This window comes from Aquarana catesbeiana, linkage group LG04 (genome assembly GCF_042186555.1).
Source record: "Aquarana catesbeiana isolate 2022-GZ linkage group LG04, ASM4218655v1, whole genome shotgun sequence".
Taxonomy (NCBI): domain Eukaryota; kingdom Metazoa; phylum Chordata; class Amphibia; order Anura; family Ranidae; genus Aquarana; species Aquarana catesbeiana.
The window spans coordinates 593,333,044-594,473,274 of record NC_133327.1 but is presented as its reverse complement, the minus strand read 5'-3'; the positions used below and the strand labels follow the sequence as shown (position 1 = coordinate 594,473,274).

At 42.4% G+C, this 1,140,231-nt stretch overlaps 3 protein-coding genes, 1 long non-coding RNA gene and 2 pseudogenes across 6 annotated transcripts; 4 read left to right on the top strand and 2 right to left on the bottom strand.

Annotated features, from left to right (window-relative positions):
- Window positions 1-8,598: 8,598 nt before the first annotated feature.
- LOC141141723 (5S ribosomal RNA) lies at window positions 8,599-8,718 on the top strand (annotated as a pseudogene).
- A 103,236-nt stretch (window positions 8,719-111,954) lies between these two features.
- UGP2 (UDP-glucose pyrophosphorylase 2) lies at window positions 111,955-271,745 on the bottom strand. Of its 3 annotated transcripts, none has more exons than XM_073628188.1 (10): window positions 271,589-271,745; window positions 220,736-220,863; window positions 203,990-204,097; window positions 151,837-152,022; window positions 146,133-146,266; window positions 141,980-142,277; window positions 119,309-119,506; window positions 118,977-119,219; window positions 117,219-117,323; window positions 111,955-112,374 (listed from the first exon to the last, which is right to left on the bottom strand). In XM_073628188.1, the coding sequence occupies exons 2-10, from the start codon at window positions 220,847-220,849 to the stop codon at window positions 112,267-112,269; spliced, it is 1,494 nt and encodes a 497-aa protein (XP_073484289.1). In that variant the 5' UTR covers window positions 220,850-220,863; window positions 271,589-271,745; the 3' UTR covers window positions 111,955-112,266. The 3 variants fall into 3 exon arrangements, with proteins under 3 accessions (XP_073484289.1, XP_073484288.1, XP_073484290.1); XM_073628187.1 differs by lacking the exon at window positions 271,589-271,745 and adding an exon at window positions 265,164-265,430; XM_073628189.1 differs by lacking the exons at window positions 203,990-204,097; window positions 220,736-220,863; window positions 271,589-271,745 and adding an exon at window positions 158,975-158,997.
- LOC141140732 (uncharacterized) lies at window positions 265,476-276,262 on the top strand. The gene is made up of 2 exons (XR_012243993.1): window positions 265,476-265,595; window positions 275,612-276,262. It is a non-coding gene; the product is annotated as an uncharacterized lncRNA (long non-coding RNA).
- Window positions 276,263-382,969: 106,707 nt separating this feature from the next.
- Window positions 382,970-399,459, bottom strand: MDH1 (malate dehydrogenase 1). Its single transcript, XM_073628185.1, has 9 exons — window positions 399,322-399,459; window positions 392,641-392,739; window positions 392,432-392,528; window positions 388,615-388,790; window positions 387,344-387,466; window positions 386,895-387,071; window positions 385,587-385,700; window positions 383,768-383,857; window positions 382,970-383,287 (listed from the first exon to the last, which is right to left on the bottom strand). Exons 1-9 carry the CDS (start codon window positions 399,322-399,324, stop codon window positions 383,162-383,164), a joined length of 1,005 nt encoding a protein of 334 aa, XP_073484286.1. The 5' UTR covers window positions 399,325-399,459; the 3' UTR covers window positions 382,970-383,161.
- A 12,440-nt stretch (window positions 399,460-411,899) lies between these two features.
- WDPCP (WD repeat containing planar cell polarity effector) lies at window positions 411,900-1,096,059 on the top strand. The gene is made up of 18 exons (XM_073628184.1): window positions 411,900-412,038; window positions 503,008-503,068; window positions 509,159-509,203; window positions 513,277-513,327; window positions 527,876-527,946; window positions 528,210-528,269; window positions 612,507-612,621; window positions 642,409-642,542; window positions 699,017-699,208; window positions 714,499-715,099; window positions 747,926-748,114; window positions 765,789-765,912; window positions 796,439-796,502; window positions 857,826-857,928; window positions 989,996-990,095; window positions 1,066,007-1,066,086; window positions 1,094,436-1,094,458; window positions 1,095,922-1,096,059. Exons 2-18 carry the CDS (start codon window positions 503,008-503,010, stop codon window positions 1,095,970-1,095,972), a joined length of 2,064 nt encoding a protein of 687 aa, XP_073484285.1. The 5' UTR covers window positions 411,900-412,038; the 3' UTR covers window positions 1,095,973-1,096,059.
- Window positions 797,549-798,976, top strand: LOC141141586 (long-chain specific acyl-CoA dehydrogenase, mitochondrial pseudogene; annotated as a pseudogene).
- Window positions 1,096,060-1,140,231: the final 44,172 nt, after the last annotated feature.

Below are 1,140,231 nucleotides of genomic sequence, written 5' to 3'. Positions count from 1 at the left end.
TTTTAAATACTGAGACCTGTGCCATTCCACATCCGTGTCAGTTGCAGAGGGTTTGCACCTCTTTGTGGAAAGTGAATGTTTTCTATAAAATGGTTGCAGATTTTTATTACAGGCATGTCAAACTAGTGCTTTTGTCAACAAGTAAGCTGTCTGCCATAATGGAATGTAGATGCCTGCACATATCTGACATCTTCATGAGCATAGGTCAAGGGGCCCTGAAACCCAGAGCATTTTACATATGCAGATTTTGACGGTGTTTAAAGATGACCTGCTCTCTTCCACACCCTCCTATTGGTCATTATTGGACTTATTGCAGGTTAGTAGAGAGTTGCCAGAAGGGGCAGGCTGGTGCTTGGGAATAGTATACAATTATTCAGATAGAGTGTAGTGTATTTTATTTTATGATTAGGTGTACTTTAAGTTGGCTAAGGTTCTACACAATTCTCCATAATAACACTGCTCTGTACATAATGTTGTGGCTGAGACAGTCAGAATTTAATCGGTAGCTTGAAACGATTTCCTCCATTAAATAATTTTAAAAGATTAAGTATTTTTTTTTTATAATAGTACAATTGATATAATAATCCCTGAGGTGCTTGAGGATATTTTTAGGTATGTGCAGCTTCGGTAAAACGAATGCAGCTGTTATGGCTTTACCCTGCACAGTTCTATGGCCCGTTTGTGTTTGACATGTCTGTATTAAATTATAGATCTGGGTGTGCCTTGGTCGCTACTCTCAAACATTCACAACCAAACATTCACAAACCATTAAAAGCTGCCTCAGCACATTATGGGTTAATAAACAGGAGAGCATAAAAATAATATTATACTTGTATGAATATGGGTTGATTTTTTTGAAGATCATGACCCCTTCTCACTTCAGCAGACCACATCAGGATACAGTATATGTTGCTTCAGCTGCCCTGCAATCAGCAGTGATGAGAGGGAGGTGCAACCTCTTGATTTGCACTTGTCTTGTATTCTGATTTGTCTGCTGGGCTGATGAGGGATTGGGATGACCTGAAATGTGCCCAGTTTTGTACAGCAGCTATGATATTTTGAAGCAGAACTTAATGATTTTGGATTGTTAACAAATCTTTGACCTCTACTAGGAGAGTATTAACAGCACATATTTTCCTTTTTTTCTTCCCAGCCTCACTGTTAAATTATTGCATGTTCCTTTTTTTTTTTAAAGAATGCTGCTAATTAAAGTGTTTGCTAATCCCCCAAAAAATATGCAGATTTTGGTCCCATAAAGCAGATTGCACAGCATAGTGCTTGTGCTGTGTAATCTGCCACTTCCTGTATGGCCTCTCTAAACAGACCACGAAAATCAGGGCTACTCCACCCTGATCACAGTGGTGAAAGTGCCTCCCTCCGTGATAGGCTGCCCTGCTCTGCTCTCTCCCCCCGACTTCCTGCCTTCCATCCCCCTCTGTGTCTGTCTCCAGCCGGCCCTGCCCCCCGCCGCCGCTATTCTTGTAAATTAAAATTAAAATTACAAAAATTTTTACTCTCTATTAGAGGCTGGCATAGCACACACTACATCATTCGTTTTCATAAACAAGCAGTGTAAATACCTGATGTGAGCTGTCTTCAGGCTGGTCACGTGACTCGTGGCCACTTTACAGTTCCGATACACGGCTTCTGTGGAGGAGTTGACCGGCCACGTGATCTCCCCGTCAGACGGAGATTTCGGCCCCTCCCGCAGAAGCAATCTGTCAGAGCTGTAAAGCAGCCGTGAGTGAACTGACCAGCCAGAAGACAGCTCATAGAGGGGCTGGCATAGTTTTATATGACTGGGTTAACAAACCCTTTAACACGTGTGTTTCTACCTGAGAGTGGAGAAAACAGGACCTTAGATGTGAAATTCTATTGGAATGGAGGCATTGTCCATAACACTCATTTTCATGCATGGGCTAGAAGGGAAGTAATATTGTGTGCCAAGTATAAGGCCTCCACTTTACTTTTATAGGATTCCTGTAAGGGCTGGGATGAAATGTTGTAGTAGGCGATGGGGGTTATTTGCCAAATCCACTTTGCACTACAAGTGCAAAGTGCACTTGAAATTGCACTGAAAGTACACTTGGAAGTGCATTTGCTGTAGATCTGAGGGGGACATGCAAGGAAAATAAAAAAAACAGCATTTTAGCTTGCACATGATTGGATGATAAAATTAGCAGAGCTTCCCCTCATTTCAGATGTACGCCTCAGATTTACAGCGACTGCACTTCCAAGTGCAATTTCAAGTGCACTTTGCACTTGTAGTGCAGAGTGGATTTGCCTTTCGTAAAATAACCCCCGATATGTAATGTAAAGGTAGCTCTGGACTCTCCAGTGATTGACCGGGAACAGTCTAGGTACAGATCCAGAGTCTGCCAGCCTTTGTTCCATATATCTCAGTACCCCAGTAGGACCACTCCATAGCCATGGTGCTGTGGTTAGCTGCACGATTAGGAAAGCTTGGGGAACAATAAGGTAAATTTGCTGGTATTTTCAATCAGTATTTTTGTACATTTTTTTAAATTAAGGTATTTTTGCCTTTGCCATATTTGGTGGGGGTGAAAGTATTTATTTGCAGTATCTGCTATGGATGTTTGTTATGTTAATATTTTCAGATTGCATTCTTAAAGTAAATTTCAATCAATTAAAAAATTTTTCTCATGTTTTGCTTTAAAGCAATGTCTGTTAAACAGGGGATGTCATATTATGTACACAGGTAAAAACTGTATTTATGATCCTGATGGCAATTTGTATATAAATTGTGAAGTGCCTGTCTGGCAGATAAGTGAAAATATCTAAAGGTTATTTTGTATTTGTGTGACGTTTCTATGCCAAAGAGGTGGCTAGCAGCACATATAATCCATCTCTGGCCAGAAGATGGGATGATTGGATGCAGCCATGAAAGTCTCATTGGCTTGCTGAGACAGCCGACATGCAGAACGTCAGGTTGATGCACTGTAAAAGCACTCCAGTATTAAGTGCCTGTGTATATTAAATATGAAATAGAAACTCCTCTTAATGTTTTACTCCAAAGTAAAATGAGTGCCTACCTTTCAAACCGTGTGGATTTGGGCTTTGATTTCTGAGACTCGACTGTTCTAGAAATTCTAAATCCGTACATTATGGAGTATATATGAGTTTTTTTAAAAAAAGGTCAGTCCACCAAAATCTGAAAACTAGAATAAAACAGAGTGCACTGGATAGTGCAGTCAAAAACATCCTTAAAAATACTATTTATTTTTATTTTATTAATTAAAAAGTAGTGACTAGATCAGAGATTGTAACTAGGCATAGCAACCGCCATTGGATGTCAGTTCACCATACATATACAACTATCACTTCTGGAAGCCAGCAAGGAGGATAGCTTACAGGTGGAAAAGGCTGTAAATGAGGTTGATTTGTCTAGTTACTAGCTTTGATCACATCACGGAATTGTAAGTGCAATTTATATGTATTTAATGGATTAAAGGGCGTTTTATATGCACTCTGTTTTGTTCTATGTTTAAAGTGGAGTTCCACCCACTTTTACAACTCTTCAGCATCCCTCACTAAACTGTGCACTGTAAACGAATTGGATAGTTTTTAATTTTTTTTCTCAGCACCTACTGTATATCTGCTGTATTCATTTTTCACTTCCTCCTCCCTGGCCGTGGCCCATCACATCATTTCCTGTTTGCAATGCCTTCTGGGAAGGGGCGGCAACTTCCTCTGACACTGCCGTTGCTATGGAAACCTGACCTGAAACCTATTACACTGCTTGTGCTGCACTGAGCATGTGCGAGATCTGCAAGGATGAGATCCAGGAAGAAATACAGTCTGGCTTCAGATGCACACACTTAAGATGGCCACGGCCTGCTGTAAGTTCATAAAATAACAAACTACTGCTCTAAACTAACAAAACAGACCTTAGTTTACAGACTAACTTTACTAGAATACATTAAGCTTGTGTATTATAGGGGTGTTTTTATTTAAAAAGTATAATTTCGGCCGGAACACCACTTTAACTACCTGCTATATATGCCTTTAGATATACATGGAGCTTGCACGGGAAGAGCTGACTGCTTTAGTTCCAGTGAGGCCCACCACATCTCAAGATTACACCAAAATCTAATACTTAATATAACTGAAGACAAAACTTTTTTTTTAAGATTTGAATAGAGTGGTGAGGGGCTAGAACCAATGTCATGTTTATATTGCTGTGTACTCATTTGGAAGATCTGCCCTTTCTATTTGTTCCAAAATATTGAGTTGCCACCAGAACAGAAATAAAGGGGAAATTTTCCAAATGGAACATTTGTTTCCTATGACAACTGTCAAAGAGTGGATCTCCCTCAAATTGGAAAGTTATCCTCCAACTTCCTGTTTAGTCTATTGACTTAGAGTATCTGTAAATTCCATATCTTGGAGTACAGTACAGGACACGGGCATCCTATTCATACACTATGGGCTATAGGCTCGTGCCCTCAGGTAAATGGAGACTGGCAAGCTTTTGAAGACACACCCCTACCCCACCCTAAAACCCTATCACACATTGTGAATCCTCAGTTTTGTGGCAAGCAGTGAAGAGTAACAGGGACAGTAGGGAGGGTGGTATCTGTTTTGTACTATACTCCAAGATATGGAATTTACAGGTAAGCCAGAATGTCTTCTCTCTTAATCATACAGGACACAGGTAATCCTATTCGTACACCATGGGATGTCCCAAAGAAATGAATACAAGGGTGAGCAACAACTAGGCAAAGAACTATGCCAACAGGCCCAACAAAAATAGGGGTAAAAACAACCAAGTAGCCTTGCATAAACAGCCCTTGCGACCAAAGCTGCATCATCAGAAGGTAGAACATGCACGGGTTACTTGCAATGGAATGAATAGAAGACACAATGGCGGTCTAACAGAATTTGGCGTCCGAGTCTCAATGCCTGAAAGTCATGCTTCAACAAGTGTGGTGGCGTGTGCGCATAATATTGCATTAGGAGGTGTTTTCATTTTGATCATCAGCTATAGGGATTAAACACCTTATCCACCTAGCAATGGTGGTTTTGCTGTGGGGTGCCCTGTGTTTGGGGTAAGAACAACTAAGGACTCTGTCTAAAAGAGAAAGTTGATAATCAGGGATGCATTATTGGTTCTAACAATGTCCAGACAATGTACAGAGACTTCCTTAGGATGCTTAGTAACAGGAAAGAGCCACTATTACTGAGATACACCTAAGAAACTGTTCGGTTACCAGAAAAGGTTACTATAATGGTAAGAGAGTCTCAGGAAATATCCCTGATAGGTAATGCATGGTTTCTGCCAGGCAGAAATAACTACATTATGATCCCAGGGGAGCACAGGGTGTTATAAAGGGGGCCTAATACAACAGCCATAAGTCTTTTCTGGCGGGGTGCTATTATGGGTCCAGGAGTGCAGATCCCCCGATAAAAAGGGGCCACAGTTCCTGAAGGTTTTTTAAATGGAGCCCACTGTGAGGGGTGAAGATTGGGTCTGTTGGTTTTACCACAGACATCCCTGCGGCGGGAAAGGTAAGTGGAGATTTCTAAGGAATTTTAAAGTTTCTTATGAATGGTCTCCTTTAAAAAGTAAATGTTGTCATGCCTAAAAGTCACCACTGGGGGCTGTATAGAGCATGTACCTTGTCATGCTTTCTCAGATCATCCTGTGTCAGCAGTAGCTGCAGGCTTCTCTCCGGCTAGCAGTCACAGGACTCCGGTAAGATGTTGGGGGGGATTTTTCTCTAAAAACACCCCCCACCCAGACAAAAGCTCTCCCCCTCTCTCTGAGCAGAGGGAGAAGCCACAACGATCGGTGGATGCCGCTCCCTTCTCCACTGCCTCTGTACGCGCACTTTGTCACAGCTCTCCTCCTCACCGCCTTCCCCCCAAATTCGCCAATCCCATCGGATTGGAGGCCCGCGCTCGTGCGGGAAAACGCTCTTTTTTGAAAAGAGCAGGGGGGGCACGGTGGGAACACAGAGTGGGCGTGGCTTAGCACATCGTTGGCGTGCAGCAACGCCCATCGCAGGAGTACTTTTAACCGCTTCAATACCGGGCCAATTCTGACACTTTGCTCCTACATGTAAAAATCATCATTTTTTTGCTAGAAAATTACATAGAACCCCCAAACATTATATATGTTTTTTTAGCAAAGACCCTAGAGAATACAATGGCGGTTGTTGCAACTTTTTATCTCACACAGTATTTGCGCAGGAATTTTTCGAACGCGTTTTTTTGGGGAAAAAAACAGTTTTGTGTTTAAAAAAAAAAAACAAAACAGTAAAGTTAGCCCAATGTTTTTGCATTTTGTGAAAGATGAAGTTACGCCGAGTAAATAGATACCTAACATGTCACGCTTCAAAATTGCACACGCTCGTGGAATGGCGCCAATGTTCGGTACTTAAAAATCCCCATAGGCGACGCTTGAAATTTTTTTACTGGTTACATGTTTTGAGTTACAGAGGAAGTCTAGGGCCCAAATTATTGCTCTCGCTCCAACGTTCGCGGCGATACCTCACATGTATGGTTTGAACACCGTTTTCATATGTGGGCGGGACTTGCGTATGCGTTCGCTTCTGCGTGCGAGCACACGGGGACAGCGGCGCTTTAAAAAAATTTTTTTTTTTATTGTTAATTATATTTTTTTTTTTTTTTTTGAAACTTTTTTGAAAAAAAAAAAAAAAATTGATCACTTTTATTCCTATTACAAGGAATGTAAACATCCCTTGTAATAGCAATATGACATGTCAGGTGCTCTTAATAGTGAGATATGGGGTCAATAAGACCCCATATCTCACCACTAGGCTGGGAAGCCTGAAATAAAAAAAAATAAATAAAACAATCGCCGCTTCCAAGCCGAAGCGGCGCCGTTTTTTTGAATGGAGAGGCCGGGCGTGACGCCATAACATCGCGCCCGGCCTCCGACGATCATAGAGACTCCGGGGACCATCTGGTCCGCCGGAAATCTCTATGATCTACATCCAGCGCCGGCGGATCCACTCTCCGCCTCACCGATCGTAACGGTGAGTCGGAGCAGGCACCGGAGGGCGGCGGGAGGGGGGGGGGTGTCCCCTCTCGCCTCCCATAGGAACGATCAAGCGGCGGAATGGCCGCTATGATCATTCCTATGGTGTAGAGATTCGCCAGCTGAAACCGGTAATATCTGAATGATGTCTGTAACTACAGGCATCATTCAGATATACCTGCTCAAAGCCAAGGACATCATATGACGTCCTTGGTATTGAAGTGGTTAAAAGGCTCAATTTTTTGCTGACTTCTGGTAGTACCTCTGCATTTGTGCATTGGGCTATGGTCAGAAGGGAAGGTAGAAACACCCCAAAAAGGGTTCAAAAGGGACTCCTTCCAGCTCTAAACAGCCTAAACTCATCTCTACAATGGCATCCTCCCCTGAGAGGGGGTGGCCGGTCAGAGTGAGCCATCAGGGCTATCAAATATTGCAATTGTTTTCAATACTGCAGCCCCTGTCTATATTGCTGAAGAGGGTTTTTTCCTCAAGCCATAATAGGATTGGCTAGCGGCTTTAATCACATCCCAGAATGGGATAAAATGCGACAGGTCCCTTTCCATTACCCAGGACCCTCAAACCGAGGATCTGGGGGTGGGAGAAGATGAATTTCCCTAAGGGGACCGTGGAGAGGCTGATGACTCCTCTTCTGAGGGGTCAAATCCAGGGGAATCAGCTTCACAATCTGAAAGATTGATGGTGCATTTTTTGCTATTCTTCATTGAGTCGGTTGATATACCCACTTTTTGTTTGGGTTCACTAAAGCCCCCCAAAGCTGCGCATGCCTTTCCTGTCCATTCATTGCTGGAAAGGCTTATGTATTCTGAGTGGGGTCACCCAGATAAGCATTTTTTTTCCTCCTATAACACTTTATCCTATGGAGGAAAAATTCACTAAGAAGTGGGAGATACCAGCAATTGTCGCTGCTATATCCTCTATGAATGAAAGTTTGACTTGTCAGCTAGACAATGCTCATATGCTTAGGTATCCAACCGTTAAGTTGTAATTTCTATTTTTTTAAAAAAACAATTTTTCTCTGACTCAACCTGCGCTAGCAGCAATTGGTGTATGTCAATCATTGAGAGACCAGTTTAAACAGGTGCTCAAGCTTATTCCTGATCAGCAGGATTTTGCTGAGTTACCAGCGGCATTATGTTTGGCAATAGACGCCATGAGAGATTCTATTCTTCAAGCCTTGCTTCTTACGCTTGGGCTGGTGCATAGGCATAGAATCTTATGGTTGAAAGATTGGTCAGTCGAAGCATCATGCAAAGCTCCTGGCTAGTTTTCCTTTTTTGTGAACAGCTGTTTGGGGATGATTTGGATAAATACATCCAAAAAATTTCTAGTGGAAAAAGTACCCTTTTGCTAGTTAGGAAGAGGAGTAATCGTATTTCATTTAAACAAGCTCCTTCTCCAGTGTCAGGAGCATCTGCCTCCAGGCAGTCATGACGGCCTCCACCGTCAAGTTCAAGAGGGGAACTGGAGCCTCCTTATGAGCGGGCGCCCCCACTCACTCGAGTGGGGGGAAGACTTCTGCAGTTCTCCCAGGTCTGGCAGGAAGAGTGTCGGGAGCCTACGGCCACATCACCCTGAAAGCGCCCGATCTCGTCTGATCTCAGAGGCTAAGCAGGGTCAGGCCTGGTCAGTACCTGGATGGGGGACCACCTGGGAATACTGGGCTGCAGATGGGTGACTTCCTCAATGACTCTAGGGTACAAACCTGAGTTCCGAAAGTCCCTGTCTCCTCGTTTTTTCAGATTCCAGAGGAAAAAGTCTCTCTTTTAAGCATTGGACCTTCTTTTGTCCCAAAAAAATGATTTTAGTGGTTCCCATGCAAGAGCAGGGATTGGGGTTTTATTTAAACCTTTTCACGGTACCAAAACCAAATGGGTATGTCAGACCCATTCTAGATCTCAAAGATCTAAACCGGTTTCTGAATATCCGCTCTTTTCGCATGGAGTCAATCCTATCAGTGGTCTCCGTCCTACAGGGTGGAAAACTTCTGGCGTCGATAGACATCAGGGATGCATACCTCCATGTACCTATATTTCCCGCTCACCAGAAATATCTATATTTCGAGGTAGAAAATCTTCGTTTTCAGTTTGTAGCTTTGCCTTTCGGTCTAGCTACTGCACCTTGAGTATTTACAAGGTCCTGGCCCCTCCTGTAGCCGGATTAAGGGCCCAAGGTATAACGATTATAGCTTACCTAGACGATCTGCTCTTGATAGACCAGTCGGTAGCCCGCTTAGACCAAAGTCAGTCAACTACCTGAAATACCTTGGTTGGATTCTCAACCTAGAGAAATCCTCCTTAAAAAACTATCTGGGAGATTAGAATACCTGGGTCTGATTATTGATACAGCCCAGAAAAGTGTATTCTTGCCCCAGGCGAAGATCAGGGCCATAAAGGAACTGATTCAGGTGGTCAAGGCAAAGAAGTATCCTTCTATTCGACTTGCATGAGGTTGTTGGGAAAGATGGTGGCTTCATTCAAGGCCGTTCCTTTTGCTCAGTTTCATTTGAGGCTGCTGCAAAACAGCATCTTATTGGCTTGGAACAAGAAGATCCAAGCTCTAGATTTCCCAATGTATCCGTCTCCAGGGTGCGCCGAAGCCTCAGCTGGTGATTAACCACTTGACAACTGGGCACTTAAACCCCCTTCCTAACCAGACCAATTTTCAGCTTTTGGTGCTCTCACATTTTGAATGACAATTACTTAGTCATGCAACACTATATCTATATGAAATTTTTGTCCTTTTTTTCACACAAATGGAGCTTTCTTTTGGTGGTATTTAATCACCGCTGGGTTCTTTATTTTTTGCGCCGTAAAAGAAAAAAGACCGAAAAATCTGTAAAAAAATACATTTTTCTTCATTTCTGTTATAATATTTTGCAAATTAGTAATTTTTCTTCATATATTTTGGCCAAAATTTATACCGCTACATATCTTTGGTAAAATTAACCCAAATCGGTGGATATTATTTGGTCTTTGTGAAAGTTATAGAGCCCAAAAGCTATGGTGCGAATATCTGAAAATTGATCACACCTGAAGTACTGACGGCCTATCTAATTTCTTGAGACCCTAACGTTCCAGAAAAGTACAAATACCCCCCAAATGACCCCTTTTTGGAAAGAAGACATTCCAAGGTATTTAGAAAGATGCATGGTGAGTTTTTTGAAGTTGTCATTTTTTCCCACAATTCTTTGCAAAATCAAGGTTTTTTTTTTTACTTTTTTTTTTCCCCACAAAATTGTCATATTAGCAGGTTATTTCTCACAGACCGCATATGCATACCACAAATTACACCCCAAAACACATTCTGCTATTACTCCCGAGTACGGCGATACCACATGTGTGAGACTTTTACACAGCGTGGCCACATACAGAGGCCCAACATGCAGGGGAGCACCTTCAGGCGTTCTGGAGCACCCAGACCAATTCTGACATTTCTCTCCTACATGTAAAAATCATCATTTATTAGCTAGAAAATTACATAGAACCCCAAAACATTATATATGTTTTTTTAGCAAAGACCCTAGAGAATACAATGGCAGTCGTTGCAACTTTTTATCTCGCACAGTATTTGCGCAGCAATTTTTTTAACGCATTTTTTTTGGAAAAAAAACTGTTTTGTGCTTTACAAAAACCAAAACAGTAAAGTTAGCCTAATGTTTTTGCATAATGTGAAAGATGAAGTTACGCCGAGTAAATAGATACCCAACATGTCACCTTTCAAAATTGCACGCGCTTGTGGAATGGCGCCAAACTTTGCTACTCAAAAATCCCCATAGGCGACGCTTTAAAATTTTTTACTGGTTACATGTTTTGAGTTACAGAGGAGGTCTAGGGCCAAAATTATTGCTCTCGCTCTACCGATCGCAGCGATACCTCACATGTGTGGTTTGAACACCGTTTTCATATGTGGGCGGGACTTACGTGTGCGTTCGCTTCTGCATGCGAGCACACAGGGACAGGGACAATTTTTTTATTGTTCGTTTTACTTTATTTATTTTAGTTTGATGCTTTTTTTCCAAAAAAAAAAAAATTTTTGACCACTTTTATTCCTATTACAAGGAATATAAACATCCTTGTAATAGGAATATGGCATGACAGGTCCTCTTTACAGTGAGATATGGGGTCAATAAGACCCCACATCTCACCTCTAGGCTGGGAAGCCTGAAATTAAAAAAAAAAAAAAAACGATCCTGGCTTCGATCGTAGCGGTGAGTCGGTAGAAGCGCGGGAGGGGGGGACATCCTCTCTCGCCTCCCGTAAGAACGATCAAGCAGTGGAACAGCTGCTATGATCATTCTCATGGTGTAGGGAATCGCCGGCTGAAAAAGCTGATATCTGAATGATGCCTGTAGCTGCAACCATCATTCAGATATCTCCGCACAAAGTCAAGGACGTTGTATTATGGCCGGCGGGCGGGAAGTGGTTAAAACGCTTTTTTTTTTTTTAACACAAAGTTGTCCATTTATACAATATTTCTACCACATAACATGTACATACCAAAAATGACACCCCAAAATAGATTCTCCTGCTCCCCCTGAGTACGGCGATACCACATGTGTGAGACTTCCACAGCCTGGCCACATACAGAGGGCGAGTACAGCTGAGCATGGCTCAGCATGGCAGAGTATGGCAGAGTATGGCGGGGGCATGGCAGAGTATGGCGGGGGCATGGCAGAGTATGGCGGGGGCATGGCAGAGTATGGCGGGGGCATGGCAGAGTATTGCACAGCATTGCATAGTAGTGAGGGATGGCTGAGCATGGATGGATGGATGGCTGGATGTCTCTGTGCAGCGCTGTGGGCACTACACATACAGCCCACAGCGCTGCAGACATCCATCCATCCCCCTCCCCGCTCACTGTGTACCGATCGGTACACAGGAGGGGAGGAGAGGAACCGGCGTCATCAGATGGCGCCGGTCTGTTGACATGTGATCGCGCCGTCATTTGACGGCACGATCACATGGTAAACGGCCGCGATCAGCGGCCATTTACCGGGATCCGTGATGCGCCGGGTCCTCTGGACCCGGCTGTCACGGATGTGTTCGGGTGCGTGCTCCAGGGGGCGCACGAGAGGGGAATTCTGGGAGGACGTCATAGTACGTCCTCCCAGAGTTATCCAACCGCCCTGCAGCCGTCATTCGGCTATGGGCCGGTTGGTAAGTGGTTAATAACCAAGAATCTGCAAAAGGGAAAATCTTTGCTACCAGTTACCTGAAAGATGGTAACGATGACCTTGCCCATCAACATTTTAGAGATCCGGGCAGCGCGCTTGGCCCTGAGGGCCTGGACGTTCAGGTTACGGAATTGTCCTGTGAGGATCCAATCCAACAATGCCACAGTAGTAGCCTATATCAATCACCGGGAGGGACACGAGAGGTGAATCATACATATCTTAACTTGGGCAAAAAACAATGTACCTTGCCTATCGGCAGTCTTCATTCCGGGAATAGAAAATTGGCAGGCGGACTACTTGAGTCGCCAGCAGTTGTTCCCGGGAGAATGTTCCCTTCACCCCAATATCTTCCTGGCAATGCGCCAAAGATGGGGGATCCCAGACGTAGATCGTCCAGGTTCAACAAGAAAATCGACAACTTTGTGTCAAAAACAAGGGATCCGCTAGCATGCTGAACAGATGCCTTAGTATTCCTGGGGAATCAGTTCTCACTGATTTATGCATTTCCTCCTATTCTGCTGCTTCCACGACTGCTTAGCAGGATTAATCAGGAAGGGAAATCGGTGATTCTTGTGGCCTCGGCGTGGCAAAGAAGTTCTTGGTATGCAGAGATCATAAAGATGGCAGTAAGGGGACTCATGGACCCTACCACCACATCCAGACCTTCTTTCGCAAAGTCCGGTATTCCATCCTACCTTACAAATGCTAAATTTAACGGTTTGCCTATTGAGTCCTACATTCTGAAGTGTGGGCTGTCAGGTCCAGTGGTATTTACCTTCGTTAATGCAGGGAAGCTGGCTTCCAGAATCATAGATTATAGAGTCTGGAAAGCATATATCTCCTGGCATGAATCCAGGGGTTGGCACCCCAGGAAGTATGTCATAGGTAGAATTCTTGACTTCTGTAGATGGGGTTAGAAATGAAGCTGGCCTTGCGTACTATCAAAGGCCAGGTTTCGGTCTTATTGGTATTATTTCAACAACCACTTGCTTCGCATTCTTTGGTTCGTAGCTTATTCAGGGGGTAACGCGGCTTAATCCTCCGTTTAAGTCACCCCTGAACCCTTGGGATTTGAATTTAGTTGTGTTGGCATTGCTGAAACAGCCTTTTTGAGCCGATACAGCATGTTGCCTTGGTTCTTTTGACAAGGAAACAAATTTTCTGGTAGCCATATCTTGTGCAAGAAGGATATCAGAGTTGGCTGCCCTTTCTTGTGAAGGGCCATATTTGATTATTCACAAGGATAAGGTAGTATTGCGTACTCATCCTAACTTTCTACCGAAGGTAGTGTCTAGTTTTTATCCGAACCAGGATATTGTTCTACCTTAATTTTTCCCAGAACCCTGTTCTACGGAAGAGAAATGACTACATTCTCTTGATGTGGTGAGAGCACTTGAAGGCGACTGTTCAGATTCGAAAAATGGATGTTTTGTTTGTGTTGCCTGAAGGTCCTAGAAAAAGGACAGGCAGCATCGAAATCTACTATTTTTAAATGGATTCAGCAAGTAACTGTTCAGGCTTATGGTTTAAAGAGGAGGATTCCACCCTCTCAAATCAAAGTGCACTCCACTAGGACTGTTAGTGCTTCGTGGGAGTGCATCACCAAGCTTCTATGGTTCAAATCTGCAAGGCCTCAACTTGGTCTTCAGTCCATACATTTACCAGATTTTATCAGGTGGATGTAAAAAGGCATGAGGATATCGCCTTTGAGCGTAGTGTGCTGCATGCAGCAGTATAAGTCCTCTAGACTCGTTAAAATGTGATATAAAAAGGTACCCCGCGCTGCCTAGACTAGTGATAGCAGCTAACACAACAAACAGATAATTTTGTTATAATCACAAGAGTATATAAGTGTAGCGCTAAAGTGTTTGAGTTGGTTAGCATAACCCAACCCTTAACCATGAAAAGTGAATCACAAAATCTCTGTATATCAAATTATATAAATCTACAGACCATAATGGCTAAAGGAAAATACAAGAGATCACAAAAATTACCACATGTGATATGTACCGTGTAAATATAAATAAAAAATCTTATAAAAATTAAATAAGTGAGTCCATGAAAAGATTTAAAGTCCACAGTGTATATTAAGGAAATTGCAGATCCTAATCACCACATTAGCATCCAACATAATGGGTGAAAACTGAAGACACCCGTGCAGTAAAGCCACCACCAAGGCAGATGTAAGCTTACCAGATGGTTTGACTCATAGAACGTATGTTCTTTTGAGTTCAAACAGGCTTGTGTTATCAACCGACAACCAGGGTGGAATCTTGGAAATCCTCTGTAATTGGAACCCAGGGCGTCACAAAACTCAGGAAATCTCCATACAGGGGTGATTGCACATCAGATGGTATCAAATGTTGATCAATTGAATATGGGAAGTGGAAAAAGAGGGCTACATAGCATAATTCCGTATGAACTGTTTAAAATTTTATTAAACGTAAAACACTTACATTTAGAAAGTGATTTCAAGCGCTTGTATAAAATGGCGGCAGTGGAGTCCTTCCCGAAGCGTTTCGTCTCATTAGACTTCGCCTAGGGTGTCCTTCCACTGCAGCCAGACTCACTTATATAAGAAATGTGACCCCAATAACGAGAATCCAGCCCACGCTGTGTCACCATCAATTTTAATATACACTTCCGTTTCACCCAAGATGGCGGACTGGCATGCATTCCACAACTCGGTATAATAACTGGAAGTGCGTTCCAAGAGCTGTTAGGCGAAATGTATGTGACGCTCGCATTGAACAACGTACGAACGTCCAGTCAGATAAACATAGTGACGAACGTGTGGGCGTGAACAACAAACGAGCGTCTAGTCAGATAAACATAGTGACGGACGTGTGGGCGTGACACCTCATCGTCACGTATCTCCTTAACTCAATTAGTGAAATGGGCGGAGAGTAGCTGGAAAAACGTAAAGCGCATGTCAGGCTTCGCAGTGCGATCACGTTAGTGAAGCAAAAACAATTTTTAGTTTTATTTTTCATTAGGGTTGTTTTTTATTTTTAGCTAATTCCCCAATATACTGAAATATTCCATGCCGAGGCTTGGTATGCAGTGTGGCTTCACTAACTAGCTAAGAACTTGTAATTGTAATCCACAAGGGGTTCCTCTTGGGTGTTGCGCAGTGTAAGGTAATACACTTAAAGCAGTTATAATCCGGCAGACTGACTAAGTGTTCTTATATGAAGAAGACAAACATCTAGCATCCGCTCTTGAATACTGAAGTCTATGCAGATGTACTGTTTTCCAACTTAACTTGTTCTGTGGGACTAACAGTCCCAGCAACACTCTAACAGTTCTAAGTGTGTGTGTAGTATTAAATAAACTTCCGGGTGTTAACCCTCTCACCACACCGGATCCAGGCAGATGGATGTCTACGTTTCAGCAGTTCTCAGTCCGTATGGAGGCACCACCCTGCCGTCACACTGCTCCATTCACTAACGACCAGGAGTCCTCGGTTACCTCCCCACGGGTCTTCGGAATGATCACTTCTGCTGCTCCAGCACACTGTGATACAACAGCAGGATCCTTGCAGCTGCTCTGCTCCTTCACAAAGTAGGCTGCAACCCTGTGGGACACACACACACCGAGTTCTGCTGGCAGCCCACGCGTCCCAGGAACAAGAGACTTAAGATGGCCGCTCCCAGCCCTTTATATCCTCCCACAATGCAGTTCAGTTCTTCTCTTTTCCAGGAGCATTGCGGGTGGGTCATAGTTAATGTTCAGAAGTAAACAATCAATCACTTCCATGTCACTTCTCCTAAGCATGAAACATAAAAGTGTTGTACCTTTTCAATTGTCCACAAGATGGCACTATAACGTATGTCCTGTATACCACACACATGGCTAAAAACAAAGGTTGTCAGCGCTACATACTTCCCCTGCTTTAAATCTTTGGTCCCCAAAGATATGTAAGACCTTGTTCCTGTTACACATCTTAGCCTCTAAACGAGTGCACAGGACCGACAGAGGAGCCTCCCACCAATTTTCAGGTGTTGGAAAGCTATTCTGTGTACCCCCAACTGTCACCTTAGTATCAGATACAGATGTGCCAAGGGGTGAAACAGGGCTCCCATTGTCCAGATTGACTGAGGAGGAACTAGGCTCATCAACATTCCTTTTGCTGGTAACCTTTGTTGTCTCAGAACACTCGCCCAAAGTATCATAGGTTAGTCTCTTAGGTGGGCGAATGTTCCTCTTTCCTCTTTGTTCTTTTGGTGTGTCCTCTATTTCTGGATGGACACTATTCTCTTCTACTTCAGTGGGAGATAAACTTCTCAGTTCTTTCAGGCAATGGTACAAACTCTGAAGCTTCTGGCCTAAGGGTCTCACTACCCTCTTTGGTTGTTGGTGATGAAACACTCGCTTCAGCTTCGGGTATATTAGATGACCACAACCAGCTAATGTCCATCTCTCTCTCCCCACTGTCTTCAGTTGTCAAAGCTCCAGACTGGGACCTAGTTACAGGCCGTTGTGCAACCTCTGGTGTAGATGATAGCTCCTCCTCGGGGATTATCCTGACTGCATCAGTAAGGGGCAAAAGGGGATTCCGATGCCAACTTGTGTTTGCCAGGAATACCCAAATTCCTTAATAGGACTCGGTCACCAGGTTGTAGATCTTGAATCCTTACTTTGAGGTCAAAGTTCCTCTTATTTCTACCCCCTCTGCTGTTTGACATAGTCTGAGCCTTCTCATAAGCAATCTTCAGACTCTTCCTCAGCCTGTTTGCATATCCTCGGTGAGAGATCTCTGAGGTGTGGTCCAGAGAAGTTCCAAAAGCCAGGTCCACTGGTAATCTAGCCTCTTGCCCAAACATCAGCCGATAAGGTGAATATCCTGTGACATCACTCTTGGTGCTGTTATATGCATGCACTAAAGCGGCAATATGCTTACTCCAGTTGGGCTTTTGCTCAGAGGTTAGGGTCCCCAATATATTAAGAAGAGTTCTATTAAACCTCTCCGGCTGAGGGTCTCCTTGCGGATGATAGGGTGTAGTTCTGGACTTTTGGATTCCCAATAGATCCAGCAATCTCCTGATGAGTGTACTCTCAAAGTCCCTTACCTGATCTGAGTGGATCCTCTGTGGTAACCCGTAATGGACGAAGAACTTCTCCACTAATGTCTTTGCCACTGTGACTGCCTTCTGATCTTTCGTAGAGAAAGCTTGAGCATATCTGGTAAAATGGTCTGTGACTACCAGAATATTTCCTTGCCACTCAAGTCAGATTCTAGACACAGGAAATCTATGCAAACTAGATCCATGGGACCTTGGCTTGATAAATGTCCCATTGGGGCTGCCCGTTGCGGCAGAGTCTTTCTCTGGATACACCTATGGCAGGAGTGACAGTAACTCTCCACTTCTTTCCTCATGTAAGGCCAGTAGAATCTATCTCTTATCAATTGAAAAGTTCTTTTTGACCCCAAATGGCCATGACAATCATGTAAAGCGATTAACACTGTCTGTCTGTGCTTCTCTGGCAGAAACAGTTGCCACTTCTCCTCCAGATCTTCAGAGGGGCCCCTTCGGTAGACCACCCCTTGCAACAACTGCAACCAATCCCACTCTTTATGTAACAACAGAGCTTCTTTTCGGGTGCTTCTCAAAAGTAAATCAGGGTGTTTACCCTCCAGAGCTTCCAACACCAAGCTGCAGAGTGGATCTTCTTGTTGATCTTTTCGAAGATCTTTCCTTAATAACTTAGGTAAACCCTCTGCAGCAATCTGGGAGACATTATAGTAATACCTGGGTACTCCTGCTGTAGTCACTCCAATCTCTTCGGCTCTGGCTCCACCCTTCTCCTGCTTTTCTGCTCCTTCACAAAGGGCTCTTACCCCTTTGGGGGCAAGCTGAGTCCAATCTTCTTGGGAGCTCAGGGGACTGTGGGGTCTTCTTGACAGCGCATCAGCATCTCTGTTACCCACTCCTGGTCTGTATTTCAAGCTGAAGGAGAAGGTTGAAAGAGCAGCCAACCACCTATGGCCTGTGGCATCCAGCTTTGCGGTGGTAAGCAAGTATGTGAGGGGGTTGTTATCCGTTCTGACTACAAACTCTGCACCATACAGGTAATCTCTCAACTTGTCTACCACGACCCACTTCAAGGCCAGAAACTCAAGTTTGAGTGGAGTAGTTCTTCTCAGCAGGAGACAGGCTCCGGCTCACATAAGCAATGGCCCTTAAATGTCCATCATGATCTTGGTAGCGTACTCCACCTAGGCCGTCTTGGCTAGCATCCACATGCAGTTCATAGGGCTTGGTAGGATCCGCATAAGCTAACACTGGAGCAGTGGTAAGGCTCCACTTCAATTGTCTGAGTGTCTCCTCACATTGCGGAGTCCACTGATCCAGGATAGACTCCTTTTTCTTCCGAGGCCCTTCCTTTCGCCTCCCAGATTCCTCAGAATCCACATCAGCTCCTTCCCGATTCTTCAGTAGCTCTGTGAGTGGGTGGGCTATCTTTGCAAACCCCTCCACAAACCTCCGATAGTAGGAGCAGAATCCTAGGAATGACCTGAGCTCAGTCACATTCGTGGGCCTTGGCCAAGAGGTAACAGCTTCCAATTTCTCAGGGTCAGTTGCTATCCCTTCTTCAGACACAATGTGCCCCAGATAGTTCACCGAAGATTGATAGAACTGACATTTCTCCATTGAAAGTTTCAGGCCCTCATCATGTAATCTCTTCAGAACCTTTTCCAGTCGCTCTTCATGCTCTTCAAGAGTTTGGCCAAAAACTATGATATCGTCTAAGTATACTAAGACCTCAATCAAGTTCATGTCGCCTACTGTCTTCTCCATAAGCCGCTGGAAAGTTGCTGGGGCCCCAGACAGACCTTGTGGCATCCGGTTAAATTCATAGAACCCCACGGGGGTAATGAAAGCAGTCTTCTCCTTATCCTCAGGACTCATGGGGATCTGATAATAACCACTCTTCAAATCTAATACACTGAACAACTTCGCCCCTGACAGGCTCTGTAGGGCATCTTCTATACGAGGGGTAGTGTATTGATCGGGAATAGTCCGTCGGATCAGGGTCCTATAGTCGATACACAGCCGGAGTGACCCATTTTTCTTCCTCACTACCACTATCGGAGAGGCGTATGGACTCCTGGACTCCTTGATAATCCCAGTCCTTTTCAGCTCAGCCAGCTGTTCTCGGAGGTCTTCAAGATCTCCCACTGGGATCCTCCTAACCCTTTCCCGGAAAGGTTTGTCTTCTTCCAGCCAGGTCTTGTGCTCTGCACTCTTGGCATACCCCACATCAAACTCGCTCTTTGAGAAAACTTCTTTCCATCTCATGAGCTGGGCTTTGGCCCTCTCCATCCACGCAGGCGTAAGGGAGGTGTTCTTCGGGTAAAAATTCTCTATAGGGATCTCCTCTTCGGGCCCTCTTTTGACATCACTTGGCGAGACCGGGGTTGCTTGATTCGCCTGCCCCAGCAGCATTCTTGCTGGGATCTTCACCGGCAGGGCTGTCGTGTTCCGAACACTGACGGAAACTCTCCCCCTGCTTCTCTTAAGCGCCTTAGTAGATAAAACTTTTGGGAGTATTTCCAGACCCACATCCTCTTCCTCAGTGTTCGTCTCCAAGACAACGAAGGGACCAGGTTGTCTCCAACTCAACTTGACAGAGGCCCGCATGCATACCACTTCACCCGGTTGTAGCAGTTCTTCACCTCGGTCTAAACGCCAAACCTTTCCCACCCCTTCTGGTGGAGCCTCCTGTTCGTGTACTATATTCTTGTACACTTGGGTTAGCATAGGGTGTACCTTCATGGCCAGGGCACTTTCCTTCTGTACAAGCGGTGTCAGGAGTCTTCTGACCAGATCAGTATTTGTTCCGATGATAAGGGAACTTTTATGAGCCCCAGGGGGCCGAGGACACACAACCGCCAAGGTGTCGAAAGTCTCTGCCTTTCCAGCCACACTTGGGTCAAAGGTGAGTTTGATAGGGATATATCCCTCATAAGGAAAGTTCTGGGTACCTAGGCCCCATATCTCCAATTCTTCCAACTTTTGCAGGGGCAGATGCCTGAGGTGCTTCATGTAGAAGTCTTTATACAATAAGGTCACTTGGGCCCCAGTATCCAGCAATGCCTTGGCGTAGATTCCTTCTACCTGGATGGGGATGATTGGAAAGGGTCCCACTAAGTTGCGGGGAAATTCACCCTGAGTGTTCGGCTTCTTCTGCCTGTTAGTGCGCATCTTGACTCCTCCTCTTACTCTCAAAACTTTGGGAACTTGGGTTTTGTTGGAGTTGACGACAGTTACAGGGCACCCAGTTGACTCCTTCACTGGGGCCCTTTGAAGTTTTCTGCCGGCTCTTGACGTTGTACTGCTGCCCTTAGACTTGGGCACACGTTCCCAAAATGTCCAACACCTCCACAGTTGAAACAAAGTCCAGATTGGCTTCTGAAGGTGGAGCCTGATACTCTCTTCAATTTTTTTTGTTCCTCCATTGGGCAGATTTGGGGGTCTCGTGGTCAGCAAAGCCATTATTTCCATTAACTGAGCCACCTGAGTCTTAAGAAGCTCAATCTGGGGATCATCCTCCATCACACTAACTGTTTGGACTCCAACAGTGTGTTTTGGTTCTTGAATGTTCTCCTTCTTCCTTTCTAGAATAGCTTCTTCCTCCCGTACAATACGAATTCGATCTGGGTACTTCAAGATGCCTCCATCTTGACGAGTTCTTAACTGGAGGGTGATGGGGTCCAAAGGCTGTGCACCCCTTAAGACTTGCTTGGCTCGAATTTCATCCACCTTACTAGGATCTAATCCCTTCTTTAGCAGTATCTGGTGAATAACCTTGTCCAGCCATCTCATATATTCTGACAACTTCTCTCCTGTTACTTGGTAGGTGTGTTCTAATTGATAAATTAGGTCAGAGACCTTTTCAGTACGTCCAAACACATCTTGCAGGATATCTAAGTAGTCTTGGGCTACACAATTCCGTTTACTGAGCTTTAAATTTCGAATGGCCGCGGAAGCAGGTCCTTTCAGACTCTCAGTAATCCACTGTTTCTTTTGCGTTTCAGGGATGTCCCACTCATCCAACACTTGGGTGGCCTGTTCCAACTACTCTTCAAAGGTGTCTTCTCCTTTGGGTACAGGCCGTTGGCCCGAGAAAATGCCCAGTTTTCAGTACCCAGTCCCTGCATATGTTGGGTTCCTTTTTTGACATTGGAACACCAAATTTCCCAGGGCTGTGATGAGTTCTGGCTCAATTGCAGCCGGTGCTGACTGTGATGGAGCCTTAATTTCCGCTGAATTCATCTGGGGGAAGGTGGCAAGATTCTCCCCTTCTTCCCTTGGGTGGGTCAGATAAAATCTGGTCTTGTCAGCGAGTTCAACACTTGCACCCCTGAAATTCTCTGGAACTCCCTTCCTCCACTCCAATAGTGCATAAGTATGGAATGTCTCATGATTGGGTCTTACTGCGACCACCTTGGCTCTTTGTTCTGGGGATAGTGTTTTTACCACTCGGTTAATGTGTTCCTTCTCCCCGATATCTCCCCAGAGTTCCATGGCCACGCTCGCTTCTGAGCGGGTGCCTTCCGCCTCACACCACTGTGCCACAGTGGGGGGATCCATTCTTTGGTTATTAAGGGGGTGCTTGATTTCAGAGTGACAGTTATCCCGGACGAGCCCCCACATGTAGCAATAACTCTCGTGGAGCTGCTGGTTTAAGCGGGCCTGTCCTCTTATCTCTTTACCCCCTCTTAAATTGCTCAATCCCCTTGACACAGCTGTAGTGCAGTGTTGAAATGGTATGAGTATTGACTTTAACCCACAATATACACTTATGTTATATTTACCTCTACCTGGGTGTCTGTAACTCCACCTGCAGGAGAAATAACAACACTGCACACAAACTTCAGTAATAACCAAAAATAATTTCTTTCTTTGTGTAAATGATATATTTATGTAAAAGGTTATTACAAGGACTACACTATCACACCAACGTAGTGCAATAGTATAGTAAATAGTTATGACAATTGGTAACATACACAAATATACCTAATTATATATATCTATACCAGGGAGCTCCCCCTGCTCTAAACTGTAAAGTCACTATCCTTGGTAACTAAATGCAGGGCCCTGCAATGAAAAAAGATAGTCTTGACGTCTTCAGTCTTCGCTAGCTAAGAACTTGTAATTGTAATCCACAAGGGGTCCCTCTTGGGTGTTGCACAGTGTAAGGTAATACACTTAAAGCAGTTATAATCCGGCAGACTGACTAAGTGTTCTTATATGAAGAAGACAAACATCTAGCATCCGCTCTTGAATACTGAAGTCTATGCAGATGTACTGTTTTCCAACTTAGCTTGTTCTGTGGGACTAACAGTCCCAGCAACACTCTGTAACAGTTCTAAGTGTGTGTGTAGTATTAAACAAACTTCCGGGTGGTAACCCTCTCACCACACGGGATCCAGGCAGATGGATGTCTCCGTTTCAGCAGTTCTCAGTCTGTATGGAGGCACCATCACGCCGTCACACTGCTCCGTTCACTAACGACCAGGAGTCCTCGGTTACCTCCCCACGGGTCTTCGGAATGATCACTTCTGCTGCTCCAGCACACTGTGATACGACGGCAGGATCCTTGCAGCTGCTCCGTCCCTTCACAAAGTAGGCCGCAACCCTGTGGGACACACACACCCACCGAGTTCTGCCGGCAGCCCACGCATCCCAGGAACAAGAGACTTAAGATGGCCTCTCCCAACCCTTTTATATCCTCCCACAATGCAGTTCAGTTCTTCTCTTGTCCAGGAGCATTGTTGGTGGGTCATAGTTGATGTTCAGAAGTAAACAATCAATCACTTCCATGTCACTTCTCATAAGCATGAAACATAAAAGTGTTGTACCTTTTCAATTGTCCACAAGATGGCACTATAACAACTTATGTCCTGTATAACACATACATGGCTAAAAACAAAGGTTGTCATATGGTCCCAGAGAGGATAGCAACTTTCGTTCCGGGGGCGTCCCCCCGGTGCTTCAGAGGATGTAATGTAAATGGCACCTTTTTCCACACTTGGTGGACGTGCCCCAAAGTGAGGAGATTCTGGATACGTACGTACAACCTAATATATTCCCTCACACAAGTGAATCTAATCAAGTCACCTCTGCACGCGCTGTTGGGACGCCCAGTGGAAGGGACTTCAAAGGCAATGCGCAGACTAATCACATTTATATTTGTGGCGGCCAGAATTTCAGTAGCTAAGTCCTGGAAGTCTCCCACAGTCCCCTTTTATCTACTAAAAGCCAAACTATCATGGATAATGGTAAACGAACGCCTTACGGCAATCCTGAAGGATAAGATGACCGGATTCAACAAAACATGGGATCCTTGGATAAAATACCTCACCAACACGTAGGTTGCCGAATGATTGCGACACCTGCGGTGTGGTAGGAGCGTATCCCCTACCACCTTTCCCCTCCCCCCCCCCTCTAACTCCCTCCCTGGTCTGTCCTTCCTCCTTTCACTTCTCTTTTCTTTCTCTCTTCCCAGGTTCTCGATGACACTATCATGCATTAACGGGTTGATGAATAGTTTGTGCTCGGCAAATATAGTAGTGTAAAATGCTTAGATGTCGGGTAGCACACAGGTTACAACAACACAATAAGCTAATGATTGAGTCCATTACAGTGCTAAAATCCTCACATTGGTGAAGTACATGGACACTTGTATTCCCCCGGTCTGGTTCGGGAGCTTTACTGATAATGAATAAAAGATAGATGCCAATAAATGGATATAGCGTGGAGGAGACTGCACCCTCGCCTAGCCACAGCAAGCTCCCAGGGGGGTGGCGGGTGGGGGAATGCAGCGCCATCTGCACAAGGAATGAACTCCATGAACCAGGCCGGGAGGAGGTAACTTTAAGTTTAAAACTAACCTGAAAGCGGTTACTCTCCCCCATAATTTTGTTCCCCCCCCCTTCCCCCCTCCATTTTCCCTCCCCCCCCCCCCCCCCCCCCCCCCTGTTTTTAATTTTTTTTTTTTTCTCTTCTCTTTTATTTACTTTACTTTATTTTATTTCATTTTATGTTCCATACCTCTCACCACAGTAAATGACATCTGTAACAATATGTTAAAATAATGTTCTTGGTTGTTTACTTTATTTTCTGTAAACTTGAAAAACTGAATAAACACCATTGTTTAAAAAAAAAAAAAAAACAAAGGTTGTCAGCGCTACACAAGTAAGTCTGCACAACACTACACTGACAGTAGAACATGCAGGCACGCTTTTCACCCTGCACCCCCTGTCACAGTGACACCAATAGCAGTTTGTTTTTTTTACTGATTACTGCATTTGTGTAATTTTGTGACAGATATAAGTGGTAGGGCAGTTAGTGTTAGGCCCCTTTAGGTCTAGGGTACCCCTCAACCCCCCCAATAAAGTTTTAACCCCTTGATCACCCCCCGTCTCCAGTGTCACTAACGATTGTTTTTCTGATCGCTGTATTAGTGTCATAGGTGACGCTATTTAGGGAGGTAAGTATTTAGGTTCACCGTCAGCGTTTTATAGCGTCAGGGACCCCCATATACTACCTAATAAAAGGTTTTAACCCCCTGATCGCCCCCTAGTTAACCCTTTCACCAGTGATCTCCGTATAACTGTTTCGGGTGACGCTGGTTACCCCCCGTCGCCAGTGTCATTAACGATCGTTTTTCTGATCGCTGTATTAGTGTCATAGGTGACGCTATTTAGGGAGGTAAGTATTTAGGTTCACCATCAGCGTTTTATAGCGTCAGGGACCCCCATATACTACCTAATAAAAGGTTTTAACCCCCTGATTGCCCCCTAGTTAACCCTTTCACCAGTGATCTCCGTATAACTGTTACGGGTGACGCTGGTTAGTTTGTTTTTTTATAGTGTCAGGGCACCTGCCGTTTATTACCTAATAAAGGTTTAACCCCCTGATCACCCGGCGGGTGATGCAAGTTAGGTTTTGGGTCAAATGGGGTCTGTGTCGCCCCAGGCAGCGTCACACTCCATGCAGCACCTTCCTTAGTGGTATAGTATCTGAACGGATCAATATCTGATCCGATCAGATCTATACTAGTGTCCCCATCAGTTTAGGGTTTCCAAAAACGCAGTGTTAGCGGGATCAGCCCAGATACCTGCTAGCACCTGCGTTTTGCCCCTCCGCCTGGCCCAGCCCAGCCCACCCAAGTGCAGTATCGATCAATCACTGTCACTTACTAAACACATAACTGCAGCGTTCGCAGAGTCAGGCCTGATCCCTGCGATCGCTAACAGTTTTTTTGGTAGCGTTTGAATCAGTCGCTAACAGTCAGGAGCTTTTTTACCCGTGAGTCTCACTACTGTACCACTAAATTTAGAGCCCAAAATGGCAAATCGAAGGTACAGTAGTGAAGAGGCCTACACGTTTCTGAGCATGACAGATAGTGAAGAGGAAGTCACTCATCTGTCAGATTCAGGCTCAGAATACGATCCTGTAGACGACAGCGGCTCCATGACAGATAGCTCTGACGACGGAGTTGTGGTCCCTGCCAAGGTCAGGCGTACCCGACCCCAATCTTCTTCTGCTGTTGTTGAGCTGCAGGAACCGAAGGTCCCTCATATGGAGCAGAGCAGTACTATCGCCGCTATTCCTTCTGGTGAACTGGCAAGCACCAGCGGCCTAGTACACCCCGGTCGTAGTCAAACCAGCACTGCAGTAACACTTGGTGACGTGGCGAGTCCCATAAGTGCAGTTCAAGCTGGTGAGGTGGCAAGCACAAGTAGTGTCCCGCTGCCACCAAGAAGAAGACAAACACAGGCCCATCGTGCCCATAGTGCCCTTCCTGCTGCATTCGCCAATCCTAACTGGGAATCCACCACTACTGCAGCACCCGTACTTCCCCCATTCACATCACCAACCAAATGCAGTCGGCTGCATGAGAGGAATTTTCTTTATGTCCTCCCGAGTACCACTACCCAAAGAACCCCCCGAAAAAGATGTTGTGTCTGCAGCAAGCGCGGATATAGGCGTGACACCCGCTATTATTGTCCCTCTTGTCCTGACAATCCTAGTCTTTGCATTGGTGAATGTTTTGAACGCTACCATACACTAGCTGGGTATTAGCGTAGGGTACAGCATTGCACAGACTAGGCACACTTTCACAGGGTCTCCCAAGATGCCATCACATTTTGAGAGACCCGAACATGGAACCGGTTACAGTTATAAAAGTTACAGTTACAAAAAAAAGTGTATGAAAACAAAAAAATATATAAAATAAAAAAACAAAAATAGTTGTCGTTTTATTGTTCTCTCTCTCTCTCTCTCTCTCTCTCTCTCTCGCTATTGTTCTGCTCTTTTTGACTGTATTCTATTCTGCAGTGTTTTATTGTTATCATGTTTTATCCTGTTTGCTTTTCAGGTATGTAATTTTTTATACTTTACTGTTTACTGTGTTTTGTTAACCATTTTTTTGTTTTCAGGTACGCCATTCAGCTGCAGCGCGGATTTATTTATCTTGACAGCAACAGTGTTTGCTCCCACGATACATAAAGCCGTGACTCCAGCCCTGTCGGAGGTGATATATGCCGAAGCATGGGGGCAGCAGGGGCGGAGGAGCGATTTGCTCCTAACTTTTGGGGCGGATGCCCCCATGCTTCGGCATATATAAATGGTGCATGTATGCCCATCATTAGAAGTGGGTAGATGAAGGGAGGTATTCTAATGGTGGGCATACCCACCGATCAATCTCTTTTTTTCGTTCAGCCCACAGGCTGCATAAAAAAAAGATTACAATATATGCCCAACAAGGACCAGCAACGTACTGGTATGTTGCTGGACTTTGAGTGGTTATACCAGAATGATGCCTGCAGGTTTAGGTATCATCTTGATATCATTCTTTTCAGACAGCAGTCGGCTTTCATGTAAAAGCAATCCTATCGGCTAATTAGCCTCCAGACTGCTTTTACAAGCAGTGGGAGGGAATGTCCCCCCCACCGTCTTCCATGTTTTTCTCTGGCTCTCCTGTCCTGACAGGGACCTGAGAATGCAGGCGGTGATTCGGCCAGCTGACCATAGAGCTGATCAGAGACCAGAATGGCTCCAATCATCTCTATGGCCTAAGAAACTGGAAGCTACAAGCATTTCATGACTTAGATTTCGCCGGATGTAAACAGCACCATTGGGAAATTGGGAAAGCATTTTATCACACTGATCTTGGTGTGGTCAGATGCTTTGAGGGCAGAGGAGAGATCTAGGGTCTAATAGACCCCATTCTTTTAAAAAAAAAGAGTACCTGTCACTACCTATTGCTAACATAGGGGATATTTACATTCCCTGACATAACAATAAAAATGATAACAAAAAAAATGAAAGGAAGAGTTTAAAAATAAGAAAAAAGCAAAAAAAATACATTTTTCTTTTCTTTCTTCATTTTCAAAAACAAATAAGAGCTGCAAAATACTCACCATGCCTCTCAGCAAATAGCTTGGGGTGTCTTGGCATTTTATGGCCTTCAAAACTGTGATAGGTAATGAGGAAAATCAGTAGAATGTATTTTGGGGTGCAATTCCACATATGCCCATGGCCTGTGTGAGCAATATATCATTTAGTGACTTTTTGTAATTTTATTTTTTTTTTTTGTCATTATTCAATCACTTGGGACAAAAAAAATTAATATTCAATGGGCTCAACATGCCTCTCAGCAATTTCCTTGGGGTGTCTACTTTCCAAAATGGGGTCATTTAGGGGTTTTTTTACTGCCCTGCCATTTTAGCACCTCAAGAAATGAGATAGGCCGTCATAAACTAAAATCTGTGTAAATTCCATAAAATGTACCCTAGTTTGTAGACGCTATAACTTTTGCACAAACCAATAAATATACGCTTATTGACATTTTTTTTACCAAAGACATGTGGCTGAATACATTTTGGACTAAATGTATGACTAAAATTGAGTTTATTGGATTTTTTGTATAACAAAAAGTAGAAAATATCATTTTTTTTCAAAAATATAGAGCAAAAAATAAAAACCGCAGAGGTGATCAAATACCATCAAAAGAAAGCTCTATTTGTGGGAACAAAAGGACGCAAATTTTGTTTGGTTACAGCATTGCATGACCGCGCAATTAGCAGTTAAAGCGACGCAGTGCCAAATTGTAAAAAGTGCTCTGGTCAGGAAGGGGGTAAATCCTTCCGGGGCTGAAGTGGTTAAAGTCAGCTTGCCTTTCCTTCTTTGGAGCTTAAAGAGATAAGCTCACCCCTTGCTACTGCATTTTGGCCCTCCCAAACCACCCCCTCACTGAGTTTAGTAGTAGTATTCACGGAGATATAGTAAGCAAGGATGGTAAAGACTTTAGCAACCACAGTGATATCATCAAGAAGTTTTTCATTCAAGCACCAGGACCATTCCCTCCTAGTTACTCCAGGCAGTAAGATAGTGACAGAGATTGGAGCATTATCGGAAATTCCAAAGATTGTCTGGATTTGTTTCCACATTTTGTCTCTCATAGTTGAGGTATACCTATGATGACAATTACAGGCCTCTCTCATCTTTTTAAGTGGGATAACTTGTACAATTGGTGGCTGACTAAATACTTTTTTGCCCCACTGTACCTGATCCATGTGAGTGTATCACTGTGATTATCATTCTTCTCTGCTTTCGTTTTAGTTCATTGCGCAATGATACTTTTTGTTTGTTTTGCATGATATACTTCTTGCTGAAAGTGATACAAAGCGCAATCCATTATTTATCTATCTGGGAAAAGAACTTTTGAAAAGGCACCCATGAAAGAAGTTACTAATCGGGTTGCTAAACATCACACAATTTAACCCTGCATTGTTTAATGATTTATGGATTATCGGGTCAACAATATTATTTTGAATTAGAGGAATTGCTATTAATTTTAAATTATTCCTTATTCTTCAAAATGTATTACTCATCTAAATATTAGCTTTAGAGTGCTGATAGTTGCACATTTTATATTGTACACATATAGGTTTTGTCACATGCATATTTATGCAATCTCATGCATTTGTGCCTGTTGGTTTAACTATTTATGTACGCACATTTATATGCACATTTTCAGTGTGTTTGTCACATGAAACTTTATGCAATTTTATGCATTTTTGCACATTTTCATTAGTTATATTTATTTGTATTAATTTGAACTAATTTTGAAGTGAGTTGTGCACTAATTGATATTTAATTAGAGAGCATCAATATTTTACTTTATATCTAAGCCCCTAGTTGTTTCAACTCGAGCCACAAAAAAAATCGCAATCAGCGTATATTGATTGGTTTGCACAAAAGTTATAGCGTCTACAAAATAGGGGATAGATTTATGGCATTTTTATTTATTTTTTTACTAGTAATCTGCGATTTTTATAGGGATTGTGGCGGACAGATTGGACAATTTTGACACTTTTTTGGGACCAGTGACATTTATACAGTGATCAGAGCTAAAAATAGCCACTGATAACTGTATAAATGTCACTGGCAGGGAAGGGGTTAACACTAGGGGGGTGATCAAGGGGTTAATTGTGTCCTAGGGAGGTGCTTCTAACTGTGGTGGCAGTGTAGTCACTGGGAGTAGAGAGACATCGCTGTTTCTAATCACTAGAAGCAGCAGATATCTCTCCTCTCCCTGTCAGAACGGGGATCTATCAATTTACATTGACAGATCCCCCGTTCTCTCTCTCTCAGGAGCGTTCGCGACCGCCTGGCACATGCATCAGCTCCTACGTTACACAGTGGGCGAGCGCCTGCTACAATGGGGCAAAAAAGTATTTAGTCAGCTACCAATTGTGCAAGTTCTCCCACTTAAAAAGATGAGAGAGGCCTGTAATTGTCATCATAGGTATACCTCAACTATGAGAGACAAAATGTGGAAACAATTCCAGACAATCACATTGTCTGATTTTTGAAAGAATTTATTTGCAAATTATGGTGGAAAATAAGTATTTGGTCAATATTAAAAGTTCATCTCAATACTTTGTTATATATCCTTTGTTGGCAATGACAGAGGTCAAACGTTTTCTGTAAGTCTTCACAAGGTTGTCACACACTGTTGCTGGTATGTTAGCCCATTCCTCCACGCAGATCTCCTCTAGAGCAGTGATGTTTTGGGGCTGTCATTGGGCAACACAGACTTTCAACTGCCTCCAAAGGTTTTCTATGGGGTTGAGATCTGGAGACTGGCTAGGCCACTCCAGGACCTTGAAATGCTTCTTATGAAGCCACTCCTTCTTTGCCCGGGCAGTGTGTTTGGGATCATTGTCATGCTGAAAGACTGAGGCATGTTTCATCTTCAACCCCCTTGCTGATGGGAGGAGGTTTGCACTCAAAATCTCACGATACATGGCCCCATTCATTCTTTCATGTACACATATCAGTCGTCCTGTTCCCTTTGCAGAGAAACAGCCCCAAAGCATGATGTTGCCACCCCCATGCTTCACAGTAGGTATGGTGTTCTTTGGTTGCAACTCAGCATTCTCTCTCCTCCAAACATGACGAGTTGTGTTTCTACCAAACAGTTCTACTTTGGTTTCATCTGACCATATGACATTCTCCCAATCTTCTTCTGGATCATCCAAATGCTCTCTAACAAACCTCAGATGGGCCCGGACATGTACTGGCTTAAGCAGGGGGACACGTCTGGCCATGCAGGGTCCCCAGAGAGCCCCTCCTTACATCAGGGTCCCCAGAGAGCCCCTCCTTACATCAGGGTCCCCAGAGAGCCCCACCTTACATCAGGGTCCCCAGAGAGCCCCTCCTTACATCAGGGTCCCCAGAGAGCCCCTCCTTACATCAGGGTCCCCAGAGAGCCCCCCCTTACATCAGGGTCCCCAGAGAGCCCCCCTTACATCAGGGTCCCCAGAGAGTCCCCCCTTACATCAGGGTCCCCAGAGAGCCCCCCTTACATCAGGGTCCCCAGAGAGTCCCCCTTGCATTAGGGTCCCCAGAAAGCCCCCCTTATATCAGTGTCCCCAGAACCCCCCCTTACATCAGGGTCCCCCGAGAGCCTCCTTACTTACATTAGGGTCCCCAAAGCCCCCTTCATTACATCAGGGTCCCCAGACCACCCCCCTCCTTCCAGGGGTTCCCCGTGTACCTGGCTGGTAGCTGGGCTGGGGAGGTGACGATCGGCAGCTCTATAGTGTCCACGGGTGGTGGGATCTCCCTGAGGCTAGTAGTTCTCCTCCTGAGTGTATACAGTGGAGAGGGGATGAGCCTCTGACCCAAGCATGTATCAGTAACAGTGTACAAGCAGAGCCGACTTACATGTACACTGAAGAGTGAAACTGCTAGATGCTTGGGTCAGAGGCCCCTCCCCTCTCCACTGTGTAGACTTAGGAAGAGAACTACAAGCCCCAGGGAGATCCCGTATCCCATGGGCAACAGAGCTGCCGATCGTCACTTCCCACCTCCCCCTCACTGCATTCTAAATGGACAACCAGAGGTGCAGGGGGAGATGCTGGGTCTTGGGGCCCCCCCACAGCGGCAGAACGGCAGGAAACAGTCGCAAGTGCGACTGCAGCGACCCCTATAGTTCTGCCACTGTGCCTGGGTAAAGAGAGTTTTTTTAAAAGTCTCAAATTTTTTGTCCACAGAATATTTAAAAGGTGGAACATCTTCAATGTGTAAGGTGTTTGTTTAGAATAGACACTGCAGGGTCAACCACAGTAATAGCCTATTTCTTTGTAAACTTTCGACTGGATAGAGTTCAGCAAACATTTTTTGGGGAGTAGGAATCCTTTCTGACGTGTCCCAATCACCATAGACTGCCCATTCTACCTGTTCATGAACAGGGAATGTTTTGTGAGACTTACTAGGTCTTTGTGCCCAAAGGGGCATGGCACGATGGTAGAGAGTCTACTTATACAATACCAAGGCATTTGCGTGCAGAGACAACAAGCTTTTCAGCAAGTATATTACGGGAAGCTCCTTCTTCAATATGACAGTGTAGGTGTGAGAAATTATATGCAGCTTCCTCTGCACTGCTTCAACATTGTCTTCATTGTCCTCTCTGACCTTGTGTCATCTAGAGACGCCATATCAATTCAACTCCGATTGAGAAATGGGAGTAGAAGAGTCAGGGTGTTTTCAGGCTCTGGACAAAGATGGCTGAATTAAGGCCATAATATGTCCAAGAAACATTGTGACATAGATGCAGAAAATTCTGCTTTAGTCAAATTGGCCTCCTGTTATGTGGCTGAAATAGAGCTAGAAACAGATGCTGCAGCCAGAGTTGAGACTGGTTCCTGCTCCAGTGGAAGGGACACATCATCGCTCTGAGGTAGAGTATTAAGGGAGCCTACAACAAAGGGAATGTTTTCTTGTTGTTTGGAGTTGAATTACTTTCGCCTGGTTTCTGCCATAGCTACAAGTGAGGGAAATCCCAGGTTGACAATCTACAGGGTAGAGTGTTGAAGATGGGATAAGCGTGTCTGGTAGCAGTACACAGTAACCCAGGTGTAGACTGTCCTGCAATGAATCCTTGTGGCGAAAGTGCATTAGGAAGCCTGATTACCTTATATGCGCTGTAGGTGGAAGCGGTGTTAAAGTGTGCGAACAGTGGTGTGATGTAACACCTAGTCAGCTCTGAATGAATACATTTTAGCACCAAGTCTGTAAAGTTTACCATGGTTTTACAGGGGTTGCATCTATCCAGATACACTGCTTCTGTAGAGAGTTAAGTTGATTGAAGGCTTCTTTAGGTAAATAATAAAAAGATAATGAAGTAGAGAAGCTGGTTTCTCCAGAGGGGAGAAGAGGTCCATCACCTACAGACACTAGCAAGAAACTGAGGATTCACAGAGTAGGGTAGGATTATAGGGGAGGCGTCAGTGTCCACTCACCTGAAGGTACAAGCCTATAACCCATGGTGTAGGAATTAAATGCCCATATCCAGCACTGTGCGATTAAGATACAGTTTTCAAGCCCAACCCAGTGGGTCAAAAACAGTAGGTCTTATAACATTTAGTTAAATAGCTGTTTACATGGGATATTGCATTTTCAGCGTCAAACTCCAGCCCATTCTTCTTTTGTCTTTTAATATCTTTTTCAATTCTTAAATTGAGTGGGTAAAGGTTAGACCAAGTGGTGGAGGTGGAAGAGGCTTGTTCATGGAATGGGCATTTATTTATTTTTTGGCAAGTGATACTTCTGTAAAACCACCTCTTCATAAATCTTTTAAAATCTAAGTTTACTTTTTTTCCCCTAAATTCCAGCTCCCCTATGTACCACTATACCATTAATGTATTTTTTTTTGCAGAAAAGTATAAGCTATCTATTTATCCTTCACAGCCCTTACCTCTGTGTCCAGCTTGTTGTATAAAAAAACTTCTCCATTACTTCCTGGACAGACCTTTTTTTTTTTCCTCAAACAAAAAGGTTTTTATTTCAGCAAAAATTATTACATACAGTTCCGGAACACATATGTCAGAATATAAATTAGCGGTACAATCAGATATGAAGATAATACATATTGCATCACTTTTTCCCCATACCTTCCCAATCGAGCATATCATAGTGTTTAGTCCCTCCCAGTAATCCTCCACCTGCGCACCTATATCTTCAGCAAATCACATTACAATCGCATATTCTTATTTATTTGCAACAGCACAATTAACAGATTCTCTAAAATAAGCGGTCAATCACTAGGTCTACTGGCGCTAGTCCAGGGACCTCCAGCCACTGCGCCCAAAGTTTTTCAAATTTTTTTGATGTTCCCCTGTGTTGGAAGATAGTTTGTATGATCCACTCCTGTTTTGTAGGAGGGTCTTCAGATTTCCAATGCCTAAGAATTAGCATACGTGCCTGAAACAAAGTTCTATTGATGGCTTGCTTAAGAATATCTCCTGTTAATAAGTCATCTATTATCCCTAGCAGGCATGGTTTGGGGTCTAATGGTATCTGTACCTGGAAGACCATATTAATGGTATCCAGCACGGTTTTCCAATACAAATGGAGTTTAGGGCATCTCCATAGGAGATGAATAAGATCTCCGTGTTCTCTACGACATCTTGTGCATGTGTGATCTGTGCCAACTCCCATACGGACAAGTCTAGCTGGTGTATAGTGTACCCTGGAAAGTATATACAACTGGGACAGTTTTTGAGCAGCATTCAATGAGCACAAGGGGACCGCCTGCAGAGCCTCGTCCCACTGTTCCCCCTCAAATGCGCCAACGTCTTGTTCCCACCTGGCCATAACCTTCAATGGCGAGTCCCCCAGAACCAAATTCAGAAGTATAGCGTAGCAGTCCGATATGAACCCTTTATATGTATTTATTTCAAGGAGAAAGTTAAAGACGGGTGCAAGTTCTAGAGTCCAAGTATCTGGACCTCCCTGGGCATCTATCGCATGTTTAAGTTGTTGGTAGTAGAAGTTCATGGAGAGCGGTAACTGGAAGGCCTCCCTAAGCTCCGAAAAGGATCTCAGCTTGCCATCTTGAAATATGTGTGTCATGTGTGATAACCCATACTGTTTCCATTTCGCTCCATATGGTATTTTTGCTATTTCCATGTAGTGATTATTTTCCCAAATTGGGCTATATTTAGTATACCCTTGTACTTTCTGTAGCATCCTGGCCTTGGTACAAATCTTTTGCATAAGAGCATAAGTTGGAAAAAGTTTGTTAGATTTGTTATATTGCAGCGCCTCTAGCCCATCCAGGACCCCACACTTGACTGTAAAGCGAAGTAGCTGAGCCGAGGAGTCCCGCAGATTTAATTCTATTTCCTGTGTAGGCCTCAGAACTCTAGCAATGTGTTGTAGCTGGGCAGCTAAGTAATATACCCAAGGATTAGGGAGCGCTAGGCCACCGTCATCCTTGGGGCGCTGGAGTTGTTCAAGTTTAATTCTGGGTGGTTTTGATAGCCATATGAACGATCGGAAAAGTGAGTTAATAATTCTGAATTTTTTTAAGGTAATGACCATTGGGGAGTTATGGAGTATATATAAAAGTTGGGGCATGAGGATCATTTTTATTAGATTGATCCTACCTACTTGTGACAGCTTCAATTTGCTCCATACTTTGACCCGATCACGACAACGATTAATAAGAGGGGTTAGGTTTAAGTTAACATAGTCTAACACACGGGGAGTGACTTGTATGCCTAAGTACTTGAGAGACGTCGACACCGGGATGTCCAGTACACTGTTTTGAGAGGGGGATAGCTCACGATCTAACAGTAGAAGGGAGGACTTGGTCCAATTAATAACTAGACCCGAGTACTGCCCGAATCGGACAATGACTCTCATTGCCTCTGACAGCGACGCTGACGTATCTCCAAGAAGCAGCATGGTGTCATCAGCATACATAATAACTTTTTCCTGGACATCCCCGTATCGAAATCCCTGCACCAAGGGGCTACTGCGTATCATAGAGGCTAAAGGCTCTATGGCTAAGGCAAATAAGAGGGGAGACAGGGGGCAGCCCTGTCTCGTACCTCTATATAGACTGAAGGGTGCGGAAATCCGTCCTCCCTCTCTAATGACTGCCACCGGGGAAGAGTATAACAACTGTACCCATTTAATGTAGTTATCTCCAATCCCAAACTTCCTCATTACTGCCCATAGGTAGTCCCATTCGACGCTATCAAACGCCTTATGGGCGTCCAGGGAAAGCAGGGCTCTATCTCCCCTATTATCTGACTGGGATTGGATATTGAGAAAAAGTCTGCGCAAATTTATCGCAGTCGATTTCTGGGGCATGAAGCCGGATTGGTCTGAATGTATTATGGTGGATATGACCTTGTTCAGACGCAACGCCAGTACCTTGGCGAGGATCTTCACATCGGTTTGTAAAAGCGAGATCGGACGATACGATCCCGGGTCCAGTGGGTCCTTGTTGGGTTTTAATATCAGGACTATGCTTGCTCTGGTCATTGACTGGGGGAGGTCGCCACTTTGTTTTGCTGCATTGAATACCTTCAGCAGGTGTGGAAGTATACATTCCCCATACTGTTTGTAAACTTCGATGGGGAGCCCATCGTCCCCCGGAGCTTTTGAGTTGGGGAACAGACTGGTCGCCACCTGTAGTTCATCAATAGTAATAGGGTCATCCAGCTCAGCACGAGATGCCTCAGATAAGCCAGGGAGCTGGATTTCATCTAAGTATTCAGTGAGCGAGTCCTGTGAGTAAGTTTGTTTAGATTGGTATAAAGAGGAGTAAAATCTCACCAATTCTGCTAGGATCTGGTCTGGGTTATTGGTTAATCCTCCCCTATGAGAGCGTAGTGCTCCAATCGAAGGAGAGGTCTGATGGGAGTGGGCAATAGTTGCTAACAGACGACCAATGTGTTCTCCCTCCTCATAGTGGGCAGTTTTTTGAAAAAACCTCTTTCTCTCCGCTGTAGATGATGTGACCTTATATAGCGCCTCTTGCGCCGAAAGCCATGCATCCTTATTAGCTTGGGTTGGATCAGCAGTAAATCGCCCCTCTAATTCCTCCGCCATATGTTCTATTCCCTCCCTCTGAGCATGGGTCTTCCTTTTAACTGCTTGAATTTCAGTAATAAAAATGCTTCGAAGGACTGCCTTAAAGGCCTCCCAGGATAGAGCAGAAGAAGCTTCATTGGCATGAACTCGCCAGTACTCTGCAATATGGAGTTCTATTTGCTCATGGGAAGGGAAGAGATTCAGCCAAAATGCATTCATCTTCCACGGAGCCTTAGCCATCGTGGAAGGAGGACGCACCTCCAGGGTCACAATCAGTGGTGAATGATCAGATACACTTCTAAGAGCATATGTCACCGTCGAGATGTAGCGGTCTGCTACCCCCGAACACAGACAAAGGTCTATCCGTGATAGAGAGGAGTGGCCCCTGGAGAAACAAGAGAACTGACGCACCTCTGGATTCCCTGCTCTCCAAGGGTCCTTCCATCCCACTTCCTCCATAAACCTACTGAGCGCTGTGCGACCCCCGCCCGCCCACTCGCTACTGGTGGGTGCTTGTCTAGAAATGGGTCAGTGTAGTTATTAAAGTCTCCGAAGGCATACAGTGGGACCTCAGGATATTTAACTTGGTATGCTAGCAGGGCTCTCACTACTTGGTTGTTATACGGAGGAGGCACATACACAAAGGCTAATATACATTTAAGAGTAGATAACCTACACAAAAGGAATACATATCTCCCTTCTTGGTCAATTTCAGAGCCGAGCTCCTCATATTCTATGGAACTATGCACCAATACACTCACACCACGAGAGTATGAGGTATGGGTGGAATGGTATGCCTTACCCACCCAACGAAAACCAATGCAAGATAATGAGTCCTTGGTGAGGTGGGTTTCCTGCAGGGCGCAGATAGCCGGGAGACGTTTCCGAAGTAACGATGATACCATAGTCCTCTTCAGGGGGTCATGTAACCCTCTGACGGTCCATGAGAGCACAGTTACTGTTGTCATCTCGGATTGAAGAAAAATTGGCTGGTATAAGTAACCCACTGCTTACTCCTCCCATGTTCACAGGAAGGAGGAAGGAGGGCCGCTATGTGACATCTGAGTGGGAATGCTGGGTAAGTGAGTATCTTGAGGGAGGAAAAAAGGTCCATGTTGTCACCCGCATAACAATGTAGCTTTACAGTTCCGGAGTGAGTCTGTATAGATAAAGAAAAACTCAAGACGCACAACGGTGCGTCAAATAAACATGGGGGCCTCTTCTGAGCCAGGTTACGCACCTGCAACAGCTCAACTCGTAGAAGGGCCCACTTGCTTTGTAATCCAGGACTCCAAAATGTCAAAGTAAATGACAAACCTTTGTGGGACAACTGGTCCCACAGGCAATCCGGGAGCTCCCGGACCTCCTGTCCAAAGTACCTGATGGGTACTGACATGTACTTCATCAGGGTTTAACTTGCATCCGAGCTCGCATTACTTGATGAAGAAATCATTGTACGTTTCCGGCACTACCCCCGTCCGGGGGAGGAATATGAAAAAGACTTGTACTGGTATTAATGGCGTCAATCAAGTTCCATGCCTGGTCTCCGCTCTTGTCTAAATTCGCTTTCGTTGGCATCCAGCCAGTCAGAGGCCTCCGCCGGGTGTTCAAAGAAATGTGCTTGACCTCTTAGAGTAATTCTGAGTTTCACTGGGTACAGCATTGCGTAGGAGGCTTGTAGCTTTTGTAAGCGTTTTTTAATTTCAGTGAATCGTGCGCGATTCTTCTGAACCGCAGCGGAGAAATCGGGGTAGAAGGAAATTCGGGTACCATTGTATTGGACGTTCCTTTTCTCTCTGGCTAGCCGCAAAATTATCTCTCTATCCCGGTAATTTAGAAGCCGGGCCAGGATCGGACGAGGAGGGTGTCCCGGGGGGAGGGGTCTGGTGGGTACTCTGTGCGCCCGTTCCACAGCATATAGGTGGGTAAAGGCATCCTTGCCAAACACATCCGTCATCCATTGTTCTATAAACTGCGTGGGATCACGGCCCTCTGCTTTCTCAGGAAATCCCACGATGCGTACGTTATTGCGTCTGAGGCTGTTTTCAAAATCCTCAGCACGTGTGTCAGTGACTCTTGCTAATCGTGTGGTACCTTGGGATTCTCTGATCATATGGGGAAGCTTATCCTCTATTTCACTTATTCTGCTTTCTGCTGCAGTGGTCCGTTCTCGGATCTTCTGGATGTCTTGCCTAAGGAGGCTAACCTCCTCTTTCAAGCCCCCAAATCGTGCCTGCAGGTTATTGACAGGGGCTGTGCATTTGTTTACCGCTCTCAGTATGGCTGCAAGTGTGGGCTGTTCACCCCCCTCCTCCTCCTCACAATCATCAGGCTCCTCAGCTACACCGCTGCTAGTGTCTTCCTGTGTTATAATGGCGCTCGCCCCCTGTGTTCTCTCCCCCTCCTCCTCATCAGGATCATTGTGTATACCAAAGTCACAGTGAGACTGAGCTGCTAGCAGGCCAGGTTTATCATTAAGTTTCTGGGTATAGTACCTCATGTCCTTAGGGTGTTCAGCGGAGCCGTCCTTCAGACTTTTCTGCTGTTTGTTCTGTGCCTCTTTCAGTTTATCAGCGCCACGCTTCTGTGCTGATGGCGGAGCGACGCCATTTTGCTGATCCATCCTCGATCCTTCTCCCTTCTGTCCTCGGGTCATCATACCCTCTGCACGGACCGGATCAAGTGCGGAATGTAGCGGGGACTTTCCCAGGGCTGGTGAGTTGCTTTTGGGTCAGAATCAGCGCCGGAAACCGGATCAATTCAGGGTAACTGTGGGAGCTCTGTGACTAAGCGTCTGCTCACATGCCGCACTGGCCACGCCCCCTCTCCTGGACAGACCTTAGGATGATGAAATTTGTTAAGACACAGGAAGGAGTTCACCAGCTGACCTGATTAGCATACACCCTGCATTTGCACAAAAGTCCAAAGTACAAACACGCATGCTCAGAAGCAGAAGCGGTCGGTCTTGTAAACTAGCGTTTGTAATGGAGAATTAACATTTATGACGTAGCAAATTATGAAATCTCCAAATGCAGCGCACAATTCTCTTCTTCTTTAACCATCTCAATACAGTGCACTTTCACCCCCTTCCTGCCCAAGCCATTTTTCAGCTTTCAGCACTGTCACATTTTGAATGAAAATTGAGCGGTCATGCAACACTGTACCCAAATAAAATTTTTATTATTTTTTTCCCTACAAATAGAGCTTTCTTTTAGTGGTATTTGATCACCTCTGTGGTTTTTGTTTTTTGCGCTATAAACAAAAGAAGAGCGACAAGTTTGAAAAAAAAACAATATTTTTTTACTTTTTGCTATAATATCCAATTTTTTTTTTTTTTTTTTTTTTTTTTTAAACAAATTTTTTTCTCAGTTTAGGCCGATATGTATTCTTCTACGTATTTTTGGTAAAAAAAATTGCAATAAGCGTATATTGATTGGTTTGCGCAAAAGTTATAGCGTCTACAAAATAGGGGATAGATTTATAGTATTTTTATTTTATTTTATTTTTACTAGTAATGCCGGCGATCTGCGATTTTTATCGTGACTGCGATATTGTGGCGGACATATCAGACACTTTTGACACATTTTTGGGACCATTCACATTTATACAGCGATCCATGCTATAAAAATGCATTGAATACTGTAGAAATGTGACTGGCGGGGAAGGAATTAACACTAGAGTGATCGAGGGGTTAACTGTTCCTAGGGGGTGTTTCTAACTGAAGGGGGAGGGGACTCACAAGGGGAGGAGACCGATCGGTGTTGCTCTATACTGAGAACACACATCGGTCTCCTCTCCTTTCTGACAGGACGTGGATCTGTGTGTTTACAGATCCACGGTCCTGCCGTGTTACCAGGCAATCGCAGGTGCCCGGCGGACATCCCGGCCGCCGGGCACGCGCATCGGGTGCCCAGTGACACGGCAGGCACGCGCTATTGCCGCCAGCGGCGTGCACGTGCCCCCTAGTGGTCAGGGAGGGTGAGGGCGTCATATGACGCCCTCCCAGAACGTGAGCCGCGCCGCCTGGTCGTCATATGACAGCCGTCGGGTGGCAAGTGGTTAATGGGATACTAATGAAGCTGCTTTGCAGGTGATACTGATGGAGTTATTGCAAACAAATTTTCAAATGCTTTTTTTTCTAGTGATATCAAGAATAATATTATTATTATTTTTTTTTTTTTTTTTTGTGCAAGTTACCACAACACCATTATCCCTTAGTTTATAAGATCAAAGATACAACTATGTTGGTGTCCCTTGTTAATTTTACATTGTATTTTTTTAAAATGTAACTGCCTACTCCCAAACTGTCATTTGAAGTAAAACACATAGCCAAGTATTATTCTTCACAATGTTTTTTATTGTGCATTAACAAAAAAAAAAAAAATAGACATGCTATCTGCCAATAGAACTTAACCAAAAAGTGCATTGTATGCATCCAAAAATATAGAAAATATACCAAATCAAATAATTATTCAACCAAAAAAATAATGTCAAAGCAATAATTCCAAGGCCAATAATAAATAACACGTTATCTCCTCTGATTCTGCAACATGTCTGGTTGACGAACGGCCGTTCAGAAACGAACTGAAAAGCGCTAAATGAAAAACGCGAAAAGAAAAGCATGAATCAACACTCACCAAACTTCTACTAACACAAAATTAGCAGAAGGAGCCCAAAGGGTGGCGCTAAAGAGCTGAAAAACCACGTAGTACGTCACTACGTTCATAACTGTTGGCCAACATATGTGTGACCGTGTGTATGCAAGACAAGTTTGAGCCAACACCCTTTGGACAAAATTCCACGGTTTTGTTGGCGTAAAGTCCGATCGTGTGTGTTCGAGGCATAATACACTAAAAAATATGCACTGTCACTGTACTAATGACACTGGCTGGGAAGGGGCTAACATCAGCGTTACTGTGTGCCTAGCTAGTGTTTTAGTGTAGTGTGGGAAGTGCTTTTACTATGGAAAAGCATGGATCCTTGTCCCTGCTTTGCAGGAACACAGGGTCCATGCCTTCCCTACTGACGAACAGCAATCTGCCTTGTTTACAGACTGCGGTTCTGCCTGTGTACCGAACGATCAGCGGGTGACGACTGACATAAAGTCCCCAGGACCCACTGATTGGCTCCCTCTGTGTATAATCATAGCGGGAGCAGGCGCCCGCTAGCCGAAGTGCAGGATCACGTATATATACAGTGCCTTGAAAAAGTATTCACACCCCTTGAAATTTTACACATTTGGCATGTTACAGACAAAAACGTAAATGTATTTTATGTGATAGACCAACACAAAGTGGCACATAATTGTGAAGTGGATGGAAAATGATAAATGGGTTTTTAAAATGTTTTACAAATAAATATTTGAAAAGTGTGGTGTGCATTTGTATTCAGCCTCCTTTACTCTGATACCCCTAATTAAAATTTGGTGGAACCAATTGCCTTCAGAAGTCACCTAATTGGTAAATAGAGTCCACCTGTGTGTAATTTCATTTCAGTATAAATACAGCTGTTCTGTGAAGCCCTCAGAGGTTTGTTAGAGAACCTTAGTGAACAAACAGCATCATGAAGGCCAAGGAATACATCAGACAGATCAGGGATAAAGTTGTGGAGAAGTTTAAAGCAGGGTTAGGTAATAAAAAAATATCCCAAGCTTTGAACATCTCACAGAGCACTGTTCAATCCATCATCCGAAAATGGAAAGAGAATGGCACAACTGCAAACCTACCAAGACATGGCCGTCCACCTAAACTGACAGGCTGGGTAAGGAGAACATTAATCAGAGAAGCAGCCAAGAGGCCCATGGTAACTCTGGAGGAGCTGCAGAGATCCATAGCTCAGGTGGGAGAATCTGTCCACAGGACAACTTTTAGTCGTGCACTCCACAAATCTGGCTTTTATGGAAGAGTGGCAAGAAGAAAGCCATTAGTAGCGTTTGCAGTTTGCCTGAAGCCATGTGGGGGATACAGCAAACATGTGGAAGAAGGTGCTCTGGTCAGATGAGACCAAAATTGAACATTTTGGCCTAAAAGCAAAACTCTGTGTGGTAGAATACTAACACTGCACATCACCCTGAACACACCATCCCCACCGTGGAACATGGTGGTGGCAGCATCATGTTGTGGGGATGCTTTTCTTCAGCAGGGACCCGGAAGCTGGTCAGAGTTGATGGGAAGATGGATGGAGCCAAATACAGGGTAATCCTAAAAGAAAACCTGTTAGAGTCTGCAAAAGACTTGAGACTGGGGCAGAGGTTCACCTTCCAGCAGGACAACAAGCCTAAACATATAGCCAGAGCTACAATGGAATGGTTTAGATCAAAGCATATTCATGTATTGGAATGGTCCAGACCTAAATCCAATTGAGAAAATGTGGCAAGACAAAATTGCTGTTCAGACTCTCTCCATCCAGTCTGACAGAGCTTGAGCTATTTTGCAAAGAAGAATGGGCAGAAATTTCAGTTAGATGTGCAAAGCTGGTAGAGACATACCCAAAAAAAGACTTACAGCTGTAATTGCAGCGAAAGGTGGTTCTACAAAGTATTGACTTAGGGGGCTGAATACAAATGTACGCCACACTTTTCACATATTTATTCATAAAACATTTTGAAAAACATTTATCATCTTCCTTCCACTTCACAATTATGTGCCACTTTGTGTCGGTCTGTCACATAAAATCCCAATACAATACAATTATGTTTTTGGTTGTAACATGACAAAATGTGGAAATTTTCAAGAGGTATGAATACTTTTTCAAGGCACTGTATATATATATATATATATATATATATATATATATATATATATATATACACGTGATCCTGCACTTAGGGCTAGCGGGCGCCTGCTCCCGCTATGATTATACACAGAGGGAGCCAATCAGTGGGTCCTGCGGACTTTATGTCCGTCGGCACCCGCTGATCGGTACACAGGCAGAACAGCAGTCTGCCTATGTAAACAAGGCAGATTGCCGTTCGTCAGTAGGGAAGGCATGGATCCTGTGTTTCTGCAAAGCAAAGGATCCATGCCTTCCCATGTAAAAGCACTTATCACACTACACTAAGGCCCCTTTCACACTGGGGCGGTAGGGGGCGTCGGCGGTAAAACAGCGCTATTTTTAGCGCTGTTTTACCGCGGTATTCGCCCGCTAGCGGTGCGGTTTTAACCCCCCGCTGGCAGCCGAAAAAGGGTTAAAACCACTCGTACAGCGCGGCTATAGCCGCGCTGTCCCATTGATTTCAATGGGCAGGAGCGGTTTAGGAGCGATGAATACACCACTCCTTCACCGCTCCAAAGATGCGGCTCGCAGGAGATTTTTTCTTCTCCTGCCAGCGCACCGCTTCAGTGTGAAAGCCCTCACACTGAACAAACAGCGGAGGCTGTTTAGGGGCGGTTTGCAGGCGGTATTTTTAGCGCAATAACGCCTGCAAACCGCCCCAGTGTGAAAGGGGCCTAAAACACTAGCTAGGCACACAGTAACCCTGATGTTAGCCCCTTCCCAGCCAGTGTCATTAGTACAGTAACAGTGCATATTTTTAGTGTATTAGTGTCACTGGTTCCCAAAAAACTGTCAGTGTCCGATTTGTCCACCGCAATATCGCAGTTCCACTATAAGTCGTTGATCGCCGCCATTACTAGTAAAAAAAAATAAATAAATAAAAATTCCATCAATATATCCCATAGTTTTTAGACGCTATAACTTTTATGCAAACCAATCAATATACGCTTATTGTGATTTCTTTTACCGAAAATATGTAACAGAATACATAATGACCTAAATTTATGAAGAAATTTGATTTTTTACATTTTTTTTATTGGATATTTTTTTAAAGCAGAAAGTAAAAAAATATAAAAAGTTTTTTTTTTTTTTTTTTCAAAATTGACAGTCATTGTTTGTTTATAGCGCAAAAAATAAAAGCGCAGAGGTGATCAAATACCACCAAAAGAAATCTCTGTGGGGGAAAAAAGGACAAACGTTTTATTTGGGTACAGCGTCGCACGAGCGCGCAAGGTAACACAATGCCGTATCGCAAAAAATGGCCTGGTCGTAAAGGGGGTAAATCATCTGGAGCTAAAGTGGTTAAACAAAACAGAGTTTCCAGGGGTTTTATTTATGTACAAAATATAGTGTATATAATGAATCCGCTATTGCACTGTCTATGGAGAAAGTTGTGCAATTCCTTTCAGTAGAATAAACACTCATTAAGTGTATTTAGAAGGAAGAGCTGCTAGATTCCAGTTTGATGAATATTTAATACCACACCTCTGTTACTAATCTATGTCACCATACTTCTTGCAGACATGATGCAATGTGAGAGCCTCACCGTGAAGAAACTTTACACACCATATGACAACGTCCTGCTTTAATTACTGAGTTTTTTCCAGTCTACGTGATATTAGAAATGTCACCAGACCAAAATGTTTCAGCTCAAGAAAGAATAAACAGACCTTATTGTTAGAGGTCTCCTACTGAGCAGGTTTGGCTCCTGGGTGTCTGAGCTGCAATGTACCACTATGAACTGCTTGATAGTTTAATAATAATCTGTGCTGAAGCATGCAGAGCTTTTGAAGCAAGCTGGTAATGAAAGATTCTTTCTTTTTAAGGTTTTAAAGTGAATCTGCATTATGAAAATGAACTGCAGAAACCATAAATGACCAGTTCATGCCACACATACCCATGGCCAATACATTTTCTTTTTAACCACCCACCTAACATTGAGTAGGTCCCCCTTTTTTTCCGCCAAAACAGCCTTGATCCGTCAAGGCATGGGCACCACTAGACCTCTGAAGGTCAGTAGCAGATCCTTTAACCACTTGACCTCTAGAGGATTTATCCCCCCCCCCTCATGACAGGCCATTTTTTACTATTTAGGCATTGCGTTATTTTTAACCACTTCCGAACCGCCGCACGCCGATATACGTCCTGATTTTGAAGGAGGATATCGCTGTTATGGCATCAGCTGGCTGCCATAACCCCGGTATCCTCTTGTTCGGCCGGCGGTCTGCTTCAAGATAAAAGTGGTCTCTGCGGCGGATTCGCCAAGAGATCACTTTTATCGGCGGCGGAGAGGGCCCCCCCCTCCCGCCGTGCGTCTGTGCCCTCCACCGCTTACTGGAGCCATCGGCAGCAGCGGAGGTGATCGGATGCTTTCTCGAGCTGGGCATGGAGACGAGTGAGGGGAAGATGGCCCCCACCTGTCTCCATGACATTGCAGGGCGGAAGCGACATCAAAACGTCACTTCCGCCCATAGCTCTTAAATGGCCATTTTTTTAAATTCTTTTTTTAAATGACAATTTTTTTTTTCTATTGCATTCTAGTGTAAATATGAGATCTGAGGTCTTTTTGACCCCAGATCTCATATTTAAGAGGTCCTGTCATGCTTTTTTTCTATTACAAGGGATGTTTACATTCCTTGTAATAGGAATAAAAGTGACACATTTAAAAAAAAAAAAAAAAAAAAAAAAACAGTGTAAAAATAAAAAATAAATGGTAAAATAAATAAGAAAACATTTTTTTTTTTTCAAACGTGCCCTGTCCCGCCAAGCTCGCGTGCAGAAGCGAACGCATATGTGAGTGAAACGGTGAAAACGGTGAGGTATCCCCGTGATTGGTAGATCGAGAGCAATAATTAATAATAAATTAATTAATAAAAATAATAGTCCTAGACCTCCTCTGTAACTCAAAACATGCAACCTGTACAATTTTTGAAACCTCAACAATGGAAATTTTTAAGGGTAAAAGTTTGTCACCATTCCACGAGCGGGTGCAATTTTGAAGCGTGACATGTTGGGTATCAGTTTACTCGGCGTAACATTATCTTTCACAATATAAAAAAAAATTGGGCTAACTTTACTGTTGTCTTATTTTTTAATTCAAAAAAGTGTATTTTTTCAAAAAAAAAGTGCGCTTGTAAGACCACTGCGCAAATACGGTGTAACAGAAAGTATTGCAACGACCGTCATTTTATTCTCTAGGGTGTTAGAAAAAAAATGTATAATGTTTGAGGGTTCTAAGTAAATTTCTAGCAAAAAAAAATGTTTTTAACTTGTAAAAAACACATCTAAAAAAGAGGCTTGGTCCTTAAGTGGTTAACTGACAATTGCGTGGTTATGCAACACTGCACTGAATACAAACCAAATTTATATCATGTTACCCCCACAAATAGAGCTTTCTTTTGGTGGTATTTGATCACTGTTTTTTTTTCTTTGCGCTATAAATGAAAAAAGATCAAAATTTTTTTTTAAAAAACAATATTTTTTACTTTGTGCTGTAAAACATAAAATAAAAACATTTAAAAAATCGAATTTCTTCATAAATTTAAGACAATATGTACTCTACAATTTTTGGTAAAAAAATAAAAAATCTCAATAAGCATATATTGTGTGGTTTACGTGCACGTTATGGCACCTCTAGCACCACTTCCTCTTACCCCAGGTCACCCTGGACCCAACCAAGCTTGTGACTCAATAGTGAAAGGAAAAGAAGCAATATATAAGCTCATCACTTTGGTCTCTTTTCCTATTAGCATATTTCTTGTCAGCACATGAACTGATTGGTTCCTTGTACTGCGTCTTCTCACACTCCAACAGTAAAAGTGAAGTGGGTGCCTTTACCGCAGCCTGATCACTTTTATAGTGGTAAGAAGGGCTGATCCCCCGCCACCCACAGATCCCAGGACCACAGTGAACAGCCAGGATAGCTAGATGCAGAGGAAATAGAGGAACATCCATTCCTCAATCTTCTCTGTGATTAATGAAGCCACTCAGTGGCAGCCCTTAAATATGGGGCGCAGAGGCGCCACCTCCCCTAAAGCTAGTCATCAAAAAAAAAAATTCCTTTAAGTGTGTGCATGGCGCCAGACACACAGGTGTCTATGGGAAGCATGACATTTTTGACAGCACGTGATTGAGGCTGAGAAGCCTTATTGGCTTCCTTTTAGATTTTCCTCGGGGTGCATCGCTCTGTATTATTCAGTTTCGTGTGGTGGCTTATGATTGGCAGTCCGTAGGACGTAGGGTGGTGCTTTGAGCAGAACCGCGTCACTTCCGGTTTCTCAAGTCGACTCGTCCCGGTCCTATGGTAGAACACAAGGCCTGAGCTAAGCCTCTCTGAGTCGGCCGGTGCAGTAGCAGCCAGTCACGCTGTCCCTGACTCCCTGTGTGTTGCTGCTGCTGGCTGCACTGCTGATTAAAAGTGTGAGTGTCAGACTGTCAGTATACTTCTGGACTGGTAAGTGACTAATGGATTCTTCTGTTAGAAAGTAATCAATGATTAGCTTCAGGATTCATTAATGACCTGCATTAACCGAGAATGAATGCCAGCAGCCGGATTCAGAAAAGGAACTTCACCTGGAATGAAATGGCTTTCATTTTCTCCTTTCTGTGCATCGTGATCTATGGCATGTGATTTGGTTACCCTGCCTTTGACAATTTACCCATAAATCTTTTTAAGTCAGTATATTTGTGTACACTTTAGATTCTTTGTAACATAGCCATCTCACAAAATTGTGTAATGTAGTCTCTTTGTGTACAGGCATTTGCCATCTACCCATATTGTTGTCCATGGCATTGTGTTTCCGCTGTGCAACAACTGTAAGACCCCTTTCACACCGAGCCGCCTATAGCGTCGGTGATAAAATGCCGCTATTTGTAGCGGCGTTTTACCGTCAGATTTGCAGCGCATTTCTCCCGCTAGCGGGGCGCTTTTACCCCCCGCTAGCAACCGAGAAAGGGTTAAAACCACCCGCAATGCGCCGCAATAGCAGCGTTTTGCCGGCGGTATCCCAGCGCTGCCCCATTGATTTCAATGGGGAGCAGCGGTGGAGGAGTGGTAAACACACTGCTCCTTCACCGCTCCAAAGAAGCTGCTGGCAGGACTTTTCCTGACGTCCTGCCAGCGCACCGCTCCAGTGTGAAAGCCCTTGGGCTTTCACACTGGAAACAATAGAGCAGCTGTTTGAGGGCGGATTGCAGGCGCTATTTTTAACACTATAGCGCCTGCAAAACGCCCTCGGTGTGAAAGGGGTCTTAGAGGCAGCTACTATGGATGGATGAGGAGTCATATCACAGGTATTTACTGGAATATTTAAAGCATACCTCCCAACTTTTGAGATGGGAATGAGGGACACCTATCAGCAAAAGTATGCAGACATAGGACACACCCCTTGCCACGCCCCCTAAAGGAGAATTGTACAAAAAAAAAAAAAAGATTGGTTAAACCCACAAGTGCTTTTTTTTTTCACTGATACTACTAATATTCCCTTATATTGGCTTTTGGAATTTACAAATGCAGCAATTTAGGAATCAGATTAAAGGTTTAGCGCTGGAAAACACTTCTTGATAGATAAAAAGTGCATTTTATATACATCTATATAGATCGGACCAAAATAAGGGACAAATGAGCAGGAAAGAGGGACTGAGGGATATTGCTCCAAATCGGGGACAGTCCCTCCACATCAGGGACAGTTGGGAGCTATGTTTAAAGGACAAGTTCCAGAATAGGTAAAAATCCCCTCAGCCCCCCCCCGCCCCCTCAATAAACTAAATTGTACCGCCCCTATACGCCCACTACCCACCTTGAAAGTCTATACTTGCCTCCTCTAACGGCTGTGGCCTCCCACTCTATCTATAGCCAGGCCCATAAAAATCTAATGTCAGGCTACTTGTACACTAACGTCCCATAGACTTGAATGTCCCAACCCTTAGTGCAGGAGCAATGTTCCATTCAAGTCTGTGAAACATTGGTGCACAGTTGTGGACAGCCCAGCACTAGATTTTTACCAGCTAGGCTGCAGACTGCATGGTAGGCCGCATCCATCAGAGAAGGCAATTTAAGAACTGTGGGGAGAAGGGGACAGGCATAGTTTAGTTTACTGAGAGGGCTGGGGGATTTTTATTTTGTCTTTAGACATTGAAGAAAAATGATGTGTGCAAGGACTTTGTTTAGCTCGTGCTTCTGAAACCTCTAACTGTAACAGGGAGGTTTCCACAAATTCTGAGAGTTGCTTCTCGTCCGCCGTCGGAGCAGGGAGCAGTGATCTCTGTTATGACACAAGGCAGAACGGGGAAATGCCTTGGTTGCATAGGCACTTCCCCATTCTGCAGTTCTTTTACACGATTGCCGGGAGACCTGCGGACTCGATGTCCCACAGGCACAGTCACTCTGTATGGGGTGGGCGCGCCCGCCTGCTATCCCCGCCTCTTAAAGGAGACATACAGGTACGCCCATTTGCCCACCGCTGCCATTGTGCCGACGTATATCGGCGTGCAGCGGTCGGCAAGTGGTTAGTATCTGAATTCAGCTCCACATCTAGCTTTGTCTGGTCACTTTCACATGGGCTTCAGCTTGTATAAGAGCAGTGTGAATAGCAAGCTTTGACAAAGAATTTGCAAGCTTTCAGCAAGTTTTGTTGAAGCTTTTAAGTTTCCATTTTCTAAGAATGTTAAACACAGATCCTAATGGGAGTGCTGGTTGTTGCAGAAAGCTGCTAGCAGGCTTTCAACAAGCTTTAAGAAATTCTGAAGCCCATTTAATGTGGCAATCAGCACCGGGAGTAAGTCATGCAGATGAAACATGTCAGGAAGTGATGTCAGCTGGAGCCGGAAGTGCCTGTGGCACCTTTTTTTTTTTTAACTTGGAAAAAAACAACATTATTGATATAAAACACATTTTACAAGTCAGTCGGGTACATATAGCCATAGAAGGTCAGATACATATTGTAACATCACAATTAAATATGCAGGAATATTACAGGGCATATATTCACATATATTCACATGTGCCGTAAGTTATGCGGCAGATTTTTCCAACTTATAAATATACCGTGTTTTTGGTGTAGGGGAACGCTGCACTGGATTTGGAACCATTATACACAGGTCTCCCCGTCCTCCAACCATCTGTCCCAGATCTTTGAATATTTTTGTGCGGATCCCCTGTGTACGTAGATCAGTTTCTTAAATGGCAGGGTGTCATTAACTGCTTTTTTCCACAACTGTAGTGTGGGGGGCATATTCTGCATCCATCTTTGCGCTATCACTTTGCGTGCTAAGAATAATGTTTCAAAAATGAAAAGTGTGTGGTATTTATCCACCTCCACATCTGGCAATAGTCCCAAAATACATAACTTAGGGTCCAGCACCACAGGGGATCCCATATTATCATGGAGGAAACGGACAACCTGCATCCAATATGTCTGAACATGTGTGCAGCTCCATATGAGATGGTAAAACGAGACCAGGTCAGTTCTGCACAGGCGACACGTCGGGTCCGGAGTGTGTTGGAACTTTGCCAATCTCACCGGGGTCAGATTTGTGTACTATATACAGTTGTGTTAGTCTGTCGGACAGCTTGGGGGACACTGTCTTGGTTCCCTCTAAAATCTCGGCCCAGTCAGTGTCATCTATATGTCCTACGTCCTGTTCTCATACCGTTTTGGCCTTGTGTGAAACAGCAGCTGCGCCTCGTTGTCTAATTGTGTAATATAAGTGTGATATAAGCTTAGAGGGGTAATTTCCCATAACTATATTCAGCACAGGGGGAGGCTCCATCTCTACATCCAAGTCCGGCAATTGGGTTCTAAGTGCGTGGCGGAGCTGCAGGTGTTTAAACGCTAGTTGGTGTGGAAGGGAAAACTCCTCTTTGAGAATCTGAAACTGCTTGAGCACAGAGGTGGACAGAACCTGATGGAGATACAATATTCCATGTCTAGCCCAAACTATCGAATTTGGGACTGTTTCCATTTTTGGCATATGACAATTACCCCAGACAAACGAATTTAGGATAGCTTCCATCTGCTTAAAGATTTTTAGAGGAATATATAGGGGGGCGTGCCATATCAGATAAAGAATTTTGGGCAGTATGATTATTTTGATTAAATTTACGCGCGCCATCACCCCTAATGGCAATCTGGACCACGTCTGTGTTTTATTTTTTAATAAGTTAAACAAAGGGGTTCTATTCAGGGGTGTATAGTCTACCAGGTCCCTGGTTACCTCCACCCCCAAGTATTTAATCTTGGATACTCTAGCAAGTGGTAATGGGGGAGTTGTGAAAGGGGGAGGGAATACATCTATTGGAAGAATCTGAGACTTGTCGCAATTTATACGCAATCCCGAGTATCCCCCCATTTGTTCAATAAGTCTTAACGCTGCTTGGAGTGATGGTCCCTGATTTGCTAAGTATAGTATGGTGTCATCAGCATACATTCCTATTTTATCGACCGTAGGGCCCCGATGCAGACCTTGAATATCGGGGTGTGCTCTGATGGCAATGGCCAGTGGCTCTGCTGCCAGCGCATACAGTAGGGGAGAGAGGGGACACCCTTGTCGAGTACCCCTCTCAAGTGGGAACTACTCAGAGAGCCATCCATTCACAAAGATTTTTGCCCTGGGTGTCTGATATAGAAGCTGTACCCAATATATAAAGCGTGCCCCAAATCCATAATTATGCAAACATTCCCACAAAAATGGCCATTCCACGGAGTCAAAGGCCTTAGCTGTATCTAACGCCACCACCACCCTCGTTCCTGAGTTATCGTGTCGGGCTTGGATATTCATATAAAGTCGCCTAATATTCATGGCTGTATTTTTCCCCAGCATAAAGCCCGTTTGGTCTGCATGAATTAAAGTCAGGATAACAGTGTTTAATCTAGAAGCCAGGATTTTAGCTAAGATTTTAATATCTACCTGCAGGAGTGAGATAGGCCTGTAGGATTCAGGGAGATGCGGGTCTTTTCCTGGCTTGGGGAGAACTATGATTTGGGCTTCCTGCATAGACTCGGGGAGTAAGTTCTGATCAAATATAGACTGGTATAAGACTTTCAGCTTGGGGACCAATATATCCGAGTAAGTGACATAAAATTCCAGAGGCAATCCATCCCTCCCTGGAGCTTTAGATTTAGCTAGCTGTGCGATCGCTTCCGTGATGTTGTGGTCGGTAATAGGTGCATCAAGAAGCTCAACCTGTTCTCGATTCAGCTGGGGGAATTGTATGGAAGATAAATATGATTGAATTTCCCTTTGCGTGTATGTGTGTTGGGATTTATATAGGTTGCCATAGAATTGTCTAAATTGATCTGCCACCTGTTCTGGGTTTGTTATATTACACCCGTCTGGGTCAACAAGCGACACTACGACTGGGGGCTTATAGTCCATGTGAGCCAAATAGGCCAGCAGTCTCCCCGCCCTTTCACCCTGCTCATACACCCTCTGCCTGCAAAAAAAACCATGCTGTTTAGCCTTCTCAGTGTGCAGTTGCGTGATTAGTCGGGTCTGCAGTTTCACTCTGTCCAGGTTTTCAAGGGTCGGGTTAGAACTATAGGCCTCTTCTAAATCTTGTAGTTTGTCAGATGTGAGTTGAAGTACAGTGTTGGACTCTCGTTTTAACCTATTTATTCTGGAGGATAATATTCTACGGGCATGAATTTTAAAGTCGTCCCAGTGTGTGGTGAGGGCAAGGTGTCCCTGTATAACCTCCAAAAAGAAGAGCAGCTCCCTGGCAATGGAGTCATGGTCTGTAAAAAGGGATAACCAATGAGGGTTTAGCTGCCAGCACCTGGTGAAAGAAACTACTCGCAAGGATGCCGTCAGCCAGCACGGAGAGTGGTCTGACAGGGTCCTAGGAGCAAATCCTGAGCCCGTGACTTTTGTCAAAAGGGCCCTGGAAACGAGTATGTAGTCTATCCTGGACATGGTGTTGTGACTTATTGAGTGGCAAGTGTATGCTCTAGTCGTGGGGTTAGCATGTCTCCACATGTCAACAAGGGCAAACTCAATCAGTGTATAGTACAACCTAGTATGCAGTGGTTCATCAGGTCTGGTTTCAGCCCGTGCTGGGCAGTCAAGGGATGGAGTCATCATGTGATTGAAATCCCCCATCCACACTACTGGTATGGATGGGTACAAAGCTATAAATGCAAGACCCTCTGTGACCACGTCTGCCCTATATGGAGGGGGGATATAGCTAGCCAGTATCAACAAGGGGTCTCCCCCCACAATTGCATGTAGAAAGAGGTACATGCCCTGCCGATCTGACACCAAAAGTTGTAGATTTTGCAATCAACACTGTTACCCCTCTAGACATATTTATTTATGTGGGTGCTATGGTAAGCCCACACCACCCAAGGATGCTTCAGGGCCGCCTGTAAGTGACCTGTGACATGTGTCTCCACCAATGCGATAATATCCACCTTTTGACTTTTCAAATATTGTAACACTGCTGTCCTTTTAATCTTATCCTGCATGCCCCGCACATTCCACATCATAAATTTAATGTCTGCCATGGTGTTCATGTGCACATATATCGCATGTGGATCGGCAGGGCAGCCTCTCCTCCTCAAACCAAGGCAGCACACCCACCCCGCAAGTAAACCAACATATTGCATATGTAATAAGTGCTTGTTTAAAAAACATTCCAAGTAAAGAACATGTGCACACCTGTGGCATCATTTTGGTCACTGGAAATGAGATACAGCCTGCCAATGTGAACATTTTTTAAATAATAAATGCAATTTTAGTGGGATTTTCTGCACTTTTAGTCTTCTTTCTCTTTCTATGTCCTGCCTGCAATTTACTTATAAGTTTTCTTTAGATTTTTTTTTCCAGTGGAGCAAGTGGATGTGGAGCAGCTTGGTGCAAACAAAATCACCCAATCCTGTGTGATAGGGGTTGCTGAAGGTGAGGTGTTTTGGCATGTGGGGGAATGAGCACTGTGGAGGGTCACATGTTTTGGCACAATATATTAAAGATTTAAATAACAGTGGAGTTTTGAATGTACTGCACTATTGAATGTTTCTTTTAACACGTATGAAGAGGATTTGAATACAAGAGGTGCTCCACAGGAGGAAGAAGAGATTTGGATTGATGGGCCTAATGATTTTTTTCTGTTAATAAGGATTTAGACAAAAGGTGAATCACAAAGTCACTGATCGCTGGTGCATATACATGGTGGTATGCACACATATGAGCATGAGTGGGAAGTGTATTATAGTTTGGAGATACTGCCCTATATGAGTTTTTTCTTTTTTTGGGGGATACACTGAGAGATTGTGAAGAGGTTTAAGGAAAAAAAAACTTTATTGGACCCATTGATTGGCGTATGGGTCGGAAAATCTAGCAAGAATCTTTGAGATTGAACCCACTGGATATACCTAGTTGATTGATTGAAGAAACAGCTGCATATATTTAAGCGCAGGACTTTTCAAATTTACATACTGAAACTCACCAGAGGGGTGTTATTGTGCAGTCTAGCAGCTTGGCAGCTGATTGGAGACACTTGATTGTCGGTTAAAGACTTTTAATATGAGTTAAGGGTATCCACACTTGTGTTCCTATAAGTAACTTTCACTCAGCCAGGTGAGCCAGAGGGGATGAGGTTGTTCCTGCTGCCGAGGTGCTGAAATTACCAAGTGGTTCCAGTGGGGGAAGTGCTACACTAGCCCTTGGCCTCGTGGCTGCTGCTGTTTTCTTTTTGTTTTTTTTCAAGCATTATTTTCACCTGGTAATCCTGAAAATAACACACTGGGGTTTATTTACTAAAGGCAAATCCACTTTGCACTACAAGTGCACTTAGAAGTACAGTCGCTGTAGATCTGAGGGGGACATGCAAAGATTTTTTCATGTATATGATTGTATGATAAAATCAGCAAAGCTTCCCCTCATTTCAGATCTTCACCTCAGATCTAAAGCGACTGCACTTTCAAGTGCACTTTCAGTGCAAAGTGGATTTGCCTTTAGTAAATCAACCCCAAAGTATCTGGGTGGCTACGTCAATCCTTCCTTGGTCTATGGAGGGAGTCATGGTTGTCACCCTAGCCTGCTCTCCTAATATGGACTATATATATGTATCTCTTCATCTCCATTTTATAGAGCCTCTGGCTCTAATCACGCGCTTCTAAAAAAAAAAAGAACCCCATTGGAGTCCGTGCGTCCAGCGCCCTACATGTACAGTATCTCACAAAAGTGAGTACACCCCTCACATTTTTGTAAATATTTTCTTTTCATGTGACAACACTGAAGAAATTACACTTTGCTACAATGTAAAGTAGTGAGTGTACAGCTTGTATAACAGTGTAAATTTGCTGTCCCCCCAAAATAACTCAACACACAGCCATTAATGTCTAAACCGCTGGCAACAAAAGTGAGTACACCCCTAAGGGAAAATGTTCAAATTGGGCCCAATTAGCCATTTTCCCTCCCCAATGTCATGTGACTCGTTAGTGTTACAATGTCTCAGGTGTGAATGGGGAGCAGGTGTAAATTTGGTGTTATCACTCTCCACGCTCTCATACTGGTCACTGGAAGTTCAACATGGCACCTCATGAAGATCTGAAAAAAAGAATTGTTGCTCTACATAAAGATGGCATAGGCTATAAGAAGATTGCCAAGACCCTGAAACTGAGCTGCAGCACTGTGGCCAAGACCATACAGCGGTTTAACAGGACAGGTACCACTCAGAACAGATCTCACCATGGTCAGCCAAAGAAGTTGAGTGCACATGCGCAGCGTCATATCCAGAGGTTGTCTTTGGGAAATAAACATATGAGTGCTGCCAGCATTGCTGCAGAGGTTGAAGAGGTGGGGGGGGGGGTCAGCCTGTCAGGGCTCAGACCATACGCCACACGCTTCATCAAATTGGTCTGCATGGCTGTCATCCCAGAAGGAAGCCTCTTCTAAAGATGATGCACAAGAAAGCCCCCAAACAGTTTGCTGAAGACAAGCAGACTAAGGGCATGGATTACTGGAACCATGTCCTGTGGTCTGATGAGACCAAGATAAACTTATTTGGTTCAGATGGTGTCAAGTGTGTGTGGAAGCAACCAGGTGAGGAGTACAAAGACAAGTGTTTCTTGCCTACAGTCAAGCATGGTGGTGGAAGTGTCATGGTCTGGGGCTACATGAGTGCTGCCGGCACTGGAGAGCTACAGTTCATTGAGGGAACCATGAATGCCAACATGTACTGTGACATACTGAAGCAGAGCATGATCCCCTCCCTTCGGAGACTGGGTCACAGGGCAGTATTCCAACATGATAATGACCCCAAATACACCTCCAAGACGACCACTGCCTCTGTAAAGAAGCTGAGGGTAAAGGCAATGGACCAGCCTCCAGACCTAAACCTTATTGAGCATCCTCAAATGGAAGGTGGAGTAGCTCAAGGTCTCTAACATCCACCAGCTCCATGATGTCGTCATGGAGGAGTGGAAGAGGACTCCAGTGGCAACCTGTGAAGCTCTGTTCAACTCCATGCCCAAGAGGGTTAAGGCAGTGCTGGAAAATAATGGTGACCACTAGGGATGAGCCGAACACCCCCCCCGGTTCGGTTCGCACCAGAACCTGCGAACGGACCGAAAATTCGTACGAACGTTAGAACCCCATTGACGTCTATGGGACTCGAACGTTCGAAATCAAAAGTGCTCATTTTAAAGGCTAATTTGCATGGTATTGTCCTAAAAAGGGTTTGGGGACCCGGGTCCTACCGCAGGGGACATGTATCAATGCAAAAAAAAATTTTAAAAACGGCAGTTTTTTCGGGAGCAGTGATTTTAATGATGCTTAAAGTAAAAAAAAAAAAGTGAAATATTCCTTTAAATATCATACCTGGGGTGTGTCTATAGTATGCCTGTAATGTGGCGCGTGTTTCCCGTGTTTAGAACAGTCCCTGCACAAAATGTCATTTTTAAAGGAAAAAATCTCATTTAAAACTGCTTGCGGGTTTAATGTAATGTCAGGTCCTGGCAATATGGATGAAAATCAGTGAGACAAACGGCATGGGTACCCCCCAGTCCATTACCAGGCCCTTTGGGTCTTGTATGGATATTAAGGGGAACCCCGCACCCAAATTAAAATAAGGAAAGGTGTGGGGCCACCAGGCCCTATATACTCTGAACAGCAGTATACAGGCGGTGCAAACAAGACAGGGACTGTAGGTTTGCTGTTAAGTAGAATCTGTTTGTAATTTTGAACGGGTACATTTTTTACGTGTTTAGCTCCAGCCAAAAAATCTTTTTTAAGCTTTTTGGAAAACATAGGGAAGGGTTATCACCCCTGTGACATTTGTTTTGATGTCTTTCCTCCTCTTCAGAAGATTTCACCTCACTTTTTGTCCCAATGACAAATGTTTTTTGAAAATTTGGTTTTTTTTGTGGAACAAGGATTGGAAAGCATTAGTGGAAAGGAAAAATGTTTTTCCCATATTAACTCTTACAGGAGAGAATTTCCCTTCCTAGGGGTAGATTTAATCTCACTTCCTGTTGTCTCCTTCCGTTTGCAAGTAGGAGTCGTTTGTAAGTTAGATGTTTGAAAGTAGGGGCCTGTCCTATATACTCAGCATAAATTTGGGCCTTAGGTGTTGTTGTGGCCACAACACTGTAAGCCCTCACAGGGCCCTGCTGTGAAATATTAGATCAAGAATTGTAATTACATTCCCCTGTTGAACAGGGGCAGAAAAATTGGGCCTTTGGTGGTGGTGGTGGTGGTGTTGGTGCCACAACACTGTAAGTCCTCACTCGCTCTTGGTGGGTGCAGAAATGGGCCCTGCTGTGAAATATTAGATCAATAATTGTAATTACATGCCCCTGTTGAACAGGGGCTGAAAAATTAGGCCTTAGGCACTGGTGCTACTGCAACCCCTCACAGACACTCTAGTTGGAACGCAGGAACGAGCCCTGCTGCAAAGTATTGCATCAAAAATTGTAATTACATGCCCCTGTTAAACAGGGGCAGAAAAATTGGGCCTTAGGCACTGGTGCTGGTGCCACAACACTGCAACCCCTCACAGATACTCTAGTTGGAATGCTGAAATGAGCCCTGCTGCAAAGTATTGCATCAAAAATTGTAATTACATGCCCCTGTTAAACAAGGGCTGAAAAATTGGGCCTTAGGCACTGGTGCTGGTGCCACAACACTGCAACCCCTCACAGATACTCTAGTTGTAACGCAGAAACGAGCCCTGCTGCAAAGTATTGCATCAAAAATTGTAATTAATGTTAAACAGGGGCCGAAAAACTGTGCCTTAGGCACTGGTGGTTGCGCCCAGAACCAAAAATGTTCTTACAAGCTATCAGCGTGATGATTGAGGAGGAAGAGGATAATTACTCAGGGATAGTCACTCAGCATCACCATAGGCAGTCTTTGAAGGGATCTGAGATTTCAAAAAAAAATATTCGGTTACATCAGCATCAGGTGCTTGGTAGCTGGTGGTGATCCAAGACTGATTCATTTTTATGAAGGTCAGTCGATCGACTGAGTCGGTGGACAGACGCACCGTGTGATCGGTTACAAAGCCTCCAGCAGCACTGAATGTGCGTTCCGAAAGAACGCTGGATGCAGGGTAGGCCAGTAGCTCAATTGCATACTGTGCAAGCTCTGGCCAGTGATCCATCCTCAAGACCCAGTAACCCAGAGGATTTTTGGTGGGAAAGGTGTCCAAGTCAGATCTTGCCCCTAGGTATTCCTGCACCATGTAAAACAGACGCTGGCGATGGTTGCTGGAATTGATCATACCTTGGGGCTGCGGACCAAAAAATTCTCTGAACGCATCGGTCAGACGGCCACCTTCTCCATCGCTCCTTCTTTGACTGACCGAAGCCTCAGCAACACGTTGTCCAGAAACAGGAGTTTGTAACCTCCCAGTCTCTGGGAACGCGTTGCACAGGCCTTTCTGCAAGGCCTCCCGAAGATGTTTCATCCTCTGCTCCCTCTGCGATGGCAAGATAAGGTCCGCAACCTTACCCTTGTAACGTGGATCAAGGAAGGTTGCCAGCCAGTATTGGTCCTTCTCCTTGATACCACGAATACGAGGATCCTTACGCAGGCTTTGCAGGATCAGGGAGGCCATGCAGCGTAGGTTTGCTGAGGCATTCGGTCCGGAGTCCTCTGGGTCACTAAGGACGACATCGTCCGCAGCCACCTCCTCCCAGCCACGTACAAGTCCATGTGTTTCTTGGGACTGATCCCTTAAAGACTGCTGCTGATGCTGAGTGCCAGGCTCCACCTCCATACTGACACAATCTTCCTCCTCCTCCTCCTCCTCGTCCTCTTCCTGTGTGATCGGCGGGCACGCAGGAACACTGTCTGGATAAAGGGGGCCTTGAGAGCTAAGGAAGTCCTCCTCTTCCTGCCTCTGTTCTGCCTCAAATGCCCTGTCCATTATTCCACGCAGTGTGTGCTCCAACAGGTGGACAAGGGGGACAGTGTCACTGATGCATGCACTGTCACTGCTCACCATCCTCGTGGCCTCCTCAAATGGTGACAGGACAGTGCATGCATCCCTGCTCATGGCCCACTGGCGTGGGAAAAAAAAACAAGCTCCCTTGACCCTGTCCTGGTGCCATAGTCACACAGGTACTCATTGATGGCCCTCTGCTGCGTGTGCAGCCGCTGCAGCATGGCCAACGTTGAGTTCCACCTGGTGGGCATGTCACAGATTTGGCGGTTCTTGGGCAGGTTAAACTCCTTTTGGAGGTCCGTCAGCCGAGCACTGGCATTATATGACCGGCGGAAATGCACACAGACTTTCCTGGCCTGCCTCAGGACAGCCTGTAAGCCCGAGTACCTGCCCAAGAACCGCTGCACCACCAAGTTAAGGACGTGAGCCAAACAGGGCACATGGGTCATTTGTCCCTGTCGGAGGGCAGAGAGGAGGTTGGTGCCATTGTCGCAAACCACCATTCCTGCCTTAAGTTGGCGTGGCGTCAACCACCTCTGAACCTTCCCCTGCAGAGCTGACAGAACCTCTGCCCCAGTGTGACTCCTGTCCCCCAAGCACACCAGCTCAAGCACCACATGGCATCTTTTGGCCTGCGTACTTGCGTAGCCCCTTGAATGGCTACGGAGCACCGCTAGTTCCGAGGAAAAAGCACAGGAAGAGGCCATGGAGGAAGAAGAAGAGGAGGGGGTGGAGGAGAGAGGTGTGTCACAATCATTAGCATTTTGGAGGCGTGGTGGCGGAACAACCTCCAACACTACTGCACCTTGTCCTGCATCCTTCCCAGCTGCCAGCAGAGTCACCCAATGCGCCATGAAACTTAGGTAACGTCCCTGTCCATGCCTGCTGGACCATGAGTCAGCGGTAATATGCACCTTACCGCTGACCGCCCTGTCCAGCGAGGCATGGACATTGCCTTCCACATGCCGGTAGAGAGCCGGAATCGCCTTCCGTGAGAAAAAGTGGCGTTTGGGTACCTGCCACCGAGGAATGGCACATTCCACAAACTCACGGAAGGGGGCAGAGTCTACCAACTGAAAAGGCAGCAGTTGAAGTGCTAGCAATTTTGCCAAGCTAGCATTCAACCGCTGCGCATGTGGATGGCTGGGAGCAAACTTCTTTCGGCGGTGCAGCAGCTGGGGCAGGGAAATTTGCCTGGTACAATCTGACGTCGGTGTACTAAAAGCAGATTGCCACAAGTACTTGGCTGTGACACACCTAATTCTACACCTTCATTCCTCTCAGTGCAGGTCTCAGAGAGGACAGAAGGTATAGTGGGGTTGGAGATCTCAGCTGATGAGGAGCAAGGAGAGGTCCTCTTTGTTCTTTGGTGTGGGTCTTTTAGATACGCTTGCCAACGAACTGCATGGCAGGTCAACATATGTCTGGTCAAGCATGTGGTACCCAAGCGGGAAATGTTTTGGCCACGCGAGATACGCTTGAGACATGTTGCAAATAGCAGCGGTGTGATCTGTTGCACTCATCTCAAAAAAGGCCCACACCAAAGAACTTTTTGAATAACGCGCAGAGACTGCAGCGCCCTGCACATGTGGAGCTTTGGGGTGTGATGCAGTCAATGTGCTGCCCTTAGGCTGGCCCCTGGAGAGCATCCTGCCTCGTTGGTCATGTGCCACCTCCTCTTCCTCCTCCTCCTCCTCCTCTCTCCTATCAGGCACCCACGTTGAGTCAGTGACCTCATCATCCCCTCCCTCCTCATCACTGGAGCAAACCTGGCAGTGTGCTGCAGCAGGGGGAGCATGACTGCCAGATTGCTGTCCTTCTTGGGCACCCCCTCTGTCTGTGCTCATGTTACTGCCTTCATCAAGCTCAGTATCATCATCAGAGCCTTCCAAACGCTGGGCATCCTCCTGGAGCATGTACCCAACACTGTGGTCAAACAGTTCGAGGGACTCCTCAGGAGGACATGGTGGGGCTAGGGAAGGAGTCACTGATGACATTGAGCCGAGGGAAGAGGCCGCTGCTTTGCCAGACAAAGTACCCTGGGCACGGGTGAGAGAGGATGAGGAGGATGAGGACGGCTTGGTCATCCACTCGACCAAGTCTTCTGCATGTTGCGGCTCAACACGGCCAGCTGCCGAAAAAAAGGCCAAGCGTGTCCCACGACCACGTGCTGATGAGGATGCACCGTCTCCTCAACCAGCACTAGACACAGAGCCTGCTTGCCCTCTCTTATTGGCTTGTGACTGTCTGCCTCTCCTTCTTGGCCTTCCAGACATACTAATGGCCTGTAGCTGCACTAAGCTGGGATATATATATATATATATATATATATATGTACTGATACTGCAGCTAGCAAAATCAACTGCCTGCCTGTAGTATGAGAACACCAACCTTCTACAGGTAGCTTTAGCTGAACACTGTGCAGAGCTCGCAAAAAACTAACTTGTAGCTTTTTTTAGCTGCCTGCGGTAGTGATAGGATCAGGAAAACACCACCAACCTTCTACAGGTAGCTTTAGGTGAACACTGTGCAGAGCTCGCAAAAAAATAACTTGTAGGTTTAGCTGAACACTGTGAGGTGGACGCACCACACTAACTTGTAGTTTTAGCTGAACACTGTGAGTAGGACGCACAGCACTAACTTGTAGTTTTAGCTGAACACTGTGAGCAGGACGCACTGCACTAATTTGTAGCTTTAGATGAACACTGTGCAGAGGTCTCACTACACTAACTTGTAGGTTTAGCTGAACACTGTGAGCAGGACGCACCGCACTAACTTGTAGGTTTAGCTGAACACTGTGAGGTGGACGCACCACACTAACTTGTAGGTTTAGCTGAACACTGTGAGCAGGACGCACTGCACTAACTGTAAATAGTCTAGCTGCCTGACTGTGGTACTAATAGGATCAAAAGAACACCAGCTATTTTCTTCAGGTAGCTGTAAATACTGTAACAAGACAAGCCTGCCTGTCAGTAAGAAGATAACAGGAACGGATCTAGCTGAACACTGTGAGCAGGACGCACCGCACTAACTTGTAGCTTTAGATGAACACTGTGCAGAGGTCTCACTACACAAACTTGTAGGTTTAGCTGAACACTGTGAGCAGGACGCACCCCACTAACTTGTAGGTTTAGCTGAACACTGTGAGGTGGACGCACCACACTAACTTGTAGGTTTAGCTGAACACAGTGAGCAGGACGCACCCCACTAACTTGTAGGTTTAGCTGAACACTGTGAGCAGGACGCACTGCACTAACTGTAAATAGTCTAGCTGCCTGACTGTGGTACTAATAGGATCAAAAGAACACCAGCTATTTTCTTCAGGTAGCTGTAAATACTGTAACAAGACAAGCCTGCCTGTCAGTAAGAAGATAACAGGAACGGATCTAGCTGAACACTGTGAGCAGGACGCACCGCACTAACTTGTAGCTTTAGATGAACACTGTGCAGAGGTCTCACTACACTAACTTGTAGGTTTAGCTGATCACTGTGAGCAGGACGCACCCCACTAACTTGTAGGTTTAGCTGAACACTGTGAGCAGGACGCACCCCACTAACTTGTAGTTTTAGCTGAACACTGTGAGCAGGACGCACTGCACTAACTGCAAATAGTCTAGCTGCCTGACTGTGGTACTAATAGGATCAAAAGAACACCAGCAATTTTCTTCAGGTAGCTGTATATACTGTAACAAGACAAGCCTGCCTGTCAGTAAGAAGATAACAGGAACGGATCTAGCTGAACGCTGTGAGCAGGACGCACTGCACTAACTGTAAAAAGTCTAGCTGCCTGACTGTGGTACTAATAGGATCAAAAGAACACCAGCAATTTTCTTCAGGTAGCTTTAAATATTGTAACAAGACAAGCCTGCCTGTCAGTAGGAAGATAACAGGAACGGATCTAGCTAAACTGAATACAGTGTATATATATATATATATATATATATATGCAACACCTGGGATGCATATATATACACAATACACTGTAAGTGCAGCTAACTGACTGACTGTTCTGCCTAATCTATCTAACTCAAATCTCAAATCAAATGACACTGTCTCTCTGTCTATCTCTTTCAACGCCGGAACACACACTACACAGGGCCGCCGTGCAGGCGGCCTTATATAGTGTGGGGCGTGTACTAAATCCCCTGAGCCATAATTGGCCAAAGCCTCCTTGGCTTTGGCCAATTACGGCTCTCTGTTCAGACGGCGCTGTGATCGGCCAAGCATGCGGGTCATAGTGCATGCTTGGCCAATCATCAGCCAGCAATGCACTGCGATGCCGCAGTGAATTATGGGCCGTGACGCGCCACACGAATTTGGCGCGAACGGCCCATATCGTTCGCAATTCAGCGAACGGGTGAACAGACAATGTTCGAGTCGAACATGGGTTCGACTCGAACACGAAGCTCATCCCTAGTGACCACACAAAATATTGACACTTTGGACCCAAATTGGACATTTTCACTTAGGGGTGTACTCACTTTTGTTGCCAGCGGTTTAGACATTAATGTCTGTGTGTTGAGTTATTTTGAGGGGACAGCAAACAAGCTGTACACTCACTACTTTATATTGTAGAAAAGTGTAATTTCTTCAGTTTTGCCACATGAAAAGATAGAAGAAAATATTTATACAAATGTGAGGGGTGTACTCAGTGCTGTGTTTTGGCCTAGGCCAACAAGGCCTAGGGCGGCACTTTGCGGGGGGGCGGCAAAAGGCCGGCCAGCCGCCCCCCCCTGAGAATGGCACCTGCGCCCTCTTCCCGCACAACAGGGCCACCAGGAGTACAGCTTAGGAGTGGCGTCGCGTGTGCGGAGGGAGCCAGAAAGCCGTCAAGCCGCCCCTGTGAAGCCTTGCTTCTCTCTCTGAATGGCCCTCTGCTGTGGCCAATTATGGGGAGGGAAACAGCGGGCAGGAAGCTGGGCGGCGGCACAGGGAAACCAATTAGAGCTGCTCTCTCTCTCTTCGGCTAACAGAAAGGGGAGGGGGGGCGAGCGGGGGAGTTCTCTGGTAAATGGAGCAGCAGATCTGTGACAAGGAGAGGAGAGATGCGGGCTGTCTGTGTATCTCCCCCGCTCGCCCCCCTTCCCCTTTCTGTCAGCCGAAGAGAGAAGAGAGAGAGCCGCTCTAATTGGTTTCCCTGCGCCGCCGCCCAGCTTCCTGACCGCTGTTTCCCTCCCCATAATTGGCCACAGCAGAGGGCCAATCAGAAGACTCTGGGGGCATCATGGGAAAAGTAGTCCCTGAAGAGTGGCAGCCCCTGTGTGTCCACAAACATGCTACAGCCCCCAGCATGCATGCACTCTGCTGGGGGGTGTTACAGGAGGAGAAAAAGAGTACTGTGCTGGGGGAAACCAGAGAGGGAGCCACACTGTACCCGCACCACCAGCGCCACGCTGTACTCGCACCACCAGAGCCACGCTGTACTTGCACCACCAGAGCCACGCTGTACCCGCACCACCAGAGCCACACTGTACCCGCACCACCAGAGAGCCACGCTGTACCCGCACCACCAGAGAGCCACGCTGTACCCGAACCACCAGAGAGCCATGCTGTACCCGCACCACCAGAGCCACGCTGTACCTGCACCACCAGAGCCACGCTGTACCCGCACCACCAGAGAGCCACGCTGTACCCGCACCACCAGAGAGAACCACACTGTACCCGCACCACCAGAGCCACGCTGTACATGCACCACCAGAGAGAACCACACTGTACCCGCACCACCAGAGCCACACTGTACCCACACCACCAGAGAGAACCACACTGTACCCGCACCACCAGAGAGAGCCACACTGTACCCGCACCACCAGAGAGAGCCACGCTGTACCCGCACCACCAGAGAGAGCCACGCTGTACCCATACCACCAGAGAGCCACGTTGTACCCACACCACCAGAAAGAAAGCTACATTGTTCCCGCACCACCAGAGAGGGAGCCACACTGTACCTGCACCACCAGAGAGAGAGCCACGCTGTACTCACACCACCAGAGAGAGAGCCACGCTGTACCTGCACCACCAGACAGGGAGCCACACCACCAGAGAGAGCCACGCTTTTCCCGCACCACCAAAGAGAGAGCCACGCTGTATCTGCACCACCAGGGGGGAGAAAGATGAAGCCACTGCCGGGGTACAGACATGCTACACTACTGATTAGAGTCAGCCTGGGCAACCCAGAGTGAGCGAACGTCCAGCCGGAGGGATCACTGTTGCAGTTTCACCGGGTCTGGTAAGAGAGCCTGTTGGCCATTATCCATTACTGTTCCCAGGGACTGAGCTATTAGGAAGTGCCTAACCTGATATCCTCTAGGCCTTATTGACTGCCAAAATGAGCTCCAACGCTGGGCCTCCAGTCCAAAAATTAAGGGGGGGGGACACAATTTTTACCGCACCAGGTGACACCAAACCTAGTGACGCCACTGTCCCGGAGCCCAAAACAAGTTCCGGCACTGAGCTTCGGTAACTGGCCATACAGGGTGCGCTAGTGTGGGCACCCAGGACATCTGCCACCCGGGGTCCCACAAGCGCCGATCAGCTTTTCGTAGCAGCCACCACCTCTCTCCCCACTGTCAGCCACACACACTCCTTGGCTCCTCCTCCTTCTCAGCTCCAATGTTCTAGTGTACACAGTCAGGAGGAGGAGGAGCCACAGAGGAGGGACACGACTTCAGTGCAAAAGCCACGCTGCCGGTCTGAGGTCTGTGTATAGTTTACAGTGGAGGGGGACACAGTAACCGGGAAGGGGGGCAGATAACAGATGCACACATGGATGAGGGGAGGGGGGGTAATGGGATATGTGCTGGGTGCTTTGAGAGGGGAGAGGATATGTGCTAGTGGGGGGGGGTCTGATCCTCCCCTCCCAAAGCACCCAGCACATATCCCCTTCCCCCCCAAATGAAAAAATGCGGCATCCCTCTCTGTCCTCCTCCTGTGGTGTCCCTCTGTCCTCTTCCCATGAAGATGACAGGGCGGATCTTAAAAAGGAAGAGGTGTGGCCTTGACAGGAAGGGGTGGGTCATATTTAAATTAGGGGGTGCGCGAGCTTAGTCAGGCCTAGGGCAGCACAAAACCGAAATACACCACTGGGTGTACTCACTTTTGTGAGATACTGTAAATTAGGGGCCGGGCGCATGGATTAGTGGGGCGGCGGCCCTACCATACAGGGCGCAGGGGCAGGGTAGTAAGAAAGATTTCCTGGTGCAGTTCCTAGGAAATGACAAGGACCTTGCATTTCTGGGAAGCTCAACAGGTTTTTTCTGTATTTGCTGAAAATGTTCTTAGCTCGAAAGAAAAAGGAACCCAAGGCAGCCAGCACATCTAATAACTGTAAGCTGCTATATACTGTATTACATTTTTGTTTTTAGGTTTAGTTATCCTTTAACCACTTGTGTACCAGCCTGTCATACTCATTTAATGCTGTGATGAAATCCCCTAAAATGATCTTCAAGGTGATCTAATTTTTTGAAGAAACGTGCTCCTATTGAGGGGTTTAAACATGGAGCTTGATAATAGTGCACTGGATACAATAATGTACAGGTCATTTACAGAGGGAGAAGGAGGTGAAAGGGTTATTATACAGATCAAATACAATGGCAGGATGAAGTTGAAGGGGTGAATATAAAATTAATGAGAGACAAACTTGAGGTATTACATAAGAAAGGAGAGGGGAATGAAAGGGTTGAATGGATTGCATGGTGTTGGGGAAAAGTGCCAGAAGTGACCCATGCAGATTGCAAGGAAATGAGAGAGCGGCCAATATCCACACTATTGTATGAGGCATATTCACTTTATATGAGTATATGCTTTGGGAATTTTTCATTTTAAAGATTTACAGCCACTCTACAGAACAGCTGGGCTAAAAGTAAATGTTACTCTTTAGGCACCCCTAACTTAGAAAAAAGAAAAACCCAAAACATCACCTTGAAACAAAACACTCATTTTTTTTTAACCTCTCGCTGCCTATGTAACACATGTCTGCACTGTCGAAGACGGTGGGCTTTAACGCCCACACAACGCGCATATGTCTCTATGGGTGGGAGAACGTTCTGTGCACAGTCACTGAATTATTGGACAGCTCTCTGTTTCTACTAATGATCGGGATCACCATGACAGCCAATGACAAGTGGTCACATGATTAGCCAGTTCTTTCTGCCCACCTAGAAGAGAACAGTTTGAAACTCTGTGCAGAAAATAATTGATGGGTATATTTAAGATCAAAGGAGCATTTGGGGAGGCACCCTGTTAAACAAATGTTGGCGCTGTTCTGGTAGGGGTTATTGGTAAAACAAAAAAAAGTTTAACCTAAAATAAAGTCCCCATCAACATTACAAAACCCATATATCCAAAAATAAATGAAAATCCTCTGAAACAAAAACCTTCCAGCGAAAAAAAGAAAATTAATTTTGACTTACCTGTAAATTCCATATCATGGCGTAGAGTACATGAAACAGGCTAAGTAGTCAGATACCCTGGTTCAGGTAATTAAAGACTGCCAAGCTTTTGAGGACACGCTGCCTGGTAGCCTAGGAACAGAAGGGAGATTGGCCTGTACTGTACTCCAAGATATGGAATTTACAAGTAAGTCAAATTTCCTTTTATCCAATTGTACAGTGCAGTATTCATAGACCCTTATTGTCTGAACTGAGTTCCTTCTTTGAGACTGCTCTCCATCCCCTTTACTCCCTGTCCCACTAATTCTGCTTGAGCTACAATAGGAATTGCTTGTGATAACATCCAAGTGCCAGGGGTCTTATCAAGTACTTTTGGGGCAGGCTACCTTACCCCTAAACCAGTGGTATCTTTATTGAATTCACATATACAATTTTATCTGATGGGGTTATGCCTAGCATTTTGATGCTAAAAGTTTTGATTTGCGATTGAGTTATACCTTGAATATTAGGTTTTAATACCTACTAAGGCTCTGATTTCGGCAGGCTTGCAAAGCATTTCTGGTGGTGGAGCAGAAGGGAAATCACTAGTTGTGCAAACATGAGATTATGGATTTGAATTAAGGTTGCATCGATATCGGTATTTGTGCTGATACCGAGTATTATCACGAGTACTCGTACTTGTGAAAATGCTCTGATACCTAAAATCAATACTTTTGTGGTGCGTTGTGAACCCAAGCTTGTCATAGTGATTTCAGCCTGGGTTCACACAGTACAGGACATCACATGCGATTCAGACAGGAATCGCACCACATTCCTGTTTAAATCACATGCGATTCTTTGCAGTGTGATTTGAGCCCATTCATTCATTTTGTATGGGCTCAAATTGCACTGCAAAGGTATTGCTACTTGGTATCGGTGAGTACTTGACCAAAAGTATTGGTACCCGTACTTGCCAATAAAAAAAAAAAAAAAACAGAATCTGTGCAACCCTAGTTTGAACCCAATGTAAGGCACTATTAGCTCAGAGTGAGGCTGGGTTCACTGGGTATTCTGCATCCAATTCGCATGACTGGCTGTCAATGGACAGAAGAGTCCTGTGCATCTTTGGCTCTGTTTCAGATCCGAATTCAGTCAAAAGTTCTGACCTAATTCAGACCTATAAAGGTGAACGCGGACACAACGGACCCCTGCTGTGCTCTGTGGTCGCACATAGTGTGAACCCAGCCTTAATGCTGACTGCACTATATTTATTTTGTTTATTTTTGACCTTCAGAAACCGTAACTTAAATATCATTGCTAGCAGCCGCGTCTTTCTTTAAAAACGTTGATGCTAAAAGCCACCGTTGGAAATGTGTAATGTGTAACTAATGGGGGATGTAAGGAAAGGGGCTTGGGAAGCTGGAACATCGAATTGGGCAAATGAGGGGATATTAGGAGCAGGACTATGAACCAGGGACACAGAACAGAATAAATGAGGGGATGTCAGGAAATTGGCTAGGTAACTGAAGCTGAAAAACAGGTGGGATTAACTGGTGGTGAACAGGTTAAGCTGGAGTGGTCCAGTCAAAGCCCAGACCTTAACCCTATAGAAATGCAGTTGAATGACCTCAAAGGAGCCATTCACACCAAACGTCCTACAAATGTGTCTGAGCTGACACATTTTTGTAAAGAAGAATGGTCAAAAATTCATCCTCAACATTGTACAGGTCTGATCCAGAGCTACCGAAAGCTCTTTGCTTGAAGTCATTGCTGTGAAAGGCGGTTCGACCAGTTATTAACACCTGGATAATATGGGAAGCTGAGTCACAATCAGAAGCGGGGGGAGGGGGGCTTATGAACAGAGGAAGCAGTGTCAGAAACACGGGTTGTTCAAGGGGGAGCTGAAATACATAGAAGGTTCAGTGGAAGGGGATAGGTTAACAATGGAGGGGGGTAAAGAGATTTTGAGTACAGGGAGGGGTGAAAAGCCATTCAACGTGTAACAACCCAGCTAAGGTAACATAGTGACAATCTGCACCCACCTATACCAACGCATCTTTTGTTTACCTACTCTTGCCACTGACCCCCTTATTGCCTGAACTTGGCTTCCTTATTTGACCTGCTCTCCCTCCTTGCCCCACTAATTCTGCTTGCCCGCCCCCACTCAGCTCCTCTCTGTTACCATGTTCCCCCAACCTATGATGCTTGCACCCCCTGCCAATTCTTAACATATCACCCAGAAAGTATAATTTTTATAAAAGTGATCATTATTATTGTTTTTTTCTTTTTCTCCTCTTCTCTTTCTTTGAATATGATATAGTTCAGAACTCATGTTCTAATTTTTGTATATTATTTTTGACACTTCCTTTACTATTGTCTATTTGGTTTTAATTATGAGTGGAGATATTGTATTGATATCAGATTGATATGGAAATCTTCTTATATTCTTTCTAGCCCTGATGAAGGGGGTTCTTTGACCCCTGAAAATGCATTGGCTGTTTTTTTGGATTGTACCGCTGACTTCTAATGCGATAAAGTTGTATCTATACCTCTTAGCAGTGGTGTGGCGCTTCAATTTCAATTCTTGTCACATTACACTACAAGCCAAGGAGGCTGTGGAGATCCTCTGGGGATGTAGAAGCTGCCTGTCCATGAACCATAGCATTTACACCAACATCAATACCTTAAGATACCAATAAGATAACCCTACAGGTCTAGGCTATCTTTCCACTTTCCTCAACAATTCTTTGAGTAGGGCTGGGTAAGGGGAGCCAAAACACTGAATTAACCTAATGGGGGATGTAGAGACAGGGGCTGGGGGAGTTGGAACACTGAATGAGGCAAATGAGGGGATGTTAGGAGCAGGACTGTGTAAGGGGGACACAGAATATAATAAATGAGTGGATGTCAGGATAGGGGCTAGTAATGAAAGCTGTAACACAGGTGGTAACAAACAGGGTTGACTGGTGGAAAGCTGGGATGGCTAAGGGGAGCTGGAAGATGGGTAGGAAGAATAGGGTTGACTGGCGAACAGGGAAAACTGAGCAGGGCTGGGTAAGGGGAGCCAGAACACCAAACAAAATTAATAGACAATGTAAATACAGGGGCTGGAGAAGTTGGTACACCGAATGGAACAAATAAGGTTAGGAGCAAGGCTGTGTAAGGCGGTCACAGAATAGAAGAAATGAGAGGATGTTAGGATAGGGGCTAGGTAACAGAAGCCGAAACACAGATGGGAACAATGGGTGTTGACTGGTCATCAGGGAAAGCTGGGTTGGGTAAAGGAGGATAAAACACAGAATGGTACATAATCAGGGGTTGGCTAATGGGAGCTGGAAAAAATGGGGCAGGGGCTGGTAAAAAAAAAAGGGAAGCTGTTTAAGGACCAGAACAGAGCTGCATAATGATAGCTGGAATATATTGGAAGCTGCGTCAAGATCAGAGGGGGTTTGGAAAATAAGGGATGCAGTGTCAAGAGCAGGGGCTGTGTAAGAGGCTGATAAAACACAAGTAGGTTCATTGGAAGGGGCTAGGTTAGCAGAGTGGGTTGGATAGACTTTAAGTACAGGGAGGGGAGAAGCGGAATGGCAGGTAAAACCCAAATAAGGTAATTTGGTGACAATCCACACCCACCCGTAACCCAACGTACCCCATATCAGAACCACAGAAAAGGAAGGTCAGTCCTGTGTTTGAGCATGGAATGGGAGAGGATGGGGGGAGGGCTATGGCAAGTGATAAGGAGTTTCCCGTGTTATAAATATCAATTGGCAATTATAGTACTGTATGCACTACTAAAAAAAAGATAAGAAAAACAAACATGCAACAATGAATGTAAGTGTTTTTATTACCAATGCCAGAGGTCTGCCAAGCAAACTAGAAGAGTTGGAAGCATTCATGCATGAAGAGATCTATGATTTAATTGATACTGTTGAATCTTGGGCTTATTCTTCACACAAGTGGGCTATTAATATTCCTGGCTATGCACTCTTTTGGGGAGACAGGGTAAAATGGAAAGGTGGTGGTGTCTGTTTCTATGTGAGAATTCATCTCAAAGCAAGTGTGAAAGAGGACCTAGTTGGTGGAGCGTGTGATGGTGTTGAAGCATTATGGGTGGCGCTACATATGGGTGTGTGTACTTCCAAGTTAAAGTGGAGTTCCACCCATATTAAAGTCAGCAGCTACAAAAAGTGTAGCTGCTGACTTTTATTAATCGGACACTCACCTGTCCCACGGTCCAGTGATGCGGGCAAACGAAGCCCCGCTCCTCTCCCCTCCTCTCTCTACGGTGCCGGCATTGTCACTGTTGGCGCCCGGCTGTGGCTTTACAGCCGGGCACGCACTGCGAAGGCGTGAGCTGCACTGTGTACTGTGACTGGCCTGGCAATCATCCGGGACCTGTGACGTGTCCCAGATGATTGCCGAGAGGGAGGGGGGAGACGTGAACAAACTTCCGGCGCTGCGGTGACCCGGGAGGAAGTGGGAGCTGGATCCCTCTAAAAAGAGGGTATCTGCTCACCCCCCCCCAAAAAAAAAATGACCTGTGCCATGTCAGGGGATCATCTTCAATTAAAGCGGAAGTTAAATTTTTGGGTGGAAGGAACTCCGCTTTAAAGTGTTTGTTAACCCAAAAAAATTACACACCCTGTTCCCTTAGAGCAGAATACACAGCACAGTGCTTATGCTGTGAAATTTGCCCCCCTCTAAACTGTAAAAAAACATCCCTGAATCTGCCACTTTCTGTATGCCCTCTCTGCGCTGACCACGAAAATCAGGACTGCTCAGGCCTGACCACTGTGGTCAGAGGACGACCCTCCGTCATATATATCTGCTCTCCTCTCTCCCCCTTCTTCCCGCCTGTCCTCTCCCTCTCTGTGTCTGTCTCCACCCCGCCCCGCCCCCCTATTCTTTAAACAAAAAACGGAAAATTGTCATTGCCAGCCCCTCTATTAGAGGCTGGCATAGCACACTATGTTAGTGGATTTAAAAAAACGAGCGTTCTAAATACCGAATTTGAGCTGCCTTTAGGCCGGTCACGTGACTCGCGGCCACTTTACAGCTATGAGACAGGGCTTCTGCAGAGGAGACGAGCGGCCACGTGATCTCCTCAGCTGATGTTAGAGGGAAATCACGGCTCCTCCCGCAGAAGACATCAATCGGAGCTGTAAAACGTCCGCGAGTAATGTGACTGGCCTGAAGACAGCTGAAATTTGGGATTTAGAACGCTTGTTTTTTAAAACCACTGACATAGTGTGCTATGCCAGCCTCTAATAGAGAGGCAGGCATATTCTTATATATAAGGGTTAACAAATACTTTAATTATTAGAGTTTATTATAGGCCACCCAGTGTTAATGAGGAAGGGGAGACTCAGCTCCTTGCACAGATAGGAAGGGCTGCAAAGGCTGTGATAATGATAATAATGGGCAACATTAACTACTCAGAAATTGACTGAAGTAATGGCAATGCTGGAAAAGTAATGGTGGAAGTTTATAGACCTATTACAAGAAAATGTTATTGTTCAATTTATAGAAGCCCCAACTAGAAATGATGCTTTGCTGGACCTGCTAATCGCCTGTATGTTAACATACTGCAAAATATATTCCCATGAGCAATAAGTTTAGGGTTGAAAATGTTTTTATTGGTAGAATAAACAGTATGACAGTAATACAATTGACACATTAGTCAAAGAAAAACGGCAACGAGCGTACCAAATGGCTATCGCCTACAGTAGCACTTGCGCCTGAGATTTTCGTATATAACCACCAATCCAGTTTATGTCAAACAATAGAAGATCAGGGGGAGAAAGAAAAAAGGAAGAAAGATAGAGAAAGAAAGATTGGAAGAGAACGAGGGGGGAAGGGGGGGATCTGCTGGGAGAGCCAGGGATGTAAAAACATTAGCATGACAATTGAGGATCGTCCCTTTATTTTGGGGAGAAATCAAGGCAAAGGTGGAGCTGGGCTCGGAGGAACAGGGAGCATGCTAGCCAGGGCATCTGAACAGGAGAAGCGCAGCCAGACAGACCACAAAATATTATATTTGTCGTATGTGTTATTGTCGAGCGCCAACATCTCCTCCATTCTCATGATGTCATTCATTGTGGAGACCCAGAGAGATAACGGAGGGGTAGTGGTTGTTTTCCAAAAGAGGGGGATGAGTTGTCGGGCCACCAACAGAGAAAAAAAACATAAAAGACATAGTTTCTGGGAGACTATTGATCCTGGCAACATGGAGAGAATGGCTATCTCGGGGGTTAGCTGTAAAGATTCCTTATATACTTTATCATACACCTGAAATACCTGTTTCCAGAAGGGTCGTATCTGTTCACACTCCCACCAGACATGAAGATAAGTGCCCGTGGCTGCATTGCATCTGGACAGGATCTTGAAGTTCTTCTCTTGTGAGTAACAGGAGATAGAGGACTTGTGTGCGAAGTGGAACGCAATCTGCCATTCCTCTCTGGAGAGGGTTTTTCCCAGGTCTGCCGACCACATCCTAGTGTAAGTGGGTAGGTCATCTTGAGTGAGGGCCTGGATTAAGCTGTAAATGTGGGAGAGTAGGTGCCTGGGTAGCTCCTGAAGAGAGCTTAGATGTTCAAATTCAGAGAGTGGGCGGTGAAATAAATGGCTTAATATTGTATAAAAAGCTTTCAATAATGATGATTGCTCGTGAGACGAATCTTGGAATTATATCTGCTTGAGTCAGCTTAAATCAAACTGTGTGTTTTATTGTACACACATAAAACTTGGAAAATACTTACAAAAATAGTACATTCATATTTAGAATTAGTGTTGTTTCATATATGCAAAAAATGTTCAAATATAGTTCATTTGTTTCAAAAATCTGAAAAGAGTTCTTAAAGTCATAAAACATGTGCTTTCCTTTGAATTGACTTTAAAGATGGCCGTTTAACTTCTTGTGTCCTGGAAGAAATTCTGTATGCATAGAAGAGAGAGAGATAGAGCTGTGTGTCTTGAAGCAGGAGATGTATGTAAGAGGCAGAAAGCTGTTTTCCTTTGATTATATGAACTCAGTCTTTCAAATTTGCACCCAAACACAAATCCCTCCCATACACTCTCCTTTCTCCTCCTTCCTAAGAGTGGGGGCTAACAGAGAGCAACATCTGGTTTACTTTAACAAACCTTCTAAACATGAAACAAGATATATGTGAGAGAGACTATCAGACCACTTAAAACATAAACGCATGTATCAAACAGAGTATCGGTTACATAGGAAGATTTTCAACCCATACATATATTATTTACAAAATCCATCAAATTCTGACAGATTCTTGACCTGCAGTCTCCGTCAATGAGTCACCATCTGAATGTCATTAGCTCAAAGTCTTATCATTCACACAATTGTAGAGAATGCATATTCTTTTTAATAAAGCCAATTAAAATTTAGATATTAAGAATATAACAGGCGGAGAGGAGAGGAATAGGTGTTTTGTAAAGGTGGTTAGGTGTAGGGAAGTGAGCCAGTCGCGTGTCCCCTCAGGGACAATCAGGGTTCCAGTTCCCGAGTGGATGAAGGTGTGTGCCTGAGGCCAGGAGGAGCGGTGAAATGAGCCAATTGTGTGATCTAGCCTTCCCGATGCCCCGCGGGAAGGCTGGATTGTCAAATAGGGAGGATAAGGGGGAGGGATCCAAGAAAAGAACCTTGCATAGCCCTCTCCTATACCAAAGTACGAGGACAGCTATAACTAGAGGTGAGGTGCAAGATAGATGAGAGAAGCTGCCCTTGTAACCCCAGAGGAGAGCACGTAGATCAACAGGAGCTAGGTCCTGCTCGACCATTACTGAGGCTTTTTGAAAAGGTTGTGGGAACCACTCTAGGGTACGGGCCATGAGAGTAGCTTTATAATAAAGCTCATAATCTGGTAAGCCTGTGCCACCCTGTAGCTTCAGACATGTGAGTAATTTGTATTTAACTCTGCATAGTCCCTTATTCCAGATAAAACGAATGAAGAGGGAGCGTAGTGATGAAAAGAAGGATTTCGGGATGATAACAGGTTTGGAAGAGATATAATAATTTGGGTAGGGTCCATCTTGAGGGTGTTAATGCGACCCAACCAGGGTAGGGCCGTACCCCCCCCCTCAGGAAGCCAAGTCTTTCCGGAGATGGGAGAGAAGAGGGATGTAGTTTAGTGTAAAGAGATTAGAGAGGTTGACAGGAATCGTTATTCCCAGATAGGAGATGCCCTTGGTCTGCCATTGAAAGGAATAATTGGAGCGAAGCGAGGACATGGTTGATGCGGATAGAGAAACGTTGAGGGCCTCTGTTTTGGAGATGTTGAGCTTAAAATTACTTAGCAGGCTGAAGCGTTTAAATTCAGAGAAGAGTGAAGGGAGAGTTGTGTGGGGTTGTGGAGCATACATTAATAAATCTTCCGCGTTAAGAGATAGTTTATGGTGTTCGGAGGGTGTTTGAATTCCTTGTATGGAGGCATTTTGACGGTTGGCACACGCCAGGTGTTCAATTACAATAACAAATAGGAACGAGGAGAGGGGACAACCTTGACGGGTGCCATTGTATACATTGAACTCCTCTGGCGAGGTGCCATTCACCAAAACCAATGCAGAGCGGTGTGAGTAAAGAGATATGATTTTGGAGACGAAGGGGGATCCAAGCCCTATTTGTTCTAGGGAGAGTCGCAGGAAGCGCCAATTGACCTGGTCAAATGCCTTTTCAGCATCAAAAGACAGGAGGCATGCCTGCTGGTGGTGACGTTGGATATATAGGCGATGAGGTGTATGGTTTTAGTCATGTTGTCTCGGGCTTCCCTGCCCGGGACAAAGCCGGCCTGGTCTCTGTGAATAATCCCTGGCTGAAGTGGTGAAAGGCAGTTGGCGAGGACCTTCGCAAATAATTTTAGGTCTATATTTAATAGGGATATGGGGCGGTAGCTGCTGCACTGTGAGGGATCCTTACCGGGTTTCAGAAGAATGGATATGTTGGCTGATAGGAGATCCCTGGAGGGAAGGGTAGTGTTGTCAATGGCGTTGAAGGCCCGGGGCAGGAATAACGTTAGCAGGGGTGCAAAGGTTTTGTAGAATCGCAGGGTATAGTCAACCGGGCCCGGATATTTGCCTAATTTTAGGCCCTTGATGGCACCCAGAAATTCTTTTTCCCCCAAGGGTCTGTCCAGGTCCGAAGATTCCTAGGATCAATTGTGGGTAACGCTGTTTCTGTTATGTAGGCCTGCATAGTGTCCTGGGAGGGGGATGTAGGGCTGTTTGGAGCATTCTGTTTGAGATTATATAGCTGGGAATAAAAGTCTCTAAATAAGGAGGATATACAGTGGGGACGGAAAGTATTCAGACCCCCTTAAATTTTTCACTCTTTGTTATGTTGCAGCCATTTGCTAAAATCATTTAAGTTCTTTTTTTTTCCTCATTAATGTACACATAGCACCCCATATTGACAGAAAAACACAGAATTGTTGACATGAATGCGGTCAAGTACAGGGATATCCTAGACGAAAACCTTCTCCAGACTGCTTAGGAGCTCAGACTTGGCCGAAGGTTTACCTTCCAACAAGACAAAGACCCCAAGCACACAGCTAAAATAACGAAGGAGTGCCTTCACAACAACTCCGTGACTGTTCTTGAATGGCCCAGCCAGAGCCCTGACTTAAACCCAATTGAGCATCTCTAGAGAGACCTAAAAATGGCTGTCCACCAACGTTTACCATCCAACCTGACAGAACTGGAGAGGATCTGCAAGGAGGAATGGGGGAGGATCCCCAAATCCAGGTGTGAAAAACTTGTTGCATCTTTCCCAAAAAGACTCATGACTGTATTAGATCAAAAGGGTGCTTCTACTAAATACTGAGCAAAGGGTCTGAATACTTAGGACCATGTGATATTTTAGTTTTTCTTTTTTAATAAATCTGCAAAAATGTCAACAATTCTGTGTTTTTCTGTCAATATGGTGTGCTGTGTGTAGATTAATGAGGAAAAAAATGAACTTAAATGATTTTAGCAAATGGCTGCAATATAACAAAGAGTGAAACATATAAGGGGGTCTGAATACTTTTCATCCTCACTGTACCTTTTGTATTAAAGACCTTAGTCTGGTCCGTTTTGGTGATGAAGGGGATGGATAGGCGGGGAGGAAGGTGAATAACCCGTGCCAGGTGTTGGTCACACTTGTTGGCTATAGAATAGTGATAATTGCGGGCTCAGTCTCAGGCTATCAAAGAATGGGAGTCTAGCAATTGAAGGAGGTTGCGGCGGCGTTTGATAAGGTGACAAAGGTGGACGGCTCTAATGTTTGTGGAGGGATTCTAGATCTGAAATGGTGGTCAGGAGGCGTCGGATTTCGTCCGATCTGATCTTTATTAAACAAGAACCGTTCTGTATGAGTATGCTTCGGACCACAAATTTCAGGGCTTCCCATTGAATAAGTGGGGTGGTAGTGTCAGAGGAGTGATCAGACCTAAAGTGTTGAATCGCCTTGGTGACTTCAGCGATACACACGAGTCCCGGAATAGATTGTCATTGAGCCGCCAAAATGCCCCCCTACAAGATTGTGGTGGATGGGTAAAGAACAGGTACAGAGGGAAGTGGTCAGACCATAGGGCATGCCCCAGGGAGGATTGTAAGGGAGTATCCAGGAGGGATTGTGCGATGAAGAAATCAAATCCACTGTAGGAGTTGTGGGCTACGGAGAAATAACTGTAGTCTTTTTCTGTGGGGTGGTGTATGCACCAGATATCTACTAGGTGATGGGAGTGTAGGAGGGATTTGATGTGGGATAGCGAGGATATGGTCATCGATGACTTACCCGAGGATGTGTCGGCAGATGGGGACACAGCGACATTGAAATCACCTCCGGCGATGACACAGGAACCCCCTATAGAGGATAGTCTGGTGAGAGTGGTAGAAAGGAAGTGAGCCTGGTCCGTATTGGGAGCATGAGCAATAAGTTTAAATGGTTAAGAGTAAAATCTATGTGGCTCACATCTGAAGTTAAAAAAGCTAATAAAGTTAAATGACAAGAAAAGAGCAGTGTGGTTTAAAAGGAGTCTTGCCTAAGAAGCAGCAGGAGCAAGGAGAACAGTGTGAGTACATCAGCACATCTAGGGATTCACAAGGAGAGAGACTGCCAGATGTATCAAGCCTTTATGGAGCGTTGAGCTTAATCTTTCCTTTCCCTTGCACTGGGAGATCTTCGGAGCAGCTGGGTGGGCTGATTTTCTGCAGATAGTAGAGCTGGGATCGGTGTCTACAGTATGAGTTGGAGATACTCTGGTATGCAGCCTACAACACATTGTGCTACTTTCTAAGGGACTGAGAGCTCCTAGTCCTTAAGGGTCTTTTCTATCTGTGATTAACAGAGACCTTCAGCATTCAAGAAGAGGACAGTTCTGGAGCATGTATATAGGGAGGAAGTTGTCCCTGTTATTGTTGCAATCAACCTGGGCATCCCATAGTTCCTATTCCTCATCCAAGTTATTACCCCTAATAAACAAACAAACAAAAACCAAGCTCAAAGACTGTTCCTTGTGTCTGGATGAAAGTGGAAAATGCTTGTCGCCTGGCTGTGCAAGAGTGGGAAAACCAGTCATCTGCAGCCCCTGCGGGGGTAGTGCTACATTTGGGTTGCTCATCCTTGATTTCTCCTGCACGGCCATTGCCCCTAGCAACCAGCAACCACAGAGCCAGAGGACTGTACTTCGCTGCCAAATCACCAAAGGGGTAAGGCAAGAAAGCAGAATTACGTTGTGTTAGTGAAACTATGACTGTTGCTGTTATGCAAGTGCTGTTGCCCATAGCAGCCATCGCGGATTGCTGCAAACCAGTGTTATACTGTTGTACTCAGTTGCCCCAACCGTAGCTGGGACTGTTATTTTTGCTATTACTAAACCTGCTGTTATCAGTAAAAGACTGTGCTGCCCTTGCCTATGGTAACCAATTTGGGCTGTGTTTGCTGCCATACCGCAGTTGCTCAACAGGTGGCTGATAGCAGGTGTTATGTCGAGACACGTCTTGCTAAACTCAGTGAACTGTTCTTATGCTCAAAAACCGGCACATTTTTTTGTGGTTTATACAAGAGTAAATCCCATCACAGAAAAGGTCCGGCAGAACAGTGAAGCTGGCACCAGTGTGTCTGGGGGGTGGAGCTACATATTAGAGAGGCCGGTACAGGAGAGAGAGGAGCAAGATGGAGGAAGGTGCACATGTGTATCCTATGTTATCCTGGCTGCCAGAAATGCAGGAGATGGTGCTGTTCGATACCAGGGTGCCCCTGAAGCATTAAATGGGCTTTGCCCTCGGACTGATCGGAGGAATAGAGAGGAAACTCACCTCTGTGGTCAGAACACTGCAGGGAACCACTGACAAGGCTGATGCGGGCAGATACCAATTGCCTACAGCGTGAAGCTGCAATCAGGTCTGTGTACAGAACAGGTGAACAAGTATGTTGCACTTAAATGAAATAAACAGTAAATAAATAAAATAAACAAGCGAGTCCAAGAGTCACAAACGTGACACAATAGTGAAAGTTTGAATGTTGTGTCACCAACTTCCTCCACCTTGTGCGACCACCACCAAAAAAATTGGATGTGCCCTTTTTACCAAAGAGCGTTGACCTATTAGGGGGGTCAACATAGGCTTGTATGTCTGGAAAAACTCCACGTCTGTAAGGAGGTCTGCTCAACAGAAACTTCTGCATGTTGCATGTTTGAGATAGAGCTAAAATTGGATATAGAGACTGGTGTTACAGTTGGGTCTACTCCAGTGCAAGGGAAGCCTTGTCACTACGAGATTGTGTTGTTCGGGCCTTTGGCAGAGCTATTGTTTGCCTAGTTTCTGCCATTGTTTGAATGAGGGTATTTGTGTGGTACTCACAGAGTAGGCTTTAGAAATAGGGTAGGCATACCTGCCCAAAGCAACATTACAGGTCGTACCCACAGTGTGGGGTCTGGGTATTGTTCCCAAGGGTTTTACCAAGAATGCATGGATCTGGATGCATTTCTTCTGTTATATCAGAAAACAGTGAAGAGTTGACGGAAGAATCCAAACAGAAAATAAAAAAACAGTTAAGCTAAGAGTGATTTATTTGTAAGGAAGAAGAGGTCCATCACCTTGGGACATGTGTTGCGTTTGTTACAATATGATTTTTTATATTAATCAGACATATGATACATGAGACATAACATTACACAATAGTGGTTGGTCATAGAGATACTGTCAGGTTTTGGCTTGAGTAGACAATAGATACGTAGATACCATTGTTGTATTACAGTTTGAATAGGCTATTGTCTCTATAGCTACAGTAAACAAGTAAGAGATTTACTTGTTTTATATTGTTTCAGCTCTCAAACTGAAAGAATGACTGTTAGTCGGTTGTTATGGAAACAAGTTTGTAACCATTAAGTTTTGGTAACAAACTTGTACATAAAAGGGATGAGTAGAGACTGGGAGAACACACACCATCATGCCGTAAGATCAGAAGCCACTCATGATAGAAGAAAAGTGCCCGGTTCTCCAGAAGAATCATTGCCAATGGAGATGACGAACATACAGTAACAGAAGATAAGTAACTTTTAAGTGTATTTGTACTGTTAGACCATAGGTTGTTCATTTGCTAGGCATTTTCCTTGTTATAGATATCTGTCAGTCTTGTATTGTATTCCTAATATTGTAATAGTTTTGTATGTACATTATCTTTGTATAGTAAAAGCACATGTACACACTGCAGAAGTCTCAGCTTCCTTGCTTATACCACAGAGTAACCTTGCTAGATAGACTCAAGTAAAACATTTGGGGGCTTGTCCGGGATCTGTGCAATTGAAGCAGACCTGTTTTTCTGTAGTGTGTTGTGTAGCTTGTTCTAGATAAAATGCTGCGTAAGCTGTTTAGGAAAAGCTAGGCTGCAGAGGGTTCTGGTGGTCAGAAAGAAGTGTACAACTTACCTATCTGGGCCAGAGACAATGAGTGGGAGCCTCTTGCTAAAGAATTTGTGAAGTATGCTTCTCCCTTGAAGCTGACTTGGGGTGATAAAGTCTCAGATCATTTTGTAGATTTTAGCCTTAAGGGGTTGGACTTACGTAAAAAAGAAAAGAGGACAGTGTCCACAGTGGGCTGGTATTTTCTTCATGCTATTTACACAGAATCACATAGAAGTGAGAAGGCAGAGGCAGAAGTTAAGGTATTAAAAGACCAGCTAGCAGTTGCTTCAGAGTGTGTACGTTCAACTGCTAGTCGGACTGATGATTTGCAAGAGCGGTGTGCAGCCCTCATGACCAAATCAATTAATGCCTTAAGGTAAAGGAAGGGCCATAAACCTGTTAGTAAAGCCAGGGTACGTGCCATTGTCACATCCCAAAATTGGGATTGTAAGGATGTGCTCTCCTCAAATGATAGTGAGGATGAGGAGATAGAGTTTGATATTTTGCATGATGATCTGCTAGTGCGAAAGAAAAAGTATGTCAGACCTCTCATTACTAAGCATAGGAAACGGCAACATGATAGAGAGGATATGGCAGATGGGGAGGTGCATTATCGCAACCCCAGAGATGTTGAATTTGAAGAAGTACGGGGAGTTTACACAAACTGAACTCCATGAGCTGGCAAAACAATACAAACAAAGGTCTGCGGAGCCCCTATTGAGTTGGCTCCTACGCTTATGGGATGAAGGGGCGGACAGTGTTGTTTTTTCAGGTAAGGAAGCAGTGACTATAGGAGTGTTAACCCATGATCCACAATTGCATCAGGCAATGCGAAAAGCCAGAGAGTTTAGCGTGAATTTTTCACTGTTAGATCTCATGAGAGATGGAATAGTCCGAGTATAGGCTAGTCCTACTGACCTGGAAAATACCTACTCCTGGAGGTCAATAGGAGAGGGTGTTTCCAGGTTATGTGAGATGGGTTGTATAACCGGATTAAATACGTTTCCAGAATGGATGGGTCAAGATATGGAACCCTTTACGTCTGCTCTGCGCTCTAAGCTGATGAAGTCTGCGACATTTAATCTCAGGGCTCCATTATTGTCCTTGTTGAAAGGTCTGGGATTAAACAGCAAGATTCATGAAGCCACAACCCTTTTAATCCAGTTGGGAGAGCTAGAGGAGATTAAAACAAAACCTGTCAGGGTAGTAGATAAGGTCAAGGCCAGACAGGAAGAATACAAGCAGAAAAGAACAGAGAAGAAAGGGAATGGGGTAGAGACGACAGGAGGTGAAGAGAAAACCAGGCTAGTTATTTCTAGGAAAGAAATGTGGGTGGACCTATTAAAGGCAGGAGTACCTAAAGATGAGATAGATGGCATTTCTACAGCGGAAATGCTGAAGAGGTGGAAACATTTAGTAGGGAAAACTGTCAGGGTTAGAGACACTACACCTAGTGAAGATAACATCAGCCTAGACTTAGATGAAACAGAACAGACCCCTCCTGTTAGCCCCAAACCAATTCCCAAAACTGAACATGAACCCAAACCCAAATCCCTGTATCCTGGGGAGGAGTTAGAGAGACTCAGAAAAGGGGATTGGGAGGTTCCTTATCCTTTATGAACGGAAGGTGAGTCTCCTGTAATAGCTGTGAAGGCAGTGACAGCAGGAGACTGACGCCCATATGCACCTGTCACTGTATGCTGGGGGAAGTCATCTTCTCCTACACATGTAATGGCTTTAGTTGATAGCGGAGCTGAAGTTACACTTTTGCAAGAAAATCCCATCACAAAGGAGAATTGATTTATGTAGAAGGTTTGGGAGGGCAAACTACACCAGCAGTTAGGATACGGGTGAAATTGGCTATTGGCAAGGGATCAGGATTTGTGACAAATGTTTTGGTATCAGAGTTACCCGAAAATATTCTTGGGATGGATGTACTTCAAGGTCAGTCAATTCAGACTGAAAGAGGTACATTCACATTCGGGTATCCTGATAAAGCATATCTGGTAAGGGCGGTGAAGGCTGTGGTCAGAGGTCATGCGAAATGGACCCCTGTCTACATTCCTCCAACAGAGAAGCCAATCTGTCTCAAGCAGTACAGACTTTCTGGAGGCCACAAAGAAATTGGGGAGACTATTCAAGAACTGTTGAGAGTAGGGATCCTTAGACCTGCTGTAAGTCCTTTCTCGTCTCCGGTGTTCCCAGTAAAGGAACCTAATGGGACATAAAGAATGACTATGGATTATAGAGGTCTAAACAAAGTGGCACCTCCATTGAAGTCAGCTGTACCAGATATGATCTCAATTGTTGAGAAAATTGCTAAAGATGCAGGAGAATATCATGCTGTGATAGACCTGGCTAATGCTTTCTTTTCAATTTTGATAGACCCAGAGTGTCAAGACCAGTTTGCTAAGGTGTGGGACGGCCGCAAGTACACTTTCACTGTGCTTCCTGAAGACTATGTTCATTCTCCAACGATTTGTCATTGACTGAGTGCCAAGATTTAAGTACCCTGAGTTTGAAAGTCGCTGTGTTCCACTACATTGATGACATCATGATCTCTGGAACAAAAGAAGATGTAACTGAAGCACTGCACCTGCTGATACATCACATGGAGAACAGAGGGTGTGTCAGGGAAGATGTCTGCAAAGTACTACTGTTGTTTCCAGGCACATACCTGTGCGCAGGCGCCAACCAAGAATGACCAGAATGACTGTGGGCGCTTCTGCTGATGTGCATGCGCGAACGGGACCGGGCGTTGGCGTGCGCGTGCACGCACCTGTTACCAGAGCTGGCGCAAGTCGGTCTATTTAAACTGAGCTTCAACACTGGCTGGTTGCTGCTTGGTCTACAGCGTTACCTGAATCCTGATTCCTGTCTGTTTGACTTCTGTTACCGATCCGGCTTGTTCCTTACTACTGCTGCCTGCTTCCTGCCCTGACCCCTTGGCTTCCCACGGACTATTCTCTGTCTCCAGTTCCTGTTACCTAGCACCTGTTGCCGAACCTGCTTGTGACCCGACTACGCATCTGCCTGCTGTCTATGCCTGATTTGCCTGTCTGTTGCCTAGACCTGCCTGTGACCCACCTACGCTTCTGCCTGCCACTTCTGCCTGATCTGCCTGTCTGCTACCTACCCGATTTATCTGACCCTGCTTCTGGCTGTCCAGCCTGCTTCGAGCTCCTGCGTCCAGTGGTGCATCTCTACCCATCTCCTGCCAAGTCTGCCAGCCATCTGCCACCTCTCCTGCCTGCTACCTGCTGTGTTCCGGCTTCCTGCTGCAAGTTCCTGGCTTCCACTGATACAGACTTCTGGACTGATCATAGGCACTCTTACCGCACCGTGCTCCTGAGCCTACTGTCCCACTATTAGGGGCTCTCGGAGCTGTACGAGAGGCCTTCCTCTACACGTCAGGCTCACCCACCAGGTACGTGACAGGGTGGGCTATCGACAAAGACAAAGTCCAAGGACCTACCACAGAAGTGAAATTCCTGGGAATGATGTGGACTGGGCCGCAGAGGAAAATTCCAGAGACAGTTGCGCAAACTATCCAGGCTCTGTTGTCCCCTACTACCAAAGAGGAGGCCCAGAAGTTCATTGGAGTTCATTCATCCTACATCTTGGACTGATTCTGAGGTCTATATATAATGTCACCAGAAAAAAGGATGAGTTCTCATGGGGTTCAGAGCAGCGGACTGCATTCCTGGCTGCTAAAGAAGCTATTTTGCAGCATCAGGGATAGGACCCGTGAGACAAGGAGTACCATTTCAGCTGGATGTAGTGGAGCAGAATGGTACCATATCTTTGAGTCTATGGCAGCCAAATGAAAAGAAAGGACTGAGAGCAATACCCATTGGATTTTGTTCCAAACAACTGACGGGCACAGAAGAGATACACGCCCCTAGAGAAGTACCTGTTTGGGGCCTACACAGCACTTCAACATTTAGAGGCCATTACAGGAAAGGACACAGTCACCATCCATACTGCATTGCCAATAGCAGGATGGGTGAGAGATAATGGACTGACCACTAGGGCAGCTGTAGCCCAGAACCAGACACTGATGTAATGGAAGTGGTACCTTCAAGAAAGAGGGGGTATTGCAGCTGGGGATGTTAGAGACATTTCGAAACAGTTGGCAAGGCTTGTTACTTTTACCAGCACCCAGGCAGAAGAAGAAATTCCTGTGCTGCAGTCATCCCCCATTCAAGAGGCTCCACCCTTTGCTTCTCTGTCAGAAGACATGAAGGAGTCAGCAAGGTTCACTGATGGTTCAGCCATAGTCGCCTCATCTGGGCGTAAATGGACAGCAGCAGCCCACAACCCAAGTACAGACACAGTCCTGCAGGAGACCGGAATTGGAGGGTCCAGTCAGTATGCAGAGGTGAAAGCTGTAGTGATGACTCTTCAGGAGGATCCTTCTTCCCATGTCACTATCTACACTGACAGCTGGGTGGTTTTTAAAGGACTGACAACTTGGATGCCCAAGTGGAAGTCCAATGAATGGATGATTCATGGAAAGGTGGTGTGGGGAGGAAAGGAAGTCTGGGACTACATCTGGAAGGAAGCTCACTCCCGCACCATAAAAGTGGGGCATGTTGATGCACATGTGCCCCTAGTCCCAGACTTTGAGAACTATAACAGAGTTGCAGATGAAATCGCCAAAGTGAAGGCAGTTGTGCCAACTGATCCTGTCTTGATGAGCTTGGCCAACTGGGCCCACAAGTAATCTGGACATTTGGGGCAGAAAACAACATATGAATGGGCACAGCAGAGAGGATTGCCTATATCCATGGACATGATAAAGACTGTAATAGGGAACTGTACAGTGTGTGGAGAAGTGCGACAATGGCCAATGCAAAATTACTCCATCGGGTCGATTAAGAGGGGTGAGAGGCTTGCAGGGTTCTGGCAGATTGACTTCATCGGTCCCCTGCCCCGGGGAAACAATGGACTGAGATATTGTTGCACTGCAGTGGACACCTATTCAGGACTTATGCTTGTTCATCCTTGCAAACGTACAGATCAAGTGCAACACTTCAACTGCTCCAGAAACTTGTTGTTGCTTATGGTTGTCCCAAACAAGTCCAAAGTGATAACGACTCACACTTCACTGGATCAACAGTACAGCAGTGGGCCAAAGATTCCGGAGTGTACTGGTTGTGCCACATCCCATACCATCCACAGGCAGCTGGTTTGATTGAAAGATACAACGGGCTATTGAAGGACCAGATATGCAAACTTACACCCACACAATACACTAAGGGGGTGGGATCGGATCCACACACAGGCAGTCATGTTGTTAAATTCTAGACCAATAGCCAAAAGCACACCATATGAGAGGATGGTAGTGGCTGGGGCACAGATTCCACAGCTGGAGTGCAGAGTTCAGTATTTATGTAAGGTTCCTGAAAGAAAAGGGCTTAACAGATACCATGTTACTGCTTCCCATGACATAGAAACCAAGAGTGACGTATCTGAAGCTGAAGTCTATCTAGGAATGAGAGGGAATCTGGCAGGAATGTTTGAAGTTATATTTGCATTGGCAGATGAGCTTCAAGACAGTAGCTGGGACTCTGGTTGGGTGACTGGTTAGTGGACACTTCTCAGCAAGAGTGAAAAGTGAGGCTACATAACATAAAACCTTCCAAAATAAACAGCAGTGATCTTCTGGGAAATATCAGTATATTTCCTCTCCTCCCTATTGATGTTCTTTGGGAGGGTCAGAAGTGGGTACAGGCAGGGGGCAAAGTGTTAGTCAGATATCCAGGCAAGAAGCCATTTAGAGGAGAGATTGTAGCTGAAGGGCTTGGATCTACTGTTTATGTATTATTAGAAGGAACAGATAATTCGCTTTGTTTTCCACTCTACAGGCTGTCTCCGATTTGATCCATAGGACATGATGGAAAAAATGATGGAAGATCGCAAGAGGTGGGGAGAGCAAGGCCTTTGATGTATTACAAGCCTGGACTTGTTTTGAAAGAACTTTAGAATGGACTTTCTAATGAACTTTTTAGTTAAAGACTGAAACACCTTCTCAATGACAGAAATATGGGAGGTGTTGCATTCAAGGAAAATGAATGTTTAGAATGAGTTTTCTTAGTAATGAAGTGATTTTCTGTAGGGAGTCTGAAAGAAAAAAAAATCCAGGGCGGAATGTGTTGCGTTTTTTACAATATGATTTTTTATAATAATCAGACATAAGATACATGGGACATAACATTACACAATAGTGGTTGGTCATAGAGATACTGTCAGGTTTTGGCTTGAGTAGACAATAGGTATGTAGATACCATTGTTGTATTACAGTTTGAATAGGCTATTGTCTCTATAGCTACAGTAAACAAGTAAGAGATTTACTTGTTTGATATTCTTTCAGCTCTCAAATTGAAAGAATGACTGTTAGTCGGTTGTGATGTGTGTGTATGTACAGCATCTTTGTATAGTAAAAGCACATTTACACACTGCAAAACTATCAGCTTCCTTGCTTATACCACAGAGTAACCTTGCTATATAGACACAAGCAAAACAGGACACTAGCAAAAAAACAAGGAATCTTAAAATGGGGTAGGTTTATAGAGGGGAACACCCAGTGTCCAGTCACTTGAAGGTACCAGCCTAAACTCCCAAGGTCTATAAATACTGTGCCATGTAGTAAATGATTAAGATAAGAAAGTTTGCAATGGGTGGGACAGCTTGCTAAAAGTCATTGCTGACCTCAACCACAAAATGAAATAAAAGAAAAAAAAGAGCCTCCAATAAGAAAAAAAAGTCAGCAAAGAGGGTTGAAAGCCCAAAGAGCTCATTTCCTAACTGACCCTAAATTCTCCATAGTCTCCCTATCCTTTCACTTCAGCAGATTCCAAGGCACTAACACTGTCTGTTCTGTGCCCCACCATTCTTTTTATGGTGAGTGGGTCCTCTTACCCAAGAGCCTCCGTATTGGCCTTTCTAAGCCTTCTGGCCATAGTTCAAAGGCCATGCAGGGCATTATTGTTTTAAAAAAATTCTGGGCAAATTTGCACAAAAATGCAGAAGGATTGTGAATCTCGAAACTGTAGGAATCACCTTGAACCCTAGCAGCGAACCTGAACCTCATTCCTAGTTGGGAGCTAAAATACAACAGTTATTCTTAGATTGCATTTTCGGTTGTACCTATTATTCTGGATTTCGATATCTTCACAACCTCATCTGCAAATAAATAAGAAGGATATTGATACATGTAATTTCTCTTTCTAGATAGCCTTCACATTTCCAGTGTTAAAAGCTACACAAATAAATCCAATATTGCAGCAGTTTAACAAGTGCTATCTATCCAAAAATTACTGAGACACATTGACACCAAAGCAAAATTGAATTAACTGCTCTGCAAAAGAACATCTACATACTTCTAAGCATTTTTGTAGTAGGAGCAATGATTTTGGGATGCATCTGGAACTGAGGATTTTATTTAACTTTCAAAGCAAGCCTGGAGCAGAATTTCTGCAGTCTCTCTAAAGCTGGCAAACATGGAACATTACCAACCTTACTTGGCCACTAGAGCTATAGCAAGACAGAAAAAGATAAACATCATGACATTAGCATACAAGTCAGCATCTGAGAGTCACAGCAGAGCCATTAGCGTAAAAAAATACTGGTCACATTTACAATCTGATTCTACAATCTCCTCTCTATTGAACAACTTCTATTTTATGCAAGAGGATCTATGTGGATAGGATATAATTCAGAAGGATTATTTAGTCTGGCCCTGGCACTTCGAAGTTGCTGATACGTGTAAAGGATATAAGAGGCTACTACAGACTTTGAAGGAAGTATGCTGCTGACAACCATGCCCATTTTCATTAAAACTCTGCTCTGATACCCCAGAGACACAGCCACAGAAACTCAGCCCCTGGGTTATTGTGATTCCTTCACACCAGATATGCTGAACCCCTCACAGGGGAAGACCCTCACTTAGCAGTGGTTAATTACAAGCACAATGGACAAATAGCGATAAATTCACTGCAGAACTTGAGGAAACCTTTGGGTTGATAGCTGTTTCCTTGTTCTGGAGCAAGGTATAACATGGACACTGCTCTGGACCCCTGAATCCAGCTCCCTCACAGGCATCCAACATGTGGTCTGTCTGACTTAAAGCATAATTCTGTGCTACTATGTCAGATCTACACCAAAGGCTATTGCTACTACTGGAAACGGTGGGTGCCACCAGCCGAAAACGTTCCTCTGACTCGCCTCCCCTGAATATATTCATGCATTACAACCTGAATTGCCTAACACACTTACTTTTGGAGAAGACAAGGGGTATCTTAGAGGCTAATGGAGATTTTTTTTGCCAAAATTTTGTGTAAAGTTATTGTGCCTTCTTGCTACAGCTGAAGAATTGATTTAGATAATCCTATTTTTTTCTGCAAGATTATGGCTCCTGCCCTTGGCCCTACTATACAGAGTAGACACTATGAGGAATGTGATTGATCAAAAAGCACCTGCCACCATTTTTATGCACCTCAGTTCCTATGTTTCCGTGCATAGTTGAATTGCTTAGCCTTGTTTCAATGTCCCATGCATGAAAACACAGGAACTGGAGTGCAGAAAAAATGGCAGCAGGTGCTGTGGACTGATGAGTTAAAAAATGTTTATTTGGCTGTAGCAGGAGGCAGTTTGTTTGCGAAGGGCTGGAGGGCGGTACAATAGTGAGGGTCTGCAGGCAACAGTGAAGCATGGTGAAGGTTTAGGGCTACATTTCTACAAATGGAGATTTGGTCAGGATCAATGGTGTCCTCAATGCTGAGAAATACAGGCAGATACTTATCCATCATGCCATACCTTTAGCAGGTGGGCATGTGATTGGCCCCAACTTTATTCTGCAGGAGGAGCTGCAGGAATACTGTCTAGGTTTCTCCCCAATCCATACAGGCTCATTCACACATTTCTTAAATGACCAGTCTAGGGGTGTTGATTTTGATGTTTTTATTTTTGGAGAACTTGGATAGGATTGAGGTGGGATACTCCAAAAACAAGAACTATGTACACTTGAGGGCTTTAATATTCTTCAGGACAAACTATATTCAAGTTCGCGCTTGAAGCAAACAGTGGACTTCAGCTTTAAGGTAGTGATAGTAGTAGTAGTTAACTGTAAATTTCTTATAGCCACAAGAGCAGTGTCCCTTTAAGTAGATTAGCTGGACAAAGTTCTTCAGGACACCAGCCGGTATCCTCTCTAACTAGACCCACAGCTGACTCTCTAGCACCAGAGGGGTGGAATAAGCACAAAGGTCCCCAAGATCTTTCAGAAGTGGCTGTACTCACGGCCCAAGGACAGCTGGTTGCCTTCTTGCAACTTCCAAGCGACACCTTAGTCCGGTGATACCAGACCAGATCTTCAGCGGACAGCCCCCCTCAGTCAGCTCTCTTTAGCTCCAGGGTCTCGGCATCCAGGCCTTCAGGTCAGCCACCTGAGGCCTTACGACAGTAGATATAGCAGAATTGCCTGGGAGGGCAGCATGCCCTCCAGGTTGGACTAATTTTCTCCAGGAAAAGACCCAGAGTGCAGTATGCTTAAAGAAAATATACAGTCTCCCAGCATGCCATTAGAGCCTACCTCTCTGGGATAGGCCAGGGCTGTATCAATATTCATATTTGCAAAACTCCACACCTATCATCCAGAAACTTCTCAAGTTCCCTGGATACAGAGGTCGCTATCAGTCAGACTGGCAGCAGCTGAGCACACTGAGCAGCCCTAACTAATTAATTGCAGCTACACTAAGCACAATGAGCAAAATCACCATGTCCTTTATTGGGACTATTGGGAATAATTGTGTTTTTGTTTATGTCAAGACATTCCTGTGACACTTGTATTAGTGTGTATTTGTAAGGCCATAAACACTCCGCCACAAGCATCCAGGCATGTCTTTATATAAATAAAAACACAATTAATGAGTAGCCCTTTTCCAATCGGTCTTTTATTAGCTTTAAGGTTATTTCGAAACTCTCCTCCTGCCTCTATTTTTTAATTTTCATTGAGGAGTATTTCACTTCTACTACACATCGTGCCCATTCACTGCTTATTCAATTAACTTTTCTTCTCAGAGAAGAGAAGTACAATTCTTATTAAACAGGCTCTCCTCTCAAAGCTTTAAATTGATTAGCCATAACTTTTTGACCACCTACCTTATATTGAGTAGGTACCCCTATTGCCGCCAAAACAGCCCTGACCCGTTGAGGCATGGCTGCCATTAGATCTCCGAAAGTATGCTGTGGTCTCTGGCACCAAGCCGTCAGTAACAGATCCCGTAAGTATTGTAAGTAGTGAGGTGTGACCAACATGGATCGGACTTGTTTTTCCAGCACATCTCACAGATGCTCGATTGGATTAAGATTTGGAGGCCAAGTCAACACCTCAAACTTGTTATGTTCCTCAAACCATTCTTGAACCATTTTTGCAGTGTGGCAGGGTGCATTATCCTGCTATTAGAGGCCACTACTCTCAAGGTTTCCCAGAAGAACATTGCCCAAAGCATCACACTGCAACAAAGCATTGTCCAAAAGCAACATTACCTTCTTGACATACTGCATCCTGGTGCCATCTCTTGCCCAGGTAAGTGACGTACGTGCAGCCGGCCATCCACATGATGTAAAAGAAAATGTGATTCATTAGACCAGGCAACCTTCTTCCATTGCTTCATGGCTTCAGTTTTGATGCTCACCTGCCCATTGTAGGAGCTTTTGGCTGTGGACACAGGTCAGCATGGGCCTCCTGACCGGTCTGTGGCTACAGATCATAGGTTAATTAATGTATACCAACGTAGGAAGGTTGGCTCCACTACCTAGAGCCTCTTTATTACCATAACACATATCTCCAAGGCCAAATCTAGGGGGGTGCTGATATGGCATGTGGCACCCCCCAGGCTGCTTTGGATGCTGTGTAGGGCTATGTGCTCCTACTGCTCTCCATCCTGGCAATGTCATGTCGGCTGCTATAGGAAAGGATGGGCAGTGAGCCTTAGAAGGGAGAAGGGTTTTGGAGTGTGAGAGTTGCAGATAGGGGGTGCTGAGCACAGAAGGGAGGGCCGTGGACCTGAGGGAAGGGGGACTGCTGAATGTAGAGGTAAGAAAAGTAGATGGGTGTGGCTGGGTGCATAGGTTAAAACTGTGGATTTGGGGGTGGTGCTAGGGGCAGAGGTTAGAGCTATGGATAAATGGGGAAGGTGGGGGTGCTAGGTGCAAGCTGTGCATGGGTAAAGGCTGGTTGCTGGAGTCAGGGGTACAGAGTTGAGTTGTGAACAGGGGGTCCAGGGGAGAGCTCTGGACGGGGGAAGGGGACAGAGACGAGATGTTAAATAGTTGCAGAGGTGATTTGTGGACAGGGGAAAGCAAAGGTGAGTGGTGCAATGGGGACGCAGAGCAGATGTGTAGACAGAGGTGCAAAGGTAAGCTGTAGACTTGAGACACATAGGGGTTGATTTACTAAAGGCAAATCCACTATGCACCACAAGTGCACTGGAAGTGCAGTCGCTGTCTATCTGAGGGAAAGATCGAAATGAGGGGAAGCTCTGATGATATCTATCATCCAATCATGTGCAAGCAAAAATGCTGTTTTTCATTTTCCTTGTTTGTCCCTCTCGGATTTACAGCTACTGCACTTTCAAGTGCACTTGCAGTGCAAAGTGGATTTGCCTTTAGTAAATAAACCCCATAGATTTGTAGACGGGGTGCACAGGTTAGCTGTAGTGCAGGGATGAGATGAGTTGTGGACAGAGGTTAGAGGTGAACAGTGGCTGGTTAATGCAAGGTTATACATTGCCTAATCATTACCACTCTGTATTCTCAAAGTGCAGCATTGTGTGTGCAAAGTACCCTGTAGTACACAGAGTCCCGCAGTCAGAAGTATAGTGTGTGTAACGTATGGCACAACCTAGAGTGCAATGGTCAAGGTTAAGTAACACACAGCCTAGTGTAAAGAGAGCATAGGTAAAAATTATATAATGTGTAGTGCCCTCTACTTTTGGGTAGGTGCTTGGTAGTGTTTTTTCTGATAGTGTAGGACATAGAGACAGGCAAATTTAGCCAGGGCCTGTTCTTTTCTAGGCCTTGTTGTTTATTCAGGGTTGGAAGTGTCAGAATAGAAGGGGGTGTGTCCACCTACACTTGGGCTCAGGGATACCTCCTCTGCTTAACAGTGGATTGTGCTGGAAAGAGAGGATGGGCTGAGACCTGAGTGGCAGGAAACCCCATGTGAGAGAACTGACCAATGGTTAATTCATATGGTCAAAAGGGAGGTCTCTCATAAAAAGGGTGGGGGGGAGTCACATGCTCACGGGAGTTCGGAGTTCGGAGTTGGGAGTTGGAGTGCTTAGAGGCTAGAGGCCCCGGAGTTCAGAGATCCCGGAGCTGGGTAGCCGGAGGTGATTCCAGGGAGACCAAGAGTCTGGTCCCTGGAGACGAAGCTAACATGTAGCGCCCGGGGAAATACTGCGCGTCCCCAGGCGGGGGATGTGCAGGGCAGCGTTGGAGGAGGAGGAAATAGGAGCAAAGCGGTGGAGAAGAACTGGGTGATCGACTTTCTGTGAGTAGAACATGGACTGTTGGATTGGGAGAGAGCAAAGGGAGTGCAAAACCAGTAGAGCTAATCAGGAACTTCATACTGTGTATCTAAGGACCACAGTATCAAGCACTTTCCAGGACTGAGGGAAGTTTGACAATACAAGTCATGGAAATAGGCAGCATGGCTTGTGACTTTGAGTTCAACACCCACAGTGTTATTCAGAGTAATGCGTATCTGTCCAAAATTGGGAATGCTACATCAGAGAGAGAAATGGAACCAGGAAAGGATTGCTATAAGGGACTTAATTAATAAAGCCACGGCTACAGATTACTACCCTTCATTCTAAAAAAATGGGACCAGATGGGGCATCTGATATACCTCACTGATAGCCCCACAGATTTATTCGCAAATAAAGAAATATAAATCTGGAATTCTGACTGGTGTCATGTGAATGCATGGAGGGATTGGAAGCGGAGTGATCGGCAAAAGGTAATGAACAAAATCAGCAGCCCCCATGGGGGTACCGCTACATATGGAGGTCGCCACCGAGATTTGCCTTCACTGTCAGCTCGCTGGCCATCGCCCATGGCAACCGAACCGGATTTAATGTAAAGGAAGTCCAGCACTCAGTGACTGTAACATGTGCTGTCCTACATGGCAATCACAGCGGCATTGTGCTATTTGATTACAGGTGGCTGGCGTGAATACAGCACCGACAACCACCCACCATTTGCAACAATTTGTCCTGCTCTCACAGTAAAAATATGCGGATGGGGCATGGGGATGTCACTGTTGCCCTTGGAAACACGGACACAGGGGGTGCCGCGGACGGGGACTACGGAGAAGTTGGTCCCTTACAGTTGGGACATCACAAGGGTCATTTTTTTAATGTGAAATTAGTGACTGCTGCCAGTTTAGCCTGCAGGTCTACTGTGCCTGCCGCCAGGTGTTGCTGTGGAGCACAGAGAAAATGTAGTGTTACAGTTCCTCGCACGCTGAGCCAACAAGTTGAGGGGTGGAGTCGGGCCCTGGAGAAGTTAACAACTTTCGGTGTGCAACGCCCAAAACCACAAGGCCGAGGAAGATGGCTGATTGTATTCAGAGTGCATCAGTCATGCAGCGGCCCACAGAGAAGCAGGATCGGGTTTTGGTGGATACCGGCATTTGCTTGGAGGTGACCGGAGGACTGGCTTTGGGAGTGATCGCTGGGGTGGAGAAGTTGTGTCCGAAATGTCACCGGCCCACTGTTGGAGTTCGTGCCTGGGCCCGGTGCGGCCATTGTGGAAGTCCCCTGACCCGTCTGGGATCAGTGCAGCGGGAGACACAGTACTACACTATCCAACCATCTAACGGACTTTGCACTTCACAGACACAGGTGGCCTGGAAAGAAGAGGGTCATTTGTCGCCCACCCCTGCAGTGAAAGAGAAGTTCCCTGGATCGTCTATCTCGCAGCTCTCAGTGCCAACGTCCCAAGGTAATGCTGGGGAAGCCTGCAGCCTGGCTGTGGACAGGGAGGGGGTCACTGTGTGTAGAAGAACCCTGGAAGATGTCCCGGAAAAGCCGGCTGACTCTAAGACCTTTGCTGTGCCAGTCCAGAAGGAGTTAAGGGAGGGGGATCCCTCGGGTGAGCTGGACCGGGTGAGCAAGGGCCGGGCTGTGGACTGGGGGTCACCACAAGTGCTGGAGAAAAATGGATCTCTGGAGAATCTGTTTGAGTGGTCATCCCCAGAAGAGGCTGGATCCAGTGATGAGGAGGAATGGTTCCTGGAGAGTTCTATTTCTGCTGGAATTTCCTCCGGAGCATCGGAGAAGTCTCTAAATCATCCACAACCCCCAGTATCCACCATTGGACTTTCAACAGCTCCTTTTACTGGAGCATCAAGATATAACAAAGGGGTGAACAGGTCACCAGACTCCTGTGTTCTGCCTGGGCGGGGAAGGCCCAAAGAGCTAGCCAGGCTTTCAAGATTTCAGCGCAATGTGCAGAAGAGAGTTGCTGAGGAGTGGGGACTGGACTACACCTATGTTCCAGAAAATGTTATGCAAGTGATAGAAGATTCCCGGGAGCAGTGGGAAGATGAACTGGTGTGGAATTTTCTGCATGTTCCCAAACCACTACGGACACCAGAGAGTGATGTTTGGGTCCGGTTCAGGATATCAAGAAAGAGTGGAAGCTAGGGAGGGCCATACACAAAGACAGGGTGCTTGTTGTGAAGGAAGGACAACACACTCGGTCTTATTCTATCTCTGTCCGAGGAGAAGGGGACAGTCGAAGGAGATTTCCTGACCCAAGGTATTATTGGTGATTGAGGCCACAATAAGATGGGTTAGGGTGGGTTTTCCCCTTCACATGTTTGTTGGGCAGGAAGTGGTCACTCAGGGTGCCTGGTAAAGGACAACACCATGGACACTAGGGTGTGTCATTCCTGTTCAAAATTCTTTTTTTCTGCCACTTTGAAAAAAAAAGGACTCCTGTTTAGGAGCAAAACAGAAAGTATATTGGCCCACGGGCATTTCAACTACTGGCATGTCTGCTCAGGTTGCACTCTGCAGGAGGCCTTATAGACTCCTTTTGAAGGGGTGACAGTCCTGACAGAGAAATACATGCCATTGTTTATTTGTGATTCTGTCATCAGATGGAGGATCGTAACCCTCTACTTCTGGTGAAGTGTAAAATATAAGATAGTTCATAGTTAGTTGTGTATATATTTTATGTTTTCTCTTAGGTGAATCGGAGATGTGACGGCTGTCTATTCTAAAGAAGAGGACCTGTGACAAACAGAATATTCCTCCCTAGGGAGCAGTGCTCTGGTTTCACTTGTAAGTACATGGTAGTTATAGGGTTTTGTAGTAAGAATGTACATTTGAAGAAAAGAGAAAAGAATGTATATACATGCGATGATATGTGATTAATGTTGTGACGTACTTTGTTATGTTCATACTTTGTTATTCCTTTGTCACATTTTAACTCAGGAGAATATGAGATGCCTTCTTTTTTTTTAATATATAAAGAGGGACATTTTTCAAATTTGCTGTTTTTTTTTCCCCCACAACTGAGGACAGTTGTGATTTTAGTGGGGGGTGGATGTAGCGCCCTCTACTTTTGGCTAGGTGCTTGGTGGTGTTTTTTCTGATAGTGTAGGACATAGAGACAGGCAAATTTAGACAGGGCCTGTTCTTTTCTAGGCCTGGTTGTTTATTCGGGGTTGGAAGTGTCAGAATAGAAGGGGGTGTGGCCGCCTACACTTGGGCTCTGGGATACCTCCTCTGCTTAACAGTGGATTGTGCTGGAAAGAGAGGATGGGCTGAGCCCCGAGTGGCAGGAAACCCCATGTGAGAGAACTGACCAATCGTTAATTCATATGGTCAAAAGGGAGGTCTCTCATAAAAGGGGGGGGGGGTCACATGCTCACGGAAGTTCGTAGTTGGAGTGCTTGGAGACTAGAGGCCCCGGAGTTCAGAGATCCCGGAGCTGGGTAGCCGGAGGTGATTCCAGGGAGGCCAAGAGTCTGGTCACTGGAGATGAAGCTAACATGTAGCGCTGGGGAAATACCGGGCATCCCCAGGCGGGGGATGTGCCGGGCAGCGTTGGAGGAGGAAGAGGAAGTAGGAGCAAAGCGTTGGAGAAGAACTGGGTGATCGACTTTCTGTGAGTAGAACATGGACTGTTGATTGGGAGAGAGCAAAGGGAGTGCAAACCCAATAGAGCTAATCAGGAACTTCGTACTGTGTATCTAAGGACCACAGTATCAAGCACTTTCCAGGACTGAGGGAAGTTTGACAATTCAAGTCATGGAAATAGGCAGCATGGCCTGTGACTTTGAGTTCAACACCCACAGCGTTATTCAGAGTAATGCTTATCTGTCCAAAATTGGGAATGCTATGTCAGAGAGAGAAATGGAACCAGGAAAGGATCGCTATAAGGGACTTAATAAAGCCACAGTTACAGATTACTACCCTTCAACCTAAAAAAATGGGACCGGATGGGGCATCTCATATACCTCACTGAATAGCCCCACAGATTTATTCGCAAATAAAGAAATATAAATCTGGAATTTAGACTGTTTGGTGTCATGTGATTGCATGGGGGGATTGGAAGAGGAGCGATCGGCAAAAGGTAATGAACAAAATCAGCAGCCCCCATGGGGGTACCGCTACAAATGTATAGCACAATATACAGTGAAATGGTTAGGGGAATGCAGCAGGATTGTGTAATGTACAGTACACATAATACACTCCTAACCATACTCTGTACGCTGTGTGGTACATACCTTCTATAGTATTCTGTATACTCACGGCAGGTGAACAGTAAAAGTTTGTGCAGCACTCAAGAAAATGAAAAAGTCATGTATATACAAACTAATGTACACTGTGCAATGACCGCAAAAACTAATAATAATGAAAAAGAGATGTGGAATTCACACCCAAACTAAAGTCCATGTGCCATCATTATAAAGGTTGTTTTGAAACATAGAGAAAATAGCCTTTGCATAGACGGTGAAAACAAATTGTGTGACTAGAAGTGGGATTCCACGTGACATCAATGTTGGGGTGAAGAGACAGACAATAGAATCACCACCAGTTAGTGAGGAGGCTTACCAGAGTGAGAAGACTCAAATGGGCATATGTTCAGTGAGTAAACAAGGCTTATGGTGCAACCATCAAAATATGGGACCTCCACAAACAAACAGCTCCTGTGATGGACAGCCGGATGCAGGGCTGATCCTAGGGTCACAGACGCCTGGGTGCAGAAATATTTCTGGCGCCCCCCACATGGGCGTGGTCATCTTACCAACTCCTCCCCTTTACAAATATGGCAACGACTCAAACACAGAGATGCTCCCCTAAGAAGTCTTCGTCACCCTAAGAGCCTCCCATGATCTCTTAACAATAAAGAAAATACAGGAAAAGAGTACACTAATGAGACCTGGAGGGGAGTCTCTCTGATGCACACACAGAGGGCTGTCTGTTAGAAAGAGCCCCCAGACATAATACAGGATACGGTCAAAGACTACAGACATGATACAAGAGACGGTCAGAGACTGCAGACATAATACAGGAGATGGTCAGAGACTGCAGACATAATACAGGAGATGGTCAGAGACTGCAGACATAATACAGGAGATGGTCAGAGACTGCAGACATAATACAGGAGATGGTCAGAGACTGCAGACATAATACAGGAGATGGTCAGAGACTGCAGACATAATATAGGAGATGGTCAGAGACTGTAGACATGATACAAGAGACAGTCAGAGACTGCAATCATAGTACAGGAGATGGTCAGAGACTGCAGACATAATACAGGAGATGGTCAGAGACTGTAGACATGATACAAGACACGGTCAGAGACTGCAATCATGGTACGGGAGATGGTCAAAGACTGCAGACATGACACAAGAGATGATCAGAGACTGCAGACATGGTACAGAAGCTGGTCAGAGACTGCAGACATGATACAAGAGATGGTCAGAGACTGCAGACATGATACAAGAGATGGACAGAGACTGCAGACATGATACAAGAGATGGTCAGAGACTGCAGACATGTTACAAGAGATGGTCAGAGACTGAAGACATGATACAAGAGATGGTCAGAGACTGCAGACATTATACAAGAGATGGTCAGAAACTGCAGACATTATACAAGAAATGGTCAGAGACTGCAGATATAATACAGGAGATGGTCAGAGACTGCAGATATAATACAGGAGATGGTCAGAGACTACAGTTCCTATGGATGTTAGTAGATAATGGCTGATCGGCCCTCTCACCTGACCCAGCGATACAGCAATGGTTCCTCTGATCAGGAGTCAGCTCACTCTGAATTGCCCATGGCGACTCAGCTGGGTAGCACCCAAATCTGTATTCTGGCAATGACTCAATTCTTTTCTCCGCCAGGGATGGCGCTAGGCTGTGTGGCTTTCCCTCTGGTGGCGCAGGGCAGCGGGGTTCTCTCTCTGATGGTGTTCTCTCAGCACTGCCCTCTCCCTCTGGAGTCCTGGGTGTACTTCCCTGAAAGCTTTCCCGGGCTCCTGGCTCTCTCTCTCTCCCATTCAGCTGAGCATGCTGTGTGGGCTGCAGTTTCTGTGTTACTGTGGGTCTGCCAGTCCTTGGGACTACATGTCCCACAATCCTCTTCTCTGCTCCTTTTTCTATTCTATTTCTTTCCTGGCTGATATGAAGGTGGGGGAAGAAACATAGTGGGAGGCTGTGCTGGCCAGGCCGCTCACTAGTACAGCAGTGCATGTGAGGAGGAGAGGGAGGGGGAGGGGGGAAAGAAGAGCCAGCCCGCAGCTGCAGTGGCGTCACTAGGATTGGTGTCACCAGGTGCAGTATAACATGGTGTCACCCCCCCTTCCACCAACTATAGTCGCCCGTCAGTATAGACCCCCCTTTGTCATTGCAGACCTCCCACTAAGTATAAACCCCTCCCTCAGTACAGACCCCCCCTTCATCAGTATACACCCCCCCAGGACAAACCACCCCCCCTCCATTACTACAGACCTCCACCAGGACAAAACCCCCTCCATTAGTACAGACCCCCCCAGGACAAACCCCCCCTCCATTAGTACAGACCCCCCCAGGACAAACTCTCTTTCATTAGTACAGACCCCCCCAGGACAAACCCCCTCCATTAGTAAAGACCCCCCAGGACAAACCCCCCTCCATTAGTACAGACCCCCCAGGACAAACCCCCCTCCATTAGTACAGACCCCCCAGGACAACCCCCCCCTCCATTAGTACAGACCCCCCAGGAGAAACCCCCCTCCATTAGTACAGACCCCCCAGGAGAAACCCCCCTCCATTAGTACAGATCCCCAGGACAAATCCCCCCTTCATTAGTACAGACCACCCCAGGACAAACCCCCTCCATTAGTACAGACCCCCCACCAGGGCAAACCCCCCTCCATTAGTACAGACCCCCCACCACCATTAGTACAGACCCCCAGGACAAACTCCCCTCCATTAGTATAGACCCCAAGGACAAACTCCCCTCCATTAGTATAGACCCCAAGGACAAACCCCCTCCATTAGTACAGACCCCCAGGACAAACCCCCCTCTATTAGTACAGACCCCCCAGGACAAACCCCCCCTCCATTAGTACAGACCCCCCCAGGACAAACCCCCCTCTATTAGTACAGACCCCCCAGGACAAACCCCCCCTCCATTAGTACAGACCCCCCCAGGACAAACCCCCCTCTATTAGTAGAGACCCCCCCAGGACAAACCACCCCTCCATTAGTACAGCCCCCCCCAGGACAAACCCCCCTCCATTAGTACCCTTTCATTAGTACAGACCCCCCAGGAGAAACTCCCCTCCATTAGTACAGACCCCCCAGGACAAATCCCCCCTCCATTAGTACAGACCCCCCAAGACAAACCCACCCTCTATTAGTACAGACCCCCCACCAGGACAAACCCGCCTCTCCATTAGTACAGACCCCCCCAGGACAAACCCCCCTCCATTAGTATAGACCTCCCAGGACAACCCCCCCTCCATTAGTACAGACCCCCCCCAGGACAACCCCCCCTCTATTAGTAGAGACCCCCCCCAGGAGAAACCACCCCTCCATTAGTACAGACCCCCCAGGACAAACCCCCCTCCATTAGTATAGACCCCCCAGGACAAACCCCCCTCCATTAGTACAGACCCCCCAGGACAAACCCCCCTCCATTAGTACAGACCCCCCAGGACAAACCCCCCTCTATTAGTAGAGCCCCCAGGACAAACCCCCCTCCATTAGTACAGACCCCCCAGGACAAACACCCCCTCTATTAGTAGAGACCCCCCCAGGACAACTCCCCCTCCATTAGTACAACCCCCCCAGGACAAACCCCCCTCCATTAGTACAGACACCCCTAGGACAAACCAATCCCCCTCCATTAGTATAGACCCCCAGGACAACCCCCCTCCATTAGTACAGACCCCCCCCAGGACACCCCCCCTCCATTAGTACAACCCCCCCAGGACAAACTCCCCCTCCATTAGTACAGACCCCCCAGAACAAACCCCCCTCCATTAGTACAGACCCCCCAGGACAAACCAATCCCCCTCCATTAGTACAGACCCCCCCCCCAGGACAAACCCCCCCTCCATTAGTACAGACCCCCCAGGACAAACCCCCTCTATTAGTAGAGACCCCCCCTCCATTAGTACAGACCCCCCAGGACAAACCCCCTCTATTAGTAGAGACCCCCCCTCCATTAGATGAGATAGTGATGGTGTTTGCGCTGTGTGAATAAGAAATAAAGGGAAAGGGGGTGCTGCAAAAAGATGCTAGTAATATGTGGAAACTTAAAAAATGTGGAAGAAAACATGAATCATATACGTGTTGTCACCAAAATAATCCTAATTATAAAAAAATCATAAAAAATCCTTGTACATCCAATAATGGCTGGTGCAGTGTAGTGATACAATCAGAAAATAAACACGTGAAACATATATTAAAAAAAAAAAATATATATATATATATATATATATATATATATATATATATATATATACCAATCATATGCCACATAGAATTAAATGGATGCTCATGTAAATACACACATTAATTAATCCCAGACAAAATATAAATAGAATATATAAAAGTAGCAGAAAGTTCATATGGTAATATAGTATAATGGAAGAAATCCGTGTGGGGCAAAAATCGATCAATCCCACCACCAGGAAACACACGTGTCCAAAATACACTCTTCAGTGATGATACCTCTGTGTCTGCAAGCAGCTCACCTTACTGCTGTAAGGTGTACAGCATAGATTGGTCACAGATGGAGATGATAGATGCAATGGTATGGTAGTCTCTTATGCGTTGCTTGGACAATACCAGTAACGGATTTTAGATCATATGGAGAAACACAGAAAGTGGTATATAACGTGATTCTGCGATAAACACAGTGGAACAGGGGCGGATCAAAAAGTGATGCACACATGGATTTATTTTGTTATACTATATTACCATATGAACTTTCTGCTACTTTTATATATTCTATTTATATTTTGTCTGGGATTAATTAATGTGTGTATTTACATGAGCATCCATTTAATTCTATGTGGCATATGATTGGTATATATATATATATATATATATATATATATATATATATATATATATATATATATATATAATATGTATATATATATATATATATTTTTTTTTTTTATATGTTTCACGTGTTTATTTTCTGATTGTGTCACTACACTGCACCAGCCATGATTGGATGTACAATGATTTTTTATGATTTTTTATAATTAGGATTATTTTGGTGACAACACGTATATGATTCATGTTTTTCTTCCACACTTTTTTAGTTTCCACATATTACTAGCATCTTTTTGCAGCACTCCCTTTCCCTTTATTTCTTATTCACACAGCGCAAACACCATCACTATCTCATCTATTTATTTTTCTGTTTGGATCAGACTTACAGGTTTTTGCAGCAGTGCCCCTTAGATTAGGTTTTTACACAGCGCGGGAGTCATCTACACATACCCCCCTCCATTCGGGTACATAAAAACACCCGGGAGGCAGCTAGAGAGGAGAGGATAGTGTGCAGTCATGCCGCCCGGGTGGAAAGCAGATCGAGACAGGCTTGGGCGGGAGTGAGAGACAGAGGAGGAGAACATGTGTCAGACTGCAGACACGGAAATATTGGATATTCCATCTTTCCCCTCGGTCTCTCCGGACTGGCGGTCCTGATCGGTGGAACAGAGGAGGGATTCCCCTTGAGATCCGGGATTCCTTGGACGACCACTTCCATCTTGGATCTCTAAGCTTGTCTGATTCGGTGTCACCGGCATCCGAATCCACCGTCTCTGGTAAGCGTATTGCATCTATTTCCTGTTCAAGATTTTCATGCTGATGAAATACAGACCTGAAGATTTTCCATTCATGTTGGACTCACCATTTATTTTTTATTATGGAACCCAATTCAATTATTGAACTATATTTATTTCCTTACATTTTCTATGTTTCAGTGGGTCACCCTCACTGATCATTTTATCACTCTTTTGTTTGTTTATCATTAGCGCTACATTTATTTACATCAGGTGAGAACTGTCTGTGCATGCGCACGCATGTCCGGAAATCCTCAAGACAATCCAATCCTGATTCCGCACCGACTGACCCGCCCATGCCTGCTGATGATTTCATACCTCAAACCGATTGCTAGGAGCTGAGTGGGCTTGCAGCGGCACCAGCAGCACCGTCTGCGATAGAGATACAGCGCAGACCTGGCCTGTCAGACTCACCCCCTGGACAGACACACAAGGCCCTGACCAGTGCTACTGGCCAGCACTGAGCACACCCTGCCCTGGCTGCAGCCCCCGGTGAGTAAAATATGAAAACGTGCACACAACCTGTCCTTACCTAATGTGCAAACAGTGCTTGCCGTTCTACCAAATAGTTAATAAAGTGTCTTAATTTAGTGAATAAAATATGAGTCATATTTTATTCAGAAAATTAAGACACTTTATTATTTATTTTGTACAATTTCATCACTGTCATTTTTGTTTGGTAACTGTTGCCTGTGCCTGTCTGTGGGCATCACATAGATAACAGCCAAAGTGACTAGTGGTTTTCTTAGGATTTTGGACCATCTTATATATTATTACAATAATTTTAATTTCCATGAATTATGTATTTCCTTATATATATTTACTCACTATTTACTCATATATCATTTGGTCACGTTCATGAGAGTTTATTATTTTATCATTGAACATTTAATATATTTATCCACCATCATTATTCATTTTTTATTTATACACTGATAGTAGTTAGTCATATAATATGACAAAATACTATGACTATAATATGGCTAGAGGAAGAATGAACTACTAGCGTGCTGATCAGCGAGCTTGCAGCCCATTCAAACTATATGTACAATTGCTGCTGTGGCAGATGGGACTTGTAGTTCATTCATTCACAGAACTCTGAAGGAATTATGCAGCTGTGTGGGCTGTGCTGTTTTCAAATTTTGACAGCAGGTGCAGGGAGAGGATCCCCATCCACTGTCACAGGAGGGGTGGAGGGTGTTTAAAAAAAAAAAAAAAAAGGTGAACTTTTCCTTAAGTTCTTCTTTAGACAAAATGCTAGTTCTCAGTCTATATTGTGTGTGCAGAAAAGCATATGTATTAGAATGCTACAGGCACGGCATTATTCATGTTGTTTGAGTGCCCAGGGGTACGCCAGGTCTTTCATAATCTTACCACTGCTCGGGGGAGGAGTACAGTGCAGGAATTCCATAACAGGATGGTCAAGAGGAGGAATGCTTAGCTCTGAACTGTAAAGAGTGGATTTTTCTAGTAACACTGACAGGCATCAGAACAGCTGCAGTAGGATGGTCTGGAGAGGGGGGCTGAAGAGACAGAAACATGTGGAGAGGCAACCTTCATAGATCTATTTGCTTTATTAGTGGTGTGTAGCGCAACAAAATGCAGTGTGCATGTGTACTTCCACATGTGGTCTAGAGGTACTGCAGCACTTGCCTGCCTCTCTCACCAGCATATACAAATCACCAACATTCAGCAGTTAGGCACATTTCAAGCTCTAGGTTGCGTGCGCCTTTTGCCTTTGGGCATGGAGATTGCTTTCTGATACTCTGCAATCTATCGTGTGCGGTAATTCTTCCCCTAGGGTGATGATAGGGAACACCATCCCAGAACTTGTTTCTGTTCCTCGTCTTATAACTTCTTCTGTCTGGAATCGCCAAAGACCTAGCCCTTGGTACCTTGCAGGTCTTGGTTCAGCCTTAAATAACCTCTTCCTAACACCTTGACTCTTGCAATCCCTCTGTGGTCTCTTTGCAAGAAGATGTTCTTCTTTGTCGCCTGCTCTGACCTCCTGTGTTGCTCTGGGGTCTTCTTTCTAAATGTATATACAATTAGGTCCATATATATTTTGGACACAGTGGCAGCTGGTGCTCTTAATTTTTGGGGGGCTCAAACTGAAAAAAACCCCATCAAACAAAGTGACTGTGCCCATCAATTGCAGCCACTGTGCCCATCAATTGCAGCCACTGTGCCCATCAATTGCCGCCACTGTGCCCATCAATTGCAGCCACTCTGCCCATCAAACGCTGCAACTGTGACCAAACACTGCCACTGTGCCCAAACGCAGCCACTGTGCCCATCCAATGCTGCCACTGTTCCATCCAATGCCGCCACTGTGACCCCCCCGCTTGCTGTCTGCCCAGCACTTACCCTGTCTCGGTGGGGCAGCGGGTAACGGCGGTGAGCGGTGTCCTCCACTAGTCTCCTCCCCTCCTCTTCTGTCAGGCGTCCAATCACAGCGCCTGTCGTTTCAGCCATCAGGTGACGGGTAACAGACCCGAGCACCTGATTGGTGGAGAGGCGGTTCAGTGTTAGGTGCCCGTGCACCCTTATGGGCACACCGCCACTGTGTGCACAGTCTTTTCAGTTATTTGCAAAACATATTCAAGCTATAGTTATATGATGGATATGGGCTGAAAGTGCAACCCCTCAGGTTTAATTTGTGGGTATGTACATCCAAATTGGAGGAAGGGTTTAGGAATTACAGCTGTTAAGAATAGCCAACCCCCTTTTTCATGGGACCAAAAGTAATTGGACAATTGAATCAAAAGCTGTTTCATGACCAGGTGTGGGCTACTACTTCATTATTTATTCATCAATTAAGCAGGTAAAAGGTCTGGAGTTGATTCTATGTGTGGTATTTGCATTTGTAATCTATTGCTGCGAACCTACATCATGCGTTCAAAGCAAATTGATCAGAGAGATAGCAGCAATATTAGGAGTGGCCAAATTGACAGTTTGGTACACTCTGAGGAAAGAGGAACGCACTGGTGAGCTCAGCAACATAAAAATGCCTGGACAACCATGGAAGACAACAGTGGTGGATGATCGCAGGATCCTCTATGGTAAAGAAAAACCCATTCACAACATCCAGACAAGTGAAGGACACTCTCCAGGAGGTGGGCGTATCATTATCAAAATCTACAATCAAGAGAGGACTTCATGAGAGCAAATACAGACGGTTCACCACAAGGTGCAAACCATTCATAAGCCTGAAGAATAGAAAACGAGATTAGAATTTGCCAAAAAAAAAAAAAAAATCTAAAAAAAGCCAGACCAGTTCTGGAAAATCATTCTTTGAGCGGACAAAACTAAGATTAATCTGTACCAGAATGACAGGAAGAAAAATGTGTGGCGAAGGCTTGGAACAGCTCATGATCCAAAGCACACGTCAACTGTAAAACGTGGTGGCGGCAGTGTGATGGCATGGGCATGCAGGACTTCCAGTGGCAGTGGGTCATTGGTGTTTATTGATGTGACAAAAGACAGAAGCAGGCGGATGAATTCTTCAGTATTTAGACAGAGAAAAGTGAGTACTGTCCGTGATACTTTTTTTATTTGCACTAACATACAATTTTTCAGGACAAGCTTTCGGGGTATGTCCCCTTCTTCAAGGTCCAAGCAGTACTGATTCACAAATTTTTAAGCAGAATGTTAAAGAATAAGAAAACACAGGGTCTCAGTATTTAGAGATATACTGTCAGCCATGGACATTACCAAAGACTGCGTTACCTCCTCCTCCTCCTCAGAAAGGAGGAAACCCAATCTTTGGTAACGTCCATGGGTTCCAGACTTCAGGCAGTCATTGCCAGTAAAGGATTCTCAACAAAATATAAAAAAAATGAACATTTTATTTATAATAATATTAATTTGTCTAATTACATTTGAGCCCCTGAAAAGCCCCCCCCCCCCCCCCCTCCCCGAGTATAAAAATGGTTGTAGTGCCTAAAATTTGTACCTGATATTTATGTTCAGCCCCTTGAATTAAAGCTGAAAGTCTGCACTTCAAATTAATTAGGATTGTTTTGTTGTAATTTTATTCTGGTGGCATACAGCAGTGTTTCTCAACCTTTTATGCCGAAGTACCCCTGCGAGATTAAAAAAGTTTTCTAAGTACCCCTCTCTCGAGAAAGTGATGGGCACTGAAAGGAGACACTGATAGGCTGCACTGATAAGAGGCACAGATGGCTGCACTAATAGACTGAACTGATTGGCTGCACTGATAAAAGACACGGATAGCTGCACTGATAGGGGGCACTGATGGCTGCATTGCTAGGAGTCACTGATAGGAGGCACTAATGGCTTCACCGATGGCTGCACTAATGGGGGGCACTGATAGGAGGCACTAATGGCTCCACCAAAATGAGGCCCTGATAGCTGCACTGGAGGCACTAATGGCTGCACTGATATGAGGCACTAAAAGGGGGCACGGATGGCTGCAGATATGAGGCACTGGTGGCTGCACTGATAGGAGGCACTGGTATGAGGCACCGATGGCTGCACTGATAGCTGGGCATGCTGGCATGTGTAGTTCCTGAGCAGGCAGGACTCACCTATTTCCCAGGGAGCTGCCGCAGGCATCTAAACATATGGCAGGTAGGCCATCCGAGGCGAGCTGGAGAGGGGGAGGAGTTGGGAGGACATGGGGCCGCCCCTGGTCAGTCAGCCCTGAGAAACATCTTCCGCAGCGCAATGGGGGCCATTCCATTGATAGGACCCCTGGCAGCTGCCGCCGACCTGACACCCCCCCCCCCCCTGCGCACGGGGCAGGCTGCTTCCCCATTGGTAGCACAGTCCCGTGCAACAGGCTACAGCAAGCCACCGGAGACTGTGTGTGGGGGGGACAGAACTCTACGTACCCCCTGGCTGTGGTGCACGTACCACGGATTGAGAAACCCAGGCATACAGAACCAAAAGTATGAAAATTCTGCCTGTGTCCAAATATATATGGACCTAAGTGTATATCCCAAATACAAAATTTTTTTTTTTTTTTGTACATTATGAAATAAACTCCTGTTCTTTGTACCATATTTGTGCGTGTTTCTGGTGTTGCTGTGATAATGAGATTTAGGCTCCATGTACACTAGTGTTTTTCAGAAGCTTAAAAAAACACTAGAAAAAACACTGATTGAAAAACGCAGATAATAGCGTTTTTGTAACAGCTTGTAGTAATGTTTTAGTGACTTTTAGGAGCGTTAGCATTTTATTAGCGTTTTTACAGTACTTGAATAAAAAAAATTAAAAACACGGAGGAGAGATGGGTTTGCTATAAGAGCATATTAAATAAGGGCATTAGCCAATGCATCCCATTGGGTAATAAATTTAAAAGAGCGAACAAAAGTCCTGGGTGGCTTAACTCCAATGTAAAAATGCATATAAAAGCAAAGGAGAAGGCCTTCAAAAAATATAAGGTTGAGGGATCATCAGCATTCAGACATTATAAAGAATGCAACAAGAAATGTAAGGGTGCAATAAGGGCAGCTAAGATAGAACATGAAAGACACATAGCGGAGGAGAGCAAAAAAAATCCCAAGAAATTCTTTATGTAAACAATAAAAAAGGGAGGACAGACCATATTGGCCCCATAAAGAATGAGGAAGGACATCTGATTACAAAGGATGGGGAGATGGTGAAGGTATTGAATATATTCTTCTCCTCAATCTTCACGAGGGAATTGAGGGGCTTCAGTAACCAAAACTGCAGTGTTTATCCTCATGACACATCACAGGAAGCACCTCCATGGTTAACAGAGGACAGAATTAAAATTAGACTTGGGAAACCTAACATTAATAAATCACCGGGACCAGATGGCTTGCACCCGAGGGTACTTAGGGAACTCAGTCAATAATTGCCAGACCATTGTTCTTAATTTTTACTGACAGTCTACTGACTGGAATGGTACCAGCTGATTGGAGAAAAGCCAATGTAGCACCAATATTTAAAAAGGGCCCAAAATACATCCCTGGGAATTACAGACCAGTTAGCCTAACATCAATAGTATGTATACTCCTGGAGGGGATAAGGGATTATATACAAGATTTTAGTAATGAGAACGATATCATTAGCAGTAATCAGCATGGGTTCATGGAGAATCCTTCTTGCCAAACCAATCTATTAACCTTCTATGAGGAAGGGAGTTGCCATCCAGATAAAGGAAGGCCCATAAACGTGGTGTATTTGGATTTTGCAAAAGCATTTGACACAGTTCCCCATAAACGTTTACTGTACAAAAATAAGGTCCATTAACATGGACCATAGGGTGAGTACATGGATTGAAAACCTGCTACAAGGGCGAGTTCAGAGGGTGGTGATAAATGGGGAGTACTCGGAATGGTCAAGGGGTGGGTAGTGGGGTCCTCCAGGGTTCTGTGCTGGGACCAATCCAGTTTAATTTGTTCATAAACGACCTGGAGGATGGGGCAAACAGTTCAATCTCTGCATTTGCGGATTATACTAAGCTAAGCAGGGCAATAACGTCTCCGCAGGATGTGGATCTGAACAAATTAATGGGGTGGGCAACTACATGGCAAATGAGGTTCAATGTAGAAAAATGTAAAATAATGCATTTGGGTGGCAAAAATCCGAATGCAATCTATACACTGGGGGAGAACCTCTGGGGGAATCTAGGATGGAAAAGGACCTAGGGGTCCTAGTAGATGATAGGCTCAGCAATGGCATGCAATGCTAAGCTGCTACTAACAAAGCAAACAGAATATTGGCATGCATTAAAAAGGGAATTCCAGAGATAAAAGGATAATTCTCCCGCTCTACAAGACTCTGGTCCGGCCGCACCTAGAGTATGCTGTCCAGTTCTGGGCACCAGTCCTCAGGAAGAATGTACTGGAAATGGAGTGAGTACAAAGAAGGGCAACAAAGCTAATAAAGGGTCTGGAGGATATTAGTTATGAGGAAAGGTTGCGAGCACTGAACTTATTCTCTCTGGAGAAGAGACGCTTGAGAGGTGATATGATTTCAATCTATAAATACCGTACTGGTGACCCCACAATAGGGATAACATTTTTCGCGGAAGGGAGTTTAACAAGACTCGTGGCCACTCATTAAAATGAGAAGAAAAGAGGTTTAACCTTAAACTACGTAGAGGGTTCTTTACTGTAAGAGCGGCAAGGATGTGGAATTCCCTTCCACAGGCACTGGTCTCAGCGGGGGGGCATCAATAGTTTCAAGAAACTATTAGGTAAGCACCTGAACGACCACAACATACAGGGATATACAATGTAATACTGACATATAAACAAACACACATAGGTTGGACTTGTGTCGACCTCACCTACTATGTAACTATGTAAGTATATTGATATATTTTCCTTCCCTACATTTACCCATTGTATTTGACCTTTTACTTGTCATATATTGTGTAGGTTTCAATAGCCTTCTTTTCCATGTACCCGTACAGTACCTTGAAAAATCAATTAAATACATGTGAAAGATCGCTAACAGAAAACGAAAGAATTAAAAAGAAATACAAAATGGTGTAATTAAATGTCACACATAAGCTTTGGTTTGTCCTTTTATTTTGTCACACAGGACGGTATTGCACTTTAAAGGGTCTTCTACATCACCAGGGTTCTCTTTCTTTTCTACTAAATACTATATTTATTGCTTCCAAATATAACAGGGAATAATTCTTCTTTGTTTAAATAAAGACTATATATCACACAGACATTGTACAATACTGACAATAGGGTAGGGATAAGGACTGCAGAGGTCAGATCAGCTGGGTACCAGCCACCTGGATTCAGAACTCTTATTATTGGGTACTGTACATCATTCTTAAAAATAGGTATGTGCAGAGGTGATGACAGTGGCTCAGTGGTCCAGGATCCGAAGGTTTCCAGACACAATCTTGTTTTCTAACACAGCACCAGGTGGGATGTCAATTCTGTCACCATGATTAGCAATGATGATGACTGTGCCCTGAAGAAGAGACAAAAAAAGAACACGTTAATTAAACTATCCCCCAAAAAAGTCTGATTAACACAATACTACTAACAATTTGAGTCCACAGAGATGGCAATCCACCAGGTTTTGGCTGGGGTGGGAAATGATACGTCAGTGGGCACTCTGAGCCATCAGACACCCACAGACCAAACATTACCTCTCCCTAAAATATGCCAGTGATGTTCATTCTCTAATCCTAATATGTATAAAAGCAGTTATGTGTATTCACTATATATGTGACAGATCAGATAAGAAATAGAAGTGTAACCTTCCTATTCTATATATGCACACATAATGGAAATAGTACATTAGCTAACAAGTATATAAACTATCCTAAAACACTGAAGAGTAATTTCACCAAACACTATAACTAAATCCTAGTACACATCAGCTGAATGTCAGCCGGTTCAATCGAAACAAGCCAATATTCGGCCCGTGTGTATGGCAGCCGAGCTGGCTCCTGTCGAAGGCTCATGACCGGAAACGGTCTGCCGACCGACTCCCGATCAGCGCTCCCAGAGTGCTGACTGGTGTGTTCTGGCGGGGGGACCACCCCCCTGTCAGAACAATAGCACAGCAGGGGAGATTACTGTACTAACATTGGATTTTTAGTACAGAGGCTCTGACCTGAGCTGTCGTTTTTTTTCCGTTCAACAACAAAAAAAAAAATAGTAGTGTCAGGCTTAAAGAGCCATGTGTTTGATTCTAACAAGGTATACTGCAAGACTTGCACACTGATCTCTCAGTGCCGTGACTCAGGCAGCGGGATCACTTTCCACAGAGTGCACCCTTCATTTCACTCTACCAACAAATTCAGGGAAAGTAAATTTCCTAATACAGTGGCATATGAAAACACGATTCATCTAAAGACTTAATAGAATAAAAATATGAAAAGGACAGAGGGCAAATTCAGTAATGCCAGACTACAGAAGCAGGGTTAGGAACATGTATTATATGTCAACAATACCAATTATCTGTCTTAACTGAGGAACAAAAAAGCCTTGCTTTTTTTTTTTTAGCAACTTGTGGATTTTTCTGTGTGCTTTCATTTGCCTTCACCTAGGTGTCACCAGCAGAAGTGTACAAATTGCTTCATTCGCTTAGCCACAAAATATCCAACCCAGTGGTCATCAACCCTGTCCTCAGGTCCAACTAACAGGCCAAGGTTTTATGTATTATCTTGGCGAGATGCAGACTAGAATACTGCAATCACTGAGCAGCAAATCATAGCACCTGTGATGTATTTCAGTTATCTTGCAAACCTGGCCTGTTAATGGGCCCTGAGAACAGGGTTGATGACCATTGACCTAACCCATTGCCCTCAAAGTCTAGGTTATGGTACCAATACCATTTGTTTATTTGATTAGAAAGAAAAATGACAGTAATGGTAAGCACTGCAATTTTTTTGTTGTTTTTAATTTATTTGCACGATTTCTGTGTTACTTTTTCTTAGAGCTAAACTGTCTCATAAAGCAGATGCAAGTCATACCCTGTGGACCTCGGTGCTTAAGATGGCCATAAATGGATTGGGATTTGTCCAATAACTGCTGAACCGACCAAGTTTCAATCCATTTATGGCCGTTCCTGCTCAAACTTTTGGTGCCAGGAATTTTGGAAAACTTTCATTTGATCGGAGGCTGCAGCACTGATTGGTGTATTCAGAATACGTCACAATACAGCCGTCAGTACAACAGCACAGCAGGGAGGATTCCACCATCCACCTAGCTGGTGTGGACAGTAAAATCTGTTCTGGCCATAGAATGATCTAGGACCAGCATTAGAGAAAGCACTGCTCTCCATTGTGTGCTCTTGGCTGGCAAGTCAATATTATGTGATGACTGGCCACTTAAAAAAGCATTTTTTTTCTATAGAAATGCAGTTTGACTGTACATTCCTATAAAGTGTTAAGGTTGAACTATTTTGCCTTTAATGCCAGTCACCTGGTATACAGGAAGAGGATAGTGCTAGATATAAGCAACGGATGTACCGAGAAAAGACAATACCTTGTGTATTGTCCTTTTTCTCTGCAAAAGCTCCAGCTGGTAGACGATTTTTCATGTGCTTTCCTCTTGCATGATGTAAGCCAAGTCCCAACACACCCTGTGTGAGAACCACTCTAAGCCCTCATATCTCTTGGTTTGACTCACATATCAGGTGCAGTTTGTTGTATTTGTCTTCTGCTGTACTTCTTTTTTAAAAGTAACTGATGATTTCACGAGTATTGTATTTTTAAATGTTAAGCTTATATTCAGCATTAGGTTCATTTTCCTTTTAATGTGTACCTTGGGTTCAGGTTCAAGAACAAACCAAATTGAAAGCAGTGGGCTTAACAATTTGTAGGTTTTAGATGTGACTCTCGTCAATCATTATTAATTCTAGCTGACATCTAATTTAACATTAAAAGGCTCTTGCTAACCCACCCTGAGTCAATTAGGTTAGATGGCTGTGTGGGTGGTGAGAGCTTTGTACCAAAATACATAGCATGGCTTTTCACCTAAAATGTACACTTGTAATTGAAGGTGCCCGAAATGCAAGGCAGAGATGGTAATTTTCTGACAGAAGACATCTAAATATTTGCCATCTTAAAATATTTTGTAGAAAGTGCCAAAATACAATCCCATTTTAGCAGCACAGAAATAATAAGGGGGTGGGGGGGGGGGGGGGGGGAGAGTAGGAACCTATAACGGTTCAATTTTTCAGAGGCATTTGATAAACAAAAAAAAATGATTTCTCCAGAAGTCTGCCATTTTGGTAATATAAGGGGAATTTGACTATAATCTATAGAATATATTTAACACATCCAATCGCTGTACAAATCCTGCCGCCTCAACCTCCGCAACAGCTCCAAAATACGCCCCTTTCTAACCAATGACACCGCAAAGCTCTTAATTCACTTGCTTGTCATCTCTCGCCTCGACTACTGCAACTCCCTTCTCATTGGCTTGCCTCTACATAGTCTATCACCTCTTCAATCTATCATGAATGCCGCCGCCAGACTCATCCACCTTACCAATCGCTCTGTGTCTGCCACTCCTCTGTCAATCCCTCCACTGGCTTCCACTCGGCCAAAGAATTAAATTCAAAATTCTAACAACTACGTACAAAGCCATCCACAAGTTCGCCCCCAGCTACATCACTAGCCTAGTCTCTAAATACCAACCTACTCGTTCTCTTCATTCCTCTCAAGACCTCCTGCTCTCTAGCTCCCTCATCACCTCCTCCCATGCTCGCCTCCAGGACTTTTCCAAAGCCTCTCCAATCCTATGGAATGCCCTACCCCAATCTGTCCGCTTATCTCCTACTTTATTAGCTTTTAGACGATCCCTGAAAACCCTTCTCTTCAGAGAAACCTATCCTACCCACACCTAACAACTGTATTTTCATTTTTTCCATCAGCTCATCCCCCACAGTTATTACCTTTTGTTTCCACTTGACCCTCCCTTCTAGATTGTAAGCTCTAACGAGCAGGGCCCTCTGATCCCTCCTGTATTGATTTGTATTGTAAGTGTACTGTCTGCCCTCATGTTGTAAAGCGCTGCGCAAACTGTTGGCGCTATATAAATCCTGTATAATAATAATACAATAAAAAACAAAAAACTGACCCAATGGAGAATCCCCTTCTAATAATATAGAGCCTCCTCTCTGATACTGCAAGTCTTTTCAGTACTATGAGCTTCACCTGCAGCAGTGGTTGTATCACTGCTTACCATTCCCTCCATCCATTAATCCTGCTGTCCAATGATTTAATCCCATTCAGTAAGGCAAAGTGCAAACTGCTAAAAAAGCCTAACCATCAGATTTTTTTTTTTTTACACATTGGACATCGTAAAGGAATATCTGATTGGTTGTTATAAGTTACTGTACATTTCACATCATCTTCATTCTTATGGTAAGCCAAGGTACATTATTACACCTTTGACAGATTTGCAGTCTTAGCAAGGTGCTCTTCATTCCTAAGTGCTCATTCTTGCCTACAAAGCCAGCATTCACTTTGTTAAATTGAAACCAATACATGGTGGATTGTTATTTGTTTGCTATGGGTAAGAAGAACTATCGCATAAAAAATGTTGTCTGCTGATAACTGTATGTGGTCACCATTTGTAATTTTAGAATAATTAATCTTTTTATATATCAAGTGGTCAGGAAAAACTTTAACACGGTTGGGTCTTCTTGAGCAGTTGCAGTGACCAAGTTGAACTCCATGCATGATCTTTATGGACAATGTAAGTATGCAACTTTCATACTTGAAACGCCCCCTGGGGAAGCCGATAATCACTGTAGCAGTCAGCGCAACTACAGTCCTGTGCCAAATGGCTTCACCTCGGCCCCCAGCATTCACAATGCAATGCAGGCACCAATGAGGGACCTGCAATGTGTCACATAATAAAGTGGCAGCAAGCTTCAGTTTGGAATAAAAGTGTCCCATGGCATAGAGAAGTACCATTTTATTTTATTTCTCTGGCCTGAGATAGAATACATTAAATTATTTCTTCATATTTCCCTAAAAAACACATTTGCTAGAGTGAGATAATCCAACTACAACTTAACTTCATGTGATTCTTTTTTTTTTCTTTTAGCAAACAGAACAGCGGTAATGCAGCCCCATTAGTACAATTTTTATCCTTAAACAATCATTTCTTGTTTGCTTTTCAGATTCTTAGTCTGCCACCATTGTTCAGAGCGGCTGTTCTGATGTCTCATAAATTATGTGCTGTACATGCTGGTGAGGCAATAATTGCACCAGAGTAATGAAAGGGGAGTGCACTGAAAAGGCTAAGTTCAGCACAACATCAATGACTGACTCAGTATACTGTACACACCTTCAGTACAACATTCTTCCCAAAGGTCACATCTCCTGACACAGTGAGATGATCCAGCTCGAGCATGTCCGGTATGCTTTCAAACCTCTTCAAGTAGTCTTGCACCTAGAGGGGAAAAAAAGTGTCATGCCGTGCAAATGTCAAGAACCAAATACAATACCATTATCAGTGTAATATTAGCAGCAGCAACACTGTATAAAATTCCCAAAAAGTTGGGACATTGTGTAAAATCTATATAAAAACAGAACATCATAATTTGCAAATCTCATAAACCTATATTTTATTCACAATAGAAAAAATATCAAATGTATAAACTGAGAAAATTTACCATTTTAAGAAAAAAAAATAAGATCACTTTGAAATTTATGGCAGCAACACCTCTCAAAAAATTTGAGACAGGGCCATGTTTACCACAGAGTAGCGCCCCTTTTCTTAACGCTTTGTAAACATCTGGGAACCGAGGAGAACAGTTGCTGGAGTTTTGGGAGAGGAATGTTGTCCCATTCCTGCCTGATATAGGATTCGAACTGCTCAACAGTCCTGGGTCTGTCATTTTTTTTTTGTTTCAAGATGCGCCAAATATTTGCAGTTGGGAAAGGTGTGGACTGCAGGCAGACCAGTTAAGCATCTGGACTCGTCTACTACGAAGTCACGCTGTTGTCATAGATGTAGCATGCAGTTTAGCATTGTCCTGCTGAAACATGCAAGGCCTTCCCTGAAAATACATTGTCTAGATGGGGGCATATGCTTATCTAAAACCTGGATATATCTTTCAGCATTGATGGTGCTTTTCCAGACATGCAAGATGCCCATTCCATAAGCACTAATGTACCCCCATACCATCAGAGATGCAGGCTTTTGAACGGAGAGCTGATAAGGCCAGAAGGTCCCTTTCCTCTTTAGTCCATAGGACACGACGCCCATGGTTGCCAAAAAAGAAGAATTTTAATTTGACCACAGAACAGTTCTCCACTTTGCAACAGATAATTTTAAATGTGCTTTAGCCCAGAGAAGATAGTGGCGTTTATCATTATTATTACTCAGCCCATGCAGTGATGTCCATCACAGAATCATGCCCGTGTTTAATGTAGTGCCGTCTGAGGGCCCAAAGATTCTTGGAATCTTTTGATATTATGTACTGTGGATGAGGATATATTTAAAGTCCTTGCAATTTTATATTGAGGAACATTATTCCGAAATTGTTCAACAATTTTTAGGCACAGCTTTTCACAGATTGGTGAACTTGTGCCCATCTTTACTTCTACGACGCTCTGACTCTCCAAGATGCTCTTTTTATACCCAAAAATGTTAATGACCTATTGCCAATTAACCTAATGAGTTGCAAAATATTCTTCCAACTCTTCCTTAATAATGCTTTGCCAACTTTGTGTTGCCCTGTCCCAATTTTGAGAGGTGTTGCTAGAAATAATTTCAAAATTACCCCCCCCCCCCTCTTAAAAATATATATAGTGAACAGCTGTGTATGCAGCCAAGATCCTGAAACCGTTCCGTGCACCATCCTAATTTACAGCAAAGCGAACAAATGAAAACATGAAATGTCTATCACCTTATCAGAGTTTTTTTCCTGGTTCAGGCCTTTGTAGCTATGGCAAGATTAGGGTGCTAAGACTTATGAGCTAGGATTCAAGTTTCTACACGAGTAGATGGCCGTTCAGAGGCAAAGATACTATAAAAACACATTAAAAATTATGTGCATACATACACCCACTGCCAGGTGTATGCCTTTATAGTCCTCACCTTGGTGAATGAGCTGCCCAGTTTGACCAGAGGCACTGTGGGAAATTCTCTCTTCTCACTCATGGTCAGTGAACCAGCATTCAGGCTGTATAGGTTGGACATGACAAGCAGCAGATCAGATGTGGTTTTCACTGGCAAGAAACGGCTTCGAGGGACATTGATGCCCAGTGAATTTTCAAAACTTTTGACAGCGGCACCCACGGCGGTTTCTAGCTGGATAACATTCAAACCACCATCTAAAGTCTGTGAAGACAAGGGTAAGAGTTAATTGGCAATGCTTTCACCATTATTTCCTGATTATTTCCTTGCACAAGCAAACTTGTGACATTTACCTTGGGATTAACTATAATTTCCATATCAATGGAGTTGGCTTCTTGCAATCGCTTGATAGCCGGCAAGGAGATCCACAAATTATTTGTGTTGAAGATCTTGAACTTAGACACAGATTTAAACTCATCCACATGGGCTTTGGGCACTTGTGCGATTTCCACTAACCGTAGCTTCCCTTCATATTGAGTGAGCGTGCCACCCTGGAATTGGGCAAGATAAACACATTATAAACCATAAATTAACAAGTCAAAACACCAATGTCCAGTTTGTCTGTACATAAGTCTATATACTATACTACCAGAGAAGACGGGAAGTAGTAGTACCCACACCAATGTCATGGTCTGTTGTACATAAAAACTCCTTAATGTGTGTATGTATGTATATATATATATATATATATATATATATATATATATATATATGATAGATAGATACAGTATATGAGACGAAAAAGGGAGGTGGTACTCAAACCAATGGTCTGGTCTAGTGTACTTACAGACATCTATATACACATACACACACACTATAAAACTGCAGGAGAAGGGAAATTGTTACTCACACCAATATCCTGATCTACTGTACAAGTATCGATATACATTAAAAAGGATTAGAGTAAAAGAAAGGTGGTCCTACAGCAGGTAGTCCCAATCTAGCTGTCATTTAGCACAGGCTTTAACATTTAAGAATCTAGTTGCTGTGGGCATCAGATTGTATTCAGCTTTTATCACAAATACTTCTGTATGGCTTAGAAAACGAATTGTCCACTATGGCTTTCATAAACATCTTTAAAATTTGTTATCAATAACTTTTTTCATGTGGTCAGGAATTTAACAAGAGCCTCATTAATATTAAATAAATGCTTGCTTTTTGGCAACCCCACAAAAAACAAAAATGCTATGCATGTTTGTGCCAAAAACTTTCCTGTAGGTAACCTATGGTACCCAGAAATATTACATGTCTATCAGCTATACCTGCCAATAAAGGTATATAGGCAATTCAGAGTGCACAAGTTGAATTATAAACATAACCTACAATGAACATCTACATGCCTGCAACCCTGACCTGCCACCCACTATCTCTATAGATATACAAGAAAATAACAGAATGGCTGTTATTCATCTAGGATTCCTGAGCTTAATGGCAGGGATGTGGCTGGTCTCTATCTCCCCCCCCCCCCCCAGATTCTATTTTAATAGCTCAACTCTAATATCTCTATAGAGAGAGGTCTACTGAGGTATCTACTGAGGAGAGCAGGACAAGATCTGCTTGAGGTCAGGATAAAACACTCAAACTCTGGCTTCTAAGCGTTAGGTTAGTGGACTGATAATTTATAGGAAGTAAATACACGGTAGCATAAAAACAGATTTAAAATACACATAAATGTTATTGAACGGAGCATGTTTAAAATCTATCCATCAATCAGTAAAGCACTATTACTGTACTAAACTGGATAGCCTGCATATGTATTAAGCAAACGTGACTGTCCCCATTCACTATAAACAAACTATACACAAAAACACATTATTTTACACAAAAACAGACATTTATAAGATATGTTATTTCACCTAATTACATTCCTGCATATATCTAAAATCTTTAAAAATACTATAGTTTGATTTTAATAATTTTAAACACATCAGGCTTCTGCAATATGGAGATTGGGAAGCACACGTTGATAAGACCTACAATAATGTTTGACCACCAGTAAATCATCTGACAAAAGAATGAAGCAGATAACTAGACATTGGAGAATGCTGGGAAATCGGGCTCTCGGGAGGACTATTGTTTTACTCTGGCAGATGTGACAGATCGCTTCAGAATTAACATTTCCCAGTGAAATGCTAATATGACTCATCACAATTCTGCTCACATTTCCATATATTTACTGAGCTGGCTTTGTTATGTTGGATATACACTGGAATCATTGCAATGTGACAGAGTTTAGCAACAGGCTGAAAAAGGTAGACATTGACGAGAAGAAAAAACATGTCCTTATGCCGTTTATAATGGCTGGACTGTACAAAGGTTATAGAGAACCTGTCAGAATAGGTTTATTTGTAAAAATCAGAATCTCCCCTCTTAAATCAAACCGGTTTTAGTCTCCTACAAGGCAAAGTTCCAGGTTTGCTTTAATGCCCCCCTCCCCAGCAGCACATAATCCCTGTTCCATCACTTCCCCATCACTGGTTTCATTTAGACCACATGTCAAACACAAGGCCTGCCAAGCCATTTCATATGGCACTCCTGTCCTCTTCACCCCCACCTTGTCTCAGTGGTGGGCAGTAGAGAGGACGACCAAATTCCTTCTACAGATTCTGCACCACTCTCTGCAGCCGCAGCACCCCCTCATCTCCACCTCCCCTGGTCTCAGCATTCAGACTCCAGCCCTCCTCTGGTCCTCCTCCAGACCCTGAACTTTCTGCTTCCCAGCTCTGCCCCCAGGTTCTTCCCGGCAGCAGCACAGGGTAAGGGGGATGCACTGTGATCTAAGAAAGGGTAGGGGACCCTTGATATCTGATGTAAGGGAGGATGGGGGGCTCTAGACATCTAGCCTTACAGAAACAACCGGCCCTTTGAGGGCAACCATAATGCTGATTCGGCCCACAATGAAACTTTGACACCCCTAAATTCTAGACAGAAAATGGAGAGGAAGCCTAGTGTAAGCTTAGAATCACTTTTGGTTGTAATTAACACAGCACTGAGGATGATCTCCCTGCCCAAAGTGACAGTGGTGGGCTAAGCACTAGGGCAATCACATGAGAGGAGGGTGGGGACGAGGCATATGCACCTCTATACCTGAAGTATTGGTGTTTTTTTCCCCCTTTCATGGTTTTGTAGTAGTGCACAATTACCTTTTAGGGCTAGACCTGTGTTATTCACTAGTTTTCTCTCCCTGTCAGAACAGTTCTATCCACCCAGTGTCAATCTGTAAGGTCTCAATGCAGACAGATCTCATCTGCTTAACCACTTGCCGACCACCTCACGACGATATACGTTGGCAGAATGGCACGGGCAGGCAGAATCACGTACCTGTACGTGATCTGCCTCCCGCGGGCGGGGGGGTTCGATAGGACCCCCCCCCCGGTGCCCGAGGCGGTCGGCATTTCTTCCCCGGTGATCAGAGGTGAGGGGGAGGCCATCCATTCGTGGCCACCCCCTCATGATCGCTCCCAGCCAATGAGATCATTCCTCTGCCTCTATAATGTAAACAGAGGCAGAGGAAGTGATGTCATCTCTCCTCGAGCCGGTCTTTTCATTCCGGCACCGAGGAGAGAAGACATCAAGTAAGTGCACCAAACACTACACTTTCAGTAGAACACGCAGGCACACTTTTCACCCCCAGTCACCCCCCGATCACCCCCCCTGTACCCCCTGTCACAGTGACACCAATAGCATTTTTCTTTTTTTTTGCATTGGTGTCAGTTTGTGACAGTTATAAGTGTTAGGGCAGTTAGGGTTAGCCCCCTTTAGGTCTGGGGTACCCCCCTTTAGGTCTAGGGTACCCCCCTAACCGCCCCTAATAAAGGTTAACCCCTTGATCACCCCCCGTCGCCATTGTCACTAAGCAATCGTTTTTATGATCGCTGTATTAGTGACACAGGTGACGCTAGTTAGGGAGGTAAGTATATAGGTTCGCCGTCAGCGTTTTATAGTGACAGGGACCCCCATATACTACCTACTAAAGGTTTTAACCCCCTGATTGCCCCCTAGTTAACCTTTTCACCAGTGATCACCATATAATTGTTACGGGTGACGCTGGTTAGTTAGTTTGTTTATTATAGTTTTAGGGCACCCGCCGTTTATTACATAATAAAGGTTTAACCCCCTAATTGCCCGGCGAAGATGCAAGTTACGTTTTTAGGGTCAGATAAGGTCTGCATCGCCCCAGGCAGCGTCAGGTTAGCGCCAGTACCGCTAACACCCACGCACGCAGCATACACCTCCCTTAGTGCTATAGTATCTGAACGGATCAATATCTGATCCAATCAGATCTTTACTAGCATCCCCAGCAGTTTAGGGTTCCCATAAACGCAGTGTTAGCGGGATCAGCCCAGATACCTGCTAGCACCTGCGTTTTGCCCCTCGGCCCAGCCCACCCAAGTGCAGCATCGATCAATCACTGACACTTACAAAACACTAAGCACACATAACTGCAGCATTCGCAGAGTCAGGCCTGATCCCTGAGATTGCTAACAGTTTTTTGGTAGCGTTTTGAATCAGTTGCTAACAGTCAGGAGCTTTTTTGCCTGTGAGTCTCACTAGTGTGCCCCTAAATTTAGAGCCCAAAATGGCAAATCGAAGGTACACTAGCGAAGAGGCCTACACGTTTCTGAGCATGACAGATAGTGAAGAGGAAGTCACTCATCTGTCAGATTCAGGCTCAGAATACGATCCTGTAGAGGACAGCGGCTCCATGACAGATGGCAGGGACCACAACTCCGTCGTCAGAGCTAAGGTCAGGTGTACCAGACCCCAAACTACTTCTTCTGTCCTTGATGTGCAAGAACCGCAGGTCCCTCGTATGGAGCAGAGCAGTACTAGCGCCGCTATTCCTTCTGGTGAACTGGCAAGCACCAGCGGCCTAGTACACCCTGGTCGTACATCCAGCACTGCAGTATCACGTGGTGATGTGGTGAGTCCCATAAGTGCAGTTCAAGCTGGCGAGGTGGCAAGCACTAGTAGTGTCCCGCTGCCACCAAGAAGACGAACACAGGCCCGTCGTGCCCATAGTGCCCTTCCTGCTGTATTCGCCAATCCGAATTGGGAACCCACCACTTCTCCCGTACTTCCCCCATTCACTGGCCAACCCGGAATTCAGGTGGAAACAGTTGATTTTACGCCACTGGATTTTTATTCACTGTTTTTCACCGAAGATCTCTATAGATCTATTGTGGACCAAAGCAATTTATACGCTGGTCAACACATCGCCACTATTCCCCAATCCTCCCTTGCCAGAGATTGGAGACCAATTACGGTCTCCGAATTTAAGATCTTTCTGGGCCTTTCCCTCAACATGGGCATAATCAAAAAGATTGAGTTGCGGTCATATTGGTCCACTGACCCAATTCACCATATGCCCTTGTTCTCTGCCTCCATGACCAGGGCACGATACGAGCAGATTTTGCGGTTGCACTTCAACAACAATGAACTCTGTCGTCCTCGTGGAGACCCTGAATACGATCGGCTCTACAAAATTCGGCCCCTCGTAAACCACTTCAACCAGCGTTTTGCAGACTTGTTTACTCCCCATCAAGTTGTCTGCGTTGATGAGTCCCTGATTAAATTTTCTGGCCGCTTGTCATTCAAACAGTACCTTCCCAGCAAGCGTGCCAGATACGGGGTCAAGATGTATAAGCTCTGTGACAGGGCCACAGGCTATACATGTAGTTTTATGGCAAAGTCACATAGAGCTGACAAACTGCCCTGACTACATAGGAAGCGCTGGCAAGATTGTGTGGGACTTGGTGTCACCCTTATTCGGAAAGGGGTACCATTTGTACGTGGACAATTATTACACGAGCGTGCCACTTTTTAGTCACCTTTTTGATCAACAGAGTGGAGCACGTGGCACCGTGCGACCTAATCGCCAGGGCTTTCCCCAGCAGCTTGTAGATTCCCGTCTTAGGCTGGGGGAGAGAGCCTGCTTGCAGTGTAATAACTTGCTCGCTATGAAATGGAGGGATAATAAGAATGTTTTCGTTCTTACCTCCCTTCATGCAGACACGACGGTCCAAATTGCTACGGCGACTGGTGTTGTGGAGAAACCCCTCTGTGTCCACGAATATAACCAAAATAATGGGAGGGGTGTACCTCAACGACCAGTTGTTGGCGCCGTACCAAGTTGCCCGTAAGGCCAGATGCTAGTACAAAAAAAAAGTGTCTGTTTATTTATTTCAATTGGCTTTGCTGAACGCTCATGTGCTATACAGAGCTTCAGGACGGACTGGATCCTTCCTTAAATTCCAGGAAGAGATCGTCAGAGCCCTTCTGTTTCCAGACGGTGCTCCACCTCACCTTCCCCAACCAAATACAATAAGCCGGCTGCATGAGAGGCATTTTCCTTATGTCCTCCCGAGTACCCCTACCCAACGAGCCCCCCAAGGAAGATGTCGCGTCTGCAGCAAGCGCGGATATAGGCGTGACACCCGGTATTATTGTCCCTCCTGCCCTGCCAATCCTGGTCTATGTATTGGTGAATGTTTTGAACGCTACCATTCACTAGTTGAGTATTAGCGTAGGGTACAGCACTGCACAGACTAGGACACACTTTCACAGGGTCTCCCAAGATGCCATCGCATTTTGAGAGACCCAAACCTGGTACCAGTTACAAAAGTTAAAGTTACTAAAAAAAAAGTGTAAAAAAAATAAATAAATAAAATAAAAAAAAAATAAAAACACAAAAAAATATAAAAAAAAACAAAAATAGTTGTCGTTTTATTGTTCTCTCTCTCTCTCTATTGTTCTGCTCTTTTTACTGTATTCTATTCTGTAATGTTTTATTGTTATTATGTTTTACCATGTTTGCTTTTCAGATATGCAATTTTTTTATACTTTACCGTTTACTGTGTTTTATTGGTAACCATTTTTTTGTTTTCAGGTACGCCATTCAGCTGCAGAGCGGATTTATTTATCTTGACAGCAATAGCGTTTGCTCCCACAATACATAAAGCCACGACTCCAGCGATGTCGGAGGTGATTTCACCACCACAGTTACATACTTCAGCATATATGCCGAAGCGTGGGGGCAGCAGTGGGTGGAGGAGCGATTTGCTACTGCCTTTTGTGGGAGGATGCCCCCATGCTTCGACATATATATTTTAGGCACAGGTTGCGTTAAATGTTTTATTTTTTGCTATTTTTTTTGTATTTGCTTTGCAGGTATGGTAAGTCTTACTGTTATACTGTAATGTTACTTTGTTTTATTGTTAACCATCATTTGCTTAGCAGGTACGCCATTCAGTTGCAGCGCGGATTTATTTATCTTGACAGCAACAGCGTTTGCTCCCACGATACATACAGTGGGGCAAAAAAGTATTTAGTCAGCCACCAATTGTGCAAGTTCTCCCACTTAAAAAGATGAGAGAGGTCTGTAATTGTCATCATAGGTATACCTCAACTATGAGAGACAAAATGTGGAAACAAATCCAGACAATCGCATTATCTGATTTTTGAAAGAATTTATTTGCAAATTATGGTGGAAAATAAGTATTTGGTCACCTACAAACAAGCAAGATTTGTGGCCCTCACAGACCTGTATCTTCTTCTTTAAGAGGCTCCTCTGTCCTCCACTTATTACCTGTATTAATGGCACCTGTTTGAACTTGTTATCAGTATAAAAGACACCTGTCCACAACCTCAAACAGTCACACTCCAAACTCCACTATGGTGAAGACCAAAGAGCTGTCGAAGGACACCAGAAAAAAAATTGTAGACCTGCACCAGGCTGGGAAGACTGAATCTGCAATAGGCAAGCAGCTTGGTGTGAAGAAATCAACTGTGGGAGCAATAATTAGAAAATGGAAGACATACAAGGCCACTGATAATCTCACTTGATCTGGGGCTCCACGCAAGGTCTCACACCATGGGGTCAAAATGATCACAAGAACGGTGGGCAAAAATCCCAGAACCACACGGGGGACCTAGTGAATCACCTGCAGAGAGCTGGGACCAATGTAACAAAGGTTACCATCAGTAACAGACTCCGCTGCCAGGGACTCAGATCCTGCAGTGCCAGACGTGTCCCCCTGCTTAAGTCAGTACATGTCTGGGTCTGTCTGAGGTTTGCTAGAGAGCATTTGGATGATCCAGAAGAGGATTGGGAGAATGTCATATGGTCAGATGAAACCAAAGTAGAACTGTTTGGTAGACACACAACTCATCGTGTTTGGAGGAGAGAGAATGCCGAGTTGCAACCAAAGAACACTGTACCTACTGTGAAGCATGGGGGTGGCAACATCGTGCTTTGGGGCTGTTTCTCTGCAAAGGGAACAGGACGACTGATCCATGTACATGAAAGAATGAATGGGGCCATGTATCGTGAGATTTTGAGTGCAAACCTCTTCTCATCAGCAAGGGCATTGAAGATGAAACGTGGCTGGGTCTTCAGCATGACAATGATCCCAAACACACCACCCGGGCAACGAAGGAGTGGCTTTGTAAGAAGCATTTCAAGGTCCTGGAGTGGCCTAGCCAGTCTCCAGATCTCAACCCCATAGAAAACCTTTGGAGGGAGTTGAAAGTCCGTGTTGCCCAGTGACAGCCCCAAAACATCACTGTTCTAGAGGAGATCTGCATGGAGGAATGGGCCAACATACCAGCAACAGTGTGTGACAACCTTGTGAAGACTTACAGAAAACGTCTGACCTCTGTCATTGCCAACAAAGGATATATAACAAAGTATTGAGATTAACTTTTGATATTGAACAAATACTTATTTTCCACCATAATTTGTAAATAAATTCTTTAAAAAAATCAGACAAATGTGATTGTCTGGATTTGTTTCCGCATTTTGTCTCCCATAGTTGAGGTATACCTATGACGACAATTACAGGCCTCTCTCATCTTTTTAAGTGGGAGAACTTGCACAATTGGTGGCTGACTAAATACTTTTTTGCCCCACTGTAAAGCCGTGACTCCAGCGCTGTCGGAGGTGGTTTCACCACCACAGTTACATACTTCAGCATATATGCCGAAGCGTGGGGGCAGCAGAGGGCGGAGGAGTGATTTGCTCCTAACTTTTGCGGGAGGATGCCCCCATGCTTCGGCATATATATATACGGTGCATGTATGCCCATCATTAGAAGTGGGTGGATGAAGGGAGGTATTCTAATGTTGGGCATACCCACTGATCAATCTCTTTTTTTCGTTCAGCCCACAGGCTGCATGAAAAAAAAGTTTACAATATATGCCCAACAAGGACCAGCAACGTACTGGTATGTTGCTGGACTTTGAGTGGTTATACCAGAATGATGCCTGCAGGTTTAGGTATCATCTTGGTATCATTCTTTTCAGCCAGCGGTTGGCTTTCATGTAAAAGCAATCCTAGCGGCTAATTAGCCTCTAGACTGCTTTTACAAGCAGTGGGAGGGAATCCCCCCCACCGTCTTCCATGTTTTTCTCTGGCTCTCCTGTCCCAACAGGGAACCTGAGAATGCAGCCGGTGATTCAGCCAGCTGACCATAGAGCTGATCAGAGACCAGAGTGGCTCCAAAGATCTCTATGGCCTAAGAAAAAGAAAATTCACGACTTAGATTTCGCCGGATCTAAACAGCGCTATTGGGAAATTGGGAAAGCATTTTATCACACCAATCTTGGTGTGGTCAGATGCTTTGAGGGCAGAGGAGAGATCTAGGGTCTAATAGACCCCAGTTTTTTCAAAAAAAGAGTACCTGTCACTACCTATTGCTATCATAGGGGATATTTACTTTCCCTGAGATAACAATAAAAATGATTAAAAAAAAAAAAAAAAAGAGAGGAACAGTTTAAAAAGATAAAAAAGCAAAAAAATAAAGAAAAAAAAAAAAAAGCACCCCTGTCCCCCCCTGCTCTCGCACAAAGGCGAACGCAAGCGTCGGTCTGGCGTCAAATCTAAACAGCAATTGCAGCATGCATGTGAGGTATCACCGCGAAGGTCAGATCGAGGGCAGTAATTTTAGCAGTAGACCTCCTCTGTAAATCTAAAGTGGTAACTTGTAAAAGCTTTTAAAAATGTATTTAGTTTGTCGCCACTGCACGTTTGTGCGCAATTTTAAAGCATGTCATGTTTGGTATCCATGTACTCGGCCTAAGATCATCTTTTTTATTTCATTAAACATTTGGACAATATAGTGTGTTTTAGTGCATTAAAATTTAGAAAAGTGTGTTTTTTCCCAAAAAAATGTGTTTGAAAAATCGCTGCGCAAATAAAAAAAAAATTAAACACCCACCATTTTAATCTGTAGGGCTTTTGCTTTAAAAAATATATAATGTTTGGGGGTTCAAAGTAATTTTCTTGCAAAAAAAAATTATTTTTTTCATGTAAACAAAAAGTGTCAGAAAGGGCTTTGTCTTCAAGTAGTTAGAAGAGTGGGTAATGTGTGACATAAGCTTCTAAATGTTGTGCATAAAATGCCAGGACAGTTCAAACCCCCCCCCAAATGACCCCATTTTGTAAAGTAGACACCCCAAGCTATTTGCTGAGAGGCATGTAGAGTCCATGGAATATTTTATATTGTGACACAAGTTGCGGGAAAAAGACAATTTTTTTTTTTTTTTTTTTGCACAAAGTTGTCACTAAATGATATATTGCTCAAACATGCCATGGGAATATGTGAAATAATGCCGCGTACACACGAGCTTTACACACGACTACGGCAGACTTTGCCTGGCGGACTGGATTTCGTCAGACAATTCGATCGTGTGTGGGCTCCAGCGGACTTTGTTTTCTCAAAAGTTGGACGGACTTAGATTTGAAACATGTTTTAAATTAATCCGTCGAAATAGAGTCCGGTCGAAAAGTCCGCTCGTCTGTATGCTAGTTCGACGGACAAAAAGCCACGCTAGGGCAGCTATTGGCTACTGGCTATGAACTTCTTTGTTTTAGTCCGGTCGTACGTCATCATGTACGAATTCGACAGACTTTGGTGGATTGTGTGTAGGCAAGTCCGTCGTAAAGTCTGTAGAAAAGTCCGCCGGGCAAAGTCTGCCGTAAAGTCCGACCGTGTGTACGCGGCATTACACCCCAAAATACATTCTGTTCCTTCTCCTGAGTACAGGGATACCACATGTGAGACTTTTTGGGAGCCTAGCCGCGTACGGGACCCCGAAAACCAATCACCGCCTTCAGGCTTTCTAAGGGCGTAAATTTTTGATTTCACTCTTCACTGCCTATCACAGTTTCAGGTGGCACAAAACCCAAAATGGGGTCATTTGGGGGGGTTTTGTGCCATCCGGGCATTTTTTGTCCTTCAAAACTGTGATAGGTAGTGAGGAGTGAAATCAAAACTTTACGCCCTTAGAAAACCTGAAGACGGTGCTTGGTTTTCGGGGCCCCGTACGCGGCTAGGCACCAAAAAAGTCCCACACATGTGGTATCCCCATACTCAGGAGAAGCAGCTAAATGTATTTTGGGGTGCAATTCCACATATGCCCATGGCCTGTGTGAGCAATATATCATTTAGTAACAACTTTTTGTAATTTATTTTTTTTTGTCATTATTCAATCACTTGGGACAAAAAAAAAAAATATTCAATGGGCTCAACATGCCTCTCAACAATTTCCTTGGGGTGTCTACTTTCCAAAATGGGGTCATTTGGGGGGGGGGGGGGGGGTTGTACTGCCCTGCCATTTTAGCACCTCAAGAAATGACATAGGCAGTCAAACTAAAAGCTGTGTAAATTCCAGAAAATGTACCCTAGTTTGTAGACACTATAACTTTTGCGCAAACCAATAAATATACGCTTATTGACATTTTTTTTTACCAAAGAGGCCAAATACATTTTGGCCTAAATGTATGACTAAAATTGAGTTTACTGGATCTTTTTTTAAGTAAAAAGTAGAAAATATCATTTTTTTTTCAAAATTTTCGGTCTTTTTCCGTTTATAGCGCAAAAAATAAAAACCCCAGAGGTGATCAAATACCATCAAAAGAAAGCTCTATTTGTGTGAAGAAAAGGACACAAATGTCGTTTGGGTACAGCATTGCATGACCGCGCAATTAGCAGTTAAAGCGACGCAGTGCCAAATTGTGAAAAGTGCTCTGGTCAGGAAGGGGGTAAATCCTTCCGGGGCTGAAGTGGTTAAACTCAGCACTGAAAATGGACAAAGATGTACACCTGCCAGTAGGTCTGCAATATGATAGTTTTATAGTGTCTATTGTCAGCACTGGATTTAGATAAAAGATAAGACAGCTTTACCTTCTGGTCCTCACCCTGACATGCAAATAATACAGGTAAATAATAAAGAACCAAGTAATTCCTGGGAAGTACTATTATATCAAGTCAAGAGTGAATATATAAGGTTACAGACACCTCACTTTAAGAGCCCATTCACACAGGGGCAACACAAATTCCAGCACGACTTTGGGAGGCAACTTGGACACGACTTGAGTATGAATCACAGCACGACTTGGGGCAACTTACAACACAACTTGAAGTCGCCTCCAGGACAGGGAACTTTACAAGTGGCCAATCAGAGCTTATCAGCTGTGTGTGAGAAGGAGGGGGCTGGCTGTTTAGTGGAGGAAATTACTTTCTGTTTCTTTTCTGCTTCCTGTAAAGTTGCCTCAGTATGAACAGTGATCAGACTTGGAGGCAACTTCCATTGAAATCAATGGGTACAAGTTGCCTTCAAGTCGGATTGAAGTAGTACAGGAACCTTTTCTGAAGTCGGAGCGACTGCAGTAGTGTGCATTAAGACAGATCCATTCACTTACATTGATTTTTTCTTGTAGCGTGACTTGAGGCGACTAGGGGCGACTTGAAGTCGGATCCAAAGTTGCCCCTGTGTGAATGGGCTCTCAAGAGAACCAGTCAGCAGTAGGGCAAAAAGTCCATAAAAATGGTAGCTGTGGTCAAAGAAATCTTCCAAAATTAAAGAAAATGCCTGCTGTTAAAACCTATACTGCATGCAGAAAACCCCTTGAAGTCTAGAGAAATTTGCAACTTCCATCATGACTGCCCATCTAAAAATGATTTCATCTGATTTCTAAATTGCTGCATTTGTAAATTCCAAAAGCCAATATAAAGGAATAGTAGTGGTAAAAAAAAGCACTTGTGGGTTTAACCAATTTTTTTTTTTTTTTTTACAATTCTCCTTTAAGGGGGCGAGGCAGGGGGTGTGTCCTGCACATGATGTCTGCATGCTTTTGCTGATAGGTGTCCCTCATTTCCATCTCAAAAATTTGGGAGGTATGGTTGTGGAATAGGACCTAGGTCTGATTTTATCACCATTGTTTACTGAAGACCTGTATTTTCCCTGACTCAAAGAAGCCTGCAGCGTCCCTGGTTCTATATTTCGAGAGATGTCACAGCTTTCCAGTTCAAAGGAAACACTTTAATTTGCCACTTAGGTCAGTACACTGGAAATACAGGACATCATTTAGGAGCAAACTGTTACTCAACTCTTCTGTAACCTTTATCAAACTAATGGTGAAAAAATGGTAAATATACTTAGTAAAGCGACCTGCCAAAAAGAATACTGTCCAAAGTGATAAAGAGCAAACCATAAAAAGGTACTGTTTAGATTTAGAGCACTGTTCATTTAGTGTAAAAAAGTAGATAAACCTCCCATTAGCTGGTAGCAGACAATGTGTACACTGCTGTGTAAATGTTGGGTACAAATTGTCCAGCTCTTAGCTGTAAGCTGGCACAGGCTACTCCTCTATTCCCCATGTGTCATGTCTATATACTTACTTTGGTTTTGCACTTGACGAGCTCTAGTATTGCTTGCAGCCCTTAATGGTTAAAATGTACAGCATTGTGTGCCCAATAGATACAGTTCTGTAAGCTAGCTCTAAGTCCATAATACTCTCACCATCAAATAGTGTGAAAAAGGTAAGGTTAGACCCTGTGCCAAATCTTTCTGGTGTCTGCTAGTGACCAAATTGTCCTGGTGACCACTGTCACTGAGACAGAAAAGTAAGGAGATATCCTACATTTTATAGGTGTCATGAGAGCAAGAGGTGAAGAGAAATCTTCCAATGGGGACAAATGTTCTAGTAAAAAATTAAGATGGGAATCCCCTCACTTTCAAGGAATTTCGCCTACGTCTTGTTTGCAATGAAGTGACGGGAAATACACTAAACAATACATCTATATTAAAAGGGGGCCTTGCAAATAGGCAAACTTAACACATCTCAGAGATATACCATTGTTTAGTGCGGTCTGACATTTTACAATTCTTGTAAAGGAAATACAGCCGGCATTTCCCTCTACGATAAACACAACAAGGAACAGTTTTCATATAAGCCAGTAATGAGAGAAATACGGTGTTTGCCATTGTTGACCTTTTACAAAAAAATGCTAGTTGTCTATCTGTTATGCTGACAAATGAGCATCAATATTTTCGCTGACCTATATCAAAGAGAAGCTCCAGTCTGGGCAAAAAATAAAAGTCAACGGCTACTAATACTGTAACTGCTGAATTTTAATACAAGGACATTTACCTGTCCAGGGATTCATCAATGTCGGCACCCTGAGCCGTTTCTCCAATCAGCTTTGGGTGCAGGCGCCGGTATTAGGAAACTGGCATTGAAGCCTTCAGGCTTCATAGCTGCTTTCCTACAGCACATGCGCGAGTAACATTGCATTTTCTGAATAGTCCCGTTGTCTTTTGGGACCTGTGTGTCCCCCAGAAGGGAGTGTGGGAAGGAGGAGGGACCGGAAATACCCCTCCCCCCCAAAAAAATGTCAAATGTGGCAGTGGAGGGGGTGAGGGTGTGAACAAGCGCAGCTTCCTTTTTTGGATGGAGCTCCGCTTTAAGCACGCAAAAGAAAAAATTCATTACAATGCATGCTTGTTCTGGACCAGTGGCTCAGTTTTGAACCCAGAAGGTCAGCATGACAGTCAGGCAACCAGGTCCGCAATAACAATTTCCAGGTGTTTTATGTCAGGTTTCTATTCAGTTCTGGGTAAACCAGGTGAACCACGGATTTCTACTACCTATCTGTGAGGGATCCCAGCAATGGAAAATGATGGGGGTCTCACTAACCTGTACTTTTTGCCATGAGTTTTACATTACATATCATACAGCTGCAGCAAGACAAATGAGACTCTCTAGAGCAGGCGTCTCAAACTGGCAGCCCTCAAGCTGTTGCGAAACTACAAGTCCCATCATGCTTCTTGTCTGTGGGAGTCATGCTTGTAACTGTCAGCCTTACAATGCCTTATGGAACTTGTAGTTTTGCAACAGCTGGAGGGCTACCAATTTGAGACCCCTGCTCTAAAGTATTTTAATACTATTACAGTAGATCCAGAAGGCATTAAAACACGAAACCCCATTAAAGCAGCTGTCAATTTGTTCTCATGGCATAGATCACCAATTATTTTCTGCACCAATCATTAATGAATCCTACAAAGCCCACAAAGGTCCACCTTTACCTGAAATATCAAATTTGGCTGATGGCCCTTTAACCATACAGTCACTGTTACACTATATGCACAATCTTGGGACATAGTCTTGCATGTCTAGAACATTGCAGAGTAAAATATTTCATGGCAGTAGGATCAGATCCCGGGGTCCAAAGGACTGCCTTCTCTCTACTGCAAAATGTACATCTTCCTGAAACTGACATGACCTAATGCATAGCTCCCAACTGTCCCTGTTTTGGAACAAAGTCCCTCTGTCCCCATCATTTGTCCCTTGTTTTGGGTGGATCTATAGAGTAGGTATATAAAATGCACTATTTATCTTTCGAAAACAGTTTCCCAGTGCTAAATGTTTCATCCAAATTCTAAATTGCTGCTTTTGTAAACTTCAAAAGGCAGTATAAAGAAAAATAGTTGTGGTAAAGAAAAGAAAAAAAAAAAGCTTGTGGGTTTTTAACTAATCTTTTTTTGTATAATTCTCCTTTGGGGGGGGGGGGGTGTGCTTGTCCTATGCCTACATACGTTTGCTAATAGGTGTCACTCGTTCCCATCTGAAATATTTGGGAGATATGTCTAATGTCAGAGTTGCAGCATCTACACAGAAATGTCCTAATGTTGCCCTAAGCCAGGGAGGATTGCACAAACTAACTACTGCTGATCTGACGTACCTAAGTTTAGTAAATTACCTTTACAGTAGAGGACAAAATATCCATACTTGAACATCCAGAGATGAATGGTATGAAAATGAAATGCCAAATCCAGGAATTTCTTTCAGTTTTATTGATTGTAAAATCTATAGTCAGACCCATCACGCACATGAAGTTTCAACACCAATAGCGTTTCCACAGTGTATCTCAGCCCAAAATGGCCATGACCATAGGTCAGCCATCTCAAACTAGCAGCTTCTGTTGCACGTTCGCAAACCTTTAATGTTACTCCCAGAAGGCACTTCGCTGTAGTCTACCTGAACAGCAGATGCACTGCTCACTTCTGATTTCTATGAAAATCAAACACAAGAGCCTAATATTTATGGATACATATGCCTGAAAAAAATATGTTTCCCTACCTAATCCACTATCCCTTACCCAAGAACCATGTCTATGTTGCTATGTCTATGTTGCTTCTTGCCGACACAGACCCTACTCACTGGATGCCATAGGTGACTGTCACCTGGCCATCACATGATCCTTGCCACAGGATATGGAAATATTGCAGGAAGATAGAAGGGTATAGAAGATGTGTGTGGGATGGAGGGCTGTTGTGGGTAGACCTTTTCCTTGTGGTAAGGCCACACAAGCCAGATCCAAGAGCTACAAAACACCAGAGAGGTGTTAGACGACTTACTACTTCATTATCTGAACACATTTCTCCACACACGTCCCAGGCAGATGGCATTGTCGTCAATAGTATCTCACTGCTGCAGACGGTTACCCTGTTTACTGGGAGCTGACAGAAATTATGCCGCGTACACACGGTCGGACTTTCCGGCATACTTGGTCCGGCGGACCAGAGTGTGCCGGACAATCCGCCCGTGTGTGGGCGGCGGCGGACTTTTCCGGCGGACTTCTTCCCAAAAGCCCGCCGGACCTAGATTTTAAACATGTTTGAAATCTTTCCGTCGGACTCAGTTTCGGGCGGAAAGTCCGCTCGTGTGTGTGCTGGTCCGACGGAAAGCCCGCTCGTGTGTAGGCTGGTCCGACAGACCAAATGCGACACGAGGGGATGGTATTGCATCTCGCGCTCGCTGCAATAGGAAAAACAAATCTTCCTATTGCGGCGAGCGCGGGGCATACCAGGCCCTTAGGTCTGGTATGGATTATAAAGGGGAACCCCGCTACGCCGAAAAAACGGCGTGGGGTCCCCCTAAAATCCATACCAGACCCCGATCCGAGCACGCAGCCTGGCCGGTCAGGAAAGGGGGTGGGGACGAGCGAGCGCCCCCCCCCCTCCTGAACCGTACCAGGCCGCATGCCCTCAACATGGGGGGTGGGTGCTTTGGGGGAGGGGGGCGCCCTGCGCCCCCCCCCCCCAAAGCACCTTGTCCCCATGTTGATGAGGACAAGGGCCTCTTCCCGACAACCCTGGCCGTTGGTTGTCGGGGTCTGCGGGCGGGGGCTTATCGGAATCTGGGAACCCCCTTTAATAAGGGGGCCCCCAGATCCCGGCCCCCCACCCTATGTAAATGAGTATGGGGTACATGGTACCCCTACCCATTTACCTAGGAAAAAAAGTGTAAGTAATAAAACACACTACACAGGTTTTTAAAATATTTTATTAAACAGCTCCGGGGGGGGGGATCTTCCTCCGGCTTCGGGGGTCTTCTTCCGGCTTCGGGGGTCCCTCCGCTTCATCTTCTCCCGGCGTCCGGTTGGTTCTTCTCCGCTCTCCGGCCTCTTCTCCCGGTGTCGCAGGTCTTCGGCCGGCCCCTCCGCTCTCTTCATGTAGCTCTATTGCGAGCGGAGGTCCGGACTTCTGGGCTTCTTGGCTTCTTGGCTTCTCTTCTCTTCTCTTCCCCCAGATGTTGACACGACGCTCTCTCCGGCTGGACTGGTCTCTGAGGGCTGCGTTGTGACTTATATAGGCGGAGACCCCGCCCCCATATGATGTCACAGTCCTTGGGCATGCTGGGACTGTGACGTTTTAGGGGGCGTGGTCGACCACGCCCCCTAAAACGTCACAGTCCCAGCATGCCCAAGGACTGTGACATCATATGGGGGCGGGGTCTCCGCCTATATAAGTCACAACGCAGCCCTCAGAGACCAGTCCAGCCGGAGAGAGCGTCGTGTCAACATCTGGGGGAAGAGAAGAGAAGAGAAGCCAAGAAGCCAAGAAGCCCAGAAGTCCGGACCTCCGCTCGCAATAGAGCTACATGAAGAGAGCGGAGGGGCCGGCCGAAGACCTGCGACACCGGGAGAAGAGGCCGGAGAGCGGAGAAGAACCAACCGGACGCCGGGAGAAGATGAAGCGGAGGGACCCCCGAAGCCGGAAGAAGACCCCCGAAGCCGGAGGAAGATCCCCCCCCCCGGAGCTGTTTAATAAAATATTTTAAAAACCTGTGTAGTGTGTTTTATTACTTACACTTTTTTTCCTAGGTAAATGGGTAGGGGTACCATGTACCCCATACTCATTTACATAGGGTGGGGGGCCGGGATCTGGGGGCCCCCTTATTAAAGGGGGTTCCCAGATTCCGATAAGCCCCCGCCCGCAGACCCCGACAACCAACGGCCAGGGTTGTCGGGAAGAGGCCCTTGTCCTCATCAACATGGGGACAAGGTGCTTTGGGGGGGGGGGGCGCAGGGCGCCCCCCTCCCCCAAAGCACCCACCCCCCATGTTGAGGGCATGCGGCCTGGTACGGTTCAGGAGGGGGGGGGGCGCTCGCTCGTCCCCACCCCCTTTCCTGACCGGCCAGGCTGCGTGCTCGGATCGGGGTCTGGTATGGATTTTAGGGGGACCCCACGCCGTTTTTTCGGCGTAGCGGGGTTCCCCTTTATAATCCATACCAGACCTAAGGGCCTGGTATGCCCCGCGACGGGGCTAGCAAGGTGTCAATCTCGCCGATAAAAGCGGCAAGATTGACATCCTTCTCTAGTCCCGTCGCACCTGAGTCACGTTCAAAATGAACGGACTTGTCCGTGTGTGGGCAAGTCCGTTCATTCTGAAAGTCCGCCGGAACTCCGGCGAAAGTCCGTCGGAAAGACGGGCGGACTTAGCCCGCCGGAAAGTCCCGGCGTGTGTGGGCAAGTCCGTCCGTTTTAAAGTCCGGCGCACCTGGCGGACAAAGTCCGTCGGAAAGTGTGCCGGACCAAGTAGGATAGAAAGTCCGCTCGTGTGTACGCGGCATTAGAATCTCTTGAGAGTTATGACAGATTTGTCATGGAAATCCCTCTTGATGTCGATATAACTGAGCAGCACAGCTGGCATACTAAAAATGCGGTTATTTTTTATTTGGTTTCAGTTTTCTGGAAAAACTGAAATAACGCCACTAACTGTAGCACATTTATAGATCTGAAAAAATGACTGATCTTTTCCACTATGAATATCAGTCCAGATAACCAAGTGCATGGCCAGGAGAAGAGCTACCCACAAGTAAGATCAGCACATCTAAGCAGAAAAAATAAGCTTTCATGATGCATTTAAAAAATAAATAACTCTAGCCTACTTAGAAAATTACAAAAATTAAGAACTGTAATTTAAAACACATTTGTAATTAATATGCCTACTTTTTGGACAGTGCAGGATCAGCTGCTTTTGCTATGATCTCTGCTAAACTAGGTGGCCCCTAGTGTTTGAATTTTGCTGGGTAGCAGTTTGCAGTTCCTCTAATAAATGCATTAAAAAATGTTTAAGGAGTATTTAACCACTTCAGTACTGGACACCTTCATCTCCTTCCTGCTCAGGCCAATTGAAAGCCAACTACTCATGCAACACTGCACCCAAATAACATTTTTATCTCTTTTTTTTGAGACAGATAGAGCTATGATTTGGTGGTATTTAATCACCAATGGGTTTTTTATTTTTTTAATATATATACAGAATGTAAAAAAAAAAAAAAAAAAACCAAAAAAAAAAAAACACACATTCTTTTTCTTATTTCGTTATAATAAATAATCTTTCTTCACAAATTTAGTATTCTGCTACATTTCTTTGTTAAAAAAATAACCCAAATCAGTGTATATTTAGTCTGTGTAAAAGTTATCGAGTCCACAAACTATGGGATGTGTGTAATTACCATATTTATCGGCATATAACACGCACATTTTAAGAGGGAAGTTTCAGGAAAAAAACTTAAATTTTAAATAAGGAACTTTGAAGCAAAATAAGGGTCAGTGCCCATCTGCAGCCTCACCATTGCCATCAATGCAGCCTGATTAATGCCCACCTGCAGCCTCGCCGTTGCCATCAATGCAGCAGCCTCGCCGTTGCCATCAATGCAGCAGCCTCGCCGTTGCCATCAATGCAGCAGCCTCGCCGTTGCCATCAATGCAGCAGCCTCGCCGTTGCCATCAATGCAGCAGCCTCGCCGTTGCCATCAATGCAGCAGCCTCGCCGTTGCCATTTATTGACTTCCTATTACAGAGGCCGCCAAGTAAACAGGAGATTCTCACTGTATGTAATCTGATGGCACTCGTCCACCCCCCCCCCCCCCCCCCTGCCTCCGAGGCAGCTGAAATTGAAGTATTGGCGTATAACACGCACACGCTATTTTCACCCAATTTTCATGGTGAAAAAGTGAGTGTTATACGCCAATAAATACAGTATATATATATATATATATATATATATATAAATAAAATCTCTGCCCACCTCATTTCTTGAGGCCTTAAAATACTAGGATAGTACAAATACATCCCCCCCCCCCCCAAAAACAAAAACCTTTGGAAAGTAGGCACCCCAAGATATTTAGTAAGAGGCATGGTGAGTTTTTTTGAAGTTGTATTATTTTTGTCACAATTGTTTTGGAAAATGAATTACATTTTTTTTTTTCATAACTTTTTTTTGTACATACTGTCACCAGAGCAGTTCAGCATCACCATATGACTGGTGTGGCAGTGATCATGGACACTGGCTGGTGACCGTATGTAAAAAAATAAAACATAAATGTATCATTTATGTTAGACATTTCTTTTTTTTTTACCATTTATTTTCAATAAAAAGCCGGCATGGCTCTGTGCAGAAGCATTTTGTGGTGGACAGTGGGATCCACTTTGTGGAATAGGATCTGACAGAAAGGGCTCAGGCCGAACATGCCAACACACAACTAGACAGCACATGCTAATTAGGATGGCGTCGTCTCCTGCATGGTCACCCAAGGACAGATGTGTGGATGGCTCTTACTGGCAGGACTAACAGGTGCAAATTAACAGAAAGCAAGCCTAAAAATACATGGGAATAAACGCAAGCATCTAATGGAGTATAAACTACTGTTTATAGATCTTATTTGTTTTGACTGAAGCTGTTTGGGGAGCACAGTGGTAGTGGTTAGCACTTTCAACTGGCAGCAAAAGGATAGCTAGTTCGAATCACAACCACACCACGACACTACCTGCCTGGAGCTTGCATGTTCTCCCTGTGCCTGCGTGGGTTTTCTCCGGGAACTCCGGTTTCCTTCCATACGCCAAAGACATACCAGTAGGGTAATTGGATCCTGTCTAAAGTGGCCCTATGTGTATGTATGAATGTGAGTTAGGGACCTTAGATTGTAAGCTCCTCGAGGGCAGGGACTGATGTGAATGTAAAGCGCTGCGTAAATTGACGCCGCTATACAACTACCATAAAAAATTTTTTAAAATATATACATATAAATTAGCTAGATCTGCTTTAAGAAGTAAAAAAAATAAATAAATAAATTATATATATATATATATATATATATATATATATATATATATATATATATATATATATATATATATATATATATATATATATACACACACACACACACACACACACACCGTATTAAATTTATCGGCGTATAATACTCACTTTTTTCCCCTTAAAATCAGGGGAAAATCGCGGGTGCGTGTTATACACCAATCCCCCGCTGACTGCGAGCGGAAGAGCGAGCGCCGCCGACATACATACATAGCCGAGTGTACTCGGCTAGGTTCGGCTAGCTCCGCTCACAGTCACGCCCAGTCCCGTCCTATGATGGACATAACACAGGACTGGGCGTGACTGAGCGGAGCAGAGCTAGCCGAACCTAGCCGAGTACACTCGGCTATGTATGAATGTCGGCGGTTCTCGGCTGCTTTCGGTTTCTCTCGTAGTGATGTGGGCGGAGCTGAGCACCGCCGACATTCATACATAGCTGACCAGCTAGCTCCGAGTACACTCGGCTATGTATGAATGTCAGCAGCGCTCAGCTCCGCCCACATCACTACGAGAGGAGCCGAAAGCGCCATATTTAAAAACTGACAAGTCTGCAGTGTCACTGGGCAAGGCTGCAGACGACACTAACAAGGCTGCATTGATGGGCATTTAAATGTAAGTTTTTTTTTTCCTTAAAAGTTTTTTCACTAAAATTCCCTCCTAAACTTGGGGTGCGTGTTAAACGCCGATAAATACGGTATATATATATATGTGTGTGTGTATTTATTTATATTAACTGCAGAGCGCAATCCATAAGATTATTTAGATATTTCCTAGTTTTATAAGCTGTTAATTATTTAGACCATTGCACTAGACTATTTACACATCCACATCCCGTCTCAATACTACCATAAACCCACATTTAAAAAAAAAAAAAAAAAAAAAATAAGCAAAAAGGGAAAAACCTTTACAAAAGTCCCACTTTAAAACTCTGGGTATCCAACCCAACACACGTCACTAAACCTAACAATACGGAGGTATTAAAACCTGCATTTGCCAGGCCCATAAAATATATAACATATAAAAAGGATACACAAAGAGAATGGCAGAAAACATTTTCTACAGATCATACTGATGCAGAATGGAAACTTTTACATAATAAACGGTTACATATGTATTTTCTGGGTTTTCCTGTCACATTCAAAAAGAAAACACAACCTGCAGTCATTTGTGCGACAATATCCGTAGAATAACAGAGTTGTTTTGGGATGATAAATCCCTTGTGGGTACTCACCTTCACATCAGCTCTCGTTTTGTCTGTGACTTCCATGACAAACTCACAGCGTTTTCCATTTGGTGGGTTCATGAGGTGGTTGAGAATATGGAGGTCCACAGTGGCACCAAGATTATCGATATTTGAAACAAAAATATATTCTTTCTTCTCACCTATCAGTGTGTCTAAAAGGCCTGAGTTATAAAAACTAGCATAGATGTCACCATGACCAGGGGGGTACCAGGCTTCTGCATTCTCCACGGAGTAAGACAAGTCCTTAGCTATCGGTAATAAGGACTCCTTGTTTACTCTTGGGTACCTAAAAGAGAACACACAGCACATGGGGTTATGTTAGATAATGGCTTATTTTCTGACTAAGAAGAAAAGAAACATGACCAATCTAAATGTGAAAGTGGCTAAGCACAATGATGAGGTAGACCAATTCATATAGAGAGTTGTATTCCATACACAATAGCTATTGAATACAAGGAGACAACATGCGTGATTTTCAGTCAAGATGCACTAAAAGCCAGTGATCTAGCAGGCCTTTAGGCTGTGATGAGTTATAAGCCCTCAGCTGATCTTTCTTGGAAGAACAGCTGCCCTTTCTTAGCCAACTGCTGTGTTTTCCTCTTAGATAAAACCAGCACCGGGGGTATCTGCTTTCATTCCTCCACTGCCAACATCTTAAAATCATATACACCTATCAATGCCACAATTGTTAACATAATGACAGTTTGATTGCAAAGGCAACAATGTTTGTGGCTAGCTTCATTTAATATTCAAAGGCATGGCAAGAAAAGAATGTGTTGCCAATAAAAAACAGATTTCAGTAGTCACTACCTAGTGTAGGTTTGGGTTGTAGTAAGAAGAATGCATCTTGCACTGGTCTGACGTGAAGTGGATCTTGTACCTCAGTGACAAGGTCCACTTAGTCAAGGTGCCCCCCCCTCCCTAAAATTCTGGTTGATTGAAAAAAACTGTGAAGGAGTGGGGAAATGATTATATACTTACTTTTCCCCAGTTTCCTCCTGCAATGCCTAGGCAAGGGTGAGGTCACCATCCTTCAAGCCAGATCTTTAAAAATGCTGAGTAGACAAAGTCTCGGGCTACCCAGCATTCCCAGGGATCTTGTTGGCAGGAAGGGGATGTACCCTGTGCTCTGGAAGCTTTCTAAACAAAAGCAACTAGAAGACTATGCACACCTCTTGTTTTAATGTACCTGGAATGCATTTCCACAATGGCATGCACTTCCGATTCTAGGAAGTTCATCAGACAAACAGGAATATTGGTTATTCTCCCTTGGGCAGTAAAAAGGTGTAGAATGACCTCGAAGAGCAGAAAATGTCCAGTACCGACACTCCACACCATTTTAAAGACATCAGTAGTATGTATAAATTGACCTGCCTAATTCAGAAATAAAAGTTCAATTTCTCTGATATAATGAAGGGAAAAGGGGGGACGCGATCCCCCTTCCCTCATGGGATTGCGGCAGCGGAGTTAAGTATCCCCTTAACTTAGAAATTGCGGGAAGGTGTGCTATTGGTCACCTTCCCTTGTATAGGTCAGGTCACCTAGTACCCAGGCAGTTTGAGAAAAGCGGGAAGAATTTGAAATAAAAAGGGGGTTCCGAGCCTCTGAGGTTCAGTGGCTCAAGTAAGCACAAGCTGTGGTGTTCCCTCCCTCCCTGTCTCGGCTAATTATGTGGCAATGTCACCTTTGTTAAGGGGGACAGTTTTTTTGAGCCTAGCCTTACTGACTAGGTCTCTTAAAGTTTATATTATCGGAGTGATTTCCAGTTGAAGAATGTTTTGATATTCTGGGTGATTTTACCCCTATTAGTATGTATTCCAGCTCGAGCCATAGTGGCTGAGCTGATGGCAGGTGTTTAAAAGAAATTTTACAGCTATTTATTTATTCATTTATTGTTAAAGCCAATAATAATTAAGGCCGCAGCCATACTTATCCAACAATAAAAGGTGTGTGGTGTTTTCCTTTCTGTGTTAAATTCTGCTGTCCCATGAAATATCTCATGTTCAGAGGGGTGGGAACAGAATTAATACTTATAATGTGCTAGACACTGAACTACAGATAAGCGGTTTTCATTTCAAGGGAATCAGATATATCTGGTAATCACTATGCTTGGTGGCTTCATTAGAACGTTGTATGTAAACTAATATCCAGTTACTTAACTCACCAGAATTGTACATTTTAATAGTCTATCACATTCACTCTTACTTAGTATACTAGCATCATTACATATAATCAGTGGGGGAAGTTATAGTTACTTCAGTCATTTCTACAAGTGTCTGGAACTGACAAGATGGGTTTTCAAAAGACGTGTCTCAGCGCACACACACACTTTGTAGGTCCAAGCTTCATTTCCTTTTTATTGGCCTCAAGGTATAACAAACATGCAGCAAGCTCAAGAAGACAGGACTAGAAAATATTCTATTGTAACCCAGCTATCAGAGAGAGGTTGCAACTAAATGGCACCTCCCCACAATCTATTTATGCACTCTATGGTCCCAACCATGTCAAAATAACTTCAGCCCATTCTCCACCCCTAGGAGAACACCCCTCAAACACCCTTCCGTAGGTGATTTTAATTCAAGTTATTTTAGCTGTAGCAGAGAAATTTACAATTAGGTGTAGGTGCTTTGTGCCATCTCCTATTTCATGTCCATGAAGCTCAGTTAACACATTTGCTCTCCACCAATTTTACATTAACTTACTCCTAGTGCTCAACCCTTGTGTAAGTATTTTTTTTTATATTTCCACTTTATGTAGAGGGATACATCTCTCATCAATTGGTTTTAAACTAGTTGTAAAGGCTGAAGGTTTTTTACCTTCATGCATTCTATGAGCAGGGCCTAGCCCGGTTCTGTGTGTCCTGTGTACACAGAGTGGGACTTGGGAGCGAGCACACACACAACCCCCCCCCCATAGCAAGGAACCCAGATACAACCTTCAGGCACCTACAGTAAACTAGGGGATAGCACAATTGGTCAAAGCTGTACACCTGCCTGTCACATCACATAGGAGAATGCACTTGTAGGCAGTTGGTGTCTGAAGAGGTGGACGATGTCAAAACACACACAAGAGAGAAGGTGGCTTACTGTGTCTGTTTCAACCCTTATAAACCTTAAGCAAAGGGACAGCAATGGAAGGGGGTTGAAGTTGCTACCTTGTCTAAAGCCCCATTTTGCAGTAAAAAAATTTCTGCCCAGCAACCAATAGCAGGTTTAAAGCAGTATTAAATCCAAAAGCAAAGATTACATTGCAGCTTACCAATTCTTAGAGGTGGTGGCTGCATTAGTTTTATTTTTTTAGTTTTTCTTTCCTTTATTTTCATCTGGTGATCCAGCCAATAAGTCTGTTTTTCAACAGAACAAGCTCTCCTGCAAAAGTAGCAGTTCGACTATTGAGACAAACCATTTACTACCGACAGGGGTGCTTACAATGATCAACTTATTTATTCATGGGGCAGCGCGGCTATAACACTGGCAAAGTGCTGCTGCAGCAGCGCTTTGTGGTGGTTTTAACCCTTTCTCGGCCGCTAGCGGGGCGGTTTTATCCCCCTGCTAGCGGCCGATTACCGCCTAAAAATAGCGGCGTTTTACCGCCGACGCCGCCCCAGCGTGAAAGGGGCCTAACACTCCCCCAGACTGACAAGTCTGCTGCCCAAAGGCGCCCTTGTGTTCCTTCATCCAGAGCAGAGGCACTCTAATACAGGAGGTGTGTTACTGGCCAGATCACCAGATGAAAACAGAGGAAAAAAACCTACAAAAAGAAATCTAATGCAGCCACCACATCTAATGATTGGTTAGCTGCAATAAATTACATATTTGGTTTTGGGTTTAATACTGCTTTAAGTACTTTCTTGTTTTTAACTGTAAGCACCCAATCTTCCTAAATGCTGGAAATGAATTAAAAGCTTTCAGCTCTTGCAGGATATACTTTTTTTTATATCATGCCGAGTGATGGTTCTTTTCCAAGTCTTCTCTATGGATTACTGTTCTTGCTAGTAAATTGTCTGTAAAATACACTTTGCATTGTGCTGAAAATTCTAAAAGATATTGCAGAAGGGTTTTGTTCTTCATAAACAAAATATACAGTTTGGACAGAAAATTATTAGTCACATTCGTGGAATATTCTCGGACGCACACTCTACCTGCTCTGATTAAACGTGTAAATCTTCACCCGACAGTGGCTATACTTCTGCAGGATTTTCTTGGTGTCTTCATCAGTGTTGAATGAATTCATAAGAACGAGAGGGACCTCTGTGTTGTAGGTTATGTTCAAGTGCTTGTATAGATGAGAAAGTAAAAAATAAGTATCAGGTATTATGAAAAGCATATCAACTATAAAACATAAGCAACAAAACCTGGTGAACAGTAATGCAGCTTAAGTGAAACAAGAAACTACAATGGCAATGACTTTCATTTCACTGTAGCTGTATATGGGCACTTTGCTTCTCCAGCAGATGAAAACCAATAGTAAAACAACCAAACCACCCCACATAAAAGACTCCTGGGCATTAGTGTGATCACAGAAGTAATACATTGAATGTAGAAAAATAATCCACTGCATTTTGTAAAATCCCTAAAATTAAAATGGCATTGTTCATCAAGCAACTACTCCAAAGGGGTTGATGGCTCTGGAACCACCATACGGTTCCATCAAGGAATGGCTGCTTTCATGACAACCAAACTGCTGGAGTTTTGCCTTGTGACAGAGCCTTTTTAAGACGGTTTATTTCATTACATAGCTCATAAAAAAGGACATAACAGACACATTTCATGCCAGAAAGAGCTGACTCACAGATCCTACAAAAATGGTTTGTATTGTGAAATGTGTATGACTGTAGGCAATTTCAGTGTAACAAAAGATGCTGAAATAAATCAGCCTAATTAGCAAGGATATACTTTGATGCAGTGTTTTTTTTTTTTGTCTATACATTGAAGGGAACCATGTTGATGTTTCACTTGCTTTTAGCAATTATATAAAACACCCACCTGCATTATAAAAACATGTTCTGTGTAGCTTAAAAGAGAAGTATGGGGAAAAAAATAAAAATGCAGCATTGATCCAATGCTGCATCTGTCCCCCACCGCCTCTGCAGTGAAAACACCACTGATCGCTTAGTTCTCCCCCTCTGCTCTGAGTAGAGAATCGGGACCTCTCAGTTCCTGGCTCTCTGCTCTGCCCCCCCCAGCGCTCACTGGAGCACTTGGCTGTGGAAGGGGCTGGCTCAGGCTCTTGGCGGATTGCCGACAGGCTGAGCCAGGTGCCGATCCAGGGTTCTGGGTGGATTCCAACCATATAGTCGGAATCTTTTTGGAGCCTGGACTGGCTGTGTGACGTCAGCAGAGAGTGGACCATAGCCCGCTGTCAGCTAAAAACGGGTCACAGGAGTGCAGAACGAACTGCACTCCTGTGACCTACAGGAGAAGCGCAGCCAAAGAAGATTTGGCTATACTTCTCCTTTAAAGTAGAAGAAAATCTTACTAAAGCAATCTTTATTTATCAAATGCTTGTTTCACCCTTTTTTATCCTATGTTGATCTCAGAGCTTCTGATCTCCACTTTCAGCTACTTCCTATCTACATGTCCAGAAACTGCTGCATGACACAGTGTCAACCATGAACATTCTTGTGTAACATGTTGGCACAGTCACTTGTATTCTTCATTGGGAGAATATGAGAAGGTGGCAGTAGAACAATAGACAGACAGGGAAAGGCTGTTGTCACCCTATAACAGGGAGTTCCTGTACAAGGATCTGTGGGGCAGGATCTCAAAGTATTGCTGAATAGTAGCAGGATTTTAAAATATTGAAAATTACTTTTGAAGTTACCTTAACATGAGATTTTAGTGACTTGGTTAATATACATTTTAGCGGAGATGAATAAAAGTAAATGCAAAGTGTAATGGGAGCTTCAGGCTGGGTTGACACTAGTGAGAATTGGATGTGGGTTCTCCACATCCAATTCGCAATAGCAGAAGATTGTGACCGGCTCTCTATGTAGCTGGTTCACACATCTCCACAGCGCCTCTGGTGCGCTTTGCACAGGAATGCTGCGCATCTTTTGGTCTGTTTCAGGTCCGAATTCGGGCTAAAATCAGACCTAAAACTGTGACCGAGGATGCATCAGACTCCTGCTGTGAGCCGCTGTGTGCTTCAGTGTGAACCCAGCCTTAAGTGTACAAGTGTGTGGTACTATATGTCATTCAGAAAGACCACAAGGACCTGTGAAACGTGGAGAGAGCATTAATCACTAGCAATAATTTATCTTATCAGATGAATGCCATAGTCTGAAATGTGATTGGTAACTAAAAACTACGTAAGCATAACCTCATTGCTCTCTTAATAAGCCCTTAAGTTTAATGAATAAGCCTTCATTGTTCAATACAAACCTGCAATATGCAATGAGAATGCATTAAAAAAAAAAATAAAAAAAACACACCTACAATCTCCCTACGGCCCCTTTCACACTGCGGCCACAATTTTGCCACAATTATGTCACGACTTCAGGGTATGCCTGTGTAAACTTGAGGTCTATGGACAAAAGAGGGAGAGATGAGAGCACTCTGGTGAGGCTGGGTAACCGGTCCTTTGTAGCAGTGGAGAGATGCCACTGAAGGCAGCGCTTTGTAGAGAAGTAGCAGCTCTAGAAAGTCATAAAGGAAAGAGAAAGGCGCCTCTAAGTGCAGTGGTTAAAAGATTTTTTACAGGCACAATGGGATTAAAAATACTTACAAGACGGTAAGAGGTCAAAGGCATATAATGATTAGTCGTCCTGCGGATCACTGTAATCCTTGTCTGTTTGCGGGAAGAGAGAGAGCCGTCCTGCAGCTACCAGAGTCCCCGGTGACGTGGATTGGCGAGGAGGTGAAGATGCTATGAGGTGGCCTGAGTTCTGGAACTGCCGCTGTAACATCAGGTGAAGGAGGTGGGCGGTAACGCATTTTGGAGTATGCACGGCTGACGAAGGAGCCGTGCATGCTCTGAAACGAGCTACCGCCCACCACCTTCACCTGATATTTACAGCGGCAGTTCCAGCTTGGTTCCCGAACCCGGGCCACCTCATCGCATCTTCACCTCCTCTCCAAGCCACGTCACCAGGGACTCTGACAGCTGCAGGATGGCTCTCTCTCTTCCCCCAGACGAGGATTACAGCGATCCGCAGGACGACTAATCATTATATGCCTTTAACTTCTATTATCCTGTAAGCGTTTTTAATCCCATTGTGCCTCTATGGACCTCAACTCGCATCAAAGTCGGACCAAAGTAGTACAGGGACTACTTTGAAGTCGCACAGATATGAATGGTTATCATTGGGAATCATGGGGTACGACTAGTCATGCCACTCTGTCCAACATCGCAGGAAAAGTTTCCTAAATGTCACAACGACAGTCCGTACACACATGTCCAGCTTCTCATAGTGACATTCTGCCTTGAAGCTTTTGCACAAGCACAAGTTTGAATAGATGTAATACCAGATCCAGGGGACTATACAATCACCCAGCTATCACAGACAATTTATATTTCCTTGTCCTATTTATGACTGGACAGTCCAGCACAAAACAATGTTGAAAATATTTTACATTCATATAATTACTTTCTTAAAGAGGTTTTGTTTTCACAGCAGTACAACAAATAGGTCCAATTTTAAGCTAAATTATCTGCTACTGTCTCACTTAAATATTTATCGCCAAAGAATCCAATTTTTTTCTGGCACCCAGTTGGTGCAGTTTTATTTCATGGTCATGACCATCTGTTGTTTTTGGAGATTTTCCTCAGGCAAAGAAACAGATATTTAATTTAACACAAACATCATAAATTTTATACGGTGCACTGGCAAGAAAAGAGCACTTCCAAAACATAAGGTTTTAGGAAGTTTAGCAATTCCTAATGAATGTATGTGCTATAATCCTACAACTAATAATTCAGGCCAAAAAATTGTCTCTGCCCTCTGCTTAACAACATTCAATAAAAAGAATCAGTAAAACAAAAGGCTTTCTAATGTTTCTTAATGTTCCTTTAAAATGTTCCTAAAAAAAAAAAAAAATCCAAATAATTGAGGATTATATGTGAACACTACATAAAAAATTTGCAACCAAAAAGGAATTTGTGTCAGACTGGCTGGCTTTATTAAAGTGGTTGCTAAAACATTTTGCTTATTGTATGCAATTAAAAGAAGAATGCCACCCAAAACTAAGTTACATGAGAATCGTTGAGCATGGTGCTTTTTCTAAATAATGTGTAAGCATCTTTAGGGCTTCCTTCTCTACTCTCTACCCATGTTCTGTATTGTGTACCTCAAAGTGAAAAAGCCTCAGATTTTTTCAAATTAAAGTGGCGTTCCACCTAAAAGTGGAACTTCTGCTTAACTGCTTCCTCCACCCCTCTGGTGTCATATTTAGCACTTTTCAGGGGGGAGAGGGGAACGGGGACCTGTTTTTGACAGGTCCCCTTCCCCACTTCCAGGAGACCGGGCCACGGCCCGATCTCCCGAAAGTTCGTCCCACTCCTCCTTCTTCTGCCGCCGGGCCAATCAGAAAGCGCAGCATGCTTTGTGCAGGTGCAGTAGGGAACTGGGTGTCAGGCCGAAAGGCTTTACTGCCGGGTTCCCTTACCTGGAATGGCGGCGGCTGCACCCGACAGTTGATCTGAAGATCGGCTGGGGTGCTGATATCACGGGATCCCAGGACAGGTAAGTTTCCATATAGTAAAAGGTAGCTGCTGACTTTTATATTTTTTTTCCCCAAGGCGGAACTCCACTTTAAGGTGTTGATTTACTAAGCCTGGAGAGTGCAAAATCTGGTACAGCTCTGCATAGAAACCAGCTTCCATTGAACAAGCTGAAGTTAGAAGCCGATTGGCTACCATGCACAGCTGCTCCAAATTTTGCAATCTCCTGTGTTAGTAAATCAACCCCTAGGTGTTCACCTACCAAGTAATAGGAAAGCGTAAACAACCATCCTTCATTTGTGTCTCATGCACTCCCCTCCTAGACTCTGCATCTTACGGAGGGGGGGGGGGGGTGTTGGTTCAGCAACAGCAGTACTGTCACCCGTCCAGAAAGCGGTGGGCAAGGCTAGGTGCTGATTGACAAAAAAAAAATTATCCCCAGAAGACTAGCTTTATCTTTGCTCAGGCATTAGACACAGTCAGCTTCAAATTCTTGTGCCAAGATGCAGGTCCCACTGAACCATATAAAGCTTGCTGGCTCCACACAGTAGTTTCTGTCTACTTGGCTATGCTTGACATAGCTCAGGCCCCTGCTGTTGGCCTCCTAGCTTTTAAAAGGTTACAATATTACAAAAGTCCCAGTGAGTGATCAGTGGGGTAGGGAAGACAGGGGAACCTGCTGCCTGCCAGCAAAATAAACATTCTTCCACTATGCTCCTCTCTAACACTGGACTGGGCTTCAATGACTACTTTTAAGGAAGAAAAAAAAAAAAAAAAAAAAGATACATTTTATTGTGACAAAGCTGTTTATTGTGACATGACAGGAATTTATTCATGCAGACTTACTGACAGGTCTGCTTTGAGTTACCAACCAGCTGTTTTCTCCATTAGAATGAACAGAAAAGTAAAGGAAGTACAAGGATTCCTTTGTGGTCTGCAGTAATCACATTACAGACATGAGTAGGGCTGGCTGACTAGAAGGAGACCCGATGGTCAGCTCACTTTAAAGGATGTGGCGTGCCCCCACAATGAACTGTCAGTGTTAGATATTCTTCTTTAACAGTGGCATTAAAAGCACCTCATAGAAACAGATGCCATAATTTTAAGCCATGCAGACCATCCATTCAATGACATTGTAGGGAATGTGCAGTATCAGGCTAACACTGTGGCCGGGCAGCACTCACCTCTATTTGTTTCACCGTGAGATCTAGGAAGGTATTCTCATTCCGGACCCCTATCAAGCTTTTTGGGCCTTTACATCCCATGCTGGTCCCCAAACCTCCATTAAGTTTGACGACGACGAGTTTGTTGAGGACTGAAGAAATGTTTTCTGGGAGGCCTCTGGCTTTCATCTTCTCATATGGCTGAATCTGTTAGATACACAGAAATGGAGTTTACAGATAAGATTTCTCACTCTGATTCCTTGTTCATATCATATAAAAAAATCTTACAAGTCACAATGTATGAGGAAGTGGAACATATAAAAGATAAGAGGGCAATTTTGCGCTACTGAAGGGATGTAATCAAAGCTTCTTTCTAGTTCTGGCTAAACTGGGGAAAAGTCAGCACTCCTCACAGGTTTTTTCTATCTATGCCCCTACTGAGGAAATTCCCCCACAGTTCCTACCACACATCAGGAAATAATCTGGCCAAAATGAGAAGAAATTCCAACACCGATATATAGGTGTCCCCACTGGGAGATTTCCCTGTTGCTTCCCATCCGGTGGCAACTGTAATATTTTAGCCATCTCCTTTTAGTGATTGAGGCTACCTGTACAGCATGACCTAGGTTTTAACCCTTCCTCATACTTTTCAAAAGCTGGAGGACAAAATTGTCTGGAGTTCCACTTTAACTGTATGTGTAATCTAGTTATTCACATGAACATCTGCAGGAGCATTTTTCAAGTATTGGGACAGGCTAGAATGGGATAGAATGGAACGTACTAAAAAAGGTGACAGAAGAAAAGAGTGCCATACATTAGTAAGATTATTTACATTAAGCTATCATTTTCACATGATATAAAAAAAAACTAAAAAAAAAAAAAAAAAAAAAAACCCAAGTCCGCTTTGAACTGCAATCATCTATGACACAGGTATACACAGGGTCATAGGAACATTAAATGAACAGTACATGAGTAATATAAACTTGCATTCCTTTATCAAACTTCAGGATTACAACCAATTATATTGGTGACATACAAATGTCAGGTTTCTGTGATGTAAAAAATTAGACAAAGACAAATCATTTTAAGAGCTTTTTCCACCTTTAACATGACCTATAAACTGTACAACTCAAATGAAAGACAAACTGAAATCTTTTTTTTTTTTCTTTTCTATGGGGGGGGGTAAAAATAAAATAAAATGTGGTTGCATAAGTGTGCAAACCCTCTTATAACTGGGGATGTAGCTGTGTTTAGAATTAAGTAATCACATTCAAACTCATGTTAAATAGGAGTCCGTACACACCTGCCATCATAAAGTTCCTCAGATTAACCCCAAACAAAAGTTCAGCTGTTCTAGTAGGTCTTTCCTGACATTTTTTTTTATCCTACAGCAAAAGCCATGGTCCACAGAGAGCTTTCAAAGCATCAGAGGGATTCCCATTGTTAAAAGGTATCAGTCAGGAGAAGGGTGCAAAAGAATTTCCAAGGCATTAGATATACCATGGAACACAGTGAAGATAGTCATCATTTGGTGCAGAAAATATGGCACGACGGTGACATTACCAAGAACTGGACGTCCCTCCAAAATTGATGAAACGACGAGAAGAAAACTGGTCAGGCAGGCTGCCAATAGGCCTACAGCAAAACGAAAGGAGCTGCAGGAATATCTGGCAAGTACTGGCTGTGTGGTACATGTGCCAACAATCTTCCGTATTCCTCACATGTTTGGGCTATGGGGTAGAGTGGCAAGATGGAAGCCTTTTCTTACAAAGAAAAACATCTAAGCCTGGATAAATTTAGCAAAAACACATCTGAAGTCTACCAAAAGCACAAGGGAAAATGTGTTATGGTCAGATGAAACCAAGGTTGAACTTTTTGGCCATAATCCCAAAGATATATGTTTGGCTCAAAAACAACACTGCACATTACCAAAAGAACACCATACCCACAGTGAAGCATGGTGGTGGCATCATGCTTTGAGGCGGTTTTTCTTCAGCTGGATAAGGGGCCTTAGTCAAGGTAGAGGGAATTATGAACAGTTCCAAATACCAATTGCATTGGCACAATGGGCATCTGCTAGAAAGCTAAACATGAAGAGGAACTTCATATTTCAGCATGACAACAACCCAAAGCATACATCCAAATTAACAAAGGAATGGCTTCACCAGAAGAAAATTAAAGTTTTGGAATGGCCCTGCCAGAGCCCAAACCTGAATCTGATTGAAAATCTGTGGGTGATCTGAAGAGGGCTGTGCACAGGAGATGCCCTCACAATCTGACGGATTTGGAGTGTTTTTGCCAAGAGTAGTGGGCAAATTTTGCCAAGTCAAGATGTGCCATGCCGATAGACTCATACCCCAGTATGCTGTAAAATAAAATGAAAAGGTGCTTCAACAAAGTATTAGTTTAAGGGTGTGCACACTTATGCCGCCATATTTTAGTTTTTTTTTTTCACTTCCCTCCACCTAAAAGATTTCAGTTTGTTGTTCAGCTGGGTTGTACAGTTTATAGGTCACATTAAAAGGTGGAAAAAGTTCTGAAATGATTTATCTTTGTCTCATTTTTTTTTACATCACAGAAACCCGACATTTTAACAGGGATGTTTAGACTTTTTATATCCACTGTATATAGATGCACTTGAGGTTTTGTAACTTATTATAGTCATACAAGTTCATTGTCTGATAATCCTTATAAACTACTGCAGGTGTATCGTCCTTCATATAATACACGTCTGTTCATTGTTTCTATATCCACTCAGCCTATATGCACCCCTTAGTACTGTCGTGGACAGAACTGCCCTTAGGTATGTTTTAGTGTCTCTTGGAACACGGAGGACAGACAGGTGACATACAAAGTAATGACGTGTAAAAAGCCTCTCCCTTTACATCATAGGAATGTGACTTTCACACCCCTCAGAGGACTTCATGCCTTAAGAAATAAATTTTGTAACTACATAAAACACCCAGGTACTATGACTCAATACGAGAGGGATATGAAGAACAATCATGGGGTGTTCGTGTTCATCACGGGCAGGCATATGACTAACTTGCCAAACCTGCTTGCATTGTTCCATTACTCAATACAGAGCCTGATCATTGAACAAAAAGCTTACTAGAGAGATTTCCACATTCTGGTTACAGTTACCGGAAAATTACTAAACACGATATAGATCTTCGGCAAAGCCTAGTCAAACAACATAGATTTGTTTGTTTTTTTAGCTATCCATATAGATGGATACCTGTTCTGCAATCCGTAAACACAGAAAATATTCCTATATCACAGTTATCTCTTGATTAACCCATTAAATGCACTCAAGTTTTACATATTCATGCGCCCAACAAGTAAACCCATCAAAGACACAGAGGTGTAACTAGAACCTTCAGGGCCCCGGTGCAAAAGAAACCATGAAGGGTCCCCTCTGACTGTTGGGACCTTTTACATCGGTGCCAGGGCCCTTTGTTTATATGAGATCTAAATAAGGAATGAGTAGTGGCAAACAAGTTTGCCATCCAAAGTGTATTATCAACTTTCTGTACAACCCTTTTTCACCTAATATGAATCAGCATTCCTAAAGATGTACACTGGGAGTTCAAATTTCTACAACAACCTGTAGCTGTAGGAATGAGAGTGTAATGTACACAGTTATTCACCTTTCTTATTTTCTTTTTACAAGAAAAAGACAGGCAAACAGAAGTACCACTGAAGACTACATCTGCTCAATAGCTAACTAAGGGGAATTTGGTCCGCACTGGGCACGGACTCTCTGGGGATGTTGCGCCACACAACATAAAGTCAGTCAGCCACAGCACCGCCAGAGAATCTGCACCTACTACTTCCGTGATTATGGCAGTTCAGGGTGAGTGGAAGCTTCCTTCCCTATTCTGGTCATATGACAGTGCCAAGGGGAAGACTTCCCCTCACACAGAACTGCCACTAAATCTGGTCTTCTTTTGTGCTGAGTGATTTTAGGGGAGTTCTGTACTGGGGAAGAGGGTGTCTGCTCCTACCACCTTTAGCACAATTTGGCCACAACCACAATTCAGCATGGCAGACTTTTTTGCCTTAGATCAGTTTTCTTTTGGGGTTGCCCCCAGGTGCAAAGATATACTAGGTATAATACTAAATCTGGTCACAGGGATTTTAGATTACATTTAATCTGCCAGCACCTTGCTAGATAGACGCAAGCAAAACACACCCTTCTGCAACCGTTCCATGTGCTTTAAAATGTGAAGAGATCTAGGGCAAACCAAAACCACTTTTGTTTTTATTGCATATTTCATGTCATATACAGATTTTAACAAGGCAGGCTTTGTCCTGATTTTCACATAAATCAGTTATGATTCCTTTTGACATGTTGACAATATGTACAATAGTCAATAGCCAACTACAGACTGGTGTCGCGGAGGCATCCCCGACCCGGTTTAACAAGACCTGGGGATGCTGGCTAGATACCTCTGGCTTGGCTCCACTGGATCTAATCCTGGATAGGCTATTAGCTTAATGTGGGAACACAATCGCTCAATATGCCCCCGCCCTTGGAAAGTGCTTAATTTAGAGCATTGGGAAAGGGAAATGTTGGAAACATCTTCCTAGAAAGTATTACGGGTGTATTGACTGTGAGATGTAATAATTAGTAACATATCAGGTTTAACCTGACCTATATACCTGGTTTGGCTTTGTAAAAGAACATTGCTATACTTTGAATTCTGTGAACGTATTTGAATGACGTAACACACCAGAATGTGCATCGTTAAAAAGTTAATAAACTTTATTCTGATTTAAAAAACAAAAAACAAAAACGTGGTTTGCTTATTGCTCTTGTTTAAAAAAATTAAAATAATTGCGCAAGTTTGGAGTTTAGTGTGTAGAGGGAGTTCTTTTTCCTTGTCCTCTAACTTTTATGCTAAGCCCTTTTTACCAACACCTTCCTAGGTCAAGAGAACAGAAATCTCAGGGACCATGGAAAGGGTAGCAGATACTTTAAACTAAAACATATTAGACCTATTAGTCCCTTTTCTAACCCATAACTTGACGTCCTCATGTTCTGTAACCGACATTTTCTAGTGAATACACCAAACTCTTATGAAACCAAAGGCTGATTCAGTGCCGGGAACAGGTACATTTTAAACCAGCAGTTACAAGTGCTATAAATTGGTTAAACTAAGCAAATATCTTGATTTCAAGTATAATCAGAGAGACATTTCTGGATTCAGTGCCTTCTAACACATTGGTTTAATAAGAATGAAAAAATTAATTTGAGATGGCATCCGAATACAGACTGTCACACAGAGAACGTACCGGAACAGGCCTCTAAAAACTTCAAAGAAAGTCTGCTTACTGGCTGACAGTACGATAAATAACAAAGTGGGATTGTAAGCACATTCGGCACACTCAAAAAACAAATAAATGAAAGGGAAAAGTAAATTGTGTCAATGTAATATCCTTTACTTGTGGTATAAGTAATTTCCTTAATCAAATTGTCTGCAAAAGTCTACATAGACTCTTGCAGATAATTTATATCCATTTACATCCGCCATGAAGTAGACACTCAAAAACGAGCTCCAAAACACACTTGGCACATTTGTGCATAGGCCATTTCCCACGAAAGCCATGTCTAATGTACATCAAGTTATACAGTCCTAATTACCAAACCTTAGAGAAATTAACATGGTCTCATCCCCATACATATACATACAGAGGATAGATGGTCATTAATATAGGACATGATTTTCCTTCCTATTCTATTCACCCATTCTTGTAAGTCATGGGGTGACTCTACCATTTCCTGCTTGAGCTTTGCAGCATCCTGTGTTACCTCTCCACTACCAAGTTACTCAGCGGTCAAGGACTCATCATAAGGACACTGCTGGTTCAGCGAGTGGGCATATGACCCTAAAAACTGTAAACCTGAACCAAGAAACAGTGGAGTCACGTGCCCAGCTATGCAGGGTGCTTTTCTGAGAAAGTCTACAGTACGCTCATAGGCATTCACCTTGATCTCTGATAAACACAAACAGTGCTCCAAAAATGATTGATGAAAACAAAAATGCCCAAACTGGAGAAGAGTAGTGAGTTCTAAACATACTTTTAAAGGGTCAGTCTTCCCAAAACTGATATTTTGGATTTTGGTAGATAATGGAAAAGTAAACCATACGGCAATTTCTGATCTCTCTTTTGGAACTGTAATGACAAGATCTCTGGGCTCGAATTCCTGCTGTTCTCATTATGAAGGGGTCCCAATCATCTCATTGAGTTTTTTATTTATATTATTTTATGGACAATACAACAGGAGTTGCTAGAGCACCCAAATAAATAAAAAATAAGTGCGTTTTTAACACACCATGGCTACTTCATACACTTAGTAAAACTGAATGTGCATTTTGAACCTTTAACCTTGTACCTACTGCCTCCTTAGAGATTTATGGAAATCCTCAACAACCTTTTCTTCCTTTAAAATATATCTCCACCCCTAACATACCTCTCTAGATGAGCATTCTCCAGGCACCAATATTTTGTATTGTAGATTAAGAAGCAAGCACATCAAAAAGGTGCGACAGGGATGCTCTCCTTCACATAGTGGATGTACCACCACCACTGCTATCAACCGTATTCATTTTGGTTTAACTCTTCAACTGCAAACCATAGTCTATAATTTCCTTGGGAATGGCTTTCCATAGCGGTATGAGAATGCACATATCAGTTTATCTTAATTTTATTATAAAGGTGCAGTTACAAGATTTTCTTGCGATCTTTTCAATGCATTACTTATAACCCCATACAAGTAGAGACCCAACAGTTTGAGTCTTCTTTCAGCAGCATGTACTATGACCCAACCAAAGGTCAGCCCACCATTGACAAGCAGTAATGTCCATCATGCCCCAGAATGGTGCTTCAGTCCTGCAGGACTGCTGCATTTCTTAGAGATCAGGCTTCATATAACATAGTGACATCACCTTATATCAGCTAGGTGAATTTCAAATATCCACCTTAAACAAATATTAGCTATCCATAAAATAAGAAACACAAAAGATATACAAGAACACAACCAAACAGTTCCTTTCTAAAACCAAGTAGGACTGTGAAAACGGTAAATGAGATAAAAAAAAAAAACACTAGACTATACTATATTATACAGGTAATAAATAATGGAAACAATTACCTCAACCATAGCCGTTATGTTTCAGCAATGGAACAATCTGCTGGCATCGCTTTGTCATTTAATCTTCTACTTTGTGGATATCTTTTAAAGCTGCAACTTCTGTATCTCTAGGTGACGTGAAAGCAGTTCTTTGAATACCTTTTTTTTATGTTAGCAGGTGACATTACACCACCTCTTTCCTATAATTAGACTAGTTCAACCACTTCACAACGCACGTCCAGGCGTTGGGATTCCATAACGTGCAGATCAGACACAATGACATGATAAAGTCTCATCAAAAAACATTTCCCACTTCCTGTACCGGCTACTATTGTGAAAGATGTTCTAGGACCAGATTAAATCTTCTTTTGTATTTGCGTGCATACACACTGCAAATTCGGGTAGAACGAGAATTCTGAGGTATAGATTCCAAAAGAGATAAAAAAAAAAAAAAAAAATGACAACTTCCTCAAAATTTATTGAGAGAACAAAAAAATGTACCCTTTGAAATTCCACTTTTAATCAGGGAAAAAAAAAAATCTTCTACAAGTCTGTTATATTACATACATTGCAATGATTTTAGCAAGCTTCATGGCAAGTTCTTTCCACCTTCTGTTTCTTCAAATTGAAAAAAGCTAGCATTCCAAGACTGCTAAGTGGGACAACCTACCTGTCCTCAACATTCCTCCCTCTGTGCAATACCCCGAGCGTGTATCTTACTAAAGAGGATATGACCAACTAAGGATCCATTTACATTTGTGTTTTATGTGCGCTAAACACAGGATCACAGCATGCTAAAACCGCATGAAATTAGCTGCCACCATAACCTATAAAGCTCTTCATATCAGTGTGTTGCTTAAAGCGTTTGTTACCCCAACACTTCATATTCTTGATACTTGCCTGCTGTACCATGCAGTTGTATGAGAAAGTATCCTGTTCTCTTTGTATTGCTTCCTTTATGTGATATTCCTGGTGTTCCTGCTCGTTCCCTTGCTTTCCTATTAAAAACTGACCACACTAAGCAGGAGAGCACACTGTGGTCAGTTCTCTAGCTATGCTATGTGCTGCTGCTTCTCCTCCCCGTAGCTCTTATGCAGCTGAGAACAGAGGGAATGTGATCATTTATAAAAAAGGGTATTAACCACTTGCTGACCACCGATATACGTCCTCACTTTGAGGACAGATATCGTTGTTATGGCAGCAGCTAGCTGCCATAACCCCGGTATCCCCGTGTTCGGACGGTGGTCAGCTACAAGATAAAAGTGGTCTCTGCATTGGATTCGCTGCAAGATCACTTTTATCGGCGGCGAGAGAGAGGCCCCCCCTCTCGCCGCGCTCCGGTGCCCTCCACCTGGCAATCCGGTCCTCTCACTGGCTGTGCATGGAGATGAGTGAGGGGAAGATGGCCCCCACCTATCTCCATGACACTGCAGGGCGGAAGCGACATCAAAATGTCACTTCTGCCCATAGCTCTTAAAGGGCCATTTTTTTTTTTAAATCATTTATTTAAATGACAATTTTTTTTTGTTATTGCATTTTAGTGTAAATATGAGATCTGAGGTCTTTTTGACCCCAGATCTCATATTTAAAGAGGATCTGTCATGCTTTTTTTCTATTACAAGGGATGTTTACATTCCTTGTAATAGGAATAAAAGTGACACATTTTTTTTTTTAAACAGTGTAAAAAAAAAAAAAAAAAAAAAAAAAAAAAAAGGTAACATAAATAAGAAAAAAAATTTTTTAAACGCACCCCGTCCCGCCGAGCTCGCGTGCAGAAGCAAACGCATACGTGAGTAGCGCCCGCATATGAAAATGGTGTTCAAACCACACATGTGAGGTATCGCTGTGATCGGTAGAGCGAGAGCAATAATTCTAGCCCTAGACCTCTTCTGTAACTCAAAACATGCAACCTGTAGCATTTTTTAAATGTTGCCTATGGAGATTTTTAAGGGTAAAAGTTTGTCGCCATTCCACGAGCGGGCGCAATTTTGAAGCATGACATGTTGGGTATCAATGTACTTGGTGTAACTATCTTTTACAGTATAAAAAAAAAAAATTGGGCCAACTTTACCGTCGCTTGTAAGACCGCTGCGCAAATACAGTGTGACAGAAAGTATTGCAACGACCGTAAAAACACACATTACATTCAAGTTAATGGCAATGAATGGAAAACTAACAATAAACGCAATATGCGCAATTCATCCTGGGGGCAGGAAATTACAAAATAGAACAGGAAGAAAACACAAACGCAAACCCCATTTTTGTTACATTATCACACACCAAATGCACCACGAACATACATGCTATCAAATTAATTTTAAATATTCAAAGCAAACTCAACTGTCCATCCATGTCTCCATGCTATATTTTGCTGAGAAATCACTTTGAAAACCACCCCCTAGTATTTCTGGCCATGGCCATCTTGAGTAAGGGCAGATGATTAATGTATCAGTTAATTCCTACAATCCATTCACCCTTAGCCCAGGCATTCAGGCAGGTGTGCTTAGCTAAGAAAATCCCCCCGAAGACTCTTGGATTATACATCATCAAGTAACTGAAGAAACGTGAAAAAAAAAAAAAGTGAATATGATATACTTTCCCATCAATTTACTAATACTAGCAGCATAAGGCCACTTTCACATGGGGCGGATTCTGTTCCGATCAGCAGGGGATCAGTTCACAGATCTCCTGCTGATATGAGCAGAGCAGGTGGGTGAAAAATCTGTGTCTGCTCAGTTTCTGCAGAGCAGACATGGACAGAGCCCATTCTTCTCTACGAGAAGCCAGGAGTAAACAGACTCCTCTGTCCGTTTACACCCGACTACTCTCTGATCCACCTAAAAACTCAAGAGGACTGAGCCTCTTCTGCTTTTTTTTCTAGCAGTGTGGATCGGACCCAGAGGTAGGCGGGTGTAAACGTACACAAGTCCGTTTACACCTGCCTGTCCATAGGAATGCACTGACCTTTCGATCAGATCTGCCTGAAAAACGGACAGGCTAACCTGATCGGATCCCGTGTGAAAGGGGCCTAAGGATTAAAAATAGTCTATGTTCATTGAGAGAGTGGAGTTCTGCTTTAGGTTTGTCAGGATGTGTACCTCAATCTCTGCAGACGTTTGGGAAAAGCAATAAGCCAATCATGCAAGTAGAGAATTAGATAAAAACAAAAAAACAAAAAAAAAAGCTCCCTGCAAATTAAAAGAGACAGAAAATTATCGGTAGCATCAAATAATAAAATGGCTTGAGCAGCAGCAATGTACATTAAATCAGTTGTTTAGATACCTGCCATTGTGGCAGATTTGGAATATAATGAGGCAGCTCATTTGGGCTAAGCATAGGACAGAATCTTCAAACAGAAAAAAAAATCCAATATGTATAGAGTCATCACATGCACATTTTGTCTGCACTGCAATATGACAACTCCAAGTCCGTGTGAGGACCTGTAGTCAAAGGATACCAGTGCACAGAACTTCAGAAGTAGTAGAACATTGACTGTATGATCTGCCATTGTATAATCACAATAAGCAGTTTGAATCTTTGAACTCGGCAGTACCCAGCCAGTGGCACTTGGGTCAAGAGTCTTCCAACTGCCTAATATGATGCAGCTCATGTCAGGCTCATTGTACAAAGTAGGTGATGAAAAGGAAAACCATCTATACTCATCTTTTTCATAAAACTACTCTTTCATTCAGATAATGTTAAAAACAGCATTAGATACACAGTAAATAAAAAATAGGAAGAAGGTGCACCAGCCTAGTGCATTATCGTATAAACGAATAAACTAGGCGCCTATCTGACGGACACGTGTCTGGTGGTGTTTTGCGTTTATGCCTGTGACCATTCTCTCTTTGCGAGTATAATTAAGTGTTCTACTACTATTTATTAAAAGTTTTATATGAGAATTCACTAGGCTGGTGCATCCTCTTTTTTTTTTTATTTATAGTTCGGAGTCCCTCAACCTATACTCAACCTCTCCAATGCTCCCTCACCGGCATGGTCTCATATGTATTGGATTTGGGCCATCTTCATTAGGTAGCATAGGATGATGTCACTCCTAGGCAGGCGCAGGAGCTCATCATCCCAGCACACAGGAACGGCCTGGCGGCTGAAAGCTGAGCTGTGCATGAGCAGTTCAGTTTACAGTTTGGGGATTGCTGGCAGGTAGGTATGTTTTATTGTAGAAGATGCAATGTATGCCTTTTCTGCAATAAGATGCCCGTTTGCTCACAGTGTATCATAGCAGAACTTTAGTTCTGCTTTAACAACACTACCTGCACAGAGTTTGCATGTCCACCCTGTGTCCCTTTTGCCTACACTCCAAACACATGTAGGTAGTTCAATTGACTCCTGTCTAAATTGGCCTTAGTATGTGTATGTATAAATGTGAGTTAGGGACCTTAGATTGTAAGCTCCTTGAGGGCAGGGACTGATGTAAATGCATAATAAATATGTAAAGCGCTGTGTAAATTGACAGTGCTATATAAGCACCTGTAATAAATAAAACATAGACCGTAGTCTTAGGTTTTTCCGAGCCCCCCTGTAACATAGTTTGTTAACTGGCGATTCAGTCGGTAGGTCTGTTTTTTAACTTCCTTTAACAGATCAAGCGGTGAAGCAAAAGTGGCAGTTAGAGGATTAAGAAAAACCATCTGACACTGACAGGGGTGCTTATGATCAGCTTTTATTAATTTGGGTAAAACCTTTATGCCAAAAAGGCAAATAGTGAAAATAACACATCAATTTAATGATTTCCCACAGTTGCATTCAAGGCATGCTGTGAATGATAACTGTCACAGCAGTTTGTTCCCTCAACCAAACTGTCAAGCCATCAAATGACCGGTGTCCCAAATGATCACATGTAGCCCCTTGGCAACTGCAAATCAAACAGAAGCTAAGATAGTGGATTCCTTGGCTGTAAAGTATAGGAGGGTTTAGTGCCACTTTGATAAGGGTTAGCTAAAGTTGCACTTTAAATCGTTTGTAAAGTCCATCTGAAACTACTAGTCCACCTAACACTACCCTCTCCACTCATTGACAATACTGCTGTCCAAGGGTGGCTACAGTCTTACAGCATAGATGCAGTGGAGGAGTGAGAGTAGTCACCCTAATGCCTGGTTCACACGATGAGATTATCAGACAACAAAAAAAATTTGGAACCGATTGTACTATTGTCATTTGAAAATACAATCTGGTGTTGTAAGAGAAAAAAAAAAATTAAAAAAAATCGTATTTGTCCCTCTGGATAATACCTGATGAACAGTCGTGATCGGCTCTCGAAAGCTGTGTACTAATAATCAGATAATCGATTTGAAAGCGGTATTTTTCATACATTTTTCTGATCATGTGTATGGGCCATAAGACAGGAGATGTGTTACTGGCGGATCACCACGTGAAAATAAAAACAAAAGAAAATGAATGCAGCCTTGTAAACTACAATATAGTACAGTTTTGTTAGGCTTTAACCTCTTCTGGACCGCCCCACATAGATATACTGCGACAGGGCAGCCCTCCTGCGCAAAATCATGTACCTGTAACTACATGATTTTGTGCACTGGGTCTGGGGCGCACGCGCATGCTGTCGGAGACCCGCTCCGATTGGACACAGCGGGAGCCAATTAGTGGGTCTGGCGGAACCGATGTTCGCCAGCACCCCGCGATCGTTCTCAGGAGAGGCAGAATTGCGGTCTGCCTATGTAAACAAGGCAGACCGCTGTTCTGTGAGGGGGAAGATGAAGATCTTGTCTTCTCCCAGACAAAGCATCCCCCACGCAGTTACAGTAGAAAGCACTCCCTAGGAGCACATTTAACCCATTGATCGCCCCACGTTGTTAACCCCTTCCCTGCCAGTGTCATTAATACAGTGACAGTGCTTTTTTTTTTTTTAGCACTGATCACTGTATTAGTGTCACGGTTTCCCAAAAAAAGTTTAAGAAGTGTCAGGTGTCTGATTTGCCGCTGCAATGTCGCAGTCTGGCTAAAAAAATGACGATCTCCGCCATTACTAGTAAAAAAATAAATAAAAATTCCACAAATATATCCCATAGGTTGTAGACGTTCTAACTTTTGCGCAAACCAATCAATATACGCTTATTGGGTTTTGTTTTACCAAAAACATGTAGCAGAATACATATTGGCCTAAACTGATGAATACATTTGATTTGTAAAATTTTTTTATTGAATATATTTTATAGCAAAGTAAGAAATAGTTTTTTTTTTTCAAAATGGTCGGTCTTTTTTTGTTTATAGCGCAACAAATAAAAACCGCAGAGGTGATCAAATACCACCAAAAGAAAGAAGCTTTGTGGGAAAAAAGGACACCAATTTTATTTGGGTACAGCGTCACAACGACTGAGCAATGGTCAGTTAAAGTAATGCAAAAAATGGCCTGGTCGGGGGGGGTCACCTTCCGGAGCTGAAGTGGTTAAATAGGTGGGTTTGGTTCTGCTTTTTCAGTCTTCAAGCACTTTCTCAGCCTACTGCGTTGCAAAGAGGATTGACATGGCTGTCACATGAAGGTCAGAGGCTGTATGAGAGGCAAGATGCTGGCCTCCAATGGGGGAATAACAAGGTCTCTATGGGCAGACTGGCACAGCAGAGCTCCCAACGGTCCCTAATTTGGAGGGACTGTCCCTCTGTTCCTCTTTGCCCCTCATTTTGGTCTGATCCATATAGTTGTATCTAAAATGCACTTTTTATCTTTCAAAATTGTTTCCCAGTGCTAAACCTTTCATCCAATTTCTAAAATACTGCATTTGTAAATTTAAAAGCCAATGTAAAGTAATAGGAGTGGTAAAAAAAAAAAAAAAAAAAAGTCCTTGTGGATTTAATTAACCTTTTTTTGGTTAATTCTCCTTTAAGGGGGTGTGTCAGGGGGGGCGTGTCCTATGCCTACATACGTTTGCAAGTAGGTGTCCCTCATTCCCATCTCAGAGTGTTGGGAGGTATGGGCAAAGTATGATTAATAATTATGCACCTGCATAGTTTATAATAGCCATTGGTTTCTGCAGACTTTGGCAGCATAAATGGTTAAAGCAAAGTACAATGTTTATTGATTTTTTTTTCTCTTGATTATTGCTTTAGTTGGAAGAAAAAAAAAAAAAAAAAAACGACTTTTTTTCAATATGAAATATTCATTACATTAGTCTACCAATGCTACTGTCAAGAGATACAGCTGTAGCAAATCCCAGACCAGTCCTTTAATTTCAGCTGCCTAGCTTATGACAGCTGCTCATTCTTCCAGCAGAAACCATAACCGGCTTCAATAGAGCAACAGCATGGAAGATCATTTCCATTTTTGAACACATCAAATCACTAATGCCCAGGGCTACACAAACTGCAAACCCAGCCCTGACTCTGCTGAACACCGTTCTACACATGTAAGCAATTTTATACCAACAACTTAATAGATACTTGATTTTCTGAGCTGTGCTAAAAGGAAGATCATTTTCTCGCAATAGGAAAGGGGAAGTTCTAGGTCAGGAAATGATTTTCCTGCAGAGCGCTCATAAATCAGAACAATTTTAAAAAAAAATGTATAAACAGGATACAAAACAGCATAGTTGGGGCTCTGCTCTGATTACAAAAATATCTAAACTCACAATAACATCATGAAACACAATACAGCATGTAAAAGTCCTGTGTTCACATACTGAATGTACCTCCAACATGGGAGGTGTACTCCGCTCTCCCACAGACCTGTTTGCTATTGACTGCAGCTGGTTAATTTATAACAATTTGTTTAAAGCACAAACCTTGGACTCTTAATTTTCTTTCATCATACTCCCAGATACCGCAGCCAGGCCTGTACAATTACCAAGTTCATGGTTAACCCTATTACACTATGCATGATATCTAAAGCTAAGAATGAAATAAACTAGGTACGCTTTTATACAGTGCCTTGCAAAAGTATTCACCCCCTTTGGCATTTTTCGTGTTTTGTTACCTTACAACCTGGAATTAACATGGCTTGTTTTAGGATTTGCATCATTTAATTTACAGAACATGCCCACAACTTTGAAGATTTTTTTTTTTTTTTATTGTGAAGCAAACAAATAGGACAAAATAACAGAAAAAAAGTCAATGTGCATAACTATTCACCCCCCCTAAAGTCAATACTTTGTAGAGCCACCTTTTGCGGCTATCACAGCTCCAAGTCGCTTTGGATAAGTCTCTATGAGCTTGCCACATCTTACCACTGGGATTTTTGCCCATTCCTCCTTGCAAAACTGCTCCAGCTCCTTCAAGTTGGATGGTTTGCTCTTGTGAACAGCAATCTTTAAGTCTGACCACAAATTTTCTATTGTATTGAAGTCTGGGCTTTGACTAACACATTTACATGTTCCCCCTTAAACCACTCAAGTGTTGCTTTAGCAGTGTGTTTGGGGTCATTGTCCTGCTGGAAGGTGAACCTCCGTCCTAGCCTCAAATCACAGAATGGTACAGGTTTTGCTCAAGAATATCCCTATATTTAGCACCATCCATCTTTCCCTCAACTCTGACCAGTTTCCCAGTCCCAACTGCTGAAAAACATCCCTACAGCATAATGCTGCCACCACCATGTTTCACTGTGGGGATGGTGTTCTTTGGGTGATGTGATGTGTTGGGTTTGTGCCAGACATAGCGTTTTCTTTAATGGCCAAAAAGTTCAATTTTAGTCTCATCAGACCAGAGCACCTTCCTCCATACATTTTTGGAGTCTCCCAGATGCCCTTTCACAAACTCAAAAGGTACCATTTTGTTTTTTTGCTGAAAGTAATGGCTTGCTTCTGGCCACTCTGCCATAAAGCCCAACTCTATGGAGCATACGGCTTATTGTCATCCTATGTACAGATACTGCATTCTCTGCTGTGGAACTCTGCGCAGCTTCTCCAGGGTTACCTTAGGTCTCTGTACTGCCTCCCTGATTAATGCCCTCCTTGCCCGGTCCGTGAGTTTTAGTGTGCGGCCGTCTCTGGGCAGGTTTGCTATTGTGCCATGTTCTTTCCATTTGGTTATGATTGATTTGATGGTGCTCTTAGGGATGATCAAATATTTGGATATTTTTTATAACCTAACCCTGACTTGTACTTCTCAACAAAATTGTCCCTTACTTGTGGTATGAATTATTCCTGCGCTACCTTAATGGAGAGAGAGGAGAAGGAATATCTGGACAGCTGCACGCACCAAAGATTGGGGTCAAACAGAACCCAAATATAGAAATAGACAGAGGGGGGGTGTGGGTGCTGCGCTTATCCAGGAACGTTATACTAAGTAATCTAGGTAAAGGGCTGCTAAAGAAAATGGTGCAAACCATTGGGAAAAAAATGATAACAACCAAATGCTACAAGAAAATTGCCGCCCATTAGATACAATTATGTAGACTATTTAAGACAGCAAAGTGCCTTTTCTTGCTACCCCTGATGAAGTCACATGATTGGTGACGTCACGCATAGGGACGGAATGGGCACTATACACTGACTGAGGCTTAACGAGCTCGCTGCTCATAGGAGACAGACACCGGTCTGATACTTTTAAATGTGACTACTTGTATCTGTTACCAATAAAGCTCTATCCTTTAAACATACTACACTATCTGGTACCCCTTGTCCTTTTATTGTCGGTTTATCCACATTTGAGGGACGGGGGCAGAGATAGGACCCGCATTGGTCCAAGACCCCTATTAAAGATCACTACCACCTGCATTCTTTCTGCGGTTTCACTGAGCACCACCAGGCGTGGAGGCAAAAGCAGAACCCGCGAACTTTGTTTGCACTGCAGAGGATACCACCACTGTTGTATTTTATGTCTTTTCACTTATGTACATAGCTGCATGGTATTTGGACCTCCTTTTGCAGCAGATTTTCTTTAGGATCGCATACTGCTGTTACACTGTGTGATTTATTGGAGGGCTTTCAGGTCACCCAGCACTATGCACTTTTTATGCGTTTTTTGCACGATCAAATAAGTATTTTTTATCACATTGAGGCTGCACATTGTTTTTGGGTTATATATATTTTATACTGATGGTGTAACTTGTTTATTATAACAGTTTTAGTTTTATGTTTTATTATTTATTTGCTAAATTGGACTTAGCACATTCATTTTTTAGGCACAGGATTGTATCCATTTGTCCATCATTTCATTTTAGTGCACGGATTTGCTAGATTTTGCACATGATATGTTCTATATTTTGTAATGGGGACACCAGCATGACATTTAGTTGTTATCATTTTTTCCCCAACGGTTTGCACCATTTTCTTTAGCAGCCCTTTACCTAGATTACTTAGTATAACGTTCCTGGATAAGCGCAGCACCCCCCCCCGTCTATTGTCCCTTACTTGTTTGGAGAGTTCTTTGGTCTTCATGGCAGTGTTTGGTTAGTGGTGCCTCTTGCTTATGTGTTGCCGCCTCTGGGGCCTTTCAAAAAGGTGTGTATATGTAATGACAGATCATGTGACACTTAGATTGCACACAGGTGGACATCATTTCATTAATTGTGACTTCTGAAGGTAATTGGTTGCGCCAGAGCTTTTTATGGGCTTCATAACAAAGGGGGTGAATACATACGCACATGCCAATTATCAGGTTTTTTTTTCTGAAAAATAGTTTTATGTATATATTTTTCTTCACCAACTTAGACTATTGTGTTCTGATCTATCACATATAATTCAGATTAAAAAGAGACTGAACTAAAGGCTGTAATGTAACAAAATAGGTAAAAAGCTAAGGGGGTGAATACTTTTGCAAAGCACTATTATTTTCACCATAAGGATTTACAATGCTTTTCATTTTAAACATGATTAGTTTTGTTCTACAAACATGTAGATGCCAATATACAGTAAGCAGTGGCAATCAACAGCCTAAACTCAATCGTATTCTTATAGCCGATTAAAGGCTGGTTGCCATGGGTTACCTTGGATGACTGTTGGTACATTAGGTACAAAACAAACAAACAATGAGCTATGCTTAAAGGGTAACTCCACTTTCATGGTAAAAAAAATAGCAAATTAAAAAAAATAGTGTATACAATTGCTACACAAGTCATATTGTAATTCAGCCCTGGTTCACAATGGAGTGATTTGGCATGCAATTTGACATGTCAAATCGCATGCCAAATCAGCGGCAATGGCACCGATTCAAAAAGTAGTTTCTGTACTACTTTTGGCGACTTCAGGGTGCGATTTCCATAGACATCTGTGCAGAAACCCGCACAGATGTCTCTGAAATCGCCCCCGAAGTCGGGACTGGCATGCTGGAATAAAATTGTGCGAGATCAGTTGAACTTGTACGATTTCATTCCCGCTGTCAGTGTGAAGCTAGGCTGAATGTGATTAAAAATGACCTTTCCTTTTCAATGTGCAGTGCTGTAATGTTCTGTAAAATGCAATATGGCTACCTAGAGGTGTGTTCTGTGCACAGAGTGTGTACTGAACACCCCCCAACCCCCCCCCCGCCGAAACATTTCCCGCTTGTGTGATTGGCTCACTGATTTTACCAGAAGTCTGCACTAAGATACAAATCAGATTTTTGGCATCCCCTGCAACAAAAATGTCATTTTGGGAAGATACTCCCAATAGGAAATCACGTCTAAAAGGGATGCAGACCCTACAATTTTCCTCAGAGCCCTGTAGCTGCTGCGGCTCATTGATAATTATGAAGCCACTCCCATTAGACTCACTAAGCACCGGGGCACAGAGGAACACACAGGGATGTCTTCAGAATAAAAAAAAAAAAAGTAGGAATCTGCAACACAGTTTATTAAAATCCCTGCAATGTACATAACTCATCCAGAGGGGAATGTTTTTTTCTCAACAAAAGTGAAGTTACACTTTAACAGCTTCTATTTTGGTAAAGTTCCACACTATCCAGTGAAGCCCCAAAGCAAACCCAGGCTTTGAGGGCTTCAGTAAAGGCAAGTTCACACATGGAATGGGGATGTGGGGTGAAGAAAGGAAGGAGTGTTGGGACCCGCAGCACTCCCAACTGCCATATTAAAGTGGAACTCTACCCATACCAGCCTAATACAAAAAAATGTTCTTTAGCAAGGAACATACGGTACATTGCACATTATGAATTACGCTACTACAATTAGTGTATGCTGTAAAGACTGCATCTAGCATGGTACCTGTTTCTTCTTGCTGGAGGCTGCCATTTTGCTGAAGCCCAAAGCCCTTGAACAGCAGTAAATCAAAGCGGAACTAAACCCATTGATTTACCAGTTTCAAAACACAGTTACATTCCTAAGATTGCTGTAACATTTGCTTGTGTCCTCAACAAAACTGTCAAACCATCAACTGGCTGGTTTCATAAATGATCACACGTGCAGCACCATGGCAGTTGCAGATCAAACAGAAGAAGCTTCTTTGGCAGTAAAGGACGGGAGAGTTTAATTCTGCTTTAACCTCCCTGGCAGTATGATTATTTCAGATTGAGTCTCAAAGCGGTACAATTATTTTGCATAGAAATTTGGCGTTTTATATTGTAGGTCTGTAATTCTTAGCAATAACACACTTAGATCTGTCCACCAAGAGTCTAGTAGATATCCGGGGTATGATAAAGTTTGAAACACAAAATCATAAATTATACTATAATAAATAAATATAAATAATTAAAAAAAAATAATAATATAATAATAAAATAAATCTAACCATGATTCACTATCGCTCAATTCTGCAAGTGTTCTAATTTCCTATCGCTGTTTTCTAGCTGGTCTAAAGCCACTTTTGACGTAAAGGGACCCTTTTTGGTTGCTATGGACAATCTCAAGCTTCCAGGCAGATGGACAATCTCAAGCTTCCAGGCAGAAAGAACAGTATATGTCATACAAATAACTGCATGCAGGGCATGGGCCAAAGCACTGGGGACAAAAGGGAAGTGAAATGATTTCATACAGTACTGTAATCTGTAAGATTACAGTACTGTGTTATGATTTGTACATTTTTTGAATTTGCCGCCAGGCTGCGCCCCCGTGTTTCGCGGCGCTCGCAGGGAATGGAGCCTGGCACAGAGGGGCTTCGGGCAGAGGACGGAGCCCGCAGACAGCGCGGGGGGGACATCGCAGGATCCCGGGGACAAGGTAAGTAACCTTCACCAGGATCCTGAGATGTAATCCCGGGTGTGGCTCGGGGTTACCGCTAATGGTGCTGAAATTTAAACCCGAGCCACACTCTGGAATACCGTCAGGGAAGCTACTGCTGTCAGCAGATCAGCCTCTACAAACCAGGCAATGCCTAAAAATGGAGAATAATTGAGCATGTGCAGAGTGGGATGAAACCATGTATTACTGGATTTTAAACATATAGACACTTATTTTTAATGTCTCACATAGCTCTATCTGCAAAATGGACCAGCCTGAAGTCATCTAGCAGGATTTAATTTCTGACTTAAAGTTCCACTTTAAGAAGTCCCATCCCAACTGCATTATTATAAAGCAAGCACCTTCTGGTATTCTTCCTAGGAAGGAAAACTGATTTTGGCCACTTTTAGGGCTACAGAAGAAATTAAATATAGCACCCCGATCCATTTCCTCATGTGCTCCCCGTGTTGCAAGGTTTCTTGAGCAGATTGCCAATCTATCCAGTCAAACACCTTCTACATAATCTTGGACAATAGAAGACGACGTGGAATTGATCTGGATGGGCAAAGTGAATGACATTCAGCATTCTAATTGTGTGGTCTTTCAACTCACTAAACTAAACCCACTTGTCCTGATCGGACATTTAATTTATTTTAAATTAGAGGCATCTACTAACCAGAATTTTTGGGAATATTTTTAGATCTACCTAAAACCTGGCACTGGAGACACGGCATGGAAGCCACTGCAAAACGAGATCTCACAACAGGACTCATGAAAAAGAGAAGGTGACAGAAATCTGTTTTGTGTGAACTGATCCCTAAAGTACTAGGTAATCAAGGACTTTTCTTTAGCTCAGAATATTTACTTTCTAAGCGGAGATGATCTCACCCCATATTTTCAGCATTTGTCAATGACACACAGCAGTAATTTTGGGAAACCAGAGGTCTGAGCAGACCGCTCCTATTCCCTGTAAAGCACAAGTGTTTTTATAAAAGGACTGGCTTTATAAAAAAAATAAATGATGTTATAGATATAATTTAAAAAGAACTGCCTTGTATATGAGGTATTTAAAGGCGTTAGCTGGTAACTATAAGATTTCTGAAAATATCTAATTGGGATAGAAATATGTGAAAGTGAATGACATGGGTGTGATTGCATGTAATAGAATGTACAGTATGTGATGCAAGAATTTGTGTCATGAGCAATATCTATGCAATAAAGAAAGGTTATAGACTAAATTTACTCCGTAAAAAACAATAAAAAAAGTTTTTAAAAAACACAGCACAAAAGGACATTACTTACAATCAATCCGATGTGCCCCTAGTGCTGGTGGCCCCTGTATTACTTGAAATCTTCCCCATTTAGATTCTCTCCCCCCCCCCCCCCCCCAACCTTCCACTGTGGCAGGGTTAATACCGCCAAGGATCCTGTCATTTGCACTTATCATAGGTGCCAACCATGCTTGCCCTTTCTGTCCCCCTCCTCCTTTCATTGAAGCTGTACTATACAGGATGGACAGACGAGTGAAAGCTCCACTTCCTCTAAAGAACAATAAGGTTTCTGTCATAGAAGCTATAATACAGCCCCTGTGAATGGAAGAAGGAGAAAAAAGGATGGGCATAGTTGGCACTCTTGATGATCCACAAACCAGTATGAAAGTCTGATGATTTTCCAATGGAGATCAGCTGTGACTATTTTTCTACTGTGACAAGTCTTCTTTACCCATATGTGTATGATTGGGGCATTGCAGTAGTTTCCCCATACTCACACAGAACATCTGTAGGAATTTCTACAGAATTGCACACAGCACTAAAGTATTACACAGTTCTTTCACATCAGCTCCACCCTACAAAGGAACTCAATCTATTACTACCATACTGACATAAAATTGAGGCAATCTGGGCAAAAGTCAACCTACCTACCAGTATACATTTGCAGCATCCCTAAGATAACTGGCCAAAGCACAGAACAAACTGCAGGCAACTTATGCCTCAAAGATTCTAACCCAAGACTGAAAGCTACAAGACAAGAGCGCTAATCATTTAGCCATCATATTAATTGACTGTGCGCTCCATAAAGAAGACCTGACAAAAATAGAATAGTTTTCAAATACAATAATAATTAAACGATTATAGAAACAACATGTGGCAGCTGAATGGCTCTGGTTTTGAAGCTAGAAATCATCCTCCCTTTGAACCCACAACATCCTAGACATCAAATTCTCTGCAATTTAGGAAGACGTACTGCACAGCTGTAATATTGTGTTATAGCATTAGCAGTTTTACTTGTGGGCTGGAGTTCCTCTTCAAATAGTTTGTTGTCTTAACTATTTTAGTGATTTGTATTATAGCATAAATATATGAAATACTACACTTTAGCTGCCATCTAGAATCCAGAAGCTGGGCTTTCTCTATCCAAATGCTAATTAACGACTGGTAGACAATCTAGCACCAAAAAAAGTGTAACTTGTACTTTACTGACAATCCTAATCTATTATGCTAGGAAAATGATAGTGTTGTCATGGAAAAAGCCCAATCCTCCATCTGTATCAGTATGAAAGGGTGTGGTTAATAGGGCTGCACCTCTATACAAGCAGGGGCATACCACAGAAATTTGATAAAGTGTGGGGCATTTGGATGAATAGTGAAACTACGGTGGCAGATTGAGTGGCGCCCAATAGAATGCACCCGCAGTAGGATTTAACATGTATGTAACTATTTGACATATCTAAACGCACTATTGACTGTTGTTGAGAAAAGGTGGCCTTATTATTATTTTGATCTTTTCACTGAGTGGGGGTCTAGAAGGAGGAGGAGAGAGTCAATGCTGAAGAAATGTAAATAGTTTTTTTGTGTGTGGCCCATTGGGTCGTGTATACTCGTTATGTTAAAAAGTAATAAAATAAGACTTTTCAAATGCTAATTAACTTGTTTAACTGGTTTATAAAGGCAAATTAAACAGGAAGTGATGTTTGCAGTAAATAGAGGAAGCAAGAAAGCAGATATCACGGCCATGTGCTGAACACAACGGACATCTGGCACAAGACCTGGGTCAAAGAAAGGTCTTGTGCCAGAGGGGACTTCAAAAGACCAAAGGAATGAACTTCACCTGGGAAGGACACCAAATCTACACTACGAAAGCACATTTCCTGCAATCGATGGAGCCCCGTTTGTTACAGAAATTGCAAACTCTGACCCAATCTTAGCAACTTTTGAATGTTTTGCTATCTCACGCAGATCTTTGTGAATGCTCATTTGCTAGGAAGGATAGGTAGTGTGTGCATGTGTGTTGCATGCATATTTGTAACACCGTCTATATGTATAATTTTCCTACAATTATACATAGTTTTTACATACAGCATTCTTTTTTAGTAAAAGCATATTATTAAACTACAGGGGTTTCCGCTTCCTTGCTTTACCGCAAAGTAATAGTCAAACTGTAGCTGCCTACAAAATCGCCCAACTTTCTAATTCTATTCTGCCCAGCTGCTGTGTCACATTAGTGTACTAGCTACACAAGTGTGGCAGCAGCCTCCTACATGGCTTCTCCTGGCCTTGCACTCCACACCCGTCATGTGATTGATGGAAGCAGCACATAACATCACTTCTGTTATACCCAGCTAATAGGTTCCATCTCATCACTTTGACGGCTGGCAAAATTGACATTGAAGATATACTGCAAAAATCTTTTCTTTTAAATTAAAACTGCTGGGTGGTTTGTGCTGCACGACTTGCTGAATTATGTTTACAATTACATGATATGTCCCCTTTTGCATCACTTCTGGAACTTATTATTCTCTTTTTAAGCAACATATTTTCTATAATTACAACAGCAAAGCACGTGTAAGAAATGCGCTTTAGAAAAGGCCTGTTTTTGTACCTGTAGAAGCAGAAAGATGCTTGTAATATCTCCGCTCAATATAGTAGTGTTACCATAATTAGACATGAGTCACGCAATTAAGAAACTCACACTTTATTCTGACTGCTTTTAGTTGAATAACTCCAATTTTAGGGCTCTTACTGAAAGGCTGGAAATGCAAAAATAAACAGAAGCAGATAGACATAAGTATGTTCAACCAATTGATGAAAAAACAAAAAAAATTGCTAGTTGTCTGGCTAGTACGCTGACCAACTGGGTACCATAAGGTAGAAGTCTGATCTGAAACAAGTATTTATACATTGTAGATATAAAGCAATAGGGAGTGCGTTTCCACATATGGTGGTAGATATACAACAATGTCAAATTTGCGATCAATAATCCAATCCCAAAACAAATGGACATCCTGGGGGCTAATTTTTTTGCATTTTAGTTAAATAAAAATGAGGTTAGTACCCTAGGATATTTCGGTGTACACATACATTTTTAGCCAAAAGACTCTTTCTTGTTTAGCCAAAAGACCCTTAACTTTATGATTTTTAATGATTCCTTATAACTACCTGTCGGATTTCAACTCAGTTTCTCTTATGCCATTCTATCAGCCAATTCGGTTCTTCCTTAAAGTGAAATTCCATCCAAAAGTGGAACTTTCACTTATTTGTCTGCCCCCCCCCCCCTTCAGATGCCACATTTCGCACCTTTCAAGAGGGACAGGGGACCTCTGACAGGTCCCCTTCCCCGCTTACGGGATACCAGGCTGCAGCAAAGTAAGTTTGCAGCTAGGCTCCCCTCCCTCCCCTTCTGCTGGGCCAGCGAGAGTGTGCAGTGCGTTTTGCACATGTGCAGTAGGGACCCGGCCGCAAAGTCGAAGGGCTACACTGCCGGGTTCCCTTACCAGCAATGGCGGCGGCGGCACCTGACCAGCCGATGTAAACATTGGCTGTGGTGCAGACATCGCTGGACTCCAGGACAGGTAAGTGTCCTAATGTTAAAAGTCAGCAGCTGCAGTATGTGCAGCTGCAGACTTTTAATTTTTAAAGGGGGGGGGACTGCTCTTTAAAATCTACTCCATCTAGTAATCTTATTTGCTGGATGTAGGAATAGCTAATTTCTCAACTAGTCAAACTTCATCAAACATCAACATCAAACATGATTTTGATAATTCATCTTACCATTTCATACTTCCTGTTTAACAAGTTCCTGCAATAAAAAAAAAAAAAAAGACACTCCCACTCATTAGTTGGATTTTAGGACCCTTTCACACAGGATGGATCCTCTCAGCGGAGTCCGCCAGCTTAGCGCTAGATCGTTCCATTGATCTCAGCTGAGCCGGCGGGTGACGGGTCAGTCTCTGCTTACTGAGCAGGGAGGGACCTCACATAGCCCTGCTAATTTCTATGGGAAGACTGGACGAAAATGGACAGCAGGTCCGTTTTCATCAGATCTCATCTGATCCGCCAGACAGATGGCTGAACGTATCGCCACACATCTGTTTTTAGCGGATCGGATGGTAGATGGGTGTCAGCAGATACATCTCCGCTGACATCCTCCTGCCTATAGGAGTTAACGGGTGGCCTGCTCGAATCTGCCTGAAAAACAGACAGGCGGATCCGAGCGGGCTTATTGCGTGAAAGGGGACTTAGTCTCATGAGTTGACACTCCTTGTTACTTTGTGTAACTTTGTGTCTTGATAAAGGTTTCTTAATACAGAGTTTACAAATAGTGTGAGTGTGAGTGAGTGAGTGAGTGAGTGAGTGAGTGAGTATATATATATACATACACACACACACATACATTATATATATATATATATATATATATATATATATATATATATATATATATATATATATATATATATATATATACACACTCTATATTACCAAATGTATTGGGACATCTGCCTTTACACACATGAACTTTAATGGCATCTCAGTCTTGGTCCGTAGGGTTCAAAACTGAGTTGGCCCACCCTTTGCAGCTATAACAGCTTCAACTCTTCTGGGACGGCTGTCCACAAGGTTTAGGAGTGTGTCTATAGGCGCACACACACACACACACACACACACACACACACACACACACATATATACATATTCTCAAAATTATTTAAACCTAGAGCTAGGAGCAAACCTTAAAACGGAACTTCACTCTCAAAATCAACATTGAATATTTATATTCCTTATGCTCCTATCCTATGTAAATATTTAGAAAAGTACATCATGTTTACTTACATTTCTTCAGTTACTTCCTGGTTTCTGGCCTAGGCAAATGATATCATACATCCCAGTATTCAAGGGGGAGAAGAGATTTTCTCAGCTAAGCACATCCTTCTACCTAAATGCCTGAGCTAAGGGCAGATTGATTCCAGGAAGTAAATGGTCCATGAATCATCTGGCCTTAAGAGGGCTGCAGCTAGAAATGCTACCGGGTGTTTTTCAAAGTGATTTCTCATCAAAATAAAGCATGGATACATGGATGGATGGGGGAGTTTGCTTTAAATATTAAAAATGAATTAAATAGTGTTTTTGGTTTGTGGTGCTCAGATACAGAGTATTTCCCTTCTAATTCAACAACAAGATTTCTAAATGATTTAAAGCATTTGTTAACCTAAAAAAAAAAAAAAATAAAAAAGAAGAAAAAAAATGGACCCTGTTCCCTTAAAGCATTTTACACAGCACAGTGCTTGTGCTGTGTAAGTTGGCCCCTGCAACACCTAAAAAACCTGGCTGATCCTGCCTGGCTAAACCCTACCCCCTGTAAACTGACCACAGTGTATCATGGCTGCTATGCCCTGACATCGAGGTCAGTTTACTTGCCTCCATCATCCGCAACTCTCCTGTCTTCTTCTCTCGCCCCTGCCTGTCGGCTTCTGTGCCAGGGACGGCCCCTCCTGCTGCTAAAAAACAACATTTCATAGTTTATACAATCCTCCTGGTCTCCTAAGGATATGTCCCCCTGTGTGTTTTATTAAAATAAGCCGTTCTTTACCTTATCTCAGAGCGCCGAATGGCGCTCACGTGACCCGCCGGCTCTCAACTCCTCCCCTTCAGACTGACGTCAGCGGGGGAATCTCGACCCCACCTGCTGCATCTGTTAGACGGGGAGAGAACCAGCGGGGCTCGTGACTGGCGATCGGTGCTCTGAGAAAGTAAAGAACGGCTTATTTTAATAAAACACATACACAGGGGTGACATATCCTTAGGAGATAAGGATTGTATAAAAACTTTGAAATGTGGATTAACAACCACTTTAACACGTGGACTTCGATTAAAAATACCACAAGAACTACAAGGCATTATTCTATTTTTCCATCTTAATTCCTCCCCACCACCACCACCCTTTCTGGGCTTCTTATTTTTATCACCATCATATTGAGACCCAGAATAGATTTTTAACGCTTACAGATGTGAGGGAAGAAGAACCTACACAAGCTAGAGAAGTCACCCATGTACACAAGAGCAAAATTACCGATATGAACATGTTTTAGAAAGATATAGGTATTAATCAATTCACTTGTGAAGAAAGTTTTTGGATCTACATTTTTATACAAGATGGACAAGTTAAGAAAAAATTTCCAAAAAACAAAAGAGTGTAATAGTTTTAATTTACAGACTAGCTGTTGCCTTTTAAAAATGGTTAGCCAACAATCCTAAGTGACAATATTGGAGATTAAGGAGAAATTGCACAAGCATGTCTGATTTCCAGGAATAAGCTATTATGATAGCCAAACTGTATGAAGAAAAAAAAAAAAAAAAAAAAAAAAAAAAAAAAAAGGAGGGTATGATCGGTTTAAAAAAAGAACAAAAAAACTGGGTTAAAGGAAGTGTAAGCTTAAGTTAGTAAAGAACTATTTGAAGGGAAAACAAACACAGAAGAGGACAAAAAAGGGGAATGGTCTCATTGATCAACATACAGTTCACAGGGATTTAAAAAATTATTAAAACCTGACGTTTTTTCTGCTGTTCCCAGGGGTGTTTGGATTTCATGTTTCCTAGGTCTAAAAGCCCTTGCACATTAGCCTATGTGTCCATGTACATATAGGCATTTAGAGGCAGAAAAAAAAAAAACCCACCACCAGAGCATCCATGAGCAGCAGAGTTTTGGCAGAAAAAAAGCTTGATGTGCCTAAACGCTAGGCGCGTTTAGCGCTTGAGCCTTAATTCATTTCAAAGACGAGAATAAATTGTTATTAGCCAATGAAATGAACTGACTCGCCTAAATGTATTAAATGAGTTTACAAGCGTCAAGCTTTTTTTTCTGCAAAAACTCTGCTGCCAGGAGGAAAGAAGTCTAGGAGAGTTAGCAAAACATCCAGCATGCATGAGGCCTAAAAAGTACTGGCCTTTATTAAAAAGGGGATAAGCTCTTTGGTTCCATAACACTCATTGAGATCTCGATTTCTGTTTAGAAAGGTGAAAATTTTGGATTGAAATTTGCACCTACAACACTAAGGATTAGGAACAGTTATCAAGATTTTGGAGCTAATTATAAAACAAACCTGATTAGCTGTAATAGATACACTTCAACTAAACGAGGAGCGAAAAAACTAAAGTCAAAAGTCAGACCACTTTCACACTGGGGCCACCCGAGCGTTGGCGCTAAAGCGCCGCTCATTTCAGCGGCGCTTTTTGGCCGCTAGCAGGGTGCTTTTAACCCCTGCTAGCGGCCAAAGAACCGGTTAAAAGCGCCCATGTTAGAATTCAATGGGCAGGACTCCCAAACCACCCCCAAAAGATGCTGCTTGCAGGACTTTTCCCAACCACCCCAGTGTGAAAAGTCACACTAAAATGAATGGGAGGCGCTTTACAGGCACTATTGCTAGCGCTAAAATGCCTGAAAACTGCCTCAGTGTGAAAGGGGTCTCAAAAGGTAAAATCAGCCAGCATTAGGGAATTTTCCATATTAATGATGTGCAAAAAAAATAAAAAATTTCAGATGCACCAAAAGGGAATTAAATCTAGGCTACATGAACATATGTAGGCCATATTAGGGTTATAAAAAAAAAAAAAGAATCCACTCTCCAATCATTATAAGGAAGTGCATAACAGAAACTCCAAAGGAACTATTTTGTGGGCCATCAAAAAAAATGAAGAGGGGAGAATTATACTGAGAAAATGTCAAGAAATATATGTAAGTGGATATTTATTTGCAAACCAATGATACGTGCGTGAGCCGCTCAGGCTAGATGGGAATGAAGTCCCTATCCCACCGCTGTCTGTCTGGGAAGGGAGCTTGTCTATACTACAGGCATGGTGATTGGGATCATCCCAAAGAGTAAGCTCGAGTGGGCGGAGTGAAATGTGTTGGGAGCGTGGCCCAGGCTGAGACTGCTGCTGACTATTATACAGCAGGTCTTAACTTGATGTGCGGCTCCCGGGACACCTAGTCACTCTCTACCATTGTCTGGATATTTAATTGGGTACACTAGTGTCATATGGCCTTAACAAAGATACTGAATTTGTTTTGGATCACTATTCAGAAGTGACTGACAGGCGGTGAGAAGGCAATGCGATGCCTCCTCACTGCCTGTTTTAACCTTATTTTTGGTGAATAATCGCACCACATGCATTGCATGAATTTGTTGGAATGGGCAGCAAGCCCGCTGATCACAACATGTTGGGTAGTTTCTGTAGGGGTATGAAGCATCACATCTGCGGCATGTACACACCCGTTTGCAATGGTAACTTAAAGGGGGGGTGGTTGGGAGACAAAGGGGGGCACTAATAACACACTTTAAAGCTCCCCAACTGCTAGTCTTAATAAGGCCTAAAGGACGTTGTCACTCTATTCATACCTATGACTGGATTTCTAACCTTGTGGATGTCTGGGGGCCCATGAACTGACCCGCCATAGGAATAATTGGCCACATATTTCTGCAAAAGCTGTGCAACACCAGGTAGGGGTACACGAGAAAAGAACTCGGGAGCGGGGCTGAAGGTCAGTATTTTAATAGGTGGTTTCCACTGAGGGGGGTGGGGCTGTGAAAAAAAAAAAAAAAAAGGTCTCACATATATGTAGTATTCCCACACTTGGGAGGAGTAGCAGAACATGTTTTGGGGTGTAATTGTCAGTATATCTATGCTGTGAGTGAGAAATATCTTATATTGACAACTTTTTGGGGAAAAAAAAATTAATATTTAATTTCTTCATTTTCCGAATATGGGAAAAAAAAAAAAAAAAAAGAAGAATACAACTCCGAAAAGCTCACCTCTTATTAAATCCCTTGGACTGTCTACTTTTCAAAAAATGGGTAATTTGGGGCTTATTTGTACTGTACTGGCATTTTTAGGCCTTGAGAAATGAGATTAGCAGTCAGTACATCAGGACTGTTCAATTTTCAAATATACACAATAGTTTGTAGACTAACTTTGACTAAAGACTAAATAATATACACCAATTTGTTTTTCAATTTTCCTTTGGATTTACCAAAACCATATAATATGAGGTCAATCCTAAACACTTTCAATTTGTATGCAATCAGCCAGGCCGTTGCATTACATAGTTGAAGGTAAATCTAAAGAAAATTGAACAAAAAAAAAAAAAAAAATGTATAATGTATGGTCAGCTTAAGGCATCCTCCTCCTTTCAAAAAGAAACTTGTTAACAGGGCCAGTCTTTACTTCCAGTACTCTCATGCCACCTCTATTAAGCTTTCATCACCCCCAACTCCTACAAATCTTTGTTCAAAATGCGATTGACTCTGTGCCTCACGATAATCAATAACGCAGCTGCCCCCCAGGCAAAAGCTGACCATACTAGTAGATCTACATATAAATATTCATACGAAAATTCTCAGTACATTCGATGGCTTGATGAAGGTCGTTCAAAAGTACTTTAAAACTTTTGTTTGCTTTTAACAGTAGATTTTGCAACTAATGGAATTTCCGGAACATAAACCACAAACACTGATGGAAATGTAGTCCTTTCAGAAAAATATTTTTCCATCCAGCACTTTCTAATTTGCTCATCACGGAAGTTGAAAAGGAACCATTTGACCCAACTAACCGTTAGGAAAATCAAACAAACGTTCTTGAACACAAAATTCTACTAATGTATGGCCAGCTTAAGGTAGTGGCCTTTCCATAAATTTAGGTCTGCTTGTTTTGATTCAAGTTGAATATCCCTTACTGAATGATCATAGAAGAAACTTTGTTAGACATGTATAAACTCTTTCACCAAATGAGAATTTTTTTTTTGTACGTGTGTGTTTTAAAAATTTTTTTTTTAATTCAAATAAGACTACCTATTCAGCATGACACAGCCACGTAGCCATATCCTTTCCCCCACCCTAGAACTGAGGATGTAAGGTACTGCACACGGGAAGCACACTAGAAGGAATACCCTCAATAAATAGGATCATTCAGCCCCGCACTGCCAGAGTGGTAAATCTGACCATTCTTATGCATGTGAAAAGCCGACAGGTACTTTCTGCCAGATGCCTTCTAGTAGGAATTAAAATATCAAGGAAGTTGGAATATTCTAGTTTTCAAAATTCAGTAATCACAGAGCAAAGTGATTTGCATTAGACATATAATAAGGCTTACTTGTAGGTTTTGTGAATATCTCCAGCACTTGCACTGTTTAGGAGATATTTACACTGCATGCAGCTGGTGATGTGACCGTCGCATGCGCTCGGAAGAGACGGCATACCCATGCCCCTCCTTCAGCGCTCTGTGCTGCAGTCGCCGACTCCTGCACACATCGGTTTACAACCACTGTAAAATTATACTACTTTAAGTACCTACATCTGAATTGGTATCAGCTTCTAACAACCCCCTGCACAGCAGAACTGGGAGAGAAAGGGCAGTACTACAGTCGATCGTGTACTGCATGAACATGGGCTGACAAGGAGCATGGAATGACAGGTGGAAGCAACAAAAAGATGACAATCAATCTGCTGTTTTTTTTACAGTCTAATCACAGGCTGTAGCAGGGGAAAAAAGGTAGGTGACCAACCTGGTTCTAACTGTCTAGCAGCTGTCCACCATCTATGTAAATCTCTGAAGTGGATGGCCAGAAATACCATTACTTTTGTGGGTAAACCAACGACTATGTATGTATTTTAGTTATGCATTTAGTGGTTTGCCTGGATTTTAGCTTTAAAGTGTTACTAAACCCACAACAGTAAAATCAGTCTGTATGTGCAGCATAGCATGCTTGATATACTCACTGAGGAACTTAAGGGGTTAATCCTCTGCATTGTGTAAAGAGGCTGTTTTATCCTGTATGCACAGATCCCCCCCCCCCCTCCTGCACGGTCTATCTGGGACAGGCCAGCTAACACAGGCAGAGTAGCCGACCTGCACATGCTCAGTTGTATCTTTTATGCTGGAGAGAACATTTACTTGTTCTCAGAGCTAGCCAGGTCACCTGATATGAACATCACACATGTGGGCATGTATACAGGCTGTAGTGGAAGTCTCCTCCTACCTGAACTCTCTGGAGAAACTGTGCAGTTTCTCATGTAACCGTGGTATACAGATCTGCCAAAAAGGTATATAGTGGCAGTATTGTAATAAGAAGATTTATAAGCTATGGGCACTGTGGGTGGGGGGTGGGGGAACTATTTTCATATTACTGGGTCTAGTAACACTTTAAGCACAATGAAATTATATCAGACTCTGTATGTAGCTGAACAGTGCAGTATAGTTAGTACTCTACATGCAGAACAGCATTAGTAAGGGAGGGATGATTTCACCCCATTACAGGAAAATGAATAAGAACTACAATTAATTGCTTCATTGCCAGACATAAGCATCCAAATCATGTTGGGCAACGTCCTCATGATTGCCTATTAGGCAGCACAGCATGCTGGTGTTTTTGCTCCCTGTATCAGCAGGGTCCAAATCAAGCAAAATTTGTAAACTAATGAATCTCTTGCAATAATACCAGCCTTCTTAGGCTTCTCATTGTAATCTTCATGTGCCATCAATACTCTGACAAAGGCTAGACTGTGTCAAAATCATCTCTGTAGCACAGCAAATTCTTACAAATGCGTAGCAACCTTATGGCACCCCCCCCCACCCCATACAGCTATGGTCACCTTATAGCATGGTTCCCCTACAAGGTATGTCACCTTATATCACTGCTCTCCAACCAGGTATTGATCATCTTTTATTGCTGCGCTTCAACCAGGTATGGTCACTTTGTAGAAACTCTCCCCAATTAGTGGCCATTGACGTACAGTATAAGAACTTTGACTATGGCCACAGGCCCTAACAAATGCTGCTTACTTTATACCAGCCTAATAAAATGTTTAAATTGGCTGTCCATATCCATCATATCTAAAAGTTACTAAATTGCCATATAACCTAACCAAATAGTAATAGCAGTTTTAGACGAACTATAACCTTCAATGAACACAGGCTTACTTTCTTTTTCAGCATGGCATAATTTACATCTGAAACAAAACAAATTGTGTACTAGTCAAAACCTGTATGTTGGTTTGCATATTCTAGTTTATATTTAAAAAAAAAAAAAAAAAAAAAGTAATTGTTTTTCCTATGGGCACAGACACTTTTATATCTTTATAGATTGGGAAAGGATTAGAACGCCAGTCAGTAACTTACCATTTTCTGCATCTATGGTGGTCAGAATTACAGTAGGTGGAAATCTTTCCAACAGCAACTGATATTAAATGCAGAGTATAGCCTCGGGTAGAATTTTTTTGATTGAAGAGATAAAGTACCATCATCCAGGTTGATATATAGAGAAAAGGGATGAGTATGGACAGAAAGGGCAGTTGCTGAAGCTGGCCGTGAATATAATCCCAGACTCAAAAGGTTGTAATAGACTGTCTTGGTACTAATAACAAATAATATGGTGGTATAAAAAACTATTTATTACATAAAAATAATATACAGGATACATTAAAACAATTAGAGAGGAATTATATTTCAAAAGGCAAATACTCAGAGTTCCCCCGAAAAGTATCTGCTGTTGAAGTAATTCTCAAAGTTGATTTATTCTCTACTAGTTTTGCGGGTGACTGCTTCTTCAGGAGAAATAATCTATAAAAATAGATATTGAAGTAAAGCACAAATCAAATACATACTATTCAAAATTGCACAAAGTTGGGTTCAGCAGGCTATACATTAGCCAAGGTAAAAGTAATCAACAAATTGCTCACAAGGCTGTAAATTGGCCGTATGTAAAACCGCAGGCCCGAACTGGAGACTCCCCCAATGGCGGACAAGGGGGATGTATGCGGTTATGAGTCTAGATGAAAAATGGTATATTGGTACACAAAAAGTAATGATGATGATGAAGGGTTACAATCCACTCGATAAGGGATGTGGGATGGGAGAGAAGGGCAAGGAAGGGAAAGGGGGAAGGGGGAGGGAGGGAAGGAAGGAAGGAAGAAGGAAAAAAGGAGGGGAGGGAGAAGTGGGGGGGAGGGGAGGGGAAAGGAGGGGAGGGAGGAGGGGAGGGGAAAGGAGGGGAGGGAGGAGGGGAGCGGAAAGGAGGGGAGGGAGGAGGGGAGGGAAAGGAGGGGAGGGAGGAGGGGAGGAAGAAGGGGGGAAAAAAGGAGGGAGAGGGAGAAGGGGGAAAAAAAAGGAGGGAGAGGGAGAAGGGGGAAAAAAGGAGGGAGAGGAAGAAGGGGGGAAAAAAGGAGGGAGAGGGAGAAGGGGGAAAAAAAGGAGGGGCGGGAGAAGAAAGGGGGGGGAAGAGAAGGAGGGGAAAGGAAGGGGAGAGGAAAGGGGAAAGGGAGGGGAGAGGAAAGGGGAAGGGAGGGGGAGAGGGAACAGAAAGAGGGGAGAAGGGGGATGGAAAAGGAGGGAATTGAGGGTAAGATGTGAAGATAAGAGTGGAAGATAGGTAAATGTGTGACAAAAAATGACAAAGGAGCCTAAATTAGAAAGCTCAGAAAGCTCTCCCCCTCTCCCCTCTTTCTGTCCCCCCTCCTTTTCCCTCTCTCGCCCCCCCTTCTTTCCCCCTTTCCTCCCCCCTTCCTTTCCCCTCCTCACCCCATCCCCTCCCCCCTTTCCTCCAGTTTCTTCCCCTCCCCTTTCTTCCCCACCCCCCCTTTTTCCTTCCTCCTTCCCTCCCCCCTTTCCATTCTCCTCTCCAACTCCCCCCTTTTCTTGCCTTCTTCATCCCCTTCCCTCCCCTTTCACTTCTTTGCCTTTCTCGAGTGGATTGTAACCTTTCATCATCATATTACTTTTTGTTTACCAATATACCATTTTTCATCTAGACTCATACCCGCATCCATCCCCCTTGTCCACCGCGGGGGTGAGGGTGGGGAGGGGTCTCCAGTTCGGCCTGTGGTTTCACATACGGCCAGTTTACAGCCTGGTGAGCAATTTGTTGATTACTTTTTTTTTTAATCAAAACATAACTTTTATTGAGCATAAAGAAAAGATATAACAAGCACAGATACATTTAATGCAACATGCACTACATTTACGGATTAGTCAAATTGACATATAATACTCGCAGGTTGTTGAAATCATCACAATATAGGCAGTACATAAAGTAGATTAATTAGCAGCTTATAAAGAAAAAAAATACAAAAAGAAAAAAAATACAAAAAGAAAAATAATTCAGGCCTACACAATGCAAACCAGCAGTTAGTGGATTAGGTTGTTGATTACTTTTACCTTGTCTAATGTATAACCTGCTGAACCCAACTTTGTGCAATTTTGAATAGTATGTATTTGATTTGTGCTTTACTTCAATATCTATTTTTATAGATTATTACTCCTGAAGAAGCAGTCACCCGTGAAACTAGTAGAGAATAAATCAACTTTGAGAATTACTTCAACAGCAGATACATTTCGGGGGAGCCCCGAGTATTTGCCTTTTGAAATATAATTCCTAATTGTTGTTTTAATGTACCCTGTATGTCATTTTTATGTAATAAATAGTTTTCTATATCACCATATTGTTTGTTATTAGTACGAAGACAGTCCATCACAACCTTTTGAGTCTGGGATTAGATTCACGGCCAGCTTCACCAACAGCAACTGAGGAAAAAAAAACATGACTATGGGGGGGGGATGTAATTTGCAGCCACCACTGGCTGACACAGGGGATCACGTGACCGGACCAGAGTGGGCTTAAAATCGGTAAATATATATATACACATTTTATTTACACAGGTTAGTATAGGTTTTAAGACTAGTTAGGCTTTAGCTGGAATTCTACTTGTACCACTCCATCCAAAAAAATAATCATTTTGGCTATACAAATAATGGTTTAATGTAAATCAATGCACTATAAAAAAGAAAAACGTAATTCCATCTTAAGAGCAATGGTGCTTGTACTATATTATTGAAGGAAATAAAGGCAAACATGTCAAATGTATTAAGCAATTTAAACTGCTGCTTATTTTAGAACACTTATTTGCAGCTATTTCCAAGTAGTAGTTCTTAGATTGCCATTTTTCACACTTTGCGCTGCTCATCATCACAAATTAGCCAGGATTTCTCCATGTCTTCAGATGTGCATCAAGTGATGAAGAATACTTAATTATGTGCTTTGTCGAGCTATTATTGTTATTAAGATAAAAAAAACCATCACTAGATCTGGAAGCATAAAATTTCTTAGAGCTATCTGTAGGCATCCTTATCTCTACTCTGAGCCATGTTCCTAGAAGTAGGTTAGAATCTAGTCTTTCATGAAGTGCTCTGGAGATCATGTGAACACCCATCTAGATTCTCCAGTTACACATTCTGGGGCAGTCGAGAGGATCCAAGAAAGGAAAGTAAAATAATGTTCAACAATGACAAGCAGAAAGTAATACTCGAGAAAGCACCACCGGAATTTGTCCTATGCTTCAAATGCGCCTTTCCAGCAGATCATTAGTTTTTATGCTCACTTTCCACAGGTCACAGATTGCCAGTATTCTTGACCATAGGGTTATAGCACCGCCTTCAGTAGTAGGTCACTAGGCAGAAAAAAAAAAAAAAAAAAAAAAAAAGAACAAAGCACCGCCTATGGGCAATGCTAAACTGGTAGTCAAACCCCCTATCTGCAATAGGCAGCTCAGTAAGTCGCAAAGCAGTACCAAGGAAACAAGATAGAGAGGTGGATGCTGTGTCCTTCAATGAACTCAGAGAATGGGACCACCTTGCAAACTTGAGACACAGACGCCTGATGCCGAAAGGCACAATGTAAGCATTTATAGGGTTTTTTTCCCATGATTTCTTCTTTAAAGGTATCGGCCTGGACAACAGTCTGCCTGATCCATTGTGAAATAGTGGCAGAAGAAGCTGCCAAACCTTTACATGGATCGTTCACCAACACAAAGAGAGAATCCAACCTATGGAAGGAGTCTATAGCAGACATATACCCTGACTGCCCGAACCACTTCCAAAGGTGTGTGCACAACTTCCTTTGGATGGAAAGGGTGCAAGAAGAAGGAATGCGGACCGAAAACACTTTGTACCTGTGCAAAACCAAACAGGGAGACTTACAAGCTCAAAAAAAAAAAAGAAAAAACTGTCTGCAGAGGTGATAGCAACCAAAAAGTTGACCACCTGACCACCAAAGAAAGATCCCCTTATTCTAAGGCTACAGTGCCTTGAAAAAGTATTCATACCCCTTGAAGTGTTTCACATTTTGTCATGTTACAACCAAAAATTGATTTTATTGGGATTTTATGTGATAGACCAGGGGTCTCCAAACTATGGCCCTCCAGTTGTTCAGGAACTACAATTCCCATCATGTCTGTGAATGTCAGAGTTTTACAATTACTCATGGGACGTGTAGTTCCGCAACAGCTGGAGGGCCATAGTTTGGAGATCCCTGTGATAAAGGGTTTAACATTTTTTACAAATACATATCTGAAAAGTGTGGCATGCATTTGTATTCAAGTCATTTTACTCTAATACCCCCAACTAAAATATAGTGGAACCAATTGCCTTCAGAAATCACCTATTAAATAGAGCTCACCTGTGTGTAATTTAATCTCAATATAAATACAGCTATTCTGTGAAGCCCTCGGGGGTTTGTTCGAGAACCCATACACACTATCAGATTTTCATCTTCTTTACCAAAACCATATAATATGAGGTCAAACCTTAGGAGTTTCAATTTGTATGCAATCAGGCAGGCCCTTGCACTACATGGTTTTGGTAAATCTGAAGACAAAAATCAGCAGAAAATCTGATAGTGTGAACAAACAGCATCCTGAAGGCCAAGGAACACACCAGACAGGTCAGGGATACAGTTGGAGAAGTTTAAAGCAGGGTTAGGTAATAAAAAAATATCCCAAGCTTTGAACATTTCACGGAGCACTGTTCAATCCATCATCCAAAAATGGAAAGAGCATGGCACAACTGCAAACCTATCAAGACCTGGCTGTCCACCAAACTCACAGGCTGGGCAGGGCAAAAGGAGCATTAATCAGAGAAGCAGCCAAGAAGCCCATGGTAACTCTGGAGGAGGTACAGAGATCCACAGCTCAGGTGGGAGAATCTGTCCACATGGCAACTATTAGTCGTGCACTCCACAAATCTGGCCTTTATGGAAAAGTGACAAGAAGAATGCCATTGTTAAAAGAAAGCCTTAAGAAGCCCCATTTGCAGTTTGCGGGAAGTCATGTGGGGGACACCGCAAACATGTGGAAGAAGGTGCTCTGGTCAGATGAGACCAAAACTGAACTTTTTGGCCTTAAAGTAAAACGCTATGTGTGGCAGGAAACTAACACTGCGACATCACCCTGAACACACCATCCCCACCTTGAAACATGGTTGTGGCAGCATCATGTTATGGGGATGCTTTTCTTCAGCTGGGACAGGGAAGCTGGTCAGAGTTGATGAGAAGATGGATGGAGCCAAATAAAAGGGCAATCTGAGAAGAAAACCTGTTAAAGCCATCAAAAGACTTGAGGCTGGGGCGGCGGTCCACCTTCCAGCAGGACAACGACCCCAAACATACAGCCAGAGCTACAATGGAATGGTTTAGATCAAAGCATATCCATGTGTTAGAATGGCCCAGTCAAAGCCCAGACCTAAATCCAACTGGGAATCTGTGGCAAGACTTGACAATTTCTGTTCACAGATGCTCTCCATCTAATCCGACATAGCTTGAGCTATTTTGCAAAGAAGAATAGGCAAAAATGTCACTCTAGATATGCAAAGCTGGTAGAGACATCCTCAAAAGGACTTGCAGCTATAATTGCAGCAAAAGGTGGCTCTACAAAGTATTGACTCAGGGAAGCTGAATACAAATGCACGCCACACTTTTCACATAGTTATTTGTGAAAAATTTTGAAAATCATTTATTATTTTCCTTCCACTACACAATTATGTGCCACTTTGTGTTGGTCTATCACATAAAATCCCAATAAAATACAATTACGTTTTTGGTTGTAACATGACAAAAACGTGGAAAATTTCAAGGGGTATGAATACTTTTTCAAGGCACTGTACATGCCAAAGCCCATGAATGAAGGTATAGATCAAGATGTGCATGGCCACAGAGAGTTGAAAGAAAACTGCAATGGCAGAATCCTGGCCCTTAAGGATACTCAAGGCATGCTTCTGATCAAGGCCCCATTGGAGATAAGCCAAAATCCAAGATACCAAGAAAGCACACAAATGAAAATCACAACATGAATTGTAAGTCTTCCAATTACGATGCAAATCTTCCGAGAGGTGGATATACTGTCCTTCAAAATGGCGGGAATAACAGAGGTCAACAACCCTCTGTCAGAACCTGCCTTTCAAGAGCTAGGATGTCAAAGCTTAGCTCTTGAATGGCAGTAAAGCAGGGTGTCCTTAGAACAGACAGTAAAGCAAGATCTGTCCTTAGAACAGACGATCCTCTCTCAGACGAAGTCGCCAGCGGACATCTGCGACTAGATGGCCAGCGTAATACGTTTACCAAGCCTAATCAGGATCCACCAGAACTTGTTTGGCCTTTCTCCGGCGCAACAGATGAGGGAGAAGCTTGAGAGGGGGCAAAGCATATATGAGATAATGGCTCCACATCGCCACTACAGCGTCCATCTGCCAAGGGATCCCTCGTACTTGCCACAAACCTTGGCATTTTTCTGTTGAGATAGGACACCAAGAGATCAACATCTGCCATGGCGATTGCCACTGCAGAGGCCTATGTCATTATCCAACTGGATTTTAACCTAGTGTCCCCGAAGATGCTCCATCTAGTGAGCTAGATAAGGTCTGATCGCATGTGGCTCCTGGACATGGATAGGGAGCCAAGATTTCTCTGTTGTCCAACAGCCCTGGGCCAGCCTCAAGTCCAGAACCTCCACCCAGCTAGACCAAAGGGGAGAGCCATAAATTACTAATACACATCCCCTATTGCAAAAAGCTCTGGTGCCTTGCACAGATAGGAACACGTAAATGCGCATCCTTGTGGTCTATGGAGGCCAGAAAAAAACCCCGATGAAGAGAGGCCACAAAGGACCGGATGAATTCCATCTTGAACTTTTTGCCTTCACAAACCAGTTCAGGGCCATAAGGTCTAGGAACAGCTGGACCCCTTTCTTCTTACCAACACTAAACAGGTTGGAGTAAAGGCCCCAAAACCAGGGGCTATCACGCCATGAAGTATTAGGTCCTGCACAGTGCCATAAAGATCTCTTAGACAACACAAGGAGAGCTGAAGATTGGAAGGAAAAAAAAAACTTATGGATGTGACAAACTATTTTGTAGCCCGACAATATCGGTTCACAAACCCAATTATTGGAAAGTGAGAGAAAGCCTTGAAGGACTTGCTATTGTCCGAGGAGCGAAAAAGTAGTTTCTGCGCAGAGAAAGTCCCTTCTAGAGCCACGCCTTCTTCAGGAAGAAAGGTACTTTTCCCTCCTGTAAGGTTTTAGTTGAGGTCTTTCAGGGTGGCATCAAAGACACTCACCCTGGAATGGAAATTTGCCAGCGTCTTTTTAGCAGTCTGAACTGCCGACCAACACTTAAGCCAGAGGACTCGCCAGAGAACCAGGGCCAAGATAGAATGTTTTGAAAGCAATGGAGCTGCATCCAAGGATGCATCACACATGTACTTGAGGCCCTGGACAAGTTGGTCCACAAGCTCCACGTAAAACTTGGGAGACTTGCTATTTACCATGACCCTGGCATAAGAGCTCAGACTGTTCTGTGAGTTTACGACATAGGGGCCATAGCCAGAGCTGGGCGAAGGGCCGAACCTCATTGTATAAATGAAACCCCATTGTATACATGAAAAGATTCTAATAAAAAAGAAGTGCCTCTGATTAATCCCATATAAAGTTCAGCTGTTCTAGTAGGTCTTGCCTGATATTTTCTTAGTCCATTCTACAGCAAAAGCCAGGGTCCACAGAGAGCTTCCAAAGCATCAGTCAGGAGAAGGGTACAAAAGAATTTCCAAGGCATTAGATATACCATGGAACACAGTGAAGACAGTCATCAAGTGGAGAAAATATGACACAACAGTGACATTACCAAGAACTGGACGTCCCTCCAAAATTGATGAAAAAACTAAAAGAAAATTGGTCAGGGAGGCTGCCAAGAGGCCTACAGCAACATTAAAGGAGCTGCAGGAAAATCTGGCAAGTACTGGCTGTGTGGTACATGTGACAACAATCTCCCGTATTCTTCATATGTCTGGGCTATGGGGTAGAGTGACAAGACAGAAGCCTTTTCTTACAAAGAAAAACATGCAAGCCCACCTAAAATTTGCAAAAAAACATCTGAAGTCTCCCAAAAGCATGTGGGAAAATGTGTTATGGTCAGATGAAACCAAGGTTGAACTTTTTGGCCATAATTCCAAAAGATAGGAATGAAAAAACAACACTGTACATCACCAAAAGAACAGAGGTCTTAGTCAAGGTAGAGGGAATTATGAACAGCTCCAAATACCAGTGGGCAAATATTACTGTAAAGTTAAGATGTAGCATGCTAATAGACCCATACGCAAAAAGACTGAGTGCTATAATAAAATCAAAAGGTGCTTCAACAAAGTATTAGTTTAAGGGTGTGCACACTTATGCAAGACATGTTATTTTAGTTTTTTTTTTTTTTTTTTTTATTAATTCCCTCCACCTAAAAGATTTTAGTTTGTTGTTCAACTGAGTTGTACAGTATATAGGTCACATTAAAAAGGTGGAAAAAAGTTCTGAAATGGATCTTTGTCTCTTTTTTTACATCACAGAAACCTGACATTTAAACAGGGGTGTGTAGACTTTTTACATCCACTGTATGTGCAGCAATCCAGCATGAAACAACTACTCAGTACAAGAATTTCCTGTAATAAAAAACAGCCACTGGTGGACTCTCTCCTTGTACAGGGTTGTCGGCTTGTAACCAAATCCCACTATTAGTTTTCTGCAGACAGCCCGTACTGTAGTGTATGCACTTGCTGTGTCCACTCACAGCTCTCATCTCTCTACATAGGTTATGTGCAGCTCAATAATGAAGTCACCACTACTTTTACAAGGTAAAATATGGGTTTTGCCGACACAATTTGCTGCACAAGTGGATTTATAGCCTTTGTGAAATATATTTAAATTAAAGTCTTTGTGCCCAAATTCAACTTTAACCTGTATTCCACTGCAGCCAGAATGCAACAAGCACTACACAGGGGAAATGGCAATGTACTTCCTGAACTTTGTGTTGAAAAATGTATGTTATCCCTGTTTTTATCTTCTCCTGTCCCTCTTCCTTTAGTCCTTTGATCCCCCTCATCCTATCTCAAGCTGGTATCAGTGGCCAAGAGCTTACATTTCTACACATCTTCGCAGCACAATGCCCTTCTTAAGTCAGCAGGATCACACTGTACAGACTTCTGTTAAACTTCGGGCTACCATCTTTATTTAGCGCTTTGGATTACTTCTGACATATAATGCTTCTGTGACTATGTATCCCCTGTGTGGGCATTTGTTTTAATATTACCTCTTTTGAAAAGAACAATGCCATCTTTGCTTCCTGAATCATTAATGGCATTCAAACTTCCACATTTACCTGGAGATTGGCTTTAAAGTTGAACCTCCATGTACCCTAAACCTAAAAACCATCACTTGCGAGGTCATACTGCATTCAACAACCTGCTTCAAACTTAACCTTGTGTCTGTGCAGATTTCTGGGAGAGGTAATGATACAACTCCAGGAGCGAAGGACGAGTATCCTAGTTTACAAGCAGCAGGTGTATGGCTCTAAACAGTGGAACCACAAGGTATCAGGAGTTGATGGGTGCCATCTTTCTGGTGCTCAGGCTGAGGTGTCATCTCAACACCAATAGACAGATAAGTCAAACGTGGGGGAACAGCCAGCAAATCCATGGATCCTTATATTCTTTATTGTAGCATATCAGCAAGTTAAAAAAAAACAGTGGCTAACGCAGTTCGGCGATAAGCCTTGGGCACACAAGCTCTTTGCCAAGACGCATTAGCCACTTTTTCGCTGATATGCTACAATAATGAATATAAGGAACTATTGAGTTGCCGGCTGTTCCCTTCGTTTGACTTATCCTAGTTTACAACCTCAATACTGCTGACAGCTTGCAACTGTGGATAGTTATGTCCAATTGCTTGAAATGGGAATTTTGGGGTCTGTATATTGTTACAGGTAGTTTTATAGCACTGACAATTTAGCACTTTACAAACCATACATTCAAATCAGTCCCTGACTTCAAGGCACTTACAATCTAATCTATCCCTAAAATGCATACAAACACACTAGGGACAATTTAGGTCTCATGCACACTGGATGTTTTTACAGCTGCTCCTAGGGGCATCTGGCATTTTCTCCCTGCCTCTAAACTTCCCTGCATGTTAGCCTATGCATCCATGTACACATAGGCTTTTAGCAGCTTTTAGCGGCAGGAGCGTTTAGAGGCAGGTAAAAAACAAAAATCCAATGCCAGTGCATCCAGGAGCAGCAGAGTTTTGGAAGAAAAAAAAAAAAAAAACTTGATGCTGCTAAACACGTCTAAACATGCCTAAATGCTAGGCGCGTTTAGCACTACAGCGTTCTTTGATTTTAATAGCCAGAGTGATATCAAATTCTGGCCAAATAAACACCCAAATGCTCCTAAACGCTGCTAAACTGGTTTGAAAAAAATGAATTAAATTTAATGCGGATTTTCTCCTGTCAGAAGAAACAGCATTTTACAATAAACTTGTGTGCATGAAGCCTTGGACAAGACCATTTAACCTATCAGTATGCCTTTGGAGTGTGGGAGAAAACCAGAGTACCCAGAGGAAATCCATACAAGCACAGGGAGAACGTGCAAACTAATGCATAAAGTGTCCTGACCAGTATGCAAACCAAGGTCCCCAGTGCTGCAAGGTGAAAAGTGCTAACCTCTATGCTAAATATTTATTGGAGTATAGTTTCTGCACATAAAGTGGTTGTAAACCCCATTCATAAAAGTTGAACCAAGCACATATATCTGTAGTATTTTTGGTATCTCTCTGAAAAGCTCTAAGTGCCGTTACTCTCTGGTGCTCCGTTCCTCTGTTATCAGCATCATGATAACTTCTGACAAATTCTCCAACACATGAGAACAGTATCTGACAATTTGTGTCGGGGAGGGGGTGTGTGCGCCTTTCCTCCAATCAGCTCTCACACAGTGTAAGTCCGGACTCCCCTACCCTATATGCTGCTGAAAGAGGCAGAACGATTTCTAACACAGTCTGCACTTTTCAAAGAGTGTAGAAAGTTAAAGACAGCAGATAATCAAGTAAAACTTATGTAGGAGAATTTGTTTCATCCCTGTGTATCATCTGAGGCTGTTCACTTAACTGGATATAGGTCAGCCACTTTAAATACATCTCTGGTGCATGTAAAGGAAACCTGTACTAAGAGAAATATGGAAGCCATGGAAATGTTAGCTGCCCGACTGTCATGAAGATCTGATGTTTCAATAATTTTTGACTTAAACAGGCCATACATGGTCGAATTTCGAACGAATTTTCTTTTCAAAATCAGAAAGTTTGTTCTTTTTGTGATCCGATGATGCCACCATTGATTCTCGAAATTCGGCCAACCAAGCCCTTCAATTTCACCTCAAGTTGCTACAGAAAAGAATTTTTTCGTGGCCGGGAATCTTCTTTCCTCTCCGTAAATTTTCTTTTCTTATTACATTTCTCGCACAAGTCTCCCATCATTGATTAGAAAATCGTTTGTTTTTCTAAAAATTTCCAACATGTCCGATTCCTCAAATTTGATTGCCGCACGAAAATCGGCTGTTGCTGCAGCCCACTAATGGTGCGAAATTCGTACGAAAATTCTTAGATACGATTTTCGAAAGAAAATTCTTTTGAAATTCGAACCGTGTATGGCCGGCATTACAGTATTTATTACAAGCAAAAAAAATAAAATAAACCTTACCTCCTCAAATTTTCTTTCCAGGCACCTTTCCATTAATGAACATAGACAAGAATGTAGTCACATAGGAAGCCATGCCTGATCTACAGAGCTGTGAGCTCAAACCACCACGCATACATAAAACAGCGACAGTATTTTACTTTTAGTCATATAGACAGGAACCTGTCTGGTAGACCCTTTAACCATTTCCCAGCAAATAGAATTTTTAAATAAATGCCCAGGAGGGAAATAAGGAAAAAAAAAAAAAAAACACACATAACAGACATTTTCAACCATTGGGCGACAAGATAGAATATGCCTGAAGAAGGATTTATTAAAATGTATTTTCATGATGGGTTGTATCACTTCCAATTCAACTGAGTGATGCCTATATCTAGGAGGAAAAGGCTTCCTCCTGACAAACAGCACACTCTTTCACAAGCTGAGGTTATGAATACGAGACCTTCACTCCCAGCCAGCTACTGTACACAGTCCATGTAAAACAGATCTATTAACGAGACACGTTGGCAGACCTGCCAGATCTATTAGCGTCATCGCACTTTTGTGGCAGACATTTTTTTAAGTAAATGGGCCCATTCCCAAAAATTATTAAATCACCGTTTTGTTTTGCCAAACCTTCCTACTTTTCTGCAAAATTTTACCAGCTTTACTTCATTTCATAAAAGTTTTAAAAAAAGGACACCGACAAAATGACGTGCAAGAAAGCAGTTGTACAAATACACTCACTGGCCACTTTATTAGGTACACCTTGCTACTACCGGGTTGGACCCCCTTCTGCGTTCAGAACTGACTTAATTATTCATGACATAGATTCTACAAAAGGTGTTGAAAACATTCCTCAGAGATTTTGGTCCATATTGACATGGTAGTGTCACACAGTTGCTGCAGATTTGTAGGCTGCACATCCATGATGCAAATCTCCCATTCCATCACATCCCAAAGGTGCTCTATTGGGTTGAGATCTGGTGACTGTGGAGGCCATTGGAGTCTAGTGACCTCACTCTCATGTTCAAGAAACCAGTGCTGAGATGATTTGAGCTTTGTGACATGGTGCATTATCCTGCTGGAAGTATCTATCAGAAGATGGATACACTGTAGTCATAAAGTGATGGACATGGTCAGCAACAATACTCAGGTAGGCCGTGGCATTTAAACAATGCTCAGTTGGTTCTAAAGGGCCCAAAGTGTGCCAAGAAAATATCCCCCACACCATTACACCACCAGCCTGAACCGTTGATACAAGGCAGGATGGATCCATGCTTTCATGTTGTTTACACCAAATTCTGACTCTACCATCTGAATGTTGCAGCTGAAATTGAAACTCATCAGACCAGGGAACGTTTTTCCAATCTTCTATTGTCCAAATTTTGGTGAGCCTGTGCAAACTGCAGCATCAGTTTCCAGTTCTTAGCTGACAGGCGTGGCACCTGGTGTGGTCTTCTGCTGCTGTAGCCCATCTGCTTCAAGGTTCAATGTGTTGTGCGTTCAGAGACGGTATTCTGCATACCTTGGTTGTAAGGAGTGGTAATTTTACATACTGCCCTTCTATCATCTTGAACCAGTCTGCCCATTTTCCTTTCATCAACAAGGCATTTTCGTCCATTCGGACCATTCTCTGTAAACCCTAGAGATGGTTATACCTGAAAATCCCAGTAGATCAGCAGTTTTTGAAATACTCAAACCAGCCCGTTTGGCACCAATAACCATGCCATGTTCAAAATCACTTAAATTCCCTTTCTTCCCCAGTCTGATGCTCGATTTGAGCAAGTCATCTTCACCACGTCTAGATGCCTAAATGCATTGCGTTGCTGCCATGTGATTGGCTGATCAACAATTTGTGTTACCAAGCAATTGAACAGGTGGTACCTAATAAAGTGGCCACTGGGTGTGTTTGGGACCACATTCTCAGCACTGAAAGAAGGGGTTCTCAGATTAACCACTTGCCGACCGCCTATACATGTCCTTACTTTGAGGACGGATATCGTTATGGCAGCAGCTAGCTGCCATGCCACGTATCCTCGTGGTCGGCTACAAGACAAAAGTGGTCTCTGCGGCAGATTTTCCGCAATATCACTTTTATCGACCGCGGGAGGGCCTCCCGCCGCAATCCGGTGTCCGCCGCTTACCGGAGCCGTCGGAGGCGATCGGATCCTCTCGGTGGCTGTGCATGGAGACGAGTGAGGGGAAGATGGCCCCCACCCGTCTCCATGACACTGCAGGGTGGAAGCGACATCAAAACATCACTTCCGCCCATAGCTCTTAAAAGGGCCATTTTTTTTTTTATGAATTTTTTTTTTTTTTTTTATTGCATTTTAGTGTAAATATGAGACCTGAGGTCTTTTTGACCCCAGATCTCATATTTAAGAGGTCCTGTCATGCTTTTTTCTATTACAAGGGATTTTTCTTTAAAACAGTGTAAAAATAAAAAAGGTAAAATAAATAAGGAAAAAAAAAAAAAAATTCTAAACGCACCCCGTCCTGCCGAGCTCACGTGCAGAAGAGAATGCATACATGATTAGCGCCCACATATGAAAACGGTGTTCAAACCACACGTGAGGTATTGCTGCGATCGGTAGAGCGAGAGCAATAATTCTAGCCCTAGACCTCCTCTGTAACTCAAAACATGCAACCTGTAGAATTTTTTAAACGTCGCCTATGGAGATTTTTTAAGGGTAAAAGTTTGACGCCATTCCACGAGTGGGTGCAATTTTGAAGTGTGACATGTTGGGTATCAATTTACTCGGCGTAACATTATATTTCACAATATAAAATAAAAATTGGGCTAACTTTACCGTTGTCTTATTTTATAATTAAAAAATGTATTTTTTCCAAAAAAAAACGCCATTTTATTCTCTAGGGTGTTAGAAAAAAAATGTACAATGTGTGGGGGTCCTAAGTAATTTCTAGCAAAAAAAACCTGTTTTTAACTTGTAAACAACACATCTAAAAAAAGAGGCCCGGTCCTTAAGTGGTTAACAAAGATCATGGAGTGCCCCATGTGCACTCCAACAAAGATTGGAAGAAAAACAGAAGATTAATGCCCGGTACACACGATCAGAAAATCGTACAAAAAATACAGATTTCAGAGCGATTGTACGATAATCTGATTGTGAGTACAGAGCTTTAGCGAGCCAATCAGGACAGTTCATCCGATATTAATTGATCGGACATGCACAAAAATTTTTTTCGTACGATGCCAGACTGCACGGTTTTCGTTTAATCGGAACAGCAATACAAATGCATTACAACACACAACATCACTTCCGAATTTTTATTCTGTTGTACGCAACAGCTGTTGCAGCTTCGATCTGAGATTAGCAAGCAAAAAAAAAAAAAAAAAAAAGGACAGTCATTCGTCCGATAATCTCATGTCATGCTCCCTGTATGAATTTCAAAGCCTAATTTTCAATTAAGCAGTATTAAAGAAAGAAACAAAAAACTTTAGGATACTACAATTTGCAGAAAGCGCACCAAAACTGCAGGACAAAATAGAAGTCAATGGGAAAGCGCAGCCCACCAAATGCACGGGTACGCTGCGCTCCACCCACAGTGCGGTCAAACCATACCGCATCAGTGTGAAAGGAGCCTTAAAATTGAGCTCCAATTAACACTTATAAAGCAAGGACTCCCTACCCCCTCCCTTTTAGAAATAAAAAAAAAATGTACACGAATGAATAAAAGCTGACCATTGTAAGTACCCCGGTCAGGGTAAATGGCTTTTCATACCTATAACTGCCACTTTTACTGGACAGTTTGGTCTGTTAAAAGGGAAGTTGAAAAATAAGAGACTAATGCTGGCCATACACTATACGAAAAATCAGCCAAACCCATTTTCGAAAAACGAACATTCTGTTGTTGGTGCAAACGATAGTGCTATCATGTAATGACCGATAAATCGCTCAGTTGACATAAATGAATCAATTTTTTGTTCGTTTTTTACATATACCTAGTGCAAAAAGTTCGAATGGGAAGCACATTAACCTTTCAATTTATTGTTCGTTCAGCAGAAAATTTCCAAACTTGTCCTTCGTTTTTTCGGCTCAGAAACATCCCAACGATTATCGATTTTGTGCCGAAAAATGAACCAACTGGCTAAATGACTGACTGTCGGATGATTTTTTTGTATAGTGTATGGCCAGCATTACTTGCCGAATCCTCAGGTGAAACTAAGGATTGGCAAATATACTGCATTTTAGAGTTTAACACTCTACAGTGTAGCTTTAAGAATTACAGTTACTATTTATTTGCCATTTCAATCTACGGTAATGTGCAGGTTGTGCTTCTTTTAAATGCACATTATACTTAAGCGGATAGCAATTGCACTTGCCAATGTCTCTTCTAGCGCATTGACATGGTTCACTGAAACATCTTCAGATTCAGGCATATAAAGCCTGCTTGTGCCCCTATAAAAAGGGCCCAGTGTTTCTGTGTTCCACTGCTACACGCTGGGCTCATGCCAGGTTGGCCTCCTGCCACTCATACGATGACATGTCCAAGCACAACTACTATATAACAAGAGGGGATTCACAGCACTGTGCTTTAGAAGATGGAAACTTGTTCTCATTTTGTCTCTGCACATATCACTTCTATTTACTGGTACAAAGAGGAAAACTCCTAAGGACTGCCAAACCCTCAGTACCAATTAGGCTGACTAGATCCTGAGTGTTCATTGTGTTAGCACGGACATGTATACTCTCCGATTAAAAGTCAGTGGAAAATATAATTATTGGAACAAAGTATGAAAAATATCATTTAATCATAAATTTTACCTGTATTTATGCATCTTTTCTCATAATGGGATATGTGTCTACTATTACACAAATAATATATACAATATAAAGCTGTATGGTTATGTCTTGCCAGCATTACCAATCCTTTGGTAGGTAGAACAGTAACCCTATTATATGAATTTTGACTGTATATTTTAGCTGTTGGCCTGGAATACCAGTTAAACTGGGGCTCATAATCCAAAGTATCTGAGGGATAAAGAAACCTTGTTGACGGAGATACAACTCTGATTCCTCATTAGTAGTGACGTGTAGTAAAATAAAAAGGGGAAGAACAAATTGGTTGCTACAATAACAGTTCTTCAATACTGGGCACTATTACCCCCTTCCTGCCCCGGCCAATTTTCAGCTGTCACACTTTGGGTACAGCATTGCTTGACCGTGCTATTGTCATTAAAAAAAAAAAAATACAAATTTTGTTTACAACAGACAGAGCTTTCTTTTGGTTGTATTTAATCACCACTGAGATTTTTTATTTTTTGCTAAACAAATGAAAAAAAGACCGAAAATTTTGAAAAAAAAAAAAAAAAAAAAAAGAAGGTTCTCTTGGTTTATGTAACAAAATTCTGAAAATAAGTACATTTTTCTCCTTCACTGATGTGCTCTGATGAGGCAGAACTGATGGACACTAATGAGGAGGCACCAATATGCATCACTGATGGGACTACCCTGATAATCAATGCAGAAGACCACCCCCTCCCCGGTCAGGAGAGCCACCTATCGGCTCTCCTCTACTCACGCGCTGTCAGTGTGAGTAGAGGAATACCAATAGCCGCCACTTCCTATTCACACTATGATCAGCTGTGGCTGGACACAGCTGATCACGTGGCAAAGAGCCGGTGTGTTCGGACAACACACCAGATCACCAATGCCACGCTGCGCACATCGTCTTGTTCTTGCCCCGGCGTCCTTTTCTGAAGGACATCACATGACGTCCAGTCAGAACAATGAAACCCCCACCTGGCCATCATTTTGCTATAGGCAGGGCGGGAAGGTGTTAAGCCAGCTATAGATGGAGTGAGGAAAAAAAAATTGCTAAATTTTCCCATCAACACAGCCAGTGTTGATAAGAGAATCCCTCCCACTGAGCCATTGTGTTCCCCCCGCGGGTTGGAGCTGTGCCCGCTGGGAGAATACACTGATTACTACTAGCGGCTATAATAGCCACTAGAAATAATTGCATGTAAAGTCCGACAAGCTGGTTGTACCAAAGTAGATTGATTGATCAACTTGGGTACATTCAGCCTGCCCATACATGGTTTTAGTCCCTGCTGAACCGGCCGAGATTCAAACAGTCTATTGCCAGCAGACACTTTCAATAATAAACGCAAAGTGACGTTTGCAGCTGATAAATGAGATGAGAAAACCAATTACAAATGTTAACCATGTCGATATGCAAGCGGAAGGCCACAAGAGCTACAGTCCTAGACTCATTTTAAGTCAAAAGTAAACCAAATATTACAGCTGAAGTCTGGTTTAAAAAAAAAAAAAAAAAATCCTCACCTAGGTCAAAAAAAGGGGGAGCTTTTTCTGCAAAACTTTCCTTCCATTCATAGTAGTCCACTGCAATAATTGTTTTATCCACCAGTATTTTCAGTCTTCTGTGCTGAATACCAGCCAGTGTCATTTAACTCACATCCTTTGTGTATCCAGGCTGCCATGGAGTTCCCTACTTAAATGACATTATTTGATACAGTAAGGGCCACCTCAAACTGCCACTGACAAGAGTTTACCCCATATGGAGTGCTGTATTATATCTTTTTCATTCTCCATTACACTACTATACATCACGGGTTACATTTCTCAACCACAGTCACCTTATTACCTGAACTACACAGACTCAGTTTGGCATCATCAGAACTTGTACTGCCAAAAGACACAAAAGCAGAACAAAGGAACTTGAGCAAGAACAATATAAAGTATAATTAGTTACCTTCACGCTAGAAAGGTAAAAGGTTTATGGTCTTGTAAAACTTTGCAGACTTCCTGACAAATATTCTGCTTAGTACTTTGTAAAGAAGAGAAACGGTCAACTTACAGAATCCTCAGGAGGCCTCTGGATTTTACCCCAGTCCACAGAAGGGCCCTTCTCTTGCAAAAACCGGTGAAACAATTTCTGGAAGCCTTCCAGGTCTTTCTGCGTGTGCTGAAAGAAACAAAATAAATACTCAATGGAAAATATACAGGTAAGACCGCAAACTGAATAAAATTTGTAAAATGACATACTATTAAAGTGGATGTAAACCCGCACATATATCCAGTGAAGTGAACAGCCTCAGATTATACACAGGGATGAAACAATTATCTCTACATAAGTTTTACATATACATCTGCTGTCTTCAGCTTTATATACTGTTTAGAAAGTTCAGATCATGTTAAGGGAATTTCTCTTCTTGTTCAGGACTGCAGTGAAGTCTGGGCAAACAACCAAGACAGCTGATTGGAGGAAAGGCACACACCCCTTCTCCTCATAGGTAGAGACTTTCCAACTATTGTTGAATAGTTCAGGGCTCTGCTAATCTATTTATAGCAAGCACCCCAACACAATACTCAGGCTGCTTTTATCATATGTGATGGAGAACTTTACAGCAGTTATCAGGCTGATAACAGAAGAACGGAGCAGGAGACATCTACGGGACATAGTGCTTTGAACAGAGATAAGAAAACACTGCAGATATATGTGCCCAGCTCAAAATTTCATGAAATGGGTTTACATCCACTTTAAAGAAAATACACAAATCTTTAAATTAGAAGCCCAGACAAGTTTTTTTTTTAATTTTAAACCAAAACTTTACCAAAAAAAAAAAAAAATAAAACGTTCTTTAGCAAGGAACATACATCCCACATTATTTATTATGATACCAAAATTTGTGCGTGCTGTAATTTTCCAGCATTGTTCCCGTTTCTGCTTGCTAGAGGCTGCCAACTTGCTAAAGCCCAGAGTCCTAAACAGCAGTAAATCCTAAGGCTCGGTTCACACTACCGCGACTTGGGATCCGACTTGTAAGCCCTCAAGTCGCCCCAAGTCGCCCCAGAAAGAGATTCACATTACAGTGCATGGGAGCGTCTTAATAGACACTACTGAAGTCGCTCCGACTTCAGAGCGTACTCCCTGTACTACTTGGATCCGACTTTGATCCGACTTCAGCCTATTGACTATCATTGAAGTCGGATCGCCGTCTCGCATGATCCGACTTCGGCATGCGACTTGTGCTCAAATGATCTTGAGGGGAACTCCGCGCCAAATTTTAAATAAAAATCCGGCATGGGTTCCCCCTCCAGGGGCATACCAGGCCCTTGGGTCTGGTATGGACCTTGAGGAGAACCCCCTACGCCGAAAAAACGGCGTGGGGGGTCCCCCCCAATCCATACCAGACCCTTATCCGAGCACGCAGCCCGGCCGGACAGGAATGGGGGTGGGGACGAGCGAGCGCCCCCCCCCTCCTGAACCGTACCAGGCCGCATGCCCTCAACATGGTGGGTTTGGTGCCTTGGGGAGGGGGGCGCGCTGCGGCCCCCCCCACCCCAAAGCACCTTGTCCCCATGTTGATGAGGACAAGGGCCTCTTCCCGACAACCCTGGCCGTTGGTTGTCGGGGTCTGCGGGCGGGGGGCTTATCGGAATCTGGGAGCCCCCTTTAATAAGGGGGCCCCCAGATCCCGGCCCCCCACCCTATGTGAATAGGTATGGGGTACATGGTACCCCTACCCATTCACCTAGGGAAAAAAGCGTCAATAAAAAACACAGTACACAGGTATTTAAAATAATTTATTAGGCAGCTCCGGGATCTTCTTCCGACTCCGGGGGTCTCTCCGGCGTCTTCTCCCGGTGTCCGCATCTTCTGCCGGCTCCACCGCTATCTTCTGGCGCTCTTTTGCCAGCGGTGGTCCGGACCTCTGGATCATCTTCTTCCCTCTTCTCTTCCAGAGATGTTGACACGACGCTCTCCCCAGCCAGAATGGTTTCTGTGCGCTCTGCAAGGGACTTATATAGGCCGTGACCCCGCCCCCTTATGCCGTCACAGTCCCTGGGCATGCTGGGTCTGTGACGTTTTAGGAGGCGTGGTCACCGGGTGATGACCACGCCCCCTTATGACGGCACAGCCCCAGCATGCCCTGGGACAGTGACCTCATAAGGGGGCGGGGTCACCGCCTATATAAGTCCGTTGCGGAGCGTTCAGAGACCATTCCAGCTGGAGAGAGCGTCGTGTCAACATCTTTGGAAGAAAAGAAGAAGGCAGAAGTCCGGACCACCGCTAGCAATTGAGCTGCAGAAGATAGCGGAGGAGCCGGCAGAAGATGCGGACACCGGGAGGAGACGGCGGAGAGACCCCCGAAGTCGGAAGAGGACCCCCGAAGTCGGAAGAAGATCCCGGAGCTGCCTAATAAATTATTTTAAAAAACCTGTGTACTGTTCGTTTTATTGACGCTTTTTTCCCCTAGGTGAATGGGTAGGGGTACCATGTACCCCATACTCATTCACATAGGGTGGGGGGCCGGGATCTGGGGGCCCCCTTATTAAAGGGGGCTCCCAGATTCCGATAAGCCCCCCGCCCGCAGACCCCGACAACCAACGGCCAGGGTTGTCGGGAAGAGGCCCTTGTCCTCATCAACATGGGGACAAGGTGCTTTGGGGTGGGGGGGGCCACAGCGCGCCCCCCTCCCCCAAGGCACCAACCCCCCCATGTTGAGGGCATGCGGCCTGGTACGGCTCAGGACGGGGGGGGCGCTCGCTCGTCCCCACCCCCATTCCTGTCCGGCCGGGCTGCGTGCTCGGATAAGGGTCTGGTATGGATTGGAGGGACCCCCCACGCCGTCCTTTCGGCGTAGGGGGGTTCCCCTCAAGATCCATACCGGACCCAAGGGCCTGGTATGCCCCTGGGGGGGGGAACCCATGCCGGATTTTTATTTTAAAGTTCCCCCTAAAGATTCATACCAAACACAGTGGCGGGGATCCAAGTCGGATCCCCGTTCATTGAAAGTCGGATCCACAAGTCGTGTTGAAGTCGGGTTAAAGTCGCGTTGCAAAGTCGCGTTGAAGTCGTGTTGCCCCTGTGTGAATCGAGCCTTAAGCTGAACTAAACCCATCGATTTAACAGTTTCAAAAAGTGCTACATTCCTGGAATGCCAGGATTGCTAACTGTCATATTTGCTTGTGTCCTCAACCAAACTGTCAAACCATCAAATGGTTGGTGTTATAACTGATCACATGTACAGCATTATGGCAGTTACAGTTTAAACAGAAGCAGCTTCCTTGGCTGTACAAGATAGGAGGGTTTAACCATTTCCAGCCCAGGCCTATTCTGGCACTTCGCTCCTACATGTAAACATTTTTTTTTTCTAGAAAATTACTCAGAACCCCCAAACATTATAATTTTTTTTAGCAGAGACCCTAGGGAATAAAATGGCAGTCCTTTCAACTTTTTATGTCACGCAGTCTTTGCGCAGCGATTTTTCAAATGCTTTTTTGGGGGGGGGACACAAAACAGTAAAGTTAGCCCAATTTTTTTTCATAAAGTGAAAGATGATGTTACACTGAGTAAACAGATACCAAACATGTCATGCTTTAAAACTGCGCACGTTCATGGAATGGCGCCAAACTTTGGTACTTAAAAATCTCCATAGGTGGCGCTTACATTTTTTTTTTTTTTTTTTTTTTTTTTACAGGTTACGGTTTAGAGCTTTTGCTCTAACGTTGTGTGGTTTGAACATTGTTTACATATGCGGGCTCGACGTACGCAGGGAAGGGGGCCTTCAGCAAATAGGCTGCCCTTGTTATTTTAGTGCATGTTCTGCCTTAATACACAAAAAAAAAAAAAAAAAAAACCACAAAACTGCACAGAAATTACATCTTTCAAGCTTCTCTTAGGACAGGTGGATTTTTATTCTCCAACATAAAATCTATTATTTTGCCTCCCCTGTAAAGTGTATACAGGAAATCGGATTTAATTTATGTTAATTAAAATATTTCACGAAGCATAAAAATCTGTTTCCTTAACCACTTGCCGCCAAATCACGTACCTTTACGCGAATTGGTTTCGGGTGACTGTACCAGAGTGATGCCTGCTGCAGGCATCACCCCGGTACCATTTTTTAGAGCTGATGGTCGGCTCTCTTGTAACAACAACTGATGCGGCTAAGCAGCTACTCGGCTGTTATTACAAGCATCAGGAGGGCATATGCCCCCCCTCCTCCCGCCGGGAGACCCCAGCGACCAGTCAAAACGCCAGCTGCCCAGAGACCCGAACAAAGCCGGAATCGGCTTTGAATGGGTCTTGGCTATGGTAATCCGAAAGCTACGTCATGACATCACTTCAGGTTTACTCGGGAGCCAACGACGCCGGTTTCAAAAATCAAAAAGTATTCAAAAACGCCGCCCTTGGCGTTTTAAATACTTTCAAGTCCAGGAGGAGTCCCCCCAGATCCCTCCACGAAGAGTACCTCTTACTGCCTATTACTGTCACAAGGGATATTCACATTCTTTGTGACAGCAATAAAAGTGATCAAAAATTGTATTTTTATTTTTTTTATAAGGGACAGTGTAAAAAATAAATAAAAGAAAAATAAACATATTTTAAGCGCCCCATGCCTCCGTGCTTGTGTGCCAAAGCGAATGTATACGCAAGTCATGCTCACAAATGTAACTCATGTTCAAACCACATGTGAGGTATTGCTGCGATCGTTAGAGCAAGAGCAATAATTCTAGCGCAAGACCTCTTCCAGATAGAAACAGGTAACCGTTAAAAAAAAAAAGTTTAAAGCGTCGGCTATGGAGATTTTTTAGCACCATCATTTATCGATGGGCTAACTTTGTTTTTTTTCCCATGAAAGCACTATACACAAGAATCCAATCAATCAGTTCAACCAATCAATTCTTTACAGTGTAACACCTCACTACTCACATCATTGGATCATAAGAACCAAATGGGATAAACAATGAACGGGTGACCTAAATACATTACATTGCCTATTAACCTGATTCCCCAATTGAAGACTGAAAGGCACTTCAACGGCACAGTAAGGCCTATCAGTTGATGACCCGAAAGTAAATCTGATATGAGTCTTTTGCAGCCCCTGAGCAGGGTTCGTTATTAGCACTCCACTGCCAAGGTAAGTTAAAGGTTTCTTAAAAAAAAAAAAAAAAAAAAAAAAAAAAGGAAAAGAAGTAGAATTTTCCCTTCATTAATAAAAAATAATAAAGTTATGCTCACCTGCTCTGTGCCATGGTATTGCACAGAGCGGCTCCAAACCTCCTCTTCTGGGGTTCCACATCAGTGATCCTGGCTCCTCAAGTTGTGTGTCTTCTCACCCCATAGCAAGTCGCTTGCTATGGGGGCAGAAGTGCAGGTTCTCTCCCATGCTGGGCTGTGTGCGTACATAGAAACACATTGTGGGTCTCGGCTCCGCCCTCCCACTCTCTGCTCAAAGGATTTAACTGACAGCAGGAAAAGCCTATGGCTCTCGCTGCTGCCCGATCCTCCTGTAGGAGGAGAAAGACTCAGGTAAGCATTTGGGGGAAGAGCATGTGGCAAAACATTTTACTTTAAAAGAACCGGCTCCAAGATAGAGAACTAAGGGATCAAACACCGCTGATCGCTCCGTAAGCAGAGAGCTGGTAACTGTCAGTCACTGCTGTCTTCTCTGCCCGCCCCCCCAGCTCACTGGAGTGCTGGGCTGTGAAGGGAGCAGGTGGCTCAGGCTCTCGCAGCTTGCTTAGAGGCTGAGCCAGGTGCTGCTCCAGGGTTGTGGGCGGATTCTGATTTTATTATCGCGATCTTGTCGCCGCCTGAACCGGCTCTGCGAGATCAGCCAACATCGGGCTTCAGCCCCGTCTGCTGAAAAGGGGTCACAGGAGTGCAGAACGAACTGCACTCCTGTGATCCACAAGAGAAGTACAACCAAACGAGCTTTGGCTGGACTTCTCTTTTATTGTAGGGAATGCATTAAGGTAAAAAAATGTTTTAGCTTTAGTATGCTGTCCAGAGTGCTATGCCACAATTGTGACTTCTGTGCGCACGTGCAGGAGTTGTCCCATTGTGGCCCAGCTATTCAAATGCATGGAGCAAGCGAACCCGGAAGGAAGACCAGGTGAAGATCTAAGCCCTGTCAGCGGTGACAATGCACCGATGGAGGGATCTGCTTTACAAGTAAATCTGTCATAATGCGCTAGTATGCCGTGCATATTAGCATATTATGACATTAACCTGCAAGGGTGCCATTTATTTTTTTCTTTAAAAGGGTAAGTTCACCTTTACAGAAAATCTGTAAAGGTGAACTTTCACTGGATCCACAATGTAGAAGTCTACCTTGTCCCTGAAGATAATGCTGATCACTCAGTAGTAGTAACAATTGGGTAATTTACTACTTAACCAACAATTCTAAAATAAATGAAAGGCAGTATAATGGCAAGTCTCAGGGGCACACCAATTTTAAAGTAAACCTGTCATGAAAGAAATACCAAATCAGCAATTGTTGGCCTTCTAAAAAATACTAGTTGCCTGCCTATCACGCTGAACCTCTGGCTCAAAGCGGTATTAAGCCTCAAATTTAAAAAAATGTAATATCTTGCAGCTTACCAATCATTAGATGGCTGCATCAATTTTCTAATCTTAAGACTATTTTCCCCTTGGTTTTCACCTAGTGATCTGACCAGTAACACACCTCCTGTATTAGAGTGCCCCCACTCTGGATGAAGGGGCATCTTTGGACAACAGTACTGTCAGTCTGCCTGGAGTGGGGTGTTAGATGTACTAGCAGATTTGAATACACTAACAAACGGAAGCCAAACTCCAGCTATTTATTAGCAGTTACTGCAGTCTTTTTTTTTGATTTTGGGATAAAGGCTTTACATAATAAAAAAAACAAAAAAAAAAAACAAACAAAAAAAAAGAAGCATCACCCCCGCAAGTGTTAAAATGTTTGTCTCATCTCTGACTAATTCTTCTGGAGAGCTTGTTTTTTGAAAAACAGACTTACTGGCTGGATCACCAGATGAAAAACGAAGGAAAAACCCTAAAAAAGAAAAATGAATGCAGCCATCACAAGAACTGGTAAGCTGCAATTGGAAAATAAATAAATAAATAAAAAATAATATGTTTGCTTTTGGTTTCAATACCATTTTAAAGTTATAGCTAAAGTTATATTATACATGCCTCCAACCAAACTTTTTATCACTTCTATCAGCTCATCCTCCACAGTTATAACCTTATGTACCACTTACCACACCCTCTTAGATTGTAGATGGAGCAGGTCCCTCTTAACCGCGTTTATTTTATTGTAACTGTACGGTCTTTCTTTTATATTGTAAAGCACTGTGTAAACTGTTGGTGCTATATAAATCCTGTATAATAATAAATAATAATACATTATACCCTTCGTTCTTAAGTAATTTCAGAAGTGGACTTGCTGAGTATGCAGCCTCTCTATCTTTAAATCTAGCCTATGTTCCAGTTTAGGCTACTTTCACACTGAAGGCAGTTTTCAGGCGTTTTAGGCCTGAAAATAGCGCCTGTAAAGCACCTGAAAACCGCCTCCCATGCCACCCCAGTGTAAAAGCCAGAGTGCTTTCACACTGGGGCGGTGCGCTTGCGGAACAGGAAAAAAAGTACGGTTTGGGAACGCTGTATACAGCGCTCCTAAACCACCCCTGCCCACTGAAATGCATGGGCAGAGAAGCGATTTGGAAGCGCCGCAACACAAGCGTTTAGCATGAGACTGCACTGTCCACAGTTAACTCTTTCCTGTATAGACCAGAATATCAGGGAAGCAGCACAGAGAGCAGGAACCAGCAGCAAGTTGTAAACGGCCGAGCCAAGGTCCTGCGGGCACAGCATGCACTGTGACCCCCTGGAGACAAAGCTTGCCCCTGGCTGTGCTCCTGATGTGGATAACGTGAGAAGAGGGCAGAGCCTGTTTCCCAGGCAATCTGATGCTAAGCATTGCCCAGGTCGCACGATCGCACCCTGGCTCAGGTAAATATACCTGGGCTGGGGGGAAACTGTGAATTTCCTCTCTGCCAGTCTCCCTGGATGCTATTATAAGAGTTATCACACAGTCCATATTCAACCAACTCAACGAAAAGAGCAGTAAAGTGAGTAGCCAATGTTTATTAAAAAGGGAAATTGTGGGGGTCTATTTATCTAGGAGAATACAATAAAGAAGAACGTTCTTGAAAAAATACTCTATATTAGGACAACCATTACAAAACTTACTCTATTTTCATACTTTTGCATGTGAAGAATTTTTAATGTAGCAGGGAAATTGAATAAATAAAAAGTGTGCGTATCTAACAAAAAGCAGACCAGCTTTTCTTTTGTTTTACCAACCACTTAAAATCTAACATTTCCCACATCCCTGGAGAGATAACGCCAGAGCAGAGAAGTAATCCCGAAGCAGCAGTGATGACCTCATCGTGGTCAATCACTACGTGTGATGAGAAAGTTCTACATTTGTTTTGTCCTTACCACCCACATGGCCCTTTAGAGAATTAATGATTATAGCAGATCATAGACATGTATTACAAAAAAAAACCCTACAGTATACCACAGAATGCCCTGTGTATTTTTTCTACAAAAACCAGGGAATGTTCTGTTAGAAGTCTGATTTGAACCAAGCAGATAGACATCTGATTTTATTTAGAGAAGCACAGAGAGTACGTTTTCTTCGAAGCGCCCCAGTCATGTAGGACTCTTGGGATATATCAAGCTCAGCATTCCTTTTCCAAGAAAAATCCATGACTACATTAGCCAGAGAGATGATCCAATCCCTCTCCAATGGAGTACAAGCAAAAATTTTAAAAAGCTCTGCCCCACACTTATATACACGCCAATAGTCCCGATTTTCCCGGGATATTCACGGTATTCAGACCCTTGTCCCGGGAAAAAAAAAAAAAAAAAAATCACGGGAAATTGGCTTTGTCCTGACTCCCAGAGTATTGCCAGAGCCGCCGCTAGAGGTCCGGGGCCGGTACTGGTGATTTGATCTCCGCCGCCATTTTGCAGAAGTCCAGCTCTCGTGGAGGCAGAGGGGAAGAAACAAGAGGCGTAGCCTGGGTGGCTGCAAATATACATGGAGCTGTCCCAACCCCACACCCTGCTGCCGGTCCGTGACCTGTTGTGGAAAAGCCCGCAGCTCCATTTCTTTTGGCAGCCACCCGGGCTCCGCCTCTTGTTACCTTGGCCTCCACGAGCTGGTCTTCTCTGTAAAATGACGGCGAATATCAAATCACCAGTGCCGGCCCCAGGGTGACAAGTCAGGTACTGCATTTGGTGACAAGTGAGGTGCTCTATCTGGTGACAAGTGAGGAGGCAGGTGACAAGCTGTACCTGGTGACAAACTGCATCTGGTGGCAACGGACATGGCAAGTGACAAGTTGCATCTGGTGGCAGGCGATGTGGCAAGTGACACGCCCAGAGACTGTTTCTGCATTATGGGGAGTTGAACTATTTAAAAGTGGAGTTCCACTGGTTTTTGAGTTTATTAAAAATCAGCAGCTACAAAAAGTATAGCTGCTGACTTTTAATAAACAGACACTCACCTATCCCACAGTCCAGCGATGCGGCCACCCGAAGCCTCCATTCTTTCCCCCTCTTCTTCACGGCGCCGACATTGTGAGTGTGGGTGCCCGGCTGTGACAGTTTGCGGCTTCACAGAGCCAAGCACGCACTGCACATCCGCGAGCCACCCTGCGCTCCGTCAATTGCCAGGCAATGTTCTGGGACCTGTGACGTGTTCCAGAAGATTGCTGGGAGGGAGGGGCTGCCTAGGAGTCGCCCAGAAGTCAGAAGGAGAAAGTGGGACAGGAAGTCCCACTCCAAACCAGGTGCCCAGCCCCCCACCCCCAAAAAAATGACATGTCAATTGTGGCATGTCAGGGGGCGAGGAGTACTTAAAGCGAAAGTTCCACTTTTGGGTGGAACGCCGCTTTAATATTACAATGTAATAATAGAAATAACGCGCTTCAATCATCCTGACACCATATCAAGCATGGTACCATGATGATTGAAGCGCTAACACCAGGTGTTTGGAGTATCTTTATATGGTGATTGTTAAACTTGCTGGAATACAGATATTGCTATTGTGGTGCAGGATCTGGGCCTGTTGTCCCTCCAGCCCTCTTTCTTTCCTTATTTCTTTCTTTCCTTCTCTCTCCTTCCCTCCCTATCTCTCTCCCTCGTTCATCTCAGACTAACCACACCCCCTTTAAGCCACACCCAATATTAAGTTTAAACCACGCCCATTTTTTACTGTGTCACGTGCCCCCCTCCCCACACCATGCCTACAAACAGATGCCCCACCCCTTATTTATAATAAGACTCTGCCAAAAAAGTGTCCCTATAAAGGTTTTGACAATGTTGGCAACTATGCACTTACCCAAGGGTAAGTACCCAGTTATCATGAAAAACCCTGAAAGTTGCATTTCTAAATAATATTAATAATTAAAAAAAAAAAAAATCACCAATGCTCCCCACCACAAAAAAACTTTATTTGGGGGCCATACCTAGAAGTTTGGTAGAAGGTAGAAAGAAAATACATATGATCTGGTAGAAGAAGAAGTCAAAAGTGGTTTTAATCATGAGAAAATGTCTAGAACTCAGAAAGTATGCTTAACTGAACCTATCACAGCAAAATTTCCATTTTGAATCAAAATTAACTTTATTGCCTTTTTGATTGGCTATGAGACATTCGTAGACATAATTGGTGCGTATGATCTCAATCGCATCTGATAAGTTGGGAATTAGATTTGATTTCCATGGCCTTGTTATAAGTATCCTAGTTGTCAAAAATATACATGTTACTATAGTGCGACAAAACGGTGGGAATCTTTCAATACCCAAATTTAGTATTGCTAGATCTGGATTAGGAGGGGTAAGGGAGACCCGTAATATCAGTAACTGCCAAGGCTCAAAACGAGAGTACTCACCAAGATAAACCACGGTTATTTAGGGACTGGGTGCTTATTTAAATTTACTTATTTGGAAAAATTTATTGATGGAACTTTTACAGGTTTCCTTCCATATTTAATCTATTATAATATACATATGGGGAATTGTACATTAGCCACTAGAGAGTGCCCCATATTATAAGGCAAGTCCCTCTGCCTTCTTGCTTGTTGAGATAAGATAATCGGCCACATAAAATTCTTTACACCTAGCCGATCTTTTATACATACTGTAGATTGTAAAGTTTAAACACCGGCATAAATATATTAGCTCAGGATTAGCTAAAATGCACAGGACACAAAGGAAACACAAATAAGACATGCCAATTTAGCATACGTATTAAATTAATCAAACATAAGAAAAAGCTTGATTGCACCTACAACCCAAAGGAGTGGCCGTTCTGATCAGCATAACCGTTGCTATTGATAGTGTGAATAAACTCCAGCTGTCATGAACGCCCACGGAGGGGCCAGAGAGAGAGCTGTAACATTCTGATGACGTATGATGCAATGAATGATGCCAAGAAAAACCCACTATCTGTTTATACCTTTCACGGCTGCATTGTTTACTGCATGCCCGAACAATAGCGTGCAACCAGATACAATGCTGTCCTTCTGTGGCACAGAGAACCATAAGCTGAGAGAAACAAGTTTAAACGTGAACTGCAGATGCTGGATAAATACTGTATATTTGTTCTCTGCCCTTGAAGGGGATCGTGCATTGGCATTTACAAATACCTATACTATGTTGTTACTTCTTTGAGTAGTTACATTCATTTATTTGAATAGGAGCTGCATTACTTACTGGTGCTGATGCATTGTAGTTCTGAATGTTAGTAACATGCAAAATCCGGTATATTGCTGCACTCCTTGGTATCTTTATTGAAGTCGAATCACAGGCATGACAGAAACGTAAAATGTAACACGTTTCGCGCTAAAGTCAGCACTTATTCAAACCTCATATACACATACATTGCATGAAATATACAGTATCTCACAAAAGTGAGTACACCCCTCATATTTTTGTAATTTTTTAAATATATTTTGTATGTGACAACACTGAAGAAATAACACTTTGCTACAATGTAAAGTAGTGAGTGTACAGCTTGTATAACACTGTAAATGTGGTGTCCCTTCAAAATTACTCAACACACAGCCATTAATGTCTAAACCGCTGGCACCAAAAGTGGGTACACCCCTAAGTAAAAAATGTCCAAATTGGGCCCAAAGTGTCAATATTTTGTGTGGCCACCATTATTTTCCAGCACTGCCTTAACCGCTTAGGCATGGAGTTCACCAGAGCTTCACAGGTTGCCACTGGAGTCCTCTTCCCCTGTCCCACAGATGCTCAATAGGGTTTAGGTCTGGAGACATGCTTGACCAGTGCATCACCTTTACCTTGAGCTTCTTTAGCAAGGCAGTGGCTATGTTGGAGGTGTGTTTGGGGTTGTTATGTTGGAATACTGCCCTGTGGCCCAGTCTCTGAAGGGAGGGATCATACTGTGCTTCAGTATGTCACAGTACATGTTGGCATTCATGGTTCCCTCAATGAACTGTAGCTCCCCAGTGTCGGCAGCACTCATGCAGTCCCAGACCATGACACTTCCACCACCATGCTTGACTATAGGCAAGACACATTTGTCTTTGTACTCCTCACCTGGTTGCCACCATACATACTTGACACCATTTGAACCAAATACGTTTATCTTGGTCTCATCAGACCACAGGACATAGTTCCAGTAATACATGTCCTTAGTCTGCTTGTCTTTAGCAAACTGTTTGCGGCCTTTCTTGCGATTCATCTTTAGAAGAAGATTCCTTCTGAGACGACAGCCAGGAGACCAATTTGTACAGCGTATGGTCTGAGCACTGACAAGTTAACCCCCCACCCCTTCAATCTCTGCAGCAATGCTGGCAGCACTCATATGTCTATATCCCAAAGACAACCTCTGGATATGACGCTGAGCACATGCACTCAACTTCTTTGGTCGGCCATGGCGAGGCCTGTTCTGAGTGGAACCTGTCCTGTTAAACTGCTGTATGGTCTTGGCCACTGTGCTCCAGCTCAGTTTCAGGGTCTTGGCAATCTTCTTATAGCCTAGGCCATCTTTATGTAAAGCAACAATTCTTTTTTTTCAGATCCTCAGAGAGTTCTTTGCCATGAGGTGCCATGTTGAACTTCCAGTGACCAGTGTGATGTGAGAGAGCGATAACACCAAATTTAACATACCTGCTCCCCATTCACACCTGAGACTTTGTAACACTAACGAGTCACATGACACCGGGGAGGGAAAATGGCTAATTTGGCCCAATTTGGACATTTTCACTGAAGCTCGATTCACATCTATGCATGTTGCTTTTGAGGGTTTCTGCAGTGCTTTTTGCGGTGCTCGCCGCGTTTTTACCGCGATTTGCGTTTTTTTTTTTTTAACACTGTATATAGCTGGTTGCTAATGAGGGGGCCGGGAAGCCGGCTGCCGCATCCTTAACAACTGATGAGTCATCAGTTGTCAGCGGGCTTCCCGCTGAATGTAGAGGAAAAAAAAAAAGGGGAGAGAGAAAAAAAAAACAGTGTGGGCCCCCCCCCCCAGGTCCATACCAGGCCCATACCAGGCCCTTGGGTCTAGTATGGATTCATAGGGGACCCCCACACACCAAAAAATATAAAAAATTTAAAAAAAAGGCGTGGGGGTCCCCCCAAAATCCATACCAGACCCTTATCCGAGCATGCAGCCCAGCAGGTCAGGAAAGGGAGGGGACGAGCGAGCGCCCCCCCCCCTGAACCAAACCAGGCTGCATGCCCTCAACATGGGGGAATGGGTGCTTTGGGGCAGGGGGGCTCTGCGCCCCTCATGGGTAAGGGTAAGATGTACCCCATACTCATTCACAAGGGGGGGGGGGTCAGGATCTGGGGGGCTTCCAGATTCCAATAAGCCCCCCGTCTGCAAACCCCGACAACCACCAGGCAAGGGTTGTCGGGAAGAGGCCCTTGTCCCCATCAACATGGGGTCAAGGTGCTTTGGGGTGGGGGGGGTGCAGAGCCCCCCCTGCCCCAAAGCACCCTCCCCCCATGTTGAGGGCATACGGCCTGGTATGGTTCAGAAGGGGGGGTGCTCACTCATCCCCTCCCTTTCCTGACCTGCCGGGCTGCATGCTCGGATAAGGGTCTGGTATGGATTTTGGGGGGACCCCCACGCCATTTTTTAAAAAAATGTTGGTGTGTGGGGGTCCCCTCTGAATCCATACTAGACCCAAGGGCCTGGTATGGACCTGGGGGGGACCCCACGCTGTTTTTTTCACGACATTTCAAAAATGTGAGGGGTGTACTCACTTTGTGAGTTACTGTATATATGCATGATACAAGTGAGCATGGTTTGGCAATTAAGCAATTGAACAACTAACCAATAAATCAATTAGAAATACACTCCCACCACACTAATGAGAGCTTATGCTCTTTGCCTTCCCATACTAACATGTCATACAACACATAAATAAAAAAGTAAAAAAAAAAAAAAAAAATCGAAACCAAAACAAGCCACATAAATCTCCTCCAACCTGTCAGCTACTAACACAGATCCAGCAACCACTGCTGCATGACTATGCGGGAGAGCACAGGGAAGGAGAAAGTCAGCCAACTACAGCAGGACACTCTCACAAACTGCACATAATGTCACAATATGAGTGATACACATAATGTCGTTTCCTCCTATGACAGGCTGTGTGGCAAACAAGCCATTCACAGCATGCCAGACAGCCAATGGTGACCTATACCAACTTAATACAATGTTTGGAAAATGACAAAATAAGTTAGATGGGATAGATTGTTCAAAAATTAAAAAACTAACAAAAACAATCCATAAAAACAATATATGAGTAAAAAGATCAAAAAAAAAAAAAAAAGATGATCAAAATAATCCAACAAAAACGGACCCCTGGGAACCCTATACAGGGGGTCCCCTAGTTACAAACATCCGACTTACAAACGACTCCTACTTACAAACGGAGGGTAACAGGAAGTGAGAGGAAATCTACCCTTAGGAAGGGAAATTTACTCCTGTAAGAGATATTATGGGGAAAAGGTACCACCACTGATGCTTTATCACCGAGGCTCGTTTCCACAACAACCCAAAATTTTCAAAATCCAATTTGGGACAGAAAGTGAGGTGAAATCTTCCGAACAGGGGCACAGACAGCAAAACAAATGTTACAGGGGTGACAACCCTTCCCTATGCTATCCAAAAAGCTTAAAAATAGTTTTTTTTGGCTGGAGCTACACTTAAAAAATATACCTGTTCCAACTTACAAAACAGATTCAACTTAAGAACAAACCTACAGTCCCCAAGAAAGAAAGAAATGGTACACTTTTCAAATATTTGTAAAAAATGTTGAAACCCATTTATCATTTTCTTTCCACTTCACAATTATGTGCCACTTTGTGTTGGTCCATCACATAAAATCCTAATAAAAATACATTTACGTTTTTGCTTGTAGAAGTAGTGGAAGAAGAACAAGGCGCGCCAAACTAACTGCAGCATGTGGTGAACCATATATTTAGAAGTAAAAAAAGGCCAAATGGCTACTCACATAATATTAGTGAGAATCAAGCAAATAAACTGATGGTAGTAGAGTCCATGGTCACTTTCACGGACCTCATCGAGCTTGTGTTCCACGCGGGTACACTCTTCCAGTTCTGGTTTCCGGGCATCTCCGAGAACGTACGCCATCCAGCTGAGTTACCAGACTGGTCATCCAGGCCGCTCTGCAGTTCCATCCCTTGCAGTTCACCAGGACGCCGCTGGGACACTCTCATCAATGTTACCCTGGACCTACAGCGACCATGGACTCTACTACCATCAGTTTATTTGCTTGATTCTCACTAATTATTATGTGAGTAGCCATTTGGCCTTTTTTAACTTCTAAATAAATTGTTCACCACATACTGCACTTAGTTTGGCGCACCTTGTTCATCTTCCACTTGTTTTCCAGAGTTTGCTTCAACTCCCAAGGGAGCTGCCACTGGTGCAAATAACTGACCCCCTTCATCAATTGCTGGGACTATTATTTATTAGTATTATTATATATATTTTTTATCAAATATCATCCAATCTAGACTGCTGCTATTATTGATATATTGTTTGGTTGGTTCTTGCGCCACTTTTTCCTTTTCTGTATGTTTTTGCTTGTAACAGGACAAAACTATGTGGGGGAAGAAGCAAAAAAAAATCAAAAAAGCCCCAATCTGCATTTGCAGGTTTTGAGTGGGTTGATGATCTGTAGAAGCCCAGCAAAGGAGAGGATAGTCTGTTCTATACTCCTCTAAATAGTCAGCAAAAAGCAAATATGCAAAGCAGCACCCAGGTCAGGGTGTATTTTTTCCCCATCAGAATCCAGGCATTGGGAAATTAAAAGTTCCCTGAACTCAATGAACCAGAAAATACTTTCCACAGAGTGAAAAGTTATCATAAGTAACCTGCAGATTACAGCCCCTGTTCACACAGGTGTGACTTGTCATGCGATTTTACAGGTCTGTTCAAATCAGTGTAATGCCGACTTTGCGGTGCCACACCGATTTGAAAAAGTAGTTCCTGCACTACTTTTGCCGATTTCAGGTACAACTTGCATAGACATCTGTGGCATGAAGTCACAGAGATGTCAGCCAAGTCGCACTGACATGCAGCTTTGAAATCATGCAATTTCAAGTGAAGTTGTACAATTTCAAAGCCGCATTCAGTGTGAAGCTAGACTTTGCATCTGGAATCTCCAGCATCTAGCAGGTTGGATTGGTAAAGAAAAAAAAAAGCTACAATTATATTTTGAAAAGGGAACCAGATTGCTGCACCATTACCTGTAGTTCATCCTCAGGCGCAGTAGACAATATCTTTTCCAGGTCTGCCTTCATGGCCTCCTCCAGTTCTTGTCTGATGGCTTCCTGGAACTGTGACATCTCTCCACCAGACATTGCTGTACTTAAATCTAAAAAAAAATGGAAATTGTTTAGGCTTGTTACCACAATGTTCAATAACAATCTACTATGAAAAAAGACACATAACCCACAAAACTACTTGAATTTTTTTTTTCTCTAGATTTTACCATAGGCAGTCATCTTATATTGCTGCCTGCAGAGAAACACAATGGGCAAATATCTGGGACTGTGGGTTTTTTTTGGTAGTCAAGGAGGAAAAAAATAAAAATAGACCATTTTCTGGCTTTCATTTTAAAGCAACACTTTGCATTTAAAATAATAATCATGGGTGCACCTAAAATGGTCTAACTAACCCAACACTTCCATGCCTATACATGGTCGCCTCTGCTAGCCATGGGTGGCCATAGAGGACCAAAGGATCATCTGCCCAACCTGCATTTAAAAAAAAAAGAAAAAAAAAAAAAAAAGCGATTACTGGGCTGAAGGGTCTGAATATAGGATGTGTTAAACTTGGCATATGAACGAGGCCTTTTTTTTTTTTTTTTTTTTTGGTATAGATACTTAGATGTCCTACTTTCATATTCAGTGTTGGATTACATTATATTTTGAATTTGTGTCCATTGAATCAAAGATGAAGACGTTGTTCTTTGAATCCTGTCTAAACTTGCCTTGCTCTGAACCTTGTAATGCCCATTTTACTTTTGTTTAATAAAGTTTTTTTTTTTATCTTAAAAAAACACTTGGCTTACGATTTGTAAAAACTGGAGCATTGAAAACAACATAACCAAAAGTAGAGTAACTGCCCCTGGGGACTTACCAGGTTTTAGCTTTCAGTCAATGAAAAAAAAGAATGGAACAGAAAGGAAATCTATTCTGTGTGAAAGAGCTATATTTGTGCCATTTATTTCCTTCCAGGTTTTCTACAACAGCCCTTCAGTTAGCCATACACTAGCAGAATTTCAATAGAAATGTTTAGTTTCAAGAATGTTCATTCACTTTTCCCCATTCATGGGGTCACACTGACATTTATTTTCAACCACAGAGATGAGAAAATTCAAAGAAAGATCGAAACTTTCTTGAGCAAATTAATTTCTTACAGTGAAAGTTGTTTTTGTTCGGGAAAGGCCATTCGTTCCAAAAATCAAATGTTAAAAGCAAAAGACATTTTGAAGTACCATTGAACGACAGCTGTCTACAAATGTACTGAGAATTTTCAAACAGACACACAGAGGAGGACCGCACAGAGGAGGACCGGAGCAGCTGAAACCCGCAAGAGGGAGAGGTGGTTGTCAGCTGCTTTATTGAAATCTATACAGGGAGGTCGGTGCTTGTAACTCCCCCCCACTGCCGCACCGATCACCCTTGACTGCCCAGGTAGCGGGTAAAGCATCGGAGCAATTGCTCGAGTACAAGTACTCGTTCAAATGCTCGGTAACAGTGCAACCCTAGTACAGACCTTTGTACAAATGTTTGTTTGAAAATCTACTACTGTATGGACAGGTTTAGTTTCAGTTGTTTACATTGCAAATTACCCATTTATATCAGTTTAAATATTCTGTTTACCTGGGCTACTACAGTATTTCATTTCTTTAAGGCTACATTTCCACTTGTCATATGACTTGACAAGTCGTACCCCATGATTTCCAATGAGTACCGTTCATATCTGTGCGACTTCAAAGTAGTCCCTGCACTACTTTGGTCCCACTTTGATGCGACTTGAGGTTCACAGACCTCAAGAATACACAGGCATTGCTTCAAGCCGCATCAAAATAGTGGCAAAATCGTGTGACTTTCATTTCGCAATAGTGGAAACCTAGGCTTAGATAACAAAGCTTGTGACTGGCATTTACACAGCACACGAGTTCACAGAAATTGAAACTGAGCAATTGTGCTGAGATAGCAAAGTATCATCTCAGTGCTGTATACATACATAGATTCTTATGACCATGTGTTCCTAGTTATAAAGCTTCTTTGTGGAATTCATGAACACACACATATCTCTTCCCATGTAGGCCCCTTTTCTGCATCTACTCAGTGGACCATAGATGAAAGCTATCTCCGACATTCCCCCTCTCTTGAACCCCTATATTAGCTAATGCCTCTAGGAGCTTGGCTCTTTGCACTCCACTGTGATATGTCTATATGATGCTATTAGAAGTTTACTGTTCACAGGTAAATATTTATACATTGTTTTAGTCATACCCTCCCCTCCTATCTGTTGTTGGACCACAGAGAAAAGTACACACATACACAAAAAAAGGTTGCTTCCAAATCTTGCAAGGCTACTTAAACATGTAGAAAAAGGGTAAAGAAAGAGGCGCCTTCTAAGTATGAACTGTAGAAACTTTATGGTAGAATTAATAAAAAACTCACATTGAGGTTAAAAACGCGCAGCGGTGCATCTCCTTGCTCGCTGGTTCAACAGGCTGTGTCACACAGGAACCAATAGAATGCCGTCTGCCAGCTCTGTGTCTCAGATGGTAATACAGAGGTCTGAGGCGCTCGTGAACTACAGCAGTGTCTGACGTCACCGGAAGCATTTCTGAGCCTGCGCCCTGTCAGTGGAATGGACAGGCGCGCCTTGTCAAGCTTGACAAAGGAGCGCGCCTCTCCATTCCAGAGAGTGTACAGAGCAAGCTGACGGCTTTCTATGGGTTCCTATGTGAAACAGCAAGCAAGGAGATGCACCGCTGCAGGATTTTCATCATGCTGATCGTTTTTAACCTCAATGTGAGCGTTTTTATTTATTGTACCATAAAGTTTCTACAGTTCATACTTAGAAGGCGCCTCTTTCTTTACCCTTTTTCTACATGTTTTGGAGCGTGCTTCTGCTATCCTGAAGAGACCTGCCCTGAGTTATGGACCGTTTCTTCTTCACCCCTGGATATCGCCATCCATCTTGCACAGTTTGTGCTCTCCCCTGATCCACACCAATTACAAGAACACAGACTCAGGTTCTCTGGCATCATTTGAACTACAGTTTGCGCCAAAACCACCCCCATTTCCAAGGCTACGTAAACACCTGATCTTAAAGTTCCGCCAAAAAAATAAAAATTAGTAGCTACTGACTTTTAATAATCGGAAACGCACCTGTCCCAATGTCTAGCAATGCGGGCTACGGAAGCCCTGCTCCTCTCCACGGCACCGGCATTCTTACTGCGGGCGCCTGGCTGTGGCTTAACAGCCGGGCACGCACTGTGCATGGGTGAGCCGCACGCTGTGAATGGCCGGGCAATCTTCTGGGACCTGTGACTTGTCCCAGAAGATTGCAGGGAGGGAGAGGTGATCTTCCTTCAGGTGCCGCGGAGCCCCGGGAGGAAGTAGGATCTGGATACCTCTAAAGAGAGGGTATCCGCTCCCCCAACAAAAAAATGACATGACAAATGTGGCATGTCAGGGGATCACCTGCACTTAAAGCGGAAGTTCCATTTCTGGATGGAACTCCACTTTAAATAAGTAAATATGAGGATTTAGTCACACCATATGGCCATGCTTAAGCCCACCACTGCGTCAAAGTACCCCATTTTCAGTGGGTCCTACACTATTCTTATAATGAAAGATAAATCCCAGTTCTCAAAACCATGGGAGAAGTGTGCTAGTTGCAGATTTCTCTGCTTAAACTGCACTATAAAAAGGGACTACTCCTATAACTACTTACTGGTGGCCACTGATAATGAAGTACTGGTATGTGACAGTGGGGTGCTCCACCCAGGAAGTCTGGTCAGGACTCAATATGTAACAAAGGGTTGGGGGGGCACAACCTAAAACATACATTTCTAGGGTTGGTGCTGCTATAAACAGTACCAACCTTAGGCTGGCCATACATTATACAATTTTCTTATTCAATTTCCTTTAGATTTACCTTCAACTATGTAGTGCAAGGGCCTGCCTGACTGCATACAAATTGAAAGGGTTTAGGTTTGACCTCATATTATATGGTTTGGTAAATCTAAAGGAAAGTTGAACAAGAAAATTGTATAGTGTATGGCCAGCCTTAGAAATGTTTAGGGTGTGCCCCCAACCCTTTGTTTGTTGCATATTGAGTTCAATTGCTTGGTAGCACAAATTGCTAATCAGCCAATCACATGGCAGCAACTCAATGCATTTAGGCATCTAGATGTGTTGAAGACTTGCTGAATTCCAAACGAGCATCAAAATGGGAAAGAAAGGGGATTTAAGTTACTTAGAACGTGGCATGGTTGTTGGTGCCAGACAGCTGGTCTGAGCATTTCAAAAACTGCTGATCTACTGGGATTTTCACTTATAACCATCTCTAGGGTTTACAGAGAATGGCCCGAAAAAGAGAGAATATCCAGTGAGCCACAGTTGTGTGGACGAAAATGCCTTGTTGATGTCAGAGGAGAATGGTTTGAGATGATACAAAAGCAACAGTAACTCAAATTATCACTTGTTACAACCAAGGTATGCAGAATACCAACTCTGAACACACAACACATCGAACCTTGAAGCAGATGGGCTACAGCAGAAAACCACACCGAGTGCAATAATGTGGGGGATATTTTCTTGGCACACTTTGGGCCCCTTAGTTCCAACTGATCATAGTTTAAATGCCACAGCCTACCTGAGTATTGTTGCTGACCATGTCCATCCCTTTATGACTACAGTGTACCCATCTTCTGATGACTACTTCCAGCAGCACCATGTCACAAAGCTCAAATCATCTCAAACTGGTTTACTGAACATGAAAATGAGTTCAAATGTACTCCAATGGCCTCCACAGTCACCAGATCCAATAGAGCACCTTCTGAATGTGGTGGAATGGGAGATTTGCATCATGGATGTGCAGCTGACGAATCTACAGCAACTGTGTGATGCCATCATGTCAATATGGACCAAAATCTGAGGAATGTTTCCAACACCCTGTTGAATCTATGCCATGAAGAATTAAGGCAGTTCTGAAGGCAAAAGGGGGGTCCAACCCGGTACTAGTAAGGTGTACCTAATACAGTGGTCAGTGAGTGTATATCCTAGTAGTCCGAAGAGCATGCATGTGTGTTTTCACATTCTGCATGCCAGTCCCAAAGCAAAGCAATTGGGAGAGCTGAGGGATAACTTGGCAACCTACCTCATAAAAAATGTTGCTTTTTAAATGCATCACACATGGTGCCCAGAGAGCTGGCCCATAGAATCGCAGAGAGTCAGATACAACTAAACGTATACATACATACAGCCCGAAGAGCAGGCAAAGGGCTGGACAAGGACACAATCTGCAGAAAAACTCAATGCTGCTTATGCTATGCAGCATAATAGAACTAACAAAGGGTGGCGAGTATGTGCTTTTCCAAATGTTTCAACAGAAATAAAAAAAATTCTATTTCAACTGTGAATTTAGTTGTTTGGTGAGCCGTTTATTCTTTGTCTGCCAATTACAGAAATCCTAAAATAGTGGAAGGACTGAAGCCCTTTACAAATAGATTGGATGGCAGAGATATAAATGAAAATGCTGTACAGTCAGCACAGCCAGAAGAGCCTTACCATTGTTACACAGTCTGTACAGAACTGAAGTTACTGGCGATACATCAGACTTGTCAATCTAGCAGGCAGTTAAAGTCTGTATTTGGTTTTGTAGTCCCTGTGGACACTGACAAGGTGAGTATTGAGCACACAAGTGTCAGCCATGGTGATAAGGAAATTACTTGTTTGGGGAACTGAATGCAGGCAGCAGACTTTCTGTTTCAGATTGACGTTTAAATTAGAATTGCACAGACCTGAATCACAACAGCAAAACAATCAAGCCTGGTGCTTATGTGTAAAGGTATACATGGGGAAAGAAAAAAAAAAAAAAAAAAAACAACTGTTTAATATGAATGATTGCAGGTTTTTCAGATAGCTACCAGTCGTTAAAGAAAAGATTAAATCAAAGCATGGTAATTGAACAAACCACTGAACACATTAATAAGGATTTTTTGGAGTATAGTGTTATAAGGAGAGACCATCCAGTAATCTGATGAAAAATGTATCCTCAAGAAGATAAAAAAGGAAGCAACCAGATGGGATAGTTTACAATAACACTGCTTATGCATGAATATATCAGTGGCGTGGCTATGGGAGGGTGGGGTGGAGGGTGGGAGGTGTGACACCAAGTAGGAAGTGATATCTGACCGTGATGGTGTCACCCCCATCAGAGCAGGATTAACGTAGGAGCTGCAGCTCCAGGACCCTGCCTTAATATAGTCCCGGCCACCCAAAAACTTCCTCCTGGCACTGCCACTTGCTGCCCACCACTGTGAAAATTATTGGTTGCCAAGAACGCCTAGTATCCTAGCAACCAATCTAGTGCAAGCACAGGCCACGGCAGAAAAGGACGCAACGTCCTCCTCCCTGCTCCACGCCTCCCGGCTTCCGCCCTGTAGACAGGGGGACCCGCTGGGAATCGGGACTGAGGACACGTCCCTGTCCAGTAAGGAGAAAGTGGGAGAGGTGGGGCACAGATTTTTGCAGTGGCAGTGTTTGTGCGGCACTGCAGCAGCCAGGGAGAGAGGATGTGCTTTCCTGCAGCGCAGTCATGCTCAGTCATATTGTGTAGGGTACTGGTGAGTAGCAGAAAAATGGGATCCCAGCCTGCAATGCTTAGATTTGTAGTCCCATGGAGGGGAGGGCAATGCCCTCACATATTGGGGGGGCGGGAGTGTTGGGCTGGTAATATAAGGTAAAAGACTCTGTGAGGGGGCTCCCATAGCGGACCTGCCCCCTTCTAGGAATACTTATTGTCTGGCACACTGGTTTAAAGGGATTTCTGTTGACCAGAGGTAACCAGAGACCCTCTCACATCAGATTCTCCCCTTACATCACAGTCTGCAGAGATCCCTTAATTATTGGGGGGGGGGGGGGTTTACACCATGTTTTACCGCACCAGGTAACACCAACAGAATATATCACACTATCCATTTCCAATAAGACACCTAATACAGTTTTACATTCCCTCAAAGGGTGTGTTAAATTAGCAGATAACAAGAAAGTTTCTAGGAAAAACTGTCGCCTCTGCACTGATAACTGAGTGATCAAACACTGCTAATCGCTCAGTTCTCCCCTCCGCTCTGAGCAGAAAGCAGTGACTGTCAGTCACCGGCTTTCTGCTCTGGCCCTCCAGCGCTCACTTTGATTGCAGTGCATCAATCTGTTGTGAGAAATGGATGATGCCATTTCACGTTGAGTCACAAGGGTCAGAGATAATGAACAGCAAAGATCAAGAAATTAGGACAATCAGAAAAAAAACAAAAAAACAAACAGGAGTGATTAGCAATATAGATGTGTATATAAAAGTTCTTCTTAAAAACATTTTAAATGCATTTTCCCCTTTATATAAACTGCAGAAATACTAAAATGTTTCATAATCCATTTTCACTATAGTAATGGATTTTTTTTTTTTTTTTGCAGACCTGGAATAAAAGGGCCTGTTCACACCAGAATGCTGTGTGGCAAACCTGTACTCCGTGCACGTTTCCCGTAATGCTCTCACAACGCACTGGGTATGTGATCTCCTGCGGGTGTCAATGTAATGCTAAAGACACCCCGAATGCAGATCGCAAACATAATGCGTCTGCCTGTACTGGATTGCATGGTACTGCAGTACTATGCAATCCGGTTTTTTAAAAAGCAGTACATGCACAATTTTTGGGGTGATCCAGTGCAATTTCAGCTCATTCAAATGAATTGTCTGAATAAAAAAATAAATAAAATAAAATCGCATTGCACACCACATGTCCAGTGTGAACCGGCACTAAATTCATCCTGTGACTTACCTGGATTCCTGGCCACAATCTAGGGATGATGAATATTCTAAGTCACACTTGCTTAGCTAAAACGTGCCACCTATAAGTGCCAGTCACCAACCCACCACATTACTATTCAGCCAACAGCTGCACCAGAGATGCTGTAGTGACCCCACACTAATAAACCTTGGGGTTTCATAAGTGGTCAGGAACCACAGACTCGGAGCAACAGTGCTTGTCTTTCGCTCAGCTAACACAATAATGCTTCAACTTTTCAATTTAGTCATATGTAAAAGGAAAATAATAAGCTTGGGGACCAGCTGGGGAGGCATCCAACATATGCTTTACATATAACATGAACTCGCTCTCCTGCAAATACTTAATCTAACACAACCTCCATCCAAAGAAATGTGCCTAATCAGAAACAAAAGCTATTCCTACAGTTATCCTGTATAGTACATGTAAGTATTCCTGTCACCATGGCCATAATTGGCTTCATGCATTATTGGACCATTGGCTAGGGCAGCAAGCAAAGTGTGTGTGCATATGTTTAGGGGGGTTTATTTGTCTAATGTTCTCCCTGTGACATAGGGTTCAAAGTTGCACAAAGTGGACTTCACACAAAAAAGTGAAGAATAATGCCTTGTACACACGAGCGGACTTGCCAACGGGCTAAACTCAGTCGGCATTTCCGACGGAAAGATTTAGAACATGTTCTATATCTGAGTCCGTCGGAAATGCAGACAGGAAAAGTCTGATGGGGCATACACACGGTCGGAATGTCCGACCAAAAGCTCCCATCGGACTTTGTCTGTCAGGAAGTCCGGACGTGTGTACGCGGAATTAGCCTCTGTACATACCAAGTAGCCCTTCTAGGAAAACAGTAGTGCACATCTTTTAATTTGAGTCTCATGGCTGTATATCTCTAGTGTGAGAGGCTGTGAGAGAGGCATGACTTTTACCGTATTTTTCGCTCCATAAGACGCATCTAGGTTTTAGAGGAGGAAAACAAGAAAAAAAAAAAAAATTCTAAACCAAATGGTGTACTAAAATATTTACCAGTGCCCATGAAATGCAGCCTGACCTGTCCCAATGAAATGCAGCCTGACATGACGTCATCACATCCATCTGACAGAGCAGCCCAAGCGGCCGTACTCCATTCAGCCGCTCGGGCTGCTCTGTCTTCCATCTGAGTGACAGGCCCAGCCAAGAGATCACCCGGCGCTCACGGGGGCATGTGATGTCTGTCCTCTGCTCTCCTGCCGGCACTAACATGCCGGTGGCAGCGGGGGTGTTTCGGTGCCTGGTCAGTTTTCGCTCCATAAGACGCAGAGACAATTTTCCCCCGTATTTTTGGGAGAAAAAAAGTGCATCTTATGGAGCAAAAAATACATCAAGCTGGCCACAGATGGCTAGAATTTCGAACAAAAATTCTTAGGAAATGAAGGTTCTAAAGCTTGTTAATTTTTCTAATCATTAGTGGGTCAAACTGAAATCTATAAGATGAGAAAATGTGAAGGAGCGGAGTGGACCATTTTTTTTTTTTACGAACAAGTGAATTTCTTACAGTGTATGTGGCTTTCGTTCAGGAAAGTCCATTCATTATAAGATTTAATATTCCTAAGAATTTTCACTGGAAATTCTATACATCTACAGCCAGCTTTAGTCCCATGAGATTGTAAGTCTCAAAGTTCTCCTTGCTGGAGAGAAAGCTGCAATGCAAGGATCTCCCTACTCTGATTACATTCTGTGGATTTATGCATTCTGCACCTCTCTTGCTACTCTTTGATTACCAACCTGCCAGTCATCAAACCTGCAGTCATCATTTGACATGAAGAAGCAAAGCACTGCCTCTACAAAGATGGCCACCTCTATACAATGGTAAGGAAGTAATGGATAAAAGAATCAACTGCAGGAGCCTCAAAGCTATACTGTTATATAGTGTCCTCCCGCTTTCTGGCAAAGCTTTTACAGTACATGCCCTGGTCTTTTTACCCCCAAATCTCACAAGATCTCTGGAAAATGGCTTTTGTTTTGCCCAGATATCACGAGAAAGCTGTGAAAAGGCATGGGTGACACAACCTTCTCATGTGGTAGCTAGACTAGAAGGCAATGGCTCCTTTACCAGCATCAGGAAACAAAAACAAAAAAAAAAGTTAAAGAGGAAAGTTTAAAGTGGTTGTAAAAGGCTCAAGGTTTTTTTTACCTTCATGCATGCTAGGCAAGAAGATAAAAAAAACCTGTGTGCAGCAGCTCCCCCAACCCCCCCAGTAATACACTTAACTTGCTCCAGCGCTGCGCATGAGAGTCTCGACTCTCCTGGGTCTCTTCCCCCTCAGTGGCTGAGACAGCAGTGGGAGCATTTGGCACTTGCTACTGTCAATCACAGCCAGAGAGCAAATGAGAGTGGGGACGGAGACCGGGCCGAGCCTCACTTCCTGTGTGAATGGACCCACAGAGCAGCAGCTCGGGATTGAGCCTGCTCGAGTGCCCCCAGAGCAAGCTGCTTGCTATGGGGTTTTTGGCATGAAGAAGGGGCCAGGAACGTCAGCAGGGGACCCGAGAAGAGAAGGATCCGGGCTGCTCTGTGCAAAACCACTACAGAGAGCAGGTAAGTATAACATGTTTGTCATTTTTTATTTTTTTTGCCAAAAAAAAAAAAAATGTGCCTTTAATATCACTTTCATTTTACCCATATCCTGTTCTTTTATCAGATGACAGATGTCTATTCAATTCAGCATACAGAGCTGCATGCATCTGTCTTTTTCCCTTTGGTTTTGGAGGGTGGTCCACTTTAAGCCACAGAGCAACCATAATGAAAAATGGTCATCTACAATTTCTGTAAGTGATTGTGAAAGGGAACACATCAACTTTCTCAGAATTCTTCTCATGAAAATGATGCAGCATAAATCAAGTCTTTTTTTTTTTTAATTCCATCTTCACTCTATGTAAATTAAACTATGCACTAGAAAAGTAAACTATGCACTAGACTGAAATCTTGCTGGTTTAACATCTTGCTAGATCAGATATAACCTACATTCCAAATGACACCTGCAAACTTGTAACAAAACTGTCAAAATGAGGAGCAAAGGTTCACACGGGTTCAACAACTTTCAGATTTTAAAGTGGTTGTAAAGGTTTAATTTTTTTTTGAATAAAAACAAACATGTTATGTTATACTTACCTGCTCTTTTGCACAGAGCAGCCCCAATCCGTCCCTTCTGGGGTGCCCCACTGGCGCTTTCAGCTCCTCCCCTTCATCGGGTGCCCCCACAGAGAGACGCTTTCCATAGGGGCAACCGTGGGGGCGCACTCCCAAGTCCTGCTGCTGCATCCATCATTGACACAAACAGCGGGATTCATCCCCGTGTCACTGGATCCGATTGACAGCAGCGACCAATGGCTCCCGCTGCTGTCAATCTATCCAATGCTGTCAATCTATCCAATGAAGGTAAGAAAAAGGGGGGGTGCTCTGGAGGCAGCTTCAGCAAAGAAGGTTTATCACCTAAATGCATAGAATGCATTAAAAGGTAAAAAAAAAAAAAAAAAAAAAAAAAAAAAAAAAACACGATTCTTCACGATCCCTTTAAATATATTCACCCAACTCAGTGCTACAGATATACACTACGCCAAAATAATATTCATACAAAATGTGCAAGATCACTGCAGCCTTCAATTCAATATACTCAAGATATGTAACACAATACAACAATAAGAAAGATGCTGCGAACATAAAATATGCGTTATATAAAATAAACACCACTGTCCAAGCCCAAGTGACCAGGTGTATGACAAATAAAGATTAGTCCATCCAGCAACAGTTCTATACAAACTCTTCTGAAGAAAGTTCAATCTCTCCACCATGAATAAAAAGTGCTCCAACATCTCTCCCCAGCAGACTAGGACTCACCACACAATGATGCTTTTTTTTTTTTTTTTTTTTTTTTTTTTTTTACAGATTGGCATAGAATGCTTATACTGAGAACATTCAATCCCTTGACAAAGTCAGAATAGACAGAACGTTGGGGCGCTGGTTGAGCAGCAACCGGATGTGACATCTGCAGTGGAAGTGACGCAACGAACATCAAGTGAGCGGGTTAATGTTCCATCTGGCACAATACATCATGCAGGCCGAGTTACTTTAGTAATGATAGATCGCTTAAGCTTCTTGTGTGTTTTTAATACAAATAAAGCACATTTCAGTATAATGGTTTTATACTATTGTTGCCCCTTTTTCTTTCTTGTTCACTATATGGGGAGTTCCAGAAGAGAGGAGAATCGGAAACCATATTAGATGGAATCATCTGTATAAAGCATTACTGCCAATCTGTAAAAAGAGAGGCACTGAATTCTGTTGGGGAGAGGCGTTGGAGCACTTTTACTGAACTTTATTAAGAGTTTATTTAGAACTTTTGCAGAAGTCCACTTTTTTCTTTGTCATACACTTAGTCACTTGGGTTTTCATAGTGGTGTTTATTTTATATGATGTATATTTTTATGTACGCAGCAACTTTCCGATTGTTATATCGTGTTACAACTTTCAGAGGATGTGGTTGCTTTCACTGTGCACGGAGAAAGTATTTTACAGTAAATATAAACATTTTTCACAATCTCACTCGTACAAAAACCATCATAATGTTCCAAAGATTCAAGTATTAAAAAAAAAAAAAAAAAAAAAAAGAAGATCAAGGACACCCTTTCTGCTGTAGCATGGTTTGGAAGTGTAACCCACATCTGTCTGGCTGTGGATAGTAAAGCTCCTGGAGTGGTAGGAGGCCCATCTGTAACAAGAGAAGGATTATGTGCAGGGGAACATTTCTCTGTTACCATGGACTGGCTTTTGCAAGAGTTTAATAGAGAACAGATACTTCAAACTAGCAAAACAGCTTTACACCCAGGACTGTCAGCAAAATGAGTTATTCGAAATTCCCCAGTATTATTAGGAATTAAAGGGCCAAGCTATTCAAAAGGAATATTTCAATAACGTGCAGCTGCTGATAGACTAGAAGAACTAGATTATCTAATAACTTCTTAGATTGCTCCAGTAACAAAATTTCTAGTCTGGAATATTTACAGCCGTGGCCAAAGGTTTTCAGAATGACACAAATTTTAACTTTCACAAAGTCTGCTGCTTCAGTGTTTTTGAATCTTTTTTGTCCGATGTTACTATGGTATACTGAAGAAGAATTACAAGCATTTCATAAGTGTCAAAAGCTTTTATTGACAATTTCATTTATGCAGTCAATATTTGCAGTGTTAACCCTTCTTTTTCAAGACCTCTGCTATTTGCCCTGGCATGCTGCCAATCAAACTCTGGGCCACATCCTGACTGATGGCAGCCCATTCCTGCTTAATCAATGCTTGGAGTTTGTCAGAATTTGTGTGTGTGTGTGGGGGGGGGGGGGGGGGTTGCTCACTCGCCTCTAGAGGACTGACCACAAGTTCTCAATGGGATTGGAGTCTGGGGAGTTTGCTGGCCATGGATCCAGAATTTCGATGTTTTGTTCCCCAAGGCACTTCGTTATCACTTTTGCCTTATGGCAAGGTGCTCCATCATGCTGGAAAAGGCATTGTTTGTCACCAAACTGTTCTTGGATGGTTGAGAGAAGTTGCTTTCGGAGGATGATTTTGTACCATTCTTTATTCTTAGACAAAAATTATGAATGAGCCCACTCCCTTGGAAGAGAAGAAACCCCACACATGAATGGTCTCAGGATGCGTTCACCTTTTTTTCCCCGGATGCCCCAAACAATCAGAAAGGAGGTTCATTAGAGAAAATGACTTTACCCCAGTCCTCAGCAGTCCAATCCCAGTACCTTTTGCAGAATATCAGTCTGTTCCTGATGTTTTTCCTGGAGAGAAGTGGCTTCTTTGTTGCCCTTCTTGACACCAGGCCATCTGCGAAAGAAAATCTTCGCCTCATTGTGCATGTAGATGCACTCACACCTTCCTGCTGCCATTCCTGAGCAAGCTCTGCACTGGTGGTGCCTCGGCTGAACCCGCAGCTGGATCAACTGTAGGAGACGGTCCTGGCGCTTGCTGGAATTACTTGGGAGCCCTGAAGCCTTCTTCACAAATGCAGTGGAAATGTTTTTTTATGGGATTAAAGCAGAGTTCCACCCAAAAATGGAACTTCCGCTTTTCAGAATCCCCCCACCCCTCCGTTGTCACATTTGGCACCTTTCAGGGGGGAGCATATACCTGTTTAATACAGGTATTTTGCTCCCACTTCCAGGCATAGATACCCAAGCCTCCTGCGGGTATCTTTGCCACTTCCGGCACCTTCTCCACCCCCCCCGCTGTCTTCTGGGAGACACACAGGTCCCAGAAGACAGCAGGGATCAGTGGTATTGCGCATGCACAGTAGGGAACCAGGAAGTAAAGCCGCAATTCGCTTACCGAAGATGGCGGCGGAGGCACCCAAGAGCCGAGGGAGAGACCGGCTTCGTGTGCAGACATTGTGGGCGCCCTGGACAGGTAAGTGCCCTTATTTTAAAAGTCAGCAGCTGCAGTATTTGTAGCTGCTGAGTTTAAAAAAAAAAATAATTCAGCGGTACTCCGCTTTAAGTTAATTTTTATGGCAAAGAGGTACTTTACAATTATTTGCAATTAATCTGATCACTCTTCATAACATTGTGGCGTATATGCAAATTGCCATCTTAAAAATTGAGGTAGCAGACTTTGTGAAAATTTATATTTGTGTAATTCTCAAAACTTTTGGCCACGGCTGTAGCTATGCCATCTTGCCAAACCATTGCAAAGGATGATCAGGGAACCTCAGAGCGGTTGATCAATTTCAGCCATTTCCTCATTCCATCAGGGGCACAATGGGCAGATACTTGTTGCCCAATAACAAAGTGCTTGACTAAGGACCTTTTTAGCAGATCACACTGTATGCTTTTAACGAAAGCTGCAAGTTCAAACTACTGAAAACAAATATTGCAATATTAACAGGTCAAATGAGAATGAATTCAGCTTTTGTAAGTAGTGCAAAAAACTAAATCTATTGTACAAAACTACTAGTTTAAAAGACCACTCCGTTCATCTGGCTATTACCCTATGACCATCTGTGTCCGAAGGTGTGTAAAGTTATAACAGCTGCCTATCCAGAGCCAGACTTGCCTCATGTTTCCACTCTGCTGCCTTCTTTCCTTCTATTGCTGTCTAAATTGGCAGAAAATATAGTACTTTCTCTCTACTCATTCCAATGCTGTGCTACATATGAACTGAGCCAAACATAGGCAGCTGTTATTGTTACCGGTCTGATGTTGTAAGCGCTATAATGCGGTCATTGAGCTCATTCTACATCCAGACCTGGCACAAACATCTAAAAAAACAATTACTGTACTACACATTTGTAGTTACAACAAGAGCATGGCTTTATAGATATTCATACAGATCATCACAGACACTTCTAATTTTCCAAAACAATAAAATATCACATAATTCCTCGAGTTGAAAGACAACAAGACATCAGAAAGCAGTCATGCCAGACAAACTATGTTCTACAGCAACGGATAGTAGCGGAAAGCAGTGTTTCTCAGTTATGTACCATCTAGAATGTCATTGTCATGTTTAGGCAGCACTTTATGTTCAGTCTTACTTTAAAAGTGCCCCAAAGTTCTGTAGATGTCCTTCAGCTTCCTACATATTTCTTAGATCAAGCTTAAAGTAATTTGGACATGACCTGGCCTTCGAAGTCCCTAAAGAAACAACAGTTTTGAAGGACTTGTTCCCTCACATTGAAAAGCTGGTGACATCAGGCGCCCAACAACTGACATGCCAAAGACCAGATGCCTAAAATATGGTGGCTTAGCATAAAAATGCAAAACACTGTGTATACATCTAAGGTGAAGACAAGGGGTAAGGGTTAATGCCACAAATAATAAAACTTTTTTTATGAGGGGGGGGGGGGGGGGAATCGGTAAACCTACAGCTTTGGATCATGATGTACTCTTGTAAGTAGTGGTCCAAAGTAGTGCAGGCACAGCATCCCATTCAAATGAATGTGCTCTTGTCCCCGAGCAAATCGCAGCCTGCACAGGTGTGAACCCAGGGTTACCAAGCCAAAGGCTTAAATTGGAAATAGGCTAAAATTTCCAACCGGACAACAGATTTCCTAGCTTCTCAATAGGGAACAAATATGATTCTCATTTTAAACAAATTCATGATTGTTGTAACAAGTCATCAGAATCCCCAACGAATCACACATAAAAAAGGCAAAAAAAAAAAAAAACAAACAACAACTTTCCATTCAAAACCCTTTCCAAAAAACCCAGAAACAAATGTAATATTGCATCTTGCCAACCCCCTTAAATGTGATAGTTGCATTTGTTTTTTCAGGCTTTCTCCTGCTGATCTGGCCAGTAACACTTATTCTGTCTCCACATCGATGGAGGCATAATGGAAATAACTTTGGACAGCAGCCTTGACCATGTGGAAAAAGGGCAATTGTTAGATGCACTAGTAGATTTAGTCGGACTTTGCAAATAAATTGAAACCAAACAACCGAATACTTTAGGCCAGGTTCACATATGCTGCAGCTGTAGCTCAAAGCACGGGGTCTGGTGCGGTCCTGTTCACTGAATCAGGTGAAAATGATGTCCGAATTTTTGCCTGAATTCGAACCTGAATCAGAATCAAGGACGAACAGGACCCTTTTTAAATGCGGATAGTGGTCACCCCAGACCTGTGTGTGAGCCGATTTCACTCTCCTGTCATCATGTGAATTGGATGCGAAGAAACCTGCATCCAATTTGCACGTGTCTGAGCCCAGCCTTAAAGTGGTTGTAAATCCACTTTAAAAAAAAAAATAAAACTAACACCTGCAAGACAAAGGCATAATGAGCTAGTGTGCATGGCATACTAGCTCATTATGTAATTAATACTCACCTGAGATCGGAGCCCTCGCTGCGGTACCCATACACAGCACTGGCTGGCGACATCACTCCCGGTGGTCACTTCCGGGTATCGTGGCTCTGGCCCTGTGATTGGCCGGAGCCGCGATGATGTCACTCCCGTGCATGCGCGCGGTAACGGCACACTCATTGAAGCAATGGCACATACATGCCATTGCTTCAGTTTGTGTCAGTGCGCATGAGCCAATGACGTCGGCACATGCAAATACAGGGGATATCTCCTAAACCGTGCAGGTTTAGGAGATATCCTTGGTAGCTACAGGTAAGTCTTATTATAGGCTTACTTGTAGCACAAAGTGGTCTGCAAGGGTTTACAACCACCTTAAAGCAGGTTGTAAACCCCGTTTGGTAATTTCTACCTACAGGTAAGCTATAATAAGGCTTAGCTCTAGGTAAAATGAATATCTCCTAGACGTGCGCCATTTAGGAGATATTCGCTTTGCATGCAATCAGTGACATCACTGGTGCATGAGCTCTGAAGGTCCGGCATTCCTTGCCGAAACTTTAGAGCTTAATACCGGAACCAAGGGCTCTCGCGTGCACACGTGGGAGTGACATAATCCTGGCTCCAGCCAATCACAGCACTGGAGCTGCTCACGTACCCGGAAGAAAGACAGGGGGAACACATCAGCCCTCTCAGCGGTGACTTTAGAGCACTGGATGGCTTCGTTCCAAGATGAGTATTTCATAATGTGCTAGTATGCGATGCATACTAGCAAATTATGCCATTGTCTTGCAGTTTGTTTTTTTTGCGCATCAGTGGTTTACAATCGCTTTAAGCAGTTGCAGCAAAAGTTTCTTTCTTTTGGGATAAAGGTTTACATGAACTTATTAAAAGCTGATCATTGTAAGCACCCTTATGATAAATAGCTTGTCCTTAACTCACCAACTGTTACTTTTGTTGGACAGCTTGGTTTGTTTAAAAATAAGACTTACTGGAAGGATCACCAGGTGAAAATAAAAGGAAATATGACTAAACATAGAAAACTAATGCAGCCATCACATCTAAGAATTGTTAAGCTGCAAAACAATTTTTTTTTTTAACCACTTCAACCCCAGAAAAATGTACCCCCATCCTGGCCAGGCCATTTTTTTGCAATATGGCACTGCATAGTTTTAACTGACAAATGCGCGGTCGTGCAACGTTGTACCCAAACAAAATTTATGTCTTTTTCCTCACAATAGAGCTCTCTTTTGGTGGTATATGATCACCTCTGCAGTTTTTTTTTTTGTGCTCTAAACAAAAGAAGAGCGACAATTTAAAAAAAAAAAAAAAAAACACAATATTTTTTACATTTTGCTATAATAAATATCCCAAAATTTCAAAAAACAAAAATAGGTTAACCCAATAGGGGTAGGCTGAATCAGGCTATCAAATACTGTATTTCTATAAGATTAATCTTATGAACCTAGGTAACTAAATTGGTTACAAATGACTAACGTGACAATGTTAATTTTTATTGTTAAGTAAATACTTTCAATAAAAATCTATTGTTAAAAAAAAAAAAAACAGGCTAAAATAGACCCTGCCTCCAAACCATTCATTTTTAACAAAAAAATTCCCATAAGATTATATGTACATTCATTTTTTTATGCACGTTATTTACCTGTAAAAATATACCTGCAGACATCCAAAAACTCAAGTCACACTATAGTATTCCCCTCCCTCCATCAGTGGCTACATAAAATGTAACACAGGAAGGGGCTGAGGAGTTGGACCATCACAGAGGGCAATTAGACACTCCCAAATAGGAAGAGGGCTATGATGCGCGAAAAGGGGAAGGAAAATGAATCATCCTAAAGTAGTCAACATTTTCTAACTAATTCAAAGGCATGTTGCAGGTGAACAAATATATGAAAAGAAAAATACTGCAAGTAAGCATTTAAATTACATTTTAATTCTGTGCTTTTTACCCTGCAATTTTTTAAGTTGGTGACAAGGTCTTTTTTAAGACAAGTTGACGGGTCTAAAGATGTTCCCCTCTAAGCTATGTACCCACAGGCACTAAATACAGAGGAACATCCAGCATCTAAGTAAAATGTTTTCTTTGGAATGTCCACATAGCACACTCCTTGGCAGGGACACACCGTGAGCCTGAAAGGGCAGAATCATTGACCAGAATGTGGTATATTTACACGAAGCTCATTTCTGAATCCCAGCCAAGCCGAAGACTAATCCTAAGTATCATTTGACCAGTTTAACTTGTTTTCAAAGGGCTTTCGTATATTCCCAAATCAAAAAATATACAAGTTTCAACTGGCCATCAGGAAAATGTTGTGAAAAGTGGAAAGATAGCACTGGATCGGTAGGGTTATCTTACTGGTATTGTTAACTTAAAGTGGAAGTCTATAAAACTAAAATCCATGCATCTATAACCACCAGCATTCTAACACTAACCTCTGTAGCCCTGTAAAGAAAAAATGAGTATACATACCTTTTCCGCAGGTGATTCGAGGTGATCCGACCCGATTCCATGCTGTCAGCCACCGCATCGCTGTGGAGGCGGGTGCAGAGGACACGTCCGACAATAGAAGCCCCATAGTAAGTCTATGGGTGACGTCACGCCCCATTCAGTTCACAGCCGTTGTCGGTAATGTCCTCTGCAGAGCTTTCGCGACAGGAGATCGGGTTGGATCGCCTGCAGAATAGATATGTACTGTATACTGATTTCTTCTTTACAGGGCTAGAGAGGTTAGTGTTAGAATGCTGATGGCTAAAGGATGCAGGGATTTTAGTTTTAGCATGGACTTCTACTTTAAGGTTTCGATGTTGGTGTAAACAATCGGGTTCCTGGGCAGGTGGCTTTTACCCTCCAGATGATCTCCACAATCTCCTTGGTTTGTAGTGTAATGTAATGAGAATTTAAATTGAAGCATCACACCACTGCTAAAATGTCCAGATACAACTTCCAAAAAAAAGTCTAAAAAATATCAACTAAAATGTAAAATAAATAAATAGTAGAGCGTTGACAGTTTTTATCACTGAAAACGTTTCAACATGAACAACGGGCTTTGAAATTCTTAATTTGTAAACAAAAAGCCCTTGTTTTGCCTTAAAAATAACTTTTGTAAAATAATTCCTAGGGATTTATCAGTTATCAGCCCTTCAACATGTCAAAGCATTTTCTATTTATACTTCATAAAGCTTCAAATCTATAGCTTCATCCCTATGAATGGATATAATCTGCAAGATGTCCAAATCAGCCAAGCCAAGATTACATGAATGGCATATGAACACAATATGTCAATCTATTTTGAGCTCAAAGCTTTGAGATAAAAATACTCATGTGCTCAATGTCAAAGAAAAAGGACATTAAACTAGGTCAACCTATAGAGACATTCAATTCCAAAGTCCTCATGTCAGGCATGTCATCAGTTTACCATTTGTACTGATAGATGCCAGGCATCCAGATTGTGGCCCAAGTAGGAGATAAAAGGAGTTGAGTTGTCTTCTCACTTATGAAAGGCACAACAAAAGGCCAACTTCGGCTTAATACCCAGCCTACAAACACTTAGGAATAATTTTATCTTGAACAATATTTTAAAGTATTTCATACTTTTATAGTAGAACTGACCAAGTTAAAAAAAAAATTAATAAGATCCAGGAGAATCCACCTAAACTTGTAAGCCTAGGGTAGTCTAGCCCCACATGAAACAATGCTCATTTCCCATGTGCCGCAGCACTAGGTTTTTTCCTTCTCTCCCCAACATGTCAGCTACTACTCTAGGACAACGCAGTGCTGGTCAGCACGTCAGTCAAAAAGTGGTTTGGTCTTTGCAAGTCTGGTGACCCTATAGCCTCAGGATCAAAGATCTCCAAACAATGGGGTGATCAGAGGGCCATTGTGTTGAAGTGATGCTGTTCCTTCCACAGAAATCGTTCTTTAGATTCTTGGAGTATAATGGCTTTAAAGTCAAGGGAGGGATTTGTTTGAGTTATAGTGTCGGTAGTCCCTTTTAGTATAGGGGTGGGAATAATTGTGGGGGGGGGTCCATTGGTGTGGAGTGGATAGGTCTCCCCCCCCCCTTTACTTTGCCAATCCTTTGGGGACATTGGAAGATATTTACTATGTGTATTTTGTACAATGTACATATGATTGGATTATGTTGCCCAAGGCCCCTTTCACACTAGCGAACCGATCAGGTGCACCTGTCAGGTTTTTTTTTAAGGGGAACCTGATCGGACCCTCCATTCTCCTCTATGGAGCAGCGTGCATCTACAGACATGTGTCTGTTAACACCCACCGACATCCGATCCCCTAAAAACAGACATTTGGGGATCCGTTCCTCATCCGTCTGGTGGATCGGATGGCAGCTGGGTGTAAACCGACAGGCAGTCTGTTTACATCCAACTTCTCATAGAGAGTGGGCTGTGTCTACTCTGTAAAAGTGGAGCAGACACGGACCAGCCATCCTGCTTGGCAGGGATCAGGAGACAGATGCCACACTGAGCAAAGGGAACGCCAACGGGGCCCACCCCATGTATAAGTGGCCTTATCAATATGTTCATATGCCATTTTTGTTTGTATAACCAATTGACTACTTATGTGTGAGCGTGGATCCCGAGGAAACAAGCTATGTGAAATGCATTGATCTAACACGCTTCTATGCAATGATGATTGTATACATTTGAAGCAACCCTAAATGTGTTGATATAGTCGATTGCACACATGCCTTTTTAATATCTCTCTAATTTATATATATATATATATATATATATATATATATATATATATATATATATATATATCAGTGTATAATTCTCCTATTTTTTGGCACAATTTTAAAAGCCCCATTCATTATGGATTCTTCTTTTAATCCATGGAAGGTTGTCCTGGATGATAGAACTCTATATCTATTTCTGTATCACTAATGGGGATGGTGCCTTAATAGGCGTTTTATTCTAGCTCCATCCACATTTTGTACCTAACCCTTCCACCACCCCGTATTCACTTCCAAAAACATACGACTGAACCCATACAAATAAATATTGGTTCACTTTCCAAAATGTTTCTGCAGGTAATTTACACAATCCACCGAAAAGGCAAAAAAGTGAAAACAGGGAGTTAAAGTAAATGGTAACGAAAGTGAACCCCAGCTTTGAATACCTAAACTTTAGAATGAACAAACACAATCAAGTGTCCTCAGCCACAGACAGTCAATCTGGAGTGTTCCAGTCCGATAGCTTCCATACCAAAAGTGGCAAATTCCTCCTAACAATAAAAAAGGTGCAAAGAGCATAGAACTACAATAAACTGCGGCAGATATTTGCATGGTAAAACCGCATTTTCAATAAAAGCAATACTATAAAATTATATTGGCAGCCATAATTTGAATCCTGGCACTAGAAATCTGTCAGTACTCCTCCGCCCATTTCAAAAACTGCATTTTTTCACTAACTGGCCACACATCTCTCTTTCAGAAGAATCTGTTGTGCTGTTAAAGTGACCCCCACCTGCTGATGTCTACCATCCCTGGACTCCGAGGCGGATGAAGACGCTAAGGTTGTGTAAGCTTGGACAGGGAGCTTACAGCAGTGTTCTATTGGAGAAGCAGCAGACGGAAGGATGCAAGGGGAGGTGAGAATCAGTACACACACACACAAACAACCTGTCACTTTGCCAACCCAGACTACCAAGCGTCATTTTTAAGCATTATTAAACCCCATTTGGGTGGATCCCGACCATATGGTCGCGATCTTTCCCCAGCCTAGACCAGCTCTGTGACTTCAGCCCGCTCTCTGCGGAAAATGGGTCACAGGAGAAGTACAGCCAAACAAGCTTTGGCTGTACTCCTCCTTTAAGCTGGCCATACGTTGTATGAATTTTGGCCATTGCTGATGAACTGTCTGAAATTCACGGAAAGAGTGGCCCTACAAGAAACCTCCTACCAAGCATCCCTCTATTGAAAAACCAGAAGAGCCAGGCAAAAAACTGTCAGCCATACAGGGGCTTCAGCCAATCCAATGCAGCCACTGCCCAGCTATGTTGATAGGTGGCCAGGAATGCAATTAGTAGCTGCACTTTGCATAATCACTTTGCAACTGCAGGTGGCAAGTCAAGCAGTAAAGGAACTGCTATGCTAAAAGCAATATAGTTGTCCTGAAGTCCAAGTCCACTCAAATTTTAAATGCATTCTGAGTTTTTAAAACATAACTTGTGGGCTGTATAAACAAATAGCAACCACTCCAACCTATAACGGGTCGTTGCAGCAAGGAACACACGGAAGGGCGACGCTTGTCATAAAATCAGGATAAATCCCCAGCTCACTTACCAGCCAGCCTGCAACAAACCGAATCATCCTAACAGGAGGGTTTAGTACTTCACACTCACACATAGATTTGCAAACGTGTGCAAACTAAACCCCTTGGTTTTAATATGAACCGTAACCGTTAGACAGGACAATTTAGTTTGTTGCAGGCTGGTTGGTAAGTGAGCTTTTAAATTTCTCTGTTTTTTGACATGCGTTGCCCTTTCATGTGCTCCTTGCTGCACAGGCCAGTTATAGGTTGTGGTGGTTTCCATTTGTTTGTAGTGTTGGTGAATTGGTCAAGGGATGCACTGGATTCCTTTGCTGCCATTGCTGGATGTCCAGTGCATTCTTATACTTTTAAAAAGGGGTGGGCGCCCTTCAGGCAACTAGTGGGTTCTGACAGGAGTTTTTTTTAGCTGTATTCAGCTGTAAAAACGCTCTAATGTTAAAAAAAAAAAAAACACTGATAACGTTCAATAATGTGGCTCACCAGCGTTTTTGGATGTTTTTGATCCAAGGTAAAAAAACGCTAACTTGGAAAATGCTAAAAACCGCTTAAAAAACTCTATTGCAGAAACGTTGAAAAACTCACTGCAAAGCTACTGGCGTTATTATGTTATGTTATTTTATATTCCAGTGTGCATGAGGCCTTACATGTGTTCAACTTTTTCTTTGTTGTTTTTCTTTTATATAACTTGTGGGCAGCACTGTAGTCTCTAGTCACATCTTTCAGTTCTGTGTAACCTTCCTCTCATGCTCCTTTTCCTTTAAGCGTAACAATTTAGATCGACTAGTCTTCCATCATTACAATACCCCAATGGCATCAAAATCAGACGGAGAAGGTTTCTTTGTCTATAAAAAGTAATTCAAGCATGTGTTTAGACATAACTCGCAGATACACTTCAAGCTGTGTAGCTCCTAATTATACATTCACTTACAAGGGATAGCAGCTAGGTCTTCTCAGCACAATAATTAAAATCTTTTCAATACAACAAGCTACTGTGAGTGATTCACACCCACTTTAGAGAGGTGCCTTTAATTCCTGCTAAGTAATCAAATGTTTTCTTCTTCGTTTTACTTTCAGTAATTAAGGTTCATTAGATGTGCATTCCCATAAAAACATGCACTGTTATTTCAAGGAACCACCTGATACCGGCTCAAAATAATACAGATGTATAGATTTTTCAGTTATGAACACCTAGCTCTCCTGGAAATACAATGGAGGGGATTTACTAAAATTGGTGCACACAGAATCTAGTGCACAGGTGCAGGAATTCCCCCCTTCAAGCCACCCCTCATCTCCCTCTCCTTGTCCCCCACCCACCTCTGAACATGATCATCTGCAGCCAGCAACAAAAGACCCCCCTGAGCAACAATAAATCCCCCAGCAACAACAGACCCCCCCCCCCCCGAACAACAATAAATGCCCCAGAAACAACAAACCCACCTCTGAGCAACAATAAATCCCCCAGCAACAACAGACCCACCTCTGAGCAACAATAAATCCCCCAGCAACAATAAATCCCCCATAAACAGACCCACCTCTGAGCAACAATAAATCCCCCAGCAACAACAGACCCACCTCTGAGCAACAATAAATCCCCCAGCAACAATAAATCCCCCATAAACAGACCCACCTCTGAGCAACAATAAATCCCCCAGCAACAACAGACCCACCTCTGAGCAACAATAAATCCCCCAGCAACAATAGACCCACCCCTGAGCAACAGTAAATCCCCCCCAACAATAGACCTCCACTAGTAACAATATAGTAGATCTCTCAGCAGTCAGCAACAATAGACCCCTTCCTCAACAGTAAACCCCTTACAGCAACAATTGACCCCCTAGGAACAACCCCCCCCCCCCCAGCAATATTAAATCACCCACCAGCAACAACTGATCCCCCCCCCCCCCCCCACGACAATAGATCCCCCAGCAGCCGGCATCAATAGACCCCCTGGCAAACCCAAGCACCCCCTTCAGTGCTGGAGGTGGCGGAATTATGCTCCCCCGCGTTCCTGCTGAAAAAAAAAAGCCCTGATAGCAGTGGCGGCACTTCCATTAGGGGCACCACCCCCCCTAATCTACATGTAGGGCGCTGGGCGCATGGATTCCAATGTTTTTGGTTTTTAAGTAAAAAAAAAAAATCACATGCTTAAAAACAAAACAAGGGATGGGCTCGGGTGGGTGGCCCTAAGCCCACCCAGTTATGTGACAATAGCGAATATTCACCATAGTCTTCCTGATTCTCCTCCCAGTCAATCAGGAAGGTGGCGAGACCCAATTGGCTAAGAGGAGAAGCGATCATATTGGCCGCCGCTCCGATGGAAGCAGCTGAGGAAGCCGCAGGGAAGCCCAAGATTGGCAGAAATGGCGCCAGAACCATTCCCAAAAGTAGTTCCTGCACTACTTTTGGCAACTTCGGGGGGCAATTTGAATAGACATCTGTGCAAGAACTCTGTCTGTCAACACGCCCCCGAAGTTGGACTTCATTGAAATTGAAATTGTGCGAGTTCAGCAAAAAAAAAAAAAAACACACCACACACACACACACACACACCAAAACAAACAAGTGTGTAAAAAAAAATAAATGATAGATATCGGTGCTGTGGAGGGGGAGCAGGGTGGAGAGGAGAGCGCCACGGGAGGATTAGAGTCCACTTTAACCACTTATGGACCAGCGGCCGTTGTTATATGTTGGTACTTTGACGTAGAATACCAGGGTTATGGCAGCAGATAGCTGCCATAACCTCCCCCCCCCCCCCTCTGGTATTTTCTTCAACAGGGGGCGGTCCGCTTTCAAATAAAAGTGGTCTCCACGGATTCGCTTTTAATCGGCGGCCGGAGAGGTGCCCCCTCCTGCCGCACTCTGGTCGTCTCCACCACCGGTAGCAGCGGAGATGATCTGATCCTATCCCCTCAGTAGCATGGAGCCGAGTGATGGAAAGATGGCCCCCACTCAGCACCATAACATTGGACGACGGAAGCGACATCAAAACGTCACTTCCGCCCAATGGTCTTAAAAGGGAATAATAAAAAAAAAAAAACGCCACACACCTTTTTTATTTCATTTAAGTGTAAACAAGAGATCTGAGGTCTTTTTTGACCCTAGTTTTCACTTTTTTTTTTTTAAAAAGGACAGTGAAAAAAAAAAAAAAAAAAAAAAAAAGGGCCCCGTCCCGCCGAGCTCGCACACAGAAACGGACGCATACGTATGTTGTACCTGCATATGAGAACGGTGTTCAAACCACACATGTGAGGTATCGCTGCGATCATTAGAGCAAGAGCAATACTTCTAGCAAAAGACCTCCTCTCTAACTCAAAACTGGTAACCTGTAGACATTTTTAAACGTCGCCTATGGAGATTTAAGTAGGGAAGCTTATGTACAGCGGGAAGCCTGTGGAGACGCCGGGACATTTAACCACATCTCGTTTATGCCTACTGACTGGATCTTTTTGTAAGTGCAATCTTCTTATGTAATAAATCCCTCGTTTGGAAAGATCACACTATGGGAGCATTTCTTGTTTGTATTTCCCGAGCAATGCAGATCTAGCCACTACTACAGATGCCAGTATAGGTTTTTGGGGAGACCTTAACATTCCCTGTGTGTGGTGAGACCACCTGTGTGGTCATTTGAGTCGCTAAGGAGCCTCATTACTCACTCGGGTGTGTTTTAATATTTGGGAGATTGGACCTATTTCTTACCACATTCTTCGGATTAGCATTTATACCATGTTTATGGACTTTTCTCTTAATTATTTGCACTGTTTGTGATGGAACTTTTTATACATCTGTTTTTCATTTACAGTGAATAATAGCACTTGGATGTTATTCAGTGTTTATCTTGGTCAATTTCACTAATTAACACTGGAATTTTTTTCTGGTGGATCAATATATAATCATTCTTGTGGCACATATTTATGATTTGATGATTTTTTATTATACTATGTATTTATGTAAAGTATAGAATTTTTTATATATTCAGTTTCTGACAACTGCTTTAGTTTTCCTTTTGGGATTTTTCACATGATTATTTTTCTTACTAATTTAGCGCTGCATCATTTCTCTACTACTTGTACTGGAGTTTTTGTATCTGACTCTTTGATGCTGTCTGCTTTGCTGATATTGAATTCACTTTTTTTAAACTTTTTTTATATCAACTGGTCTTCTAGCGCAGCGTTAACCCTTTCGGGTTCTTTTATACATCTATGGAGATTTAAGTGTCAGAGTTCCAGGAGCGGGCGAAATTTTGAAGCGTGACATGTTGGGTATCAATTTACTCGGCGCAACATTATCTTTCACAACATAAAAAAAAAAAAAAAAATGGACTAACTTTTTGTCTTATTTTTAATTCAAATATGATAGATAGATGGATAGATAGATATTTGGGGGTTCTAAGTAAATTTTCTAGCAAAAAAACTGAGGTTTAAAAAGCATAATGGTTATATTTCAGCTCTATATAACTAAGGGAGGGGGGGGGTTACCACTAATATATAAATAAATACAAAAACCACACAAACTGCAGAATGCTAAAGAAATGTGAAAAACATTGCAACACTTTCATCTCTTTCAAGCATTTGCTGTTTGATCATTGAATGCTCGTTACCTGATTATCCCAAGCAACGTTTGAACTGCTTATAGAAAATTCCATCTTGTATACAGCATGATATTAGTAGATGGAGTTGTTACCGCCATGACACAAAAATGTATCTGTGCGCAAACATAAAAGGGTTGTCGCAGAGTTTTAGCCCCCCCCAGTGACCTTTATTAACCTGAACGACAATGTGAGATCCCCACAGGGACACATTGTACATTTATATTGTAACATTACTCCGAGACACAAAAATACCAGAGGTCACCGTGCCATTTGTTACACGTATGCTATCTTGTGTTCATTCAGCCGTATTTTTAAACTGAAGGTGTTTATGGGCTAAGCTAAAGGGCGATGCTTTTTAAAAATGTAACAAAAAAAGAATACATCCAATATATAAGAGAGGGAAACGCACACAGACAGACACTCCCTCTAAGGCTGTGGCAAGGACATATATGCAATATGCATTTTTAATATGACAATGTATGCAATGTTTTCCAATGGTGTAATTCACACTGTGCATTTACCTGGGTTTGCCATTACATGCCTGATACAGGGTTCTTGCATGGTCCAGAAACATTGTCTATGTGATCATACAATAAGGAAGAGCTGTACACTGAGACAAACGTGTCAGTGTGCTGCCACCATATCTTATTCATGTTATGCACCGTTACCAGTCGGGAGACATTGCAGCACCCTCTTTACCATATGGCCGATTCCTGAACGGTGTGCAAATGGAATATACTCCATGTCTGCGTTTGGGTGCATTCACTTTAGCTGCATTTAGTTCACACTATAAAAGCAGTGCGGGAAACCTGTGATCCGTGCGTGTTTCCGCGCACTGCATCCAAATCACGCTGCCCTTACGATCGGGAGCGGATGTCAATGCAAGCTTAACACCATCCCAAACACAGTGAGTTTGCCTACACCAGACCGCACGGTACAAAGCGACCATGCAATCTGGTTGCAGTGCAGTTCCAAAATTGGTGCATGCATTACTTTGGTGCAATGGGATGTCATTTGAGCCAATTCCAAATGTATGGGCTGGGACATCTGATCCCCGAACCCTTCTCTCCCGTATCATTGGCTCAGTAATAAGCTATATTATCCACACGAGGCGTATATATGTTTACATCACACTCACATCATTGTCCCATTTCTGGGCTAAGCAGGCCATCGGTATGCATTGGCTCCCAATACACTGTAAAAGTTCTATTTTATTGTATTTCACACTATTTCAGTATACGGTTTTGCTTTCTATGAACCTATGTTCTGGGTCCTCCATGTAGATGCAGGTCTGTCTCCCGACTCTGCACGTTGATAATTATCTTCTACACCAGGGGTCTCCAAACTTTCTAAACAAAGGGCCAGTTTACTGTCCTTCAGACTTTAGGGAAGCCAGACTGTGGCCATTGGGAGTAGAAAAGGTCCTGATGTCAGTGGGAAAAAAAATAATGCCTCATCGTTGGTTTCAGTGAGAGTAATTGTGCCCCATTATTGGTGTCACAAGGAGGAATCTTGCCCCATCACTGGTGTCATTGGGAGGACTAGTGCCCCTTCACTGGTGTCATTGGGAGGACTAGTGCCCCATCACTGGTGTCATTGGGAGGACTAGTGCCCCATCACTGGTGTCATTGGGAGGACTAGTGCCCCATCACTGGTGTCATTGGGAGGACTAGTGCCCCATCACTGGTGTCATTGGGAGGACTAGTGCCCAATCATTGGTGTCATTGGGAGGAATTGTGTCCCTTCACTGGTGTCAGTGGGGGGTTTTGCACCGCATTGCTGTTCAGATCACATGCAATGTCTGTATGGCTGAAATCACATCACATTCGCACCTAAATGGTGCAGGACCCTTTTTTTGGTCGCACTGGAATCGGATCGCATGGGTGTTCACACTTATGTGATCTGATTCCTGCACCATTTCACAGTTTGCACTGCACTTCGATCTGCTAACCAATCTGGGGGTGTCGTTAACTTTACATTGACACCCGCAGCGGTTTGCGGATCTCAGATTTCAAAAAAGCCTGCAAGCTGCTTGGTTTCTATGCAGAATTGCACTGGATTTTGCACTCCAGTTTTAGTAAATCGGCCTCAAAGCAACTGTAGGGGCTCACCTGCACATCTGCGTCTGACAAGTTTGTAGGGATGAGTACATGATCCCAAACCTACATCATCTACACACGGGGTCGTGCACTTACCCCTGCGTGCCAGTAAAATTCAGATGTGCGGGTAAGTGCGTACAGCCATTACGAATCCACAGACTATCACAGGCCGCCTGATCGCAACTCCATACTGTTCCAGATGAATAAACAAACAGCTCTCTCACGCTTGTGAACTGACCTAATCATACATGCAGTTCCTGCAGTGGTTGTTCATGTTGAATCCTCTGAAGAGCATGCTGTGCAATACACACAAATGTAGAGAATGTGAGATGAATAGAAAACAATTCCTATTGCATTAAGGAATTAATAAGATGTGGTCAGATCACAAACAAGTCTGCGGTCAGTGACCTAGTAAAAGGAGCAGTAGAAGTCAGTGCTGCATCCATATCCTTGTACCAGGGGGGGGGCTGTAGACCTTACTAAAGAACCTCCATAGAGAGAGCATCTTCTATTATTTACACACAGACATCATAGTGATTCAGGAAATGTTGCCGCTGGGCCTTTTTGCAACACCCACATCACATTTAATTAATAGTGACAAACACATTAGACACCAAATAAGAGTGTCAGAGAGGGCCTGTCAGTCACCTACAAGAAACAACCAACACTGCTTTTTTTTTTATTTAAAGTGGAACTAAATGCATTAAAAACCATCGACCCTTCTTTATTTTTATCATCAGGATGACAAATATAAAAAAAACACACAAACCACACTGCCTGGAGTGCCTGGAAGGCCGGCAGCCTTGGCTTTATGTGTGACAGTCTCCCTGCAATCCATACCTCACGCATGCGCAGGGTCATGCCACAGAAAATAATGTATTCATGCCCAAGGAGCTGCAAGGAGACTGGCACCACATGAATGAAAGGCTGCCAGGCCACTGAGAGGAAGCTTTTGTCTGCACCTGAGGTCTGAATCTTTTCACTGTATTCATCAAGATGACGAAGGTGGGGGAACGAGTGGTGAGCACAGCAGGCTGTCACTAATCCAAACGGGTAATACTTAGAAACGGATCTTCACTGCACCTGAGCACCAAAAACACGCATTTAATGCATTTTTTATATTCAAAGCAAACTGCCCCATCCATCCATGCCTCCATACTTTATCTTGTTGAGAAATCACTAGGAAAAACATCCCTTAGCATTTCTAGCCGTGGCTATTTTGAGTAAGGGCAGAAGACTCATATAGCATTTACTTCCTGGAATCCATCTGCCCTTAGCTTAAAGTGATACTAAAGTCATTTTTTTTTCCATTAAAAATAACAAACATGTTATACTTACCTACTCTGTGTAATGGTTTTGCACAGAGTGGCCCAGATCCTCCTCTTCTCGGGTCCCTCTTTGGTGCTCCTGGCTCCTCCCTCCTGTGAGTGCCCTCACATCAACCAGCGTGCTATGGGGGCACCCGAGCCAAGTCGCAGCTCGCTGTGTCCTTTTAGACATGGAGCCATGGCCTGGCCCCGACCACTTTCTCTCCTCATTGGCTCCCGCTGCTATCAGTCAAAGCTAGTGAGCAAATGGCGCCACGCTGCTGTCTAAGCCAATGAGGAGGGAGAGTCCCAGAGGTGCTTGTGCAGCATCGCTGGATCTAGATGGGGCTCAGGAAAGAATGAGGTGGGCTGCTGCACTCAGAAGATTTTTTTTATCTGCATGCATAGAATTCATGCAGATAAAGAAACCTTCTGCCTTTACAACCAGTTTATACATGCAGGCAGAAGAGTGCTTAGCTGAGAAAACCCTCCTCTCCTGAAGATTCCTGGAATGTATGACATTATTTGCCTAGGCAAATAAAAAAATATATATAAAGGGAAGGAAGAACCACCGGAAATAACTGAAGAAATGTAATGTTAAAAAAAAAAAAAATAAAGTTTAAATACAAGTAAATATATGATTTACTTTCCTATTTACTAATCCTAGCAGCGTGAGGATTAAAAATAATCAATGTTGATTGGGAGAGTAAAGTTCCACTTTAAGACTGAAATACAGACCAGTCATACAACATACCAGCCCAGACTTTGGTTTTAATTCAGGCATATCTGCACTATAACAGGTAATGCCTGTTTTTTTCTGCTTTATTGCATTGAAGGCCCGTAGAGGTAAAAAAAATAAAAAGGCATCAAAATTTGATGCTCTCACAAAAGGTATTACAAGCTTCGGGCTATTAATTCTTTGTGCGTCAATATCTTACCTCAAACAGGTATTAGAATATTCGCCAACGCACAAAGCAAACGCACATTGACACACAACGTGGCACCTGCTTAATGCGATAAATTATATATATATATATATATATATATATATATATATATATATATATATATATATATATATATATAGGGAAGGACACACTTGTAGGCACATGCATAGACTTAAATAGGCCATTCCTTACTTGGAGAAATAAGAAGGCACAACTTCTTATTTAATCAAAAGTAAAATTAGCATACAATAACTTTTCGGAAATGGGAACCCAACACTAGTAGTGTTAGGCACATTACGGATCCTTGGCCTCCGTTCTTTGGGACTCCCTGACCGGGGAATGTGCAAATCAGGAGTTCTAACTTTACTTGCTGCATGCTCGTCACTGGAACTCCAAAATACCAAAGCCAAGGTCAGCCAGGCAACTAACATTTTTGAACAGAAGCCATCAACATCAGCCTCTTTCCCCAATCTAACCCTGAAATGTAAATCTTAACCCGACTCCAACCTTACAGGAAAACCTGAGGTATGGAAAGTGCCTGACATTGCTGAACACCTTCTGAAAATGCTACTTGCCTGGCTGTCACACTGACCTTTTTTCAATACTTTCTGAATCGCCAAGCTTAAAACAATTACGCAGAACAGGAAAAAAAAAAAAAAAAAAAATCAGAGAAAAGTCCTTATTTGCACACCTGCGCTTTGCATGAAATACAAATTGCTGGAGCAAAAAAGGAGAAGGAAACATCATGAATGGCAGTCACCGTGTTTTTCTCATGACAGGTAACTTTAACCTAACGCTATCAAAACAGGTTTCTCCTGAAGCAGAACTGCAATAAAGAGCTGTATGCCACTTTAGGTATGGTTGTATTTTCTTTAATATACACTTTCATTGGAGCTTGCTGTGCTCAGTGTTCATTTTGGCAGCAAATTTCGATTTAGTTTTAGTCTTAGGACTAAAATGGCATTTTAGTTTTAGTCCCATTTTAGTCTTCTGCAATTGTTTTAGTCGTATTTAGTCGACTAAATCTCCAGTACATTTTAGTCGACTAAAACTCATTTTAGTCATCTAAAATCGAATAGGTGTAATTAAATTGTAATGCATTTGTTAACATTTCTCTACAATTTCCAAACTCATTATATAATGCTGGATTGAAAAATCTCATATATTATTTAAAAGGTATTGAGGTATGAACATGCACTACAGACCAGTGTTAATTTTGAAGTCAAATTTCAATTTACCGTATTTATCGGCGTATAACACGCACTTTTTTCCCCTTAAAATCAGGGGAAGTCGCAGGTGCGTGTTATACGCCGATCCCCTGCGATCCCGAGCTGTCAAAGTGTCAAAATCGCCGACCGCGATTTGAAAATGGCGCCGCCGGCGCCGAAATACACAGAGCCGGTCCTCGGCTCTTTCCGGCGGCTCTCGTTTACTTTCGGCTCCACTCGTAGTCCCGAGCGGAGCTATCCGAACCTACTCGGATAGCTCCGCTCGGGACTACGAGTGGAACCGAAAGTGAACGAGAGCCGCCGGAAAGAGCCGAGGACCGGCTCTGTGTATTTCGGCACCGGCGGCGCCATTTTCAAATCGCGGTCGGCGATTTTGAAGCCCACAAAGCAGGGACAGGGGATCGAAGCCTGCACTGGGGAAGGCTGCACTGGGGCAAGGCTGCACTGGGGCAAGGCTGCACTGGGGCAAGGCTGCACTGGGGCAAGGCTGCACTGGGGCAAGGCTGCACTGGGGCAAGGCTGCACTGGGGCAAGGCTGCACTGGGGCAAGGCTGCACTGGGGCAAGGCTGCACTGGGGCAAGGCTGCACTGGGGCAAGGCTGCACTGGGGCAAGGCTGCACTGGGGAAGGCTGCACTGGGGAAGGCTGCACTGGGGAAGGCTGCACTGGGGAAGGCTGCACTGGGGAAGGCTGCACTGGGGAAGGCTGCACTGGGGAAGGCTGCACTGGGGAAGGCTGCACTGGGGAAGGCTGCACTGGGGAAGGCTGCACTGGGGAAGGCTGCACTGACATGGCTGCACTGACATGGCTGCACTGACATGGCTGCACTGACATGGCTGCACTGACATGGCTGCACTGACATGGCTGCACTGACATGGCTGCACTGACATGGCTGCACTGGGGCAAGGCTGCACTGAGAAGGCTGCACTGGGGCAAGGCTGCACTGAGAAGGCTGCACTGAGAAGGCTGCACTGGGGCAAGGCTGCACTGGGGCAAGGCTGCACTGAGAAGGCTGCAATGATCGGCATTTAAATGTAAGTTTTTTTCCCTTCAACTTCCCTCCTAAAAGTTTTTTTTTCCTTAAAATTCCCTCCTAAATTGGGGTGCGTGTTATACGCAGGTGCGTGTTATACGCCGATAAATACGGTAGTTTTAGTCTAAGTCTTTTGACTAAAATGCCATTTTAATTTTAGTCGACTAAAATAGTATTCATTTAGTCGACTAAAATGTTTTAGTCAAAATTAACACTGGCTGTGCTTCAGCTCTCATACACATGTTCTGCGAATGGGCAATGGGAGAGGAAGGTGGTTTTGGACTGACAACACTGCAGGTCCAGTGTATAAGAGCCACAGCAGTAATTCCTCTCCACCACTAGATGTCCTCAGACATGTGGAATGAATGACAGCCACTGTCACTGAGCCTATCCCTCAGGGGCCAGGCTGTCATGGACCCTGGGGGCTGCTTCAGCAGCTTAAACTCACAGCAAAAAACAGCGCTATCATTACTTCAGTGATATGTAATGCAGCAGTAAAGACTGTTAGGCTGGATTCACACCTATGCATTTTTAGTGCTTTTTGCATTTTGCAGATTTGCACTACAGAACGTGTTCCAAAGGAAACAATGTTAAATGGACTGTAGTGCAAATCTGCAAAATGCAAAAAGCACTAAAACTGCATAGGTGTGACTCAGGCCTTAGAAAGTCCTCGGGGGTAAAAAGACATGTATTTTTTTTTTTTAAACTGGAGCTTTAAATCTTTGCTTAAGCACTTAAGGACCGAGTCTCTTTTTTACACTTGTTGTTTACATCATTTTTTTGCTAGAAAATTACTTTACTCTATACTTTATACTCTAGAGAATAAAATGGCGGTCATGCAATACTTTCTGTCACTCCGTATTTGCGCAGCAGTCTTACAAGCACACTTTTTTGGAAAAAATACACTTTTTTTAAATTAAAAAATAAGACAACAGTAAAGTTAGCCCAATTTTTTTTTATATTGTGAAAGATAAATGTTACGCAGAGTAAATTGATACCCAACATGTCATGGTTCAAAATTGAGCCCGCTCGTGGAATGGCGACAAACTTTTACCCTTAAAAATCTTTATAGGCGATGTTTAAGATTTTCTACAGGTTACCAGTTCTGAGTTAGAGGAGGTCTAAGGCTCCAACAATCGCCGCGGTACCTCACATGTGTGGTTTTAACACCTCGCGTATGCGTTCGCTTCTGCACGCCAGCTCGTCAGGACGGTGGTGCTTTAAAATAAATATTTTATTTTTCTCATTTATTTTACTAAATAAACATCCCTTAGAATGTAGAAAAAAAAAAAAAACGCATGACAAAACCTCTTAACCGCTTCCCGACCGCCTCATGCAGATATACTGCGGCAGAAGGGCACGTACAGGCAGAATCACGTACCTGTACGTTGCCCTTTAAGAGGCGGCTTGCGGGCGCGTGCACCCGCCGGGAGCTCAGTGAGCGTGTTTGCGGGTCCCGTGGACCCGATGTCCGCAGGGTTACCCACGATCGTCTCAAGCAAAAACTTGACTGTGCCAGTAAATTTTGGGCGTCGTGTCAGTATATTTCAATCTGGTATGTTGGCAACACTGGCATCCACTGGAGAAGACGTGATCCTCTCCGCCACAACCGACGAGTGCGGTAAGTGGAGACGACCAGAGCGCGGCGGGAGGCACCTCTCCCGCCACCGATAAAAGTGATCTTGAGGCGAATCCGCCGCGGAGAACACTATTATTCCTAAAGAGAAATGCACATTGTTCCCAAACATACTGGGGTTATGGCATCTAGCTGCTGCCATAACCCCGGTATTTAACGTCAAAGTACCAAACATATGGGTACGGCAATTTGTGTGAAGTGGTTAATCCTAAAATTAACCATAACCCTTAAAGAAAAAAAAATGAAACAGTAACAGCAATTACGCCAAAATGCTGGCCTGGGATCAAACTATTTGGCAAGTGAAATACAGCTATCCCTGTGCTTCTAAAATTTTTCTTTAAAAATTCAGCTGAATATTTTACAAAGAGTTGCATGTAAAAATCCTTTATCTATCCCCCCCCCCCCCATGTAAACAAATAATCCTTTTATAGCGAATGATAATATGGTGTTACGAATTCAAAATAGCTATCCTGTCATTTCATATACCATTTTATTATCATATAATGCCTGCGAATGGAGAGGATCTGAAGTCTGAATGATGCAATTTCCATTACCCATACACAACTAATGCTTGCAATAAATTTCCCTGAATTACAATATATTTTATGATGGTTATGAAAGTATTGTTTTATATTCTATAAACTTCAATAACTTTCTACTAGATGTTCAAACCAAGATCAAGACTGAACTGCAGCTGTATTGCCAAGGTTGTGACCGATCAGAAGGCCAAATCATTTCTTCTTCACGTTTGCTGTAAAGATTAACGTAGAATTTTTTTTTCCTTCCTCTTTTCTGTTTTAAAGGTTTGAGGTCATTACCCTTTATAAATTACACACACCTCACTCCCCAGGATCGATGCTACCAGTGAGATCTGTACTGAAGCACACATCTATATCCCCAGGATCCGTGTCACCAGTAAGATCTGTAGCGCAGCACACAATCTCCTCGTTCCCCAGGATTCACTCCACTAGTGAAATCTGCATGCCAACACACAGATACATCAGTCTGGATGTCACACCACTTCCTCAAACTCAATCCATCCAAAACTGAACTTATAATTTTTCCTCCCCATGTGCCCCTTCCCCTGATCGCTCTCAAAATAAAATTGCACAACTATAAGCCCATCCCCACTTGCCAAGGTTCTAGGTGTTATACTGGACTCTGAACTCTCCTTTAAGCCTCACGTCCAATCACTGTCCAAATCTTGCCACCGCAACATCTCCAAAATACGCCCCTTTCTAACCAATGACACAACAAAGCTCTTAAATCACTCCCTGGTCATCTCTCGCCTCGACTACTGTAACTCCCTTCTCATTGGCTTACCTCTGCATAGTCTATCACACCCTTCAAACCATCATGAATGCTGCTATCAGACTTATCCACCTTACCAATAAAGATGAGCTCCGGCGTGTTCGCACAGCCCACGTGCAGAGACCGCAAGGAAGTCGGCGCTGCGCTAATCGCAGGCAGTGAGACATTGTTCCAATGTGCGGCTGCAGAGATCGGGAAATGTCTCACTGCCTACGATTAGCACAGCGCCGACTTCCTGGCGGGCATGTGGGCAGGAGCTCATCCTTACTTACCAATCGCTCTGTGTCTGCTACCCCTCTCTGTCAAACCCTCCACTGGCTTCCGCTCACCCAACAAATTAAATTTAAAATACTAACAACTACTTACAAAGCCATCCACAAGTTAGCCCCCAGCTACATCACTAGCCTAGTCTCTAAATACCATCCCACTCGTTCTCTTCGTTCCTCTCAAGACCTCCTGCTCTCTAGCTTCCTCGTCACCTCTCACCTCCCATGCTCACCTCCAGGACCTCTCCAGAGCCTCTCCAATCCTATGGAACGCCTTACCCCAATCTTTCAGATTATCTCCTACTCTATTAGCTTTTAGACGATCCCTGAAAACCCTTCTCTTCAGAGAAGCCTACCCTACCCACACCTAACAACTGTATTTTAATTTTGTCCATCAGCTCATCCCCAACAGTTATTAACTTTTGTTCCACTTGACCCTCCCTTGTAGATTGTAAGCTCTAACAAGTAGGGCCCTCTGATCCCTCCTGTATTGATTTGTATTGTAAGTGTACTGTCTGCCCCCATGTTGTAAAGCCCTGCACAAACTGTTGGCGCTACACAAACCCTGCATAATAATAATATATAATAATAATAGTTGCTGTTTGTCTGCACTGACAGACTCTCACAATGCAGAGAGCCAGGAGTGTGCACCATAGGGTGACACCATGGAATCCTGCAAGGGCATGGAGCCACCCTACAGCAGAAAAGCTGGGGCATTTATAACGTAAGCAGCTAAAAGTGGAACAAAGGCACGCTTTAAAAGAAGAAAAATAAATAAATAAAACGCAGCATACAGGGCAAATGCTGACATCAGCTAAAACTACTAACAGAAGTTAAGGGTTTAATTACACTAGAATTATGTATTAATTATTACAGGACTGCATTAAAATGTAAATAAATCCTTTATATCTGTCTAGTGTTCAGCTTTGATCAATGTTTTATGTGATCCACTGTTAACTTTTCTAATAGGAGTGGCTGGTGAGTCTATTTCTCAAATACTACCATTTAGGACTTCCTCTCTCTTAAATCAGATTCAGACATCTGATAACAGGATGTAAAGAATTCTAAATAAAGCGGGCCATACATTGATAGATGTTTGCCTTTTAGCCTGAACGAAAAATCTTAAAAAGAATAAGTTCACATTTGGTAACATGTTACACCCGTATTTAGGGTGTAATATGTTACCAGAGAGCACCTGCCTGTGCCCCGCCAATCCCTCGCTGTTACAGCGAGCAGGGGAACTTCTCCCCACACTCACAATTTAAAAAAAGAAAAAAAAACCACGCCACAGCCACATCATTCACAGCGATCTGTAAATGAACTACAACTACCATCTTTCACTGTGGCAGACAGCTTGTAGTTCTCAATGAACTGCAAGGGCACTGGTGAGAGCTCTTAGTTCATCCCGATCTCCAGTAACTGTCTGTCCATACAGGGGATACAGCTATACTGGGATTCTGCAGGATCCTGGCATTGCACCTGCGATCTGCTGATCACGGGTGCAATGCTCTGCAGGCTCCAGAAAAAATAAAATAAATAAATGTACATTTTTTACTTACAAAAATACGTACATTTATTTTAAAGGTGAACTTAGCCTTTATGATTTCTCCATCCATGTTATACAGCGCAGACAGAGGAATCTGCAGTACCGTCTATTGTATATGTATATATAGTGTAATACCTCTCTTGTAGTACATACAGGTCTCTCTGATCATAAGAGCAGACTATTGAAACAGGATATGGGGTAGTCTGGTGAACTACAGCAATGCCTAGATGAAAATATAAAACCTAGGAGGCGTTAGGTTTTGTTCTCAGCATGCATGTCAATTATTGAATTTGACTGAACGCTACCATTTTAGCATGGATAGTAGCTATAAATATGAACATTTTTAGTTAATCTGAACAACTTTCAAGCAATTGGGACCAATCTACTGTGAACACTCTTGAAGAAGTTTGGGTTTTCACAAAACACAAACATACAAACTCACCTCAATGCTGCAGCATCAGCGTGATGCTGCAGCTGCCCCCCGAGAATGCGCGATCACATGACTGCTGATCGCTCAGTTCCCGGTTGGCTCTAAACACAGAGCAGTCTGTCAGTCACTGCTCCCCACTCTGCCCCTCCAGCACTCACTGGAAACTGGGATGAGGGGGTGGGTGCGGTTGGCACTGAAACCAGCTGTCAACCAGGCAACTGGGTGGGTTCAGACAATATGACAATATGACTGCGATCCCACAGCGGCTCTGCAATGTCAGCTGATAGGCTTTAGTTTGCTATTAACAGACAATGGGTCACAAGAGTGCAAAAGTAAGTGCACTCAAGTGACCCTGAAGAAAAATATGGCCAAAAAAAGCTTTGGCCAGACTGCTCTATTAACACATGGTCAGACATCTGCACAGTTCATTACAGCCACACAGATGCTACAATAATGTGACTCCACATATAGTTAAAGTAGCATTAAACCTTCCCCATATTTTAGCTTAACACATAAGCACAATAAAATAAACATCCCCCCAGTAAAAAAAAAAGTTTAATCCTTATACCAATAATTGCAGTTTACAATGCTGAGGGCTCCTCTTCTCTGTGTGCCGCTTCCCTGAACTACCTGTCTGAAAGTGGATAGTGCAGTCAGGAGCCAGTTCATTAGCTTGGAGAAGGGGAGGGAGGAGGAAGAAGCAGGGAAGTGCCTCCCATCATAGACCATGGAGCCATGTGTTTCTATTGATGCACACATAATTTTGGCCCCTGTATACATGGATGGCTCCATAGGTCACAGCAAGACAAAAGAGCCACCCTGGACCAGGAATCCTGGGGCAACTGTCATGGTATTAGTTCAAACTAGAAAAACTAGAACATAGGCAAGGATTAAAACGGTCTCCAAATTGTGGCCCAGGGGGTCAGATGCTGCCTTTTGCTTTCCTTTATGTGGACATTGGGGCATTGTTCCTCTCACTGATAGAAGATAGTATTAATCCCAGTGACACCAATGATTGGGCACTATTCCTCCACCACTGACACCAACGATTGGGCACTATTTCTCCCACCACTGGCACCGATTGGGCACTATTCCTCCCAACACTGGCACTGACGATTGGGCACTATTCCTCCTCCACTGACACCAAGGATTGGGCACTATTCCTCCCAACACTGGCACCGATTGGGCACTATTCCTCCCAACACTGGCACCGATTGGGCACTATTCCTCCCACCACTGACGCCAAGGATTGGGCACTATTCCTCCCACCACTGGAACCAACGAACGGACTTAGTAGTTTTGAAATAGCTGGAGGGCCGCCAGCTTGAGACCCCTGGTTTACATACACTAAGTGTGGCACACTCTTTTCAAGCATTCCAGGAATGCATAGATGTGAATGTGGTTTAAATGTCTAAGTTTTTTTTTTTTTAAATAAATAATAAGCACAAGGGACATCACTTACTATCAGTGTTATGTGTCCCCTTGTGCTGCTACCTCCTGGTTTAGGTGAAATCTTCCTCCTCCAATAACTCCACTCCAGCAATCTTCCTGCGTGGCAGGAGTTATTAGATTAAGAGTGCTCTACTATATCTGCCCACCTCCTCCATTCATAGACAGTGAAGCTGTACTAGAGCTTCCAAGAATGAAACAATGAATGGAGGATGACGGATGATTGAAATGTCCACCCCCTCCATTCATAGAAGGTGTAGTACAGCTTCTATGAATGGAGGAGCTGGGCAGAAATGACCCATGCGTGATGAAAAAAAAAAAATTGCCTTTGTGCAGGGAATGATGTGAATGTAATATATTATATATTTTATATACATGCACACACAAGCAGGTATCCAAAAGTTTCAAGACTAGCTCTGTTTACAGGAAAGTACTTCATCTACGTTTACACATCATCTTCAAAATAGTCCCCTTGCACGGCAACACAGCACTCCCAGCATTCCTGCCACTTCTGGAATGTGTCCTGGAAGTCTTCTTTTTGAAGGGGTCAAGCACCTTCTACAATTTGCACTGGATATCCGCAATGGTGTCAAAATGGCGACCTCTGGGCTGGATCTTCATCTTCGGGAAGAGGATGAAGCCCACAGCTGCCAAATCTGGGGGTAGGTGCGGAAGTGAGATCATGTTGTTTCCGGCGAGATACTCACATTTGTTCTAACTTGCTGTCTATGATGAAATAGATGTAATAACGCACGTGGTCAGAAAAGCACCAGTTGCACACCTTCCAACGTACACAGGACACCGACTTATGAAGGTCGGTGCTCCCTGTGACTGTGTGTGCAGCCTTGTGCTGCCATCTGTTGGCATGTTACAAAACCAGTCTTGAAACTTTTTGATACCGTGTGCGTGGTAGCACTGTGTACATTTTTTCCACTATATAAAAAAAACTTACCTGTAATAAAATAAAATAAAAAATCATTAAAAAAAAAATGTAAAAAAAAGAGAAGGAAGAGCTTAGTGTAAAATTATTGGCCAATCAGTAACTGCATCCTATCATATGCAATCACTGTTCGAGTATTTAGGCAAACAAGGGTGCAGAGCTGCCTGAATATAATAGCTAGCTGGTGGTGTGGATGGAGGAATTAACGGATTTGAGAAAATTGAACCATGTTGACCATTAAAGTATACAAACTATAAGCTCAGGATTATAGCTGTGCCAGTAGCATTTTCTAAAGAAGGTCGGTAAAAAGCAGCCTTCAGATTTCTCAGACAGGTTTTCTTTAAATGAACAACCTGCAATACCATATTTCATCAGCAAGTGGCAATGAAGGCAACATATATCACCGCAGAGACCCTTTCCCATTCATCACATGGAAGGGTCTGAATGATACTCCTGAGCCATTTTATCATGGAAAACCTCATCAGAACCTCTCTGTTCAACTGCAACACAAGCAGAACACAGTTTATAGGACATGGGAAAACTGCTATAGCCGGCCTTGTGATGGCGCCAGCATAGAGGAGACCCCAAGGAAAACTCAGAGACGTCCTTTAGTGTCATGGAGGAAGTAAACCAATTCCACTGTTCACAGACCATCACTGGCATTTATAAATCAAAGTATGTAATAGTCAGTGAAATCCCTCCCAACAACCAACTAGATCAATATCTGCTCATACCTATGGAGCTGAGGGATGAAAAGGTAACACCATATAAAGTACCATTTGTAGAGAGCTAGTCCCTGCAGTGCAAGCATCCATCACAATGTCCTCTAAACACATACTGTATGAGCACATACATGGTACACACAGCATTATTGATAGTCATCCAATATCAACATGTACCTTCTATGACACTTGTATTATGTAAAATACAGCCCTGGCTGCCATTCCGACATTAGACTTTGACATTTTGAGCCACTGAATGAAGGTCATCAGTTCTGACTTCACTGGCCGCATACTTATGCTGGGTTAGTAACTCCAACAACTGAAGCCACAGACAATGAGCAAACTTGGAGTTCAATTTCTGGAAAAGCAATCCACATACTTATCAGCCATTTCCTTTAGGGCCCATCTAGACTTGTGCGTTGCGGCATCAGTGCATCTGGCCAATCAAGGTAACTTGCACCCCAATGCACAGTAGTGGCGAATGCACAACACACCATGACACATAGGGGTTTATTTACTAAAGATGGAGAGTGCAAAATCAGGCTCACTTCTGCACAGAAACCAATCCGCTTCTAACATCAGCTTGTACAATTAGGTGTTGGCAATAAAACCTGGAAGCTGATGCAGAAGTGAGACTGATTTTGCACTCTCCAGCTTTAGTAAATAAACCCCATAGAGTGCACTGTTGTATGCTGCATTGTACAAACAGAGGGTCGTGTTCCTTTTTTCTCCAAGGAGGCGTGTTCATCATATGTGTTGCATTAAGGCAACCTATACATCATCAACTACCTTAACACAACACATGTTAATGCACCACAAGAAGTATGAATTGATAGGCTAGTGAAGCATCCAATGTACTTCTATCTTCCCTGTGCATTTTCTTCCAATAGGCACACAACATACCTTCACCAAGGACATCAGAGATCACAGAGATGTTCAAGGACCATACACAAGGTCACGGGCCAAGTGACCTTTACTATAGTACATACAGCATCTGGCCATTTAAATCTATAATACACACATTCCATCACAAATGACAGCGCCCCCTCTGGTGATCCAAGTCATCAATGTCAGTATAGGCTACCTGATTCCAATAACAGTCACCAAAGAGCCCCTGTGCAAGACTTCTCCCCTCCGCGTAACATCGCTGATCATCCGTATACAGATGATAGATGGAGGCGCCATATCCTGAGCTCACAATATGGCACAGCCGTCACTCACTGTCCACAGGAAGTGGGGGAATTCATTCTTCATGCCAGGTGCCCATCAGGTAGGTAGTAAAAGAGGTTCACCAGCCTGACCTCACCTGGATATTACAAATCAGCTTCATGATGGACGATTCTCACATCTCCCCCAACTTACCCCAGTGACCCCGCAACCTGCCTGACCCACATGTAGAATAAATGTACCCCCCCCCCCCCCGCACTATTTTCATAGGGATGTCCTATAAAGAAGAAGGTGTGACATCACACATACAAGGACCCCCCCCCCCCCAGCACATAGTGACACTGACCTTCCAGATGACACCAACAGTCATTGATGGCTTCTTATTACAGGTCAGACATTTGGAGTATTATGGGATGGCAGGGGACATCTATATATAAAGTGTGTGGAGGGGGAGGGGGGTTGAGGGCACTCAGTCCATCCATCCATCCTCTGCAGCACACATCCATGGCTCCAGATATGACAGCAATGCAGCACTCCCCCCTCCCCTCCCCCCGGGGCTCTTCTATGACCTCCAGCACCGGGAATTACTCCCCGACATCAGGACCCCCCCCCCCAATACAACACCCCGGCACAGCACGGGTTAAGGTGACATGTTGTCCCCTCTGGGGGCCCCTCCATCCAGGAGCGATCACATCCCACCCACCACCATCTACAATGTATCATTCCTATGATGTAACGGGTATGACACCCACACAGCGATCACTTACCTTTCCCGTATGTAGACATGTTGGGAGGAGGAAAGGACTCTCCCGGGGAGATGTGTACACAGGAGGGATGATTCCCGGACAGTGGATTGTGGGGGCTCCTCTCCTGTAGATGGGGGGTACAAGGGAACTAATCGATCTCCACTGGTCGCCCCTCTCTGTACTCCGCCACCGCTCTGGGTTCTCTGGGTTGGGGTGAATACCTCAACATTTCATCAATGGGGGTGGGCGTGTCCCGCGGTGGCATGTGACCGCCCCCTTCCCAGAGGAGGCCAGTCCTGTAGTGCACGTCTACTCGCCCCGCCCCTCCTCCTCTGACACATGAGTAATGGGGTTAACCTGTTCAGTGCGGGGAGCCCGGCGGAGGGATCCGGGCTCAGTCCGTACACACAGCGCCTATACAGAGCTCTGCTGGATCAGGACACCATAGACAAGGTATGTGCTGGTGACATGCACACTGACAGCCAACCAGAGGAACACACATCACCTCCCTATACACTCCGATCACAGCACACACCTTCTGGGGAATGACACCTGTCAGTCTATGAGGACAAGACACACAGGAAGACTGACGGGGAGAGGAAAAAAAGGGGGGGGGGGGAGACTCCCATCAAGGAAAAAGGGGGGGGGGGACTCCCATCAAGGAAAAAGGGGGGGGGACTCCCATCAAGGAAAAAGGGGGGGGGGGACTCCCATCAAGGAAAAAGGGGGGGGGACTCCCATCAAGGAAAAAGGGGGGGGGACTCCCATCAAGGAAAAAGGGGGGGGGGCTCCCATCAAGGAAAAAGGGGGGGGGGCTCCCATCAAGGAAAAAGGGGGGGGGACTCCCATCAAGGAAAAAGGGGGGGGGGGACTCCCATCAAGGAAAAAGGGGGGGGGGACTCCCATCAAGGAAAAAGGGGGGGGGAGACTCCCATCAAGGAAAAAGGGGGGGGAGACTCCCATCAAGGAAAAAGGGGGGGAGACTCCCATCAAGGAAAAAGGGGGGGAGACTCCCATCAAGGAAAAAGGGGGGGGAGACTCCCATCAAGGAAAAGGGGGGGGGGACTCCCATCAAGGAAAAGGGGGGGGGGGGACTCCCATCAAGGAAAAAGGGGGGGGAGACTCCCATCAAGGAAAAAGGGGGGGGAGACTCCCATCAAGGAAAAAGGGGGGGGGAGACTCCCATCAAGGAAAAAGGGGGGGGAGACTCCCATCAAGGAAAAGGGGGGGGAGACTCCCATCAAGGAAAAGGGGGGGAGACTCCCATCAAGGAAAAAGGGGGGGGAGACTCCCATCAAGGAAAAAGGGGGGGGGGGGAGACTCCCATCAAGGAAAAAGGGGGGGGGGAGACTCCCATCAAGGAAAAAGGGGGGGGAGACTCCCATCAAGGAAAAAGGGGGGGGAGACTCCCATCAAGGAAAAAGGGGGGGGGAGACTCCCATCAAGGAAAAAGGGGGGGGGGGGGACTCCCATCAAGGAAAAAGGGGGGGGACTCCCATCAAGGAAAAAGGGGGGGGGAGAGACTCCCGTCAAGGAAAGAGGGGGGGAAAGAGACTCCCGTCAAGGAAAGAGGGGGGGAAAGAGACTCCCGTCAAGGAAAGAGGGGGGGGGGGGAAAGAGACTCCCGTCAAGGAAAGAGGGGGGGGGGGAAAGAGACTCCCGTCAAGGAAAGAGGGGGGGGGGAAAGAGACTCCCGTCAAGGAAAGAGGGGGGGGGAAAGAGACTCCCGTCAAGGAAAGAGGGGGGGGAAGAGACTCCCGTCAAGGAAAGAGGGAGGGGGGGGGAGAGAGACTCCCGTCAAGGAAAAAGGGAGGGGGGGGGAGAGAGAGACTCCCGTCAAGGAAAAAGGGAGGGGGGAGAGACTCCCATCAAGGATCAGAGAAAGGGGGGGGAGACTCTCATTAGGGGAATAATCAGCTAAGAGGCGCTGAAGAGATAACTGTTGCATGCTGTCACACAAGGATCCTCATACATCAACCCAGGCCCAGCATGAGAACACAGAAGACAACTGTTTTCTATGTGCCTTGTGCACACCATACATATTCAGTGGTGTTTGCTGCTTAAAACTGCACCAGAAGCTTAAAGAACTAGACATGATCTGAAAAGTCACTATATGAAACCGACAAGCTTTTGCAACAAAGTGAAAACTTTTAATACAATCAGCCCAATAGTATGCATGCACACTCCCTGTACCTGGAGTCAGGAAATGCCTGTGTACACTGACCTTTCCACATGATCGCATTATACAGCAGGGGTGCCTATGAAATGAAAACAGCCTGGGGCCCAAGATACAGTTATTCCACCACTGCCTGCTGCGCACATGTGGAGCTGCCAGGCCCGCTGTACTAATCCGTGTGGCAGAGACGCCAGCAAAGTCAGCACCAACAGGCACAACAGGTGTCTGTGATCAAAGCTTTACTTTGTTAAAGCCTAAACAGAAATTGATAGTTTGTACTTAGCTGCAGCTCTATCAAGCAGGTAACTGAACAAAAAAAAAAATGATAGATAGATAGATAGCTATTGCACACACACTTTTTAAGCAGTACTAAAGCCTAGTATACTCAATCAGAAACTCATTTGTATAGGATTAATCAGCGCATTCCTCTGCTAGGTAAAGGAGGCTCCTACAATCAGGAAAGCAGGGGCTGCGATTATGGGGAGGGAAGGCCAGGCCAGGCCAGCCCCAGGAGGAGAATAAGCATCTCACTTTAAACTAAGCAGTTGCTAAGCCATAACTCCAGGCCAAACTACTGGAGAGATTTTCCCCATTTCCTGTCTCTGACCCAGTGGAAGAAATAGAGGACAGGGCTGACATCAGGACAAAAGGGCAACAGGCAAAACATATTTTGACATCCTCGCCCAAAATCACAAAATTTGGGTTGTCGCCAAAAAAGTAATAGTGGGGAAATCCATTGGGGACACTAGTTGCGGTGACCTGGGGGTCCCCAAAGTATTCCCTTATTTTGCAGGGTTTTCCTCTTACTTCCTGTTTAGCTATGGGACAGGAAGTGAAGGAAAATCTCAGCAACTGGACACAGATGGCAAAAAAAAAAAAAAAAAAAAAAAAAAAAAAAAAGCTGACACGGGCTGTAACCCTCCCTTACTCTATGCAAAATGAAAGAAAACGTTGCCTATAGTTCTACTTTAATAAAATGTTTTGGCTGGAGTTGTGCTAACGTGCAAGTTTGTCTTTTTTGGAATAACCCCTATTTAACCCCTTGTTTTCTTTAACTCTAATTTTTATCATGGGTGCATTTTAAATGATAGAGACAGAATATCAACCAAAAATGCAGAAAAAAAACATATGATACAAATGTTATAAATTGAGTTGAAGTTCAGTGAGTGAGGTAAGACTTTCTTGTAGTTGATCACCAGGTTTGCACACATCTCAGGAGGGATTTTGGTTCACTCTTATTTACAGATTTTCTCTAAATCCTTAAGGTTTTTTAGCTGTCACTTGGCCACTCAAAGTTTCATCTCCCTCCATAATTTTATTTAGGATTAAGGTCTGAAGACTGGCTAGGCTACTCCATGACCTCAATGTGCTTCTTTTCGAGACACTCTTTTGTTGCTCTGGCGGTATGTTTTGGTTTATTGTCATGCTGGAAGACCCATACACGACCCATCTTCAGTGTTCTGGCAGAAGGAAGAAATTTCTCATCCAAGATTTTACAATACATAGTGCCGTCCATTGGCCCCTCAATGTGTTAAAGTCGGTCACTCTGTACCTTTAGCATCAAAACAGCCCCAAAGCATAATGTTTCCACCGTTTCCGTGTTCGACAGTAGAGATGGTGTTCTTAGGGTCATAGCATTTTTCTTCCTCCAAACATGGTGAGTCCCCCTCCTCAAGAAGACACATTTACAGTCATGCCAATTAACATCTAAATGATTCAGAGGAGGATTGGGAGAAAGTGCTGTGGTCAGATGAGACCAAAATTTATCTATTTGGCATTAACTCGACTCGCCATGTTTGGAGGAAGAAAAATGCTAACTATGACCCTAAGAACACTATCCCTACAGTCAAACACGGAAACGGTGGAAACATTATGCTTTGGGGCGGTTTCTCTGCTAAGGGTACAGGCCGACTTTGCCGCATTAAGGGGCCAATAGACGAGCCATGTATTGTAAAATCTTGGATGAGGACCTTCTTCCCTCAGCCAGAACACTGAAGATGGGTGGTGGATGGGTCTGCCAGCATGACAATGACCCAAAACATGCCACCAAGGCAACAAAGGAGTGGGTCAAGAAGAAGCACATTAAGGTGATGGAGTGGCATAGTCAGTCTCCAGACCTTAATCCTAAATAAAATTTATGGAGGGAGCTGAAACTTTGAGTTGCCAAGAGACAGTCAAGAAACCTTAAGGATTTAGAGAAGATCTGTAAAGAGTGGACCAAAATCCCTCCTTAGATGTGTGCAAACTTGGTCACCAACTACAAAAAACATCTTACCTCTGTGCTTGCTGACAAGGGTTTCTCTACCAAGTCATGTTTTGCTTGGGGATCAAATACTTATTTTACTCACTGAACTGTAACTCAATTTAAAACATTTGTATCATGTGTTTTTTCTGGATTTTTTGTGGATATTCTGTCTCTATCATTTAAAATACACCTATGATAAAAATTATAGACCCTTTATTTCTTTGTAAGTGGGCAAACTGTACTTCTCTTATGTATTGCAAATACATCCCTCCCAACCAATTAATCACTAGACAATGAATGAATATTTCCTATGATGCCACTAAATGCTCAAATTTCATTCATTTTGCTGGCACAGCCTCCAGCTACCTCCATGGTGCCTGCCGAAATCTTGGTTGAGGAGCATGCACTCTGAGGGCTGGTTTACATGAGCTTCACCCTCTGAAGGGTGATTTACAGTGCACAGACAGTGAGGGGTGTTATGACACCTCCTGTTTAAACCTCTAAAAACCTGCACCACCGTGCCGCAGCTGTGTGCCATGCACAGTTTTAGCACAGCCCTATTTAATCAAAGGGATTTCCTTTTGGGGCAATACTGTCCCACCGAACCCAATTGGGGGGGGGGGAAGAATACATTTTGTAGACATGCTGCGGCCATGATACTTTGTATTGCAGCTGCTGCATGTTTAAACCCCCACCCACTACCTTTGCAACTTAAGGGTGAGAGGCTGGGGAGCCTCTGGACTGTCTGTACAGATCAAATGAACGCAGCAGCTTCATGTATTCTGTGAGTGAGTGCATAAGAGTGGCTCTGGTGAGGTTCCATAGGATAGGTGCAGTGAGTGAAGTGGTCCTATCCAACACTTCTGGGGGGGCTTGATGCTGCATTCCCCACTGTGGATGTGGCTTCACTTCTTATGCCCAATGGCTGGCAAGAGGAACTACAGCATGAACTACATGCCCAGAGAATGAAGACTTCACTCACCACCCACCAGAAAGGTAAGTATACCATTTCCATTGTTACAAGATGTCAATGACTTGAATTTTTTTTTTTTTTTTTTTTTTTTAGGGCTCATCAAGAGGTGCGACTGCCAGCAAGAATCTGCGATTTTTGCCAGTGAATAAACTACCTCTGTGAACTATGAGGAAATGGCTGTGACCAGATTTGTACCTTCTACAGATCAATGGCCTGCAGTGTCCAGCTCTGCATAGGGACAGTTTGCGTCCATGCCCAGCGTTCCCGGGTGTAGCCAATCGCCCAGTCTGTATGCACTCACAGCTCATAGTGCTGCTGTGTCCAGGCGCAGCTTTTAGCCGTATCTGAACAAAGCAGCATACTTTCCCTCATTTGCCTGTATGAATGAGGTTTTAATGCAATGACAGGTCCACTTTAACCCAATATACTTTTATACTTTTTTTTTTTTTTTCTTTTTTTACACCGATGGCAATCAATGACCTTGAATTGCGTGTGGCCCCTTTGATGAGGCGACGCTCTGTCCCTGTATGGGGGAGGGTGACTTTGGCATGACTCAGAGGCCTTGGTTCAGGTTTATTTTAGGAACTGTCAGTGACCTCTGATTGCAATGTCTACCTCCTGGCAGATGAGAAATCCTCCCCTGACCTTGACACGTTACATTGATCCTGCACCACAAGCAAACACATGGCACTGCCAATGATCAGCCCCCATCCCAGGCATACCACTGTGCCCTCCTGTGCTGGGCACACTGACAGGCCACAACACTGACTCTGCTCCAGCAGCTGTGCCTTCTAGTGCACAGGAGAGTCATGCTGGGACTTTTAGTCCCACCACTGCTCAGCAGCCCCTTATTTGGAATAATGCAGTATCCCAGCAACGTGCTTTGTTTATACTGTTACAAAGGTGCATGCACAAAGAAGGTGAGCGGTGCCATCTGTGGAAACATGCACAGCCCCCCTGCCCTGAGGATGGACGCACACAGCATGGCGTTGCAGGTATCCAGCAGCTCCATTCTACACATGCAGAGAGGATAATGAGCCGCTGTTACGCACCTGATAAGAGAACGACACCCTGGACTGACTGCCTAGAGCACTTCCGCCACCAGCTGACATCACACACCTTTCCCAGACCTTATTAGGCTCTAGGCAGGAAGGAAACTGCGACTGTCTTCAGAGCACCGTCCATTTTTCTGGAGTTCATTGCTTGTGTTTCAATGAGTAAATCACAAGAAACATGGCTGCCTACCATCTACGGGTGATTATAGAAACGGAGACTTCCTATAAGCAGAGATCTTGTAGAGCGCGTTTTCACTAGGCATAGCTCAGAGACAGCCAATCAAACGCAAAGATGAGAACAACGCCTCCAGCGCTGACCAATAGCGAGGCCCAGGAGTCTGTGTAGGCTGTAGCAGTGTAGCAGTGTGATAGAATGGTTGTGGCAGAGGAACCATACACTATGGACAATGACGTTAGTAAAATATGGCTATGGAGCTCTCTGGCTTGTGGAATTGTAGCTTCAAAGCCTACTTGGAATTGCAGGCTGCAGCTAACTGGGCATGGTTGCTGGTTTACCCCTGTCAGGTTTTTATTACTGTCTCTGTCCCCATTGCCATCACAAGGTCACCTAGAGCCCAGGGTGATCATGCCAAACTATGCCCCCCCCCCCCAAGATGTATGAGCATTATGTCAGCAAAACTCCCCCCCCCCCCTTCCCCAAAAAAATATAATTGAACACAAATCTGCATACTTACCCCCTAAGCATTAATTACCCTCCTCCCAAGACAAATCCACCTCCCTGCTGAAATCCCCCCTCCCAGCACAAATCTTTGCCCCTACCCCTCAAAATTCCCTACAAGTACACATTTTCCCACTCCAAATCCACCCTCTCAGTAGAAATCCCCCATCCTAGCACAAATACTCCCCCCCCCCCCCCAAAAAAAAATATATAATTTGACACATCTGCATGCTTACCCCCTAAGCATTAATTCCCCTCCTCCCAGGACAAATCCACCCCCCCTGCAAAAACAAAAAAAAAAAATCAGCCCTCCTAGCACAAATCCTCTACCCCTCAAATTTCCCTCCAAGTACACATCTTCCCCCCTCCCCACTCCAAATACCCTCTCTCAGTAGAATTCCCCCCTTCTAGTACAAATACTCTCCCCCCCCCCTCCAAAACAAACAAAAAAATCCCTTCCTAGCACAAATACTCCCCAATCATCCTCACTAGCAAAAATCCCCCAACCTACCATATCTCCTCTTGTAGCACTTATGCCACCTCCTAGCACAAATCCTCTTCTCTCATCCACCCTCACAACACAAATCCCCCTAAATCACCTCTCCCACCCACATTTCCCCTCCTAGAACAATTCATACCTCTTTACCACTCCCCAAATTCCCCATCCCAACACAAATCCCCTCCTCCCCAATCGCTTCACAACACCCCCACCACCACCCCACATGATGCCACAGTGCCCAGGGCAGCCGCCCCTCCTGCACACCTCTTGTCCCAGCCCTGCTGGAGATAACCAGATTTGCCTCACTTTGGAGGGATTTTAATTCACTTCCTGTTTGGGCTATGGGACAGGAAATAAAGGGAAATTTCCCCAGTGGGACACAGATGGCTTAGTGTGGCTACCAGCCCTGGTCACCATAATGACAGGTTACCAGTGGGCACAGCTACTTGCTGCTATTTGTACAGCCAGCGATTACCTGTGGTGATCGTGGCTGGACACACACAAATACACTGAGCAGCGATCACCACAGGTAATCCTTGGCTGTGATGACCTGTCATTTTGATGAACAGGGCCAACCGCCTCATCTAGCCATTCAGGGCCACAGCAGGAATCTCTGATTCTTGCCGCTACAATTCGCACTAGCCTAAATCGCCGGTGTGACTGTAGCCTTATTTTTCGTACTTAGGTGGTAAGGTGTTTGCACTTGATTCTATTAGGGCTTGTTCATACCAGTGGTTGACACGTATTTTTACCCCCAACCACTACCCCTTGTAGCTGCAGAGGCAGTGGTCGGAGGTGTACACATGCCCCAGCAGGAATTATCCCCCATGCAACTTTTGGTGAGTGCATCGCCTGTCATGCCTGACCCATTCAAGTGAATGAGGTGGCTCATGTGCAGAATTTATGGGTCAGGTGCTCTCTGAAGAGCGGTCTGAATACAGATCGCTCTTCAGAAACTAAAGCAAGTGTGAACAAGCCCTTAATGTGAACCTGTTATATTCACCATCTCTGCAGTTCATTATTACTATGTCTATACTCTGCTTGTAAATCATTTGCAATATGCTGATGACTTCTCTCCAGCTGATTCCATTGGGCCACATTCACACGGACGACCTAGTGCACATAGTGGCACAAGTCACCTCTGGATGTAGCAACACTCTGTGCTATGGCCCCATACATACAGTACTTACTGATTCGCTGCATTAAGTTTGTGTGCGGCCAGAAGGCTGCAGGAACACCGCTGTCTGCGTTCAGGGTCAGAGGCTCTATTTGCATGTGTCTGCTCAGATGACATGTGCACAGTGCCATTGCCGGCCATTGCTTTGTATAAGGTTCAAATTTGATCGCCACCACTGACAGATGCTGCTGGTATTAACAGGCAGTGCTTAGAATCTGGCCACCCCTCTGCACCATGTGAATTTACATTAAAGCAAGCCTTTTACTTCATCCATACTCTGGTGGTGAATTCTCGGCACTTGCTTTCCCATTTCACCAGTATTAAAGCGACCCTGTCCATATACTAAAGTTCTACAGACAAACTGCCCCTGTAAAAGAAGACTGTAAAAAAGTAGCTTACCCCCCCCTCACAGTAGTCACATAGGGGTCATCAGGAACCAGGAGAATGACATTTCCGGACGTATCGCTTTCTCATGAATAGAGCGGCGTTTGGTGGCGCAGGTAGCAGGATAGGTATTTACAGGCTTCTTTAACAGGTACAGCTTGCCTGAAAAACCTAAAGCAGAACTTTAGCTTTAAAAACAATTGTGAGCAGGAAGCCTTTTTATTGCAGAAGAATCATGCTAGGTCTCTTGTGCAAGAAATGCTTCTTGTTTTCCTGCTCATAAATATCATTAGAATGTACATTAAAGGGTTAGTTCACAGAAAAACTGCTTATGCACGTAAGGGGCACCTGTGGATAAAAACAAACTGTGCAGCTTTGACAAAGTTAAATAATGCCATTGCTACAGGTGTAGGCCATTTACATACTGTACCTCCCGAAGCCTGGCTGAAAAACTCCCAGAGATGGCATCATGCCGTCCTGCCTTGTTGCTAAAACACTCCACACCAGCTGATTTAAACCCCCCTCGTACACACTTTCTCTCTCCTTGCATATTGCAGTAGCTCTGAGCTCATTGATGCTGAAACAGAAGAGATAGTGGGCCACACATGTGCAAGGGTTTGAAAGCTCACTTCTGTGATGGTGGGGATGAGCTTTAATGACTGGTCTTCTTTTTGGGTTCAGAACCTTCGGTAATTTCGATTGACTGGTCCAGGCTAATCTGACGCCCAAGCATGTACATGGGAATGACCTCATCTTGGCACAAAGGCATGCTGGGAATGCACATGTGCAGCTTCAAAAATTAGTTTGCCTTTACCAAAAAAACTGCCTAAGCTGGTAGGGGGAGCCTGCAGATAAAAACAAACCGTGCAACTTTAACTAAACCTAGATAATGCCCTTTGCTACAGTTGTTGGCCATTTACATACATCCCAACGGCCAGACAAAAAACTCCCACCGATGGCATTAACCCATCCTGGCTTGTTGCTAGGATGTTTCTAAGACATTAAGTGTGGGCATCTGAAGCCAGACTGTATTTCTTCCTGCATCTCATCCTTGCAGATCTCGCACATGCTCAGTGCAGCACAAGCAGTGTAATAGGTTTCAGGTTAGGTTTCCATAGCAACAGCAGTGTCAGAGGAAGTTGCCGCCCCTTCCCAGAAGGCATTGCAAACAGGAAATGATGCGATGGGCCACGGCCAGGGAGAAGGAAGTGAAAAATGAATACAGCAGATATACAGTAGGTGCTGAGAAAAAAAATTAAAAAGTATCCAATTTGTTTACAGTGCACAGTTTAGTGAGGGATGCTGAAGAGTTGTAAAAGTGGGTGGAACGCCACTTTAATTCCGTTCAATATCAGAAGATGTCCAGCAGTGCCATCAGCACAAAAAAATGACAGAAACCAATCGGACCCAGGTATACCCATCTACTATCCAGAGAAGTCTGGCCAGAAGTTGTCTTCATGAAAAAATTGCAGCCCAAAAGCCATACCTCTAACATGGAAACAAGGCTAAGCGACTCAACTATGCATGAAAACATAAGAAGTGAGGTGCAGAAAATGGCAGCAGGTGCTCTGGACTGCTGAGTCAAAATTTGAAACAGTTGGCTGTAGCAGGAGGAGAGCTGGAGAGAGGTACAATAATGAGTGTTTGCAGGCAACAGTGAAGCATGGTGGAGGTTCCTTGCAAGTTTGGGCATTTCTGCTTCATTTCTGCAAATGGGGGTGGAGATTTGGTCAAGATCAATGCTGAGGAATACAGGCGGATACTTATCCATCATGTCATACCATCGGGGAGATGTGTGGTTGGCCTTAAACTGTGTGCAAGTGTATCAGAAAGAATTGATGCTGTTTTGAAGCCAAAGGGTGGTCACACCAAGCGTTGATTTCATTTGTTTCCATTTTGTTCATTGATAACAATAAACTATTAACACTTCTATTTCTGAAAAGTATTCTTAATTTACAGCATTTTTCACACCTGAATATATATGCATCTATCAAAGATGGTGGTGATGTTTATTTTTTGTAGATGTCTATTTATGAAAATGTCATTCTGTGCAAAGGTGGAGGGGGACTTTGGCTTGGTTTCATTAAAGTAAACATGATTTGTACTCATGTGGTATGGTTTCTGATTTTGATTTCCCATGTATGCACACCTCTCACAGACATTTAAGTAAGCCGTGCTTTGCCAATGCCAAGCTATTTACTTTCTCTTTGCTCCCCCACAGCTCCATTTACCACCAAAAGTAAAAATAAATTCAGGCTATTTCCGAGTAGGGGGATCATGTGACTCACTCCACTTCTTTAACAAAAATGATTGTGCTTGGTCCAGCCCTATCAAAGTGGAGCAGGACTCCTTAGTGACTTGACATGTATACAGGGCTTCTTATCCTTGCCCCCTATGGAAAGAATGGCACTGCAAGCATCATGTATCATGCATTCCCACAATGCATAATGAGAATGGGCCTTTACAGTATGGAGAAGGAAACAGGTGAAGTGAGAACACCACCTAGTGGATGTAAACACACAAAGCTCCAAGCTGGGTAAGATATTACCACTAATTTCTCCATGCGTATTAGAAATAGGCCTGACTTCTGTCCACTAGATTTCATATACAGGTGCATCTCAAAAAATCTAGAAAGAAATGCTTGAAATATATCACTTTGTGTGTAATAAATCTATATAATATATGAGTTTTACTTTTTGAAATAAATTACTGAAATAAATTACATTTTTGATGATATTTAATTTTTTTGAGATGCACCTGTATAACTGAAATTCCAATTTTGGACAAACCAACCATTTACTTTCTAGGGACCATCTGGAGATGAACATTAACAGCAGGCTACAGTCATCTAATTCTGCGCATCAGCTAATATTTGTGTATGCTAAACTACAGTCTATAAAGCTAGCAGTGTAGCCTGGCCTTAAAGTACTGGGGTATCTGATTGCCTTCACATTAGGTCACAGTTTGCATGAAGTTTAAAAGTCTTCCTTTGTGTATTTCCTGTGTGCATAGTATTGCTTTGGATGCCTACAGTATTTCTAAACGTCCCATTTTATGTCATATCTACTGTAAAACTTAGTATGCATCACAGTATTGCTTCTGATTTTACAACCATTCTCTAGGGCTACAATACCATCACACAACTCTGGCATGGGCGTGTGCAGGGGGTGTGGGCACACCCTAATCACTATGTGCAGTGCTGATTTCCCCGACTGCTCGGGCTTCCCCCGCGTTGCCACCCCCCTCGCCCCACAGTGCTGCTGGCTTCCCGCCTCTTCCCCCAGCTACTGCGGGGGGATGTTTCAGGATGGAGATTGGGGGAATGGGATAGGAAATATGTAATTTACCAGCGTCTTCCTGTGTTCATTCATAACTGAAGCATACTAAACTGTTTACTGTGCTTCTATTTGCAAATGAACAGGAAGCCGCTCAGCACAGAGCACTTCCCATTAATTCTCCGTCCTGTGCAGCTGGTTCTGCAGAGAAAGGCATGTGTGTTTGAGCTGCGGGTGCACACTCTAATACAATACACTGCACACACATATGAATGCTGTTCTGTCCCCTCTGTGTGAGAATACAGCTCCTACCATGGACATTCACAAGTTGGCCTCCCTGGCATTCCTGCTGCATGCCCAACTCAAGTATCTATTGCCCACTATGATGTTCCAAGGATCTCTGTATTGCTAAAAGGACTTGCCTGATGACCCCCCCCCCCCCCTATATGTCCCATACCCTAAAACTACAAGTCCCCAGTATGCATTACTTGTATTGCTTCTGTTTTTACAACGATGTAGTGGAATGCAATGCCTATTACAGTGTGGAGCTGAGTGCCATGACATTCCTGTTGTAAAAGCATATCTCATTGGCATTTCTGCTGACTTTGTAGAACTACAGGTCCCTGTATGCTCTGCTAGTGTTTCCATTGTCTCTGTTACACTACAAGGTCCCATGGGCATCCTTAAAGGATAAAAAAGCCCAAGACCAACAATAGAAAGCCCAACTGAACTTTCAGTTTAGATTAGCTGAATACTAGGGTTGCACTGATACCGATACCAGTATCAGTATCGGTGCCGATACCAAGCATTTGCAGGAGTACTTGTACCTGCAAATGCTCCGATGCTTGACCGGATACCTGGGCAGTCAAGGGTGATCTGTGCGGCGGTGGGGGGAGTTACAAACACTGATCTCTTTGTATAGATTTCAATAAAGCAGCTGACAGCCACTTCTCCCCTCCCCACGGCTTTCAGCTGCTTTAATTAAATATATACAGGGAGATCAGTACTTGTAACTCCCCCCACTGCAGCACCGATCATCCCTGACTGTCCACTGCTGACTGACTGTCCACTATGTCCTCCTCTGTGTGCTCCTCTAGTCCCCTTCTCTGTGCTCTTCCGGTCCTCCTCCAGTCCCCCTCCATGTCCTCTGTGCTCCTCCAGTCCCCCTCCATGTCCTCTGTGCTCCTCCGGTCCTCCTCCGTGTCCTCCGTGCTCCTCTGTTTTCCTCCGTGTAACGAGCCCCTTTCTCGCTCGGTTCCACTCTCCCGACACTCCTCTGCAGCTATTGAATCAGATTGCAACGTCTGATGGTTCGGTCATCCAATGCTCCGGGATTAGAACTTCAGCTATGTGCCGTTCTAACCCAGTTGTGATAGCTCAGAACAAACACCAGGCAGGCTGTATGTAAGTTCAAACAGGAATCTATCTTTATTGACAAAATACAGGCTTTTATACACTCGAAGTGGAGGTGCAGACCTCCTGCTCATATTACTCTAACAATACAGCTGTAACCTAATTAACCTAATTAACATGAGCTAATTAACTAATCCCTTTAGACAGCCTAGATAACTCAGACATGACCGTTAGGCCAGACTGGCCGTCTTGTAGTTCAGAAAATCCAATCAACATTATCACAATCAACATAGACTCTTCTTCACACAATAGCAGAGTTAATTAACACAAATAACAATGGGGATCTAATGACTCTTAGATCCCATAGTAGACTTATTTACAATACACATTTTAGCAGACAATAGACAGACAGGTGTTGGAATTTACTTCAGAATCTCCTAACAGTATCTGTCCCAGCATTATGAATCAGCCACTATTCCAATATGGCAAATCCAGGGTCCCCAGACATACAGCTCACAAAGAGCACCGTTCCCCCAAATGCAAGGGCCCCCGATCGATCGGCAAGAGGCTAGCATACAGTCCCCTCCAAAAGTCTCTTTCCCGGCTAGGTCTGTCACATTTCTCCCCTTTCGGCAGGAGACTAACACAGGAGGAGACCCCAGACGGGTTGACTCCGAAGTTAGTCAGTAGTTCCAGTCCTCTAATGCCTGTACCCACACAGTACCCCAAACAAATTGTTCCAAACAAAGCATTACTCACCCAGCCAACCTCTGCCTCTCTCAGAGAACATATCTGCCGCTGGGGAGAGGCCTGGACTGGCCCTTCTCCCTGGAGTCCTTTCTGCTGCTGGAGAGAAGACAGGGTGTCTGGGCTCACTCCGTCATGCTGTTGGGGATCTGGGCCGACTGCCCAGCATCCCTGGGGTATACAGGTGGAGACTGAAGTCCCATCCACCTTCACAGGACATCCATCCACTGCTAGTTGAGGGCAGAGTCCAGCAGTACTCGGCCCTGTTGCCAGCCCTTCTGCTGGAAACCCCACACCATCTGCTCCGGCTAACTGTTGGAGAGGGATGACGAACACCTCCTCTCCCTTCTCCCCCTGTATCCTGATCTGCTGCTGGGATGTGACCACCTCCTTCTCACCCTGAGCCTCCGGAACCGCCGCAGGTGTAGGGCAGAGATCTTGGACCCTCTGTCCGGTTACCAGCGCTTCAGCTGGGGAAGTTCCTTGTGACTTCACAGATACTTCTGTTGGTGCTGGGCAGAGCATAGTGAAGTTTGGCCCTACTAACAGCTCTTCTTCTGCTGGAGGCTCACCAGGTTGTTCTTCCTCAGCAGAAAAGTCTATCAAATCCCCTGTCTCTGCAACTGGTGTCTGGGGATAAAGGTTCACCATCTCCTCTCCGTGGAACCCAGAAGATGCTATCAGTGCTGGGCAGAGGTTAGCAGAGCACTGCCCTGTTGTCAGCACTTCAGGTTTGGGGACGGCAATCTTCAGATTTTCCACTGCCGATTCTCTGGCATTCTGCTGGACAGGCACATTCCTCCATCCAAGATCATCCAATGCAGAAACAGGTTCATCAATGTCAGTCAGCACTTGCTGCATCTGCCATAAGACCTCCGCCTCCATAGCTGCGGGTGCAGGTTGGCAAAGCACACCGTTACTCTGCCACATTGTCAACTCTTCAGCCAGGATTTCAGAGTTGTCAACTGGTATTTCCTGATAGTCCCAGGCAAAGGGAGCACCACCCTGCTGCTGAGCAGAGTCTAACAGCTGTTTGTAGGCGATCTCAAACTCCCATTCCTGAACCGCCAGAAACTCCAAATCTTCCAGTGCACTTCTGAGACATTCAGTCTCCGCTCTCTGTGCTCCATTATTTCCTCCAAATGCCCCTCCCGATCACTTCCAAAGTCAGGGTCCCTGGACAGCCTCCAGTATAACAATCCCAGGCCATCGTAGTCAATGCCTTCCGTGGGGCTGTCATCCGCCGTCCATGGGCATACTTGGGCTACCCACCACTGGAGGGCTCTGTAGCTCTCGTCCAACCGCATTTCTGCCCGGATCAGCCTGCTTAACTCGGCTGTCCACTCCTGGTTCGGCGGCTCCCCCAAAAACAGCATTCGCACTTCATACTGCGACCAGTACCTCACATGGACGGAGGGGAGAACTTTTCCCTAGTGTCGCTGCTCACGGGCTAGCGCTTCCTTCCAGAGCTCACAGTGGACAGAATCAAACCATCTTAGCAGGACCTGCTCTGATACTGGTCCTCTGTGCTGTATCTCCTCTCGCAACCTCCTTCTGAATTCCTCATCCATGGTGGCTGGTATTTCTCCTCTCCTGCTATCCTGCTACCTTGGATCCAGGTGATGGTTTGGATGTGTTCACGGCAAGGAAGCACGATCCCACCATTCCCTCCACGGCTCTCAAGTAAGTCTTTCACTCTCCTGCAGGCTGGTTTGGAGTGTCCCAGTAACTGGAGAGCAAATCCCACTGCTGCCACCAATGTAACGAGCCCCTTGCTCGCTCGGTTCCACTCTCCCGACACTGCGCTGCTGCTATAGAATCAGATTGCAGATCGCACCATCTGATTGCTCCGGGACTAGAACTACAGCTCTGTGCCGTTCTAGTCCAGTTGTGATAGCTCAGAACAAACACCAGGCAGGCTGTATGTAAGTTCAGACAGGAATCTATCTTTATTGACAAAATACAGGCTTTTATACACTCGAAGTGGAGGTGCAGACCTCCTGCTCATATTACTCTAACAATACAGCTGTAACCTAATTAACCTAATTAACATGAGCTAATTAACTAATCCCTTTAGACAGCTTAGATGACTCAGACATGACCGTTAGGCCAGACTGGCCGTCTTGTAGTTCAGAAAATCCAATCAACATTATCACAATCAACATAGACTCTTCTTCACACAATAGCAGAGTTAATTAACACAAATAACAATGGGGATCTAATGACTCTTAGATCCCATAGTAGACTTATTTACAATACACATTTTAGCAGACAATAGACAGACAGGTGTTGGAATTTACATCAGCATCTCCTAACAGTATCTGTCCCAGCTTTATGAATCAGCCACTATTCCAATATGGCAAATCCAGGGTCCCCAGACATACAGCTCACAAAGAGCACCGTTCCCCCAAATGCAAGGGCCCCCGATCGATCGACAAGAGGCTAGCATACAGTCCCCTCCAAAAGTCTCTTTCCCGGCTAGGTCTGTCACACTCCGGTCCCCCCCCCCCCCCCGTTCTGGATCTGTCAGGATGGAGAGTGGAGGAAGGAGCTGGTAAATCTGTCATTTACCTCCTCCTTTCTTTTCTGAATGCACAGAGTCAGTGATCACTGACTGTCCATTCATAACTAAGCAGAGTAAACTGTGTTTTCGATGTTTCAGTTTATGAATGAACAGGAGCCGCTGTCTCCTGTCCATTCATTTTTAGTGCAGCTGAGACTGCAGAGAAAGGGACTGGGGAATCTGTATCCTCAGACCCTTTCTCTGTCTCAAAGGGGAGATGTCAGGGGTCTGTTTAGACCCCTGATATCTCACCAAAGCCCCCCAACAGGGCTGATTAAAAAAAATAATAATAATAATAAAAATAAAAAATTGTAATAAATATTTAAAAGGTAAAATTGTAAAAATAATTTAAAAAAAACAAAAAACACTGACACTCCTCCTCCCCCCCAAAAAAGAAAGCATTGTAAAATATATATATATAATATATATATATATATATATATATATATATATATATATATATATATATATATATATAATGTAATATACTGCACACACAGTATATATATATATATATATATATATTGTAAAAAAAGTAAAATAAAAATAAAAAACTGCTGACACTGTCCACTGTCACATGACATTAAAAAAAAAGTATTGGTAATCGGTATCGGCGAGTACTTGAAAAAAGTATCGGTACTTGTACCCGGTCTTGAAAAAGTAGTATCAATGCAACCCTACTGAATACATTACAGGTGTACCAAAGTAAACAATATCAAAAGTATTACAGTTTGTTTTTTTTTTAAAAAAGCCACAGCTAGAGTAGATAAGCCTGTGTCCTGTCAGAAAAGCGGGACCCTGGCCAATTCCTGTGAAAGCTGGAAATCACTGTAGTAGTCACTGCTCCTACAGTGATTATTTCTAGGGTCTGGGTCTCCAGCTGAGTGGCTGCCCTGCTTAATGAAAACAGGAGTTTGCTCACTCTGCTGAGCACCATTCAGAGAACACTTTGCATTTTTCTCAATTAATGCAAAGCATTCTCCACCTGGATGAGGTGGAGAGGCGGGACAATTACATCATAAAAACAGGGCATAATGATCACCCAGACAGGTAGAAGTGGAGGGAGGAAACCCCAGGGGGATCTTCCAGTAAGAAATAAACAGAAAAGGGGGCATGTGCTAAGGTAGACATGGCACATAGCCATAGATGTAATGCTTGACTCCTAAGCCCTAAAGCAGTGGTTCTCAACCCCTCTGGTGCCGTGACCCCTTGATAAAATTTCCCAAGTTGTGGAGACCCCCAACCGTAAAATTATTTTCATAACATGGGTTGTGAGCACCCAAGGCAAGACAAGTAATTTGCGCCCCTAACCCACGGACATTTAGTGCTCCCTGAGTCCCTTCCACTCGTACAGTATTAAAACCCCTTATGGTACATTTTGGGATGTATCACTCTTTCTCGTTGTTCTCCTTTCTTTCCCTTTTAGCTCTCTCTATCCTAATTTCTTGTTTTTTTTTCCCCCATCCCTCTTTCTAGCCATCTTTCTTGTTCTTTCTCTTATTATTTCTCTCCCTTTTTCTTTGTTCCTCCCCCTCTTTTCCTCTCTCTTCCATGTATTCTCTATTTTTATTCCTTCTCTTACTCCTTAGTGGGGGGGGGGATGGGATGAGTGGCAATGTTGGCGAGGAGTTCTGATCAGCCAACTTAGGTGCTCTTGATCAAGGTCATCTGCTGATCTGAGAACTGTAGTGGGGACTTTTAATGGCAACTATAATCACAGGTAGTGTTACTCACTGTGTCTCCGACTTTGTGGTGTCTCGTAGCAGTGACACCTATGCCGAAATCAGGAGAAAGGGCCTCCTCCAGCCCCTACCACTTCACATTCCTCACCAGTCAGCTGACCTCTAGTCTCTGTCCCCCAGTCATGCCGTGAACTGAATAGGCAGCTGCGAAGAGGCTTAATGGGCGGCTGCGGGCTCCAGGGACAGCCCTGCTGGGCGGCCACAAAAAGGCTGGGAGAGCGGTGCGGGCTTCAGAAGCAGCCAAGGATTTGGTGACCCCTGGCAAATCATCATTTGACCCCCCGAGGGGGTCCCGACCCCCAGGTTGAGAACCACTGCCCTAAAGGGAGCAGAAAACAAGACATTGTGCCATGTGGCAGGACATGGTCAGAAAAGAATGGAAGTTCTCAAGGACAATAAGAAACATCATTGAGGCTACCCAGTCCCCAAGTGGAGGAAGTAGGAAGAATCCAACCAAAAAGTACTAATGCTGGTGGGAGCAGAAGAAAGAGGATACATTCCTATGAGGATCCCCCCAAAAATTAACCCTTTTATTTGGAAAGATAGGGCTCAGCTTAGCCACAAGGTCTTACAGGAGTCCCATTGACAGGGAAGAACCATTTTCTGTAGAAAGTTGGACCAGAGGAGCAAGGTCTTAGGTGGAAATAGGGAAAGGATGTACAAGGTCAGCTGTGTTGCGTTTGATATAAATATATTTATATTAAATGAATGACTTTCTCCATCAGAGTAGTTTTACCAGAAATCAGGTTGTGTTTGAGTGGATACTTCTCAAACAAATGCTGTTGGATACAATGGGAACTTAGATACCATTGGTCCACAGTAGGTTGGTACTTTCTTCATGCTCTCTATACTGAGTCACAAAGGAGAGCGCAGGCAGAGGCAGAAATGAAGGCATTAAAAGACCAGCTAGCAGTTGCTTCAGAATGTGTTCTCTACTCAGAATGCCTTCAACTGCTAGTCAGGCTGATGATTTGCAAGAACGGTGTGCAGCCCTCATGACCAAATCAATCCCTTAAGGAAAAGGAAGGGCCATAAACCCTTTAGTAAAGCCAGGGTACGTGCCATTGTCACACCCCAAAACTGGGATTGTGAGGATGTGTTCTCCTCAAATGATAGTGAGGATGAGGAGATAAAGTTTGATGTTTCTGATGATGATCATACAATGGGAAAGAAAAAGTGTGCCAGACCTCTCATTACTAAGCATAGGAAAAGGCAACATGATAGAGAGGATATGGCATTTGGGGAGGTGCATTACCGCAACCCCAGAGATGTTGAATTTAAAGACGTTTGCACAAACTGAACTCCATGAGCTGGCAAAACAATAAAAACAGAGGTCCAGGAAACTCCTTTTGAGATGGCGCCTACGTTTATGGAATGAAGGGGCGGACAGTGTTGTTTTGTCAGGTAAGGAATCAGTGGCTATGGGAGTGTTAACCATGATCCACAATTGCGTCAGTCAATGCGAATAGCTTGAGAGCTTAGTGTGAATTTTTCACTGTTAGACTTTGTGAGAGATGGAATAGTTCGAGTATACGCTAGTCCCAGTGACCTGGAAAATACCTACTCCTGGAGAACAATAGGAGAGGGTATTTCCAGGTTACGTGAGATGGGTTGTATAACCAAATTAAATACATTTCCAGAATGGATAGGCCTGGATATAGAACCCTTTACGTCTGCTCTGCTCTAAAGCTAATGAAGTCTGTGTCAGTTAATCTCAGGGCACCTTTACTGTCCTTGCTGGGAGGCCTGGGATTAAACAGCAAGATTGAAGCCACTACCCTTTTAAGCCAGTTAGGGAAGCTAGAGGAGACTAAAACAAAACCTGTCAGGGCAGTAGATAAGGTCAAGGCCAGACAGAAAAAAAACAGGCAGAAAAGAACAGAGAAGAAAGGGAATGGGGTAGAGAAGACAGGAGGTGAAGAGAAAACCAGGCTAGTTATTTCTAGAGAAAGAAATGTGGGTGGACTTATTAAAGGCAGGAGTACCTAAAGATGAGATAGATGAGATTTCTACAGCAGAAATGCTGAAGGGGTGGAAACATTTAGTGGGGAAAACTGTCAGGGTTAGAAACACTACTCCTAGTGAAGATAACATCAGCATAGAAAACAGAACAGATCCCACTTGTTAGCCCCAAACCAATTCCCAAAATTGAACATGAACCCAAACCCAAATCCCTTTATCCTGGGGAGGAGTTAGAGAAATTCAGAAAAGGGGATTGGGAGGTTCTTTATCCTTTATGAAAGGAAGGTGGGTCTCCTATAATAGCAGTGAGGACAGTGACAGCAAGAGACCGATGCCCGTATGCACCTGTCATTGTAAGGTGGGGAAGTCATCTTCTCCTACACATGTAATGGCTTTAGTTGATACTGGAACTGAAGTTATACTTTTGCCAGGAAATCCTTTCCATCACAAAGGAGAGTTGATTTATGTAGAAGGTTTGGGAGGGCAAACTACACCAGCAGTTAGGACACTGGTGAAATTCGCTATTGGCAAGGGATCAGGATTCTGGACAAATGCTTTGGTATCAGAGTTACCCGAAAATATTCTTGGGATGGATGTACTTTAAGATCATTCTATTCAGACTGAATGGGGTACATTCACATTCGGGTATACTGATAAAGCGTTTCTGGTTAGGGCGATGAAGGCCGTGGTCAGAAGTCTTGCGAAATGGACCCCTGTCTACATTCCTTAACCAGAGAAGCAAGTCTGTCTCAAGCAGTACAGACTTCCTGGAGGCCACGAAGAAATTGGGGAGACTATTCAAGAACTGTTGAGAGTAGGGATCCTTAGACCTGCTGTAAGTCTTTTCTCTTCGGTGTTCCTAGTAAAGAAACCTGATGGGACATATAGAATGACTGTGGATAACAGAGGTCTAAACAAAGTGGCAATTCCATTGAAGTCAGCTGTACCGGATATGATTTCAATTGTTGAGAAAACTGCTAAAGAGGCAGGAGAATATCATGCTGTGATAGAGCTGGCTAATGCTTTCTTTTCAATTCTGATAGCTCTTGAGTGTCGGGACCAGTTTTTCTTTGTGTGGGACAGCCGCCAGTACACTTTCACTGTCCTTCCGCAAGGCTATCTTTATTCTCCAACGATTTGTCATGGACTGATTGCCCGGGATTTAAGTACCCTGAATTGGAAAGTTGCTGTGTTTCACTACACTGATGACATCATGATCTCTGGGACGAAAGAAGATGTAACTGAAGCACTGTACCTGCTGATACAGCACATGGAGAACAGAGGGTGGGCTATCAACAGAGACAAAGTCCAAGGACCTGCCACAGAGGTGAAATTCCTGGGAATGATGTGGATTGGGCCGCAGAGGAAAATTCCAGAGACAGTTGTGCAAACTATCCAGTCACTGTTGTCCCCTACTACCAAAAAGGAGGCTCAGAAGTTCATTGGAGTTGTGGGATTCTGGAGATTGTTCATCCCACATCTTGGACTAATCCTGAGGCCTATATACAACATCACCAGGAAAAAGACTGGGTTCTCGTGGGGTTTAGAGCAGCAGATCACATTCCTTGCTGCTAAAGAAGCCATATTGCAGCATCAGGGATTGGGACCAGTGAGACAAGGAGTCTGTGGCAGCCAAACAAAAAGAAAGGACTGAGAGTAATACCCATTAGATTTTGGTCCAAACAGCTGACAGGGGCACAGAAGAGATATAGAAGAGAAGTACCTGTTCGGGGCTTACACAGCACTTCAACATGTAGAGACCATTACAGGAAAGGACACACTCACCATTCATACTGCATTGCCAATAGCAGGATGGGTGAGAGATAATGGACTGACCACTAAGGCAGCTGTAGCCCAGAACCAGACATTGATAAAATGGAAGTGGTACCTTCAAGAAGGAGGAGGTACTGCAGCTGGGGATGTCAGAGACATTTCCAAACAGTTGGCAGGGCTTGTTACTTTTACCTGCACCCAGCCAGAACACGAGATTCCTGTGCTGCAGTCATCCCCCATTCAAGAGGCTCCACCCTTTGAGTCTCTGTCAGAAGACATGAAGGAGTCAGCATGGTTCACTGATGGTTCAGCCCTAGTCACCTCGTCTGGGCGTAAATGGACAGCAGTAGCCTACAACCTGAGTACAGACACAGTCCTCCAAGAAACTGGATTTGGAGGGTCCAGTCAGTATGCAGAGTTGAAAGCAGTAGTGATGATTCTTCAGGAGGATCCTTTTTCCCATGTTACTATCTACACTGACAGCTGGGTGGTTTTTAACCACTTCCCGCCCGGCCCATAGCAGATGACTCGTAGTTCAGTTATCCTGACTGGGCGTCATATGACGTCCAGCACGATAACATGCCGCCGCGCGCCCGCGGGGGCGTGCATCATGGCGATCGGTGGAGCGGTGTGTCAGTCTGACACACCGCTCCACCAATCTTGGTAAAGAGCCTCCGGCTCATTACCCATTGATACCATTGTTGTATTCAGTTGACAGTTTCAGCAGTCTATTGTCTCTACAGTAAACAGGAGTGCCATCCTACGGTAGAGTTTGAGAGTGCCTCTCTAATTGATGTTTTTCTGTGGTTTGGTAACTATGGTAAGCAACCTGACATATATAAAGGGTTGTCAGGCATAAGCTGGAGGACTTATCATGCCTTAAACACCAAAGACAGTCTGTAACCAGCCATTGAAGAAAAAGACGCTTGTGCCTGATTTCCAACAACTGCTTAAGAAGCCCTTGTCAACGGAGATCATGAACACACAGTAACCAGAGTAAAGTAACTTTTAAGCATATTTCTACTGTTGCGGACCATAGTTTCTGCCTATTTGCTAGGCATCTTGCTTGATATATCTCTCAGTCTTGTACTGTATTCCTAATATTGTAATGGTTTTGTATGTACAGCATTTTTTTTTAGTAAAAGCACATTTATACACTGCAGAGGTCTCAGTTTCCTTGCTTATACTGCAAAGTAACCTTGCTAGATAGACGCAAGCAAAACATAATCCAAGACTTACAGGGACCTAACTGAAATGCCGTAGGCACGCCAAATTATGTACACAATGAAGTCCTCTGTCAGACCATTAGGTGGAATTATCTTAGCAGAACCTTAGCAGAGTGGGGGAAAACAGCCTGAATGAAGATGTATAGCCACAAGTCTCCAAGTGGTCCCCTGGTTGTCTGAGGGGATGACAAAAGAACCTCAATAATCTAGCACCACAAAAATACACAGTGAAAATTTATAATTCTTTCAGCACAAAAAAGCTTTCAGTACAAAAAGGCTTACAGGAATGAATGGACAGGAGGAAAATATAACCTGTCATACTGCCCTTACTAGTAGGCGAGAAAATCCCTGATATAACATATCTAGCTACAGGTGTACAGGTGTTATGGCAAGGCCTATGGCTAGGTTAGAGGTCACCTCATAGGAGCCTAATTACTGAAATAGTTTATACCATTGCATTTTGTGCATTTTTGGTATGACAGGGGTTCCTATGTAGGTGTTGGTAAGTTCTTACATTTTTTCTGAGTTGGAAAGGAGAAAACCGTTGTACCAATAAAGTCAGAAAGGGTTTTTTACGGAAACCTTGTTCTTCCCAAAGCAGGGAGAAGAAATGGATATGAATAAGAGAGAGAGAGGACAATATTTGGGATTAAAGTGTTACTAAACCCACAACAGTAAAATATGCATTAGTATTTCTTGTAATGTATGAAAAAGAGATACTGTTTTTCCCTTATTTTTTCTTCATTTTTCTGTATTTCAATGCTGCCAATCTCCTACATGTGCTTGTGGTTCACATAATCATCTGTCCAAAGCTTGTAATGATTTATAATCCAGTTTTCACTCTGAAGAGGGATAGAATATAGTATTTATCAGTGGCGGCTGAAAAATTCTGAAAAATACAGAAAAAAAACCCATCAATTGCAGCCTCACTGTATCATTAATTGCAGCCACTTCGCCCATAAATTGTAGCCACTGTGCCATCAATTGTATCTACTGTGCCCATCAAATGCAGCCACTGTGCCCATCAATTGCAGCCACTGCGCCATCAAATGCAGCCACTGTGCCCATCAATTGCAGCCACTGTGCCATCAATTGCAGAAACTGTGCCCATCAAATGCAGCCACTGTGCCCATCAAATGTAGCCACTGTGCCCATCAATTGCAGCCACTGAGCCCATCAAATGCAGCCACTGTGCCCCATCAAATGCAGCCACTGTGCCCATCAATTGCAGCCACTGTGCCCCATTAAATGCAGACACTGTGCCCATCAAATGCCACCACTGTGCCCATGAAATGATGCCACTGTGTCCATAATATGCAGCCACTGTGCCCATCAAATGTTGCCACTGTGCCATCAAATGCCGCCACTGTGCCCATCATATGTCGCCACTGTGCCCATCAAATGCTGCCACTGTGCCCATCATATGCGGCAACTGTGCCCATCAAATGCTGCCACTGTGCCATCAAATGCTGCTACTGTGCCCATCAAATGCAGTCACTGTGCCCATCAAATGCTGCCACTGTGCCCATCAAATGCTGCCACTGTGCCCATCATATGCAGCAACTGTGCCCCAGCAAATGCTGCCACCGTGCCATCAAATGCCTCCACCTTGCCCATCAATTGGAGCCACTGTGCCCCATCAAATGCTGCCACTGTGCCCATCAAAAGCTGCCACTGTGACCCCCGCCCGCACGCCATCTGACCGGCACTTACTCTATCTTGGTGGCGGGTCAGGCAGCGGGTGGCGGCGACGAACTGTGGGGCCTTGCAGCAGGTCAGACGGTGGCGAGCTGTGTCCTCCATGTGTCTTCTCCCCTCCTCCTGATAGGCGTCCAATAGCAGCGCCTGTCCTTTCAGCCAATCAGGTGACGGGTAACAGACCCACGCTTCCTGATTGGCGGAGAGGCAGTTTAGTGTTAGAAAAACCAATATTCATTCGCTTTTCTAACACACCTGGGTGGACTCGGCACGCAATGCTTTAGAGTCCACCTTTCTTGAAGCCTATTAGAGCCTATGGTTCTGATCAGGTGCTTCAAAAATAGACCCCCCCGCTGCTGTAATTCAGGTGCCCGGCTTCCTAAAAGGGGCTGGGCCCCTGAATAGGGGGTGGCGGCGGCGGCCATGGATAGATTCATGCAATGCATGAATCTATCCATTACTCATAGAGGGGGTGGCTGGAGAGAGGGGGCTGCGCCCATGCGCCCTTAATGGATGGGCCGCCCCTGAAATACTGTATTTCCCCTTAAATCATTTTTGCTCAGTGGGAATAAATAATGCTCCCTAATCATTGGTGGTCCTGCAGGTAAATAAACCTCCTATTGATTGGTGTCAGTGGGAGTAAATACTGCATTCAATCACTGGTGACAATGGGGTTAAATATAATGTTAATGGAATGGATCATTTTGCCTCCTTAACTGCACCGGTGCAAAAGTCAGCACACCAGTCAAACCTTAAAAGTGGCATCCAGTTCCAAAATAACTTACTGATGAACATAACAACTATACATTAATTGTCATCACAGATTCAATTTGTAGCTTTATCCATTTTTAATTTATCTCTTTTTAACCGCTTCAGCACCGGAAGATTTGGCTGCTGAATGACCAGAACATTTTTTGCGATTTGGCACTGCGTCGCTTTATCTGACAAATGCGCGGTCGTGCTGCGTTGCACCCAAACAAAATTGATGTCCTTTTTTCCCCACAAATAGAGCTTTCTTTTGGTGGTATTTGATCATCTCTGCGGTTTTTATTTTTTGCACTATAAACAAAAAAAGAACGACAATTTTGAAAAAAACGCAATATTTTGTACTTTTTGCTATAATAAATATCCCCATTTTTTTTAAAAAGCTATTTTTTTCTCAGTTTAGGCCGATATGTATTCTTCTACATATTTTTGGTAATAAAAATCGCAATAAGCGTATATTGATTGGTTTGCGCATAAGTTATAGCGTCTACAAAATAGGGGATAGATTTATAGCATTATTATTATTTATTTTTTTTACTAATAATGGTGGCAATCTGCAATTTTTATTTATTTATTTAATTTTTTATTTTATTTCAGGTACTTATATAGCTCCATCAATTTACGCAGCGCTTTACATATACATTGTACATTCACATCAGTCCCTACCCTCAAGGAGCTTACAATTTTTATCAGGACTACAACATTATGGCGGACACATCGGACACTTTTGACACATTTTTGGGACCATTGGCATTTATACAGCGATCAGTGCTATAAAAATGCACTGATTACTGTAAAAATGTCACTGGCAGGGAAGGGGTTAACACTAGGTGGCGATCAAGGGGTTAACTGTGTTCCCTCTCTGTGTTCTAACTGAAGGGGGGAGGGGACTGTCTAGGGGAGATAACAGATCGCTGTTCATACTTTGTATGAACAGACAATCAGTTTCTTCTCTCCTCAGAGAACCGGAAACTGTGTGTTTACACACACACATCCCGGTTCTCAGTGTGTCACCAGCGATCGTGGGAGCCCGGTGGTGATCCTGACTGGCAGGCACTCGCATCGGCTCCAGGGGTGAGCAGCGGGCGGCCCTAGTGGCCAGAGGGCGAAGCGACATTACATAACGTCGTTTTGCCCAGCTGTACCATTCTGCCGCAGTAAAACTGCGGCGTCTGGTCGGCAAGTGGTGAAAGAAGAATTCCAGGTATAGTCCAACTTGGACCAATGTAACTATGTATATGCCTGTGGAATTCCTCTAGCAGCTGGAAATCACTGTAGTAGGAACCACTACTACAGTGATCTACATTAGCTTCTTGGTCCCGTGCCAAGTGTCTGCCCTGCTGCATTGGAGGTCGGCTGCTTGGCGCAGGCACCATTCAAAGAATGCGTTTTTTTCAATGAATGCAAAGCATTCTCTAATTGGACGAGGTTGGGGAGTGTAACATCACAGCTCCATCTCTCTACCTCGTCCAATCAGAGCTCACTTTGTATTAATTGAGAAGACGCAAAGCATTCTCTGAATGGCTTCCGTGTTGAGCAGATGACCTCCTGTATTCACAATGTACCAGGGCAACCAGGGCAGCCAGGGCAGCCACTTGGCATGAGACCCGGAAGTTAGTGGGGATCACTGGCTTAGCAGTGTCTAGTACAGTGATTTTCAACTTCTAGAAGGATCCTATAGGTATGGTATATCTATCTAAGCTGTACCAATGTAACTATGAAAAAATGCAATACCTGGAATTCTTCTTTAAACTACTTTTAAAACCGTAAAACATGCATCCCACTGGTGGAATTGGGGGTCGGTCATGGATTTTTACCAAATTTTAACTGTGTTTTCATGTTGTCTTCTGTCCCATAATATTTGACATAAATGACTGCCAATATTTCATTCATATTATTAACTCATTGTTCTTTTTTGTGCTGTTCACATTGTTTTCCTTATAGAATATGTATCCGTGGGAAACATTGCACTTCCTAAACCCCCTTACATTTTCAGTTTTCACAAACTACTGACTTACAATAGCGGTCATTGTCAGGTAGTCTAGCCGTACAGTGCCCTTCTCAGGAGAGATACATCTTGACTGAGGTTATAGAGAAGGTAATTGTCTTTAATGAAAATCTTACCAGCAATAGTCTGGAGTTTCTTGATTGGTGACAGAAGAGCAGGTCTAATCTGTCACTGGAGATTAGTTTAAGCAGATCCTATGGAATCTGTTACTGGTCATTACTATGCTACTTTAGACGAGTATTGCCTAAACAGGTCTACACTGCTTTACAGTACTAAATATCAAGAATACAATCTCGAAAAAAGACAACTTGCTAATAAAAACATCTAACAACTACCAGATAGATACGAGAATACTATTATTCCAATGATGAAAATGTTTAACATTTAAAGTACACATAACCATTAAAAAAGACAAAGCCATTTATAGTGGCTTGACATTCATTTAACTTCCAACGGCCTCTTTTTGAATTATAAAGATGTGTATGCCCATATGATCCTATAAAATAATCTATAAATAGGGCTAATTGTAGAATCACAATACTCCAACTGATAGGTATAAAGTTGTAATAAAAATTAGAGATCAAATAGAGGGATACAATAAAATCGCCTCCAATAACAGTCAATGTTCATTATTTGTAATATAATAAATCACCATTGCAAATATCACCATGAAAATGTCCTCCAAATACTTGCCAGTCAAGGATTTGTTTAAATACTGCATACATTGACATGCATATCACAATGTTCTGTCCACATATGGCACAGCTGGTACAGTTCAATCTATTCAAATTCCATTACATAGTGTTCTAACATAAACATATCTCAATAGGTAGGGTAGACATTTAACAATTAAACCTGGATCCTGCTTGTTCTGTATTTGTAAACATATAAAAGTAATGCTATATGCATTCATCCAAAAGTACCCATACATCTCATATAGACTGCAGTGCAGTTGTTCTATGTGAGTCCATACCCTGAAATGATAGATGGCACATAACAAGTTGGATTAAGGCCTGGTTCACAGCTATGCAGGTTGCAGTTTGCATATTCCAGGTGCATTTTGTGTTTTTCAAAACATGTTTTTGATCTATTAAAGCCTATGGAACCAAAAACCAGAAAAAAGTCCCTGGCCCTTTCCATAAAATGCACAGATGTGAACGTGATTCATAGGAAACCGTGGTAAATGGACTGTAGTGTGTTTCTTCAAAACTGAAAACGCACTAAAAAATGCATAGGTATGAATCAGGCCTTAGTTAATAAAGCCAGTAAAACTTGCATTAACTTAAGATACCTTTCAGAAATATTGCTGTTATCTGCTAGCCTATCATGATTGGACATTTTGAACATTTAACAAGAATCTATTATGAAAATGTATATGAACTCATAGGGTGCATTTCAGGGCTGTTTGGGTGATAGCTTAATAACTATTATTAATTTTAATGTAGACACCTGTACATGCTTTTCGCATAGCTTTTAGCACCCCTGGTGCCCTTACTCATAGGGTACTTTAACAAACAAGTTTTATCATTTCCTGGTATGGTTGAACCATTTTGGTCCATTTTATATTATAGATGGCATCCCATTACTATTAACTCTATGTAGTAAGCTCTTACTTTCTGAAATAACCATTATAGCTACTTGAATTATGTAGAGACTGTCCACAGGTTTATAGGGGAGCAGTTAGAATAGTTTTGAGTAGTTAGAATAATCACCCACTTACACCCTAGGGACAGAATTCTCCACTGACATCCAACTGAATTGGTCATCTTCTATACTGACAAGCAATATAATGGAACACTACAATGACCACCAATTCAAAAGTGCCTCAATTTATGGAAGCAGCTCTCTGTTGGCCACAAATGTAAAAGGGCATTTCTCTTGACTACCAATATTGGGGTATTTCTCTACTGACCACTAGTAGAAATACAACAATTTTCATTTTCTGTGTTTATTTTCTGTCCATTATTATTATACTTTTAATTTCATGAACATTGTTAAAATAAAATTCGTTTTTATAGAGCAGGAAGGTGTTAAACATTCTTTATTGTTTTCATAAAACCTTTGGCAACTTATTCATCACACTAATGTACCCTGGGCTGCAGATAAAGTAATTTTCAGCAGTGGTTCCCTGAGACCTAAATATGATTTCAAGGTTTTTTTTTTTATTTCCACAAGAGTTAGCAATTAAAACGAAATGAAACAAAAAGAACTATGCTTTCATTTGTTTCAACATCTAACACAGTTCAATCCTTCAGCTCCATTTTGAATTTAAACACCTAAGGTATTTGGTTTTATTACACTAAATGTGCTCCAATGAGATTGTAGTGTGCTACTGAGACAGTACTTGAGTAACTAGGTTAAGTACACCAAACAGCTAGGTTTCTTTGAAAAAGATTTTTATATTTTTTTTCAATACCTTATTTTAACCATTTGCTTACAGGGCACTTAAGCCCTCCTCCTATCCAGACCAATTTTCAGCTTTCAGCGCTGACACACTTTGAATGACAATTGTGCGGTCGTACAACACTGTACCCAAATGAAATTTTTATCCTTTTTTTCCCCACAAATAGAGCTTTCTTTTGGTGGTATTTGATCACCTCTGTGGTTTTTATTTTTTGTTAAAAAAAAATTTAAAAAAAACAAATTTTTAAAATGTTTTTTTTTTTTTTTTATATTTTGTTATAAAATTTTAAAAAGGGTAATTTTTCTCCTTCATTGATGTATGCTGATGAGGCGGCACTGATGGGCACCGATAGGTGGCAGTGATGGGCACTGATGGGTAACAGTGATGGGCACTGATGGGTAACAGTGATGGGCACTGATTGGTGGCAATAATGGGCACTGATCTGGTACATTGATAGGCAACACTGCTAGGTGGCACTGATTGGCACCACTGGTGGGCATTGATAGGTGGCACTTGTGGGCATTGATAGGTGGCACTTGTAGGCATTGATAGGTGGCACTCATGGGCATTGATACGTGGCACTGGTGGGCACTGTGGGCACTGTCAGGTGGCAATGTCAGATGACACTGGCAGGGGGTACTGGTGGCACAATTGAGGCATTATTGCCTCCTCCTCTTCGGGACCGATGTCCCTTGCTGATGAGCCGGCGATCGGCCTTTTTTTTCTCCTCGCGAGGAGAAAAAAAAAACAATCTCAGAGCTTTTGTTTTGGACCGGCCCCTTACTTGGATCAGTGATCACCCGAGTCTCAGTGACTCGGTGATCACAGCGCGCTCCACAGGGAGCGCGGGGCGCGTGCACAGGGGAGGCTGTCATATGACGGCCTCCCGGGAATTCAGGTCCGCGCTGTAGCCGTCATTCGGCTGTAGCGCGGATATCAAGTGGTTAAGATAACTCACGAAAAATACAGAGACCAAAGAAACCCATGTCAAAATATATCACCGGTTAAAAACTCACATCATTAGAAATGAGTGAGGTCTGAAACAGTACACGGGTCAAGAAGATAACATTCCGGAAGGCCCGGCTCTAAAGAGTCTCTGCATTCTGCGAGGGTTTTCTGTTTAATTTTTGTAAAGAAAAAGAAGAAAAGAAAAAGAAAAAGAAAAAAAAAACACAAAACAAAACAAAAAATAGGAGGGGGGGTGAGGGGGAAAGCCGGGGGGGGGGGGGAGCGAGGGGTGGAAGGGAATATCCAGTCAAACCGCCACCCCAACCGATCCCGGATGTTCACCGATCCAATCTCCATTTAAGCTAATTTAATTCAGCAAGACCTTGTACTCATCAGAGTATATAAATTTGTGCCAGTAGAACCACTTATTGAGGAATTTACTCCTGAGGCCCTTCTCAGTGGCCACCAGGTCCTCCATCTCATTAATTTCAGCCACCTTTCTCAACCAGACAGCTATGGGTGGCGCGTGTGCCTGCTTCCAAAAGAGCGGTATGCAACTTTTTGCCAGAAAATTATTTTAAAATATTGGCAACTGTATGCTTGTACTCAATGCATTGTTATCAACCCGTATTATAGTAGCTGTACTGTATCCGTTCCCACAGAATCACATAATTATGTTATAAAATATTTGCATCCTTACTGCTCACATTCTGACTTTGTAGAAAAGGTAACAGGTCATAGGTTTTCAGCTGGGTTCTTAGATCTTCTCCATTTTTGAACCCCAGAGGAATGCACAAGTCCTTTGTCATGAGGCCAGTTGGTATAGTTTAAAATAATTTATAGTAATAGTTAATAGTTTAAAATTCCACACGTGAAAACCTGACCTTATCTAATATAAAGAAAGCAAGTGTATAGTGACAGGCTGCCGGTATATAGTGTTAGGCTGCCGATGCATAGGGTGTGACAGTGCAAGGCCCTGCCACTGTGAAAGGAGAAGGAGATATGACACAGGATTCGCACAGGTGGTTTTTCTCAACTTTCTCTGGGTTTTGTTATTCCCCGATTGGGTTCTGGAGTTTGAAGATTTCGAAGAGTATTGGGAGGGAAAAAATCTCCAACCCAGTGTCCATGTCTTCCAGGTCTTTGAGTACAGGTGCGCACAGCCCTTATAGGGAAAGACTTGGGCATAGTTCATGGCTCCTGTTAGGAGACAGGTATGTTCCCCTCAAGAGAAAGCACTCCATGCTGGAGGGGAGATTCTTTGTTCATAGGACTTAGAGAAGCAAGAAAAGTTGGCTTAGGACCACAGGACTTTACGGGCACACACTACTCATAGTACAAAATATACATTTTGTATTTTTGCACATTTAAAATCATAAAATCAATTAAAACCAAACAGTAGCATGGTTGCACCTATGTGTCGATAGGGGTGATGGCCCCTATAGGTATATACAATGATATTCACAAAATACAGTAGTCATTAATCCTGCACAGTATCCATAAATGGGAGTGCTACCATCCCTTTACATAAGGCTTGACATGTTTCACGTAGTTCTGCTTCTTCAGGAGCAGATGGTGCAGGGGCAAAAAATGCTACCTACAACAAAAGGCGCATAGAAATACTAATAATGGTGCAATAATAATAATAGAATAATATCTCAATATAAGTAATTCATAGGACTAAGAGAGTCTAGACAGCTAAGCGAGTCAAAAAGACTGAGAGAACTAAGACAGCTAGACGAGTCCAGGGGACTGGCAGAATTTGAAAGTCTCAGAGGGGTGAGAGAGCCCCAGGTGTCAGGAGAACCCCCACCAAGAGGCCAGGGAGTAAGCTTGTGCAGCAAGGTGCTGCATCTGAAAAGACTGAAAGAGCCAGGAGAGCTGGGAAAGCTGAATAAACACAGAGGTACCATGTAAAATGGCCTAGGGGACTAGCCAATAGCCAAAGTTGAGGCCTAAGCAGCATCACTAATAAGGAGAGAGACAGGTGGCTAGGTATTATTTCCATTAGCTGTTTTGATGGTGAAAATCCCCTGCATGAGCAACTGTTTTCTGTTGAACTTTGAATCTTATTGTCAGGTCAACCGAGTCCAGGTGACAGATGCACACCTTTGTTGTCAGGAATGCACCGCTAAGGTAGTGGACCCTACAAGTGACTGCTGCGGATGGAACTCTGTGTGGTTCAGAAAGGCAGGTCCACTGCAGAACAACACGGATCCCACTGGGAGCTAGAGCATAAGATTCCCCAGGGTGCAGAATCTAAGAGCCAGCAGGTTTTCACCAGAGCCTCTAGTGGTGAGGATGGACTGCGCTGCAACTGACTCCAGGTCGCGGCCACCAGGGTCTCCCAGCTCACGCTCACGGTAGGCTACAGGAGGAAAGAGAGGAAGCAGCAGCCCAGGACAACAAGGGATAGTAAGGAGATAAGCAAAAGGTCAGGTCGACTAGCAGACAAGGATAGACAGGGAACACACCAAAAGGTCAGGGTCACAAGCAAGCAGGAATAGTCAAGAACAAGCCAAGATCGGTAACTGGAATCAGATGGAATCAGACGGGTTTGAATGGACGTAGTAGTAGTAGGGTGAGGCCAGGTTACAGAAGGTTCTGAATAAGAAAAATCAGGAAGCTGGACTGGCATAACTGGTGCAGAGGCCGACTGAATAGCATCGCTGGGTGTAGCGACTACCCCGATCGCATCACAGGGCGTAGCAACTGTGGAACTGGTGGACAAGTTAGCCTGGCTGTGCGTCCAAGGGAGTTTAGGGACAGGCAAAGGTAAATGGTTATGCAAACTGGAGTAAATGATCGGCTCAGGTTCACAGGTGGGCTCCTCATCCAGAGTACCACATGACCTAGAGAGTGCATCAGCCCTATTGGAGGACACATCCCAGAAATCGCTATATACAGCGGGAAGAGCAGAAGATACTGGGATGGTGGCAACAGGAAGTTTCTCTTTTGGGACAACCTTGAGTAAGCAGGATGAGGAACAGGAGGAACCCCAAGCCAAGATCTGTCCAGCAGTCCAGTCAACGTGTGGAGAATGGAGCCGTAACCAAGGAAGACCTAAAACGACAGGAGATGAGGCCTTAGGTAAGATAAGGAAGGGTATCCACTCTTGGTGGAGTGTCCCTACAACATCTTAACAGGGAGGGTCTGGAAATGGATAGGACCCCCTGAGAGAAGAGTGCCATCAATCACCAAGACCACCAATGGCGTTGAGAGGGGCAAAAAGGTAAGTCTCATGGAAGATGCATTTCTTCAGTCTATGAAATTGCCAGCAGCTCCGGAATCCAGATATGCTGAGACCGAATGAGAGGAAGCGCTGACATGAAGGAACACAGAAAGAAGAAGACGAGAAGGTGAAGGTGATATTTCAGGGTCCAACACGCCACCTTCCAGATGTATCAGTCCCGAGCGTTTTTCCGGACGAAGAAAGCAAGTGTCATGAAAATGACCTTTGGCCCCACAATAGAGGCACAGGCCCAGAGTTCTGCGCCTAGCGCGTTCTTCGGGAGATAGCTTCTTCCAGCCCAGCTGCATAGGTTCCTCAGTTGGCAGGAGGTGCTCCTAGGGACGAAGAGAGGGGACAGGGAGCTCAGGCTGCCTAAAGAACGGGGAGTGCTGGCCTCTTTTTTCCAGGGTCCTCTCCTGAAAGCGAATATCGATTTGGTTACACAAGGTGATGACACCATCCAGATCAGCAGGGATAGCTCTTCTGCTAATTTAGCCTTCACTCTATCAGAGAGGCCATGTAAAAAGGTTGCAACTAAGGCCTCATTATTCCAGCTCAGCAGTCAAAGTACAAAAATGAAGAGCGTACTGTCCCACAGAAGCGGACTCTTGACGGAGATGTAAAAGGGTGCTGGCCACTGAGGAGACACGACTCTGTTCCTCGAAGATATTCTGAAAAAGTTTCAAGAAGTCAGACAGGCTAGATACCACTGGATCATTCAGTTCCCACAGAGGGGTAGCCCAGGTTAACGCCTCGCCGGACAGGAGGGATATAATATAGGCTACCTTTTACCTTTGAAATTAATTGTGCACTGGCTAAGGAACCCCCTACAGGCATTGGGGTCCCCGGAGTAGCGGGACAGAGCCAGAGTAGGTACAACCAGAATAGGTGCACCTGCTGGTTGTACTTGAGGTTGCTGACTTGGAGTTCCCAAGGAGGCCTGAAGCTGCTCAAAACGGGAAGCCAGATCCTGGAGGAATCGCATCACCTGAGTCTGATTCGATTCTTGGGTCTCAAGTCTGCGGACTATGCCCTGCAAAGGAGCATCTGTGGGAAGCGACACATCACCTGGGTCCATGGCTCATCAAACTGTCTGGTCACCTGAGTCCAGGTGACAGATGCACACCGTTGGAGTTAGGAGTGCACCGCTAAGGCAGTGGACCCTACGGCTAACTGATGCGGATGGAACTCTGGGTGATTCAGAAAGGCAGGTCCACTGCAGACCAACACGGATCCCACTGGGAGCAAGAGCATAAGATTCCCCAGGGTGCGGAATCTAAGAGCAATTCGCACACGAGAGCTAAACACACAATAGTTGATCAGCAGGGCTGGCTTGCAGTGCACAGGTTAATATAGAGTTCCCTGATAGGAGCTGGGGTGGAGCCATGCTTTGAGGAGAGATTATTAGAGCAGCCAGGTGAGAGTGGCTGGCCTCTTAATCTGAACACGTGGAGAGGTAAGCTGACAGACAAGCACTACTGCATAACCATGACACTTATTTAATAAAAGATGTACCAATGTGCCTTACCATAGGCATGGACTCACTAAAAATGCTTCTACCACAGGGCTAATCACCTCAAATATCACAAGGGATAATGAGTTAATAGATTTAAGGTAAAAAAAAATAAAAATCACTATGGTAGTCATGTAGCTGGCAGTGGGTATAACAACACTGTGCAGCAAAGGATGCAGGAATTCATCACACCCCGAAGTGTGTCAGATGCTGAGTATCCTTTGTGTTGTATAACTCTTCAAGAGAGCATCACACATCTCTGCTTCATCATTCTTTTACTGTATTTAAATTCATTGGATTAGGCAGTTTCAGATGTCCCGACTAAGGCAATGTTGTGAAAGTAAATTCATATATAGGATAGGACACCTAGAGGACAGTCCTAGCTCTATGCACCGGACTATAAGGATAACTGCATGACTTGTTAAAAAAAATTTCCTGGTCACTGTATGCATTCCGCAAAATAATACTAGGGTTACCGTACTTGGATTTTAGACACAGAAGTAATTCAAATGCATTATCCCTTCAGGGAAAATGGCTTGCATTTAGAATGCTTTTAACTTTCTTTGTTTGCGTTCACATTACATTTTATGGATGAAAAGAGCAATCTAGATGCAAAAAGTAGAGCTTTCAGCCTGGTAATGTAGTATTAAGCTTAAACGAAGACTGTTCCAAAATATTAAAACCAAAATTTAAAAACTGGTGAGACCAGGGGCTATAATTTGATGCAGATACTCTGTTTCCAGGCTCTACGTTACTATAAATCACAAAGTGTCCTCATTGTCCTTCCCCTTTATCAAGCATTAAAGCTCTGATGAAGGGGGCACGTGGAGGTCGCTGAAACGCTCTGGGACATTATTAAAAAAAAAAGTGGGGCTCAAATCTCCTTCTATAAGGACTTTGCCTGAATTGCTTTCTTGTGGCACTTCTGGAGCTTCACTAGGAAGAGTATACTCCCAGTTATAATCAATTGGCAATAAAGGGAATTCCAATACATTGCATTGTGAAAGATCTCTTTTAATATGCCATAGGTCAAGTGGTGGTTGTTTTACCATGTACAAATCTTTAAAGATGTTAGATTTTGTATCTTTGTAAAAAAAAGTTGATCCGTGTGTGCACTTTTTTTTTATTGCCGACGAAGTCCCATTAGAGCAGGGGTGCACAACCTTTTGAACGGCGAGGGCCACTTAAGTGATGTGGTAACCGGTCGTGGGCCACATTGAAACAAAATGGTTCAGAATTTCTCCTTTTTTATTTTAAACAGCATAATGAACATTTTCCTTCTGAAGTTGCTGAATGCCGGCAGGAGGGAGAGGGGGAGAATCCGGCTTTCAGCGGTTACAGGAGGAAAATGGAGAAGATCGGTTTCTGTATATGCCGCCCCTCCTGTCCAAGTGTAAAACAGAATGTGATTATGGGGTTTAACTACCCCCCAAACTGCAAATGTAAACAGGTCCTTACTGTCCTGAGCCCCCTATAAGGCTGCTTTCCACAGGTGCAGTGCAGGAAAGCCACAGGTGCACTGCACTGCACCCGCGGATCAGTGTGAAAGCAGCCTAATGATTATTAACCCTTTTATAGGTGCTAAATTGCTCATTGCAAAAGCACAGTGTATGAGATGTTTAATACACTGACCTTCTCTTCCTCTTTCAGCTTCTGCTGGCATCACTCTCCATCTCCAGTCTACTAGAAAGGTCCCCGGCCAAGTGCAGTTGATATCACTTCACCTGGGACAGGGGCCAGCACTACAGAGGAAGTATCAGTTTATGTGGCTCCAGCCCCTTCTGTGGCCTCCTGCTTTCTCCACTGCTGAGATTGGCTTGATGCACTTTTATGCTCAGGGATAGTGGGTTGGCAAGCCCAGATCGCAATCAACGGGTTGCAGACCCTGGTCATGCACTTCCATAGGTTTGAGGTTAAGGGCCACATCAGAGGGCTCAGAGGGCCACAGGGTGAGCACCCCTGCAGTAAAGGTTCTTGTTTTTTAACATACTGATTAGTAGGGAAGGTGGTACTATTTTCTTACAATACATTGGTTGGTTTTAGAGCCTCCACTTACAGTTCCAAAAGCAATGAAAATCTGACAGGGTAGCTAAATCTACCCTTCTCTATCCATAACTAAAAATGATGTTTTTGCTGTAGATACAGTTTCATGCAGAATGTTATGCCCCATACACACGATCGGACATTGATCGGACATTCCGACAAAAAATCCATGGATTTTTTCCGACGGATGTTGGCTCAAACTTGTCTTGCATACACACGGTCACACAAAGTTGTTGGAATATCCGAACGTCAAGAACGCGGTAACACGTACGATGGGTCTAGAAAAGGGAAGTTCAATACCAAGTGCGCCACCCTTTGGGCTCCTTCTGCTATTCTCGTGTTTATCTCATGTTAATAGAAGTTTGGTGAGAGACGATTCGCGCTTTTCAGACTCGTGCCTTTCAGTCCATAACTGCTCTTCAGTTTGTGCTTGTGGGTTCGTATTTCTATTACGTATTTGATTTCCAGTGTGTTCTTGTCCACTAGTTTTTCAGTGCTTTCTGTTAGTGCGTTCTGACCAGCCGAACGTTTTGAAGCCATGGGGACCCTCACCCCGGACCAGAGGGTTTATAACTACCTTCTGGCCAGAGGCAGAAGAGTGGTTGAGAACATTTTCAAGATAATGGCCAGCCGGTTCTGCCTATTCCTTACACCAATCAACATGGCGGAATATAAACTTAACCATATAATCCTTGCATGCTGCATTCTACACAACTATTTAAGGAGAAATTCAATGAACTATGTGGCCTCAGTTGGGCCTGAGGCCGGACTTCAAGAAGAAACTCTGACGGCGCTTGAAGCTGGCTGTCCTGGCTTGCCCCCCCAAAGCGCCCGCAAAGTAAGACAGAAGTATGTCGAGTACTTTGCATGTAGGGGGGCCATTGATATGCCAGAAACGGTTTAAGAAACATTTTATCAACAATTTTTGAACTTAAACTGAAAGAAGATTTTCTTTGATTTACTGCCTGGGTTTCTTTTAGCTGTCTCCTAGGTTCCACAGTGGGCTTTTCTTTTTTGGACATTTTCTTCAATAGTGCAAATGTAATTTATTTGATACATGAGGTGACAATCTCTTATTCGGCGAACTATTATTATGTTGTGGGTCTGCTACACACACCTTGTTTTTGTTGTTAATGTATGTAATGCATTACTGACAAAAATATTCATCATTTTCAGCACCATGAATGAATTTTGTGGAGTCATGAAAATGGCATGATTGTGGCAAATTCTAAAGCACTTTGGGTGTTATTTACTAAAGGCATATCCACTTTGCACTCCAAGTGCACTTAAAACTGCACTGAAACTGCACTTGTAGTGCAAAGTGGATTTGCCATTAGTAAATAACCCCCATTGTCACTGTAACCAACTTTTACTCCAAAAACTGCTTTTGATCATTGAAATAAGAAGCCACACATTGTTGAGTGGAAAACTTTTTACTCAAAGCACATTCACATGTGCGTTTTGAAAAGTGTTTTTGAACAAACCAACATCTTTGGTGTATAACATTATTTTTTGTCACATTAATTAGAAATAGCCTTTTTTGGTTAAACAGGCATGTTTCAAAACATAACATACAGAACTCAGGAACTTACAAAGTTCTACTTTGACAAAGTGAATATGTGAAAGGCAATATCAGACATTAGTACAGGGGGTCCCCTAGTTATAAACTTTCGACTTACAAACAACTCCTACTTACAAACGGAGGGAGACAACAGGAAGTGAGAGGAAATCTACCCCTAGGAAGGGAAATTCACTCCTGTAAGAGCTATTATGGGGAAAAGATACCTCCACTGATGCTTTATCACCAAGGCTTGTTTCCACAAAAACCCAAAATTTTCAAAATCCAATTGTCATTGGGACAGAAAGTGCGATGAAATCTTCTGAACAGGGGCACACACAGCAAAACAAATGTTACAGGGGTGTTAACCCTTCCCTATGCTATCCAAAAAGCTTAAAAATAGTTTTTTTTGGCTGGAGCTACACTAAAAAATGTACCTGTTCCAACTTACAAACAGATTCAACTTAAGAACATACCTACAGTCCCTAACTTGTTTGTAACCCAGGGACCCCCTGTATGTCCAAACTGTGTTGATATTGCCTTCATCAGATGGGGTGATGTCACCCCTTTAAAAGCAAAATTTTGAAGATGCACACAAATTGGGATTCAAAATGGGGATTTCCCTCCTGATCCCATTCCCAATGTCAACATGTGCTAGCTCCCATCATGGGGGATCAATGTGCATGTTTTGGGGGTGCAACCCCTTGCTCTCAGCTACTTTAGTTGGGAGGAAGGGGTTGCACCCACAAAACGTGTACCTTGATATCCCCTGATGACAGATAGCACATGTTGACACACTGTGTGCATCTTCAAAATTAGGCTTTTAAAGTACCTAAATCAAACTTTTTTTAAAACCCAAAATACTACTCCAAGGTGAACGAATTGAGAGACATGGAAGATCTCACTGCCACCTTGCATGACAGGGAGGGGACCTCCCGAGAGACCTGGCGACCCTGGAACCACTTTGTGTACACTGACGTATATTTACAGGAGATGGCACAAACGAGTTAGTCCCTCCAAACCCGTCCTACTTCCCGGGTGAGAGGCCTCCTAAGCTCTTTCTTTCTCTCCCTTCATCCCCTCATACCCAGTCTCCTCCACTCTGGAACTTCTACTCTCAACCTCTACCCCCCACTGCGGCTGTTCCCCGCGCCCTACCCCCCCCCCCTTTTTAGGTACCATTTGGAAACCCAGTGATGGGATATGCTTTTCAGATATGCTGTATATCATGGTTTATATTTTGCTCTCTTGTTGCCCCATCTCTGGGCTGATTTAGGCCTCAGGGGAGTACTATCCCTCGTTACGTTACCTGGAAAATTCCAAGTCAAGTTACCTTATTCTACCGTATATTACACATTTTATTGTAGTCTGTCTCAATTTTTCACTTATCGAAGCATATATGCCTTGTCCATTGATATAAATGTTTGTTAGACACCCTTGTGTGGTGCGTTGAGGACTTTACGCACATAAGTATATGCTGTTAAGGCCACATACTCTGTACAACTTTGAGCAGATTATCTTCAGTCCCGACCTCCGATTGAAGATAATCTGCTCAAAGTTGAGATACTGTACATACTTTCTCTTTTGACTGTTACATGTAACTTTCTGTGACTAATAAAAGGAATTACAAAAAAAATAAAACCCAAAATACAGGAAAACAAAGGGTTACATTTTTGTGTGTTTTAGATTCTCCATAAAACATCAATGATGTTCTTCATTTTTTTTGAACATTGTTGATGTTTTGCTTTAGATTTTCGAAATCGCGATTGCACCCCATTATCTCCCCAATGAGGATCTGGGCACTTTCACTGGAGAAATTAGATTCTTCTTCCACAACATCCACATCACCTAGAAAAAAAAAAAAAACACCATGTATTATAAATATGCAGGAACAGATCTATTACCTGAAGCTGTGGTCTCAGACACTCACCTGTTGTGGTGACTATTTCGCCCATTTCCAAAACCTCTTCCTCCTCATCCTCTGCTTGGGTTTTGCTGACTTCCCCTTCTTTCAGAGGTGGGGGGTCCCTGGTGCCCTCAGATGTCCCGAGTCTTTTCTCCCCTATGTGAATAAAAAAAGGTATACTTAGCACAGAGATATTTGATGCCAGAAATAGTAATATGAAGTATTGTTTGGAAGTGTCGTACAATTGTCTGTTTTGGCAGAGTTCCAAGCTGAAGACATTTTATTTCCTTTCCAATGCTAGAATACTTCCCTTTTTTGTTCAATTTTCACACATGGAGACACCCCTATAGTATCCACTGGAGCACCTGTTTGGGACACCCTAAAAAGTTTGTTCTGGTGTCCCACACTAGTACTTCTGCATCCAGATGTGTAAACAGCTGCTGAGTGTCCTCTCCTTACACTGAATCAAGTTTCCATTTCATTCTAGTTACAAACCCATCTAGACAACATACTTCTTTTAATACAAATAGGCCTGAACAAATGTAGTTAACCTGTATCTGCCTAAAACATCTTATAAGTGGGCGAACGAACGATGTTTCCTATGACCGATTACTGTGCCCATGAACATGAAAGTTGCCATTTTAAAATGTACAACAGTAAAGAAAAGCACATGGAGCAGCACAAATGTTAAGAAGAAGAATAGGAACACACAACAAACTACTTACTTTTTTGAAGCACTCTCTTGATTCTTCTGTACTGATCATGCTCCCTCAATTTCAGGTCTGACCAGCGTTTCCTCAATTGGATCGCCGTACCCCAAAATTCCTGCGCAGACTCTTCACAACTTTGGTCATGATTTGGCTTTTCTCACATTTGGGTTTGGGTAAGGTCCATGCTTCCCATTATAATTGGCCCTTTTCAAGATGTCCACCATCTCCAACATCTCTATAAAGGCCATATTTGAGGCCTTCAATCTCCTCTGGGATCGTGAGGTTCGGGGCTCTGGCCTTTCGTCGTTGCTGCTCTCCTCTACATGCACATGTTGTCTCTCCACCATGTTCTCTCCCACTGTGTCAAAAGTCAAGGGGCGGGGAATAGTTTAGAAAGAACGTCAGGTGGCGGCCGGAGTTTCACACGTGCGCAATGTATATAAAGCGGAACACGCGTGCATCGTACGTACGATCTGTGAGCGGGGGACGAAGTAATGGAAGCGATGATCGTTATAACGAAGGTACAATTTTAACTTGGTGAATCAGTGGTCTATACTGCTTATAGATTGAGGCCTATATTGGGTCAAGATTAGGAGAGTTTCGCCTGACATTAGGGTTTGTCTTGTGTTGTGTCTTGCAGAGAAAATGGATCTATTCAACAATGAGGACTTTATCCCCATATTCATTGATATGTACAGGGAGCTGCCCTATCTGTGGTAGGTAAACCACCCGTTTTATAACAATAAACCAAAGAGGAAGGCAGCGCTGGATCAATTGCTGGAATTTGTGAAGCCAGTGATCCCCACGGCAAACATCCCCTATTTGAAGGCCCTAATGGTGGCATGAGGAGAACTTATATTAGGGAGCGCAAGAAGGTCCAGGATTCCCTGAGATCAGGAGCTGCAGCAGATGACATTTATGTACACAGGCTGTGGTACTATGACAGACTGCATTTTCTGGCAGGCCAGACTGAACCCAGGCCAGCACTCTCCAGTCTTCCTTTAAGGCCTCCTTCCCCTCCAGCTGAGGCTTCTGATGACCAACCTGGGCCTTCCAGGCAGCAACATGTGGAGGAGCTCAGCTTGAGTCAGGTATAGCATTCTTCTAAATATTTCTGTTCAAGAGGACTATGCCTAAGTGACAGCCTGCAAAATGCTGGAAATTGAGGAGGGCCAACGCCTCTTATGTGAGGAAGTGATCTTGCAAGCCCTAAATAAGGGGTTGAGGGGCGAACTCACAAGCCAAAGCCATGTTTGTGAGTTCAACCATGGTCCTCCTCCTCCTCCTCCTCCAGGTCCTCCTCCTCCACCCCCTGCCACACCTCCAACACCAGAGCCACAGCCTGGAAGGAACCATCTAAGTAAGACCAGAGAGCGATGGCCTCGGTTCAGTCTGGTCTGCCAAAAGATGCAGGCTGTGTATGACCACAGCCTGGGACATAGATGTCATCTGCTGCTGTTCCTGATCTCTTGTAGTCCTGGACCAGATTGTGCTCACTATTATAAGGACTCCTCAGGTCACCAATTTTGACTGTAAAATTATTGATGTGTACCCTGGGGTACAAAGGCTTTGCAAATTTCAGCAGTTTCTCCAGCATTGCCTTCCTCTTTATTTTGTTATGACCCAGAATAAATGGATATTTATTTTTCATAAATACTTGCCTATGTGTTTTACTTCAAAAAGGACAGTTTGTTTTTGAGTAGGCAGGTACATATATTTCCAAAATACAAGCTCAAATTAACAAGGGACACCAACCAACCTCCTTGAGGTAAAAAAAATACAAGATAATAATGTTGTTGTGGTAACCTGACACACAAAACGAGAAATAATATTATGGAGAGCACTAGAAAAATCAAAAAAGGCAGATCTTGATTAAAAATACAAATAAAAAAAACAAAAATACAAAATTATTATGGAGATCTGTGGAAAAAAGAAATTAATATTATTCACGAGATCACGAGAAATTATAAAGAAATCAGTTTGTGAGAACTCTGTGTGAATATGAGCAGCAAAACAACTTCATTCTTCTAGCATTCTAAATAAGAAGAGAATGCACTGCATTAAAAGTTTTCCCTCCTTGTCAGGGACCTTTCCCTGCTGCTAGTACTGCCCCTAACAGGCAGGGTATCTGTCTCTACTATACCAGCTCACAAATGTGCACTACACCTGGGAGTCAGGGCCTTAAAAAGGCTCTGCCTGACCCAAGATGGCAGCCAGAGTCACATGGGGCTGCAGCATCCAATTTGATGCTTCCCCGGTGACCCAAGAAACCATAGATAAACTATGTTTCTCTTGGCTTCCTCTCCAACTGCAGTGCCACTGCAGAGAGCGCCACCTGCAGTGGAGAAAGTAGACTGCACCTGCCTACAAACTCTTAACCCACTCTCTTTTTTGTAGGTATTCACAAGCCAGATAACTGACATGTGCAGACACTTTCAGCAGCAGAGATGACCAGATCTGCATGGCTACACTCAGAAACTAAGCCCAGACTATATATGCTTTAGGTGAGATTTATTTACAGAGAAACAAAATCCATCAGCAAACATAAATAATGTGAACAAAAACCCCAGTGACAGAATACCTGCCTAAATAACAAACAGTAAGCCTAACTAATAACTAATTATATACAATATATACAATATATACAACATGGGGGAACAGAAAGAAGCAATGAAAACTGGAGGTGCAGGGAGCAGCTGGGAAGTGGGAACCAAACACTGGGGTCAGGAACATAGGAGAGCAGATACAAGGCAGCAGGATACAGGGTACAAGGTACAAGGCAGAAGCAAGATCAGGATATCAAGCAAGCAAAAGCAAAATAGTCATGAACATTGTGATAGCAGAGGAGGACCTAAATACCCTCCCAGCAACCAGCATCAGGTGGAGACTGACCACTGGAGACTGCTGGCCACTGGGAGACTCCCGCTGGTGGACACTGAACTGCAATCCCCAGCTCTGGGAAGCACAGTGCCACTAGCAGGCAATACAGATGGCTGCATTTTTTTAATAGGCTGCAAAATGCAGTCTATGGTCTTGAGAGATAATACAGAGTTTAATGGAGAGCACATGGCAATATCTACTCATCATTATAAATCAACCTTTTAGTGACTTTAGCTGAGAGGAGTTGATGGATGCTGGGTTAGAGCACCAATGGCTATATGAGTTATACATGTAATTGCATATGAGTGGGTTCCCAAAAGGCACAGCTTCATGTCTCTCTGATATACACATTGTCTTTAGTCTCTCTGTTATACACAATGTCCCACCGTGCACAGTTCCTCATGTCTCTACCAAAAACAGTGCCTTATATCTTACTATTTCATAATCGAGTCTTTTTTTTCCTTACTCATACCTTTAGTTTGCACACAGTGCTTTATCCTTTGTGTTATACACTGTACTTTAAGAGTTTTTGCATGTTGTATGCAGTGTTGTGTACCTCTTTGGAACAGGTAGTACCACATACCTCTCTTTTGAATGCCATTCATCATGCTTCTCTGTTACATTCCTTGCCTTATACCTGTCTGCTTTAACCTCATTCAACTTTTGTGAATGCATTGGATCTTACCCTTATACGTTTTTTTAGATTTCTGTACAATTTACTCTACAACCACAACCAGACTGTAATGGGTCCAATTCCCCTGGACTTTACCACAATTGCTTAGGTCAGACCTTAAAAATCAACAAAACAGTTTAATTCCAAAATCACCATTTAAGGAAGAGGTACACATTTATTCACAGACTATATGATCTCAATCATGTCTATATAAAAAAAATTTTTTTTTTAAATCTTAAAAGGCTTATAGATCCCCCCTTTAAGGAGAAATTAGATATGTTTGAAGGAGTAGCTGACTTTACAGAATGTAAAAATACGTTCCTGACATGAGAAGAACCTATCCTCTACCAAACATATGTAATATGGCAATGTATGCAGTAACTAACCTATAGCCAATCAGTAACCTATAGATAAATGAAATTTGATTAATTACCAAGGATTCCTGTATACTACTGTATCAAATAAACATTCTTGAGAAGGAGAAGCAGAATTAATATTATGGTTATTTTACATACTTCCGTTCTATAGAGATCTCACCTTTAGTGGACAAAGAGGCAGAGAAACATGGCGAGGATGTCAGCTAATGAGGGATGATAATAAAGATGGCAGTGGGTATTATGGTATAAATAGGCACCTGGACAAAGCAGACTTTTTACTCATGCAGACTTAGGAGATGTTGTTCTCTGACATGGGTCATAAGTCGTCTCACATAGTTGTCTCACTACTAAAGACATAAATGAAACAAAAGAAAACCTATACAGGCGGTCCCCGAGTTACAAACATTCATCTTACATACGACTCATACTTAAAGTGGTTGTAAAGTCAGAAGGTTCTGTGTGTAGTAGCCCCCCTCGGCCCCCCTAATACTTACCTGAGCCCCATCTCTGTCCAGCAATGTCCACTAGTGTCTCTGCCATCCAAGACTCTCCCTCCTGATTGGCTGAGACACAGCAGCTGCGCCATTCGCTCCTGCTGCTGTCAATCAAAGTCAGTTAGCCAATCAGGAGAGAGAGGAGGCGGGGCTGGGTCGGGGCTCCGTGTCTGAATGGACACAGGAAGCTGTGACTCAGCTCGGGTGCCCTCATAGCAAACTGCTTGCTGTGGGGGCACTGGACATGAGGGAGGGGCCAGGAGCACAGAAGGGGCATCCAAGAAGAGAAGGATCCGGTTTGCTCGGTGCAAATCCACTGCACAGAGGAGGTAAGTATAACATGTTTGTTATTTTTATAGAAAAGAAAACAAGACTTTACAATCACTTTAAGAACAGAGGCAGTGCGACACCACGCTAGTCCTGGAAAACGCTGGGTGGCCATCTTGCTACTTACCGCATGCTGCCACCTACTGTCCACCTACAATCCAACTTACATACAAATTCAACTTAAGAACAAACCTACAGAAACCTCTCTTGTTCATAACTTGGGGACTGCCTGTAAAGACAAAATGTATTAACTAGCACATCCAAGTGCAGATAATAATTCAAAGGAAGTAAATATTTCAAGATGAGAGTTTCTAACAGTTCATATACCTATCCTTCCAGGTTTAAGCCCAGGTTCACGCTGACAGCGGGAATGAAATCGTGCAAGTTCATTCCTGCATGTCTGTGAGGTACCTGGTAGTTGAGCCTGACTGGTAGAAGGAGACCACTCTTAAGCGCTGGTTCAGGAGCCACTGGAAGTGGGAACAGTGGTCTCTTGAGCACAGTGGGTAGGAGGGCCTGATGTGGGTTCCAGCAGAAGCAGATGATGGTCTGGAAGGATGTCCCTCAGGGATGGCTGAGGCAGATGCAGGCTGGAAGGCAGGCAGGTAGCTGAGGAGGCAGGATGTTTGGCAAGCAAGCTGGAAGCAGCGTCACAGGACACAGGCAAAGCAAAGTCAGACAGTCCGTTCAGCAGGAGATCAGGCAGGTATGAGCAAAAAGGGATGATCCAAGAATAGTCAGGCAGGCAGGAGTTCGGCAACAGGTAATCAAGATAAACAGGGTCAGGCAAGCCGGGTCGGATTGGAGACTGGAGAATGGTCAGACGTAGCCGGGTCACTAGCAAATACAACAAACAGGCAGAATACAGGAACTCAGGTACAGAGCTGCAGACGAACAGCACCTGACAGAAGCACTTGTCATTCTTTTAAAGGGCCCTTGGCGCCAAAACAGCGCTAGCGCGAACGGGCGCGCGCGAACTCGCGAACGCGCGTACGGGCACACGCGGGAGCGCTCCGGCGCCCCCTGGTGGGGAATTAAGCGGAATTGTCCTGGAAAGGCTCCTTGTGCACCTGCGTGCACGCATATTTGCCCGACGGCCACTGATATGCCCCTGACATTGCCCCCTCCCAACGGGCAGCCTCCGGATGCCCAGAATACCCTTCTTTTCAGGATGAGCAGAGAAATAGGCATGAATCAAACGTTTGGCATGAATATTACAGTCAGGTTCCCAAGAATTATTTTCCGGACTATACCCCTTCCACTTAATCAAAAACTGTACTTGCCCAGATCTCTTTCTGCAATCAAGGATGGCTTCCACTTCATATTCCTCGTTGCCGTCCACCAGAACCGGTTCAGGGACCCTGGTGCCCCTGTCAGGAAAAGGATCATCTACAGCAGGTTTCAAGAGTGACACGTGAAATACAGGGTGGATCTTGAGTGAGTCAGGTAAACACAATTCATAGGACACCTCATTAATCTTCCTTTTCACAGGGAAAGGCCCAATGAACTTAGGAGCAAGCTTCTTAGCAGGACAGGTTAATCTAATATTATCGGTAGACAGCCATACCTTGTCACCAAGCTGAAGGTTTAGGTCTCCTCTTCTTTTCTGATCAAAGAACCTCTTGTTGTCCGCTTGTGCCTTGGATATCGCTTCCCGTAAGATTTGGTTATTATGACTAAGGAACTGCACTGTGTCCTGGACCGCTGGAACTGAGGATTCTGAAAGAAAATCTGGTAAAAAAGATACATGAAAACCATAGTTGGCAAAGAAAGGGGATTGACCGGTAGCAGAGTGGCTGGCATTGTTATAGGCGAATTCCGCTAGGGGCAGCAGAGATACCCAATCATCACAAAAGATGTAAAACACCTTATGTATTGCTCCAGTGTCTGATTTGTCCTTTCAGTTTGCCCATTTGTTTGGGGATGGTATGCTGAGGACAGGGCTAGTTCAATTTTTAGAATTTCACAAAGGGCTCTCCAAAAACGTGAGGTAAACTGCACCCCCCTATCGGACACTATATTTGCGGGGATTCCGTGTAGCCTGACAATCTCCTTAATGAACACACGGGCCGTCTCCACAGCAGAGGGTGTTCCTTTTAGGGGCACAAAGTGGGCCATTTTGGATAGCCGGTCGACGACCACAAAGATCGCCGAACATCCTTCAGAGCAAGGCAATTCAACTATAAAGTCCATTGCTATCATCCTCCAGGGCCTATCTGGTATAGGCAATGGTCTCAGTAGTCCCCAAGCTCTGTTCCTGGGAGTCTTATTCTGGATGCAGACAGAACATGAATTGACATATTTCCTGCAGAATTCCTTTAGGTTAGGCCACCAAAAGGTGCGCTGCACCAGCTCAAGGGTCTTACGGACCCCAAAATGTCCTGCAAGTGGGTGGTCATGCAAAAGTGTCAGTACCTTGACTCGGGCGCTCTCTGGTACAAAAATTTGACTTCCTCTCCACAATAGTCCATCACGAGGTGTTAAAGAGGATCCCTGAAGACTTGAAGGTTCTGGAGATGCTTCTCTGATCATGGACAGAAGATCTGTTTGAAGAAGAAGGAAGCTATTTGCCGGCAAAATAGTGTCAGGTACAGAAAAGTCTTTAGGGTTATCAAACATGCGTGACAGCGCGTCTGGTTTTACGTTTTTGGATCCAGGCCGGTAGGTAATGTGGAAACAAAACCGTGTGAAAAATAGAGCCCAACCGGCCTGTCTGGGTTTTAACCTCTTGGCAGATCTTAAATATTCGAGATTCTTGTGGTCTGTATAAATCAGTACTGGATGGACAGCTCCTTCTAGTAAGTACCTCCATTCCTCCAAAGCTGTCTTGATAGCGAGTAGCTCTCGATCCCCCACATCATAGTTCCGCTCAGCCGGTGAGAGTTTCCTAGAAAAGAAACCTACGGGGTGCATAAGGTCCTTGTTGCCTTGTCGTTGGGAAATAACAGCACCCACGGCTACTTCGGACGCATCAACCTCCAGAATAAAAGATAAGGATGGATCCGGATGGCTAAGGATCGGAGCTGACGTAAAACGTCTTTTTAATTCTTCAAAGGCCTCCTGGGCTTCCGGGTTCCAATGGAAGCGAGAGTTCTGCTTGGTTAGCTGCGTGATGGGGGAGATGATAGCAGAAAACCCCCTAATGAACTTCCTATAAAAATTTGCAAACCCAATGAAGCGTTGTACGCCCTTTTTTTTCATGGGAGCTGGCCACTCTAACACAGCAGACACCTTCTGAGGGTCCATTTTGATGCCGGTAGGGGAGATCACTAGCCCCAGGAACTGAATCTCCTTCTGTTCAAATTCGCACTTCTCAGCCTTAGCATACAGTCTGTGCAAACGGAGTCGGGTCAAGACTTTACGGACATGTTCCCTATGTTGCTCAAGCGAACTGGAGAAGATTAGAATGTCATCCAGATAGACAATTAAAAAGATGTCCAGGAAATCTCTAAACACATCATTGACCAGATGCTGGAACGTGGCAGGAGCATTGCATAGACCAAAGGGCACGACGAGATATTCATAGTGTCCGAAACGGGTCCGGAAAGCCGTCTTCCACTCGTCCCCGGCCCAAATGCGGACCAGATTGTAGGCCCCTCTCAGATCCAGCTTGGTAAAGATAATAGCAGACCTCAGCTTCTGGAACAGTTCAGGTATCAGTGGCAGCGGGTAGCAGTTTTTGACCGTAACCTTGTTTAACTCCCGATAGTCCACACAGGGGCGAAGAGACTGATCCTTCTTAGAGACAAAGAATATTCCGGCACCAGCTGGTGAAGTGGAAGGTCGGATGAAGCCTTTTTCGAGGTTTTCATTTATGTAAACCTTAAGTGCCTCTTGTTCCTTTTCGGACAGCGGAAAAATGCGCCCAAAAGGAATCTCAGCCCCAGGGAGCAGCTCAATTGGGCAATCATAGGGACGATGGGGAGGCAGGGCATCTGCCCCCTTCTTGCTGAACACATCCGCAAATTCCCGATAGACTTCTGGTACATCTTGGAGCAGGTCTGGATCAATGTCCATACAAAGTAAAGTAGCAGCAGGTTTAGAGGGTTCTGGTAGGCAGTGTCTTTGGCAATAGGGTGACTGGAACTTGATCTCGCCCGTGACCCAGTTAACAAGAGGGTTGTGGGCCTGGAGCCAGGGCATGCCCAAAATGATTGGAAATAGCGGAGATGAAATAACATCCAGGGTTAGGATCTCTTGGTGCTGAGATGAACAGGTGGCAGACAGAGGAAGGGTTTCTTGAGAGACCTGTCCAGATCTTATGTGGGACCCATCGGCCAAGAAAACAGAGTCTGTGTGTCTTGTTCTTTAAAGGCAGATTCTGTTGGGTGGCAAAAACAGAATCCACAAAGCAGCTACATGCCCCAGAATCAACAATGGCGTTGACCTGGATTGTTCTTCCCTGGAGCTGTAATGAAAGAGGGAGAACAAGTTGAGTTGTATTGGCGGTTAAAGCGGATAAACTGGTCGGAGTAGAAGAAAAGCACTTACGAGTCTTTACTGGACAGTTGTTCACATAGTGGCCCATCCCACCACAGTAGAGACAGAGGTTTAACTGACGTCTGCGCGCCCGTTCCTCTGGGGTCAGGGTAGCACGCATAAGTCCCAGTTGCATAGGTTCGGGGGCATCGGATGTTTGGGTGACTGGACTCGGGTACGCAGAAGGTAGGTATCGGGAGGCAGGAACCGGAGCTCTTGCAGTCATCCATATAGGGCGTATTTGTTGGGAAGAGCGTTCAGACCGGCGCTCACGAAGGCGTCGGTCAATCTGGATGGTAATGGCGATGAGCTCCTCAAGGGTATCAGGCATCCCTACCCGGGCAAGCTCATCCTTAAGACCTTCAGATAGCCCCATGCGGAACTGGTGACGTAAGGCTGCGTTGTTCCACTGGGTGTCCGCGCTCCAGCGTCGAAAGTCCGTAACATAGTCCTCGGCCGGCCTACGGCCTTGCTGGAGCGCGAACAAAGCTGCCTCAGCGGTAGCAGTCCATTGAGGGTCCTCGTAAAGCTGGGCCATGGCTTCAAAGAAGGCGGGCAAGGACTGGACCTGTGTAGCGTTGGTTTCAAGCAGGCGGTGGGCCCAGGTCTGGGGTTCCCCCTGAAGAAGGGATATAACAAATCCCACCTTGGTAGCCTCCAAGGAAAAAGTCCGTGGCTGTAGGGCAAAGTAGAGTTGGCAAGCGCTGCGGAAGGCCAAAAATTTTGTTCGGTCACCAGAAAACTTTTCGGGGATAGGAACTCTCGGCTCAGGTGGAAGCATGACCACAGAGGGTGGTGCAGCAGCCTGTATTTGAGCGGCTGCAGAAGCAGGGGCCACACTACCGGGGCCACTGAGGTTTAATACTTGACCGTCCAGTCTGTTGTAACTGTCTTGTAAGGTCTGCACTGCCTGGGTGAGTGCTGCTAGGTGCGTACAGATCTCCTTGATGGGAGAGGTCTCTCCTGCAGGCTCAGTCATGGCTGTTCGTACTGTGAGGTACCTGGTAGTTGAGCCTGACTGGTAGAAGGAGACCTCTCTTAAGCGCTGGTTCAGGAGCCACTGGAAGTGGGAACAGTGGTCTCTTGAGCACAGTGGGTAGGAGGGCCTGATGCGGGTTCCAGCAGAAGCAGATGATGGTCTGGAAGGATGTCCCTCAGGGATGGCTGAGCTGCGGATGCAGGTAGGCAGATGCAGGCTGGAAGGCAGGCAGGTAGCTGAGGAGGCAGCGGCAGGATGTTTGGCAAGCAAGCTGGAAGCAGCGTCACAGGACACAGGCAAAGCAAAGTCAGACAGTCCGTTCAGCAGGAGATCAGGCAGGTATGAGCAAAAAGGGATGATCCAAGAATAATCAGGCAGGCAGGAGTTTGGCAACAGGTAATCAAGATAAACAGGGTCAGGCAAGCCGGGTCGGATTGGAGACTGGAGAATGGTCAGACGTAGCCGGGTCACTAGCAAATACAACAAACAGGCAGAATACAGGAACTCAGGTACAGAGCTGCAGACGAACAGCACCTGACAGAAGCACCTGTCATTCTTTTAAAGGGCCCTTGGCGCCAAAACAGCGCTAGCGCGAACGGGCGTACGGGCACACGCGGGAGCGCTCCGGCGGAATTGTCCTGGAAAGGCTCCTTGTGCACCTGCGTGCACGCATATTTGCCCGACGGCCACTGATATGCCCCTGACAATGTCAGTCCTGACTTCGGGGGCAATTTCAGAGACATCTGTGTGGGTTGCTGCACAGATGTCGCCAAAAGTTGTACAGAAACTACTTTTGGGAACCGGTGCGGTGCCATAAATGCGGCATCGCACCAATTCGGAGGGTGCCATTGCCAGAAATTGCTGCCGATTTGGCATGTGATTTGACATGTCAAATCACATGCCAAATCGCTCCAATGTGAACCTAGGCTAAAAGTTGGAATGAAGTATTAGGTTTCCAAGAGTATGGTGTAGTTTGTGGATTGGCATGCAGTTCGAAACAGCAAGATGTTAAAGCAGAACTTAATGTAGAACTATAGACAAAACTTTTTTTTTTTAATTATGAATAGAGCAAGGGAGGGTTATAACCCCCGTCAGATTTTTTTCCGCTATCTGTGTCAAATTGGGGAGATTTCCCTTCACTTCCTGACACTTCCTGTCAAACAGGAAGTGAGAGGAAATCCCTAAAAATTAAGGGAATACCTGGGGGATCCCCAGGTCACCAGAACTAGTGTCCCCGTTGGAAGATTTCCCCTCTATTACTTTTCTAGAGATAACCCAAAATTTGGGATTTTCTTTTACTTTCACCTTCAATGATAATGGTAAACATGACACATAAAGAGGGTGAATCTCCCTAAAAGGGGCACAGACAGCAACGCATCCTGACAGGTGCTCTAATCCCTTTCCACTCTATCCAAAACTTAAAGAAAAGTTTTGCCTTTAGTTATGCTTTAAGCTGTAAATGAAAAAAAAAACCAAGCTCCCTTTTGTCTAATCTCCTAGCCAGTTTGGTGATGTCATAGGTGGTTCCTCTTCTTTTTCCAGCAGCAAGGGGAGGGCATTCTTCCTGGACTGAGTGGCCCTCAGTTCTGGAGTACTGTGAGCTCATACTGCATGATGCTCCACCCCTAGAGGCCGTGCTCACTATACGCTGGGCTCACAGGAAATGGGCAGAATGACATGATTGTTGTTCTGCCTGAAAGGGACTCTCAGCAATGGACCAAGGAGGGGTTGGGAGGAGCACTGGAGCATAAAGAAGGTTAGTAAAGATTAGGCATTGTTTTTCCTCTATACGGTGTGTGTGTCAAATAATTTTTAGAAATCGGCGTTATACTTTATCATTAATTGTCATTTTTTGGATTGTTTAGTGACTTTTCAATAAACAAAGTATTTGTCTGAGATATTTTTTTAATATCAGAGGGAATATGTGCATGAGTAGATATCCAATTTTCTATTATGCATCTCCTGGCTATTAGGACTGATTTTTTTTTTTTTTTACTGTAGTCAGTGTATGAGTAAGTCAGTCAGTGAAAAGTTTGGACCAAAAGTGGAATTATGGAAAAGAATACATCATTGTGCACCATTGAAAATTATCCACTCAATAAATAGGATAGGTTTGATTGTATAAAATTACCCCAAGAAGTGTATTTAGTCATCCTTACCATCACATTTGCTATGTATTGTATACCTTTGGCAGAAGCTTGCTTTTTTCATTGTTTTTTAACAAGCCCCTGGTGTGGTGCACAAAAACAAAATCAGAACAAAAAAAGTGCATGTGAACAAACACACAAAAAAGTGCAGTGAAATAAAGAAGGACCCTTTCCTGACTCCTGATGGCAGTAAGGCACACTCAGGCTAACCCAGCCAAGAAGCCCAGTGGACCCCCATCCTCATGATAAGCCAAAGCTGATCAACAAGTCCTGGGTGGGGGGCTCTTCTGAAGAAAGAACTTCCAAGGCAGGGGAGGAAGAAACCTGATGACCACACATCCCCCCTCTAGACATCAGGGTAGGCCAAAAGACCCAGACCCTACAATCCTCTGTGAAAAGGGCACAAAAATAAGTGTGATCATATGTGAGGGAGAATAAAAAAAATAAATGGAAAGGTGCCAGTACAGGTGCAAAGGCCAAGCCTTGCAGCCTGGTAACAAACATTGTTCCGGTCTCGGCCTTAAAGCAGTGTTCCGGACTAAATTTTACTTTTTAGATAAAAATACCCCTTTAATCTTCATGCTTAATGTATTCTAGTAAAGGTATGCTGTAAACCAAGGTTTTGTATTTTGCACCATTGATTTCTTACTTTTGTAAGTCCCAGCAGGCCGCGGCCATCTCATGTGTGGGCATCTGAAGCCAGACTGTATCTCTTCCTGTATTCCATGCAGGCTGGTTACCCAGCATGCACCTCCAGATCTCACACATGCTCAGAGCAGCACGAGCAGTGTAATAGGTTGTAGGTCGAGTTTCCATAGCAACAGCAGTGTCAGAGGAAGTGGCTGCCCCTTAGCTATGGAAACCTCTCCTCCCCCTCTAGGAACTAGGAAGTTTAGCTACATTTACAAAGATTATAAACGTAGAAATACAAAAAGCTCCTGCAAAAGGTAATTCGTTTTTAAAAGATGCTAATTGTAAATGATATATCTTGTTTCTGTACAGAGATTATATATATATAAAATCTCTTGTTAGAAATATATATATATATATATATATATATATCTCTATCTATCATCTGCACAGAAAGAGGGATATCATTTACATTTAGCATTGTTTAAAAAGTAATTACCTTTTCCAGAAGCTGCCCCATCATACCGCCCCCACCAAAATTGCCCCCATCATACTGCACCCACTAAAATTGCCCCCATCAAACTTGCCCCCAGCAAAATCGCCCCATTATATTACCTCCATCAAAATTGCCCCATCATACTGCCACCATCAAAACTGCCCCATCATACTGCCACCATCAAAATTGCCCCATCAAGATTGCCCCATCATACTGCCACCATCAAAATTGCCCCTTTTAAAACTGCCACCATCCTTTTGCCCCAATCAAATTTGCCCCATCAAACCTGTACCATCATATTGCCACCATCAAAATTGCCCTATAAAAATCTGCCCCATCAAATTGCCCCCATCAAAACTGCACCATCATATTGCCACCATCAAAATTGCCCCATCTTATTGCCACATCAAATTGCCCCCATCAAATTTGCCCCATCATATTGCCACCATCAAAATTGCTCCATCAAAACTGCCCCACTCAAAACAGCCCCATCCTATTGATCCATCAAAACTGCCCCTTCAAATTGCCCCATAAAAAACTGTCCCATCAAAAACTGCCCCATCATACTGCCACCATCATATTGCCCCCATCAAAATTGCCCCATCATACTGCCCCATCCTATTGCCACCATAAACATTGCCCCATCAAAACTGCCCCATCAAATTGCCTCATAAAACCTTCCCCATCCTATTGCCCCATCAAAATTGCCCCCATCGAAATTGCCCCCATCAAAATTGCCCCATCAAAACTACCCCATCCCATTGCCCCCATCAAAATTGCCCCATCATACTGCCACCATCAAAATTGCCCCATCAAAACTGCCAGCATCCTTTTGCCCCGATCAAATTTGCCCCATCAAAACTGTACCATAATATTGCCACCATCAAAATTGCCCTATAAAAAACAGCCCCATCCTATTGATCCATCAAAACTGCCCCTTCAAATTGCCCCATAAAAAACTGTCCCATCAAAAACTACCCCATCCCATTGCCCCCATCAAAATTGCCCCATCATACTGCCACCATCAAAATTGCCCCATCAAAACTGCCACCATCCTTTTGCCCCGATCAAATTTGCCCCATCAAAACTGTACCATAATATTGCCACCATCAAAATTGCCCTACAAAAAACAGCCCCATCCTATTGATCCATCAAAACTGCCCCTTCAAATTGCCCCATAAAAAACTGTCCCATCAAAAACTGCCCCATCATACTGCCACCATCATATTGCCCCCATCAAAATTGCCCCATCATACTGCCCCATCCTATTGCCACCATAAACATTGCCCCATCAAAACTGCCCCATCAAATTGTCCCATAAAACCTTCCCCATCCTATTGCCCCATCAAAATTGCCCCCATCAAAATTGCCCCATCAAAACTACCCCATCCTATTGCCCCATCAAAATTGTCCCATCAAAACTACCCCATCCCATTGCCCCCATCAAAACTGCCCCATCCTATTGCCCCATCAAAATTGCTCCATCAAAACTGCCCCATCCTATTCCCCATCAAAACTGCCCCATCAAAACTGCACCCATCCTATTGCCCCAGCAAAACTGCCCCATCCTATTGCTCCATCAAAACTACCCCATCCTATTGCCCCCATCAAAACTGCCCCATCCTATTTCCCCCATAAAAATTGCCCTATCAAAATTGCCCCATCAAAACTGCCCCTTAAAATTGCCCTATCAAAACTGCCCCCATCCTATTGCCCCATCAAAACTGCCCCCATCCTATTGCCCCAGCAAAACTGCCTTCATCAAAAATTGCCTCCATCAAAAACTGCCTCCATCAAAACTGCCCCATCAAAAACTGCACCATCAAAATTGCCCCCATCCTATTGCCCCATCAAAAACTGCCCCATCAAAAACTCCACCATCAAAACTGCACCATCAAATTGCCCCATCAAAAACTGCACCATAAAAATTGCCTCATCAAAACTGCTACCATTAAACCTGCCCCATCCCATTGCCCCCATCAAATTTTCCCCCTCTTATTCCACCATTATAAATGATTAGTAATGCTGTGGCTGTGCTCTCCCCCAGGCTCTGTATGTAATCAGCGCTGAGATTCTCCAGCCGCCTCCCCCACCGCCCATCACTGTGTAAAAGAAGCTTTGGTAACCGTGGCAACATAAGCCCAGCAATGCCCATTGCCTCCTGGGATTGATGACACACATCTCCCAAGAGGCATTGCAAACAGGAAATGATGCAATGGGCCACGGCCAGGGAGGAGGAAGTGAAGAATGAATACAGCAGATATACAGTAGGTGCTGAGAAAAAAATATATATATATCCAATCATTTACAGTGCACAGTTTAGTAAGGGATGCTGAGGAGTTGAAAATGTGGGTGAAACTTCACTTTAAGGCCTAGCCTATGAGGTGATGTGCAGAAAAAGCCAAGTGGTGTGGTGGCCTAGTGCTCATTCTCACAGTGGGGTCCCAAACTAAATGCACTTCTGGATTGCCACTCCCAGCGGGCACCTAACACCTCAGGCCCTCTGCATCCAAGACCCCTGGCTAGACAAGGCAACACTATTTTAACCAGGAGGCACTGGGCCCCTCTGAGTCCTCCACACTATGGAAGTACTACCACCTTCTCCTTATTTGGTTTGTGCTTGATTCAGATTCCTTCCCACAAGATCCCTCAGGGCCCCTATCATACCAGCAGGAATACTATACAGCCAGCCATCCCAGTCAGATGACAAGAATGACAAGAATGATGGCAAAGCACCCCTACTGGACACTGATAACAAATACTATACTTGGCCTTAGCCAAGAGGCCTCAAAGCTTGCATTTGTGTGAGAGTCAACGTGCAAATATTAGGGGCATTACTGTTGTAATGTTGTGGTTCAAGTATGTGATGAAGGAAACCTGTTGCAGCTGGAACAACAGCCCAATGACACAACTTTCTTTGTTACAGTTACTGCAGAAGGGTTCTACCCTGCTGACTGGGCAGTGAAAGAAAAGCACGGGTGGGGTAATCCTTCTGCTCACTCTGCTTTCTCCACCAAGCATCATGTTCCTTGTCAACATACACTCACCGGCCACTTTATTATGTACACCTGTTCAATTGCTTGGTAACACAAATTGCTAATCAGCCAATCACTTGGAAGCAATTCAATGCATTGAGGCATATAAATGTGGTGAAGACGACTTGCTGAAGTTCAAACCGAGCATCAGAATGGGGAAGAAAGGAGATTTAAGTGACTTTGAACGAGACATGGTTGTTGGTACCAGTCGGGCTGGTCTGAGTATTTCAAAAACTGCTGATCTACTGGGATTTTCATGCACAACCATCTCTAGGGTTTACAGAGAATGGTCCAAAATATCCGAAAATGCCTTGTTGATGTCAGAGGAGAATGGGAAGACTATTTAGAGATGATAGAAAGGCAACAATAACTCAAATAACCACTCGTTACAACCAAGGTATGCAGAATACCATGTCTGAATGCACAACACATCGAACCTTGAAGCAGATGGGCTACAGCAGCAGAAGACCACACCGGGTGCCACTCCTGTGAGCTAAGAACAGGAAACTGATGCTACAATTTGCACAGGCTCACCAAAATTGAACATTAGAAGATTGGAAAAACGTTCCCTGGTCTGATGAGTCTCGATTTTAGCTGTGACATTCAGATGGTAGAGTCAGTGTTTGGCGTAAACAACATGAAAGCATGGATCCATCCTGCCTTGTATCAACGGTTCAGGCTGGTGGTGGTGGTGTAATGGTGTGGGGGATATTTTCTTGGCACACTTTGGGGCCCTTAGTACCAACTGAGCATTGTTTAAATGCTACGACCTACCTGAGCATTGTTGCTGACCATGTCCATCCCTTTATGACTACAGTGTACCCATCTTCTGATGGCTAATTCAAGCAGGATAATGCACCATGTCACAAAGATCAAATCATCTCACCACTGGTTTCTTGAACATGAGAGTGAGGTCACTAGACTCCAATGGCCTCCACAGTCACCAGATCTCAACCCAATAGAGCACCTTTAGGGTGTGGTGGAATGGGAGATTTGCATCATGGATGTGCAGGCGACAAATCTGCAGTAACTGCGTGATGCTATCATGTCAATATGGACCAAAATCTCTGACACCTTGTTGAATCTATGCCGCAAAGAATTAGGGCAATTCTGAAGGCAAAAGGGGGTCCAACCCGGTGCTAGCAAGGTGTACCTAATAAAGTGGCCAGGGAGTGTATTTGCATTCAGCACACCCGATTGGCTCCCAGTTCTGTCTCTCTCAGTCAGGAGAATGCAAGTATATTGCAAGTAGCTGATCAAGTCAAATTTCAGGCACTTAAAGCAGAACTAAAGGGATCTATACTCCCCTTTCCAGCAGCAGCTCTGGTCCCTAGCCAGCTGGCATCTTCTGTTTGTTGGTCTTTAGCCATCTGCATTGGCTGACGCGGGATGACATCACACTTATTCAGGAGGCTGTCATTCTGGCACACAGGGACAGTGCCAGTGCAATAAGCTGAGCTGTACATGTGCAACTCAGTTTACATCACAGAGAAGACAGTGAGCGGGCAAGTAGATGCATTTTATTGCAGAAGAGACATTGTCTGTCTCTTGTACAATAAAAAGCCTGCCTTCTTGCTGTTTGTTACATAAGTTCTGCTTTAAACTGGTCGCATTTTAACAAAATTAAGTTAATTTATTAATGAATACAGAGCTGTATTAAGTTGTATTTTTTTTAAAGTATATATCCTGCTTTGGCCCCACCCTATTCTTTACAGAATACAATGTTTATGGCTACAGAACAGAAGCTGAAAAAAATCAGATTTTCCATTGCCATTTACGTTTCAAAATTATTTTGCAAGAAAGAGCTTTGTTTTAAGTGTAATTTTTTTTTTTTTACTGCTTTAAATAAACTTTTACTTGAAACTAATAACAAACATGTCGTAGTCATCACTTTTTTTTTATCTGCAAGTTAATTTGGAGGATATTTTAAATCATATGAGTCTCTGAAGTGCACAGTCTTGAATCTTGTGATCTGAGACACATTTTAGTGGTTTCTTAATATTCTAATCTATTCATAGCAGGTTCAGTGCCCTTCTGTGTGCTGAATATGGATCATCAAGGGAGATCTGACAATGCTTTAGAAAGTGAATTAATATTAAACTCAACCTGAGAGACACTCATGTTCTCTTCTAAATGTAGGAACATAATGATAAAACACAGAGGCGTGTGGGCACTAATTCGAAAGTTAGACGGTGAGCGGAGAGTTCTCTAAGTGATGTCTTTTCTCTTTCTTCTCAGTCCTGGTCTGACAGCCTTGATGAAGACTCTTTTCCTGTTTAAAATTAATTTAACTTGTCTCAAAACTTCCTTAATCTCGCTATATATCCAAAATATCTCAAGTAACATTCTAAGTTAGATTTTTTAGTCTTTTTCATTTTCAACAGAGTAATCCTAAAAAAACTTTCCAATCTCAGAGAACCCCTGCTAAAAAATACAATATCTACAAATTATGATAAATTAGTGTGAGGGTCAGTAGGAAGAATTATTCTCACATTTGAAATCATTGGGAAGAATCCCCCCTTACTTTTGAGGAGGTTAAAAGTCAAATCCATGGAATGCTTATCAATGAAAGGCTGACTGCAAATCTTAATGACACATGACAGATTCCTATGGGTTTGGCAACCCTGGCTCAAGCACTTTCTCCCCATCTCAAATGACTTTCTGCTTCCTGGTACTGTAGCCACTTTCTCCTGAGCTGACACAAGCTCCTGGGGTACCCCACTCCTTCCCCATTTCCCCTCTTCTTACCTGCTTTCCTTCCCTCCTTCCCTCGCTACTAGATCTTTACCTCCCTCCCCTTTTTTCTTCTTTTTATTTTTTTATTTTTAATTCTTCATTTGTGCTTGCCTCCCCATTTTAGACTATGGGTGACTTTTTCTCGCCACCCCCCCCTCTTTTTTTTTCTTTTGTTTGTCCTTCCTGTGATGGGCTTTTCTCGGCTCCAGCGGGGTTAGTATGGCCGAGGCCCACTGTGAGTGCGATACTGTTCTAATTGCCCTATGGGGATATGAGGGGTTTATTCTTTCTGTTCTGAAACACATGTACACCTGCTTAATCCGATTATCTTTGGTCTTATGCGACCTGGTCTTTGGCTAATGGAACATCTGGGTCATGCTACTAATGCTACTTTGTTTAAAGCGGAAGCAAACCCATCCATAAAACATGCCAGAAATGTAACACTCCCATTGGTTGTGCTCTCAACCAAACTGTCAAACCATCCAATGGCTGGTGTCATAACTGATCACATGTGCATCATCATGACAGTTGTAGATTAAACAGAGGCAAAGATGGCAGCTTCCTTGGCTGAAAACGATAGGGGGGTTTACTTACACTTCAAATGTTGTACTTCATATTTTTGTCAAGGGTGGAGATTTTGTGCCCTTGTTTACTGGATTGCACTCTCTATTTGCACTACACGGGTACTGTTCCTTTTGTTAAAACTTCACAAAAACCTAAGTAAAAGAAGAATCCTCCTATTCAGATAGCTAAAAAAAGATCTTTGGTATCAGATATGGGAACATATCTGAGAGGCAGAAATTGCTCATTGCTCAAGGAACCCCTAGCAACCTCTAGAGCAGCGATATGCAATTAACGGACCTTCAGCTGCTGTAAAACTACAAGTCCCATCATGCTTCTGCATCTGGGTGTCATGCTTGTGGAGTATTGCTATGCATCATGGGACTTGTAGTTCTCCAACAGCTGGAGGTCCGCTAATTGCATATCCCTGCTCTAGAGGAACCCTAGGTCTCCATGGAACTCTGCTTGAGAACCCTGTGTAAGATGCTCTATGGGGTTGATTTACTAAAGGCAAATAGTCTGTGCACTGCGAGTGCAGTTGCTCTAGATCTGAGGGGAAATTCTGAAATAAGGGAAAGCTCTGCTGATTTCTACCATCCAATTATGTGCAAACAAAAATGCTGTCTTTTATTTTCCTTGCCTGTTCTCCTCGGATCTAGAGCAACTGCACTTGCAGTGCATAGACTTTTACCTTTAGTAAATCAACCCCATTAAATCTAGGAGTAGAGGAATAAGCTGTAATTCTTGTGTCAATGAGATTTTGTTTGCATCAGCACTCTTTATCTCCCCATACATGTCTAAAGGAATGTAGAAGCAGATTGAAACAGGTCAATGCAACTTTGGAGGTTAACTGCGGGTTGAAAGAAGGTCAAGTGTATTTCACCTGTCAAAGTCAGAAGCGAGTAAAAGTATCTCTGACATTTGAAAGTTGAATGGTGAAGGCAGGGCTTATTGCAATAAAAGTAGAGTGCATGGGTTCACCTTTGCTGACTGACTCGGTACCAGGAGCTGAGATAGTTTTTGGAATATGTGGGAAAAAAAATGAAAACACATTTTTTTTATACAAAACACATAGCATGTGCATAGCAAAACTGACAACCCAAAATACATTCTGCTACTCCTCCCGAGTATGGCGATACCACATGTGTGAGACTTTTACACAGCCTGGCCACATACAGAGGCCCAACATTGAAGTAGCACCGTCAGGCGTTCTACATGCATTAATTACACATCTCATTTCTCAACCACCTATTACAGTTTTGAAGACCCTGGAGCACCAGGACAATGGAAACGCCCACAAAATGACCCCATTTTTGAAATCTAACACCCCAACATATAATCTATGAGGCATAATGAGTCTTTTAAACAGTTAATTTTTTTGCAGAAGTTTTTGGAAACTGTGGAAAAAAAGATTAAAAACACATTTTTTTTACACAAAGTTGTCCATTTATAAGATATTTCCAACACATAGCATGTACATAGCAAAAATGACAACCAAAAATACATTCTGCTACTCCTCCTGAGTATGGCGAGACCAAATGTGTGAGACTTTTACACAGCCTGGTCTCATACAGGGGCCCAACATTGAAATAGCACCTTCAGGCATTCTAGGAGCATAAATTACACATCTCATTTCTCAACCACCTATTACACCTATTACATTTTTGAAGGCCCTGGAGCACCAGGACAATGGAAACGCCCACAAAATGACCCCATTTTGGAAAGCTTACACCCCATCGTTTAATCTATGAGGCATAATGAGTCTTTTGAATGGTTAATTTTTTTTCCCAAAGTTTTTGGAATATGTGGGAAAAATATGAAAATGCATTTTTTTATACAAAGTTGTCCATTTATAAGATATTTCCAACACATAGCATGTACATAGCAAAACTGACACCCCAAAATGCATTCAGCTACTCCTCCCGAGTATGGCAATACCACGTGTGTGAGACTGTTACACAGCCTGGCCACATACAGAGGCCCAACACTGAAGTAGCACCGTCAGGCGTTCTACAAACATACATTACACATCTCATTTCTCAACCACCTATAACACTTTTGAAGACCCTGGAGCACCAGGACAATGGAAACGCCCACAAAATTACCCCATTTTGGAAAGCTAACACCCCAACGTATAATCTATGAGGCATAATGAGTCATGAAAAAAGGAAGACACACATAAAAGAGATAAGAAAGGCTGCGCACCCCGGAAATTGGATTAAAGAAAAATAATTTTCCCCATGGGGCTTTAAAACAGCAATGCACATAATGAAAGGAAGTTCTTAATAGATGTATAAAAAGTTTTATCCAATATCATGGTTTGAAGTACAGTATAGAAAATCATCTGGTACAGTAACACACATCTTATTCCCCAGTGCAGTAACAAAACACATATTAATACACATAATTAGGTTACATAATGTTACATAAATAGCAAGCCCCGACGCGTTTCGACCTGTATATGGTCTCTTCAGGGGGACAGTTGGATCTAAAAAAGAATTACATAAATTAAATTCAAATAGATAAATATATATATTTTATTGTGCATCACTTGGATTAAACCAAGATAATGAGTCTTTACCGCTAAATGGTGGAATGGGTGTTCTCTAGTCCAGGATATGTGCTGAGGGCCAGTGGAAACACTGGAGGGCTCGGGGGGCCACCCTCACTCTCCCAGGAGAGCCAGCCTCAGGGGGCTTACAAGGAGCCACACATTAGCGCGCCCCCCGGGGGGGGGGGAAGGGGAGATGAGGGGGAGGAGCCCACACCTGCAACAGAAACCCAAGAATAGCCATGTATTAGTTAGAGGAAGTTTGATAATTAACTTGGTAATGTACTGAATGTTTCCAATTTGTCTATGTGGAGACTGGCGTTGGATAGGATTTTTACTATGTAAATATATTGAAATGTTAATTCCATTCCATAAATGTAATCGATAAGATTTGATGATCGTGTGATCCAACAATGCAGTGGTATGGTAGGTCTATTATACTATTGTAATGAATAGGTTAATAAGAAGGATAGAATGGGTGAAAAAGAGGGAAAAAGATGTGTGTGTGAAAAAAAAAAAAAAAAAAAAACACAGCAACAACGATGGCCTAAATGGAGAGGAGTGCATTGTGTGGTGGAGAATGGTGTGAATGAGGTGGTGCATGGTGTGGTAACATGACATGGTGCTTGCTTGGTGCCTACTGTGTGAAAACAAAAATGAAAAGTGAACTAAAAAAGTGAAAAGCCAATCAAAATGTGAAAGTGTGTATGTAGGATGGTGGAGGGTGCTGTGTGGAATGAAAGTGAAATAACAAAAAGTTTACCTTATCAGTTGTATAAATCGTGTAGGCTGGAGGTAATATTGGACTTGTTGATACATCTATTAAGAACTTCCTTTCATTATGTGCATTGCTGTTTTAAAGCCCCATGGGGAAAATTATTTTTCTTTAATCCAATTTCCGGGGTGCGCAGCCTTTCTTATCTCTTTTATGTGTGTCTTCCTTTTTTCATATTTCAATTTTGGGTGGTTAAACACCCCTCCCCACCTTGAAAGTGTGTATGTAGGATGGTGGAGGGTGCTGTGTGGAATGAAAGTGAAATAACAAAAAGTTTACCTTATCAGTTGTATAAATCGTGTAGGCTGGAGGTAATATTGGACTTGTTGATAGGTTCAGTGTGATAAGCTTGGTGGCGATCATGCAAAAATAAGGGCTCTAGTGTAGAAAGAACCTGGCAGCAGTAGCATTCATCCTGGCCTGTAGGAGATCATGATCTGATTATCAGGCCTCCAGTCTCCCTTTATATCCAAATTCAGGCAAATGGGATAATCATGTGCAGGTGCAAACCCCCCACCCACACCGCCCCCAAGAAAAAAAAAAAAAAAAAAAACCCGGAGGGATTGGCGCTGGAACCGCTGATGGAGCGGCCCCTGTGTGGCTCCCTCGGCGTCCCGGAAGGCCTACAGGCCCCGACCACTGTCGTCATCTCCGCCGCAATGCGCGTGACGTCATGACGTTGTGCGCAAGCCGGGCTTACAGGCATGCGCACTCCGTCAAACGTCCGGAGATGAACACGGGACGACGCCGGCAGGATAGAGCTCACCTTAACTGCAGCGGTGAGCAAAGAAGGGGGCACGCAAAGGAATTCGCATGCCCCCCCCCCTTTTCCTGCCAGGAAGCCGCGAGGGGTCAGACTCACCCCAAGAAGGGAGAGGAGGCACCACCAACACCCGCCAGTCCAAAAAATGGCCCTCAAAACAAAAACAAAAATACTTGGGATGGTGTCAGTAGGACATGAATGACTGACTTCATGGGATCACCAACATAGCACACAGCAAATGTTGATGGTCTGGTATGTTTTGTTTATTTTGCATTTTTAACATTTTTTAAATTTTTTACATGGGCTGTGTGTTGGTTCCAGGTCCCCACGTTCCTGCATCGAATGTCAGTATGAAAATAGGTAGAATATAAATAAAGTTTGTCAGCAATTGCCATATAAGGCAATTGAATATCATGCAGTGTGGGGGTCTAAGTTAGATTCCCCCTCATGCATGGGATTGTTAAAAGTTGACCGAGTGGGAACAATTGATTAACAATGTGCAGGATACGTGAAGAGAAGGAAACACACAGCCCATGTCTTATCTCTAATGTGTCAAGGTGGGGAGGGGTGTTTAACCACCCAAAATTGAAATATGAAAAAAGGAAGACACACATAAAAGAGATAAGAAAGGCTGCGCACCCCGGAAATTGGATTAAAGAAAAATAATTTTCCCCATGGGGCTTTAAAACAGCAATGCACATAATGAAAGGAAGTTCTTAATAGATGTATCAACAAGTCCAATATTACCTCCAGCCTACACGATTTATACAACTGATAAGGTAAACTTTTTGTTATTTCACTTTCATTCCACACAGCACCCTCCACCATCCTACATACACACTTTCACATTCTGATTGGCTTTTCACTTTTTTAGTTCACTTTTCATTTTTGTTTTCACACAGTAGGCACCAAGCAAGCACCATGTCATGTTACCACACCATGCACCACCTCATTCACACCTTTCTCCACCACACAATGCACTCCTCTCCATTTAGGCCATCGTTGTTGCTGTGTTTTTTTTTTTCACACACACATCTTTTTCCCTCTTTTTCACCCATTCTATCCTTCTTATTAACCTATTCATTACAATAGTATAATAGACCTACCATACCACTGCATTGTTGGATCACACGATCATCAAATCTTATCGATTACATTTATGGAATGGAATTAACATTTCAATATATTTACATAGTAAAAATCCTATCCAACGCCAGTCTCCACATAGACAATTTGGAAACATTCAGTACATTACCAAGTTAATTATCAAACTTCCTCTAACTAATACATGGCTATTCTTGGGTTTCTGTTGCAGGTGTGGGCTCCTCCCCCTCATCTCCCCTTCCCCCCCCCCTCCCGGGGGGTGCGCTAATGTGTGGCTCCTTGTAAGCCCCCTGAGGCTGGCTCTCCTGGGAGAGTGAGGGTGGCCCCCCAAGCCCTCCAGTGTTTCCATTGGCCCTCAGCACATATCCTGGACTAGAGAACACCCATTCCACCATTTAGCGGTAAAGACTCATTATCTTGGTTTAATCCAAGTGATGCACAATAAAATATATATATTTATCTATTTGAATTTAATTTATGTAATTCTTTTTTAGATCCAACTGTCCCCCTGAAGAGACCATATACAGGTCGAAACGCGTCGGGGCTTACTATTTATGTAACATTATGTAACCTAATTATGTGTATTAATATGTGTTTTGTTACTGCACTGGGGAATAAGATGTGTGTTACTGTACCAGATGATTTTCTATACTGTACTTCAAACCATGATATTGGATAAAACTTTTTATACATCTATTAAGAACTTCCTTTCATTATGTGCATTGCTGTTTTAAAGCCCCATGGGGAAAATTATTTTTCTTTAATCCAATTTCCGGGGTGCGCAGCCTTTCTTATCTCTTTTATGTGTGTCTTCCTTTTTTCATATTTCAATTTTGGGTGGTTAAACACCCCTCCCCACCTTGACACATTAGAGATAAGACATGGGCTGTGTGTTTCCTTCTCTTCACGTATCCTGCACATTGTTAATCAATTGTTCCCACTCGGTCAACTTTTAACAATCCCATGCATGAGGGGGAATCTAACTTAGACCCCCACACTGCATGATATTCAATTGCCTTATATGGCAATTGCTGACAAACTTTATTTATATTCTACCTATTTTCATACTGACATTCGATGCAGGAACGTGGGGACCTGGAACCAACACACAGCCCATGTAAAAAATTTAAAAAATGTTAAAAATGCAAAATAAACAAAACATACCAGACCATCAACATTTGCTGTGTGCTATGTTGGTGATCCCATGAAGTCAGTCATTCATGTCCTACTGACACCATCCCAAGTATTTTTGTTTTTGTTTTGAGGGCCATTTTTTGGACTGGCGGGTGTTGGTGGTGCCTCCTCTCCCTTCTTGGGGTGAGTCTGACCCCTCACGGCTTCCCGGCAGGAAAAGGGGGGGGGGGCATGCGAATTCCTTTGCGTGCCCCCTTCTTTGCTCACCGCTGCAGTTAAGGTGAGCTCTATCCTGCCGGCGGCGTCCCGTGTTCATCTCCGGACGTTTGACGGAGTGCGCATGCCTGTAAGCCCGGCTTGCGCACAACGTCATGACGTCACGCGCATTGCGGCGGAGATGACGACAGTGGTCGGGGCCTGTAGGCCTTCCAGGACGCAGAGGGAGCCACACAGGGGCCGCTCCATCAGCGGTTCCAGCGCCAATCCCTCCGGGTTTTTTTTTTTTTTTTTTTTTTTCTTGGGGGCGGTGTGGGTGGGGGGTTTGCACCTGCACATGATTATCCCATTTGCCTGAATTTGGATATAAAGGGAGACTGGAGGCTAGGGATGAGCCGAACACCCCCCTGTTCGGTTCGCATCAGAACATGCGAACAGGAAAAAAGTTCGTTCGAACACGCGAACACCGTTAAAGTCTATGGGACACGAACATGAATAAACAAAAGTGCTAATTTTAAAGGCTAATATGCAAGTTATTGTCATAAAAAGTGTTTGGGGACCTGGGTCCTGCCCCAGGGGACATGGATCAATGCAAAAAAAAGTTTTAAAAACGGCCGTTTTTTCAGGAGCAGTGATTTTAATAATGCTTAAAGTCAAACAATAAAAGTGTAATATCCCTTTAAATTTCGTACCTGGGGGGTGTCTATAGTATGCCTGTAAAGGGGCGCATGTTTCCTGTGTTTAGAACAGTCTGACAGCAAAATGACATTTTGAAGGAAAAAACTTATTTAAAACTACCCGCGGCTATTGCATTGCCGACAATACACATAGAAGTTCATTGATAAAAACGGCATGGGAATTCCCCAAAGGGGAACCCCGAACCAAAATTTAAAAAAAAAAATGACGTGGGGGGTCCCCCTAAATTCCATACCAGGCCCTTCAGGTCTGGTATGGATATTAAGGGGAACCCCGGCCAAAATTTAAAAAAAAAAATGACGTGGGGTTCCCCCTAAATTCCATACCAGACCCTTCAGGTCTGGTATGGATTTTAAGGGGAACCCCGCGCCAAAAAAAAAAAAAAAAAACTGCGTGGGGTCCCCCCAAAAATCCATACCAGACCCTTATCCGAGCACGCAACCTGGCAGGCCGCAGGAAAAGAGGGGGGGACGAGAGTGCGGCCCCCCCCTCCCTCCTGAACCGTACCAGGCCACATGCCCTCAACATTGGGAGGGTGCTTTGGGGTAGCCCCCCAAAACACCTTGTCCCCATGTTGATGAGGACAAGGGCCTCATCCCCACAACCCTTTAACAAGGTGACCCCCGGATCCCGCCCCCCCCCCCTGTGTGAAATGGTAAGGGGGTACTGTACCCCTACCATTTCACGAAAAAAGTGTCAAAAATGTTAAAAATGACAAGAGACAGTTTTTGACAATTCCTTTATTTAAATGCTTCTTCTTTCTTCTATCTTCCTTCATCTTCTGGTTCTTCTGGTTCTTCTGGCTCTTCTGGTTCTTCCTCCGGCGTTCTCGTCCAGCATCTCCTCCGCGGCGTCTTCTATCTTCTTCTCCTCGGGCCGCTCCGCACCCGTGGCATGGGGGGGAGGCTCCCGCTCTTCTCTTCTTCTTTTCTTCTCTTCTTCTCTTCTTCATTTTCTTCTCCGGGCCGCTCCGCAATCCATGCTGGCATGGAGGGAGGCTCCCGCTGTGTGACGGCGCTCCTCGTCTGACAGTTCTTAAATAACGGGGGGGGGGCGGGGCCACCCGGTGACCCCGCCCCACTCTGACGCACGGTGACTTGACGGGACTTCCCTGTGACGTCACGGGGAATGCCACAGGGAAGTCCCGTCATGTCCCGTGCGTCAGAGGGGGGCGGGGTCACCGGGTGGCCCCGCCCCCCCCGTTATTTAAGAACTGTCAGACGAGGAGCGCCGTCACACAGCGGGAGCCTCCCTCCATGCCAGCATGGATTGCGGAGCGGCCCGGAGAAGAAAATGAAGAAGAGAAGAAGAGAAGAAAAGAAGAAGAGAAGAGCGGGAGCCTCCCCCCCATGCCATGGGTGCGGAGCGGCCCGAGGAGAAGAAGATAGAAGACGCCGCGGAGGAGATGCTGGACGAGAACGCCGGAGGAAGAACCAGAAGAGCCAGAAGAACCAGAAGATGAAGGAAGATAGAAGAAAGAAGAAGCATTTAAATAAAGGAATTGTCAAAAACTGTCTCTTGTCATTTTTAACATTTTTGACACTTTTTTCGTGAAATGGTAGGGGTATAAGTACCCCCTTACCATTTCACACAGGGGGGGGGCCGGGATCTGGGGGTCACCTTGTTAAAGGGGGCTTCCAGATTCCGATAAGCCCCCCGCCCGCAGACCCCCACAACCACCGGCCAGGGTTGTGGGGATGAGGCCCTTGTCCTCATCAACATGGGGACAAGGTGTTTTGGGGGGCTACCCCAAAGCACCCTCCCAATGTTGAGGGCATGTGGCCTGGTACGGTTCAGGAGGGAGGGGGGGCCGCACTCTCGTCCCCCCCTCTTTTCCTGCAGCCTGCCAGGTTGCGTGCTCGGATAAGGGTCTGGTATGGATTTTTGGGGGGACCCCACGCCGTTTTTTTTTTTTTTTTGGCGCGGGGTTCCCCTTAAAATCCATACCAGACCTGAAGGGTCTGGTATGGAATTTAGGGGGAACCCCACGTCATTTTTTTTTTTTAATTTTGGCCGGGGTTCCCCTTAATATCCATATCAGACCTGAAGGGCCTGGTATGGAATTTAGGGGGACTCCCACGTCATTTTTTTTTTTTTAATTTTGGTTCGGGGTTCCCCTTTGGGGAATTCCCATGCCGTTTTTATCAATGAACTTCTATGTGTATTGTCGGCAATGCAATAGCCGCGGGTAGTTTTAAATGAGTTTTTTCCTTCGAAATGTCATTTTGCTGTCAGATTGTTCTAAACACGGGAAACATGCGCCCATTTACAGGCATACTATAGACACCCCCCAGGTACGAAATTTAAAGGGATATTACACTTTTATTGATGGACTTTAAGCATTATTAAAATCACTGCTCCTGAAAAAACGGCCGTTTTTAAAACTTTTTTTTGCATTGATCTATGTCCCCTGGGGCAGGACCCAGGTCCCCAAACACTTTTTATGACAATAACTTGCATATTAGCCTTTAAAATTAGCACTTTTGATTTCTCCCATAGACTTTTAAAGGGTGTTCCGCGGCATTCGAATTTGCCGCGAACACCCCAAATTGTTCGCTGTTCGGCGAACTTGCGAACAGCCAATGTTCGAGTCGAACATGAGTTCGACTCGAACTCGAAGCTCATCCCTACTGGAGGCCTGATAATCAGATCATGATCTCCTACAGGCCAGGATGAATGCTACTGCTGCCAGGTTCTTTCTATACTAGAGCCCTTATTTTTGCATGATCGCCACCAAGCTTATCACACTGAACCTATCAACAAGTCCAATATTACCTCCAGCCTACACGATTTATACAACTGATAAGGTAAACTTTTTGTTTTCAATCTTAGTTTATTTTCAAAAGTAAGAACACAAAGAATATAACAGAAAAATACCATTCTTTACAGTTTGGCAACACATATAGTATACATAGAATAGTGAGGTGTACTTTACCCATGTATAAACAGGAGTGATCATTTTAACATACAGCTTTCGGTGAACTACTGGTATATCATATTGTATATTGAAATCTTTATTCTAAGAGAGGAATAATATACGGGTGGGGGCCAACATATAATGAACCTTGTAGTTTCGCGGGTTGGTGTTATCTGAGGGTTCCCTCTCAACGAATTAGACTGCTGTAGAAGTCTTTTATTCACCTATTATAGATAATCAAGTCATTTAGCTAGTCCAAAGATATGATCTTTAACTATATATGTGAGTGGTCGGTTCAGTACTTAACAAAGAGGAGACAGAAAAAGTCAGAAATAAGAACGTGAGTAGAAGTGTGGGATGGTACCTGAGGCACCAGGCACTCCAGCATGGCTAATCGGCGGGTAAGGGTGGGGTATCTCTGACCCAAAGGGAAAACTCATCAGAATAGCGAAACATGGACCATGAGGTCCAGGTGGCGGTAAACTGCTCCTCCTTTCCCACTTCCTCCGCCAACAGGCGCTCCAGATCTCTTATCTGGTCCACTTCAACCACCCATTCTCCCAAGGAAGGCACATCTGTCGTTTTCCAATGTCGGGGGATCACTGTCCTAACTGCTGCCAGAAAGTGGCGCAGTACATCTTTTTTAATCGACTTGAGGGGGCCTGGGAGTATAGATAATAGGGCTATCTCTGGTGTGGGTTTGATTGATGTCACCATCAGCCTGCTGTAAAGATCAAAGACCTTTTGCCATAGTTTCCAGATTGGAGGGCAAGCCCACCAGATGTGAAGCATTGTCCCGCTAGAGGACAGGCATCTCCAACACACGTCTGTCAAAGAGGGGTTAAACTTTTTAATATCTACTGGGCATCTGTACCACCTCGTTAATAATTTAAACCCTTTTTCTTGGTTCTTGGTTGCCAGGGAAATCCTATGCGTTAGGATAAAGCTTTTTTGCCAATCAGTGGGGGAGATGGAGTGTTGCAGCTCCGCTTCCCATTTCTGTGTATATGTTGGAAGGTCAGGGGCATATTCGTTCAGTAGTAGGGAATACAACAGTGATACTACATGTATTGGTGGGTCTGGTTGTAAAAGCAGTTCGTCAAAGTCTGATGGGTCGGCCAGTATCTCTGAGATGGATGAGAAAGTGCGTATGTATGACGTTATTTGACCCCTTTGTAACCACATTGTTGAGGTCCCTAATTCCGTCCGAGAGGGTATGTCCGTTCTCAAGGATGGGTCAGCGCGTAAGACCTGTGCTAAACGTCTATGGCTATCCCTACTCCAGGGTCCAAATCTTAACTTGTTCGCTGCTGGGGGGAAAGCCGGAGTCCCGAAGAGAGGGGTCATTGGGCCCTGGATTTTAGACAATTTACTCGCTGAGATCATGCGGTCCCAAATCTGGAGAGTTTGGCGAGTAAGAGCAGTGGAGAATAAGCCGTCCCCACGCCCAGCCATAGGGGTCCATGGCAGGGCGCAAAGATCAGCCTCATTAAGATATTTCTCTAGTTGAACCCAAAGTTTGGAGGAAGAGTGGTGGAACCAATCCACTATACGCACGAAGGTAAACTTTTTGTTATTTCACTTTCATTCCACACAGCACCCTCCACCATCCTACATACACACTTTCACATTTTGATTGGCTTTTCACTTTTTTAGTTCACTTTTCATTTTTGTTTTCACACAGTAGGCACCAAGCAAGCACCATGTCATGTTACCACACCATGCACCACCTCATTCACACCATTCTCCACCACACAATGCACTCCTCTCCATTTAGGCCATCGTTGTTGCTGTGTTTTTTTTTTTTTTTTTTTCACACACACATCTTTTTCCCTCTTTTTCACCCATTCTATCCTTCTTATTAACCTATTCATTACAATAGTATAATAGACCTACCATACCACTGCATTGTTGGATCACACGATCATCAAATCTTATCGATTACATTTATGGAATGGAATTAACATTTCAATATATTTACATAGTAAAAATCCTATCCAACGCCAGTCTCCACATAGACAAATTGTAAACATTCAGTACATTACCAAGTTAATTATCAAACTTCCTCTAACTAATACAAGGCTATTCTTGGGTTTCTGTTGCAGGTGTGGGCTCCTCCCCCTCATCTCCCCTTCCCCTCCCCCCTCCCGGGGGGCGCGTTAATGTGTGGCTCCTTGTAAGCCCCCTGAGGCTGGCTCTCCTGGGAGAGTGAGGGTGGCCCCCCGAGCCCTCCAGTGTTTCCATTGGCCCTCAGCACATATCCTGGACTAGAGAACACCCATTCCACCATTTAGCGATAAAGACTCATTATCTTGGTTTAATCCAAGTGATGCACAATAAAATATATATATTTATCTATTTGAATTTAATTTATGTAATTCTTTTTTAGATCCAACTGTCCCCCTGAAGAGACCATATACAGGTCGAAACGCGTCGGGGCTTGCTATTTATGTAACATTATGTAACCTAATTATGTGTATTAATATGTGTTTTGTTACTGCACTGGGGAATAAGATGTGTGTTACTGTACCAGATGATTTTCTATACTGTACTTCAAACCATGATATTGGATAAAACTTTTTATACATCTATTAAGAACTTCCTTTCATTATGTGCATTGCTGTTTTAAAGCCCCATGGGGAAAATTATTTTTCTTTGAGGCATAATGAGTCTTTTGAACGGTTCATTTTTTTCCAGAAGTTTTTGGAAAATGTGGCAAAAAAATGAAAACGCGTTTTTTTTATACAAAGTTGTCCATTTATGAGATATTTCCAACACATAGCATGTGTACATAGCAAAACTGACACCCCAAAATGCATTCTGCTACTCCTCCTGAGTATGGCGATACCACATGTGTGAGACTTTTTTTTTTCACAAGAAATATGTGTGAGACTTTTACACAGCCTGGCCACATACAGAGGCTCAACACTGAAGTAGCACTGTCAGGTGTTCTACAAGCATAAATTACACATCTCGTTTCTCAACCACCTATAACATTTTTGAAGACCCTGGAGCACCACGACAATGGAAATGCCTACAAAATTACCCCATTTTGGAAAACTAACACCCCAACGTATAATCTATGAGGCATAATGAGTCTTTTGAACGGTTCATTTTTTTTCAGAAGTTTTTGGAAAATGTGGGAAAAAAATGAAAACGCATTTTTTTTTATACAATGTTGTCCATATATAAGATATTTCCAACACATAGCATGTATATAGCAAAAAGGACACCCCAAAATACATTCGGCTACTCCTCCTGAGTATGGCAATACCACGTGTGAGACTTTTACACAGCCTGGCCACATACAGAGGCCCAACATCCAAGTAGCACTGTCAGGTGTTCTAGGAGCATAAATTACACACATAAATTCTTGCCAACCTATCACATTGTTGAAGGCCCTTCATATTTCTAACACATAGCATGTACTGTACATACCAATTACAAACCAAAATACATTCTGCTGAGCAAAGGGTAAAGAAAAGATTACCTGCGGTTTAAGAAGTGCAGTGGTCCACAGAGGAGAGCATCGGTCCAGGCAGCAGGCAGGAACGTGGACAGCGACAGCAAAACAGGCAGCAGGCAGGAATAGTCAGTACAGGTAGAGATGTTGTAAGCACAGCCAAAGCATTGGTCCAGATAGCAGGCAGGGATGTGGTCAGCAGCAGCAAAAGGATTAAAGGATTTCCATGCAGCAGGAAGGAATACTGTCCATAGTTAGTACATGCAGCAGGCAGAGGTATGGTCAGCACAGCCAGAGTATTTGTCCAGGGAGCAGGCAGGACCATCAAGCTTAGGGCATTGGTCAGGAAAGAATGGGGACAGGGGTAGAGGCTTCTCGCACCCAAATCGCTTTGAAGCCTTCGGACAACCAGACCCAGTTCTGGGAACACAGAAAACCAAAAACTGGTTTTCTGAACTCAGAACACTATTCTGGAGCCCCTCACATATGTGAGAACCCTGTGTAGCAGGGTTAAAGGTCAATCCAAGGGGCAGGCAAAAACATGGTCAACAGGCCGAGGTCAGTGCAGGTAAAAGACAGAAATAGACGGTAGGCAGAGGCACAGTCGTACAGTCCAGGGTCAGTTCAAGTGAAAGGCAGAAACATGGCGGATAAACAGAGGCATAGTCGAGAAACAGGCCAGGGTCAGTTCACATGGAAGACAATGATGTGGTTGGTTGAGGCAGGGAAATATTCAGGACAGAAATTGAAAACGGGGTTTGGGTCCTAATTCTTTGACGTGCACTTGTACTGGGCCTTTCCTCCTGGGGTCTAGCAGCGCTTTTACTGGGGCTCTCCTCCTGGGGTCTACCACCGTTGGCACTGCTGGTAGCTGCCTGGTGTTCAGACCGTCTTCTTTTAGGACAGACTGCTTCCTCCTCTGATTCGGATCCTGATGTGTTGCCTTCGGGAGGCCCATATTCCGAACCAGAATTGGAATCAGAACTGAGCGGTGAGAGCTCCCTGTTGCTCTCATCGGTCAGACTGAGTATTTGGTATGCCTCTTCTGGGGTGTACACCTTTCTGGATATAGTGGCTGTAGGTATTCTGGTAGCAGGTGGTGAGGTAGCTGGTATTCTGGTGAGGTGGCGGGTACTCTGGTGGCAGGTGGTGGGTACTCTGGTGGCGGGTACTCTGGTGGCAGGTACTCTGGTGGCAAGTGATGAGGTGGCAGGTACTCTGGTGGCAGGTACTCTGGTGGCAGGTGGTGAGGTGGCAGGTACTCTAGTGGCGGGTACTCTGGTGGCAGGTACTCTTGTGGCAGATACTCTGGTCTGGTGGCGGGTACTCTGGGGAGGTGGCAGGTACTCTGGTGAGGTGGTGGGTACTCTGGTGGCGGGTACTCTGGTGGCAGGTACTCTGGTGGCAAGTGGTGAGGTGGCAGGTACTCTGGTGGCAGGTACTCTGGTGGCAGGTGGTGAGGTGGCAGGTACTCTAGTGGCGGGTACTCTAGTGGCAGGTACTCTGGTGGCAGATACTCTGGTCTGGTGGCAGGTACTCTGGTGAGGTGGCAGGTACTCTGGTGAGGTGGCGGATACTCTGGTGAGGTGGCAGGTACTCTGGTGGGAGGTACTCTGGTGGCAGGTACTCTGGTGAGGTGGCAGGTACTCTGGTGAGGTGACGGTACTCTGTTGAGGTGGCGGGTACTCTGGTGAGGTGGAGGGTACTCTGGTGAGGTGGCAGGTACTAGATGACAGGTACTCCTTATGGACAGGTACTAGATGACAGGTACTCCTGATGACAGGTAGTAGATGACAGGTCCTCTTTATTTAGGGGGGCGATCTGGGCACATAGTAATGTAATATGTAACTCACTGTTAGCTGATCTCGTTCCTCACACTGGATCGGTGTGTGAAGAGGAGAACCCAGCAACAGCAGTTACACAGAGTGTTTGTTTACATTTAGTGACCGGCTGTCATTGGACACAGCCGGTCACTAGAGAGCAAATTTCATTGGCCCTTTACACTGATCGGGGCTGGGCTGTATCCAAAGGAAAAGCCTCAGCCCCGATCGCCGCTCTGCCCGCCCCCGGGGGGGCGAGCGCGGGCGCCGTGCGCGCCGCTACACAGTCAGCTCTGCCTAGTGACCAATGACACGCTGCTCTGGAAGCTCCGCCGCCGCTCCAATACCCCCATCGGGGAACGGCTGTGTCATCCTTGATGGTATCCGAGAGACCATGAGAAAAAGCAGCCATGAGGGCCTCATTGTTCCAAGCAACCTCTGCTGCCAGAGTACAGAATTCAATTGCATAATCGGCAACAGTTCTCGTACTCTGTTTGATAGACATGAGGCACTTGGCAGCAGAAGAGGATCGTGCGGGAAAGTCAAATATCCTTCTAAAAGAAGCCACAAACTCAGGGTAACTCAAGACAATAGGTTTTTGCATTTCCCATAGAGGGTTTGTCCAGGCCAAGGCTCTCTCAGAAAGCAAAGACATCATGAAACCTACTTTGCGTCTGTCCGTGGGAAACGCCTAGGGGAAGCATCTCAACCTGGTTGAGAAACCCTTTGCATTGGACTGGGTCGCCCCCAAATCGCTGGGGAAGCGGAGCGGAACTAGACATACCTCTTATAGAGGTAATACTCGAGGCGGGTGCCTACACAGAGACTGGAGCAGCAGCAGGGACGGCCTGCAACAGAGGTTGTACCGGAGCAGCCACAGTGGGAGATTCCAGGTGAGCTGTGCGACTCAGGAGCATTTGTAACGCCATGGCAAACTGATTAATGCGGTGATCCTGCTCATCCAATCTGGAAAAAATATTACCAACAAGTGGATTGACTGCACCTTCTGAATTCATGGCCTTCGCCTACTATCAGAAACCATGAATCAGACTGAGACAGAAGTACAGTTAAATCCCACTTGTTTAATAATAATAATAAAAAGGTAAACAGAGTAAACATAGTCAAAACATAGCCAGAGTTAAGGAACCGGATAGTCAGACAAGCCAAAACGTCAGGGAGCCAGAAGGAATGTCAACCAAGCAAGTCTTTAACAAGAACACAGGAGAGTGTCTCTAGAGATGTGACCAAGGTGAAGGCAGAGATCATTTGGACTGGAAGGCTTAAGTAGGCAGGACCGACAAGCAGGATCATCAACAGGTGAGTCACTGTGGAGAGACAGGAGCTGGCAATTAGCCGACAGCTGAGTGGCCAGCTCAGGGAAGGAAGGGCAGGGCCCAGCCCTGACATCTGCATGGCTGTCTTCCCAGAAGGAAGCCTCTTCTAAAGATGATGCACAAGAAAGCCCATAAACAGTTTGCTGAAGACAAGCAGACTAAGGACATGGATTACTGGAACCATGTCCTGTGGTCTGACCAAGATAAACATATTTGGTTCAGATGGTGTCAAGCGTGTGTGGCGGCAACCAGGTGAGGAGTACAAAGACAAGTGTGTCCTGCCTACAGTCAAGCATGGTGGTGGGAGTGTCATGGTCTGGGGCTGCATGAGTGCTGCCAGCACTGGGGAGCTACAGTTCATGGAAGGATCCATGAATGCCAGCATGTACTGTGACATAATGAAGCAGAGCATGATCCCCTCCCTTCATATACTGGGCTGCAGGGTAGTATTCTAACATGATAACGACCCCAAACACACCTCCAAGACGACCACTGCCTTGCTAAAGAAGCTGAGGGTAAAGTTGATGGACTGGCCAAGCATGTCTCCAGACCTAAACCCTATTAAGCATCTGTGGGGCATTCTCAAACGGAAGGTAGAGCAGCGCAAGGTCTCTAACATCCACCATCCCTGCGATGTCGTCATGGAGGAGTGAAAGAGGACTCCAGTGGAAACCCGTGACGCTCTGGTGAATTCCATGCCCAAGGGGGTTAAGGCAGTGCTGGAAAATGATTGCGGCCACACAAAATATAGACACTTTGGGCTCAATTTGGACATTTTCACTAAGGGGTGTACTCACTTTTGTTGCCAGTGGTTTAGACATTAATGGCTGTGTGTTGAGTTTTTTTGAGGGGGCAGCAAATTTACACTGTTATACAAGCTGTACACTCACTACTTTACATTGTAGAAAAGTGTAATTTCTTCAGTGTTGTTACATGAAAAGATATAATAAAATATTTACAAAAATGTAAGGGGTGTACTGTGTGTGTATATATACAGTGGGGTCGGAAAGTATTCAGACCCCCTTAAATTTTTCACTCTTTGTTATATTGCAGCCATTTGCTAAAATCATTTAAGTTAATTTTTTTCCTCATTAATGTACACACAGCACCCCATATTGACAGAAAAACACAGACTTGTTGACATTTTTGCAGATTTATTAAAAAAGAAAAACTGAAATATCACATGGTCCTCAGTATTCAGCAGTGATGGGAGTAAGTCACACATGTGCAAGTCACAAGCAAGTCTCAAGTCTTAACCTTCAAGTCATAAGCAAGTCCCAAGTTACTGTGGCGAAAAGCAAGCAAGTCAAGTCGAGTCCCTGCTAGAAGTCAAGCAAGTCAAGTCAAGTCATTTATTTTGGTCAAGTCACAAATTAAGTCAAAATACTAATCTACCCCGAAGCCGGGACTCGGGGGGAGCTTTCTTTTGTGGGGGGGGGGCGGCTTTTGCCTAGGCCAAGACACAGAACTGGTGGTGCCAAGTCATTGCAAGTCATTGCAAGTCAAATAGCCCAAGTCAAAGTCAAGTCGCAAGTCATTAGTGACAAGTCAAAGTCAAGTCGAGTCATTTATTTAATTTTGTCAAGCAAGTCGCAAGTCCTCAAACAGGTGACTCGAGTCTGACTCGAGTCAAGTCATGTGACTCGAGTCCCCCACCTCTGGTATTCAGACTCTTTGCTTTGACACTCATATATTTAACTCAGGTGCTGTCCATTTCTTCTGATCATCCTTGAGATGGTTCTACATTGATTCCAGCTGTGTTTGATTATACTGATTGGACTTGATTAGGAAAGCCACACACCTGACTATATAAGACCTTACAGCTCACAGTGCATGTCAGAGCAAATAAGAATCATGAGGTCAAAGGAACTGCCTGAAGAGCTCAGAGACAAAATTGTGGCAAGGCACAGATCTGGCCAAGGTTACAAAAAAAATTCTGCTGCACTTAAGGTTCCTAAGAGCACAGTGGCCCCCATAATCCTTAAGGCCCCTTTCACACTGGGGCGGTAGGGGGCGTCGGCGGTAAAACAGCGATATATTTAGCACTGTTTTACCGCGGTATGCGGCCGCTAGCGGTGCGGTTTTAACCCCCCGCTGGCGGCCGAAAAAGGGTTAAAACCCCTCGTATAGCGCGGCTATAGCTGCGGTATTACCGCGGTATAGCCGTGCTGTCCCATTGATTTCAATGGGCAGGAGCGGTTTAGGAGCGGTGAATACACCGCTCCTTCACCGCTCCAAAGAAGCGGCTGACAGGAGATTTTTTCTTCTCCTGCCAGCGCACCGCTTCAGTGTGAAAGCCCTCGGGCTTTCACACTGAACAAACAGCGGAGGCTGTTTAGGGGCGGTTTGCAGGCGCTATTTTTAGCACAATAACGCCTGCAAACCGCCCCAGTGTGAAAGGGGTCTATAAGGAAGATGATAGGGATGACCAGAACCCTTCCTAGAGCCGGCTGTCCGGCCAAACTGAGCTATCGGGGGAGAAGAGCCTTGGTGAGAGGTAAAGAAGAACCCAAAGATCACTGTGGCTGAGCTCCAGAGATGCAGTTGAGAGATGGGAGAAAGTTGTAGAAAGTCAACCATCACTGCAGCCCTCCACCAGTCGGGGCTTTATGGCAGAGTGGCTCGACGCGACGGAAGCCTCTCCTCAGTGCAAGACACATGAAAGCCCGCATGGAGTTTGCTAAAAAACACCTAAAGGACTCCAAGATGGTGAGAAATAAGATTCTCTGGTCTGATGCGACCAAGATAGAACTTTTTGGCCTTAATTCTAAGCGGTATGTGTGGAGAAAACCAGGCACTGCTCATCACCTGTCCAATACAGTCCCAACAGTGAAGCATGGTGGTGGCAGCATCATGCTGTGGGGGTGTTTTTCAGCTGCAGGGACAGGACGACTGGTTGCAATCAAGGTAAAGATGAATGCGGCCAAGTACAGGGATATCTTGGACGAAAACCTTCTCCAGAGTATCAGGACCTCAAACTGAGCCGAAGATTTACCTTCCAACAAGACAATGACCCTAAGCACACAGCTAAAATAACGAAGGAGTGGCTTCACAACAACTCTCTGACTGTTCTTGAATGGCCCAGCAAGAGCCCTGACTTAAACCCAATTGAGCATCTCTGGAGAGACCTAAAAATGGCTGTCCACCAACGTTTACCATCCAAGCTGACAGAACTGGAGAGGATCTGCAAGGAGGAATGGCAGAGGATCCCCAAATCCAGGTGTGAAAAACTTGTTGCATCTTTCCCAAAAAGACTCATGGCTGTATTAGATCAAAAGGGTGCTTCTACTAAATACTGAGCAAAGGGTCTGAATACTTAGGACCATGTGATATTTCAGTTTTTCTTTTTTGATAAATCTGCAAAAATGTCAACAATTCTGTGTTTTTCTGTCGATATTCGGCTGCTGTGTGTACATTATTGAGGAAAAAAATGAACTTAAATGATTTTAGCAAATGACTGCACTATAACAAAAAGTGAAAAATTTAAGGGGGTCTGAATACTTTCCGTCCCCACTGTGTGTATATATATAAAGAGAGAGAGAGAGAGAGAGAGAGAGAAAGAGAGAGAGAGGAGAGAGAAAGATAGAGAGAGGATAAAATGGAGATCATTTAAATTTTTTTTGTCCCACAGTATTTGCGCAGCTGTTTTTCAAACCCAATTGCGCAAATAAAATTGTGCATGCTTGTGGAATGGCGTTACTTGTTTAGAGTTACAGAGGTCTAGCGCTAGAATTATTGCTTTCGCTATAACGTTCGCGGCGATACCTCGTGCTGTGTGAACACCGTTTACATATGCGTGCAAGACTTACGTATGTATTTGCTTCTGCATGCGAGAATGGAGGGATGGGGGCGCTTGAAATTTTTTTTCCTAATTCTTTTATTTTATTTTTTTATTTTTACACTGTCCCTTTAATTTTTTTAACACTTTTATTCCTATTACAAGGAATGTAAACATCACTTGTAATAGAAATAAGGGGTGACAGATCCTCTTTATGGAAAGATCTGGGGTCTATAAGACCCTCGATCTCTCCTCTACCCTTGAAAGCATCAAAGCAACAAAAAAAAAACATTGATCTGATGCTTTAAAAAAAAATTGTTTACTTCTGGCCTGGACTGGAAGTGACATCATGACATCTCACTGGTCCTCCGAGATCAGTTGTTCTCAACTCCTGTCCTCAGGACCCACTAACATGCCAGATTTTAAGTATTACCTTGGGGAGATGCAGACTAGAATACTGTAATCACCAAGCAGCAAATGATATCACCTGTGATGTATTTCAGTAAACCTGTAAACCTGACCTGTTAGTGGGCCCTGAGGACAGGAGTTGAGAACCATTGTCCTAGATGATAAAGGTGATCAGAGGCAATCTGCCCTCTCATCATCTCTATAGCCAGCCGTGCAAACAATGAATTCTTTCTCAGGCTCACTGGTGAGAATGGTAAGCCCAAGGAAAAACAGCGAGTGGCAGGAGGGGGGACCCCTCCCACTGCTTCTTTTATGAGAAAGAGAATCGCCGGCTGAGAAAAAAAATACCGGTGTTATGGCTGATATCTTCAACCATAACTCCGGTAAACCACTTCAAAGCTGTAACGTATATATACGTATTGCGATCTTAAAGCGGATAGGCAATTGCTGTACTTGGCATCTTGTGCTGCAAGCTTTGGTGTTAGCCAACTACAAATGGTAGTCCACCATTGTGCCCTAGGCAAATTGGAATTCTTAATGTGTGGCTGTGTCTATATTGCTGATTTCCTTTAATACATAGAAAATATTTTGAAGGTCTTATATATATATTCATAACACTATACGGAACTAATAGTATTTTATCACTTGCTCTTGCTCTTATGTTTTGACACCACGAGCCCTAGCAGAGGATAAATGAGATATCCAATTACTAAACTGCAATAAACACTTATTAAATGTGGTGACTTTAGAGCTGTCACTGTGCCTATTCCAATAGCAAAATTTGTCAGTCTGCCATTGCCTGGCCAGAAATAGTTCCTTTTCATGGCAGATTCAATCTTAAAATAATTATAGGACAGAAAATAGCAAGAGGAAAAAATAAACTGATAAGAATGATTTAGCTAGAAATAGCTGTATTTAATAAGGCGTTACCAACAGTTATTATGCTTCATTTCCCAAATGTCTGCATGGGGGACTGGCAGCGTCATCACAATGTTTGTGAACAGTGAAAACCTCAGTTTGAAAATGTTTTTTTTTTTCCTTTATGTGCTTTGAAAAAAAATGCTGCTTCCGGCAAAGAGACATTATTTAGCACTAAATGTGAGTACATTACAACAAATCACTCTGCCCACTGGCAAGCTTTGTAGAGGAACCTGAAAAGGAAAGTAGAAAGGTGACGGTTGGCTGCAGGAAAAACAAAAAAGGAAAGAAAAATTAAGTTATCATGACAGTTTTAACTTGGCTTTTCCAAATATAATATGGATATGTAGCATGGATTTCAAGGGAACATAGTGAATGAGACACTCCTTTAGTGCAAATCTGACAGCAGCTAATAGGCTTGCCACAGCCATGTGTTCAAAATGTGATAATCCAAAAATTCTTCTTATAATATAAAAAGCTCAGATCCCTGCGCCTAGGGGCATTATGGAGGAATATCTCTCCTCAGCACGTCTCCTTAGGTTGTCATCTCCAGACCGTAATAGCTTGGAAGCCCCCATATCGATTGAGGAATTAAGTGCAGTGATAAAAACAGTCAAACAAGGGAAGGCACCAGGCCCGGATGGATTTACAATCCAATACTATAAAAACTTTTTTCCATTATTAGGCAGATATATGACAAAGGCATTCAACCTTCAACTGTTATTGAACCAGTTGGTACATTTGGACCAGGTTGGGTTTATCCCCACACGTGAAGCGAGGGATAACACCATTAAGGTACTCAACCTGGTCCATTATGCTAATAAGACAAAAATCCCCTCCATCTTTCTGAGCACCGATGCAGAAAAAGCGTTTGATAGGGTGAGTTGGTGCTTCATGTTCGAGGTGCTGAGGCATATGGGACTGGGAGAGCATATGTTGCGCTGGATTGCCGGGGTATATGCCTCCCCACAGGCCCGGGTTAAAGTTAATGGGGGGTACTTAGAGCCGATTAAAATTTCAAATGGAACACGGCAGGGATGCCCACTTTCCCCTATGCTGTTCGCCTTATCATTAGAGCCACTACTTAATAAAATTAGGTAAAACACAGATATTCAGGGACTCCAAATAGGAGACCGTAATCATAAAATTTCAGCTTACGCAGACAATCTGCTGTTTTCGCTGTCTAGTCCACACGTTTCATTACCGAATCTGATGAAGGAAGTTGAAGGATATGGAGCACTAGCAAATTTAAAAATCAATTACGCAAAATCAGATTCAATGGGCGTGGCTCTCCCCTTGGTGATACAGCAAACCATACAACCAAATTTTAACTTTAAATGGGTAGGGACGGCATTAAAATATCTGGGCACATACATTCCACCAAGAATAGAGAAGATCTTTGAAGTTAATTTCCCTCCGTTATATAAGACAGTTCGCTCTCTACTAGATAAATGACAACATGGACTCCACCCATGGTTTGGCCGTAGCAACATTATCAAAATGAGTATTTTGCCAAAATTTGTATATTTTTTTCAAGCCTTACAGACAGACATTCCAACTACCTTTTTCCGCCAAGTTATTACGCTCTTTACTAAATTTATATGGGCAAATAAGCGACCAAGGATTAGTAGGAGTCGTATGACTATACCGAAATAATATGGAGGCCAGACGTAACTAAATATTATCAGGCAGTACATGTCGTTAGGGTTATTGACTGGTGTAGACATACAGAATTTAAATTGTGGACAGAATTGGAACAAGAATTTAGTGCGGTACCCCTGTGTAGAGCGATTTGGTGCTATGAAGCACTACCGGTCTCCCTTAAAAAACACCCTCTTATAGGCCCGACACTCCGAATAGGCTTTAAAATTTGTCAGAATCCCAAACATTCATCAGTATACTCTCCACTGTTTCCAATATTGGGGAATCCAAGTTTTGGGCCAGGGATGGAGAAAGGGGCATTCCAGGGAATTCGGGAGAGGGGTTATACTCAGGTATCACACTTTTTGCATTCTGACGCATGGCCTACAGTTGCCTCATTGACACAACTGGGGGCCGATTCAAAATAAATTTTTGGCAGGCACTAAAACTTCGTCACTTTTTTGAGTCATTGGGATCAGTGATAAATTATAGAAGAGAACTGACAAGGTTCGAACTCTATTGTGAAGAGAAGGAGCCCCTGGCCCGAACAATATCTAAGATATATACGATGTTAATTGCCCCCCCAGATAACTTTGAGATGCCAGGAATTGGAAAGTGGGAAAGAGACCTTAATAGGACTTTTACGCCAGTTCAACGTCAGAGAATAACATATCTTTTGTTGAATTCATCAGTCTGTACTCGAACTCAGGAACTAAACTACAAGCTACTGACGAGGTGGTATTACACCCCAGCGAGGCTTTGTAGGTTTTTTCCTGAAGCTTCAGATCAATGTTGGAGATGTAACAGGGGACGGGGGACTTTATTTTACATATTTTGGACGTCCTAAGATTAGGCAATTTTGGTTAGAAGTACAAAGGATTGCCCAAAAATTTACAACTTGTCCACTTTCGGACGATCCAGCCTTTTTCCTGTTGCATCTTTCACAAATACCACTACAGACATATAAAAATTCGGTCTTATGTCACTTGGTTAACGAGGCCAAGGCGTGTATTGCCCGATGCTGGAAAGACCCCAGGCCACCATCGATTACAGTATGGCTCAATAGAGTAAGAAATGTGGGGGCCATAGAAGACCTGGTGTTCTCGGCCCAGGATAGAAAAGAGCAATATATTAAAATTTGGACAATTTGGAACTTATTTGTATATTCAGAGGAAGGAAAGAGATTGTTGGGGGATACTGTAGAGTAATGAGTCCGCCATGTCTTGGAAGCATACAATATTATGGAGGTTCCCTACCCTCCACGAGGAGAGGGGAGGAAGGTAGGTTGGGCAAAGAAGGGGGGGGGGGGGTTTATTTTTTTTTGAGTTTGCTTTAGGGGTGGGGAATTTTTATTTTTTTTGAAAATAATAAAATTAAAGGGGAGGAATGAGTTATACCCTACTGTCCAGGAGAGGAAGAAAAAGAGAACAAAAGGTGAAGAGGTTATATAGAGAAGGTGATAGGGGTGCTTCATGTTTAATATGTATATTCCAAAAGTCATATGCAGAGAAATATGTTTATTGTACTTTAATTGGGTGATGACAAGAAATGAATGATGTGATTGTGCAATTTATGGCATGTAATGTATTATTTGCTCCTCCCTGGGGTATAAATAAAGAATATTTAAAAAAAAAAAAAAAAAAGCTCAGATCACTAGATGTGCTTATGGAAAAGGAAAGAGAAGACCTGGTCGCCTCCCACCCCTGGCCCACTAGCTCTGGTTGGTGGAAAATATTCAATGGGGTTGATTTATTAAAACTGGAGAGTGCAAAATCTGGTGCAGCTCTCTATGGTAACCAATCAGCTGGTTTCTATGCAGAGCTGCACCAGATTTTGCACTCTCCAGCTTTTGTAAATCAACCCCAATGTGCTGACTGGAAGTTTTGCTCTGAAGATTGAATGTAGTCACGTGACTCTGCTAAAACCAGCCAGATGATGCTTATGGCCATTACAAATAAATGTGTAGCGGTACCCCCGTTTGGGCTGCTGGATATTGTGGTCCCCCTGTCCCCTGCCCCAGCCCGGTATTCACTTCCCAGTCACAATGAACAGTCCGTATGTTTGTTTTGTATTTTATTGAGGAGTTTTGAATTTGGATAGGGTAAGGGAAATTATGTGATGCCCAGAATCAATAATAAAATCAATAAGCTGTTGGAACCTCTAATTACACTTCTAGGGTTCCAGTCTCCTCCAGCACAATGCTTATTTGTAGACTGTCCCCCTCTCTCCTGTACAAAAACTTGGTTCCTGGTACAGCTAGCACTTGGTAGGCCCAACTCTGTCTCTGTCAGGCCTTAGCAACTGCCATTTGCAGGCAAGGACAGCGGGCCCCCTTTAGTGTAGCAACAAAAATAGGAAAGTCTTTGGTGCTAGCTGACCTATGGTGGACTACTGCTCCCAGTCAGTCCTCTTCAGGCCCTGCCAGCCCCCCCGGCTGCAGATGCCCATGACATCACAGTCTCTCCCACTGGCTCTACATCCATCTCAGACTGCACACTTCCAGTCCGCTCCAGCATGCCTCCCCAGCATTCACAACTGTGCCTGTCACTCACCAGCCCTCCTGGCTGCACTCTGGTGGATCCCTCCAGGAGACTTGTCTGCCAACACTAGCTCATGCTGTCTTTCTCGGTTCCTCTTTGTGCCTCCTGTCCAGATCCTCCTTTGTTACTCAGGAAGGGTCCGACTTGCACCCGAACCCCTCAGCCCCAAGGTCACCCCCCTCCCCCCCCAGACTGGGGAGTGCCTCAAAGGCCTCAACAACCTAGCGCTCCATCTCTAGCTTCTTCCACCCGACAAATAATCCCCAGCTGGGCTGACCATGGGTATATCAAGGAGGCCTGCCCCCTGCCAATCCTAGTTGGGGATTGGTCAGGGCTCCCTGAGACACCCCAGACAGCTCCACCTTTCTTCCCCTCCTTCCTTCTAGAATCCTCTAGAAGCAGTAGGGAGGTAACCGAAAGTTGATGCTATCTGTGAGTCACCAGCCTACACTGAGCCACTCCCAGCCCACACAGATCAAAACAAACAGGCCTAGCTTAAAGTTAGGCCTGATTAAATTTACCTGCACTACAAAAATTCCTACTTCTAGTACCTACCTAAAGCAGAGGGTGCTACAAATGTTATAAATGTTTTTAAATGTGAAATTTATGTCATCTAAAGCTGTGGAAGCCTGTAGATGACATTTTTTGGGCGTGGACTTGATACAATCTTTCATCAAATTTGCATTTGATTGTATTTGCAACTCTTTGTTGTCTTTAAACAACTACACTCCTTAACCCTAATGCCGCGTTCACACGAGCGTAATTTACGGCAGACTTTGTCCGGCGGACTTTTCAACGACTTTCCGAATGAACGGACTTGCCTACACACGATCAACCCAAGTCCGACGGATTTGTACGTGATGACGTACGACCGGACTAAAACAAGGAAGTTCATAGCCAGTAGCCAATAGCTGCCCTAGCTTCGGTTTTTGTCCGTCGAACTAGCATACAGACGAGCTGACTTTTCGACTGGACTCGAGTCCGTCGGACAGATTTGAAACATGTTTCATTTCTAGGTCCGTCAAACTTTTGAGAAAAAAAAGTCCGCTGGAGCCCACACACAATCGAATTGTCCGACGGACTCCGGTTCGCCGGACCAAGTATGCCGTAAAGTCCGGTCGTGTGTACGCGGCATTAGGCTTAGTCTGCACTTACAGTTGGGTGGTAAAATTAGGCAAGTTTTTTTCCTCGTAACGTGGCTCACAGTACCGCCACTGAACGCAACATATTTAAAGGGGTTCTTCATCCTAGGAACAAAAAATTAAAAGCCAGCGGCTACAAATACTGTAGCTGCTGACTTTTTGAAAAAAGGAAACTTACCTGTCCAAATATCCAGCACCGTCCTCACCCGAGCAAGTTCTTCACTGGCCTTTGGATTCCGGTGCTGGCATGTTAACTGGGGGCAGCTGGATGTGACTCCTTGTGAATGGTCCCATATCCTCCTGGCACCTGCGACGTGCCCCAGAAGGCTGCGGGCACTGAGGGGGAAGGAGAACTTCTGGTGGATTTGCCACAGTGGTCCAACCGGAAGTGGGAGTAGGTGCCTGTTAAAACCAGGTACCTTCTACCCCCCCCCCCCCCCCCAAAAAAAAAAAAAAAACTGTTCAAAGGTAGTAGAAGAGGAAGGGAGGAGGCGGAAAAGCGGAACTTCCCCTTTTGGGTACTGCTTTAAAGTTAAAACTTTTTTTTACCTCAATGCATTCTCTGCATATTTTTATTAGTAGCACACCCCCCAGCCCCCCCAAATACTCACCTGAGCCCAATCTCGGTCCAGTGCTGTGCATGTCTGCAGCAGCTCTCCTCCCCTCTCCCTGCTCTCACAGGCTTGGCTGAGAGCAATGGGAGTCAGTCAAAACCTGTGAGCAGAGAGCGGGAGGCAGGGCTGAGTCAGGCAGTGTGCCTGAATAGACAGAAACAGCCTGGCTCAGGAGCTTTCTATGGTGGGCATTTGGCAAGAGGGGAGGAGCCAGGAGTGCCGGTGGGGGACCCCAGAAGAGGAGGATCAGGGCTGCTCTGTGCAACAACATTGCACAAAGCAGGTAAGTATAACAAGTTTGTTAAAAAAAAAGAAAGCTTTACAATCACTTTAAGTCAGTGAAGCTGGGCCACCTAGTGCTTGGCTCGCACTTGCAGCGCAGTATCTCCATTAAAAAAAAAAGTCATCCAGGATGCAGCAGTATGAACTAGTGAATGCCTGTCAGCCACACCTGTACCCCTCTGTGAAAAGAAAGCCTCTGCAGATTGCTCTTCACAGTGACGCATCCGCACTGACTCCTGGGAATACTGACACTTAGCTCTCAGAACACAGTGCGCCGCCGGGGGTGATGACGATACACGCCCATACCCATGGGGGTCAGACTAAGGAACATGCAAAAGAAGGCTAGACAAGTACCCAGTAAGAAAAAACATCTGTGACATGTGAGGATGGGATTAAGGAACCTAAAAATTTGTATGGACCTCCGCTTTCAGTGACCACCACCTCTAGCTGGAATGCCGGGGTGTGTGACTCTGTAGTGGGGTCAACATTGGGAGATGAGCAGGCATTCCAGCTAGAGGTGGTGGTCACTGGATATCAATGAACTGTCACTGAAAATTGCACTATGGTTGAATTTTGTCAAATATTTGGACTTGATTTATGACTTTTTGGTTGTGCTACACTATATTTACCATATTAGGTAAGTATAACATGTTTATTATTTAAGCATGGCGAACACTTTAAATTGATGGGTTTAGTTTTGCTTTAAGTGATTTGGTTTACAACTACTTTGACCTGTCTCAAAAAACGAATGTATGAAAGCGAGTAACTGCCTGGAGCATCATATGCCCCCTGCATCCTTCAGGTCAAAGTGCATGCCCTCTTATACAGTGTAGTCACAAATTCTGTAATGGTAGAGTGTGCTGTAGACTCCTGACTCTGAATGGAAATATTGATTTACAAATAACATGAACATAGGTTTTGGGGGTCCCAAGAGCAGTTTTAAAGGAAGCAAAAGATCGCTGTAACCCCAAGCTAAACATGCAATTTGTAAACATTTTTTTGTGAACTGTACACTTAAAAATCATCCAGCATTGATTGTGGATAGCTGTGTTTTTGTGCCCTTCTTTATACGCCTCTATGATTAAGTTTCGGTTTGACTTTTTCTAGATTCCTCACCTGCCAATCCCCTTTACAATGAAAGTCCTCTTACTGACCAGTGAGGATCCCTTTTACTATTGACGGTAATCAGGGGCGGATCCAGAGGGGGGGCAACTGGGCAATTGCCCCCTCCGAGAATGCGGGTGACAGACAGCGACAGTGCGGGCGGCGGCAGCTCCGCCACGAGTGACAGTGCGGGCGGCTCTGACCATGGGTGACAGACAGTGCGGTGTGCGGGCTACACTGTGGGTGACAGTGCTGGTGGCTTTGCCTAGTGACAGTGCGGGCGGCTCTGACCATGGGTGACAGACAGTGCGGTGTGCGGGCTACACTGTGGGTGACAGTGCTGGTGGCTCTGCCTAGTGACAGTGCGGGCGGCTCTGACCGTGGGTGACAGTGTGGTGTGCGGGCGGCTCCGGCATGGGTGACAGTGCAGGAGGCTAGGTCGGTGAGTGGGCGGGTGAGAGAGGGGGATAGCTGGGCGGCTCTGTGTGTGCCTGTGAGTGGGCTGCTGGCCAATCAGGGAGCCGGCAGGCAGGGGAGCAGAGAGATGACATCATCTCTCACCACCCTGCGCCCGCCCTGCATCCCTGCAGTTCTGCCCTCACTGTGAAGGCACCTGTGGGCAGCAGAGAGATTACATCATCTCTCTGCTCCCTGATTCTGGGACATAGCAAGAGACCACCTTAGCAGGAAAGTGACACGGCAGGTGACAATCCGCATCTGGTGACAGGCGATGTGGCAACTGACAATCCGCAACGTGTGGCAGGTGACATGGCAAGTGACAATCCGCAATGTGTGGCAGGTGACGTGGCAAGTGACAATCCGCAATGTGTGGCAGGTGACGTGGCAAGTGACAATCCACAACATATAGCAGGTGACGTGGCAAGTGACAATCCACAACATATAGCAGGTGACGTGGCAAGTGACAATCCACAACGTATGGCAGGTGAAGTGGCAAGTGACAATTCACAATGTGTGACAGGTGACGTGACAAGTGACAATTCACAATGTGTGGCAGGTGACGTGGCAAGTGACAATCTGCATCTAGTTCTGGTGACAGGTGATGTGGCAAGTGACAATTCACAATGTGTGGCAGGTGACATGGCAAGTGACAATCTGCATCTGGTGACAGGTGATGTGGCAAGTGACAATCCGCATTTGGTGGCAGGTGAAGTGGCAAGTGACAATCCGCAACGTGTAACAGGTGACGTGACAATTCGCATTTGGTGGCAGGTGACGTGGCAAGTGACAATCCTCATCTGGTGACAGGTGACGTGGCAAGTGACAATTTACAACGTGTGGCAGGTGACGTGGCAAGTGACAATCCGCAACGTGTAGCAGGTGACGTGGCAAGTGACAATCCGCTTTTGGTGGCAGGCGACGTGGAAAGTGACACACTCAGGGATCCCACTGATTCTGCATTATGGTATGTTGAACTATTTCATTTTATATTACAATGTAAGAATAGGAATAATGCGCTTCAATCATCCTGACACAATAATAACCATGGTGCCGTGATGATTGAAGCGCCAACACCACGTTTCCCCCATAAATTGCCCGCAAAAAAGGTATTTTCTGGCATTGCCCCTCCCGAGACTAGACTCTGGATCCGCCCCTGACGGTAATAGTGTCTGCACTGAGGTCCCTTTCACAAGGGCATGTCGGTGCAGTAAATCCATGCGGCTGAGGTGTGTTTTTAATGCGTGTCAAAATCCCATGTATGGCCCCATTCACATTGTCACATTTGCAATGCAGTGCTTCGGGGTGATACAAAAAAGCAGGACGTCACGTTAAACAGGTGACCTGCCTGCCAACGTACCCTGTGGAAATTAATGAATCTACAATGTAACTGCATCCAGTAGATGTTGTTCTGGAGCAGTGAAGCTATGCACATTATAAAGGGACCTTATGCCTTGTTCACATGGGTGTCAGAGGGCCGGTGATAAAAGGTTCAGCATTTTTACCACCCATAACCACCCACCCAGCAGCTGTGGCATGGCAAAAGTTTTAGCCCGGGTTCACACCTATGCGAATTAGATGCGGCTTACACCGCATCTAATTCGCAGGACATTTTAAAATACATTCATATGAATGCATCTGGTTCACATATGTGCGTTGCATTCGCACTGCGCATTGCACAAAAAACGTGTGCGTTTTTTGGGCATTGCGGTACGAACTACAAGCCTATTATCTCCTATGGGAACGCATCTGATTCGCAGATGCATTGCGTTCTGAACAAGGATTTTCTCTTTCTCCTCACTACACCTCCCCCTCTCCCCCCCCCCCTCCCTCCCCCTCTCCCTGCTCTCTAATCCTGAGCAAAAACGCAATGAATCCGTTGAACAGGAGATTGTTATCTCCCCAGTGAAACCTGAGCTTCAATTCGCACCGCACAAGTGTGAAACCAGGCTTACTGTATTTTGCTTTTGGCAAGTGGTACCACTGCCAAATGTGCCCTTTTTAAGTGACGGGTACTGCACCACAACCGCATCTTAATGAACATAGATGCAGCACAGTGCAGTGGGATTTCCACCCAAAATACTGGTGTACAGAACCGCCTCTGAAAAGAGATCTACCTCGGACCACTTTTCAGATCTGTTAGAAAAAAAAAGAGCCACCTGTGTAAACGAGGCTTTAGAGAGGACTTTTAATTTTAAACATCTAATGCACACTGCTACAAACTATACTGTGTACCTGCCTATATAACCCCCCTCCCCATTTTGGTCCTACTTGTTGTCCCTCACCATCCTGGGCTGAAAACACATTGGAGGCAGTGGTATGACTTTTTAAATAAGTAATGGACATTTCTAATGTAAAATAGATTACATACAAATAGAAAGTTTGATATTAAACACATAGTTCCATAGGATACTAAACATATTTATTTACAATAAAGTTAATGGATTGATCTTTTAAGACTGCTATTTTAGGAAGTGTATTGCGTTATCCGTACATCTGTTCGCTATGTAGTCCACGCTCTGTCTGGGTGGCATCATGCCATGCCTGTCTAAGAAAAGATGAGACGGCTTTCAGCTTGAAAGCTACAATTAAAGGGAAAGTGCATCCAGCCAATTATATTTAAAAAAACTTAAAGTGTATGCCCTTTCTTAGTTTTGGATGGATTGGGGAAGGGTTACAAACCCTGTAGGATTTTTTCTTGCTATCTGAGGCTCTGTTAATGAGATTTCCCTTTACTTCTTCAGCGGCGGACAATGTTTACTTGACATAAAGTAAGAGGAACGCCCACAGACTGTAATAAAAAAATGAAGTGAAGGAAAATGTTCCTGCAATGAAAGGTTGTCTGGTTCTTGCAATGAAAACCAGACAAGGGTTCTAACCCTTCCCTCACTCTACCAACAAAAAATGTTTTTAATCCTGACATACACTTTGGAATTGATTGAATTTTCATAGCCATTCACCCAGGAAAAGTGAATGTAAACAGGCAATATCCTGTTTGAATGTAAATCATTGATTTAAAATGGAAAATACTGCAATTGGCCACTAGATGGAGCTAAGCATTATAGGAATTTATCATGCAAGTGTTCATTAGGAATTTTCTGCTTCAAATCAATGATTTACATTCCAACAGCACAGGATTTACTCTTTTTACATTCGTTTTTTTTTTTTGCTTAGCTCACACAGAATGAATGGCTATGCAAATTCTTTATAAATCAACGAATGTGACGCTGACTGCCAGAGCAATTTTTTCTGTTTTTGTACTCATGGTAAAATCTGCACGTTTAGCTAGAAAATTTAAATTATATATAATTTTCAGCGCAGCTGTGCTATAATCCCCTTCCCCTAAGCTGCTGACACACATTGTGAGTCACACACAGAACAAAATAAAATTAACAAAAAATGTAAAAAAAAAAAAGTGGTATCCGACTTACTATAACCACTTGCCGACCGGCTCACACCGATATACGGTGGCAAAGTGGCTTGTAACGGCGAATTGCCGTATGGGTATGTCTGTACCTTTAAGGGTGACAGCAGGCGCATGCACAAGAGCAGGAACAGGGATTTGTGTGTGTAAACACACAAATCCCAGTTCTGTCAGGGGAGAGGAGACATATAGTTTGTTCCTACTAAGTAGGAACAACGATATGTCTCCTCCCCCAGTCAGTCCAATCCCCTCACAGTTAGAACACACCTAGGGAATACACATTTAACCCCTTGATCCCCCCCCAGTGTTAACCCCTTCCCTGCCAGTGACATTTACACAGTAATTGGTGCATTTTTATAGCGCTGATCGCTGTATAAATGTCAAAGGTCCCAAAAATGTGTCAAAAGTGTCCGATCTGTCCGCCGCAGTATCGCTAAAAATCACAGATCACTGCCATTACTAGCCAAAAAAAAAAAAAATAATAAAAATGCCACGAATCTTTTGCATAGTTTGTAGATGCTATAACTTTTGCGCAAACCAATTAATATACGCTTATTGCGACTTTGTTTACCAAACATGTGTAGGAGAATATATATTGGCCTAAACTGAGGAAGAAATTTGTTTTTTAACCTCATCAGATCCGCGCTATTGCAAAATGACGGCAACAGCGCGGATCTTCATTGCCGGGACGACGTCTATTGACGTCGCCCCTTTCCTCGTTGCCAGCGCGCTCTCATGAGCGCGCCTCAGGGAAAAGCTGTGTTGGCCCTGTCCCTTGGACACAGCCAATCACAGATCGCTGTAAATGGCCAATCACAGCGGCCGTTTACAGCGCGATCGCCGTGGCCAATGAGAGATGATCTCAAATGTAAACAATTGAGATCATCTCTCATTGCCGGCTCTCTCTCCTCACACAGAGACAGCGTGTGAGGAGAGAGCTTCTGTGAATAGTGTGTGAGTACATTTTTCAGAAAAAAACACAAAGTGTGCCCAAAAAGTGCCCAACAGTGCCCACAGTGACATCTATCTAGTGCCATCTGTGCCCACCTGTGCGCATCAGTGCCCACTTGTGCCATCAGTGCATCATCTGTGCCATCAGTGCCCATCTGTGCCATCTGCAATCAGTGCCCGTCTGTGCCCATCTGCAATCAGTGCGCATCTGTGCAATCAGTGCGCATCTGTGCCACCTCATCAGTGCCCATCTGTGCCACCTCATCAGTGCCCATCTGTGCCCATCTGTGGCACCTCATCAGTGCCCATATGTACCAATCAGTGCCCATCTGTGCCGCCTCATCAGTGCACATCTGTGCAATCAGTGCACATCTGTGCCGCCTCATCAGTGCCGCCTCATCAGTGCCCATTTGTGCCACCTCAACAGTGCCCATTTGTGCCACTTGAACAGTGCCCAGCTGTACCAATCAGTGCCCATCTGTGCCACCTCATCAGTGCACATCTGTGCAATCAATCAGTGCACATCTGTGCCGCCTCATCAGTGCCCATCTGTGCCGCCTCATCAGTGCCCATCTGTGCTGCCTCATCAGTGCCCATCTGTGCCGCCTCATCAGTGCCCATCTGTGCCACCTCACCAGTGCCACATCAGTGCATATCTGTGCCCACCCGTGCCGCCTCATTAGTGCACATCTGTTCAATCAATCAGTGCACATCTGTGCTGCTTCCTCAGTGCCCATCTGTGCTGCCTCAGTGCCCACCTGTGCCTCCTCATCGGTGCCCATCTGTGCGATCAGTGCCCATCTGTGCCGCTTCATCAGTGCACATCTGTGCCATCAATCAGTGCACATCAGTGCACATCTGTGCTCATCAGTGCCACCTCATCAGTGCAGGCTTAGCACACACCTGTGCAATCCCATAACCACCAGCAGCCATGTCCAAAAAAAAGCTTTTCCGCCGAGGAGGCATACCAAATTCTTTCCACGGCCGACGAGAGCAACGGGGAGCTCTCTTTTTCGGATTCCCTTTCCAATTCGGATTTTGAGTCTGACGTAAATTATGAGCCAGTCCTCAGTAGTGGAACACTAACAGACTCAGAGGAGGAAGAAATTCGACCCTCCAAACGAAGGCGTTCTGGTTAGGAGGCAGTTTCATCCACCAGCACCGCAGTGGCATATACCAGCACCGCAGCGCCATCCACCAGCACTGCAGTACCTCGGCAAGAAAGGCCAAGTACCAGTGGGGTGCCACCTCAGCCCCAAAGGGTTAGGTCCCATGCCAGCCTTCCCTATGCCCTTCAGAACCCTTTGTGGCTTCCTCCTAATTCAGGAGAAGCTAGCGTTCTCCCTTTCACTACCCAGCCAGGAGTCCAGGTGGACACAGAGAATTTTACCCCAATTAATTTTTTTAATTTAATTTTTACAGAGGACATGTTGGCGTCAATTGTGGCCCAGTGCAACCTGTATGCACAGAAATTTATTTTGCAAAATCCCACATCATATTATGCCCGTCCCTACGAGTGGAGAGACGTAACAGTGGAGGAGTTCAAGGTTTTTTTGGGCCTCACATTTAATATGGGACTCACCAAAAAAAATGAATTACGTTCCTATTGGTCAACCCACCCCATGCCGCTCTTCTCCGCGGTAATGCCCAGAACCAGGTATCTGATGATAATGAGTTCCTACATTTCAGTGACAATACCCAGTGCCCTCCTCGAAATGACCCAAATTATGACAGGCTTTACAAAATTCAGCCAATATTAAATTATTTTTCTGAAGTATTCCCCCAGCTGTTCACCCCGGACCAAAACATATGTGTGGATGAGTCCCTTGTTAAATTTAGCGGCAGGCTTAAAATGAAGCAATTTATCCCCAGCAAAAGGGCCCGCTATGGGGTGAAGGTGTACAAATTATGTGACCGAGCCACAGGGTACACATATGCCTTCATAGTGTACGAAGGGAAGGACACCCAGCTGCAGCCCCCTAATGGCCCGGACTACTTGGGAACCAGCGGGAAACTTGTTTTGGACCTCATATACCCCCTACTGGAGAAAGGCTACCACCTGTATGTAGACAACTTCTACACATCTCTGCCCCTGTTCCACAACCTTCACCGGAAGAAGACGCCAGCATGTGGCACGGTAAAAAAGAATAGGAAGGGCTTTCCTCAAAGTCTTGTTAATAAGAAGTTGAGAAAAGGAGAAACGGCAAGTCTGTGTAACAAAGAGATTCTGGCAGTGAATTGGAGGGACAGAAGGGATGTGTACATGTTGTCTTCCATCCACAATAACTCCTATGTGGAAATCTCCAGAAGGAATGGCCCCATCCAAAAACCAACATGCATCCATGAATACAATTTGTTTATGGGGGGAGTCGACTTCAACGATCAAATGTTGGAACCATACTTTGCCACAAGACGGACATACCATTGGTACAAAAAAGTAGAAATTTATTTTTTTCAATTGCCCATATTCAATTCCTATATCATTTACTGCAACTCCACCCAAAACCCCCAAACCTTAAATGGCTACCAGGAGGAAATTTACACTGCCCTTATATCCCTGAACGGCCCACCAGAAAACATCTGATCAGATGTTGTTAGTCGACTCTCTGAACGCCACTTTCCAGATAAACTCCCTCCCAAACCAACAGGCCAAAGACGTCAAAAAAGATGTAAGGTGTGTACCAGAGCAGGAGTCAGAAGAGACACATCTTATTATTGTGCACAATGTCCTTCCCAACCAGGCCTCTGTGAATGTTTCCGCCGTTACCATACTTCACTAAATTATTAGTGAAGTATGGTAAACGTAATCCTCAGTTCCTGCCTTCACACCCCTTATGCCACTGCCTGCTCTGTAACTGACCCTGGATTGTTATTCGACCACGCTTCTGCCTGACGATTTTGTACATACCGCTGCCTGATCTGGAACTGACCCTGGACTGTTATTCGACCATGCTTATGCCTAACGATTCTGTACATACCTCTGCCTGATCTGGAACTGACCCTGGACTGTTATTCGACCATGCTTCTGCCTAACGATTCTGTACATACCTCTGCCTGATCTGGAACTGACCTTGGACTGTTTGACCATGCCTCTTGTCTGCCTCTTGGACTGATCTTGTACCCTGCAACTGGACTAGTGGGATTCAACACAGGGGTCTCACATATGTGAGGGGCTCCAGAATAGTTTTTCTGGATGAAGAAAACTATTTTCTTTGTTTTCTCATTCCTAGATTAGGGTCTGGAAACTTGGAGGCTTCAAAGAGATTTGGGTGGGAGAAGCCTCTACCCCTGTCCCCATTCTGTCCTGAACGAGGCCCTACTTCTGCCTGCTGCCTGTAGGACTTACTGCCGTCATGTCTCTGTTTGTCGCACTGACCACAGCACATGGACCATGTTCCTGCCTACTACCAAGACCAATATTTTGGCACTGCTGACAATCTCTGCTTGCACTGACCCTGGACTGTATATGGAGAGTATCCCTGCCTGCTGCCTGTACTGGCTATGGACAGTATTCCTGCCTGCTGCCTGAAAAATGGTGTTCGTTGTTGCTGACCAAGTCCCTGCCTGCTGCCTGGACCAGTGCTATCCTCCTGTGGACAACTGTGCTACTAAAATCATAGGTAATCTTTTGTTTACCCTTTGCTCAGTATAATGTATTTTGGTGTGTAATTCTTGGTATGTGCATGCTATGTGTCCCTGGAACACCTGACGGTGTTCCTTGCATGTTGGATCTCTGTATGTGGCCAGGCTGTGTAAAGGTCTCACATATATGGTATTGCCATACTCAGAAGGAGTGGCAGAATGTATTTTGGGGTGTAATTTTTGCTATGTAAATGCTATGTGTTGGAAATATCTTATAAACAGGCAACTTTGTGTAAAAAAAAAATGCATTTTCATTTTTTTCCACATTTTCCAAAAACTTCTGGAAAAAAATGAACCATTCAAAAGACTCATTATGCCTCATAGACTATACGTTGGGGTGTTAGCATGAGATGTGTAATTTATGCTCCTAGAACACCTGAAGGTGCTACTTCAATATTAAGCCTCTGTATGTGGTCAGGCTGTGTAAAAGTCTCACACATGTGGTATCGTTTTACTCAGGAGGAGTAGCAGAATGTATTTCGGGGTGTTATTTTTGCTATGTAAATGCTATGTGTTGGAAATGTCTTATAAACGGACAACTTTGTGTAAAAAAAAAATGCATTTTCATTTTTTTCCACATTTTCCAAAAACTTCTGGAAAAAAATGAACCATTCAAAAGACGCATTATGCCTCATAGATTATACGTTGGGGTGTTAGCTTTCCAAAATGGGGTCATTTTGTGGGCGTTTCCATTGTCCTGTTGCTTAGGGCCTTCAAAAGTGTAATAGGTAGTCAACAAGTTAGATGGGTAATTTATGCTCCTTGAACACCTGATGATGCTCCCTGACTGTTGGGCCTCTGTATGTGGCCAGTTAGTGAAAAAGTCCCACACATGTGGTATTGTAATACTCAGGAGGAGTAGCCGAATGTATTTTGGGGTGTCATTTGTGGTATGCACATTTCATGTGAGAGAAATAAGCTATTACAATGACAATTTTCTGAAAAAAATATAAAAAATAAAATCTTAATTTCAAAGAATTGTGGGAAAAAATGACAACTTCAAATAACTCACCATGCCTCTTACTAAATACCCTGGAATGTCTACTTTCCAAAAAGGGGTCATTTGGGGGGCATTTGTACTTTCCTGGCTTGTTAGGGTCTCAAGAAATGAGATGGGCCTCAGTACATCAGATGTGATCATTTTTTTATGATTTGCACCATAGCTTGTGGACTCTATCAATTTCACACAGACCACATAATATCCACTAATTTGGGTTATTTTTACCAAAGATATGTAGCAGTATAAGTTGTGGCCAACATTTATAAAGAAAAATTGCTAATTTGTGAAATTTTATCACAGAAACGAAGAAAAAAGCATTTTTTTTTTCATTTATAGTGCAAATAATAAAAAATCCAGAGGTGATCAAATACCACCAAATGAAAGCTCTATTTGTATGAAAAAAAAGACAAAAAAATTATTTGGGTACAGTGTTGCATGACTGAGTAATTGTCATTCAAAGTGTGAGAGCACTGAAAGCTGAAAATTGGTCTGGGCAGGAGGGGGGTTTAAGTGCCCAGTAAGCAAGTGGTTAAAAACATTTTGGAATTATTTATTATACAAAAAGTAAAAAATATTGTTTGTTTTTTTTTTCAGAATTTCGCTCTTTTTTTGTTTATAGCGCAAAAAATAAAAACTGCAGAGGTGATCAAATACCATCAAAAGAAAGCTCTATTTGTGGGAAAAAAAAAGGACGTCAATTTTGTTTGGGTACAGCATCGCCCAACCGCGCAACTGTCAGTTAAAGAGACTCAGCAATGTATCGCAAAAAATGGCCTGGTCATTAAGCAGCCAAATCTTCCGGTCTGTAAGTGGTTAATCTACAGGTCTATTTTAAAGGATGACCACATTTCCAAAAGGTTGAGTGAAGATCTTCCTGTAAATCCTTCATGTGGCATAATATTACAGACTTTGAAAGTTTGTAGATACATGGGGAAAAGACTTTAATAACTTTTTATGGAACAACAAAAAAATGCTTTAGTAGAAGGGATATATATATATTTCACAAAAGTGAGTACACCCCTCACATTTTTGTAAATATTGTATTATATTGTTTCATGTGACAACACTGAAGAAATTACACTTTGCTACTATGTAAAATAGTGAGTGTACAGCCTGTATAACAGTGTAAATTTGCTGTCCCCTCAAAATAACTCAACACAGCCATTAATGTCTAAACCGCTGGCAATAAAAGTGAGTACACCCCTAAGTGAAAATGTCCAAATTGGGCCCAAATAGCCATTTTCCCTCCCCGTGTCATGTGACTTGTTAGTGTTACAAGGTCTCAGGTGTGAATGGGGAGAAGGTGTATTAAATTTGGTGTTATCGCTCTCTCTTTCATACTTGTCATTGGAAGTTCACCATGGCTCCTCATGGCAAAGAACTCTCTGAGGATCCGAAAAAAAGAATTCTTGCTCTACAAAAAGATGGCCTAGGCTATAAGAAGATTGCCAAGACCCTGAAACTGAGCTGCAGCACGGTGGCCAAAGACGATACCACGGTTTAACAGGACAGATTTCACTCAGAACAGGCCTCGCCATGGTCGACCAAAGAAGTTGAGTGCACGTGCTCAGCGTCATATCCAGAGGTTGTCTTTGGGAAATAGACATATGAGTGCTGCCAGCATTGCTGCAGAGGTTGAAGGAGTGGGGGGTCAGCCTGTTAGTGCTTAGACCATACGCCACACTGCATCAAATTGGTCTGCATGGCTGTCTTCCCAGAAGGAAGCCTCTTCTAAAGATGATGCACAAGAAAGCCCGCAAACAGTTTGCTGAAGACAAGCAGACTAAGGACATGGATTACTGGAACCATGTCCTGTGGTCTGATGAGACCAAGATAAACGTATTTGGTTCAGATGGTGTCAAGCGTGTGTGGCGGCAACCAGGTGAGGAGTACAAAGACAAGTGTGTCTTGCCTACAGTCAACCATGGTGGTGGGAGTGCCATGGTCTGGGGCTGCATGAGTGCTGCCGGCACTGGGGGAGCTACAGTTCATTGAGGGAACCATGAATACCAACATGTACTGTGATATACTGAAGCAGAGCATGATCCCCTACCTTCAGAGACTGGGCCGCAGGGCAGTATTCCAACATTATAACGACCCCAAACACACCTCCAAGACAACCACTGCCTTGCTAAAGAAGCTGAGGGTAAAGGTAATGACATGTCTCCAGACCTAATCCTTATTGAGCATTTGTGAGGCATCCTCAAGCATTTGTGAGGCATTCTCTAACATCCACCAGCTCCGTGATGTCATCATGGAGGAGTGGAAGAGGACTCTAGTGGCAACCTGTGAAGCTCTGGTGAAGTCCATGCCCAAGAGGGTTAAGGCAGTGCTGGAAAATAAATGGTGGCCACACAAAATATTGACACTTTGGGCCCAATTTGGACATTTTCACTTAGGGGTGTACTCACTTTTGTTGCCAACAGTTTAGACATTAATGGCTGTGTGTTGAGTAATTTTGAGGGGACAGCAAATTGACACTGTTATACAAGCTGTACACTCACTACTTTACATTGTAGCAAAGTGTAATTTCTTCAGTGTTGTCACATGAAAAAACATAAAAATAAAATATTTACAAAAATGTGAGGGGTGTATATATATATATATATATATATATATATATATATATATATATTCATCCACCTCACAAGTGTGGCATATCAAGATGCTGATTAGACAGCATGATTATTGCACAGGTGTGCCTTATGCCCTGTACACGCGACCAGTTTTGCTGACGGAAAACACTCCGAAGGTTTCCACAACGGAACTCTGACGGAATTCCGCTCAAGCGGTCTTGCCTACACATGGTCACACCAAAGTCCGACCGTCCAGAACGCGGTGAAGTACAACACGTATGACAGGACTAGAAAAAGGAAGTGCAATAGCCAGTAGCCAATAGCTTCCGTCTCATTGCTTCAGAGCATGCGTTGTTTTTGGTCCGTTGGAACAGCATACAGACGAGCGGGATTCCCGATAGGAATTGGTTCCGTTGGAAATATTTAGAACATGTTCTCTTTCTAAGTCCGTCACAATTTTCGAAAAAGAAAGTCCGATGAGGCATACACATGATTGGAATAGAGGATGGAAAGCTTCCGTCTGACTTTTTCTGTCGGACATTCCATTCGTGTGTATGCGGCATTAGGCTGGCCACAATAAAAGTCCACTATACGACCCCTTTCACACATGGGCGCTTTACAGGCACTACAGCGCTAAAAATAGTGCCTGCAAAGCACCCTGAAAAAGCTGCTCCTGTCTCTTCAGTGTGAAAGCCCGAGGGCTTTCACACTGGAGCGGTGTGCTGGCAAGATGGTAAAAAAAAAGTCCTGCTAGCAGCATCTTTGGAGCGGTGAAGGAGCGGTGTGTATACCGTTCCTCCACTGCTCCTGCCCATTGAAATTAATGGGCAGCACGGCTATACCGCTGGCAAAGCGCTGCTGTAGCAGCGCTTTGCGGGTGGTATTAACCCTTTTTTGGCCGCTAGCGGGGGTTAAAAGCACCCCGCTATCGGCTGAATACCTCCGTAAATACGATGGTAAAGCGCCACTAAAAATAGCGGCGCTTTACTGCCGACGCCGCCCCCACCCCAATGTGAAAGGTGCCTAAGGCTGCTTTCACACTGGGGCGTTGGCAGCGGTAAATCGATGCTATTTTTATCGGCGCTTTACAGTAATTTTTGCAGAGGTTTCTCCTTCACCGCTCCAAAGATGCTGCTTGCAGGAGTTTTTTTAACGTCCTGCCAGTGCATCGCCTCAGTGTGAAAGCACTCGGGCTTTCACACTGAGACTGCAGGGGAGCCATTTTGCAGGCGCTTTACAGGCGCTATTTTAAGCCCAAAAGCGCCTGAAAAACGCCTCAATGTGAAAGGGGTTTAAAATGTGCAGTTTTATCACACAGAACAATGCCACAGATGTCGCAAGTTTTGATGGAGCGTGCAATTGGCATACTGACTGCAGGAATGTCCACCAGAGCTGTTGCCCTTGAATTGAATGTTCATTTCTCTACCATAAACCATCTCCAAAGGCGTTTCAGAGCACGTTTACACAGACCACGTGTAACTACACCAGCTCAGGACCTCCACATCCAGCATCTTCACCTCCAAGATCGTCTGAAACCAGCCACCCAGACAGCTGCTGCAACAATCAGTTTGCGTAATCAAAAAATTTCTACACAAACTGTCAGAAACCGTCTCAGGGAAGCTCATCTGCATGCTCGTCGTCCTCATCGGGGTCTCGACCTGACTGCAGTTCCTCGTCGTAACCGACTTGAGTGGGCAAATGCTTACATTCGATGGTGACTGGAACTTTGGAGAAGTGTCCTCTTCACAGATGAATCTCGGTTTTCACTGTACAGGGCAGACAGTGTGTATGGCGTTGTGTGAGTGAGCGATTTGCTGATGTCAATGTTGTGGATCGAGTGGCCCATGGTAGCAGTGGGGTTATGGTATGGGCAGGCATATGCTATGAACAACAAACACAGGTGCATTTTATTGATGGCATTTTGAATGCACAGAGATACCGTGATGAGATCCTGAGGCCCATTGTTGTGCCAGTCATCCACAACCATCACCTCATGTTGCAGCATGATAATGCACAGCCCCATGTTGCAAGGAACTGCACACAATTCCTGGAAGCTGAAAACATCCCAGTTCTTGTATGGCCAGCATACTCGCCGGACATATCACCCATTGAGCATCTTTGGGAGGCTCTGGATCGGCATATACGACAGCGTGTTCCAGTTCATGCCAATATCTAGCAACTTTGCACAGCCATTGAAGAGGAATGGACCAACATTAACATTCCACAGGCCACAATCAACAACCTGATCAACTCTATGCGAAGGAAATGTGCTGCACTGCGAGACGCAAATGGTGGTCACACCAGATATTCAATGTTTGAGAGAAATAGGCCTATTGTGTGCATAGAAAAAGTCGTAGATATATATATATATATATTTATTTTTTTTTTGAAGGGCACTACCATTATATATATATATATATATATATATATATTATTTCTGTGGGACTTATTAAGGACTTTATATTTTTAGTGAAATTTGAGAGCTGCAGATTAGAAGTGTAGGAAGCCAGCTGTGACTTCCTACAGGCTCACTGCTGGCTCCTCACTACACATGCGTGAGTCACGCAGTGTTTTCTGAATGGCCCCGACGCATTCCAGGAGGCTGCGGGCAGGGAGCGAATACATGTCAAAACTAGGTACCTGCTCCCTGAAAAAAACAAACTTGAAAGTGACATGATATTAGAAAATGATTGTCCAGTGAAGTGCCAATTCACTGGGAGGTGCAAAGATAGGGAGAGAGTGTATAGATGGTGGGGAGGTAGGTGGGAAGGTTACTGTGTGCAGATCAGGGGGCTAATGAAGCTAATTGTTAAGAGGGGGTTGGACACTGTACTATTAAGGATGAGATGGGGGATGCTGCTCAAGGGGACCAAGAGTTGCTGGAGGTCAGTCATGTTGGCAATGATACATGGCTCAAGAGTGGAAGATTCATTACCACAGAGGAAGGATGGACGTGTCCGGTAAAGTGCCCAATATTAGTTGAATGTGAGCAATTCATGTATTGCATGTTCCAGCAGCTGCATCTAACCCCCCCGATAGTGAGAATGGCATCCTATCCCCACACCTGCTGTCATTATTTGAAAATAACGTGGCCGTGAAGGGCTCCACCCACACGGCCACATCATTAATCCACAGTTTTCTGTGAATGCACGAACTACCACTACCCTCAGACATTGTGGATGATGGCTTGTAGTTCTGAATGGATTGCGAGGTTGCTGATGAGTGGCCTTGCAGTTCATTCACAAGCCCTGCAGCTTGTAAACAGTCAGCCTGTATGGAGGTATGGGCTGAAAGCTGCAGGAGTCTGGCATTGCACCCCTGATCCACTGCTTTCCAGGCTCCTTAGGGAAAAAATTTAAAATGTCTATTTTTTTTCCCCTCAAAAATATGTGCATTTATTATTTTTCTTTCCAAAAGGTGAACTTATCCTTAAGCTTTGTTAAGCAACTTTGTTATAATTTGGGGTTTAACATTAGACTTCAGTGATTTCCCACTAAATGATACCTAACACCAGTGTGTCAACACTACAGCAAATAAATATTTATCTTATCCTGATCTTACACCAGTAAAATAATATCTGATTGGTTGCTATTTTTAATATGTTTGGTAGTATTGGTACATGAACATTTCCTTTTGCACAAGCTTAAATTTTCTGTCAACAGAGCCACCTGCTGGGCAGCTTATGCCATCACAGGCAAACCACTGTGTGCTGTTCAGTGAATAGGGAAATTGTATAAATGTTGATATTCAATATTTTCCTAGTTACAGTTGTAAGCATTGCAGTCCAATAGTGTTAAAGGTATTTAGCATAGAATTCATGCTTGCTGGCTTTCTGGCAGGGAGCAGGGAGTTATGCTTTTTCCGGGGATAAAACATCGGCATGTGAATGAACGGTGGAGCACTACATTGGTTCTTTATCACATTTTGGAGTACATGTAAACCAAAATACAAAAATCTCATATAAGCTTTAACATGTTAATGTAATTTCAGTATTTTAAATTTGCAGCTGTGTCATGTCACACACTTATCGGTGAATGGAGACTGCAAGTGACCATGCTGACATATTTTACAGCCAAGTTCTACTCTTGCTGCCTTAAAAAAAACTCTATGATATTTGTTAGTTTATCTTGCCTTGATATGACACTTACTGCAATGAAAATCTGTAAAGTCGGTGGAATAACTTTTTTTATTGTGCTAGAGAAAAACATTTGCCTTAGGAAGGATGTTTCCTGTAAAGAAAGGTCAGCACTGGAGTTATCAATTTTGTTTTCCGCTTCTAAAGCCTGGTACACACTGCTAGTTTTTTGTTTAACCCAGTGGCCTAAACGAAAAAAAAAAAAACCTGACAGCTCAGGTCAGAGCCGCTGTACTAACAATCCAATGTTAGTACATCAATCTCCCCTGCTGTTCTATTGTGTTCTGACAAGGGGACAGCCCCTCCGCCAGAACACTCCGGTTAGCACTTTCAGCCATTGGCTGAGAGCACTGATCAAGAGCCGGTTGGCAGACCTTTATTGGTCATGCCCCGGCTGTAGTACACACAGGCCAAATGTCAGCCGGTTCAATAGAAACATTCAGCCATGTGTACGGAGTTTAACCACTTCAGCCCCAGAAGGTTTTACCCACTTCCTGACCAGGCCATTTTTTGCGATACTGCACTGTGTTGTTTTAACTGACAATTGCGCGATCATGCGAAGCTGTACCCAAACAAAATTGATGTCCTTTTTTCCCCCACAAATAGAGCTTTATTTTGGTGGTATTTGATCACCTCTGCTGTTTTTATTTTGTGTGCTATAAACAAGAAAGCCAATTTTGAAAAAAAAAAAAAAAAAAAACATATTTTTTACTTTTTGCTATAATATACATCCAAAAAAAAAAAATGTAAAAAACGAATTTCTTCATCAATTTAGGCCAATGTGCATTCTGCTACATATTTTTGGTAAAAAAATCCCAATAAGCATATATTGATTGGTTTGCGCAAAAGTTATAGCATCTACAAAATAGGGGATTGATTTAGGGACTTTTTAAAATAGTTTTTACTGGTAATGGCGGTGATCTGCGATTTTTAGTGGGACTGCGGCATTGCAACGGACAATCTGACCCTAAGTGACACTTTTTAGGGACCGGTGACACCAATACAGTGATCAGTGCTAAAAAAAATGCACTGATTCCTGTATAAATTACACTGGCAGGGAAGGGGTTAACTACAGGGGTGATCTAGGGGTTAAATGTGTTCCCTGGGAGGTGTTTCTATTTGTGGGGGGAGTGGATTCACTAGAGGAAAAGAGAGATTGCTATTCAGCTTAGCTAAAACACGATCTCTCTCTTTTCCGCCCTGACAGAGCAGCAGTGTGCTTTGTTTACATCAGCTCACCGCTGCTCCGTCTCTCCTGTGAACGATCGGCAGGTCGCGGCAGCCATCGCGGCCACCTGACCCCCTGATTAGGGGGCGCGGCGCTCCCGCTGTGATTGGACACAGCGGGAGCGTCGTGCCCCCTAAACCGCGTGCACGAAATCATGTACAGGCGCGTGATTTTGCGCACCCTGGCTGCCCTGCCGCAGTAAATATACGTCTGGTGGTCCAGAAGCAGTTAAAGCGGAAACTCAGTCATTTTTTTCAACTTTCCATCTATTAAATCTTCTGCCCTTGTTGTTTTAACTTTGGATACTAAAACATTTTTTTCTGCCAGTAAATACCTTATACAGCCCACTTCCTGCTTCTTGTCTGGTCATTAGCCTAGGCTTATGACATACACAGCTTTCGTTCTCCCTCTCGTGAGAGTTTGCCAGGAAGGGAGAGGGGGATGAGTCATAAGAGGGCCAATGAGAGCTGCAGGGCTGCAGAGCTGGAAGTGTGCCTCTGTGTAAATCCAGGAAGTGAACACGCAGCAGCTTCAGCTGCCCACAGTTAAAATGGTTGCAGCCAGACACAACGGAGGGAGATTTCTGCAGCATATTGGGCAATTACAGAATCACAGGATATATAAAATAATTTGCAAAGTGGTTGGAGGGAAGCTTCAGAATGGCAAAGATGTTTTTATTACAAATTATGTGAGCAGACTGCAGTTTCTCTTTAGGAAACAACTGTTCATTTGAAACCATTATTCTATCCTTCCAATTATTCTGTTACAACCTCCTGTTCCCCTATTGTACTCTTATTTTGAGACTGTTTTGTTATGGATATGATGTTTGCATATCTTAAAGTGACACTAAACTTCGGTTTAAGAAAAAAAAATTCTATTTAAGTATTCTTAACTTACAAAAAGTACCTTCTACTGCTCTCAGCCTCCTCCAAATCCCTTTTAAGTTTGCTCCCCATGGTCCCTCTGAATTTAGGAACGTAGTCACCTTCTCTTGCTTGCTCACAAGATGAACTTGTGACTATGGGATTTGTAGTGTGCATACTCTCATTATAAAAAGTGAGAGGAAAAGGAGAGGTTCAGGAGCTCACAAGGAAGAAAAACATAGCAAGAAACAATTTAATGAAAAAGCGTTACAGTGCCATGAAGTAGTGGATGTACAGTATTTGGATAATTTTTGGAAAATAGGTATATAAAGTAGTTTAGGAGAAATACAACATGAAGTGGCTATGAGAATGGAGCAGTAACAAGGTTGAGCACTGTAATCATGGCTAAACCAGCATTACATCTAAAGGACATTAGTAAGAAAATGGCTGTAAGCTGCTTGATCCTAAAAGTATCACGGAGCTCAGGTAATTAAATAACAAGACAATCCGATCTACAGCTTGTAATCTGCACTGCACCTGTGACATGAAATGTCTTCCAGTACAGGACTAAGGTCAGCTATACAAAATACATCACTAAAATTCACCGCTGAACATGAACAGCAACGTAAACCCTTCTACTGATGTGACCAGAGAGCTTTTCATTTGATCATAATGTGAGCAATGCTGTGCTCAGACACTACCATCATCTTGGCTTTAACTAACTGTACATCACCCCCTCTGTACATGTGTGGTGTGGCCACCAAGACCTCGTGGCCACTATGCATCACAACTGTTTGGTTCACATTGGAGGCAGTCAATACTTTTATTGTACTTTATATTTGCAATATGCCTCTCAGAGAACTTGCTCTAAGGTCTGATTCACACATATGCAGGTTGCATATTCCAGGTGCATTTCGAGTTTTTCAATACACATTTTTTATTAATTGAAGTCTATGGAACCAAAAACCAGAAAAAAGTCCCTGGCCCTTTCCATAAAATGCACAGATGTGAACGTAAACCCATAGGAAACCATGTTAAATGGACTGTACTGTTTCTGCAAAACTGAAAACGCACTAAAAAAAATAAAAAAAATGCATAGTTGTGAACCAGGCTTAAACCAACGTAGATGGTGTGCAGCAAGGGCCGATCACTCGCATGTGATAACTGTATAGTGAAAACGTGAGTGGACATGAGTAATGTGGGAGGCAGTAGCCTCCCATTGCTTTCACCCACCAGGAACCCCCACTGGGATTCTCACATCTAAATGCTGTTGGCCACATTCGCAAGTGGGAACGTAGCCTTAAAAAGGGGGCAGGGCAAAGACTACCTTCCACCCCTGCACATTTTCTTTAACAGTTTTGAAAACTTCAATAAAACGTGTACTTTAAAACATTTATGCATCTGACTTTCCCCCTGGATCTCTTAATGTGGCTCCGCACAAAGGCACACAGGGCAGTCTTAAGCCACCCCTATCACATTACCTGTGTTTATTGGACATGACATGCAAACTATACCCTCTAAAAATCCCCCCCAGGGCAGCAGATTCAGCAATTTACATGGTGGGTCAACAAAGGCCTTTACAGGATAGCGCACATTCAAAGATCATAAGGGGATGAAGCGCACTACTCCTGTAGGAGCTGCTAATAGTTTGTTCCTTTTAGCCAGTTGGTTCCATTACCCCCCACTTCCTTGCATTGATGACTCCACAAACAGTCTTGAACAAAGAACTTGAACTTTCTTTCCATGGATGTGTTACAGAAAGAACATGAACCAAATCTTCTAGAAACATGAGCTGCCTTATTCACTTGGTTCCTGTAATGGTCTGCAAATCTTCTCCCTCCTGTTTACCACTACTTCCCAACCGCACAGAATCTCCAATTTAAGTACCAAGAACAATACTCTGAATAGAGTTCCTGGACAGACTGTTAAGATTTCTCCCAGGTGATCCTCAGCACCCTCAGCCTTTGGAAATACTGTCCCTACTGGGTCTGCACTCACGTGTACATTTGAGCGACCGTCCATGATTGCCATACTCGGGTCCTCTCCCAGCTCTTTTCTTCTGTTGGTGGTAGCAGCCTCTCCTTTTTGAATATTGCAGATTCCCACAGTTATTTCCTCCATCTTTCCTCCTGTTAAGGCAGGTTCCTCTCTGAACCAGCTTCTACATTATGTCTTCCTTTGCTGTCCTCTTCCCATCAGCAAGCCCCCCTGAGCATGTGACCCACAGTTTATATAGGCCTGTAAGCCCCTGCCCGTACAAATTAATGATAGGCTCAGGGTGACCCATACAACTAACTAGGCAAGAAAGGAGACTTCCATCATGACAAATATGGAGTGTGGTGGTCCCATCCCATGAATCATTGACCAAAAGAATCCCCCTAGGATTGGGACTTTGACAGACCACCAGACCCATTCAAGTAAAAAAGTATTTTATTGATCTGCTTTAAAAAAGACGTGAAAGCGTCTATAGTGTACAGTATATTAAAAAAATCAAAAAGTCATTCCATACAGCATAGAGACAAAATCAAAAACAGAGAAACTCTACAAGGCTGACAATAATTAATATACTCTCATGGGGGTGGTGTGCCCGATACCCGACGCGTTTCCGGTAGCTCTGGTACCTTCATCAGGGTTTTGAGAGTTGTAAATGTTGTGTACATGTATGGATTCCCTAGGAGTGACTTTGTGTTCAAGTAGCACCCATGGCTCCTCAGGACAAATATTGTATATTCATTTGTACCAGACCAAAATTATATAGGAGTAGTATATATGTTGAAAAAATAATATCAAAACGAATGATGAGTGAGCCAATTAAGGGAGAACCATTCATAGGAACCTGTTACATGCCGGGAGGAGAAATATCCATGGTTGGCTCGAAGACAATTCCTTCAAAGTGTGGGTCTCACAGGGGGGTACTGACCTCTGTCAGTGCTAGCCCTGAATTAATGATAGGCTCAGGGTGACCCATACAACTAACTACATCCTGTGTCACATCAACCTATTCTCCAGCACCTCTCACTGGTCAATAAGGTGTCACTTTTGACAGAATGCAGGTGATCACACCCCCTACTCTGTCATTCCTCCCCACCAAAATAAACCCAGCCAAGTTTAAACCAAACTGGAATTTTCACCTAACTTTAATCCTCACTACCTATCTAGCACACACCTAAGTAGGTGGGTGCTACATACACCTCCTACACATACACCACATCTGGAGAACAGCTTCCCTACTTAACACAAGGCATCCTATATATCCAGGTGTGAAGTGTAGTGCATTTAATCCCAATGTTTCAAAAGAGAACACATTACTTTATTTTACAGTTTCCAACATAAATAATCTAAACTATATAAAAAAAAAAAAAAACTAACAAAGGGACTTAACAAGGACAGCAGCAAGATAGTGTCCATGCTGGCCAAGCAGGCACTGGTGCTGTTGCCCTATTTAAGAAGTTCTTGGGATAACCCACCCTAACCCTTCTGCCCGCTTGCAGTCCAGGGTATGTCCAGCACTTCTGTACCTCACCTTACAGATAGTACCGAGGGTCCGGTAACCTTCGACGTGCGTCCCCTTCCCCTCTGACCGAAACAGAATATGACTTAGTGTGTTGTCCAGGTTTCTGCACCATTAACCTGTCTTTGTAAATGGATCTCCCTTGTTGCCACTCTTTAGAAATGCCTTGAAATCTCACCCATAGGTTATGGTCAGGGGTTCTTTGTGATGATGGGACATGTAAGTAATCCCAGACAAGGTCCTGCTCCCATCCTTTCCGGGAAGCTTCAATTATGTCCATGACTCTATCTGGTACATAAGGGTATTCAAGTCCCCAGTTTTGAGCAACTCTTTTCTGTATATCCCATTGAAATCGAGATAACCTCGGTAGTTCCCTGCTCCTTCCCCGCCCTGGCAGAACCACAGAGTCAGAAGCCCTCTCAGCCTTCTGTTGAAATGTATGTATCTCCGTAAGCAATGCGCCCGTGGACGTCTTGTTTTGGGGTGTTGGGGTTGCTGGAAAGGTGGCAATGCTTTCCGGAGCTCCAGAAGTAGCACTTAGAGATGTGGAGCTCTCCACATACCACTCCTCATCACTGGAACCACCTTCTTCTGGAGAGGACCAGACAAACAAATGTTCAAGCGATCCATACTTCTCCAGCACTTCTGAGGAACCCCAATCTATGGCCCGGCCCTTGCTTCCCCTCTCCATCTAATGGCTCCCTCTGGACAGGTTCAGCAAGGGACTTGTATAGGTCGGCATTTCAGGGGAACTTCTTGGGGCTTGCTCAATTACTCTAACAACCCCTGGAGCCCCGACCAGACCACAGGCCTCCTCTTTGGATCCTACCTGGACCTCCGGCGTTTCTGTTTTAAAGGACTCTGGACAGAGTTTCTCCACTGCACTTCCTGTAGTATCTCGGCCCTCTCTGTCCTTTTGAGGCTTGCAGTGTGCACAGTCTGGTGGCGCTGTCCACGTAATAGCTCGCATTCTTCCCATGGTGGGTTTCCGGCAACCAGGATAGGTCAGGCATAGTCTTTCTACTCCATTCACCACTCCTAACGCCAGCCCACCGGTAACTTCCAGGCGGATGCCGATGTCAACGAGTATCCGTTCCTGCGGTTCCGTATTTTGCTGCATGGCCGGCGGGCGGGTAAAGCTCCGTGCCATTTCCACTGCTGAGAGCACGTGTGTCACACTGGAGAACTTTCCTCTGGGGCTTAACTCCACCCCCTCCTCTCGCTGATCCAGAGCATGAGGAACTGTAGCTCTTCATTTCTATTGTGCGAACCAGCGACCCCTGTCGGCAGGCACAATAGAACTGCAGGTTATACAACAAACTGAATTTTACAGTGAAAATGCTTCCTTGCGATGTCCCAACTGTAGGAGAAATGGTCCCTGCATAATCTCCGGCACCACACCACCCCCTGTGTCCAGGTTTCCAAGGGCAACAGCAACACCCACAACTCCCTCCACATTTCCATCTGTATTGTAGGATAAATTTTGAATAAACAGTGGCGATGCCGGTTACTGAATGCAAGGTTGCTAGGGGTAACGGACTAGCTGAAAAAGGTAAAATCTCAGTAGGCCCTCCATGAAGCACACTACTCCCATAGGAGCTGCTAATAGTTCGTTCCTTTTCGCCAGTTGGTTCCATTACCCCCCGCTTCCTTGCATTGATGACTCCGCAAACAGTCTTGAACAAAGAACTTGAACTTTATTCTTTCCATGGATGTGTTACAGAAAGAACATGAACCAAATCTTCTTGAAATATGAGCTGCCTTATTCACTTGGTTCCTGTAATGGTCTGTAAATCTTCTCCCTCCTGTTTACCACTACTTCCCAACCGCACAGGAACAATACTCTGAATAGAGTTCCTGGACAGACTGTTAGGATTTCTCCCAGGTGATCCTCAGCCTTTGGAAATACTGTCCCTGCACTCACGTGTACATTTGAGCGACCGTCCATGATTGCCATACTCTGGTCCTCTCCCAGCTCTTTTCTTCTGTTGGTGGTAGCAGCCTCTCCTTTTTAGATATTGCAGATTCCCACCATCTTTCCTCCTGTTAAGGCAGGTTCCTCTCCCCAGAGGGGAGAGTTCTTAAGCTGAACCAGCTTCTACATTATGTCTTCCTTTGCTGTCCTCTTCCCATCAGCAAGACCCCCCCGGAGCATGTGACCCACAGTTTATATAGGCCTGTAACCCCCTGCCCATATAAATTGATAGGCTCAGGGTGACCCATACAGCTAACTACATCCTGTGTCACATCAACCTGTTCTCCAGCACCTCTCACTGGTCAAACAAGGTTTCACTTTTGACAGAATGCAGGTGCTCACACCCCCATTCTACTCTGTCATTCCTCCACCAAAATAAACCCATCCAAGCTTAAACCAAACAGGGTAATGCCTGGAATTTTCACCTAACTCTAATCCTCACTACCTATCTAGCACCCACCTAAGTAGGTGGGTGCTACAGGGATAAGACCACTCACAAAGAAAAACAAAAGATGCCCCCCATCAGAGACTTGCCACCTCTGCCAAATTACACATTTTCTGCAGTCCCTAAACAAAGGATCAGGTTGACATAACCACTAGGACCCTATTTGAGAATACACATAACCGATTCACAGGGAGAGATTACAGAGTTATATGCCATGTTCAATAGCCAAGGTAACAAGCCTTCCTGTCAAACAACATGGGAATCGGACCCGAGTGAGACAATTGAAGAGATGTGGATAAAGTGGTTGACCATGGTGCATAAAGGCATGCGCAATACTTTCCTTGTGGAAGCAAATTACAAAGTGTTTTCACACTGGTACATCATCCCAACAAGGTTGGCAAAACTATACCCTGGTACCTCACCCCTTTGTTTTCAGGGATGCCCGATGGTCCAACGTTCCTTGATCAGAGTGTTCAGTCTCGTCTATTCAGTGATGGGACAGACTATACCCAGAGGTTCCAAAACAGTGATGTTCGCTGACCTGTCAGAGGAGATCCTCTCACACTTATATTTTTTTATTTTTCTAAAAAGTGTGGCACCCCTGGATTGTGTACCTCCAAGCCCCCTAGATGCTGGGCCACCTTGAGGGTAGAGGTCCGGGCCGAGGGAACCAACCCATCCCTGCTGTCTAATTTCTATTATGATTTATTGAATCTTTGTAAGGTTGCTGATGGGGCGGGACCATTAAACCTTCCTAACCCTCATACTTCATCAGGAGTGAGGTCGTGTGATATGAGGCATTGGTTCACTTTGACGACGTACCCCTACCTCTATATGTACTTGGCTACGAGTGACCTCCAGTTTATTGAAATGTTCTTTCGCAATTATTTTCATTTTTTTTTATCTTACTTTTGTAACCAGTTGCTGATACTTCTGGGCTCATAGCCGTAGATATAGGGTTGCTTTACTAGGTAGTGTCTGAATGTTAGCCTGAGCCTAGCTCTGAGGAAGGGGGTGCGCCCCCAAAACACGTTAGCTGTACCCTGTGTTCTGTGCATGTCCATGCATTTTTTTTTATGGCCTTTTGTGAGTACCCACTTTTATACAAAAATGCATTAAATCATCTTTGGTAATACACTAGGTGTGTGCACCTTTCATTTGTTTTTCTTGTAGAGCCTGAATGTTAGGCCTAATTCTCCTTTATGTAGCTGCTCTTTGGTTACTACATTATGGTCTATGATTATATAGGAAAAAGCATTGGCTCTTTGACATGGTTTATGTATACTGTACAAAACTTTACAATAAAAAAAAAAAAAAAAAAAAAAAAAAAAAAAAAAAAGAAGAAGAAGAAGAAGGAGGTAAAAAAAATAAAACACTCCACTTAGTAAAGCTTTGAAACCTAGAAAAACGTTATGGTTTTTTTGTGGCCAGCACTTTAAAAAGGGAGGGGATGTCATATTGCATGCAAGTTTATTTTAAGGGTTTTAAAGTATATGGAGCATTACTTTTTCTCTGCCAAACAGCTCATTGCCAACTCCATTCAAAACAAATTTGTATTTTTATTACCAAGCCGAGATGCATACGATTTTACATCTTTGGATCTCCTGTGGTGAAAACATCAGTATATTTCCACATCTGCCCAGCATCCACAAGTGGTCCAAACGGAGAAACTCCATACTGAATTCTACATTTATGATGCAGCCAGGACACAAAATTGCTGCAAGTCCCCCCCCCCCCCCCTTTATATCCCATGGACTGAAGTAGCATGTGAGTCAGCCTCCCAGAATAGAATGAAGTACACAACTGCTTTTTACCCAGCGATATGCTGTTTAGGACAACGTTTCATTTTATCTAGTGTGGGATCATTCAGTCTCACCTTGAGCTACCATAACATGTTGTTTTGAATTACATTTGAATATATTGCTGCATTATACTGTACACACTGGAGGAGAATCTAAGGCTCACAGCCACCACCTACAAAAAGCCACACAAATTGATGTAGAGGGTTTTATTTTTCACTACCACCAGGAATGACTTGAACTAGTCATAGGTACAAAACTCAGATGTGACAGAGTTGATTTTGCTAGAATTGACCATTTTAGACATAAATAGCACTTGATACTAAAACTTAAAGACTACTTTTAACATTTTCATTGGTTAAGTGCATTTGTGGACCAGTTTTTAGTCATGCAATTGAAAGAAACTCAAAAGCAGTTTCCTTCTCCTCTTTAAGTTCTTTGGCTGTTAGATCCATCTTTTCACGAGAGAAATCATCAATTTTCAGGCCTTCAACTATCTTCCAGCTTTTACCCTGTTGGAGATATGAAGAAGCAATCATTTGCACAAAGTTCTTGGGGTATGTTAAGGTGGAAGTGAATGCAAACTGTATAGAAAATGGACACCATGTCAGCAAATCATTTGTTTGCATTGGGACCTCAACAACTGGATAAATTGGAAATGATTAAGTTGCTGTTACACTAAGGGTTTAGCATAGACTATTACAGCCTGCAAAGTGTTTTTCCGAGTGATCAATTGCTCTGGAATAAAAATTCATCGTTGGGCATAGACCCCTAAAAAGAAAAAGCTGTACTGAAGGAAATCTGGATTCTGCCAGCTCTCAAAACGCTACCTTTCTCCAGCTTAGTACATTGAGCCTGGGCAAGGCAGAAGAGATGACTTGCCTTGGACACTTCAGGAGAGGGGAGGGAAGCACTTCATATTTTTAACAGCTTGGGATCAGCTATGACAGACTACACGTTTTTTTCAGGAAGTGATCGGAAATGCTGCTTACCTTAATTACAACAGGGAAGGAGTACACAAGCTCATCAGGCACGCCATAACAGTTTCCATCTGAAACAACACCCATGGACACATATTGTCCCTGTATAGGAAAATAAAATGATTAGTCACAAATTTGGTTTATTTAGAGATTGTAAATTTAGAATTCATCCTGTAATCAGACGTTAGTAAAGGGAAGATAAATGGTCCATGCATATTGCCCCCCCTTCACTGCCATCAATACATATTAGTTGGCAATAGGTCCTTCACACTTGTTACATTGCCCTCTGCAGGCCTGGGAACCCATTGCAGGTGTTGCCTGGTAGATTGGAGGGAGATCATGGAATGTCTCCCCAGAAATTGCATATTACATCACTTCTGGGTTTACCTGTCATTTTCCCCAGCCACTGAAGAGGCTAACAGATTGTGACCTGCACTCCAATAGCTCCAATGACAGGCAGGTGAAACAGAGGGTCTAATAGCCTTCAGATGTCTCAAGAGAAATGGTCAAATTTAAAAACACATACCTACACCCAAGCACTTAAAAACACAAACACTGCACACCCCCCCCCCCCCCCCCAAAAAAAAAAAAAAAAAAAAAAAAAAAAAAAAAAAAAAAATTTGAGTCCACCCACATACGAACGTAAACACACGTGGGGGCAACACATTGTAGCAAGAGCAATAACTCATGGCCAGTGCTAATTTGTAGGGGCTTTTAAGGCATCGCCTAGGGCCAATTTAAGGACGTTTGCTGCCACTTCACAGGTGTATGCAATTTTAAAGGCTTTAAATGTTGGGTATCCATTTATTCAGCGCAACCTCATCTTTTAACTTGTGTTACTAATGAATGGATTTGATAAACTGCTGTGCCAAAAAAATAAATAAATAGGAATTACCACCATTTTTTGACCTGAAACTGTCACTTTCTTTATTTCCACTGTATTGAACCGAGGAGCAGATCATTGCCAAAGCACGAGTATACTTGTCTGCCGGGTGCATAGGAAAGCGCCTGTAAAAACCTGTAAAGCGCCTGAAAAAAGCCTCAGCTGCAATCCCAGTGTAAAAGCCTGAGTACTTTCACACTGGGGCGCTGCGCTGGCAGGGCATCACAAAAAGTCCTGCCAGCAGCTTCTTTGCAGCGCTGTAGGAGTAGTGAATACACTGCTCCTGCCCATTGAAAATCAATGGGCAGCGCCGCCAAAGCGCCACAGCAGCGGCATTTTGCGGGCGGATTTAATCCTTTTTCAGCCACTAGCGGGGGTTAAAATCGCCCCGCTAGCAGCCGAAAAAGGGCTAACTACGCCCGCAAAACGCTGCTGCCCATTGATTTCAATAGCGCCGCTTTACCGCCGACGCCCAGGTGCTTTCAGTGTGAAAGCACTCTTAATGCAGGCGATACAAATTCCGAATTGTGCATTTTGTGATCCGATGATGACACTTTTGATTTCGAAATTCAACCAACCCTTCCATTTCAACTCATGTTGCTACAGGGAAAAAAAAAAAAAAAAAAAAAAAAAAAGGGGGGGGGGGGGGGAAGAAAAATATAAAAAGATAAAAAAAGTTGTATCCCACTAATGGTGCGAAAACAAACGAACATGCTTTAAGATTTTCAAAAGAAATTTTCGACCATGTATGGTTCACCTGTTGTGTGTAGCTGACTTGTTGATCACACACTGATGTAAGCTTGTTAACATTTTTAAAAAGGTACTCATCTATAGCTATTGTATGTTAGATTTAGTTGCATTTATTTTGTAGTAGGAAACTGAGGGGGTTAAAGGCCCCCAAAAGGTCATATTAAAGTCTAGAAGTGCCTGTGTAAATCAAACATTTACCTCTGGGGTTCCAAACCAAATGTCGTGAATATGATCACAAATGGCTTTAGCAGCCGACATAGCGCTGGATAACTTCCTCGCTGCAATAACAGCAGCGCCACGCTGCTGAACAGTCTAGGAAAGATGGACACAATAACTATCATTAGTACTGGAATTAAAATGAAAGCCATTTAAAAATACTACAAATATAATATAATAGGAGGGTAAATTTAGCACCCTGCACTCTTACCAGCAGAGTGCTAAATTTACCCTGCTAGGCCCAAATATGAAGAGCAGTTTGGATTTATCCTCTTCCCAGGTCAGAAAATGGGCGATTAGAGATGAAATCACAAATGTAATTAACATTCCCATCTTATTTTAGAGCCAGTCCATATCAGAACATGGTGCAGGATAGGCGCATTTGGAGCCTGTTCCACGCAACACATTCAAAACGCACTGCCAGCGATCTGCTACAAGTGCCAATATACTGTAATGGCACCACAAACGCAGAGTGCATTTGTAGGCACCAGATTACATGGTAGCATGCGATATGGTGCGGCACGTTTTTCCAAAGTAGTGAATGCTCTATTTTGTGTGCTTTCCAGTGCAACTTACAGCCACGTGGACTGCGTTCCTGTGCGATTCTGGTATGAACTGGCCCTGAAGGTTTTCCAGCATACAGTAATATTTAATAGCTACTTCAAGCATATTTCCCACCTCTTAGAGTTCCTTTCAGGTATTTATATTGGGTCAAACACTTGCTTAGACCTTACCACTGTAAATACAGAAGCAGATTTAAGATGAATGACATTTGTGTAAGGTGAGGTTCACTTAAAGGTTACCTGTGACCTTAGAGTATATGTATATTAAAGTATTAATAATTTAATGTGCATAGTGTAGCCACAGGTTCACCTTTGAGAACGTTATGCCTGTATTTAGAAAGTGCAACAACCAACATGTTCCTAAACACCTCACACCACCCCCAGAGCGCAGATCAGCTGATTCACTGAGAGGGATGTTAGTTATATTGCCTTGCAGGAGGAAACTTCTATACCGCTTTTAGAGGGCTTTTTATTTTTCTAAATGGTAAAAAAAAGCGCCCTTAAAGCGGTATAAAAGTTTCCTCCTGTAAGGCAATATAACATGCTAGTATGCACTGCATACTAGCACATTATGAAAGACTTACCTTGAAAACAAAGCACTCCAGTGGTGCCGCTCAGGATTGTATTTGGCAATTCCCCTCTCCCCAAAGAAAAATTTAACAAAACTACCACACTTGTCACATGACCTGCACTAGAGGGATCTTGGTGTATTTTTCCTTATTCTTACCGAGATGAATTCCCCTTTGAGCCAGCTGTCGTCCTTCACTGCATCACACACTGGCACATCCTTTCCTTGGAGATGGACAACAGCATGACTAGCATCAGGGTACTGGGTAGAGGAGTGATTTCCCCAGATGATCACATTCTTAACATCATCATTTGCTACCTTCAAGCGATTAGCAATCTAGAGTTAATAAAAAATAAAAATAAATAAAAAGTAAAAAAGGAGTGTATGACAATTCATCTCCTGATGGGCTTAATGTGAACAGTTCAATGATCTATTAGTAACATTGACATGTGCAGGGCTGTCAGACATTACACAATATAGGTTTGTTGCTGATGAGACTGTATACTAATCACAAACCATATACTTATTCCACCTCACACCCCCAGTGACCGTTATCTCTAGAAAATAGCCTTATAAAGCCAGTAAAAATAATTGACCCCCAAACTCACCTGAGCTTTGGCTCGGTTGTGATCTAGACGGGTCAAGCAGCTGAAGTTCTCTTTAGGGATGGATGGAGCAGACTTCAATGCAGTCAGGCAGTTGGTGTTTGCAGGATTGCCCACCACAATCACCTTTATTAAAAAAAAAAAAAATTATATATTGGTTAAAGAGAAGTGCCTATTCAGCTACATCAACTGCACTGTGGTGTATTATGTACACTGCTTAAATTTGAATGAATGAGCTGCCAATGCACCACAACAAAAAGAAAGTGACCTGCACCAATTTTCTGCAGAAAATCTGCTGGCCCCTTATTTGTAGTAATGTGGGAACCCACGGAGCATAGTGAGGGGCCAGGAGTTTTTTTTGCAAGCCAAACCAAGTAAAGCCGGCCATAGACTGTTCAAATCCTGGCCAGTTCAGTTGATCAACTTGGGTACAATCAGCCTGCCAGATTTCACACGTGATTATTGCTAGCGACGGTTACAGCCACTAGCAATAATCACTGTGTTCTCCCAGTGGGGACAGCTTCCCCCTGCCAGTAGAACACAATGGCTCTGCGGGAAGAATTCCCGTGTCAACCTTTCTGCAACCCGTGGTTGCAAAACTAAGGACACACACACACACTTGAAGTTTTTCTATTCCTATATGTATGCATGATGCAGAGAATAGAGTGAGGTGGCAGAATTATGCAACTCCAAACACACAGGAGATAAATCAGTAGTAGTTGTCCAATAGCTGACAACAAGTTCGGAGTCTGAAAAAGCAGTGGGGGGGGGGGGGAGCGAGAGAGAGAATGCGGACAGAGCAGTGACTGGAGTCTGGACCTGTCACCACTGGAGGGGAGCCACATTTAAAGGCAAGGGTACCATAAATTGAAGAATGCCGAGAGGTCACCCACTCAAAGTGCATTTAGTTGCACTTATGGGTGGTGTCACATGCACACAGGTTCCACATACATTTCTGATGTGCAAAGCAATTAGAGACTGACCTTGTACACTGGAGACGGTGAAGACAAATGGCATTGCCATACACCGATAGGGTGGATAGGACAGGACTTATAGCCTGCTCCTATTCAACAACTGGCTGACAAGATCCCCCAAAACAGGAGAAATTGCCTGCTCTGTCCAAAAAGATTTGAAGCAGTTGGCTGTCATTGTGTCTATAAATTAAATAGCGCTTAATTGAGCCCTTCAATCGTCTATACCAAATAAACTAAGCTGTCAGACTTAATTAGCTATTGTAAGCTTGCAAATAGAAAGACTTCTTTAGAAAGAATCACCTTCACAGACTTCTTGGCATATTTGTCAAGAGCAGCACCTTGGGATTTAAAGATTTTCACATTGGCCTTCAGCAGGTCTTTCCTTTCCATCCCTTCCCTCCTTGGCATGGAGCCCACCAGGACAGCAACATCCAGGTCTTTGAAGGCTTCATCCTCCTTGTCTGTAGCTTTGACATCTGCACAAACAACACAACCAATCAACAGCAGAGAATATATCCAAGTGCAGCTCTCATCTATGTTTGGCAACTGTGCCTTAAACATAAAAATTCCAGGCATTAGTATTTTATACATAGTTACATTGATCCAAGCTGGACACACACACACACACCTGGTCGATGTCCCTGGAAGCTGGATATCATTGAAGTAGACCCCGCTACCCCAGTGACCTCCAGGATGTCAGGCGCCATTCAGAGAATGCTTTGCATTTTATAAGTGAATGCAAAGCATTCTGATTGGATGAGGTGGAAGGTGCAAAATTGCATAATGTATGGCCTCTACCATAATGGGGAGTTTAATAAGGATTGGTTTCCCACAGACAATTCAGGCAGGGTATAGCCATCTAGAAATTGCTGTAACTGCATGTGTACTGGGTCCCAGAGGAACAAAGGTCTTGATAACAAGCTTTTAATGATTCAAGGCTGCCAATACCAAACGTAAAGCTGTAAAATACGGTTTATGCTGCACCCTCCTGGGGAAAAAAAAAAAAAAAAAAAAAAAATCCCCTGCAGTGAGGCTGTGCCCACACTGTACAGGTTAACTGCTCATTTTGTCTAGGGTAAAGGAGAGTGGAGATATACTTACCTAAACCTTTGTATCCTCCCAGTACGAGATCAGTCTGGTAGCCCCATACTCCAGTGGTCTTAAAAATTGTGGACCACTGGAGTGTGGGGCTATTAGACTGGTCTTGTGTTGCCGGGGGGGGGGGGGGGGGGGGGGGGAGGAATCGCTAATGTAAAAGAAAAAGGTGTAATATGGAAATGTAAACTTGCATGCAGTCTAGATCGACACCACAACAATTCAACCTATGACCTATAGATTCAGAAATCTGTACTACTATACAGAATTTCACAATCAACTTGAAAACCGCATAATAAAATTACGAAAACGGTCAGGCTGTTTTTAAGGCAGAGTGCAGAACTAACCTTTACCCTCCAGATAAGCAGAAACATTACACGAAATAAACACAAACTGGCAGTACACTAGCTTACCTGGTTCGTACCTCTGTCAGCAATAAAATTTATATAGTTTTTATAATATATATCCATCTATATCCTTAGAATGAAGATTGGTTGTCTTATAGGGAATTACACCCTGGCCCTGATTTTACAAAAAAAAAAATCTACATCGATGGGAAAGGAAGTTAATGCGACTGTTTGCCATTATAATTAAATCATGCATCGATCAGAAAATAGAGAATTGGAGTGTATGGCCACCATAAGGTTGGCCAACAACTCTCAGCTCTGACTGAGATTTAATAGGGTCTTTCTGACCAAAATATTGCAGAGGTTGCCATTGTGCCCATGCTTGGGTTGTTATGGAGTTTAAGGGGTGGCATGCCGCTAAGCGCGAACAGTGTCTCTTGGGTATCTTCTGCTACCTACTAATCATTCCCCGACCAGTTATAATATTTTGTACAGTTATAAAGTCTGCCATGAGAATGCAAATACTAACACCAAGCCTCCGCCAGACATAACAAAAAAAACATGGCAAGTCAGTCCTGGGGTAAACAAAACAAATGCAATAATGAGGACTAGTGTTTCGCCCTCCAACCCCTAGTGAGAACATCCAACTGCCTTACTAGGAATTGCATAGAGCCAGGACAAGCTTGTTCTTCCTCCTGCGCCCGATAGGAGTCACCGGAGGTTTTGGATGCTTGACTAGAGCAGCAGCCCAAGCTATGCATGGTCCACTAACCACTTTCCTTTCCCTCTAGGGAGGCATAGAACATGGCTCCTTGTAAGCCCTCTGGGTGGGGCCCTTTCCCTCTTTGGGGAAGGCATTGATGACCCTGAAGTCCGCCTGATTATCCAACCGATTTTAGATTGGAAGCTGGGGTAAATGGCCTCAGAGCCAGCAGTAAATATAGCAATGTATGTACATGTAAAATCGATGCATGTTGAAAAATGTTTTTTTGAAAAATGAATGCATTTGTTTTAGAGCAAACTATCCCCCAGAAGAAGACCATGACCGATTAGGTTGAAATGCGTCAGTTCTGGACATGGCAATTATTGTAATGTAATGCTGTGACAATGTTTGCAATGCTGTAATTGGGTGTATACATTATGCCTTATGACCAGAGCTCATATTTTAAATGATTAATACGTGAATTCAATTCATTTAAAGAAAGACCTTTTTACATTAAAATTTGCTTCTAAAAAACCCTGTGGGGGAACATTCCCATTTAAAAAGGTCCTCTAACCCTTTCCCTGTCAGGTGAAAGATGCAAGTTCTCAGCAGCCGTACTGGTATGTAGACAAACGCCCATCTGCTACAGCAGTCGGGAGATTTATTTCTTCTTCTGCCAGAATTCAAGTAGGTTTAAAACTGCCTTAAAAATATTTGGAACTTTTTTTTTTTGGGGGGGGTGTTTGACAGAATTTGAGCAGAATGCTGACCCCCCTCCCATCCCCCTCTCTTGGCCCGCAGCTTTCTGGGATGCACAAAATGTCCACAAGTATAAATACTTATCAGTCCCCCATGGTGGCTGCCAGTTGGAGAGGCAGAGAAACAGATCAGGCCTATTTTAAATTCACCACTAGCCCTTAATCCTGGAAAACCACCATACATACTGATAAGTATTTATACATGGAAACTATGGGGTTGATTTACTGAAAATGGAGTGCGCAAAATTCAGGGCAGCTGGGCATGGTAGCCATCAGCTTCTAACTTCAGCTTGTTCAATTAAGCTTTGACACCACCACCCCCCCCATCTGGAAGCCGATTGGTTCCTATGTAGGAGGTGCACCAGATTTTACACTCCAGTTTTAGTAAATCAACCCCTCTATGTGTATTTGATTGAGTTGAAGTCACATGAAAGACTGATTGGCAATCCTGAAAACTATCTGCTAAACTACTAAGGAAATTCTCTAATGAATGATCTCTGTATTACATTGTCTGAGGGAAGTGGATTGAGGCCAGAAGCAGGAATATATGGTGCCTACCTTCTAGGGTCAGTCAATATAACTCCTTTATTATAGTTACCAGAGGTGTTTAGAAGCGATCAGGCAATTGCCAGATTGCTTCCATTTGAGTCAGCTTGCCAGGTATACGCCCGGCAAAAGGGCTAAAGCATTGCATTTGAATATAGAGTACCATCCTTTTTGCCACTTCACGGGTGCAAGCAAATTTTGAAGCTTGACATTTAACAACCTCACTTTGATATATGATACTTTGATATTTGACAACCTCACTTTAAAAAAATAAAAATAAAAAATTGTTAGTATGCGCAACAAACTAAATGTATGCACAAAAAAAAAAAAAAAAAAAAAAAAAAAAAGTATTTTTTACTGAAAACTGAGTCCATAAACAGTAAACACTAATATTGTGTGACATAAAAAAAAAAAAAAAAAATTGCAACTACCAATATTGGGTCTTTGCTTTCAGATAATATAATATTGTAAGGGGGGGGTGTAACATGATTTTCAGGTCTAAAATGTGCATTTTAATGGGTTTGAAAAATAAAAAACAATGCACGGATTTAATGAATAAGCTGCATATAAAGGTTAGATCTACAAGAGTTTGGATAAAATGAGAATCACTTTTTTTTTGCTTAGAATAAAGATCATGATCAGGAAGAGCGCAGAACAATTTAGGTTACCTTTTAGCAGAGGCAGGGCACAGTCCTGGAGCTCCATTACAACTCCTCCTAATACTCCCATCATAGGTGTAATATCCAGGAGAACAAGCTCCAATGGCTGCAATAAAACCACACACAGCATATTATACATTAGATGACAACTTCTAATTTTTGCTACAGCACTAAAACCACAATGGATAATTAACCGTTTCAATAGAACACACACTTACCTGGTCTTTGCCGAAGACATCACCTTTAGCAATTCCATAAAGCAGAGAGTAGGCAATCTGACCAGCAGCTCCAGTTACCAGTACTCTTATAGGCTGAGCCTGGAAGAGGGCAGAAGACAGTAAGCACTATATATTGAACACAACAGCAAAATATTCCTTGTAGCAGTACACCGCATTTCCTATACACCATGTCCTAGCTTCTAATGCAGGATCCCATACGCTCCCCATGGACAAGAAACCGTTACAAATGAGCCAACGCAATAAAAGAAATAAAAGGAAAAAAAAAAAAAAAGAGTCATGTCACCCAACATTAGTGATAGACTAGTAGTCATTGTAGGTAAGAGTTGCCAATTTCAGTCAAGAAACCCCTAGCAACTTCAGTAGTGATCCTAGGATTTCACTGATCTTGTTGAGAAAAGGCTGGTTTAGTAAGTAAAGTGACATCTGTTATTCTTGGGGGGGGGGGTTAAAATTGGGATGAACTAGTTTACACATTTACCATAATGGGTAATTTACATTTGCAGTAATTACCCATTACTCATCTGACTAGCGACCAACTTAAAATTAGGAAAAAGCTAGTTTTTGTATACTGTAATTTATTTAATATAACAAGAGTGACACTTGGCAGGTTCTCTCACTTGCACAGCCTTTTTAATAGGATCGCATTCATATGTCTTAAATAGACCAGAATTGCAGGACCCCAACACAATGCAGCAATGGTAAAAGCAAGTCCAGACAGTATTTTCTAAAATCCAAGTATTTTTCCTGCGTTGCAATACACAGCAAAATGTGTGCCAACAGCCACTGAGCAAGCCCCTAATATCAGAGCCAAATATAACCTCTACAGCAGTATAGTAGGCAAAACTGACTGAATGCAGACATTTCTGGTATACTCAGAAAATATCCCATTTATGCTTTTATTTTTCTATGTCAACTGATATATCTATATACTATTTTTCTTCGTTTACACAAGTGGTAACCTTTTATAATCAGAAAAGTGTATATAAAAACTATATGGGATTCAACATCCAGACAACAGAACAGTGATCTAGGACACCATTCCAAGTTTGCCTATATAAAATAATCGTATTCCATGAACTATACAGCCTGCTCATAGAGAAGCAAGTCAGTCATTCTCAAACTAAGGCCTGGCTGCCAAGATAGTGAGATATGAAACTTCATTACAGAATTTCCAATCTTCAGTTATATTTGTTTCATGGCTTGTTTTACAAAAACAAAAAAACACACACTATAAGATGTCTGCGACAGTTCTATTTACAGCCACTGTCTCCGTGAGGCCCTGTCCCATCTAAGACACAAGGCCTTTGTGAAGAGAGTGTAGGGCTTATTACTGTACAGCATTGGCAGTGATAAAGAATGCGCCTCACTTGGCAGCACCAGTTTCTGGCATAACCTGACATATGGTCACAAAGCCCTGCAGTAAAGTCCTTTCAAGTTAAGGTTATTTCCATGCACAGTGCCTGGAAGACAGAGGCTTTAGAAGCACATGCCCTTAGTTAACATGAGTAATCTTCCTCCATAATGGACTCTAAAGGGTAACAAAACTCTTGTACATGTACAGTAATTCAAATACTATCATCTGAACTACACAAAGAATGAGAATGCGGGAGCCAAAACAACTTACCTTCAGCTGAAAATACTGTATTTGCACAATTTCTCTGGATTGCTGACACTGAACAATTTCAGGAAACCTGAGTTACTGATACTTAGAATCAGCAAGTCTGAACTCTTGATTTGCACTTGTTATAGGTCATTGACCAAGGTACTGAAGCCAAAATATCAGTCTGAAAGCCAGGCAGCAATCCCAGAAGTCAGCAAAAGCAATGTATACTTTATTGTACGACCTGCAAGGGCCTGTTCTCACCTGTGTGCTGCAACAATGTGAACATTACTGCAATGCATGTTATGCACATTGGGGCACTGCTATTCATTCTCAATAGTACCCCAATGCACCTGTATCACAGAATAATTCAAGGCAATACACTATGCGCTCCACTGCTGGAAAAGCTGCATGCATGATTTTTGGTATGTTATATTGCCTTAGGCAGCTCAAACAAATGAATGGGTTGCCTTAATGCAACACACGTTAATGTGCAAGACATCCAGGCAGGATGAGAAGACCAGAACCTGACACAAAGCAAATATGTCATGACGAGGTGAACATGGAGGCTGACACTCGAGATCTGCTTCTGAAAATGTTGTTAGTTGCCTGGCTGCCATGCTCACCCCTTTCCTTGCAGGCAAGGACTTTATTTTCTCCAAGTCTTCTGATCTGCATACTTGTTCTTGGCCAGTGACTAAGCATAAAATAAAAAAACCAGTAGCGATTCATAGTAGCAACACCTGTAGCATTTTCAAAAGGAGGCAATCAATGGCAGCCCCTATACATCTCAAGACAGGTTTACTTTAAGAGGCGATTTAGCACAACTGGCTGAGCAGAGCCGACATGAAGGTGAGTATCTTTACTCCAAATGCTATTGGCTGTAATGCTTCTACAGGGACCTTCCTCCCACCATCGAAGGAAAATTGCTAGCAGGTGACGAGACCAACAAAGCTATGGCAGGACATTTTGTTCCCTTCCTAGAAATGCCTTACTTTATATCTCCAGCCACCAAAGAGAAAAAAAAAAAAAAAAAAAAAAGGATTTCTAAATTTGTATACATGAAGCTCCACTCCAGCCATGTACTTCTCCCATCGCTTCTGAAAGCTGCTCAGAGCGCTTCCATGAGAAAGCCAGCCATCGACAGCAAAAAAAAACCTGGTGTTAAATATGAGACAGACAGGGCAAGTGGATAAGGGGGCCAAAAAAATGGCCAATAGGAGTAGAAAATGCCACATCAGTGGGAATGAATATTTAAAAAAAAAAAAAATTTACACTGCACCTGTGGGAGCAGTAATAGCGCCATATCATTGGTACAAGTTGAAGGAATAGAATAGTGCCCCAACATTTAATGTTGATGGGGTGCACCGAAACCGATACCGAAAGTGACTGTTTTGAAAAAATATTTTTATACATTTTAAATAAAATGTATACATTTATATATAACACATTGCTAATAGTATTAGCAAAATATCCATGCGGCGCACCTCTAGCAGATGGTCAGAGACTGCAGACATGGTGCAGGAGATGGTCAGAGACTGCGGACATGATACAAGAGATCAATGCAGCCTGCCTGTGCCCATCATGCAGCCTCACCTGTGCCCATCATGCAGCCTGCCAATGCCCGAATCAGAGTGGCGATCTCCATGTGTCATGGAGCTGCATTTGAGTTGCCCGGGTCGCAGTAACGATGTCCCGCCTCCTGTAATCACGTCACACTGATTCAATGTCCTACCATTGGATCAGTGTGCCATCTGTCACAGGAGGCGGGACATTGTTACTGTGGTCTGTGTAGTTAAGCTCCGTGACACACGGAGATCGCGGCGAGGAGGGAGGAGAAGAGAGGACTGGGGTGCACCAAGCCAGAAGGACACCCCCATAATGGAAGGCACCAGGGACGGGGCCCTACCCCATTTTCGGCACCATTATTGGCACGATTTCTCTTTTGGCAAAGTGCTGAAAACGCCATTTTTGGCTGATATGTTTTGGCCCTCGAAATTTCGGTGCATCCCTGAATGTTAGTGGAAGGAATAGTGTGACGTCATTGGTTCAGCGATAGGAATAGTGCCCCGAGAGCTGGATAATGGCAAGCAAAGGGCCACAGTTTGGAGACCCCCATTTTACTACACAGTTCTGAAGAGTTAAAGATTTCAAATTAAACTGGTAATCTTACACTAGCAGCCTGTTTGCATTTTCGGGTGAACAGTATATATGGTACACATTTAAATATCTCCCTACCAGGTTGGGCAGTCTATGATCAGTACTTTGACCTCAGAGTTGAAGCACATTCGCACCTACTGTATATCCAGTGCCACCATACACACCTGCAAAGGCTTTTAGAATTGCAGAACTATTAAAAGAGGAAAACATGTTGCAGATGATGCCCCTGTTGAAGTCCATGCGGATGAAACGCATCGGGTGAGCCTTACTCTTTCCTACACTTGATTTTATTGTTTTACACGTGATCACGTTTTTATATCGTTTGTTGATTATTGGTTATATCCAATAAAATACGTCATTTGATCTGCACTATTGGCGTCCAATCTATCTTTTTGGGAACCATACATGCTCTGGAGACTGACGTGACGTGGACCATAGAGGACAGATCCCCCTCGAGATCTGGGATTTCCAGGACCAACCATCGTCCATTAAGGATCTCAGAGCCTGTTTGATTCGGTGTCATCGGCATCCGAATCCACTCCTGCTGGTAAGCGTATTCCATCTATTCACTTCCCATGATCGTACAACTCATGATATACAAGAGAAGATTTCTACATCAGTCCAACATTCGTATTTAGCCTATGTTTGGGACTCTCTTGTATCAGATTCATAGCCATACATTGGGACTTTACTATATCCCGTCTAATATTCAATTTTTTGGTATTATGCTTCATGTGTTAAAGCTATGTATATATTGGTAATGGTCACCATGTCTGATGTGCCTTTTACCATTGGTTATTTTTAGCGCTGCATTTCACTTTTACTTCTGTTTACAATATTGGTCATATTTTATGTAGCTGCTTTTCACATTGGGTTAGCGCAGTGTTATTTATATTTTTTTTGAGATGCCACAATACTGCCATCAATCCCAGGCGATTCATTCCAAACAAACCTCTAGCATTACTTTAGAGATTCTTCAGTACTGCCCACCTATCTCCAAGGATAAAGCCCCCTAATAAACCCAGGGACATTAGTGAGGCTGCAGCTCAGCACTAACTGCAAACTTTTTGGACAAACAGTGAGCCAATCACAAATGCAAAGCAATAGAATTTAAGAAATCTTTCAATTACTAACATTGTTAAAAACGATGTTTATATCGGAGCATTTGCACAAGTACTGGTGCAAATGCTTAACATCGGTGCAACCCTAGCGACAACTTCAGACAGGAAGTGAGGGCAATTCTCCAACAGGGACAGAGCCAGCAATAAAAAGTTGATGGGGGTGTCTAGCCTTCCCTACCTAATGCATGTTTTTGAAGGTAAAAACAAAAAAACTGCATGTATTTAAAAAAAAATAAATAAATAAATAAAGACCCTGCAGCGCATTGCACTTATAATCAGTAGATGTGGGGCTCCTACACACTGCCTTCACCTCTGTGCGGATAGTTACTGACCTGCAAGAAGTGTCAATGGAGTAGGAGGGCACTGATGAGTGCACTTGTAGTCCATTGAGATCTACAAATCCGTCTGTCAGGTTGCAAACAGGAGTTGTAGCTCATTCATTGATTCCCCCGAATGACACAGCTGTGCGGATAGAGCTACGCATAGCTGCGCCAATTTAAACTGACAGTGGCTGTAGGGGGGGGGGGGAATCCCAGCATGCTGTCACAGAAGGGGATGCCTCAGAGGTTGATGAGGAGATGTGTACCAACATGCAGTACACACTAGTATATCATGACATAAACCTGCTGGGGGACCCATTTTTTTAGCTTACTAGCCTGACTTAACTACCGCTTTAGGCTCCATGTGCACTATTTTTTTTTTTAAAGCTGTGAATAGATTTTTGCAGTAGCATTTTTTGCAGTTCCTAGAAAAAAATAAAATAGCAGCATTTAGGCTTGATTCACACTGCAGCGATGTGGGAATCCTGCAAATCCAGGGTGGGGGTGAATTCAGACAGGAATCGGAATCACCCCCTGCGATCTGGTGCACCCCTGTCTGTGGTAAAAGGTTTCCCTCATGCATGTAAAATTATACATCCAGAAGAGAGCTTGTTCTGCTGAAAAACAACAGACATACTGGTCGGATTACCAGGCAAAAATAAAGAAAACTAATGCAGCTCTCACATCTAAAATTTAGTAATCTACAATACAATTGCTTTTGGGTTTAATATTGCCTTAAGGATTGGTAATGTGCGATATTGTAGTTTTTGGGTCCGATATGTATAATTGCACACATGAATGGAGTTATTCCCATAAAGAGTCCATGGTGATACTAAACAATAAAAGGGACCCGGGTCCACATACCATTCATATCACACCCCTGAGCATAGAGGACAGCGAGGGTTATATACAAAAGGGGGGTGTTATATACAGTGAGGGCTATATATACAGTGAGGGCTATATACAGGGGGTGTTTTATACAGTGAGGGCTATATACAGGGGGGTGTTATATACAGTGAGGGGGTGTTATATACAGTGAGGGCTATATACCAGAAGGGGGGTGTTTTATACAGTGAGGGTTATATATACAGTGAGGGTTATATATACAGCGGGGGGGTTATATATACAGTGGGGGGGTTATATATACAGTGGGGGGGGGGGTGTATGAGGAGAGCTGACTAAGACCCCCCTAGAGGTGTGAGGAGGCTGCACATTGTGGGGACACTCTCCTGGTACAATGCCAAGTCTCACCACCAGGGGGAGCACACTGCCGCCCACACAGGTATACAGGTCGCCTCAGGTGTGTTGTCATGGAGAGAAGAGAACGTGGAAGAAGAAAAGAAGAATAAAGTTGGCGCACTGCCAGCTATATCCTCCATACAGCCGATATAGTGATAAAGGACAAAGCAGGCTGGCCGGGACACAAACGAGCGGTAGCTGTAAAGGAAGCCATACAAACCATAGCGTTCGTTATGTAGAGACTGACAGGCCGGTACAAAGAAGAGGAAAGAGGAAGGCGACTCTCCTGTGGGAAGCTTCAGTGAAGAGTGTGTGCAGGTCACCTCTACTAGACGTACAGAGCTGCGAGGACACACGTGACCACACACACCCCCTTCGCCTTCTGTGTGCGGAGTGACGAGGTTCTGTAGTTTCTTTCAGCAGAGACGTGCCTAACCCTCAATGATGAGCCAAGGCACATAGAACTACATTACCCACAGTGCATTGCGTCAGCGTCTACCATATCACTCCGCAGCCAAAATGGGGCAACCTTCCGCTTATCGCGTGATTAGATGTGAGACGAGGTGATGGCAGGCTGGGGGGGTGTAGTTATATAATGGAGACGCTGGGGCGGGAAATGTGGAGGTCACCCTTATAGAGTGATTCTTGCTGTATTATATAGGATGGGGACGAAAGCTGCAATAAAACATGTTTAAATAAAATGACTGCATTTCTGCTTTTGATGATAGGAAGAAATGTGTATGTGATCACTGATTGTGCAGGAGGAAGATGTCTTTCTGCCTGTCCAGCCTATAGGCACAAGCCTACTGTGCATAAAGGACACAATGAAAACTGGAGGGCAGGCAGGATTTTTAATGCAGAAGAGACACGTTTTGTTTGTTCTGTATTGAAGCTACTTACCTGCCTGTCAAATCCCAGCTCACAGCACAAATACACAATTCTGAATCTGCACATGTGTGGGAGAGACGTCATCTTCACCCGATCACTGACAGCGGCCGGTATTCTGTCAAAATAGCCAATTCATCGAGATCTGCAATCACGTCACTTCCAGTTACTGTAATAAACCATCAGTAATTGGAGATAAAGCATCAGAAATTGGAGATAAACCATCAGTAATTGGAGATAAAGCATCCGAAATTGGAGATAAAGCATCAGTAATTGCATATAAACCATCACTAATTGGTGATAAACCATCACTAATTGGTGATAAAGCATCAGAAATTGGAGATAAAACATCAGTAATTGGAGATCAAACATCAGAAACTGGAAATAAACCATCAGTAACTGGAGATAAACCATCACTAATTGGTGATAAAGCATCAGTAATTGGTGATAAAGCATCAGTAATTGGAGATAAACCATCAGTAATTTGTGATAAAGCATCCGTAATTGGAGCTAAAGCATCACTAATTGGAGATAAATCATCAGTAATTGGAGATAAACCATCAGTAATTGGAGATAAACCATCAGTAATTGGAGATAAATCATCAGTAATTGGTGATAAAGCATCAGTAATTGGTGATAAAGCATCAGTAATTGGAGATAAACCATCAGTAATTGGTGATAAAGCATCAGTAATTGGAGATAAACCATCAGTAATTGGTGATAAACCATCAGTAATTGGAGATAAACCATCAGTAATTGGTGATAAAGCATCAGTAATTGGAGATAAACCATCAGTAATTGGAGATAAACCATCAGTAATTGGTGATAAACCATCAGTAATTGGAGATAAACCATCAGTAATTGGTGATAAAGCATCAGTAATTGGAGATAAACCATCAGTAATTGGTGATAAACCATCAGTAATTGGAGATAAACCATCACTAATTGGAGATAAAGCATCAGTAATTGGAGATTTGGACGAGTTGCTGTTTTTGTACACAACACCTTCAAGCCTGTACACTCCGGTACACGATATTATGAGCAGACATTATTAGTCCACCTGATGCTAACCAACAACATGTTCGCCTACAAGACGGCGACCTCCTTTACTGCTGTTCTGTCAAAACAACAAACTCCTTGTGTACCGGAGTGTATGTCTGGCTTGTACAGAATAACAAGATTTTTCTCCTCTTACTAATAAGCTATTTGCAACACCATATGAACCTTTATTTTAAAAAGAATATAACTGTTTAAAGGTCAGCTTACTATGGAGATCCTGAAATAGAAAGGATTGTATATTAATATCTTCAGCCAAGCTGCCAATAATAAGATGGCAGTTTCCTTGGCTTTAAGGCCTCATGCACACTGGGTGATTTTACAGCTGGTGTTTTGGCTTCAGGTATTTTTTCTGCAGCCAATAAATTCCCCAGCATGTTATCCTATGTGTCCATACACACATAGGCTGTTATCAGCGTTTTTTGGCAGGGGCGTTTTCTGGCTGGAAAAAACTCCCCAGAACTAGTGGGTTTGAAGAGGAGTTTTTCAGCTGTAAAAATGCTCTAACTCTGAAAAACGCAGCTATTCAGCATCTATGAGCCTTTGTTGAGCCATTAGCTTTTGTGGGGGTATAGTTTTGCTAAAAACTGCAAAAAACGCTGTAAAACTCACGTTTTTGGTGCAACATTCTACAGCTAAAGCTACTGGCGTTTTTATCACGTCAAATGTGCATGAGGCCTAAAAGATAGGTCGGTTTAGTTCTGCTTAAAGAGACATGCAGTGTCTCTTTTGCAATAAAACCATGTACAATACCTACCTGTTCACAATCTCCTTTAGAATGTACACTGAGCTGCATGTGTAGAGCTCAATGTATATTCTCAGTGTGCCTCAAGACAAATGAACAGCTGTGTGCATGTGCCGGAATTATGTCATCCGGTACTGGCCAATCAAGACAGCTGAAGACCCCACACCCAAAAGAAACCAGGTGAAGATGTCAATGCCAGTGAGGCCCCTTTCACACTGGGGAGGTAGGGGGCGTCGACGGCAAAACAGCGCTATTTTTAGCGCTGTTTTACCGCGGTATTCGGCCGCTAGCGGTGCGGTTTTAACCCCCCCACTGGTGGCCGAAAAAGGGTTAAAACCCCTCGTATAGCGCGGCTATAGCCACGGTATTACCGTGGTATAGCCGTGCTGTCCCATTGATTTCAATGGGCAGGAGCGGTTTAGGAGCGGTGAATACACCGCTCCTTCACCGATCCAAAGATGCGGCTCGCAGGAGATTTTTTCTTCTCCTGCCAGCGCACCGCTTCAGTGTGAAAGCCCTCGGGCTTTCACACTGAACAAACAGCGGAGGCTGTTTAGGGGCGGTTTGCAGGCGCTATTTTTAGCGCAATAATGCCTGCAAACCACCCCAGTGTGAAAGGGGCCTTAGTGAGTCTGTGCCGGAGTCACATTGCTGGAGCAGAGGTAATTGCAGATTTTAGTTCCACTTTAAGTTATGAAAATAAAAGAACATCTATCCTGTAAAAGTGGAATACTTACCTTTCCGGAGGCTAATTTGTGTTAACACCCCACTGTGCAGGTAATCTGCGGCTGCTGCAGATGTCTTACATTTGTTGAACATTGTCTCCTGCCACATGCTGTAGTATCCTATGGCAGCCTTTTTCAACCAGGCTGAGGCCCCCTGGGGTGCCTTGAAGTTTCTTCAGGGGTGCCTTGGCAAAATGCCTTAAAATTGCCCAAAAAAATGTATACAAGCCAGCAGGTGGATCAAGCCTGCCTTTTAGTTACAAAAAGCCACAGGTTTTTATCGTGCACCATTTCAACCTTCCAGCCACCGTTGTCCTAACAACCCAGTGTTGCCAATCCCCCCGAAGTGAAATTTACTGGCAGGAAGCCACAATTTACAAATGGCAACAATTTTTTACTGGCAAAAATCATGAAATTTATTGACAGAGCAACGTTTTTTACTGACACTGCAAAAAAGTACCTACAATGGCACTTTTCGGTGCTAAACTGTGTAAATATCAATATTTAAACTATAAACGTGTCGCTAATGCTTTTAGCAATGTGTTTAAGTTAAACAAAAGTCCAAAAACTTATTTCTCTATTTACATGAAGGTCAGTTTAATATAACCCAGCCAGCACGGAGTTCCCCCTTACATCAGAGTCTGCAGGATTTCCTCTTACAGTGCAAGGGAGAACTCTGCGGATCTTGATGTAAAGGACAGTGCCACAGATCATGATCTATGGGGGAACTCTGATGTAAGAGGGGGGGGGCTCTGCATTCCCCTTTACATCAGAGTTCCCACTTACATCTGAGTCTGCGGCATTGTCCTATACATCAAGGTCCGCAGAGTTCTTCCTTGCACTGTAATGCCCTGTACACACGGTCGGATTTTCCGACGGAAAATGTGTGATAGGACCTTGTTGTCAGAAAATCCGACCGTGTGTAGGCTTCATCACACATTTTCCATCGGAATTTCCGACACACAAAGTTTGAGAGCTTGCTATAAAATTTTCCGACAACAAAATCCGTTGTCGGAAATTCCGATCGTGTGTACACAAATCGGACGCACAAAGTGCCACGCATGCTCAGAATAAATTAAGAGACAAAAGCTATTGGCCACTGCCCCGTTTATAGACCCGACGTACGTGTTTTACGTCACCGCGTTCAGAACGATCGGATTTTCCGACAACTTTGTGTGACCGTGTGTATGCAAGACAAGTTTGAGCCAACATCCGTTGGACAAAATCCATGGATTTTGTTGTCGGAATGTCCGATCAATTTCCGACCGTGTGTACGGGGCATAAGAGGAAATCCTGCAGACTCTGATGTAAAGGGGAACGTTGAGAACTCTAATGAGGGGGGGACTCTGGTGACCAGAAACCACCTTCCACAAAGTGAATACACTAACGTAAGGGGGAGGTTACTGATATAAGGGGGAAACATTTATATCAGTGCCCCCTTACATTATTGTATTCACCCCCCTTACATCAGTGCCCCCCCCCCCCCCTCCGACTGGCCTGGCGGTGCTGTCACTGACCTCTTCTCAGAGGCTCAGGAACAGAGGAGGCCTAAAGCCTAGTACACATGATAAGGATATTGAACAAATGATCGTCCATTTCTTTTTGCATGCTAGTCTCATATCAAAAACCAATAGGTTACTACAGTTATAAAAATTCTTATAAAAATTGATGTAATGTGACATATTGTATTGTATTCTTTCAACTACAAGCCTGTGCGGTCTTGGTCACACAATGTTTTTCTTACAAATACCATACTAATTACACGAAAATCGTTTGTTCTGGTATTGTACGAGAAAAATTTTCGTGCTTGAACCTTCGAATATTTTTGCATGAACTGTTGTGTTCGGCTCTCAAAAGCTGTGTACTAACGATCAAATTATCGGACAATTGCTTCAAAGCGATATTTTTCGTTCCTATTTTTTTATCGTATGTAGTAGGCAAAAGGCCTGGATTCAGCAGCACAATGTATATAGGTGAGTTACACACAGCACTCCATCTGAAATCGTGGGACACCTTTCAGAACACTTACATGATAGATTCCAGGACTTTTGGAACTAAAGTGTTAGGCTGGCCATACATTATACAATTTTCTTGTACAATTTTCCTTTAGATTTACCAAAACCATATAATATGACGTCAAACCTAAACACTTTCAATTTGTATGCAGTCAAGCAGGCCCTTGTACTACATAGTTGAAGATAAATCTAAAGGAAATTGAACAAGAAAATTGTATAATGTATGGCCAGCTTAAGGCTTCATTCACATGGCTGTAAAAAAAGCATATACGCATATGTATAAATTGTGAAAAAAAGGGCGTGGGTTCCCCCCCAGGTCCATACCAGGCCCTTGGGTCTAGTATGGATTCGGAGGGGACCCCCCATGCCAAATTTCTTAAAATAAAAAGGCGTGGGATCCCCCCCAAAATCCATACCAGACCCAGGTCAGGAAAGGGAGGGGAGAAGCGAGTGCCCCCCCCCCCCTACTGAACCATACCAGACCACATGTCCTCAACATGGGTAGGTGCTTTGGAGCAGGGGGAGCTCTGCCCCCCCACCCCAAAGCACCTTGCCCCCATGTTGATGGGGACAAGGGCCTCTTCCCGACAACCCTGGTTGGTGGTTGTCGGGGTCTACGGGCGGGGGGCTTATCTGAATCCAGAAGCCCCCTTTGCCAAGGGGGCCCCCAGATCCCGGCCTCCCCCTATGTGAATGGGTAGGGGTACATTGTACCCCTACCCATTCACCTAAAAAAAGTAGTGTAGTGTGACAATAGACAGTTTTTGACGAGTCCTTTATTAAAAATGTCTTCTCCTTCTCCCGCTTCTTCCTCCTTCGGGCTTCTTCTCCCACTTTATCCTCCTCCGGGCTTCTCCTTCCCCCACTCCTTCCTCTGGTCTTCTCCTTCTCCCGCTTCTTCTTCCGGTTACCCCATACTCATTCACATGGGGGAGGCCGGGATCTGGGGACCCCCTTGTTAAAGGGGGCCTCTGGATTCTGATAAGCCCCCACCCACAGACCCCGTCAACCACCGACCAGGGTTGTTGGGAAGAGGCCCTTGTCCTCATCAACATGGGGCAAGGTGCTTTGGGGTGAGGGGGCGCAGATAAGGGTCTGGTATGGATTTTGGGGGGGACATTTACATTTCGGCGTGGGGGGGTCCCCTCCGAATCCATACTAGACCCAAGGGCCTGGTATGGACCTGGGGAAACCCACGCTGTTTTTTTTTCCTGATTTATTTTTAGCCGCAATTCTTTTTTTTTAAATTCAGCTGTCAGAGGGGAAGCTGATGAATCATCGATCGTTAAGGACGCGGCGGACGGCTTCCCGGCCCTCTCCTTAGCAACTAGATTTATACAGTGTAAAAAAAAAAAAAAAAGCAAATCGCGACAAAATCGCGGTAAAAACGCGGTACTTGCGTTTTGGATGCGGGTCCATTGAAGTCTATTACATGCAAAACGCTGCATTTTGCGGGAGAAAAAGTCCCCGGCTCTTTCCAAAAAGCAGAGGTACAAAAATGCATTGATGTGAATGTGTTCCATGGGAACCCATGTTAAAAAAATTCCCCGCATTTCTGCAAAATGCATCAAAAAATGCATTAGTGTGAATCGAGCCGAATTATGGATCTGAACACAGCTGCATTGTTTTCAATGGAGACATTTACACAGGTGGGTAATCATGCACTGCATTCAGATCCGCAAGACCCCTTTCACACTGCGGAAGGTTTCAGACGCTTTAGCGCTGGAAATAGCCTCTGCTAAGCGCTTGAAAACTGCCTCTCACTCATTCCAGTGTGATTTTTCACGCTCGGGCGGTGCGCTTGTGGGACGGGAAAAAACAGTCCTGCAAGCAGCATCTTTGAGGCGGGTTGAGAGTGCTATACACAGGTGAGGTGTTACTGTTATGCTAGCGTGAGTGATCCTGGACACTGCCTGGCATAGCCCAAAGAACCCACCCCATCAAGGAGAGGAACATGGAGGGAGTGTCCCCTGCCTACCCTACAGGCAGTGAAGAAATTGGGTGTCTAATAAACTCCCAGTGTCTTAATAGAGTACCTGTCATCTTCCCATGCTATAACACAGGGGGCTTGTTAGCAACCTTGTGATGGCAATAAAGTAATAGAAATTGTTAAAAAAAACTTTATAAAAAAAATGTTAAGTACCCCCATCATCCCTGCATACACCATATATAAAAAACGCAGCGTAGGGTGAGCATTTGTACATAAACATTAGTTGCGCCACACATGCGAGGTATCGTCACAAACGTTGAGAGCAATAATTCTAGGACCATGTTTCATGGTCAACTCTAAACTGATGACCCGTAAAGGCTTTTAAAGCATCTCCTGTGGAGAACTTAGGGGAACATAGTTTTTTGCGATTCCATGGGCATGCACAATTTAAAGCTTGACATGTTGGGTATCTATTTATTTGATGCAACCCCATATTTTATATTTTATTAAAAATTGTGTATAATGTGTTTATTTGCACTAAAATTCATTTTAGTGTATTTTTTCCTGAAAATTTGCATTTGATAAAAAACTTCACAAGTATCATGTGACATACAAAAATTGCTTCTACCACCATTTTATTCTCCAGAGTCTCTGCTTTCAGAAAATGTTTACTTTTAGGGGGTTTATAGTATTTTCTAGAAAAAAAAGCAGATTTTAACATGTGCTCAAAATATGAAAAAAAATTGCCCTGGTAGACAAGTGGTTAACCACTTCAATACCGGGCACTTTCACCCCCTTCCTTCCCAGGCTAATTTTCAGCTTTCAGCACTGTTGCACTTTGAATGACAATTGCGCAGTCATGCAACTCTGTACCCAAAACAAATTTTTACCATTTTTTTTTGTGTGCTTTCTTTTGGTGGTATTTAATTACCACTGGGTTTTTTATTTTTTGCTAAACAAATAAAAAAAGACCAAAACTTGGAGAAAATAAAAGTTTTTCTTTTATAACATTTTGTAAATAAGTAAGTTTTCTCTTTCACTGATGGGCACTGATGAGGTGGCACTGATGGGCACAGATGAGGAGGCACTGATATTCAGCATTGATGGGCATCGATGGGCAGCCTTTATGAGCACTGATAGGTGGCACTGATGTGCACTGATACACGGCACTGAGAGGCGACACTGGTGGTCACTGATAGGCATCACTGGTGGGCATCGCTGATGGGGCTGCAGTGATAATCACTGCACTGATTATCATCAGTGCAGATCCCCCCTGTCAGGAGAGCCACTTATCGGCTCTCCTCTACTCACGTGCTGTTAGCGTAAGTAGAGAAATGTCGATAACCGGCAATTCCTAGTTACGCTGTGTTTAGATGTGATTGACACAGCAGATCACATGGTAAAGAGCCTATGTCATAGGTTCTCTACTGTGATTGGAGATGTGGTGTGTCGAAGCGGCATACCGCATAACCAATCGCCGCACTGCGTGCCCTAGGGGGCTCTCACGAGCTGCCTGTTCTGAGGGATGTCAAGTCAGAACAGGAGAACCACCATCATTTTGCTATAGGCCGGGAGGGATGTGGTTAACCACTTGCCAATCAACCGCCGTCATTATACTGCGGCAGGTCGGCTCGTTCCCGCAAATCGCCGTAGGTATACATCGGCTCCTTTAAGAGCTATAGCAGGCGCGCGCACGCACTGCATGGCGGGGGAGCCGATTCACGTGGCCGGCAGCCACGGTGTCCGCTGGCCACCCGCGATTGCTCCACAGAGAGCCAGAACTGGGATCTGTCGATGTAAATTAACAGATCCCCATTCTCACAGGGAATAGAGACAGAGCTGCTGTTCCTAGTGATCAGGAACAGCGATCTCTCTCCTCCTCCAGTCAGTCCCCTCCCCCCACAGTTAGAAACACCTCCCTAGGGAACACTTAACCCCTTGATCACCACTAGTGTTAACCCCTTCCCTGCCAGTGACATTTATACAGTAATCAGTGCATTTTTTCAGCACTGATCTCTGTATAAATGTCACCAGTCCGATCTGTCCGCATCAATGTCGCAGTCCCGCTAAAAATTGCTAATCACCGCCATTACTAGTAAAAAATAAAATAATAATAAAAATGCCATAAATCTATCCCCTATTTTGCTGATGCTATAACTTTTGCGCAAACCAATCAATATACGCTTATTGTGATTTTGTTTACCAAAATACATATTGGCTTAAACTGATGAGGAATTTTTTTTTTTTTTTTTTTAATTTATAGCAAAAATTAAAAAAAAAATTTTTTTTTTTTTTATAAAATTGTGAACTGTGTAAATGGTCCTGCGCTAATGGCAACTGAGATCCTTGATAAAAGAGAACTGCTGCCCCTACCGGTACAACCACCTAAGTGGAATGTAAATGCAGGCGATGGTTAAAAGAGGTAGGTGTGGCGCTGTTCTGGGTTGCTGTGATCCCACTCTCCTGTGTAGCAATGTGTGTATACCTGTGTGGTACTCCCAGTATCGTGCATATATTGATAAACTTCAAATATAAAGTGCCAAGTGCCTGGTACATATGTTATTGCTACCATATGCAAATACAAATACTCTGTAATGTAATACAATCCAAATGATGAAAAAGTATATAAAGTGACAAGTGCTCTACAAAAGTGCCTTGGTGTGCCTTATAAATAAATGCATTTCATGTGTAAAATTCTGTGATCAAACAGTTCATAAATTAATCCCAAAAAGCCAAAATACAGCCAAAATGCAATCCAAATGATGAGAAAATATATTTGTGACAAGTGCTCTACACAAAGTGCCCTGAAGTGCCTTTATAAAATAAATTAATTTTATGTGCAAAGTTCTGTGATCATATACAGTCCATAAATTGATTCAAACAGCAAAAAGAAAAATGGGCAAGAAAACACATCTGACAAAATAAAAAAAAAAATTAAAAAAAATGTAATGAAGTGACAGGTGCTCTTCAGTCTGTGCTCCTTATAGGCCCCCTATAGGTATTGCACTCACCCAAACTACTCACCCCACACAGGAGTATTTCGCTTTCACAGTATGTGCCACTGTGCAGCAATCAGCAGGTCTGTGTATGCAATATCAGTTAGATCTTTCCGTGCTTGCGGGGTCTGACTTTCTCCTTTATATCTCCCTCCGCATCACCCACATATTGAAAAGAGACATCTCCATAGTGTGATAACGTTTACGATTCAGATTTATTGTAAAATATATAAAAAAAACGTACTCACATTGTATCAAAGTGTAACAGCTTTGTATATCATGAGGCCGGGACAATTTGCGTTCCACGGCCCGAACCGGAAGTGACGCAAAGACGCTAGATGCTCCGCCCAAAATTGTCGGTCTTTTTTGCTTATAGCGCAAAAGATAAAAACCGTACAGGTGATCAAATACCACCAAAAGAAAGCTCTATTTGTGGGAAAAAAAGGACATAAACTTTGTTTGGGTACAGTGTCGCACGACCGCGCAATTGTCAGTTAAAGCGACGCAGTGCTGTATCGCAAAAAATGGCCTGGCCATTAAGGGGGAAAATCTTCCGGTCCTTAAGTGGTTAAGCAATATATTTAACCACTTGCCGCCCGCCCTATAGCAGAATGACGGCGGCAAAGTGGTTTCAATATCCTGACTGGGCGTCATATGACGTCCTCAGGATATTAAGCCGCTGCACGCCCCCAGGGGTGCACATTGCAGCGATCGTTGTTGCGGTGTGTCAGTCTGACACACCGCAACTCCGATCTAGGTAAAGAGTCTCTGATGGAGACTCTTTACCACGTGATCAGCCTTGTCCAATCACGGCTGATCACGATGTAAATAGGAAGAGCCAGTGATCGGCTTTTCCTCACTCGCGTCTGACGGACGCGAGTAGAGGAGAGCCGATTGGCTGCTCTCTTGACAGGGGGGGTCTGTGCTGATTGTTTATCAGCACAGCCGCCCCTCGGATCCCGCCCAGGACCACCAGGATGGCCATCCACACTGGACCACCAGGTATGCCCCCCCTAGACCCCCAGGGAAATACTAATCTGTGCCCAGGCAGCTGCCAATCAATGCCAAGGCAGCTGCCAATCAGTGCCCACTCACAATGCCTACCACTGCCAGTGCCACCAGGGATGCCTATCAGTGCCTTATATCAGTATCAGTGCCCATCAGTGCCACGTATCAATGCCCATCAGTGCCACCTATCAGTGCCCAGCAGTGCCGCCTATCAGTACCCATCAGCGCCGCCTATCAGTGCTGTCTATCAGTGCCACCCATAAAAACCCATCTTTTCAGCCTTTCTGTGCCCATCAGTGCCACCCATGAGTGCCCATCAGTGCCGCCTATCAATGCCCATCAGTGCTGCATATCAGTGCCTGTCAGTGCCACCTTATCAGTGCCCATCAGTGAAAGAGAAAACCTATTTAGAAAATTTTATAACAGAAACAAAAGAAAAACTTTTATTTTTTTCAAAATTTTTGGTCTTTTTTTATTTGTTTAGCAAATAAGCAGAGGTGATCAAATACCACCAAAAGAAAGCTCTATTTGTGGGAACAAAATGATAAAAATTTAGTTTGGGTACAGTGTTGTATGACTGCGCAATTGTCATTCAAACTGCGACAGCACTGAAAGCTGAAAATTGGTCTGGGCAGGAAGGTGTATAAGTGCCTGGTATTGAAGTGGTTAAGACTTAAAGTGGATGTAAACCCGATTCATGAAATTTGAGCAGGGCACATATATCTGTAGTGTTTACTTATCTCTCTTCAAAGCCCAAAGTCCAGTGGCTTTCTCCTGCTCCATTCTTCTGTTATCAGCATGATTACTTCTGACAAGTTATCTGACAACTGTGATAAAATCAGCCTGAAATTTGTGTCAGGGTGGGTGCTATAAATAGATAAGAAGAGAGCTGGTCTATTCACAGCACAGCTCTGCAAGGCTCGGCCTATGTGGAGGGGGGGGGGTGAGTTTCCTCCAATCAGCTGTCTCGCAGTGTATGGCAAGAATCCACACCCACAGGTGAATCCGGATGAGAAAAGTCTTTCTGAACAGTATATAAAGCTGAAGATATTATTATACAGGATTTATATAGTGCCAACAGTTTACGCAGTGCTTTACAATATAATATACATGTAAAGCTTATGTAGGGAGATTTGTTTGATCTCTGTGTTTCATCTGAGGCTGTTCACTTCACTGGTTATATATGAGGGTTTACATCCACTTTGTTCTTCTACAGTAAAGCCTGTACATTTGTTGTTTTGCACAGCTTTCCTTTTGCTGAGGTTCCATAACCCCCAATACTCAGCATTTACTACACACTCCACTGTCATCCTAAACCTGTGTGTAGCAGGGATTCCCTTTTCGAATGAACTATTTTTATGAAGCAGGAATTCAGGTTCCCCCCACGAAATGGATTTGGTATAGTCCGGGGAAGACTGTACGGTTGCTAGGAGACAGCCTCAGCTTGTCTATGCCGCCACGGAGTGAATGGGCGGGCTTTGTATGTGCTGAGATTCAACGTAACGTCCTTCGGATTGGAAGCCCGAAGAAGGAAAACACCGGAGCCGCGGGGTGTACGGAGCACCGTCACAGAGGAGGTAGGTCCGCTCCTTCCACCCGGTTCCTATTAGTTACTTCTATTGGTGGTCTTAATCGAGCTCTGATTGAGCGCTGTGATTGGTTTTTGATTAGTAGGGCTGAGGCAGCGCTCCCTCATTGATATGAATGGAGGAAAGTGCTGAGGAGAAGTCCTCACAGTAACTTCAGGAGGAGGGCAGTGTGTGCCAGGTGTGCAGGGGGCAGAGCAGTGCCCTCCATACAGGCCAAGAGCCTTCTAAGGAGGTTGCAGACATTGTGACCCCCCTATAGGAACTTCAGGATCATTTACAACAAGTTCTCCAAAAAAAAGAGAGTATTTTTTTTACATTCTGCTATAAAACACCTCCAATAAAAAAATGTAAAATATAATTTCTTCATCAATTTAGGTCGATATGTATTCTGCTACATGCTTTTGGTTAAAAAAAATCCTAATAAGCGTATATTGATTGGTTTGCGCAAAAGTTATAGCGTCTACAAAATATGGGATATATTTATTTATTTAAATTTTTTTTACTAATAATGGCGACTTATAGCTGGACTGCGACATTGCGGTGGACAGTCGCACACTAACTGACACTTTTTGGGGACCAGAGACACTAATACAGTGATCAGTGATAATACTATGCACGGTCACTGTACTAACGACACTGGCTGGAAGGGGTTAACATCAGGCGATCAAAGGGTTAACTGTGTGCCTAGCCAGTGTTTTACTAAACTGTGGGAGGTGCTTTTGCTAGGGGAAGGCATGTCACTGATTTATGTATTCTGAAAGCAAACCCTGTTGCTGTCAGAATAAACAGATCAGTGCTGCAGCTGAATGGCGTTCCTGCAAAGCAAACAACGGTTAACAATAAAACATTGACTCGATAAAACAGCAACTTTTTTTTTTTTATTGCAATCTGTGCCAAAAAAAGAGTAAAAAATATATGCCAAAGCATAGGGGCGATCCGCCCTCTGACCAACCCAACCCCCATGCTTCGGCATATACGCACTTTTTTTTAACCGCTTGCCGGCCGCCTCACGCAGATATACTGCGGCAAAATAGCACAGCTGCACAAAACCCCGTACGGGTACGTCGTCCCTTTTAAGAGCCGCCAGAGGGTGCGCGTGCCTGCTGCACGGCGGGGGACGCGATGCGTGTGACCGGCAGGCGCGATCGCGTGCACGAGAGCCAGCGCGGGGATTTGTGTGTGTAAACACATAAATCCCTGTTCTATCAGGGGAGAGGAGACCTATCGTTTGTTCTTACTAAGTAGAAACAACGATAGGTCTCCTCCCCCCATCATTCCAATCCCCATACAGTTAGAACACACTGAGGGAACACACATTTAACCCCTTGATCACCCCCTAGTGTTAACTCCTTCCCTACCAGTAACATTTACACAGTAATCAGTTCATTTTTATTGCACCGATCGCTGTATAAATTTCAATAGTCCCAAAAATGTGTCAAAAGTGTCCAAACTGTCCGCCGCAATGTCGCAGTACTGCTAAAAATCGCAGATCGCCGCTATTACTAGTAAAAAAATAATAATAAAAATGCCAAAAAAATGCCATAAATCTTTCCCATATTTCGCAGACGCTATAACTTTTGCGGAAACCAATCAATATAGGCTTATTGAGATTTTTTTTTTTTTTTTTACAAAAAATATGTAAAATATATATTGGCCAAAACTCATGAAGAAATGTTTTTTTTTAAAAACATTTTTTGGGATATTTATTATAGCAAAAAGTAAAAAATATTGTTGTTTTCTTCTAACTACCTGGCATCCGCGCTATAGCCGAATGACGGCTACAGCGCGGACCTACATTCCCGGGAGGCCGTCATATGACGTCCTCCCCTGTGCACGCTCCCTGCAGGGCGCGCGCCGGGCGCGTTGTGATCACCGAGTCACTGAGACTCGGCTGATCACCGATCTGTGTAAGGGGCCGGTCCCGGCCCCTTACCATGTGATCAGCTGTCAGCCAATGACAGCTGATCACATGATGTAAACAAAAGATCGGTAATCGTTTTTTATTTTTACTCACGCTGACAGCGCGAGTAGAAAAAAAAGCCGATCACCGGATCGGATGTGAGGGACATCGGTCCCCAAGTGGAAGAGGCACATCTGCCTCATCAGTGCCCAATAAAAGTGCCACCTAATAGTGCCCACAGTGCCACCTTACAGTGCCCACAGTGCCACCTTACAGTGCCCACAGTGCCACCTTACAGTGCCCACAAGTGCCACCTATCAATGCTCACCTGTAGTGCCAATCAGTGCCACCTGCCAGTGCTGCCCATCACTGCCACCCATCAGTGCCCATCACTGCCACCCATCAGTGCCCATCACTGCCGCCTATCAGTGCCCATCACTGCCGCCTCATCAGCGTACATCAATGAAGGAGAAAAATTACCCGTTTAAAATTTTTTATAACAAAATATAAAAAAATAAACTTTTTTTTTTAAAAAAATCAGTTTTTTACATTTTTTTAATAAAAAGTAAAAACCGCAGAGGTGATCAAATACCACCAAAAGAAAGCTCTATTTGTGGTGAAAAAATGATAAAAATTTCATTTGGGTACAGTGTTGTATGACCGCGCAATTGTCATTCAAAGTGCGTCAGCGCCGAAAGCTGAAAATTGGTCTGGATAGGAGGGGGGTTTAAGTGCCCTGTAAGCAAGTGGTTAAAATAGTCGCTCTTTTTTTGTTTATAGCGCAAAAAATAAAAACTGCAGAGGTGATAAAAAACCAACAAAAGAAAGCTCTATTTGTGGGAAAAAAAAGACGCAAAGTTCATTTGGGTACAGCAATAATCCGGAATGCAACTGCAGCACAAGTGTTTTCCCCGCACCAGGTTATATCCAAACGAGGTATAAACTGAATGTTGCTCTCCAGAGTTGAAAAGCCCCAGGTGCTGGCTAATGCTAATCCATGTTGTGATTGAAGAAAAAAGTCCGGACAGCCGCACACCAGGAGAATATCATCCAACGAAATTTCTTTCACACCAGGAGAATATCATCCAACGAAATAGCTATGAGTAAGCGCTCCGCAGAGCGTGAAACGTGTTAGCTGATTATCTGTACATTCTATCCATGGTGCTTTGTACATGATTTGTTCCTGATTTTACAATAAAGATATTTTGTTGGATGATATTCTCCTGGTGTGCGGCTGTCCGGACTTTTTTCTTCATTCATTTGGGTACAGCTTTGCATGACCGTGCAATTGTCAGTTAAAGTGACGCAGTGCCAAATTGTAAAAAGTGCTCTGGTCAGGAAGGGGGTAAAATCTTGACTGAAGTGGTTAAAGGAGTTGTAAAGGCAGAAGTTTTTTTTTATCTTAATGCGCTTTCTGTGTGCAGCAACCCTCCTAATTCTTACCTGAGGTCCTTCTCTGTCCAGCGATATCCACGAGTGTCTTAGCCATCTGCGATTCTCCCTCCTGATTGGCTGAGACACAGCAGCGGCGCCATTGATTTATGCATTCAGAAAGCAAACCCTGTTGCTGTCCGAATAAACAGATCAGTGCTGCATCTTAATGGCGTACCTGCGAAGCAAACAATGGTTAACATTAAAACACAGTAACAATAAAACATTACAGTATAGTATACAGTAAAACCATAAGAACAGAACATTAACTCAACAAAACGACAACTATTTTTGGCTTTTTTATTTATTTTTTACATATTTAATTTTTTTTTTCTTTTTTACTTTTTTTGTAACTGTAAAAAAACACTAAATGTTCCATGCTAGGGTCTCTCAAAATGCAATAGCCAGTTTTCTGACTAGCTAACATCTTTCAAAACCCTGTGTGAATGTGTGCCCTAGGACTGTGCCGTGTTATACCCTATACTAATACTCCACTAGTGTGTGTTAGCAACAGAAACAGTCCTGGATGCAGAGACCAGGTTGGCCAGGACAGGAGGGACAAAAATAGAGGGTGTCACATTTATATCCGTGCTTACTACAGACATGGCATCTTTTTTGGGGTGCTCTTTGAGTAGGGGTACCAGGGAGGACATCCTGAAAATGCCTCTCATGCAGCCGGCTCGCTGCATCTGGATTGGGAAATTGGGCCACAGCACCTTCTGTAAACAAAAGGGCTGTGATGATCTCTTTGTATAGTACGTACTGTAAGCGTTGAACACGGCCAATTGGAATAAGTATACAGACAATTTTTTGAACCAGCGTTTGACATTATGGGCAACTAAGACCCACCCCATCATCTGGTCCTCCCATGTTAAGGTTGTAGTCGCAGACAGCTTCTCAACAACAGCAGTCGCTGTTGCAATCTGGACTGTCGTATCTGCGTGAATGGAAGACAGGACGAAAACATCTCATTTGTTATCCAACTCACTGCAAGCAATTCTCTATTTCTCAAGCAGGCTCTCCCCCCTCTTCTGATTTGGGAATTTACAAGCCGTTGGGGGGAGCCCCAGCGATTAGGCCGCATGGTGCCAGATGCGCAAATTCCAAATTCAAAAAGGTGTTTAAAAAGTGGCACACTTGTGTAATAATTGTCCACGTACAAGTGGTACCCCTTCCAGAATAAGGGTGATACCAAGTCCCAAACAATCTTTCCACTGCTCCCTATGTGGTCTGGGCAGTCACGGGGCTCCACGCTGCTGTCTTTTCCCTTGTAAATCTGGAAACTTCATATATAGCCTGTTGCCCTCTCACAAAGCTTATACATTTTGACTCCATATCTGGCCCGCTTGCTGGGGAGAAACTGTTTGAAAGCAAGGTGGCCAGAAAACTTAATGAGGGACTCATCCACGCAGACAACTTGGCGGGACGTATTCAAGGCTGCAAATTTCTGGTTCAAGTGATTTACGAGGGGCCAAATTTTGTGGAGCCGATCATATCCAGGGTCACCCCGGGAACGACTGAGTTCATTGTCATTGAAGTGCATAAACCACATGATATGCTCGTATGTAGCCCTGGTCATGGCAGCAGAGAACACGGGCATATATAATGACTTGGGTCAGTGGACCAATATGGTGGCAACTCATTCTTTTTAATAATGCCCATGTTGAGGGCTAGGCTCAGAAAAATCTTAAATTCTGAAACAGTGATACGTTTCCATGTAAATTGTCTGGCAAGGTTCAAATGTGGGTTTGTGGTGATAAATTGATTGGCGTATAAATTGCTTTGGTCCACAGTAGATCTGTACAGATCTTGCATAAAAAAAGCTAAAAAATCCCAAGGGGAGTTAAATCTGCTGTTTCCAACTAAAATCCAGGTTGGCCAGTGAATGGGGTGAAGTGCGGACGCTGCAGTATTTGTGGGCTCCCAATCAGGAAGATCAGATCAGATCGCAGCGGAACAGCACTATGGGCTCTACAGCCCTGTGTTTGAATTCTTGGTGGCTGCGGGACACTACTTGTGCTAGCCACCGCACCAGCTTGAACTGCACTTATGAGACTCGCCAGGTCACTAAGTGTTACGGCAGTGCTGGTTTGTCTACAACCAGGATGTACTAGGCTGCTGGTGCTCGCCAGTTCAGCAAAAGGTAGGGCGACACTAGTACTGGCTCTCTGCTGCATACGGGAACCCTCATACAATTGTAGCATCTCAGCAACCGGGGAACGTGTCCGGATACGCCTGACCTTAGCAGGGATCTCTACTTTCGTTGTTAGAGCTATCTGCCAGGGTGCCGCTGCTCTCTACAGGTTGGTATACTGAGCCCGATTCTGACAGTGAGGACCCCCTATCGCTCTCATCTGTCATGCTCAGTATCCTGTAGACCTCTTCACTAGTGTACCTTTTGTTTGACATTTTGGCCAATAAATTTACAGGTACCTAGTGTGACTCACAGGTAAAAAAAAAAACACCTGGCTGTCAAGGACTGTTTGAACCGCTACAAATACTATTTACCTGCTAGCGCTAGCAGAGATCAGGCCTGACACTGCAGTATTGTGTTCTGTGTATCAGACGTGACAGTGATCTACTGACACTGCATTTGTTGGGGGGGTAAACGCAGGTGCTGGCAGGTGTCGGCGGTTGGTCCTGCTAACACGTTTTTGGGAACACTATACTATTGGGGACGCTAGTATAGTTCTGATCTGATCAAAGATTTTGATCCGTTCAGACTATACTAGTAATGGAGGTGTATAGTGTGTCTGTGTTAGTGTTACTGGCAATCAAAGGGTTAAATGTGATAATGAATATGTGGTGAGCAATCTGACGCTGTCTGGGATTGACATTAACTGACGCTAACGCTATCTGGCATCACCCGTGACAATACAGTGATCAGAAAAAAGATCTGTACACTATTAATGACACTGTGAAAGGGTTAACTGTGGGTGATCCGGGGGTTAAAAAACTTTTTTAGGTAATATATGGTGGGTACCCTGATGCTATCTGGGTTTGTCGCTAACTGCCGCTAACGCTATCTAGTACAGTGATCAGCAAAATATCTGTACACTGTACCTAATAACACTGTGACAGAGAGTGAAGGTTAACTGGGGGGCGATCAAGGGGTTAAATGTGCCTAACTATGTGATCTGGTGTCAGTGTAGTGCTTTTACTCACAGTAGATGTTATCTTCTCTCACGCTGGATCCGAAAGGGACTCCAGGATAGAAGATTGCATAATTTCCTGTGTCTGAGTAATGTAAACGCAGACACAGGAGGTTCTGTGATTTGTCAGAACTGATCAGCAGGTCCAGGCCATAAATCCATTGGCCTAGACCTGAAGATTGATAGGTTCTGAACCGAATCACAGCGCCGGCGGGTGCGTGCCCCCTACCCGTGAGCGCGGATCATGTACAGGTACGTGATTCTGTACGGGGAGGCCGCCGGCCCGCAGTAAATATACGCGGGGCGGTCGGCAACAGGTTAAGACTGCTGGCTATGCCTGCCCTTTCCACTCCTTTTCCTAATCTATAGAGGTTGTACCATAGTTTCCATCAATGAAAAGTCCATGGAGGAGCCGGACCTTTCTTTCCCTTCTCTGTCCTCTAATCATTGAACGTAGTGTACCTGGCGCACCCAAAATTGGCAGATGCTCTTTTTATCCAATGGCAATCCTACGTTTTGGAGATATGTCCCCGGACATTTTTTCTCAGGGCACTGATGATTGTCACATGTAAAGTAGAACTTTGGTCAGAAAATTAAGTCCTGCTTGATCACTTCAGGCTGGCCCCTTTTGCAGGTATAGCTATGTAAAACATAAAAAATAAGTGTCTATACTGTTTAGAATCCAGTAATACACTGTCTCACTCTGCTCTGCACATGCTCAGTTGCTCTCCATTTTCGGCATTGTGCCAAAAAATCTGAGACACTAGAGGTTGATTTGCTGACAGCCTAAAGGTTTACTGCTGCTCAGGGGCTCTGGGCTACAGCAAAATGACAGTCTCTGGCAAGAAGAAACAGTAGCAACGCTGGAGGCAGTTTACAGCATGCACTCATGTTGGTGGCATAATTATTAAAGTGTTCCTTGCTAAAGAACATTATTTTTTAAATTAAATTGTTATGTGTCAAGTTCTGCTTTAAATTTAGTTTTTTTTTTTTTTTTTAATGGATGACATGTTGTCTACTCTGCATACTGACGTGTGTTTTGTACTTCACACAGCTCCAATCTTTACATCATGCTATATGTTTAATGTTCCACATTGCTCCACTAAGCAGAGTGATGTACGAGGTGTGTCTGAAAAGTTTGGTGAGTGCTATCAGAAAACAAACAAAACAGAAGATACAAATAAATTACCTTTAGGCTCGGTTCACACTGGGGCGACTTGGGATCCGACTTGTACGCCCTCAAGTCGCCCCAAGTCGCCCCAAGTCGCTTTGCATTTAGATTACAATTGTAGTGAATTGAACCGTCTTAACTGACACTACTGAAGTCGCTCCGACTTCAAAAAAGGTTCCTGTACTACTTCTATCCGACTTGTAGGCGACTTGTACCCATTCAACTCAATGTAAGTCGCCTGCAAGTCGGATCTCTCAAGCGACTTTGCAGAGAAAACCCCTCCCTCCCCCCTCCCTCCCAGAGAGGTGATTGGCCACAGGCGAAGTCGCCTGTCATGGAGGCGACTTCAAGTCGCCTCGTAATTTGCCGAAGTCGCGCTGAAGTCGCGCTGAAGCCGCGTTGAAGTCGCGGTACAAAGTCGCGCTAAAGTCGTGTTGCCCATGTGTGAACCGACCCTTATTGGCCTTCAAAATAATCACCATCCTTCACAACACACTTTTGGCAACGTTCATAAAGCTTCTGGAAACTGCCAGCAAAGGCCTCTTTAGGAATCGACATATTCTTGGATTGCTGTCATGTCGCAAAACATGCGCCTTTCATGACGCTCTTCAGACAGTGAAACAGAAAGAAGTTCACAGGCGCCAGATCAGGGCAGTACGGTGGATGATGAAGAACAGGTACGCCACGCTGAGCCGAGAATTGGTGCACATGGATCGCACGGTGCACAAGCGCCTTATCGTGCAGCAACATCCACCGTCCAATCCTGTGCAACCCTGGCCGAACACAGCGCATGCGTTGTAGCAACTGTTTCAAAACTTCCTCATAGAATGCAGTTTGACAAGCAGGAACAAATTCTTTATGGATGATGCCATCGTTCTCGAAGAAGGTGATCGACATTGTCTTGACCTTGGACTTTTGCAGGCGACTCTTTTTGGGTTACAGGGAAGATGGTGAACGCCATTTCATTGATTGCCGCTTGGATTCTGGACCGAACTAGTAGCACTAGGTCTCATCCTCTGTGACGATGGTTCGCAGAAAGGATGGATCCTGGTCACACATGGTAATGAAATCTCAAGTTTCCATCCATTTTGCTTTCTGTTGGTCTGTCAGCCTGTGCGGCACAAACCGGGAACAGATATTTCGCTTACCCAAATCTTTGCGGACGATGATGTGCACTGTGTCCTTACTAATGCTCAATTCCCCCGCCATCAGTTGTAGAGTCAGTTGCCGATCTCATGTCAGCATTTGTCGCACTCGCTCGATCATGTCTGTGTTCTGCTTATCGACGGCCAACCAAACATGTTCTCAGTTGTTTCCTTCCCATCACGAAAGCGTTTGAATCATTTCTAAACACGTTTTCAGCTCACATCTTCTGTCCCATACACTTTCACCAACATTTCATGCCTTTCTGTCGTCATTTGTAGCAAAACATGTTGTTCACTCGTTGCTCCATTGCACTGTGACCCTACCTCTCACACTGACTATGTTTGACTGCCTGCAATGGTTTTACCCTGACAGTCACTTGCACTCCATGCTAGGTGACGCTTCTCGACATGTCTCTGAATAGCCATGTGCATGCGTGTGCACCTTGCCCATGTTGCCATTAAGATATCGGACCATTTACCAAACTTTATAGACACACCTTGTATATTTCATACTACTCTGCTTTGTACGCTGTTGTACAGTATATTTTAGATTTTACACTGCTTTGTTCTTTACACTATGCTGCACTTTATATACTTCACATTGCTTCACTTTGTACACTGTTGTACAGTATAGTGCACATTGCTCTATGTTTAACACTATGTTTTACACAGTGCTGTATGTTTAATATTTCTCACTCCTCCACTGTACTGTACATTTTACTTTACACTGCTCTACTGTGTACACTGTATGGTAAAAATATTTTTCACACTGCTTAACCACTTGTCGACCAGCCGCCATCATTATATGGCGGCAGGTCTGCTCTCCTGCGTGAATCGCCTGTACGGTGGCTCGTGCAGGTGAAGCAGCGGGCGGGTGTGCGGCGCCGGCAGCGCTCTCTCGCTGCACGCTGCAGGAGCGTGGTGCCCGTGGATTGGGTGGACACAATGTCCACCAGCGACCTGTGATTGCCTAGTCCAGAGGCAGAACGGGGATCTGCCAGTGTAAACAAGCCGATCCCCGTTCTGACAGGAGACATGACAGAGATCTACTTTTCCCAGTGATCGGGAACAGTGATCTATGTCTTGTCCCAGTGAGCCCATCCCCCCTACAGTTAGAACAAACCTAGGGAACACACTTAACCCCGTAATGTCGCAGTCCCGCTAAAAATCGCAGATCGCTGCCATTACTAGTAAAAACAATTTAAAAAAAATACAAGTCCCTAAATCTATCCCATAGTTTGTAGACACGATAACTTTTGCACAACCCAATTAATATATGCCTATTGCGATTTTTTTACTTATTTTTTTACCAAAAATATGTAAAAGAATATATATCAGCCTAAATTGATAAATAAATGTGTTTTTTTTTTTTGTTTGTTTTGTTTTTTATATATTTTTTGGATATGTATTATAGCAAAAAGTAAAAAAAAAATTTTTTTTTTCAAAATTGTCGCTCTTTGCTTGTTTGTTTATAGCGCAAAAAATAAAAACCACAGAGGTGATCAAATACCACCAAAAGAAAGCTCTATTTGTGGGAAAAAAAAAGATGTCAATTTTGTTTGGGTAGAGCGTCGCACGACTGCGCAATTGTCAGGTAAAGCGACACAGTGCCGTATCGCAAAAAATGGCCTAGTCATTAAGGGGGCAAATCCTTCCAGTCCTTAAGTGGTTAAAGTGATTCTTTTTACAATTATGCATGAAGCTAAAAATCCTCCTCTGTGCAGCAGCCCCCCCAATACTTACCTGAGTCCCATCTAGATCCAGCGATGTGCACGAGAGCCCCGGCTCTCCAGGCACTCTCCCTCCTCATACCTGCTGTCAATCACAGCCAGTAAACCAGTGAGGATCGAGAGGGGGCGGGGCCGAGCCGGGGCTCTATGTGTGAATGAACACACAGAGCCACGGCTCAGGAACAAGCCTGCTTGGATGCCCCCATTGCAAGCTACTTGCTCTGGGGGCAATTAGCAGGAAGGAGGAGCCAAGAGTGCCGATGAGGGACCTGTGAAAAGGAGGACTGGGGCTGCTCTGTGCAAAACTACTGCAAAGAGCAGGTGAGTATGACATGTTTGTTTTTTAAAAAAAAAGAAAGCCTTTAATATCACTTTAACCATTTCCGGACCACTCGCTGTAGTTATAAGTTATACGTTAAATACCGGGGTTATGGCAGCAGAGGGGTTATGGTATTTTCAACAACAGCGAGTGGCTGGCTTTCAGATAAAAATGGTCTCCGCGGCGGGTTCGCTTTTATCGGGGGCAGGAGAGGCCCCCCCTCCCGCTGTTTTCCGATCATTTCCGCCACTTACCAGGCCCGTCGTGTCCTTTCTCCTCTGAGACATGGAGCCGAGTGAGGGAAAGGTGGCCCCCGCTCGGCTCCATAACATTGAATGGCGGAAAGCGACGTCAAACATCACTTCCGCCCAATGGTCTTAAAGGCAATGACCGCCATTTTATTCTCTAGGGTGTCTGAAAAAAAATATATAATGTTTTGGGGTTCTTAGTAATTTTATAGCAAAAAAAAAAAGATTTTAACTTGTAAACACCAAGTATAAAAAAATAGGCCTGGTCCTTAAGGGTAGATTTAGGCGTATGTCTAAATCTCCCTTGCCTGTGAAGCCCAATCCATGTTCAGATCGCGCTTCAGAGGCTACTGACAGGCAGTGAGGAAGTGATACGATGCCTCCTCACCACCTGTTTTTGCCCCTTTTTTGCAGTTGCGAGGCATTTGTGGTGCTTCCCCATTGACTTGAATATGGGGCGGCACAGTGGTGTAGTGGGTAGCACTCTCGCCTAGCAGTAAAAAGGGTCGCTGGTTCGAATCCTGCCTGGAGTTTGCATGTTCTCCGTGTGCCTGCGTGGGTTTCCTCCGGGTACTCCGGTTTCCTCCCACACTCCAAGACATGCTGGTAGGTAATTGGCTTCTGTCTAAATTGGCCCTAGTATATGAATGTGAGTTAGGGACCTTAGATTGTAAGCTCCTTGTGGGTAGGGACCGATGTGAATGTACAATGTATATGTAAAACGCTGCGTAAATTGACGGCGCTATATAAGTACCTTAAATAATAATAATAATAATATGTAGTGTTCGGCAAACTTGCCGCACACCAATCGCTGGATGTCAGGTCATCTTTTCCGCAGACTCGAAGTAAAGCATCACAGCTGCGGCATGTACAAATTCTGTTTTCTGCCAATTCCAGCTTAAGGGGGGATGATTAGTGGATAGGGAAACAGCTCAACCGTGCATTTTTGCCACCCCCCCCCCCCCCCCAACCGCAAGTCTGAATGAGGCCTTAATGTCACACTATGTGTATACTGTGCTATACTTTATATCTTATAAACTGCTATTTACAAAGAGACAAACAGTCAGCGCAAAAACCCTCAGATAAAACAAAGCTGCTGAACACTAAAGGCAAATATATAAATCCTTTCACGTGGTATAATACAAAAAATAGTGCAGCGCTAGATTATAAATCAATATTAAATGTCCGTGAATGAACCATAAGTATCATCGGTGGTGCAGAGTGCTTCATGCAAATCACAAGTGCTCTTAAATCCGTGCTCCCCCTCTTGTCAGTCAAACCGCTCACCTTGTTAAAATGACCCCTGAACTAACAGGAAGGTCTAATAAGCATTCACCACTCGAATGGTGGTCAGGGTGATGTCTTGGCTGAAAGGCAGGAACCTCTTCCTTAGTAGGGATCACCACTTATAAAATTAGCACTATGGCCAGTGCTAGGCTTAAAAGCGCATGGTAATTACAGATGACAGTCTAAGATGGCTGCAGGGGCGTCTAAACCAGGATGTAACCAATCCGCACGCGTATCGTCCGGAGGACTTCCTCAGCGGTCTGTGACCGCTGAGGAAGTCCTCCGGACGATACGCGTGCGGATTGGTTACATCCTGGTTTAGACGCCCCTGCAGCCATCTTAGACTGTCATCTGTAATTACCATGCGCTTTTAAGCCTAGCACTGGCCATAGTGCTAATTTTATAAGTGGTGATCCCTACTAAGGAAGAGGTTCCTGCCTTTCAGCCAAGACATCACCCTGACCACCATTCGAGTGGTGAATGCTTATTAGACCTTCCTGTTAGTTCAGGGGTCATTTTAACAAGGTGAGCGGTTTGACTGACAAGAGGGGGAGCACGGATTTAAGAGCACTTGTGATTTGCATGAAGCACTCTGCACCACCGATGATACTTATGGTTCATTCACGGACATTTAATATTGATTTATAATCTAGCGCTGCACTATTTTTTGTATTATAAACTGCTATACCTTGTACAATGCTATACATTATATACATTTCTTGGCTCTGCGCTATATGTTCAAACTCTGCAGTTCTACATATTGTAAGTTGTGTATGCCGTGCCGCTATGCACTCCACACTGCGCTGTATATTTTATACTACACACTTCTACATTGTGCTGTATATTCTATACTTCAGTTGCCACTGTCCACTTTGCTGTGCTTTATTTATACTACACAATTCCTCACTCTGTACACTGTGCTAAACATTGTATGCTCCACATTTCACATACTCTACATACATACTTACACTTGTATTAACCCCTTCATACCAATGTAACGCAAATTCTAGTGCAAACCCTTCCCTGTAAGTCTAAACTGATAACCTGTAGAAATGTTAAAAGTGTTGCCTATGGAGATTTTTAAGTACTGTAGTTTGTCGCCATTGCACCAGTGTGCGCAAATTTAAATCATGACATGTTAGGCATCTATTTCCTTGGCATAACATTATCTTTCATATTATACAAAAAAATTGTGCTAACTTTACTGTTTTTTTTTGTTATTCATGACAGTGTGACATAAAATATTGCAACGATCGCCATTTTATTCTTTAGGGTTAGGGTCTCCGCTAAAATTATATATATATATAAATATAATATATTTGGGGCTATTAAGTAATTTTCTAGCAAAAAATACGGATTTGAACTTGTAAGCAACAAGTGTTAGAAAAAGGCTTAGGCATGAAGAAGTTAATCTTCAAAGACCTTTCTTTTACCAAATAAGCCCACCGTCCCTGGTATATAAATAAATCAATAAATACATTTAACTGTCCCCCTACAGTTTAAATTTACTAGTTTAACATAAGCCATGTTCAGAAGACATATTCATCTTAATAAAAAGCCAGAAGCCCTCCGGACAAGCAGTACAGAATCCAGTAGGAGTTCTCTGGGAGCATTCTTTCAGTATAATAAATTAACAAGGGGTCCAAGGTACATGACTACTTGTTGAGGTGGAATTAAACCAAATAACAAAAAAGTAATACGTTGCGGCTTACCATTTCTTAGATACAGTGGCTGCATTAGTTTTCTTTTTTAAGGCCTTTTCTTTTATTTTTACCTGATGATCTGACCAGTAAGTCTGTTATTTTTCAACTTCCTTTAACCACGGAAGATTTGGCTGCTCAATGACCAGGCCACTTTTTGCGATAAGACACTTTAACTGACAATAGCGCGGTCCTGCGATGTTGTACCCAAACAAAATTTGACGTCCTTTTTTTCCCACAAATAGAGCCTTCTTTTGGTGGTATTTGATCATCTCTGCGATTTTTAATTTTTGCACTATAAACAAAAAAAGAGCGACAATTTGAAAAAAAAAACACAATATTTTGTACTTTTTGCTATATTAAATTTCCTCAAATTTTTTTTTTAAAAAGCTAATTTTTTCCTCAGTTTAGGCTGATATGAATTGGTCTACATATTTTTGGTAATAAAAATCTCAATAAGCGTATATTGATTGGTTTGCGCATAAGTTATAGCATCTACAAAATAGGGGAAAGATTTATGGCATTTTTATTATTATTATTTATTTATTTTTTTTACTAGTAATGGCGGTGATCCGCGATTTTTTTTTTATCGGGACTGCGACATTATGGCGGATAGATCGGACACATTTTTGGGACCACTGACAATTATACAGCGATCCGTGCTATAAAAATGCACTGATTACTGTGTAAATGTCACTGGCAGGGAAGGGGTTAACACTAGGGGGCGTTCAAGGGGTTAACTGTGTTCCCTAGTATGTTTTCTAACTGTAGGGGGATGGGAGTGACTGGAGGAAATGACAGATCGTTGTTCCTAGCTAGTAGGAACTCATGATCTGTCTCCTCTCCTCACAGAACAGGGATTTGTGTGTTTACACACACACACACACACATACACGTCCCTGTTCTGGCTATCGTGCCTGGCATCGCCACTTCTGCTATGCCGCTTAAAGGGACCGACGTACAGCTACGACAGTTCGCTGGGTCGTGCCGACCTGCCTCAGATAATGACGGCGGCTGGTCGGCAAGTGGTTAATACACCAAGCTGTCCAAACAAAGCGGCAGTTAGAGGGTTGAGATAAACCACTTATCACTGACAGGAGTGCGTACATTTGTAATTTTTTATTTATTTTTGTAAAATCTTTATTCCAAAAGAAAAACAAATACATGTTCCTTTAACTGCTTATAAAGTGTTAGCTGGAGTTCAGCGGGGGAAGAAGATCCCCTACTAGCTGTCAAAACTCGGGGGGGGGGGGGGGGGGGATGTGCAGGGCTGGGGTATTTATAACATATTACATGTTGGGTGTACCATGTTACAAAAGATGAAATTATCCTTTTAATGATTACACACCTGGAATTCATGGTGAGCTTTTTGTATTTGCACTTACATTTTTGACATGTCCCCATTTCTAAATATTGCATTTTCTCACAATTATTTTGCTTTTCATTCCCTTGTTACTCCAGTATTGTCCTTGTTCTACTATCACTAGAAAATTGTGAAATTGTAAGTACCCACCTTTTTTGTTGAAGGCATGCCTAAGCAAAGTGATAGATTCATAAATTTTGTATAGCGTAATTACAGGCTCATTACATCAGTCGTACAATAGAGCTTCAGATAGAGTTGCATTCTTCTAAATGGAATGAATGCTAAGCTTGGCAGAACACTTCCAGCTTCCGTAATAATATCTCAGTTCCTTGGCTAGGACTCAGTGACAGAGCCGAAGTACAGGTTGTAGGAAAAAACATCCCACCGAATAGGTAAGTAATTTTATTTATTTGATTTACTTTTTTTTTTTTTTTTTTTAACGTTCTTTATTTGGAATCCTATGGCAATACCTCTTGTGGGATCATCTAATTCACAGTACGTCACATTAGGTGATAGAATGGAGAATAGGCAAAATACATCCAGTATTTAAGGAAACCACAGCAAATTATGAATCATTTTTTTTTTAATTTAAAGTACTTATTCCTAATGTAACATTCCTTTAGTTCTTAGAAAATCCAGTGTTTTGGAGGTCACTGCACCTTCCTGTATGTTTGATAAGAGCTATTTTATTATGTTTTAGACCATTGTCTCTTAATATTATTTTATTTAATTACTTACTGTAACATCAGGGAATTCTAAAGTGCCTATGATGAATGTTTGTATATCTGAACACCCCAAATGTTATTTTTCTGACAGTAGGCACTAAATATACCAATTAAATGTCTATACATGTTTTCCAAAATTGTACCTATTGGAGTGTGTTTCTGTATATTTACAAGAAATTGTAAACTGTTATTTTTAAATATAATGAATAATCAAGCAATACAACCTATATGTATAAAATATATATGTGTTTTCTAAATGAACAAACATGTGTAGTAGTATTGTACATACCATATTTCCATATTATCTTTGGAGGAAGACTTTTCTTATTTAGATTAGGCATCAAATAACCTTTTTTAGGTGGAATTTTCTTTTTTAGGTGGAATTTTCTCTGGGGTGTGGGGAAATCTTTAAAAAGAAGACCTATTGTTAGTGTATTAGGTCTGGAAACAGATAGGTCAAAGTTAAAATGGAAGCAACTGTTGAGCTTTTATTTTGAGTTTATTTTAGGACTCAATTACTGTAGGTGGGCTTGTTTTTTTCTACATTTGAAGTGCACTCGATTCTCAAGTCTGTAGATTCCATGTTTACCTGTGCATGGTGGTTGACCGCTCTGAGGTTGCATTTGACTCTCTGCATTAAACGCATGCATTTAACCTCTTCAATACTGGCACTTTCGCACCTTCCTGCCCAGGCCAATTTTCAGCTTTCAGTGCTGTCACTATTTAAATGACAATTGCGCGGTCATGCTACACTCTACCCAAACTTAACTTTTATACTTTTGTTCTCACAAATAGAGCTTTCTTTTGGTGGTATTTGATCACCTCTGCTGTTTTCATTTTTTGCTAAACGAATAAAAAAAAGACCGAACATTTTGAAAAAAAAAAGTTTTTCTTTGTTTTTGTTATAAAATTTTGTAAATAAGTACGTTTTCTCCTTCACTGATGAGCACTGATAAGGTGGCACCAATGAGATGGCACTGATGGGCACTGACAATGGGCACTGATAGGCAGCACTGATAGGTGGCAGTGATATGTGGCACTGATGGGTACTTATGGGTGGCACTGATAGACGGCACTGATGGGCACTGATAGGCGGCATTGATGGGCACTGATGGCTGGCACTGATAGATTGCACTGATAGGCATCACTGGTGGCACTGGCAGGCATTTTTCATTGGCACTGATTGGCATTTCCCTGGTGGTCTAGGGTGGCATACCTAGTGGTCCAGTGTGGTGGCCATCCCTGGTAGTCCTGGACGGGCATCCGAGGGGGGGCTACGCTGATAAACAATCAGCACAGACCCCCCCCCGTCAGGAGAGCAGCCGATCAGCTCTCCTCTACTCGCATCTGTCAGACGCTCTTCCTGTTTACAACGGCTCTTCCTGTTTTTTTTTTTTTTTTACGCAAAAACTGTGCTTTTTTGTTTTAATATACTTCAATGGAGAAGCTGCAGAAAAGCATTTAATGCATTTTTGCAGCAATTTGTGTTTCTTAATCTGCTCAACAACAAATTGGCCAAAAAAAATGCAAAAACCGCAAATCGCCGCAAAATCACGTGCGCAAAAATCAAAACGCACAGCAAAAAGCACTGCAGAAACTGATCAAAAGAAAACTGCCTCGGTGTGTAGCGAGCCTTATGCTGGTCACATGGATCAATTTTCAGACGAGAATATTCAAATCTTTGTACATTTGCTGAATGAAAGAATGTTGTTTGAAATTTTCACTTGTTTTTAACACTCTGTTTTTAAAATGAATGTTATTTCTGAACGAAAACCACATACACTGTCTGAAAATTCTTTTGACCAAGAAGTTTTCTATTTCCAAATTTTCTTGTCACTGTGGTTGAAAATGAACGTCGACTTGACCCCACTAACGATTAGAAAATCGAACAAACGTTCTTAAAGTGAAATTTTTTTTTGAAGGAAGACATTTGATCTCTGAGTCTGAAAATATTTATCAGATTCACCCTTTAATAGTATGTACAGTATATATCTCCTCTAATAGTATATACAGTATATCTCTTCTGTCTGTTATTCTCAGAGTGGATTAGAGATTTTGCTCCCTAACCATATAGTTGGTTATTTATATTTACCACTGCATATAGAGATATTTAAGAATAAATTACCTTTTTTTAAAACTTTACATATTAACTAAATTATATGCCACACTTTTTTTTTAAGGTTATTAACCGATTAATCGCTTAATCGAAATACTAATCGGCCAACTAATCAATTATGAAAATAATCGTTAGTTGCAGCCCTAATTTATATAGCTTGGAGGAAGTAGTTAATTAATATAATATAAAGTTTTCTGTATTAAAGGGAAAAAATATAAAAGCACATATTATTGCAGAAAAAAGTGTGCATTTGTTATCCCCCCCCCCCCCCCCAGGAGCCTACAAAGCATTGTACCTAGCTCACAGTTGCAATGTCAGGCTCCTGCAGACAAGACCTCCAGCTTTTTTGCCCATACCTTTTTATTTTTACAGGCTTTCTTTTTGAAAGATGGAGGAAGTATTAATGGACTACAAGGGTGCTCATCGGTGGGATGTACTGGAGCATGTTACACTCTAAATACCGCTGTAAAGTATAACATGCTCCAGAAGTGAACTTGGCCTTTAATTTAGTTACTTAACTCATTTTGATTCAGGTAACATTTTATTTTTTAATTTAATTAGAAAACATACTTGTGGTGGGGATGTCCCTGATAAAAAAAATGCCCAGAGTTGGATCAGGAATAGCAAAAAAATAAAAATTCACAATTGCACGTAAAAAGCATAATTTAAATTGTAAAGAACTACAGCAGGCTCTGTACCAGAAATTACATTTTTGTGTGATTATAAATATAAAATTTGTACTTTTTGTCTACAATAAAAATAGGGGCATATGTATAAAGCAGTGAATGTGACTTTCACGAAACATTTATTTGTGGTTAATCTTTCACTGTAATTTAAAACACATGAACCTGGAAGATTCATGTTAAGTGAATGTTTGGTAAAAGTCAGATTCTCTACTTTATAAATATGCCCCTTTTTTGTCTTAAAACTTGTAAAATGAGAAAAACTGTGACTGAGACTGTGGAGAGGAAGAACCCCCGCCCACTGTCACAGGGGGTGCTGGAACATGCTATATGTTACACCCTGACCTGTCCTAAAAGGTGAACTTATCGTTTAACTGTTAAGTTGTAATGGGAAACTGTAATGCTCTTGGGTCAATTTATCTTTTGTATAATGACTAGATCTAAAATGGGTATTTTATATATTTTTTACTAAAGTGTGTGTGTGTGTGTGTGTGTGTGTGTGTGTGTGTGTGTGTGTGTGTGTGTGTGTATATATATATATATATATATATATATATATATATATATATATATATATATATTATATATTTATCACAAGGCTCTGTCACTGTGAGAATATAGGAAAATGTGACAAAGCTACAGATTCTGGAGAAAGTCAAATACACAGCTTTCTCTGCTCAGAAACATAGTCTTCCACGTTGCACTCCATGAGCACTCCAAGCCACACTTTCAGATCGCTCTACTGTAGGGTAGTCTTCCCGGCCACCATTGTCAGACTGACAACGGTGTGAGCCAGCGGTGTGGGGGGATAGTCTATGTGAACAGCTTTACCTCTGATGCCTGCATACTTAGATGTGCCTGTTTTAATCATCAATCATGTGAGTTGCTAAATGTACCTCCATTAAATGTAAGCATATTGCCACGTACACACGATTGGACTTTCTGGCATACTTGGTCCGGCACACTTTCCGACGGACTTTGTCCGCCAGGTGCGCCAGACTTTAAAACGGACGGACTTGCCCACACACGACCAGACTTTCCGGCGGGCTAGGTCCGCCCGTCTTTCCGACAGACTTTCGCCGGAGTTACGGCGGACTTTCAGAATGCATGGACTTGCCCACACATGGACAAGTCCGTTCATTTTGAACGTGACTCAGGTGCGACGGGACTAGATTGACAGCTTGCGAGCCCCGTCGTGGGTCATACCAGGCCCTTAGGCCTGGTATGGGTTATAAAGGGAACCCCCTATGCCGAAAAAACGGCGTGGGGTCCCCCCTAAAATCCATACCAGACCCCGATCCGAGCACGCAGCCCGGCCGGTCAGGAAAGGGGGTGGGGACAAGCGAGCGCCCCCCCCTCCTGAACCGTACCAGGCCGCATGCCCTCAACATGGGGGGTGGATGCTTTGGGGGAGGGGGGCGCCCTGCGGGGCCCCCCCACCACAAAGCACCTTGTCCCCATGTTGATGAGGACAAGGGCCTCTTCCCGACAACCCTGGCCGTTGGTTGTCGGGGTCTGCGGGCGGGGGGCTTATCGGAATCCGGGAGCCCCCTATGATAAGAGGGCCCCCAGATCCCGGCCCCCCACGCTATGTGAATGAGTATGGGGTACATGGTACCCCTACCCATTCATCTAGAGAAAAATTGTCAATAATAAAACAGACTGCACAGGTTTTTAAAATAATTTATTAAACAGCTCCGGGGGGGTCTTCCTCCGGCTTCGGGGGTCTTCTTCCGGCTTCAGGGGTCCCTCCGGTTCCCCTTCTCCCGGCGTCCGGTTGGTTCTTCTCCGCTCTCTCCGGCCTCTTCTCCCGGTGTTCCAGTTCTTCGGCCGGCTCCTCCGCTGTCTTCAGGCCGCTCTTTTGCCAGCGGAGGTCCGGACTTCTGGGCTTCTTGGCTTCTTGTCTTCTTCCCTCTTCTCTTTTCCATATGTTGACACGACGGTCTCTCCGGCTGGACTGCTCTCTGAGCGCTCCGTTGTGACTTATATAGGCGGAGACCCCGCCCCCTTATGATGTCACAGTCCCTGGCCATGCTGGGACTGACATTTTAGGGGGCGTGGTCAACATCACCCAGTGACCACGCCCCCTAAAACGTCACAGTTCCAGCATGCCCAGGGACTGTGACATCATAAGGGGGCGGGGTCTCTGCCTATATAAGTCACAACGGAGCGCTCAGAGAGCAGTCCAGCCGGAGAGACCGTCGTGTCAACATCTGGAGAAGAGGGAAGAAGACAAGAAGCCCAGAAGTCCGGACCTCCGCTGGTAAAAGAGCGGCCTGAAGACAGCGGAGGAGCCGGCCGAAGAACTGGAACACTGGGAGAAGAGGCCGGAGAGAGCGGAGAAGAACCAACTGGACGCCGGGAGAAGAGGAACCGGAGGGACCCCCGAAGCCGGAAGAAGACCCCCGAAGCCGGAGGAAGACCCCCCTGGAGCTGTTTAATAAATTATTTTAAAAACCTGTGTAGTGTGTTTTATTATTGACAATTTTTCCCTAGGTGAATAGCTAGGGGTACCATGTACCCCATACTCATTCACATAGGGTGGGGGGCCGGGATCTGGGGGCCCTCTTATTATAGGGGGCTCCCGGATTCCGATAAGCCCCCCGCCCGCAGACCCCGACAACCAACGGCCAGGGTTGTTGGGAAGAGGCCCTTGTCCTCATCAACATGGGGACAAGGTGCTTTGGGGGAGGGGGGGCCCCGCAGGGCCCCCCCTCCCCCAAAGCACCCACCCCCCACGTTGAGGGCATGCGGCCTGGTACGGTTCAGAAGGGGGGGTGGGGCGCTCGCTCGTCCCCACCCCCTTTCCTGACCGGCCGGGCTGCGTGCTCGGATCGGGGTCTGGTATGGATTTTAGGGGGGACCCCACGCCGTTTTTTCGGCGTAGGGGCTTCCCTTTATGGTATGCCCCGCACTCGCTGCAATAGGAAAATTTGTTTTTCCTATTGTAGCGAGCGCGAAATGCAATACCCTGCCCTTGCGTCGTATCTGGTCCGTTGGACCAGCATACAGACGAGCGGGCTTTCCGTCGGACCAGCACACAGACGAGCGGACTTTCCGTCAGAAACTGAGTCCGACGGAAAGATTTAAAACATGTTTCAAATCTAGGTCCGGCGGACTTTTGGGAAAAAGTCCGCCGGAAAAGTCCACCAGAGCCTACACACGGTCGGATTGTCCAGCGGACTCTGGTCCGCCGAACCAAGTATGCTGGAAAGTCCGCTCGTGTGTACGCGACATAAGAGGCGCCTCGTTTCTTCCCTTTAAACTCTGTAACTCCTGTTGGATTTTGCTTCTAATCCCCGTGAGGATGGACATTTTATGGTTACGTAACCAAATCACATTATATAATGCGGAGCAGGGAGGGGGGTGGCCATCCTCTATCAGCTCTCAGGGCAGCACAGAGGTAAAAGTTATGTTTTTTCATTAACCAGTCAGCAGCGGGCTCCTTTCCCAGCAGGCAGCACAGGGAGTAATGACGGCTCCTTTGTACAGACTCCAGGCTCTAGCTAAAAAGTGTTTTGCCTGTCTTCGCACACAGCAGAGACAATTGAGGGGGAGGAGAGCTCTGAGAGCCGAGAGATAAGGCATGGCCAGTCGCACACCTACCTCCCAGGACCCAAGCAAATCTTCACCTGGAGGTCTGAGCAGTGGAAAGGTTGAGGATGGAAGCATTCCTGCATACCCACACTCCCCTGCGGTGGTACATCCAGGCTGTTCCTCCCTCCATGCATGGCAGACTCCAGACTCCACAAATTCAACTCCTCCACACACACTGATAGCTAGTGGCAGCTGCCCCTGGTTGTGTTTACATTCATCTGTCAATGGGAACCCCGCTGACTGATGAATGAGTCATTAGATGTTAAGGACGTGGCGGCCCTGCTCCTTAACAACTGATAATTGCTGCATTCTTGTGTACGTTTCAGTTGTCAGCACTTAAATGCCTAGTATCAGCACCGATACCAGCATCAGTGCAACCCTAATAAATAAATTATATATATATATATATATATATATATATATATATATATATATATATATATTATACGGTATATATTATATATACAGTATCTCACAAAAGTGAGTGCACCCCTCACATTTTTGGAAATATTTTATTATATCTTTTCATGTGACAACACTGAAGAAATGAAACTTTGCTACAAAGTAGTGAGTGTACAGCTTGTATAACAGTGTAAATTTGCTGTCCCCTCAAAATATATATTACTGTATATATTACAAAATATATAATACTGTATATCTATATATAATATAAAATTTTATTTTTGTAGATACTTTATTATATCTTTTCATGTGACAACACTGAAGAAATGACGCTTTCCTACAGTGTAAAGTAGTGAGTGTGCAGCTTGTATAACAGTGTAAATTTGCTGTCCTCTCAAAATAACTCAACACACAGCCATTAATGTCTAAACCGCTGGCAACAAAAGTGAGTACACCCCTAAGTGAAAATGTCCAAATTTGACCTAAAGTGTCAATATTTTGTGTGGCCACCATTATTTTCCAGCACTGCCTTAAACTTCTTGGGCATGGAGTTCACCAGAGCTTCACAGGTTGCCACTGGAGTCCTCTTCCACTCCTCCATGACGACATCATGGAGCTGGTGGATGTTAGAGACCTTGCACTCCTCCACCCTCCGTTTGAGGATGCCCCACAGATGTTTAATAGGGTTTAGGTCTGGAGACATGCATGGCCAGTCCATCACCTTTACCCTCAGCTTCTTTAGCAAGGCAGTGGTGGTCTTGGAGGTGTGTTTGGGGTCGTTATGTTGGAATATTGCCCTGCAGCCCAGTCTCCGAAGGGAGGGGATTGTGCTTTGCTTCAGTATGTCATAGTACATGTTGGTATTTATGGTTCCCTCAATGAACTGTAGCTCCCCAGTGCCGGCAGCACTAATGCAGCCCCACCACCATGCTTGACTGTAGGCAAGACACACTTGTCTTTGTACTCCTCACTTGGTTGCTGCGTCACACGCTTGACACCATCTGAACCAAATAAGTTTCGGTTTCATCAGACCACAGGACATGGTTCCAGTAATCCATGTCCTTAGCCTGCTTGTCTGTTTGCTGGCTTTCTTGTGCATCATCTTTAGATTCTGGCAGCACTCAAACGTCTATTTCCCAAAGACAACCTCTGGATATGGCGCTGAGCATGTGCACTCAACTTCTTTGGTTGACCATGACGAGGCCTGTTCTGAGTGGAACCTGTCTGGTTAAATCGCTGTATGGTCTTGGCCACCATGCTGCAGCTCAGTTTCAGGATCTTGGCAATCTTCTTATAGCCTAGGCAATCTTTATGTAGAGCAACAATTCCTTTTTTCAGATCCTCAGAGAGTTATTTGCCGTGAGGTACTATGTTGAACTTCCAGTGACCAGTATGAGAGAGTGAGACCGATAACACAAAATTTAACACGCCTGCTCCCCATTCACACCTGAGACCTTGTAACACTAATAAGTCACATAACACTGGGGAGGGAAAATGGCTAATTGGGCCTAATTTGGAGATTTTCACTTAGGGGTGTACTCACTTTTGTTGCCAGCGGTATAGGCATTGATGGCTGTGTTTTGAGTTATTTTTAGAGGACAGCAAATTTACACTCACTACTTTACATAGTGGCAAAGTGTCATTTCTTCAGTGTTGTCACATGAAAAGATATAATAAAATATTTACAAAAGTGTGAGGGTGTAATCACTTTTGTGAGATACTGTATATATGCAGCTCCAATTCAAAAAAGTTGGTCCGCTGTGTAAAATCTACATAAAAACAGAATGGAATGATTTGCAAACCTCATAAACCCATATTTTATCTATAGTAGAAAATAGAAAACAAATCAAATGTTTAAACTTAGATTATGTACCATTTTAAGAACTTTTTAAGGTAACTTTGAAATTGATGACAGAAACGTCTCAAAAATGTTGGGACAGGGCCATGTTTTCCATTACAGACCTCCAGCTGTAGACCTCCAGCTGTAGCATCCTCACTTCTTTTAACAACTCTGCAAACATCTGGGAACTGAGGAGACTGGTTGCTGGGGTTTTGGGGGAAGAATGTTGTCCCATTCTTGCCTGATATAGAATTCTAACTACTCAACTGTCCTGGGTCTTCTTTTCTGTATTTTTTGTTTCATGATGCGCCGAATATTTTCAACTGATAAAAGGTCTGGACTGCAGACAGGCCAGTTAAGCACCTGTACTCTTTTACTACGAAGCCATGCTGTTGTTATAGATGCAGTATGCAGTTTAGCATTGTCCTGCTGAAATATGCAAGGCCTTCCCTGAAAAAGGCATCATCTGGATAGGAGCATATGCTGCTCTAAAATTGGGATATATCTTTCAGCATTTATGATGCCTTTTCAGGTGCAAGCTGGCCATTCCCTGCATACTATTAAACCCCTATACCAGAGATATGCAATTAGCAGACCTCCAGCTGTTGCAGAACTACAAGACCCATGAGGCATAGCAAGACCGTCAGAGATGCAGGCTTTTGAACTGAGCACTGATAACAAGCCAGAAGGTCCCTCCCCTCTTTAGTCCAGAGGACGAGTTGCCCAAATAAATAGTCACATTTCGAATTATCTGATTGCAGAACAGCTTTCCACTTTGCAACAGACCATTTTAAATGAGCTTTGACACAGAGAAGACTGCTGTGTTTCTGGATTATGCTCAGATATGGCTTTTTCTTTGCATGATCGAGCTATACCTTTGCATTTTTGGAAGTATTTCTGAGCCCATGCAGTGATCTCCATCACAGAATCATACCTGTTTTTAATGCAGTGCCATCTGAGGGCCAGAAGATCCAATAATACGTTTCAGCCTTGTCCCTTGCGCATAGACATGTGCACACTGAAATATTTCGTTTCGGAATTTCGTTTTCGTCTCAAAAATAAATTTATTTAGTTACTCCCGAAATTCGTTTTTATTTATTTCGTTTTTCGTTAAAAATTGCATTCGTCTGTCGAATGTTCAAAGAAGATTCGACGGAGCAGCTAAACTGTACAATGCCGTATAGTTTACCTGCTCCGTCGAATCTTCTTAGAACTTTCAACAGACACCATAAGCCAAAGTACGTGTGTACTTAGTTCTAGCTATTTTACTGCTCCACCTCTTTGGTTACAATCAGCCAATAACATTCATCATCATCATTATTTTTATTTATCTTTTCTCCCCTACGTCGAATCTTTCCTCCCCTACGTTGAATCTTTTCTCCCCTACGTCGAATCTTTTCTCCCCTACGTCGAATCTTTTCTCCCCTACGTCGAATCTTTTCTCCCCTACGTCGAATCTTTACTCCCCTACGTCGAATCTTTACTCCCCTACGTCTAATCTTTTCTCTCTACGTCGAATCTTTTCTCTCTATGTAGAATGCCTTTTCAGGTGCAAGCTGGCCATTCCCTGCATACTATTGAACCCCTATACCAGAGATATGCAATTAGCAGACCTCCAGCTGTTGCAGAACTACAAGACCCATGAGGCATAGCAAGACCGTCAGAGATGCAGGCTTTTGAACTGAGCACTGATAACAAGCCAGAAGGTCCCTCCCCTCTTTAGTCCAGAGGACGAGTTGCCCAAATAAATAGTCACATTTCGAATTATCTGATTGCAGAACAGCTTTCCACTTTGCAACAGACCATTTTAAATGAGCTTTGACACAGAGAAGACTGCTGTGTTTCTGGATTATGCTCAGATATGGCTTTTTCTTTGCATGATCGAGCTATACCTTTGCATTTTTGGAAGTATTTCTGAGCCCATGCAGTGATCTCCATCACAGAATCATACCTGTTTTTAATGCAGTGCCATCTGAGGGCCAGAAGATCCAATAATACGTTTCAGCCTTGTCCCTTGCGCATAGACATGTGCACACTGAAATATTTCGTTTCGGAATTTCGTTTTCGTCTCAAAAATAAATTTATTTAGTTACTCCCGAAATTCGTTTTTATTTATTTCGTTTTTCGTTAAAAATTGCATTCGTCTGTCGAATGTTCAAAGAAGATTCGACGGAGCAGCTAAACTGTACAATGCCGTATAGTTTACCTGCTCCGTCGAATCTTCTTAGAACTTTCAACAGACACCATAAGCCAAAGTACGTGTGTACTTAGTTCTAGCTATTTTACTGCTCCACCTCTTTGGTTACAATCAGCCAATAACATTCATCATCATCATTATTTTTATTCATCTTTTCTCCCCTACGTCGAATCTTTCCTCCCCTACGTTGAATCTTTTCTCCCCTACGTCGAATCTTTTCTCCCCTACGTCGAATCTTTTCTCCCCTACGTCGAATCTTTTCTCCCCTACGTCGAATCTTTACTCCCCTACGTCGAATCTTTACTCCCCTACGTCTAATCTTTTCTCTCTACGTCGAATCTTTTCTCTCTATGTAGAATAATCTTGGACTAATAGAGCTAAGGTTAGGCACATTTGACCACAGGTTTGATGGACACAGATTGTTATTGTCATCATCATGTCGAATATCCTATCTATATCGAACTGTTGTAGCAACGAAAACGAAAATAAAGCATTTGTTTATGTCGGATCTTTCGTTTTTCGGACTCTGCACTTTCGTTATCGTTTGTTAAAACGATAACGAAAATACCTGAAATTCGGACGAAAATGCATTTGGACGAAAACGAATGCACATGTCTAGCGCATAGAGAGTTTTCCAGATTCTCAGAATCTTTTGGTCATATTATGTACTGTAGATGATGATATATTAAAGGTCGTTGCAATTTTATGTTGAGGAACATTAATCTGAAATTGTTACACAATTTTTAGATGCAGATTTTCACAGATTGGTGAACCTCTGCCCATCTTTACTTCTGAGACACTTTGACTCTCTAAAATCCTCTTTTTATAGCCAGTCGTGTTACTGACCTGTTGCTAATTAGCCTAATTAGTTGCAAGATGTTCTTCCAGCTCTTCATTGTTAGTACCACTTACCTTGCCATCTTTTTGTTGCCCTGTCCAAAATTTTTGATATGTGTTACTGCCATCAATTGCAAAATTACCTTATTTTTTATATTAAAAAGCAGCCCAACTTTTTTGGAATTGAAGTTGTGTATATATATGGGTATGTACAGTATATATGTATGTATGCGTGTGTGTGTGTATGTGTGTGTGTGTGTGTGTGTGTGTATATATATATATATATATATATATATATATATATATATATATATATTGTGTGTGTGTGTGTATATGTATGTATGTATGTGTAATATATATATTAGAAAATATATTAAACACCAGTATTTAGACACACAAACACCTTACAATACATGACAAAAGACTCCCAGAGCACTGTGAGTTAGCTAAAGAAAGCACACAAATTGGTTCTCATTGAAACCACAGCCTGAGCTGCCTGATAAGATTAGGCTGATATGGAAGGAGTCATGGTTCTGATTTTTCCAGTTCTCTGTAAATTTTATCTACAGCTTCTGCTCATTGTCATCAACAGACTACATAATTTTCGTATGCAACATTTGAAATTTATCCAACTTAACTTTATATTTTTTAAATCAAATAGGTGCCGTGCTGTGCGGGTGCCGCCAGTCACGGCACGATTTCCAAAGAAACGGCACCCGCGGGCCGTTCCTTCAGTACGCATGCGCCGATGACGTCGGCAGCAGCGTATATAGTAAATATCTCCTAAACGGTGCAGGTTTAGGAGATATTTACAGTATCTACAGGTAAGCCTTACTATAGACACATAGACTTTACTTCCGCCTTTAATTGTGAGGTCACATAATTTGAGGTGAGAGCACGAGTGTGGTGACACATGGCTATTTGATTTTGGAGCACTTTAAGGAGTTGAAGTTCATAAGTGGATGATGATTGGCTGGTGGGGGGCACCACACAAGAATCCCATGGACTGTATGCAAGAGTACTTTATACAAGCACTATTGAGATATATATATATATATATATATATATATATATATTTAGTGTGTGTGTATATATGTGTGTGTGTGTGTGTGTATATATATATATATATATATATATATATATATATATATATATATATATATATATATATATATATATATATATATATATTTTTTTTTTTTACTTGTACATTTTTTTGATTTTCTACACTGAGGATTGTTTGCAGTAGCACTAGTGGTTACATATTGCACAGCATAGATATTATTATTATTTAGAGATTTAGCACAGCATGGCACTTATTTGATTTATATTGTTTATGCACATCTATATGGGATTGTGAACATACATAGTAGCTCGCAAGGCTTTCTTTTATCTGTATAACTTTATATTTTGATATTTTTTTTTTTTTTAAATCCTGACCACATTATAGAAAATATGTACAAAATCATTATACATTCTCTAAAATGGCGATTGTCATCCTATTGCCCCGTACACACAGTCGGATTTTCCGAGGGAAAATGTGTGATAGGACCTTGTTGTCGGAAATTCCGACCGTGTGTATGCTCCATCACACATTTTCCATCGGATTTTCCGACACACAAAGTTTGAGAGCAGGATATAAAATTTTTCGACAACAAAATCCGTTGTCGGAAATTCCGATCGTGTGTACACAAATCCGACGGACAAAGTGCCACGCATGCTCAGAATAAATAAAGAGATGAAAGCTATTGGCTACTGCCCCGTTTATAGTCCCGACCTACGTGTTTTACGTCACCGCGTTTAGAACGATCGGATTTTCCGACAACTTTGTGTGACCCTGTGTATGCAAGACAAGTTTGAGCCAACATCCGTCAGAAAAAATCCATGGATTTTGTTGTCGGAATGTCCAAACAAAGCTCGACCGTGTGTACGGGGCATAAGAATGCAAATGAGAGTCATATAGAGTTTTAGCTGAGATATCTTGATAACCTAGTATATAGAAGCAGCAACTGCTCCTGCTACTGAAACTCTTACTTGAAAAAGGAACTACATTGTTATTCTTTAAAGAGTAGTTGTGCAGAATGATGGTTTGCAGATTGTAGCCGGTAACTGTGTTGTACTTGGAGAGCTTTAGCCAACTTTCTCTTGAATTCTTCTAAAAGTTTTCCCATAAGATTGTTTAGGAAGTTGTATGCTGTACACACAAATGACACAACTAACTAAACTATAATGATTAACCACTTGCCAACTGTAAGCTGAAGAAAAGCATTCCCACAATATGATGCTGCCACCACCATGTTTCATGGTGAGGATAGTGTGTTCAGGGTGATGTGCAGTGTAATGCCCCGTACACACGGTCGGATTTTCCGACGGAAAATGTGTGATAGGACCTTGTTGTCGGAAATTCCGACCGTGTGTAGGCTCCATCACACATTTTCCATCGGATTTTCCGACACACAAAGTTTGAGAGCAGGATATAAAATTTTCCGACAACAAAATCCGTTGTCAGAAATTCCGATCGTGTGTACACAAATCCGACGGACAAAGTGCCACGCATGCTCAGAATAAATAAAGAGATGAAAGCTATTGGCCACTGCCCCGTTTATAGTCCCGATGTACGTGTTTTACGTCACCGCGTTCAGAACGATCAGATTTTCTGACAACTTTGTGTGACCGTGTGTATGCAAGACAAGTTTGAGCCAACATCCGTCGGAAAAAATCCTAGGATTTTGTTGTCGGAATGTCTGAACAAAGTCCGACCATGTGTACAGGGCATTAGTGTTAGCCACACATAGCGCTTCACTTTTTAGGCCAAAAAGTTAAATTTTGATCTTACCTGACCAGAGCATCTTCTTCCACATGGTTGCTGTGTCCCCCACATGGCTTCTCGAAAACTGCAAATGGGACTTCTTATGGCTTTCTTTCAACAATGGCTTTCTTCTTGCCACTCTTCCATAAAGGCCAGATTTGTGGAGTGCACAACTAATAGTTGTCCTGTGGACAGATTCTCCCACCTGAGCTGTGGATCTCTGCAGCTCCTCCAGTTATCATGGGCCTCTAGGCTGCTTCTCTGATTAATGCTCTCCTTGCCCGGCCTGTCAATTGAGGTGGACGGCCATGTCTTGGTAGGTTTGCAGTTGTACCATACTCTTTCCATTTTCAGATGATGGATTGAACAGTGAGATGTTCAAAGCTTGGGATATTTTTCATAACCTAACCCTGCTTTAAACTTCTCCACAACTTTATCCCTGACCTGTCTGGTGTGTTCCTTGGCCTTCATGATGCTGTTTGTTCACGAAGGTTCTCTAACAAACCTCTGAGGGCTTTGCAGAGCAGCTGTATGTATACTGAGATTAAATTACACACAGGTGGACTCTATTTACTGATTAGGTGACTTCAGAAGGCAATTGTTTCCACTAGATTTTAGGGGTATAGGGGTATCAGAGTAAAGGGGGCTGAATACAAATGCACACCACACTTTTCAGTTTTTTATTTGTAAAAAATTGTGAAAACCATTTATCATTTTCCTTCCACTTCACAATCATGCGCCACTTTGTGTTGGTCTATCACATAAAATCCCAATAAAATACATTTACGTTTTTGGTTGTAACATGACAAAATGTGGAAAATTTCAAGGGGTATGAATACTTTTTTAAGGAACTTTGTGTATGTACATATATATGTGTGTGTGTGTGTGTGTGTGTGTGTGTGTGTGTGTGTGTGTGTGTGTATATATAAATGTACTGTTAAGGGGTTTTAAGTAATTCTAGCAAAAAAATGTAGCTTTTTACATGTAGGAGAGAAGTGTCAGAATTGGTCCGGTTGGCAAGTGGTTAAGCAACACAATTAATATTTTTTATCAGGAAGTATGTTAGGACTACAGAATGCAGCCCTTTTTACTTATCTAGTATTAAAGGTGTTGTGTAGTTCATAGATAAGAATGTTTAACATAATTGCACAGAAAGTTGTGCGTTTGCAGGGCTTCTGACAGGTTTAACAGAATTTTTTTTTACACTTTTTGACCATACCTAACAAAACACTTTAAAAATTGTATATTTCACTGACAAATCAAAGAGAGCAAATAAGAGAAGTTCTATGTTAGGGTTTACATACACTTAAGATTAATCTGATACTTTCTTATGCATTTATTTGGCATTTACATTTTTCAAACAATGGCATTTGTTTGGCAATGACAATACTGAATGAGCTTTTTCCGAGCAGGTGGCAGCCCAATAAGGATTTTTTTTTCTGTGGATTTTCCAAGTTGCCTAAAATCATCAGGGCTGTCTTTTTGACTGCTGGTTTCCATTCTATACTGCAGAAGTGCTGGTATCTGTAATTGAACAAAGACTGCAAATGCTGTTTAGTAGTGCACTGTAACAATTTCACTGTTACAATTTTATTGACACTAGTTCTTGTTTGTGTGCATCAAAAGTGTTTGCTTTGATCTGTACATAATTTCAAATAACCTTGCAGGTGAAACAAAATGTTTTTTTAGAAATTTGTACTTATTCAACAACTGATTAAAGTGGTTGTAAAGGCTGAAAGTTTTTTTTACCTTCATGCACCCTCCACCCTCAGCACCTCCCCCCTCAATACTTACCTAAGCCCCATCTCGATCCAGCGATGTGCACAAAACCCGAGGCGCTCCCGGGTCTCACCCTTCTGCTTGGCTGAGATGCAGCAGCAGGAGCCATTGGCTCCCGCTTCTGTCAATCACAGCCAGTAAGGTAAGATGCAGAGCTGAGCTGTTCTCTCTGTGTCTAATGGATGCAGAGAGCCAGCTTGGGAGCAAGCATGCACCAGTGCCACCACAGCAGGCAGTTTGCTATGGGGGCACTCGGCAAGGGGGGGGGGACACACTGGAGCGGTGTCGGCATTATCGGTAAAGCGCTGCTAGGTTTAGCGCTTTACCGGTGTCATGTGGCAATTTTCAGACGCTAGCGGGTAGGGGTGCAACGGATCAAAAAACTCACGGTTCGGATCGTTCCTTGGATCAGGTTTCATGGTTCGGATCATTTTCGGATCAACAAAAAAAAAATCTCCCCCACTGTAATATCCACAATCTCCGTATTGGCAGAGTATTGGCAGGTATATTGGCAGGGTATTGGCGGGTATATTGGCAGGGTATGGCAGACTATTGGCAGGGTATTGGCAGGGTATGGCAGAGTATTGTCAGGGCATTGCAGCAGAGTATTGTCAGGGCATTGCAGCAGAGTATTGTCAGGGCATTGCAGAGTCATGACATGACGCCGGTTTGTTACAAGTGATCGCTCCGTCATTCGACGGAGCGATCACGTGCTAAACGGCCGCCGGGTGTACCAAGATGGCCGCCGCTCCGGAGCTAGGCCAAAGCCGCGGCCTTTCCTATGGCTGAGGCCACAGAGCGCTCCGCGGATGACGATCCGTTGCACCCCTACTAGCGGGGAGCTTTTAACTCCGGCTAGTGGTTGAAGAAAGGGTTAAAAGCGCTCATGTTGCAGCGCTGCCGAAACGCTTTGCATTCATTTTAGTGGGCAGGGGCGGTGTGGGATACCACTCCCGCACTGCCCCAAAGATGCTTGCAGGACTTTTTTCCCATCCTGCAAGCGCACCGCTCCAGTGTGAAAGCACTCAGGCTTTCACACTGGGGTGACTTGAGAGATGCTTTACAGACGCTATTTTTAGCGCTAAAATGCCTGAAAAGCACCTTATCAACCTTAACAAAACCCATTGCAATAAACCGTTAAACAAAAATGTTTTCCTTTTATTTTCACCTGGTGATCCAGCCAGTAAGTATGCTCTTTTTCAACTGCCTTTAAAAGACCAAGCTGGCCAGACAAAGTGGAGATTAGAGGAATGAGACAAACCATTTAACACTGATAGGGATGCTTACAATGGTCACTTGTTTTCATTTATGGAAAACCTTTATCGCCCAAGTAAAAGAAAAACTGTTCTTGTAACAGCTTAAAGTGATTGTAAATGTTATTTTTTTCTAATTAAAATAACAAACGTGGTTGGCCACCTGTCTTTGGCCCCTATTTTGTTTCACGGAATACATGCTTGATTTTAGTATTGTAAGCGCCCCGGTATATCGGGTTCAACCTTCTCTTGTCTCTCCACCTGTACTTGGATTGTATATACTCATGTATGTCAATGTACTTCTGTACAAAACTATCATGTTTTTGTTTTGTCATAATTCTTTTTTTTTTCTTTCCTTGTATTCAAAATATCAATACATTTAGTTTATAAAAAAACAAAAAAAACCCAAACATGTTATACTTACCTGCTCTGTGCAATGATTTTGCATAGAGCAGCACCCATCTCCATCTTCATGGGTCCTCTGTTGTCGCTCATGGCTCCTCCCCCCGGCCAAGTGCCCACCATAGCAAGCCACTTGTTATGGGGGCACTTGTATGGGCTCTCTCCCAAGCCCTCACTCCATGGGGGAGCTTTCTTAAAACGGGTGCACACAGAATCTGGTGCAACTGTGCATAGTAACCAATCAGCTTCTAACTTCAGCTTGTTCAATTAAGCTTTGCAAAAAAAAAAAAAAAAAACAGAAGCTGATTGGTTACTATGCAGAGCTGTACCACTTTCTGTGTTCACCCATTTTAGTAAATCTCCCTCTGTATGTCCATTGACAGTGCTGTTGTCCAAAGGTGTCTCTGTTGCTCCTCCATCCAAACCCCCCGAAGACAGGAAGTGTGTTACTGGTCAGACCACCAGGTTAATAATATAAAGTAAAAAAACAAAAAAAAGAAAAATAATGCAGCCAGCCCCTTTTAAGGATTGGTGAGTTTCTATATATTACATTTGTTTTTGGGTTAAATATGGCTTTAATTAACTCTTTCCACCTCTTCCACTTATAACCATTATTTTTCCGATGCTGTTTACATTTATTTTACAATCAGAATTAAACATCTTTAATATCTTCCTTTTTGTAGCATTGCATTCATAAATGCACAATGAAGGTTTTATTTCATTTGCAAATAACTTTGCCATACCTTGCACAAATATGCCCTGTTAGTGTCATTATAAATAGGAAAATTATAGAATAATACTAGCTTTTTAGCTATTATCTGTTTTATCTAGTTTTTTCTTCACTGAAACACTAGTTGTTTTAACATTGGTCAATTTTTTTCTCTGTGTCTTTACATTTCATATAAAATAAAATAATTGCTGAGAAAAGAAAAAGGAGTTTTTGAATACCAAAGAAAGCTTTGTCCTTGACAAATGATATATTTATTACTTCAATTAGGTAAAGTATATGTGAACCCTCACCTTGTTAAGAACTCATTCACTTTAAAATAGAAATGAAAGGCAGAACGTGTGTGTGTGTGTGTGTGTGTGTGTACAGTGGGTAAAATAAGTATTGAACACATCACCATTTTTCTAGGTAAATATATTTTTAAAGGTGTGTGGAATTACGACTAGGTAACAAAGTTACATCCGGCACCTCATCCCTGATTAGTAAATGAGGAAGAACAGATTTTTTTGGGGGGGGGATTATAGCGGTGCCACAAAATTGAAAGAAATGCTTATGTATAAAACATATAAAGTTTATTTATACAATTTAAAATCAAGATAAATATAAATGATTTCTATACATATCAGTACAGTGGTCAAAACGTTTCTGTTGTGTGGATGGTCATGAGGTGGTGTCTAGTCTCAACATATTTTGGAGATTTTCATTAATGAAGAGGGCCTGGTGGGTTCCTCTCTATACAGAAAGCCCTCAGCGGGCAATACCATTTTGCACACCACGAGTTCACATGCAAAACCTCTACTTGGGAGCATTCCATATAGTCAATATTTGCGGATAAGGAGAAATTGTAGCCAAGAAACTGATTTTCAAAAAGAGGCACAGGAGTTGTATTCTAGACTAATAAATGGGATACGGTCACACCTTTTTTTTCGAAATAAGCCCAAAAATTCATCCCGATCAGTTAGAATAATAACTCAATATTCTAAACAGCACAATCAAATAAGAAATGTTATAAGTAAATTCTGGCCCCTGCTAGCAGCAGATTCCACAATTAGTAAATATATCAAGCCACATCCATAAACTATAAACGAGCATTTTCTTTAAAAGATCGCATAGTTAAGAGTCATTTCAATACTACAGCGCAATCTAATCCACAGTGAACAGGCACTTATGCCTGTGGAAATTGTGATATCTTTCAATATATATAGAACAGCCATGAAATTGTCCTTCCCAATGGCCAAACCTATTCAATTAAACACAGAGTCACATGTCAGACTGCAGAAGTGGTATATTTAGCCAAATGCCTGTGTGGAGGCTTCTAAATAGGCAAAACCAAATGCCCATTTTACAAATGCATCAAAGACTATACAACTCCGATCCAAAAGCGCCTCATGGAAATGGCATGTAGGCCAATATCATAATTTTGATACACACATGGTTATGTTTACAGCCCTTGAACATGTACCTATGCATGTGAGGGACAGTAGAACTGACCAAACTCTGGATTCATGATTTAAAAGCCACGACCTATCCAGGTCTCAATGAGACTCTAAGCTTTAAGCCATTTCTGTGACCTTTGTTACAGCCCTGCTTCAACATAAATCCTCCCCTTTTTCTAACAATTGTTTCATTCCCATTGGATGCCATTGGATCAATACAATTAACTATGTAACCAAAATAAACCAGCTTCTGTAATAAGACTGATTCAAGTAAAAATGTATTGTATGTTTTCAAAACCTACAAATGTTTTAATAATTATATAATATTTGTAATGGTTGTAATATTTTTTTTATGATTGTGTATTCACTCTGTGTGGGTGCTGTTTGGGCACTGGTCAGATATCAGTCCCCCTTATATAGCCCTTCATGTTTATCCATTGATCCTCTGTTTGCCCTTTGATCTGTTTGCACAGGGAGGATGCAGATACTATGTGCGACTGCACGGACGCCCATAATCCTGCAAATGCCCTGGGCGTCTGTGCAATCGTGGGATTATCCCAGCAATGCCCATTTATGTCATTTTGTTATGCCTTGATAGGTCTTCCATTGGGGTATAGCCCTTTATCCAGGGCAATGCCCCTCAATGTTCTCAAGCCCAATCTTTTGTCCACTGGGTCCCCCCAGACCCTAATGTTCCCAGACTGTTGACCGAATGACGGCCGGTGGGTGGTTCCATGCGGGTCTGGTTTGTGGTTGCCTGGTTCCCAAGCGTGCCCTCTTTCTTGTTAGCGCCTCCCCGCTGGAGCCGCCCGCGCGGCCTCGTGTCATGTAGTCTGGCAGTGGATCCAGACCTCAGTGCATGCGCAGTGGCGCAGTTTTGTCCATGCTTATCCGTTTATGCCAGACACCGGAAAAGCGGGGGACATTAAAAAACGGCAGCTCCAGCGTGTCATCTGTGGAAGTTTGAGGGTGACCTGTGACTGCTTCATTTACATTTGAGGTAGGAGATATGGACATCCATTCTGGGATTGACCCAAAGTCTTCACTAAAAAAATTGGGGCCACTTTAGTGTCATCTAGTTGTGAATTGTTGGAAGACAAAGAAATAGTGTTGCGAATACTCACCGTGTTGGTTGTGACCGAAGAAACAAAAGGTTAAAGAGAGGTAGGTGTGGCAGGGCCAGTTGCCAAAATATACACCAGTGCATGGGTGCTCAGTGCAATCTTAGGTGAAAGGTGAGGAAAAGTAGATAGCCGTGAAGCTATATGTTTAGGACGAACTGACTGGTCGACGATTAAGGGCAGACCCAAAAGTACACTGTAAGGATTCCGTGGTGGTATACTATTGAAGGCCTTCATCTCCCCAAGAATACATGGTTAGTGGCAATTGATATTGAAAGTTTGTATAATATCATTCCTCACATCAGAGATATAAAAGTTATAGAATATCACTTACAAGAAAGAGGACAATCAGCCCAGAGTTACAATGAGTTTGTCATTGAATTCCTTAAGTTCATCCTCACCCGGAATGTATTTATGCTTGGCCCTTCCCACTTCCTCCAGGTACAAGGGGTTGCTATGGGGACTCGGTGTGCCCCGTCTTATGCAAACTTGTATGGGGGGGGGGGGGGATCTATTTGCTCGTGAAGACATTATAGATTTTCTTACGCATATTATTTTTTTGGTATCGATATATTGATGTCTTACTATTCTGGTCGGGAACAAAGGATGAACTGATGCAATTCATGGATCTCATTTCAAATAATGACTATAATTTGAAATTCACAATGAATTGTGATCAGCAAAAAATTAGTTTTCTGGATGTGGAGATTTTCATTAATGAAGAGGGACTGGTGGGTTCCTCTCTATACAGAAAGTCCTCTGCGGGCACTACCATTTTGCACGCCACCAGTTCACATCCGAAACCTCTACTTAGGAGCATTCCATATAGTCAATATTTGTGGATAAAGAGAAAATGTAGCCAAGAAACTAATTTTCAAAAAGAGGCACAGGAGTTGTATTCTAGACTAAAAAACAGGGGATACGGTCACACTTGTTTTAAAAAGGCATATAACAAAGTGGAAAAAACAGGAAAGGAATTCTCTAATTTTTTTGAATAAGCCCAAAAATTAATCCTGATCAGTTAGAATAATAACTCAAAATTCTAAACAACACAATCAAATAAGACATTTTATAAGTAAATTCTGGCCCCTGCTAGCAGCAGATTCCACAATTAGCAAATATATCAAGCCACATCCGGAAATTACTTATAAAAGAGCACCTTCTTTAAAAGATCGCCTAGTTAGAGTCATTTCAATACTACAGTTCAAACTAATCCACTTATGCCTGTGGAAATTGTGGTGCCTTTCAATATATATTGAACAGCCATGAAATTGTCCTTCCCAATGGCCAAACCTATTCGGTTAAACACAGAGCAATCCCTCTATGTCTATGGACACTGGTTGTGTCAGGATGTAATCAAAGGCAGCAGTTCACAGCAGAACACAACCAATCACTGCTATAACCAGCATGGACCGCAAGATGGTGTCGGGCTGGATGTGATGTCACAGGAAGGTCTTCCATTGGGGCAATGCCCCTCAATGTTCCCCAGCCCAATCCTTTGTCCACTGGGTCCCCCCAGACGCTAGTATTCACAGACTGCTGACAGAGTGACGGCCGGTGGGTGGTTCCATGCGCCGCCCAGTCTGGTGTGTGGTTGCCTGGTTCCTAGGCACACCCCTTTCTTGTCGGTTCCTCTCCGCTAGAGCCCCTTATGCGGCCTCATGGGTCTTGTAGTCTGGTGGTGGATCCGGACCTCAGCACATGCACAGTGGAGCAGTTTCTTCCGCACTCATCTGGTGACAGCAGATGCCGGACGTGGGACAAAAAAAGCTGGCAGCCCCAGCGTGTCATCTGTGGGAGTTTGAGAGCGACCTGTGACTGCTTCATTTACATTTGAGTTAGGAGGTATGGACATCCATTCTGATATATTATTTGACTGCATTACTATGGCATCTAATCCTTGGGTCTTTATCTACCTTGATTTTAGTGAGTGTATAAATATACTGGCCCTTTGTGGGTATATCTAGTTTATCTGGATTAAGATGATGGCTAGCTGAGGACTTTTGTTCCTTCTGGTGCTGACCCTTTGGTGTCTCAGCACATTCAGTGATGGCTAGTAACAGACTCTAAGATGCACTATTTTGCTATTAGACCCATATGTTCCTTATGTCAGATTAAAAATACAACTGATAAATTATGGTCCCTTGCTGGCTTTATATGTGTGCTGATTTGCACATTCATAATATAGTATGATAGTCTATCAGTACCTATCCTCTTTGTTTTAGCTGATAATATCCAGACACTGGTCGTCGTTGTATCAAAAATAGGCCCCCTCATCTTATTCTCTTCATATATTACGTCTCAAGTAAGTAAAACAGGAGGCTATTTTAGCCCTTGATTGGACATACAAGTTAGTTTGTCCAGTTTCTTTGTGTATTAAAAGCTTATATCTTGATTATTTTTTATTATTAGCCTGGTCTCTTTGTGGCCCCTGTGGCCCCACGGTGTCCTCCTCTCAATTTGGTCTGGACGGTCCTAGTGGCTTTCATTGTGGGTTCATTGGGTAAGCTTGAATTGGATCCAGACAGAGTGAATAACTAGCTATTATGTATTTCTATGTATGTATGTGTGTATATATATATATATATATATATATATATATATATATATATATATATATATATATATATGTGTGTGTATATATGTATATATGTGTGTGTTGTTTGAATTAATTTTTTGTTTGTATATATGATTATGTTTCTAATAGTCTTGTGACTAGGGGTGGTCTATAAATACCCTGAAGAAGCCAACCCTGGTGAAACATTTTGGGACTAGACACCACCTTATGACCACCCACACAATGGAAACTTTTTGACCACTGTACTGATGTGTAGAAATCTTTTTATTTATCTTGATTTTAAATTGTGTAAACTTTTATATGTTTTATACATAAGCATTTCTTTCAATTTTGTGGCACCGCTATAATCCCACAAAAAATCCTGTTCTCCCACATATATTTCTAAAGGTGCTATTGACATGAAATTTTCAACACATGTCAGTAACAATCCATGCAATCCATACATACAAATAAACCAAAACAAATAAGTTCAGAAATGAAGTTATGTGTAATAAAATATAATGACACAGGGAAAAAGTATTGAACACGCTAATGGAAATATATTTAATACTTCATATAAAATCCTTTGTTGGTAATGACGACAGCTTCAAGACACCTCCTGTATGGAGAAACTAGTCACACGCATTGCTCAGATGTTATTTTGGCCTATTCTTCCATACAAACAGTCTACAAATCTTGAAGGTTCGTTGGGCCTCTTCAATAAACTTTTATCTTTAGTTCACTTCCATAGGTTTTCTATGGTATTCAAGTTGGGTGATTGCCCTGGTCCATTCTAGCAGCTTTTTTTTTTCTTTGGAACCAGTTGAGAGTTTCCTTGGCTTTTTGTTTGGGAATGGCTTACTAAAATATCCACCCTCCTTTCATCTTCACCATCCTAGTAGATGGCAGCAGAGTTTTATCGAGAATGTCTTGGTACATTTTTTAATTCATCCTTCCTTCAATGATGAGAAGTTTGCCAGTACCGTGTGCTTAAAAACAGCCCCACACCATGAGGTTCCCACCTCCAAACTTCACTGTTGGTATGGGAGTGTTTTTGGGGTGTTGTGCAGTGCCATTTGACCTCCGAATATGGTGTGTATTATGGCATCCAAAGAGTTAAATTTTGTTGAGTTTCATCTGACCAGACTATATTCTCCTAATATTTCACAAGCTTGTCTAAATGTTGTGCAGCAAACTTTAAATGAGCTTCAACATGCTTTTTCTTCAGCAATGGAGTCTTGCGTGGTGAGCGTGCATACAGGCCATGGCGGTTGAGTGCATTACTTATTGTTTTCCTTAAAACAATTGTACCTGCTAATTCCAGGTCTTTCTGAAGCTTTCTACAAGTGGTCCTTGGCTCTTGAACAACTCTTCTGATTGTTTTTTTCTTGTACAAAAGATTTTATTGAACATATAGGTTATTAATAGTACATAAAGAGGAACACATAAATGAGCATAGTACGAATACATGTTTACATAGTCTTATTACCAACAAAAAAAACAAATGTGTTACATAACCATGCATCAATAAGAAAAACACTGAAAAGACAAAATATGTTCATGAACATTTGTCATCTTGTACCTTGTTCCCGTCAGGGGTAAACCTGCGGGTTGAAGAGTATAGGACAGTAGCAGAAAATGTAGGTAGAGAAAGGGGGTAGAAAAAAACTGACATAATTTTTTTTTTTTTTTTTTAGAAAAAGAAGGAGTGGGGAGAAACAGAGAGGAAAGGGTGAGAGGAAAGGGAAGATGGGGGGAGGGGGGGTCCGCAGGGTGGGGGGCCTGAAAACTCGCTACAGGGAGAGTAGCATCGAATCTGGAGGGGTGGGCATAGTTTATCCATGGTTGCCATGTCCGAAGAAATTTGTCATGTGTGTCTGATAATACTGCTGTCAGTTTTTCATTAACCATGATATCATTAATGCGGTTTTTAACCGCTTCAGAACTAAGGACCGGGGTTTTCCATGCTCTGGCAATAGTTAATTTAGTTGCAGTAAATATATGAGATGCCAACTGACGTTCTGGTCGCAACAGTTCAATGATTGGTTTCCCCAAAAGAGCCTCAAAGGGATCCCTTTTTATAGTAGTGTTGAGATTTTGGAGAAGTGCATAAACTCTGACCCACAGTCTGCATACCTTAGGGCACTTCCACCAAATGTGTGCCATCGTGCCTTCTTGTGAACACCCACGGAAGCATAAAGGGGAATATGATGGGATGAAGCTTGCTAATCTGGCTGGGGTATAGTACCATCTATAAAGTATTTTGTAAGCATTTTCCAAGAAGAGAACGTTCTTGGAGCACTTGGATAATGAAATAGTCATAACCTGCCAGTCCTCTGGGTCTAGCTTTTTGCCCAATTCTGCCTCCCAGTGGAGATGATATGCTTTTACAGGCGGTTTTGTGGAGCCAATAATGGCAGCGTAAATTAAAGAAATCAAACCTGGGGACTGGGGTCGTGATCTACAAAGATGTTCAAAGGGAGTTAATGTATAAGGAGTAACTTGAAATTTTATAAGGGATAGGAGGAAATGTCGTATTTGTATATATCTAAAGTGTTCCCTGAGGGGGATGTCATGTGAGGAGCGTAAAGCTGCAAATGTTGTGATCCTGGTTGGGGAAAGCATAGAGTGGACATCCACAAAGCCGTGTTCAGTCCACCACCGGAATTGCTGCGGATTATCGTGCCCCGGCGGGAACAATGGACAGCGAAGAAGGGAAAGTAGAGGAAGGTGGGGAGAGATTAGGCCTGCAGAGTATTTAACTGAGTCCCATAACCGTAGTGAATGGGCCAAACATGGGCCCATTACACTTGGACGGTATTTTTGAGGGAGCCATGGAAGAGAGGCTAAGGGTATCGGATGAGAGTCTACCATATCCATAGTGGCCCATAACGGCATCTGAGTTTTCTCATGGAGATGGGATAATGGAGCTATGGCTGCCGCTGTGTAATAAGCTTGTAGATTGGGTACTGATAGACCTCCATTAATCTTACGAGCAAAAAGCACCTGCTTCTTAATCCTGGGTCTCTTGGAGCCCCAAATGAACTGCATGATTTTGCGTTGGTGAATACGGAGGATATGGGAGGGGACCTGGACCGGCAGAACCCTGAAATAGTAAAGCAGCTTTGGGAGGTAGGACATGAGAATGGTAGCAATCCTACCAAACCAGGACAACGGGAGAGCGGACCACGAGGAGAGCATTTCTGTGAGTTTTTTAAATAATGGGGGAAAATTAGCTTGAAATAAACCTGAATACTTTGGGGTAAGTCGGATACCGAGGTATGGTAAGGAGTTTAACCATTGGAAAGAAAAGTGTGACTGTAGGGTTTTTAATTCAGAAAGTGAGAGATTTATCGACATTGCTTTGGATTTAGCGGAATTAACAGAAAGGCCCGAAAAGGTGGCAAAGGTATCCAGAAGAGATAGCAGATTAGGGAGGGTGATTCTTGGTTTAGTAATAGTCAATAAGATGTCATCCGCGAACATGGACAATTTATGCGGGGTACCTGCTATTTCCACGCCGGTTATATCTGGATGTGATCTAATGGCTTCCGCCAGGGGTTCTAGTGCTAAAATAAATAACAATGGAGAAAGTGGGCATCCCTGGCGAGTACCTCTTCTAATAGGAAAGGTATATGATTCAAACCCATAATACTTCACTTTGGCTTGAGGGGAATTATAGATGGCTGAAACCCAGCCCATGAAAGAGGTGCCAAAGCCAAAGTGTTTTAGTGTTTGTATCAAGTATGGCCATGACAGTGTATCAAAGGCTTTGTTGATGTCCAATGATAAAAACATAGTTTCTAGGGATCTGTTATGAACAATGTGTTGTATTTGAAGAAGGCGTCTTATTGCGTCACCTGCCAGTCACCTTGGGACGAATCCCACTTGCTCTTTTTTTATTAAGCGTGGAAGAAACGAATTGAGGCGAGTGGCCTGGATCTTTGTTAAAATTTTCATATCAATATTAATTAAGGATATGGGCCGGAAGTTAGCCCAAGATGAATGGTCTTTATCTGGCTTAGGTATCATGACAATATTGGCAGTCAATTGATTGGGTGTAAAGGGACAACCTTCCTTGACTGAATTGTAGATCTTAGTCAAATATGGAGCAATGACGTCTGCCATTTTCCGGTAATAAAATGCCGTGAAGCCGTCTGGACCTGGTCTCTTGCCCACCTTCAGCTCTTTAATACATTGGAGGACTTCTGAGACCTGTATATCTCGGTCCATCAGGGATGTATGGGTTTCAGACAAGGAAGGTAATGATAGGTTTGCGAGAAAAACATCCAGACCTTGGGTTGAAAGATGATCCGGCTCTGAATAAAGTTTAGTGAGGTGATGCCTAAATTCCTCCAGAACTCGCTGGGGATTACCGGTTAGGGAATTGGGCGCGTGCGGAGAGTAAAAGGGGTAAATTTCGGGGTGAAGGTGCATAATCTGTTAGCTAGCATTGCATTAGGCTTATTCGCTTTTATATACCACTTCTGCCGGGCCCAGCGTAGGGTCCTTTTCTGATTGTTCTTTTCACTCCTCTATCAGAAGTCTTGCAAGGAGCACTTGGTCATGGTCAGTTTATGGTGAAATTATGTTCTTTCCACTTCCTGATTATGGCCCCAAAAGTGCTCACTGGAATATTTAGAAGATTTGAAATCCTTCTGTAACCAATGCCATCAGTATGTTTTGCAACAATAAGGTTGCAAAGGTCTTGAGAGAGCTCTTTGCTTTCACCCATCATGAGATGTTTCTTTTGGGACACCTTGGTAATGAAACACCTTTTTATAGGCCATCAGTTGAGACTGGACCAGCTGATATTAATTTGCACTGACAAGGGGAAGGATTGCTTTCTAATTACTGATAGAGCTCAGCTGGTGTCTTGGCTTTCCATGCCTCTTTGCACCTCCCTTTCTTCTTACAAAGAAACCAAAACAAAATAACACCTCCCTTTCTTCTTGTGTTCAATACTTTTTCTCCGTGTCATTCTATTTTTATTACACATAACTTAATTTCTGAACCTATTTGTTTTGGTTTCTTTGTATGTATGGATTGCATGTGTTGTTACCGACATGTGGTGACAAATTTCATGTTAATAGCACCTTTAGAAATATATTTACCTAGAAAAATGGTGATGTGTGCAGTACTTCTTTTACCGGATATATTACTTTTTTTTTTTCTTATAAATGATCAAAATGATCACAATGATCACCTGACCTCTGTTCTCAGCTGCATAAGGGGGTCTGGAGAAGTAGGGGGGGGGGGAAACAGCAATACACTGGTCTTCCCAATGAATGACTGTGCAGGGGGTCACAGTCTTGACCATTGATGGACAGGCTCCCTGCAGAGCCAGAAAACTGACCAAGCTGGGATTGATGTATTCTCATGCCCAGCATAGTCAGTTTGAAATAGGAAAGCAGAGGGGCTGGCAGGAACACCAGGTATTTAACACAAAGGCAGCAATACAAGGAGAACAGGATATTTTCTCATACAAGTACATGGTACAGCAGACACATATCAGGAATATGAAATGTTAGGGTAATCTACCCTAATGACAATGTTTGTTTTTTGCTGATTCGATAGACCCATAGCTAATTGCAAACATTGCTCTGATCTATAAAGGGTATACAAGTTGGTGAGCTGAAGTGGCTAAATGTAGTATAAATATTGTTGTCAAGGAATAATTGCGCTTTCTACATCTTTATCTTCTCATTAGTATATAGTATACAGTGTTTATATGCCACAGGAATATCTGCTCTGTGCCACCTGGTTTGTTGATTTTAAGTAGTGATATAGAGAAATTTAAAATACCAATCCACGGAGTATATCTGATGTATTAAAGAAATCCTCCATAGACTGCAGAAGCCACATCAATATTTGAGACTGGGAAAATGAAGATTACATTGGAAAATTACCCCATCAAATCAGCGCTTTTAATTACAAATGACTTGTGTTTTATCATAGGGCATGCTCATTTATGTATGCATTTGTGAATGTTGCCACGTCGACCTTCCATCTAATTAACACAGATTTTTCTCAAGTGGGAAATTCACTTAAATAAATAATTTGCAGTGGGGAATAACTCATTTTAGCACTCTTCTGCATTTAGAAGTTATCAGAATAATTATGACACACAATTCTGATGATATATGATCTAAGTAAAATAAAACACCCACAAATGAGGCTGAATTATTAGTCTGAACATGACATTGATTGGCTTTCCAGACTTATCTGTGATTTCACATCAGAACTGTGTAATTAAAGTGGTAATCTTTGTGATATTAATTACTGGTTGAAAAGTTAAGATTGCCTTGGGTTCTTCACTGATGCACTTTGGGAGTGGAAGTGCCTTGCCTAAAAGACATAGAAGTGTGTTGCTGCATGCTGGAACAGCTGAAATAGACATGTTCTTAAATCTTACAGGAAACCTTTCTTAGTACTATCGAAATATACTGTATAATAAAAATATACGGTATAATAATACAAATGTTATTTTCAAGTACAATACCTATTATTAAAGTGTTTGTTAATTATATAAGACTATGCCAGCCCCTCTAATAGAGGCTGGCATAGCACACTGTGTAAGGCCTCATGTACACAGGGCAGTTGAAAACCTCTTCTGAAAGCTGGAAATTGACAGTTTTACATACTGAGTTTAGCAGCAGTTATCAGCAGTTGAGGTTAGAAGCTTTTTTTTTTTTTCCACAATACATGCAAATTATTAACTATTTCAGCCATTCTGTGAGAAAAGAGAGCAGTGTGCTTTAACTATAGAGTCTCTCTCTAGCGCTCTGCCAATCAGTTTCTCTCTGTGCTGTCTGCTTCTCTCTGCTGTCTCTCTCTCTCTGCTGTCTCTCTCTCTCTGCTGTCTCTCTCTCTGCCTGTCTCTCTCTCTGCCTGTCTCTCTCTGCTGTCTCTCACTCTGCCTGTCTCTCTCTTTCTGTGCCTGTCTCTGCCTCTCTCGCTGTGCCTGTCTCTTTCTCTCTGCCTGTGCGTGTCTCTCTCTCTCTGCTTGTGTCTGTCTCTCTGCCTGTGTGTGTCTCTCTCTGCCTGTGTGTCTCTCTTTCTGCCTGTGTGTGTGTGTGTCTCTCTCTCTCTCTCTCTCTCTCTCTGCCTGAGTGTCTCTCTCTCTCTCTCTCTGCCTGTGTGTGTGTGTGTCTCTCTCTGCCTGTCTCTCTGCCTGTGTGTGTGTCTCTCTCTCTGCCTGTGTGTGTGTCTCTCTCTCTGCCTGTGTGTGTGTGTCTCTCTCTCTGCCTGTGTGTGTCTCTCTCTCTGCCTGTGTGTGTCTCTCTCTCTGCCTGTGTGTGTGTCTCTCTCTGCCTGTGTGTGTGTCTCTCTCTGCCTGTGTGTGTCTCTCTCTGCCTGTGTGTGTGTCTCTCTCTGCCTGTGTGTGTGTCTCTCTCTCTCTGCCTGTGTGTGTGTCTCTCTCTCTGCCTGTGTGTGTGTGTCTCTCTCTGCCTGTGTGCCTCTCTCTCTCTCTGCCTGTCTCTCTGCCTGAGTGTGTGTTTCTCTTTCTGCCTGTCTCTCTCTCTGCCTGTGTGTGTGTGTCTCTCTCTCTCTCTCTGCCTGTGTGCCTCTCTGCCTGTGTGTGTGTGTCTCTCTCTCTCTCTCTCTGCCTGTGTGTGTGTCTCTCTCTCTCTCTCTCTCTGCCTGTGTGTGTGTCTCTCTCTCTCTTTTTCTGCCTGTGTGTCTCTCTCTCTGCCTGTGTGTGTGTGTCTCTCTCTCTCTCTCTCTGCCTGTGTGTGTCTCTCTGCCTGTGTGTGTCTCTCTCTGTCCGTGTGTGTCTCTCTCTCTCTCTCTGCCTGTGTGTGTGTGTGTGTGTCTCTCTCTCTCTCTCTCTCTGCCTGTGTGTGTGTGTCTCTCTCTCTCTGCCTGTGTGTGTGTCTCTCTCTCTGCCTGTGTGTGTCTCTCTCTCTCTCTGCCTGTGTGTGTGTGTGTCTCTCTCTCTGCCTGTGTGTGTGTGTCTCTCTCTCTCTCTCTGCCTGTGTGTGTGTGTCTCTCTCTCTCTCTGCCTGTGTGTGTCTCTCTCTCTCTCTCTCTCTGCCTGTGTGTGTCTCTCTCTCTCTTTTTCTGCCTGTGTGTCTCTCTCTCTGCCTGTGTGTGTGTGTGTCTCTCTCTCTCTCTCTGCCTGTGTGTGTCTCTCTGCCTGTGTGTGTCTCTGTCTGTGTGTGTCTCTTTCTCTGCCTGTGTGTCTCTCTCTCTCTCTCTGCCTGTGTGTGTCTCTCTGCCTGTGTGTGTCTCTCTCTCTGCCCGTGTGTCTCTCTCTGTCTCTGTGTGTCTCTCTGCCTGTGTCTCTCTCTCTCTGTCTGTGTGTGTGTGTGTGTCACTCTCTCTGCCCGTGTGTCTCTCTCTCTCTGCCTGTGTGTCTCTCTCTCTCTGCCTGTGTGTCTCTCTCTCTCTGTCTGTGTGTGTCTTTCTCTCTGTCTGTGTGTGTCTTTCTCTCTGTCTGTGTGTGTCTTTCTCTCTGTCTGTGTGTCTCTCTCTCTCTCTGCCTGTGTGTCTCTCTCTCTCTGCCTGTGTGTCTCTCTCTGCCTGTGTGTGTCTCTCTGCCTGTGTGTGTCTCTCTCTCTGCCTGTGTGTCTCTCTCTCTCTGCCTGTGTGTCTCTCTCTCTCTGCCTGTGTGTCTCTCTCTCTCTGCCTGTGTGTGTCTCTCTCTCTGCCTGTGTGTCTCTCTCTCTCTGTCTGTGTGTGTCTCTCTCTCTGCCTGTGTGTGTGTGTCTCTCTCTCTCTCTCTCTGTGTCTCTCTCTCTCTCTCTGCCTGTGTGTGTCTCTCTCTGCCTGTGTGTGTCTCTCTCTCTGTCTGTGTGCGTCTCTCTCTCTGCCTGTGTGTGTGTCTCTCTCTCTCTGCTCTCGCTGCCTGTGTATGTCTTTCTCTCTGCCTGTGTGTGTGTCTCTCTCTGCCTGTGTGTGTGTGTCTCATTCTCTCTGCCTGTGTGTGTCTCTCTCTGCCTGTGTGTGTGTGTCTCTCTCTGCCTGTGTGTGTGTCTCTCTCTGCCTGTGTGTGTCTCTCTCTCTGCCTGTGTGTGTCTCTCTCTCTGCCTGTGTGTGTGTCTCTCTCTCTCTCTGCCTGTGTGTGTGTCTCTCTCTCTCTGCCTGTGTGTGTGTCTCTCTCTCTCTCTCTCTCTGTCTGTGTGTGTGTGTCTCTCTGTCTGTGTCTCTCTCTCTGCCTGTGTGTGTCTCTCTCTCTGCCTGTGTGTGTCTCTCTCTCTGCCTGTGTGTGTCTCTCTCTCTGCCTGTGTGTATCTCTCTCTCTGCCTGTGTGTCTCTCTCTCTGTCTGTGTGCGTCTCTCTCTCTGCCTGTGTGTGTGTCTCTCTCTCTCTCTCTCTCTCTCTGCCTTTGTATGTCTCTCTCTCTGCCTGTGTGTGTGTCTCTCTCTCTCTCTCTCTGCCTGTGTGTGTCTTTCTCTCTGCCTGTGTGTGTGTCTCTCTCTCTCTCTCTGCCTGTGTGTGTGTCTCTCTCTCTCTCTGCCTGTGTGTGTGTGTCTCTCTCTCTCTCTGCCTGTGTGTGTGTGTCTCTCTCTCTCTGCCTGTGTGTCTCTCTCTCTGCCTGTATGTCTCTCTCTTTCTCTGCCTGTGTGTGTGTCTCTCTCTCTCTCTGCCCGTGTTTGTCTCTCTCTCTCTCTCTGCCTGTGTGTCTCTCTTTCTCTCTGCCTGTGTTTGTCTCTCTCTCTCTCTCTCTCTGCCTGTATGTCTCTCTCTCTGTCTGTGTGTGTCTCTCTCTCTCTGCCTTTGTATGTCTCTCTCTCTGCCTGTGTGTGTCTTTCTCTCTGCCTGTTTGTCTCTCTCTCTGCCTGTGTGTGTGTGTGTGTGTCTCTCTCTCTCTCTCTCTCTCTCTCTCTCTGACTGTGTTTGTCTCTCTCTCTGCCTGTATGTCTCTCTCTTTCTCTGCCTGTGTGTGTGTCTGTCTCTCTCCCTGCCTGTGTGTGTGTGTCTCTCTCTCTCTGCCTGTGTTTGTCTCTCTCTCTCTGCCTGTGTTTGTGTCTCTCTCTCTCTCTGCCTGTGTGTCTCTCTTTCTCTCTGCCTGTGTCTCTCTCTCTCTCTCTCTCTCTCTCTCTCTCTCTGCCTGTATGTCTCTCTCTTTCTCTGCCTGTGTGTGTGTGTGTCTCTCTCTCTCTGCCTGTGTGTGTCTCTCTCTCTCTGCCTGTGTGTGTGTGTCTCTTTCTCTGCCTGTGTCTCTCTTTCTCTGCCTGTGTCTCTCTCTCTCTCTGCCTGTGTGTGTGTGTGTGTGTGTCTCTCTCTCTGCCTGTGTGTCTCTCCCTCTCTGCCTGTCTCTCTCTCTCTGCCTGTGTGTGTGTGTGTGTGTCTCTCTCTCTCTCTCTGCTGGTTTCTTTCTCTGCCTGTCTCTCTGTCTGTCTCACCCTTCCCCCGACCCCCTCCCTTGCAGGCAACAGCATGTTGTGAAAATTGTGTTTCTCCCATATCTTACATGTTCCTCTTTAGGAACGCTTGTAAACAAAAACGTGACTAAACTCAGGTTACAGCTTTTACATGAGTTTACAAGCAGTTACAAGCATTTGGCATTTCAACTCGCTCTAAACACAGCTTCTGAATGCATTTTTTTGGGTTCCAGAAAAAGCCTCTAAACTCAACTGCCTAGAAACTACTATAAAGGACCCTGTGTACATGTACTGATAAGATAACCTAGAGGAGAGTTCAGGAGCAGTTGAAAAAATGCCCAACTACTCCTAAATATCTGTATACCAGCAGCAGTGTACATGAGGCCTAAGTTGTTTTTAGAAGCAAGTGATCTAAATACCAAATTTCAGCTGTCTTCAAGCCGGTCACATTACTTGCAGCCACTTTACAGCTCCGATGGATGTCTTCTGCGGGAGGGGCCGTGATTTCCGTCTGACGTCAGCCAGGGAGATCATGTGGCCGTTTGGCTCCTCCGCAGAAGCCATCCATCGGAGCTGTAAAGCGGCCGTGAGTCACGTGACCGGCCAGAAGACAGCTGAAATTCGGTATTTAGAATACTCGTTTTTAAAAACGACTTACACCGTGTGCTATGCCAGCTTCTAATAGAGGGGCTGGCAGTGACAAATTTAAGTTTTTATTATTACAATAATAGCGGCAGGGGGGATTGGAGCCAGCGCGGAGACAGACAGAGAGGTAGCTGACAGACAGGAGGGAGGGGGGTGAGGGAGAGGAGGGCAGAGCAGGCAACGTATATGACGGAGGAGTGCACTTTGATCCCGGTGATCAGAGCAGAGCAGCCCTGGTTATCATGGTCTGTTTAGAGAGGGCATTTAGGAAGTGGCAGATTCAGGTTTTTTTTTTTTTTTTTTACTGTTTAGAGGGGGGCAGATTACACAGCACAAGCACTGTGCTGTGTAATCTGCTTTAAGGGACCAGGATCTATATATTTTTTTGGATTAAAATTTTTAAAATGCTCCTAAACACAAACGCGGCTAAACACGGCATGTAAACGTGGCAAAACGGACGTTTTCAAACGCCATTTACTATTTCTCAAGTTAAATTGTTTAGGGGAGGTTTTAAAACGTCCCGTGTACATAAGGCCTAAACAGTAAGTTTGAAACAACTTATGTGAAATCACCTGTGCTATGGACTAAATCCGTAATTAATAAGAGCTCTTTCACATTGCAGCCACGGCCGCGTTAGCGGTAAAGCGTCTCTAGTTTTAGCAACGCTTTTCGTCCGCTAGCGGGGTCCCATTTCATGCTTTCAGCAATGGCACCACATGGAAGAGAGTGTCTCAAGGCCTAAGAAAGAATATCATTTCTTTACAAGAAGGCCACAAGAAGATCAGCAAAGCTTTACTTATCAGTCAGAATACTGTAGCAAAAGTGATACAAAAAATGAACAAAGATGGAACTGCATCCATCTCCAGGCCATCTACGAAAGTTAACACCACGACGGGAGCGTCTACTGATGAGAAGGGTTGAAGAAAATCACCATGCAAGTTCACTAGAGTTAGCTAAAGAAGTAGAAAGCCAAACTGGGGTGATTGTTTCCTGTGACACAATACGGCGTAGACTGAAGAGGAATGGCATGTATGGGTGTCGTCCACAAAGGAAGCCTCTCGTAAAGCCCATGCACAAAAAAGCTTGCCTAGAATTTGCCAGGGCTCATGCTAAAAAAGAAGACTACTGGGACTCTGTACTCTGGAGTGATGAGACCACGATAAATGTTTTTGGAACTGATGGCTTCAAAACTGTATGGCGTTGCAAAGGTGAGGAGTACAAAGAAAAATGCATGGTAGCTACATGTTCTTCAAAGAAATAATGAACAACCCGTGCTTCAGTGCACTCGCTTCCATGTCCACATATACAGTATGTGCTCAAAAGAAGTAATAAACAATCTTTGGTCCAGTGAGCACAATACAAGTGCCACTTCAAACAAACTTGGTGTGATGATCCATACATGCACCACATAGATACAAACCGCACAGTGTTTTACCCCTTTATCTCTAAATGAGTCAAATTGTGCCTTATGATGCTGAATGATTTCTCCTGTCCAATCCTCCACCAGGGATACAGGGTATTATGGACAACCGTAGTGACTCTAGATACTTCGGACCAAGAGATCTACAACACAAAGATTATTGCGCAACAATTTTTTTAATTGCTTATATGCCAAAAATAAAAGCTTGATATATCCAGCAGAGTGGGCTACTACCCTGACAGTGACGTCTAACGGGGATGAAGTTATGTAGCTGTCTAATTGTTTTCTATGATGCAGATACAAATTCCAAACGGCTGTCCCATGAAAAAAGTTCCAAAGGTCCCAATGTGGCCGGCAATCCGGTCAGACCAGGTCTTTAGGTTGAGGAATGGATAATTTCTGGATAATGTAGGGTGGCCATGTTTTCAAAAAGTTTGCCGTATAGATCTGTTTGTTACATGGTGCCCAGTTTGTCTATTAGAATTAATATGTGTAGTGTTGGCTCAGTTATGGTTAGTATCTGAGGCTTTATCTGGTTTGAAAATATTTGTTTTTTGGCTGCTGATATACAGGAGTGTTCTAGTTTGGTTGGTTGGACTTCTCTGTGGCTGAATTGGTAGTTGGCATAAAATAGCACTATGTGCGGGGTAATGCCACGTACACACGACCGGACTTTCCGTCAGAATAGACTCCGATGGTGTTCCGCTGAAATGGACTTGCCTACACACGATCACACCAAAGTCCGATCATTTAGAACGCGATGACGTACGACGGGACTAGAAAAAGGAAGTTCAATAGCCAGTAGTCAATATCTGCCCTTGCGTCGTTTTTGGTCCGTCGGAATAGCATACAGACGAGCAGTTTTCCCGATAGGAACTGATTCCGTCGGAAAGATTTGAAACATGTTCTATTTCTAGGTCCGTCAGAATTTTAGAAAGAGAAAGTCTGATGAAGCCCACACACGATCGGAATATCCGACGGAATGATCCCGTCGGACCTTTTCTGCTGGAAATTCCGGTCGTGTGTACACGGCATTAGTTTTCTTTTTAGTCCTGTTAAAAATTTGAAAGTTGTGGATCAGTAGTTTTAGAAGAGACAGCCCAAGTCTGCTTTTTAGAACTGGTGTTTCTGACAGGGGTGTAAATAGTTTTTGTGGGCATGATTTCTATAAGGTACACTGAAAGCACTGTGTCTACTCTTTATTATCTTGAATTGCATTTCTTTCAAGATTCACTGAAACTGATCCACTCAATGCACAAGTTTATGTGTTTTTATATCATGTTGTCATTTTCAATGCTTTTCATTTGTTTTGGTTTGAATATATCTGGATACAGCTGTGTTTTTCTTGTATACAGTAACAAAATACAAATACATTCATCCACACATGCCACAATATGGTATACATAGTTACAATGGTCTAATCTGGACCAATGTAACTATGTAAAAATATGCCATGCTTGGAATTCTTTTTTAAACCATGGGGGTGCTCTCATGATGCACCCTTTCCTGCCTGCTATAAATAGGCAACAATATTAGGCATAGTATGAAGCAATAATTTACATACTGTAGCTAAATAGATGTCATCTCAGAGTCTGCCAGGTAGGTCACACGTGTCCATCCATGGTTGCCTCACTTTGTAGAATTTTCAGGGGCACACACTGCTATTGTGTATAATTTTACATTTAGGAAATGCATTATTTATCCTAATAATTGGCTGATTTTCAGTTAGGTCGTTTTTTTCCCCTTCAGGGGAATAACTTTCCTACCGTAAAAGAGAACTGAATGGATCTTTTTTTTTTCTTTTAGTTGGCTAGACAGCATAAAATTGTGTACTTGAGTACAGTATGAAGACACAAAGGAGCATGTGCAGAACTCCAGAACATATAGAGAATAACCACTGGTAAATCAGAAAAACAGCAGCATGTGGCACTAGACGTATTCCTGTGCAGTCTAATTTAGCTGGAGTATGGTACAGTTGATGAATGAACCTAAAGTAGATCTAGAGTCAAATCATAAACTTTGTGTTCATAATATCAGGACTATAGCAGCAGTGAAAACACTAGGTTTTATATTACATAGAAAAATATCCCTACTTTTGAAAATTCAGCGATGGGTTCACTGCCTAGTGTCTGCCTGTCTGTCTCTCTTTCTTCCTATAATCCCTGCATGCATTTGTGTCTCTACACTTAATGCAGGCATGCCTTATAAGAACTATGGCTCTCAACCTTTGATGATGTAATAAATAGGGGCATTTCCAGTAATCTGTGTGCTTCCTGACCACTTTCATCTTCAGCACCACTAAATGTGCAGATATCTAGAACTTCCAGACGTGAAGTTGTAGTTTAAGCAAAAAGCTGTCTGCAATGGGTGACATGTCTTGGTCTATGGTTTTGCAGGATTTATGTACAGGTTATTTTATTTATCTATTTATTTAAAGTAGACACCCCTTCAAAAGGGCAGAAAAGTGGTAAAGTGATTGTAAAGTCTCTTTTTTTTTTTTTTAATAACAAGTCTGTCATACTTACCTGCTCTCTGCAGTTGGTTTTGCACAGAGTGGCCACGATCCTCCTCTTCTCATGTCCCTCTTCGGTGCTCCTGGCCCCTCCCTCCTGTTGAGTGCTCCCCGGCAAGCAGCTTACAGTGGGGGCAACCAGCTTACTATGGGGGCAACCGAGCCGAGTCACAGCTCCCTGTGTCCATTCAGATACGGAGCCGCGACCCGGCCCCGCCCCCTCTCTCTCCTGATTGACTGACTGACTGACTGACTTTGATTGACAGCATTGGGAGCCAATCGTGCCATGCTGCTGTCTCAGCCTATGAGGAGGGGAGTCCCGGGCAGCTGAGACACTCCTCCAACATGGCTGGATAAAGATGGGCTCAGGTAAGTATTAGGGGGGCTGCTGCACACAAAGTTTTTTTTTATCGTAATGCATAGAATGCATTGCAATATAAAAACTTTCTGCCTTTACAATCCCTTTAAAATCTTTCTTCATTTGTCAGGAGCACAGAGCAGGGGGCGGAGAGGCTGCAGTAACAGTGTGTGAGCGCTGATTGGAGGAAAGGCACACACTCCTCTCAACCCTCCACACAGCAGAAGAACTGTGTTCTGAATAGACAAGCTTCATTCTGAGCTCCCCCCACCCCCCCGTCGACACAAATTTATTTCATGTGTCGGTTAAACTTCTCAGAAGTGACTTATGCTGATAACAGAGGAACGACGCACCAGAGAGAAACGATACTAAGGGCTCATGCACACTGCATCTCAAAGAATCTGCTCCTACAGGCTTTTGAGCTTTTTTGAGCTCTCATTTTTTTGTGCCTGGAAGTTCCCCTCCATGTTAGCCAATGTGTCCATGCACACTATGGCTTTTTCAGGAGTTTACAGGCAGATGCTCTTATAGGCAGAAACCCCCCCCCCCCCCCACCACCACCACCACCACCAAACTTGCGTTTTTGAGAGGAGCTTTCGAATGGTAAAGATACCTAAGTGCCAAAAAAAGCTCAAACGCACCAAAAAAAAAGGAAAATGAGCTGAGGTAAAGGCTTGTGAAAAAAAAATGCTTATGCTTCAAAAAAGCTCAAAGAAGCTCAATAAAAATTCTTAAAAGAGCACAAAAAAGCACACGCTTTAGGCACAGGAATAAAGGATCAAATGCCTGAAAAAAGCAGCTTTTTTCAGCTGCATTGTGCATGAGCCCATGAGAGAGATATGTAAATACTACAGATATATGTGCTTTGATCAGATTCCATGGCTGAGGTTTAAACCACTTTAACAAAGTTTTAATTAATAAATACACACAAAAAAACAGAATGGTACACCATTACAGTCTACATAGGATTCATGGGAAAAACAACCAAGAACCAGCAAATTAAACCAATATCGAGGACAAGTGCCATTATCTGAGAACAATATAATCATAAAATCATAATGATATAAGGTTCAATTAGAATACCAAAATAAAACTACCGGCCACCCCATATAGGATCAATGTGTGGACAGGTCTTAAAGACAAGCATGTACCAAGAAAAATAAAGCAGAACAGAACTTATTGGATAATGAACCTATCGGGCTATTGTTTAGAGCAGGGGTGTCCAACCTTTTGAAGAGTGAGGGCCATTTAAGCGACTTGGTTACTGGTTACTGGTGCTTGCATATGCAGAGCGGACATGGACACAGCCCGCTCTGCTCTATGGGCCCTCCGATCCGATCCACCCAGGCGGAAGGGGACGAATCCCCTTCTGTTTTTTTTAGCCGATCGGATTGGAGGTAGGCAGGTGTAAATGGACTCAAGTCAGTTTACAACCGATGCTCAATAGAGATAAGTGGAGGGTCCAATTGGGTCCGCCTGAAAAACAGATAGGTGGACCAATCATGTGAAAGGGGCCTAAGGCTGCTTTCACACTGATGCGCTGTGGTTTAACCGTACCGCGGATGCAGCGCACTGCATCTGTGACTTTCCTGTGGGTTAGCTGCACTTTGCAATAGACTTCTATTATATCCTGCAGACATGGTACATCTTCTGAAAGTGCACCAAAACTCCTGCATTCAGGAGTTTTGGTGCACTTTCAGAAAGCGCACCAAATGCACAGGTAATAACAGAAGTCTAATGCCCCGTACACACGGTCGGATTTTCTGATGGAAAATGTCCGATCGGAGCGTGTTGTCGGAAATTCCGACCGTGTGTGGGCTCCATCGGACATTTTCCATCGGATTTTCCGACACACAAAGTTGGACAGCAGGAGATAAAATTTTCCGACAACAAAATCCGATCGCGTCAATTCCGACCGTGTGTGGCCTGTTCCGATGCACAAAGTGCCACGCATGCTCAGAAGAAATTCCGACACGGGACAGCTCGTTCTGGTAAACTTAGCGTTCGCAATGGATACAGCACTTTCGTCACGCTGCAATGTTAAAAATGGTTTAATACAGCGCACTCTCTTCTTCTTTATAATGTGACAAGAATTAAGTCGTTTTGCTGCTCATATTCACACACACTTCTCACAAAGTTTTATTTGTGTTTTTTTAGTGGGATTCCCTCAATATATTGTTATTAGTTGTCACATCTGACAGTTTTATATTTTTTATGTTTTTATTTTTTTCTTTTTAAGCCTTTTTTTTTCTTTAATGTTTGGATTTTTTCCAAGGCTGATCTTTGTTCAATGTTATTTTTATTTTTACTCCAGAATATTTTTGTGTGTGTTTTGTGTGGCAAGTTACCACAACACCATTGATGTCTTTTATTATTTAATCTCCATGAGATTTTTTGTTGTTGGTGTCCCTTGTTCATTTCACATTGTATATTAGAAATGTACCTGAATCCTCACAAACAAACTGTCCTTTTTGAAGTAAAACACATAGGAGAGTATAATTCAAAACAAAAATCCTTTATTAAGGGCTCAGAACCAAACAAAGAGGAAGGCAACACTGGATCAACAGGAGAAATTAGTGAAGCCTGGGACCCCCACGGCAGACATCAATTCTTCAACATCAAAATTGGTGGCCTGAGGAGTCCATATGTAAGGGAGGGCAGTCTGGTCCGGGATTCACAGAGACTCGGATAGCAGCAGATGACATCAGTGTCCCCAGGCTGTGGTACCACAAGAGGCTGCATCTTTTGGCCGACCAGACTGGATCCAGGGCAATCACTCTCTGGTCTTCCTTTCACACTTCCTTCCGGGCTGTGGCTGTGCTGTTGGAGATGTGGCAGGAGGAGGAGTAGGACCTGGAGGAGGACTGGGAGGCCCTGGAGGAGAGGGAGGAGGAGGAGGAGGACCTGCAGGAGGAGGAGGAGGACCATCCCAAAGCTGTGTGTGAGGTGTAAGTTGGCCCCTCACACCTTTCGCCAGAGACTCTGATATGAGGGCCTGACACATGGCTTGTTGACTCTCCTCCATCCTCTGCATTTTATAGGCAATGAATGCAGCAATGTTCTCCTCCCTGGTGTGTGGTGCTCCCAGGACCTCTGTAGCCCTCCAAAAAAATCTGATAGCCGCCTCCTCTAGGCTACTCCTCCTGCTGCCACTTTCTGTTTTCAGGGGGGGTGGAGGGACCTGCAGATCAGCCACCTCCTGGCTGAGACTTCCCTGTGTATGAAAAAGGGACATAGTTTTAGTTTTTGCATCATCAATCACAATCATAAATTAGTACTCCAAACTAACATCTAGTTAACATCATTGATTGGACAAGCAGAAATATTTAGAGGAATGCTATACCTGGCTCAATCTGGGCTCCTCCACATATGGCCTGGAAGGCCCAGGTTGGGCATCAGAAGCCTCAGCCGGGGGGGAAGGAAGCGTGGAAGGAAGACTTGAGAGGGATGGCCTGGGTTCAGTCTGGCCTGCCAGAAAATGCAGCCTGTCATAGTACAACATCCTGGGGACATAGATGTCATCTGCTGCTCCGGATCTCTGTGAATCCAGGACTTTCTTGCGCTCCCTTAGATATGTGCTCCTCAGGCAACCATATAATATCTTTAAATAGGTGATGTCTGCCGTGGGGATCACCTGCTTCACAATTTCACACAATTGCTCCAGTGCTGCCTTCCTCTTTGCTTGGTTCTTGAAATGGGGGTGGGTAATCTCCCACAGACAGGGCAGCTCCCTTAGCATATCAATGAATAGTGACATGAAGTCAGTATCTCTCATTAAGATATCCATGTTCACTGCAAGACACAACACAAGACAAAGCCTAATGTCAGACAAAACTCTCCTAATCTTGTTACAATATAGGCCTCAATCTAGAAGCAGTATAGGCCCAAGTTTGTCTCTTACCTTCGTTCTTACGATCGGCGCGTCCAATGCTCCTTCCTCCGCTCACAGATCGTACGTAATACGCACGCGTGTTCCGCTTTATACACACTGCGCATGTGTGTAACTCCGCCCGCCCCTGACGTTCTTTCTATTCTATTCCCCGCCCCTTTTCGTTCGGCGCAGTGGGGGAAGAGCATGATGGCGGAGTTACACCAGGTGCGTGATAATTCGAACAACGAGGAGGAGGAGGAAAGCCCGGATCCAGGCACGTCCCGATCCAGAAGGAGACGTTTTAAGGCCACAAATATGTCGTTTGGGGAGATGTTGGAGATGGTCGACATCATGAAGAAGTCCGACTATGACGGAAAATATGGGCCTTACCCCAACCCCAACATCCGAAAGGCAAAAATCATTGGTAAAGTGGTCCGGAGTCTGGAGAGGAATTTCGGGGTACGAAGGTCTAAAGATCAGCTCAGGAAGCGGTGGTCGGACCTGAAGTTGAGAGAGCCGGAGCAGTACCGAAAGATCCGGAGAGTGCTGCAAAAAAGTAAGTAGTTGTGCTGTGTTCATATTCTTTCTGTCTTTATTCCGTTCGTTCTGCTCCATATGCTTTTAGTAATTGTAACGTTTAAAAGGTCAACTTTAATGTTCATGGGCCCATTATTCGTTCGTATCAAACATTTTTTCTTTCGGCCTCTAGAACACCATTGTTTAGGCCATATGCATTTTCACACATTTTTTTTGGGCCTACTTGGATGCCAAATATTTGTTTGTGTAGATGGATTTGTTACTAGAATGAAATGCAAACTAGATTGTGTGTAAGGAGAGGACACTGAGCAGCTGTTTTCACATCTGGACACTGGAGCACTAGTGTGGGACACAAGAACACCATTTTTATTAGGGGGGGCACACAGGTGCTCCAGTGTATACTATAGGGGGGGTCTCCATCTGTGAAGCTTGTACCAAACAGGTAAAGTATTGCAGCTTGACAAAGGGCAATAAAAAAAATACATCTTTGAACTCGGCTAACATAGAAAATTGTACCCCACTTCCAAGCAATGTTTCCTATTTCTAGAGTTCTGCCATCAAATATCTGTGTGCTAAGTATGCAAATCAAAAACAACCCAACTGGCAATTTTGCGCTCGCTCACAAATAATTAAGCTGCTAACACTACATAAGAATAATGCCCAATAGATCAAAGATAAAAACCAAACGTGTAGCGCTGAAGGAAAGATTGAGGCACTTGCAAAATGGCAAGATATAAAGTCAGTGCCCTGTATACAGTATGACAAAAATATAATAAATTATCTCACATTAGAATCATACAAACAAACTCATATAATGTATTATAGGAAAGTCCGTGAATGGAAGACTGAATGAGTCACCAATGTTGAGTGATATATGCACCACCTTCACCGACTAAAGGCCACAAAGTCTCTAGGTAGACAACAGATGACCGATTTGTTGCAATTCAAACATATCCAGGATAAATAATGTATGGATGAGTCAACTCCAGTGCATCACACCACAGTGTCTTCACACCCGTGCAAATCACTCAGATAATATAGCTGAAGGCTTACCAGAGGGTTTGAACCCTAAACAGTATACACTGTGAGGGTCAAACCAACTTTTATTGCTCACTGGCAATAATGGGAAGACATTAACATCATGAAGAGATCACAGGGGTTCCATGGGGCTGTATCTTCTCCAGAAGTGATCAAACATCGTCACATGTGTGTTTCATAAAGGATATAGAAAGAGCCACATAGTGTGATACCGTAAAAGTAATGATTTATTAAAAAGAAGAATTTACACTTACATGATAAGGAAGTAAAAAAGCGCTTATACATAAAAAGGCAGCAGTGGAGTCCTCCCGACGCGTTTCGTCTGAATAGACTTCGTCTTGGGGTACTCACCACTGCAGCCTGACTCCATAATATAGGTGCTGTGATCATGTTGAAGTGACTCCAGCCTGTTCGATTAAGCAAATTAGCACTTCCGGGTTCCCAAAATGGCGGACCCGCGTGCGTTCCAGGACTCTCTTTGGTGGATATGTCATGCGTTCCACTTAATATTGAGCCTAATAATCACATTGTATGTAACTTAAATTTGGTTCCTATTGATAGGCCGTAATAGAGAGCTTATTAATATAAGAAGTCCCCATTATATAAAATCTTTAAATTTACTAATTTGCCGATGTCTGCAGAGAAAGGGTCCCAGCGAGACTAGCGGTGTAACATTATCCCGCGAGACATGAAGTGCGATCGTGTGAACATCGGAGTTTGCGTTCTCCCGCGAGACTAGCGTTGTGACGTTATCTCGCGAGACCGGAAGTGCGATCGTATGAGCATCGGAGTTTGCGTTCCAACCCTAATAGGCCGGAAACCCACGATGCATTCACTCCCAGCATCCCTCACAGCCGGAAATTCTCGACGTGCTCCGTTGGAAACATCTCCCGGCGTGAGGATGTGACGTCAGGACGTGAGAGCGGAAGATCTCAGGATGTGCGTTCCAGCTAAGAATAGCCGGAAGTTATTAATACCGCACAAATAATGGAAAAGCATCAAATGCCAGATTAAATATAACAAATAAAAACATATATTATATCTAGTGTCATCCCGAAGTAATAGCAACTTCACAAGTTCAGGCATATGTCAACACAATACCTCGTACGGGAAGACATACAGAGGATAAAGCTGTTTGTCAATAGGCCCTGTTCTCATAGTTATATTAAATGAAACCTTTATGTGTAGGGCTAAGGCAACTAATCAATCCAAATGGTTGTAAATAAATAGTTAACCAAAGAGTTAACATAAAGTGAGTGTAAATAAGATATAGATAAACACCCTAGTTATACACGGCCATATATAAATAAGGAAGGAACCCGTAAGGCCAAATTAGTGAGGGGAGTCGAATAAACTGGAATCACCTGCACATTGTTAACATCTGTAATTCACATCTGAAACATCTAGGTGGATATTTCATATAGACACAATAATAAATAATGTATAATGATTACACATATTATGAATTTCATGATTCATCTAGAAAGGCGTTAACGTCAATCTCTACATTTCAAAACATTTCCAAGCGGGATACTCCCCTTATTTTCGCACCAGGACATTTTCTATTAGGGTGGGCGAACATATTGCCTTAATTAAGAATAGAGACCCCAAACATACGGTTCCGAGACATTACAAAGAATTTCATGGCGGGAATCCAGAGGGATCTAAGTTTGTCATTATTGACAAATATACGCCTCCCTGGAGAGGGGGTGCGAAAATAAGGGGAGTATCCCGCTTGGAAATGTTTTGGGCATACGAGCTACAGACGTTTTTTCCTCAGGGGCTCAATGTAGAGATTGACGTTAACGCCTTTCTAGATGAATCATGAAATTCATAATATGTGTAATCATTATACATTATTTATTATTGTGTCTATATGAAATATCCACCTAGATGTTTCAGATGTGAATTACAGATGTTAACAATGTGCAGGTGATTCCAGTTTATTCGACTCCCCTCACTAATTTGGCCTTACGGGTTCCTTCCTTATTTATATATGGCCGTGTATAACTAGGGTGTTTATCTATATCTTATTTACACTCACTTTATGTTAACTCTTTGGTTAACTATTTATTTACAACCATTTGGATTGATTAGTTGCCTTAGCCCTACACATAAAGGTTTCATTTAATATAACTATGAGAACAGGGCCTATTGACAAACAGCTTTATCCTCTGTATGTCTACCCGTACGAGGTATTGTGTTGACATATGCCTGAACTTGTGAAGTTGCTATTACTTCGGGATGACACTAGATATAATATATGTTTTTATTTGTTATATTTAATCTGGCATTTGATGCTTTTCCATTATTTGTGCGGTATTAATAACTTCCGGCTATTCTTAGCTGGAACGCACATCCTGAGATCTTCCGCTCTCACGTCCTGACGTCACATCCTCACGCCGGGAGATGTTTCCAACGGAGCACGTCGAGAATTTCCGGCTGTGAGGGATGCTGGGAGTGAATGCATCGTGGGTTTCCGGCCTATTAGGGTTGGAACGCAAACTCCGATGCTCATACGATCGCACTTCCGGTCTCGCGAGATAACGTCACAACGCTAGTCTCGCGGGAGAACGCAAACTCCGATGTTCACACGATCGCACTTCATGTCTCGCGGGATAATGTTACACCGCTAGTCTCGCTGGGACCCTTTCTCTGCAGACATCGGCAAATTAGTAAATTTAAAGATTTTATATAATGGGGACTTCTTATATTAATAAGCTCTCTATTACGGCCTATCAATAGGAACCAAATTTAAGTTACATACAATGTGATTATTAGGCTCAATATTAAGTGGAACGCATGACATATCCACCAAAGAGAGTCCTGGAACGCACGCGGGTCCGCCATTTTGGGAACCCGGAAGTGCTAATTTGCTTAATCGAACAGGCTGGAGTCACTTCAACATGATCACAGCACCTATATTATGGAGTCAGGCTGCAGTGGTGAGTACCCCAAGACGAAGTCTATTCAGACGAAACGCGTCGGGAGGACTCCACTGCTGCCTTTTTATGTATAAGCGCTTTTTTACTTCCTTATCATGTAAGTGTAAATTCTTCTTTTTAATAAATCATTACTTTTACGGTATCACACTATGTGGCTCTTTCTATATCCTTTATGAAACACACATGTGACGATGTTTGATCACTTCTGGAGAAGATACAGCCCCATGGAACCCCTGTGATCTCTTCATGATGTTAATGTCTTCCCATTATTGCCAGTGAGCAATAAAAGTTGGTTTGACCCTCACAGTGTATACTGTTTAGGGTTCAAACCCTCTGGTAAGCCTTCAGCTATATTATCTGAGTGATTTGCACGGGTGTGAAGACACTGTGGTGTGATGCACTGGAGTTGACTCATCCATACATTATTTATCCTGGATATGTTTGAATTGCAACAAATCGGTCATCTGTTGTCTACCTAGAGACTTTGTGGCCTTTAGTCGGTGAAGGTGGTGCATATATCACTCAACATTGGTGACTCATTCAGTCTTCCATTCACGGACTTTCTTATAATACATTATATGAGTTTGTTTGTATGATTCTAATGTGAGATAATTTATTATATTTTTGTCATACTGTATACAGGGCACTGACTTTATATCTTGCCATTTTGCAAGTGCCTCAATCTTTCCTTCAGCGCTACACGTTTGGTTTTTATCTTTGATCTGTGTGCTAAGTATACCATTTTTGTTTTACATAGGGGAGAAAAGACTCGGACACCCCTCATCCCAGGAGACCAGAGCTCCCCCCCCCTCTGGAAGAAGGGGAAATACCCCAAACACAAGAAGAAGAGCAGGAGGAAGAAGAAGACGTGGTGGAGATTGGCACCACAACAGGTGAGTGTCTGCGACCACAGGCTCAGGTAAAAGAGATGGATGGTGGCAGATTTTTGAGACCTGTTTTTTTTGTTCTTTATCTCTTTTTAGGTGATCGGGATCCAGAACGCTTTACATCAGAAACTGCCCAGATACTGATAGGGGAGATCATGGGATGTAATCTCCAATTGCAAAACATCCAGCAACAAATCACTGATGTTATTAAAAAAAATAATAACATCATTGATGTTTTGGGGCGAATTTAAACCCCACAAAATCACCTGTTTTATGTTAATTAAATTTTTACAATGTTTCGAAAAGCCAAATTTGGAGGATGCACACAGTGTGCCAACATGTGCTATCTGCCATCACGGGAGATCAATGGACGCGTTTTGGGGGGGCAACCCCTTCCTCAATTATAAAGTCGCATTGAGGAAGGGCTTGCTCCCCCAAAACACGTCCCTTGATCCCCCCTGATGGCAGATAGCACATGTTGCCATTGGTAAATTGGTGTGCATCTTTCAAATTTGGCTTTTCCAGGGGTGATTTCCCCCCATCTGAACGCTAGATCAAACCCAGTTCCTAAATACTGATGTCTGATATAGCCTTCAGGTTTTACCTAATGTGAACTTTGTAAGTTCTAGTTTTTTGGCTTTCTTGTTGGTTTTACACAGGCCTGTTTTATCTGAAATGGATATTTTGATTTTTCATAATGCTACTGCAAACATTTTATACAACAAACATGTTGGTTTGTTTTAAAAACCTTTGGTAAATGCACATGTGATTGTGCAGGTATAAAAAAGTGCCTTACTCAAGAATGTGTGGATTATTGTCTCAACACTACAACACTTTTGGGGTGATGTAATTGCTGTTTTATGCACAAATGGGGGTTATTTCCTAAGGGCAAATACACTTTGCACTACAAGTGCAGGTTCAGTGCAGTTGCAAGTGCACTTGTAGTGAAATGTGTTTTTGCATTTAGGAAGTACCAGCCAACACTATTCTTTATAAGGTTACCCAATCACGACATTTTCTGCACTTAACACATTTCTGTCAGGGTCAGCTCAAACAAACACAAGCAGTAAATGTCCACCAAGAATTGCTTTTGGTTGCTTTTTATTTGAAAAAGGTGTCACAGATTGTCTGGCATATTGATAGCCCCCCTACCCGCAAAGAACTCCAGGTATCGTAACCGGACATCACGGGCACTCAGGGAGGGCAAGCCAGGACGGCCACTTTCAAGTGCCGTCATTGTTGATGTATTTGGTATTCCGGCCTCAGGCCCAACTGAGCCAGCATAGTTGGCTGAATGTTTTCTTAAAAAATTATGGAGAACACAGCACGTCAGTATAATATGGTTCAGTTTATACTCCGCCATATGGATGGGTGTCAGAAATAGTCGGAACCGGCTGGCCAGGATTCCAAATGTGTTCTCCACCACTCTTCGGGCTCTGGCCAGCCGGTAATTAAAAACCCTCTGTTCCGGGGTGAGGGTCCTCATCGGGAATGGCCGCATCAGGTGGTCCCCCAGCGCAAATGCTTCATCAGCAACGAACACAAATGGGAGACCTTCAACATTGTCCTCTGGAGGTGGCAAGTCCAAGCTGCCATTCTGGAGACGCCTGTAGAACTCCGTCTGGGCGATCACTCCACCATCGGACATCCGGCCATTCTTCCCCACGTCCACATACAAGAAGTCGTAATTAGCCGACACCACCGCCAATATCACTATACTATTAAACCCCTTGTAATTATAATAGTACGACCCCGAGTTGGGTGGTGGGACGATGTGGACGTGTTTCCCATCAATTGCCCCTCCGCAGTTAGGAAAGTCCCACCGCTGGGCAAAGTGGGAGGCCACAGTCTGCCATTCCTGTGGCGTTGAAGGAAACTGTTGAGGAAAAAACAATAAACATTACTATTTTTTCACAGAAACCTGGCAAGCAGATTAGACACAAACATTATGGGTCAACCTCCAGATAGCATTTATTAAGGGGAATTTAACAACAACAAAGTATAAGGTACACCTATCATATTCCCCCCCCCCCTCTCATGGGCCATTTCTAACATTATAGGGGGGAGGAACTCTTGGACAGGTAACCCTCTTCACTTCATTGAGAGATGAATGCCTAAATACAGGGTATTACTTGGAACAGCCCCTCCTTAGTTACACTATTGGCAGCCCACTGGACAGGTAAGAAGTGTCATAATACAAAGATATAAATACACACTGTACACATTTGAGCACATTTGGACATTCTGCTATTACCTATCAAGATAATAATAGGATACAAGAACTTTAAACAGTACCATTGTAAAGTATACAGGCAGGCCCTTGCACTACATGCTTTGGGGAATTCATCCATAAATCTGAGCACTAAAGAGATGGGTATAGTGTGTATGGGTTTGGCAAAGTCAGCAGATAGATGATTGAGGATAGAGAATTGGAATCAGCTGACTTAGCAGTTGGGGAGGGAGGGTTACAAAAAATTTGGGGACACCACAAAAAAAAGCCTCTGGCCCTCTGCCTGAATTTAAATCCAAAATAACATTTCCAAACATTTTAGGGTGTGTTTGGGGTAAAGCACTACTATGGAGCTGATAAAATACATTGTTAAGTGACTACATGAGGTGAATATAGGGCAGGAGACACCATGCTGGGGAGGTTATTGAAGGGCAAATATGTATGAAGGACATAAAATAATAATTACATAAAAATCCAGCATGCATGAGGACAAAGGGGACATTCACAGCATATTGCAATCATGGTAATTAGGGAATGAGGAAAGAAATACAATATATTATCAAACATTCAATACAATAAAATGTGATATAAAAGGATAAAAATCTTACCTTCATATACTCCTTCTGTAGGACCTGGATGATGGCAGAACAGGTCTCTGGGATAATGATCCCCAGAGCCTGGGGGGAGATGCCTGTCGAGAACTTGAGGTCCTGCAGGCTTCTCCCTGTGGCCAAATACCGCAAGGTAGCGACCAACCTCTGCTCCGGAGTGATGGCTTGCCTCCTGCAGGTATCCTGCCTGCTGATATAGGGGGTCAGCGAAGCCAAAAGACGGTGAAACACGGGGTCCGTCATCCTGAGAAAATTCCTGAAATCATCAGGATTATTCTCACGGATCTCACGGAGCAAAGGCATATGAGAGAACTGGTCACGCTGAAGCAACCAATTCTTGGTCCATGAACTCCTCCCCACCCTGTTCATGGACTGGACTTGTGTCAAGGTCAGGACCCCAACACCAAGCCCCCGCACAGCACGAACTCTACGAGGAGTACGCATACGAAACATGACTAGAAAACGGTCGGCTGCTCAGAACGAAGTAACAGAACGCACTGAAGAACAGCAAGGCCTGTGAAGAGCGACCTGAAAACCAGTAACGAACGAACAAGAATACAGTGACTAAAGTCACGCGGAACTTGCTTGCACGCACTGAAGAGCAGATACAAACCCACAAGCACAAACTGAACGGCAGAAAACGATCTGAAAGCCACGAGTCTGAAAAAGCGTGAATCGTCTCTCACCAAACTTTTACTAACACGAGATTGGCAAAAGGAGCCCAAAGGGTGCTGCGCTTGGTTCTGAACCGGCCTTTTCTAGTCTCGTCGTACGTGCTTGACGTCACCGCGTTCTTGGCGATCGGAAATTCCGACAACTTTGTGCGACCGTGTGTAGGCAAAACAAGTTTGAGCCAACATCCGTAGGAAAAAATCCGAGGATTTTGTTGTCGGAATGTCCGATCAATGTCCGACCGTGTGTACGGGGCATATGGCTCAGTGCAGGTAACCTGCAGGTGCACTGCCCTGCACCTGCGGATCAGTTAGAAGCAGCCCAAAGTAACCACTGTAAAACAGATATGCTCACACAGTGCCTTGAAAAAGTATTCATACCCCTTGAAATTTTCCACATTTTGTCATGTCACAACCAAAAACATAAATATGTTTTATTGGGATTTTATGTGATAGACCAACGCACAGTGGCACATAATTTTGAAGTGGCAGGAAAATGATAAATGGTTTTCAAAATATTTTACAAATAAATATCTGAATAGTGTGGCGTGCATTTGTATTCAGTCCCCTTTACTCTGATACCCCTAACTAAAATCTGGTGGAACCAATTGCGTTTAGAAGTCAGTAACTAATTAGTAATCCACCTGTGTGTAATTTAATCTCAGTATAAATACAGCTGTTCTGTGAAGCTCTCAGAGGTTTGTTAGAGAACCTTAGTAAACAAACAGCATCGTGAAGGTCAAGGAACACACCAGACAGGTCAGGGATAAAGTTGTTTAGAAGTTTAAAGCAGGTTATGTTATAAAAAAACATCCCAAACTTTGAACTTCTCAGGTAGCTCGGCACAACTGAAAACCTACCAAGACATGGTCGAAATTGACAGGCGAGGCAAGGAGAGCATTAATCAAAGAAGCAGCCAAGAGGCCCATGGTAACTCAGGAGGAGCTGCAGAGATCCACAGCTCAGGTAGGAGAATCTGTCCACAGCACAACTATTAGTCATGCACTCCACAAATCTGGCCTTTATGGAAGAGTGGCAAGAAGAAAGCCATTGTTGAAAGCCATAAGAAGTCCTGTTTTCAGTTTGTGAGAAGCCATGTGGGGGACACAGCAAACGTGGAAAAGGGTGCTCTTATCAGATGAAACTGAAGTTGAACCTTTTGGCCTAAAAGCAAAACGCTGTGTGGCCGAAAACTAATACTGCACATCACCCTGAACACACCATCCCCAACGTGAAACATTGCGGTGGTAGTAGCACCATGTTGTGGGGAAGCTTTTCTTCAGCAGGGACAGGGAAGCTGTTCAGAGTTGATGGGAAGATGGATGGAGCCATATGCAGGGCAATCTTAAAAGGAAACCTGTTAGAGTCTACAAAAGACTTGAGACTGGGGGGGTTTACCTTCCCGCAGGACAACGACCTTAAACATACAGCCAGAGCTACTGGAATGGAATGGTTTAGAACAGCCTTTTTCAACCAGGGTGCCTTCTGGGATCTTCAGGGGTGCCTTGGCAAAATGCAAAACAAATTGCCCAAAATTGTCAGCAAGCTGGCAAGTGGATCTCACCTGAATTTTTTTGTTACACAAAGCCATGGATTTTAATTAGTGCAGCATTAAAACCTTGGGCACTGTACGAACCAGCTGCTGGGATTCTAATAAATGATGATGTCATAAATTGATAAGGAAGACATTGAGCACCTGAGGATGTCCTTGTTTTGTTTGCCTACTCCGTCTGCACTGGGTTCACATCAGCTGAATGAGGGAGGGAAACTGAGAGAGGAGAAACACTTGAATACCAGTCAGTACCAGTGTGCAAAGGTGTATAAAATAAATCTTCTCAAATGTTGGGTGTTCTACATGTGTTAATGGCGCTGCATTATGTAAAACCATTTGTTTCTTTTACATTTTAGAATGGGGTGCCTCGAGATATTATTATAATATAGGTTCCTGTAAAGGGTTCCTTGACTGAAAAAAGGTTGAGAATGACCCGGTCAAAGTCCAGACCTAAATCGAATTGAGAATCTGTGGCAAGACTTGAAAATTGCTGTTCATAGACACTCTCCATTCAATCTGAGAGAGCTTGAGCTATTTTGCAAAGAATGGGCAAAAGTCTCACTCTCTAGATGTGCAAAGTTGGTAGGGACATCCCCAAAAAGACCTGCAGCTGTAATTGCAGCGAAAGGTGGTTCTACAAAGTACTGACTCAGGGGGGCTGAATACAAATGCACGCCACACTTTTCAGATATTTGTTTGTAAAAAATTTTGAAAACCATTTATAATTTTCCTTCCACCTTACAATTATGTGCCATTTTGTGTTGGTCTATCTCACAGACAATCCTATTAAAATACATTTACAGTTGTGCTCATAAGTTTACATACCCTGGCAGAATTTATGATTTCTTGGCCATTTTTCAGGGAATATGAATGATAACATAAAAACTTTTCTTTCACTCTTAGTTAGTGTTTGGCTGAAGCCATTTATTATCAATCATCTGTGTTTACTCTTTTTAACCACTTGACAACTGGGCACTTAAACCCCCTTCCTAACCAGACCAATTTTCAGCTTTTGGTGCTCTCACATTTTGAATGACAATTACTCAGTCATGCAACACTGTATCTTTATGAAATTTTTGTCCTTTTTTTCACACAAATAGAGCTTTCTTTTGGTGGTATTTAATCACTGCTGGGTTCTTTATTTTTTGCGCCGTAAAAGAAAAAAGACCGAAAAATCTGTAAAAAAATACATTTTTCTTCATTTCTGTTATAATATTTTGCAAATTAGTAATTTTTCTTCATATATTTTGGCCAAAATTTATACCGCTACATATCTTTGGTAAAAATAACCCAAATCGGTGGATATTATTTGGTCTTTTTGAAAGTTATAGAGTCCAAAAGCTATGGTGCGAATATCTGAAAATTGATCACACCTGAAGTACTGACGGCCTATCTCATTTCTTGAGACCCTAACATGCCAGAAAAGTACAAATACCCCCCAAATGACCCCTTTTTGGAAAGAAGACATTCCAAGGTATTTAGAAAGATGCATGGTGAGTTTTTTGAAGTTGTCATTTTTTCCCACAATTCTTTGCAAAATCAAGGTTTTTTTTTTTTACTTTTTTTTTTTTTTCCACAAAATTGTCATATTAGCAGGGTATTTCTCACAGACCGCATATGCATACCACAAATTACACCACAAAACACATTCTGCTATTACTCCCGAGTATGGTGATACCACGTGTGAGACTTTTACACAGCGTGGCCACATACAGAGGCCCAACATGCAGGGGAGCACCTTCAGGCGTTCTGGAGCACCCAGGCCAATTCTGACATTTCTCTCCTACATGTAAAAATCATCATTTATTAGCTAGAAAATTACTTAGAACCCCAAAACATTATATATGTTTTTTTAGCAAAGACCCTAGAGAATACAATGGCGGTTGTTGCAACTTTTTATCTTGCACGGTATTTGCGCAGCAATTTTTTTAACGCGTTTTTTTTGGAAAAAAAACTGTTTTGTGCTTTACAAAAACCAAAACAGTAAAGTTAGCCCAATGTTTTTGCATAATGTGAAAGATGAAGTTACGCCGAGTAAATAGATACCCAACATGTCACCCTTCAAAATTGCACGCGCTTGTGGAATGGCGCCAAACTTTGCTACTCAAAAATCCCCATAGGCGACGTTTTAAAATTTTTTACTGGTTACATGTTTTGAGTTACAGAGGAGGTCTAGGGCCAAAATTATTGCTCTCGCTTTACCGATCGCAGCGATACCTCACATGTGTGGTTTGAACACCGTTTTCATATGTGGGCGGGACTTACGTATGCGCTCGCTTCTGCATGCGAGCACACAGGGACAGGGGCGCTTTAAAATTTTTTTTTTTTTTTTATTGTTCATTTTACTTTATTTATTTTAGTTTGATGCTTTTTTCCCAAAAAAAAAAATTTTGACCACTTTTATTCCTATTACAAGGAATATAAACATCCTTGTAATAGGAATATGGCATGACAGGTCCTCTTTACAGTGAGATATGGGGTCAATAAGACCCCACATCTCACCTCTAGGCTGGGAAGCCTGAAATTAAAAAAAAAAAAAAAGATCCTGGCTTCGATCGTAGCGGTGAGTCGGTAGAAGCACCGCAAGGCGGCGGGAAGGGGAGACGTCCCCTCTCGCCTCCCGTAAGAACGATCAAGCAGTGGAACAGCTGCTATGATCATTCTCATGGTGTAGGGAATCGCCGGCTGAAAAAGCTGATATCTGAATGATGCCTGTAGCTGCAACCATCATTCAGATATCTCCGCACAAAGTCAAGGACGTTGTATGACGGCCGGCGGGCGGGAAGTGGTTAAAACGCTTTTTTTTTTTTTAACACAAAGTTGTCCATTTATACAATATTTCTACCACATAACATGTACATGCCAAAAATGACACCCCAAAATAGATTCTCCTGCTCCTCCTGAGTACGGCGATACCCCATGTGTGAGACTTCCACAGCCTGGCCACATACAGAGGGCGAGTACAGCTGAGCATGGCTCAGCATGGCAGGGTATGGCGGGGTATTGCGGAGTATGGCGGAGTATGGCGGGGTATGGCGGAGTATGGCGGGGGCATGGCAGAGTATGGCGGGGGCATGGCAGAGTATGGCGGGGGCATTGCAGAGTATTGTGGGGGCATTGCAGAGTATTGCACAGCATTGCAGAGTATTGTGGGGGCATTGCAGAGTATTGCACAGCATTGCAGAGTATTGTGGGGGCATTGCAGAGTATTGCACAGCATTGCAGAGTATTGCACAGCATTGCAGAGTATTGCACAGCATTGCAGAGTATTGTGGGGGCATTGCAGAGTATTGCACAGCATTGCAGAGTATTGTGGGGGCATTGCAGAGTATTGCACAGCATTGCAGAGTATTGTGGGGGTATTGCAGAGTATTGCACAGCATTGCAGAGTATTGCACAGCATTGCAGAGTATTGTGGGGGTATTGCAGAGTATTGTGGGGGTATTGCAGAGTATTGTGGGGGTATTGCAGAGTATTGCACAGCATTGCAGAGTATTGTGGGGGTATTGCAGAGTATTGTGGGGGTATTGCAGAGTATTGCACAGCATTGCAGAGTATTGTGGGGGTATTGCAGAGTATTGCACAGCATTAGTAGTGAGGGATGGCTGAGCATGGATGGATGGATGTCTCTGTGCAGCGCTGTGGGCACTACACATACAGCCCACAGTGCTGCAGACATCCATCCATCCCCCTCCCCGCTCACTGTGTACCGATCGGTACACAGGAGGGGAGGAGAGGAACCGGCGTCATCAGATGACGCCGGTCTGTTTACATGTGATCGCGCCGTCATTTGACGGCACGATCACATGGTAAACGGCCGCGATTAGCGGCCATTTACCGGGATCCGTGATGCCCCGGCGGTCACGGATGTGTTCGGGTGCGCGCCCCAGGGGGCGCGCGAGAGGGGAATTCTGGGAGGACGTCATAGTACGTCCACCCAGAGTTATCCAACCGCCCTGCAGCCGTCATTCGGCTATAGGCCGGTTGGTAACTGGTTAATCATAATCACAACAGAAACTACCCAAATGACCCTGATCAAAAGTTTACATAACCTGGTGATTTTGGCCTGATAACATGCACACAAGTTGACACTAAGGGGTTTGAATAGCTATTAAAGGTAGCCAACCTCACCTGTGATCTGTTTGCTTGTAATTAGTGTGTGTATAAAAGGTCAATGAGTTTCTGGACACCTGACAGACCCTTGCATCTTTTATCCAGTGCTGCGCTGATGTTTCTGGATTCTGAGTCATGGGGAAAGAAAAAGAATTGTCAAAGGATCTGCGGGAAAAGGTAGTTGAACTGTATAAAACAGGAAAGGGATATACAAAGATATCCAAGGAATTGAGAATTTCAATCAGCAGTGTTCAAACTCTAATCAAGAAGTGGAAAATGGGGGGTTCTGTTGAAACCAAACCACAGTCAGGTAGACCAACTAAAATTTCAGCCACAACTGCCAGGAAAATTGTTCGGGATGCAAAGAAAAACCCACAAATAACTTCAGGTGAAATACAGGACTCTCTGAGAACATGTGTTGTGGCTGTTTCAAGATGCACAATAAGGAAGCACCTGAAGAAAGATGGGCTGCATGGTCAAGTCGCCAGAAGAAAACCATTACTACGCAAATGCCACAAAGTATCCCAATTACAATATGCCAAGTCGATCTGTCATTGGCTACAGCAGAATAAAGTGAAGGTTCTGGAGTGGCCATCTCAGTCTCCTGACCTCAATATCATTGAGCCACTCTGGGGAGATCTCAAACGTGCAGTTCATGCAAGACAGCCCAAGAATTTACAGGAACTGGAGGCTTTTTGCCAAGAGGAATGGGCAGCTTTACCATCTGAGAAGATAAAGAGCCTCATCCACAAATACCACAAAAGACTTTAAGCTGTCATTGATGTTAAAGGGGCAACACACAGTATTAAGAACTGGGGTGTATAAACTTTTGATCAGGGTCGTTTGGGTAGTTTCTGTTGTGATTATGATTTAAAAAGAGTAAACACAGTTGTTTGATAATAAATGGCTTCAGCCCAACACTAACCATGAGTGAAAGAAAAGTTTTTGTGTTATCATTCATATTCTCTGAAAAATGGCCAAGAAATCATAAATTCTGCCAGGTTATGTAAACTTATGAGCACAACTGTATGTTTTTGTTTGTAACATGGCAAAATGTGGAAAATTTCAAGGGGGATGAATACTTTTTCAAGGCACTGTATACAGTATATATACTGTGATTTTAGTAATAAACTGGCCTTTAATAACAGTCTTCCATTCAGGTATTGCTGACTGTTGCTGTCCCAGGCGGAGTGCATTTGGTATCACTCTGCCTGTGACAGGAGCTGTTGCTATACAGGATGCATCGGCTTATGCAGGTCTGCTCCTCAGCCGTTTGCTTCCTCTACCGATGGCTCCATTCAGAACACTGATGCTTTGGGATGGTGGGACGACTACCCGCGATCTGGGCTTGCTGACCCACCATCCCAAAACATGAGGCCGCGGGCCACATTAGAGCACTCTGATTGGGCATCCCTGGTTTAGAGAGAAGAGAATTAAGGTAAACCAGCTTCTAGCATTCCTAAAAGACTAGAATGTGAAGTGCCAAAAGCGAGGCTCGAGCTTACCGAATTACCAAGAGACTCTTAAGGCTTAAGGGTTCAAAAGCCATATCTGCCAATTTGTAAGAAATGTATCTGCTCTGTGTTTTTTATAAGCTAACATCTTTTTATACATAAATTGGATACTAACTCTACTAACAACTGAAGTTACATTGGGGAAAATTATTTTATTTAACTTTAACTAGGCTAGAACAAAGGAAATTAATGATTAGATATTTATTTTACACCAAAGATACACTTTCAATTTCAATAAGCTTGTCTGTGGTAATGACTGCCTCCTTGAACAAGACAGGTTCCAGATCTTTCCACAGGTCACCCTCTGAAGAATGGAGAAGGTGAGTCCACTTGTGTTGAACCATGTTAAAGGGTCAGGGACTTGATTGTATATAAGGCATAGACATCAGACATGGGTTTGCCAACAGTCTTCTCATACATAGAGGCTTCCAGGTGGGACCTTGATAGCCGGAGAATAAGATTGTAAAATAAAGTGGAATTGGCATGAGAAAAAGTGAGATATCTGAAGAAATGGTTCTCGATAGTATTGTAACTAGCTTTCAGTTGGTCAAAGGAGATAAAAATCCCATCCAAAAATGGAAGTGGAAGAGTTACGTAACACCTTGGTCTGACCACAGTTTAGATTGCAGATCACCTTTGACTTTCTGCAGTCCAGTTTCTGGAAGTTGTTCAACAAGGGGGAGGAAATAGATCTCTTTATATAGGACTTGTCGTCAGCTCTAATCCAGGCCATTATACAGTGGATATATCCAATGAGGAAAGGTTATTGCAGTTTGTTAATAGTATTGAGTATAAACAGGCTATCAGGTTATTTTGTGAATACAAAACTATTGAAAGAGCTGTGGAAGCATTCTTCAAGATCATCCAGTCATGGACTCAGGGCAATTGGGATGCCATAAAGTAGTTATAGCAGTAAAGTTCAGCAAGCCCCCCAACAGACATGGAGGCTTGAGAGGCCTGTTTTATTAATACAGGGTTGCATTTTGTTTCATATGAAGGACGAGATCATAGATTCAAACTTTTGGACCATTTGAAAGAAAGACAGGAGATGTCTTCAATAAAAAAGGATTTTGGTGAGATAAATCATGTTTATGAGATTTATAAGGCCAAGAAGATCCAGAGGTAGTAAGCTCCATATGAAAGTTCATTTGTAGAAGGATAGGGTCTTTATTAAAGAGGAACTGCAGTCTGCTCACATAATTTATAATAAAAACATCTTTGCCATTCTGAAGCTTCCCTCCAACCACTTTGCATATTATTTTATATACTATGATTCTGTACTTGCAAAATATGCTGCAGAAATCTCCCTCCACCGAGTCTGGCTGCAACCATTTTAACTGTGGGCAGCTGAAGGTGCTGCCTATTCACTTACTGGATTTACACAGACACACAGAGGGACACCTTCAGCTCTTCAACTATCATTTGCCCTCTTATGACTCATCACCCTCCCTTCCTGGCAAACTCTCACGAGAGTGAGAGCTGTGCATGATGTCATACACCTAGGCTTTTTACCAGACAAGAAACAGGAAATGGGCTGTATAAGGTATTTACTGGCACAAAAAAAATGTTTTACTATCCAAAGTTAAAATAACAAGGGTAGAAGATTTAATAGATGAAAAGTTGAAAAAGTGACTGAAGTTCCGATTTAAGTGTAATGAATTCAGTGAAGTTGTTAGATGTTTGTAATTCCGGGTATTTAAGGGAGTTTGGTGGAAGGAGATGGGATTTGACAACACAGGGCATTTGGAAGGGGGGGTCCAGTAGTAAAGGATTTTCTTTCCAATTCACTTTCAGACCACATGTCTTACCAAAGCTCTCCATGTCAAGCAGTAGGTTGGTAAATGATTCACAGTTGTCTAAATAAGTGTCATGGGAGTATAATGAGATGTATTGTATGCCTCTGGTCGCTGCTGATTGTATTATGCAGTTTGCAAGAGGTTCATTGGCAAGTGAGAACAGCAATGGGGATAGGGGCAACCCTGACTGATTCCCCTGTGGAGGAGCGAAAATGATGCCGTGATATTTTAGTTGGTTTTAAGCCTGGCCTTAGGAGCAGCTTAGAGTAGTTTTACCCATCTGATACATTTCCCTCTGAAATATGTTATTGTAAAGCAGCGGTTCTCAACCTGGGGGTCGATTGCTGATTAGCCAGGGGGTCGCGAATGCTAGCCGAGACGGACCCAAAGTTACTGTGTTACACAAAAGTCTGTCCATCTCGGCCAGCAATATGTCACTTCCGGGAGAGGAGAGACCGCACGGAAGTGACGTTCCGTCAGCGCCGTCTTGGTACTCTCATCCGCAGTGAGGCTACACTTAGAAGTCGGCAAGCGGACATCTTTTTACACCCAGCGAAGTCTGCTTGCTGAGGACGAGTCTACCAAGATGGCGGCGGCGAAACGTCTTTTCCGGTTAACACAGACGGCTTGCTGATTCTGATGGAACACCAGTGATTTGGTAAGTCAGAGATACTAATTAGTAAAAGCTATTTTGTACATCAATTGCCGCCACTGTGCCAAGAAACGCCGCCACTGTGCCATCAAACGCTGCCACTGTGCCATCAAACGCCGCCATTGTGCCATCAATTGCCGCCACTGTGCCCATCAATTGCCGCCACTGTGCCCATCAATTGCCGCCACTGTGCCCATCAATTGCCGCCACTGTGCCATCAAACGCCGCCACTGTGCCATCAAACGCCGCCACTGTTCCATCAAACGTCGCCACGGTGCCCATCAAACGTCGCCACGGTGCCCATCAAACGCAGCCACTGTGCCATCAAACGCAGCCACTGTACCCATCATTTGCAGCCACTGGGCCATCAAACGCCGCCACTGGGCCATCAAACGCCGCCACTGTGCCCATCAATTGCCGCCACTGTGCCCATCAATTGCCGCCACTGTGCCATCAAACGCAGCCACTGTGCCCATCAAACGCAGCCATTGTGCCCATCAAACGCAGCCACTGTGCCCATCAAACGCCGCCACTGTGCCATCAAAGCCATTGTGCCATCAAACGCAGCCACTGTACCCATCAATTGCCGCCACTGTGCCATCAAACTCAGCCACTGTACCCATCAAACGCAGCCACTGTGCCCATCAAACGCAGCCACTGTGCCATATCAAATGCTCCCACTGTACCATCAAATGCTGCACCTGTGCCATATCAATGCTCCCACTGTGCCCCGCCACCCGCCCGCCATCTGCCCGGCACCCTGTCTCTTGGTGGGGCATTTTATTCATTTGTAACTTATATGTTAAATAAATATTTTGCGCTGTATATTACAGATTGTTTTTGTGATTAATCACTACACTTTAAGATGTTAAATTTGTAGGAATGGAAATACATCCTGCATATCAGATATTTATATTTTGATTCATAACAGTCGCAAAATTACTGCAATGAAATAACCAACGAAAATAATTTTACTGTTAGGGGTCCCCACAACTTGGGAAATTTTATCAAGGGGTCACAGCACTAGAAAGGTTGAGAACCACTGTTGTAAAGCCTTCTGATATTGTAATGGGTGCATTTGTTTGGCAAAAAGCTAGACTTATCCTGTGCAACCAGAGATGTGATGACAGAGGATAAATGAATGCCCGTTTGAGATATTGTGCTTAGTTTTAATACCTTACCAAGGGGCCATAAGTTGTACCCCCATAGCCTTCTCTTGCCCAGAATTTGGAATGCTCTGTATATTGAGCGTTCGTGCCCAGCATCACAGGAACGAGCGCTCTTCCTCATTCAGAACCGACACGTGCACACTTGTGCTCTCCCTCACCCTGTAGCATCAGCATTGATCCAATTTTCTACTTTTGGGTTGTTGTCTTCTACCTTTTTAGGGAGACCAACCACCCGGATATTGCTGCTCCTTATTCTGTTCTTAAAGAATATGTCAAACTCAAAATTTCATATTCCTGATATGTGCCTGCTGTACCATGTACTTGTATAAAAGTATTTCCTGTTCTGTTTGTATTGTTTACGTTGTGTGAAATACTTGGTGTTCCTGCCAGCCCCTCTGTTTTCCTATTAAAAGCTGACCACACTAGGCATGAGAGCACAGCCTGGTCAGTTTTCTAGCTGTGCTGAGAACTCAGCCTGCTCTCCTCCAATAGTCAGACATGTGCTGACATGCCCCCCCTGCACAGCCATTCACTGGGATAACCAGTATGCTGTCGCTTCTCCTCTCCTAGCTCTCTAAGATCCGTATGCAGGTGAGAACAGAGGGCATGTGATCACTAATGTTTTGCCTTTCATTTCCATTTTAAACTAAATGGGTTATTTTACAAGGTGAGGGTTCACATATACTTTAATTATACCCCATGTATGTACTTCAAACATTTTATTAAAGGGGGGGGGGGGGCACTTTCTGCTTTATCTTCACCTACCTCACTATAAGTTCAGTGGTTGTACAGCCTCATAATGTGCATGTAAAATAACAAGTATGGGAGTATGTAACACAAAAATGTGTTATTCTTATTTTGGAAAATACAGTATCTAGACCTGTTTTGCCATCCAGCATGCTATAAAATTTCCCTTCTTGAAGATATATTGAAAAATATTTAATGTGCAGTTTTGAATATTTATTTTATATGAGTAAACTGCAAAAAACATTGAACAATTGAAGTTGACAGTTATTGGCAGTATTAAGCGAGATCTGTTGCACTTGCAAATCGCTGGGGTTCATTTTTCATAGGGAGTACAGGTTGTAAATTTAGCTCAGTGAATAAAGTAAAGCTGTGTTGACTTCTGTTATCTTAAAGTGTGATCAAAAATCCTGTTATTTTTTTGTTGAGCCCTCTGTGCTGTTTTTAAATGGCACAGGAGCAGTCATTATTTATGCCCATCATTGTTCTAATATGACACATAGAGTTGTGGCTTCTGCAGGCCTGTGATTGGCGCCAAATTTATTCTGCAGCAGGACAATGACCCCAAGCATGCAGTCAATGTCATTAAAGCAGTGCTCCACCCAAAAGGGGAAGCTCTGCTCGTTTGCACCCTCCACTGTCACATTTGGTACTTTTTTGGGGGGGTGGGGGAGCGGATGCCTGATTTTGACAGGTACCTGCTCCATCTCCTGGGTAAGATATACGACATTCCTGGCCCCTCCCCCCCCGCTGCCTTCTGGGACACACACAGGTCCCAGAAGAAGGTGGGACTATTCAGAAAGCGCAGCGTGACTCGCGCATGGGCAACAGGAAACAGGCTGTGAAACCGCAAAACTTCACTTCCTGTTTCCTTTACTACAGATGCCGGCGCCTGCACCTGAAGCTGATTAAAGAATCGGCTTGGGGTGCCGACATTGCTTGATCCCTGGACAGGTAAGTGTCTTTATATTACAAGTCAGCAGCTGCTGACTTTTAATTTTTCTGAAGTAGCCTGGATCTCCTCTTTAAGAGCTATTTTCGGTCTAAAAAAGAACAAGGCATACTGGAAATGATGATTTGACCCCCACAGAGCCCTGATCTCAACATCATTGAGTCTGTCTGGGATTACATGAAGAGACAGAAGGATCTGAGGCAGCCTACATCCACAAAAGATCTGTTATTAGTTCTCCAAGATGCTTGAAACAACCTACCTGCCGAGTTCCTTCAAAAACTGTGCAGAAGCACTGTGTGTACCTAGAAGAATTGATGCTGTTTTGAAGGCAAAGGGAGGTCACACTAAATATTGATTTGATTTGGATTTCTCTTCTGTTCATTTACTTTTATTTTTTTTTTTTTAACTCATTGTGTTATGTCAAAAAAATAAACTATTAACACTTCTAGCATTCTTAATTAACAGAATTTTTTCACACCTGTATGTATATATATATTCCAGCAAAGATCTTTCATCTACTTGGATCATAATTTCATACGGATATTCCTAAGAACTTTGACAGGATCATTTACATTTCACCATTAAATTCTTGACTAAATCACAAATAAAATTAGCACACCTTATGTTTTTTTGCACCCACTAGCTACTACCATTTCCAGAGTTCAAACATAGAGTTAATATTATAGTGGTTAACGAACATCTGTCTAGTCTCCTAGGGTATAAGTATAAGAATATTTTCATGCATTTGGGAGCTTGGATAGAACTTTACCACCTGTATATGGATATTGCTAGCATCTGATGTCTCTGGTTTTGAGAAAGGGGGGGGGGCTTGAGGCCCAAACCAGTTTCATATCCTACTGATGAATCTATACATACAGAATCTATTTCTTTTTTTTTTTTTCTTCTTTCTTTTCTGGTCACTATATCTTTTTACCTTTCACTTATTGACCCTTTCTCCTACTTCTCCTGCTTACTACATCCTCCTTAAGGAGAGTTGCCCTTTAAACATACTGTAAGTCTTTCTTATCAGACCTGGTGATTTATGACATGAGATATTGCTAGAAGATGTAGCTGCAGAACACCATTTATTTAGATCTTTGTGTTTTTGCTCTGTTTATGTTGATGATTGTGCCTCCGAAGACTGTCTACCACTGTATGTACCTGTTGAGAAACTACTGTAACCTGTAATGACATTGTCATATCATGTTCTAAAGTTATTTACTTTACTTCAAATCCAAATAAATAAATTGAACCAGAAAAAAAAAATGTCTTTATCATACATTACTTAATGGGTTAAGGGCCTCCTTCAGGTTTTTGACACTGGTATACTCAATACAGGAAGTTCACTCCCCTATATAACCCCTCCTTCTACCAGGAGCACCTCAGTTTTTTCGCCAGTGTCTAAGGTGTTGGTCACGAGTGAAGATGTGCTCTGAGGAGCTCCAGGAGGGATCCATGCTGGATTTAAATTCCTCCATAGACCGGATCCATCCACACCACTGAGGCCACAAGATGGTAACCGGGCCTCCCATAGAAGAACGAGGTTTTGCCTGTAATGCTTCTCTTTGAGGGCTGGACCCCAGGAACCAGGACTCATTTTGGTCTTACTACATTATCTAAAGTTGCTCCTGAGGGGTGCTATACAGGTCCAAAGGAGTGGAACCCCTATTATAGGGATCCGGTCTTTGAAGATTTACTAACGCAACCCGCCGTGATGGGTGAAGTTTGGATCTGTCTATTACAGCAGTATCCCGCAGCGAGGATAAGGTAAGGGAAGAGGCCTAGGAACTGTAAAATTTCCACCTATGCCTTTTCCTTCCATATATGTAAAACATTGTATGCCTTAAAAATATCTCTATTAGAGGTAAATTACACATACCTTGATACGTTGCTTCCAGCAGCTCTGTGTCCGGCTATAACAGTGTGTGTGGTCCCAGCAGCCAGAGGGGGGTTCTTAGTTGAACAAATGGTGTTTCCTCTTCTAAAGGAACGAAGTGGGGGTAGATCCATAATGACAGATGAACTAGGTTTGTTGCGCCACAGTCTAGTATTACAAAGCAGCACATTCCTGGCAGGTGTCAGCGGCGGGTAATGCAGCATAGTTGCAGGCTCTGACGGCCAGCGCCTCCTCCTCCTCTTCGGGTCTGCATTTTTTTTTTTTTTTTAACAAGGAGGGGGGCGGGATTGCAGAGGGGCGTGGTATAAGAAATAGGCGACGCCGCGTGCGGGACGTAGCGTCCATGTTGAGCACACGGCGCTTACACTAAGGGCGGAAGACGCTGAGAACACCTAATCAGGCTCTCACCTGAGGCTTTAAAGCACAGACGCTCTCAGTATCAGAAATCCATATGACTGAAGAGAGGAAGTCTGACACACTAAGGGACACGAGCGCTGGGCACGTAAGGGATGATACAGGCATTTTCAGTACAGAAAATACAATTGTTACACAGCATTAAAAGCTGATCTTTAGGGTGGCATTGTTTTGCTAAATGTCAGCAGCTAGTATATTTTTCTTAAGGTGCCTCTGCTTTTGTGCTCAGCACTATGACTTCCAGAGCTACCACAAAGGTACCAAAAATTCCACCCCCAGGCGCTGGGAACTCCAGTTATGCTTCCACACTGTCGTCGTCTTCGGACATACCAGACGTTGCAAGCCAGGGTGAGTCATTGGAAGCAATTGGTGGTGCAACTGCTTCTCACACTTCAGCCCCTGTATACATGACTGAAGATGCATTTTCCCTCTGCCCTGCAGGGCTTAGAAGGAAGATTAGCGGCTTTAATCGCATCCTCCATCCAAGTAGATAGGAAGCGTGCTAGATCCCCCTCCCCCACCTCAAACCCCTTACCAAGTGAACAGTGGGGACAGGATGAGGTATTACACTCAGGCAATCGTGAGGAAAAACAAGCCGATTATTCCTCTGCAGAGGAAACAACAGTTGATGAGTCTTTTTTAACCTCACAATCTGAGGTACAAACTCTTACGGAGATGGTTCATTCCACTTTCATGCTACCCCTAACAGAGTCAGCTGAAGGTCCGGTTTCTTCCTTGGGTTCTTTAAAACCTTTACAGCCTTTTCATGCTTTTCCGGTCCATGCATTACTAGAAAAGCTTATTTATGCTGAATGGGATCATCCGGATAAGCATTTTCTCCCTCCAAAGTGATTCTCAGTTCTCTATCCTATGGAGGAGAAATTCACCAAAAAATGGAAGGTTCCAGCAGTTGATGCTGCGATTTCCAGTGTAAATAAAAGTTTAACTTGTCCTGTAGACAATGCACAAATGCTTAAAGATCCAACAGATAAAAAGTTGGAATTCCTGTTAAAATCCTGTTTTTCCTTGGCAGGGACCGTTACTCAGCCTGCAGTCGCAGCAATAGGCATCTGTCAGTCCCTAAAGTTCACAGAGGCTCTTGAAGAGCTCCCTGCACAACAGGTCCATGAGTTGGCCGAACTGCCAAAGGCATTATGTTTTGCCATAGACGCTATGAAGGACTCTATTCACCATATGCTGCCTTGTGCTTGTGCTAGTACACATGTGTAGGACCCTTTGGTTAAAAAATTGGTCAGCCGAAGCACCTTGCAAGAAGCTTCTGACTAGTTTCCCCCTTTCATGGGGAGCGACTATTTGGCGATAATTTGGATAAATACATCCAACCGATTTCTAGTGGAAAGAGTACTCTTTTGCCAGTCATTCCTTCATTTAAACTGACTTTTTCTCCTGCGCCAGAGGCATCCGCCTCTAGGCAGTGGCGACGGCCTCCGCCGTCAGACTCTAGAGGAAAACCTCAGGGTCAGGCCCAGGCTCAAAAGAAGACCTGAGGCCGGAAATCTGCGAAGCAGAATACTAAAGCCTCATCATGAAGCGGCGTCCCCCCTCTCCAGAGTGGAGGGAAGACTTCTGCATTACTCAGAAGTCTGGCAAAGGGAAATTCAGGACAGGTTCTTTCCACGGTGTCTCTAGGATACAAACAAGAATTACGGGAGTTTCCACTGTATTAGACTCAGGGGGTGATCATACAGATCCCCAAAGAAGAGCAAAGTTTAGGATTTTATTCAAACCTGTTTACGGTACCAAAACCAAATGGAGATGTCAGACCCATTCTAGATCTAAGGAATCTAAATCAGTTCCTGAAAATCCGCTCCTTTCACATGGAGTCGATCAGGTCAGTGGTCTCCATCCTACAAGGAAGAGAACTTCTGGCATTCATCGACATCAGGGATGCATATCTGCATGTCCTTATATTTCCCGCTCACCAAAGGTTTCTGCGATTCAAAGTAGAACAGCAGCACTTTCAGTTTGTAGCCTTGCCCTTCGGGCTAGCCACAGCACCCCGGGTGTTCACAAAAATACTGGCCCCACCTCTAGCCAGGTTAAGGGCATAACAGTCTTGGCATACCTAGACGATCTATTGCTAATAGACCAGTCAGTGGCTCGCTTGGAGCAAAGTGTGCCCATTACAACCAGTTACCTGGAAAGTCTGGGTTGGGTCCTCAACCTAGAGAAGTTTTCCTTAAAACCGCTAAGAAACCTGGAGTGCTGGTGCGGATGGTCAGGTCGAAAAGAAATCCCATGAGGTTGTTAGGAAAGATGGTGGCTTCATTCGAAGCAGTCCCCTATGCCCAGTTCCATTCAAGACTATTGCAAAACAATATCCTGTCTGCTTTGGACTTGCCAATGCGGCTGTCCCCAAGAGTGTCCCAAAGTCTCAGTTAGTGGTTACTAACCCAGAATTTGCTGAAAGGAAAATCCTTCAGACCAATTATCTGGAAAGTAGTAACGACAGATGCCACTGTCCAGGGACAGTGGTCAAGAACAGAGCCTTGCCCATCAACATCCTAGAGATTCGGGCAGTGCGTCTGACTCTGAAAGCCTAGACTTCCAGGTTAAGGGATTGTCCTATCAAGATCCAATCCAACAATGCCACAGCTGTGGCCTATATCAGTCACCAAGGGGGCACCATAGGGGGCACCAAGAGTCTCTCAGCGTAGAGAGAGGTGAACCATATTCTAACTTGGGCAGAAAGGAATATTCCGTGCCTATCGGTAGTCATTCCGGGAATAGAGAATTGGCAGGCGGACTACTTAAGTCGCCAGCAGTTATTCCCAGGGGAATGGTCTCTTCACCCCGACATTTTTCAGGCTGTTTGCCAAAGATGGGGGACTCCGGACGTAGATCTTCTAGTGTCCAGATTCAACATGAAGTTAGTCAACTTTGTGTCCAGGACAAGGGATCCACTGGCATGCGGGAAAGATGCGTTGGTAACCCCGTGGGATCAGTTCTCACTGATCTGTGCACCCCCCCTATTCAGTTGCTGCCACGACTTCTTTGCAGGATCAAGCTGGAAAGAAAGCTGGTAATTCTGGTAGCACCAGCATGGCCCAGAAGGTCATGGTACGCAGAAATCGTAAAGATGGCAGTGGAGGGTCCGTGGTCCCTCCCACTAAGGCCAAACCTGCTCTCACAGGGGCCGATATTCCATCCTACTTTACGAACGCTAAATTTAACGGCCTGGCTATTGAAACCCACATTCTGAAGAAACGTGGGCTTTCCGGGTCAGTTATCTCTAATTTGATTAATGCAAGGAAGCCAACGTCCAGAGCTATATATTATAGAGTCTGGAAAGCTTAAGTTTCCTGGTGTGAATCCAAGGGTTGGCACCCTCAGAGATATATCATAGGCAGAATTCTTGCCTTTCTACAATTAGGCGTAGAGATGAAGTTGGCCTTGAGTACTATTAAGGGCCAAGTCTCAGCCTTATCGATTTTATTTCAAAGTCTGCTTGCTACGCATTCTTTAGTCCTGCGTTTTATGCAAGGGGTGATGCGGATTAATTCGCCAGTTAAGTCACCTTTAAGCCCTTGGGACTTGAACTTAGTTTTGTCAGTGTTACAAAAACAGCCATTTGAACCGATACAGCATATTCCCTTAGTCCTTCTGACAAGGAAGCTGGTATTTTTGGTTGCTATATCCTCAGCAAAGAGGATTTCGGAATTGGCTGCTCTTTCTTGTAAAGAGCCATGTTTGATTTTTAACGAGGACAGGGTGGTGTTACGCCCTCATCTGGGTTTTTTACCAAAAGTAGTCTCAGGTTTCCACCTGAACCAAGATTTTGTCCTGCCATCGTTTTTTCCAAAACCATGTTCCAGGGAAGAAAAGTCACTACTGTCTTTATGTGGTGAGAGCAGTGAAAATCTATTTAAAGGCAACTGCTCAGATTTGTAAGACTGATGTCTTATTTATTCTGCCAGAGGGTCCTACGAAAGGACAGGCAGCGTTGAAATCCACTGTCGCTAAGTGGATTTGATAAGTGATAATTCAAACTTATGATCCAAGGGGTAAGATTCCCCCGTTTCAAGTTAAGGCGCACTCTACCAGGGCGGTTAGTGCTTCTTGGGCAGTGCGTCACCAGGTCTCTATGGCTCAGATCTGCAAGGCCGCAACTTGGTCTTCAGTACATACATTCACAAAATTTTATCAGGTGAATGTAAGGAGGTATAAGGATATTGCCTTCGGGCGCAGTGTGCTGCAGGCAGCCGTATAGGTCCTGAGGTCTGGGGGTGCCCTACGGGTTGTCTCTCCCTCCCCTCAAATAGCATTGCTATGGGATGTCCCATTTGGTGATTACTTAAGGCTCTGTGTCCCATGATGTACGATAAAGAAAATAGGATTTTTATAAAAGCTTGCCTGTAAAATCCATTTCTTGGAGTACATCATGGGACACAGAGGTCCCTTCCCTCTTTTGGGATTTAAGTATATTGCTTTGCTACAAAAACTGAGGTGCTCCTGATAGGAGGAGGGGTTATATAGGGGAGTGAACTTCCTGTATTGGGTATACCAGAGTCAATACCTGAAGGTGGCCCAAAACCCATTAAGTAATTACTTAAGGCTCTGTGTCCCATGATGTACTCCAAGAAAAGCATTGTACAGGTAAGCTGTTATAAAAATCCTATTATTACCTCCCCAGATTAATTCCGAGGTCACAACAATGATGTTGGATTATCTGGATGACATTTGTGTTTCTGCGCAAGCGTAAAATAGTCACTTAAGTAAACACAATGTCATCTGAATGTCTAGTAATTGCAAACCTGTTAAAGTTGCTGTTGTACTTTAATTGTGCCCTCATCATCCCAACCTTATCTTGTCTTTAAAGTGATTATTTTTTTTTTTTTTTTTAAATAACAAACATTTCATACTTACCTGCTCTCTGCAAGGGTTTTGCACAGAGCGGCCCCTATCCTCCTTTTCTGGGGTCCCCCGGGGGCGCTCCTGGCTCCTCCTCTTTATTGAGTGCCCCCACGGAGAGCCGCATTCCATGGGGGCACTCATGTGGGTGTGCTCCCGAGTCCTGCTGCTGCGTCCATTGACAGACAGCAGGACTTGGCCCCGGCACCCGTGTCACTGGATTTGATTGACAGCAGGGGGTGCAAATGGCTCTTGCTGCTTTCAAGCTATCCAATTAGGACCCGAGACAGCGGCTGGAGCTGCTGGGCTTGTTCTCGTCGCTGGATCGATTGGGTTCAGGTAAGGAAAAGGGGGGCTCTGGGGGGCTGCTGCAGCACAGAAGGTTTTTCACCCTAATCCATTAAGGTGACAAATCTTGAGACTTTACAACTCCTTTTAAGTGTTACTAAACCCACAACAGTAAAATCAGTCTGTGTATGCAATAAAGAATGCTTGTTATACTTACTGTGGAACCTAAGGGGTTAGTCCTCCGCATTGTGTAAAAAGGCTGTTTTATCCTTTCTTCTCTGATCCTCCTCTTCTTCCACTGTCCCCAAACCATCTCATGATAGAACAGAGCCTTGGGGACATTCTGCACATGCTCAGTTTGGTGTGTATTGCTAGAGAGGTTTTATTTTTATTTTGGGAGCGTGCATGTGATTGACACAGGGCCAATCAGCACTGTCCACACAGAGGGTCAGGGGTCATGCAGCCTCATAGGATAATCCGATCAGAATGAAAGCTCCTCCTACAAGCTTTAACCAGACACTGATAGAAGTCACTAGACTGCTATATACTGCTAATGAGAAAAGGTAATTAGCAGTTTATATTTACTAAAACTATTATATTCCTGTGTACTGTGGGAGACCAGATATAGTGAATGCAGGGTCCTGGGATTAGTAACAGTTTAAGCTGCCCATAGATGGATCAAATCTCGGCCGGTTCAGCAGGGACCAAGATTCGATCCATGTATGGGCAGGCTGATTGTACCTAAGTTGATCCATCGATCAACTTGGATACAACCAGCATGTCAGGTTTCTAGCATGCGATTATTGCCAGCGGCTATAGCTGCTACCAATAATCACTGTGTTCTCTCGACAGGGACAGCTCCGTGTGCCCCCCTACAGGAGGGATTTGAGCAATTTACTTTCCTGCAACTTGTGGCTGCAGGAAAGAAAACCGCATCATCTATGGCCTGCTTTAATGTTATACTAATTTTTGTCTCCTGTGTGTGTTGCAATGTAGCATCAAAAAGGGGAAAAAAACTCTCCTAAAGTAAAATGCATCTGTTTGCTTTCAGCTTATTACATTACATGAAAGTTACACTAATGTGATATTATTTAGACCTCATTCACATAGGGTGATTACATGTGTGCCTGATTCAGGGCCGTGTTTTCCTGGCATGGAGATGCACAGGTGTTGTTATCCTGATGTCATCAGTCACTGTGCCCCAATATGACATCTGTGTGGGTGCGGGGGACCTGCACATGTATGCATCCACACCCACATGGATGTCATATTGGGACACAGTGGCTGTGTCCCAATAGTCAACAATGGAACTGCTGGCACCGGGATGCACGCAACAACTCTGCATTTCTGTGCTAGTAAGACTCGGCCCTGTACGGGGCACTCATGTAATCGCCCTTAGTGAGCGAGGCCTTGGTTAGCAGACTTTGATGATTTTTGGGGTGAACATCTGGGAGTGTGTAAATTAGGTAAACATTATGGGCCTTATTTACTAAAACTGGAGAGTGCAAAATCTGGTGCACCTCTGCATAGAAACCAATCAGCTTCCATGTTCTACTGCCAAAGCTTAAAGTGATATTAAAGGCAATTATTTTATTTATTTATTTTTTTTGCACAGAGCAGCCCAGATCCTCCACTTCTTGGGTCCCCCACTGGCGTTTCTGGCCCCTCCCTCCATTCACACACAGAGCCGTGGCTCGGCCCCATTCCCTTTCTCTCCTCATTGGCTCACTGGCTGTGATTGAATGATGAATGGCTTCCGCTGCTGTCTCAGCCAATGAGGAGGGAGAGTCCCCAGAGAGCCGAGGCTCTCGTGTACATCACTGGATTGCTACGGGGCTCAGGTAAGTATTAGGGGGGCTGCTGCACAGAGAAGGTTTTTTTTACCTTCGTATACATAGAATGCATGAAGATAAAAAAAATTGATTCTTTAGGACCATTTTAATTGAACAAGATGACGTTAGAAGCTGATTGGCTACTATGCACAGCTTCAATGCATTCTGAGTGCACCAGTCTTTGTAAATCTCCCCCTATGCTGGGAAGAATTACAGAAAAATGTAATATTTTCTTTACTATTTATTCCCAATAAAAACCAAGGGGATAAAATTATGTTTCCAAACCTGCTGCCAAATGAAAGCCCTGTCTGTCCCAAAAAAAAGTATAATACATAAGGGTACATTACAAATGCTAAAAAGGTATAATGCACAGAACCAAGACTTCACTGACACAGAAAAAAAATAGCTTTAGGACTTATGGGGATCTCAGGAGAAAATGGCCTGGGGACTCAAGTGGTTTTCCTTGCACATAATTTAGGTATTCTTTGCAAATTTATATTACACTTGGCTTCACCTCGTTCACTAAGCTAAGTGAAAATTTGTTTTGCAAAGTGAGCATGCTCTACTATTTAAGTAAATCAACCCGAGTGTGTTTGACTTTTTATCTTGAAAAATTAGACACATTTTCATAAACTACCTGCAGGTGGCGCAATTGCCCTCATTTTGTCTTCTGTGGAGAACTTCAGTCTCCATGGATCTTTAGCTTACAGATTTGTCACACCAAAATGGTTGAAGTTGGTGAACAGTGCTTCGTGTTTTAAGAAAGAGCTGTGGTTATTTCAGTATAGCTTTTCACCTTCTTTGTTGAAAGCAGAAATCTCTTTTTTTGGCAATGAACATGCCAAAAAAGAGCAGATGTGGTATGGTGTAACCAAGAATGCCAACAAGTCCACTATGATCTCGGATGTTGCTAATTTTGTTGTAGATGATGAGAATTATACCACGATAGGAAAATTTATATTAGTATTCTTTTTCTGAAACACACTCAGGACTCAGTGACCAGAAATAAAAAGAGAAATCTTTTATTTATTTTTTTAATATTGATTTTTAGACTTTTCTATTGCATGCTTTTGGATGCTGATGGCACCGGCGCCTGTACAATACGATTGCTGATAATAGGTGCCATTCATTTGCACATGTTGTTCTTTTCTTTGAGCAGACCTATTTTCTCTTTCACAGATGTCGTTCTGCCTGACTGAGCTGTACCTGTGGTCTCTGAAGAATACCTTGCATGTTGGAGGTAAATCTGTTTTATTGAAGTTTATTTTGGACACTCAGTGGAACCCCGGTGCTTTGGAAAAGGCTTGTAATGTATTAGCCTGCAATGCCTTACAGGTAGCTTTTGAAAAAGTAAGAGTTCCAAAATGTATCAATTAGCTGGGAAATGTAATTCTTACAAAAGAGCTATTCTTACTATAGTATTATTTTCTCTATAGGAGATGTGAAAAAAGGGTGATTTATTGCTTTTTAATCCTTTTTTGTGAACTTTTTTAAAATGTAAAAGGTTTATACAAATTCCTGGAAACTGGTTTCTCAGTTTCCCCTTCATCAACAAGCTAATGAAACCATTAAATAAAAAACTTTTAGTTTTTAGTACATACTTTATTTTACACCCAGTAATATCGTCATTAGGTCTTTATGCTTCTCTATACAATACAGTCAGATCATGGCAGGTGAGAGGTGTTGGCAGTGTCCTGTGCAAACCTTCCTGAAAACATCACAGCACCCTGTCTCAGTACTCCCCTCAAAAGGCCTTAGCCCTGATACCAGCAGTGGGCTGGCTCTTGGGAGTAGTTATTCAAATAACAAAATGCCTTGACTAGTGTTAGTCTGAAGGAGTCGGTGTTCCTTGGCTAACTGCCTGAGGCTGGTAGCTTCTAACTTTAGCTTATTCAGTTAAAGTGTTACTAAACCCAGGGCCCTGCATTCACTATATCTGGTCTCCCACAGTACATAGAACAGGGAAGTGCAATTATTTTAGTACAGTATCTCACAAAAGTGAGTACACCCCTCACATTTTTGTAAATATTTTATGATATCTTTTCATGTGACAACACTGAAGAAATTACATTTTGCTGCAATGTAAAGTAGTGAGTCTACAGCTTGTATAACAGTGTACATTTGCTGTCCCCACAAAATAACTCAACACACAGCCATTAATGTCTAAACCACTGGCAACAAAAGTGAGTACACCCCTAAGTGAAAATGTCCAAATTGGGCCCAATTAGCCATTTTCCCTCCCCAGTGCCATGTGACTGGTTAGTGTTACAAGGTCTCAGGTGTGAATGGGGAGCAGGTGTGTTACATTTGGTGTTATCACTCTCAGTCTCTCATATTGTGGTCACTGGAAGTTCAACATGGCACCTCATGGCAAAGAACACTCTGAGGATCTGAAAAAAAAGAATTGTTGCTCTACATAAAGATGGCCTGGGCTATAAAAGATTGTCAAGACCCTGAAACTGAGCTGCAGCATGGTTGCCAAGACCAAACAGCGGTTTAACAGGACAGGTTCCACTCAGAACAGGCCTCGCCATGGTCGACCAAAGAAGTTGAGTGCATGAGCTCAGCATTATATCCAGAGGTTGTCTTTGGGAAATAGACGTATGAGTGCTGCCAGCATTGCTGCAGAGGTTGAAGGAGTGGGGGGTCAGCCTGTCAGTGCTCAGACCATACGCCGCACACTGCATCAAATTGGTCTGCATGGCTGTTGTCCCAGAAGGAAGCGTCTTTTAAAGATGATGCACAAGAAAGCCTGGTGCTGAAAACAAGCAGAAGACTAAGGACATGGATTACCGGAACCATGTCCTGTAGTCTGATGAGACCAAGATAAACGTATTTGATTCAGATGGTGTCAAGCGTGTGTGGCAGCAACCAGGAGGGGAGTACAAAGACAAGTGTGTCTTGCCTACAGTCAAGCATGGTGGTGGGAGTGTCATGGTCTGGGGCTGCATGAGTGCTGCCAGCACTGGGGAGTTACAGTTCATTGAGGGAACCATGAATGCCAACATGTACTGTGACATACTGAAGCAGAGCATGATCCCCTCCCTTCAGAGACTGGGCCACAGGGCAGTATTCCAACACGATAACGACCCCAAACACACTTTCAAGACGACCACGGCCTTGCTAAAGAAGCTGAAGGTAAAGGTGATGGATTGGCCAAGCATGTCTCCAGACCTAAACCTTATTGAGCATCTGTGGGGCATCCTCAAACGGAAGGTGGAGGAGTGCAAGGTCTCTAACATCCACCAGATCTGTGATGTCATCATGGAGGAGTGAAAGAGGACTCCAGTGGCAGCCTGTGAAGCTCTGGTGAACTCCGTGCCCAAGATGGTTAAGGCCATGCTGGAAAATAATGGTGGCCACATAAAATATTGACACAATTTGGACATTTTCACTTAGGGGTGTACTCACTTTTGTTGCCAGCGGTTTAGACATTAATGGCTGTGTGTTAAGTTAATTTGAGGGGACAGCAAATTTACATTGTAATACAAGCTGTACAATCACTACTTTAAATTGTAGCAAAATGTCATTTCTTCAGGGTTGTCACATGAAAAGATATAATAAAATATTTACAAAATGTGGTGTACCCACTTTTGTGAGATACTGTAAATATAAATTGCTAAATACCTTTTCTCAGTAAGCAGTTAGAGCAGTCTTGTGACTTCTGTCAGTTTCTGGTTAAAACTTGTAGGAGAAGTTTTCATTCTCCTCTGACTATCCAATGAGGCTGGAGGACCCCTGACCCTCTGCCTGGACAGTGTTGATTGGCCATGTGCTGATCTCATGCACTCTCCCAACAAAAAAAAAACTCTCTAGGAATACACACCGAACTGAGCATGTGCAGCTTGTTCCCTAGCCTCTGTTCTATCAGGAGATGAATTGAGGACTGTGTAAGAAGGAGAGGGTCACACAGTGCAGATGATTAACCCCTTAGGTTCCACAGTGAGTATAACAAGCATTCTTTACTGCATTTACGGACTGTTTTTACTGTTGTGGGTTTAGCTTTAAGCTTTGACAAAAAAAAAAACTGGAAGCTGATTGTGTTCTATGCAGAGCTGAACCAGATTTTGCACCCTCCAGTTTAAGTAAATCAACCTCTAAGCCTCCATGATTGAAGCAGCTTAAATCCAATAAATGTAAGGGGTGGGTCAGGGACCGTTAGGCTAGGGAGGAAACCTAGGTGATACAGGACAATCCCAATCCCTGATCCCAAGAAAAAAGATGGGCTATATCTGACTTTCTGAAGCTTCTAAAACACTATAAGAAGCTCACAGTGTGCAGTGAAATCAGAGTAAGCAATTTCAGTAAAGGAGAGTAGCCTGTACAACTGTGCACGGCTGAAAATATTGCTGTAAGGATATTTCCTTTAAAGCAGAACTAAACTAAGTGATTTAACTGTTTTCCAACACAGTTATATTCAAGGCATACTGTGAGTGATAACTGTCACATTTGCATGTGCTCTCAACGGAACTGTCAAGCCATCAAATGGCTAGTGTCATAACTGATCACATGTGAAACACCATGACAACTGCAGATCAAATAAAGTCTAAGATGGCAGCTTCCTTGGCTGTAAAGGATAGGAGGGTTTAGTTCTGCTTTGAGGATATTTATAGAATATATTAAAATCTGTAACTAGATGGAAAGGTCTTGTAAGCCAAGAGACTTTTCTTTACATTTCCTTTGCAAAGGAAAACACCATTAAATTTGATTGGATGGGTCAGGTAGTGGTTTCATCTGCATATGAAGGGCAAAATCCCAAATAGTGTCTGGTGAAATGGGGAAATGGTAGGAGGGATGGAACCTCATATTGCTAGACAGAGGGGGTCACTTGTAGCTGTCTAAATGTAAGGTTGCCCTTTAGGCAAAATATGTTTAATCTGTAAGGGAAAATCCAAATGTTACAGCATATCAAAACCCAAAAACAAAAAAAAATATAATACATTGCAGCTTAGTAGTTCTTATATGTGGCGGTTGTATAATTTTTGAGCTGATGCAAATTGCAGCAGCAGGAATCTTCTGATGAGAGGTCATCCCAAAGACATCCATTCAATTTCTATCCAACTAGGCAAGCCCCCAGACTACATAGTTTCTGGTAGATCTAAAGGAGATTGTATAATCAAATTGTAATGTCTGGTCAGTTTAAGATTTATCAACAACCACTTAGTGAGAGGAAATACCTAAGCAATCCATTACAATTTTTTCAGTCTGGTAGTGACAGGTACTTAACAGCTGTTGGTAAATCTAAGGAAGATTGTACAATCTGGTTATAAGGTAAGTGGCCAGCTTTAGGCTGCCCATAGAGCTAGGGTTCATCTGTCCTGTAAGTTAGCAAATCTCTTTAGTGCTATAGAGTGCTCAGTAAATCTGCAAGTTTGCCAACCAATAAGATTATGTCAGTGCAGAAAGGAAGGGTAATAAGGGAAAGGTAGAAAGGTGAAGGAGGTCAGTGCAATAGCAGATTTTGCTAGAATCAGTTTATTAGTAATTAGGATGGGTGTTGTAACCTGTCCAATCACTGGACTCCTCCCTCTCTCCCCTATCAGCCACAGAGCACATGACTGACGCTATAAATATGGCTAAAAATGGCTAGATTCAGCAGCTGTCATCTGGTGTGCATGGGCATGGTACATGTGTAGTGGATGATGAAAAGATTTGCCCATAAAAGGCAGTGTTTGCTGGATTGAGTCCTGTAATATATTATTAAGAGTATTCCTGTAGGTTAATAACTGCCCCGATTTAGATGGTGCATTTGTAAATCTATATATAATTTAGAGTAGAATGTAAAATTCAGCAATAAATATGTAATGTATAGCCTGCATATTCACCAACATCCATTTCATTTACATGGAACATTAAAGTACCATAGAAGACAAAGAAAACGACTAGTGGTCAGCTGTAGGACAGCTGTAGTGTCATTGGTTGCCTTGGTTCTGATTCCTATTATATTGCCCCAATTTAATTAGATTCCATGAGCCCCCTGTTCAATCCGGTGCGGCTTTAAAATCACACAATTTTAAAGCCAGCCATACATCAGTGCGATTTGCACAGCTGATTTCATTGCGGCTTGCAACTTCCTTTAACAGAAGTCTATGCAAGTCGCAATGAAATCGGTTAAAAAGTAGTGCAGGAACCTTTTTTATATTCACTGCGACATGAGTCGCGGCGATATGAATGGTTCCATTGCCGGCAATGGAGTGCAACTTGTCATGTGATTTGGAACTGCCAAATCACATGACAAGTCGCACCGGTGTGAACGGGGACTAAAGGTTACTCTTAACCTATTTTTTCATTGAAATGTTTACAGTCGCAGGATACAGATTCAATCATCAGTAAGCTTCTTCCAGGACTTATCTCTAGCCTTACATAATTTTGCTGACAGTTCCTGACCTGGATCTCCTTAAGATTACCTCCGACTGCAGTGACTATGCTTGAACTCATTTCCTATTTTTAATTCCAGCAGTTTAGCCAAAAAAAGCAATTTCACACGACTGTTATGTTGTGGATCCTGCATTTGTTAGCTATAATTGTATAGAGGACTCCCACAACCATAAATAACCGGCATTGCTGCAGGATCAGTTAGTGGCTTGGTTCTCCACCACCGCCACTATGGGAACATCAGCTGCATGCTGAGCGAATCTGCAACCCTTCCAGCACAGATCAAATGTTAATTTATTGTTAAATTAAAATCAGGCTCGGAAGATACCGGGAACAATTTCTTACATTGTTGTTATGAGTTCAGAGAAAGTATTGATGTGGAAAAAGAATTTAATGGCATTTGCTAGAGAGCTGTGTTAAACCAATTGAGTGTGGCTGATATGCAGCACAGAGCAGTGTATTGCATGTCTTGCTGAAATCAAGTGCTTTCAGCTGCTTTGTAAAAATGTCTCTCCCTCTCTCTCCCATACCCTACTCCTCTCACTCTCTTTCTTTCTTTCTTTCTTTCTTTCTTTCTTTCTTTCTTTCTTTCTTTCTTTCTTTCTTTCTTTCTTTCTTTCTTTCTTTCTTTCTCTTTTTTGTCTTCTTTTTTTTCCTCTTTTTTTTATCTCTCTTTCGTTCTTTCGTTTGTTCTTTTTTTCTCATTTTTTTTTTCCTTACTCTTGTCCTTTTCGCTTTGCTTTTTTCTTTCTTTTCCTTGTTTTTCCTCTTACACTCTCTTTTTCTGTTATTTTTTCTTCCTTTCTAATTTTTTTCATCCTCTTTTTCTTGTTCCTTTCATTTATCTCCTTTCTTCATTGTTTCTCTTTCTTTGTCCTATTTCTCTCCTCTTCTTTTTCTCTCTCTCACACACATTACCCCCCCCCATCTGGATTTCCCTCTCTCCCTATACTAGATGAAGATCTTGGAGTGCATCATTATCACGAAAAGAAAGAAGCAGGTAATGTCAATATGTGTTACTATTATGTATTACTTTACCAACTGTGTGGCCGATGGCGTGTTGCATCTAAATCAGGTAGAGTAGAAATAATGTATCTAAATATTTGTTATTGTATAAACCCTCAAAGCAACAAGTAATCCCAATGTTTTTTTTAGTAACTGGCTTAAGCCAGTGAGTGTGTTCACTATGTACAACACTTCACTTTTGTACATGGTGACTGGAAACACAAGGTCCCTAACTGCTTGGCTAGAAGGCTGGCTGGAAGAGAGAGCTGGGCACATTTGGCAGTTTCGCTGTTGCTGTTTGTGTGATTTAGAAGTAGTTGCGCAATGTTGATGCAGTGCCAGCTCTCAGTCTACAATTCATTCATGCTGAAGTTTACATCCACGGGGTTTAAATAGATGTTCTTCAGTTTCCCACTAGAGGGCATTACACACCCAGAAGTGGGATTCAATCTTGGCCTCGTACATCGGTAGCTGATATCTGAAATAGGCATTTCAGGAGTAAATGATCAATTTTCTTTATCTGATTAATTGGGTTAATCCTAGAAGTTTCACAAAGGGCCAAGAGGTCCCTACGGCTAACGTTGCTCCTTGTTCCAGGCCAAAGCTGAGCAGAGTGGTTTGTGTGGGCATCCCTTGTCCTGTGTGCAACCACTAAGGTCTTGATGACAGACTGCCTCTGGATTCAGTTGCAGATCATTTTCTTATGTGATGAGATTGGAAACTTGGAATCCCAACTCTCCTGCTGGGAAACTTGAACTCTTGTGTCTTCACAATTTATTCTGAGGTCACTCGCTAGATCCTCATCTTGGAGCTTTGCGTTTCTGCGGATATAGTTCTTGACTTACATGTCATACAGTTAAACCTGAAGTCCTGATAAATATAAAGACATCCTATAATTCAGCTATGTGCACAGAGTGTATTTTTTATACAGCTATAAACCTGAACTTTTACTTTCTCCATCAACTCCCACCTTAGTTACTACTTTTTGTATCACCTACCCCTCCATTTAGATTGTAAGCTCTCTTACATTGTATTGTACTGTATTCCCCCCCCTTATTTTGTGAAGTGCAGCACAAACTGTTGCCGGTATATAAATCCTGAATAATAATAATACTGCTAATACATGTACCTCAGATACTTAATTTCTTCTTAGACTTTTTGTTTAAAGCCAGCCATAAACAGTCAGAATCTCGGCTGGTTCCTGCTGAACCATGTATGGGCAGGCTGAATTTAATCAACTTGGGTACAACCAGCCTGTTGGATTTTAAATGCGATTTATTGCATGCGGTTGTTATAGCCGCTTGCAATAATCACTGTTCTCTCGATGGGGACGGCTTCTTTATTAGAGATTTTTATATAGCACCAACAATTTACATATTGCAAGTTCACATTAGTCCCTGTACTCAAGGAGCTTACAATCTAAGGTCCCTATCTCACATGCATACATACACATACTAGGACCAGTAATCATTTATAGACAGGAATCATTTATCCTACCTGCATGTCTTCGTAGTGTCAGAGGAAGCAGGAGTAGCCAGAAAAAACCCACAAAGCACAAGGAGAACATGCAAACTGAGGACCCTAGTGCTGCAAGGCAGAAGTGCTAACCACTAAGGCCACTTTCAGACTTGTGCAACTTTTCCTGTGACTTTGGAAATCAGAGTCGCATGACAAGTCATACCCCATGATTCCCAGTGATAACCATTCATATTTGTGCGACTTCGTCCTGATTTCAAAGTAGTCCCTGTACTACTTTGGTCCGACTTTGATGCGAGTTGAGGTCCATAGACCTCAAGTTTACACAGGTATTCCCTAAAATTGCGTTAAATCGTATCAAAATCGCGGCAAAAAAGCGTCTGTAAAATCACACAACTTTAAAGTCTCGGCAGTGTGAAAGGGACCTAAGCCACTGTACTTTCTATATAATGATAAAAAGCATATATAAAAACATTTTAAAAACACTTGTTGGTAAAACTTCTTACATGATGGTAAACTTATCCCAAGCTCTCTTCAGGCCATTGGGGTCACCATTCACTTTTAAAGGTTGAATAAAGAGGCTTGGAAGGCAAGAGGGAGTAGAGCTTAGTTCAGCTTATACAGGGACAGTCGAGTTTTGCATATAAATTCATCTGCCTATATTTCTGCATCTGCTGAAAATGTTGACATTATGTTCTCATGCAAGATAATTTCTCCTTGTGTATTTTTATCATTTTCTCAAACTAAAGTGTCCATATTTGTGACAGATTTACTTTAAAATTTAAAGAATAACTAAAGGAAAGGCAAAACCTTTCTTTAGTTTTTGGATAGAGTGGAGAGGGATTAGAACACCTGTTACCCTGTTTCCCTGAAAATAAGACCTAGCGTGATTGTCGGTGATGGCTGCAATATAAGCCCTACCACCCAAATAAGCCCTAGTTAAAGTCTTTGTAGGTCTTATTTTCAGGGTAGGGCTTATTTTCGGGGAAACAGGGTAGGGCTTATTTGGGGGGTAGGGCTTATATTGCAGCCATCACCGACAATCACGATAGGTCTTATTTTCGGGGAAACAGGGTAGGTTTTATTGCTGTCTGTGCCCCCGATTCACCCTCTCTCTTTTGTCCTGTTTACCATTATCATCAAAAGTGAAAGTAAAAAAAAAATGCACATTTTGGGAATTTGAAAATGGTAATAAAGGAGAAAACTTCCAAGGTGGACACTAGTTCCGGTGACAACCAGGGATTCCCTCACTTTGGGGAAATTTCCTCTCACTTCCTGTTTTGGCTATGGGACTGGATGTGAAGAGAAATCCCTATGGGACACTGAAAACAATTGTTTTAAAATATAAAAATATTTTTGGGAAGAATAAGGGGGAACATTACAAGGTGGAGCGGCCAACAATCATCACCAAGCTCCATACATTCAACATCATAAATGCATAAAAATAATAGGGAAGAAAAAGAGGGAGGGGGGCATAAAAGGGGTCATATCAAATAGGATGTACCATCTATGGTGTCCCTTATAAACGTAAACAACTAGGTCAAACGTGATGGCTAGCTATATAATGTAGACCCCTAATGCCATAATGTGTGGAAGAAGCCCATCACAGAGACATCTTATTACCCCCCCCCCCCCCATTATTCTATCCAAAATGGGAAAAAGGTTTTGCTTTTAGTTCTAATTTACATCCAAGCAAACAATTAAATACACAGATGAAATATATTGAAGGGAGCTGGTTTATTTTTCCAAAGGATTTGCATTTGTATCCATCCGGTTCTGAGATTTATAGAGCTGTGCCACATAGCACATAGCATAGTCTCGCTCATCTCTCTTGTTTGCACATAGGACAGTGGGAGTGTAAAGGGAGCTTTCTGAAGCACATGACATCCCTTCTGTCCTGTATTTCTTGCACCCCCCCCCCCAATCTTATTCAAATGCATGTGTTCCAACATTTCCAGTAGATATGTTCCAGGATCAGTATCAGGTTGCAAACATAAGTGGTAGGGTGAATTGCACTACAGCAATGTCTGGATGTAAATTTGATCTACTCAGAAGGTAGACTTTCCTAATTATAGCTGTATATATTTTAAGGAAGACTAGGTGTCACACTGTATACTCCAATTTATTGCAAATATTAATTTATTCAACAATCCGTAAATGTATTTTTAAATAGTATCCAGTGCGTGCAATAGGACCTGAAAGGACATTGTTTTGTGTATAATGCCAGTTTCCAAACATATTTCAGGAATTGGGAGCTGAAAGTAAAAGGTGTTAGCTTACTAGAGGAGAGAGCACGGGGAAGCCAGAGATTCTCACTCCTATTTCAATAAGCAGGCTGAATGTGGGGAGGTGGAACAGTTGAATGCTGTGCATTATCACCTGATGACAGTCCACCTTGGCAGTAAACAAAATCCAAACATTTCCCTATGGGCTGCATTAAATGCCTGTACAGACATAAATGAACACGTCTGAAAGTGAATACTATTTCCAATGTTAATTATATCATTCTATTTCCCTACATTAAAACATAACTGTTACCAGACCGGTGTGTCTTATTTGTGCCACTGACCATATCTTCTTGTTTCCTTCTAGCTCCATATCCAGAATATGGATTCCTGGAGGAGAGGCAGCAACTTGCTGAATGTAAGAATGGCAACAAAACATTCTCAGTAAAACATTTTCTTAGCAGTCTGATTTTTAGAAGGGACATTTATTTATATCTACACTTGATCATTTTCTGTGCATTGTCTCTCATGCACACAGTGAACTGCAACAAGACTCATTCAGCTTTGCACTGATTATACATGTTATGTATGTATATGTGTGAAAACAGAACGCGCATACATTCTGCTGGTGGTACTTTTCTGATGGATTATTGTGTAATGTATCACAGAGAGTGAATAAATCTCTTCCTGACTGTGTGTCCTCCTGTAGCCAATGCTTGGCAAACTCTGCTGCATAAATGGCACCCATATCAGCTTCTTGTGTCAGCGCGTGCCAGTGCTGTACTATAGGAAAGAGTGGAGTTGGATTCTTTGATAAAATAATTCAGGAAACTACCAAGGTATTGAAATAATTCAGCACATCCAATACCTGCATTTATATGATTCCCATAGACATTAGGCAATCACCTATTGACCATTTCGTTAGAACAATGTCTTTAATTTTATTGCAAAACGTCTGAGATTATTTAGACCAATAGACAATTTTTTTTTATTGTCTATAAGTAATCCAATACTTGGAATGTGTAATGTAATTACTATTATACAAAAACAAATATTTACTATTTTTAGCAATTTGAACTGGTTCTACAGGGTGAAGGTTTTTTACTTTCATGCAATCTACGCATGAAGGTAAAAAAACCTTCTGTTTGCAGCTTCCCCTTAACCCCCTCCTCCCAATACTTACCTAAGCCAGATCTCGATCCAGCGATGTGCACATAAGTGGATGCTCTCCCGGCTCTCCTTCCTCATTGGCTCAGACACAGTGGTAGGAGCCATTGGCATCCACTGCTGTTGATCACAACCAGTGAGGAGGGAGCCAGGTGTGGGGCTGAGCCCCCTTCTGTGTGTCAATAAACATACAGAGCGGGACTTGGGAGCGAGCACACACGAGTTCTCCCGTAGTAAGCTGCTTGCTATGGGGGCACCTAGCAGGGGGGAGGAGCCCAGGACATTGGCAAGGGACCCGAGAAGAGGAGCATCTGTGCAAAACCATTGCACAGAGCAGGTAAATATACAATGTTTTTCATTTATTTGTTTTGTTAATTTCCTTTAGTATCACTTTACACAAAAACAACAACAAAAAAAGTCAACAGTTCAGCAGAAAGCATACATTGGGGGATGATATTATTAAAGGCAAGCAGGTTCTTTTCATTGTAAAGGGAATGTTTCCTTAGCTTAGTGTATGTGGGGAAAATTCACTTTGCAAAGAATACCAGATCACGTGCAAAGAAAATAAAAAAAAAAAGTTTTTTGCTTGCATATGATTGGATGATTGAAGTTAACAGAGCTTCACCGCATTAACTGAGCTATAAAGAGACAATTCTCTTGCCTAGTGAAAATTCCCTTGAAATGTGAACAGCCTATTTGCCTTTAATAAATCAACCCCAATTTGTCTAAACATAAATCAATGATCTTATTTTATTTATATCCCAGTCCCGAAAAATATGAAGTAATACTTTTAACTTAAGTTATTAAACTTAAAGCATAACTTCACTTTTGTTGAGAAAAAAACATTCTCCTCTGGGTGATTTATGTACATTACACATTCTGTGTATAGAACACCTCCAGGTAGCCATATTGCATTGCATTTCACAGAAAATTACTGCAGCTGCAGATTGAAGAGGAAAGGTAATTTTTAATAACATTCAATGACAATATGACTTATGTCACAATTGTATATACTATATTATTTTTTCTTTGTTTGCTATTTTTTTCCCCCACAAAAGTGGAGTTACCCTTTAACCACTTAAGGACCGCCTAACGCCGATTTACGTCGGCAAGGCGGCACGGGCAGGCAAAATCACGTACATGTACGTGATTTGCCTCTCGCGGGTGGGGGGTCCGATCGGACCCCCCCCCGGTGCCCGAAGCGGTCCCGTTCTGTTCCCCGGCGATCCGAGATGAGGGGGAGGCCATCCGTTCGTGGCCCCCCCCTCGCGATCGCCGCCGGCCAATGGGAACACTCCTTTGCTGCTGTATGCTAAACAGCAGCAAAGGAAATGATGTCATCTCCCCTCGGCTCGGTAGTTTCCGTTCCAGCGCCGAGGGGAGAAGACATCAATGTGAGTGCACAACACTACACACACACAGTAGAACATGCCAGGCACACAAAACACCCCGATCCCCCCCCCCGATCGCCCCCCGATCACCCCCCAATCACCCCCCCCCCCCCTGTCACAAACTGACACCAGCAGGTTTTTTTTTTTTTTTTTTTTTTTTTTTTTTTCTGATTTACTGCATAGTGTCAGTTTGTGACAGTTACAGTGTTGGGACAGTGAGTATTACCCCCCTTTAGGTCTAGGGTACCCCCCTAACCCCCCCTAATAAAGTTTTAACCCCTTGATCACCCCCTGTCACCAGTGTCGCTAAGCGATCATTTTTCTGATCGCTGTATTAGTGTCGCTGGTGACGCTAGTTAGTGAGGTAAATATTTAGGTTCGCCGTCAGCGTTTTATAGTGACAGGGACCCCCATATACTATCTAATAAATGTTTTAACCCCTTGATTGCCCCCTAGTTAACCCTTTCACCACTGATCACCGTATAACCGTTACGGGTGACGCAGGTTAGTTCGTTTATTTTTTATAGTGTCAGGGCACCCGCCGTTTATTACCTAATAAAGGTTTAGCCCCCTGATCGCCCGGCGGTGATATGCGTCGCCCCAGGCAGCGTCAGATTAGCGCCAGTACCGCTAACACCCACGCACGCAGCATGCGCCTCCCTTAGTGGTATAGTATCTGATCGGATCAATATCTGATCTGATCAGATCTATACTGGCGTCCCCAGCAGTTTAGGGTTCCCAAAAACACAGTGTTAGCGGGATCAGCCCAGATACCCGCTAGCACCTGCGTTTTGCCCCTCCGCCCAGCCCACCCAAGTGCAGTATCGATCGATCACTGTCACTTACAAAACACTAAACGCATAACTGCAGCGTTCGCAGAGTCAGGCCTGATCCCTGCGATCACTAACAGTTTTTTTGGTAGCATTTTGGTGAACTGGCAAGCAAGCACCAGGCAGCGTCAGGTTAGCGCCAGTACCGCTAACACCCACGCACGCACCGTACACCTCCCTTAGTGGTATAGTATCTGATCGGATCAATATCTGATCCGATCAGATCTATACTAGCGTCCCCAGCAGTTTAGGGTTCCCAAAAACGCAGTGTTAGCGGGATCAGCCCAGATACCTGCTAGCACCTGCGTTGTGCCCCTCCGCCCGGCCCAGCCCAGCCCAGCCCACCCAAGTGCAGTATCGATCGATCACTGACACTTACAAGGCACTAAACGCATAACTGCAGCGTTCGCAGAGTCAGGCCTGATCCCTGCGATCGCTAACAGTTTTTTTGGTAGCATTTTGGTGAACTAGCAAGCACCGGCCCCAGGCAGCGTCAGGTTAGCGCCAGTACCACTAACACCCACGCACGCAGCATACGCCTCCTTTAGTGGTATAGTATCTGAACGGATCAATATCTGATCCGATCAGATCTATACTAGCGTCCCCAGCAGTTTAGGGTTCCCAAAAACGCAGTGTTAGCGGGATCAACCCAGATACCTGCTAGCACCTGCGTTTTGCCCCTCCGCCCGGCCCAGTCCAGCCCACCCAAGTGCAGTATCGATCGATCACTGTCACTTACAAAACACTAAACGCATAACTGCAGCGTTCGCAGAGTCAGGCCTGATCCCTGCGATCGCTAACAGTTTTTTTGGAAGCTTTTTATTGAACTGGCAAGCACCAGCGGCCTAGTACACCCCGGTCGTAGTCAAACCAGCACTGCAGTAACACTTGGTGACGTGGCGAGTCCCATAAGTGCAGTTCAAGCTGGTGAGGTGACAAGCACAAGTAGTGTCCCGCTGCCACCAAGAAGACAAACACAGGCCCGTCGTGCCCATAGTGCCCTTCCTGCTGCATTCGCCAATCCTAATTGGGAACCCACCACTTCTGCAGCGCCCGTACTTCCCCCATTCACATCCCCCAACGAAATGCAGTCGGCTGCATGAGAGGCATTTTTATGTGCTCCCGAGTACCCCTACCCAACGAACCCCCCCAAAAAGATGTTGTGTCTGCAGCAAACGCGGATATAGGCGTGACACCCGCTATTATTGTCCCTCCTGTCCTGACAATCCTGGTCTTTGCATTGGTGAATGTTTTGAACGCTACCATACACTAGTTGAGTATTAGCGTAGGGTACAGCATTGCACAGACTAGGCACACTTTCACAGGGTCTCCCAAGATGCCATCGCATTTTGAGAGACCCGAACCTGGAACCGGTTACAGTTATAAAAGTTAGTTACAAAAAAAGTGTAAAAAAAAAAAAAATATATATAAAATAAAAAAAAAATAGTTGTCGTTTTATTGTTCTCTCTCTCTATTCTCTCTCTCTATTGTTCTGCTCTTTTTTACTGTATTCTATTCTGCAGTGTTTTATTGTTATTGTTATTGTTATTATGTTTTATCATGTTTGTTTTTCAGGTATGTAATTATTTATACTTTATTGTTTACTGTGCTTTATTGTTAACCATTTTTTTGTCTTCAGGTACGCCATTCACAACTTTGAGTGGTTATACCAGAATGATGCCTGCAGGTTTAGGTATCATCTTGGTATCGTTCTTTTCAGCCAGCGGTCGGCTTTCATGTAAAAGCAATCCTAGCGGCTAATTAGCCTCTAGACTGCCTTTACAAGCCGTGGGAGGGAATGCCCCCCCCCCCACCGTCTTCCGTGTTTTTCTCTGGCTCTCCTGTCTCAACAGGGAACCTGAGAATGCAGCCGGTGATTCAGCCAGCTGACCATAGAGCTGATCAGAGACAAGAGTGGCTCCAAACATCTCTATGGCCTAAGAAACCGGAAGCTACGAGCATTTTATGACTTAGATTTCGCCGGATGTAAATAGCGCCATTGGGAAATTGGGGAAGCATTTTATCACACCGATCTTGGTGTGGTCAGATGCTTTGAGGGCAGAGGAGAGATCTAGGGTCTAATAGACCCCAATTTTTTCAAAAAAGAGTACCTGTCACTACCTATTGCTATCATAGGGGATATTTACATTCCCCGAGATAACAATAAAAATGATTTAAAAAAAAAAAAAATGAAAGGAACAGTTTAAAAATAAGATAAAAAAGCAAAAAAATAATAAAGAAAAAAAAAAAAAAAAAAAAAAGCACCCCTGTCGCCCCCTGCTCTTGCGCTAAGGCGAACGCAAGCGGCGGTCTGTCGTCAAATGTAAACAGCAATTGCACCATGCATGTGAGGTATCGCCGCGAAGGTCAGATCGAGGGCAGTAATTTTTGCAGTAGACCTCCTCTGTAGATCTAAAGTGGTAACCTGTAAAGGCTTTTAAAGGCTTTTAAAAATGTATTTATTTTGTTGCCACTGCACGTTTGTGCGCAATTGTAAAGCATGTCATGTTTGGTATCCATGTACTCGGTCTAAGATCATCTTTTTTATTTCATCAAACATTTGGGCAATATAGTGTGTTTTAGTGCAATAAAATTTAAAAAAGTGTGTTTTTTCCCCAAAAAATGCGTTTGAAAAATCGCTGCGCAAATACTGTGTGAAAAAAAAAAATGAAACACCCACCATTTTAATCTGTAGGGCATTTGCTTTAAAAAAATATATAATGTTTGGGGGTTCAAAGTAATTTTCTTGCAAAAAAAAAAAAACTTTTTCATGTAAAAAATAAGTGTCAGAAAGGGCTTTGTCTTCAAGTGGTTAGAAGAGTGGGTGATGTGTGACATAAGCTTCTAAATGTTGTGCATAAAATGCCAGGACAGTTCAAAACCCCCCCAAATGACCCCATTTTGGAAAGTAGACACCCCAAGCTATTTGCTGAGAGGCATGTCGAGTCCATGGAATATTTTATATTGCGACACAAGTTGCGGGAAAGAGACAAATTTTTTTTTTTTTTGCACAAAGTTGTCACTAAATGATATATTGCTCAAACATGCCATGGGAATATGTGAAATTACACCCCAAAATACATTCTGCTGCTTCTCCTGAGTACGGGGATACCATATGTGTGAGACTTTTTGGGAGCCTAGCCGTGTACGGGACCCCGAAAACCAAGCACCGCCTTCAGGCTTTCTAAGGGGCGTGAATTTTTGATTTCACTCTTCACTGCCTATCACAGTTTCGGAGGCCATGGAATGCCCAGGTGGCACAAAACCCCCCCAAATGACCCCATTTTGGAAAGTAGACACCCCAAGCTATTTGCTGAGAGGTATAGTGAGTATTTTGCAGACCTCACTTTTTGTCACAAAGTTTTGAAATTTGAAAAAAGAAAAAAAAAAAAAGTTTTTTCTTGTCTTTCTTCATTTTCAAAAACAAATGAGAGCTGCAAAATACTCACCATGCCTCTCAGCAAATAGCTTGGGGTGTCTACTTTCCAAAATGGGGTCATTTGGGGGGGTTTTGTGCCACCTGGGCATTCCATGGCTTCCGAAACGGTGTTAGGCAGTGAAGAGTAAAATCAAAAATTCACGCCCTTAAAAACGCTGAAGGCGGTGATTGGTTTTCGGGGCCCCGTACGCGGCTAGGCTCCCAAAAAGTCCCACACATGTGGTATCCCTATACTCAGGAGAAGCAGCTAAATGTATTTTGGGGTGCAATTCCACATATGCCCATGGCCTGTGTGAGCAATATATCATTTAGTGACAACTTTGTGCAAAAAAAAAAAAAAAATGTCACTTTCCCGCAACTTGTGTCAAAATATAAAATATTCCATGGACTCAATATGCCTCTCAGCAAATAGCTTGGGGTGTCTACTTTCCAAAATGGGGTCATTTGGGGGGGGGTTGTGCCACCTGGGCATTCCATGGCCTCCGAAACTGTGATAGGCAGTGAAGAGTGAAATCAAAAAGTTACACCCTTAGAAATCCTGAAGGCGGTGATTGGTTTTCGGGGTCCCATACGCGGCTAGGCTCCCAAAAAGTCCCACACATGTGGTATCCCCGTACTCAGGAGAAGTAGCTGAATATATTTTGGGGTGCAATTCCACATAGGCCCATGGCCTGTGTGAGCAATATATCATTTAGTGACAACTTTTTGTAAATATTTTTTTTTTTTTTTTTTTTGTCATTATTCAATCACTTGGGACAAAAAAAATAAATATTCAATGGGTTCAACATGCCTATCAGCAATTTCCTTGGGGTGTCTACTTTCCAAAATGGGGTCATTTGGGGGGGTTTTGTACTGCCCTGCCATTTTAGCACCTCAAGAAATGACATAGGCAGTCATAAACTAAAAGCTGTGTAAATTCCAGAAAATGTACCCTAGTTTGTAGACGCTATAACTTTTGCGCAAACCAATAAATATACGCTTATTGACATTTTTTTTACCAAAGACATGTGGCCGAATACATTTTGGCCTAAATGTATGACTAAAATTGAGTTTATTGGATTTTTTTTATAACAAAAAGTAGAAAATATCATTTTTTTTCAAAATTTTCGGTCTTTTTCCGTTTATAGCGCAAAAAATAAAAACTGCAGAAGTGATCAAATACCATCAAAAGAAAGCTCTATTTGTGGGAAGAAAAGGACGCAAATTTCGTTTGGGTACAGCATTGCATAACCGCGCAATTAGCAGTTAAAGCGACGCAGTGCCAAATTGGAAAAAGACCTCTGGTCCTTAGGCAGCATAATGGTCCGGGGCTCAAGTGGTTAAGCATTTAATGTTGCAAGCTTTCAGGATAAGATAGAGCCTTTGTCAGGCTTTATACATTAAAAAATAGGAAATATGTAAAGCCCTAAGAAAGAGTCTAAGTTAACCTGAAAGCTTGCATCTTTAAATACCTAAGTTAAAGGGTATCAATAAAACACGGTAAAACCTTTCTCTAGTCCCAAAAATACTTAGCCAATTAATATTAGTGTAGTAATTTATGTCATTAGAGTTCATATCTTATGACATATGGAAGCATTTTTAGAGAACTCTCCTGCCATAAACGCTATTAAGCCACTTGTAAAACTATAATGAAATTGATGATGATTAAAATAATCAGTGTATTCTAACCAAGCGTAAATTAGCATTTCCATGTAAATGGTTGGGGTATTTCTATTGAAAGCTATTGGGTTTCTAGCCTTTTTTTTCCACAAATACTAGTGTGTTGCTAAATAATAGGAGACAAATAAGAGCACATAGCTGCCATTACAAATAAATACTTTCTTTAATAAGGTGCTAAGCTCTACGGGGCAGCCGAGTACAGTGAGACAAACAAGAAACACAACAAAACCCAATGACTGTAGAGTGAGTAGTGGGGCCCCTAATAAGATGTATCAGGTGACACTTTTTGCTTTGTAGTATAGGTGAACAGCCTGTTGTACCCCTTGTGACTCACAGATTGCTCTCCACTGATGTCATTCTCTCTCTATCTTTTTTTATTTATTTTTTTCTTGTTTTGCCGCTGAGTGCTGCACTCTTACTCTAATCTTCCCTTTAATGGAGATTCCAAACTGCTTAGGTATGGCAATGAGATTTGAACAATCTTGAACAGGATTTTTATCACACTGTTCAGCTTCAGTGCGGAGTATCAAGGCAAGCATGGCAAACAAATTGCAGCGGCTACAACTAAGCAAGAAAGCGCCCTTTAATCTCTCTGTTGTATTTCTGTGAGGTGTGTCGCCTGCGTTTCTTTACCATACGCACAGTATACCTATAGAGAAAAGTATCAAATCACAATGGAATGCACTTATTTTCTAGTATGTCACAACTCTAAAATCAATTGTTAAATGATTAAAACCCCACTCATGGGTGTTTGTGAATGTCTTTACCACGTCTGCTTTGTTGATCTCCATTTTGGTAGCTCACTAGGTATGTTTTCAGTGGGCTTTATTATTAGCCTGTACACAGTATGTCTGAAAATAGAACACACATACATGCTGCTAGTGGTACTTTTCTGATAAAATGAATGTGTAGTATATCACAGATGTGAAAAAGTCTCCTCCTGACTGTGTGTACCTTGCAGGCTTTATTTGTTTCAGACACACACAATTGATTTCCTGAGCAAGAAGAGGAAAGTAGCAAAAAAAAAAAAAATGTATTTTTGGTCTCAGTTCAGATCCAGAAGTGTGAACTGACTATTTGCTTACTTTATATATGGTATTATGTTTTATTATAGGACATTACCAATGTGAATGAGGTCCTGGGAGTGCATTTCAGGCATGCATTTCATAAATTGAAGCCCCCAATTTTTTCCACTTGTCTTATAATTGATCTTTTGCAGAATACTTTAATTTATTATTTAGTTGCTTCATAAACATTTGTAATGTGTACTGTGTGATAGCTAAAAACGATTTTAGATTTTAAAGTAAAATACGACACAGCTAGTAAAGACAACACCTAGAATTGACAGTATGCGCATCTAAACACCCAAACCCTGAAGGCTATATTATGCAGAACTAGAATAGTCACATATAGTTACATAGTTAATAAAAAAACACAAGTCTATCTAGTTCAACCAACAGAATACCATGGTCGGGTGCTCAGGTTCAGCCCCTCCTACCATCTATGCTTTACTATTGGACAGCAAGTATTAAGAACGGCCTCACTGACTAATTGGTAGGTGTAGGAGGCAGGAGGGGGCTGACCCAAGTTCTTGAACTTGGTAGGGGGTTGACATTTTCATAATAGGGCATCCCAAATGTCTGTCCTCCTGTAGCAATTTGCAAAGTATTACTTATGTACAGTATATAGTATATATAGTATTTGAGCCTGGTGCTGTTTTTTTAACAGTTTTAATGTAACTACAGATTCACTTTAAAAAGCTTAAAATCAAAATCATACTTGAGGCAGGACTGTATTGCCACTAACCTGAATGTAGGGAACACACACAGCAGTTTTTTGGGATATGATTAAAATTTGAAACAATATTTGGCAATATTTATTGTATTGAGCCTCATACACATTTGCTGTTTTCTTAAAATTTTGGTCAACATTGTAATTGTTTTCAGTAAAGCTTCATTTTTTTCTGCTTGCTTTAAAAGATTTACCAGAACAAAATTAAATGCTCAGTTATGAAAAACTCCATGAAAAATTATTGAATATTTTCCACTTTTCACCAATTTTTACCAATTCAAATAATTGAAATTTGCCAATTTTTTTTGCTGTATATAATGACTGAGTTACAATGTGTGTGGACACTATTAGGGCTACTGCAACAAACTACAGTAATACCTAGGATTGCGAGCAATGCGGTTAATGAGCGTTTCGCAATACGAGCTATTATTTTTAAAAAATCCTGACTCGGTTTGCGAGCGTTATCTCGCAAAACGAACAGAATTCAAGTCTCTGCGGTGTGCAGTACCGCATTTGGCCAGAGGTGTACTCGGATGCACTCAGAGCCGCTTGGATGCACTTGGAGCCACTCGGAAACACTCGGTTCCCGAGTATTTCCGAGGCTCTCCGAGTGTTTCCGAGTGTCCCCAGCACCCCCCCACCTCTGGCCAAATGCGGTACTACATACAATAGAAGTCACTGTGGAACGAATTATCTGAGTTTCCATTGAATTCTATAGGGAAACTCGCGCTGATATACGAGTGCTTTGGAGTACAAGCTTTCTTCTGGAACAAATTTATGCTCGTAATCCAAGGTACCACTGTACATTGTTTCATCATGTGTTCCTGCAACACAGTATATCCATTTATAACATACTCAGAGCTGAAGTCAGGGATGACAATCACTTTATTTCTGCTTCATCGTGAAGATCTCTGTATGGTTTTCATTTAGACATTGGAGGTCAAAAAGTGAGCAGTGTTCAGCTTTCTTATTAGAAAGTCTAGTAAACTGTGCAAACAGAGTGGAGTTGATTTACTAAAGGAGTAGAGCATATATACTTTGCAGAGTCATTCTTCACTTAACTAGTGAATGAGGCAAAGCTAAGTGTAAATTAATTTAGCAAAGAATACATTCATTTTTTCTTACATGTGACTAGATGAATAAAATCAGAACATATTTACAGTACGTCTTTCACTACACTAACTAGTGAATTTTCAATTTGCAAAGTATTCTGATTAAGATCTTCTCTTTTTTAGTACATCAGCCTCATGTTGTAGATTTATCCTATATTCAATGTTTATTTGAAAAATAAAGATTTTTTTTTTCATAAATTATAAAAAAAAATAAAAACAAACGGTTCCCTTATTAAAATAACACTGACTAAAAAAGCCCCGGTAGTTTTCCTTTAAGAAAGAGCGAAGGTGCATATTTTCCTTTTGACATCTGTTAATGGTAATACATGGATTTTTCAGTTCTAATGACGAAGCCACTGCTTTCTGCCTTTCCAGTGTCTGCAGATAGGAGGCTGCAGAGCATTCATCTTCTCCTGATCCTCTTACAAAAAGGTTATGTGAAATACTAAATCTGCTTTAATCCCCAGAATACCAGAGAAGACAGCAGTGTATTACTGTATTCATTTGTTGCTCTTCTCTTATTTGCTGGCACACAGGATGTCATGATACATTTGATCACTTTCACTTCTTGTAAATATTAAAGCAGCGCTGGGCAACCTGTTGAATTTTGGGGTCCTCAAATGCAGGCGGCTGTTGCAAAGGAACACATTAGATCATGTTAATTTATCTTCTTTTTTTTTATGAGTGGAGTGGAGTTTGGTTAGATTGGATGGGTTGCACTTCACTGTAAAGCAAAACTCTACTTGTCAGTAATTCATTTATATCAATATTTGACAAACAGATATATATATATATAAATTAAATAAAACTTGTTTTAGAACACTATAGCATTACTTCTTATTGGATTTATTCAGCAGTACAATTTATGTATTTATTTTTTTTGCTATCTTATATATTTTGTATTCCATATAATTTATTATTTATAATTATTTCGGTATTATTTTTACCAACTGGAACTGTATATTTTTTCCTGAAATTGCTGTTTTGTTTTGTTTTGTTGTTGCATCACATATATGGCGCAGGCTGTCATTAACATAAACGCAGCAGTTGTTTCTCTGACTTCCCCAATAACAAAAATGTTTAACCTGTCGATTCTCCAATCAGATCTGTTATCTCTAGACCTTTTTTTTTTAAAAAAAAAGGCTTTTAGGCTCCATGCTCACTGAAGCTCATAAACGGCCGTTTTTGTGAGTTTGGGCGTTTTTTTTTAACAGCCCATAAACTCCCCTCTATGTTATCCTAGGTGTCCATGCACACATGGACGTTTTTGGATGTTTATCAGCAGTGGAGTTTATGGGCTGTTTTCTGAACGCCATAAAATCGCGTTCAGGAGTCGTTTTTCTGACCACAAAAAATGCCAAACGTTCATAAACACTGATAAACATTGATAAATGCTCAAAAACTTGGTTCACCAGGGTTTTTTTTTTTTTAACATTTTTGATCCATTGAAAGAAAAAAAAAATTTCAAAAAACGCAAAAAACTCTAACGTGGAAAAATGCTCATAAACACTATTGCAAAAAACGTTAAAAAACATTGAAGGACTCACTGCAAAGCTGCTGACGTTTTTAGAACATTATTTTAACATCCAGTGTGCATGGAGCCCTACTGTAACTGATAGACAGGTGTTCTCTGGAGTGGGATTCTAATTTTTTTTTTTTAGAATCTTCTTAAACCCCTGACAAGCAACTAAAAACAGTGTTCAACTACATATATGTAGCATATGTACATGTATGTCTTAACTCCATATATTGGAAATGAAGACAAATTCAGGTGTTTATGTACAGTTTTACAGGTATTTATATAACCTTAACAGTTTATGCAGCACTTTACATTACATACTGGGGTACACTAAACAATATCCTCATTCTCCAAAACGAATCTATACACATTCACTGGCCTTGTTATCTATTTTTCACTACATGTTAATTACTGTGTTTTTTTGCCTCCTTTTAATCCATTGCCTACTTGGCACTTTTACCCCCTTTCCCGCCCAGGCCATTTTTCAGCTTTCAGCACTGTTACTCTTTAAATGACAATTGTGCGGTCATGCAACACTTCACCCAGATTCAATTTTTATTTATTTTTTTTCACACAAATAGAGCTTTCTTTTGGTGGTATTTAATCACCACTGTTTTATTTTTTGCTAAATAAACGAAAGACTGAACCTTTTGAAAAAAAAAAAACATTCTCTTTGTTTTATAAAATTTTGCAAACAGGTAATTTTTCTCCTTCACTGATGTGCGCGCATGAGGATGCACTGATAGGCTGCACTGATGAGGTGGCACTGATGGGCACTGGTGAGACGGCACTGATAGGTTGTACTGATGGGCACTAATAGACGGCACTGATACGAGCACTTGCAGGCGGCACTGAGAGGTGGAACTGATTGGCAGTACTGGTGGGCACTGATTGGCAGTACTAGTGGGCACTGTTGGGATTGCACCCATAATCAGTGCCCTGGTTATCGGCTCTCCTCTCCTCACGCTGTCAATGTGAGGAAAGGAATGCCTATAACCGACTTCTGTTTACATTGTGCTCAGCTGTGATTGGACACAGCTGATCATGTGATAAAAATTGGCTCTTTACCTCTATCTGTGATCAGCAGTGTCCAGAGGACACAGCAATCACAGAGTGTGCCACCTGTGCACCGCAGCGGGTGCGATCATGGCTGGCCGCGTTGTAGGGGTCATTTGGCTATAGTGCGGTCGGCAAGTGGTTAACATTCTCCGTGAGCTCCTGAACCAAAGAGCAAAGGAAGGTACTTTTCTGAGTTAAGAATACATTCTTGTAATAAGGGAAAGTGCAGCGCTAAAGAATGTGAAAGTAATTAATAACACTATTTCATATCATACAATAAATAATATTGGTCAGTGTATAAAATCCATAAGCATGTGATGATATATGGTGAGCATTCTAAATTATATATACTGTGTCCATATAAAGGTGACACAAAAAAAAAAAAAATTCTCTGTGACACACTTATACTTGGTGTTCTTAATAGAATGAACTGAGTCCGTGAAAAAGTAAAGTCCTGAAAAATGTATAACACCAAAAAGTGTGGAATTAAAATATGGAGTGTTGATAGAAGATCCACCACCGCTCTTAAAGGAGGCTTACCAGAGAGATTGGACACAGATGGGTGTACACCCACTGAGTCAATCGAGCTTGTAAAGTGGGGATCCTTGATGGTAACTGTTACTAGAAACGCAAATCCAGGTGACCCGGGTACTTGCAAGAATATATATGATAAAAGGGCAGGTCCAATCAGACATCCAAAGTATATGTGGAAGGAATATGAGAGCACATAGCGTAATACTGTATAAAAAGCTTAAAGCAAAGAATACATTCTTGAATAAAATTTTCGTGCAAACTCTATGCAGATAGTATCTTGATTGCAGGTCAAACTGAGGACCCAAGTGCTGCAAGTCAATTATATGTAAAAATACATTACCTTTTTTTTTTATTTTTTATAAGTACATAACCTGATTCATTGGTGGTTTTATGTCCCCGTAAAATTCAGCTTTAAGGTTACCTATTTGCCAATAACTTTTTTTTTTTTTTTTTTTTTTTTTTAAGCTCGGGGTTTCCCTTGGGTGCTGAAGAACAAGCGTCCAGAAAAGCTTCGAGACAATCTTATGGAGCTGGAGGTATGCTTTTTGAGAAAGATACAAGAATGGCAGCAAACAATCCTCCTTTCAATCACCTTTCAGCAGCTTTAATTTTCATAAAGGATCAGGCATCGCAGTGATGATAACAGTGCTTTTGTCTTGAGAACTGTTCTGAAACAGTTGCATCTTTGTTTATGTGGCATGCTAATCTCTCTCTGCTTGAAAACCTGAAGCACTTAAAGCAGTGCGAACAATATACACAGCCGACTCTCTAGAGCTCACTGTTTTCTCTTGTCCTACAGGAGCTGATGCAGAGCAGTGAGTGTGTGCTCAGTAAATGGAAGAACAAATATGTCTGTCAGGTAAAATGTTTTGACATGCCCTTCCTCTGTTGAGTCTGTGGAGCTGAACGCTTTTTCACTGTGTGATGGCACTGTTTTATTAGGGAAACCAGCTTTGAAAAAAAAATGTGTTTTGTTGCAATTTTGCTTCCTTACTAGTGATAAGTGGCTGCTTATTGAAGTAGATGCAAACCCTAACTGAATGATATTATGTTTTCTAAAGTTCTGTGTATCATAAACAGCTGTCTTATTTTTTTATGTTTTTTACTTTTTTTAAATCTTTTATTGCACCTCAGTGCTGCTGATCTCCTGCAGTTACTTTCTGTATACAGTACATGCATGTGCTCCAGTAATGGCTGTATGGTATTTCTCAGGTTGGGTTTCCTGATAGTGACACTAAAGGACCATGCCTGCGTAATAGACAAAATCAGGAAATAGCCTCTAATAATTACAACCAAACTAAAGCCCTGCGTGGCCACTTGTAGCCCCAAGAAAGGATAACAACATAAAAGAGACGGTTGTTATCCCACAACAGGTCTATATGCATGAACTACAACAGGGGTCTCCAAACTTTCTAAACAAGGGCCAGTTTACTGTTCTTCAAACTTTAGGGGGGGCTGGACTGGGGCCATTGACAGTAGAAAATGAGGAAGAACCAATGCCCCATAATTGGTATTAGGCGGAGTAATGCCCCGTACACATGGTCGGATTTTCTGATGGAAAATGTCCGATCGGAGCGTGTTGTCGGAAATTCCGACCGTGTGTGGGCTCCATCGGACATTTTCCATCGGATTTTCCGACACACAAAGTTGGAGAGCAGGAGATAAAATTTTCCGACAACAAAATCCGTTGTCGGAAATTCCTATCGTGTGTACACAAATCCGACGGACAAAGTGCCACGCATGCTCAGAATAAATAAAGAGATCAAAGCTATTGGCCACTGCCCCGTTTATAGTCCCGACGTACGTGTTTTACGTCACCGCGTATAGAACGATCGGATTTTCCGACAACTTTGTGTGACCGTGTGTATGCAAGACAAGTTTGAGCCAACATCCGTCGGAAAAAATCCTAGGATTTTGTTGTCGGAATGTCCGAACAAAGTCCGACCGTGTGTACGGGACATTATTGTGGCCCATTGTTGGTAACAATAGTGCACCATCATTGGTGTCAAAGGGAGGAATAGTGCCCTATCATTGGGGTCAATGGGAGGAATAGTGCACCATTATTGGTGTCAGTAGAAGAAAGTATGCCCCGCTGTTGCTGACAGTGGAGGTAATATTGCCCCAAGGTACAGATAAAAGCAAGCAAAGGGCCACATCTGTCCCCCGGGCCGCAGTTTGGAGACCAGTGAACTACAGTGTTGGCTGCACATCATTTCCTTGAATTAACTTTACATAGTTTACATAGTTACTATGTTTACATAGTTTGCATAGTTACTATGTTACTATGTAACTTCCTGATACTGAAAATGGTGGGCCATGGCAGCACAATGCTGCAGGAACTAACTCTTTCAATTTTGGGATATAAACCATTGGTCTGAATAAGCTATCCTATGATAAGCTGTGCCATGGTAAGCTATGCTATGGCATTGCACCATTGCAGGAAATTGTTGTGTTATTTCTCTAGGATTACAGTCATTGAGGTATACTGAAAAAAATACAAATCCAGCAATAACCTACAAATGATTGTAGGAGATATGTTTTAGCAGTGCTAGTAAATTGCAGCACTGAATGAATGTTTAAGATAAAATATAGAACTGAGAAAATAAAAAGGTCATAAGGCTCTAATGTTTCCATCTCTGTACAACAAAAAATAAAAAATTAAAGGTTCTGACTGGAGCACAGCTTTAAATATCAAACAACCCTTAATCCTTTTACCTGTTAACTTTTTATAATTTATTTATTATTTATTTATTTATTTCAGGTACTTATATAGCGCCGTCAATTTACGCAGTGCTTTACATATACATTGTACATTCACATCAGTCCCTACCCTCAAGGAGCTTACAATCTAAGGTCCCTGACTCACGTTCATACATACTAGGGACAATTTAGACAGAATCCAATTAACCTACCAGCATGTCTTTGGAGTGTGGGAGGAAACCGGAGTACCCGGAAAAACCCACGCAGGCACAGGGAGAACATGCAAACTCCAGGCAGGTAGTGTCATGGTTGGGATTCGAACCAGCGACCCTTTTTACTGCTAGGTGAGAGTGCTACCCACTACACCACTGTGCTGACCCTATAATTTATTATTGTATTATTGCTCAAACCTTTATTTATATTCGTTTTCAATAATCCTCTGCATACTAGGCCAATCAGACTCCAGAACATTGTACAGCACTGTCAGTCTAATGTTTTTAGCTGATGGGCTTGCTTACAGGAGGTCCACAGAATAATGGACCACATTGGTGTTCTAAGGCTCGAGCAGCGCTTTACTGCCAACATGGCCGCAGCTGCAGTGTGAAAGCAGCCTAATGGTCCACTCATAATATTTATGAGCTGAAAATAAGGCTCAGCCATCGACTATCTTTCCCAAAGTCAGTATTTGCATATCATTGCACCTTTTAGTTTCAGGAGATTCAGGAAACATAAAAAGGTGCATACATTCCTAAGTGTAATGTATGTCTACTTTTCATTATTTGCGCAGTGTTATTACATTTCACAATTTTTTTAAAAACAAAATTTAATTGGAGAGAAAATGGAGATGCAAAAGGAATAAAACAGCATTAAAGGTTCCTTATTAGTACCTAGCTAATGCCCCAATAAAGTTTTTCCCCACACTTCAGCTTTAAGGATTATAGTGTAAATAAATGGTCCCCAGAAAGATCCAGTAATAAAAATATAATAGCGCAATATTAGCATTCTGGGATACCTCATAGATCACTCTGGCCCCTTGTCACTCTGCCTACATCTACTGGTGTTTACTTATTCTTAATATTTGAAAGAAATGGTAGAGAAACAGACAACATATTTGCTCAGGGATTGTGTCAATGTTTGTGTATTTGGGTACACTCTTTGTTAGAGTCAGTAGGAAGCAGACTGGAATTCTCCTGTTGCTCTAATTGGCTTCTTACTGAATGTCATCTATTGTATTAATATTGTTAATTGGTGTACCGTGCAGTCAGTCCATTGACATCCAAGCTCCAATACTTACATTTGGTATTATCACTGTTCTTCTTATCCACAGATCAGATGTATCACATTACAGTAGAAAGTAAAATATATTTAACTTCTAACAACATAGTTAAATGCTGCTTTTGCTGATGTTCTCATTTTCTATGCTTTGATTTTTAAACGCCATGTAATTCTTTGTAACAATAAATAGTCAATTTTGGTTGGAATATCGCAATACTGATGTACATTTTTCCTGAGATCTGATGGTTTTGGGCTCAACATTGTCTTGTGTGTACCTGCCTCTGTGATGACTTCCCCTGCCTTCCTCTACAAATGTAGCCCAAGAGTGCTATTTTGACGGTCTAGTGCATTTTCAATACTTCCATGGTGACCCTAATAAACATGGTTAAAAAAAGGTTTTGGAGCTGGTATCTAAACCAGAACTGGCAACAGATCTACACTCAACATTTTGCAGATTTATTCAAAGCTGAAGTCAAAGCTTGGTAAAAAGTTACACTTTCAGTGGATCCACCTCCACACTGCAAGGTTAACTGCTCATTTTGGCTAGAGAATGGTAGATAAGGTAAAATCCTTATCTTTATTCCTCATTGCTCCAGCATCAGGCACTCTCTTCTGCTCCTGGGATTTGGGAAAGCCCATGGCCTACTCACGTAGAATGTAGGACCTCAGGTTCTGCACTATACACGATAACATGCTATGTGCAGTCAGCTCACAACAGTACTTTGAAGCCGAGTGCATTTATGGCAGATCAACCAGTATTTTTCTGTACTTGCAGGTTCTCTAAAGGGATACATCATGAGGAAATGTGCATGTATTACAGAGATTTATTGTATATCTACTTTTTTTTTGCTTTGCCCCAATATACTCTAATGTAAACTAATTGCGTTTTGACTTTAGCATAGTTGCAGTATTTTGTAGGTAGTGTTTGGGGATCAGTTTACTTGCTGTTTAGACTTGGTCTTTTTTTTTAACAGATGCACTTTATTTTGTATAGAGTAAAAAGGAAAAACATTAACAAACCAAATCATAATTGGTACAAAATAGGTTACATGGCAAGATATTACAACACAGGTACTGTGTCTACTACATATAAAAGCATAAATCAGTCAGCAATTCTGCAGGCAACTCTGAGAAGTAGCCCAGAATGTAAGGCAGTTCAACTTCCAAATTACATAGCCAGCCTCCCCCCAGATATGTCACCAATAATTAGTCACTGCAAAAGAGTAATGAAAAGGTAGTAGGGTGGGGCTGAGGAGTGGGCAAAGGGGGAAAGAGGGGGAGGGGGGATACACAAAAGCATTCACAGAGACCGTCCTCTAGCCTCCACCCATGGACCCCAAATCGTATAGATTTTTTTTGGACAGTTGCGACCCATATAGGTTAATTTATATAACGGAAGCACTTGGTTGACCAATGTTCTCCACTGCTAGACCGTGGGCACCACAGTTGTTTTCCCATTTCATTAGGATGAACTTCTGTGCATAGAATGTTGCATAAAATAGGAAGCACCGTGAGACATTAGGCTCATTCAAAAATTTAGTCACCTGCTGCCAGACCCTAATTGTGGTACACATCGGCCTCATGATGTTGGGGTTGGACCTGGGCCCTCAAAAAAAACACATTACTCAGCTCAGCATAAGAGCCCAGAAATGTGGATTCAGAGTTAACCACGGGGTTCCTCGCAATTGGGCGAACCACCATCAGACAGTGACAAGGACCGCTGCCCAATAGTAGTGTCTAAAATTGGGGAGGGCCAGGCCTCCCATTGACATTGGGAGTTGCAAAATAGTTTTTGCTAAGCGGGGAATGTTCCTGGCCCAGATAAACAGGGTGAGAAGTTGATCAATTTTGTAAAAAAAAGACCTTGGGAACCAAAACTGGCTATTACAAAATACATAGAAAAATTTTAGCAAAAAGATAATCTTTATCAAATTGACCCAACTTACCTGAGTCAGGGTCTTTCATATCCCACATTTATTAATAAGTTGAGTCATAACCGGTTGAAAGTTGTTGGACAAGAACCGTTTGAGATCAAGTGTTATTTGAATCCCCAGGTACTTAAATTGGGTGACTAATAGAAGTGTCAGGTTGGCGACCGGAGGTGGGATCCCAGGCAACAACGGAAACAGGACCAATTTATCCCAGTTTACACATATGCCAGAGAAGTCCCTGAATCTGTCAAAGAGAGACAGAGCCACCTCCAACAAAGGTCCCAAATCCCTCAGAAACAGGGTGCCATCAGCATATAGAGAAACCTTCTCAGTATTAGAATCCACTAATATGCCTTTCACATTCTCTGAGCTTCGCAAACAAATCACCATTGGTTCTATAGCTAGGGCAAATAGCCCAGGAGAAAGGGAGCACCCCTGTCTCGTCCCTCTATATAGTGGAAAGAAAGGGGAAAGTAAGCCATTGGTTTGCACCCTGGCCATGGGGCAAGCATACAGAAGTTTAACCCAGTTCGGAAATTTAGGCCCAAAACTGAATTTATGCAGGACCAGCCAAAGATACTCCCATTCAAAAGAATCAAAGGCCTTTTCTGCATCTAATGAGGCCCACCACCCCAAGGTCAGAGGCAAAACCGGCAGTATCCATAACCATGAACAGACAGCGCAGGTTAATATCCGTCCCTTTGCCTGGCATTAACCCTGATTGATCCCCATTAACTAATTTAAGAATAACTGAGTTCAAGCAATTTGCCAGCACCTTAGTCAGTACCCTTAGCATCTACATTTAGTAGGCATATCGGGCAATAAGAAGAACAGAGAGATGGGTCCTTACGGTTTGGGCCTTACCCGGTTTGGGGACCACTACTATTACTGCTTCCGACATGGTTTTCAGCAAGTGCTATTTTAGGAATCTCGTACAAATGCGGAAGGAGAAGATTAGTGTGGGTTTTATATTTAAAATTCAGCCGATAAACGGTCTACCCCTGGGGTTTTCCGTGCTGGCAGAGAATTCAACGCTCGTTTAACCTTGTCTTGCGTTATGGGGGCATTTAAGACTTGGTCTTTAAAGTAGTTTATGAAAAAAATGAAAACATGAAGCCCACTATCACAATGCTGATATTAATTTACTGCGAAGAAGTAACTCTAGACTGCCAAGCTGTCAAGATTGTAGTTTCTCTAGGCTGCAAAGAACTTGTAATGCCCTGTACACACGGTCGGGTTTTCCGATGGAAAATGTGTGATAGGACCTTGTTGTCGGAAATTCTGACCGTGTGTAGGCTCCATCCCACATTTTCCATTGGATTTTCCGACACACAAAGTTTGAGAGCAGGATATAAAATTTTCCGACAACAAAATCATTTGTCGGAAATTCCGATCGTGTGTACACAAAACCGACGGACAAAGTGCCACGCATGCTCAGAATAAATAAAGAGATGAAAGCTATTGGCCACTGCCCCGTTTATAGTCCCGACGTACGTGTTTTACGTCACTGCGTTTAGAACGATCGGATTTTCCAACAACTTTGTGTGACCGTGTGTATGCAAGACAAGTTTGAGCCAACATCCGTTGGAAAAAATCCTAGGATTTCGTTGTCGGAATGTCCGAACAAAGTCCGACCGTGTGTACGGGGCATAATAGTGTTTTTTTTTAGGTTTTGCTCCATCTTCATTTGTTTTAAACTTGTTTGTTATTACATGAGTTCCCTTGTTAGTGAAATTAAATGTGGAAATAACAATCATGTAAGATCCTTAAATATAGAACTTCTTTTTATATGCAACTATTTTGTTTTTGTTCTCACTTAACATTTTGCAGTGTATGTATTATCTCACTCAGACAAAGGTTTAAATGCCTCCTTAAATAAATTATCTAAGTAGTAAGATATCTTATTTGAGATCAGGATTACTTGTGTTTGTGTGTTTGTTTTAGTGTGTATACCTATAATCATTAAGGAACAATTCATTCTGAATGATTTCAGTTATGTGTTGTTTGTATTTTCCTATATAATGCAAAATGTCTGGTGATGTAGGATTTACTTTAGAGATTGAACTTTTGTTTGTTGAGGCAATGTTTGCATTGCACATGATCACAAGACAAAACATTTCATAGCAATGTTGGCAGGCAAATGATAGGACGTTAGCGGTTTGATGGGGTCTTAGGTGACAACGATGATTGCTTCACACCTAATGGTTACATTGTTCTAGTTTATACTAAGACTGCAGTTAACAGCATAGGTTAAATGTCAAATGCTTGATTTCCATTTGAACACTGATTGGCTATTAAACCAGGAACACACCAGCACAGATTATTACAGAATACAGATGTTTTCTCATAAATTGTGGTTTAATCTGTCCATTAGGACTCAGATTCCTGCATAGCCAATTTAGGCCATGGCCTAGAGTGTCAGGGCTGCCAAAGGTGGCACACAGTAACCCACACATCATGTCGCTGAGTGTCAGTTATGCATTCCAATGTACAATGATCAGCCTTAACTTTATGACCACCCACCTAACATTGAGTAGGTCCCTCTTCTGTCACCAAAACAGCCCTGGCCTGTCAAGGCATGTACTCCACTAGACCTCTAAAGGTTTGTTGTAGTATCTTGGCACCAAGTCATCAGTAGCAGATACTTTCATTCCTGTAAATTGCAAGATGAGACCTTGTAAATTATGAGGATCAGACTCACAGATGCTTGATTGTCTTAAGATCTGGAGAATTTGGAGGCCAAGTCAACACCTTGAGTTTAATGTTATGTTGCTCAAACCATTCTTGAACTATTTTTGCAGTGTGGCAGGGTGCATTATCCTGCTGAAAGAGGCCTTTGCCTTCAGCAAATACTGTTTTAATGCAGGAGTGTACTTGGTCAGCAGCAATGTTTAGGTAGGTGGTATGTGTCAAAGTAGCATCCACATGAATGGTAGGCCCCACGGTTTACCAGCAGAATATTGCCAAAAGCATCCCATTGCCTCCGCCAGCTTGCCTTCTTCCCATAGTGCATCCTGGTGTCATCTCTTCCCCAGGAAAGCAACACACATGCACCGGGCCATCCACATGATGTCTTTATTTCATGGCTCTGTGGTCCAGTTCTGAAGCTCACGTGCCCATTTTAGGGGCTTATGCCGTGGACACGGGTCAGCTTGAGAACCCTGACTGGTCTGTGGCTACGCAGCCCCGTATGCAACAAACTGCAACACATTTTGTGTTGTGACACCTTTCAATCAGAACCAGCATCAACTTTTTCAACAATTGGAGCTACATTAGCTCTTCTATTAGATCAGACTACACGGGCCAGCCTTCACTTCCCACTTGCTTCAGTGAGCCTTGGATGCCCATGACCCTGTTATTAGTTTGCCGGTTTTCCTTCCTTGGACCACTTTTGGTCGGTCCTGATCACTGGGAACATCCCACAAAAGCTGAAGTTATGTAGTTACATGGACCCAGTCATCTAGCCATTACAATTTGGCCCCCATTAAAGTCGCTCAAATCCTTATGATTGCTAATTTTTTCTGCTTTTAACATATCAACTTCAGGGAAAACATGTTCGTTTGCTGCCTAATATATACCATCCACTTTTGCATGCCATTGTAACAACATAATCAATGTTATATACACGTATGGTTGTTTGAGCTTTGGGGTGCACACCCTAATGCAATAGGCTGGGCACACCTATGGTAGTGACATTACCAAATGGCCCTTCAAATCTCTTGGGGATAGCAGTTAGAGGGGCAGCAATAACTTAGATCTCACTTAGCAGATATATAGCGGCAAGGCTGACAGGACAGAAATGTTCAGGCACACTTAAATGTCAGGAAGCACACAGATTTATTTAGAGGCAATTCAAGAAATATATATATATATATATATATATATATATTGGTCATAAATTTATGTCTGATCAATGTAAAATAGAAGGATGCAGACCGCTGCCCTGTCTGCCAGTGCAATCAGATTGGATCCTCATTATTGGAGGAATAGTTCACCTTGTACTTCGTTATCTCACTCTGAGTCTGTACGCCTTGAACTGAACTTCTACCAAAATGCAGTGATAGTTTGTCTACTCTCGTAATCATCAGGTCTAGGTTTACAGAGTAGGCAAAGTATCTCTTTTAGCCTCTCTGCCCCAGCCTAAGCCCCGGTTCACACTGAGGCAGCGCGACTTGCAGCGCGACTGCCTCAGGCAACCTGGACACGACAGGGGCGGCGACTTGCAAAACAACTTCTATATAGAAGTCTATGCAAGTCGCCTCAAGTCGCCCTCAAAGTAGTTCAGGAACCTTTTTCTAAGTCGGAGCGACTTGCGTTGCTCCGATTAGAACGGTTCCATTGTACAGAACGGGACGCTACTTGTCAGGCGGCTAAGTCGCCTGACAAGTCGTCCTAGTGTGAACCGACCCTTAGTGTGTCTTGCATAGCTATAATGTCTGAGTTTATAGGTTTGATACTAAGGCTAACTTGTTCACGGGGTTCAGAAGCATGAGGCGGTTAGTCTAGAATAGTAGTAAGTAGAGAAGAGCCTGGGTGCAGCAAACTTTACTGAAGTTTGGGTGCCGAATCCAAAACCCATTAAAGTCATTGGAAGCTGAATGTTAGGAATCAGTAATGGCCATTTGCTAGGAAAACGGGCAAGATATTGTCAGATGGCATGGGGGAGGGGCTGAGCACTGCCCTGGGAAACAAGTGCCAAAGTAAAAAAGTTCTAAAAAACTCAGTTTGACAGGGAGCAGCAGTTGTATTAATGCCTGGAACATTAACCACTTGCCGACCAGCCGCAGTCATTACACTACGTACTTTATCATAGCTGTACGTCGGCTCCTTAAAGCGGGATAGCAGGCACCCATGCGGAGGTGCGACGACCGCTGGCCACGTGCTATCGCGGGCACGAGAGGCAGAACAGGGACGTGTGTGTGTAGACACACAAATCCCTGTTCTGTGAGGAGAGGAGATGCAAATCGTGAGTTCCTACGAGCTGGGAACCACGATCTGTCATCTCCTATAGTCAGTCCCCTCACCCTACAGTTAGAACACACACTGGGGAACACAGTTAACCCCTTGATCGCCCCCTAGTGTTAATCCCTTCCCTGCCAGTGACATTTATACAGTAATCAGTGCATTTTTATAGCACTGATCGCTGTATAATTGTCAATCGACCCAAACATGTGTCAAAAGTGTCTGATGTGTCCGCCATAATGTCACAGTCTCGATAAAAATTGCAGATCGCCCCCAGTACTAGTGCAAATAAAAAAAATGCCATAAATCTACCCCCCTATTTTGTAGACACTATAACTTTTGTGTAAACCAATCAATATACGCTTATTGCGATTTTTATTACCAAAAATATGTAGAAGAATACATATCGGCCTAAACTGAGAAAAAATAGCTTTTTTAAAAAAAATCGGGGATATTTATTATAACAAAAAGTACAAAATATTGTGTTTTTTCGAAATTGTTGCTCTTTTTTGTTTATAGCGTAAAAAATATAAACCGCAGAGGTAATCAAATACCACCAAAAGAAAGCTCTATTTGTGGGAAAAAAGGACATCAATTTTGTTTGGTACAGTGTCGCACAACTGCGCATTTGTCAGTTAAAGCGACGCAGTGCCGTATCACAAAAAAATGGCCTGGTCATTGAGCAGCCAAATCTTCCGGGGCTGAAGTGGTTAAACATGCAAAATTCATTTTAATAGCATTCCTGGAGGATGACCTTAAAGCGGCACTTCACCCAAAAAGGAAAGTTCCACTTATTTACACCCCCCCTCCTCTGCCACATTTTGGTTTTGACAGGTACCAGCTCCCACCTGTGGTCAGATGCACTGCGGTAATCTGAGTTGGAAGTTCGGGCCCCCCTCCTTCTCCCGCAGTCCTCTTGGAAGCATAACATCTGGGACACATCACAAGTCACAGAAGACTACGGGACCATTCACAGCGTCACCTGCACACAAAGCTGATTAAAGAAATGGCTCGGGGGAGGACAGCGCTGGATCCCTAGACAGGTAAGTGTCCTTGTATTAACCACTTAAGGACCGCTCACTGCATATATACTGCGGCACAGCAGCCCTATTGCATGAAACGACGTACCCGTACGTCGTTTCGTGCACGAGACACTGCCGGCCACCCGCGATCGATCTCCCCAGAGAACAAAGCAGATCCCCGTTCTGACAGGGGAGTACAGAGAAATCGTCTGTTCCTAGTGATCAGGAACAGCGATCTCTCTGTACTCCCAGTCAGTCCACTCCCCCCACAGTTAGAAACACCTCCCTAGGACACAGTTAACCCCTTGATCGCCCCCTAATGTTAACCCCTTCCCTGCCAGTGTCATTTATACAATGATCAGTGCATATTTTTAGCTCTGATCATTGTAATAATGTCACTGGTCCAAAAAAAGTGTTGGATCTGTCCATCACAGCCCTGCTAAAAATCGCTGATCACCACCATTACTAGTAAAAAAAGAAAATGCCATAAATCTATCCCCTGTTTTGTAGACGCTATAACTTTTGCGCAAACCAATCAATATATGCTTATTGTGATTTTTTTTTTTTTTTTTTTTACCAAAAATGTATAGAAGAATACATATTGGCCTAAATTGATGAATAAATTTGTTTTTTTTTTTTTTACATTTTTATATTGGATATGTATTATAGCAAAAATAAAAAATATTGGAGCTCTTCTTATTACCCTGCCTGTGCAGTGACGCATCTGTACAAATGTATACAACCTACTACAGCAAAACTGACCTGAGCAAAAAAAAAATGCAGTTTAAATTGTTGGTAAATGACAGCCTTGACTGCTTTGTTCTGTTTGTAAACCAATATTAAGGGACTCTCTATAGCAGACTCGTATCCTGGATGAAGAAGGTCTGGTATGGATGCCAACTGGGAGCCCCCCACACCCAAAAAAATAAAAAAAGTGGGGTTCCCCCAAAATTCATAGTAAACCCTCTTTAGAGATAAGGGCGAAACTCCATGCAAAAAAAAAAAAAAAAAAACAAGAAAAAAGAAATAGGTTCCCGTTCCTCCACAAAATCTATGCCAGACCTTTATCTGAGCAAACAGCCTGGCAGAAAGTGTTGTGTCTAGCATGAACCATGTCAAAATAGAACTTGTTCCAACTGGTTACCTTGTTTCTTGAATTGCCTCTAAATAAATCTGTGTGCTTCCTGACATTTAAGTGTGCCTGAACACTTCTGTCCTGTCAGCCTTGCAGCTATATATCTGCTAAGTGAGATGTAAGTTATTGCTGCCCCTCTAACTGCTATCCCCAAGAGATTTGAAGGGCCATTTGGTAATGTCACTACCATAGGTGTGCCCAGCCTATTGCATTAGGGTGTGCACCCCAAAGCTCAAACAACCATACGTGTATGTACAGTGTAAGTATATATATATATATATATATATATATATATATATATATATTGTGTGGGTGTATATAAATATATATATATATATAAATAAATATATATATATATATATATATATATATATATATATATATATTATATAAAATGTATTAATACATGAACAGTGTCAGTAGGGCAGAGATTGGTGTCAGTAGGGCAGTGGACGGTTTTGTTTTTTTTGTTTTTTTATTATTATTTTTTACAATTTTATTTTGTTTTATTATTTTTTTACAATTTTATTTTGTTTTAGTATTTTATGCATTTGTTTTTTCGTATTTAAAAAAAAAAAAATTTAGAAGCCCTGAAATATCAGTGGTCTAAACAGATCCATGATGTCTCACATTTGAGAATGAGAAAGGCACTGAGAGCAGAGATTCCGGAGTTACTTTCTCTGCAGCCTCAGTCTCACTGGACAGTGAATGAATGGGAAGTGCTCTGTGCTGAGCAGCTTCCTGTTCATGCACAAACTGAAGCATAGTAAACCCAGTGAGCAATTGGTACTGATCACTAACTGTGTTCATTAAGAAAAGGAAGAGGCCAGTAAATGACATCCTGAAACATGTCCATTTGCGCGTGTAGCAGCAGCTGGCAGGAGAGGAGAGGAGGGAAGCTGGCATCCCTGTTGGGTCGGGGGGGGGGCAGCAGGTAGATTCTGCACTGCACCCCTATGCTCACCTATGGTCACTATTGTGCTGGTCACTGTTGTATCTGTTGGGGGCCCCGGAGTTAGGACTCAAAGCCTTGCCTCTTCCAACCTAGATAGCAAGCATAACTTGCCACAAATTTGTGGCAGTTTTGAATTGTAAGTCTGTTTACTTGCTGCACATTTTCACTGGCAAGTTGTACACTTGCAGAGCACTTGAAGCAAAAGTTGACACTTTTACAATTTGTAGCAAATTTGCGTGGCAAATCTCTAGCAAGAGCAAAGTTGCAGTGGCAAGTCTACAGCAAGAGCTCTGCGAGTTTACAGCATGAAAATTCAGCCACAGTGACCCATGTGGTGGGATGACTATTGTACAACATAACTGAACCAGAACTTGGCGAAGCAGAAGACTTGCAGAATGTTTGCAAAGAAAGTTGAACTGGAGTCATGCAATGCGGACTTGCTGCAATTGTGCAACAAACTTGTGAAGCCTGACAAGTCTAGCAATAGGTAAGCAAATTATTTTCAAACTTGCAGCACAATTGCTTGCTATCTGAGAAGATGGCTACCCCACGCAGAGACAAAGTGAATAACAAGGATTGGGAAGAAATGTGGGAAGAGATCAGCTTCAGGAAGACCATATAGACGTTGCTGATGACTAGTACTTTGTTGTCTGCCTGCCCTTTTTTGGGCACAGCTTCCAGAGTTAATTTCCTCATTAAAAATCCAACATATGAGGAGGGGTTGATTTACTAAAGGCAAATACACTATTTACTTTGCAAGGGTATTTGCCACAGAGCTTAATGAATGTGGTGAAGTTTCACTAGAATACCCAGTCACATGCAAGTAAAAAAAACAGCTTTTAGGAGTGCACTCCATTCTATGATGGAAGTCAACAGAACTTCAAGCTCTGGGGAAAATCCCCTTGTAAAATGAACAGCCTATTTACCTTCTGTCAATCAACCTCATTATTTCTCACATAGTTTCACAGTTTACCCAGTTTATATTAGTCTCTCTGTAACATGACTGCTTCTGCTGTGTTTCCATTATTTCATGTATTTGTCATAGAGTGCTCTTGGGGATCACTAATCATTACGAGTATTGAAACTGTGGCTGCTTGTTAAATACAGCTACTTCTGGGATTTGTACAGGTGTTGTTATGCAATGCATATTTGTTGCATTGCAACACTTCTCTTTTATACATGTTCTGTGCTTGATCACTACCTGTTAACAACAACATGTCAGTGAAGTTTTATTGCCATGCTTATCTTTCATCATCATGGCACAAACACATTTCTGTTGGCAGCAGTGCACCTTGCTGTATAATAAAGATAATATCTTTATAGTTTATAAAGTAAAGGCTAATTCACAATAGAATTCTTATAAAATGCAATACCTAAAGCTAAACTCCGCCAGATATTAAAAGACCATTTAGGGATAATTTATAACAAAAAAAATTCTCTATGCTACCTCAAATCTTGTGAATCTAAACCCAACTAAAGTGAAACAAAATATCATATAAACCTTTTGCAGCTATACACAATTATGTGTTCCCACATCCATCAACTATATTCATATCAAAAAGTGCAGCGCAAAAAGTCTTCAACTACTTTTATCATATGACCTCCCTGTAATTGTAAACCATGTGCATATCCAAAAAGATGTCTATTTCACAATCTCCAGTGCGTATATAAAGTCCTTCACTTCAATAGCAATAATAAATATGAAAAATGTCTCCACCCGGGACTGTGAATTTACATCAAATATTCTCCAACTGCCATCACCAGTCACCATGTGCCTTACCCTTTAATTGGGCTTTAGGTTACACTAAATAAATGAAATGGCTCTGCCACATGATGGAACCAGAATTGAAGTGTTTTTATGAATGTGGTGCTGTATCTTTGTTTTAAGGGGGCAATACATTGTTCTAAGCATACATTCTAGTGCATTGAATTGGAGCGCACTATTTGTATTTGCGACGCACGGGGACGGAGCCCGGCGGCAAATTCAAAAAGCACAAAAAACATAACACATACAGTACACTGTAATCTTACAGATTACATTACTGTATCAAATCATTTCACATCCCTTTTGTCCCCAGTGCTTTGTCCGGTGCCCTGCATGCAGTTTTATATGATATATACACTGTTCTTTCTGCCTGGAAACTGGAGATTGTCCATGGCATCCAAAAAGCGTCCCTTTACATCAGGGGTCTTCAAACTATGGCCCTCCAGTTGTTCAGGAACTACAATTCCCATCATACCTAGTCATGTCTGTGAATGTCAGAGTTTTACAATGCCTCATGGGATATGTAGTTCCGCAACAGCTATAGGGCCATAGTTTGAGGATCCTTGCTTTACATCAAAAGTGGTTTTAGACCAGCTAGAAAACAGCGATAGTAAATTAGAACACTTGCAGAATTGAGCAATAGTGAATCGTGGGGAAATTCATTTTATTATTATCTATATTTTTTTAATAATTATTTATAGTTATTTATTATATTATAATTTATGATTTCGGGTTTCAAACTTTATCATACCTGGGAAGTCTACTAAGACTCCTGTTTGGACAGATTTAACTGTGTTCTTACTTACTGGCCTACAATATAATATAAACTGCCAAATTTCTATGCAAAACAATTGTACCGCTTTGAGATTCAAAAATCTGACATAATCATACTTCCCGGGAGGTTAATACACAGTTAAAATACATATACAGCACATAACATACTTACCCGCCACAGGGATTGTAAATGTCTACAGTAAGTATTGTCTTCCAAGTACCCTCATCAGAAATGTTGAAGATGAGAGGAATGCTAATGTTTACAGAACAGAAGCTCTTTTTACACCATTCTAAGATGTAAAATATTAAATGATTATCAATACCATCAGCTTGGACATATGACAAGTTCTTTGGCTGGCCTGGTACCAGCGGATAATAAAAGTTTAATTAATTGTTGATCCACTGTGCTGAATGTTTTTTTTTTTGTTCTGGGATTAGACCAACACTGGAGGGCTGGCTTCTGATGCATCTTCTTTTTAGACATAAAAACAGAACCAAGAGTATATATTTATAGCTTGTCTATTTTATGAGATATTTTGTCAGTTAGATTGAGTGAGTACCCACAGGAAAAAATGTGTCACAGTAGTGTGATTGTAGATTTAAGATATGGTTCAAGGTTTACATTTAGATTAAGGGTTGCTATGCTATGACCAGTTTATTACAAGCTTAAATAAAACTTATATGTATTGTAATCCTCTAAGTCCATGCATATACCCATTTGCTGGTTTTTGTATAGGAGCTTTAAGAGGGTTGTATAGAGACAAATAGGGATAGTTTAAAATAAAAGCCATGACCTGACATTCTATTTGCCAGCTCCCCACTAAAACTCTTAAATTATTTATTAGATTTGAGCGCAGGTGCTTTTCTTTTTGGTAATATCTAAAATGAAATAAATGTTATAACATTTTCAAATTCTAGTCATTTTAATAAACATGTACTGTGAAACCTTGGATTACGAGCATAATCCGTTCCAGGAGAATGCTTGTAGTCCAAAGCACTTGCATATCAAAGCGAGTTTCCCCATAGAAGTCAATGGAAACAAAGATTATTTGTTCTGCATTGACTTCTATTGCATGCAATACCGCATGTGGCCATTGGTGGGGGGCGCCGGAGAGCCTCGGAAGTACTCAGGGACAGCTGAGCTGAGCTTGGAAACACTTGGAAACAGAGTATTTCCGAGTGTTCCCGAACGGCTCCTGAACTGTTCCGAGTGTCTCCGGTGCCCCCGCACCTCTGGCCAAATGCGGTAATGACACCACATTAGCTTGAATTCTGCTTGTTTTGCCAGATAACACTCGCAAACCGAATCAGAATTAAAAAAAAAAGTTGCTTGTCTTTCAAAACGCTTGTTAACCACGATGCTCGTTAACCAAGGTTCCACTGTATGCTGATTTTATGATTAAAGGTCGACATATTTTTGGCTTTCAGCATAACATTCCAGAACTGAAGGCCTGGGTGGACGTCACTCTTTCAATCAACTTTGCCTAGTTTTATTCCGTATGATGCTAGCATTAGTAAATAGATAGGGAAGTATATTATATTTGGTTGTTGTAAACCTTTTTTTCACATTGCTTCAGTTACTTCTTGCTAACCATGACTGGGCAAATTTTATTTTACATCCCAGGAGTCTTCAGGAGGGGAGGGTTTTTTTTTTTCAGCTAAGCACACCCTCCTGCCTGCATGCCTGAGCTAAGGGCAGGTGGATTCCAGGAAGCACATGCTACATGAATCATTTGTCCTTACTCAAGTTGGCCACAGCCAGAAATGCAAAGGGGGATTCAAAGTGATTTCTCAGCAAAATATAGCACAGAGACATGGATGGGGGAGTTTGATTTAGATATTAAATATGAATAAAATTGTGTTTTTGGTTTGTGGTGCTCAGTTGCAGTGTAACTGCAGTGTAGTACCCAATTCTGGTAGTTATATCATTCTTCAACCTTACTTACCCTACCTAATGCATGACTGTACTACTGTTATACAGATAGTAGACTATAAGCTTCTCAAAGAGTGGATGTTGATGGTTCAGTGTACTCTTAAGTGCTCTAACATTTTTAACACTATAGAAATGGTATGGTTGTGGCTGTTCACACTTATACACTCAGACTCCCTATGCTCAAAAACGTTCTTGAGCTTTTTTTGACCATATTCAAGTATGAATATAGACTTACAGGCATATTCACACTTTTTATGAACTTTCTTACACCTGAATAATTCCTCTCCTCCTATAGAACTCTTCTCTTTCTGTTGCCAAGCCCAAGAAACAAACTCCGAAGCTTAAAGTGGAAGTCCACCCTAACACTTAAAGCGAACCTTCGGTCATTTTTTCAACTTTCCATCTATTAAATCTTCTGCCCTTGTTGTTTTAACTTTGGATAGTAAAACATTTTTTTTCTGCCAGTAAATACCTTATACAGCCCACTTCCTCTTTCTTGTCTGGTAAAAAGGCTAGGCGATGACATCATTCACAGCTCTCTCACTCTCGTGAGAGTTTGCCAGGAAGGGAGGGGGATGAGTCATAAGAAGGCCAATAAGAGCTGCAGAGCTGGAGGTGTGCCTCTGTGTAAATCCAGGAAGTGAACAGGTACCAGCTTCAGCTGCCCACAGTTAAAATGGATGCAGCCAGACTTAGTGGAGGGAGATTTTTGGCGCATATTTGGCAAGTACAGAATCACAATAGATATAAAATAATATGCAAAGTGGTTGGAGGGAACTTCAGAATTGCAAAGATGTTTTTATTGCAAATTATGTGAACAGACCACAGTTCCTCTTTAAATTCTACCCTGCAATCATTATTGTGAGCCAAGTTCAGCCTTATGCCTCAAAATAAACAAAATCCCAGTTTTTCTACCTTTATTTGGAGTATCTAGTGCCGTCACATGACTTCAATTCTTCTTCCTTTTGAGTCTCAAAGCAGCCAGTGGTGCTCTTTCACACTTGTATGTCCATTTTCATGGACTTCGATCGCTCAGCAGGGATCGATCCATTGATCCCCGATAAGCTGGTTGATGACAGGTCCGTCTCTGCTCACTGTGCAGACGGACCTGTCAGAGCCCCGCTCTCCTCTATGGGGTATTGGATGAACAGACGGATGGAAAATAGGGTTTCCATGTGTCTGGATTTAGCAGACTGGAGCGGATCGGATGTCTGCGGATATGTCACCACTGAAATCCGTCGCTCCAGCTACATGGAGCGTCCGTTCAGATCTGCCTGTTTGTTTTTCACGTGTGAAAGGGGCGTAAGGCTCCGCTTCCACCAGTATGACTTGTCATGTGACTTTGGACACATAAAGTTGCACGATAAGTCACAGTCCATTGATTTCAGTGGCACCAGTTCCCATATATGCGATTTTGAAAATCAGCGACTTTGAAAAGGTGCCTGCACTACTTTGATGCGACTTTGATCCAGAGAGTGTAAAGTAGGATCAAAGCGGCACTCAAAGTCGCACTCTAAATCGTGCAACTTTGGGGTCGCAATAGCGGAAACGTGACTTGTCAGGTAACTATGTGTCCAAAGTCACAGCCCACTGATTTTATTAGTACCCGTTCCCATATATGTGACTTTGAAAAGGTACCTGCACTACTTTGATGCAACTTTTGATGCGACTTTGATCCAGAGAGTGTACATTTGGATCCATAGCTGCCCTCAAAGTCGCACTCTAAATTATGCAACTTTGGTGTTGCAATAGTGGAAACGTACACTAAGGCTCCGTTTCCACTAGTATGTCATGCGACTTTGGACACATAAAGTCGCATGTCAAGTCACAGCCCATTGATTTCAATGGCACCTGTTCCCATCTATGCGACTTTGAAAATCAGTGACTTTGAAAAGGTACCTGCACTACTTTGATGCGACTTTGATCCAGAGAGTGTAAAGTTGGATCAAAGCTGCACTCAAAGTCGCATCAAAATTGCAATCTAGGCTTAGACTATGTTTCCACTAGTGCGACTCCAAAGCTGTGTAATTATGAGTTCAGTTTTGATCTAATGTTACACTCTGGGTCAAAGTTGCATCAAAAGTCACATCAAAGTAGTGCAGGCACCTTTTCAAAGTCGCTGATTTTCAAAGTCGCAAAGATGGGGAGATTTGCCATTGAAATCAATGGGCTGTAACTGGTCATGTGACTTTGTGTCCAAAGTCGAATGACAGGTTATACTAGTGGAAACGGAGCCTTAGGCTGGATTCACGCCTGTGCAGTTTTAGGTCTTTTTGCATTTTGCAGATTTGCACTACAGTCCATTCAACATTGTTTCCTATGGAACACATTCTGTAGTGCAAATCTGCAAAATGCAAAAAGCACTAAAAATGCATAGGTGTGAATCCAGCCTCAAACTCATTATTCACATGTAATGAGCAATAGAAATCGATCTGCATCCTTCAACCTTCAAAAATGTTCCTTTGTACCTTATTTCTTTCTTATTTCTTCCCCAGCTCCCTCCGCTGTTCACAGCAGCTGGGCGTGTGCCAGACATCGCGCACAGTGCCCATCAGTGCCATTACAGTGCCATACCATGCACACAGTGCCCATCATAGTGCCACACCATGCACACACTGCCATCACAGTGCCACACCACGCACACAGTGCCATCACAGTGCCACACCACGCACACAGTGCCATCACAGTGCCACACCACGCACACAGTGCCATCACAGTGCCACGCCATGCACACAGTGGCATCTCAGTGCCCCGCCATGCACACAGTGCCAATCAGAGTGCCACACCATGCACACAGTGACCATCAGTACCATCACAGTGCCACACCATGCACACAGTGAGGGGTATTAGACCCGCGCTTCCTGTTTGGCGGAGAGGCGGTTAATATGAATATTTGCTTTTCTAACACTGTGTTATGTGGGCTCAGAGCGCAATGCTCTGCACTCCGAGTCCACCTTTTTTGAAGCCAATCATGTGCTTCAAAAAAACACCCCCCCGCCGCTGTAATTCAGGCGCCCGGCGTCCGAAAAGGGGCCAGATGCCTAAATAGGGGGTGGCCACGGCGGTCATGGATAGATTCATGAATTGCATGAATCTATCCTTTACGCATATAGGGGGGTGGTGTGACAGAAGGGGCGGCACCCGTGCGCCCTTAATGGATAGGCCGCCCCTGGATGGGGGTGGAGCTGGGTGGGGTTGGGCAGGTCTAGGCATGGCTGTCTAAGAACAACCGACAACCTTTTCAGAAAGTGAAAGACAGTTTAGCAAATTCAGATAAAGAGATAGAGCGTTGTCAGTGAAGAACTGAAGATTTGACTTTCTAAGTGACACAATCATCTAGCCAGAAAATGAATAATATCAAAGATAAAGATATTTAACATACTATTAATAGGAAAAAAAATTTTTTTGACTGGACTTCCACTTTAATGCATGTGCAAAAATGCCTGTAATAAGTCTGCAAAACGCCTGAAAAAAAACATGAAAACAATACCTCCAAATCATCAGGAATGCACTCAGCACAGGTGTGAATGCAGGCTAAGAGCTTTTCTGTGTACAGGATTCCTTGGGAGCACTACAAAGTATAAAAATACATGTGTAGGTGCCTGAAACAGATGGCTACTAAAAGTTCAGGATGACCACAGAATCCTTTAAAAGCAAATAAAAAAAAACAATTAAAAACCCACACACACAAATGAGCATTAAGCCCTGGTTCACATTGATGCTACTTTGAAATCGCTATACTTCACTTGAAAGTAGCAAGGTCAGCGCGATTTCAGGTGCTACTTGATAGACATCTGTGTGGCTTCATGCACAGATGTCTATTGAAGTCGCACCTGAAATCGGGAAACGTAGTACAGAAACTACTTTTGCAAATCGGTGCGGCACCACAAAATCGTTGTCACACTGATTGGAACAGTGCCATTGCCTCTAATAGGCTGCGACTTGTCATGATCTCTCAAATCGCATGACAAATTTCTCCAATGTGAACCTAGGCTTAACCACTTACCGATCGCCTCATGTACATATATACGTTGGCAGTTTGAAGATGGATATCTTGGTAACGGCAGCAGCTAGCTGCTGCCACAACCGAGGTATCCATCTTTAGAGCCGGCGGTTCTGTTTACGATAACGGTGGTCTCTGCGGCAGATTCGCCGCAAGATCACCGTTATCGGAGGCGGGAGAGGTGCCACACACCGCTCTCCCACGCCCTCCAGCGCAGCGGCGGAGGCGATCGGGACCTGTCTGTGTCTGTGTATGGAGACGAGTGAGGGGAAGATGGCCCCCACCTGTCTCCATACTATAGCAGGGCGGAAGCAACATCAAAACGTCACTTCCGCCCATATGTCTTAAAGGCACATTTTTCTGTTGTCATTTTTTCAAATGACAATTTATTTTTTTTTATTGCATTTAAGTCCAAATATGAGATCTGAGGACTTTTTGACCCCAGATCTCATATTTAAAGCGGTTGTATACCCGCTGACACTTTTATTTTTTTATACCCCTGTAATGCAAAAGGCATAATGAGCTAGTATGCACCGCATACTAGCTCATTACGAAATACTTACCTTAGAACGAGGCATCGGTATCTTATCTGGTCCACGCCAAGGTAGCTGACATGTCGCCTCGGCGTGTCTTCCGGGTATCGCGGCTCCAGCGCTGTGAGTGGCTGGAGCCGCGATGTCGTCACTCCCACGCATGCGCGCGGGAGATTTCTTTCCAGCAAGGTCCGGCATCTGCTGGGCCTTCAGCCGAGAATCCCCTGTGCGCATGCGCTGCTGCAGTCAGCGGCTCATTGCAAGGGGAATATCTCCTAAACCGTACAGGTTTAGGGGATATTTTTTTTACCTACAGGTAAACCTTATTATAGGCTTACCTGTAGGTAAAAGTTAAAAAATTGACTATACAACCGCTTTAAGCGGACCTGTCATGCTTTTTTTCTATTACAAGGGATGTTTACATTTCTTGTAATAGGAATAAAAGTGACACAATTTCTTTTTTAAAACGGTGAAAAAATAAATAAAATCAAGTAAAATTTTTTTTTAAAGCTCCCCGTCCCGACGAGCTCGCGCGCAGAAGCGAACGCATACGTGAGTAGCGCCCGCATATGAAAACGGTGGTCAAACCACACATGTGAGGTATCGCCGCGATCGTTAGAGTGAGAGCAATAATTCTAGCCCTAGACCTCCTCTGTAACTCAAAACATGAAACCTGTGGATTTTTTTATGTCGCCTATGGAGATTTTTAAGGGTCGAGCCGGCCGATTTTGAAGCGTGACATGTTGGGTATCAATTTACTCGGCGTAACATTATCTTTCACAATATAAAAAAATTGGGCTAACTTTACTGTTGTCTTATTTTTTTATTCAAAAAAGTGCCTTCCAAAAAAAGTGCGCTTGTAAGACCGCTGCGCAAATACGGTGTGAAAAAAAGAATTGCAATGATAACCATTTTATTCTCTAGGGTGTTAGAAAAAAAACAATATATAATATTTGGGGGTTCTAAGTAACTTTCTAGCAAAAAAAACTGTTTTAAACTTGTAAACACCAAAATCTCAAAACAAGGCTAGTCCTTAACCACTTCAGCCCCGGAAGGATTTACCCCCTTCCTGACCAGAGCACTTTTTACAATTTGGCACTGCGTCGCTTTAACTGCTAATTGCGCGGTCATGCAATGCTGTACCCAAACAAAATTTGTGTCCTTTTCTTCCCACAAATAGAGCTTTCTTTTGATGGTATTTGATCACCTCTGCGGTTTTTATTTTTTGCGCTATAAACGGAAAAGACCTAAAATTTTGAAAAAAAAAAGATATTTTCTACTTTTTGTTATAAAAAAAATCCAATAAACCCAATTTTAGTTATACATTTAGGCCAAAATGTATTCGGCCACATGTCTTTGGTAAGAAAAATGTCAATAAGCGTATATTTATTGGTTTGCGCAAAAGTTATAGCGTCTACAAACTAGGGTACATTTTCTGGAATTTACACAGCTTTTAGTTTATGACTGCCTATGTAATTTCTTGAGGTGCTAAAATGGCAGGGCAGTACAAACCCCCCCTAAATGACCCCATTTTGGAAAGTAGACACCCCAAGGAAATTGCTGAGAGGCATGTTGAGCCCATTGAATATTAATTTTTTTGTCCCAAGTGATTGAATAATGACAAAAAAAAAATTACAAAAAGTTGTCACTAAATGATATATTGCTCACACAGGCCATGGGCATGTGTGGAATTGCACCCCAAAATATATTCAGCTGCTTCTCCTGAGTATGGGGATACCACATGTGTGGGACTTTTTGGGAGCCTAGCCGCGTACGGGTCCCCGAAAACCAATCACCGCCTTCAGGATTTCTAAGGGCGTAAATTTTTGATTTTACTCCTCACTACCTATCACAGTTTTGAAGGCCATAAAATGCCCAGATGGTACAAACCCCCCCCAAATGACCCCATTTTGGAAAGTAGACACCCCAAGCTATTTGCTTTGAGGCATGTTGAGTCCATGGAATATTATATTTTGACACAAGTTGTGGGAAAGTGACAAATTTTTTTTTTTTTTTTGAACAAAGTTGTCACTAAATGATATATTGCTCACACAGGCCATGGTCATATGTGGAATTGCACCCCAAAATACATTTAGCTGCTTCTCCTGAGTATGGGGATACCACATGTGTGGGACTTTTTGGGAGCCTAGCTGCGTACGGGGCCCCGAAAACCAAGCACCGCCTTCAGGCTTTCTAAGTGTGTAAATTTTTGATTTCACTCTTCACTGCCTATCACAGTTTCGGAGGCCATGGAATGCCCAGGTGGCACAACCAACCCCCCCAAATGACCCTATTTTGGAAAGTAGACACCCCAAGCTATTTGCTGAGAGGCATGGTGAGTATTTTGCAGCTCTCATTTGTTTTTGAAAATGAAGAGAGACAAGAAAAAATTTTTTTTTTCTTTTTTCAATTTTCAAAACTTTGTGACAAAAAGTGAGATCTGCAAAATACTCACTATGCCTCTCGGCAAATAGCTTGGGGTGTTTACTTTCCAAAATGGGGTCATTTGGGGGGGTTGTGCCACCTGGGCATTCCGTGGCCTCCGGAACTGTGATAGGCAGTGAAGAGTGAAATCAAAAATTTACGCCCTTAGAAAGCCTGAAGGTGGTGCTTGGTTTTCAGGGTCCCGTACGAGGCTAGGCTCCCAAAAAGTCTCAAACATGTGGTATCCCCGTACTCAGGAGAAGCAACAGAATGTATTTTGGGGTGTAATTTCACACATTCCCATGGCATGTTTGAGCAATATATCATTTAGTGACAAACTTGTGCAAAAAAAAATAAATAAAAAAAAAACTTGTCTCTTTCCCGCAACTTGTGTCACAATATAAAATATTCCGTGGACTCGACATGCCTCTCAGCAAATAGCTTGGGGTGTCTACTTTCCAAAATGGGGTCATTTGGGGGGGTTTTGAACTGTCCTGGCATTTTATGCACAACATTTAGAAGCTTATGTCACACATCACCCACTCTTCTAACCACTTGAAGACAAAGCCCTTTCTGACACTTTTTGTTTACATGAAAAAATTATTTTTTTTTGCAAGAAAATTACTTTGAACCCCCAAACATTATATATTTTTTTAAAGCAAATGCCCAACAGATTAAAATGGTGGGTGTTTCATTTTTTTTTTTTCACACAGTATTTGCGCAGCGATTTTTCAAATGCATTTTTTGGGGAAAAAACACACTTTTTAAAATTTTAATGCACTAAAACACACTATATTGCCCAAATGTTTGATGAAATAAAAAAGATGATCTTAGGCCGAGTACATGGATACCAAACATGACATGCTTTAAAATTGCGGACAAACGTGCAGTGGCAACAAAATAAATACATTTTTAAAAGCCTTTAAAAGCCTTTACAGGTTACCACTTTAGATTTACAGAGGAGGTCTACTGCTAAAATTACTGCCCTCAATCTGACCTTCGTGGTGATACCTCACATGCATGGTGCAATTGCTGTTTACATTTGACGCCAGACTGACGCTTGCGTTCGCCTTAGAGCGAGAGCAGGGGGGGACAGGGGTGCTTTTTTTTTTTTTTTCTTTATTATTTTTTTGCATTTTTATCTTATTTTTAAACTGTTCCTTTCATTTTTTTTTTTTAAATCATTTTTATTGTTATCTCAGGGAATGTAAATATCCCCTATGATAGCAATAGGTAGTGACAGGTACTCTTTTTTGAAAAAATTGGGGTCTATTAGACCCTACATCTCTCCTCTGCCCTCAAAGCATCTGACCACACCAAGATCGGTGTGATAAAATGCTTTCCCAATTTCCCAATGGCGCTGTTTACATCCGGCAAAATCGAAGTCATAAAATGCTCATAGCTTCCGGTTTCTTAGGCCATAGAGATGTTTGGAGCCACTCTGGTCTCTGATCAGCTCTATGGTCAGCTGGCTGAATCACCGGCTGCATTCCCAGGTTCCCTGTTGAGACAGGAGAGCCAGAGAAAAACACGGAAGACGGTGGGGGGCATTCCCTCCCACTGCTTGTAAAAGCAGTCTAGAGGCTAATTAGCCGCTGCTTTTACATGAAAGCCGACCGCTGGCTGAAAAGATTGTTACCAAGATGATACCTAAACCTGCAGGCATCATTCTGGTATAACCACTCGTGAATGGCGTACCTGAAGACAAAAAAATGGTTAACAATAAAGCACAGTAAACAGTAAAGTATAAAAAATTGCATACCTGAAAAGCAAACATGATAAAACATAATAACAATAAAACATTGCAGAATAGAATACAGTAAAAAAGAGCAGAACAACAGAGAGAGAATAGAGAGAGAGAGAACAATAAAACGACAACTATTTTTTTTTATTTTATATTTTTTTTGTGTTTTATTTATTTATTTTTTTTTACACTTTTTTTTGTAACTGTAACTTTTATAACTGTAACCGGTTCCAGGTTCGGGTCTCTCAAAATACAATGGCATCTTGGGAGACCCTGTGAAAGTGTGTCCTAGTCTGTGCAATGCTGTACCCTACGCTAATACTCAACTAGTGAATGGTAGCGTTCAAAACATTCACCAATGCAAAGACCAGGATTGTCAGGACAGGAGGGACAATAATAGCGGGTGTCACGCCTATATCCGTGCTTGCTGCAGACACAACATCTTTTTTGGGGGGGTTCGTTGGGTAGGGGTACTCGGGAGGACATAAAGAAAATGCCTCTCATGCAGCCGACTGCATTTGGTTGGGGATGTGAATGGGGGAAGTACGGGTGCTGCAGAAGTGGTGGGTTCCCAATTAGGATTGGCGAATGCAGCAGGAAGGGCATTATGGGCACGACGGGCCTGTTTGTCTTCTTCTTGGTGGCAGCGGGACACTACTTGTGCTTGCCACCTCACCAGCTTGAACTGCACTTATGGGACTCGCCATGTCACTGCAGTGCTAGTTTGACTACGACCGGGGTCTACTAGGCCGCTGGCGCTTGCCAGTTCACCAAAACGCTACCAAAAAAACTGTTAGCGATCGCAGGGATCAGGTCTGACTCTGCGAACGCTGCAGTTATGCGTTTAGTGTTTTGTAAGTGACAGTGATCGATCGATACTGCACTTGGGTGGGCTGGGCTGGGCCGGGAAGAGGGGCAAAACACAGGTGCTAGCAGGTATCTGGGCTGATCGCGCTAACACTACGTTTTTGGGAACCCTAAACTGCTGGGGACGCTAGTATAGATCTGATCGGATCAGATATTGATCCGTTCAGATACTATACCACTAAGGGAGGTGTATGGTGCGTGTGTGGGTGTTAGCGGTACTAGCGCTAATCTGACGCTGCCTGGGGCAACGCATATCACCGCCGGGTGATCAGGGGGCTAAACCTTTATTCGGTAATAAACGGCGGGTGCCCTATAAAAAATAAACGAATTAACCAGCGTCACCCGTGACAGTTATACGGTGATCAGTGGTGAAAGGGTTAACTAGGGGGCAATCAAGGGGTTAAAACATTTATTAGGTAGTATATGGGGGTCCCTGACGCTATAAAACGCTGATGGCGAACCTAAATATTTACCTCCCTAACTAGCGTTACCAGTGACACTAATACAGCAATCAGAAAAATGATCGCTTAGCGACACTGGCGACAGGGGGGTGATCAGGGGGTTAAAACTTTATTAGGGGGGGTTAGGGGGGTACCCTAGACCTAAAGGGGGCTAACACTAACTGCCCTACCACACTAACTGTCACAAACTGACACCAATGCAGTAATCAGGAAAAAAAAAAAAAAACTGCTTGGTGTCAGTGTGACGGGGGGGGGGGGGAGGGGTGATCGGGGGGCAAAGGGGGTGTAAAGTTTGCCTGGCATGTTCTACTGTGTGTGTTTTACCATCACTCGGATGTCTTCTCTCCTCGGCGCCGTAACGGAAAATACTGAGCCAAGGAGAGATGACATCACTTCCTCTGCCTCTGTGTACTATACAGAGGCAGGGGAAGAATCTCATTGGCTGGGAGCGATCGCGAGGGTGGGGCCACGAATGGATGGCCTCCCCCTCATCTCTAAACGTTCCCAGTCAGAAGCCGACCGCCTCGGGCACCGGGGGGGTCCAATCGGACTCCCCGCCCGCGGCAAGCAATCACGTACCAGGTACGTGATTTTGCCTGCCCGTGCCATTCGGCCGCAGTATATCTGCATTAGGCGGTCGGCAAGTGGTTAATTAAATACACACAAATGCATTAAACATGTAAATTGGAAATCTTGATTCACCATTATTTTATTATTTTGTAATAATGAGTTGTTTCTTATTTATTTTAAAGTTTAGTGCCAATTTTATTCTGACTTCTTTAATGGTGTTGGGATGTGGATTACAAGTTAACTGCCATGTAAAGAAAAGTATTCCATGACGGTGTTTTGTGACTGCAGCAGCTCTTCTTTTTTTCAAACATTATCTCGCTTTACAGATATTGTAAGAGTTCCTTAAAACTTTAAGGGAAAAAAATTAGAAGTCAGCAGCCACAAATACTGTCTGTCTTTGGATCCCCTGCACCACTATCTTGGATGTGAAAGCTGGCTGTGACTTCCTGCTGTTTCACAGTCTACTTCCCACTGCTCATTGCACTTCCAGACTGGTCCCGCAGCCTTCTAAGACGTGATGTGTCCCAGGAGGTTGCGAGCAGGGAGAGCCAAGCTTCAGTAATCCACACCTTGGTGAGAAATGCGGATGTGGAAGTAAGTACCTGTCAGGAAAAGGTACCTGCTTCCTGAAAAGGGGGAGAAAAACCCTAATAATGTTACAGTAGAGGGAAGGAAGAGGATCAGCTGAACTATCACTTAAGTGTACCTTCATGATAAAAACTCTGTTTTGTGTTCGTCCTCTTACCAAGTTGATTCAGTGCTTTAAAGGGACTCTTTCCTTTGCGCATGCAGGCCAAAGGAAAAGTAACACTGAACTACAACCCGGCCCTCCCCAGCAGCATATACTCACATTTCCTTTGCTTAAAGCGGGAGTCCGGCGACCAATCTTTTTTTTTTTTTTTTTTTTTTTAGGTCATTGAGACACTTTGCTAATCCCAAAATAATACTCACAGTTTGGGTGTAATATTTCCGCCTCTGTCTTTTCGTACTGAAGAATAACTTAAAAAATGTGATGCTGGCTGTTTCCATCTTGCTTGTGGGCATGTGAAGCCCACAAGCATTGATTTCCGGGATGCGGTGAATGCTGTTCATTCACAGCTTGTTCACACACATGATCATTGTTTCCGCACTGAATCTTGGGAAGCCTGACACTTAGCTCCCAGGAGACAGTGCGGCGCCGGGGAAAGGCAATAAACACGCCTACTCCCATGGGAGGAGAGACAGGAAGTGCCACAATAAAGTACAATATAAAGGTAATTACAGCAATAAAAAAAATTTTCGTGCAGCATTTGAACATCTATGCAATTAACTGAAGGGGTAAGATTAAGTTACAAATTTGAGTGGAACCCTGCTTTAAGGGCCCCATAGAAGCTTGAATTTCAATCAATGCCTGCTGAATCTAATAAAAAATTAAGCCATAGTAGGCCCTGCAAGCACCACTCTTGTAAAAAATCAAGTTAAAAATGAACTAGGCCACGTGGAAAATGATCTGCCAAACAGTGAACATCATATCAGATGCAGTTGCTGTGTGGTTATTCAGGCTGCTGTGGGTGCTGCCACTGCCTGAATACAATAGCTGGCAATTGCCATGGATTGAGGAATTCATTGATTTTCTCTTGTTCAGCCTGCAAACTCTGTGTGGTGGACTTAACTTTCACTTGAATACCAAAAGCCAATAAATCATGATCTGCGCAAGTCTTTAGTCCTTGGTCAGAAAGCATTTGTAATGAAATGAGTACACCCCTCACATTTTGTAAATATTTTATTATATCTTTTAATGTGAAAACACTGAAGAAATGACATTTTGCTACAATGTAAAGTAGCGAGTGTACAGCTTGTATAAGAGCCCATTCACACAGGGGCGACTTTGGATCTGACTTGAAGTCGCCCCAAGTTGCGCAACATGTCAAATTCCATGTTAGTCAATGAGACACGTCTTAATGTACTACTTCCAACCGACTTCTAGGCGACTTGTACTCATTGATTTCAATGGAAGTCGCCTCCAAAGTCAGATCGTGTCTTAACTGAAGCAACAATACAGGAAGAGAAAATTGTTTTCTCAGGCAAACCCCTCCCTCCCCCCTCCCTCCCACAGAGCTGATTGTTGTTTGATTGGCCACTGGAAAGTCGCCTGTCCTGGAGGCGACTTGAAGTCGCCTTGTAAGTCGCTCTGTGGTGCGCGCTCAGGTCGTGCCCAGGTCGCCTCGCAAAGTCGCGGCCAGAGTTGTGTTGCTCCTGTGTGTACCGGCTCTAACAGTGTAAATTTGCTGTGCCCTCACAATAACTCAACACACAGCCATTAATGTCTAAAACGCTGGCAACAAAAGTGAGTACACCCCTAAGTGAAAACGTCCAAATTGGGCCCAAAAGTGTCAATATTTTGTGTGGCCACCATTATTTTCCAGCACTGCCTTAACCCTTTTGAGCATGGAGATCCCCAGAGCTTCACAGGTTGCCACTGGAGTCCTCTTCCACTCCTTCATGACGACATCGCAGAGCTGGTGGATGTTAGAGACCTTGCGCTCCTCCAACTTCTGTTTGAGGATGCCCCACAGATGCTCAGTAGGGTTTTGGTCTGGTGAAATGCTTGGCCAGTCCATTACCTTCACCCTCAGCTACTTTAGCAAGGCAGTGGTTATCTTGAGGTGTGTTTGGGGTCGTTATCATGTTGGAATACTGCCCTGCGGCCCAGTCTTCGAAGGGAGGGGATCATGCTTTGCATCAGTATGTCACAGTACATGTTGGCATTCATGGTTCCCTCAATAAACTGTAGCTCCCCAGTGTCGGCAGCACTCATGCAGCCCCAGACCATCACACTCCCACCACCATGCTTGACTGTAGGCAAGATACACTTGTCTTTGTACTCCTTACCTGGTTGCCGCCACACACACTTGACACCATCTGAACCAAATACGTTTATCTTGGTCTCATCAGACCACAGGACATGGTTCCAGTAATCCATGTCCTTAGTCTGCTTGTCTTCAGCAAACTTTTTTGAAGCTTTCTTGTGCGTCATCTTTAGAAGAATCTTCCTTCTGGGACGACAGCCATGCAGACCAATTTGATGCAGTTTGTGGCGCATGGTCTGAGAACTGATAGGCTGATTCCCCACCCCTTCAACCTCAGCAGCAATGCTGGCAGCACTCATACATCTATTTCCCAAGGACAACCTTTGGATATGATGCTGAGCAAGTGCACTCAACTTCTTTGGTCGACCATGGTGAGACCTGTTCTGAGTGGAACCTGTCCTGTTAAACTGCTGTATGGTCTTGGTCACTGTGCTGTAGCTCAGTTTCAGTGTCTTGTCAATCTTCTTATAGCCTAGGCCATCTTTAAGTAGAGCAACAACTCTTTTTTTCAGATCCTCAGAGAGTTCTTTGCCATGAGGTGCCATGTTGAACTTCCAGTGACCAGTATGAGAGAGTGAGAGCGATAACACCAAGTTTGACACACCTGCTCCCCAGTCACACCTGAGACCTTGTAACACTAACTAGTTACATGACACAAGGGAGGGAAAATGACTAATTGGGCCCAATTTGGACATTTTCACTTAGGGGTGTACTCACTTTTGTTGCCAGCAGTTTAAACATTAATGGTTGTGTGTTGAGAGGACAGCAAATTTACACTGTTATACAAGCTGTATTCTCACTACTTTACACTGTAGCAAAGTGTTGTCACATGAAAAGAAATAATAAAATATTTACAAAAATGTAAGGGCTGTACTCACTTTTGTGAGATACTGTATGTAGAAATACTAAGATGCCTTAATTTTGGAAATTTTCATACCCAAGGCTCAAGTAAGTCAGCAAGTGGGTTTTAAGTAAACCTGTAAAATCATGAGATGACCACGTGCTGCCTGCCTCTCCAGCGCACCGTCAGTGTCCCATGAAGATCCTCGGCAAACACCAATTTTCAGAAAGTCAATGTTTGCTTAGAACCAAGTATACAATCATATCTAACAGATTTAGGCTTTTCAGAGTGCTCCAGAGAGGCAAGTAAGATGTGCATATTGGAGTGGTGGCTTAACAAAATAAAGACAAATGAGAAATAAAATATTGAACGTTTTATGTTCAAAGTGTGAAATGAATAATCTTTATTATGAAAGAGATGCAAGAAGGCCTGATTCTGACATGGACAAAAGGATGATAATCAATTATTATATTTATAATCTCAGATAGGATCAAGGGAATAAGTGAGGTGGTAAATTTGCCAAAACAAGTGTTACTTTATGTTTGTATAAAACTTTCTTATTCTTACATTTACAGCAGTAGCCCGGAGTGTTGTGTAGATATATTGTAGTCTGCTTGTGTAGACGTAAAACAAATGCAATGTTGCGGATCACCTAGAGCCTTTCTGAACCAGCACAGTATTGCTAGAAGTTCTATTTGTTCAGTGGCGCCTTTCAAAGGTCTGTGTGATGTGCACCCACTCATCACAAGGACACGGCGTGCTACATAGAGCAAGATCTCCTTTTCTCTATAGAATGTCATTTGGGCGGCAGCTTGTCGGCAGACCAAACCTATAAAGCGCTGAACTAGGAGGGAGAAGAGCAAGCAGCATGCCTTAAATTACTAATTAGCTAGTTGAGTATTGAGTAGGAGTTATAATTAGTCCTAGGTAACCTAATATGGATGGCCACCATAATCACCTGAGGCTGAACCCATCAGTAATTGTCGTCATCTAAGTTAGATCATTCATCCATAACTTGCAACTCCCATTCATTATCACTTAATTATAGCAAACAAGCAAGCTTGTTATACAACCAGCAAACACATTCACAACACTCGTGTCACAATGGAAATGTCTGCGATATGTATAATGATGCCCCTTATCTGGCCACCGGAAATTATCTTGGAATTATTGAATTTGCTGAAAGCAGCTCTGTCTATACTCGGGGATTAGTGAGGATGAAGCAAAAGAGGAAAGACCTGCAAGGCATGTAGAGAGTTCTTAGCAAACCTCCAGCATCTGCTGCTTTGCATTATTAATGTTCAATTTAAACTGTTCTTTTTTCCCCTGAAATTACCCAATAGGTAGACAGTCCAAAACCAACAGCCATATCTAATCATGGAACATAATTGTCCTTTTTTGTCTTTTTTTTTTTTTTTTCACATATTTTTGTTCTGGCTTCCTAAAAGTATCAGCTATCAACAAGTTTCTAGTTCCTAGCAATCACAGCACCAATTACCATTATTGCTGTTTGTTTTCTCAATATCAAAGGTGTTGCTTGGGGGTATATACTAAAATCTTCTTTTGTGGGAGAGTTCCTTTTTCTTTTCACATTCCGTTTCATGTAGAAGTTTCTTGTTAACCTCTGACCCTCTACTGCACAGTTTTACTGGTAACTACACCAGTAAGCAGATGCACATTCCCACAATTAATGTTTTTTCAGTTTTTTGTTAAAGTGGATCTCTACCCAGATCATAACATTAAGCTATGTTTCAGGGCTTCATAAATAAAGAACAATAGAATGACTGAAATACGTTTGCTGGAAAAATGCAGCACCAGGTTTAGAAACATAGGCATTGGGTCATGTGATCTCCTTTTAAAGCTCAGATTGGCCGGTCTTCCCCTTTAGCATAGATCATGGAACAAAAGACCTGATGGGAAATCTCCACACAGAAATGCCGACACAAATATGGAACTCTGCTTAGATCTGTGTGAACACCGCTCTAGGTCAGTCTTCCATCTCCACCTCCACTAACATGCAAACCAGGTGCTGGCCCCATCCATCACGGATTCCAATGAGCAAAAAAGAATTCTGGTTTGCCGCATGTCCAGTAAAATCACCTTTATTTCAGCAAGTCCATAAAAACAAAACTAAAGTGGAACAGCATCACAAGCTAATGTGTTTCACACTACCTTACTGCTTAGTCATAGCTCACATACAAATGTTCACCGGAGAGATATATACAGTGCCTTGAAAAAGTATTCATACCCTTGAAATTTTCCACATTTTGTCATGTTACAACCAAAAACATAAATGTATTTTATTGGGATTTTATGTGATAGACCAATACAAAGTGGCACATAATTGTGAAGTGTAAAGAAAATGATAAAATGGTTTTCAATTTTTATTTTATTTTTCAATTTTTTTTACAAATAAATATGTGAAAAGTGTGCATTTGTATTCAGCCCCCTTTATTCTGATATCCCTAACTAAAATCTAGTGGAACCAATTGCCTGTTAGAGTCTGCAGAAGACTTGAGACTGGAGACGAGGTTCACCAACAATCCCAAACATACAGCCAGAGCTAAAATGGAATGGTTTAGAGCAAAGCATATTCATGTGTTGGAATGGGCCAGTCAAAATCCAGACCTAAATTTAATTGAGGATGGGCAAAAATGTCACTCTCTAGATGTGCAAAGCTGGTAGAGACATCTCCAAAAAGACTTGCAGTTATAATTGCAGCAAAAGGTCGTTCTACAAAGTATACACTTTTTCTATATTAATTTGTAAAACATTGTGAAAACAAATTTATCATTTTCCTTTCACTTCACGACTATGTGCCACTTTGTTTTGGCCGATCACATAAAATATCAATAAAATACATTTACATTTTTGGTTGTAACATGACAAAATGTGGAAAATTTCAAGGGGTGTGAATACTTTTTCAAGGCACTGTAAATACTTATATGCACCAATTACTTGTGATTAGAACAATCTGTGTGAAACAATTGGTTTTCGGCTGCCAATAATTGGCAGATGACTGCTCCTGTTTAGAGATGCAAATGCAAAAACTCTAACATGTATAACAGATATAAAACATCATAAGAATCACATAAAAAACAGACTGAATAAATAAATAAAAAAAAAAACAGAACCCACCTTTTAGAAAAAGTTAGGAAAAATTTGAAAAAATGTCTATCAGTGTCACCAGTAGCAAAAACCTAGGATGTACTTTATTCATTCATAAAAATATGACACATCTCATTCATGGTTGAGCTCTCCAGGTTTCCGTGTACCCAGGTGGAAGATCCAGAAAACTTCCTTTTTGCACATAAGTCTGAACTGATCACCACCTCTCCCTGTGAACTATGATCTTTTCTACACCTTTTATAGATACAGCTGAGGGGTGACCTGCATGACAATCATTGAAGTGGTTAGCTACATTGGTTGAATATTTCTTGGTAATGTCATAAAGATGGTCATGCAGGCGATCCCTCAGCCTGCGGGTAGTATGGCCAGCATACTGAATATTGCAAAGATTGCACGTAATTGCATATGTCAAACATGTAGTGTTACAATTAATGAAGTAATGTCATAAATTCTGTTGTTACTAGTAATATGCACAGAGTCTCGACTCCCTCTTAATGTGTGAACAGCAGGGGTAACCACTAATGCCACATGCAAAAGTGCCTTTGAACTGAAGCCAATATCAAGAATTCTCCTTCCTGCTGGGAAATAAACTTGGAGACAGATATCTGCCTAACGTCGGTGTCCTGCAGGAGACTACCTTAACCACTTCCCGCTGGGACAACGCGTCGCAGATTTTGAGTGGTGATATCTGAATGATCCCTGCAGTTACAGGCATCGTTCAGATATAATTTTTTTCAGCCGGCATATTCCCTGCACCATAAGAACAATCATAGTGGCTCTTGCAGGCAGTGGGAGGGGATGTCCCCCCCCCCTTCACCCGGCGCTTCTCCACTCTCTCCTGTGCGTTTGGGGAGCTGGAGAATGAACCCGCTGGCAGTTTACCATAGAGATGGCCGGGGACCATCTGGTCCATAGCTTTGACCCTCAGAGGCCAGAGGTTACGTCATGCCGTCACTTCCAGCTCTGGCAGATGTAAACACTGACTATTTTTTTTTTAATTTTCGCTGGAAAGCCTGAAATACATTTTTTATTTTTTTTTATCTCAGGCCTTCCAGCATAGAGGACCGGTCATGCCCTATTCCTATTACAAGGAATGTTTACATTCCTTGTAATAGGAATAAAAGTGATTAAAAACATTTTTTATGTAAAGTGTAAAAAAAAAAAAAATTTCAAAGCGCCCGCATCCCCTCGTGCTTGCATGCAGGAGCGAACGCATACTTAGGTCACGCCCACATATGTAAACGGCGTTCAAACCACACATGTGAGGTATTGCCGCAAAAGTTAGAGTGAGAGCAATAATTCCAGTACTAGACCTCCTCTGTTACTCTAAACAGGTAACCTGTAAAAAATGTTAAAGCGTCGCCTATGGGGATCTTTAAGTACTGAAGTTTGGTGCCATTCCACAAGTGTGCGCAATTTTAAAGCGTGACATGATAGGTATCTGTTTACTCGGTGTAACATCATCTTTCACATTATGCAAAAAAAGTGGGCTAACTTTAGTGTTTTTTTTTCTTTTAATGCATGAAACTGTTTTTTTTTTTTTAAGAGATGTGTTTGTAAAAACAACCACCATTTTATTACCTAGGTTCTCTGCTAAAGAAACATATATAATGTTTGGGGGTTCTGAGTAATTTTTTAGCAAAAAAATGATGATTTTTACATGTAGGAGAGAAGTGTCAGAATTGGCCTGGGTGGCAAGTGGTTAATGCCCTTAGACAACAGCTGTGTACATATGTGTCATTATTCAAAATAGGCAGATACTTTTCAACACTGTTTTTGATTTAATAAACCTAGCGCTGATAGAACACAGGGATAGTATTAGATCTAGAAATCTTTATTTTTTATCTTAACAGCTCCGCACGAGATGCTTTCTTAGCAATGCTTAATGCTCAAAACAGATTCAGAATAACCTCTACATACAAAGCGATACCACATCAGATTTATCAAAATTGGTATCATCGCTGCATACTCTGCGGAGTCTCAAAAATTGGCAAACTGGGATGCTTTTTATAGTGTGCAGAGGGTGTCCCGAATCGGCACTGAGCACTGCATTGCCAGCTGTTGGCTTTCTATGAAATCTAGATATAGTCCAATTCCCTTCACTGGACAAATTCACATCCAGGGAAGAAATCGAGCTAGAATCTTGAGTATCCTGTGAATTTTAGATTTAACTCATTATCGTTCAGATAATCAAGCCAATCATTCAGACTTCCAATCTTTGAGGAACAAATAAACAGAAGATCATCTATGTAGTGAAAGTGTGATCAGTAGGGGTTGCCGACACTAAAGATGCCAGCCAGTAAAAATCCAACACGTTTCAGCCATTCAGGCCTTAATCATGACTAGCATACAAATGTAGAATACATCTTATATAGTCCTTAAAATCAGTTGTGTACAAAAAGAGGAAGGGGGAAGATGGGAAATCTCCCAAGTGTGGATTCCTGTCCTTTAAAAAACATTAGGCTGGATTTCTTTTGCTGTCTGAAATACAAGAAGTGAGCACAAATTACTCTAGTGATGACAGCAGTAAAAACACGACAAAGGTACTAATCCCCACACCTTACAAACACAAAAAAGGTCTATAATATAATGTAGTTCCAGGCAGGTCCCTGTGCCATTAATGAAAGTTTTTTCTTGGTCCAGCTCCACATCTCTTTGATGTGGGCTACACAGTGCCACTCATGATTTGCTGATTGATTACCACTCTAACAGATCGCTTGATCACTAATGTTAACAAATAATGGTGATCGGAGGAAAATTTTATATAACTACCTACTTCATTGTACTTAGTTCCTAATCATGCATAGCAACTTTAGCAGTGAGAAGAGAAGAAAGATGTGTATGTGGTACACAGTGTAAAAAAATATAAATGATTTAACCATAGTACCAAAAAATGCCTAATATGTTGAAACTCTAAAATGTACATATTGCGTCATCACCGACCCATGTATCAAAAGCCTTGCGCATATTTGGGATCCCTGTATTCAAGATAAATAAGAGAGAATAATTTGGTGAACATACCCAAGAATAAAAATTTCGTATATTGCATCTTACCAGTTTGGAGATGTACTGGCTCTCTTAGTTTTCTTTTTTTAATGATTTTTTCCCCCTTTATTTTCATTTGGTGATTCTATTGTCATTCTAGGCTGCTCTCCTGATTTGGACTGCTAAATTCTCTCCCTTTCTTCATCTCAATTACATAGGAAGGAGAGATTTAGTTAACAGAATATTGCTGGGAATGCTGTGAACCTTGTTTGAAATTTCAGTTCAGAGCACAGGAAGTTACAAGGACACAATATTTCTTGCAGAGTCAACACTGTTTATTTCTGTACTTGCAGAAAACATACTTAGCCTGATAAAAGAAAATAATTACAGCCACCACATTTAACCACTTCCCGTCCGCGCTATAGCCGAAAGACGAATGCAGCACTGACTTAATTTGCCAGGAGGGCGTCCATGAACGTCCTCCTGTGCTTGAGCGGCCTGTGCGCCCCCTGTGATCAGCGAGTCTATGAGATCCCGACCCCTTACCACGTGATCAGCTGTCAGCCAATGACAAACAGAGCCGGTAATCGGCTATTTTTTCTCCTGAGGCTGGTAGCGTGAGGAGGAAAAAAAAGGCTGATCACTGGCGGGTGTGAGAGGGACATTGGTCCCGATCGTGGAGAGCCTCTGCAGAGGCTTCTGTGCCCACCAGCGTCACCTACCAGTGCCCACAGTGCCGCCTATAAATCACCAATCAGTGCGTCATCACCTGTGCTGCCTCTCAATACCACCTACCAGTGCCCATCAGTGCCACCTACCAGTGCCCATTAGTGACATCTATCAGTGCCACCCATCAGGGCTCATCAGTGCCGTCTTATCAGTGCCCATCAGTGTCATCTTATCTGTGCCTATCAGTGTCGCCTTATCTGTGCCCATAAGTGCAGCCCATCAGTGCCCATCAGTGCAGCCTCATCAGCGAATATCGACGAAGGAGAAAAATTACCTGTTTGCAAAATTTTATAACAAACTATGAAACATGTTTTTTTTTTTTTCAAAAATTTCTGTCTTTTTTTGTTTGTTTTGCAAAAAATAAATAACCCAAGTGGTGATTAAATACCACCAAAAGAAAGCTCCATTTGTGTGAAAAAAATTATAAAAATTTCATTTGAGTACAGTGTAGCATTACAGCGCAATTGTCATTTAAAGTGTGACAGCGCTGAAAGCTGAAAATTGGTCTGGGTAGGAGGGGGGTTTAAGTGCCCATTAAGCGATAGGTTAAGAACAGGTAAGAAACTTTTTTTAGACTTTTGTTCATGGGTATAGTTATACTTTAACCACTTAACAACCGGGCCATAGCCGAATGATGGCTACAGTGCGGCTCGATAACTCTGGGAGGGTATACATTGATGTCCTCCCAGAATCGCTCCCGCACGCCCCGTGGGGCTCGCACACAGGAGTATCTGTGACCGCCGGGTACTCTGGACAGTGGTAAATGACGGAGCGATCACTTGTAAACAAACCGGCGAAATGTCCGGTTCCTCTCTCCCCTAACTGTACTGATCGGTAGCAGCTGCAGATGGGCATTGATCAAGCTGTATTGGTGGCAATGGTGAGGCTGCATTGGTGGCAATGGTGAGGTGCACTGGTGGCTGCAGATGGGCATTGATCAGGCTGCAGATGGGCAATGGTGAGGCTGCAGATGAGCAATGGTGAGGCTGCAGATGGGCAATGGTGAGGCTGCAGATGGGCATTGATCAGGCTGCAGATGGGCAATGGTGAGGCTGCAGATGGCTAATAATTAGGCTGCAGATGGGCATTGATCAGGCTGCAGATGGGCAATGATTGTTCCTAAGCATGAAGGAGTTAGAGACATAGGGACCACTGATGCCAAATTGCATAGGTAGGAGTCTACTGGATCTGGGAGAGAGAGCTAAACACAGCGGACTGTCGGCTCCTGATGTCAGATTTCATACAGTGAGAATCTCCTGTTTACTCAGCGGCCTCTGTAATAGGAAGTCCTGTTTCCTGGGCTGGCATTGGACCACTGTTCTGTCTATCATAGCCAGCCCAGGAGGCGGGACTTTGTATTAAAGAGGCCGCTGAGTAAACAGGAGATTCTCGCTGTATGTAATCTGCAGGCGTTCGTCCCACTCCCTCCCTGTCCCCTCCGAGCTAGCAGTAAGGAGGCTGCATTGATGGCACTTGTGAGGCTGCAGCTGCAGATGGACATTGATCAAGCTGCATTGGTGGCAATAATGAGGCTGCATTGGTGGCAATGGTGAGGCTGCATTGATGCCACTTGTGAGGCTGCAAATGGGCATTGGTGGCAATGGTGAGGCTGCATTGGTGGAAATGGTGAGGCTGCATTGATGACACTTGTGGTGCTGCAGCTGCAGATGGGCATTGATCAAGCTGCAGATGGGCAATGGTGAGGCTGCAGATGGGCATTGACCAGGCTGCAAATGGGCAATGGTGAGGTTGCATTGATGACATTTGTGGGGCTGCAACTGCAGATGGGCATTAAACAAACTGCATTGGTGACAATGGAGAGGCTGCAGATGGGCAATGATCAGGCTGCAGATGGGCAATGATCAGGCTGCAGATGGGCAATGATCAGGCTTTCGATGGGCATTGATCAGGCTGCAGATGGGCAATGGTGAGACTGCAGCTGGGCGCCGACCCTTATTTTGCTTCACAGTTCTTTATTTAAAATGTTATTTTTTCCTGAAACTTCCCTCTTAAAGTGAAGATGTGTGTTATACACGTGTGTGTGTTATACGCCAATAAATACAATATTTTCTGAAAGCAGAGACCATTGAGAACAAAATAGTGGTATTGCAATTTTTTTATGACACACAATATTTGCGCAGTTATTCATCAAACACATTTTTTTTATTCTTTTTTTTGTTTTACACTTATTTATTTATTTATTTTAAATGTTATTGCTATCACAGGCCCACTATGTGATAGGCAGGTGACAGGTACTCTTTATGGATTTCTCCCCTGCTCTCCAATACAGCTATTCAAACACATATCTTGTTTGAACAGCTGCATCCTCGGCTACTGTAGCTGAGGAATGACAGTTTTAACTTTGAAAGTGACATAATACACATTGCTTCCAGGTTATTAGTCACAGGAGGGATCGGGGAATTAATGTTCCTCAAGTTCCTCCTGCTTTGACTGTGGAAGCTGTTTCTCAGTCACGGGCTCCCTTGTTGAACGGGAGGGCCCAGGAACCACCGCAGGTACTGTGGGTCTTACAGGCGGGGTGGGGATTTGGGGACGTGGGGGGTGCACTCTGAGAGCTTTGCGGACCACTATCACTTTTATCAGAAAGCCCTTTGCTGGCTCTTAATGCCAGTATCAAGCTCACAGATGTGGGCTTGATTTAACCACTTGTCTACCATGAGGTTTATAAATGTACCTTGGTAGACAAGTGGTTAAACAGTTTAAAATATATTTTTAAATGTTTTGTCTATTTCTCTGCCTATTGTATTCTTGTTATATATTTATGTATTTTTAAAAATGCAACTATATAGGTAAATAAAAGGAGGTATAAAACCCATTTTAGTAAGCAAGAAGGTTTTGATTGTTCCTGAGCGTGAAGGGGTTAGGAGACATAGGGGCCCCTGATGACACAACAGTGACAAATTGCATAGGGAGGAGTCTATTAGATCTGGGAGAGAGAGCTATACACAGCGGGCTGTTGGCTCCTGCAAGTCTTGGAGCGGCGCAGTCTATATACACACCCTGAGAAGTGAGGTGAGGAGGCAGCCTGTAACTTTTTTTTTTAACTGTTTGCTGCTTCTGTTTTTAATGTAAGAGCATACTGGTTTTATACAATAAAGAGATTGTATACAGTTAACACTATGAGGCTTTTCTCTTTTTGAGCTGGGCTGGAGACCAGGTTGTGAGATTCCATATTGATTGCTCATTGGACAAGATTTAAATTTTCATGGGATTTCTCCCTGCAGCTGATTTTTCAGATCCATTGGTGCAAATAAAATCTTCATTAGCCCTTTTAGATAAGCTGTTATAATTAGGGCTTATCTAATATGTGCGCACATACCCTACAGGGTGTGTGGTCAGGGGAGGGCTGGCAGCTTTATGCCTGGGGGGCAATTCCAGTCAAGTGGCCCATTGAACCACCGAATCAGCTCACCATCCATGCCTACCTGGTTTTATAACGGATATTGATGTTATAAAGCAAGACAAATATGATGCAATGTGGTAACATAATTTAATGTTAATAGCAACAAAGGAGGTTTAACAAAAATAATGCATCAATGCAGCCTCACCAGAGCCCATTGGTTCAGCCTTATCAGTGTCCATCAGTGCAACCTCATCAGTGCCCATCAGTGCAGCCTCACCAGTGCCCATCATTGCAGCCTCATTAGTGCCCATCAATGCAGCCTCACCAGTGCCCATCAATGCAGCCTCACCAGTGCCCATCAGTACAGCCTGATCAGTGCCCATCAATGCAGCCTGATCAGTGCCCATTAATGCAGCCTGACCAGTGCCCATCAGTTCAACCACATCAGTGCCCATCAATACAGCCCGATCAGTGCCCATCAATGCAGCCTCACCAGTGCCCATCAATGCAGCCTCACCAGTGCCCATCAATGTAGCCTCATCAGTGCAGCCTTACCAGTGTCCATCAATGCAACCTGATCAGTGCCCATCAATGCAGCCTTACCAGTGTCCATCAGTGCAGCCTCATCAGTGCCCATCAGCTCAGCCTCATCAGTGCCCATCAGCTCAGCCTCATCGGTGCCCATCAATGCAGCCTGATCAGTGCCCATCAATGCAGCCTGACCAGTGCCCATCAGTTCAGCCACATCAGTGCCCATTAATGCAGCCTCACCAGTGCCCATCAATGCAGCCTCACCAGTGCCCATCAATGTAGCCTCATCAGTGCAGCCTCACCAGTGTCCATCAATGCAGCCTGATCAGTGCCCATCAATGCAGCCTTACTAGTGTTCATCAATGCAGCCTGATCAGTGTCCATCAATGCAGCCTTACCAGTGTCCATCAATGCAGCCTCATCAGTGCCCATTAATGCAGCCTCATCAGTGCCCATCAGCTCAGCCTCACCAATGCCCATCAATGCAGCCTCACCAGTGCCCATCAGTGCAGCCTCCTCAGTGCCCTCAATGCAGCCTCATCAGTGCAGCCTCACCAGTGCCCATTAGCACAGCCTCATCAATGCAGCCTCACCAGTGCCCATCAGCGCAGCCTCATCAGTGCAGCCTGATCAGTGCCCATCAATGCAGCCTTACCAGTGTCCATCAATGCAGCCTCATCAGTGCCCATCAGCTCAGCCTCATCAATGCCCATCAATGCAGCCTCACCAGTGCCCATCAGTGCAGCCTCCTCAGTGCCCTGAATGCAGCCTTATCAGTGCAGCCTCACCAGTGCCCATTAGCACAGCCTCATCAATGCAGCCTGATCGGTGCCCATCAGCTCAGCCTCATCAGTGCCCATCAATACAGCCTGATCAGTGCCAATCAATGCAGCCTCAATAGTGTCCATCAATGCACCCTGACCAGTGCCCATCAGCTCAGCCTCACCAGTGCCCATTAATGCAGCCTCACTAGTGTTCATCAATACAGCCTGATCAGTGCCCATCAATGCAGCCTGATCAGTGCCCATCAGTGCAACCTTACCAGTGTCCATCAATGCAGCCTCACCAGTGCCCATCAATGCAGACTCACCAGTTCCCATCAATGCAGTCTCACTAGTGCCCATCAGCCTCACCAAAGAAAAAAAATATTGGGGGATGGGGTGTTTGGGCAGCAAAAAGGGTGAGGAGTAGGCAAGCCTTTTTGATCAGATCACTTCACCGGGTGCACCATTGGCTGTGAAGCCAACAGAGTCTGATCTCTATAGATAAATAAATGAAATAAAAATAGGGAGTCCAGATCTTCCAGTATTTGTCCGTTCTGTCATGGTAAGGTCATGGTAAGATTCTCCATAACCTGGATGTCTGCGACTCTTGTCTTCCAATAAGAAATTGTAGGAGGGCTTGTACTTTTACACAAGGCCGGAATACAGGCCCTGGCGGCTGTCAGCAATTTTCTCAATAAAGAGTTCTTACACTTCTTTCTTGTTGGACATTGGGGTCTCATTCAATAAGTAAGCCACCGGGTTTCTACCTTGGAAAACTCCAGTCAGCATCTCAATAGTAGATTCCACAGCAGTCCAAAAACTGTTTCATTTTGTGCATTCCCAAAAGATATGTAAAAGGGTCCCCACAGTCTCCCTACAGTGCCAACATGTGTTTGGAGCCTGCGGGTATATTCGATGCAATTTGGCTGGAGTTCTATACCATCTTGTGAGAAGTTTATACCCTCCCTTTTGGTATCTACTAGCCAGGGAGGCCTTGTGAGCAAAGAGTATTATCCTGTCTTTCTGAGGCTGGGAAATCGTAGTTTGAAGGTCATTTTCCCATTGTTGTAAAAAGATTAGGTCAGACATCCCTACTTGGTTCATTAAGAGAGAGTGAATCAGGGAGATCCATCCATGCAAATCTGCTCAAGCGGAGTGAGCTGGCGTAAGGTGATCTAAGGCAGTGATCGAAGTGAGCATTCAGTTGAGCCCGTCGTAGAAAGTCAAGCTCGTTTTGGAATCGGGTCTCGATTTCATGACTGGCTAGAAGCTTATTGTTCGCCGCAAAATGAATGCGTCGGAAAACATTCCATCTCCTAATGGTTTGGAATTTTAAGTCTTTACGATGCTGCAAAAACGTATACGACCCTAATATCGGGGTGAGGGGGCTCAGCTCTGGAGACAGATTAGGTATTGTCTTAAAAATATGTTTGGCTTCCCTGAAAGTCTCCCCGACCGTAGGATGTAGAGTAACTGCTGCGAGGCAATTGGGAATAGGAAACCAAGGTATACCCGCCAGAGTGGAATCTATGGTTGTCTGTTCAAGGTCGACCCACAGTTTGGGTTCGGATTGCACACACCATTCCATGATTCAGGTTAAGTGGGAAGCTTCATAATCTCTCACCCGATCAGGGAAACCCATACACCCTCCAATTTTAGGTAGTGTCAAGATAGCACTCTGTAGTCGCAGCAGTTTGCCTGTCCATATAAGTTGATCTTATATACTTGTTTACACTAGTGTGCTTGCAGCTTTTAGGATATATTTTTTTGACTGCACAATCTTTTCTTATAACTTACAGATTTGTATTTCTGTCTGTAAAAGTCTGTCCATGTGCCACTGACCGAAACATGTAAGCTGTTTTTATCTGTCATCATCCTGTGGAAAATAAAGATTTAACATATACAGTGGGGAAAATAATTATTAGATCCCCTGCAGATTTTGCACATTTGCACTCTTACAACGAAGTGAAGGGTCTATAATTTTTATCATAGGTGTATTTTAAATGATAGAGATAGAATATCAACCAAAAATCCAGCTAAAAAAACATGATACAAATGAGTTGCAGTCCAGTGAGTAAAATAAGTATTAGATTAGTCATGTCAATTTAACGACGTGTATAAAAGACACCTGTCCTCTATTTCTTCTGTTCAAACCTCACGATCATGAGCAAGACCAAAGAGCTGTCAAAGGACATCATGGACAGTACATCTGCACAAGGCTGGAATGGGATACAAGACGATCAACAAGAAGCTTAGTGAGAAGCGATTTTTTGCAAATGAAAGGACAAACGAATTAACCATCAATCGCCTTCGGTCCGTAGCTCCATGCAAGATTTTGCCTCATGGGGTAAGGATGATCATGAGAAAAGTGAGGGATCAGCCCAGAACTACACAGGAGGAGCTTGTGAATAATCTCAAGGCAGTTGGGACCACAGTCACCAAACAAACCATTGGTAACACAATATGCCACCGTGGATTGAAATCCTGCAGCACCCGTAAGGTCCCCCTCCTCAAGAAGACACATGTACAGGCCCCATCTAAAGCCTGCCAGTGAACATCTAAATGATTCAGAGAAGGATTGGGAGAAATTGCTGTGGTCAGATTAGACCAACATTTAGCTCTTTGGCATTAACTTGACTCTCCGTGTTTGGAGGAAGAAAAATGCTGACTATGACCTTAAGAACACCATCCCTATAGTCAATCATGGAGGTGGAAACATTATGCTTTGGGGCTGTTTCTCTACTAAAGGTACAGACTGACTTTGCTGCGTTGTGGGGCCAATGAATGGGGCCATGTATTGTAAAAACTTGGATGAGAACCTTCTTTTTCTCTTAGCCAGAACACTGAAGATGGGTCTTCCAGCATGACAGTGACCCAAAACATACCGCCAAGGCAACAAAGGAGTGTCTCAAGAAGAAGCACATTTAAGGTCATGGAGTGGGATAACCAGTCTCTAGACCTTAATCCTATATAAAATTTATGGATGGAGCTGAAACTTTGAGTTGCCAAGCAACCTTAAGGATTTAGAAAAGATCTGTAAAGAAGAGTGGACCAAAATCCCTTTTGAGATGTGTGCAAACCTGGTAACCAGCTACAAGAAATGTCTGACCTCTGTGCTTGCCAACAAGGGTTTCTCCACCAAGTACTAAGTCATGTTTTGCTTGGGGATCAAATACTTATTTTACTCACTGAACTGCAACTCAATTTATAATATTTGTATCGTTTTTGTTCTGGATTTTTGGTTAATTTACTGTCTCTATCATTTAAAATACACCTATGATAAAAACTATAGACCCTTAATTTCTTTTGTAAGTGGGCAAACTTACAAAATCTGCAGGGAATTAAATAGTTATTTTCCCCACTCTATGCTTCGAGTTGCCGACTCCCTACATTAGTTTGTACCTTCTAACATTACTGGCATCTCTGCAGTGCTGGACTGTGGAGCTTTTCCTGCTAAGTTAAGCATTTCCAGCTAAGAGTAGGTTGCATTTCTGCTTTCAGAACAGGAGATAAAATCACATTGCAGTGATAGCTGTTTTCATAATAAATAACTTTTATTGGCCTACAACATGCATTCTTTGCTATATGTATCACAAAAGTATACCTTGAGCATTAAAAAGTACAACTTAAAGTGGATGTAAACCCAATGTCATCCTTTCTAAACTACTGCCATAGGGGTTATCTATAAGGATATACATGCCTCCTGCATGTATCTTTACCTGTCAAATGTCTCCTCTCTGTCTGTTATGAGACCCGAAAAACTGCAGATTCTGTGGGTGGGTCTGTTGTCTGGAGCTCGGTGGGTGGAGTCGTGATGTCAGTAGACTCCCCGCCCACCTCTACACTCCCCTTGTCAATATGCATTTTCTCCTGTGTATTTCTTACACTGAACTTCTACTATGATCTCTAACATCCAGTGAAAAGACAGGAAAGTAACCACATGACTTCAGCATGCCAAATCATGCTGAGGTGTGGAACAGCCAATCCTGGCAGAGCTGCTGAAGAAAAGAGTGGGGGTGGGAATTAAAAAATAATGCATGTCTTAGGCTAGTGCACGAGATATGTAAATCACCTGTCACTCACAGCAAGGGGAGGATTTGAGGAAGTTTTTCTCTGTTTGTCAAGTTTTATCTCGCTGAACAATAAAAGAGGATTGCTCAGAGCTGGATTAACTCTTTGTGGCAAGACTGGGCTCAAATGATAAGCAAATCTTATACTCTACATTATGACATAAAAAAAATTTAAAAATTTTGGGTTTACATCCACTTTAAAGATACCTATATGTGAACTAATTAAGAGCCGTTTTGGCTTATGATTGACCCACGTGCAAGCTTTTACAGTATTGGTATTGTAAAGCTGGGAAGAGTGAGGTAAGTAGCAGGGCCACATTGACACGTGCAGTTCTTGTGTTACTGCAGATGCCAAAATCCACATTTGCCAAAATTGGTTATCTTTGGGGGTTATTTACTAAAGGCAAATCCACTTTGCACTACAAGTGCAAAGTGCACTTGAAATTGCACTGAAAGAGCACTTGGAAGTGCAGTCGCTGTAGATCCGATCCGGGGACATGTAAGGAAAATAAAAAACAGCATTTTAGCTTGCACATGATTGGATTATAAAATCAGCAGAGCTTCCCCTCATTTCAGATTTACCCCCTCGGATTTACAGCGACTGCACTTCCAAGTGCACTTTCTGTGCAATTTCAAGTGCACTTTGCACTTGTAGTGCAAAGTGGATTTGCCTTTCGTTAATAATGCCCATTGTATTGTAGACAGGGCTACTCTTAGCTGAGTATAGGGAGTGTCAAAGGGTTGATCTACCTGCGTATGATCAACTGCTAGCTTCACATGGACCATAAAAGGTGTAACTAAAAGTGTGACTAAATATTTAAAAACAAAGCTTTGCAGTAGTTTTCTTCTGTATTTGTTCCTGTGCCAATTATAATGACATGTAGGCAAGGCTAAGTGGATTTCATTTTTAAGCTTTTTATGCCATTTCTGTATTACTCAACGTGTTAAATAGCACAGATGCAAATTTTGTACAAGACAAAGAATGACTTCATAAAGATTAGTCTTGTTTTGCACAGTCATCAAATGTAATCATGCATATAATGTATTCTTCTGAATAATGGACGTGAAACTAAAATGATCCGAACAATGTGTTTTATTTAATGTTATGCAGCTATACTGATGATTGTGTCGGCATTAACTAATGAGATCCAATTATAAAAACTGTGACCATAGAAAGAGAATTTTAAAAGATAGCCATTGACAGCTCTTCCATTTTGACAGACTTGACATCTTTAATTGGACCTAAACCCTCTCCTCAAGTTGGGCTTACTCCCCTTGAGCCCATTATTTATGGTCTGTTGGTGTTACTTTAGGATAATAAGCAGTAAAGAGGAGGAAAGAGCCCAAGTTGAATTGGGCTCTTAAAAACACGTAGTTCTCTAACTGTAAATACAGCAGACTGTCTGTACACCTAATGTTGAACCGAGGAACAGAGCTTACGTCTAAACCCACTTCTCCACTTTCACCACCTTACCTAAAAGCACACACCCTGGCTTTCTTTACTCATGCACACATGACCCCAGCAGGGCCCCTTGTGCTTCCCATTGAGATTCTTGTACCAACCACTCTAAAGCCCCATACACATGATAGGGCTTTGTACAAACTTTCCCTTGGATTTTTGTACAAAGGGCGTTGGCCAGAAGTTTGTCTTGCATACAGACAACAGGACTTTTCCGGACAACTTTCACCAAATCACATGGTTTTTCAGCTCTTTACCACCACCCTTTGGTCAACTTCTGCATTGTTGTCTGATATTGTGTCAATCTCGCCACTTTTATTGGCGAGATTGACACTTTGCGAGCCGGGTTCACACTGGTGCGGGGATCTGACTTGGATCCCCGCCAATGCCAAGCACTGTGTTTGGTATGAATCTTGAGGGGGAACTCCACGCCAAATTTTAAATAAAAGACCGGCATGGGTTCCCCTCCAGGGGCATACCGGCCCTTCGGTCTGGTATGGGTTTTAAGGGGAACCCCTACGCCGAAAAAACGGTGTGGGGGTCCCCCCGAAATCCATACCAGCCTCTTATCCGAGCACGCAGCCCGGCCGGTCAGGAAAGGGGGTGGGGACGAGCGAGCGCCCCCCCTAAGCCGTACCAGGCCGCATGCCCTCAACATGGGAGGTGGGTGCTTTGGGGGAGGGGGGCGCCCTGCAGCCCCCCCACCCCAAAGCACCTTGTCCCCATGTTGATGAGGACAAGGGCCTCTTCTCGACAACCCTGGCCGTTGGTTGTCGGGGTCTGCGGGCGGGGGGCTTATCGGAAACCGGGAGCCCCCTTTAATAAGGGGGCCCCCAGATCCCGGCCCCCCACCCTATGTGAATGAGTATGGGGTACAGCGTACCCCTACCCATTCACCTAGGGAAAAAAGTGTCAATAAATAAAACACACTACACAGGTTTTAAAATTAATTTATTAGGCAGCTCCGGGGTCTTCTTCCGACTTCGGTGGTCTTTTGACTTCGGGGGTCTTCTTCCGACTTTGGGTCTTCTTCCGACTTCGGGGGGCTCTCCGGCGTCTTCTCCCTCTCTCTGGTGACGTGTCCGCACTCTCTGGTTCTTCTCCGGTGCCTTCTTCCTTCTGCCAGGCTCCTCCGCTATCTTCTGCTCTTTTGCCGCTCTTTTGCTAGCAGAGGAGCCCGGACATCTGGATCGTCTTCTTCCCTCTTCTCTTCCAGAGATATTGACACGACGCGCTCTCCGGCTGTAATGCTGTCTTGCGCTCTGCTATGACTTATATAGGCGGTGACCCCACCCCCTATGACATCACAGTCCCGGGGCATGCTGGGAATGTATCATTAGGGGGCGTGGTCATAGGACATGGCCACGCCCCCTTATGACCTCACAGTCCCAGCATGCCCCGGGACTGTGATGTCATAGGGGGCGGGGTCACCGCCTATATAAGTCATAGCAGAGCGCACAGACAGCATTACAGCTGGAGAGAGCGTCGTGTCAATATCTCTGGAAGAGAAGAGGGAAGAAGACGATCCAGATGTCTGGGCTCCTCTGCTAGCAAAAGAGCGGCAAAAGAGCAGAAGATAGCGGAGGAGCCCGGCAGAAGGAAGAAGGCACCGGAGAAGAACCAGAGAGCGCGGACACGTCACCGGAGAGAGGGAGAAGATGCCGGAGAGACCCCCGAAGTCGGAAGAAGACCCCGGAGCTGCCTAATAAATTAAGTTTAAAACCTGTGTAGTGTGTTTTATTTATTGACACTTTTTTCCCTAGGTGAATGGGTAGGGGTACGCTGTACCCCATACTCATTCACATAGGGTGGGGGGCCGGGATCTGTGGGCCCCCTTATTAAAGGGGGCTCCCGGATTCCGATAAGCCCCCCGCCCGCAGACCCCGACAACCAATGGCCAGGGTTGTCGGGAAGAGGCCCTTGTCCTCATCAACATGGGGACGAGGTGCTTTGGGGTGGGGGGGCCGCAGGGCGCCCCCTTCCCCCAAAGCACCCACCCCCCATGTTGAGGGCTTGCGGCCTGGTACGGCTCAGGAGGGGGGGGCACTCGCTCGTCCCCACCCCCTTTCCTGACCGGCCGGGTTGCGTGCTCGGATAAGGGGCTGGTATGGATTTTGGGGGGACCCCCACGCCGTTTTTTTGGCGTAGGGGGTTCCCCTTAAAATCCATACCAGACCTAGTTTATACAAAAGTCCGATGCTTTTGTGTACACACGATCGGACTTTGCTCCATTGGACTTTTGGTGCTGGAAAGTTTCTCCGTTCGCACAGCCAACAAAAGTCAGATGGAAACAGAAAAAGTTTGTCCGATGGAGCGTACACACGGTCGGATGTTGCTCCAAAACAGCTAATTTGCATGTTTGTTGTCACAAAGTCAGATCGTGTGTACGGGTCTTTAGGTGGATTCTGAAACTTTCCAAATTTTACCACCCGCAATCTGTATTAAAGACCTGTCATCTCTTAGGGTAAAAAAATATGTATCTTATTTGCACAGTACAGGACTGGTATGCATAGACCATGGCTTATATGCTGCTGCCTTCAGGTGATTGGATAATGCCAAAACCTTTTCTAGAGCTGTTCCTAGAGCTACCCAGTATAAACCTGCCCATTCCATGAGGCTCCAGTTTTTCTAGTGTCCTAAGGTCAAGGACCTGTTCCCCACTAGAAACGTTTTTTTTTCTTTTTTAAACCATTGAAATTTTTTGCATCTGACTTTTCTATCAACATCTGACTGCTTATTGCCTTGAGCTACCTAGCAGTTTCCAGATAAGTTATCCTTGGTGTGTACTTTGAGGACCGTACCGCAACTCCACTGTGTAGGGATGGCCTGTAATGTTTGGTTCGGGCACTGAATCCAGCACTAGGCATTCAGTTTAGCACGTGCAATGTGTGAAGTTAACTGCAGGATGATATACACGTCTAGTGCCATGGTTCATTTTTATGGTTCCCACATCCTTAAAATCTCTTCGGGCTTATGCCCACTATGACGGGGGGAAGCATGGACTTATTATGGCCTAGTATCGTGGATAAGGTAAAACAGGGTTTCCCTGTTCTGTACATAGACTCCTGGCATTATTAACACTAACTGCAAGTCATAGCACATCATATTGTTCAGAGGACTTGGTTTTGTTTACTTTATCATGTTTTTCCCTCCTATCTGGACATCTTTTCAGAAAGATGAGGACCTGGCTCTTCCACCTAGAATGCTCCAGTGTAACTTTGGAAACTCAACCTAGTGCTCTGTGCTCTTCAGAGGCCCCCCCTTTGAACCGATCAGAGGCATTCCTTTGTAGATCTCATCTTTATGGTTGCCATCACGTTTGTTAAATGTGTTTCTGAGTTAGAAGCTCTCTCTTGTAAAGAGACTTTTCTTGTTTTGCACAAAGTGGTTTTGAGACATAAAGCTTCCCTTTTGCCTAAGATGGTCTCACCCTTGCCCTACATTGCCTAGGTGTTGTCAGGGGCTACCTGAAAGCTACAGCTTCTATTTACATGTCTCTCTTTGTCCTTCCCATGCACCCTTGTAAGGGACACACTGCCTCCTGTTCCACCATTGCCAGGTGAATCAGAAAATGAATTTGGCCTTAAAGGGTAACTCCACTTTCGTGTGGGAAAAAAATGGCAAATAAAGAAAAAATAATATAGTCTATACAATTGTGACACAAGTCATATTGTAACTGAATGTTATTAAAAATGACCTTTCCTTTTCAATCTGCAGCTGCTGTAATTTTCTGAAAATGCAATGCAATATGGCTACCTGGAGTTGTTCTGTACTGCTCACACCCCAGAAACATCATTTACTACTTGTGTGACTGGCTCACTGATTTTCCCAGAAGTCTGCCTAAGATACAAGTCAGATTTCAGGCATCCCCTGCAACAAAAATGTCATTTTTGGTGAGATACTCCCAATAGGAACCCGTCTAAAGGGATGCAGGCCCAGCAGATTTCCTCATTAGTGCTCTGCAGCTGCCACAGCTGACTGATAATTATGAAACCACTCCCATTAGACGCACTCAGCACAGGGGCACAGAGTAACAAACAGGAATTTCTTCAGAATAACAAAAAGTAGTAATCTGCAACAAAGTTTGTTATAATCCTTGTAATGTACATAGATCACCCAGAGGGGAATGTTTTTTTTCAACAAAAGTGGAGTTACGCTTTATTAAGGAAAAGGTTCCTCCCTTTCACATAAGAGATCATTCTACCAGAGCTGTGGGTGTCTGCTGACCTTTTCAGCATCAAGCTTTTCTATCCCAGATTTGTAAGGTCACCACCTGGTCCGTCACATGTTTTCCAAGTTATACTAGTTGGATGTTGAGGCCTCACCTGCTGCGATCCTCAGATGCAAGGTGCTTCTAGCTTTGATCTGAGTATTGTTAGGGTTTCTTAAACCCTTGTTTTTTCTTGTGGGCCTGTTGGCAGTTCTCAGTTGCTGTGTTGCCCACCCCTGTGTTTTATTACTTGGATCTGTCCCATGGTCTGTAAATACCAGTTCAGTGTACTGTACAATTAAGATAATTTACCTGTAAATTTCTTGTCTTGGAGTACAGTGCAGGACACAGGTCCCTCCCTTCTCGGTCTTGATCACTCCTTATTGCTTGCTAAAAAACTGGAGCCTCACGGAGTAGGTGGGGTAATCTCTAGGGGCGGTCCTAGAAGGTAGCAGCTTATAACCCATGTTTTATGAATGCCAGTCTTGTGTCCTGTACCAAGATATTGAATTTACAGGTAAGTTAAAAATTCTATTTTTATTACAACTAAAGGGCTGTCACAGGCTTTCATCAAAAGTTCCTTACTATGCCAGCCCTTTCCGCCTAGCTGCTCAATTCATAAATGCCTTACTATAGGTTCTGTGAATGAAACACAATCTATGAATGAAGGACATGCAGATGATTGAAAGGTCCTCCCGCTCCAGTCATAGATGCGGTTTCATTCATTATATTCATTGTTGTAGTACAGCTTCTATGAATGGAGGAGCTAAGCGGAAAGTGCATGCATAGTTGGGCTCTCTTGATGAGAGGCTTTGACACCATTGGTTCTGTTAACCCCTGCTGCACTGGAAGATTGCGGCGGCCTTGGGGGATGGAGAGATTTCAAGTAACAGATAAGGCTTCAGCATAATACTCAGCTTCAGCATAAGGGCTCATAATACTCACTAAGTTATGTTTCTTGTGCTGATTTTACAGTTTTTGTTGGTTTTTTTTTTCAGCTACACTTGCTGCCCCACTCCTGCAGATATACTGCAGCAAGGTGGCACAGGCAGGCTCCGTCACGTATATATACATGACTGAGCCTCTTCCACATGCAGCACGCCCGCTTGGTTAATTACAATTACACAAGTGGTTAAAGTAGAATTACACTAAGTAAGCAAGTGTAATTCCACTGCTTGTAACAGAAATAGTCACATGTCCTACTCACATTATAATTTTAGAAAAATGATGACCATTTCTCATAAAAAAATTGTTTCTATTCTGTATTAACAAAACAGAAAGTGCAGCGCTAGTAAATGAATGATATGAGAGGACTAAAAGCACAATACATTCCACCACAGTGTGTGAATAATCAGTCCATATATCCGGTCCACATGAATCTTCAAAGTGTGGAAAAATGCATGCTTGCAAAAACGGTGATTCCAGGAGCCCACCACCACGGTAACAAATGGCCTCTCACCTGATGTAGTAGACCCTTTGATTATAGAGGGTCAAAAACGCCTTTATCATAAACCAATGAATATGCAGCACATCAATCAAGGACCAGGTACAGGACACTCCAATACGGCCATATGAAATAAAAATGGCAAAAGGATAGTGCTCTCCGTTTGGTAAAAGCTTTATTTAATATGTAAAATAGAAACACTCACATATGTAGTACTTGATACAAGTGAAAATGAAGATCCTCCGATCCTCCGAACAGCTTAGCAGATGCGCAGTGGCCGCGGGTGACGTCACGACGTTCCTCGTTCATTTTGCAGAACCCCTGTGATTTACTTTTTGCCCAAAATTCATAAAGACATCACCAACCCCCCCGGTCGACCCATTGTTAATGGTCAGCATGCCTTGGGCAATACATTGATGTCTTCTTGCAACCATTAGTGACTAAAACCCCTGCATATCTCAAAGACACTAAGCATGTCATCCAGATCTTGGAAAATCTAGAGTGTTCATCACCCACCTTTTTGGTTACAGCAGACGTCAGCTCTCTGTATACCATTATTGGTCATAGAGATGCTATGACGTCTGTTGAATGGGCTCTATCCTCTTCCTCATTATCTGTGAGACATCAGGAATTCCTGTTGAGTTGTTTGAATTTTTGTTTAACCAAAAATTATTTTTGGTACAATAGGGATTTTTATTTGCAGACAAGGGGAGTGGCCATGGGGGCCTGTTTTGCTCCCAGTGTGGCCAATATATTTATGGCCCACTGGGAGGAAGAGGCAGTCTTTGCCAACAGACCCCCCTGAGCTCATTTGTTACCGTCGCTTTATTGACGATCTTATCCTGATATGGAGAGGTAATAGGGATAAACTTGACATGTTTATTAACACTCTCAATAACAATCATAAAAACATTGTCTTGACTTGGACGATCGACCAAGAAAAGGTTGTATTTTTGGATTTGATCATCAACATTACACACAACCGTTTCACTATGACCAATTATTTCAAACCCACTGACCGACAGAGGGACTCTGGTCTCTGACACTGTTAGGGAGACTGGTGGAGATAATCAAAATTTTAAGATGGTGCTTGATTATAATGTGCAGTATCGCACATTCGAGAAAATAGTACTTAAGAACTGGCCCATCTTAAAACAGGATAAAGTCTTAGGCCCGGTGCTCCCTGATCGCCCTCAGTTTATTTATAGGAAGGCTCCATCATTAAGGGACCGATTGGCCCCTAGTGTTTTGAACCCCCCTGTACCTTCCTCGGATAGGCTATTTTCCTTTCTGAGTGGCTTCTACGCATGCGGCAAATGCATCCCGTGTAAACATGCTAAAGGGAACATAAAGAAAAGGAAAAAATTCCTAGCCTCTGCTACGGGTAAGGAATATGAAATTAAACAGCTAATTACCTGCGAGACGGTAGGGGTCGTGTATATGCTGGAGTGCGGTTGCGGGCTCCAGTATATTGGAAGAACATCCAGACCCCTACATGTGAGGCTCGCTGAGCATGTCAACAATATTAAAAAAGGCCTGAAATCCCACAATGTCTCCAGACACTTCAAACTCCATCACCATCAGAATCCCAAAAGTCTAAGATTTTGGGGTATAGAGAGGGTCACGAGACACTGGAGGGGGGGAATTTCATAAGACAATTGAGCAAAAGAGAATCATATTGGATCTTTGAAACCAGGGCTCTTTACCCTGAAGGGTTAAACGTGGATTTCGACACAAATTGTTTTATATCAGACCGTTAATCATTCTCCATTTGATTTTATATGTATTTTTATTAGATGACAGTGGCCGCGGATGACTCACACTTTTATTTTTAAAAAATTTTGGTGTTGTGTAATTGTATTCACAATATTTTAAATTAATTATTTTATATATTTTTTTATATAATATGGAATAAATTTTGATTCTTTATTCCTAGGGCTTGTACATATCTCTGTTTGGGATTAGTGCATATGTCCTTTTTAGGATTGATACGTTTTCTTTTTATAGATGTTTGAGAGTGAAACTTCCGTTCACTCATCATTCCTCTCTAAGGGGTTACATCCGGATCGGCTTCCGGGTGAGCTTGAGGTCTATTACGTTCAGTGTACTGTTGCCATGGCTACGTACCTAGCATATAGCGCGGGTGCCCACGACGTTCCTCATCTGCTGATGAAGTCCCCGCCCACTGGGACGCAACACGTCCAGAACGAGGAACGTCTTGACGTCACCCGCGGCCACTGCGCATCTGCTAAGCTGTTCGGAGGATCGGAGGATCTTCATTTTCGCTTGTATCAAGTACTACATATGTGAGTGTTTCTATTTTACATATTAAATAAAGCTTTTACCAAACGGAGAGCACTATCCTTTTGCCATTTTTATTTCATATGGCCGTATTGGAGTGTCCTGTACCTGGTCCTTGATTGATGTGCTGCATATTCATTGGTTTATGATAAAGGCGTTTTTGACCCTCTATAATCAAAGGGTCTACTACATCAGGTGAGAGGCCATTTGTTACCGTGGTGGTGGGCTCCTGGAATCACCGTTTTTGCAAGCATGCATTTTTCCACACTTTGAAGATTCATGTGGACCGGATATATGGACTGATTATTCACACACTGTGGTGGAATGTATTGTGCTTTTAGTCCTCTCATATCATTCATTTACTAGCGCTGCACTTTCTGTTTTGTTATGTCTGCTGAGGGATTTGAATTTTGACCGTGGTGTTCAGCTGCTGCTCCTATTATATACTATTTCGCGCTGATTCATTTTTTATTCCTATTCTGTATTAAGCTTACATTATAAAGGATGTGTGCAAATATTTATATTTTAGTTTGTGTGTGTGTGTAGCTGCTCTTTCTCAATATGCCATTTATAAGACCAACTGTTCAATTTCACGTTATAGAAAAAAAAAAACGTGCAGTGAGGGTTTTCTTTGCTCGTGTATGAGCTGTCCTATCAGTCATTGTGAAGTAATTGAGGAAGTGGGTGCATACAGTATAAGCATTTAATTAGAGAGGGAATGCGAAACTGTTTCTTTTTAGTCCTATTTACCTTTACATTAGGTTGCTATTCCTCTTAAAAGAGATGTCCAAAAATATTACCTAGAACTCTTTTTCATGTAGATGGGCACCAAAAATCCCACAATAAACAACAATAGAACTTCAACATGCTGTTTTTTTAACTATTTAGTAACCTAAAATCTGACTGGTGTTACTAAAAAAAGTCTCTGCATTTCATGAGTATTTCTAAATGCCAGATTTCATCAGCAGGTGCTATAGGTAACATTTCATTTGATTTTAAAAAGAGCAAGCATTGATGCTGTCATTCTTATCATGGCTTTACTACCAAGTGAGTCTTTGTTGAGAAACATGTATTTAGCTATTAAAGTCTACAATTCCATTTTCCACACTTGTTTTAGACCAACGACACACTAGGTAGCTGGGTGTGCAAGAATGAAAGAACTATAAAGCCCAGAATTGATTTTATTCAGACTCTTATATCATACAAAAATCTAGTACATTTTGGGGTTTAAAGGGCCCCCTTTCATTAGGGCATGGTAATTTTAAACCTTAACTGGCATTTGAATCTATCATACTAATTAACCCACAGAATTCCTTCAATGTTATCAGTCCAGAACATGCTTTGTTCAACAGTCCAAAGCCCTAACGAAAGCAGGTGCTTTGAAGGCGCAAATGTGTTGGTTTTTATGATATATGAGTCTGATTAAAATTATGTTTTGCTTTAGGCGCTCTTCTTTTTGCCCACCCAGTCCCTACTGCTCTTTGGCCACCACTCCTCAGAGAGCTGTCTAAGGATAGAATTCCTCCTAGAAGTCCTGACTGAGGACATCTGCTGCTTTAAGAGATCCAGTGCCAAACATATTTTTTCTGCATTACTAGGTAGTGAATTCTGGATCAGATTGGAAGCCCCTTGAGTCTGCACCTTTTAAAACCAAGTCCGCAAAAAAAATCACTTGTTTTCTGTGCTCACAAGCTATATTTAAATCACCCCATAGCACAACTTTGTTGGCCTTAAAAGAGTTAAAAGGAAATAAATAATAAAGTTTTGCAATACATTTGAGTTTAATTTTCCCTCTGTTTCCTTGAAGAGACATGTCAAACATAAAAAGTTTTGCATAGAGAAGAATGCATCTCTACATTTCAACTTTTGTTTTATAATTGAGGGATGTCATGTATTTGTTTTCTTTTGTACTCTTTAATATGCACAAATGTAATCCTCCATTAGCAGCCACCCTAGTGTTGAGACAATTTCTAATTAACTATTGTCACTGGATGTATTACTCATTTTGGCTTTGGCTGTCTCCAGCTAACTCCCTTTCTGTAAAGCAAGATGTTAGCTGAAAAGGAGGAAGGCACAAAAGCACCTCTTTAGCAATGATCAGGGGGTGGGAAAGGGGACTTGTAGACACTAACTTTCATCCTCCCATTAATGAAAATGTAAATGTATATTGGAAGCCTTGCGTTTAAAGTCTAAGGAAACCCTAAATATTAACTTCTTTTATTTTGGTCTGTTATACAGTGTATATATACAGTATATGTACACCATTAAAAGTGTTGTGCTTGTAAAGTTCAAACATACCTGTTGATCCAGCCAAAGATCTGATAACTTCTTTTAGGAGCCTTGTCCATCTATGTTATGGGGAAGAGGAGAGGAAAATGTTTCTGTAATCATACAGTGCCTTGAAAAAGTATTCGTACCCCTTGAAATTTTCCACATTTTGTCATGTTATAACCAAAAACGTTAATGTATTTTATTGGATTTTATGTGCTAGACCAACACAAAGTGGCACATAATTGCGAAGTGGAAGGAAAATGATAAATGGTTTTCAACATTTTTTACACATAAATATCTGAAAAGTATGACATGTATTTGTATTCAGCCACCCCCTGAGTCAATACTTTGTAGAACTACTTTTCGCTGTAATTACTGCTGCAAGTCTTTTTGGGTATGTCTCTACCAGCTTTGCATATCTAGAGAGTGAAATTTTTGCAATTCTTTCTTTACAAAATAGCTCAAGCTCTGTCAGATTAGATGGCGAGTGTCTGTGAACAGCAAGTTTCAAGTCTTGCCACAGATTCTCAATTGGATTTAGGGCTGGGCTTTGATTGAGCCATTCTAGCACATGAATATGCTTTGATATAAACCATTCCATTGTAGCTCTGGCTGTATGTTTAGGGTCATTGTCCTGCCGGAAGGTGAACTTCCCCCCAAGTTTCAAGTCTTTTGCAGAGTCTAACAGGTTTTCTTCTAAGATTGCCAAGTGTTTGGCTCCATCCATCTTCTCATCAACTCTGACCAGTTTTCCTCTCTGCCGAAAAAAAGCATCCCCACAACATGATGCTGCCACCACTATGTTTCACAGTGGGGGTGGTGTGTTCAGGGTGATGTGCAGTGTTAGTTTTCCGCCACATATAGCGTTTTGCTTTTAGGCCAAATAGTAAAATTTCTGAGCAGAGCACCTTCTTCCACATGTTTGCTGTGTCCCTCACATGGCTTCTCGCAAACTGCAAACGGGACTTCTTATGGCTTTCTTTTAACAATGGCTTTCTTCTTGCCACTCTTCCATGGCCAGATTTGTGGAGTGCACAACTAATAGTTGTCCTGTGGACAGACTCTCCCACCTGAGCTGTGGATCTCTGCAGCTCCTCCAGAGTTACCATGGGCCTCTTGGCTGCTTCTCTGATTAATGTTCTCCTTGCCCAGCCTGTCAGTTTAGGGGGATGGCCATGTCTTGGTAGGTTTTCAGTTGTGCCATACTCTTTCCATTTTCAGATGGTGGATTGAACAGTGCTCCGTGAGATGTTCAAAGCTTGGGACATTTTTTTTATACCCTAACCCTGCTTTAGGCCTGATTCACACCTATGCGGGTTGCAGTTTGCATATTCCCATTTGCATTTTCAATACACATTTTTAACCCATTGAAGTTTATGGAACTAAAAACCAGATAAAAGTCCCTGGCCCTTTCCTTTCCATAAAATGCACAGATGTGAACTACATCCATAGGAAACCATGTTAAATGGACTGTAGTGTGAACCAGGTCTTAAACTTTTCCAACTTTATCGCTGACCTGTCTGGTGTGTTCCTTGACCTTATGATGCTGTTTGTTCACTAAGGTTCTCTAACAAACCTCTGAGGGCTTAAAGAGGAAGTAAACCCTGATGGGTTTACTTCCTCTTTGTTTCCCTGCAAAGGTAAAGCATAATGGGCTACTATGCATCGCATAGTAGCCCATTATGTGTCACTTACTTGACACAGGAGCCTGCAATTTCACCGCTGTCCCCTCTGCTACGGAGCGTCCATCTTCTTTCCGGGTATCATGGCTCCGGCGCTGTGATTGGCCACAGCCACGATGATGTCACTCCCGCGCATGCGCACGGGAGCCACCACTAACGGCATATCGCCGTTGGCAGCAGCATGCTCAGTGCGCCTGCATTCCGCTGTCTACGGCGCATGACGCGGTGCCTGTCTTTTTGCAAATTTCCTGAACCTACAGGTAAGCCTTAGTGCCGGTTCACACAGGGGCGGCACGACTTGCAGGTCGCCTCAGCGAGGCGACCTGCAAACGACTTCTGAGGCGACTTGCAAAACGACTTCTGTATAGAAGTCTATGCAAGTCGCCCCAAGTCGCCCCCAAAGTAGTACAGGAACCTTTTTCTAAGTCGGAGCGACTTGCGTCGCTCCTATTAGAACGGTTCCGTAGCACAGAACGGGAGGCGACTTGTCAGGCGACTAGGTCGCCTGACAAGTCGCCCCTATGTGAACCGAGCCTAAATCTAGGCTTACCTGTAGTTCAGAGTGGTCTGTAAGGGTTTACAACCACTTTAACAGAAACAGCTATATTTATACTGAGATTAAATTACACACAGATGGACATTACTTACTAATTAGGTGACTTCTAAAGGCAATTGGTTCCACTAGATTGTAGTTAGTGGTATCAGAGTAAAGGGGGGCTGAATGCATATGCATAATACTTTTTAGATATTTATTTGTAAAAAATTGTGAAAACCATTTATCATTTTCCTTCCACTTCACAATTATGTGCCACTTTGTGTTGGTCTATCACATAAAATCCCAATAAAATACATTTACATTTTTGGTTGTAACATAACAAAATGTGGAAAATGTCAAGGGGTATGAATACTTTTCCATGGCACTGTATGTTTTGTTTTTAGGTTTAGATACGCTTTAAGGCCTGTGTGTCCCTTTGATGTTTGCCTGCTTGCAATAGACGGTTAGTTTATGGAAGAATTAGGTGTGACAGGTTCTGTCATTCAACGACTCAGAACATCGTTGATCCACTTTGCAAACTTTGCAAGACCCATATACGTAAGGAACACCACTTACTAATAGACGTTGGAGCTGGTACAGATAGGGATTAGTACATAAGAAGTAGAGCTGAATATTCCTCTTATGAGATAAACGCAAACCTTCATAATTTAAACTCAACTGTACATTGTTTCCCTGTTTTTTGGAGTGGGGGAGTTTGCAAGGAGCTCGCTGTACTAACTATGCGATATTAGTATAGCAATCTCCCCACCAAACTGTTGTGTTCTGACAGGGGGACCACCCCCCTGCCTGATGTCGTTCGGCTTCTGGTTTTCCAGCATGGCCATTCAACAGAAGCGACCGTTCAGCTGGCTTCCGTCGGACAGTCTGATGTACACACGAGCCAAATGTCTGCTAGTTTCTGTTGAACCAGCCAATATTCGGCCCGTGTGTACCTGGCTTTACTTCCTGCCTTTTGAAACTTGTTATCAGCACATTTCCCAAGAGGGGACATGGCAGTAGAACCTTTACGTCCACATACACAACTTTTTCACAGTACATTGATTTCTTCAAAAATACAGCTGCAGACCTGTATACAATTTTGGTAACTTGGTAACTTGTTCTGCTCCCAATTGTTATTATTAGTTGTTTTGTTGACAGTAGTTTCAGCAGAGGTCAGCTGTACCCAAAATATATATCTTCATTTGTAATGGAATGGAAGAAATCTTAGTTACCCAATGAGTGATCAAGGTGGTCAAAGTCATGAGATGTTTATCGTTAATATAGGTTAGTGATACTGTTATCTATGTGCACCAGCAAAGCTGACTACATAGGACATACTCAGGCAATCTGAGCATGCATGTTTCTTTTGATAACATGCCTGCTAAGTTCATGCTGACATGTTCCTAAAGATATAAATACTGCAGGCTTCACGTAATCCAGTCAATGTCTCAATAAATAGGCTGACGAATTTATGAGTATGAAATATGAGAAGCTGAATGGATATCTACATACATTATAGAACTTTTCAAGTCGCATTTTCAAAGATTGCAACCTTCATATTGGCTTATCTGAGTTGAACCTTCTATGCATGTCTTAAGCCTGCCATAGACGGTTCGAATCACAGCCAGTTCAGCATATACCGGCCGAGCTTCGATCAATGTATTGGCAGGCTGATTGTATCCAACTTGATCAATCGATCCAGCATGTCAGGTTTTTCATGAGATTATTGACAGCTATAGCCGATAGCAATGATCACTGTGTCTTCCCCCGCTGAGAGAACACAATAGCTCTTCTGACTGCGTCGATGGGGGATTCGAGCAATTTTCTTTCCAGTAACCGTGGTTGCAGGAAAGAAAATTGCACTGTCTGTGACCGGCTTTAGGGAGGGAATGCAGAGTAGGAACTATTTATTATTATTATTATTATACAGTATTTATATAGCGCCAACAGTTTACGTAGCGCTTTACAACTTGAGGGTAGACAGTACAAATACAATACAATTTGATACAGTAGGAATCAGAGGGCCCTGCTCCTTAGAGCTTACAATCTAAGAGGGAAGGTCAAGAGATACAAGAGGTAATAACTATGGGTGATGTGCTGATTGAGAAGATAAATGTACAGTTGTTAGGTGGGGGCCAGATAGGCTTCTCTGAAGAGATGAGTTTTCAGGGATCGTCTGAAAGTGGATAAAGTAGGAGAAAATCGGACGGATTGGGGTAGAGCATTCCAGAGGATGGGGGAGGCTCTGGAGAAGTCCTGAAGGCGAGCATGGGATGAGGTGACAAGGGAGTTTGAGAGCAGGAGGTCTTGGGAGGAGTGAAGAGAACGATTAGGTTGGTATTTTGCAGAGGTGGGGGACTCGAGTTACGTGACTTGACTCGAGTCAGACTCGAGTCACCTGTTTGAGGACTTGCGACTTGCTTGACAAAATTAAACTTTGACTTGTCACTAATGACTTGCGACTTGACTTTGACTTGGGCTATTTGACTTGCAATGACTTGGCACCACCAGTGCTGTGTCTTGGCCTAGGCAAAAGCCGCCCCCCCCCCCAAAAGAAAGCTCCCCCCCGAGTCCCAGCTTCGGGGTAGATCAGTATTTTGACTTAATTTGTGACTTGACCAAAATAAATGACTTGACTTGACTTGCTTGACTTCTAGCAGGGACTCGACTTGACTTGCTTGCTTTTCGCCACAGTAACTTGGGACTTGCTTGTGACTTGAAGGTTAAGACTTGAGACTTGCTTGTGACTTGCACATGTGTGACTTACTCCCATCACTGGTATTTTGTGACTAGGTTAGAGATGTAGCTGGGGGCCAGGTTGTGGATGGCTTTGTAAGTTATAGTTAGTATCTTGAAATTAATTCGGTGACTGAGTGGCAGCCAATGGAGGGATTGGCAGAGGGGTGTGGCAGACGCTGAGCGGTTTGTGTGGTGGATGAGCCTGGCAGCAGCGTTCATGACGGATTGAAGTGGGGATAGACTATTTAGAGGTAAACCAATGAGGAAGGAGTTGCAGTAGTTGAGGCGGGAGATGACCAGGGAGTGGATTAGAAGCTTTGTGGTGTCATTGGTTAGGAAGGGGCATATCTTGGAGATGTTGCGAAGATTGAGGCGGCAAGCTTTGGATAGTGATAGAATGTGGGGTCGAAAGGTTAGTTCAGAGTCCAGGATTACACCTAGGACCTTGGCGTGGGGAGATGGGGTGATAGTTGAGCCGTTGATCTTGACAGGGAAATCAGGGGAAGTGGCACCTGAGGGAGGAAATATCATGAGCTCGGTTTTGGATAGGTTGAGTTTGAGAAAGTGATGTGACATCCAGCCTGATATGTCTGCTAGTAAGTTGGTAATGCGTGAGGAGACAGATGGAGAGAGCTGGGGGGTGGAGAGATAGATTTGGGTGTCATCAGCGTAGAGATGATAATTAAAGCCGTGGGAGGCAATCAACTGACCCAAGGAGGTGGTGTAGATTGAGAAAAGGAGAGGTCCAAGAACAGAACCTTGGGGGACCCCAACGGAAAAAGGAAGAGGAGAGGAGGAAGTAGAGTTGTAAGTGACACTGAAGGAGCGGTGGGATAGGTAGGATGAGAACCAGCGAAGAGTACAGTCACGGAGACCAAAGGAGTGGAGTTTTTTGAGGAGGAGGGGGTGGTCCACTGTGTCAAAGGCAGCAGAGAGATCCAGGAGAAGTAGTACAGAATAGTGTCCATTGGCTTTAGCCATTAGTAGGTCATTTGAGAGTTTAAGGAGAGCAGTTTCCGTGGAATGTTGAGGGAGAAAACCGGACTGAAGGGGATCAAGAAGTTTATTCATGGTCAGATGGTCGCTTAGTCGGTTGTAGACCAGTCTTTCAAGAAGTTTGGAGGAGAAGGAGAGTAAGGAGATGGGACGTAAGTTGTTGAGATTGGTGGGATCCAGTGAGGGCTTTTTTAGTATGGGGGTGACTAGCGCATGTTTTAGAGAGTTTGGGAAGATGCCACAAGAGAGGGAGAGGTTGAAAATGTGAGTTAGAGAGCATAGAATCGAGTCAGAGGGTGAGCGTAGCATTTGCGAGGGAACAGGATCCAGGGGGCAAGTGGTTAGATGAGTGCTAGATAAAAGTTTAGCAACCTCAGTAATAGTAGCAGGGTTGAATGAGGGAAGTAATGATTGTGTCTGTGGACATTGGGTGTTGCATGGGGGAGGTTTTTGCGCATTGGTGATCTCCTCATGAATTGTATCAATCTTAGTTTTGAAGTGGTTGGCAATCTCCTGGGCAGTGAGTGAGTTGGTGGGTGGAGGCAGTGGAGGACAGAGTAGAGTGTTGAAGGTAGAGAAGAGTTGACGTGGACTGGATGAGAAGGTGTTAATGAGTGTGATAAAGTAGGTCTGTTTGGCATTGTGAAGGCAGGAGTAGTATTTTAGGAGGGCAAATTTATATTGTGTGAAGTCTTCATGGGTCTTAGTCTTATGCCACAGGCGCTCAAGAGCGCGGCTACATTTTCTGAGACTTCTGGTGTCATCTGTTTGCCAGGGTTGTAGCAGTCGGGGCCTAATTCTGCGTGTAGTGAGGGGGCAAGCTTGTCTAGGGAGGAAGACAGTGAGCTGTTGTAGATGAAAGTAGCTAGGTTGGGGCAGGACAGAGGTGAGATTTTGTCAGAGTTGATCAGTAGCAGAGTAGAGAAGAGAAGGGTTGAGGTGGCGAAGGTTTCTACGTGTAATTGTTAGGCAGTTGGAGGGAGAAGAGGTGGAAGACAGGGAGAGAGCAAAACTAATAAGGTGGTGATCAGAGAGTGGGAGTGGATTGTTGGAAAGGTTGCACGGAGTGCACAGATAGGAGAAGGCAAGGTCAAGGGTGTTGCCGTTGGAGTGGGTAGGAGCCTGTATCCATTGCTTCAGGTCAAGCGATGAGGTTAGACTGAGAAGTTTAGAAGTAATAGTAGTGTTAGTGTTGACAGGGATGTTGAAGTCCCCAAGAATAATAATAATAATAAACTACTTATGAATTTAAGGGTGATGGAAGAGGAGGGACACAGAGGGAGCTGATTGAGTATTAAAGAGGAGAGGTCATGTAACAACCATCATTCCTCCATCTTGGGGGAACAACAGCAGTTCATGCCCCTTTTCTTCATGCATGAAGCAGTTTTCACTAGCTGTGACACATCTCTGACAAGGAAAGTTGCTTAGTGATAAGAGTCAGGACTTCGCAATCGCAGAACCCTTGCATAAATATGTCAGAATATATTTGGAAACAGTTTGGGACAAATCACAGAAAAGATAGAATTGTGGAAAAGGGGCATTTTGTCAGTGTCCCTGTAAAATATAATAGCATTGAACTATTAACCACTTGCTTACTGGGCACTTAAACCCCCTCCTGCCCAGACCAATTTTCAGCTTTCAGCGCTGACACATTTTGAATGACAATTGCACAGTTATACAAAGCTGTACCCAAATGAAATTTTTATAATTTTTTTCCCCACAAATAGAGCTTTCTTTTGGTGGTATTTAATCACAGCTGGGATTTTAATTTTTTGCTAAACAAACAAAAAAAGGTGGAAAATTTTGAGGAAAAAAAAATCATGTTTCATAGTTTGCTATAAAATTTTGCTAACAGGTCATTTTTCTCCTTCATTGATATGCGCTGATGAGGCGGCACTGGTGGACTTTGATAGGCTGCACTGGTAGGCACTGATAGGCTGTACTGATGGGCACTGATAGGCACAGATAAGGTGGCACTGATAGGCACAGATAAGGCAGCACTGATGGGGACAGATAATGCGGCACTGATGGCCACTGATAAGATGGCACTGATTGGCCCTGATGGGTGGCACTGATGGGTAGCACTGATGGGCACTGGTAGGTGACACTGATGTGCAGCACTGTTGTTGAGGCACTGATTGTAGGCACTGATAGGTGGCACTGTGGGCACTGATGGGTGGCACTGATGGGTGGCACTGGTGGGCACTGGTTGGCGGCGCTAGTGCCTACTGCTAGGTGGCACTGGCAGGGAGCACAGGTGGGCACTGAGGAGCTGGCGGCAGCTCGCTGCGATCGGGACTCACAGCCGCCGGTGATTGGCTTTTTTTTTCTCCCCATTTTCTCAGCGCGAGGAGAAAAAATAGCCAGTTACCAGCTCTGTTGACATCACATGATCAGCTGTCATTTGCTGACAGCTGATCACGTGGTAAGGGGTCGGGATCGACCCCTTACTCTGATCTGTGATCCAGCGAGTCTAATAGACTCGTTGATCACAGAGCGTGCCACGCACGCCCTGCAGGGGGCGCGCAGGCCGCTCAGGCACGGGAGGACGTCAATAGACGTACTCCCGGCAAAGCAGGTCCGTCATTCGGCTATAACGCGGATCTGAAGAAGTTAAACTCTGTAAGCAACATAGTTGTAGTAGGAAGGGAAATATGTTTAAGTCCACTACACATTCCATTTAAATTTTGTATGCATTTCTTTTTCACAGTCTTTTGTCAACATGTTAGTGCCCATAGAAGCTAATAATATTGTGATGTAATGCACTCTCCATACATTTTAAAAAGGTTAAAGAAGCTGCAACAATTAACACCTGGCCTTATGGTAGTATGTCATCCATGTTAATTCTATTTACATCCTAAATACTTCATTTTCATTTACATTCCTATTTTGCTTCCTGCCTTCAGGACAAAAGGCAGAAAAATGCTGTAGGCACACTGGCCACGTTAATGCAGTTTTTGTACCAGACCTGGATTAATGTATATTATTACATGTTTTAAAGTGTATTTCTCAAAAATTTGAGAAACTCCCACTGTGCCATTCACACAGTGTACCTAAAAATTAAAAAAAAAATGTTTTCTCTTTCTTTTTGTGTCTTTGAAACGGGTTTATACCAGGACTCTATAGACAGCTGAAAGTGTTTAGAATCATTCACAATGTGTAAATAGCTGACAGACCAAGGAAAATATTTTTTAAGTGCATTAACATGCACGTTTCTAGCCCCCAGGTCTTTAATTCTTCGTTTACTACTAATAATAAGATCTGCCAGCATAGTGAAGACAGGGTTAATAAAGGTAATCCTAAGGAATAAAGATACCAAAAGGATTCCAACAAACTCCCTTAAAGGGCATTTCTCATCCCGAATAAACATTAAACTTAAAACTATTGCGAATGGTTTTGACCTTTAAGGTATACAAGCAAAAAGGGGGGATTTTCGGGACTTTGAATGAGGTGGGTGGGAGTGGCTAAATGATAAGTCGGTTTTAAAAAGGATACCTTTATTGTCAAAAAGCATCACAGCATGACATATATGCAATTTTTTACAAGTAAGAAGCCGCAATGCTAAGATACCTCAATATAATGTTCCTAATAGTCCAGAGGGCAGGGATAAATATATATAGTATATATATATAGTAGATATATATATATATATATATATATATATATATATATATATATATATTGATGAGTCTGTCAGGGCTACCACCGAAAAGACCAGAAGCGGGTTCCAGTAATCTAGGAGAAAAACAAGGAAAGGGGCGCCTCTGAGTATATATCAAAAAACATTTATTAAGAAAACCATATCCACTCACATGAAAAACTGCGGAGTTGAGTTCAGATACATCTCTGGGCTGAAGAGAAGGGGGGGACTACAGGTCATAGCAAGTCCATGAATAGCTGGCACCACATCAGATCCAACGAGGATAGGGTGGGATGCCTGAGTACAGCAGATTCTCCTTCAGCTATCCAGATGACACATCGAGATTGGATGGGGTCAGTGAAGAGACCGTCAAGCCAGATGTGGGTTCCGGGAGTGGTTGTATGGGGAGGTCAGATGCCAGAGCCTGTCGCTGGCCGTGCTATGGTGTCCACAAGGCTCGTCTGGCGTCCGCAGTATGATAACGACACGCGCGTGTGATCGGAGCCAAAACGAGGCTTGGGAAGCAAACACAGCTCGGTGCCGGGCTGTGACGTCACAGCTGTGCGACGCGTTTCCGAGCTTGCTTGCTATTGGTGACGAGATAGCCGTGCTCCTTTTTCAAGCATGAAGTGTGTGGGCACAAGGCAAAGTTTATATAATCTGACAGGGGGCAGAGCCAGAACAAATATGAGGAAAGGCTAACTAAATATAGGGAAAAAAAACATTAAACGACACAATGATAGAGAAAACAGCACACTATAAATACAGTTGATAAAAAATGAATAGAAAATTTCATAAATTAACCGTTGAGTATTCAATTCTACATAATAAAAAAGTGGGAAGTTTGAATTCATTTTACATCTTAGAAATAAATAAACATATCAAAATTATCATTAAAACTATGCAACTACAGGGTAATTAAGGAAGAAATAATTCATAAGTAAGTACAAAGAAAATTGATTCTTAACATTAAATAATAAACATATATATATATATATATATCAGATTGGAAATCTTCATGTGCCCCGAGTGATCGCGGGAGCCCGGCGGTGCTCGCGACCACTGGGCACTCACATCGGCTCCTTGGCCACAGGGCGAAGTGACATTACTGAACTTCGTTTCGCCCAGTCATGCCATTCTGCCGCAGTATTATTGATTTTTATATACTGTATGTACTAAATTTCTGTGATCTTATTTTGTTTCCACATGGAAGATCTTACCATTTACCATACTATGGGCCTGTCATGCTGCATTACTGTTTTCACCATACATGATTTTTAACATGTGATTGCATATTTACTCATTGCATATATGTTATGCTGTGATGCTTTTTGACAATAAAGGTGTCCTTTTCAAAACCGACTTATCATGTAGCCACTCTCACCCACCTCATTTAAAGTCCCGAAAATCCCCCCCCCCCCCTTTTTGTTACGATATAGGGATGGAGATGTGTTCCCGCATGTTTCACTCAAAGTTCCAAATTTTTTCCTCTTTAACCACTTGCCGACCAGCCGCCACAGTTGTACTGCGGCAGAATGGCACAGCTGGGCGAAACGACGTTCGGTAATGTCGCTTCGCCCTGTGGCTACTAGGGGGTGCACCACGGAGCCGATGTGAGTGCCCGGCGGTCATGATCACCGCCGGGCTCCCGTGATCGCTCGGGGCACACGGAGAACCGGGATCTGTGTGTGTAAACATACAGTTTACTGTTCTCTGAGGGAAGATGTGACAGATCGTCTGTTCATACAGAGTATAAACAGCGATCTATCTCTTCTCCTACACAGTCCACTCCCCCCTTTAGTTAGAACACACATTAGGGAACACAACCCCTTGATCGCCCCCTAGTGTTAACTCCTTCCCTGCCAGTGACATTTTTACAATAATCAATGCATTTTTATAGCACTGATTGCTGTAAAAATGTCAATGGTCCCAAAAATGTGTCAAAATTGTCCGACGTGTCTGCCATAATGTCGCAGTCCCGATAAAAATCGCAGATCGCCGACATTACTAGTAAAAAAAAAAAAAATTAATAATAAAAATGCCATAAAACTATCCCCTATTTTGTAGACGCTATAACTTTTGCGCAAACCAATCAGTATACGCTTATTGCGATTTTGCGATGTGAATTTAATATTTTTTTCTAAGGAGCCTGCAGAGCATTGCACCTGCTATCTTCTGATGGCGGATGTAACCTCAGACTCCTGCAGACACTCAGAATAGCTGTCTGCTCATACAGTACGTCAGGAAGACTCAATGGACTACCAGAGTGCCCACCAGTGCCTTTGTAGTTGAAAACTACAAACCGCAACATCTTAACATGTGTCTGAAAAAATAAATAAATAGGGGAAGTGGCAATGGGAACATGTAACAAAAATAAAGTAGGTGTTTTCCCAATTCAGCTGCGTAAGTGGAAAATACGCTTTAAAGTGGACCCTCAGTCATTTTTTCAACTTTCTATCAAATCTTCTGCTCTTGTTGTTTTAACTTTGGATAGTAAAACATTTTTTTTTCTCCCAGTAAATACCTTTTACAGCCCACTTCCTCTTTCTTGTCTGGTCATTAGCCTAGGCTTATGACATCATGTACAGCTCTCTCTCACACTCTCGTGAGAGTTCGCCAGGAAGGGAGAGGGGGTGAGTCAGTCATAAGAGGGCCAATGAGAGCTGCAGGTTCTGCAGAGCTGGAGGTGTGACTCTGTGTGTCTGTGTAAATCCAGGAAGTGAACAGGCAGCAGCTTCAGCTGCCCACAGTTAAAATGAATGCAGCCAGACTTAGTGGAGGGAGATTTCAGCAGCATATTTGGCAAGTACAGAATCATAAATAAATAAGATGTTGTGTGTGCCCACCTAAAAACAACAATACTCTGCGCCTAGTGCGATGTATCCAACAGTATATATGCAGCAAATAAATAAATAGGTAAATAAATAAATGAATAGCAGCTACTTGAATAACAGATAGTAATGCAAGGCAATAAAGAATAAGTTAAATAAATAAAGTTCTTCAATATTGCAGCAGCGCTGTATGCCCCAAATTTCATAGGGGACACTTCTCAGTTAAGTTCATTAAGTTCAATGAATCAGGTGGTAAGAGTCCTACTAGTGGGTATTGCTGTATTCTGTGAGGGTAGTTATTCCTTTCACCAAGTGATACAGCACGTGCGGGGAACCCCAATGAAAACGCACTCACCAGAAATCCAACCAATATCAGCTTTGGATAATAATAGGTCTGCACCACTTTCCAAACGACCACCAGATGTCAGTCTTACTCTTGGTAGCTCCAATAAGATATGTGGGAGAAATGGAATGTCCACATAGTGTGATATTGCTAAAACACTTTATTAAAACATCCAAATATCCCCCTTAAGTAACATGCGTACCAAAGAATCATTAAAAAAGAGCAAAATAGAAAAGTGCACTGTGCCTGTTGCGTCCTCCAATCGGAAAAGATGTCAGGAGTGCTTGCTGTGTGTAACTACAGCCACACGCTTCCTGATTCCTCCCTTGTCGTTGGAGCGAATGCGTCACTTCCGGTGTGTCACGTCCCTGACGTTTCATCACTTCCTGGACTTCTTCTGAGGGCGTAACACACCAGATGAGCGGCCGGTATTTATATTTGTGACAGGCGCAGCAACCAATCGCCGGAGGCATTAGACCAGGAGAGCCAAGAATCCCCGCCCATGTACCAAGTACTGTCAGCAGTGGGTGAAGCGGCTCACCTCGGTGTATCTGCTCCTATGGACCGTGCTAAGCGTGCCAATTACCGGATTGTAGTGGAAGATGACACCATACATATAAACAAGTACCTAAAATACCCATAGTCCCTCTGTATGTATGCCGCGAACGTAAATTCACAGCACAGCCACAGAGGGAGTGGAAACCACAGGCATTCGTTAAAAAATGTGTGTGTATATATATATATATATATATATATATATATATATATATATATATATATATATATATATTCACACACATAGCATAATAATTAGTATTAGTAAAACTGCATAGCAATCTTGCATCATACGATGAATATTTCAGTACAATGGCATAATAATTAGTAATAGTAAAACTGCATAGCGATTATATATAATGTATATTAAACTGTGTGAACTAAAGACCCCAATGCTGAGTTATATCCATAGTCCAAATAGATGATAAATACTCGTACATCTAAACAGAACCCAAAATGGATGTAAAACTATATCTAGATTGCACTCAATAAATATATCTGTGAATCAAGAAATAGCCATAAATAGAATAAAGAACAAATGTAAAAAATTAAAATTAAAATGAAAAATTAAATTGGTAAATGAATTCTATAATGGGGTGTAACTATGTATCACTAATGAAACAATTGATATCCAGTTCTATGTTGAGGCCCTTGGGAGAAATCACATCCACAGAATAAATCCATTGGGTTTCACGTTTGGATAACTCACGGATGCGATTTATACCTCTCCAATGAGGCTGGAGGTGTTCCACCCCCCAAAATTCTAATCCCGTCGGATCCCTGTTATGTTTTAATTTAAAATGCAGTGAATAATTGTGATCCTTATAGCCTATTTTGATATTGTGTATGTGTTCAGCGATTCTCACACGCAATAGTCTTTTCTTGCGGCCTATATAAACTAGACCGCATGGGCATTTTAATGCATATACCACAAAAGTGCTGTTGCATGTGATAAATTGCTTGATTTCAAAATTGCGATCATTAACCAGGGAATTGAAGCTGTCGATGCCCCTAAGAGGTCTAGATACCTCTCTGCAAGCTTTACATTTCCTGCATGCAAAGAAGCCATTGCGATCCCAAAATGTCGAAGGGCGCTTAGGGGGGTCGATCACTTTTTTACTACTCTGTCCCCAAAACTCGTGGTTTTTCTGTAGATAAACTGGGGTACAGGGGGTAGTACAGTGGTGAGTTTCTTGTCCATCAAAAGTATATGCCAATGTCTTCTAAAAATGTCCTCAACTTCCTTATATTGAGTATGGAATTGAGAAATAAAGCCCCATTCTTCATTGCGATTTTTATCTGTTGGTGGTACTTCAGATCCTGCTGGACGTGTTTCTTGCAAGCATGTGGCCCTAGGAATTGTTGCCGCTTCTTCGTCCACCTTCTTCAATCCCTCCGGATCATATCCTCTGGCTTCAGATCTCTGTGAGGACCTTAGATTGGGCCAGGAACTGAGCGTCTTCAGAGCAATTTCTCTTTACCCTCATAATCTAACCCTTCGGGATATTTCGAAGCCATAACGGATGGTGTCCGCTTGAGATGGGCAGGTAGTTGTTCCTATCAGTTTTTTTGAAGTAAACTTTTGTTTCTAATTTATCATTCACCCGATAGATGGTGACATCCAGAAAGTTTATTTCTTCTTTATGCCAATCTGAAGTAAGCTTGATATTATTGCTATTATTATTCAATGTCTGTATAAATACTTCTAATGAATCGGATGTGCCATCCCAAATAAAGAACAGGTCGTCAATGAAATACTTGTAGAATATCAGTTCAGGCCTTTGTTCTCTACAAATGGTCTTATCCTCCCATTCCGCCATAAACAAATTGGCGATGCTGGGCGCGAATTTCGCGCCCATCGCAACGCCTCTTTGTTGTGAATAGAATGCTCTGTCATACCAAAAATAATTGTGACTAAGGCAGAAATCCAGAGCATTCCTAAGAAAAATCTTTTGGCTATGGGGGAGGTCTTCTCTTTGGCTAAGGGCCCAGTTAAGTGCCAATAGGGCATCATCATCTTGTATGATGGAATAAAGAGAGGAAACATCGGCTGTAACCAAAATTATCAGCTGCTTGCCTATCAAACTCACATTCTGCAAACAATTAAAAAAATTCTTGGTGTCCCTTATATATGAGCGAGTATTTGACGCTCTTTTGCAAGAATGGATGTGATTTCTCCCAAGGGCCTCAATATAGAACTGGACATCAATTGTTTCATTAGTGATAAATGAATTCTACCATAGGGTGTAACTATGTATCAATTTAATTTTTAATTTTAATTTTTTAAATTTGTTCTTTATTCTATTTATGGCCATTTCTTGATTCACAAATATATTTATTGAGTGCAATTCATTGAGTGCAATCTAGATATAGTTTTACATCCATTTTGGGTTCTGTTTAGATGTACGAGTATTTATCATCTATTTGGACTATGGATATAACTCAGCATTGGGGTTTTTAGTTCACACAGTTTAATATACATTATATATAATTGCTATGCAGTTTTACTATTACTAATTATTATGCCATTGTACTGAAATATTCATCGTATGATGCAAGATTGCTATGCAGTTATACTAATACTAATTATTATGCCATGTGTGTGAATATATATACATTTTTTAACGAATGCCTGTGGTTTCCACTCCCTCTGTGGCTGTGCTGTGAATTTACGTTCGCGGCATACATACAGAGGGACTATGGGTATTTTAGGTACTTGTTTATATGTATGGTGTCATCTTCCACTATAATCCCGTAATTGGCACGCTTAGCACGGTCCATAGGAGCAGATACACCGAGGTGAGCCGCTTCACCCACTGCTGACAGTACTTGGTACATGGGCGGGGATTCACAGATCTCCCAGTCTAATGTCTCCGGTGATTGGTTGCTGCGCCTGTCACAAATATAAATACTGGCCGCTCATCTGGTGTGTCACGCCCTCAGAAGAAGTCCAGGAAGTGACGAAACGTCAGGGATGTGACGCACCGGAAGTGACGCATTCGCTCCAACGACAAGGGAGGAATCAGGAAGCGTGTGGCTGTAGTTACACACAGCAAGCACTCCTGACATCTTTTCCGATTGGAGGACGCAACAAGCACAGTGCACTTTTCTATTTTGCTCTTTTTTAATGATTCTTTGGTACGCATGTTACTTAAGGGGGATATTTGGATGTTTTAATAAAGTGTTTTAGCAATATCACACTATGTGGACATTCCATTTCTCCCACATATCTTATTGGAGCTACCAAGAGTAAGACTGACATCTGGTGGTCGTTTGGAAAGTGGTGCAGACCTATTATTATCCAAGGCTGATATTGGTTGGATTTCTGGTGAGTGCGTTTTCATTGGGGTTCCCCGCACGTGGTGTATCACTTGGTGAAAGGAATACCTACCCTCACAGAATACAGCAATACCCACTAGTAGGACTCTTACCACCTGATTCATTGAACTTAATTAACTTAACTGAGAAGTGTGCCCTATGAAATTTGGGGCATACAGCACTGCTGCAATATTGAAGAACTTTATTTATTTAACTTATTCTTTATTGCCTTGCATAAGTACAGAATCATAGTATATATAAAATAATATGCAAAGTGGTTGGAGGGAAGTTTCAGAATGACGAAGATGTTTTTATTACAATATATGTGAGCAGACTGCTGTTCCTCTTTAAGTATAACAAAATGTGCTCTATGACCTTTTAATCTAAGCTATGAATATTCACTGAACCAAATCATGTATAACATGAAGTTCTGCTAGTATTCTGCAGACATATCACTTCCCGAACCTTACAGCTAATGTTTCCCAACTATTTAGCACTTGTGAGTAAAGTGAAATATTTTTTTTTCACAATTTATTTCACACCTCTTTCCCTGCAGAAATAAGATTAAAAGCATATCCTACTTTTTGTAAAAAAAACAAAAAAAAAAAAGAGTAATAAATGCACCCATATTGCAAAAATAAAAACATGCATATATATATATATATATATATATATATATATATATATATATATATATATATATATATATATATATATTTGTTTTTTTTGCACTGAAGCCTGCAAAGCATCGCAACTGCAGAAGTTATAGAGTGGAAAGTGGCTGACTTTTTTTTTAAAATAAAATAATAAACATGTTATATTTACTTGCTATGTAAAGCAGCCCCTTACCTCCTCTTCTGGAGTCCCCCACCAGTGCTGTCTGCTCACCCTCCTCTCTGAGTGCCCCCATAGCAAGCTGTGTGTTGTGGGGGCACTGGCGCTCCCAAGTCTGGCTGTGTGCATCCATAGATACACAGCGTGTCATGGCCGGTCCCCACCTCCTCCTCAAAGGATTTTATTGATAGCACCAACGGCTTCTGCTGCTGTCTCTGTGTCTTGTAAATACAGGCAGAGGGAGCAGCACTGCTGCAGATGGGCACCACAGCACTGGATTGAAAGAGGAGCCAGGTAAGTATCAGCACACTGCATCAATGACACAGACTACATCAAATGGAGCTGTACGCATCCCCTGATGAAGTCATGTGTGGTGTGACGTCACGCGTAGGGACGGGACAGGCTTTACATGCTGATAGAGGTATACGACCTCGCCGCTCGTTGGAGCAAGTCACTTTTTCATTGTTTTTTATGTGAGTACCCTAAATTTGTTTAATAAAAGCTGCTGTTTGAGCAAAACGTTATTACACTATTGGGATCCTCCTTTTTTGTCATTTCCACACTCCCCCCTATAAACATCTGAGGGAACCATACCCCGGGACTAGGACCGTGAGGATAGCGCTGGAACCCCTAGGAGGATACCCCTAAGTTTGGTCATATGTGCTTGCCCTATTACCTTAAGGTAAGGGGCCATTACCCACCTGTGTATTTGAACACGAAGATGTGCACCAAGTGATTTATATGAGCACTACACTGCAACTGATGCATGTCAGGAAGTTGCTGTCACAGTATAAAAGAAGGATTTTATGTTGAAGCACTTTGAATCTTTGGACATTGTGACGCTGAATCTTTTGCTGCACTGCTGCACATTGTCACTTTATGTGTTGCATGTTTGTTACACAGTGTAACTCACCTTTGTATTGCGATATGCAGTTTATTAATAGCTGACACTTCCACATTACTGTTATTTATTTTTATGCATATGGTGAGATTTATTTACTTATTTTGTTATTACTGATGATTATTTTTTACTACTATTTATTGCCGTGTGAGTGTATTGTCCTACACGGCTGATGTCACTAATCACCACAGTGGAATATATATTTTTGGTGCACATTAAAATGCACGTCACAGAATACATAAATAATGTTTAGTTAGTTAGTTTACTCAGGATTAGCGCAGCACCACCTACTTATAATACATGCTATATAGACACTTTAACTTTCGCACAAACCAATTAACATACACTTATTGGGATTTTTTTTTTCTACCAAAGATATGTAGCAGAATATGTTTTGGCCTAAATTTAAAAAAAAAGGGGTGTTCAAAGTGAACACAGGTTCTCGTTTACTGACACAATATTGGTGTGTTTTGAAGTGGACTTGACCTGGCCTAAATAGTTTCTAATGTAACAACAGTACTGAAGTACTCTGCAAATCAATCCCTGTGGTCCTTCTTGGATTATAGGTACAGGCTGTACATGGGCACTTAACTTATGACCAAGTAAAAAAGTGTATTTAAGCCCATTAATAAAAATGTAATATATTGTAGGTTACCACTCCTTAGATGTGGTGGCTGCATTCGTTTTCTTTTTTTTTGCAGACTTTATTGTCACCTGCCGGTTCTACCGGTAACACTTTATGTTGCCTTAGGGTAAAGACTCTCATTGTACTGTATCTGTGGAGGAACAGCATGGTCACCCTAGGACCGGAAGGGTGTTGGGACTGCAGACCACTTCTCCTTCTCTTCTTCTTCATAACATACAGTGCCTTCAAAAAGTTTTCATACCCCTTGAAATGTTTCACATTTTGTCATGTTACAACCAAAAACGTAAATGTATTTTATTGGGATTTTTTGTGATAGACAACACAAAGTGACACATAAGTGCGAAGTGGAAGGAAAATGATAAATGGTTTTCAACATCTTTTACAAATAAATATCTTAAAAGTGTGGCCTGCATTTGTATTCAGCCTACTATCTGAAAAGTGTGGTGTGTATTTGTATTCAGCCCCCCTGAGTCAATACTTTGTAGAACCACCTTTTGCTGCAATTACAGCTACAAGTCTTTTGGGGGATGTCTCTACCGGCTTTGCACATCTAGAGAGTGAAATTTTTGCCCATTCTTCTTTGCAAAATATCTCAAGCTCTGTCAGATTGGATGGTGAGCGCCTGCGAACAGCAATTTTCAAGTCTTGCCACAGATTCTCAATTGGATTTAGGTCAGGACTTTGACTGGGTCATTCTAACACTTGAATATGCTTTGATCTAAGCCATTCCATTGTAGCTCTGGCTGTATGTTTAGGGTCGTTGTCCTGCTGAAAGGTGAACCTCCACTCCAGTCTCAAGTCTTTTGCAGACTGAAAAGGTTTTCTTCTAAGATTGCCCTGTATTTGGCTCCATCCATCTTCCCATCATCTCTGACCAGCTTCCCTGTCCCTGCTGAAGAAAAGCATCCCCACAACATGATGCTGCCACCACCATGTTTCACGATGGGGATCGTGTGTTCAGGGTGATGTGCATTGCTAGTTTTCTGCCACACATAGGATTTTGCTTTTAGGCCAAAAAGTACAATTTTGGTCACATCTGATCAGAGCACCTTCTTCCACATGTTTGCTGTGTCCCCCACATGGCTTCCCGCAAACGTATGGCTTTGTTTCAACAAAGGCTTTCTTCTTGTCACTCTTCCATAAAGGACAGATTTGTGGAGTGGACGACTTATAGTTGTCCTTCATGATGCTGTTTGTTCACTAAGGTTCTCTAACAGACTTCTAAGGGCTTCACAGAACAGCTGTATTTATACTAAGATTAAATTACACACAGGTGGTACTCTATTTACTAATTAGGTGACTTTTGAAGGCAATTGGTTCCACTAGATTTTAGTTAGGGCAGTGGTTCTCAACTCCTGTCCTCAGGACCCACTAACAGGCCAGGTTTGCAAGATAACTGAAATACATCACAGGTGATATCATTTGCTGCTCAGTGATTGCAGTATTCTAGTCTGCATCTCCCCAAGGTAATACTTAAAATCTGGCCTGTTAGTGGGTCATGAGGACAGGAGTTGAGAACCACTGAGTTAGGGGTATCAGAGTAAAGGGGGTTGAATAAAAATGCACGCCACACTTTTCAGATATTTATTTGTAAAAAAAATATTGAAAACCATTTATCATTTTCCTTCACTTCATAATTGTGCCACTTTGTGTTGGTCTATCACATAAAATCCCAATAAAATTAATTTACATTTTTGGTTGTAACATGACAACATGTGAACAATTACAAGGGCTAGGAATACTTTTTCAAGACACTGTAATAGGAGTATGTTCTATAGTCCACAGAGAAAGTATGGCAGGGCTTGTATAATTGCTTAAGATAAGATTGCAGAGGGCACAGGATATCACTGAATTTTCGCAGGAAAAACAGAATTATTTTGAACTTATTGAACTTATTGACATAATAAAAAAATTGTATATTTACCAGACTCGAATGAAGCAAAGTTCATTGCTAGGGTTTACATACGCTTGAAGCCCCATCGCTCCCAACTTTTTTTGGAGGTTATTTGAATTCAACTTCACTAAACCTACCCATATTATTACAATTCTTACACACAATGCAAAAAGCCAGCATATGTGTATTGAAACCTACAGGCAATAATAGATATTAAAATTTCAGTTTTTTATTTAGACAAATTTTAAAATGGAACACCAGATTAATTGTTTTGTTAAATTTTGCATGTAAAGGAAGGATTATGTCCCCTTTCAAGTCTTTATTTGATATGTACCTGATATAAATATGTCTGACCATTAACAGGAGGTGAATAGAATTGGGAGCAAGGACATCAAAAACCTGACAAACATTCCCCTTTCCTTTACCACCTGCCCCCCCCCCCCCCCTAAAAAAAACTGCTGTTAACTGTTGTTATAAGAAAGCAAAAATAAAAATTAAGTACAGCGCTACGTTTAGAAAAAATGAAAAAGCAGCCAACACACCTATACACCCAAGGTAAAAAAAATATAAAAGTGTAGCGCTATATATCACATCCACAACCATGTGTATTACAATGAGAACATATATAAATGGTGAATACTACCAAAATATGTATGACCATAATATGGATAGTGCCAAATAATTAATCAGTGTTGATCTCATATAAAGTAAATAAACAACAATACTTAGTTATCAGATGTGCCAGTGATTAGTAGAAACCTGTGCTGGTTCCATGAACACCAAACATAAAAAATCATAAAACATAACAGTCCATATTAAGTATATAAAAATGTGTAGAAAAATTGTGAAGAAAACATCAGCAGAGTTCAATGGGGGTGATGAATGGCCAGATGGTAGAAAAAAAACTCCCAAATTCACAGATGGATGGTTACACCAAATCTGGCGAGTGGGTAGAAGGAAGACCACAAGTGTGCATAGATTGTACATCAGTGCCGGGGCCAACACCAGGAGTAGAGGAGGCTTACCAGAAAAAATTGACCTGAAATGGCGTACGCCAGACAAGTCAAAAAGGTTTAATAACCACTGGTTCTGAGAAGTGCGTCTTGTCAGATGTCATCAACAGATGATGGAAAAAAGAGTACCCGCACGGCTTCCTCTCCCATAGGCAATCCAGCATAAGCCAAACATGTAGTTCATATGCCATGCAAGGAGCAAACAAAACTCACATAGCGTAATAACGTTTTAAAATACTAATTTATTAAAATAATAAAAAACAGACTTACATTTTGGAAGAACGAAACAGAGCTCAAATATATAGCGGCGATCGTGAGGGGTCCACCCGACATGTTTCAACTAAGGAGCCGTCATCTGGGGTATGGACCACCCTCACCTCACCGCTCTATAAACAAGAAATGACCCCCACTGGGAGTGTCTCCATACCGGAAGTGCAACGAGTGAAAATCACTTCCGGTTTCCAGGGTCATAGAATGACTAATTAGATAGCTATAATAAGAACAAATATTAAAGCAGGGACCCATATATCTCATGCTTCAAAGGTTAGAAAATTAGAACTATTTGGTGTAACCATCCCTCTGTGAATTTGGGAGTTTTTTTCTACCATCTGGCCATTCATCACCACTATTGAACTCTGCTGATGTTTTCTTCACTATTTTTCTACACATTTTTATATACTTAATATGGACTGTTATATTTTATGATTTTTTTATGTTTGGTGTTCATGGAACCAGCACGGGTTTCTACTAATCACTGGCACATCTGATAACTAAGTATTGTTGTTTATTTACTTTATATGAGATCAACACTGATTAATTATTTGGCACTATCCATATTATGGTCATACATATTTTGGTAGTATTCACCATTTATATATGTTCTCATTGTAATACACACAGTTTTGGATGTGATAAATAACTGTTGTTATAAGAACATACAACTACCCTGTTTCGACGAAAATAAGACCTAGCGTGATTGTCAGTGATGGCTGCAATATAAGCCCTACCCCCCAAATAAGCCCTACCCTGTTTCCCCGAAAATAAGCCCTACCCTGAAAATAAGACCTACAAGGATTTTAACTAGGGCTTATTTGGGGGGTAGGGCTTATATTGCAGCCATCACCGACAATCACGCTAGGTCTAATTTTCGGGGAAACAGGGTATCACTGAGGTGTAAAGGGTCGGTACAATTATTGAAATTGGATGTGAATGAGAGAAAATATATAGTACAGTCAAAATGCTGCTGTGTGTTGGCACTCTGGTTATGAAAGTGAGAGTACATAATACAGAGAATCCAAGACAAGGATTGACATTTGCTGTGCTGACTCATTTGTAATCACCCACTTTGGCCACTGGATCTCTATCGTGCATGAAGTTGTTAAGCATATGGAAGGTCATCTTAATATAAAGCAGTTATTAGCCCCCCTGCCTTGTTCTTTTCATGAAGTGGAATGTGAACCTGTCAAAGTACATTTTCTGTATGTTACTATTCCTTTTATTTTTTGGGACAGCATCCAAGTACACCAGTAGGCTGTCTTAATTAGGCTATGTTGATTTCCTGCCATTAAAAAAAAATCTCCACTAACATAAAATTATATATTTGTTTATTATCTGATATTATGTGTTTCTTCTATATTATTTAAATTGAACTTCCAAGAGAAATAAAAATCTTTTAAATGCATGATAATCCTTCCTATATTAAAGAGGTTGTAAACCCTAAAAAAAACCCATGTAAGACAAAGGCATAATGAGCTAGTATGCATCGCATACTAGCTCAGTATGAAATACTTACCTTAGAACGAAGCCCTGCAGAGGCGTCCCCACACTGCTGAGGCGGCTGACATCTTCCCTGGTGTTTCTTCCGGGTTCGCGGGCTCCGGCGCTGTGATTGGCCAAAGCCGTGATGGCGTCACTCCCACGCATGTGCGCAGGAGCCGCCAGTCATGGCACAGGGCCCTGAAGAAACACCACGAGTGGCCGCTCCTTCAGAGCGCATGCACCGAAGACGTTGGCGGCGGCATATAAAATATTTCCTAAACGATGCAAGTCTACATATCTACAGGTATACGTTATTTTAGGCTTACCTGTAGGAAAAATTAAATAGGAAGACTTTACTTCCTCTTTAAGTCCCCTCTGTCACCCCTTCTAAATAACAAAATTGTTTGCAGTATGTAGCAGATTAAAGACTGAGCAGAAAAAAAATATATACACACCCCTTTTATACATGTGGCTGCAGGGTGGGGATGATTGGCCCACTACAGGTGACAGCTTTCTGATGGGCTTGTTCAGGTCGCTGCAGATTAAGATCTAAATATGCCTGAGGAGCTCATCCATAGTCACCAAATGAATAAAATGTAGGCTTGTGTCTATTGAACGAGCTGATGCTGTCCGCTTTTCGACCCATGTGTATGGCCCTTTAGGCCTAGTACTCACTATTAGTTTTATTTTCATTCAACCCAGTGGGCTGGGCAAAAAAAAACCTGAAGACTTCGGGAGGAGCCTCTGTACTAACTATGCGTTGTTAGTACAGCCTCCTCCCCTCTGAGCTTTTGTGGTTTGACATCGGGGAGGCCATTGGCTGAGAGCACTGATCCGATATCGATCAGCAGACCTTATTCAGTCATGCCTCTTCGACGAAGGCCCAGCTGCCGTACACACGGGCTGAATGTTGGCTGGTTCAAAAGACATGCCGCCCGATTTTCGGCCCGTGTGTATGGCCCATTAGAGTAAGTCTACTGGTGGTTTAGCTTTGTTGAAGGAGCAAGCCAAATTTCATAGTTGCTTTTAGATACTGTGCATTTCAGAGAGGAACATGTCCTCTTTAAAATCACTGTAATTCTCCTTGGACCTTCAGTGGTATGTGCCGCACATCATACTCGGACAATGTATTTAACAATAAATTGAAGGACCCACTTTCTACTGTCTTCTGTAATTTACTCCAGTGTACAATACCTGTCATTCACCCTGTGGTATTCAGTGAACCTTCTTGCACTTATACTTGATCTTACAGTGTATAATGTACACAGTAGACACTAGTGCAGAGAAAGTACCCATGTATACAAACCATTAGCGAGTGTTATTGTAGTTGTCACTATTGATGTATTGTTTGTCTGTGTTAAACCCTACAGCAATGTAATCGCGTGCCTGTTTGTTTATTTCTCATTTCAGCTCTTGTTCAGTTCCGGTGTGCTTGTGTCCATAAGCCTTTCAGGGCCACAGCTGGAGAAGTTGGTGATTGACAGGACCCTGGTGGGGAAGCTCATCTCCAACCCCATCAGTGATGGTAATTACACCCATGTGCAAATCAATTGCCTACATTAACAGATGCACCGTAGAAATAGTGTGTCAACAGGTAGGCTAATTATTGCCACTGGGGAATTACAACACAACAAGTAATTGCATGTAATGATGCAGTTACAACCCTCAGTAGCGGGTACAGCTTTCACCTGTTATTTAACATCAAAGATTTATGTTCGCTGGTCTGAAGCGGACTAGTCATGGCTGGGCTTTGAACATCAAACTGCATTTCTATGACCACAGTTCTCTTCTCTGTTTGAAACTTTAAAAATAAAAAAAGGAAAAAAAAATTCTATAAATAGTGGAAGGCATATATCAAACTAGTTGATCCTAAAAAACATATATATTTTCCCCTTAATGTATGTATTATTTATAATGTTAAATTGAACATTTTTGAACAACTTTGAGTAAATAATTTAAAAATGGGTTTATTGATTATACATTTTACATATAACTATCAGGGGTTCCTGAAGCTGTCTTAATTTTAGTCTCCCACAATCCCCTCTACAGCAGTAGTTAAATTTAAAGTGTAACTCCATTTTTGCTGAGAAAAAAACAAACCTCCCTGGGTGATCAAAGAACATTGCAAGGATTTTAGCAAACTTTGTATATTTCTACCTTCTGTTGCTGTGAATACATGGCTCTTTGTTTCACCAGAGTGATTACAAACTTGTTCTGAATGGGAGCGTCTGGTTCATTATTAATCAGCTGGTGGACTTTTTGTGTTGTAATGAGGAAAGCTGCAGTGTCTGTATCCCATTAGAAGTGATTAACCCTTAGGTAGTAACTCATCAAAACTTACATTTCTGTTGCAGGGCATTCCTATAATATGACCTTTATGTTAGTGCAGATTTCAAGGAAAATCAGTGTACTGAGATATCAACCACATACGGAGTGCATTGTTTTCAATCAGTGAGCCAACTCAAGGACTTGTGTTGTGAGAAGAAACAGTAACACACAACTGCTGTGTTAAACTGCAATGCAAGAAAAAGGACCTATATATGTGATGACCAAATATGCCTGTCCTCATATACATGTAAACTTATAGATAAATAATACAGATAAACAAGATTTATAAAATGTTACAATTATTTACATCAACTTGATCTTTTGTGCATATTCATAAAAAATAAAACTACACATTCCATTTTAAAACTTTATTCAGCTGTTTGCCTGGAGTTTATATTCAAAGGAGAAGTATAGCTAAAGCTATTTTGGCAGTACTTCTCCTATGGATCACAGGAGTAAACCCGCTATCGGCTGATGTCACAGAGCCGGTCAAGGGTCTGAAATGATCCAGACCATATGGTCAGGATCCACCCAGATGCCTGGAGCGGCAGCTAGCTCAGCCTCTCAGCAAGCCACTGCGAGCTGGAGCCTGACACTCCCACCCTCTCCACAGTCCAGCACTCCATTGAGCACTGGAGGGGCACAGCAGAGAGATGGTGACTGATAGTCACCAGCTCTTAGCAGGTTGAAGCCCAAAAAGGGAGCGATCAGTGGTCTTTGATCGTTTAGAGGTGGCGGAGGGCAGCTGGGATCAGTGAATACATTTTTTTTTTAAGCCATACTTCTCTTTTAAATTACACTACCAAATTTCTGACGCTTCATGTATGGAGAATTTTGAGAATTCTTCATAACTCCATTATTCACACCAGAAACTGCAAGTAACTACGCCTTTTTTCCTTGTACCTATGCATGCATTTGATGCGCGTTTTACATACAGTTGACACGCCTTTTTCCATCTGTATTTGTCCTGTGAGGTCACTTCCGTCTTTCTTTCCTTGGGCTTCTGTGAACTGTGATGCATTGCAGTGTGTTTGCATGCGTGTTTGAGGTGCGGAAAAATGCAGCATGCTATACTTTTCTACACTGCAATGGTGTGAACTATGCCCATTCCAGGCTCACATGTTAAATGTCTTAAAGGTAATGTAATTTACCTATTTTTTAATGGTAAATGCTGCTGGGGAGCTATACAGTGGGAGGAACTGAGCAGGGCTTTTACCTAGGCTCCTGTGGGTAAAGCAGTGTGCTGTCATTCGAAAGGACTTTGGACAGAACTAGGTGTAGCTATTCACTTATAGGGCTATCAGGGATGTCAAATGTAAGCAGCTAACATACTGTAATTAGAAGAATTTTGACATTTACCCTATCGATGAAAGTGCCTATACAATAGTTCTCCTACAGGGGTATTTTCTGAATGCAGTGGCCGTGTGAGCAAGATCATAAGGTAGGCCCCCATGAGCCAGCAACAAGGGAGAGCTTTGCTAAATTCCAGCCACCTAAACATGTACATCTTTTTTACTCCCTCCCATGCAAAAGGTGGGTATGGCCAGATTGTGCTGGCAGCCGGAGATTATTGACCAGTACAGGACCGTAATGTTACATCTTGTCCAGGCCATTTTCTAGTTTGTGCTGTGATAGTTTGACTCACAATCACTCAGTCATGCAACACTGTACCCAGATGAATTTTGTATAATTGTTTTTAAACAGATAAAGCTTTCCTTTAGTGATATTTAATAACCATTTTTTTATTTCCTAAACTATAAAAAAGAAAAGAACAACAATTATGAAAATAAAGTATGAAACATATCAAATAAAAATGCCAGAACTGTATAAACACCTCCAAAATGACCCCTTTCTGTAAGGTGGACACCCCAAGGTGATCTGATTGTTGCCAGGATTTTTTGAAAAGCACATGCTGGTATTGAGGTGGTTACAAAAAAAATGAGTGCTTAGCCTTTAGAAGCCTTCCATTGAAGCAAGTCTTCTGTTATTAGTGGAAGAAAGTTGAAAGGATGATAAGTTGAAATTGCATTGCACTAAATATGCATTTTTGTAATGGCTAGATGTCATGGATGAATCCAAAACATTTCAGACTTGCCTCAAAAACAATCACACAATTATTGGTGGTCGGTGGCCACACACACTGCATGTAAATCTGACAAAGCCAACTGTTGCCTGTCAAATTGAAATGATCTGGCGACTGCACAGCCAGTGGATTGCTTCTACGCACTGCACAGCCACTGGATTACTTCTACGCACCCATGATACACCTTTGCCCCACTGCCTAGGATGCAAAAGTTTGTCACAAATTCATAGGTGTGTGCAATTTTAAGGCTTGCGATTTTGGATATCTTAATGCTCGGCACAGCTTCATTCTCTATATTTTACCACAAATTGGGTACTATATTGCGTTTATGCACTCTAAAATTAACTTTAGCATAGTTTTCACAAAGAAACTGGATCTACTACTATCTTATTCTTCAGGGTCTCTGCTGTCAGAAAATATATACTGTTTGGTGTTTTTTAACTAATCTTTAGGCCTAAACTGATTCTTTAAACGTGTGCAAAACCCCCCTCCCCCCAAAACAGCTCGGGCCCTTGATTCCCCCCTTCTTACATAGCAGCTTTCCTCTGCAGCAGGAGGATATAATGAATGGTTCTAACGACAGCAGGAGAAGCAGCTTTGTGCGCACTGAGCATGCACACAAACGGTAAACACAGGACTTATGTGTAGCCAGTGGCAGCCAATGGCGGGCTTAAACAGTAACCCCCCCAGCACTGGTGGTCAATGGCTGGCTGGAAGTTGTCCCTTTTTTCCCTTGTGGTCTAATGGGGCACTCTGTGAAGAATACAAGAACACCTCTTACCTGTCCTGCAGATCTGCACAGCTCTCTTCTTACACAGTGCCTCAGAGCACTATGTGGAGCAGGAACTCCTCTCCCTCCAGTACCACGGTGAGTGCACAGTGAGCCCCATCCTCCTTGGTGCCTGTGTGCACCGCAAATATTGTTGATACGCTGGTGTTCTACAGGTATTTACAAAATGTTTCAGGTGTACTTAAAAACACAGAGATCCCAATATCACTGGTATGGGAACCTACATCACATACAGTACAGGTACATCTCATAAAACTAGAATATCATCAAAAAGTTAATTTATTTCAGTAATTCAATTCAAAAAGTAAAACTCATATATTTTATATAAATGCGTTACACACACAGAGTGATATATGTCAAGCATTTCTTTCTTTTAATTTTGATGATTATGGCTTATAGCTAGTGAAATCCCAAAATTCAGTTTCTCAGAAAATTAGAATATTACATAAGGTATTGTTGGGTATATTACATATGCAGATGAGCTGAAAGCCACTATCAAAGCAACCTGGGCTTCCATAACACCTCAGCAGTGCCACAGGCTGATCACCTCCATGCAACGCTGCATTGATGCAGTAATTCATGCAAAAGGACCCCCGACCAAGTATTGAATGCATACTATACTGTACATGGACATACTTTTCAGTAAGCCAACATTTCTGTATTAAAAATCCTTTTTTTTATTGGTCTTTAATTAAAAGAAAGAAATGCTTGAAATATATCACTCTGTGTGTAATGCATCTATATAAAATATATGAGTTTCACTTTTTGAATTGAATTACTGAAATAAATTAACTTTTCGATGATATTCTAATTTTATGAGATGCACCTGTATGTAAAAGGAGTAAGTGACATAATCCACCATACCTGAAAGCTCTGGTAACAAACGGGAGCAATGGAAGAATAAAGAGGTGAGCATGTGCTGCCTGGAAGTGGTCAAGTGAAGTGTAAAGTGAACCTGTTGTTTTACACTGCAAGGGCAAAGTAAGTCTTCTCATTAATATTCATATATATATATATATATATATATCTATATATATATATATCGATATATATATCGATATATATATATATATCGATATATATATATATATATATCGATATATATATATATCGATATATATATCGATATATATATATATCTCAATTTTTCATTAAATATTTTATATTTTCCGTCATTTAGGAGTCTTTGACTGTAATGCCTCGTACACACGGTCGGATTTTCCAATGGAAAATGTCCAATCGGAGCGTGTTGTCGGACATTCCGGCCGTGTGTGTGCTCCATCGGACATTTTCCATTGGATTTTCCGACACACAAAGTTTGAGAGCAGGCTAAAAAATTTTCCGACAACAAAATCCGATCGCATCAATTCCGACCGTGTGTGGCCAGTTCCGACGCACAAAGTGCCACGCATGCTCAGAAGAAATTCCAAGACAGAACAGCTTGGTCTGGTAAAATTAGCGTTCGCAATGGATACAGCACTTTCGTCACGGTGCAATGTAAAAAATGGTTTAATACAGTGCACTCTCTTCTTCTTTATAATGTGAGAAGAATTAAGTAGTTTGGCTGCTCATGTTCACACAGACTTCTCACAAACTTCTTTCTTTATTATTTATCGGGACTCCCTCAATATATTTGGATTTGTCACATCTGACAAAATTATTTTTGGGTTGTTTTCTTTTTTTTTTCTTTTTTGAAGGCTGTTTTTTGTTTTTTTTTAGGTTTGTATTTTTTTCAAGGCTGATCTTTGTTTTATTTTATTTTTAGTTTTACTCCATAATATTTTTGTGTGTGTTTTGTGTGTCAAGTTACCACAACACCATTGATATCTTATATTATTTAGTCTCAAGGAGATTGTTTGGTGTTGGTGCCCCTTGTTAATTTCACATTGTACTTTAGAAATGTACCTGAATCCTCACAAACAGACTGTCCTTTTTCAAGGAAAAAACACATAGGAGAGTATAATTGAAACAAAAAATCCTTTATTAAGGGCTCAGAACCAAACAAAGAGGGAGGCAACGCTGGATAAACAGCAGAAATTGGCAGAGCCTTGGACCCCCAGGGCAGACATCAATTCTTTAACATCAAAATTGGTGGCCTGAGGAGTCCATATCCAAGGGAGTGCAGTCTGGTCCAGAAGTCCCAGAGATCATGAAAGCAGCAGATGACATCTGTGTCCCCAGGCTGTGGTACTACAAGAGGCTGCATCTTTTGCCAGACCAGACTGGACCCAGGGTCATCACTTTCTGGTCTTCTTTCCACGTTTCCTTCCGGGCTGTGGCTCTGGTGTTGGAGATGTGGCAGGAGGAGGAGTAGGACCTGGAGGAGGAGGAGGAGGAGGACCTGGAGGAGGAGGAGGACTAGTAGGACCTGGAGGAGGAGGAGGACCATGTGTGAGGTTACAAATGTGGGTAGCAGATGTTATTTGGCCCCTCAACCCCTTATTGAGAGCTTCCAACATTAAGGACTCACACAGGAGTTGTTGGCCCTCCTCCACCTGCAGCATTTTTCAGGCAGTTATGCAAGCAAAGTCCTCCTCCACCGTGTGGGGGGTTCTCAGGGCCTCTGTAGCCTTCCAAAAGAGGCCTATGGCAGCCTCCTCCAGGGTACTCCTCTTCCTGCCACTTTGTCTTTGCGGGTGTAGGGGAGGGACCTGGATATCAGGCAGCCTGCTTGGCCCGGCCACCTCCTGGCTGAGACTTCCCTGTGTATGAAAAAGGGACATGGTTTAAGTTTTTGCTTCATCAATCACAATCATAACTTAGTACTCCAAACTAACATCTATTTAACATCATTGATTGGACAACCAGAAATATTTATAGGAATGCTATACCTGGCTCAAGCTGGGCTTCTCCACATGTTGCTGCCTGGAAGGCCCAGGTTGGTCGTCAGAAGCCTCAGCTGGGGTGGAAGGAAGCGTGGAAGGAAGACTGGAGAGTGCTGGCCTGGGTTCAGTCTGACCTGCCAGAAAATGCAGCCTGTCATAGTACCACAGTCTGGGGACATAGATGTCATCTGCAGCTCCGGATCTCTGGGAATCCTGGACCTTCTTGTGCTCCCTTAGATAAGTGCTCCTCAGGCCACCAATTAGGATCTTCAAATAGGTGATGTCTGCCGTGGGGACCACCGTCTTCACAAATTCCAGCAATTGATCCAGTGCTGCCTTCCTCTTTGTTTGGTTCTTATAATGTGGGTGGTTTATCTGCCACAGACAAGGCAGCTCCCTGAACATATCAATGAAGCTTGCCATAAAGTCATTATCTTTCAAGATATCCATTTTCACTGCAAGACACAAGACAAACCCTAATGTCAGCCTAAAGTCTTCTAAATTTGTGCAAATACAGGCCTCAATCTAGAAGCAGTATAGGCCCAATGTTAAATCTTACCTTCGTTATCACGATCAGCGCCTCCGATACTCCTTCCTCCGCTCACAGATCGTACGTACTACGCACGCGTGTTACGCTTTATACACACTGCACATGCGTGTAACTCCGCCCGCCCCTGGCATTCTTTCTAGTCTATTCCCCGCCCCTTTTTGTTCGGCGCAGTGGGGGAAGAGCACATGGTGGAGACACAGCAGGTGTGTGCTAATTATAGCAACGAGGAGGAGGAGGAGACAAGCTCGGAGCCTGAAATGTCCCGATCCAGAAGGAGACGATTTAAGGCCTCAAATATGTCCTTTGGGGAGATTTTGGAGATGGTCGACATCCTGAAGAGGGCCGACTATGATGGAAAGTATGGACCTTACCCCAACCCCAATGTCAGAAAGGCCAAGATCATAGCGAAAGTGGTCAAAGTCTGCACCGGAATTTCGGGGTACGACGATCGAAAGATCAGCTCAGGAAGCGGTGGTCGGACCTGAAATTAAGAGAACACGAGCAGTACAGAAAGATCCGGAGAGTGCTGCAAAAAAGTAAGTAGTTGTCCTGTGTTCCTATTCTTTTTGTGTTTATTACGTTTGTGCTGCTCCATGTGCTTTTAGGAACTGTTGTACAGTTTAAAATGGCAACTTTCACGTTCATGGGCACATTATTCGTTAGTATCAAACATTTTTATTTCGGCCTATAAAACACCATTGTTTTGGCCATATGCATTTGACCACATTTTTTAGGGCCTACTTGTCTGAAAATAATTTGGTTGTGTAGATGGGTTTGTTACTACAATGAAATGCAAACTAGATTCTGTGTAAGGAGAGGACACTCAGCAGCTGTTTACACATCTGGACGTGGAGCACTAGTGTGGGACACAAGAACACCACTTTTATTAGGGGGCCCACACAGGTGTTCCAGTGTATACTATAGGGGTGTCTCCATCTGTGAAGTTTGTACAAGACAGGTAAGTATTCAAGCTTGACAAAGGACACTCAAAATTCTACATCTTGGAACTCTGCCAAAATAGACAATTGTACCCCACTTCTAAGCAGCGTTTCATATTTATAGTTCTGCCATCAAATATCTGTGTGCTAAGTATACCCTTTTTTTCCACATGGGAGAAAAGACTCGGAGGACACCCCTCATCCGAGGAGACCAGAGACCCCCCACCTCTGGAAGAAGGGGAAATACCCCAAACACAAGAAGAGCAGGAGGAGGAAGAAGACGTGGTGGAACTAGTCACCACAACAGGTGAGTGTCTGCGACCACAGGCTTAGGTAAGAGATGGATGCCGGCATATTTATAATACCTGCTTTTTTTTTGTTTCTATCTTTTTAGGTTATCGTGATGTTGTGGATCCAGATCCTTTCACTTTGGAAAGTGCCCAGATCCTGATTGGGGAGATCATGGGGTGTAATGTTGCATTGGAAAACATCACGAAAAACATCAATGATGTTATTAAAAAAAAAATAACATCATTGATGTTTTGGGGAGAGTTTAAAACCCCTCCAAAGCCCTTTCTTTTATGGTGTGCTACAATGTTAAAATGTTTTCACCAATTGTAGAAAAGCCAAATTTTGAAGAGGCACACAGTGTGTCAACATGTGCTATCTGCCATCACGGGAGATCAATGGACGCGTTTTGGGGGTGCAACCCCTTCCTCAATAATAAAGTAGCTGAGAGGAAGGGGTTGCTCCCCCAAAACACGCCCCTTGATCCTCCGTGATGGCAGCTAGCACATGTTGACATTGACAATCTTCAAAATTTGGCTTTTCCTGGAGTGACTTCACCCCATCTGAACGCAATATCAAACACAGTTCCTAAATACTCATGTCTGATATTGCCTTCAAGTTCTACCTAATGTGAACTTTGTAAGTTCAAGATTTGTGTCTTTCTTGTTGGTTTTAAACATGCCTGTTTTATCTTAAATGGACATTTCTACTTTTTCTAATGCCACCCCAAAAATTGTTATACAACAAACATGTTGGTTTTAAAAACCTTGTCAAAATGCACATGTGATTGTGCAGGTATTAAAAAGATTGTTAATCAAGAATGTGTGGATAATTGTCTCAACGCTACAACACTTTTGTGGTGCTCTAATTGCTGCTTTCTGTGACAATGGGTGTTATTTCATAAGGGCAAATCCACTTTGCAATACAATCGCAGTTTCAAGTGCACTTGTAGTGCAAAGTGTCTTTGCCTTTAGTAAATAACACCCAACAGTGCTTTGTATAAGGTTACACAATCACGCCATTTTCAGGACTCACCAAATTTCTGTCAGGGTCAGCTAAAACAAACACAAGCAGTAAATGTCACCAAAGATTTCCTTATTTTTTTTTTTTTGATAAAGGTTTCACACATTGTCTGGCATATTGATAGCCCCCCTACCCGCAAAGAACTCAAGGTATCTTAGCTGGACATCACGGGCACTCAGGGAGAGCAAGCCAGGTCGGCCACTTTCAAGCACTGTCAGGGTTGGTTCATTTTGAATTCCGGCCTCAGGCCCAACTGAGCCAGCATAGTTTGCAGAATGTTTCCATAAAAAGTTGTGTAGAACACAGCATGCCAGGATAATGTGATTCAGTTTGTACTCCGCCAAACGTGTTCTCCACCACTCTTCTGGCTCTGGCCAGCGGTCCGGGGTGAGGGTCCTCATAGGGAATGGCCGCATAAGATGGTCCCCCAGCGCAAAAGCTTCATCCGCAATGAAGACGAATGGGAGTCCTTTCACATTGTCTTCTGGAGGTGGCAAGTCCAAGCTGCCATTCTGGAGACGCCTGTAAAACTCTGTCTGGGCGATGACTCCACCATCGGACATCCGGCTATTCTTCCCCATGTCCACATACAGGAACTCATAATTAGCCGACACCACCGCCAACATCACAATACTATTGAACCCCTTATAATTATAATAGTACGACCCCGAGTTGGGTGGTGGGACAATGTGGACGTGTTTCCCATCAATTGCCCCTCCGCAGTTAGGAAAGTCCCACCGCTGGGCAAAGTGGGAGGTGGCGTGGAAGGAAACTGTTGAGGAAAACCAAAAAAAAATTAGTCATTTTGCACATAAACAGGGAAAGCTGATTAGACACCAACATTCTTGGCCAACATCAAGATAACATTTATTAATGGGAATTTTTAAACACCAAAGTATAAGGTACACCTATCATATTCCCCCTCCCCCCTCTCCTGGGCCCTTTCTAACATTATGGGGGGGGGAGCTCTTGGACAGGTAACCCTTTCCACTTCATTGAGATATGAATGTCTAAATAATGGGTATTACTTTGAACAGCCCCTCCTTAGTTACACTATGGGCAGCCCACTGGACAGGTAAGAAGTGTCATAATACAAAGATATAAATACACACTGTACACATTTGAGCACATTTGGACATTCTGCTATTACCTATCAAGATAATAATAGGATAAAAAAAATGTAAACAGTACCATTTGAAAGTATTCAGGCAGGCCCTTGCACTACATGCTTTGGGAAATTCATCCATACATCTGACCACAAAAGAGATGGTAGACGGGTATAGTATGTATGGGTTTGGCAAAGTCAGCAGATAGATGATTGAGGATAGATAGAGAATTGGTATCAGCTGACTTAGCAGTTGGGGGGAGGGAGGGTTCCAAATGATTTGTGGACCCCCAAAAAAAGCCTCTGGCACTCTGAATTTAAAGCACAAATCACATTTCTAAACATTTTAGGGGGTGTTTGGGATAAAGCACTACTATGGAGCTGATAAAATACATTGTTATGTGACTACATGAGGTGAATATAGGGGCAGGAGAGCATGCTGGGGAGGTAAGTGAAGGCAAATATGTATGAAGGACAACAAAAATAATTACATAAAAATCCAGCATGAATGAGGACAAAGGGGACATTCACAGCATATTACAATCATGGTCATTAGGGAATGAGGAAAGAAATACAATATATTATCAAACATTAAATACAATAAAACGTGATATTAAAGGATAAAAATCTTACCTTAATATACTCCTTCTGCAGGACCTGTATGATGGCAGAACAGGTCTCTGGGATAATGATCCCCAGAGCCTGGGGGGATATGCCTGTCGAGAACTTGAGGTCCTGCAGGCTTCTCACCGTCCCCAAGTACCGCAGGGTGGCGACGAGCCTCTGCTCCAGAGTGATGGCTTGCCTCATGCAGGTATCCTGCCTGCTAATATAAGGGGTCAGCAAAGCCAACAAATGGTGAAATACGGGGGCCGTCATCCGGAGAAAGTTCCTGAAATTATCAGGATTATTCTCACAGATCTCACGGAGCAAAGGCATATGACAGAACTGGTCACGCTGAAGCAACCAATTCTTGGTCCATGAACTCCTCCCCACCCTGTTCATGGACTGGACTTGTGTCAAGGTCAGGACCCCAACACCAAGCCCCCGCACAGCACGAACTCTACGAGGAGTACGTATACGCAACATGGCTAGAAGTAACAGAACGCACTGAAGAACAGCAAGGCCTGTAAAGAGCGACCTGAAAAACAGTAACAAACGAACAAGAACACAATGACTAATCAAATTCACGCGTAGCTTGCTTGCACGCACTGAAGAGCAGATACAAACCCACAAGCACAAACTGAACAGCAGAAAACGATCTGAAATCCATGAGTCTGAAAAAGCGCGAATCGTCTCTCACCAAACTTTTACTAAAAGAAGATTAGCAAAAGGAGCCCAAAGGGTGCCGCGCTTGGTTCTGAACTGGCCTTTTCTAGTCCCGTCGTATGTGGTTGGCGTCACCGCATTCTTGGCGATCGGAAATTTCCGACAACTTTGTGCGACCGTGTGTACGCAAAGCAAGTTTGAGCCAACATCCGTCGGAAAAAATCCTAGGATTTTGTTGTCGGAATGTTCGATCAATGTCCGACCATGTGTACGGGGCATAAGTGTTCTTCTCTATGTATAGTTTTCAGGATGAAACAGGTTTTGTACAAGTTTGCAGATGTTTGAGCAAATAGGGCTAGCTTTCAGTGATGAATCCCTCTTGGCCCCTATGGCACCTATTCCTTCAACCCTTTGTTTAAAATAACTGTATATTATGCTTAATTGAAAGGACAATCTTTTCCGTTCAATACTTGAATGCTTCTGTAGGAATTCAATAGAGAATGAAATTTGAGCCAGACTGTCGACCTCCTAAATTTGTGCTGCCCAAAGCCAAGGCTTATGTCACCTTTCCAGAAATAGCCAATAGTAAACATCAGCGGCATCATTTGCTACCCTCTGGCCATATTGGATTTTATGTAGGCCAACCAAACCAACAAGCTTTGCGCTCAGTATGCTAATGAAAAACCGCAAGTTCATAGTACCCTTTACTGATCACAGTAGATATACTAATAGCTATTACAGGCAAACAAGATAGACAGTGCTGTTTATTTACAGAGCTGATTCACTGCTTTTAGTATTAAATGACAACTTAATTTTAGTGACATTGTCCTTAAAGGTGTATGTATTGAAAAATAATGGGAGTTTTAGCCTTCCCCCTGTGTTGCAGAATGTTCATTAAACTTTTACAAGCTAATTTACTTTAACTGCTTCCTGACCGACTCACGCAGCTATACTGCGGCAGAAGGGCACGTACAGGCAGAATCACGTACCTGTACGTTGCCCTTTAAGAGGCGGCTTGCAGGGCGCGCGCACCCGCCAGGAGCTCCGTGAGCGTGATCACGGGAATACCCGCGATCATCTCACGGAGAGGAAGAACGGGTTAATGCTAATTTAAACAAGCATTTCCCTGTTCTGCCTAGTGACACTGTCACTGATCACAACTCCCTGTAATCGGGAGCGGTGATCAGTGTTGTGTCACACACAGCCCCTCCCCCCCACAGTTAGAATCAATCCCTAGGACACACTTAACCCCTACAGTGGTTAACCCCTTCACTGCCAGTCACATTTACACAGTAATCAATGCATTTTTGATTGCACTGATCGTTGTATTAATATCCCAAAATCGTACCAAAAGTGTCTGATCTGGACAGAGGAGACGGGCGCTGATATAAAAGAGAGGGGTCTGATGTGAAAAGGGGGGTCTGTGATGTGAAAGGTGGGGACTGAAGGCACTGATGTAAAGGGGCTGTAATGTAAAGTGTGTGTGTGTGGGGGGGGGGGGCTGTGAGGTGAAGGACCTGAGTCATAGAACAAAATTTAGATTCGGACCTCTGGAGATAGAAAATATTACTGACCAGACCTCCATGAATTTTAATTCAGTACCTCTGCATTAGAGCATGAGAAGAGAAATAAATAGCATGTAGAAGTAGCAAGAGATAGTGTAGGTTAAATGTTTTTAATTTGTTTTTATTTACAATGGCCCCTGATCATGAGGCCCTTGAGAGAGGATTATTACTTGTGCAACAGATTTTGACCTCAACAAAATGGTGGCTGCACACAAACTCTGACCTATTGCATAATTGTGAACGAGGTGGGTAAAGGATGGCTTCAGCTCCTGTTCTCCACCAGTAGAGAGTTCCTCAGCTATGGTTCGCCCTTTTCAAGGCTTAATCGTAGATTTTGACCTGTTTAAATGAGTAAAAGATGTTAATAAGTTTGCAATAAAATTGTCACAAAAAAGAATATAAAAATAAAGAAACAACAGAATTTAAAGCCTAGCTCAAAGTAAAAATCAATCAATCTGATCCAAACAGCCTCTGTTCGGGTATTCTGACAGCTGGGGGGATTAGAACACCTACAGGCCAAAGGAAAAAAATCTAATAGTTGTAATATTTATTTGAAAAGTATAAGAAGGGGGGAGATGGGCGGAGCCTAGTGGAGCAGACATGCATTGTTAGAGCTCCACACCGCTGAGGAGAGAAGAGAAGGACAAAGTGGAGCCTGCAGGCTCAAAAGGTATCCATTTGAACCTTTTTGCCCCTGGGAACAAACTGTGAAAGTTTGGGCAGGAAATATGGTACTGGGAGGAAACCGTGGCAGAAATAAAAATCACCTCACAAAGAGCTCACAGGCGCTCACTGCAGCTGAAGCAGCTCCAGTCACCTCACAATATACAGCATCAGGGCGCTCTCACAGACAGAAAATGTCACAGCAAGACTCTCCATTTGAGTCAGATACAGAACAAATCCTCTCACAAACTTCTCCACAAGCCTCCTCAGCATCCCCAGTAATATTATTACAATTTGAAAAGATACTTCATAAGGCTTTAAAACAAACCTCAGACCAAATAACAAAAAGCCTAACCAAAGAAATAAGAGAGCTGGGAAACCGCACCGCAGCCTTAGAAATAAAAATGGATGAAATTGAAATTACAACCCAAGAAAATATAACAGAATTGGAACAATTAAAAGAAGAGAATTTAATACTTCAAACTAAGCTCGAAGATTACGAAAATAGAGCCAGACGTTCAAACTTGCGCATAAGGGGAATACCTGAAACTGTGACAGACCTGCAATCTACTATTACTGCTCTATTACAAGAACTAAAGCCAGATATCCCTATTGAACGTTTAGAACTGGACAGAGTACACAGAGCCCTCACAGCCAAAAAGAAAGATGGACCCCCACGTGATATAATCACAAAATTTCATTATTACAGAACGAAAGAACAAATACTAATTGCTGCAAGAGAAAAAAAGGAACTTAATTTTCAAGGACACAATTATCAAATTTTTGCTGACCTATCCCAACTTACTATTACTAAAAGACGATCCATGAAACCCCAACTAAAGGAACTGCAACGCCACAACATTATGTATCAATGGGGCTTCCCCTTTTCAGTCAGATTTAACCACCAAGGTACAATTTACAGAAGCAGATCAGCAGATGAACTACAACAAACCCTTATAAAAATTAAATCTGACAGAACCCACAAGCAGCAACTCTCCCACACGCAGAAGAATGGCATCATCTTCACCTTCAGGCAGCACCCAGAAAATTCCAGAACAAAATGGGAATCATCATTCTCACAAAAGAGGCCGTTATGCCACATCATCCATGGACCAAGAAGATTCAGTGGACTGACTTCCTAATTCCTGATATCTCTTCATTTATTATACTAAGAGATGGTTCTCTATAAAAAACCTGTATTTATAACTGAATGTAACTGCATTCTGATAGTCACACACTGTGTGGGATCATGTTACATTCCAGTTATATTTCTTATTGCTTCTGATTCATATAGCCTTAGAATATATAAGTGAAATAAGGAAATTCTTGTTCAGTTATATATTATCAGGTAATAACAATAGATTTATTACTTTTTAGGACAAATATGTTCAATAATCCAGAAGTAATGGAAGCTTTTTCTTTTTTTTTCTTAAAACAAATATATTATTACCTAACTAGTTCCTAGAATTATGTTTTTGTTTATTCTAATCTGAAGCAATACAACCTCAATTTTATGAGTTAACATATCTAAACAGTTACATATGAATAAAATATGTAATTGTTTACTCTAAAAGGGTTAAAATCCCAAAATAATTCAAACTATCTTCATCAATACCAAAGTTATTAACAGTACCTTTCTAACTGAATTATTTAACCTAGGGCAAGACTAACCATATACAACCACCCTGGAATAAATAATTTCAACAAAAACTATATTCTGCACTCCAATTAATGAAACATCATTTTGATGTCTTTTGACATAGCACTTCTCTCCTGTAAGCGGAAGATCCGTGTACCCCCATTAGCCCTCCTCATTCTCCCAACCATATTATGTGGGAGTGTGACGAAGGCACTTATTCCCCTGAGAGAGATATTTATTCTCTTTCACGGATAAATTGTGATTACTTGCAAAAAATAATTTATACAATGTATCATCTAATCTCATATGTTTTTTGTTTACTCTTTACTCCAGAATTCACTGGTTTCTTTTCTATCTTTTCATCTCTTCAGTCCACACAGGTTGATCTGCGCAGTCAGCTCTGCATAACAAAAAGTAAGTCAAAACTATTTGATCTGTTGCCATGGCACCACTGAATATACTTTCCCTGAATGTTCAGGGAATAAATGTCCCTCAAATAAGGACCAAAGCCTTCCGTACATTCCATAACAAGAAGGCTCACATAGTATGCCTCCAAGAAACACACTTCACCAAAGATTCTACTCCAAAATATATTTCTCCTTTTTATCAACAAATTTACACGGCTTCTGCCTGTACCAAGCAAAGGGGAACTCTAATTGCATTTCACCGATCCACACCATTCACCTTATCATCAGAAATTAAAGACCCAGAAGGTAGATACCTGATACTCATGGGTTATATAATGGATACAGCAATCACGGTGATTTCCTACTACGCTCCTAACAAACAACCTACACCATTCCTCTCACGTATATTACAAGTGATTAATACACACAAAATAGGAACAGTGATAATGTGTGGGGATTCGAACCAGGTCCTCCTCCCATTTCTAGATAAATCACCTTTTACACCATCCAAAATAACCTCTAGATTACCTTTTTTTCAACTTCTTTCCAAATACAATCTGGTAGATTCGTGGAGAGAAAGTAACCCAATGAAAAAGAAATTCACTTATTTCTCGCACCCTCATCAAACCTTCACCAGAATAGATCATATTTTTCTAACAATAGGAATGATACCAGAAATTATTGCATCAGATATAATTCCGATTCCGTGGTCTGACCATAATGCAGTATACACTACTATAGCCTCAGCCATACCAAAAGCGCATGACCCAACGTGGTACTTACCGGACATAATGCTCAAACACCCACTACATCAGATGGCCATTGAACAAGCTTTAAAGGAATACATATCAATTAATAATACAACAGACATCTCCCCAATAACACTGTGGGAAGCTCATAAGCCTGTCTTGCGTGGTACAATACAAAGACAAATGGCACTATTTAAACAGGAACGCAAAAATCTAGCAAAAAAACTAGAACTCAATTTTAATGCAGCCTACATATCATTCCAAGATAATCCATCTCAGAGTACAAAATCTCATCTGGAAAAATCTAGATTGGAATACGATCTATTTCTCACTGAGTCAGTTGATAAATCCCTCAAACGCTCCAAACACAATTTCTACATGAATACAAACAAACCAGGTACATATTTGGCTCGGGCATTGAATTCAACTAACAAATCTTTCAAACCAATATACGTTTGAAATGATCAAAAAATGTTTATACTTGTAATCCAGTTAAAATAGTCCATAAATTTCACTCACATCTCGCAACTTTATACAAGACAAACAATGAATTTAAACCTACAGAGGCTGAATCCTTCTCAAAAATAACCTTACCTGAGTTATCTCAGAATCAAAAAAGCAGTTTGGATGAGCCTATAACTATAGATGAAGTTGCTAACGCCATAAAAGACCTAAAACTTAATAAAAGACCAGGCCCAGACAGCTACTCTGCTTTATACTATAAAACATTCTCAGAAATACTCTCTCCCATTCTCACTGAAACTTTTAACAAACTTCTAGATGGACATTCTTTTCGGCAAGAAACATTAATGGCAATTGTTTGTATGATCCCAAAACCCCTTTCTGATGATACTTCCTGTGTGAATTATCGGCCTATCTCTCTGTTAAACCTCGATATTAAATTATTAGCAAAAATAATAGCAAAACGCCTCAATAGCATTAAAGGAAAATTAATACATAGAGATCAAGTAGGCTTCATGCCAAATAGACAGGCAGGCGATAATATACGCAGGGCAGTGTTATTGGCACATATTGCTAAAAAACGGAAAATCCCTTTATGTTTTCTATCTCTCGATATTAAGAGGGCATTTGACACAGTATCCTGGCAACATATGCAATATTCATTACAAAAATGGGGTTTTGGACCCCACTTTTTAACATGGATCAAAGCATTATATAATAAACCCAAAGCCTATATAAAATATGCTGGATACAAATCTGATGCCTTTAATATCGAAAGAGGTACCCGACAGGGTTGCCCATTATCTCCCTTATTATTTGCCCTTATACTCGAACCCATGGCCCAATACATCAGAACAAACCAAACTATAACTGGCATTGAAGTAGGAGGTAGTACACACAAATTATGTATATTTGCAGACGATATATTACTTTTTCTATCATCACCACAGGTCTCTGGTCCTAACTTAATACCAGCTCTTGATGGGTTTGCAGCCCTATCCGGCCTTATGATTAATCCTAAGAAATGCCTAGTGCTTAATATTTCACTCACAAACATGGAATTGATCCCGGCTAGGGCTGCACTCCCATTCACATGGGCAGGAAAATCAATCCCATATCTTGGAATTCATTTAACAGCATCTCATTCTGACTTATTCTCAACCAATTATCCTCCTGTATTAAGACAGATCACAAACCTAATAAAACAATGGTCGCAACTTCCTTTATCCTGGATAGGGAAGATTAATGCAATCAAAATGACTATTCTACCCAAATTGCTTTATCTATTCAGAGTCCTCCCTATTCCAATTCCTTCCTATTTTTTGAGAATAGTACAAAAAAGAGCAACTTCGTTTATATGGGGCTCTTCTAAACCACGTATACCTATACACACACTACATCTTCCCAAAAATAAAGGAGGCCTGGGATACCCTAATTTTACTAACTACTACAGAGCAGCACATTTGGCCAGTCTGTCCAAATACCATGCAAAACAGGAAATCCCATTATGGGTATTTATAGAGGCTTCAGAAAATGACCCTCTATTAATATCAAACTTATTATGGCTTGATCCTAAAGACCGCTTTAAAATTCATAATCCCATAACTAAACACTTCTTATCTCTCTGGGATAAACTAAAAACCAAATATCAGTTACAATCTCCACACAATCCTCTCCTTTCTTTTATCAGAAATCCGGCCTTTTATCCGGCATGGATCTACCCAAATTCTTTTAAAGGTTGGACAACATCAGGCATTCAGACACTAAATGACTTCATAGCATCTAAATCATTCCTTTCATTCCCATCGCTTAGAGAAAAATATGATCTACCAAACTCTGAGATATTTAGATATCTCCAAATCAAAAATTTCTATACACCATTCCTAAAGGGGGATACACCATTATCCCAATTATCCATTTTTGAATCAATCTGTACAAAAGATCCATTTGCTAAAGGTACAATTTCATCACTTTATAATCAATTATATGGAGTAGCAAATCTTAATAGACCCTCTTACGTTCAGAGGTGGGAGGAGGACCTGGGACGAACTTTAGAAGACACAGACTGGTCTAACATATGGCTCACATCTAAGTCATCTTCACCCAACATCTTAGCACTAGAGACAAATTATAAAGTCCTAACTCGCTGGTACCTTGTACCCGCTAGAGTGGCAAAATATTCACCTAATACCTCAGCTCTTTGTTTTCGAGGATGCCCAGAAATAGGCACACATTTACACATATGGTGGACGTGCCCAGTAATCCAAACCTTCTGGAAGGAAGTCTTCGTGATTGCATCTAAAATATTTAAAAAAATAATACAACCAGATCCATATATAACTTTACTTAATCTAAAACCGGAATGGTTAACACTCTCTCAATTCAAACTTATGATCCAACTAATAACGGCTGCAAAACAAACAGTGGCCAAGGCATGGAAATCTCCTACATTGGTACTAGCAGAAACAATTCACAGAATGAATAATACAATGTCCCATGCTAAGATGGTAGCCATCGATCAAAATCAAATTCCAAAATTTGAAAAACTTTGGCATCCTTGGATAAAACAACAGTTCCTGTCAAACTTCAATGACTCTGTCCTGTTGCCACGGTAACAGATTAAATGACTTACAGAGACACCCATTCTAAGGCTTCAAAGGGAACTAAAAAGAATAATAAACTGACGAGCGGGACAACCTTGTGGACCATACCTCTACCTTTCTACCCTTTTTCTTCTTTCTCTTTCCTTTTCTCCACCTTACGATTAAAGCTCATTATCAGAATTTATTTGACCTATATACACTCTACCTGTAAACAATATGTATAGTAGGTATAAATCATTTAAATACCTACAAAAGTAACTAAGGAAATTACATATATCTTTAATTTAGGTTTACGTGAACCCAATGTTTAATATTTGAAATTTCATGATATTTACCTATATAAACCCTACTGTAAAACAATGAGCTTACTTTATAGATCCTTGTAAACTTACTTTATGTATCTTTATAATATTGTATACTCAATAAACTTCTTTTGACAAGGAAAAGTATAAGAAGAGTCCATCTCATATGCAAAGGAATAATGAAGTTTTGGAATAGAGAAATATATAAAGAATTTTTAGAAGACAAATATGTTCAGAGAACTATTACTTTCAGAAAGGAACTAAACAGTGTGTCAATAAGTGGAAGAAGACCTAATTATTTAAAATATGTTTTTGTCAATATGTTTTTTCATACGTTTTTATATCCTTTGGGTGAGATAACCTCCGCCAGCGGCGGCTGCTCATAAGGGGTGCAGGGGCACTGCCCCCTAGTCCATGCGCCCTGCCCCTAATCTCTATGCAGGGTGCCGGACGCATGGATTTCAATGTTTTTTGTTTTTTTTGAAGCACATGATTAGAGCCTGAGGCTCTAAAAAAGGGTTGGCTCGGGGTGCACACCCACTTGTGTGACATTAGCAAATTAATATTCGCTAATGTGCTGTAGCTCAGTTTCAGGGTCTTGGTAATCTTTTTATAGCCTAGGCCATCTTTATGTAGAGCAACAATTCTTTTTTTCAGATTCTCAGAGAGTTCTTTGCCATGAAGTGCCATGTTAATCTTCCAGTGACCAGTATGAGTGAGAGCGATAACACCAAATTTAACACATCTGTCTGCTCTGAAAATAGCACAATAAAGATCAACTGTGTATGTGATTTCGCGCAAAACCTCTAAATGAACTAACTAATTAGTAGACAGATGAGAAAATAAATGCATTTGGTGATAATATAACAAAATTATAAATCCCCCCATTAATAACAATGATCTTATATAGAGTTTGACCATGGGTGAATGAAACGTGACTCCAGTGCTGATCAATCAAGTGAAATAAATGAATAAATAATAAATAATATAAATAAAAATGTGACTTCAAAAGTGCAAGTGCGTTGATAGGAGATCTGGTGACTTTCGTGGTGTTGGATACCCACTAGGGGCTCCCAGAACTCTCACCTTGTTGACACAATAAAAGTGCCTTTATGAATCCATTGGGAACTGTGTTCGTTCCGGTCCGATCGATGCTGTTGTTCTGATGCGTCTATGGGGAGGAGGCGCTCCCTCCGGTATATGGACTCCACATAGGGGATAATCAAAAAGAGGGCACTCCAATAGGGTAATAACATTATAGACAAAGATTTTTATTAAAAATATTTGCTTACATAAAAGTAGACGAAATAGCGTTGAAACAGCAGTACAAACAGCGTGATTTCAATCCCCGCTACGTCACTTCCGGTCCGCGCTGTTGTGTATCCGGTTACGTCCTACGCGTTACGTCATGTCACATGACTTCCTCAGGGCACCGGATTGGCTATTGCCATTGTGTATTTATATAGTAGGGACAGGAAGTGTGCTCATCGCCATTTTGTTGTAGACCAAATGTGTGCTGGTTCAGCGGCCATCATATGGAGGATAACCTCGCTGGTGCTTTGTAAATAAAGTTTCCTTGTATTCATACAAAACCGTAAAAAAAGTTCAGCTAAGATGTTTATGTTTAGAAATATCTATGTTAGTAATAGTGGTGTTTAACGAATCAATGACCGCTCAACCTGCGATCATACGTATTGGTTCATCTATAATTAATAATACTTGTAAAATACGTGTTACAAATGTTTACACCCCGTGATGTGGCTAACTAAAGCAGGTTAGAAAAACGCTAAAAAGACCGCTAAGAATTAAAATCAGTTAAAAAATTATTTTTAATGTAAAGATAAAAAATAAATATAGTAAAAAATTAAAAAATATGATATTTTATATAATTATGATGTATAAAAAACCCCCAAGATCCATAATGGAGCTAAATCATTTGATAATAGGAATCGGTAAAATATTGATATCATTATGCACATCGGAAGTGATATACTGGGTTTACATAAATAGGGATAGAGAATAACTAGAAATCACTTATAAAACAGTTTAAGTCGAATTCTATATTTAACCCTTCAGGTGCTAGTGTCTTAATTTTGTGTATCCACTTAGACTCATTCTGACTGAGTGTTCTAATTTTGTGGTCCCCTCTCCATGATCTGTTATATTTCTCAATGCCCCAAAATAACAGTCCCGTGGGGTCTTTGTTATGTACCAGCGCAAAGTGCTTGGATACATTATGTTTTGTGCATCCTTTTATGATATTTTCAATGTGTTCTTTGATTCTAATTTTTAGTGCTCTCTTAGTCCTCCCTACATACTGTAAGTTACAGGAACATTGTAAAATGTACACTACCCCTTCTGTATAGCAATTAATAAAATCTTTTATTGGGTAGGTATTTCCTGTACTAGTTGCCTTAAACTCGTGTCTTTTGCCTTGGAATTTTTTTGCATGTGTACATGCATAACAGTATTTGCAGGGATAGAACCATTTGCCATTGAAGAATGAAAATTTGTTTTTAGGAAGTGGTTCGACCACATTTTTGACAATAATATCCCTCAAGGTAGGGGCTCTTTTATAAATAATCGGTGGTTTCTCTGGTAATATTTTTTGTAGATGTTTGTCTTCCTTTAAAATATGCCAGTGTCTCCGAATTATCTTTTCTATGTCTTTAAATTGGACATTGAAATCCAGGATTAAACTTGGTGCTTCTGGAAATGGTTGTGCTTTCTTAGATGTGTGAATCATTTGTTTCCTATTCATTGTTTGGATCAATTGGATATCTCTTTTGATTTGTGCTTCTTCATACCCTTTATTAACAAATCTCTGTCCAATCAGGTTGGCCTGGGCCTCGAAATCTATATTTTTAGTGCAATTGCGTCTGATTCTTGTGAGTTGGCCTCTCGAAATATTGTATAGCCAGGGTTTGTGGTGGCAGCTTGTTATGGGTAGGTAGCTGTTTCTTGACACTTCCTTAAAGTGGGTTTTCGTTATTAATAGATCTTCTTCAATAGTAATTTCTAAATCAAGAAATTCTATTTTTTTGGCATCTATGTTCCAGGTCAGCCAAAAAAAAAAAATAGAATTTCTTGATTTAGAAATGACTATTGAAGAAGATCTATTAATAACGAAAACCCACTTTAAGGAAATGTCAAGAAACCGCTACCTACCCATAACAAGCTGCCACCACAAACCCTGGCTATACAATATTCCGAGAGGCCAACTCGTAAGAATCAGACGCAATTGCACTAAAGATATAGATTTCGAGGCCCAGGCCAACCTGATTGGACAGAGATTTGTTAATAAAACGTATGAAGAAGCACAAATCAAAAGAGATATCCAATTGATCCAAACAATGAATAGGAAACAAATGATTCACACACCTAAGAAAGCACAACCATTTCCAGAAGCACTAAGTTTAATCCTGGATTTCAATGTCCAATTTAAAGACATAGAAAAGATAATTCGGAGACACTGGCATATTTTAAAGGAAGACAAACATCTACAAAAAATATTACCAGAGAAACCACCGATTATTTATAAAAGAGCCCCTACCTTGAGGGATATTATTGTCAAAAATGTGGTCGAACCACCTCCTAAAAACAAATTTTCATTCTTCAATGGCAAAGGGTTCTATCCCTGCAAATACTGTTATGCATGTACACATGCAAAAAAATTCCAAGGCAAAAGACACGAGTTTAAGGCAACTAGTACAGGAAATACCTACCCAATAAAAGATTTTATTAATTGCTATACAGAAGGGGTAGTGTACATTTTACAATGTTCCTGTAACTTACAGTATGTAGGGAGGACTAAGAGAGCACTAAAAATTAGAATCAAAGAACACATTGAAAATATCATAAAAGGATGCACAAAACATAATGTATCCAAGCACTTTGCGCTGGTACATAACAAAGACCCCACGGGACTGTTATTTTGGGGCATTGAGAAATATAACAGATCATGGAGAGGGGACCACAAAATTAGAACACTCAGTCAGAATGAGTCTAAGTGGATACACAAAATTAAGACACTAGCACCTGAAGGGTTAAATATAGAATTTGACTTAAACTGCTTTATAAGTGATTTCTAGTTATTCTCTATCCCTATTTATGTAAACCCAGTATATCACTTCCAGTGTGCATAATGATATCAATATTTTACCGATTCCTATTATCAAATGATTTAGCTCCATTATGGATCTTGGGGGTTTTTTATATATCATAATTATATAAAATATCATATTTTTTAATTTTTTACTATTTTTATTTTTTATCTTTACATTAAAAATAATTTTTTTAACTGATTTTAATTCTTAGCGGTCTTTTTAGCGTTTTTCTAACCTGCTTTAGTTAGCCACATCACGGGGTGTAAACATTTGTAACACGTATTTTACAAGTATTATTAATTATAGATGAACCAATACGTATGATCGCAGGTTGAGCGGTCATTGATTCGTTAAACACCACTATTACTAACATAGATATTTCTAAACATAAACATCTTAGCTGAACTTTTTTTACGGTTTTGTATGAATACAAGGAAACTTTATTTACAAAGCACCAGCGAGGTTATCCTCCATATGATGGCCGCTGAACCAGCACACATTTGGTCTACAACAAAATGGCGATGAGCACACTTCCTGTCCCTACTATATAAATACACAATGGCAATAGCCAATCCGGTGCCCTGAGGAAGTCATGTGATATGACGTAACGCGTAGGACGTAACCGGATACACAACAGCGCGGACCGGAAGTGACGTAGCGCGGATTGAAATCACGCTGTTTGTACTGCTGTTTCAACGCTACTTCGTCTACTTTTATGTAAGCAAATATTTTTAATAAAAATCTTTGGCTATAACGTTATTACCCTATTGGAGTGCCCTCCTTTTGATTATCCCCTATGTGGAGTCCATATACCGGAGGGAGCACCTCCTCCCCATAGACACATCAGAACAACAGCATCGATCGGACCGGAACGAGCACAGTACCCTAGGGATTCATAAAGGCACTTTTATTGTGTCAACAAGGTGAGAGTTCTGGGAGCCCCTAGTGGGTATCCAACACCACGAAAGTCACCAGATCTCCTATCAACGCACTTGCACTTTTGAAGTCACATTTTTATTTATATTATTTATTCATTTAATTCACTTGATTGATCAGCACTGGAGTCACGTTTCATTCACCCATGGTCAAACTCTATATAAGATCATTGTTATTAATGGGGGATTTATAATTTTGTTATATTATCACCAAATGCATTTATTTTCTCATCTGTCTACTAATTAGTTAGTTCATTTAGAGGCTTTGCGCGAAATCACATACACAGTTGATCTTTATTGTGCTATTTTCAGTTCATAGGTAGTGAGTGGTGTTCGCTATTTTTGATTTTGCAGCATTACACACATAATTGTTACACGGTTTCACTGTAGTAGCGCAGAAGTCTATCTTAGGATATTTCACATCTGTCTGCTCCTCATTCACACCTGAGACCTTGTAACACTAACAAGTCACATGACACCGTGGGAGGGAAAATGGCTAGTTGGGCCCAATTTGGAAATTTTTTACTTAGGGGTGTACTCACTTTTGTTGCCAGCAGTTTAGACATTAATGGCTGTGTGTTGAGTTATTTTGAGGGGACAGCAAATTTACATTGTTATACAAGCTGTACACTCACTACTTTACATTGTAGCAAAGTATCATTTCTTCAGTGTTGTCACATGAAAAGATATAATAAAATATTTGCAAAAATGGGAGGGGTGTACACACTTTTGTGAGATACTGTAGGTCCCAACCCTCGATTTTCTGATTGTGTGTAAGGAGCTTTAGAAAATGATTGTGGACATTAGGTAGACCTGCACCACTTCCCTTCCTTTCTACATCAGGGGTGAAGCTGTTGAGCTTGGTCTTTGCTTTAAATATTTGGGAGTGAAATGTGCTGGCCTTGGTACTTCAGTCCTTATATTGTTTACCTCTCTGCTATAGAATAATGCTTTCCTTGGGAAAAACTGGCACTACATCGGGTGGTAAAGACTGCTCAGAAGATTACTGGCAGGCATCGTCTCACCAGCAATAATATTTACAACAGCGTGTGTAAAAACACATATAAAATAAGCCGGCAAGTTTAAAAACAAAGGCGAACGTGTGTTTTTATGGCGGATGTTTGTTTCCGCCTGCTTTACCTGGAGCAATAAAGGCTTTTTTTATTCATTCTACTACACCATTGGAGTCGACCAATGAGTGTTTTTTTTAGATTGGAATTTCGGTTCTGCCTGTTTTGGAACATCACTGAAGTTCGAGGCTACAGAGGCACAGGAGGCTCATCTGTCCCTGCAGAGGGCTGTATCTGCTTGCGAGAAAGACCTTGCTCTTTAGGGGGTCCACCATCTCTGGTAAGGGCATAGACATACCAATTGGGACTCACCTCCAACCGGGGATCCTCTCCACACCCTCTCTCCTCCTTTTTTCCCTTCCGGGTTAAAGTTGATGGACTTTGTACGCCTGGCTTCTTTCATTGGGCCTGTTTCTCTTCATTAAGTTTTTTATTTTTGAACTATGTATGGACTCATTTTTTACATCCCATCAGTGTTCTGTATGATCTGTGTATGAAATCAATTCACTTTCCTTTTCACTTGCCACTTCTTCATATGTACTTTTAGTATCACCTTTTTTCAAATGTCATTTTTACTATAAGCGCACTTATATTTTTTAATATTATGATAAATATCCCACATTTTTTTCAAAAAAACAAATTTTTTCCTCAGTTTAGGCCAATATGTATTCTTCTACATATTTTTGGTAAAAAAAAAATCACAATAAGCGTATATTGATTGGTTTGCGCAAAACTTATAGTGTCTACAAAATAGGGGATAGATTTATGGCATTTTTATTATCTTTTTTTTTTTTTTACTAGTAATGGTGGCGATCTGCAATTTTTATCGGGATTGCGATGGACAAATTGGACACTTTTGACACATTTTTGGGACCATTGACAATTATATAGCGATCAGAGCTATAAAAATGTACTGATTACTGTATAAATGTCACTGGCAGGGAAGGGGTTAACACTAGGGGCGATTAAGGGGTTAACTGTGTTCCCTATGTGTGTTCTAACTGTGGGGGGAGGGGACTGTCTAGGAGGAAAGAGAGATCTGTATTCATACTTAGTATGAACACACAATCTGTCTCTACTCTCCTGAAAGAACGGGGATTTGTGTGTGTCACGAGCGATCGCGGGTACCTGGCGGTCATCGTGCCTGTTGGGCACTTACATCAGCTCCAGGCACACGCAGCAGGCACGTGCGCCTCTAGTGGCCAAAAGTCGAAGCGACGTAAGGTAATGTCGATTTGCCCAGCTGAGCCAACCTGCCACAGTAAAACTGCGGCGGCTGGTCCGGAAGTGGTTAAAGAGAAACTGCAGTCTGCTCACATAATTTGTAATAAAAACATCTTTGCCATTCTGAAGCTTCCCTCCAACAACTTTGCATATTATTTTATATATACTCTGATTCAGTACTTGCCAAATATGTGGCAGAAATCTCCCTCCACTAAGTCTGGCTGCATCCATTTTAACTGTGGGCAGCTGAAGCTGCTGCCTGTTCACCTCCTGGATTTACAGAGGCACACCTCGAGCTCTGCAGCCCTGCAGCTCTCATTAGCCCTCTTATGACTTATCCCCCCTTCCTGGCAAACTCTCACAAGAGTGAGAGAGAGAGCTGTGCATGATGTCATAAGCCTAGGCTTTTTACCTGACAAGAAAAAGGAAGTGGGCTGTATATATGGGCGGCACAGTGGCGCAGTGGGTAGCACTCTCGCCTAGCAGTAAGAAGGGTCGCTGGTTCGAATCCCGACCACGACACTACCTGCCTGGAGTTTGCATGTTCTCCCTGTGTCTGCGTGGGTTTCCTCCGGGTACTCCGGTTTCCTCCCACACTCCAAAGACATGCTGGTAGGTTAATTGGATCCTGTCTAAATTGGCCCTAGTATAGGTATGAATGTGAGTTAGGGACCTTAGATTGTAAGCTCCTTGAGGGTATAGGGACTGATGTGAATGTATAATATATATATGTAAAGCGCTGCGTAAATTGACGGCGCTATATAAGTACCTGAAATAAATAAATAAATAAGGTATTTACTGGCAAAAAAAAATTTTTTTTAAACAACAAGGGTAGAGGATTTAATAGATGCAAAGTTTAAAAAATGGCTGAAGGTCATATGTGTTGGTAGCATTTGCACTTTATGCTTAATGCACTTTGAGCTGTGATATTATTGTATTGCAGCGTTTGATATATAACAGGTAAAAATGACCCTATTTCCATACAGCATTAAACACTGCAGCAGCAACTCTCCTGTGAGACACACACAGCACCAAAGTATTTATTCCCTTAGAGAGTTGCGCTTAATATTGTGATTGAAAATAAAAAGGAATAAAAAAGAAGAAAAAAGTCCAAAGTAGTGAAACAGTCCTTTATATGGTAAGTGCATCATCCATCACCAGAAGACGTGCGTGATCTGCCTCCACCTTACAAAGTGCCTGCTTACCAGCTAGTAATGACGACCTATTACAGAAGGTCAATCTCGCATGTGGCTCAAAAACCCAGCCAAGGTCTTTATTCATCCAGGGGGACTTTAAATCGAAGTGGAGAAAATCCGCCACTTTAAGAAGACTCAGTCATAGGAGATCACAACCCCGATCGTTCGGGGGAATAACAGAACGGCGGTCTGCCTAAATGAACAAGGCAGACCGTCGTTGTGTCACAGAGGAAGAGAGAGATCTGTGATTCCTACTAATCAGGAACCTCGATCTCTCACTTTGTCTAGTGTCCACATCCCCCACACAGTTAGAAAGCACACATAGGGAACACATTTAAACAGAATGGTTTGGTACATCCAACCAGCAGATGGGGCTCTGATCTCCTTTTCATAAAATTGTTTTTTACAGCTTTCAGCTGTGCTGAAAGAAGCAACTCTTTATAGAACACTAACGAGCCATCACAGCAAAGACTCAGTAGGAGGTTTCTGTCAGACAAAGAGAACTGCAAAGTAAGCTTTGTTGGCTTCCCTGTCTTTTTAGCCAACTCATAATACTTTAGTAATAATTTTTCATGTATTCAATATTTATTTGTAAAAAAAAAAAGTATTTCATAAACAGTTTTAAAACTTATAAACTAAAATGATATATAGAATAAAAAAATAAGACTGACCCTAAACCTTTATAGTTTCATATTAAAGTTCTGTCTGTTAAGTGAACCTTCCTTTGCCACGTATGTGCAAAAGACCATTTCACTATAAGCCCGTTCTTGCTTGAGTGTCTTTTGTCACAGTGTATGACTTGATTTGGACTAGTCTGAGGTTGGTGAAAACCCACAGAGCTTGAAAGCTGGTTCATTCTGGCTGGTCCCTGACACGTACAAGAGAGTGGAAATGGCATCTGAAGTGCACTGCTGGAAATAGCCTTAGACAATGGGAAACCATGGGCAGATAAAACATGTGTGATATGAAAGATAGCTTTGCATAATGTAATTTAGTATTTCCTGTGAATCCTGCATGAGCTTTGTTTCTCATTTCTAGGAGGATGACACAGCATTGTACTTAGGAGATTACAAAAGTAATATTTAAAGCATTGGCTTGTAGAATTGTCTTTGTGTTGATCTGCAGTCATTTGTTTTGGTAGCAGAATGCAGTCACACCAGGGTAACACTTTCTTATCCTCTTTGTGTTCCAGCTGTATTCACAGATACTTTCATCATTGTTTCATTTCTGAAGGAAAACAAACTTTGTTTCATCCAGTTTACTAAAAAGACTGCTTCCCCAGATATAAACAAACACTTGGAAAAACTCTCCTCTCTGGATATGAAGGTACATTTTACTTTTTTTAAAGAATGACTTTTGTCCCAGCAGCTTGTAAGATAGATATGTGTATTCCATAAAGTTATGTTAGGCCCATTTCACACGGGCACCTGCACTAAGCAGAATCCGTTTGCTCAGCAGGGGATCTCTCTGTTGATCCCTGCTGATCAGGCGGAAGACAGGTCCATGTCCGCTCTGCATAGCTCTCCGTCCGCTCTCCTCTATGGAGCAATAGGATGGAAACTGACCGCCTGTCTGTTTCCATCCAATGTCATCCAATCCGCCGGACGAATGGGAAATAGGACCACCATCTGTCTGTTTTTGTCGGGCAGAACCAGATCGGATGGCTGCGGGTGTCGGTGGACATGTGTCCATCAACATCCGCCGCTCCATAGAAGAGCCTAGAGGATCTGATCAGGTCCGCCTGAAAAACTGACCGATGGACCTGATCAGACAGCCCGTGTGAAAGGGGCTTTAAGAGCCTAATCTCTTTGCGGTATCAGAAAAATGATTGTCAGACACTTGAAACCTCAACTTCTAAAATTAGAGAGCCCCTCAGTGATTGGCAGGGATCCCCTCTCTGTCTAGAATGAACCCTTACACCTTACACATCGCCACGCAGGCTGGATTGAGAACAGTAATTCTGGGGCTAGTATTCACAGTTAACGCTAAGCTGATGACCTGTAGGGACTTTTAAAGTGTCACCTATAGAAAATTTAGGGTGCCGAAGTTCATCATCATTTCAAGACTTAACATGTTTGGTAGCTATTTACTCAGCACAACCTCATCTTGTATATTTCACAAAAAAAATGGGTAATGTATTGTATTTGTGTTCCCTAAAACTAAAGTGGTATTCCGGGATATACCCAACTAATCTTAAAACTGCTTCCTCCCCCCTCTTAACTCCTATACTAACGAACCTATTTTGAGGCTAATCCTGTCCAATCACGTAATCTGTGTCAGCTAGTGGCGGCTTCAGGGGAGAGGAGGGAATGCCAACAATCAATGGGTTGTAGTAAACCTATGTGTGACATCACCAATAAGGTATTCTATCCATTGTCGAGCACTGTCTCCCCTCCGCTGAAGCCGGCCGCTGCCTGACACAGGGTAGATCACATGACTAGAGCTGCCCAAAAAAAGCTGCCTGAAAACAGCTAAGCATACACATCTTTCTTCCACAGGTTAGTTAATATAAGTATTAAGGGTGGGGAGGGAGCAGTTTTAACAGTAGTTAGATAATTCCTGGAATTCTACTTTAACTTGAATGTATACTTTACTGAAAATTTGTACTTGATAAATTATTGTATTAGTATCATGTAACATAAAAATTTGGAATTATTATTATTTTATTCTCCAAGGTCTTTGCTTTTAGATAATAAAAATTGTTTAAGTGTTTCAGGGCCAAAACAAGTTTTTAAACATGTTTGCAAAAAAACACAAAAAAGCCTTTGACAGTGAAAACAATAGTCCGCAGACTTTACCCTATTTCTCAACAGAACTTCAGGAAAATAGTTTGTCTTGGGCTGCATTCGCACCTGAGCACAGTGATTTTAAGATATTTTGTTATTTAAACGGTAACTCCACTTTCATGAGGAAAAAAATAGCAAATAAAGAAAAAAATAATATAACGTATGCAATTGCGACACGATTCATATTGTAATTGAATATTAATAAAAATTACCTTTCCTTTTCAATCTGCAGCTCTGTCATTTTCTGGAAATGCAATGCAATATGGCTACCTGGAGGTAGGTGTTCTGTACACAGAATGTGTACAGAACGCCCCCCAGAAACATTATTTACTGCTTGTGTGATTGGCTCACTGATTTTCCAGGAAGTCAGATTTTAGACATCCCCTGCAAAAAAAATTAAATTTTTGGTGAGATACTCCCAATAGGAAATCACGTCCAAAGGGATGCAGGCCCAGCAGCTTTCCTCATTAGTGCCCTGCAGGTGCTGCAGCTAAATGGTAATTATGAAAACACTCCATTAGACTCACTTTCCCAAATAGACACAAACAAACACACAGTGATTTCTTCATAATGACAAAAGGTAGGAATCTGCAACAAAGTTTGTTAAAATTCTTGCAATGCACATAGATCACCCAGAGGGGGAATGTTTTTTTCTCAACAAAAGTGGAGTTACTCTTTAAGCTTTTCTGCACGCATATACAAACATTTTAGAAGCTTATTTCAAGCATTTTACACGTGTTTTCAAGATTCAGGCGTTTTTGTTTTAGCCAGCACTGGAGGGGGAGACCAGTTCTTACAGGCTAAAAACACCTGTGATACTCCTGAAAAATGTAAAAGATAGTCCAGCTCTTTTCATATATTATATGTAAGTAAACTAAAATACTGTAACTCTCGCAAAGTGTGAAATGCCTAAAATAAATAAATAAAATTTGTATAAATATCATCCTTTCCATAAGTGCTAAAGTGCTTCATACAAAAAAAAAAATATACATAATTCATAAAGTGTATTTCATCAAGTGCCTTGAATATACAGTATCTTAACATTTCCATAAAATGCTAACGTGCTACATGCAGATACAAATTGCCAAATTCATACAATCCACATCAAAACATGCTTCCTTTGTGTCAAATGCAATATCATGCAAAATAGAACAAAATACTATGCTTAATAAAAAAAAAAAAAATTTTCAAAGTCCATCATAAACAGTGATAAAAATCTTCACAGCAATCTGCACACAGTGATGCAAATGCTTTCAAACACTCCACGACAATTCACTTCCAGTGCTTGCCCAAGTGTCCACTCCACCACTACAAAGGTATTTGGATGTGCCCTCACCTTTTCAGGTTGACCTTTAGGTAAGTGTGAGGTCAGAGATAGCTTAAGGTTAATATAGCAAGGCACTCCCAACAGCAGCCTTGAACCTCCACTCCCCCTGGTTTGTTTCACTCTTCCATTCTCCCAAGGGTTAATGGCTCTCTCAACAGCTCCTTTGAACAGCAACTCTCCCTGGCTTCTTTCTCTTCTCCATTCTTCCTAGGATTAATGCTCATGAAAAGAAAAAAGGTGCTAATAGTGTAATAAGCCTTTCTCAATTTTTTCAACACAGATGAACCCTTGAAAAAACTTTCTGGTCTCAGGGAACCCCTGCTAATAATTAAGACCTAAGTTAAACCTGGATGGCTAAATTTGAGCGTAAAAAGGCACATTAAAAAAACAGCTGTCCTTTAGCCCCTTCCCTGCCAGGTCCGTACTGCATGCGGACCTACAGCACTAGTTCCAGCTGGCCAGGTCCGTACGCAGTACGACCCTACATTCATTCTCTGTCATAAGCACATGGTCACTCTCCACCTCTCATCCACTGCTTCCTCTTCTCCTGCACTGCCTCAAAAGCCTGCGCTGTCCCCCCTCCCCCACTCTCCTCTGCCTACACCATCTATCCCACCCAGCACAGATCCCCACCCCCACCCCCCGCGCCTGCATAGATCTCCTTGGATCCGTTACAATTGTCAGCTCCCTCCGCTGCCACTCCCGCTGGCAATTGCACAGTTAAACTTTTTTTTTATGATGTCCGCCCCTGCTGGGACACCTTCAGTGCTCCGCTAAATCACCGATCCCCGGCGGCACCACCATGCAGCTCTGCTAGCTGGTGTTCCCTCCACCCCCTCCCACCGCCTGCAGCTGCTGCCCAGGAGATCGGTGATTGGAGTGTGTCAGGATGGAGAGCGGAGGGCTGGTAAACATTTGTTTACCAGACCCTTGTCTTTCCTGAATGAGCAAAGTGATCGATACTGGTCATTCTGTTCATTCATCACTGACACAGAGTAAACTGTGTCCGTTTGTGAATGAATAGAAGTCTCTATACAGGCTTCTATGTCATTCATTACAGTGTAGCCCAGTTTTCAGAGAAAGTCCCTTGCTCTGTCTCAAAAAGGAGACATTAGGGGTCTGCTGCGTCCCAACTGACATGAATAGGACTGCCTGCACAGGGATGCACAGAACACCTGTGCATCCCCATGCAGGTAACTCGGACCTCCATGGGTGTACGCTTTAGTATACCCCATGCAAATGAGGCCTTAGTAGGAATTTAGCAAGAATTTTGTAGGTTATGCCGTGTGTATGTGTGCAAATAGGGATTTTAGTGTTTTTTTTGTGAAAGTTTTTTTATAAACTTGCGCAAATATTGCGTGGCCTTAAAAAGTAGTACCTTTTTTTATTCTGCTGGCCATGTGCTTTCAGAAAATGTATGGTATGGGGGAATTTTACAAATTCTGAAAGTTGTAAGTGAAAAAGTAAAACCTACATATTTTTAGAGATATTTTTGCGTATGTTCGATTTCCACCATTTCGCAAAAAGGCGCAATTTAGATTATACAAGTATTTGTTGTTTATTTACTCAACACAGATTAAACTTTTATATTTAGTAAGAATTTAGCAGGAATTTTGTAACATTTGCTGTGTTTATGTCTGCTCATAATGATTTTAGTGTATTTTTATCAAAAATATTGCGCAATTATTGTGGGGCCTTAAAAATCAGTAGCACCTTCTTTTTATTCTACAGGTCATGTGCTTTCAGAAAATATATGGTTTGGGGGTCTTTTAAAAACTCTGTAAGAGAAAAATGAAAACCTCCAGATTTTTGGAGAAATTTGGATATGTACATTTTTGCGTACATTCGATTTTCACCATTTTTGCTAATAATGATTTTAGTGTACGTTCAGTGAAAATATTGCTTTGATAAACATTTGCGCAAATACAGCGGGGCCTTAAAAATCAGTAGCACCCTTTTTTATTTCTACTGGTCATGTGCTTTCAGAAAATATATGGTTTGGGGGGGGGGGGGGGGTCTTTTACAAACTCTGAAAGCTGTAAGGGAAAAATATAAAGGCAATGGAAAAATTGGTATTGAGTTGTGAAAAGGGTGCCCCAGGGCTCTGTCCTGTTTAACCTGTTCATAAATGATATAAAGGTGGGTATAAATAGTTAAATCTCAGTGTTTGCTGATGGTACAAAGCTAAGCAGGGTAATAACTTCACAATATGATATTGCAAGTTTGCAGGAAGACCTCAATAAAATGGAGGGGTGGGCAACTACATGGCAAATCAGGTTTAATATTGATAAATGTAAAGTAATACACTTGGGGGCTAAAATATGAATGCAATTTACTTGCTAGGGAGAGGGGAATCAACAATGGAAAAGGATCTGGGGGTTATAGTAGACCATAGCGTCTACTATATAGCTATAAACTATATAAAATATACTATATAGCTCAACAATAGCGTGCAATGCCAAGCTGCAGCAAGCATGGTTAGTAGCATTTTCAACTTAAACTGCGTAAGGGGTTCTTTACTATTAGAGCAGTAAGGATGTGGAACTCCATGCTCAGCAATACTCATCCATCCATACTCATCAATACTCATCCATCCATGCTCAGCCATCCATGCTCAGAAATACTCATCCATCCATCCATGCTCAGCCATCCATGCTCAGCCATACTTATCCATCCATCCATGCTCAGCCATACTTATCCATCCATCCATGCTCAGCAATACTCACCCATCCATCCATGCTCAGCAATACTCATCCATCCATCCATGCTCAGCAATACTCACCCATCCATCCATGCTCAGCAATACTCACCCATCCATCCATGCTCAGCAATACTCATCCATCCATCCATGCTCAGCAATACTAATCCCTCCATCTATACTCAGCAATACTCATCCATCCATCCATGCTCAGCCAACCATACTCAGCCATACCCAGCTATATTCAGCCATACCCAGCTATACTCAGCCATACCCAGCCATAACCAGCCATCCCATCCACACTCAGCCATACTCAGCCATACCAATCCAGCCATACTCAGCCATACCCACCCATCCACACTCAGCCATACTCAGCCATACCCACCCAGCCATCCCCAGCCATCTTATCCATACCCGGCCATACCCACCCATCCATACTCAGCCATACCCAGCCATACTCAGCCATCCACATTCATGGCTCAACCATGCTTAGTCATCCCCATCCACGGTTCATCCATGCCATATCAGTTCGCATCCATGCCTCTACAGTGCCCATCAGTATGTGTAGCCAGGCTATGTAAAAGTCTCACACAGGTGGTATCGCCATACTCAGGAGGAGTAGCAGACAATGTTTTGGGGAGTAATTTTTACTATGTACATGCTATGTGTTAGAAATATCGTATAAATGGACAACTTTGTGTAAAATAAAGTGTTTTCATTTTATTTCCACATTTACTATTAGAGCAGTAAGGATGTGGAACTCCATGCTCAGCAATACTCATCCATCCATACTCATCCATCCATCCTCAGCAATACTCATCCATCCATGCTCAGCCATCCATGCTCAGAAATACTCATCCATCCATCCATGCTCAGCCATCCATGCTCAGTCATACTTATCCATCCATCCATGCTCAGCAATACTCACCCATCCATCCATGCTCAGCAATACTCACCCATCCATCCATGCTCAGCAATACTCATCCCTCCATCTATACTCAGCAATACTCATCCATCCATCCATACCCAGCTATATTCGGCCATACCCAGCTACACTCAGCCATAACCAGCCATCCCATCCACACTCAGCCATGGCTCAACCATGCTCAGTCATCCCCATCCACGGTTCATCCATGCCATATCAGTTCGCATCCATGCCACTACAGTGCCCATCAGTATGTGTAGCCAGGCTGTGTAAAAGTCTCACACAGGTGGTATCGCCATACACAGGAGGAGTAGCAGACAATGTTTTGGGGAGTAATTTTTGCTATGTACATGCTATGTTTTAGAAATATTGTATAAATGGACAACTTTGTGTAAAAAAAAGTGTTTTCATTTTATTTCCACATTTTCCAAAAAACTTGTAGAAAAAAATGACATGTTCAAAAGACTCATCATGCCTCATAGATTATACGCTGGGGTGTTTTATTTCCAAAATGGGGTCATTTTTTGGGCGTTTCCATTGTCCTGGTGCTCCAGGGCCTTCAAAAGTGCAAGAGGTAGTCAAGAAATTAGATGTGTAATGCATGCTCCTAGAATGCCTGAAGTTGCTCCCTGCATATTGGGCCTCTGTACAGTGCCTATTTTTACCTATTTTTACCTATTTTGTTACATTACAGCCTTTAGTTCAATGTTTTTTTTAATCTGAATTATATGTGATGGATCAGAACACAATAGTCTAAGTTGGTGAAGTAAAATTAGAAAAATATACATATAAAACTATTTTTCAGAAATAAAAAAATTATAATTGGCATGTGCATATGTATTTACCCCCTTTGTTATGAAGCCCATAAAAAGCTCTGTTGCAACCAATTACCTTCAGAAGTCACATAATTAGTGAAATTATGTCCACCTGTGTGCAATCTTAGTGTCACATGAACTGTCATTACATATACGCACCTTTTGGAAAGGCCCCAGAGGCTGCAACACCTAAGCAAGATGCACCACTAACCAAACACTGCCATGAAGTCCAAGGAACTCTCCAAACAAGTAAGGGACAATGTTGTTGAGAAGTACAAGTCAAGGTTGGGTTATAAAAAGGTGGCTCTACAAAGTATTGACTTTAGGGGGGTGAATAGTTATGCACATTGACTTTTTCTGTTATTTTGTCCTATTTGTTGTTTGCTTCACAATAAAAAAAAAATCTTCAAATTTGTTGGCATGTTCTGTAAATTAAATGATGCAAATCCTCAAACAATCCATGTTAATTCCAGATTGTGAGGGAACAGAATATGAAAAATGCCAAGGGGGGTGAATACTTTTGCAAGGCACTGTATGTGGCCACGCTGTGTAAAAGTCTCACACATGTGGTATTGCCATACTCAGGAGGAGTAGTAGAATGTATTTTGTGGTGTAATTTGTGGTATGCAAATGCTGTGTGAGAAATAACCTGATAATATGACAATTTTATGAAAAAAAAAAAAAAAAATCTTGATTTTGCAAAGAATTGTGGGGAAAAAAATACAGCTTCAAAAAACTCACCATGTCTCTTTCTAAGTACCTTGGAATGTCTACTTTCCAAAAAGGGGTCATTTGGGGGGTATTTGTACTGTCCTGGCTTATTAGGGTCTCAAGAAATGAGTACTTCAGGTGTGATCAATTTTTAGTGATTGGCACCATAGCTTGTGGACTCTATAACTTTCACATAGACCAAATAATATACACCGATTTGGATTATTTTTACAAAGATATGTAGCAGTATAAATTTTAGCCAAAATTTATGAAGAAAAATTGCTAATTTGCTAAATTTTAACAGAAACAAAGAAAATTTTTTTTTTTTTTACAGAATTTTCGGTTGTTTTTCAATTATAGCGCAAAACATAAAAACCCAGCGGTGATTAAATACCACCGAAAGAAAGCTCTATTTGTGTGAAAAAAAGGACAAAAATTTCATATGGGTACAGTGTTGCATGACTGAGTAATTGTCTTTCAAAGTGTGAGAGCACTGAAAGCTGAAAATTGGTCCGGTTAGGAAGGGGGTTTAAGTGCCCAGTGGTCAAGTGGTTTACTGAATGGTATTGTTAGGTCACCAACTTGGCAATCCTATTTGCCAAGGGTGCCTGAATGGTAAGACTGGGTGTCCAACCTGTGGCCCTCCAGCTGTTGTGGAACTAAAAGTCCCATGTGGCAGTGCAAAGCTAGTCCCTAGGCATTGCAAGGTTAAGGGCTTGTTCACACCATACGTGCATGAAAACTGATGGGATCTGGAAAATGCGCAGATTTCACTTGTAGAGATGTCAGTTTATCAGTTGCACATCAGTTTTCATGCACGTTGACATCAGTTTTCATGCGTGTTAGTTATGTGCCCTGCTCACAGGGTACATAGAGAACCATTGTTTTTTGTCACTTGCAGAACACGTGCAGAAAAACTGACGTCTCTGCACCATAGTGTGAATGAGGCCTAAGGCTCATGGTGCAGAGATGTCAGTTTTTCTGCACGTACCCCATTCACACCACACCGTGCAGATTTTTTCTGCGCAGTAATCTGCGACGACATCAACATTGGTGCGAATAGAGCACATAACCGACGCGCATGAAAACTGATGTCCATGTGCATGTAAACTGATGTGAAACTGATGTAAACTGATGTCTCTGCAAATTAAATCTGCATGGTTTTCCCATTAGTTCCCATCAGCACTTATGGTGTGAACAAGCCCTAACAGTTGCAAGCATGGCTCCCAAAGACAGAGGCATGATGGGACTTGTAGTTTTGCAACAGCTGGAGGGCCGCAAGTTGGACACCCAACAATCATATAAATATTTTTCAGGTAAAACAGCTCTCTGTGTTTGCCTTGAGTTCAGCTTTATATAAAGGCCTATATTTCCATGTTTGGAACTTCTAGTTCACAAATACGTATTTCAACTACATTTGCCTGAAAAAGCCGGGGAGCTTCATGTTACCTGTTTTTGTGTTACAGAATTGTCTGGAGAGAAAGTTAACAGGTTTCTGGTGAAATTTATGACATTGTAACTAATCATAACAAGAACACAACACTGGTCAGCTGATGGCTTGCATCTTCTCTTAAAAGTAATTATTTGTTAAAAATAGATCTAACCTAGGTGAATTAAAAATCATTGCTAGAGTAAAATAAACCAACTCTCCTACTACCTGATTGGGAGGACTTACACTAGAAATATTGTGCCATCTTCTCCTGTGCCAGTTTGCAGGTAATGTGTTTCTTGGTATCAGGTGCTTTGCATCTGCAGAGCTGTTTGGAGCACATGATTAATTTAGGTCTCACTATATTACATTTGATTTTGCCTGGAATGAAAAACTGTCTGCAAGCAAGAGATGAGAGTATCTCATCCATTTTTGAGGCTGTTTCAGTTCAAGACCCCTATTCCATATTGACTTGTACGTTCAGCATAGCTGTCCACCGCGAAGTTAGCTGTAATGTAAAAAATGCACGGAAGCACATGAACGCAAGACACAGCACTGCAAGATAAACTGCCGTTTCCAGTCCAGAGAAGCGAGGCTTGACATTGACATGCTCTTTCAAGTTAAAGTGTCTGGCAAATTATCATTTTATCTTTTCTGTCACCCACAGGTTCAGAGCGCCTGGTTTAATGTTCCTTCTCTAGGGAGCTGGTCCAATACTGGGAAAATAAGTCACTAGGATCAGTTTATTATATCTACAAAGCTTTACTTTTTAAAAGATCAGCTTCTAAAAGCACTAGTTATACTTTTACAGTGAAAAATAGTGTATTTATTTTATGTATGAAAAACATAGAAATATGCTGACTCTTAAGATAGAAAAGTCAAATTCCTTTACCAACAGTAAGGTCGGCATTGGCAGACCAGCATTCTGCACAGGTTTAACCTAATCATCAACAATTTGATGTTATACTCGTTAGAGAGTGGAAACAGTCGACAGAGCCTTCTCCACTTCAAAATGCTTCTCTACCCTCTATCCATTACCAGAGTAGCTGGTGAAGAAGTGGACACTGCCACCATTTGGTGGACCACTTGCATTTCTCCTCAATAAAGCAACAGTGATCCCTGTTGTGGACACTCAGGCCAGTTTTGCCCTGCACCTGGGTCTCTCAGGCTGCGATAGATTGGGCTAGAGTTCTGCATCAGGATCTTGTGTCTGGAGGGTTATCCTCAACATCTGATTAATATAGGGAATCAGTTGATTCAGAAGGTCAGATATAGCTGTAACACTATACTATGCACAGGACAAGTGGTTGACTATATCATATCGGCAGCGGTAGTCTACTTAATGCACATAAGTACCATCAAAGGCCAGATTTCAGTTCTGCCAGTTTTGTTTCAGCAACCCTTGGTTCACCCATTTGTCCAAGGTGTGACTCACATAATCCCACGTGTCAAAGCTACCATGGCCCCATGTGACCTCACACTGGTGCTCTCTGACTGGTGCTCTCTGCTCTTCAAGGTCTCCCTTTTGAGCCACTGTCTGAAATAATTTTTATGATCTTATTCTAGAAGATGGTTTTCCTTACTGCCAGGAGGGTATCAAGCTGGCTACTCTTTCAACTGTTGTACTATTCTTGTGGTAGTCTTGTAAATCTCCCTTTCTCATCCATTACAAAGATAAGGTTCATTTGCTGTCTAAGCCATTCTTTTAACTGAAGGTCATATTCTTCCTCCACCTTAACAAAGACATCATAAAATACAGTACTTCTGATGCAAATGTATGTTGTAAACGTACACACTGTTGCTTCTGATGTTATTATATTCTTGAACTATACTGTAAATACACATATACTGTTAATATTATAAAAAAAAATGTTGTGCTATCAATATAAAGTGCATAAATTCATAACAATTAATAGATCAAGTAAAACATATATATACATCAAAAACTATAAATAAGAATGTGTTTAAAAAAAATCATAAATAATTCAGTAAAGTCCATCAGAAAAAAGAAGAGAAGTGCTCTTGTGCAAAAAGTTAATTTATACTTGTGAATCAAGAAAAAATTCATATTTCAGTGTGGAGAGCAAAATCTTCACACCCAAAAGTGCAAACCTAACTCTCAAGCAGCTTACCAGCTACTCTGAACCCAAGATGGGGGTCTGGCTGCACTTTATCCCAGAATCACCATGGGATGGATGGCTATCAGGAGCCAAGATTCCAGGATGGGTTACCCTACAACCAGGTTGTTCAGTAATGGGCTCAGCAAAAGAGAGAGACAAAGAAGGAACTCATAGTGTAGTAATTAAAAATCCAGGCTTTTTATTTAAGGTTAAAATTACTTACAAAAAGCAGGAGTAAAATCTCATATAAAACAATCAATCGCATGCAGGCACCCCAGCGGGTGTGATAAAGCTGTTGCTCCTCCTGACTAGTTTCATTCAAAAGAACATTATCAAGGGATAATGAAGTATAGTGGTGGATACAATCTGAGTTATATTTATAAGAACAACCTACCAATTATCTCCAGAGGGTGTGTGTTGGTCGCTGCTATCAAAAGTAAAAAAAATGAAAAAAGACGGAGGCCATGTTGCTGTGATATACACTAGAGGCCCAACACTATTTCCCATAAAGGAATAAACTGTGGCCATACTATTGGAGCCTGGTCGGAAATATATACTACTTGCCGCTGTCAAAGGCTGAAAAAACACACAGTGGCCATATTGCCGTGGTGTGCACTAGAGGCCCCACGCTGTTTCCCATAACAGAATACACTGCCACCATACTGTTGAAGCCTGGCTGTCGGCTAAGCATTTGCTTTGCAGCCATGATGTCAAAGACCACCTGCTAGAGATCAAATCCCTTATACATTTAGATGGCGGCCGTGTTGCCATAGTCTGGGACAGGAACAGTGCAATAAATCAAATTTGAATAAGGTTGTTAAGCCAAATTAGTTTATGCAAATGCTCACAAACCAGGCAATCTGAAAAGTGATCAGTAAGTGACAAAATAAAATAGTATAAAATTGGATTCCGTAAAGTATTGCCAGGGATAGCTAATCCATATCAATTATGAATAATGCAGTATCAGATAGCACATACCATCTGGAGACAATGGCAGTCATTTACCACCAGATATAACAAAATGGAATAGAAATCTAAATCCTATATAAAGACCCAAAATTTATTAAAAGCACATAAAATATAATTAACACCAAGAATGAAAATATATGTTAAATACAAATCATATAATAAAAAATATATTAATAATAAGTAAATCTCACTAGAGAAAGATGCAATTACAAAAACAAAAACCAGAAATAAGAAACACAGAAAAATGGATCTGCAGTTTAGCTGTTTTCCCTGGAAATGGAATTGGAGCTCAAAAATCCAATATGTTCTTCACGTTTGGATATTTTGCATATGTTATTGCTACCTGTCCAATGTGCCACAAACCTATCAATACCAATGACCGTAAGGCAAGAAGGGTCCCTGTGATGTTTGTTAGAAAAATGTTTAGACAGGCTATGATGGCGAAATCCCTTGCGTATGTTAGTGAAATGCTCGTTAATTCTAACTTGCAATGCTCTCTTGGTTCTGTCTACATACTGTAGTTTACAAGAACACTCTAAAAGATAGACCATGTTTTTAGTTGAGCAACTAATAAAGTTATTATATTAAAGCTTTGGTTACAGTGGATTGAAAGGTCTGAGTCTTTTCCGTATTTGCCCCACATGTCCTAAACACTGCATATCTACGGTAAGAAAAGAAGCCATGGAGATCACCAAAAAAAGATGGACACATGGTCGGTCTCTCAATTACATTGGGTGCAGCTAGGTGTCTGAATACAATTTTTGGGGTCCTTGGGCAATACAGGGCCCAGAATGAGATCACTCTTAAGGATCGTCCAATGTTTCCTCATCAGCCTGTTGATCATATGATGTTGACTGGAGTAAGAGGTATAGAAAGACCACTCAAATGTGGATTTATCAGTCTCCCTAACTCTAGTGACCAAAAGGTCCTCCCTATTCACAGAAGTTACCTGTGAAATAGCTTTATCTAAATCATTCATAAGGTATCCTTTATCAAAAAAAAAAAGCTGCTTAATCACTTCGGCCTGAGTGGTAAATTCTTCCACTCCAGAGCAATTACGCTAAAGTCTTAAGAATTGTCCCTTCGGAATCCCTGTTAACCACGAGGGATGATGGCAGCTATGAAACAAGATGTAACAGTTACTATCAGTTTTCTCGTTTTTGTGACAAGGCTGTCTCCCTCTCGTTGAATTATAAGATCTAGAAATTTAATTGCCATGTGACTGAACTCATAATTCCACACAATACCTAGAGAATTGGAGTTCAAATCTGACATTAATTGATGAAGATCAGATTCAGTACCACCCCGTATTAAAAATATATCGATGCCAGGAAAGGACCTCTTGGGGAAGAGTTTAAAAAATGGCCTCCTCCTCTGAGTGGGCCATAAACAATTGGACACACTGGGAGAAAACCTGGCCCCCATCGCAACACCTGTCCTCTGCAAATAAAAATGATTTCCATACCAAAAATAATTGTAAAGCATACAAAAATGTAGAGTTTCTAGAATGAACCTTCTTTACATTAATGGGAACTCATTTGCGCGATCAAGAAAATGTTTAACTGAAATAATGGCCCACTCATGAGGTTGTTACCAACCTGTTGTCTGTCTTCCACCCCATCCTAAACTAAAGAGGTTGCTCTTCACTGCCTAAATGTGGTAGAGGTTGTCAGATTTCCAGTCCACTATACTGTAACTGCATTTTGGAAGACTGGATCTTTTAGTCATTCCAGCGAGTACCACAAGGGGTCTACGGCATCTAGTGCAACTATCTTTTGCTAAATTTGTCAAATTATTTTAAAGGTTTATTATTTTAGGAGTTCGGAGCCTCTGTTCTTTCTTATTGCTAGTTCTACCAGAACAGTACGTGCATGTTGGCCTTTTCTTTCATCTAAACCACCAAATAATTATGTGCTTAGTGCTAGAGGGTAATGCTGCTATGTTCCGGATACTGGGGAAAAAAATTAATAAACAAAAAGTGCACAAAATCTCTGACCATGAAAAACAATTAAAGCAAACAATAAAGTGATACAAATATTATTAGCATTAGTAAATAAAACCACCAATAAAGTGGAAAATAAAGACATATTGAATATAAATAAAATGTAATGGAAATGAAAGTCCACTTCCAAAGGGATGTATTGAGCTCCACTAGGGGGCCAATATAAACAATCTTGTGTGAAAATGAATGTCCACTCCTGAAGGTAATATTTCAGGGCTCCACTAGGGGGCAAGTATATAATCTTGTGGGAAAATGAAATGCCACAGTTCCATGTGTTATAGTCCCAACCACCTCAGACATAAATATATGAATTCCCTTATGGGATTACCAGGATCTCCAGATTATATGAGATCCCTAGTGCAGAATACACCAAATACAAATAACACCAGGGTAAGGTAACAATCTCCATGCCCCATGCCTACCAGGTCCTCCTCTGGCTCAGGGGCGGATCCGGGGGGGGGGGCAATGGGGCAATTGCACCCCCCGAGAACATACGAGCAGGGGAGCCAGCGGGCAGGGGCGGGCTGGGCCGGGGGGAAGGGTGGAAATTTCCCCCCAGGCTGCCTAACTTATATTTAAAAACGTCCGCTTTCATGGCATTTTTTTTTTATGCAGGAGGTCGACCACAACGGCCGCCGATTGGCTGTGTTCGTCCCGCACTGCATTCTGGGAGTTGTAGTCCGGACCGCGCTCAAGTTCCAGGTGGCGATGGGTGAAGAGAACTAAGCAGCGATGCGCAGCACCCGGAAACTACAACTCCCGGAGACGGAGTCTTCAGAGGTGGGGCGTGAGTCACTGGCTCGGGCTGGGCAGGGCACTGGATGGCTGCAAGCAGGGTCGGTACAAGGAATGGGAGTGGCAGTACATCATGTGGGCGGGGCAGTAAGAACCTCACACTTCAGCATCGATTATTGGGTCCCGCCCAGCAGCACACAGCAGGGACCTTCTCCAGGGCAGAGTGAAGATGTGTACAGCACGGATGGGAGGCTGGATCCTCTGCTACTGTAAGTCTCCACTGCATACTGTAATGTGAGCCTGCTCTGTACTTTTCAGTGCAGGTTTATTGAAAGTGAAAGTAAAATTCTTGAATAGGTTAGGAATTAGTGTGACACTTCAGGTGCTACATAGATGTAATCCACATACACATTATATCTTCTAAAAATAATGATTTTTAATAAGATATAATGTGTATGTGGATTACATCTATGTAGCACCTGAAGTGTCACACTAATTCCTAACCCATTCAAGAATATAAGAATACACAGCAAAGGATGTGATGATATCTCAGCTCAACTCCAAAAAAGTACAGAAGTCCACTCTTGCAGTGTGGGGGAGGGGGAGAAGGGGTATAGTCTTTTTTTTCTTACCTGATTCTATGCTCCAGCCAGCTCCAGTGTTCTCCTCCCTAGACATCATCACATATAAAGGAAGATTAACCCCATATGGTATGAAGTGGAGGTTGGAGTGTGACCAATGTCATTCCCAACATACACAGGAGCTGCAGGGGACAGAACTGCAGAGAGCCCGCTGAAGCAAGGGATAAGGTAAAGTTGGGTAAACACAGATCAGAATTCACCGGTTTCAGCAGGGGCTGAATTTTGATCTGTGTGTAGCCCTCTCTGTTAGGCAGGAACCCACTGTTATATCATCTTCTGCTGGAAATCATTGCTCAATTAGCTGCTTGCAGCCAAACAGCACCAGTGTATTCTGACAGGGGACAGTCCCTACTGTCAGAATACAATGTCCCAGTGAGGGGAGATTCCCACATCCACCCACTTGTGTGAAGGGAGGAATCTGTCATCCACTTGCTTGAGCCTCATCTTGATCTAGCAATGTGCACAAGAGCAGTTGCTCTCTTGTGGACTGTTTGTTTTAAGTGTATTGCTTTGCACTGTACATTTGATTTGCAGCACTGGAAGTTTGGTAGTAATTCAGTAACTCCAATGGGCTGTGGGTCCTGCTGGGAGCTGGCCTGTGGGTCGGTGGTTCTGTGGGCCACTTGACTGGACTTGCCCCCCAGGCCTAAGGCTGCCAGCCCTCCCCTGTCGGCGGGTGAGCGAGTAATCATGCCGGCGGGCCGGGCGGCTGGCGTGTGACTGAGGCTGAGCAAGGCAGCGAGCAGGCAGGTGTTGAAGCCGCTCCCCTTCTGAATATGTGACTGAAGGGACGTTGCGTCGCGGCCATCTTGGTACTCCCGCACTCGTCCACAGTAAGCCTAGTGTATGTAAGTCGGCAAGTGGACATCTTTATACACCCACCAGAGTCTTGCTTATCACAGTTATTTTTAACAGTAAACTCAACTTATATTTCATTAAATAAGCTGAGTTTACTGTTAAAAATAACTGTGAAAAGCAAGACTGCGGTGGGTGTATAAAGATGTCTGCTTGCCGACTTCTAACTCTAGTCTTACTGCTGACAAGTGAGGGTGTACCAAGATGGCCGCAATGCAACATGCTTTTGCATGCATATTCTGATGAGTTACATGAGGAAATTAGTTACATTATCTCTCACTGCCCGCCCTCACTCTGGGACACATCCACTGGCAAGTGACAATCCGCATGTTGTGGCAGGCGACATTGGCAAGTGACAATCCGCATGTTGTGGCAGGCGACATTGGCAAGTGACAATCCGCATCTTGTGGCAGGTGACATTGGCAAGTGACAATCCGCATCTTGTGGCAGACGACATTGGCAAGTGACACGCTGCATCTGGTGGCAGGCGACGGTAGCAAGTGACACGCTCAGGGCTCCCAATGATTCTGCATTATGGTGAGTTGAACGATTTCATTTTACATTACAATGTAATAATATAAATAATGCGCTTCAATCATCCTGACACCACATCAACCATGGTGCTGTGATGATTGAAGCGCCAACACCTGCCATTGCCCCGACAAAATTTTATGGCAGTGCCCCTCCCGAGACTAGGCTCTGGATCCGCTCCTGCTCTGGCTGCCCAGAAAGTCAATTTCTCCGCAGTAAGATTCAAAGGAAAATGCAAAGGCTCATAAAGTAATAAAAAAAAAACACCAATTTATTTCAAGCAAATATACTCACAGGCATCTCAGTGTAACAAAAGCTCACAGACATCACAATGCAGTACACCAGCATTGTGATTTTTTTATGGTCAGAGGTTTTGCACACTCTTTTTGTTTATTATCCTTTCTTTTATCTGTTTCTCAGTTGTAAAGAGTGTGCTGAGATCACATGGACTATACAGCATTGACCGATTTCAGTTTTGGGCTTGGGGTCCTACAGGTGGTGGTGAGGTTGCCCACAGTGTAATTTTTTTATGTCTCCTCTTTTTGGGACTGCTTTTGAACATCTCAGAGGTCAGAGACTGTTCCTAAGAAACTATGGGGGGAAATGGATTTTTATGCACAATAAAATACTATTTCTTGTAGTTAATTGGAGGACGCATATATTGCCCATCATGTTGTAGTTCCATAGTTGGCCTGTGACCATAGTTAAGATGATTTTTTTTAGAATGTTATCTATTCTTACTGATATTTGTCTTCTGCTTGCTACTCTTGAGCTTGTTCCATATATACAGAAGTTTAGCCACTAGGTAGGGCTGTGCCTTTAAATTTTCCTGGTGTCCTACCGCCAAGAATAAGAGCAATAACATTTCCTTGTTAGTACTGCCCTTGGTTAGTATCCAAATTGCCTGATTTATCTGATAGTGTCAATGGGAGTAATAGTGCCCCATTGATAGTGTCAGTAGGAGTAATAGTACCCCATTGTCCGTGTCAGTGATAGTAATTGTGATCCATCAATAATGTCAGTAGGAGTAATAGTGTCCATTCGATAGTGTCAGTGGGAGTAATAGTGCCACATCATTGATGTAAGTGGGAGTAATAGAGCCCCATTGTTGCTATCTGTGGGAGGAATAGTGCCTCATCATTGGTGTTAATCAGAGGAATAGTGCCCTATCTTTGGTAACAGTGTGAGGAACAGTGACCCATTGTTTATATTAGTGGCAGGAATCATGCCCCATTGTTGGTGTCAGTCGGAGGAAATATTCCCAACCGGTGTCAATGGAAACAACGGTGTCTCATCATTAGTGTCAGTCGAAGGAATAGTGCCCTGTCCTAGTAGGCGGAATAGTGCCCCAAATATCAGGTAAAGGCAAGCAAAGGGCCAAATCTGGCTTGAGAGTTTAGAAACTACTACTTTAGACCATCAGAACACTGATGGAATATGCTACAGCATAGGGGTTATTTAGTTTTTTTCATGTATGTTGTTTTAATGGTAGGATTGTATTTATGATTGTACATGATTGCAATGTTTGTAAATTAAAGTGGTTGTTAAGCCACTATATTATATTTATACCATCCCATCTGTTATATAGTGATATGTGTCCCAGTGCCTGTGCTGTATTAAAACAATGCCGATTTCTACCTTATCTCAGAGCGTCTTCCGGCGCTCACATGACTCTCCTCTCCCCGGCTGATAGCTATAGCAGGAGGGGCCGAGAACTTCTGCTGATGTCACCCGGGAGGAGCAGAGAGATGAGCAGTCACGGGAGCAGCGGGAGACGCTCTGAGATAAGGTAGAAATCTGCATAGTTTTTATACAGCACTGGCACTGGGACACATATCATTATATAACAGATGGGATGGTAAAAATATAATTTTTTTATAGCAGCAGGAGCGGAGGGGCAGGCAGTGTCTCGAGCTGAGGGGAGAGGACAGGGGAGAGCAGAGAGTAGAGTTGCAGATGACTGAGACACGTAAACTGACCATGGTGTCAGTGCTCAGCAGCTATGATAAACTGTGGTCAGTTTACAGGGGGGAGTGCAGAACCAGGCAGGTGTTTTAGGTTATTCAGGGAGCCAAATGACACAGCACAACACTGTTGTTATTCATGCTTTAAGGGAACATGATATTTATTTATATAGATATATATCTATATATATGTGTGTATTATATATATATATATATATATATATATATATATATATATATATATATATATATATATATATTTTTTTTTTTTTTTTTTTGTTTGAGTAACAAACAATTTAACTGTAGAATACATTTGTAAGCACTACTATCTCACTGAAAAAACAATTGCTTTTGTTGCCCATAGCAAGTGTTCACGTGGCTTTAGAAAGCTGGAAAATACATTGATAATAAAGGCCAAAAGTTTGAAGAATATGGCTTAGTGAAGGATTATTATGTGGGTGTTGCGAACTGGGAAATAAACAAATATGTGTGTTTAGTAAGGTGGCAAAAATAGCCAAGCTAAACAGAGGTTCTAATGCTTTTTCACTCTATCCAACACAAAGAAAAATTATTCTGGTTAGAATTCCACTTTAGTCAAACAGAATCCAACAGTAACCGATGCCTTATTCTTTAATAGATATGTAAGACATCTTTAAAAAAAATGACATTTCAAAAAACATATTTCATCACCTAAAATAGCATACAATCCATTATTCACACATAAGAAATCATAAAGCTCTACTGTGAAAGGTAGGAGTGGTGTGTTGTAATTATTTTTATCTACTGCACAGAACTATACACCATGCTGTGTTTTATTATTAGTGAATTTGTAGATTATATACTCATAAATGTTAGGTTTGGCCACAGAATGGCATCATACACTCTGTGTAAGCAACAGGTACACTTTAACTATTATGTCAGGGAGCATAACCCTTCTTGCCCAGAGACACTACTGGAAGCAAAATTCACACTACAGAAAAAGAGACAGATGTCCTTCAGTGGGGCATGCCTGGTCACATTTAATATGAAGCAGCTTTGTTTTTAAAACAAGTGTGTAACAATATGAGCCCTATGAGTTCAGAGCAGGGAACACACTGAGGCAGTGACATAATGATCGCTACAGATGGTGCACCATAGGCTACTCCACGGGAGACTCTGTTTGGAAATGAACATCTAAATTAAATCACAAGACCTGTGACAATGATAAGCCTCCTCCCAGTGATTCCCAATTTATTAATATTTAAATCTGATTGAAACAAGGTTAACGAGGAAGATGTGATTAATGGGCATTGAATTTTATGAACATTTGTGAGCTGTCAAATGTATACATATGGTAACTTGATGTACTGTATACATGGTATTTAATATTGCCAGTTCAAGAAGCAGCAATCACTGTTATAAAAAGTACAATGACCCCAATCATCCAATGAATCTGAAAAAATTGAGTGACCACTTTGGCTGTGTCATTTCCAGTTTTTCAAATTTAATAAGCTGTCAGTGTGATAATTCTGATTGGTAAAGTAGCACATTGCATAGCAGAAACATTTTCCAGAAATTGTACTCATTAGAAAATAAGTAACGGTGACTTTAGTATTGTAATTTGTGCACCTTATCTCCCAGACTTGCCACATTCTGGTCCCTGCTGGATTTTGCGTTCACTTTAAATGATGGAAAATGCAGTTAAAGCGGTAGTAAACTCCGCTTGGTCATTTTTACCTATGGGTAAGTCTATAATAAGGCTTTCAGTGCCTTGAAAAAGTATTCATGCCCCTTGAAATTTTCCACATTTTATCATGTTACAACCAAAAATGTAAATGTAATTTAATTGGGATTTTATGTGACAGACCAACAAAGTGGCACATAATTGTGAAGTGAATGATAAATGGTTTTCAAAATTTTTTTACAAATAAATATCTGAAAAGTGTGGAGTGCATTGGTATTCAGCCCCCCTGAGTCAATACTTTGTAGAAGTAATTGTCGCTGCAATTACAGTTGCAAGGCTTTTTGGGTATGTCTCTACCAGGTTTGCACATCTAGAGAGTGAAATTTTTGCCTATTTTTCTTTGCAAAGTTGCTCAAGCTATGTCAGATTAGATGGAGAATGTCTGTGAAAAGCAATTTTAACCGGTTCAATACAGGGCAATTTCACCCCCTTCCTTCCCAGGCCAATTTTTAGTTTTCAGCGCTGTCGCACTTTAAACGTCAATTGCGCGGTCGTGCAACGTTGTACCCAAAAAAATTGACGTCCTTTTTTCCCCACAAATAGAGCTTTCTTTTGGTGGTATTTGATCACCTCTGCGGTTTTTATTTTTTGCGCTATAAACAAAAGAAGAGCGACAATTTTGAAAAAAACACAATATTTTTTACTTTTTGCTATAATAAATATCCCAATTTTTTTTTTTAAAAAACACATTTTTTCCTCAGTTTCGGCCGATATGTATTCTTCTACATATTTTTGGTAAAAAAAAAATCGCAATAAGCATATATTGATTGGTTTGCGCAAAAGTTATAGCGTCTACAAAATACTTTTTGATTTATGGCATTTTAAAAAAAAAAAAATATTTATTTATTTTTTTTAGCGGCGATCGCAATTTTTTTCGTGACTGCGACATTATGGCGGACACATCGGACACTTTTGACACATTTTTGGGACCATTCACATTTATACAGCGATCAATGCTATAAAATTGCATTGATTACTGTGTAAATGTGACAGGCAATGAAGGGGTTAACCACTAGGGGGCGGGGAGGGGTTAATATGTTTCCTAGGGAATGATTCTAACTGAAGGGGGAGGGGACGCTTAGGGGAGGAGACCGATCAGTCTTCCTCCGTTCTGGGAACACAGATCGCTCTCCTCAGAGCTGACAGGCTGTGGATCTGTGTGTTTACACACACAGATCCACGGTCCGGTTAACGGGCAATCGCGGGTGCCCGGCGGACATCGCGGCCGCCGGGCACACGCACCGGGTCCCGAGCAGCGCGGCGGGCCCGCGCGCCCCCTAGACGGCCGGGAATCCCAGGACGTCATATGACGTCCACCCAGGATGGGAGATCCCATCCCAGGACGTCATATGACTATAGGCGGGTAGTGAAGTGGTTAAAGTCTTGCCACATATTCTCATTTGGATTTAGGTCTGGACTTTGACTGGGCCATTCTAACACATGAATATGCTTTGATCTAAATCATTCCATTGTAGCTCTGCCTGTATGTTTAGGGTCATTGTCCTGCTGGAAGGTGAACCACTGCCCCAGTTTCAAGTCTTTTGCAGACTCTAACAGGTTTTCTTCTAAGATTGCCTGTATTTGGTTCCATCCATCTTTCCATCATTTCTAAACAGCTTCCCTGTTCCTGCTGAAGAAAAGCATCCCCACAACATGATGCTGCCACTACCATGTTTCAGTGATTTTGCTTCTTCGGTCCATGGGGCTGAAACAGGGAAATCTGAACATGCATGGGCAACTTTAGTGGTAACAATAGTTTTATTGCCTTTGCAGAAAGTTTAGGAGTGTAGGCGATACATTGTAGAAGTCTGAAGAAGGTAACTGAGTTTTTCTAAAAACTTCCATCTTTAATAACTTCAAGATAGACAATGAAGGGTAACACCAAACATTCTTAATTGATGTCTAACATTGTATAAAACTTTACTACTGCTTTATTGCCTTATAAAAGGCTGATTCACGTATGGCCAGATTTATACATCTTTTTAAATATGTAGGTTTCCTTAATCCTTTTCAGCACCTATAATGAACTGGCCAGTATTATCCTTCTCTGGTCCCCAGACATACAGGAAAATGAAGATTTTGGTGGAAGGCCTTGCTTAAGTACAGGTGTATAAATTAGCAAGTGAGTCACCCAGGCACATCCTTTGTACATAATTGTTGAACCACCTGTGCTCAAATCAGTTGATGAGGGGGTAGGACAGAGTCTTGATGACTTGAGTGCTTCTGTACTAACCTTTGCAGGGGTCTCTGGTGACTTGCTTCAAGCTATTTATTGATTTTCAAGCTGTGCGCTGTCAGAACAGCCCATACCGTGGTTTTGTTAGGGGAAGAAAGGTCTTCGCCCTCAGAGAGTCAACCCTCTAGGGGGTGCTGCAGCTGATCCTGGAAGCTATGAGACTGGTCTCACCTATTCATAATTACTTTTTATTAGAGTTTATCAACAGCTTGTCATAAAGCATGTCTTTTAAGACTCAAATAAAGTTTACGATTTCAGTAAAACATTCTTGGATGTGAATAATCAGAGTGATTGTTTCCTTAGCAACCTTCATAGAAAATAAAAGATCAGAGCTACTAGTTGAAGTCTGGAACATGCTAAATGGCATTAGGACTTCAGTGTTTAATCCACAAGCTTCAGCACTCGTGAATTCCACACAGCCAGCAGAGTCCTTACCTTCCTACAGTCCCCGTATCTGGAGGCAGCACTGTTGGAGGAGTCTCACCCAAAACATGTTTTCTTAAATAGGATTACATGAAGATTACAGCTAAGAACAATATTTGTAGTCAGCTTGTGAAATGCGCTGCTGTTGCTTTGGATATGAAAATGCTTTTTTGTTTAGGTGGAAAGAATGAGATGTTTCCTGGAACTGACTAAGAAACTTCCAGTGTTCACTGTAGTATCCAGTCAGATTCCATATGTTATTTTATTTTAGTGTAGGTAAAAATAGAAAGCAAGCAGCATGTTAGCTGTCATTGGAAGGTCTTCTATTTTTCCTTTATGCCAGCCTGTAGCAGTGTTTTAGTAAATGGAACTTGCATTGTTAGGGTCATACGGCAATCTTCTAACTTATATGTGTAACCCCAAACAGCTAGATACAATACAGCAACATGCTACTCATCCTCAAAGTGGCCAAATCAGTGTTGTTTGAGGTTAAACAAAATCACTTCATTTCAGCACCTCCCATATAACTTATCCCTATGAGACAACCCTATATTAGCACAACTTGTGCTAATGCGAGTAGCAATGCAATTCCAGATATTGTATTACAAAAACCCCATGATGTACTCATTCATGCAGTTACGGGAAGGGCATGATTTACCCTATAGTTTCTTCTATAGATTCCTACAACTGCTACATTGCATAGAGGATAACCCTCTCTGGAAACCCACTAATAGAAGGGTTAAATTCACATAACCCTAAGGGTTTATATCCACTGTCTATTCCCACTTGTTACACAATAATCTGGTTAAAACTCCACTAGCTATTAAGAATGATTGGCAGCGCCTACTTACTAATATGTCCACAGAGGAGTGGGGTGATATACTGTATGCTCCTCTCATTTGTTGATATCACCAGTGGTTAATATAAATTAATTCAACTATCCAACAAACATACTTATCTCCTGTTCGACTGCACACAATGGTACGTATGGCCACCCCAAATGTATACTATGTAATGAACCCCAGGTCAAATATCGTGTACCTTATTTGAGGTTGTCAGATTATATCTGACTTCTGGCAGCAAGTGGTTCCTGCGCTTACCATCACCATTTTACAGCAACACCATTCTCCCTGTATACCTGACATTTGTTTATTTGGTGTACTAGACAAAGCGTATTAACCAAACTATAACAGAATATTATTGCAAGAAACATAATTTATGGCTCGCAAAGCCTTATCTATTAAATAGATGAGTGCATCCTCCCCCTACTCATTATCCCATAATCAGTTTATATGAATTATATATGGGATTAGGAACTATTCCATAAAATTTGGGATCTGTCGTGTGATTCTACTATCCTTTTTGGGGTTACCTCCCCAGCCCTAATGTTATAACTACCTCACTCAATATATGTGAACTTCTTGGCAAGGTGAATTAGAATGTGCAGTTAGGTCCATATATATTTGGACACGGGCACAATTTTTTTTTTTCATTTATTTACCAAAACATATTTAAGCTATAGTTATATAATGTATATGGGCTGAAAGTGCACACTCTTAGGTTTAGGTTTGAGGCTATGTACATTCAAATCGCAGGAAGGGTTTAGGAATTACAGCTCTTAAGAATAGCCAACCCACCTTTTTCAAGGGACCAAAAGTAATTGAACAATTGAATCAAAAGCTGTTTCATAGCCAGGTGTGGGCTACTCCTTTTTTATTTCTTCATCAATTAAGCAGGTAGTTGATTCTAAGTGTGATATTTGCATTTGGAATCTATTGCTGTGAACCTACATCATGCGTTCAAAGGAGCTGTCCATGCAAGTGAAACAGGCCATTGTAAGGCTTCAAAAACAAAACAAATCCATCAGAGAAATAGCAGCAATATTAGTAGGGGCCAAATCAACAGTTGGTACATTCTGAGGAAAGATGAAGGCTCAGCAACATAAAAAGGCCTGGACATCCATCCACAGAAGACAACAGTGGTGGATGATTGCAGGATCCTCACTACGGTAAAGAAAAACCCATTCACAACATCCAGACAAGTGAAGGACACTGTCCAGGAAGTGGGCATATCATTGTCAAAGTCTACAATCAAGAGAAGACTTCACGAGAGACAATACAGTGGGTTCACCACAAGGTGCAAATCATTCATAAGCCTGAAGGATAGAAAGCCAGATTAATCTTTGCCAAAAAAAATCTAAAAAAGCCAGACCAGTTCTGGAAAAGCATTCTTTGGATGAATGAAACTAAGATTATTCTGTACCAAAATGACGGGAAGAAAAAAGTGTGGAGAGCTTGGAACAGCTCATGATCCAAAGCACACAACGTCATCTGTAAAACATTGTAGAGGCAGTGTGATAGCATGGGCATGCATGGCTCCCAGTAGTACTGGGTCATGCATGGCTCCCAGTAGTACTGGGTCATTGGTGTTTATTGATGATGTGACAGAAGACAGAAGCAACCAGATGAATTCTGCAGTGTTTAGAGGTATACTGTCAGCCCAGATTCAGCCAAATGCAGTAAAGTTGATTGGACGGTGCTTCACAGTACAGATGGACAATGATCCAAAACACACTGCAAAAGCAACCCAGGAGTTTTTGAAGGAAAATAACTGGAATATTCTGCAATGGCCAAGTGAATCATCTGATCTCAACCCAATTGAGCATGCATTTCACCTGCTGAAGGCAAAACTAAAGGCAGAAAGACCCACAAACAAAGAACAACTGAAGACAGCTGCAGTTAGACCCCATTCACACAGGGGCAACACGACTTGCAGGTCGCCTCAGCGAGGCGACCTGCAAACGACTGCCCGGGCGACTTGCAAAATGACTTCTGTATAGAAGTCTATGCAAGTCGCCCTAAGTCGCCCCCGAAGTCGTACAGGAACCTTTTTCTAAGTCGGAACGACTTGCGTCGCTTCCCTTAGAACGGTTCCATAGCACAGAACGGGAGGCGACTTGTCAGGCGACTAGGTCGTCTGACAAGTCGTCCCTGTGTGAATGGGCTCTTAGAGCCTGGCAAAGCATCAGAAAGGAGGAAACAATCTTTGGTAATGTCCATGGGTTCCAGACTTCAGGCAGTCATTTCCAGTAAAGGATTCTCAACAAAATATTAAAAATGAACGTTTTATTTATGATTATATTAATTTGTCCAATTACATTTGAGCCCCTGAAAATGGGGGTGACTGTGTTTAGAAATGGTTGCAGTTCCTAAAATTTGTACTTGATATTTATGTTCACCCCCTTGAATTAAAGCTGAAAGTCTGCACTTCAAATTAATTTGGACTGTTTCCTTTTAATTTTTTTCTGGTGGCATACAGAGCCAAAAGTATGAAAATTGTGCTTGTGTCCAGATATACACTGAGCAAAATTATAAATGCAACACTTTTGTGTTTGCCCCTATTTATCATGAGCTGAACTCAAAGATCTACGACTTTTTTTATGTGCACAAAAGGCTTTTTTCTCTCAAATATTGTTCACAAATCTGTCTAAATCTGTATTAGTAAGCACTTCTCTTTTGCCGAAATAATCCATCCACCTCACAGGTGTGGTGTATCAAGATGCTGATTAGACACCATGATTATTGCACAGGTGTGCCTTAGACTGGCCACAATAAATGGCCACTCTAAAATGTGCAGTTTTACTGTATGGGGGGGGCGTGTCCGAAAACCAGTCAGTATATTGTGTGACCACCATTTGTCTCACGCAGTGCAGCACATCTCCTTTGCATAGAGTTGATCAAGTTGTTGATTGTGTCCTGTGGAATGTTAATGTTGGTCCATTCCTTTTCAATGGCTGTGCGAAGTTGTTGGATATTGGAAGGAATTGGAACATGCTGTCGTATATGCTGATCTAGAGCATCCCAAACATGCTCATTGGGTGATATGTCCGGTGAGTATGCTGGCCATGCAAGAACTGCGATATTTTCAGCTTCCAGGAATTGTGTACAGATCCTTGCAACATGGGGTTGTGCATTATCATGCTGTAACATGAGGTGATGGTCGTGAATGAATGGCACAACAATGGGCCTCAGGATCTCGTTGCAGTATCTCTGTGAATTCAAAATTCCATCAATAAGTATTGAGTACGTCCTGTTGAAGCTACGTAACAATGACGTTGCGAAATGCGTTGACGTAATCAAGATGTGCGGATGCCGACTCAGTCATCTCCCCTAGCGAGTTGGAGACGAGGATTTCTCACAGTGGAAGTTTGAATCCTGGAACCGCCATACAAACAGAGAAGCGACCTGCTGTACGAGCACAATTGCAGCCCGCACCCGTGGACAAGAGGATTGCCGCTCACTGCGTCCTCATGGGATACAGCATGTCACAGCCAGCACTTACAACATAGATGGAGAAATCACGGAGCAGCGGAGCAGCCGAAATATATGAGATGCTGTTTTGATCTTCGCACAACCGAGAGGTGGTAACGTAACCCCTTTAGCTCCTGTATACAGTTGGTATCTCCACTTTTGATGTTCGATGTGGCATTGCCCTGGTTAATGTGGACTGTAGGACAGTATACAGTGATACTCTGTCCCACACTGGTTTATGACATACTTTATAACACACCAACAGTTCCGGGCAACATCCAGCCACTTTGTGTTGTCATGTGACTTGCATTTGGCGATGATCGTACTTACTATACTGTGCGGCTTTAACTACTCCCTATACTCTATAAAGACTCTCTGAATCGCAGATTTACCTAACACACTCCAAGAATGGACTTTGGTGAAATTAAATGATCTGAGCATGCGCATGCTATATACATCATGAAAGTCCCCCTGACCCGTCTACCAATACTTAGTATTTATACAGCAGATGTGGATGCCATTCAGTGAGGTTTTTGAGTTAGGCAATTCCCAGGTTGTACCAATCTCACTTTCCCCGTCTCCCCGGAGGACCACGCATGCATAAGGTTCCTTTGTTAATTCATACATATTTCATAATTTTTGATTTGGCAATTGGCCATAGGGACCTTATGCATCTGTGGGACTATAGGTGCCTGCACTGTATATGTTTTTTATAAGTGTTTAAATGTTTGTTATTGTCTGTTGTTTTTGTGTTGCTGGCGAATGGGTGTACCCTGTGCTGCTTGCACCAGACGGGCCCATTTATTCGTGTCTGGTGGATCAGCTTTATATATGTGTTTAATTGTCGGTGTTATTTTTGTATATCCTAGACTACTCAAATAAACTTTTATAAAGATTTTTTATATACACTATTCTCCCGTTACTGCCCACCATATCCATAGTAACCATCTTTGGACCAAGGGAGACCACTCCCTTGTGCTTCTCCTTGGTCCTTTTCCTTTTTTTAGTATCATCAATAAAATGCACCTGTGTTCATTGTCCATAGCATATGCCTGCCTATACCATAACCCCACCGCCATTATGGGCCACTCGATCCACAACGTTGACATCAGCAAACTGCTTACCCACACAACGCCATACACGCTGCCTGCCATCTGCCCTGTACAGTGAAGAGAACACCTCTCCAAAGTGCCAAACGCCATCGAAATTGAGCATTTGCCCACTCAAGTCAGTTACGACGACGAACTGCAGTTAGGTCGAGACCCCAATGATGACGATGAACATGCAAACAAGCTTCCCTGAGACGGTTTCTGACAGTTTGTGCAGAAATTCTTTGGTTATGCAAACCAATTGTTGCAGCAGCTGTCTGGGTGGCTGGTCTCAGGCGATCTTAGAGGTGAAGATGCTGGATGTGGAGGTCCCAGGCTGGTGTGGTTACACGTGGTCTGCGGTTGTGAGGCCGGTTGGATGTACTGCCAGATTCTCTGAAACGTGTTTGGAGAAGGCTTATGGTAGAAAAATGAGCATTCAATTCACAAGCAACAGCTCTGGTGGACATTCCTGCAGTCAGCATGCCAATTTCCGCTCCCTAAAAATTGCGACCTGTGGCTTTATGCTGTGTAATAAAACTGCAAATTTTAGAGTGGCCTGTTATTGTGGCCAGTCTAAGGCACACCTATGCAATAATCATGCTGTCTAATCAGCATCTTGATATGCCACACCTGTGAGGTGGATGGATTATCTTGGCAAAGGAGAAGTGCTCACTAACACAGATCTAGACAGATTTGTGAACAATATTTGAAAGAAGTCTTTTGTGTACATAGAAAAAGTCGTAGATCTTTGAGTGCGGCTCATGATAAATAGGGGCAAACACAAAAGTGTTGCGTTTATAATTTTGCTCAGTGTATATGGACCTAACTGTATGTATTTAACAAAAACACACAACAGACTATCACTATTCAAGGTCTTTTTTTATGAAACATATTTGTACTTTGTTTTTTTTATTTGATTACTGTAATTATGAATATATATGGCACTTTGATGTACAGCTGTTTACGTTAATAATAATAATGGTCCAGATGATTTCTCTTTAGAGCTTGCTTCCAACAATTGTATTGTCATGAATTTTGCTGCATTTACCATCACAAGCAACATGCACAGACATAGGAAAATCCATTGTTGTCAATAAGGGGGGGTTACACCAATGCATTGCTGTCAGAGAAATAATCAACCTGGCCGTATTGGCCGAATGGGTTTCCGGAACGAACGCATGCGCAGTAGAACGATGCGGCGCTCGTGGCCCAATGGCACGACGCGCGTGTGTTCGTATTAGCACACGCTCAACGTGATGCTCTGGCTGCCTATTTAAAGACACTCAGGTGCTCAGACAGGGTGCTGGTTTGTCTTCAGCTTCCTGTCTGAGTTGTTTCCTGTTTCCTGCTTACTGAATCACTGCTTGACCCGGATCGTCCCTGACTACTCTGCTCTTCTCCTGGACCCAACCAACGGCTTGTTTATATGGATTCTGCCTTGTCTTCAGTGTTCGACCCCTTTGCTTGCGACCCGGATTTACCTGCTATCTCCTGTGCCTGAACCTTTGCTTGTGACCCGGATTTGCCTACTATCTCCTGTGCCTGAACTTCTGCTTATGACTTGAACTTACCTGCTTTCTCCTGTGCTTGACCCTCTGCCTGTGTCCCGGATCTGCCTGCTAACCTTGTGTTTTGTCCTCAGCCTGTTTCAGACCTTCTGAATTGCCAGTCTCTGCACATCTACTAGGAACCTTCAAGGAGTATTACGCAAGTCCCATCCAACCTGCTGGTAGCCTGTGCCTCTTCATGCCATCCGCTCCCTGTTCCACCTCCAGGGGGCGGACTGCGCTTAGTCGCAAGGGCGAATCGCTCTCGGCATCTCGGCCTCAGTAAGTACTTACCTGACAGTACAAACCAGCCAGATGTTAGAGGCCGACAGAGCACGCTCTCCACTTGAAATACTGTGCCAGCAGGTTTCCACACTCACCGATGCAGTTCAAAAACTGCAAGAAGGCTACACCCAAATTGATAGTCGCCTCCAGCAACTCTCTGGAGCACCCATACCAACAGCTGCACCCGCCAGTGGGGCCTTCGCTCCTCAGCCTTCATCAAATCCAACTGTGGTAATGGCCCTTCGTGAACCTAGGGTCCCTATGCCAGAGTGATTTGCAGGCAATCACAAAAAATATAGGGCTTTCAAGAACGCTTGCTCCCTATGCCTAGCTCTTCAGCCCAGGACTTTTTCTTCTGAAGTAGTAAAGGTGGGCTTCATTATTTCCCTCCTGGCCGATTAACCCCAAGCCTGGGCCCACAGTCTGATGGAACAAAGGAGCCCTGTTCTAAATTCAGTAGATACCTTTTTTGAAAACATGGCACAATTTTATGATGACCCACAGCGCACGGCTACTGCTGAAACCATTTTACATAACCTGTCTCAAGGGCAAAGGCCGGTTGAGGACTACACAGTGGAGTTCCGGAAGTGGTCGGCTAATACCGGCTGGAACGAACCTGCCCTGAAGTAGCAATACCGCCAGGGGTTGTCGGAAGTCCTTAAGGATGAGTTAGCTAGGGTGGAGACCCCTGCAACTCTGGAGGAATTGATCCAGTCAGCCACCAAGCTAGACAGGCGCATGCGCGAACGGTGCTCAGAGCACTTCCAGGTTCCTCGATCCAGCTGGGTGCTTCCCAAGCTGACCCCCTTTCTGGTTCCTCCAACCACCGCTACTCCCGAAGTCGAGCCTATGCAACTCGGATTGAACCGCGCTCCTCTTACTCCCAAGGAGAGGCAACGTAGGCGGCAAGCCAATCTGTGCCTATACTGTGGGGGTACAGGTCATTTTCTCCGTAACTGCCCTGTGAGACCTAGTAAGTTTTATCCTCGATCTGTTATGAATTATCAAGTTACCAGTGCACCCAAGACTTATGTCTCCCTCCTTATCTCCCTACAGCTAGCGGAAAAGGAAACTCGCCTGCCAGCTATAATTGATTCTGGAGCATGTAGCTGTTTGTCGGACATCACACTGGCTCAAGAGCTACAAATTCCTCTTCAAACTAAGAAGCAAAGCCTTCAAGTACATTTGGCTGACGGGTCTCTCCCCCGCTGTGGACCTATCACCCAGGAAACCAGACCCATTTTCGTCACTACTGATTCTGGTCACCAAGAGTTTCTACGTTTTGACCTTATTTCCTCTCCTTTGTTCCCCATCATCTTGGGACTCCCCTGGCTACAGGCACATGAACCACAAATAAACTGGAACAAGTAAGAGGTTTCATTCTCTTCTGAGTATTGCTTCCAGCACTGTCTCACTCCGGCCCCGGCTGCCCTGTTCAGCTGTAATCCCTGTGCCTGATAACCACCAACATGTTCCATCGGTGTACCTCGAGTTCCGAGACGTTTTCGACAAACAACAGGCTGACCGCCTACCACCTCACCAGTCTTACGTATCTTCCCATTATCAGAAACTGAGCTAAAAACTCTCAAGACTTACATGGATGAAAACCTAGAAAAGGGTTTTATTCGCCCTTCCTCCTCACCGGCTGGAGCCGGTATCTTTTTTGTAGAAAAAAAAGACAGTTCCCTGAGGCCATGCATTGATTACAGGGAACTAAATAAAATAACTATAAAGAATCGGTATCCACTTCCACTTATCCCGGAGTTGTTTCAATGTTTTCGTTCCGCCCGAATCTTCTCCAGACTGGAAAGCCTTGTTCACCTCGACAGCAATCTTAAAGCATCCAGATCCAGCTCTGCCATTCGTATTGGAAGTAGATGCCTCTGAAACTGCCACCGGAGCCATCCTCTCACAAAGACAGGGGCTCAAGGCCCTTCTACATCCCGTAGCCTTTGCATCCTGGAAACTGACTCTGCCAGAAAAGAACTATGATGTAGGTGACAGGGAGTTGTTGGCCATTAAATCCGCTTGGAAGAGTGGAGGTACCTACTGAAGGGTGCACTCCACCCTGTCATGATCTTCACCGATCATAAGAATCTAGAATAACTCAGGTCAGCCAAACGATTAAAACCCAGACAAGCCCGCTGGGCTCTTTTTTTTTCTAGATTAAATTTTCACATATCCTACAGACCTGGCTCCAAAAACGGAAAGGCAGATGCACTCTCTCGGATGTTCCTTGAAACCTCTCTGGCAGCTGAACCTAGCACTATCTTGTCCCCACAAAATTTCTTGTTGGCCATCCAAACTGACTTAATAACTTGTATTAAATCAACAACCAGTCACTGTACCGACCCAGAAGTACCTTCCTTGGAAAAACATGATGACCTACTCTGGGCCCGAGGAAAAATCTTTGTTCCACAAGAAATGGGACCCTTGGCTCTTAGGACTTTTCATGACCACAAACTAGCAGGTCACTTCGGGACACAAAAGACCGCTAAACTTGTCTCCCGATCTTTTTGGTGGCCAGGCTGGAGACAGGACTGTAAGGAATATGTCTCTTCTTGCTCTCTTTGCCAGAGCAGTAAGAGTCCAAACTCCAAATCCTGGGGTCTACTCAAGCCTCTGTCCATTCCAGAACGGCTGTGGGCGCAAGTCTCCATGGACTTCATTGTGGATTTACCTCCTTCGGGGGGAGTTTACCACTATCTTGGTTGTTGTCGACCGTTTTTCTAAAATGGCACATTTTTTGCCCATGGTGGGTACTCCTTCTGCTGCAGGTACAGCTAAATTTTTTTTTAAAGAAATTAGAAGACTTCATGGTGTACCTAGGAGCATCGTCTCGGATAGAGGTGTCAATTTACCTCCAAGTTCTGGAGAGAACTTTGTAAAGCCCTGGAAATAAAGATTTGTCTCTCCTCTGCCTATCACCCACAGAGCAATGGCCAAACGGAGAGAACAAATCAAACTCTAGAGCAGTACCTCCATTGTTTTTGTACCGGTTCCCAAGATGATTGGTCCAATCTTCTGCCGTACGCTGAATTTACGTACAAAAACTCCATCCATACAGCTACCAATCAATCACCTTTTTGGTCAAACTTCGGTTTCCACCCTTCTTTTCTTCCAAACACCATTCCTGAGATATCTGTCCCTGCGGTACAAGACCGCATAGCCTCTATTCAGTTGAACTTCCAGAAAATTCAGGAAACTATACAAAGAGCTCAGGACAATTACAAAAGACATTATGATAAAGGAAGGAAGGAGAACTCAGTCTTCAAAATTGGCGAGGAATTTTGGCTATCAACTACTAATCTCAAATTACCTCTTCCCTCACGGAAGCTGGGGCCAAGGTTCATTGGACCCTTTAAGATCAAAAGGGTGATCAACCCTGTGGCCTTCGAGCTAGCACTGCCCAACTCTTACAGAATACATCCAGTATTTCATGCCTCCTTATTAAAGCCTGTTGTTTCCAGCCCCTTCTCTGGGAGAGAACTACCCCCCCCACCAGTCGAGGTCGACGGGGAGAAGGAATTTGAGGTGGAGTCTATTCTAGGCTGCAGGAAGAGGGGTAGACAGCTCCAATATTTGATTAGTTGGAAGGGGTACCCTCCTGAGAACAACTCCTGGGAACCCGCTACAAATCTGCACGCTCCTCTCTTGATCCGAGCATTTCTTCAAGAGCATCCCGAATTGATGTCCAGTTTGGGCGTCCGGAGTCCGCCCCTCGGGGGGGGGCACTGTCAGAGAAATAATCAGCCCGGCCGTATTGGCCGAATGGGTTTCTGGAACAAACGCATGCGCAGTAGAACGATGCGGCGCTCGTGGCCCGGATTTACCTGCTATCTCCTGTGCCTGAACCTTTGCTTGTGACCCGGATTTGCCTGCTATCTCCTGTGCCTGAACTTCTGCTTATGACCTGAACTTACCTGCTTTCTCCTGTGCTTGACCCTCTGCCTGTGTCCCGGATCTGCCTGCTAACCTTGTGTTTTATCCTCAGCCTGTTTCAGGCCTTCTGAATTGCCAGTCTCTGCACATCTACCAGGAACCTTCAAGATCTGCAAGGTGCATTAATGGTAGTGTTGACTGACTTTCAATTCAAGTCAGTTCAATTGGCGCAAAGACACAGGACATCTTCTACAAATGTCTATGCAATTTGAAGCAGTGCACATTATTATAGGCATCCTGGTGTGAACAAGTCCTCAGTAATAAGCTGATATTGCACTTGACTTTAAGATCAGTTTGTACTTGAAATGACCATGATTACTATGACACCGCCATTGCTTATTTTTTAGGAAGTTTCCTCCAAATGACCCTTTGATGAAAGGCTGCTGCATCTGTTACATTTCCCTTTTACCTGTAAATGATTGGGTTAGGCTGGCCATATTTTAACAATTTTCTTTCCTTCAACCATGGGATGAAGGAAAGAAAATTGCTTGATTCCCCCATCAACAAAGTTAGTCTTGATGGGGGAATCTCTCCCACTGCACTATTGGATTCTGCCAGCGGCAGGTTTCGCCGCCGTCAGAATGCAGTGATTAGTGCTGGCAGCAATTGTACAAAAACCTTACAGGGTGGTTGTACTGAAGTCGATCAAAAGATCAACTTCAAGACAATCAGCCTGCCCATAGATGGGTCGAAATTCAGCTGGTTTTTGCAGAGCCTTTCGAATTTTGATCTGTCTGTGGCCAGCTTAAAGCGGTAGTAAACAACACTAAAATAAATAAAGTGTTCCCCCGTGGGGGTTTAAGTTATAATGTACTAGTATGCACTGCATACTAGCACATTATGACAGACTTACCTGTAAAACAGATCCCTCCCATGCAGCGCTGTCACGGATCCCCAGCACTGCCATCTTTACCCAGTCTTCCTTCTGGGTTCATGGGCCCTGGCCCTGCCAGGGTCGCAGTAACATTGATCCCACGCATGCAATCGGGAGCCCTCGGCTCCGGCATGTAGCTCTGAAGGTACATCACCGGTAGCATCCCTTGTGACTATATCCTAAACAGTGCAAGTTTAGGAGATATTCACTGTATCTACAGGTACCTACATATAATACATGAAGGAAAAAACCTTCAGCTTTTAGAGCTGCTTTAATTCACGATTAGTCAGGATTAATTAAAGTTGTGAAGTGTTTGACCCCCTTTGTCATAATTAGGTACCTTGGATGATAATAGATCAGAAAATAAGATATATAAAATATATATATATTACATAGAAAAAAATGTATATATATTTAAAACAATATGCTAACTAAATCATAAAATGGTATGCTAACCATGTTTTTTTGTTTTTTATGTTTATTCAGTTTTCTTGTTTGCTTGTTCCTTTTTTTATTTTTTGCTTTTACCGTTTAGGGCATAGACATGTATGCGTGAATTTCCATCCACTTAGTGGACAGCCTTAGACCAACATACATTTTTACCACAGCAAACAGCAAACCACAGCAAACAGCTAGAACTATTGTCTAGTGAGGCTACAGTTGCTCATAGACATCCCAGTTTTATCAAATTCTGGCAAAATCTTCTGATGATCATCTAATATTTATGTGTACCTGTAGGGAAAAAAATTGGGAACTGACATTGTTGGCTCGTTTTAAAAGGTGAATGGACCCAGGGATATCATCTATATCCTGGCTTCACTGCCTAATAAATGATTGATCTGGAACAAGTGTGCAGCCAACAAAGTCCTTTTCGGGACAGTGACACAAAAGATAGTAAAGCCAGCATAACAATGACAGCCCCCATGTTTGTGCCCTAAAAAATTAGTTAACAGTGGCAGTCCCCATTCTGTTTGCTCCCACGTCTCCCTTTTAAATGACCCAGCTTGTCATAAATTAACCCCGGTTTTTGTTATAATTGCCATGGCTAGACTTTATTTATTTTCAATATTCCCTTAAAGGTTATATTCCATAAAAAAACTTCAATATTTACTATAACATATTTATATAGTAAAACAAATAAGACGTTAATAATAAATCTGCATTTACACAAACACATAAATCTGAAACAGCACCAAAAACTTATTTTCTAATCTGCAGTACTACACAGGGTCTCCGTTTCTTGGTAGGGAGGTGTTTGTACCTCATTGATTGGTTTGGTGGTCGAGCCTGTGAAGTGTGTCCAGCTTCCCAGAAGCCTATTCTCCATGTAAAACACATAGTAGTTAAGTTTCACGCTGACTGTCTCATCCTTTGTGTTTAGCAAATAAGGTCAAGCAACAGCGTGGCCATGCAAATGAGAATCCTTATCATTCGTATCAAGACGTCGGGAGGATTATCTGAGCATTAACCTTGATTTTAATGGCATTGGTTGAGTGGCAAAATCACAGTTTGGATGAGTCTGATTATTTACTAAATACAATACATAAATGCAACGGGTTTTTAACACCCATTGCACTCTGGCATTATCGCATTACTTCCATCCTTTGTTGCCTTGCAGACAGGAATATGAAAGCAATCTGTCCTGTAGTGAGACTGGCTCCAGAAGCATTTCTCTGATAAGAAGACCCCCTGCCCTTTGCTAGTGTCTGGTCCAGTAGGCTTAGCCATCCGCTTAATCCCCAGAAAGTGCTTCGATTATTGCTGACCAGCAATGGCAAAATATATGTTTTTTTTTTTCTCAAGCTATCAACCTTCCTTTAATTCCTTAAGCAGAAATGCAGTGCAATCTATATTTCCTTGGCATGTGTCACGCAGATGGCGCACAGCTCATGTTTTCAAATAACCATGCTCAAAAATAACATAGTTTGAATAATAAATGCAGCAAATCCGTTCCTGGGAAATAGAGGCACAATTCTCAAGAGCTGCATAAACTTTTCCGCATGAAGCTGTATCTCATCCACATTATGCAGAAAGAATAGATTCTGTACAAAGTGGATATTTGTGTCTGTGGCCTTTAATTTTACAGGAAAGGGGGTATATAAGGCTGAGCCTGGTGTAAACAGTCAAACATTTTTTTTTATTTTTAGGCGATCTGTCTGAGACAGTAGTTTTTGCTCCGGTCTCATCTTTGTGCTTGACATTTAAAACGAGTAGATTCAAATCTGTCATGTAGGGCGCCACTGTCAGGCAACCATGACTCTACATTTTAGTATTGATTGGAGTCATTGAAGTAAATTCCTTTTTAACTTAATCCTCATCCCCTTACCACAACAGGAGAGTGCTTGCGTGTGTGCATCTATGCAGATGTTCAACCCCAAATGAAGGAGAGAAATAAAAAACACTTTATTCTGCAGAACATTTCATATGCAAAGTCCCTTCTTATGTGATGAGTTTTGGATCTGCACCTCTCCATATTAAATCTTTTGAGAGAAGATATATATGTGTTTTCTTGCTGGCAAAAATGAATCTTATTTTTAGTTTGTTTTTTGGCCATCAGCCAGTCTGATCTGCTGGCTCATCCTATAGCCTGGGGGATCGGCATGCGGAAATTTTAAGTCTGTTGTCACTTTTGGGGGTGGCGTGGATCAATATTTTAGCTGTTGGAAGAGCATGTCATTTCAAATAAAAACAAATTCACATATAAAGTTCAAAATAAAATGCATAGATCAATCGTCAGCAAGGTGAAGTTTAAATTAGTTATCATAGATTAAAAAGATCATTAACATCAGTACATATTTTTCTTCTTAACTTTATATCTTCATTTTTTTTCTTTCTTAGTGAAAGAAAGCATTCTCACAAAAAATGTCTACATACATAAACATTTTAAAGAGATTTCTATTGTATTTGGATTTAAGGAAAAACTATTGTATTACAATACTCGGCATGTGTTTTCTCCCAGTTAATACACAGCATTGGTTAGGGTGAGCCTTAGGGTGCTCATATACAATTACAGTGTTACAACAGCAGTAATAAATAGGCATTTTAAGTTTTATCTTTATTACATCTAGAACAAGAGATGTTTTTGTCACAATGGCCAATTTAAATTTGAATTTCAAGCAATCAGCTGCATACATAGTTTAAATACATATATGGCAACTTTTTACACGTTATCTTTTATTCCCCTTGGGACTTTAAGGCAGCCAAAATTGTACACCACACAATGAATTATGTAAAAATAAATTATAACAACTTTATTTGTACAAAACCAAGCTAAAAACATGGCACATCATACAATATGGTTCAGCACTGGTGAATTAGAATTTCTCCATAAATGGAGAGCTTACAGAGCAGAATACAATTATGGAGAAATTCTAATGTTGACCTGCCAGTAATAAAAAAAAGGGGACCAGGGCGAATATTAAGGTTGATTTTATACCAGAACTGACGCAAATTGTGTGATGTGCCCTGTTTTTAACTTGGTCTTGTATAAATAAAGTTATTATTTATTTTTATATACTACATTCATGGTGTGGTGTATATTTTGGCTACTTTAAAGTTCTAAGGGGAATTTAGGATATTGTGTTACTAGTTATGAGGATGAGCAGCATTTACTTTATTCTATGACTTATTGGTGTATTTGGCAACTGTTTTACCTTCCAAATAACTTGTAATCCTGTATAGTCAGTTTTGTAATACAGCCCCTCTTAGAAATGGAATAAAGCAGAATAGGGCAATGAGGATAGATTAAAGTGGAACTAACTCTCACATCCAGGGACAGAAAATTCTAAAATTCTATTCCCAAAGACACTAGGCAGGGATTTTCAATTATAAAGGATGCGTTTGCTCATCATGTAAATACCTTAAGGCTGCAAAACCAGGCAGGTACCAGGAGGCAGGCAACCCTAATGTAAGTAATTCTGATCATGTCATGGAGGAAGAAACGCTGTTCAGCCCTCTTCGAAAACAATTGGGAGGTGGATTACCTCAGTCATTACAACCAGGACTGGAAAGTGCTCTTCATCCAAAAATCTTCAATCTCCTAAGTCAGAAATGGGGAATTCCAAGTGGGAACATCCTGGCCTTCAGGTTTAACAATAAGTTTACCCCGTTTGTAGCCAGTTACCCCTGTTTGTTGCACTGGCCTCAGATGCTCTAATAATTCCCTGGACTCCGTTCCATTTCTTATATGCCTTTCTTCCAGTGTAAATTCTGCCCTAAATGCTCCACAAAATAGAGCAAGAGAAAAAAATTGTGATTTTTCAATGCACCAAAATGGCCCAAAAAAGACCTGGTACACAGATACATAGTTTTAATACAGTGACAAAGGGTTAGGGAATTTTACAAGCTTTACTGCTGTCTGTGGCTTCCTGTGCAAGTTACAACAGCTCTCCTTATTTCTTGTATGGACATTCAGACAGGACAGGTGCAAGGATTTTGGACACCTTAGGCGAAACCTCATTTTGCCGAGCCCTTGGCTCTGCCCCCGACTCCACCGCCTTTGTCCTCCCATGTATACGGTTGTGGTGACAGAAGCGGAGATTTTCGTGGCGCCTCTCCACCTATTTCTTCAGCCGTGGTCCGCAGGCCCGCACCTGCACCTCTGGAGCTGGCCTGAAGACTAATAGTGACAGCTGGTGCCAGACTATTTTGTGCCCTAGGCAAGACCAAATACTTCTTGCATCCCCCCCTCGGTACAGGTGGGGGAAGTGGGATAGAAGTGTCATGCAGTAATGTTTGTCTGTCAGCTTACCTCTCCATATGTTCAGCTTTAGAGGCCAGCCACCCTCACCTGGTTGAGTAATCTCTCCTCAAAGAATGGCTCCACCCCAGCCCCTATCAGAGAACTCTATATTAACCTGTGCACTGCAAGCCAGTCCTGCTGATTAATATTGTGTGTTTTGGCTTCCATGTGCTCATTGCTCTGTGTCCTACGTCTGATTACCGACCTTGGCTTGTTCCTAACTGTCCTCATCTGCTTCATATTCTGACCTTTGGCATGTTCTTTGACTATCCCTATCTGCTTGTTGCCCTGACCTTTTGACTTATCTCCTGACTATCCTCGTTGTTCCAGGCTGCTGCTTCCTTTCTATCCTCCAGTAGTCTACTGTGAGCGTGAGCTGGGAGACCCCTACCATCAGGGGCCCTGGTAAACACCCGCTGGCTCTTAGATTCTGCGCCCTGGGAAATCTTATGCTCTAGCTCCCAGTGTGATCTGTGTTGATGCTCCAGAGTACCTGCTTTCCTGAACCACCCAGGGCTCCATCCGCAGCAGTCAGCTGTAGGGTCCACTACCTTGCCGTGCACTCCAGACCCCAACAGGGTGCATCTGTCACCTGGACTCAGGTGACCTGACATGGAGGGGACCAGTGAAACAGGAGAGGGGCAGTGTGACAGGAGGGGGGCAGTGTGACAGGTAGGGGGAAGTGGGACAGGAGGGGAGCAGGGTGACAGTGAGGACAATGTGACTGGTGAGGGGAAGTGGGACAGGAGGGGGGCAGTGTGACAGGAAGAGGGCACTGGAGCAAGAGGGGGCAGTGTGACAAGTGGGGGAAGTGGGACAGGAGGGGGCACTGGAACAGGAGGGGGCAGTGTGACAGGTGGGGGGGAAATGGGACAGGGGGGGCACTGTGACAGTAGGGGGCACTGGAGCAGGAGGGGGCAGTGTGGGGGACAGTGCGACAGGAGAGGGGCACTGGGTCAGGAGAAGGTCAGTGTGACAGGTGGGGGGGAGTGGGACAGGAGGGGATGCTGAAGCAGGAGGGGGGCAGTATGACAGGTGGGACAGGAGGGGGCAGCGTCACAGAAGGCAAGCAGCCATATGGGCCATAAAGCAGAATGGCAATGCTGCAGAACTCAGTGGGTAGAGCATGAGTTATGGTAGAGATACCCTCCTGTTCATACAAAATAAAATAAAAATAAGGTCTTAATGTTGATATGTCCCCCCACCCAGGATTCTGGAGATGAGCGCCCTTACCTTGCCCTTTTGTTGTTTATGGCACTGCACAGCACCCTCTGCATGGGGTCGGCACTATAGAAGCTCTGCCCAGCACATGTCTTGCTGACAGCCTTTGCTCAGTACTTTGTTGAAGCACTTTGGCACCAATTACAGCCTTAAGTCTTTTTGAGTATGATGCTACAAGCTTGGCACACCTATTTTTGGGCAGTTTCTCCCATTCTTCTTTGCAGGACCTCTCAAACTCCATCATGTTGAACGGGGAGTATCGGTGCACAGCCATTTTTTTAGATCTCTCCAGAGTTGTTCTATCGGGTTCAAGTCTGGGCTCTGGCTTGGCAACTCAAGAACATTCACAGAGTTATCCCGTAGCCACTCCTTCGTTATCTTGGCTGTGTGCTTAAGGTCATTGTCCTGTTGGTAGATGAACCTTTGGCCCAGTCTGAGGTCCAAAGCGCTCTGGAGCAAGTTTTCATCAAGCATGTCTCCGCATTCATTTTTCCCTCGATCCTGACTAGTCTCTCAGTTCCTGCCGCTGAAAAACATCCCCACAGCATGATGCTGCCACCACCATGCTTCACTGTAGGAATGGTAATGGCTAGGTGATGAGTGGTGCCTGGTTTCCTCCAGACATGACGCTAGTCAGGCCAAAGAATTCAATCTTTGTTTTATCAGACCAGAGAATTTTGTTTCTCATGGTCTGAGAGTCCTTCAGGTGCCTTTTGGCAAACTCCAGGTGGGCTGTCATGTGCCTTTTACTGAGGAGCGGCTTCCGTCTGGCCACTCTACCATACAGGCCTGATTGGTGGAGTGCTGCAGAGATGTTTGTTTTTCTGGAAGGTTTTCCTTTCTCCACAGAGAAACGCTGGAGCTGGACCATCGGGTTCTTAGTCACCTCTCTAAGGCCCTTCTCCCCTGATTGCTCTGTTTGGCCCGGCGACCGCTCTAGGAAGAGTCCTGGTGGTTCCAAACTTCTTCCATTTATGGATGATGGAGGCCACTGTGCTCATTGGGACCTTCAATGCTGCAGAAATTTTTCTGTACCCTTCCCTAGATCTGTGCCTCGATACAATCCTGTCTCGGAGGTCTACAGACAATTCCTTGGACTTCATGGCTTGGCTTGTGCTCTGACATGCACTGTAACTGTGGGACCTTATATAGACAGGTGTGTGTCTTTGGGAAGAATCAACTGAATTTACCACAGGTGAACGCCAATCAAGTAGTAGAAACATCTACTTGCTCAATTTTGAGTGTCATAGCAAAGGCTGTAAACACTTATGTACGTGTGATTTTTTTTTTTATAAATTTGCAAAGATTTCAAACAAACTCCTTTCACGTTGTCATTATGGGATATTGTTTGTAGAATTTTGAGGAAAATAGTTAGCATAATTTATTTTGGAATAAGGCTGTAACATAAAATGTGGAAAAAGTGAAGAACTGTGAATACTTTTTGGATGCACTGTACTTCCAAAAATCACTGTCTGTGAACACAGTTCGCCGTGCCATCCAATGATGCAAGTTAAAGCTCTGTCATGCAAAAAAGAAGTCACGTTTGAACATGATCCAGAAACGCCGCCATCTTCTCTTATGAGATTTGCAAATCATCGCATTCTGCTTTTATGTCAATGTTACACACCGTCCCAACTTTTTTGGATTTGGTGTTGTACTTTTTGCTCATAGCCCTACGGGGTGGCAAAATTCAGGTAATATAAATTGCATAAGAGGAGCAAAGAGGCTGTGTGTTGCAAAAAAGGTAAAAGGTTTCCGATCAAACAATGATCTGTTTAACCACTTACGGACCGCCCGCCGCCGTTATACGTCGGTACTTTGAAGAGGGGTATCGTCGTTATGGCAGCAGCTAGCTGCTGTAACCACAGTAACCTCTTCTTCAGCGGGCAGTCTGCTTTCAGATAAAAGTGGTCTCTGCGGCGGATTCACCGCAAGATCACTTTTATCTGCAGCTGGAGAGGGGCCACCCCTCCCGCCGCTCTCCGGTGCCCTCCACCGCTTACCGGAGCCGCCGGCAGTGGTGGAGGCGATCGGGTCCTGTCACGTCTGTGGTATGGAGATGAGTGAGGGGAAGATAGCCCCCACTCGTCTCCATACGACTGCAGGGCAGAAGCGACGTCAAAACATCACTTCTGCTCATAGCTCTTAAAGAGACATATTTTTATTTTTTATTTTTTTTAAATTACATTTAATTTTTTTATTTTTTTTATAGCATTTTAGTGTAAATATGAGATCTGAGGTCTTTTTGACCTCAGATCTCATATTTAAGTGGTCCTGTCATGCTTTTTTTCTATTACAAGGGATGTTTGCATTCCTTGTAATAGGAATAAAAGTGACACAATTTTTTTTTTTAAGAAAAAAAGGTAAAATAAATAAGAAATAAAAAAATTTAAATTTCTTAAACGCGTCCCCTCCCGCCGAGCTCATGCGCAGAAGTGAACGCATATGTGAGCAGCACCCGCATATGAAAACAGTGTTCAAACCACACATGTGAGGTATCGCTGCGATCAGTAGAGCGAGAGCAATAATTCTAGCCCTAGACATCCTCTGTAACTCAAAACATGCAACCTGTAGAATTTTTTAAATGTCACCTATGGAGATTTTTAAGGGTAAAAGTTTGTCGCCATTCCACAAGCGGGCGCAATTTTGAAGCGTGACATGTTGGGTATCAATTTTCTCGTCGTAACATAATCTTTCACAATATAAAAAAAAAAAATTGGGCTAACTTTACTGTTGTCTTATTTTTTAATTCAAAAAAGTGTACTTTTTCCAAAAAAAGTGTGCTTGTAAGACCGCTGCGCAAATACGGTGTGACAGAAAGTATTTCAACGACCGCCATTTTATTCTCTAGGGTGTCAGAAAAAAAATATATAATGTTTGGGGGTTCAAAGTAATTTTCTAGCAAAAAAAAATGTTTTTAACTTGTTAATACCAAATCTCAGAAAGAGATCTCAGAAAGAGATCTCAGAAAGCCTTATGTGTCAATAAAACGTATGACTTTTTTCTTACACTGGAACTTTCAGTGAGGCGGACTATCAATTACTAGAATCCCTGTGTTTTAGTAGGGGGTTGATTTGGTTTTTTCCACATGCCTTAGCTACAGTCAGTAGATGTTTGAGAAAGGAGTTTTTAAAATTCTTTATCAGTAAAGGCGCATCATGAAGTAGGTAGGGCAATGGTTTGTCCACAAGAGACATACCTGTTAGGCCTCTTTCACACGGGGCAGATCAGTCATGATCCGCCCCGTGAACACACGCTGGCTCAGCGGGGATCGCTCCGCCGATCCCCGCTGAGCAGGAAGATGACAGGTGCATCGCTGCACGCTGTGCAGCGACGGACCTGTCAGAGCGCCGCTCTCCCCTATGGGGGGATCGGATGATGACGGTCCGTAGTGTCCGTCGTCATCCGATCCGATCCGAAAACGGAGGGAAAAGTAGGTTTTTCCTCCGTTACACTTTTCGGATCGGAGCGGGGTCGGATGTCAGCGGACATGTCACCGCTGACATCCGACGCTCCATAGGGATGACTGTATGTCCGTTTTTCATCCGAAAACGGATGGATGAAAAACGGACATACGGATCATCCGTGTGAAAGAGGCCTTAGAGTTTCCGTAGTGTTTTTTCCTGTATCACAGAACTGCTGTCTGGGGCGGTTCCATAATATGTGATATAGCACGTGCCCTCTGCCTTATGGCAGTGCCAGCACATTTGGTTGATTACGGAGTATATCTGATGTAGAATATGAGGTGTTCTATACCAGCATGACAACAATTTGTATCCACTCTCTTGATATTTGTTGGCTAGGGAAACTTTTTGAACAAAGAGGATAATACAATCTTTTGGGGTCTGATAGAATGTAGTCTTGAGATCCTCTTCCTGTTTGTGCAATAATGGGAGGTCTTATTGGTGTCGCTCAGTAGTTAAAATAAGTAAAAGAAAGTATAGTATGTGTTGGATTGGGGCTTAGTCTTGCACTTTGTTTCAAACGGGTTCTAAACGGGCCACTTAAAGGGCAGCTGGTAAAGATCTGAGGATTGAGCTGAGAATTTCTCATGAGGTCCAGATTAAAATAAAAAAGGAACTTCTTAATTCTGTCAACTGCAATGTTGTGCGTCAAGCAGTCTTTCTCCCATCCTGCACTACTTGTGCAAAGTACTATTAGACCCTTTTCACACTGGGGCGGTTTGCAGGCGGTATTGCGCTAAAAATACCGCCTGCAAACCGCCCCTAAACAGCCTCCGCTGTTTGTTCAGTGTGAAAGCCCGAGGGCTTTCACACTGAAGCGGTGCGCAGGCAGGACGGTGAAAAAAGTCCTGCAAACCGCTTTTTTGAAATCAATGGGACAGCGCGGCTATACCGCGGCAATACCGCGGAAATCAATGGGACAGCGCGGCTATACCGCGGCTATACCGCGGCAATACCGCGGCTATAGCCGCGCTGTACTAGGGATTTTAACCCTTTTTCGGCCGCCAGCGGGGGTTAAAACCGCACCGCTAGCGGCCGAATACCGCTGCAAGAACGATGGTACAGCAGCGCTAAAAATAGCGCTGTTGTACCGCCGACGCCCCCACCGCCCCAGTGTGAAAGGGGCCTTAGAGTTTTTCATCTTTGGCTTGACCAATGTACCAAAGCTGGCCTTAACAACCGTTCAGATCCTTTTATTTTCAAATTTGCTACAGAAGTGATTTCAGTTGAGGTTTGATGTGTTGCTGTTGGCAGGGCCCCGTCACTTCTTTGTTCATTATCTGTAATATAATAAATGATTGTTATGTTTGTTTTGTTTTTCTCAAATTGAAAATGACTTCAAAATATGTTGTACCTGCTGCATGCATTATCAAATAAATAATAATAAAATAAGGGGCAACTTAGCTCTTTTTTACACATAGCAATTAATAATACTGGTAATGTACAATGAAGGCAGCTCTTTTTAAGACTTTGATTCATGAGGTCCAATCTCCAGTGTATCCAAGAGGTAGAGGAACTTGGCATAACGTTTTTACTTTGCTGAATAGGGAAAACTGAATGCAAGTAAGATGGTACAGTACGTAGCAGAGATTTTATATATCTTTAATGCAGACATTTTTTTTCTTCTGTTCTGAAATCATAAGCAAATGTCTACAAAGTGGGAAGATCAGTCTACATTATCACCATGTGATAAACTCCGGTTTTGTCATAGGAATAAAAGGCTATGCCACATTAAATACGCATTTTGTGAGGGTTGGCTGTAATTTGACTTCAAGCTCTGTGCACACTTCTGGGATCAAATTAACTTATCACGTGGGCAGGAAAAATAATTCTGAAGCTAACCTGTACATAATATACAGAACATCTTTAGGATATGTGACCGTGCGAGATGCTGAGATTATGAAAATGTCGGAGGAAAAGAAACAGGATTTGTATTAAGGCTTAATGCGAGGTTACAGACGATTGTTTCTGAGCAGAGAACGCTGTGTTTTTGGCTTTCTCTGAATTCTCTAAAACTTGATTAGGACTTGGAGCTTGAAGGATCCAGAGTGTCTTGGTGGGATAGAAACTTCACTCCTGTGTCTGGATTTTCCTGGATTTCTGCAGCCTGTGTGAGTACACAGGTGTGCAGGGTTGTTATATACTCAAGTCTGAGGGTGGCTCAGGGCTCCCAGTTTGGAGACAGCACCCATGTTGGAGACAGGAGGTCTCGAGCAGGGGTCAGAGATGCCCCAGCCAGGAGACAGGAGGTCTCAAACTGGGGTCAGAGGCTGCCCAGCCAAAAGACAGGAGAACTCAGGAGGTCTCCTATCGGGGGTTTAGGAGAACCCTATCAGGATGTCAGGAGAACCCCCATCGGGATGTCAGGAAAACTCCTGTTCAGTTTTTAACCCAAAATTTTGGTTTTATTTTCACTTTAATGAGACTGTTCACTGCCCTGTCTGCTGGTGCTTAGTATTAACGGTAGATGAGAAATAATGCTTGAGCTGGTCTGAGGCTACATAAGACTTGTATATACAGTTGTGCTCATAAGTTTACATACCCTGATAGAATTTGTGATTTCTTGGCCATTTTTTAGAGACTATGAATGATACCACAAAAACTTTTCTTTTACTCATGGTTAGTGTTTGGCTGAAGCAGAAACTACCCAAATGACCCTGATCAAAAGTTTACATACCCCAGTTCTTAATTATGTGTATTGCCCCCTTTAACATCAATGACAGTTTGAAGTTTTTTGTGTTATTTGTGGATGAGGCTCTTTATCTTCTCAGAGGGTAAAGCTGCCCATTTCTCTTGGCAAAAAGCCTCCAGTTCCTATAAAGTATTGGGCTGTCTTGCATGAACTGCATGTTTGAGATCTCCTCAGAGTGTCTCAATGATATTGAGGTCAGGAGACTGAGATGGCCACTCCAGAACCTTCACTTTATTCTGCTATAGCCAATGACAGGTCGACTTGGTCTTATGTTTTGGATTATTGTCGTGTTGGAATGTCCAAGTATGTCCCATGCGCAGCTTCCTAGCTGATGAATGCATATGTTCCTCCAGTATTTTTTGATAACACACTGCATTCATCTTGCCATCAATTTTGACCAAATTTCCTGTGCCTTTGTAGCTCACACATCCCCAAAACACCAGCGATCCACCTCTGTGTTTCACAGTAGGAATGGTGTTCCTTTCATCATAGGACTTGTTGACTCCTCTCCAAATGAAGCGTTTATGGTTGTGGCTAAAAAGCTCAACTTGGTCTCATCACTCCAAATGACTTTGTGCCAGAAGGTTTGAGGCTTGTTTCTTTGCTCTTTGCCGTATTGTAAGCGAAATACATTGTGGCATTTGCATAGTAATGGCTTTCTTCTGACGACACAACCATGCATCCCATCTTTCTTCAAGTGCCTCCTTATTGTACATCTTGAAACCACATGTTTTCAGAGAGTCCTGTATTTCACCTGAAGTTATTTGTGGGTTTTTTTTTGCATCCCGAACAATTTACCTGGCAGTTGTGGCTGAAATTTTAGTTGGTCTACCTGACCGTGGTTTGGTTTCAACAGAACCCCTCATTTTCCACCTCTTGATTAGCGTTTGAACACTGCTGATTGGCATTCTCAATTCCTTGGGTATCTTTTTATATCCCTTTCCTGTTTTATACAGTTCAACTACCTTTTCCCGCAGATTCTTTGACAATTGTTTTGCTTTCCCCATGACTCAGAATCCAAAAACGTCAGTGCAGCACTGGATGAGAGATGCAAGGGTCTGTCAGGAGTCCAGAAACTCACTGACCTTTTATACACACACACTAATTACAAGCAAACAGATCACAGGTGAGGATGGTTATCTTTTAATAGCCATTCAAACCCCTTTGTGTCAACTTGTGTGCATGTGCTCAGACCAAAATCACCAGGGTATGTAGGGTCATTTGGGTAGTTTCTGCTGTGATTATGATTTCAAAAGAGTAAACACGGTTGATTGATAATAAATGGCTTCAGCCAAACACTAACCATGAGTGAAAGAAAAGTTTTTGTGTTATCATCCATATTCTCTGAAAAATGGCCAAGAAATCATAAATTCTGCCAGGGTATGTAAACTTATGAGCACAACTGTAACTTAATATCTTAATAATATGTTGCAATCTGTTGGTCATTTTGACTTTTTTTAACTAAAGGTAACTTCTGTCTTTTCCTTTTTATACCATATATTCAGTTTGAATTACTTGAGTTTGCAACATCTTTACTGTAAAAAAATCTGTGAATGAATGAATGATTTGTATAGCGCTGCAAATGCGAACTGAATCGCCTCAAGGCGCTAGATCCGTCCTGTGTTGTCCAGCTTCTTAGAAGAGGTAGGTCTTGAGTTTCTTCCTGAAGGCCTGATGGTTTTCTTCCATGCGAATGTGAGTAGGTAGAGCGTTCCATAGCCGTGGTCCTTGGACTGCGAATCTTCGTTCTCCCTTTGTGGGTTGCTATTGCTGACCTTTTGAAAATGCTAGTTGCCTGCCTCACATGCTAATTTTTTAGCTTATTTCTGAGCATGTTTTGAGTCAGTGATCCTTAAAAGTTATAGGAATAAGGAATTCTGTCTTTTCTCTTTAATTTCCTGCATTTCTGCATTGTTCAGTATTTGTGACTTAAAGCCAGGAACAAACGGCTAACATTTTTTAAGAAAGAAGTGAGCAATAGCAGACTTCATATTCTTCTAACATACAGTTAGGTCCATATATACTTGGAGACAGGCACAATTTTAGATTTTTTTCAGATATTTATCAAAACATATTCAAGCTATAATTCTATAATGGATATGGGCTGAAAGTGCACACTCTCAGGTTTAATTTGAGGTTATGTACATCCAAATCGGAGGGAAGGGTTTAGGAATTACAGCTCTTAAGATTAGTCAACCCCCTTTTTTTCAAGGGACCAAAAGTAATTGGACAATTGAATCAAAAGCTGTTTCATGGCCAGGTGTGGGCTACTCCTTCTTTATTTCTTCATCAATAAAGCAGGTAAAACGTCTGGAGTTGATTCTAAGTGTCATATTTGCATTTGGAATCTATTGCTGTGAACCTGCATCATGTGTTCAAAGGAGCTGTCCATGCAAGTGAAACAGGCCATTGTAAGGCTTCAAAAACAAAACAAATGCATCAGAGAGATAGCAGCAACATTAGGAGTGGTCAAATCAACAGTTTGGTACATTCTGAGGGAAGAAGAGCGCACTGGTGAGCTCAGCAACATAAAAGGGCCTGGACGTCCCCGAAAGACAACAGTGGTGGATGATCGCAGGATCCTCTCTATGGTAAAGAAAAACCCATTCACAACATCCAGACAAGTGAAGGACACTCTCCAGGAGGTGAGTGTATCATTGTCAAAGTCTATAATCAAGAGAAGACTTCACGAGAGCACATACAGAGGGTTCACCACAAGGTGCAAACCATTCATAAGCCTGAAGAATAGAAAAGCCAGATTAGACTTTGCCAAAAAACATCTAAAAAAGCCAGACCAGTTCTGGAAAAGCATTCTTTGGATGGATGAAACTAAGAATAATCTGTACCAGAATGACGGGTAGAAAAAAGTGTGAAGAAGGCTTGGAACAGCTCATGACCGAAAGCACACAACGTCATCTGTAAAACATGGTGGAGGCAGTGTGATGGCATGGGCATGCATGGCTTCCAGAGTCATTGGTGTTTATTGATGATGTGACAAAAGCAGCCGGATGAATTCTGCAGTGTTTAGAGATATACTGTCAGCCAAATGCAGCAAAGTTGATTGGACGGCACTTCACAGTACAGATAGACAATGGTCCAAAACACACTGCTAAAGCAACCCAGGAGCTTTTGAAGGAAAATAAGTGGAATATTCTGCAATGGCCAAGTCAATCACCTGATCTCAACCCGATTAAGCATGCATTTCAGTTGCTGAAGGCAAAACTAAAGGCAGAAAGACCCACAAACAAGGAACAACTGAAGACCACTGCAGTTAGAGCCTGGCAAAGCATTGGAAAGGAGGAAACCCAGTCTTTAGTAATGTCCATGGGTTCCAGACTTCAGGCAGTCATTGCCAGTAAAGGATTCTCAACAAAATATTAAAAATGAACATTTTATTTATGATTATATTAATTTGTCCAATTACATTTGAACCCCTGAAAATAGGGGGCTGTGTATAAAAATGGTTGCAGTTTTTAAAATTTGTACTTGATATTTATGTTCAGCCCCTTGAATTAAAGCTGAAAGTCTGCACTTTAAATTCATTTGGATTGTTTTGTTTTACTTTTATTCTTGTGGAATACAGAGCCAATAGTATGAAAATTGTGCCTGTGTCCAAATATATATGGACCTAACTGTAATTGCCAACTTTTGAAGGGTAACCTTTTCAGGACACAGGGCTGATAAATTATTTTGCATCTGTTAGTTTTCCGCCACACATATTGATTTGCTTTTAGGTTAAAAAGTTCAGTTTTGGTCTCATCTGACCAGAGCATCTTCTTTCACATGTTTGCTGTGTCCCCTACATGGCTTCTCGCAAACTGCAAACGGGATTTCTTATGCCTTCCTTTCAACCAGGGGCGGCCCGTGCATTAGGGGAGCATGGGTGCTGCCCCCCTATCCAAGTGTCCGGCCCCCTGATCTACATACAGGGGACACCGGAAGCATGGATTCCAATGCGGGGTGGGTGTTTTTTGAAGCATGTGATTAGAGCCAGAGGCTCTAATTGGCTTCAAAAAAGGGTGGGCTCTGAGCGCAGACCAATGTGCCTGAAGCCTACCCAGTTGTGTGACGATAGCGAATTAATATTTGTTATCGCCACACTGATCTTCCTCCCGGCCAATCAGGAAGCGGGTCTGAGACCCATCACCCAAATGGCTGAAAGGACAGGCAATCCTATTGGACGCCTAGGAGGAGCCGCATACTGGAAGCTGCCGATGGAGGAGAGGACACTGAGCTGCTATTGCTATTGGACCCCTAGCAGGAGGAGAGAAGAGACGCACAGCAGAAGCCGCCATGAGCTAGAAGAAGACACAGGAGCCGCTGTCTGACCCACACCTCACCGCCCATCACCCGCTGCCTAACCGCAGCCCGACGCCCATCACCCGCCACCTAGATGGGGTAAGTGTCGGACAGACCGGCAGGCGGCGGGCAGAGGGTGTTAGTTATGTGCCGCCCGAGCCACTCTTCCATAAAGGCAGATTTGTGGAGTGCACGACCAATAGTTGCCCTGTGGACAGATTCTCCCACCTGAGCTGTGGATCTCTGCAGGTCCTCCAGAGTTACCATGGGCCACTTGGCTGCTTTTCTGATTAATATTTTCCCTGACTGGCCTGTCATTTTAGGTGGACGGCCATGTCTTGGTAGGTTTGCAGTTGTGCCATACTCTTTCCAATTTTGGATGATGGATTGAACAGTGCTCTGTCAAATGTTCAAAGCTTGGGATATTTTTTTATAACCTAATCCTGCTTTAAATTTCTCCACAACTTTCTGACCTGTCTGGTGTGTTTCTTGACCTTTATGATGCTGTTTGTTCACTAAAGTTTTCATACAAACCTCTGAGGGCTTCACAGAACAGCTGTATTTATACTGAGATTAAATTACACACAGGTGGACTCTATGTACTAATTAGGTGACTTCTGAAGGCAATTGGTTCCACTAGATTTTAGTTAGGCATATCAGAGTAAAGGGGGCTGAATACAAATGCACGCCACACTTTTCAGATATTCATTTGTAAAAGAAATTTGAAAACCATTATCATTTTTCTTCCACTTCACAATTATGTGCCACTTTCTGTTGGTCACAACATAGTTGGATCTCCAAACTATGGTCCTCCAGCTGTAGCGGAACTACATGTCCCATGAGGCATTGTAAAACTGACATTCACAGACATGACTAGACATGCTGGGCATTGTAGTTCCTGAACAACTATCACCTAAATTCCCAATTTACGTTTTTGGTTGTAAAATGACAAAATGTGGAAAATTTGCAGCATTTTATCAAACCTTACTGCACTGCACCTGCAGGCTGTAATGTAGTGGGAAATGCATTGTTTTCTATGTGCCCCTTTATCACTTTATCAGCCTGCAGGTGTGTATCTGATGCCTGGTCCTCCTCTGAACACTGTTGTACCTTCCACTGACTACTAGGTCACTTCAAGACACAGAAGTGATATGGGGCCAACAGTAGAAACCACAGCAGGGGACCAGGCATATTTCGCTGCTGGATTTGTATCAGATGTAGAAGACATAACTTCTCAATAGAGCAGGGGTGGCCGTCCATTAGGGGCGCACGGGCGCCACCCCCCCCTTATCCATCACCGCCTCCCCCTATCCATGCGTCCAGCCTCTTGCAGGACGCTAGATGCATGAATTACAATGGCGGGGGTGGGATTTTTTTTGAAGCACCTGATTAGAACCAGAGGCTCTAATAGGCTTCAAAATAGGGTGGGCTTGGGGCACAAAGAATGCAAACGGAGCCCACCCAGGTGTGTTACAACAGCAAATTAATATTCGCTATTGTAACACTCATCCTCCTCCCACCCAATCAGGAAGCGGGTTTTGAGACCTGTCACCCGATTGGCTGAAAGGACAGGCAATCCTATTGGACGCCTAGGAGGAGAGGAAGAGCCGCATGCTGGAAGCTGCCGATGGAGGAGAGGACACTGAGCTGCTGCCCGCTACCCGCCTAGATGGGTTAAGTGCCGGACCAACTGGCAGACAGCAAGGTGGAGGGGGAAGGTGCCACCTGCCGCTCTGGGGGAGGGGGGGTGGTTGTTTGCCGCCCCCCCCCCAAAAAAAAAAACACCAGCCCCCAGTGCAATAGAGTGAAGACTTGCATCACGGACACTGGGACAGGCAAGTATTACATCTTTTCTTTGAAGGCTAGGTTTTATTTATTATTTTAAAATAGCAACAGGGTTGCTTAAAGAGGGTATTTCCATGTTGTTAAAAATGTTTTTGAAATATCGAAAGTAAAAATAAAATATTTTTGTGAATTTGTCAGACTAAAATTAAAGATTACCTTGGTATTTAATAGAACAATGTACCTAAGAGATGTTTTATATGTCTTTAAAAAATAATTTTGGTAGATGAATTAGTCATTAAATTACTACTGACAAATTGACCAACCTATTCTGACACTGCTAAATTTAATCTGGGCATCTAGGCATCAATGACCTCTGGTTATAAAAGGGATAAAGAGGCTTTCAAAACATAAGACACATACACAAGTCCATAGCATTTCACTGTGCATATTTATGTGTTAGTTTTTAGTGTGCATTTGAGTGGCATTCTCATGTAATTAAATGATTGTTACTTTTGCATTTACTGGCAAACCAGATTTTCCCCTGCACATCATCTAAGTCAGTGGTGCTCAACCATATTGTTATTAAAGGGATTTTCCAGGATAAAAGAAAAATGTGACCTTTGCTTCTGACCCCTGTGTGTCCCACAGCTCACTCATAATCAATGTAAAGACCATCATCTCAGTACTGTGCACAGTTGAATGCTTGGCTTAAGCTGGCCATAGATGGTGGGCACAGGTTGGATATTAGAAAACATTTCAGACAGCAGCCAAACTTTCTTTCCCCATACAGGCATATAGCCAAGATCTGTAGGTACCTTCTCCTACAGTCCTATTTGCAATTTCTTTAATAGGCTGTTGGATGACAAATCCAGACAATAGCCTAAAGCCTCGCACACACGATTGGATTTTCGGACCGGAAATGTGAGATGACAGGCTGTTGGCAGAAAATCGAACCGTGTGTATGCTCCATCGCACAATTGTTGGATAGCAGGTTTTAAAATTTTCCGGGGACAAATGTCTGTTGTCGGATTTTCCCAGCTTGTGTACACAAGTCCGTCAGACAAAAGTCCAAAGTACAAACATGCATGCTTGGAAGCAAGGACGAGCCAGAAGCGGTCAGTCTTGTAAACTAGCGTTTGTAATGGAGAATTAACATTTGTGACGTTGCAAATATAAAATCTCGAAATGCAGCACACAATTCTCTTCTTCTTTTAATGGGATAATAATGAAGCTGCTTTGCTGGTGATATCGATGGAGTTATTGCAAACGAATTTTCAAAGGCTTTTTTTTTCTAGTGATATCAAGAATAATATTATTATGCTTCTTTTTTTGGGGGGGCAAGTTACCACAACACCATTATCCGGTAGTTTTTAAGATCAAAGATACAACAACTATGTTGGTGTCCCTTGTCAATTTGACATTGTATTTTTTTTAAATGTAACTGCCTAATCACAAACTATCATTTGAAGTAAAACACATAGCCAAGTATTATTCTACACAATTTTTTATTGTGCATTAAAAAAAGAAAACAAGCAGGCCCTGGGTGAGGACATACCCTTGAAGACTTGGCAGCTCATCTGGTCACAGACCTCTAAGTGCTCTGTATGTACTTTATACAAAGATAATCAATAAAAGATCTTACTTCACTGGTACCAAACCCCCGACCTGCTCCATTCTATATACCCCTCTGCCGATCGCCATTGCTGGCGCTGTCACGAAGAGGTGGGGACGCTGTATCATATCTACTGGACCTGTCCACTGCTTACCCCTTACTGGCAGATGGTACAATCTCTTCTCCAAACCATCTTCGACTCATGGGTGCCACGTCACCCTAAACTGTTCCTTTTAGGCCTCCCCCCCTCCTTCCTTCTCTAAAACCTCCAAAAAACTGCTTGCTCAAGTGCTAACGGCCGGGCATTGCTTGATAGCCTTGAAATGGAAAAAGAGGGAACCCCCCTCTCTGAATTGCATACCAGGATTAGGGATGTCAAATGGATGGAATATTTGACAGCCTCCCTAAACAATACTCTTGACAAACACAACCGAGCATGGGGGTTGTGGGATATGCTAGAAGTTCCCAAGCCCAGCTGAACTTAGGGTTGATTCCCCCAGACAGCGCGGAGGCTCAGGGCCAGGTGGGTGTCCTCTTCTCTCTTACCTCTTATCTACCTCTAACCCCCTCTTCTCTCCTTATGTCCACCCTTCTTAGCCCTCTTGACTCTACCTAACTTCTTTAAAAAAAAAAAAAATTCTCCCTGCAAGGTAAAGGCATAATGTGCTAGCACATTATGAAAGACTTACCTTGAAACTAAGCCCTTCAACAGTGTGCTGTCACCGCTGCAGAGGCTCCCATTTTCACCCGGTTTTCCTTCCGGGTTTGCGGCCGCTTAAATGGCCGAGCCGCGATGGCATCACTCCCGCGCATGTGGATGGGAGTCGCGCCCATGGCACAAAGCTCTAAAGGAGCTGCATGGGTATGCCGTTCCTTCAGAGTGCATGCGCCTGTGACGTCACCGGCTGCCAACCAAGTGAATATCTCACTTTATTATAAGCTTACCTGTAGGTAAATCAAATCAAATTCAGGAGTTTACTACCGCTTTAAAACTGACATTTAAAATTAAGGTATTTGTTAATCTTAACTTATTTTTATTTTTTATAGATTTCATATATTGACATACCAGGACCGAAGGTTCGTCACCTGAGCCGTCATCTTGCACTCAACTGTGTACAGGATCTAGCAATTTGTTGGTGGCCGGTACCAGAGGATAATATCTGGCCCTGGAGTCCGATTTCCAGTGAGAAAGATAGAGCCAACATGGTACTTTTAGGATGTGCCAATAATCGACTAGAGGTGAGATAAAGATGTAGTGTCATCTAATCGATGCCATATTCACAGTATACAAATTAACAGTCAAAGTGTTTCTGTCATGAGAAAAACACTGGGACTGCCATACAGTAGCTGGCCTTCTTTCAAAAATGCCAGTGCTCTGCTTTTGTCTGGATTCAGTATTTCTTAGTCACTGACCCAGGACAAACATGTAGCAAAAGTAAAAGTCAGAGAAAAGTTGGAATTCCTTATTTGCCCACTTGTTCTAGATGAGTGATTAGGTATACCAAACTATTTGCACGATAGCCAAGAAATTGGCATTTTCAGAAGCAGAGAGCAGAAGTGGCAGCCAACATTTTTCTCTAATGATAGGTAAAATTTTTAAAATGTGTTCTTTCTCAGTAATTTTTCTGATGCTGATGCATTGTTGGTTGTTCCTTTTGTGAAGGTGGGCCCTAGAGATTTACCCCATAGTTAATATAAAAGTAAAAATCAGGAAGTGAGAGGAAGAGCTAACACCACTCTTCCTCTCCCCTTTGCCCTATAGCACAGCTGGTCTTGTGACTCTTGGTCATCCTATAGCAGCCAAAAGCCACAAGTGTTCAGTACAGACGTGCTTTAGAAATTTTGTTATTGCAATGGCGGTAGAAAGATCATCAACAGTGCATGTCCACAGGAAGTGTGCAATGCAGGGATCTGCCTGACACATTCTTTATAGGGAGCAATTATCATGGTTGCAATGGATTAGTCGAGCAAAAAATACTGCTGCTACCACACATGTTTAGTAGGTGCTTCTGGTATGGTCTCCTAGTTATAAACATGCACAGTAGGTGCTTTAGACTATTCTCTCACAAAATGATGCTGATATCGCACAATCTTGCTAGGCACTTCTAGCCTGTTTTCTAGAAAACTGTATGCACATTAGCATGCACACATGGCTCAGGTTACAGTGCTGATCCCAGCAGAAAATCTGGAAGTGCTATATACAGGCAATCAGTGGGGCAGCAATAGTTGCCTGTTTGTCATGCTGATCCACTAGATTCAATTTCTGAGGCACTGACATGAAAAAGTATGGAAATCGGGAGTACTGACTTTGTTGGCGTACATGCTTGTTCTAGCTCAGTGACGCAGAAAGATTAGAAGCTAGAGACAGCCAAGCAGCTTGCATTCTTGAAAGAAAGTTTGTAATGGCAGATCCCTATATTTATCTTAGTGCAGGTATTTTTTAGTTTCCCGAACACTGCCACTATTTTTGACAACACAGAAGCATTTGTTTTTACATGTGCATTGGCATACCATTAAAAAAAAATGTCCATGCAGCCCAATATACAGTGGATATAAAAAGTCTACACACCCCTGGTAAAATGTCAGGTTTCTGTGATGTAAAAAAATGAGACAAAGATAAATCATTTCAGAACTTTTTTCCACCTTTAATATGACTTATAAACTGTACAACTCAGTTGAACAACAAACTGAAATCTTTTAGACCCCTTTCACACTGGGGCGGTTTTCAGGTGCTTTAGCGCTGGAAATAGCCTCTGCTAAGCGCCTGAAAACCGCCTCCAAATTAATTCCAGTGTGACTTTTCACACTCAGGTGGTGCACGTGCGGGACGTTACAAAAAGTCCTGCAAGCAGTATCTTTGGGGCAAGTTTGGAGCAGGCAAAACGCCCTGCCCATACGAATAAATGGGCAGCACCTTGAAAGCCCTGCAAAACGGGGGTGTTTTTAACCTTTTTTTGGGTTAAAAGCTGCTGAAAAGCGTCGGGAAAGCGCCACATGTTTTAGCTAATGGCTGGCGCTTTCAGTGTGAAAGCAGTCTTAGGTGGAGGGAAGTAAAAATAATAAAATAAAACGGTTGCATAAGTGTGCACACCCTTAAACTAATACGTTGTTGAAGCACCTTTTGATTTAAATACAGCACTCGGTCTTTTTGGATATACATCTATCATCTTGACTTGGCAATATTTGCCCACTCTTCTTTGCAAAAACACTCCAAATCTGTCAGGCTGCGAGGGCATTTCCTGTGCACAGTCCTCTTCATATCAGCCCACAGATTTTCATCAGATTCAGGTCTGGGCTCTGGCTGGGCCATTCCAAAACTTTAATGTTCTTCTGGTGAAGCCATTCCTTTTTTGATTTGGATGTATACTTTGGGTCATTGTAATGCCTAAAAGATGAAGTTTCTCTCCATGTTCAGCTTTCTAGCAGAGGCCTGAAGGTTTTGTGCCAATATTGACTGGTATTAGGAACTGTTCATAATTCCCTTTACCTTGACTAAGGCCTCTGTTCCAGCTAAAGAAAAACAGCCCCAAAGCATGATGCTGCCACCACCATTCTTCACTGTGGGTATTGTGTTTTTTTTTGGTGATGTGCATTGTTTTTGCGCCAAACATATCTTTTGGAATTATGGCCAAAGAGTTCAACCTTGGTTTCATCAGACCATAACACATTTTTCTCACATGCTTTTGGGAGACTTCAGATGTGATTTTGCAAAATGTATTTTGGCTTGGATGTTTTTCTTTGTAAGAAAAGGCTTTCGTCTTGCCACTCTACCCCATAGCCCAGACATATGAAGAATACGGGAGATTGTTGTCACATGTACCACACAGCCAGTACTGCTGCCTCCTTGACCAGATTTCTTATCATATTTTTATCAATTTTGGAGGGACATCCAACTCTTGGTAATGTCACTGTTATGCCATATTTTCTCCACTTGATGATGACTGTCTTCTCTGTGTTCCATGGTATATCTAATGTCGTCAAAATTCTTTTGTACCCTTCTCCTGACTGATACCTTTTAACAATGAGATCCCTCTGATGCTTTGAAAGCTCTCTGCAGACCATGGCTTTTGCTGTAGGATGCGACTAAGAAAATGTCAGGAAAGACCTACTAGAACAGCTGAACTTTAATTAGGGTTAATCAGAGGCACTTTAAATGATGACACGTGTGTACTGACTCCTATTTGACATAAGTTTGAATATGATTGCTTAATCCTGAACACAGCTACATCCCCGTTATAAGAGTGTGTGTACACTTATGCAACCACATTATTTTATTTCTTTATCCCCCCCCCCCCAAAAAAAAAATTTAGTTTGATTTTCAATTGAGTTGTAGAGTTTATAGGTCACATTAGTGTGAAAGGGGTCTAAAAAAATTTCAGTTTGTTGTTCAACTGAGTTGTACAGTTTATAAGTCACATTAAAGGTGTAAAAAGTTCTGAAATTATTTATCTTTGTCTCATTTTTTTACATCACAGAAACCTGACATTTTAACAGGGGTGTGTAGACTTTTTATATCCACTGTACATATACAGCAGGTTACCCTGTGTGTTGCCCATTTGGTGCAGTAATGTACACTAGGTGAAAAGTTGTTAGTCCAGCCAAAAGCAAAACAGTGTTATGTGTATTTAGTGAATAAAAACCAAGCGCTAATGTGGATAAATTTGAATCAACATAAATAAACGTGCATAAAAGATGTGTGCTGTATTGGATCAATAAATATAAAGCCGCTATCAATGCAAGGTAATCAGAATCCCAAAGATATAAAACATAAATATAAAATTACTAAATTACGTCACTGGCACGTGACTTTCTCAAGGATCCTTGAGAAAGTCACGTGCCAGTGACGCAACGCATGGGAGGAGCTTAGGACGTTCAGTGCTGCAACACACATTGAGTTTAACAGCAGCAGTTTCTCTATGGGAAGCCTCGTCCACAGCGGCTGACTGCAATCTGTATAGCTGAATGCCTTTAATATACCGGGCGTATGTAAGTGTATCTCTGATAGCTGTTTGCTTGTGTACTTTATACAAGTTCATTGCACAATGATATATTTATTTTTTTGCCTTTCATAAATCTGTCTCCTGAGAACTGAATTACCAGCAGTATCATGGCTGAAGTGGCATGTAAGAAAAATTAAAAATCCTGAACAAACGATTTAATTCAGTGAATCAATTAATTGGATGAAGGGAAGGAACTGTTTAATTAGCTACTTATCTCCGTTCGAATTTTCATTTATTTAGTGTGACTCTTTTATTTTTGCACACCAGCACATTACCATTTTTTTGGGGTAATATTTATGCACGTATTAGCACCAGCAATTTTTACCTTTATTTATATGCAATATTGATTTATTTGAGCATATTGTATTTTTCTGGATATAGTTTTTTTGCACATTGGTCAATTTTAGAGCGCATCAATTTTATATTTAAGTGTTATGTGTATGTTTATTTATTTTTTGGTAATTTTGTATTTTACACAGCCCAAAGTTATTGTATTTTTTATCCTTCCCCACTCTGGCAGCATAACTGTTCATGAACCATATTACTGTGTATTAGATTTTTAAGTTGCTAAAGCTATAAAAAAACAAAAAAAAGTCATAGAGTTGTCTGGCATGATAATTAAAATACCAGCGTTCTAGCTGGAATTGTATTTTGGATACTCAAGTTGCTTACCTTTTTTACCTTAAATACATTAAATATTTTATTAGGTTATTCGTTATATTTCTAGAATTAATATTAGGATTTTTCCTTAGATTATTAAACTGTTATGCAGTATGCTGAAAGGTGCAATTAAGTCTATGAGAAAAGTATGATTTAAGATGTGCTTGGGTTTACTGAACATTGGCTTGCAGCTATTGCATTTTCAGATCTCAAAGCTTTTTCTATGATTTATCTATCTCTTTACAACTTTTGCTGTAATAATACTGCTCAATGTCTTAATTTATCAAAAGTGACTAAAATACATGGTACCATTGTATAGTTAGATTGCACAGTATAGCTGCTTGGAATCCGAGCTTTATGCTGTGCCAGAATCTCCATAAGGTAGTCATTAAAATAAAATGAATAAATCATATTTCCTAACACTAAATTGTTTGTGATTAACACTGTTGCCGAGTTTTTCGCTCTTTTTTTTATATTTGTTTATTAATAACTGCATTTGAAATAAATATTTTCCTTATGTGAAAGAAAATAGTAAATCTTTAGAGATGTTATAAAATATATGCTAAATCTGCATTCAGGTGAAACCAAAAAACAGCTGCTGGCACCAAAATTGTGATACTCAATTTTGTGAAAATATATAAACAACAAAGTGCAGCTCTAGAAATATTAATATTAATAAGCCCAAACAAAATAATAAAAGTGCAATTAAACTATATACAAAGTTATAATACAAATAAATAATATTAATGTATATGCAAATAATGTTGAACCACATAAATAAGTAAATAGAATCCACCACATGCACAATATGATAAGTCCTTAGAATTTTAAAAGAAAGCAATTTTATCTTCTGAGATGACAAGCCACACTGCTTACCTGAACGAAATAGCCCTATATTAATGAGTGGTCAAAAAGAGCATACTCACAGTAGGCTGGTCTGCTTGAACATCCAAAAAGGTTACACTATGTCTCGGCAGTAATCCAAATGGTAGAAGGATAGTGCAAACAAAAAAAATAATACACATAGGGGTTGATCTATTATTTATTAAAACTGGAGCACTCAGAATCTGTAAAGCTGTGTATGCTAGCCAATCAACTTCTAACTTCAACTTGTTCAGTCAAGCTTTGACAATAAAACTTGGAAGCTGATTGGTTTCTATGCAGATCTGCACCACATTTTACATGCTCCAGTTTTGTGGACCCCCAATAGTGTACTGCGTATTAAACATCATTTGATAAAATAATAAGTGAGTGCACATGCTCACATGTGAAATGAACCAAATATGCATTCACTGCAAAATTGCCACTTATTACATCACATGACACAGGATTGGAAAATTCTTGACCAATGGGTTATACTCCACCTCCAGGTTAGGAAGAGTTTTCACTCAAGAATGTACTCCTGGGAATGAATTTTGTCTTTCCTTCATTCAACATTGGATTTAGCCTTGAACATTAAGGTGCGGATCTTGACCTTTCAAAGACCTATTGCTTTTGTTCAGGCAGTGCTTCCTGTCCCTCTTCTGTTAGCTCTGGGGGACCTTAACCTGGTTTTGTCAGTTCTTCAGAAACCACCATTTAAACCTGTCAAGGATATCCCTCTCCTTGTTCTTGTAAGGTTACCATTGTCATAGTCATTACCTCGGATCAGTGGGTTTCCAAGGTTGGTGACCTTATCTTGGACGGAGGCGTTCTTGTGCTTTTCAAGGATAAAGTTGTATTGAATCCTTGGGCCTCCTTTTTGCCCAAGGTGGTTTTACCATCCTACTGTCCTATTCCTGAGCAACCCAAGGAGCTTACCCTCCAATGTTTAGATATGGCTTTGGTTGTTCGAGTTACCTCTTGGCCGCAGCCTTCATTTGGCAGTCTAATTCCCTGTTAGTACTTCTTGGGGTTATTAAATAGGGCAGGCTGCTTCTCATTTCACTATTGTTAGGTAAATTCATTAGATCATTACTCAAGCCTATGACCTTAAGGGGACGGTTCCTCCCTTTCTGGTCAAGGTTCATTCTAGCATTGGTGAACTTGGGCCTATCAACTTTGGATTTCTGAAGTCTGCAAGGCTGCCACCTGGTCTTTAGTTCACACTTCTCCTAAGCTTTACCAGGTGGATGTTCAGGCTTCAGTGGGCGCTACATGTGTGCTTGACAGATTATTAAAACTCATAAAACCAAGTTTGTTCTAAGAGATATGATGGGGTTGATTTACTAAAGGCAAATACACTGTGCACTTTGTAAAGTGCAGTTGCCCTCTGCAAGTACAGTTGGTCTAGAGCTTAGGTAGAGCTTCTTTGCAAAGAGCAGTACCCAATAATGTGCAAAGGAAAAAAAAAAAATGCATTTTTGCGTGCACACGATTGGATGATGGAAGTCAGCAGAGCTTCTGCTCATTTACTAAGCTCTGTAGCAACTACACTTGCAGAGATCAATTGCAATTTGCAAAGTGCACAGTGTATTTGCCTTTAGTAAATCAACCCCAATGTGTCTGAAATTACTTTGTCATGTCATATTGTTGTTTTTGGATACAAATACTGCTTAAAAAAGCGTGTTGGACATATACAATACACACTTGAAATTATATTGTAGTGCACACATATTATAAGAAGCTGCTCAGTCACCACCTACTGTGTATCCTGTATTGTCTACAGAATACTCATCTACTGATAATACTTAAAATGCAAGAATCCACAGAAACCAATCACAGTTTATTGTTTGTTAGTTTTTACCACTTCAACACTTCAGTGTATTTCACTGCTATAAGCAAACATTTTTTCTGAATTAAAGTGTGTATTGTTGTAATAAGTTGTGATTGACCACAGCTAATCACATTGCACAGATGGGCTGTGATTGGCCTGTCTGTACCATGTGATCACTGTGACCTGCTATGATTGGTCTCAGCGATCACATGATACCGTCCGTGGGCAGTTACACAGCAGGTGACAGATTGTGCCGTCTTATCACCCCTCCTCCAGAACAATAGGGTTCCCACCCAGCCATCATTTTACAATGGCCCGGGTGGGGAGCAGTTAAAGGCATCCAACAAGAAAAACAATGTTGCTACATGCTTGCAAGAAATAATTGTATTTTGTAGCATTCCTTAAAGTGCATCTACAGACAACTTTTTTCAAATTTTGGATAGAGGTGATGAAGGGTTAGAACACTTATCAAGTGTTTATTGTTGTCCGTGTGCTCATTGGGTAGACTCACCCTCTCTAATTGTCTTATGGGTCAGTAGTGATTAAAACATTTTAGGATTGTCAACATAATAGAAATAAGAGATCTCTTCTCAGTTCCTGCTACATCTCTGTGACAGGAAGTAAAGTAAAATCTCGCCAACTTGACACAGCTGGAGACAGTAAAAAAAGCTGATGTTTTAACTATTCCATACTTTATCCAAAACTGTTAAAAAAAGGTATGGTATTCTTTAACAAGGGAATTTTCTACCTTACCTACTGGTTTATTCACTTCTCCCTATAACCTTATTGACAGCCAGCATGAATTCCTTTTGTAATTGTGTTTTTATCTTGTCATTCAAGTATAGGGCAGAGGACTAGCCAGTATTGCCTGTAGGTTCTGTGTAGCCAATCTTTTAGCATTTACTGACTTCCCAAACCTGGTACACTGTATCTTGTAGGGTGCAGGGGTGGCCATTTTCATAGTGGAGCCTCTGGGTGGAGGTGGCCAGTGTGGTAGGGGAGAAGGGCTTTGCTTCCTCATCTCAAAGCTGCCCTCTTATGATGGGGGAACTAATGACTAATGGGGTGATATTCGAGAGGCAGCATGGATCCACAAAATGAGTGAAGCAGAAAAAGGAAGATCCTTTCACTGCAGGCCCTCATTTTGCAGTTCACTCTTCATCAAACCATGTGAGACTACTAGTCAGTGGCAGCCTTAAATGATCTCACACTGCAAATATACAGCACTGGGCTATAGAAGAGGAGTGCCTTGGCTCAATTACATGTCAGGAAGTGTCTTACTATTTTCAAGCGAAATTCTAAGACAAATAGTCGATTTTTCAAGAGTTAGCAAATCTTAACTCTTTGAGTACAGGTCTACTTTGCATATATTTTAGCAGTATAATGTACATTGCGTGCTCAGCTTGTTAAAATAAATAAAATATGTAAAACATTCACCTTTGTTCTATTTCCATGTAAAGAGCTAAGTCCGACTCACCACTACATGATGGTGTGGTACAGAGAATGCCCAAGACAGTCCTACCTCTGTTTCTTGGTCATGTGATGTGTGATATAGGCACGCTTCCTCCTTTAGCCTTGGGCTATAGATACGTATCTGTGTTATAACAAGGCTGGTAGCTTCAGGCAACACTATACTTCGAGAATGCAGATTGTTTGTGTGCCAAACAGTGGCTCTTCCAAGTATTTCTGTAAAATTAATTAAATTGAATAATATTTAGAAATAGATATAATGTTATGCTATTTAATGCTACCATGCAAGAACATCTTGAAATCAGCCCTCCTTCTGTGCTCATTCTTAGTTTAGATAACACATAAACATACCACTGATCAGAAAGCTTTGTTCTGACTTTACACAAAGATACCAACATAGTGTCTAAGGCTTCATGTACAAGGGACATTTTTATAACCTCTCCTGAACGATTTAAGTATGCCCGCTTTGCTGCGTTTACATGCCGCGTTTAGCTACATTTTGCCGTGTTTGCGTTTAGAAGCGTTTTTAACCACTTCCCGATCAGCCACCGCAGTTTTACTGTGGCAGAATGGCACGGGTGGGCGAAGTGACGTTATGTTAAGGTGGTCGCGATGATCAGATTTGTTTCAGAACCAATCCGTCTCCAGGCCCAGGCCAATGATTTCTGGCCTGGACCTGCTGATCGGTCCTGACGAATGAAATCCTCCCCTGCCTGTGTAAGTGTAAACACAGACAGGGGAAGTGATGTCATCTCCCCTCGTGGAACACTTTTCCGTTCCAGAGAGAGGAGAGAGGACATCCAAACGTGAGTTGCACTAACACTACACTGACACAGTACACATAGGCACATATTTTAACCCCCTATCGCCCCCCCAGTTAACCCCTTCACTCCCTGTCACTGTGTCACCCAGTGCAGTGTTCATGTTTTTCTTCAATCACTGTACTGGTGTCATTTGTGACACTAATCAGCGTAAGGGTACTTAGTAGTAGCCCCAGATAGATCTAGGGATCCCCCCTAACCCCCCTAATAAAGGTTTAACCCCTTCATCACCCCGTCATCAGTGAAAACAAAGACAGGCCCGTCGAGCCCATAGTGCCCTTCCTGCTGCATTTGCCAATCCGAATTGGGAGCCCACCACTTCTGCAGCACCCGTACTTCCCCCATTCACTGGCCAACCCAGAATTCAGGTGGAAACAGTTGATTTTATGTCACTTGATTTTTATTCTCTGTTTTTTACGGAAGATCTCTATAGCTCTATTGTGGACCAAAGCAATTTGTATGCTGGTCAATTCATCACCACTAATCCCCAGTTGGCCCTTGCCAGAGATTGGAAACCTATTACTGTCTCCGAATTTAAGACCTTCTTGGGCCTATCCCTCCTCATGGGCATAACTAAAAAAGTTAGTTGCGGTCATATTGCTCCTCTGACCCTATTCACTATATGCCTGTGTTCTCTGCCTCCATGACCAGGACACAATATGAGCAGATCTTGCAGTTCATGCATTTCAATGATAAAGAACTCTGTCATCCTCGGGGTTACCCTGAATACGATCGGCTCTACAAAATTCGGCCCCTCGTAAACCACTTCAACTAGCAGTTTGCAGCCTTGTTTACTCCCAATCAAGTTGTCTGCGTTGATGAGTCCCTGATTACATTTTCTGGCCGCTTGTCATTCAAACAGTATCTTCCTAGCAAGAGTGCCAGATATGGTGTCAAGATGTATAAGCTCTGTGACAGGGCAACAGGCTATACATATAGTTTTATGGTTTACGAGGGAAGAGATAGTTACGTAGAGCTGGAGAACTGCCCAGACTACATAGGGAACGCTGGTAAGATTGTGTGGGACTTGGTGTCACCCTTATTCGGGAAGGGGTACAACTTTTATGTGGACAATTATTACACAAGCGTGCCACTTTTTAGTCACTTGCTTGATCATGGAATTGGCGCCTGTGGCACCGTGCGATCTAATCGCTGCGGCTTGTAGATTCCCATCTTAGGATGGGGGAGGGAGCCTGCTTGAGATGTGGAGGGATAATAAGAATGTTTTCATTTTGTCCTCCCTTCACGCAGACACAACGGTCCGAATTCCTACGGCGACTGGTGTTGAAAACCCCTCTGTGTCCATGAATATAACCTTAATATGGGAGGGGTGGACCTCAAAGACCAGTTGTTGACACCGTACCTAATTGCCCGTAAGGCCAGACGGCTGGTATAAAAAAGTGTGTATACTTATTCCAATTGGCTCTGCTGAATGCTTATGTGCTATGGATTGAACTTCAGGATGAACTGGATGCTTCCTTAAATTCCAGGAAGAGATCATCACAGCCCTTCTGTTTCCAGATGGTGCTGGGGCCCAACTTCCCAATCCAAATGCAGTGAGCCGGCTGCATGAGAGGCATTTTGCGCATGTCCTCCCTGGCACCCCTACCCAAAGAAATCCCCAAAGAAGATGTCATGTTTGTAGAAAGAACGGATATTGGCGTGACACCCGCTTTTATTGTCCTTCCTGCCCTGACCAACCTGGTCTTTGCATCGGTGACTGTTTTGAACTCTACCACACACTAGTGGAGTATTAGTGTGGGGTACAGCATTGCACAGTCCTAGGCACACTTACACAGGGTCTTGAAAGATGAGATGGCCATCATATTTTGAGAGACCCTAATCTGGAACGTTTACAGTTTATATAAAAGTGCAAAAAAAAAAGACACAAAAACAATAAAAAAGCCAAAAATAGTTGGTTTTATTTTTCTTCTCTCTCTATTGTTCTCTCTTTCATGTTCGCTCTCTATTGTCTGCTCTATTGTTCGCTCTCTATTGTTCTATATCTATTGTTCTCTCTCTATTGTTACTGTATTTTATAACTGTAATGTTTTATTTTTACTATGTTTTATTGTATTTGCTTTGCAGGTATGGTATGTCTTACTGTTATACTGTAATGTTACTTTGTTTTATTGTTAACCATCATTTGCTTAGCAGGTACGCCTGCAGCATGGGTTTATTTATTCTGACAGTAACAGCGTTTGCTCCCACAATATATAAAGCCGTGACTCCAGCGCTGTAGGAGGTGATTTCACCACCACATTTAAAAAAAAAAAGAGCATATATGCCGAAGCATGGGGGCAGGGGTGGAGGAGCAATTTGGCGGATTGCCCCCATGCTTCTGCAAATATTTTTTAGACACAGATTGCGTTAAAAAATCAAGTTGTTTTATTGAGTTAATGTTTTATTGTCACCATTGTTTACTTTTCAGGTACGCCATTCAGCTGCAGCACTGATTTATTTATCTTGACAACAACAGCGGTTGCTCTCACGATACGAAAATCAGCGACTCCAGTGCTGTAGGAGGTGATGTCACCACCACAGTTAAAAAAAAAAATGGTGCATGTATGCCCATCATTAGAAGTGGGTGGATGAAGGGTGGTATTCTAATGGTGGGCATACCCACCGATCAATCTCTTTTTTTCGTTCAGCTCACAGGCTGCATGAAAAAAAGAATATTACAATATATGCCCAACAAGGACCAGCAGTGTACTGGTATGTGGTTATACCAGAATGATGCCTGCAGGTTTAGGTATCATCTTTAGGTCTTCCATGGCTTTCTCAGGCTCTACTGTCCCAACAGGGAACCCGAGAATGCAGCCAGTGGTTCCGCCAGGGGACCATAGAGCTTGATCGGAGGCCAGGATGGCTCCAATCATCTCTATGGCCTAAGAAACCGTAAGCTACGAGCATTTCATGCCATGGGTTTCGCCGGATATAAACAGCGCCATTGGGAAATTGGGAAAGCATTTTATCACACTGATCTTGGTGTGGTCAGATGCTTTGAGGGCATAGGAGAGATCTAGGGTCTAATAGATCCCAATTTTTTCAAAAAAGAATACCTGACACTACCTATTGCCATCATAGGGGATATTTACATTCCCTGAGATAACAATAAAAATGATTAAAAAAATGAAAGGCACAGTTTAAAAATAAAACAAAAAAGCAAAAGAAATAATAAAAAAGCACCCCTGTCCCCCGTGTTCACGCGCAAAGACGAACGCAAGCATCGGTCTGGTGTCATATGTAAACAGCAATTGCACCAGGCATGTGAGGTATCACCACGAAGGTTAGATCGAGGGCAGTCATTTTAGCATTAGATCTCTGTTAATCTAAAGTGGTAACCTGTAAAGGATTTTAAAGGCTTGTAAAAATGTATGTAGTTTGTTGCCGCTGCATGTTTGTGTGCAATTTTAAAGCATGTCGTGTTTGGTATCCATGCACTCGGCATAAAATCATCTTTTTTATTTCATCAAACATTTGGGCAATATAGTGTGTTTTAGTGCATTAAAATAAAAAAGTGTTTTTTTTCCCAAAAAAATTGTGTTTGAAAAATTGCTGCACAAATACTGTGTGGAAAAAAAAGTTGCAACACCCACCATTTTAATCTGTAGGACCTTTGCTTTAAAAAAATGTATAATGTTTGGGGGTTCAAAGTAATTTTATAGAAAAAAAATAATATTTTTTCATGTAAGCAAAAAGTGTCAAAAAGGCCTTTGTCTTCAAGTGGTTAGAAGAGTGGGTGATGTGTTACATAAGCTTGTAATGTTGTGCATAAAATGGCAGGACGGTTCACCCCCCCCCCCCAAATGACCCTTTTTGGAAAGTAGACACCCCAAGCTATTTGCTGATAGGCATGTTGAGTCCCTGGAATATTTTATATTTTGCCCCAAGTTTCGGGAAAATTACAAACTTTTTTTTTTCTGTGCACAAAGCTGTCACTAAATGATATATTGCTCAAACATACCATGGGCATATGTGAAATTACACCCCAAAATACACTCTGCTGCTTCTCCTGAGTACATGGATACCACATGTGTGAGACTTTTTGGGAACCTAGCGTGTACAGGACCCCGAAACCAATCACCGCCTTCAGGCTTTGTAAGGGCGTAAAATGGTGATTTAACTTCCTCACTACCTATCACAGTTTCGGAGGCCCTGAAATGTCAAGATAGCACAAAACCCCCCCAAATTACCCCATTTTGGAAAGAAGACACTTCGAGCTTTTTGCTGAGAGGCATGTTGTGTCCATGGAATATTTGATATTTTGCCACAAGTTTCAGGAATAATACAAATGTATTTATTTTTTTTACACAAAGTTGTCACTAAATGATATATTGTTCAAACATGGCATGGTCATATGTGGAATTGCACCCCAAAATACATTCTGCTGCTTCTCCTGAGTATGGGGATACTACATGTGTGGGACTTTTTGGCTGTCTAACCGCATACAGGACCCCTAAAACCAATCACTGCGTAGCCCCCCAAAATGCGGTCATTTAGGGGGTTTTGTGCTATCTTGGCATTTTATGGCCTTCAAAACTGTGATAGGTAGTGAGGAGTGAAATAAAAAATTTACGCCTTTAAAAATCCTGAAGGCAGTGCTTGGTTTTCGGGGTCCTGTACACACATGAGGTATCTCCATACTCAGGAGAAGCAGCAGAATGTAATTTGGGGTGTAATTCCACATATAACCATGGCACGTGTGAGCAATATCATTTTGTGACAACTTTGTGTAATTTTTTTTTGGTCATTTTTCGATCACTTGTGACAAAAGAATAAATATTCAATAGGCTCAACATGCCTCTCAGCAATTTCCTTGGGGTGTCTACTTTCCAAAATGGGGTCATTTGGGGGGGGGGGGGGGGTTGTACTGTCCTGCCATTTTAGCACCTCAAGAAATGAGATAGGCAGTCATAAACTAAAAGCTGCGTAAATTCCAGAAAATGTACCCTAGTTTGTAGACACTATAACTTTTGCGCAAACCAATAAATATACGCTTATTGACATTTTTTTACCAAAGACGTGTGGCTGAATACATTTTGGCCTAAATATATGTATAAAGTTGAGTTTATTGCATTTTCTTAGAACAAAAAGTAGAAAATATAATTTTGTTAAAAAAATTTCGGTCATTTTCCGTTTATATCGCAAAAAATAAAAATCGCAGAGGCAATCAAATGACATCAAAAGAAAGCTCTATTTGTGGGAAAAAAAGGACGCAAATTTTGTTTGGGTACAGCATTGCATGACTGCACAATTACCCTTTAAAGCAGCGCAGTGCCAAATTGTAAAAAGTGCTCTGGTCATTGAGCAGCCAAATCCTTTGGGGCTGAAGTGGTTAAAAAAAAATATATATATATATATATATATATATATATATATATATATATATACACAGTATATTTTTTTTTTTTTCAAAATAGTCAAACATAAAAAAACGGCTGTAAATGAAATGCGGCTTAACGCGAGTTACTGCATTTAGCCGCGTTTAGAAGCATTTGACGCTTGAAATGCCTCTAAACTCAGCTTCTGAACCCAATTTTGTGTTCCAAAAAAATCTTCTAAACTCAACTGCCTAGATACGACTGTAAACTACCTTGTGGACATGTACTGATAAGATAACATAGAGGAGAGTTCAGAAGCAGTTGAATGCCCAACTGCTCCTAAACATCCGTATAGCAGCAGCAGTGTACACGAAGCCTTAATGAATAGCTATGTAATGTAGTAGATAAGAGCTTTCAATCCTTACCAAAGATGCTGTCTACTGTAAGTTTATGTATTATCCATTTATTTACCTGGGTTTTCTATGGGTTTTTGATGGTCATTGCATACTTTTATACATATTATTTAAAATGTATTATTTTCTGTCTGTTTTTTCATTAGGTCTTGAGCTACATCCATACTGAGGGAGATATTTTGGATGCTGGCTTCAGTATGACTCAACCTTACCAGGTGTATACAGTGGAACAGTCCACAAACCCAGAGACTGAACCTATGGCTGATAGCTGCATTTATGAATGTTCCAGGAACAGACTCCAGTGTGTCTCTGTCACAAAAATTCCTCTCAGTTCTCGGGTAATTAGTTGTGGCAGAAATCTGTCTGAAGACAAGCTTGTTCTTGGGTGTGACGACTCCTCTGTTATTCTGTATGAAGCACATCGAAGAGTGACCCTTCTAGCCCAGGCTGAACTCCTACCTGTTCAAATAAGATGGCATCCTATTGGCTGTATATTTGTAGTGAGCAACAATCAAGGTGAACTTCAAATTTTTGACATGGCATTGTCACCAGTTAAGGTTCAGCTTGTTGCTGAAGACTTTGCCCCAAGACCTACTTTACAATGCAGTAAACATTTTGAAGTGTCAAGCAGCCTGGTAGACATGAAGTGGGCAGTCCCTGATAACATGAGTGATAGTACATACATCCATAACCTTTTGTTCCTGAGATTTCACGGTGGACCATTAGGAGTGCTTCAGTTTAAGCTTGGTAAGTAATCGTAATTTTTTTTTTTTATATAATCTTTATATAAGTTATTTTTTTTAAATGTAGTGTTAGTACTATACTGTAAAAGTGAGTGCACCCCTCACATTTTTGTAAATATTTTATTATCTTTTCATGTGACAACACTGAAGAAATGGCACTTTGCTACACTATAAAGTAGTGAGTGTACAGCTTGTATAACAGTGTAAATTTGATGTCCCCTCAAAATAACTCAACACATCGCCATTAATGTCTAAACCGCTGGCAACAAAAGTGAGTACACCCCTAAGTGAAAATGTCCAAATTAGGCCCAATTAGCCACTTTCCCTCCCTGGTTTCATGTGACTCATTAGTGTTACAAGTTCTCAGGTGTGAATGGGGAGCAGGTGTGTTAAATTTGGTGTTATCATTCACGCTGTCATACTGGTCACTGGAAGTTTAACATGGCATCTCATGGCAAAGAACTCTGCGGATCTGAAAAAAAGAATTGTTGCTCTACATAAAGATGGCCTAGGCTATAAGAACATTGCCAAGACCCTGAAACTGAGCTGCAGCAGGGTGGCCAAGATCATACAGCTGTTTAACAGGACAGGTTCCACTCAAAACAGGCCTCGCCATTGTTGACCAAAGTTGAGTGCATGTGCTCAGCTTCATATTCAGAGGTTGTCTTTGGGAAATAGGCATATGAGTGCTGCCAACATTGCTGCAGAGGTTGAAGGGGTGAGGGGTCAGCCTGTTAGTGCTCAGACCATATGCTGCACACTGCATCAAATTGGTCTGTATGGCTGTCATCCTAGAAGAAAGCCTCTTCTAAAGATGATGCACAAGAAAGCCCACAAACAGTTTGCTGAAGACAAGCAAACTAAGGACATGGATTGCTTGAACCATGTCCTGTGGTCTGATGAGACCAAGATGAATTTATTTGGTTCAGATGGTGTCAAGCGTGTGTATGGTGGTAACCAGATGAGGAGTTCAAAGACAAGTGTGTCTTGCCTACAGTCAAGCATGGTGGTGGCAGTGTCATGGTCTGGGGCTGCATGAGTGCTACAGTTCATTGAGGGAACCATAAATGCCAACATGTACTGTGACTTACTGAAGCAGAGCATGATCCCCTTCCATCGAAGACTGGGCCACAGGGTAGTATTCCAACATGGTAACGACTCCAAGACGACCATTGCCTTGCTAAAGAAGCTGAGGCTAAAGGTGATGGACTGGCCAAGCATGTCTCCAAACCTAAACCCTATTGAGCATCTGTGGGACATTCTCAAATGGAAGGAGGAGGAGCGCAAGGTCTCTAACATCCACCAGCTCTGTGATGTCATCATGGAGCAGTGGAAGAGGACTCCAGTGGCAACCTGTAAAGCTCTGGTGAACTCCATGCCCAGGAGGGTTAAGGCAATGCTGGAAAATAATGGTGGCCACACAAAATATTGACATTTTGGGCCCAATTTAGACATTTTCACTTAGGGGTGTACTTACTTTTGTTACCAGCGGTTTAGACATTAATGGCTGTGTTGAGTTTTTTTGAGGGGACAGCACTGGATGAAAGATGCAAGGGTCTGTCAGGAGTCCAGAAACTCACTGACCTTTTATACACACACTAATTACAAGCAAAAAGATCACAGGTGAGGATGGTTACCTTTAATAGCCATTCAAACTCCTTTGTGTCAACTTGTGTGCATGTTATCAGGCCAAAATCACCAGGGTATGTAAACTTTTGATCAGGGTCATTTGGGTAGTTTCTGTTGCCATTATGATTTAAAAAGAGTAAACACAATTGATTGATAATAAATGGCTTCAGCCAAACACTAACCATGAGTGAAAGAACATTTTTTGTTTTATCATTCATATTTTCTGAAAAATGGCCAAGAAATTCTACCAAGGTGTGTAAACTTATGAGCACAACTGTGTATATATATATATATATATATATACATATACATATATATATATATATATATATATATATATATATAATATAAATTCATTTTCTAAGGAAAGGTTTCTAGGAGAGCAGAAGGACTGACAAGAACACCAGAGATTTCACACAAAAGAAGCTAGATACTGTGAATATCTCTTAAACTTTGTACAGTTTAGGAGATATTCAGAGTACATGCAGCCAGTGACATCCCTGGGGCATGCACTCTGAAGGTCCGGCTTACAGTGTGGGACCTTCAGAGCCCGTGTCGGAAACGGTGGCTCCCGTGCGCATGTGCCGGAATGATGTCCAGCCACTCATGTAGCCAGAGGTCGCGAACCCGGAAGGGAGGAGGGGGAAGATGTCAGTCTTCTCAGCGGTGAGATCATGGTGCTGGAGGGCTTCATTCTAAGGTAAGTTTACCATAATGTGCTAGTATGCGATGCATACTAGCACATTCTGCCATTGCCATTGCCTTGCAAGGAAAAAAAATTCCCAACAGCTGCGGGTTTACCACAGCTTTAAATTTACATTCATATAACATTTTATCAGATTACCTTGAAATAAAAATCTCAAACAACTTTTCGAAAAATAAACTGCCAATGATTTGGCAAACTCAAAATAGAATACAATAAAAAATGTTTCAAAGTCCCTAATCAAAACAAATAGAATTGTATGTAATTGGTTATCAAGGCGGTCAGGTTGGAACGGTTAATAATAATATATATGCACAAGAATAATGGAAATAGTTGAGGGTGAGGTACAGCAATTTACAGAAAAAAACAACTTTCAATATCACGTGTCGGTGGCTTTTTTGGTGTGGCTGGCAGTATTTTTTTTATTTGGATTTGGAGATAAGGTTAAAGGAGTTGTAATGTCAGAAGGTCTTTTTTATCTTAACCTCCCTGGCGGTATGATAATTTCAGATTTTAGGTGCTGAAAGCGGTACAATTATTTTGCATGGAAATTTGGCGTTTTATATTGCAGGCCTGCAATTCTTAGGAATAACACACTTAAATCTGTCTAAACAAGAGTCTAGTAGACATCCCGGGTATGATAAAGTTTGAAACACAAAATCATAAATTATAATATTATAAATAATTATAACAAATAATAATAAAAATTATTCAATAATGTAATCAAATCAAAAACACTGAAATTTGCTCAGTTTCAGAATTGTCACTGTCATTACTTTCAGTGTTTGATGACGAATTTCCCCACAAATCACTATTGCTCAAGTCTGCAAGTGATTCTAATATATTATCACTGTTTTCTTGCTGGTCTAAAACCACTTTTGACGTAAAGGGACACTTTTTGGTTGCTATGGACAATCTCCAATTTCCAGGCAGAAAGAACAGTATTTATAATATAACAGTGCATGCAGGGCACTGGACAAACCACTAGGGACAAAGGGGATGTGTAATTATTTTATACAGTACTGTAATCTGTAAGATTACAGTATACTGTATGTATTGTGTGTTTTACATTTTTTGAATTTGGCGCTGAACTCCATCCCCGTGCGTCGCAGCGCTCGCAGGGAACAGAGCTCAGCACTCGGCACTGTGAATCGAGTGAGATGACAGCACGCAGACACAGCGGCGAGACATCGCAGGATCCAGGGGATAAGGTAAGTTACTTTGCCTGGATACTGCGATGCGATCCTGAGTCTGGCTCGGGGTTACCGCTTTTGGTACTAAAATCTCAGCCCGAGCCAAACCCGGGAATACCGCCAGGGAGGTTAATGCATTCTATGCATTAAGATAAAAAGCCTTCTATGTGCAGCAGCCCCCCTCACCCCCTAATACTTACCTGAGCCTCATCTCAATCTAGCGATGTCCACGAGTGTCTCGGCTGTCCGAGACTCTCCCTCCTGATTGGCTGAGACACAGCAGCGGCGCCATTGCTTGGCAGCAGCGGGAGCCAAAGTCAGTCAGCCAATCAGGAGAGAGAGAGGGGGCCGGGCCATGGCTCCATGTCTGAATGGACACAGGGAGTTGCGACTCAGCTCGTGTGCCCCCATAGCAAGCTGCTTGCTGTGGGGGCACTCAACAGGAGGGAGGGGCCAGGAGAGCAGACGAGGGATCCGAGAAGAGGAGGTTTTGGGCTGTTTTGTGCAAAACCACTGCACAGAGTAGGTAAGTATAACATGTTTATTTTTAAACCAAAAAAAACAAGACTTTAACATTATTTTAAAGTTAGATTTAATGGGGTTGATTTACTGAAGGCAAATGGACAGTAAACTTTGCAAGTGCGGTTGCACTCATTTTCCCTAGAGCTTAGTGAGGGGCCAGGAGCACAGAAGAGGGACCCGAGAAGAGGAGTATCTGGGCCACTCTGTGCAAATCCACTGCACAGGGCAGGTAAGTATAACATGTTTGTTATTTTTATAGAAAAAAAACAACACTTTTTACAATCACTTTACGTTTAGAGGCTTGTTTAGGCTAAGGCAATGCTTCTGACAGTGTGAGGAGCTGCAAAAAAGACAGACAGAGCACACTTAATTTCCTGGCTGAAGGAATGCCCAGCAACATTTAGCCTTTTCCTACCCAGCCCTGCTGTCCTTGACCTGCCTCTTTCATTCACTGGATTTCAGTCACAGAAGTTTAACTTCAAATGTTCTGTGTATTGAGCATTTTATCAATCCTAGCAATGTATAACTCGTAGGTCTCCAAGAGTTTTGACCAAGACAAATTCAGACATACTGCATATTTCACAATAGTAGATTTACTGATATGATATCCAGTGCAGAAAATGTATCTGAATATTTTATTAGCCCACCTGACAACTTTCCAGAATTGATGCAGCAATGCGAAATTTGAATTGCTATGACATACAGGATTCCTGTTTTGGAGATGTCAGTAAAGTGCAGCCTGCTTAATATCATTGCTCTGAGAGTTGACGCACCACCACAGAGAGGGGAGGAGGGGTCCAGGATGCATAGGCATCGGCCAGTTAGGGATTTAAGAGAGAAAAGACAGAGATTGATGGGGCTCATAGACCTTGCGGCTGGGAGAGAGGATGGAGCATGGAGCACATGAGCCTGATGGGATTAAATACCACACAGATCATTCATTAGTGCATTGCGATCAGTCACTCTGACATACTTGGTGGCAAAACTGCACATGATGATGAGATACTGTATTTGTGAGTGTATTCTAAGACTGACCTGTTGACAATACTTGGATGGATTTTTTGTTGAGGAGCTGAGCGACTTACCTGTAGTGAGCTGGTGAGTGACACTGGCTATTGTACTGGTTGTGTTGACTGCCATGGGTCCTAGGGGCCAGGAAGTTGACTTTGAGGCTGAAGAGAACAGGGGATGGTAGTGCCTAGCAGTGGGCCCAGCAGGCCTAGTGAGCACAGTGGCTGGGGTGCAAAGCACCATTACAGATAATACAGCATAGGAGGAAGACAAGTAGGACAGTTTGGACAAGCAAGCATTTTTTATACAGGATCAAAAACAGGGCGCTTTTAACCCCCGCTAGCGGCTGAAGAAGGGGTTAATACCGCCCTTGAAGCGCCGCTGCCGAATCGTTCTGCAGGTGCTTCGGCGGCACCGCCCATTCATTTCAATAGGCAGGGGCACTTCAGGAACGGTGTATACACTGCTCCTAAAGCGCCCCAAAGATGCTGCTTGCAGGACTTTTTTTAACGTCCCGCAAGTGCACTCGGGCTTTCACACTGGAGTGACAGGAGAGGTGATTTACAGGCGCTTTGCAGGCGCTATTTATGGCGCTAAAACGCCTGTAAAGCACCTCAGTATGAAAGTAGCCTTATGAAAATGTGTCTCTCATTGCCAAACTGCACTTTCTTTCAATGCCAGGGATATTTGGATAAAAATTATAGTGGAACTCCGGTCATGCGTTCGCCTGGAGTCTATATCGACTTGCGGCGCCTATAATAATAATAATCCTTTTATTGCAGGCAGATGATAATCAGACAGAATTAGGGATTTGCAATGTGCTAATTTTATATAAAAGTAGATTTGATGATTGTTTTTAGTGAAATGGTGTTTTTATATCTACGTGGCTTTTCATCTTTAAAACGTATTTTGTAGAGAGTTATTTTGGTTACACGATAAAAGTGTGTCATTTTATTTATAGTTATATTATTACCCCAGAAACGAAAAATTTGATTTATTGTGGCAACAGTGACATTTATTATATAATGAGGAGCTCCTGAAAATGCCGGGGCATTGTGAAATTGCAGTGTTTTCTTACGCAGGTTGTCAGTGTTGTTTTATTTCACAAGTGCTTAAGTCAACAGGGAATTAGACATCTAAACAAGGCCAAATGTACTATTAATTGGCAATGAAAATGACCAGTGTCAAACAGCCAAACTCTGAGGCACAGTCGTCTCTTTATGGTAGAACAAAAGGAAATGTCATTCACTGTGTAATTCCCAGAACACTCTTCTGCTCTCTCACACTTTGCTCGCTAGCAGTTAAAGAAGTGCTCTCTACTTTTTCTTATTTTAATTTTTTGAATGAAGATGCATTCAATAAGGAAATTGCGTCACAAACACAAAACATAAACATTACTAGCTTAGTCAAAGTACAATTTGCAAAGGTGTTCACAGCTTTGTGCAAAATAAAAAATAAAAAAGAAGGAAAAACCCTATAGGGAAGCATAAAGGTTAATAGAGTGCATGATTCAGGGATACATTAAAGTGGAGTCTTGCTGAACAGGTAGATGCTAAATGAAAGGATTGTGCATTGATAATGCTAGGATACTGCATTTTGTAGTAGTTCATGACTTGAAGGCTGTTGTAGGAGAATGGGCAGATGACCACACATAACATAGTGGTGCAATAGGAATTATCATAGTTCAATCATCTACTTCTATCATACACCAGATTCCTAGAAGTACAGCCCTGTTGTGTCTAGCATGATGTAAAAACTCTCTGCAATTTCATGAAACACACAAGCAACTCCAATATCTAGAAACTGTATGATCTATAACGCCTAGATAAAATACAGAGCAGCCAGAATCTGGAGCAGCTGCGCATGACAACCAGTCAGCTTCTAGATTTCATTTTCAAAATTTAAAGTGACACTACACTCTGGTTTAAAAAAATAAAATTCTATTCATATGTATTCTTAACTTAAAAAGTACCTTCTATTGCTCTCAGCCTCCTCCAAATCTCCATATTACTTTTTTTTTTTTTTTTGCTGCTGTGATCTGGCATCCTGTTAGAGGGTGGCTACGTTCATTCTCCATGGTTCCAATGTATGTAGGAACATAGTCACCCTCTTTAACGACATGGCCTATGGACTATTCAATGCAGTTACTAACATGCGCTGCTCATTCCAAACATAAGGAAGTGAAGACGAGCCGGAGAGAGGTCTGGGAGCTGACAGAGGGTGATACATGGAGGCAGAAAACACAGTAAGAAACAAATTCATAAAAAATAGATTACAGGACCATTAAGCAACAGATGTGTATGAATTATTTTTAGAGAATATTAATTTTGTTTGGTGTCACTTTAAAAGAACAAGCTGTAGTTAGAACTTGATTGGTTACTTTGCACAGCTGGCCTTGATTCTAGCTGTACCAGTTTGAGCAAATTTCCCTAATTTATTTTTCCACTAGTGCAGTTCAATATTAAGAACTACACTCTATGCAGATGCTATAAACAAAATGTTCAGTCATAAGTTCTTTTTAGGCCTCGAGCACACTGGACGTGTCAGGAAGATCGCCTCAGAAGGATTCCTATAAGGAAAGCTGTACAGGCTGGTGCACGTTTGCGGGCGTCAATGCATGTGCGCACGCGGGAACACGTGCGCACGCGGTTCCTGCCGCCAAACAGACTATTTAAACCACGCCAGTAAACAGGATTAATGCTGTCTGATCTACAGCATTTCCTGTGATCCCTGCTACCTGTGATTCTGCATCTGTTCCTGTGATTAACTCAGCTTGCCTCTGACTATTCCTGCCATCTGCCTGCATCCGAACCCGGCTTGTCTCTGACCTTGCACCTGCCTTCTCCTCTGGTTACCACACTGTGCCCGCCTGTTACTGACCTGGCTTGCACCTCGACTCTGCCTCCGCATCTGTTTCAGTATCTCCCGTCTGTATATGACCGGCCTGCCTGTGTTTCAGTCCCCTCGGAACATCCTTTCTGCTAGCTACTCCCTTTATTCCTGTGTGTGGCATCCAAATACTAGCCTGCTCCAGTCTCTAGCCTGCCTGCTGTCCCGGGCTTCCCGTCTTGCTGGCAACCCATCATGGTGTCATCAGGAACTTCGGACCGGCTTCTCTGCTAGCGATCCTGCCAGGCACTCGTGCTACTCTACACTCCCGCGCCTCCTGTTTGCTTTATCCGGGGTCTCGAGTCAGAGGCGTAAGAGAGGCTTTCCTCTGCATACTGGGCTCACCTACCAGGCATGTGACAGTATCAGACAGCCATGTCTGAGCCCAAGTAAGGAACCTCTCCTATGGATGAACTTTGCCAACATCTGGCAGGCCTGACACAAGCCATCAAAAATCCTCAAGAGGGATATATCAGACTGGAGGAACGTGTCCTAGCCCTGTCCTCCCCTGCCGGTACTCAAGGGTCTGCTCATCCCTCTTCCACTTCAGCCAGTGCCACACTTGCAATTGTGATGTAATCATCGGAACCCAGGGTACCTACACCAGAAAGATTCTCTGGAGAACGCAGCAAATTCAGAGCGTTCCGCAATGCCTGTGAACTTTACTTTGCTCTACAGCCACGTACCTTCTCTCTGGAGGCTACCAAGGTGGGCTTTGTCATCTTTCTGCTGCTGGGTAAGCCTCAATCCTGGAAAAGAAAGTAGTGTCCTTAACAAACCTTACTACCTTCTTTGATGCCATGTCTCAACTGTATGAGGATCCTCAGCAAATTGCTACTGCTGAAGCAGCACTGCAAGAACGGCCGAGGACTATTTTGCTGAATTTAGATACTGGAGTTCTGATACGAACTGGAACGATGCTGCCCTTCCGTTATCAATTTCGGATGGAATTGTCGGACCCCCTTAAAGACGAATTAGCCCGAGTTGGGGTGCCCCAATCCCTAGATGCTCTTATCAACCTGTTCTTACAGATCAACCGACATTTGAGGGAACAGAGATCAGAAAGAGCAACAGGACAATCTCGTCCAATCTGGATGTTACCCAGAGTCCCCAGCTTCTTTAGCCTGGCTCCCCCGGGGCTGGCAGCTTCCATTACTGATACTTCCAAGCTAGTGCAGTTGGGCTTGCTCCGCCCCTCACGGCTAAAGAGCATCAACGTCGTCGCCAGAACAATCTGTGCCTGTATTTTGGAGAGCCAGAACATTACGCGAGATCCTATCCAGCAAAGCTCCGTAAGTGCTTATCAATTTCTTCTGCCCTTTCCACAGCTTTGCCAAACAGCTCTTCTCACCTCACTCTTCCTATTCTGTTACAGCTTCCAGGCAGGAATATCCAGGTCTCCGCCATAATTGACTCTGCAGCTGCTTCATGGACTTGTCTTTTTGCAGCTAGACATCTAGTTCCACTGCAACCCAAGGCTCAAGGACTATCTGTACATTTAAAAAGTTGAAGAAATATCTGTGCTATGATAAAAAAAAAACATACAGCAGCTGAGCACTATAATCCAGATATTAGGCACATAAACAAAAAATGTAGCAAAAAGTACAGCACTATGAGTTGATAAATATGTGTATACTTCACTTTAATTGTTGTTGTGCACTTTACTGATTGTCTTATTGACTTTTATACTCATGGTTCACACCATGGATACTGCTTGCACTTTTGCATTTAATACTTTGTGGTATATGCATATTTATCAACTCATAGCGCTGCACTTTTTGCTGCATTATCTGTTCATTTAGTCGATGGGGCTGCCATTAAATCAGGACCAGTTACACAAGAAACTATTCCGTTGCCTGCCACCATTGCCAATCACCACCAAGAACTGTTACGCCTAGATGCCATCTCTTCACTTCTATTCCCCTTTATCCTAGGCATGCCCTGGCTACATGCCCACAATCCACACATCGATTGGGCCACCGGGGAAATCAAGTTTCCTTCATCCTACTGTCATCAGCACTGTCTACAAGACATCACATGTGATCCCCCATTCCTGCTTTGTCTTGACTCTGATTTTGAAATACTCCAATCTCAGTGGTGTACCATTCTTGGACATTTTTAGCAAAAAAGGCCCGATTGAGTTCCTCTTGAGAGAATCTTCCCTCTAACTGAGCTAGAATTGGGCACATTGAAAGACAATATGAAAAAGGGGTTCATCCACCCATTAACCTCTCCGGCAGGAGCAGGCATCTTCTTTGTAGAGAAAAAGGATCACACTTTATGGCCCCGTGTAGATTATTGTGAGCTTAACAAAATTACTGCTAAAAATCATTACCCTCTTCTTCTGGTGCCCGAATTATTTCAAAGACTGGGAGTTGCAACTGTCTTCACTAAGTCTGGTAATGCCATGTGGATTGTGTAATGCCCCTGCCACTTTACAACATTTTGTTAATGATATCTTCCGAGATTATCTAGACCTGTTCATCATAGTATACTTAGACGATATTCTGATCTTTTCTTCATCTATGGACAATCACCGCAGGCATGTCAGGATTGTATTGGGTCGGCTTCGGCAACGGCCTATACACCAAGCATGAAAAATGCGAATCTGAACAACAGAGCATTCAATTTCCCAAACTGATCATCTCGGTTGAAGGCATTAAGATGGATCCCCAGAAAATGACTGCTATTTTGGACTGGCCAGTTCCCGCGGACAAGAAAGGAATTTAACGTTTCGTGGGATTTGCCAATTTTTATTGGAAATTCATTAGGAGGTTTTCAGCCATCATCTCCCTCATCACCCTGTTAACCAGGCAAGGCATCCAGTTCCACTGGTCCCTTGAAGCTCAGGCTGCCTTTGAGACTCTTAAGAGACTGTTCACTTCCGCATCCGTCTTAAAGCATCCCGATTCAGCTCTGCCATTTGTTCTAGAAGTTGATGCATCTGAGACAGCAGTTGGGGCAGTACTCTCCCAACGACAAGGGTTTAAAGCTCTATTACATCTAGTTGCATTCTTTTCCCATAAATTGTCAGCAGCAGAAAGGAACTATGATGTTGGGGATCGAGAACTTTTGGCAATCAAATCTGCACTGGAGGATTGGCGATATCTATTGGAAGGGGCAGCACATCCAATTTTGATCTATACGGATCATAAAAATCTGGAGTATCTGAGGACTGCAAAAAGATTAAAACCACATCAGGCCAGGTGGGCATTATTCTTTTCCAGCTTTTTCTTTCATATTACTTACAGGCCTGGGTCAAAGAGCACAAAACCTGATGCGCTGTCTCATATATTCAATGATTCCGAAGAAGCCACACCTCCGGATACCATCTTGCCCGCAGGGAACAATCTTCTACTACAGGAAGACTTGCTGTCACGGATTAAACAAGCTTCCGTGGAGACTTTCTCGCCCTTAGAAACAAATTTACAGTCAAAAGATGGTCTGTTATGGTATAAAGACAAGATTTTCGTACCAGAAGACTTACAGGTTGCTATATTGGGGCTCTGCCATGATCATGTTAGCTGGACATTTTGGTGTTTTCAAGACTTCTAAACTTGTGCAACACAAGTTTTGGTGGCCAAGGTAGAAAGAGATTGCAAAAAATATCTGGAATCCTGCACCACTTGCATTCAAAGTAAGAATAGTAAGGTCAAGGCATGGGGTCTGCTGAAACCACTATCCGTCCCAGAGAGGCCTTGGAAGATGATCTCAATAGGCTTTATTGTGGAACTTCCTCAAGCAGAAGGCTATACTACCATCTTTGTGGTGGTGAATTGACTGTCCAAAATGGCGCATTTCATACCAATGAAGGGGACACCCTCGGCTCCTGAGACAGCACAAGTCTTCATTAAGGAAATCATAAGGCTTCACTTCTAGGTTCTGGAAGGCATTATGTGGGTCTCTGGAAATTGAACTATCCTTCTCCTCCGCATATCATCCACAGACAAATGGGCAGACGGTAAGAACCGATCAAACCCTCGAACAATACCTACGCTGCTTCTCCTCTTCTTCCCAGGATGACTGGGTCTCACTGTTACCTTTAGTCGAGTTTGCCTACAATAACTCTTCTCACTCTACCACAAAGCAAGCTCCATTCTTTGCTAATTACGGCTTCCATCCATCATTCTTGCTTAACACCATTCCAGAATGTTCAGTACCAGCTGTTCTTGAAACAATGAACTTCTTCAGTACAAATAACACATTGTTGCAGGAAACAATGGCTAAGACACAAGAGTATAACAAGAAAATCTTTGATTAAAAAAAGACAAGGAGAATTAATTCTGGAACCCGGCAATCAGGTATGGTTATCAACAGTGAACCTAAGGTTGGCATGCCCTTCAAAGAAACTAGGTCCTAAATTTGTGGGACCTTTTCCAGTGAAGAGAAGAATCAACGATGTAGCTTATGAACTAGAGTTTCCGGACTTCCTCTGCATACTGGGCTCACCTACCAGGTACGTGACAGGATGTTTTTACAGCTGCTGTCTTTGGCTTCAGGCATTTTTTTCGGCAGCCAGTAAACTCTCCAGCATGTTATCTAAGTGTGTCAATGCATACACTGGCTGCTATCAGTGTTTTTTGGCAGTGGCATTTTCTGGCTGGAAACACCCCCCAGAACTAGTGGGTTTGAAGAAGAGTTTTTCAGCTGTAAAAACACTCTAACTCTGAAAAAATCAGCAAAAAGCAGGAAAACACTAAAAAACTGTGTTTATGAGCAATTTGAGCCATAAGCATTTGCGGGAGTATAGTTTTGCTAAAAAAAAGCTAAAAAATGCAAAAGCTAAAAAAACACCAAAAAAAGCTGAAAACGCACCTGCAAAAATTCTGCAAAACTCATTCTACAACTACAGCTTTCTCCAGTCCAGTGTGCATGAAGCCTAAGTTGAGAGGTCCAGCGTTAAAATGATAACTGAATCTCTTGTAACTGCAATATATAAATCAGGAGACAAGTTGCCTCTAAAGACCAAGTCCCCTGATTCGAAAGGTTGTCCAGGACATGTCTAGCTTTCATTGTAAGAATATTCCGGACAGGTGAAAGGAAGTATCCTGAGTGTCAGGCAGTTTGGGGAATCCAGAGACTTTACTTTCTCTAAAGAGAAAAGAAATCCATTCTCCTAAGACACTAGCAAGAAACTGAAGCATGATGGGAGTGGAAGGAGTTAAAACTGACAGCTTTTTGTATGCCAGTGTCCTATTTTCCTGTAGGCAGCAGTATAACCCATACATCTCAGAACTTCTCCAACCTGTGCCACTTAATGAACTCCAGGAAAAGGATTTACAGTAAGTCACAAATCCTGTTTTCTCCATACACAGCATTTTTTTCTTCCACAAGTACCCTCCTGATTGCCCACTGTTCCCTTGCTTATCTCCACTTAATAGTATACTGTATTTAGAATGTTTTGGGTGTGTCACACAATATAAAGTACACCACACCTATATTATCAGACTTACGCCTATAAGTCTGACAAAAAAAAGTAACATTTCACTGTACATTGCATCTATTTCATTAAAGCAATTTTTTTAAACTGCACTCACAAAAGTCCAAAACAGATTCTATGCGCTTACTTTATAGATGGTGGTGCCAGGTCCTGTTCATATATAGAAAGTTATGTTTTTTTTACTTGCTTTTATTTCTTGCAAAGTAAGTCACATGGAGGTAATCTGAACAACTAGAACATTGGTGACATAAAAACTGCCTCACCAGCTTTCACAGCACACCTCACACATTTCTCACAGTTCAAGAACCTCTGGTGTTTTTCCAAATTATCAGACTTAGGAACGCCATAGATGATGCGGATTGAACAAAAAAAAAATTACTTGATTCCCCCATCAACACACTCGCTGTTGATGGGAGAATCCCTTTTGTGGAACTGTTGAAAACTGACAGAGTTCCCCGGTGTCAGAATGCAATGAAAGTTGTGGCTGGCTATAGCTGGTCGCATTGATAGAGTGAAAAAAACCTGACAGACTGATTGTACAGAAGTCGATTGAGAGATCAACTTCTGTACAACCAGCCTACTTATAGATAGATCCAAATTCGGGCGGTCCCTGCTGAACCAGGCAAATTTCAATATATCTATCACTGGCTTTAGTTATTTGTTATATTTGGAATTTATAAGCTAACCTAATAGGTTTACAGGGCCTTAAAAAGTCCTGTAAAACACCTTACCTTTACAGTGCGCTTTACACTATCCCCTGTGACATCGCTCAAAACAGCTTTGGTTAATAAAAAAAAAGGCTTGACTTGCTATCTCCAGTACAATTGTGTTCTCATTCAGACCAGAATAGTCACTGTGCAGGGATTTAGAGGCCTTCCAGCTAATTGCTATCTTGTAAATTTAATTGGACTGCCTCCCAAGGCACTGTTCTTAAATCAATTAGGCTACAAGTTGCCTGTCACCTCTTTCCCCCAAGAAGTGTACCATCAAGAGAGGTCAAGTATCTAAAGGGGTAAAGATGTTTCACCTCAACCATTTGAGATTAGCCATATTTTAAAATTCATTGTTTGCATTTAGATAAAGTATTTCTTTTACCAAGGAAGATTGCTTTTTTTTTTCTCTATTGATTCATTATTTAAAGTCAGAAAACAGTTACATTGGATCGTTACTGATTTTTGGTTACTGTCTCCTCTGTGTCACTCTAATAAGGTTAAGCAGTTCTCTGACTGGACTGTCCTTGTTAATGAGATCAATTGACTTTGGGGATGCATCGACTGATAAATAATAAATCCCTTCCTTATTATTTTACAAGCCTTGTGGTTCTGGTCTTTGCCAATGAGAGCAAGTACCATGAACAGCTAAACTGCAAATAAAACCCCTGCATTAGATATTAGACAAATGTGATGTCATTTGTGAAACCAGTTTATGTGGAACAAATTGTTACTTTTTGAATGAATTCAACTGCCATATTCTATCATTCATTATCCAGTATATTCCAGTTGTCTTGCTAACACCAATCATTTATATGCAGTAAAAGTGTATCTAAATTAATTATAAAGAGCTACAACAATGGAGAAAAGGGAACAAAGAGGTGTTGTCCATATTAACCAATCAGGCCCTTGATTTCACCATAAATATGACAGTCGGAATCAAGAAGCAGGGGTTGCTAGCTGACAGGTTTTTAGTGTTCTCCAGTGTCTATAATTTTGGCTATGAAGTGGTAAAGTCGCAGACGGAGCAGACTGATCTTTAGGACCAGAACATTTTGTGTGATCTATACAGGACTCGATGAACCCAAGAGTCAGTTTTTTTTTTTTTGAGGCAGTAAATGGAAATATTTTGTGACACTTTAAAATTTCCTACTGGCTCCTAGATTGCATTGACTGATTTCAAAATAATTTATGACTTTTCTCCCTTTGGAATTATGCTTAGGCTGTGGGTCACAGGGCCAAACTTATCTTTGAATAACACATTATAACTGAAGAAGGTAGCTTTAAAGTGAAACATGTTGCACGTTGGCACCAATGACAAAGTCAGAGACAGATGGAGTGTCCTTAAGAACGATTTTAGGGACTTAGGAGCTAAACTGAGGAAAAGGACCTCCAAGGTAGTATTCTCAAAAATACTACCGGTACATCGAGCCACACCAGAAAGGCAGAGGGAGATTAGGGAAGTAAACAAGTGGCTGAAGAGCTGGTGTAGTAAGGAGGGGTTTGGGTTCCTGGAGGACTGGGCTGACTTCTCATTCGATCACCAGTACTATAGAAGGAACGGACTGCACCTAAATGAGGAGGGTGCAGATCAGCTGGAAGTAAAGATGGCCAAGAAGTTAAAGGGGTTTTTAAACTAGGTGACGGGGGGAGGGCCCAGAGGTAGAGATAGTCAGCTTGGAACATATTCCAGAGGGGAGTATTGGGGGCATTAGTGGTAGGTTGACTAAAGCACATAAACCAAAGGTAAGTATAGTAACAAGTCCAATTTGCAATCTTGGAACACCCAATAGGAGGTTAGTATGCGTCCGGTCTAAACTGCGTAGTATGTTCACCAAAGGGGGCTGGGGAGGAGGTGGAATCCTTATGGGTAGAGCTCCAAAGGGATAAAGCTATGGGGAAAATATTACTGGGAGTATGCTATAGGCCTCCTAACCTGAGGGAGGAGGGGAGATGGATCTCCTATCACAAGTTGGATGAGCAGCAAGGGTAGGAAGTGTTATCATAATGGGGGACTTTAATTATCCAGACATAGACTGGGTGGTGCAGGACAATTTCATGGTTCAGATGGCAGACGCACCAACTATAAATAAAGCGTTACTGGATCTACTGATTACCAACAATACATACCTGATCACGGATGTGGAAATACGGGGCAATTTAGGAATCAGCGATCACAGGTCAATTGGCTTCAGTATAAATTGCACAAATAGGAAACATAAGGGGAATTCAAAGACACTGAATTTCAAAAGAGCCAACTTCCCTAAACTACAAACCTTGTTAGAAGGCATGAATTGGGATAAAATCTTAGGAACAAAGAACACAGAGGAGAGATGGGTTTGCTTTAAGAGCATATTAAATAAGGGCATTAGCCAATGCATCCCATTGGGTAATAAATTTAAAAGAGCGAACAAAAGTCCTGGATGGTTTAACTCCAATGTAAAAATGCATATAAAAGCAAAGGAGAAGGCCTTCAAAAAATACAAGGTTGAGGGATCATCATCCGCATTCAGATTTTATAAAGAATGCAACAAGAAATGTAAGGGTGCAATTCGGGTGGCTTAGATAGAACACGAAAGGCACATGGCAGAGGAGAGCGAGAAGAGAAACTCTTTAAGTATATAAACAGTAAAAAAGGGAGGACAGACCATATTGGCCCCATAAAGAATGAGGAAGGACATCTGGTTACAAAGGATGGGGAGATGGCGAAGGTATTGAATTTAATCTTCTCCTCAGTCTTCACGAGGTAATCAGGGGGCTTCAGTAACCAAAACTGCATTGTTTATCCTCATAACACATCACAGGAAGCACCTCCATGGTTAACAATGGACAGAATTAAAATTAGACTTGGGAAACTTAACATTAATAAATCACCAGGACCAGATGGCTTGCATCCGAGGGTACTTAGGGAACTCAGTCAAGTAATTGCCAGACCATTGTTCCTAATTTTTACTGACAGTCTACTGACTGGAATGCTACCAGGTGATTGAAGAAAAGCCAATGTAGCACCAATATTTAAAAAGGGTATAAAATACATCCCTGGGAATTACAGACCAGTTAGCCTAACATCAATAGTATGCAAGCTCATTGAGGGGATGGTAAGGGACTATATACAAGATTTTAGTAACAAGAACCGTATCATTAGCAGTAATCAGCATGGATTCATGAAAAATCGTTCTTGCCAAACCAATCTATTAACCTTCTATGAGGAGGTGAGTTGCCATCTAGATAAAGGAAGGCCCGTAGACATGGTGTATCTGGATTTTACAAAAGCATTTGACACAGTTCCCCATAAACGTTTACTGTACAGAACAAGGTCCGTTGGCATGGACCATAGGGTGAGTACATGGATTGAAAACTGGTTACAATATGGGGTGGTGGTGCGATGTTGGTCTATTTGAGTGAGGTGGACCCACATCCCAAAATTCAGGGAGAAATGGAAATTTGATCCTCTTACGGGACTTTAAAGGGGACACCTACTCATGAGTAATAGAGTTTAATAAAGAGTGTAATAGATGTAGGTATGATTGCAAAAGTTTAGGTGTTTATTGGGGTAAGGATTCGGGTAAATTAGGGGTACAATAGATGAGGCATAAGGTACAGGATACAAGTTACAAACATGGAAACATGGCAATACAGCATGCAAAAGCTCCACAATCATGGGACTCCAGGTGTGTATGGAGCACACACCCAGAGAGTACCCGACGCGTTTCGAGATAAACTCTTCCTCAGGGGTGTCTGATAGGGATCAGCACGCACAGAGGTATGTCATATTATGTTGCTTGGAGGGCATGTATTACTGCATTGTATCCAAAGAAGCACTCAAAAGAAAGGGGGGTTGGTTTGTTGGGGGGATAAAAAGACACACCACTGGACTTCCACGGACCGCTCGCCCCCAGTCCACGTCAAGCCCGTGACACCCAAAACCCGGCGGGGCGGCCTGAGAGAGAGCTCCCCAGCAAAGGGCGCCACAGAGCCACCGTAGAGAAGAGTAATTCTAAGTATGCTCCAATCTGGAGAGGGCCGAGAGAAGGCCCTTGCAGGCAGGAGACTGCAGGTCTCCAGAAGGAGGGTTTTTTTTTCCTATTTCTTGAGGTCCGGCCTGGTGAGCAGGTGCACTGGTCCTGTATGCTGTCCCAGACTGTGTGCATCCAATTCCCTATGAGGGTAGCGGTGCCCCAGGGGGGTGATCGCAGTGTGGGAGCAGTGGAGATGAGTGCTCCAACAGGGGGTCCAGGCCAGGAGGTCCAACCTGGTGGTTGTAGCAGCGGCGTGCAGCGATGTATGGCAGAGGGCCGTGGATTATCTCGAAACGCGTCGGGTACTCTCTGGGTGTGTGCTCCATACACACCTGGAGTCCTATGATTGTGGATCTTTTGCATGCTGTATTGCCATGTTTCCATGTTTGTAACTTGTATCCTGTACCTTATGCCTCATCTATTGTACCCCTAATTTACCCGAATCCTTACCCCAATAAACACCTAAACTTTTGCAATCATACCTACATCTATTACACTCTTTATTATACTCTATTACTCATAAGTAGGTGTCCCCTTTAAAGTCCTGTAGGAGGATCAAATTTCCATTTCTCTCCGAAAACTGGTTACAAGGGCAAGTTCAGAGGGTGGTGATAAATGGGGAGTACTTGGAATGGTCAGGGGTGGGTAGTGGGGTCCCCCAGGGTTCTGTGCTGGGACCAATCCTATTTATTTTGTTCATAAACGACCTGAAGGATGGGATAAATAGTTTAATCTCTGTATTTGCGGACGATACTAAGCTAAGCAGGGCAATAACTTCTCCGCATGATGTGGAAACCTGGCAAAAAGATCTGAATAAATGAATGGGGTGGGCAACTACATGGAAAATGAGGTTTAATGCAGAAAAATGTAAAATAATGCATTTTGGTGGCAAAAATATGAATGTAATCTATGCCCTGGGGGGAGAACCTCTGGGGGAATCTATGATGGAAAAGGACCTGGGTCCTAGCAGATGATAGGCTCAGCAATGGCATGCAATGCCAAGCTGCTGCTAACAAAGCAAACAGAATTTTGCCATGCGTTAAAAAGGGGATCAACTCCAGAGATAAAACGATAATTCTCCCGCTCTACAAGACTCTGGTCTGGCCGCACCTGGAGTATGCTGTCCAGTTCTGGGCACCAATCCTCAGGAAGGATGTACTGGAAATGGAGCAAGTACAAAGAAGGGCAACTAAGCTAATAAAGGGTCTGGAATATTTTAGTTATGAGGAAAGATTGCGAGCACTGAACTTATTCTCTCTGAAGAAGAGACGCTTGAGAGGGGATATGATTTCAGTTTATAAATACCATACTGGTGACCCCTCAATAAGGATAAGGGAGTTTAACAAGACACGTGGAAACTAATTAAAATTAGAAGAAAAGAGGTTTAACCTTAAACTACGTAGAGGGTTCTTTACTGTAATGCCGCGTACACACGATCGCACATCCCGACAACAAAATCCATGTTTTTTTTCCGACGGATGTTGACTCAAACTTGTCTTGCATACACACGGTCACACAATGTTGTCGGAAATTCCGAACATCAAGAACGCAGTGACGTACAACACGTACGACGGCACTATAAAAGGGAAGTTCAATTCTAAGTGCGCCACCCTTCGTGTTAGTAGAAGTTTGGTGAGGGACGATTCGCGCTTTTCAGCCTCATGCTTTTCAGATGGATACTGCTCTTCCGTTTGTGCTTTTGGGTTCGTATCTGGTTTTCAGTGCGTGTAGTCAGTTTGCATTTGTTTTTCAATGCTTATTTTATAGTACGTATTTGATTTTGCAGTGCGTTCTTGTCCGCATGTTTCTGATTTTCAGCTTGCACTTCTCAGGCCTTTCTGTTTTTCAGTGCGTTCTGTTAGTTCGTTCTGACCAGCCGACCGTTTTGAAGCCATGTTGCGGTTACGTACTCCTCGTAGAGTTTGTGATATGCAGAGGCTTGGTGTTGGGGTTCCTATTACTTTGACCCAAGCCCAGTCCATGAACAGGGAGGGGAGGAGTTCATGGACCAAGAATTGGTTACTCCAGTGTGACCAATTCTCGCACATGCCTTTGTTGTGGGACTAACAGGAGAATAATCCTGATGATTTCAGGAATTATCTCCGGATGACGGACCCCGTTTTTCACTGTCTGTTGGCCTTGTTGTCCCCTTATATTACGAAGCAGGACACCTGCATGCGGCAAGCCATCACTCCCGAATAGAGGTTAGTCGCCACGTTGTGGTACTTGGTGACGGGAAGAAGTCTGCAGGACATCAAGTTCTCGACAGGCATCTCCCCCCAGGCTCTGGGGATCATTATTCCAGAGACCTGTTCTGCCATCATTCAGGTCCTTCAGAAGGACTATATTAAGGTAAGTTTTCTCCTTTAACACCACATTCTATGTATTTAATGTTTGCTAATGTATTGTATTTCTTTCATCATTCCCTAATTACCATGATTGTAATATGCTGTGAATGTCCCCTTTGTCCTCATGCATGCTGGAAGTTTTTAAACTTCCTTTTTTGTCCTTCATGCATATTTGCCTTCACTAACCCCCCCAGCATGCTATCCTGGGCCCATACACACCTAGCCTAATCACTTAACAATGTATTTTGTCAGCTCCATTGTAGTGCTTTACCCTAAACACCCCCTAAAATGTGTTTATATGTTATTTGTGTACTTAAATTCATGAAGAGTGCCAGAGGCTTTTTTTTGGGGGTCCCAAAATCATTTGGAACCCTCCCTCCCCCAACCACTAAGTCAACCGATACCAATTCTCTATCTGCTGACTTTGCCAAACCCATACACACTATACCTACCTCTTTTTTGTTCATATTTATGGAAGAATTCACCAAAGCATGTAGTGAAAGGGCCTGCCTGAATACTTTCAAATGGTACTGTTTAAAGTTTTGTTGTCCTATTATTTTGCAGAATGTAAAAACGTGCTTCAGTTTGTACAGTGTGTATTATTTTTATTTCATTCTGACACTTCTTACTTGTCCAGTGGTCTGCCAATAGTGTAAGTAAGGAGGGGCTGGCCAAATTAACACACATTATTTAGACATTCAGCTCTCAATGAAGTGGAGAGGGTTACCTGTTCAAAACATCTCCCCCCCAATTATTTTTACAATGGGCCATCAGAGGGGGTGAGGAATCTGATAAGTGGAACTTATATTTTTTCTTTAAATTCTCCTTAAAATAAATGATATATTGATGTTGACCAAGAATGTTTGTGTCTAATCTGCTTGCAATGTTATGTGCAAAATGACAAATTTTTTTTTCTTGTTTGACGCCACAGTTTCCTTTAACCCCACAGGAAAGGCAGACTATGGCTTCCCAATTTGCCCAGCGGTGGGACTTTCCCAACTGCGGAGGGGCAATTGATGGGAAACACGTCCACATAGTCCCACCCCCAACTCGGGGTCATACTATTACAACTATAAGGGATTTAATAGTATTGTGATGTTGGCGGTGTTGTCGGCAACATATGAGTTTCTCTATGTGGACGTGGGAAAAAATTGCCGGATGTCGGATGGTGGAGTCATCGATCAGACCGAGTTTTATAGACGGCTCCAGAATGGTGGCTTGGGATTGCCACCTGCTGAAGAGAACGTGGAAGGACTCCGGTTCGCCTTTGTTGCTGATGAAGCATTTGGGCTGGGTGAACACCTGATGCGGCCGTTGCCGATGAGGACCCTCACCCCGGACCAGAGGGTTTTTAACTATCAGCTGGCCTGAGCCAGAAGAATGGTGGAGAACGCTTTCGGGATAATGGCCAGCCGGTTCCGCCTATTCCTCACTGCAATAAACATGGCAGAATATAAAAACAATCACATCGTTCTTGCATGCTGCATATTACATAACTTTTTAAGAAAAAATGCATCCAACTATGTGGCTTCAGTTGGGACTGAGGCCGGCTTATTTCCGGATCCAACACAACTAATGGCTCTTGAAGCTGGCCGTCCTGGCTTGCCCCCCCAAAGCGCCCGCGAAGTTCACGAAAATTATCTAGAGTACTTTGTGGGTAGGGGGGCCATTGATATGCCAGACAATGTTTAAGAAACATTTTAAAAATACATTTTTTTGTTAAACTGAAATAATATTTCCTTTGATTTAATGCTTGTGTTTCTTTTAGCTGTCTCCTAGGTTCTCCAATGGGCTTTTCTTTTTGGCCATTTTCTTCAATAGTGCAAATGTAATTTATTTGATACATGAGGTGACAATCTCTTCTTCAGCAAACTATTATGTTGTGGGTCTGCTACACACACACTTTGTTTTTGTTGTTAATGTATGTAATGCATTAATGATAAAAAGATTCATAATTTTCAGCACCATGAATGAATTTTTGGGAGTCCAGAAAATGGGGTGATTGTGGCAAATTATAAAGCACCGTGGGAGTTATTTACTAAAGGAAAATCCACTTTGCACTCCAAGTGCACTGCAAAAGTGCACTTGAAACTGCACTGAAATTGCACTTGTAGTGCAAAGTGGATTTGCCTTTAGTAAATAACCCCCATTGTCACTGTAAACACCAACTTAGTACCAAAACTGCTATTGAGCATTGAAAGAAGAAGCCACACATAGTTGATTTTAACATTTTTTACTCTGTGCACATTCCCATGTGCTTTAGAAAAGGGTTTTTTAACAAACTCACATATTTTTGGAATAGACAGTACAAATAGCCTTTTTTGTGTTAAATAGCCATGTTTAAAACCATAAAACAATACACAACTCAGGAACTTACAAAGTTCAACTTTGACAAAGTGAAGGCAATATCAGACGTTAGTATGTCCAAACTGTGTTGATCTTGCCTTCATCAGATGGGGTGATGTCACCCCTGTGAAAGCCAAATTTTGAAGATGCACACAAATTGAGATTCGGCCTAAAACATCAATGATGTTTTTGAGTCTTTTTTCAATATCATTGATGTCTTCCTTGATCTTTTGTAAATCACAATTGCACACCATGATCTCCCCGATGAGGACGTGTGAACTTGCACTTGTGCAATGCAAATCTTCTTCCACAACATCCACATCACCTAAAATAAAAAAACACACCATGTATTATAAATATGCAGCCATCCATCTATTACCTGAGGACAAGTAAAAAAGGCGCAATGCAGGTATACCTCAAATAACTGTTCCTAAATAGTCCAATGGCAGGATGGGTATATATAAATATATATACAAGAGGAAGTCAGTCAGGGCTGCCACCAAAAAAAGACCAGAAGCGAGGTCCAATAGGCTAAAAGATAAACAAGGAAAAGGGGCGCCTCTGAGTATATATCAATAAACATTTATTTCAGCAAACAATATCCACTCACATGGAAGACTGTAGTGTTACGTTCCGGTGCGTCTCTGAGCAGAGGAAAAACTGGAGGACCACAAGTCTCAGCAAGTCCGTGCAGTGCTGATCCCACATCGGATCCTGGCGAGGATGGATAGTGGTAGCTGGACACAGCAGGGGCTCCCTCAGGTCTCCAGATGACACTTCCGGGTTGGGATGGGTTAAAATAACACAGACCCACTGTCTGCGGGTTCCAAGGATGGGGTTAAGAGGACGCCAAGGCCGATCGCCGGGCGTGCTGCAGAGTATGGTGAGGCTCGTCTGGCTCCGTGGATGGAATAGTAGCGGCCGTATAGGGAGCCAAAACGAGGCCTGGAGGGCAAGCACAGCGCGGCGCCGGGCTGTGACGTCACAGCTATGCGACGCGTTTCCGAGTCTGCGCGCTATTGGTGGCAAGAATAGCGGCACTCCTTTCTCAAGATGCTTGAGAAAGGAGTGCCGCTATTCTTGCCACCAATAGCGCGCAGACTCAGAAACGCGTCGCATAGCTGTGACGCCACAGCCCGGCGCCGCGCTGTGCTTGCCCTCCAGGCCTCGTTTTGGCTCCCTATACGGCCGCTACTATTCCATCCACGGAGCCAGACGAGCCTCACCATACTCTGCAGCACGCCCGGCGATCGGCCTTGGCGTCCTCTTAACCCCATCCTTGGAACCCGCAGACAGTGGGTCTGTGTTATTTTAACCCATCCCAACCCGGAAGTGTCATCTGGAGACCTGAGGGAGCCCCTGCTGTGTCCAGCTACCACTATCCATCCTCGCCAGGATCCGATGTGGGATCAGCACTGCACGGACTTGCTGAGACTTGTGGTCCTCCAGTTTTTCCTCTGCTCAGAGACGCACCGGAACGTAACACTACAGTCTTCCATGTGAGTGGATATTGTTTGTTGAAATAAATGTTTATTGATATATACTCAGAGGCGCCCCTTTTCCTTGTTCATCTATTACCTGAAGCTGTGGTCTCAGACACTCACCTGTTGTGGTCACTATTTCACCCACTTCATAAACCTCTCCTTCCTCCACATCTTCTGGTTGTGGTGTGGGGATTTGCTTTTCTTTTACTTGGTTGGGGGTCCTTGGTGTCCTCAGATGTCCTGAGTCTTTTTTCCCCTATGTGAATAAAAAAAATGTATACTTAGCCTTAGCACACAGATATTTGAGGGCATAAATAGGAATATGAAACATTGCTTGGAAGTGTCGTACAGTTGTCTTTTTGGGCAGAGTTCCAAGCTAAAGACATTATTTTTTTACCTTTATAAAGCTGGAATACTTACCTCTTTTGTACAATTTTCACACATGGAGACACCCCTAGTATCCACTGGAGCACCTGTGTGGGACACCCTAAAAAGTTTGTTCTGGTGTCCCACACTAGTGCTCCTGCTTCCAGATGTGTAAACAGCTGCTGAGTGTCCTTACACTGAAACAAGTTTGCATTTCATTCTAGTACAAACCCATCTAGACAATAATGTACTAAACTTCTTTTAATACAAATAGGCCTGAACAAATGTAGTTAACCTGGATCTGCCAAAAACATTGTATTAGTGGGCAAACGAACAATGTTTACTACGAACGATTACTGTGCCCATGAATCTGAAAGTTGCCATTTTAAACTGTACAACAGTAAAGAAAAGCACATGGAGCAGCATGCAAGTAATAATAATAATAATAATAGGAACACACGACAACTACTTACTTTTTTGAAGAACTCTCTTGATCTTTCTGTACTAATCGTGCTCCCTCAATTTCAATTCTGACCAGCGTTTCCTCAGTTGATCCTTGGATCGCCGTACCCCAAAATTCATGTGCAGACTTTTCACAACTTTAGCCATGATCTTGGCCTTTCTCACATTTGGGTTTAGGTAAGGTCCATACTTCCCATCATAGTCGGCCCTCTTCAAGATGTCCACCATCTCTACAAAGGACATATTTGAGGCCTTAAATCTCCTCCGGGATCGGGACGTTCGTGGCTCCAGCCTTTCGTCGTTGCTGCTCTCCTCTGCTTGTACTTGCTCTTTCTCCGCCATGTGCTCTCCCACTGCGCCGATAGACAAGGAGTGGGAAAAGACTAGAAAGAACGTCAGGGGCAGGCGGAGTTTCACACATGTGCAGTGTATATAAAGCGTAACACGCGTGCGTCGTACGTGCGATTTGTGAGCGGAGGAAGGAGTAGCGGAAGCGCCGTTCATGATAACGAAGGTACAATTTTAACTTGGTGCATCAGTGGCCTATACTGCTTATAGATTGAGGACTATATTGGGACAAGATTAGAAGAGTTTAGCCTTACATTAGGGTTTGTCTTGTGTTGTGTCTTGCAGAGAAAATGGATCTATTCGATGATAGGGAATTTCTACCAATATTCATTGACATGTTCCACATTGCTGGGGAGCACATTGCAGGGGCTTCTATCCTTAAGGCTTCTTCCTCTAAGTGTTTCTTTCTACAAGTGTTATGCACTTCATTCTCTGCACTAAGTTCTGCCTCACCTGATCATTCCTTCTGTCTCTTTACAGGTATGTGTCAGCTCATCCACATCTTCCACCGTTAACTGCAATTGGGATCTGCTTGCTGTCTCTGTGTGTGTGTGTCTCTCTGGTATGTGTCAGCTCATCCACATCTTCCACCGTTAACTGCAATTGGGATCTGCTTGCTGTCTCTGTGTGTGTGTGTCTCTCTGGTATGTGTCAGCTCATCCACATCTTCCACCGTTAACTGCAATTGGGATCTGCTTGCTGTCTCTGTGTGTGTGTGTCTCTCTGGTATGTGTCAGCTCATCCACATCTTCCACCGTTAACTGCAATTGGGATCTGCTTGCTGTCTCTGTGTGTGTGTGTCTCTCTGGTATGTGTCAGCTCATCCACATCTTCCACCGTTAACTGCAATTGGGATCTGCTTGCTGTCTCTGTGTGTGTGTGTCTCTCTGGTATGTGTCAGCTCATCCACATCTTCCACCGTTAACTGCAATTGGGATCTGCTTGCTGTCTCTGTGTGTGTGTGTCTCTCTGGTATGTGTCAGCTCATCCACATCTTCCACCGTTAACTGCAATTGGGATCTGCTTGCTGTCTCTGTGTGTGTGTGTCTCTCTGGTATGTGGCCTTCTCTATCTGTTGCCCTGTGCGAACAACCATGACATTATTTGTTTTTCTGAACTGTCTTACCTAAGTTTTATGTGTTGATCTTGTCTTGGCCTCTTGCTATTCTGACTTTTGAAGCAAAAAGTTCACTTTGATTGCTAGGCACTCTTATAGTCACTCATGATTAATTAACGAACTTCAACCCCACCCTTATAACAGTATATATTTGAGCATCCTTAAGGGGGTAGCACATTGCTGGGGAGCACATTGCAGGGGCTTCTATCCTTAAGGCTTCTTCCTCTAAGTGTTTCTTTCTACAAGTGTTATGCACTTCATTCTCTGCACTTCAGCGATTGCACGAAGCAAACAAATACAGCAATCTGCACTGGAAAGCAGCTAACAGACTGCAGGTGACCTGTCTCTCTATTAAGCTCTCCTTCCACTCTGTAACATGCACTCTCTACCACTGCTCCTGACACTCCTGTCCTCTCTCCTCAAACTCTCTTACCTTCACCCCCCCTCTCCACCCACCTGCTTATACATATCACCCTGCCTTCTGTCTTCCCCCTACTACTGCTCTTACCAACTCTCGCTCATTCTACATCCATACACTGATAAAACCTCCAGTATTCTGAGACATGCCCCTTCACATAAATCACAGTCCCACATTACCTCCCTCACCCTCCTGCTTCTCCTAATCTCTGGTGACATATCCCCAAACCCTGGGCCACCATCATCTGTCTTTGCCCAACGCTCCCATTCCCCTACACCCTCTGGCAGGAGCCGCAACCCACAGAACTTGGTCCATATTCCTCTTTCCAAAACCAGCCCCCCCTTTTCCTGTGCCCTGTGGAATGCACGTTCTGTCTGCAACAAACTCACCGCCCTCCACGACCTCTTCATCACAAATTCCTTTAACCTTCTTGCCATTACTGAAACCTGGCTTCATGAATCGGACACTATTTCTCCTGCTTCCATCTCCCATGGGGGCCTTCTCTGGACTCACTCCCCCAGACCAAATGGACGGAAGGGAGGTGGAGTGGGAATCCTTCTAGCCCCATGCAGCACCTATCAGGTTCTTCACCCACCTCCCTCTCTGACACTCTCCTCTTTCGAGGCACATTGCATTCGTCTTTTCTCTCCCATTTCTCTAAGAATTGCTGTCATCTACCGGCCCCCTGGACCGGTATCAGCCTTTCTTGATGACTTCTCTGCCTGGCTACCCTACTTTCTCTCTTCTGAAATCCCCACAATTATTCTTGGGGACTTCAACATCCCTGTCAACACTAACACTACTATTACTTCTAAACTTCTCAGTCTAACCTCATCGCTTGACCTGAAGCAATGGATACAGGCTCCTACCCACTCCAACGGCAACACCCTTGACCTTGCCTTCTCCTATCTGTGCACTCCGTGCAACCTTTCCAACAATCCACTCCCACTCTCTGATCACCACCTTATTAGTTTTGCTCTCTCCTTGTCTTCCACCTCTTCTCCCTCCAACCGCCCAACAGTTACACGCAGAAACCTTCGCCACCTCAACCCTTCTCTTCTCTACTCTGCTACTGATCACCTCTATGACAAAATCTCCCCCCTGTCCTGCCCCAACCTAGCTACTTTCATTTACAACAGCTCACTGTCCTCCTCCCTAGACAAGCTGGCCCCCCTCACTACACGCAGAATTAGGCCCCGACTGCTACAACCCTGGCAAACAGATGACACCAGAAGTCTCAGAAAACGTAGCCGCGCTCTTGAGCGCCTGTGGCATAAGACTAAGACCCAGGAAGACTTCACACAATATAAATCTGCCCTCCTAAAATACTACTCCTGCCTTCACACTGCCAAACAGACCTACTTTATCACACTCATCAACACCTTCTCATCCAGTCCACGTCAACTCTTCTCTACCTTCAACACTCTACTCTGTCCTCCACTGCCTCCACCCACCACCTCAATCACCGCCCAGGAGATTGCCAATCACTTCAAAACTAAGATTGATACAATTCATGAGGAGATCGCCACTGCGCAAAAACCCCCCCCATGCAACACCCCATGTCCACAGATACAGTCATTACTTCCCTCATTCAACCCTGCTACTACTACTGAGGTGCTAAACTTTTATCTAGCACTCATCTAACCACTTGCCCCCTGGATCCTGTTCCCTCGCAAATGCTATGCTCACCCTCTGACTCAATTCTACGCTCTCTAACTCACATTTTCAACCTCTCCCTCTCTTGTGGCATCTTCCCAAACTCTCTAAAACATGCGCTAGTCACCCCCATACTAAAAAAGCCCTCACTGGATCCCACCAATCTCAACATCTTACGTCCCATCTCCTTACTCTCCTTCTCCTCCAAACTTCTTGAAAGACTGGTCTACAACCGATTAAGTGACCATCTGACCATGAATAAACTTCTTGATCCCCTTCAGTCCGGTTTTCGCCCTCAACACTCCACGGAAACTGCTCTCCTTAAACTCTCAAATGACCTACTAATGGCTAAAGCCAACGGACACTATTCTGTACTACTTCTCCTGGATCTCTCTGCTGCCTTTGACACAGTGGACCACCCCCTCCTCCTCGAAAAACTCCACTCCTTTGGTCTCCGTGACTGTACTCTTCGCTGGTTCTCATCCTACCTATCCCACCGCTCCTTCAGTGTCACTTACAACTCTACTTCCTCCTCTCCTCTTCCTTTTTCCGTTGGGGTCCCCCAAGGTTCTGTTCTCGGACCTCTCCTTTTCTCAATCTACACCACCTCCTTGGGTCAGTTGATTGCCTCCCACGGCTTTAAATATCATCTCTACGCTGATGACACCCAAATCTATCTCTCCACCCCCCAGCTCTCTCCACCTGTCTCCTCACGCATTACCAACTTATTAGCAGACATATCAGCCTGGATGTCACATCACTTTCTCAAACTCAACCTATCCAAAACCGAGCTCATGATATTTCCTCCCTCAGGTGCCACTTCCCCTGATCTCCCTGTCAAGATCAACGGCTCAACTATCAACCCATCTCCCCACGCCAAGGTCCTAGGTGTAATCCTGGACTCTGAACTAACCTTTCGACCCCACATTCTATCACTATCCAAAGCTTGCCGCCTCTGTCTTCGCAACATCTCCAAGATACGCCCCTTCCTAACCATCGACACCACAAAGCTTCTAATCCACTCCCTGGTCATCTCCCGCCTTGACTACTGCAACTCCCTCCTCATCGGTTTACCTCTAAATAGGCTATCCCCACTTCAGTCCATCATGAACGCTGCGGCCAGACTCATCCACCACACAAACCGCTCAGCGTCTGCTACACCCCTCTGCCAATCCCTCCATTGGCTGCCACTCAGTCACCGAATTAAATTCAAGATACTAACTATAACTTACAAAGCCATCCACAACTTGGCCCCTAGCTACATCTCTAACCTAGTCACAAAATACCAACCTAATCGTTCTCTTCGCTCCTCCCAAGACCTCCTGCTCTCGAACACCCTTGTCACCTCATCCCATGCTCGCCTTCAGGACTTCTCCAGAGCCTCCCCCATCCTCTGGAATGCTCTACCCCAATCCGTCCGTTTTTCTCCTACTTTATCCACTTTCAGACGATCCCTGAAAACTCATCTCTTCAGAGAAGCCTATCTGGCCCCCACCTAACAACTGTACACTTATCTTCTCAATCAGCACATCACCCACAGTTATTACCTCTTGTATCTCTTGACCTCCCCTCTTAGATTGTAAGCTCTAAGGAGCAGGGCCCTCTGATTCCTACTGTATCAAATTGTATTGTATTTGTACTGTCTACCCTCAAGTTGTAAAGCGCTACGTAAACTGTTGGCGCTATATAAATACTGTATAATAATAATAATAATGTTCAGAGAGCTGCCCTGTCTGTGGCAGGTGAACCACCCATTTTTTAATAAGATAAGAAAGAGGAAGGCAGCGCTGGAGAAACTGCTTGAATTTGTGAAACCAATGATCCCCACAGCAGACATCACCTATTTGAAGGCCCTAATTGGTGGCATGAGGAGTACTTATCTTAGGGAGCGAAAGAAGGTCTCCAGAATTCCCAGAGATCAGGAGCAGCAGATGACGTTTATGTACCCAGGCTGTGGTACTATGACAGACTGCATTTTCTGTCAGGCCAGACTGAACCCAGGCCAGCACTCTCCAGTCTTCCTTCTACCTCATCTGAGGCTTCTGACATCCAACCTGGGCTTTCCAAGCAGGAAGATGTGGAGGAACCCAGCTTGAGTCAGGTAGAGCAGTCCACAGTCATGAGCTCTAAATTGTGTGTGATTGATGACCAAAAAACTAAAACTATGTCCCTTTTTCATACACAAGAAAGCCTCAGCCAGGAGGTGGCGGAGGGAGAGTGGCAGCCAGGAGGTCGACCGTCGTCCTTCTCCACCTCCTGCCACAAATCCAACACCAGAGCCACAGCCTGGAAGGAAACATCTAAGGAAGACAAGAGTGTGATGACCTGGGTTCTGTCTGGTCTGGCAAAAGATGCAGTCTGTTGTATGACCACAGCCTGGGGACAGATATGTCATCTGTTGCTGTTCATGATCTCTTGGACTCTCGGACCGGATTGTGCTCCCTATTACAGTATATGGACTCCTCAGGCCACTAATTTTACCTGTAAAATAGTTTTGATGTGTGCCCTGGGGTAAAAAGGCTTTGCACATTTAACCAGTTTATCCAGCGTTGCCTTCCTCTTTATTTTGTTATGACCCATAATAAATGGCTATTTATTTTGTTAAAATACTTGCCTATGTGTTTTACTTCAAAAAGGACAGTTTGTTTGTGAGTAGGCAGGTACATTTCAAAAATACAATGTCAAATTAACAAGGGACACCAACACCAACCTCCTTGAGGTTAAAAAATACAAGATAATAATGGTGTTGTGGTAACTTGACACACAAAACGAAAAAAAAAATATGGAGATCACTAGAAAAAAAATATATAAAACAGATCTTGATTTAAAAAAAAAAATTATAAAAAAAAAAATCACTTTAAAAAAAATACAATACATTATTATGGAGGTCTGACGAAAAAAAAAAAAATAATATTATTCAGGATATCACGAGAAATAAGAAAGAAATCATTTTTTCAGAACTCTGTGTGAATATCAGCAGCAAAACAACTTCATTATTCTAGCATTCTAAAGAAGAAGAGAATGCGCTGCATTAAAAGATTTTAAAAATTCCAGCGTGACAAATGTGCTATCTCCATTACAAACGCTAGTTTTACCAGACCGAGCGCTTCCGTCTCGTACTTGATTCTGAGCATGCATGGAACTTTGTGCGTCGGAATTGTGTACACACGATCTGAATTTACGAGAACGAATTTTGTTGTCGGAAAATTTGAGATCCAGATCTCAAATTTTGTGTGACGGAAATTCCGATGGAAAATGTCCGATGGAGCCTACACACAGTCGGAATTTCCGACAGCAAGCTCCCATCGAACATTTTCCGTTGGAGAATCCGACAGTGTGTACACGGCATAAGAGCGGCAAAGATGTGGAATTCCCTTCCACAGGCGGTGATCTCAGCGGGGAGCATCGATAGTTTCAAAAAACTATTAGATAAACACCTGAACAACTGCAAGATACAGGGATATACAATGTAATACTGACATATAATCAGACACCTACTATGTAACTATGAAACCCTCCCACCCTTTACAGCCAAGGAGGCTCCCATCTTAGCCTCTATTTGATCTGCAGTTGCCATGGTGCTGCACACATAATCAGCCGAATTTTGATCCATGTCTGTGCACCCAGTTGTACATAAGTTGATCCACTGATCGACTTGTGTACAATCAGCCTGTTGGGTTTTTCCCAAATGATTAGTGCTGCTGACTTTGGCCGGCAACACTAATTGTATTCTGTTGACAGGAAAGACTCCTTGTGCTCCCCATCGGCAGAACACAATAGCACTGTGGGAGGGATTCCCTTATTAACACTGACTGTATAAGACAAAAAAAAACTGCATAATATATTGCCTGCCTTAGACTTGGCTGTTTGTTGGTCATTTCGTGTATATATATATGCAAATTTTATGCTTGAGGAGACACATTTTTGGCATGACCTACCAACCAATGGCTAAAGACGTGCAGGAAAAGTAACTTGTTTCATGTATATTAGAACCTACAAAGAAAAATTGGGGATACATATGTAAACTGTCAAAATTGCACTATGATTTTTAGAAGATGTAATTCATTAACATCCATGCTTTAGAACTAAAATTTTCATGCAATACTTTTTTTCTTTATTCTTAAATATAAAACACCATATTGTTAACATTGGCTTTGTTACTTTAAAAGGTGCTGTATCGAAAGGACAGCTGGGCCCTGTGGAGCTGGTTTCACAGTACTTACGTTATGGTGAAGTAGATGAAGCTATCGGTATACTGAGCTGTATGAACTGGAATTCCGTTGGTCAGCAGTGCTACACATGTATGAGTGCTATAGTGAACCTTCTACTGAGACAGAAACTTACTCCAGAAAAAGAAGGTAACGCATCATTTTCCTCTATGTAAACTAAAAAACCCTTCAGTGAGCTTAGGAAATATTTTGATTTGAAATGTATTATATATACAATTTATAAACGGTTATTGCTTAATCCATTCCTGCCTGTGCAAGCAAAAAAAAATGGGACAAACTCAGAAAACAAACAAGGAACTTGAATTAAAAATTTCAAGCTATGACTCCCCTATTGCTTGCATTCAGGGCCCATAGCTCAATTTTTTCAGGACTGGGAACATCAGTCACAGGGTCTACCCACAGAGCTACCTGCTGGTGAAACCTTATATCTTCTCTAGAACTTACGGATACAATGGCTCTCAGGACAATTTGTATTTTAAATGTTGGGCTTGGTCTCAGCTAAGAACAGAGAATCAAATCCTCATCCCTCTGTGTTGCAGCTCTCTTCTGAACAGGGAAACCTGCTTGGCAAATAATTCAGGAGAATAAGTAGTGCATTGGCTAATGCTGCAGCCCATGTTCAATTCAGCAAATTGTGATATGTGTGTTTGAGTGCGCTACTCTATTACCAATACACCACTCTATATATTATTAAGTGTCCTAAATATTTCTCAACATATACTTTAAATGTTCTCCCATAAATATCTATGTGTAAGACCATATACCACAAACTTCTTAATATATCAACAAGCAAACAGAAACCAGGATAATCCCCACTTTCATGTGTTTATAATACAAATAAACAAATTAAAAATATATGTGAATAAAAATAAAATAATAAAAGTTAAAAATATTTAGAAAGTCCATATGCAAATGGCAATGTGCAATAAATTCTAAAAACTTTGTGCAGGCTTCTAATTCAATTCACACTGTTTGTCAGCCGTGATTCATCGTGACTTATTCACCATATCCGTGACACACCACCACCATATGGATTGGCCACTCACCAGATGCTTATTAGACAATGCGCCTTTGGTTCAATAATAGGGATAACCACTCCACCTGAATGATGTATGTGCTGTCCCACCGACGTTATGTCTGAGCTTTAGTTTTCCTCATAGAAAATATATGGACAACGATCATTGCGCAATGTATTTAAAAAGCGTATTTATTTTAGCCACAGTAAACAATGTAAACTCACATTTAAAAGTGCCCTCGAGCCGGCACTAAGCTGTTCCAGCAGTTAAGGATGGGTGTCTCTAGTAGCGTGGTTACCGGTGTGCGGTTTGAACAGCCTCCGCACTCGGCTTGCGCTTCACCCCTCGTTCTCGTTCATTCTGGACGTGTCACAATCACGTGGTCGAAAATCTCCCAGCAGCCTCTACGTGTTTCGTATCACAGTATCGTCATCAGGAAGCTGCTTTGTGATTGGTGCGTCACCCTATTTATATTCTATTTAACCAGAAGTTGTGTGAACGCCATCTTAACTAAGGGCCTATGCCCACCTCTTGTTCGCTATGTTCTCCTTACATTCCCTGTACGTGAATACCCCGCCATCATTACTATGGTTAGTTACCCGTTCAGAGGTGTTGTTACGTAATTTTTTATTTGTATTTTTATTCACATATATTTTTTTATTTGTTTATTTGTATTATAAACACATGAAAGTGGGGATTATCCTGGTTTCTGTTTGCTTGTTGATATATTAAGAAGTTTGTGGTATATGGTCTTACGCATAGATATTTATGGGAGAACATTTAAAGTATATGTTGAGAAATATTTAGGACACTTAATAATAATAATATATAGAGTGGTGTATTCGTAATAGAGTAGCGCACTCAAACACACATATCACAATTATACCCCATTTCACTGAATGTTTTTTTTTGACTGCAGCAACTCAAATCTTAAAGGGGAAATAGAATTTTTTAAACTTTTGCGCTGGTGACTCACACATATCAATTCAGCAAATGCCTCACTGAATGCTTGTGTGTACAGGACTAATCTGATCAGCACGTTTATGTCATGGGTTTTGAGAAACTCTTAGTAAGCGCCGGACTTTTACATTTCTCCATTTTTATATTGAATCATTATGCTACTTTTGTCATCTGCCGTACATTCTACAGTATTTAATTTGCTGTATGGGTTGCTTGCAAGTTACCACATCATGGGATGGAAAAAAAACACAGTTTGATTATCTCTAATTAGTGTTAATGAAAAGTACAGAGTCAGATTGTAGCAAATGACTGCTGTTATCTAAAAGGCTGTTTTTCCTTATCAGAGACCCTTAGTTAATTACTTCATAATAACTTGTACAGGCAATGAGGATATTAAAGTGATAATAACATCTGAATGTGTTTACAGGTCACTACATTTACTCAGCTACTCAGAGTGCCCTTTAATAGGCACATTAGTTAATAGAACTCAGGGAATTATAGTTTATTATGGTGTTTAAATGTATTTCTGCATAGGAGTTTATACCAAAATGAGAGCTGGCTAGGCTACTGAAAGCATAGGAATCCAAATTGAAACTGAGGATCCAGTGGATATCATCACAAACATCATGGGTCTCTATGTGACAGTAAACATTTTTACACCTATGTGCACAGACATCTGCTGTCACTGTAGAGGTTACTGCTATTCGTAAAGCCTCGTAAACACAAAGAGAATTTCGGATGAATGATCATCCGTTTTTTTTGCATGCTAGTCTCATATGGAAAATGAAGAGATTATTCTACTTACGAAAATTGTCATACGACAGAATACAACTTCGGAAGTGATTGTATTGTAGTGTATTTGTATTGTATTTTCAGATGAAAACTGTGCTGTTTAAACAAAAGTTGTATGATCTGGTATCGTACGAGAAAAATGTTCTTGTTTGTTCCTTCGGATAGTTTCGGATGAACTGTCATGATCGGCTCTCGAAAGCTGTGTATTAACAATCAGATTATCATACGATCACTATTTACTGTGAGCCCTTAAGCCTAGTATACAACATGAGATTATCGGACGGATGATCGCCCGTTTTTTTTTTTTTTTTTTTTTTTTTTGGATGCTAGTCTCCATATCGAATATGAATAAGTTACTAAAATACGAAAAATTCTCGTAAGACAATAAAACTTTGGAAGTGAGGTAATGTATTTGTATTGTATTTTTAAACGAAAACTGTACTGAATAAACAATTTTCGCGTTTGTCCCTTCTGAAAATTTTGGACGAAAGCTGTGTACTAACGATCAGATTATCATAGATCACTTTGAAATCTGTATTTTTTTGTACGACATTCGATACGTGTGTATGGGGTTTTCCGGTGAGCCCTAGTACATGTAGCTAAATGCAGATCACATCCAGACCTTCTATATTGGGCAGTTGTTTTGTAAGGTCTATGGGTAACTGTACACCATTTGCCTTAATTCGCATAACACAGCAGAATTAGGCATGCTGCATTAAGGCAGCCCAATCACTTTGAATGAGCTGACAGCACACCTTAACACATGATAAAAGGGAAATGCAGTAAAGCACTAGTTTTAGCTTGCATTACTTTGTAAATAGACCCTAGCAGTATCAGGAAGTATCCGCTCATTCTGCTTAACTGACAAGTACTTAAATAGCATGCTGGCTGCACCACATGTTACAACCTGATTTACTATCTCCTTTTTATTTCCCCAATAATTGCATAGTTCACCAATCTAGCTAGTTGGATTTAAGTGGTATGAATTGATTAGGTAGGACCTCTCACTTGATAGATAGTTGTTGATAGATCTAAAATTCATTGTATGACATGACTAGCTTTGACCCTTTACTTTATGGCTTGCTTTACCTGTCAGTAATTACCTGTTGCCCTTTAACTGCTATGGAAAAAGTTCCACAGCACATGAAAATCTATCCAAGGGCTTGGTAGAATTTGGATGGCCACATGTAAAAGACAATATAAACAGGCACACTCAAATTTCAAATAATCTCTAATTTAGCCCGTTTGATGGTAAAATAATGAGGGATTGTCACTGCAACTGTTATTTTAATGTTCAGTTTAAAATGCCCATATGAAATCAATTGCATTTTGTGTAGCAGAAAACGTGCCATTAAAAACCAGTTTAAGAGAATGTTAGCTAGTCAGAGTTAATTCCCACTGTGTTCCCTAAACCACCGTTATTTCTGTGTGCTTATTACAAAGATGAGAGCTCCATGACACCAATAGGAGCTTCAGATGCAAACGCATTTGTTTTCAGTCCCGAGTTATTATGTCTGAATCTAACAATTTTGAAATGCACGGTAATTTGTTTTTCTTTTTATTAGAGGAACCTAGTGAGGCCTTTTTATTTAGAGGGATGTAGCAGTTATCGTCAAGATCTGCTCTCCTCCGACAGCATCCAGCTGAGTTTTCTAATGAATCTGGAACTATAGAAGTAGCGACACTGGTTCCTAGTAGGTCTGAACATTCAGTGACACAAAACATGCTGTCAGGAAAAAAGCAAAAGGCAAAAGAGCCGGTTGTTTTCTGGAAGAAATAAAATCACCGCATACCATTCACTTTAATCTAAACTGACTGCTGCTTTGTTTAAGAAATAAAAATAAAAAGCGTGATTTTAGCTTATCTCGCCTTACATGTAGAGTAGTGAAAATGAGTAATTTATCACCTATTTGACTTCTTACTTGACTGAGTCGAGATGCTTTCTGTATTGAAATAACGTCTGTTCAATTATTGGGACAATTACTGGCTTTAAAATGGCCAAAAACACACTGAACGACTAACTTTACTAATGCTGTAACTTAGATGACCCAGACTTTTAAAGATTAAGGCTTCATGTACACTACAGCTCCTAAACTTGAGTTTAGGAACTTTTGGCGTTTTTTTTACCACAGCTCCTCAACTAAACTCCATAAAAGCCTATGTGTCCTTGTGCAAATAGGCTTTTAGGATTGTTTAGTAACTGCTGCGGTTAGGGGAGGTTCAACCTCCCCCTCCTGAATGTAGAAGAATCGCGTTCAGGAAAGGAACGCTTTGACCGCCGGCCGCAAAACGCGTAAAATCGTGGTACCGTTTTGCCGTGATGTTTTCCGTTTTCATGTGGCGGGCGGTTAAAGTAGTTCAAGTGTACCTGAAGCCTTAGGCATATACTGGCATGGCCAAATCTGTTCCAATGTTTGGCACCCCTAGTGAGGTTACAGATATATGTTGCCCAGGCAGATGCGCATATTGTACAGTTGAATTTTGGCTAGGTGGAAAACAAGTGATACTAAAGGCTTGTTTTTGTTTTTTTTGGTTAAAAATAACAAACATGTTATACTTACCTGCTCTGTGTAGTGGTTTTGCAGAGAGCAGCCCAGATCCTCCTCTTCTCGGGTCCCTCGCTGGTGCTTCTGGCCCCTCTCTTCTGCCAAGTGCACCCATAGCAGGCAGCTTGCTATGGGGTCACCCAAGCCGAGCTGCTGCTCTGTGTGTCCATTCAGACACGAAGCCGCGGCTCGACCCCACCCCCTCTCTCGTCTCATTGGCTCACTGACTTTGACAGCATCGGGAGCCAATGGTGCCCACTGCTGTGTCTCAGCCTATCAGGAGGGAGAGTTCCGGACAGCCGAATCTCTTGTGTAGCATCGCTGGATCAAGATGAGTCTCAGGTAAGTATTAGGGGGAGCCGCTGCACACAGAAGGTTTTTTTATCTTAATGCATAGAATGCATTAAAGAGGTTGTAAAGATTTGTGTTTTTTCACCTTAATGCATCCTATGCATTAAGGTGAAAAAACATAAGACAATACTAGCCCCCCCGTTTTACTTACCTGAGCCCGTTCACCTGCTGCGCTCGCCCCCGATGTCCTCTTCGCTGCTCAGCCTGGCCGCTGATTGGCTAGAGTGGATGGATTGAAAGCAGCGCAGCCATTGGCCCGCACTGCTGTCAATCACATCCAATGATGTGGCGCGCCGGGGGGAGGGGCTGAGTGATACAGTGAGCGGCTATAGCCGCCGGCTGTATCACGGGAGCTCGGCCGCAAGAACTAACCACCATGTGAGAGAGCTCGCATGAAGGTGGTTAGTTCTTGCAGGGAAGAGCTGAGACAGCCCTTGAGGGACCCCAGAAGACCAGGTTCGGGGCCACTCTATGCAAAACGAGCTGCACAGTGGAGGTAAGTATAACATGTTTGTTATTTGTTATTTTTATTTTTTTAATTGCCTTTACAACCACTTCAAGATAAAAAAACTTGTCTTAAGAACCACTTTAAGCCAAATATATCATGCTTCTTCTGCATGATTCTGTATTTATAGTGATTCAGTTTAACCCTCTGGTGCCTCAAGCTTAAAATGACCGATAACATTGAACAATTAGATGGCCCTTGTTGCATTTTCAAAATGAATGGACATAATAAAATGCATTTCTTTCTGTATTGCCTGTAACTACCAGTGCACTCTATTGCTATCCTGCATGCTGCATTTTTGGGTTTAGTCTGTATTTTTTCTATTGATTATGGCCTTTCAAAATGCTTCTTGGAAAAAGCCTTCATAGACAATGATATCTAAAGTTTCCTTAAGCCTGGTACACACTAATAGTTTTCTGGGTTGAATTTAAAAAAAAACTGACCACTCCGGTCGGAGTCACTGTACTAATAATCCAATGTTAGTACAGCGATCTCCCCCACTGAGCTGTTGTGTTCTGACAGGGGGCCCCCCGCCAGAACACTTCGGTCGGCGCTCTCAGCCATTGGCTGTGCCACTGAAATGAAGAAGACATAGCGCTGAAATGATTAAAGGAGGATGTGCCACTGAAATCATTAGAGTAGGCTGTTCCACTGAAATAATTGAAAGATGAAATAATTAGAGAACACCGTGCCACTGAAATCATTAGAGGAGTTTGTGCCACTAAAATTGTTAGAGGAGGCTGTGTCAATGAGTTTTTTAACCACTTCAGCTCCGGAAGGATTTACCACCTTCCTGATCAAGCCATTTTATGCGTTACGGAACTGCATTACTTTAACTGACAATTGCATGGTCTTGCAACTCTGTACCCAAATAAAATTGGTTTCCTTTTTCCCACAAATAGAGCTTTCTTTTGGTGGTATTTGATCACCTCTGCGGTTTTTATTTTTTGAGCTATAAACAAATAAAGACCGACAATTTTGGAAAAAAAAAAAGTATTTTTTACTTTCTGCTATAAAACATGTCCAATAAAAAAAATGTAAAAAATCGAATTTATTCATCAGTTTAGGCCACTATGTATTCTGCTACATATTTTTGGTAAAAAAAAATCCCAATAAGCATATATTGATTGTTTTGCGCATAAGTTATAGCATCTACAAGCTATGGGATAGATTTAGGGACTTTTTATTTTTTTAGATATTTTTTTTTCACAAGAGATTTTTAGATATTTTTTACTAGTAATGGCGGCGACCAGTGATTTTTAGTGGGACTGCGAGATTGTGGCGGACAAATCTGACACTGACACTTTTTTGGGGACCAGTGACACCAATACAGTGATCAGTGCTAAAAAAATGCACTGTCACTGTAGAAATGACACTGGCAGGGAAGGGGTTAACAGGGGCAATCAAAGGGCTAAATGTGTTCCCTATGAGTGCTTTCTAACTGTGGGGGATGTGCTTTGACTAAAGGAAAACACAGATCAGTGTTTTTCCATTTTCCCCTCTGGCATTCTGCCTCTCCCGTGAACGAGCGCGGATGGCCGGTGGCCATCGCGGCTGCTGAACCCGCTGATTGGCTCCTGCTGTGTCCAATCACAGCGGGAGTGGGGCTCCGGTGGCACGCGCATGCCCCAGAGCTGATCACAGGAATCACATACAGGTATGCGATTTTGTGCTTAAGGGCCGCCCTGCTGAAATATATGTACGTGGGGCGGTCCTTAATCGGTTAAATAAGGCTTTGCAACCATTACAGGAGACTGTATCACTGTATTCTACCATCAGAATACACAGATCAATGCTACAGTCTATAGTCTGCAGTGCTGATCAAGAGGAAATTTTTCCAGCAGGACAGTTGTACAGAAGTCGATCGGTTAATCAACTTATGTACAACCACAGTGCCCATACTTGGATCGAAATTCATCCAGTCCCTGCTGAACCCGGCCAAATTTCGGTCCATCTAGCAGCTTTAAAGGAGGCTATGCCACTCAAATCATTAGAAAAGACTGTGCTACTGAATTCATTAAAGGAGACCACTGAAATCAATGGATGAGGATGTACTGAAATGAATAAAGGAGACAATGCAAGTAAAATAATTAAAATAGGCTGTGCCTTTTGAATTCAATAGAAGTAGCTGTACCTCTGAAATCATTAGAGGAGGTTGTGTCACTAAATTCATTAAATAAGACTGTACCACTGAAATCATAATTGGAGGATGTGTCCGTGAAATCACCTAAGAATGACATATCATTGAAATCATTAGAGGAGGCTGTAATATTGAAATCATTAAAGTAGGCTGTGCCACTGAAATATGTAAAAGGTGGTTATGTCACTGAAATCATTAGAGGAAGATGTGCCACTAAATTCAATGGAGGAGTATGTGTCAATGAAATCCATTAAAGGAGGCTCTGCCACTGAAATCATTAAAGGAGGCTGTCCAATGAAGACAGTTTCCATAATGACACACTTCTCTGCAATGTTGAGTGAAGATTGTAGTTAGTGTCTAAAGAAGTTAGGATTATCTTTGATGTGTATTGAAGCATCCAGTGTCACATATTTTTAAGGATTACTGTACTTAAATCACAGTTACTAATTAAATGTTATGCACGTTTAAATACAATTGAGCTATTAAGGGCCCTTAATAAAGAGTTGAAAACCATTGACATAAAGGGTATTTAGCCACAAGCATCATGACTTTAAAATATACAGTATGTCAAGGTAGAATAAAAAAAAAAAAGCACACAGTATGCAGTAATTTCTGCAGTACATGCATATCCCCCCCCCCCCCCCCGTTTTAACCCTTCAAATGTACTGTAAATAGAGAAAAATACCTTGAGGGTTGAAAAAAATTTCGCAACATCTGTGAACAAGTCTCTGTAATTTAATTTTCTGTTAAGAGAAAAGGGAACCAGACTCCTCAAATATGCACCACACCTATCAGTACAGTCAAAAAGAAAATATCATATACTGAAAATGCAATAGCGTATGGGAAAATGTTACATTAAGAATGATGGGACACAAAGGCCCAGAACAATCTCAGTGGGACTTGCCAGTACAATAGAAAACAGGCAGATATCTCACTTCTAATTGTAATAGATTTGTCTATATATGGCTCAATAATACAATTCCCTTAACCTCCTTGGTGGTATTCCCAAGTGTGGCCGGGGTTAAATTTCAGTACCATTAGCGGTAACCCTGAGCCACACTCGGGATTGCATCGCGGGATCCAAGAAGAGGTTACTTACCTTGTCCCCAGGATTCCGCGATGTACTACCCGTTGTGTCTGGCGGCCGGATCCTCTGCCCGATGCTCTGTGTTCCGGGTTCCGTTCCTTGCGAGTGTCGCGACGCATGGGGGCAAAACCCGGCTGCAATTTCAAAAAGTATAAAACGCAACACATACATAATACATTGTAATCTTTTTGGATTACATTAGTGTATCAAATCATTTGACCTCAGTTTGTCCCCAGTGCTTTGTCCAGTGCTCTGCCTGCAGTTTTACTGTTCTTTCTGACATTCTTTCTGCCTGGAAACTTGGGAGCATCCATGGCATCCAAAAAGCGTGCCTCTACATGAAAAGCGGTTTTTGACCAGCTTGAAAACAGTGATAGCGAATTAGAATCACTTGCAGAATTGAGTGATAGTGATTCGTGGGGAAATTCGTCATCAGACACGGAAAGTGACGACAGCGATGATTGTGCAACTGAGCTCAGTGATGTGCGAACTTGGTACTCTAATGACTGTGGTACTGATCACGCAGCGCCTCCAAGATTCCCATTTACTGGAGCACCTGGTATGAAAGTAGACATTGAAGATGACAACCCCTAAAACTATTTCTGACCGGTGAGGTTATTGAAAAAATTGTTCAGGAGACAAACCAGTATCAAGGGCAACAAGCTACTACGCATCGGAAGCCGATGACCAAAGATGAAATTTGGAAATTTCTGGGCCTAATAATACTTGAGGGAGTGGTGGGAAAACCCCTGCAGAAGTGGTATTGGACAACTAACAAGTTACTTGCCACTCTATTCTTTGGCACGGTCATGTCAGAGTACAGACTTTCCCTGATCATGAAGTACTTACGCTTCGAAAACAACAAAGAATTTGATGAAACTACTCATCCTGCACCAAAACTCAAGAAAATTTGGGAAGTAACTCAAATGATTCTAAAAAAATTCCAACAGGGCTATGTGCCAGAAAGAGACATCAGCATAGATGAAAGTCTAATGGCCTACAAGTGAAGGCTCAGCTGGATACAATACATGGCATCAAAGAGAGCACGATTTGGCATAAAATCCTTCATGCTATGCGAATCATCAACTGGCTACATTTGGAATTCAGTCCTATACACTGGGAGAGGAACAAAATTCAACCCAAAATACAGCAACTATAGAATGGCAACATCTTCCGTTCTTTCACTGATTGGGCCATTGCTAAATCAAAGCTTTTGCGTAACTACCGACAACTTTTATACATCTCCTGAACTTTATGAGTTTCTTCTGCAGAACAAAACGGATGCCTATGGAACCGTTAGGGCTAACCAGTGTGACATGCCGCCAATGTTTGGCAATAAGAAGCTGAAGACTAGAGAAATGGTTGCCTGGCAGAAAGGAAAAATGATGGCACTGCGATGGTGTGACAAGAAAGATGTGTGCCTAATGAGTACAATCCATAATACCTCCACCGTTATGGTACGCACAAAAGGTGGGAAAGAAATCATGAAGCCACAAGTAGTGGTAGACTACAATAACACTATGGGAGGTGTTGACAGAGCTGACCAAGCAATAACATTCTATCCAGCAATGACGAAGCAACAAAAGAAGTACTACAAGAAATCCTCAGGCATCTTCTTGAGCAGTGCTTGTGGAATGCCTACATTCTGCTAAAAAAAAGAGTGACAAGCCTGTGATTCATTCTGACTTTATTTGGAAAGTTGCTGAACTGATTTTTGTGAACCACCAAACACCAATGGCTGTGAATAGAACTGGACGTCGCACTGCTGGCGTTGTCAACCCGGAATGCCTGACTGATCATCACTTCATGGACTACATCCCACCAACTGAGAAAAAGTCAGCACCTACAAGGATGTGCGTGGTTTGTTGCTCAAAGCGAGATGACAGTGGAAAGAAAATCCGAAAGGAAACCAGGTTCCATTGTCCTGATTGTGACATCAGACTTTGTGCAGTCCCATTTTTCTAATTTTTTATACCCAGGATGTTTACTAAACCAATATGACTAGTAATATTGCACCCTTGTTTGGACAAATTTCAGCATTTTTGATTTGATTACGTTATTGAATAAAATGTATTCAATAAAATGTATTATTATTATTGTATTATCTGTTATTATTTATAGTTATTTATTATATTATAATTTATGATTTTGTGTTTTAAACTTTACCATACTTGGGATGTCTACTAGACTCTTGTTTGGACAGATTTAAGTGCGTTATTCCTAAATATTACAGGCCTACAATATAAAACGCTAAATTTCTATGCAAAACAATGTACCGCTTTAAGACTAAAAAATCTGACATAATCATACCGCCAGGGAGGTTAAAGTGGTTCTAAAGGCAGAAGATTTTTTTTATCTTAATGCACAGCAAAATCTTCTGTGAGCAGCAGCCCCCCTAATACTTTCCTGAGCCCCATCTCAATCCAGCGATGTTGCACGAGAGTCTCGGCTATTTGGGACTCTTTCTCCTGATTGACTGAGACATAGCAGCAGGTGCCATTGGCTCCCACTGCTGTCAGTCAAATTCAGTGAGCCAATGAGGAGAGAAGGGGGGCCGAACTACAGCTCCGGGTCTGAATAGACACAAAGAGCAGCGGCTCGGCTCAGATGTCCCCAAAGCAAGCTGCTTGCTGTGGGCGCAGGAGGCAGGGACCAGGAGTGCTGGCAAGGGACCCGAGAATAGGAGGATCTGGGCTGTTCTGTGCAAAACCACTGCACAGAGCAGGTAAGTATAACATGTTTGTTACTTTTAAACCAAAAAAAAAGGACTTTAATATAATTTTAAAATTAGAGGGCAGTGAACTTTGCAAGTGCAGTTGCACCCATGTTCCCCAGAGCTTAATGAATGAAGCTCTTTTGATTTCTATCATCCATTTATGTACAAGTAAAAATGTTGTGTTTTTTCCCCCTTGGACTTGATTGGGTAGTCCTTACAAAGTGAAGTTCACCGCATTTACTAAGCTCTGAGGAAAATGAGTGCAACTGGACTTGCAAAGTTCATAGTCTATTAGCCTTTAGTAAATCAACCCCATTGACTCTGATGTACACTTGCAGCGCACCTAAGTGTGAAGAATCTACTTGTTCCGAGGTTCTATCATTTCTTTTAGACTTTAATCTCATAATCCCAAAACTTTTTCTTCGTGTAAATGTACACAGAAAGTCATATTTCTTCAATTTCTGTTTCAGTCCTATGTTAGTGTACATATTACTAAGCCGCAACAGCCACCTATTGGGTCCTTAAGCACAAGTCAGAGAGGCCAAGATAATTAAAGCAACATAAAAGACCAAAACACTGTCAAAACAAAGTTCTGAAAGCAACTGTCTCTGCAAAACGGGATACTGTACTGTCAAATATTTAATAAAAGATTGAAATAGTCTATAGAATGTACAGTCTAGTTAGCAGATAGCAGATTTAAGGAAGATCAATACGCCATCAATTTTGAATTAATCGATTTAATATTTATTCAGTCTATTGCAGCATTGTGTTGGCTGATTCTATAGTCAATACTTTACAAACAAGCAAAATGTATACCCAATGCAATTCAACACAAAAGAGGCACTCTCATAATGGACCACTGCTGAGCTGAGAAATATAGAGTTGTTAACAGTCAATGTAAAGCAAGCTGGTTCAATAGCACTAGCAGACAAAACCTCATCCCATGCAGAGTTTAAAGTTAGAACAGTAGTGAGATACAAGTATCCTAAGAGTAACTGCCAAAATAGCAAGCCAACAGCTATAAAGCTCTTCTGTCAAAAATAAGATGCAAGCTTTAGTTTGTCTTACAGTGAAATAAGGCCAGAAATGGACACATACATGTAACATCGATTTAGGATCTGTCTGTAGTCATTCTATCACCCTTTTCTTTAAAGAACTGCATTCAATGGAAATGTAAACTGTACGTTTAAATTATATGTCATCCCACTTAATGAAGTCTGCTATAATCTTTAACATGTTAGTGTAATTTCTAAAGTAATCTTCAATTGTTTTATCACTACAGCCTTCAGTGAAAAAATGTGGTGATCCTGCCACGATAGTCCTTGTTTAGACACATCCTGTTATGTGACAAAATGGTAGTGGCCACACATCAGGAATGTGAATAACTACTACTAGTTGTCTTTCATTTGTTTTTAGATTTGATATTATTAGTTCACACATTTTATGTCAGCAACTTGCAGCAATTGGGTAATGTTCATATTAATCAATGAGAAATAATAGGTGTTCAGAAGTGACTTACATTGGGAATGTTTCAGAAATACCAAGCTAGCAGATTCCTGAATGATCTACTCAGAAAATTATATTTGAAAATACAATTTCACCTACTATACAGGGTTTTAAAGTTGTGGCCCTTTGTGATTGCTGTAAGACATTTTCCTAAATGTGTGATCTATCAATGCAGTATTTGAAAAAGCATTCATACCCTTTGAAATTTTCCACATTTTGTTGTGTTACAATCAAAAATGTAAATGTATTTTATTGGGAAATTATGTGATAGACCAACACAAAGTGGCACATAATTGTGACGTAGAAGGAAAATGACAAATGGGTTTCAACATTTTTTACAAATAAATATGTGAAAAGTGTGGCGTGCATTTGTATTCAGCCCCCCTGAGTCAATACTTTGTAGAACCACCTATCAGTGCAATTACAGCTGCAAGTCTTTTTGGGTATGTCTCTACCAGCTTTGCACATCTAGAGAGTGACATTTTTGCCCATTGCTCTATGCAAATTAGTTCAAGCTCTGTCAGATTTGGTGGAGAGGGTCTGTGAACAGCAATTTTCAAGTCTTGCCAATTGGATTTAGGTCTGGACTTTGATTGGGCCGTTCTAACACATGAATATGCTTTGATCTAAACCAGTGTTTCTCAACCTTTTTCCAGTCGGGGCACCCTTAAAAAGTATTTTCAGTGTTGAGGCACCCCAGTCCAAGGCTTAGTTCACGTTACTGTGTGTCGTGGAACATGCGCAAAATCGCGCTCGTTCCTCACACACAGACAAATGCTCTGCTCTTTAGGGGTGCCATTAATTCTTAATGGTACCTCACACATTGGAAAATGTGCTTTTGGTGCCGTGCAATTTAAAAAAAAAAAAAAAGGTTGGGGACTTCCTTCCCTGAATTTTTGTGGTTAGGGAAGCCCATTGAAATGAATGGGCTGCCATACACGCAGCACGCAGCCACACAGATGTGAACCAAGGGCTTGTTCACATGTCAGGTTGGAGGGGTGGTAAAAGCACATGGTTAAGCTGTTTTTACCACCACCAACTTCTTCCACTTTAGCTGCAGAGACAGCAGCTGGGGGTGTACACATGCTGTGGCTGCAGCTGGAGGTATACCCAGGGTGAATGGGGCTGCACTGCAACTACCCTGCAACTGTGTTCATTGCACGGTTGCGGTGTAGTGATGCTGCATTAAAACAGGTGGTGAGGAGGCAACATGATGCCTCTTTATCGTCTGTCAAATGCCTCTGAAAAGCGATCTGTGCATGGGTTGCTTTTCAGAGGAGAAGCAGTCCTTGCTGCTATCACAAACAAGACCTACAAAAGCAGTTCTGATGGTACAGGAATGGAAGGGGGGGGGTGTCTGGATTAAAAGTAAGATATATATATATATATATATATATACACACACACACACACACACATATACAGACACATACATGTGCACACAGGCATACAGAAACATACAGGCACGTGCACACACACATGCAGACATGTGCACACACACATGCAGACACGTGCACACACATGCAGACACTTGCACACAGACACATGCACACACATACAGACACATACACACACACACGTACAAACACACATACAGACACAGACAGACACATGCGCACACACACACATACAGACACATGCACACACATGTACAAACACACATACAGACACACATACAGACAGACACTCACATGCACACACACATGCACACACACACATACAGACAGACACTCACATGCACACACACATGTACAAACACACATACAGACGTACACACACACATACAGACAGACACTCACATGCTCACGCACATACAGACACATGCACACACACATACAGACACATGCATATGTACACACACACATACAGACACATGTACACACACACAGACAGACACTCACTTGCACGCACACACAGACACAGACACATGTATAAAGCCCTTTTAAAACAAATCTAGCTTGTAGCACAGTACCTTTCCAGTTTCCTCATTCAGCCAGGTACTGCACTGTAGGGGGAAGCAGAGAGCATAGCACACTCCCCTGCACTTTACTTTCACTTTGCTGACGTTGACGGAGCTTATCACAGTGCCGATGTACAGTTCGGCAGGGGATCGAGAGATCGGGCTCATCTGACAGCCCTTCTCTCCCCTGATCCCGCGGCACACCAGTGTGCCGCGGCACACTGGTTGAGAAAGGCTGATCTAAACCATTCCATTGTATCTCTAGCTGTATGTTTAGGGTCGTTGTCCAGCTGGAAGGTGAACCTCCTCCCCAGTCTCAAGTCTGTTGCAGACTCTAACAGGTTTTCTTCTAAGATTGCCCTGTATTTAGCTCCATCCATCTTCCCATCAACTCTGACCTGCTTTCCTGTCCCTGCTAAAGAAAAGCATCCCAGCAACATGATGCTGCCACCACCATGTTTCGCTGTGGGGATGGTGTGTTCAGGCTTTTAGGCCAAAAAGTTAAATTTTGTTCTCAATTTACCAGAGTACCTTCTTCCACGTGTTTGCTGTGTCCCCCACATGGCTTCTCGCAAACTGAAAACAGGACTTCTTATGGTTTTCTTTCAATAATGGCTTTCTTCTTGCCACTCTTCCATAAAGACCAGATTTGTGGAGTGCACGACTAACAGTTATCCTGTGGACAGATTCTCCCACCTGAGCTGTGGATCTCTGCAGCTCCTCCAGAGTTACCATGGGCCTCTTGGCTGCTTCTCAGATTAATGCTCTCCTTGCTTGGCCTGTCAGTTTAGATGGACGGCCATGTCTTGGTAGGTTTGCAGTTGTGCCATACTCTTTCCATTTTCGCATTAAGGATTGAACAGTTCTCCCATGAGATGTTCATAGCTTGTTTTTTTTTTTTATTACTTAACCCTGCTTTAAACTTTTCCACAACTTTATCCCTGACCTGTCTGGTGTGTTCCTTGGCCTTCATGATGCTGTTTGTTCACTAAGGTTCAAACCTCTAAGGGCTTCACAGACAGCTGTATTTATAATGAGAATAAATTACACAAATGTGAACTCTATTTACTAATTAGGTGACTTCTGAAGGCAATTGGTTCCACTAGACTTTAGTTAGGGGTATCAGAGTAAAGCGGGCTGAATACAAATGCATGCCACACTTTTCAGATATTTATTTGTAAAATATTTTGAAAAACATTTATTATTTTTCCTCTACTTCACAATTATGTGCCACTTTGTGTTGGTCTATCACATAAAATCCCAATAAAATGAATTTAAGTTTTTGGGTGTAACATGACAAAATGTGGAAAATTTCAAGGGGTATGAATACTTTTTCAAGGCACTGTATATGCCCAGTTTAAAGGAAATACATACTAATTTTGTAGGCTTTCATTAGTGGTCTCTTACTTAAAATGATAGTTGCCTGGTCATCTCTGAATCACTGACCCAGATCAAGTATACAGCCAGTAAATTCAGAGTTAGGGCAGCATTCCTAATCTGCATATCTGCATATTCTTCATATGAGACTTTACTAATGGCAGGCCACATATTCTCTTAGCAAAGGTTCCTTTAGGGCAGTACCTGATAAGATGAATAAAGGTGTGTTCATATTGATGGTTGCTGCAGAGATAGGAAGAGGCTATCTCTTCCTATTATAGCAGTATGCTTTGGGTCAAGATGAACCTTTCCTCAGCCTGCACTCTCAATAGTCAGAGGCATCCAACTCTTCAGACCTTGACAGTCTGAGCAGGGACCCTTAAAGTGGAACTATAGGCAAAATATTATTTTTTCATTTTGCATAGAGCAAGAGAGGGTTATAACCCCTGTCAGATTTTTTTTGTCATCTGTATCCCATTGCAGAGATTTCTCTTCACTTCCTGTCCCATAGCCAAACAGGAAGTGAGAGGAAATCCAGGAAAATTACCCCCAGGTCCCCAGAACTATTGCCCCCATTGGAAGATTTCCCATCTGTTACTTTTCTGGGGACAACACAAAATTTGGGATTTTCTTTTTACTTTTCACTTGCAATGATAATGGTAAACAGGACAAATAGAGAGGGTGAATCCCCTTAATGGGGACACAGACAGTAATGAAAATGTGACAGGGGTTCTAATCCCTCTCCACTCCATCCAAAACTAAAAAAAACTTTTGCCTTTAGTTATACTTTAAGCTTTTATCGTGGGTCACAATTTATATTGATGGTTGCTACTTTTTTCCTCCACAGCTCAGTTGGAGGCTTGCCTCGGAACCTTCTATTCTTTGGGCCGGCCACTGATGGATGCTACCATTATGGAATACAGAGATCCTATAAGTAGATATGCACGAAGATTTTTCCACCATTTACTAAGGTAAATAACAATGCAGATGTACAAAAAGACAGGCTGGAAGTAACCCGAAAGGACAGTTACTGAAAGGATCAGGCAGTATTGACTGCCTGATCCTTTCAGTAACCGTCCTTTCCGGTTCCTTCTAGCCCGTCTATTTGTATATGTGTTGTCTGGGTTACAGCGATAGATTGCAGTCAGTAGACATGGGCTAATAGTAAGTTCTATATTATGATCTTATCTGATTACCGAGTGTATTTTCAGAGAGAAACCCACAATTTTTTATCTTTTTTGTTCCCTGATGTACTGGATTTTATTGTACGCAATATTTAAAAAAAAATACAGAGGCAACTTCCACGTCTTTCACCATTCCTAATGCATTGAAAAAAAATGTTTTTAGTATTTGATTTATAGCAACATATACTGTAGGCCTAACTAGTTTTCAGCATTAATGTCATATTTATCACATATAACTTTAGACTTGGATTATTGAGAAATGTAGCGATCCCTACAATAAGAATTTAAAGTATAATTCCAGCCAAAACATTTTTCTTTGATTTGAAAGATTAAAACCTCTGACAGTTTTTTTTTAATGCTGCTTATGTTCCCACAGGGCAGTGTTAATTTTGTCAGCGAAAATATTTTCGTGGACTAAATTAAATGGATTTTGTTGGACTAAAACTAAAACAATTCAGATGACTAAAATACAACTAATATGGCATTTTAGTCAGAAGACTATGACTAAAACTAAATCGAAATTTGATGCCAAAATTAACACTGCCACAGGGGAGACTTCCCTTTATTTTCTGTGTCCAGAGACATAATAGCAAGAAGAAATCTCCCCATATTAGGGGATATCCCACCTTTTAAAATTGTCAGCAGAAGATTTCCCCTGTACATGTGTTGTGGAGACACCTGTAAAATTGTGGTCATCCTTTCACTTACTCTCCTGGTGACAATGGAAAAGTGAAGGACGCAGACAGTAATAAAAACCCAACAAAGGTTCAAATCAAAAGTTGGAAAACCTTGACTATATTTTAGGAGGTTTAATGCTGTTTTTTTTCTGCAGCAAAGAGAGGTGGGGGGGAGAGAGAGGCCATGTTCCCCACAGACTTCAGGTCCATTTTAACATCAGTTAAAGTCAAGTGAATTCTAAAGGTTTATATGTCAGTGTGGCAGAAATGTGTAAACACCTAGCTTGTAATCAAGAAAAAAAAATCTTAGATGGATTAGATGGCAAGTATAGAGACCTGTGTTAGAACGTTTTTTTCAGTAGTATGTGTACTTCAAGAGCGTATATCCAATAGGTTCAGGGAAACTTCTGCTGCCTATGGTAATTTTATTACAAGTTTAAAATTTGTCAAATATTATATTCTATATAAATGGACAAATGCAAGGGTATTTTTAGAACCTATAGCACTTCATAAACTTGTTACTCCAAACATGAATTGTAGTGTTTTTTTAAATGGCATCCAATGCACATCCCCAGTGCATCATACAATAGATCTGCATTTAAGCGCACTACAACACAGAGATATGAACCATCCGTGCATTGTGGTGCATGTAAAAAGTGTGGAACTGCTTCAAAAAGTCTATTTAAAATGTGTTAACAATGCCTTATCGCAATGAATGTTAATGTGCAACACAACGCACAGTAAAGGTCTCAGTGCAGCTTAAGTATTTTGACTCTTTATAAAACATAATGGATTGTTTGGAAAAATATGTACACCGTTAAGTGGTTTTGGTATTAAATGTACCCCATGTCAAGGGATATATAAGATTGGGTGTCTTGCATCGAGAGGACACAGTAAATACTATCTTCCATAATGAAATACATACTTGAATATGGTGCTGCATTGATCAAAGCTATATAGTGATTGGCTGCTTGAATTACTGCTTCTTTCGTCTTTTGGGATCTATTTAGGAATGAAGTCCATCTTTTAAGAGGTTTGTTATGTTTATTGCGTAATGATGGAACACTGCTACTATACATAGGAAAGACTGATTACAATCGTGCTATACGATGTGCACATGACTAATTAATTTCTACAGCTGTACCTTAACCTTTAACACCAAGTGACTGGCTTTCTTCTGCAACACTATTAATTTATTCTCATTATAGGATGTGCCGCCTGGTAGGCTGCCAACATTTTTGGTCAAGCTTCAGTCAACCTATTTGATAAAAGGAATTATTCTGAGAAGCATGTGTAGTCATGTGATTATTTCTGTAGTGAGCACTGCCAGGGTCACAAATGTGCTTTTTCTCTCTAGAGGAAACTTCACTTAATGCAAAAATATAATGTACATTTTATCTCTGCCTATACCTCTTCCTGTCCTGGCTCTTCCAAAGTTCAGTCATCTGTACATAGCTGTGGGTCTACTTATAAAAGCTCACAATGCTTCGCTCCATTTTTTTCTAAATCATTAGGGTTGAAGTTCACGGTTTCCATTCAATACATCTCTTCAGATTTCTCTCTTTTTTTGACAGTTCATTCTCAATTGAAATTCACTTTATTGATAAAGTAGTGAAATATTAGGATAAGAAAAAAATATTGTATTAGCATAGCATTATAACTTTGGATTACACAATTGCATGTGTGACAGACCTTTTGTCTCCATCTGGCAAGGTTTTCACAGAAACATGGGCTCAAAAGGTGCCTGATCCTACCCCAGTGCTTTTGATCAGGAGCATCAAGATCTACCCTTGTGATTAAAACAAGGGGAGAGGAATTAGTGGTAGGTTGACTAAAGCACATAAACCCTAGGTAAGTATAGTAACAAGTCTTATTTGCAGTCTTGGAACACCCAATAAAAGGACAGTATGCGACTGGTCTAAACTACGTGGCATGTTCACCAATGCCAGGAGCCTTGCTGACAAGATGGGTGAACTAGAGATACTGTAGAACGAGGAGGATTTAGATTTTGTGGGAATTTAAAAGACCTGGTTCAACAGCTCTCATGATTGGCTGGCAACCATTTAAGGGTATTCCCTTTATCGCAGGGATAGAGAGGGTAAAAAAGGGGGAGGGGTATGCCTATATACCAAGAATAATGTACAAGTGGATGTGAGAGATGAAATCAATAAGGGAGCTAGGGAGGAGGTGGAATTCTTATGGGTAGAGCTCCAAAGGGATATAGATAAGGGGAAAATAATACTGGGAGTATACTATAAGCTCCCTAACCTGAGGGAGGAGGGAGAGACGGACCTCCTATTACAATTTGGATTAGCAGCAAGGATGGGAAGTGTTATCATAATGGGGTATTTTAATTATCCAGACATAGACTGGGCAGAGGGAACCACGCATTCGTCTAAGGCTCGCCAGTTCCTAAATGTCTTGTGAGACAATTACATGGGTCAGATGGTAGACGCACCAACTAAAAACAAGGCGTTACTAGATCTACTGATTATCAAAAATACAGACCTGATCACGGATGTGGAAATACGGGACAATTTAGGAAACGGCAATCACAGGTCAATTGGCTTCAGTATAAATCACACAAATAGTAAACACAATGGGAAACACAAAGACACTGAATTTTAAAAAAGCCAACTTCCCTACACTACGAACCATGCTAGAAGATATAAATTGGGATAAAATCTTAGAAACAAAGAACATGGTGGAGAGATGGGTTTGCTTTAAGAGCATATTAAATAAGGGCATTAGCCAGTGCATCCCATTGGGAAATACATTTTAAAGAGCGAACAAAAGTCCTGGATGGCTCAACTCCAATGTAAAAATGCATATAAAAGCAAAGGAGAAGGCCTTCAAAAAATACAAGGCTGAGGGATCATCATCCACATTCAGACTACAAAGAATGCAACAAGAAAGAAAGACAACAGGTTGTGGGGAAAGTCAGAGGTAAATAAGGGAGTGGCGAGTGAAATTACGTAATTTATAAGTAAAGTTAGTTGGGTGGAGGTGGAGGAGGGAGGGGGGTGGGACCGGGGAAGGTAAAAGAATGGGATAGATTATAATAATGAGAATTTAACAGTGATTTTGTATAAATTTATAGAAACTGTATTATCATACATTATGTACAACTGTTTTGAGAAATGTATGTCATTTATTAAAATAAAAACATTTTTCACAGAAAAAAAAAAAAGAATGCAACAAGATATGTAAAGGTGCAATTAGGGCGGCTAAGATAGAACACGAAAGACACATAGCAGAGGAGAGCAAAAAAAATCCCAAGAAATTCTTTAAGTACCGTATTTATCGGCGTATAACACGCACCGGCGTATAACACGCACCTCAATTTAGGAGGGAATTTTAAGGAAAAAAAACTTTTAGGAGGGAAGTTGAAGGGAAAAAAACTTACATTTAAATGCCCATCATTGCAGCCTTCTCAGTGCAGCCTTGCCCCAGTCCAGCCTTGCCCAGTGCAGCCTTGCCCCAGTCCAGCCTTGCCCAGTGCAGCCTTGTCAGTGCAGCCTTGTCAGTGCAGCCATGTCAGTGCAGCCATGCCAGTGCAGCCATGTCAGTGCAGCCATGTCAGTGCAGCCATGTCAGTGCAGCCTTGCCAGTGCAGCCTTGCCAGTGCAGCCATGTCAGTGCAGCCTTGCTAGTGCAGCCATGTCAGTGCAGCCATGTCAGTGCAGCCTTGCTAGTGCAGCCATGTCAGTGCAGCCTTCCCCAGTGTCCAGTCCAGCCTTGCCCCAGTGCAGTCTTGCTGAAGCCTGTGAGCTTCAAAATCGCCGACCGCGATTTGAAAATGGCGCCGCCGGCGCCGAAATACACAGAGCCGGTCCTCGGCTCTTCTCGGCGGCTCTCGTTTACTTTCGGTTCCACTCGGACGGTGAGCGGAGCTATCCGAAACTAGCCGAGTATACTCGGCTAGGTTCGAGCGGCGCTCGAGTGAAACCGAAAGCCGCCGAGAAGAGCCGAGGACCGGCGCTGTGTATTTCGGCGCCGGCGGCGCCATTTTCAAATCGCGGTCAGCGATTTTTAAGTTCTGACAGGTCAGGATCGCAGCGGATCGGCGTATAACACGCACCTGCGATTTTCCCCTGATTTTAAGGGGAAAAAAGTGCATGTTATACGCCGATAAATACGGTATATAAACAGTAAAAAAGGGAGGGCAAACCATATTGGCCCCATAAAGAATGAGGAAGGACATCTGGTTACAAAGGATGGGGAGATGGCAAAGGTATTGAATCTATTCTTCTCCTCAGTCTTCACGAGGGAAACGGAGGGGGGGGGGGGGGCTTCAGTAGCCAAAACTGCAGTGTTTGTCCTCATGACACATCACAGGAAGCACCCTCATGGCTAATAGAAAACAGAATTAGAAATAGATTTGGGAAACTAAACATTAATAAATCACCAGGACCAGATGGCTTGCACCCGAGGATACTTAGGGAACTCAGTCAAGCAATTGCCAGACCATTGTTCCTAATTTTTACTGACAGTCTACTGATTGGAATAGTAACAGCTGATTGGAGAAAAGCCAATGTAGCACCAATATTTAAAAAAGGGCCAAAATACATCTCTGGGAATTACAGACCAGTTAGCTTAACATCAATAGTATGCAAGCTCTTGGAGGGGATGATAAGGGACTATATACAAGATTTTAGTAGGAAAACTGTATCATTAGCAGTAATAAGCATGGATTCATGAAAAATCGTTCTTGCCAAACCAATCTATTACCCTTCCATGAGGAGGTGAGCTGCCATCTAGATAAAGGAAGGCCCGTAGATGTTGTGTATCTGGATTTTGCAGAAGCATTTGACACAGTTCCCCATAAACGTTTACTGTACAAAGTAAGATTCGTTGGCATGGGCCATAGGGTGAGTACATGGATTGAAAACTGGCTACAAAGGCGAGTTCAGAGGTGGTGATAAATGGGGAATACTCGGAATAGTCAGGGGTGGGAAGTGGGGTCCCCCAGGGTTCTGTGCTGGGACCAATCCCGTTTAATTTGTTCATAAATGACCTAGAGGATGGGGTAAACAGCTCAATCTCTGTATTTGCGGACAACACTAAGCTAAGCAGGGCAATAACTGCTCCGCAGGATGTGGAAACCTTGCAAGAAGATCTGAACAAATTAATAGGGTGGGCAACTACATAGCAAAATAGCTTTAATGTAGAAAAATTTAAAATAATGCATTTGGGTGGCAAAAATATGAATGCAATCTACTCACTAGGGGGTGAACCTCTGGGGGAATCTAGGATGGAAAAGGACCTGGGGTCCTAGTAGATGATAGGCTCAACAATGGCATACCATGCCAAGCTGCTGCTAACAAAGCAAACAGAATATTGGCATGCCTTAAAAAGGGGATTAACTCCAGGGATAAAGCAATAATTCTCCCACTCTACAAGACTTTGGTCCGGCCTCACCTGGAGTATGCTGTCCAGTTCTAGGCACCAGTCCTCAGGAAGGATGTACTGGAAATGGAGTGAGTACAAAGAAGGGCAACAAAGCTAATACAGGTCTGGAGGATCTTAGTTATGAGGAAAGGTTGCGAGCACTGAACTTATTCTCTCTGGAGAAGAGACGCTTGACAGGGGATATGATTTCAATTTACAAATACCATACTGGTGACCCTACATTAGGGATAAAACGTTTTTGCAGAAGGGAGTTTAATAAGACACGTGGCCACTCATTAAAATTGGAAGAAAAGAGGTTTAATCTTAAAGTGCGTAGAGGGTTCTTTACTGTAAGAGCGGCAAGGATGTGGAATTCCCTTCCACAGGCGGTGGTTTCAGCAGGGGGCAGTGATAGTTTAAAAAAACTATTAGATAAGCACCTGAACAATCACCACACAGTGTAATACTGACATATAATCACACACACATAGGTTGGACTTGATGGACTTGTGTCTCTTTTCAACCTCACCTACTATGTAACTATGAATACAGTAATCTCCTGAGGGCAGCCTCTAGTTTGTGCCTTCCTCTAGATCCGTGAGTGCCATACGTTCATTATGCTATAGCTCTGGATCATGAGAATGGGTTTGGTGCAGGATAACTCTACCTGTCCCTTTCTGACAGGTGTCACCAGCAATGCACTCAGGATGATTGCATGATTGTCAGACAGGACCAAATTGTTAGGCAGAGATGTAGTCAAGTTCAGGGCACAGGTAAGGACAGGCACCAGAAAGACAATCAGATTGTTACCAGAGGCAACAGAATAAAAGCAGTAGTTGGTAATCTAGTTAAGTGCAAACTAGAGGGATGACCAAAGTTGTAGGTGTACTCTCAATCTCAAAGCAAAAAAATCCTTACTCGGTGAGTCAATGTTCTGAGCCAGATTTAAAGGTGAACTCAAGGCAATACAGTTTCTATAGGTATTGTAATCTGTCTTTATTTTAGCTTCCGAAAAATTCCCTACACAGCAATAATCACACTGGGAGAGGAAGTGTCAGTGCTCTGCATTGTTTTTTAGAAATATAGATGAAGACTCATTAATGTGGGGCTGCTTTTTTATTGTCCAGTCTATTGCGTGATGCGTAAAGTGTAAGTTCACCATTTCACAGAAAATAAAAAGGTGAATAACACTATACTCCCTATCAACCCCTCAGTCCCACCTGCACTTACCTACGTAGGTAATTAGCTATCGCTGCCTACGCAGCCTGGGGCAGCAGTCTGAAGATTTGGAAGCCCTGCTCTTTTTTCCTGTATTTCCTTAAGGCTCCGTTTCCACTTGTGCAACTTGTCCTGCGACTTGGGACTGCAAAGTCGCATGACATGTTGTACCCCATGATTTCCAATGAGTACCCTTTATATCGGTGCGACTTCAAAGTAGTCCCTCCACTACTTTGGCCCCACTTTGATGCGACTTGAGGTCCGTAGACCTCAAGCATACACAGGCATTGCTTCAAGTTGCATCCAAATCGCAGCAAAATTGCACAACTTTTAGGTCGTAATAGTGGAAACCAAGGCTAAGGCTTCCAAGATGGAGCAGGGTGATTCGCACATGACCATTTTGACCAATCAAAATCACATTGATCTTTCCCGAAAGCTCTAAGGAAAGACAGGGAAGAAGAGAGGGGCTTTCAAATACCCAGGCTGCTGCCCCAGCTTCATGGGCAGTGACAGCTAGAAAGTGCAGTGGGGACTGTGGGGTTGGGAAAAGTGTAGTGTGTTAGTTCACCCTTCATTGATAGTTCACTTTTAACTAAACCTAAGAAAATATATACAATTTATAACCAAGAGTATTGGGACGCCTGCCTTTACAATGCACATAAATTGTAATGACATCCCAGTCTTAAGCCTCATACACACGATCGGATTTTCCAAGGGGAAATGTGTGATGACAGGCTGTTGGCGAAAAATTCAACCCTGTGTATGCTCCAATCGGACAATTGTTGACCAACTGTCCGTGGACAAATGTTGGATAGCAGGTTTTCAAATTTTCCGCGAATCAATATGTGTTGTCGGATTTTCCGAGCGTGTGTACACAAGTCCGTCGGACAAAAGTCCAAAGTACAAAAACGCATGCTTGGAAGCAAGGACGAGCCAGAAGCGGTCGTTCTTGTAAACTAGCATTTGTAATGGAGAATTAACAATCGTGACGTGGCAAATTATGAAACCTCGAAATGCAGCGCATATTCTCTTCTTCTTTAATGGGATAATAATGAAGCTGCTTTGTTGGTGATACTGATGGAGTTATTGCAAACAAATTTTCAAAGGCTTTTTTTTTCTAGTGATATCAAGAATAATATTATTATGCTTTTTTTTTTTTTTTTATATGGGCAAGATACCACAACACCATTATCCCATAGTTTTTAAGATCAAAGATACATGAATGTTTTAGTTCCTTGTTAATTTTACATTGTATTTTTTAAAATGTAACTGCCTACTCCCAAACTGTCATTTGAAGTAAAACACATAGCCAAGTATTATTCTACACAATTTTTTTATTGTGCATTAAAAAAAGAAAACAAATAAAATTAGACATGCTGTCTGCCAATAGAACTTAACCAAAAAGTGCATTCTATGCATCCAAAAATATAGAAAATATACCAAATCAAATCATTATTCAACCAAAAAAATTATGTCAAAGCAATAACTCCAAGTCCAATAATAAATAACATGTTATCTCCTCCGATTCCGCAACATGGCTGGTTGGCGAACGGCCGTTCAGAAACAAACTGAAAAGTGCGAAATGAAAAGCGCGAATCAACACTCACTAAACTTCTACTAACACAAAATTAGCAGAAGGAGCCCAAAGGGTGGCACTAAAGAGCTGAAAAACAATGTAGTACGTCACTACGTTTGTAATTGTTGGCCAACAATTGTGTGGTCATGTATATGCAAGACAAATTTGGGCCAACGCCCTCGGACAAAATTTGTATTTTTTGGGAATTATTTGGGAATGTTTGACCATTCTTCCCAGAAGCACATTTGCGAGGACAGGCACTGATGTTGGATGAGAAGGCCTGGCTCGCAGTCTCCGCTCAAATTCATCCCAAATGTGTTCTATCGGGTTGAGGTCAGTAGGCCAGTCAGGTTCCTATATCCCAAACTCCCCCATCCATGTCTTTATGGACCTTGCTTTGTTCACTGGTGCGCAGTCAATAATAAACCCTACGGACTAAGACTGGGATGCCATTACAGTTCATGTGCGTGTAAAGGCAGGCATCCCAATACTTTTGGTAAAATAGTGTATCTTAGAGCTTACCAGTTTTTAACTATGAAAGCTGGATTTGTTTAATTTTTTTTAGTTCTTTCTTTTTTATTGTCTCCTGGTGATCCAGCCAGTATCACATTTCCTGTTCTGTATCTGTATCTAACCAGGAGCAACGTTATCACTCTAGGACAAGAAGTGTGTTAGGATGACAGGCCATCACCATATAACATAGGTGAACAGTGTTCTGTGGTTCACAGAGGTGACCTATGCAAGGCTGATAAGACTGCCTGATATAATGCTGCACAGTGCACATGTTCACTGGATTTCTGTCAGGATTAACAGTTATTTTTCTTTCTTCTTTTTTTGCACTTTAAACAAATATAACAAACTGCTTTTAATAATTAACAGACCAAAATGGAGCACATAAGAGTCATTCATTGTTAGAATTTACATACACTTAAGGCTATATGTACATGGGTAGACTGGAAACAGCAGTGTGCACGCTGCTCTGAGCAAAAAGCTGCTTACAGCCTCCTTCATCCATTCATGTCTATGGCCAGCTGTATGTAAGTCTAGGACATCCAGGAAAACCTAAAAATACATGTTGCAAAGCGCTCATGTGGATGCAGCCTAAACTGCAGTATGAGAAAGTGAGATCATCTACCTATACTGTCTTCAAGGTATAGCTGAACAAAATTTCAAAATTTATGGCAGCTTAAAGCAATCACATAATTTAAATGCATAGTTAGCTGCTTAAAAAATAATAAAGTCTCAGTGATTCACTGTACAAGTAGCGCTGTGATATATAAAATCCAAATGAAAACAAGTGCAAAAAGTTCAAAACAAAGTCCATACAACAGAATTCACCCCTGGGGGGTTGGGGGGGATTCGGATAGTTTGCTTGCCGCTCCTCCATTGGCAGCCTGGGGAGGTGGCAAGCAAACCACCCGGCCCCCCATATGGTCGGGCTCTCAATCGGCGCTGATGCAGAGCACTGAGAGATCGCTCTTGGTGGCCATCTCCTGAGTCCCGGATCAGTCCTGTACATCCTCCCCCCTGCCCAGCTTCTCCTCCTAGCCAATCGGGCTCCTCCCGCTTCCTATTGTCACACAACTGGGTGGGCTCTGCGCCCCGAGCCCACCTTTGTTTTGAAGCCATTTAGAGCCTCAGGCTCTAATCATGTGCTTCAAAATAAAAATAAAAACCCCATTGGAATCCATGCATCTGACGTTCTGCATGTAGATTAGGAGGCCGGATGCATGAATGGGGGGGCGGTACCCCTGCACCCTGCATTATGGGCCACCACTGAGTATAGATGTTAAACCATGCCTCCGTATAGTTCACAATTAAGCAGACGTCATGCAGAAGAAAAGGAACAACTTCCAATGGTCCAGTAACCAAACCACCAAAATGTATTTAAAACTAAAAGAGCCACTCACACTGATTAAAAACAATTCATTCGTTTTTAGTATAAAACCACATCAGGTGCTTTATATGTGTTGGATCTCACCACCAGTGGACATTCGTTGTTTCTGTCTTGGTGTCTCCTCTGATCACTGTGTAGCCAGAGTGATCACTACTAGCAACACTGGGTGGATACCGTTGTATGGACATGGTTTTGAACTTTTTGCACTTGTTTTCATTGGGATTTAATATATCACAGCGCTACTTGTAAAGTGAATCACGGAGACTTTATAATTTTTATGTATGTTTGTATTGTACGGTGGCAGCAGTGGAACCAATTTTGTTTTAAATCTCAGAACACGGATACAATTGGGATAGGTTTATATAGAGATAGTTATTTGATCTTTAGCGCTGAGTTTCTGGGGTTCTTACATATAGTTAACTACTTGCCTGGAGTTCAGCTTTAAACCTAGTGCCTGAGTGTGGTTAACTGTGCTGCAGTATGGTCCTGCCGCAGACCTGAAAATCTTCCAGCAGATGGCACAAGTGAGCACCTAACTACAGCTAGTAGAGGATTTGAGAGGAGAGAGGTCAGGGGGTAAGTGGCAGTTGTTGGATCACTACAGCTTGCGACACAAACCTCTCCCTCTTATGTACATGTTTGTGAGTTTTATCCTAGTCTGTCACTTCAATGCCAACAGTTTATTAACAGGTTCTTCCAGACATTCAGCAAAGTTTTTTATAATTATCAGAGTCCGCATGACATCCTTACAGCCCTGTGGTCTATAAATACATTATTGCTCGCCAGGTCCTGTCAGAAGACTAGTAAAGCAAAAAGATGCAAACCTGATTCAGACTTTAAATTCATTTTGTCTAATTTATACTGTGTTCCCCTTTGTTTGGGAGTTACCGGATCCTTATTATACTCAGAGGATATAGCATGAATATAATTTATGGCACAGTGCTGCAATCAATTCTAATTTATATTAGGATTATGTTATAATGACTATAATATTGACAGTTATTTCAATAAGTACAAAAAGGAGATTTATTGATTTAACATAAAATTTCACAATGCTAATTCTTTTTAAAATAAACGTTATTTCTATTATTAATTGTCACGAAACATCCAATCATTACATTTTATCAAATATTGTTAATTGATAAATGGTAACGGTTACCAAGTTTTGTGACAGTAACAAATATAAGTTTTGATTTACTGTATATATAGGGAAAAGTGATACTTTTTATTAAGTTGTTTTTAAAAACTCAAAGAAACACATAAAACTTCACTCCAATGTCACATACAACTACGCGATGACCTTAAAGCAGTGGTTCTCAACCTTGCTAGTGCCGTGACCCCTTGATAAAATTTCCCAAGTTGTGGGGACCCCTAACAGTAAAATTATTTTCGTAGCGTGGGTTGTCAGCACTCAAGGCAAGGCAAGAAATTTGCACCCCTAGCCCATGGACATTTAGCGCTCCCTGAGTCCCTTCCACACATACAGTATTAAAACCAATTATGGTACATTTTAGGGTGTACCACCTTTTGCTCTTCGTTCTCCTTTATTTCCCTTTTATCTCTCTCTATCCTAATTTCTTGTTTTTTCACCCCATCCCTCTCTCTAGCCATCTTTCTTGTTCTCTTATTCTTTCTCTCCCTTTTTCTTTGTTCCTCCCCCTCTTTTGCTCTCTCTTTCATGTATTCTCTATTTTTATTCCTTCTCTTACTCCTTAGTGGGGGCAATGGGATAAGTGGCAGTGCTGGGGGGAGTTCTGATCAGCAAACTTAGGTACTCTTGATCAAGGTCATCTGCTGATCTGAGAACTGTAGTGGGGACTTTTAATGGCAACTATAATCACACTGTTACTCACTGTGTCTCTGACTATGTGGTGTCTCGTAGCTGTGACACCTATGCCGAAATCAGGAAATAGGGTTACCTCCAGCCCCTCCCACTTTACATTCCTCACCAGTCAGCTGACATATAGTCTCTGCCCCCCAGCCTTGCCGTGAACTGAATGTGTGGCTGTGGGCTCCAGGAACCGCCCAGCTGGGTGGCCACAGGCTCCAGGGACAGCCCCGCTGGGCGGCCGCAAAAAGGGTGGGAGAGTAGTGTGGGCTTCTGGAACAGCCCAGGATTCGGTGACCCCTGGCAAATCATCATTCAGCCCCTGAGGGGGTCCTGACCCCCAGGTTGAGAACCACTGCCTTAAAGTATTCAGTATATATACACAAAGATACAGTTATATGTATATTTTAACCACTTAACCAGTTATGTGACGGCAGGGCGGTGCAGCTCTTGTTCTGGACCACCGCCATATGACGGCGGCACAGAACGGCCGCTCTCGCGCGCCCCAGGCAGTGCGCACCGAGTCGATCGTGGCCGCACCGTGTTGCTAGGACACGGTGCGACACCGATCTGTGTAAAGAGGCTCATCCGCTGCTCTTTAACCATGTGATCGGCTGTGTCCAATCACAGCCGGTCACATGTAAACACGGAGATGCTGGTAATTGGCTCTACTCGCCTCATACTGACAGAGTGCGAGGAGAGGAGAGCCGATCAGCGGCATCTCCTCACAGGGGGACAGCTAGGGAAGTAATCAGGGCACTGATCATCAGTGCCCTGATTTCAAGATATAAATAAAGTGTCACAAATAAAGAAAAAACCATGCCCACCAATGCCAGTATACAGTGCCCACCAATGCCAGTGATCAGAGCCCACCAGTGGCCACAAGTGCCACAAATCAGTGCCCATTAGCCATGCCAGTCAGTGCTGGCAATTAGTGCTGCCCATCATTGCCCATCACTGCTGTCCATCATTGCCCATCAGTGTCGCCCATCGGTGCCACCCATCAATGCCCATCAGTGCCCATCTGTACCGCCTATCCATGCCGCCTATCTGTGCCCACCAGTGCCGCCTCTCAGTGCCCGCCACTGTCGCCTATCAGTGCCCACCAGTGCCGCCTATTAGTGCCCACCAGTGCCGCCTATTAGTGCCCATCAGTGCCACCTAACAGTGCCCATCAGTGCCGCCTAACAGTGCTCATCAATGCCACATATCAGTGCTCATAAGTGTTGTATATTAGTGCCTCCTCATCAGTGCCACCTCATCAGTGCCCATAAGTGCCACCTGATCAATGCCCACCAGTTCAGCCTATCAGTGCCCATCAGTGCCACCTCATCAGCGCACATCAGTGAAGGCGAAAAATTACTTAGTTGCAAAATTTACTGACAGAAAAAAAGTAAAAAAAAACTTTTTTTTTTTCAAAATTTTTGGTCTTTTTTTTTTGTAAAAAATAAAAAACCCTGCAGTGATTACATACCAGCAAAAGAAAGCTCTATTTGTGTGAAGAAAATGATAAAAAATTTGTTTGGGTACAGTATAGTATGACCGCGCAATTGTCATTCAAAGTGCGACAGCGCTGAAAGCTGAAAAATAGCTTGGGCAGGAAGGGGGTGTTCGTGCCTGATAGGCAAGTGGTTAAGGACCGAGCCTCTTTCTGAGATTTGGTGTTTATAAGTTAAAAACAGTTTTTTTTGCTAGAAAATTATGTAGATCCCCCAAACATTATATATCTTTTTTCTCTAACACCCTAGAGAATAAAATGGCGGTCATTACAATACTTTCTGTCACACCGTATTTGCGCAGCGGTCTTACAAGAGCACTTTTTTTGGAAAAAATACACTTTTTTAAAATAAAAAAATAAGACATGTCACACTTCAAATTTGCGCCCGCTCGTGGAATGGCGACGTTTAAAAAGTTCTACAGGTTGCATGTATAGACTTAAAGACTAGGGCTAGAATTTTTGCTCTCGCTCTACCGATCGCGGCAATAACTCACGTGTGCTTTGAACACCGTTTTCATATACGGGAGCTGCTCACGTATGCATTCGCTTCTGCACGCGAGCTCGACGGGATGGGGCGCATTTAAAATGTTTTTTTTTCTTATTTATTTTACCTTTTATTTTATTTTTTACACTTTTCTTTAAAAAAAAAAATTGTGTCACTTTTATTCCTATTACAAGGAATGTAAACATCCCTTGTAATAGAAAAAAAGCATGACAGGACCTCTTAAATATGAGATCTGGGGTCAAAAAGATCTCAGATCTCATATTTACACTAAAATGTAATAAAAAATGAATAAAAATGTTATGTCATTTGAAAAAATAATGTCCCTTTAAGAGCTATGGGCAAAAGTGACGTTTTGACATCGCTTCCGCCCTGCAGTGGTATGGAGACGGGTGGGGGCCATCTTCCCCTCACTCATCTCCATGCCAAGCCAGGGACAGGACATGATCACCTCTGCTGCTACCGAAGGCTCTGGTAAGCGGCAGAGGGCACCGGAGTGCGGTAGGAGGGGACAGCCCTCTCCCGCCACCGATAAAAGTGATCATGTGGCAAATTCGCTGCAGAGACCACTTTTATCTTGAAGCGGACCGCCCGCTGAAGAAGAGGATACCGGGGTTATGGCAGCTAGCTGTTGCCATAACAACTGTATTCCTCTTTAAATTAGCGACGTAAAATTACGGCGGGCAGTCCAAGAAAGGTTAAAGATGGTTTGCATGTTGGCATTATTTTTAATCTTATATCTTTTATGTTGAGAAGATTTCTCATATGTACAAGTTAGCTTGCCTGCGTATACATCTTAGTGAGTGAACGAAGGTACGCTGTGGTTGATTTACTAAAGGCCAATAGGCTGTGCATTTGCTCCATAGCTTGTAAATGAGGTAAAGCTTCACTTTGCAAAGAGTACCCAATCATGTCCGAGGAAAAAAAAACAGCATTTTTGATTGCACAATCATTTACTAAGCTCTGGAGCAACTGCATTTGCGGAGTACAACTGCACTTTGCAAAGTGCACAGTCTGTTTGCCTTTATTAAATCAGCCCCACTGCCTTTAAATAGGTAGGGTAGTAAGGGAACAATGTATGTGCATCCATCTGCACTGGAGGATCAGTAAATTATATAGGGTCATCTTTAATTGTATTGTAAAATGTACTGTCTCCTTTTAAAGTGCTGCACAAACTGTCGTTACTTTAAAAATCCACAGTAATAATAATAATACTGTAAACTTTGGTAAAAAAAATCTGGAATGGAAGAAGGCTGACTGATGTCTAGGGTGATGTTGGAAAGATGTTATTCAGTGTGAAGAGGGCAACTTGCTTGGCCATGCCAAAAATCTGCAGATTTCTCTTCCAACCCACAGCTGTTGATGAGGTCCCTGCTGACAGCAGAATGTAAACAAGAGAATTGCTGGCATTTGAGAATGAAAAAAAAAACAGTGTGGAGATCCCCCCTCCCCCCTCAAGCCATACTGGGCCTTTCAGATCTTGTATGGATTTTAAGGGGGACCCCATGCCAAAATTAAGGGAAAAATGGTATGGTGTCCCCCTTTATCTGGGCATGCAGCCCGCAAGCCAGGAAAGGTGGAGGGGGGGAGTTGAGAAAGCACCCCCCCCCCCCCCCCCCCCATCCTGAGCCATACCAGACCATATGCCCTCAACATGCTCCCACTACCCTCAAAGCACCTTGTCCCCTACTAAAATACAGCTTCACTTCATAAGATATCTCATGCGGTAGTTTGGTAGCGTTTTTTATTGAACTGCAAAAAAAGTGTGAAAACCGCTATTTTTACCGCAGTTCTTAAAACGGTAGATACTGTTTTGTGAATTGAGCCCACAATTTCAAAATCAAGTTTTCTGTTAGGGTGGGGGGAAGGTTAGTACCTCTGTTAGATTTGCATTGCTGCTTGTGTCCCTATTTTTATCATGCTAAAGGAGTTGTATCTATTCACATAATTGAAAAATCCCCTGCATTTTTCATGTGTGGCCAAAAAATGGAAAGCGGGAAGGCATGGATATGAACAATCCATGTTTTCTCAACATATGCATACTGTATACAGCTGTAGCAAACTGTGCAAATGTCTTCTTTCTAATATATCATAACAGAAATTTTTGCCTGTAGCCTTAAAATTCACACAGCAAAGTTGTGTGTGTATGTGTGTTATTAAGGCATTATTAATGACTATTTAAAGGGGTGGCAAGCAGCGCTAGCAAGAAAGAATAGCCTTAAGCATGTAAAGCCTGACAACATTTGTTTTTTGGCTCCCTAATGTTGCTGTAAGGGATCCATGTTTAGCACCAGTCTGATAAATTATCTTGGTCATTGCAGTGAACCCTAATGGAATTTATTGTATCATCAGCATAATTGCGAGTTCTGATCTTTATCTTCTTTTATGGCATGTTGTTGGGATTATAGATCTTTGTAAAACTGAATCATATTATTTTGTGAGTTGTGTTCTGATGTGTTCTTGTTCCTGGAGTACTCATGAGTCCGTCAGTCCAGATTACACACCAGTACGTACTTATGTGGCAGAGGATATGTACACAGTGACAATAGTAGAAAAAGCTTTGAAAACTTTTATACAGGAGTATTTCTTGGGTAGATGGGCTACCTGGCTCCTGCCACCATCTAGCCATATGTTCACTGCAATGACCAAGAAAGTACAAAGAAGCAGGGCCGGTCCTAGACGGGGTGCACGGGGTGCAGTGCACCCAGGCGCCAGAGAGGTGGGGGCGCTGAAGCGCCGGAGTGCTCCCTTCTCTCCTCCTCCTCCTCTTGATTGCGTCCGGCGGCGGCGCTCTCCGCCGGTGTTAAAAGAAGAAAGGCGCCGCCGCCGCCTCTGTGTGTGCTGCTCAAGCCCCTCCCTCCTGAGCGGCTGGTCTCTGCGTGGAGAGAGACCAGCCGCACAGTGATGTCGCGCGGGGGGAGGGAGCGGAGGAGCGGTATGTGCCCGACACATTCTGCTCTGTGTCTCCCACTCCTGCCTATTTTAAACTCCTCTGCTCTTCACCCGGGCGGCGCGGCTGGCTGCACACTGTTCTCTCCTCTTCAGCTGCCGCCCGGGTGTATATATGTACCCTAATGGAGGGGGGGGGCTGTACTAATGGAGGGGACGCTGTACTAATGGAGGGGGGGGCTGTACTAATGGAGGGGCTGTACTAATGAAGGGGGGCTGTACTAATGGAGGGGGGGCTGTACTAATGGAGGGGGGGGGCTGTACTAATGAAGGGGGGGCTGTACTAATGGAGGGGGCTACACTAATGGAGGTGGGGCTGTACTAATGGAGGGGGCGCTGTACTAATGGAGGGGGGCTGTACTAGTGCAGGGGGGGCTGTAATAATGGAGGGGGGCTGTACTAATGGAGATGGGGTCTGTATTAATGGAGATGGGGTCTGTACTAATGGAGAGGGGGTCTGTACTAATGGTGGGGTCTGTACTAATGGAGAGGGGGTCTGTACTAATGGGGTCTGTACTAATGGAGGGGGGTCTGTACTAATGGTGGGGTCTGTACTAATATGGGGGTCTCTACTAATGGAGGGGGGTCTGTCCTGGGGGGTCTGTACTAATGGAGAGGGGGTCTGTCCTGGGGGGTCTGTACTAATGGAGGGGGTCTGTCCTGGGGGGTCTGTACTAATGGAGGGGGGTCTGTACTAATGGAGAGGGGGTCTGTACTAATGGAGAGGGGGTCTGTACTAATAGAGAGGGGGTCTGTCCTGGGGGGTCTGTACTAATGGAGAGGGAGTCTGTACTAATGGGGTCTGTACTAATGGAGGGGGGGTCTGTACTAATGGAGGGGGGGGTCTGTACTAATGGAGGGGGGGTCTGTACTAATGGGGTCTGTACTAATGGAGGGGAGGTCTGTACTAATGGGGTCTGTACTAATGGAGGGGGGGGTCTTTACTAATATGGGGGTCTCTACTAATGGAGGGGGGTCTGTACTAATGGGGGGGTCTGTACTAATGGGGGGGTCTGTACTAATGAGGGGGTCTGTACTAATGGAGGGGGGTCTGTACTAATGGGGTCTGTACTAATGGTGGGGTCTGTACTAATATGGGGGTCTGTACTAATGGAGGGGGTTCTGTACTAATGGAGGGGGGTCTGTCCTGGGGGGTCTGTACTAATGGAAAAGAAAAAAGGAGCAGAGAAGAGGATTGTGGGACATATAGTCCCGAGAACTGGCAGCCCCACTGTAACACGGAAACTGCAGCCCACACAACATGCTCAGCTGAATGTGAAAGAGAGAGAGAGAGAGACAGGAGCCTGGGAAAGTTTTCAGGGAAGTACACCCAGGACTCCAGAGGGAGAGGGCAGTGCTGAGAGAACACCATCAGAGAGAGAACCCCGCTGCCCTGCGCCACCAGAGTGAAAGCCACACAGCCTAGCGCCATCGCTGGCATTAAAAGGAATGGAGTCATTGCAGGAATACAGCGGAGTCACCATGGGCAATTCAGAGTGAGCTGACTCCTGATCAGAGGAACCGTTGCTGTATCGCTGGGTCAGGTGAGAGGGCCGATCGGCCAATATGTACTATGTCTGCAGTCTCTGATCATCTCCTGTATTATGTCTGCAGTCTCTGACCATCTCCTGTATTATGTCTGCAGTCTCTGACCATCTCCTGTATTATGTCTGCAGTCTCTGATCATCTCCTGTATTATGTCTGCAATCTCTGATCATCTCCTGTACTATGTCTGCAGTCTCTGATCATCTCTTGTATCATGTCTGCAGTCTCTGACCATTTCTTGTATCATGTCTGCAGTCTCTGATCATCTCCTGTATCATGTCTGCAGTCTCTGATCATCTCCTGTACTATGTCTGCAGTCTCTAATCATCTCCTGTATTATGTCTGCAATCTCTGATCATCTCCTGTATCATGTCTGCAATCTCTGATCATCTCCTGTATCATGTCTGCAGTCTCTGACCATCTCCTGTATCATGTCTGCAGTCTCTGACCATCTCCTGTACTATGTCTGCAGTCTCTGATCATCTCTTGTATCATGTCTGCAGTCTCTGACCATCTCTTGTATCATGTCTGCAGTCTCTGATCATCTCCTGTATCATGTCTGCAGTCTCTGATCATCTCCTGTATCATGTCTGCAGTCTCTGACCATCTCCTGTATTATGTCTGCAATCTCTGATCATCTCCTGTACTATGTCTGCAGTCTCTGATCATCTCCTGTACTATGTCTGCAGTCTCTGATCATCTCCTGTACTATGTCTGCAGTCTCTGATCATCTCCTGTACTATGTCTGCAGTCTCTGATCATCTCCTGTATTATGTCTGCAATCTCTGATCATCTCTTGTACAATATCTGCAGTCTCTGATCATCTCCTGTATCATGTCTGCAGTCTCTGATCATCTCCTGTATCATGTCTGGAGTCTCTGACTATCTCTTGTATCATGTCTGCAGTCTCTGATCATCTCCTGTGTCATGTCTGCAGTCTCTGACCATCTCCTGTACTATGTCTGCAGTCTCTGATCATCTCCTGTACTATGTCTGCAGTCTCTGATCATCTCCTGTATCATGTCTGCAGTCTCTGACCATCTCTTGTATCATGTCTGCAGTCTCTGATCATCTCCTGTATCATGTCTGCAGTCTCTGACCATCTCCTGTATCATGTCTGCAGTCTCTGACCATCTCCTGTACTATGTCTGCAGTCTCTGATCATCTCCTGTATCATGTCTGCAGTCTCTGATCATCTCCTGTATCATGTCTGCAGTCTCTGACCATCTCCTGTACTATGTCTGCAATCTCTGATCATCTCCTGTACTATGTCTGCAGTCTCTGATCATCTCCTGTATTATGTCTGCAATCTCTGATCATCTCCTGTACTATGTCTGCAGTCTCTGATCATCTCCTGTACTATGTCTGCAGTCTCTGATCATCTCCTGTATTATGTCTGCAATCTCTGATCATCTCATGTACTATGTCTGCAGTCTCTGATCATCTCCTGTACAATATCTGCAGTCTCTGATCATCTCCTGTATCATGTCTGCAGTCTCTGACCATCTCCTGTATCATGTCTGCAGTCTCTGACCATCTCCTGTATCATGTCTGCAGTCTCTGACCATCTCCTGTACTATGTCTGCAGTCTCTGACCATCTCTTGTATCATGTCTGCAGTCTCTGATCATCTCCTGTATCATGTCTGTAGTCTCTGACCATCTCTTGTATCATGTCTGCAGTCTCTGACCATCTCTTGTATCATGTCTGCAGTCTCTGATCATCTCCTGTACTATGTCTGCAGTCTCTGATCATCTCCTGTATCATGTCTGCAGTCTCTGACCATCTCTTGTATCATGTCTGCAGTCTCTGATCATCTCCTGTATCATGTCTGCAGTCTCTGACCATCTCTTGTATCATGTCTGCAGTCTCTGATCATCTCCTGTATCATGTCTGCAGTCTCTGATCATCTCCTGTATCATGTCTGCAGTCACTGACCATCTCCTGTACTATGTCTGCAGTCTCTGATCATCTCCTGTATCATGTCTGCAGTCTGTGACCATCTCTTGTATCATGTCTGCAGTCTCTGACCATCTCCTGTATCATGTCTGCAGTCTCTGACCATCTCCTGTACTATGTCTGCAGTCTCTGATCATCTCCTGTATCATGTCTGCAGTCTCTGACCATCTCTTGTATCATGTCTGCAGTCTCTGATCATCTCCTGTATCATGTCTGCAGTCTCTGACCATCTCTTGTATCATGTCTGCAGTCTCTGATCATTTCCTGTATCATGTCTGCAGTCTCTGACCATCTCCTGTATCATGTCTGCAGTCTCTGATCATTTCCTGTATCATGTCTGCAGTCTCTGACCATCTCCTGTATCATGTCTGCAGTCTCTGACCATCTCCTGTATTATGTCTGCAATCTCTGACCATCTCCTGTACTATGTCTGCAGTCTCTGATCATCTCCTGTACTATGTCTGCAGTCTCTGATCATCTCCTGTACAATATCTGCAGTCTCTGATCATCTCCTGTACAATATCTGCAGTCTCTGATCATCTCCTGTACTATGTCTGCAGTCTCTGACCATCTCCTGTACTATGTCTGCAGTCTCTGACCATCTCCTGTACTATGTCTGCAGTCTCTGACCATCTCCTGTACTATGTCTGCAGTCTCTGACCATCTCCTGTACTATGTCTGCAGTCTCTGACCATCTCCTGTATTATGTCTGCAATCTCTGATCATCTCCTGTACTATGTCTGCAGTCTCTGACCATCTCCTGTACTATGTCTGCAGTCTCTGACCATCTCCTGTACTATGTCTGCAGTCTCTGACCATCTCCTGTACTATATCTGCAGTCTCTGACCATCTCCTGTACTATGTCTGCAGTCTCTGATCATCTCCTGTACTATGTCTGGGGGTTCTTTCTAACAGACTCTTTAACAGAAGCCCTCTTTGTGTGCATCAGAGAGACTCCCCTCCAGGTCTCATTAGTGTACGCTCTTCCTGTATTTTTTTTTTATTGTTAAAAGATCATGGGAGGATCCTAGGGTAACAAAGAGTTCTTAGGAGAGCATCTCTGTGTTTGAGTCATTGCCATAGAAACATTTGTAAAGGGGAGGAGTTGGTAAGATGACCACGCCCATGTGGGGGCGCCAGAAATATTTCTGCACCCAGGCGCCGGTGACCCTAGGATCGGCCCTGCAAAGAAGATTACAATCGCTTCAATCTAATTTGCTCTTAAAAGGAGGCAAATCCTTCACATTAAATTTAAAATTGAATATATATGTAAAAATATGTTCTTCTTTTCAGGTGTGCTGTGAAAATATTTAGACTTTTTTGGTGCGCCGCAACGCAAGACAAAAAAGTTTGAGAAAAACTGGTATACACCGTACATGTGATAATAGGCAGAAAATAAAAACACTGCAGAAAATAGCGTTAATATATTTGATTAAGGGCTTGCTGACACCTTGTTTTTTGAGCTGCGTCGATTTGGATAAATTAAGGCAGGCTCAATGCAAAGCCACATAGAAGACAATTGTTGTGGCCTGCTCACATCATACATGTGCGGTGGTGTGTCTTACATAAAAATGCACCATGTCTGACTGTATGTCACCACAGCAAGTCGCAATGTGCTGCTGAGTGGCATTGATTAAAAGGAAATTTGTGACACTTCAATAAAGATAAAAAGTAAACACTACCCTTACCAAATGTACACCAGCATGCACACTCTTTAGTAAACAAGGGTTTTAAAAAAAAATTATTGAACAATTATAATTTATGCTTTCTTTTGGGAAAATGGCTAAATCAGAGGGTTTAGTTACGCTTTAATGTAATTTCAAAAGTTTAACTACAAGTACCAGAAGAATGGCTTAATGTGGGTTTTAAGGTGCTTATAACTACTTCACAATCTCCAAAAAAATGATATCAAATAAAATAGTACATGTTTAAAAAAAATTTACAAATTCATTACCATTCTCCAAAGATTCAAAAGAATCACATTATAAACAATTCCCCCCTTCAGGAAACTACCACATAACTAGTCACCCCTCTTGCTCAATACAAATATGTATCAATTAGTCCAGGGGTTCAATTCCTTTAACTTTTACAGGAGTCTCCTTCTTCAATGTATTTCACATATCAAGCTTCATTAGGAGAGCAAGGAAAGGAAGACATTGAATGTGTTGTCCAATAATACACATTACTCATTGTTTACGTGGCTCACAGTATTCCTCATGTCCCCCATTTATTCACATACAAGAAGGGAGGGATAAAGAAAAATCCCTCTGGGATAACAGCAGTTGTATGCTGCGACTGGCGTGCACAAGGATTTTATGTCCTATTATTTTGCGTTGTTATCAGTGCCAATGCTGGTATGCTTGCACAACCATCCAAAGAAATATTAGGGGAATGAATCATCTTCCCCTAAGGGACTTAGGTGGTTGAAAACTAGTCTAATCAGAAGACTTTTTTGAGATTTTAGTGCGATATAAACGTTTTCTGCAGTTAAAAAATAAATTTATAAGTATGGATCAGTACATTAGATCTGAAAGAGAGCTATTTAAGATAATAAGAGGGATTTGGTTTGAAAAGAGGGATAATACATACACATGGGGGACAAATAGGAGCTACTGTATACACAGAGCCTTATTAAATGAAAGCCCTGTACACAGGAGCCGAATATGGGCCGAAATCAGCTGGTACAGTAGATTCGCCCCTTGTGTACACGTCCTTGTTTGACAGAAGCCGATCTCACAGCCTGCTTCTATCAAATGAGCATGCTGGGAAAACCAACAGCCCCTCACCATTTGATCAGCGCTCTCAGCCAATGGCTGTACTACCATCAAATAGTTAGTGCAGAGACCTCCTCATGAGCTGCTCAGTTTTTTTTTGTTCAACAAAACAAAACTTACCGTGTGTGCCACTTTGTTAAATGTCATTCAATTAGGCTTGAGATCTACTTTAAAGTGTGTAAACCCTGACAGTCATTCAATTAGGCTTGAGATCTACTTTAAAGTATGTAAACCCTGACAGTGGTCTTCTCTGACTTGCTTCATGTTGGTCTGACAAATATACCATTGTTACATCTGTGTAGGAAGCACAAAAACATACCTGTTGGTCCTAGCAGAAATTCAGTGAGCTTTGAACTTTCCATGCATTCTGCAGTATTATCTTAAGCATTGTTACTAGCCTTGCCCAAATTACATTTATGAACAAGAGAACACCTTCCCGCTATGTTATAAAGAGAGGAAGTATAGTTTACTCTCCTAGGGTGACAATACCACTCCTCCGTAGATAAATTACAGTGAGTCAGTGTTATCTCCCTAGAACACGACAAGTGTTTCTGGCCGGATCACCTGGTGCAAATAAGAAGATAAAGCCTATATGTTGAGTAAACCTATATGATTCTTCTAAACAGTTATGATTTTTGAGACAAATTATGTGTAAAGTCCACCACAGGCTTTTATTGTTACTGAGTAGAGGATCGGTTGCAGTAAACGCAAAATAATGTCTCAGGTCTTATTTGTGTAGCTGTGTGCGTTTTTACTGTTATATCTATATCTGGAATCCCCTACTGTATAAAAGGCATTCAACTAAAGAGGGAGAGAAAGCCTCTGGTAAACAAGTCCATGATCCAGGCAATGCATCATTAAACTTAATGCCTCCACTGCCACTTCTTTTTTGTTCCCTTCTTGACATGTTTGTACCAAGTGAGCAGCTGATCTTGGTTTTAACAGGGATTTCCCTTATCTTCTTTAAGAGATTTCATGGTTTTGAGATTTACCCTTCCACAGATGCATTTTTCAAAAAAGCAAGATACTCTCAACAAAGACCAAGACTGTTCTGGAGACAAGTACTGTATGTAGTGTTACTACTTAAAAGACATTTAGGCAGAAACACATAGAAAAAGTGTAGAAATGGGAGAGCATCTGGTTTGCTGTCTTTGCAGAGTAGCTCTTATTCTATTATTTACCAACGTTTCTAATAAAGCAATAAAATATGCTGTATATATACTGATAATCAAGTCAGAATCCATCTCTCTCTGTACTTATTTTCCCATATCAGTGCTTCTATTGGTCCTTGAACAACATTTGTCTGTGGTTTATCACATAGGAACTGAGAATGGAAGGTGTTGGGAGGTTTTTTCCCCCTATGGGCAGCTTAAAGAGGACCTGTCTCATATAAAATAACATAGAGCACAGTTTCTCAAACAGTAATATATGAATGCCTAGGGTACTTCTGACACAGGGGGTACCTTTACTTGTTCAGAAAAAATGTATGGTCTAATTAAGAAGCAGAATATTATTTTAAAATTGAGTACCTGCTGCAATCAGCTCCATAAAAATCAATGTTTGTACTTGGCAAAAATGATTTGTTTTCCCATAAAACATTTTTAAAATTATAATAGTGTTATGATAACTGTTCATTTGAAATTTAGGCATTTATTGGCAAAATGTGTCTTGAACACATTGGTTGTAAAGCCACTCTCAATACTTTGCCTAACCTCAAGATAACTTTGTCGCTGAAAAAATTAGCCTGCAGCCCCACTTTTATGCTTTTATAGCCAAATTCTGGGCTGTTAAAGACTCAGATATTACACAACAAACTTAGCTACTTTCATCTGATCACTTACAATGTCAAATGTCAGGAAAAAAAAATCAATAGTAGCTGCATTCAATAAGAACATAGAATTGATATGTGTATGAGCAGTGATAATGTATATCTACAGCTAAAACTTTTTTTTCTTTTCATTTTGAGCTGATGTCCACTCTCTGCTGACGTCACCAATGTCAGTCCAGGCACCACGTCATCCTGACCATGGGTGCCTGGACTAACACCCAACTCAGCCTCTCAGCGAGCCGCTGAGAGCATGAGACAATCACTCCGTTCCTCCACAGCTCAGCACTCCAGTGAGCGAGGAGGGGGCAGAGAAGAGAGCTGTGACTGACAGTCTGCAGCTCTCTGCTCACGGAGCTACAAAAACCAAGCGATCGGCGGTGTTCGTTCGCTCGGTTCCCAGTGTAGGGGCGCCGGGGGACAGATGCAGCATCGGACCCATGCTCCATCCACCTAGGTAAGTATGATGGAGGAAGAAAAAAAACCCTTTACTTCTCTTTTAATTGAGCAAGTTGAAGTTGGAAGCTAATTGGCTACCATGCACTACTGCACTACAATTTGCACTCTCCAGCTTTTGGCCCCTTTTACATAAGAGGTTAGGATAGGATCGGAGGGCAGTCAGGTTTAAATGGACAGCCGGTCTGTTTACATCTGACCGCCCTAGAGCAGAGCGGGCTGTGTCCATGTCCACTCTGCATAACTGGAGCGGACACAGACCTGTAACATCTGGCCACTCAGCTCAGCGCGGGATTGGTAGACAAATTTCCTGCTGAGAAAAAACAGATCCAGCCCGTGTGAAAGGAACCTTAGTAAATCAACTCCATTATGCCCCTGAGACAGGAAGGGAGAGGAAATCACCCCAGTGGGGATACACAAAGTTAGCTGACAGGGGTTACAACCATTTTCTGCCTATCCGAAACTAAAAAAAAATGGTTATCTTTAGATGTACCCTAAAGTGTTCTTATAACTTTGCAGTCAATTTTGAGACAACCCCACAATATGTGTTCCTATTCACACAGCCTTGAAAAAGTTCATACCTCTTGCAATTTTCCACATTTTGTCATGTTGCAACCAAAAACGTAAATGTATTTTTATTTGGATTTTATGTGATAGACCAACACAAAGTGGCACATAATTGTGAAGTGGAAGGAAAATGATAAATGGTTTTCAAAATGTTTTACAAATAAATATGTGAAAAGTTTGGCGTGCATTTGTATTCAGCCCCCCCTGAGTCAATACTTTGTAGAACCCCCTTTTGCTGCAATTATAGCTGCAAGTCTTTTTTGGGTATGTCTCTACCAGCTTTGCACATCTAGAGAGTGACATTTTTGCACAGTCTTCTTTGCAAAATAGCTCAAGCTCTGTCAGATTGGATGGAGAGCGTCTGTGGACAGCAATTTTCAAGTCTTGCCACATATTCTCAATTGGATTTAGGTCTGGACTTTGACTGGGCCATTCTAACACATGAATAGGCTTTGATCTAAACCATTCCATTGTAGCTCTGGCTGAATGTTTAGTGTCATTGTCCTGCTGGAAGGTGAACCTTCGCCCCAGTCCCAAGTCTTTTGCAGACTCTAACAGGTTTTCTTTTAATATTGCCCTGTATTTGGCTCTATCCATCTTACCATCGACTCTGACCAGCTTCCCTGTCCCTGCTGAAGAAAAGCATCCCCACAACATGATGCTGCCACCACCATGTTTCACGGTGGGGATGGTGTGTTCAGGATGATGTGCAGTGTTAGTTTTCCACAACACACCTTCTTCCACATGTTTGCTGTGTAACCCACATGGCTTCTTGCAAACTGCAAACAGGACTTTGTCCTGTGGACAGATTCTCCCACCTGAGCTGTGGATCTCTACAGCTCCTCCAGAGTTACCATGGGCCACTTGGCTGCTTCTCTGATTAATGCTGTTCTTGCCCGGGCCTGTCAGTTTGGGTGGACCGTGTCTTGGTAGGTTTGCAGTTATGCCATACTCTTTTAATTTTCGGATGATGGATTGAACAGTTCTCTGTGAGATGTTCAAAGCTTGGGATATTTTTTTATAACCCAACCCTGCTTTACACTTCTTCACAACTGCTTTACACTTCTTCACAACTTTATCCCTGACCTGTCTGGTGTGTTCCTTGGCCTTCATGATGCTGTTTGTTCACTAAGGTTCTCTAACAAACCTCTGAGGGCTTCACAGAACATCTGTATTTATACTGAGATTAAATTACACACAGGTGGACTAAGACAGTTGGTTCCACTACATTTTAGTTGTTTAGTTAGAGTAAAGGGGGCTGAATACAAATGCATGCCACACTTTTCACATATTTATTTGTAAAAAATGTTGAAAACCATTTATTATTTTCCTTCCACTCCACAATTATGTGCCACTTTATGTTGGTCTATCACATAAAATACTAATAAAATCCGTTTACGTTTTTGGTTGTAACATGACAAAATGTGGAAAATTTCAATGGGTATGAATAATTTTTCAAGGCACCGTATATTTACTCTATGTTGCTAAAAGTCTTGGGACGCCTGTCTTTACACGCACATGAACTTTAATGCCTTCCTAGTCGTAGTCCGTAGGGTTCAATCCTGAGTTGCCCCACCCTTTCCAGCTTGGAAGAATGGTCAAACATTCCCATAGACACACTCCTAAACCTTATGGACAGCCTTCCCAGAAGAGTTGAAGCTGTTATAACTGCAAAAAGTGGGCCAACTCAATATTGAACCTTGTGGACTAAGACTGGCATACCATTAAAATTCATGTAGGCGTATAGGCAGGTGTCCCAATACTTTCGGCAATATAGTGTAAATATTTACAGTATATATACACCTTTTATATGTTTCTTAGGAAAAGGGGTCATGGCTGACTGCAAGCATTTCTGAACAAGTTCAGTGTGAGTCTCTCCAGTAGAAAGGACAGGCTAAAGCAGGGTATACATGTTCAGTTTTTATTTTTTTTCAACCATAAGGTTGAAAAAAAGACTGACAGATCCCCACATCAACACACATGATGTGTAATGCTTGGATCTCTCCTGCTGAGCTATTGTATTCTGACAGGGGGGCTCCCTCTCCATCAGAATACACATATCAGCGCTACAGCCATTGACTGAAAACACTGATCGACTGCTGGGTTTCTAGCAGGACCATTCAAAAGAAGCCAGTCATTAAATCAGCTTCTGTTAAACAGAAGCTGATCTAATGGATCACACGGGCCGAAAGTCAGTAGGAGCTGGACGTTTTTCGGTTCTGGTATACCCTGCTTTAACTCGCTCTCATCTTTAGCCCTTTGGTAGGACAGACAATGTCAGCACAAGTACAAACAGGGCTAATTATAGAAAATGCAGCTCATGTGAGAGAGAACATGTAAACAGGTATAAAGAATGCGTTCGCTTCATTTAGCTGCATGAGTAGGAATGCATTTTAAGGAATAGCTCTGTGATATCATAAAGCTTTGTTTCATCAAGGGAAATAAAATGATTATTATTATTTTACATTGGCAGTCAAGGAAATGGTCATAATTATGGCATGGATTTATCGAAATGTAAACAGTAGGGGGTAAAACAAAGAATTGTCATGGCAAGCTACTTATATTTCAGTCATGGGATCATAAAGTAATTTCTCTGTAATTGATAGTCTTTTCATTTTCAAATGCAACAGATTATACAGAAATTTTATAACAAGGTTTAAGAGAAAAAGGATAGAGGAAAACTTTTTTTTTTCTTTTGTTTCTCTTGTAAAGAAGTTAAAGCCCAGTACACACGGGCAGAATGTCAGGAGACATTTGCCGGTTCAAAAAAATAAATGTCCGACATTCTGCTCGTGTGTTTGTGGTCTGTCCGACAAAGGCCGGCCATTTGGCAGCTGACTGACTCCCAATCAACGCTCTTAGTCAATGGCAAAGGTCGCTGATCGGAGTGTTCTGGGGGGGGCGTCCCCCGCAGCTCAGCTCAGCTCAGCTCAGTGGGGGAGATCGCTAGAATAACCTTGCATGGTTAGTACAGTGTCTCCGCCTGGAGCTGTCAGTTTTTTTTCGTGCAACCTCATAGGGATAGTGTGTGTTAGTGTGTACCTGGCTTAAGCTTCATACATCACAGCTGCTTCTACTGGAGTGGTTAAAGTAAACCTTTTCTTACAGAGAAACACACAGGCTGCCATTTCTTATCCCCTTTGGATAAACCTAGTTGTCTGGCTGTTAACCTGATCCTTTGACATCCATCTCTGACTCTCATCAAGCATTCAGCTTAGCAAAGTATGAGAATAGTCAGAAGTTCTTATTTGCATACTTCTAGGTCATAAACTAGTATTAAATTAAAAGGTTTAAATGACAGCCAGGCAGCAAGCAATTCCAGAACGAGATGCCAATCCCCATATTTTTGTAATGACGGGTTTCCTTTAAAAGTTGTGCAATATAACCTTATTTTTTTTTAATATGCAAATGTCATAAGCATAGGGCAAATTAGGTGCTCATAGCCAAACCCCTTGAAGCTTTATCTTAGTTAAAAAATATACCTGCATTATTGCAAAGAAATGTTCTCAAATTATTTTAGAATAGATGCAGCTCAAAACAGTTTTCAGAAAAGGTTTACTTCAAATCTTTGCATTTTTCAGACTGTTTAACTATCTGTCCTTTGTATATACTGTAATTCTGAAATATTAACAAACTTTTCCTTCATTTACAGACACCAGAGATTTGAAAAGGCATTCCTGCTTGCAGTAGATATTGGTGCTCGTGACCTTTTCATGGTACTTTTAAATCAATCATTTTTTGTAGTTTTTATATTTTAATTTGTTGAAATGTATCTATTCACAACTAACAGACTGCTAAAAGTTAACTCCATTGAAAACTGATATAGAAATGGTTGTGTGAAATACTCTTTAGCATCTTATATCTTTAAACATCACCCACTCCCACAAGGACACAGCACTGGCTATACATAGGCCAGTTTTCAGAAGAGTTAATGAGGATTTATTGAAAATAAAGTTACTTATCTTTTAACTTTCTCATGGCTGTGGCTATTGGGTGTAAGCTATCTTATAGGGGACTTCTAGAAATGTTAATGGTGTCTAAGCAGTGTACTCCCTGTGCCTAGGCACTCTTCTGTGTTGAACCTCATAACTATATAGCTGCAAAATGAGATCATCAAAGTTATTCGGAGTAGCCTCTAACTGTTGGTCTCACAAGATTTGAAGTGATATTTGGGAATGTCGGTACTGTGTTGCTCACTGCTGCCCTTGCTGGAGAGGAAGCTGTAACTGAGGACAAGGATGCCTATGCATTTGCTTCTTCATTCTGAACCTTCTCTGTTTCTGAGCTTTCTGAACCTCTCCTGCTTCTTGATTATTCTATTCTACCCCACTAGGGTGGATTACAAAGTGAAAATTGATTAGGTCAAGGAGACAACACAGATAGGTCTTTCAGATTGTTTCAGTAACATCAGTCGTGTTATTAACCATGTGTTACTCCACAAGCAATGTAAAACAGTATAATAATTAATATTTTAATAAACATATAAATGCATTCTTTGTGGCCAAAATATCATACAGTTTATATTTTAATGAAGGTAGAATCTAAATTTAGTTTAAGTTTCAACTAAGGTAGCATTTAAATTTAATTTAAGGTTTTAAGGTAAAATCTAGGTATTTGCCTTAGTTCCCAAATGAGGTAATAGACTATGTTCTTCTAAATATTGCTTTCGTCAACAACACTGTTCCGTGGAAACAGCTGGTATACTTTATGGTCAACTTTACAGTTAAATTTAATTGTATACGTAGACCTTCAATACTCAGCAATGGCTGCCTGGTTCGGACTTCTACGGAGATCACTGCAGCGGCTCAACAGCTCTCCCAGAATTCCCTCCAGTGCCCTGGGCTGTGCTGCCGTGCGATGCCAGCAATCTCAGGCCAGCGGCAATGAGGAGATGCTGCGACCTGAGACATTCCAAGCCAGGAGCTTAATGGATATTGGCACCAGACATGTTTTCAGTGCTGATCATGACATTTTCAGAGAGAGTGTTGGAAGATTTTTCCAACAAGAGGTGGTGCCCTACCATGCAGAGTGGGAGAAAGCTGGACAGGTGAGCTGGGAACTGTGGGAGAATACTGGCCAGCAGGGTCTCCTTGGTGCCTCTATTCCAGAAGAGCATGGTGGCATTGGTGGTGATATGCTATCATCTGCTGTTGTGTGGGAAGAACAGATGTATGTGAATTGTACAGGACCTGGCTTCAGTCTTCACTCCGATATCGTCATGCCTTATATCTCACAATATGGCAGCAAGAGCTAGATACAGAAATATATTCCACAGATGGCGGCTGGTAAATGTATAGGAGCCATTGCAATGACAGAGCCAGGAGCTCGAAGTGATCTGCAGGGTGTGCAGACTAATGGCAAGAAGGCGGAGGTGATTGGATTTTGATAGGAAGGTATTTATTACAAATGGATAGATGAGCGATGTAGTAATTTTTGTTGCTGTCACAAACCGTGAGGCTCATACCCCTGCTCATGGCGTCAGTCTCTTCCTCGTGGACAATGGCACTAAAGGTTTTGTTAAAGGACGGAAACTAGAAAAAATTGGCTTGAAGGCACAGGATACAAGAGAATTGTTCTTTGAAGATGTCCGGCTTCCCGCTGATGCCTTATTGGGAGAAGAAAATAAAGGTTTCTACAACCTAATGGCAGAGCTTCCTCAGGAGCGATTATTGATTTCAGATATGGCCATTGCTAGCTGTGAGTTCATGTTTGAGGAAACCCAGAACTATGTCAGGCAAAGGAAGGCATTTGGAAATACTGTGGCAAACTTACAGACCGTGCAGCACAAGCTGGCAGAGATGAAAACACAGATTTGCGTGGGTCGCACCTTCATAGACAGCTGTCTCCAGCTTAATGTGGAAAAACGCCTGGACTCTGACACTGCTTCCATGGCAAAATACTGGGCATCTGACCTCCAAAACAGCATAGCCACTGAAGGTGTTTAGCTCCATGGAGGCTGGGGCTACATGTGGGAATATCCTATTGCAAAAACCTACATGGATTCTCGAGTACAGCCAATCTATGGTGGCACCAATGAGATTATGAAGGAGCTTATTGTAACAGATATTGTAAAGGACAAATGAGCTTCCTATGTAGACAACACCCAGTGCCTATAACATATGTGAAATGTTTTGTCCAAATTGTCAACTTTTTGATACTGACTGATTTGAGAGATCATTACCTGTGTATAAGGCCTCATTCACACAAGCACGTTTAAGTGTACACCTGTGTGAGGGCTGTGTTTTAGCTATAAGGTCTTGTGATTAATGCATGTGGCCTTGGAGACCTGCAGATGCCTCTGTTTAGTCTCCTTCACATTGCTCTGAGTGTACTACATGTCCCATTTGGGACTTTTTGATGATTATCCGTGGGAGTAACCTCAAACCTTTAAGGCTGGCTAACAACTGCCCCATCTTTTGCCATGATCTGTTTATTTTATCATCATTGTTATTTGGCTGGGGCTTTATTAGTTTAAAGCCGGCCATAGATGGTTCAAAATTCTGCCGATTCAGCAGGAACCAGCCAAATTTCAATCCATCTATGTGCAGGCTCATTGTTCTTGTACTGAGGTAAATCTATTGATCGACTACAGTATAACCAGTCTGTTGTTTTTTTTTTTCATTCAGTTCCTGCCAGTGGCTATAGCCACCAGCAGTGATCATTGTATTCTGGCAGCTTGGAAACCTTCTGCTGTCAGAATAGGAAAGACAACTGCATAATGTACGGCCTGCCTAGGTGTCTAACTAATTATTGTTTTTTGAATGTACACTTTGTCTAAACTAAGTTAAATTTTCCAATAAATTTTCATGAAGTAAAAAAAAAACTTTACAGTTAAATTTAGTCTACAGTTACACTTACTTTACGTTTTAAGGAAGGTAGCATTTAAATTTAATTTTAGGTTTTAATGAAGGTATCCATCTATTGCCTTAGTTCCCAAATATCTTAACCGGTTCCTGACCAGCCGCCGCAGTTTTACTGCATCAGAATGGCACGGGTGGGCGAAACAACGTTACCTTACGTTGGGTGCGAGGCCGTCTAGGGGGCACGTTCGCACGCCCCCTAGGCGGCCACGACGATCGGATTCGTTTCAGAACAGGGCCTGTAAGTGTAAACACGGGCAGGGGAAGTGATGTCATTTCCCTCTCTGGAATTCTTTTCCATTCCAAAGAGAGGACAGCCAAACGTGAGTTGCACCAACACTACAATGACACAGTACACGTAGGCACACATTTCACCCCCCGATCGCCCCCCAGTTAACCCCTTCACTCCCTGTCACTGTGTCACCCAGTGCAGTGTTCATATTTTTCTTTGATCACTGTACTGGTGTCATTTGTGACACTAATCAGCATTAGGGTACTTAGTAGTAAGCCCAGATAGGTCTAGGGACCCCCCAATAAAGATTTAACCCCTTGATCACCCCCTGTCACCAGTGATAACCGTATTAGTGTCACGGGTGACGCTGGTTAGTTATTTTTTATAGTGTCAGGGCACCCGCCGTACATTACCTAATAAAAGGTTTAACCCCCTGATCACCCAGCGGGTGATATCAGTTAGGTTTTAGCGTCAGTTAGGGTCTGTTTCATTCCAGGCAGCGTCAGATTAGTGCCAGTAGCCCTAACACCCACGGTCACACCATACACCTCCTTTAGTAGTTCAGTGTCTGAACGGATCGGTATCTTTGATCCGATCAGAACTATATTAGCATCCCCAATAGTTTAGGGTTCCTAAAAACGCAGCGTTAGTGGGATCAGCCCAGATACCTGCTAGCACCTGCGTTTAGCCCCTCTGCCCAGCCCACCTAAGTGCAGTATCAATCGATCACTGTCACTTAGTAAACACATAACTGCAGCGTTCGCAGAGTCAGGCCTGATCCCTGCGATTGCTAACAGTTTTTTTGGTAGTGTTTGAAGCAGTCACTGACAGTCAGGTGCTCTTTTTCCTGTGAGTCTCATTAGTTGTACCAGTAAATTTAGAGGCCAAAATGTCCAATCAAAGGTACACTAGTGAAGAGGCCTACACAATTCTGAGCATGACAGATGAAAGTGAAGAGGAACTCACCCATCTGTCAGATTCAGGCTCAGAATACGAACCTGTAGACAGCAGTGGCACCCTGACAGATAGCTCTGACAACGAAGTAGTGGTCCCTGCCAAAGTTTAGGTGTACCCGACCCCGTTCTTCTGCTGTTGTTGAGGTGCAAGAACCGCAGGGCTCTCGTATGGAGCAGAGAGCCAGTACTAGTGTCGCTCATCCTTCTGATGAACTGGCAAACACCAGCGGCCTTGTACATCCTGGTCGTACATCCAGCACTGCAGTAACACTTGGTGACGTGGCGAGTCCCATAAGTGCAGTTCAAGCTGGTGAGGTGGCTAGCACAACTAGTGTCCCGCAGCCACCAAGAAGACAAAGACAGGCCGAGCCCATAGTGCCCTTCCTGCTGCATTTGCCAATCCGAATTGGGAGCCCCCCACTTCTGCAACACTCGTACTTCCCCCATTCACTGGCCAACCTGGAATTCAGGTGGAAACAATTGATTTTACGTCACTTGATTTTTATTCGCTGTTTTTCACGGAAGATCTCTATAGCTCTGTTGTGGACCAAAGCAATTTGTGTGCTGGTCAATTCATCACCAATAATCCCCAGTTGACCCTTACCAGAGATTGGAGACCACCTATTGCGGTCTCCGAATTTAAGACCTTCCTGGGCGTCTATCCCTCCTCATGGGCATAACTAAAAAAACTGAGTTGCGATCATATTGGTCCACTGACTCAATTCACCATATGCCCTTGTTCTCTGCCTCCATGACCAGGACACGATATGAGCAGATTTTGCGGTTCATGCATTTCAACGACAATGAACTCTGTTGTCCTTGGGGTGACCCTGAATATGATCAGCTCTACAAAATTCGGCCCCTCGTAAACCACTTCAACCAGCAGTTGTTTACTCCTGATCAAGTTGTCTGCGTTGGTGAGTCCCTGATTAAGTTTTGTGGCTGCTTGTTATTCAAACAGTATCATGGAATTGAAATTGATCATGGAATTGGCACATGTGGCACCGTGCGATCGAATCGCTCGGGCTTACCCCAGCGGCTTATAGATTCTCATCTTAGGCTGGGGGAGAGAGCCTTCTTGAAATGTAATAATTTGCTCGCTGTGAAGTGGAGGGATAATAAGAATGTTTTTGGTCGGTCCTCCCTTCACGCAGACACGATGGTCAAAATTCAAACGGCGACTGGTGTTGTGGAGAAACCCCACTGTGTCCACAAATACAACCTTAACATGGGAGGGGTGGACCTCAACGACTAGTTGTTGGTGCCGTACCCAATTGCTCATAAGGCCAGACGCTGGTAAAAAAAAGTGTCTATACATTTATTCCACTTGGCTCTGCTGAATGCTTATGCGCTATACAAAGCTTCAGGACGAACTGGATCCTTCCTTAATTCCAGGAAGAGATCACCACAGGTCATCACCACCCATCTGTTTCCAGACGGTGCTGTGGCCCAACTTCCCAATCCAAATGCAGTGAGCCGGCTGCATGAGAGGCATTTTCCGTATGTCCTCCCTGGTACCCCTGCCCAAAGAAATCCCCAAAGAAGATGTGTCTTCAGAAAACGCGGATATAGGTGTGACACTCGCTTTTATTGTCCCTCCTGTCCTGTCCTGACCAACCTGGTCTTTGCATCGGTGAATGTTTCGAATGCTACCACACACTAGTGGAGTATTAGCATATGGTACAGCATTGCACAGTCCTAGCGCACACTTACACAGGGTCTCGAAAGATGAGATGGCCACATTTTGAGAGACCCTAATCTGGAACTTTTTACAATTTATATAAAAGTGCAAAAAAAAAAAAACCACACAAAAAAAGCCAAAAATAGTTGTGGTTTTATTTTTCTTCTTTCTCTATTGTTCTCTCTCTTATGTTCGCTCTCTATTGTACGCTCTATTGTTCTATATCTGTTGTTCTCTCTCTGTTGTTACTGTATTTTAGAACTGTAATGTTTTATTTTTACTATGTTTTATTAAGTGTTCTTGCATAGCAAGACCACTTACTGTTATCTCACATATATATTATTAAGTGTTCTTGCATAGCAAGACCACTTACTGTTATCTCACATATATATTATTCTTATTATTATAGCCAAATTTACCACCCTAACTCCTCCCACAGTTTTTACACTACATAGACAAGTAATATACCGAAACGTGCGGATTGTTCCCGAATGGTGTGCTATTACTTTGTGGAACGTTTCGCCGAATGGTTCACGAAATATCGTCGTTTTTGCGGCGAAATTGGTCCCATAGGAATGAATGGGGAAACTAGAGTGGGAGATGACAAAAGCTGGAAAATCAGAACATGATTTCTAAACTGCCACCACTCCCTCATTTTCAAGCCCACCTACACAAATCTTATATCAAAACGTTCAGCTATCCCTGCTGCCACTAAACATGTCCACGGCTAAGCCATAGTCCTGATAGTTTTCACAATATGACCATTTGTTTGCAACTCACGCCGTCCATTGACATTCATTGAAACTACACTCTAGCCCCCTCCAAATTTGAAGGGCAATATCTAAACTGCGACCGTGCCTTCAATTTTAATATTTCAGAGACATACTATGTATCAAAATCTAGGTCTGGGTCTTGTGATTCTCACAATATAAAGATCTTCGCTGTAGGATGTATAGTTTTTAAAATACGGCCATTTGTTTAGAGGTCATTTCAGGAAATTTTAGCCATTAATCAGAGTGTACTGTTAGTGTTTGTTTTGTTGCCATGGTTACCAAAGCTTCTGTTATACACAGGGGGGAAGGTGGCTGGAGCATCTCAGCTGATTACAGAGCCCGGGGGAGGGGACAGACACACCATGTACTGATTTATAATAGAGGAATATGATGGGGCAGTTTTGATGGGGTAATTCTGATGGGGCAGTTTTGATGAAGCAGTATTTGGGAAGCATAAACAGGGCATGAGCGTTGCTAGGAAACAGTGGTTGTAAACACAAGATGCTGAGACACTCCAAATGCATGTGACTTCATCTGCTAGACTTGATAATGCTTGTAGACTCCTCCCACAGTTTTCACACTACAGAGACAAGTAATATACCGAAACGAGCGGATTGTTCCCGATTGGTGTGTTATTACTTTGTGGAATGTTTTGCCGAATGGTCCACGAAATGACGTTTTTGCGGCGAAATTGGTCCCATAGGAATGAATGGCGAAATGTTCAAAACTAGAGTGGGAAGTGACAAAAGCTGACAACCCCATGATCAGCCAAAACATTATGACCACCCCATGATCAGCCAAAACATTATGACTGCCCCATGTAAAAAAAAAATATTTTTGAAAAAAAAAAAATTATTTTTGAAAAAAAAAAAATTATTTTTGAAAAAAAAAAAATTATTTTTGAAAAAAAAAAATTATTTTTGAAAAAAAAAAATATTTTTGAAAAAAAAATTTCTTTTGAAAAAAAAATATATTTGAAAAAAAAAATTATTTTTGAAATAAAAAAATTCATTTTTGAAAAAAAAAAATTACCTTTGAAAAAAAAAATTACTTTTGAAAAAAAAAAATCATTTTTGAAGAAAAAAAAATCATTTTTGGTTAAAAAAAATTCATTTTTGAAAAAAAAAATTACTTTTGAAAAAAATGTTCAGCTCTTTCAGCGAATGATGGAACTTTTTTACTACTATTTATACTTTTTAAAATATTAAGCTTTTTAACACTTTTCACAGTTACTCAAGCCACTCCACCCCACCCAGTTACTCCGCCCACTCCAGTTGTAGAGGCAAGAACACTTTCACAATTTCCCCAGAAATTGTACCTTTTCTAGTTATTATTATTATAGCCAAATTTACCACCCTAACTCCTCCCACAGTTTTTACACTACATAGACAAGTAATATACCAAAATGTGCGGATTGTTCCCGAATGGTGTGCTATTACTTTGTGGAACGTTTTGCCGAATGGTTCACGAAATATCGTCATTTTTGCGGCGAAATTGGTCCCATAGGAATGAATGGGGAAATGTTCAAAACTAGAGTGGGAGGTGAAAAAAGCTGAAAAATCAGAACATGATTTCTAAACTGCCGCCACTCCCTCATTTTCAAGCCCACCTACACAAATCTTATATCAAAACGTTCAGCTATCCCTGCTGCCACTAAACATGTCCACGGCTAAGCCATAGTCCTGATAGTTTTCATAATATGACCATTTGTTTGCAACTCACACCGTCCATTGACATTCATTGAAACTACACTCTAGCCCCTTCAAATTTGAAGGGCAATATCTAAACTGCGACTGTGCCTTCAATTTTAATATTTCAGAGACATACTATGTATCAAAATCTAGGTCTGGGTCTTGTGATTCTCACAATATAAAGATCTTCGCTGTAGGATTTATAGTTTTTAAAATACGGCCGTTTGAATTACTGCACAGTTGTTAGATCTATCATGGTCCTGTGTATTGTGTATTGAGCAGCATTTGTGAAGCATAAACAGGACATGAGCGTTGCTAGGAAACAGTGGTTGTAAACACAAGATGCTGAGACCCCCCAAATGCATGTGGTCATACCTTCATCTGCTAGATGAAGGTATGACAAAAGCTGACCCCCCATTATCAGCCAAAACATTATGACCACAACATGATCAGCCAAAACATTATGCCCCCCCATGATCAGCCAAAACTTAATGCCCACAACATGATCAGCCAAAACATTATGACCACCCCATTATCAGCCAAAACATTATGACCCCCCCCATGATCAGCCAAAACATTATGACCACCCCATTATCAGCCAAAACATTATGACCCCCCATGATCAGCCAAAACATTATGACCCCCCATGATCAGCCAAAACATTATGACCCCCCCATGATCAGCCAAAACATTATGACCCCCCCATGATCAGCCAAAACATTATGACCCCCCATGATCAGCCATAACATTATGACCACGCCATAATCAGCCAAATCATTATGACCGCCTCACGATCAGCCAAACCATTATGACCCCCCCATGATCAGCCAAAACATTATGACCACGCCATAATCAGCCAAAACATTATGACCCCCCCATGATCAGCCAAAACATTATGTCCACCCCACGATCAGCCAAACCATTATGACCACCCCACGATCAGCCAAACCATTATGACCCCCCCATAATCAGCCAAAACATTATGACCCCCCCATGATCAGCCAAAACATTATGTCCACCCCATGATCAGCCAAAACATTATGACCACAACATGATCAGCCAAAACATTATGACCCCCCCCATGATCAGCCAAAACATTATGACCCCCCCATGATCAGCCAAATCATTATGACCACGCCATAATCAGCCAAATCATTATGACCGCCCCATGATCAGCCAAAACATTATGTCCACCCCACGATCAGCCAAACCATTATGACCACCCCATTATCAGCCAAAACATTATGACCCCCCATGATCAGCCAAAACATTATGACCACGCCATAATCAGCCAAATCATTATGACCGCCCCATGATCAGCCAAAACATTATGTCCACCCCACGATCAGCCAAACCATTATGACACCCCCATGATCAGCCAAAACATTATGACCACGCCATAATCAGCCAAAACATTATGTCCACCCCACGATCATCCAAAACATTATGATCACCCCATGAAAAAAAAAATTAACAATCATTTTTGAAGAAAAAAATCTTTTGAAAAAAAAAAATACATATATTTTTGAAAAAAATCTTTTGAAAAAAAAAATACATATATTTTTGAGCTAATGATGGGACTTCAACTTTTTTACTACTATTTATACTTTTTAAAATATTAAACTTTTTAACACTTTTTACAGTTACTCCAGCCACTCCAACCACACAATTACTCAAGCCACTCCACCCAGTTACTCGGCCCACTCCAGTTGTAGAGGCAAGAACACTTTTCACAATTTCCCCAGAAATTGTAGCTTTTCTAGTTGTATTTGCTTTGCAGGTATGTCTAATGCCCCGTACACACGGTCGGACATTGATCGGACATTCTGACAACAAAATCCTAGGATTTTTTCCGACGGATGTTGGCTCAAACTTGTCCTGCATACACACGGCCACACAAAGTTGCCAGAAAATCCGATCATTCTGAACGTGGTGACGTAAAACACGTACGTCGGGATGATAAACGGGGCAGTAGCCAATAGATTTCATCTCTTTATTTATTGTGAGCATGCGTGGCACTTTGTGCGTCGGATTTGTGTACACAGAATCTGACAACGGATTTTGTTGTCGGAAAATGTTATAGCCTGCTCTCAAAGTTTGTGTGTTGGAAAATCCGATGGAAAAAGTCCGATGGAGCCCACATCGGAATTTCCGACAACATGCTCCGATCGCACATTTTCCGTTGGAAAATCCGACCATGTGTACGGGGCCTTACCGTTATACTGTAATGTTCCTGTTTTATTGTTAACCATAATTTGCTTAGCAATTCAGCTGCAGCACTGGTTTATTCATTCTGACAGCAACAGCGTTTGCTCCCACGATACTTAAAGCTATGACTCCAGCACTGTAGGAGGTGATTTCACCACCACAGTTAAAAAAAGAGCATATATGCCAAAGCATGGGGTCAGGGGTGGAGGAGCAATTTGCTCCTAAAATTAGGGGAGGTTTTCCTCCATGCTTCGGCATATATTTTTTAGGCACAGATTGTGTTAAAAAATCAAGTTGTGTTATTGAGTTAATGTTTTATCGTTACCATTGTTTGCTTTCCAGATATGCCATTCAGTTGCAGCACTGATTTATTTATCTTGACAGCAACAGCGTTTGCTCTCACGATGTGAAAATCAGCGACTCCAGTGCTGTAGTAGGTGCCACCACAGTTTTAAAAAAAAATGGTGCATGTATGCCCATCATTAGAAGTGGGTGGATGAAGGGCATACCCACAAACAATCTCTTTTTTTGTTCAGCCCACAGGCTGCATTAAAAGAAGAACATTAAAATACTGTACAGTATATGCCCAATATGGACCAGCAACGTACTGGTATGTTGCTGGACTTTGAGTGGTTATACCAGAATGATGCCTGCAGGTTTAGGTATTATCTTGGTGTCATTCTTTTCAGCCAGTGGTCGGCTTTCATGTAAAAGCAATCCTAGTGGCTAATTAGCCTCTAGACTGCTTTTACAAGCAGTGGGAGGGATCCCTCGCACCGTCTTCCATGGTTTTCTCGGGCTCTCCTGTCCCAACAGGGAACCAGAGAATGCAGCCGGTGGTTCAGCCAGCTAACCATACAGCTGATCGGAGACCAGAACGGCTCCAATCATCTCTATGGCCTAAGAAACTGGAAGCTACGAGCATTTCATGCCAGATATAAACAGCACCATTGGGAAATTGGGAAAGCATTTTATCACACCAATTTTGGTGTGGTCGGATGCTTTGAGGGCAGAGGAGAGATCTAGGGTCTAATTTAGACCCCAATTTTTTTTAAAAGAGTACCTGTCACTACCTATTGCTGTCATAGGGGATATTTACATTCCCTGAGATAACAATAAAAATGATAAAAACATTTTTAAAAAAATGAAAGGAACAGTTTATAAATAAAATAAAAAAGCAAAATAAATAATAACTAGAAAAACTACAATTTCGGGGGAAATTGTGAAAAGTGTTCTTGCCTCTACAACTGGAGTGGGCGGAGTAACTTGGTGGAGTGGCTTGAGTAACTGTTGTGTGGTTGGAGTGGCTGGAGTTACTGTGAAAAGTGTTAAAAAGCTTAATATTTTAAAAAGTATATAGTAAAAAAGTTGACGAAGTCCCATCATTAGCTGAGAGTTGAACATTTAAAAAAAATTTTTTTTTTTTTTCAAAAATTATGAATTTTTTTTTCAAAACTTTTTTTTTTTCAAAAATTATTTTTTTTTTTTCAAAAAAAATTTTTTTCAAAAATATTTTTTTTTTCAAAAATATATATTTTTTTTTTCAAAAATATATATATTTTTTTTCAAAAATATATATATTTTTTTTTCAAAAATGATTTTTTTTTCAAAAATGATTTTTTTTTTTCAAAAGTTTTTTTTTTCAAAAATGATTTTTTTTTTTTTTCAAAAATGAATTTTTTTTTTCTTCAAAAATGAATTTTTGAAAAATGATTTTTTTTTTCAAAAATGTTATTTTTTTTTTCAAAAACGAATTTTTTTTTAATTCAAAAATGATTTTTTTTTTTTCAAAAATATATTTTTTTTTTATGGGGCGGTCATAATGGTTTGGCTGATCATGGGGTGGTCATAATGTTTTGGCTGATCATGGGGTTGTCAGCTTTTGTCACCTCCCACTCTAGTTTTGAACAGTTTGCCATTCATTCCTATGGGACCAATTTCGCCGCAAAAACGACGATATTTCGTGAACCATTTGGTGAAACGTTCCACAAAGTAATAGCACACCAATTAAATGACATTGAGGCCGGATTCACACTGGTATTTTTCAGCTTTTCACAAAGTTCCACAAGGTAATAAAACACCAATTAAATGACATTGAACATTTCGCCATTCATTCCTATGGGACCAATTTTCCGCAAAAACTACGATATTTCGTGAAAAATTCGGCGAAATGTTCCTCAAAGTAATAGCACACCAATCGGCAACAATCCGCTCGTTTCAGTATATTACTGTCTATGTAGTTTAAAAGCTGTGGGAGGAGTTAGGGTGGTATGATCATGGGGTTGTCAGCTTTTGTCACCTCCCGCTCTAGTTTTGAACAGTTTGCCATTCATTCCTATGGGACCAATTTCGCCGCAAAAACGACGATATTTCGTGAACCATTCGGTGAAATGTTCCACAAAGTAATAGCACACCAATTAAATGACATTGAGGCCGGATTCACACTGGTATTTTTCAGCTTTTCACAAAGTTCCACAAGGTAATAGCACATTAAATGACATTGAACATTTTGCCATTCATTCCTATAGGACTAATTTTGCCGCAAAAACAACAATATTTCGTTATCAAACCTAGCAGATGAAGGTATGACCACATGCATTTGGGGGGTCTCAGCATCTTGTGTTTACAACCCCTGTTTCCTAGCAACGCTCATGCCCTGTTTATGCTTCACAACCACTGCTCAATACACAGGATCATGATAGATGTAATAACTATGCAGTACTTCAAACGGTCATATTTTAAAAACTATAAATTCTACAGCGAAGAGAATATATTGTGAGAATCACAAGACCCAGACCTAGATTTTGATGCATAGTATGTCTCTGAAATATTAAAAATGAAGGCACAGTCGCAGTTTAGATATTGCCCTTCAAATTTGAAGGGGCTAGAGTGTAGTTTCAATGAATGTCAATGGACGGCGTGAGTTGCAAACAAATGGTCATACTATGAAAACTATCAGGACTATGGCTTAGCTGTGGACATGTTTAGTGGCAGCAGGGATAGCTGAATGTTTTGATATGAGATTTGTGTAGGTGGGCTTGAAAATGAGGGAGTGGCGGTAGTTTAGAAATCATGTCCTGATTTTTCAGCTTTTGTCACCTCCCACTCTAGTTTTGAACATTTCCCCATTCATTCCTATGGGACCAATTTCACCACAAAAATGACGATATTTCGTGAACCATTTGGCGAAACGTTCCACAAAGTAATAGCACACCAATCGGGAACAATCCGCACGTTTTGGCATATTACTTGTCTATGTAGTGCAAAAACTGTGGGAGGAGTTAGGGTGGTAAATTTGGCTATAATAATATATATGTAAGATAACAGTAAGTGGTCTTGCTATGCAAGAACACTTAATTAAAAAAAACACCCCTGTCCCCCCGTGCTCACGCGCAAAGGCAAACGCAAGCGTCGGTCTGGTGTCATATGTAAACAGCATTAGCACCATGCATGTGAGGTATCACCGCGAAGGTCAGATCGAGGGCAGTAATTTTAGCAGTAGACCTCCTCTGTTAATCTAAAGTGGTAACCTGTAAAGGATTTTAAAGGCTTTTACAAATGTATGTAGTTTGTCGCCGCTGCACGTTTGTGCGCAATTTTAAAGCATGTTGTGTTTGGTATCCATGTACTCGGCATAAGATCATCTTTTTTATTTCATCAAACATTTGGGCAATATAGTGTGTTTTAGTGCATTAAAATTAAAAAAAAGTGTTTTTTCAAAAAAAAATGCGTTTGAAAAATAGCTGCGCAAATACTGTGTGAAAAAAAAAATTGTACCATTTTAGTCTGTAGGGCCTTTGCTTTAAAATATATATATATATAATGTTTGGGGGTTCAAAGTAATTTTCTAGCAAAAAAAAAAAAATATATATATTTTTTTTTTTCATGTAAACAAAAAGTGTCAGAAAGGGCTTTGTCTTCAAGTGGTTAGAAGAGTGGGTGATGTGTGACCTAAGCTTATATTGTACAGGACCCCAGAAACCAAGCACCGCCTTCGGGCTTTCTAAAGGCATAAAATTGTGATTTTACTCCTCACTACTTATCACAATTATGGAGGCCCTGAAATGTCCTGATAGCACTCAGCATGAGAGCATGCTGAGTATTTTGCAGCTCTCATTTGTTTTTGAAAATTAAGAAAGAAAAGAAAAACATTTTTTTTTCTTTTTTCAATTTTCAAAACTTTGTGACAAAAAGCGAGATCTGCAAAATACTCAACATGCCTCCCAGCAAATACCTTGGGGTGTCTACTTTCCAAAATGGGGTCATTTGGGGGGGGGGGGGGGGTTGTGCTATCTGGGTATTTCATGGCCCCTGAAACTGTGATAGGCAGTGAGAAGTGAAATTAAAAATTTACGCCCTTAGAAAGCCTGAAGGCGGTGATTGGTTTTCGGGGTCCTGTACGCGGTTAGACTGCCAAAAAGTCCCACACATGTGGTATCCCCATACTCAGGAGAAGCATCAGAATGTATTTTGGGGTGTAATTCCACATATAACCATGCCATGTTTGAACAATATATCATTTAGAGACAACTTTGTGTAAAAAAAAAAAAAATAATAATAATTTTCCCGAAACTTGTGGCAAAATATAAAATATTCCATGGACTCAACGTGTCTCTTAGCAAATAGCTTGAAGTGTCTTCTTCTTCAAAATGGGGTCATTGGGGGGTGTGCTATCTTGACATTTCATGGCCTCCGAAACTGTGATAGGTAGTGAGGAAGTGAAATCACCATTTTACGCCCTTAGAAAGGCTGAAGGCAGTGATTGGTTTTCGGGGTCCTGTGGCTGCATACATTTTGGCCTAAATGTATGACTAAAATTGAGTTTGTTGAATTTTTTTTATAACAAAAAGTAGAAAATATCATTTTTTTTCAACATTTTTGGTCTTTTTCCATTTATATCGCAAAAAATAAAAATCGCAGAGGCAAAAAAATACCATGAAAAGAAAGCTCTATATGTGGGAAAAAAATGAAGCAAATTTCGTTTGGGTACAGCATTGCATGACCGCGCAATTGCCAGTTAAATCAGAGCAGTGCCAAATTGTACTATGGTCATTGAGTAGCCAAATCTTCTGGGGCTGAAGTGGTTAATAGACCATGCCCTCCTAAATATTGTTTTAGTCTACACTACAGCATTGTTCCATGGAAACAGCTGGTAAACTTTACAGTCATCAAAATATAGTGCCCCCAGCTGTTAGGCATTTAAAAATGTTCCAAGGTGTCTATTTAACACTGTGGAAGAGTCACTTTCTGTAGACTTCTGCTGGTACTTTTAAGAAGAACAATGTTCCAACATGGACCTCTAGAAGTTTTACATTTCTTCCCCCCTTTGTCCCTCCCACCAAATTAGCTACAAAAGTCAAATCAACCATTTCTTTAAAGTCATGTGGAGTAAGGCCCACATGGGGCTCTTGTTTAAGAGAACACCACTGCATAATGTCCTAGCATGTATGAATGGATAGGCCAACAGTGTGTCTCCTTCGCACCCAGCATGTTCCTGTTATGCAGCCAACTGTACAGGCTTGTGAATAACAATAGGCTCTAAATCATTACAAAACCTCTTCAGGAATGTATTTGCTTTCCTCTTTTACATAATGAACACATTATAGCTTTAATGGAGTTATTAACAGTGGATGCTAATAATGTTTATCCTCTAAAGTCACTTGACCCGCTGGATTGATCTGGCAGTTTAAATTATTAGTTAAGTTTAACTAGGAATCTTTGCTTTCAAGGGTTTGAAAATTACTCACTAATTGCATTAAAGAATCACAGTGGAAACCAATCTGATATTTTCTTTTGTAAAGCAGTAACTGCCAAAGTGCTCTTCATTGCTAACTTTAATCACTGGATACATTGTGATTTCAGCATATATTTTTTTTCAATCTTATTTTATTGAAAGATGAAGGAAGAACAAATGTAATAATCATGTTACAGTAAATTATAAAAATGTAGCTTACATACAGTAGTGAGGTAAACCTTTACGGAATATGCACAGAGGCATCTTTTCTTTAGAATTCCTGGTGGAATAGTGGTGCATCACAGTGTAATTATATGACAAAGAAGAGTGAATAATAACATGCGGGCGAGTTCCAACATACAATTCCATTCTAATTGAACGTAGATCTATGATGTAATGTGGTCCATCCTAATCGGGATGGTATGCTGTAGGCATCCTTTATTGTCTTAGGGTAGATATCTAGTTCACGGATCTATACTGGGAATAAGACCTCAGTTCATATGCTTGGGTGTTTGGTTCAAGGCGGGAAGAACAGCAAGTAGGGAGAGAAGAAAGGTTACATCAAGGAAAGGGATAAGGGAGGTTAAAGAGGTTAAAGATCACTCCAGCATGGCTATCCGGTAGATGAGGTTGGGCCATCAGCAGCCCATAGAGTAAAGTCTTTAGAGTAACGAAACTTTGACCATGAGGTCCACGTGATGGAGAACTGTTCCTCCTTCCTGGATTCCTGCACCAACAGAAGCTCCAGATCTCTTATCTGATCCACTTTAACAGCCCAATCCCCCATGGAAGGTACATCCGCTGTTCTCCAATGACGGGAATCACCGTCCTAGCTGCAGCCAGAAAGTGGCATAAAGTATCTTTTTTAATCGACTTCAGGGGTCCTGGGATCATAGATGGGAGGACTACCTCTGGTGTGGGCTTAATTGAGGTCACCATCAGCCTGCAGTAAAGGTCAAAGACATTTTGCCAGAATTTCCGAATAGAAGGACAAGCCCACCAAATGTGGAGCATTGTCCCTCTAGAGGACAGGCATCGCCAGCAAGTATCTGGCAAAGAAGGGTTAAAGCGTTGTATAGTCGCAGGGCATCTGTACCATCTTGTCAACAGTTTAAACCCTTTTTCTTGAGTCTTAGTTGCTAGGGAAATCTTATGCGTCAGGATGAAGCAATTTTGCCAATCAGCAGGTGAGATAGAGTGTTGGAAGTCTACTACCCATTTCTGCGTGTATGGTGGAAGGTCAGGGGTAGATATGTTCAGTAGTAGGGAGTAAAGTAAGGATACCACGTGCGTCGGCGGGTCGGGCTGTAAAGGCAGCTCGTCGAAATTCGATGGGTCAAATAGGATATCCAATAAGGAAGGAAAGGTACGTATGAAGGACACAACTTGGCTTCTCTGTAGCCACATTGTTGGGTGCCTCAAAGCTGTCTGGGAAGGTGTGTCTGTTCTTAAGGATGGGTCCGTGCGAAGGACCTGAGCTAGGCATCTATGATCCTCCTTATTCCAGGGTCTAAATCTCCTCCCACTAACAGCTGGAGGGAAAGCCGGGGTCCCAAAGAGAGGAGTCATAGGGCCCTGTGGTTTAGATATTTTACCAGCTGAGACCATTCGGTCCCAAACCTGAAGTGTCTGACGAGTAAGAGCAGTAGAGAGCGCGGTGTCCTTACGTTGAGCCATAGGAGTCCACGGCAAGGGCAAAGATCAATCTCATTTAGCGGAAGAATCATTGTATCATATCTTATCCTGGGACGGTCCACCTTCAATTTCAGCAAATTTTTATGCCAACTGTATTTGAAACTGCAATTGTCTGCACTTCTGCCAGTATTTGGACATTCTTTGCTTACTTTCTCAAAGTGCTATCTGTGCAAATACGTTATTTAAATACATTTCTAAGGAAAGACTGTGACGTTCAATGGCTATAAATGTTGCACCTTTAATATTATGTTTACCTTGATAAGCTTTTACATTTCATATATTGTATTATTTTGTAGATCAGACTAGATTATCCTTCTAGATATTTTATGCCAGACATATTGCAGTTATCATAACTCCAAAATGACTTCTGAGTCAAAACTGGATTGTTTTCTGGCCGATCGAGAGACAGTTAATTCCGATCACTGTGCTGCATGAGGACCTATTCACCATTTTCCTTTTGCTGCAATAAAACAGATCCATTTTACTGCTTGAAACTGCATAAAAAGCTGAAATCTCATTAATTTATATGTGCCAGTTCACATCTGCACACTGCACTTTTCATCTGGCAATCCAGACAGCGAGTCTGTTGTCTTTCAACAGAAAAGCTCTCTTGTAGGTACAGGGATAAGACAGACCATTTAACACTGGCAGGGGTGCTTAAACTCTTTAGCTTTTATTTATTTATGTAAAAGCTTTATCCCAAAGGGAAAAAAAATTATCTTTCCTGTAACTGATACTAAGGTATTAGCTGGAATTCGGCTTTAATGCGTTACTGTATTTAAATGTGCTAGTGCTTCTAACACTCCCCTCCCCCCCATACTGACAATGCTGCTGTTTGCAGTGCCCCCTGTTCTCCTTCATCCAGAGTGGGGACACTCAAATACGGGAGGTGTGTTACTGGCCAGATCACCAGGGAAAAACAGAGGGAACAAGCCTGAAAAAAACTTATATAGCCACCACATCTAATGATTGGTAAGCTGCAATATGTTACTTTTTTGGTTTTGGGTTTAATACTGCTTTAAGCAGTCCTCTTGAAGTAAATTGTAACAATATTCATCCATGTAGCATTTTTAATGCACCTAACAAAAACAAACCTAGATAGGACTTTAACGGTACCACACCAAAAATGGATTTAAAAACATAATGATTTTATTACAAAATACAAATCTTAAAATCCCAACAAAAGGGTAAGTAACACATCCAAAATACACCTAACCTATACAGCTTGAAAGCTGTCTTTGAGGATACCAGTATGCACATTATATCCTTTTGATCATGTCTTTGATGCATTTCGCAGGACAAGGCCTGCGTCTTCAGGAAGAACACAGTTTTTTAAGTGCCTGTTATAGGTATTACCAAAATATGACAAATAATAAATATCAATGTAGAACAGTTAGCCATGTGGACAAATGGACCCCAGGACCCCACATCTCCAACCAAGATAGAAGAATAATGTAATAGGCAATGTATTGTGTTTATGCAACTATCTAACTGTCCTTAAAAGAGTAAATGAATAAGTAATCTATATGGTCCGCTTTGGATCAACGGCTACTGGAATCAGTAAACAATGTGGTCTTCTTTGGATCCTCCGTCTGTGGTTGTGGGATCCTAAGGTCCATTTGTCCACATGGTCATTACATTTTTTCTTTTAATACATTTTTATTGAGAACAACAATGGTACATCGGACTATTTGTTTCAAAAAATCGGCATTTGAATATCAAAAACTGAGCATTGATATTGATTTGCTTTGATCCGGCATAAGAATTGCAAGAAACAACATGGTAATTCTTAATTAGATAACCACAAAAAAAAGAATTGCATATAAGAATATGCAATATGAATATTAAATATAAAGTATAAATATATGAATATAAAGAATATGTTAAGGAGAAAAGTATAAAAGATAAGAAGAGAGAGAAGCTCCAAGACTTTACATAATCAAGGATATACCCATATGACCCCCTCATGGTTCCCAAATTGCCTCAAATTTCTTAACTGAATCGAGCAGGATGTTTACCATTCTCTCCTGAGACATAATCCTAGAGATTTTCCTTTTGGCTAAAGAAACTGAGACCTTGGGTTGTCAATTTAGCTCCCAGAAGAATTTAAAAAAATTAGTGAATGAGTGCTCTTAGAAACTTTTGTTATGGGAAAGTTGAGTAAAGCCAGTGAGGGGGATTTGTGAACCAAACAGCCTGTGACTTTGCAAATTAAATAAAAAATCTTATTCCTGTAACGCTACCCCCGGAGGAGCCGCTTAAGTTTGTTCAGGCCGTTACTCTGCCTCTCAACCCCAGTAACCGTCTCAGCCCCTTCTGGCACACCTGGCAATAGTGTAAGTGCAATAAACCAATGAGAAACACACACGTTATGATAAAACACAGAAATTGTCTTTACTGCAATATTTCTGTGACAAAGTAACAAACAGTAACAATATATATGTTCAAGGAATGCAATGGGAGAGCAATAACTGAGGTTATAAGCAATATAGCTCAATACTATATTCAGGCTGCTTTCAGGGGATTCAAAACCTAACAATAAGCCCAAAAGCAGAGGCACACTTACATTTCAAATAAATCACAATATGGCAATCCATATCAGATTCGTTACCTTTACTCAGGTTGGCTCTATGAGTCCAGGCAGAAGGAGAGCAGAGGAATTTGTGTCAGACCTCTCTCTTCTGTCCCCTGACACCACAGTCCCAACTTTAAACACTTTATTCAAATCAACATGTAATGGCTTAACTTCCTAAATATATGTGCGGGTCCATATGGCACTAGTAGCTTCAGTCCTTTTGAAAAACAATTTGCCCAGATTATCAAGTGAAGAAAGCAGGATCTTTCTCAGCAAGGTGAAAGGATAATGGTGTCTGTATACAGTGTCTCTGGAAATGGATAGCCTTATCCTTTAGCCCCGTGGCACTACAAGTGTCAGCAAGATGACTAACAGCAATGCTATCTGTATACAGTGTCCATTTAACTTCTTCTGTGGTGCAGTGTCCCTGTTTCCTGCGGAAAAAGGGTTGAAAATACTGCGCTAAACCCAATAAACTGTGAATAAAAAGCTGTTATCACACAAACAAACCAAGTCTAATCAAGAGTGCAAACAATAAGTGTAGCGCTAAAAATTAATATATGAGTAAAAAAATATATAAATACAAAACCTGTATGCATCCAAAACACCCCAATCACACAGGCGGAGATGGATGCAAACAATAAATATTATAAGGCATAAAAAAATAAGTCCCAAAGTGTTGTGAAGTGATAACAATAAACATAAAAAAGGGGAGAAAGAAAAGTCCACACGTAAAGTGTAGAGTGTCCAATGGCTTAGGAACTCTCTCTTCAGTCTTCAACCAAAGTGGAAAATGCACCAATGAACAGGGGAAGGCATTCAGATGGAAGAATGGGTACTCTTACCGGATTATTTGGACGCATGTACCGTACGGCAGTGCATCTATAAGGCTTTGGGATACTGGATCCCCAATAGTGATGCCACACTGGATGGTCTCCTGCAGACCACCAACTCCAATCCACACAGGGTTGGGTGATGGTTGAAACGAGGGTATCCGAGGCTTAACAGCTACCAAACCAGTCCGACAATGAAGGTGGTCCGAAGATGGTCATCAGTGCTTTCCTTCTGTGTTCACCTTTAGAGGGCCAAACCAGTCCGACAATGAAGGTGGTCCAAAGATGGTCATCAGTGCACAGAAGGAAAGCACTGATGACCATCTTTGGACCACCTTCATTGTCGGACTGGTTTGGCAGCCATTAAGCCTCAGATACCCTCGTTTCAACCATCACCCAACACTGTGTGGATTGGAGTTAGTGGCCTGCAGGAGACCATCCAGTGTGGCATCACTATTGGGGATCCAGTATCCCAAAGCCTTATAGATGCACTGCTGTACGGTACGTGCTGATCCAGTAAGAGTACCCATTCTTCCATCTGAATGCCTTCCCCTGTTTATTGGTGCATTTTCCACTTCGGTTGAAGACTGAAGAGAGAGTTCCTTAGCCACTGGCACTCTACACTTTACATGTGGACTTTTCTTTCTCCCCTTTTTTATGTTTATTGTTATCACCTCACAACACTAAAGACTTATTTTTTGATGCCTTATAATATTTATTGTTTGCATCCATCTCCGCCTGCGTGATTGGGGTTTTTTGGATGCATACAGGTTTTGTATTTATATATTTTTTCACTCATATATTCATTTTTAGCGCTACACTTATTGTTTGCACTCCCTGTTTCCTGCAAATGGGCAAAAGCCCTCTCACCCAACCCTGCAGTCAAGGCCAAAACGAACGTCCTGGAACAGCAGGCTCTCCTGGTGACCCGACTGGTCACCTCACACTGGAACGCTTCACCGTCGGTGCAGGTGCACCCGGGAGTGCACCTGGGAACCCCCCCTCTCAGGCTGGATGTCCAAATTAGCGGCGGAGGCCTAAATTGCGCAGTGAAATCACCTGGGAGACAGCATATCTACCTCAGGTCTGATCTCTTCCCCTGTCTCATGCTGTCTGAATTCTCCTCAGGAAATCAAAGTGGAGTCTCTGCACCTACTTCACCATCAGTGCAGGTGCTAAAGAAAGCAGGATCTTTCTCAGCAAGGTGAAAGGACAATGGTGTCTGTATACAGTGTCTCTGGAAGTGGATGGCCTTATCCTTTAGCCCTGTGGCACTAAAAGTGTCAGCAAGATGACTAACAGCAATGATGTCTGTAAACAGTGTCCATTTAACTTCTTCTGTGGTGCAGTGTCCCTGTTTCCTTCAAATGGGCAAAAGCCCTCTCACCCAACCCTGCAGTCAAGGCCAAAATGAGCGTCCTGAAACACCAGGCTCTCCTGGCAACCCGACTGGTCACCTCACACTGGAACGCTTCACCTTCGGTGCAGGTGTGCCTGAATGTGCACCTGGGATCCCCCCCTCTCAGGCTGGATGTCCCAACTGGCGGCAGAGGCCTAAATCGCACCTGCCCTCAGAGCATGCTGGTCTTTTGTAGTTCCATACAGTTAAATCTGAATGTGGAGTCCTGGAACTGCAATTCTCTTTATGCTTCGCTACCTGATGGTAATCACTCTGCTGACAGGATGTGATGACACAGAGTCTTAACTGCCACTAGAGGGAAACAGTTTCATTGCAACAATGTTGCAGAGTGTCTTTTGATACCACAGGTAAGATAGCCAGCTCCCTGTTACATCCCAAAAGCCCCTAATATTTGGGCATTCCCACCACACCTGCATCATCGAAGAGGGAAACATTTTGGCTAGCCTGGTCGGGACCAGGTACCAACTCGTTAACACCTTGAGATTCACTTCTATCAGGGAGGTGTTCCAAACACCCCGGAAAGAGCGAAAGAAAGACCTATTCCAGTCCTCTTAATCCCAAACTTTATGCAGATCACTCTCCCACACCAACATATTTGGAAGCTTTGAGAGGTCTTATGCCAGTGACAAATAGATTATCGAGATGCCCACTTTGCTCCGTAGCCTGGCAGCACCACTGTTCATACGCTGTTAATCTCAGGGGATCAGGTTTACTCTTCCAAAGTTTATGAAGAAAGTGCGACATTTATAGAAATCTGAATTTCTCAGAGGCAGGCATGTCAAGTTTGTTAATGCAATAGCTAAGTGAGATCGGCTCTAGACAGGTAAAATGGTGGTCACGGAGGTACAACCCCTTATCCATCCATTATCTAAAGGCCCTAATAACTGGTTATTATGAAAAATATGGGCCAGTGGTTGTACGTCGGAGGTCAATGAGGAGAGACTCCTAAGGCTATACCAGAGGAACAAAGAATGTGGTAAAGTGGGGGACAATATGGCAGGTCGATTCTTAGGGCAGGCACCAGAATAAAAAGTCTAACGTAAAGATAGGTACTGCTTGTCGCTCCAAATGCACCCAATCAGGCTTCTCTAGGCGGCAATATATAACCAACGTTGAGCCAGGCAGGCAGCCTGGTAATATTGCAATTAGGTAGTCCTAAGCCTCCCTGGGACCTTGGCCAAAAAATAACTTGTGATAGACAATGCCAGTGGAACCCCAGATAAATCTGACTATTTTCCCTTGAAAGCCCCTTAGGTGGTCCCTTCGAATTGGGATTGGGAGGGAGCGGAAGAATCATTATTTTTTTTTTATAATCCATTTTTGGTGTGGTACTGTTAAACTCTTTTTCTTCTCGATGCCAATGTAATAGTAAAGGATGTAGTACCAATAAATCCATCAAGCATAGGAGGAGGCCATATTTGCCCTCCTCCCCCCAACTCCAGTTACAGCAGGTAAAGTTAGTATTGAACACGCCACCATTATTCTACGTAAATATATTTGTAAAGGTACTATTGACATGACATTTCATGACTTGTCGGTAACAACCCCTGCAATCCATACATACAAAAATCCAAAACAAATAAGTTCAGAAATTAAGTTAAAGTATCTCACAAAAATCGAAAACAAATACGTTCAGAAATGAAGTTACTGTATGTGTAATAAAATGGAATGACACAATGAAAAAGTATTCAACACATGAAGAAAGAGAGGTGCAAAAAGGCATGGAAAGCAAAGACACCAGCTGAAATCTATCAGTAATTAGAACGAGATCCTGCCCTTTGTCAGTGCAAATTAATATCAGCTGGTTCAGTCTCAACTGATGGTCTATAAAAAGGTGTCTCATTACTAAGGTACAAGAAACATCTCATGATGAGTAAAAGCAAAGAGTTCTCTCAAAACCTTTGCAACCTTATTGTGCAAAACATACTGATGGCATTGGTTACAGGATTTTTAAACATCTGAATGTTAAAGTGAGCACCATTAGGGCCATATTTTGGAAGTGGAAAGAACATAATTTCACCCTAAACCGGACACGACCGGGTGCTCCTCACAAGATTTCTCACAGAGGAGTGAAAATAATTATCAGAAGAGTTGTCAAAGAGCCAAGGACTACTTGTGGAGAGCTTCAGAAAGACGAGGCTTGTTTAAAGTTTAATGCACAACATTTAAGCAAGCCTGTGAAATACTAGGAGAATATAGTCTGGTCAGATGAGACCAAAATTGAACTCTTTGGATGCCATAATACACACCATGTTTGGAGGTCAAATGGCACTGCACATCACCCAAAAACACCCCCAAACCAGCAGTAAAGTTTGGAGGTGGGAACATCATGGTGTGGGGCAGTTTTTCAGCATACTGTACTGGCAAACTTCATATCATTGAAGGATGGATGAATGGAAAAATGTACCAAGACATTCTTTTTTTTAAATTCTTTTTATTGTAAGAATATAAGGAGAAAAATACAAAATAAAGCCTATTGGGCATACCCAGGCTTGGTATTAAAAAAACAATAAAAAAACAATAAAAAAACAAAGAACAACAAGGTGATTGATAACCAAGGCCTAAGGTGACTGAATGTATCTGGAGTGTGCGAAGTAAATATCTATGAATAATCTTAAATTGTATAATGTCCCGTACACACGATCGGACATTCCGACAACAAAATCCATGGATTTTTTCAGACGGATGTTGGCTCAAACTTGTTGGTCGCACAAAGTTGTCAGAATTTCCGATCGCCAAGAACGCGGTGACGTACACCACGTTACGACGAGACTAGAAAAGGCCAGTTCAGAACCAAGCGCGGCACCCTTTGGGCACCTTTTGCTAATCTCGTGTTAGTAAAAGTTTGGTGAGAGACGATTCGCGCTTTTTCAGACTCGTGGTTTTCAGATCGTTTTCTGCTGTTCAGTTTGTGCTTGTGGGTTTGTATCTGCTCTTCAGTGCGTGCAGCAAGTGAGGCGTGACTCTTGTCATTGTGTTCTTGTTCATTCATTACTGTTTTTCAGGTCGCTCTTCACAGGCCTTGCTGTTCTTCAGTGCGTTCTGTTACTTCGTTCTGAGCAGCCGTCTGTTTTCTAGCCATGTTGCGTATACGTACTCCTCGTAGAGTTCGTGCTGTGCGGGGGCTTGGTGTTGGGGTCCTGACCTTGACACAAGTCCAGTCCGTGAACAGGGTGGGGAGGAGTTCATGGACCAAGAATTGGTTGCTTCAGCGTGACCAGTTCTGTCACATGCCTTTGCTCCGTGAGATCCGTGAGAATAATCCTGATGATTTCAGGAACTTTCTCTGGATGACGGACTCCGTATTTCACCGTTTGTTGGCTTTTCTGACCCCCTATATCAGCAGGCAGGATACCTGCATGAGGCAAGCCATCACTCCGGAGCAGAGGCTCGTCGCCACCCTGCGGTACTTGGCGACGGGGAAAAGTCTGCAGAACTTGAAGTTCTCGACAGGCATCTCCCCCCAGGCTCTGGGGATCATTATCCCAGAGACCTGTTCTGCCATCATACAGGTTCTGCAGAAGGAGTATATTAAGGTAAGACTTTTATCCTTTAATATCACATTTTATTGTATTTATTGTTTGATAATATATTGTATTTCTTTCCTCATTTCCTAATTACCATGATTGTAATATGCTGTGAATGTCCCCTTTGTCCTCATGCATGCTGGATTTTTCTTAATTTTTTTTTTTTTGTCCTTCATACATATTTGCCTTCACTAACCTCCCCAGCATGGTCTCCTGGCCCTATATTCACCTCATGTATTCACTTAACAATGTATTTTATCAGCTCCATAGTAGTGCTTTACCCCAAACACCCCCTAAAATGTTTTTAAATGTGATTTGTGCTTTAAATTCAGGCAGAGTGCAAGAGGCTTTTTTTGGGGGGTCCCCAAATCATTTGGAACCCTCCCTCCCCCCAACTGCTAAGTCAGCTGATAAACCAATTCTCTATCTATCCTCAATCATCTATCTGCTGACTTTGCCAAACCCATACACACTATACCCATCTCTTTTGTGGTCAGATTTATGGATGAATTCCCCAAAGCATGTAGTGCAAGGGCCTGCCTGTATACTTTCAAATGGTACTGTTAAAAGTTTTTGTATACTATTATTATCTTGATAGGTAATAGCAGAATGTCCAAATGTGCTTAAATGTGTACAATGTGTATTTATATCTTTGTATTATGACGCTTCTTACCTGTCCAGTGGGCTGTCAATAGTGTAACTAAGGAGGGGCTGGCCAAAGTAATCCCCATTATTTAGGCATTCATCTCTCAATGAAGTGGAGAGGGTTACCTGTCCAAGAGTCCCCCCCCCCTATAATGTTAGAAATGGTCCATGAGAGGGGTGGGGGAGGGGGAATCTGATATGTGTACCTTATACTTTGGTCTTTAAAAACTCCCTCAAATAAATGTTATCTTGATGTTGGCCAAGAATGTTTGTGTCTAATCTGCTTTCCCTGTTTATGTGCAAAATGACTAATTTTTTTTTCTTTTATTTCATCAAATATGTCCCCAAAGGACATATTTGATGCCTTAAATCGTCTCCTTCTGGATTGGGACGTTTCTGGCTCCGGGCTTTCCTCCCCTCCTCCTCGTTGCTGTAATTAGCACGCACCTGCTGTGTCTCCGCCATGTGCTCTTCCCCCACTGCGCCGAACGATAAGGGGCGGGGAATAGAATAGAAAGAACGTCAGGGGTGGGTGGAGTTTCACGCATGCGCAGTGTGTATAAAGCGTAACACGCGTGCATAGTACGTACGATCTGTGAGCGGAGGAAGGAGTATCGGAGGTGCCCATCGTGATAACGAAAGTAAGATCTAAACTTGGGCCTATGCTGCTTCTACATTGAGGCTTATATTGTAACAAGATTAGGAGAGTTTTGCCTGACATTAGGGTTTGTCTTGTGTTGTGTCTTGCAGAGAAAATGGATGGCTTCAATGACCACAACTTCCTCCCCCTGTTCATAGACAAGTACAGGGAGCTGCCCTGTCTGTGGCAGGTGAATCATCCACATTATAATCATAAACAAAAGAGGCACACAGCGCTGGAGAAACTGCTGGAGTTGGTGAAGCCGGTGGTCCCCACAGCAACCATCCCTTATTTAAAAGCCAAAATTGGTGGCCTGAGGAGCACATATCTTAGGGAGCACAAGAAGGTCACAGATTCCCAGAGATCAGGAGCTGCAGCAGATGATGTTTATGTCCCCATACTGTGGTACTATGAAAGACTGCGATTTCTGTCAGACCAGACTGGAGTCAGGGAATCCCTCTCAACCCTTCCTTCCACTCTTCCTTCCACCCCAGCTGAGGCTTCCGATGTCCAACCTGGGACTTCCAGCCAGGAAGAAGTGGAGGAGCCCAGCTTGAGCCAGGTATAGCATTGTTCTACAGATTTCTGGTCAATAAAGAAATGATCTTTACTAGATGTTATTATTGATCATTAATTGCTGATTTAATAAAGTGTTTTACATATCAATAGACAGTAGTGGGCAAAAATAATTGGGACAAGAATGAAAAATGCTGGGCTTAGAATGATAGTCTTTTATATTTGTTAACATTCAATTTGCAACAGTCATGAGATGAAAATTGTGTGTGATTGATGAAGTAAAAATTAAAACTATGTCCCTTTTTTATACACAGGAAGACCTCAGCCAGGACGAGGCTCTGGAATGTGGCATCCAGAAGGAGGCTGTGGAATGTGGCAGCCAGGAGGAGGCGGGGGTTAGTGGCAGCCAGGAGGAGGCGGGGGTTAGTGGCAGCCAGGAGGAGCCTGGGACCAGTAGGAGCCTGACAGAATCGCAGGTTCCTCCCCTCCGCCTTCCAAACAAAAGACCCAGGAAGGGGAGTCACGTGCAGGATTCAGCACTCAGGCTGATTCAGGAGGCTTCTGCGTCCCTCAGAGCCACCCCCACTCCTGAAGATACCTTTGCCTGCATGGCTACCACCAAACTGCAGGGCATGCAGGAGGGCCAACGCCAGCTGTGTGAGGATCTTCTTTATAAAGTCTTAACTAAGGGGGTGAGGGGCGAAATCACACCCAATACCCACATGATTGAGTTGGAACATCCTCCTCCCCCTCCTCCTCCTGCCACAACTACACCACCACAGCCGAAACGTGGAAGGAAGACCAGAGAGTGATGACCCTGGGTTCAGTCTGGTCTGGCAAAAGATGCAGTCTCTTGTATGACCACAGCCTGGGTACACAGATGTCATCTGCTGCTTTCATGATCTCTGGGACTTCTGGACCAGACTGCACTCCCTTAGATATGGACTCCTCAGGCCACCAATTTTGCAGTAAAATAATTGATGTCTGCCCTGGGGGTCAAAGGCTTCACCAATTTCTGCTGTTTCTCCAGCGTTGCCTCCCTCTTTGTTTGGTTATGAGCCCTTAATAAAGGTTTTTTGGTTTCATTTCGACTCGCCTATGTGTGTTTTCCTTCAAAAAGGACAGTTTGTGAGGATTCAGGTACATTTCTAAAGTACAATGTGAAATTAACAAGAGACACCAACACCAAGCAATCTCCTTGAGATTAAATAATACAAGATAATAATGGTGTTGTGGTAACTTGACACGCAAAACACACACAAAAATATTTTGGATGTTAAATAAAAAAAAAAAAAAAACAAGATCAGCCTTGAAAAAAATACAAACCAAAAAAAAAAAAAAAATCACATCAGGGTTTAAAAAAAAAAAACACAAAACAAAAATGATATAGATTTTTGGTCAGATGTGACAAATCATAATATATTGAGGGAATCGCGATAAATAAGAAAGAAAGAAGTTTGTGTGAATATCAGCCGCAAAACTACTTTGTTCTTCCTGCATTATAAAGAAGAAGAGTGCGCTGTATTAAACAATTTTAAAGATTGCAGTGTGACGAAAGTGCTCTATCCATTCCGAACGCTAATTTTACCAGAACGAGCTGTTCCGTCTCAGAATTTCTTCTGAGCATGCGTGGCACGTTGTGCGTCAGAATTGTCCACACACGGTCGGAATTGACGCGATCGGATTTTGTTGTCGGAAAATTTTATAGCCTGCTCTCAAACTTTGTGTGTCGGAAAATCCAATGGAAAAAGTCCGATGGAGCCCACACATGGTCGGAATTTCCGACAACACGCTCCGATCGCACATTTTCCGTCTGAAAATCCGACCGTGTGTACGGGGCATTAGTCTGGTTCTGGCTGAGACCAAGCATTGCATAGGGTAGTCCCAAACATCCTCCCAGTCTTCTGAATCCAACTCTGGAACATCCTCGCACTAGCTCAACAATAACTTGTCGAGGCCGTCATGAACAGAGGGTTGAAGAGACTTACAGTATCTCACAAAAGTGAGTATACCCCTCACAGTTTTGTAAACATTTTATTATACCTTTTCATGTGACAACACTGAAGAAATGACACTTTGCTACAATGTAAAGTAGTGAGTGTACAGCTTGTATTACAGTGTAAACTTGCTGTACCACTGGCAACTATACCCAATCCTATACCCACAGTTGATCCAGAGGAAGGCAAAAAAAACCCAGAAAAGCAGGATCTAATTTGCTACAGCAGGGGAAAAAAATTCCTTCCTGATCCCAGGGAGGCAATCGGATTTTCCCTGGATCAACTTTACCTATAAATGTTAGTACCCAGTTATATTTTGTACATTTAGGAAAGAATCCAGGCCTTTCTTAAAGCAATCTACTGAGCTGGCCAGAACCACCTCTGGAGGGAGTCTATTCCACATTTTCACAGCTCTTACTGTGAAGAAACCTTTCCGTATTTGGAGATGAAATCTCTTTTCCTCTAGACGTTCTGAGTGCCCCCTTGTCCTCAGTGTTGACCGTAAAGTGAATAACTCAACACAAAGTTCACTATATGGACCCCTTATATATTTATACATGGTGATCATATACCCCCTTAATCTCCTCTTCCCAAGAGTGAATAAATTCAGTTCCTCTAATCTTTCTTCATAGCCGAGCTCCTCCATGCCTCTCATTAGTTTGGTTGCCCTTCTCTGCACTTTCTCCAGTTCCCCGATATCCTTTTTGAGAACTGGTGCCCAAAACTGAACTGCATATTCCAGATGAGGTCTTACTAATGATTTGTACAGGGGCAAAATGATATCTCTCTCTTTGGAGTCCATGCCTCTCTTTATGCAAGAAAGGACTTTGCTCGCTTTGGAAACCGCAGCTTGGCATTGCATGCTATTATTGAGCTTATGCTCTACCAAAACCCCCAGATCCTTCTCCACCATTGATTCCCCCAGTTGTACTGCCCCTAGTATGTATGATGCATGCATATTCTTAGCCCCCAAGTGCATAACTTTACATTTATCAACATTAAACTTCATCTGCCACATAGTCGCCCAATTGGACAGTGCATTGAGGTTGGCTTGTAAATTAGAGACGTCCTGTAAAGATGTTATTCCACTGCATAGCTTAGTGTCATCTGCAAAGATAGGCATGTTACTTTTAATCCCAGACCCAATATCATTTATAAAGATATTAAAAAGAAAGGGTCTAGACAATTAATCGAGGATGTGAAATCTACATGTCGCACTGAAATCCAAGTACTTCAGACAGGTCTTAAACACCTGGCAGACAGAGTGGAGATGGCTGAAGAGGAAATCCAGGAAACTGGCGGTCCATAGAACACAACTCCAGGGAGCAGACCACAGAGTAATGCTGAGAGATATGCAAAGGCATATAGAAGATCTGGATAATAGGGGGCGCTGCAACAACATTCGGGTGAGAGGCATCCCGAAATCAGAGGGTACCGAGGACCTGCAAACAACTCTGCAATCCATCTTCAATAATCTCATCGGGGAGCCACCTACAAAACACATAGAGATGGACAGAGCCCACCGGGCACTTCGTCCCAAAGGAGCTACCTCCAAACCAAGAGACATCATATGCAGAATCAGCTCCTATCCTCTCAAAGAAGAAATCATGAAGCAGGCACGCCTGGCGCGTAAAGTAACGTTTGAGGATGTCCAGATACAACTATATCCGGAGACGCAGACTCCTCCAACCTCTACTACAAATACTACAGAAAGAAGCCATCACCTACCGATGGGGCTTTCCTTTTAGCCTCACCGCAAAACACCAAGGCAAATCTGCTGTATTAAGGTACCCAGAAGATCTCCGCACATTTTGCGACATCCTGGAAATATCAGCCCCACAACTGCCAGATTGGGATATAGTTGCTACACCACCACCACCACCTACAACCTGGCAGAGAGTGCCTGCCTCCAATCGGCCCATTAACTCTGATACACAACGCAAGCTTGCTAAGCACAAGACTCGCTGAACCGCAACTACTGCAATCTCAAGCAATTACAGGACTTGAGCACTTAGGCTCAGTAAATAGAACTGTCCAGATCGTATTTTGTCTATTGCAATTCTAGATTAGAGTCCCCCAGCATGCCCCTACGCCTCTTTTTAGCTCGCTACTAAGGGCAAGTTTCGGATGAGCTCCAAGAAGAAAGGCATCGAATCCATCACCTCCCACCCCCCTTTTTTTTCTAGCTAGATATTAGTACACAGCATCAGGCTGTGTACAGTTCAAGTGTTATCTCTAATAGAATACGGGCTCCCGGGTGTACCTCTCTGTCCGTCCCACTTGGGATGGGGTGGAGGGCCACACGGAAATCCGTTCTGACTTTGGCCAGTTGGCCTTTCAAGGTTTAATAGTAAGGTTTGTTTTTTGTTATCATTGTGTATTAACTGAACTCCTCTCACTCTCCCAGTCCCTCCTCTTTCTCTTTCCTTCTAGCCATCCTCTTGCATGCATAGATATATGCACGGAACTTCCTGGTCTCCTCCCGGAGAATGCCCACCCTGAACCTAGGATCTCGAAATCTGACAAGTCACCATTAGGTAAGCGCATACCCCCTACCCTTACCCACCACCACCATGGCCAAGATATTGTCACTAAACGTACATGGACTAAACTCCAATAGGAAAAGACATCTGGCACTGAGGGAGTTTAGACAGTCAGGAGCTGATATTATCATGGTCCAGGAGACCCACTATAATAAAGAGGGCTCATTCGCATTCGCCTCCAGGTATTATCCCCAAATCTATATGGCATCGGGTATTCATAAAAAGGCTGGAGTGGCCATACTTATTAAGCGAGGAGCTCCCTTCACCTGCGTGACCCAGCATTGTGATCCTCACGGCCATTTCATTATATTACAAGGATTGTGTCAAACACAAGAAGTGACATTATGTGCATTATATGCCCCAAATACTAAACAACATAGTTTCTTATCCAGGGTATATGCTCGTATTTTTAGATCTACTCCTAAGGTCCTCATAGTGGGAGGCACTGTGGATCGTCAGACGATAGCCCCCCAGGCTCCCTCACCTAGGGTCCATAGGGACTTGAGACTTTTTAGACAAATCTCTAGTTGATATGCGCTCTTTGACGCGTGGAGGGCTCTTTGTCCAGGCGATCGGCAGTATACATTTTATTTGTCCCCCCACCGCACCCACTCACGCATAGACTACTTTTTTGTCAATAATTATACTCTCAAACTGACACGCAAGGTGCAAATACTCCCAATCTCATGGTCGGACCACGCCCCCATTTTACTCACACTGGACCTGGGCACCCCCGTTCGTAGACCTTATAACTGGAGGATGAATACATTCCTCCTTCAACACCAACCGACCCAGGCAGAATTAAACTCCACGCTTAAACTTTACTTTCTAGAGAACTCCAATCAGGAAGTCTCACTCCCCATGCTTTGGGAAGCACACAAAGCGGTCCTTCGGAGCGCTAAAAAAGGATGCTTCAGCTGCAAAATTAAATGCGAAACGTGAACTTCGAGCACTCGAACACAAGCTTCAAACCAACCCCACATTACCTATTCTAAGAAAAATAACTAGTCTCCGCACAACCCTCCGTGACCTAGCCCTAGGACGGGTAGAAAAGGCCTTAACTAGACTGAAACAAATGTTTTATGACAAGGGAAATAAGGCACACTCTCTCTTAGCCAACAAATTACGTGAGCGATCCCATATGCTATCCCCGAATCAGATTAAAAACCAATCGGGTCATCTACTATCCCACCCTGTAGACATTGCCCGTACATTCGCAGACTTCTACAAAGAACTCTACAACAACCCTAACATACCCAGCAACCCTCCCTCTCCAGACCTGACCCAAGCGATGCGACAATATCTGGAACAAAGCGGAATTCCCCATCTCCAACCATCAGATCTGATGACACTTAATGCGCAGATCACTGATGAGGAAATAGAACTCACCATCAAATCCCTGCCATCCCACAAAGCCCCAGGTCCAGACGGTTTCCCATATGAATATTATAAAGCATTTCTTCCTCTTTTGCTCCCCTATCTCCACAAATTGTTTAATGCTTTCCTTCAAGATACTCCTATTCCCCTAGAAATGCAGAAATCCTTCATCACTTTGATTCCCAAACCAGATAAGGGCCCCTCCATTTGCGCCAATTATAGACCCATTGCATTACTAAACTCTGACTTAAAAATTTTTACTAAACTTCTCTCCAATCGCCTGAACATGATCCTTCCATCACTGATCCACAAAGACCAGGTAGGGTTTGTCCCATTACGGCAAGCAAGTGACAATACTAGAAAGGTGATTGATTTGGTGGAGGTGGCGAACAGGGAGGGCTCCGCATCTTTGCTACTTGGTCTAGATGCTGAGAAAGCTTTTGACCACTTGGGGTGGCCATTCCTGTTCGCCACCTTGAGCCACATGTGCTTCCAGGGTCCCTTTTTGAGGGCGATCAAACATCACTACTCCAACCCTTCCTCTCAGGTCAGGACCCCCTTTGCACTTTCAACATCATTTACAGTAACGAACGGTACCAGACAGGGGTGCCCGCTGTCACCCTTATTATTCGCGTTGTGTGTGGAGCCCCTGGCTGCCTCCATCCGGAACAATCCGGATATACGGGGGATTTCGGTTAGAGACAGAGAATTAAAAATTTCCCTCTTTGCCGATGATATTATTCTCACCCTGACTCGACCCCATATTACCCTCCCGAATCTACATGCAGAATTAGACTGGTTCCGCGCCATCTCGGGATATAAAATCAATGCTTCAAAATCAGAAGCACTACCCATTAATATCCCTGAGGCTGAGATTACACTTTTAAAATCTAACTTTCATTACAATTGGAAAACGACTGCCCTGAAGTACTTGGGGACCCATATCACCCCAAAATGTAATACTTTATTTCAAGAAAACTCCCCTCCCCTTTTCGGCACAATTAAATCCCTACTACTTCAGTGGAAAAAACATCATATCTCCCTTCTAGGACGAATTGCGTCTATTAAAATGAACATTCTCCCGAAGCTCCTATATCTTTTCCAAACACTCCCCATACCCATACCACTCAAACACCTGAAAAAGCTTCAGTCAGACTTACTCCATTTTATTTGGAATTATAAAAGGCACAAGATCCCGAGATCGGTGTTGATGGCGTCGCGTAATTTGGGGGGCCTCGCTTTCCCAAATATCGTTAAATACTATCAAGCTGCACAACTGAGAGCGGTGGCTTCATGGTTTACCCAAAAATCATACAATAAGTGGACAGAAATTGAAAAATTATGGCTAGCTCCAATACACCCGAATAATCTATTATGGAGTGCGGATGTGGCCCCCGACCGTTTGCTGGGCCCCATGTCCCTGTTACGGCAGACTTGGCGTACGCTGGCTCATTCCCACAAACTGACCTCGGAAAGATCAATCCTAACCTCCTTTGTTTGTAACCCTAAGGTGCCAGATAGCCTCACTTACCAGATGTCACACCCTTGGTCCTCTAGGAATTTATTCCACTTCGGGAGTATAGTGGATCCCAGAACACGTAAACTACTGTCCTTCACAGATTTACAGACCAAACAGGATTTGCCGAGACAAGCATTCTATGGGTACCTACAAATTCGACATTATGCTTTAACCATAGCCCCGAACCTGCAATTCTCTCCCCCATCCCCGTTTGAAACCATAATCCTAGCAGGAAACGCATAGAAGGGTCTCATATCGGGAATCTATAAGATTCTGAATGCTATCTCCCTAGAAGAGCAAGGCAAACATCGCTATATGATCAAATGGGAGAAGATCCTTAATGAAGAACTCCCATTGGCACAGTGGCAAGCAATGTGGAACCAGACAGCAAAGAGTTCAATATGTACACTTTATAAAGAAAATTCATATAAAATTCTTTGCTTCTGGTACTTGACCCCAGATGTGCTCCACACAATTTTCCCTACTAGCTCAGATAAATGCTGGCGTTGCCAGGGAGCAAAAGGTACTTTTATACATATCTACTGGACTTGCCCACTACTTACCCCATATTGGGAAATGGTCCAAAACCTCCTTTCCCACCTTTTGGAAATCGAAGTTCAAGCGTCCCCAAAATTCTTCCTATTAGGCTTATCACCACTAAAGCTCTGCACACCGTACAAGAAATTAGTACGACATGTACTCACTGCAGCACGCTGCCTCTTAGCCCTAAATTGGAAATGCCGTACTCCACCCTCTGCTGAAGATCTTTACTCTAGAATTAAAGAGGTTGAACTGATGGAGAAAATGACGGCTAGAATACAGGAAACTGGAGGCACATAACAGGGTCTGGGAGCTGTGGCATCTCCGGGAGCACCCACCATGACCAGGTAACAAATTTACCCAGATGGCTCATTTCCTCTTTTATCCCCTTTCTCTTCTTTCCTCCTACCCCCCCCCCCCCCCCCCAAACCCACTATACTGCAGGCTCTTATGACTTTCCTCAGTCTAAGATACTGTGATACAACTCAGTAACTGAATTAACGTTTCCTTTTTTCTTTTCTGTATACCCAAGGAACTCCTAAAAGTTAAATTGTATTGAATATAAGTTTGATACCACAGGTGGATATACTGGATAATACTTGTGATTTTCCATGTTCCTTCATCTTGTATTGCCAATACCTATAATAAATAAAAATTATTTGAAAAAAAAAAAGTAAGGGTCCCAGCACTGAACCTTGGGGTACACCACTGATAACCTTAGACCATTCAGAGTAAGAATCATTAACCACTTCTCTCTGAATTCTGTCTTTTAGCTTTTCTATCCATTTACAAACTGATATTTCCAAGCCTGTAGACTTTATTTTACACATGAGCTGTGTGTGGAGAACTGTGTCAAACGCTTTTGCAGAATCCAAGTATACAACGTCTACCGCCACCCCTCAGTCCAAGGTTTTACTAACCTCCTCATAAAAAGAAATCAGGTTTGTTAATATAGCAGTCCTATGTACGTTTGGAATTAAAAACAAGAAGCAATAGCACACATTTTAAAACACTAATATTGATAAGATTATTTTCATTAAGCTAATCACTTTCATTTGTTGATTGAGAATTTTTAAGTCACTTGCCTTTGGACTACTAAGGCGTGGAAGATGATTTACTAAAGGCATTAAGAATCTTCACACAATAAATTGTGTGAATATTCACTTCAATTATCTAACCATGTGAAAAGCAAACTCCTGTTCACATATTTCATTTGCACATAACTGGATAATTGAAGTCAATATTCACACAATCTCTTTTACTTAATGCCTAGTACACACGGCCCCAAATGCCAGCTGGCATGAGCCAGTTCAATAGAAACTCGCCCTGTCTATGGCAGCCGGTCCAACAGAAGCCAGCCAACGTTTGTTGAAAAACTCTTGACCGAAAACAGTCTGCCGACCGGCTCCCGATCAGGCAATTGCCGCCCCCCTGTCAGAACACAATAGCTCAGCAGGGGAGATCACTGTACTAACATTTGATTGTTAGTACAGCAGCTCGGACCTGAGCTGACAGTTTCTAGTGGTGTGTACGAGTCTTTAGTCAGCCCAATCCACTACATATTAAAGTGTATATGTAGGTCCAGGGCGCCTCTGAGCTCTATGCTCTTAGTCAAATGCTGTTAAAAGGTTCTGTCCACCTATTACTGATATTTCAGTATTTGATGATTTGATGGATGTTGGAGAGAAAAACAACTTGACAATTTCTTATATCTTTCAGGAACTTTGTTGCTGAGATCTCGAGGCTTTAATTTCTTGGCCCAAAAACTTGCTGTGATCATTATAAGGGTTTGCCCACTCTGTTGGATTTTTAACCTCTTCACACCCGGCTCCGACATCCCTTTAACAGGGTCTGTATACCCAGGGGGCAGGAGGGATCGACTTATCATGTGACCACTGTGATTGGCTGGTCACATGGTCATCAACTAGCCTTGCTGGCTCCCAATCTTTAGTATGGACCAAGAGCTGTCTTTGACAGCTCAGTCAGTATGCTGAGAGCAAACAGTTAGTTCATTCTCAGCACAGAAAGTTCTGCTGATCATGAATGTGTATGTGTTGCACGTGGGCTTTAAAGCCCACCCTCATTGCCATTAAACAATTAATACCAAGTGTATCCATTGTGCTCTGTTTGTAAAGCATGCTATGTTTTTTTATGTGTAAAAACATATAGTCCTATATATAAGCATATAATCCTATATTTGTATATGTATGTCTGTCTGACACAGACAGAGGCATTTATCTACTATGTGACTTACTCCGAAGACTGTGCAATCTGATCTCCCTGCTACTTAGGTCTGTTGCACAGTACAACTATAGGATAAGCTGGACAAACCTGGTCCTCTTATTTGAATGCCTGTAAGCGTTAAGTATGTAATATTTAAAGGTAAAACTTTTTTTTAGTTTTGGATGGCGTGCAGAGGGATTAGAACATATGGCAGTTTTTATTGCTGTGTGTGTCCCCATTAGTGAGATTCACCCTCTATATTTGACCTGTTTACCATTGAAAGTCAAAGTAAAAGAATATCCCAAATTTTGGGTTGTCCCCAGAAAAGTATAAAATAGAGGAGAAATCTTCCCATGGAGTCACTAGTACTAGCAAATAGAGGCGAGGTTTTAATTATTTCTTAGCTCTAAGTGTATCTTTTTTAAACAGCATTAAACAGCATTTCTAGCATGATATTCTTTCTTGGAGATTCATCCACAGATATCAGTGTAATGGAGGAGGCTTCCAGTTCTGCACAAATCAGCTAACATACTGTAGAAAGATGCAGAACACTACAATTATTTCTCATGGTGTGGTACAAAGCTGTGTAAAACTCTATCCTGTTAATATACAATGCTGTTAAAAAATGTTTTTGCCCCCTTTCTGATTTTTTTTTTTTTTTTTTGCATATTTGTCACACTTAAATGACTCAGATCATCAAACAAATTTTATTATTATACAAAGTATACTGAGTAAATACAAAATGCAGTTTTTAAACGATGGTTTCATTTATTAAGGCAAAAAAGCTGTCCAAACCTGCCTGACTTTATGTGAAAAAGTAATTGCCTCCTAAACCTAATAACTGGTTGTGCAACCCTTGGCAGCAACAACTGCAATTGAGCGTTTGCGATAACTGGCAATGATACTTTCAGATTACTGTCGGCATGAACGGCCTGTGTAAGGCCATGATACAGCATCTCAATTGGATTTAAGTCTGGGCTTTGACTAGGCCACTCCAAAACCTACATTTTGCTTTGTTTGAACCATTTGGAGGTGGACTTGCTGTTGTGTTTCGGATCATTGTCCTGCTGCATAACCCAAGTGCACTTGAGCTTGAGGTCACGAACTGATGGCCCACTCATTCTCCTTTAGGATTTTCTGGTAGAACTCAGAATTCATGGTTCCACCAATTTTGGTACGTCGTCCAGGTCCTAAAGCTGCAAAGCAGCCCCAGACCATCACGCTACCTGTCTGACTGTTGGTATGATGTTCTCGTTATGAAATGCTGCATTAGTTTTATGCCAGATGTAACGGGACGCACACCTTCCATAAAGTTAACTTTTTGTCTCATCAGTCCACAGATGAGTGGACTAAAAGTCTTGGGGATAAACAAGCTGTTTTTTGGTAAATGTGAGATGAGCCTTTGTTTTCTTTTTGGTCAGCAGTGGCTTTGGCCTTGGAACTCTCCCATGGATGCCATTTTTGCCCAGTCTCTTTCTTATTGTTGAATCATAAACACTGATCTTACCTGAGGCAAGTGAGAATATTTTTCACAGCACTGTATGTATAGTTGTGCTCATAAGTTTACATACACTGGCAGAATTTGATTTCTTGGCCATTTTCCAGAGAATATGAATAACTTTCACTCATGGTTAGTGTTTGGCTGAAGCCATTTATTATCAATCAACTGTATTTACTCTTTTTAAATCCTAATGGCAACAGAAACTACCCAAATGACCCTGATCAAAAGTTTACATACCCTGGTGATTTTGGCCTGATAACATGCACACAAGTTGACACAAAGGGATTTGAATGGCTATTAAAGGTAACCATCCTCACCTGTGATCTGTTTGCTTGTAAATAGTGTGTGTGTGTGTGTATAAAAGGTCAATGAGTTTCTTGACTCCTTAAATACCCTTGCATCTTTCAGCCAGTGCTGCACTGACATTTCTGGATTCTGAGTAATGGGGAAAGCAAAACAATTGTCAAAGGATCTGCGGGAAAAGGAAGTTGAACTGTATAAAACAGGAACGGGATATAAAAAGATATCCAAGGAATTGAGAATGCCAATCAGCAGTGTTCAAACTCTAATCAAGAAGTGGAAAATGAGGGGTTCTGTTGAATCCAAGCCACAGGCAGGTAGACCAACTAAAATTTAAGCCACAACTGCCAGGAATATTGTTTGGGATGCAAAGAAAAACCCACAAATAACTTCAGGTGAAATACAGGAATCTCTGAAAACATGTGGTGTGGCTGTTTCAAGATGCACAATAAGGAGGCACTTGAAGAAAGATGGGCTGCATGGTCGAGTCACCAGAAGAAAGCCATTACTGCGCAAATTCCACAAAGTATCCCGCTTACCATATGCCAAACAGCACAGAGACAAGCCTCAAACCTAGCACAAAGTCATTTGGAGTGATGAGATCATAATTGAGCTTTTGGGCCACAACCATAAATGCTACATTTGGAGAGGAGTCAACAAGGCCTATGATAAAAGGTACACGATTCCTACTGTGAAACACGGAGGTGGATCGATGATGTTTTGGGGATGTGTGAGCTACAAAGGCACAGAAAATTTGGTCAAAATTGATGGCAAGATGAATGCACTATGTTTTCAAAAAATACTGGAGGAACATTTGCATTCATCAGCCAGGAAGCTGCGCATGGGATGTACTTGGACATTCCAACATGACTATGATCCAAAACACAAGGCCAAGTCGACCTGTCATTGGCTACAGCAGAATAAAGTGAAGGTTCTGGAGTGGCCATCTCAGTCTCCTGACCTCAATATCATTGAGCCACTCTGGGGAGATGTCAAACGTGCAGTTCATGCAAGACAGCCCAAAAATTTACAGGAACTGGAGGCTTTTTGCCAAGAGGAATGGGCAGTTTTACCATCTGAGAAGATAAAGAGCCTCATCCACAAATCAGAAAATGTGGATGATTCCGCGCAAAGGAAGTGGGTGCTGACAAAAAGCAAAAACAAAAAACCAAAACAAAATACAAAACTAAAAGAACTGCTGCCTCTACTAATTACTACCACTAGGTGGAGTATGTGATTGAAAAGAAAATAAAGTAGATATGGCGCTGTTCAAAATGAGCAAAATAAATATATTTGGTGAATATACACGTGAGGATGCAACTAGCATGTATGCTACATAGCTTTACTCGTGCCCTTTCATAAAGGAAAGAAAAAATAAAATAAAAATATATAATATAATAACCAAACACATACAAATAAGGTGTCAATTAATTACCTCTGTGCAAACATGTCAATTACTAAACCAATAAGTCCTTCACACAGAAAATGTGTTTAAAATATGAATATTCCCATTGGTATTTCAAAGTGCTTCTGTGCAGAAAAACTTTAAACTTTAAAACTGAAAACATGATAAGTGCAAAGTCCCAACTTTAAATAACCAGAATTAAAAATTTAAAATAAAAGTGTTTCTGTGCTGGTGAAAACAGATTGTGTTGATATTTTCACTTTGTAAAGGTGATCACAGCATACGTGCTTTATCCGTGCTCTTGTTGTGGCTGCACTCACCGGAACTCCCCCCCCTTGGGGTATGGAGCATTCACAGTATCTGCCACTGTGCAGCACTCTGGAGGCTGGATATTCCCCGATATATTAATGGTTTCCACTCTTGTCCCATAAGTCATATAAAGTATAGGAGGAAAAGATTCCAATAGTGTGATATTGTTTTAACTATTTTATTGCTTAAAATCATGAAAAGGGTACTCACATTCGTTGAGAAATAAAAAAGCATTTGTTGCTGACACAAAAGCCAGTGACCAGAAGTGATGCAAGAGCGTGTGCTGACCCCGCCCTACGTGTTTCATCACTCTGACGTCATCTGGAGCGTGCACCGCCCTTGCCCCATATCCTTTATATAACGAATCGTAACCTGAATAATTAACATTGACGGCGGCCATTTTGGGTACGATTTTGCAGACCGAAGTCTGTGCTATATAATGTATGTATGCTTATCACGGCGGCCATGTTTGGTAAGATGTTGAAGACCGAAGACCGCTGTAATAAAGTTTGTATACACCATTAATGCGGCCATTTTTGGTAAGATGTTGAAGACCGAAGACCGCTGCAATAAAGTTTGTATACACCATTAATGTATGTGTAATACCCGCGGCCATATTTGGTGGGATTATGCAGACCAGTGTCTGCTTTCCAAGTGATTTGGAACTATAGTAATAGCGTTCTATTACGTAGTTTATATTCCTTAAGATTATTGTGCTTATTCCTGAAAGCCATATACCATCATTCCTTTGAATTAGTTTTGATGAATTGCAATGTTCATTCCTATGGGTTGTAGACTGCCTAATTGGAAAATCCATTTTGTTTCATTTTGGGAGACTTTAATTTTTTTATTTTCCCCCCTCCAATGTCCTTTGATCTTGTCTATGCCATAAAAGGTCATACATGTTGGGTCTCTGTTATGATGGTCTCTAAAATGTCTAGAAATGCTGTGTTTATTAAAACCATTTTTGATGTTATTTATGTGTTCCCGGATCCTTACATTAGTTCTTTTGTGGTTCTTAGTCCTCTTGTGGTTCTACCCACGTATTGTTTATGGCACGAGCACTCCAACACATAGGTTACATGTGTACTCTTACATGTGATAAACCCTCTTATATTATATTTAGTTCCATTAGCTGTAGATGTAAAGTCTGTTTTTTTTCTTACTAGTTTTTTTACTGACTCTACATGGGAGGCATTTTCCACATTTAAAGAATCCTTTTAGCTGATTTGATATTTTTTATCTGTTTTGGCAGATCCAGAGCATTGTGTACCAATCTATTCCTAAGACTTTGGTGCCTTTCTGTAGATAAATTTGGGTTTTGACGGTATAATACCTTTCAGGATTCTATCAGATTGTAAAATTCCCCAATGTTTTTTTATGATCATTTTATGATCATTTCCAATGATTTATGTTGTATGTTATATCCCGTTAGAAAGGCCATGTCCATATTTTTATTATTTTTCTTCTTATGATTTTTATTTGATTTACCTTCTATCATCAGATTTCTATTTATAGTTTTTATTTTTTCCTTTAATATTTCCAATTCCCTTTTATTATATCCTTTTTCAATTAATCTTTTTATGATAATATCTGCTTGGGTGTTGTAGTCGTTGATATTGCTACAATTTCTGTACAATCTCGTTAGTTGGCCCTTTGGTATGTTGTTAATCCATTGGCAATGATGGCAACTATTGGTCGGGATATACCCATTTCTGTCCGTCATTTTGAAGAAGGTCCTCATATTGATGCGTCCATGTTCCTTATAAAGTTGCAAATCTAAATAATCTATTGTTTGTTTATTCCAGATGCCCGAAAAAGTATTGCCATATATATTCTGATTAATTTCGTCAAAGAAAGTTTGTAGCTCAATTTCCGTTCCCTTCCCCAGATGATAAAAATATCATCGATAAATCTCCGGTACATTTTTAGATTACTTCTCTGTACACTAAAGATTTGTTCCTCTTCCCAGTGGTTGAGGAACAAATTGGCTACACTGGGGACATATTTTGCCCCCCATGGCTACGCCCTTTGCACAAAGTATTCTCCTTTGTGCCAGAAATAGTTATTATTCATGGCTAACTTTAGGCCTTCTAAAATAAATTGGATTTGCTCATTTTTCATGTCTGTTTGTTTGTACAAAGCCCATTCCACACTCTTGATTCCATCTTCTTGTACTATGTTGGTGTACAATGAGTTGACATCTATTGTAATTAGGATATCAGTTGGCTCAATTTTGAGGTTCCTTAGCTCATCAATCAGCTGTCTGCTGTCTTTCAGGTAGGATCTACCCTCTTTTACCAATGGTTGCAAATATCCATCTATGTACGATCCTAGTCTGGCAAAAAGTGAATCTATTCCACTAATTATTGGCCTTCCTGGTGGTTTTGTGGGATTTTTATGTATTTTGGGGACATAATAAATCACAGGTGTTTTTGCTGCTTCTGGTACTAAAAAGGTGGCTTCTTTTTTAATAAGGATTCCTTTGTCTTCACCCTTCTTCACAAATATTTTGAGTTTCTTTTCATATTCTATTCTTGGATTTCCTTTTAATTTTTTATATGTATCTTAAAGTCCTAATAGTTTATTCATCTCAAGTTCATAATCTTTCCTATTGAGTATAACGAGTCCTCCTCCCTTGTCCGCTGGTCTTATGATTATATTTTTCTTTCTCTCTATTTGTTTTATTGTTTTCCAAATATTATTCCTCTTTGATTTTATTACTTTTAATTTCCTTATGTCATCTTCCACTATTTTCTTAAAAACTACTAAACTTTCATTTTGTTGCAATTTTGGATTGAAAGTGGAATTATTTTTCAATTTAGAATGCTTATAGACGGTGGCCTCTTTGGTTCCTTTTTTCTTTTCCTTTGTAGCAAAATATTTTTCTTGATATTCATCTTTCTAAGGAATTTCTGCAGATCTATATATGCTTCAAATTTATCAAATTCCTTGTCAGGGGCATATTTTAATCCTAGATCCAAGATTTTCATTTCTTCTTCATTAAAAACTTCTTCGCTTAAGTTAAAAATGCCCTTCCCTAGTACTCTTGTCTTCTTTTTCTTGATCCCCACTCGTTTGCCTCTAGTTCATTTCCTCTTGCCCATCTTTGGGGTCTGTATGTCTGATCCCTTCTCTCTTCCTGATTGTACACTTCTGTTTCCCAATCGTTCATTCTCCTCCCCATACTGTTGGTTGCTCTCAGATTCCAACCTTGCTGTCCGCCTTGATGTCTGGGGTTTCCTCGGTATTGGTTTCTGGTTGGATATCTGAAGGGTTTCCATCCCCTTTGCCGGTGGGGACCATACTCCCCTCTTCTTCCTGGTGGTCTTCCTCTGAAGTCTCTGGAAAAAAAATCTCTCCTATACTGAGGTTCCCTATAAGGAGTATATTGTGATTCATATCTTAATGGAGAGAATCTGTTTTGATGCCTGGGTATTCTTGGTGTTGTTGGAATGTTTGATTGTTGAATTCTTTGGTTAACCTCCTGTCTATAGTTACGCCTGCTTGGACTCCTTTCTTCTCTCCTATGGACTGGTGTGGGTTGTTCAACCTGTACTCTTCTTGGTGTTCTATTTTCATCTACTCTCGCTCTCTCCTATATGCTCTCTTCCATTTCTGGTGAATTTTCTCTTGATTCTTCTTACATCATGGAGACATTATTATCATTCCCATTGTAGGTTTCATCCACTTGCCATTTGTAGACCTGCTGGTTCTTGTAGTCCAGCACATCTCTTTTGTATTTCTTCTGCTGGATTTCTTTATCATTATTTTTTAACTGCCTCCTGTAAAGCAGTTTCTTTATCCTTATATTCCTTAGTATCAATAAATGCTATAAGCTGATCTCTTATGTTAAGGATTTCTCCCTCTACGATTTTTATTTTATGTTGTCTCCGTACAATGATTTTCTGCAGTAAGTCATTTTCACTTTGATTGAAGAATCTGTACCATTCATCCATTAGATCTTTGTCATTTACTGCATCATTGGGTGAGATGTCCCATCTTAGTCTTCTAGGTGTTATTTTTTCTGAAATATACATTTCTAGGGTTGCGATTTTGGTCCTCATCCACAAATACCACAAAAGACTTCAAGCTGTCATTGATGTTAAAGCAGGCAATACACGGTATTAAAAATTGGGGTATGTAAACTTTTTATCAGGGTCATTTGGGTAGTTTCTGTTGTCATTATGATTTTAAAAGAGTAAACACGGTTGTTTGATAATAAATGGCTTCAGACAAACACTAACCATGAGTGAAACAAAAGTTTTTTTGTTATCATTCATATTCTCTGAAAAATGGCCAAGAAATCATAAATTCTGCCAGGCTATGTAAACTTATGAGCACAACTATATATATATATATATATATATATATATATATATATATATATATATATATATATATATATATACATAGTGCCTTAAAAAAGTATTCATACCCCTGAGAAATTTTCCACATTTTGTTATATTACAACCTAAAACGCTAAAACGTAAATTTATTTTATTGGGATTTTATGTGATAGACCAACACAAAGTGGCACATAATTGTGAAGTGGAAGGAAAATGATAAATGGTTTTCAAAATCATTTACAAATAAATATGTGAAAAGTGTGGCGTGCATTTGTATTCAGCCCCCCCTGAGTCAATACTTTGTAGAACCACCTATCACTGCAATTACAGCTGCAAGTCTTTTTGGGTATGTGCATTTGTATTCAACCCCTTTTACCCTGATACCCCTCATTAAAATCTAGTGGAACCAATTGCCTTCAGAAGTCACCTAACTAGTAAATAAAGTCCACCTATGTGTAATTTAATCTCAGGATAAATACAGCTGTTCTGTGAAACCCTCAGAGGTTTGTTAGAGAACCTTAGTGAACAAACAGCATCATGAAGACCAGGGAACATACCAGACAGGTCAGGGATAAGGTTATGGAGAAGTTTAAAGTAGGGTTAGGTTTCAAAAAAAATATCCCAAGCTTTGAACATCTCACGGAGCACTGTTCAATCCATTATATGAAAATGGAAAGAGTATGGCACAACTGCAAACCTACCAAGACATGGCCGTCCACCTAAACTGACATGCTGGGCAAGGAGAGCATTAATCAGAGAAGCAGCCAGGAGGCCCATGGTAACTATGGAGGAGCTGCAGAGATCCAAAGCTCATGTGGGAGAATCTGTCCACAGAAAGACTATTAGTGGTGCACTCAACAAATATGGCCTTTATGGAAGAGTGGCAAGAAGAAAGCCATTGTTGAAAGAAAGCCATAAGAAGTCCTGTTTGCAGTTTGCGAAAAGCCATGTGGGGGACACAGCAAACATGTAGAAGAAGGTGTTCTGGTCAGATGAGACCAAAATTGAACTTTTTGACCTAAAAGCAAAACACTATGCGTGGCGGAAAAAACCCACTGCCCATCACCCTGAACACACCATCCACACCGTAAAACATGGTGGTGGCGGCATCATGTTGTGGGGATTCTTTTCTTCAGCAGGGACAGGGAAGCTGGCCAGAGTTGATGGGAAGATGGATAGAGCCAAATGCAGGGCAATCTTAGAAGAAAACCTGTTAGAGTCTGCAAAAGACTTGAGACTGGGGCGAAGGTTCACCTTCCAGCAGGACAACGACCCTAAACATACAGCCAGAGCTACAATGGAATGGTTTAGATCAAAGCATATTCATGTGTTAGAATGGCCCAGTCAAAGCCCAGACCTGAATCCAATTGAGAATCTGTGACAAGACATGAAAATTGCTGTCCACAGACTCTCTCCAGCCAATCTGACAGAGCTTGAGCTATTTTGCAAAGAAGAATGGGCAAAAATGTCACTCTCTAGATGTGCAAAGCTGATAGAGACATACCCAAAAAGACTTGCAGCTGTAATTGCAGTGATAGGTGGTTCTACAAAGTATTGACTCAGGGGGGCTGAATACAAATGCACGACACACTTTTCACATATTTATTTGTAAATGATTTTGAAAAGCATTTATCTTTTTCCTTCCACTTCACTATTATGTGCCACTTTTTGTTGGTCTATCACATAAAATCCCAATAAAATACATTTACGTTTTTGGTTGTAACATGACAAAATGTGGAAAATTTCAAGGGGTGTGAATACTTTTTCAAGGCACTGTATATATCTTTTTTTTTTAACAAGTATTTGTCATGATGTTGAACAATTCACAGTGACCTTTATCATTTACAAGGCGTGCCTCCTGTCACTCAGTACTAATAGCCTTTTTCCTTCTTCTAACATGCAGCTTATTTTTATGCAGATGCTACCCACCTTGACATGCCTTCATTTGACAGTATCATTCTTGTGGCCAAACTTCCTTATTATTGTGTCACATTCCTTTCATACTGAACTGTTGTACATTTACTCACACTTTGATTCATAATTTCATTCCTATAATATGTGTATGCATTTTATACTGTGATGCGGTATGTGCGGTGAAGCATCTTATTGAACCTCAAACCACTCATAGGTTGTACAAGCAGACTGGGAATCGGTGTCTTCTGAAGTAATTAATTTACATTAGATAAATATAATATTTTTTACAGCCAGGTGAAGCTCTCTGCTTCAGTTATTCTTGGTCTAAGTTTAATGGTCAGCAAGAATCTGAGAAGTGACCTTACCAGTCAAGAGGGTGACATGACTTTACAAGTATTGCTTCCCAAAATAGTTCCTGTAATATGTTTGTTTGTATCCTGTCTATTGCTGTAGCTACTGGTATTGTAAACAGTTGTGAAATGGATACTGACTGTTATATGCTGTAATATGAACTCTTAATTGGTGCAACTGTATCCAACCCATTCCTCAACTCCAATAATATAGCTGTGTCATATTTTCTGCTGCCGTTCATTTAATGAACACTGCAATAACTGTGCCGTATTATAATATAATATAATAAATCATGCAGGATTGTAGCTTTCGGTTTCTCCTGAGTGATTCTGCTTCTAACATTGAATTTAGCTAAGTAGAGCATACTGTACCAATGAGTTCCCACCGTATGCACAAACATTGGACTTCCCCCAGTATTCACTTTGCAGCATCTATGATAGCAGATAGCTAGTATACAGAGTTTACTAGCTAGTTATCAATTACCATTAAAGCAGTATTACCCCAAAAGTAAATATGCTTTACATTGCAGCTTACCAATTCTTAGATGTGATGGCTGCATTCATTTTCTTTTTTAGGCTTTCTTTCCTTTATTTTCACCTGGTGGTCCTGACAGTAAGTCTGTTGTTTTTCAACAGAACAAGCTGTCCTGCAGATGTAGCATTTAGTGGGTTACAACAAAGCATTTAACACTGATATGGTGCTTACAATGTACAATGTAGCTGCTTCAGCAGAGACTGGACAAATTTTGATCCATGTGTGAGCAAGGTGGTTGTACAAAAGTAGATCCAACAATCTACTTCTGTACAACCACCCTTTAGAAAATTTCTACTTGATCAGCGCCCATGTTCTATCCATTTGTGCCCTCCATTGAAAAGTGTCGGCGCATGAGTAGAACGGAAGGGCACTCCAGCCGATCAGCTGGAGTAACGTCACCATAGCACATGCGCACATCGTGGGATGGTTTTTTCAACGGAAGATACCATTTCACAGGCACAGTTGAAAGCTATGCAAAAAGCAGAAGGACACCATAGATGTTAGATTGTGCCTCACTGTAAACCGGCGTCGCAACAGCGAGGCACAATATGACAAATATGGTGTCCCTCCGCTGTTTGCATAGCATTAAATTGTGTCCGTAAAATGGTAGGTCCCATAGAAAAAAGGCTCCTACGATGTGTGCATGCGCCTTGGGGACGTCACTTAAGCTGATCATCACATCAGCTGAAGTGCCCTTCAGTTCTACGCATGCGCGGGCACTTTTTGACGGGCACTTATCGACAGAACACCGGCAGCTATAGTCAGCAGCGCTGATCAGTGTATTCTGCCAGTAGGGAATCCTTCCCACTGTCAGAATACAAAGGCACAGTGGGAGGATTACCCCTTCCACCTCGGATGGTCGAACTAAAAAAAAGAATCATTTATGGCAGTGGTTCTCAACTCCTGTCCTCAGGACCCACTAACAGGCCAGGTTTGCAAGATAACTAAAATACATCACATGATATAATTTGCTGCTCAGTGATTGCAGTATTCTAGTCTGTATCTCCCCAAGGTAATACTTAAAATCAGGCCTGTTAGTGGATCTTGAGGACAGGATTTCAGAACCACTGATCTATGGGCTGCTTTAGTTAGATTTTGGCTTTGGTTTGTTTAGTGGAGGGGTCCTCAAACTTTTTAAACAGAAGGCCAGTTCACTGTCCCTCAGACTGTTGGGGGGCCAGATCAATGCAGCCTGATCAGTGCCCATCAGCGCAGCCTCACCAGTGCCCATCAGCGCAGCCTCACCAGTGCCCATCAGGGCAGCCTCACCAGTGCCCATCAATGCAGCCTCACCAGTGCCCATTAATGCAGCCTCACCAGTGCCAATCAATGTAGCCTCACCAGTGCCAATCAATGTAGCCTCACCAGTGTCCATCAATGTAGCTTCACCAGTGTCCATCAATGTAGCCTCACCAGTGCCCATCAATGCAGCCTCACAAGTGCCCATCAATGCAGCCTCACAAGTGCCCATCAATGCAGTCTCACAAGTGCCCATCAATGCAGTCTCACCAGTGCACTTCAATGCAGCCTCACCAGTGCCCATCAATGCAGCCTGATCAGTGCCCATCAATGCAGCCTGATCAGTGCCCATCAATGCAGCCTGATCAGTGCCCATCAGCGCTGCCTCAACAGTGTACGGGGATTAGAGAGAGGAGCTCCACCGGATCACACAGAGCTGCTGGTAATGGTAGCCTGTGAGGGACTTCCAATTTTAACAACTCCCAGGAAGTTAACGCTGTCAACAGGCACACGGATTAAAAGACAGCTACAACAAGGACTAAGAGCCGGCTCCCCTTGTGTAGCTTTCCTACGCGGGACTGTAAGATGCCGGAGCAGGCTCTCTGTGTCTCTGCCCCTACCCTGGACAATGCCGCAGATCCTATTTCCCCCTATGGAGCGGGGTCCGTGGGGATCTCTGAAGCTCGGTAACTTTGGAGTCCAGCTCTGGGTGGCTAAGTGCAGACCACTCGTTGTGGGGGCTCCAGTGCCCAAATAGTCTGTGTGTTTCTGCGGGCGGGCTGGTAAATGACCTTGGCCGGCCGTAGTTTGAGGAACCCCAGGTTTAGTGTACTGTATCTAAATATGCTAGTCCATCTAATGCCCTGTACACACGACCGGTTTTGCCATCGGCATAAACTCCGAAGGTTCTCCGATGGAATTCCGCTCAAGCGGTCTTGCCTACACATGGTCAAACCAAAGTCCGACCAAAGTCTGACCGTCCAGAACGCAGTGACGTACAGAACGTACGACGGGACTAGAAAAAGGAAGTGCAATAGCCATCGTGCCACCCTTTGGGCTCCTTCTGCTAATCTCGTGTTTATCTCGTGTTAGTATAAGTTTGGTGAGAGACGATTCGCACTTTTCAGCTTTCGTGCTTTTCAGTCCGTTACTGCTCTTCGGTTTGTGCTTGTGGGTTTGTATCTGCTTTTCAGAGCGTGTAGACAGTTCATATCTGTTTTTTCAGTGTGTTCTTGTCCGCTCGTTTATGATTTTTAGCTCGCTCTTCACAGGCCTTGCTGTTCTTCAGTGCGTTCTGTTCTGACCAGCTGACCGTTTTGAAGCCATGTTGCGTGTACGTACTCGTTGTAGAGTTCGTGCTGTGTGGAGGCTTGGTGTTGGGGTTCATTCTTTGACCCAAGCCCAGTCCATGAACAGAGTGGGGGGAGTTCATGGACCAAGAATTGGTTACTCCAGCGTGACCAATTCTCTCACATGCCTTTGCTTCGTGAGATCCAGGAGAATAATCATGATGATTTCAGGAACTTTCTCAGGATGACGGACCCCATTTTTCACTGTCTGTTGGCTTTGCTGACCCCTTATATTAGCAGGCAGGATACCTGCATGCGGCAAGCAATAACTCCGGTGCAGAGGCTAGTCACCACGTTGCGATACTTGGCGACTGGGAGAAGCGTGCAGGACCTCAAGTTCTCGACAGGCATCCCCCCCCCAGGCTCTGGGGATCATTATCCAAGAGACCTGTTCTGCTATTATTCAGGTCCTGTGGAAGGACTATATTAAGGTAAGTTTTCTCCTTTAACATCACATTCTATTGTATTTAATGTTTGCTAATGTTTTGTATTTCTTTCATCATTCCCTAATTACAATGATTGTAATATGCTGTGAATGTCCCCTTTGTGCCCATGCATGCTGTAATCTTTTAATGCTCCTTTTTTGGCCTACATGCATATTTTCCTTCACTAACCTCCCCAGCATGCTATCCTGGGCCCATATACAGTGGGGACGGAAAGTATTCAGACCCCCTTAAATTTTTCACTCTTTGTTATATTGCAGCCATTTGCTAAAATCATTTACGTTCATTTTTTTCCTCATTAATGTACACACAGCACCCCATATTGACAGAAAAACACAGAATTGTTGACATTTTTGCAGATTTATTAAAAAAGAAAAATGAAATATCACATGGTGCTAAGTATTCAGATCCCTTTGCTCGGTATTTAGTAGAAGCACCCTTTTGATCTAATACAGCCATGAGTCTTTTTGGGAAAGATGCAACAAGTTTTTCACACCTGGATTTGGGGATCCTCTGCCATTCCTCTTTGCAGATCCTCTCCAGTTCTGTAAGGTTGGATGATAAACGTTAGTGGACAGCCATTTTTAGGTCTCTCAAGAGATGCTCAATTGGGTTTAAGTCAGGGCTATGGCTGGGCCACTCAAGAACAGTCGCGGAGTTGTTGTGAAGCCACTCCTTCATTATTTTAGCTGTGTGCTTAGGGTCATTGTCTTGTTGGAAGGTAAACCTTCAGCCCAGTCTGAGGTCCTGGGAACTCTGGAAAAGGTTTTTGTCCAGGATATCACTGTACTTGGCCGCATTCATCTTTCCCTCGATTACAACCTGTCGTCCTGTCCCTGCAGCTGAAAAACACCCCCACAGCATGATGCTGCCACCACCTTGGTCTCATCAGACCAAAGAATCTTATTTCTCACCATCTTGGAGTCCTTCAGGTGTTTTTTTAGCAAACTCCATGCGGGCCTTCATGTGTCTTGCACTGAGGAGAGGCTTCCGTCGGGCTACTCTGCCATAAAGCCCCGACTGGTGGAGGGCTGCAGTGATGGTTGACTTTCTACAACTTTCTCCCATCTCCCGACTGCATCTCTGGAGCTCAACCACAATGATCTTTGGGTTCTTCTTTACCTTTCTCACCAAGGCTCTTCTACCCCGATAGCTCAGTTTGGCCGGATGGCCAGCTCTAGGAAGGGTTCTGGTCGTCCCAAACGTCTTACATTTAAGGATTATGGAGGCCACTGTGCTCTTAGGAACCTTAAATGCAGCAGAAGTTTTTTTGTAACCTTGGCCAGATCTGTGCCTTGCCACAATTCTGTCTCTGAGCTCTTTAGGCAGTTCCTTTGACCTCATGATTCTCATTTGCTCTGACATGCACTGTGAGCTGTAAGGTCTTATATAGACAGGTGTGTGGCTTTCAAACACAGCTGGACTCAAATGAAGGTGTAGAACCATCTCAAGGATGATCAGAAGAAATGGACAGAACCTGAGTTAAATATATGAGTGTCACAGCAAAGGGTCTGAATACTTAGGACCATGTCCAAATCTGCAAAAATGTCAACAATTCTGTGTTTTTCTGTCAATATGGTGTGCTGTGTGTACATTAATGAGGAAAAAAAATGAACTTAAATGATTTTAGCAAATGGCTGCAATATAACAAAGAGTAAAAAATGTAAGGGGGTCTGAATACTTTCTGTCCCCACTGTACACCTATAGCCTAGTCACTTAACAATGTATTTTGTCAGCTCCATTGTAGTGCTTTACCCCAAACACCCTCTAAAATCTGTACAAATGTTATTGTTGTCCTGAAATTCAGGCAGAGTGCCAGAGGCTTTTTTTGGGGGGCCCAAACTCATCTCGAACCCTACCCCTCCTAAAATTTTTACAATGGGCCATCAGAGGGGGGGATTAATCTGATAAGTGGTCCTTATATTTTTGTCTTTAAATATCCTTAAAATAATTGTTATACTGATGTTGGCCAAGAATGTTTGTGTCTAATCTGCTTGCAATGTTATGTGCAAAAGTACTAATATTTTTTTTTCTGTTTTGACTCCACAGTTTCTTTCAATGCCACAGGAATGGCAGACTGTGGCCTCCCATTTTGCGATCATTGGGACTTTCCTAACTGTGGAGGGGCTATAGATGGGAAGCATGTCCACATCGTGCCACCACCCCATTCGGGGTCATACTATTTTAACTATAAGGGGTTTAATAGTATAGTGTTAATGGTGGTGGTGTCGGCACAATATGAGTTCCTCTATGTGGACGTGGGGAAGAATGGCCGGATGTCGGATGGAGGAGTCTTCGCCCAGACGGAATTTTACCAACGGGTCCAGAGTGGTGGCCGGGGATTGCCACCTGATGGGGATAATGTTGATGGACTCCCGTTTGTCTTTCTTGCTGATGAAGCATTCGGTCTGGACGAGCACCTGATGAGGCCATTTCCCCAGAGGACCCTCACTCCAGAGAGGAGGGTTTTTAACTACCAGCTGGCCAGAGCCAGAAGAGAATGCCTTTGGGATAATGGCCAGCCGGTTCTGCCTTTTTCTGACAGCCATACACATGGTGGAGTATAAACTCAATCACATAATCTTATGCTGCTGCATATTGCACAACTTTTTTTGTAAAAATTCACACAATTATCATGCCTCAGTTGGGCCTGAGGCCGGACTTACTTCCATTCCTCTTACGGGCCTAGATACTGGCCGTCCTGGCTTGGCACCCCAAAGCGCCCATGAGGTTCGGGAGAAATATGTTAATTATTTTACGGGTAGGGGGGCCATTGCAATGCCAAACAATGTCTAATTTTTAATAATAAAAAAAATAGATCTCATCAAATCTTGAAATTTCTTTATTGCTTGTGTTTCTTTTTGGCTGTCTCCTAGGTTCTCCTAGTGCACTTGTAGTGCCAAGTGGATTTTCCTTTAGTAAATAAGCCCCATTGTCACTGTAAACACAAAATTACTTACAAAACTGGTATTGAGCATTGAAAGAAGAAGCCACACATTCTTGATTATCAAAATTTTTACTCTGTGCACATTCACATGTGCGTTAGAAAATGTAAAAAAAACATTTTTTTTTTTTTCTCAATTTTTTTTTTTTTTTTTTTTTAGAAACGGCATGTTTTAAAACATAACATACACAACTCTGGAACTTACAAAGTTCAACGTATAAAAGCTGAAGGCAATATCAGACATTATAGTGTCAAAAATGTCTTAATATTGCCTTCATCAGATGGGGTGATGTCACCCCTGTAAAAGCCAAATTTAGAAGATGCACACAAATTGGGAGTCCAAATAGGTATTTCCATCCTGATCCCATGCCTAATGTCAACATGTGCTATCTCCCATCATGGGGGATCAATGGACGTGTTTTGGGGGTGCAACCCCTTCCTCTCACCTACTAGAGTTACGAGGAAGGGGTTGCACCCACAAAACGCGTACATTGAGATCCCCTGATGGCAGATAGCACATGTTGACCGTGCGCATCTTCAAAATTTGGCTTTTAAACTGAACAAAACAAAATGTGTTTAGTCCAACAAATGGGTAAATGGATGGGATTTTAAAGCAATTTATATTCTCCCCAACACATCTATCATGTTCTTCATTTGTTGTTCCATAACATTCAGTTTCTTCCTTATAATGTCTATTTTGCCATTCCATAGCATGATGTCGTGGATGAGCCTTTGGGCGCTGACACTTGTGAAAGGTTCAGCTTGCTTTTCAACAACCAGCACATCACCTAAAAATTGGTTAAAAAACATGTATTATAAATATGCAGGCATACATAGATTACCTGAAGCTGGGGTGTCAGACACTCACCTGTTTGGGTGCCAATCTCACCCACTTCCTCCACCTCTTCTTCCTCCAGATCCTCGGGGGGTCTTAAGCTGATTTCCCCTTCTTGGTGATGTGGGGGGTCCCTGGTGTCCTCTGAGTGGTGTCCTCCGAGTCTTTTCTCCCATATGAGAATGAAACAAATGGTATACTTAGCACACAGATATTTGGGTCCGGAAATAGGAATATGAAACATTGCTGGGAGGTGGGGTACAATTGTCTGTTTTGGGCAGAGTTCCAAGCTGAAGACATGATTTTTTACCTTACCAAATACTTACCTTTTTGTGACAATTTTCACACATGGAGACACCCCAAGTATCCACTGGAGCACCTGTGTGGGACACCTTAAAAAGTTTGTTCTTGTGTCCCACACTAGTGCTCCTGAGTCCAGATGTGTAAACAGCTGCTGAGTTTCCTCTCCTTACATTACACTGAATCAAGCTTGCATTTCATTCCAGTTACAAACACATCTAGACAGCAATGTACAAAACGTAATTTTATACAAATAGGCATGACCAAATGTATTTAACCTGTATCTGCCCAAAACATCGTATTTAATGAGCGAACAATGTTTCCTACGACCGATTACTGTGCCTACGAACATGAAATTTTCCATTTTAAAATGTACAACAGTAAAGAAAAGCACATGGCGCAGCATGCAAGTAATAATAATGATAGGAACACACGACAAGTACTTACTTTTTAGAAGCACTCTCTTTATTCTTCTATGCTGTTCCGGCTCCCTCAGTTTCAGGTCAGACTAGCATTTCCTTATTTGCTCCTTGGAGCGTCGTACCCCAAAATTCTGCCGCAGACTCTTCACGACTTTCGTCATGATCTTTGCCTTTCGCAAATTAGGGTTTAGGTACGGTCCATGCTTCATAGTCGTTCCTCCGCAAGATGTACACCATCTCCACCATCTCTTCAATGGCCATATTGGAGGCCTTAAATCTCCCCCTCCAGGATCATGTGTCATTTCGGGCTTCGGGCTTTCCTCCTCCTTGTTCCTGGAATTATTTCCACACACCTGCTCTTTATCCACCATGTTGCTCCTGCTGCGCACCGAAGAGAAAAGGGGCAGGGAATCTTCAAGAGAGAACGTCAGGAGCAGGCGACGCGGACGGAGTTTCACACATGCGCAGTCTATATCAAGCTAACACACATGTGTACGATCTATGTGTGGAGGAAGGACAAACGGAAGATGCGAGTGACCTAAACAAAGGTAAAATTTGAACTTGGCCCATCACAGTGACCTATACTGCTTCAAGATTGAGGCCTATATTGGGATATGATAATGAGAGTTTAGGCTGACATTAGTTTTGTTGTCTTATGTATTGTCTTACAGCAAAGATGAATCACTTTAAGGACCCAGTATTCATGGCCAGTTTCATAGACAGATACAGGGAGATGAGGAATTTGTGGGAGATGAAGCACAGATTAGATTATAAAAAACAAGCTAGGAGGTCATCCCTGGAGAAACTTCTGGAATTTGTGAAGACTCGGGTCCCCAATGCAAACATGAAGTTTTTGAACAATAAATTTGGGATCTTGAGGAACATGTATAAGAAGGAGCATAATAAAATCCAGAAATCACTCAGATCAGGAGCAGCAGCATTGCAAGTGTATGTACCCAGGCTGTGGTACTTCAACAAACTGCGGTTTCTGGACGGCCAGACTGAAGCCAGGGAATCACTTTCTACCCTTCTCTGCAGCCTTCCCTCCACCCTTCCCTCAACCCCAGCAGAGGCTGACGAAGAACAACCTGGGCCTTCCATCCTGGAAGAAGTGAATGTGCCCAGCTGGAGCCAGGTATATTATTTGTAGACATATTTATTGTCCTAATATTAATGATAACTAGATGTTATAATTGAAAACTAATTAATGATTTTAAACAAAGTGATTTACATATGAATAGACAGTAGTGGCCAAAATGTTTGGGACAAGAAAGAAAAATGCTGGGGTCAGAATGATAGTCTTTTCTATTTATTAACATTCAATTTGCCAGTCATGAGCTAAAAATTGTGTGTGACTGATGACGCAAAAACTAAAACTATGTCTTTTTTTTATACACAGGATGAGCTCAGCGAGGAGGAGGGTCTGGAAGATGGCAGGCAGGAGGAGGCCGTGCCCAGTGACAGCAAGGAGGAAGCCGTGCCCAGTGACAGCCAGGAGGTGGCCGTGCCCAGTGACAGCCAGGAGGTGGGCGGGCCAAGTGTCAGCCAGGAGGTGGCTGGCCCCAGTAGGAACCTCACCCAATCCCAGGTGCCTCCCCTCTGCCTTCAAACAAAAAGGCCCAGGAAGGGGACGAGGACGGAGGAGGCAGCACTGGGCCTCATTATGGAAGCAAGTGATGTGCTCAGAGGCCCATCCGACGCTGAAGAGGCCTATGGCTGCTATATAGCCACAGGATTGTTGAAATTGGAGGAGGGCCAACGCTTAATCTGTGAGCAAATTATTTTTGACGGCGTTCAGAAATGGTTGAGGGGCCAGCTGACAGAGAACAGCAACATATATGATCTCACCCATCCTCCTCCTCCTTCTCCTCCTCCTCCTGCCACAAGTCCACCACCAGAGCCACAGCCTCCAAGGAAGGCTGCAGGGAAGGCTGCGGGGAATTGTGGAGGGAAGGTTGCAGCGAAGAGAAGAAAGTGATGGCCTGGGTTCAGTCTGGTCTGTCAGAAGACGCAGGCTGGTGCAGTACCACAGTCTGGGGACATAGATATCATCTGTTGCTGGTCCTGATCTTGGGGAGTCCTGGACCAGATTGGGCTCAAAATTATATGGACTCCTCAAGATAAAATTATTTGTTTACACAGACTTGATGTGTGCCCTGGGGCCAAAAGGCTTCGCAAATTCCAAAAGTTTCTCCAGCCTTGCCCTCCTCTTTATTTTGTTAACCAGAATAAATGGATATTTTATTTAGAGAAAATACTTGCCTATGTGTGTTTTATTAAAATAGGACAGATTGATTGTGAGTAGGCAGGTACATTTCAAAATGACAATGTCAAATTAACAAGGGACACCAACCATCCTCCTTGAGGTTACAAAATACAAGATAATAATGTTATTGTGGTAACTTGACACACCAAAAAAAAAATTATGGAGATCACTAGAAAATAATTTAGCAATAATCAAAAAAAAAGGAGATCTTGATGAAAAAAAAAAATGATAAAAAAAATGACTATAAAAAATAATTCTCAACATTGTTCTGGAGATCTGGCTTTAAAATAATAAAAGATTATTCATGAGATAACAAGAAATAATAAACAAATAAGTTTGTGAGAACTCTGTGTGAATATCAGCAGCAAAACAAGTTCATTCTTCTAGCATTATAAAGCACAAAAGAATGTGCTGCATTAAAAGATCCCAGAATTTGCAGCGTGAGGCATGTGCTAGCTCCATTACGAACGCTAGTTTTACCAGACCGAGTGCTTCCGTCTCATACTTGCTTCTGAGCATGCGTCGTTTTTGGTACGTCGGAACAGCATATAGACAAGCGGTTTTACCGATAGTAATTAGTTCAGTCGGAAAAATTTAGAACATGCTCACTAAGTACGGCAGAATTTTCGATGGAAAAAGTCAGATGGGGCATACACATGGTCGGAAAATACGATGAAAAGTTCACATTGGACTTTTTCTGACGGACATTCTGCTCGTGTGTACGTGGCATAACACCACACTCCCCCAGACAATGCTGCTGTCAGGGCTGGCCCAAGACATTGTGCTGCCTGGGTCCAAGAGACATCCTCAAATAGTAAAAACCTTAAAAAAATATATATATATATATGCAGCCACCACCTCTAATGATTGTTAAGCTGCAATATATTATATTTTTGGTTTTGGGTTTAATACCACTTTAAGAGTGCATTAACCCTCAGTCATAATTTCTGAGAGAATTTGCATTAACACCTCAGTAAGCAGTCTAACTGCTTACTGAGCATTGACTTTCAGGGACTAGTCTCCAATCTATCAGCTTTAAACCAGTGACCAGATAAGCTTTAAACCCCCAGTAACCAGTCTCCAATGTATGCGCATTAACCCTCAGTGTTCACCAGCAGGCAATGTACTTTTAACCTTCAGGGATCATCCCCAAGATTATGTGCATTAAAGCGGTTATAACCCTTAAAAAAAAAAAAAAAAAAATCCTGTTCCTTTAAAGCACGATATACAGCATAGTGCTTGTGCAGAGTATGATCCATGGCTGCCTCCCGTTAACAGCCCCCTAGTCCTAGGAGGCTGCAGGTCCATTAACAAAGCGCAACATGACTCGCACGTGCACAGTGGGGAGGCGGCTGTGAAGCCACAGGAAGTCACAGCTGGCTTCCCACAAGCAAGATGGAAGCGCCAGGGACCCGAAGACGAGCACAGAACCAGCCTGGATGATGACAGCACTGAATCCTTGGATTTGCAAGTGTGTGTTTATTAAACGTCAGCAGCTACAGTATTTGTAGCTGCTGACTTTTATTTTTTTTATTTAGGAACAAATGTAGCTCCTCATTAAGTCATTGCTAAGACTGTGCAAGTGTGGACAAACTGGCACAGAAAGGTTTTCCTGTCACTTATACCTATTGCACTTGTGTTTTGTATTCAGTAGCAATATATACTTCAATATACAATTAAGTACTTTCCCAGACTAATGACAGATATGTCAAGGTTTAACAAATATGCCAACTCATACTTGGCATAGTCTCTAAGTAATTTCATATTCAGTAATGCCTTTTTTAATGTATAGTAAATTATTTTTGAATGCCAATGTTTGCAACTTTTTCTTAAATAAGTCCTACAAAATGTGCCCCAATTGATGTGAATAAGTCCCAGCGTTCTGTTTCAATATTGCTTCTTCTCCATTACAACTTTTGCATGTTTCAATTAACTAATAAAAAGTTTGTTAAAACAGAATGACATCAATGAATAAAGTGCATGTTCTGAAGTGAAGCCATAATAGGTGCACAGTTAAAAGTCACTGAAACGGCATATTTTGGATATATGTATATTCAAAGGTCCTTTTGTCAAAAATTACTGTTTTCAGCAGTTGACTTTTCAAAGGCATAGGTTGGTCAGAAATTTCCACATAAGCTGGCGAGTAAAATATATGCTTTTTACTTCCTAAAATGTGTTTGATTGCCTGGCTTGAGATAAGGTGCTCGTAAGATGATACATTTGCATGGAGGAAGAATGAAAATTGAGTAAATTAAAACGTAACAGTGGGTTCATCAGTCCTGTCTATGTTCTGTGATCTGGGCAATAAAAGATTCCCTTTCTTTGAAATTCTTCTTTGTTGTGTGTCCAAGATTCATTTTAGATTAATCTTTTATTTTGCTTTATTTCCAAAGGACATCCATTACCTTGCACTAGATAAGGGTGAATTGGCGCTAGCTAAAGTGGCAGAGAAAAAGGCTAAGGAAATAGATGCAGAATCAATAAACGCTGGAGTTGGTAAGAATTAATGCTATTTAAAAAGCTTCTTTTTTTTTTCTTTTTTTTAATCAATACTTTTTCTGTACCGCTGCAATGTTATAAATGCGGGGGGTTATTGGTTCGTTTCTAGGGAAAAAGAGAATTAACAGAGATAAGCTTCAAAAACCACCTGGCGATCCCTGACTTCACATATAACAGTTTTACTTTGAATAAAGAGAAATGTGAAAAAAAATGAGTTGGTAGTAAACTGATAATTTGTACATACCAATGTTACTTTAGGTTGTATAAAAATGTGTGTGTTCATTTTAAAATACAGTGCCTTGAAAAAGTATTCATACCCCTTGAAATTTTCCACATTTTGTCATGTTACAACCAAAAACGTAAATGTATTTTATTGGGATTTTATGTGATAGACCAACACAAAGTAGCACATAATTGATAAATGGTTTTCAACATTTTTTAAATATAAATTTGTGAAAAGTGTGGCATGCATTTGTATTCAGCCCCCCTGAGTCAATACTTTGTAGAACCACCTATCAGTGCAATTACAGCTGCAAGTCTTTTTGGGGATGTCTCTACCAGCTTTGCACATCTAGAGTGACATGTTTGCCCCTTCTTTGCAAAATAGCTCAAACTCTGGCAAGATTGGATGGAGAGCGTCTGTGAACAGTAATTTTCAAGTATTGCCACAGATTCTCAATTTAATTTAGGTCTGGACTTAGACTGGGCAATTCTAACACATGAATATGCTTTGATCTAAACCATTTCATTGTAGCTCTGGCTGTATGTTTAGGGTCGTTGTTCTGTTGAAAGGTGAACCTCCGCCCCAGTCTCAAGTCTTCTATGTTTTTCTTCTACGATTGCCCTGTATTTGTGCTCCATCCATCCTTCCATCAACTGTGACCAGCTTCCTGTCCCTGCTGAAGAAAAGCATTCCCACAACAAGATGCTGCCACCACCATGTTTTACGGTGGGGATGGTGTCTTCAGGGTGATGTGCAGTGTTAGTTTTCCACCCCACATAGCGTTTTGCTTTTAGGTCATAAAGTTTAATTTTGGTCTCATCGGACCAGAGCACCTTCTTCCACATGTTTACTGTGTATCCCCCACATGGCTTCTCGCAAATTGCAAACAGGACTTTTTACGGCTTTCTTTCAATAATGCCTTTCTTCTTGTCACCCTTCCATAAAGGCCACATTTGTGGAGTGCACGACTAATAGTTGTCCTGTGGACAGATTCTCTTACCTGAGCTGTGGATCTCTGAAGCTCCACCATAGTTACCATGGGCCTCTTGGCTGCTTCTCTGATTAATGCTCTCCTTGCCCGGCCTGTCGCTTTGGGTGGACAACCATGTCTTGGTAGGTTTGCAGTTGTGCCATACTCTTTCCATTTTCGGATAATGGACAGTGATCCTTGAGATGTTCAAAGCTTGGGATATTTTTTTATAACCTAACCCTGCTTTAAACTTCTGAAGGCAATTGGTTCTACTAGGTTTTATTTAGGGGTATCAGAGTAAAGGGGGCTGAATAGAAATGCATGCCACACTTTTCAGATATTTATTTGTACAAAATTTGGAAAACCATTGTTCATTTTCCTTCCACTTCCCAATTATGTGCCACTTTGTGTTGGTCCATCACATAAAATCTCAATAAATACAATTATGTTTTTGGTTGTAACATGACAAAATGTGGAAAATCTCAAGGGGTGTGAATACTTTTTCAAGGCATTGTAATTCCTGCCTTATAACATAATGAAAAACCATAATGAAAAACACAGAAGTGTCAAGTGGTCATGCTAAGTTTAGTGGAAATGTTTCCTCACAGGCATCGGTACTCCCTTGCGGTTTGATTATTTCAGATTTTTGATGGTCAAAGAGGTACAATGTTTTGCATGGAAATTTGGCGTTTCTATATTGTAGGCCTGTAATTCTTAGGAATAACACACTTAAATCTGTCCAAACAAGAGTCTAGTAGACATCCCGGGTACGATAAAGTTTAAAACACAAAATCATAAATTATAATATAATAAATAACTATAAATAATTATAACAAATAATAATATAATAATAATAAAAATTATTGAATAATGTAATCAAATCCAAAACACTGAAATTTGCTCAGTTGCAGAATTGTTGCTGTCATTACTTTCAGTGTTTAATGACGGATTTCCCCACGAATCACTATCGCTCAGTTCTGCAATTGATTCTACTTTATTATCGCTGTTTTTTAGCTGGTCTAAAACCGCTTTTGATGTAAAGGGACGGTTTTGGTTGCTATGGACAATCTCCAGTTTCCAGGCAGAAAGAACAGTATTTATAATATAAAACTGCATGCAGGGCACTGTACAAACCACTAGGGACAAAAGGGATGTGAAATTATTTGCTACAGTAATGTAATCTGTAAAGTTGCAGTGTACTGTATGTATTGTGTGTGTTTAACTTTCTGAATTTGGCGCCGTGCTCCGTCCCCGTGCGTTGCAACGCTCGCAGGGAAAGGAGCCCGGCGCTGTGATACATCGAGCCCAGACACGGCTCGCACACACAGCGCGGAGACATTGCAGGATCCTGGGGACAAGGTAAGTAACTGTACAAGGATCCTGCGATGCGATCCCGAGTGTGGCTCGGGGTTACCGCTTTTGGTATTGAAAATTCACCCCGAGCCACACTCAGGAATACCACCAGGGAGGTTAAATGCCCCTTAGAATGTTGAATCCGATTGGTGATACATCAAGTGCTGAAATTAGAAGTTACAAACAAGATTGATTTTGTATTGTCCTTATTAATGCTCTACCATGTTTTATTCACAGAAAAGGTGTATATTTTTAATTGTACTGATATTGTCTTGTGTGGGCCAGATGATATGGAAATATAGCAGAGTGGAGTCCTTTTCAGTTGCTTTTCGTATTCCTCAAACCAACTTCCACCTCTTGGGCCCCTACAGTCTAAGCACCCCTTTTTGCCTTGATCCACTATTTGACTCTCATTTACTACCTCTCTGCCTGTTATGCTCACTCTACCTTAAGCCATCTTTGTCCACACAACCTTCTATCCCATTGATACACCTTCCATTGTGTCCATATTACTGCTGCCTACTTTCTTTATTTTCAGTGTTTCCAATGAAGGGTACTGTTGCAGCGTACAAAGAGATTTTGGACATTTATGTGCTTCCAATCTTGTGGCATCAGTTTGTGGAAGGCCCTTTTGTGTTCCAGTATGACTGTGCCCTTGTGTACAAAGCCGGGTTCATTAAGACTGGGGTTGATAGATTTGGCATGAGGGAACTGAAGTGGAGCGTAGAGCATGACATCTGATTTTGCAGTACATTGGAAATTCCAAAATCTTGTGGAAAGCCTTCCCAGAAGAGTTGAGGCAGCTTTTTATGGAATAGAATGTCCAATAAACTCATATAGTGTGATGTTCAAGTGTTGACAACCGTTTGGCCATATAGTGTACCTTGTGTCCACTTTTTACACTTTCTGTCCTCTGCCTCAGTACCAAATATAACTAGGTTTTTCATCTTTTTGCCCACACTGTCCACTTCACTTCTTTCCATGGTACTCCCCATCTGTTAACTGTGTCCATGTCACTTTCCGCCCAGTTTATTCACTCTGTGCCTCCATGCAGAAATGAAAATACCTCTGTGGAATGAGGCTGCCATGCTGTTTTTAGCCCACTTAACTCATTACTTTGTACAGGAGGATATTTCATAGGGGCTTAAGCAGTATGCTGAGGCAGCAATCATGAATGGGAAGCAGTGAGGGTGTGTAAAGGGACACAGATTCCCTGAAGTCAATGGACTTTTGTGCCTCATTTAAAGTCACAGCACACCAAGGATCCTCAAATGTTGTCCAATGGCTTTTATTGCATAAAGATCACACCAAAAGAACAAGTGCAACATTTCAGAGCCACGCAGGACCCCTTCGTCAGGCACGTGATGATCATTTAAAGTCATAACATGCTTTACTGTTTGAGATCCGCTGATATAGGCAACATAGCTGCTTTCCTTTCCTCTATATTTTATATGTGGCTCATAGAAAAAATCCCTTTGTGTCTCCAAGGCTGGGTTCACACTATTGCAAATTGTATTCGGGTTTCCCTGCATCCAATTCGCTTGTCAGGAGATTGTGACCAACTGTCAATGGAACTGGTCCATTTCAGGTCCAAATTCAGACAAAAATTCGGACTGAATTTGGACTGAAATCGGACCCAAAATGGTGAACAGGGACGCACCGGACCCCTGCTGTGAGACGCTCTGTACTGCAGTGTGAACCCAGCCTAAATGTCCTCACCCTCTATATTCATAGTAATCACTGAGCATTTTTTTTCTAAATTTTTTTCCCTACACAGCGTAAATTTCTTCTTTTTTTTTCAGTCAGGTTATATAGATTTCCCAGGGAATTCTGAACATGAACTAAGTATTTTACATTTACTGAGCTGGTTTGATGTATGTTCCTGGAGGTTATTACAGCCACAGCCTATGGAGAAATGCAAATGACTAAGTTTACCTCATTCACTGCATAGGTAATCATTTTCACCATGCAGCCTGTAGTCTGCTAATTTAAACGTCACTTAAACCATGCCACGAGGAACTGACATGGCATAACCTATTAAGAAATCCTATAATTAATAATGATCTACAGTCATAAAAAAAATCCCAGGAGTTCTTATGTTATTTTCTTGATTAAAAACTCCAGTAAAGAACGCATGTTAAAAATGTCAGAAAGATTCCCAAGGCCAACTTACTTTAAATTACACTTGGGCCTAGTGAGATGAATTTATTTAACCTTCAAATCAATAGTATTCACCCAAAAGGGATTCCTGTTGTAACGAGAAAAGCTGATAAATTCTTGCTAGTCTAAAGTCACACAGTGGAGCACCATCATTTTATTTAGCGTGAAATTACATTACAAATGTAACACTACATACATATTGCTGGGAAGAGCTGACGGTGAAACTGAATTTACCAATACATATGATAGTAAAGAGTCAAAAAAGCTCATTTTAAAACGTATATGTGGTTAATCAGTGTTTAAAGTCTAGTGCGTGGCCTTTCTGTCCCTTTATTATCTTCTGTCATATCAAACAAGTGTGATTGAAAGTTTGATATTGCTTTATTCCTGTTTGGCTATTTGTGCAAATATTATATATATTATGCATTATTTTTAATTTAAAGCAAGCTTCAACTTCCATAAAGAAAAAATAATTTCCAAGTCACCTATATACTTTACATTGTAAAGCTCACCACACATGTCACAGCTTGACTGTAAAATCTCTATTAAATCTACCAACAACTATATAGTGCAAGAGCCTTCCTGATTGGATACAGATTCAGATGGATTGAAAGAAGATTGTACACTGATATTGTAACATTAATGGTGAGCTTATGGATTTTAACGGGCTTATTTCAGTTCCTCACCTACTTCTGCTTTATGCATATCGAGATAAGCTTTTGACCTAACTTCCTGAAACTGAAAAATGTAGGAGTGCTAAGAGGGGAATGTGCCTAGAGTAAACACATGACCATTCCTAGTGTAATAATAAGAGATAATCAGCTGGTGAAAGCAAAACATTGGTGACATGAGCAGGAGATGAGAATTCTTTGGTAATTAGGCACGTAAACAGAGCTGCCATGTTTGTAAAGAAGCCTTTTGCATAAGTTGTCAGTAGACATATTTGTGCATTTGGAACAAATCATCTGAGTGCTATATGGCCTCATGCACATTGGGCATAAAAAATTTTGCTTAACCACTTGCTTACTGGGCACTTAAACCCCCTTCTTGCCCAGGCCAATTTTCAGCTTTCAGCACTGTTGCACTTTAAATGACAATTGCACGGTCATGCTACACTGTATTCGAATGAAATTTATATCATTTTTTTCACATAAATAGAGCTTTCTTTTGGTGGTATTTAATCACTACTGGGGTTATTTTTTTCTAAACAAACAAAAAGAGACCAAAAATGTGGGCACTGTTAGGCAGCACTGATTTGCACTGACCGGTGGCACTGGTGGGCACAGTTGAGGTGGAAGTGGCTCTCTCCGTGTTCTGGACCGATGTCCTCCTGACAGAAGCCTGTGATTGGCTTTTTTTTTTCAAAAAAAATCACGTGATCAGCTGTCATTGACTGACAGCTGATCACGTGGTAAGGGGTTGGGATCAGCCCATTACACCGATCTATGATCAGCTGAGTCTCGTAGACTAGCTGATCACAGAGCGTGCCGCACCCAACCCTGCAGGGGGCGCCCAGGCAGATCATGCACGGGAGGATGTACATGCACACCCTCCAAGCAATTTAGGCCCATGCTGTAGCCGTCTTTCGGCTATAGCGCGGGCCCATAGAGGTTAAACGGGCATTTGGAGTTTTTTATTTCAGTTTGTAGAAGCAACTCTATGTTTGCCTTTGTTTCCAGGCACATTTAGGCATTTACAGGCATATCTGAAGAGGAGAGTTTACAGCCCGAAAAACTGCAGCACAAGCATGTTTTTGAGAGGAGCTTTCGGGCAGAAAAAGCTTGACACACTTAAATGTAGCGTTTAGACAATACAAGCCATAATGAACATTTTTTTATGTTGCTTTTTCCAGCCAGGGGTTTTGGCATTTTTTCAGCTGCCTATTGTGCATGGAACCTAAATGATACTTTTTATTTATCTTAACCACTTGACGACCGCCTCACGCCGATGTACGTCGGCAAAGTGGCACGGACAGGCAAAATCACGTACAGGGTACGTGATTTGCCTTCCGCGGGTGGGGGGTCCGATCGGACCCCCCCCCGGTGCCCGAGGCGGTCGTCTTTTGTCCAGCGGCGATCGGTGATGAGGGGGAGACCATCCGTTCGTGGCCCCCCCCTCGCGATCGCCGCCGGCCAATGAAAACACTCCTTTGCTGCTGTATGCTAAACAGCAGCAAAGGAAGTGATGTCATCTCCCCTCGGGTCGGTATTTTCCGTTCCGGCCCGAGGAGAGAAGACATCTATGTGAGTGCACCAACACACACACACACAGTAGAACATGCCAGGCACACAAAACACCCCGATCCCCCCCCCGATCGCCCCCCGATCCCCCCCCAATCACCCCCCCCCCCTGTCACAAACTGACACCCCCCTTTAGGTCTAGGGTACCCCCCTAACCCCCCTAATAAAGTTTTAACCCCTTGATCACCCCCTGTCACCAGTGTCACTAAGCGATCATTTTTCTGATCGCTGTATTAGTGTCGCTGGTGACGCTAGTTAGTGAGGTAAATATTTAGGTTCGCCGTCAGCGTTTTATAGCGTCAGGGACCCCCATATACTACCGAATAAATGTTTTAACCCCTTGATTGCCCCCTAGTTAACCCTTTCACCACTGATCACCGTATAACTGTTACGGTTGACGCTGGTTAGTTTGTTTATTTTTTATAGTGTCAGGGCACCCGCCGTTTATTACCAAATAAAGGTTTAGCCCCCTGATCGCCCGGCGGTGATATGCGTCGCCCCAGGCAGCGTCAGATTAGCGCCAGTACCGCTAACACCCACGCACGCAGCATACGCCTCCCTTAGTGGTATAGTATCTGATCGGATCAATATCTGATCCGATCAGATCTATACTAGCGTCCCCAGCAGTTTAGGGTTCCCAAAAACGCAGTGTTAGCGGGATCAGCCCAGATACCTGCTAGCACCTGCGTTTTGTGCCTCCGCCCAGCCCACCCAAGTGCAGTATCGATCAATCACTGTCACTTACAAAACACTAAACGCATAACTGCAGCATTCGCAGAGTCAGGCCTGATCCCTGCGATCGCTAACAGTTTTTTTGGTAGCATTTTGGTGAACTGGCAAGCACCAGCCCCAGGCGTCAGATTAGCGCCAGTACCGCTAACACCCACGCACGCAGCATACGCCTCCCTTAGTGGTATAGTATCTGAACGGATCAATATCTGATCCGATCAGATCTATACTAGCGTCCCCAGCAGTTTAGGGTTCCCAAAAACGCAGTGTTAGCGGAATCAGCCCAGATACCTGCTAGCACCTGCGTTTTGCCCCTCCGCCCGGCCCAGCCCAGCCCACCCAAGTGCAGTATCGATCGATCACTGACACTTACAAAACACTAAACGCATAACTGCAGCGTTCGCAGAGTCAGGCCTGATCCCTGCGATCGCTAACAGTTTTTTTTGTAGCGTTTTGGTAAACTGGCAAGCACCAGCCCCAGGCAGCGTCAGATTAGCGCCAGTACCGCTAACACCCACGCACGCACCGTACACCTCCCTTAGTGGTATAGTATCTGATCGCATCAATATCTGATCCGATCAGATCTATACTAGCGTCACCAGCAGTTTAGGGTTCCCAAAAACGCAGTGTTAGCGGGATCAGCCCAGATACCTGCTAGCACCTGCGTTTTGCCCCTCCGCCCGGCCCGGCCCAGCCCACCCAAGTGCAGTATCGATCGATCACTGTCACTTACAAAACACTAAACGCATAACTGCAGCGTTCGCAGAGTCAGGCCTGATCCCTGCAATCGCTAACGTTTTTTGGTAGCGTTTTGGTGAACTGGCAAGCGCCAGCGGCCTAGTACACCCCGGTCGTAGTCAAACCAGCACTGCAGTAACACTTGGTGACGTGGCGAGTCCCATAAGTGCAGTTGAAGCTGGTGAGGTGGCAAGCACAAGTAGTGTCCCGCTGCCACCAAAAAGACAAACACAGGCCCATCGTGCCCATAGTGCCCTTCCTGCTGCATTCGCCAATCCTAATTGGGAACCCACCGCTTCTGCAGCGCCCGTACTTCCCCCATTCACATCCCCAACCAAATGCAGTCGGCTGCATGAGAGGCATTTTTATGTCCTCCCGAGTACCCCTACCCAACGAACCCCCAAAAAAGATGTCGTGTCTGCAGCAAGCGCGGATATAGGCGTGACACCCGCTATTATTGTCCCTCCTGTCCTGACAATCCTGGTCTTTGCATTGGTGAATGTTTTGAACGCTACCATTCACTAGTTGAGTATTAGCGTAGGGTACAGCATTGCACAGACTAGGCACACTTTCACAGGGTCTCCCAAGATGCCATCGCATTTTGAGAGACCCGAACCTGGAACCGGTTACAGTTATAAAAGTTAGTTACAAAAAAGTGTAAAAAAAAAAAAAAAATATGAAATAAAAAAAAATAGTTGTTGTTTTATTGTTCTCTCTCTCTCTATTCTCTCTCTCTATTGTTCTGCTCTTTTTTACTGTATTCTATTCTGCAATGTTTTATTGTTATTGTTATTATGTTTTATCATGTTTGTTTTTCAGGTGTGTAATTATTTACACTTTACTGTGCTTTATTGTTAACCATTGTTAACCATTTTTTTGTCTTCAGGTACGCCATTCACGACTTTGAGTGGTTATACCAGAATGATGCCTGCAGGTTTAGGTATCATCTTGGTATCATTCTTTTCAGCCAGCGGTCGGCTTTCATGTAAAAGCAATCCTAGCGGCTAATTAGCCTCTAGACTGCTTTTACAAGCCATGGGAGGGAATGCCCCCCCCCCCACCGTCTTCCGTGTTTTTCTCTGGCTCTCCTGTCTCAACAGGGAACCTGAGAATGCAGCCGGTGATTCAGCCAGCTGACCATAAAGCTGATCAGAGACCAGAGTGGCTCCAAACATCTCTATGGCCTAAGAAACCGGAAGCTACGAGTATTTCATGACTTAGATTTCGCCGGATGTAAATAGCGCCATTGGGAAATTGGGGAAGCATTTTATCACACCGATCTTGGTGTGGTCAGATGCTTTGAGGGCAGAGGAGAGATCTAGGGTCTAATAGACCACAATTTTTTCAAAAAAGAGTACCTGTCACTACCTATTGCTATCATAGGGGATATTTACATTCCCCGAGATAACAATAAAAATGATTAAAAAAAAAAATATGAAAGGAACAGTTTAAAAGTAAGATTAAAAAAGCAAAAAAATAATAAAGAAAAAAAAAAAAAAAAAAAAAACACCCCTGTCGCCCCCTGCTCTCGCGCTAAGGCGAACGCAAGCGGCGGTCTGTCGTCAAACATAAACAGCAATTGCACCATGCATGTGAGGTATCACCGCGAAGGCCAGATCGAGGGTAGTAATTTTAGCAGTAGACCTCCTCTGTAAATCTAAAGTGGTAACCTGTAAAGGCTTTTGAAGGCTTTTAAACATGTATTTATTTTGTTGCCACTGCACGTTTGTGCGCAATTTTAAAGCATGTCATGTTTGGTATCCATGTACTCGGCCTAAGATCATCTTTTTTATTTCATCAAACATTTGGGCAATATAGCGTGTTTTAGTGCATTAAAATTAAAAAAAGTGTGTTTTTTCCCCAAAAAATGCGTTTGAAAAATCGCTGCGCAATTACTGTGTGAAAAAAAAAAATGAAACACCCACCATTTTAATCTGTAGGGCATTTGCTTTAAAAAAATATATAATGTTTGGGGGTTCAAAGTAATTTTTTTGCAAAAAAAAAAAAACTTTTTCATGTAAACAATAAGTGTCAGAAAGGGCTTTGTCTTCAAGTGGTTAGAAGAGTGGGTGATGTGTGACATAAGCTTCTAAATGTTGTGCATAAAATGCCAGGACAGTTCAAAACCCCCCCAAATGACCCCATTTTGGAAAGTAGACACCCCAAGCTATTTGCTGAGAGGCATGTCGAGTCCATGGAATATTTTATATTGCGACACAAGTTGCGGGAAAGAGACAAATTTTTTTTTTTTTTTTTTTTTTTTTGCACAAAGTTGTCACTAAATGATATATTGCTCAAACATGCCATGGAAATATGTGAAATTACACCCCAAAATACATTCTGCTGCTTCTCCTGAGTACGGGGATACCACATGTGTGAGACTTTTTGGGAGCCTAGCCGCGTACAGGACCCCGAAAACCAAGCACCGCCTTCAGGCTTTCTAAGGGCGTGAATTTTTGATTTCACTCTTCACTGCCTATCACAGTTTCGGAGGCCATGGAATGCCCAGGTGGCACAAAACCCCCCCAAATGACCCCATTTTGGAAAGTAGACACCCCAAGCTATTTGCTGAGAGGTATAGTGAGTATTTTGCAGACCTCACTTTTTGTCACAAAGTTTTGAAAATTGAAAAAAGAAAAAAAAAAAATGTTTTTTCTTGTCTTTCTTCATTTTCAAAAACAAATGAGAGCTGCAAAATACTCACCATGCCTTTCAGCAAATAGCTTGGGGTGTCTACTTTCCAAAATGGGGTCATTTGGGGGGGTTTTGTGCCACCTGGGCATTCCATGGCCTCCGAAACTGTGATAGGCAGTAAAGAGTGAAATCAAAAATTTTCACCCTTAGAAATCCTGAAGGCAGTGATTGGTTTTCGGGGCCCCGTACGCGGCTAGGCTCCCAAAAAGTCCCACACATGTGGTATCCCCATACTCAGGAGAAGCAGCTAAATGTATTTTGGGGTGCAATTCCACATATGCCAATGGCCTGTGTGAGCAATATATCATTTAGTGACAACTTTATGAAAAAAAAAAAAAAAAAAAAAAAAAAGTGTCACTTTCCCGCAACTTGTGTCAAAATATAAAATATTCCATGGACTCAATATGCCTCTCAGCAAATAGCTTGGGGTGTCTACTTTCCAAAATGGGGTCATTTTGGGGGGTTTTGTGCCACCTGGGCATTCCATGGCCTCCGAAACTGTGATAGGCAGTGAAGAGTGAAAGCAAAAATTTACACCCTTAGAAATCCTGAAGGCGGTGATTGGTTTTCGGGGCCCCGTACGCGGCTAGGCTCCCAAAAAGTCCCACACATGTGGTATCCCCATACTCAGGAGAAGCAGCTAAATGTATTTTGGGGTGCAATTCCACATAGGCCCATGGCCTGTGTGAGCAATATATCATTTAGTGACGACTTTTTGTAAATATTTTTTTTTTTTTTGTCATTTTTCAATCACTTGGGACAAAAAAAATAAATATTCAATGGGTTCAACATGGCTCTCAGCAATTTCCTTGGGGTGTCTACTTTCCAAAATGGGGTCATTTGGGGGGGTTTTGTACTGCCCTGCCATTTTAGCACCTCAAGAAATGACATAGGCAGTCATAAACTAAAAGCTGTGTAAATTCCAGAAAATGTACCCTAGTTTGTAGACGCTATAACTTTTGCGCAAACCAATAAATATACGCTTATTGACATTTTTTTTACCAAAGACATGTGGCCGAATACATTTTGGCCTAAATGTATGACTAAAATTTAGTTTATTGGATTTTTTTTATAACAAAAAGTAGAAAATATCATTTTTTTTCAAAATTTTCGGTCTTTTTCCGTTTATAGCGCAAAAAATAAAAACCGCAGAGGTGATCAAATACCATCAAAAGAAAGCTCTATTTGTGGGAAGAAAAGGACGCAAATTTCGTTTGGGTACAGCATTGCATGACCGCGCAATTAGCAGTTAAAGCGACGCAGTGCCAAATTGGAAAAAGACCTCTGGTCCTTAGGCAGCATAATGGTCCGGGGCTCAAGTGGTTAAAGTGTAACTAAAGGCAAAACTTTTTTGTAATTTTTGGATAGAGCGGACAGGGATTAGAATGCTTGTCATATTGTTGTCTGGGCCACTGTTAAGGAGATTCACCCTCTCTATTTGTCCTGTTTACCATTATTATTGAAAGCGAAAGTAAAAGAATATCCCAAATTTTGGATTGTCCCCAGAAAAGTAATTAAGGGGGAAATCTTCCAATGCCTACACTAGTTCTGGTGACATGGGAGTCCCCAAGGAATTTCCTTAATTTGCAGAGATTTTGGCCTTGGAATAGAAGGTGAAGGGAAATGTCCGAAATGGGACACAGATGGCGAAAAAAAAATCTGCTTATAACCCTCCCTTGCTTTATCCAAAATGAAAAAGTTTTACCTATAATTCTACTATAACAGTACATTCTTTCAGTGTAATCTTTTAGGAAATCTACTGTATTTATCAATGAACAGATATGGATCTCCTGAAAGCTCGTCTTCAAAAATCAACTTTTAACATAAATACTCTACCCTATTAATGTAAATGGTCCATAGGCTTCACCCTGCCTGTAAAACACATCATGTTGGATGGTATAATATCTTGTGAACAAGGTCAGGCCTTAAAGTGTTTGAAAACCCTCACATGTACCCAGTAAAATGAACAGCCTCAAATTATACTGAGAGCTGAAACAAATCCTCCTACATACGTTTTACTTGTATATCTGCTGTCTTCCCCTTTCTACACCCTTTGAAAAGTGCAGATCTTGTTAAAAATCTTTCTTCATTATTCAGCAGTACTTAGGGGTGGGTGGAGAGACTGTATTTGCACCGTGTGAGAGCTGATTGGAGGAAAGGGACACACCCCCCTCCACATAGGCAGAGGAACAAAAGAACGTGCAGAGCTATATTGTGAATAGATAAGCTGTGTGCTTATCTCCCTCTAAGCTCCCTCCCCGACACAAATTTTCAGCTACTGTTATTTCATGTGTAAGAGAAATTGTCAGAAGTGACTCGTGCTTATAACAGAGGAACAGAGCACCAGAGAGAAATGGCACTTTGATTTCCGCTCAACACTTTATCTCATCATAACACCCTCACTCTAATCTTTACCTTTAAAGAATGATACTTTATGTTGCAGGCACCCCCGGGGTCTCTTTTTACATCCAGCGTCCCAGGATCCCTAAATAGCAGTGCGCTTTTTCCCTCCAAACAACAACCAACTTCCTTATGGCTGACTTAGGCCCACCCTCTACCACCTGCTGCACACCATTACTGGACTTTCACTGTAATGAGCAACAGAATGGGTCACCTAGAGCCTCTAAATCAGGGGTCTCAAACTGATGGCCCTCCAGCTGTTGCTGAACTACAAGTTCCATCATGCCTCTACCTGAGGGAGTCATGCTTGTAACTGTCAGCCTTGCAGTGCCTCATGGGACTTATAGTTTCGCAACAGCTGGAGGGCCACCAATTTGAGACCCCTGCTCTAAATATATTGGACTCGGTCAGAAATCAAAAGAACATTGTCTGACTGGTTGCTCTAGACAGCACATATATTTTCATCTCACTTTTTAACATAAATCACATTATGTTCTGTTTGTCAGGATCAAAAAATATTTCCCCGTGATGTAATTTTTGGAGCAAATCAGTAATTATGACTTTATTTAGATCCCCTCTAGGTTGAAGATTTTCTGTACAGACAAGAGTTTTAGTCTGGCTGAGGCTGTGTAGCTTGTGAACCTATAATTCCATTCCAAACATCATTAATAAATGATAGTCTCTACTCTCCACTTAGAGGAATGTTCAGCTTCTATCACTGAGTTCTTAGCATTCTTTCATTTCTCCCCATAACCTGCCTCAGGAAAGCGGTCACAATTTAGTTTCAAAGCAGCAGCTTAGGAAAAGCCTTTTGTTCCGAGTTTTGTTTTCCTCTGTTTCTTTTTTTGTGCTGCACAGGGCATGTTCCTCTTATCATTAATTATATTTCCAAAAGCTTCAGATTTTGTGAACGTATAACAGTAATTACACTTGTGTTTGTTTTGTATGCTATGTGAATGTAAATAGAGTTCCATGTAGATATATTAAATATGACGAAGCCTGTACCTAACAAGCACACAGTACAGGAAATTTTATAGGCTTTTCTTTCTCTGGCAGTGTCTCTAGAGTACAAGCTTAGGCACCCCCTAGGCCAGATGCCAACCCTGACAGTGCCTAAGGCTCACAATGAGAAGCCAAAGGTCCTGAATACTTTTGGACATGAAAATCACCTCACATGGCCTGAGCAGGAACTTATTAAATGTCATCTTTACTCTGGCTTCCAGCATTATGTTTTCTAAGAGCAGGTGCGCAATTCTACTTTACATTGCCTGCTGTATTTCTATAGTGTCACATGAATGTGTTGAATAATGTAAACATGATTTGAAGTTTGTTTCTTAGCTCCCGAAGAGCAGTCCTTTCCTAGTGTAATTCTTTAGATGTACAATTCTTCTGAACCTGGGTAATAACAGAGCTAACAATTGAGACTCTGAAGACACATTTGTAAAGCAGATATGTCTTGTGAAAAGAGGGGCACAATAAAATGTAGAATAATTTAATGTATTAGTTTCTGTATCTCCTATTTGGTACATGATTTAATAAAAGTAGTTCATAGGTATACAACCCAAAACTGTTTTCAGTTTTAGGTGGAGCGAGACAGGATTTGATCATCTTTGTCTTTGCATCTACAGCTCACCAGGGAGATCTCCAAGGACCAGCACAGTTTCATGAACTTATGCCCAAGTTTCCTGGTTCCACTGAAGAAGTGACCTCTCCATATGCAGTTTTCCATTAAAGAATCTGCCAGAGGGTATATATGAATAGCTGTAGTATTTCTCCAGTGGATTCTATATGGAGAGGATGTTTCTGCGGGAGAACAAGGAATCTCAGCTGTGAGACCAGCAGAAACTAATATGGCTGGGCTGGGATTGGAGAGAAATGTCAATTGTGGAGTTACAGAGAGTGACTCACAGCAGGAAAATAAAACTTTGGTTTGTATTCTTTTAATATACCTTAAAGGACATGGAGGCAGCCATACTGTAAAGAGATTATTAGATTTCCCATCCTGCATGTTTAAAAATCCAATCCATATATTAGCCAGTTGTGTTCTGGCTATAAATGGGTGCCATGAGGAAATTGTCAGTTGGGGTTATGTCTTGTGCAGATGGATTGTGTAAGGGCTATATAGCTGTCAGCAGTGTTCACTTATCTGAATGTGCAAGTTGAAATTTGTAAGACCAGGAGGATGGGTGAACCTTATCAAGCAGAGAGGATTGACAGGATTCCCTGTTTAATTGAATGCACACATTTGTTGGCATTTTTACTGTAAAAGAATGGTACAAGGGCAAAAAGGAAAGCGAGGCTCCATGCACACTAGCATTTTTTTATTCAAATGCTAGAAAAAAATGCTGATAATAGTGTTTTTGTGCCGGCTTGTAGTAGCATTTAGTCGCTTTTAGAAGCATTAGCATTTAATTAAGGTTTTTACAGTACATGAAGAAAAAAAAAGCTCCAAAAAAGCTGTTAGGAGCGTTTTAGTAGCATTTAGAAGCATTCTGTGTTGGAAAAATGCTCCAAAAAACTCTACAAAAAACACAAATTTTTCTGCTCCTAGACACTGAAGCTCAAAAAACACTAATAGCCTATTGTAGTGTACATGGACACATAGCTTCTAGAAGCTATTTAGCTTCTAAAAGCAGAAAAAAAATGCTAACAGCTTCTAGGAGTTTAAAAAAATGCTAGTGTGCAGGGAGCCTTAATGTGAAAATTGAATCCCTAATTTACATATGTGATTTCTTGCCATTTCCCCATATTTTATTCTCTTTCGCTCCTAAATTTCTGATTTCCCGTAATTTCCACTTTCTTCCAATATATACAGAAATGTTTTCTAGTCCCATGCAAAATCTAAATTTTTATAAATGATTTTTATAAATACAATTACTGTTGCATTAATATGTAATATAATAATTAGACTATAATAATAACAACCAGATTTCTATGTAATTATATTCATTTTTTATTAAGGACAGAAAGCATACTGAAATTACATTTTAAATAGTCTGCACATTATAGCAGACTTACCTCTAAATTTGCCCTTCCATAGACATGCAAGGTCTGTGCTCCCCACGGCTGCCATCATGTTCTGTTTTTTTTCCAGGCCCAGCGTCTTCATTTTATTTATCTCACAAATGCCAAGAGTGTAGATTGCACATCACGCAGGCTGTAGGCAGTGTACAAAACATTATTGCTAACAGACAGGTAAAGAAGCCTACAAAGTGGAAAATGTATAAAAACTGTCTTTTTTTGTTTGTGGTTGTTAGTTTGTCATTTCTTGTAATTTTATTGCCATTGAGTCCCAGAGCATTGTTTTTCATTTCAGCAATGTCTCAGTTCTGCATATTATTAAGTTTTAGCATTTTGCAGACCACCCTAACATATTCTACTTTTTTTTTTTTTTAGAACAGATACGGCTTTAGCATAGTATTAAATTTTGATGTATATACTTTTATTTCCTAGGTTTTTATTGAGTAAAAAATTAGAAAGTTTTTTTTCAGTAATTTTTCTCACTAATGTTTAAGTAATTTGTCCACCCCCATAAATATTACCACAAAATATAATAAACAAAGTCAGCTGGTTAAAATATCACAGTAGTATGACTTTTATTTAGCCTAGTGTAGACAGCTTAAAGTGAACGTATGCGTTTTAATTTAGGAGAGCTAAGATTAGAGTAAGTTGGGTTGACAAGGGCACAAATTAGCACAACTGTGACACTTTGCATTGGTTGCGATCTCTAAAAATTTGAATGACATTGCATTCACTTACATGAGCATTTGGTGATAACACTAATGTCATTGAGTTCGTCCAACAGTGTTGACACCTTTGGATTTATATATATATATATATATATATATATATATATATATATATATATACACACACATACACACAGATTTTGTGCCAGTGCTGAATTGTAAGTCTTGTTAACTTGCTGTACATTTTCACTGGCAGGTTGTACACTTGCAGAGCACTTAAAGTACAAGTTCTAGCTGAAACGTTTCCATTTTGTAGCAAATTTGTGTGGCAAGTCTCTAGCAAGAGCAAAGTTGCAGTGGTGAGTCTACAGCATGAAAATTCAGCCACCGTGACCCCTGTGGTGGGATGACTATTGCACAACATAATTGAACCAGAACTTGCAGTAGACTTGCAGAATGTATGCAAAGAAAGCTGATCTGGAGTCATGCAATGTGGACTTGTGCAACTGTAATTGTGCAACAAACTTGTGAAGCCTGGCAAGTCTAGCAGTAGCTTAGCAAGTCGTTTTCAAACTTGCAGCACAATCGCTTGCTATGTGGAATACTATATCACCTAGCAATATAGCAGTGATCTAATGCTGCAGAGAAAGCTGCAGCGGCTCTGCCTGAACCTCTGTTCTAGGAGAAGTGCTGTGATGCCAGTGTGAACACAATGCTTCTGCAATGTGTTTACAGTGATCTGCTACAGGCACTCCTATGGAGTGTTGTGTAGCAAGATCAGAAGCCCAGGAGCTGATTTTAGCTCCTGAGCCTAAAGCTCAATCCTAGCTGTCTCTGACTGATGGCTGTACCAATGCAAGTGCTGACTGTGGTCCACAGGAGCCGCTGAGTCTTGGTGCAATTTTAATATGGTATTGGGACAAATAACAGCTGTATCCTTGCCATTTTCAAATGATGTCTGGATCTCAGATGCTTAAAAAGTGCTTCCTAGCATGTAGCATGACATGTTGACAGGTTGAACTTTATCATTAAATAGGTGCATGCAATTGTGGCACAATAGGAGAAAAGCAGCAACGCCACTAATTTCCATGCAATCCTGCTGAACTACAGCTGTGGCTTTGTTTGCAAAACAGACCCAGAAATTATTATTAACTTTAAAATGCACATACACACTGCTGATCTGTGATGCTTTTGTGTTTCTTGTTTGTATCTTAGCTCTGTGCTAAATTTGTTTTCACGTAAAGGGTTGTAGTTTCTCTAAAATTATTCAAATTCTGAAAGTATTATGGTGTTCTATTGTGTGGATATTTCAGATACAAATGTTTAGTGGAGTTTTTCCTGAAATATTTTCCACTTTAAAATATTATACAAGCTCATCAATTGAACCAGGGCCCAACAACATGAACATCCCTTGCAGTTTTATTTACTGTCTTGAGTTAATTTGTGTTTGTCTTTTAATTATGTTTTCACACTTTCATGGTTCACTGTATTGCTATGCCAAACAATTTTTGGCTCAGCTTCATCTATTTTCACTTTGTATTGTCACACCGTCAATTTTAATCTTTACCTTTCTACTTAGCAGGTTTGCCTAAAGACATTTTACTAAACCTCTAATAATTATAGACACATCAAAGGATAGCTCGACTCATATACTGCACAGATCCTTTTCCTAGTTGTATGCTGTGGCTTGAAAGAGGTTATTTGACAACATCTTTGTATCACTAATTTTGTTTTCTGATTGGGATGTACAATTGTTCAAAATACAATATGGTGACATGGATAGTTTTCATTAATTACAGGAGTAACCTAGGTAATATGTCATATACTGTACGCCCTTCAAGGAAAAATTGTGTGATCTTCATTGCTAATTACCAAAATGTAATGCCATGGTTTTAAAAGTAAATATTTATTGAATTGTATTTAAGCTCTAAATTCTACTTGTTAGAAATTATATAATTGGTGTATTTGCTGCTTCTTTCTCTGCTCTTATTTGATGTGATAAAGCAATTTATCTATGATATTGCTCATGTGCATTGGCAGTAGTTTCCATAATGGCACCTGTGGGCGAAAACCTAGGGCAGCAGGCTGAGAAGGGGCAGCATCACGCCTTAACATTTACAAATTGTGAAAGCTTTTTAATGATTTTTTTACCCTCTTCTGGCAAATTCTGAACATTTGTGGGTAAGCTCAGTAAGAGAACAGTCAGGAAACATGGAGCCATCGATCCTTTGGGAGATATTTGTGTTTTTGCCTATTCTTGCCACAGTGATAATTAATACAATGGAGATTGTCTATTGTGACCACAACTATTAAATGGTGTTTGCTCTCTAATAAAAAAAAAAAACAATGAACTTTGCTGTAAAATTCACAAGGCTTTTACAAAATTATTATGACATTTTCAAACATAATTCTAACAATGTGCATGTGAAAGTTACTGAATACATACATTTTAGCATTTAAAAAATTCAGTTTGTCTAGATTGATTCATGACAGTAAATAAATTACAATCGTTCATATTTAATCAGAAGTCAGCTGACATTGTAGACATTGATTGCAACCGCCCCTCGTGAAGAAACATTCCGGGTCCTTTTAAGATGCTTATGTGTGTATGACATTTTATGCCACCTAACTAGAGTCACAGGGATCAACTATATATTATGCCAACAACTACAGCCATCCGTTTGTCTTTGTCTGTTGCCTCATCTTACTATTGTTTACTTCATTCATTTCAGATGGTTTGTTATTACCAACTCTGTAGACATCACTTTACCAGTGATAGTGACTTTGTCTCATATTACAGCCTTTCATTATTGTATCCTGGTCCCACTACAGGGAAGCCCAGATGATCAGAATTAGAGGGGGAGCACCTCCTTCATTTTAACCACCCATATTGCTATCCGGCACACCCCTCATAAAACCTTTTATTTGTAGACTGTATGTCCTCCTTTGAGTTTAGTTTAATGCTAGCCAATACAGGCTTTTGGAATCAGTTGAGTATGTATTGTTCTATACGTATCCATACATTGTATTCCACTCCATCAAAGCTTATTTACAACCAGATGGGGGGCACTGGACCCAAACGAGTAAAACATCAATAACCACATACACTTATATGTATGTTCTTACTCTTGCTATTTATAGGGTGGTCTTATGCTTTTGAACAGACATCAATGGTTATTGAGCTCTAGTCTGACTTGCTACTGTTTGGCTAAAATAGATGTTTCATCGTCAGATGCAGAACAATTGCTCTGTCATGTCTACTACATTTTTCAAAGCCCAAAACCTTAAACACCATACATCTCTTCCTGAATAATATGTCACTTTGAAGTATGTAAACATTCCTGGACATATGTCTTCATTTGTGACATATGAACAATTTGTACAAATGCTTACACTGAACATGCACCACCAAGACAAATACAGGTAGATATGTTGTTGGTGGATCATATGTGTAAAATCTCTTTAGGGCATAAAACAGACCACTGATGCACATGTAACAGTATCAAAATTCTTGTTATTTATCTGATACTTGTCGAATACAAACCAATGGCAACAAAGAAAAAAGCAGAAATACTATTCTGGGTCTTTAATCTTTTAGATAGCAATAGAAGGTATATAATTCAAAATGTACATGATTAGTGGGCTTCTGCATTTAGATGCTTTGCTTGGCAGCAGTGGGCATACTCCCTGTGCTATTGCACAGGGGTCTAAAAGGACAAGCTACTCATTAATGGGGTACAAGAGGAGCTACTTAGGAACCAAGTGGTCAATATGTAGAGCAGCCTTTCGGAACCTTTTTAACATGAAGGGCCATTGAAATAACTTTCTGAAGTGGTGCATGCGATTTTAGGAACGCGTGTCAGCCCAGACTGCATTCTAAGGGCAAGGCAGCCCACTTTTATTTAAAGGAAACGAAGTATAAAGAAAATAACAGCAATTTCTCTTGCAGGGGGTTCCACCAGTACTTGTATAGTTCAACATTCAGCCTCCGGGCTTACCCACTTGCAGCACCACTGCTTCAGACCTTATGCCTAGGCTGCAGCCTCCCTCTCCTAGGGAACATGGGTGCCCTCCTGACACTCATACACAGATGTTGTTTCTGTAGGGCGGAGTCCTCCTGACTTTTCGGCCAGACTTCGTGTTTCCTTGGGTGGAGCTGTCTCCAAGTGGGAGCCTGGAGCCTTGGTCTGGTCATTAATTAATGCCCAGAACACAGCCAACTCATTAGTGAACTGGCTGTTCACCAGACCTGGACCCTGGCAGGGTACTGCCCTGCTACATTAGGCACATGACAAGCTCACATATGCATATACATGGAGCATAATAGGTGACAAAGAGAGGTCCAAACTGTTTTGCACCTCCCTTTGACACTTACTATGCTCCATGTGTAGGCATATGTTTACTTGCCATGTGCCTACATTAAGAATTAAAGAGCATGTACAGTATGTTATGGAAAGTATAGTAGGTTTGAACAACCTACAATAATTTCTTTGTTGGCCTGAAAATTTCCCTCTATAGTTGCAGTGGCTCTGTCTGCCTCATCTAGTCTGCCACTTACTTCTTTTCTGGGTCCAGTGCCCCCTTTTATTGGTGTTAAGTGGTTACCTATCTGACAGCTTGTCCTGTGCAACTGCCTTCTACTAGTGACGTGATGCCTAACATTAGAAGCTCCCAGCTACTAGGTGATCAAAGCAATAGGTCATGCAACCAATATGCAAAAACCCAGGAACTAAGAGTTGAGGTGGAGCAAACATTTTATATATTTATGGGATGTAGTTATTCCTAGTGGATTAGTGGATACAGCAGTTCTGATGTATCTTTAGCTTGTTTTGAGAGTTTGTGTGTAAAGGTGCATGATTGTGTCATGTTACAAGAAAATAAAATAGTACACAAAACATTTTCAATGCTAACACCATTGCCATATTTTAGGAAAGAAGGCTGCTCTTGAAAATATATTCTCCTACTTAGAGTGGGCACATTATAAAGGTTTACTTTCCATGGTAAACCATTCTTTCTGCACTTCTAGGCAACAAAGCTCTGTCTGTCAACCATTAGGGATGTTCATCCCTTGCTGATGCAGGCAACATCCACATACATGGCAAGCTGTAGCTCAAGGATTTGGAGGGCTATCTTTTAGCCAGTTTTTTTTCATCACTCCTTTTGTGAGAAATGGGCACTGATCACAAACACAGAAAATAGAAGCACATGTGACCATTATTTACGTGTATAGTAGACTGATAACTCCACAGTAAGGACACAAAATTACGACTCGCATGCAAATTGTTGCTGTTCTCGCAGGCTGCCTTAAGGCTATGAAGATTTATTTTGCCCTAGGTTTAGCTTTAACATATTGGCACATATGTCCCTTCCGGTCACTTTTTTCGTTAGTACAAAATCAAAATCCTCCATATTCAACACTGTGCCAGCTGAAACAGTAGAAACATTTTTAATACATTATTTATAAGCAAACCAGATACAGTGCAATCTTTATTTCAGAACAACCAATGTTCTGATATTTGGATATCTTTCAGTTACCGTCTACAACAGATTTGTCGATTCTGATGTGATTTTTTTTTTTTCACATACAATTTACATACATTTACATCTGTACAGTGGAAAGATAGTAGTGACTTAACCAAGTAACATGTGCACAGAAAAAGTCAATGTTCTTCAGATCTGATAATTTTTTTTACAAAATGTTGTTGTTCCGCCATGCGTGTTGATAGTATCCCATTATTTGTATACTCAAAGATTATCATAACAGTTAATCGAAACTTATTAGCTGAACAATCATCCAGAATTTGGTTTATCTTCTTTTTTCCCTTTTTTGCTGGGGTGTACCATTTTTAAAGGGGAACTATAGTCAATTTCAACTGAATGACAGTGTTTTAAGGTGACTTTCACATTTTATCCGCTTGCTGTTCCATATGTAGAGTTTTGTGATTCATATGCATTGGTAGCTGTTGCGAGACGCTCAGATTGCCTTAAACAAAGGCTATTGTTGACAGATCAAATCTAACCCATAGATTTGTATTAAGAGAGATGAGCAGTTAAGTACATTCATTAGTCAGTACTACTAAGCATAAAGCTGATTATGTAATAGACAAATGTTGCTGCCCCCTTTTTAATGTACTGCAAACTATACAAAGAGTTCTATGAAACATTAACAATTATTGATACGTGTGTTTTGAATTTGAATTCCAGACAAGCAGCTTGATGAAATATTAAGATACTTATTATACCTACAATAGATTTTGGAATATTGCTTAGTCATTTTTGAGATCCAGATGCCTCTGACAACCTAACCAGATCCCCAACCTACACTGCAGCAGCAGCAGCACAGGTTGGTAATAAACACACCCCACATCTTGCAGACTGAACCATATAAAGGGGCCTCAGCACAGTGCTAAGGTTATCTCTCTGCTCTCACCTTATGTCAACATATTTACTGTTGGTGCATGTCCACTAGTTTCCTCCTAGCACTGCGCCTTCCACTCTCTATCTGTTTTGCTGCTGCATGGGGGACTGCAGGATGTCAATATGATTACATCATAAAAGCAAGCTTTCAGACCCTGGCAAGACCCACTGATAAAGGAAATGCAATCATTGAATGTACTTAAAAAGGGGACCCTGAGAGTCTCTGAAATGTTGCTTTTATGATGTGATCCTTTGATAAAGTTTAGAAAAAAACACTAGACTTTAAAACAAAACCAAAATATGGTAAAAACAAGTTTTATCCATTTCCTCTCTACACCACCAACAGCACCCTAATAGATAAGGTTGGTCCCATCGTAGTGTGGGAAGGAAATATACTAGTCATTTTAAAAGACTAATGCCGCGTACACACGATCGGAAATGCTGCCAGCAAAACTCAGATGAGAGCTTTTTGTCGGAAAATGCAACTGTGTGTATGCTCCATCGGACTTTTGCTGGCAGAATTCCAGCCAGCAAAAGATTGAGAGCAGGTTCTCTATTTTTCAGTCGGAAAAAGTTCCAGTCCGAAAATGCGTTTGTCTGTATGCAATTCGGACGCGCAAAAAATCACCCATGCTCAGAAGCATTGAACTTCATTTTCTCGGCTCGTCGTGTGTACGGGGCATTACTCTTTTCAAACCAAATCCCTTTGTCCCTATTTACTCCTCAGTTGTCTCTCTTTTTTGATCTAATGTAATCAGCTTTATAAAAATGCACTATTTAACTAACAAAAATGATATACTTTCATCCAACATCTAAATTATTGCAATTATTCTGAAAAGTTGCTGAAGAAAATTGTGATGAAAAGAAATTACTTGTGGGTTTAATGAATAGACATTTGTGTTACAATTCTTTATGATCTGTGTGGCATGGCAAGGATGTGTTCTTGCCTATATTCTTTGTTCTATAGGTGTCCCTTTTTTTGCATATAAAAAATGTAATAGATATGCCATACGTGAACTTATACTTGCAGGTAATGGAACTCATCCTTATTTTGTTAGTGTGAGCAACAAGTGCTTGCAAAGGTCAAAATTGCGTTGTAGGACACATATACTGTAGATATTCCACCCTGAAGGGAGTTTTCTGTGGTAGTTTATCAAATGTTTCTTTTTTTTTACAAGAAAAATATAAATCTTTTAACACATGTACACCCAGAGAAGTAACTACATATCATGGGGCACCAGAGAGAAATTTTGATGTGGCCCCTAATTACAATCTACCCAATGGCCTCTCTTGGTATGCATGGTAGCCAGCAGACTTGTTTGCTGGAGCTTATGCATTAGTTACTAGTTGTCCTACAGGTTCAATTATTCTCATATACCCAGCTTTCTGTCTTAACATCTGGCTTCTTCATTTCACTTTTTTGTGTACTCGAGGATTACTCCAGTATGGTTATGCCACAACCTGTCCTTGTTACCACTGAAAGACTTATCCTTGTATGGCAGAAGTTAGACAAGCTTATTACTGAAACATTTCAGGGCAAAATGGCAGACATTGGGGGGGATTTACTAAAACTGGAGCACATAGAATCTAGTGCAGCTGTGCATAGAAACCAATCATTTTCCAGGTTTTATTGTAAAAGCTTAATTAAACAAGCTGAAGTTAGAAGCTGATTGGTTACTATGCACAGCTGTACCACATTCTGTGTGCTCCAATTTTAAATCCCCCCCCCCCGGTCATATGATGACAATATCTGCTTATGTATGCGGTTCTAAAGTTATTCTGTGGAGACAAAATCCAGATATTTCAGACATGGCTTTTAAGTGTTAATCTGTAGTTTATGTTATCAGCTGCACAAGATGTATATTATATTCAGTGTAGGTGTAACTGCAAAAATACCAGTTGTCAGTGCTAATTATCAGTTGATTTAAGACATCTTAGTCATGATGGTAACTTAAGGGTAGAAGATGATTGTCACAGTCTAATAAATAGATTGTAAAACTTCTAGCACAGAGAATGTTTCAGGCATAATTTGAAAATATCTGCAATATATTTTATTTTGCCAACATGTTTCTTTCTTATGTTTTTTTGTGTGATGTGAGTGAAGTTTTCATGTTATATTAGGTCAAAACATATTTCAAATTTTATTTGACATTTTAAGCATGTTATAAATATTTAAGGCTTTTTATAAGATATATAAGCGTTTTATATTTCTTTTAGGTTCATTTACAGAGTCTCCCTAAGTTGATTAACACACATCTTACACAGGCCTGGGGATATGCAGTTTTTTCCTTCCTTCTTCTGTTTGTACTCATGTTGCCCATGTTCCTTATGGTCCTACGGTGCTCTCAGCTCTCTGTTCATGTGCAGGCACCACTCGTAAGATCATAACTGCAACTAGGCACAAAAACAGTGGTGGAAAGCACTCAGGCTTCATAAACTTCTAACAAGTCATACATAACAGTAACATTGATTTAGCATGTTCACTTTGCAAAATGAAAATTTACTTTGAAAGGGAATTTGCTCATAGTTTAAGCAAACTATTCACTGAAAATTCACTTTGCAAAGAATACCCAATAAGGTGCAAGGAAATTTGAAAAAACAGGATTTTTTGAATGCATGTGATTGGAAGAATAAAGTCAACACAAATCCCACACATTCAGTAAGCTAAGTGAAAATTCCTTTTTTACGTAGAATTATGGTCAGTGTAACCACATTATTTTGTGTGTCGAAAGGCAAGTAGTGTCTTAAAGTATAACTAAAGGCAAAACTTTGTTTTAATTTTGAATAGAGTAGAGAGAGAGATTAGAACACCTGTCAGTTTGTATTGCTGTCTGTGCCCCAGTTATGGAGATTCACCCTCTCTATTTGCCCTGTTTACCATTATCATTGAAAGTGAAAGTAAAATCCAAAATTTTGGGTTGTCCCCAGAAAAGTAATAGAGGGTAAATCATCCATTGGGGACACTAGTTGTGGTGACCTGGGGGTCCCCAAGGTATTCCCTTATTTTGCAGGGATTTCTTCTCACTTCCTGTTTGGCTATGGAACAGGAAGTGAAGGAAAATCTCCTCAATGGGACACATATGGTGAACAAAATCTGACAGGGGTTATAACCCTCCCCTGCTCTATCCAAAATGAAAAAAAAATGTTTTGCCTATACAGTGGGGACGGAAAGTATTCAGACCCCCTTAAATTTTTCACTCTTAGTTATATTGCAGCCATTTGCTAAAATCATTTAAGTTCATTTTTTTCCTCATTAATGTACACACAGCACCCCATATTGACAGAAAAACACAGACATTGACATTTTTGCAGATTTATTAAAAAAGAAAAACTGAAATATCACATAGTCCCAAGTATTCAGACCCTTTGCTCAGTATTTAGTAGAACCACCCTTTTGATCTAATACTGCCATGAGTCTTTTTGGGAAAGATGCAGCAAGTTTTTCACACCTGGATTTGGGGATCCTTTGCCATTCCTCCTTGCAGATCCTCTCCAGTCCTGTCAGGTTGGATGGTAAACGTTGGTGGACAGCCATTTTTAGGTCTCTCCAGAGATGCTCAATTGAGTTTAAGTCAGGGCTCTGGCTGAGCCATTCAAGAACAGTCATGAAGTTGTTGTGAAGACACTCCTTCGTTATTTTAGCTGTGTGCTTAGGGTCATTGTCTTGTTGGAAGGTAAACCTTTGGCCCAGTCTGAGGTCCTGAGCACTCTGGAGAAGGTTTTCGTCCAGAATATCCCTGTACTTGGCCGCATTCATCTTTCCCTCGATTGCAACCAGTCGTCCTGTCCCTGCAGCTGAAAAACACTGCCACAGCATGATGCTGCCACCACCATGCTTCACTGTTGGGACTGTATTGGACAGGTGATGAGCAGTGCCTGGTTTTCTCCACACATACCACTTAGAATTAAGGCCAAAAAGTTCTCTCTTGGTCTCATCAGACCAAAGAATCCTATTTCTCACCATCTTGGAGTCCTTCAGGTGTTTTTTTAGCAAACTCCATGCGGGCTTTCGTGTGTCTTGCACTGAGGAGAGCCTTCCGTCGGGCCACTCTGCCATAAAGCCCCGACTGGTGGAGGGCTGCAGTGATGGTTGACTTTCTACAACTTTCTCCTATCTCCCGACTGCATCTCTGGAGCTCAGCCACAGTGATCTTTGGGTTCTTCTTTACCTCTCTCACCAAGGCTCTTCTCCCTCGGTAGCTCAGTTTGGCCGGACGGCCAGCTCTATGAAGGGTTCTGGTCGTCCCAAACATCTTCCATTTAAGGATTATGGAGGCCACTGTGCCCTTAGGAACCTTAAGTGCAGCAGAATTTTTTTGTAACCTTGGACAGATCTGTGGCTTGCCACAATTCTGTCTCTGAGCTCTTCAGGCAGTTCCTTTGACCTCATGATTCTCATTTGCTCTGACATGCACTGTGAGCTGTAAGGTCTTATATAGACAGGTGTGTGGCTTTCCTAATCAAATCCAATCAGTATAATCAAACACAGCTGGACTCAAATGAAGGTGTAGAACCATCTCAAGGATGATCAGAAGAAATGGACAGCACCTGAGTTAAATATATGAGTGTCACAGCAAAGGGTCTGAATACTTAGGACCATGTGATATTTCAGTTTTTCTTTTTTAATAAATCTGCAAAAATGTCAACAATTCTGTGTTTTTCTGTTAATATGGGGTGCTGTGTGTACAATAATGAGGAAAACAAATGAACTTAAATGATTTTAGCAAATGGCTGCAATATAACAAAGAGTGAAAAATTTAAGGGGGTCTGAATACTTTCTGTCCCCACTGTAGTTCTAATTTAAAGTGGTTTTTAACCACTTGCCAACCACCCATAGCCGAAAATCGGCTGCAGGGCGGTCACATAGCTCTGGGAGGGCATACTATAACGTCCTTCCAGTATCGCGCTCCCGCGTGCCCCCTGGGGCTCGCATCCAGGAATATCTGTGACCTGGCGCATCACGGCTCATAGTATAGGGCCGATGGCAGCACCTCTTTACCATGTGATCAACCTCGTCAAATGAGGGAGCGAGCAGTTGTAAACAAGCCGGCGCATGCCCAGTTCATGTCTCACCTCTCCATACCGATCGGTACAGTGTGAGAGGAGAGGGGGAGAGATCGGGTGCAGCAATGCTGTGGGGTGGATCTGTAGATCCATCCCATCCATACTCAGTCATGCCATCCATACTCAGCCATGCCATCCATGCTCAGCCATGCCATCCATGCTCAGCCATCACCATCCATACTCAGCCATCCCCATCCACACTCAGCCATCCCATCCATACTCAGCCATCCCTATCCATACTCAGCCATCCCATCCATACTCAGCCATCCCCATCCATACTCAGCCATCTCCACCCATGCTCAGCTATCCCATCAATACTCAGTCATCGCCATCCATGCTCAGCCATTCCATCCATGCTCAGCCATCCCCATCCATGCTCAGCCATCCCCATCCGTGCTCAACCATCCCCATCGCTACTCAGCCATCCCCATTCATGCTCAGCCATCTCCACCCATGCTCAGCTATCCCATCAATGCTCAGTCATCGCCATCCATACTCAGCCATCCCAATCCATGCTCAGCCATCCCCATCCATGCTCAGCCATCCCCATCCATGCTCAGCCATTCCATCCATGCTCAGCCAATCTCATCCATTCTCAGCCATCCCCTCCCATGCTCAGCCATCCCCATCCATGCTCAGCCATCCCCATCCATGCTCAGCCATCCCCATCCATGCTCAGCCATCCCCATCCATGCTCACCCATCCCCATCCATGCTCAGCCATCCCCATCCATGGCTCATCTATCCCCATCCATGGCTCATCTATCCCCATCCATGGCTCATCTATCCCCATCCACGGCTCAGCCATCCCCATCCACGGCTCATCCATCCCCATCCACAGCTCAGCCATCCCCATCCATGGCGCATATATGCCACATTCCTGCTCATCCATGCCACATCAGTTCTCATCTGTGCCACATCCATGCCACTACAGTGCCCATCAGTGCCACCACAGTGCCTCATAAAAGTGTAATAGGTCGTCAAATTATATTTGAAATGCATTCCCCTAGAACACCTGATGGTGCTCCCTGTATGTTGGGCCTCTGTATGTGGCCAGGCTGTGGAGAAGTCTCACACGTGGTATCATTATACTCTGGAGGAGTATCAGAATGTATTTTGGGGTGTAATTTTGGCTATGTACATGCTATGTGTTAGAAATATTGTATAAATGGACAACTTTGTGTTAAAAAAATGCGTTTTCATTTTCTATCCACATTTTCCAAAAACTTGTGGGAAAAAATGACATGCTCAAAAGACTCATTATGCCTCATAAAATATACATTGGGGTGCTTGCTTTCCAAAATGGGGTCATTTTTTCTGCGTTTCCATTGTCCTGGTGCTCCAGGGCCTTCAAAAGTGCAAGAGGTAGTCAAGAAATTATATGTGTAATTTATGTCCCTAGAACACCTGACGGTGGTCCCTGCATGTTGGACCTCTCTATGTGGCCACGCTGTGTAAAAGTCTCATACATGTGATATCGCCATACTTAGGAGGAGTAGTAGAATGTATTTTGGGGTGTAATTTGTGGTATGCATATGCTGTGTGTGAGAAATAACTTGTTAATATGACAATTTTGTGAAAAGAAAAAAGAAAAAAAATCTTAATTTTGCAAAGAATTGTGGGAAAAAATTACAACTTCAAAAAGCTCACTATGCCTGTTACTAAATACCTTGGACTGTCTACTTTCCAAAAAGGGGTAATTTGGGGGATATTTGTACTTTTCGGGCTTGTTAGGGTCTCAGTGCATCAGGTGTGATTAATTTTCAATGATTGGCACCATAGATTGTAGACTCTAACTTTCACAAAGGCCAAATAATATACACGGATTTGGGTTATTTTTATCAAAGATATGTAGCAGTATAAATTTTGGCCAAAATTTATGAAGAAAAATTACTTATTTGCAAAATTGTATAACAGAAACGAAGAAAAATTTATTTTTTTACAGAATATTTTCATTTATAGCGCAAAAAATAAAAAACCCAGCGGTGATTAAATACTACTTAAATACTTAATACTTAAATAAAGAAAGCTCTATTTGTATGAAAAAAAGCCAAAAATGTTATATGGGTACAGTGTTGCATGACTGAGTTATTCATTCAAAATGCAAGAGCACTGAAAGCTGAAAATTGGTCTGGTTAGGAAGGGGGTTTAAGTGCCCAGTGGGTAAGTGGTTAAGCCACTACTATAAAAAAAACTCCCATCCCCTCTATAACATAATGCTATGTGTCCCTGTGCCTGTGTTGTATAAAAAATATGCTGATCTGTACCTATATCAGAGCTGCTCCCGGCGCTCACGTGACTCCTCGGCTCTCTCCTCTGCTCGGCTGACAGTTCCAGCGGGCGGGGCTCAGCATTCCCGATGACATCAGCCGGGGAGGAGGGGAAAAGAGGAGAGAGGGAGACGAGGAGTCACGTGAGTGCCAGGAGCCATTTTGATATAGGTACAGATCGGCATATTTTTTATATAACACAGGGACACATATTGTTATGTTACAGAGAGGGTGGGAGGGGATTTTATAGTAGTTATGAGAGCAGCAGGAGGGGAGGGGGAGGGGGCGGGCGCTGACACCAGCAGACAGGCAGGGAGGGGGAAGATGAGGACAGAGAAGGACAGAGCAGGGCTGCAGATGACGAAGGCGCATAAACTGACCATGTTGTCAGGGGCTCAGCAGCCTTGATAAACCGTGGTCAGTTTACATGGGGGAGGGTGTAGCCAGGCAGGATCAGCCAGGTTTTTTGGGTCATAGAAGGGGCCACATTACACAGCACAAGCACTGTGCCGTATAACATGCTTTTTTTTTAAGTTAACAAACACTTTAATATGTCCCTGAAATCTTTTTCATTAGGTTATTGTTATTAAAACTGAATAACTGTATAAATTATTTTCTGTATCACCCATGGAGTCAGAGTTATTGATTGCTTCCTAATTAAGGCACAGGAAATCAACAATTAAAATTAAATTGTTGTAATCAAGTTAAAAAGCTAAAAACCTCAAGTAATTTCTTGCTCCTAAAGAGTTGGTTTTAGGTCAGTTTCATTTATTTATACAGTTGTAAAAAAAAGTATTTGCCCCCTTTCTGATTTTTCATTTTTTTGCATATTTGTCACACTTAAATGACTCATCAAACAAATGTTATTATTACACAAAGATAACCCAAGTAAATACAAAATGCAGTTTTTAAATGATGCTTTCATTTATTAATCAAAAAAGCTGTCTAAACCTGTCTGGCTTTATGTGAAAAAGTAATTGCCCCCTAAACCTAATAACTGGTTGTGCCACCCTTGGCGGCAACAACTGCAATTAAGCGTTTGCGATAACTGGCAATGAGTCTTTCGCATTGCTATGGAGCAATTTTTGCTCACTCTTCTTTGCAGAAGTGTTTTAACCACATTGGAGGGTTTTCCAGCATGAATGGCCTGTGTAAGGTAATGATACAGCATCTCAATTGTATTTAAGTCCGGGCTTTGACTAGGCCACTCCAAAACCTACATTTTGCTTTGTTTGAACCATTTGGAGGTGGCCTTAACCCAAGTGCACTTGAGCTTGAGGTCACCAACTGATGGCCGGACATTCTCCTTTAGGATTTTCTGGTAGAGCTCAGAATTCATGGTTCCATCAATTATGGTACTTCGTCCAGGTCCTGAAGCTGCAAAGTAGCCCCAGACCATCACGCTACCACCACAAAGTCTGACTGTTGGTATGATGTTCTTGTTATGAAATGCTGTATTAGTTTTATGCCAGATGTAATGGGACGCACACCTTACAAAAAGTAAAGATTTTGTCTCATCAGTCCACAGAATATTTGCCTAAAAGTCTTGGGGATAATCAAGATGTTTTTTGGTAAATGTGAAATGAGCCTTTGTGTTCCTTTTGGTCAGCAGTGGCTTTGGCCTTGGAACGACAAGGATGCCATTTTTGCGCAGTCTCTTTCTTATTGTTGAATCATGAACACTGATCTTACCTGAGGCAAGTGAGGCCTGCAGTTCTTTAGATGTTGTTCTGGGTTCTTTTATGACCTCCTGGAGTCGTCGTCATGCTTTTGGAGTAATTTATGTAGGCTGGCCACTCCTGGGAAGGTTCACCACTGTTCCAGGTTATCTCCATTTGTGCATAATGGCTCTCCCCTTGGTTCACTGGAGTTCCAAAGCCTTATGGGGCGTACACACGGTCGGACTTTTCAGCTACAAAAGTCCGATAGCCCGTCCGACAAACTTTCGACTGACTTTTGGCGGACTTGCGGCGGACTTTCTAACGAACGGACTTGCCTACATACGATCACGCAAAAGTCCGACGGATTCGTACGTGATGACGTACACCGGACTTAAATAAGGAAGTTGATAGCCAGTAGCTGCCCTAGCGTGGGTTTTTGTCCATCGGACTAGCATACAGACGAGCGGATTTCTGGGTCCGGCGGAGTTACGACGTAAAGATTTGAAGCATGTTCCCAATCTAAAGTCCGTCAGATTTGCGACTGGAAAAGTCCGCTGAAATTCTGGGGAAGCCCACACACGGATTTGGTCCATCGGCGTCCGTCTGACTTTTGTAGCCGAAAAGTCCGACCGTGTGTACGCCCCATTAGAAATGGCTTTGAAACCCTTCCTAGACCGATACATGTACATTACTTTGTTTCTAATCTGTTCTTGAATTTTCATGTACATTATTTTGTTTCTAATCTGTTCTAGAATTTTTTTAGATTGTGGCATGATGTGTAGCTTTTTGTGATCCGTTTGCGTGCTTCACTTTGTCAAATAGCTTCTATTTATGTGATTTCTTGATTCAACAAGTCTGGCAGTAATCAGGTGTGGGTGTGGCATGTGAAATTTAACTCAGCTTTCCAAAAAATTGTGCTTAATCACAGTTCATTCATGATTCAGCATGGGAAGGGGCAGTTACTTTTTCACATATGGCCAGGCAGGTTTGAACATTTTTTTTCCCTTAATAAATGAAATAATCTAAAAACTGCATCTTGGATTTACTCGGGATATCTTTGTGTAATATTAAAATTTGTTTGATGATCTGAATCATTTAAGTGTGAGAAATATCACACAACTTTATGAATTTTTTAAAGCAGCCAGTACAGTGGCTTACTCCAATTCAGCCCATGGGACACCCCAGCTTACAGTGTATGTAAACCTGAACAGCTTTACTGAAATCAACTCAGTTGAGTGCATGTTAACTTTCATAGATCATCCTTTTCTCTTTGAGTAGCACAATGAAGTCTACATATCTGGCAATGCTAACAGTCTCCTTTCTGATTCACTAATTCCCTGCTTCCTGCGCTTTCCTGTTAACACTGACTGCAGGTTCAGACCCACAGTGATGTTGATAGACATGTACACTACGTCCATGTGGACAACAGGACACCAAGCATGCTTGCAGTTCTGTAGTAAGCCTGTAACATCACAGGCTCACACACCCATTGCAGTGACCTGGTGGTAGTGATCGACAGCGGTCTAATGCTAGACATTGGTACACCTATGTAGAATGGGAATGCATCATTTACCAGCACTTTTCAGGATGCTGCGGACAGGGCCACATCCTCCACCTGCGTCACAGATCAGCAGTAAGAGCTGCTGGTAATCTGTTACTTGTGGTTCCACAGACCAGAATTCAAGCTGCTACTTGTAGTCCTACAGGACAGCAGACAAGTCAATTTTTTGTAGTCCCCCAGTTCTATCATGCAAAGCTGTTCTGCTTCTTGTAGTTCCACAACATGTGCTCTGTACTTACCTTGTTTCTGAACTGGACTGATTGTTATGGCATTGGCCAGTCTCACCTGCTTATTTACATATACAGCTACATCTTAACTATCTGTAATGCTGCATCCAGAGTGGCACTCTTCCCCTCCTCTCAGGCTGTAGCCACTCAGAAAGGCTTTCTCCTTTTGCTTTGTCTACTAAAATTCAGTGCAGCCACCACCTTGACAGCTTGTCTTATTAAATATGCTGTAAATCTGCTGTGGTCATGTGATTTCTTCAGAAGCGTGTTTGTAAAAAATTGTGCAGAGTTCAAAATAAAAAAATAATCAACTTAGGCTGTTTTAACGATAATAATAAAAAATATTGGCATAGGTGATTTTTTAATCACATTACATACACTTTAAGACCTAGATCAGTTAGGTACAGTGTAAATCTCATCTCTCCAACATATAACGTTTAGGGCAAGTATTTATTTAATCCAGTACTGGAATGACAAGGCTGCTAATGACAAGTGTGATTTCCTGGCCAATAGGAACAATTTCAAAAGAAGACCTACTTGCAAAAAGAATGCAATAAAAATTATGTTAGAACTTTTAAAGGCGGTCAGAAAAAATGGGAAATTGTTCCGTTCTCTACCACAAAAATTCTAAAAGCACCTTATTAAGACAGCAGAATGCTAAGAGTGGCAGAAGTCCAATTTCCTGATGCCCACGCTTTGCCCTTCCTAGCTAACTCCGGCAGATATATAGGCAGAAAGTCTAGTTTCTTGCACAGACATTCCAGTCTATCCTGTAAGAGAAGTCTCAGCTCTTTTTATTCACCAAATGAAAGTTCTTGAATCGCTTCCAAAAATATATTGTTCTCCCGTATAGAGGCATCATTCAGGAGGAATCTCTTTATGGATTTGATTGTCATGCAACATGTCGATTCATTAGGAACATTTGAGACTCTTGTGGATTGCTGAGATCATAGAAACCTGTATTTTTAGGTTGATTGTGAAAATAGTGGCATGTGTAATGGAAAAGTTTTTTTAAATGGAAGGTTTCTAAAGCTGGAGATACACATATAGATTCCTACATAAAAGTCTGATGGATTCCTCCATCCACACTACACAGCTCAAATTAGCAAATCTCCCACTGGGGCCATTAAATTTTGACAGCTGGCCCCTCCAGCTGTCAAAATGTCTAAACAGTGCCTGCATCTGATTGGATACAGGTATTGTTTGGCCAACAATTTCCCACCCAGCTGCTTTGATTTTTTTTCTTGTTCAATATTTTTATTGAAAGGTTTACAGTACATATCCCTTACTTCCATGTTCAATAGCCTCAGGGATGGAGCTAGCCTTATCCCCAACCTCCTAAGAGCCAACATAGTAATGATACCAAAGCCGGATCAGCACACACAATTTTGGGCTAACTTTCGCCCAATATCCCTTCTGAACGTTGATCTCAAATTATTGACTAAAATCCCTGCATCTCAACTGAATAAGGTCATTCACGCCCTAATGCATAAGTGGGCTTTCCTCCCTTACCCCAGGCAGTGGATAACTGGCTCTGACGTACGATTCTTACTCATTGTACACATCAAAGGTCGCAGCAGCAACTCTCTCTAGACCTCTCTTTCTTGGACCTATCTACGAGCAGTGTTACACCATAGAGTCCTGGGCGACAGGTTCTTGTCTTGGTTTGATTCTCTATATACAGTTAGCTCCATATATATTTGGACACAGGCACAATTTTAGTTGTTTTCAGGTATTTACCAAAACACATTCAAGCTATAAATTGTGAAAAAACCTTGTGAGCTACCATACAAACGAAAACGTACCCGCCCACACTCCCTACCCTTCCTTAAATTATGTGATAGATAATATAAACGGATAAGTGCAGCACTTACCATATATATATATATATATATATATATATATATATATATATATACACACACACACAGTATCTCACAAAAGTGAGTACACCCCTCATATTTTTGTAAATAGTATTTTATATCTTTTCATGTGACAACACTGAAGAAATGACACTTTGCTACAATGTATAGTAGTGAGTGTACAGCTTGTATAACAGTGTAAATTTGCTTTCCCCTCAAAATAACTCAACACAGCCATTAATGTCTAAACTGCTGGCAACAAAAGTCAGTACACCCCTAAGTGAAAATGTCCAAATTGGTTAGCCATTTTCCCTCCCCGGTGTCATGTGACACGTTAGTGTTACAAGGTCTCAGGTGTGAATAGGGAGCAGGTATGTTAAATTTGGTGTTATCACTTTCACTCTCCCATACTGGTCACTGAAAGTTCAACATGGCACCTCATGGCAAAGAACTCTTTGAGGATCTGAAAAAAAAATTGTTGCTCTACATACAGATGGCCTAGGCTATAAGATTTTCAAGACCCCGAAACTGAGCTGCAGCACAGTGACCAAGACCATACAGCGGTTTAACGGGACAGGTTCCACTCAGAACAGGCCCCGCCATGGTCGACCAAAGAAGTTGAGTGCATGTGCTCAGTGTCATATCCAGAGGTTGTCTTTGGGAAATAGACGTATGAGTGCTGCCAGCATTGTTGCAGAGGTTGAAGGGGTGGGCGGTCAGCCTGTCAGTACTCAGACCATACACTGCACACTGCATCAAATTGGTCTGCATGGTTAAAAACAAAAAATGTCCAGCGCTCTGAGTGTCACAAAGACAATAGCAACAGTCCAAAGTGAAAAATAATTATGAGTTTTTTATTAAGAGTTTTAATAGATCCAGATTGTAAAAGCAATTAGTGAATAATAAAACAATTGATAAAAATAGTCCCATGATGACAAAACACTATAATGCACTGGGTTAAGAAATATAAAACAGACAAAAAAGTCCAATCAGTAACAGACAGCCTGAACAGGAGATCCATCCAACTAGTCTAACCCCAAGCTTTGATCAAAATGAAAGGGGATGGAGGGGAGGTAAAAGCCCAAACACACAGCCTCTGGAGACTCACATTCTCCCCATTGGCTGTGGAATACAGAGGGGATGGCTCACCGGTTCCAGAAGGCGGCTTCGTGGATGTAACCTGAGGACAGGCAATGATTCCACCGTGAGTGAAATGGTGTATAGGGAACTGCCGGAGAGTCGGCTGGTGACATTGAGCTGAAAAAAGCCTCAATAAAGGGTGATAACACTCAGGAAATCTGATGGTAAAGACATTAATAGCCAGCCAGGAGGGGATTGATAGAGCCAGCAGTGTAAATGGAAAGTCTTACTGTGGGCGATGTGAAACTACCAAAAGTGGATGGATGGATGTTTCACCGTGGCATGATTCTGAGTAGGACCTCTGTCATAAGGTTGCCTTGACGACGCGTTTCGCGCATTAGCACTTTTTCATTATTATTGTTGTTGGTCTGCATGGCTGTTGTCCCAGAAGGAAGCCTCTTCTAAAGATGATGCACAAGAAAGTCTGCAAACAGTTTGCTCAGGACAAGCAGACTAAGGACATGGATTACTGGAACCATGTCCTATGGTCTGATGAGACCAAGATAAACTTATTTGGATCAGATGGTGTCAAGTGTGTGTGGCGGCAACCAGGTGAGGTGTACAAAGATGTGTGTCTTGCCTACAGTCAAGCATGGTGGTGGGAATGGCCTGGGGCTGCATGAGCGCTGCCGGCACTGGGGAGCTACAGTTCATTGAGGGAACCATAAATGCCAACATTTACTGTGACATACTGAAGCAGAGCATAATCCCCTCCCTTCGGAGACTGGGCTGAAGAGCAGTATTCCAACATGATAATGACCCCAAACACACCTCCAAGATGACCACTGTCTTGCTAAAGATGCTGAGGGTAAAGGTGATGGACTGGCCAAGCATGTCTCCAGACCTAAACCCTATTGAGCATCTGTGGGGCATCCTCAAATGGAAAGTGGAGGAGCACAAGGTCTCTAACATCCACCAGCTCCATGGACCTGAGAGGCTGACGAATGCGGAATAAGGAAGCGATAGACTGTGTGTAACGACCGGAGCTGCAGAACCAGCGGACAGGTGAAACAATCGTCCTAGCACCAACTGTATATGTAATATACACATTTCTGTTGAAGTATTTTAACCTGTTGCCACCCGCCCACCGTCATATGATGGCGGAGCGGTGCGGCTCTTGTTCTGGGCTGCCGTCATATTACGGCGGCTGGTTTACACAGGGCATGCGCGCGGGCGCGCAGCCCTGCTCTGTCGGTGTCGCCATGTCCCACAGCGCGTCACCGACAGCCATTGGGCATGGCTGTTCACCATGTGATCGGCTGCGATTACGTCACGGCCGATCACAAAGGGTATTCCCCGCTTTAGACCGCGCATGCGCGCGATCGGGAGCATGCAGCGCGGTCACGTCGGTGGCGGCGTGTTCCCAGGAACACTGCTCGTCACCGACAAGGGTAAACAGCCAATGGCTGGGGGCTGTTTACCACGTGATCGGCTGTGATCCATTCACAGCCCATCACTAACTGTAAACATAGACCGGTTACTAGCTGTCACTGGCTCTTCTCTCCTCACACACCGTTTCCAGTGTGAGGAGAGAAGAGCCAAGAGCAGTGAGTGACCGATCTATGTGTGTTCTGTAGTGTACTGCACCAACACCACAAAGAGAACCTGTCACATCGCCCCCCCCCATTACAGCTGTCACCCAACAGTCACCACATCAGTACTTATAAAAGTGCACCTGTCACCTGTCAGTGCCCACAAAGTGCACCTGTCACCCTTCAGTGCCCACAAAGTGCACCTGTCACCGTCAGAGACTGCCGTCAGCGGTGCACCTGTCACCCTTCAGTGACCGCCATCAGTGACCGTCGTCAGTGACCCATCCGTGACCCTCATCTGTCACCTATCAGTCCAATAAAGTGCACCAGTCACCATCAGAGACTGTCATCAGTGACTGTCAACCGTTACCTGCCACCTGTCACCCACCAGTGACCGTCACCTGTCACCGATCACCTGTCACCCATCAGTGACCGTCACCTGTCACCCATCACCTGTCGCCCATCAGTAACCGTAATTTGTCACCTGTCACACAGCCCATCACAAAAAATGTCCAAAAGATTTTATACAAGTGAGGAGGCGTTCCAGATCCTCTCCATGACTGATGAGAGCAGCGGGGAGCTCTCATCAGATTCAAATGCCAATCCCGATTGTGAATCAAATTCAGCATTTGAACCGATCGAAAGTAGTGGATCGGCAAATGATTCAGAGGAAGAATGGATCCCTCCTAAACGAGGACGGCGCTCTGGAAACCAGGCAGCCACCAGCAATATACCCCATGATCAAATTCCCAGTACCAGCGCTGCTGCCAGCGATAGACCCCAAAACCAAAGGCTCAGTCCTAGAGCTGCTGCCAGTGAAAGGCCACAAGAAATGCCCAGTACCAGCACTTCCGCAGCATCACGCCCAAATACCAGCACAGGAACTCCAACTACCAGCACTGGAGTGCCACGTCCCCCAAGAGCCAGGGCCGCTACATATCTCCCAGAAGGTCTTGCCAATCCAACATGGCTGCCTTCCGTCTCCGGATCAGCAAGAATTCCCCCTTTCACCGCACAGCCAGGTGTGCAGGCCAATACCCAACATTTTTCTGAAATTGATTGTTTTAATTTATTTTTGCCCAACACTTTGCTGCAACTCATCGTGGACCAGACTAATTTATATGCCCAGCAGCATATTGCCAACAACCCCCAATCTTCTTACGCCCGTCCATTCGAGTGGAAGGATTTGACTCTGGAGGAGTTCAAAATGTTTATGGGCCTCACCATAAACATGGGGCTTACAAAAAAAAATGAAGGACATGCCTATTGGTGCACCCACCCCATTCACCACATGCCCATTTATTCTTCTGTAATGCCCAGGTCCCGATACAAAATGATAATGCGCTTTCTTCATTTCAATGACAACACCCAGTGCCCTCCCCGCAATCATCCAAATTACGATAAATTATATAAACTTCGCCCACTCATTAATTTCTTTTCCCAACGATTTGCAGAACTCTATGTCCCGATAAGCATATATGTGTAGATGAGTCCCTGGTACCCTTTTCAGGCCAGCTAGGAATAAAACAATACATTCCTAGCAAAAGGGCCAAATACGGAGTGAAATTTTATAAGCTTTGCGAGAGAGTCACGGGATATCTGTATGCGTTCCGCATATACGAAGGAAGAGATTCCCAGCTCCAGCCCCCTGAGTGCCCGGCCTACATGGGCACAACTGGTAAAATTGTATGGGACCTGGCCTACCCACTGCTGAAGAAAGGTTACCACATATACCTGGATAACTTTTATACCAGCCTGCCCCTTTTCAAACCCCTATACCTCGCACAAACCCTGGCCTGTGGAACCTCCAGAAAGAATTGAAAGGGCTTCCCACAAGCCATAGTAAACAAGAAATTGCGAAGGGGAGAAAGAGCAACTTTGAGATGCAACGAAGTGCTGGCCTTGAGGTGGAAGGATACCAGGAATGTGTACATGATGTCCACCATCCATGACGACACTACAGTTGAAGTTCAGAGAAGACGAGGTCCCATTGTAAAGCCAAAATGTGTACAAGATTACAATCTGTACATGGGGGGGTGGATTTCAACGACCAAATGCTTTAGCCCTATTTAGCAATAAGGAGGTCCTGTTTCTGGTACAAGAAAGTAGCACTCTATTTAATTCATTTGGCCATTTATAATGCCTACATAATTTACACCAAATCCACCAAAAGCCCTGCCCACTTCCTAAAATTCTTTGAAGAAGTTGTCACGTCCCTCATCTACCATCAAAGACCCCCCCAGAAAACCTTCGCTCTGATGCTGTTAGCCGACTTCATGAACGCCACTTCCCGGACCACATTCCCCCATCTGAAGCAGGCCGAAGACGCCAAAAAAGATGTCGAGTATGCAGCAGTAAAGGATTTCAAAGAGACACCAGCTACCATTGTCCCCAGTGTCCCCTTGAACCCGGCCTTTGCATTGGTGAATGCTTCAGACTATATCACACATCCCTTAAATATTAGCCCATATTCTTAACCACTTCCCCATTTTCATCATCTGTGCTGACCATTTCCCATGCTTCCTCAAATAACCATTCCACTGCCTTCTACGTGAACTGACCCTGGCCTGTTTTTTGACTATGCCTCTGCCAACCGTTTGGACTGCTTACATGTGAACTGACCCTGGCCTGTTTTACCAACTACGCTTCTGCCTACTGTTTGGACTGCTTTCATGTGAACTGACCCTGGCCTGTTTTGCCAACTATGCTTCTGCCTACTGTTTGGACTGCTTACATGTGAACTGACCATGGCCTGTTTTACCAACTACGCTTCTGCCTACCACTTGGACTGCTTGCACGTCATCCGACCCTGGCCTGTTTTATGGACTTTGCTTTTGCCTACCGCTTGGACTGATCTGTTGCCCTGCTACTGTAGGACACAGGGGTCTCACATGTGAGGGGCTCCAGAAATGTTTTTCCGGATGGAGAAAACAATTTTTTTGTTGTCTCCGGCTTTCGTAATTTCCGGATTAGGGTCTGGAGTCCGGAGGCTTCATAGAGATTTGGGTGGGTCGAAGCCTCTACCCCTGTGCCCCTGTGCACAGGTCTTACCTGATTGCGGCCCTCAGCCTGCTGCTGACTTACTGCCGCCATCCCCCTGCCTGCAGCATAAACTGACCACACCTCTGCCTGCTACCTGGACTATGGAAAAAATTAGCTGTAGCAAGAGGCAGTATGTTTATGAAGGGCTGGAGAGTGGTACAATAATGAGTGCAGGGAGGTAACGGTGTACTAGGACCAATATTATGGCTGTGTTGGCTGTCTCTGCCTGAACAATTTCTATGGACAAATGCTTTGGCTGTGCTGATGATATCCTTGTGCTGACTATAGACAATATTCCTGTGTTAGAAATATAAGGGCCTTCAAAAATAATAGGTTGTCAGGAAATTAGATGTGTAATTTATGCTTGTAGAAAGCCTGAAGGTGCTACTTCAATGGTGGGCCTCTGTATGTGGTCAGGCTGTGTAAAAGTCTGACACATGTGGTATCGCCATACTCAGGAGGAGTAGCAGAATGTATTTTGGGGTGTCATTTTTGCTATGCACATGCTATATTTTAAAAATGGACAACTTTGTGGGGAAAAAATGCATTTTCATTTTTTTTCCACATTTTCCAAAAACTTCTGGAAAAAAATGAACCGTTCAAAAGACTCATTATGCCTCATAGATTATACATTGGGGTGTCTGCTTTCCAAAATGGGGTCATTTTTTGGGTATTTGTACTTTCCTGGCTTGTTAGTGTCTCATGAATTCAGTACATCAGGTGTGATCAATTTTCAATGATTTGCACCATAGCTTGTAGACTCTGTAACTTTCACAAAAAACAAATAATATACACTAATTATAGGGTTATTTTTACCAAAGATATGTAGTCGTATAAATTTTGGCCAAAATTTATGAAGAAATATTACTAATTTGCAAAATTTTATGACAGAAACAAAGAAAAAGGCATTTTTTCACCAAATTTTCAGTCTTTTTTTATTTATAGCACAAAAAATAAAAAACCCACTAGTGATTAAATACCACCAAAAGAAAGCTCTATTCGTGTGAAAAAAAGGACGCAAATTTCATTTGGGTACAGTGTTGCATGACTGAGTAATTGTCATTCAAAGTGTGAGAGCGCTGAAAGCTGAAAATTGGTCTGGGCAGGAAGGGGGTGAAAGTGCCCTGTAGGCAAGTGGTTAAATGTGAGTGCATATTTGTTGTACGGTTTAATAAATTTTTTTAAAAAGAGAATAAATCACTATTGCAAGGCTCTGATTGCTTTACATGTTATCGCTCTGACTGGAGTTTGCAAGCAGCATCGATAAGGAAGGAAAATTACTGAGAGGAGAGTTCCAGAGGAATAGTCACTAACAAGGCACGGAGGTGGATGTTTGTGAAGAGATCAATTAATTTATTTATTTTCACTAATACAACTGGACTGGCACATTGGTTTCACTTAAAAGCCATTTTACAAGGATATTATATGGGCCTATGTGATATATCTATTATTCAAAACTTTGTAGTTTATTTGTTTGCACTATATATATGGTCACTTAATTAATTTTAATGTATACACCTGCATATATGTGTGTGTATATATATATATATATATATATATATATATATATATATATATATATATATATATATATGGTAAGCGCTGCACTAATTTGTTTATATTCAAGCTATAGTTATATAATGGATATGGGCTGAAAGTGCACATTCTCGGGTTTAATTTGATGGTATGTACATCCAAATTGAAGGAAGGGTTTAGGAATTACAGCTCTTAAGAATGCCCCCCCCCCCCATTTTCAAGGGACCAAATTTAATTGGACAGTTGAATCAAAAGCTGTTTAATGGCCAGGGGTAGGTTACTCCTTCGTTAGTTCTTCATCAGTTAAGCAGGAAAAAGGTCTGGAGTAGATTCTAGGTGTGGTATTTGCATTTGGAATCTATTGCTGTGAACCTACATCATGCATTCAAAGGAGCTGTCCATGCAAGTGAAACAGGCTATTGTAAGGCTTCAAAAATTAAACAAATCCATCAGGGAGATAGTAGCAACATTAGGAATGGCCAAATCAACAGTTTGGTACATTATGAGGAAAGAACGCACTGGTGAGCTCAGCAACATAAAAAGGCCTGGACGTCCATGGAAGACAACAGTGGTGGATGATCGCAGGATCCTTTCTATGGTAAATAAAAACCCATTCACAACATCCAGACAAGTGAAGGACACTCTCCAGGAGGTAGGCGTATCATTGTCAAAGTCTACAATAAAGAGAAGATTTCACAACAGCAAATACAGAGGGTTCATCACAAGGTGAAAACCATTCATAAGCCTGAAGGATAGAAAAGCCAGATTAGACTCTGCCAAAAAACATCTAAGAAAGCCAGACCATTTCTGGAAAAGCATTTTTTGGACGGATGAAACCAAGATTAATCTGTACCAGAATGAGGGGAAGAAAAAAATGTGGAGAAGGCTGGGAACAGTCATGATACAAAGCACACAACGTCATCTGTAAAACATGGTGGGGGCAGTGTGATGGCATGAGCATGCATGGCTTCCAGTGACACTGGGTCATTGGTGTTTATTGATGATGTGACAGAAGACGGAAGCAGCCGGAAGAATTCTGCAGTGTTTAGAGATATACTGTCAGCCCAGATTCAGCCAAATGCAACAAAGTTGATTGGACAGCGCTTCACAGTACAGATGGACAATGATCCAAAACACACTGCAAAACCAACCCAGGAGCTTTTGAAGGAAAAGAAGTGGAATATGCTGCAATGGCGGAGTCAATCACCTGATTTCAACCCAATTGAACATGCATTTCACTTGCTGAAGGCAAAACTAAAGGAAGAAAGACCCGCAAACAAAGAACAACTGAAAACAGCTGCGGTTAGAGCCTGGCAAAGCATCAGAAAGGAGGAAACCCAGTCTTTGGTAATGTCCATGGGTTCCAGACTTCAGGCAGTCATTGCTAGCAAAGGATTCTCAACAAAATATTAAAAATTATTTTATATTTATGCTTATTTTCATTTGTCAGATTACATTTGAACCCCTGAAAATGGGGGACTGTGTATAAAAATGGTTGCAGTTCCTAAAATTTGCACTTTATACTTATGCTCAACCCCTTGAATTAAAGCTGAAAGTCTGCATTTCAAATTCATTTGGATTGTTTTGTTTTAATTTTATTCTGGTGGCATATAAAGCCAAAAGTATGAAAATTGTGCCTGTGTCCGAATTTATATGGACCTAACTGTAGCTCCAAAAATATCCCAAATATATGGGCTATGAGTCTCCCACCTTTTTGTTATATTTTTCTATAATAAACAATACTAGACTGCAAATCCCTATGTACTGTGACAAATGGACATCAGACCTTTGTCTTGCTCCACAACCAGGCAACTGCCGTAAAATATAGGAGGCCCTGTTTAAATCTTCTCGTAATGTCCTGGCTCTTTCATATAAAATTCTTTCATAGTTATGTCTCGTTGGTATTTTACCCCAGCTAAGATCGCAAAATGTCTACCATCGTACCCGTCCAACTGCTTTTGAGGTTGCCCAGATTTGGGCGATATGAAACCTATATTGTCCCAAGGTCTGGAGGTTATGGATTAGGGTATACACATTGGTCAATACCATTCTCTGTGTAAATTTAAGGAAAGACCCATGGGACGCACTTTTACATAAGCCTATCGCAGATGTTACACGGTGGGAACACAACTTAATTGCTCACATTTTTATGGCGACAAAGCAAACTATAGCGCGATCATGGAAGACACCACTTCTTAGCTTTGAAGAGGTTAAAAACCGTGTTCACGTTAGGCTCATTACTGAAACACCTCCCGATTCTTAGAACTATAAAGGTTCCACGTGGTATAGTTTCCTCCTCTCTTTATTTTCCTTCCCTTTCTCTCTCTCTCTCTTTCTCTATTCTTCCTGCTGCTTGCCTTTGCATGCTTCCTCCCCTCTTTGTTGAGCTTCTGTAGGCTCTGGATGAACAGCGTAGGCCGTCTAGTTTTGTGAACTCACCCCCCTTTTTTTTTTTGTGACAGGCCTTCTGCTCATATCCCTTTTCTGTTTTTTCGATGTCACAGAATTGCTAGGACATTGGTGGTTTAGATTACATGATATTGATTTGATTGCCAGGATTATGTTCTTTTGGCATCTCTCGTGAATAAATGATTCTTATGTCTTGGATGCTTAGCTTACTCTTACAAATTGATGTCCCATATGTCCTGCCTTATCCACGCTCTATTACTGCATGAGAGTGTTGCCGCTCTCACTTTATATTTGGGGAGCAATGTTTATACAAAATGCATTGATATTTTATGTTTACATATCATAGCGTTTTTGTATTGCTTTTACTTATCTTGTTATATTGAAAGCTTTCAATAAAATTTCAGTAAAAGAAAGATTTACAGTACATATTTAGTAACAACAGCGCTCAATGCACTTATATTAATGAGGGGTTTACAAAGACCATGAATATCAAAATAACAATTGGAAATGCAGATTAACAGAACAGAGTTGTCAAATACCGGAACGATTTGTCCGGAATAGAGAAGACATGGGGGCGCAAGCCCATGATTATAAACATTGCAGACAATCTCATCAATACAAAAATAACGTAAAAGAGAGAATCAGTAATATATGGTCTAAATTAGTCGTAGGGGAGAACCCCTTATAATATACTTCAAGAGAATGCACAGAAGAGAAGGAAACACAGGACATGAGCAGGAGGGGGAATAAGCAAAGAAGGAGTGAATAAGAGGAAAGGAGGAGGAGAGGTCAGACACCTAGACCGAGCCACTGTCGCAATCAATAGCCTCGACGTAGCCCAATGTGTCAAGGCTCAAGGAGAGAAGAGTCAAAATCAGATGGTAGGAAATGGTCAACCCATGGCTGCCAAACTTTGTGATGTTTAGGGATAGTTTCCAGAATCTTAGCTTCTAGTTTAATGTGAATCATGGCCTGGGTCGTCCTGTTTTTGGTCTCATGTTTACAAAGTGTCGTGGTCCTCCAGGACCTCGCTATGGTTTGCTTTAAAGCTGTCATCAGTTGCTGTAATAATTTTATCTGAGCTCAAGTAATATCAAGGGTAAAATGATTCAGTAGAGCAGTTCCTGGGTCAATTTCCAGGTTTTGATTCAGCAGGGTTGAGGCTATCTCAAAGATCTCCGTCCAGAACCACCGCACCATCGGCCAATTACACCAAATATGAACACGCCTACCCAGCTCACCACAGCCACGAAAACACAGAGGGGGATAGTTAGGAGAGAATTTTGCGATTCTTGTCAGAACCAAGTACCATCCTAATTGTTAGTCTCAACTGCTAGCATGTTTTGGGATGAAGACTTAGGCTCTGCCCAGATGCAATCCCAATCTTCCTGTTACAACTGCATTCCAAGCCCATTTGGATGCATGAGACGGTAAGTTAGAAGAAGAAGGGAGGTTCAAATGGGAGTAAAGTTTAGAAACAAGGCCTGGGGAGTTGCTTTGATTTTTTTAAATCGAGGAATGATGGGCGGGAGGTGGCTGATGGCTATCCACTAGGGCAATTTGCTCCGTGCATGGGCAGCTTAATTCATGAGATCTTCCTGGGCTGACAATCTCATATTTACAGATTCACCTTCTCTAACAATGTTTTTGGCTTAGGTATGTCCCTAACTGGCTTAGGTATTGGTTTAGGATTGCCCTAATTGCTTTGGCTTCCTAGAGATAGGTCCTTAACCGTTTTTTTGTTGGAGGTTCAGCCTTCATCATGTCTAGCAGCTAAGGAATAATGAGAATAGAGTCCTTTACCCTCTAGCTGCCCTGCATAGTGAACAAAGGAGGTTGCTCGCTCTGCACAGACAGCAATCAAGAACATTTTGTATTTTCTCCATGAATCCAATGTGTTTTGTAATTGGACAAGGTGAAATTTGTGACATCACTGCCCCGACTATCCACCTTATTAAAATCAAAGAATGCTTTACATTCTTTGAGAAAATGCAAGTGCACTCATGCCAGAAGCTAGCGGCAATCACTGAAGTAGCGGTGCCTACTACTATGATTTGTAACTTTCACTTATGGAACATTGATACTTGCATTGGTCCAAGCTGGACCAATGTAACTATGGGACATTATCCATACAGTACCTGGAATTCTGCTCTAACTGTGGTTAGTGATCATAATTGTCAGTATTGTGAAGCCATACATTTATGTTTTCCATCAATGGTTGATGCCTGTTTTTATCTATAAGATGCTGAGGATAGTTCATAGTAAGACCAAGGTAGTTTTAAGTTGTCTCAAAATTGAGTTGTTTTGGCCTAAATGATTAAATAATTCGTGTTAGTAGGCTAGCAAAATAGCATCATGGGTCTCTTCAGCTTTAGGTTATCCTCTGGTATGGTATCCTGGTTCTGTTTAGCAGTTCATCACCTCTCTGTTGCAGCCTGAATACTGAGCAGCAGAGGTCCTTCCAAATACCATTCTGATGTGATTTACATTCTAGAAAACTGACAGCAAGGTGTCTCAGTGGTTAGCAAAGTATTGCGTTACATTATTTCCTTACTTTAATGATACAGTTGCAACAAAGTTTGATGAGACGCTGAAAATGATGTAGTAGGCTCAATAGCAAATAAGAGGATTCAGGTCTATGGCACCAGATTTGGGTATATATATACACATCACACGCCTGCTACATCCAACAAGGGACTATATGAACCTCAGCAAGCTCCTTAGAGGTGATAAAGACATGCATTAATGCCAATGTTTTTGAAAATTGAAAACTTTATGCAGCAGGCATTTTTTTTTTTTTTAATCAAAACTTGTTTCTTTATCCATTGCTCATATGGTACATACAATCATATCAGTAGATTAAATTGAACATTACAGGCATAGACCATATTATTTGAGCAGTAACAGGATACAATGCATATATAAGATTTCTGTACCCCCCTAAATCCGAACACTAACCAGCACTTATGACCTATTATAACATATCAGAATTAGTCACCAACGGATCCTCCTGGGTCTAGTGCATAAATGTAAACATAACTGAACCTGTTTCCCATCCCTCTCTCCTCCCCCCCTCCCCCAAACATCAACAGTAGATCTCTACATAAAAAGTCTGTCCATTACCAGCTGTGGTGGTGCAAGGCTAGGATCCTCCAGCCACGATTGCCAGATGAGGTTAAATTTACCCACTGCCTTCCTGCGGCTATATGCCAGGCGTTCTCTAAGAAGTAAGGAGTTAACATAACTCATCCATTGTTTCCCTGTGAGGACCGCAGATGTCATCCCGTATCGTGCAATAAGTTTTCTGGCTAAATACAGTCAGGTCAATAAATATTGGGAAATTGACATAATTCTAATCTTTTTAGCTCTATACACCACCACAATGGATTTGAAATTAGACAAACAAGATGTACTTTAACTGCAGACTTTAATTTGAGGGTATTTACATCCAAATCAGGTGAACGGTGTAGGAATTACAACAGTTTGTATACGTGCCTCCCACTTTTTAAGGGACCAAAAGTGGGACAATTAGCTGCTCAGCTGTTCCATGGCCAGGTGTGTGTTATTCCCTCATTATCCCATTTACAAGGAGCAGATAAAAGGTCCAGAGTTCATTTCAAGTGTGCTATTTGCATTTGGAATCTGTTGCTGTCAACTCTCAATATGAGATCCAAAGAGCTGTCACTATCAGTGAAGCAAGCCATCATTAGGCTGAAAAAACAAGACAAACCCATCAGAGAGATAACAAAAACATTAGGTGGGGCCAAATCAACTGTTTGGAACATTCTTAAAAAGAAAGAACGCACCAGTGAGCTCAGCAACACCAAAAGACCCGGAAGACCACGGAAAACAACTGTGGTGGATGACCGAAGAATTCTTTCCCTGGTGAAGAAAAAACCCTTCACAACAGTTGGCCAGATCAAGAACACTCTCCAGGAGGTAGGTATATGTGTGTCAAGGTCAACAATCAAGAGAAGACTTCACCAGAGTGAATACAGAGGGTTCACCACAAGATGTAAACCATTGGTGAGCCTCAAAAACAGGAAGGCCAGATTAGAGTTTGCCAAACAACATCTAAAAAAGCCTTTACAGTTCTGGAACAACATTCTATGGACAGATGAGACCAAGATCAACTTGTACCAGAGTGATGGGAAGAGAAGTGTATGGAGAAGGAAAGGAACTGCTCATGATCCAAAGCATACCACCTCATCAGTGAAGCATGGTGGTGGTAGTGTCATGGCGTGGGCATGTATGGCTGCCAATGGAACTGCTTCTCTTGTTTTTATTGATGATGTGACTGCTGACAAAAGCAGCAGGATGAATTCTGAAGGGTTTCGGGCAATATTATCTGCTCATATTCAGCAAAATGCTTCAGAACTCATTGGACGGCGCTTCACAGTGCAGATGGACAATGACCTGAAGCATACTGCGAAAGCAACCAAAGAGTTTTTTAAGGGAAAGAAGTGGAATGTTATGCAATGGCTGAGTCAATCACCTGACCTGAATCCGATTGAGCATACAATTCACTTGCTGAAGACAAAACTGAAACGAAAATGCCCCAAGAACAAGCAGGAACTGAAGACAGTTGCAATAGAGGCCTGGCAGAGCATCACCAGGGATGAAACCCAGCGTCTGGTGATGTTTATGCATTCCAGACTTCTTGACTGCAAAGGATCTGCAACCAAGTATTAAAAAGTGAAAGTTTGATGGATGATTGTTAAGAGAGGCTCCGTCAGCGGGTCAATGGGTATTAAGTTTGACTTAGACCAATTTATGGTGAAGCCAGAGAAGCCCCCGAAGTCTGTTATGATCCCCATCACTGCACACAGCGAGGCAACAGAGTCACCCAAATAAATGAGTGCGTCATCCGCATATAAAGAAATGTTTTCCTTCAGTTGACCTCTGTGAAACCCAACCACCTCTGGCGCAGTGCGTATCAAGATGGCCAGAGGCTCTACCGCCAGAGCGAACAGCAATGGGGACAATGGGCACCCCTGCTAAGTGCCTCTGTGCAATTCAAATGGGGATGAGAGATTATTGTTGATACGGAGTCTAGCTCTGGGACTAGAATACAGTACTTTCACCCATGCAATAAAGTGACCTCCCAACCCGAATCTCGCCAATATCTCCAGGAGGTAAAGCCACTCCACACTGTCAAAAGCCTGTGCAGCGTCCAGTGACAGGATGGCCCTCCCCCCCGGATTATCCACCGGCACCTGCAGGTTCATATACAGATGCCGAATATTATCAGCCATGGAACGAGCAGGTATAAAACCAGATTGGTCGCAGTGGATCAACTTGCCTATCACCTGGGAGAGTCTTGTGGCCAAAACTCAGGCCAGCAGCTTAATGCCGCATTCAGTAAAGAAATTGGTCGATAAGAGTCTGGCATAAGCATATCTTTGCCTGGCTTGGGAAGAACTACAATGATCGCCTCCTGCATGCTGTCAGGCAGGCAGCCTGTCTCAACTGCCTCAGACAAGGCCCGCAAAAGGGGCGGCAGAAGGACCTCACCATAGCGGGAGTACACCTCCCCCGGTAGGCCGTATGAGCCAGGAGATTTGTGATGCGGAGCCTCGTCCAAGGCCTCCGTCAGTTCTGTTAAAGTAATTCGAGAATTTAGCATGCCTTTATCAGCCTCAGAAAGCTGGGGAAAGGGGCAAGATTGTAAGAACAGAGCCAAGTCCGATGGGTCATAGCTAGTTTTGGAAGTATGTAGATAATTATAGAACAGATGAAAATCATTTAAGATATCAGAATTGAGAGTATGCATCTCCCCCGTCTCTGTCCATATAGCTAAGATATTAGTAGAATCCCGCTGCTCCCTTGCTACAAGGGCCAGAAGATGGCCAGTATTTTCCCCTTCCTCAAAGTAGCCTTGCTGGAGAAAGTATCTTCTCTTCTCTGCTGCAGACAACAGAACAGAGTTATACAGAGATTGTGCCTCAGTCCAAGAGTCATGATTAGATTGGGATGGGTCTGCAACTAATGCCTGTTCTCTAGTCCTCATTTCATCTCGCACTCTATCCTCCCATTCCCTGGAACAGTTTTTGATACCTGTGATTTCTTTAATTAGGCAGCCCCTCAAAAAAGCCTTAAGCGAGTCCCATATAACAGCTGCACTAGCAGAACCCCTGTTGAATTGCAGGAAGTCCCTCAATGCACCCGTGACCCCGTTGGGAGATGGGAACAGGGTCAGCCAAAAGGGATTCACTTTCCACAATGGGCGGCCCGACACAGCCATAGCATCCAGCCGTACCCAGAATGGAGAGTGGTATGCGGCAGGCATTTTTAAAAGTAACCAGTACAAATTGAAACAAATTGTACCTGTTATAAGGTTCTTCATGGTATTTTTGGGAGCTAGGTGTTCTTTATTAATTATCATACTTAAGATAATTACAAATAAATGTATTTTAATCATCTTCATCATTGGAACACATTTTGCAACTAACAGAAAAAGAATTTGCTTTTTTTACTGTGTTCATCGATCCATCCCTGACTCAGGTTTGTCCCATTTATGTTGCAGTTCTGTAGTGATGACAGATAACATAGTTGTCTCCTTACAGAATGTCTCTTCACATGGTGCAGGCAGGAGTAGGATGTAGGGTTAAGAGTCTTCTTAAGAGAAAGTGCAATGATGATGAGTGCAAAAACAGATGATTATCAAGTCAGTTGTTGAAAGCTGTGTTTGAGAGAACACAAAAGGGTAAGCATTTCAAACATAATCATTATTGGTGGAGCTTTTTTTTTTAATGCGTCATTTACAGCTGACTGTTTTACTAAATACATATGTTTTGATTACTGCAGCTTTGATGAGGGGCATACTCTTGTGCAAGGATTACAATGTATGGATAGTTTTCATATACCTAAGTACAAAAAAATAATATATCTAACATGGACCTTCACTCAATTAGTACACTTTCCGACACCACAGACCTCCCCCTACCAATGGTCAAAACCCCCCCTGCCTCCATTCTTGCCTAGGTGAGAATAAAGTAAAGTCTCCTTCTCTCTCTTGGAATACTGACATTCCTTATCCCAGAAGACCCACAGGACTGATCTGGTACCTCACCGTTAGCTGGTTGCAAGTACCTGAAAAGGACAACCAGCTCCCAATGAAAAAGAGAAGAAAGATAGCATCGAGGAGTGGCAGGGGATGACTTAGTTGGAAACGCAATGCAACATTCCCTAGGCTTGTGAGTATGTTTTTTCCTGATAAAATGTAAGTGCTTTAATGGGTATGGATGAATTAGGAATGAGTGGACATGGGTGACATTTATCTTAAAGTGTAGATCTTTAAATCCGAAGTCCAGGAAGATAGCTAAATATACAGACGAAATACATGTAACAGTGTGATTTACCTGCTAAAGAGTTTACATTTCTTTCCAACCAGTTCTGAAATTTACAGTTCTTTCAGCCCGTGGAACCCATTCTGGCAGGACAGGGGACCAATTTTTCTCTGCTGAAATTAAGTAGCACTTAGAAAACTTGACCATACCCAAGCATGTGAATGAAACAGTGAAAAGAAAAAAGCAGCAAACAAATGAGTTAATCTTTCCTGGCACTTTGCCCTGTCCCCCCATCTGCATGTCGCTTGTTAGCACATGAACACTTTAGCATAGCTGCTTCTTCCTTTTTCAGTCTTAGCTCTGCTGTATGGGATCATTCCTATTTAGGAGAGTTCCTGAAACTGAAAATAGTACAGAAGAACTCCCATGTAAAACCTATGTTTAATTTTTTGCCAGTTTCAGAGACTGTGGGGTTGATTTGCTAAGACTGGAGAGTGCAAAATCTGGTGCAACTCTGCATAGAAACCAATCACCTTGGAGTTTTTTTTTTTTTTTTATCAAAGCTTAATTGAACAAGTTGAAGTTACAAGCTGATTGGCTACAATGCACAGCTGCATCCATTTTTGCACTCTCCGGTTTTAGTAAATCAGCCCCTAAAGGTTTCAAAAAGTCTTCTTCCCTCTTTCTACTTATTCATTATTATGCTAATTCCTGCTGACTGCAAATGTGATGTCCAGTGGGTCTGACGCTGGCAAAGGTGATGTTAGCTGACTCTTGCAAGTGGCAACACAATTTGTATAACAAGAATCAATCATTTCTGTTGTTGACAGCATTGGCCAGCTCCCAACAAAGCCCTGCAGAGGCTAAGCAATATTGTTATTCAGGGCATTAGTAAGCATAAAACACACTGGTGGTCCTGGGGTAACAGTTGCATAAAGAGTAATTAGGTCTTGTCATTTTAGATATTGGAAACCTGTAGATGTTATTTACACACAAATGCTCATTTAATTGATATTGGGTATGACATTTTATCATTAAATATGTATTCTCTGCCTTACAACTGATCACATAAGACATTTTAAAATCATAAATATATATATTGCTTTACAGCTCCCCACAATATTTAAAAACATGATTCAGCATGCACTATCCCCAAACTGTGTAAACTGTAAGTTCCACTGCAGTGAGAAGTAATGTGAATAGAAATTATGCATTCTGCATCGGAGAGGTTCTTGGAGCTCCAAACACTAGGATTAGAAGTTTTACAGAAGCAGTTTGAAGTAACATTATAAATCTTATTTTTTTGTATTTGTGACACTATACAATACTGTATTAAATGTATTCACATATAGACCCAGGTCTTATGTCCTAGGAGTGAACTTCGCATTTCTACCCAAGTATTACTGCTACATTTATACAACTGTGAACTTATCAAATAACTTTTAACCACTTCAGCCCCAGAAGAATTTACCCCCTTCCTGACCAGAGCACTTTTTGCGATTCGGCACTGTGTCGTTTTAACTGATAATTGCCCGGTCGTGCGACGTGGCTCCCAAACAAAATTGACGTCCTTTTTTTCCCACAAATAGAGCTTTCTTTTGGTGGTATTTAATCACCTCTGCGGTTTTTATTTTTTGCGCTATAAACAAAAAAATAGCGACAATTTTGGAAAAAAATGCATTATTTTTTACTTTTTGCTATAATAAATATCCCCCAAAAAATATATAATAAAACATTTTTTTTTTTCCTCAGTTTAGGCCGATACGTATTCTTCTACATATTTTTGGTAAAAAAAATCGCAATAAGCGTTTATTGATTGGTTTGCACAAAAGTTATAGCGTCTACAAAATACGGGATAGTTTTATGGCATTTTTATTGCTAATTTTTTTTTTACTAGTAATGGCAGCGATCAGCGATTTTTATCGTGACTGTGACATTATGGTGGACATATCAGCCATAATGTAAAATGTATGCATTGATTGCATAATAAATCATAAAATTGCAATATTTACTGTAAAAATGCCACTGGCAGTGTAGGGTTTAACCACTAGGTGGCGCTGTAGGGGTTAAGTGTGTCCTAGTGAGTGATTCTAACTGTGGGGGGGAGGGGCTGTGTATGACACATCACTGATCATCGCTCCCGATTACAGGGAGCGTGATCAGTGTCAGTGTCATTAGGCAGAACGGGGAGATGCCTGTTTACATTAGCAGCTCCCCGTTCTTCCTCACCTTGAGACGAGCACGGGTATGCCTGCGATCCCAGTCAGGGAGCACACGGCGGGCGCGCCCGCGAGCCGCCTCTTAAAGGGTAACGTACAGGTACATTAATCTGCCTGTACGTGCCCTTCTGCAGCAGTATATCTGCGTGAGGCGGTTGGGAAGCGGTTAAACAAACCCTGTTACCATCTTCAAGAATTGCAGGTAAAATAAATATCTTATACATAATTAATACATGCTCATTTGCAGCTTTCTTTTTCATGTGCTGTGCCTCTGAAACTGCTAGACAACTGACACTCCAGAAAGTTTTAGTTCCCTAGCACAGTTCCCTCCCTTTTTGCCATTCATAACCCACTCCTCCTCTGGAAATGTCTACTTTCTGTGCTGGCCTACCTCCTCTATCCTGTCTAACCATCCTACATAACCTTTTATGTAGCTGGGGAATAGTATAGATCAGCCTTTCCCAACATTTTCAACACAGAGGAACCCTTAAAATAATTTTCCGGCCTCAAGGAACCCCTGCTAAAAATTACTATATCTACAACTCATGATATATTAGTATGATAGATAGTGGGAAGAATTACCCCCTTACAGATAGCTAAAAAAAATCTGTGGTGTCAGTGGGAGCTTATCTGAGAGGCAGAAATTTTTCATTGTTCAAGGAATATCGAGTGACAGATTTGAGTCTGCTGGGGTTGTTGACATCACATCCAAGTTAGTGGTGGCCTAGAAATGCATTTGGATGTCCTCTGAACTTACCTCTAGCCAAACTCAAAACTGTGTTTGTTTTTTAATCTGATCAGCTGTGGGCTAGGTCATTTATTGCACACGTAAACAGAGGCGGACTGCTGGTGAGGTCAGTGCCCTTATATGGACACATGCCCATATTTAGTCAATGACATTGACTGAATATAGGCATGTGTCCAATGGCATTCTCAGCATTCTCTATTGGATGGTCTACACAAGGTCTCAGCATGGTCTCAGCATTCTCTATTGGATGGTCTACACAAGTGAGATATATATTTACAGTGCCTTGCAAAAGTATTCACCCCCTTGGCATTTTTCGTGTTTTGTTGCCTCACAACCTAAAATTAACATGGATTGTTTGAGAATTTGCATCATTTAATTTACAGAACATGCCCGCAACTTTGAAGATTTTTTTTTATTGTGAAGCAAACAAGAAATAGGACAAAATAACAGAAAAAGTCAATGTGCATAACTATTCACCCCCCTAAAGTCAATACTTTGTAGAGCCACCTTTTGCGACTATCACAGCTCCAAGTCGCTTTGGATAAGTCTCTATGAGCTTGCCATATCTTATCACTGGGATTTTTGCGCATTCCTCCTTGAAAAACTGCTCCGGCTCCTTCAAGTTGGATGGTTTGCACTTGTGAACAGCAATCTTTAAGTCTGACCACAGATTTTCTATTGGATTGAGGTCTGGGCATTGACTAGGCCATTCCAACACATTTACATGTTTCCCCTTAAAACACTCAAGTGTTGCTTTAGCAGTGTGTTTGGGGTCATTGTCCTGCTGGAAGGTGAACCTCCGTCCTAGCCTCAAATCACACACAGAGTGGTACAGGTTTTGCTCAAGAATATCCCTGCATTTAGCACCATCCATCTTTCCCTCAACTCTGATCAGTTTCCCAGTCCCGACTGCTGAAACACATCCCCACAGCATGATGCTGCCACCACCATGTTTCACTATGGGGATGGTGTTCTTTGGGTGATGTGATGTGTTGGTTTTGCGCCAGACATAGTGTTTGCTTTGATGACCAAAAAGTTCAATTTTAGTCTCATCAGACCAGAGCACCTTCCTCCATACATTTTGGGAGTCTCCTACATGCCTTTTCACAAACTCAAAACGTTTTTTGTTTTTTTCTGAAAGTAATGACTTTCTTCTGGCCACTTTATTAACAACTGAGTTCTCAGACTACTTGTTTTGGAAGTTGCACTGCAGTGAGAATTAATGTGAATGCTAATTATGCACTTTGCTGCATAATATGTGAGCTTTATATAACATACTGTAAATAAGTACTTTATGTCTTTTCCCAGCATTTTTTTTTAAATTGCTGCTTTTTACTTTAGTTCATCTGTAGTGCTGCTGTTCAATAAATACAACATAAGCATCTGTAGATTGTAGTAGATGAAAGGTCCACGTTATTGCATTTACTTACTTACATAGACGTGAATAGTTAACAGTACCCAGCACAACAAATAACAAGTTAGTTTGCAAACATATGTTTACTGGGCACACAATGAGGCAAGAAGGAAGCAAACAGGTTTCTCTTTATCACTGACAAGCTTGAACAGAGAATACTTTAGCTTTGGACCAGCCCTTGTTTCTCAAGCATTTTCCTTTTTTTTGCGCACCCCCCCCCCATCACTTTGTCATCACGGTACTATATAGAAAAGAGGTGTGTGTAATTAGGTGTAATTTTTGTGTTGTCACTCATTATAGGTGGGGCCATTTAACTCTGAGTGAACAGAATAAGTTGATTGACAAGCTCCCTAAATTCTAGACTGTCTCAGGGATGATGAAACTTAGATATTTGATATTTTTCTTCTTCAGAGGCAGAGTGGACTATTTCACAAGCAAACCAAAACTGAGCATATTATAACTGGTTTAATAAACAAAAATACTGTTTAAAAACGTAATGCATTTTTTTTGTTATTCTGGTAAACAAAATATATTTTTCTACGAAAGCCAAATGTAATTTCTAAAGCAAAACTTTTTTTTTTTTTTAAGATTTGGATTGAGTGTAGAAATGCTAAAACCATGGCCAAGCTTTTGCAGGAGATTTAGCCTCTCAATATCCCGATGACCTTTGTCACTAGACAGAAGGTGATGGGAAATCCTTACCTTTGCAGCTGTCACCAGAACATTTTAAATAGTGCAAATCTTCCAATAGAGATACCGTTTCTGGTGACAACTGTCTTCAGGATTTTCACTCACTTCATGCAGTAATAATGGACTATTTAGGGGTAAGCATTTTCCCTAATGGGGCGTACACACGGTCGGACTTTTCAGCTACAAAAGTCCGACAGCCTGTCCGACAGACTTTCAACGGACTTTCGACGGACTTGCGGCGGACTTTCTAACGAACAGACTTGCCTACACACGATCACACAAAAGTCCGTCGAATTCTTACGTGATGACGTACACCGGACTAAAATAAGGAAGTTGATAGCCAGTAGCCAATAGCTGCCCTAGCGTGGGTTTTTGTCCGTCAGACTAGCATACAGACGAGCGGATTTTTCGACCGGACTCGAGTCCGTCGGAAAGATTTGAAGCATGTTTCAAATCTAAAGTCCTTCGGATTTGAGGCTGAAAAAGTCCGTTGAAAGTCCGGAGAAGCCCACACACGATCGGATTACCAGCCAGCTTTAGTCCGTCAGCGTCCGTTGGACTTTTGTAGACGAAAAGTCCGACCGTGTGTACGCGGCATTAGTTTACTATCTTCATGTTGTCAAGAGCATATTCCCATCGATCTATCCGAGGATGGAGATGTGAAGAGATCTTGTCTCTAGGATTTGATGAATGGTTGCATGCCTGTAATTTTGATGTGTTTGTGAATATTTTACTGGATTTTATAAACAAAGTGTAATCTCAGGAGATGCACAAGGTGGGTGCACTTTTTCTTTTTTCATTTTAGTATTTTTATGACATTATACTCCCTGGCTAATCTACCTCCTTCAGTACTCGAGTGTTGGTACTGTGTTTGTATTCATTTTGTGCAGTATCTCAAGATCAGGAATGAAAGAGATATGTTTCCAATGGGACAGCAAAAAAATGCAGGGGTTTAATTCAAAGTTCTATTCATTTCAATGAGGAGGAGGAGAACCCAGTCATGTGAACTCTCAAAGGCATGAAACCTGGGTCTCCTGCTGTCATGGAGTGTCCTTTACAGTGTTATGCAGAAAATCCTCCATAGGACACTGCATGATCTGTTCTATGGCCTGCATTTTATAAATTAGTTATAAAACAAAGACTTTGTGTAGAGTAAACATTGTGGTGTCCAACAGATAGGGTTATTGGTTCTACCTTATTAATAGCCTGCTATAATTAAAAGTGTTCTGTTTTCTTACACTTAAAGAGTTTGCAAACCCAGCATTTCATATTACTGATATATGCCTGCTGTACCATGTACCTGTATGAAAAATATCCTGTTCCCTTTGTATTGCTCCCTTTGTGGGAAATCCCTGGTGTTCCTATCAGTCTTTCTGCTTTTCTATTAAAAACTGACCACACTAAGCAGGAGAACACACCATGGTCAGTTCTCTAGCTGTGTTGGGAGTGGGATTTATTTACTAAAACAGGAAAGTGCAAAATCTGGTGCAGCTGTGCACAGTAGCCAATCTGCTTCTAACTTGTTCAATTAAGCTTTTTTTTTTTTTAAACAAAACAGAAGCTGATTGGTTTCTGTGGACATCTGCACCAGATTTTGCACTCTCCAGTTTAGTAAATCAACCCCACTGTGCTCTCCTTCAATGATCAGACTTGTGATCACACCCCCTGCACAGCCTTTCAATGGAAAGCTCAGTGTGCTGTTGCTTCACCTCCCCGGCTCCTATGGAGATGAAAACAGAGGAAATGTAATCACTTATAAAAAAGAGAAAGAACCTTCCAAAATACCTCTACTTATTCCAAGCCTTACCAATAGCGATGCCTTCTCAATACTTTAAACTAGTACATTCCCTTTTCATTAACTTCATTTGGGCACACAAAAAACCCCGCCTCCCCCGACATTAACTCTCATTACCCAAACAATTTGGTGGTCTGGCACTTTCTGAGGTCCGTAAATACTATCAGGCCACCCATCTTGGTAGATTAATTGACTGGCGCAGGCACCATAACTTAAAACTTTGGGCACAACTAAAACAGGCCCAGACATCCCTTTAAAAGGTGCCTCGTTGTGCTATGATACATTACCACCAGTATTAAAATTGCATCCTCTATTAGGCACCACAATCTGTGTATGCTCACAAGCCTGTATACGAGCTTCCCTCTCTACCAGCGACTCCCCTCTATTCCCAATTTTAGGAAACCCATTGTTTTCTCCTGGCCTTAGATCCCCTGAATTCTGGACTCTACTCCTATCGGGCCGCAATCAAGGATCCCATTTTCTAGAAGTGGACCGCTGGCCCTCTATAACGTCGTTAAAGGGCAGTGCAGGCCCCTTTGGACTCCCCTTTTGGAACGCCCTCCAACTACAGCATTTTCTAAACTCCATCCCCAACCCCCCCAGCTTTTTAACCGTCACCTAACATCTTTTGAGGAACACTGCACAGATGATGGAACTCTGCCGCAGGTACTGTCCAAAACGTATCATTTACTGCACACTCCCTCTGAACATCCACACCTACCTTTTATGAGAAAATGGGAAACAAAGTTAAATCATACATTCACATTAGCCTAACAACACATCATTAGATTCTCCCTAAAATCGTCCATATGCACAAATATTCAAGAGACTAACTTTAAACTTTTGACGAGGTGGTATCATACCCTACATGTGTTACACCAGTACTATCCCAATACCCATGACCGGTGTTGGAGATGCCAAGTGGGCAGAGGAATGCTGCTTCAAATATTTTGGGCTTGCCCCAAGTTGAAACACTTTTGGACGGAAGTCTGAAACATTACTCAGATATTTACGGAACACAAGATTCTTGATGATCCAGCCTACTTTCTACTACATGTTTCAACGATCCCCCCACCTATTAAATGCCGCTAAGTCCTGTATTCCTCTACACTGAAAAAACAATTGCCACCGACTATCGCGAGTTGGCGTCACAAGATAGAAGACATAAATAAGATGGAAGACTTGATACTTATGGCACAGCATAAGCGTGAAAAATATTATAAGACCTGGAGGCTCTGGAATATGTTTATACTTTCTGATGAAGGTATGGCCCTTTTCAGACAATAAATCCTTAGATCAGACATATTGTATGAATACCTCTACTAAATACGTTCCATCACCATCTTGAACTCCCCCCCCCCTTCTTCATTTCTTTTCTCTTCTTGATCTGTTTACTTCCTCCTATACTCCTATTTCCAGAACACGGACATGGGATTTGGCAGTCTCAGTGGTTACCCAGTGGTTACTTTTTTTGTGTTATGCTTTATTTATGTTATGACAAAATAAAATAAGGGGACCTTTTTTGGACATGCCCTTTATTGTTACTTATTTGAGGCTTAGATACCAAACTTGTTTACTTGTTAGACATTGTAAGCTATGTGACTGGAATTGTCAATGTCTGTACATTTTTGATGCTGTGACTTGGTTCTGCCCTTTCTGAGATTTAATGACAATTATATTTGGGGAAAAAAAAAGAGAAAGAAAGTTATTTATAATATTTTTATATCTATACACAAATGTTTTGCCTTTTAGTCCATTTTAAACTGAACGGGTTGTTTTACAAGGGGATCGTTTACAATCACTAATGTTTCTTTCTATAAAGAAGATGGCGTAGATGTTAAGTGAACTTGAACCAGAATTTTTTAAAAAAATGTGTTCAAACTTTTGTAGGCTTCACCTGAAAAATAACTAGCTAGATGACCTAGGTGTAGCGTAAAACACTTTATATGTGAAACATTTATGGTTGGCTTCATGATGTTATATCACCTGTGGCTCTGGTACTGATAGCTTGAATGAGGTCTTGACTACTCAAGCACTGGTATTGAGAAGAACTACTGTAGCTTCTAAGAAAGGGCCATGACTCAGTGATCATAAACCATTGCATTGGTGACCAAGCTCAAGTTGTTCATTAGAAGCAATCTGTCACAAGCCTAATGGCAAAGTGAGTCGTTTTGACCTCATCTAGCCTATTAATACTACAGATGAGTACTGTTTACATTATGACTTTGTAATACCACTTAAAATTACCTTCTATAGTGAAATATTTTGTGAAATGCTTTTAGACAAAGAAAATTCTGTAACACATTGCAGTAGTCTACCTTTGTGTCTCAATTTATTCAGTCAAAATTAAAAGGAAACTATTTTTTATGTACTAATTTCAAGTGCTCATATAGAGACTCTCCACATGGCCTTTAGGCATAAGCACTCTGTGTGATGTTACTTATTGACATGCCTGTATATGAAGTGCACAAGAGATTGAGTGACAAGCCACAAGTAGTTATCAGCGGAAACCTGTGCTCTTTTCTGGTTCAATCATTTCATTAGCCACACCCCTTGTGTAAATTGTACACTGTCAGTCAGGAGAACAGTCTTCAGAAAACAAGGCCGTCTGTAATAACCCCATTCCTTTTATGTCTCACTGGCCTTGGGCAGAATTGACAAAATGTATCCGTGGTGCGACTTCTGAAAATGTGGTTCATTTAGCATGAACTGAATTCTACAAGTTCCTGACAAGTTCTTTATTCACAGAGCTATTCTTGCTTGGTGAGAGGGAGGGAGTACATAGACACTGCAAAGTAACATGTTGCTGTATGCGTGTACATGGTTTCTTATGTCTGCTTGGGGCACTTTGATTCAGGACATAGCTGCTATGTAAGCACCAGATAACTTTCTTAACTTTATAAGGGTTCATTTCATATTTAATCTAATCATTATTGATACTTGTCAAGGGGGGTTGTGACCAATCCACACTGTTTTTGCAGGAGAGCACCAACATGCCTCCATCCCAAATATATAGAAAGAGATGGGGGGACAGAAGCGGGACTTTGTATGAGGCATGTGGGTGAGTATATTGGGCTAAAAGGGATATATAATCTAAATGTATAGATGTATACATAATCTCCACAGATAATGATAAAAGATAATCATGGTATAAAAGTTTATTGACATAGGTATTTGGACACAGTCAAAAAGAGGAGAACGCATTAAGGGCCATAGTAAAATATGTTGCCAGCGATAAAGAGATAAGCAGGGTTCATGAATTAATTGTACAGTTACAGGAACACATATACATTATACAATCAGTGAATGCATCAATAGATCTAAACTCAAACAAGCAGGGTTCATGAATTGATTGTACAGTTACAGAAACACATATACAATATACAGTCAGTGAATGCATCAATAGATCTAAACTCAACGCGTTTCTTGGCTTTAAACCAATCGTCAGGAGTCCGATGCAATTAAACTATATCAAACACAAAAGAATGTCTATTAATGTGTGAATAAATGTTTGTAGAAGAGATCTACTGAAAATGTAGTTTTCTATGTACTCACAAGTTTATGCAATGATTGGTTGATGATAATTTATGTGTTGCAATGTAGTGTTGGTCTGGGTCCATAGAGTCTCCCCCGGGGTTGAGGCAGAGAGCACACCCCAACATCGTCGGCCGGTGGCCGAAGTGACACAGGCACCCACAAAAACCGGCAGGCAGGGACGTCCGGCGAGGACAAGGAGTGTGGATGAGCTGGGAAAAAATAGTGAAAATGAGAAAGGTGTGTGAACTGATAGATCAGTGTTGGTGAGAATGAGATGGGTGGAAGCGGCGTAGCATAGTCATGGGTGTGTGAAAGGGAACTAAGACACAACAGGTATGAGAGTGATGGGAGAGATAGAAAGCGTGTACTAAGGGACATGGTTGCTGAGGTAGGTGAGGCAGAGTGACAGTGGGTGAGGAAATACCTGGGTGATAAGTGCCCAGCCGAGCCAGACGTCTGTCATGCATGGCGGAGTAGTGGGGCGTCCGGCCAAATGGAGCCTGATATAGCCGCAGATATGCGGCGCGCTCACGCCAACGTCACGCGTGGGCGTGATGACGCAGCAAGGGGAGGGGAGGGAAGGCCAATCAATGCGGCCACCTGCCATCCCGTGCAGCGCTTAGCCCGGAGGAGGAAAAACACTAAACATCCCGTATGCGGCGGCAAGGACGCCGCAGACGGGGTGTAGGAAGCATGACGCCGATGCGCCGAGGCCAGGGCCCGCCCATGTCAATGACAGGAGGGTGATGGGTCCCGGGCTGGGCGCGTCGCAACCCCGGGGAATTGACAGAACGGGTCCCAGCATCACAAGTGTGCAGAAATCAAATGAATGACAATTATGTGAAGGAGGAAAACAGCCAAGGCAACTCAATGTTGAGTACAGAAGCAATAGCAGAAACGGGCATGTCTTTGCCTTGAATAAAAGTCAATGTAACAAAGGAAACAATAATGTTATATTTATTTTTAATCCTTGCACAGGAATCATTCTCTGTGCAAGGAAGTATAAGATATACAGAACTTTAGCCCTGAATTGAATCAGTATTTGTCTGGCTAAAGAAAAGCAAAAAATATCAAAAAGTATAAAGGTAGAGAAAAGAGGTAAAGAGAGTAAAAAAAGGTAAACAAAGTAAAAAACTTTAGCCCTGAATTGAATCAGTTATTTGCCTAGCTAAAAAATTAAACAAAAATAAACATAAACAAGAAGAATGAAAACTTTAGCCCTGAATTGAATCAGTATTTATTTGACCAAAGAAAAACAAAATAAACAAAATGAACAGATAGAACAAGGAGTGAAAAAATAGAGAGTTATAGAGGCATGAACAGTTTCCGTCCTGAAGGAAATCAGTATTGGTTAAGCTAGGGGGAACTAGCAGAATAAGAGACGAAGAAAAATGATTGCAAAGGGTAAACATATATGTAACAGTGTGAAAGAGACAATATGACATAAGGGACAAATCAAGACCAAATTAGTGTTGTACTGTATTGAAACAGTAGATATGGAGCTACTTGTTTGAGACACTGGGGGAGATTTACTAAAACTGGAGCACTCAGAATCTGGTGCAGCTCTGCATAGTAGCCAATCAGCTTCTAACTTCAGCTTGTTCAGTAAAGCTTTGACAATAAAACCTGGAAGCTGATTGGTTTCTATGCAGAGCTGCACCAGCTTTTGCACTCTCCAGGTTTAGTAAATAAAATAACCCCCCATATGTTATAATATATATGAGAACATGTTAAATCGAGCCTAGCAACTCACAAGCATGGTTTACCTATTTAAGGTGCCCCCTCCCTAAAACGCTTGATGATAGCACAGAAAATCTGTTGAGAGGTTAGATAAAATACCTTTCCCCTGGCTTTCTCCTGTGGCACCTAGAAAAAGGTTAGCAGGCGGATGAAAGGTCCTTGTCCACTCCACTATGCAGAGCGGACACAGCCCGCTGTTCTCTATGGGACAGTCGGATGGAAATGGACGGCCTGTACTGTCTGTTTTTGGTGGCCCAGGTCGGATCGGATGCAGGTGGGTGTAAATGGACACATGCCCGTTTACATCGGCTTCCCCATAGAGAACAATGGGTGGTCCGATCAGGTCCCCCTGAAAAACTGACAGGACCCAATGTGAAAGGGGTATAGTATTTAACTACCCCCTGTTTCCCCATAGACTATTTTGTGCTGAATATTAAATTTAATTGAATTTCACTTTTTGTTTGTGGTGCTCAGATGCAGGGTAGTTACAGTGCCTTGCAAAAGTATTCACCCCCTTGGCTTTTTACCTATTTTGTTACATTACAGTCTTTAGTTCAATGTTTTTTTTTATCTGAATTATATGTGATGGATCAGAACACAATAGTCTAAGTTGGAGAAGTAAAATTAGAAAAATATATACATAAAACTATTTTTCAGAAATAAAAAACTGATAATTGGCATGTGCGTATGTATTCACCCCCTTTGTTATGAAGCCCATAAAAAGCTCTGGTGCAACCAATTACCTTCAGAAGTCACATAATTAGTGAATTGATGTCCACCTGTGTGCAATCTAAGTGTCACATGATCTGTCATTACATATACACACCTTTTGAAAGGCCACAGAGGCTGCAACACCTAAGCAAGAGGCACCACTAACCAAACACTGCCATGAAGACCAAGGAACTCCAAACAAGCAAGGGACAATGTTGTTGAGAAGTACAAGTCAGGGTTAGGTTATAAAAAAATATCCAAATCTTTGATGATCCCTAGGAGCACCATCAAATCTATCATAACCAAATGGAAAGAACATGGCACAACAGCAAACCTGCCATGAGACGGTCACAAACCAAAACTCACGGACTGGGCAAGGAGGACAATAATCATAGAGGCAGCACAGAGACCTAAGGTAACCCTGGAGGAGCTACAGAGTTCCACAGCGGAGACTGAAGTATCTAGACTGGAGTACATAGAACAACAATAAGCCATATGCTCCATAGAGTTGGGCTTTATGGCAGTGTGGCCAGAAGAAAGCCATTACTTTCAGCAAAAAACAAAATGGCACGTTTTGAGTTTGCGAAAAGGCATGTGGGAGACTCCCAAAATGTATGGAGGAAGGTGCTCTGGTCTGATGAGACTAAAATTGAACTTTTTGGTCATCAAAGAAAACGCTATGTCTGGCGCAAAACCAACATATCACATCACCCAAAGAACACCATCCCCACAGTGAAACAGGGTGGTGGCAGCATCATTCTGTGAGGATGTTTTTCAGCAGTCGGGACTGGGAAACTGATCAGAGTTGAGGGAAAGATGGATGGTGCTAAATACAGGGATATTCTTGAGCAAAACCTGTACCACTCTGTGTGTGATTTTAGGCTAGGACGGAGGTTCACCTTCCAGCAAGACAATGACCCCAAACACACTGCTAAAGTAACACTTGAGTGGTTTAAGGGGAAACATGTAAATGTGTTGGAATGGCCTAGTCAAAGCCCAGACCTCAATCCATTAGAAAAATCTGTGGTCAGACTTAAAGATTGCTGTTCACAAGCGCAAACCATCCAACTTGAAGGAGCTGGAGCAGTTTTGCAAGGAGGAATGGGCAAAAATCCCAATGATAAGATGTGGCAAGCTCATAGAGACTTATCCAAAGCAACTTGGAGCTGTGATAGCCGCAAAAGGTGGCTCTACAGAGTATTGACTTTAGGGGGGTGAATAGTTATGCTCATTGAATTTTTTGTTATTTTGTCCTATTTGCTGTTTGCTTCACAATAAAAAAAAAAAATTTCTGTAAATGAAATGATGCAAATCCTCAAACAATCCATGTTAATTCCAGGTTATGAGGCAACAAAACACAAAAAATGCCAAGGGGGGGGTAAATACTTTTGCAAGGCACTGTACTCTTTAAAGTGGTATTAAGTTTCGGCTTTTAAAAAAACAAAAAACAAACATGTTATACTTACCTGCTCTGTGCAATGATTTTGCACAGAGCAGCCCCGATCCTCTTCTTATCGGGTCCCCCTCTTCTGGCTATGTCCATAAGACACATAATGGGGTTATTTACGAAAGGCAAATCCACTTTGCACTGCAAGTGCACTTGAAAGTGCACTCGCTCTAAATCTAGGGGGTAGATCTGAAATGGGTGGAAGCTCTGCTGATTTTATCATCCAATTATGTGCAAGCTAAAATGCTGTTTTTTATTTTTCTTGCATGTCCCCCTCGGATCTACAGCGACTTTACTTCAAAGTGCACTTTTAGTGCACTTTCAAGTGCACTTGCAGTGCAAAGTGGATTTTCCTTTAGTAAAAAACCCCTGCATACCGCCCTCTACTCATTGGCTCACTGGCTGTGATTGACAGTAGTGAGAGCGAATGGCTCTTGCTGTTGTCTCAGCCAATGAGGACAGGTAGTCCCGGGATATCCAAGGCTCTCGTGTACATCTCTGGATCGAGACGGAGCTCAGGTGACTATTGGGGGCTGTGAGGAAGCAGCACACAGAAGCTTTTTTTATCTTCATGCATAAGATGCATAAAACCCTTTAGCCTTTACAACCACTTTAGGGTAGGATGTCACACTGACTAAGCAGATCTTACCTGAAGATTGCTTTGTAGCAGAATCACAGAGATCAACATGAGATATCACACTGTCAAGGAAAATGTCAACTTTGTGTTTAAGTAAAAATAGCCATAATGATAAGCTTGTATGTATACGTAGACATAGGACAGTTCATAACTAATAAGTTATTGATAAGTAAAGCAAATCTCAAGGTTTTTAGTGTAGTTTCTGTGATAAATGATATAAATTTGTATAGCTAATCGTTTATATAGTAATTACCTGTGTTGGGATACTGCTACTTTACTGTCATATTAACCAATATTGTATATTTGTAATATATTATTAGACATTTTGCACCACTCATTATTGAGGTAACCATATGAGCTGAACATCATTATCACATTCCTCAAATACACAATTTTTCCTCTCCCCCACAGCCGCTGTCACATTTAAAATAAGCTCTGCCCACATAGCCTCATCAATAATTCAGAGATCTGCGAATGAATAAACTACAAGTCCCGTCTTCCACTGCAGCAGACACCACTGATAGCAGGCTGCTCTGAGAAAAAATAATAAATGCACATTCAAAATAGAATGCAAATATATGTACATAAGCGTTTATTATGTATATGATTGTATAGTCATTTTTTTTAAAAGTTACTGATAAAGTAGGGAAGAGTTCAAATCTCTATTAGGTTTTTATTGCTGCCTGTGTCTGCACTATGTTGAGTCTCCTTCTCTGTCTAGGAATTCATAAATATACAGTTGTCACCAGAACATAAGATGAATTAAATATTACAATGGGGACACTTGTTCCGATGACAACTGCCTAAGAGGGGAATTCCTTTCACTCTGCCTCAGGGACACAGACACCAAAACACTAACTGAAAGGGGTTTAACCCTTGTCTACTCTAAAACTAAAAAGAAAAGGTTTTATTTTAAACAAATGGGTGCCATCTACAAATGCAATGTGTATATTTGACTGCATCTTTGCTATATAATGAGAAATTCCTAATAGCTTATTGGCTGCAGTTGTGGGTAGGAAACCATTTTTATTTATTACAATAAATGAGCTATATCTAAAGCCAAGTGTTTGTTTTTTTTAAGGTTTCCGTAGAGCATATCAGCTCTATGAGCTATTGAGGAGATTTCTGTTCAGATCTCTTTCCTGAAGACACAATACGAAATTAAAGGAAATCTCTTCAAGATCCCCTCTTAGGCTAGGTTCACACACTGACAGATCTCCACATCCACATCCATCCTGCCTTCTTATTGTATTTTGACAGCAGGAGCTCCTCCCCCGTCAAAATACACAGATCAATGCTGCAACCATAGGCTGTAAGCGCTGATCAAATGCTGGTTTTCCAGCATGACCACTCAACAGTACAGAGAGGAGTACACACGGACCAAAAGTTGGCTGGTTCCTGCTAAACCGGCTGACTTTTGGTATGTGTGTACCCAGCAGACTGATGTCACCAGATAATGTGTCTCCATTTAAAGACTTCCTTGCCATTCTGGTTCCAAATATGTTATTTGGGGTTTTCTGTAATGAGAGGGTGAATCTTCCCAGCGTGGACACCTACAGCAATAATTGGCAGGACAGTGGCTAAGTGGCTAGCACTTCTACCTAGCAGAACTAGGGTCATCAGCTCAAATCCCAACAATGGTTCTACCTGCACGGAGTTTGCTTGTTCTCCCTGCGTCTGCGGGGGTTTCCCCCGGGTACTCAAGTTTCCTACCACACTCCTAAGACATGCTGGTAGGTTAATTGTCTCTTGTGTAATCGTGCCCCAGTATGAATGTGAGTTAAGAACCTTAGATTTTAAGCTCCTGGAGGACAGGAGGACAGGGACTGATATGAATGTATAATATATATATATATAAAAAATATGTGTGTTTGTATAAAGCTCTGCGTAAATTGCTGGTGTTATATAAGTACCTGTAATAATAGCCTGACAGTTTTCAACCCCATCCACACTATACAAACTAAAAGTAATTGTTTGACTTTAGATACACTTTAACCAGTTGCCAACCGGCCCATAGCCAAATGACGGCTGCAGGGCAGTTGGATAACTCTGGGAGCACGTCATATGGCGTGATCCCAGAAAACAGCTCCCGCGCGCCCCCTGGGGTGCGCACACGGGAACATCCATGGACCCGGCGCATCACGGATCACGGTAAACGGCCACTGATCGCGGCCGTTTACCATGTGATCGCTCCGTCAAATGACGGAGCGATCACATGTAAACAAACCTGCATCATGTCATGACGCCGGTTCCTCTCTCCCCTCTCTGTATCGATCGGTACGGAGGGGGAGGGATCGGTTGGGAGCAGCACTGTGGGCTGGATGTGTAGTGCCCACAACGCTGCTCAGTGACATGTGCAGTCACATCCATCCCTCCATGCTCAGCCATCCCCCCCATGTTCAGCAATACCCTGTACTACTCTGCAACACTCTGCAATTCCCTGTGCAATACTCTGCAATACCCTGTGCAATACTCTGCAATACTCTGCAATGCCCCGCAATACTCTGCAATGCCCCGCAATACCCTGCAATACTCTACAATACCCTGCAATACTCTACAATGCCCTGCAATACTCTGCAATGCCCCGCAATACTCTGCAATGCCCCGCAATACTCTGCAATGCCCTGCAATACCCCACAATACTCTGTAATACTCTGTAATACTCTGCAATGCCCTGCAATACTCTACAATATCCCGCAATACTCTGCAATGCCCCGCAATACTCTGCAATGGAGAACACAAGGAAAAAACTGCGCTATACCCTCAGTGATGTATGTGTGAAAATCAAACAAATAAAATGAATGTGAAAAAAACACCAAATATGAGTGTATACATGAAAATATGGATAGAAAACATGACACAAAAAATCCAAATATTATCTGGTTAATAACAGGTGCATACAAATCAATAGTGCCAAAACCAAAAAGTGGATAATATTAAATTATAATTATGTGGCAAAGTCCATAGAACAGAAAACCAGAGAATCTTCTAGGGAAATGGGAAGAGTCCCCTGATAGCTCTTCATAGGGATCAATGTTGAAAGGTAGAAAATGGAAAAACACCCCTCGCAGTGATCCTCCACCACCTAAAATGCACGCTTACCAGATAGCAAGCTCAACAGGCTCGTAAATAAACCAGAGACCGGATGGACAGTAGGTATTGGAACATCCCTCTATGTAACGTGGCAGATGGCAGGCAAACCAGGCACATATAGGACGTTGAATCCAGGTATCCAACCAGCAATGGGGCATCACTCTAGCAGCGTAGCCGCGGGCATGTATGGGAGGGTACCACAACCCCAATCACAGACCACGCTCTTTATTTCCTTCACCATGATTGCCCACTGCAAGACTACAACGTGTACTGTTGTAGTCATTACTACACGTTGTATTCTTGCAGTGGGCAATCATTGTGAAGGAAATAAAGAGCGTGGTCTGTGATTGAGGTTGTGGTACCCTCCCATACATGCCCGCGGCTACGCTGCTAGAGTGATGCCCCATTGCTAGAGGTCGACCGATATGGGGTTTTCTCTGGCCGATGCCGATGCCGATATTTAGAAATCGCGGTGGCCGATGGCCGATATGTGATGCCGATTTTTTGGGCCGATATATTTGGCCGATTTTTTTTTTTTTCCCTTCATCTCATAAAATCTAACAGTTAGACCCCTTTCACACTGGGGCATTTTTCAGGCGCTCTTGGGCTAAAAAGAGCGCCTGTAAAGTGCCTGTAAAACGGCTCGCCTGCAGTCTCAGTGTGATATCCTGAGTGCTGTCACACTGAGGCGATGCGCTGGCAGGATGTAAAAAAAAAGTCCTGCGAGCAGCATCTTTGGAGCAGTGTATACCGCTCCTCCACCACTCCTGCCCGTTGAAATGAATGCGCACCACTGCCGAAGCGCTGCAAAGCGTTTTGGCAGCGGCGCTTCAGGGGCGCATTTAACCCCTTCCTCTGCCGCTAGCTGGGTTATAAGCGCCCCGCTAGCAGCCGAATAGCACCTCTAAAATGACGGTAAAGCGCCGCTAAAGCTAGCAGCGTTTTACCATCAACTCCTGCCCGCTCCAGTGTGAAAGCAGCCTTAAGTAATAAGTGATACAGAAAATTTTTTACATTTAAACATTAAACAAAACAAACCTCCGATCAGTTCACTTGTATGTATAATTTAGAAAAAAAACAAAACAACTATCTTAAATATTAAATACACAAAAACAGGTAATCAAAACTTTTGGACGAAAAAAAATGGGCTAACTTTACTGCTTAGTTTTTTTTTTAATTCATTACTGTATTTTTTTTGTAAAAATTGCATTTGAAAGACCACTGCGCAAATACCGTGTGACATAAAACATTGCAACAACCACCATTTTATTCCCTATGGTCTCTGCTAAAAAAATATATATATATAATGTTTGGGGGTTCTAAGGGATTTTCTAGCAGAAAATACAGGATTTTTACCTGTAAGCAACAAGTGTCAGAAAAGATTTAGTCTTTAAATGGTTAAACTGAGAGCTTCTACACGTGGAGTTCAGTTTATTGATAAAAAGAACTTGAAAAGATACAAATGTATCTTCTTATCAGACTTGGCAGGCTGCCCAGAGGAGGAGAGAATCCTCTCCACAGGCAACTTGCATTGACTTCTATTACAGAAGTCATTTGCAAGTTACGGCTGAAGTTACAATCGGCCTTTTTTATCAGCACAATCGGCCGATGCCGATTAAGTAAAAAACGCCAAATATCGGCCGATATATCGGCCGGCCGATATATCGGTCGACCTCTACCCATTGCTGGTTGATACCTGGATTCAACGTCCTATATGTGCCTGGTTTGCCTGCCATCTGCCACGTTACATAGAGGGATGTTCCAATACCTACTGTCCATCCGGTCTCTGGTTTATTTATGAGCCTGTTGAGCTTGCTATCTGGTAAGCGTGCGTGGAGGATCACTGCGAGGGGTGTTTTTCCATTTTCTACCTTTCAACATTGATCCCTATGAAGAGCTATCAGGGGACTCTTCCCATTTCCCTAGAAGATTCTCTGGTCTATGGACTTTGCCACATAATTATAATTTAATATTATCCACTTTTTGGTTTTGGCACTATTGATTTGTATGCACCTGATTAACCAGATAATATTTGGATTTTTTGTGTCATGTTTTCTATCCATAATTTAATGTATACATTCATATTCATATTTGGTGTTTTTTTCACATTCATTTTATTTGTTTGATTTTCACACATACATCATTGAGGGTATAGCGCAGTTTTTTCTTTGTTTTCTCCATATTGTTGTGCATATTGCACATTTGAACTGCAGCTTTTCTAGGGGTCTTTTTTTGTAAGCGCAGTGTTTTCTGTTTTTATTAATACTCTGCAATGCCCCGCAATACTCTGCAATGCCCTGCAATACTCTGCAATGCCCCGCAATACTCTGCAATGCCCCGCAATACTCTGCAATGCCCCGCAATACTCTGCAATGCCCCGCAATACTCTGCAATACCCCGCAATACTCTGCAATGCCCTGCAATACTCTGCAATGCCCTGCAATACCCCGCCATACCCAGCCATACTCTGCCATACTCGGTGATACTCAGCCATACTCTGCCATGCTCAGCCATACCCAGCCATGCTCTGTTATACTCGCCCTCTGTATGTGGCCAGGCTGTGGAAGTCCCACACATGTGGTATTGCCGTACTCAGGAGGAGTAGGAGAATGTATTTTGGGGTGTCATTTTTGGTATGTACATGCTATGTGTTAGAAAAATTGTATAAATGGACAACTTTGTATTAAAAAAAAAAAAGTGTTTTAACCACTTCCCACCCGCCGGCCGTCATACAACGTCCTTGACTTGATGGGTGCAGCTACAGGCATCATTCAGATATCAGCTTTTTCAGCCGGCGATTCCCTACACCATGAGAATAATCATAGTGGCTGTTCCACTGCTTGATCGTTCTTATGTGAGGCGAGAGGGGACGTCCCCCCCTCCCGCCGCCCTCAGGTGCTTCTACCGACTCACCGCTACGATCGAAGCCAGGATCTTTTTTTTTTTTTTTTATTTCAGGCTTCCCAGCCTAGAGGTGAGATGTTGGGTCTTATTGACCCCATATCTCACTGTAAAGAGGACCTGTCATGCCATATTCCTATTACAAGGGATGTTTACATTCCTTGTAATAGGAATAAAAGTGATCAGAAAATTTATTTTTTGGAAAAAAGTGTCAAACTAAAATAAAGTAAAATGAACAATAAATGTTTTTTTTTTCCCCCATGTCCCCGTGTGCTCGCATGCAGAAGCAAACGCATACGTAAGTCCCGCCCACATATGAAAATGGTGTTCAAACCACACATGTGAGGTATCGCTGCGATCGGTAGAGCAAGAGCAATAATTTTGGCCCTAGACCTCCTCTGTAACTCACAACATGTAACCAGTAAAAATTTTTAAAGTGTCTCCTATGGGGATTTTTAAGTAGCGAAGTTTGGCGCCATTCCACGAGGGTGTGCAATTTCGAAGGGTGACATGTTAGGTATCTATTTACTCGGCATAACTTCATCTTTCACATTATGCAAAAATATTGGGCTATCTTTACTGTTTTGTTTTTTTTTTTAAGCACAAAACTGTTTTTTTTTTTTTTTTCTTTTAAAAGCGTTCGAAAAATTGCTGCGCAAATACTGTGGGAGATAAAAAGTTGCAACGACCGCCATTTTATTCTCTAGGGTCTTTGCTAAAAAAACATATATAATGTTTTGGGGTTCTATGTAATTTTCTAGCAAATAAATTATGATTTTTACATGTAGGAGAGAAATGTCAGAATTGGCCTGGGTGCTCCAGAACGCCTGAAGGTGCTCCCTGCATGTTGGGCCTCTGTAGGTGGCCACGCTGTGTAAAAGTCTCACACGTGGTATCACCATACTCAAGAGTAATAGCAGAATGTGTTTTGGGGTGTAATTTGTGGTATGCATATGTTGTGTGTGAGAAATAACCTGCTAATATGACAATTTTGTGAAAAAAAGAAAAAAAAAAATCTTGATTTTGCAAAGAATTGTGGGAATTGTGGGAAAAAATGACAACTTCAAAAAACTCATCATGCATCTTTCTAAATACCTTGGAATGTCTTCTTTCCAAAAAGGGTCATTTGGGGGGTATTTGTACTTTTCTGGCATGTTAGGGTCTCAAGAAATGAGATAGGCCGTCAGTACTTCAGGTGTGATCAATTTTCAGAGATTGGCACCATAGCTTGTGGACGCTATAACTTTCACAAAGACCAAATAATATACACCGATTTGGGTTATTTTTACCAAAGATATGTAGCGGTATAAATTTTGGCCAAAATATATGAAGAAAAAATTACTAATTTGCTAAATATTATAACAGAAACAAAGAAAAATGCATTTTTTACAGAATTTTCGGTCTTTTTTTTTTATAGCGCAAAAAATAAAGAACCCAGCGGTGATTAAATACCACCAAAAGAAAGCTCTATTTGTGTGAAAAAAAGGACAAAAATTTCATTTGGGTACAGTGTTGCATGACTGAGTAATTGTCATTCAAAGTGTGAGAGCACCGAAAGCTGAACATTGGTCTGGTTATTAAGGGGGGTTTAAGTGCCCAGTGGTCAAGTGGTTAATAAACTCTTTTTTTAGATTATCATTATAGCAAAGATATAAACTGTAAATACTATTCTAAGAAGGCAGTTGCAGTTGAACTTTTTTTTAACATAAATTTAGTTGCTTTAACTAACTGCAGTCAATCACATACTAACACAGAGCTCCATTAAAAGGAAAAGTTATCATTTGATTGTTCTGAATTCCAACCAGTATAATCCCTCTGCCAAATAGTCACAATTGTATTTCCTATTGGTGACATATTTGGGAAGGTATCCTGTTTCAATGATACAGTTCTGTTTATGCTTGACTATCTATAAGTTAATACCATTACAAACCCTATCAGAGCACATTTATGCCAAATTTGTAAAATGGTAATATATACAAATTAATTTGTCATTCATTGAAAAAATCTGTGAATATCTTGTGATGTTAGGTAGAAACTGTCAGCAGTCAGACATAGAATATAAATCTTTTTTTTTTTTTTTTTTGTATTTTTGCTTCCATTTCCATTTTACAGAAATGCTTAGTTTTTTGGCAGACTGTCGAGTTTAAAGGTTAGATTCTTTGCGGGTAATTAAAGTAAATTCAATGCCTCTCCAGCTCTTGAAAGTACATTGCATTCAGGGTAATTGCTTCATAACCTGAGCGCTGACTTCTGCTCTCTTCTGACTGCCAGTAAAGTAGGGAGAAAGCCTTTAGGGGCACAGGTGGCCTAATCCCCACTGTTCAGTGTTTGCTATTTAAAATAACCTTATGAGATAAGTGTACTTTCAGAGAAAGTGCGCATATCCCGTTTGCCCCTTCAAGGTAACATAACTGATCTCTCTCCCCTCTCCAGAGATGCACACTTACCTCAATCCAATGGACATGGCTTCCAGGGATCATTTACATCTCAGGCCACAGATCCACTGTGTTCTAGTTGCACTGTGCAGTAGATCCCCATAGAAGTCTATAGGGCCGGTTTACCAGCAAGGGATGTGGGAAAGATATCATGTGATATCTTTGTGTTTGTGTTGGATATTTTGACTGTCCAGCTATCATATCATATGTCCATAAAATGTTAAATACATGTATGCTGGTTCCACTGTAAGAAAAATGGTGTCTCAAAAGACCAAGCTTTTCTTTTTTTTATTCTTATTTAGTTCTGTTTTAGGTTTTGGTGGGAATAAGCCTCCAGTCCAAGGTCCACATTTTAGCTATTAGCTAGACCTTATTAATTAGTCTCCTCTAACCACAGGCCTTTTTATATGTGAGCTGACTGAGGCTCAGGGCTCCCTCTCACTCTCTTTCCTGAATGAGCCTGCTGCTGGATGAGGCTTCATGCACACTGGGTATCATCCTCTTATAGACTTTAAAGTGGAGCTCCAGTCTCTGAAAATTAAAAGCCAACAGCTGCAAAAACTGTAGCTGCTGACTTTTAATATACAGCCACCCACCTGTCCCACAATCCAGCTGTGTGCTCACTCCAGCCGTTTTCTCCCTGTGTCCTCCCTTGCTGGAGCTGGCATCTTTACAGCTTGTGGCTTCACAGCCGGGTGTCCACTGCGTATGCGCAAGCGGTGCTGCGCTCTGTGAGTGGTCCCGCAGTCCTCAGGGACCTGTCATGTGTCCCAGAAGACTTCGGGAGGGAGGGGGGAAGGAGAACTTCTGTTTCTGATCACCTTGGCGATCGGAGTGGAAGAGGGAGCTGGTACCTGTCAAAATCGAGTACCCGCTCCTCCCCAAGAGCTCCATTTCACATGCAGGAGCGGGGGAGGAGGCCTTTTTTTGGGTGGAGCTTCACTTTAAAAGGCTGCTGGCAATGGGGATGGATGGTGCAACAGTGCCTTCTGCCTGCATCTAAATGCTGGAGTCTCATGTACCAGAGCTAAACCGTGTGTATGAGACCTGAAAAGACTGACTGGTGAGAGAACACTTAAAAGATATAAGCACTGCCTGTTTGTTTTAGTGAACCCCTTGGTTCACCAATAGGAGACCCCTTGTTAGTCAGGAACTGACATAGGCTTATCTGGTGGTTTTATGTTTGTTTTATGCTCTGAATTTACTGTACAAAGCATTCTGGCATTGAGTTGTGTTGGTTTACTGCCTTGCTGAATAAAAGTGCTTCTGTATCTCTGTTGGTAGTACAGGCAGTCCACGGGTTACAAACATCCGACTTACAAATGACTCATATTTACAAACGGAGGGAGACATTAGTAAGTGAGAGGATATCTACCCCAGGAAGGGAAATTCACTCCTGTAAGAGTTATCATGGGAAAAAGGTGTCTTCACTGAAGCTTTATCACCAATCCTTGTTTCCACAACAATCCAAAATTTTCAAAATCCAATTGTCACAAGGACAGAATGTGAGATGAAATTTTCTAAACAGGGGCACAGACAGCAAAACAAATGTTATAGGGCTGTTAACCCTTCACTTTTCTATACATAAAACGTAAAAAATATTTTTGTTGGCTGGATCTACACTTAAAAATGTACCTGTTGCGACTTACATACAAATTCAATTTTAGAACAAACCTACAGACCCTATCTTGTTTGTAACCTGAGGACTGCCTGTAGTAAAAAGACTGTTTGTACAGAACACTATATTACACATAATTGTTCAGGTTGTCTCTGTGGTGCGCCAAGTTAATTTGAACAAGTTCTGGATTTTGATTGATCTCTCCATATTGTCTAACTGTAACCTGTATGTTGTGTAGTGCCCGCACAGTCAGAAATCAGGACATGTGGTTTCTCTATGCAGTTTGATTAATTTCACAAGGTAACTTTGATTGTACAGGGCAGATTAAGTGATCACAGTTGCCCGGCAGTACCAAAATACATTCAATTACTTACTCTCACTAGTGCACACTGATATAAAATTCAGTTAGTTATAATATGGGATACTGAGTGACCATTTCACAGACTTTCTCCTTGGCTTTCTCATTGCAACACTTATTTTCAATAATCCACAATTCCCATTGGGGCTCATTATGGGCTCATTGCAGGAACGGATGTAGAGGATCAGCCTGGTAATTTGTCATTTTTATAAATATTAGAAAACACTTCCTCTCCAGACATCACAAATTTTGAATCTCCAAGTTTCCAATGAATTATGTCTTTGTTGACCCAGATTTAATATTGAGGTAAGTTGTTCAGCAAACAGAACTTTCTATTCCAGGGGCCCCAAGTCCTCAAGACCTTGACATTTTTCATTTCTCTTCACATACTTAAAGAATAACTATAGCCAAAACTTTGTTTTTTATGAAATACAGAAAAGGTTAAAACCACTGTCAGTTTTTGCCATCTGTTTTATTGGGGAAACCCCCTTTACTTCCCGACCTGTAGACTCAGCAGAAAGTAAGAGATATCTTTCCAACGTGGGGAAAATCCCTTAGACACTTGTCACAGGAACAAGTGTTCTTATTGGAAGATTACCCCTCTATTCCGGTTTTAGTGGCAACTCAGAATTTTGGATTTCCATCCATTTCATTCCTGGTGATATTGGTGATCTGGACAATTAGAGAATGTAAATTTCAGGGACACAAACAGCAATGAAAACCTTACAGAGTTTGTAATCCCTCACCAATCCAGTAAAGTCTAAAAAAAGTTGTACAGTGCTGTGCTTTTATACAGCCTACCGGGTTGTGGGGGAAAACACACAATATTAACAGATATTCATTAGAGGTCGACCGATATATCGGCCGGCCGATATATCGGCCGATATTTGGCGTTTTTTACTTAATCGGCATCGGCCGATTGTGCTGATAAAAAAGGCCGATTGTAACTTCAGCCGTAACTTGCAAATGACTTCTGTAATAGAAGTCAATGCAAGTTGCCTGTGGAGAGGATTCTCTCCTCCTCTGGGCAGCCTGCCAAGTCTGATAAGAAGATACATTTGTATCTTTTCAAGTTCTTTTTATCAATAAACTGAACTCCACGTGTAGAAGCTCTCAGTTTAACCATTTAAAGACTAAATCTTTTCTGACACTTGTTGCTTACAGGTAAAAATCCTGTATTTTCTGCTAGAAAATCCCTTAGAACCCCCAAACATTATATATATATATTTTTTTAGCAGAGACCATAGGGAATAAAATGGTGGTTGTTGCAATGTTTTATGTCACACGGTATTTGCGCAGTGGTCTTTCAAATGCAATTTTTACAAAAAAAATACAGTAATGAATTAAAAAAAAAACTAAGCAGTAAAGTTAGCCCATTTTTTTTCGTCCAAAAGTTTTGATTACCTGTTTTTGTGTATTTAATATTTAAGATAGTTGTTTTGTTTTTTTTCTAAATTATACATACAAGTGAACTGATCGGAGGTTTGTTTTGTTTAATGTTTAAATGTAAAAAATTTTCTGTATCACTTATTACTTAAGGCTGCTTTCACACTGGAGCGGGCAGGAGTTGATGGTAAAACGCTGCTAGCTTTAGCGGCGCTTTACCGTCATTTTAGAGGTGCTATTCGGCTGCTAGCGGGGCGCTTATAACCCAGCTAGCGGCAGAGGAAGGGGTTAAATGCGCCCCTGAAGCGCCGCTGCCAAAACGCTTTGCAGCGCTTCGGCAGTGGTGCGCATTCATTTCAACGGGCAGGAGTGGTGGAGGAGCGGTATACACTGCTCCAAAGATGCTGCTCGCAGGACTTTTTTTTTACATCCTGCCAGCGCATCGCCTCAGTGTGACAGCACTCAGGATATCACACTGAGACTGCAGGCGAGCCGTTTTACAGGCACTTTACAGGCGCTCTTTTTAGCCCAAGAGCGCCTGAAAAATGCCCCAGTGTGAAAGGGGTCTAACTGTTAGATTTTATGAGATGAAGGGAAAAAAAAAAAAATCGGCCAAATATATCGGCCCAAAAAATCGGCATCACATATCGGCCATCGGCCACCGCGATTTCTAAATATCGGCATCGGCATCGGCCAGAGAAAACCCCATATCGGTCGACCTCTAATATTCATGACAGGTGTTGAATACAACTGGTGTGCCTCATAGTGTAACTAAATATTTTTTTAGCTTAACTAGCCCTAAAACTTTCAAAAAAATTTAGTTTTGGATAGAACAGGCACAGGACCTGTCAGACTTTTATAGTTGTCCCTTTTCCCTCCTATTTGTCCTTATCATTGTCTCCAGTACAAAAGATATAGAAAATCCAAAGTTGTTTTAGAAAGAGAAAGTGAGGGGAATGCTGGGTAAATCTGTTCCAGTGACAAACTGTTTAATTGGGAATACTGGAGTTCTAACCATTATCCAAAACAAATAAAGTTTTGGCTTTAGATACACTTTACCCTTTTTTTTTACAGTATCAACAGTCATATCATGGCACCTCCATTGTTAATCACTAATTATTGCGTAAATACTATAGATATAATCCTTTGTCATGAGTCCCGTTGTAAATGCTTCTGCTGCTAGTCAGACCTAAGACATTTTAAAGGTGGCCATACATAATACAATTTTCTTGTACAATTTCCTTTAGATTTACCTTCAATTATGTAGTGCACGGGCCTGCCTGTTTGGATACAAATTGAAAGTGTTTTTTAGGTTTGACCTCATATTATATGGTTTTTGGTAAATCTAAAGGAAAACTGTAAAAAAAAAAATGGTATAATGCAAGGCCAGCCTGCAAGTTACAGCAAAGTAGATTTAAATCTCCCTCAGGAAGTGTTAGCTGGTCGGTAGCTGAATATACAAAATTTGAAGCTGTGTAGATGTACCCTTTCACAAACCTACCACTGCTTTACATTACATGTTTATTAAAAACATCCCAACATGACAAATTTTAACTACGGACATCAAGGGCATAACTGTAGCCATAGCAGCCCATGGGATTACAACAGGACTTGGGTGACTGGGTTAAAAAACAAATTAACCCAAGAAGATTCAATGGACTGACATCCTAATTCCTGATATCTCTTCATTTATTATACTAAGAGATGGTTCTCTATAAAAAACCTATATTTATAACTGAATGTAACTGCATTCTGATAGTCACACACTGTGTGGGATCATGTTACATTCCAGTTATATTTCTTATTACTTCTGATTCATATAGCCTTAGAATGTGAAAGTGAAATAAGGAAATTCTTGTTCAGTTATATATTATCAGGTAATAACAATAGATTTATTACTTTTTAGGACAAATATGTTCAATAATCCAGAAGTAATGGAAGCTTTTTCTTTCTTTTCTTAAAACAAATATATTATTACCTAACTAGTTCCTAGAATTATGTTTTTGTTTATTCTAATCTGAAGCAATACAACCTCAATTTTAACATATCTAAACAGTTACGTATGAATAAAATATGTAATTGTTTACTCTAAAAGGATTAAAATCCCAAAATAATTCAAACTATCTTCATCAATACCAAAGTTATTAACAGTACCTTTCTAACTGAATTATTTAGCCTAGGGCAAGACTAACCATATACAACCACCCTGGAATAAATAATTTCAACAAAAACTATATTCTGCACTCCAATTAATGAAACATCATTTTGATGTCTTTTGACATAGCACTTCTCTCCTGTAAGCGGAAGATCCGTGTACCCCCATTAGCCCTCCTCATTCTCCCAACCATATTATGTGGGAGTGTGACGAAGGCACTTATTCCCCTGAGAGAGATATTTATTCTCTTTCACGGGTAAATTGTGATTACTTGCAAAAAATAATTTATACAATGTATCATCTAATCTCATATGTTTTTTGTTTACTCTTTACTCCAGAATTCACTGGTTTCTTTTCTATCTATTCATCTCTTCAGTCCACACAGGTTGATCTGCGCAGTCAGCTCTGCATAACAAAAAGTAAGTCAAAACTATTTGATCTATTGCCATGGCACCACTGAATATACTTTCCCTGAATGTTCAGGGAATAAATGTCCCTCAAAAAAGGACCAAAGCCTTCCGTACTTTCCATAACAAGAAGGCTCACATAGTATGCCTCCAAGAAACACACTTCACCAAAGATTCTACTCCAAAATATATTTCTCCTTTTTATCAACAAATTTACATGGCTTCTGCCTGTACCAAGCAAAGGGGAACTCTAATTGCATTTCACCGATCCACACCATTCACCTTATCATCAGAAATTAAAGACCCAGAAGGTAGATACCTGATACTCATGGGTTATATAATGGATACAGCAATCACGGTGATTTCCTACTACGCTCCTAACAAACAACCTACACCATTCCTCTCACATATATTACAAGTGATTAATACACACAAAATAGGAACAGTGATAATGTGTGGGGATTCGAACCAGGTCCTTCTCCCATTTCTAGATAAATCACCTTTTACACCATCCAAAATAACCTCTAGATTACCTTTTTCTCAACTTCTTTCCAAATACAATCTGGTAGATTCATGGAGCGAAAGTAACCCAATGAAAAAGAAATTCACTTATTTCTCGCACCCTCATCAAACCTTCACCAGAATAGATCATATTTTTCTAACAATAGGAATGATACCAGAAATTATTGCATCAGATATAATTCCCATTCCGTGGTCTGACCATAATGCAGTATACACTACTATAGCCTCAGCCATACCAAAAGCGCATGACCCAACGTGGTACTTACCGGACATAATGCTCAAACACCCACTACATCAGATGGCCATTGAACAAGCTTTAAAGGAATACATATCAATTAATAATACAACAGACATCTCCCCAATAACACTGTGGGAAGCTCATAAGCCTGTCTTGCGTGGTACAATACAAAGACAAATGGCACTATTTAAACGGGAACGCAAAAATCTAGCAAAAAAACTAGAACTCAATTTTAATGCAGCCTACATATCATTTCAAGATAATCCATCTCAGAGTACAAAATCTCATCTGGAAAAATCTAGATTGGAATACGATCTATTTCTCACTGAGTCAGTTGATAAATCCCTCAAACGCTCCAAACACAATTTCTACATGAATACAAACAAACCAGGTACATATTTGGCTCGGGCATTAAATTCAACTAACAAATCTTTCAAACCAATACGTTTGAAATTATCAAAAAATGTTTACACTTGTAATCCAGTTAAAATAGTCCATAAATTTCACTCACATCTCGCAACTTTATACAAGACAAACAATGAATTTAATCCTACAGAAGCTGAATCCTTCTTCTCAAAAATAACCTTACCTGAGTTATCTCAGAATCAAAAAAGCAGTTTGGATGAGCCTATAACTATAGATGAAGTTGCTAACGCCATAAAAGACCTAAAACTTAACAAAAGACCAGGCCCAGACGGCTACTCGGCTTTATACTATAAAACATTCTCAGAAATACTCTCTCCCATTCTCACTGAAACTTTTAACAAACTTCTAGATGGACATTCTTTTCGGCAAGAAACACTAATGGCAATTGTTTGTATGATCCCAAAACCCCTTTCTGATGATACTTCCTGTGTGAATTATCGGCCTATCTCTCTGTTAAACCTCGATATTAAATTATTAGCAAAAATAATAGCAAAACGCCTCAATAGCATTATAGGAAAATTAATACATAGAGATCAAGTAGGCTTCATGCCAAATAGACAGGCAGGCGATAATATACGCAGGGCAGTGTTATTGGCACATATTGCTAAAAAACGGAAAATCCCTTTATGTTTTCTATCTCTCGATATTAAGAGGGCATTTGACACAGTATCCTGGCAATATATGCAATATTCATTACAAAAATGGGGTTTTGGACCCCACTTTTTAACATGGATCAAAGCATTATATAATAAACCCAAAGCCTATATAAAATATGCTGGATACAAATCTGAAGCCTTTAATATCGAAAGAGGTACCCAACAGGGTTGCCCATTATCTCCCTTATTATTTGCCCTTATACTCGAACCCATGGCCCAATACATCAGAACAAACCAAACTATAACTGGCATTGAAGTAGGAGGTATTACACACAAATTATGTATATTTGCAGACGATATATTACTTTTTCTATCATCACCACAGGTCTCTGGTCCTAACTTAATACCAGCTCTTGATGGATTTGCAGCCCTATCCGGCCTTATGATTAATCCTAAGAAATGCCTAGTGCTTAATATTTCACTCACAAACATGGAATTGATCCCGGCTAGGGCTGCACTCCCATTCACATGGGCAGAAAAATCAATCCCATATCTTGGAATTCATTTAACAGCATCTCATTCTGACTTATTCTCAACCAATTATCCTCCTGTATTAAGACAGATCACAAATCTAATAAAACAATGGTCGCAACTTCCTTTATCCTGGATAGGGAAGATTAATGCAATCAAAATGACTATTCTACCCAAATTGCTTTATCTATTCAGAGTCCTCCCTATTCCAATTCCTTCCTATTTTTTGAGAATAGTACAAAAAAGAGCAACTTCGTTTATATGGGGCTCTACTAAACCACGTATACCTATACACACACTACATCTTCCCAAAAATAAAGGAGGCCACCCAACATCTTAGCGCTGGAGACAAATTATAAAGTCCTAACTCGCTGGTACCTTGTACCCGCTAGAGTGGCAAAATATTCACCTAATACCTCAGCTCTTTGTTTTCGAGGATGCCCAGAAATAGGCACATATTTACACATATGGTGGACGTGCCCAGTAATCCAAACCTTCTGGAAGGAAGTCTTCGTGATTGCATCTAAAATATTTTAAAAAATAATACAACCAGATCCATATTTAACTTTACTTAATCTAAAACCGGAATGGTTAACACTCTCTCAATTCAAACTTATGATCCAACTAATAACGGCTGCAAAACAAACAGTGGCCAAGGCATGGAAATCTCCTACATTGGTACTAGCAGAAACAATTCACAGAATGAATAATACAATGTCCCATGCTAAGATGGTAGCCATCGATCAAAATCAAATTCCAAAATTTGAAAAACTTTGGCATCCTTGGATAAAACAACAGTTCCTGTCAAACTTCAATGACTCTGTCCTGTTGCCATGGTAACAGATTAAATGACTTACAGAGACACCCATTCTAAGGCTTCAAAGAGAACTAAAAAGAATAATAAACTGACGAGCGGGACAACCTTGTGGACCATACCTCTACCTTTCAACCCTTTTTCTTCTTTCTCTTTCCTTTTCTCCACCTTACGATTAAAGCTCATTATCAGAATTTATTTGACCTATATACACTCTACTTGTAAACAATATGTATAGTAGGTATAAATCATTTAAATACCTACAAAAGTAACTAAGGAAATGATATATATCTTTAATTTAGGTTTACGTGAACCCAATGTTTAATATTTGAAATTTCATGATATTTACCTATATAAACCCTACTGTAAAACAATGAGCTTACTTTATAGATCCTTGTAAACTTACTTTATGTATCTTTATAACATTGTATACTCAATAAACTTCTTTTGACAAGGAAAAAACAAATTAACTTTCTATTTATTGTCCCCTCATCCCCTTCCCACTATGAAAAATCTACATTGGCTATGTTTTCATGCACCCACCCAAGGCAGCTTGGGTTTAACTGGCCACTATAGTCATTGTCCTTCAAGCAGCCTTTTCAGGTTTGTGTGTACATGATGCCATTTCCTTGCTAGTGAAAGTGACACTAAAGGTTTTTTTTTTTAAATAACAAATATATCATACTTACTGTGACAGACTTAGCCGGGAGAGAGACTTTTGGAGGGACTGAATTCTAGCCTCTTGCCGATCGATCGTGGGCCCTGGCATTTGGGGGAACGGTGCTCTTTGTGAGCTGTATGCCTGGGGACCCTTGAGGTGGTATTACTGTGGATTCGGGTCCTGGTCCCCCAGGACACACAGACTCTGGGGACCCTGGATTTGCCATATTAGAAATAGTGGCTGATTCATAATGCTGGGACAAATACTGTTAGGAGATGCTGATGTCAATTCCATCTGCCTGTCTGTCTGTTGCCTGCTAGAATGTGTATTGTAAATAAGTCTCTATTATGGGATCTAAGAGTCATTAGATCCCCATTGTTTGTGTTAATTAACTCTGCTATTGTGATAATGTTGATTGGGTTCTCTGAGCTACAAGATGGCCAGTCTGGCCTAAAGGTCAAGTCTGAGTCATCTAGGCTGTCTAAAGGGATTAGTTAATTAGCCCATGTTAATTAGGTTTCTGGTCACAGGTGTATGTTCAGAGTAATATGAGCCGGAGGTACGCACCTCCTCTTTTATTGTATAAAAGAGCCTGTATTTTTCAATAAAGGAGATTCCTGGTTGAACTTACTTACAGCCTGCCTGGTGTTTGTTCTGAGCTATCACAACTGGATTTGAACGGCACATAGCTGTAGTTCAATTCCCGGAACATCGGATGACCGAACCATCAGACGTTGCAATCTGATTCAATAGCAGCAGAGGAGTGTCGGGAGAGTGGAACCGAGCGAGCAGGGGCTTGTTACATTGGTTGGCAGCGGTGGGATTTGCTCTCCAGTTACTGGGACACTCCAAACCAGCCTGCAGGAGAGCCACGCTGAAAGACTTACTTGAGAGCCGTGGAGGGAATGGTGGGATCGTGCTTCCTTGCCATGAACACATCCAAACCATCACCTGGATCCAAAGTCCAGATAGCAGGAGAGGAGAGGTACAGATACCAGCCAACATGGAAGAGGAATTCAGAAGAAGGTTGCGAGAGATGAAGATACAGCACAGAGGACCAGTATCAGAGCAAGTCCTGCTAGGATGGTTTGATTCTATCCGCTGCGAACTCTGGAAGGAAGCGTTAGCCCGTGAGCAGCGAAACCAGGGAAAAGTTCTCCCCTCCACCCACGTAAGGTACTGGTCGCAGTATGAAGTGCGAATGCTGTTAATGGGGGAACAGCCGAACCAGGAGTGGACAGCTGAGTTAAGCAGGCTGATCCAGGCAGAAATGCGGTTGGATGAGAGCTGCAGAGCCCTCCAGTGGTATGCAGCCCAAGTGTGCCCGTGGACAACGGATGACAGCCCCATGGAAGGCTTTGACTACGATGGCCTGGGATTGTTGTACTGGAGGCTGTCCAAGGACCCTGACTTTGGGAGTGATCGGGAGTGGCGTTTGGAGGAAATAATGGAGCACAGAGAGCGAAGACTGAATGTCTCGGAAGTGCACTGGGCACAGGAAGATTTGGAGTTTCTGGCCGTTCAGGAATGGGAGCTTGAGATGGCCTACAGACAGCTGCTAGACTCTGCTCAGTAGCAGGGTGGGGCTCCCTTTGCCTGGGACTATCAGGAAATACCAGTTGACAACTCTGAAATCCTGGCTGAAGAGTTGACAATGTGGCAGAGTAACAGTGTGCTTTGCCAACCTGCCCCCGCAGCTATGGAGGCAGAGGTCTTATGGCGGATGCAGCAAGTGCTCACTGACCTTGATGATCCTGTTTCTGCATGGGATGATCTTGGATGGAGGAATGTGCCTGTCCAGCAGCATGCCAGAGAATCGGCAGTGGAAAATCTGAAGATTGCCGTCCCCAAACCTGAAGTGCTGACAACAGGGCAGAGCTCTGCTAACCTCTGCCCAGCACTGATAGCATCTTCTGGATTCCACAGAGAGGAGATAGTAAACCTTTATCCCCAGACACCAGTTGCAGAGACAGGGGATTTGATAGACTTTTCTGCTGAGGAAGAACAACCTGGTGAGCCTCCAGCAGAAGAAGAGCTGTTATTAGGGCCAAGCTTCACTGTGCTCTGCCCAGCACTGATAGCATCTTCTGGGTTCCACGGAGAGGAGATGGTGAACCTTTATCCCCAGACACCAGTTGCAGAGACAGGGGATTTGATAGACTTTTCTGCTGAGGAAGAACAACCTGGTGAGCCTCCAGCAAAAGAAGAGCTGTTATTAGGGCCAAACTTCACTGTGCTCTGCCCAGCACAAACAGAAGTATCTGTGAAGTTACAAGGAACTTCCGCAGCTGAAGCGCTGGCAACCGGACAGAGGGTCCAAGATCTCTTCCCTACACCTGCGGCTGTTCCTGAGGCTCAGGGTGAGAAGGAGGTGGTCACTTCCCAGCAGCAGATCAGGATACAGGGGGAGAAGGGAGAGGAGGTGTTCGTCGTCTCTCCCCAACAGTTGGCCAGTTTGGAGGAAGTGGTCTTTCCTCCCCAGCAAAGATCCGTGCACCTGGGAGACAGTACCACAGACATATCGTCCCAACATCCAGATGAGGGAATGGAAAAGGAAGCAGCCGGCTCACCTCCCCAATGGCAGTGGAGGAAGCCAGCCTCCTGCCCCAACAGTTAGCCGGAGCAGATGGTGTGGGGTTTCCAGCAGAAGGGCTGGCAACAGGGCCAAATACTGCTGGACTCTGCCCTCAACTAACAGAGGATGGATTTCCTGTGAAGGTGTATGGGACTTCAGTCTCCACCTGTATACCCCAGGGATGCTGGGCAGTCGGCCCAGATCCCCAACAGCATGACGGAGTGAGCCCAGACATCCTGTCTTCTCTCCAGCGGCAGAAAGGACTCCAGGGAAAAGGGCCAGTCCAGGCCTCTCCCCAGGGGCAGATATGTTCTCTGAGAGAGGCAGAGGTTGGCTGGGTGAGTAATGCTTTGTTTGTAACAATTTGTTTGGGGTACTGTGTGGGTACAGGCATTAGAGGAATGAAACTACTGACTAACTTCGGAGTCAACCCGTCTGGGGTCTCCTCCTGTGTTAGTCTCCTGCTGAAAGGGGAGAAATGTGACAGACCTAGCCGGGAGAGAGACTTTTGGAGGGGACTGAATGCTAGCCTCTTGCCGATCAATCGTGGGCCCTGGCATTTGGGGGAACGGTGCTCTTTGTGAGCTGTATGCCTGGGGACCCTTGAGGTGGTATTACTGTGGATTCGGGTCCTGGTCCCCCAGGACACACAGACTCTGGGGACCCTGGATTTGCCATATTAGAAATAGTGGCTGATTCATAATGCTGGGACAAATACTGTTAGGAGATGCTGATGTCAATTCCAGCTGCCTGTCTGTCTGTTGCCTGTTAGAATGTGTATTGTAAATAAGTCTCTAGTATGGGATCTAAGAGTCATTAGATCCCCATTGTTGATTGTGTTTATTAACTCTGCTTTTGTGATAATGTTGATTGGGTTCTCTGAGCTACAAGACGGCCAGTCTGGCCTAAAGGTCATGTCTGAGTTATCTAGGCTGTCTAAAGGGATTAGTTAATTAGCCCATGTTAATTAGGTTTCTGGTCACAGGTGTATGTTCAGAGTAATATGAGCCGGAGGTACGCACCTCCTCTTTTATTGTATAAAAGAGCCTGTATTTTTCAATAAAGGAGATTCCTGGTTGAACTTACATACAGCCTGCCTGGTGTTTGTTCTGAGCTATCACAACTGGATTTGAACGGCACATAGCTGTAGTTCAATTCCCGGAACATCGGATGACCGAACCATCAGATGTCGCAATCTGATTCAATAGCAGCAGAGAAGTGTCGGGAGAGTGGAACCGAGCGAGCAGGGGCTCGTTACACTTACCTCCACTGTGCAGCTCATTTTGCACAGAGTGGCCCCGAACCTCATCTTCTGGGCTTCCTCGGCAGCTCTCTCGGCTCCTCCCCGCATCTGATAACCCCCTGGGAGAAGCGCTCTCCCATGGGGTTGCCTTGCGGGTGCTACCGAGTCCAGCATTCAACGTCCATAGATTGACAGCAATGGGAGCCAATGGCTGTGCTGCTATCAATCTATCCAATCAACAGCTGAGAGATGCCGTGTTCCCGTGGGACAAGTTCGAGGGGTCAGGTAAGTAAAGGGGGGGGGGGGGCTGGGGGCCAGTCACTGACAGGTGTTTTTTCCCCTTAATGCATAGGATGCATTAAGGGGAAAAAACACAAACCTTTACAACCCCTTTAAAGCCTATGTCCATTTTTATTATGATTTAATTTTCGGCCCCCAGCCTTTAAAAAGAAATGTTGCAAAGCATTATTTACCCACTCAAAGTTCCAGCACTACCCTCTGTGTCTTCCCCCAGTACAGGCCTACACTCCTCTTCCACGTTCAATGCCAACCAGCATCATTTAACTCACTACCTTTGAGCTCAGGGCACATTTCCTGGGGAGGGTGTTCTCACGTTGGCCCTTTGCCCACAGGGCAGTGCTGCAGAAAGCGATGTTTCACTGGTAGCATTCAGGACCACCAAGAGGACGGAGACTCACCCTGTCACATGACTGACCACACAATATCAGGTCAAATGGAATGCATAATGAAAATGTTAAAAATTGACAAAGAGGGGTGGAAGCCTAGGGGTTTACTTCACCCTGAGATTGGGCTTAAATGGCTATTATTGGGGGTGCTATATAAGCAATGTGAGTTCATATTAGTAGTAATATGGTAAAGGGGGCTTTTGTTGAATATACAATAAAGGTCACTGGCCAGTAATATTACTAGACAATAGTATTAGAGTGGGCTATTATTAGGTGTAAAATATAGGCCACTTGCCACCAATATAAATTGCAAAAGGAGTTTAAAAAATCCCCCTGTGGGAGATTCTTAATTTTCTTTTTTGATTTGCTGGGTTCTACCTATGCAAGGTAAAGTCATCCCCAGTTTTATCATGTTGTGTTCCTTTTGGGGTCATAGAGTCAAGTAAAGGGAACCTTCTCTGATATTTCAGTAAACCTTGTTTCATGTATATCATACTCAGTCAGATTTTAACTCTGAAATAAACTGGTTAGAATGTTTTTATTACATTTCTGAAATGTCAACTTTTTAAAGAATTTGAATGGCTATACCTGCATAGGATATCCCTGAAATTAATTCAAAACACTTAAAAAGGTCAATATGCCCTTAAAAATATTCAGTTTGGTGACAGGTTTAAAGGCGATTTTGCTTTCTAATTCATTTTAACCATGAAACTTAAATGAAATTTAAAGTAGGAGGCATTTTAAGAGAAAATAGTTCCTTTCCAAAATATGTTCACTTGTCAGCAGTACCTGTGATTCCAGCTAGACAGGAATGAGAGGTGTTATTATTATAACTATCATGCATGTCTCTTCTACTTTAAGAGCATTTCATTAAGTCAACCAGAGGCTGTACATCCGTTATCTCTGCACACAAGGAAAATTTCAGTGTGTGTAATTGTATATATGTCACACCTCATTCTAGGATTTCCTTTTATTTGCATTAAACAGGTTATTACATAAACACTGACATTTTTGGGGTTCCGTGGTATTTGATTACCAAAACACTACTGAGACTTCTTCAAAGATGCTTTTGTCAGTTTTTCGGAAAGACAACAGCAATATGATAGTTATGTCAATATTTGCTCCACAAATTGAAATAGCATGTTTGAGAAAATCTGGGAAGCTACATAGGTCAAGATCTTTTTAGCACTTATCTATGTGGAGAAAATCGTAAAGCATGCCGTTGTAGAATTTGAGAGATTAATATCAGCTTTGAAGAACTCCAGTCTAAATCATAAATTAAATGTGATATTTTTATGAGGAGCTGCCTAAATGTTAAAGCAGATTTAAACCCAATAATTAAAATCTCATATAAGCTTTACCACGGTAATGCAATTCTAAAGTTGTTCTTAATTGTTTTAAATATGCCAATTTCATTTTTAAAAATTCCTGGGGATCTTGCCAAGAAGGTCCTTGTGACAACCTTTTTCAAATTTTTGTCCTGCCCCTGGTTGAGACTAAAGGAGACACACATGGTCCAGACACATTTCATTATCGGCACTATCAATGGTCCAGATATATGACGTTCAGTCGATACTGGAGGGAGAGCACGTAGACAGAAAGGGACTTAAAGAGAGTTTATTTTTTCCTTGTCAAAAGAAGTTTATTGAGTATACAATGTTATAAAGATACATAAAGTAAGTTTACAAGGATCTATAAAGTAAGCTCATTGTTTTACAGTAGGGTTTATATAGGTAAATATCATGAAATTTCAAATATTAAACATTGGGTTCACGTAAACCTAAATTAAAGATATATATCATTTCCTTAGTTACTTTTGTAGGTATTTAAATGATTTATACCTACTATACATATTGTTTACAAGTAGAGTGTATATAGGTCAAATAAATTCTGATAATGAGCTTTAATCGTAAGGGTAGGAGAAAAGGAAAGAGAAAGAAGAAAAAGGGTTGAAAGGTAGAGGTATGGTCCACAAGGTTGTCCCGCTCGTCAGTTTATTATTCTTTTTAGTTCTCTTTGAAGCCTTAGAATGGGTGTCTCTGTAAGTCATTTAATCTGTTACCATGGCAACAGGACAGAGTCATTGAAGTTTGACAGGAACTGTTGTTTTATCCAAGGATGCCAAAGTTTTTCAAATTTTGGAATTTGATTTTGATCGATGGCTACCATCTTAGCATGGGACATTGTATTATTCATTCTGTGAATTGTTTCTGCTAGTACCAATGTAGGAGATTTCCATGCCTTGGCCACTGTTTGTTTTGCAGCCGTTATTAGTTGGATCATAAGTTTGAATTGAGAGAGTGTTAACCATTCCGGTTTTAGATTAAGTAAAGTTAAATATGGATCTGGTTGTATTATTTTTTTAAATATTTTAGATGCAATCACGAAGACTTCCTTCCAGAAGGTTTGGATTACTGGGCACGTCCACCATATGTGTAAATATGTGCCTATTTCTGGGCATCCTCGAAAACAAAGAGCTGAGGTATTAGGTGAATATTTTGCCACTCTAGCGGGTACAAGGTACCAGCGAGTTAGGACTTTATAATTTGTCTCCAGCGCTAAGATGTTGGGTGAAGATGACTTAGATGTGAGCCATATGTTAGACCAGTCCGTGTCTTCTAAAGTTCGTCCCAGGTCCTCCTCCCACCTCTGAACGTAAGAGGGTCTATTAAGATTTGCTACTCCATATAATTGATTATAAAGTGATGAAATTGTACCTTTAGCGAATGGATCTTTTGTACAGATTGATTCAAAAATGGATAATTGGGATAATGGTGTATCCCCCTTTAGGAATGGTGTATAGAAATTTTTGATTTGGAGATATCTAAATATCTCAGAGTTTGGTAGATCATATTTTTCTCTAAGCGATGGGAATGAAAGGAATGATTTAGATGCTATGAAGTCATTTAGTGTCTGAATGCGTGATGTTGTCCAAGCTTTAAAAGAATTTGGGTAGATCCATGCCGGATAAAAGGCTGGATTTCTGATAAAAGAAAGGAGAGGATTGTGTGGAGATTGTAACTGATATTTGGTTTTTAGTTTATCCCAGAGAGATAAGAAGTGTTTAGTTATGGGATTATGAATTTTAAAGCGGTCTTTAGGATCAAGCCATAATAAATTTGATATTAATAGAGGGTCATTTTCTGAAGCCTCTATAAATACCCATAATGGGATTTCCTGTTTTGCATGGTATTTGGACAGACTGGCCAAATGTGCTGCTCTGTAGTAGTTAGTAAAATTAGGGTATCCCAGGCCTCCTTTATTTTTGGGAAGATGTAGTGTGTGTATAGGTATACGTGGTTTAGAAGAGCCCCATATAAACGAAGTTGCTCTTTTTTGTACTATTCTCAAAAAATAGGAAGGAATTGGAATAGGGAGGACTCTGAATAGATAAAGCAATTTGGGTAGAATAGTCATTTTGATTGCATTAATCTTCCCTATCCAGGATAAAGGAAGTTGCGACCATTGTTTTATTAGATTTGTGATCTGTCTTAATACAGGAGGATAATTGGTTGAGAATAAGTCAGAATGAGATGCTGTTAAATGAATTCCAAGATATGGAATTGATTTTTCTGCCCATGTGAATGGGAGTGCAGCCCTAGCCGGGATCAATTCCATGTTTGTGAGTGAAATATTAAGCACTAGGCATTTCTTAGGATTAATCATAAGGGCGGATAGGGCTGCAAATCCATCAAGAGCTGGTATTAAGTTAGGACCAGAGACCTGTGGTGATGATAGAAAAAGTAATATATCGTCTGCAAATATACATAATTTGTTTGTAATACCTCCTACTTCAATGCCAGTTATAGTTTGGTTTGTTCTGATGTATTGGGCCATGGGTTCGAGTATAAGGGCAAATAATAAGGGAGATAATGGGCAACCCTGTCGGGTACCTCTTTCGATATTAAAGGCTTCAGATTTGTATCCAGCATATTTTATATAGGCTTTGGGTTTATTATATAATGCTTTAAACCATGTTAAAAAGTGGGGTCCAAAACCCCATTTTTGTAATGAATATTGCATATATTGCCAGGATACTGTGTCAAATGCCCTCTTAATATCGAGAGATAGAAAACATAAAGGGATTTTCCGTTTTTTAGCAATATGTGCCAATAACACTGCTCTGCGTATATTATCGCCTGCCTGTCTATTTGGCATGAAGCCTACTTGATCTCTATGTATTAATTTTCCTATAATGCTATTGAGGCGTTTTGCTATTATTTTTGCTAATAATTTAATATCGAGGTTTAACAGAGAGATAGGCCGATAATTCACACAGGAAGTATCATCAGAAAGGGGTTTTGGGATCATACAAACAATTGCCATTAGTGTTTCTTGCCGAAAAGAACGTCCTTCTAGAAGTTTGTTAAACGTTTCAGTGAGAATGGGAGAGAGTATTTCTGAGAATGTTTTATAGTATAAAGCCGAGTAGCCGTCTGGGCCTGGTCTTTTGTTAAGTTTTAGGTCTTTTATGGCGTTAGCAACTTCATCTATAGTTATAGGCTCATCCAAACTGCTTTTTTGATTCTGAGATAACTCAGGTAAGGTTATTTTTGAGAAGAAGGATTCAGCCTCTGTAGGATTAAATTCATTGTTTGTCTTGTATAAAGTTGCGAGATGTGAGTGAAATTTATGGACTATTTTAACTGGATTACAAGTGTAAACATTTTTTGATAATTTCAAACGTATTGGTTTGAAAGATTTGTTAGTTGAATTTAATGCCCGAGCCAAATATGTACCTGGTTTGTTTGTATTCATGTAGAAATTGTGTTTGGAGCGTTTGAGGGATTTATCAACTGACTCAGTGAAAAATAGATCGTATTCCAATCTAGATTTTTCCAGATGAGATTTTGTACTCTGAGATGGATTATCTTGAAATGATATGTAGGCTGCATTAAAATTGAGTTCTAGTTTTTTTGCTAGATTTTTGCGTTCCCGTTTAAATAGTGCCATTTGTCTTTGTATTGTACCACGCAAGACAGGCTTATGAGCTTCCCACAGTGTTATTGGGGAGATGTCTGTTGTATTATTAATTGATATGTATTCCTTTAAAGCTTGTTCAATGGCCATCTGATGTAGTGGGTGTTTGAGCATTATGTCCGGTAAGTACCACGTTGGGTCATGCGCTTTTGGTATGGCTGAGGCTATAGTAGTGTATACTGCATTATGGTCAGACCACGGAATCAGAATTATATCTGATGCAATAATTTCTGGTATCATTCCTATTGTTAGAAAAATATGATCTATTCTGGTGAAGGTTTGATGAGGGTGCGAGAAATAAGTGAATTTCTTTTTCATTGGGTTACTTTCTCTCCATGAATCTACCAGATTGTATTTGGAAAGAAGTTGAGAAAAAGGTAATCTAGAGGTTATTTTGGATGGTGTAAAAGGTGATTTATCTAGAAATGGGAGAAGGACCTGGTTCGAATCCCCACACATTATCACTGTTCCTATTTTGTGTGTATTAATCACTTGTAATATATGTGAGAGGAATGGTGTAGGTTGTTTGTTAGGAGCGTAGTAGGAAATCACCGTGATTGCTGTATCCATTATATAACCCATGAGTATCAGGTATCTACCTTCTGGGTCTTTAATTTCTGATGATAAGGTGAATGGTGTGGATCGGTGAAATGCAATTAGAGTTCCCCTTTGCTTGGTACAGGAAGAAGCCGTGTAAATTTGTTGATAAAAAGGAGAAATATATTTTGGAGTAGAATCTTTGGTGAAGTGTGTTTCTTGGAGGCATAATATGTGAGCCTTCTTGTTATGGAAAGTACGGAAGGCTTTGGTCCTTTTTTGAGGGACATTTATTCCCTGAACATTCAGGGAAAGTATATTCAGTGGTGCCATGGCAATAGATCAAATAGTTTTGACTTACTTTTTGTTATGCAGAGCTGACTGCGCAGATCAACCTGTGTGGACTGAAGAGATGAATAGATAAAAAAGAAACCAGTGAATTCTGGAGTAAAGAGTAAACAAAAAACATATGAGATTAGATGATACATTGTATAAATTATTTTTTGCAAGTAATCACAATTTACCCGTGAAAGAGAATAAATATCTCTCTCAGGGGAATAAGTGCCTTCGTCACACTCCCACATAATATGGTTGGGAGAATGAGGAGGGCTAATGGGGGTACACGGATCTTCCGCTTACAGGAGAGAAGTGCTATGTCAAAAGACATCAAAATGATGTTTCATTAATTGGAGTGCAGAATATAGTTTTTGTTGAAATTATTTATTCCAGGGTGGTTGTATATGGTTAGTCTTGCCCTAGGCTAAATAATTCAGTTAGAAAGGTACTGTTAATACTTTGGTATTGATGAAGATAGTTTGAATTATTTTGAGATTTTAACCCTTTTAGAGTAAACAATTACATATTTTATTCATATGTAACTGTTTAGATATGTTAACTCATAAAATTGAGGTTGTATTGCTTCAGATTAGAATAAACAAAAACATAATTCTAGGAACTAGTTAGGTAATAATATATTTGTTTTAAGAAAAGAAAGAAAAAGCTTCCATTACTTCTGGATTATTGAACATATTTGTCCTAAAAAGTAATAAATCTATTGTTATTACCTGATAATATATAACTGAACAAGAATTTCCTTATTTCACTTATATATTCTAAGGCTATATGAATCAGAAGTAATAAGAAATATAACTGGAATGTAACATGATCCCACACAGTGTGTGACTATCAGAATGCAGTTACATTCAGTTATAAATATAGGTTTTTTATAGAGAACCATCTCTTAGTATAATAAATGAAGAGATATCAGGAATTAGGATGTCAGTCCATTGAATCTTCTTGGTCCATGGATGATGTGGCATAACGGCCTCTTTTGTGAGAATGATGATTCCCATTTTGTTCTGGAATTTTCTGGGTGCTGCCTGAAGGTGAACATGATGCCATTCTTCTGCGTGTGGGGGTGTTGCTGCTTGTGGGTTCTGTCAGATTTAATTTTAAAAGGGTTTGTTGTAGTTCATCTGCTGATCTGCTTCTGTAAATTGTACCTTGGTAGTTAAATCTGACTGAAAAGGGGAAGCCCCATTGATACATAATGTTGTGGCGTTGCAGTTCCATTAGTTGGGGTTTCATGGATCGTCTTTTAGTAATAGTAAGTTGGGATAGGTCAGCAAAAATTTGATAATTGTGTCCTTGAAAATTAAGTTCCTTTTTCTCTCTTGCAGCAATTAGTATTTGTTCTTTCGTTCTGTAATAATGAAATTTTGTGATTATATCACGTGGGGGTCCATCTTTCTTTTTGGCTGTGAGGGCTCTGTGTACTCTGTCCAGTTCTAAATGTTCAATAGGGATATCTGGCTTTAGTTCTTGTAATAGAGCAGTAATAGTAGATTGCAGGTCTGTCACAGTTTCAGGTATTCCCCTTATGCGCAAGTTTGAACGTCTGGCTCTATTTTCGTAATCTTCGAGCTTAGTTTGAAGTATTAAATTCTCTTCTTTTAATTGTTTCAATTCTGTTATATTTTCTTGGGTTGTAATTTCAGTTTCATCCATTTTTATTTCTAAGGCTGCGGTGCGGTTTCCCAGCTCTCTTATTTCTTTGGTTAGGCTTTTTGTTATTTGGTCTGAGGTTTGTTTTAAAGCCTTATGAAGCATCTTTTCAAATTGTAATAATATTACTGGGGATGCTGAGGAGGCTTGTGGAGAAGTTTGTGAGAGGATTTGTTCTGTATCTGACTCAAATGGAGAGTCTTGCTGTGACATTTTCTGTCTGTGAGAGCGCCGTGATGCTGTATCTTGTGAGGTGACTGGAGCTGTATCTTGTGAGGTGACTGGAGCTGCTTTAGTTGCAGTGAGTGCCTGTGAGCTCTTTGTGAGGTGATTTTTATTTCTGCCACGGTTTCCTCCCAGTACCATATTTCCTGCCCAAACTTTCACAGTTTGTTCCCTGGGGCAAAAAGGTTCAAATGGATACCTTTTGAGCCTGCAGGCTCCGCTTTGTCCTTCTCTTCTCTCCTCAGCGGTGTGGAGCTCTAACAATGCATGTCTGCTCCGCTAGACTCCGCCTCCTGCCCCTCCCAAGAGTTTATTTTTTAATAAAACACATAAACATCACTTAAATGTATTAGCTGTTTATTTTTCTATAAATTTCCTCCTCTGAGTATACTTTTGAAACTGTCCCCTGACTGTTCTATTTGTGCCACCAAGATCCTATGGAGTTCCTTAGGAGTCTCCTGTTTTTTTTTTTTTTGTTTTGTTTTAATTTTGGTAATAAATACATTAATTCAATGAAAAAAGTTTGTAGTTTAAAGCTACCCCCTCCCCCTCCACAGTGCTGTTCTCTTCTTACTGAAACTGGCAGCCCCTTCTCATTGTATGTGAGGGTGGTGAGCATGTAATCATGCCTGAGTGCCACTTAGGCTTTATGGTCACGGGACTTTGTTTAACCTCTCCTGAATGATTTAACTTGACAGCTAGAAACCAGCGTCTAAAAAATGTCCGTTTAGCCGCATTTACATACCGCGTTTAGCTGCGTTTAGTCACGTTTGCTTCTAGAAGCGTTTGTAAAAAAAAAATATTATTATTTTTTTGTTAAAATGATAAACGTCTGTAAATGAAACGCTGCTGTTTAGCAGTGTTTACAGGCTGTTACAGGCATTTGGCTTTCCAAATGGCTCTGAAAATCCGTCTGAACCCATTTTTTTGTGTTCCAAAAAATGCTTCTAAACTCAACTGCCTAGAAACTACTGTAAATGACCCTGTGTACATGTACTGATAAAATAACATAGAGGAGAGTTCAGGGGCAGCTGAAAAAATGCCCAACTGCTCTTAAATGTCCGTTTACCAGCAGCAGTGTACATAAGGCTTTAGTGGTCTGATCACATTGATAGAGAAGGCCTGTGAAGCCCAGGTAGGTAAATATTACAACTTATCCTTGCACCCCTAAATGAGCATTTAACCCTTTCAAGATGGGGAGCACTGCAGGGGCAGATTTAGTCTAATTTTGAAAAAATGAAAATACATAAAATGTGTTATTCATTTAACTAAAACTGTGGCCTTCCATTAAAAAATGTGTGTTGCAGCACTTAAAGTATTACTAAACCCAGGACCCTGCATTCACTATATCTGGTCTCCCACCATACAAAGAACATGAAAATGCAATTATTTTAGTAAATATAAACTGCTAAATACCTTTCCTCATCAGCAGTATATAGCAGTCTTGTGACTTCTGTCAGTGTCCGGCCAAGCACTGGTTAAAGCTTGTAGGAGGAGTTTTCATTCTCCTCTGACTGTCTTATGAGGCTGCATGACTTTCTGTCTGGACAGTGCTGATTGGCCCTATGCTGATCACAAATTAAAAAGAAACTCTCTAGCAATACACACTAAACTGAGCATGTGCAGAGTGCCCCTAATGCTCTGTTCTATCAGCAGATTAATTGAGGACTGTGGAAGAAGGGTAGGATCAGAGAATACAGGATCAAACAGCCTTTTTACACAATGCGGAGGATTAACACCATAGGTTCCACATTAAGTATAACAAGCATGCTTTACTGCAGGGGTAGGCAACCTCAGCACTCCAGCTGTGGTGAAACTACAAATCCCATCATGCCCCTGCATCTAGGAGTCATGCCTGTGATTGCAATGTCTCATGGGACTTGTAGTTTCACCACACTCCATCCCACCCCTGCTTCCTTCATAATGGCGATTGACAGCAGCAGGAGCCAATGACTCAGCCAATGAGGTGGCAGAGACTTGGGAGAGCTTCTGCTCTCTTGCACAATGCTGGATCAGGATCGTGCTTAGGTAAATACTAGGGGGGCTCTGAAGGTTCTGCACACTGAAGGTTTTGTACCTTTACGCATAGAAATGCACGAAGGTAAAAAAAACTTCAGCCTTTAGAACCACTTTAATTTTAAGTGCATTTGCACTTACAGTTTTCTCAGTTCTCAGTTTTTTTCAGTCCCTCGAAAAAGTCCCACAGATACCTATTGAGCCTGCAGTAAAGTTCATGTAATGCAACTTGCTGTAATGGTGTGGCAAGGATACTGCACTGCTTCTTAATTGTAATGGATAGAAAAGATGTTATAGGGGTGTGGCTATCAGCAGTGTCACTGCTGATTTGCAAGCCTGTAGCTTCTCATTCAGCACCTAGTCCCGCCTACTACTTTTTGGATTGACATGATTGCCTCTGTTGCTGAAAACTTCCTACTGTGAGCTGCAGTGTCTGGGAGGTGTTGCATGTTGAGAAGGAGGATTTGTCTCAGTCAGGGAAGGTAACAGAGGTTTCCATATATAAAAACAGTTCCTATATACATATTTCACTTTTTATTTAGCTGCCTGTCTGGGATTCAGCAAAAACTTGATGGTGACCTTTTGATAAAGCAATGCAAAGGCAAAAATACCAAAGTTCAGCTACCCGCAGTACCTAATCATATTTTAATTCCCTGTCATCAGAATAGCAAGAGATGTATGTTCCTTGGTTGCTTTGAATGTGTGCAATCTATTCTTTAAATAAGTCAATGTTTTTTTTCAGAAAGCTAGACATGCCTTAACTTAACTGTTGTGAGAGAAGAGTAGTCGCTTTGTAGAATCCTTTACATATTTCTACAGCTTTTTAATTCCTAACTTTCAAAGTGAAAATAATTTCTACACCAAAAGTTCAGTATAAGTTTGTAATACTACATAGTTTGTCAGTGGAAGTTTATCAAAGCTGCTTTATGCATGTCTATAATAATTGTATCATAACCATTTCATGAATTTAAGGCTGGTTATTTTAGGTCACATAAGGAGATACTGCTGACCAGACATGTCACATATCAGTCTTCAACATTGCTTGAGTTCATTTTGTAGTCAGTAGTTTAGTCCTAAGTTTGCCGGATTTGGAATACATTGACAGTCCTAAACATCAGCCTTTCCTGAGCTGCTGCTGCATTTCTGTCACAAACAATATTCACCTTTCAGATGCCTCGTGGTGCCTGCGAGCCTTATCCCTCTTGAGGGCAATGACGCCAGAAGGAAGCAGGTTTCACATGTGGATAACTGGTCAGAAATGATATCACTTCTGCATAGCAGATCCTGGGTGTAACAGGTGAAGGAGAGTGTGCAGTTCCGCCATTCAAAGACACGGACCAAAAAGAATTATAAAAAGTGTTCTATTGATTTGTGGATTTCTGAAAGTTATGGAAACTGCATGATGATTGCTTCTAATACAAATGATACATTTGTATTAGATCAACAAAAACTTCTAATGATAATAGATCAACAAAAACCTCTAATGCCAAGTTAGCGCATAATAAATGTTATTTATAGCTAAACTTTACCTCTGTTCAAAATTACATTTTCTATTGCATGATGGAAAAATATTTAACTAAATAATTCTTAATTTCAAACATTATCTTTAATTATTGAACTTGATCTTGAAATAATCTGTTTGATAGAGAAATGTTCGAATGTTGGCAGTATACAGTACATTACATTTCAGCTCTAACGAGCAGGGCCATCTAATTCCTCCTGTATCGTATTGTAACTGTACTGTCTGCCCTCATGTTGTAAAGCGCTGAGCAAACTGTTGGCGCTATATAAATCCTGTATAATAATAATAATTTCTATACATGAATTCTGATCAGTTGTGTGTAGATTCACCCATAGTAAAAAGAGAAAAGTATTATCGAATACATCAGCTACTAGCAATTCAGAAATTATACAATAGGTTTTAAATAGTGTTTACAGACCTTATGGACTTGCTGCCATGCATTACAAAATGAAAGAACCATGATCCAACGTACATGTAAAAGATGTTGGAGCAGCCTTTTTCAACCCTGGGGTGCCTTCAGATTTATTTAGGGGTGCCTTTGCAAAATGCCTAAAAATTTAGCAAAAATAGTATACAAGCCAGTGGGTGGATGAAGCCTGCCTTTTAGTTACACAAAGCCACGTTTTCATTGTGCACCATTATAATCTTCAAGCCACCAGAATCCTAACTATCAGTAACGTCATCAGTTGATAAGGAGGATGTTGGGCACCTGTACAGCATCCTTGTTTGTTCCTCCCCTGCTCTTCTCCATCAGCACTGGTTTCACATTAGCTAAATAAGGCAGAGAAACTGAGAGAGAAAAGAAACATTGGAATACTAGTCAGCACCAGTGTCCAAAGGTGTGTTTTCTTTAGAACAGGGGTCTCCAAACTGCGGCCCATGGTCTGGATGTGGCCCTTTGCTTGCCTTTATTCTGCCCTTGGGGCACTATTATCGATCAGACTGCACTGATGGCAATGGTGAGGCTGCTGCATTGAAGGCAATGGTGAGGCTGCTGCATTGATGGAAATGGTGAGGCTGCTGCATTGATGGCAATGGTGAGGCTGCTGCATTGATGGCAGTGGTGAGGCTGCTGCATTGATGGAAATGGTGAGGCTGCTGCATTGATGGCAAAGGTGAGGCTGCTGCATTGATGTGGACCGATGAGGCTGCATTAATGGCACTTGTGAGGCTGCAGATGGGCACTGACCCTTATTTTGCTTCAAAGTTCCTTATTTAAAATATACTTTTTTTTTTCTGAAACTTCCCTCTTAAAATGAATGTGCATGTTATGCGCTGATAAATACGGTAATAAATACACATTTTTACCTGCATTTTTTTAAGGTGAACCTATCCTTTAACACAGTGTTTCTCAACCTTTTTCCAGTGAAGGCACCCTTTTTATTTAAAAAAAAAAAAATTTTATTTTTTACTTGGAGCCTGTAAAGCATTGCACCCGCAATCTGCTGATAGCAGGTGCCATGCAGGACTCAGACTTGTCAGTGTATCTGTCTGCTTGTACCTCGTACAGGCAGGCAGATACACACTGACAACAAGAGAGAATGAATTACCAGAGCGCTCAGCAGTGCCATGGTAGTTTGTTGAAACTACAAGCTGACAGCCACAAAGTCTGTCGGTACTTGTAGTTTGACATTCACAAAACTCTGTGAATGAATGTCACTACATTGGGCAGGTGGCGGCCGTAGGAGTGGGAACATGTAACGTCTTCCCAAAGTTGAACTTATCCTTAAAAACCTTTTACTGATATGGTGGAGATCTGGTCACTAAATTACAGAGAAGGGCTGTGTCACATTCCAAGTGTGAGGCCGAGGTGCTGAGAGGGCTCCCCTTGCAGCTGAGGGCAGCGCACCCCTGAGAGTGGTAAAGGGAATGCAGTGCCCAAAGAAGCACGGTTTGCCGATTACTGAAGTTTGATGAGCTGATCACAGAGAGTAGCTGGAACTGGCTGGATGTGCTGTAAGGCAGGTGTGCGTGTGTGGTGCCAGATGTATGTGGCAGTGGAGCAAACCGGGAACAGAATCAGGAGCCAGGCCAGGGGTCATTCACAGCAGATCAGTCAGAGATGGGTTCATATAGCAGAATTGGAACAAGCCAGTATCATACACGGTGAGATAGGTAGTAGCAGAGTCGTGAGCGAAGCCGGGGTCAAACACGATGGAGCAGACAGGAGCAGAGTCAGGGTGCAAGCCAGGGGTCAACCCAGGAGATCAGGATAAGCAGATCGCAGCAAGCAGGGTCGGAAACGAGAGGTCCAAGAATCAGGATACAGAAAAGCACAGGGAAATGCAGGGAAGATGACAATAATCCAGCAACATCATGCTCACAACAGCAGGTTTAAATAGGCCAGTCTGCGCCAGTGTCTGTCATGTTATGCGCGCCAGTTCGCGCCCTATGTGCCCATGATGGATATTGGGAACATTGCCAGTTCTTCTGTGGCCATTTCCCTGACAGGCTGTGACTTAACTTGGCTGTACACTAGTAGATTTTCAAACAAAGTGTACAAAAATCCTCAGTACATTTGATGACTCGACCTACTGTATATCATTTGAAAGTACTTATGTTGTTTGCTTTTAACATTCAATTTTGGATTGAATGTATTTTCCCAATTAAAAAACACATTCACTATTAGAAGTTTTCTTATTCAAGAAAAGATTTCCATCCCGCTCCTTCGAATTTTCAGGTCATATTGGTAACCCCACTAATGATTAGAAAATCAAGCAAATATTCCTAAAATCAAAATTTTTTAAAGAAATTCTACTAGTGTATGGCCGGATTTACACAAAAAGGATGTTCAGTGACTTACCAGGGAAAGCTGTGCGATGACTTGGTGGTGTGCAGAAATATCTGAAACGGCTCATACTGCAAATACGTCTTTAGCTTGTGAATTTGAATGTGGAGCAGACAAGTAAAAAGATTGTGTATCCAGAAAAGAAAATTATTGTATTACCTTCACCAAAACATAATATAGCTACAATAAATTATATTTTACTGTGAGTCCACAATCTCCTTACTTGTGTGTTCGACATAGAAATCCACAAACATCAAGTGCCTCTGCAGTATGAGACTTTTTTGTACACGCTATTTTATTAATCATTCCAGACCCAGCCCACCTTGAGGGCCAAATGTGTGGTTCTTTCTGTACATTAAAAGCAGAGTTCCAACGACATGTTCTAATTTTTTTTTTTTTTTAAACACTTCTAAAGGTCAGAACATTAACATATAACACTCACTTGTTTAGAAGATTTTGTCCCCCAAAGTCCGCTGTAATATAAAAAATTAAGTTACTGTATTTATTGGCGTATAACACTCACTTTTTCACCATGAAAATCGGGTGCAAATAGTGCGTGCGTGTTATACGCCAATACTTAAATTTTAGCTGCCTCGGAGGGGACAGGGAGGTGGGTGGGACGAGCACCATCAGATTACATACAGTGAGAATCTCCTGTTTACTTGGCAGCCTCTGTAATGGGAAGTCCCGTCTCCTGGGACGCCATTGGACCACTGTTCTGTCTATCATAGGAGATTCTCACTGTGTGTAATCTGTCGGCGCTCGTCCCGCCCCCCTCCCTGTCCCCTCTAGGCTGCAGATGGGCATCGATCAGGCTGCACTGATCGCAATGGTGAGGCTGCTGCATTGATGGCAATGGTGAGGCTGCTACATTGATGGCAATGGTTGTAGACTGCATTGATGTAGACTGATGAGGCTGCATTGATGGCACTTGTGAGGCTGCAGATGGGCATTAATCAGGCTGGATTGGTGGCAATGGTGAGGCTGCATATGGGCACTGACCCTTATTTTGCTTCAAAGTTCCTTGTTTTTTCCTGAAACTTCCCTCTTAAAATGAATGTGCGTGTTATACGCCTGTGCGTGTAATACGCCGATAAATACGGTATATAATCGTGTCGTGGCCGTTCCCATTTTGCTTGTGGACATGGGAAGCCCACAAGCACTATCTTCCTGGTTACGGTGCTGCTGGACCAGCATTTCTCCCGCATGCGCAGTAATGCACCGTAGCGGCGCTGTAAAGTATACAGGTTGCCATAACAACGTGCGGCATCGTCGGAAGTGCCCGCCCCAATGTTATGGCAACCTAGCCCTCGGCGCAGCCCACTGACTCCTGGGAAATGATGACACACATCTCCCAGGAGCCATAGCGAGCGGAGGCGCAGAGGAAAGTGACGTCAGCCCAGGTGCTGAAGGAGGCAGATTTCGAGGGACCACATAGCAACAGGCATAAAAAGGTAGGTTAAAAAAAAATTTCTCCAAATGTTTTTTTTTTAATTTATTTCATGCACATTAATGACTTTTTTTTTTTTTTTTTTTTTTTTTGGTGGAACTCCACTTTAAGCGTAACCAACAATCAAGAGATGAATCTATGGGAAATGTCCTATTCCTTTTTACTATTTATATTGCGAAAAAGCCTTGGATGCTGTATTGCTGTTTGCAGGGCTTTTGGTAAAGCTCTTTTGGCCCTACTTCTCCTGTGGATCACAGGAGTGCAGTTCATTCTGCACTCCTATGACTTGTATTCAGCCATCAACAGGCTAAAGTCCACTGTCGGCTGACGTCATTCAGCCAGTCCAGACTCTGGAGAGATCCCGACTTTAATGTTGGGATCCACCCAGACACCAGGACCACCAGCCGCTCCTGCCCCCTCCACAACCCAGCAATCCAGTGAGAGCTGAAAGGGCAGAGCAAAGAGCCGGTGACTGAGAGTCATCGGCTCTCTGCTCACTGAAGACAAAGAACTGAGTGATCACTCAGTTCTGGCTTAGAGGCAGCAGGGGACAGATGCAGCCTCATATTGAGGCTGCATCCACCTAGTTAAGTATGTATGTTTGTTTTTTAATTTCCAAACTTCTCTTTTAACAATTTTTTTTTTAGAATGAGAGAGAACATGTATACATTTATAAAAAAAAATGATGCTGGATAATATGGCATCATATTTATAGAACTATTGGATGTAAACACTGTGGGGTTGATGTACTAAAACTGGAGAGTGCAAAATCTGGTGCAGCTCAGCATAGAAACGGCTTCCAGGACAAAGCTGCACTAGATTTTGCACTCTCCAGTTTTAGTAAATCCACCCCTATGTATTTATGTGTGTGCATAAAAACTTAAATTTAGGAGTTGCAATAAAGTATGGTAGACTTTAAGATTTTGAATCACCGTACAATCTACAGTACGGTCTCTTCTAGAGGCGAAAGATATTTTTTTAAACAAACATTGATACCAAGAAAGTGATATTTTCAGTTACATAGTTAGTCGGGTTGAAAAAAGTCCATCTAGTTCAACCAAAAAAAAAAAAAATACAATCCCATTTACATAATCCTTCACCCACAGTTGATCCAGAGTTAGGCGAAAAACCCCAGCAAAGCATGATTCAATTTGCTACAGCGGGGAAAAAAATAGCTTCCTGATCCCCTGACAGGCAATCGGAGTTTCCCTGAATCAACTTTACCTATAAATGTTAGTACCCAGTTATATTATGTACATTTAGGAAAGAATCCAGGCCTTTTTTAAAGCAATCTACTGAGGTTGCCAAAACCACCTCTGGAGGGAGTCTATTCCACATTTTCACAGCTTTTACTGTGAAGAAACCTTTCTGTGTTTGGAGATAAAATCTTTTTCCCTCTAGATGTAAAGAGTGCCCCCTTGTCCTCTGTGATGACCTTAAATGGGTTGTAAACCCTCAGGCGTTTTTCACCTTAATGCATTCTATTCATTAAGTTGAAAAACCTCCTTTAGTGTAGCAGCCCCCCAGTGCCCCCGTTTTACTTACCTGAACCCTGTCTTTCCAGCCCCGGGAACGAGCACATCCTCTCTCGCCGGTGTCTCGGGTCCTGATTGGATAGATTGATAGCAACTCAGCCATTGGCTCCCACTGCTGTCAATCAAATACAATGACGTGGGAGCTGGGGGCGGGGCTGAGTCCTGCTGTCTGTGTTAATGGACACAGCAGCAGAACTGCACAGGTGTCCCTAAGGAAGCGCTTCCCCGAGGGGGGGGGCACTCAATGCGGGGAGGAGCCAGAAGCACCGCTGAGGGACCCCAGAAGAGGAGGATCTGGGCCACTTTGTGCAAAACCCTGAAAGTATGACATGTTTGTTATTAGTGTCCCTTTAAATAACTGTGAATAATCCCTGTGAATAACTCAACACCAAATTCACTATATGGAACACTTATGTATTTATGTAGTTAGTTTGGATGTGTATTGCCTCTACATGAGCTTTTCACAAATAAAAGCTGTGTGGTCTATAAATAAAAGACAGATACAATTTGAGAAAATGCCAGTACAATTAGTACAGTTATGTGTGTTGCTATTGAAGATTATTTTCACTTCTTTTTCAGTTTGGGACCAGTACTGCATGGAGGTTATAACATTTACTATGAGATCATCATTTCACTGTTAGCACTGTTCATGGTGTATTTGAAAGATTCTGAGCAGCCATTTATTGCAGGAAACCCAGTATTTTAACAAAATTTTGCTTACTGTTTATTATTTTCCAGACAGATAATAAGTCAATATAACCTGTTGACTGGTGCAGGGGATCAGGTGCCATATCATACCTGTTCAGTGCCTGATAGTCTCCCTAGAATGGCAGTGGGGAGCAAACCTAAAAAACCTGAACTTGGGGAGAATAGGGACACCACGTCCTTCAGTGCAATGTTTAGTGCCAGAGTCAGCTTTCAGCAAGCCTGAGCATTACCAAATCAGATGTAGTGTTCTCATGCTTGTCAATGCTGATTTTTAGAATGTTGGCATTTGCATTAAAATGTTAAGTTGAATTTTAAGTCAATTTTAATTCACTGGTGCTAAGGTTAGGTAAAATAGCACAGTACAGATAAAAAGAGAGGACCCTTTTCTGCCTGCTATCCAACACCACCCTTAGTTTATACAACATAATATGTATCGACAATACAGGGTTCTTTTAAGTTTGCAGATGATCTGAATTTTAAGCAGTAAGTTTGGATTATAGTAAGGAGATTCTCCATTTTTTGGATGTAAACATTCCCTTGGAGAAAGGAAATATTGTCATAGAATTGTATAAAAATATAGAGACAGAAATCATTTCTGCTTGCTTCAAGTTGCCACCTGGAACCTCTAATCAGAGGATTACCGAAAATGCAATACATATGTGCAAGGCACATTACTTTCTCTGATGCTTTGTATTAAAAACGGGCCAATTCCCTTACAGAAAATGTATAAAAAGAGGATATATTTGTAAGCAATGCATGGGAATTGTATAGGAGATAGGAAGATTGGACTGAGGTGCAGAAGTATAAAGCTTGAAAGTATGAGTAGAATGAGTCATTTTTAATCTGTACCTCTGATAATTACATTTTGCAAGAAGTGTGCTTAAAAGACATATACACATTTTGAAAGCTGATCTTTCTCTGTCTATAGTTTTTCTTAAAGCTTTTAAATTTGTGTTTAGGAAAGAGAAATAATTAAATGATTGCCTAATCAGAAGTGATATCGGTCACAAGTAAGGGGAGCATGCATTATTTTCCCCCCTGTCGATGGTAGCCCAATGTTACAATGACACATCAAATTTACCTGTGGATCAGGAGATATAGGAAGCTGAACTATAAATATCAACTTTTCCTGTAAATATTAAACTTCACTTTATGGGGTTTATTTACCAAAGGCAAATAGGCCGTTCACTTTACAATGGAATTTTCCCTTAGCTTAGTCAATGTGGTAAAAATTCACTTTGCAAAGAATATACAATCCTGAAAATTAAAGCTTCACCTCATTCACTAAGTTAGGGGAAAATCTCCTTGCGAAAGGAACAGTCTGTGTATGTCTTTAGTAAATCAACCCCTGTGGGTCACTGAAGTCATTTCTCATAATAAACTAGGACTAGAGCTTGTTGAACACATCTTAAAATGTCAACTTGAGGCAAGTTGAATTAATATGAATAATATTAGGACCTAACCTCCCCTTGAGCATAGAAAGCTGAAGAAAAAGAATTACAGTGTACACTGGCATTTTCCACTAGATACAGTATATTCTTCTAAGGTTCTAATCTAGTGGGATTGGTGGTAATTGGAAAGTTTTGTTTATCCTAAGAGAATGTGATGCAAAATAAAATGTTATTATATTTTGTATAAGTAGTCAATGCTGGTGAACCGATGGGTCTAAAACAGGGGTAGGCAACCGTAAAGAGGTGGAGATCTACCTGAACCACATGGAAGAAGTCAAAGATCACTGGGCACAGAGTCACCCAGTGTCACCTCCTCACACCTGATATAAACCTCTGATTACCTTACTACCGTGTTGCAATTGCGTGCATTGCACGGCAATCATGGGTTTAAATCAGGTGGTGAGGAGACAACATATCGCCTCCTCACCACCTATCACCACCTATCAAACACACTCGGATTGCTTTTCAGAGAAGCAGCAGTGCCTGCTGCACTTGCGAACAAGCCTTTAGTTGCATTCGACAGCGGCACCCTTTAGGGCTCATTCACACAATGTTGGGGGGTGATGAAACCCTGTGGTTGATTCGTGGATTTACTGCCCCCAATCCCTACCACCTTTAGTTGCTGAGGCAGCAGCAGGAATTAAACCCCCTGTTGCTTTTTGGTGGGTGTTACCGCCTGCCAAACGCAACCTATTCAAGTAAATGGGGCCACTCTGTAGGCACCCTGCAACTGCATGCTTCTGCGAGGTCCAAGGGGTTAAAGCATGTGGTGAGAAAGCAACACAATGCTGCCTTCTTTAGCCCCTTTTTTGTTGTGCTGCACAAAGTTGCAGAGCATTTTCAGAGTGGCCTCCTTTACTTGATTGGGACATGCTTGGCAGGTGCTACACCCACCAACCATGACAGGGCATACAACTCTTGCTGCAGCTGCGAAATGTGTACACTCCTAGCCACTGCAGCTAAAGGGGGTGTGGTTGGGTCAGCGGTGGTAAAAGCACTTCTTAACTATGGGGTTTTACCACCCCCAAGCTACAAATGTAAATGAACCCTTACTGTTCTGATCCCCTATAAGGCTGCTTTCACACTGATATACTGCGGTTTACCTGCACCGCGGGTGCAGCGCAGTGCGTCTGTGACCTTCCTGGGTTAGTTGCACTTTGCCTTAGACTTCTATTATTTACTGTAGGTGTGGTGCACTTTCTGAGTTTTGGTGCACTTTCAGAGAGTGCACCAAGCCTGCAGGATATAATACAAGTCTATTGCTAAGCGCAGCAAGCCTACAGGAAAGTTGCAGGTACACTGCACTGCACCCGCAGTGTGTGTGAAAGCAGCCCTATACTATTATGCACAGTGTATTGCTTTACACTGACCTTAAGATCTCTTCTTAAGGGCTGCTGGCACCACTCTGGAGGCCACTAGCAGGAATAAGAGGTGGAGTGCAGTTGGTATCACTCCGCATGGGACAAGAGACAGCACTACAAAGAAAGTATTGGCTTATGTGGCTCTTGCTCCCTAATACAGCTCCAACTTTAGATGTAGTCCCTCTGCATTGCACTTTGTTTGATGCTCTGAATTGGTAGCTCAGCAAGCCCATACCGCAATCTACCAGTCACCTGATCACAGTCTACTGACAGATTGCAATCTACTGGTTGCTGACCGCCGGTCTATAAGACAAATCAGTCACTGATAGAGCCTCTCGCCCAGGAAGTCCAGACCATGTCCAGGAGAACAGCCAAGCTGCAAGACCTCCTGAAGATAAACTTCAGTGTATACGAAATTCTGCCAAGGTATCCAGGTGTCACAAAAGATCTCCTCCCGGTTGTTCAAGGTAGCTGTGAGATCCTCCATATCCCTTAGTTCATTGACTTTGGAAAACCACAGGTGGGTTCTCAGATCTCCAACACAAGGGAATGCATGCCTTAGCCGCATTCAGTAGCTGAATTGTAAGAGAAGCCTTAAATTTCCTAATAGGTTGGTTTGATAGATGTAACAAGCATGCGCAGGGTTCCCCTCCAAATCAACGTTAGGAGTTTGACAGTACAGATCACCTCCTGCCAGAAAGGCCTGAGTTTGGGACAATCCCAAAAAATACGAAGCATTGTACCCTCGGCATTGCCACATCTCCAGCACATACTAGGGACCTGAGGAAAAAAGCGTTGCAAAGTAGTGGGTACCCTGTACCAACGAGTCAAGATCTTGTAACAAGTCTCTTGTACTCTAGTGGCTATGGAAGATTTATGGGCAAAATAAAGGATTTTCTCCTTCTGTGAGTCAGTGAATCGGGTTCCAAGGTCTGATTCCCACTTAGTAAGGAACATAGGGACATAACCTGTCTCCGGCCGAATTGGGGAGGAGTAAATTGCTGAAAGACAATGGCGGATCTGTTGCCTCCTATGGCAGATGCGCTCCAGTTTCATAAGTTGGCGAAGTATACCCGGAGAACACGAACACCGGCAGAGAAAATTGTGTAACTGGAGATTGCTCCAGAAGTCTAGTGAAGGGTCAGTCCCGGTCTCTCTGGTAGAAGAAGAGAGCTGACCGCCAGATCCTATAGAGTCACAAAAATGAAGGCGGCCACTTGAGGCCAGACGCTGGAAATGAGGGTTCTGGAGGCCTGGTTCAAATTCTGGACTACGCAGTATAGGTACCATGGGTGAAGGTAATGGTGACACTGAAGAGTGTCAAAAAGCATCCCTAGCAACCGACAATGTGCTGCCGAGGTAGGGATGGTCACAGAGAGCCTTCAGTAACGGAGAGGTTATCCACTGCCAACTCTTTGCCGTGTCATTGGAGTCTTCTAGTTCCATGGCCACCCAATGTTTCGCCTCAGCATGACAGTGCCAAACCACAAACTTGGTAAGGTGTACTCCTATGTAGTAGGCCCATACGTCTGGAAGGCCAACCCCTCCTCGAGGCTTCGGGAGATGAAGTAGTTGAAGCTTAAGGCGAGGTCTTCAGTGGGACCATACAAAAGAACGCAGAGAGCAGAATATGTCACTACCAACCATAATGTTTAGGACAGAGGACTTGGGTAAGTTCGGAAAAAAGAAAGCGTTCCGTAATCCTGTATGGACTTAAGTAGTTTCCGAAGGGAAGTGAGCAGTTCCGTCAGGAAAAACATCAAATCATCTGCAAACGCGGCCACTTTGTGCGACTCCGATGATTTTTGGTAGTCAACAATGCCCTGGTCTACCCTTACTGTACACAAGAGGGGTTCCAGGAAAAGTATGAAAATCAGGGGGGATAAGGGATAGCCCTTCCGCATGCCATTAATGATGGTAAAAAAGTCAGATCTCATCTCATTGACCTTGACTGCGGCTGAGGGATTAGAATAAAGGGATAATATACAACTCAACATGGACGACCCGAGTCCGATATGCTCTAGAGTGGCCCTGATAAATGAGGACTTAGCTGCATGGATCAGATTAATCACCCGAATTGTGTTGTCTCGAGGCTCACGAAGGGGCACAAAGCCTGCCTGATCTCTATGGATAAGACTTGGAACATGAGGAAGCAGCCTATTGGCCAAGCTATTGGCAGCCTAGACCACCCGCAGTTTTTACGGACGCTCCTTCCTGAGCTTTTAGAATTCACAGAGGGGCTGCTTGTTGCCTATTGGCTATTGCGAATAGTGAAATGTAGGCTTTCAGGGTGTCCATGGGTAAGGACTTACCTTCTGTGATGGAGTTCAGAGGTGAGGACAACATCTCGTAGAAGGCTTTGTAGTAAGCCGGAGTGAGGCCATCCGGGCCGGGGAGCTTTTTCGGCTTAGAGTGGGTCAAGGCCACCCCCAGCTCTTCAGCTCTGATGGGTTCCTCCAATTCCTCCTGGACCGCCCTGGAAAGTGAAGGCATGCCTGAAGAAGCAAGATACAACTGCATGGTTTTTCCCACATCCGAGGAGGGATCCAAGGGGTGAGAGTGGCCTAGGTTGTAAAGACCCTCATAGAAAGATCTAAACCCCCCCCCGCCATTGCAGTAGAAGTAGTTAGCTTCTGTTCACAGGATCCAATAAGCTGTGAAATATAGGTTTTAGTACGCGGACCACGCAGGGCCCATGCTAACAACGTGCCCGGCTTGTTGGAGAAGTCAAACATTGTTCGATGAACCCACATCAGTTTTTGCTTTGTTTTGTGATACAGGAGAGAGCAGAGCTCCACACAAACTTTAAGGAGATCCTGAAAGGTGGATCGTGCAACGCTAGCCTTATGCGAGCATTCCAAGTTTCGCATCTTGGCAAAAAGTTTGTCTGTGCGACAGGATCTCGAGCTCCTATTTTAATCAGTGTACCCCTGACAACCGCCCTATGAGCCTCCCAGACAACTGACGGATTGTCGACCGAATCTCTAATAATGGAGAGTCAGCGGAGACCCTCGCAAGACGGCGAGGGTCTCCGCTGACTGCAGTAGGGCCTCATCCAGTCTCCAAGAGGGAGGATTCTGAGTCACCGGGCCTAACTAAAGAGTCAGATGAACCGGCGCATGGTCTGAAAGAGATATGACATCAGTATAGGTAGACACCACTCTGGAGAGGTCTTTGTGTGTGATCAAAAGATAGTCAAGATGTGTGTAGGTGTGGTGGACCTGTGAAAAGAACGAACAGTCATGTTCTTGCAGATGTAAGAGCCGCCAGGGGTCCACGAAGTGTAGAAGGTGCAAATCTGCTTTCAAGCACTTAAGGTGTAAATAGGGAAGGTGGGATGAGCCACGCGATACATCCAGCAAAGGGTCCATAGCAAAGTGGAGGTCGCCCCCAAAAACAAGCAGCCCCTCTGTGAATTCTAAAAGCTCAGGAAGGAGCGTCCGTAAAAACTGCGGGTGGTCTACATTCGGAAAGTAGATATTAGCAAAGGTGACCTGTATGTCAAACACCTTCCCCTTTAATAGAATAAAATGGCCCTGGGCATCTTTTCTCATCACCTCGAAGGTCCAAGGAACCGATTTGGCCATCAGGATGCTTACCCCCTTGGACTTGGAGATGGGTGAGGGGCTATGGTAGGCCATCAGGAAGGCCCTGTTAGTCAATTTAGGGATCTGATCACCACAAAAGTGCATTTCCTGGAGGAAGGCAACTTGGGTGTTGCATTTCCTCAAGTCAGCCAGAAGCTGAGAGCGCTTCTCCGGTGTATTGAGACCTCTCACATTGAGAGAGGTAAGCTTAAGAAGACCCATGGTGACCTCTTACCGGTGTGAGATTACACAGGCCTGTGGGGTAATATCCTCACCCGCATTCCCTGGACGAGAGGCAAGGAACAAAAGAAAAGGGGAAAGAGAAATAACAGAGGATGATAGAGGAAAGGAAGGAAGTGATCAGTCTACCATATAATGCAACTGAGGACCTTGACGGAGTGCAAAAAAGTGCCCCGAGCAAAAGTCTTCCCTAACTGGGGGGTGGTTGCAGTGCTAGAAGCAACCCAGAGCAAGCAGCTAAATTCAATAAAAACAACACAAATGGAGATGCACGGATTGGTAGCAATGAGAAGCATAATAGAATGGATGACAAAACCAACAATGCTAAAATAGGGGACACATGACAGTAACAGTACTGGGATGGTGAACCAGGGAAGGTGTGGAAACCGATAAGGCTCCAAGTATTTACCATAAAAAAGAGGGAAAGATTATATAGGTAGCGCCTCCGCATCACCATAGCAGGAGAACAAAATGCAGACATGTATTTACCAAACAAATAAATGAAAATACGGACCATACAGTCACGAGTTGTGGAATATCCGCAGGAGCGGTGCATCCGACAGGCAGGCCCCATAACCCCACCGTCAATGGTTAACAGCATCAGGTATATGGGAAGGGAGACTATAGGTGTAACTTATACTCAGAATGTGGAGTCTCTGCTGGGAGGAACCACTAGAAAATGGAAGACTAGTAGCCAAGTCTGGCTTCTCTGGGTCAGTGAGCTGGGGCATGGAGCCCGTCCACGGACTCTAAGCGTCTGAACAAGAGTGCTCCCCCCGCTGGCCACACGGAGGCCAACAGAAGGGGATGAGAACCCTGACAGCGCATGACAGAACAAGGCCAAAAGGCCACTTTCTACTGAGGTATGTCACTGAAGTCTCTAACCTTTATCAAGGACCTACAGGGAGAAACCAAAAAGTCGATGAATGCTGGAACTATATGGAAGATGAGTAAGACACACAAGAGGACTGAAAGTATCAGCAACTGAAGGGTCCCTCAGGAAAGTTCCACAACATCGAGGTCTGCGCGGGCAAACCCCTCTGGAGAGCAAAACAGTCAGGCCTCTGGGGTGTTCGGAGATGATCTGGGAGCCTCACGACTAGGGGCACAAGATCGAGGTTGTCTGAACCGGTCCAGTCTCGGAGCAGGTGGACCGTAAGCCTCTTGAGCAAGTAAGTGGTCAAACCAGTTGGGAACGGTGATAGCTGGCCTATCCAGGAACCGGAACAGTTCAGAGAGCTGGTCAGGGGAACGAAGATAGAATTCAGTTCCCTGTTGCCTCACAATTAGGTGGAAAGGGTGGCCCCAACGATAAGTAGCCTCTGCCTCACGGATTTCATCAAAGAGAGGATGCATAAGCTCCCTCATGGCCCGCGTTTGCCTAGAGACATCAGGATAAATCTGAATGAGCGCACCATCAAAGTCAATAGGGCCCTTTGACCAAGCCAGATGTATGATCTCCTCTTTAATGGTGAAGAAGTGGACCCTGCAAAGGATATCTCTAGGCATAGCTAGAGGAGCAGGGCCCTGCAGAGATGGAGCCTGTCACCCAATGAACTCGATCAAGTTCCAACTTGGCCATAGGAGGCTTTATCACGACCTGGTTCAGGATTGTCACCACCGTGGTACAGAAGTCTGGACCCATGGTGGCTTCAGGTATACCACGAAGGTGCAGATTATTCCGCCTGCTGTGGTTCTCCCCGTCATCGAGCCGCAGATGGACATCAATAAGATGGCGGCGAAAAGCCTGGTGTTCATTCTCCAAGGTAGTGAGGCGGGCATCTGTAGAGGTAGTGGATGTCTCTAGTACTGTTACCCGCTCCTCCACGGTGTCCACCTGTTGTCAGAGATCATGTAGCTCCCTGTGAGGGCATTAACAATGGAGGAAGCCATAGCCTGAAGGTTCTGCTTAGTGGGCAGAGCAGCCACTATCTCCCGGAGAGCACCCTCTGGGTGACCAGCTGTCTCCCCCCCCCCCCCCCGTGAGCTCCAGATCAGCCTGTGAGTCAGAGCGTGGGAGATCTGGGGATATGATGGGAGAGAGCAGGCAGTCCCCCTGCATGTCTGTGTCCCCTGCAGCCCCTGCTGAACCAGGAAGTAACTGAAGGAGTGTAAAAAACAAAAAGTTTAAGATTAAAATAATCAATGTTGATTAGGAGAGTGAAGTTCCAATTTAATTTGTCTAGAGGATGACACTTGAAGGTTGAAATCATAGCTGAATGTCCCCTGAGTACTGGAAGTTGCTGCCTGTACATGAGCACACACTGCCTTCCAGTTTCTAGTAAGCATAACATTATCAAACCTGTGTCCTATAGTTGTTTACATTCCTTTTAACTACAGGTCCCTGTTGTTTATTACTGTTCAGCTGTAGATGGTATGGGTCAGCCACAGCCAGACCTCTGGGGACCTCTCACCTCAATATCATCAATAAATAATGCTGGCACTAAATCCCTGTCCCAGTATATTTTTTGAGTCCTTTTCAAGTCAGGATGATCATGTCCAACACTTTACTCACAGCCCACCTATTTACACTGCATATCCTTTAAATCATACAATCACTATGCGCCAGATTGCTAAAGTGGAGCAATATGGTGCATAGTGAGCATGGGATAAGGCATCTGCAATGTGTATAGGCGGACTGTGAGGGGCGGCACAGTGGTGTAGTGGGTAGCACTTTCGCCTAGCAGTAAGAAGGGTCACTGGTTTGAATCCCAACCACGACACTACCTGCCTGGAGTTTGCATGTTCTCCCTGTGTCTGCGTGGGTTTCTTCCGGGTACTCCGGTTTCCTCCCACACTCCAAAGACATGCTGGTAGGTTAATTGGATCCTGTCTAAATTGTCCCTAGTATATGAATGTGAGTTAGGGACCTTAGATTGTAAGCTCCTTGAGGGTAGGGACTGATGTGAATGCACAATGTATATGTAAAGCGCTGCGTAAATTGACGGCGCTATATAAGTACCTGAAATAAATACAAAATAAATAAGTATTGGACAACTTTGTACATGATCAACCCAGGTTGGGGAGGTATCCAAAAAGGTATATTGGGACAGGGATTAGGCACCAGCATTATTTAATGATGGTATTAAGATTGACTTTTACCTACTGGTGGAGCTAGTTGAAACAAGGCTGTACACGTACCTTAGGAGAGAGGTGATATTCTAATAATTGTAGAAAAGTTTAACTTCTCACCTCTGACTCCTAATTCAGATTCAGAGTACGTTAAGCCGAATAAGGGATCTGATTTAAATTTTTCATTGGTAAGCTTGCACAATTATTAAAATCTAAAGTTGAGTACACACTATAAGAAAATAGGGCAAAAGATCACCTGGTTTTCCTCGACAGTTCACAGCAAGTCAAACCCGAGGATGGTACTAATTGTACAAAAATTCTCGAACGACAAAGGCTTTTTTTTTTTATTTGACGTAGAAATGTTGTAGCATAGATTATTGTTGTTTATTGTTTGTGATCATACGCAGTCTTTTATATCCAATTTTTCTTGCACAAAAACAGTACACATTAAACGAAAATCATTAGTTCTGTTATTGTACGAGAAAAAATCTGGAGTTTGTCCCTTCAGAAATTTTCATTTGGAAAGTCTGGATCTGATGTCGAACGTTGTGTGCACACTATACAAAAATTGAACCATCATTCCTTGTATGGAATTTTTCTTCCAATTTTCTTATTGTGTGTACCCAGCTTTAGACTGGTTATTTAGATTTGTGCATAAGACCACTCATGACTGATTCTCTTTAAGGTGCTCCTATACAGGAGATGCTTGTTAGAAGATCTATCTGCCAAGTAGGCACTCATTAAGAGTACTGTGGCATAAACATGCACACCTATACCTGGAAAATATAATTGGGCATTCTGGCACAAACTTATGTCTTATGAAAGGACTATTTTACCCAGTCATTCAGTTCTTACCTGGAGATGGTGTAACAAGGGGTGCCTGCAGAGGTCACAGAAAGCCATAGACATACAACAGTTTCTAGATCCTACCAAACATAGCCAAATTGGGTGACATCCATCTAATTTCTGTGGGCATCTTTATTCACATTAAAATGCTGCCTGCTTTGTTACTTTTCAATTAATGTAGTTTGCATATTTGAATCCTTTTGATTATGTCTCTCCATGTTACAGCTGCAAAGGAGCTGTATGTGTCTTCTCTGTGCAGTTTATCCAGATTTCCAAAGAAAAGACTGATGCGCTTTGATTCACCGCTTTGCAAAACACAAATTGCAAGTTTTTTTTTGAATAAATGAAGAAGATTAAAATCATGTAAATGGGCAGTAGACCTAGTAATAATTATTTCTTTATCTTTTTTACCAAATGCATTCAGACTTGTTCATGTGTTACATTATGCAATTATCAAAATCATTACATTAGGAGATGCATTGATTATTTCTGTAGTCTGCTCTAGTTAGATTTGCATCCTTTGTGTAAAGCGCACAACCCACTCACTCACTTTCACTGTTTTAATTGTCTTTCAGCTTCCTGTTTAATTTTGATTACATACATTTTGTTCATTCTTGTTGTAATTATCTCATTCAGAGAAAAATGGATGTAAGTGGGTGTTTGTAAGACATGCTAAAAGTTATGTAATTGTCATTAGTTACAGATTGGGGCTATTTTTTTCTACTGCTTGTGCAGGTATTTAGAAGACAGTGATGATAGGATAAATTATCACAAAAATGGACCACATGACCTACCACCAACACACACCCTGCAGGTACAGTCTGCTGTCCCACTGAAGCTCCTTTTACCTTCACCAGTGGGGGACCTCTCAAAAACATACACACTGACTTGTCACAAATATATATATTTAGACACTATATTGCCAAAAGTATTGTGAAGTCTGCCTTTACATGCACATGAACTTTAATGGCATCCCAGTCTTAGTCCATAGGATTCAATATTGAGTTGGCCCACCCTTTACAGCTATAACAGCTTCAACTCTTTTGGGAAGGCTGTCCACGAGGTTTAGGAGTGTGTCTATGGGAATGTTTGAGCATTCTTCCAGAAGCACATTTGTGGGGTCAGACACTGATGTTGGATGAGAAGGCCTAGCTCGCAGTATCTGCTCTAATTCATCCCAAAGGTTTTCTATAGGGTTGAGGTCAGGACTCTGCAGGCCAGTCAAGTTCCTCCACCCTAAACTCGCTCATCCATGTCTTTATGGACCTTGCTTTGTGTACTGGTGTGCAGTCATGTTGGAACAGGAAGGGGCCATCCTCAAACTGTTCCCACAAAGTTGGGAGCTTGAAATTGTCCAAAATGTCTTGGTATGCTGGCGCCTTAAGAGTTCCCTTCACTGGAACTAAGCAACCCCACACCATAATCCCCCCTCCACCAAATGATTTGGACCAGTGCACAAAGCAAGGTTCATAAAGACATGGATGAGGGAGTTTTGGGTGGAGAAACTTGACTGACCTGCAAAGAGTCCTGACCTCTACCCAATAGAACACCTTTGGGATGAATTAGAGCTCAGACTGCGAGCCAGTCCTACATTGGTGCCTGACCTCTTGAAGGTGCTTCTGGAAGAATGGTCAAACATTCCCATAGACAATCTCCTAAACCTTGTGGACAGCCTTCCCAGAAGAGGGGAAGCTGTTATAGCTGCAAAGGGTGGACCAACCCAATATTGAATCCTACGGACTAAGACTGGGATGCCATTAAAGTTCATGTGCGTGTAAAGGCAGGCATCCCAATACTTTTGAAAATATAGTGTGTGTACTATATATATATATATATATATATATATATATATATATATATATATATATACAGTATATGGAAATCTTTTACCTGCACTCTACAATGCACACACACTGGAGGATCTATTACCTAAATACACAGTAAGTATTTACATATTCAGAACAAGCAATAAAAGCGCTATTAATTATCCATCACTCACCTTGTCTTCAAAGGTCACAACAGAGACTCAAGTATTAGTTTTTTTTCTAATACTTTCTCTTGCATCAGAAACATGGTAGCCTACCAGCCTTGTAATTAAAACAGCAGCTTATGCACAAATAAGGTAGTGCCCTATGTTGATAATGTCTCACTGTATACTGTTTGTGCAGAGGCCTATGGTGACCGAGCCATACACAGCCGTAATCTCTGCTTTCCAGTGGGCCTCAATCCCTGCTGCTTTGCAGGGGGCTGTGAGTATTCTTGGGTATCCTTGGTACATTGTATTGTCCTGTGTCTTGTGGCCACTAACTTTCTTGTTTTGCGATGGTTTGTGTGTACTCCTTTTTTGGTAATCTCTCAATGTTTTTCTATTTGTACAGTAGCCCATGGTGCCCTAGTCACACATGGCCTTTAGCACCTATTGCTCTGCTGTGGGTCTGTGAGAAAAATTTTGTTGGCAATGTCTCACTGTTTTTTTGTTTGTTCTATGGCCTGTGATGACTGTGTCTGTCTCGCATAGTCAATTGGCACCCCCCTGCTCTGCATGGTCCGTGTGCAATGTATACTGTTTTTACAGTGGCCTGAGGCAATCTTGATAAACAAGCCCATTACCCCTGACAATTTGGTGATTTGTTAAGTGACTATTTTCAGTAATTTCCTAAGTGCACTACATGCACAGTAGCCTCTGTGGTTACCCCTGGTTTAGCATGGGCAATAACCCTACTGCTCTGCCGTAGCCTGTGAGTATCTCTTGTGGTTCCATCTCCTTTTTATACCATTTGAACATTGGCTTATGGTGATCTAGTCACCCAAATTTGTTGACCTAGTCTAATGCCCTGTACACACGATCGGACATTGATCGTACATTCCGACAACAAAATCCATGGATTTTTTCCGACGGATGCTGGCTCAAACTTGTCTTGCATACACACGGTCGCACAAAGCTGTCGGAAAATCCAATCGTTCTGAACGCGGTGACGTAAAACACGTACATCGGGACTATAAACGGGGCAGTAGCCAATAGCTTTCGTCTCTTAATTTATCCTGAGCATGCATGGCACTTTGTGCGTCGGATTTGTGTACACACGATCGGAATTTAAACGATCGGATTTTGTTGTTGGAAAATTTTATATCCTGCTCTCAAACTTTGTGTGTCGGAAATTCTGACGGAAAAAGTCCGATGGAGCCCACACACAAATGGAATTTCCGACAACATAATCCAATAGCTCTTTTTCCATCAGAAAATCCGACCGTGTGTACAGGGCATTAGAGTGACCCAAGTGGTTCTCAGGTCTCAGGCTTGACACAGATGGCCTTTAACTCCACTTGCCAGCAGTTGGTCCATGAGTAACCCTTGCAAGTAATGACTCAATTGCACAATGTTGGTGGCTTCTGGAGACCTAGTCACAACAGCTATTGCCCCCCCTACCTTGCAGTGGGCCCGTGAATTCCCCTTGCGGGTATGTTTTCACTTTCATACTGTTTTCTTGTATGTCAGCCTAGGGTCCCTCAGCCACACATGACCTTCATCACCTCCCATTTGGCGGTTGGTCTGAACACTACCCTTCCTCACTATTGGTGTGGTGGCCTTTGATGACCTAGTCACAATTGGCCATTCGCTCCTCCTATTCTACCGGTATGTGTAAGTTAGCCTTGATGGCACTGTTTAACTTGCATACTGTTTCTATGCTGTTTCTAAATTGACCTAGTCACACCAGGCTGTTAACCCCCTTCTTTCTGCAGTTGATCTGTGAGTGACCTTTGCTATTGCTGACTCGCTTGTGGGACTATGTAGGTATTTGGTATACTGGTAAGCAGCAACATTTGTCGGTGTGAAGTTATTTGTATCAATTTATAAAATGCAACGTGAGTGAACAGAAGAAAAATCAAAATCAAATCAATATTTGGTGTGACCACCCTTTGGCTTCAAAACAGCAATAATTATTCTAGGTACACACAGTTTTTGAAGGAACTCGGCAACTCGGAGAACTTGAAAATGGGAAAAGGAGTTTGGGACTTTATATGAGGCCAAAAAATTTACCCCCGGCACAGCAAAGCCACAGGTAATGACGTAGCGCGCACAGCGTGGGGGTGCATGACGTCGATTAGCAATGGGGCGTCCACCCCACCCCTACATCAATGGAGAGAGGAGGAGAAAGGGAGGACTCCCGAAGCCGATCGCAGCTCCAGGGGCCAACAAAGAACAGACGCTAGACCACACAGACCAGCAACTTCGCCACCAGGAACCCAAATACTGTATGCAAGGGAGGGGAGGGAAAAGTATTGTAGGAATCCGAGAAGGGTATAAACGGACCTAATCTAATACCCTCTGTCACCCATCTGAAATCTAACCTGAACATGGAAATAAACATAATAAAAATTAAAAAGCACCTAAATTGGTGCGGACATTGGATAATACCAAATAGTAACATATATTATAAGTGGGTGCATGCTTTCATCCCCGATATGACATTGAAAAAGGGAAAAGGCGTTTGGGACTTTATATGAGGCCAAATAAATGTACCTCCATCCCCAATAATTGGAAATATAAAAGAGCAAGGTTTGGGACTTTTTATGAAACATGTAGCTGGGGAGATATCACAGCATAGTGCTATAGTAATGTCTGGTGAGTAAACCATCAAATAGGACCATATATCAAAACATGGTAACATAATAACCATCATAGTAAAATGGGAAAGCTTTATTCCATGATATAATACATAGTAACATGATAGCACAATAGCATAATAACACAATAACAGCATAATAAAAACACCAGACTAATTGCCACATATCTCTAAAATAAAACATAATATAAATTGGTATGATCCAATGAAACATACTAATGGTAACATTTGTAAAATAAATAGCAGAGGGGAGCATCTAATAGCTTGATGCGTTTGGTGGCTGTAGCGCCACTCTTCAGGAGCAGGTGCAGAGGAGATGTCTATAAAATGTTAGAGAGAGATATTGAATTGGGTAATTATATAGAAAAAATGTGACTATAAAGGAATGAGTCTCACACTTATACTTACAATTCGGATATGAGTCTGGACATGGGGAATTGAGGGTCAGGCGGGAGGATCATCAGCCCCGGGAACGAGGCGGCAAACCCTACAACATCAATGGAATGACCACTAAGGATGATATCCCCCTTAGGGAGCACTACAGTTACCTGAAAATTAGGCATTTTCTCCAACAGCTTATAAAATCCCATTCGGCCCCCTTTACCATGACCCCATTTGAAAGCCTTTGTAGATCGCGCCCCCAATCCCCGGGTCTAATTTCCCTCATATATATTGCTATAATTAACTCCAAAACACCACCATTGAGACCCTATCATCTCCAATGGGAGGCCAAACTCGGGAAACAATTGGACCCGGAGGACTGGCAAGGTATGACTATTATGCTATCCAAATGCTCTAAGAATGTTCTCTTTTTGGAGAACACTTATAAAGTCTTTTATAGATGGTACTATACCCCGGCTAAATTAGCAAGCTTCATCCCATCTTATTCCCCCCTCTGTTTTCGAGGGTGCTCACAGGAGGGTATGATGTCGCATATCTGGTGGACCTGCCCCAGGGTTTGCAGATTATGGGTTAGAGTATATGCACTACTACGCAATCTTTTTAATACCACTATAAAGCGGGACCCTTTTGAGGCCCTTTTATGGCAACCAATTGCAGAGCTTCTTCGTCCTGAACGCCAATTAGCAGCACATATTTTTACCGCAACTAAACTGACCATAGCAAGGGCCTGGAAAACTCTGAACCTTAGCTTTGAAGCAGTTAAAAATTGTGTGAATGATATCATGGTAAACGAGAAACTTACGGCCATATTGTTGGACACGCATGATAAGTTCCTCAGGATATGGCAACCCTGGGTGACCCATAACCGTCCATCAAGATTTGACCTAACGCTTCTTTCCCTATAACTAGCCTCCGTTCCCCCCACCCCAGGGTCCCCCCCCTCCCCCCCCCCCTTTTCTCTTACTTTCAATTTCTCTTTCCTTCTTCTTATTCAGGCCTTTGGGCTTCAGTCTACAGAGTTTGGATATTTAAGGAAACAAAAAAGTTATTTCATACAAAGGTATGTTATCTTCTTTGAAGTTAACCAATTTAATCTGACTTTATATCTGGTTCCTTTTTTTTTTTTTATTAAGGCAATGTTACGTATTACAATAACATCTCACTATGCATCCTTTAAATGTTTATGAATGTTTGCAAACATAATATTCTGTGTTTGCAGTTTACCGTTATGCTAATAAACACGAGATGAAGACTCTCCTTAGTATGTAGCCTGGCCTCGGCCTTGAGCTGCCTGAGACCAGGTTTAAATTCTTGAATGTCAGTTCTACCTGCCGGACCCCGGCAGCCTTATACCTGTTAATTCATGATGTATCCATCACTGTTTTGTACTATTCTGTTGATATATATTTTCAATAAAACTCTTTGTACAAGGAATGACCACTAAGGAAAGGCAATCCAGGGACGAGACCATAGCGTGACGTTGGTGGTTATCCCCACTCACACTGGAGTACGCGTACTCCAACATACCCTAGGAGGCACCCTCTGGGACTACTTTCCTGTGGACACTGTGTACTTTTTGGACTAAAACTGTTTACGCTGGAGTTGTAGGTACTACATTGATAGAATTTACCTTTTACCGCTTTACAGTCCTTTACACCTTGCTTGGGTGTCTTGGTTCCTTTTACCCCACTACTGGCAGTTCTTTCCGACCTATGCACACCAGTTTTCGTTTCTATCACTCTATCAACTCTAGGGCTGAAACAACTAATCGATTAATCGACAACTAAACAATTATGAAATTAATCGATTACTATTTTCATAATCGATTAATCGGTCAGTAACATAATGGGATTAAAAAGAACTAAAATGAACCCTTTATTGTACAAAAAGAGCAAATAATCGCTACTGTAAATATTACTTTCACAGTTCTACAGTAAAAAAATGAAATAGTGATTATCTGCTTTTTTTGTACTATAAAGGGCTAATTTTAGTTTTTTTAACCCCATCATGTTACTAAACGTCTTAGACCTGGTTCACATCTATGTGTTTTTTGGTGCTTTTTGCAGAAACGCACTACAGTTCATTTACATGTTTTTTTCAGCCGCTGCGTATTTGGAAAGGGTTAGGGACTTTTTTTTAACGCAAAACAATGCTTTTTTGGTTCAATATACTTCAATGGAGAAGCTGCAGAAAAGCATGTAATGCGTTTTTGCAGCAATTTGTGTATTTTAATCTGCCCAACAACAAATTGGCTAAAAAAATGCAAAAACGCAAATCACAGTAAAATCACATGCGCAAAAATCAAAACGCATAGCAAAAAGCACTGCAGAAACAAATCAAAAGCAAACTGCATAGGTGTGTACCGAGCCTTATGTTGGCCACATGGATCAATTTTCAGATGAGAATATTCAGACGAAAAATCTTTGTACATTCACTGAATGAAAGAATGTTGTTTGAAATTTTAACTTGTTGCTAACATTCTGTTTTTAAAATGAATGTAATTTCTGAACAAAAACCACATACACTGTCTGAAAATTCCCTTGACCAAGAAGCTTTCTATTATTTCCAAATTTTCCTATCACTGTGGTTGAAAATGAACATATGTGAAAATTTATAAACTAAATATATGTGCTCGTGCTAATGGTGTATCCAGAAAATATATATTATAAAAAATGCAGCTGCTATACACAAAGTGCTAATCACTTGGGAAACATATGAATATAAATATAGCGCTCGCAAACACAATGGGTGAGAATACAATAGATGATGAACAAAACAAAGTCTGAATAAAGTGACTAAAGGTGCTCCAATCCAAAGTGAAGGAAATATAAGGTGCTTCAGAAATATTCAGGTGTGCAACACCCCCTCATGTATCCCCACTCAGCAGATCAGAACGACCCCCAGCTTTTCAGTCTGGTGGGTCACTTAAAGCTTGGTAAAGATATCCTGGGATGGCGGATATGATGTCAAGTCATCAGGTCCAGAATTCCTTTATGAAGTTTCTCAGACAGAGAACAGGTACCCAGAAGTAAAAAAGAATGGAACTGATAGTGAAGTACCATTAAAAAAGCTTTTATTGTAAAAGGGTGTGGGTACTTACAAAAAGTGAGATCAAACAAGCCTCAAACATGAAGCTGTGAGTGTAAAAACGCTGTTCCTGGCGTGCGTTCCACGAGACCGGAAATGACATCAGTGATACAGGAAATAGCGTCAACGTTTCACCTTGATGACGCCCTGTGGGAGGGCGAAACATTGACGCTATTTCCGGTATCACTGACGTCACTTCCAGGCCGGTGGAACTGGCTGAGAAACTTTATAAAGGAATTCTGGACCTGATGACTTGACATCATATCCGCCATCCCAGGATATCTTTACCAAGCTTTATGTGACACACCAGACTGAAAAGCTGGGGGTCGTTCTGATCTGGTGATTGGGGATACATGAGGGGTTGTTGCACACCTGAATATTTCTGAAGCACCTTATATTTCCTTCACTTTGGATTGGAGCACCTTTAGTCACTTTATTTGGACTTTGTTTTGTTCATCATCTATTGTATTTTCACCCATTGTGTTTGCGAGCGCTATATTTATATTCATATGAATATGAACATAGATTTGACCCCACTAACGATTAGAAAATCGAACGAACATTCTTAAAATTATATATTTTTTTAAGGAAGACTTTGTTTTTTTTTAAATAAAAAAATGTGATCTCTGAGCCCGGGTTCACACCTATGCGAATTAGATGCGGCTTACACCGCATCTAATTCGCAGGACATTTTAAAATACATTCATATGAATGCATCTGGTTCACATATGTGCGTTGCATTCGCACTGCGCATTGCACAAAAACGTGTGCGTTTTTTGGGCATTGCGGCGCGAACTACAAGCCTATTATCTCCTATGGGAACGCATCTGATTCGCAGATGCATTGCGTTCTGAACAAGGAATTTCTACTTCTCCTCACTACACCTCCCCCTCTCCCCCCCTCCTCCCTCCCCCTTTCCCTGCTCTCTAATCCTGAGCAAAAACGCAATGAATCCTTTGAACAGGAGATTTTTATCTCACCAGTGAAACCTGAGCTTCAATTCGCACCGCACAAGTGTGAAACAGGGCTGAGTCTGATGATTTTTTACCAGATTCACCCTTTAATAGGATATACAGTATATATGCTCTAATAGTATATACAGTATATCTCTCCACTAATATTATATACAGTATATCTCTCCTCTAATAGTTTATACAATATATCTCTTCTGATAGTATATACAGTATATCTCTTCTGATAGTATATTTTAAACTTTACATATTAACTAAATTATACACCACACTCTTTCTAAGGTTATTAATCGATTAATCAAAACAATAATCGGTCAACTAATTGATTATGAAAATAATCATTAGTTGCGGCCCTAATCAAATCGATCCTTATCTAGGCCCTGGCACATTTTTACTTATCACCCAGGTAGACACAACTATATATTATATACCATATAACTAGTCACTATGTTATACATCTCATGTAATATTATTTTACATACCCAATTTTACCATTTTCTATAGATGGGATATATCTGTGTGATTAACACCACTTTCTTTATCCATGGGGATCTTGTCCCTGGATTGCCTTTCCTTAGTGGTCATTCCATCGATGTTGTGGGGTTTGCCACCTCAGTTCCCGGGGCTGATGATCCTCCCGCCTGACCCTCAATTCCCCATGCCCATGCCCATGCCCAGACTCATATCTGAATTGTAAGTATGAGTGTGAGACTCATTCCTTTATAGTCACAACATTTTTTCTATATAATTACCCAATTCAATATCTATCTCGTTTTATACACATTTTTATATACATTTTATAGACCTCTCCTCTGCATCTGCTCCTGAAGAGTGGCGCTACAGTCACGAAATGCGTCGAACTATTAGATGCTCCCCTCTGCTATTTATTTTACAAATGTTACCATTAGTATTTTTTATTGGATCATACCAATTTATATTATGTTTTATTGTGGAGATACGCGGCAATTAGTCTGGTGTTTTTATTATGCTCTTATTGTGTTATGCTATCATGTTACTATGTATTATGTCATGGAATAAAGCTTTCCCATTTTACTATGATGGTTATTATGTTACCATTTTTTGATATATGGTCCTAATTGATGGTTTACTCACCAGACATTACTATAGTCTTATGCTGTGATATCTCCCCTTCTGCATGTTTAATAAAAAGTCCCAAACCTTGCTCTTTTATATTTCCAACTCGGAGAACACAAATCTTTTGTGAATGCAGGCTGCCTCAAATCTTTCTGTGTCCTTCATGTAATTCCAGACATATTGCCATATGGACCAAGCCTGCCTATCTCCCACATCCAGAATAAGTATACGGAGGTGTACCCTATTCCTTCGGATGCATTGGTTCAGTATATGGGAGTATCTCCTAGCCTAAAGTTATTTGCATCTGCTGTTCTAGGCCAATCTGAGGCCTTAGTAAGCTTCTTTTTAATACTGATGCCATGACTATCAGTCTTTGACTGGGTTTTGGTTGCCTTGGTTTGGCAGACTTTGCACTGCTTCAGTGCAGCCCCATACTCATTGCATCAGGTACATTACAATCGACAGGCTGGTCATTGCTCTCCTCATATGGGGGACCTACTGATCTCTGTAGAACTTATGGAATGCCTCTTGCCTTTCCCTTTCTTCCTGGCTTATCTACACTTTTTTTGGTCTCTTTGCTGGGCACTCAAAGCTTTTTTCTCTAAGTGTGGTCTTTCCTTGCAACTGTCCACTGCGCCTTGGGTCTTCCCAATATGCTATCTCCTGTTCTTGCTCTACTTCACCAGTGGGATATCAGACAAACTTCTTCTGAAAGCATGTCCTTCAGACTGTGCAGACACTACTGAGCTCCAATGAATCCTAACTCTCCATGAATTTATTACTGGAAAAATCTCATCTTGTGGAAAATCCAAGCCTGATTCTAGACTCGGTCCTGTGTAAGGGCTTTTCCTTAGCCTAGACAAGTTCCAGGCTCTTCATTCCCAGCCTACAATCTAAAAGCTAACCAACCCTGCATTTTGTGTAGGGGCTTTTGGTCTTGATTCTGTGGGGTTTCAATCTGGTTTCTGTTAGTTCATTTGGGCTACCTCAGATATTTTGGCAGAAAAGTTTCCCTTGTCTAGCTTAACTTGTGTGATTTTCGTCAGTAAGGGAGCCCTTCTTGTTTTCATTAAAGACAAGTTGTTTGGAGTCTATGGCTTCTTTTCTTCGTATGGTGTTTTCTTCTTTACTCACCTTGACCAGGAATTTGTTCTGGCTTCTCTCTGTCCTGCTCCTATACATCTTCTGGAAGTTTTCCTTCCATTGGTTGGAGGTGGTACGCCCTATTTGAGTTTATCTCTCAGCTGCTGCTCCTTTTTGTTTGCCTCTTTGATGCCAGTTTTAGGAGTAAGGTGCTATAAGCTGCTTTCTGAGTTCTGTCGTGGCCCAATTTTTATGTGGGCCTGTTTGTTGTGTTGAACATTTCTCAGTTGGATTGCTTTTGGGCATTAATGACTAAAAATCCTGTGTCCTGTACTGTACGACTAAAAAAAATAGCATTTTAGAATTACAAGTCAAATCTGTTTTTGGTGTACAGTACAAGACACAAGTCCTTCCCCTCTGTTTTATATGATTTTCATATTTCTTCCTACAAAATTGAGACTTACTGGGATTGGGATGGGTTATATGGGGGAGTGTCCCTGCAGCTCTTTTTTGCCTATGTTCAATCACCTGAAGGTTGCTTCATATGACCCATGATTCATAACTAAAGATCTTTTTTCCTGTACTGTACTCCAAGAGATGGATTTTATTGGTAAGTCAATAAATTATGATTTACTGACCTGGAGCAAGTAGAGAGTTCTGATTTTACCTTCACATTTTTTGACGCATACTTGTTTATGCACTTGTGTCTAGACCATAGACATTAATTGTGTGCATATTTGTAATACGGAGGATATGCTTCAATAGGATTTTTGAAGCCACAAAATCATTTATACTGCCTGGAAAATAACATTTTGAGAAGCAGAGGTCACCACTGGCAACCTTCAGCACATATTTTTCCAACAGAGATTTTCGATTGCTTGTCATAAAGAGAAAACCCCTCTACTTTTTTAGGGGCTAACCATTTTATTGGTTTCACATTTTTGTTTCTTTGAATAGAACTAAAAGTTCAGATTTATATGGGGCATAGTAAATCTGTAGGGATACATGAAATACATACATACAGTTTTGGAGTCCTTTAAAATATTTACCTTTTAGCATTACACCTGAATGCTGAACGGTGACTCATAAAAGTTGTTGAAACTGTCAGATTAATCTGCACCAATTACTAAGATTTAGCAGTTTAAACATGTCGAAATAGATCCACTTTGATGCTTGGAAGAACTTTTCACAAATGTCAAAATGTGCAACATTGTCACTTCAAAGGTACCATGTATGTTCAGAATCTTTTCTGAGTAATATGCTTGCTGGCTATATACATTTACCTGTTGACTTTTATGTCTACCAGAAAGCTCTTATTGCACATGATGACATAATTTTGTAAGAATACAGCCAGTCTCACATTTGATCAGCATTATAACCTCAAAGCCCTAGAATGACTACCCCTCCCAGACAGTAATGTACATATGTTTGGCTTACCAAAATTTCTGAACAATGGCAGGCGTCATAAGCCTCATTATTGACAATCTGAAATTACAATTAACCATTGAAGATGGAGAGAAATTATACGTTGCCATACTTTGGATATATAATGCCAGTTTTAGATTAAGACTAACCTAGGACAATTTCCAATTTACCTGTGTCTTCACTGTATTATATGCATGGGTATAATAGGAATTATAAGTCCATAAAAACAACTGAGAAATCAAACTTTTTTTCATTTTTATATGCAGAATCTTTGCTGCAAGTGGACAGAATGGAGGATGTAAATGAAGCATTTGTTGACCTCTCTTTAACTGAACAAAGTGGGAAAAGAGTTACCTCAGGTAACAGGTAAGGTTTTGCTGAAAGATGTTTTCCAGTTTTCCTTAGAAAGGAAACCAAATCAGTCCACTCGGACCACTTTAGCTGCCATCTTTTCCCATTATTTTCCACATGCCGCAACTTATCTCTTTGGCGATTGGGCAGCCATCGATGATGTAATTCGTATGCGTATGCATGCTACATACATACATCCCCATGTTTCTGATGAAAAAAGTAACATTATCCCAGTACCCTACTGCATTCTGGGCAAATTTAATAGCAGATAGTTAAAGCAGGTTTCTCTTTGTTTAAAGTTTAGTTCTGTTTTAATATATTTCTGCTGGTAAATGTCTTACTACTTCTGTTTAGCATTGTTTTGTTGTGAATCTGTTATTAGAGGTTTCTCCTGAATGATCCTTTTACCAATGAGTGAAGTTGTGGTTACTGTACTGAGCCTGTTGTTCACCTGATGATACCCATGCAACCTAATAAACTGTAATAATAACTGTTTGCTGGTGTCCCTGGTGTGATTACGGTGATTCAATAAAGGCAATTGGAACCTCTGGATGAGCGCCTTGTCTTCTAAAAGTATTTCAACTGAGGCGGGCCGGGGCTGGCACTCCTAGTCAGGTTCCATTCAGGCTTACTATTTACACCTGGAGCAGCGGGTTCTTTTTCCTCTGCCACCTAATAAAGCTGGTGCTGTTTTTAAAATAGGAATAGGAAAATCCGGTGTTCAGATATTAAGGTCTGAGAGACAGAGTCATCCATACAAACCAGTGCTTCCAAAAGTGCAGCTACTAAATTATAACCTGAAGGGGTTGTATACTTATGCAGTAAGTTGTTTTGTTTAGATTTGCTAGAATTTGTTTTCACTTAAGCAGGCCATAAACAGTTCAGCAGGAACCAGCCATGGTTCGAACCATATATGGGCAGGCTGAATGTACCAAGTTGATCATCGATCAACTTGGGTACAATCAGCATGTCAGGTTTTTACCTGCGATTATCCCTAGCAGCTGCTATAGCCTGTAGCAATAATCACTGTCTTCTCCCGATGGGGACAGCGTCCCCCGCCCCTCCACACCAGAAGAAGACAATGGCCCCGAAGGAGGGATTCCCACATCAACACTGTCTGAGCAGACTTCTTTCCTGCAACAGGTTGTTGCATTTTGCTCTGTGTATTTTTCTCTGTGCATTTCCTATTTTTCTACAGAGACACACCAATGTACAGTGTCCAGCAGTCACAAGAAGTTACCAAATTTGCAAAGCTGGAAGCATAATTAGTACCCATGGCTGTCCTGATTTGTCTGAAGTATTTATTTAGGAACCACAAGTAAATGTTGTTTCATGTAAAATTCCTCCAATCAATGAATAAATCAATAAAGCAGACCTGTTTGAAATGTATACTGGGGTTATTATAGAGCTTTGATGTCAATGTTGTGAGGTATAGCCATATAAAGGAAACAAGCGTCTAGTGACAACCAGTTATAACGCGGTTCCCATGGATATTATTACTACTACTGTTCTTGCACTATCAGGACTACCGTGTGTGTATATGCAGTACTCTGTTAGTCAGCTCCAGGCAGTTGTCTGTGCTCATGCCCACCCTTTCTCCTGTTTTCTTTTTTTGCACTAACAAATACACTGAAGATTAGGCTTGAGAAAGAGAAATTGGCCATGAAACACGTTGCCTAAACAACCACATGACAGTGACCTGGAAGTGACTGAAACTTTATCCACTTGTTTCTGCTGGATGCTGCACTGTTTATCACATTCTTTACCTGTGAGTGTATTGTACTTTAGCTTTGTGCTTTATTAAATATTAATAGACTATTGGTGCGCTATCTGCTTGTTAATGTGTTCGGTGGAATCTTACAGGCCGAGCCTGTTTGAGAGCTGCAAGAAAGTTGTGAGGTTCTTCTGGACTGCACGTCATACTTCTATTTCAATAGTTTTTATTGTTTTGGAGAACAACAAAGGAAAAAGGATCATTTAATGGAGCAGCGAACAATCCTCGCCTGCTCCAAGTGTAAAACGGGGAACATACAAATGCAAGGTTTGGTAGAATCTGGTGAGGACCATAGCACATGAGTAGGGTCTGCCGTAGGACCCTCTAACATACCTAAACTTGTATCTAAGGAAGACATCAACTTATTATAGACTACTTGTAAAGTATTCAAATAACATAAACTCAAGAGGGTTACCATCCGGCTGACCACCCGATAAAGCAGAAACGAGAGATCATGGACTCGAATGCATAGCATTACTATAACTGAGTCACATTGAAATAGTATTGATGGCAATAATGCCTCTTACTTCATTTTGTACAGTAGTTAAGGCACTTGCAACTACCAAACATTGCTGCATGTCATACTTCTATTAATTTCTTCTGTGCGGATGTCTATTTGTCCTCAGGAACACACCTTTGACTACTTTGGAGTTTTAGGTGTTCCTGCTTAACCTTTAACTCCACAAGTGGACAAAGAGGCATCTAAGGCAACAGGTAAGGCGTTACTGAGCCATATTTGCCAGTTTTCTTCTTCATTATCTACCAAAAGTACCATTTTGTAGTAGACTGTCACTTAAGGAGGAATTTCACCCTTATCATAAAAATTACAACAAAGGTACCTTTAAAAATGTTCAGTAGTCACACTCTACAAATAGATACTGGTGGGTAATTTCAGTCTTTTTGTGCTTTGCATACCTTATCTTTCTTTTCCTCCCCATTCTTCTCATAGTGGTCATTTTTGCTAAGGGCAGATACATCCATTTCCCTTTACTTCCTGGGTTTGCCTCCTGAAACCAGGAAGTGGAATACTTCCCATCAGCATGAGGAGCTGTATGCTGCTGTGATTTTTAGTAAAAGGGGGGAAAGGTCTGCTTTAAGAGAAATCACTAAATTATTATCAAACATAGATGTAGTTTAGCCCAGAATCTGTTCTAAGCTGGTCATACATGGATCAAAATTCAGCAAGTACCAGCCAAATTTTGATCCAGGGTATGGGCACCCTGGTTGTACAGAAGTCATCGGTGGCTATACTTGTGGTGGCAGGAAAAAAATTTAAAATCTATGGCTTGCGTTATTGTGATGTTAATGTATTCCTTCTGTTCTAACTGGGTTTTCTGGATTCCAGCACTTTATTGGTCATTATCCAACAACATTTAGATGTAGAAATATATTTAGTCATCCATGAGTCAGATGTTTATGTAATTATTATGTACCTTGTGACTTAGGTTTATCTTTTATTGACATCTCACTTAGTAAAATTCTAAAGATACTTTGATGGGACATCAAGAGAGTAACAGAGTGCAATGAATCAACACTATACTTTCTAATCTACTGTATAATGTTTAGTCGTCATTTTATATCTAGGTTTTGCACTATTAGTTGTATTAGTTTGTTATGTCACCCTCGTCTGTCCCCACAACATTTAGAGAATGTTTGTAATGGTTGATTCTAGTTTTTATTAAATGAAATGTTTTGATATAATAATCACATGAATATTGTACTACACTTAAGCAGGGCTTAGTTTTATTTTCCAATCTGCACAATACAGCTGAAGACTGTCTGTTAAAGCGGAAGTAAACCCATCCATAAAACAGTTTCATTTCCGGCACGTGCCGGAAATGTAACACTCCCATTGTATGTGCTCTCAACCAAACTGTCAAACCATCCAATGGCTGGTGTCATAACTGATCACATGTGCAGAGTCATGGCAGTGGTAGATTAAACAGAGGCAAAGATGGCAGCTTCCTTGGCTGAAAACGATAGGGGAGTTTATTTACATTTTAATAAAAGGGTTTTTTGCAGTTTTTACACAGGTCAGATAGGATCCTATAATGAGGACTGACATGGTGGTATTGATTTTTCTAAAGAATATTCACTTTGAAAAGTGAATTTTTACTTAGGATAGTGAATGTGGTGAAACTGACACATCACACTCAAAATGCATGAAAAATGAACTTTTGAAAGTATATAGACTTGTCGAGATTGTAAAGAGAGGGTGCTTGGCAGATGAGCAGCTGAAGATCTTCGCTTTCGCAGTGTAGGTGATGGATACACATAATAAATTATGGCAATATTACCAGAGGTTCCTACAGTTATTAGATCATTTAAAAAATGGAAGATAAATATTAATTAAAAAATAGCAACATTTGGTTAATAATACATGATATAGATAGCTAATTGATGAAAGTTTGGTAAACATTGTAATAGTTGATAGAACAGTTTGTACCAAGATGTCACCGTCACTAATGTCAACCATATATCAGTCCCTATTTTCTAAATCTTCTCACTGTTCATTCCTTAAGCCATGACAGTGAGCAGGGATAGATAGCTCACGGAATACAGGGGATTCAGTCTTTTTTTTTTCAACACAGTACTGCTTTTATTACAAAAATAAAGATTTTAACTTGGGTTGCTTGTCAAGTAGGAAACAACTTTGTTTAACAACTTCAATACTAGGCACTTTTACCCCCTTCCTGCTGCCAGGCCAATTTTCATCTTTTAGCATTGTCGCTCTTTGAATGACAATTGCGCAGTCATGCAATGCTATACCCAAATTATTATTTTTTTCATTTTTTAGAGAGATAGAGCTTTATTTTTGTGGTATTTAATCACCACTGGGTTTTTTATTTTCTGCTAAAAACAAAAAATTAAAAAAGACCGAAAATTTTGAAAAAAAAAAGGTTTTCTTTGTTAGAAAATTTTGTAAACAAGTAATTTTTTTCTTTCACTGATGTAAGCTGATAAGGCGGCACTGATAGGCTGTACTGATGAGGCAGCATTGATGAGCTGGCACTGATGAGGTGGCACTAATATGCAGCACTGATGAGCACTGATAGATAGCACTGATGGGCGCTAATAAGCGGCACTTATGGGCACGGATAGGCAGCACTGATGTGCACTGATATGCATTGATGGGTGTCACTGATGAGCAGGCACTGATGGGGACTGAAAGGCAGCACTGACTGGCATCACTGATGGGTACTGATTGACATTACTGTTGGGCACTGACTGGCATCACTGTTGAGGCTGCACTGAGCAGGTCTCCCCTGAAAGAAAATGCTGCTGATCGGCTCTCCTCTCCTCTCATGCTGTCAGTATGAAAAGCATTTTCTTGTTTACATGTGATCAGCTGTGATTGGACACAGCTGATCACATGGGTAAAGAGTCTCGTCATCGGGTCTTTACCGAGATCGGGATGCGCCATGTTTCAGGGACACAGCACATCCCCACCCTGTGCACCCCCCTGTGGGACGACAAGTGTAGGAAGAGAGGAGAGTGGGTCTGCTGGTGGGGACAGTGCTGGATCGAGACTGTTGTCAGGTAGGTGTTTAAGAGCTGGGGAGAAATGCATTAAGGCAGAAAACCTTTTTGCATTTAGAACCACTTCAGTTGAACGAAATTTGTGCAATAACGCAAAATGGTTCTGACAGCATAAGTGTAAATCATTGAAGTTCAGTTGCTTCAGTCATTACTTAGAGTGATCTGCATGCAAATGCAGTCTGCCTAGGAACTCCCACTCCTCCAGGCTGACTCCCACTGGTCAAGGCTGAGGACTTTGAGAGGACAGGGCAGGGTGCTGTGATGTTTTCAGGAAACTGTGTACAGCACTCTGCTAGTCCCTCCCACTTGCCATGATCTGCCTGTATTCCATAGAGAAGCACAGAAACATAATGACATCACTGGGTTTAAAATGAGGTATGTCATGAAAATGTATTGTGGTTGCAATGCTGCAATTGTACGGGAACCAGGGGAGGACTGACAACTCATGGGGCCCCTGGGCAATAGGAGATTATGGGGCCCTCCAGAAAGCTGCTTGCTGTGGGGGCACTCGACAGGAGGGAGGGACCAGGAGCAGCGAAGAGGGACCCGAGAAGAGGAGGATCCGGGCTCCTTTGTGCAAAACCAACTGCACAGTAGAGCATAATGTACAGAGTACATGGGTCAGGAGTAAGTAACGAACAAAACATATACAGTACAGCAGTCAGGATGAGCACCACGCTCACATCAGAGTCCTACCTTACACCAAAATCCCAACATTCTCCCTATAATCACAGTCCACAGAGTCCGTCCCCCCTGGCATCAGAATCTCACCTTACGGCAGAGCCCCCAGAGTGGCACCCTACGGCAGAACCCCCAGAGTGGCACTCTATGGGAGAGCCCCCAGAGTGGCACCCTAACGCAGAGCCCCCAGAGTAGAACCTTAGGGCAGAGCCCCCAGAGTGCAACCCTACTGCAGAGGAGAGGAGGGTGATGTGCCTGTGTACTGGTGGGCAGGTAATCAGTAGGGAGGTGTAGCAGAGATTAGGGGGAGAAGTTCAGAACACCCTTCCTCCAGGAGCAGTGCACTTCTCCTCACACAGAAAAATTATCTAACAGCCTCAGAAACAGGAGCTCTGCTAGAGGAAACACAGCCTCCTCCTCCTGCTCACCAGAGAACGCACTGATAAAACTATATTTAACTCAGCCAAGTTAGTCAGCTTACCTTGTATCAGCCTGCAGCCCGTCCCACACTGCAGGCTGTGTCCCCGCCTCCCTCTCCTCTCCTCCAGCTGTCGGCATATCCTGCTCTGTAGTCAAAGAGGCCGCACGTGGGAAGGAGGCGTGTACAGTGTGTTCCCATTGGCTGAGGAGGTAGTGGAGGGGCAGAGCAGCTATAGCCTCTGGAATTTTACATCAAAATGATGTCGGTGTCAGACATTTCAGGGACATATGTAAAAAAAAACGTTTTTACAATCTGTCCCTGGTTTTACTGAGGCTGGCAACCCTGATGGGGCCCCCTAGTGGCCCTGGGGCAGTGTCCTAATGGTCAGTCCACCCCTGACGAGAACAACCTTAGATGCTCACAGCAACATGTGATAGGCTTGTAATCATAATTCATTTACAGCACTCACCTCTGCAGTTCAGGCCTCAGATTTGCTCCTTGATTCCTATTTGATTTCCTATGCAGCAGATGACAGTGTTTTACAGCACTATACTTTACCTATATTATGTCACCTGTTACAAGAATGCTTTCAATTATATTTGTATATGACACTCTCTGGCATAGGCATTTTGTGTGCTAGGCTTGCCCAATTTTTAATTAAACGCCATAGTAAACAACTGGCAGTCAAGCATTTTATTAAATTCTTGTTTTAGACAGATACAGGCATAGTCTTCTAAAATCTGGGCAGGTTGTCATCTTTGTGAATTCACTATAGTTTCTTGTACAGTTAAAAAAAAATGCATTCCAGAGTTTTCATGGTCTATACCTAATGCCCTGTACACACGATCGGACTTTCCGACAGAAAATGTGCGATTGGGGCTTGTTGTCAGAAATTCTGACCATATGTAGGCTCCATCAGACTTTTTCCATCGGAATCTCTGACACACACAAAGTTTGAGAGCTGGATCTAAAATTTTCCCACAACAAAATCCGTTTGCGTAAATTCCGTTCGTGTGTAGACAATTCCGACACACAAAGTGCCACGCATGCTCAGAATAAATTAGGAGATGGAAGTGCTCGGTCTGGTAAAACTAGCGTTCGTAATGGATATAGCACATTTGTCATGCTGCAATGTTTTAAATTGTTTAATGCAGCGCATTCTCTTCTTCTTTAGAATGTTAAAATAATGAAATTGTTTTGCTGCTCCTATTCACACAAAACTAAGTATTTTGTCGTGTGTTCCTATTCTTATTACATTTGTGCTGCTTCATGTGCTTTTCTTTACTGTTGTACATTTTAAAATGGCTACTTTGATGTTCATGGGCACAGTAATCTGTTATAGGAAACATTGTTTGTTCGCCCACTAATACAATGTTTTTGGCAGATGCAGGTTAACTACATTTGTTCATGCCTGTTTGTATTAAAATAAGTTTGTTGTCTAGATGGGTTTGTAACTAGAATGAAATGTAAACTTGATTCAGTGTAAGGAGAGGAGACTCAGCGGGTGTTTTCACAACTGGATGCAGGAGAACTAGTGTGAGACACCAGAACAAACTTTTTAGGGTGTACCACACAGGGGCGCCAGTAGATACTATAGGGGTGTCTCCATGTGTGATATTTTAACAAAAAAGGTAAGTATTCCAGCTTGAGAAAGGAAATAAAATGTTCTTCAGCTTGGAACTCTGCCAAATTGATTTCTTTAGTGTTTCTCGTGATCTCATGAATAATATTAATAATTTTACAGTCAAAATTGGTGGCCTGAGGAGTCCTTATAATAGGGATCACAATCCGGTCCAGGACTACAAGAGATCAGGAACAGCAGCAGATGACATATATGTCCCCAGGCTGTGGTCATACAACAGCCTGCATCTTTTGCCAGACCAGACTGCACCCAGGCCATCACTCTCTGGTCTTCCTTAGACGCTTCCTTCCAGGCTGTGGTTCTGGTGTTGGAGGTGTGGCAGGAGGAGGAGGACCATGGTTGAACTCACAAATATGGCTTTGGCTTGGGAGTTCGCCCCTCAACCCCTTATTTAGAGCTTGTAAGATCACTTCCTCTCATAAGAGGCGTTAGCCCTCCTCCATTTCCTGCATTTTGCAGGCTGTCATGCAGGCATAGTCCTCTTGAAGACTGGGGGGGTTTCTGAGTACTGCAGTAGCCTTTAGAAATAGGCCAATTGCTGCCTCCTTCAGGTTACTCCTCTTCCTGACACTTTTTTGTGGAAGGCAGAGGGGAGGGACCTGGGATTCTGGCAGGCTGCTGGGCCCGGCCACCTTCTGGCTGCCACTTACCCCCGCCACCTCCTGGCTGCCACTTTCCACGGGCTCCTCCTGGCTGAGACTTTCCTGTGTACGAAAAAGGGACATAGTTTTAGTTTTTTGTTCATCAATCACACACAATTTTCAGCTCATGACTGTTGCAAATTGAGTGTTATTAAATAGAAAAGACTATCATTCTGACCCCAGCATTTTTCATTCTTGTCCCAATCATTTGTGGCCACTACTGTCTATTGATATATAAAACACTTAGTGAAATCAGAAATTAGTTATCAAAACTAACATATATTTAACATCATTAATTTGACAAACAGAAATATTTAGAAGAATGCTATACCTGACTCAAGCTGGGCTCTTCCACATGTGGCTGCCTGGAAGGCCCAGGTTGGTCATCAGAAGCCTCAGCTGGGGGGGAAGGAAGCCTTGAAGGAAGACTGGAGAGTGCTGGCCTGGGTTCAGTCTGGCCTGCCAGAAAATGCAGTCTGTCATAGTACCACAGCCTGGGGACATAAATGTCATCTGCTGCAGCCCCTGATCTCAGGGAATCCTGGACCTTCTTGCGCTCCCTAAGATAAGTACTCCTCATGCCACCAATTAGGGCCTTCAAATATAGGATGTCTGCCGTGGGGATCACCGGCTTCACAAATTCCACCAATTGATCCAGCGCTGCCTTCCTCTTTGATTGTTATAATAGGGGTGGTTTACCTGCCACAGACAGGGCAGCTCCCTGAACATATCAATGAATATGGGGATAACGTCCTGACCATTCAATAGATCAATTTTCTCTGCAAGACACAACACAAGACAAACCCTAATGTGAGGCGAAACTCTCCTAATCTTGACACAATATAGGCCTCAATCTATAAGCAGTATAGGACACTGATGCACCAACGTAAAATTGTACCTTCGTTATAACGATCGTCGCTTCCGTTGCTTCGACCTCCGCTCACAGATCATACGTACGATGCACGCGTGTTACGCTTTATATACACTGCGCATACGTGAAACTCTGCCCGCCCCTGACGTTCTTTGTAGTCTATTCCCCGCCCCTTGTCTTTTGGCGCAGTGGGAGAGAACATGGCGGAAAGACAACATGTGCATGTAGAGGAGAGCAGCAACGAGAAAAGGCCGGAGCCCTGAACCTCACGATCCCCGGAATAGATTGAAGGCCTCAAATCTGGCCTTTGTAGAGATGGTGGACATCTTGAAGAGGGCCGACTATGATGGGAAGCATGGACCTTACCCAAACCCAAATGTGAGAAAGGCCAAGATCATGACTAAAGTTGTGAAGAGCCTGCATAGGAATTTTGGGGTACGACGATCCAAGGATCAATTGAGGAAATGCTGGTCAGACCTCAAATTGAGGGAGCACGATCAGTACAGAAAGATCAAGAGAGTGCAGCAAAAAAGTAAGTATTTTGTCGTGTGTTCCTATTCTTATTACGTTTGTGCTGCTCCATGTGCTTTTCTTTACTGTTGTACATTTTAAAATGGCTACTTTGAATTTTCACGGGCACAGTAATCGGTCATAGGAAACATTGTTCGTTCGCCCACTAATACAATGTTTTTGGCAGATGCAGGTTAACTACATTTGTTCATGCCTATTTGTATTAAAATAAGTTTGTTGTCTAGATGGGTTTGTAACTAGAATGAAATGTAAACTTGATTCAGTGTAAGGAGAGGACACTCAGCGGGTGTTTTCACATCTAGACGCAGGAGCACTAGTGTGGGACACCAGAACAAACTTTTTAGGGTGTCCCACACAGGTGCTCCAGTGGATACTATAGGGGTGTCTCCATGTGTGATATTTTAACAAAAAAGGTAAGTATTCCAGCTTGAGAAAGGAAATAAAATGTTCTTCAGCTTGGAACTCTGCCAAAATAGACAATTGTATGACACTTCCAAGCAATTTTTCATATTCCTATTTCTGCCATCAAATATCTATGTGCTAAATATACCTTTATTTTCTTCACATAGGGGAGAAAAGACTTGGGACATCAGAGGACACCAGGGACCCCCCACCTCCTGAAGAAGGGGAAATACAAACACCACAACCTGAGGATATGGAGGGGGAGGTTTATGAATTGGGCGAAATGGTCACCACAACAGGTCAGTGTCTGAGACCACAGCTTCAGGTAATAGATGTATGCCTGCATATTTATAATACATGGTGTGTTTTTTTATTTTAGGTGATGTGGATGTTGTGGAAGAAGAATCTCATTTCACAAGTGAAAGTGCCCAGATCCTCATCGGGGAGATAATGGGGTGCAATCGTGATTTAGAAAATCTGAAGGAAAACTTCAATGATGTTCAACAAAAAATGAAGAACATCACTGATGTTTTAGGCAGAATATAAAAAAATATAAAAATGTACCGTTTTATCGTGTAATTTTGAATTTAAAAATAAGTTGTAAAGTATTTGCAAAGCCAAATTTTGAAGATGCACACAGTGTGTCAACATGTGCTATCTACTATCAGGGGATATCAATGTACAGGTTTTGTGGGTGCAACCCCTTCCTCGCAAATTCAAGTAGCTGAGAGGAAGGGGTTGCACCCCCAAAACACGTCCATTGATCCCCCATGATGGGAGCTAGCACATGTTGACATTAGGCATGGGATCAGGAGGGAAATCCCCAGTTTGAATCACAATTTGTGTGCATCTTCAAAATTTGGCTTTTACAGGGGTGACATCACCCATCTGATGAAGGCAAGATCAACACAGTTTGGACATACTCATGTCTGATTTTGCCTTCACTTTATAAGAGTGGAACTTTGTAAGTTCCTGAGTTGTGTATGCTTTGAAACATGCCTGTTTATCCAAAAAAGCATCTTTACAATGTGAAAAACAAAAAATATACAACAAAGATGTTGGTTTGTTTAAAAAACATTTTCTAAAATGTTTTCTACTCAACAATGTGTGGCTTCTTCTTTCAATGTTCAATAGCAATTTTTGTAGTAAGTTGGTGTTTACAGTGACAATGGGGGTTATTTACTAAAGGCAAATCCACTTTGCACTACAAGTGCACTACAAGTGCAGTTTCATGTGCACTTTTATGTGTTGGAGTGCAAAGTGTATTTGCCTTTAGTAAATAACTCCCACAGTGCTTTCTAATTTGCCACAATCACGCCATTTTTATGACTCCACAAAATTCATTCATGGTGCTGAAAATGATGAATATTTTTGTCAGTAATGCATTACATACATTAACAACAAAAACAAGGTGTGTGTAGCAGACTCATATTATTATGCAGACCCATAGCATAATAATAGTTTGCTGAAGAAGACATTGTCACCTCATGTATCAAATAAATTACATTTGCACTATTGAAGAAAATGTCCAAAAAGAAAATCCCATTGGAGAACCTAGGAGACAGCTAAAAGAAACCCATGCAGTAAATCAAAGGAAATTCAGTTTAAGAACAAAAATTGATGATAAAATGTTTCTTAAACATTTTCTGGCATATCAATGGCCCCATGGGCATCTGCAGAACTTTTTTCGGGGGGGGGAGCGCTTCGGCAGCGGCGAGACACAGTCACATTTAACCCTTAAAGCGGCGCTTTACCGATAATGCGGCCAGATGCCAGTGTGAAATAGCTCTTGAGATAATTCAGCTTCATTCCATGCCCATATAAATATAGCCTAGAGAATGTACTTCTTTCTATATTGCAATGTATTGTAATGCATCTGTTGTGGCCAAATTTTGATCTTCATTAAAACAGCCTATACTGTATACTGCAAGTGGCACTGGTTGGCACTGATTGGCAGGTGGCACTAATTGGCATTGGCAGGTGGCACTGGGTGGCACTAATTGGCACTGGCAGGTGGCACTGGTTAGCACTGCCAGATGGCACTGATTGGCACTGGCAGGTGGCACTGACAGGTGGCACTGGCAGGCACTGATTGGCACTGGCATGTGGCACTGATTGGCAGGTGGCACTGGCAGATGGCACTAGCAGGTGGCACTGGTTGGCACTGGCAGGTACTGGTTGGCATTGGCAGATGGCACTGGCAGGGGGCACTGGATGGCAATGGCAGGTTTCACAGCCGATAGTGTAACTGTGTGAAACTGAATGCTCTCTGCAGTGACGCGGTGTGTGAAACTGCATGGAGAGAGAGATATGAGCTGACAAATTCAGCGTGATGTTGGAGGTGGGCAGGACCTAGGGTGGGCGGGACCCAGCAGCTATCCAGCCAATGATTGGGCTGTTTAAGAAAGGGGCGGGGCCACATACACGTAGTGGCCCACCCAGATCCAATCCCATTGGCTGGTGTTGGATAGGTGGGTCCGGCCCACCCTGGGTCCCACCCATCCCCGACATCCAATCTCAATTTTGACAGCTCCTCTCTCTCTCCATATAGTTTCACACACCTCGGCGCTGCTCTGACCGATATATCGGTCGTCGACCTCTACCTTCTTACGACTCCGGGGGGCAAATGCCCCCCCTTGCCCTATGCTGCGGACGCCCATAAATGGCCCCCCTACCCGCAAAGTACTCAACATACTTCTGTCTTACTTCGCGGGCGCTTTGGGGGGGCAAGCCAGGACGGCCAGCTTCAAGCGCCGTCAGGGTTTCTTCTTGAGGTCCGGCCTCAGGCACAACTGAGGCCACATAGTTCATTGAATTCTCTTTAAATAGTTGTGGAGAATGCAGCATGCAAGGATTATATGATTAGGTTTATATTCCACCATGTTGATTGGCGTAAGAAATAGGCGGAACCAGCTGGCCATTATCTCCACCACTCTTCCGGCTCTGGCCAGACAGTAGTTATAAACCCTCTGGTCTGGGGCAAGGGTCCTCATGGCTTCAAAACGGTTGGCTGGTCAGAACGAACTAACAGAAAGCACTGAAAACCAGAAAGGACAGCACAAACCAAAGAGCAGTAACGATCGGAAAAGCAGGAGGCTGAAGAAGGCGAATCGTCTGTCACCAAACTTCTACTAACACGAGATTAGCGGAAGGAGCCCAAAGGGTGGCTATTGATTTCTAGTGCCGTCGTACGTGTTGTACGTCGTCGCGTTCTTGACGTTCGGAATATCCGACAACTTTGTGCGACTGTGTGTATGCAAGACAAGTTTGAGCCAACATCCGTCGGAAAAAATATGATGGATTTTGTTGTCAGAAAGTCAGATCGTGTGTACAGGGCATAAGAAGAAAAAAAACAATCAGGAGACTGAAACACCATGTAATAAAATAGAACTACAAGGAATAAAAAGTGTATATTAGAATGTAACACATTATTATTATTATCATTATTATTATTATACAGGATTTATATAGCGCCAACAGTTTACGTAGCGCTTTACAACTTGAGGGTAGACAGTACAAATACAATACACTTCAAAACAGTAGGAATCAGAGGGCCCTGCTCCTTAGAGCTTTACAGTCTACACATTGAAAGAGGATACGAATTACAAACAATATTCTCAGTGCTGCCCTTCCCTGTGAATGCCTAAAATTCAAAAAAGGAGAATTGTCCATAAATTGTTATGGGGTACTGCCCATATAAATGTCCAGGATGTAGGGTTAAAAAAAACGTAGCCTGGAAATGTATGAAACAGGTGACTGTATTCCCGGATGGATGCAAGGCTGCTATGTCCAAAGAAGGGCTGGGAGACCCACGCTGCAGGAGGGCAGGGAGAGGGGATGAGAAGCGCCAAGCGCACCCTTGGTCTAATACCGGTTTAATGATCAAAGAGTACAATACATAAAATGTTCCACTCACAAAGGTAGCAATAGAACAAGCGTGAGACCGGTGAAGGCTCTGTGCTGTGATGTTCTGCCCTCGATAGAGCTGTCAGTCTATGCCGCTGTGCCGCAGCTCAGATGTCAGAAGGATGTCAGAGGACACTGGGGGAACGAGCTGTCAACCTCAGAGGGGAATAGTCAATCGGGAGGTGTTTTGGAGGCAAGCCACACCTCCTTCCTCAGCAAAGAAAATCAAACTAAATCAATGGCACTGCTTCAAAGCTCCACCTCCTATCATTCACCAATCATCCAGGTGTCGGCACCTGTAGCCTGTCTCTGCTTCAGCATAGGAACATAAGAAGATGAAAATCGCACTCCTAGTCTTGATACTTTATTCTGTTGATAGTAAAGTGGCTGCATACTTCTTGTCTGCACTAGAATAAATGGGTGGGGTACCCTTGGTGGCTAGCAGGCCCCTCTATAAAGCGAGTGCCTCGTCCTGGGAGATACATAAGAAATACTGGAAAAATAATGGACTTTAAAGGCACGTATCATAAAATTCAACAGTTTATTATTCTGCATATAAAAAGGTTTTGGACATAATACAAAAAACAAAAACGTCTAAAATTATGTTGGACTACATGTGGCTCCCCTCAAGGATATGATACCATACATATGAATCAAATCTAAATGCCTCCACTAGTAAGGATCTTCAGTATGGGGGATGCCTTTTTGTCCTCATGTATATCTTTCAGTGTTCCTGCTTATGTAATTGGCTCAACATGTTTTGCGACCAAAAGGTCGCTTCTACAGGAGCTGTGATACATCAGACATTCACTTGCATCGCAGACACTGCAGCCACAGCAGTAACCCAACTCCTTCCAAGACGGCCGCAATTGGCTCAATTGTCAGAATGTGGGGACACACAGGATAAACTTGGATACAAAGATAGTTGTAAGACTCCACAAATACAGAAATCTGTTGTTGCCCCAGGCACCCAGGGACCTTAGTGCACCAATGAAGCAATGAAACAGGGTTCAAGTATTTTCATGAGATGCAGTATAAGGCAGCAATGGTTCCTTATGATATTGCTTAAAATGTAATGGTCCTTATGGAAGCCCCCTGTAGTCCAAAGTGTTGGGTGCCACCCAGGGTTTTCTGTGCTGTAGTAGGGAGTAATGAGGAGAGGGAGAGATGTGAGAGAACAACCGTTTCCCTCAAAGGTCCCATAAGGACCATTACATTTTGAGCAATATCATAAGGGACCATTACTGTCTTATACTGCATCTCATTAAAAACCTTGAACCTTGTTTCATTGTTTCATTCAAGCAAATAAAGTCCCTTGGTAAATAATAATAAACTGTTAAATGTTATGATACGTGCCTTTAAAGTCCATTATTTTTCCAGTATTTCTTGTCTGCACTAGAAGAAACCACACTCCCTAAATGTCAGAGTAGAAGCTTTTACCTACTCTATCCTTGTGAACAAGTCCATTGAGATGAAATGCATTTAGGGAGCGTGGTTTCTTCTTACATTAAAAGAGTTGTTAGTACAAAGCTACATATAAGGTAACATTGTATATAAATGTTATATGAGTATTAAATAGTTTTTATGTTATCAGAATTTCATTCAGTGTAATATCTGGAGTGAGAGTAAAATCTGAAGGAGACCCTGGCATCGGAGAAGAGAGCTATCCTGCTCATGATCTCACTATCTCTCATTTGTCTGCAGTGGTCTCCAGTTATTTTCTTTGCATGCTATCTCTCAACACCGATAAGGTTACAGTATATGTCCAAACAAAACTTTTTTGGCTTCAAATGGTTATGAGAAAGGATTAGAACCCCTGTTGAGTTTTGCCAGCAATGCATGGAATAGTATTATGAAGTTGTTTTGCAAAGGAATGGTTAAAGACATACTTAGAAAAGTATACTAGCTTACAATATGCACCCTTAGCAAACTCCTCTCAATATCTTCAGGGTTTGCCTGTATACAACTGTACAAGTATAGGTGTGTTAAGAGAGGCGGATCCAAAGTAAACAAGGGAACAATGAAAAATCCTATATTTCAGACCTGTAATTTGAGTTCTCCTTTTTCGAACAGATTTTGTTTATGAATAGATTATCATTGCACAAGTCTTTTTTTGTAGATCTATTTGTAGTTTTTCTGCCACCCAGTTAGCTAGCTAAGAGCTTAAACGTAGAAAGTATGTTAAATCAGAATATTATTTACACATGAAAAAAGTGCAGTGAGGTGTCTTCCTATACAAATACATCCCCGTATCCCTTTATGTAAGCTTCTGAGGACAAAAGAGGCGTCTGGTATATGCACTGCATCAAACATCTTCTGTATAGTCTGAGCTGTCTTGCGCCAAAACAAACTGTCTTTGCTGACAGGAAAGCTTGACAATTATTTTACCTTAATCTAACTTGGCCCAACCCAGAATGACCTTGTTTATTCATCTCCAAGTCTTTGAGTGCATATTAACTTGGCACACAAATAGAACATGTGGCATCTCTAAGGAAGGTTTTGGTATCTCATAGCAAGCTATGCGGAATGCTCATCACTGTGCTTGAAAGAATTTCACTGCAGCTCACACTGGAATATTTAAATAGTTTAAGGTCCCTGTAGTTGAGGAGTACAGCATAATGATGTGCTGTGTTAACCCTTGATTATGGGAAATAACAGGCCTAAAATGCATTTCCTAATTTAACCACTTCGTATCCAGGCCAATTCTGACACTTTGCTCCTACATGTAAAAATCTATTTTTTTGGCTAGAAAATTACTTAGAACACCCAAACATTTTATATATATATATATATATATATATATATATATATATATATATATATATATATATATATATATATAGTTAGCCCAGTTTTTTGTATAATGTGAAAGATGATGTTACGCTGAGTAATTAGATACCTAACATGTCACACCTTAAAACTGTGTGTGCCCATTGAATGGCAGCAAACTACGGTGCTTAAAATTCTCCAAAGGCGACGCTTTAAACACCTTTACAGGTTATTAGTTTAGAGTTGCACAGGAGGTCTGGTGCTAGAATTATTGCTCTCGCTCTGACATTCGCAACAATACCTCACGTGTGGTGCGATCACCATTTACATATGCGTGCAGGAGTAACTATGTGTTTGCATTTGTGTGTAAGCACTGTGGGACAGGGGCGCTTACTTTTTTTTTTATTATTATTATTATTTATTTCATACAAATTTTATTTATCTTTTTACACTTTTTTTTGGCTTAACTTTATTGCTATGACAAGGGATGAACAACATACCTTGTGACAGCATGGGCCGTGACATGTCTTCTATATGAAGAGATCTGGGGTCGCTCCCGGTTTCCGGGGTTACAGAGAGAGAGGAACATCCGTTCCTCTCTCTTCTTTCAGTGCAGCAATCGCCACCAGCCGCAGCACTCTTGGGCTCCACGATGGGACGAGAAAGGCGGCCTCGGGGGGGGTTGGTTGGACCCCTTTCCACCACCCGCAGAGGTGATCAAGTAACTAATTAGCCACTCAAATCTCAAATCACTTCTGCCTTACTGGAAATCGCCAGCTCAAAAGATCCATATTGGAATGATGCCTAAAGGTGCAGGCATCTTACCAGTAGAACTACTGAAACCCGAGAACATAAATGGACGTCCTAGGAGCAGCAAGTAGTTAATGTATCTTTTGGTTTAAAGCAGTATTACACCCAATACCAAAAATGTTATATATTACAGCTTACCAATCTTTAACTACTTCAACACAGGACACTTACACCCCTTCCTGCGCAGGCCATTTTTCAGCACTGTCACACTTTGAATTGCGTGGTCATGCTACACTGTAACCACGTGAAATTGTTATCATTTTCTTCACAGAAATATAGCTTTCTCTTGGTGGTAATTAATCACTTCTGGGTTTTTTATCTTTTCCTAAAAAAAAAAAAAAGACAATTTAAAAAAAAAAAAGTTTTTCTTGGTTTCTGTCAGTAAATTTTGTAAATAAGTAATTTTTCTCCTGCACTGATTGGCACTGATGAGGCGGCACTGATGGGCACTGATAGGCTGCACTGTTAAGGTGGCAATCATGGGGACTGATTAGGTGGCACTGATTAGGAGGCACAAATATGCCGCACTTATGGACACTGATGAGCACTCATAGGCGGCACTGGTGGGCACTGATGAGTGGCACTGGTGGGCACTGATGAACGGCACTGGTGGGTGGCATTGATGGGCAGCAGTGATGGGTATTGATGAGCAACAGTGATGGGCAGCAGTGATAGCCAGCACTGACTGGCATCACTTGTGGGCACTGTTTGCTGGCACTGGTAGGCACTCACTGCTGGCACTGGTGGACATTCACTGCTGGCACTGGTGGGCACACTGCTGGCACTGGTGGGCACTCACTTCTGGCACTGTGGGCGCTTTATTGTAATCAGGGCCCTGATTACATGCCTAGATGTCCTCTGTGAGGAGATGCCACTGATCGGCTCTCCTCTCCTCACACTCTGTAAGTGTGAGGCGAGGATCGCCGATTACCGACATCTCCGTGTTTACATGTGACCGGCTGTGATTGGACACAGCCGATCACATGGTTAAAGGCTTGGTGCAGCTCTTTACAGAGATCGGGGTCGCGCCATGTCCTAACAACACGGCGTGGCCGCGATTGCCACGCTGCGCACCCCGGGGGCACGCAAGAGCGGCTGTTCTGGGCGCCGTCATATGACGTCCACCCAATACGAGAGCCGCACCGCCCCACGGTCATTGGACGGTGGGAGGACGGCAAGTGGTTAAAGCTGATCTCCACATATAATGTCCCTTTTGCCACCTGCTGCTTGGGCCAATTCTAACATTTCTTGCATACATGTAGAAATCTGCATTTTTTTTGCTTGGAAAAAACTTTGAACCCCCAAACATTATATACTTTTTAAAGTATTACTAAACCCACAACAGTAAAGTCAGTTTATATATGCAGCAAAGCATGCTTTTTATACTCACTGTGAAACCGAAGGGGTTAATCCTCTGCATTGTGTAAAAAGGCTGTTTGAGCCTGTCTTCTCTGATCCTCCCTTCCTTCCACTGTCCACTGATAATTTCCTGATAACACAGAGTCTATGGAGCCAGGCTGCACATGCTCAGTTTGGTGTGTTTAGCTAGAGAGGTTTTTTTTTTTTTTTTTTTTTGGGAGAGTGCATGTGATCAGCACAGGTCCAATCAGCACTGTCCAGACAGAGGGTCACAGGTCTTGCAGTCTCATAGGACAGTCAGAAAACTCCTCCTACAAGACTGTTCTAACTGCTGATGATAAAACATATTTAGCAGTTTATATTTACTAAAATAATTGCATTTTCATGTTCGGTGTACTGTGGGAGAACCGATATAGTGAATGCAGGGTCCTGTGTTTAGTAACACTTTAATGCGGGCCTTCAGTCATTTTTTCAACTTTCCATCTATTAAATGTTCTGCCCTTGTTGTTTTAACTTTGGATAGTAAAACATTTTTCTTTCTGCTAGTAAATACCTTATACAGCCCACTTCCTGTTTCTTGTATGGTATAAAAGCCTAGGCTTATGACATCATGCACAGCTCTCTCACTCACGTGAGAGTTTGCCAGGAAGGGAGGATGAGTCAAAAGAGGACCAATGAGAGCTGTAGGGCTGCAGAGCTGGTGGGGTGCTGCTGCGTGTCTGTGTAAATCCAGGAAGTGAACAGCCAACAGCTTCAGCTGCCCAATTAAAATGGCTTCAGCCAGACTTAAGCCTCGTACACACAATCGGATTTTACGCAGACAAAACCTCGGACTTTTGTCCAAAGGCGTGTGCCTGGATTTTGTCTTGCATACAAACGGCAAGGAATTGTCGGCCAACAAACAAGTACTACGTGGTTTTTCAGCTCTTTAGCGCCACCCTTTGGGCTCCTTCTGCTAATTTTGTGTTAGTAGAAGTTTGGTGAGAGTTGATTTGCGGTTTTCATGTTGTGCTTTTCAGTTTGTTTCTGAACGTCAGTTCATCAACCAGGCATGTTGCGGAATCGGAGGAGATAACGTGTTATTTATTATTGGCCTTGGAGTTATTGCTTTGACCCAAGTCCAGTCCAGGAACAGGAGGAGGAGGAGTTCTTGGACCAAAAATTGTTTGCTTTATTAATCGTGACCAATTAATTCATATGCCTTTGCTGCGGGAGCTCCAGGAGAATAATCCAGATGATTTTCGGAATTATCTCCAGATGACGGATCCTTGCTTTCTCCAACTCTTGGCATTGTTGACCCTCTATATTAAGAAGCGGGACACATGCATGAGGCTTTTATTTTATTTTTGGTTGAATAATGATTTGCTTTGGTATATTTTCTATATTTTTGGATGCATAGAATGCACTTTTTGGTTAAGTTCTATTGGCAGATAGCATGTCTACTTTTATTTGTTTTCTTTTTTTAATGCACAATAAAAAAATTGTGGACAATAATACTTGGCTATGTGTTTTACTTCAAATGACAGTTTGGGAGTAGGCAGTTACATTTAAAAAAAATACAATGTAAAATTGACAAGGGACACCAACATAGTTGTATCTTTGATCTTAAAAACTATGGGATAATGGTAAAAAAAAAAATGGTAAAAAAAAGCATAATAATATTTTTCTTGATATCGCTAGAAAAAAAAAGCCATTGAAAATTTGTTTGCAATAACATCAGTATCACCAGCAAAGCAGCTTCATTATTATCCCATTAAAGAAGAAGAGAATGTGCGCTGCATTTCGAGATTTCATAATTTGCCACGTCACGAATGTTAATTCTCCATTACGAGCGCTAGTTTACAAGACTGACCACTTCTGGCTCGTCCTTGCTTCCCAGCATGCATGTTTGTACTTTGTACTTTTGTCCAACAAACTTGTATACACGCTTGGAAAACCAGACAACAGATATTTGACCGCGGAAAAATTTAAAACCTGCTATCCAACATTTGTCCACAGAAAATCCGACAATTGTCCGATGGAGCGTACAAACGGTCGGATTTTCATTAACAGCCTGTCATCACACATTTGCTATTGGAAAATCCGATTGTGTGTACGTGGCTTTAGTGGAGGGAGATTTCTGCAGCATATTTGGCAAGTACAGAATCACAGTATATATAAAATAATATGCAACATGGTCCGAGGAAAACTTCAGAATGGCAAAGATGTTTTTATTAAAAATTATGTGAGCAGACTTCAATTCCTCTTTAAGCATTGTCCTGGAAAATAAAATGGTGGTTTTTGCAATTTTTTTAAGTCACACCATATTTGTGCATCCATTTATAAAACAGAAATTTTTAGGAAGAAATACCCTTTTTTTATGTCTTTTAGTTAAAGTGGAGTTCCACCCACTTTTACAACTCTTCAGCATCCCTCACTTAACTGTGCACTGTAAACAAATTGGATATTTTTTAATTTTTTTTCTCAGCACCTACTGTATATCTGCTGTATTCATTTTTCACTTCCTCCTCCCTGGCCGCGGCCCATCACATCATTTCCAGTTTGCAATGCCTTCTGGGAAGGGGCAGCAACTTCCTCTGAAACTGCCGCTGCTATGGAAACCTGACCTGAAACCTATTACACTGCTTGTGCTGCACTGAGCATGTGCCAGATCTGCAAGGATGAGATCCAGGAAGAAATACAATCTGGCTTCAGATGCCCACACTTAAGATGGCCACGGCCTGCTGTAAGTTTATAAAATAACAAACTACTGCTATAAACTAACAAAACAGACCTTAGTTTACAGACTAACTTTACTAGAATACGTTAAGCTTGTCTATTATGGGGTATTTTTATTTAAAAAGTATCATTTCGGCCGGAACACCACTTTAACTATAAAAGATGATGTTCCTCCAAGCTAATAGATATCTAACATGTAATGCAATATAATTGCACTTGCCCATAGAATGGCGATAAAATATGGTAAAATTAATTATCCATAGGTGACACTTTAAAAGCCTTTACAGGCTATCAGTTTAGAATTACATAGGAGGTCTGATGCTAGAATTATTGCTTTTACTCTGACTTCTGCGGCGATACCTCACACATGATGTGATCACCGTTTACATATGTGTGTGGGACCTGTATAATAGACATGTGCATTCGTTTTCGTCCGAATGCATTTTCGTCCGAATTTCAGGTATTTTCGTTATCGTTTTAACAAACGATAACGAAAGTGCAGAGTCCGAAAAACGAAAGATCCGACATAAACAAATGCTTTATTTTCATTTTCGTTGCTACAACAGTTCGATATAGATAGGAGATTCGACGTGATGATGACAATAACAATCTGTGTCCATCAAACCTGTGGTCGAATGTGCCTAACCTTAGCTCTATTAGTCCAAGATTATTCTACATAGAGAGAAAAGATTCGACGTAGAGAGAAAAGATTCGACGTAGGGAAGGAAAGATTCGACTTAGGGGAGGAAAGATTCGACGTAGGGGAGGAAAGATAAATAAAAATAATGATGATGATGAATGTTATTGGCTGATTGTAACCAAAGAGGAGGAGCAGTAAAATAGCTAGAACGAAGTACACACGTACTTTGGCTTATGGTGTCTGTTGAAAGTTCTAAGAAGATTCGACGGAGCAGGTAAACTAAACGGCATTGCACAGTTTAGCTGCTCCGTCTAATCTTCTTTGAACATTCGACAGACACCATAAGCATTCAATGACAGATTCGACCTTAATTAGGATTTTCAGACGAATGCAATTTTTAACGAAAACCGAAATAAATAAAAACGAATTTCGGGAGTAACTAAATAAATGTATTTTTTTGGACAAAAACGAAATTCCGAAACGAAATATTTCAGTGTGCACATGTCTACTGTATAATATGCGTTCCCATTTGCATGTGAGCTTGGGGGACGGGGCACTTTACACTTTTATTTTTATTGTTTATTTTTATTTTTTTTGTTCAACCTTATTCCTATTACACAGGATAAATCACATCCCTTGTGATAGTATGGGCTGTGAGAGGTCCTCTTTATGTAATGATCTGGAGTCTATTAGATGATCTGCCCTCCAAAGGAGCTGATCAAAACAAGATCAGTTTATTTGGCTCCGTTACTAGCTGGTAATGGCTAGTAAACAAAAGAAAGTGGCAGTGACATAATCATCGTTGCTTCTGGTTTCATACACCACATCAGGGAACGTAAGCTCTTCCTTTGTCTGTATGGTCAGCCACCATGACCACCGGCAGTGACCCTGGGCCCTGCGATGGGGTGGCAGAACCCCCCTCCCGACGCTTGTAAATGTGTAAAGAGTGGCTATCCATTACAGGAGCTAAAGAACTGAATCTGGATGATGACTGCAACTGCAACCATCATACAGATATCACCGCCACTTCCTGAGGACGTATATATATGTACATTGGTGGAGAAGTGATTAAATAGTTTGTTTGGGCCAAGCTTTACTGCACAAACAGGCACTCTTGCTGGGCACGCTGCATTAACTGTATGTAGCCTTACATAGCGTATACAGCGATGTGTTTCTGCAGTGAGACAGGGACTAAGCGCCACTCAGCCATTCACAGGAGCTATGTATTCTATGAATGACTACAAGGTTTCCTTTGATTGGCTGAGGCGGAAAGGCATGCAGTTGATGTCACAATCTCCACCAATCAGAGGAAGCGTGTTTAGTCATAGAATACATAGATTCTTGTGAATGGTTGAGCAGCACTTAGCCCAACTCTGTTTTGTTTCAGTATACAGTATACTGTACTAAGGCTACATACAATTATTACAATGTGCCCAGCAAGTGTACCTGTTAGTAAAGTAAATAGTCTGTTCGGGCCTGCTTGGCCCATACAATCTTTTTAAGGGAACATTAAACATGGACAATCCCTCCCCCCCAACAGTACTTACAAAAACCAAAAAACTCTGCGCTTACTCAATATAGATAGCAGCTCACACAACAAAACAGAAAATTTGTAGAAACAGATGCATAAAAGTGTAGCGCTATTTAGAATGAAAGAATATGCGGTTATAATGTTGCATACAGTATAGACATTTAAAACACATAAATGCATATGTCACACCACAAGTGGAAATACTCCAGCAAATATCTATTAGGTATAAAACAAGTTGTGGAGAAAAGTCCCTTGTGAATATAGTGATTCCGTTCACCATGTGAGTGGCTGGTAAGATCACGAACAGATTTGGGGTATCCCCCACATGGAAGCAGTGCAGGCTTACCAGATAAGTTGGACTCATACAAACATATGTTTAATGAGTCAATAAGGCTTATATTGCCAGCCGGCAATGGAACAGGGTGGTTCAATCAGACAATGATGTACTCCGGATGGCATCAAAAACCTTCAGTAAGGACTCCCCAACTTCTAACTTGGTCTTGATAAAGATAGCCCAAAAAGAGAAAAGGAGACCATATAGTGTAATAACGTTTGGTGTAACCAATTTATTTAAAAGGTAGAACACTTACATTTTCCAAGATAAAAAAGCGCTTTGTAATAAAATTGTGGCGGCCAGTGGAGTCTCCCAACGCGTTTCGTCTAATCAGACTTCATCTGGGGTACCCTACCACTGCTGCCAACCCCTTTATAAAAGTACTGTGACCCCCATGTGACCTTCCCTGTCAGTGTCATTTATGTTTAATCTTTTTATTAAGTATTTGTGGAAAATACAAGTGTGCAATGCAAATACAAATTATAACTGAACAAATGTATCCGGATTCGTACATCCCCTTCATATTATATTAACATACATTGTAGAACAGAAAAAAATAATTGGGTGGGCACACTGAGGAGTATCTGATAGAAACACCTGGTTCAGCTAGAAAAATAACAAGGATCACAAAACCTGAAATATCAGGCAACACAAAGCTGCTAGCTTTCTATTTCAATATACAGGAAAAATAATAATGATTGTAAAACAGAAGGGAAGGAAAAAGAGAAGCAGTGGAGAAAGAGATGAAGAAAAGGAAGAGCGAGAGAAAGAAGAAAAAAAAAGGGGGGGGATACCAAGGGTGAATCACGGATAATCGTGGAACCTCAAACGTTATTGGAGATAAAGGAGACAAAGCCAGAAGAATATCTGAAATGAGACCAAACTGTCCACATAAGTTTGTGTGATTCAGATTTATCCTCATCCCATGTGATCATACGCTCCACAAGCTCAATCTTGTCCAACTCACAAGCCCATTCATCCATTGATGGAGCCTCGAACTGATTATCACAGAACATAGACACGATAACTTTTGTGCAAACCAATCAATATACGCTTATTGGGATTTTTTACCAAAAATATGTAGCAGAATACATATTTGCCTAAATTGATGAAAAAATTAGATTTTTTAAATTTTTTAATGAATATGTTTTATAGCAGAAAGTAAAATATATTGTTTTTTTTTGTTTATGGTGCAAAAAATAAAAACCACAGAGGTGATCAAATACCACCAAAAGAAAGCTCTATTTGTGGGAAGAAAAAAGACATACATTTTGTTTGGGTACAGCCTCGCACGACAACGCAATTGTCAGTTAAGGCAATACAGTGCTGTATTAAAAAAATGCTCTGGTCAGGAAGGGGGTGAAACCTTCCGGGGCTGAAATTATTAGACTGGTGTCGGCTAGGGATCATCTTATTCAATACAAATTTTGATATCGCATTTACCTTACTCCGGCTAGATTGCCCAAGATCTGTTACACCCAGTCGCCCTGTTGCTGGTGCTGCACTTCAACCAGTGCAGACTTTTTACACATCTTCTGGGACTGTACAGCCATTAAAATTTTCTAGCTGGGGGTCATTGAGTGTGTGAAGGAGGTCACTACACTTTGCGTGCAGCCAGCTGTTGAGGTATGTCTCCAGGGACTTGTTGATACCCTAGCCCCTAAGAAAGTGACATGTACTCTTTTGACATTATTTTTTTATTGTGCTAGGAAGTTAATAGTGCTTTCCTGGAAAAAGTCTACCCCTCCGGCTGTTCCGACATGGAAGGCACTCATTAACAAAGCCCTCCCCTTGTATAAAGCCACGTATACTAGTAGGGGAATACCTAATAAGTTTAAAAAAAGAGTGGGGTAGATGGATAAATAATGCATCCACAGTGTCCAATTAAATTCCTTTATTATGATGCTTATGGAATTGCAATGCCTTACATGTGTGTAGCCAGGTTTGGAGTTGGGGGGATTGCGTATTAAACTACCCTGGGGGAGAGTTGTTTGCATGTGCATTATTTCTATGGGTCTGTTGATTTTATTTGATTACATTTGTTATGTAATGGGTTTGAGGAGCCAGTATCTGTCAATATGTAAGGACTTATATTCAATGTATATATGCAGTGGAATTTGCTGTTACTATGCTAATGTTCCAGCCTTGGAGTTATACTGAGGGCCTAGTGCTGAGGTCGTTTGTGTTATGTGTGTTGTGTGAGGCCTGGTTGTCAGGCTGTCTTTTAATGTTTTATGTGTTTCTTTTTGTTTGCTACTGAAAAATTAATAAAAATAATTTTCCCCACCAACAAAAAATGGACGTCAGCTTTAAATGTGGTGGCATTAGTTTCTTTTTTTAGGCTTTTTTATTTTATTTTTTCATCTGGTAATCCAGCTAGTAGCACACATCCTGTGTTATGGACGCTCCATTCTATTAAAGAGCAATGGGGCTACCATTGTCAAACTGTGGAGGGGGTAGTTTTAGATGCACTAGAAAAGTTAAATGGACTTGACTAACAAATTTAAAGCAAACTCCAGCTAACACTTTTAAGCAATTACAACAGCATTTTTCTTTTTTCCATTTTTGGAATAAGGTTTTATCTAATCTAAAAGTCATTGGCAGTCAGTGAAAAAAATGGCCATTACAGCTAACAATATCATTGGCTTCATGAAACTGGCTCTATCAAGTGGTGTTGACCCCAGCACTATGCAAGTGCCATCAAATGGGAGGTCAGTCGGTCACAGTTCAAGGAACCTTTGGCAACCTCTGGAGTAAACGTGGTTGAGAATGGCTGCTCTAACTGCTGACTTTGTCTGGACAGCTTGGTCTATTAAAGGAAGTTAAAAAATAACAGACTTTCTAACCAAATCAACAGATAAAAATAAAGGAAAAAAGCCAAAAAAATAATCTACAGTATTTTTGTTCGGCTAAGTTTGCATTTTTTTATTTAGGTTAATTTCCATGGGGACCTTCTAAGTGCATCTAAAACATCTGAAAATACTCACTAAAGTGCAGCTATACTCACTAAACAAAACTGTAATATAATGCAACTTTCTACTCCTTAGATGTGGTAGTTTCATTCATTTTCTTTTTTTCAAGCTTTTTTTCCTTAATGTACACCTGGCGTTCCTACCAGTAACACACTTCCTGTCGTAGGGTGACAACACTCACTCACTGTACCGAATCTCTGAAGGAGCAGTATGGTCAGCCTAGGCTGATCTCCTTATTTGAACTAAATAACTTCCTCCTCTTCTTGTCTCCATTACACAGGGAAGAGGTGAGCTGTAACAATGTTGGAGATTTCAGTTTAGTGCACAGGAGGTTACTGGAATCCTGGCAGGATCAACAGGTACTTTTTTGCAGAAAATGTACTTAGTCTGGAAAAAAAGAAAACTAATGCAGCCACTAACCACATCTAAGGACTAGTAAGCTGCAATTTATAAAATGTTTGTTCTTGGGTTTTAGATATGCTTTAAATGCACAGACTAGGTGTAAATGAAGCCTAATGCCGCGTACACATGGTCGGACTTTTCGTCTACAAAAGTCCGACAGCCTGTCCGACAGACTTCCGGCGGACTTTCGGCGGACTTGCGGCAGACTTTCTAACGAACGGACTTGCCTACACACGACCACACAAAAGTTCGACAGCCTAGTACGCGGTGACGTACACCAAGTCCGGCGAGACTATAAAACGGAAGTTCAATGTCCCGTACGACACCCTTTGGGCTCCTTCTGCTAATCTCGTGTTTATCTCGTGTTAGTAGAAGTTTGGTGAGAGACGATTCGCGCTTGTGAGACTCGTATTTTTCAGTTCGTTTTAACTGTTGTTCAGTCTGTGCTTGTGAGGTTTGTATCTGCTTTTCAGTGCGTTTGGTCAGTTGGCATTGAGAAATCTTTGTTTTATTGTCCGCTCGTTCCTGATTTTCAGGTCGCTCTTCACAGGCCTTGCTGTTCTTCAGTGCGTTCTGTTTAGTGCGTTCTGACCAGCCGACCGTTTTGAAACCATGTTACCTGTACGTACTCGTCGTCGAGCTCGTGCATTGTATGTGTTTGGTGCTGTAGTTTATTCTTCAGACCAAGACCAGTCCATGAACAGGGCGAGGAGGAGTTCATGGACCAAGAATTGGTTGCTCCAGCGTGACCAGTTCTGTCACATGCCATTGCTCCGTGAGATCCGTGAGAATAATCCTGAGGATTTCAGGAACTTTCTCCGGATGACGGACCCCGTTTTTGACCCTTTTGTTGGCTTTGCTTACCCCCTATATCAGCAGGCAGGATACCTGCATGAGGCAAGCCATCACTCCGGAGCAGAGGCTAGTTGCCACGTTGCGGTACTTGGCGACAGGGAGAAGCCTGCAGGACCTCAAGTTCTCGACAGGCATCTCCCCCCAGGCTCTGGGGATCATTATCCCAGAGACCTGTTCTGCCATCATCCAGGTCCTGCAGAAGGACTATATTAAGGTAAGATATTTTTCTTTTATTAGCATCACATGTTCTTTTATGTAATCTTTGATAATGTAATGTATTTCTTGCCTCAAACACTACTTACCATCATTGCAATATAGTGTGAATGTCCCCTTTTTATCCTCACACATGCTGGATTTTTTTCCTGTTCTTTTTTGTCATGCATGTATATTTTCCTTCAATAACCTCCCCAGCATGCAATGATGGGCACATATCCACCTAGTCTACTCATTTTGAATGTATTTTGTTTGAGTGTATTTAGTGTGCTTATAATTAGCAATTAGCTTGATTTCCCAACCCCCTCCCCCCCACCTAAACTCAATCCAAATAGTGTGCTTATAATTAGCAATTAGCTTGATTTCCCAACCCCCCCCCCCCCCACCCTCGTAAAAATTTGCTAGAATGTTCTGTGGTGTTGATTTGTATAAAGCAAATATATGTTGCACTTTGCAAAATGCATGTGCACTCTCCAAGTGCATTTGTTCCAGTGCTTTAGTAAATGAGCAGAAGCTCTGCTGATTTCCATCATCAAATCATATGCAAGCCACAAAGTGTTTTCATTGATTGCCCTTGCATGTGATTGTGTACTCCTTGCAACATGACTGCCTTTTTACCTTATCTCATTTACTGTAAGCTGGGTAGCAACTGCACTTGCAGAGTGCGACAACTGCAGTCTTGTAGCCTTTTTAGTCCCTAAATCCCTGCGTGTCCTAAAAGTAATCTTTTTTAGGGATTTCACAACCCCCTAAAATGTAATCAATGTTCCATCAGAGGGGGTGAGCAATCTGATAAGTGTGCCTTTCCATATTAGTTCTTCCCGAAGATTTAAATTATTTAATGTTATACTGATGCTGGGGAATAATGTTTTTAATTGTATAATTTTCTTGCAATGTTATCTTCAAAATTAATGATTTTGGTTTTCTTGTTTGATTCCCCAGTTTCCTTCAACGCCACAGGAATGGCAGACTGTGGCATCCCATTTTGCCACCCGTTGGGACTTTCCCAATTGTGGAGGGGCTATAGATGGGAAACATGTCCACATCGTGCCACCACCCCATTCGGGGTCATACTATTTTAATTATAAGGGGTTCCACAGTATTGTTTTAATGGCGGTGGTGTCGGCACACTATGAATTTTTATATGTGGACGTGGGGAAGAATGGCCGGATGTCGGATGGAGGAGTATTTGCCCAGACGGAGTTCTGCCAGCGTCTCCAGAGTGGTGGCCTGGGATTGCCACCTGATGCGGATAACGTGGAAGGACTCCCCTTTGTCTTCATTGCCGATGAAGCCTTCGCTCTGAGCAAGCACCTCATGAGGCCATTCCCGCAAAGAACCCTCACCCCGGAGAGGAGGGTTTTTAATTTCTGGCTGGCCAGAGCTAGAAGAGTGGTTGAGAATGCGTTTGGGATTCTGGCCAGCCGGTTCCGCCTGTTTCAAACCCCCATTAATTTGGCGGAATACAAACTTAATTTTATCATTTTATCGTGCTGCATCCTGCACAACTTTTTACAACAACATTCTCCAAATTATATGGTAACAGTTGGGCCTGAGGCCGGACTTATCGATGACAACCTTACGGGCCTGGATACTGTCCGTACTGGCTTGGCCCCCCAAAGTGCCCGTCAAGTTAGACAGCAATATGTTAATTATTTTATGGGTAGGGGGGCCATTGCAATGGGCCAGGATATCTAAATATTTTAAAATAAAAAAATCTTGATGAAATCGTGAATTATATTTATTGCTTGCCTTTCTTTTGGGCTTTCTCCTAGGTTATGGTCGAGCAGTTGTAGTGCCAACTGTATTTTCCTTTTAAATGTCTAAATAAGCTCCATTGCCACTGTAAACAACTTTTTTTAAATTATAACCAAACTGATACTTAGCATTGAAATAACAAACCACACATTTCTTTAATTCCTAAGCAGATGTTTTTATTAATCGTTGTTATGCATTCAGTTATGCATTTAGTATAAAATGTTCCTAGACAAAAATATAATGATATCTTAATAATTTCGAAAAATATAATTATAGTTAAATATTTTTACATAATCAAAAATACAATTTTTTGGGCATTTTGATTTTAGCAAACATGCGTTTTTCTAATTTTTTTGTTTGTTTTTTAAAATCCTTTTTTTTTTTTGGTTTTTTAAAATCCATTTTTTTTTTTTTTTTGGTTTTTTAAAATCACTTTTTTTTTTTTTGGTTTTTTAAAATCCATTTTTTTTTTTTTTTTGGTTTTTTAAAATCACTTTTTTCTTTTTTTGGTTTTTTAAAATCCATTTTTTTTTTTTGGTTTTTTAAAATCACTTTTTTTTTTTTTTTTGGTTTTTTAAAATCCATTTTTTTTTTTTTTGGTTTTTTAAAATCACTTTTTTTTTTTTTTTTTGGTTTTTTAAAATCCATTTTTTTTTTTTGGTTTTTTTAAAATCACTTTTTTTTTTTTTGGTTTTTTAACCACTTGACGACCGCCTCACGCCGATGTACGTCGGCAAAGTGGCACGGACAGGCAAAATCACGTACAGGGTACGTGATTTGCCTTCCGCGGGTGGGGGGTCCGATCGGACCCCCCCCCGGTGCCCGAGGCGGTCGTCTTTTGTCCAGCGGCGATCGGTGATGAGGGGGAGACCATCCGTTCGTGGCCCCCCCCTCGCGATCGCCGCCGGCCAATGAAAACACTCCTTTGCTGCTGTATGCTAAACAGCAGCAAAGGAAGTGATGTCATCTCCCCTCGGGTCGGTATTTTCCGTTCCGGCCCGAGGAGAGAAGACATCTATGTGAGTGCACCAACACACACACACACAGTAGAACATGCCAGGCACACAAAACACCCCGATCCCCCCCCCGATCGCCCCCCGATCCCCCCCCAATCACCCCCCCCCCCTGTCACAAACTGACACCAGCAGTTTTTTTTGTTTTTTTTTTTTTTTTTTTCTGATTACTGCATTGGTGTCAGTTTGTGACAGTTACAGTGTTGGGACAGTGAGTATTACCCCCCTTTAGGTCTAGGGTACCCCCCTAACCCCCCCTAATAAAGTTTTAACCCCTTGATCACCCCCTGTCACCAGTGTCACTAAGCGATCATTTTTCTGATCGCTGTATTAGTGTCGCTGGTGACGCTAGTTAGTGAGGTAAATATTTAGGTTCGCCGTCAGCGTTTTATAGCGTCAGGGACCCCCATATACTACCTAATAAATGTTTTAACCCCTTGATTGCCCCCTAGTTAACCCTTTCACCACTGATCACCGTATAACCGTTACGGATGACGCTGGTTAGTTCGTTTATTTTTTATAGTGTCAGGGCACCCGCCGTTTATTACCAAATAAAGGTTTAGCCCCCTGATCGCCCGGCGGTGATATGCGTCGCCCCAGGCAGCGTCAGATTAGCGCCAGTACCGCTAACACCCACGCATGCAGCATACGCCTCCCTTAGTGGTATAGTATCTGATCGGATCAATATCTGATCCGATCAGATCTATACTAGCGTCCCCAGCAGTTTAGGGTTCCCAAAAACGCAGTGTTAGCGGAATCAGCCCAGATACCTGCTAGCACCTGCGTTTTGTGCCTCCGCCCAGCCCACCCAAGTGCAGTATCGATCGATCACTGTCACTTACAAAACACTAAACGCATAACTGCAGCGTTCGCAGAGTCAGGCCTGATCCCTGCGATCGCTAACAGTTTTTTTGGTAGCATTTTGGTGAACTGGCAAGCACCAGCCCCAGGCGTCAGGTTAGCGCCAGTACCGCTAACACCCACGCACGCACCGTACACCTCCCTTAGTGGTATAGTATCTGAACGGATCAATATCTGATCCGATCAGATCTATACTAGCGTCCCCAGCAGTTTAGGGTTCCCAAAAACGCAGTGTTAGCGGAATCAGCCCAGATACCTGCTAGCACCTGCGTTTTGCCCCTCCGCCCGGCCCAGCCCAGCCCACCCAAGTGCAGTATCGATCGATCACTGACACTTACAAAACACTAAACGCATAACTGCAGCGTTCGCAGAGTCAGGCCTGATCCCTGCGATCGCTAACAGTTTTTTTTGTAGCGTTTTGGTGAACTGGCAAGCACCAGCCCCAGGCAGCGTCAGGTTAGCGCCAGTACCACTAACACCCACGCACGCAGCATACGCCTCCCTTAGTGGTATAGTATCTGAACGGATCAATATCTGATCCGATCAGATCTATACTAGCGTCACCAGCAGTTTAGGGTTCCCAAAAACGCAGTGTTAGCGGGATCAGCCCAGATACCTGCTAGCACCTGCGTTTTGCTCCTCCGCCCGGCCCGGCCCAGCCCACCCAAGTGCAGTATCGATCGATCACTGACACTTACAAAACACTAAACGCATAACTGCAGCGTTCGCAGAGTCAGGCCTGATCCCTGCGATCGCTAACAGTTTTTTTGGTAGCGTTTTGGTGAACTGGCAAGTGCCAGCGGCCTAGTACACCCCGGTCGTAGTCAAACCAGCACTGCAGTAACACGTGGTGACGTGGCGAGTCCCATAAGTGCAGTTCAAGCTGGTGAGGTGGCAAGCACAAGTAGTGTCCCGCTGCCACCAAAAAGACAAACACAGGCCCATCGTGCCCATAATGCCCTTCCTGCTGCATTCGCCAATCCTAATTGGGAACCCACCGCTTCTGCAGCGCCCGTACTTCCCCCATTCACATCCCCAACCAAATGCAGTCGGCTGCATGAGAGGCATTTTCTTTATGTCCTCCCGAGTACCCCTACCCAACGAACCCCCCAAAAAAGATGTCGTGTCTGCAGCAAGCGCGGATATAGGCGTGACACCCGCTATTATTGTCCCTCCTGTCCTGACAATCCTGGTCTTTGCATTGGTGAATGTTTTGAACGCTACCATGCACTAGTTGAGTATTAGCGTAGGGTACAGCATTGCACAGACTAGGCACACTTTCACAGGGTCTCCCAAGATGCCATCGCATTTTGAGAGACCCGAACCTGGAACCGGTTACCGTTATAAAAGTTAGTTACAAAAAAAGTGTAAAAAAAAAAAAAAATATGAAATAAAAAAAAATAGTTGTTGTTTTATTGTTCTCTCTCTCTCTATTCTCTCTCTCTATTGTTCTGCTCTTTTTTACTGTATTCTATTCTGCAATGTTTTATTGTTATTGTTATTGTTATTATGTTTTATCATGTTTGTTTTTCAGGTATGTAATTATTTATACTTTACTGTTTACTGTGCTTTATTGTTAACCATTGTTAACCATTTTTTTGTCTTCAGGTACGCCATTCACGACTTTGAGTGGTTATACCAGAATGATGCCTGCAGGTTTAGGTATCATCTTGGTATCATTCTTTTCAGCCAGCGGTCGGCTTTCATGTAAAAGCAATCCTAGCGGCTAATTAGCCTCTAGACTGCTTTTACAAGCCGTGGGAGGGAATGCCCCCCCCCCCCCCACCGTCTTCCGTGTTTTTCTCCGGCTCTCCTGTCTCAACAGGGAACCTGAGAATGCAGCCGGTGATTCAGCCAGCTGACCATAGAGCTGATCAGAGACCAGAGTGGCTCCAAACATCTCTATGGCCTAAGAAACCGGAAGCTACGAGTATTTCATGACTTAGATTTCGCCAGATGTAAATAGCGCCATTGGGAAATTGGGGAAGCATTTTATCACACCGATCTTGGTGTGGTCAGATGCTTTGAGGGCAGAGGAGAGATCTAGGGTCTAATAGACCACAATTTTTTCAAAAAAGAGTACCTGTCACTACCTATTGCTATCATAGGGGATATTTACATTCCCCGAGATAACAATAAAAATGATTAAAAAAAAAAATATGAAAGGAACAGTTTAAAAGTAAGATTAAAAAAGCAAAAAAATAATAAAGAAAAAAAAAACAAAAAAAAAAAAACACCCCTGTCGCCCCCTGCTCTCGCGCTAAGGCGAACGCAAGTGGCGGTCTGTCGTCAAACATAAACAGCAATTGCACCATGCATGTGAGGTATCACCGCGAAGGCCAGATCGAGTGCAGTAATTTTTCCAGTAGACCTCCTCTGTAAATCTAAAGTGGTAACCTGTAAAGGCTTTTGAAGGCTTTTAAACATGTATTTATTTTGTTGCCACTGCACGTTTGTGCGCAATTTTAAAGCATGTCATGTTTGGTATCCATGTACTCGGCCTAAGATCATCTTTTTTATTTCATCAAACATTTGGGCAATATAGCGTGTTTTAGTGCATTAAAATTAAAAAAAGTGTGTTTTTTCCCCAAAAAATGCGTTTGAAAAATCGCTGCGCAATTACTGTGTGAAAAAAAAAAATGAAACACCCACCATTTTAATCTGTAGGGCATTTGCTTTAAAAAAATATATAATGTTTGGGGGTTCAAAGTAATTTTTTTGCAAAAAAAAAAAACTTTTTCATGTAAACAATAAGTGTCAGAAAGGGCTTTGTCTTCAAGTGGTTAGAAGAGTGGGTGATGTGTGACATAAGCTTCTAAATGTTGTGCATAAAATGCCAGGACAGTTCAAAACCCCCCCAAATGACCCCATTTTGGAAAGTAGACACCCCAAGCTATTTGCTGAGAGGCATGTCGAGTCCATGGAATATTTTATATTGCGACACAAGTTGCGGGAAAGAGACAAATTTTTTTTTTTTTTTTTTTTTGCACAAAGTTGTCACTAAATGATATATTGCTCAAACATGCCATGGAAATATGTGAAATTACACCCCAAAATACATTCTGCTGCTTCTCCTGAGTACGGGGATACCACATGTGTGAGACTTTTTGGGAGCCTAGCCGCGTACGGGACCCCGAAAACCAAGCACCGCCTTCAGGCTTTCTAAGGGCGTGAATTTTTGATTTCACTCTTCACTGCCTATCACAGTTTCGGAGGCCATGGAATGCCCAGGTGGCACAAAACCCCCACAAATGACCCCATTTTGGAAAGTAGACACCCCAAGCTATTTGCTGAGAGGTATAGTGAGTATTTTGCAGACCTCACTTTTTGTCACAAAGTTTTGAAAATTGAAAAAAGAAAAAAAAAAAATGTTTTTTCTTGTCTTTCTTCATTTTCAAAAACAAATGAGAGCTGCAAAATACTCACCATGCCTTTCAGCAAATAGCTTGGGGTGTCTACTTTCCAAAATGGGGTCATTTGGGGGGGTTTTGTGCCACCTGGGCATTCCATGGCCTCCGAAACTGTGATAGGCAGTAAAGAGTGAAATCAAAAATTTTCACCCTTAGAAATCCTGAAGGCAGTGATTGGTTTTCGGGGTCCAGTACGCGGCTAGGCTCCCAAAAAGTCCCACACATGTGGTATCCCCATACTCAGGAGAAGCAGCTAAATGTATTTTGGGGTGCAATTCCACATATGCCCATGGCCTGTGTGAGCAATATATCATTTAGTGACAACTTTATGAAAAAAAAAAAAAAAAAAAAAGTGTCACTTTCCCGCAACTTGTGTCAAAATATAAAATATTCCATGGACTCAATATGCCTCTCAGCAAATAGCTTGGGGTGTCTACTTTCCAAAATGGGGTCATTTTGGGGGGTTTTGTGCCACCTGGGCATTCCATGGCCTCCGAAACTGTGATAGGCAGTGAAGAGTGAAAGCAAAAATTTACACCCTTAGAAATCCTGAAGGCGGTGATTGGTTTTCGGGGCCCCGTACGCGGCTAGGCTCCCAAAAAGTCCCACACATGTGGTATCCCCATACTCAGGAGAAGCAGCTAAATGTATTTTGGGGTGCAATTCCACATAGGCCCATGGCCTGTGTGAGCAATATATCATTTAGTGACGACTTTTTGTAAATATTTTTTTTTTTTTTTTTTTTTGTCATTTTTCAATCACTTGGGACAAAAAAAATAAATATTCAATGGGTTCAACATGCCTCTCAGCAATTTCCTTGGGGTGTCTACTTTCCAAAATGGGGTCATTTGGGGGGGTTTTGTACTGCCCTGCCATTTTAGCACCTCAAGAAATGAGATAGGCAGTCATAAACTAAAAGCTGTGTAAATTCCAGAAAATGTACCCTAGTTTGTAGACGCTATAACTTTTGCGCAAACCAATAAATATACGCTTATTGACATTTTTTTTACCAAAGACATGTGGCCGAATACATTTTGGCCTAAATGTATGACTAAAATTTAGTTTATTGGATTTTTTTTATAACAAAAAGTAGAAAATATCATTTTTTTTCAAAATTTTCGGTCTTTTTCCGTTTATAGCGCAAAAAATAAAAACCGCAGAGGTGATCAAATACCATCAAAAGAAAGCTCTATTTGTGGGAAGAAAAGGACGCAAATTTCGTTTGGGTACAGCATTGCATGACCGCGCAATTAGCAGTTAAAGCGACGCAGTGCCAAATTGGAAAAAGACCTCTGGTCCTTAGGCAGCATAATGGTCCGGGGCTCAAGTGGTTAAAATCCATTTTTTTTTTTTTTGGTTTTTTAAAATCACTTTTTTTTTTTTTTGGATTTTTAAGGTATTTTCTCTAAACAGCCCTCCTTTTTTAAATGCTGTTAAACAGCCATATAATTTGACCAAAAATAATAAAGAGAAGGCCCAGAATGGGGTCAGCAAACCAGGAAATGAAGGACATGATCGATGTTTTGGGGTTTCAAAAAGGGCATTTAGATTCGACCCAAAACATCAATCATGTCCTTCATTTCCTGCTGCATACGATCCAGCCGATTACGCATTTCATCGATCTCCCCATTCCAGGCCATTATTTGACCAATTAGCCGTTGGGCACTGTCTGAGGTGAAATAGTCACTTCTTGTACCTAAAGTGGAATGAAACAAAAAATGTGTTTAGAAATATGCACACATACATAGTTTACCTTACCATAAAGCTGGTGTCACCTAAATCACCTAAAATAGAGTAGAAAAATTACATAAAAGAAAAGGCAGCCATGCATAGATTACCGTAAGCTGGTGTGTCAGACACTCACCTGGTGGGATGCCCATGTCGCCCACCTCTCCTTCCTCCACATCCTCAGTGGGGCTTGGGCTGATTTCCCAAGTATGTTCTTTTGCTGGGGGGGGACTGGGTTCCTCTTGTTGGCTGAGTGATTTTTCCCCTATGTGAAGCCAAAAATTAATATACTTAGCACACAGATATTTTAGTACATACTAATCTTCAAACATTTGTAGTGAAGTGGTGTACAAATTGTCTGTTTGTGTAGAGTTCCTAGTAGACTTCAAGATTTTAATTTCTAAAGACATCAAGATGGATAGATATCTCGATATCTAGATATCAATATCAAAATATATCAAAAAATCTTTGGATCTCTCTCTCTCTATATATCTATAACTAAATATAAATCTTCAATCTCAAACAAAATCTAAATCTAAAAATAGATATTAATTTAATTAAAAAAAAGAAAAAAATTCTATATCTATCTATATATCTACCTATATATCTATATACATACATATATACATACATACATATGTATATATATATATATATATATACACACACACACACACATATATATATATTTATATATGTGTGTGTATATATATATATATATATATAAATATATATATATATGTATATGTGTGTATATATATATGTATATGTATATATATATATATATGTGTATATATATATAGAGAGAGATATATATGTATATATTATATATAGATATGTAACAATGTTTATTAAAAGATCGTTTCAAACGATGCAAACAATCGTAGAGGAATGAAAAGCACATGGAGCGGTATACGAGGTAATCAACACAAGATGAAAACACAGGTACTTACATTTTTTCAGCACTTTCCGGATCCGTCTGAACTGATCCGGCTCCCTGAGTTTCAGGTCAGACCATCTTTTTCTAAGTTGATCCCTGGAGCGCTGTACCCCAAAAGAAGCCTGTAAAGTGTCCACCACCTTCGCCATTATTTTGGCCTTGCGCAAATTTGGCCGGGCGTACGGCCCATACTTCCCATCATCGTCCTTTTTTTGAAGAATGGCCACCATCTCCACCATCTCTTCAAAACTCATATTGGAGGCCTTAAATCTAGGCCTCACAGATCTGGTTGACGTTCCAGCCTCCGGGCTTTTTTCGCTACCTGAGGTAGTTAACATGTCGTGTGTCTCCGCCATTATTCACCCCACTACGCGCCGTAACTAAAAATGGGCGGATAACATGAGTTAAAATCGAACGTCAGGGGCGGGCGACGCAGGCGGAGTTTCACACATGCGTAGTGTATAAAGAGGGGCCTTGCGCACGTGTCGTACGTACGTTCTGTGCGTAGAATTAAGGGGTGGAGAACATGAGTTAAAATCGAACGTCAGGGGCGGGCGACGCAGGCGGAGTTTCACACATGCGTAGTGTATAAAGAGGGGCCTTGCGCACGTGTCGTACGTACGTTCTGTGCGTAGAATTAAGGGGCGGAGAACATGAGTTAAAATCGAACGTCAGGGGCGGGCGACGCAGGCGGAGTTTCACACATGCGTAGTGTATAAAGAGGGGCCTTGCGCACGTGTCGTACGTACGTTCTGTGCGTAGAATTAAGGGGCGGAGAACATGAGTTAAAATCGAACGTCAGGGGCGGGCGACGCAGGCGGAGTTTCACACATGCGTAGTGTATAAAGAGGGGCCTTGCGCACGTGTCGTACGTACGTTCTGTGCGTAGAATTAAGGGGCGGAGAACATGAGTTAAAATCGAACGTCAGGGGCGGGCGACGCAGGCGGAGTTTCACACATGCGTAGTGTATAAAGAGGGGCCTTGCGCACGTGTCGTACGTACGTTCTGTGCGTAGGTGATAGTGGACCGGGACGCTACTAAACGAAGGTAATTTAAAATTTATACTTTTGGTCAAGACTTTGTAGCAAGCGGCCTATATGGCTTGACAGATTGATGAGGCCTACATAGGGATAAGATGATGAGGGTTTAGCAGAAACCCAATAAAAGTGTTTTTTGTCTTGTGACTTTATCTTTTATACAGACATTATGAATCCCCTATTTAAGGATCCAGAGTTCCTTACTGCTTTTATTTCTAAATATAGAGAGATGAGGAATTTGTGGGAGGTGAAACACCCACAGTATTATGCAAAGCATGTGAGGAAGTCAACGCTGGAGAGACTTCTGTCCTTTGTCCAGGCGACCATCCCGGAAGCAACAATGGAGACATTGCTCAAGAAAATTGGGGTCTTGAGGAACATGTATAAGAGGGAACATAAGAAGATCCAGGAATCAATGAGATCAGGAGCATCAGCAGATGATGTTTATGTACCCAGGCTGTGGTACTACAATCAACTCCGTTTTCTTGATGACCAGACTGAAGCCAGGGTATCAATTTCAACCCTTCCCTCCACCCTTCCCTCCACCCTTCCCTCCACCCCAGCAGAGGCTGATGAGGAGCAAGCTGGGTCTTCCATCCTGGATGAACCGGATATGACCATCTGGAGTCAGGTAAATTATTTTAACAAATATTTACTGTACTAATATTAATGATGTTAACTGGATGTTATAATTGTCTAAAATAATTTTGCCCTCAAAATTGTGTATACATATCAATTGACAGTAGTGGCTAAATATGTTTGGCACCTGCTTGAAATAATTAGGGTGTCTGATTAGACTCTTTTATTAAAGAGATGTATTCACATTGAATTTGCTAGTCATGAGAAGCAAACTGTGTGTCATTGATGAACCCAAAAAAATATACTAAAACTATTGTCCTTTTTTTATACACAGGATGAGTCCATCCAGGAGGAATGTGGGGAAAGTGGCAGGCAGGAGGAGACCGGGCCCATGGACAGCCTGGAGGAGGCCGGATTCACCATCATCCTGGAGGAGGCTGGGCCCAGTGTCAGGCAGGAGGTGGCTGCTCCCAGTGAGGTGGCTGCTCCCAGTGAGGTGGCTGGGCCAAGTGAGGTGGCTGGGCCAAGTGAGGTGGCTGGGCCCAGTAGGAGCCTGACCGAATCCCAAGTGCCTCCCCTCCACCTTCCCAAAAAAAGGGCCAGGAAGGGGACGGTCACACAGGAGGCATCCCTGCGCCTCATGCAAGAGGCCACCCGTTTTTTAAAGAGCCCCCCCGAAGCGGAAGAGTCCTATGGCTGCTACTTAGCCAGCAGGCTTCTTCAAATGGATTGGGAGCAGCGCCTCATTTGTGAGCGACTATTTGGGGAAACAATCCAGAAGGGGCTGCAGGGCACGCTAACACGAAACACCCAACTACATGAGGCAGCCCCCCCTCCTCCTCCTCCTCCTCCTCCTGCCACAACTGAAACACCAGAGCCACAGCCTCGAAAGAAGGCTACAGGGAAGGCTGCAGGGCAGCGTGGAGGAAAGGCTGCAGGGAAGAGAAGAAAGTGATGACTTGGGTTCAGTCTGGTCTGACAGAAGACGCAGGCTGTTGTAGTACCACAGTCTGGGGACATCTATATCATCTGCTGGTGCTGTTGATCTCTGGGATTCTTGGACCAGATTGTGCTCCCTCTTATATGGACTCCTCAAGATCCCCATTATCTTGTACACATACTTTTTCCAGCGTTGACTTCCTCTTTATTTTATTTAGACCATAAATAAATGGATCTTTTTTGAGTTTAGGTTTTTTATTTTAAATCATAGATTTTAGACACAATGTTTTAAATTAACAAGGGACAACAATCTCATTGATTTTGCAAAAACACAACAAAAATAGATTAAAATAATGTTAATAATGTTCGAGTGGTAAGTATTTAAAAAAAAAAAGAAACATAACCAAAAACGGTTCTTTGGGTTAACTTTATATAAAAAAAAATAACAAATCACTATAAAAACAAAAATTATAAAGGGTTCTTTGTGGTAACTTTACAAACATTAAAAAAAATTTAAAAAATATATATAAAAATGGGTTCCCTGTGGTAACTTTACAAAAAAATTTAGAGATAAACAGAAAAAAAGTTCCACAACAATCATAAAATAAATATCTGGATAAAAATTACAAGAAAAGATGACTCCACCAAAAAAAAAAAAAGTTTAAAAAGTATTCTTAGTATGGAAACATTGTTTTGAAAAAGCATACCATGTCATTCATGAGATCAAAGAGAAAAAGAATCCAGAAATCTGTTTGGGAGAACTCTTCATTCTTTATAGCATTCGTAAAGAAGACATTAAATGCGCTGCATTCAACGATCACAGATTTTGCAGCGTGAGGAATGTGCTACCTACAATACGAACACTAGTTTTACTAGACCGAGTGCTTCCGTTTAGTTTTTGCTTATGAGCATGCGTCGTTTTTTTGTCCGTCGGACTAGCATACAGACGAGCGGACTTCGGGGTCCGTCGTAGTTACGACGTAAAGATTTGAAGCATGTTTCAAATCTAAAGTCCGTCGGATTTGAGGCTAAAAAAGTCAGTTGAAAGTCCGGAGAAGCCCACACACGATCGGATTACCAGCCAGCTTTAGTCCGTCAGCGTCCGTTGGACTTTTGTAGACGAAAAGTCCGACCGTGTGTACGCGGCATAAGTCAATAATGAAGTTTTCTCAACCTCTATGGCAGACTAGACTCTGGATTGCAATAATTACAATTTAATTAAAATAAGCAGCTATGGCCCATAAAAAAGATCCCAGTATTCTAGAAAAATTCTGGCAGAACTATGAAGAAAAGTTCTTAAATTCATAAAGTAGCTGGTGCTGAAACTAAAACTTGTGGTTTTAATGATTTTACAGGCTTCAGATTTTCAGATATCCCTTTAAAGCTGGTTTCTCCCCCCAACAGAGTCTCTGACAAATACATAGGCAGACCTGTATGTACTTTGAGGGTCAAATCACACTTTTGCATTACATGCATTGGTGCATTATTGTGCCATTCATTTGCCTTCCCAATACATCTTCCCCACCTGCTGCCTCCTGTTCCTGAATGCATTTTTTTGGGGGGGGGGCTTTTTTTTTCTTACAGGGTGATTTTTGTATTGAAATACTATGCTAAAACCACAAGCCAATCAGCTGGTTCACAGTTGCTGTGCGGTCCTTTTCACCCCAATGGGCGAGCTTGACAGGCGGTACCACCTGTCAAACTCTGCACGATGAGTTGAATTTGGTGTGAAACAATGCATTGTGCCACAACAACATATATACTACGATGTCTGGCTGCAATGTCAGGATTAAGGTGGGTGTTGGGGTGCGTGTAGGGTTTTTTGTGTGTTTTCATCCTTGAATAAAAAATATTTTATTTAAAAAAAACAGCTGGGTAGTAGGGGGGCAGTAGAAAATGCAGAGCAGCCGTCTTTTTGCCACGCATGTGAAATGATTCTTAAAACACCACACTAATGTAAAGGGGCTCTGAATTTTTTTGTTTGCAATAGGTTTTTATTCAAAAGTTTAACAAATGTCTTAGGATACAAATAGTATATCAGTACAGAAAAATCCATGCACTCTCAAAAGGTAACCAAGTGTCTGATCCATATGGCTGTATTGTAAAAACAATTATAATGGTAATTACAGTTGAGTTAGACTGCTGCCCGCTTGGGCCTGAATGGAATAATCATAATTTCTTGGCAATGTTAGATCAAGCTGTAGCACCTTTAACATAGCTCAAGATCGTGGCGCTTATCACCAAAGTTGATCAGGTACTTAGAGTTATTTTCCATAGCTCCCACATTGGTGTCGAAAAATGAGAGGCTCCAGGACTCTCCATTTGTATCCATAAGGTAAATCATTGAACATAAAATAGAAAAAAAGAGGGAAAAAGAAGAGAAAAAAATAAAAAATTAAATTAAATAAAAATAATTAAAACAAGTTACGAAAGGGGGGGAGGAAGAAGGGAGGGAGAGAAAAGGAGAAAAATAAAGGTCAGAAATCCAAAGCAGGAGTCATTGCCCTCGGCCTGGGCCCTCCACTATCCAGTTCTGGAGATTATGGAGCTTGGAGGTACTTTATCCAGGGGGACCACACCCTGTCAAATCTGGCTTGTCTGTCTCTAAGGATGCTGATCAATTTTTTCCTTGACCATGATCCAAGAAAGTTTATGCTTTACTAGTGCAAGCCTGACCACTGGGGTTTTCCATGCTCATGCTATTGTAATTTTAGCTGCTGATAAAATAAAGAAGATAAGAGTTCGGAGATGTCTAGTGATCTCCTCCAGTAGGTCCGCAAACAGCGCCGTCTTAGGATTTTTAGGAAGATTTTGTCCTGTCACTGAATAGGCCAGAGTGAATATTCTGATCTAAAAGCGCTGGACCTTGGGACAGGACCACCAGACATGGAACATTGTAGCCTCTTGCCCTCATCCTCTGAAGCAGAGGGGTGAAGTGCCAGGGTACAATTTCGCCAGCCTCGCTGGAACCAGGTACCATCTGGACAGCACCTTGTAATTCCCTTCCACCAGGGAAGTATTGAGTATTCCCTTGTGCACCATGGTCGAACACTGCCCCCAAACCTCCTCCTCTATAGTCTCACCTAGATCTGATTCCCATGCTGTTTGGTATGAAGGTTTAGTCTGTTGATTGTTGAAGAGGGCATAGAGCTCCGAGATCCCCCCCATGTGACTCAGGTCCACGTAAGCATTTATTTTCAAACAGGGTCGTAGTGGTTATGTCTATCAGATCGGTGCCCAGGGATTTTATAAAATGAGCAATTTGATGTGTACGGAAAGAATCCATCTGGGGCATCTGTAATGTCTCTCGGAAATAAACCTGTTGCCTGATCCCTTCATGACCTATGAAGTGTGCTATCCTGTAAAGGCCTTTGTTAACCCACCATGTAAATTGTTGGGGATTCTGTCCTGGAGGAAAGTGCAGGTTATTGAGTATAGGGGCCACAGGGGAATGGGGAGATTTCAGCAGGTATAATTTGCACACTGTGTCCCAGAGACGCAGGGAATGGGATAAAGAAGGACTCAAAATAGCCTGACGTGCTCTTGTTGGAAGCCACATCAAGAAGTCTACAGGCAGTGAGGGACTAGCCTGCGCCTCAAACTGTACCCAGTCTGGTTGGTATGTCGTAGAGAAAATTTGGTATAGTTGTACCAGTTTAGCAGCACTATAGTACCTCAAGAAGTGGGGAACTCCCAGTCTGCCTCTCCACTTGGAGATATAAAGAGTGGAGTGAGTCACCCTACATCCACTACCACCCCAAATGAACTTGTAAACCAGCGATTGAAGTTTTTTGAAGAATGTGAAGAGTATCGGAATCGGCAATGATTGGAAATAATATAAGATTCGAGGGAGTACCGTCATCTTAATGGCCGCTATTCTGAATTGTTTTTAAGCTGACTGTAGGCAGCTGGTAGTACTGTTTATGCTGCAACCATCTAAGTAGTGTGGACATTCACACTATCTAATCATGAGTCAGTCACTGTACAATGTAGGATGCACATATAAAGTATGTAGAAGCACTGAAATCAACATAATGGGTTTTTGGTCACTCCCACTATGCTTTTACGTCACAAACTGTAAAGGCCTGTCTACCTGGATTCCATATGAACTTCTCTATGAATAACATGCTATCAGTGAGCAGCTACAAAAGAATGCACAGGCATGAGAAATAACCACATAACGTAGTTGAGAAACGTCTTGGCTCCTTGTATATAAATGTCTCCTGTCATTTTTAAATATGGTTTAAAACTAAAAAACACCTACATTCTGGATGTCAGTTAGTCATTATACATTTATAGGCACCAAAGGTTAGCATAAACGTAATGACAAGGTATCAAGGTAGTCAGGTCTTTGACACATTCTGCTGACCTGAACTAGTGCCCCCTTACTTCTAGGAAATATTACAGACTCTTATGCCGCGTGCACACGAGCGGACTTCTCTACCGGACTGGTCCGATGGACAATTCGACCGTGTGCGGGCTTCATCGGACCTGCAGCTGACTTTTTCGGTCAAAAATCTGACGGACTTTAGATTTGGAACATGTTTCAAATCTTTTTGACGGACTCGAGTCCGGTCGAAAAGTCAGCTTGTCTGTATGCTAGTCTGACGGACAAAAACCGACGCTAGGGCAGCTATTGGCTACTGGCTATGAACTTCCTTATTTAAGTCCGGTCGTACGTCATCACGTACAAATCCTTCGCACTTTGGTGTGATCGTGTGTAGGCAAGTCCGTTCATTGAGAAAGTCTGTCAGAAGTCCACCCAAAGTCCGTCGGATAGACCGTCGGACCAGTCCGGTCGAAAAGTCCGCCCGTGTGTACGTTGCATCACTTGATCGTATAATCCTAACTCCTGCCAAGGTCCTCCAAAATGGTGAGGCAGATGTAATATACTGAATAGATTACCACAGTTCATGAGCTTGTGGTCAGGGGGAGCAGAGTGAATTGCATTAGCCACAGTGACCTATACATTGCATTGTTATCCTGTTGGGAAAATGGTTGGAAAAGTGGTAGAACATGGACCAATGACAGTTGAGCTGTACATCCAGCACTTGTCAGAAGTCAGGCTTAGGCTGATTTGAGGGAGGAATCTGGCGGTTCTAAGTTCAACATTACTAAGACAATGCAGTTTGACAATTTATATATTCATGGCCTACCTTGAATCGGGGTCCCCATGAAAACATGAAAAAGTGCGCAACTACTACCAAGATTCATGTGACATCGCATTTTGGAGTAAAGTTCACTTTATGTTATTCCACCACCCAGACCAGCCAACCAAAAAAAAAAAAATGCACATCATCCATACCAATTCACCTCATCCAGTCAAACGCCACCAGATAACGCTCTCTCTTTTAGTCACACATCGCCAGACTGCAAAGGGGAACTCCAGCAAAAAAAATCACACTCAGGCTGTACATTCAGCAGTCAATCGGTTGATGTCAAGTTAGTCCTTCTATCACTAATCAGTTTAGGCAGCAGCTCTGCCATCCGGGAGCAGCAAAACCTGTAAAATTTATGCCAACACTTAGAAGGCATGGTGTGATTCACATTGCAATTGCCGAGAGACTGTTTGTTGATATCCCATCCCGACCTTTTCACCATGGCTTGTAATATTAAAAAAACAAAAGCAATATAAGTAATTATAATAAAAAACAACAAAATTATTGTTATAATTATTGCAGTCTGTTTCTTCAAGCCTATTTGCTTGTACCTGGCAGCCAAAACAGCAATTTAAAGTTTCCATGCAAATAAGCAGCAACATGAAGGAAGCATTTCAGGCCACAGAAGAAAGAGGGAATGCCATCTAAGAAGCGATACTCCTTCAGTTTGTAACCTACTTAAAATGAGTTCCATTCTTCAGTTCCTATTGCTGAGCCAATAAGCCTTTGGATGAAGGCATTATCGCAGGTTTATTTACTTGCAGGAAGCTGATGAAGAACACAATTGCAGTGGGTTCCTTTATAGATTCACAGCCTGCTTCACTGTCCCTAACTTTATAGAGACAATGCGTACAAAGACATGGGAAAGATCTGATCTCACTCCATAGTTGCCCTAGATTGCCTTTCCAATAGTACATTATAAAGGCGGTATAGCTTTGGAATTTAGCTGCGTTGTGTCCACCCACTAGGGCATCCCCCTGTGGGCACTTTGAATTCACTCAACTAAATACACAAAATGAACAGGTTAATAAGCCCATTCATACCATTTATTGTATTTATTTGTTTAACTTGAAAAGGGTTTCAGTCTTTGAAAAAGGAAGCCCAGCTTATTCACCCATGGAAATGTATTATGTTAAAAGATTAGTCTGAAATTATACTGAAGATTAGACAAAAAATTATAAAGGGAGATTAGACTAATAGGAAGTGTGACCATTTCAGACACAGAATATTAAATGTGTTTAAAAGCGACCCAAAATGTTCCTTTTTATTCTGATTGAAAATAGCTAATGACCATTTGGCCATTTTCTTTTTCAAAATAGATACAATATCTGCATTTGAAAACAAATCCCAGTCCAATAAAAAAGTAAGAGCTTAAAGTGGAACTAAATGTTAAAAATGCAAACAAGCAGGCTTTTTATTGCAGAAGAGACATGCAATGTAAAGTATACTTACCTGCTTATTCTCAATCCTCTGGGGAATGTACACTGAGTTGCGCATGCTGGCAGTGTGGATGGCAGTGACGTCACCCCGCACTGTCCAATAAAAATGGTTGAAGACTGGCACCAGGAAGAACCCAGGAAAAAGATGCCCGTTGCCAATGAGTGACTTTGCAAATGTCAGACCATTGAACCTAAGGTAAGTATTAGTGCCTTTAATTTCACTATAACACATAATATAAAACTAAGTTTCCTACAGTGGGTTTGGGGTTTACTCTAAGGCCCCTTTCGCACTGGGGCGGTGGGGGCGTCGGCGGTACAACAGCGCTATTTTTAGCGCTGCTGTACCGTCGTTCTTGCAGCGGTATTCGGCCGCTAGCGGTGCGGTTTTAACCCCCGCTGGCGGCCGAAAAAGGGTTAAAATCCCTCGTACAGCGCGGCTATAGCCGTGGTATAGCCGCGCTGTCCCATTGATTTCAATGGGCAGGAGCGGTGAAGGAGCGGTGAATACACCGCTCCTTCACCGCTCCAAAAAAGCGGTTTGCAGGACTTTTTCACCGTCCTGCCTGCGCACCGCTTCAATGTGAAAGCCCTTGGGCTTTCACACTGAACAAACAGCGGAGGCTGTTTAGGGGCGGTTTGCAGGCGGTATTTTTAGCGCAATACCGCCTGCAAACCGCCCCAGTGTGAAAGGGGTCTAATATTGCATTAGGGTTATGTTGTTTAGCCAATAGTAAAGAGTGCAAGCATAGCAAGGTAAGGGCAGGAATTATCTTTTCACTTAAAAAATATACATTCTTAAAATGCATCTGACTATGGACATGAAAGTATTCACATACTGTTTTCTTAACTAGCAGCAAAAGAACTTTAAAACAAGCCTACACTTACCTCTCAAGCTGCTTGTACTGTAAAGTAATTTATTTCAAACAACTACAAATAGGTGCATTATCTCTTTAAAACAAATATATCATGCCAAAAAGGGATAAGTGAACATATCATAAGATACAAAATTACAAAGTAAAAACAGTGCATGCTAATATTTAAAACAATTAAAATAATAAAAGTGTTTAAGATTTCCTTTGGTTTGGATCCAACCAATTACTTTTATACCCCAGTAATACCATAATCCCTTTTAATCAACCTCTGAACCAAAATATAGCATGCAATATCAGTTACATAAATTCATTATAAACCATTGTAATAGTTGTGTTTCACCTAGAAGGCAACAGGGGCAGGCTAAATGTAAATGTGTATATACCTTTTCAGCCCCACTGAATTTAACCTAGTATCAGCCTCTTGAAGTCCCTGTACAAAAGGGCTGTAATGTTAGAGGTAGCATCAGTTCATGTGCTGACAAGAAGCATTCTGATAGGAGGAGAAAACAGAGTGACAGAGAGATGAGCTCATCACTGTGCTGCTTCCTATTTTACTGTCCAGTCACTGGTTAGGGTGGGTCCAGATTGACCTGGGCTCTAAGAAATTGGGTCGAATGATGCTGGACATCAAAATGATATCTAGATGAAGAAATAAAAAGTAGCGCAGAATAAATATTTGGATGAAAGTTGAGTATTGCAACAAAAGCGAGTTTTGATATTTTATCTTTTAGTAGGTTATTCATTTTTTCTTTTCTCTTTTTTTTTTTTTTTTTTTTTTTTGTGCTTTATTAGATTCCAAGAATGGTATGCAAATTACAGTAAAGTAAAGTAAAACCCTCTGTCATTGTTTTAATTGCTCTAAGGTAATTCAAACTGAAACATGTTTTAGGATACTCTTACTACTACAGCCTCACTAAACAAGAAAGGGAGTGTGATTTATAGTTTGGAATAATAGTACCCGTGTCCTAAATAATGAATAGAATCTAGGAGAACTGGAACCTGGTAGATTTCCTATGCTTAGTCATCAGGATTGATTTACTAAAGGAAAATAGGCTGTTTACTTTGCAAGGAAATTTTCCCATAGCTTAGTAAATTTGGTGAAGCACCGCTGACTTCCACCATCCAGCCTTGCGCAAGCAGAAAAAAATGTTTTGTTTTTTTTTTCATTTTCCTGCATGTGATTGGGTAATCTTTGCAAAGAGAAATTTCACCACATTCAGTAAGCTAAACGGAAAACCATTGCAAAGTGAAAAGCCTATTTGCCTTTAGTAAATCAACCCCTGTGTGTCTTAGTTTCTGATTAGTAAAGTCAAGTAGGTCAATCACAGCTGTGAAAGTGAAGATAAATGATCTGCTAGCCTGAATCCTTGTGCCTTCACTATTGAGAGGTCCTGTCTGTATAGTTGTATGATTACTATACTTACAGTCTAGTGCCCAACATCAGCTATTATTCTTCACTCACAACATGCTTATGTGTGCATCTTTCCATGATATTTAAAGTGATTGTAAACCAGTGAAATGCAAAATAAACAAAACATATCATCAAATAAAGCGTATTTGCATCAGTAGTGCTTTGTCTGGATCCTGGCCAATCTCTCCTTCCTCTGCAATCTGCATGTTCACTTCTGTCACATTTCTTCGATACCAGGCATTTCAGTTTCATAGCCCACCCTTTGTCAGGACGTAGTTCATCTGCTGGTGGCGCTGTGGTTCTCAGGGCTGATAGCTGCAGTTCCAGTGTCCACCAGCAGGTGTCTCACAGAAGCCAGATTTAGATTTTTTTTTATTATTATTATATGATTTTCATGGGTTCCCATGTTTATTGCTGTTGTTATGTGGTTATTGCTCACTGTAAATAAACCTCACTTTAAATATAGATATATACATGGTTTTGATCTCAATTTCTTTGTGTAGCTACATATATTTGGTCATCTTCTGTGCTAACTCCTGACCAGGGCCGTATTAAAAGCATCATAGTCCTGGTGCTGAGGATTTTGTTGGCCCTTTTTATGGAAATAAATAAAATGCAAATGCAAAAATTGTTGTTAAAACAAATAAAATATTGAAACAAATTCAATTAAATAGAAAGGGGGGTAAGAAAAAGAGGAGGGTTGGGGGTGAGGGGGGGTGAGAGAGAGAGGCGGGTGAGAGAAAGAGGAAGGATGAGAAAGCGAGAGGGGTGAGAGAAAAAGTTACATATCAATGCTACCGCGATTTACATATTAATCATGTGTATACTGCACACAGAGCAGGGATGGGCAGCATTAGTGACTCACACCACTGGGTTGGACCTATCGTAAGGAAGGGGCCTGGAGCTGCAGCTCCAACAGCCCCTATGTTAATCTGGCCCTGCTCCTGACACCCTTCCTCTGGCACACAACAGGTGATTGACAATCTGCATGTCTTCCATTGAGGATCTGTAGAAAGGGGTGTTAATTCCCTCCACTCTCTGCAAGATCCCCTGTAAGATTACACCCAGCTGTCTCATTGTGACATCAGATGCTTGCCCCCTGCTTCCTGGAACCTGAGAAATATGATCTGCTCTTTGTACTTACCACTTTAAGGGTAGGATTATATCACAATGTGCATTTATTTACAGGTTAAGCAGCACATGAAGCATTATTATTAGGGTTGTCCCCATACCACTTTTTTAGGACCGAGTACAAGTACCGATACTTTTTTTCAAGTACTCGCCGATACCGATTACCGATACTTTTTTTTTAATGTCACGTGACAGTGTTTTTTTTTTCATTTTTTTTTTTTTTTTTTTAACAGTGCTTGCTTTTTTTGGGGGGGGGGGAGGGGGTGAACGTTGTATGTGTGTGTTTTTTTTTTTTTACAATTTTTATTTTTTACAATAATATTTCTTTTATTCTTTATTGTTTTTTTTTGTTTTTTTTAATCAGCCCTTTTGGGGGGCTTTGGTGAGATATCAGGGGTCTTAACAGACCTCTGATATCTCCCCCTTGAGACAGAGAAAGAGACAGAGGATAGAGAATCCCCAGTCCCTTTCTCTGCAGCGTCAGCTGCACTGAAAATGAATGGAGAGAAGACCGCAGCTTCTCTCCATTCATAAACTGACACATTGTAATCTCGTAATCACAGAAGATTACAATGTTTCAGTTATGTGAATGGACAGAGTCAGCTGACTCTATCCATACACAAAAGAAGGAGGAGGGGGAGGATGGAGGAACTGAGGGGGAGAAGATAAGAGCAGAACGGAGGGGACAGATAAGAGCAGAACGGAGGGGACAGATAAGAGCAGAACTGAGGGGACAGCTGAGAGGGACAGATAAGAGCAGAACGGAGGGGACAGCTGAGAGGGACAGAGGAAAGGAGGGGGCATGGAGGAGGATGCAGTGACAGTCAGCTGTGAGCGATCACCGCTGTATGTCACTAAAGCTGGTGAAAGCCGCTGGGGGAGAATCTTGTAACTCCCCCACGCGCTGATCACAGCTGACAGTCAAGGTATCGGGGGAGGCATCGGGAGCATTTGCCCGAGTACAAGTACTTGGGCAAATGCTCGGTATCGGTGCCGATACCGATACTAGTATCGGTATCGGGACAACCCTAATTATTATTATTATTCAGGATTTATATAGCGCCAACAGTTTACGCAGAGCTTTTATAATATAAAAGGGAGAAAATACAGTTATAATACAATGACATAGAAAAGGATTAAGAGGACCCTGTTTAGAAGAGCTTATAATCTAATAGGGTGGGGCAGGTGGTACAAAATTTCCGATCGTTCTGAACACGGTGACGTAAAACACATACGTCGGAACTATAAACGGGGCAGTAGCCAAAAGTTTTCGTCTCTTAATTTATTCTGAGCATGCGTGGCACTTTGTGCGTCGGATTTGTGTACACACGATCGGAATTTCCGACAACGGATTTTGTTGTTGGAAAATTTTATAGCAAGCTCTCAAACTTTGTGTGTCAGAAATTCCGATGGAAAATGTGTGATGAAGCCCACACACAGTCAGAATTTCCGACAACAAGGTCCTATCACACACTTTCCGTCGGAAAATCCGACCGTGTGTACAGGGCATAACTCTGTCTCTAAAGCGGAGCTTGCAGTAATACACAAGGTCTGCTTATTAGCAGTGAAAACCCAAATTAAGATAAAAAAATAAAAAAATGTAGTTAACTTACACCCAGCTCCTGTCCACAATGCTTAGACCAGAATGGCCTCACAGACATTCTGGTAAGTTCCAGTAAACCCAATCGCTAAAATTCTAAAGAAGCTTTAACATGGCATTGCAATTTCAAAGGTTACTTTCAACCAATTGCCTACTGGGCACTTACACCCCCATTCCGGCCCAGGCCAATTTTCAGCGCTGTTGCACTTTGAATGACAATTGGGCGGTCATGCAACACTGTACCCAAACAAAATTATTATCATTTTTTTCATACAAGTGGAGCTTTCTTTTGTTGGTATTTAATCACCACTGTTTGCTTTTTTGTTTTTAATCACCATTTTTTGCTAAAGAAACAAAAAAGTCAGAAAATGTAGAAAAAAAATTTTTTTTCATAGTTTGTTATAAAATTTTGCAAACAGGTATTTCTTTTCCTTTGCTGATGTGCGCTGATGAGGCTACACTGATGGGCACTGATGAGGTGGCAATGATAAGGCAGCACTGATGAGGCTGCAATGATGGGCACTGATGAGGAGTCACTGATAGACGGCACTAATGAGCAATGATAGGCAGCACTGATAGGCAGCACTGATGGGTACTGGTAGGCGGCACTGGTAGGTGACACTGATGATTAGGCACTGATTGGCAGCACTGATGGCACTAAAAGGTGGCACTAGTAGGCACTGGCACTAGTGGGCACTGATTGGCACTAAAAGCTGGCACTGGTGGGCACTGATAGCACTCGTGGGCACTTATTAGCAGCACTTGTGGGCACTGATAGGTGGCACAGATCGGGACCGATATCCCTGTAACAGAAGCTGGTTACCGGCTTTCTTCTTTTCTCCTCGCACTGATCGTGAGGAGAAAAAATGAATGACAGTGACAGCTGATCACGTGGTAATAGGCCCACTGTGATTGGTCCTTTACCCTGTTCTGTGATCAGCCAAGTCCGAAGGACTCGGTGATCACAGTGCGTGATCACGGGAGGACGTCTATTGACGCCCTCCCGACACTGGAAGCCCACGCTGTAGCCATCATTTGGCTAAAGTGTGGTCGGAAAGTGGTTAATATAATACCTAGTGAACACCAATATATTCCTTATAAAACATTTCATAACCAGGTATGGTATCAAGACATTCCTGATAATTCAAGCCATGCTAGATTCTCCTTTACATTTTTGGAAGGCTACCCATTTGCCATTACCTGACTATAGAATACTATACCCCCTAACTAACCATTTGATGCACTCTGCCAAGAAACAGAACCCCTGAGTCATGGCCTTTCTAAAATCCTACTATGTATTAGACACCCAACCTGATGTACCTACTTTCATCCCCTAGTGGGATAAAGATCAGAAAAAAAATTCATGCCACACTGGTAGACGAAGTCACTCACTTTGCCCATAGGGCTATCATTGCAAATATGATCCAGGAATTATGATTTAAGATCCTGTCACGTTGGTATGAGGTCCCTTGGAATTTTTTTTTTTTTAATTCTTTTTATTAGTATTTTCAGATGCAAGTTACAAAATTTAGAAACATTCAGCACTACAATGCATCAGCACCAGTAAGCAATGCAGCTCTCATGTGCAAAGATCATTTTTTGCACAACTTGGTTTAGTTGGTTGAACTTCCAGTTTACTCAAAAATACCATGAGTTATTGACCTTCAGTCCTTAAATGTAAATTTTGACTCTTGACTAGGATAAAGAATTGCTCTTAACCCACCCTCACGTCTGTTACCAATTCCTTCCCCTTTTTTTAATCATCCCCAAGTTCCCTGACCCTGCTCTTGCCTTTTTCTCCTCCCCCTTGTATCCCCTTGCTTTATTATTCTAAATCTTAATTTTCTTACCCACTGCTCCTCTCCCCCCCCAAAAAAAAATATCTTTCCTGACAGACTCCATGGCAGCCTACGTATGGGTTAATCCCACCTCTCATACCTCATAGGACCCCACTCCCATAAATCTTTGCATCTAGACAGAGACCGTGTTCCTTTTTTGTCCTCCTTCTAGGACCAAGGTGTATTCTTACCTTATGAAGTTTATGGATCCAGTCCTGGTGGTTTTGCACATGATTGATGGTGATGGCGGTGTCTTTCTGAAGTCCAGCTTCCCCAGCTATTAGCAGGGCGGACACGGGTGGTTTAATGCGATGCCTTGAAGATCTTACTAGCCAGCCATTGGCTGGAAAGCGGCAACATGGCCAAACGTCCCAACTATTAGCAGGAGGCCTCCTCTTATAATACCCCGGTTGTGCAGTGAGCGGTCACAAAGCTCCCAGTCCCAGGACGGATCTCGTTCGTGCCGTGGTGGTAACGTATGCCTTTTTGTTTTTTCATACATGGCAGCCTGTTTTTGTGTGTTGTTTTGTCTCCAAAGTTCCGTTTTGTTTTTTTTTTTTGGCCATGGCGGCTGGGACGCATCTGCGTTCCAGTCCGCCGCTTCTCGCTCTGATTGCGCAGCTGCGAAGTCTCGATTGAGATCGAGGCTTGGTTCGCGCCTGCGCGGTCTGGGCAAGATGGTGGGGGTCGCGCATGCACGCGAGCTCTGTAGAGCGGCGTCGGTCACAGTGTAGGTACGCTGTGGATGCGATGACGTCATCGTCAGGCGGCAGATTCAAATAGCTGTCAGAAACAGCTATTATTTGGGTTGCTTTGAAGGCTCAGGCAGCAGGCTTCCCTGTGTTCGTTTCTCTGGCATCTAAGGTAGGGGCTTTTATTGCTCTTTTATCCAACTGGTAGACTTTTCTTTGAAAAAAAAAAAAAGCTGTTATTCATTAGCTTTATTGGATTGTTTCAGTCTTTTGATTCTGTTGCCATGGATGTGTCACCGCCCCCTAGTGGCCAACCCTTGCACCGCAGGTAGGATGAAAATTTCTGTTTTTCATTCTGCCTGTATTGTTTGGGGTTATTATTTAGGTGCAAGGTAATCTTTTCTTTTTCCTCAGCCCTTCTAGGTCTGAACCTCAATTGTCGGCACACAAAGAAAAAGACCAGTCTAGGTCACAACATCACCAGTCCACGTCAAGTTCTAGACGTACTAGGTCGTCCTCCAGACACCGCAAAGAGGGGTCGAGATCTGGATCCGGACACCATTCTCACTGCCATTCAGCCGCTCTGAGAAAAAAGCTTGCTGGGGATGTAAAACTCAAGTCTCAGAGGGTAAATCCCTCTGTGAGTTATGTTATTCTAGAGCTACGAAGGAAAGAGGAGCTGGAGACCAGCAAGTAGAAGCTCTGGTCAGGAAAGTGGTCCAAGAATCTCTTAACAAAACAGATTTTGATCGGGCATTTATTCCTCCTTCTGTTACAGCTCCAGTTGTTGAAGAAGCTGAACCCGAAATGCCGGGTCCATCTCATCATAGTCTCTCTTTAAGTGGTTCCTCGGACAGCGAGGCAGAGATGAATGAACCTGGTGCAGGTTTTGATTTCTCCCTGGTTCCACAGTTGGTCAGAGCGGTTAAAGACACATTGAGATGGGAAGAACCAGTAGAGGCACCCTCTAAACAGAGGAAATACTTTAAACATTTTAAAAAAGAACGCCCAAATTTCCCCTTCCTGGGTGAACTTGGCGAAATTATCTCGGATGAATGGGGTAAAGTTGAAAGGAAAAATTCTTTAATTTCCAAGATAGCAAAGATGTATCCATTCAAGAGTGATGAGGTAAAACATCTAGAATCAGCACCCCTTATTGATGCAGCTCTTATGAGGCTGGTGAGACATGTTACACTCCCTCTAGAGGATACCGTCTCTTTCAAGGATGGTTTAGAGAGGAAGATTGATACGGATCTGAAACGTATTTATATCACAGCGGGTATGGCTTTTAAACCAGCCCTGGCCCTTGCAGCATTGTCTAAAGCTAATAAGTCCTGGACGGATGATGTGGGTGCAGCTTTTAGGAAGTGTGTCTGAAAATTTATTCAAGAGCTCTCCAGTACATGAACTGAAGCTGGCATCGGTCTTCCTGGGGGAAGCATCCCTTGATATTCTTCGCCTAGTGGCAAGTGTCATGCTCTCTTCAGTTACAGCCAAACGCACCCTGTGGTTACGCCCGTGGGTTGCAGACCCTGCTTCTAAACAAGCATGGTGCAGGATTCCATTTGAGGGATCCTCACTCTTTGGAAACAAGCTTGACTCTGCCATTACCCGTGCTACTGGTGGTAAATCAGGGTTCTTACCCCAGGACCATCGTCTCCTGAACCAAAGAAGAACTCAACCCAGGCAAGATCCGGAGCGCGGTAGAGATGCTCGCCGCTACAGACCGGGCCATGAGTTTAGAAAAAACTGGAGGAGAAGCCAACCTTCCAGCCAAAAATCCTCAAAGACAGCCCCATCAGGGGGACGGGAGGCTTCCAAGTCCTTTTGATATGGGTCTGTCCAGACGGAGCAAGTAGGGGCTTGTTTACTACATTAACAGCACGTCTGGGCAGCCTCGATTCAAGACTACTGGACCGTCAAAACGGTCTCCTCAGGTCACACTTGGGTATTCAACAGTCTACCCATACACCAGTTTGTTCCTACGGTCCTTCCACATTCAGAAGAAAAGAAACAAATTCTTCTATCGTATACAGATTCACTGATAGCCCAGGGTGGCGCCATTCAGGTACCAACAGAAGAAAGATTTCTAGGGGTTTATTCTCCTCTTTTCATGGTCCTCAAAAAGAATGGCTCCTGGAGGCCAGTAATTGACTTGACACATCTGAACTCCTTCATCAAGAAGGAAAAATTCAAGATGGAAACTCTGCTGACAATTCGACAGACAATACAACCAGGAGATTGGCTTGACTCCATAGACCTGAAAGACGCCTACTTTCTTGTGCCGATTGCAAAGGAATTACAGATGTATCTCCGATTTGCAGTAGACCAGAGGCATCTCCAATTTACATGTCTCCCATTCTGGCTTACAACATCGCCTCAAGTGTTTTCAAAGCTCTTATTGGCTGTGGTGGCATTAATCCGGGTCAAAGGCATTCGGTTACACCATTATTTGCATGACCTACTCCTGCTGTCACAAAACAGGGAACAGATGTTGTCTCATCGAGATCAAGTCATCTCTACCCTGACACAGTTCGGTTGGCTGTTGAACAGAGAGAAAAGTCATCTAGTCCTGACACAGTCTCTAATATTCCTCGGAGCCCAATTCAACACGGTGGAGAGCACCATCTCCCTGCCTCTGGAGAAAATTCCGGTGATACGGGAAAGAATTTGTCTTGCAATGTCATTGTCTCTTCTCAGAGCCTCACAATGCCTAAAGATAATCGGCACCATGGTAGCCACAGTTCCCATGGTGAAGTGGGCGCAATGGAAGATGCGGCCTTTTCAGAAGGGTTTTCTCCAACAGTGGGATCCAGGGTCTCGAGACCATCTTGTACAGATAACCCCTTCCATGCGGGAGAGCCTCCCCTGGTGGCTACAACGGAGAAATCTCCGCAATTGCCATTCCATAGCATCTGTCTCCTGGATCACGGTGACAACGGATGCCAGCAACAGAGGTTGGGGCGCTCTCTGTCTGACAGAGGTAGCCCAGGGCAAATGGGATTTCCCATCCCAAAGGGTAGTCTCAAATATTCTGGAGCTTCGAGCTGCCTTCCGTGCTCTTCAAGCTTTTCTCCATCTGATATATCAGTCCTCCTGAGGCTAGACAATACGACCGCAGTGTCATATATCAAGAGACAGGGGGGCACCCGCAGTCTCTCCTTACTGAAGGAAGTGAGTCCGATCATGTCCTGGGCCCAGGCGACAAATCTAACGGCTGTTTATCTCCCCGTATTTCAGAATGTCCAGGCGGACTTCCTTTCAAGGGTCACCCTGGACAACAACGAATGGTCTCTCCACACCGAAGTTTTCAACTGGGTCCTGTCTCTAGGGATGATGCTGGAAGTAGATCTGTTTGCATCCCCTTGCAACTTCAAACTGGAGAAATATTACACAAGATGTCGTTGTCCCCAGGCCTTCGGAGTGGATGCCCTGACGGACCAGTGGAGATTCCACAGGGCTTATGCCTTTCCCCCGATTCCAGTCATTGTTCGATTTCTATCTAGGCTCAGGTGGGAAGAGGTCGAAGTAGTGGCAATTGTTCCGTTTTGGCCCAACAGGCCATGGTTTCCTCTCCTGATTCAGCTCAGTTACCGGGATCCGGTCCCTCTCCCGTCCAGACCAGATCTCCTGTTGCAGGAAACGTCTCTTTACCCATGCCCATCTCATCTCCATCTGATGGCTTTGTGGTTTAGAGGGGAAGGCTGGAAGCGCTAGGATGTCCAAATTCAGCTATTGCTACATTGTTGAATGCCAGAAGAGCGGGCACCAACAGAGTGTACCAAAGAATTTGGTCGAAGTTTGCGGACTACGTTGTTTCGACTAATGGTTCCTGTAATGACCCAAAGATACAGGATATTCTGGGTTTTCTACAAACAGGCCTGGATCTGTCTTTGTCGGTTAGTTCCTTACGAGTTCAGGTTTCTGCCATCTCTGCCTTCACTGGCGTATCATGGGCCAGACACCCTCTTACTAGGCAGTTCTTCAGGGGAGCAATAAGACTTAGACCTCAAAGAAAACCGAGATTTTCTAAATGGGATCTTCCTCTTGTCTTGGATTTTTTCTCAGGAAAAGAAATACGACATATGGATCAGTCATCTATTAAAGAGCTTTCTCTCCAATTGGTCTTTCTAGTAGCCATAACATCGGCTAAGAGGGTTTCCGAAATTGGTTCCTTAGGATGCAAAGAACCATTCCTTACTTTCTTCCCAAATCGATTGGTCTTAATTCCTGTGTTAGGTTCAAATCCCAAAGTAACAACTGTCTTCCATTAAATCAGGAGATTGTCTTTCCTACGTTCAGATCTACTGAGGACTCTAATATTCATCCTTCTCTTCCATGGTAAAAACAAGGGATTGCGTGCTTCCTCTAGAACCATCGCAGCATGGATTGTTCAGGCCATTCAGTGGGCTTATAGGTCTAAGGGTTTGGCTCCTCTGGAGCCAGTGACAGCTCATTCTACCAGGAGCGTTTCTACATCGTGGGCAGCATCCCGGCATGTATCTCCGGAAGTAATCTGTAAAGCGGCCTCATGGTCATCAATTAACATTTTTATGACGCACTATTGTGTAGAACCGGCTTCTTTGTCTTCGGTTAACTTTGGTTTGCACGTATTATCTGTTGATGGTGCCAATTGAACCTTTTTTTTCTTTATCCAGCAATTGCCCACCCGGGTGTGTATGGCTAGTTATTTCCCATACGTAGGCTGCCATGGAGTCTGTCAGGAAAACGGAAAATTTATATCAAATACTTACCGTAATTTTCCTTTCCTGATGGACTCCATGGCAGCAGGAGTTCCCTCCCATTTGCTGGAGTAGGCTAAGTTACGGAACACGGTCTCTGTCTAGATGCAAAGATTTATGGGAGTGGGGTCCTATGAGGTATGAGAGGCGGGATTAACCCATACGTAGGCTGCCATGGAGCCCATCAGGAAAGGAAAATTACGGTAAGTATTTGATATAAATTTTCCGTTTAGTTGCTCCTGAGTTCTCTCACATTTAAAGTGTTACTAAACACACAACAGTAAAATCAGTCTGTATATGCAGTAAAGCATGCTTCTTATACTCGCTGTGGAACCTAAGGGGTTAATCTTTTGTATTGGGTATAAAAGGAAGTTTGATCCTATCTTCTCTAATCCTCCCCTTCTTCCACTGTCTCCAGTCTATCTCCTGATAAGACAGAGCCTTGAGGACAAGCTGCACATGCTCAGTTTTGGTGTGTATTGCTAAAGAGTGTTTTTTTTTTTCTTGGAAGAGTTCATATGATCAGCACAGGGCCAATCAGCACTGTCCAGATATAGAGTCAGGTGTCCTGCAGCCTCATGGGACATTCAGAGTAGAATGAAAACTCCTACAAGCTTTAACCAGACACTGATAGAATTCACAAGACTGCTATATACTGCTGATAAGAAAAAGTATTTAGCAGTTTATATTTACTAAAATAATTGCATTTCCATGTTCTGTGTACTGTGGGAGACCAGATATAGTGAATGTAGGGCCCTAGATTTAGTAATACTTTAACCACTTGCCAGCTGCGCCATTTCTGACACTTCGCACCTACATGTAAAAATCTACCCTCCACTTTCCTGAATAATATATAAAAAAAACACTAAAGTTAGCTCAAAGATGATGTTACGCCGAGTAAATAGATACCTAACATGTCACGCTTTAAAATTGTGTCTGCCCGTAGAATGGCAGCAAACTACTGTGCTTAAAATTCTCCATGGGTGACGTTTTATACGCCTTTACAGATTACCAATTTAGAGTTGCACAGGAGGTCTTGTGCTAGAATTATTGCTCTCACTCTGACATTTGCGATAATACCTCACATATGTGGTTCGAACGCTGTTTACATATGCATGAGGGAGTAATTTATGCGTTCACATTTGCGCGTAAGCACAGTGGGATGGGGGCGCGTCGGGGGCACTTTAAAGAAAACATTTCTGTATTTGTTTATTTTATACAAAAATATGATTTTTTACACTTTTTTATTTTGTACTAACTTTATTGTATCACAAGGGATGAACAACATCCCTTGTGATAGCAAGGGCCGTGACAGGTCCTCTTTATTGAGATATTTGGGGTCTCCCATGTAGGCGATCAGACACAGATTAGTCTGATCGGCTATTTACCTCTCCATTGCTGGCAAGGTAAACAAAGGGGCGGTACCGGAAGTGACAAACTACTCGTCTCTCCCTGTTTCCAGGGTTACAGAGAAAGGGGAACAATGTCAGTTCCTCTCTATCTCTGTACAGGGCAGCCATCGCCGCCAGCCGCATCGCTCCCAGCCTCCGCGATGGGACCGGAGAACCTGGGGAAAGGCGGCAGCGGGAGGTGGGGTAGGACACCCTTCCGCCACCTACAGAAGTGATTGAGTGGCTAATTAGCCACTCAGGTCACTTCTGCCAGATAGGGAATCACCGGCTGAAAAAATCGATACTGGGATGATGCCTGTAGGTGCAGGCATCATTCCCGGTATTACCACTAAACCGGAGGATGTCCATGTATGCCCTGCCGGCGGGAAGTGGTTAAGGATACTCTTTGATTTTTTATAACATGGATAGCAGATTGTGCTTGCCTAGTTTTAACATTCACACTCAACAGACTACTGAGAAAAAAAACATTCCCCTCTGGGTGATCTATATACATTACAAAAATTTTGACAAACTTTGTTGCAGATAAAGAAAAGACCTTGCGAGCCACAACAGTCCAATGCCTATAAAGTGGAAAATGATAATAATACCCAGCTGCAGGCACGGATCACGTTTCATAACCGTGCAATAATGATATAAAGAAATGAGTGCGTTGCGCTAGAAAAAATATCTTAATAAATATATACCTAAATGTAAATTTGCATCAAATGTGTATCAATCAAATACAGACGTATGTGACAAATTCATATGCATCAAATATCGATCAACTAAATAAAAATAAATAAAGTGGTACATAGTAAATTCATAAGTGACAATACGTGACAAAAAAGTTTTAAAGTGCAATGTGCATATACAATATCAATAGATCCAAAGTGCATACATAGAATATAAAAGTGCACAGTGCTCTACATATACATCAAATAGTTCTATTAAATGTTCCTATGTGATAAGTAAAAAATCATAAATAATAGATGCCAAATTAAACATATAAAACAGTGTCCATATGCAGTGTCATCCAGCATGCTCATCCAATCTATGGTGCTGCAAAACCATGCTCCGGTGCACTCCAGTGACCCCCCCAAAGCTGTTGCGCTCACCTCAGAGCGTGTGACACAGTGGCTAACTGGGTCCAAACATGCTTTGGAGCCACCCCCGGGCTCTATACTGAAATGCAGGTGCCGATCTCCAGCTGGTTCAATCAATACAGCTCCAAGCCATAAACAAGAAAAAAACTCAATAGTGTGATACCGTAAAAATTTATTAATAAAACACACTCCCCACACTGGGGTACTCACATTATACAGGTGCGTGAGTGCACCACTCTATATCAGGCTTCCAAAATGATAAAATTGCCGGTATGGCTTGTGGTATGGTATGCGCCTCTCCAGGATCCAACTCCGTGTCGTCAGCTCCGTCCTGACCCCTCCCCAAGGACCCTAAGAAAACCATTCCTACAGTCAAGCATAGAGGTGGGAAAATGCTTTGGGACTGTTTCTCCATTAAAGGTACAGGCCGAATTTTCCAACAGATGGGGCCATGTATTGTAAAATCTTGGATGAGAACCTTCTTCCCTCAACCAGAACACTGAAAATGGGTAGCGGATGGGTCTTCCAGCATGACAATGACCCAATACTGCCAAGGCAACAAAGAAGTGTCTCAAGAAGAAGCACGTTAAGGTCATGAAGTGGCCTAGCCAATCTCTAGAACTTAATCCTACAGAAAATTTATGGCGGGAGCTGAAACTTTGAGTTGCCAAGCGACAGCCAAGAAACTGTAAGGATTTAGAGAAGATCTGTAAAGATGGTGGACCAAAATCCCTCCAGAGATGTGTGCAAACCTGTTAATCAACTTCAACTTCAAGAAACGTCTTACCTTTGTGCTTGCAAACAAGGGTTTCTCCACTAAGTACTAAGTAATGTTTTCTTGGGGATCAAATACATATTTTACTCACTGAACTGCAACTCAATTTATAACATTTGTATCATGCGTTTTTCTGGATTTTTGGTTTATATTCTGTCTCGATCATTTAAAATACACTTATGATAAAAGTTATAGACCCATCATTTTTTTGTAAGTGGGCAAACATACAAAATCTGCAGGGGATCAAGTAATTTTTTTCCCCACTGTACATCATGCAGGTATGGTCAAATGTTATCACTATGAGGAAGCCCACCATTAGAAATGCCATGCAGTCATCATGTAGACAGGAAGAAGCTGCAGTAGTGAGATGCAACAAAGGATGAAAAACAGATGAAGCCTAGATCCACACCTATGTTAGTTGCGCCTAGTTTTTTGACAAGCATTTCTGATGCATTTTGCCATTTTGGGAGGTTTTTGATTCGTTGTTGATATATTTTTGCTAAGTTTCTATTAAAGTCTATGGAACCAAAAAAGCAACCTCCTACGGCAAAAAAGTCCCTGACCCTTTCCAAAAAAACGCACTGGTTGAAAATGCATGGATGTGAACCTGACGCATAGGAAATAATTTTAAATAGACTGTGGTGCATTTCTGCAAAACGCATTGGTGTGAACCTAGCCAAAAACAGGAACACATGGCGGTTATTTATTATACACACTGCTTTAGCAAAATAAATGTCATTTAGTTAGGATTTACATCTACTTAAACCCACACAAGACAGGCAATGAAGCTCTGTACTGCATCAAGTCATCTTCACACTGTTTGCAATTCATAAATTTTACTGTTCTGAAGCCTAGGCTTAGGATTAAATAAAACAGTACAACAATTATGATAATTGGCAACATTAAGAAGTATTAGACAGTGAGTTAAATTCTTTGGTCATTATTGGGTATGAGAGCTAAGTATGGATTCCCTCTGCCATATTGCCATATCCTTTTGTTGTCTAAATGCTTTAATTAACTTTTATGCATAAACATGGATTCTTGCCTTTGTACTGCCAAGCATGCACCAAGCACACATTAACCTTTGGGAGCATGCAACATAATGAGCTAGTGCTCTGTGGCAGAAATCAGATTTTCTCCACATATGTCAGCTTGGCTAAGCCAAAACGCATATTTTGAATGCAGCAATGAGCATAGCTTGTGTTCTCTACCCTCTGACACCATAACACTCAACACAAAGATACAATACATTCTCACGCTGTATTTACATTATGAGAACTAGGGTCTGATGTTTTGGAATTTTGGCTACATGAAAAATGAGTGTTCAAAACTACCTAAAAGAATGCAACATCAGCATTTCTGTGTTTTCTCAAAATGTTACCAGCTAAAAATAAAATAACTGATTTCTATACCTGTACAGTACATACAATACATATATTATAAATACTCATAGAATCTATATAGCCAGTATTGTAGCAGCCATAGACAGTTTATTTTCCACGTAGAAATATTCTTAGGTATATCAACCTATCATTAAGCAGATGGCTTAAACATGCAGGACTCTGTTCTTTTGTTTCTCTACTTATAAGAGTTAAGCCTAGTACACACAGGCCGAATGTCGGGCGACATCGGCTGGTTCAATAAAAACTGTGTATGACAGCCGGTCCTACAGAAGCCGGCTCTTTGGCCAACTTCTGTCAGACGAGTATGCTGGAAAACCAGCAGCTGACCCACACTCTCAGCCAATGGCTGAGATCGCTGACCAGAGTGTTCTAGGGGGGGGAGGCCATCCCCCCAGTCAGAGAACAAAAGAATACCAGGGGAGATTGCTGTACTAACCATAGATGGTTAGTACAGTGGCTCCAACCGGAGCTGTCATTTTTTTTCGGTCAACCACAAAAAAACTAATGGTGTGTACCAGGCTTTAGGTAGCCTTCAAGCTTGTATGTGTTAACAGCATGTTTTCATGTATTGAAACACACTTCATTAACCACTTGCCGACCGGCTCACGCCGATATACGTAGGCAAAGAGGCATGGGTGTGGGAAATCCCGTATGGGTACGTCGGCTCTTTAAAGGGGTTGTAAAGGTAAAAATTTTTTCACCTTAATGCATTCTATGCATTAAGGTGAAAAAACTTTTGACAGTACCGCCGCCCCCCAGGCCCCCCGTTTTACTTACCTGACGCCTCGAATCTTCGCTCCTCGTCCTCGTCAGCTTCATTGCAGCTCAGCCTGGTCGCTGATTGGCTGCAGTGGATGGATTGAAAGCAGCGCAGCCATTGGCTCGCGCTGCTGTCAATCACATCCGATGACGCGGCGCGCCGGGGGGCGGGGCCGAGTGATACAGCGAGCGGCTATAGCCGCCGGCTGTATCACGGGAGCGCGCCCGCAAGCACTCACCACCGTGCGAGGGAGCTCGCATGAAGGTGGTAAATGCTTGCGGGGAGGAGCTGAAACAGCCACCGAGGGACCCCAGAAGACCAGGTTCGGGGCCACTCTGTGCAGAACGAGCTGCACAGTGAAGGTAAGTATAACATGTTTGTTATTTAAAAAAAAAAAAAAAAATAACTTTACAACCCCTTTAAGAGCTGCCAGAGGGCGCGCACCTGCTGCACGGCAGAGGACCCGATGCACGTGGCTGGCAGGCGCGATCGCCACTGGCCACATGCGTTCGTGTGCATGAACGCCAGCACGGGGATTTGTGCGTGTAAACACACAAATCCCTGTGCTGTCAGGGGAGAGGAGACATGTCGTTTGTTCCTAGTAAATAGGAACAACGATATGTCTCCTCTCTTACTTAGTCCTATCCCTATACAGTTAGAACACACTGAGGGAACACACATTTAACCCCTTGAACACACATTAATCCCCCTAGTGTTAACCCCTTCCCTACCACTGACATTTACACAGTAATCTGTGCATTTATAGCATTTATATCGCTGTATAAATATCAGTTGGCCCAAAAATGTGTCAAAATGTCCAATCTGTGCGCCGCAATGTCGCAATCCCAATAAAAATCGCAGATCGCCGCCATTACTAGTAAAAAAATAAAAATGCCATAAATCTTTCCCATAGTTTTCAGACGCTATAATTTTTGCGCAAACTAATCAATATATGCTTATTGCGTTTTTTGGGTTTTTTTACTAAGAATATATAGAAGAGTATATATTGGCCTAAACTGATGAAAAAATTTGTTTTTAAAAACATTTTTGGGGATATTTATTATAGCAAAAAGTAAAAAAATTTTTTTTTTTCAAAATTGTCGATGTTTTTTTGTTTATAGCGCAAAAAATAAAAATCGCAGAGGTGATCAAATATCACCAAAAGAAAGCTCTATTTGTGGGAAAAAAAGGATGCAAATTTCATTTGGGTACAGTGCTTCTTCAGTGGTTTGAAGAAGCACTGAGGTCAGTGTGAAACGCATTCATCACCTCCTTTTTCGGACACTGTCTTTGTTGGCTGTCATTTGCTATATTTGGAATAAAATCATTGGAACGTTCCTGTGTTGTGCAGCCATTCTTTTCTTTCCACAGCATCGCATGATTACTAGTTAAAGCGACGCAGTGCCAAATTATAAAAAGTGCTCTGGTCAGGAAGGGGGGAAAATCTTCCTGGGCTAAAGTGGTTAAGGTGATGACCCATTGTTTTATTTGGGCTTGCAATGCACCTCAATGCACAAAATTTTTTTAGCAATGCAACACAATGCAGAGCTTAAATGTAACTAAAGGCAACATTTTTTCATAGAGTAAGATGCGATTTGGCATGCAATTTGACATGTCAAATCACATGCCAAATCAGCGGCAATTGCCGGCAATGGCAAAATTTGGGATTTTCTTCTACCTTCCTTTTGAAAGCGATAACGGTAAACAGTACAAATAGAGAGAATGAATCTCCCTATCAGGGGCACAGGCAGCATTAAAAACTGAAAGGGTTCTAATCCCTCTCCACTATCCAATACTTAAAAAAAAGTTTGACTTTAATTACACGTTAAGTATAAAGTCAGCCTATAGGATAAGGCAAATTTGGCAAAAACCTTCAGCAACCAGGAAGATGGGCACACCATTATTCTTTATAAAGTTGTACACAGTAGCGAAAAGGAGGGAGGCTGCCATGGTTAGCAGGTTGTTGCCAGCAGTAGCAGTAAAGAACTGCTGTCTGCATATAAAGTCTGTTTATTTGTACTACTTTTATAAAGAAGAATGGAAAAGGAATTTATTTTTCATTAAAACTATGCCTATGCAAACTTTAAAAATCACACATATAATTTTTAAACAGACCTAAATGTCTACTGCAATTTAAACCAACAGCCTTCAATTACATACATTCTTATGGCCAGGGCTTTTTTTCTCAAGAAATAGGTGCAGGAACTAACCTCTTTTAGAGAAAATAGAACCAAGTATCATTTTGTGATGCTAAGTAATCTGTATGGAATTTGGTAATTATATTATATTATAATTAATAATAAAAACAGTAAAATTGATCCCACGCAGCCAGCAGCAATAGACCCCCGCCCCCAAGCAAAAATAGACCCCCTACAATGATAGACAATGATGGACACCCCCAACAATAATAGACCGCTTGCAACAGAATACTGCCTTCCAACAACAGACCCACCCCAGGAACAATAGACCCCACCAGCAACAATAGATCTCCCAGCAGCCAGCATTAATAGACCATCCAGCAGCCAGCAACAATAGACCCCTCCTCAACAGTAGGTCACTCCCAGCAATAACTGATCACCAGCAACAATAGACCCCACAGCAATAATAGTTCCCTCCCTCAACAGTAGATCCACCCATCAACAATTGACCAACTAGCAACATAAGACCCCCCAGCAACAATAGACCCCCCCAAGCATCAATAAATCCCTCAGCAGCTGCCATCATTGGACCCTATAGCGCACCTCATTACCCCTTGCCACTGCATAAATTCAGTGTCGTAGGTGCCGGAACTGCATTCCCCCACATTCCGGCCAAAAAAAGCCTTGCTTATGGCTAAGCTGGATAGATATATCTTCCTTGTCAAAAGAAGTTTATTGAGTATACAATATTATAAAGATACATAAAGTAAGTTTACAAGGATCTATAAAGTAAGCTCATTGTTTTACAGTAGGGATTATATAGGTAAATATCATGAAATTTCAAATATTAAACATTGGGTTCACGTAAACCTAAATTAAAGATATATATCATTTCCTTAGTTACTTTTGTAGGTATTTAAATGATTTATACCTACTATACATATTGTTTACAGGTAGAGTGTATATAGGTCAAATAAATTCTGATAATGAGCTTTAATCGTAAGGTGGAGAAAAGGAAAGAGAAAGAAGAAAAAGGGTCGAAAGGCAGAGGTATGGTCCACAAGGTTGTCCCGCTTGTCAGTTTATTATTCTTTTTAGTTCTCTTTGAAGCCTTAGAATGGGTGTCTCTGTAAGTCATGTAATCTGTTACCATGGCAACAGGACAGAGTCATTGAAATTTGACAGGAACTGTTGTTTTATCCAAGGATGCCAAAGTTTTTCAAATTTTGGAATTTGATTTTGATCGATGGCTACCATCTTAGCATGGGACATTGTATTATTCATTCTGTGAATTGTTTCTGCTAGTACCAACGTAGGAGATTTCCATGCCTTGGCCACTGTTTGTTTTGCAGCCGTTATTAGTTGGATCATAAGTTTGAATTGAGAGAGTGTTAACCATTCCGGTTTTAGATTAAGTAAAGTTATATATGGATCTGGTTGTATTATTTTTTTAAATATTTTAGATGCAATCACGAAGACTTCCTTCCAGAAGGTTTGGATTACTGGGCACGTCCACCATATGTGTAAATGTGTGCCTATTTCTGGGCATCCTCGAAAACAAAGAGCTGAGGTATTAGGTGAATATTTTGCCACTCTAGCGGGTACAAGGTACCAGCGAGTTAGGACTTTATAATTTGTCTCCAGTGCTAAGATGTTGGGTGAAGATGACTTAGATGTGAGCCATATGTTAGACCAGTCCGTGTCTTCTAAAGTTCATCCCAGGTCCTCCTCCCACCTCTGAACGTAAGAGGGTCTATTAAGATTTACTACTCCATATAATTGATAAAGTGATGAAATTGTACCTTTAGCAAATGGATCTTTTGTACAGATTGATTCAAAAATGGATAATTGGGATAATGGTGTATCCCCCTTTAGGAATGGTGTATAGAAATTTTTGATTTGGAGATATCTAAATATCTCAGAGTTTGGTAGATCATATTTTTCTCTAAGCGATGGGAATGAAAGGAATGATTTAGATGCTATGAAGTCATTTAGTGTCTGAATGCCTGATGTTGTCCAAGCTTTAAAAGAATTTGGGTAGATCCATGCCGGATAAAAGGCCGGATTTCTGATAAAAGAAAGGAGAGGATTGTGTGGAGATTGTAACTGATATTTGGTTTTTAGTTTATCCCAGAGAGATAAGAAGTGTTTAGTTATGGGATTATTAATTTTAAAGCGGTCTTTAGGATCAAGCCATAACAAGTTTGATATTAATAGAGGGTCATTTTCTGAAGCCTCTATAAATACCCATAATGGGATTTTTGTGTTTTGCATGGTATTTGGACAGATTGGCCAAATGTGCTGCTCTGTAGTAGTTAGTAAAATTAGGGTATCCCAGGCCTCCTTTATTTTTGGGAAGATGTAGTGTGTGTATAGGTATACGTGGTTTAGAAGAGCCCAATATAAATGAAGTTGCTCTTTTTTGTACTATTCTCAAAAAATAGGAAGGAATTGGAATAGGGAGGACTCTGAATAGATAAAGCAATTTGGGTAGAATAGTCATTTTGATTGCATTAATCTTCCCTATCCAGAATAAAGGAAGTTGTGACCATTGTTTTATTAGATTTGTGATCTGTCTTAATACAGGAGGATAATTGGTTGAGAATAAGTCAGAATGAGATGCTGTTAAATGAATTCCAAGATATGGGATTGATTTTTCTGCCCATGTGAATGGGAGTGCAGTCCTAGCCGGGATCAATTCCATGTTTGTGAGCGAAATATTAAGCACTAGGCATTTCTTAGGATTAATCATAAGGCCGGATAGGGCTGCAAATCCATTAAGAGCTGGTATATGTTAGGACCAGAGACCTGTGGTGATGATAGAAAAAGTAATATATCGTCTGCAAATATACATAATTTGTGTTTAATACCTCCTACTTCAATGCCAGTTATAGTTTGGTTTGTTCTGATGTATTGGGCCATGGGTTCGAGTATAAGGGCAAATAATAAGGGAGATAATGGGCAACCCTGTCGGGTACCTCTTTCGATATTAAAGGCATCAGATTTGTATCCAGCATATTTTATATAGGCTTTGGGTTTATTATATAATGCTTTGATCCATGTTAAAAAGTGGGGTCCAAAAATAATATTGCATATATTGCCAGGATACTGTGTCAAATGCCCTCTTAATATCGAGAGATAGAAAACATAAAGGGATTTTCCTTTTTTAGCAATATGTGCCAATAACACTGCCCTGCGTATATTATCGCCTGCCTGTCTATTTGGCATGAAGCCTACTTGATCTCTATGTATTAATTTTCCTATAATGCTATTGAGGCGTTTTGCTATTATTTTTGCTAATAATTTAATATCAAGGTTTAACAGAGAGATAGGCCGATAATTCACACAGGAAGTATCATCAGAAAGGGGTTTTGGGATCATACAAACAATTGCCATTAGTGTTTCTTGCCGAAAAGAATGTCCTTCTAGAAGTTTGTTAAAAGTTTCAGTGAGAATGGGAGAGAGTATTTCTGAGAATGTTTTATAGTATAAAGCCGAGTAGCCGTCTGGGCCTGGTCTTTTGTTAAGTTTTAGGTCTTTTATGGCGTTAGCAACTTCATCTATAGTTATAGGCTCATCCAAACTGCTGTTTTGATTCTGAGACAACTCAGGTAAGGTTATTTTTGAGAAGGATTCAGCCTCTGTAGGATTAAATTCATTGTTTGTCTTGTATAAAGTTGCGAGATGTGAGTGAAATTTATGGACTATTTTAACTGGATTACAAGTATAAACATTTTTTGATAATTTCAAACGTATTGGTTTGAAAGATCTGTTAATTGAATTTAATGCCCGAGCCAAATATGTACCTGGTTTGTTTGTATTCATGTAGAAATTGTGTTTGGAGCGTTTGAGGGATTTATCAACTGACTCAGTGAGAAATAGATCGTATTCCAATCTAGATTTTTCCAGATGAGATTTTGTACTCTGAGATGGATTATCTTGGAATGATATGTAGGCTGCATTAAAGTTGAGTTCTAGTTTTTTGCTAGATTTTTGCGTTCCCGTTTAAATAGTGCCATTTGTCTTTGTATTGTACCACGCAAGACAGGCTTATGAGCTTCCCACAGTGATATTGGGGAAATGTCTGTTGTATTATTAATTGATATGTATTCCTTTAAAGCTTGTTCAATGGCCATCTGATGTAGTGGGTGTTTGAGCATTATGTCCGGTAAGTACCACGTTGGGTCATGCGCTTTTGGTATGGCTGAGGCTATAGTAGTGTATACTGCATTATGGTCAGACCACGGAATCGGAATTATATCTGATGCAATAATTTCTGGTATCATTCCTATTGTTAGAAAAATATGATCTATTCTGGTGAAGGTTTGATGAGGGTGCGAGAAATAAGTGAATTTCTTTTTCATTGGGTTACTTTCTCTCCACGAATCCACCAGATTGTATTTGGAAAGAAGTTGAGAAAAAGGTAATCTAGAGGTTATTTTGGATGGTGTAAAAGGTGATTTATCTAGAAATGGGAGGAGGACCTGGTTCGAATCCCCGCACATTATCACTGTTCCTATTTTGTGTGTATTAATCACTTGTAATATATGTGAGAGGAATGGTGTAGGTTGTTTGTTAGGAGCGTAGTAGGAAATCACCGTGATTGCTGTATCCATTATATAACCCATGAGTATCAGGTATCTACCTTCTGGGTCTTTAATTTCTGATGATAAGGTGAATGGTGTGGATCGGTGAAATGCAATTAGAGTACCCCTTTGTTTGGTACAGGCAGAAGCCGTGTAAATTTGTTGATAAAAAGGAGAAATATATTTTGGAGTAGAATTTTTGGAGAAGTGTGTTTCTTGGAGGCATACTATGTGAGCCTTCTTGTTATGGAAAGTACGGAAGGCTTTGGTCCTTTTTTGAGGAACATTTATTCCCTGAACATTCAGGGAAAGTATATTCAGTGGTGCCATGGCAACAGATCAAATAGTTTTGACTTACTTTTTGTTATGCAGAGCTGACTGCGCAGATCAACCTGTGTGGACTGAAGATATGAAAAGATAGAAAAGAAACCAGTGAATTCTGGAGTAAAGAGTAAACAAAAAACATATGAGATTAGATGATACATTGTATAAATTATTTTTTGCAAGTAATCACAATTTACCCGTGAAAGAGAATAAATATCTCTCTCAGGGGAATAAGTGCCTTCGTCACACTCCCACATAATATGGTTGGGAGAATGAGGAGGGCTAATGGGGGTACACGGATCTTTCGCTTACAGGAGAGAAGTACTATGTCAAAAGACATCAAAATGATGATTCATTAATTGGAGTGCAGAATATAGTTTTTGTTGAAATTATTTATTCCAGGGTGGTTGTATAGGGTTAGTCTTGCCCTAGGCTAAATAATTCAGTTAGAAAGGTACTGTTAATAACTTTGGTATTGATGAAGATAGTTTGAATTATTTTGGGATTTTAACCCTTTTAGAGTAAACAATTACATATTTTATTCATATGTAACTGTTTAGATATGTTAACTCATAAAATTGAGGTTGTATTGCTTCAGATTAGAATAAACAAAAACATAGTTCTAGGAACTAGTTATGTAATAATATATTTGTTTTAAGAAAAGAAAGAAAAAGCTTCCATTACTTCTGGATTATTGAACATATTTGTCCTAAAAAGTAATAAATCTATTGTTATTACCTGAAAATATATAACTGAACAAGAATTTCCTTATTTCACTTATATATTCTAAGGCTATATGAATCAGAAGTAATAAGAAATATAACTGGAATGTAACATGATCCCATACAGTGTGTGACTATCAGAATGCAGTTACATTCAGTTATAAATACAGGTTTTTTATAGAGAACCATCTCTTAGTATAATAAATGAAGAGATATCAGGAATTAGGATGTCAGTCCATTGAATCTTCTTGGTCCATGGATGATGTGGCATAACGGCCTCTTTTGTGAGAATGATGATTCCCATTTTGTTCTGAAGTTTTCTGGGTGCTGCCTGAAGGTGAAGATGATGCCATTCTTCTGCGTGTGGGAGTGTTGCTGCTTGTGGGTTCTGTCAGATTTAATTTTAAAAGGGTTTGTTGTAGTTCATCTGCTGATCTGCTTCTGTAAATTGTACCTTGGTAGTTAAATCTGACTGAAAAGGGGAAGCCCCATTGATACATAATGTTGTGGCGTTGCAGTTCCATTAGTTGGGGTTTCATGGATCGTCTTTTAGTAATAGTGAGTTGGGATAGGTCAGCAAAAATTTGATAATTGTGTCCTTGAAAATTAAGTTCCTTTTTTTCTCTTGCAGCAATTAGTATTTGTTCTTTCGTTCTGTAATAATGAAATTTTGTGATTATATCACGTGGGGGTCCATCTTTCTTTTTGGCTGTGAGGGCTCTGTGTACTCTGTCCAGTTCTAAACGTTCAATAGGGATATCTGGCTTTAGTTCTTGTAATAGAGCAGTAATAGTAGATTGCAGGTCTGTCACAGTTTCAGGTATTCCCCTTATGCGCAAGTTTGAACGTCTGGCTCTATTTTCGTAATCTTCGAGCTTAGTTTGAAGTATTAAATTCTCTTCTTTTAATTGTTCCAATTCTGTTATATTTTCTTGGGTTGTAATTTCAATTTCATCAAATTTTATTTCTAAGGCTGCGGTGCGGTTTCCCAGCTCTCTTATTTCTTTGGTTAGGCTGTTTGTTATTTGGTCTGAGGTTTGTTTTAAAGCCTTATGAAGCATCTTGTCAAATTGTAATAATATTACTGGGGATGCTGAGGAGGCTTGTGGAGAAGTTTGTGAGAGGATTTGTTCTGTATCTGACTCAAATGGAGAGTCTTGCTGTGACATTTTCTGTCTGTGAGAGCGCCCTGATGCTGTATCTTGTGAGGTGACTGGAGCTGCTTTAGTTGCAGTGAGTGCCTGTGAGCTCTTTGTGAGGTGATTTTTATTTCTGCCACGGCTTCCTCCCAGTACCATATTTCCTGCCCAAACTTTCACAGTTTGTTCCCTGGGGCAAAAAGGTTCAAATGGATACCTTTTGAGCCTGCAGGCTCCGCTTTGTCCTTCTCTTCTCTCCTCAGCGATGCGGAGCTCTAACAATGCATGTCTGCTCCGCTAGACTCCGCCTCCTGCACCGGATAGATATATCTTAATAATACACATTTTTGTCAGGCAGTCGCTGATCGGTCCTTTCCACCTTACACCAAGAACAGGCCCAGGGTAAAAGGAGGGTTTAGGTATTGCTTTTAATAAATATGCCAGAATGTGGTCAGGTTTAATAAAGCCTGACCACATGATAACTGAATAAAATAACTGCTACATCATTGGGGATCCCAACAATCTTCCTTTATGATGCCAACCAAAGACCTCAGTCATCAAATTTAATATTGATTTTTGCCAATGATTTGGCAAAAAAAAAAAGCCAACTGGTTTCTAGACCTGGTTGTAACCAATTGTTTCTATAAATAGTGATTGGAGTCGGAGGATTTTTTTATATCGCTATTTTTTTATTTCATAATGTTTTATTGAAATAATGTTGTAAAGTATTATAATAATGACAAACAGTCAAATATAATAAGCGTAGTGAAAATTCAACATTAGTTGCAAAGTTGTTGGTTAAAAGAAATTAAGGAAATTGGGTAAATAAAAAAACCCAAATCAGGGTATGCAAGTACCCACATAAAAAGCAGAGGATTTTTTTTTAATATCTTACCATATGACATTTAAATTATGTTGGCATTAGCTACAGAGTATTGTAAATTAAATGAAATGTGTCACCACATGTAATGTGTCATTTTTTTTCAACAAAAATAAATAGGCGCCACACAAAAGACCTATTTGCATGCATTTGTCCACATTCCCTAAAGCTGAATTTAATCCTTATTTTGGCTGTGTCGGCTTATAACAGATTTGAGAGTGTTTTGTGCTGTAATTTCATTTGCAGCACACAAATATTGCTGGAAAGACTGTTTCTCAAACTGTGCCATCGCAAATGCTGACACAATAGAGAGCAATGTCCAATGTGTGGTCATCCAGTCTGACTGGTGAAGACACGGCGATATTTGGAGACATCATGGCCACAGTTGAGTCAACACACTGAATATGGTCAGACAAAAAGCTGTTCAGCCTGACAGAGCACTTAATGACTAAATCAAGTACATCACTCAGCAGTGTAAACAAATTAAATGACTTGTTTCCAATGATTGCCCTCCTTACTTCTCTTGTATTTTTATTTTCGCAGACAATTAGTTCACATTGAGAACGAGATTGGAGTTGAAGTCTATGCCGAATCTCTGGATAAAGCGCTACCTTGGAATTGTGGTATGAATCAGAAAGTGGATATTTAATTCTTTGAGTGATGTAATTTATTACCAGAGGGAGCTGGGTGGACCTGCAGAGAGCAATGAATGTGTTGGATGTAAACGATGCACAAAGTGTGCTTTATGTGACATGAGCCATGCTTTTAGAGAGATATTTTTGTATTGCAGAGGAACGTTAATAGCAGACTGTTCACCACAGTGTGTGTCCTCAAATTAAAGTAATTCCTATTTGTCCTTGGGGAACCTTGCAATGAACAAGACTACCTATGTGGTCAGTACCTGCAGACTTACGGTACAATTTCCCAAGGCTAAAGATCTGTATTAGAGTTACACCTACAGAACTAAGAAAAAAATGATTTCATTAACTTAACAGTCTACCACAAATATACGTAAGCTTTATGTGGACAGTGGTGAGTTGAATTAATACCTAATGGCTCTGGTTCCTAGGTCCACCCATCACCATGATGTCTTACTCCTTTTGCTACAGCAGTCTTTTTCTCATCAATTCTTTTGTATTCACAGCAACACAAAGTATGCAAATATTCAAAGACCTTTTAGTTGGGAAACCCCAAAATATATTTCTTTCCAGTTGGATATGTAAAATATGTTACCCCAGGAAGAGTGATAAAGGGGGTTGGGTCACCTGTTGCCTCCTCCCACAAGGTCATAAGTATGGTGTCACTTTCTTGCAGCAGAGCAGCCAACTTATAGTATATGTTTATTAATTATTACAAGGTCAAACATGATGCCATTGTTTGATGTTAAAATGGAGTTCTTGAGAGTTACAAAAAAAGCTTCAGATTTACCTTGACTAAATAATTTTTTTTTAAATAGTATTTTAAGTGGAGTTGTTGAAGTAATACATTGATAAATAGTAGGTTTTCATGAAAATGAAATTTAGATTATTGGTGAATTCTAGGAAAACACAAATGAATGCAGATATGTGTTCATTAAATGTCCTTGTATATTTTTTGAAATCCAAATAGTGTAGTATTTAAATTTGACTCAAACTGAGAGCTAGGGACCAGCACTAGGATTTTCAAATAGAGGCTAGCCTCTATGTTCCTCTTGGGAGATATTTTAAAACTCCTGAATGTTGAAAAAATTAAAGTATCAAATCAATGTGCAAATGGGTTATAGAAGATTTTCTTTCAAAAATAAAAAAATGTGTCCATTATAAATGATAGAATGCCTACTGCTATGTCAACATCAGGGTCTGGCTTTTTATCAGTGAAGCCAAATGGGCACCAGTGATTTTCATGTCCACACAAAATATAAAAAGTGCACGCTATTAATCAAATAAAAATTAAACAAATTAAAAGTACATAAACAAAACATAAAAGTGATAATAATCTTATAACTATAAATCAAAGTCCACACGCCACATATAAATCTTGCTTTAAATGTCTCACTCTTGAAAAAATGTGTGTATATGATGAACCTCTTTGGCATACAAACACCACATGTATGTACCTCCTGCATGTGCTATACCAAGAGGCTTACTGCAAAGATTAAACCCCCTAACCAGAGACGTCACATCACACTTAGTCTAATCGGATAACATATATGCATTAAAGTAATACTAAAGTCTTGTTTTTTTTTCATTAAAAATAACAAATATGTTATACATACCTGCTCTGTGTAATGGTTTTGCACAGAACAGCCCATATCCTCCTCTTCTCAGGTCTCTCTTTGGGCTCCTCCCTCCTGTTAAGTGCTTGCTGTGGGGGCACCCGAGCCGAGTCACAGCTCCCTGTGTGCATTCAGACACGGAGCAGCGGCCTGGCCCCACTCCCTTTCTCTCCTCATTGGCTCACTGACTTTGACAGCAGCGGGAGCTAATGGCGCCGCGCTGCTCTCCGCCAATGAGTAGGGGTGTCCCAGACAGCCAAGTCATGGCTGGATCTAGATGAACCTCAGGTAAGTATTAGGGGGGCTGCTGCACACAGAAGGTTTTTTTAATCTGCATGCATAGAATGCATGCAGATTAAAAAACCTTCTGCCTTTACAACCACTTTAAGGTATATGGCCACTTCACCAAATGATAGATGTAACCTCCAGTTTGCAGCAACATACAAGGTAAGATAAAAGACCAAATACATCACATAGCTTAAAACCAAGGTAAAATCATATCAGTGCTGTACAGATAAGCCAGTCTCGGGGTAGTGTGAGCTACTTCTGGGTTCTCAACGCCTTGTGATGTTATGAACGAGCCGACATTCTCGGTCTTCCTTGTTATTTCTGTTTGCTTTAGTACTCCTGAGAAAGCTACGAGATTGCTTTTATCATTTTTTTCAGTTTATTCTGATTATAACCTAACTTCAGTTTTACACAAGATTTTTTTCAAAATTAGACAGGATAAATTATTTACCTTATTTTATAACACAGATTTATATCCATAATGTTTTATACAGTAATTACAACCATTCACACTAGTCTTTGCACCAAAATATATTCCACTGCTTCAGTGTCCCACACACTATTATTATTGTTGTTGTCAATAATATTAATATACTTTTATATAGCACATAGATTCATTCTGTAGTGCTGTACAGAGAACAGTGAGTAATCACATTCATTTCTGCACCAGAGAAGCTAACACTGTATTGTCCTCACCAGTTACAGTTACACACTATAATTTTTAAACATTTCTATAGTTCTTGTATAGATCACAGTGCTGTACAGAAAATGCTGAACCATTCTTATCAGTTTTTGCTCCAGAGGGGCAGAAAATGCTACCTTGGCTATATCCTGATTGTATTGCAGGTATAGTTATGCATTAATTGCTGTATCAAAAGATTCCACTTGTCTTCACTGATCATTTCCCCACATATGGAAAAGGTGAACATGGCTTGTATTTAAGGGGTAAATCCACTTTTGTGGAAAAAAAAAAGAAAATAACAACAAAATATATATATAGCATATACAATTGCGACACAAGTCAATTTGTAATTGAATGTTAGATATATGTGATTTCCTGCTTGTGTGATTGGCTGACTGATTTTCCCAAAAGTCTGCACTAAGATACAAGTCAGATTTCAGGCATCCCCTGTACAAAAATGTAATTTTTGGTGAGATACTCCCAATAGGAAATCACATCTAAAGGGATGAAGGCCCTGCAATTTTCCTCATTAGAGCTTTTTAGGTGCAGCAGATGGTTGATAATTATGAAACCACTCCCATTAGACGCACTTTGCACATGGGCACAGACAAACACACAGCTATTTCTTCAGAATAAAAAAAGGTAGGAATCTACAACAAAGTTTGTCAAGATCCATGCAATGTACATGGATCACCCAGAGGGAATGTTTTTTTCTCAGCAAAAGTGGAGTTATGCTTTAAGTGTTAATCCTAATTTTCAGTTGGAAGTCTGTGTTGAAGAATTCATTGAAGGATGATTTTCATTCAACAATTTTTCCTGTGGCCAACTAACCATGTTTTAGCACTTTACTGCTCCCACAGTCTCTTTTCTGATATGGCTGGGTTTGTGTCTTGCATCAAGCCTGTGCACTTTTAAAGTAACTGAAGCATTTTTAACAAATCAAGGGAAGAATGGCTTGTGAAGCACCATGTCACATACATCCATGCTCCTTGTGCCCTTTGGTGCATTGTTTGTGCATCTGTGTAAAGCATGTGCCTTGGTACATTTATGCACAGGCGACAACTGTTGATTAGCCAACTCTCATTTTTAGAAGAAAGCCTGAGTCACTGATTGACTGCTCCGTGTAGAGCTCAATTTGTCTCTCTTGATGTACTCATTGTGTGTTCCCTGTTACCAGTTGTGTTTGTTCCTAACCACTGTTCAGCCAGCCTTGACCATGCTTTTTTTTACATTGATCACTTGAATTTGGTACTGTTCTGGTTTGTCCTCTCCTCTAGTTCCTTATCTTAGTCTGACTCCAAAAGTGTCTTTGCCTTTTTTTTTTACTGCCCATCTGGTTAACCATCCTCAGCTCTATCTCACCATAAAGTTCTTGTCTTCACATTCAAGTCTATCATCCAGGTACAGTAATGAGGTGCCTCCTCCTGGGGGAAACAAAGTACAGTCAAACAAATTTTGTTAATCGAAAAGGGAACTGCTAAATATGGAGCACATCTTGCATGGCTATCAAGCCTGAACCCTAAAGCCAGCTATATATGGATTGAAATTCAAATGGTTCAACAGGAATGTATGGGCAGGCTGGTTGTACACAATTCAATCTATCAATCGACTTGTGTACAACCAGCCTGTTTCAATCAGCGCTGACGGGGCTGATGGGTATATTCTGATGGCAGGAAAATCTTCCCACTGTCAAAATACAAGGGCCCAGCAGGAGGGATTCCCCTATCCACATTGTGTGCTTGGATGTGGAATAGGGAAATTTTCCTTTGTTCCACCACAGGATTAAAAGAAAGAAAATCACTTGTGTATGGCCAGCCTAACTAAGAAAAAGAAACCGGTTAAGGTTATGAAGCAATTATGTGCATGGATCTATCCTCTGAAAAAACTCAACCCCAACCTGTGATGGGAGTCACTTTGGACAGGGGGCCCGTGGAACCCAGAATCCCTTGGAGAGGTTGGGAAACCCTTGATTCAGCTCCCCATGCACCTCCTATGCCTAAGTTACCGTGTGTCTATTAGGGGCAAAGGGAGACTGAGAACCCCAGTCTGATCTGTACTAATCAAACTCACTGTACAACCACAATGGATTCTTGTGTATATATATATATATATATATATATATATATATATAGTATATTGTCTCATACTATGGTGTGCTCTCTGTTGGGTCGTTTGGGGTGTGGCTCTATTCCATTGTTCTATTGTGTCTGTCTGCCTTAAAGTATTATAGGATGTAAATATAAGTGATTATACCGCGCTAGAGCATGCAATAAACATATACAGCAGCAACAAAAACAATGAGATATCTCCACAGTGCAAAAAATGTATATAAATAAGTTGCGCTCATATACAGCGTTAGTGATCACAAAAAATTATTAAATAAAGTGAAATAAAGTGCAAGCGCAAAACAAATATAAGTCTATAAGTAAAGACTGCATAAAAAGAAATGAAAAAAAAAAAAACATAAAGGATTCCACAGTGTGAGAGGGGGTGATTCCAATGAGGTGATGAACTCCAGGTCACTTCCACCATCAACAAGGAGATGGGGGTATCTTGAACCCACTCGATACGTGGGGACTCTTACCGGCACTGGTGGATCCCCTAAAGAGCAAGGTCATATACGCCAGCAGACTTAGCCCTCTGCAGGGTCTATAGGTCCTCCTTGTCACTGGAGCTCTCCGACAGTGGCTGGAAGTCCTTCTCAATATCCAACTTGAAAATGGGAAATCACATCTAAAAAAAGGAGGGCCACACTTTAAATAGTAAAATGTTTCCCATTAAAGTGCTGCTACACCCAAAGAGTTAAGGCTTCCGGACTCTCAAAGGCATTCCACGTTTCAAGTAAAATCACATAGTTCAATCTTTTGTTATTCTGTAGAAATCCTCGTGTGTTTGTCTGTGCCTCTGTTCTCAGAACAAACAATTGGGATTTTCTGTTTTTGGTCTTGGTCCTTAGGATCCTTCTCTAAATTCTGTGTTTTATTTTTTCAAAGATATGTGCCAGAGATATTCTGACCCAAACTAAGCAGCTACTGCTAAAATGGCTCTTCACCTGGTCACATTCACACAATTTCTCATTGTCAGCTTTACCAGCTGTTTATTGAACATGACATGATGAGTTATTAAAGAGAATGTTACCCCAACATATTCATATTCCTGATCTCTGCCTGCTGTTTCTTGTACTTGTGTTAAAAAGTATCCTGTTTTCTTTATATTGCTTCCTTTGTGTGAAATACCAGCCTCCCTGCTTTCCTATTTCATACTGACCATGACAGGCATGAGAGCACCATCTTTTCCAGTGTGGACTGTTTTCTGGCTGTGTTGGGAGCACAGTCTGCCTGTCCTCCATTGAACAAGACTTCTGTTGACACTCCCCCTGCACAGCCATTCACTGGAAAGATCAGTGTGCTGCTGTTTCTTCATCCCCATCACTCTAAGCCCCTTATGCAGCTCAAAACAGAGATTATATGATCACTTCACTCTTATTATTATGGTATAATATACCATCTGATTTCTCTTGTGTTATGGATTGTGGGAAAAATAAATTTATGTTGAATCTGTTTTAGGAAAAATACATTTTAGACAGTTATTTAGTTATACCAGCAAGAGGAAAGCTAAAAGCAAAACTAAATGTAATGCATTTTGAATAAATAATGAAACATAGATGTATTCCTGTATTTCCCCATAGTTCACATCAAGGCTCGATTCACATCTATGCATGTTGCTTTTGAGCATTTCTGCAGTACTTTTTACTGTGCTTTCCATGTGTTTTTTTACCCTGATTTTGCTGTGATTTGCATTTTGTGTGTGTTTTTTTTTTTGCTTTACAGTAACTGTATATAGCCGGTTGCTAAGGAGCGGGTGGGAAGTCGACCACCGTGTCCTTAACAAACACAAACCCCCACAACCACAGCCCAGAGTTGTGGGGAAGAGGCCCTTGTCCCCATCAACATGGCGACCACCCCCCCCCCCCATGTTGAGGGCATGTGGCCTGGTATGGTTCAGGAGGAGGGCACTTGCTCGCCCACCTTCCTTTCCTGCCAGGCTGCGTGTTCAGTTAAGGGTCTGGTATGGATCATGGGGGGGCCCACGCCATTTTTTTTATTTTGGAGTGGGTTTTCCCCCTAAAATCCATACCAGACTGAAAGGTTCTGGTATCATTTTGGGAGGGGACCCTGTGCCATTTTTGTTATTGAATTATTTTAGCCTGCAAATCTTTTTTTTTTACATTCAGCTGTCAGTGGGGAACCCCACTGACAGCTGATGACTCATCGTTTGTTAAGGGTGCGGCGGCCGGCTTCCCGCCCCACTCCTTAGGCAACCAGCTATATACAGTAAATTTAAAGAAAATAGAAATACCGCAAATCGTGGCAGAATCGTAGTAAAAACGCAATACTTGCGTTTTGAATGCGGGTCCATTAAAGTCTATTACCTGCAAAACGCTGCATGCTGCGGGGAAAAAAGGCATAAAAACACATTGATTTGAACGTGTTCCATAGGAACCCATGTTAAAAAATGTCCTGTGTTTCTGCAAAAAAGCATGAAAAAACGCATTGGTGTAAATGGAGCCTTAGTCAGAAAATTAAGTCTTGATAAATCACTTCATGTTGGCCCCTTCTGCAGGTATAGCTATGTAAAAAATTGAAAACAAGTTCCTATACTGTTTAAAATCTAGTAATACACTGTCTCATCCTGCTCTGCACATGCTCAGTTACTCTCTATTTTCAACATTGTGCCAAAAATCAGAGCCACTAGAGGCAGGTCTGCTGACAGCCTAAAGATTTACTGCTTCTCAGGGGCTTTGGGCATCAGCAAAATGGCAGCCTCCAACAAGAAAAAACAGGAGCAACGCTGGAGGCAATTTACAGCACACACTAATTTTGGCAGTCTAATTATTAATGTGGAATGTATGTTCCTTGCTAAAGAACATTATTTTTTATCAAGTTGTTATGGGTAATGTTTTGCTTTAAAATCTCTTTAAACTACTATTATTTAAAGGCCCTCACGTGGCCGTGACACTATCAAGTGGCAAGTTTAAATGCTCTGTACACCAAAAGAGTGCCTAATCAAAAGGTTTCACCATTTTTGGTGTATAAGCACTTTGATCCACTATTCTTGTTTCTTTTCTGGATATAACTCCAGCCTCCTGGATTCTGCAGTTTGTTGATTGGCTTCTGGCTGTGACCTGTTCCTGTATTTTGACCCCAACTGAATAAGGCTGCCTGCCCTGACTTTGATTTGTTTTCTATGCTCAAACCTCCTTCTATGCATTGCTTGTCCAGACCCCAAACCTTAGAAATGCTTAATGTAACATATGGGGGGGGGTGGGGGTGTTAACCATGGCAAGTGTTCCTGGATCACACGCAAGACCATTTTAAGCAAACACAAAGCCTTTATTTTTTAAAAGCACACTTTAAACAAATGTGGCTTTTCTTCAGCTGTAAAATGTAAACAGAAACTAGCTTATCTTCAGCATAAAATATAACAAAGACAATGCATCTCACCGACTCTAGCTTGTACCTGCAGGCCGAATAACATTGTCTCAGGCTTTGGGAGATATTTCCCCTTCAGAAAGTCCTTAAAAATGCTCTACAACTCCACAGTAGCACTCACAGTAACATGTGTCTCTCAATACTCCGACTATCCCACAATGGTGTCTCCAGCTTTAATATTTAGGGGGGCAACTATAAAATGCAAATATATATATATATAGATATATATATATATATAGATATATATATATATATCTATATATATATATATATATCTATATATATCCTGGGGCCCTTTACTACGATCCCACAATGGCCCTTTCACATGTTCTGCAGTGAGCTCCCTTCCTACTGTATTGGGGCCCCCCACAGGGTGGCAGAAAGTAAGAGATATATGTCACCAGCATACCAAGAAAATATAAGGGTCCAAAGCAGTGGCAGAACTATCAGGGTTGCAAAGTTTGTCTTGCCACCGGGCCCTGGTGTTCTGCCACTGTGGGGTTCCCCAGCCTCCTCTTGCTGTCCTGCCCCTGCTATTGACAGCGCTGGTCTGGCATCTCTTGGAATTTACAGGCTGGTTCTTCTGTCCTAAGGACGGGAGAAATCAGTCTGTTTTTTTCAGTAACTGAGAGTCCTGGTGGAGTCCTTCCTGCAACTCGCTCTTCTCCCTGCCAATGAGGATGCAGGGGAAGGAGCAGATTGGGCGGCCGTGGTTGTGTGAGCGCTCGCATTATTCAATGTGTCATCGAGCAGAGGGAGGGGGGAGGAATCACCCACAGGATTGACTGGGGATGCTCTCCCTCTTAGACATTGCCTTTTTGAAAAAAAAAATTTTTTAATTGGGGGGGGCACATGGTGGGGCACAGCATAATGTTGGGGGGGGTCAGGGCCCCCTCTGCCCCCCCCCCCCCAGTGACGCCATTGATATCCCCTACCCTGCTCTCTGAAGCTTCCTGTCTTTTAAGTGCCTCTTCCCGCAGTAAAGTTAACCCTACCCTGTTACCACTTAAAGGGACCATAATTCAAATAGCGGTGAAACATAGCATCCATCCAGAACCCATCCTTGGCACCCTATACATTATGCTATCATCTGGGAAAAGTTTTCTAAAGATAAAATTTGCGCTAGGTGAACAAGTATTGAGTGATGAATAAGTGAAACAACCTTTAAAAGGTATCCTGCAGCTGAACACTATAACCCTGATAGGGGGCACAGATAAACATATACAGAAAGAAGTGCAGCGCTGGATAAATATATCATGACAAAATTGATTGTGAATATTGACAAAGAAATATATATATAAATAAATATGTGATCAGAAATTAATAAAATGAATAACCTTAAATTATATCAAAATTATTATCAAAATTATATCAAAAGATGTGAAAAAAATATATTTTTATAATTTTCAAAATCCTAGTGTCCATAAATTGTGAACAATATGAAATGAAAGTGACTTCGCTTCAGAGGTATATGTGTGACTTCCACCGCCATAAACTCCCGTCACCTTGAAAAGACTAAAGGCTTACCAGAAAGCCCTTTTAAAAGGCATGATGACACCAACACTGAAATCCTTAGGTGCTTCCTCCAGCAGTTAAACCTCGACCGTCATGGAAAGGATATCTCCCTCACAGATGTCTGAGTAACGCTCCAAAGTGCTCACCTCCAGCATAGTGGGTACGCAGCAGCAAAGTGTTCACTTCATATAGACCATATACATCCACTGAAAGTCCGATGAAAGGGGACCGCTTGCAGTGGTGGTGGATGTCCAAAAAGAGAAAAAGACTCTAATAGTGCAGAGTGACCTAAACCTTCCTTTATTTAAAATTGCTGAAGGCATCCATAAGAACAAAAAGCATATCCTTGCAAGGATGTTTAAAAGACTCCAATTCGTATCAAAACATTCCACGCATGAGCAGTACGTGTGTGCGTGTTTTTTTTCACATCTTTTGATATAATTTAAGGTTATTCATTTTATTAATTTCTGATCACATATTTATTTATATATATATTTCTTTGTCAATATTCACAATCAATTTTGTCACAATATATTTATCCAGCGCTGCACTTCTTTCTGTATATCTGGGAAAAGTTTACCATACCAAATATTATCTTAGTGCTGTTTTTGAAAAAAGTTAATTTGCCGTCAATCTGCCTGTGTAGAGTGAAAGACAAATATGCCCTTAACCATAATGGAAGATTTCTTCTGATGCTAAAGAAAAAGGAACACAGCAAGGGAAAGAACCATTAGGACATTTAAATCTCATGTATCACAACCAGACATGATCGCTATGGCATGACAGAGATCAAAAACAGTTTCAACCAAAACATTTTATTTTGCATCCAGCTTTCAGTTAATTGTAAGTAAAATGTATATACTGTACTTTAGGTTCTAATGGGAGGAACGAGAAAGGGGGAAAATTCCTCATCATACAAAAATGTTACAATACTTATATGGTGAATTTGGCTCCCTATATATGCTCATGAAACAAATTGCCCAATTGTCTCCCTACTCTATCTCCAATCAGGAAAGTGTAGAACACTGCTACGCCTACTGGGAGTTAAGAGACTTTATGACATACACCCCTTTCTGATCCACTAAGCGCCTTTCGAGGCTAGCCAAGCTTTATCCATTCTCATTCTGGCAGAAAGTCAGTATTGTAACAGTAGCACATATGTATTCTCAGAACACCCTCAGATCGTCCCAACAGTTAACCACTTCAGCCCCGGAAGAATTTACCCCCTTCCTGACCAGAGCATTTTTTGCGATTCGGCACTGCGCCACTTTAACTGACAATTGCGCGGTCGTGTGACGTGGCTCCCAAACAAAATTGACGTCCTTTTTTTCCCACAAATAGAGCTTTCTTTGGTGGTATTTGATCACCTCTGCGGTTTTTATTTTTTGCGCTATAAACAAAAAAATAGCGACAATTTTGAAAAAAAACGCATTATTTTTTACTTTTTGCTATAATAAATATCCCCAAAAAATAATTAAAAAAACATTTTTTTTCCTCAGTTTAGACCGATACGTATTCTTCTACATATTTTTGGTTTGCGCAAAAGTTATAGCGTTTACAAAATAGGGGATAGTTTTATGGCATTTTTATTAATAATTTTTTTTAACTAGTAATGGCGGCGATCAGTGATTTTTATTGTGACTGCAACATTATGGCGGACACATCGGACATTTTTGACACATTTTTGGGACCATTGTTATTTATGCAGCAATCGGTGCTATAAAAATGCACTGATTCCTGTGTAAATGACACTGGCAGTGAAGGGGTTAACCACGAGGGGACAGAGAGGGATTAAGTCAGTACTAGGGATGTGTTCTAGCTGTAGGGGGGATGGGCTAGCTGTGGCACGTCACTGATCTCTGCTCCCAATGACAGAGAGCAGAGATCAGTGACACTTTCACTAGGCAGAACGGGGCGATGCTGTTTACATCAGCATCTCCCCGTTCGTCCTCTCCGTGAGGCGATCGCGGGTATCCCCGCAGCGATCGTGTCCGCGGGACCTGCGACCCGTCCCACGGAGCTCTCGGCCGGTGCGCACGCAATGGCACGGCAGGAAATTCAAATGGGACTTACAGGTACGCCAGTTTGCCCAGCCATTCTGCCAACGTACATCGGCGTGCGCCGGTCCGGAAGTGGTTAAAGTGGATGTAAACCCGTTTCATACAATTTGAGCTGGGCACATATATCTGCAGTGTTTTCTTATCTCTCTTGAAAGCACTATGTCCCGTAGCTGTCTCCTGCTCCATTCTTCTGTTATCAGCCTGATTACGTCTCACACGTTCCCTGAGACGAGAGATAGAAGTGTGTATCAGGGGAGGTTGTTATAAATAGGTTAGCAGTCAGCTTGCCATCTCAGAGCAGAGCTATGCACATTCATTTCCTTTCCTCCGATCAGCTGTCTTGGCTGTATGCCCAGGCTTCAATGCAGTGCTAACCAGGAAGAGAAAATCTCCTAACACGAAGAGCACTTTCTAAAGGATATACAGTATCTCACAAAAGTGAGTACACCCCTCACATTTTTGTAAATATTTTATTATATCTTTTCATGTGACAACACTGAAGAAATTACACTTTGCTACAATGTAAAATAGTAAGTGTACAGCTTGTATAACAGTGTAAAATTGCTGTCCCCTCAAAATAACTCAACACACAGCCATTAATGTCTAAACCACTGGCAACAAAAGTGAGTACACCCCTAAGTGAAAATATACAAATTGGGCCCAAAGTGTCAATATTTTGTGTGGCCATCATTATTTTCCAGCACTGCCTTAACCCTCTTGGGCTTGCAGTTCATCAGAGTTTCACAGGTTGCCACTGGAGTCGTCTTCCACTCCTCCATGACGACATCACAGAGCTGGTGGATGCTAGAAACCTTGCGCTCCTCCACCTTCCATTGGAGGATGCCCCACAGATGCTCAATAAGGTTCAGGTCTGAAGACATGCTTGGCCTGTCCATCGCCTTTACCCTCAGCTTCTTTAGCAAGGCAGTGGTTGTCTTGGAGGTGTGTTTGTGGTCTTTATCATGTTGGAATACTGCCCTGCGGTCCAGTCTCCAAAGGAAGGGGATCATGTTCTGCTTCAGTATGTCACAGTTCATGTTAGCATTTATGGTTCCCTCAATGAACTGTAGCTCCCCAGTGCCGGCAGCACTCATGCAGCCCCAGACCATGACACTTTTTCTGCCTCTAATAGCCCCTGCCTTTAAACTCCTGTAAACCCTATGTGGGCATGAACACATATGGGATGATTTACTAAAGGACAATTGACTTTGCACTTTGCAAAGTGCAGTTGCAGTCTGCAAGTGCATTATTAAAAGTTTTCCTTCGCGCTGATGGATAAATAATAAATGGATAATAAATGTGACTAAAACATATATAATTAAATATTTCTTATTAAACGGTGAAAGATATTGCAGCAAAATGAGGGTGTTCACATAAACACTAGATGAGTAAATAATAAAATAAATTCATCTGAAGACACGTGACGGTGTCGTAACGCGTAGGGATTGGCTGGAGCGGCACATACAGACTGAAGCACAAGTGAGAGGGCACTGAGAACGCCAGACCATTTATCTATTTACTCTGCCTGATTTTAATGTAATAAATGTAAGAGCAACACCCAAATAAATATTCCCCTTTTGATTTTAAAACGTTAATGCACTAGTGGAGCCTTCTTTCTCTCTCCCCTCTTCCCTCATTTTTATTTACTGAGTTTACCAGAGCTGAGTGACATAGAAGAAATTATGGAGAGATAACAGCAAAGAAAGAGAGACTCCTAGATGCTGCTTCTACGTCTTAAAGTCACAACCACTCAAAGCCTGATTAATACATATTTAAGGTGAGAGTTCTGTGAGACCACAGTAGGAGGCATCATTACAGGATTAGTATACTCAGTATACAACAAAGAATATATCTGAATTGAAGAACTGTTTATGAACTTTTTATATATTGCCACCTATCCCCTATCTCTAAGAACTTTTGTATATTTTACCACCTGCATCTTCAAGGCTATATTTTTTTTTTTTTTTAATAAATATTTTTATTAAGATTTTTGAGACAAACAAAACAGTAACACTTGGTTGCTACAGTACATCAACACCACATCTGGTTAAGCAAAGCGTTTGACAGCGTGAGTTGCCAGGTTACATAGCAGTAATGTAAGTATACAAATGGTCCTCCTCAGAGGGAAATAGTCAATTAAATACAGTAACATATACAAGCCTGGAATTGCAGACAGTTGGGCCTAGAAGCACGCTATTCTAATCAGTGTTTTGACCTGAAAATTACTGTAAATCTGTGATTATTGTGAGATATTCATTTTTTCCATCCATTTACGCCAGACTTTGTCAAATTTTAAAGGACAACCTCTGTTAGCATATGTGTCTTTGTATAGCGGGAGGTTCCCATTAACTAGATGTTTCCACTGCGTAGTTGATGGAGGGTTGGGTTTTTTCCACTGCATTGCGATATTTTTCCTGGCATAAAAGAGTAGTAAACTAATCAAAGTGCGTTTGGCTATGGTTGGAACAACATTTTCTAACAAGCCCAGTATACATATCTCCATCAGCAGGGAAAGATTGGTTGAGGCCACCTTGTTAGTTAGATCAAGTACCTCTCTCCAGTATTGTTGTAATCTTGGACAGTGCCAGAAGATGTGTGCGAAGTCCCCTGGAGATATGCCACATCTCCAGCATTCCGGGGAATGCTGAGGGTTCATCAGGTGTAGTCTATGTGGGGTAAAATAGGCCCTATGGACAATTTTAAATTGTACCACTCTGTCTCTTATGGAGACGAGTGACCTGAAGGGGAAGTCCCAGACGTCGTTCCAGTCATCGTCATCCAACGCAGGGATATCGCGTTGCCAACGGGACCAGAGTCCATCCAGAGATGGTAAGGACACAAATATCAGATGCGCGTACAAACGCGAAGTAGGTTTTTCAGCGCAGCCGTGTCGGAGAGTCCTCTCCAGCTCGGATTGAGTCAGGATGCAAGAGGAATGAGGAAATTGGGCAGCAAATGCATGTGCTAATTGAAAATAGCGGAACTGGTAGTGTTTCGGTAGGTTGTACATTGAGGATAACTGGTCAAAGGAAAGCAACGAAGTCCGTGATATAACTTGTGATATTAATTTGATGCCGTGTTTAGTCCATACTTGGGGGTCTGTGAGCTTAAGGAAATGTGGTAAATTGGGGTTTGACCATAATGGGGCGTTGGGAGAGGGTTCAGAGTGTTTGTGTTTTCCAATATTAAGACCCGTTCGCCATGCTCGCAAAGTAGTGTGCATGGAGGGGGTTAGTGGGTGTGGGGCGCGTGGTCCTCTGTGTATTAAAAGCTGGAGGGTCTCCCAGGAACCCACCACTGTAGCCTCCAAAGCTGAGGCCGCGTTGGTTTTGTCCGGGACCAACCACCAGACCACCGTCACCAACTGTGAGGCTAGGAAATATTTATAGCAGTCCGGGAAAGCCATGCCGCCCTGAGATGTTGGCCTCATCAAGGTAGAAAGTTTGTATCTGGGTGGGGTGGGGCCCCACAAGAAATCTGAGAATTTTTGGTTAAGTTTGGTGAAGAATGATTTGGGGATCCACTGCGGGGAGTGACGAAAAAGGTAAGTGAATTTGGGAATAATTTTCATCTTGAGGAGATTTACTCTACCCCAAACCGATAGAGGTAAATTGCTCCATGATTTGAGTTTAGGTTTCATATCATCCAACACTGGATCGAGATTTAGTTTAATGAAATCTTGGGCATGGGATGAGACCTGAACCCCAAGATATTTGAAGGTGTCTACCCATCTCAACGGGCTGTCGGGGGGAGAGGTGTTCTTAGCCTCCTGATCTATTGGAAATAGGGTGGATTTTGACCAATTAACCCGCAGACCGTTACCTCAGAGAATGTGTCTAGAACTGACAGTGCTCCTTGGAGCGATGGACCAACATCTGCAAGAAAAAGGACCATATCGTCTGCGTACAGGGCTACCCTCTCTTCCAGCAAGCCAATACGCAGCCCCTTAATATGGGGCGATGTACGCAGGGCTTCAGCAACTGGCTCAATGGCTATGGCAAACAAGGCCGGGGAGAGAGGGCAGCCCTGTCTAGTTCCCCTAAACAGTCTAAAGGGAGACGACAAACTGGAACCAAGTCGTATCGAAGATGTGGGGCACTTGTATATCGTCTGCAACCACGAAATAAATTTTAGTGGAAAGCCCATCCTTCGGAGAGTCTCCCAAAGAAAGGGCCACTCCACAGTGTCGAAAGCCTTTTCTATGTCCAATAGAGCTATGGCCCTTGTCCCCGAATTACAATGCTGGGTATGGATATTTGTGAAGAGTCTTCTAAGATTTACATCAGTGGACCTCTTGGGCATAAAACCTGTTTGGTCGGGATCAATTACTGATGGCAACAATGGGTAAAGACGGGAGGCTAGGAGTTTGGTTAAAATTTTAAGATCGTTATTTAATAATGCGATCGGTCTGTATGATGCACATAGCTCCGGGTCCTTGGGGGGCTTATGAATTAAGGTCAAGTATGCCTGGTGCATTGATGGAGGTAAATCACCCTTGGACAAGCAGGTAGTATACAGCTGGGCTAGAATGGGTGCCAGTAGCTCGCAGTGAGTTCGATAGAAATCAATGGGGAGTCCGTCTGGCCCTGGTGCCTTACCGGTGGGGAAGGAGCGGATAACGTTTAAAACTTCCAGTGCCGTAAAAGGCTGGACCAGTGACTGTCTCTCCGCGTCCGAGAGCCAACCGAGTGCAAGCGGATCCAAAAGGTCCTGAAGTGACTCGAGTCGGAAATCGGAGGGGAGAGAGGAGTCATAGAGCTTCCCATAGAAAGCACCGAAAGCCTCCAATATTGCAGACTGGGACGTCACTACGTCTCCCTCTGAGGAACGTAGGCTGGAGACAACTGTGAGTGGATGGTCGTGTTGAGCCATCATAGCCAAGAAGCGTTTTTGCCCCTTGCTCAAAGAACCGTTGTCTACCTTTGTGTATGTCTAGCCTGGTGACCTCTGACATATGTATGTTTAATGCACTCTGAGCTGCATTTAGTGAGTCAAAATGAGAGGGCGAGGGGTCTGCACTAAACACTGCAGCCTGATTGTCAACTGACTGTTGGAGTATCTGAGTTTGTTGGCCCTGTTGTTTCTTAACACTGGCTATGGTGGAAATGTATAGGCCTCTGGCATAGGCCTTGAATGTGTCCCATACTATTTGCGGAGATGAAGATTCCCTGTTGTGGTCCCAAAAATCCACCAACCCGGGCGGAATAATGTCAGCCACCTCAGGGTGAGAGATCCACTGCGCCCCCAGCCTCCACAAGGCCGCATCACGACATGCAGACGAGCGGAACTCCACCACCAGAGGGCTATGATCGGATAAGCCACTGGGGAGGTAGGAGGCCTCCACTACGTCTGCTAACAGCGATTGGTTGGAGAAGGCCAAGTCTATTCTTGAGGCAGTCTTGTGGGAAGCCGAGAAGCACGAGTAGGCCCTAAGGGCAGGGTGTCTCCATCTCCATATCTCCTCCAAGCCCATTGCCCGTGCCCAGGAGAGTAAATCAGAGTTGTGGTTTTTAGGGGGGGCAGGTCTATCCATGTCCGGGGAGAGAATAGCATTGAAATCCCCCATTACCAAAAGTTTCCCGGGACAAAAGGGGGCTGCTTTATCTAGAACTGTATAGAGAAGGCTTGGATAAAAGGGTGGAGGTATATATATATTTATCACAATATATCTCTGAGACCAATGTCTAAACACCAGAATAGCAAATTTACCCTGGGGGTCCGTGCATACTTCCTCAATTGTACATGGAAATTTCTTGGCAATTAGTATTGAGACCCCCCTTGCATAGGAGGAGTATGTAGCATGCACGGACCTCTGTATCCAGGGTTTTTTTAGGGTCAGAACCTTGCTGCCTGTGAGGTGAGTCTCTTGGAGAAGAATAATATGAGGAGAGTGGAGTTTCAGGTATTTGGTTAATAGTGCGCGTTTGAATTTGGAATTCAGGCCTCTGATATTCCATGAGAGGACAGTAAATTTTCCAGTTAGGGAGGTAGCCATATGTAGAAGGGAAACCGATGTAGAACAGGATAGTGGGGGGGGCATATGGGAGAGCAACTCACAGACAGCAAAATCCCTGAACAACACCACCGTGCGGCGGTAGCAATTGACCACTGCAGCAACCGTTTAGGGACTAACAGTAAAAATAACAGACTAAAACATAAAAGACCCAAGCACTGAGTGCTTATCCTACTGATTCCCATCTCCTCTCCAGAAGAAAAAGAAAAATAAAACCTGGGGAGGAGAGCGGGAATAGTTTTACCCAAAAAAGAAAAAAGAACAACTTCTAACTGTAGGTGTACCCTTAAATAGGGTTATCACTCTGCAATGTTTTTACTGCAGACTAGTCCGTGATCTTGGTGGGGGGGGTAGGAACTTATTCTATTCCCCTCAACAGTGGGGTGATAGACCACCTCCAATTGGGGGCAAATAGAGGGGGAGTGTAGGGGGGCAGGTGAGAGTTTTGTTACGTGGATGTCCTGCTGGGGTAGGTTGTATAGTTCGCTCAACCGGAGGGTGAGCAGTCCAGCTCTCAATATAATGCTCAGTTCACACACATGGTGTGTATCTTACCTAACTGGAGCTGTGAAAGTGAGATAGGGGACATAAGAAAAAGGGGGAGGGAGAAAAAGAAAAGTCCAACGAAGATAAAAATAAAAAACATATGGGGTCAGCTTGCCATGCAAGTGAAGATAGGATCCGAATCTCAATGTGACCTTTGAAAATTTGAAGAACGGAGATCCGCAGCAGATGATATGACCCCAAGGGTAGGTGAAAATTATTGATGATAGATCCACGTGGAAAGGGGGGGAAATAGGAAGATTGGAGTTTGCAGGTTAGTTAAGCCAAGTCACAGTACCTGGGGATACAGAGCTGCGATTTAGCCACGACCATCCAGCCAGGAAAGAGCTGCCTCCGGATCTATGAAGAAGTGAGCTCTTTCGCCATCAATCACACGAAGCTTGCTAGGGTAAAGTAGGCTGAATTTTAATCCCTTGTCTCTCAGGCGGCGTCTTGCTTCCGTGAACGATCGGCGTCTCTGCTGTATCTCTGGGGAATAGTCGGGAAAGAGCATTATTTTTGCGTTGTTGAAGCGTAATTCTTGCTTCTCCCTGGCTGCAGCAAGCAGTTTATCCCGGTCCCTGTAGTTCAGGAGCCTGAGGAGGAATGGTCTCGGCAGGGCTCCAGGTACAGGGGGAGCAGGGGGAACCCTGTGGGCCCTCTCCACTACATATGTAGGAGGCATGGCAGGGATATCCAGGAGAGAGAGGAGGAAGGATTCTGCAAACTCAGCCGGTTTAGACCCCTCTGCTCTCTCAGGGAGACCTATAACACGAATGTTGTTCCTCCTCAGTCTGTTCTCAGTGTCTATGGACTTTTCTTGCAGGGCTTTCACTTGCAATTGCAGGGCACGGAGGTCCCGGGAGTCAGCTCTGGTATCATCCTCTAGCTGGGAGATGCGGCCTTCAGCCTCCGCAAGCCGGGACCTAAATTTGTCCATATCATGCCTTATAAGGCTGACATCCGTGACTAGGTGGTCTATCTTGACCATGACAGAGTCATTGCCCGTTTTTATAGCAGCCAAAAGCTCAGCATGTGAGGCTGCTTGGGCTGCTGACAGCTCAGAGAGGGTCTGTGTCTGTGTACCGGCGGACATTGTGGAGACAGGAGGCCTCGTGGGCAAGATGGCGGTGGCCGAGGAGCGGGTACAGGCCGCAGATGATGAACAGGTCTTACCCGGTGGTGGCGGGGAGGTCCGCTTGGTGCTGTAGGACCTCTTGGACCCCAGGGTGCCGGATTAGGTGGAAGTAGGTGTCATTTTTGAGCCAGGATAGGTATCAGGATCTGTGTGAGAGCGGAGCTCAGCCTCAGCACGTCTTCTCTCCTTCACATCCGGCCACGCCCCCCTTCAAGGCTATATTTAAGTGAATTGTGACTGCACTCATTTTGAAAAGATTATTGCTGGCACCTTCTGTTTTTTAGGATATCATTTATGATTGGTTGCATATATTATTTATTATTTAAGTGAATTGTGACTGCACTTGTTTTGAAAAGATTATTGCTGGCACGTTCCATTTTTTAGGATATCATTTATGATTGGTTGCATATATTATTTATTTCACAGAAGGATTTTTTATTCACAAATTTATTTTTTACACCAATTTATTCATCGGATTGCATATAGTATTTATTTCACAGAAAGATTTTTATTCACAATCTTTTATTCACGACAATTTATTCATCAGATTTTAGCATATTTTACAATCACGGATATTTTCTCACAACAATATAATAGATATATATATGTTTTTTCACTTCTCTAATATAGCACCAGCACTTTATTAATGGATAGTGGTAGTTACTATAGGCTGCAACATAGAGATTGCTGATCCTATCTACCTCAGCTGCAGCAACCCTCTAATATAGCACCATCACTTTACCTAAAATCAGTAGCAACTGCTATAGGATGGAATATAGAGATCGCTGAACCTAGCAACATTAGTCGCAGAAACCACCATCAATTATAGCCACTATTTTGCTTACACAGTATTTCACACTTATTTATTGCTGATATTGCGCAAAATTTATTTTATTATTTACTCTGCAAGTGCAGTTGCTCCAGAACTTAGTAAATGAGGTAAAGCTTCACTTTGCTAAGAATGCCCAATCACCTGCAAGAAAAATAAAAAAAAACTGCATTTTTGCTTGCACATGATTGGATTATGGAAGTCAGCAGAGCTTTTGCTCATTTACTAAGCTCTGGAGCAACTGTACTTGCAGAGTTCAACTGCACTTTGCAAAGTACTGAGTGCCTTTGCCTTTAGTAAATCAATCCCATAGGCTAACATGGAGAGGCATTCAGTGGCAAAAAAAAACATCAAATGCCTGTAAAAGAGCCTCAAGTGTGCATGAGGCCTAAGGGAAAAATGGGTGAGAAATCATGGGAGATGATGAAAAGATAGCAACGGTAAACACCAAAAGATGCCCTACATTGCTTTGGCTTCTCTGCACCTGTCTTTTGCTTTTTGCCCTCAGGGTGTTCTTGTGTCTTATGTTCTCTGTACAGAAAGAAATTCTGCCAGTATCCTCTAGAAATAGTCTGTGAACTTTATAGACTATGAAGTTGTAGTCAGAAGTCAAAATAAACCTGTACTTCAAATATACCATTTTCATAAGCTTTATTTCGTCTAGGCAAACAAAATATGTTGACTTGCTTCCACTTTAAGCCAGAAAAAGGAAGGGTGTGTTATCTACAGCTCCCTTGTCAGCTGCTACATCCTGCTCAGCGCCTTCACAGCCTTTTATTTCCAAGGCAAGCCTTTCAACAATTGCTTTTTATACTTGACATTTTATGTATTAACATTTACATTTTTGTTTATGATACATTATTACTGACAGTTCTTAAAAAAAAATGACTTATGCCGTGCACACACGGGCGGATTTTTCGGCATCAAAGGTCCGACGGTCTTTCCGACAGACTTTCGACGTACTTTTGACGGACTTCCGAACTTTCCGAAACTTTCCGGACTTTCAAACGAACTGACTTGCCTACACATGATCACACCATAGTCCGACAGATTTGTACGTGATGACGTACGACTGGTCTAAAGTAAGGAAGTTGATAGCCAGTAGCCAATAGCTGCCCTAGTGTCGGTTTTCATCCGTCGGAGTAGCATACAGACGAGCGGATTTTTCGACCAGACTCGAGTCCATCGGAAAGATTTGTAATCTAAAGTCTGATTTTCGCCCAAAAAAGTCCGCTGCAGGTCCGATGAAGCCCACACACGGTCGGATTGTCCAACGGATTCGTCCCATTGGACCAGTCCGGTCGAAAAGTCAGCCCGTGTGTACACGGCATAATTGGAGGATAGTAAGGTCTGTATTGAAACACCAAACATTCTAATACCCCGTACACACGGTTGGATTTTCCGACGGAAAATGTGTGATAGGACCTTGTTGTCGGAAATTCCGACCATGTGTAGGCTCCATCACACATTTTCCATCGGATTTTCCCACACACAAAGTTTGAGAGCAGGATATAAAATTTTCCGACAACAAAATCCGTTGTCGGAAATTCCGATCGTCTGTACACAAATCCGACGGACAAAGTGCCACGCATGCTCAGAATAAATAAAGAGATGAAAGCTATTGGCCACTGTCCCGTTTATAGTCCCGACGTACGTGTTTTACGTCACCGCGTTTAGAACGATCGGATTTTCCGACAACTTTGTGTGACCGTGTGTATGCAAGACAAGTTTGAGCCAACATCCGTCGGAAAAAATCCTAGGATTTTGTTGTCGGAATGTCCGAACAAAGTCCGACCGTGTGTACGGGGCACAAGGCTCCAAGCACGCTGGCTTAAGGACCAGCCTCGTTTTGGAATTTAGGTGTTTACATGTTTAAAACAGGTTTTTTTGCTAGAAAATTACTTAGAACCCCCAAACATTATATATTGTTTTTTTCTAACACCCTCGAGAATAAAATGGCGGTCATTGCAATACTTTTTTTCACACTGTATCTTACAAGCGCGCTTTTTTTGGAAAAAATTCACTTTTTTGATTAAATTAATAAGACAACAGTAAAGTTAGCCCAATTTTTTTTATATTGTGAAAGATAATGTTACGCTAAGTAAATTGATACCCAACATGACATGCTTCAAAATTGTGCCCGCTCGTGGAATGGCGTCAAACTTTTACCCTCAAAAATCTCCATAGGCGACGTTTAAAAAATTCTACAGGTTGCATGTTTTGCATTACAGAGGAGGTCTAGGGCTAGAATTATTGCTCTCGCTCTAGCGATTGCGGCGATACCTCACATGTGTGGTTTGACCACCGTTTTCATATGCGGCGCTACTTACGTATGCGTTCGCTTCTGTGCGCAAGCTCGTCGGGACAGGGGGGTTTAAAAAAAAAAATTTATTTTTATTATTTATTTTACATGATTTTATTTATTTTTACACTGTTTAAAAAAAAAAATTGTGTCACTTTTATTCCTATTACAAGGATTGTAAACATCCCTTGTAATAGAAAAAAGCATGACAGGATCTCTTAAATATGAGATCTGGGGTCAAAAAGATCTCAGATCTCATATTTACACTAAAATGCATGCAATAAAAACAAAAAAAAAGTCATTTAAAAAATGACATTGAAAAAAATGTGCCTTTAAGACGTATGGGCGGAAGTGACGTTTTGACGTCGCTTCTGCCCTGCAGTGTCATAGAGACGAGTGGGCACCATCTTAGCCTCACTCGTTTCCAGGCAGGCACAGCAAGGAGACAGACGCGATCGCCTCTGCCACTACCGACTGCTCCGGTAAGCGGAGGAGGGCACCGGATTGCGGCGGGAGGGGGGGCCCCCTCTCCTACCACCAATAAAAGTGATCTTGCAGCGAATCCGCCGCAGAGACCCCTTTTATCTGAAAGCCGACCGCGGCATGAAAACGGGGATACCGGGGTTATGGCAGCTAGCTGATGCCATAACAACGATATCCGCCGCCAAACTAAGGACCTACTTCGGCGTGCGGCAAGTGGTTAAAAATCGCTGCTTCAATGGGAGTTTTGTGTTTTTCCTGTAGAAGCAGCTCAATGCTATCCTATGTGTCCATGCGCATTAGGACAATTACAGACATATTCTGAGATCAGAGTTTAGAGGCAGGGAAAAAACCCTTCTGGTTTGCGTTTCTGATTGGAGCTTTCTGGCAGAAAAAAATGCAAAACTCTCCTAAACTCACCCAAACTGTGTACAAAAACGCTCTATATGAGCGTTTTTTTCCTGCCAGGGTTTTGTTTTTGTTTTTTTAAGCCCCATGTGCATGGAGCCTTACACAACTATGTTAGGAAATATGTGATATCTGTTTTTAATTCCATCCATTTCTTCCAAGTACCTTACTACTATAGACTTAATTAAAACTTATCCATTTTTTATAGTTTTCTATAGGGTGGAATAGAGTTCAAATTTCTGTAAGGTTTTTTTTTCTGTCTGTTACTTTACTGGGGAGAATTGCCTTTATTTACTGTTTTGGTGACAGTGAATCCTCCACCTCCATGGAGAGGGTGTAGTGATTCAAGAGCAAAAAGTTATAACAGCCAGGAATTTTAAACTGTAATGCCGCGTACACACGGGCGGAAAAGTCCGACCGTGTGTACGCCCCATTAGAAGTACTGTGTACAGTACAATTCTCAGGGGACAGCAGTAGCAAGGAAACAGGTAAAAGGTTTAAAACTGGTTGGATAGAATGTGACAAACCAGGCTGTAGATCATATTGTCAATCTGCCCAGTGCATGCATCAAGGTGAAGATGGAGGCTGCCATTACTCTCTGTTGCCTGATCTCATTTTCATTGGGCATGTACACGCCATAATCTGGTGGGAGGAAAAAGTAACAGAGTTGATGAATGTTGTGACCTTAGGTTGGCTGAAGTAGTCATTAAAAAAACAAATTTTAATATAAATGATGCACACATTTTGTATTTGTCTTCTATGTGTGTTCAGTAGATTCTTTGTTTTCTACAGATGCTGATAAACTGACAATCATTTAATAAGAAATGTGTATGTGTCTGTTGTTTTACAGATTCTTGTCTTCTAATTTCTCTTACATATTTTACCTTTGGTCTTATATAGGAAATAGTACATAAACAGCAGCAATAATGTACTTCGATTGCACCCCTTGCTGTGAGGTGGTAAAATGGGAGAGGTACTTAACACTGGATTTATTTTGTTTTCCTGGAAATAGCATGATTAGATTTACAAGTGCTTTAATTTGAGTTGCGGGATCTGTATTTACATGAAAGGGTTCTACAATGCTTTAGTCAAATGCATCTGCCACAGCATCCATACATTTTGAGGTTAAATTACCTCTCCTAATCTCTTCCCTGATGGAAAGCTGCACTACAGTATTGTATACTCCAATAGTTTGTTTTTCTTGTTTTGATTTCTCTTATGATAATAACCTGAGAAGAGCACAATGAATAAAATGTAAGTGCAAAAATTGCCACTATTCATTGCCAAAGGATAAGAGCTGTGTGCCTTGTGCAGTGCACATACCTTATCTTTCTCACGCTCTTTCTTGCTTTCTCTCCTCTTGCCCACAGCTTGCCAGTTTCTAAGCCCCCCCCCCCCCCCCCGCAGGCAGATGCCCCTGTATGCAGAGTTGCAGCAGCTGCAGGATGCTGAAATACAGCGATCACCTGCCCAATGATGCCTGCATAGTTCTGGTCATGTTATCATCCAGCCAGTAGGGGAGCAACACTGGGAATGGAGCATATATACAAAGGTAAGAAAGCCCTGAAATTCAATACTAAAGGGGGCTATCGTAGTTCCACAAACACAAATGGCAGGGCACTATTTCTCTGCCCACAGACCCCTGATGCTAGGACATTTTTCTCTCCACTGACTACTGATGCTGGGGTATTTTTTACTCACCACCTGGCTGTCGCCGTTGTGGCATATTTTAATCCCACTTACCACCAGGGGCATTGTTTTTTTTCCCACTTATGGCGAGAAAATTTCTTACTCTCATTGGAATCAGTCTGAACACTCCAAACACAGGGACAAGGTTGTTTTGAGACCCAGGGCCTCTTTTCTTCCTAAGATGATTTCTTCCTTCGATCCTAAACAGGATTTTGTTCCCCGATCTATCTGTCCTGCTCTGAAGCATTCTAAGGAGATTTCCCTCCATTATCTGGATGTAGTACATGCTGTTTTGAATCTTATCTCTCAGCTCTAGCTCCCTGTTTGTTGTTCCTAAGTGTCCCTGTAAGGGACAACCTGCTTATCATTCCACCTATCACCAAGGAATTCTCCCTGTCAAAGTGCACTCCGCCAGATCAGTCAGTGCAAGCAAATGCTGTAACCCATCTTAAACAGTTTTGAAATTGCTAAAATCTTAACAATACTTTAATATGACCTTATAATAACAATGCTCTTCTCCCTATTTTTGCTATGTGTGTTTACATACCCCAGATCAGCAGGCAAACTGGTTAGGGAGCTGTAGAAAACATCAGACCAGGTAGTACTCCAGTCCTTCACCAAGCCCAACCTATTTGTCAAAATTTTAAAGCAGAGCTCCACCTAAAAGTGGAAGTTCTGCTTGTTTGCCTCCTCCCCCCTCCTCTGCCACATCTGGCACCTTTCGGGGAGGAGGGGGAGCAGCTACCTGGTTTTGCCATGGCAAAGTCAACCGGAAATTTCAGACCCCCCTCCTCCTTCCCCCGCCACTGGCCATTCACAAAGCATTCACAAAGCACAGCACTGTAGAGCCGCAAGGCTTCACTGCCAGTTTCCCTTAGTCGAGATGGCAGTGACAGTACCCGAGAGCCACTTGAAAAATCAGCTCGAGTGAAGACACTGCTGGATTCATGGACAGGTAAGTGTCCTAATATTAAAAGCCAGCAGCTACAGTATTTGTAGCTGCTGACCTTTCATTTTTTCTGAAGGAGCCTGGAGCTTCTCTTTAAATGCAAGCTTTCATTTCTATCCTATTTACAGGGAATTATACTTCTGAATAATATGCACAGTCTTTGCTTCATTTTTGTAGTGAATTTACTTAACTTATATTATGTGATGTTTTCTGATACATCTATTTAGAGTAATATTGATGAATTATGTTGCAAATAACAAATACTTAATACCTTTTTAAAGAGCATCTATATTATAAATGAAAGATATGCAAATTAAAAGCACCTACTAAATCTGATTTACAAAGCATTTCTTTGTGGTTGCTAACAAACCAATTCACGCACCCCATTCTTACTGTATATACCTTGAGGATTTCATTAGGGAGGCATCACCACCAGAACTCCCAGTTCTGCCCAATTGACATATACTTTTCTAACTATGGTGCCATTGTAAATCAATATTTTCTCAATAATGTAGAAAAAAATTAGGAAATCAACTGCAAGTGACTGACAACATCATTATGATCTTTCTGGAGAAGGAAAAGACACATACTAATATGGGAAGATTTTGGAGTCTCTGAGAAATAAAAGAAGCTGCTAGTAATTCAACCTTATAGTACCTATGTAAAATGTAAAGCTACATAGTTACATAGTAGGTGAGGTTGAAAAAAGACACAAGTCCATCAAGTCCAACCTATGTGTGTGATTATGTGTCAGTATTACATTACATATCCCTGTATATTGCGGTCATTCAGGTGATTATCTAATAGTTTCTTGAAGCTATCAATGCTCCCCGCTGAGACCACCGCCTGTGGAAGGGAATTCCACATCCTTGCCGCTCTTACAGTAAAGAACCCTCTACGTAGTTTAAGGTTAAACCTCTTTTCTTCTAATTGTAATGAGTGGCCACGAGTCTTATTACACTCTCTTCTGCGAAAAAGTTTTATCCCTATTGTGGGGTCACCAGTACAGTATTTGTAAATTGAAATCATATCCCCTCTCAAGCGTCTCTTCTCCAGAGAGAATAAGTTCAGTGCTCGCAACCTTTCCTCATAACTAAGATCCTCCAGACCCTTTATTAGCTTTGTTGCCCTTCTTTGTACTCGCTCCATTTCAAGTACGTCCCTCCTGAGGACTGGTGCCCAGAACTGGACAGCATACTCCAGGTGCGGCCGGACCAGAGTCTTGTAGAGCGGGAGAATTATCGTTTTATCTCTGCAGTTGATCCCCCTTTTAATGCATGCCAATATTCTGTTTGCTTTATTAGCAGCAGCTTGGCATTGCATGCCATTGCTGAGCCTATCATCTACTAGGACCCCCAGGTCCTTTTCCATCCTAGATTCCCCCAGGGGTTCTCCCCCCAGTGTATAGATTGCATTCATATTTTTGCCACCCAAATGCATTATTTTACATTTTTCTACATTGAACCTCATTTGCCATGTAGTCGCCCACCCCATTAATTTGTTCAGGTCTTTTTGCAAGATTTCCACATCCTGCGGAGAAGTTATTGCCCTGCTTAGCTTAGTATCATCTGCAAATACAGAGATTGAACTGTTTATCCCATCCTCCAGGTCGTTTATGAACAAATGAAGCTGATCTTCAAAAATCTAAATAAACAGACGTAATACATATACAGGAGTTGTTTTACCTTCCAAAGGATTTGCAGTTACAACCCCCAGTCCCCAGTCTGCTGACTGGACAGTGAAAGAGGAGGAATAGACTGATGAGGTCATCTCTTGCTTACTGGTTTCTCCTCCTATCAGATTGTTCGCACATTTGCATGCACCATCTCTGAGTAGCTTCTAGTACTGCCCCTTCCTCTCCCATTGTAATTACAGCTGTGCAGGGATTGTAGGAGGATGATGCCAGCCAGATCAAATTCATTTACACTAATACCTGAACATTAAAGCACATTTAATAATATGTAGCATATTTTGTGCATTTTATATTTGCTTGAAATTCAGCTTTTGGCAGTTTTGGGTGGTGTCATAGTTAAAAGTAATTATGTACTTTTTTTTAAAATGCATTTTATTTTATGTTATTTTCAGTTAAGTCCAATGAGGTTTGAAAATTACATTCACATGGCAAAAATAAAGATATTGTCTTCAAATTTTGTAAATTGAGCCTTGCATAGTATTGTCTATAAATGTGCAGATAAAAAACAGTTCTTCATCAAAGTAAAAGAAAATGTGTAGCATAACAATGTCTAACATATTTAGAATAAGCTTATGTGAGTAATTGGCTGCATATGATTACTTGAAGACATTAACCTACCGTTCTTTTCTTTTTGAAGGAGAGGAAGATCCATCTAAAGAGGTACTGTATGTACATACTCTGATTGAGACATTATGGGCTATTTTAATATATCACAAAAAGTAAATATTTGTAGTAATAGGTTACAACACATTGCTGTTTGCATCTTAAATATAATTATAAATGGTGATTATACATGAGACTCAAATCAAAAGTATGGATTTAGGAGCCAATTGATATTTATGTTTGTGAATTGACCATTGTTTGAGAAAATGATCATGAGATGAAAAAGGGGATTATGGACTGATAATTCAACAGCTCATAGTTTTTGCTGAGAGACCTGCCTTATATTTTACAAATTTGCAATCTGTTTGCTCATTCTCTGTCAAATTTAGCAACAATAGCAACAACTATGGAGCGCCAGGGCTTGCCAGATTGGATGTAAAAATACATTAAAGTGTATGTCAGAACAAAATTTTTATTCTTGGTTTTGGATAGAGCAGGGAAGGTTTAGACCCTGTCGGATTATTATTGCTAACTGAAACACCACTAGAGAAATATCCTCTGTTTCTGTCCTGCTGACCAGACAGACATTGAATGAAAATTTCCAAAAGCATTGTAGAATAGGGGAAAGCCAGAACCCATGTCAGATTTTTATTTTTGTACCAGTGACAGGTTTTCCCCTAAGCTAACCACACACATTGCAATCTGATTGTACAATCTGCTTTAGATCTACCAACGGTTCTTAAACTGACCCTGTCCCTAATTCACAAAAATAAAACAGTCACCTTGTAAATAAAGAAGCAGAATACTTTCCTCTCCAACAAGCAGTGAGTTAATCTTCAATAATACTCAGTCCCCTTCTATGCACTATAGTTCTTCCTACTGGCCTCTATTCCTCCAGATGCAACCATGATCCTGGTACTATTTTCTAGAGCCAGCAATCAGCCTTCCAGTAAAAGTGATCCAAGCCATTAAGCTGTCAATCACTTTTACAGCACTCAAACGCACTCTCTCATGAATTCTGCTGCCAGACTATCCACCTTAAAATACTAACAACACACAAAGCCATCCACAACTCAGCCTGAGCTAAATTGCCAGCCTTGTCTCAAAATATCACCCAACCTGTACTTTTTGCCCTTTTCAAGACCTTCTGTTCTTTATCTCCCTCATCACCTCCTCCAATGCTCACCTCCAGGACTTCTCTGGAGCCTCTCCCATATTCTAGTACCCCCCACCCCAAGCTCTCAGGTTATCTCCTACCATGTCAACCTTTCTGCAACTTCTACCTAAAAACTGAACTTTTACATTCTCCATCAACTCATCTGCTTATAGTTAATACTTTTAGTGTCACTTGCCACCTCCCTTTTGAATTGTTAACTCTTTCAATCAGGACCCTCCCAGCCCTCTTGTCTTGCCTTGTATTGTAACTGTACTGTCTCCCTTTATTCTGTAAAGTGTTGTATAAGCTGTTGACACTATATAAATTCTGTGTAATAATAGTAATGTATGTGTATGTTTTCCAGGGCTCTGGAGGTGGTGGCTCACTGAAAGTGGTGCATTTTGGACTGGTATAAAATGACTATATTCTGATAGTGAACAAAATTCCACATTTCATTTTTCATAGTACCCTGACATTATTTGCAAAAATATTTGGTGTAAATTGTAAAATATGTAGTGTATATATATATATTGAAATCTTTTTTTTTAATGACTATTAAAGACAACCTGTTTTACAACTTCACAGTAGTTTGTTTTTGTTGTATGTGTATTCAGTGTGGCACCTTAGAGCAAAATAATTTGTTGTAAAGTAAGTCCTGCCTGCAGAAAGTAATGACAAAACAGTACCTTTCAGTTAGTGACTCAGTTACTGTTACTTAACTTAGAAACTCCAGTAGACAGGTAAAATGAGTCAGTGAACTAATGCTATATAACATAACACTGTACCCTAAAGCCCACCTCCAGCCAAAATCTATCTTTTTGGAGTTTGTTTAATTGAGGAAAGGTAGGGATTGCTTTATTGTTGTCTGTGTCCACCAAAGAGGTTTTCCTTCACTTCCAGTGTGGTCACCAAGACAGGAAATGAGCAGAATCTGCCTTGGGGAGACTCAAACAGCAATGAAAACACTTTAGTAGCATGGGGAAGGTTTGAACCATTCTCAGGATTTAAAATGTCAGCTCTTACACCTGTATACTTCTTTTGAACCAGAGCATCTGTACATTTATTATATGCGCCTATTGATCCCATTGAGTTGGCAAAACCGTTATCATTAGCCTGGAACTTTAGTCAGAAATGAGTCCTGATAGATCAATTTTTGCTCTGGACAGTCTCAGTTGTTCTCTATTTTTAGCACTGCTCCAACAATTAGAGCTGACAGTCATGGGCGTCCGCACGGGGGGGCAAGTGCCAGGCGTACCATGCCCATATAAATAGCTTGGAGAATGTAAATCTTTTTATATTGCAATGTATTGCAATACATCTGTTGTGGCCATATTTTGATCTTGATGAAAACAGTATACAGTCTGAGCATGGGTGACCTGAAAAGGATGTGCCCCCTGAAAAAAGTTCTGCGAACACCATGCTGGCAGCCTAAAGATTTGCTCCTGCTCAGCTTACCAGAGCCATCAGTAGCGGCGGAGGCAATCGGATCCTTCTCCCTGTGCGGTATGGAGCTGAGTGTTGGAAGATGATTAGCCTGTATGCCACACCACCCTTCACTAAACAATTCTTTGATCGTGTACTCACTTACATCCTGGAAATTACAGAAGGCCCTTTATTGATAGGCGGAGATTATAATACGGTCCTTGACAACTCTATTGACAGATTTCGATGCTCTACTGTACCCCCCACTCCCTTAGGCACTTATCTGGCCCAATATGACCTAGCAGAGGCCTGGAGATGGAAACATGCAGATGGGAGGAAATATTCCTGTCAATCTGACTCTCATGGTACACTATCACATATTGATCTGTGTTTACTATCCTCTGATTTACTTGGCATGGTAAGCATTGTCAGATACCTCCCTAGGGCGGTGTCTGACCACTCTCCACTGTTGGTAGACTTAGCTTTGACAGTATCTCCCTCCTTTCGAGTGTGGCGGCTGAGCCTGCTATGGCTGGCGGACCAGGCTGTCACAGATCGGGGAATGGTGATCTGAATTCATATTGGGCCACCAATTCACAGAGTGCATCCATCCCTGTGGTCTGGGATGCCTTCAAGGCTACCATGCGCGGCTCCTTTGCTGCAGCCATAGGGCAGGCCCGCAAGGCATCTCACTTCAGACTAGTGGATGTGGAGGGGGAGCTTCGAGTGGCAGAGGCGGCCTACTCTGCATCCCCTACACCCAAAAAACACACTATCTGGCGACACAAGGCCAGTGAGTTAGACATGGTGCTACTCGAATGAACCCAGAAAAAACTGTTATACCAAAATAAGTGACCTTTTGAATTTGGCGACAAAGCCTGCTAGCCCTACTTATCAGCCATGCAACATCCCCAGAATTAGGAACTTGGAAGGCATAATAGTGGAACAGACAAAGGAGGTAGTGGGGGCTTTTGTTACATTTTACTCTACTCTATATTCCACTAGGGCCCACTATACTATTGTGGAATTAGACGACTATTTGCAGGATATATCACTTCAAAAATTGTTAGATTCTTAGGTTTCATTGCTAGATGCCCCTCTAACAACTGAGGAAATAGGAGATGCCATCCAGTCCTTTCTAGAAATAAGACACCAGGGTTGGACGGATTCCCTATAGAATGGTATACGCAATATAGTGAGCTACTGATTCCACATCTCTTTAGGGTATGCAACTATGCCCTGAGGACAAGACAGCTACCGCTCTCTATGTCTGAGGCGCTAAATGTCCTTATCCCCAATCCCCACAAGGACCATCTTCTCTGCGAATCATACCGACCGATCTCCCTAATCAACTTGGGTATAAAAATTCTAGCCAAAATTATTGCCCAGAGATTAAAGGCGGTCATTACTACCGTCATTGGAGCGGATCAGACGGGACTTATCCCTGGCAGATCTACTTCAATGAATTTACGGCGACTCTGTACCAACATGCAGGCCACTCATGGCTCAAAGGGATCCAGGGCTGCTTTAGCCCTAGATGTTCATAAGGCCTTTGATTCAGTCGAATGGCCATATCTAATGGAGGTCTTGGCAAAATTTGGATTTGGTAATACATTTATTAGATGAGTTCAATTATTATATTACAAACCTACAGCTAGACTGAGAGTAAATACAACTACCTCCGAGCCCTTCATGATACGCAGGGGCATCAGACAGGGGTGCCGTCTGTCACCGCGACTATTTGCACTCATGATAGAGCAACTGGCAGCTCTGATCAAATCTAGTGGGGCGGTTGTGGGACTGACGATTTGGGGCCTAGAAGAAAAGGTGTCCTTATATACCGATGACATGTTGTATTTTGCAGACCCCCAGTTGTCACTCCCTATTATTCGGTGCTTTGGGCACTTTTCTGGCTTCCAGGTAAACCGGGACAAATCCCTGTTGTTTATGCTGGACCAATCCACTTCTATCACTACCACCCTCATGTCCATTACAGATTGTACATACCTTTCGCTACCTAGGTATTGAGATACAGCAGCCTATCTCCTCATACATTATTATTATTATTATTATTATTATTAAACAGTATTTATATAGAGCCAACAGTTTACGTAGCGCTTTACAACTTGGGGGTAGACAGTACAAATACAATACACTTTGATACAGTAGGAATCAGAGGGCCCTGCTCCTTAGAGCTTACAATCTAAGAGGGAAGGTCAAGAGATTTAAGAGGTAATAACTGTGGGTGATGTGCTGATTGAGAAGATAAATGTACAGTTGTCAGGTGGGGGCCAGATAGGCTTCTCTGAAGAGATGAGTTTTCAGGGATCGTCTGAAAGTGGATAAAGTAGGAGAAAATCGGACGGATTGGGGTAGAGCATTCCAGAGGATGGGGGAGGCTCTGGAGAAGTCCTGAAGGCGAGCATGGGATGAGGTGACAAGGGAGTTTGAGAGCAGGAGGTCTTGGGAGGAGCAAAGAGAACGATTAGGTTGGTATTTTGTGACTAGGTTAGAGATGTAGCTGGGGGCCAGGTTGTGGATGGCTTTGTAAGTTATAGTTAGTATCTTGAATTTAATTTGGTGACTGAGTGGCAGCCAATGGAGGGATTCGCAGAGAGGTGTAGCAGACGCTGAGCAGTTTGTGAGGTGGATGAGCCTGGCAGCAGCGTTCATGACGGACTGAAGTGGGGATAGCCTATTTAGAGGTAAACCGATGAGGAGGGAGTTGCAGTAGTCGAGGCGGGAGATAACCAGGGAGTGGATTAGAAGCTTTGTGGTGACATTGGTTAGGAAGGGGCGTATCTTGGAGATGTTGCGGAGATTGAGGTGGCAAGCTTTGGATAGTGATAGAATGTGGGGTCGAAAGGTTAGTTCAGAGTCCAGGATTACACCTAGGACCTTGGCGTGGGGAGATGGGTTGATAATTGAGCCGTTGATATTGACAGGAAAATCAGGGGAATTGGTACCTGAGGGAGGAAATGTCATGAGCTCGGTTTTGGATAGGTTGAGTTTGAGGAAGTGATGTGACATCCAGGTTGATATGTCTGCTAGTAAGTTGGTAATGCGTGAGGAGACAGATGGAGAGAGCTGGGGGGTGGAGAGATAGATTTGGGTGTCATCAGCGTAGAGATGATATTTAAAGCCGTGGGAGGCAATCAACTGACCCAAGGAGGTGGTGTAGATTTAGAAGAGGAGAGGTCCAAGAACAGAACCTTGGGGGACCCCAACGGAAAAAGGAAGAGGAGAGGAGGAAGTAGAGTTGTAAGTGACACTGAAGGAGCGGTGGGATAAGTAGGATGAGAACCAGCGAAGAGTACAGTCACGGAGACCAAAGGAGTGGAGTTTTTTGAGGAAGAGGGGGTGGTCCACTGTGTCAAAGGCAGCAGAGAGATCCAGGAGAAGTAGTACAGAATAGTGTCCATTGGCTTTAGCCATTAGTAGGTCATTTGAGAGTTTAAGGAGAGCAATTTCCGTGGAGTATTGAGGACGAAAACCAGACTGAAGGGGATCAAGAAGTTAATTCATGGTCAGATGGTCGCTTAGTCGGTTGTAGACCAGTCTTTCAAGAAGTTTGGAGGAGAAGGAGAGTACGGAGATAGGACGTAAGTTGTTGAGATTGGTGGGATCCAGTGAGGGCTTTTTTAGTATGGGGGTGACTAGCGCATGTTTTAGAGAGTTTGGGAAGATGCCACAAGAGAGGGAGAGGTTGAAAATGTGAGTTAGAGAGTGTAGAATCGAGTCAGAGGGTGAGCGTAGCATTTGCGAGGGAACAGGATCCAAGGGGCAGGTGGTTAGGTGAGTGCTAGATAAAAGTTTAGCAACCTCAATAATAGTAGCAGGGTTGAATGAGGGAAGTAATGATTGTGTCTGTGGACATGGGGTGTTGCATGGGGGGGGGGGTTGCGAATTGGTGATCTCCTCATGAATTGTATCAATCTTAGTTCTGAAGTGATTGGCAATCTCCTGGGCAGTGAGTGAGTTGGTGGGTGGAGGCAGTGGAGGACAGAGTAGAATGTTGAAGGTAGAGAAGAGTTGACGTGGACTGGATGAGAAGGTGTTAATGAGTGTGATAAAGTAGGTCTGTTTGGCAGTGTGAAGGCAGGAGTAATATTTTAGGAGGGCAGATTTATATTGTATGAAGTCTTCCTGGGTCTTAGTCTTATGCCACAGGCGCTCAAGAGCACGGCTACGTTTTCTGAGACTTCTGGTGTCATCTGTTTGCCAGGGTTGTAGCAGTCAGGGCCTAATTCTGCGTGAGGGGGGCAAGCTTGTCTAGGGAGGAAGACAGTGAGCTGTTGCAGATGAAAGTAGCTAGGTTGGGGCAGGACAGAGGTGAGATTTTGTCATAGAGGTGATCAGTAGCAGAGTAGAGAAGAGAAGGGTTGAGGTGGCGAAGGTTTCTACGTGTAACTGTTAGGCGGTTGGAGGGAGAAGAGGTGGAAGACAGGGAGAGAGCAAAACTAATAAGGTGGTGATCAGAGGCTTGGAGTGGATTGTTGGAAAGGTTGCAGGGAGTGCACAGATAGGAGAAGACAAGGTCAAGGGTGTTGCCGTTGGAGTGGGTAGGAGCCTGTATCCATTGCTTCAGGTCAAGCGATGAGGTAAGACTGAGAAGTTTAGAAGTAATAGTAGTGTTAGTGTTAACAGGGATGTTGAAGTCCCCAAGAATAATTGTGGGGATTTCAGAAGAGAGAAAGTAGGGTAGCCAGGCAGAGAAGTCATCAAGAAAGGCTGATACTGGTCCAGGGGGCCGGTAGATGACAGCAATTCTTAGAGAAATGGGAAAGAACATCAAAATTTATTTAGATCCACACATTAGTAGAATGAGGAATACGCTTAAGACCTGGGCCACTCTTCCCCTGACACTGCTGGGTAGAATAAATATTTTTAAAATTATCTTTTTACCATCTTTTTATATGTTCTGAGTAACTCCCCAATATACATCCCTAAAAACAAATTCAAAGAAATTGACAAATTCTTATTAAATTTATTTGGGGGGGGGGTAGCTAGAATAGCAAAAGGCACGTTACCACTACCAATTTTGGAGGGGGGATTGGCACTCCCTTGCCTCCAAACTTGTTATGTGGCCTCACAGCTGGCACATGCATACTGGTGGTTCTACCCCGAGGAGAAAAATGCAGCATTAAAGGCAGCCATCCTCACCTCCTATAAATCTCTTCAAAATCTAATACACCGCCTCTCCACTAGGGGATGGGACGGTATGAAAGTTCTCTCTATGACCCTAGGGATATTCAAGCTTTCAAAGCTACTGCCGTCCAGTACACATATTACATACTCTCCTAAAACCCCATTATGGGTCAACCCAGGTCTACCAGAATTGCTCTGCAGAACTGACAGTGGGTTCTGGTTCAAACGGGGGGGTTTTTTGATCTCCCATTTATTTATAGTGAACATTTTTCGATCCTTTGCTGAATTTTGCAGGGATTATGGCCTTCCCCCTATGCCCTATTTCTAATATCTACCGATACGCCATACTACTGCGACACAGTTTGGCATTCGAAACACCGATATACAACCCTACCCGCTCAACCGTTTATTGACGGACCCGTCTCACACTAAACTCGTATCCACGTACTACAAATCTCTTCTTCATACTATGACGACTAGGATTATCATCACAGGAAATAAATGGCATTCTGAAATACTGGAGCTGACGGAGGATATTTGGCAGGAAGTGCTTCCCCTCCAGGTATCGTCTGTCATCTCCTCCCGTGATAAAGTCATTTAAACCAAATGATTGTACAGGTCCTACTTAACCCCTTGTCTACTCTAAAGACTAAAGAGACTACCCTCCACAACATGTTCCCGATGTGGCATGGCTGATGGCATTTTTTTCCATTTAGTGCCCGCCGATTAGGAAATTCTGGTCGGGGGTCACGGCCCTTATCAGCTCCCTCACTCAGTTACCTAACATTTGTAATCCCCTGAGATGCCTGCTGGGATATATGGACGATGAAGGTATATCTAAGATCTAAGAACATGCAAACTTTTCTAAGAATCATCCTATTTTATGCAAAGAAAACGATAACTATGCATTGGAAATCCCAATCCCCACCTACCATAGCCTTCTGGCTCACTATAGTAAATCAGGCTATACCTTCATACAAATTGAAGTATGAGGCCAGAGGATGCCCAAAAAAATTTCTAAAGATCTGGAGTCCCTGGCTTAGCTCAGATTGCACTATACCACCTGCTCCTTGAGTTCTCTGAAAATGTTAGTTAACTTCTTGTCATCATGCTGGAATTTAGAAGGTAACAATGTGACTCCTCTATTAATCTGTACTCACTAACTGGATACCATGTAACTGTATTTCATTGCTGTTTGCTCCATTGGCGTTACATGCATTTGTGTATATGTATGTATACCTAAGAAAAAAAAAAAAAAAAACAGGTATTCTGGGAGTTATTGTCTTAAAAAAAATTATCTATAGACAAAAAAATTGCTTCTTTTAGTACGATTCATGTTCATTTTAAAATGACTAGTGTAAAAATTGTCCATTTAATTTTTATAATTTTCTCATTTATAATGGCAATAAAGTTATGTTTTTAGTTCAAAGCATTACAAATTTATTTGTTTTTTAAATAATGCCTTTTTTTTTTTTTTTTTTTACTTTTGTGCATTTTTAACACTAAAAAAAAGGTAACAAACAAAATGCATTAAAAAAGTTTAATTACCAATAGTAAAAAATTGAAAATTTATTTTGAAATACCTGTAGTTTATTTTCCTATCTCCATGGCATCACAGATTAACCCCCACTCCTTCCATTCAGTTAGGACCACATACCAATAAAGTGAACAGCCCTCCCAGGGAGAGCATTTCATAATCAGACACTTCTCAGTTATGACGGTGGGATATATGTGATGCTTTGGAGATAGTCAAGGATGGAAATTTCATGAATTTTCAGTTTTCCTGACACCTCTCTGACAATACTCTAACAGAAATTAACTTAACAAATGAGAGAGGAATGCAAAAGTAATGTTAATCTTAGGAGTTGGCTGTGAGAACTTATTAGCCAAGCTCCACAATGGTAAGAGAAGAGAGATCAACATGGTAATAAGAACAAAAAGTGTATGGAAGACCATGAAACTGTCTTACAGATGGGCTCTGCTGTCTTGTCAGGAAGCTGCCCAAGAAGTCAAAATACTGTGCGTGGAATAGGTGGTCACCTCCTTTGAAACCTAGTATATTACTTTAATGACCCATGAAGCAAGAATTCTGGAAGATGCTTCCTTCCCTTTATTCTTCTGTGGGATGATGAACAAATGTTCCAAGCATCTACTTGAATCAGTGGCTTCCACATAGGCCTTGAGGATTCTAGCAATGTCCAGCAGATTGGTCTCCCTTCCTGAGACAGCTGTAGAACAGGAAGAACCAGTTTACAATTTACATGAAATGTTGAGGCGACTTTTGGAACACATTGCGGCATTGGTACTAGAACCACCCAAACTTGGTGGAATACCAGTTAAGGTTCTTTACATCCAAATGCATATAGTTTAAAGGGTGCCCCATGAAATAATCCAGCAGCATAGGTAAATCCCATTCGGGAACAGAATTATCCCAGGGGATATCCTGTGAAGTGCTGCTTTTAAGAGCTGACCCAGTAAGAGTAGGAGTCTATTGTAACTTAGTGAATGCTATTAGAGCTGACACCTGCACTTTGAGAGAACTCAAGCCAAGGCCCTTGTCCAGGCTGAACTGCAAAAAATGCCAATAAATTGTGCACCTGGGGCTCCACATGGTCAAAAGCCACAGCTAGTGGCAAATTTCATAAAATGGTTATATATTCTGTTGTCGATGAGATTTGTACCTGCTTTCTTGTTTTTAGCATAGTCTCTGTTTCTTCCTCTGTACAGCCTTGCTGTGCTATCTTTGCCCTTTAAATAGACAAATTGCTACCCTCAACCAAGCAGGGAAAGGATGAACAGCGTATCCTTGAAATAACAGTTCTGGAGCCTTGCCAGTGGGATTGGCTGCCAGAAGTGGGAACCCCAGGCATCTTGGCCAAAATGGCTAGATCGCCAGAGCCACTGCTGTTACCTACTACATACTTCTGATAAACAGGGCTAATAGTGAAGTCAGAGGAAAGGCATAAACCATGCAAAAAGGCCAAGGTGAGGTCAGCACAGAAACAACTATCGTCTGGCTATAGGGCAGTGATGGCGAACTTTGGCACCCCAGATGTTTTGGAACTACATTTCCCATGATGCCCAAATACACTGCAGAGTGCATGAGAATCATGGGAAATGTAGTTCCAAAACATCTGGGGTGCCAAGGTTCGCCAACACTGGTATAGGGTAACCTCGACATAAACTTCTGCAGCTAGATGTTTTAAGGAAACACAAAAGTTCAGGGAAAACCCACTGATGTATCAGCCAAGCAAATACATCAGGGCTCATTCACTGTTGTCTATAATTGTTCATGACAAGTAATCTGCTTCCTGATTCTTTTTCACTGGTATCTATGTTGCCCCTCCTGGCTGAGCCCAGGAGAGCATGCTGTCCACTCTAGCTATCTGCTCCATAACACAAACAAGCTTAAAGAAAAGAGCTATATGACCACCTACAAAGAGTCACTGTCCAACTTACCTGTTCCTCACTCCCGCTGTGTGCAGTTGCCATTTTCCAGCCAATAATAGAAGGGGCGTTGTCTTAAACAATTAGTGTGCAGGTTGCTCATGTTAATGCAACATGTCCACACACAAGAGGATAGTGTTTCCCAGTTTCATCTCCGTGACCTCCCAGTGTCAGTCAAGCCTGTAACCAGCTCCCGTGTGACTCAGTGATCCCAACATTCCCTAGTGTCTTCTTTGTTTCTAGCCTGCATCCCCTGTGATCCTCAGGTTACCCAGGCGAAGTTCTCGCCCTGTGACCTCATGCAGTCCTGCCAGAATGCAGTCTTCCCTCACCACCGTGTCACCCTCTGCACTCTTTGGCGACAGCTCAAAATTTTAGATTTTCCCTCAATTTCAGTCCTGGTGGCTGGGACACAGATAGCAAAAAAACCATAACTACAGATCTAATACCTCACCACACTTTTCAAAAAAAAAAAAAAATGTTTTGGCTTTTTATATACTTTTTTTCCTGATCCGTTGACTCACCCACCCTCAATCCTGTGCTCGGTTCTGAAGTAGAAATTAGGACAACCCTTCTCTGTGTGGAAGTATAATATGACATATATGCTTTACTTAATAGAATATGTTAACATAGTATATTTTCCAAGCACTACACAAATGTTCTTGGCTGCAAAATATGTAAACTAATATATTTCCTTGCACACGTAATCTGTATGGTGTTCCTTAGCTATGATGTAACTAATCACAACGAATATTGTTTCCTTGACTGAAAATGTGCATGTGTTGGCTTTTTAACCTTTATTTTATTCTCCTAATTTCCTTTTATATTCTAATACACCAACTAATATGTAATCGGCTTCCATTCACTGAAAGCACAGGGCCGACGCTGAGGTGGCAGATGAACCAATTGTTCCCATTATGTGCAATATATTTCCATATTATTACCTTTTTTTTTTCCACAGACCTTCAGAATTGCAAGTCCCCATATGAAGTGGGAATGTTGATGTCATTAACATGTTCCTGTGTGGAAGAAAGTCTCTATCACTTAGATAAGATATTTTGCATTTCCTGCAAATTATATCTCTGTTCTAGCAATCCACCCTTGTAATGCAGATTTGACTTCCACTTAAGTCGGTGAAAGGCGTTCTATTGAGATACTAGCAGATAAAATCTTCCTTCAGAATACCTCCATGAAAGAGCGGCCTTTTGCAGGCAGAAGCATTTTGCTAAGAAAGCTCTCAATTTTCCTAATCTGGAACTATAATCTTCCTCAAATAACCATTATTTTTCCTTTAAGAAACATATAAAGTCCTTTTATCGTGCCTTCCAATTTGATCTTACATTTCTTTCGCGGCTGAAATAGCGCATAAGTGTTAACCTTTTTCTACCATTATACAATTCTCTGAAGTGAAAGAAATCAGACATTTTCCTTTTTTCAGTGATATCGTTTCCATTTTGTCGGCAGGAAAATGCCTAATAAAATGGATTTTTGTGTTGGCAGATGTGAATTTTCTAGCGAAACACAGGTGCTATGAGGTCATTTACTAGCTATTATTTGTTACTGAGCAATGCCAGGGATAAAGCTCTTTTTTTCTAAAGTGACGTGTAGGATTCCCAGTGCTCATTAAAATATGCTCTATTCTGTGTGGATGAAATCATAAACCAACTCTATCTTTCGAGATTTAATTATTTATGCTGTTAACAATGAGTTGACCAGCAACCTGGCAGAGTCAGGTATAATCTATCAGTTTGTTTCTTGACAATAAATGTCAGGGAGAAGAGGGGTTGTTCATAAAACCATCTTGTTGAATTATGCACACGTGTCTGCATGAATGTCTGTATTATATAGTATTTATAGCATAATCGGGGGACTTGTATTGGTTAAAAGCTTATAAACATTAGGATTATGTGGCAGATTTTGAAAATACACAGATGGTGCTGTACTTAGTGGGCATAGTGTTTATTCGATCTGCTATACAAATCAGGCAGATTTGTAATAAAAAGAATGCGGTTCTTTTTGTATTATTTTGTCTTTTTTTGCTTTACAATTCTTCTTCGTTTTGTGAATATTTTAAATAAAAGGAATTGATCTGCACAAGTGATCTTTCTGTCCGCATCCCACCTAGTTCATTGTTTGTTACTATCCATTAATAAAGGCCAATTTGTAGTTTAGCATTCAATTTTACACTATCTTGTCAAAAGTATTTGGACGTCTGCCTTTACACACACACATGAACTTTAATGGCGTCCCAGTCTAATGCCCTGTACACACGAGCGGAAATTCCGCCAGCAAAAGTCCGATGTGAGCTCTTCGTCGGAAATTCCGACCGTGTGTATGCTCCATCGGACTTTTGCTGGCGGAATTTCCACCAGCAAAAATTTGAGAGTAGGTTCTCTAATTTTCCGTTGGAAATTCCGTTCATCTGTATGCAATTCCGACGCGCAAAAAAACACGCATGCTCGGAAACAATTCAACGCATGCTCGGAAGCTTTGAACTTCATTTTCTCGGCTAATGTTGTACGTCACCGCGTTCTTGATGGTCGAAAATTCAGAGAACTTTTGTGTGACCGTGTGTATGCAAGCCAAGCTTGAGCGGAATTCCGTCGGAAAAACCATCCAAGGTTTTTCCGACAGAAGATCCGCTCATGTGTACGGGGCATTAGTCCGTAGGGTTCAATATTGAGTTGGCACACCCTTTCCAGCTATAACAGCTTCAACTCAGGTTGGCCACAAGGTTTAGGAGTGTGTCTATGGGAATGTTTGAGGTCAGGCACTGATGTTGGATGAGAAGGCCTGGCTCACAGTCTCCGCTCTAATTCATACCAAAGGTGTTCTATCAGGTTGAGGTCAGAACTCTGTGCAGGCCAGTCAAGTTCCTCCACCCTAAACTCACTCATCCATGTCTTTATGGACCTTGCTTTGTGAACTGGTGTGCAGTCTGTTGGGACGGGGGGGGCATCCCCAAGTCAGGCCTTCTCATCCACATCAGTGCCTGACCTCACAAATGTGCTTCTGGAAGAATGGCCAAACGTTCCCAATGACACACTCCTAAACCTTGTCGACAGCCTTCCCAGAAGAGTTGAAGCTGTTATAGCTGCAAAGGGTGGGCCAACTCAATATTGAACCCTACGAACTAGGACTGGGATGCCATTAAAGTTCATGTGCGTGTAAAGGCAGGTGTCCCAATACATTTGCTTATATAGACCCTAACTAAATTACATTTATTCTGATAAAGTACTCTACATCATAAATAATTGCCATAATTTAAATAAAATTCTTTTTTCACCATTCACCTGCTACCTCTTTTGCAGTTTTTCCTGTGTACATGCATGCACTCCAGGAACAGAACATTGTCATCCCATAATAATAAATGCAAGTGCCTGAACAAACAAGAACTTTCCTCTTATCACCAAGATGATAAAAAGTTTGAAAATTATGTTTGAAATTACATTACCATGTTAAAGTTTTTATAACAGTTTAGTGATTGGTTTAGTACTTTGAAGGTATATATAGAATTGCATTGAATATGACATTCACAGCAGGGTCTATCTTTATGGTGCATGTGTTTAAAAAAAAAAACATAATATAATCTTATTGCTTTCACCTGACCGATAGCTCATCCCTGATTAAATGTCATTTACAGACATGGAGTGGGACTTTATGTAGGTACCCAACAGAATTAATTTAGTTGACGAAAACATTTTCATTGACTAAATTAACACTATTTTAATCGACTAAAATACGACTAAAACTGAAACAATTCAGATGACCAAAATATGACTAAAACTAAAATGACATTTTAGTCAAAAGACTATGACTAAAACTAAATCAAAATCAGTACTTTTTAGTTGACTAAAATCTAATGGGTTTAGTTAAATTGTAATGCATTGTTTAAGCATTTCTCTAGAATTTCCAAACTCATTATATACTCCTAGAGTAAAAATCTAATAACATTTTATTATTAATGGTATTACAGTTTGTACATGCACTAGATACACAGATTTAGCCATTGTGATATATAACATATATACCACAACAAAAAAATTTAACTAAACCCATTTGATTTTCGTTGACTAGAATGTACTGGAGATTTTAGTCGACCAAAATTTAGTCAAAATAAAATACGACTAAAACTAAAACAATTCAGATGACTGAAATGCGACTAAAATTAAAATGGCATTTTAGTTAAAATTATGACTAAAACTAATTTGAAATTAGACATCAAATATAACACTGGTACCCAAAACACATAGTAAATTAATAAAAAATATAATCTCTTTATTCAATAGGGATAAAAGCTATGAACACAGTATAAAAGATTGCAAATGATTATAAGGGTAAACAAGGGTTTATGTAACATGTATAAACTCCATCATGTGGAGGTCTCTTTAATATCAGTCTGTAAATATCTAAACCTCAACAGGTTTCAATTCATGAAGAGTCTTCATCAGGAGCTAAACAATACAAATATATATATATATATATATATATATATATATATATATATATATATCAGCAACATTCACAGAGAACATTGTAAAAAAAAAGGAAACAAACGTACAAACGTACAATCCAAATGAATATTGCAATTACTTACAAAAAGCCCAATGATGCATAAATAAAAAAAGAGGATGCAAATCCAAGGAAAACCCTAGAGTGTAGACCTGGTGTAATGCAAGAGATGCTAAGCCCAGCCATGCCCTCAAATCAAAGAGCTAGATCTGTGCCTTGCCACAATTGTGTCTCTGAGCTCTTCAGGCAGTTCCTTTGACCTCATGATTCTCATTTGCTCTGACATGCACTGTGAGCTGTAAGGTCTTATATAGACAGGTGTGTGGCTTTCCTAATCAAGTCCAATCAGTATAATCAAACACAGCTGTACTCAAATGAAGGTGTAGAACCATCTCAAGGATGATCAGAAGAAATGAACAGCACCTGAGTTAAATATATGAGTGTCACAGCAAAGGGTCTGAATACTCAGGACCATGTGATATTTCAGTTTTTCTTTTTTAATAAATCTGCAAAAAATGTCAACAATTCTGTGTTTTTCTGTCAATATGGGGTGCTGTGTGTACATTAATGAGGAAGAAAAATTAACTTAAATGATTTTAGCAAATGGCTGCAATATAACAAAGAGTGAAAAATTTAAGGGGGTCTGAATACTTTCCGTCCCCACTGTATATATGCATCATAGGTAAAATATTTTTAAGTGTGCCACCCTCCACATTATTGTAGCTCCAATTCCATTTGTAAAATGGCTACGTCCTAAGAAATCTTAAACCCTTCCATGGCCAGAGGTCTTTGAAATCTAGCAGATTTAGCAGCATAATAATTATATAACCATAATGAATTTGCTCACCTAAATAATATATTTTTCAGAACATACTGTATAAAAGTTTAATTTTTGCACACTGTTGTATTAAATTCTCTGATTGTTTTTTTTTTTATTATTTATAAAAGCTATTAAAAGAAACATTTTTTTTAACAGTTAAGGTGAAAATAATTACAACCTCATTGGGGGGGGCGGGGGGGGGTTTGCAGGCAGAATCTGTCTTATTTAAACATCAGACATCTAGGGTCTGGTGTTCACTTTGCTAGTGACACATGTGATGTCATCATGACATGATCGAACAAACCCTCTAAGCCCTTCAGAAAGGTTTTGGAAGCCTGTAAGTCGGGCAAGGAATTTAAAAAGTTTTCTAAATTATTTGAAATCTATTTTGTTGTAAGGAAAATAAGTGGCAAATATTTATCAGCAGGGATCGGCTGAGATTCAATCCATGTATGGGCAGCCTGATTGTACCCAAGTCGATCCATCGATCGACTTGGGTACAACCAGTCTGCCGGATTTTTTACATGTGACTACTGCCAGCGGCTATAGTTGCTAGCAGTAATCATTGTGTTCTGCCGCATGGGAAGGTTCCCTGCGGCCCCTACTGCAAGAACACAGTAGCACTGCGAGAGGCATTCCTCCATCAACACTAACTGTGTTGATGGAGAATCAAGTGCTTTTCTTTCCTTCACCCTTGGTGGAAGGAAAGAAAATGCAATCATCTAGGGGCTGCCTTAAACTTACAAAGATAGTCTCTTATCTTATCTCCCCAATATTCTCTCCTTTCTCCTTCATGGGCAGCCTGTGAACTTCAGCACTGTACAGCTTCTGTCAGCCTTCCTGCCTAACTTTTCTTAGACATACAATCAAGGCTGGAAATATACTTAATTACAGAAAGTGACCTATAGTTTTTGAGATCAAGCAGAAGGGGGAGATTCCAATAAGGAAGTGACTGCTCTGGGCTTCAACAAAATGGTGGCCTCCAGCAAGAGGAAACAGGAGCAAAGCTGGAGGCAATCTACAGTACACATGCATTTTGGTAGCATATTTATTATTGTGCAATGTACTGGATGTTCCTTTGGTAAAGAACATTAACCACTTGCATACTGGGCACTTAAACCCCCTTCCTGCCCAGACCAATTTTCCGCTTTCAGCGTTGACGCACTTTGAATGACAATTGCGTGGTCATACAACACTGTACCCAAATGAAATTTTTATCATTTTTTTCCCACAAATAGAGCTTTCCTTTGGTGGTATTTAATCACAGCTGGGATTTTTATTTTTTGCTAAACAAACAAAAAAAATGGAAAATTTTGAAAAAAAAAATCATGTTTCATAGTTTGTTATAAAATTTTGCAAACAGGTAATTTTTCTCCTTCATTGATATGCACTGATAGGCTGCACTGATGGGCACGGATAGGCACAGTTAAGGCGGCACTGATAGGCATAGATAAGGCGGCACTGATGGGGACAGATAAGGCGGTACTGATGGGCACAGATAAGGCAGCACTGATGGCCACGGATGGGTGGCACAGATGGGCACTGATAGGTACCACTGATAGGTGGCCACTGATGGGTGGCACTGATGGGCACTGGTAGGTGACACTGATGGGCACTGATAGGTGGTACTGATGTGCAGCACTGTTGTTGAGGCACTGATTGTGGGCACTGATGGGTGGCACTGTGGGCACTGATGGGTGGCGCTGGTGGGCACTGGTAGGCGGCACTGCTGCCTATTGCTAGGTGGCACTGGCAGGGGGCACAGGATGGCACTGAGGATCTTTAGCAGTTTGCCGTGATCGGGACTGATGTCCCTCTCACGGCCGCCGGTGATCGGCTTTTTTTTCCTCACGCTGTCAGCGCTAGGAGAAAAAATAGCCGATTACGGCTCTGTTGACATCACATGATCAGCTGTCATTGGCTGACAGCTGATCATGTGGTAAGGGGTCGGGATCGACCCCTTACCCTGATCTGTGATCAGACGAGTCTCATAGACTCGCTGATCACAGAGCGCGCCGGCAAAGCAGGTCCTCAGGTGGTTAAGGCTAGTCCTTCCAGAACAATGTGATGGGAACTGATGAATCAAAGTTAGTTATTTAGCCACAGTACAGTAGACTTGTTTGGGACAAACCAAAGACAGCATTGCAGTAGGAGAACCTCATACCCCAGGACGACGTCATCTTGTGATGAAACGCGTAGGGAAGAGCGACATGCTGATGTGTTTTTACACTTCTTATTGTAAGTGCAGCCTTTTATATACCATTAAAACATCAAACATTTTACACTATGGAACTCTTATTTCTTTTGGGGTGTCTATGTGATCAGGCTCTTCCTTGAGCGGTGGTTGCCTTGCAGCATGATCTCCCTAGATGAAAAGGCCCTGGCTGGGTTTAAGCCACAAGTGAGAAAGACCTTCCATGATAGGAGGTCATAAAGAGCTGGTAAGCAGCCATTCTTTAAGGTGGAGGCTTTCTGGAATTCACACACCATTCGGGTGAATGTTTAAGTACACCGTGGGATTTATTGGATCACCATTGGACTTTTTATTGCAGTGTGCCTGCATTTTTTCTTTCTTTTTCTTATTCACAGCACAAATTTATTGTATAATTTATCAAGTCAACTATGAAATCTGCATCATATCAAAGTGCGATTGATGAGGATGTCAGGTCATCTATCTAAAAATTTAAGTCATAACAGAAATGGATCTTTCAACATAATCTGAAGCACATAAACAGATCTACCAAGGAATGGCTCTGAAAAAAATAAAAGAAGGTTTATTTACTGGTCTAGTCAAAATTGTGATTTGAATACCATTGAAATGTTGGAGGGGGTTGAAACTGACAGAAACCCACAAACATTTTGCAACTGAAAGTATTTTGCATTGACAAGTGGTCAAAAATTTCACCAGTTCGTTGTCAGAGACTGCTGGGCAGTTATGTAAAACCCCTAAAAATGTTATTTCTGCTAAAGGGGACAATACCAGCTTCTGAGGCCAAGAGCGTATTTACTTGTTTTCATAGTACACAATCACATCTCATGTCATTGTTAAATAAATAATTGAAATGCAAATTTTCCTTTTTATTCAAGTATATCATCTTTATCCATAAGCACTGTTTAAATAAAGATCTACTGTCTGCCTATTCAAAAATTCAACAATTTCATTAGGGGTGTACATATTTTTTTCCCATCACTGTAAATAGAGAATGGGAGATAAAGCATTAATGAGGGCTAATTATCATTAACGAGGGGTTAAATAGAAAGAATGTTAATTAAAACTCAAACAAACATATCTTTAACTCTACAGCTTTGCTACAGCTAAATGTTACTGATAAGATCACAGAGCAAGACTGCAATCTGCAGGTGCTACAATCATGTAACAGAATGTACAGAATGGCACTGTATGATCAAACTTCAATAGCTGTCTTTAACCACTTGCCTACCGGGCACTTACACCACCTTCCTGCAGAGGCCATTTTTCAGCTTTCAGAGCTGTCACAATTTGAATGACAATTGCGCAGTCGTGCTACACTGTACCCAAACAAATGTTTTTATCATTTCCTTCACACAAATAGAGCTTTCTTTTGGTGGTATTTAATCACTGCTGGGTTTTTTTATTTTTTGTTTTTTACTTTTTTTCTGTCAGTAAATTTTGTAACTAAGTCATTTTTTGCCTTCACTGATGTGCGCTGATGAGGCTGCACTGATGGGCACTGATAAGCTGAACTGGTGGGCATTGATGAGGTGGCACTTATGGGCACTGATTGGGTGGCACTGATGAGGAGGCACTAATATGCCACACTTATGGACACTGATCGGTGGCACTGATATGTCGCACTGATGAGCACTGATAGGCGGCACTGATGGACACTGTGAGGTGGCACTGATGGACACTAATAGGCGGCACTGGTGGGCACTGATAGGCGGCACTGGTGGGCACTGATAGGCGACACTGGTGGGCACTGATAGGCGGCACGTATAGGCGGTACTGATGGACACTGATGGGTATTGATGGGTGGCACTGATGGGCAACACAGATGGGCATTACTGAAGGGCATTGATTGACAGCAGTGATGGGCATTGATGGGCAGCACTGATAGGTGGCACTGATTGCCAGCACTGACTGGCATCGCTAATGGGCACTGATTGGTGGCACTGGTTGGCACTGATTGCTGCCACTGATGGGCACTGATAGCTGGCATTGGTGGGCAATGTTGGGCACTGATTTGTGACTCTATTTTACATTATTGTAATCAGGGCATTGATGATTAGTGCCCTGATTACATTCCTAACTGTCCCCTGTGAGGAGATGCCGCTGATCGGCTCTCCTCTCCTCAGACTCTATCAGTGTGAGGCGAGGAGCGCCGATTACCGGCACCTCCTTGTTTACATGTGACCGGCTGTGATTGGACACAGCCAATCACATGGTTAAAGAGCTGCAGACATGGCTCTTTCCAGAGATCGGGGTCGCGCCATGTCCTAGCAGCGCGGCCATGATCGCCGCGCTGCGCGCCCGTCCTGGGACGCTGTCATATGATGTCGTCCCAGAACGAGAGCTGCACCGCCCCGCCGTCGTTTGACAGTGGGCGGGCAGCAAGCAAAGTGTATCTAAACACAAAACTTAAAATGTAATATTTTGCAGCTTACAATTTTCCAGATGTGGTGGCTGTATTTTTTTTATTTTATTTTTTTTTAAGCTTTCTTTTTAAATTATTTTAAAATAATGCTACCAGTAACACACTTCCTGCTCCTGGGTGAGAACACTTTCACCCTATTGTATTAGGAAAACAGAAACAGGACAGGAAGGCAGAACTTGCTTCTCTACTTTTCTCCGTAATATAGAGGGGTGTGGTTCTTTAGTCCTCAGAGAGAAAGCTGTGACCAATGTAGCTGACAACAGTCAATGCAGGAAATAATCAACTGACAAGTTTTTTTGACAAGATCAACAGGGATTTTTGCACTTACCAAACAGTCATAACAAAACACTATCAATGACAACATTTAACAGACCTAAAGGGACCAAATTAGAGACATTTAGCAGGAGTGAAAGACTGTACCTAATCAGCTGCTAAACTTTGTCTAGAAAACTGACAGTTGGATAAGCTTACAAGCAGGGGAAGTAAGGGTGTACTGACTTTGTACCGTTATACAGGCCTAAGCGAAGTCCTTCTGGACATTTCTGGCCCATTTAGCTGTTGCATTTTAATGCATGCATTGCAACATGCTAACACATGTGTCCAACTTCCATATTAAAAATAAGTCTCTGTACCCATCTCAGTGCAGTACAATTCGAAAAATACAACATCCATATCTTTCTTCATACACATCCTTCAAAAATGTAATTTCCTGCTTATAGGATTGAATCACTGCGGTCTGCACTAAGATGCCACTCACATTTTGGACATCCTCTGCAACTGAAATTTAATTTTTGGTGAGACGCTCCCTAAGGGTTAATTAACTCTTAAGGGAAGCAGACACTGCAGCTTTTCTCATTAGAACACAGAGAGTGCACCAGATGATTTAAATGAACCAGTCCCTCACATTCAGAATCCAAAGGACATGGCCAAACAACTATTTCTTCAGAACATAAACAGGTAGGGGCCTGCTACAAAGCTTGTTAAAATATTTGCAATGTATGTTATTCACCTAGAGGGAATTGTTTTTTCTCAGCAAGATTGGAGTTACTGTTTAACCCTATCCAATCTTAATTCAAACATGTGTCAGTGCTTCTCAATTTGTACCAAAACACATCTACACACAATGGAGACGCCTGTTAACTGATGATAGTGCATCTGTCCAATTCCAATCTAGTGCTACCCAGGAGGAGCCGCTAAATTGTTTTCACTCTCTGAAGATGACACACCTCTCTCACCCAAGGAGCAGGTTTGTGCGGGCATATCTATGTTGTATTTTATCCATGCATATATTTTAAGAATAGGTAAAGTGCTGAAAACGCCTCCAATAAGAAAACAATAGCGATCAGACAAGGTCTATTCCCAAATGAGCCTAAGCAGGCGCATCTGCATGTTATATTATACTGATGCCTGAATGTTGGCCTACATAGCCACCAAGCTCTGAATTCCTTACCTTCACTTTAGATTACTGCGTGCTTTAAACAGAAACACATAACATAATATATGCTGGATGAAAAATAAGACAATAAAAAATCTATCTGAAAAGAAAATTGAAGGAAATTTGCATTGCAGAATTCTTTAAAATGTTGCCATATGTCACATAGCCAGAGCTCTTCTGAATTCTAGCCATGCTTAAGTCAGGAACAAGTCCTAGTCTGTGCGAGGGATTAATATGACACCAGGCTGTGATCTGTAATCCCTTGCTATTATATTATAATCTATTTACCCTGCATGTTAAGAGGCTTTTGGTTTACAACAACACAGAAAGTGTAATTTTAAGTGTAACTCAATGAAACTTCTTACATTTTTTTTTCGACAGCTGTCTCTTAAAGATGGACTCAGATTTCCTTATCATTCTTATCACTATCATTATCTGTTTCTAATAATGCCCTGCATGCAGAATAATGACATAGATATAAACTACTATTGCACATCACAGGTGAACAAGACCCATATGATCTACAGTTCTATCAGAACAATTGCCATAGTATCCACTGTACCCAATTGGATCTTTATATTTTAATAGGGGGATGTAGTCAGGCTGGGTTAGAAGTAAAGAGTGAATAATGCTGCGTACACACGAGCGGACTTTTCAACCGGACTGGTCCTACGGTCTATCCGACGGACTTTTGGCGGACTTCCGATGGACTTTCCAAACAAACAGACTTGCCTACACACAATCACACCAAAGTCTGACGGATTCATACGTGATGACGTATGACCAGACTAAAATTAGGAAGTTGATAACTAGTAGCCAATAGCTCAGTTGGAAAGATTTGAAACATGTTCAAATCCAAAATTCGGCAGATTTTCGACCGAAAAAGTCCATTGCAGGTCCAATGAAGCCCACACACGGTCGAATTATCTGCCGGACTTGGTCCGTTGGACCAGTCCAGTCAAAAAGTCTGCTCGTGTATACGCGGAATAAGGCTTTTTCTTATTTGTGTGTTAGTGTTTTACTATTATATCATGCTGGTCTATGCTGGCAGCTTGCTGGAGATCCCAACCACAGCTCTCACATGCCCCCTGCACAGTGCTCCAATCAACAACGCACATGCTCTCTGGAGACCTGGACCATTGTGTGGTGTGAGAGCAGCAGTCTGGATCTTCTGTGAGTTGCAGACACAGGGCAACTGGATATACTGTAGAAGTAAAGCACTAGTACATTAGAAATTAAAAGAAAAAAATCACTTTCTTTAATTTTAAGCTAGCCTGTCTTCCCCTATTTTGATACAAAAGCTCAGTGGGCTTTTTGGATAACAATAGGTCAATACAATCTGTACTTTCAGTGCGTACAGATGCACAAGTTTATGTTAATATAAAATGCATTGTTGTGCTGCAGGGAGAAGCAAATAAAGTGTTACTAACCCCACAACAGTAAAATCAGTCTGTATACAGTGGGGACGGAAAGTATTCAGACCCCCTTAAATTTTTCACTCTTTGTTATATTGCAGCCATTTGCTAGAATCATTTAAGTTATTTTTTTTCCTCATTAATGTACACACAGCACCCCATATTGACAGAAAACACAGAATTGTTGACATTTTTGCAGATTTATTAAAAAAGAAAAACTGAAATATCACATGGTCCTAAGTATTCAGACCCTTTGCTGTGACACTCATATATTTAACTCAGGTGCTGTTCGTTTCTTCTGATCATCCTTGAGATGGTTCTACACTTTCATTTGAGTCCAATTGTGTTTGATTATACCGATTGGACTTGATTAAGAAAGCCACACACCTGTCTATATAAGACCTTACAGTTCACAGTGCATGTCAGAGCAAATGAGAATCATGAGGTCAAAGGAACTGCCTGAAGAGCTCAGAGATACAATTGTGGCAAGGCACGGATCTGGCCAAGGTTACAAAAAAATTCTGCTGCACTTAAGGTTCCTAAGAGCACAGTGGCCTCCATAATCCTTAAATGGAAGACGTTTGGGACGACCAGAACCCTTCCTAGAGCTGGCCATCTGGCCAAACTGAGCTATCGGGGGAGAAGAGCCTTGGTGAGAGAGGTAAAGAAGAACCCAAAGATCACTGTGGCTGAGCTCCAGAGATGCAGTCGGGAGATGGGAGAAAGTTGTAGAAAGTCGGGGCTTTATGGCAGAGTGGCCCGATGGAAGCCTCTCCTCGGTGCAAGACACATGAAAGCCCGCATGGAGTTTGCTAAAAAAAACACCTGAAGGACTCCAAGATGGTGAGAAATAAGATTCTCTGGTCTGATGAGACCAAGATAGAACTTTTTGGCCTTAATTCTAAGCGGTATTTGTGGAGAAAACCAGGCAATGGTCATCACCTGTCCAATACAGTCCCAACAGTAAAGCATGGTGGTGGCAGCATCATGTTGTGAGGGTGTTTTTCAGCCGAAGGGACAGGACGACTGGTTGCAATCGAGGGAAAAATGAATGCGGCCAAGTACAGGGATATCCTTCATGCTCGGGACCTCAGACTGGGCCGAAGGTTTACTTTCCAACAAGACAATGACCCTAAGCACACAGCTAAAATAACAAAGAAGTGGCTTCACAACAACTCTGTGACTGTTCTTGAATGGCCCAGCCAGAGCCCTGACTTAAACCCAATTGAGCATCTCTGGAGAGACCTAAAAATGGCTGTCCAGCAACGTTTACCATCCAACCTGACAGAACTGGAGAAGATCTGCAAGGAGGAATGGCAGAGGATCCCCAAATCCAGGTGTGAAAAACTTGCTGCATCTTTCCCAAAAAGACTCATGGCTGTATTAGATCAAAAGGGTGCTTCTACTAAATACTGAGCAAAGGGTCTGAATACTTAGGACCATGTGATATTTCAATTTTACTTTTTTGATAAATCTGCAAAAATGTCAACAATTCTGTGTTTTTCTGTCAATATGGGGTGTTGTGTGTACATTAATGAGGAAAAAAATGAACTTAAATGATTTTAGCAAATGGCTGCAATATAACAAAGAGTGAAAAATTTAAGGGGGTCTGAATACTTTCCGTCCCCACTGTATGCAGTAAAGCATACTTGTTATACTCACTGTGGAACCTAAGGGGTTAATCCTGCGCATTGAGTAAAAAGGCTGTTAGATCCTGTCTTCTCTGATCCTCCCCTTCTTCTACAGTCTCCAAAAAATAACCTGATATTTACAGAGCCAGAGGACAGGCTGCACATGCTCAGTTTAGTGTGTATAGCTAGAGAGTTTGTTTTATTGAGAGAGTGCATGTGATCAGCACAGGGCCAATCAATCAATGTCCAGACAGAGGGTAAAGGGTCCTGCATTCTCATTGGACATTCATGGGAGAATGAAAACTCCTCCTACAAGCTTTAACCAGACACTGATAGAAGTTAAACGACTGCTCTAACTGCTGAGGAAAAAAGGTATTTAGCAGTTTATATTTAATAAAATAATTGTATTTCCGTGTTCTGTGTACTGTGGGAGACCAGATATTGTGAATGCTGGGGCCTGGGTTTAGTAACACTTTAATTTGAAAAAATATATAGATTTTAGGTGTTTTACAAAATTCTTACATGCTACCGCGTTTAGGAGGAATCCCTCACCTTTCTAGAATAAAAAAATGATTAAAAGCTGTTACCATAACATTTAAAATTAGCACACAAAAAAGAAAAAAACAAAATGTTTCCTCCAGGCAGCACTATAATATAAACATAACAATAATAATAATAACATACATAAATCACCCAGTGATAAGTGAAATCAACAGTTCACCTTTATAGTGAAGATTTTTAAATTAAAGTCCAACAATTTAAATCACAAGTCCCCTTTTAAAACATACAAAATTGCAAAATGTTCAAATTCCAAAGTGCTTCTTTTTCTCCACATCTACTTTACCACAGTGAACAAGTGAGATCCACTCCCCTTATGGTTCAACACTCACCAACTCCTTTTACCCATCATTTTACCAATTGGCAAAACAGGTACTGGAATAACCTTTCCGAATAAACAGATCCTCATAAGAATCCGAATACCACCATAGGTTGATAGCTCACTCGTGCTCAAAGGGAAGAATAGCGTATATAGTGTAATTCCATTTAAATCGCTTTATTTAAACTAAAATCCCCAATATAAAAATACTCACAAAAGTATAATTCACATCACATCAAAATCAAAGTTAGCCAACACGCCACCCTGGATTGTGTGGGAACAGGTCCCTGTGTCTCACCTCACTCACGGTCCTTCCTAGGGCAGGACCATGCAGCGACTAGAAGTGACATCAACACGCCGACCAGAGGTGACATGGATCAGGAGGGCTGGGAAGATCAGTGTACTGTTTCTCTGCCACCTGCTGACACATACCCCCCCCCCCAGTCTTTACAAACCACCCAGTTCTCTAAGCCCCGTATGCAGCTGAGAGCACAGGTCATGTGATCACTTATGAAAAAAAAGTTTAAAAAGTTATTCATAATATATATATATATATATATATATATATATATATATATATATATATATATATACATACAGATATGTTTGGCCTAGCTTTTCTATTAAAAACGGAATGGATTGTTTTACAAGGCTGTAAATAGGTGAATTCAGCATTGTCACTGCTGATCAATAAGCTATGTATTAAAGTGGATGTAAACCCTCACATATACCCAGTGAAGTGGACAGCCTCATATGATACACAGGGATAAAACAAATCTCCCTACATAAGTTTTTCATATATATCTGCTGTCTTCAGTTTTATATATTCTTTAGAATGTGCACATCCTAATACAGATTTTCTCTTCCTGTTCAGGAATGGAAGTGAATTCTGGGCACACAGCCAAGACAGCTGATTGGAGGAAAGGCACACACCCCCACTCCACATAGGCAGAGACTCTCAGAGCTGTTCTGTAAATAGTTTAGCTCTCTGCTAATCTATTTATAGCAACCTCCCCAACACAAAATTCAGCCTGGTTTTATCTCAGTCGACGACGGAGAACTTGTCAAGAGTTTGCATGCTGGTAACAGAAGAACAGGGCAGGGGACAGCTACAGTACATAGTGCATGAAGTGAGAGAAGAAAACACTGCAGATATATGTGGCCAGCTCACAGTTTATGAATCAAGTTTACATCCACTTTATGTACTGCTAAAATGTATACCTGAGGATGACTCTCTAACGTTTTTGTATCTAGAGGCTAACAGTCTAATTACCTTATCAAGGCTGCCTTGAGAGGTGGGCATTTGTAGACAACAATTTCTATTTTTCTAATGTTTGCAGTCAATTTAATCTTCCAAATGTGTTTCATTTACAAATGTGTTTCACTTATTTAGGTCTACATTTTAATACCGCCCTTACAAAATATTCAAAGGAATGCATTTTTGTGATCATTTTCAATGCTCCAATTATAGCAATTTATTTAATTAAATTGTTTGTTTTATAATAATAATCTTTGAATTTATATTATTTATTTAGTAAAGTTGACTCCTGTTTTTTTTTTTTTTTTCTCACTGAAGTATTATATAGTTTTTTGTTTTTTTTAGCTAACATGAAAATGTAATGTTTCTTTCATGTGTCCAAAGGGGAAATACTTCCTCATTAAAATCAGCAGGGGCCAAGGAACAACTTTTTGGCTGGGTGGACATTACCCCATGAAACTCCTGACCCTAACATAACACGGATCACTAATTTCTTACTTTGATTCTTAGCTGAAAGCATCTTTTAAGTTCTTCTTGCCTGATATACATATAGTAAACAACAGTTTGAAAAATTGGCAGTGAAAGGCATTATGTCAGCATCTAGCAACATTTTTTACAGTCCTTGGTTTTTAGTATGGTACTAGGTGGAGGTTATTTCAGGCACTGATGGGATGAAATGGCTCCCCGAGGTGATGAAATTGAGCAATTATACATCCCTAAAGAAGATTTGAGTAAATGTTTCTTGTTTGTTAAAACCATTTTTTTTTTTTAATAAAGTTAGGTACTATGAATGACTTAGGTGATATTTTAAGCTAAGCTCCAGGCAAACATCTAAATACAGAGATAAAACATTTACTAAGAAGATGTTTTACCTGCCAAAATGCAATAAGACACAAGGTAGTTATACTGCATCAGCAAGGTCTATCCTAGGCAAAGCTTTCAAAAGGAGAATGCGTTTCAAATGTGCTGTTCAAGCTCTTTTGAAGACGCACAAAACGAGCAACGTTGAGGATTATAGATGCAGTAGTGGCCAAGGAAACCTAATGTGGCAGATGAAAGACACAATGGGGGTTATTTACGAAAGGCAAATCCACTTTGCACTTCAAGTGCACTTGGAAGTGCAGTCGCAATCTGAGGGGTAGATCTGAAATGAGGGGAAGCTCTGCTGATTTTATCATCCAATCATGTGCAAGCTAAAATGCTGTTTTTTAATTTCCTTGCATGTCCCCCTTGGATTTACAGCAACTGCATTTCCAAGTGCACTTGCAGTGTACTTTTCGTGCTAAGTAGATTTGCCTTTCTTAAATAACCCCCAATGTGCTTACTTCCCTTCTACATTGTAAGATGTCCAGCAGTGCTACCAGCACAGAATTGGCAGAGACCAGTGGGACCCAGGTACACCCATCTATTGTGCAGAGAAGTCTGTCCAGAAGTGGTCTTCATGGAAGAATTCAGGGCAAAAAGCCATACCTCTGACATGGAAACAAGACTAAGCAACTCAACTCAATGCATGAAAACATAGGAATTGGAGTGCAGAAAATTGGTAGCAGGTGCTTTGGACATGAGATGCTCCACTCTAGACCTAAAGCATACAGCAGCACAGTGACTAAGTGGTTAGCACTTCTGCCTAGCACTAGGGTGGTCACTTTGAATCCCAACCATGGAACTACCTGCAGAAAAAGAAGATTGGCCGCACACCATAGAGGAAAAAATTGTGCAGAATGTGTTCTTTATTGTCATTATGCCATAGGACGTTACAGGAACATATGCTGATGCGGTTCACACTGGTAACTAGTGCTTGTTCACAACATTATGAACAAGCATGAGTTACCCATGTGAAACGCGTCAACATATGTTCCTGTAACGTCCTATGGCATGGTAACAATAAAGAATACATTCTACAGAAGTTTTCCCTCTATGGTGTGCGGCCAATCTTCTTTTTCTGCAATTATCACTGACTGTGGTAAGCCGGGGAGCCAGCAACTACGGGGATTCTCTTATCCACAGTCTGAGCAGTGTTATACTTTTCTTGGACACGGCACTACCTACCAGGAGTTTGCATGTTTTCCCTGTGCTGGCATGGGTTTCCTCCCGCACTCCAAAGACTGCCTAAATTGGCCATAGTATGTGTATGTATGAATGTGAGTTAGGGACTTTAACCACTTCAATACCAAGGACGTCATATGACGTCCTTGGCTTTGAGCAGGTATATCTGAATGATGCCTGTAGTTACAGATATCATTCAGATATTGCCGGTTTCAGCCGGCGAATCTCTACACCATAGGAACGATCATAGCGGCCGTTCCACCGCTTGATCGTTCCTATGGGAGGCGAGAGGGGACGTCCCCCCCCTCCCGCCGCCCTCCGGTGCCTGCTCTGACTCACCGTTACGATCGGTGAGGCGGAGAGTGGATCCGCCGGCGCCGGATGTAGATCATAGTGATTTCCGGCGGACCAGATGGTCCCCGGAGTCTCTATGATCGTCGGAGGCGGGGCGTGATGTTATGACGTCACGCCCGGCCTCTCCATTAAAAAAAACGGCGCCGCTTCGGCTTGGAAGCGGCGATCATTTTTTTTTATTATTTCAGGCTTCCCAGCCTAGTGGTGAGATATGGGGTCTTATTGACCCCATATCTCACTATTAAGAGGACCTGTCATGTCATATTGCTATTACAAGGGATGTTTACATTCCTTGTAATAGGAATAAAAGTGATCAATTTTTTTTTTTCGTTCAAATAATTTTTATTGGTAAATAACAAGCATTAGTTACAAGCTTTACGGTACAGGGTATCATGTAGGTATAAAGCAGTGTACATCTTAACAGGTTAGGATAATGATGACATAATAAAGGTTAAAGCTTGCAAACAATATACGCTCTGTCAAGTATCTCGAGAGCCAGTAAAGCTGAGTATGTTGGCATTAGGATGGACCGTGGTCCTTAATTTAGACACAATATATCATTGGTGTTTATATACGTGGGGCCGGTCTCGGTAAACAATCGAGACCAACTCAACGGGGAAAAAAAGAAAAAATAAGACAGAGTATACTACCCATGTTACCAGGGATAATTAAGGGGGGACAATTTTTTTTTTTTCAAAAAAGTGTCAAAATAAAAAAAAAAAATATATAATTAACAATAAAAAAAAAAAAAAAAATTTAAAGCGCCGCTGTCCCAGTGTGCTCGCACGCAGAAGCAAACGCATACGTAAGTCCCGCCCACATATGAAAACGGTGTTCAAACCATACATGTGAGGTATCGCCGCGAACGTTGGAGCGAGAGCAATAATTCTGGCCCTAGACCTCCTCTGTAACTCAAAACATGTAACCAGTAAAAAAATTTCAAGCGTCGCCTATGGGGATTTTTAAATACCGAACATTGGCGCCATTCCACGAGCGTGTGCAATTTTGAAGCGTGACATGTTAGGTATCTATTTACTCGGCGTAACTTCATCTTTCACAAAATGCAAAAACATTGGGCTAACTTTACTGTTTTGTTTTTTTTTTAAACACAAAACAGTTTTTTTCCAAAAAAAAACGCGTTCGAAAAATTCCTGCGCAAATACTGTGTGAGATAAAAAGTTGCAACAACCGCCATTGTGTTCTCTAGGGTCTTTGCTAAAAAACATATATAATGTTTGGGGGTTCTATGTAATTTTCTAGCAAAAAAATTATGATTTTTACATGTAGGAGCAAAGTGTCAGAATTGGCCCGGTATTGAAGCGGTTAAATTCTAAGCTCCTTGAGGGCAGGGACTGATGTATGAATGTACAATACGTAAAGTGCTGCGTAAATGGACGGTGCTATATAGGTACCTGAAATAAGTAAAATACATGACATTTTGTCTAACATGCTGCAACACAGAATGAATCCTGCTGAAAACATTAGATTTTAATATGCCCATGTATTTTGTTTATTTGCAAAGACAGCAAAATGTATGCCCAGAGTAAATTAGACTTGAGCACAGGTGAATGAAAGTGAAGTGCAACCACAACTTTATATTTTTTTAGAATCGTATCCGGTTGAAGCCACTGTTGCTAGAGTGAAAACATTACTGCTGTATTCTTCCTGCATCGCAGGCCTGCCAGCCTGTTAGCCATCCATGTGGAATTAATACACATGTACACAGTGCTGGATGAACTCAAGTGGTTTGAATAAGTTGAGTAGCTACCTACATCACCCTGGCATCAGAAATCCCTTGTTATCTACATTTTGCCAAAGGCAAGAATAAGTACAGCAGGGCCTATAATAGGGGTACTGTCTCTCTTTTTGAAAAAAAGCTTATCAATATATGACTATATATGTAATACCTAGCTTACTAAGCTTTATGATTTGTTTACAGTATGTATCTTTGGACAGTGATTTATGCATTCACTGACTACACAATTATGATGGTATTTGAGCAATATAGTCTTTTTTTATGGCTTATCTCCTGCATATCTTTGTGACATGTTTGGTACACTTTTGTATGGATGCCACTTAATTGCATTGTAGCTTGTAGATCTTGTCCAAAATCCCTTCTTCCCTCCCCTTGTCTGAATTAGGTAACAGTGCTTTCGTTTTTTTTGTGTGTGTGTTTTTTTTGGGCAGAGTTGTTGGTGATGTGTGTTTGTGCAGTTGCACGTTCATATGTGTTCTTTGTGTGCCTGTGTGCCATGGATGTGCGCTGATTTTGCAGGGATTGTATTGTGAACGGGCTGCATTTTGGGTCTGTTTGTGTGTCCGCCCATGCTCCTCCCCCTTTCCTGCCGCTCTTATGCTTATGTGGGAGGATGCAAGATCGGGTGTCCCCCCCTTTGTTGCATTGTATCCACCTGACACCATCTATGGATGGCTATGTCTCTGCCCTTCCTCTGTTGGCGTCAGGCGGGGGCATGTCAGCTGCTGCGTCATTGTATGACACCACTCGGAGGCGCTGTCGCTCGGCGTATGACCAGTGCCACGTGCAATGTAATGTGGCTGGGTCTTGAGCATACTTAGAGGGCTATAAATAGCTCCCTCCGTCTCATCCCAGTGTGGTGAATGTGCGGTTCTCTGGGGGGGTATGCTGGATGGACTTCTAGTTATGGTAAGCAAGGATAACTTCATCAATATAGGCAGCCTCTCAGGTGCAGTGCCTGTTTAAAATATATTTATACTATATTATTCTCCCTTCCTTCTAGATGGCTCTGAGGGACTAATGAACCTAATTTGACTTCTGCTTTGCTGATTGCCGTCTGGGCTCTTTGCTGAGTATTCATGTATATGTGGCTGGCTCTAAGTATATGTTTATACCATTAAGGCTGCTGGCTCTCATTGTCCAAGTCCATACCACCACCCCCACCACCCCCCCATCCTGTTTTTGTCTTTATGAGTCTTTCCACCTGCCAATATTGTCAATATAGGTGCTACTTGGCACTCTGAGCTAGTGAGTATCTCTCTATTTCATTACAGTATTTTCTGTTTGAATATTCTGGATGCTTTTGTCTTCTTAATGACTTATGTCATTATATGAATTGTTCTAGCTGGCTCTTTGTTATAAATACCCAAGTACCTGAGATACTTTATATGATGATACTTGAAGCTTAATGGGTGAGATTATCTTCCATGGACTCACTTGCAAGGTACTTTTATGTGTGTGCCATATGTGTCACTCAGATATGATGATGATCCATTTTTAATATATGTTGCTATTATACGAGGTCTTATTCATGTGTTTTATTTTAGATAGTGAGACCTGTTTTCTCTAACAATACCTGAGTGCGTCCTGATGAAGCTAGACAGTGAAACGCGTTGACGCACAGGGGCTCACTACTATGTATACTATGCATGTTCATCTTTGTCATGTATTGTGTATAGAGTGTATCATATGCTTTTAACCCTTTAACCTTTTTCATCTGTACCACGTTTTGTTATAAATAAAATATTTTTTATATCTACTACTGTCCATTGTGTCTCTAAGGTCCAACCCTGGGCTATTTAATGCCCAATTTTTTATTTTGCTGTATCAATTCCTTACATGGATGTGGCCATAGGACTGCTTTCTTCATATTTTCTAAGCAGGGCCTATGTGTAGCACACAGGCTGAACATAAAAGCCTAATTTTACGGTAAACTGTGTTGCCTTACAACAACGTTGAGGGTTACATCTGTAACTATTATTTTAAAACCAAATTATTAATGTAAAGATTTTTTTTTTATTACAGCTTCACTTGTTACCACTTTTTTGGCAGTATTTTAAAGCTAAACAGAAAAAGTACTTTACCATGAGACCTGGAAAGTAAAAGTGAAAATTGCATAAGAATTTATAAATTCTGTCAAAAACACATAATTAATATATCTCAGGTTTTAGGAATACATGAATGCATGCGTATATTTGGAAGAAGAACAAAATACTGGGCCGCCTTCATGTCTGCAACAGCTATGTTACCCACAGGAACCAATCAAGTTCTAGATAAAAAAAATTCTGTGTCATAAATAAAAGTCTGACCTTGACTGGATGCTATAGGGCAGGGGTTCCCAAACTTTAGGAGGACTTTAGGAGGGTCATTAGGAGTAAAAAAAAAAAATATTCAGCACCTACAGTCAGTAAGAAGAGAAATAATTTCCCATCCTTGGTGTCAGTGGGAGGAATGAACTGCATCAAGTCTGATGTCTGCAGTTTGGAGACCACTGCTGAGGGTAATGCTTGGGCTCTTTGCTAAATTTAACTCATTTTGCAATTTTTTTCATGGAAAAGAACACACTATTTATATTGTGTATAAATATGTGTGTTTTTTTTCAGTATCATAAACAATCTAGTTTTTTTTGTTTTTTTTTGTTTTTTTTTGCATATACAGTATATGTTTTTTGTAATTGCATAACCCACTACCTCTCCCTTGTTTCATCAGCAATAGATATCTTTGTCTACACTTTGGAAATACATAAATACATGACAATATTATCAGGGCTTCGGGAACAATTTGACCTATATATTATCTGTAGTAACGTTCTGTTGAACAGCACATTACATGCTTCCAGTCATAAATGTTTTTCAGTATCCGGATTATCATTTTTTTTTTGGCTGTGGTATTATTATTTCTCCTACATTTGCATGACATTTCTTGAGAAATCACAAATGCATTTTGCCATTTATTTAGTCCTGTCATTAAGTGAGACATGAACTTGTATGAAATCAGAAACCACTAGAAATAAGAACTATAGAAAAGAAGTACAGTATGCTGCATCTACAAAACAAAAATAGACTATATAATGAATGAGGACTGCCATACCAATCACACCAATATTCCTCTTAGCCAGTCTATAAGAGCACTCTCCAGTTTTAGTAAATCAGCCCCAATGTGTCAAAATATCACTACACAACAAAAGTGGTGGCTGGAATCTGATTAGCTGTATATCACATTCACCTTTCTTTCCTCCATTTATTGAAATAAATTGGCTCCTCTTTTTTTGTATTACCATCATAGGAATGAGTTGTAGTCTCTAAAACACTCTGTGACCAGACAACAAATTTGGGGCTTAAGGCTCCAGCCGGGTCCTCTCCTGTAGTACGCAGCTGGGAGTGCTGGAAAGGACAGAGCTCACCCCAGCTCCAATGATACAATAGACAAAAAAGGTCCTATGCACCCCACATCAATGCAAGACCCTGTGGATATGTGATATGACAGCCTCAGCCGGGCTCCAGCCAAGCCATGCTCTCAATATGTCTGGCCTATGGGCGGATGACACCTGCACAAATATCTCCTCAAACTGTGTGGACCTCACATGACGTCCTCCTAGATCGCGCCGCACAGCTAGTACCATGTGACTGTTGTAACCAATCACAGCAGGTCACATGATAGTTGTAAACAATGGATGGCTTCCTTTCAAGCCATCCATTGTATACAATTGTGTTGCTAGCTGTGATTGGTCACAGTGATCACATGGTACAAACTGGGCCAATCACGGCCCATGTGTTCCATGTGATCAGCTGTTGCCAATCACAGCAAATCACAACAAAACAAACTAAATGAATCGATTTCATTCAGTAAAATGCTTGCATCTAGCAATGAAATTCATTGCTATTTGCAAACAAAATTTGTAAAAAAAAAAAAAAAAAAAAAGAAGGATTACTTCCCCAAAGTAGTACGATGTTACTATGGTAACATTATATTGCTCTGGTCAAAGTGTGTTAAAAAAGAAAGAAAAAATATAATAAAAAAAAAAAATTTTTTTCATTTATTTTTTCGTACTGTCACCAGTCAGTGTCCCTGATCACCGCCACACTTGTTATATAATGATGCTGTACGGCACTGATGACAGTATGTAAAAAAAGAAAGAAACTTTTTAATTTCTTCCTTTCCCAAAAAACTATGACAAAAAATTACAACTTCAAAAAACCCGCCATGCCTCTTACTAAATACCTTGTCTACATCCCAAAAGGGGGTAATTTGGGGGGTATTTGTGCTGTCCTGACAATTTTGGGCCTCAAGAAATGAGATGAGAGGCAGTCAGTACACCAGGATTGATCGATTTTCAGATACTGTATATACCACAGTTTGTAGACTATATAACTTTCCTACAGACTAAATAATATACACTGATTTGGGTTATTTTCACCAAAGAAACGTAGCAGAATACATTTTGGCCCAAATTCATGAAAAAAGATTGTTTTTTATCTTATAACCGAAACAAGGAAAGACGTGTTTTTTTTCTAAATTTTCCGTATTTTTTTATTTATTTAGCAAAGAATAGAAAACCCAGTGGTGATTAAATACCACCAAAAGAAAGCTCTATTTGTGTGAACAAAATGATAACAAATGTCATATGGGTAGAGTGTTGCATGACCGTGCAATTGTCATTCTAATTGTGACATCACTGATAGCTGAAAATTGGGGCAGAGTGAAACATGTCACATATTCACAGGGTCTTGCAGTGATGTACGGGTCTTGCTGGGTCTTGCAGTGATGTGCGGCGCATAGGACCTTTTTTGTCTACTCTAAAACACTCTGCTGGATTGGCCATTAAACTCATAATGTTTCATGAATGTTACTGATTTATAAAAATTGCACCAAAGAACAAACTGGGTATTTACCACTTTCAGTGAATAAGAGTTTATTTTGAATTTACATAGGGAAAATGATTCATAGGGAGAAGTTATATTGGTTAAAGCAGGACTTAAAATTTCAAGTCCTGAGCTACTAGCCAGGACTTAAGAGTTGCACGCCACCAGCTGCCCCCCGCCTGTGGTGCACCCAAACCCCCCCACCTTTGATGCTGCTCCGCACTTGACCTCAGCTTATTTCCACTTGCCTAATGCAAACAGGCTAGTGGAAATTTTGAGTGCTGGTATACAGTATATAGAGGTGTATATAGAGTATATATTGAGTGTATATAATATATATAGGTGTATATAGTATATAGAGTGTATATTGAGTTGTATATAGTATATAGAGGTGTATATAGAATATATATAGAGGTGTATATAGAGTATATATTGAGTGTATATAATATATAGAGGTGTATATAGAGGTGTATATAGAGATTTATATAGTATATATAGATGCATATAGAAGTGCATATAGATGTATATGTAGCACCCTGGGGTTTAGCCAGGGAGCTTCTCACAAATTTACTTGCCAAGAGTAGTTATCTTGGTTGATTGATAGAGATCTATTGATTTCTCCCTTAGTTTGGACTTGTTGCCCTTTTCTCTTCAACCACTAGGTGGCCGGGTACTTGGTGGTACTAGATATGAGAAGGGCAACCCAAGGTCAGGTTATGGGTATATGGGGTATCTCAGCCAATAGGCAGGGGTTTTCTTGAATCCCTTGGCCTGCTGGGAGAGCCTAAATATTCGGGTGAGTCAGGTGATCTGTGCCACCTGGACAGCTGTCTGGGTGGACGTGTGTCATATGCCCCGGGCTGCTAGGCCGGAAATTGGGCCTATCACGGGGGCATCTGGCTGCTAGGCTGTGTGAGGGCCTATCCAGAAGTAAGGAAAGCAGCGCTGGATTGTGATTGCGGCTTGCAATCCAACCAGAATTGATGGTTATGTCAGCCGGAGAACCTGTTAGTGGTCGGAGGTAGAAGGGAGGCTGTCACCACAAAGGGACCAACCACTTTTATCAGGGACCACAGTGAGTAACTGAAGCAACTATCGGAAACCACATTCTCACCGAACGGGCACGGGGAGAATCATGAAACTTCAGGCGGTGATCAAGTCAGGGACCCAACCCACAGACGAGACGCTTGCAGAGCAGCCTTGTGAGTCAAGCCAGGGACCTCGCCAGTTAGCAGGCGTGAAGCTTGAGAAGTATCTGCAAGTGCCAAGCTAGGGACCCAGCAGAGAAGCAGGGGAAACGCTAAAGGGGATACCACTGCAAACCTTGGAGGAGCTCAAGGGATTCAGAGTCAGTGAATCTGTGAGTCTAGTGAGAGACCAGGAGCTCAGTATTGAAGAACTACAAGAGGCAGTTGTAGTAAAGCTGAAAGAACCGTTACGTTTCAGTTAGGAACTGTTAAAGACTGTTACCGTAGGAGACAGCATTCCTGCAAGTGCAGATGTGGCTTCTTGCTGGGGCCTTTCCCTGCACGGCTGTTCTCTTATGGAAGTCTCAAAGTCTGCCATTTGAGTTTGCAACTATCTAAGGGTGTCCTGGCCCTAACCCTCTTTCCCCCAAAAATACAAAAATGACTGTCAAAAGAAATGAAACCTCTTTTACATCCAAGAAGTATCTAGCGCCCAATGACTTCTTACATCTTTGCACCCACTATGCCTCACAACCCACTACATATGGAAGGATGTCAGCTATCTTTGGCCTTGGAGGTCCTTATTAGACTGAAAGAGGTTAAAGAGTTTGTTACATATATAGAGGTGTATATAATATATATAGGTGTATATAGAGGTGTATATAATATATAGAGGTGTATAGGCTGAGCACAGATTCTATAGTATGGATACTTGATTATTATACAGACGGAGGGATCAGTGGATGATGGGATGTGGATGATCGGTGTGCAGACATCGCTTCATCTATGGAGACATTTCATCTTCTCATCCCTCCCCCACCATTATCCCATTCCCCGCACAGTACACACAGAGCTCACCTCTCCTCCGCCTCCAAAATTAAAAAAAAAAACGTTCATGGCTTCCCAGCCGAGGCGGCGCCATTTTTTTGAATGCAGAGGCCGGGCGTGATGTCATAAAATCGCGCCCGGCCTCCGACGATCATAGAAACTCCAGCGACCATCTGATCCGCAGGAAATCTCTATGGGGGACATCCCCTCCCTCCGCCCGTAAGAACGATGAAGCGGTTTACCCGCCGCTATGATCATTCTTATGGTGTAGGGAATCGCCGGCTGAAAACAGCAATATCTGAATGATGTCTGTAGCTGTTTTTTGTTTTGGGGTTATTTCCAACATCCATATTGAAGCGAATAAGGAGGAATATCTCTGAAAGAGATATACAGCAAAGAGATTGCAAAAGGAAAGTAGATCCAATAGTGGTTTATAGAAGGCCTGCCTAAGAAGTTGGAGAGTAAGGTGCAGAAACTCACTCCCCTCCCCTCATGCTATATAGAAAGGAATCAAATGAAGAGGCCCAATTGGGTGATTTATCATACGTATTTAAATGTGAGCACATATGTTATTGTTTGAAGGAGTTACTTCGAGGTAGAGCATACTACACTATATTGTCTTTCTTTGTTTTTTTTTTGAAGAACATCAAAAGTGGAAGGTAAGGTCAGCATACAAATTAGAACTCCACCTTTTGGAAAAAGATTTAGAAATCAAGATACACTTCTGGACATATGTATTTTATCAGACGCAAAGGTTCTTTGGGACTAATATTTACCTATAAGCGTGGGTTTGAGTCTAAAGATGGTTCTTCTGAAAGCCTGTAACTCCAAAACTCACTTGGCTGATGTTAAAGCTACAAGCAGAGCTTTTTTTCCCTGAGAAGAGGTGCAGAAACTCACTCCCCTCCCCTCATGCTTGTCTCCATCCCTGAAATGCCCCCCTAGCACCACCCTTTGTCTCCACCCCTGCACACTTCCTATCACCGCCTCTTTAGAGAACAGGGAGCCAAGTAAAATGTGAGGGCTATACAAGTAATTTGCATGGAATTTGTTAATAAAAAGCAATGCAGTAAAATGTACAAAACATTAGAAATATTACCAAAGTAAGTTCAGAGGCACTTCCAGAAAATTTCAACATTCTTGTCATATGTATCTTCTCTGCTTCTCTGATTGCTTCTCACATCAGAGACATCTCCATATCCAGCAAAGAGAAAACCCCAGATACAGCAAAGAGACATCCTCATATCCAGCATATGGACATCCTCATATCCAGCAAAGAGACACCCCCATATATTTATCAAAGAGACATTCCAATCCAACTAAGAGACATTTCCAGCTAAGAGACAGTCCAATCCAACTAAGAGACATTCCCAGCTAAGACACAGTCCAATCCAGCTAAGAGACAGCCCAATCCAACTAATAAACAGCCCAATTCAGCTAAGAGACAGCGCCATGCAGCTAAGAGTCAGTCCCAGCTAAGAGACAGATCAATCCAGCTAAGCAACAGCCCAATCCAGCTAAGAGTGAGCTCAATCCAGCTAAGAGACAGTCCTATCCAGCTAATAAACAGCCCAATTCAGTAAGAGACAGCGCCACCCAGCTAAGAGACATTGCAATCCAGCTAAAAGACATTCCAAGCCAGCTAAGAAACAGACCAATCCAGCTAAGCAACAGCCCAATCCAGCTAAGAGACCGCTCACTCCAGCCAAGAGACAGTCCTACCCATCTATAAGTCAGTCCAATCCAGCTATGAGACAGCCCAATCCAGCTAAGAGACATTCCAATCTAGCTAAAAGACATTCCAAGCCAGCTAAGAAACAGCCCAATCCAGATAAGAGACAGTCCCAGCCAAGAGACAGCCCAATCCAGCTAAGAGACAGTCCAATCCAGCTAAGAGAAAGTCCAATCAAGCTAGGAGACAGTCCAATCCAGCTAACAGGCAGCCCAGTCCAGCTAAGAGACAGTCACAGACCCACCTACAAACATCATTAATAGACAAAGACAAAGCCCTATCCTGCAACATTGCCAGTCAATAATTTACCAAGGCTGTACAACTTCTCTCCAGTCAATGTCTCCACAGCACAGTGAACATTGAGCAGTCAGGCTACATGTAGCGCTCTTCCACACAGCTGCGAGTGTGACTGCCGCCAAAAAGAGCATCCGTTCTGCAGGGAAAAGTGGAGTGTGGATGATATCACTCCGCTTTCCACTCTCTCAGGCTGCAGCCGGAACTATATGAGCCCTAGCGTGGGCGTATGCGGCAGCCAGCTACCTTAGCAGCCTCCCTGCTAAGCCATATGGAAAGACAGAAAGTGCTTCTGTTTCCTGACTGTGTCTGACGGAGGTGCAAAAACAGCATTCCGGCATGTTCTGCCAAAAAAAAGCCCTGGTTACAAGTCACACAGTTTTAGAAGTGAGGCACCAGAGTGTAGCTCTTTTGAGAGGATGAAAAGGAGGTTGTGACACAGCTTACAATATGACTGAAAGATCCCATTTTGAGAAAGAAGGTTTCTTTGGTGCTTTGGTCTTGATACAGGCCTTGAGGAACTGTATGACTTAACCACTTGCCGACCAGCTCACGTACATTTACTGTGGCAGGTCGGTTCTCCTGCACGAATCAACATACCTGTATTTCGGGCCGTGCAAGGAGGACAGCGGGACTCGATGTCCGCTAGTGACCCGTGATCGCTGTGTACAGAGGCAGAACGGGGAGCTGCCTATGTAAATAAGGCGATTCCCCGTTCTGCCTAATGACATGTCAGAGATCTTCTGTTCCCAGTGAGCCCATCCCCCCCTACAGTTAGAACACACCCAGGAAACACACTTAATCCCTCCATCGCCCGCTAGTGTTAACCTCTTCCATGCCAGTGTCATTTTTACAATGATCAGTGCATTTTTATAGCACTGATCAACGTAATATTGTCACTGTTCCCCAAAAAGCGTAATTTGCGTCACTGTTCCCCAAAAAGCGTAATTTGTCTGCCGCAATGTCGCAGTCCCACTAAAAATCACAGATCACCGCCATTACTAGTAAAAGCAATAAAATGATCAAATACGACCAAAAGTAAGCTCTATTTATGGGAAAAAAGGACGTCAAATTTGTTCGCGCATTGTCAGTTAAATTTACGCAGTGGCCTGGTCATTAAAGGGGCAAATCCTTCCGGGGCTAAAGTGGTTAAAGGGAAAATAAACCCTATCATTTACAGCAAAGTAAGCTACCATCTCAGCCTCTGTTTGATCTGCAGTTGCCACGGTGCTGCATATGTGATTAGCCATTTGATGCCTTGACAGTTTGGTTGGGAGCTAACATAAGCAACTGTGACCGTTATCCCTCACGACATGCCCTGAATGTAACTGTTTTGGGAAACCATTAAATTGGTGGGTTTATTTACACTTTAAGCTTTGACTGCCCACTTGATGTTAGTAAGGGCTGAGATTACAAATACCTAAACCTGAATATGCTGGAACTTAAATCTTTATCAAGGCCAGCTTATAGACGTGGGGTTCCAATTATTTCTCTCTGCAAAATATATGAACTTCATTCAAGTCTTATGGTAAGTCTTATTAATGGATCATTTTCTACTTTTGAGTAGTGTAGAAAGAACTTTATTTAATAATATCAAGCTTAAGAGCTTCTGTCTATAAATCTCCACATCATTAGGTGAAACCTGCTGGAAGAGGAGCGGAGGCACTGGTCTTCAAACAATAGGCCTAGTATGTCTGGTAGGGAATTCAGTGGTTCTAGGATGAGCTGTAATAATTTTGACAACCATTGCCTCCTTGGCCAATAAAGGACCTTTTCTCCTCAACTTGAATAGGAATATGGCAATCAAGGGAGTTGGTGGAATGTACCCCCAACTGGAAATTCCATGCATTAACCACTTGACTAAAGACAGCTACAGCACGAGATGTACATGGATGTCCACCCATTCTCGTGCACCCCCCTCCGCCCCAGGGTAAAGGCCCAATAACAGCGGGCACTTTACCACGTGATCAGATGTTAGCCAATGACAACTTATCACGGAAGTAAATGGAAGCCGGTTACCGTTTTTTTTTCTTCGTGCTGTCACCTTCTGTTATAAGGACATCGGTCTCCTAAGTGCCCACCAGTGCTGCTAATCAGTGTCCACCAGTGTCATCTACAGTTGTGCTCATAAGTTTACATACCCTTGCAGAATTTATGATTTCTTGGCCATTTTTCAGAGAATATGGATGTTAACACAAAAACATTTCTTTCACCCATGGTTAGTGTTTGGCTGAAGCCATTTATTATCAATCAACTGTGTTTACTCTTTTTAAAACATAATGGGGCAACATAAACTACCCAAATGACCCTGATCAAAAGTTTACATACCCTGGTGATTTTGGCCTGATAACATGCACACAATTTGACACAAAGGGGTTTGAATTGCTATCCTCACCTGTGGTCTGTTTGCTTGTAATTAGAGTGTGTGTATAAAAGGTCAAAGCATTTCTGGACTCCTGACAGACCCTTGCATCTTTCATCCAGTGCTGGAAAAAAGAAAAGAAAAAAAACGCGCTGTCTTAAAGTGATAAATAATAGCTGCCAGCACAACAGAAATCTGTGAATATGTGAACAAATGGCAAAGTGGTAAAGTGCAGCGCTAAAAGTGAAGGTGAAAGTGAGATTCCCCTGAAGGGATCAAACTAGTAACAAACCATTACTGATGTGCATAAATCGTGATAAAATACATACAATATTACTCTAATATACAAACAACAATAATGATGATGTTTACATAAACCAACAGTGCATATATACATTAGAATGAAAGTCCCTAAAGTGACTCCTATATATATAAAGTGACTTGCGAGATAAATCTGTGAACTAGTTGTCTGTTGATAATCCAGCACCAAAAGGAAAGAGGCTCCAGTTCTGTCAGGTTGGATGGTAAATGTTGGTGGACAGCCATTTTAGGTCTCTCCAGAGATGCTCAATTGGGTTTAAGTCAGGGCTCTGGCTGGGCCTTTCAAGAACAGTCACGGAGTTGTTGTGAAGCCACTCCTTCATTATTTTATCTGTGTGCTTAGGGTCATTGTCTTGTTGGAAGGTAAACCATTCATCTTTCCCTCGATTGTCGTCCTGTCCCTGCAGCTGAAAAACACCCCCACAGCATGATGCTGCCACCACCATGCTTCACTGTTGGGACTGTATTGGACAGGTGAGCAGTGCCTGATTTTCTCCACACATCCCGCTTAGAATTAAGGCCAAAAAGTTCTATCTTGGTCTCATCAGACCAGAGAATCTTATTTCTCACCATCTTGGAGTCCTTCAGGTGTTTTTTAGCAAACTCCATGCGGGCTTTCATGTGTCTTGCACTTAGGAGAGGCTTCCGCCAGGCCACTCTGCCATAAAGCCCCGACTGATGGAGGGCTGCAGTGATGGTTGACTTTCTACAACTTTCTCCCATTTTCTGACTGCATCTCTGGAGCTCAGCCACAGTGATCTTTGGGTTCTTCTTTACCTCTCTCACCAAGGCTCTTCTCCCCGATAGCTCAGTTTGGCCAGACGGCCAGCTCTAGGAAGGGTTCAGGTCGTCCCAAACGTCTTCCATTTAAAGATTATGTAGGCCACTGTGCTCTTAGGAACCTTAAGTGCAGCAGATTTTTTTTATAACCTTGGCCGGATCTGTGCCTTGCCACAATTCTGTCTCTGAGCTCTTCAGGCAGTTCCTTTGACCTCTTGATTCTCATTTGCTCTGGCATGCACTGTGAGCTGTAAGGTCTTATATAAACAGGTGTGTGGCTTTCCTAATCAAGTCCAATCAGTACAATCAAATACCACTGGACTCAAATGAAGGTGTAGAATCATCTCAAGGATGATCGGAAGAAATGGACAGCACCTGAATTGAATATATGAGTGTCGCAGCAAAGGGTCTGAATACTTAGGACCATGTGATATTTCAGTTTTTATTTTTTTTAATAAATCTGCGGAAATGTCAACAATTCTGTGTTTTTCTGTCAATATGGGGTGCTGTGTGTACATTAATGAGGAAAAAAAATGAACTTAAATGATTCTAGCAAATGGCTGCAATATAACAATGAGTGAAAAATTTAAGGGTGTCTGAATACTTTCCGTCCCCACTGTACCTGGCCCATAAGACCAGGGAGGGAGCACCCTCATGATAGATGACATCCTCCTCCCATTTGGTCATAAACAAATTGGCGAGGCTAAGTTTGCCCCCAGCCTCGCCAATTTGTTTATGACCTTTTTATATTCAATTAATAAAGGTTTAACTGTGCTATGGATTGCGCTTTCTGTTTTTCGTTTGTTTCAGAAATATGGAGAATATTCTTCTCTCCCTCTACCGAGATACTGATGTTTTGCTACACCATTCTCTTCGAGCCAGAGGGGGACAGCTAAAGCCAAGCAAGTCCATAGACATCTACGCAGAGCACTGGAAATCCTATGAGTTGTAGTTTAACACGGCAGTCATATAATAGGACGAATAGACTTCTTACACTACAGATCCCAATAGGCACTGTGCAGTAGGAGGAGTAGAGAGATGATTTTTATTAAACTGCTCGAGAAAGTTCTTCCTCTTGGCACCAAGGCAGTTAGAGAGAGCACCTCTGTCTGAATATTCGCCTGCCAGCGCGAGACCATACCAGCTGAGATCCAAGCTTGAGACTGGGAGTGGGGACACCTGGGGGCAGCGCAGCACTGCACACATCACAACTGCTGCTGCTGGGAGAATGGGACATCCACTCATCCTCTGCTTCCCACCACTGATCACTAGAGGTTTTTGGGAAGAGACCGAGGGGGCCACACCCTTGTACAGCGAGAGGTCACCACAGCATCACGGGGAGCGGTAAGAGGGTTACTCACTTCTTGCTGATACTGCTAACAGGGACTGAGCCACTGTGAGCAGGACACCAAGTGTACCCAAATCCATACCACACCCATATTGCACTCTATACCACAGGTATTTCAAACCTAGACTGCACTAATACCAACCCTATACCGCATTATACTGAACCTTTACCGCATCTGAACTACATCTACCTTGCACCTGCGCCG

Coding starts and splice junctions, on each gene's coding strand:
- UGP2 (XM_073628187.1), bottom strand. Junction 146,267..151,836: donor TCACGGTGAAACAAATAGAG/GTGAGTGCTGCC, acceptor CATCTATACAAG/CACTTGAACATAACCTACAA. Junction 117,324..118,976: donor TGGGCAGCTCATTCACCAAG/GTGAGGACTATA, acceptor TTTCCCCTCTAG/GTGCAAGACTACTTGAAGAG.
- MDH1 (XM_073628185.1), bottom strand. Junction 392,529..392,640: donor ATGTCTTCGGCAAAGACCAG/GTAAGTGTGTGT, acceptor GTTTTATTGCAG/CCATTGGAGCTTGTTCTCCT. Junction 383,288..383,767: donor CCTTCCCTGTTGTAATTAAG/GTAAGCAGCATT, acceptor TATCTCCAACAG/GGTAAAAGCTGGAAGATAGT.
- WDPCP (XM_073628184.1), top strand. CDS start 503,008: ATGTCGTTCTGCCTGACTGAGCTGTACCTGTGGTCTCTGAAGAATACC. Junction 765,913..796,438: donor TTTTTCCACCATTTACTAAG/GTAAATAACAAT, acceptor CTTCATTTACAG/ACACCAGAGATTTGAAAAGG. Junction 1,094,459..1,095,921: donor AGGAAGATCCATCTAAAGAG/GTACTGTATGTA, acceptor TATGTTTTCCAG/GGCTCTGGAGGTGGTGGCTC.